The 1,153,433-nt window shown below is 41.0% G+C and overlaps 5 protein-coding genes across 7 annotated transcripts; 3 read left to right on the forward strand and 2 right to left on the reverse strand.

Annotated features, from left to right (window-relative positions):
- The first annotated feature begins 122,933 nt into the window (after positions 1–122,933).
- On the forward strand, positions 122,934–764,606 carry Dh44 (diuretic hormone 44). 3 transcript variants are annotated; one of them, XM_067158433.2, is made up of 6 exons: positions 122,934–123,049; positions 261,750–261,863; positions 748,048–748,260; positions 755,208–755,380; positions 757,245–757,317; positions 764,252–764,606. In XM_067158433.2, exons 3-5 carry the CDS (start codon positions 748,057–748,059, stop codon positions 757,306–757,308), a joined length of 441 nt encoding a protein of 146 aa, XP_067014534.1. In that variant the 5' UTR covers positions 122,934–123,049; positions 261,750–261,863; positions 748,048–748,056; the 3' UTR covers positions 757,309–757,317; positions 764,252–764,606. The 3 variants fall into 3 exon arrangements, with proteins under 3 accessions (XP_067014534.1, XP_067014535.1, XP_067014533.1); XM_067158434.2 differs by lacking the exon at positions 122,934–123,049 and adding an exon at positions 135,342–135,400; XM_067158432.2 differs by lacking the exon at positions 122,934–123,049 and adding an exon at positions 165,370–165,472.
- A 43,059-nt stretch (positions 764,607–807,665) lies between these two features.
- Positions 807,666–831,230, reverse strand: LOC136885711 (tRNA-uridine aminocarboxypropyltransferase 1). The gene is made up of 4 exons (XM_067158429.1): positions 830,870–831,230; positions 824,681–824,821; positions 814,381–814,442; positions 807,666–808,090 (listed from the first exon to the last, which is right to left on the reverse strand). Exons 1-4 carry the CDS (start codon positions 831,062–831,064, stop codon positions 807,709–807,711), a joined length of 780 nt encoding a protein of 259 aa, XP_067014530.1. The 5' UTR covers positions 831,065–831,230; the 3' UTR covers positions 807,666–807,708.
- Positions 831,231–897,289: 66,059 nt separating this feature from the next.
- LOC136885325 (uncharacterized) lies at positions 897,290–971,600 on the forward strand. Its single transcript, XM_067157837.2, has 8 exons — positions 897,290–897,524; positions 943,567–943,700; positions 945,002–945,190; positions 947,049–947,156; positions 952,708–952,881; positions 959,494–959,731; positions 966,270–966,520; positions 971,514–971,600. The coding sequence occupies exons 1-8, from the start codon at positions 897,290–897,292 to the stop codon at positions 971,556–971,558; spliced, it is 1,374 nt and encodes a 457-aa protein (XP_067013938.2). The 3' UTR covers positions 971,559–971,600.
- Positions 971,601–982,115: 10,515 nt separating this feature from the next.
- On the forward strand, positions 982,116–1,020,474 carry LOC136885260 (arylsulfatase B). The gene is made up of 8 exons (XM_067157741.2): positions 982,116–982,169; positions 985,170–985,270; positions 994,866–995,025; positions 999,737–999,981; positions 1,005,368–1,005,623; positions 1,010,833–1,010,996; positions 1,018,229–1,018,534; positions 1,019,582–1,020,474. The coding sequence occupies exons 2-8, from the start codon at positions 985,181–985,183 to the stop codon at positions 1,019,981–1,019,983; spliced, it is 1,623 nt and encodes a 540-aa protein (XP_067013842.2). The 5' UTR covers positions 982,116–982,169; positions 985,170–985,180; the 3' UTR covers positions 1,019,984–1,020,474.
- Positions 1,020,475–1,025,730: 5,256 nt separating this feature from the next.
- Positions 1,025,731–1,040,066, reverse strand: LOC137502989 (uncharacterized). The gene is made up of 5 exons (XM_068230292.1): positions 1,039,943–1,040,066; positions 1,039,671–1,039,801; positions 1,034,914–1,035,027; positions 1,033,560–1,033,751; positions 1,025,731–1,025,778 (listed from the first exon to the last, which is right to left on the reverse strand). The coding sequence occupies exons 2-5, from the start codon at positions 1,039,671–1,039,673 to the stop codon at positions 1,025,731–1,025,733; spliced, it is 357 nt and encodes a 118-aa protein (XP_068086393.1). The 5' UTR covers positions 1,039,674–1,039,801; positions 1,039,943–1,040,066.
- Between the last annotated feature and the right edge of the window lie 113,367 nt (positions 1,040,067–1,153,433).

Consider the following 1,153,433-nt stretch of genomic DNA (forward strand, 5'->3'; position numbering starts at 1 on the left):
ATTTAAATCTCCACCTGCTCGAACTTAGGCTAGCGAACGTACACTCAGCCGCTGTAATTTTCCATGAGGTCATGGAATTTCCGTCCTACCAAAAATATCCCAAGGTCTTACTCATGTGGTGAGTTTTCTTTGTATGATTCTCCCCCTTCCTCTTTCTGACCAAGACTTATTTGTGGACTCTGTATTTCCTTGTACGCCAACTAATGATATTCCCTGCTGTGAAGTAGCTAAAAGTTGTCGGGTTGAGCTAATCCGTCAGGCTCCAGTCTGTCGTCCTTCCTTCGCTCCGATTTCAACATTACATAAACGAAATATATTCAAATACACTCCTCTGTATTTCAATAAATGTCTCATATTATTTTACCGATCAAATCATGATTGATTATGGGCCTAAGTCACTCGGGTTCATCTTCCTCTTGCCCAGGTAAAAAAATCTAGTGAGCATCATGAGATTTTTTTTTATGATGTGTCCATATCATCACTATCATGATTTGACATCGGATCCTCTGTTCTGCGACGGCTGTTGATTTCGTCTCTCAACATCTGGTTCCTGAACCTTAACTCCTCGTTCTGTCTTTCGATATCATGGATCGCATTGACAAATTCCTGCACGTCTCTGTCTATCTCTCCACACTCTGGACATGGCCTTGCTTCAATTGGTGTATGGATTACTTGGACTTCTTCTTCCCTTCCGTCATCTTCTTCATCCTCTTCTTCGACATCATCTTCTTCCGGCTCGTCATCTGCTTCCTCTCGTTCATCCTCTGCTTCTAGTCACATCTCTTTGTTTCCTTGTCCCGAATCGAACGTCGGTGCATTCGGGTTCAAGTCGCTGCCACCTATCCTTGCTCTTTGGAATTGCAAGCTCTCCGCTCCTGTCGCTTCCTCATCACGGCCTCGATCATGGATCGCCTCCTTCCATTTTCTCTTGTTCAGCTCTTCTATATACCGCCTAGACTCTTGATATCTGTCATCCTTCTCCTGACGAGATCCTCCCTGGTAATATCTCGGGTTCCCTTGATTCCTAGCTGGATACGGCCTGTAATTACTTCTCTGGAATCCACGGTATCCCCTGTCAGCTCGAAAGTTCCCTTGGTTGGTTTGCCGGTTGCCTTCCGCAAAATTCCTTGGTCTCGTCCATTGTCGCGGCTTCCACTCCGTATTATATGCTCGACGAGGTTCTGGATCAGTACTAGTTCCCTGGTTCTTCGTACTAGTGGTCTTCGGTTCGATTGTCCGTTCGATATTATTCACCTGTTGGTCCCTGCTCCTAATTTGTCTTGGGTTCGAATGATGCGTTGTGAGGTCTAATTGACGTAATAAAGCCTCCGCATCGACAGCTGTCTGGACATTTGACGCTATCATCATTCGTTGGACCTCGAATGGCAATTGTTTTCCAATGGCGCTAATCAATTCTGTTTCGCTCATTGGATTATCAAGCTCTCGTAGCTTGTGAAATTGTGCCACAAAGTAATCTGAGAATTTCGTGGGTGAAGATGTTGAATATCGTCTGGAGTATACTTCCAGCCTTAACTCCTGCTGTTCCTGAATACTCCAGAACTTTTGGAGAAAAGCCCGCCGAAATCCTTCAAAATCTTCAAAAGTATACAAGAAAGCCCTGAACCATACAGCTGGTGCTCCGTCTAGGAATTTCTCGACTGTTCGCAGTTGTCGCTCTACTGGTATTTTATTCTCATTTATATAACCGGCGATTTCCCGGATGAAACCTTTCGGGGTGATATGCCCACGGGCATCGAACTTTGGTGGCTTGTCATCAGACATCTTAATGACGTGTACCACCGATGTCGGGATAGCACTTGATGACGTAGACGACCCATCTCTGTTTTCAAACTTGAAACCGTGTGTATCAGCATGGGATAGGCCTCCTTTCTTATGAATCCCCTGGTTATCATGGGGTTCGTATTCGCGATATTGGAGGTTAAAATCTTGGCTAGACGCTGATGGTTCCAACCTAGCCTTCAACCTCTCCAAGTCTTTTCGGATGTCATCCATTCCGTCGGGATTACAACTGGCTATTTCTTTTGTGCCGGAATTTTGCCCATTATACGCCTTGCATTGTTCTAATAGGCGAACTTCCGTGTCGGCAAATGATTGGCCCTGTTCAATTAAGTCTTCCGTCCGCTGGAATAACGCTAAGTTTGCGTCTTCGCACTTAGTTATTCTCTGGCTACGGTCTTCTAAATTTATAGTTAGTTCTTCGACTTTGTTTTTCAGTCCTGCTACGATGACAAGTGTACGTGCGGCTTCCCCACGTAACTCGTTCATGCCCTTGTCATGCTTGTCCAAGGTGCCAGCTATCTGCGCGCATTTTTCTTCTACTTGTCCCCGGACGATGTCATTCTCCTTCCTACACTCATCCCGAATTTCCTCTATGTGTGATTCTATGTCTTTTTTATCAGTTAATCGCAGAGCGGCGAGTTCCTTGACACTAGCGTTCACTTTTTCCTTAATTTCTGCGCGTTCCATTTGAGCCTCATCTCTAACGCGGTCAACCTTTTCATTAACGATGGTAATGTACGCATCCATGTGCACTTTTAATTCGTCTTTCGCGAAGTGACATGCTTCCTGGACTTGAGTTAATTGGTCCCTAAGTTCCTGTCCCATCGCTACGCTCGCGGCCTGAACTGCATCTATTTGCGCCTTGAGTTCTGATTTATTTATTTCACACGCAGCCTGTACTCGGTCGATCTTATTCTCTAGTGAAACACTCGCAGCCTGTACTTGATCAACTTTATTTATGATTTTGTCATTTGTCTGCTTAACTGACACGCTATCGGCCTGTAATTGATCTAACCTACGTTCCATGTTCAGAGTTAAGTTCCGCATTAAATCCTCTAACGTGAGAGCTTTCATCTCTCCTTGTCCTTCTACCACTATGTCCTGGGATCGCTCCCCACCGTCGTCAGACATTATAACTTTTCTTGAGAAAGCAAAAGGGCCGATCGGCCTCTCGCCTTGCTGCACACGAAGGAATACGCTATTGGGTCTAGGCCCTATCCTATGACATTATACCCCTACACTAACTTTCATTTAACAAAAAAAAATTTTGACTATAAAACTTGTTTACATTTGCAGGTCATTCAACTTGAATGCTGGCTTGCGCCTAAGATTTCACAATAAACCGCTCCAATATAACAACAACAACAACATTAAAAACAACGACGAAGTTGGAAATCTCCTGCCCTGAAATACGTTAATTTTAATTTATACCATCTCAACCTCTTTTTAAATAATAACTTGAACTGGTGCTCAGTAATATTTTTACCATTTCAAGCCTTCCTAAACAACTGTTTATAATATTCATCTCATGTCCAATGACATTTAAATGGAGTCCTGAATTACCAAAATAATATTAAATTCCATATGGGAAAAAGAGAAACATCAAATCTTCGAGCTTATTGAATTTTGAATCATTGCCAAACTTGAAGAGATTAGCAATGGATTATATTAATAACTAGCCAAATCTAGCTCCGTTCGAAATTAACCTTATTCTAGCATGATATTACGTTACAAGTGAACACACACTTGACCGTGATGCGGTCATCAATTAATAAAAAATCAAAAATTTAAAAATATAAAATTTTGAAAAAAAGTATAAAAATATAAAAATTGATTAGCAATAAAATTTGCCTCTCTGCCGTTCTTCAAGCAACACTTTGCCGTTCTTAAAGCCCCACTTTGGGCCAGCCATTTTGCACCCGTCCACCTCCCGAGTCCCAGACTAGCATTTATCTCAGGGGTGTCGGTTCATTATTTAAATCATCAAATATAAATATAACGGCATAATAGAACACGGGGATGAACGGAGCAACTTAAAATTAAAAGGGGGAAGGCTCGATTGTAACTTGAATTTAAGGACTCCATGATAGGACTAGGAAGTGACTGTTACTTTAAAAAGGGCATTATCTAACTACAATAAAAAGATTATGAGAGTGGTTTCCTTTGAAATAATTTGCCAGAAGGAGCGGTTTATTACGCCATTTGACGTATAAAACTTTGATACACGTGGCAACAATATTTGAATTTACACACATGTTACATATATAAATCACTTGCCATACCGCAAGTGGTATCAATATCTTGCTGCGTTGCTTCTGAAATAAAATGACATTTTGGAGGTATAATTTACGGATCGATTCCATTTGAATCGAACCGTCACTCAAAGATATAGCTTCCTTCTATCGGGAGCCCGAGCATAACCCATGTTACGGTCGGCTTCCCGATTTAACTAAGATGATGTACTCCGGCTATATACATTTTTCCGAGACCGGTACTCGGACTGGGTAATGTTTCTCGTGAAGTGCGAAAACTGGATTCCACGGACAGTCCCTATCTTACGATATCCAGCTGATGCCATACCAATGAATTAGCATTTACATTTTATTTACATGTGATCTGAATTGTTTCCAGTTAGCCTCAGTAGACTACTGACACAGATGAGATAACGAGGAGCGGTGGGAAATACCGTGGCCATGGCCCCCCTCGCATCGCGAGCGAAGTAAACAAACACGCAAGTATGACTGTAACATCGTCCCATACGGAGACCGTACAATAAAGAGGTACCAAATGACTCTAATAATATCATTCTCATTATTCAAACATACGAATAGAGGGATGTCGTCACCAAACAATTTAATCCACGATTTTATCATCCTCGAAATTATTATTATTATTATTATTATTATTATTATTATTATTATTATTATTATGCAACGGTTCCTGGCACTGTCACGTTTGATTAATATCATCATTATTATGCGGGATGCAAACACCAAGTGGTTATTACTGTTATTATTATTATTATATCCCTCTCGTGGTTATTATTATTATTAATGAATAGGTGACTCAAGATATTATTACTATTCACGTCACTTAAGAGGTTATTATTATTAATGGACCGGTCACTTCCGCCAAATTATATATTAAGATATCGGTCGCAATTACAAATTAATTCACTGATCAACCAACGACATCATTACAGTTATTATTATGACAATTATTATTAATCCGACCGCGGTGATTTAACATCGTCCTTACATTGTTATTATTATTATCGGTTGCATATTATCATTTAGATTCCCGTTTAACATCGTTATCAACGCTCAATTAATTAAGGCGGTCCAATCCTTTATCTGCAATATTTATTATTATTATTATCACGACATCATGATTGTCCTCACTCGTTATTACAATGAATACAATATACGACCATTTCTGTGGAATCTGAACTCTCATTATCCTTAGATCCGTTGTATCTCAACGAACAGCTGTGCAGTCTATTTATTTCGTACATGCTGTCACGGGTTCGAATTCTACCCGCTGCGTAACTCAGTATTTCTCTGTGACACTGCCCGTACATTTTACACTCATATCAATATCCTAAGTGTCTCTCGTACGGAATTTATTTTCCTCTCTATCTCAATATTCCTCGATTCATTTATTTATTCCTCACAGAATTATCAACTGACTTATTTATTCATTTCGGACATCGTACGACCTTTTATTATCTGACTGCAAATTCTTTCACATTTTCTATCTCATTTGGATCTATGCCTTAGTTCATTCTCCACAAATAATCGTAACATCTTGAAATTATATTTACCAAATTTTGACAATCATGGTCTCGTAATATTAGCACTACATGTTCCGGCTAATGAATCGCAACTTCAAAACGCGACATTTATACGTAAAAAAAATTTTGGACCGTAATTTAAACCACACGTTCATTAACATGTACGGATTATTAGCACCGATCTACATTTCATTATTATTAATTGATCAAATTAAATTATCACGCACTTTAATTCCAAATTAAAACGACCTCCCGTCATTAAATGATTCCCAATAAACTCAACACTTGATCACATAAATTATTATTATCTCCAAATCATATTTAAAAAAGAAATATCTTCTTTAAAAAAATAGTTATATTATTTATTTATTATTATTATTAATATTTAAAAAAAATAATAATTTCGCCTGTAATACGGTAGTCCACTCGTAATATGTTTAACGCATAACCCCTTGTACAAAGTCGATTTATTCTGGCACTAAACACTCCAGATATGATTTACTTGGAAATTATTATATTAATCGCACCTCACAAATTTAACAACTTCACTTTGAAAATATGACCATATTAATTTCAACAAAACACTCTTGGTATGGCGAAGCTGGATTTTCCTTCCATGTCATTAAATGGCTCGTTAAAATGACAAAACATAAAAGCACATATCGGGTCTTATTTAACTAGCATAATCAAAATCAAATGTAAAGAAAATTATCGACTACAAAGAAACTATGAATGCATGCATGACTTAACGTACTACACTATATATACAAATTTACATCTCCAACAAACTGAATACATAAAAGACCCGATTATTTACATTACTATGATTTACTACTGTCCGTGCTACAAATTTAGGATGGGGTCGTTAAGCGACCCATCTTGTTACAGAAGGTAACCAAGTATGACCAAATTATTCCCATTTTTCCCATCACGATAACATTTCCCAAATATAGTTTACAGTTTAGTACTCATCTTAGTTATCGGTATTCCATTGCAGCTTTGCAGACGAGAGGCTTCATCCAGCCCCTCTCTGCGTTTTACTCCTCCATCCTTGATGGCGTAGTTTCACAAAAGATTTCCTGGCACATTATTATTATTTTACACTCATATCTTGATTACCACAAACCTTCACCATTTACTACGTTAACACTGTATACTTTAATTTGGATACAACAAATTTCTATCCTAGACCCAAGAATTTAATATATTTACACTATTTAATCTTCGTCCACCTACCGCACAATGGACCTGGACACGTACGACGAGGTGTCAACTATTTCGCCCGTCGCGATACGCCCGATTTATACGGCATTCTTGACGTGTTCATTACATCGGTTCGGTATAGCTAAGTACAGGCTACTACTTCCTTAAAGTACTGTTCGTCACACAGTCTATTATGTACGTACTTATGGTGATATATTTTATACTACTCTCTTGCAGGGTAATTACTTTACGTCACTGATTATTCATAAATAAAAAAACACTATCCTACGTTAACTATTTCCAGATTTAACATGTTGCTTGAGCGCGATCACACTTTACAAACACTGGCGGATGCTCGCGCCATTAAATGACTGTACGTCCGTAGAATTCTAAGTTACCGGCGACCAACAGTTCAGCTCCCGATATTCAATTCACGTGTGCTGGCGACCGTCAATTCAGCTCCAACGATTCAAGACAAGTCGCTGGCGAGCGTCAATTCAGCTCCAACGATTCAAGACAAGTCGCTGGCGACCGTCAATTTAGCTCCGTATATATGGATGAAGCCTTTTTCCCGCGGATTTGTTGACGTCATGCCCCTTAGGGAGGGGGTGGATTTTTAATATCGGTACTTGCACTCCGAATTGGAAGTTAAAATTTACATCAAATTAATCCACTCCGCTAGCATATCTGCTGGATAAAATATGAACTCCAGGTGATCACAGATTTAGGAGATATGGATGGATTTCGCTCCTCACATTTCGCGCCTTCGTAAGCGTCCCTGACAACGTGGTCTCCTTTCAGCCAATGAGATTCAAGCTGTCCGGTTTCCAAGAAATCCAGCCTTCAATTTATTTAATTTGCCAATAAGTATTGATTATTTTTCCATGCGTGACATCTAATAAATTCATTACATCCATTCGCGTACTCATATTAATTTATTACTGAATACTTTTGTAGTTACGAAAATATCTCATCCATCATTCCTTAAGATGGTATCACTGAGTCTCCCATCAAATTTTTACTATTGGCCGGCAAGCGGTCACGTGATTTAAATCTCCACCTGCTCGAACTTAGGCTAGCGAACGTACACTCAGCCGCTGTAATTTTCCATGAGGTCATGGAATTTCCGTCCTACCAAAAATATCCCAAGGTCTTACTCATGTGGTGAGTTTTCTTTGTATGATTCTCCCCCTTCCTCTTTCTGACCAAGACTTATTTGTGGACTCTGTATTTCCTTGTACGCCAACTAATGATATTCCCTGCTGTGAAGTAGCTAAAAGTTGTCGGGTTGAGCTAATCCGTCAGGCTCCAGTCTGTCGTCCTTCCTTCGCTCCGATTTCAACATTACATAAACGAAATATATTCAAATACACTCCTCTGTATTTCAATAAATGTCTCATATTATTTTACCGATCAAATCATGATTGATTATGGGCCTAAGTCACTCGGGTTCAATATATATATATAACATTTACGTATATATTTCACATAACTCAAGCTCTTAAACCTGAGTGAGTTAAAAGGTATGGTTTGTACCAAAATATTCCAAATTGTCTCAATAGTACAGGAAAAATTGTGCATTTCTTAAAAAGTCAACTGAACTGTGTTTATTTTACGTAGGCCTATTTCATTTAATTATAAAGCCGCACCAAGATTTTGATCCACCTTGATGTATACAGTAGATTGTCGCTAGGCGACAGCGATTTACTGTGTATCATGATAGTCCGGTGTCCGGCTCCACGGCTAAATGGTTAGCGTGCTGGCCTTTGGTCACAGGGGTCCCGGGTTCGATTTCGGCAGGGTCGGTAATTTTAAACTTAATTGGTTAATTTCGCTGGCACGGGGGCTGGGTGTATGAGTCGCCTTCATCATCATTTCATCCTCATCATGACGCGCAGGTCGCCTACGGGAGTCAATTCAAAAGACCTGCACCTGGCGAGCCGAACTTGTCCTCGGACACTCCCGGCAATAAAAGCCATACGCCATTTCATTTCATTTCATGATAGTCCGGTAAGAAATGCTATCTATTTATAATTATTTAAAAATTATAATAACTAAAGTCAGTCAGTCCGGCCATTCTATCCGGTCGATTTCCTTCATTTTTTAAAACTGAAAGGTATTCATGCACAGATTTGTCATCAGGTATTATAAATCACTTAACTTCCTCCTTCCTCAAATTATTTGATTTTTCAATTTTTTGTCTCTCTGAAGCAATCATATCTTTTGTTATAATTGAGGTACGCAGAGTTGGTTTTGATCTAAAATACTCAGTGGATCAAGCGCGATCTTTTGAGGTAATGACTACTTAAATTAGTAGATTCTGAGGAAAGATATGAGTACATTTGTCTCCATGACGAAGATCTTTGAAAAGGACTTTTTAACAGTTCGGCGCGTAGTGTTGTTCCACAAGAAACGTTTAATTCAATTTCTTTGAGTGATGTATTTTCAAGTGTTTTGTTGACATAATATTACATTCTATTACCACTGCAGATCATGTGCTTTATTTTATTAACACGAAACTTGGCAAATACATCCGTGAGGATAGTAACGAACAACACCATACTTTGTACATTGCGAGCGGAGCCAACGGGAAACTGAAAGGATGGGAACACGCCACCATGTTTTATGAAGTATCTTTCTTGCTAGGAGGATATGTAACTAGACAACTCATCGCCTGTTATTTGGAAATAGCAATCCAACATGCCGTGTTCGAGATGAACTTTCATGTAACTAGGCAACTCATTGCCGAGGAATCTGTTAATTTTTTGCACCAAATGGAAAAACAGTGCCATGTACCCACTCGCATTGCAATGAGCATCATGCGAATAAATCGCCATTTATGTAACCAATAGAAATAGTTTGATCAAATGAATAGACCTTCAGAGAGCCTGACAGATGCAACAACACAAATCAATTTCTGTAGAAAGAAACTAATTTATTACAAACATAAAAAAGCGCTCCAAATTTTTTTGACAACAGATATTGGTCGAATAGGGGAAGTAAAGAAATTCAAATAGGCCTACACGGGAGAAATAATTGCAGAAAATGGTTTTAAAATATCTGCGCTAGAGGAAAGGATGCACAAGATGGAAAGAACGTTTCACATCATTAAGAATTTTACAATCGTGAAATAAGGCGCTACAATACAGTAGTGAAACCAGACTGTCTTTACGCAAGTGAATGCCCAGTTTTGAACTATAGTGTAGATGAACTTCAAGTACTAGAAAGAAGAATCATGAGAACAATGTTAGGTCCAATGAAAGCAACAGAACAATAGAAAATAAGAAGTAATATGGAAATGTACCAGAACATAGCCTACTAATTATAACAGAAAAGATTTGGAGAAAAAGGGATTGCTGCGTTTTGGACATCTATAGAATGGATGATAACAGACTAACAAAACAGATATTCAACTACCTGTGGGAGAAAAAGTAAACACCAAGCTGGATACGAGAGATCAAGAAAGATTTAGAAAGAAATACGATAAGCGAAGAGGAAAGTATAGAAAGAGAGATTACAAAAGGAAGGTTTTAAGAATGGAAGGATTCCAAGGAAGAATGAAAAGAAAATCCAGTACAAAGAGGTCTGAGGAGGGGAGAACAAAGCATAGGAAGAATGGAAACAACGGAAGAGGAAACGACAAAGGAAGGAAGAATTGACGTTGACATGTGGTCCCCAGCTGGTCACATCGTAAATGATAATAATAATAATGATGGTATATTCAATAATAATTTTAAAGGAATATTTTCCAATGGAGTAGTTTCCCTTAAACCAATATTGTGGTTAGCTCATTAAAATGAAACAGAATTAAAATATCCATGAAATAAAATACTCAATCGTCGGACTATGCAGTCTAATTTAGTACTTACCTGATTACTTACACATACATTTGTTGATGGGCGCCAGCTACAAATAAATGTAACGTTAATGGAATGAGAATCTGGAATATCTCTAGGGTGTGAGGTAATAAGCTTACTTTGACAGCATAACATGTAGGTTCTGGGAAAATGACTTTGCCGTTTGGTTTCCCAATTAAACTTTGAGGTTATCTGATGTACCATTGAACTAAAACAATTAATTGTATTTGATACTAAATAAAATATAATCTTTAAATTTATAATGCAATTGCCGAGATTTTCAGCGATAATTTAGATGATAATACAAAATTCTGATATTACAGCTGAAAGCAACTCTAGGCATTAAATTTAAAATCCTCTTGACTGGACATTTAAACGTTGTGCAAGATATTTATCCCTCACTGTTTCACTTGACTAAATTGAACACTTTGAGTGTTATTATGACATTCCTTTGAATTGGTATCAGCTGTAGGTATCGCAGACCTAATTTGGTGAAGTATCCTTTTCTTTTCACAAACGAGATATAGCATGGCTGGAAATTATATTCACACTTCACAATCAACTTTACAAGTAATTAAGTAATTCACTGATAACTGTTAGTCTGCATTGCGACGACTGTCACCGATCTGACACAAGAACTAGACCGAACAGATACACGAAACACACTCCGTACATTTAATCCATTTGATCATTGACTACTACATATCCATGTCACTGTACTATCTTCAACTGACTGACTGACTGACCGAGCAACTGTGGCCTCAGTCTCCAAATGACTATCCATCGACCAAGGTTCCATCCAATTGACTGTTCACCATCCGTCTCACTGACCGACTCAATGAGAGTCCACTTCCATCTGACTAGCCGCTATAGGATATTGCTGTTTACATAGACACTAGTTGTCACATGGTATAGCACTCACGTCATAGTTAAAAACAGCCATGATATCACTCCCACTCAGCCATAAAGTGTTACATATTGTGCTGAAATAGCCTGAGGCAAAGTAGGAACTCCCTGAATTATCTCACACTTTAAATGCATACAATGGCAGAGCGATGACTCGACAGTTACTGTATTGGACCACATGTTATAATGTCCTAAAAGTAGTTTCACAAATGATATATCCATATCCGATATTAGGTAGCAACTCTCACTCTACATTATCTTAATGCTAACACACACACACACGCACACGCACACGCACACACACACACACACACACACACACACACACACACACACACACACACGCACACACACACATTAATTACAACGAAGCAAGCGATTGTAGAATTGAATCAAACGGTAATACTAGTTACAATAATAGTAGTCCAATAATAACACAGATAAAATAATAATACACATAATGATAATAATAAAAATAAAGTAATAATAATACAGATGAATGCTTGTAACGTGATTTCAACCGTTACAGTATATCCACGTACTTTCTTCATCCATATATGATCTGGTGTATCTCCCTTATTAAACATATTCGTGCACAGGGTTGAATTTAACTACTGCAACGCTTCTGGTCCCAAATAATTTTGCGCCCCCTTCCTTAAAATTGATAAGAAAAATTGCAATTACTATTATTTTTATATTTTGAATACAAAGTAATACGGTTAAATGCCTCCAAGGTAAAATATCAAAACATAAATACCATTAAATAATAATAATAATAATAATAATAATAATAATAATAATAATAATAATAATAATAATAATAATAATAATAATAATAATAATTATAGCTACACGACCCGCGCTGTTCCGCAGCATTAGTTATAAATAGGTCAGATAACTCGTCTTGATATGCATGTCGTAGTTATATTACTTCGCCTGCCCTTTTCAGAAGTTTTATGAACATTTAATAAGACGCGCGGTGTGGTATTCAGCAGGGCGTATTTAGAATTCATCCATTCTGACGTCATCATGACGTCTGTTTGGTAAGAATCTATCCATGTTACCTTTCTTTATCCTGCAGTTCTTGATGTAAATAATGGTATTTTTAATAGCACATCTTCTATGTAGAATGGTCGTCTTGTGAGCTCACAGCTTAGTCTCGAAGGAGCGTCTGTGCCAAGCAGAGAACCTTTCTAAGATACATGGCATTCACTTTTTCTAGTGCAGCTAGGTTATCCTTCGATAAGTGTTCCCAGATAATGTCTAAGTCGTATGTTATGATGGGGTCTGTTTGTACGTAGACGATTTTCTCTTAGCAGCATTTAAGTTATTAGGACTGCTCTGCCATTTGTTGAATATATTTGGAAGCTGGGAAAGGTTAGAGAATCAAAGAGTATCTAGCAGGTAGGCCTAATATTATTCTTCCGTGATTAGAGAGAGAGTGTATACTCTCTGGCTTGACAGGTAGTAATCGAACATGGCTACATGAAAAATCATAGGCTATGTCAGAATATTAATGCAAGTGTTCGTCACTTAGCAACCTCCGAAGTACAGAATGCATTGCGGGTTAGTGTAAGAGTTCGCCTGCAATTATTGGAGTAATCATTTAATGATTTTATTTTATTATTACTCAAAGTTGGCTCAAGTTCAGAGTCCTATCAATGTCTCATGATTCACCGGCAGGTGATTCCGGGGAGAATAAAATAAAAATGATGCAAATAGGTCCAGCAGAACGGACGCACGGATTTGCCAAAGCTGTTTTTATTAAGCTCTTTTAATACACTGACTGACTGACAGAGCAAATGCAACACCAAGAAGGAGTGGTCAGAACTTTATGCCAATTGCAGGGTAGACAGACGTCACTGAGGTATGCTCATGATGTGAAATGCGCCGCTGTGCTGCGCACGTAGCAAACGATAAATGGGACACGGCGTTGGCGAATGGCCCACTTCGTACCGTGATTTCTCAGCCGACAGTCATTGTAGAACGTGTTGTCGTGTGCCACAGGACACGTGTATAGCTAAGAATGCCAGGCCGCCGTCAACGGAGGCATTTCCAGCAGACAGACGACTTTACGAGGGGTATGGTGATCGGGCTGAGAAGGGCAGGTTGGTCGCTTCGTCAAATCGCAGCCGATACCCATAGGGATGTGTCCACGGTGCAGCGCCTGTGGCGAAGATGGTTGGCGCAGGGACATGTGGCACATGCGAGGGGTCCAGGCGCAGCCCGAGTGACGTCAGCACGCGAGGATCGGCGCATCCGCCGCCAAGCGGTGGCAGCCCCGCACGCCACGTCAACCGCCATTCTTCAGCATGTGCAAGACACCCTGGCTGTTCCAATATCGACCAGAACAATTTCCCGTCGATTGGTTGAAGGAGGCCTGCACTCCCCTCCCGGCGTCCGCTCAGAAGACTACCATTGACTCCACAGCATAGACGTGCACGCCTGGCATGGATCCGGGCTAGAGGGACTTGGATGAGGGAATGGCGGAACGTCGTGTTCTCCGATGAGTCACGCTTCTGTTCTGTCAGTGATAGTCACCGCAGACGAGTGTGGCGTCGGCGTGGAGAAAGGTCAAATCCGGCAGTAACTGTGGAGCGCCCTACCGCTAGACAACGCGGCATCATGGTTTGGGGCGCTATTGCGTATGGTTCCACGTCACCTCTAGTGCGTATTCAAGGCACGTTAAATGCCCACCGCTACGTGCAGCATGTGCTGCGGCCGGTGGCACTCCCGTACCTTCAGGGGCTGCCTAATGCTCTGTTTCAGCAGGATAATGCCCGCCCACACACTGCCCGCATCTCCCAACAGGCTCTACGAGGTGTACAGATGCTTCCGTGGCCAGCGTACTCTCCGGATCTCTCACCAATCGAACACGTGTGGGATCTCATTGGACGCCGTTTGCAAACTCTGCCCCAGCCTCGTACGGACGACCAACTGTGGCAAATGGTTGACAGAGAATGGAGAACCATCCCTCAGGACACCCTCCGCACTGTTATTGACTCTGTACCTCGACGTGTTTCTGCGTGCATCGCCGCTCGCGGTGGTCCTACATCCTACTGAGTCGATGCCGTGCGCATTGTGTAACCTGCATATCGGTTTGAAATAAACATCAATTATTCGTCCGTGCCGTCTCTGTTTTTTCCCCAACTTTCATCCCTTTCGAATCACTCCTTCTTGGTGTTGCATTTGCTCTGTCAGTCAGTGTATATAGATAATAATTTCAACTGATAGAGCAGACGGCTGTCAACTCTGCAAAATTCACTACCTCGTCTTTTAAAAATTAACACGTAATCACAGTGAGAATGGGAGTTCTCATGTTCTGTTAACCGCTAATTTCCATGCTTCCATTCACTGAAGCCAGTTGCTACAAATTGGGACGTCCCTCCAGAAAGTTTAAAGTAGCACACAAACAGATTGTTGGCTGCAGGTATAAACCAGATATTCACGTTTCATAATGTCTTCATTTAAAATCTTTCTTTCAAACAGTACTTTTCTCAGAAATCGCTAATTGTGTGGATACATCCGCATAGAATAACAGAAATTATCCTGATTCTGTTTCACTCTACTTTTAGCTTTGTAGTGTCTAGGTACATTATCTCGGTGTTACTATTCTCAGGGTTTATTGCTTATTCTGAGTTATTTCAATTATAGAGATGCTATTTATAGAGTTGTAAGTTTCACCAAAGGGAAAAGTCCTCTCAGTTATTGTGTTGATGGGGTGATAGTTGTTAATATAAGGAATGATTTTTGGGGTAATCATATTAACGAAGAAGTTAAGAAAGGTTACAGATCTTTTCACATGGTTGTAAGTGTATTTACGTGTTGTAGTAAGGATGTAAGGAGCCTCCGTGGCTCAGACGGCAGCGCGTCGGCCTCTCACCGCTGGATACCGTGGTTCAAATCCCGGTCACTCTATGTGAGATTTGTGCTGGACAAAGCGGAGGCGAGACATGTTTTTCTCCGGGTACTGCGGTTTTCCCTGTCATCTTTCATTCCAGCACCACTCTCCATTCTCATTTCATAGCATCTATCAGTCATTAATAAATCACTTTGGGAGTGGCGACCCCATCGTACTAACAGCCTATATATGCTTCATTCATTACATCCCTGACCCGGTCAATGACTGGAAAACAGGTTGTAGGTTTTCATTTTCAGTGAGGATGTAAAGGAGAGGGCATATTAAGTCTCTGGTAAGACCCCAGCTAGAGTATGGCTCCCGCGTACGCGACCCTCACCAGGACTACTTGATACGAGTACTAGAAAAAATTCAAAGGAAAGCAGCACAATTTGTTCTGGATGATTTCCGGCAAAGAAGTGCTGTTACTGAAATGTTGCCAACTTTGGGCTGGGAACACTTGGGAGTAAGGAGACGAGCTGTCAGTGGTGAGTTGGCGTGGAATGACATAAGTAGAAGAACAAGCTTCAGCGGAGCTTTTAAAGGTAGTAAAGATCATAATATGAAGATAAAGTTGGAATTCGAGAGGACAGATTGGGGCAAATATTCGTTTATAGGAGGAGGAGTAAGGGATTGGAATTAATTATTAAGGGAAATGTTCCATAAATTTCCAAGTTCCTTGAAAATATTTAAGAAAAGGTAGGTAAACAATTCTAAATAAATGCAAGTATGAGGTAAACGACTGATAGGGAATCTGCCACCTGACCAACCGCCCTAATTACAGATCATTGATGATTGATTGACTGATTCGGGTTTTAATTTTATTATTTTATTATTACGTTTATCATCATCATCATCATCATCATCATCATCATCATCATCATAATGATCATCATTAGTCGTTATGCTAATTACTGAGCGTCGTGACCTCATAACTCTATCATTTCCGTGTTGCAACCTTGACGAGATGTCTCCATCCCGAGCGGTTTTCACATTTCTTTAATATGCTCTGAAGTGGTAGCCCAGTGATCTTCTTTGCCTGATCTATCCATCTACTTCCTGTTCTTCCTCGTGGTCTACTGCCTTCGATTTTGCCTTGTAAAATTATCTTTTCCAAGTTCTCTCCGTCTCGTCTGAAAATGTGGCCAAAGGACTGAAGGTAACACTCACTCACACGGGAAGATACGCGTTTTTTGACGCAAAGTTCGTCCTGAATGGAAACATTAGTTCTTCTTTCTGTCCAGGGTACACGTAGCATTCTCCGCCAACACCACATCTCGAAGGCATCAATGCGTTTTTGTCTTTAGCATTCACGGTCCAGGTCTCACAACCGTACAAAAAGACGTTTATAGTATACTATTATTGTGTTATTACGGTTATTCTATTGTCTGAGTGTGCTTAATTTTGAGGAAATATTCTGTTATTATATTTACGCTGTTCTTGGAGTGTGGTTAATTTTGACTCGAACGTTTTATTATTACACTTGCACTATTCCACACGTGAGACATTGGAATAGCTTTCTATCATTATGATAATTAATGTGTCTTATAAGAGAAACGACCGTTTAAATGCACTCCCACAAATAGAACAACCAATGGGCCTACCCCCGCTATGTGTAATGCTACGTGACCCAAGAGAGGATTTAACCTAAAGGAGCTCCAAAGGAGTTTTTTAAGAGGTCCCACAAACGGAACGGAAGTCGATCCCCACTATGACTGCTAGCGAGTACCTAAAATTGACTATCTGACTGTGCACATTGATACTCTATGGAATTTAATTACCTATGTAACCTAATCATTGTGTACTATTGTGTGTATGGCCACTGGCTGCAATAAATTATTACTATTCTTGTCTTTCAATATATTAGAGGTAATTTTCGCGTATTTCCATCGCATTAATACAGAATTTGATCTACATACGTATGCATCAAGTATTGTACGAGTTCATGTTTGTTTATATTGCACGGTTCAAAACCGGCAGCGCTGTCTGGGAAACGACAGGGTCGGACAGCGGGTGACCCGACTATACATTGTTATTACGTGCTGAAGCGACCGTCAGCCTTGTCGCAGCCCCTTCGGCATTAACGGAAAGCGGATGACTAAGCCAGCTCGGGGAGCTTTCCCAGCCCTCCCGAGGACATTGCACGGCCCTTCCTCTATTGTTCCCTTCATCTGCGAGGGCAGATCAGAAAATAAGTTGCACTTCCCAGTTATGGCCATTTATTGCACCACCTATACAACAGCAACACGACTATAACGACATACACTGTAACGTCACTTTTCCACATAGTTTCCAAGAGATTCCAAACGTTTCTGCGAACGCACAACCAACTTGTCGATGCCGGATGCATAGACATTTCCTCCAGCGTTCTGCAACCACTCGGAGACAGCGGCCTTCACCTCCTCATCGGTCTGGAAACGTCGACCACCGAGCTCCGTTTTGAGCTTACCGAACAGATGAAAGTCACATGGCACTAGGTCGGGACTGTAGGGTGGATATTGCCAGACCTTCCACTTGAAACGCTGCAGCAGTTCTCTCGTTTTGCGGGCATTGTGAGGTGTTGCGTTATCGGGCAACAAAATCACATCGGCGCTTCTCTTTAATCGCTTTACGCAACCGGTGCAACGTTTGACAATACGACGCCGCGTTGATCGTCGTTCCTTTCGGCATGAATTCCACGTGCAGCAAACCCTCCATGCCAAAGAACACTGTCGCCATAACCTTACCGGCTGAAGGTTGAACCTTGACCTTCTTTCGTTGTGGTGATGAGGGGTGCACCCATTCCATTGATGTTCGCTTCGTTTCGGGGGTGAAGTGGTGGACCCACGTTTCGTCGCCTGTGACGATTCGCCGCAGAAAGCTGTTGCCGTCTGCGGCGTAGCTTTGCAAAAATGCCAGGGAGGATTGGAAACGTTGTCCCTTGTGCTCATCGGTGAGAAGACGTGGGACCCATCTTGTGACACAGCTTACGATATCCAAGATCCTCGTAAACAATGGCGAACACACTGCCATACGACATGTTCAGCTGCGCCGCGATTTCTCTCAGTTTAATGCGCCGGTTCTGTTTAATGATCGCATTCACACTGTTGACCTTTGCACGGGTCCTGGACGTTGCGGGCCTGCCTTCGCTTTGGTTGTCCGTGATATCCATGCGTCCAGTTTTGAATTGCTGACAGCACTTTACGATACCTTGTCGGGAAATGGCCCGCTCCCCATACATAGCACTAATTTCACAATGAATGTCCGTGCAATTCTTCCTTTTGGCCCATAGGAATCGGATTGTCGCACACACCTCATATTTGGAGTGAACGTCCAGTTGACGCGCCATTGCGTTTGGCCGCTATTCACACAATACTAGACGAGACACCACAGCGACCTGCCTAACAGACGTGTGGGCAGTGTCTGCCCCTTTCTCCGCTGTGCCCTTGTTTGCGACACACAACGCGCTGCTGCGGCGCGTTTGTGCAACTAACCTATTGATCCACCTACGTAGTTTCCCCATGCGCTTTCTGGAAGATACGACGAGAAGGTGCGATCTCCAGCCGAACCCTGAATGTTCTAGTGAGCCAACATCGAGGTATAAATACAAGGCCCCTGCGAGCGAGCTGTTGTTGTGGTGTCGGAGAGACTAGTGTGTAGGTGCAGGTGACAGAACGAAAGACTGTGCTGTGTGTTCGTGCAACTTTGTGGACTGAGGATCGCCGTGAGCCAGCGAGAAAACGCGCTATCACGAGTGCGAGGGTAAATGGACTTGTGTTAATGTTCGCTGTTGTGAGTATCGTCCTACTGTTGAATACTGTTGGGTTGTTTAGTTGTTCATTGCATGGGACTGTGTGAAGAACTGGACCATAAGTGGAGTCGAACCAATGAACAGTCGTCGTGTATTGTATAGCCAGTGTTCAAATCCAGCTGTCTACGAACGCGGAGGTAGCTGGACTTTAGGAAAGTTAAAGTAAGGATTATAGACGTTCCCAGGTAGCAACCGGCCGGTACTCCCGGGTGTGTGTACAGAAGAGAGATTTGTAAATAGACTAGTAATTAGTGTGGCCATTCATAACTGGTTAGAATTGTTTGTGTTAAAATATGTGTGTGTGTGTGTGCATTTATTAGGCCATCCTGACATGAATTAGAGTAATGAAACAGATGGAGTTTTATATATTCGTAACAATATGTATCTTGAGTGTTCAGCCCGAAGGCTCGTACGAATACAGTAGAGACAATACGCGACACTTCTGGATTTAGCCTTGTTAAAATGGGAGACAAGTCGCAAGTGGTGCTCCTAGTGGCTTGACCTGAAAATTCGCGCTATATTCAAATATCAGTGGAAATGCATATACGGAAATGGATAAATAAATTACGTCTAGGAAGAAAGTGTTACTAAGATATTAACTTCAAAGTTGCTAAAGCAATTCTGAATAAATGAATGAAGAATTAGTTAACAGGTTGTTATTTAAAGACTGAAATTAGACATATAATGAAGATGTGAAATGGACTGCTGTGAAAGGGCTTGATCTTTCATTTATGCATTACTTTTTTAGCTTTAGAATTTCTGCCTGAACGTTCACGGCTAGAATTTTTTTCTCATTTAAAAATATCGTATCATCATATTAAAACACCTGTCAACAAAAATATCGGCACATTCCTCACACACATGATTCAATGAATTTACATTTAAGAGCTGGACAATTTTCCTTTTAACTTGAAGCCTACTAAAAGAAAGAAAATCTGTAAATTTAGACTCAAAAACATTCAAACTTTCCCCATAAACAATACTTGCCATAATGCCATTACATTAGGGTAAAGCAAATTTGCATAATCATATTGTTCCAACAAAATATGTACCTTTCTTAAATCACCCATATTTTCTTCAGTGCTTGACAACGCATTACGGTATTTCAAATGGGGTAACTTGGAACACAACCAGCCACACTCATATGCATATGTATTTTCCTGAATTAAATCAAACCCACAGATCACACCTACAACAACACATCGGTATTGAAGGTCAACTGCTGCACTATACAATAAAATATGCATATTATATTTTAAGCCAGTTAAAATATGGGGCGAGCAGGTCAGACGGTTATGAGGTACTATAAAAGTCTCTTTGTCGCTGGAAGAATATATATGCAAACACACTATTACTTACATTTTCTTGTCACGAGGGAAACGGAAGAAAGACAGCGCATTCTTGTCTACTTCATAGATACTGCAGCCAAACACAGCACTTACCTTTCCCCTCATGTTGAGAGGAGATATCAAGGAATGGCACACGCTACTATTTAATTATGTCAACTGACTGAAAACGCATAAATAACACCAAAAACGTCACACACAAATACACGTGCTCTTATGACAGAATCAGTAGTTCTCAGGTCAATCCGCTAGAGAGAGAGCTCTAATAGCTGACCCTCGATATCTCGCTGAGTGTCGCGTATTGTCTCTACTGTATTTGCTCGTACGAACCTCAACAGCTCCTCCATCAGCTGTCATAGATGACCTGGGCATCACTGAGCCAAAGCCTACTGATATGGATGCGCCAGCCGACCCTACAAGCGACATTTTCACACCATTCATAACAGGGACTGACTGTGTAAGGAATGGCATTACTGGCATCGCTTATACCTCAGTCACTTTAATATTGCCAAACTGAAGGATGGGACTGAGGCTACACCCTTCGATATTTTTTCATATTTTAGAGCGATAGATTTAGGTTAGTCCGACCTCTTGGCTGAATGATTAGCGATTGAGGCCTTCGGTTCCGAAGGCCACGGGTGTGAGCCACTACAATATGACCTCGATAATGTTGTGAGATGGAAAGTAGGCAATGGTATAATGATAAACACGTTTAAAAGTCAGGTTGTAAGTTTAACGAATAGCAAAAGTCCTCTCAATTTTAATTACTGCGTTGATGGCGTGAAAGTTCCTAGTACCTAGGTGTTAATGCAAGGAAAAATTTTCTTTGGGGTAATCATAAAAGTTGGATTGTAAATAAAGCGTAAAGATCTCTGCACATGTTTATGGGGGTGTTTAGGGGTTGTAGTAAGGATGTAAAGGAGAGGGCATATAAGTCTCTGGTAAGACCCCATGTAGAGTATGGCTCAACTGTATGGGGCCCTCACGAGGATTACTTGATTCAAGAACTGAAAAAAAAAAATCCAAAGGAAAGCAGCTCGATTTGTTCTGGGTGATTTCCTAAAAAAGAGTAGCGTTACAAAAATGTTGCAAAGTTTGGGCTGAGAAGACTTGGGAGAAAGGAGACGAGCTGTTCGATTACGTGGTATGTTCCGAGCTGTCAGAGGAGAGATGGCGTGGAATGATATTAGTAGACGAACAAGTTTGAGTGGTGTCTTTAAAAGTAAGAAATATCCCAATATGAAGATGAAGTTGGAATTGAAGAGGACAACTTGGGGCAAATCTTCGTTTATAGGAGGGGGAGTTAGGGATTGGAATAATTTACCGAAGGAGATGTTCAATACATTTCTAAATTCTTTGCAATAATTTACGAAAAGGCTAAGAAAACGACAGATAAGGAACCTGCCACGTGGGTGACTGTCCTAAATGCAGATCAGTAGTGATTGATTGGTTGATTAAATTCCCGACCTGGTGGGGAATTTTAATTGCCTGTTCTTTTGGGTCGAGGACTGGGTGTTTGTGTTTGTCCCAACACTCTCCTGTTCATATTCATCAACATAGCACACTATCAACCACCACAGAAATATGCAATAGTATATTTTGCTAGTGACTTTACGTCGCAGCGACACAGATAGATCTTATGGCGACGATGGATAGGAAAAGCCTAGGAGTTGGAAGTGGCCGTGGCCTTAATTAAGGTACAGCCCCAGCATTTTCCTGGTGTGAAAATGGGAAACCACGGAAAACCATCTTCAGGGCTGCTGACAGTGGGATTGGAACCCACTATCTCCCGGATGCAAGCTCACAGCCGCGCGCCCCTAACCGCGCGGCCAACTCGCTCGGTACATGCAATAGTGATTACATCCCTCCACAGAGGGTTGCGTCAGGAAAGGCATCCGGCCGTAAACAGGGACAAAGCCACATCATATTAATTTTATTAACCTATACATTGCAATTGGGAAATATCGCGTAGGCAATGGTCACTTACACTAATGTAAAGTTGAAACACAATTACCCAACAACAACAACAACAACAACAACAACAAGAAGAGTACACCAAACAATTCCATGGAAAGTAAATATCACAAGAACATTCTAAATCCAACATCATCATATACAAATTCACCCACAATTTAAATAGGCTATTTCCAGTGCTTAATAGTGCGACTACATAGTTCGCACCTCGCCACTCCCACGTGTGGGAAAAGCGGTGCTGGAATAATAATATGATATGGTTCAAATCAGGCTGCTAACCAATTCTCCTTCTCTCATATATGACGAGGAATAAATTCATAGGGAAAGACGCTCCTTGAAAGAACGAAAGAGAAAGGAAAGAACACAGATAAACATAACCTGCATCTGAAGAACTTTTGGTTATGAATATTCTTGTTATTCCGCTGTAGATCAAATAACTTGAGGCTATCCTCCTCTCAAATACTTGCACAGATGTTTGTAGAATGAAATATTTAAGAAGAGTACAATTATTAAAGGTGAAAAAGCGAGTAAGTTCCATCTGAGATCAAAGAAATACCTCTGTAAACACAAAACTTGAGACTTTACATTTCTGAGTGGTACACGTACCGAGATCAGACAGAAACTAAAAATCTCCTCATGCAGCTTTGATGGTTTATGATGTGTGGAAGACTTATGAAATATAAATCCCGTGCTTCTAAAGCCGTCATATTTGAAAACGAGGAGTAACTGAATAATAACAAACAATCCGACTTATGATCGTAGAGGACCGAATTAAAGTGGTCAAGCCCATGTACCTGGCGTTCGTAGATCTAGAAAAAGCTATTTGAGACGATCGGATACCGAGAAAGAATGATTATCTAAGTACGTACAAAAGAATCGAGGGCTTTGAAAAAGAAGTAGCAATTTAGAAAGGAGTGAGGCAAGGCTGCGATTTCTCCCCACTCCTTTAGAAAGTTTATATAGAACAGGCGGCAAAGGAAATCAACGAGGAATTTGGAAACTGAATCACAACCCAAAGAGAGGAAATCAGAACTCGGAGATTTGCCGATGAAATTGTTATTTTATCTGAGACTGCCAGAAGATCTGGAGAAATTACTGAATGGTATGAACAGAGTCTTGAGGTAAGGAGTACAAGATGAAAATAAATAAGTTCAAAACAAAAATAATGGAGTGCAGTCGAACGAAGGCAGGTGATACAGGATTTACTAGATTTGGAAATGGCCGGGCGGAGTGGCTCAGACGGTTGAGGCGCTGGCCTTCTGACCCCAACTTGGCAGGTTCGATCCTGGCTCAGTCCGGTGGTATTTGAAGGTGCTCAAATACGTCAGCCTAGTGTCGGTAGATTTACTGGCACGTAAAAGAACTCCTGCGGGACTAAGTTCCGGCACCTCGCCGTTTCCGAAGACCGAAAAAGTAGTTAGTGGGACGTAAAACAAATAGCATTATTATTACTAGATTTGGAAATGAAGTCTTAAAGGAAGGATGTGAATATTGTTACTTGGGTAGTAAAATAACTAACGATGGTAGAAGTAAGGAGGACATGAAATACAGACTAGCACAAGCAGGAAGGCCTTGCTTAAGAAGAGAAATTTGCTTACTTCGAACATTAATGTAGAGATATGTTCTTGACAATCGTCTTGAGGGTGTCATTGTATAAAATACAGTAGAGACAATACACGACACTTACGGATTTCGCCTTGCTAAAATGGGAGACAATTCGACGGTGGCGCTCCTAGTGACTTGACCTGAACAAATCGCGCTAAATTCAAATATCAATGGAAATGTATATACGGAAATGGATAAATAAATTACGTCTAGAAAGAAAGTGGTATTGAGATATTAACTTCGAAGTTGCTAAAGCAATTCTGGATAAATGAATGAAGAATTATTTAAAAGGCTGAAATTAGACATATAAACAAGGTGTGAAATGGACTGCTGTGAAATGGCTTGATCTTTCATTTATGCATTACTTTTTAGCTTTAGCATACCTGCTGAAGTCTTACGGTTGGATTTGTCTTTTATCGTCATTTAAAAACAATGTATCATCACATTAAGACATTTGTCAATAAAAATATTGGCACATTACTTACACACATGATGCAATGAATTAACATTTAATAGCTGGACAATTTTCCTCTTAACATGAAGCCTACTAACAGAAAGAAAATCTATAAAATCCCGGCTTTAATCTGAGAAGAGGGATAAAAGAAAGAAAAGTTTGAAAATGTTGTCGATAGTGATGCTTTGAGGAATATTTACGAACAATTAGAGTAAAAATGTAACATACCCTTGGCTGTATAGTCGAGGATTTCTAAAGTCGCTGGGCTGGAAATGATTTGAACAGATCTTATAATTCTTATACAAGCGTAACGTCCCTTCTTTCTTGTACACTTTATCCAAATCGCTTCTGTGACATTTCAAAACCCACAGATCACACCTACAACAACACATCGGTATTGAAGGTTAACTGCTGCACTATACAATAAAATATGCGTATTATATTTTAAGCCCGTTAAAACATGGATCGAGCAGGTCAGAAGATTATGAAGTACTATAAAAATCTCTGTCACTGGAAGAATATATATGCAAACACAATATTACTTGCATGTTCTTGTCACGAGGGAACCTGAAGAACGAGCGCGCATTTTTCTCTACTTCGTAATTACTGCAGCCAAACACAGCACATACCTTTCCCCTCATGTTGAGAGGAGATATCAAGGAATGACACACGCTACTATTTAATTGTCAACTCACTGAAAACGCATAAATAACACCAAAAACTTCACACAAAAATACACGTGCTCTTATGACAGAATCAATACCGTTCAGGTCTATCCGCTAGAGAGAGCTCCAATAGCTGTCCCTCGATATCTCGCTCAGTGTCGTGTATTGTCTCTACTGTATTTGATTGTATGGAAGTGAAGCAGGGACGATGACTAGCTCAAAGAGAAAAAGAGAAGAAACTTTTGAAATGTGGTATGGGTTACAGAAGAACGCTGAAGGTGAGATGGGTAGATCGAATCACCTATAAAGAGATACTGAATCAAATTAGTGAGAAGATATCGATTTGGCTAAATTTGACGAGAAGAGATAGAATGATAGGACACATCTTAAGACACCCAGGACTTGCACAGTAGGTTTTTGAGGGAAGCTTAGGCGGTAACGAACGGTAGGAGTAGACCAAGGTATGAATATGACAAGCAGGTTAGAGCAGATTATGGATGCAGTAGTTATGTAGAAATGAAAAGGTTAACACAGGATAGGGTGCCATTGAGGGCTGTATCAAACTAGTCTCGGGACTGATGACTCAGAAAACAACAACAACAACAAATAATAACAGGCAGTTTTGACCCCAACATGGATCCGTTTGATTTATTTTCCTCTAATTTGTGTTAAGAGGGTATTTTTGGTTAGTGGAACTTCTTCTTAGTAGGATTCCGATAACATTTTCAGTAAATTTCCAACTGTATGTGTTGGGACAGTTCAACATTTAGGGTGGGCTAATAACAATACTAACATCTTCAATTACAAAAATTCAGGTTATTACACTTTTTAACACAAATGTTTCACCTAGCGAGTTGGGCGTGCTTTTAGGGTCGCACAACTGTGAGTTAACATTCGGGAGATAGTGAGTTCGAACCCCAGTGTCGACAGCCCTGAAGATGGTTTCCGTGGTTTCCCATTTTCATACCAGTCAAGTGATCGAGCTGTACCTTAATGAAGGTCACGGCCGATTCCTTTCCACTCCTCAAGGCTCTTTATATACACGGTTATTCATCTAATATGTTATCCCGAAATAGCTTCTAAACCGTTAAAGATATCGGCATTCTGTTTTCATATTCGTAAATGGTACCCAGGAGCTTGTAAATAATGTGCTACGTATTCTTACTGGGTGATTAATAACCGAGATATTGATACTATCTCCATATTATTAAATAGAACGGCACAAATTCGTACAGCTAGTCTACAAGTTCAACTGCGCACAAGTTCAATTATGTATTTTCAAAATTGGATAGTTAGTTTTTCAGATATCAATTAGAACAGAATGCGCTGTTCTGCATGCCGCATCAGACAGCGTGAAGTCGGGCAAGGACATATTGACGCGCAAGCAGGTTCTTGGGCGTGATTCCAGCATTATTAAGTGGAAAGTCCTCAGTTAGTGTAGAAAACTTAGTGTGAACGTGTATTCATATGAGGCTATAGGTTAAGAGTATCTCTCTACAGTGTTTTAATTTTGTAGTTTATTTGTGTAATGTTACATCTATAGTGTAAAATGAATTGAGTTAGTGCATTCAGAGTTTTATTATCAACCACGATGTGTATAAAATTGAATTAAGGTTATCAGTGAGAGAAATCACCATGCTAAGAGTTGCTGTGTGCCTGGTTGCAAAGCCAAAATTAAACGAGGAGAGTACACTCCAGTATTTGTGTTTCCTTCTGATGAAGAAAGAGTTAGGTTATGGAAGAAGGCTATTCCTAGGGAGAAATTAATAGTTAATCACCACACAGTTGTGGGTATCAACCGATTTCCTGAAGACTAAAATCACAGGGAAATAAACGTGTCTTGTCCAGATGGTGAGTTAAAATTTCTTATTATGTAAAAAACATGGGTAACATTAGATATATTTTAATGTAATCAGACTTACGGTTTATTTGAATTCGGTGTATCTGAAAATTCAAGTCTAATTTATGCATTTTACCATTTGCGGTAGAAATGTACTGTGAAATAACACTACTGAGATTTTTCCTATAAAATTTAATATCGTAGACAATGGAACAGGGTTATTCCATGAAAATAATTGTATAGGCATTATTTGCTGTTTAAAAATCTACATTTTTTAAAACAATAACTGAATTTCATGACAGCGACAGTAAATGTTTTGTTATTGTTGGAGGTTAGCTTACTCGTAATCTCTCTCGTAGGAACTGAATTGGTGGTACAGAAATAGTTTACATATGTAGTATATTGTATTGGTAATTGGTTGCTTGTTTTCTACCAGTGTGTATGATGTTAATGTTCCAGTTGACTAGAAAATGGATAGACATTGCAAGAATATGTCTCAAAGTGTTAGCCTGTACTCACGGAAACGAACGGATATACGCGAGAAATAGAACGTTACGGGGAAGGATATGCATTGTATGTCAGAACTAACAAATATTTGTGAATAGTTTTTGGATTTATAAGGTCTTAAAAAGTTTCTTTAGTAATTTAAACGAGTGTGTTATTCAAGCGGAGCGGATGCGTATCGCCTCCAAGTCTCACCCAAAGCGTGATGTCATCAGAGCTACAGTACGGCCTGTACATCACGAAGGCAGTGCAAAGGCACGTGCGACTCGTCAATACACTACGTGAACAGGTCGAGCAGGGGTGGAACAACGTATCTCAAGACATTATTCGCCACCTGTATGGTCGACTGCATGCCAGAGTCAGAGCCGTGGACGCTACATCACGTACTAATGTGGGAGTCCATACATGATATCTCAGAACCTTTTGAGCTGCTGATCTGTAACAGTAATCATTTCAAGTACTCCATATGTATTGTTCCTACAATAAATCTTGAGTGAATTCGAAACCTCTCAAAGGGTGTTCTAATTTCTTCCCGGTAATGTATGTTCTTCAACTTTGCGCAGCCAGGGCAAGCGGACCCACACAGCACTGTCTTCCTTGCTGAGGAACCACTGATGATCGATAAGTTCAAATACCTTGGATCAGTCATCACAACTGATGGTAATATAGATACAGACGTCAAGCACTAGACCAGTGTTGGTTGGATGAAATGGAGGTCTTTTACTAGTGTTCTGTGTGATAAACGGATGCCAATTAAAATTGAAATAATTGATAAGGAGATTCCACCTATTCAATACCAAAGAATAAGAAATGTAGTGCATTACATTCTCATTTAATAATAATTAGAAATGGTACCGGTTTCGACCCTAGTCCAGGTTATCATCAGCCGATTAAGAAATGGAAAACAATTCATAGGATCAGTAGAAGAGGCAATATGAAAAGGAAATGAACGGGGGTAGACACTGTAAAACTTAGAAGTAAAATACAAGTCATTCAAAAGAAAAATTGTGCGCAATTCTCTTAGCGGCAGCAAGGCACACGCAGCGCTGGGCAAAGTTCCACAATGATTACGAATAGCGGAGAACTGTTGAAAGCCAGTTGTTTAAACACTGTCAGGAATAAAGTCACAACACAGTCGAACACATACGAAGGTCCATATTCGTGTAGGAGTTGAAGACGAGCAGATTCATTGAAGCAACTTGCCAGCTCCCGGTGATCAGCGCGACACATTCAATATCAGGCACTGTGGTTTCAAACGCCAAAGTAAAATGGAGAATAGCTTGACAATCCAGTTATTTTCCTTGGTTGCGAGAAAGTAAGTATATAGATAAATATAATAATTGAGTAAGTAATTGTGCTCCTATAGAATTCTTAGAACAGTTGACGTGAAAAAACAATTGTGAAGAGCGTTTGAAACCACAGTGTCTGATATTGAATGTGCCGCGCTGATCACCGGGAGCTGGCAAGTTGCTTCAATGAATCTGCTCGTCTTCAACTCCTACAAGAATATGGACCTTCGTATGTGTTCGACTGTGTTGTGACTTTATGCCTGACAGTGTTTAAATAACTGGCTTTGAACAGTTCTCCGCTATTCGTAATCATTGTGGGACTTTGCCTAGCACTACGTGTGCCTTGCTGCCGCTAAGTGAATTGCGCACTGTTTTTCTTTTGAATGACTTGTATTTTACTTCTAAGTTTTACAGTGTCTACCCCCGTTCATTTCCTTTTCATATTACCTCTTCTACTGATCCTATGCATTGTTTTCCATTTCTTAATCGGCTGATGATGACCTGGACTAGGGTCGAAACCGGTACCACGTCTAATTATTATTAAATGAGAATGTAATCCACTACATTTCTTATTCTTTGGTATTGAATAGGTGGAATCTCCTTATCAATTATTTCAATTTTAATTGTGATATTCTTCAATACGGAACAATGAAATTTTTAACTTTAAACGGATGCCAGTCAAATAAAGGGCAAAGTGTACAAAACCACTGTCCGGCCTGCTCTCATGTGTGGCCCCAAATGTTGGGCAAGGCAGCAAAATCATGACTAGCGAATGCCTGTCACAGAAGTGGACGGTCGGCGGGAGTCACTTTTCGTGACAAAGTGCGCAATGAACACGTGCAGGGATCCTTTAAAGTTGTGCCCATCGGTGACAAGATGGAGGAAAAACAGCTTTGCTGGTGTGGTCTCGTCAGGAGAAGAAACGAACACCATTTAGTACATAAAGCTCTTGCCATCGAAGAGCCGAAGAGAGGAAGAGGGTGTCCTAAGGCACCATGGAAACAAACTGCTGAGGCTGCTTTAAGGAGAAGTGAAGTGCCATTAGATCTGGTACAAAAACGTTGGACATACTCTCTCCGAATCAGACGAGCCGACCCTGAGTGAGCCCGGGAGCACCCGTTTTATGGGAACATATACGGCCAGGAACGAAGAAGAAGAATAATGTATTTCCAACAGGCTTCCATGGAAATGGATCTTTCAAAGCAGATTTCCAAAAAACAATATTTATGAATTACAGGACACTTATCAATTGAAAAGAAATAGGATTTTATTGTTGAGAAAATGTCTATAATTCCCTCCAAACCTGACAAAAGTGACAACCTCTTGGCCTGACGCTGCGTATGTCGACTGCTTTTTTTTTTTTTTTTTTCTTTTCTTTACCAGCATGTAAGTTATTAGGGACGTTCTGCCATCTGTTGAGTCTATGCAGAAGCTGGAGAACGTCAGAGAATCGAAGAGTATCTAGCAGGGAAATAGTATTATTCCACGATCAGAGGAAGTGTTATACTCTCCGGCTAGAGAGGTAGTGATCAGACATGGCTGTATGCAGTTACGTTATTAAGGTTGAAAATCACATAGATCAGAATACTAATGAAAGTGTTAATCGCTTAGCAACCTGATAAGTACAGAACGTTAGGGTAGACCTTGCCTGTAATTATTGGAGTAGTCATTTAGTGAATTGATTTTAGGATTACTCAGGTCTGAGAGAATAAAACAAAACAGAAGCAAATCGATCCAGTGGAATTGTCGGACGGAGTGAGAGGTGTTTTAAGTAAACTTTTTAATACACAGATAATAATAATAATAATAATAATTAGTGACACTTGACAGCAAATGATGCTAGTTAAAATATCTAAGGTGCTCTTAATCCTTTCTTAGGAAGTGTAGCGTGCTTCACTAGGAATTTGACAAATACTCATGATGCTTAAAAAAAGTCGATAGGTTTACTCACGTGCTTTGGATATTTTGCGTGGAAGTGTCTTGTAAATTTTACAGGTTTGAAATCAATCAATTAATCAACCAACCAATCAATCAATCAATCAATCAATCAATCAATCAATCAATCAATCAATCAATCAATCAATCTGCATTTAGAACTGTCATCCAGGTGGCAGATTCCCTATCAATTGCCCCATTTCCCTTGATAATTAATTCGAATCCCCTACTCCTCGCCCTATAAATGAATATTTGCCCCAATTTGTCCTCTTGAATTCCAACTTTATCTTCATATTGTGATCTTTCCTAGGTGTCTCCCAATCAGTGTACATGATAGGCTAGGTAGGGGGGAGTGAAGGGATGGAAGGGGAGATGTTGTTGGAGACAGGTAGGCTAATGTCTAAATGTCAAGGACAACGAGGGTTAAGGGTTTTCCTCAGGAAGTAGGCCCAGGAGAAGTATCCGTGAGGAATCGGTAGACTCACTGCGGGTAGATCAGCAGGTGGAGATCAGGGAAGTGTTGCAGAGGTGGGGCGGGATAAGAGGAAAGGGACAGTAGGAAAGGGAGACGTAGAGCACCGAATAGAAAGAGGGAGGTGAAACTATCGATGGCTAAAATATCCAAGCAAAAAACACATTGTGGTCGTTCCTGGTTATTCAAAAGTATGTTACTGAAACCTAGGTTTTGATAATCGTCTTGCACTTTTGTTTTTGTTGGATAATTAACCTCACTGACAAGAGCTGAAGCAGACGTGGAACAACTGAAATTCGCATCGTGTTCTTTATTAGGAATTTTCGTGGGAGAACAGGCACTCGACAAAACACGTTCACGGGTTCGCTCTTTAGCACAGTGAATCAGCCACTTGTCTATGATTATGTTGGTACATTTACCACTAAAAAAGGTAAACTATCCCCAACTCAGAACTTGCAGAAATCCATTTGTACAGAACAGTGTACTGTTCACTCGCACTGACTGACAATGAGTTTCAGGATGAGACACAATAATCTATTCCCATAGCGTAACGAGGTAGGGGCTGTAACATTGTCAAGAGGCTTATTGTCGTTAAACTACAATGGGTGGAATCTGGTGGCACGGTTGGTCGGTTCGGACCTGTAGGGGCGGTGGGGTAATTACTGTACTGTAGTCAAGCACGTAAGACAGTACCTAATCTCCGAACTCGTGCTGGCAGCATTTATGGTCAGCACTTGTGAAATTCTAAGTAAGGTGGTGTGTTTCTGTGGAAGTATTAGTTCTGAATAGGAGTGGAAGAGTTTTTTTGTCTGGCTTACTGTATTGAGAATCTGAGGATATCATTAATTTTTCAAAAATGAACCCTCCAGGGGGGTACATCAAACGCCAATCAAATTACTCTCTCTCTTTTCTTTTAACGTGTGGTAGAAATAGTTCTTTTATTCCGACCAACTTTGGTGTTACTATTATCTGCAGAAAGAGACTGATATTATATTCACAATCAATCACTATTGATCTGCATTTAAGGCAATCGTCCCAGGTGGCAGACTACCTATCTTAATTTTTTGGATAATTGCAATGAATTTGGAAATTTATTGAATATGGCAAATTATTCCAACCCCTAACTCCTCTTCCTGTAAATGATTATTTGCTGCCAATTTGCTCTCCTGATTTCCAACTTTATCTTCATATTCCAATCTTTCCAAGTTTTAAAAAACACCACTCAGACTTATTCGTCTGCTAATGTCTTCCATGCCATCTCTCCACTGACAGCTCGGTACATACTACTCAGTCAAGCAGCTCGTCTCCTTTCTTCCAAGTCATCCCAACCCAAACTTTGCAACATGTTCGTAACGCTACTCTTTTGTCTCATTAACTTCAAGCTGTTTTAACACTTCTAGCACAAGACACCAGAAAAACTAATAATTCTCCACTTAAGCTCGTTAAATCCAATAATTTTACCATATCCCTATCTCCGAATTATAATACCTAACAAGAAGAGGTACCATATTTATATACAAATGGTCAGATTAATCCCCTTTGACTCCTTGATACGCTGTTGAGTTGAAAATGGTGCTTCGTAATGATCGATTTGCATTGGAAATATTGAAAAGCTTCTTTACAATAGCTGTGGTTCAGTCCATTGATTTGAAGCTGTGATTGTGCATTGCGTATGGCATGGAAATGTCGCTTCTTGGGCTGTCAGTTTTATTTCCAACTCCCTGTGGGTGGGGGCCGCAGACGAAGAATACACCCACGGTATCCCCTGCCTGTCGTAAGAGGCGACTAAAAGGGGCGACCAAGGGATAATCAAATTAGTACCATCACGCAGGGAACACCATGGGTCGCTTTTACTTGCGCGTAGTGCCACTATGTTAGGTACAAAATAGGTTTGTGATTAGTAGCAACAGTGTGTGGCTCAGGATGCATATTACAGTACCTGTAATTCGTACTCCTATATGAGCAACACCATGGTTCTGCCTTGACTATGCTTAGTACCCACTATGTGAGGAACAATATATGTTTGCGTTGCCTGTAACTAGCGCCGCAGTGTGCGAAACACCATAGGTCTGTGTTACATGTGCGAATTTCATTACCTGTGAGGAGTACCATAATGTGTGGAATACCGCGAGTCTACGCTACTTTTGATTAGTACCGCAACATGACAAATAGCATCATTCTACTTTCCCAGCGATAAGTACCACTATGAGGGGCCGATGACCTGCATTTTGTACCCGTTTCAACTACAAGCATCATCGATTCAGTATTGTGCTTTAGAAGCTGTCTCTTGATCAGTAATACTATTGTTTAACGCTAGTTAATGTGGGGCATTGCGGGTCGGATCCACTGATTGTTTTAACTTCATATCCATCCATTCATTCTTCGTCCTCACGTTTTCGATTCTGGTCAGTGGAGGATTATGGATTTTTAAATTGTCATAACATTTCGTACGATTAGGTGCCGATGACCTAGATGTTTGGCCCCTTTAAACAACAAGCATTATCATCATCATCAGTTTTATTTCCATATCACTAACACTTTACATGTAAGTGATTACTACATTTTGAACTCCAACTTTGAACATTCAGTATGTGTTTCTCGGTTTTCACGTGGCTGACAACATCTGATCTTACACCTTATCCAATATGTAGGGTATTTCTAAACGCGTGGGAACTAATGGGGGGGAGGGGGAGGGATGGATAGCACACAAAAATTGCCTATCAACATTGCTCTAGGGTTAGTCATTTACGAGTTACAGAATTTCCAATTTTTTGCGGGAAATTGGTGTATCATCGGGGGTACTACATTCTAATACCGGGTGGCAAATAAAACTGGGCCGGTAAATATTTACAAGATTGACATGGAATTGACTGGCACCGTGGTTAGCCGGTTCGAGTTCCGTTGGTCGAAAAAAATTTCACCATCAGAATGTTGGCTGGGGAAGTGGTGATATACAATTTCTAATCACTAGATCGCGTGCCAAAAGCCTGGATTAAATTCCAAACCTCTCCGCAGTGCTCACATGGAGGGAGAGCATATGACGCTGTTGGTGGTGATTCGTCCGTCGGATGGAGACGTTAAGCCTTGAGCAAACCCCTTGGTGCTATTCAACAAGAGTAGGCTACGTGCCGGCACCGAGTTTCACCCTCCCCCTTCCTGCTATTATATATCACGTCATTCATTTCATCTCATTACCTCCTCTGATGAGGTTGACGTCAGGAAAGGCATCCGGCATCCCGCCACGACAGATTCATCTCACCTCATACCCGACCCCGTAGAGAAACGGGACAAGGGTTGGACAAACAAACACACGGAATTGACTCTTCTTAATGACCAGGAGAACTTCCCATCACAGGAAATACTGGAAAAACGTGATGTCGATGCATCAGTCGGTTGCTGTCACATGTCTGCTCGTGCACATCTCTGTCCCGAGTACGTCGGTGTAATCATTACGTTTGAGTGAGTTATTGTAATTGAAGCTAAGCTTCCAGAGTCGTAAACATGGTCCTCTGGTCTTGGATTAATGAAGTTAAACGAACTTCATGATACACTCTGATATTTATCTGTCGGAAATGGATTAACCTATACATTAGTCAACACGGTAATGGAAATCAAAATCATCAGTCAATTACAACTGATCAGCATTTAGGGCAGTCGTCTAGGTGGCAGATTCCCTGTTAGACAAACAAAACACATACGGAAGCGCTGCGACGTAGCAGAAAAAATAGTTGTAAGGTAGTAAAGTATGTATCCATATTATTCCTTACAAGTAAAATACTCCTTACTATTTCTTAATTTACCGCAGATTTTACACTTTATTTGAGTAAAAGCAAGTATTATCTTCCATTCGGCACAAAAATCACAGTAAAATTTCATGGATACGATTCGTTCACGTAACCCGAAAAGTAACCACTGTCATTTTCCATACTGTTTTGAGAACGTGAAGAAGGTAATAACGTCATTGTATGAAATGAAAAAAATTTCCACCCCGATAGGAAAATAACTAGGCTATATGTTCTGCTACAAAAAGAGTGTGTCTCGGGAAAAGTGGGATGGATCATGGCTCTGCCTTTAAAGCAATAATCACCACCACAACGTTACAAATGCTATTGATTCAGAGAAATGTAAAACTGATTATGACTGGAACAACATCATTTACGTATGAATGCTTTCAAACGAGTTTTAATATCTGTGTACTGCCACTTGAAAAAAATAAGTTGATTTACATTTTATTTGGGCTAAACTATACTATACGGTAACTCTCTTTGTTGAACAGTGGCAGAGTGTCGTCCTTCGGATCCCAGGATCGAGAGTTGAAACCCCGCAGAGGTAGTCGGATTTTTGAAGGTTGGAGAAAGTTCCATTCGACAGTACAAGTCGTACGAAGTCGGCATGAGAAATATCTCTGATGAAACATTTGGTGCATATCGGGCAAAATTAATTAAACCATAGGTCGCCCAGCAGAGATCCGGTTCACTCTGCCATCTCACACAAAACCGTTACAACAAAAGGTCGATTTCATTCTGGGAAAATATCAGGCACTAAATAAACAGTAGGTACTAAACGGGTCAGAATGCCTAACGTTGAAGAAACAGGGGTATCAAGAGGAATGGAGAATAAAGAAAGTAAATAAGGAAAACTAGGGGACCCGTGCAAGTAGTCTCGCATGTTCATAAAGTATGTGGTGGAGTAGCGCTCTGGTGAACTACTGGTGAACTGAGGCGTACACAGATCAGTACAATATTAGACAGTCTTACATACCACTTAATGTAATATTTGAGTTTTTAACATTCATGGTGTCCACTTAAACGGAAGCAAATTCAAGTGCATTATTATACTGACGAATGTTTCGGAAGAAAATTTTTTGATTTTACTATCATTCATTCCTTAACTGATAATTACAGCATTAATCAAGCGTCCCAGGGACCAAAATGTAAAGTGGACAGCGATGATGGGGCGTATTTTCATACAGCAACAGTATTTGCAAATCGCACACTTCGAGCAATTTTTTAAAATTCAGTGTTTAAAGAAATTATAGATATTTATGAAATGAAAGTGCAATTCGTCACTGCTAATGTATATTCTCTTTCTTTTGATTGCTCACTTTGAGTGGCTCAGACGGTTGAGGCACTGGTCTTCTGACCCCAACTTGGCAGGTTCGATCCTGGCTCAGTCCGGTGGTATTTGAAGGTGCTCAAATACGTCAGCCTCGTGTCGGTAGATTTACTGGCACGTAAAAGAACTCCTGCGGGACAAAATTCCGGCACCTCGGCGTCTCCGAAAATCGTAAAAGAGTACTTAGTGGGACGTAAAACAAATAACATTATTATTAATGCTCACTTGTCAAGATCGGTTACTTGTGAGCGCTGCAAAAGGGATCTATACTACTGAAATTATATATTTGATGTTGGGACTCCAAAAGAATAAGGATGAATTTAGATGAAGAGGAAAAAATGATCTCTGCCTAAATATAGAGAAAATTGCAGGTACAATAAGAAGAAGACTACTACAGTTTCATGGACACTTCAATAGAACGAACAACAGGCTAACTAAGCGAATTTTTGATTACATCTCGATATTAATAAGACGAGAGACTGGCTGGAAGAGACAAAATATGATCTACAAAGACTGAAGGTCACAGATGACGTCATAATTAACGGGGAGGAATTCCGGCGAGAGATCACTTATGTAGATTCTTCTATTTTATAAGTGTCCGACTGGTTGGCTGAATGGTCAGCGTACTGGCCTTCGAATCAGAGGGTCCCGGGTTCGATTCCCGGCCGGGTCGGGGATTTTAACTTTCATTGGTTAATTCCAATGGGCCGGCGGCTCCTTGCAACTCACACACCACACATAACACTATCCTACACCATAATAACACGCAGTTATCTACACATGGCAGATGAAAAAATGAAATGGCGTATGGGTTTTAATGCCGGGAGTGTCCGAGGACAAAGTTCGGCTCGCCAAATGCAGGTCTTTTGATTTGACGCCGGTAGGCGACCTGCGCGTCGTGATGAGGATGAAATGATGATGAAGACGACACATACATCCAGTCCCCGTGCCAGAGGAATTAACCAATTTAGGTTAAAGTTCCCGACCCTGCCGGGAATCGAACCCGGGACCCCTGTGACCAAAGGCCAGAACGCTAACCATTTAGCCATGGAGCCAGACAATGTGTCCAGTAGAACGGATGAACGGATTTGCCAAAACTGTTTTTAGGAAACTTTGTTTTTTTTAATGTTTTGCTTTACGTCGCACCGACACAGGTATGTCTTATGGCGACGATGGAATAGGGAAAGAGCAGGAGTGGTAATGAAGCGGCCGTGGCCTTAATTAAGGTACAGCCCCAGCATTTACCTGGTGTGAAAATGGGAAACCATGGGAAACCATCTTCAGGGCTTCCGACAGCGGGATTCGAACCCACTATCCCCCGGCTGCGAGCTCACAGCTGCGCGTTCCTAACCGCACGGCCAACTTTGATGTCTGTGAGTTCATCAAGGATGTGGTTTATATCCCAGTTAAATAAGAAAGGTGAAATGGGATCTCCTTGCATCACTCCACATTTGATGTTTATCTTATCTGTATGACCACGAGGAGTTTGAACTTGTGTTGTGTTTTCTGTGAGAAGGTTGACTAGTAACTTCTTAATGGATCTGGGTAGTATAGAGTTCTCTATTGTCGCTTTTAAGTGATTGTGTCCAAAACTATCGAACGCTTTGCTGATGTCGAGGAATAATAATAATAATAATAATAATAATAATAATAATAATAATAATAATAATAATAATAATAGAATATGCTAACATGAATGTTGTAAGCTGATTTTGATCAAGTCTTTATTTTCTGATAATTTGATCAACAGAATATTGATAGCCGGGCTGAGTTGCTCAGACGGTTAAGGCGCTGGCCTTCTGACTCCAACTTGGCAGGTTCGATCCTGGCTCAGTCCGGTGGTATTTGAAGGTGCTCAAATACGACAGCCCCGTGTCGGTAGATTTACTGGCACGTAAAAGAACTCCTGCGGGACTAAATTCCGGCACCTCGGCGTCTCCGAAGACCTTAAAAAATAGTTAGTGGGACGTAAAACAAATAACATTATTATTATTATTAGAATATTGATATATTTACTCTTACTTTCTTATGAATGTACGTATGAATGAAGGTTTGGTTTAAACCTATTATACAGATTTCTGTCTCTGGTGAAATACGATGCTGGCCCTGCGATGTATGCCTGCCTCTTCACCGAGGCCGCGGGTTCGTCTCCCGGTGAGGTTAGGGATATTTTCCTTGACCTGAGTGTTGGTTCGAGGTCCACTCAGCCTACGTAATTACAGCTGAGGAGGTGTCTGACGGTGAGATGGCGGCCCCATCTAGAAAACCAAGAACAACGGCCGAGCGCATTCGTCGTGCTGACCACACGGCGCCTCATAATCTGCAGGCCTTCGGGCTGAGGAGCGGTCGCTTGGTAGGCCATCGTCCTTCGAGCCTGTTGTGGCATGGGGTTTGCGTCGTGGGGTTTAGTTTGGTGAAATACTATGGGTTGGAGAGCGCCTCTAGTGGATCGTTGAAGAAAAACATGAGATTGTAAAGCGAACTTGCTTTTTTACCTGAATATGTCTTATGATTGGGGTCATCCGATAATTTATGTAAGGTGAAATGAAATGGCATATGGGTTTTAGTGCCGGGAGTGTCCGAGGACATGTTCGGCTCGCCAGATGCAGGTCTTTCGATTTGACTCCTGTAGGTGACCTGCGCGTCATGATGAGGATGAAATAATGATGATGAAGACGACACATACACCCAGCCCCCGTGCCAGAGGAATTAACTAATGATGGTTAAAATTCCGGGAATTGAACCCGGGACCCCAGGGCCAGCACGCTAACCACTTAGCCATGGAGCTGGACATTTGTGCAAGGCGACGCGACGATATGTGTAACCATAGCAACCATGCAGACTAGGTCTTATGGCTGGCTGCCATCTGAAATTAGCAGCAGTTGATGGATAGCGGTGACTGGGAGACATATTTATGATCACTTGATTTTCGCAAAGTGAAAAGTTTCCTTTTTTAGCTTTCAGTAATAGCGGGATGTCATGTCTAATGTCTAAACCAAGCCTGTATTACATTAATGCTCTGTTATGTTATCAACCAACTTCGTTATTTTACTGGCATTCAATGTATTGAAATGCAACCTCCATAAGTTATGTGCTTTGGGGACTCAAGTTACATTCCTTCCACTTGATGCCATCTGTAACAAATGTCAGTTAGTCAAGGGCTCCTAAAACAGCCAGCTGCACTTCATCACGAAGTTGGAACAGAAATGGAGTCCCAACATACCAATACAGTGCATGCAGAGCTGGAAACCGCAGGCACACAGAACCCACAGGAACATCGCTTCATCAATGTTTATATTTGACAAACAAAGTCCATTTGTTGCGTAACTGACCGAGCTTCATACATAAACCGAAGACTGCAATAAATTGCACTGGAGTCCACAAGAGAGAAAGGACAGGGAAATCTGCCCGCATTACAAATTATTTTAATTATAGTCTGTACTCAGAAATACAATTTGCGTTGGTGGGAACAGCAAATGAATAACAGTATAATACAGTCGAACCGCCATTACTCGAATTTTCAGTATCTCGAAGTAACTTAAATTTCCCCGTCGTTTGTTTTATTCTTCTCGTGTATTTATTTCTCTATTACTCGAAATTCGGTTACACCAATTTCTCGATTTCTCGAAGCAAACATTTCCTCCCCTAAAGCAAAAAAATACTCTAACTCGAATTTTGTGCAACATTATCTGTGCCATACGTCATTTGTGGTTTGTGAGGAACAGTTACAAGTAAGTAATCTCATGTTACTTACTTACTTACTTACTTACTTACTTACTTACTTACTTACTTACTTACTTACTTACTTACTTACTTACTTACTTACTTACTTACTCTTCTTGGATTAGGCCAATAGCCTGTTCCGACCTCAGATTTCATTCCATCCCTTCATAGGACGACCGATATCTCTTCTTCCCGTAGGACGGTATTCCAGGGCAAGTTTTGGGATTCTGTCGTTATCCATCCTCAGAACGTGGTTTTTCCAATTTATCCTGTTTTGGAATATTCTTTCATTCATTGAGAATATATTTAATTCTTGTCTTATCTCTTCATTTCGTATTTTATCTTTTAGGGAGTATCCTTTCACTGATCTTAGGAATCTCATTTCAGATGATTGTATTTTATTCCTATAGCTTGTTTTATCCACCCCTGTCTCACTTCCATATAACAAAGTTCGTACAGCAATAGTCTTATAGAATTTAAGCTGCGTATCTTCTCTTACTTTCCGTTTTAGTGTTCGGCGAATTGTCCCACACATATATTGAAATCGATGAAGCTTCTTCTTCACCTCGTCATCATCATTAAAAGATATTTCACAACCAAGGTACTACATAATAATAATAATAATCGTATGGCCTCAGCTACCGTGTGCAGACATTTCAATTTGACGCCATCTGGCTGTCTGCTCGTCAATTTCGACGTTCCGTTTTACTCTAGGCCCCCACTAGACGGCAGACCGAGTAAACCGAAACTCTCTTGGGCGTCTATGGCTGAGATTTAATGAATTTTGTCGGGTAAACACCAAATGTGTCACCAGAGATCTTTTACATGCCGACATCGTACGACATGGAGTGTCGAATGGACTTTTTTCCGCCCTTCAAAAATCCGACTACCTCTGCCGGGTTTGAACCCGCTATCTTGGGATCCGGAGGCCGACACTCTACCGCTGATCCACAGAGGCAGCTACCAAGGTACTTAAAATTTGAGACTTGTTCTACTGGTTGATTGTCAATTACTATCTTCGCTCTGATAGGATATTTCCATTACCACGCCATAACTTTGGTTTTTGCTCTGGATAGCCGAAGATTATAACTTTTACAAATGGTGTTTAACTGATGTATTGATTTCTATAGTTTATCTTCATCATCCTGCAGGATAAATTGATCATCTGCAAAGAGCATAGTATTTATGTATGTGTTTGTGTTCAATTTTATTCCAGAGTGCAAAATTCGTTTCCAATTTCTGATTACTTCATCTATATATATATATATATATTAAATAGTGTTGGAGAGAGGCTCCATCCCTGACGTACACCTTGATTAATTAATATTTCTTCCGTTAGTTTGTATCCTAAATCTAACACAATTCTCGTCCTTTGGTACAGATTTTGGATAACTTGAATAAGATGTTTAAGGTATCCATTTTTTACGATTGTATTCCGTAACTGTTCTCTATCTACCCTATCAAAGCCTTTTCATAGTCGACAAAAGCGACATAAGTATTCAAGTTAAATTCTCTTCTCTAGTATCTGTTTGAGGCTAAACATATTATCTGTACAGGATCTGCCTTTCCTAAATCCACATTGTTCTTCCAATAAGAGATTGTTTGTTCCATAAAAAATAGGAAGATTCTTAGCATAAGGTCATATTTGTATATATTGGTTCCAAATGTTTAACTGAGACAAGACCTGGATCTTGACCTTAAGATTGACAATAGGCTGAAGATGCCCAAAACCAGGGCGAAACATGTACCTTTGTAGTGTATACAAATCACTTAGAATTTAATCACCATAAACGTTGAATTGTATTGAATAGGTGGCACAGTAAATTTGTTTCTAATAGAAACTTATTGTGAGGAACTGTTAACAAGTAAAACAAGGTTTACACTGATGCTGGGAGCTAATATAACGGGAACCGAAAATCTAAAACTGCTAGTCATCGGAAAATTGGCGAAGCCTCGCTGTTTTTCCGGTGTGAATTAATTACCGCAGGCCCCGTGGTGTAGGGGTAGCGTGCCTGCCTCTTACCCGGAGGCCCCGGGTTCGATTCCCGGCCAGGTCAGGGATTTTTACCTAGACCTGAGAGCTGGTTCGAGGTCCACTCAGCCTACGTGATTAGAATTGAGGAGCTATCTGACGGTGAGATGGCGGCCCCGGTCTAGAAAGCCAAGAATAACGGCCGAGAGGATTCGTCGTGCTGACCACACGACACCTCGTAATCTGCAGGCCTTCGGGCTGAGCAGCGGTCGCTTGGTAGGCCAAGGCCCTTCAAGGGCTGTAGTGCCATGGGGTTTGGTTTGGTTTTGAATTAATTACCGGTCACGTACGAAAGCAACCCCCGAATTTGCGGATGACAAGCTCCATTTACGAATCTCGGCTGCGTGGTATTGACGAGAAGTGTCAACGTGAAGGAGGAAGAGTTAACACTAACAAACAGAAGAGACCAGCGGTTTTTTTTTCCAAAGGTGTTACCGGAGGTATATTTCTTGTTTCACAACTGTATGTACTGTATCCTGTTTTCTAAAAAAGTTGCTATAATAAGGATTATAATTAAAGTGATGCCGTAAAATAGAGTTTGTTTGTATATTTTAAAAATAATGTATTCAGTATAAGCCCGTAGACGCATATGATTCAATTATGTGCTATACATGCTCAAAAATCTCGACATTTCGATAACTCGAAATAAAATTTAGCTCCCGAGGTGATTCGAGATATCGAGGTTCGTCTGTATTCAGAGCAAAGCCCTACCCTGTCACATTCCTATTCCTACAGACCACCCTAACAATCTATCCCCATTCCACTACCACCGTATCCTCACTCAACTCACAGACCGGCTGCCTCCATAGGAACAGACTTTACTGAGGTAAACCCTAATACTCCTCCACCCCTCAAATTACACCCCCTCTCCGGTAATGTTCATCAACTGATAACAGTTAGGCCTACATGCTCAAAAAACCGGTTGGATTTCCTCACCATTTATCTTCTCCTTATTCAATGTAGTTTTGTAATTTGTAATAGCATCACTGTATGTGTATATGCAGGGTTATTCACCTAAGATCTTACACGGAAATAACATCTAAACTGTTAAAGATTTCGATATTCTGTTTTCATTTTCGTAAAGGATACCCAAGGGATTGCAAAATATTGCGCTACTTATTCTCATGGGATGATTAATAATCGAGATATTGATACTAACTCCACATTTTTAAGCGGAACTGCACGAATACATACAGCTGGCCTAAAAGTTCAACTGCGTACAAGTTCAAATACGTAAGTATTTTCAAAACCGGACAGTTACTTTTTGAGATATCAATAACAAACCGCATTTGGGCTTTTGCATGCCGCATCAGACAGTGTGCCGTCGGCCAAGGACGTATTGGCACGCAAGCTGTTTCCTGGCATTGATTTAAGCCACAGAACGGATACCAGGCATGTACTGTAAAGTATCGTACACATAACGTGATGTACCGTACCATACCGTGGGTGTGCAACGTTATTGTATGACTGGCGAACACACAACGGGGAAGGGAGATAAAAGTGTTTTGTTTTGTTTTCAAGTGTAACAGGTTGCGCTCAGTTTGGCGTCTTTCCCCACGGATGGGAATGGGAAGGATTTGGAATGGACGTGAGCCGTGGAGTATTTCAAAGATATAAATCCAGCATTTGCCTGGTGTTGAGCATGAGACACCATAGAAATCACTTTCAGGTCAGATGAGGCAGGACTCAAATCTGCGCTCTCCCGAATGCATGCTATCATAGTCTCGCTTGAGTTCCGCGGGCCGGGCTGAGTGGCTCAGACGGTTAAGGCGCTGGCCTTCTACCCTCCACTCGGCAGGTTCGATCCTGGCTCAGTCCGGTGGTATTTGAAGGTGCTCAAATACGACAGCCTCGTGCCAGTATATTTACTGGCACGTAAAAGAACTCCCGCGGGACTAAATTCCGGCATCTTGGCGTCTCCGAAGACCGTAACAGTAGTTAGTGGGACGTAAAGCAAATAACATCATCATTATTATTATTATTATTATTATTATTATTATTATTATTATTATTATTATTATTATTATTATTATTATTATTATTATTATTATTATTTCCGCGGAGATTAATACGTGTAAAATAAATCAATAATCGTGTTGCTGCCATCTCACCATCAGCTCTGAACATCCCACATAATAAGCTGAGCTGTTTGTCTCCTAATGTCATACACACTTTGCAAACCCATCACATGTGTACGATATGTTTACATGCCTGATATCCTTTCTGCGGCTAGAATCACACCCAGGAAGTGCTTGCGCATCAATATGTCCTTGCCCGATTTCACGCTGTCTGATGCGGCATGCAAAACCGCGCATGCTGTTCTTATTGATATCTCAAAACGTAACTGTCCGATTTTGAAAATACTTACATATTTGAACTTGTACGCAGTTGAACTTAGGCCAGCTGTATGAATTTGTGCCGCTCCATTTAAAAATATGGAGTTAGTACCAATATCTCGGTTGTTAATCCCCCCTTGAGAATACGTAGTACATTATTTTATTTTGCTAGTTGCTTTACGTCGCACCGACACAGATAGGTCTTATGGCAACGATGGGACAGCACATTGTTTTACCAGGTCCTGGTTATCATTTACGAATATGAAAACAGAATACAAATGCAGTAGAACCCCGTTTATCCGAAATACAGCGGGCGGAGCCACTTCGGTTGACGCGTTTCTTCGGATGACACATGGTAAATATTTTCGGAAGTTAAATGTCGAAATAAAAATGCATAAACTCTGTAAAGCAAAGGTGCACACTGTATATTAACATTAAAATGTTTATCTGCATTTAGGGCAGTCGCCCAGGTGGCAGATTCCCTCTCTATTTTTTTCCTAGTCTTTTCTTAAATGATTGCAAAGAAATTGGAAATTTATTGAACGTCTCCCTTGGTAAGTTATTCCAATCCCTAACTCCCCTTCCTGTAAACGAATATTTGCCTCAATTCGTCCTTTTGAATTCCAATTTTACCTTCATATTGTGATCTTTCCTACTTTTAAAGACACCACTCAAACTTATTCGTCTACTAATGTCATTCCACGCCATCTTTGCACTGACAGCTCGGAACATACCACTTAGTCGAGCAGCTCGTCTTCTTTCTCCCAAGTCTTCCCAGCCCAAACTTTGCAACATTCTGTAACGTTACTCTTTCGTTGGAAGTAACCCAGAACAAATCGAGCTGCTTTTTTCTTTTTTTGATTTTTCTTGAGTTCTCGAATCAAGTAATTAATCCTGGTGAGACCAAAACGGTACTCCCTACTTGGGGGAGTTGGGTCCTTACCAGAAACTTATATGCCCGCTCCTTTATTTATCTGATGTTCTTGATAATTTCTTTATTCAATTTAATGATGTCCATATTTTAAATGAAGTATTTTGTACATAGGCCTTGTGTGTACGATCAAATGAAGTGTAACTGACGAACAAGCAAGCTACTAATGCTATATGGATGTAGCTCTCGTACTTTCAAATGAGTTCGTTGCGATGTTTTATACCATGTTGAGCTGTGTCAGCTCAAGAGTTCAGTGTAATTATATAAGTATTGATTACTAAAGTGGTGTTTGGAATGTTGTGAAATGCGTTTATGTGATATGATGTTCAGCATGAATAAGCTTACACAGTTGATGTCGTAGCAGCGCAACAGCATGGTCTTGGTAAACTGGGTTTAAAAAGCAAGTTTGGAATTTAAGTCACCTTTAAAATATTTGAAGCTTTCAGTAGAGGAAAATAAAACCAATATTCCCTTTGCGAAAATCAAATAATCATATGTCTCCCGGTCACAGCCATCCATTAACAGTTGCTAATTTCAGACGGCAACCAGCCATAAGACAGCCTCCACGATTGCTAGGTAACATTGTCTGAACATCCGTCCATACCTTACATCACTGCCTGGACGGTTGCTATGGTTACATTTCCGTCACACATTTTGTCACGTCATGTTAAACAAATATTATTGGATGACTCTCAGTCATAAGACATATTTATGTCAAACACTGCGTCGAATCTTTTCTTTCCATTAAATCTTAGTATACGTGATTTATGTCAAACTATAGCTTTTATTTCACTTATAATGGGCTCTACGTTACACGATCTTTTCTGAGATTTTGTAGAAAAACGAAGCCAGTCTTCGTATGTCCTGCAAATTCGATGAGTTCTAGTATGCCTCTTCAGTGACGCCTAGGCTGTTTATGACGGCTGTTGGCGGAGCTGTGGAGGATCAAGCTAGCCTTCGGGCTGAATACCTAACAACACAGCAGTGCTAATGGTTCATTGTAGCTGGTACTATATTCAATGCCGCCTGTTGGGCTTGAGCTTCGCGTATAACAATGTGCTCCCAAACCCCAGTGTAACGCTCTAGAACTTTTGATGTATTTGTAGATATTCTGGATGCAGAGTACGTTTCGGTCTACAAGTGGCTACGCCTGGTCCGTGGTCCGACAACTCTGCATTCCGTCCGACCAACCGGTTCTACCGTGGCTCTACGTCTCTATTCGAGAGCTGGTTCCCATCGTCAGCTGTCCTGAAAATGATTGTCCGTGGTTTTCCATTCCCCTGCACTAAGGCAAATGCCGGGACAGTTCCTCGTATAGGCCACGGCCGCTAACCTCCTCAGCTTCTCCGCAAATCTCCCTGGCCTGAGAGACCACGCCACCGTCTAGGAGGCCCGCCTCCCACTTTCAGGGACAGAATTAAAACTTATTTAGTAGTAGTTGATGATTGCCACTCTTCTAAATCTATAGATGACTATCTGATACTCACGACTTCGCTCGCGCCAATTTCAAAGAAACGTGTAGGAAGATAAACCATGCGTCCTGATCTCGTGAGATAGGCTATAGGTATCCTCATAAACAGAATTAAACCCCCTTTTCAGTTCTTTTCAGCCACCTCCCGCCAAGTGGATATTCCGAAAACAAAAATACGTGTTTATATATGTTTAAAGGTGATTCCAAACACCAATATTTACGTCTGTAACTTGTTCAGTTTTTGAGATATACTCACTTTAAAAATTTATCCCCTTTTTCACTCCTTTTCACGCCTTTAAGTGGACTTTCCGAAAACAAAAATACGTGTTTCTATATTTTTAAAAATGATTTCAAACACCAATATTTTCGTCTGTAACTTGTTAAGGTTTTGAGATATACTCATTTTAAAAATGTATCCCCCTTTTCACTTCTTTTCACCCCCTTAAGTTGACTTTCCGAAAACAAAAAAATACGTGTTTCTTTATTTTCAATGGAGATTCCAATACCAATTTTCATGTCTGTAACATATTCTGTTCTTGAAATATTCGTATCTTCATAAAAAAGAATTAAACCCCCGTTTTCACCCCCCGTTAATAGGATTTTCCGAAAACAAAGAAATACGGGTTTTTTACTTTCAAAGGAGATTCCAAATAACAAATTTTCCGTCTGTACACTGTTAAGTATTTGAGATACAGATATACTCATTTAAACTCCCCTTTTCACCCCGTTAGCGAAGGAATATCCATAAATGCTCCCTTGGTGGGCACCTACTCTATAATATAAATGTATATCCAAAGTTTCACAGTCAGTCAGTCAGTCAGTCAGTCAGTCAGTCAGTCAGTCAGTCAGTCAGTCAGTCAGTCAGTCAGTCAGTCAGTCAGTCAGTCAGTCAGTCAGTCAGTCAGTCAGTCAGTCAGTCAGTCAGTCAGTCAGTCAGTCAGTCAGTCAGTCAGTCAGTCAGTCAGTCAGTCAGTCAGTCAGTCAGTCAGTCAGTCAGTCAGTCAGTCAGTCAGTCAGTCAGTCAGTCAGTCAGTCAGTCAGTCAGTCAGTCAGTCAGTCAGTCAGTCAGTCAGTCAGTCAGTCAGTCAGTCAGTCAGTCAGTCAGTCAGTCAGTCAGTCAGTCAGTCAGTCAGTCAGTCAGTCAGTCAGTCAGTCAGTCAGTCAGTCAGTCAGTCAGTCAGTCAGTCAGTCAGTCAGTCAGTCAGTCAGTCAGTCAGTCAGTCAGTCAGTCAGTCAGTCAGTCAGTCAGTCAGTCAGTCAGTCAGTCAGTCAGTCAGTCAGTCAGTCAGTCAGTCAGTCAGTCAGTCAGTCAGTCAGTCAGTCAGTCAGTCAGTCAGTCAGTCAGTCAGTCAGTCAGTCAGTCAGTCAGTCAGTCAGTCAGTCAGTCAGTCAGTCAGTCAGTCAGTCAGTCAGTCAGTCAGTCAGTCAGTCAGTCAGTCAGTCAGTCAGTCAGTCAGTCAGTCAGTCAGTCAGTCAGTCAGTCAGTCAGTCAGTCAGTCAGTCAGTCAGTCAGTCAGTCAGTCAGTCAGTCAGTCAGTCAGTCAGTCAGTCAGTCAGTCAGTCAGTCAGTCAGTCAGTCAGTCAGTCAGTCAGTCAGTCAGTCAGTCAGTCAGTCAGTCAGTCAGTCAGTCAGTCAGTCAGTCAGTCAGTCAGTCAGTCAGTCAGTCCATGTTATTTTATATCTACATATGTAGGTGGATTTACTCAGCTCAAGAAAATATGGAGGTAGAGAAGAGGCTATATCAAGAATATCTTCTTCCTTAGTATTTAATGACTAATGTGTGTTTCATCAGATACTTTCTTCTTACCGAGAGAGTTGGCTGTGCAGTTAGGGGCCAGTAGCTGTGAGCTTGCATTCGGGAGATAGTGGGTTCGAGCCCCAGTGTCGGCAGCCCTGAAGATGGTTTTTCGTTGTTTTCTACTTTCATACCAGGCAATTGCTGAGGCAGTACTTTAATTAAGGCCACGGTCGCTTCTAGCACTTTCATATCCCATAGAACCTATCTGTGTCGCTGCGATAGGGTTGCGTATTTTTAATATTATAAGAAATAAGGGACATTTATCTAAATACGGGATTTTTTTTTTACAAAGGTAAGGGACAGTTCATAAATACCTGAAAATCAAACTTTAGGTACCAATTTCAATAAGATTAAAATTAGTTTCATTAACAGATTAAGATTACTGAAATTCGTAAAAGAAACTAGCTTACACCCTCTTAACAGTACAGACAGTACCATGCATTACGTATGACAGAAAATGCAGAAAAAAATATTAGAAGTATCTTATTTTCTCCATCTGTACTTCACATTTGACTTAGCTGACTTTAAAATTGCACTGTCTAACTGTATCATGCAATGGAACTCTACAAGACACATTCATGTTTACAGTAATTACCTACTAGTTCACTTTTAATCAGACCTACTGAACATGTGTTTCTACTGTCTGACCACTTATTATACATTAAGGAGAAAACGCGTTCAACAAATGCACTTGAGCCAGTAACACTCATTACAAAAGAGACAAATTATTCTAATTCTATTAGTTTGTGTTGTCCTTTATGACTAGTAAACACTGACAACCCCTTGTTTGAGTCTTCTTCTGTACTCTCCAAAGTATTGCCAGGAATGTTCATACAGTTACTTCATATCAATCATTTCCGTTAACTGGAAGGAATGATAACACAATTTACATAGAATTAGTCTCAAATTGCATGAACAATCACGTTAGAAATTGAAATGAAAGACCTACAGAAGAACGCGGCGGAAGACGAGGTAAATAACCCAGCATGCTCAGCTTTACTAGCAAATGGCGAAACATCACGTGATTTCCTTCCTCTGAGGGTCCGAAGAGAAAAAAAAAAATAATGGAGCTACTTTGAACTTCAGTGGCGCTCAAATCAAATACGGATTTAAATATATTTAGAGACAAAAAAAGACAAACACTCGTTTTTATGGGACAACAGTTCACAATACGGGACGCAAAATGTTCACCTCTAATACGGGATGTCCCGTACAATACGGGACAGGTGGCAACGCTACGGTGCGAGGTAAAGCAGCTCATAAAATAAATTTTCCCGCGTACTGCACATCACTTGTTTAATGTTTATGCTTTCCAATGTCTGTGATATAAAGTGGTAGTCGGATTTTTGAAGGGCGGAAAAAATTCCATTCTATACTCCATGTCGTACGATGTCGGCATATAAAAGACCTCTGGTGACACATTTGGTGTTTACCCGACAAAATTCATTAAATCTCAGCCATAGACGCCCAAGAGAGATCCGGTTTACTCTGTCTGCCATCTAGTGGGCCTAGAGTAAAACGAAACGTCGAAATTGACGAGCAGACAGCCAGATAGCGTCAAATCGAAATGTCTGAGGCCATACGATTATTATTATTTATTATAACTCCTTTTCTTAATTTTTATTTTCCGTAATTATTACTCCTCAAATAAATCTCAAACTTTTGAGCAGGGAGAAGGTTTTGCCCCTTAGGTGGCCCCGCCAACTCCAGGGAGGAATATAAAACGTTTTTTATTAATAATAACGTGAGTGGATTAGTACATAAGTGGAAGCAGTGCCAGTCTTTGCTAGAGAATTCCCACAGCTCACAAGTCGAGGGTCTTTAGGGGATATAAATGTTCTCTTTCGTTTCATTTCTACGTCTATCTCACTCCATTCCGGCGTACTCTCACGTTATGTGATGTAAAATCAATAGAGGGAAGCGCCTTCAATATCTGTGCACCTGAATGAACAGAATATTGATAGCTCGTTTGTTAACTGTATGAAGTACGTCGTAAAGGAACGTTGACAAGATCTTTCTTCTGCCCTTGTGGGTGGGATGTCGAGAGGAAGGTTTTAAAAGTAGGACTATTAGGCAGTACCATATGGCTGATAAAGCAGGCATGAGGCAGTTTTTAAAAAGTAATTATGATCGGTGGAAAACGGTAAATAAGAATTTAAACAGACTCTGGGATGGGTTTAAAGAAATTGTTGAGGAATGTGAAAACAAGTTTGTACCTTTAAAGGTGGTAAGGAAGGATAAAGACCCACCTTATTATAATAGAGAAATAAAGAGACTAAGAAGGAGGTGCAGATTGGAAAGAAATAGAGTTAGAAATGGCTGTGGAAGTAAGGAGAAATTGAAGGAACTTACTAGGAAATTGAATCTAGCAAAGAAGGCAGCTAAGGATAACATGATAGCAAGCATAATTGGCAGTTATACAAATTTTAGTGAAAAATTGAAGGGTATGTATAGGTATTTTAAGGCAGAAACAGGTTCCAAGCAGGACATTCCAGGAATAATTAATGAACAAGGAGAGTGTGTATGTGAGGATCTTCAAAAGGTAGAAGTATTCAGTCAGCAGTATGTAAAGATTGTTGGTTACAAGGATAATGTCCAGATAGAGGAGGTGACTAATGCTAAAGAAGTATTAAAATTTACATATGATAACAATTATATTTATAATAAGATACAAAAGTTGAAAACTAGAAAAGCGGCTGGAATTGATGAGATTTCTGGGGATATACTAAAGACAATGGGTTGGGATATAGTGCCATATCTGAAGTACTTATTTGATTATTGTTTGGTTGAAGGAGCTATACCAAATGAATGGAGAGTTGCTATAGTAGCCCCTGTGTATAAAGGAAAGGGTGATAGACATATAGCTGAAAAATACAGGCCAGTAAGTTTGACATGCGTTGCATGTACGCTTTGGGAAGGCATTCTTTATGATTATATAAGACATGTTTGTGAAATTAATAACTGGTTCGATAGAAGGCAGTTCGGGTTTAGGAAAGGTTACTCCACTGAAGCTCATCTTGTAGGATTCCAGCAAGATATAACAGATATTTTGGATTCAGGAGGTCAAATGGGCTGTATCGCGATTGACCTGTCTAATGCATTTGATAGGGTGGATCATGGGAGACTACTGGCAAACATGAGTGCAATTGGACTAGACAAATGAGTGACTGAATGGGTTGCAATCTTTCTAGAAAATAAATCTCGGAGAATTAGAGTAGGCGAAGCTTTATCTGACCCTGTAATAATTAAGAGGGGAATTCCTCAAGGCAGTATTATTGGACCTTTATGTTTTCTTATATATATAAATGATATGAGTAAAGGATAAAGGAGTGGAATCAGAGGTAAGGCTTTTTCCAGATGATGTTATTCTGTATACAGTAATAAATAAGTTACAAGATTGTGAGCAACTGCAAAATGACCTCGATAATGTTGTGAGATGGACAGCAGGCAATGGAATGTTGATAAACGGGGTTAAAAGCCAGGTTGTGAGTTTCACAAATAGGACATGTCCTCTCAGTTTTAATTACTGCGTTGATGAGGTGAAAGTTCCTTTTGGGATCATTGTAAGTATCTAGGTGTTAATATAAGGAAAGATCTTCATTGGGGTAATCACATAAATGGGATTGTAAACGAAGGATACAGATCTCTGCACATGGTTATGAGGGTGTTTAGGGGTTGTAGTAAGGATGTAAAGGAGAGGACATACAAGTCTCTGGTAAGACCCCAACTAGAGTATGGTTCCAGTGTGTGGGACCCTCACCAGGATTACTTGATTCAAGAACTGGAAAAAAAAAATGCAAAGAAAAGCAGCTCGATTTGTTCTGGGTGATTTCCGAAAAAAGAGTAGCGTTACAAAAATGTTGCAAAGTTTGGGCTGGGAAGACTTGGGAGAAAGGAGACGAGCTGCTCGACTAAGTGGTATGTTCCGAGCTGTCAGTGGAAAGATGGAGTGGAATGACATCAGTAGACGAATAAGTCTGAGTGGCGTCTTTAAAAGTAGGAAAGATCACAATATGAAGATAAAGTTGGAATTCAAGAGGACAAACTGGGGCAAATATTCGTTTATAGGAAGGGGAGTTATGGATTGGAATAACTTACCTAGGGAGATTTTCAATAAATTTCCAATGTCATTGAAATCATTTAAGAAAAGGCCAGGAAAACAACAGATAGGGAATATGCTACCTGGACGACGGCCCTAAATGCATATCAGTATTGATTGATTGATTGATTGATTGATTATACCACAGTATCCGTTGCGACTAAAAGTTCTGAACTGTCTGTGGTACTAAGCTTGGTTATATGGTGTGGGCCATGGGTGAGTCTGACAGTATTTTACTTGCCGGGCTGAATGGCTCAGGCGGTTGAGGCGCTGGCCTTCTGACCCCAACCTGGCAGGTTCGATCCTGGCTCAGTCCGGTGGTATTTGAAGGTGCTCAAATACGTCAGCCTCGTGTCGGTAGATTTACTGGCACGTAAAAGAACTCCTGCGGGACAAAATTCCGGCACCTTGGCTTCTCCGAAAACCGTAAAAGAGTAGTTAGTGAGACGTAAAGCAAATAACATTATTATTAATAGTACTTCACTTACAGTTGTGCCGTATTCCGGGCCACCTTTTGAACAGACTAAAGCGGAAGTAACGTCTTTGCCTCACCACACTCGCCTTGGTTGCCAAATGAACAGGCGCGCGATTGAAAATTTTACTCCAACACCATAACACACTGTCACTTGAGCACATTTGCATTAATTTATTCCTGTTTGTGGAGTTCCATGCCGCCACTGTTGTTTTAAACGTAACATGACAGTAACTGCACCCACGTGGTCAAGTAAGTATGGCAGCTCCGCATTGGATACACCATTGCCGTAACTCATGCTGACAGTAGGCACAAATCGCCCGGCCCCTTTCTTCTCTCCTACCACGTCACAGCACTGTAGCCTCAGCCCCTCTTACCCGTGTCTTGTGTCTTCCCCTGGCCTATACCCTCTCTTCCGCTTTAGTCTGTTCAGAAGGTGGCCCAGAGAATAGTTTCCTCCCTTTCAAATTTTTTAAAATCCGAACTCTCTAGGTGAACTCTTCTTGTCTGGCGACCAGGCGTTCCGTATTCTAGAAACAGATAATAGTAAAATAGTTTATCAAGAGCCTATTCCTTTAATTAGCTCTGTATATTCACACACGTATAGATAATTTTGACTTCAACACTCGGTTGCTCTCCGGAATCAGCGAAGGACTGAGGGTGCGTGGCTGTGGGACGTTCGCAGGGTGCACAAGGCGATTGGATACGAGAAGCGAGGAGAACATAGGTCAAGTATCACTGGCGAGTGTACCAGTGACAGACACGAGCCGAAGCACTGTCAAAGCGCGTATTTAGATTGAAATAAATGATCTTGGTGTGACACTTTAAAACTAATACGGTCTTTCCTTCGAAAAATATTTAGACGATATTTCTAGAAAATTGTTTAAATTACTTGGCTTTCTGGGAATTAGCATTGTCAACTGCTAGGGTATGTTGGGGTATTCCTTTTGGGCCTCATAGGGCAGGGCCGGGCATGTTATCCCTGGGAGAGTGGCTCCTTTTCTCACCAGGGAGGGATGGCACGGCCGGACAGTAGTTATAGGGGTGGCCCCTTGCATGTGGACTGGTTTTCCGCCCGTGTAGGGGACCACCAAGTTAATTTTAGGAACATAGGGTTAAGTTAGATGTAGGGGTGGCCGTTACATGTGGACTGGTCATCCGCCCATGTAAGAGGCCGCTTAGTAGATTTAGTTTGTATGATTTTAATTCTGTTTGGGGTGGCGCCTTGCATGTGGACTGGTATTCCGTCCGTGTGGGGGGCCACCAAGTTAATTGTAGGATTATAGGGTTGTAGGGGTGGCCCTTATATGTGGCCTGGTCATCCGCCCATGTAAGAGGCCGTTTAGTAGATTTAGTTTGTGTGATTGTAATTCTGTTTATAATTGTTCCGTGTCGTTGGTTGTAGTGGTTCTTCCTGTTTTATTGGTATTGTGAACATGTATTCGGGCGAAAAGCCTGTAATGTTCAATGAATTACTCGTATTACTTGGCTTTCTGAAAGAAACTGCGCCGAATTTGTATCTCCTAGAACTCTGATAACTTTCTTTTGATCTCTAAGTTTATGTAATTAATGACACATTTAATTAGTCATGTGTGTTTTGTGAAATGTGAACACTAAAATAGGTCAAAATATAAATAACAGTCGTCTGCTTAACACGTTCTTGAAGAAATTATTCCTATGCAAGCAACGTGTAGAAAATCAGAGGATAGATGATCGGCTTAGGGTAATTACATGTCGTATTCTCTATCTGTCATTTCTCATTGTTTGGTAACTTCTTCGAGCTGCAGCCGTGTGCCTTTAGAGGGAAGTCGCGTTGCTAATTATGAAATCTCACCATTTTACATGTAGGGTAAGGTGGTACATTTTCGATCAAAATTTAATTAATTATACAATCACACTTCATTTGCAGTGTTACCAACATTATTTTACATCGACCATGAAGAAAACACTTTAAACTATGGCACACATTATTAATAATAATAATGTTATTTGATTTACGTCCCACTAACTACTTTTACGGTTTTCGGAGACGCCGGTGTGCCGGAATTTAGTCCCGCAGGAGTTCTTTTACGTGCCAGTAAATTTACCAACACAAGGCTGACGTATTTGAGCACCTTCAAATACTACCGGACTGAGCCAGGATCGAACCTGCCAAGTTTGGGTCAGAAGGCCAGCGCCTCAACCGTCTGAGCCACTCAGCCCGGCGCACACATTATTAATCATAGTATAATAGTATTTAAATAAACCATAGTTGTAAAAGTTTTGCGAATCGGAAGAGCCTGTCTTTGATCGCAATTCTACCGTTGGTGGTACAATTTGGATTACACACATTTTTCATACTCAAAATATCTCTTTCCTTTTCCCCCAACACATATTTCATGATAGCACGTATTGAAGTCCTGGTTTGAATCCATGGTTCTTTTGTAAGGTCATTCTTACCGTTGCAGTCCACCGAGCTCGATAGCTGCAGTCGCTTAAGTGAGGCTAGTATCCAGTAATCGGGAGATAGTGGGTTCGAGCCCCACTGTCGGCAGCCCTGAAGATGGCTTTCCGTGGTTTCCCATTTTCACACCAGGCAAATGCCGGGGCTGTACCTTAATTAAGGCCACGGCCGCTTCCTTCCTACCCTTACTTAGCCCTTTCCTATCCCATCGTCACCATAAGACCTGTGTCTGTCAGTGCGACGTAAAGTGAATTGTTAAAATAAAATAAAAAAGAGTTCAAACAACTCATGCAGAACTTCGAACATTCATAACAATAAACCCTTTTAATTTTACGACCATGGAATTCATTATTATTTTTTAAACAATACTATCATCAGTACATCTCTACTGTTCTCCCTGAACAATGGCACAAATGAATACAGGGATACAACACGTGATTTTTAATGATGTTTGTTATTGGTGTAGAGATTAGTACATGTCGTCCATTCACCGGATTCATAATCTCATTTTCATCGCAACTGTTACACGTTCTGTCCATATACATTACCAATAAATATTTATAGGTAATTTTGTATTTTTTTATAAAAGTCCCTAAATATATATATTTATTTCCGTTTCTTGATTCATGAAGATTCTTGTAGATTGTTATACCTTTGACTAACCTTAAGGCAATAAAACCCATACGATAGATAGATAGATAGATATAGTTAGATAAATCAATCAATCAATCAATCAATCAATCAATCAATCAATCAATCAATCAATCAATCAATCAATCAATCAATCAATCAATCAATCAATCAATCAATCAATCAATCAATCAATCAATCAATCAATCAATCAATCAATCAATCAATCAATCAATCAATCAATCAATCAATCAATCAATCAATCAATCAATCAATCAATCAATCAATCAATCAATCAATCAATCAATCAATCAATCAATCAATCAATCAATCAATCAATCAATCAATCAATCAATCAATCAATCAATCAATCAATCAATCAATCAATCAATCAATCAATCAATCAATCAATCAATCAATCAATCACATTGTGGTTCTGTCAGGGGCAATAGAGGAGGCACTGGACCAAATTGCCCAACTCCAGGAAGAAGCAAGTAAGGCAGGCCTACGGATCTCCTTCGAGAAGATACAATACATGACGAACATCAAAACAACACCCAGATGGATGACAGTTGAGAGAGAAAAAAAGGATTCAGAAAGTGGAGAAATTCAAATATCTGGGGGAGTGGCTAGACAATACCTGCCAGGAAGAGAGGCACTGTTATCGAGAATCAACAAAATGAACTTGGCATATAAACTAACTATGAACACTTACAACAAGAAGAATGTCTCAACGTATGGACAACTCAGACACTACCAGACATTGATCCGCCCGGAGCTGAAAATGACACCTGATAAAAACAGGACTGGTCAAAATGTTGGAACTATCGAAAGAAAGATTCTGAGGACGATGCTGGGACCGCAAAGAACAGAGGATGGATCATACAGAAAGAAAGGAACAAGATGGAAAATATCTCAGAGACCACCCAGAAGAGGAGAGCCATGTTCTTCGGACATATCTACAGAATGAAACCGGGAAGACTGGCCAATCAGATGATAAGATATTTTGAGATCAGGAAAACTACAGTGCGCTGGTACCAGGAGGTGAAGAAGGACCTGGAAGAAATGGGAATACAAGGAACGGAAATAAGCAACAGGGATGATCAAGACCACCAAGAGTTAGATCATGTACCAACGCGCCGTCGACAGAAGAAAAGAGGAGATTGCAGAGTGAAAGGTTGAATGAGAACTGGACGAGGATTAAAGCCCAGAAACGGACGAAGCTGAATTCGAATTAACGTGGTCCATAGTCAGCAAAAACGGAAGAAGAAGAAGAAGAAGAAATAACTTCCATATGTACTGAACACGAACTAATACGTTTTTAATTACAGTAATTTCATGTGGCTATTTCAAGAGTGGTGCATCCCTTGTCAGGCAGACCCGGCCCGGATGGGAATCGAACTCGGGACCCTCTGAATCGAAGGCCTCAACCACGGAGCCGGTAGAAGATAATACTTATCGATATATCTATAATATTTTACTAGTGAAAAAATAAGCTAGTAGACCTATATGCCTCTTTTTCTCCTTGATTCATTCCGTTTTATTTCTTTTGTTCCATTTTTAAAATATTGCTGTGGTTGATTTGCCCTTGTTTTTAGTGTGTGCGTAGATACTTTTTAAAGTTTTTTTAAAAATCTTGGGATTGTTTCCGTTGTGCAATTTCCTCTGTGTGGATTATGCTATGGGATTTTATTTTATTCTATTCCGTTTGATACTTGTGTTTTATTTAAAATGCCGGCCCCGCGATGTAGGGGTAGCGTGCCTGCCTCGTACACGGATGTCTGGGGTTCGATTCCCGGTCAGACATTTTTACCTGGATCTGACGACTGGCTGAGGTCCACTTAGCCTACATGATTGCAATTGATTTTCTTTATTTTTTGCTAGTTGCTTTACGTCGCACCGACACAGGTCTTATGGCGACGATGGGACAGGAAAGGGCTAGGAGTGAGAAGGAAGCGGCCGTGGCCTTAATTAAGGTACAGCCCCAGCATTTGCCTGGTCTGAAAATGGGAAACCACGGAAAACCATTTTCAGGGCTGCCGACAGTGGGATTCGAACCTACTATCTCCCGAATACTGGATACTGGGCGCACTTAAGCGACTGCAGCTATCGAGCTCGGTTATTGCAATGGAGGGACTAACTGACGGTAAGATAGTGGCCCCGGTCGATAAAGCGAAGAATAACGGCAGAGAGGTTTCGTCGTGCTGACCATACAACTTCTCGTGATCTGCAGGCCTACGGGCTGAGCAGCGGTCGGTTGGATGGCCCTGGCCCTTCGGGACTGTTGCGCCATGGGGTTTGATTTGGTTTGGTTTTAGTTAAAAGACGTTTGCAATTAAACTGTGAACTTCAATTGTGGACACTTACGAAATATTCAAATAAATAATGAAGAATCAGTTTTCTTCTTCTTCTTCTTGTACCATATCCTCATTGAATGTCAGCTGTCATCAGGGCGATCTGGGTCTTGTTCTCAGCAACTCGGAAAAGAGTGGGGTATAATATAATTTCGTGTGGCTATTTCTAGCCGAGTGCAGCCGTTGTAAGGCAGACCCTCCGATGAGGGTGGGCGGCATCTGCCATGTGTAGGTAACTGCGTGTTATTGTGGTGGATGATAGTGTTATGTGTAGTGTGTGAGTTGAAGGGATGTCCGGGCCATTGGAATTAACCAATGAAGGTTAAAATCCCCGACCCGGCCGAGAATCGAACCCGGGACCCTCTGAAGCGAAAGCCAGTACGCTGACCATTCAGCCAACGAGTCGGACAAGAGTGGGGTACTGAGCACGTACCATTCTCGTAGATTTCGTAGCCAAGATATTCTCCTTCTTCTCCTTCCATCAATTTTACCTTGCAAGATAAGTTGAAGGAGTCTATATTTATAATTTCGAATGATATGGCCAATGTACTCAAGTTTTGTTTTGTTGATGTTGTACCTGACCTCTAGCTCTTTGTGCAGGCGGTGTAGTTCTTCAGTGTTATGTATTCTGTCAACCCATGATATTCTAAGCAGGCCTTGGTAGCACCACATCTCAAAAGAGCGAAGTTTCTTGGTGGTGTCCTCTGTTAGGGCCCAATCAATCAATCAATCAATCAATCAATCAATCAATCAATCAATCAATCAATCAATCAATCAATCAATCAATCAATCAATCAATCAATCAATCAATCAATCAATCAATCAATCAATCAATCAATCAATCAATCAATCAATCAATCAATCAATCAATCAATCAATCAATCAATCAATCAATCAATCAATCAATCAATCAATCAATCAATCAATCAATCAATCAATCAATCAATCAATCAATCAATCAATCAATCAATCAATCAATCAATCAATCAATCAATCAATCAATCAATCAATCAATCAATCAATCAATCAATCAATCAATCAATCAATCAATCAATCAATCAATCAATCAATCAATCAATCAATCAATCAATCAATCAATCAATCAATACTGATCTGCATTTAGGGCAGTCGCCCAGGTGGCAGATTTACTATCTGTTGCTTTCCTAGTCTTTTCCTAAATGATTTCAAAGAAATTGGAAATTTATTGAACATCTCCCTTGGTAAGTTATTCCAATCCCTAACTCCCCTTCCTATAAATGAATATTTGCCCCAGTTTGTCCTCTTGAATTCCAACTTTATCTTCATATCGTGATCTTTCCTACTTTTATAAACGCCATTCAAACCTATTCGTGTACTAATGTCATTCCACGCCATCTCTCCGCTGACAGCTCGGAACATACCACATAGTCGAGTAGCTCTTCTTCTTTCTCTCAATTCTTCCCAACCCAAACATTGCAACATTTTTGTAACGCTACTCTTTTGTCGGAAATCACCCAGAACAAATCTAGCTGCTTTTCTTTGGATTTTTCCAGTTCTTGAATCACGTAATCCTGGTGAGGGTCCCATACACTGGAACCATACTCTAGTTGGGGTCTTACCAGAGACTTATATGTCCTCTCCTTTACATCCTTACTACAACCCCTAAACACCCTCATAACCATGTGCAGAGATCTGTACCCTTTATTTACAATCCCATTTATGTGATCACCCAAATGAAGATCTTTCCTTATATTAACACCTAGATACTTACAATGATCCCCAAAGGAACTTTCACCCCATCAACGCAGTAATTAAAACTGAAAGGACTTTTCCTATTTGTGAAACTCACAACCTGACTTTTAACCCCGTTTATCAACATACCATTGCCTGCTGTCCATCTCACAACATTTTCGAGGTCACGTTGCAGTTGCTCACAATCTTGTAACTTATTTATCACTCTATAGAGAAGTCTCGGCGCCATAAAATAAGACAGAAAATACATAATACCAAAGTAAACAGAGACGGAGATCGATCTTAAAGTCCTTGTTACAGAGAAGTTCGCTAATTCTCTCAAATGGAGTCCTTGCCTGACCAAAAATCTGGCTTCCGATTGAGATAACTAAATAAAACAGTGGCGAAACACAGGTCATTTTTGACGACTGAGTTTCCTGAATTTTATTTAGCTATCTCAATCGGAAGCCATTTTTTGGGGTCGTGTTAGCCCGAGAGGGCATATATAGCAAGTGGAGATGCAATTCTCTCCTAGCACCTCGGAATTGCATTATGCTCATCACATCCTCCACCACCACATTTCAACTACTGTTGGGAGATCAGAAGAATGCACATGCTCGGTGAGGCACGGGGCGAAGGGGTTTTCACCAGCAGAGCCCGTGACGCAATGGTTACGATAGTAACTCCGCTACTACCCAGGCGACTTTATATTATCTTCTACTAGTAGCTCTTCGCTCTTGTCAGTTGTAATCCAGCAAACTGCAAAGTGTCAGTCAATGTTTTCGTGTAGCAGAAAAGAGCAGATAAGAGCCGATCTGTCTGGGTAGAACAGGAAGTTCGTGCTTGCAGACCACATTCCTCACTCGTGCATTCTTCTCATCTCCACACAGTACTCCATTCCTTCGCCGCTCCCTTCACCCGCCAACCAAGCAACCCTAGCCTCTTCTCCTCTCTCTCTCTCTTACTCTTCAGCCTTCTCTCCTCTAATATTTCCCCTCTCGTCTCTGCCATGCCCTCCCGACAGCTGCTAGTCCCCCCTACCCGCCTCACCAAGAAACATCGCCTTGCCAACCCTGCCCTTCCTCGTAATATGCCTTCTTCTCAAACAACCTAAACAAAATTTAACACCTTCTTCTAGCCTTGCCCCCTAGCACTAGTCTATTAGATTTTTATCAGTGCAGCGAAGAGGGGTTTTCACTTCTGACATGGCGGACTTGCTCCGCCATAGACAGATCGATTTTTCCCCGCTAGCGACTACTCCCTGATGTCTTCAAGTCGCAGATACAGATGAGTAGAGAGGCCGAAGTGTGCCTCGGGACTCCCATGTACGGGATCTAATTTCAGCTGCATTGTTCCAGCTGTGATCGAGTACGCTGCCGAGATGCTTCTTTTTTTTTTTTTTTTACAATTTGTTCTACGTCGCGCCGACACAGATAGGTGACGATGGGATAGGAAATGCCTAGGAGTTGGAAGGAAACGGCCGTGGCCTTAGTTAAGGTACACCCCAGCATTTGCCTGCTGTGAAAATGGGAAACCACGGAAAAACATCTTCAAGGCTGCCGACAGTGGGGTTAGAACCCACTATCTTTCGGATGCAAGCTCACAGCTGCGCGCCCCTAACCGCACGGCCAACTCGCCCGGTCTACTTCTCTAACTTTTTTGGGCATGTTAAAAGTGTTAAGCATCCACTATCTAAAATGACACAAATTCATTGATGGTTTGTTTCAAACTTAAATTTAGTGGCCACTTTCTTAATTTCAACACATTTTTATTTAATTGATTGGTTTTTTTATCATTATGAATGTTACTAATCCACATTTTATTACTTCAATCAAATTTGATTTAACTTAATTCAACAGTGTCATTTTTGCTTCTTCTTGGGTGTTTGAAATTTGTGATGCACTTATAACACAGCCTCTTTGATCGTTTCCCCTCTCTACTGCTTGAGTTATTAACCTTTCTTTCCTCAGCTTTTCCCTGGACCGGGCTGAAGTGGCTCAGACGGTTGTGGCGCTGGCCTTCTGTCCCCAACTTGGCAGGTTCGATCCTGGCTCAGTCGTCAGCCTCGCGTTGGTAGATTTTCTAGCACGTAAAAGAACTCCTGCGGGACAAAATAATTCTGATACCTCGGCGTCTCCGAAGACCGTGAAAGTAGTTAGTGGGACGTAAAGTAAATAACATTATTGTTACTTATCCCAGGTATTTTTAGACTAGCTGGAGCCTCTCAGCCTCATTTTGGTTTGGGATTTAAGGTCCGCTGCCCTTCCTGACGCCACGTTATTTTTGAGATAAAAATCTCAACTTAGAATGCACCGGGATTCGAACCTCAGCCTTCTGGGTGGGAGGCCAGCAGCTAAACCACTGAGCTAATCATACCTCCTGCCTGTGTTATTAACTCTTATTGTTTATTGTAACTCCCATGGAAATCTACAGCTTATCTCAAGGGTGCTACAGTGTGAGCTTTCGAAGAATCAAGGCAATAATAATAATGATAATAATAATAATAATAATAATAATAATAATAATAATAATAATAATAATAATAATAATAATAATGATCCACTTCTGTGGTGTAGTGGTTAGTCTGATTAGCTGCCACTCCCCGGAGGCCCGGTTCGATTCCCGGCTCTGCAACGAAATTTGAAAAGTAATTGGGACGGTGTCACTCAGCGTGTAGAGGTCAGCTGAATAGAGGAGGGTTAGATTCTCACCTGAGCCATCCTCAAAGTGCTTTTCCGTAGTTTTCCACTTCTTCTCCAGGGAATGCCGCGATGGCACCTAACTTAGGCCGCGTCCGCTTACTTCCGTCTTTCTTGTCTATCCCTTCCAATCTTCTCATTCCCCACAAGGTGCCTGTTCAGCATAGCAGGTGAGGCTGCCTGGGTGAAGTACTGGTCCTCATTCCAAGGTGTATCCCCGACGAAATGTCTCACGCTCCACCCTATAGGCGGTAGAGATGGGATCCATCGCTGATTCCTGGGGAAAAACCAACCCTGGAAGTTAAACGGACGATGAAATAATAATAATAATAATAATAATAATAATAATAATAATAATAATAATAATAATAATAATAATAATAATATTGCTGTACCGGGTGGTACACCTCCATGCCGCTAATTCAAACTTTGCGCCAGTTGAAACTCCCCTACTGGAGGAAGTCTGAACTTTATCTACTGCGTAAATTTTCAAGTTTCTCAGAAGATGTCACTACTTGTAAATTTTGAAGTTTCTGAACTGGGTCGTTTTCGATGTATTTTTGTTTTGCCTGTAGTAAGAAGTGTGGACATTCTCTTCCAGATGGCACTACTGAAGAAATACAATTATGCACCCTAGTGTGAAGTGAAAGAACTATGTTTTTGAAGAAATTTTGGGTTTATAAGTTTGTTCTTTGTTAAATTTCGTTCAGTTATTGTTTATGTTGGCAATATTAACCCCTTCCTTCCGCCAGGTTTGAATTTAGCCAATCCCGAATTTCTTTAATTAATTTATGACCAATCAGGTGTATCTTCTTCAACTTGGATATGTTGCTTAACCCTAACCAATAAAATTCTTGTGAGAGGGTGTTCTCATTCCTGAAACGCCTCGAACTTTCCGCGAGAGTATATAAACTGCTGATTTTCGGGTCTCCGCGCCACTTCTGTAACATCGATCAGTGTGTAAAGTACGTAGCAGGGGGCGGGAAGCGCCTCTTTCTTCGGGCAGCAGTTCAACCACAAGGTAATGGCCGTTTAATAACTTCTTTTCTTGCTAGCTCAGCAGTTTAACTCTCGGGGCAGGTCCGAAGCTTTTCCACCATGTAACTTTTCCCCTAAAATGTAAAGACACTTAGTATCTATTCTATCTTTTAAACTACATATTGGGATAGAGAGTGCTTAACCCTCTCGAGCTCCCACTCATATTGCTTTGAGGTGAACTTATTTTCACAACCGTCTCTTCCTTAACGTAATGTAAATTGTTTCCTTCTAAAAGTCACCTCTTTAGTATGGGATTAGCCCTTGCAGTAACGGCCTAGTGCCAAGTAGGTTTTATATAAAGTGTGTTAGGAGTGCAAGAACGCCTCCTCTCAAGTTGGTATTTTAGAGGCCACGTAATTAACCTTTCCTTACTTAATAGGCCTCAGTAGGTTGGGTTTTTTACCCCTGGTTTCATGTCCTTGGAGAACAACTTGAAAGTTGAGTTTGGTGTGGCCTTTGATAGGCTTAAACTTTGAGAGCGGATCGCTCTTTTGAAATTGATTTTGGGTGCCTCGAGGAGGCTTTACATTGTAATTGGGAGCAAGTGCTTCTGAACATGATTGGGGTCTTCTGCCCCTTTGTCGAATCTTGTTTTTTTTTGGGTAAAGTTGGGCTAATTGCTCAAGAATTGTGTGTCTGGCTCTCGGAGCCCAAATGCTGTAATCACTGTAATTGTACATTTTCGAATTGTGTTTCGGCTACTGAGTACCTGTTCTCTTTGTTATGTCTTAATCTTGAAAAGAAAATATAACCTTGTTAAATTTTACCTTAACTTTAATTTCGTATTTTGAGACCTGTTCACCCCCGCACCTTCTTTCACCTCTGCTGTTCCACAGATACCTCGGAACAATAATAATAATAATAATAATAATAATAATAATAATAATAATAATAATAATAATAATAATAATAATAATAATAATAATAATAATAATAATAATAATAATAATAATAATAATAATCGGTCGTTGGTTGTCGGCGGTACAGAGAACTTCCCCTGAGGTTCTCGTGACGAGCTCTTTATCACAATTGCTTCACGAAGTATCGTTTTCCTATAGATGCTCGCGCTTGACATTCCTAAAGAGGGAAAGCCGATAGAAGTTAGAGATGAGAGCCGCCCAAGTTGATGTAAACAACTTCAAGAGGTTGCCTGAAGCTTATGGAGATCGATGTAAGAAGGTCATGTACGGCACAAGCGAGGCTAAATACAGCATGCACCGCGTACGATGACAGAGTCATGTGATCATCTCTGCAATGCAATTGTTACAATTTGATATGAATATGTCTTATGGGCAGTGGCGGTGCGTGACCATTGTCAAAGTGTTAGCACACAAGTTTGTAGAAACATGGACAAACATAATTTATGGGTGTATGTATGTTGGGTATTCAGCCCAAAGGTTGGTTTGATCCTCTACAGCTCCACCAACAGCTGTCAGATAGCCTAGGTGTTACTGAAGAGGCATACTAGGGGAAATAAGGTGTGAGGTAGTTTCCCGTTGCTTTCCTCACTGAGTCAGAAGTTCCTATTACATATCAGTCTGCCAAGCCCACTGAAATGCATGCACCAACTGACCCTATGAGCGATATTTTCACACCATTCATAACAGGGACTGACTGCATAAGGAATGGCATTACTAGAATCGCCCATACCTCAGTCACTTTCACATTGTCAAAGCCAAGGATGAGACTGAGGCAGGTCAATGAAAGTAACAAATTTATTCTAGCCCATATCAGAAGACATAGTGCACTGTAAACACTACATCTCGCCAGCAAAGGCATATTTATGGGTTATAAAGCCTAAATAGGAGCATGCCTTTTTAAATTTACACAGACCAATCCTCCCTGTACGTCTATAGATATTACATCTTGTAACACAGCTCTATCCGGCTATGTTTGGTATCAAAAGTGTCTATAAGAGAATCATTGAACCCCGGATTCTTTTTAGAGCTTTTCAGGAGGTTCTTCTCAATTGAAATTAATGACAGTTTTGATAATCTTTCTTGTGTTTTCGTACTTATTAAATAAGGTTTTATTCGCTTCATAGCCGAGAAAGATCGTTCGACAGAGGCACTGGTAGGAGGAATAGTCAAAATTAAAAAGAACAGAGTTTGGTTACTTCACGTAGGGCCACATTTAATTCTGAACATATTAAATATTTATAAAGTTGTAGTATACGGGAATTTTAAAATTCTGCTGATGCATAGAGGACCGATAACTCGGTTTTGAGTACCAGGGCGTTGAACTAGTTACCGTATGATTTAACTAGGGTCTCGAAAGACCGTGCAGTAAAAGAGTCTTTGTATGTATAAGTCAAAATCCAAAAAGAGCAAGAAATTCCAACTTATTCAGTCCGGAAGAACGATTGGTTATATGCTATATATCCAACCATTGTACAACTACTTCACAATACAGTCTACAGTATGCCTTGTATCATTTGTGAACTAGGAATCATTGAAACGACGCACTTCACCTCTTCTTTCTGTTACCATAACTGATATACTAGGAGTTGGTCTGCTATTGTCTGTGATTTGTTTCTTAGCGGAAAAAGTTCTGCTTGAGAATGAATGTTGTAATAAGTCCTCAATAACACAGTTGCAATCGTCCTCCATCATAACGAATCTCCCTTTAACAACAACAAAGCCGTTGCAGGCACGAGACACGCTCCTAACGATCACCACTGAACAGGTTAAATTACTGGCCCGAACACAAAATGTATGGAGGCGTACACTTGAGCTCCTAGAAAATTAGTATAAAACCCTAATTGGGCTCGCGGCCCGATGATGCAGAGGCTAATCCCAAGCTACTGAGGTGCCTGGAAAGAAGGTTAATTTAATGCTTTACAGAAAAGAGAAACAGTTACAAAATCGTAGTCACCTCAAGATAAATTGAAGGGAAACTCGAGAGGGTAACGCACTCGCTATCCCCGATTTACAATTTTAGACTTTTATGATTTTACATTAGAAAAGAAGGATATTACCTTTCAGAAATCAGATGGTTACATAGTTAAAATTTGGAACTTTCCCTTCGGATAAGTTTGCGGAGACAGCTACAAAGATAGAAAACTGGTAGCCATTACCTGCGCTGCTGTACTGCCTGGCGAAGAATGAGGCGCCCCGCCTCCTGTATTAACACACACACACTCAGAAAGACGACGATCAATAAGACAAGGTAGCTTGAAAAACCTGCAGCTTATATACCCGAGGGGATGGTTCGAGAGGGTTCTGGACTGAATCTGGACACACCTTCTCATTTTTATTGGCAAATACAAAAGGTACAAGAAGCCTATTATTGGCTGAAAATTAATTACAGAAAATTCCTGATTGGCCTGATTCAATAGCTGGCGGAATAAGAGAGAAGTGTTGCAAATCTTGAGACAACAAAATAAATGAAAGTTAATTTAGTTGAGAAAACATAAGAACATAAAACTTCTTTAAATTACAAATTCTTCTACCTTGCACCAGAGTGCATTACCTCAGTTTTTTTTGTGATGACATCTATGGAGAAAAGTTCAAACTTCTTGACGTAAATCAAAACAAAACAAATAAATCCAGTCAGTTTAGGCAACTTCAAAATGCCACAATACTCAATTATTCAATGGTGACCTCTTCTGGTCAATGACCCAACTTCATGCCGTAGCTGTTTCACGTTTTGTCTGATAGATAGAGTTCCTTAAGGCGCTTCTTTTAAATGTGCGGAGTTGAGGTGTACCTCCCGGTACAATTTATATGGACGATAATTAGGCTTTATAGTTGTTACGGTATTAAATAAACAATGTGTATGCTATAACATTATGTAGTCACATTCGTTGATCTTTCGTTTAAGATTATGTTAGCCCAGCTAAGACGGCATGTATAGACCCGGGACAAAATGTGTGACGGAAGTGTAACCATAGCAACCGTGCAGGCAGTGATGTAAGCAAATACAGTAGAGACAATACGCGACACTCAGCGAGATATCGAGGGACAGCTATTAGAGCTCTCTCTCTAGCGGGTAGATCTGAGAACTACTGATTCTGTCATAAGAGCACGTGTATTTGTGTGTGAAGTCTTGGCGTTATTTATGCGTTGCCAGTGAGTTGACATAATTAAATAGTAGCGTGTGTCATTCCTTGATATCTCCTCTCGACATGAGGGGAAAGGTATGTGCTGTGTTTGGCTGCAGTAACTATGAAGTAGAGAAGAATGCGCGGTCTTTCTTTCGCTTCTCTCGTGACAAGAAAATGTAAGTAATATTGTGTTTGCATATATATTCTTCCAGTGACAAAGATATTTTTATAATACTTCATAAACCGAACTCGATAGCTGCAGTCGCTTAAGTGCGGCCAGTATCCAGTATTCGGGAGATAGTAGGTTCGAACCCCACTGTCGGCAGTCCTGAAAATGGTTTTCCGTGGTTTCCCATTTTCACACCAGGCAAATGCTGGGGCTGTACCTTAATTAAGGCCACGGCCGCTTCCTTCCCACTCCTAGGCCTTTCCTATCCCATCGTCGCCATAAGACCTATCTGTGTCGGCGCGACGTAAAGCCCCTAGCAAAAAAATAAAATAAATATAATATGCATATTATTGTATAGTGCAGCAGTTAACCTTCAATACCGATGTGTTGTTGTAGGTGTGATCTGTGGGTTTTGAAATGTCACAGAAGTGATTTGGATAAGGTGTACAAGAAAGAAGGGACGTTACGCTTATATAAGAATTATAAGATCTGTTCAGATCATTTCCAGGCCAGCGACTTTAGAAATCCTCGACTATACAGCCAAGGGTATGTTACATTTTTACTCTAATTGTACGTAAATATTCCTCAAAGCATCACTATCGACAACATTTTCATACTTTTCTTTCTTTCTTTCTTTCTTTTATCCCTTTTCTCAGATTAAAGCCGGGATTTTATAGATTTTCTTTCTGTTAGTAGGCTTCATGTTAAGAGGAAAATTGTCCAGCTTTTAAATGATAATTCATTGCATCATGTGTGTAAGGAATGTGCCGATATTTTTATTGACAAATGTCTTAATGTGATGATAAAATGTTTTTAAATGAGAAAAGAATACAAATCTAACCGTAAAAGTTCAGGCAGGAATGCTAAAGCTAAAAAGTAATGCATAAATGAAAGATCAAGCCATTTCACAGCAGTCCATTTCACATCTTGTTTATATGTCTAATTTCAGTCTTTAAATAATAACCTTTTAAAATAATTCTTCATTCATTTATCCAGGATTGCTTTAGCAACTTCGGAGTTAATATCTCAATAATACTTTCTTTCTAGACGTAATTTATTTATCCATTTTCGTATATGCATTTCCACTGATATTTGAATTTAGCGCGACTTTTTCAGGTCAAGTCTCTAGGAGCGCCACCGTCGAATTGTCTCCCGTTTTAACAAGGCTAAATCCGTAAGTGTCGCGTATTGTCTATACTGTATTTGATGTAAGCTATGGATGGTCAGACAGTGTTACCTAGCAACAGTGCAGGCTGTGTCGTATGGCTGGCGGGCCATTACCGAGAGACATTTTTACGATAATTTGATTTTCGCAAAGGGAAACGTAGTTTCTTTTTCCCTCTGATTAATGATCACAGATGATATTTGCCGAGCTGTATTTCCTCTTAAATCAGTAATCACCACCACCATCAGCACTCTGCAAATCTCATAGATAAACTAAACGCCTCGACAAACTTCGATTTGAAACTAGCACTGTGGCATGTTTAATTCTAGACATCTTACCTTGCGAATCATTAAAAATTTTGCATAGTTATAATTGCAGGCATGAGTTTTTTGTATTAATTTATGTTCGATTTCGCGAAAAGGAAACAACTTTTCGCGTTATTTTGTGAAATAGGACTGACCCCATCGCTTTAATTTCACTTTAATCCTTTCCTAAAGTTATTCCTCAAAATTTAATTCGTGAGGTTTGTGAATTATTTATGTAAAGGATAGATAAATAAAGAAAAGCAATATTGATAATCATTCATTATTCTTTACGTAATCTTGATTAGAACTATAATATAGCCCTAAACAGGATTACATAACGAATTACCCTTTCACGCTGTACCGCGGGTACACCTTCTCCATCCAGATGAACTGCGCGCCTTCTAGAAGGCCATCTGTGCTGTGAATCATAAACTATGTATTTGAAGATACTTGGACCTTTTAATGTTTAGATGTATCTGCTATCGGCCTATGTGTCCCCTCTGACAGGAGGACGGACAATTATTTTTTAAGGGAATCTTCAATATTGGTAAACCTTAGGTGTTTGCAGATTGTTTTTTTTAATGTGCTAAGGTTATCAGTACTTCTACGGCTTCCTTCTTCCTTAGTTATTAACCAATCAGGAATTTTGTGTATATTTCTCTACCTGATTAAAACTGGAGTGTGTTCAAGCATTCTGCCTAGCTCAAGATAGTTCTGGAAATTTCCCCTCTGAGTTCCTCGCTCCAGCAGCACTATCCATTAAAATCTCATCTATCAGTCATTAATTATTGCCCCAGAGGAATGTGACAGGCTTCAGCAACCGGCGCAATTCCTATCCTCGCCGCTAGATTCCTGACTGGAAACAGGCTGTGGATTGTCATACAGTGAGAAATCGTTATCCTATCTTCTGTTTTCCTACACACCCGTGATATTGGAGTACAATTTCAAAATCGTTATTTTCCACGAAATTCGCTGCATATTCACACTTAACTAAACTGTCCTTTTCGCTATAATTAGCTGTAATTTGCGAAACCAAAATTACTATTTTCTTAACCAGAATCATATGATTCGTCAAGAGATCTCAAAATCGCTTCAAAATATTTTTGTCGCGTTTATCTTTAATGCGAAAAATATAATTCCTGTAGTTATAATCATCTTCGTCTGGGTCTCGCACCCTCCGACATAGTCTATTATTTTCCTAGCCAGTTTGATCCTTATATAAGCCAGTATGGTCTTATTTGAAGATGCTCAATACGTCAGCCTCTTGTCACTAGATTTTCCGGCACGTAAAAGAACTCTTGGTGGAAAAAATTCCGACACCTAGGCATCTGTGGAAACAAATACAATCGTGAGAGGGATATAAAATCAATATACCAGGGCAACTCAATAAGTATTTGCAATCAATTTTTATAATTTATCACAAACAGGGTACATACTTTTTATTGATATCATTTTTCAATAAAGTCACCCTGCTTTTTGTACTGGGAACTATTTGGACATAAAATACAATTTAGAATCATTAAAACCATATCATGAAATCAAAATTAAACGAAGTAAAATACACGGAAACTAACGGCAGGACGTGGACAGCAGAAAGAACCCTACGAGTTTGTGGATCGAAGAATTTTTGTGGCCGAAACCTCGAACAAAGAACAATTTAGTTAATATCTACTTATAGTAAACACTTATTTATTATAAAAACATATAAAAAGGAAATAATGAACACTACCGTTAGTACAAAACACAAAATAGAAAAACAAACACTGAAGTTGCAGCCTTGGAAAACACTTTAATTGTGAAGCGACCACCTTCAGTAAGAAAACAGATTGATGGACAGTAATTCTAAAAGAAGCAGGTCAAGAAAAATCGACGGGTAAACTCCTGTGACGAATTAAGATTTGCTTACCCCAAGAGAAGCCAGAGCTTCCATGGAGCACATGAGCTCCCGGACAATACGTCCGCTCTACATGATACCGAAGACAGAAATCCCACACAGGGACGCGCTTCCCGAAGGAAGCTCACGCTGGATGGTCTAACCGGAAATGCCACTGTAAAATTAACGAGCAGGGAGTTACTTTTCGATTAATTTTAACCAATTGAATTTAAATATTTATTTGATGCTTGTTGTCTTGTCCTTGGAAAGATCTCGAATGTGCAAGTCCCAGAAAAATCGACACGTGCGGTACAGTGTGTCCCACAAACTTCGACCACAACGTTTAATGCAATTTTAAATGTTAAAGAATTTACTTGAAGAAGGTCAAATATATAACTGTTGCAGCACACGTCACACTTTTCAATGCACATGGTCCACCGTTTCGCAAGCTCTCTGATACCCTCTGCAAGAAAGGTTTTTGGTTGCACAGCAAGCCACGTATGCACCGCTTCCTTCACGTATTGATCAGGGCTAATGTGCATATGGTTTACCGCGTCATCAACAGTCACTCGTGTGTCATTCGGGATCACGTCATGCACTTGTTCAATATTGACATCAGTTACGGGTGCTGACGGACGCCCGGATCTTTCCTCGTCCTTCAAGCTCGTGCGATCCTTTCTTGAACTGTTCAATCCACTGAGAAATACTTCGCTGTGGCAATACATTGTCCCCGTATTGTCCTGAAAGTTTTCTATGAATTTCCGCTCCCGGTACACCATCAGACCACAAGGAAAAACCGGATTACGAAACGCTGTTCTGCTTTGGTGCAAATAGAGGGTGACGCGGCCATTTTTATGTCGCAACAGCGCAAGCTGAACTGATCTGATAACGCTGAAACCTACCACAGACATAGACAATGGTGCCATCTAGCGGCCGGTGAGCACACAACGCCATAGAGCCAACCTGAAGACAATTAGAGAAAAATTACAGATACTTATTGACTTGCCCTCGTATCATTAAGATAATCTGTTTTTTTTGTTTACTGAATGCAGTATAATGTTCTGTGGCTAAGGAGTTCCCTGGACATGCTGCGATATGCTCAAGAGTTTCAGAGACAGGAAGTTTCGGAAACCCTGGCTTAGATAAACAATTCATAGCCCTACTGATGCTTATGTAAGTGTTTCAACGCTTACGTCTTGCGGGTTGCTGCGTTCAAGATCTTTGACTCCCTTTCAATAGAAGTAACAGATTTCAATGGAACATTCATGGAACATACCGATTTCAAATGCTAGTAATGATTAGCCATTTACAAAAATGTATAATCTTTTAATAGCGTATTCTGTAATCTCATCACACACAAAATTAGGTGAAATATGACCACAATTTTAATACCTTACCAATTGTTTAGTGGTATTTAAAACGATTATGCTATCGTGAAAATCCGATGGAAATGTCTGATAATTACATTATTGTTCCCGGGACAATAACAACCCGGCCAGCAATTCATTGTACTGCTTCACATATTTGTACACATAGTTGTCCGAATATTTGAAGCATGCAGACTATTCATGGCGGTAAATCCACCGTGCAAAGCCGGCCTTGCTCTCGGTTAACGAAACAGGACGGAGATAAAATAAAATTGTGTTACATTTCACGTGACTAGACGATGTTGTGAGATGGAGAGCAGACAATGGTGTGATTAGTAAATATCAGGTTGTGAGTTTTATCAAGAGAAGTAGTCATCTCAGTTTCAAGTACAGTCGAATCTCGATATCACGAAAATCGATTACTCGAATTTTCAGTATCTCGATGTAACAAATTTCCAGGCCGTTTGTCCTATTATTCTTGTCTCGATTTCTCGAAGCAAACATTTCCTCCCTTGAAGGAAAAAAAATACTCTTTAACTCGAATTTTGTGCAATATTAACTGTGTAATACGGAATTTGTAGTTTGTGAGGAACAGTTAACCCTGGAGTGGTCGCATGGGTTTTGTCAATATTAATGGTCGCAGCGGGTCTCTCAGACCCATTCTTTCTCAGTGTTTTACTATTAGATTTTTATACATTATTTCCAATTACAGTATTATAGGACATTATTTACTTTATTTTAATGCAGTTTACATGACTATAATATTTAACTATCCTGTTTCCTAACCAAAAAGTGTATTTTTTAAAAAATTACACTGAAAAACTGATTGTTTTCAGTTCACTTGTGAAAGGTAAAACATGGTAACAGTAAAATGTAATTTAAATATTTTTTTCACTTTTTTCCTGCATTTTTATTCACAAAGTAACACTTTCATCTATTTTCTACACAGCCTTAATAAAACATATTTTTGAGAATTTCACACTTGAACTATCGGCACAAAAATATGGATTTCTTTATGTATGTGTGAATTATGTGTCATAATTCATAAAATAAAAATCAAATTAGTTTTAGAAACACATTCAAGTACAGGAAAACATCACTTTGATCAATTTATATGCACAGTCTGCAGCCTAGTTGTCCATGTTCTCTGCAAATTAAATTTTGGCACTTGGGGCAGACGAAGGATGTCTTCCTGTCTTTGTTGTGCAGAAATGACATCTCTTTCTTTTCCTGGGAACTTCTAAGGCAGGTGCTTGTAAAGGGTAGTTATACCCAGAATTAACTTCATCCATTGTTACACAGAAGAAAAAGTGCACTAAACTAACAGTGCGAAGTTTGACAAAAAAGACCAACGTTAACAGTCGCACCGGGTCTGCGAGACCCTGAACAGCTTGTACGCGCGAAGTTTCCAAGGCAACTGAGAGCGGGCTACTATGTTAGGTTGAAGGTCGGGAGCCAAGAAGGTACCAATGAGGCGGAAGCGTTCGGTGCATTCCAACAACAGGAACACCAATAAGTATGTCCGCCCGGGTCTCGTAGACCCATCGCGACCACTCCAGCGTTAACAAGTAAAGAAAGGGTTACAGTGATGCTGAGAGCTACTGTAATATGACGGGAACCGGAAAGCTAAAAATTCTAATGATCGGAAAATCGCGGAAGCCTCGCTGTTTCTCGGGTGTGAATTAATAACCGGTCACGTATTTAAGCAACTCCCGAAGTGGCCGATGACAAGCTCCATTTACGAATCTCGGCTGCGTGGTTTTGACAAGAAGTTTCAACGTTGAGGAAGGAAAGGTTAACAGTAACAAACAGAAGAGACTAACGGATTGTTTCCAAACGTGTTACCTGAGGTATTTTTCTTGTTTCACTACTGTGTCCTGTCTTTTAAAATGTTACTACAATAAGGGTCATAATTAGAGCCCGGATTTTTATGCATTAATAGGTTAGAATGCAAACATACTGAAGCGAGTAGCAAGTATAGTCTACCTTCACAACGATTATGCTATGGGATTTGCATAAAAATGAGGGGTACGGCTCATCAGAACCCCTTTAATTTATGTAACTCTTGCTACATTTTGGAAGAGCGGGTGGCCGACACTTCCTACTACCCAAATTAGTTTGCAATCTAACCTGTTACTGCATAAAAATCCGGGCTTTAGTCATAATTAATGTGATGCCGTAAAATAGAATTTGTTTGTATATTTTAAATACTGTTAATGTATTCGGTATAAGGCAGTATATACATATGATTCAATTATATACTATTCTCTATATCTCGAAATTTCGATAACTCGAAATAACATTTAGCTCCCGAGGTGATTCGAGATATCGAGGTTCGACTGTACCGTGTTGATGGGGTGATAGTACCTCATGCGGATCACTGTAAGTACCTAGACATGCTGAGTGGCTCAAATGGTTGAGGCACCGGCCTTCTGAACCCCTGGCTCAGTCCGGTGGTATTTGAAGGTGCTGAAATACGTCGGCCTCCTGTCGGTAGATTTACTGGCACGTTAAGGAACTCCTTAGAGACTAACATCCGGCACCTCGGCATCTCCTGAAATCGTAAAAGGATTTAATAGGATGTAAAGCATTATTATAATTTAAGTACCTTGTTGTTATTATAAGGAAAGATCTTAATTGGGGTAATCACATTAAATAAGGTGGTGAATATACCGGGCGAGTTGGATAAGTTTCCGTTAAGCTAGCATTTGAGTGCTCTAGCTCCGTGTTTAGTCTGTCAATGCTTACGGCTTGGCAACACCCGAGAGGGAACCAGGCCTAAACAGCCAGCGCTGCCGGATTTCGTATTGTTACAAATAAAACTCCGTCTGCTTTATTACTCTAATTTATTTTAGGGTGACCCAATAAATGCACAAACACAGTTCTAGTCAGCTATGAATTGCTACACTTAACAGTGTAATTACAAGTCCCTCTTCCTTACGGCACAGCAGGCGGTCCAGCGCGTTGCTATACCTGCGGACGCTTAATCCTTACTTTCACTTTCCCCAAGTCCGGTAACCTCACACAGCAGCTGTGTGCAGACAGATGGATCTGAACACAGGGCATTGGTCCACTCGACACACGGTGACTGTTCATTGGTTCGATTCCATAGACAGTCCAGTAATTCAGACCAGTCACATGCGGTGAACAACTAAACAGCTCAACAGTATTCAACAGCAGGACGATACTCACAACAGCGAACATTAACACAGATCCATTTACCTTCACAGTCGCGATAGCGGCTTCCCTCACCGACGCAGGCCGAGCCTCAGTCCACAGAAATACACAAACAGACAGTACAGTCTTCCGTTCCGTCGTATCCAACCACCCACTCACAAGTCTCTCCGACACCACAGCGACCATACGCCTCTATCGCCCTCAGCCCAGCCACTGAACCCTAATGCACTGAGTCTCTCACTGACATCACCACGGAGTCCAACGCTGACCGTGACTCCAACACGGAACCCAACTGTGACTGCCTGTCCGCTGCCAGCCTCCCTTTTTATAGCTCGGGTGATTTAAGCGAGAATTTTCGCGAGGTGCTAGAAGCAGAACATTCCTCTTGAATCTCCAAGAAACTCACAGGTAAGCCGGCCGACGAAAACAATACACGGAAAGGCCGGCCCCACGCCACAGGCCGGCTGGGAGATCCGAGGTCGTGTGTCACTAACCCCTTCCTGGAAGTACCGACAGGGGCTACCACGGGGCTGGCAGGTAACAGTATGCCTATGTTAAGTATTGCTCTCTATTGAGTGAGAGAATTTCTCGACGTCTTTCTTGGAATGTGATATTGAAGTATTATCATATCCGTGTGTTAAGTGACTGCAAGTGTTGAAAACAAAGTTGTTTATAGCGAAGGAAGAGAGATAGCGCGCAGTATAATTGCTTTCTGTGATCGTTGACATTATGGAGGTGGGGGGGGGGGGGGGTGAGGGAGGGCAGTCGCTCCCCCACTTTGTGGAGGTATTTTTTCAATTTAGCCTGCTGAAACTAGGAGTTATTACAAATTATTAAAACAAGCAATTTGTGCAAGCCATGCTGTCTTATCAGCTAATTATTTTCTTTAATTATTAACAAAATTCTTAGCGGAAATACGCCAAAAAATGTCGTTCGTCGTGGCTAACCGATTTATACAGCGCCACAGCAAGTACTGTAGACTTTGCATGTGCTGGGAGGAAGGGTAGCAGGGGTATATTCTTTTTCCAAGGTTACATTCGTCAGTCTGGCGGTATCTTTAGTGTCTGTTAGTTTGTAGTCAAATTCTAAATTAATTTTAATTATATAATCACACCGTACTTCTATTTAATTGTAATACATGTGTAATATTGTTCCTATGGTGAAAATTTTGTTGCGTAGTTTGAATCAAAATCTAAAAACGCTATTATTACCGCACGTAAGTTGGTAAAATGTCAACCTTTACGTCTATGTCGAAATTCGCTCAGAGAACATAAACAAAACTTACCATTTTGTAGCTTTTTTTCTCCCGGTTTTGCAGTATATATACCCCTCGCGCCCGCTATATTCCACAAACCGGATAGTTTTTGTTCTCTGTACATATTTCTGTCCCTCCCCGCACTTCTAAGTCCCAATCGCTGCTACTGGAGGTGATAGCGCCAGAGCATAATGGGACGAAATTATCTACTCCACATTAAAACAGAGTAGTGAATAAGGAAATCATCAGACTGAGGGTTCGGGAATATTACGAGGTTAAGAAGGAGATGCCAACATTAAGGAACTTACCATTTACGCTCCGTGATGACATGGAATTCAAGGGTAATCGCGAACATCGAGGCAGGTGTTGCATTCGATAGGTTTTAACTTTGAGAAGTGTCAAAATAAAAGGAAAATATTCGAGGAAAGAAACGATATTGTGTTTAAAGAGATCGGTGTACCTGAGAACGTCACAAGAGAAAGGCAAGCTGGGTGACAAGAAGTTTATTTGTACAGTAAGATGTTCTCGTCGTGTTTAACAGCCGACTACGACTGTTGTGCTTCGCTAAGCCGGCAACAGCGCATTGACAGTTCTCTCTCTCTCTCAGTCGACGGAATTAGCGTTCACATCCCTTGGATTGCAGGGTCTTACCTCAAGTTGTCTTGCTACATCTGTAGGCACTGTTCCGAGGTATCTGTGGAACAGCAGAGGTGAAAGAAGGTGCGGGGATGAACCGGTCTCAGGCTACGAAATTAAAGTTAATTTAAAATTTAACAAGGTTATATTTTCTTTGCAAAATCAAGAAATAACAAGCATGGCAGGTACCGAGTAGCAAGGCAACAAAAGTACAATTACAGTATTTACAGGATTTGGGCTTCGAGCCCTGAACTCACAATTCTTGGGCAACTAGCCCAACTTTACCCCAAAACAAGATTTAACAGAGGGGCAGAAAACCCCATTCATGCCCAGGAGCACTTGCTCTAAATTACACAGAAAAGCCTCCTCGAGGCATACAACACTCAATTTTCAAGAAAGAGCCTCTCGCTCTCAAACCTTAAGCCTATCAAAGGCCACACCAAATTCCACTTTCAAGTTGTCCTCCACGGACACGAAAACAGGAGTAAAATACCCAACCTACTGAGGCCTATTAAGAGAGAGAAAAGGTTAATTACATGGCCTCTAAAATACCAATTTGAGAGGAGGCGATCTGCACTCCTAATACATTTTGTTTAAAACCTAATCTGGCTCTAGGCCGCTAATGCAAGGGCTAATCCCATACTAAAGAGGTGACTTTAGAAAGAAACAATTTACATTACGTTAAGGAAGAATAGGTTGTGAAAAATAAGTTCACCTCAAAACAATATGAGTGGGAGCTCGAGAGGGTTAAGCACTCTCTATCCCAATATGTAGCTTAAAAGAGAATAGATACTAAGAGTCTTTACATTTTAGGGAAAAGTTACATGGTGGAAAAGCTTCGGACCCGCCCCGAGAGTTAAACTGCTGAGCTAGCAAGAAAATAAGTTATTAAACGGCCATTACCTTATGGATGAACTGCTGCCCGAAGAAAGAGGCGCTTCCCGCCCCCTGCTACGTACTTTACACACAGAAAGATGTTACTGAAGTGGCCCGGAGACCCGAAAATCAGCAGTTTATATACTCTCGCGGAAAGTTCGAGGCGTTTAAGGAATGAGAACACCCGCCCACAAAAACTTTATTGGCTAGGGTTAAGCAGGATATTCAAGTTGGAGAAGATACACCTGATTGGTCATAAATTAAAGAAATTCGGGATTGGCTAAATTCAAAACCATAACAGAAAGAAATTTAACAAGGAACAAACTTTTGAAATAAAAATTTCTCCAAAAAAACAGTTCTTTCACTTCGCACTAGGGTGCACCATTGTAGTTCTTCAGTAGTGTCCTCTAGAAGAGAAAGTTCACACTTCTTACTACAGGTAAAACAAAAATACATCGAAAACGACCCAGTTCAGAAAACTCCAAAATTTCCAAGTAGTGACATCTTCTGAGAAACTTGAAAATTAACACCTTAGATAAAGTTCAGACTTCCTCCAGTAGGGGAGTTTCAACTGGCGCAAGGTTTGAATTAGCGGCGTGGAGGTGTACCGCCCGGTACAGTCACAACAACTAACAATTCCTTATCAGCTACGGAAGGCTAATTCTTGAATTCCTTTTTATTTACACAGCAAATCGCATCAGTATTAAACCTTGTTTCTTTCTTGCTTTTTTTAATGGCCATTTTTGCGCCCTTTCTGTGCCTGCGACCTTGGTAGCGATCAGTCTCGCCACCCCTTCGGTACGCCTTCTCCCTCCCACACAATACAAGCTACTCACTCCTTGACCGAATTCTGAGAGTGCACGTGTTTTTCAAATTGTTTATTGAACAGTACATGCGGAAATATCGTGTTCGTATTGTACAGAGGAATAATCCGACTTACTTTCTCCATGTAAAGAGGACATAGTAGATTATCTCTGCATTCTGTTTATTCCATGCACAAGTTGGAGGAATAGAACGGGATTACGGATTACAGCTGGCCATGGTCTATGCTTCTATTGTCTTCTAATCACAGAATAACTCCTCTCACAATTGAACTCTGCGGTTATCCGATAACGACTATTGTTCCCTGTTTATTGAAAGACACGTCACCAATCAGACAAAGATATTCCAGCAAGATCCTTCCTGATCTCATGAAAGCAGTTCGCTGATATCACCACGACTGCCTGGATGTTAATATATTTACTCAACTAATAAGCTAATTTGATTAATGAACAAAATGATCCCAGGCTGTCGCATATTTGTTAACGAATAGGGTATTCACCCTGGTGAAAAAATTTACAAATAAAATTGATACATGATGTTATATCTCTTAGCCACATTAATATTTAAAGTTAAACTTTCGCAAGATCTTCTTAAGATAAGTCTCCAGAAAAATGTAGGAATAGGAAAGCAATCCTCACTTTACGTCTGATGTTAGAGGGTCGAATTAAGGAGGATACGCCGATGTTCGTAGATCTAGAAAAGGTATTCATTAGTGGTGATTGGACCAAGCTATTTCAGATTCTGAATGTGATATGGATCAGATACCGAGAATGAAGAATTATCTACAATCTATACTAAGCAGTACTCAGTGATAAGCATCTAGGGTTTTGATCAGAAGCACCAACCCAGAAAGGAGTGAGGCAAGGCTGCAGTTTGTCCCTCACCGTTTTCAGTGTTTATAAAGAACAGGCAGTAAAGGACATCAAAGAAGAATTTGCAAAAGGAATAACAATCCAAAGAGAGGAAATCAAAACTCTGGAATTTGCCGACAATATTGTTGTTCTAGCTGAGTGAGCAGATCTGGAGAAACTGCCGAATGGTATGGACACGCTCTTGGAGAAAGATACAAGATGTAAATAAATAAGTCCGAAACAGAAGTAATGAAGTGCAATCGAACGCAGTCAGGTGATGCAGAAAAATTAGATTAGGAAATGGAGTCTTACAGGAAGTAGATGAATATTGCTACTTGGCTAGTAAAATAAGTAATGTTGGCAGAATTAAGGAGCTATAAAATGCAGATTTGCACAAGCAAAGAAGGCTTTTCCAAGAAAAAGAAAATACACACTGCGAACATTGACACACAAATTATAAGGTTTTGAAGACTTTCGTCTGAAGCTTGACATTGTATGGAAGTGAAACGTGGACGATAACTACTGTAGCTCAGAAAGAAAGAGAATAGAAGCTTTAGAAATGTGGTGTTACAGAAAAACGCTGAAAGTGAGAGGATAGATCGAACCAGAAATGAAGAGGTACTGAATGGAATTGGTGAGAGGAGATCGATTTGTCTAAATTTGACGAGAAGAAGAGATAGAATTATAGGACACATCTGAAGACACCCAGGACTTGTTAATTTGGTTTTTGAAGGATTTGTTCATGGCAAGAACTGTAGGGATAGACCAAACTATGAATATGGCAAGCGGATTAGAGCTGATGTAAGAAGTAGTAGTTACATAGAAATGAAAAGAGTAGCACAGGATAGGGTGATAAGGAAGCTGCATCAAACCAATCTAGCGAATGATGACTCAAAAAACAACAAAAATCTCTTTTGTTAGAAATATACTTTCCCTGCACTTGGTTTGGTGATTACCAGAGCCTTGGGTTTTTGGCAGTAAAGTATTTGCTGGCGAGATGTAGTGTTTACAGTCGTCTGGTATGGGCTAGAATAAATTTGTTACTTTCATTGATCTGTCTCAGTCCCATCCTTGGCTTTGACAGTGTGAAAGTGACTGAGGTATGAGCGGTGCTAGTAATGCCATTCCTTATGCAGCTAGTCCCTGCTATGAATGGTGTAAAAATATCACTCATAGGGTCGGTTGGTGCATGCATTTCAGTGGGCTTGGCAGACTGATATGTAATAGCAACTTCTGGCTCGGTGAGGAAAGCAACGGGAAACTACCTCACTCCTCACTTCCCTAGTGTGCCTCTTCAGTGACACCTAGGCTATCTATGACAGCTGTTGGCGGAACTGTGGAGGATCAAACCAGCCTTCGGGCTGAATACCCAACATACAACATAAGAAGGTCAGAGTGCACACTGACTCAAGCGAGTAGCAAGTATACTCTAGCCTCACAACGGTTATGCTATGAGCATTGCATAAACGTTAGGGGTACGGCCATTGAGATCCCCTAGAATATATTTTACTTTTGTTACATTATGTAAGAACGCGCTGGACGACACTTTCTACTAACGAAATTAGTTCGCATTCCAACCTGTCACTGTCTAAAAAAGCCGTGTTTTAGACTAAGTGGGGTGGAGTGGTCAGCTCTACGTCCAGCTGTCCTTGTCCTTATGGACTAACAGGTGTTGGACCATGTGGAGTACAGTGATACTGTGATCAACCTCATGAGTGCTTCCTGCCCACTGCATACGACGAGTAGTGGCGTATACTGAGGGCTACCAAGGCTATCAGAGAAGTCCAAGCCTCAAATGCGAAGGCTGGAAATCTAAAGCACATTCTAATGTAAGCATCTGACGCATTGTTCCATTTACAAACCTTGGAAGCAATGAGAAAAAGCGTCGCACGTATTTCTGAGAACAAGGCTTCGGAGACTGATATTGCAGCCCAGACTCTCGTCCCTCTCCAGTCGACTCACCTCACGCGGCTTGCTACTGTATGCTTGATAGATGCGGGGACCGGGGAGGATAGGTGTGCTAGGCTTCGGTCCGCCAGACCACCAATGCTAACTATCAACCATGCGTTACTCACCGTATATACTTCCTCACCTCATACTTCTGACTTAATTATATAGATAACAGAGTGCTGGTATCTCACTCTCGTTTACTTGTACATTCTTGTAGGAATACACAGCAGGGTTGCTGTTATAGAAGTAATATAGCTTTATTGTTATACGTAGATCTGCTAAAATGAAATGCAATCTTTCAGGTTTAGTGTTCTCTTTTGTTGGTTGGAATCGAACCCGTGATCATGGGTCGGACACCACCACTGATATCCCGAGGAAACTAATTAACCAGTGAATGATGTGTACGACTCCTGTAAAATTCATCATTTTAATTTAATAATGATAATAATCATAATGGTGCAATGCATCTGTATAGGTTTGGTGGTGATCTAATGAGGATGAAATGAAGGGTGAAGACGTCATAAACACCCAGTCCCCAAGCCAGTGGAATTAACAGTAACTCAGGAGCAGGTTGATTCTGAAAATTGAACCGGGGCCATCGGACCAAATGCAAGCATTCTATCCATTTAGCCACAAAGTCGGACTTCAATTTGCTAAACCTTAGGCTACCATCTCGGCTGATCCGGTATTGAGTATTGGCAGTGGCAGAGGCCGGAGTAATAGCTTGTGAAGCGGCCTTGACAACACAGCAGGCTTCTCTGTTGTCTGTTGGCTGCAGCTCAAAATGCTGAAGGCTTCACGTTCACTAAACCAACTATCGAAATGGGGTAACCTAAGTCTATTGTTAGTCCACATCTTGATCCCAGCATACGCCACTGAATACGAGGGCAAGCTAGGGTGACTGCCTGATAAATTCTTATGCGCTTTAAAAATACTCACCCCTTCCTCATGAAGGGTTTTCTTATAGAGCAGATTAGGAATATGGGCACTGCAGCATCGACTGTTTTGGAAATTTACATACCCACCTAAGTAAAACCACGCTTCGTCTGAGCAGAGAATGAGATTGTGATGAATTTCTCCGTCATGCACTTTATATTCGAAATCTATTCACTAAATCTAATCCCACTCACAGAATAACCCGGTTTAATTTCTTGCACCAGAGTAAATTTGTTCGGATTTCTGGTAACTTCGTAGCACTTTATACGGACATACAGGAGCTTCCACCCCCACTCCTCCCAGTAACAGAACTACCTAAAACGTACAAGAATCGAACACTTAAACTTATGCTCAGAGAGCGCTAACCACTAGCCGGGGTGTTGAACTCTACGCTGATAAAACCAGTAGGTTGTAAGTGACAACTTGCGAGTCCCTGAAGTAGCTCTCTAGAATTAGCTGCATAAGAGTAATGTATAGCACCCTTCTTGCCCGGTAACCGTTTCCTCATCTCCCCAAACGATTTAATACAAGGTAGAATAATTTTCAGAAGATTGATATAAAATCTGAGGGGTTTCCAGGAGAAGAAGCCGAGGAAAGGTAATAACATTTGGACGCAACAAAGGAGGCAACACCAAAGTAAAGAAATGAAGAACTATTGGAAGTCAAGAAAAGAAGGGTTAATGTGAATGCAATGTAATAAGGTTTCATGTTTACGTTCGGTTTGTCTTTAAAGCTCATGGTGAATGGTTCCTACCATTTCAACATTTATGGAAGCCGTGAATAAACTAAGATTATAATACCAAAAATTTCAGAAATAGCTTTCACGGCCTCAGATATTAAAATCTCGGGAATAGAAGCAGCTTTTGGGTGGTTAGGCCGTGTGCGTTAGCAGAGGGGTGTGTCAGTCCAAATAATGAGCCCAAATGGACCGTCTGGACGAAACTCTGCTAACGCACACGGCCTAACAACCCAAAAGCTGGTTCTGTTCCCGAGATTTTAAGATTATAATAGCACCATTTTTCGAAGTGGCTACTACGATAGATCATGAATGTTGTGAGTGAAGTGTTGGAACGTGGGCTGGTCGAGATTGCATCCTCGATGTTATCTTGTTTTTAATGCAGTCATTGATCGTTTGAACTGACTCGTGTAGGAAGCTATCAGTTCTTATCAGAGTGCCGTGATATTAGGAGCAGCCCCTTGATTTATGACAGGTACATATTACTTCCAGGAGGAAATGGCTACATCGTGATGAGCGCAAAACCACGTTTCTCGCTTCCTCTTCTTCTTCTTCTTCTTCTTCTACTACTACTACCGCTTTTTCCACATCTGTGGGGTCGCGGGTGAGAACTGTGTCGCACATGTGAATTTGGACCTGTTTTACGGCCGGATGCCCTTCCTGACGCCAACCTCATATGGAAGGATGTAATCACTATTGCGTGTTTCTGTGATGGTTGGTAGTGTAGTGTGTTGCCTGAATATGAAGAGGAAAGTGTTGGAACAAACACAAAACCCACTCCCCAAGCTAGAATAATTAATCAAACGCGATTAAAATCCCCGATCCTGGCGGGAATCGAACCCGGGACCCCTGTGACCAGAGGCCAGCACGCTAACCATTTAGCCGGACAAAGACACATCTCTCCCTTTCAGAGCGTAAAGGGCGTTACGAGAAATGATTAGGTGTAACAGAAGCACCTCAAAAACCTCTTTCTATCGGGCGAGTTGGCCGCGCGGTTAGGGACGTGCAGTTGTGTGCTTGCGTCCGGAAGATAGTGGGTTCGAACCCCACCGTCGGCAGCCATGAAGATGGTTTTCCGAGGTTTCCCATTTTCACACCAGGAAAATGCTGGGGCAGTTCTTTAATTAAGGCCACGTCCGATTCTTTCCCACTCCTAGGTCTTTCCTATCCCATCGTCGCCACAAGACCTATCTGTGTCGGTGCGACGAAAAGCAAATAGCAAAAAAAAAAAAAAGAAATCTTCCTTGTTTTTCCATCATCTTTATTTGTGATTTTTCACCGATTGAAATAGTTACAGATGGATAAAGTGCTTTTGTTTACTGTGTTATAATGTCGTCATTTCGCCTTCTTTTGGGTATAGTCATGGGCGCCCGCAGGATCTTTTCCAGGGGCGGGGGCACATTAACAATTTTCTTGAATATAAAAACCAATATAACGTCAGCAACATTAAATTGTTTACGGAAATGTCCGGTTATAACAGTTTATGAAATAATCTGGTATGATATTAAACAATTGAACATCAACCTTTTTAGTATTCCAGGGGGGCAAGGGCCCCCCTTGCCCCCCTTCCCCCCTTGCGGGCGCCCATGGGTATAGTTATTTTATTGTAGCTGTTCCAATTAATTTTGTATGTTCTTTGAAGTTTTGCAATTCTTTCTTTGTTAGGTTGCTGATTTAACCCTGCTGGTTCAATAATTTATTATTTTTCTTCCTCCTTCGTTTTCTTTAGAGCGAATTTGAACTTGTTCGATGGCTTGATGGTTTTCGCCTTCTTATCCTCTCAAAATCTCTTCATGAATGCACTGTGTTGCATCTTGCGTTCTGTGGACCACTTCCTACCAGTCTTCTTTTTTAGGTTTATCCACGAATTTGTACTTGGCTACTATTGTACTAAGGGATCCGCCAATAGGAGCGGTTGGGAATTAGTGGCTGGGGGAGGGGGGATATATATGTAAACTGAAAAATAAGTTACAAAGCGGTAAGTTTTTGATGCTCTCTGAGCGAATTTCGACAGAGAAGTAACGGTTGACAGTCTACTAACTTAAGTGCGGCAATAATAGTTTTTGAGATTTTGATTCAATATTATACAATAAAACTTTCACCAAAGAAGCAATATTACACAAGTATTACAATTGAATAGAAGTACGGTGTGATTATACAATTAATTATCACTTAGTATTTGACTGCACATTAAGAAACTAACAGACACTAAAGAGACTGCCAGACTTACGAATTCAATCGGCAAGTGGGTAAATTATACCCCAGTGTCCATGACCTTGGAAAAATAATATACCCCTGCTGTCCTTCTTCACGGGACATGCAAAGTCTCCATTATTTGCTATGGCGCTTTAGAAATCGGTTAGCCGCGACAGACGTCATTTTGTGCGTATTATTGCTAATAATTATGTTAATAATTAAAGAAAATAATGGAGAGAATGAGCTGATAAGAAAACAACATGGCTTGTCCAATTTGCTTTTTAAAATTAATTTCTAATTTCAGCTGGCTAAAATGGAATAAAATGTAATGTTTTCTCCACAAAGTGGTGGTGGTGGGGGGGAGGGGAGTGGGGGTGGCGGCGAATGCTCCCAGTCGCACCCCTAATCGCCGTCACTGGGCTCCACGATCTTCTATTTATTATTATTATTACTACTACTATGTGTTAAGAAATATATATTTGCATTCTACAATATATCAAACCTAATGAGTCCTGTTCACCAATTCCATTTCATGTTTCCGGGCGGTTCTCTTGTCAGTTGTAAGACCTTCGACATGACACTGTGCCTCAAACTATAATTCGTGGATGAGAATAATCCTGGGAGCCGCGGATGAAATTCACAACCGGAAACACTTAATCCGCCATGACAGGCGGACATGAAATGGTGCTGATGAAATGTATATCAGGTGTCCCGCTGTGAGCAGAATACCAGTAGTAGGCAGATGTGACCCAAGCTGTGGAAGTATAGAATATAATACCCCCATACCCTAGTATCATTTATTGGAACCCATTTGTGTGATATAAGCATTACATTATCTTTATTACAACTATTTATCTATCACTACATGAAATCACATATATTATTTCAGTAGTATAGATCTCTTTTGCGGCGCTCACAACTAGGCGATCGTGACAAATGAGCATTAAAAAGAAAGAGAATAGACATTAGCAGTGACGAATTGCACTCTCATTTCATAAATATCGATAATTTCTTTAAAAATGAATGTAAAAATCTTGAACGAAGTGTGCGATTTGCAAATACTGTTGCTGTAGGAAAATACGCGCCATTATTGCTGTTCACTTCACATTTTGGCCACTGGGACGCCTGTTTTATGTCATTATAATATGCTATGATTGTCAGTTAAGAAAATGATAGTAAAACTAAACATTACTTCCGAAACATTCGTCAGTATAATAATGCACTTGCAATTGCTTCCGTTCAAGTGGATACCATAAATGTTAAACACTCAAAGATTACATTAAGTGATAAGTAAGACTGTCTAATATTGCACTGATTTGTGTATTCATTAGTTCATGAGTAGCTCACCAGGAGGCTACTGCACCACATACTTAATGAACATGCGAGATTTCTGTTGTATACAAGGGACTTGGTATACAGTGACACAACATAAAGTTTATTGTTTCAATGATTTGATAGCTGCTGCGGCGGGTTGCGGAGCTTGTAGGCGCAGAGCTTGCGATGCGGAGGACACACACAACAATTTCTCGCACGGGTTCCTTAGTATTATAATCCTAATAGTGATTATATCTATTTCACATGTTAGCACCCCCTTTTAAATGTTGAAAACACTTGTTAGCAGACAAAGTAAAGGTCTTCGTTCCAGCCCTCTTACCACTTTTCAAGTTTCATGGCAGAGCCTGGAATCCAACACTGTTCTCCAAGAATGGTTGCTAATCACACTAACCACAGAGGTGGACAACATGTATCTTAACCTTCGTTATTTTCGTTAGTGCTTTTTTCTAACTTCTTCTGCTACGTATCAAAAAAATTCTTTAATCCGTTCTTTGTGTCATTATGTAACAATTGTACAGAATTATTTTTCTCTTCCTAACTTTGTTTTATGTTCCCTAAGTAGATACGTAACTCTGATTGCATCTGTCGCCATGCAAAATCTCAATAGATGCTCCTCTTCCATTATTTCTCCACAAAATAAACAGCAGCTCTCACTCGGACCCGTCTTTTTATATAACCCCATTACCCATCGTTTATTTATTTATTGCACACTACAGGACTTAGTGTCCCAATTATGTTGCCACCACGTTCAAGAAAGTACAATTAACATGGTGGTACTTATATCTAAATGAAATTGTACAATTTTATCCAATATCCTTTAATGTTAATTATCAAATGTTGAAGTGTGTTTCTAACAACTAAAGAACCTTATATTAATGCGGTGGAATAATACATAATAAAGTAAAATGACAAAAGAAATGAAGCAATACACGTACAGGCATAATATTATAGAACTTCAGATTACGACTTCATACAATTGCGCGAAGAAGTTCAGTTACAAACTCGCTCATTGGCAGACTGAAGTCAAGGCCATTATTTTTCTGAATGGCACGGTTGAAGATACTACAGAGCCTGTTCTTCGGGGAGTTATGTGCATATGTCCTGTTTTTTCATTTAAAATGTTAATTTATTTCTGGAATTGAAACGAAGGGCATGGATATTTAAGAAAGACGGTGATTCTGGATTATCTATAGGCCTACATAGTTTAAGATTTAAAAAAAATAAATTTTACTGTATCCTTCCGTCTGCGAAGTTTTAAACTCTCCACTCTGAAATTTAAAAGGGTATCACTATAAGGTACCATACGGGGATAGCAGCCAGTTTATTATATTGTAGGTATTTTAATTTTTTTTTTTTGCAATTTTTCAATCTGATAGACGTATGATTGACACCTAGGGCTCCATGCGATGCTGGCTTATTCTACTTTTGGTCTTACAGATGAATGCAATTTTGTGTGTTTTTGAAGGGTTTTATTTTCCTATAATGGATCCTAGGGTGTTGTATGACTCAGCTACCACTTTCAGTATACGCAAATTGAAAGTAAGCTCGTGGTCGAATAAAACTTCAAGGTCTTTCATCTCGCAAACCGATCGTAAATCACTGTCACCTAGCTTGTAAGTGTAGTGGACGGGAGTTTTCGTTCTGTTAAGCGACATCGATACACTTATCAGACCTCTCGGTTCTCTGTCTGGAAACCATTCTTTATTGACATTTTTTTGAATAATTTCAGAGAATTACGATAATGTCTTTTAGAATTACATTCTGCCACAATCATATGCTTCGCAATATCTTTCACTAACAAGAATGGTCTCGAAAGAATGATATCCATATAAACCAGAGTAAGACGCAGGTCATGAAGTTTCGGAAAGGAGGAAAACGGTCATGAACGGAAACATTCACCTCCAGAAACAAAAAAATTCAAATATTGAAACTGAAAAATGATTTCATACATTGTATTTAGCGGTGACTCTATAAGTCACTGGATTCACTTTCACATTGAAGATAGAACCGTGGCTGCACTGGAGATTCTCACTCTCAAATCCCTTTCACTAAGAACAGCAGTTTCATTATTCAAGCTTGAACTGGGTGAGTTGTCCGTGCTGTTAGGGGCGCGCAGCTGTGAGCTTGCATCTGGGAGATAGTGGGTTCGAGGCCCACTGTCGGTAGCCCTGAAGATGGTTTCTCTTAGTTTCCCATTTTCACACCGGATAAATGCTGAGGATGTACCTTAATTAAGGCCAGGCTACTTCCTTCTCAATCCTATGCCTTTCCTCTCCCATCGTTGCCATCCCTATCTGTGTCGGTGTGACGCAAAACAAATTGTAAAGGAATTCAGCTTAAAATTGCACCAGTAACATCGTATGCATTTGAAGTAATATGATCATACCTTTCATACAGAAATCTGAAAACTTTAGACAGAACTAAAGACAGATAAATAAAAAGAGCACTCTCAATCTCAAAGTTTTCACCAAATCTAGACGAACGACTCCAGAAAACTTCAGAAATAGATCTAGAATTCCTTAATACTCCCGCCATGAACAATGATGAATGGAAAGCAGACAATTTTGAGCTACTACATCTCTACACGAGAGGAGAAATTCACGGCTTTATCACCATATTTATAATAAGAAAGCTTTTCACCATGCTTGTACCCTGCTTAGTGATTATCTACGCATTTACTTGTAGACTGTTTTCTGCTTTTAATATTTGTAATACCAGAGTAGTTTGCATAGTTTTGACGTGTAGATCATTATTCTTACAAATATTTACTGATGCACCCATATTAACATTTAAGCAGTATTGTTCATTGTTCGAATCATTTGAATCGGCACGGGCTACGCAGCTCAGCTGTTCAATGTTCCCGCCAAATGTGTCAAAGTTCACACTTTTAAAAGTAGCACTACCGGGCGAGTTGGCCGTGCGCGTAGAGGCGCGCGGCTGTGAGCTTGCATCCGGGAGATAGTAGGTTCGAATCCCACTATCGGCAGCCCTGAAAATGGTTTTCCGTGGTTTCCCATTTTCACACCAGGCAAATGCTGGGGCTGTACCTTAATTAAGGCCACGGCCGCTTCCTTACAACTCCTAGGCCTTTCCTATCCCATCGTCGCCATAAGACCTATCTGTGTCGGTGCGACGTAAAGCTCCTAGCAAAAAAAAAAAAAGTAGCACTATAGAGATTATGTCTTCTATCTATTCGGTCTTATCCTCCCTCAGGGTGGGGACGGCACAATACACCGACGGTACCCCCTGCCTATCGTAAAAGGTGACTAAAAGGGGACCCAGGGTCTTACCAGTTGGGCGCGCGGTTGGCGAGGACGGGTCCGCTTGCTGAGTCCTCCCATTGCTTCCAGTTACTTGTACCAGGATCCTGACTTTCATCTATCCTGTTCGACCTCCATTGGGCAACTCTTGTTCTTTTTCGACCCCGACGGTATTAGAGCATTCAAGTCCTAGGTGTCTTTCAGTTGCACGCCCTTCGCGGTCCTTGTCTTCTTTCTTCGTAGTGTTGGATCTCTTGATTTTTTTTAATCAGTTACTTTACGTCGCACCGACACAGATAGGTCTTATGGAGACGATGGAACAGGAAAGGGCTAGGAGTGGGAAGGAAGCTGCCGTGGCCTTAATTAAGGTACAGCCCAAGCATTTACCTGGTGTGAAAATGGGACAAAACGGAAAAAACGGAAATCCATCGCCACGGCTGCCGAAAGTGAGGTTCGAACCTGCTATCTCCCGAATGCAAGCTCACAGTTACGCCACATTTTCCCTCTAATTAATGTTAATAGAGGATGGTTTTCCAGTTTGTACTTTTTCTTAAAACAATAATCACCACCATCACCACTTCATCGCATCGGTTCTTCTATTACAAAGTGAATGTCAGCTTACCGTCAAATAAAACTACTCATATTCACACCTATTTGAAAATACAGCCTTCTTCTCCTTCCGCGTTTCCCACACCTATGGGATCGCCGCGCGTGCGAACTCTATCGCTCAGGTAAATTAGGTCTTGTTTTACAACCGATTGCCCTTCCTGAAGGCAATCCTATATGGAGGGATGTGATCACAATTTATTGTATGTTATTGTGACGGTCGATAATGTGGTGTATTGTGTGAATATGAAGAGGAGAGTGTTGGGACAAACACAAACAATCAGTTCGTGAACAAGAAGAACTACTCACACGTAATTAAAATCCCCGACCCGACCGGTATGGAACCCGGGACCTTCTGACCCGAAGACCTCGTCGTTGACCATTCAGCCAAGGAGTCGGACTGTTTTCAAATTAAATACATAATATTTTCATTGTGAAATCAGAGGTTAAAACTTCCGTTAGAAGTCGATATTTCTCGTGTGCCACCCACACAATAGCGAAGCAGTAAAACACGCTATTTTATTTCCAGTTGCTAGGGCAACATTATAAAATGGCCCATTTATTCTCAAAGGGAATTAAAAAGGCAAACAAACGAATTACGAGACGCGAGAGAAACACTTTTCTATTTATACGCAAATGTTACTGTCGAGAGCTGATAATTGCCGGTCAGACTTGTCATTAGCTCAGACATCCGGCCTGAGTGACATTCATATTGTCGCATCCAGGCGCGCCGATTTCGGGTAATTATTGGAGGGGGGGGGGGCACGGATTAACAAGAACACAGTCATGTGAAATGAGGAACAACTATTAACGCAAACATTCCTATATAATGACAATATTCACAAACCACGGCCGACTTGATGCGTCGCTTTACCGGCCTTGACAATCGGCTCCACGCACTGTAATCGGAGTAGTTTCATAGCTCGATACGTGGCGCTGGCGACCTACGTTTTTACGGTAGAAATGCCTACTCCTCTATGGTAAAGATATTGACTTTGATTGCCGATTTATCGTAATTCAGAGGTATAGAGAATGTCACATACGTTAATACTGTTAAAATTATTAATCCTAAAGACTTCTTTCGTTGATATTCCCAAAAATAATGTCGTGAAATGAAACTGTGAAGAGGTAGTGTAGTCCAGCTGACGTTCTGGGACGACTTTGATGGGCGATTTATCTTAATATAGAGGAATGAAGGAGTATGTTACATTGACTAATACTATTAAAATGATTAATCATAAAGGCTATTTTCGTTGATATTTACCAAAATAACATCGAGAAATGAAACTGCGAAGAGATGGAGTAGTCCAACTGATGTTCCTTAACTGTGAGGAATAATATTAATTCCTTTTATTCTTCATAGCATTTAGATACATAGCAGAACTTACCACAATACTTTTGTCTTCTGATGTTAATCTTGACATTAAAAGTCATTGTTCGATTGGAGTTTTAAAATTCTTCAAGTGCTGATGTTAGGAGAGGGGCGTGGTCTAAATATAAAAGTCTTATTTTTCTACTTAAATATTCGGTGTATAGATAATATAACTATTTTGACTCAAACATGTTTAAATTTTAATTTCAATATATGTAGTTTCATATTACATTTCATTCATATCTTGAACTAGAATTTTCAGTAAAAATTCAGTGAGAAAAATGTATTTTGAGAAAATACTTGACAAACTGTCTATTGCACAGGTAACACTTAGCTTCAAACGTTGGACTTGCTGTCATAACAGTAATGGTCCCTACTTGTCAGTGTTTAAATGTTAAAGTTCAGATTATCTTGGAAGAAAAGAAAGTGTTGTGTTGCTGTCATGTGGCAAATATGACCAATAAAAGAGAGTTTTGGGGTAATAAATACCCGAAAATAGAAACGGAAAACTAAGTTGAAAGGGCTAATTCAAGGGTGGTTGTAGGGAGTTATAATACAATCTTAGGTGTTTCAGTCATCCTTGTGCTTATGTTGTCATATTATCTCCACTTTATACTAGTTGTTCTAAAGTGAAACTGACGTTTGAAAATGAATTTGTTAAGTAAATCTCAACAATATCAGAATTAATCAGTTTATTGTTTCAAAGATTTGAACGTAGTGTTCTCAGTTTTGTGTCGGCTTGTTAGTTGTAGTGGGAGGCAGTAAATGATTTCTGAAAAATGCAAAAGCTCTGAAGTGATTTCCTGAAATGAAGACTACAGACACCAGAAGAAGCAGAATTAGTGTTAGGGAGAAAGTTATCGCGAGAAATAGGTTTGAGCCACTCCTTGGGTTTGTCCTGCTCTACAGGGAATTCGCGAAATGATAGTGTCCCTTCGCTTTTTTTCCTGTTCGAAGTACAAAAAGGGCGCACAGTAGCTCATGTGCCAATATTTCCAAACAGAGTTAAAGAAAAACAAATCACTAGACTACACAGTAATTTAAAAAATAATTAGCGCATAAATTAGAATTCTTATTTAGGTCGAAGTTACGGCGAGAAATCTCTTTGAGCCACACATTCCATTTGTCCGTGATTGCAGAAAATTTCTGTTCGAAGATCAAAAACGGCGCACAACAATATCACATATTCCAAGATTTGTAAACACAATTTTAAAAATCAAATCACCACACTACACAATAAAAAAATAAACTAATAACAATCAACTTTCAATAACAAGCCAACAAACACCTCATTGCGAAAACATTACCAACACTTACAACAGCAAAACAATATAAATGAAACTGGTAATGCGGTAATTTGCGGTATTCAGCTTCCTGTCAGTGACTTAGTATGCCAGCGCTCCAACGGCATTATGGTGAAACTTTCCAGTTACAGCTTTATGCTGGGCTTCACAAGCGATTGTCAAGGCCGGTATAAGGAGCGCAGCGAGGGATCCAGTCGGCCGTGTACAAACAGAAAAACAGAACAATAATAGAGCTTATTTCTCAAATACATTTTTGAACGAATGTTGTCTACGGAGTTTTCAGTAATATTCACACTAAACAGAAAAATAGAACTTCATTCGGAAATAATTATTTTGTAGGAATGTTTTATGTACGAAGCTATAAAAATAATCACAGTTAAAAAATGAGAACTTGCTTCATAAATATATTTTCTTATTAAATGGCTTGCCGAGCTCGATAGCTGCAGTCGCTTAAGTGTGGCCAGTATCCAGTATTCGGGAGATAGTGGTTTCGAACCCCACTGTCGGCAGCCCTGAAGATGGTGTTCCGTGGTTTCCCATTTTCACACCAGGTAAATGCTGGGGCTCTACCTTAATTAAGGCCACGGCCGCTTCCTTCCCACTCCTAGCCCTTTCCTCACCCATCGTCGCCGTAAGACCTATCTGTGTCGGTGCGACGTAAAGCCAATAGAAAAAAAAAGAAGCTTATTACTGTATATTGCGCATTTCATAATACGAAATGTGAAAAGCTCTACCACCTAATGTACAGCCTGAACAGTCTGCATTGGGAAATGTAGTTCTCTGAAGGAATACCCGCTTTCTGATCTAATTTCTTGTTATAAAACCGTCTACCACCTTCTCCAGATTTAACGCCTTAGCAACCCCCGAAGACTACCAAACTGCTCGCTCTTGGGTGCGGGGAGGGAGGGGGGCAAAATGGTACTCTGCTTCCCTAACATCATTTTTGGGGGCCATAAATCGCCGTACCTGATTCGTATTTTAGAGGCTCAATAACAATTCATTATTTATCAACATGCACCAGTCCCTGTTATGAATGGTGTGAAAATGTTGGTGTGAGAATGGTGGGTCGGTTGGTGCATGCATTTCAGTGGGCTTGGCAGACTGATATCATCAACATCATCATCATCAACATCATCATCATCATCATAATCATAATCATCATCATTATCTAAAGGCTTTGCCATGTCTCTGCAACCATTGATCTCTTCTCTCTGCGATCCTTTTCATCTCTCCATAACCTTGGCATCCCATCATCTCAACAGCCTCTTCAATGATCTTCTTCCGTTGTTTCAATCTGCCTTTCTTTCCCATCACCTTGCCTTCGAACAAGGTCATTATGCCGGAGAATGTGGCCAAAAACTGACGCTTTTCTCCTTTTTATCTTTGTTGTTAAATATCTCTGGGTGTTTATTTCTCTAAGCACTGCTTCATTAGTTTTCTTCTCAATCCAGCTAGTTCTTGTTATCTTCCTCCATAGCCACATTTGCACTGCCTCTAGTCGTTTCACGTCCTCCTTCAAGAGAGTCCATCCTTCACAGCTTTCTTTTTTTCAGACTGCTATATAATACTAATAATAATAATAATAATAATAATAATAATAATAATAATAATAATAATAATAATAATAATAATTACTACTTCTGGCTCTATGAGGAAAGCAGCGGGAAAATACACCACTCCTCATTTCCTTAGTAAGCCTCTTCAGTGAAGCCTAAGCTGGCTCTGTGTGTGGGGGTGGTCTAATAACACCCACTCTATCCCCTGCCTGTCGTAAGAGGTGACTAAAAGGGGACCAGGAGCTCTCGACATTGGAACGTATCTTAGTACCACGGGGCCCTTAGCTGAGTCCTGGCAGTTATTTTATTTACTTGTGGCAGTCTTTGATCTATCCTATCCGACCATCCTGGGTCAACTCTTGTTTTTCCGAACCCGACGGTATTAGAGTACTCGAGGGCTGGGAAGTCTTCCATTTTTACGCCGTTCGTGGCCCTTGTCTTTCTTTAGTCAAAGAACTATCGAATTATCAACACAAAATCAAACCGGGGAAATGCAGGAGTTAGTTTGGTAATGAATAAGAAAATAGGGCAGCGGGTAAGCTACTACGACCAGCATAGTGAAAGAATTATTGTCGTTAAGATAGACACCAAACCAATACCCACCACAATAGTGCAGGTCCATATGCCTACTAGTTCAGCGGATGATGAGGAAATCGAAAGAATATATGAAGAGATAGAAGATTTAATACAATATGTAAAAGGTGACGAGAATCCAATTGTGTTGGGAGACTGGAATGCAGTGGTAGGCCAAGGAAGAGAAGGTAATACAGTAGGAGAATTCGGATTGGGACAAAGGAACGAACTACTCATTCTACCCTACATTATGCATCGTCACAGAGGGAGGCGGCCAGTCGTAAATGGAAACTTTGTAGTAGCAATAAAAAGGAGTCGTACCGCAGGAAGTAAAAGTTAGAGAATATTGAGCGCGATCAAATTAAAGAGTAAAACTGAGGCATAAGGGTTGGATAGCCGTCTTGTGATAAAACGGATTAGCATAAACTGAGATTCAAACCAATCACAGTGTGTGCACTGATAATCATAAAAAGGGATACTGAATGGATACACTTTGCTCCATAAGGAGAAATAGGAGCTACATTAGCTTAGATACAAGTGAACTGTTTGGATTGTACCAGATAGGTGTCACTGACATTATTTGTGTGAATGATCAATACCTAAAGGCTTCCAGATGGCTCCGAGTTCATCTTTCATGTTGGTTTAGGCTCCCCAGAATACGAAAGCCTGTGTGTGCCGCCTGAAGTGACGTGGTTTCTCGTTGTCGGTTACCACTTGGGTTAACATTCATGGGTGAACTATCCAAAGAGTTTTTCATTAAAACTGGCGTCAGAAAATGTGATGGACTGTCCCCAGTTCTATTCAGTTGCCTGTTAGAAAAGGTCATCTGAGAATGGGGAAAGGAATTAGCCTGAAAAGGGTTACAGAACAAAGTTCACATTGGAGGCTCAATAAACGGCACGAGAGTCAACTGCTTTGCCTTCGCCGATGACATGACAATCCTGTCAAGAAGCATAGAGACAGCTGCGGAATAAATAAACATGCTGAAAGAGCAGGCGTATAAATGTGGCCTCAAAATGTCTTGTACATAACCAATATCCGAACAGCACCTCAACTCCTAAGAAAAAGTGGACAGTTTCAGATATCTTGGTGAGATAGTGCAGATGAAAACTTGTGATAAAGAAACTAACACCAGCAGGCGATAGAAGATGGCCGCAGCTTTTCGTAGAACGCTCGTCCTGTATAAGAAAAAGGCAATCTCAAGGAAGGCTAAGCTACAACACAGTGATGAAATCAGAGTGTCTGGACGCAAGTGGATACCTCAGAATGACAGGATGGACTGAGAGAAGCAGAGAAGTACAAGCGCAAGATCCTTCGCAAAATAATGGGTCCTAAGATAAAAGATGGACAGTGTAGAGTCCGAGGAAGAGAAGAACTATGCAGAGAACGATTCGCAGTAAAGAGTGTGAATGAGTGAAGTCAGGCTTCATTAGTTCTTGGACGAACTATTTAATTTGAACGATTCGCACTAAAGAGTGTGAATGAGTGAAGTCAGACTTCACTAGTTCTTGGAGGAACTACTTCACTCGAACGATTCGCAGAAAAGAGTGTCGATGTGTGAAGTCAGGTTTCATTAGTTCACGAACGAACTATTTCATTTGAACGATTCGTAGTGAAGAGTGAAGTCAGGGTTCGTTAATTCTTGGACGAACTACTTCATTTGAACGATTCGCAATAAAGAGTGTCGATGAGTGAAGTTAGGTTTCATTAGTTCATGAACGAACTACTTAATTCGAACGATTCGCAGAAAAGAGTGTGAATGAGGGAAGTCAGGCTTCATTAGTTTATGAACGAACTACTTCATTCGAACGAATCGCAGTAAAGAGTGTGAATGAGTGAAGTCATGCCTCATTAGTTCATGAACGAACTATTTCATTTGAACGATTCGCAATAAAGTGTGAATCAGTGAAGTCAGGCTTCATTAGTTCATGAACGAACTATTTAATTTGAACGATTCGCAGTAAAGAGTGTGAATGAGTGAAGTCAGTATTCATTAATTCATGAACGAACTACTAAATTCGAACGATTCGCAGAAAAGAGTGTGAATGAGTGAAGTCAGGCTTCGTTAGTTCATGAGCGAACTACTTCATTTGAACGATTCGTAGTGAAGAGTGAAGTCAGGGTTCATTAGTTCTTGAACGAACTACTTTATTTGAACGATTCGCAGTTAAGAGTGTGAATGAGTGAAGTCAGGCTTCATTAGTTCATAACGAACTATTTAATTTGAACGATTCGCAGTAAAGAGTGTGAATGAGTGAAGTCAGGCTTCAGTAGTTATTGGACGAACTACTTCATTCGAACGATTCGCAGTGAAGAGTGTGAATGAGTGAATTCGGGCTTCACTAGTTCATGAACGAACCACTTCATTCGAACGATTCGCAGTAAAGAGTGTGAATGAGTGAAGTCAGACTTCATTAGTTCATGAGCGAACTACTTCATTCGAACGATTCGCAATTCGCAGTAAAGAGTGTGAATGAGTGAAGTCAGGCTTCATTAGTTCATGAACGAACTATTTCATTATAACGATTCGTAGTGAAGAGTGAAGTCAGGGTTCATTAGTTCTTGAACGAACTACTTCATTTGAACGATTCGCAGATAATGAACGGCTGATGGAGTCAATAAGGAAACGACGACTGAAGTTGTACGGACATCTGTTCAGGATGGATGCAACTCGACTAACGGAGGAGATTTTTAATGTATTGGACAACAGATCTAACGTCTCGGATAAATGGTTCAAGGAAGTAATGAAGGAACTCAAGAGCATTGGGACTGAATCAGGAGGAGATTTCTAACAATTCAAAATACAGATAAGTGATTCACAACTTTAAGAGCTTCCACGATGAGCAACAGAAGAGAGAAGACAGGTGGCCAGAGAAAGAATACAACATTTTTGAGCTGCAAAAAAGGCTTCCAGAAATGCCTTATAGTTACTTGACGTGGTCTCTAATGGCCCTAAACGAGAATAATAATAATTGAAGCATGATTTAATAATGGCCCCATTACTCATTCCAATGAGGTCAAGAATTGAAGATATAATATAGGCCTATACAATCACGGATTAAACAAACGTGGAAAGTCCCAGTTACGCACATCTCTTCTTCTTTCAACAGACAATAGACAATGAAGTTTAATACCTTTTTCCAAGAACAGCAACAAAACATCTAAAGTTAAATCCATCTCGAGACAAGACAGTGGCTTAATACGAATGGAGTTTAAATATTCAAAGCGCGTGGGATTTACATGTTTTAGAACGAACAGTTCTTTTCTTAATTTTAATTTTAAATAGCAGTCTATGTATAGGAATTATTACAGTGACTGTTGAAAGTATTCAGGCGCTGAAGACACGTTGGTCAGGAAATTCCAACTCCGTGTTTGAGGGCTTGGGAGCCCTAAAGCATCGGTTTGTCTGACGAAAACTGACTCCCACTTCTCTCTGTCGCTACGGCTGCGATGTTGCTTGGTTGTTGCGCTAGCCTGCAAGGAAAAAATATATTAAGGGGGAAAGGGGAGTGAGGCAAGGCTGCACTTTGTCCCCGCTCATTTTTCAGTATTCATATAGAACAGGCGGTAAATGAAATCAAAGAAGAATTTGGAAAGGGAATCTCAATCCAAGGAGAGATAATCAATACTTAGGTTTGCCGATGATATTGTTATTTCATATGAAACTGCAGAAGATCTGGAGAAATTGATGAATAGTATAGACAGAGTCCTAGGGAAAGAGTACAAAAATAAATAAGTCCAAAAGTACTGGAACGGAAATTACAACAATCTATGAAAATGAAGAATTATTGGGAAAGGAGGAAAGCTCAAGAAATGTCGATTCCGCGTGCTCCTAAGTGACCCATTCGCGAATAAGAAGAAGAAGAAGAATATAATAAGAAGAAGTGCAGTCGGATGAAGTCTGGTGATGCAGGAAGTATTAGATTAGGAAATGAAGTCTTAAAGGAGGTAGATGAATATTGTTACTTGGGTAGTAAAATAACTAACGATGACAGAAGTAAGGAGGACATAAAATGCAGACTAGCACCACCAAGGAAGAGCTTTCTTAAGAAAAGAAATTAGTTCTCTTCGAACATTGATATGGGAATTAGAAAGATGTTTTTTAAGATTTTCGACTAAAGCGTGGCAGTCTGTGAAAGTGAAACATGGACGATAACTAGATCAGAAAGAAAGAGAATAGAAGCTCTTGAAATGTGGTGTTGCAGGAGAATGCTGAAGGTGAAATGTGTAGATCTAATCACGAATGAAGGGACACTAAATCGAACTGCTGAGAGGAGGTCGATTTGACTAAATTTGAGCAGAAGAGGAGGTAAAATGTTAGGATATATCTTAAGACGCCCAGCAATTTTCATACCAGACAAATTCTGGGGGTGTGCCTTAATTAAGGTCACGGTCGCTTCCTTGTCACTCCTACTCCTTTCCTACCCCATCCTCGCCATAAGACATATCTGTACCTGTGCAACGTAAAGCAAATTGTGAAAAAGAATCAAGCCCCAAATTTTTTGAAAAATTCTAAAAGCATATGATTTGTTTGATAATAATTACTGTGAAGCACTTAGACAACTAACCCCCTGTGAGTAGGGTGTATAGAATAACACTCACAGTATCTCTTTCCTGTCGATAGAGGTGATTGAAAGGACGACCAGGGACTTTCAGCTGAGTCTTTGCATTGCTTCCATTTTACCTGTGTCAGGACCGGGCGAGTTGGCCGTGCGCGTAGAGGCGCGCGGCTGTGAGCTTGCATCCGGGAGATAGTAGGTTCGAATCCCACTATCGGCAGCCCTGAAGATGGTTTTCCGTGGTTTCCCATTTTCACACCAGGAAAATGCTGGGGCTGTACCTTAATTAAGGCCACGGCCGCTTCCTTCCAACTCCTAGGCCTTTCCTATCCCATCGTCGCCATAAGACCTATCTGTGTCGGTGCGACGTAAAGCCCCTAGCAAAAAAAAAACCTGTGTCAGGCTCCTCACGTTCATCTATCCTATCTGACCTCCCTTGGTCACCTCTTGTTATTTTCTGATCCCAGCGGTATTAGAGCACTTCAGGCCTGGGGATTCTTTCATTTTCACGCCCTTCGTGGCCCTTGTCATTCTTTGGCTGATAACTTCATTTTTCGAAGTGTCGTATCCTTACCACTCTTTTTACTCTGATTAGTGTTATATATAGAATAGTTGCCTAGTTGTACTTGCTATTAAACAATAATCACCACCACCTGAAACAATTATACAAAAAAAAATTACGATTGTTTTAGAAATGTCGCCTAAATTTTATGGAGCCCTTTCCTGTAAAATTTTGACCTGACTCCAGTCATATTTCAAAGAGAACTGATAAAAAGTGCAATGGCTAGGAATGGGAAAGAAGCAACCGTGTCCTTAGTTAATGTTCAGCCCCAGCATTTGTCTGTTGTGAATCTGAGAAACCACGGAAAACCTCCATAAACGCTGCGGACAGCGGGATCCAAACTCACCAACTCACTCGGTGCCTGAAGCCAAGCGCGATGGATGCCCACCTCTCATACCTTACGTGCTAAGGAAAAACAAAATCACGAAAACGTAGAGCGAATATCCCCCTCCACTAGGCTCTCACAACTTGTGATGTATGAGGAGCGTTTGAGGGATCCCGCCTGAGTCTGTCATCGGTTCCAGTACGCTAATGTGAAATTTTGTGTCGCACGAGTTTGTTGGCGAACTGGATGGTAACGACACGGGGTTACTACGTTTTCAATACCTCATCAAATTCAGCACTAATCAAATTAAGCCACTAAATTGGGACAGAACTACGCAATCTGGCTTTTTGTTTTAGAAAATGTACCTGTAATTTCGTTGATGGGATAAATCAATGAATTTTCAAGTAATTATCTCTGTTGTTTATTGTACGAGGGCTATAAATAAAGTTCCGGCAATATAGTCCAGACACTCGCAGGATATCGGGCAAGGGCACATAGGACATGGGAGCGGTCAGGTAGCGCTGTTTTCGATGTATGGGTTGTATTTGACGGGCATCCACTTGGGAGTGTTGTTGCCGTGTGGAGTTGAAGTGAAGAGTGTCGATTTCACCGCTCTAAAGAAGGTTTTCAAAAGGCACGGGCCTATGAACGTGAATCAAAGCGTGCGTCGAATGAATGACATAACCCAGGTTCGCAACGTCCACGGAAATTTCGACAGGAACCCAGTCGGGTGAAGCTTATGTTGATTCTGGCATACAACTACGAGGGTGTTATTCTTAAGCGTGCTGTGCCTGAGGGACAAACCGTCAACAGTGACTACAATTGCCGATTTATGGGGGTGATATCTGCGTCCGGCTATGCTGCGCGAACAACCAAACTGGTCGTGTCACATCAATGTCAAGATTTTCAATCGGCCAGTCTTTCAATCAATCAGTCCATACTGATCTGCATTTAGGACAGTCGCCCAGGTGGCAGACTGCCTATCTGTTGCTTTCCTAGCCTTTTCGTAAATGATTTCAAAGAAATTGGGAATTTATTGAACATCACCCTTGGTAAGTTATTCCAGTCCCTAACTCCCCTTCCCATAAAGGAATATTTGACCCAATTTGTCCTCTTGAATTCCAACTTTATCTTTATATTGTGATCTTTCCTACTTTTAAAGACACCAATCAAAGTTATTCGTCTACTAATGTCATTCCATGCCATATTTCCACTGACAGCTCGGAACATACCACTTAGTCGAGCAGCTCGTATTCTTTCTCCCAAGTCTTCCCAGCCCAAACTTTACAACATTTTTGTAACGCTACTCTTTTGTCGAAAATCGCTCAGAACATATCGAGCTGCTTTTCTTTGGATTTTTTCCAGTTCTTGAATCACGTAATCCTGGTGAGGGTCCCATACACTGGAACCATACTCTAGTTGGGGACTTACCAGGGACTTATATGCCCTCTCCTTTACATCCTTACTACAATCCCTAAATACCCTCATAACCTTGTGCAGAGATCTGTACCCTTTATTTACAATCCCATTTATTTGATTATCCCAATGAAGATCTTTCCTTATATTAACAGCCAGGTACTTACAATGATCCCAATAAGGAACATTCACCCCATCAACGCAGTAATTAAAACTGAGAGGACTTTTCCTGTTTGTGAAACTCGCAACCTGACTTTTATACCCGTTTATCATCATACCATTGCCTGCTGTCCATCTCACAACATTATCGAGGTCATTTTGCAGTTGCTCGCAATCTTGTAACTTATTTATTACTCTGTACATAATAATATCCGGAAAAGCCTTATCTCTGATTCCACTTCTTTACTCATATCATTTATATACAGTATATAAGAAAGATTAAAGGTTCAACGGTGGCATTGGGAGGTCTTGGAACTCCCTCCTTACTCACCGGACATGGGTCCTTGTGACTTCGATCTGTTTCCGAATTTGAAAGAACTCCTCCGAGGCCGCCGATTTCCTGGCGTGTCATCTGTACTCTCCGCAGTAGGACGCTCCGTCGCTGTCATCAACAGAGAACGCCCCTTACCAACGGTCCCCAATGGCTTCCCGACATTTTGCAAAAATGTAATAGACTTCCCGGGCAACTACATTGAAGAAACGTAATACAATTGTACTTGTCAGTTCTATTAATATTACCATAACTTTATTTACAACCCTCGTATTCTACCGCAATCTAACAGGTGTTCGTTATAGAGTATTTTAATACTTTTATATTACATTTAAATTCATTCCTCAATTGATGCTACTGATTGTATGACAAGACAACGCCCATATCACGACCAGGAACTGCTGGAGCGGAAAATGGAACACTGGAGTAACAAGTCAGCTTCCTCGTAAATATCACTTTACCTAAGCTCACTCAATACTGGTGGAGCGACCTAGACTTGTAAACAGTGCATTAGGATCCCTGATCTTATTTCAACGTCTGCAGACACAGAACAAGATCCTCCACTTCCAGAAAAATGTTCTGTTTTAGACATTGAAGCTGAGGCTGGAAGGACGTTGTCTTTCAGCTTCAACCCGTTTCAGATTGTATTGCAGGGTGCCAAGGTAAGCACAATGGATTCGATATGCATTTGGGATGCTGACTGAACCCCGTTTGAGGTATTAATTCAGGTGGCCAAGACACTCCCTGTCAATTCCGTACACAGGAGACGCTAAATTAAGCCCCTTTGAAGCGTTACTTGCGGCGGCCAAAAGTTGCCGGGCTGAATGGCTCAAATGGTTGAGGCGCTGGCCTTCTGACCCCAACTTGGCAGGTTCGATCCTGGCTCAGTCCAGTGATATTTGAAGGCTCAAATACGTCCGCATCGTCTTGGTAGATTTACTGGCACGTAAAATAACTCCTGATGGACTACATTCCGGCACCCCGGCGTCTCCGAAAACCGTAAAAGTAGTTAGTGGGACATAAAGCAATTATTATTATTTTATTTAATTTTTCACTATTCTCGTTTCGGTCTTCTATGATTTCTCGTACTACCTTTCACATTTGCCCAGTTTTCCCGCATTCTTTTTCGGTGAGCATCCCTCCGTTCTTCGGCCCACTTCTTCCTAGTTTTCATTTCGGGTTTCTGCTGGAAACTCTGTACTTCCCCAAGTTTTTTCTTCAAAGATCACGTTCCAAGATGTCCTCATGTGAGATCCCCAGGTCCATATCTATAAAGAACATCCCTTTTGGTTTTCTTTCCCGCAAAGTAGGCACAGATTCGATTGGACGACCTTCCGGAGCTCATTCATTTCAAGTGGCCATCGAAAGAGATTATCCTTTTGCGTATGGTGTCCGTTCTCTTCTCCACGTGTAGATACAATTCATCGTTGTGTCGTCTTTTGTACTCTCCTTGTTCTTTGACCGGGCCAAGATTTTTCTTAAAATCTTCCTGTCTTTGGATTCCAGTTGTTCTGCGAGGCCTTTCCTATTCATCGCAATGCATTCTTATGCATATAGTGCTTCCGGTCGATTAAAGGTACAGTAGTGCTTGATTTTGGCCTTGAAGGACACTGATCGTTTATTGTAGATGTCTTTGGTTAGATGGTAAGCCATTTCCATTTAGTTGATCCTTGACAGGAAAGCTTCCTTTTCGTGAATGTTGGACTGTATCCACTCACCCAGCTATTTGAATTTCTCCGCCTTCCTTACTTTTCCTTCGTTTACCTTACGTTATCTGGGTGATGATTCGATATTCGTTGTGAACTGTGTTTTCTCAAATGAAATCTGAAGCCCTGGCTTTGTTGCTCGCATCTGTAGTTGACTGATTTGTTGTGTGGCCGTGTCAAGAGAATTACAGAGAATTGGAAAGTCATATGCGAAGGCTTAACAGTTGATTGTCAGGTCCTTGTTCTTACAACCTAGTCTGACCCAATTCTCTATACCTTCCTTACACCGTTCTTTACATAATTTTCTCGAGAACACAGTTGAATAGCAGAGGTGAGAGCCCAAAACCCTGCCATACACCTGTCCGTATTTTGAAGGACTCAGAAATCTCTCCCCTGATTTCACTTTGGAGGTCGTGTCCAACAGGGTTTTCTGAATGATTGTTGTTGGATGAGGGTATTTCGATCCAGCGAGTCGTAAGCCTTTTTGAACTCAATTGAAAGTCACTACGAATTTCTTACTTCTCAGTTTCATGTACGATAGAACTGATTTTAGATTCATGATTTGCTCAACACAAGATCGCCCTTTCCTTAGCCTTCCTTGGTATTCTCCGAGTTTCTGATATAGAGTTGCTTCAGCTCTCGTTTGAAGCGCTTTCGCGAGAACCTTGTATGTTATCGAGAGGAGTGATATGCCACGATAGTTATTCACGTCCGCTTTGTCACCTTTCTTGTGCAGGGGGTGAATCAGGGCCGATGTCCAGTCACTTGGCAGTTTCCCTGTTTTTCAAATCTCCCGGATGATATCCGTAAACTTGTCAACTCCTTCATCACCTGCATACTTCCAAATCTCGGCAACTATTGAGTCCTCACCTGGTGATTTATTATTCTTAAGTGATTGAATGATCTGCCTGATTTCTCCTCTGGTTGGTGGACTCTGGATGAACGGGCATATTTTCTTGAAAGGAAAATTTTGATGTTGGAGTCTCACAGTTGAGGAGGGACTCAAATTATTTCGCCAGGATCTTACTGTTGTCTTTGTCACTGTAAGCAACTTTCCCATCGGAATTCCTAAAGTGAAGACTGGGTGGTGTGTATTTATTGAGATTTTGCTTGAAGGTTTTGTAAAAGTCGCGAGTGTTGTTCTTTTTGAAATCTTAGTATACCCATGCCAAATCATTTTTTGGAATGCTCGCTTTACCTTGCGTATGGTTTTGTCAGCCTACGTTCTTGCGATCAGGAACCTCTTTCTGTTTTCTTCGTTTTTCCATTTGTTTCACCTCAACTAGGCAAGTCGCATTTGGTTTATGGCATCGTCGCATTCGTTGGTCCATCAAGGATGCTTCCTTGACTTTGTCAGGAGGATGATTTCTTATTCCGTTTTAACTATGGCTTCTTTGAGTTGTTTCCAATTCTGTTGCTCAAGTGATTCAAGTTTCTGACAGAATTCTCTTTGAGTCCTTAATTTGTCCACATCAAACCTCTTGATTTTCTTCCCTGAAACCTCTTTGTGGATCTTTGGAATAAGCTTCATTCTTATCTTTGAGAGATAGTAATCAGAGACAACTTTCGCGCTTCTTAAGACTTTTACATTCTGTATTTCTCTCTGAAATTTACGAGAAATAGCAACGTGGTCAATTTGGAATTCGCCGAGATGGGGATGTCCATGCTTTCTGTTGTTTAGAAAGGCGTTTGTATTATTATTATTATTATAATAGTGGCCGCAGGTCAGTGCCCACCTAGCTCTCACAGGTAACGTTTCCGTTAAACCAGCACTGAAGTGCTCAAGCTCCGTGCTTTGTCTGTCACTACGCACGGCTTGGCAACATGGAGGTGTGCTGGTGTGAGACAGGTTTAAATAATTCGTGCTGTCGGCTCTCGTTCGCTGAGTGTTGCACTGTATCGACTGCGAGAATTTCGCTGACGTCTTTGTAGGGATATTATATATTATCCTATCAGAAGTAAATGTTATATTATCTCCGCGTGTTTAGTAATGGCAAGAGTTAAGAACAAAGTTGTTCATAGCTAAGAGAGAGAGAGAGAGAGAGAGAGAGAGAGAGAGAGAGAGAGAGAGAGAGAGCAACAATATGTTCACTGTCTACTCTATCTGTCACACGAGCTGACGGAACTAGCACTTATATCGCTTGCTTTCCGCTGTTGTACTTCAATCTGTCGTGCTAGGGCTGTTTGCTTGCATTCGGGAGATAGGAGGTTCAAACCGCAATGTCGACAGTCCTGAAGATGTTTTTCCGTGGTTTTCCTTATCCAGCTATGCTATGGTCGCTCGTTTCCGAATCCTACTCCATCGTTGCCATAAGACCTATCTGAACCGGTGTGACGTTAAATAAATGATAGAAATATCTTCACCAAGGGAGCGACAGTAAATGCTGCCACTTACTGACACACTGGAGAGTTTGTGGGTAGCATTTCGCAGTAAACGACCTGGATTTCTCTGAACAGGTGTCGTGTTGCTGCACGACAATGCCAGGCCACAGGCATCCAAAACACTTGTGAATTGTTAAGGCGCATCCGGTCGAGGGTCCGTTGAAGTCGCACCTGGGTGGTAAGTGATTCAACGAAGATACGGTCGTTCAGGCATCACGTGGCTTCAGTGAATGGACGTAGATTTCTTCCATGCCGTAATCGATGGCTTGGTGTACGGTTGGAACAATTGTTCGAACAAGAATGGTGATCATGTTGAATAGTAATGCGTGCGAGTGTCCTTGTGTCTGTCTGCAGAGTAGCTTCCCCGCGTGAGCCCTTGTAACCATATTTTTTGAAGCTACCCTTTAGTTTTGATCACTTACATGTACAGTACATTATTTACTACTATAGTCAAGAAGTTGGTGGACTGGCGCCTACAGTGTATGCAACACAGCGTACACTCACGTACTACAGTCAATAACTTCGTGGACTAGCGCCTACAGTGTATGCAACACAGCGTACACTCACGTACTACAGTCAATAACTTCGTGGACTAGCGCCTACAGTGTATGCAACACAGCGTACACTCACGTAATACAGTCAATAACTTCGTGGACTAGCGCCTACAGTGTATGCAACACAGCGTACACTCACGTACTACAGTCAATAACTTCGTGGACTAGCGCCTACAGTTCAATGATCACATAGTATTTTGACCTGTCCTTTTTCCGTCGTGCGGATACGGGTGATTTCAGCTTTGTCATTTTACTCGTTTCGCTAGAGGCTTTGCGTATTTTTTATATAAGAACTTGAAATTTCCCCGTTGCTCAATCTACAAAATTTTCAAGTTCCGCTGCTGACATTCAACTACACTTCGCTACAGTGACCGTAGTTCTGCTTATACAGTACGCTTGCAACAGCCTCACAAAGAACTGTAACGGCAACATTTTGTGGTGTAGTGCACTACAGCTATACTAGGCGGCCAGTCCACGAACTTAATGACTCTACTACGTATTTCACAAGAAATAAAGCAGACTTGAAGTTTTTAGTTGGCTGTTGATATCGTGTTTATAGCCCCACCAACATTGACGATATCTGTATCCGTTCCCTGGGAATGTCACAACCATGCACCAGCCCCGCAATGCAAACCGAGCGCACTCTGCCTTCTTTGTAACATCGAACATCAAAATGATAATGATATTGGATTTGCGTCCTACTGAATTCTTCTATGGTATTCTGAGACTAGAACGCGCAGGGAACTGTTTTGTTATGTGTCTGGAATATTTGAGCACCTTCATAATTAAGCGACAATCAGAAAGTTTCCGTTCGACGGCCGTACAGTACTCAATCGGGATGCCAATCCGGTAATATCACCGTGAGCATTAAGCCACTCATCTCACCGAAACACCAGGTTGAAGATCCCCGTGTGGTAAAACACACTGTCCTGCTGCACATCCGCATCTGACAGGAAGCGTGGACCCTTCAACGTCTTTGTATGTAAGCTTTGGGAAGGCATTCTTTCTGATTATATTAGACATGTTTGCGAAATTAATAACTGGTTCGATAGAAGGCAATTCGGTTTTAGGAAAGGTTATTCCACTGAAGCTCAACTTGTAGGATTCCAGCAAGATATAGCAGATATCTTGGATTCTGGAGGTCAAGTGGACTGTATCGCGATTGACCTGTCTAAAGCATTTGATAGGGTGGATCATGGGAGACTACTGGCAAAAATGAGTGCAATCGGACTAGACAAAAGAGTGAGTGAATGGGTTGCTATATTTCTAGAAAATAGATCTCAGAGAATTAGAGTAGGCGAAGCTTTATCTGACCCTGTAATAATTAAGAGGGGAATTCCTCAAGGCAGTATTATCGGACCTTTATGTTTTCTTATATATATAAATGATATGAGTAAAGGAGTGGAATCGGAGGTAAGGCTTTTTGCGGATGATGTTATTCTCTATAGAGTGATAAATGAGTTACAAGATTGTGAGCAACTGCAACGTGACCTCGAAAATGTTGTGAGATGGACAGCAGGCAATGGTATGTTGATAAACGGGGTTAAAAGTCAGGTTGTGAGTTTTACAAGTAGGAAAAGTCCTCTCAGTTTTAATTACTGCGTTGATGGGGTGAAAGTTCCTTTTGGGGATCATTGTAAGTATCTAGGTGTTAATATAAGGAAAGATCTTCATTGGGGTAATCACTTAAATGGGATTGTAAATAAAGGGTACAGATCTCTGCACATGGTTATGAGGGTGTTTAGGGGTTGTAGTAAGGATGTAAAGGAGAGGGCATATAAGTCTCTGGTAAGACCCCAACTAGAGTATGGTTCCAGTGTATGGGACCCTCACCAGGATTACCTGATTCAAGAACTGGAAAAAATGCAAAGAAAAGCAGCTCGATTTGTTCTGGGTGATTTCCGATAAAAGAGTAGCGTTACAAAAATGTTGCAATGTTTGGGTTGGGAAGAATTGAGAGAAAGAAGAAGAGCTGCTCGACTAAGTGGTATGTTCCGAGCTGTCAGCGGAGAGTTGGCGTGGAATGACATTAGTAGACGAATAAGTTTGAATGGCGTTTATAAAAGTAGGAAAGATCACAATATGAAGATAAAGTTGGAATTCAAGAGGACAAACTGGGGCAAATATTCATTTATAGGAAGGGGAGTTAGGGATTGGAATAACTTACCAAGGGAGACGTTCAATAAATTTCCAATTTCTTTGAAATCATTTAGGAAAAGGCTAGGAAACCAACAGATAGGGAATCTGCCACCTGGGCGACTGCCCTAAATGCAGATCAGTATTGATTGATTGATTGATTGATTGATTGATTGATTGATTGATTTTTGAGGGGACCGGATGTGTGACAGTCTCATGGGGAGGGATCAGGACTATATGGCGGGTTGTCCGCAATGGACGAGGTGTCTTGCACCGAAACGCGACCTGCACGGAACTTAGTGCACCTTTTCACAACGGTGGTTTTCGACAGACATGCTGCTCCATACACAGTCTTCATTCTCCGATGGATATCCACCGGGATTTGTTGTTCAGCAGCCAAGAACAGAATAACAGCACGCTGGTCCTGTTTGGACGCATTTGGTGTGGCCGCATTTAACGCACGCACCTCGGTACGACCCGACTGCCACACTAATCCCTTTGCCCACAAGTCCGTGCTTATATACCCTCATCGGGATAGCGATACCTTGCATGTCCGCTGCAAACGGAAACTTTTTGATCACGCCTTGTATACTGCCGGACTGATCCTTGATGGCAACTGCCAGCTTGTGCTCAGGAAGCTGCCCCTGTGACCGGCGTGTGGAATGTTAAATAATCTTAGAGAGCCACGTTTCTCGGCCTTTCGCTGACATAACTGTAAGTAGTGAAGATGAAATCGCGCCACTTAGGGAGAAAATACGGGAAAGGCGCCTCTATTGGTACGGTCATGTTTTACGTGCAGCACCTGCCACAGTTGCCAATTCCGCCTTTCACTTTGACGTCAACGGTGTACGCCCACCTGGACGATAAAAAGAAAAAAAATATATATTTTCCCTTCGCGAAACGCTATTGATCATGAATATGTCTTTCAATAAATGAAAATGAAATATTGATAACGAAAGATTTATTTGCGTAACTTGTAGCCGCAGCATCTTTGGCGATCAAGGCCTACGGCAACGACTAATGTGACGTCACTGACGGTACACATATTGTCGTGATACACAAATTTTGGATGACCTCCAGCCTTAAGATGTGTTCATGTCAAAAAGCGCTGGCTAGATGCTGTACAAGGGGATATGAGAGCCGTTGGCTTGAGGCCAAAGGACGTCCACGATCGTACAAAATAGCGTTTAAAGGCTCGAAGAGCGAACCCTGCACATGCGGAACAAATCTAAGAAGAAGAAGTACTGGCATTTACTTCGTGAAGGACTACTTTGTTATATGCCTCGTTTCTGCAGACAACTTGAAACGCATCATCATCTATTAACCTCGGGATAACAAAGTATACACTTTAGACTGCAGTAGATTTAATCTTCCCTACTTGAAGTTTGACGCACACAAGTTTGACACCAACTTCTTGGTGAGATATTGAGCTCAGAATTAACTATCCACGTCTGTTGTGAAGCGGTTGAGGTACATGAAAAGAACTGGCGGGACATCTAAGATTCCTTCATGAATTTATGCGAAGTTACATGCCTGTATTCAAACTTTCAATACGACTTGTTAAACTGATATTCGTCTACGAAAGCACGTGGCATAACGTGAAGTACGATAAAACTGAACAAAGTGGAGACAGAATGGGGTAGATCACAGTTTAGTGAACAATACAGTTCCTGGTCTGAAGTTGTGCATAATTCTCTGTATTTCTTTGTTACATCTGAAACCGCGAGTGACGCTCTGGCTGAACACTCATGAAACCAATCGTTGACGATAATCTCTCTTACCATCTGTTCTATCGAACAGGTGCTCATGAAAAAAAAATGTTTAGAAATTTATTTCTATTAAGGCTGGTAGTTTTCCATTAAGAGATTTAGAAATAATATTGACCCTAATACCTACCCAAGGATAAAGTGTGGTAGAAATATATAGAGTAGTTTCTCAGTTATAAAAACTCAAAAAAGGACGAACAGACAAAGACACAAAAAAGCTAAAAAACGTCCGCTTGAACTTATACGAAAAAACGGTCCGTTAATGATATCTCCCTCATTAATCCCCGTATCGAAATGATGCACATGAGAAAATAGTTTTAAAAATTGATTTCCATTATGGCAGATACATTTCTATTAATTTTGGTTGTGTATATTTTGTGGGAGTGCAAAATCATGGTTTCGGTTTCGTATAAACCCCCAGTCAATTCAGGGATTTAGAAACAATGTTGCCATAAAGCTTATCCAAAAACAGCTGGATTCTAAATATGAAGTTTGGTAAAATATATATCCAGTCGTTTTCATGTAATAAGAACTCAGACAAACAAACAAACAAACAAACAAATACAGACACCAAAGAAAAGAAATCAAATACACGGATGGTCATTATAACACCTGAAACGAATAACTGAATGAAAATTTCGCCAAAATAGTCAATGCACAGCACACGGTCGTTGCGATATAATTTATATAAATTCATAATACAATATATACAACAAATACACCTTAAATAAATAAAACTAATTTCCTAAATAATAAGTTTAAGCTAAATCTAGATACGTTTATATACACATATTTCTTCTCCTTCTGCGCTAATTGGTCATTTAGGACCACGTGGAATCAACTCCGACAATGTTGAGCAACTCACTCCATTCGTCAGACACTTGTAAAGAAGGAGAGCATTGACACATCTGCGGCGCGAGTGCAATGTCCTCATACTCATAGTCTCACAAAAGGACTCTCAATCGGACGAAGAGACAGAAACACCCAAACCTGATCGATTTCATGAACCTTATTCGGAGTCTTTCCAAGTTGGAAGGGACGTTAACGCCTTGAGCAGACCGCATGGTTTTGTTCAGGAGGAGTAGACCATGGGTCGAGACTGGGTTTCGCCTTGTCTCTCCACCACCCATTATACAGCATATACCAGATGTGTGCATAAGTTTTTGTGATAAAACACGTAATTTTCAAGGGAAATTGATTGTTTGTTTATTCAAAATATTGGCCATCGGCTTCTACACACTTCGCTCATATTTCCAAGTAAGTTACGAATACCATGCCAGAAAAACTGCTTGTCTTTTGCTGCAAACCACTCGTCGGACCATAGAGGTGATAGTCAGATGGTGCCAGGTCGGGGAAGTACGGCGGGTACGGAAGGATGTCCCATCCAAGCGATTTCAAGTTGTCTTTTACTGGTTTTGCTGTGTGAGACGGCGCATTGTCGTGTAATAAAATCACTTTGCCGTGTCTTCTGGCCCATTCCGGTCATTTTTCGATCAATGCGTGATATAAATGAATTATTTGTTGGCGATAGCGTTGAGTTTGAGTTGGATCATCATCCAGTAACGCCTGCAATTGCTCGTCTTCGCATTTTTGTGGTCTACCAGAGCGCGCACTGCCTTTCACATTGAAATCACCACATTTAAATTGTCGAAAACATGTCACACATGTTCTAATCGATAGAGCGTGATGCAGGTGTTTCGAGTTGACGCCGATGGGCAACCTGCGTGTCTTTGGGCCAGCATGCTAACCATATAGCCACGGAGCCGGACTTTTAGTTATTAAGATGTGTAGACTATCCCGCTCTTCCGTAATGCAGTGAGAGTGACATACATTGTACGGGTCTGATGGGCCGAAACCCTTATATTTATGCAAAACTCATAACAGAACTGTTGTGCAAGCTAGATTTTCCGCAGCCTTTTTCTTTTGATTAAATAAGAAAAGCAATGCGCGCCGCAATTGTTCTTTTTCAGGCACTTACTGCGACATGATCACTGAACGATACAACACAGACGCTACTGTTTGGCGGACTCAACTTGTCTGTGTTGGTAGGTTAATTTCAGACGAACAAACTGACGTATGTTTTGAATTCATACGCTACGTACTGTTCGCTGGCGCCATCTCTTAGTGAAGCCGGAAAAGACTTCTGCGTACTCATTACGTTGAACATTGAAACACTCTCGCGTAATGATCTTTACCTCTGAGGTAAGGAGTTACTCCTCGAACAGGGATGGTGCACACAAAGCAATAAAAGACTCGTGTCTGCGCGTTACAGAAAAAAAAAATAGGAAGAGGGATTTTATAAATATTGTTTAGATGATCTTTTAATTTCTTTGTAACTACTGCATCATACATCTGCTCTAATCTGCTCGTCATATTCATATGTTGGTCTATCCCTACCGTTCTTACTGCTTACACTTCCCTCAAAAACTAAATATACCGAACTCGACAGCTGCAGTCGCTTAAGTGCGGCCGGTATCCAGTATTCTGGAGATAGTAGCTTCGAACCCCACTGTCGGCAGCCCTGAAAATGGTTTTCCGTGGTTTCCCCATTTTCACACCAGGCAAATGCTGGGACTGTACCTTAATTAAGGCCACGGCCGCTTCCTTCCCACTCCTAGGCCTTTCCTGTCCCATCGTCGCCATAAGACCTATCTGTGCCGGTGCGACGTAAAGCAAGTAGCAAAACTAAATGAACATGTTCTGGTGGGTGACCTATCATTCTGCCTCTTCTTTCAGTCAATTTTTTCCAAATCGATCTCCTCTCACCAATTCGATTCAGTATCTCTTCATTCTTGATTCGATCCATCCATCTCACCTTCAGCATTCTTCTGTAACACCACATTTCAAAAGCTTCTATTCTCTTTCTTTCTGGGTCAGTTATCGTCCATGTTTCGTCACGTTCAAGACGGAAGTCTTCAAAAACATCTTTCTAATTCCTATATGAATGTTCGAAGAGAACTAATTTCTTTTCTTAAGACAGGCCGTCCTTGCTTGTGCTAGTCTGCATTTTATGTCCTCCATACTTCTGCCATTGTTAGATATTTTACTACCCAGGTAACAATATTCATACCGAGCTCGATAGCTGCAGTCGCTTAAGTGCGGCCAGTATCCAGTATTCGGGAGATAGTGGGTTCGAACCTCACTGTCGGCAGCCCTGAAGATGGTTTTCCGTGGTTTCCCCACTTTCACACCAGGCAAATGCAGGGGCTGTACCTTATTTAAGGCCACGGCCGCTTCATTCCCATTCCTAGCCCTTTCCTGACCCATCGTCGCCATAAGACCTGTCTGTGTCGGTGCGACGTAAAACCACTTGTAAAAAAACAATATTCATCTACTATACTTCCTTTAATGTTTCATTTCCTAATCTTTTTTTCCTGCAACATCTGACTTCGTACGACTGCTCCCCATTACTTTTGTTTTGGATTTATTTATTTATTTATTTATTTTCATTTTATACTCCTTTTCCAACACCGGATCCCGTGAGATCTCAGAAGTTAAGCAACATTTGGCGTGGTCAAGATTTGGATGGGTTGCCACGCGCTTTTGGTGGGGGCAAACTCCAGCTCAGGCACACCTCTGCGGAGGTTCGGACCTCCCTTCGAGCAGAATACTCCCTTACCTTACTCCTTCTCCATGGCTGTGTCGATACCATTGAGGAATTTCTACAGATCATTCGATTCAGATAAAGTAATATTATCACTGGCAAATCTCAGGGTTCTGATTTCCTCTGCTTGGATTGTAGTTCCTTTTTCAAATTGCTATTTGGTTTCCTTTACCGCTCAGTGAAGAGGAAGGGTGGGGCTGGGGATAAACAGCGGTCTTGCAGTAAAGTGAAGAATAATCTTAGGAATCAAAAAGTCTGGGCTAAAAATTTAAATTCCTTTATTTATTTTCTTGAACCTTGATGTCCGAATGCTGAATGGTCTGCATAGAGGCTCCTTGATTCCTTTCCCGGCACACTATCAACCACCACAGACACACGCGATAGAGATTACATCCATCCACGTAGGGCTGGTGTCAGGAAGGCCATCCGGACGTAAAGCAGGGTTAAATCCACATGTGCGACCCCACAGGTGTGGAAGAGTGGCAGGAGAAGAATAAGAATAAGATTTTCGTATGCATTAATGCTCTACATACGTAAACAGTAGATCAGTTTATGATGACGTTCTCAATTAACTTCCCAGTTAACAGTGGATACATGTAAAGAAATGCTTGTAATATACGGAACTGTTTTTATAAATATTGTAAGCTATGCTCTATCGCGAGAATGAAGCACGGAGTATATGAAGACGGATATCAGGTTGTAAATTGAGGTTTATGAGACGTTCTGCAGACTGCAACAGATTGGATGGGAAGAGGAACGAAGTGATGCTGCAAGGAATCAACTTTAATCTAGCGTCTCCATATGTGTACAAATATAAACATTCTCTTGGCGACATACAGTCAATATTTATAACTGCTAGGTTGTTCAGTCTTGCGAAACGAATTCATGTATAAATAAAATTTAGAAACTACCTGAAAAGTAAAATATAAAGTAACAGAATTATACCTAAAAGAAAATAAAACAACTTATTTAAAAAGTACGTAGGTCGATCAAATATAAACAGGATTTTTGTTCCTGAGCAACAACAATTCTTAGGACTCGCCCCGGGCTTCTGCTGTGCTTAGGCGGGACCGTTAGGAGTGGGGAGAGCGTGCTGTTAGATATTTCCCGCCATTTCCTCAGCAACGCTCACGATGTCGGAGCAAACAGGTGCCCCCCTCCCCTGCGCAATGTATGATTATAACATTTCTTGCTCATGAAGAAGTTAGAGCGGTGGAAATTTGCCAGAGATTGATAGCACAATTCGGTGATCAAACATTGTCAAGGACGCGTGTGTTTGCCTGGCATGAAAAGTTCAAGCAAGGGGGAGAACATGTGAAAACTCAGCAACACGATCGCCGTCCCCGGACCAGCATTACAGACGAAAAAATCCGTGCGGTTAAAGACATTACTGACGACGATCGACTAGCGACAGTGTCAGAAATTGCAGAACAAGTCAGAATCAGTTATGGGAGCTGTCAAGCAATCATCACAATGCGACAATGCGCGGCCCCATACTGCAGCTCTAACTGTCTGCAAGCTACAGGAAATGCACTGGACTACACTTGATCATCCTCCTTACAGCCCGGACTTAGCTCTAGGAGGGCAACGATTGAAAATGACGAGAGTGTGGAAGACTTCGTGCGCAACTGGCAGGTGACACGGCCCTCTTCTTTTTACGATGAGGGCTAAAAAAAGCTGTCCATACGCTGGGAAAAATGCATTTCCAAAGCAAGAAATTATGTTTAAAAATAAATTATTGTCTTGTGTTCTTCAATAAATTAATTTAAATAAAAAGTAAAATGTCGTTTATATTTGATTCCCACTCGTAGAATGACATGTTTCGTTCTAGAAAGAACATCATCAGTAGACCACGGATTTGAATGCAGGACTAGGTTAGAATGCAAACTAGTTTGGTTATTTAATGCCGTGTGGCCTCTGGAGAGGCCTGGTGCAGGTGTTTCGAGCTGACGCAGATGGGCAACCTGCGCGTCTTTGGGAATGGGGCCATACCTCTGATAATTTCTAATGCTTAAGACAAAACTCACGCCCAGCCTCCGAGCCATCGGAATTAACCAATTAAGGTTAACATTTCTGACGCTGCTGGGAATCGAAATCGGGTCACCCTGGACCAAAGGCCAGTATGCTAACCGTATAGCCACGGAGCCGGACTTTTAGTTATTAAGATGTGTAGACTAGCCCGCTCTTCCGTAATGTAGTGAGAGTGACATACATTGTACGGGTCTGATGGGCCGAAGCCCTTATATTTATGCAAAACTCATAACAGAATTGTTGTGCAAGCTAGAATATACTTGTTGCTCGCCTCAGTTAGATGGAATTCTAATCAAAAGATTCTAGCAAATTACACTCGGAAGTATTTCTTTCTTTCTTAATCCTCTTACCCTCCAGGGTTGATTTTCCCCTCGGACTCGGCAAGGGATCCCACCATCACCGCCTCAAGGGCAGTGTCCTAGAGCGTGAGACTTAAGGTTAGGTTTTAAAACTGAGGAGGAGGACCAGTACCTCACCCTGGCGGCCTCGCGTGCTATGCTGAACACCGGTCATCTGAGAGGGATCGGAAGATTGGAAGGGATAGACAAGGAAGAGGGAAGGAAGGGGCCGTGGCCTTAAGTTTCGTACCATTCCCGCATTTGCCTGGAGGAGAATTGGGAAACCACGACTTCGAGGATGGCTGAGTTGGGAATCGAACCCCCTCTACTCAGTCGACTTTCTGAGCTCTCGTACCACTTTCCAAATTTCGCGGCACTACAGGTAATGATAGCTCTGTCCCGTTTTTTGCAAATTGATTTCTATCTTTAGGTGATGAAAAAAAATCGCATATCATCAATTACTCTACTGTAGCCTGACTTGCAGCCAGGCACAAAACAGTACGGCATGCTGAACTATTAAATTGATCAGGCAACACAAGACACATTCTTGAACTACACAACGAACAGTGAACTGAGTTTAGGAACTGGGAGCAAAGAAAATTCAACTTATTCACTGAAAAATCCCGCACTTTTCTATACCCGGCTTGCAGGAACTACTGGAGCACGTGTTGGATATAATCGCTTGCAGTGCTTGCAGTGGCGGGACCACAAACTACCATGGTGTAACGGCTGAGTCCTCACACTTCCAAATTTTAAATATGTTGTTGTTTGAGTCGTCAGTCCATAGACTGGTTTGATGCAGCTATCCATGCCACCCTATCATGTGCTATTTTCATTTCTACGTAACTATTGCAACCTACAGCTGCTCTAATCTGCTTGCCATATTCATACCCTACCGTTCTTACCGTCTACACTTTTCTCAAAAACCAACTGTACAAGTCCTGGGTGTCTTAATATGTGTCCTATCATTCTATCTCTTCTTCTGGTCAAACTTAGCCAAATCGATCTCCTCTCACCAATTCGATTCAGTACCTCTTTATTCGTGATGATTCTATCTACCCATCTCACCTTCTTCTGTAACACCACATTTCAAATTCTTCTATCCTCTTTCTTTCTGAGCTAGGTACCGTCCATGTTTCACTTCCATACAATGCTACACTCCAGATGAAAGTGTTCATAAACATCTTTCTAATTCCTATATCAATGTTTGAAGTGAGCAAAACATTCTTTTCCTAAGAAAGCTCTTTCTTGCTTGTGCTAGTCTGCATTTTATGTCTTCCTTATTTCTACCACCATTAGTTATTTTACTACCCAAATAACAATATTCGTCTACTTTCTTTAAGACTTCATTTCCTAATTTAATTTTTCCTGCATCACCTGTCTTCGTTCGAGTGCATTCCAGTACTTTGGTTTTGGCCTTATTTATTTATTTTCATTTTGTACTCCTTACCCAGGGGTTGCCTGGCCGGGGCGGTAAAGGCGTGCTCGGTTCGCTGGAAGGGCGTGGGTTCGAATCCCGGTCAGGAAGTCGTAAAATTTAAGAAACGAGATTTCCACTTCCGGAGGTGCATATGGCCCTGAGGTTCACTCAGCCTACACCAAAAATGAGTACCAGGTTAATTCCTGGGGGCAAAGGCGGCCGGGCGGAGAGCTAACCACTCTACCCCATCACGTGCCGAGGTTAACAATAGTGGAACCCTTTACCTTCCACTCCTCCAAGGGCCTTCATGGCCTGTGCGGGGGTGACTTTGCTACTCCTTACCCAAGACTTCGTCCATACCATTCAGCAGCTTCTCGAGATCTTCTGCAGCCTCAGATAAAATAACAATATCATCGGCAAATCTGAAGGTTTTGATTTCCTCTACTTCGATTGTACGAGTAATTCCCTTTCCAAACCCCTCTTTGATTTTCCTTACCGCGTGTTCTATGTAAACACTGAAACGGAGAGGGGACAAACTGCAGCCTTGCCTCACACCTTTCTGGATTGTTGCTTCTTTTTAAAAACCCTCGATTCTTATCACTGCAGACTGATTTTTATACAGATTGTAGGTAATTCTTCGTTGTCCGACTCATTGGCTGAATGGTCAGCGTTCAGGCGTTCGGTTCAGAGGGTCCCGGGTCCGATTCCCGGCCGGGTCGGGGATTGTAATCGCCTCTAATTAATTCTTCTGGCCCGGGGACTGGGTGTTTGTGTTTGTCCCAACACTCTCCTCTTCATATTCAGACAACACACTACACTACCAACCACCACAGAATCACGCAATAGTGATTACATCGCTCCATATAAGGTTGGCGTCAGCGTCAGGAAGGGGTACCGGCTGTAAAATAGGGCCAAATTCATATGTGTAACGCAGTTCGCACCCGCGATCTCACAGGTGTGGGAAAAGCGGTATAAAAAGAAGAAGAAGAAGTGTATAATTCTTCGTTCTCGGTATCTGATCCCTATCACCTTCAGAATCTTAAATAGCCTGGTGCAGTGAACATTATCGAATGCCTTTTCTATATCTATGAACGCCATGTATTGTTGGGAGGTCAGAAGAATGCACATGCCAGGTGAGGCACGGGGCGAAGGTGTTTTCACCAGCAGAGCCAGTGACGCAATGGTTACCATAGCAACTGCGCTACTACCCAGGCGACTTTACATTATCTTCTATTGGCAGCCCTTCGCTCTTGTCAGTTGTAATCCAGCAAACTGCAAAAGTGTGAGTTAATGTTTTCGTGTAGTAGATAAGAGCCGGTCTGTCTGGGTAGAACAGGAAGTTCATGCTTGCAGGCAACATTCCTCATTCTTGCATTCTTCTCATCTCTACACAGTACGTGGGCTTGTCCTTCTTAATTCGATCCTCTAAGATCAGACGTAAAGTCAGGATTGCTTCACGTGATCTTCTCCCAACTCAGCTTCTACTTGTCTTTCCATTCTTCTGTACATAATACATGTTAAAATTTTGCAGTCATGAGATACCAAACTAATGGTGCGGTAGTTTTCACTCTTGTCAGCACCGGTTGTTATGGGAATAGATATAAGATTTCAAATATTGAATTTAACTACGAATGTTTATGTATGTCTGTCCAACCCTTCTCCCTTGTCTCCACGCCAATCTCACTTGAGGAGCTAATGGAGATGAATCTTAGTGAATGAAACTGGTAAGGAGGTAGAAGAGATCCGCTCTGAATAGAAATAGAAAATGTCCCAGCATTTACTTGTAAGTGAAAATGCGAAACCACGTAAAACCATTCTCAGCACGAACATAATGAAAATCATTGTTTATTCTGTAGAGAAATAATGGAAGGAGCTCATCTATTGAGAGTATGTTGGGGGAACTGATGCGCTTAGAATTAAATATTTGGGCGGTGAATATAAATCAAACATAGATAGAGGAAAATAATTCAATATAATTGATAAATAGTTGTTGGCCCCGTGGTGTAGGGGTAGCGAGCCTGCCTCTTACCCGGAGGCCCCGAGTTCAATTCCCGGCCAGGTCAGGGATTTTTACCTGGACTTAAGGGCTGGTTCGAGGTCCACTCAGCCTACGTGATTAGAATTGAGGAGCTATCTGACGGTGAGGTGGCGGCCCTGGTCTAGAAAGCCAAGAATAACGGCCGAGAGGAATCGTCGTGCTGCCCACACGACACCTCATAATCTGCAGGCCTTCGGGCTGAGCAGCGGTCGCTTGGTAGGCGAAGGCCCTTCGAGGGCTGTAGTGCCATGGGGTTTGGTTTTTTTAATAAATAGTTAAACAAAGAATGGACTACACCAGGACGAACAACATTTCTTTTGTATTTTAAGAAGTATGCGACAAAAGGAAATGAAAAAGAATAGCACTAACCAGAATTATGAAAATAAACCAAGTACAAAGTCAACGCTTTCAATCATGGTTGTGTTGTTGTTGTCGTCACAGTGAATCTGCTTAGTTTACAATAGATGAACTGTGTCTTCCTCAGCTGCTGGAATTCCGTAGCTGTAGGTCGAGAATTCACAATGTATATTGCAAGCTAAAGAGAAATCTGTTCTGACTCATAACAAAACAAATACTTGCGCCAATTAATAATAAGTGTAAGATACACGTTGTCCTAGACAATTATTATTATTATTATTATTATTATTATTATTATTATTATTATTATTACCGTATGGCGAATGAAGCCCCCGATCTAGCGGCGAGGATAGGAATTGTGCCGGCTGGGGAAGCCTGTTACACTCCTATGGGGGCAATGAGTAATGAATGATAGATGAAATGAAAGATGACAGGGAAAACCGGAGTATCCGGAGAAAAACCTGTCCCACCTCCTCTTTGTCCAGCACAAATATCACATGGGATGACCGGGATTTGAACCCCGGTAACAAGCGGTGAGAGACCGACGTGCTGCCGCGTGAGCCACGGGGGCTTCCCTGCTTAGTGTTACTGAGCTTTAAATTATAAATATGAAATTTATCTTTGTGACTACGAAAAAGGAAGGTCTAAAATGTTCTTTCTTTTTTCTTTCTTTCTTGCAGGGCCGGTTTACCCAGATCATGCTACGCCTCTATCAGGGAGCAAAGAGCTGTAATCTCTCATATGAGGAAGCACCTCCCAGGTTGATTGAATCTCGTTCCTGTTCTGAGTCCAGTGTTACACTCGCTGACGAAACAAGGTAAGCACTCAAGTAGTATAAATGGGGGACAAATGGGCAGTGTTTAGAATTTTCGTCGTTTTAAGGGCAGGGTGTGTTTTTATTTGTCTCTTTTACCTGATTTCACTTGTGTTCTGTGAATGTTGGAATTTTTGGCGCTGGAGGGTTCAATGTTTGCTGCATTGTTACCTGATTTTTCTCGCAAATTTTGAAGTTTTACGAATGTTGGAATTTTAGTTCTATTTGGAAAAACAAAGTTGGTATCGTTATCTCAGCAGATTCGGATACCCAGCCAAAGTATTGTAAGCTCAATTTTGAGCCCCTTTGTAACATTAGTGAAAGTGAAAACAGAATAGCAATATCTTCAGCTGTTCACGATTACTTGAGGTGGACAGCTTAGCTGAATAACCCTGTTGTCGTTGCGATGCGATGCTGTGCAGAAGAAATTCAAAGTTGCACCAATCATAGAGAAAATGCGTGAATCGCATCTGCGATGGTATGGGCATGCATTCTGTAGCAGTGAAACCTCAGTTGCAAAGGCTGCCCTTCACGTGAACGTGGAGGGTCGCCGACCTCGAGGGCGACCTCAAACACGCTGGCTGGCCCTTGCGACGGTATGGATCGATTGAAGTGGAGGAAACATTGCAAGGAGGCACACCCCGCATAAATGGGAAAATGCAAAGAAGATGATGGTGTTTGTCGTGTTAAGCAAACGGAAAACCGCTTTTCTTACGGGGATTTCCGACAACAGTTTAGTGGAGAGATGGCGTGGAATGGCATTAGTAAGCTGGAGTAGAGTTTTTAAAAGTACTGTGTTTTGTCTTATATTGCTCAGAATAAAAAAAAGGTATTCAGCTTACACCAGTTATTTCTGGGATCGCTGGAGCCAGAATCGACGGTGATTCGAACTTAAGCCTTCGGGGTGGGAAGCCAGCAGCTAACCCACTGAGCTAATCACGCGCCCCATTGCTCAGGATTCAAAAAGAATGGTATTTCTGTATCGGTCGTGTTCACAACAACAAGGACATCCCAATTCTTAATTTTCCGTAATCTTTGTCTGTCTGTCTGTCTGTCTGTCTGTATGGGCATCACGAGAAAATGGCTACTTTCCGCCAATATTCAAGCAGGTTGTTTTACTCGGGACGCAGCAGTAATGCCATCAATCGGAGGTGAATGGGAGCAGAAGAGACAAATCACATCACAGAAAAAGGTCAATGTAATGATATTTTTGATCAGTTTTTATGAGCTTTCGGTATTGTAGACCTTCACATCTAGTTTTCTTACGACTCTGGGATGCTGGAGTATATAATATAAACGCAGTCCTTGATTTCTTTCATGAAATAAATAAATGGCGCATGGCTTTTAGTGCCGGGAGTGACCGAGGACTTGTTCGGCTCGCCAGGTGCAGGTATTTGGAATTGACCCCCGTAGGCGACCTGCGCGTCGTGATGAGGATGGAACGATGATGGTGAAGACACATACATCCAGCCCCCGTGCCAGCGAAATTAATCAGTGATGATTAAAATTCCCGACCCAGGGACCCCTGTGACCAAAAGGCCAGCACGCTAACCATTTAGCTATGGAACCGGACAGCTACCATGGTAAAACTGAATAAGACATAACTGATCGGAACTTGAATTCGCTATAACTTTTGTTGTGCAATATTTTTCGATAGGACCAATAACGTAGATATTTAAATATATGTATTTTTGACACCGTCCCCTAAACTACCACTTCATCCTGCGTGGACAAAGATTACTTTTATCCTGGACTGTAGTGGCTTATTCCCGATTTTCATTAAATTCTGTTCACCCATTTTCTCCTTGTTCGGCATTGATATGGACATTGCAGTTCCTACATACATACATACAGTACATACATACATACATACATACATACATACATACATCATTATAGACCGTTATGTCTTTCGGCGTTCAGTCTGCAACCTCTATGAATTTACTAAACGTCGCCACAATCATCTGTTTGCAACTAGTGCTGCGGCCTTATTTAGTTCTATGCCTCTTATGTTTAACTCGTTAGAAATGGAGTCTAACCATCGTCGTCTTGGTCTACCTCTACTTCTCTTACTCTCCATAACAGAGTCCATTATTCTTCTAGGTAAACTATCCTCCTCCATTTGCTTCACATGAACCCACCAAAAACCAAACCAAACCCCATGGCACTACAGTCCTTGAAGGGCCTTGGCCTACCAAGCGACCGCTGCTCAGCCCGAAGACCTGCAGATTACGAGGTGTTGTATGGTCAGCACGACGAATCCTCTCGGCCGTTATTCTTGGCTTTCTAGACCGGGGTCGCTATCTCACCGTCAGATAGCTCCTCAATTCTAATCACGTAGGCTGAGTGGACCTCGAACCAGCCCTCAGGTCCAGGTAAAAATCCCTGGCCTGGCCGGGAATCGGACCCGGGGCCTCCGGGTAAGAGGCAGGCACGCTACCCCTACACCACGGACATGAACCCACCACCGAGCATTTATCTCCTCATTCCGAGTACCCTCCTGCCATTCTTCCCACCTATTTGCACCAGCAATCATTCTCGCTACTTTCATGTCTGTTACTAACTTATGAATAAGATATCTTGAGTCCACCCAGCTTTCGCTCCCGTAAAGCAAAGTTGGTCTGAAAACAGACCGATGTAAAGATTGTTTCGTCCGGGAGCTGACTTCCTTCTTACAGAATAGTGTTGATCGCAACTGCGAGCTCACTGCATTAGCTTTACTACACCTTGATTCAATTTCACTTAGCAACAAAAATCGAAATTCATGAATATCACTGTTATCATATCCGGTACGGTAAAAGTGATCGGAAATGTGATTCTATGTAACTTTAATTATGTAGTATTTGTCGATAGGACCACTAGTAACTAGAGCCCGGATTTTTATGCATTAATAGGTTAGAATGCAAACTTACTAAAGCGAGTAGCAACTATAGCCTACCTTCACAACGACTATGCTATGGGTTTTGCATAAACATTATGGGTACGGCCCATCAGAACCCCTGTAACTTATGTTACTCTTGCTACATTATGGAAGAGTGGGTGGCCGACACTTCCTACTAACCAAATTAGTTTGCAATCCGACCTGTTACTGCATAAAAATTCGGGCTTTACTAATAACATAAATATTTGAGAATTACATTTTTCGCCTTCCCGTAAACTTCCATTTCACTAAGCGTGAATAAAATTATTTATAGTCTAGATGAGGGGTTTCCAAAAGGCGGCCCGCAGGCCGCGTGTGTCTCGCGAAGCCATTTTTGCGGCCCGCGAGAGCACTGTAAGAAATAATGAGAAGGAAAGTCACAAACATATTTATTAGCTCGTTCAAAAACATATTAATTATTATACACCGTATAGACCCAGGTCGAAACTAATTATTCTTTAATACTAGTTCCTCTTTTCAAGTGTTCACTTGTTCTCAATAGATTATAATTAATAAAAATCCAAATTTCAAGTAATAATGTTGTTATTTTTGCGTCCCACTGACTACTTGTGATGGTTTTCGGAGACGCCGAGGTGTCGAAATTTTGTCCAGCAGGAGTTCTTTTTACGTGCCAGTAAATCTATCGACACCAGGCTGACGTATATGAGCACCTTCAAATACCACCGGACTGAGCCAGAATCGAACCTGCCTAGCTTGGTTCAGAAGGCCAGCGCCTCAACCGTCTCAGCCACTGAGCCCGGCTCCAAATTTCACTCATTATGCGATTTTTAAAAAAATAATGTTTTAAGCAATTAAAATTATCAAACCCTCCTTTCAATTGAACTATGCATATCATTTCACAATGATGCTTCTGTACTATTTGCAGAATTTTGACGAAAAGTGCGGCCCGCGAACATGACTAAGGGTTCCAAAATGGCTCTCGAGCCCTTACAAATTGGAAACACCTGGTCTAGATTGTAGAGCTTCATTGCGCCGTCACTCCAATCAGGAAGATCATAGCAAATGGATTAAAGGAATCTGTTTTGGAGTTACATGATCTTGACTGTATTGCTACACGAGGCTGTGTGCGTGTCGACTGGACAATATTCCAGTTGACAGAAAGAAATGATGTGCAGTTGTAATTGATCCGACAGTGAAGGTTTCAAGACAGGACTGAGCAGTCACGCACAATTAATCTAGAGAAGAAAAGTATACCGAGAAAAAAAATTCAGGGATGCTCTTTTTGTAGTGTTGAGAATGATGGTGCAATCGGATTGGTGTTCAATGCTTTTCGATTCGAGAAAATCTGGTTGCTTTGTTACTTCCGGGAAGGAAGGGAGGGAGGGGAAGTGGGGTGTATGTTGGGGACAGAGATAATACTCCGCGCGTATGGGCACAAGCAATATCCTGAGTTCGTTTATTAAACAGCCGCAACTAGTGATGAGTCGCGTGATGCAAAGCTCTCGATGCATTCTGAGCAATCGATGCAGACCATGCCTCGTAATCCTATCTCCACGTTTGAATCGGGACATCATGCGCATATGGTGTGTTATCCCTCGACTTTACTTTGTCTGATAATCAACTAACGACGTTGCGACCACTAACTTGCCTGGGCTCCTGCTCACTAGCTTCAAACAACATTCTTCTCCCCTCCACACTATTTAGAGAAACAATGGCCTGTGGAAGTTGACTCATCCTTGAAAGACGTTAAAAACGGGCACTTCTTTGCGTTCCCCCTGCGATAATAAATATTAAAATATACGTGACACATTCCTAAATTACATGACCTAACGTTAAATCTAAACGAGAAAAATGATGGTGTTATTGGATTTTCTGTAAGCCTGTTTGCAATTTTCAAACTCGAGAAAAAAGTAATATTTTGGTCGACTAGAGTTATGGCCGCACTTCTCCGGAGGCAGATACATCTCGCACCTCGGCCGACACAACCCGAGTACAAACACATATCAATGTCCATAAATATCCGGATACCATACTCATGACCACTCAACATTATCTGTTTTGTATTGGGAAAACCCGCTCAGTACACATCCTTAAGGAGTGCACGGATGAGGGCGATCTGCGCTTAGTCTAAAACTTACAGAGTACCATCTCAGTTCTAAGAGATGACGAGCAGTCAGCAGATCTAGTAGTCTGTTTTATGAGGGATACTGGGCTGTTTTATAGTGTTTAAATGCGAAGTTTCTGTTATAAATTTTTTAACCGTGATGTTTATTCTTTTAACTCTATTTTTATCTTCGTGTATTTGTGTATTAACATGTTATTTAAACTTTGAATTTGACTGAAATATATAATTTTACTTTGCCGGCTCCGTGGTGTAGTGGTAGCGTGCCTGCCTCTTATCTGGAGCCCCGGGTTCGATTCCCCTCCAGGTCAGGGATTTTTACCTGGACCTGAGGGGTGGTTCGAAGTCTTCTCAGCCTACGTGATTAGAATTGAGGAGCTATCTGACGGTGACATAGCGGCTTCGGTCTAGAAAGCCGAGAATAACGGCCGAGAGGATTCGGCGTGCTGACCACACGACAGCTCTTAATCTGGAGGCCTTCGGGCTGAGCAGTGGTCTCTTTGTAGGACAAGGCCCTTCAAGGGCTGCAGTGCCATGGGGTTTGGTTTGTTTTTTTATAATTTTACTTTAAAGGCAATGCCTTATTTAATTTTATTACATTTGAATCCGATTTGAAATCATTTTTGTAAGAAAATAAGCCATTGCGAATTAGATTCGCCGATTATTTTAAATTCATAATCATTCTTCATAATTTATAAAATTCCTAGTCAGTGGGTAACTTTAAATTATTATTCCGAGTAGTATCATATCGTACGATTAGGAGCCGATGAGCTAGATCTTAGGCCCCTTTAATCAACATGCATCATCACTTAATTAAATCTCCGTTCTGCTTTTTTTGGTTAGCGCTGCTATCACCTAGTTGATGCGCTCCGAATTACAGACACAGCAATTGGTATTCCGTCCAGCATCATATTATCTTCCTATAACTTGCTTTTCTGGGTCAATATGTGAACACGAACGTGCCTTTGCCTTCTCTACGACTTTTAGCTGTAAACGAGACGAACCCACGACCTTTCGAATCTACAAGGAAGTTCCCAACTCCAGCAGTTTTCCATGACAAATACGAGGGCTATGTGGTTAGGTCATAGCAGCAAACGTGTAAGTGAAGAATTGTCGTAACAGAAGAAATGCTCTACAGTAGTTTGCTACTTGTCGCATGAACACATCCACGGCTTTCAGCGACGCCAAGAGTGGGAAAGAGTTAGGACTGGGAACAAAACAATAATAATGATAATAATAATAATAATAATATTGATAATAATAACAACTAGAGGACCCGCGTAGCACCACAGCATTCGTTATAACTACAGCCCGGATTTTTATGCAGTAACAGGTTAGATTGCAAACTAATTTGGTTAGTAGGAAGTGTCGGCCACCCGCTCTTCCATAATGTAGCAAGAGTAACATAAATTATAGAAGCTCTGATGGGCCGTACCTCTAATGTTTATGCAAACCGCACAGCTTAATCGTTGTGAAGGTAGACTATACTTGCTACTCGCTTCTGTAAATTTGCATTCTAACCTATTAATGCATAAAAATCCGGGCTCTAGTTATAACCAGGTCATACTCATATTGTTTTCCCTGCCTTTTCCAATGATTTTACGAACATTCAATAAGAAGCGCGTTATGGTATGCCGCAATTTGTAGTCAGAATTGATCCATTCTGAAGTCATCACGCCGTCTGTTTGGTAAAATCTAACCATCATGGGCCTATGTTATCTGTGAATAGTACCACCATGCGAGAAACACCATGGTTCTGCTTTACCAGTGATTAGTATCATTATGAAGGGCCGGTGACCTGGATTTTGGACCCCTTTAGATAATAAGCATCATACCAGTAACTAAGGCATTGTGGATTGGTTCCTCTGATTGTGTTTGTTTAATGGTAATTTTTTCATCATCATGGATTCTAGTCACTGGATACATTTTAAAGTTTTAATTTTCATTTCATTGCAGCTCGTACGATTAGAGGCCGGTGATTTAACTATTAGGCCCCTTTAAACAACAACAATCATCATCATCATCATCATCATCATCATCATCATCATCATCATCATCATCATCTATGAATGTTGATGCAGCAGTTATAACTATACAGAAGACAATAGATCTCGACGAACACAGCAAGTACAAATGTAACGATTTGCTCTTTGTGACAAGTTCATATTCAAGGTTTTTATAGTCTGGACCGCCTGCAGCGCTGCTAACAGCAATACGCAATACAAGATCTGCGTACCTGACGAGGCTGTATACTTCCTAATATTCTCTGGTGCGCCCGTTGTATTCTTGTATTGCATCGTCAATAATAGTGAAATAGCATACACAGAACCCGTGTGTTGTGTAATGCGAGCTTGAAAGGAAGTGTGTAAAAATATTACGACACGTTGCGTTAGACTGTAACAAAGTTCCGCATAATAACAGATATTTCTCACGTCGATATTTAAAATTATATTCTAGACGGGCTTGCTCATTTACGTTATAGTTGGCATTAAAGAAGGAATTCTCATTTTGTGATTTACGTAAACGAAATTACACAAATATACAGTATTTCTTATTAAATCATTATGACATTGGTTTATGACTAGAGCCCGGATTTTTTCGCATTAATAGATTAGAATGCAAACTTACTGAAGCGAGTAGCAAGTAGAGTCTACCTTCACAATGATTATGCTATGGGGTTTGCATAAACATTAGGGGTAAGGTCCATAAGAACCCCTACAATTTATGTTACTCTTGCTACATTATGGAAGAGAGGGTGGCTGACACTTCCTACTAACCAAATTAGTTTGCAATCTAACCTATTTCTGCGTAAAAATCCGGGCTTTATTTATGACATTGGTACTACAGTATATGAGCTCAGTGATAAAATATGGAACAGGAAGGACAGAATACAGGGTTTCTCATATAAACTCAGACCGAACGCACGGTGTTTATACTCTGCGCTACGGTAGCTGCAGTATGGGAGGCGCGCTCATAGTTCTTGACCTTGCAAGCAGCCTGCACGTGTTCGACCTGGCAAGCATCAGTCGCCAGTCTGAATCTCAGTTGTTAACACGGTATTTTAAATACGAGTCGGCTCGACGGTGACACGATCCATTTGTTCAGCAATTTCCTGGTGAAGAGTCACCTTCACGAGCACAGATTCACGTAATTGAAAAATAAATTTGAAACTACTGGCTCAGGGCTCAAGAAAAACATACGCGCACACAAACAGTTTTAATAGAGGAAAAACTAGATGATATTGGTGCGAATGTGGAACGGTCACCGAATAAATCACTCAGAAAATTAGCACAAGTAGGGGTTTCGGTTTCTTGGGGACACAGAACTAAAGAAACTGTTACCGGGAGAGTTGGCCGTGCGGTTATGGGTGCGCAGCTGTGAACTCGCATCCGGCAGATTGTAGGTTCGAACACCATTGTCGGCAGCCCTGAAGATGGTTTTCCTAGGTTTCCCATTTTCACACCAGGCAAATGCTGGGCTTGTACCTTAATTAAGGCCACGGCCGCTTCCTTCCCATTCCTAGGCCTTTCCTGTCCCATCGTCGCCATAAGGCCTATCTGCGTTGGTGCGACGTAAAGCAACTAGCAGAAAGAAAAATAACTTCACTCAATAACTATGAAGGCTGAAAGACTATGGTATGCCTCATGTTGTTTAGTTTATCAGTGACAAATTGATTGTTTACTATTTAATATATATCGGGTGAGTTGGCCATGAGGTTAGGGCCGCGCAGCTGTGAGCTTGCATCCGGGAGATAGTACATTCAAAACCATTGTCGGTAGCCCTGAATATGGTTTTCCGTGGTTTCCCGTTTTCACACCAGGCAAATGCTTGCGGCTGTATCTTAATTAAGGCTATGGTCGCTTCCTTCCCATTCGTAGGCCTTTCCTGTCCCATTGTCGCCATAAGACCTATCTGTGTCGGTGAGACGTAAAGCAAATAGCAAAAAAAAAAAAAAAAAAAAAAAAAACCTGTTACACATTAAACCGTACGGGCCCATTGTTTAAAACCTGCTCATCCAGCCACAAGAGTGAGTGGTATCTTGCATCACTGAATGATCGTTTATTCGACCCACAGCTTGTGTTCTTTTCGGATGAGACCTTGTTTCATCCCTCATCTCGTTGTTGGTGAGCAGAAAATCCTAACGGTATTTATAAGAGTCCCTCATTATGATAGGTGCTGTTAGTGCAAGACGAAATATTGGGCCTAGTTTTTTCGAGACGACAGTAAAAGCAGAGAGGTACCAAGATGACATGTTGAGCCGTTCTTCCATCAGTTAACGGAAGAAGAAAAATCACGTGGGTGGTTTCAACAAGATTCAGCCCCGGCTCATACAGCAGAATATTCCCGTCCTACAATGTCGGAAGTGTTTGCAGACAGAGTGATCAGTGCTGGTCTATCTCCCCCTCGTTCTGGGTTAACAATGTGTGATTTTTACTTGTGGTGTAAACTGAAAGAAAAAGCGTATCGAACACAAATCCTCACACATTGGAGGAACTGGAATGAAATCAGAAACATTACAGTGGCAGAACTCACTCGCGTCGGACAGAATGTGGTTACCAGATACAAGGCCTGTATAACCCAGGAAGGACGACACGTCCAGCATCTTTTATAAGGTGAAATTTCATATAAGATTGTATACACGCTTAAAGCAGGGCGACCGCGCGCGAGGCAGCTGCCGTAGCGCACAGTACAAACACTGTGCGTTCGGTCCTGGACACCCTGCACGTTATGTTTCTGACACGATTAAATAAATAAAATCAAAGCCATCTGTTACATTGAATCTTCCTTAATATCCTACGCTCTTTTATTTTTTCAGCTGGTCGGCTTGCACCGTGTCTACCCATGCTCAATGTTTCTGAAACAGGTCATCATATTCTTCTTCTTATTATTATTAGTGCTTGTTCCATATAGCAGGGTCTGATGTACAGCAGATGACTTGCAAACTCCATACAATCTTCAGCATACCCATTGATGGCATTCATCCACTGTTGTTTGTTGTTGTTGCTATTTTGCTTTACGTCGCACCGACACAGATAGGTCTTATGGCGACGATGGGACGGGAAAGGCCTAGGAATGGGAAGGAAGCGGCCGTGGCCTTAATTAAGGTACAGCCCCAGCATTTTCCTGGTGTGAAAATGGGAAACCACGGAAAACCATCTTCAGGGCTGCCGACAGTGGGGTTCGAACCCACTATCTCCCGGATGCGAGCTCACAGCTGCGCGCTCCTAACCGCACGGCCAACTCGCCCGGTCCACTGGTTTTTTTTTGGCCGTCCTCTTGGTCGGTGCCCTGGAAGAGAGATGTTGAGCGTAGTTTTAACAACAGAGTTGTCGGCACTTCTGATTACATGGGCGTGCTATCGTAGGTGGTACTGTCCATTGTGGGGACTAAGTGAAGGCTGACAAGGCCTAGTGACCAACATAGAATCCCTATTTTTGCAACGCGGACGTTATGTCCCAGATAGCAACACACGTTTCCCACAGCCTTGTGATACTGACACTTACGGTAAACAGGCAGTTGACGGTCACAGAGAACTTCTGTAACTTGGCGCCGTTTGATCCATGTGGCACTCATCCTGTGTTGGGCGTCCATTAAGCGAGCCCAGGTATCGAAAAGCAGACACGTTGTTAAGTTAGCAGCCATAATCGATAATGTTCCCTCTGTTTGCTCTCCGCACTCAACATATGATGTCTTTTTGATGTTCAGACGTAATCCATATTCATTAATTCTCTCTTTCCATGTTTGGACTATATCGCTTAAGTGTAGATCTTGCCTCGGATCCCATGTTACAGTTTCTTTTTGTATTCTTTCTCTGAAGCTTCCTCTGTCTCAGAACTTCTTCGTACGTGCGCTCACCTGCTGCCTTTGCTCTTGCATTCACACCCTCTCATAACCTCTGTTGGTAAAGTAACACTCCCGAAATCATTTTTTCGTTTCACCCTCTTTGGGGTACGTTGAATCAATCATTTCTCTATGTGTTATTCTTTTGTTAGTGCCTAGTATTTCTTCATTATTTCTGATCTTCGTTTCCTGTCATCTTTCGAGAAATAGACATGGTTTTAAATGTAGATTTTTTCTTGGAATCTTATGTTTTCGTCTTTAGTTATGACTTTAGATATTCGAACGAATAGTGATTTTTTTGGGTAATTTTTAATTCTACTATACTTGGGCCCACGAGAGTTGAAGTCTGACATTTGAGCGGCGAAAGCAGTAACTACGAAGTTACCTCAGTCTGCGGCATGTCACCCTTTCAAACAGGCTGAATATTTCAACAACTATGTTGGCCTAATGCAATTCAATGAACTTTGGCCCGTTCCTAAGCTCGTGCTAATAATTCCGGCATTTAAGACAGGACTCATCATTGCCGATAAATACGAGATTTTCTCTTCACTAAACTGACAATAACATCAACAAATTGCACATGTTAAATAGACAATACAACTGTACAACTAGCCACTGATTAACTTACAAAAATTAAACTGACAACAAAAATAACATTCAGGAAAGAAACAGTTACATTATTACATAAACCAGCAACAACTATCACAAAAGCCAGTGAAAGCAATCAAACCCACGTGGCGATAGCTTCCTTAAATATGGCAGCTCTGTTGTCGTTGCCATAGCAACAGACCATTTTCGAGCAGCGCTAGTCAACTTTCTCGCCGGTGGCGCTAAACGTCAGATTTCAACTCTCGTGGGCTCAACTATAGGTCTCTTTCAGTTTCTTTAAACCAGTTGGGTTTTCTTTTATGGTTACGGAAGAAGTCAAAGATTTGTTTGGTTAATCTGTTAGAGTTCATTCTGAGAAGATGACCGCAAAAATGTATCCTTCTTTTTCACATAGACTCTGAGACTTTTTCTTGATGTATATTATCTTATTATCCTGAAATTTTGTTCCTATCATCTTTCAAAAATTTTCCTTTCTTTTAGCTCGAGTTTCTCCACCTGGCCTTTGAAATTCATGTTTAGTGTTTCTGCTGAATATAGTGCCTCTGGTTTAATCACTGCTTTATAATGTTTAATTCTGGACCGCCACGAAAGGGATTTCTTCTTGTGTGTAACTTTTGTTAGTTGGAAGGCCAGTTCAAGTTTATTTTCCATGGATTCCATTGCTTTACATTCCACAGTATTCCTACTAATCTTTTCTCCGAGATACTTGAATTCTTTTACTATTATTATTTAGCGCAGACGTCATCACGCAGTTGCTGTAGGGAGCCGGTGTTACTTGCTCCGCTCGGGACGGCTGTCAAGTCACGTGACAAGAGAGCAGCGGACAGGCGGGTTGCATACCGTGGCAGTACTGTACTTGCCGCTCGGAAATGTTACCAGAACAGCAATGAAATACATACCGGTACATAAATAAATCATCTGTGAGGAATTATCAAACATTTAATATAAATAGAGTTGTGTAGGGTAATATGAAATGTACGAGCATCCTCAATGTGGTATTTTTAAGTCTTTCTAGTAACGTTATCTTTTTCCGGCCTTCATATTTATCATACTTGTTGGCGTGACACAAGGAGCAACGACGCTGCAGATTGCATTTTTTAATTTGATTCAATATTTTATTACATATTAAACATTTTGTGTGTTATTTTCTTGAAGGATCAAATACTCTTCTTTCCAAGAAGGTTTGAAAATTGTTGGCGTCGATGGCCTACGCTGTGCTGAACTGTCTTCCATAGTAGATGCAACTAGAGATGGGGAGATTCTGAACGAGTGATTCAAAATGAACGAATCATTGCAATGAACGACTGAATCATGATTCAGTGCACGAAATGAATCGACTCGTTTGTGAATCGAGAGATGGCAGCCGCAACGCCGCAACTCGTTCCTTGTTTCCTCGTTCGTTCTGATTCATATCGCCATATTGGGTCTCCACCATTTTTGAATCAATGACTACTTGTGAAGAACGACTCTGTTATTTTTTATTTAACCTGAACTAAAAGTCCGGTCTACAAGTTAAATACTCCTAACCTAACCTTACAGGAAAAAATATTTTCTTTTAAATAAGAAATTATCACGTAGTTTCAAGTCACACACTTCTCGGAACTTTAATATACACTCAACTTCCAGCTCGTTGCGAAATGTTAGGTTAAGTTTACTTCAAGGTTCCCGTTCACGTTCTTGTTCTCATGAACTAACGCGTGAAACATAGCCACAAAAATGTTCATATCTACTATAAATTTCAAATTCGATTCTCGTATTGTTTCGAATGGTAGGAAAGGATTAGTCAGACAGTTGTGTAGCATTTTCCGACTGTAACCTCCAAAAGGATATTACTCTTGTTAATATGCTATCAATTATTATTATTATTATTATTATTATCATTATTATTATTATTATTATACCTTGAACATTTCACTTCTTGTAACCTGTAAACATGTAAAACAGTAGCAGTTATAAAGAACATAACGGAATGGTTCATCTGAGTCCATGGTTTCGCTTTCGGCTCTCCGTCACGTGGTATTGGAATGAACGAATTAAAAGAACGAATCAAATGAACGAATCATTTTATTGAATCGGTTCAAATGAATCGGTTCTTCTAAAAGAATCAGATTCCCCATCTTTAGATGCAACATTAACCGACTAGACTTGAACGTCGTGTGGTGTGAGGATAAAGGTGGGAACACACTACTGTCACCTCACGTGAGTTCACGCGTTTCGTGTCGCAATCTAACCTGTCCAGAAAAATGAGCTATACCTTTGCGCAAATGGCCTGCAGTACGTACTACCTCATGCACTTCCCCTACCTGCTCGCTAAGCTGCTCTCGTTCCTCAAGAGCGGGAAGCAAACTGGCTCCGAAGGAATTTCGCTCTCGATTAACGATGCCTGATATAGCGCATGATGAATACAATATTATATATAATACTAGCATGTGCCCGCGGCTTTGCCCGCGTTTATTAATTGAACCGTTAGGTGTTTCTAAACTATTTATTTAAAAGCAAATTAAAACATTATATTTATTAACTCACATCGTTTTGACGTAAATTGCATGAAATATATTATTTTATTTTTATTATATTGTTACTTTCAATGCTTAAGATACCGGGTTGATGGATGGTACAAATAATATTAAAACCATGTAAAAGACCATGTTATATAATACAAAATATATTGTTTCCTTATAGAGCTTCGGAATAAATATTAATGTCCTTCTATTTGGAGGTAAGTTGTATACTGTATTGTGTTTGCCTTTCGAACTCTTGAACAGTCCACGTACAGTTGACAATGGCAAAAGCACCTTTTTCGAAGATGGAGTCCTACAACTTTAAGCGATTGTCCCATGTCGAAATTTCAGATCTCTGTGTGCCGTAGATTTGACTGGGCTTCGCACACATACACCCAAACGCTTCCGAATATTACGGGCTGAGGGCTCCTCGTGTCGCGGACCGAAAATGGCTTCCTACTCAATGGACTTACAGTCCAAGGAATACTACTTTGCCCGCAGCATGCTCAGTCATGATGGTGGCTTCAATAATATTCGTCATCAGTTTCACAGCCGTGTTCATTGCAGAGCATCAACAGCGTCGTATGCCCTCACACCATATAAGACCAAAAACGGTCTCCTACGCCCTGGACGTAAAACGGCTCCTTGAATACTGTGTTCTGTACCTATCTTACGTACGTTGCCTAGCGACAGCGTCTCGATGTATTTAATCTTGGTGACAGCACGTTGGATTGTCATATCCCAATGCACGTTTTCCGATGGTTTTTCGTTCATAACTCACCAACGAAAGCGAAAATGAAAATTCCGGCTTCGAGGTGCATTCGGACCCCTTTCCATCGACCTATGTTCAAAATTTCAGATATCTCAGTGCTGTAGATTTTGCTGGACATCGCGCACAGACAGACAGACAGACACACACTTTCTTTTATAATTATAGATATGTACAAGTACCATCTCAAGTTCATAACTCAAGTTCCATATCAAAAGTTGAGAGCCAGAAAAGAGCTTCGCTTGAGACACAGTGTAAGTCCTCTATAGAACCTCTATAATTACGCCAAGGACACTCAGTTGCAATGTGACCCACTGTCTGCTCCTCTTCTCCGCAGTCACATTACGGTGATGTCTCCAACCCTCTCTGAAGAGAGTGGCTCCACGTCTTCCTTAGCCGGTCCTAATTCGGTTTAGTGTCCTCCACTGCCGTCTGGACACTTGCAGGGTTCTCAATGATGTGGTAACGAGGATATCTGTTGCCATTGTTCTTTCCAGGCGTTCGATACATTAAAGGAGGTGCTCTGCAGATTCATTGCAGTACGCCAGGAAGTCATTTAGCTGGGGAAGCTGCTATGTCAGGATGAATAGGGAGGTGAGGATTGTTTTCTATTTTCTTCCATAAGATAAGCAGTGACTGTGATCTTCTTAGGGATGGAGGTGGTATGTGGCTTAGAGTGGGAAGCCAGTGTGTGTTAGTTGCTCGGATGCATCCTGTAATGATACGCATTGCTTGGTTCAGCTGGGTGTCTACTAGTCCAGTGTGAGCGCTGTTAAGCCAGGTTGAGCAGCAATATTCAGCGACTGCATAAGAAAGGGCAAGAGTAGTGGATCTCAGGATTTGAGCATTAGCACACCAGGATGTACCTGCCAGCTTTTGAAGGATGTTATTCCAATTCTTTTGCTATTTCTATCTTTTGTTCTTGCACGTTGAGGTACTTACCTGGGTGTTCGTTGTTTGCCATAATTTTGTTTTTTTTCGAAGGAGATGTATTATTATTATTATTATTATTATTATTATTATTAGAACTCGGATTTTTATGCATTAATAGGTTATAATGCAAACTTACTAAAGCGAGTATGCTATGGGCTTTGCATAAACATTAGGGGTACGGCCCATCAGAATTCCTATAATTTATGTTACTCTTGCTACATTATGGAAGAGCGGGTGGCCGACACTTCCTACTAACGAAATTAGTTTGCAATCTAACCTGTTACTGCATAAAAATCCGGGCTTTAATAATAATACTTATTATTAATATTATTATTATTGGTGTATCACTCGTTAACAAGTATGATTATTTTCCAAAGGTAAAGTTCAAGTCACATGAGTTCTTTGATGGCAGTATAATCCAATTCTCTAACCACAGACGCTTCCACAATGTTGGCACACAGCGTCTTGGGTAGTCACTGCTCCTTGAGGGTTGATATTTCTACTAGTCATACGTTCTTTCCTAGCATTGCGTTTGTCGGCCAGAAGTTTCCTCCGCTATAGTTCAAAGGATAGATGCCCTTGGTGGACGAGGCGACGCCATTCTGGACGGGTGGATGCCGCAACCTCCCGGGCGGGGAGGCGGTAGAATAACAACCACGGTATTACCGCCTGTCATAAGAGGTAACTAAAAGGGGCCCAGAGGGTCTTAACTTGGTAGCTTGTGTTGGCGACCACGGTTCCGTAAGCTGAGCCTTGGCATTGCTTCCACTTACTTGTGCCAGGCTCCTCACTTTCATCTATCCTATCCGACTTCCCTTGGAAAACTCTTGTTATTTCCGACCCCGACGGTATTAGGTTGCGAATCCTAGGGAGTCTTTCATTTTGACGCCCTCGTGGCCCTCGTCTATCTTTGGCCGACATCTTGATTTTTCGAAGTTTTGAACCCTGCCAGTTTTCCCCTCTGATTAGTATTAATAGAGAATGGTTGCCCACTTGTATTTCCTCTTAAACCACCACCACCACCACCACCACCACCACCACCACCACCACCGATTGTCATTATTGTTGACATTTTTCTTTTATCAAATTCTTAATTTAATCTTTGTAATTTCCGACAAAGGAGTAGCATTATTCAAATGTTACGAACTTTGGGCTGGGAGGAGTTGGAAATAAGGAGAGGAGCTTTTCTACTAAGTGGTATGTTCCGACCTGTCAGTGGAAAGATGACGTGAAATGACGTTAGTAGACGAATAAGCTCATTTATAAGACGAGGAAGAAGTGTTTCGTATAATTTGTTAAGGGTAATGTTCGATGAATTTCCAAGTTATCTCCAAGCGTTTAAGGAATGGCTAGGTCAGGGTCGGCCAACTGGCTGGCGTGTGATGTAAGAGAGACCGTGTGACGTCGGAGAGCCCATGTGACGTAATAGCGCAGAAGGTGGGGAGCCGCTGTCGTAGACTGGAGACGAAGAGACAGCCTCGCTTTGTACTAAACACGTGAAGTGCCATACATGCTGATGGCTACGGCTTTTATAGACACTTTTCACAAAAAGCCACACAAATCCTTCTTATTTAAAAAATATCTCTTACTTCTCTATCACACTGTAAATCTAATAACTCTAATTGCACGTATAGATCAACGTTATCTGCAACAACTGAAAATGGCGTAGTTAAAAGTAGAATATAATTTTCCAGATACTCCAAATTGTTAAATCTAGGGTCAAATTCCGAATAAAGGTAATTTATGATTATGACATACCTATCAATATCCTCCGCCGTATGGTGTTAGTGGTACAGTACAGTACATAAGTATGGACGAACCAGGCACATCACGGTGCGAGAAGCTATCTACGCCTCCGGTCTTTTTATCTTTATGGGAAGATCTACATTTATTTGTTGAAAATGATAGGATTGCTACAGCTAAATGTTTAGTTTGTAGAAAAGAGCTACAGTATGTAAAAATATATAATTTACAACGCCACTACAGTTTGTATCACGCTGCATGTTATGATCAGTATCAAGGCGAGGAAGGGGTGCGTGTAATTACAGAACTAAAAGGTAAATTAAATAACCATGTCGAGCATTCGATCAGTGAGTCAGCAGTTCGACTCAGTTATAAAATTTCATATTTAATTGCAAAGAAACTTAAACCGTTCAGTGGTGGTGAATTCGTAAAGGAATGTTTAATTGTAGCAGGTGAGGATTTTTGTCTAAATATCATTCAAGAGTTCGAAGCTACCAGCTTGTCCGCGCACACAGTGTCGACAAAAATTCAATCTGATGATGTCGACCTACAATTATTAGAACTGACAAAATGCTTCCGGACATACTCCTTAGCAATTGACGAGGGCACAGATATTTCTGACACGGCCCAGCTAGCCGTTTTCATACGAGGGGTTGACAAAAACTTTACAATTTGGGAGGAAATACTGGATTTAGTGCCTATGAAGAGTACCACGAAAGGCATCGACATTTTCAACTGCATTGTAAGTGTTGTTGAAAATGCTTCTCTGCCATGGAACAAACTAGTTTCAATAGCAACAGATGGTGCACCTTCTATGGTAGGGCGCAATTCTGGAGTAGCTGGGCTCACAATATAAAAAAAGATAGCTTTCCCCGATTGCATAGGTTTGCAGCGAGAATGTTGAGTATTTTCGGTTCCACGTATGCCTGTGAACGAATCTTTTCTATTTTCAATCAACAAAACCAAAACATTGAAGCCAGTTGTCAGACCACGATTTGAAGTGTGCTCTTAAACTTAGTGTTTCCTCAAATATTAACTCCAAATATTGCAAAACTAGTAAACGAAACAAGAATACAAAAATCAAGGAAACCCACGAGTGGCAACTGAGTATCGATATCATGGGATAAAACGTATGTTTTGAGTTTACATATTACTCTCTGTACTATTTTTGTTGTAAAACTGTACTGTTTGTTACTATTAGCACAATGGGTGATATTGTAAAACACTGCAATTTTGTGTTCAATATCAGTTCCAAAGATTCACCGGAAAAAGCAAGTTTAGTTTGTATGTGTAGAAGTAAAGTTGCTTTATAACTTTTATGTTACTTCATAACAAAGTTACGTTACAATAAATTATATGGATAGAAATATGTACTAAACATAACCGCATTATACTACCTGCAGCTCTTGGGCCTCCCCCTACGGATGACGTTGTGTTTCCCCTCGCCCCTCTAGCCATCACTTCTCAGTTCCTCGTTTCGCTGCCCGAGCAGAGTGTGTGACGTGTTACCTGACATCACACGTACACGCAGTTGGCGGACCCTGGGCTAAGTGAACAACTGACAGGGAGTCTTCCACTTGCGTGACAGCCCTAAACGCAGATCCTTGATGATTGATTGAAATGGAGTGATTCTTTCAAATGTGAGATAGTTCAGGCACGATGTTCTTAGCCATGGAAATCCCTTCCCTCGTTTCTACTTCAACCCTGTCATTGCTAGTCGTAACAGAACCAAGCTAAACATTTCTGTAACTATTTTAATTTTCCTTTCATTTGCCTGCCCTATCGACTACCATCCATTTTGGTATTTTAAATGTTAATCTGCTATGGGAAAAGCAAAATAGCAAAAAAGGAAATACCCGCCATGATCCCAATATTCTCTGAGAAGACTGCATCATATGACGAAGAATATAACCAATATTTTATGGGTATGTCTGTCCCTCAATTCAAGCCCCATTCACATCTGAAGTTGGTCACCATAGATGCTTTAAAGCTCCTTTGAAACAAGTTCTCGACATTGCATCTCAAAGTCGCTGGATGCAGGAATACCGTTTGTGTCCTTAACAAAACCTCTTGCTACCCTTCAACAGCAGGAGGTTAAATTGCAGGGTGTCTGTCGATAAGGAAGCCTTATACCCTCCGGCTTATTAAAACTTTCAGTACTTTGCCTTTGATTCTCGTCCAGCATGCGCATTCGTTCTGTTTACCAAATACCGTACTTCAGTAGAAGGATTTATTTTAGAATTTACATGGCGTTCTTCAAACAAACGTAAACTCTTTCCGAAACTCACCAAGAAAATTCATATATTTTTTGTTGATATTTCTCTGGTTGGAATTACGTTCATAGCTAGGGAGGTTACATTTTAGGATTTTAAACGAGGAATGTAATGTTTTAATAAAAATCCACAGTATTGGTTCTTCAGGCAAGCAACCCAATGTTGAAAACACCCTAGGGATAAGAGCTACGAATTAAGGTAAATAAAATATAATAAAGTGTGAGAATATATTCTTTATTTATTTCTGAAAATTAAAATCATTTTCTTAATCATCGTTATCCGGTCGATTAGATTAGCAGTTTACCTTTTTCTACCACTACGAGCGCTAATGTGAGTCAATGCAGAGTTTCACTCAAGCCCTTATTCGGTGTGGACATTTTTCAAGAAATCAAAAGATGCCTGAGGGTATTGAACCAAGGAACAGATTACAGAAAGAATTATGTAAATAAGTTAATTTGGCTAGGATTTGAATCAAAAAGGAAAGCGAGTAAAGAAACAATCGATTTCCGGCTGTTTTTCTGGAACTGCGTTTAGGCCGGAAGTGATTTTTGAATTTATTTTTAATTTTATAGCGCCATCCAAGACTCTCAATTTGAAACCTTTGCGGTCCCTTTATCCCTTCAACTTTCGGCACAATTGAGGTAACTGCTTAATTTTACGTTTTTCGTAGTACGGGGACCCGTACTTTGTCAGCTAGGAAATGTTTTCAATGTTAAAATATATTTAACATTTTCCTTGAGCATACCGTAAGGTCCCTTTCCAAGGCCTACGGTAACGACTACTGTGAGGTCACTTCCGTTACATTTTGCCGCGTTACGTTACACAAATTTTCTGATTATCCCTGGCGATGAAGAACGTACGAATTTGGAAAACACCGAAACGAAATAACAAGTAATGTTTCATTCCGGGCTTATGTCAATGTTATACTTTCGTATGTGTGTACACCCGTTATATGACCCTCTCAGATTGCTTCTGATGGTTTCGTCAGCTTCCGCTTAGAGCGCTAGTGTTTTACCACGTCCGGTGAGCCATCTGGTGACGAATGAACGTACCACTTCCACTTCTACTATAACGTCTAAATTCAAACGTTATATTGTTTGAAAAGCCTTTCTTGTTGAACAGTCGAGATTTCTTTCTGAAGACGCAGAGCAAAGTTCTTTGCGAAACGTAAAGAATTCCACCTTATTTTTTTTTGACACGGCATAAGCCCAAAAGCCTATGTCATGTCTGTAAGTACGGGCCTTGAAAGCATCAACGGCAGCAAAGTTAATTGATCCTAGAAATGAAGGAATGTAGTAGAACATATGGTAAAAAAGACTGCAATGATGCTGGCAAGCAGAAACATGATTATAAAACTTTTATTATACAAGTGGAAAATAATATTCGTCCTAGAAATAAAAAGACAGCTGACTATTCCAGACAAAACGCAAACAACTGGGAACTGGATAAATTAGAGACACATGACTGTCGAAAATATCACTGCCTTCTGTATACTACTTTGAATTACTTCCGTGAGGAATAATAGCGAGAAAAGCGAGCGTCTAGAAACCAATGATTTTCAGTGGTGTAACAGGTTAACGACAATACCACGGTAAGAGTTTTACCACGGTTTCATAACGCCTGATATTTACTGAGGATGGTGCACCCGGGCATGAGTACACGGTGTTGATGATCACTGAATCACCATTCTTTACGTTTATGCGATAAGTCTACCGAGTCTTTTATTTTTCCACTCTGCAGAAGCTAAGAAGTTAGCGCTACAAATATTTCTACTTCTCATCCGATGAAGATGCCATTTTTAGTAGGTTTTTTAGCCTCATCCTACACTCGACATAGAGCTTAATATCTGAGACGTGCTGGTGCAAAATGGCCTCTTTCTTCTGTGCCTTAATCTGCATCAAAAGGAGTTTATTTCCCACTGGGATTGTCTGCAGCGCTGACAACACACTTTAGTATGTCAGGTGCAGGGAAACATTCATCCTCTCCTTCATTTCTTGAGCTTCTTCCGTTGCTTCTCAGGTGTCCATTTGTGAAATAACAGTGTAGGAATGCTTTGTAACATTTGAAATTGGAACATGGAACAGTCATTGGAAGTATTTTCCTACCTTGTATCCCTTCAGTATCACTTCAGTGGCCAAATAAACCATCTCAGAAGACTGGTGTAAAAATGAAACCACTTTTCCCCTTTTTTACTTTTTTATTTACACATTTCGGCATTTAGTCGGTAAGACCATGCTGCCAGCTCTGTACATTTAGAAAACAGGAAGGTCAAAGAGCAACATCTTTACCAATTGGGACCTTTCATGGCATTGTAACTAATTGGTGATAGAAAGCCACGGTACAGGAACTTGGGTTGGATGAGGATATTTTATACACAGACTATCGAACAAACGTATCACAATGTTAAATTGGCTTCACTAAAAAATTTGGCTATTGCTTGATATATACGGATGTCATAGCTGCTGAACAACGACGACGAAACGGGAGTGGGAAGTGGAACTTTCAGTTGTATAAGCGTTTGATATAAATTGGTCACTTGTGGTTTGTATCTAGTGCATCCTAAAATTGTATGGTTGAGGTCTGCTTCTTGATTGGGGTCAGAGGGACAATTTGGGGAGTCTATGACTTTGAGTCTGAACAGGTGACTGGGGTAAGATGCATGTTCAAGTCGCATTCTGATAATTGATGTGATATAGTATATTGAACCATGGTTTCTGTGGGATGTGTGTCTGGATAGCGGCGTCACTTTTCCCCTTGAGAAAATCAAAAGATAATAAATATGACTCACGCTCATGGCCATCTATCAACGGCTGTTAATTTCCGACGACCGCCAACCATAAGATATAGCCCGCGCTGTTGCTAGGTAACAATACCTTACATCCCAGCCTGCACGGTTGCTAGGTTACACTTCCGTCACAAATTTTATGACGGTAATGTCGTAGAGGAAATCGAGGAGGAATTTGGAAATGGAATCACAATTCAAGGAGAGGAATTCAAAACCCTGAGATTTACCGATGATATTGTTATTATATCTGAGTCCGCAGAAGATCTGGAGAAGTTGTTGGATGGTATGGACAGAGTCTTGTTAGAGGAGTGCAAAATGAACATAAATAATTCCGCAACAAAAGTAATGGTGTGCAGTCTAACGAAGTCGGGTGATGCAGGAAATATTAGATTCGGAAGTGATGTAGATGAATATTGTTACATTGGTAGTAAAATAAGTAACGATGGTAGAAATAAGGATACAAAACGCAGACTAACAAAAGCGAGGAAGGCCTTTCTTATGAAAAGAAATTTGCTCACTTCGAACATTGATATAGGAATTAGAAAGATGTTTTTGAAGACTTTCGTATGGAGCGTGGCATTGTGTGGAAGTGAAAGATGGACAGCAACTGGCTTAGAAAGAAAAAGAATAGAAGCTTTTGAAATGTGGTGTTGTAGAAGAATGCTGAAGGTGAGAGGTGGTGATGCTGGTGATTATTATTTTAAGAGGAAGAATCATCTAAACAACCATCCTCTATATAACACTAATTACTAGAGCCCGGATGCATTAATAGGTTATAATGCAAAGTTACTGAAGCGAGTAGCATCTGTAGTCTACCTTCACAACGATTATGCAATGGGGTTTGCATAAACATTAGGGGTACGGCCCATCAGAACCCCTCGGATGTTATCATCATAATTAGTGAAAGCGAAACCTCTGAACATTGGTCACACAGTCAATTTTGAGAACAAGGATGACGGATTAGTAACTGCCAAAGGAGACTGTCTATGTTGGAGATTTTCTACAAAGCTCGTCTTTATAGTCTAACCCTTTATAGGTTGCTGGTAAATATATTTACCACTTGGGCTTCAATAGAAACTGTTCAGGTGGTAATACCCTAAGTGGACGTAACTCTCTGTTTTCTAGTCTAGTAATGCACTCTGGTAAAATACAGCTCATTAAAAGCGAGATACTGGATTTCCCTGATTTATATAAGGCAACAATATATATTTTTGAATATCTTGATTATTTTGTGAACATAGATTGCATATTTTGCGGTTAACTTTGAAAGATTTTATCCAAATTATCATTGGTCTACACATAAAAGTACCAAGAAAGGCGAAATAGTGTGGTCGTTTTGCATATTGATAACGTACTCATTTTCAATGCAATTGGTAATATGAATATCGAAAAATAGACTTCAGAGCTTCTAGTTACATGTTTTACATATGCCCTTTCCTACAATATTCTGGCCAACATGTTATATTCACTTATATGAAAAGATGCAGCAAGAATGTAAGGTTATGGACGTATGTTTTATCAGTCACAAGATGTATTAGCTTCCCAAATTATGAATAATTGATTTATATCCAAACAACACTTCCAGTGTATTTTGGAAAAACATAAATTTAGTCCATCTGTATGGTATTCAGTTCCTCTGAGTTCAGGAGCGTATATAGAAAATAATAATAATAATAATAATAATAATAATAATAATAATAATAATAATAATAATAATAATAATAATAATAATAATAATAATAATAAAAAATTACATTTTCAGGGTGATTAGGGATGTAAGAATAGACTGCCACATGTAGTGGCTGACATCAGGGCTTCCCACAGGGGAAGGGTTGACAAATCAGACATTTATTGGGAGTATATACCCCAAAATTCCAATCAATCAATCAATCAATCAATCAATCAATCAATCAATCAATCAATCAATCAATCAATCAATCAATCAATCAATCAATCAATCAATCAATCAATCAATCAATCAATCAATCAATCAATCAATCAATCAATCAATCAATCAATCAATCAATCAATCAATCAATCAATCAATCAATCAATCAATCAATCAATCAATCAATCAATCAATCAATCAATCAATCAATCAATCAATCAATCAATCAATCAATCAATCAATCAATCAATCAATCAATCAATCAATCAATCAATCAATCAATCAATCAATCAATCAATCAATCAATCAATCAATCAATCAATCAATCAATCAATCAATCAATCAATCAATCAATCAATCAATCAATCAATCAATCAATCAATCAATCCTGATCTGCATTTAGGGAAGTCGCCCAGGTGGCAGATTCCCTATCTGTTGCTTTCCTAGCCTTTTCCTAAATGATTTCAAAGAAATTGGAAATTTATTGAACATCTCCCTTGGTAAGTTATTCCAATCCCTATCTCCCCTTCCTATAAATGAATATTTGCCCCAGTTTGTCCTCTTGAATTCCAACTTTATCTTCATATTGTGATCTTTCCTACTTTTATAAACGCCATTCAAACTTATTCGTCTTATTCCCCTCGCTCCTCTAGGCACTTGCCTGCCTGAATGCATATTTATGCTATTTTGTAAGATATTCTTATACGATCTTAGAAATTAATCTTAGACGATGGCTTGTTTTGAATCGTATATTTTGTAAGGAGAACTATGTGCCATAATTCTATAACTGTGATAGTGTTCCAGCAATGTCTTTTATGAAAAAAGGCCCCTCAGAGGAAGCTATCGTCAATTTCATCACAGACTCCATGACTTCATGTTTCTAGTGCAATTTTCAAAGCCAGCGTGACATTTGTATGTACTTCTTGTTCCATGCTTTCCATCTGCATTTTGCACCTATTATTTGCAAAACACAGTGGAAAGTAGTCATGTAAGCAAAGTGGTAAATATATTTACCAGTGCACACTCAGTGGGAAAATAAATCCTAAATGCTGTCTGGTAAAATACTTACCACCTCATATCGCATAATCAAACAATGTATTGACTCAGATTTTGGTCGAAACCTATTCAGTAGACCCCAATGACATGGTATTTAATCAAATAAGTAATATATTTTTTCCCCCAGGGTTTTGCCCTATAAAGGGTTAAGGGGGGACCAACACCTTTCAACTTCCAAAAATGCCATTTTTCAGTTTATATTTTTCATTTAAAATTGAATTTCTCTCTTTATAACAGTGCAAATTTTTTGTTAAAATCTTCAATACTTTCGGAGTTATCACAAAAAACGTGACGCTCTGTCACCCAAGCAAGCTCTTTATCGGCAGGTGTGGTGTTCGTTTCCCTGATAACTCTGAACGTTTTAAAGATATTAAGATGAAACTTTGTATGCATATATATTTAATAGAGAGGGAGAACATGTACTAGAATTATTGAACTAGCTTTATTGGTAAGTTTAAAAAAATATTTATTAATTTTCATTTGAAAATAAATTGACTACTTGAAAATAACTTCATAAAAGTCCGGCTCTATGCTAAATGTTTAGCCTGCTGGCCTTTGGTCACATGAGTCCCGGATTCGATTCCCGGCAGGCTCGAGAATTTGAACCATAATTGATTCATTTTGCTAGCACGGGGGCTGGGTGTATACGTCGCCTCCAACATTTCACCCTCATCACGACGCGCAGGTCGCCTACGGGTGTCAAATCGAAAGACCTGCATCTGGCGAGCCGAACTTGTCCTCGGACAGTCCCGGCACTAAAAGCCATACACTATTTTATTTTTACTTCATGAACAAATATGTATACCTGATGGATTTCGCTGATTCTAGTACATGTTGTAGCTATAACATTGTGTGTTTGAGTCATCAGTCCATAGACTGGTTTGGTGCAGCTCTCCATGCCACCCTATCCTGTGCTAACCTTTTCATTTCTACGTAACTATTGCATCCTACATCTGCTCTAATATGTTTGTCATATTCATACCTTGGTCTACCCCTACCGTTCTTGCCACCTACACTTCCTTCAAAAACCAACTGAACAAGTCCTGGGTGTCTTAATATGTGTCCTATCATTCTATCTCTTCTTCTCGTCAAATTTAGCCAAATCGATCTCCTCTCACCAATTCAATTCAGTATCTCTTCATTCGTGATTCGATCTATCCATCTCACCTTCAGCATTCTTCTGTAACACCACATTTCAAAAGCTTCTATTCTCTTTCTTTCTGAGCTACTTATCGTCCATGTTTCACTTCCATACAATGCCACGCTCCACACAAAAGTCTTCAAAAACATCTTTCTAATTCCGATATCAATGTTTGAAGTGAGCAAATTTATTTTCTTAAGAAAGCTCTTCCTTGCTTGTGCTAGTCTGCATTTTATGCCCTCCTTACTTCTGCCATCGTTAGTTATTTTACTACCCAAGTAACAATATTCATCTACTTCCTTTAAGACTTCGTTTCCTAATCTAATATTTCCTACATCACCTGCCTTCGTTCGACTGCACTCCATTACTTTTGTTTTGGACTTATTTATTTTCATCTTGTACTCCTTACCTAAGACTTCATCCATACCATTCAGCAACTTCTCGAGATCTTCTGCAGTCTCAGATAAAATAACAATATCATCGGCAAATCTTAAGGTTTTGATTTCCTCTCCTTGGACTGTGATTCCCTTTCCAAATTTCTCTTTGATTTCATTTACTGCCTGTTCTATGTAAACATTGAAAAGGAGAGGGGACAAACTGCAGCCTTGCCTCACTCCTTTCTGGATTGCTGCTTCTTTTTCAAAGCCCTCGATTCTTATCACTGCAGACTGATTTTTATACAGGTTGTAGATAATTCTTCCTTCTCGGTATCTGATCCCTATCATCTTCAGAATTATAAATAGCCTGGTCCAATCAACATTATCGAATGCCTTTTCAAGATCTACGAATGCCACGTACGTGGGCTTGTCCTCCTTGATTCGATCCTCTAAGATCAGACGTAAAGTCAGGATTGCTTCACGTGTTCCTACATTTCTTCTGAAGCCAAACTGATCTTCCCCCAACTCAGCTTCAACTTGTTTTTCCATTCTTCTGTAAATAATACGTGTTAAAATTTTGCAGGCATGAGATACTAAACTAATGGTGCGGTAGTTTTCACACCTGTCAGCACCGGCTTTCTTGGGAATAGGTATAACAACATTCTGCCGAAAATCGGATGGGACTTCTCCTGTCTCATACATCTTGAACACTAAATGAAATAACCTTACCATGCTGGTTTCTCCTAAGGCAGTCAGTAATTCAGAGGGAATATCATCAATTCCAGGTGCCTTGTTCCTATTTAGGTCACTCACAGCTCTGTCAAACTCTGACCTCAAAATTGGGTCTCCCATTTCATCAGCATCAACAGCCTCTTCATGTTCCAGAACAAAATTATCTACATCGTTACCTTGATACAACTGTTGGATATGCTCCTGCCATCTTTCTGCTTTGTCTTCTTTCCCTAGAAGTGGCTTTCCATCTGAGCTCTTAATATTCATGCACCTAGATTTCCTTTCTTCAAAGGTTTCCTTGATTTTCCTGTATGCAGCATCTACCTTTCCCAGGACCATACAGCCTTCGACATCCTTGCACTTCTCCATCAGCCATTCTTCCTTAGCTACCTTGCACTTTCTATCCACTTCATTCTTTAATCGCCTGTATTCTTTTCTGCCCTCTTCATTTCTAGCATTCTTGTATTTTCGTCGTTCATCAATCAGGTCTAGTATCTCCTGAGTTATCCACTGATTCTTAGTTGATCTTTTCTTCCTTCCTAACATTTCTTCAGCAGCCCTTCTGACTTCATTTTTCATGACTCTCCACTCTTCCTCTACTGTGTTTCCTTCGGCCTTTTCATTTAGTCCTTGTGCAACATGTTCCTTGAAACAATCCTTCACACTCTTTTCTTTCAACTTGTCTAGATCCCATCTTTTTGCATTCTTTCCTTTCTTCAATTTCTTCAACTTCAGATGGCATTTCATGACCAACAAGTTGTGGTCAGAGTCCACGTCTGTTCCTGGGAAAGTTTTGCAATCCAACACCTGGTTTCTGAATCTCTGCCTAATCATAATGAAGTCTATTTGATACCTTCCAGTGTCTCCAGGTCTCGTCCACGTATACAGCCGTCGTTTGTGGTGTTTGAACCAAGTGTTGGCAAGGACTAAATTATGATCAGTGCAGAATTCAACCAGCCGACTTCCTCTTTCGTTCCTTTGTCCCAATCCGAATTCTCCTACTGTGCTACCTTCTCTTGCTTGGCCTACCACTGCATTCCAGTCTCCCAACACAATTAGATTCTCGTCACCTTTGACATATTGTATTACATCTTCTATCTCCTCATATATTCTTTCAATTTCTTCATCATCCGCTGAACTAGTAGGCATATAGACCTGCACTATTGTGCTGGGCATTGGTTTGGTGTCTATCTTGGCGACAATAATTCTTTCACTATGCTGGTCGTAGTAGCTTATCCGCTGCCCTATTTTCTTATTCATTATTAAACCAACTCCTGCATTTCCCCTGTTTGATTTCGTGTTGATAATTCGGTAGTCGCCTGACCAAAAATCCTGTTCTTCCTGCCAACGTACTTCACTTATACCAACTACATCTAACTTTAGCCTATCCATCTCCCTTTTCAGATTCTCTAACCTACCACAACGATTCAAACTTCTAACATTCCACGCTCCGACTCGCAGAATGTCAGTATCCATCTTCCTGATGATCGCCCCCTCTCGTGTAGTCCCCACCCGGAGATCCGAATGGGGGACTAGTTTACCTCCGGAATATTTTACCCGGGAGGAAGCCATCATCAGTGCATCATTCATACAAAGAGAGCTGCATGTCCTCGGGAGTTAGTTACGGCTGTAGTTTCCCGTTGCTTTCAGCCGTGTAGCAGTATCAACACAGCTAAGCCATGTTGAGTGTTATTACAAGGCCGTATCAGTCAATCATCTAGACTGTCGCCCTTGTAACTACCGAAAGGCTGCTACCCCCCTTTCGATGAACCATTCGTTAGTCTGGTCTCTCAACAGATTCCCATCCGATATGGTTGCACCTGCGGCTCGGCTATCTGCTTCATTGGGACACGCAAGCCTCCCCACCGCGGCAAGGTCACATGGTTCGCAGAGGAGGCTATAACATTACTAATCATATTAAAAATGAATCACAGAAAAATATTCATGTGTTTGGAAATTATCAGGCAAAACAGTGACCATGATACGCCGCCATTTTGGATAATGAATTATATATAATGGCATAGGTTTACATAATTTCTAAATATGTAGTCATATCGTGTTTATCATACTAAGTTTCTTTTTAGTATTCATTTCCATAGCTCCAGAAAAAAGTTTATTACACCCCAGTTTTCTGTGTCCAAAGGCGTAGGTGCCTCCATTAAGGAAAAAAAAAGTATCTCGACGAATGTCAAGACAAAAATACACAGTGAGTTTCTCTCATAGATCGGCCGCGGGGCGCGAGGTACCTGCCTGCCGTTGGCTCATCACTTCCCCTCCACAGCATAGCAGTAAGCACGGCAATTCCCTTATTTTCTCGTTTGTTCTCCGTGTTTAGAACGTTTAACACGGAGGAATACAGTTTCAGGCGCTACCTCGTGTCTGAACGAAGATCAAGACTGTCACTTCGTGTGACTTCAGGCTAGAACTAAATAATCCAATGTTGTCTAGATAAACGGCGCTGTGAGTACGAAACTGGAGAGGTCGGTCTTTCGCAGCTCTTTGGATGACAAAACCAGGTGTATGCATTCGTTTTTGCCGGTGTTTGTGGTAAAGAAAACACGTCATTATCAAGGAAATTGATAATTTTTGATTATTCAAAATATTAGCCATCAGCTTCTACACATTTCGCCCATCTTTCAGCCAAGTTACGAATACCATGCCAGAAAAACTGCTTGTCTTTTGCGGCAAATCATTCGTCGAGTCATTTTCCAACTTCTTTCAAATTGCTGAAGTGCTGCTCTGCGAATGCGTGCCCTATTGATGCGAAGAGTTATAGACAGATGGTGCCAGGTCCGGGTAGTACGGCGGATGCGGAAGGATGTCGCATCCAAGCGATTCATAGGTGTCTTTCATTGGTTTTGCTGTGTGAGACGGTGCATTGTGATGTAAAAAAATCACTTTGCCATGTCTTCTGGCTCATTCCGGTCGTCTTTCGATCAATGCGTGATTTAAATTGATTATTTGTTGGTGAGAGTGTTGTACATTAACGGTTTCGCCGGGCTCAAGAGTTCATAATACAAAATAGCGCGCACTGTCATTCACATTGAAATCACCACGTTTAAATTGTCGAAAGCATGTTTCACGTGTTCTAATCGATGGAGCTTGTACACCACATGTTTCTACCGGCAAACGATGACTTTCCACAGATTTTTTCTTTTGACTGAATCAGAAAAGCAATGCGTGCCGCAAACTTGTTTTTCAGGCACGAACGTCGACATGATCACTGAACGATACAACACAGACGCTAGTGTTTGTCGGACTCAAATTGTGTATCTTGGTAGGTTAATGTCAGACGAACAAACTGACGTACTTGTCAAATTCATACGCTGCGTACTGTTCGCTGGCGCCATCTCGTAGTGAAACCGGAAAAGACTTCTGCGTACACCTGGTAACATGCGTGCTCCTGATATTAATATATCTAAGGAATATGTGCATATTTTAGTAACACTTCGTCATCAGTTTGAGTCCAGGTTTCTAGGGGCGAGCAGCTGTAAGCTTGCATCCGGGAGATAGTGGGTTCGAACCCAACTGTCGGCAACCCTGAAGATGGTTTTCCGTGATTTCCCATTTTCACACCAGGCAAATGCTGGGGCTGTACCTTAATTAAGGTCACGGCCGCTTCCTTCTCGTTCCTAGGCCTTTCCTATCCCATCTTCGCCATAAGACCTATCTGTGTCCGTGCGATGTAAAGCAAATAGCGACATGAGTCCAGGTTTCTACTATGTTTCTGGTTTTTGCAACCCCATACTGAGTCGATGGCAACAATATTCCCAACATGTACCAGATGGAACTGTTACATTTACAGTGTGACGAATCGTTAAAAGTCAAGTATAAACACGGAGAGGACTCGCCTGATGTTTACAGGAATGTGTGGTTTAGAAGTAAGATTATGAGCTTTTCCCTTAATTTAAAAACAACCAATATAGCTTTACATTCAGGTTGATTCTACAATGAAACTAGCTTCGTACTATTTGAGATGAAAAATAAAGTAATACATGGGTAATTGAAACTTACGAGTCAGTTTCTAAGGATTTAAGGACATAAAATACTTTCCTGTATTTCAAACACACAAAATTTCAATATAAATTGTAGCACTATAAACATACCTGTAAAATTACACACTATTACACAAAGAATGACATGTTTCGTTCTACAAGAACACCCTCAGATTCTATCAAATCACTTAAATCATGCGTAAATATGTAACAGTATTGTTCACGGTGCGTAAACTTGTCAATGATAATATGAACAAGTATTAACAAATGATGATTTTATAAGTATGCTATTGTGAAGTAGTGTTTGGTGACAACGGACTAAGCTTCGGCAATGCAGATAATTACAGAATTTTGTTTTTCATTATCGGAATACGGTGGTGGTTGAGCACTTATGAACGTAAACAATGCTTGTATATACACGTATGTTTTAAGTGATTTGGTAGAATCTGAGGGTGTTCTTGTTAGAACGAAACATGCCATTCTTTGTGTAATAGTGTGTGTATTTTTTTCAGGTATGTTTGTAGTGTTATAATTAGAGCCCGGATTTTTATGCATTAAGAGGTTAGAATGCAAACTTACTGAAGCGAGTAGCAAGTATAGTCTACCTTCACAACGATTAAGCTGTGGGGTTTGCATAAACATTAGGGGTACGGCCCATCAGAGCTCCTATAATTTATGTTACTCTTGCTACATTATTGAAGAGTGGGTGGCCGACACTTCCTACTAACCAAATTAGTTTGCAATCTAACCTGTTACTGCATAAAAATCCGGGCTCTAGTAATAATTTATATTGAAATTTTATGTGTTTGACAGACTGGATAGTTTATATGTCTTATTTGAGTAATTCAACACTGGACAGTATGGCTTCCTTCTTAACAAATAAGGATTTAAAAAGGGGTGTAAATTTACTACATGAAATGTTTCTGTTGTTCAAATTATTGGTATTTTGATTTAAAATTTCAACGGATTTCTCAAAGTCACTAATAGCAGGAATTGAACGAAATTTCGTTTCAATGTAGCACTTTTCTGTACGGAAGTTTTCCAATGTAATTAGCACTTTCTTTTGACGATAGTCACTTTAGATTTCGACGCCATTAATAAATAGTGTGGCGCCGGTCTCCAATCAACACACAGATTGGCCTGTCACTAGAGGACAGATTGTCGCCTGACCACACACAAATTACTTTATGTTCATCCCCTAGTTCATTACGTGAATCATGTCCACTCATTATATTTACCATCACAGCAGGTAATTTCACCCACATCCAGCGCCAATAAACAATAAACAGATTCTAATCTTTGATTAATTAACATCGACAATGAAGGTACAAGGAACAAATTCATTATTTATTTATTTATTTATTTATTTATTTATTTATTTATTTCTGCAACACAACTTTGACAATGAATTCATAGACAGATGCGTGTATTTTTGGTATAGATTTGTGTCGTAAGGTCAGCATCTGGCACTGTCATCAACACTGTATTCCACCTTAATGATGATGGATGAAGGCCTAATGGACGATCAACGTTGCTGTCAGTAGTGACCTGGAGCTCCTATATACTGGATGAAGCGAAATTCGCGCACTCGGGCGTCGCAGCGCGACTCCTCACGTGCCAGCAATAAAAAAATGTCTCTCACAAAAGTTCGTCCTGCGAATATATCCTGCAGAAAAAGAACGTTGAAGAGTGACAATCTGGCAACACTGTAACCACATGTAAAGTAACTACCTCTGTCAGCACACACGAGTCATGCTGTACAGTTGGTGCAGTGGATAGAGTTTTGGGTTAGCATGCAGGAGGTTGAAGGTTCGATCCTGGGTTGAGGAGCGTTTTTTATTTGCTAATTTCCATCGGACATTACATACTGTAATACAGTAAGACACCAAATCTTAGGTCACATGTATCCTAAATTTACAAAATTTAATAACGCTGAACACGTTGTAACGCATCTAGTAGATGAAGTGGTTCGAATAAATTCATGCCCACGACGTAGAAAGTCTTTCAAAGCTGACCGATGAAAACGAATGTTCGTGAATTTCTAGGATCGTAGTATGTAAGTGCAAATGGTTTCTAGAGGACGCGCTGCAATCGCTGTTGACGATTAAGATGACAGATACCATACCACCTGGACTACATTTACGAAATAAAAAACATACGCCAAACCAGGATCGACCACCTCGACCTCCTGCATGCTAACCCAAAACTCTATCCACTGCACCAACTGTACAGCACGACTGGTGTGTACTGACAGAGGTAGCTACCCTACATGTGGTTACAGTGTTGCCAGATTGCCACTCTTCAACGTTCTTTTTCTGCAGGATATACTCGCAGGACGAACTTTTGTGAGAGACATTTTTTTATTGCTGGCGTGTGAGGAGTCGCGCTGCGACGCCCGAGTGCGCGAAATTCGCTTCACCTTGTGTATGTCCAGAAGTCGCGGCCGATTGAAGAAAGTGACGTTCATTAACCCATACAGAGGACTCCGTACCAACGGGACAAGGGCAAACATCAGTAGCATGAGCCACGACTTGCAGACATCTAAGCGCGGTATGACGTTCGTTTGGTTCTTGCTCGCGGACAACATGATCGCGCGGCGCACAAGGCTGCCAACTGGGGACTAGGCGATAGCTGTACATTGTTAGGTTCTGCTGGTGAGAAAAACATTGGACTGTGCTTGAGCACAAGAGGGGGTGGGGGGTTAGTTTCTTGAAACGGCTGTAAGGCCTCTAGCATTCCTTAGGGCGATAGCATCGCATTCTTCGGTGGATAGTGGTGAACATCTGAGCTATTAAGCATGCTGGATAGTGACCAAGCCGTTGATCTCGACTGGGTAGCTCCAGCTAGTGACAAAAGCTTTCGACTGGGGCCAAACGAAGGGGAGGTTAGTGCCGCAAATTTGGTCCCTATCATTCCGTAGGGCGATAGTAGCGCATTCTGTGTAGTATATTGGTGAAAAGCTGAACTAATTCAGCATGCTGGATGGTGGAAAAGCAATTAATCTGCATTGGTTAGGTCCGGCTATTAACCGAACCATTGGCCCTGAAGGGCCTTGGCCTACCAACAGACCGCTGCTCAGCCCGAAGGCCTGCAGATTACGAAGTGTCGTGTGCTCAGCACGAAGAATCATCTCGGCTGTTATTCTTGGCTTTTGAGACCGGCACCGCTATCTCACCGTCAGATAGCTCCTCAATTCTAATCACGCAGGCTGAGTGGAGCTCGAGCCAGCTCTCAGATATCCAGGTAAAAATTCCTGTCCTGGCCGGGAATCGAACCCGCAGCCTCCGGATAGGAGGCAGGCATGCTACCCCTGCACCATTGGTTAGGTCCGGCTGGTACCAAAACCATTGGACTGGGGTAAGCAGAGGGGAGGTTAGTGCCGCGAAGCGGATGTTAGACCTCTAGCATTTTGTAGGGCGATATCAGCGCATTCTATATTGGATAATGGTTAAAAGCTGAGTTAATTAATTAAGCATGCTGTATAGTGACAAAAGCCATTGGGGTGGACTGTTTACGTGCGATAAATTGTTCTGGGTAGGTAGCGCCTCGAGATCGTCGAGACTGCAGTGCATTTGATATGGCACGTCCCAACCAATGGCTGTGCTGGTTGTAACGGAATATATTTCTCTTCAATGCTGGGAATGGCATCATATCCGAGATCATATGTCAGCCAATGACAATGCTAGTAGCTGCTCATCTAATGGAGAGAATGGCACGTGCTACTTTTCATTAGGTTATACAAGTAAATGTACTTCTCGGGGGCGGCTTGGTGGATCCCTCTCCAACGTAATGAACACATCTCTCCTCTAAAATTAAATACACATAAGATTTGCATCATTTCTACTCCTTTTCAAGCTTAATAATTTTTCGTAGCGGTTAGTAAAATTCTACGGGGTCAAGAACAAGAACATTAGTTTCAAAATTACGAATATTAAGGAAGTGATACCAGAGTGACATTGTGTTTGGCATCTAATAATAATAATAATAATAATAATAATAATAATAATAATAATAATAATAATAATAATAATAATAATAATAATAATAATAATCATCATCATCATCATCATCATCTGTTTACCCTCCAGGGTCGGCTTTTCCCTCGGACACAGCGAGGGATCCCACCTCTACCGCCTCAAGGGCAGTGTCCTGGAGCTTCAGACTTTGGGTCGGGGATACAACTGGGGAGAATGACCAGTACCTCGCCCAGGCGGCCTCACCTGCTATGCTGAACAGGGGTCTTGTGGAGGGATGGGAAGATTGGAAGGGATAGGCAAGGAAGAGGGAAGGAACCGGCCGTGGCCTTATGTTAGGTACCATCCCGGCATTCGCCTGGAGGAGAAGTGGGAAACCACAGAAAACCACTTCCAGGATGGCTGAGGTGGGAATCGAACCCACCTCTACTCAGTTGACCTCCAGAGGCTGAGTGGACCCCGTTCCAGCCCTCATGCCACTTTTCAAATTTCGTGGCAGAGCCGGGAATCGAACCCGGGCCTCCGGGGGTGGCAGCTAATCACACTAACCACTACACCACAGAGGCGGACAATAATAATAATAATAATCATAATAATAATAATAATAATAATAATAATAATAATAATAATAATAATAATAATAATAATAATAACAATAATAATAATAATAATAATAATAAAAATAATAATAATAATAATGTTATTAGCTTTACGTCCCACTAGCTACTCTTACAGTGTTCGGTTGAGGCGGTGGCTTTCTGACCCCAACTTAGCAGGTTCGGTCTTGGCTCAGTCCGGTGGTATTTGAAGGTGCTCAAATGCGTCAGCATCGTGTCGGTAAATTTACTGGCACGTTAATGAACTCCTGCAGGGATAAATTCCGGAACCTCGGCATCTCCGAAAACCTTAAAAGTAGGTGGTGAGACGTAAAGCGAATAACATTATTATTATTATTATTATTATTATTATTATTATTATTATTATTATTATTATTATTATTATTATTATGCGTGAATGTTCCTTTCGGAAAACACGAAAGTTTATTTATGATTTCGTTCGCAGAGGATCCAGGATGCTTTCATCTAACCAAACCAAACCCCATGGCACTACAGCCCTTGAAGGGCCTTGGCCTACCAAGCGACCGCTGCTCAGCCCGAAGGCCTGCAGATTGTGAGGTGTCGTGTGGTCAGCACGACGAATCCTCTCGGCCGTTATTCTTGGCTTTCTAGACCAGGGCCGCTATCTCACCGTCAGATAGCTCCTCAATTCTAATCACGTAGGCTGAGTGGACCTCGAACCAGCCCTCAGGTCCAGGTAAAAATCCCTGGCCTGACCGGGAATCGAACCCGGGACCTCCGGGTAAGAGGCAGGCACGCTACCCCTATACCACGGGGCCGGCGGATGCTTTCATCTGCTGACTAAAAATCCTCTTCCTTTCTTCCGTGCACTTTGTACCTGCTCTTTTTGGTACTTCATTGTCTGGAGTAATTTCCCACTTGTAAATTTTCTTTCTATATATATTTCGGTTCAAAATTTCTTCAGGTTGAATTTGTGTGTTCTTTATGTCAGCTCGTGTTTGTTGTGTCAAAGGGAAATTCTTCAGTTTATCAACTATTTCAAGAACTTGGTGGGTTAGTCTGGCTTCTGGAAGCCTCTTAATATGTCCATGAAACTTTAGCCTTCTTTTCCTGAGGTCTGCCGCAATATTATACACTGACTAACAGAGCAAATGCAACACCAAGGAGGAGTGGCTCGAAAGGGATGAAAGTTGGGGAAAAAACAGAGACGGCACGGACGAATAATTGATGTTTATTTCAAACCGATATGCAGGTTACACAATGCGCACGGCATCGACTCAGTAGGATGTAGGACCACCGCGAGCGGCGATGCACGCAGAAACACGTCGAGGTACAGAGTCAATAAGAGTGCGGATGGTGTCCTGAGGGGTGGTTCTCCATTCTCTGTCAACCATTTGCCACAGTTGGTCGTCCGTACGAGGCTGGGGCAGAGTTTGCAAACGGCGTCCAATGAGATCCCACACGTGTTCGATTGGTGAGAGATCCGGAGAGTACGCTGGCCACGGAAGCATCTGTACACCCCGTAGAGCCGGTTGGGAGATGCGAGCAGTGTGTGGTCGGGCATTATCCTGCTGAAACAGAGCATTGGGCAGCCCCTGAAGGTACGGGAGTGCCACCGGCCGCAGCACATGCTGCACATGCTGCACGTAGCGGTGGGCATTTAACGTAGCCTTGAATACGCACTAGAGATGACGTGGAATCATACGCAATAGCGCCCCAAACCATGATGCCGCGTTGTCTAGCGGTAGGGTGCTCCACAGTTACTGCCGGATTTGACCTTTCTCCACGCCGACGCCACACTCGTCTGCGGTGACTATCACTGACAGAACAGAAGCGTGACTCATCGGAGAACACGACGTTCCGCCATTCCCTCATCCAAGTCGCTCTAGCCCGGCACCATGCCAGGCGTGCACGTCTATGCTGTGGAGTCAATGGTAGTCTTCTGAGCGGACGCCGGGAGTGCAGGCCTCCTTCAACCAATCGACGGGAAATTGTTCTGGTCGATATTGGAACAGCCAGGGTGTCTTGCACATGCTGAAGAATGGCGGTTGACGTGGCGTGCGGGGCTGCCACCGCTTGGCGGCGGATGCGCCGATCCTCGCGTGCTGACGTCACTCGGGCTGCGCCTGGACCCCTCGCACGTGCCACATGTCCCTGCACCAACCATCTTCGCCACAGGCGCTGCACCGTGGACACATCCTTATGGGTATCGGCTGCGATTTGACGAAGCGACCAACCTGCCCTTCTCAGCCCGATCACCATACCCCTCGTAAAGTCGTCTGTCTGCTGGAAATGCCTCCGTTGACGGCGGCCTGGCATTTTTAGCTATACACGTGTCCTGTGGCACACGACAACACGTTCTACAATGACTGTCGGCTGAGAAATCACGGTACGAAGTGGGCCATTCGCCAACGGCGTGTCCCATTTATCGTTCGCTACGTGCGCAGCACAGCGGCGCATTTCACATCATGAGCATACCTCAGTGACGTCAGTCTACCCTGCAATTGGCATAAAGTTCTGACCACTCCTTCTTGGTGTTGCATTTGCTCTGTCAGTCAGTGTATAATTTGTCTGTAGATTTTCTGGATTGGAGGCGGTACTCTTCTTCCATGTGTCTTGGTCCTAAATTTTTTCTCATGATTTTTCTTTTTGGATATTTTTGAGCTCACCCTTTTTTATGAAGCATATACAGCTTCAGGTTTGATGACAGTATTGTAATGTTTAATCCTAACGTGAAGAGACGTACACTTTTTGTTGTAGATTTGTCTTGTTCTCCCACATGCTCTTCTGAGTTTTTGGACACGGTTGGTTTGGGCTATTTTTTCTTGTCCGATTGGTAGGAGGATTTCGCCCAGGTATTTGAAGTGAGGGACTCCGTTGATTTGTCCGTATTTTGTATTGTGACTGTGGATGTCTAGTTTTGAACAGAAAAATTCAGTTTTCTGGAAGGAGCTGTGAAGTCTGAACTTTTGGCACATTCTTGGAGAATTTCAATTCCTTTTCTTCTTCTTATAGATATTTTAAAAACGTTTACTAAAAGAGCTTTCTCCAATCCGTCTGACCGTTTTATTGGACCGATTTGCTTCAATCATTGTTTGTAGTCTCCGGAATTATCTTCCGGTGAATCATCAGACATCTATAGTTGTCTGAGTTCATCCAACTTTGAGTAATCCTAAAATCAAATAATTAAATGATCACTTAAATAATTGCCGGAGAAGGCTTACCCTAACCCGCAATACATTCTGTACTTAGCAGGTTGCTAAGAAACTAACACTTTCATTAACATTCTGAAACATTCTATTTTCATCCTTAGTAATGTCATTGCTTGTAGCCATGTTTGTCAAGCCAGAGTATACACTTTCTCTGATCATGGAAGAATCCCTGTTTGCTGCTAGATACTCTTTGATTCTCTGACCTTCCCCAGCTATATCACTCATCCCTGGGGACAATAAGATAAGTAAAAAAAATGAAGTTCTCAGGGGAAGCATTTTTGTGTTTTTAAACAATATGAAATCACCGATTCACCAAGTATTGTAAAACCATTCTGTGTTATGTGAAACATCTCTTTAAATAAAGGTTTTGGGTTTATTTCATTATTTCAAAATATTAATAAATTATCTGTTTTGGATCGTGAACGAAATTTACTTATCCCGTAGTGACCAGATATTATTTTCTTATGTGGACCAGTTAAAACCAAAGAGGTGTAAGACAAATTTGTGCACTGTTATCTAGTAGGGTTTAACAGCTCTGTTTAACAGAAGCAGTTGTACAAATTACTGCCAATCAGGCGTGGCTTGATCTTTATTACTATGTACTATGTACTATGGTGGAAATAAAGATATGTATGTATGTATGTATGTATGTATGCAAAAAATTCACTACCAATAATGCATTTACAAGGTAATAATGTTCACGTTCACAATATCAACAGGACGAACTGAAGTATCTGATTGAAACCACTTGCAAGGTCAGAAATCTGTCTACGCAGCAGGTATTAAGAGCAGTAAATGTATTACCGATGCACATCAGGCGACAGGTAGCTGACCTGAGTTTCCTCCACGGTATCTTAAATGGGCATTACCGCTCGGAATATCTTGTCTCACTCTTCTCTCTCAGTGTTCCTTCCCACTCCACCAGAATCAAAGACCTTCTCCACATTCCCCACACTCAGCAATCAATCCTTTATCGATCTTTCCTAATCCGCCTCCCAACTCTCCTTAACAATATTAATAGGAGACAAGAGCTTGATAAAACGTCAAATAAAAGCATATTCGAGAGGGGTGTACACAGTCTCTCAAGGATAAGTTGATGTGAAGTGGTTATACCGTCATCTTGACCCACGAAGACTTGGCTTTGAACATGGGCATTCTCACGGCTTTCAATTTGGACAGTTGTAATTAATAGGCTGTGTACCTGATGGTGTTATCTTTTGTTATGTTTGTTATATTTTATCATGCAAGTTTACACTTGGTAATTAGTCTGTTGGCAGTACGAGTAAAATTTGCTCAGTGTAGCTGTATCTTGAGCTTCGTAAATAAATAAATAAATAAATAAATAAATAAATAAATAAATAAATAAATAAATAAATAAATAAATAAATAAATAAATAAATAAATAAATAAATAAATAAATAAATAAATAAATAAATAAATAAATAAATAAGTAAATAAATAAATAAATAAATAAATAAATAAATAAATAAATAAATAAATAAATAAATGCGGAATGTCAACCAGATATCTCAACTTATCTGTTTCTTACCGGGGATTGTTTTGTATTTCTTGAATAATTTGGAAGTAAAATTTGGCTATTTCTTCAATATTATGACGTAATGACTGATCTTGTTAGTGTCAAAAGGTAGAGAGCATTGGTCTTAGCAGTCTTCAGAAATGTAAAAGAAAAAGAAAAAGAAAAAAAAGAAATCTGGTTTACCCTCGGGTTGTGCGAAACATGGCAGAACATTCCTAATAACTAGAGCCCGGAATTTTGCGCATTAATAGGTTAGAATGTAAACTTACTCAAGCGAGAAGCACGTATAGTCTACCTTCACAACGACTATGTTATGGGGTTTGCATAAACATTAGGGGTACGGCCCATCAGACCCCCTATAATTTATGTTACTCTCTCTACATTATGGAAGAGTGGGTGGCCGACATTTCCGACTAACCAAATTAGTTTGTACTCTAACCTATTGCCGCATGAAAATCCGGGCTTTACTAATAAATTACACGCTGCTTAGAGGAAGCAGCCGACGTACGCAGAGACGGGAAGGTATCAAGTTGGGTAGCCTTTTGTATGACCATTTATAAAGCGCAGGGACAAACTCTTGAAATAGTGGGTGTCTACTTACCCTAACCAGTATTTAGTCATGACCAATTATATGTTTGACGATCTCGGACGAGATCGTTCGAAAATGTTAAGGTCCAGATACGCCCGAATGTTCGAAACTCGGTGAATATTGTGTGGAAGGAACTGCGTTATGAATGAATCAGTGTACCGGTTTAAAATGTTCATAAAACTATTGGAATGGGCAGGAACAGCAATATAACTACAACAGGCATATCAAAACGAGTTATCTGACCTATTTATAACGGAGCAGCGCGGGTCCACTTATTATTAATTTTATTATTATTATTATTATTATTATTATTATTATTATTATTATTATTATTATTATTATTATTATTATACTTCTGGTACCTGTTGGATATTTTTATAGCACGTTTTAAGTTACTTAACCTAATGTTGAAATTTAGGGGCCTAAAAATCCGAATTATGATGTACGGAATCTTGAAGGAACCAATGACGAGATTGCGTGAACATATTTGAAACGATCAGAGAATTACAAGAATATGAAAACATTGTTCGTAGAAATAATGGAAGATTTCAATCTAGTCTGAAAGAAAGGAAGGAAGAAAGAGAACATCGAAGAAAAGTATTTGTGAATCTTTAAAGTGATGTTGTGAAAAGATATGTATTGTAGGAGACTGTTACGTTTTATGTTGTCCTAGTGTGGTCTTCACGCGAGGGTGGCAGTGCCGCTGTTCTCGTCCAGGCTCATGCGTAGTGGCAGACGGTGGCCGGCCGCATATAAAAGGAGACGCTGAGCGTCGTGACGCATGCCACTCGTCGCGCGCTCGCATTCTGTATCGGTCACGTCGTGGTCTCTGTCTCTCTGCGTCTGACTTCAGGCACTACATCTCGCGTCCTCGCTCTGCCCACAAGAAGGTAAGACACTATGTAAAGTAAACCTCCACGGATTCAACTTAAATGCTACAATGTTTTTAAATCCACATATGTTTTGTTATAATCCAAAATTAACTCTACTCCAATAACTGATGAAAACATCAACTTTTGGTCAGTGTCCTTACAATAGAAAACGGAAGTCATATTCAACCGTATTGATTAATTAATATTAAATCTTACAGCCAATTAATAATATATATTTAAGAAAACACGTTTCACTTTGTTAAAAGTTTTCTTCAGTGTATAATTCTCTTGATCAGCAGCATAAATAGTTTAATATTAAAACAGCATAAACATTAACATAGATCAATCATATATAAATTATAATACATTCTAATTAAACCGCTTAAATCAAATTAAAATATATGAATTTTCACAGTGACAAACTCGTCTAATTAGAAGTTTCTAACTCAAAACAAAATATATACAGAAAGTAAATTGCAAATTATATATAAATATAGAAGGCTGAAAGACTATGGTATACCTTACGTCGTTTAGTTTATCATTGCCAAATTGCATGGATTTATTATTTCATAAATGATATTTTTATTTATTTTATTTATGTCAACTTTCCCCAACTGGAGAGTACCCCTGAGAACAAAGTATATAAAACAAAATAAAAAACAAACAAGATGAATATTAAAAGTAATTTGAGTTGTTTACATACATAAGCACCTTTGACACATATTGTTGCATTAAAAACTTTGGGAGATACGGTTCTTTAGGATATGGATAGAATATTTCAAGGCAGTCACTGAAATTTCTCTTATTAATATCTCATCAAGGTTAAATTATTTGCAAAACTTGTCGAAAAAGTGAGGAATGGTTCCTCTAGCGCCGATCATTAATCCCGTGACTTCCATATCATTCAGCTGGTATTTCTGTTGATAGAATGTGATGGTTGGTTCATATTTAATTTCAGTTTTGATTTAAATGTAACTCAAAAACCTTTTGAGCCTGTAAAACTAATTAAATATTACACTATAACATACCTGTGAAAACACATTATTAAACACGGAATAAAAGTACACACATTTGATCGACATACGTTTTGTTATAACCGAAAATTATCTCCACTTCCAACATTGATGAAAGCTTCGATAACATTTTTTTGGTCAGTGTCCTTATAATATAAAACGGAAGTCATATTCAACCGTTTTGATTAATTAATCTTAAATCTTACAGCAAATCAGTACTATGTATTTAAGAAAACACGTTTCATTTTGTTAAAAGTTTCCTTCAGTGTATAATTCTTGTGATCAGCAGCGTAAATAGCGTAATATTAAAACACCATATACATTAACATATTTCAATCATATAAAATACAATACATTCTAATATTAAACCGCTTAAATCAAATTAAAATGTATACATTTTCACAGTGACAAACTCGTCTAATTAGAAGTTTCTAAATCAAAATAAAATATATACAGGAAGTACACTGCAAATTATATAAATATAGAAGACTGAAAGACTATGGTATGCCTTACGTCGTTTAGTTTATCAGTGACAAATTGCTTATTTACTGTTTCATATCTATCGGGCGACTTCGCTATGAGGTTAGGGCCGCCCAGCTATGAGCTTGCATCTGGGTGATAGTGGGTTCCAAAATCATTGTCGTAGCCCTGAATATGGTTTTCCGTGGTTTTCCGTTTTCACACCAGGCCTTTCCTATCCCATCGTCGCTATAAGACCTATCTGTGTCTGTGCGACGTAAAGCAAATTGTAAAAAATAGTATTTCACATATGTTATTTTCATTTAATAACTTCTAATTCGAATAGATTCTCATCGCATATTTAATTTCAGTTTTGATTTAAATGTAACTTTAATTCTTTTCAGTCCGTCGAACTCATTAAATATTACACCGTAACATACCTGTAAAAAAACACTTTGCTAAACAAGGAATAATGGTGTGTATTTTTATTTAATATTGGGGCGGACAGAATGGCTCAGACGATCGAGGTACTCCGCTTCTGACCCCCAACTTGGCAGGTTCGATCCTGCCTCAGTCCGGTCGTATTTGAAGGTCCTCAAATACGTCAGCTTGATATAGGCAGATTTACTGGCACGTAAAAGAACTCCTGCGGGACTAAATTCCGGCACATCGGCGTCTCCGAAAACTATAAAAGTAGTTAGTGGGACGTAGAGCGAATAACATTATTATTATTATTATTATTATTATTATTATTATTATTATTATTATTATTATTATTATTTAGTGAAATGAAAACCTACAACCTGTTTTCCAGTCATTGACCGGATCAGGGATGTAATGAATGAAGCAGATACAGGCTGTTAGTGTAGTACGATGGGGTCGCCACTCCCAAAGTGATTTATTAACGACTGATAGATGCTATGAAATGAGAATGGAGAGTGTTGCTGGAATGAAAGATGACAGGGAAAACCGGAGTACCCGGAGAAAAACCTGTCCCGCCTCCTTTTTGTCCAGCACAAATCTCACATGGAGTGACCGAGATTTGAACCACTGTATCCAGCGGTGAGAGGCCGACGCGCTGCCGTCTGAGCCATGGAGGCTTTTATTATTTAGTATTCATATTTAAATTATATGTTCTATAGACTGAGAAGCTTTTACGTTAAATTAAACTAAGGCGACACTGGAAAGAATGGCTTCCTTCCTAACAAAAATAGTTTTGTTTTAATTGAAGAACTTCAACTATTTTATTTGCAAAACTTCCCTCAGTTGAAGGTTGCCACAATGGACAAAACATAACGAAACGAATAAAACAATAATTTTGGTTCACAATAATTTTATTGCTAACATTATTCTCATAATGTTTTTAAACTATAAGAGTTATAACACGTAGCAGTGATTTCTCAGTAATGAAATGGAACCTCGTAAATCTAACAAAGATATGGTTTGTAGTTCCGGAATCTCTGAATTAAACTGCTTCCAAAAATTCACAACGAATCGAGGAATAGTGCCTCGAGCTCCTAACATTATTTTTTTTTGCTAGTTGCTTTACGCCGCACCGACACAGGTAGGTCTTATGGCGACGGTGGGACGGGAAAGGCTTAGGAATGGGAAGGAAGCGGCCGTGGCCTTAATTAAGGTACAGCCCCAGCATTTGCCTGGTGGGTTCGAACCCAATATCTCCAGGATGCGAGCTCACAGCTGCGTGCTCCTAACATTAAACCTATCACATGAATGTCCTACAATCCAAATTAATTTTTATAGTAAATTACGGTCGGTTCATAGATAAGCTTCTTTTCCATATCAACGTCTTCTGGCTGGCCTGTGAAGATTTAAAAACGAAGTGTGGCGTCTGATATATACCTCACACCCTATGACAGTGTATTATATATCATTTATCTATGTTAATGAATAAGATGTTTTAAACATTTAGGGTGTTGAACAAAATAATTAAACGCTGAAGATGCCTTTAAACAAGTCGATATATATGCATGAATAATTATTTAACAATACTGATAGGCTGCAGGAATATTTAATTTTCTTTAACAGAGTCTTTGAACATACTCCACAAACTAAAACAAATACAGTACGAAAATAAATAAATAAATAAATAAATAAATAAATAAATAAATAAATAAATAAATAAATAAATAAATAAATAAATAAATAAATAAATAAATAAATAAATAAATAAATAAATAAATAAATAAATAAATAAATAAATAAATAAATAAATAAATAAGTAAATTAATTAATTAATTAATTTTGAATACTTTGTCATGCGAAGGAAAGCCTTCACATTTGTACAAAATAGTTATCAATACTACTTGTGCTTTCAAGGGATGGTGAATTGGTCGGACTTACTCTGAAGACTTACCCGTAATCTTGAATGTTAGTAAATATTATCCTTTCTTTTTCAATATGTTTTCTAGTTCAAAGAATTGCGAAATAGTGGACAAAATTATTGATGTATCGAGATATTGATTCCCGTTCTATATGAAGAGCTCAAAGGATGAACCGACTTATCCACGAGCGTTTAATTTTTGCGGAGAGTTTCAAACGCTATACATTCTTCAGTTTTCATACTTAATGAATGGGGATTTAATTTCAGTTCAATATGCACAAAATATAGATGATTTTAATGGAGACAACAATTCAAAAACAGTTTGTAAATTTAGATAAATATTTCAATTGTGTCTAAAGTGCAAGATATTGTGAGGAAGAGCAGGCTAACCGCGATGTTCCCAATAGCAAAATCTATGAATGTGAACAATTTCCTGAAAACATAAAGGAAATTGTGACGCCGTATAAAGATAGTGAAAACCATCGTTTTCCGTAATGGCAAATTCTTTCACAGTTCACCATTATTTTTATTCCTAGCATGCACGTAACAGGACTACTACAGAAGTGCATACTGCGATCCAAGCTCTGAATTTTCATTTCTTTGCTCTATTTTTGTGTTGTTTTAATAAGCTTTGGCTTCGTCACCAGGAAATGAATTCACACGCTGAAGGTACAGAAAGTTTTGCTAAGGTATTGGAAGTCAGCAATCTAATATCTTGAAGCTTGAAAAAAAAAAGGTGATGGTGCATATGATATGGAGATTACCTTTTCCAAAACTTAAATGATGTCAGCAGGAGAAAAACATAAGAGGATTGAGTGCTAGTTAGGGAATACTAAACTGGAACGGGCATGTCATTTTAATTACTTAGAAGGCAGTATAGTAAGTGAAATTGAATCAAGGTGTAGCAATGCTAATGTAGTAAGCTTGCAGTTACGATAAACAGTATTCTGTACGAAAGAAGTGTGTTTTAGGTCGTTTGTTTTGAGATATACGGAAACAAAACTTGGGTGGATTCCGGATTCATAATTTGGAAGTGACGGACATGAAAGTAACGAGAATAATGGCTGGGAACAATGGCAAGAGGATGCTAGAAGTGAGGAGATAAAATTTAATTTGGGAATAAAATAGATAGATGAAGGCGTACGTATGCAGTAGAACCTCTGTTAACCGAAACACTGGGGAAAGGGGGTTTCGGATAATCAAAATGTTGGGTAATATTTGAAATATCATTTTTAGAAGAAAATAATAGCTTCTTGAAAGTTTAGATGAAAGTAGACGAAAACAATAGGCTACATATATAGTAAATTGCTTGCAAAGTATTCTAATACTGGAAGCCGTAAGCAGTCAACTTCATTTACAAAACAAAGCTATGCTCGATATGTAAGTATACTGTAAGCCCTACTATTTTTTTTTCTGACTAATTCTTCTACTTCCTTTTCCCATCGTTTGCTAGCCGCTATGTCACGCCACCGTTTCATTAGCGGAACGGCAGAATAACTTAATAAATTATGTTACTTCAGTTGTTTTTTGTAATTTAAGGAACTTTTCCCTCCGATCGTTTCGGTTGAAATTGTTTCGGAGAACGCAGGTATACCGGCTTCGGTGGTGGGGTAATGAAAGCACGGCTCGGAATATTTTCTGTTGACCTAGGTGCCAGTTCTGATTCAGGCGTCTTAATAATACAAATACAGCGTAATTCATAAGCCTACACGTTTTGTACTTATAGTTAGTGGTTGTTGTTGTTTGAGCCATCAGGCCACAGACTGGTTTGATGCAGCAGTCCATGCCACCCTATCCTGTGCTAACCTTTTCATTTCTACGTAACTGCTGCATCCTACATCTGCTCTAGTCTGCTTGTCATATTCATACCTTGGTCTACCACTACTGTTATTAGCGCCTGCACTTCCCGCAAACACCATCTGCACAATTCCTGGGTGTACCAAGATGTGTCCTACCATTCTAACTCTCCTTCTGGTCAAATTGAGCCAAAACGATCTCGTTTCACCAATTCGATTCAGTATCTCTTCATTTGTGATTCGACCTGTCCATATCACCTTCACCATTATTCCGTAACACCACATTTCAAAAGCTTCTATTCTCTTTCTTTCTGACCTAGTTATCGTCCATGTTTCACTTTTATACAGCTCCATGCTCCAGACGAAAGTCTTCAAAAACATCTTTGTAATTCCTATATCAATATTCGAGGAGAGCAAATTTCTTTTCACACACCAGGCAAATGCTGGGGCTGTACCTTAATTACGGCCACGGCCGCTTCCTTCCAACTCCTAGGCCTTTCCTATCCCATCGTCGCCATAAGACCTATCTGTGTCGGTGCGACGTAAAGCAAGTAGCAAAAAAAAAAATCTTTTCTTAAGAAAGACCTTCCCTGCTTGTGCTAGTCGGCATTTTATGTCCTGGTATAAAAAGTATAAACGTAACGTAGTGTACAGACTGTCCCCCGAAAATTACCACAAAATGAAGGCAATATAAGTGTTTTACAAAGAAAGACAGTGTATGTCTGTTTTGTGTGATTTGTGTCGATGCGTATATCTTGTGGTTTGAACACTGAAGTACCAGTTTCTCACTGATCGAAATTCTCTAATGTTTGGACTATTCGTGTTCAAAAACATTGAATGATTAAGGCTGAAACTGTTATTTATGACTTTCATTAAAATAAACCGTCTCTCACAAGAAACACTTGGTACAATACAAAACTACTTGCCTAAAATCGGAAATCTCTCTTTTGTTTGACACAACTTTGTCGCGCTAAACATCGAAGAATTTTCAGCGACGCAAATATAGAAAACATAAGTGTCCCTAGTATTTTCTTGGTATGAAAACAGGGAAAAAAATGATAAACATCTTCAGGCCTGCCGGCGGTACGACTCGAACCTAACATATCCCGAATGCAAGTTGAAAGCTACGTGATCCATGGCGCGCATCCACTCGTTCGGTATATTTGTATACTACCAATAAAAGTGTTTACATGCAAAAATAAAACAGTATATTTCTGCGCCAAATGTTTTGTTCTTTGCGTAGGCTATGAACACTAAGTATTTCATTTTTTATAGTATTTATGTACTTATTATTATTATTATTATTATTATTATTATTGTTATTATTATTATTATAGTTGTTCGATAAATAGTTGAGATAAATACAATTCAAGCTTCAGATTCTATTTGCATAATTTCTGGACCTCTTTTCATATTACGTACATATGATTATTTGTTTATCATCGAGATTTTAGTTTGAAGATAGAGCAGTGATACTCAGTTACAAGGGGTATTTAGTATAATGAAATTAAATGCTTCATTGTTAACCCTTAATCGTGTACATTGACAAATTTACCATGAAAATCGTCTGAAAAGACAAATATTATGCTTATTTTGTGTGTTAATTGTACTAGAATTTTTGTACCTGTTTTCAACGAATGAGCATTTGAGTTAAAAACGGATAATTACTTTGATAACTTTATTAGTACCAACATAATAAACTATTCTTTCTGGGCTTTTTACAACTACTTGCGGTCGACAACAGCGGCAATTAAGCACAGTTTTACGGCCGGATGCATTTCCTGACACCAGTTATATGTAGAGGTATACATATTTGCTATTGCGTATTTTTGTAGGGGTTTATCGTGTGATGTGTTGCACGTATTTGGCGATATGCATTAAGACAATTTTACAGACAGACTCAGAGGTAGGGGAGTTAAATAGAGGTCCTTAAAATCTCCTCCCACACCTCTGAACCGCAGGCCACTACGCGTATCATTCACCAAGGAACCGGACTCAAACATAACAAATTAATAATGAAATTGTCCATTATGAAAGAAAATCTAGATTAATTACATATATTTTTATTTCTTATTGTCCTTAATGGATTAATAAGTCGGCCAAACCTTTGTGGTTTTCCCTATAGTTCAGTTTTTCTCTTTTAAGGAACAATGGGAACAGCAGATATGATTTAATATCATTATACATTTTACATTCATTTTCAGCACATTACCACGTATAGGATGTTTGCAAGTTAATTAAATTTATACTAATATAGACTCATGATTTGTATTTATAACAGATGGGAACGAAAGTCGGTTCATTCGCCACTTAGAACGCCTGGAAGATATGCACAGTCACATAACGGTGCGGTCGGACAAGTTGCCGGTTTAACACCTAACCATTGCAGTGTAAGGACACCTTTGTTACGCTGCTGTAGAGCGGGTTGTGGGCTCTCAGGCTGAATATTCCTGCTGTAAAGTTTAAATTGCCAACAAACATACGTTCCCACCAGATATTGTTATCCTTCTGTCTAAACATTTTTAAAATTACAGTTCTATTTCCTTCTTGCCGAATTTAACTCTCGGTTTCCAATTTGTTTGCCGTCCGGATCCATTGTTAAATTGTTACCGTGCTGACCTCTGATCTAAAGGGTCCCAGATTTGTTTCCCGGTCTGGTCGCGGATTTTAATTTTCACTGGTTAATTCCTTTGGCTCGCGGATTGGGCCTGTGTGCAGTCTTCAGCATTAGAATTAATCATAGGTAGAGCCACATATTTACGTACACGCAGGTCACCTGCAGGCGTCAGTTAGAATTATCTGCACATAACGTTGTGCCCTACTAAGGAGCGCGGTTGCACTTATTTAGCAGATACATTTGTTTTATTCTCTTCACAAAATGTCTTCATCCTGTCGCTGGTGGTTCCCATCTTGGGTTTTTCAGCAGAATGATGTTTCTTCACCAACGTTCTAAATCTAGGCCTGTCCCAGATAATTTCACCTGTCATGTTGGTTTCTTGAAGGTCTTTTTCGATTTTGATTATCCAATTATTCTTAGTGAGGAGGCATAATTCAGAAAAATTTTAGTAATTCTTTCACCAGGCGAGTTGGCCGTGCGTTTAGGGGCGTGCAGCTGTGAACTTGCATCCGGGCGATAGTGGGTTCGAACCCCAGTGTCGGCAGCCCTAAAGATTTCTTCTCGTAGTTTCCAATTTTCACACCAGAAAAATGCCGGGGCTGTACCTTAATTAAGTTTATGGCCTCTTCCTTCCCATTTCTAGGCCTTTCCTATCCCACCGTTGCCATAAGACCTGTCTGTGTCGGTGCGACTAAAAATAATTTCATCTACACTCCGTCTATGCATATAGGGCCATAGATTTTGCTGAGGATTTTCCTTTCTTGTTTTTCTAAAGTTTTAGTTAGTGATGTGCATCTTATTATTAATATTATTTTCTCTGCTTATGTAAGGTAAGGTAAGGGTTATTCTGCCCGAAGGCAGGTCCGAACCTCCGCAGAGGTGTTCCTGAGCCGGAGTTTACGTGCGGTAGGGTGGCCAGTTCCTTTCCGCTCCTACATTCCCTTACCCCCTACCAACAGCGCGTGGCAACCCATCCAACTCCTGACCACGCCCAATGTTGCTTAACTTCGGAGATCTCACGGGATCCGGTGTTTCAACACGGCTACGGCCGTTGGCTGCTTATTTAAGTATCACGTTAAATCTTTTGTAGTGTTGACATGAACTTTGATATTTCAGTAGAATGCAAGCTGGATACAAGGGGTGGTGAGATCTTTATTCAATTTTCTCCTTCAACGAAAAATATCAACATATGACAACATAGGAAATATAATTTAGACCAAATAATATTAAGTTTTTAAATATTAAAAAAATAGTTTAGGACTTATTTTATGTTCCTTGCTAGTAGTTCTAGTGGGAGATATTGTAATGGACCTTCCATAATGGGTAGCAGTAAGGTCGTAACGAGATATATCTTGTACAATTTCAAAGTAACCACCAAGAATATCGGAATAATTCCGTTGTTGCTAATCCTCAGCTTCTAAAGTTTGACATTCCTACTGTTGCCGAACTTTACTCTGAGGCAGAAAACTGGGAATTCATATTTAATCTGCTTTTCCTACTTGACTCTATTTGGCTGTGCAAGATTCATAAGTACAGAGTGATTTTACTGTTCTTTTGCACACACATCCACGATAGTTTAATTTTGGCGTTTACCGGACAAAATTAATTCAAACTCGCCCTAGATTGCCCAACATAGTTCCGTTTTTATGCCTTGTGGTGGAACGAAACGGAATGGATCCTGGAGGCAGAGTGTCATCTAAAGAATCAAAATGATAAAAAAGGCGCTAGTGCTTATTATAAACCAAGAAAAGTTTCTGTGTCAGATTTTGAGATTAGCATAAATGATCAACTCCTAACTTCTCATTCAGGACGATCGAAGTTCGAATTTCGAGTTTTCACTCGAAAACACACATGCTGTCAAGGAAGTCAGTTCGTTGGTAGATCCCCAATAAATCCTGTGGCACCCCCTGTGGGTGGAAGACGCAGACGAAGAATACACCCAGAGTATCGCCTGCCTGTCGTAAGAGGCGACTAAAAGTGGCTACCAAGGGCTGGTTGTATTAGAAACATGAAACTACTTGTGATTTGTACCATCATGCGGGGAACACCATGGGTCGCCTTTATTTGCGAGTAGTACCACTATGTTGGGTACACAGAATGTCTGTGAATAGTAGCAGCAGATAGTGGGTTCACTGTGGGTTTTACAGTACCCGAGATTAGTACTACTATATGAGCGACACCGTGGGTCTGTTTGCCTGTGATTAGTACCCACTATGTGGGGAACACCACGGGAATACCGGCGCCCGTGATTAGTACACTTATGTGGGGAACACCATGGGTTTGCGTTGCCTACGAGTGGCACCATTATGCGAGAAACACCATAGGCCTGCGTTGCTTGCGCGACGTACGATACTTGTGAGTAGTACCATAGTGTGTGGAACACCGTGAGTCTACGCTACTTTTGATTAGTACCGCAACATGACAAATACCATGGATCTACTTTACTAGCGATAAGTACCATTATGAGAGGCCATTGACCTGGATTTTGAACCCCTTTAGACCTCAAGCATCATCGATTCAGGATTGTGCTTTAGAAGCAGTCCCTTGGTCAGTAATACTATTGTTTTTAGTTTGTGGGAAGGTGGGGCATTACGGGTCGGACCCACTGATTGCCTTAAATTCATATTCATCCATGCATTCTTCATCATCAAGTTTTGAATTATGGTCGGTGGATGATTTTGGAGTTTTAAATCATTATTACATTCTGTCTCTTTTCGTACCGTTACGGGCCGCTGACCTAGATGTTAAGCCCCTTTAAACAACACGCATCATCATCATCATCATCATCATCATCATCATCATCATCATCGTCGTCGTCGTCGTCGTCGTCGTCGTCGTCGTCAAATTCTGTGGCACCTGCTTTAGCAGGAATGACTTTAACTGCGGAGAAATTTTATGTAAAGTTATTTTTCCCAGGCTTTATTAATTAATTAACTAATTAATTTCACTCTAAATAGCCGAAGCGTGTCTTTCGAAACTTTCCGATAGTTATTAAATAAGATTTTTGAGTTTGAATCACAAATGTCTATTAACTATGCAACTGGGTATGACTAGATATTATGAATACATAATTATGTCGTGCTGTTGATATTAGGGTTGAGGGAATTAGGTTTCTCTTCACAATATTTCTAGCTGTTCGTCTACCTGTGTGTGCCTTTACACGCTCCAGAGTGCTCCCTTCCTAACGTCAATATATTTCTGGATGTATCCATTAACGGCTGTGTCGTGAGATCTTACCACACCTGCAGAACTGTGTCATACAGTCCCGCATTACGGGTGCGATGTAATGGCTGCTGAGTGCTCTCTTAGCGGTTTCGGACAGGGGTAAGAAGCACACTGGATAGAAGACACATTAAAAGCCCCCTGAACAGCTCGTTATGCCTTACTACTTTCTCTCTCTCAATGGATTATGTACAGTCTGCTGTGCGAAGTTAACGTCAAACGGTTCGTATAATTTAATATCACGCGCGGTCTCAATATTAAAGCTTTCTTAAGTGCCACGTTGAGGCTATTGCGGTGGTTTTCAGGCTTTCGACACCCGAGGCTACCTTTTACGATCGTATAAGTCGGATATATTCTGATTCCTTGATTTATTTTTTTGGTATGTTACAACTTCAGGTACAACCGGCCGAGTTGGTTGTGCGGTTACAGGTGCGTAGCTGTGAGCTTGCATCCGGGAGATAGTGGGTCAAGCCCCACTGTCGGCAGCCCTGAAAATGGTTTTCTGTGCTTTCTCGTTTTCACACCAGGCAAATTCTGGGGCTGAACCTTAAGGCCACGGCCGCTTCCTACCCACTCCTAGTCCTTTCCTATCTCATCTTCGCCATAAGGCCTATCTGTGTCGTTGCGACGTTAAGCCAGTGGTAAAAACTTCAGGTAAGGAAATTAATTTCTGTAAGTATAAAGATTATCGTATTCACAAAGACGCACACATGAGATGCTGTTGGTCGTGTACACTGTTTTATTTACAAACTATGTACATATTATACATACACATTAATGAACAGCCACCTTGAAGAACCACTTGACTGCTACATTAGGATGTCAACCAGCTACCAACGCAACAAAATCACAGCATGAGTTCACACACTGAACTAGTGACTTTCGCTAACATCTCGACTCTACTACCCAAGACTGTCTCTTTATATTCCTTGCCTGGGCATAAATCCAGAAAAGTTTGACACAGCATGTTTTCTCGTATCTTCTCGAGTCTCCAATAACCTATGTACAAATGGATAGAATATTCTATAAGATTCGAGTGACAAAGGTGCGTTGTTCAGAAATCTTACCCTGTATTGCACAACATTACATCGGATTTATGCATCATATTTACAGCTAATAATAAATTATATACAATTAATTACGCGTTCTTACATTAAATAAAGTCTTATTAATATACATACAGCACAAGTATCGTGACATAACCTCACATGTTGTCCGACTCGTTGGCTGAATGGTCAGCGTACTGGCCTTCGGTTCAGAGGGTTCCGGGTTCGATTCCCGGCCGGGTTGGGGATTTTAACCTTCATTGGTTAATTCCAATGGCCCGGGGGCTGGGTGTTTGTGCTGTCCCCAACATCCCTGCAACTCACACACCACACATAACACTATCCTCCACCACAATAACACGCAGTCACCTACACATGGCAGATGCCGCCCACCCTCATCGGAGGGTCTGCCTTACAAGGGCTGCACTCGGCTAGAAATAGCCACACGAAATTTAATTTTTTACCTCACATGTTTTGTTACGCAAGACAGCTCACACAAAAATAAATTATACGACCACTATTTATACCAACTATAATCTGTACATAGCTACGTAGATGATGATAATAATAATAATAATAATAATAATAATAATAATAATAATAATAATAATAATAATAATACCTACTGACTGAGCTCGATATTTTCTATCTACCAATGCGTTTAGAGAATTGTTTCTAAGTTATACTAGTCCATTACACTTGCATCAAGACATGCTCATCGATTTTATCGTCCGACTCGTTGGGTGAATGGTCAGCGTACTGGCCTTCGGTTCAGAGGGTTCCGGGTTCGATTCCCGACCGGGTGGGGGATTTTAACCTTCATTGGTTAATTCCAGTGACCTGGGGGCTGGGTGTTTGTGCTGTCCCCAACATCCCTGCAGCTCACACACCACACATAACACTATCCTCCACCACAATAACACGCAGTTATCTACACATGGCAGATGCCGCCCACCCTCATCGGAGGGCCTGCCTTACAAGGGCTGCACTAGGCTAGAAATAGCCACACAAAATTATTATATCGATTTTATCTTGTCTGAACGTCGTGATTCCACTGGTTTCGTCTCTGCCAGTCACATCTCTGGCATGCCTTGCTTCAAAGCTGAATGGTCGGCATAGTTGTGTTTGATTCAGAGGGCCCTGTGTTCGATTCCCGGCGGGGCGGAGGGTTTTAGTATTAAATGGTTAAATCCGTTGGAACTGGGTGTTCCTGCTGTCTCCAACGTTTCTGCACTCATATACAACACTATCATCTGGCGCAATAACAGGCAGTTTCTTATACATTGGAAATGCCTCCCACCGTTATCGGAGCGTCTGCCTTGCAAAGGATGCACAAAATTTTATCGCCAACCTGGACGATCTTCGGCTTTCCGGAAAGCACATCTGGTCTCAGTCCTACCTCGTGGTCTAGAGACCTCACCCTTCCATTCCGCGACGAACGTCTCCAGATCTTTTCTCAGTGTGTTGAAAGGACTGGGAAATTATTTCATTGATGTGAATAGAATAGCATTTCAAAATCTCCAGGACGAGTAGAGTGGCTCAGACGGTTCTGGCGCTGGCCTTCTAATCCAAACTTGGTAAGTTCGATCCCGGCTCAGTCCGATGATATCTGAAGGTTTTCAAATACGTCAGTTCCGTGCCGGTAGATTTACTGACACGTAAAATAATTCATGAGGGAAAAAATTCGTGCACCTTGCTGTCACCGAAAACCGTAAAAATAGTTAGTGGGAAGTAAATCCAATAACATTATTATTATTATTATTATTATTATGATTATTATTATCATTTCCGATGAGGCCCGCTAAGGACCATATGCCAATTCAAATTCAGTTCTTCATTCTTTGTTGTTTTCTCTTCCGTTCCTCACAATATTCTTTCATCCTTTCACTCTGCTGCTTTTTTATGTCTTCGGATCAGTTCGCACCAGGTTTCTTGTTCAATCTTTCTTGGAATCCTTCCATACTTACAACCCTCTTTCTAAGAATTTATCTGTCCGTAGTTTCTTCTTCTCTTATATTATTTCTTTCTAAATCTTTCTTAACTTATTGAATCCAGCTAGTTGCTGCCTTTTTGTCCCTAAGGTACTTGAAAATCCTTTTTGTTAATCTGGAATCATCCATTCTGTAGATATGTCCAAGAAATTGCAATCTCCTTTTTCTTATGGTTTCTGTTATGTTTTCTATGTTCCTGTGTATTTCATCTATAGATCTTAATTTCCATACTTCTGTTGTTTTCATAGGGCCTAAGAGTTTTCTCATAATACTCCTTTCTAGTACCTCATGTTTATCTAATCTGTAGTTTAGTACCAGGCAATCACTTGCATATAGCCATTCCGGTTTTACCACTGTAGTGTAGTGCCTTATTTTAAGGTTTTTGTTATAAAATTATTTGTGATGCCATATGCTCTTTTCTTCTTGTGTATCCTTTCTTCTACTGCAGATTTGTCTAAACCATTTTCTTCAATTCTTTCTCCCAGATATTTGAATTTTGTTACTCTTTCAACTGGACCAATATCTGGGAGCGTTCGTGATGTTTGTAAGAAATTTTGTTTTTTCTACGGAGATTCTCAAATCTGTCTTGTTGGCTGTTTATTCGAAGAGTTTGATCAGTGTTGCTGCACTAGGTTTTCTGACAATATAGCAAAATCGTCTGCAAATGCTAGGCAATTTATTTCAGTGCCTTTGTTTTCTCCCTAAAGTTAGCGGCAAAATGTTATGTTCTTTAAGCTTTACATTCCAAATTCCTACAATTTTTTTCTCGAGCACAGTTGAATAGAAGTGGTGAAAAACCGTCACTTTGCCGTACACCTGTATTTATCTTAATAGGTTTATTCTTCTTTTTCTTCTTTGTTGTTTTCCTTCTTTTTCTTCCGATATTCCTTCATTGTTTCACTATGTTTCTTTTTTTCTTTATTCAGACCACTTTGTGCAGGTTTTCTTTGACTCCCTACTTTGGAATCCTTCCATCTTTAAACCTTTCTTCCTGAAAATTCATCTTTCCATTACTTCTTCTACTCTGATGTTGTTTCTTTCCAAGTCTTTTTTGATCTCTTGAATCAAGGTGGTTGTTGACTTTTTCTTCCAAAGATACGTGAAGATCTTTATCGTTAGTCTATTGTCGTCCATTCTGTAAATATTTAAAAAAAATAGCTGTCTCGTCGTCCGTACTGTTATAGATATGTGTTTTATGTTCTGATAAATTTCGTTATTACTTCTTAATTTCCAAAATTCTATAGTTTTTAGATGGCCTTATTTTTTTATAATTATTCTTTCTAGTACTTCCAGTCTTTCAAGTTTATAATTGAGTACTAAATATTCACTGGCATATAAGCATTCTGGTTTCACAACTGTGTTGTAGTGCTTTAGTTTAAGATTTATTATTAAAGTCTCCAGCTCGTGAAGTATGGATACATTGGTTCTTATTGCGGTCCAAGGTACTCGTAGCCTTCTGCTCCAGCACCACATTTCAAAGGCATGGATGCGTTTTTATATGAATACGTCTGATAGATGGATGTCATCTGAAATTAGCGATAATAGAATGCGTGACGCGGTGTTGCCTAGGAACCGTGCAGGCTGTGATGTGAAGTACTGATGGATGGCCATGACTTAAAGACATATTATTAAAGAAGGACGTTAGAGGACAGGTGGTCGATGTGATCTTGCAGGCTGTGATGTGAAGTTTTGATGGATGGCCATAATTTCACCTGGTGGCAAGACTTGGAACTAATAAATTTTTTGTGGTATAATTCCCGAGTGCAGTGCTTAGTTAGCATATCTACGATATTTCAGGCTCCTACGATCATTATAGCCCTTGCTATGCCACGCTGAACGGCGTCAGTTAAATTGTGGACACTCGGTATATTGATCTTCATTTTCAAAGTTCTTCACAAAACGGGCTGAGTGGCTCAGACGGTTTAGGCGCTGGCCTTCTGACCCCAGCTTGGCAGGTTCGATCCTGACTCAGTGCGGTGGTATTTGAAGGTGCGCAAATACGTCAGCCTCGTGTCGGTAGGTTTACTGGCACGTGAAAGAACTTCTGCGGGACAAAATTCCTGCATCTCGACGTCTCCGAAAACCATAAAAGTAGTTAGTTGGACGTAAAGCCAATAACATTATTAGTTCTTCACAAACTCTTCAATGAGGATTTCACCTTCCTACTCAGAGAATACATATGTCATAAACAAATATGTATTTTCTTTTAACAGCTAACAGTGTTTTTATTTTTACAACTACGTCGGCCGGCATTTAGCTATCCACTGTGTAGCGGCGCTAAGAATCTTGCCCCCCCCCCCCGTCAGCAATAATTGAAAATGGGACCCTCGTTTTCTGAAAGGAAAGTTACAACTTTATTTCGTAGTACAAGGTTGTATATTATTACAATGAAGAGCAACGACGATAATAATAATAATAATAATAATAATAATAATAATAATAATAATAATAATAATAATAATAATAAATAATAATAATAATAAGTTACACAATTTATTTTTCAAATCCGAAGAAATTAAAATAATACACCTATGTGGTACGAACATACACACAATAAATGAATATTCGAATTATCTTAACCGAAACAATCTGACCGCCACAATATTAAAAAAATAGTCTCGTTCCTAGGACCAAATGATTTACAGTTCAACCGCCCATCCTAGGCCTACTTAGCTACACTGACTGCCAAGTGTTATAAACCGACTTGAAACTTCAGTATTTGGACTTTAAATAAGGAAGATGTCTTTGCTATCGCATCTTATCTGACTACTGGGTTCTCAGAACTGGCTAATTACTTCAAAAGCCTTGTCGATTGTTGTGAGTGGCAGCATGCGATGGTTATTATTGGAACACCTTGGGAAACCCACATTCTTTCAGAAATAACTACCGTACTGCTATTGACGAAAGAAACTATGCACTACGACGGCCAAAGTTTGGAATAACCCTCTTTAATACAAATAATACTCTGTTGTGTGCTGTAGCTTTATCAATATGCAAAATCACTCTTCAGCTACTGAAGTAAGAGACATGGGCCCCTCACAAGCCATGGGTCCTTATCGCCGCCACTGTAATCAATCCAGAACACTAGAGTGCCGAGTTTACGGGTAGTGGAAACCTTTACCTTCCGCCCCTCCAAGAGCTCTCTTAGCGTGTACGGAGATGATTTTGCTTTGATTTTCTTAAAGTATGGCTTTTTAAAATAAATTAAATATGTTAAAAATCTCATTTATGGAAATGCCTAAAATTTAATATTTTAATGATTAAAACGCTTTCTCATTTTCGCACTAAGAAAATGCTGGGGTTGTTCCTTGATTGAGGACACAGCCGCTTCCTTTACTATCTCCTCGTCACCGTAAAGCCTATGTGTGTGAGTGCGACGAATAGCAAATTGTCAACAGAAATATTAAAATGCATTGTTTATTAATGGAGTAGAGTGTATGGTTAAATGCTCCCCAAGTCTTAGTGGTAAAATATGGGATCATTCCAAATGCAAGAATATAACATTCCTTAGCGTGCTTCAGTCACAATTATTGGTAATGTGTTCGCATGTTTGTTCTGATACGGTCAGGTTATTTCTGTCCTTCCCCGGATATCTCCTTAATGAGAAGGTCTAAGTGACTTGCTAATTTCTCTCTCAGGGTCAGTAATATACAGTGGATTATCCAATAAACAAACTCTGTTCATTCCACCAGCCGTTTAACGTTTTTTCAAGTGCATCATTTCTTCTTACATGTATAGTTACACCTCCATAAAGAAAATGTTTTTCAGCGTCTAAAGCGCATACCTCTTTGAATTAACTATGCACCCCAACTATTCTCTATTTACAATTAACTCCATGGCCTCATTCAGTTCTATACATCCTAACTTTAAAACAGTTTAAAATGGATTCATCATCATCATTATTATCGTCATCGTCATCATCATCATCATCATCATCATCATCATCATCATCATCATCATCATCATCATCCACTAAAATCTAAGCCTTGTCGCTACAACCTTTCTCCTCTCAAACCTGTTGTTCTCTTCGCTCCCTTGTAGTCTTTACATCCCGTAAAGTTTCTCCGATCTTCGAAGTATGTATTCCTTGGTCTTTCTGTCCCTTTATTTCCTAGTAGTTTTCCTTATTATATCTCAGGATATGACCTAGAAGTTCTAACATCCTTCATTCCACATCCTTTATCAGTCTTTGTTGCTCTATAACTTTCTTTAGAACATCTCGATTAGTCTTTTCTCGAGTCCAGCATTTCCTCATCATTTTCCACCAAATCAACATTTCAGACTTTTCCAATGAATCCCTTCCCCTTTTTCCGATAGTCCAGCTCTCGCAACTATACAGTTGTACATCACAGACAAAGTATTTTACAAAAAGTTCAATATTACCTTCATATTTTTACTCCTGAAATAGCACGAAAGTAGATTTTCCCAATGGGTTGAATATTGAAAAATTGAAAAAAGAAATCTCCAATATTTTACACCTGAATACAAACCCCTGAGATTTTCTTACATAACCAATTAACTCCATGGAACTATAGCCCATGAAGGGCCTTGGCCTACCAAGCGACCGCTGCTCAGCCCGAAGACCTGCAGACTACGAGGTGTCGTGTGGTCAACACGACGAGTCATCTCGGCCGTTATTCTTGGCTTTACCGGGCGAGTTGGCCGTGCGCGTAGAGGCGCGCGGCTGTGAGCTTGCATCCGGGAGATCGTGGCTTCGAGCCCCACTGTCGGCAGCCCTGAAGATGGTTTTCCGTGGTTTCCCATATTCACACCAGGCAAATGCTGGGGCTGTACCTTAATTAAGACCTCGGCCGCTTCCTTCCAACTCCTATGCCTTTCCTATCCCATCGTCGCCATAAGACCTATCTGTGTCTGTGCGACGTAAAGCAACTAACTAGCAAAATTCTTGGCTTTCTAGACCATTTTAGACAAGTCTGCCAAATTATAGCTCAGAAAAATGAAAATTATTCCTCATGGCGCAACTTATTTATCAATAACTTTGCTACCAAATAATTAATCAACTCCAGATTTTGTTGGGTCTATATCTTATTAATATGTGCTTGTGTTTTAAATTTGGTTTTGATAAGTGCTAAATTGTAGAGGTTGAAAATTTCAGTCGTGATTTGCCTTAAAACAAACAGGAACTACTGAATGAATTATTCAACTACGTTAGCTTGCCAGCCAGATTCTAAATCTTTTAGCAGGCATTTGTACCTAAAACAATTAATAGAATGTTGGAAAACAATGGCTTCTTGCAGCAGATTAATTTTAATGCCACTGAGATCGATAGCTGTAGTCGCTTAAGTGCGGCCGATATCCGGTATTCGGGAGATTGTGGGTTCGAACCCTCTGTCGGCAGCCCTGAAGATGGTTTTCCGTGGTTTCCCATTTTCACACCAAGCAAATGCCGCGGCTTTACCTTTATTTAGGCAACGGACGCTTCTTTCCCACTCCTAGCCCTTTCCTGTACCACCGTCGCCATAAGACCTATCTGTGTCTGTGCGACGAAAAGCAACTTATAAAAAAATTAATGTATAGCAGGATGTTCACGAAATCGGCAAATATTTGTTTGCAAAATACTGCAAACGGTATAATATAAAAACTTGAGCATTTGTGAGAATGTGTCTGACGTACAATAAATTCGCCAAAATCAACAATAGTTGTGCGTTATCGACGTATATTAAGAGTTTATGAACTAAAAAAACCCATGGCACTACAGCCCTTGAAGGGCCTTGGCCTAACAAGCGACCGCTGCTCAGCCCGAAGGCCTGCAGATTACGAGGTGTCGTGTGGTCAGCACGACGAATCCTCTCGGCCGTTATTCTTGGCTTTCTAGACCGGGATTTTATGAACTATCATTATCAAATTAAATCGGAAGCACTCTACGCTGCGGAAATTCTCAACCTACAACGAAAGGGATTAAAGGAATAATTATAAATTAAAGAATGAACATTCATGAGAAAAATCATAGGACAGTGGATCATAAACGGAACTAATTACCCTAAACCTAATAGTGAAATATAAAAGCACATTTCCAAAACTACAGGTGCAATTCGAATGCGACGAATCCAATTTGCAGGCCTGCAAAACAAGGATGATGATGATGCTTGTTGTTTTAAGGGGCCTAACATCGAAGGTTCAAAACAAGGCCACTAGACCAAAGTGGTACAAATTATTAGAGAAAGACCTGACTGAATTATTATCGCCAAATCTACAAGATCGAAAGGAAATATAAAACATCCTTCAAACATGGAGATTTGAGGAACAAGAAGGGAAATCCACACGATCGGCATGGTCGGAGACCGGAGACGTGCACAATCATTGAAGATGAAGAATTACTGGGCAAAAAAGAAGGCCGAAAAATATTGATTCCGCCTGGTCCTATGTGACCCATTCACGAAGAAGAAAAAGAAGAAGAAGAAGAATAAATTGTAAATAAAGTTTCACCTCTGATTTAACTACAGAATGTAATCTTGTATGTGTGTGAAAATCTATATAATAAAAGAGTTTCCTAAAAATAGTTTAGGCAAATCCATCCGTTCTACTGGACCGATTTGCTTCAGTTTTATTTCATTCTCTCCGGAATTACCTGCCGGTGAATCATAGGTTTCTATGTTCAACCAACTTTGAGCAATCATAAAATCAAATCATTAAATGATCACTCCAATAATTTTAGGCGAAGCCTTACCCTAACCCGCAATACACTCCGTACTTAGCAGGTTGCCAAGCAACTAACACTTTCATTAATATTCTGATACGTGTGTCATTGCATGCAGCCATGTTTAATAATTACCTATCAAGCCAGAGATTATACATTTCCCCTGATCACGGAAGAATACTATTCCCTGTAGTCTTAAACTCTTTCATTATCTAACCTTTCCCAGCTTGCAGATATATTCAACAGATGGCAGAGCACTCCTAATACCTTACATGCTGCTGAGAGAAAAAAGTCTACGTACAAACAGACCCCATCATGACATACGCCTTAGACATTATCTGGGAACACCTATCGAAGGATAACCTAGCTACACTAGAAAGAGTGAAGAACATATATCTTAAAATAGTTCTCTTCCTGGCAAAGATCGCTCCTTCGAGACTATGAGCAAACAAGAGAACTCCGATTAAAAATACCACTGCCTTCTACGAAACAATATCAAGCTTTACATCAAGAACTGCAGGATAAACAAGCGAATATATGGATAGATTTTAACCAAACAGGCGACATGACGACGTCAGAATGGATCAATTCTAACTACGACAGGCCTATTATCCGACTCGTTGGCTGAACGGTCAGCGTACTGGCCTTCGGTTCAGAGGGTCCTGGTTTCGATTCACGGCCGGGGCGGGGATTTTAACCTTAATTGGTTAATTGCAATGGCACAGGGGCTGGGTGTATGTGTTGTCTTCATCATCATGTCATCCTCATCACGACGCGCAGGTCGCCTACGGGAGTCAAATCGAAAGACCTGCACCTGGTGAGCCGAACCCGTCTTGGGATATCCCGGCACTAAAAGCCATACGACATTTCATTTTCATTATTATTATTATTATTATTATTATTATTATTATTATTATTATTATTATTATTATTATTATTTATAATGAATGCTGTGGAGCAGCCCTTGAAGGGCCTTGGCCTACCAAGCGACCGCTGCTCAGCCCGAAGGCCTGCAGATTACGAGGTGTCGTGTGGTCAACACGGCGAATCCTCTCGGCCGTTATTCTTGGCTTTCTAGACCGGGGCCGCTATCTCACCGTCAGATAGCTCCTCAATTCTAATCACGTAGGCTGAGTGGACCTCGAACCAGCCCTCAGGTCCAGGTAAAAATTCCTGACCTGACCGGGAATCGAACCCGGGGCCTCCGGGTAGGAGGCAGACACGCTAACCCTACACCACGGGGAAGTAGGCCTACAGTATGTTTAATTAGGGCATTGCTTTATATGGAACTATATATTTAACAAAACTGATTGTTTTCATAATATAGTGTATTTTCTAAATGTTATTTCCATTTTTCTTTGTATTAAAGTATGTATTTCTTTGTTTTATTTCTTTTAATTTAATGCAATGCAATATACGCCTTCTCTAACTGGAGCTTAAGCTCTGTTGAGGGTATAATAATTAAGAGAGGAATTCCTCGAGGCACTATTATTGGACTTTTATGATTTCTTTTATATATATATATGATATGAATAAAGAAGTGGAATCAGAGATAAGGCTTTTTGCGGATGATGTTATTCTGTGCAGAGTAATAAATAAGTTACAAGATCGTGAGCAACTGCAAAATGACCTCGATAATCTTGTGAGATGGACAGCAGACAATGCTATGATTATAAACGGGGTTAAAAGTCAGGTTGTGACTTTCAAAAATAGGAAAAGTCCTCTCAGTTTTAACGACTGCGTTGATGGGGTGAAAGTTCTTTATGGGAGTCATTGTACTGTAAGTACCTAGGTCTTCATATGAGGAAAGATCTTCATTGGGATTATCACATAAATTGGATTGTAAATAAAGGTTACAGATATCTGCACGTGGTTGTAGTAAGGATGTAAAGGAGAGGGCGTATAAGTCTCTGGTAAGACCCCAACTAGAGTATGGTTCCAGTGTATGGGACCCTCACCAGGATTACCTGATTCAAGAACTGGAGAAAATCCAAAGAAAACCAGCTCGATTTGTTCTGGGTGATTTCCGACAAAAGAGTAACGTGACAAGAATGTTGCGATCTTTAGGATAGGAAGGCTTGTGAGAAATGAGACGAGCTGCTCGACTAAGTGGTATGTTCCGAGCTGTCAGTGGAGGAATGGCGTGGAATGACATTTGTAGACGAATGAGTTTGAATGGTGTCTTTAAAAGTAGGAAAGATCACAATATGAAGATCAAGTTGGAATGCAAGAGGAAAAATTGGGCCAAAGATTCGTTCGTTCTAAGGGGAGTTAGGGATTCGAATAATTTACCAAGGGAGTTGTTCAATAAATTTCGAATTTCTTTGTAGTTATTTAAGAAAAGGCTAGGGAAAATAAATAAATAAATAAATAAATAAATAAATAAATAATCGTTTAGATCACAGATGACGTCATAATTGACAGGGTGTACTTCCGGCGACAGATCACTTCTGTGGACTTTTCGCGTTTGCAAATTCGACGTCATCCTCAGAGATTGTTACCGGAGGAACAGGGGCACGCGATTAGCCGGTGTGTGAAGTTTCAGGAAGAAAAGAAAGTACTTTACCATAGTCTTACATTCTAAGCAGCCTATAACCGGCCAAATTCCTTAATAAAAATGCACAGCCTGTTTCCAGTGATTCGACTGCTCCCATCTATCGACGAGTATAGAAACTGTGCCGGCTGCCGAAGCCTGTCGCACTCCTCTGGGGTAATGATTAACGAATGACAGATGAAATGAAGTGGTAGTGGAGGGTGTTGCTGCAATGAAAGATGATAGGGAAAACCGGAGTACCCGGAGAAAAACTTGCCCGCCCCCGCTTTGTCCAGCACAAATCTCACATGGAGTGACCGGGATTTGAACCACGGAAACAGCGGTGGGAGGCCGACGCGCTGCTCCTTGAGCCACGGAGGGAACAGGGAAATGGTGGAATCCGTACTATGAACTTCCGGTAACGTTTCAGTGTCGCATCTTTCATGAATTCTTATATACGCAAGCTGCTTTGGGACGTTTGTTTACCTTCCTTCGTGCCCATATTTCTTCCATTATTTTATCGTGGGCTTCATACCTCATCCCGAAATAAGACATTTAAGCAAGGAGATCCGTAGAAACTGGCTTGTCAGCAGAAATAGATCTAAACTGATTTAAGTCTCTGCACACTTAGACATCTTCTATCAATAGGACCTTGATGAGCCAGCTCCAGACAGAGGGTAGAGTAAACATGGTGAAGATGAGAACTGCCTTAGGGAACACAAGATTGAATTAGATTTCCTGGGAAATGAAACTTTTGGCATATCCCGCCGGTTTTGTAAACACTAGAATTCCCATACCTAGTGTTTCATATCCCAAGGTATAATGTCGATATAATATTTAACCTTCTAACATCCGTTGCGTGAGTTGCGTGTGTTACGGGTGAGGGTGCGTTCTCTCAGGGGATTACTGTATGTGTGGGCGTGGAGATGACTCCTTCAATATGACTCATAAAAGCCAGTCCAGTTCCATTTCTGCATGATTAAATAGAGCTTGTGGAGGGATAACCTAACCTAACTCGGTATAAATGAACCTAATATAACTGCTGACATCATGATACTCTGAAATGACTCGGCGCTAGTTTCTCATTAAGACGGCAAACGATTTGAATCACAGGTACAAATACATGATTTTCAAATTGACCCAGTGGATAGAATTCTATCAAAGTTCGAGTCAAATCTCAGGCTTTCTCCTTATTTTATTATATAACCTAACCAGATCTAACCTAGGCTAAGGTAACTTAATATAACTTCCTGATCTAACTTGACCTAACCTAATGTGATCTAACGTTGGCTAAGATAACCTAATATAACTTAACCCTAACCTAATCTGATATAATATATCCTAACATAGCTTACCTTAATGTGATCTAATCTAGGCTAAGGTAACTTAATTTAACTTAACCCTAACCTAACCTGATCTAATATATCCTAACATAACTTCATCTAATGTGATCTAACATAGGCTAAGGTAACTTAATATAACTTAACCTGATCTAATATATATTAACACAACTTAATCTAATGTGATCTAACATAGGCTAAGATAACTTAATATAACTTAACCTGATCTAATATATATTAACACAACTTAATCTAATGTGATCTAACATAGGCTAAGATAACTTAATATAACTTAACCTGATCTAATATATATTAACACAACTTAATCTAATGTGATCTAACATAGGCTAAGATAACTTAATATAACTTAACCTGATCTAATATATATTAACACAACTTAATCTAATGTGATCTAACATAGGCTAAGATGACTTAATATAACTTAACCTGATCTAATATATATTAACACAACGTAATCTAATGTGATCTAACCTGGACTATGATAACCTAATCTAACTTCAGCTTAACCTAACCAGATCTAATCTATTCAATATAATCTACACTAAGATAACCTCACGTAATCCAATGCGTTCTATCCTAGACTATGATAACTTAATCTAAATTAATCCTAACCTAACGTGATCTAATATATCCTAACATATAACCTGCACCAAAGTAACGTAACATAATATAATCTATTCTAAAATGAAATTTGCATATACCTTAAGGATGCGGCCTAGCAGAACCCCTTGAATTTATATTACTCTCCTTACATTACGGAAGAGCGTGCTGGACGATAGTTTGTATTCTAACCTGTTACTGTCCTAAAAGTCCGAGGTATAGTTATCTGATGCCATATATTTTTACAGTCTGTACATGGGAGTAGAACTCAAACAAATTCTCTGTTATGAAAACTACGAGATACTGTCGAAACTCGGTTCCTATTCGCGATACGTTTATAATGATACCTCAGTGTCGCTGGTGCATCTCTCTTTTAGAGCCCAAACATGAGGGTATTAATAGAATCCCAACTGACTGGTTCTAAAACTACCAGATCGGAGGATGGTTCCCATGATCTATTGTAAATTACCTCATTCTGCGAATATACCTTCATTTTATCATCCGTATATAGCAGTAATAACGCTTAGTACTTCCTTAAAGGGATGAGCCTGCAATAATGGTTACTCTTTCTTGCCATCCTCAAAGAGTGTCTTTATCTACTAATTCTTTCTGCACAGAAGAAAAACGAAGTAGGCTCTCGTGAAATTTGTATTGTTTAGAGATAAAGTACTTCCCATCACATCTACAGCGTGCTGAACACAATGTCATGAGCTGGATATAAAACAAAGAGAGAGACGTCATTAGTAACCTCCCAGGCAACGGAACGGCGAACACCTGTTGGTACCCAGGAGGTGAATGCTTCATTAAAGGATGATACAAACGACCTGTGCTGACAGCAACAGTTCCCGTTTAACGTAATTAAGAGGTCAATATAGTTGCATAGCCCCGTCTGAGTGGCGCAGACGATATAAGAGCCCGGGGCTTCTCAGCCGAAATTAAGGGTCTCGATTCTGACTCAGTTCGGGTGTTTCAAAGTGCTCAAATACACCAGTCTCGTGTCGATAGATTTACCGGTGCAAAATCGTTAATATTTGTATTATTAACGCTAAGTAATAGCCTAAAAATATTGGATTCATTCTTCTTTCTTTCGTTTTGGCCAACTGTGAACCACGTTAATTCGATTTCAGCTGCTTTTGAGCTTTGATCTGCGCCCAGCAATCCTTCATTCTTTCACTCTGCAACTTTCTTCTCTCTTCCGTCCATGGTGTTTGGGTCCGCAAACTAACTTTTCTTGGAAACTCTTTGTGTTCTTTATTTTCGACTTGTAAGTTTCCCTGTTGCTTATTTCCGATCCTTGTATTCCCGTTTCTGTCAGATTCATCTTCACTTCCTGATGCCAGCGTACCACATTTTCCCTGGTCTCAAGAAACCTTACTATCTGGTTGGTCAGTCTTCCCGGGTCCATTCTGTAGATGTGTCCAAAGAACATGGCTCTCCTCTTCCGGGTGGTGTCTGAGATCTTTTCTATCTTGCGGTACAGTTCTTGGTTTGCTTTCTCTCTGTATGATTCATCGTCTGTTCGTTGGGCTCCCAGTATCCTCCTTAGAATTTTTCGCTCCACCAGTTCTGACTTCTTCACCAACCCTACCTTTATTAGGTTCAAACATTCAGCTGCATATAATGTTTCTGGACGGATCGCTGTTTGGTAATGTCTGAGTTTTGAATTGATTGCGATCTTCTTCTTGTTATAGGTGGTCATACTTAGCTTGTATGCCAAGTTCATTTGGTTGATTCTCGATATCTTTCTCTGACAGGTTGTTATCTCTCCCAGATATTTAAATTTCTCTACTTTCCGAATCCTCCCTCCCTCCACTGTCATCCCTCTGGGTGCTGTTTCGATGTTGGTCATGTACATGGATTCATTATTATTATTATTATTATTATTATTATTATTATTATTATTATTGTTGTTGTTACGGAGTTTTCCGTGGTAGTTAGAGGTGAAAGAAGGTGCGGGCGTGAACGGGTCTCAAACTACGAAATTAAAGTTAATGTAAAATTTAACAAGGTTATATTTTCTTTCCAAAATTCAGAAATAACACGAAGGACAGGTACAGAGTAGCAAGGCAATAAGGTACAATTACAGTATTTGGGCTCCGAGAGCCAGACACACAATTCTGAGCAATTAGCCCAACTTTACGATATACAGAATTCAACAAAGGGGCAGAAGACCTCAATCAAGCCCAGGAGCACTTGCTCCAAATTACACAGTAAGGCCTCCTTGAGCCGCGCAGAAAACAAAATTTTCAAGAAAGAGCAACTTGCTCTCAAAATTCAGGCCTGTCAAAGGCCACACCTAATTCCACCTTCAAGCTGTCCTCTAAGGACATATACACAGGGGTAAAATACCCAACCTACTGAGGTCTATTAAATGAGAAGAAGGTTAATTACATGACCTCTAAAATAACAATTGAGAGGAGGCGATCTGCACTCCTAATACACTTGTTTAAAACCCTAATCTGGCACTAGGCCGCTAATGCAAGGGCTAATCCCATACTAAAGAGGTGACTTAAGAAAGAAACAATTTACATTACTGTTACGGAAGAATCGGTTGAGAAAAATAAGTTCCCGCCCCTTGCTATGTACTTTACACACTGAAAGATGGTACTGAAGTGGCGCAGAGACCCTAAAATCAGCAGTTTAAATACTCTCGCAGAAAGTTCGAGGCGTTTCAGGAAGAAAAACACCCGCCCACAATCATTTATTGGCTAGGGTACAGCAACATATCCCCTTTGGAGAAGATACACCTGATTGGTTAGAAATTCATTTTAAAAATTCGGGATTGGCTAAATACAAAACAAGGGGAAAGAAAGGCGTATACAGCCAACTTAAACAATAACAGAAAGAAATTTAACAAGAAACAAACTTTTGAAATAAAAATTTCTCCAAAAAACAGTTCTTTCACTTCGCACTAGGGTGCACTATTGTTGATCTTCAGTAGTGTCCTCTAGAAGAGAATGTTCACACTTCTTACTACAAGCAAAACAAAAATACGTCGAAAACAACACAGTTCAGAAACTTCAAAATTTCCAAGTAGTGGCATCTTCAGGGTAACTTGAAAATTAACACATAAGACAAAGTTCAGACTTCTCCCAGTAGGGGAGTTTCAACTGGCGCAAGGTTTAAATAAGCGGCGTGGAGGTGTACCGCCCGGTACAATTATTATTATTATTATTATTATTATTATTATTTACGATGATGTCTCCTAGGGACCACGTGTCAATTTCAATTCACCGTTCATTGTTGCTTCCTCTTCCATTCTTTTCAGCATTCCTTCATCGTTGTGCTATGGTTTCTTCTTCTCTCCTCAAAACACTTTGGACCGCGTTTCCTTTATCTTGTGGGTGATGGGAAGATTGGAAGGGACAGACAAGGAAGATGGAAGGAAGCGGTCGTGGCTTTAAGTTAGGTATCATCCCGGTATTTGCCTCGTGGAGAAGTGGAAAATCACGAAAAACCACTACGAAGATGGCTGAGGTGGCAATCGAACCCCCCTCTACTCAGATGACCTCCCAGGGCTGAGTGGACCCAGTTCCATCTCTCGTATCACGTTTCAAATTTCGTGGCAGAGCCGAGAATCTAATCTGGGCCTCCGGGGTGTGGCAGCTAATCACGCTAACCACTGCACCACAGAGGCGGACTTCATTTGGATCTAGGATCCTTTTTCATGATCCTTTTTTCTAGTAACTTCAGGTTTAACTATAGTTCAAAACTAGACATTCACTTGGGTAAAGACATTCTTGTATTGTAGTGGCTTATTTTAGGATTTCAGAAAAACATTTCTTGTTATAAAAATTCTTAGTGATTCCGTACGTTCTTCTCATCTTGTGTAACTTTTCTTCTCCAGCAGATTTTCCTAAACCATTTTCTTGAATTATTTCTCCCAGGTCTTGGAATTTCTTTGCAAAATTATTATTGCTGTTATTGCAATTCTATACATTGGACGTTGTGTTCGGAAAGAAGTTCTTTCCCTCGCAAAACCTTACTATAGTAGAACGCTTGAAAACACTTCATCCTCTCTTTGACTGTGTCTGTTCGACCCAGGCCATTCCTATGCCACGCCACTCTTAGGTTATTTTGTTTATTTCAGTATTAATATGTTTCAAATGTTAAATGTACAAGCAGGAATGTTTTCCGCATTGGATATTGTTTATACACTCACCACGAAACAATAGTTCACTTCAAACTGAAGCGAGGTGCGCATAGTGAGCTAACGGGAAGGATAGGCTATACTATCCCCCAAGTCCCCTCTTCCCCCACCAGAACGTTACCAGTCCTTCTCGATGGAGACAGACGTTATACTCTTGAAAAATAAGGAACAGGCCGGAGAAAAATGTGGCTTCCACTGAAATATCGGTCTCATGTATGTAAACTTCAGAGGTATGACGGTGCTGAGTAATGATTTTCAGAGTATCACTAGAGCGTCTGAGTGTTATGAAACGTGTTGTTCATAGCATCAGTCATCCTACAATAGCACTTTCTGGTCCAGTGAGGAAAGCAATGACGAACTACCTCACTATTCATCTTGCGTAGCACACACCATTATGTCGCCACCATCGTTTTTGCGATAAAATAAATCTATATATTAAAAGAGCTTACTAAGAACAGATTTGACAAACCCGTCCATCCGTTCTACTGGACTGATTTGCTTCATGTTTGTTTTGTTCTCTCCAGAATTACCTGTCGGTGAATCATGAGGCATTGATAGGTCTCTAAGTTCAGTCAAATGTGCGTAATTGTAAAATAAAATCATTAAAGGATCACTCCAATAATTGCAGGCGAAGGCTTGCCCTAACCCGCAATACATTCTGTACTTAGCATGTTGCTAAGCGACTGACACTTTCATATTCTTATATGTGTGATTTTCATCCTTAGTAATGACATTGGATGTAGCCATGCTTGATTACTTCCTCTCAAGCCAGAGAGTATACACTTCGTCTGATCACAGAAGATTTTTAATCTGTGCTATATATTCTTTGATTCTCTGACCTTCCCCAGCTTTTACATATACTCAACAGATGGCAGAATGGGTGTCTATTCAGTCACGGCCAATTGCATGTTGCACTATTTCGGGCAAGATCGTTTGAAAGTGTTAAGAACCTGATACGCCCGAATGGTCAGAGCACAGAGAATATTTTATGGAAAGAAGTGTTATACTACATTACGAACTAATCAGTTGTTATGCACCAGTTCGGAATGTTCATAAAACTATTGAAAAGGGTAGGCAAAACAATATAACTACGACAAGCATATAATAATAATAATAATAATAATAATAATAATAATAATAATAATAATAATAATAATAATAATAATAACAACATAACTAGGGGCTGCCTGGCCGAGGCGGTAAAGGCGTGCTATTTTCTCCCGGAAGGACATGGGTTCGAATTCCCGTCAGGAAGTCGTAAAATTTAAGAAACGAGATTTCCACTTCGGGAGGTGTATATGGCTCTGAGGTTCACTCAGCCTACACCAAAAATGAGCACCAGGTTAATTCCTGGGGGCAAAGGCGGCCGGGCGTAGAGCTAACCACTCTACCCCATCACGTGCCGAGGTTAACAACGGTGGAAGCCTTTACCTTCCACTCCTCCAAGGGCCTTCATGGCCTGTACGGAGGTGACTTTGCTTTGCTTAATATCATAACAACTTCGATGGAGAAATAGAACTCATCTATATTGCACTACAAAAATCTGATTTATAGAGTGAATTCATTTGATAAAAGAAGTCCTACTCACAGATTCACTAGCTACCATACAAGTAGTAGCCTCAAATACCAAACCCCATTCATCAAGAATTCATGACATTAATCATCTACTAACAAAATTATGAACCTTTAAAGAGAAACATCATTGTACAATGGAAGGCAACGAACTGGCAGATAAACTAGCAAAAAAAGGAAGGCACTAGTACCAAACCTCTGGCAGCTAACTCAATCAAGAAGATAATCGCAAATAAAACCTTTGAAAAATAGAAGAAAGAAACTACCCAACTTAATTACAATGAAGAAGTGGACAAAAAATGAGCTATGGAACAAGAACAAAAGCAAGCCCAGGAAGGAAGCAGTGGCGATCTTCGGATTGGAAACAGGACTTGACTGTTCAGCTGCACATCAGCTAGAATCAAAATATACCCGAGAGAAAAGTGTACCATCTGTGAAATTACTGGATCATTTATGGACTCGAAACACTTACTTCAGTGCACAGGACTCAACCCAACCCAACAAAAACAAGGCAACTTACCACCCCTATACTGGACAGCCAAGAAGAAGATGAAACAAGACTCAGTTTCCTTGTACTTTATTTATGCCATTTACTGTTGTTTAGAGATATCAGTTCCGTATTGGAGTTACTTCCCAATAAAGTCATGGATAACAACAAGAACAACAACAACAATAGTTTCCATGTCATACGATTTTGGTGTGTAAAAGATCTGTTGATCTGGTGTTTACCTGAAAAAAATAATTAATACTCAGTCATAGACGCCCAAGAGAGATTCGGTTTACTCTGCCTTCTAGTAGGCCCACAGTTAAACAGAACGTCGAATTTGACAAAAGTTCAGGGAGATAGCGTCAAATCAAAATACTTGCATACATACAATAGCTGAAGTCAGATGATGATGATGATGATGATGATGATGATGATGATGATGATGATTATTATTATTATTATTATTATTATTATTATTATTATTATTATTATTATTCTCTACTTGTTATGCCCAACTAAGGAGAGCACTTGAATTTCTTTCGTACAATGTTTCTTCTTTCCATCCCAATATCTCTTCATTCCTTCACTCCGCGTCTTTCTCCGTTCTTCTGTCCATCCTGTGTACTTTTAAAAATGTTTTCTTTACTGAGTTTCAAAATTTTATTCTATCCTGAATGGTTTCCATGCTAACGCCAATTTCTTCCAGGTCTTCGTTTATTTTCATTAACCAAATTGTTACAGTGTTCATGAGAACACCACTGATTTTTCCCTGCTAGCTAGCCCCGCGGTATAAGGAAAACGTGCCTGCGTCCAACCCGGAGGCCCCGAGTTCGATTCCCGGCCAAGTCAGGGATTTGTATCTGCATCTGAGGGCTGGTTCGAGGCCCACTAAGCCTACTACGTGATTACAATTGAGGAGCTATCTCACTGTAAGATAGCGGTTCGGTCAAGAAAGCCAAGCATAATGGCCGAGAGCATTCGTCGTGCTGACCACTCAATACCTCATAACTTGCAGACCATGGGCTCCGGTTTGGTTTACCTATACCTGAATTATGAAGTCTTTGATCTAATGTAGCAACATAGAGAAACTCATTCAAGAATGGTCCATGATGATTTTGATCCAACTACTTTTATAAATCATTTCAAACTTCTTTGGTCCAAGGTTTCTTAATCAAAATTTTTGGACAGTGTAAAACAGATTTTTTAGAGATAGTGCGAGATTTAGTATTTTGTTTGCTAGCCTATTTTTATGGATTCTGATCAGGTGACCATACAATTTTAATCTTCTTTTTCTAATGGTGTCTGTGATATTTTCTGTTAGTAGATAGAATTTCTGTGATTTCCTTTTCATCCAAGTACAATTTTCGCATTTAGGTCCTAGAATTTTCCTGACAATGTTTCTCTCTTCTTTATCGATGTTCTTTATTTGTGATCTGCTACCAATTATCAGAGTTTCTGATGCATAAAGGGCTTCTGGTTTGAAACTTGAGCAGTAATCAGATACTAGAGAAGTTAAACCTTCACCCGTTATCTAGTCGCAGTAAAGTAGCCGACTTTAGATTCCTATATAACGCTGTTAACGGTTTATATCGTTCTCCTCAACCTGCATCCTTCTTTTCCTTACATGTTCCAACTCACAAAACCAGGACTAATCCGCCCCTTCATATTCCGTATTCCCGCCTCTCTCTCGTTCAAAGAAGTTTATTTATCCGCATACCAACCCTCCTTAACTCTCTATCTTCTGACAGGAACTTGGACGTTTTTTCTTCGTATGCCTCCTTTAATCGAATCTTCCTTAACTTAACCTAGTTCATTTTCTTCATATTCCTTTTTTTCTCTTCTCATTGCTGTCCTCTCTTTTGTGCATAATGTAATATTTATTTATTTATTTATTTATTTATTTATTTATTTTTTGCTGAACTATACCATTACTTAAGTGTTATATCTGTGTTTATCTTACTGTGCCTACCTATAAGTTTTTCTCTTCGTTTTACGTTCAATCTTCAATTTTTCTCGTTGTTTCTTTAGCCTTTATGTTTTGCTGTTATTTGTTATGTCTCTACAGTTATTTTGTTAGTTTTTAATTTTTTCCTCTATTTTTATCGTTAGATGTTTTTTCGTCCTTGTTCTTCCACTTATTTTTTTATGTTTGCCTTGTGATACTCCATTGTAAATATGTTTTTCATTGCGGAACTCTGTAATTCGGCTTCTCGCTGTTTCAATTTCCCAAATAAAAAAAATAAATTAAAAAAACTGTGTTGAAGTGTCGTAATTTTTCGTTTTGTTGTACATATTTTTTGTTGCAACTACTCCAGACAATGTTGTATTCCTTTTTGTAATTTTGTAATTCTTTGATTGTTTGCTGATTTATTCCGTTTCGTTGTATAATTTCGCCTAGGTATTTGAATTTATCTACTTTGGAGATTTTACCATATGTAGTAATGACGGGATGGTTGTTAAATCCTTATTTTGTACCTTCCATATACCTTGTCTTTCCATATGACATTTTCAGACCTGTTTCTGCCGCTATTGTTATTATTATTATTATTATTTCAACCGTTCACATCCTTGACATTTAATTCTCTTAATTTTTCCCCAGTATTTCCTCATTCGCTTTCTGTGAGCCTCTTTTCTTTCATCAGGCCACTTCTTGCCTGTTCACAACTTCGGTTTTTCTTGGAATCGCTGGTAAGTTCGAACTTCCTTCAGGAGAGAAATACGTTCCTGGATGTTTTCATGAGTGATCCCTATTTCTTGAAGGTCTTTTTCAACTTCGGTGCCGGGCTGAGTGGCTCTAACGTTTGAGGCGCTGGCCTTCTGACGCCAACTTGGCAGGTTCGATCCTGGCTCATTCCGCTGGTGTTTGAAGGTGCTCAAATACGTCAGCTCGTGTTGGTAGATTTACGGGCACGTAAAAGAACTCCCGTGGGACTAAATTCCGGCACCTCGGCGTCTCCGAAAACCGAAAAAAATTGTTAGTGGTGCGTAAAGCAAATAACATTATTCTTTCAACTTCGGTGAACCAGGGTCCCTTGATCTTCTTGGTTACAAAGACTGAAAAGATCCGGTTCGTCAATATCTGCGAGCTCATACGTGTTATGTGACCATAAAAAATCCTCCGTTTCCGAATGGTGTCCGTTAACCATTGCATATGCAGGCACAGTTCACTGTTATGTCGTCTCCTGTACCCACCATTTTTTCTGATTGGTCCTGGGATCTTTCTCTGGATTTTTCTTTGTTTAGCTTCTAACTTTTCAATTAGAGGCTTCCTGTTTAATGCACGGCATTCTCCTCATACAGGAGCTTTGGAGAATGACTGAACAATGATGTCTAAACTTCGCGTTGATGCACACTGATCTTTTGTTGCAGATATCTCTAGTTAGCTGCTACGCCACTTCTATCTTGTTGATCCTAGATGTGAATGCTAGTTTCTAAGAGTCGTTATCTACTATCCACTCGCCTAAGTACTTAAACGTTTCTGCTCGTTTTATTTTCCCGTGTTTTACGATTAACTATCTAGGAAGTGGCTTGATATTAGTTATAAACTCCGGATTTTCAAAAGAAATCTGGAGGCCACCCTTTACTGATTGAGTCTTAAACTGGCTGATTTGTTTGACAGCAGTATCTAGATAATTAGAGAATATCGCAAGATCATCTGCAAAAGCTGGGTAATCTATTATCAGGCCAGTTCTCTTGTATCCTAAGTCCTTTCTCTTCACGCCATTTGCGAATGATTTTTCTCCAGTACGCAGTTGAAGAGTAGATTTTGTCTTGATTTCGAAGATATCCGAAATCTTTCCCCTGAATTTCACACTACATGTTGTGTTGGTTAGTGTGTGTTGTATAATTGCTCTCATTTTGTTGTCTGAACCCATCTCCTTTAGAATTTGGACGAGTGTGTGTTGATCTATTATTATTATTTATTTTTATTTACGAAATGACCACTTAGGATCACGCTACAATTTCATTTCTTCTTTGTCTGAAGTTTGCTCTTTCTCCATTACTCCTTCATATGGGCGCTGTTTTGTTTATTCTGTTCGTCCTTCCAGGCTCTTCCCATTTTTGCATTTCTTTCGACTTGGAACCCTTCCAAATTTTGTATCACGGTCCGAAATGTTTTCCTGTATAACATCTGAACTTCTCTAGATCTTTACTAACTTCCTTAATCCATGCCTTCTTGTTACGCAGGTAGTCTGGTTTTGTCCATTATGTACAAATGTCCGAAAAATGGAAACCTCCTCTTTTTAATGGTCTCGGAAATTTTCTCCACATTTTTGTAGACTTCATTGTTGTTCCAAAGTTTTCAGCCGGTTTCAGTCTGGATTGGGCCCAAGATATTCCGTATTCTTCTTCTTTCTAGGATCTCCAGCTTCTACAACTTGTAATTCATTGAGATGCATTCGCTGGCATACAGGCATTCTGTTATTATTATTGTTCTTATATTTAGATCCATATCGTGTAGAATCAATTCTCTTTTAATATCCCGTGAAAATAAACTACTATAATTGAAAAGTCGGCTTTACCGTCCGGGGGTAGCGCGCCTGTCTGTCAGTCTAAAGACCCGGCTTCAGTTCCCGCCCTGGTGAGAGATTCTTTTTACCTGGATTTGAGGGCTGTTTCCAGGTCTACTGAGTCAGTGTGTTTACAGTGCCAGTGAGATGGTGACTCCGGTATAGAAAGCCAAGAGTAACGGCCGTGAGGACTCGTCGTGCTGACCAGGCGTCACCTTGTAATCTGAAGGCCTTCGAGGAGAGCAATACTCGTCACCTTTAGGCCATGGCCCTTCAGGGCATTAGAGTATGGTATTTATTTTTGTTTTGTGTTATCGAATCAGCTCCTGCTTAGTTGTTCTAAGAATGGAGGATTTCTGCTTCTAGCTCATCACAGTTCAATAAACTGATAACTGGAGAACATTCCATCTTCCCTTTGTTTGCTAATCTAATCCGATGGCTTTGTGTAGAGCAGCCGCGTACAATAGTAATGCTAATACTGTTATTGATAACACAACTGCGCTTTAATGCGACGGAGAATAATGTGTAATATTACTTCTCGTATACGAGCGCAGTGAGTCCAGTTCGAATTTACAACGAATAACCCGCGAATATTTCCATTTCAATTCGTTCTTGTTCGTTAATTTTCAGTCTCTGTCATGCGATCATAGAAATGGAATAATTATTCTATATCGGAGTAATACACTCATACCAGCCAGTTACCTCTCAGCGGTACAAATTCTATTTCAGCTTTCGACATCTGAGGTAAAAATCAATCTTTCAGTAGCAGAACAACGAACTTTTGAAATCCAACTAAAAATGAAATGATACCTAGTTCTGATGGACATGGCGTATTATTTGCAGAAAAAGAATGGATTTCAATATTTATGTACAGTATTGCATGGGGAGGCTCTTTCGGAGAGGATTTTAGACACTGATAATTAGAGCCCGGATTTTTATGCATTAATTGGTTAGAATGGAAACTTACTGAAGCGAGCAGCACGTGTAGTCTACCTTCACAACGAATATGCTATGGGGTTTGCATAAAACTTAGGAATACGGCCCTTCAGAACCCCCTATAATTTATGTTACTCTTGCTACATTATGGAAGAGCGGGTGGCTGACACTTCCTACTAACCAATTAGTTTGCAATCTAACCTGTTACTGCATAAAAATCCGGGCTTTACTGATACGTTGGAGGCTCAAGTATCAGCTAACCGTTATACAGTAAGGTATTGTGAGTTGCATACATTTTAGGGGTTCTGGTCAGGGAGTAATGGAGTAGTCCTTAGCCGGGCGAAACGGGACCACACCTTGACAGCGGCAGCGGCACCACGACCGGCTGGGGAGCAGTGTGAGCTAGTTGCTATAGTCACAAGATGTTTGTATTCACCTAGTGAATTACCTGTGACATGCTGCGTGATGTAACCGTTGTTTGTCATGGATGTTTGGGTGCAACAATGGAAGTGACGAGAACAGAAATTTTTTCTTGTCGTAGGCTAGTACTATCGAGCGTAGACAAACATGTTTATTTTTTCATGGAAAGAACGTCATTGTTTTAAAATATGGATTGGTGTAGGTTCCCTAATAATCCATACCGTCATGTCTTGTTGACGAAGACATATAAGAGGAAGAACTGAACACCTGGTGTTAATAATGTTATATTTACGGAGCACGTTAGCCCTAATCAAGTGAGACTGTGGGAGAATGCCCTCCCGAACGTATTCCCTGCCTCTCGCAGCTATGTACAGCCACCACCGCCTAAAATAATTATCACTTGAGGACTAAAATTAAGACAGTGGCTGATATGCATTATATTTCCCTTTGGATGGCATAAATAATATTGGTTTGTAGAAAAGGAAGGAACCACGATCCAGGGATGTTGATACACTCGAGCCAAGTAGTATGGTATTAAAGGAGGCTATTAATACTCTTTAGGTGCAAAAAGAATAGCTTTTAAAACAATAGACTATACTCCTGTTATAGTTTGGTAGTCCCGTTTTAACCGATACTCTAGTTTGTTTATTCAGCGTGTTCAATCTCTGGACGAGGAAGATGGAGAAAACTTTGAACATGCACAGTGTCAAAAGAAAGAAGAGAAAATGTAATTGATAATTAGGAAAATGAGGACTTCGTTGAGACGTACGAGAATAATCATTAGAAATTTACGTAGAAGGAATGCTAAGATGAAAAAAAAAAGAAAGCGACAACTATGAAAACTTTATTTCACGACTTGAAATCAAAACGGTTAATTACAAATGAGTGCGCTTTCAGCTTACTGATATATCAGCCGTTCGACTAAGACACTTATTCAGAGTGTAAAATGAAAAGATCCAGACAACATTTCACCAAATTTACGCAGTTCAAAGGACAGTAATGCTCAAAGTTGGACTATGATTGCAATGCTTGTTTTTATCAATTTGTGGTCTGTGACCGGTTTTAGTTTGATCAAAAAGTACAGTACCGAGCTCGATAGCTGTAGTCGCTTAAGTGCGGCCAGTATCCAGTATTCGGGAGATAGTAGGTTCGAACCCCACTGTCGGCAGCCCTGAAAATGGCTTTCTGTGGTTTCCTATTTTCACACCAGGAAAATGTTGGGGCTGTACCTTAATTAAGGCCACGGCCGCTTCCTTCCCACTCCTAGCCCTTCCCTGTCCCATCGTCGCCATAAGGCCTATCTGTGTCGGTGCGACATAAAAGAAGTAGCAATAATAAATAAAAAAGTACAGTTGTATATGTTACAATTTTTGTTTACAGTGTATTATATTATAATTAGGTGCCCTGTTCTTGAATAGGAAGAAAACACAATTTTAACCACATTTATTCCTCATTCAGTAGTGCACAATTGTGCCGAATTGGCGTGGCCTCAAGAGCTTCCCCACCCTGGGAAGGGGGCCCACTTTCTCCACAGGCTAGCAGTGGTGAGGGGCCACTTCATTACTCTTCTCCCTCCCTGGTTCTGATACTTCAGATCACTAATATTTATGCAAAACTCACTGCATAACTGTTGTCCGGATAGAGAACAGTTACTCCTTGATTAAATACGTTTGCATTCCAACCTATTCATGCCTAAAAAAGCTTTTCCTACTAATGACGTAGAAAAATTAGTGGAAGGCTTCTGACCCTTCGCACTCAGCCCTGCGCTAAAAATAACGCTTCCCTTCCATTTTAAGAATACATCATACATCTTCACAAAAGATTGTTATGTTATAATTCCCAGGGTCTCTCATATAAACTCAGACCGCACGCACGGAGTTTGTACTTTGCGCTACGGCAGCTGTAGTATGGGAGGCGCGCGCATAGTTCTCGTCCCTGCAAGCAGCCTGCACGTGTTCGACCTGGCAAGCATCAGTCGCCAGTCTGAATCTCAGCTGTTAACATGGTGAGACAGTTATCATTGCAACGCCGTATTTTCGTATGTAAAAGTTCTGCCTTCATCTTAATGGTCGTGTGAACAGTCACTGGTGTGCAGAAAATCCTAATGCTGTTTATGAAGTCCCTCATTATGGTAGGAAGATTGGTGTTTGGTGTGCTCTTAGTGCAAGACGAATAATTAGGCCTATGTTTTTCGGGACGACAGCCAAGATGACATTTTGACGCCATTCTTCCATCAGTTAACGGAAGAAGAAAAATCGCGTGGGTGGTTTCAACAAGATTCAGCCCGTGCTCATACAGCAAAAGATTCCCTTCTTATAATCTAGGATGTGTTTGCAGACAGTGCTGGTCTATTTCTCCCCTCGTTCTCCAGATCTAACAGTGTGTGATTTTTACTTGTGGTGTAAACTGAAAGAAAAAGTGTATCGAACTGAGGAACTGAAAGAAAACATTACAAATAAAGTCAGACTATAATGTCTCCGAATGATCATTGCATAATTGTAGAAAACTTACTCGTGAACAGTCGATATTTTGTTCTGAAGACGCGAAACGAAGTTCTCTGTGAAACGTAAAGTGCTTCAGCTTGTTTCTTGACACGGCATAAGCCCTAAAGCTCATAACATGTCTACAAGTACGGGCCGTGAATGCATCAATGTTAATATCATTCCATAATGTTTGTTGCAACGGTCCACTAACGAATTAAATTAACTGACCACAAAATATTCACAGAGACATCTACTTCACCATTAATACACAACCTGCCACACATACTCCTCCGTGTCCGATATAGCTCTCATAAATACTTCAATGAAAACGCACAGGAAATACGCCCCTTCGATTGGATATATCTTTCCTACCACCCGAAATAGCAAGGAAAAGTCTCGTTTGTTCTCGAATTTCGCTCAGTGATTCAGAACGGACACGCATGTTCACGGTACATACAGTATAAGGAGGACCTTTTGATCCAGATAGTGTTGTAAAGGTGTGTTTATAGGAGAAATTACACCTTTGTGTCTCCAATACTCATGACATTCGATAATATTCAACTACTGCAATCCATGTGAACGATATATTTATTTTTAATAGTGGAAACAGCCTTTGTACAGACTCCTCAATTAACATGGATCCATTTACTGTAAGTAGTTTGGCCTATGCCGACGCCTTGGTTGACTTCCAATCGGACTAGGGCAGTCGTTTGTATTACAGGTATGTTGACGGGGATACACGTCATTAAGATACTAAGGAATAGTTTATTATCTGGTAGTTTTCCACTTCATTAACAAGATAACGATAGATAATGAACAACACAACATGTTATACGATATTACGTCGTACTCGTAAACACTTCAAGTACTGCAGCATGTGTTCTTCAGCATGACAACGACAATTAATGCGTTGTCGTGCTCAGACAACTAGAGTATGGTTCCAGTGTATGGGACCCTCACCAGGATTACCTGATTCAAGAACTGGAAAAAATCCAAAGAAAAGCAGCTCGATTTGTTCTGGGTGATTTCCGACAAAAGAATAGCGTTACAAAAATGTTGCAATGTTTGGGTTGGGAAGAATTGAGAGGAAGAAGAATAGCTGCTCGACTAAGTGGTATGTTCCGAGCTGTCAGCGGAGAGATGGCGTGGAGTGACATTAGTAGACAAATAGGTTTGAATGGCGTTTATAAAAGTAGGAAAGATCACGATATGAAGATAAAGTTGGAATTCAAGAGGACAAACTGGGGCAAATATTCATTTATAGGAAGGGGAGTTAGGGATTGGAATAACTTACCAAGGGAGATGTTCAATAAATTTCCAATTTCTTTGAAATCATTTCGGAAAAGGCTAGGAAAGCAACAGATAGGGAATCTGCCACCTAGGCGACTGCCCTAAATGCAGATCAGTATTGATTGATTGATTGATTGAGACGGTGGTATTTGAAGGTGTTCAAATACGTCAGCCTCGTGTCGGTAGATTTGCTGGCATGTAAAAGAACTCCCGCGGGACTAAATTACGCCACGTCGTCGTCTCCCAAAACCATAAAAGTTAGTGCAACGTAAACCAAATAACATATTATATATGTAAATAGAAACTCACTGACTTTCCAGACATTCTGGATTGCCATAAGGACAAAGTTTAACCAAATAAAAAATAACAAAATTAAGTTTGTATAATTAATAACACAATATACAATCTACAGCATGAAACATTGGGAAATAAAAAACAAAACTAAAGAACAATGCATTTAGGGTTATTAAAAGAACTGCTATGAATACAGATTTGATTTTAAAACTGATAAAGATCCTCGTAAATTAGTGATATTTAAGAGAGTGATTCTGGACTTCTGCAAACCAAATCTGCTCCAGAAATTCATAAGAAACCTACTTATAATACCACGTGCCCCTACCATAAAACCCAATACTTCCACCTCCTCTAAATGGTACTTTCCCGTGTGAAATTCGATGGTAGATGTTCCTCTTTTCAGCGTTAACCTCCTGAGGATGGCCGGTGTGATGCTCTATTCTGAATGTGGGACCGATTATGTACACCTTTCTTGCTGTCGTGTTGAAAGGCTATCATGACAATACTTCTGGTGCTCCCGCTTGTTTTCACGCGTGAACTTCCTCGTAAATGGTATAACCCTTCCCACGAAACTCTTCGGCAATGAATAATATTATTTTATGATGGCGAGCGTTTCTTAATGTATCACCATACGGGCAGTTTCCCAGGACGTGAGCCAGCGTTTCATTCTCTCTGCCACATCTGGGACAGAGGCTGCCGCATTGATAATCTACTGGTGATACAAGAGTGTTGCCCAGTGTGGTAGCCTTCAACTCTCAGAACCTTGGGTTCGATTCCTGGTTGCGCATACGATTTTATCCACGTTCAATTAGTTCCTCTAATTCTGGTGTTGGGTGCTTGTGATGGAATTAATACAAATCTTCATATACACGCAATATATTGCACTACTAATTACTCCACATGGAGTTGGCGTTAGGAAGGGCATATGGCCGTAAACTGAGCTCAATATACCATTTTTCTTAACCCAGATATCTATAAGAAAGACCAAGAAAAAAATAAACACCAAAGCTGGGAATTATTTTAGCCAGCTGAAAATCAGCACTGCTATTTAAGATAAAAGGTAGCGGTACTCACCGTCTTCTCCTCCAAAGGTGCTGATTATACCATGCCCCACTCAAAAGAAATGTTCACTTCCATCTTTTTTTCTGGTCCTAAACCTGTAAAATCTTGCCACACGTTACAACAGCAGCGTAGCCAACATCAGCCGATGGAGAGAGAGGGGAAGGTTTGATGTAGTTTGATGATAGATTGTAATGGAAATGTTTGTTCATGTGTGGTGCGCGCATGCAAGACTTGTCATTATTGTGTTGATATTGCAGTACACTACAGGGTCTCACATTAAAATACAGAGCAAGAACAATACGATGAAACACTACAGTTTTACAGCGAATGATATGTTCAGTTTACAATCTAAATTCGAAAATTCGAGGCTTCTTAGAAAATAGATTCAAAAGATTTGTTGGTTCTCAGAATGTTTATTTAGTTTGTTGTTTATTGTCAGATTCTCTTTATTGTATTTTTGTAAAATTTCCAATTGGTGGGGGGGGGGGAGTTTCTAACCCCTGGTAATCCCTCCTTAGTTACGCCCCTTCCTTACAACCTAGCATTTTATTTTTCCACATAAATCCATTCGTTTCTCTGGAATATATTTTTTCTGAGTTGATGTCCAACAAACGGGCCGATCACCCAGAATTGTTTCCTCAGTAAATCTATTGGTACTTGCAATGTTTTCTTCACATTCACTTCATTCGCTTTTCGCAGGTTCAAGAGATACTTCGAAAGAATCGTCGTACTTTCTTTTATTGCACCCCGGTACAGAATAGTTATTTTAATCATTTCACTTCTGTAACCAGTGAACCCCGTGCACTCCTTGTTATATAACTACGAGCTCACTTGCCACAGCAGCACAAAACAAGTGTGTCCCTTTTCCCTCCACTTGCAAGAACAGCATCGTATCGAGGTAGCTCCTTTGTTCGTTCTGCTCGGCTATGGAATGAGCTCTCACCGTGGACAAAAGAACTACCTGCTGAAATTTTTTATAAAGAGGTACAAAGAATGTACATATAACGAAACCTTCTGTACATTACATGATTTTCTACTATGTGAATGTTCAGTATGCGTGGGAGGACGGATGAAAGTTCAAGTGCTCCCGAGTGAGTAAGACTGCATGTCTGAATGAGCCGGTGTAGCTGAAGTATATGTGATGATTGAAGATAGAGAGTGTGTGTGAGTAGAATTACTTGAATGTTGAAAAGGTCTTGTGAATATTATGTAAATGATACATCTATGTAAACAGGGTAACTGTTTATGAGCACATTCTGTAGACTATAATTGTAATTATTTGATATTATAATTTTAAGTTGGAATGGAGGCACATTCGTATGTGTAAGGCTATGTCCTTTCTCCATTCACCATTCCTGAATAGTATCTAAGATTTGTGGAAAGTAATTAATTAAATAATAATCAATGCATGTAAAATACAGTTGGCTGCTCGAAGTTGGAAAAGATCTTCAGGAAGTAGGCATCGCAGATGACATTGTGTTAGAAAGATCTAAGTTCAGAAAATTAGTCGACAATCACCACTTTAAAAACCATCCAACCACTACTACCAACAAGACCTGGTCGGAAGATCGCAAGAAAAGCCACAGCGAGAAGATGAAGAGATTCTGGGAGAAGAAAAAAAGACAACGATATCAGTGAAATAAGTTCAATTAATCTCCTTAGTTGGGCATAACAAAGAAGGAAAGATACCGGGCGGGTTGGCCATGCGGTCAGGGGCGCTCAGCTGTGTGCTTGCATCCGAGAGATAGTGGGTTCGAACCCCACTGTCGGCACCACTGAAGATGGTTTTTCGTGGTTTCCCATCTTCGCATCAGGCAAATGCTGGGACTATACCTTAATTAAGGCCACGTCCACTTCTTCCCTCTCCTAGGCCTTTCCTATCCCATCGTCGCCATAACACTTATATGTGCCGGTGCGATGTAAAGCCAAAATAAAAAATAACGCTTTTGAAATTATTTATAAATCAAGGAACAGTTAAATATTAATGTACATTAACCCCTGATTAACTATGACGGTTAGCTATTTACTAGCTGGTTGCTGCTACGCTTTGTTAATGGCACTTCGTGTAATACGGATAGAGTTAGAGTGAAAATGAAAACCTACAATCTGTTTTCCAGTCTTTGACCGGGTCAGGGATGTAATGAATGGACCAGATATAGGCTATTATTACAATGGGGTCGCCACTCCCAAGGTGATATTGATGACTGATAAATTATATGAAGTGATAATGGAGAGTGTTGCTGGAATGAAAGATGATAGGGAAAACCGGAGTACCCGGAGAAAAACCTGTCCCACCTCCGCTTTGTCCAGCACAAATCTCACATGGAGTGACCGGGATCTGAACCACGGTGTCCAGCGGTGAGAGGCCGATGCGCTGCCGTCTGAGCTACGGAGGCTCCAGAGTTAGAGTGTCCTTGACAAAAATAGTTTCTTTACAGAAGGATGAGAAAATCAACCCCTTTCTATATTGTATGCCAGTAATCAAAAGTGTGGAAGGTTAAGTAAGATCAAGACCAAGATTATCTCTTCCTTTTCCTTTAACTCCGAACTGACGACACGAAATGGTTAGTAGGACAAGAACTTTAGAACGGCGGTTTGCAGATACTCCAGTTGTGTGATTGCACGCTATATTTAGAGAAACGTAACTGAAGCGGACGAACAAGCTTGATTTTAATCCTTTAGCCAACACTTCATAGCGAAATCTGATAGCAGTATTCCGAATAATATCTAATTCATTTCTTTTGTTTGCTTCGAGGAAAAGGTGCTGGTATTGAGTACCGGCACAAACAAAAAAAAAGCTGGTTATACCTTTGTTATAGATCAAGTGAAGTACAATGTAATTGTAAGCACTGTTCTAGTACTGGTTTGTAATAAGGAGAACATTTCCAATTCGATCTGAGGTTGAGCATGTTTTAGTGATTCCACCGATAATTGACCGTGACCGACACAGAGCGGCTCAGAGGTAGCGACCTGGTTTTGTGGTCTTGGATCTAAAGTGCAAGCGCGCGTAACAGTAGGCAGCATTATGACATCACCGCTTGCAGCTGCACATCGATACCCTTCAACTAGCCTGCAGGAGTGGGGCGGCAATTCATTCTTCAGCGGAGTGATGCCGGTTGCCTGTACACAACTCTGCTGTGGGCGCGGAATACTTTAATTGTTTACGAGGTAGGCTGCAACAAATTCCACCGAGGAGTGAGGAGGGTTGCCTGTACACAAAATAAGAAGGAGTGATGCTGTAACTAATTCTAGTGCGGAGTAACGCAAGATGGAGAGCCTCCGTGGCTCAGGTGGCAGCGCGCCGGACTCTCACCACTGGGTTTCGTGGTTCAGATCCCGGTCACACCATGTGAGATTTGTTCTGGACAGGTTTTACTCCGTTTTTTAAATATTTTTATTATGACCTACGACCTCCGGAGAGGCCTGGTACAGGCGACCTGCGCGGCTATGAGGATGGGGCCCTACCTGTTATAAAGACGGCATGCAAACCCCGCCATCGAGAAATCGGGATGAACCTTATTAAGGTTAAAATCCGAGACCCGACCGGAATCGAACCCGAGATCCCCTGGATCAAAGGCCAGAACGTTAACCATTTAGCCATAAAGCCAGACGGTACTCCGCTTTTCCCCGCCATCTTTCATTCCAGCAACACTCTCCAATATCATTTCATTTCAACTGTCAGTCATTAATCATTGCCCCAGAGGAGTGCGACAGGTTTCAGCAGTCAGCACATTCTACATCCTCGCCGCTAGATGGGGACTTCATTTATTTCATTCTTGACCCGGTCGAATGGCTGGAAAAAGGCTGTGGATTTTCATTTTCAGTAATGAAAGGTGTCTGCATACAACATAGCGGTACGCACACTGGACACCGAATAAGTAAATAATAGCACAGAGGATTAGCTGCAACTAATTGTACTGCGGAGTAAAGCAGGTTGCCTGTATATTATCACGGTGCGTAGAGTGGATACGGAATACGGTAATAATTATTATAAAGGTGAAACCAAATTCGTGTCTTCATCCCGTGCAACTCTTTTCAGGCACATCCCCAATGGAGCTGACCTGCGTGTTCTATTTTTTATCCACGTACCAGCCCTCATGCTGTTGTTTAATCTTTGGCAGTACCACGAATCGAACCCTGATCTCCGAGGACGACAGCTAATATTTCTAACAGTTTCACTACGGATGACGACATTATGACGGTTGGAAGCTGCTACTAATTTTACAGTGGAATAAACCACACACAAAACAGCGGTGCGTGCACTGGACACTGAGTAGGAAGAAGTTGCAACTAATTCTACAACGGAGTTATGGGGGTTGTCTATGTTCCCCACTGCAATGTGTACAATGGGCACGGATTACTTTTATAATAAAGATTTTACTGCAGCCAATGGCCGGATTACTTTTATGGTTTAAGGGATAGCGTGCTACCTATTCTACACTGGAGTTATGCAGGCTGCCTATATACAACATGAGACCGAGAGATGTTTAGAAACACAGACATTGAAGGAAAAACTTGAAATGATCAGTATTACGTACTAAGCGAACACTTAAGAAGGAAATTTACCGAAGAAATATATGTACAGACACGCCACCACTATGATTTTCTTTATATAGATACTGGAAGGGAGAAAGAAAATATCTCAAAAGATAACTTCCCTTAGTCAAGGGTTAGCATGAGCCACAGCTTAATAATTAGTTTAATGGTGGAACAGTCATTCATAAAAGTGTTGATTTAAGATAAATGAGAAATCTAAAGGCAGCTACCCCGAACTTGTAATTTTGTTTTACAAAAATAACCTTGTTACTAAAATATTTTAAATTCCTTAAGAATCCTCGAAAACGTAGAGATGCAAGAAATGTGTTCCATTAGGAGTTCTTCAACACGATCCGGGAAGCCAAGCAATACGGCTGAAGATGTTGTGTCACTCAGTACGTAGCACTGTAAGATCTGCACACCACCTGGTCGGGAAGCATTCATCTTGGATGGCTCTGCATGGGCCGCGTTCTTTAAAAAGAATAACCTGGCATTATGTCTAGTGAAAACGGACAGGAGCATTTGAGGATCTTGAAGAAGGACCGTTTCCTGACAAATATGAAATAACTCATTGGATTTATTTATGGGACCACGTCGAAAAATCCTTCGTTTCAGACTGCGTATCGATGGAATTGTGGCGCGACAGCTGCTCAAGCTGACCTTCGTGTTATAGGATATTAACGGAGACTTCATAAATGTCCATGGGAAGAGTTTTGACTGGAGTCATCTGAAAATTTGCCTGACGCAAATGGATGGATGGACAGACAATGTTACCTATCAACCGTGCAGGATATATGGCTGGAGGTGATCTGAAATTAGCACTCGTTGATGGATGCCCATGAGCGAGAGGCATATTAATGATCGTTTGATATTCGCAATGGGAAATGTGGTTTCTTTTTTGAGAACAGTGTTCTGTCTCACATAGGAGGGAAATCTTACGTGTGTAATTTCAAACTTCAACGAGTTTGTCACTTGATTTCTGAAGTAACAGGTGAAGTAACGTGGTGCACTGTTTGGAAGCCCTTGTGATGACTTCCCGAACTTCTAAGGCTACTTAGGGAGAGAGGTGGCATTCCCTGCGGACGTGATACTCTGAGACGGGAGCACTCCCATTATGCCAGCACGTAACACATCGTGGAAGATGGAGAACTCTTGCTTCGTTTTAACTGTAAGTGCCAGAGGTGTGGCGGAGAAAACCATTTTTCTGTAAAAATAAGTGATGTGCTATGTATTCAGCATTGGCACACACGTCCGAAAAGAACTTGGGCCAGTATAATCTACCTTAACATCTCCGCAAAAGAAACGAATTTATTAACTATACAATGTTGTGTCAAACAATATATTTTACGGAACATCGAAGAGTACGGTCAATGGTCATATGACATTTCATTGGAAGCCAGTTGTTTTAGTGTTATCTATTAGAATGGAATACTCCCAAACTCTGGTTTCGGATCGCCAGGAATTGGGGAGAGAGTGATAATTTATTGCGCTCTGAATTATTTGTGGTACATGCATGATTTTGTTGTTACAATTATTTGTCTGTTACTATGTTATATGTTACAATTACGCTTAGCAGTGTTATATACTCTAGGACAGAGATGCTCAGCTGGGTGCACGTTGAGGCTAGCCCAGTGCGGCCGGGCTGGCGTGACGTAAATGCGGGCAGCTTACGTAGCAAGCATACGTCACAGTGGAGCGAGAGAAGTGGAGCAGTGACGTCATATTGTGACTACTGAGCTCTCCTCCACTACTCAGAGTACTGCTGACTGGGGTACAGTACAGTATAATCGCAAGAAAACAAGGATACGGCTTGATCTTGCACAGTATTGTAGTGTTATGCGACTTTTTCTGTTCCCCGAATTTCTGAAAATAGTTCTTCGATGATGATAATAGCGAGAGCCGTGCTGAATGGCTCATTCGGTTGAAGCGCTCGCCTTGTGACTCCCAAGGTTCGATCCTGGCTCAGTCCGGTGGTTTTGAAGGTGCTTGTGTCGGTAGATTTACTGGCACGTAAAAGAACTCCTGCTGGACTAAATTCTGGTACCTCGGCGTCTCCGAAAACCGTAAAAAGTAGTTAGTGGGACGCAAAGCAAATAGCATTATTATTACAATATTTGAGGTTTATTGTACCCGGTCAAAATACAGGAACTGCAATGAACAGAAATGACTTATTTCTTACAACGCAAATTGAAAGTGACGTGGATTTCTGCCTTATTTCTTTCATTATTTGAAAGGTGCGACCGAACAACGGGACAAGCGTTCACTAAGCACTTTTTGCAGTAGAGGCGATAGTAAATAGGTGAAAGACTTTCGCTCATGCTGCTTCCACCGAGCACTGACTGTACACGTGCCTCGTTGTTCCATTCTACTTCGGGTTGTAAAACAAGGTTTGAGAAGCACGATCGAACATGCTAGACTGTAAAACGTTTCATTTATTTTAATGACAGATTTTGAGCCTCGTGAAGCGTCATATGATAAGACAAATGTCTGTCTGCCTGTCTGTTAGGTCATCAGCCCAGAGGCCGGTTGGATCCTCAAATAGCACCACCGAAGGCTATGCAGTTATAGGCAAACCGCAAAAACCAATGGCAGAGCCCAAATGAGGCGTACTAGGCAAGATGAGGAGTGAGGTAGTTTGCCATTGCTTTCCTCACTGCAGCACGACTGATCCTATGAGCAACACCTTTCATAACACACAGACACTAGTTGTGCTCCGAGTGTCATTACTCAGCACCACTCATACCCAAGCAGCTTCCATATTGTCACAGGAGACTGGGACTTTGGTGGAAGCTACACTTTACTCTGGCCTGTGCCAAGAGACGGATACAAAAATACTGCATACATCAAGAAATGGCAACAGGCGGGATAAGACAAATATAACTCATGATTTCTTTGTACGTGTCCATTTCTGCTAATGGGAGAAATGTAGCTTGATCTGTGTGTATGTAAATGGAAGAAATAATATACTAACATAAGAACGTTTTTTAGTAAAGTACGTAAGTAACCATTGAGTTTATGAGTTGTTATATTCGATATGTACCGTAACAAGTAGATGTAGAACAAGTTACCATAATAGGCGTAATTTTATAAGGAACTTCAACACCTTTCATCGTTTCCTTTGATTGCAAGCCCATTCAGAAGGAATGATAGATCTTTTACGTGTTTTATTTAGTCGTCCTCATCAGATATACCTGGGCATCGAACAGGAATGAGCTGAATGAAGACTTAGAAAGCACACAAAGACGTGTTAGAACTGGGAAGGAAGAAAAGACAAGACTCGTTAGCGGGGACTGCATGAAAACACAAAATACAGCTCGTTCTACTTAATCGAGTCTGTCTCGCTTTCTAGTGGATTTCCCCTTTACGTTAGAAGAGACCTCAGTTTCGACTTTCCACTGAAATTTCTACTTTGTTCAAATTGGCGCTTGTCCCGTTGTTTGTCCGCATCCTTCATTTTTCTTATGAAATGGAAAAGCACACATTGTGTAAGAAGGCAAACTTATTCGCTACAGAGCTTTGTTAGAGAACAAGGCACTCCAGAGCGTGTTAACAACTGCACAATTTTTCACACCATCGGAACATACAATCATGGTTTGTTTCGTGAAAAATAGGTACAACACATGCCTTATGATAGAAACCATGGACCGCTGCGCGAGTCACTGTATGTCTTAGATCGAATGGGTTTTGGCACCAATTGTCTGTTGTCATTGCGTCCGTTATATAAAAGTCACTCCAAATTTCTGTCTTCTTCAATTTTTAATTCATGTAACAGCTTTGTAGACTGTAGAGTTATAGTATGTTCTAGGTCTTCAATGAAGACAAGTTCTCGAGTCAGTTCATATACAAGTCTTGACTGTATGTGTTTGGATACACATAACGCTCTTTTACGGAAAATTGCTGTCACCCTTTCTTTCTCTCTTAAGTATTTTTTCAGGAAGGTCCATATGATTTCAATGCTGTATGTGACGATTGGTGTAAGTTTTAGATGGAAAAGTTTGAAGGCTGTTTTGATCGATAGCTGAGTAGGATGATCTATGCTTTTTATTGCTATTATTGCTGTCAGAGTCCTTTCTTTTATGTGAGCTGTAAATGTAGTCCCAGTTGTCTACAAAGTCATTCCGAGATACTTGAACGTATTTACTAATATTAGAGGTGAGCTTTCGTAACTGAGCCTTCCTCTCCTTCTAAAATCCATGACTACTGTTTTCTGTTCATTAATTTCTAATTTTTTTTCTCGGGGCCATTTTGACAGGTTGATGATTGCGTTCTGAAGTTCATCTCGGCGTGGCGACGTAATTACCATATCTTCCGCGTATAGGTAAATTCTAACTTGATTCTCAGCGACTGCTTCTGTTACATCACGTGTTAGTACATTGAAAGGAATTGGACTTAAAGGATCCCCATGAAGGACCCCTACAGTCTGAAGGATTTGCTCTGATTTTGCTAAATTGTCGCATATTCTTACACAGTTTTCTGATAATATATTTTTATCAGTTTTTAAAAAAGCTCGCACCGTTCATTTTCTGCCTCCATTTCAAACTCGGATATCTCCGCAGTAATCGAAGTGTCCGGGAGAAGTTCGCCCAACCTTAACGGCCAGTGACGTAACCACAACGTCACTGTGTCTAAATAGCGTACGTTCATTGCCTGCCCGCTTATAGTGCTATGCGCCCGTGGGAAGAAATGCTCAGTGTGAGCTCCTCTGGTCTAGGACAACGTGTATCTTATCCGTATTTGTTTGTGTTTGTGCAAGTATTTATTTATATCGTGAGTCTGAATAGAGTTATCATTAGCTTACAATAGATATTATGAATTAACTGTATAAATGAATGAATGAACTGAACACTTACAGCCTACTTGTACCGAACTCCAGCAGTGTTTTCTATTAGAATTGTCCAGATCCCTTCCTGACCAGACTTACTGTTTATAGTACAATGTATCTCCTGGTATGGACTAAATCAAATTTATCACTTTCATTAATTTGTCTCACACCGCACGGCTAGGGTCGCATAGCTAGGAGCTTACATTTGGGAGATGGTGGGTTTAAATTCCATCGTCGACAACACCAAAGGTGGTTTTTCCGTGGTTTCCCGTTTCCACACCAGATAAATGCTGGAGTTGTATCTTAATTAAGGCAACTGCTGCTATCTTCCAAATATTACCCCCTTCCTACTTTCCTGTCACCGAAAACTTTCGATTTGTTTGTACAACGTTAAAATACTTGCAAAAAAGTCTGTCTCATATGTGAGGAAAGGAATTTTAGGCGCTAAATGGTTAGAGTGCAAACGTTTTAAGCCAAGGAGCAAATGTGTTTCCTATCCCCACAACGGGTCTGCAGTGAGATTTGCATAGGGATTAGGGATTTAAACTATCAGAACCCTCTATACGTTATGTAACTCACCGACGTAATTGTAGAACGGATTGCATTCTAACTTATTTGTGCTTAAAAGATCTTTCCCTACATCTACAATCAAGGATTTTGAAAGGTAAGAAAATAAAACAAAAAATATATTGTGGAAACAATACGGATATCAGGCTTATGAAAAGTTCAAAGAAGACAAGTAGATATTACGCCTTGCTTAAATTATGAACTGGGGAAGATAACAAAGAAGGTAATAAAGCCATGGAACCAAACAAACATCAAAATACAACTCCATCACAGGGAGATGGAAATGGAATTACAATTTACGGAGTGCATGGATGCTGAAGAATCAATCAAGTTACAAAACAGTCAATGCGGAAGCAATCCCACACTACTCTAACACAAATTAGCTTGCATAATTAAGTCCCCAAGGGGCACTTCTAAATGCAGAAAGCAAAACGAAAGTTGAAGGCTGAAAACTGAACATCCGCTCCATCGCAGGGAGTTTTCATTAATTCAGACTCGTAGCCCAAAACGGTAGGAACATAGATAACTTTTTCTCTTGGTAGATGTATGGGAGAAGGATTGTTGGGCTGCGGAAGGGATTTGTATATATGCTTCATTGAATACGAGAAAGTGCCATGGAACAAAGTGTTTCCACTTCTCGTTGAGATAGGTTGCCCACAATGCATCGTTAAGCTGTTATAGAATTTATATAAACATCAAAATGCAGTTATTTGGCTTGGCAACGAACTGACAGACCTCTTACAGGTACTGAAAGGAGTGAGACAAGGCTGTCTGCTCTCACCATTCCTGTTTCATGTCAACACTGAGAAAGTCATCAATGAATCTATACCTAATAAAAATCAAGCTTGAGGTGAAAATAGGGTGCACAACATCAAATTTACTGATGATCAAGGTATAGTTGCGGGTAGTCCAAGAACTTATCGCAAATTTTGCTAGTGAATGAAAAAACCAAAGAATTTAGTATGAAAATGAATATTAATAAAACAAAAGTCCTGATGTTTAGTAGTAACCGACGTCCATTGCACGTGATGATCAGTGGTGAGCCTGTACAACAGGGAACACAGTTTAAATACCTTACAGATCATAACATAAAATAAATAAAAACACAAATAGCAATATTAAAGCAAGTCTTCACAGATAAAGAATCCTTGTATATCAGGAAACAGTCCCCCACCTTACGTAAAAGAATAATGAAATCTAATGTTTGGTCTGTTGCGCTGCATTGTGTAGAGACCTGGACGTTAACCAAGAGGGATATTAAGAAACTAGAAGCCTTTGAGATGTGGTGTTGGCGTCGTCTGGACGGGTAAGTTGGGTGGAGAAGAAGAACAGCACTGAAGTATTGAACATTGTCCAAGAGAAGAGACAGCTGTTGAGTCAGATTAGGAAGAGACACCTTTCTTCGATGGGGCATCGGAATGTGTGGATTGAAATTTTGGAAGCTAAAATACCAGGGAAACGCCCTCGTGGAAGACCAAGAAAGACATTCCTGATGGCATTTCTTGTGAATTCAGGATACAGGAACTATGCAGACGCAAAACATACTGCACAGTATCGGCTCAGTCGAGGAAGACTCATGGCAGGGGCAAACCAGTCACTGGAGTATAATACTCTAAGAAGAAGATCACAAATGAAATACTAATTGGTTTCCAGTTTCTTCGACAAGGAACAAATGGCGGACTTGTTCGACAGATCAAACTTTCCAAGAAATTGTTGACGACATGACCTTATCAACTTTGTTTCCCAGTAACTGTGGACAATAAACCTTCTCTCTACCTAAAAATACACACTGATTTTTCAACAGTGAGCTTACGTGCACATATATGAACACAAAATTCCACATTACGCTGAGAAATATCATTTGGACTTCATAGAGGTAATAGGATTGATGACAGGAGAAAGAGGCACGATTACTCGCATATTTCATAACTTTTGCAACAAATTTAATTTCGATAACCAATTTTTTAAAGACATTGTGTTAGTAGTCCTCATAGGCTCCTTGTAGTCTCTCCTAGCTTCATCTTTGTCGTATAAAGAGTTCCTCATGGGTTTCAAAATATTGATCGATACGAATTTTACTGAGTAATAGGTATAATATGGTATAAGGTAGGTGGCCAAATTTCATCCCCCTAGGGATATTCAGTTTTCACGATTCATACCTAATGTTTAGTCGCGCGCTCATGCGTAGCCTCATCCCGTTTTCTTGTTGTGACAGTTGGTTGTATGAACCACGTTTAGTTTCCCTGTAGGAGGAGGATTCATTTTTCATACTGAGCTGAACTTTCCTACTTCATTCCTAGAGTGAGAACTAATATGTGCATGAAATAATTTACTGCATTTCAGTCGTGTGGTGTAGTTCGTGGCGTGTAGTAGCAACAGTGGCGTGGTTGGATAGAGTTACTGTAGCGGCCATTATTATGAATCATGGAATATTCGTAATTTCGTCCCCCTTCATTTTATTTCTTATTTATGACATTTATTGCTGTTTTCATATGGTAAAATGCAAGCAGTGGGATAAGGAGTCTATGGAAAATGCTATTAAAGCAGTGAGGGACAAGATAATGGGTTATAAACGTACAAGGAAAGCGTTTCACATCCCTCGAGCAACGCTGAAAGACTACCAAGAAACCGTATTTCATAAATGGTCCTCAAGTAATTATAGGGAATGTGTTTTGTAAGGTTAGAAAAGAAAATATGTATTAAAATTAATTGTACTTTTCATAAATTTGTTGGGGGACGAAATTATGAAATTTTTTTGGTGGTTTAGTTTCTGTATGTTTATGTCAAATATTGACTTCCTTACGTTATAACAGTTTCATCTTAACTTGCCCGTAAGTGGATAATATATTCAGTAATATATATACCAATTTCTAGCTTTGTCCATAATATTCCTGAATTTTACAAGTCCTAATCTGCTAAGGAGAAGAAATATGGGCCGCCTGTCTTACTAACCCTTTATAGACAACGTATTTTACACTACTCTGCCTCTGTGGTGTAGTGGTTAGTGTGATTAGCCCCCACCCCCGGAGCCCCGGGCTCGATTTCCGGCACTGCTACGAAATTTGAAAAGTGGTACTAGGGCTTGAACAGGGTACACTCAGCCTGGGGAGGTCAAATGAGTAGAGTGGGTTCGATTTGCACCTGAGCCATCCTGGAAGTGGTTTTTCGTGGTTTCCCACTTCTCAAACACCGGGATGGTACCTAACTTAAGACCACGGCCGCTTCCTTCCCTCTTTCTCGTCTATCCCTTCCGATCTTCGCATCCCTCCCAGAAGGCCCCTGTTCAGCATAGCAGGTGAGGACGCCTGGGTGAGGTACTGGTCCTCATTCCCAGGTGTATCCACCGACCCAAAGTCTCACGCTCCAGGACTCTGCCCTTGAGGCTGTAGAGGTGGGATGCCTTGCTGAGTCCGAGGGAAAAACCAACTCTGGAGGTAAACAGATTAAGAAAGAAAGAAAGGAAGAAAAAAGAAAAACAGAAAGAAAGAAAGAAAGAAAGAAAGAAAGAAAGAAAGAAAGAAAGAAAGAAAGAAATATTTATTTACACGACCTTTGAAGCTGTTATCAGCGCTTTTCGTGTAAACTTTGTTTCTTTGGCAGCCTTCAAATGGGGGACGCGGAACTAAATGCATTTCAAGTTTTTTAAAACAACAGAGAGATGGGCTGGATACTAACAACATAGTCCTTTTTGTGTTTCGATGGTGAAAACGACCGGGCGAAAGTCGATATCGGGTGCACCCCACTGTGTTTTTCTCAGGTTATTTCCTTGTTTCGACTGCTGAACTGGTGATGATCTTTGGCTTTGATAGTGTGAACACGTAAAGCAAGTTGCAAATTGAATCCAGTTTATCAAATTGAGTAATGGAAATCAAAAACAATCTAACTCCACTTTTTGTCATTTTTATGGTTTTGATGGAAAAATACTGCAGACGTAGCCTTATTTCCTATTACTCGAAGTAATCCCGAGAGAATTACCAAAAATTGTAAAGGTCCTAGCATGCACCCTTGTGGTATTTTAGCCTCAACAGTTCGCCATGAGGAGAACTTGTCACCTACCGAAATTTAGTGCTACCGGACGAGTTGGCCGTGCGCGTAGAGGCGCGCAGCTGTGAGCTTGCATCCGGGACATAGTAGGTTCGAATCCCACTATCGGCAGCCCTGAAGATGGTTTTCCGTGGTTTCCCATTTTCACACCAGGCACATGCTGGGGCTGTACCTTAAATAAGGCCACGGCCGCTTCCTTCCAACTCCTAGGCCTTTCCTATCCCATCGCCGCCATAAGACCTATCTGTGTCGGTGCGACGTAAAGCCCTTTGCAAAAAAAAATTAGTGCTGATGATCTGAGAGGCAGGAATACATCCATGAAGCCATACTACTTGAGAAATGAAAGTTGCTCAGTTTGACGAATACAATATCTGAGTCAGCACAGTCGAAGGCTTTACTTGGAATTTAGAAAGTTACTTGACCTCTATCCATAGCGACACCAATGCCGTTTGTGACTTTAAGTAGTGTGTTGTAGTACTGTGATGTGTTCTGAACCTTGACTGATCCCATTTCGGTTCGAGTCATTGTAGTTGGCCGGTTAGTCGTTCTGTAACCCCTCATCAGTAGTTTTATAGCAAAAAGAAAAGCTTTGTGAACAAAGAAGTTTTGATCTGGTAATTACTGGTATTTTATGAAACGGACTATATTAGTCTTCCACCTCTTCAAGGGCGTTCATGGCTTTGGTTTTAGTTTTATTGTGAATACTTGCTAGTGAGATTATAGTGGATTTTCAGCACTGGTTTAGTGGAAATAGTATAAAACACCCGAATCCGAATGTAAATAGTCAGCTACAAGCTGTTTATAATTTCGTGGAAATCACAAACCAAGTTATTCCGTGTAATTCGCGAGTTTATTCCTTGGAATGTGTGATACACATTGGTTCAAAAAAGTATTGGCCTGTCGAGGTACGCTATATGTGAGGACGAAGAATCGAAGAGAATGATGATACAAATTGACATAGAGTATACTAGAATCCTTGATTATTTTTCATCTTGTATAACATGTATATTATAAGAAAAAGACAGTTCTTCCATGTCCATATAACTGAAAATCCATAACTTAAAACAATCATTTTTACTTGCCACCAGAAGGTATTGCCAACGGCCGTAGCCGTGTTGAAACGCCGGATCCCGTGAGATCTCCAAAGTTAAGCAACATTGGGCGTGGTCAAGGTTTGGATGGGTTGCCACGCGCTATTGGTGGGGGGTAAGGGAATGGAGGAGTGGAAAGGAACTGGCCACCCTACCATACGTAAACTCCGACTCAGGCAAACCTCTGCGGAGGTTCGGACCTGCGTTCGGGCAGAATACCACCTTACCTTACCTTACCTTACCAAAAGGTATTGGTCTGGATTAAAATAACGCAGTTTCTTGATCCTTCTTGAACGTTTCAATACTTGGTAGGTCCTTCTTTCCTTTTTATAATCTCAGATAACCTATTTGGCATCGATAGTACCAAGTTTCCGTAGTTTCCTTTGGTATGTTGTTCCATTCGTTGAGTAAGCCTTCTTTCAGGTCATCTTTGTTTGATTTTGCTTGTTTTCTCACGTTTTGCTCCAAATAGTGCCACAAATTCTCGATGGGGTTGATGTCGGGAGATTGTGGTGGAGTTTACATGCAACGCGGTGTATTATATAACAGCTATAGCTTCGTGTTACGGGCTGTGTGTTTGGGTTCGTTATCTTGCGTAAACATATACTTTGCTGAGAGTCCCATTTTTTGTATACATGATGGAAGATGTGTCTTGAGTATGTTAATGTATGATTTGTCATCCATATTTCTTTCAATAAAAGCTAATTCACCTACACCATTCGCACCCATACAACCCCACACCATCAGGGAACCACCTCCATGTTTCACAGTAGCTGTCAGGTTCTTCTCTTTAAGCTCAGAATTCGTCTTCTTCCTCACAGTCACTCGTCTGTATGACCTGAAGAGGGTAAATTTACTCTAATCGGAAAAACCGACTGTCTTCCAATCCTAATAGCTTTCATTTCTGTGATTTTGACCGTACGCGAGTCTCTTCTTCATGTTAGCCTTACAGCTGTTCCTCTTTCCCGTAGCACATTTCGGATGGTTTAACATGCAACTTCAGCTCCTACATCTTGTTGTCTTCGGCGCACTTTGCTGAGGATTTTGCGCCACTTTACGCCCAAATTGCCGCTTGTCTTTTACTGATAACTTTGATGGGCGGCCACTTCTTCATCCATTTGCTATTGTCTTTGTTCTTTTGTACCTGTACACAATAGTTTTAACAGTTGTTCCAATAATTTTACTTATGTCCTTGAAAGATTTACCTTTTTGTAATAGTCGCACTACAACCCTCGTTTCTTCCACGATTGTTTCTTTCATTTTCCTTCCCATTGCTAGCTGAGCGCGGAAACAGTGCTGAATATTACCTTCCAACGTGTAATCACAGAAACAATAAGCCCGAGTTGCGGCAGACAGCACGATGTCGCGATAATCTTTCTTTACGAGACCAATACTTGTTTGGCGTGTAATGACGCACGCCGTTGTATTACAGGTCCGTTTGCAAACCACGTGAATCTCTTTGCCTCCATATTCAACCTACTGATGTACTTGACTGTCCTATATATCTACATACGTGTAATTCTATTTGCACCATTATTTGTACCATCATTTGGCTATGTGATCATCATCATCTGCTAAAGGCAATTCCTTGTCGCTGTAGCCACATCTGGCGATCTTCTGTTAGATTCTTCATGTTGCTATATGAACCACTTGGCAGCTCATTGACGGCGTTCCTGATGTATGACACCCTTGGTCGTCCCCTGGGTCTCTTTACCTTCAATGATGGTTTGAAGAAGAGAGTCATGTCTCAGTACGTGTCCAAGCAACCTTGTTTTCCTCTTCTTTATCGTATTTAATAAACATCGGTCCTCTTTTAAAACAAAGTCATTTATTATTTTATTTGTCCAATTTTTTTAAGTTCCTCTCCAAAACCACATTTCAACAGCTTCAAGTTTTGTTTCTTCCTCTTTCCCTAATGTCCAGCTTTCGCACCCATACAGCAGCACACTCCAAACAAATAATAATAATAATAATAATAATGTTATTTGTTTTACGTCCCACTAACTACTTTTACGGTCTTCGGAGACGCCGAGGTGCCGGAATTTAGTCCCGCAGGAGTTCTTTTACGTGCCAGTAAATCTACCGACACGAGGCTGTCGTATTTGAGCACCTTCAAATAGCACCGGACTGAGCCAGGATCGAACCTGCCAAGTTGGGGTTAAAAAGCCAGCGCCTTAACCGTCTGAGCCACTCAGCCCCGCACTCCAAATAAAGGTCTTGAGAAATGATTTTCTGGTCTCCAAACTGAGATGGATATTTAGCAATAAGTTTTTCATATTTTGGAAGACTTATTTTGCTACCACTATACTTTTCTTGATTTCTGAAAGGGACCTGTTGTTAGAGGTAATTACATTACCCAAACAGGGGAATTTTGGACTTGTTTTATCGGGGTGTTATTTAATTTTAAGTGTTTTCTGCCTGTAGGCTTGTTTTTGTCTACTATAACGTGTTTTGTTTTCTTGATATTTACTTTTAGTTTACATTTTTTCTTTAATTTTTGTATGGGCAGACCAATACTTTTCTGAGCCACTGTATAATCTTGTATTTGTCTTTATTGTTTAATTATTGAACTTTAGAACTTCGTCTTTCAGCTAACTTAAATCTGCTAACGGTGTTATCACAGTCTAATATATACAGTCGCGAAGCTCTGATGATATTTTTCATCCCATGCGACTACAGCGCTCCAAGCGGCGAGGTAGAGGCAACTTGCTAGCAGACACAACAGGGACAGAATTACCACTACAGTCTAAAATGGTCATAACTTCTGAATCATTCATACAAATAATGTTCTGACAAGGTTATTTTAATCCTTATGAAATAGTGGAGGAGGTCAAACAATTTATTTCGATGAGGAGTTCGAGGATAATATCGAAATATTTATTTAATCCTAAGGAGTTATTTTTCTTTACTACGGACTAGAACATAAAATCGCTTCTAGAGGGTAACCGGTTCGAAATAGGTATATACCATCGCGGACGTTTTTGTAGAAGTTTCTTTGCTCTACAATTCTTACGCTTACACTTGGGGTCTATCGTTGACGGTTCAGGCAGCGTAAGCCAAGAAAGCAAGCGACCGACCGACCGACATCGAATCTGCCAAGTTGGGCTAAGAAGGCCAGCGCTCTATCATGGTGTGGTCGCTTGCTTTCTTGGCTTACGCTGCCTGAACCGTCAACGACAGACCCCAAGTGTAAGCGTACGAATTGTAGAGCATAAAAACCTCTACAAAAAGTCCGTGATGGTATATACCTATTTCGAACCAGCTGCCCTCTAGAAGCGATTTTATGTTCTAGTCCGCGGTAAAAAACATAACTCCTTAAGATTAAGTAAATATTTCGATATTATCCTCGAACTCCTCATCGAAATAAATTGTTTGACCTCCTCCACTATTTCATAAGGATTAAAATAACCTTGTCAGAACATTATTTGTATGAATGATTCAGAAGTTATGACCATTTTAGACTGTAGTGGTAATTCTGTCCCTGTTGTGTCTGCTAGCAAGTTGCCTCTACCTCGCCGCTAGAGGTGCTAGTGTCGCTCCAGCTGTCAAGTGGGTGAACCTTCCTCTTTTTAGAGCTTCGCGACTGTATTATATTAGACTGTGATGTTATTGTGTCCAGGTTCTCAATGATCCTTAAGCTTTCTCATCCTTTAGATGTTTCTAAAGGTACGTTCTTTTCTTCTTGGCACAAAATTGCAGCATGTAATATTGGGGCCTCTCTTCCACGGTGTTTAAACCTTTCGCCGTTTTCATTGTGTTAACTGCTGGCGTGAGTATAATGAGAACAGCCCTAATTGTTATGATAATGTGTGTATTACAAGGGGCCGACCTTGTTAATGTTTGTAGTAGCCTACATGGAGATAGAGCTGGACAATATAGTTTTTTGACAAACTCGCTTTGCAATTACCGCCTCCACAAAAGAGCGTCGAGATGTTTACAACGAACGGAGACTTGTAGAAGGATTAGAGTAGAACTTTACATTAATCCACATGCTGATCACATTAAAGATCACTTTGTTGGATATTTCTGTACTGTTTCTGAAAGTTTGAATGTCATGAGAATTACTTTCTTGTACCAATATGTGCTGCCTGCTGTCACTTCTTGATGCATACAGTACTTTTGCATCCATCTCTTGGCACAGGCCAAAGTAAAGTGTAGCTTCCACCAAAGTCCCAGTCAACATCCATGGCTGTGACAATATGGAAGTTGCTGAGGTATGAGTAGTGCTGAGTAATGACATTCAGAGCATGACTAGTGCATCTGAGTTTTATGAAAGGTGCTGCTCATAGGGTCAGTCATGCTGCAATAGTACTTTCTGACCCAGTGAGGAAAGCAATGGCAAACTACCTCACTCCTCATCTTGCCTAGTATGCCTCATTTTGGTGCTGCCATTGGGTTTTGGGGTCTCCTTATGACCGCATAACCTTTTGTGGTGCTATGTGAGGATCCAACCAGCCCCTGGGCTGATAACCTAACAGACAGACACCCATATGTGACCAGTTGTGCAGAAAAGGACCTGGAGTAGGAATTTTCATTTTTGACAGTTTTGTGATTCTACCAGGTTTGTGCCGTATTTTTTAATGAGGAAAAAGGATTCGGTAATTTCTTGCAAATGAATTTTATTCAGCAAAATAATCTCCTTCAACTTTAATTACATGATTCCAACGAGATACAAGTGTTTGTAAAAGTTATTGTCCCTAGAAGCAAAAATTTGTCTTACGGCCTACGTGACATCATCTCGGTTTCGGAACTATTCCTTAATCAAATGGTTATCCATGGCGAAAATCAGGTAATAGTCGGATGGAGCAATGTCAGGAAAGTAAGGAGGATGAGGTAAAACTTACCAACCAAGTTTGTTGATTACTTCCTTGGTCGCTTTCGCCGTATGAAGTCTAGCGTTGTCTTGAAGAAGGATCACTCCTTTACTGTTTTGTCTAGTACTATCTGCTTCTGACGCAGTGCAGCTGTGTCGAATACACCTTAGTTTTGATGGTCTTGCCACGCTCTAGGAATTCAAAGTGCACAATGCTAACGCTGGTCCACCAAACACAGAGTAGTGCCGTCTATTGATGAATATTTTGTTTGCGGGCAAATGCAACAGAACCAGGGGATGACCAATGGTAATATCTTTTGCGGTTATTGTAACATTCATTACTTGTCACATAAATGAAGAGATACAAGCGTACAAATCCCGTGCATTTGTAAAAGTTCTTGTCCCCAGAAGCAAATATTTGTCGTATGACCTGCGTGACTTCGTCTTGCTTTCGGAACTATTGCTCACGTAAATGGTTATCCATGGCCAAAAGCAGGTGATAGTCGGATGGAGCAATGTCAGGAAAATAAGGAGGATGAGGTTTAGCGTTGTCTTGAAGAAGGGTCACTCCTCTCCTGTTTTGACTAGTGCTGCATGCTTCTTATAGTAGTGGCGATTGGGAATTGGAAGTGTAGTGGGCGGAGGGGATGCAAAATCTATACACAATAAAAATTGCTCGCCGGGGGTTGGTTACATCACAAATGACAAAAATAGCTGCAAATTGGTAAGTACTTCGATGCTCTCCGAGCGAATTTTGACAGGCAGATAAAGAGGTTCAGTCTATCAAATTAAGTGCGGTAATATAGGATTTTTTGAGATTTTGATTCAATACTATACAATAAAACTTTCATCAAAGGAACAACAATTATACGTGCTTTACAATTAAATAAAAGTAGGACGTGATTATGGAATTAAAAAGTCATTTAGTATTTGACTACACACTAACAAAGTAACAAACACTAGATAGAACTGCACGTACACATTGACTGAGTGAAACTTGTACTTTCTCTTAAAACAATAATCACCACGACCACCTACAACACTGACGAATGCACGTGGCAAGCAGGTGAATCGTACCCCTTGCTACACTTCTTCACAGCACATGCAAAGTCTCCACTACTTGCTGTGGCGCTATACAAATCGGTTGGTCGCGACGACCAATATTTTGCGTGTAATTCCGCTAGTAATTGTGTTAATAATTAAATGAAATAAAGTAAAGAATTAGCGGATAAGACGGCAGGCTTTTTAGAAATTGCCTTTTTAAGATTATTCCTATAATTTTTAGTTTCTGAAATGGAATAAAAGTGTAATGTTTTCTCCACAAAGTGGGGTGGAGGGGAGACTGCCCCTGCTGTTTCCCTACTGGCCACCACTGGGCCTTCTGACGCAATGCAGCTGCAACCTTTTGCAACTGGGACTAGTACAGCTCGGTTGTGGTAGCTTTGCCACGCTGTAGGAATTCATTATCAACGCTGGTCCACCAAAACAGAACAGTATCTTCTGTTGATGAATGTTTTGTTTGGGGGCAAATGCAACAGAACGAGGGGACGATCAGTTATATTTTCTTTTGCGGTTACTGTGTAACACCCAATTCTTGTCGCATGTCTAGGAATGTTACTTTTTTTTGGTTTGACAGCAATGAAGATAAAATGGTAAGCGGTTGAAGTTTGGTTTCCTCGCTCCGTCCAAGGTATTCGTAGCATCCTCCGCCAGCACTACACTTCAAATGCGTCGATGTGCTTTTTGTACTTGCCCAGCACTGTCCATGATTCACAGCCATACAACTGCCCGAAAAGACATTATAGTGCGGTAAAGTGCCATTTTCCGTACTCTTCTTATTACAGGAAGAAGGCAATTACTGGGTGCCTCCAGCGATCCCAGAATTCACTGGGATACGATAAATAAAGCTCAATAGACTGCAATACAAAATTATGAAGGAGAGTAAGACATTTTTCTAGTCCGCACAACCGTTCTGCAGTGAGATTTGCATACATAGTAGGGATTTGGCTTATTAGAACTCGCGTACATAACTGTAGAGCAGCTAGATGCTACTTGCTACTCTCTGAAATGAGTTTGCGTTCTAATCTGTCAATGCTTAACATTCCGGGTTCTAATTGTTATTATTATTTTTATAAATTTTTAATTTGCGAATTGACCACTGGGGATCACGCTACAATTTCATTTTTTCTTTGTCTGAAGATCCCTCTTCCTCTTTCATATGGGCCCTATGCTGTTTCTTTTGTTCATTCGTCCTGGCTCTTCCCGTCTTTGCAGTTCTTTCGACTTGAAACCTTTCCAAATTTTGAATCATGGTCCGAAATGTTTTCCTGTCTAACATCTGAGCTTTCTGGATGTTGACTTTTCTAGATCTGTACCAACTTCCTTAATCCACGCCATCGGTGTCTTCTTGTTCCACAGGTAGTCATTGTTCATTCTGTACAAATGTTTGAGCCTCTGAAATTTTCGCCACATTTTTGTAGACTTCATTGTTGTTCGGAAGTTTCCAGCCGGTTTCAGTCTGGATTGGGCCCAAGATTTTCCGTATTATTCTTCTTTCTAGGATCTCCAGCTTCTCCAATTTGTAATTCATCTAGAGGCATTCGCTAGCATACAGACAGTGTTATAATGCCTTATTTTGTCATTCCATGAGATGAATTTCTTGTTGTAGATGTTTTCAGTCAGTCTATAAGCTCTCTCCATTCTGGGGTGCGATCGTCTACAGTAGCTTTCTCTATTCCGTTCTCTTGTATGATTTAACCAAGGTATTTAAGCTTTTAATCCTCCGAATCCGTCCAATCTTTGTTTCAAGGAATTGTGGTCCATGTTTATCGTTCATCATGGACTTGGTCTTCTCTTTCGAGTTCTAAGTCCCGTCTTGGTAGCGATACTTTCTTGGAGATTGATCTGAATGGCTGCTTCCTCTAGGTTATATTATTATTATTCATCGTTAGGGCCACTAAGGATCGCGAGATCTCAACTGTTTGTCGTCTTGCGGGCCCACCAGGTTTTCGTCCTTTCGGAGTGTGCTTTCTTCCATGTATGGCAATGGGCAAGCTTCTGTCGAGTTGGAACTTCTTCTTGGTGAACTTGTCTAAGTTTGTGTTTGAGTGGTGATAGTCCATCTCCTTGCCGAACTCCTGTTTGGATCTGAAAGTCTTCAGAAATCTCAGATCTGAATTTCACTTTGGAAGACGTATCAATATGTGTACTTTGGATGATATGGTCGGTCTTGTTGTTTAAGCCAAATTATTGGAGAACTTGGAAAAGTGTTGTGCGGTCAATCGAGTCATCGCCTTCTGGAAATCTACAAAAGTGATGACAAAATGGTTTGGCTGAGAGTTTCAGATAGGCGATAGTAATTTTTAGATTTTGAATCTGTTCTTTGCAGTATCTTCATTTTCGGAAGCCGACTTGTTATTAACCTATTTGTGAGTCAAGTTCTTCGTATTATTATTATTATTATTATTATTATTATTATTATTATTATTATTAGAGCTGCCTCTGTGGATCAGCGGTAGAGTGTCGGCCTCCTGATCCCAAGATAGCGGGTTCAAACCCGGCAGAGGAAGTCGGATTTTTGAAGGGCGGAAAAAAGTCCATTCGACACTCCATGTCGTACGATGTCGGCATGTAAAAGATCTCTGGTGACACATTTGGTGTTTACCCGACAAAATTCATTAAAAATCTCAGCCATAGACGCCCAAGAGAGTTTTGGTTTACTCGGTCTGCCATCTAGTGGTGGCCTAGAGTAAAACGGAACGTCGAAATTGACGAGCAGACAGCCAGATGGCGTTAAATTGAAATGTCTGCACACGGTAGCTGAGGCCATACGATTATTATTATTATTATTTATTATTTATTATTTATTATTTATTATTTATTATTTATTATTTATTATTTATTATTTATTATTATTATTATTGTCCGTTTCATCCACTTCGGGGTGTGGTTAGTAAGTCGTGTTTTCCTGTCCTCCTCCTACTTTTTCACCCTTTCAGATCTTGCCTTCTTCTCTTCTTCAGAAATTCTGTATAGTCGTTTGGGCTTCACACTGTCCTGAAACCTGTTTATTTTGTCTTCGGTATTTTATTCGCGGATCCATCTGCAAGCATATCTTGTGTAATTTGCTACTCTCGTAGGTCATTCTCAGTTTCCTTAAACCAACTCGGCTTGGTTTCCTTATTGCAGAAATAGTCGAAGATTCTTTATCCTTTTCGGGTCCATTCTTCGGATGTGGCCATAGATGTCAATTCCCCTTTCTTCTGTTGTGTTGGCAATACTTTCTGTTTTCCTATACAGGGCTTCATTGCTGATGTGTTTAAGTTCGATATTACGGAATTTCGTAGTATTTTCCTTTCCTTTATCTCCAACTTTTCCAATGGACCATGTGGAGTTATAGGCGCTGTATCTGCAGCATAAAGGGACACGGGTTTGACTATTGTATTATAATGTCTGATCTTGGAATTCCAGGAGAGAGATTTTTTGTTATAGGTGTATTTCGTAAGCTGGAAGGCTGTTTCTAGTTTGGTTCGTCGAGATTTCATTGCTTTCTTCTCAAGACCATTCCAACTGATCTATTCACCAAGGTACCGTATTTGAAATCCCTGACGATCTCTATATTTGTTCCCCTACTTTCGAATATTTTGGAGTTCTTAATGTTGGATTCTCAAAATCAAATACAAATACCCGAATTTCTTAGCCACCCTCAATGCTAATTCCCTTCTTCTTCTTCTTCTATTCATGTTCTCTTCGTTCCGAGAACACCTTCAGCTTGTAGCCGTAGTTCCCAGCATAATGCCTTGCAGTAGCAATACACATGCAACGGTCCATTTCATGACTCATTATTAATTGCAGATAGAAGGGTTGTACCGGTTCTTCCCCATCCCGCTCTCTCTCCACCACCTCCTCGCCTCTCTATGTCACATTACCTATTCACTTTCAATGTCCTCTTACCTAAGGACGCGACAATCGAAGGGGACGCGCTTTGGGGACTCCCCGAGCTAATACATCAGTTTGTGGACTCCATTACGGTACCAGGTCTCCCAACACAACGCTCGGGGAACAGAGCTCAAAGCTGAAGGTGAGTTTCCAACCTTCGGGTCTCCCGATACAGCTCTGATGAATGAGTAATTGGATAGTAAGACATGTTATTGCTTGGGTCACCGAGCGAGATGGCCAAGCTGTGAGCTTGTATCCGGCAGCCCTAAATATGGTTTTCCGTGGATTCCCATCTTAATTAAATTCACGGCGGCTTCCTTCCCACTCCTAGTCATTTCCTATCCGTTAGTCGTCATAAGACCTACCTGTGTCGGCGTGACTTAAAGAAAAATTAAAAAAAATCTACCATTACAGTTCTTTAACCGTATGTTTATCTCAAAAATCAAAATAAATATGCCCTAGTTTGTTCCTGTCATTCTGTCTTTTTTTCTTTGCGTTTAGGCCATCTGTGGACCACGGTGCTTGTGTTCTAGCTGTGTTTTTGTCGTCGTCTGCCCCTTTTAGCATACTGGATTGTGTTCTTAGTGGCCTCTTGAGCCTTCCTATTGCCCCAGTATTCCTTCATTTTCTCGCTGAATTCTTTCCTGCGCTCCTCTGACCAATTCCCGGCTCCTTTGTGGCTAGCTGATGTAAGGGATGTTAGGAAAGGTTTAGTTTTGACCATTAAACGGTATGCATTTCTATCAGTAATGGCGGTTTGATTAATATTAAGCTCTGCAAGATCTTTGTCCACTTGTTTGGTCCAGGGGAATACAGTAGCTTTGCCTTTGTTAGCAACCTTGAAGATCTTATGGGATAATCTATTAGGATCCATTCTGTATAGGTGTCCATAGAAAGTCAGACGATTTCTCCTGATGGCATCTATGAGGTTTTCTTGATGCTGGTAGAGCTCATTTTTGGGTTTGTACCATCGCCTTCCATCTGGTAGGATCCTTGGCCCTATTATTCTTCTCAGGAATTTCCGTTCTTGCACTTCCAGGGCTGTCAGTGGTTTTTTTAAGTTAGGGATAGGCATTCTGCTGCGTAGAGGACTGATGGTCTGACTATTGCATTCTTGTGTATTCCAATTTACCCTTTTGAGTTTCAGCAGTTTTCAATAACACCACATTTCAAAAGCTTCTATTCTGTTTTGTCTGCAGCAGTTATAATCCTTGTTTCACTTCTCTACTGCCGGGATGAAATGCTCTGAGGCAGGTTCTATCCTTGCTCAGTCCAGTGCTATTTGAAGGTCAGCCTCGTGTCCGTAGATTTACCGGCACGTAAAAGATTTCCTGCGGAACTAAATTTAGGTACCTTGGCGTCTTCGAAAACCGTAAAATTAGTTGGTGGGACGTAAAGCAAATAACACTCAATTTAGCACATGTAAGAACACACTAATTCCATTGCTCACTTAGAAAGAATAGTTAGTGATTTTTGTGTGTTTGGCTTTATTTTAGTTTTAGACAAAATCTAGATTTTATTTAAACTTTGAAAGATGTCATCATAAACATGTGACTGAGCTTTAACAGATCATAAACTTCCTACCATTTTGGAAGCTTTGTACGTGGTCTGGGCAGGCTCTGCCATAGCTGATCTCCTCTGCATCACTGAATGGATTAGAATTTTGTAGCACTTCTTGGAGAATCTCCTCTCCTGTCAGATCTCGAAATACTGGAGCTTCAGTATCAACAGCAAAATACACGTCATAACTAACATCGGTCACTACTTCTTGCTATCGCTCCGGTTCCACGTCCATTTCTAGTTCTTCTGGAACAGTTTCTGCATGTTTGAAACCTTACGGAAACAGTTTGAAATTGTTTGTTCATATTCTAAGGTTGGCAACTTCGGGATGGGGGGAAGGGGAAGTTTTCTGCTGGCCAAGTGAAGATGCCCATAGACTAGCAATAGTCAAGGCCATGCTGATTCTACACTAATTGACAGTTGTAGAGATATGGGTTAAGTCTGTTAATAATAGCGACTATCTGACCATAACTGGGAGGATACAATAAAAACAGAGAATTCTTGCGAATTACAGATCTGTTCAAATTATTAGACTCAACAGACAAATTCATGCTATTTTGAAATATATTTAAGATATCTCTTCATAAGAGGGACTGTTCTTGTCAGATTATTGGTGAACATGTGCAACATCAATTCCTACACAGTTTATGAATGCATGAAGCTGTTGGCAACTCTGTTTTGACATTCCGCTGTTTTCTTTTGAAAAGAGAGCCATTGCCTGTTCTGTGACTGCAAGTAGCAGTTGGATTCTTGCTTCAGTCAACAGTGAAAAAGTGTAGTTATGACCATTGTTGGTGGATTGTACTGTTGCTAGGGAAGTGTAAGATAAATGTCGACTTCTGTTCCACGGTAGAATACCACACACGGTATCCCTTATCACTTCTACGTAATACCAATTTTTAAACCATTTTCTTGAAAGAACAAACACCTGACTATATTAGATTTTTTCCTTTCCCTAAGAGCTAGAGGAGGGGGGGCACATCAAACCTTGCCCTGGGCATGGGCGCCCATGATATTATTCAATCAGTTGATTCTATCCAACTTCTAGTGCTGTGTACCATATAATCGGATTTTTTTATAATGGGGAAAGGCAAAGACATTTCCCCACGTAAAGTGGGCTAGATTATCTGGAGACACCACCAAATAGCAAACAACTTATGCAAGGGACTGATGTAATGCTAAAATACTAGTTCTTCTTCTTCTTCTTTAGCGTTTGTCCCGCCTGGTGGCAGGGTCCGCTGTGTGGATTCGTTGTCTCCATTTAATTCGGTCACGGGCCGTGTCACATATTTATATTAATACAACTAGTATTATATTATATTTGCTAATATACTACTTGTATTAATATAAATATGTTTTTCAACATGATTTTGGGATGAGAAGTAAAAAATGTGCTTGGCCTGTCTGTTGAGTCTAACAATTTGAACGGATCTGTATTTTTGAAGGCTTCAATTCGTGGAACAGTTACCTAAGTAACTTGCGATAAAATTCTAACTTCGAATTATTCAAATTTAAGCTTAAAAAATTCGAACTAAATACGATTTTCTTGCGTTGATTGCAACAGGAATTTCAAGGGGAGTAAAATTTTACGTTGGAATTGTCCGATTTTCAAATTGTCCATAGTGCACTGAGGTGAGGGACGAAGGTTGGGTTGTTTTTAAACATCAAGAAGACAAAACTCCCGTTGACAGAAGAAAACAGGGATATTAAAATAAACATTAACAACGAGGAAATTGACGTGGTCAATGATTTTATATTCCTTGGCTTTAAAATTGATCGAGAATACGACTGCTCCCCTGAAATCAAACTGCGGTGGGCACTTGGAAGGAACGCAATGATGATTAAAATCTGGAAAAACTCAGGTCATCAGTAAATGAAATGAAATGGCGTATGGCTTTTAGTGCCGGGAGTGTCCGAGGACATGTTCGGCTCGCCAGGTGCAGGTCTTTCGATTTGACACCCGTAGGTGACCTGCGCGTCGTGATGAGGATGAAATGATGATGAAGACGACACATACATCCAGCCCCAGTGCCAGTGAAATTAACCAATGATGGTTAAAATTCCCGACCCTGCCGGGAATCGAACCCGAGACCCCTGTGACCAAAGGCCAGCACGCTAACCATTTAGCTATGGAGCCGGACAGGTCATCAGTAAAACAAGTAAAATCAGACTGGTCCAGTAAAACAAGTAAAATCAGACTTGTCAACGCCTTAGTCTTACCCGTTGCCACCTACGAAAGCGAAATATGGATGAAAAAGAAAACTGACAGGAGAAGGATCGATGCTTTTGAGTGTTGCTGTTGGGGACGTTTTGCTGAAAATAGCATGGACAGCCAGAATCAGTAATGAAAGTCTCTTCAATCAATCACTACTGATCTGAATTTAGGCCATTTTCCAAGGTGGCATATTGCCTATCTCTTAATTTCCTAGCCCTTTCTTAACCACAGTTCTCCGACGAAAAATCTAACCATATTGTAGCTACTTTTTTCAATTCTTTTCTCCCCCCTCCCCACTGTTTCCTGCAGAACCACGGTACTTTTTGTTGTCTTTAATTTTTCCTTCCTCCCCCCTCCTGCTCCCTCACTTCTAATTCCCAATGGCCGCTACTGCGAATTGGAGGAGATTCAACAAGTGGAGAGTCTAGCCTGAGCTGGGGAGTGAGCTTCCTCTGACATGGATTCTGTGCATCAATCCGAGAATGATGACACAAGAATTACCAAAGCATGTTGAATAATTCCTTCACTAAATGCTGGGTACAGCATAAATTACTCCGTTATACATATCCGTCCTGTTGGCGATGCCACAAAGACCAGTAGTGAATTATACCAGTATCCTCGTCTCCCTCGCATATGGATGTAAATTACTGATACAGGGTTTCCAGTAATAACTGTATATGTAGTAGTAAGATTTATTATAAATAAATCATCCGTCCTTCAGTGAGGGTGTTAATGAATCTCCGGAATATGGTACATAACTTGCAGTAGATAACTGCATGTAAAATGCAACAAAAACTTTAATAATAATAATGCTATTTGCTTTACGTCCCACTAACTACTTTTACGGTCTTCGGAGACGGCGAGGTGCCGGAATTTAGTCCCGAAGGAGTTCTTTTACGTGCCAGTAAATCTACCGACACGGGGCTGTCGTATTTGAGCACCTTCAAATACCACCGGACTGAGCCAGGATCGAACCTGCCATCTGGGGTTAGAAGGCCAGCGCCTTAACCGTCTGAGCCACTCAGCCCGGCACAAAAACTTTTCAGCCTGTCAAACACACTGCAAATTGGCTATAAACATACCTATAAAAATACACACTATACAAAGAATGATATGTTTCGTCCTACAAGGACATCCTCAGATTCTATCAAATCACTTAAAACATGCTTATATATGTACAGTAGCTACTGAAGATGTTCTTGTAGAACGAAACATGTCATTCCTTATATAGTGTGTGTTTTTACATGTATGTTTATAGTGTTATAAATTGCAGTGTGTTTGACAGGCTGAAAAGTTTCTGTTAATTTAACTAAGTCAATACTGAAAAGTATGGGTTCATTCTTAACTTATTGTATGAATGTTGTGTATGTTGTGTATTCAGCCCGAAGGCTGGTTTGATCATCCACAGCTCCACCATCAGCTGTCATAGATAGCCTATATGTCACTGAAGAGGGATACTAGGGAAATGAGGAGTGAGATAGTTTCCCGTTGCTTTCCTCACTGAGACAGAAGTTGCTACTACATATCAGTCTGCCAAGCCCACTGAAATGCATGAACCAACCGACCCTACGAGCGATATTTTCGCACCATGCATAGCAGGGACTGGCTGCATACGGAATGGCAATACTAGCATCGCTCATACCTCAGTCACTTTCATATTGTCGAAGCCAAAGATAAGACTGAGACAGGTCAATGAAAGTAAAAACATTATTCTAGCCCATACCAGAAGACATAGTGCACTGTCAACACTACATCTCGCCAGATAATTATAATAATGAAATTATACTTAATAATTTTGTTGAAAAATATGATCTTTAGCCAGAGATTACGACGTAAGGTATAAATGAAACTATAATTTGTCGAGAATCTCGTAAGTTCTGTAACTCGTCATAAAATGGAATTTTCAAAATCTTGCAAGGCATTGTCTGTTTTCTTCGGCTGGTACCTCTGGGTCCAAACAGGAGGTCTCTGACCTGACAACCCATTGTGCAAGAGGAATATTGTACCTGGCCGGCAAATACGGCAGACGAGGTGTATAAATTGCTTGTTTTTACAGATTATTGTAACATCCTAATAAGCATGTTGGACGTTCCTTTCGAAGCGACTTGTAGGATCTAACACCATCGCTTTATTTTCTTTCTTATTGATGGCTACGATGCCCACTCTTCTCGCTGAGCCATAGGTAAAGACACAGTGAAATTCTTCGTGCATACGTACAGTATTATAGAGGAATATTGGAACCATCCGAAGGATAAAACCTTGAGAGCTTTGCCTGATGAACAACACCAAAATTCAGAATTAGTTGGCGTCCTTATATCTGGATTCTCTGCCTCATCCTTTCCACCTAGATGTAAAATCTGCATATTTTATTGCTCATTGTGTACGTTCATAACCTAAAAAATATTTATTCCAAGACTATAAAACTCTGTTCATCGTTTAACATCACATGAAGGAAAATACGAACATAGTATTAAATTTCTCTCTCTCTTACCGCTGAGCTGTATCTTAATTAATGTGGCAGTAGCTACCTTCCCAGTCCTAGCCCTTTTCCGTATCTCCGTCGCCGAAAACTTCCAAATCTTTTAGTGTGACATTGAACCAGTAGGAAAGCAAATGAACGGATTAGGCCTACAATAGCACGGAATTACATAACAAAGAATTACAACGAGACACGTCCATTTATTTGAGGTTTATAAGTACAGAAGGTCGTTCGGAATCTCTGGGGACGATGTATGAAATGTAATTAGCTTATTTTTTAAAGAAAAATCCCATCTCCTCATTAAGGATAACCAGCAACTTGGGAGAGAATGTCATGAATGACTTGAATTAATGAATGAATGAATGAAAGAATGAATGAACTAATTAGTTACTCAATTCTAATTATTTAGTAAAATATCTAAGAAAAATCCTCTCTCCCGGTCACGGATAACCAGCAGCTTGGGAGAGAATGTCATGAATGACTTGAATGAATTAACTAATTAGTTACTCAATTCAATTAATTATTGAATAAAATATCTAAGAAAATCCTCTCACCCGGTAACGAATAACCACCAGTTTGGGAGGGAGTTTCGTGAATGACTTTAATGAATGAATGAATGAATTAATTAATTAATAGCTTATTAAAAGCCATGCCTCCGCCAAATGTCAGTTGAAAAGGCAGCGTTTTTAGCTATATCTCGACAACGTAATTTGCATTTCAGCACACTTTTTCGTAGAGCTAGCATGTCTGTCTTATTCCACTCCTCCTTACAGGCTTTCGAGAGACCATTGGTAGTTCTGTGGCTTGCTTCTAAAAGGGACAATGTCATTTTTTATCGAAATTGAGATATTAAGTGATACAAACGCGTTTTATCCTGGCTTGCAACATGTTAAAAGGGCCAAGGTCCCTCTTAAGTACTAAACGAACAGGTAACGTTTAATTAAATAAGCCCTTGCCAATAATGTTAGATTACCAATAAAGATTAGAGACCTGACAATTTTTAAAGCATACGATGGAAAAAATAGAGTTTAATAAGGTGACTTCCACAAAGAAACTGTAAAGTTATTTAAAGTTAGTTTGCTTCAGTGCTGTATATCTGTGTTATAAATGAGTGCTAAAACCTCTTGCTGAGTTCACCTTCACATTACTAGCGACGCGGCGAATGGTTAACTTGCCACTGTAGCACTATCCAGTGATGATCATGAAACCCCATTGAAAAACTTTCCTGGCATTCTTCATACGATGTTTGATTTTTTTAAAAAAATTCTCCAGGTCGGTAGCAAATCGAGCGGGATTTGTTACAGTCACTAAGGTATATGCTTCGTCTAATGTAACCACATTTTTTCATCTGTCCTCTGCCAGATAACTCTCATACAGCATGATTTTGTAGCTAGTTTCACTTTGTTATCGCGGAGAATTAGAAAGACCTTTTATTTCATATAATTATATATCAAATCACTGATCATAATTTCATAATATGTTTGATGATTTCAATTAAATAAGGAATACTTGTATTTTATACTAAATTATATTATTGGTTACTCATAGGCGTATTGAAACGAAGATAACTAAAATAAGAAACCACTTTTCTCTTTGCGAAAATCAAATGACCATTGTATCTCCCGGTCATGACCATCCATCAACGGCTGCTAATTTCAGGTGGTAACCAGTCATAAGACATAGCCTGAACGGTTGCTAGGTAACGTTGTACGACTATCCATCCATACCTTACATGATTGCTTACACCGTTGCTATGGTTACACTTCCGTGACACATTTTGTCGCATCACCTTGCGCAATGTTTCGGACTATCCCTGGCCATAAGACATATCTATGTCAAAAAAATAGTTGTTACGTACTTTGTATTTTTATTCACTCCTTAGAGCGAATTAGATTTTAATTTTTAAAAATCCTCAAATTCAGTTCTAATCGATGCTTCACAATTTTTCCCAACTTTTTCTTCCAGCTTGATTAACATACGAATTTACACATTCGGAGGAACGATGAGTCACATTTTAAATCATATGACGGTGCTGCGATCATGCTAGCATGTTAGTAGTAGAAGAAGAAGAGAAAAATGTGGTGTGTACATTTTTGAGTGAAAAATCATTGTAGAAGTAATCTCCTACATTCTATAACGTTTTAAAAACACTGTGCTTACTTCCGACATACTGTACAGGAGTATTCATACGTTGTACAGCTGATGAATATTTTGACAAAAAATTTGGTGCTTTTTTGTATAATTATTGCACAATAGTAAACTTATGTGCAGAATATACCAACAATTAGCTCCATACGGTTCACATATCAGAAACAATCATTCATCCTTTTTCGATTTTAAGGACGAAAAGTAAAAGTAATAAACACTCTACTGTTTGTCCTGCTCCCATACCAGAACACTGCCCCGTCCTCACCGCGCTTCACGGTAGTAACCTGATATGGCAGGTTGTTTCGTTTGTTTGGTGGACGTTCAACACAATGAATTCCATCAGAAGAAAGTACATTGAATTTACTCTCGCCAGTGCTGAACACATTCGATCAGTTTGCAGAAGGCCCGTGTTTGTACTTGTCATGTTCTCCTTTGATAGGAGGAGCTTCTTACTTGGATGTTGATCGTTTAAATTAACAGAAGACGCCTTTTTGTTGTGGAGACAGACAACTCTGCATTATAATTTGTCTCTATAGATCATCACACATTCCAACAGAATTACTGCGTGGATATGCCACAGTCTGAGATTCACTTTCCTTGTGGAGGATTGCATTGCTCCTCCACATCTTGTAAACAATACCACCCCCATCCTCCACCCGCCTCCAATGGAAAACGATCCTCAGGGCTGCCGACAGCGGGGTTCGAACCCGCTATCTGCCAAATGTAAGTTCACAGCCGCACGGCCAACTTGCTTTGTGTGTACGTAAACAAACCCCTTGTTGTCGGATTAAATATACATTAATCAACATCAATATCAGTGAACATTGATCTGCATTTAGGGCAGTCGCCCAGGTGGCAGATTTCCTGTCTGTTGTTTTCCTAGCCTTTCCTTAAATGCTTGAAAAGTATTTGAAAATTTATTGACCCTCCCCGTTGACAAATTATTCCAATCCCTAACTTACCTTCGTATAAACGAATGAAAAACTACAACCTGTTTTCCAGTCAATGACCGGGTCAGGGATGGAATGAATGAAGCCCCCATCTAGCGGCGAGGACAGGAATTGTGCCGGCTGCCGAAGCCTGTCGCACTCCTCTGGGGCAGTGATTAATGACTGACAGGTTAAATGAAATGATAGTTAAGAGTGTTCCTGGAATGAAAGATGACAGGGAAAACCGGAGTACCCGGAGGAAAACGTGTCCCGCGTCCGCTTTGTCCAGCACAAATCTCACACGGAATGACCGGGATTTGAACCACGGAACCCAGCGGTGAGAGGCCGACGCGCTGCCATATGAGCCACAGAGGCTACTCCTATAAACGAATATTTGCCCCAATTTGTTCTCTTGAATTCCAACTTTATCTTCATATTGTGATGTCTCCTACTTTTAAAGACACCACTGAAACTTGTTTGTCTTCTGATGTCATTTCACGCTTTACGTCACACCGATACATGTAGGTCTTATGGAGACGATTGGATAGGGTACTGCTAGGAGTCGGAAGGAATCGGCGGTGGCCTCTTAATTAAGGCACAGCGTTAAGATACATTTGCCTGGTGTGAAAATGGGAAACCACACAGCCAAGTAGCTCTGTCGGAATATTTTTGAGTGCTACAGTGGGTCCATACAACTTGTATGACCTCTAGACAGTTTTAAGCTTTCTTGGTCGATGATGTACTTTTTATGATGTTTCTTGGTACAGGCCAGATCAAAATGAAGTTCCCAGAGAAATCTCAGTCTGATTTGTGACCGTAACGGTACGGAACCTGCAGTGATGTGGATGGTACTGAGTGGTGGCGTGCGTTGTTCAAGCTTGTGACGGGTAAGCAAGAGGGAGCAACATGCTCCTTGCTGCATATGCAACCACCAGCACGCATGAGTGGAGCGCATAAGCTAAAATTCCCGAGTTTCCTCCAGTTCGTTCGACAGTTCGAGACGAAGTTTGCTGACTAGGGAGGATGACCTTGCTTGCTTTACTGATATGAGTATGAGTATTCCCTTCTTTACAAAGAGCAACGGCCTGGTATTCGGAGGTATAAACAGGTAACGGAATGGTTGCTTTAACCATGAGTTTTGAGCTGAAGTTCGTATTTAAGAGGAAACGAACACATTTGACCGACCAAAAATGCGATCTTTCAATTTTTTTCATTTAATATTGAATTTTGTTCTTTATAACAGTGCAAAATTGTTAATATATCCAATAGTTTCGAAGTTATGACTAAAATATGAAGATGATGTAGATGTTGATTCCCATAGGGAATCAGAAATAATTGTCCCGAATGAGTAAATTTATAATAGCAATATAAATGGTCCAATAATGGACCATTTATATTGGTATTAAAATATGAAGCCCTATCACCCACCTTTATCGGTAAGTTCGTTGCTTGTTTCCCGTATCCTTTGTTTTCAGAACCGTTTCCCTAATAACTCTGAAAGTTTTGAAGATATGAAGATAAAATTTTGCATGCATGTATATATATTTCATAGAGAAGAAGAAAATATACTAGAGTTATTGAGCTAGCTTCACTGGTTAAGTTTAGAAAATTATTTTCTAATGAAAATGAAGGAAGAATTGACTGCTTGAAAATAACTTAATGAAAAAATGTATTTATACTTGATGTAATTCAATGATTCTAGTTCATACTGTAGGTATAACATTACTACTGGGTAATCATAACAAAATAATAATTATGGAAAAATATTCATGTGTTTGGAAATTATCAGGGGAGTGGCGAAATTGTGGCCATGTTACTCCACCATTTTGAATAATTAATTATATATAATAGCATAGGTTAATATGATTTTAAAATATGTAGGCATATTATTAAGGAATAATGTCTTTGTCATACTAAGTTTCTTCTTAGTATTCATTTCCATTCCTACGGAAAAATGTTTAACACACCCCATTTTTCTATGTTCAAAAGTTCAGGTTCCCCCCTGACTGTATGTGTTATAATGACTTATTAATTTGCACAGTTTATATAAAATGTATCTGGCATGGCTAGTAGTGAAATACATGGCTTATGCATTAATAATGTGTATTTAGTTTCCGTATATGGAGCAGTAAAGTACGCTAGCCTGGAGGAATACACGTGGCAGCGCGTGAACTTTATTAACCATTTCTCCGGGAGGAGTGATATTTGCTACATTTGCTCCGAGGCAGGCCCAGCCCAGTATAGACTAGAAATAAAGTCTAAAAATATGAGTTTAACTATTGACAGTTTCATGTCCAGTCATGAGTCCACTATTGAGGTAAAAGCGTAATGTTTCTAGAGATAAAGGTACGCGAGACAAACGCAGCCGAGTACGGCTAAACAAGGACGGAGTGAGGCGAGCACTTCTACCTGTGACCGAGATAGCGCGTGAAGGAGGGAGTGTTGAGGAGCAAGTCGAACGAACATAGCTCGCCTCGCCTTGAGAAGACCCCCTGCGGGTGGGAGACGCACATGTAGAATACACCCGTGGTATCCCCTGCCTGTCGTAAGAGGCGACTAAAAGGGGCCCAAGGGGCTCTCAACTTGGGAGTGTTGATTGGCGACCACGGGGCCCTTAGCTGAGTCTTGGCATTGCTTCCACTTCCGTGTGCCAGGCTCCTCACTTTCGTCTATCCTATCCGACCTCCCTTGGTCAGCTCATGTTCTTTTCCGACCCCGACGGTATTAGAGCATTCGAGGGTTAGGGAGTCTTTTATTTTCACGCCCTTCGTGGCCCTTGCCTTTCTTCGTCCGTTACTTCATTTTTCGAAGTGATGGATCCTTTCTTTCTTCTTTGTTCTCTCTTTACCCCCTGTGGGTGGGGGACGCAGACGAATAATACACCCACGGTATCCCCTGCCTGTCGTGAGAGACGACTAAAGGGGGCGACCAAGGGATGATTGAATTAGAACCATGAAACTACTTTTGATTCGTACCATCACGCGGGGAACACCATGGGTTGCCTGTACTTGCGAGTAGTACAGCAAAGAGGCTGGTCTGTGGGTTTCCAGTACCCATGTGAAAACACCGCGGGTCTGGGCGTTGCCTGTGAGTTGTACCGCTATATGAGCGGCACCGTGGGTCTGCTTTGCCTGTGATTAGTACCCACTATGTGAGGAACACCACGGGAATACTGGTACCCGTGACTAGTACATCTAGGTGAGGAACATCATCGGTTTGCGTTGGCTATGGGTGGCGCCATTGTGTGAGAAACACCATAGGGCTGCGTTACCTGTACGAAGTACAATACTTGTGAGTAGTACCATCTTGTGTGGAACACCGCGAGTCTTCGCTACTTTTGATCAGTACCCCAACATGACAAATACCATGGTTCTACTTCACTCACGACATGTACCATTCTGAGGGACCTTAGACCTGGATTTTGGACCCCTTTAGACATCAAGCATCCTCGATTCAGGATTGTGCTTTATAAGTGGTCCCTTGGTCAGTAATACTATTATTTATGACCTTTTTTGAGTTGGATCCACTGGTTTTTGTTAGTTTGTTTTTGTTTTTTGGGTTCATGTCCATCCATTCATTCTTCATGACTTCTTTATTTTGGTCGGTGGATGATTTTGAAGTTTTTGTTGTCATTTAATTTCGTACTATTAGGGGCCGATGACCTCGATGTTAGGCCCCTTTAAACAACAAGCAGCATCATGATCATCATCGCCTTGAGAAGCAAGCTTCGGTCATGGCCATACTCGGCAAATATGAATCGAGCATTGAACTTGAGCCCGGAAGTTCAGGCATTTATTTTGGCTGAAATAGGCAGGTAAATGAGGACTAAAATTTAGGAAATAGGCAGTATAATAATAATAATAATAATAATAATAATAATAATAATAATAATAATAATAATAATAATAATAATAATGTTATTGGCTTTATGTTCCACTAACTACTTTTACGGTTTTCGGAGACGCCGAGGTGTCGGAATTTAGTCCCGCAGGAGTTCTTTTACGTGCCAGTAAATCTACCGACACGAGGCTGACGTATATGAGCACCTTCAAATATCACCGGACTGAGTTATGGTCGAACTTGCCAAGTTGGAGTCAGATGACCAGCGCTTCAACCGCCTCAGCCACTCAGCCCGGCAATAATAATAATAATAATAATAATAATAATAATAATAATAATAATAATAATAATAATAATAATAATAATAATAATAATAATCATAATAATACCGCCGTATCCCGAGCGATTGGCCGTGCGGTTAGGGGCGAGCAGTTGTGGCCTTGCATCAGGAGATAGTGGGTTCGAACCCGACTACTGGCAGCCCCCAAGATTGTTTACCTATCGTCGCGGAAATCCTTCGATGTGTTAGTGCGAACTTAAACAAGTAGCAAAAAAGAAAACCGTGAGAAGTACTTAGTGTTTATACCAGAATGAAGCGATCAAATCAATAGCAGGAAAAAGTCAAGAAAGGATGGAACTGCCATGGACTACAGAGAGTTAGGAAGCGAGAATGTCCCGACAATTGCTGACAGGAAGAAGCTCTGTAACTCGTGCGAATGCGTATTAAATTCTATTACTCTAGTCACTTAAGTATTATATACCAGATGTATGCGTAAGTTATTGCCGATTTCTGTTGTAAAGGAAACAAGTAATTTCCAAGGGAAATTCATCTTTTGTTTATTTAAAATATTGGCCATCGGCTTCTACACTCTTCGTCTATCTTTCAGGTAAGTTATGAATACCATGCCCTAAAAACTGCTTGTCTTTAGTGGCAAATCATTTGTAGAGCCATTTTCCAACTTCCTCGAAATTGATAAAGTGCTGCTCTGCGAGCGCGTGCCTCATTGATGCGAAGAGGTGATAGTCAGATGGCGCCAGGTTAGGGCAGCACTGCGGGTGCGGAAGGATGTCCCATCCAAGCGATTTCAAGGTGTCTTTCACTGGTTTTATTGTGTGAGACGGCGCATTGTCGTGTAACAAAATCACTTTGCCATGTCTTCTGGCCCTTTCCGGTCGTCTTTCGATCTGTATGTGGTTTAAATTAATCATTTGCCTGCGATAGCGTTGTGCATTAACGGTTTCGCCGGGCTTCAAGAGTTCATTATGTACAATACCGCTCTGGCCCCACCAGACACAAAGCATTGCAATAACCACGTTTAAATTGTCGAAACCCTGTGTCAAATGTTCTAATATGTTTTTACCAGCAAACTATGATTTTCCACAGTTTTTCTTCTGATTCAATAAGAAAAGCAATGCGTGGTGCAATCGTTCATTTTCAGGCACAAACGTCGACATGATCACCGAACGGTACAACACAGACGCTAGTGTTTGGCGGACTCAACTTGTCTGTCTTTTTAGACGAACAAACTGACGTATGTGTCAAATTCATACGCTACGTACTGTTCGCTGGCGCCATCTCTTAGTGAAACCGGAAAAGACTTGTGCATACACCTGGTACAGTATTCTGCCTGGTGGCAGGTTCGTGTCTTCGTACGGAGAATTTCTGATTCCAGTGTTCTCTGTTTTCAGTCTGCTGTATCTCTTCCCATCTTTCACGTTATCCAGATGTTGGATTCTCTTCCTCGTCCTGCAGTACCTTTTATCTTTCTTTCGATGACGACGTCTATGAGCCCCTCGTGTCTAAGCATGTGCCCGATCCAGTTGACCTTTCTCTGAAGAATTGTATTGAGAAAAGTTTTCTTCTCTCGTACTATTCTCAGTATATCGTCGTTTGTCACCCAATCTGTCCACTTGATCTTCTCTATTCTCATCGAAACAGACTTTCAACGTATTAGGTCGTGTTACGTACATGTAGTACGTGTTGAAGAGATGGTAAGTACAGAACAAAAATGGCCAGCCGGACACCAGTGGGATCCGAACCCACAACCTCCCGATTTCGCGTCGGTTGCTCTACCGTTGAAAGTCTGTTTCGATTACAATGCGGTCGTGAAAATTCAATATTCATTGACATGCCCCACAACGGGCGACTTAAACGCACTCTACAGTGTGCTAGCAGCGGTGCCAAACCTGTAGCTCAGATCCTTTCAAACAGAACAAAGATAGCCTAGGCCACCATAGCTCAATTGGTAGAGCAACCGACGCGAAATCGGGAGGTTGTGGGTTCGGATCCCACTGGTGTCCGGCTGGACATTTTTGTTTCGTACTTACCATCTCTTCAACACGTACTACATGTACGTAACACGACCTAATACGTTGAAAGTCTGTTTCGATTACAATGCGGTCGTGAAAATTCAATATTCTCTATTCTCCTCAAACACCACATTTCAGAACTTTCTAGGTACTTTTTCACCCTCTTTCTCATGGTCCACGTCTCTGCTTCGTACATTGCAATGCTCCAGATGTAACACTTCACCACTTTTTAACTATACGAACCAATGTTTTGATTGATGCAAGAACTTCCGTCCCCAGTTATAGGGCAGAAACCTGCAGTCATCTAGTCTTAAATGTCATCAAACTTTAATAACACTGTCTCTATTGTTTCTCAGCAACGTTACAGCTAATTTTTGCATTTTCAACAAATATTTCGTTAAAAAAGAATGGGAGTTATTTCAAAACATGCATATTAATCTCACCGTGAGAAGTGACTTCATTGCGTCTAATAAATTATTTTCAGTTCAAGGAATGCGACATTATTTCAAGTTGAATCATATGAAAATTCCTTTAAAGTACATTACATAAAATACAATAACATTAGCTCAATTCCTGCCCTCGTTTATTGCGAACGCTGGAGAGAACGTATTGTCTACGGAGCTGTTTCCTCCTTTCTAACAACGAGAATGTGTGTTTGCTATTCTGTTTACTATTATTAAAAGATTTGAATAAGGAACTTCCTTTATGTAGCAAACATAAAGACATTTTACGTCAATGGATACGGAAAAATGTGAATTCTTGCTTGAACTGGCTGAAACAAACCCGAAGATATGAAACTAATTTAGCGAACGTAATTCGTTAGTAAAATAATGAAGATATGAAGTTAATAATTCTCTCGGAAGAAATAGCCAACAGAACAGGTTTAAGAATTTCTCTATAAAAAACCCAAATTTATGGCAAATGTAAAACATGCTGCGGAATTTCTAATAACAGAAATTGGTCCAGCAAGAAAGGTAAATAAATTCAGATATTTGGGAGAAACAATTAATTCAAGAAAATGGTGTGGAAAAATCCGCTGTGTAAGAAAGGATACATAAGATGGAAAGAGCATACGGTATAATAGGAATATCTACAACAAAAAGTATTTACCTAAAAACGTCAAACTACAACACTACAGCACAGGAGTCAAACCGGAATGCGAGTGAATGTCTAGTACTGAATTACAAGCTGAATAAATTAAAAGAACTCGAAAGAAAAATTATACAGAAAACACTTGGTACGCTAAGATTTCTTTTTTTGCTATTTGCTTTACGTCGCACCGACACAGATATGTCTTATGGCGACGATGGGATAGGAGAGGCCTAGGAATTGGAAGGAAGCGGCCGTGGCCTTAATTAAGGTACAGCCCCGGTATTTGCCTGGTGTGAAAATGGGAAACCACGGAAAACCATCTTCAGGGCTGCCGACAGTGGGGCTCGAACCGGTACGCTAAGAACTACAGAACTCTCGAAATTAGAAATACTGCTGAAACATATCGAAACATAGAAAACATTACAGAAATAATGCGGAAGTGGCGATCGGTAATTGTTTTTCAGATTTAAACAGAATGGATGACAGCAGGTTAACCAAACAGATCTTCAAATATCTTTGGAACAAGAAGCCAATAACAACGTGGATTCATGAAATCAAGAAAGATTTGGAAAGAACCAATATAGAGAATAAGCAGCAACAGAGAGAGAGAGAGAGAGAGAGAGAGAGAGAGAGAGAGAGAGAGAGAGAGAGAGAGAGAGAGAGGGATTTTTAGAAAGAAAGTGTTAAAAAATTGAAGGATTCCAAGGTCGGGATGGAAAGAAAACAGGCTCAAAGCTGTCCGAGGAGAGAAAAAAAAGACATATTGAGCAGAAGAAGAAGAAGAAGAAGAAAGAAGTTAATAAATATGTAATTTTTTGCCTTTTCGCCACGTGAAAGTGGTAGACAGTGGGAAAACTTTGTTTCGCCAAGACTTTGCATTGCGCCCTCTAGAAAGAAATTCGACCTAGCTCGACTACGACTGTTTTTAAAGACCTGAAGTATTTGAAATCAACTGGCAGTATTGTTTCTCCAGATGGCTCGCTAAGCATCATTACATTCCGAGACGACATTTATGTCGATATTTTTCTCGGTTTAATCCATCCAAAGTGCAGGCCTCAAGTAACTAGGAAAAGGCTATGAAGAAGAGGATTAAATTTCAGATTGGGGATACAAAGCTGGAACTGGTAGATCATTTCAAGTACATTATTAAGGATTTGTATTCTAATAATAATAATATTGTTTTTACGTCGCACTAACTACCTTTTACGGTTTTCGGAGATGCCGAGGTGCCACAATTTTGTCCCGTAGGATTTGTTTTACGTGCCATTAAATCTACCGATACGAGGATGACGTATTTGGACACCTTCAAAAACCACCGGACTGAACCTGCCAAGTTGGGATCAGAAGAAGAGCGCCTCAACTGCCTGAGCGACTCAGTTCGGAGTGAGTGAGATGGAATCAAGTTGCAGTGAGCTCGCAGTTGTGTAAGAAGGAATTCAGCTCCCGAACGAAATTATCCTTTTATCGCTCTGTGGGGGTGAAAGGTGGGTGGACTCAGGATATCTTATTCGTAAGTTACAACTAGTATACATGAAAGTAGCAAGAATGGTTGCTAGTACAAACAAATGGGAAGAAGGGCAGGAGCGTACTCGGAATGAACTCGATGGACAAAGCGGTACGCATAAGCCGTGTTCGCTCATGGCGGTATGTGAGGCGAATGGATGAGAATAATGGACTCTGTTATGGAGGGTAAGAGAAGTAGAGAGAGACCAAGACGACCATGGTTAGACGCAGTTTCTAATGATTTAATGATAAGAGGTATAGAACTAAACGAGGCCACAGCACTAGTTACAAATAGAGGATTGTAGCGGGGTTGCAGACTGAACGCTTTAAGGCATAGCAGTCTAAAGTGAAGCACTGTTCTAATGTTTTCTTGTCCGAGAGTTAGAAAAGAGACAGTCATATGATCACCAGACCGATAAAAAAAAACGGGTAGCGAAGGAATATAAATAAAATGAAGAATGATCAAGGAACTGTAAGAAAAGAGAAAAGGGAATAAAATTTATCCCTCTCCTAGGCTGAATGGCCAGCGTAGTGAACTTCGGTTCGGCGGGCCGCGGATTCGGATCCCGGCTGGATGAGGGATTTTAAGCTTGTCTAGTTAATTCCACTGGGTCGGGGATTGGGCGTTTAAAGAATGTTAAATAGACAAGATCAAAAGCATTTTTTTACAAATTGTTTTACGTCGCACCGACACAGATAGGTTTTATGGTGACGATGCGTGTGAAAATGGGACACCACGGAAAACCATCTTCAGGGCTGCCGAAAATGGTGTTCGAATCCAGTGTCTCCTGAGTGCAAACTCACAGCCGCGCGCCCCTAACCGTACGGCCAACTCACCCGGTAGCAATTATTTAATTAGGGATGTATGTAGATAATTATTGCTGATAGCAATGAAGAACAGACGATTATGGAATTTCGAAACGACATTTGAACAGTGAAGGGCAGGGAAACCTCCCTGCGACATTGTTGTTGTTGATTCTTCTACTTCTTGTTTTGCATAGGCCTACAGCGAGATATATACATATATGATACGATTCGTAGAATTTGCGACGAAATCACTCATAGATTTGATATATGCCATTTTACAAAAGGAAGTCATAATGAGCATTTGTAATATTGTACACAAAACTTGAATATGTACTGAATGATTTGGTGCATCATACAATTAAATTCGATGTATACTTTATCCATAATTGAAGATAAATTTTGTGTAACTAATTTTACGGCTACCCGGTATGTTGGGTGGGGAAATAAGCTCTTTACTCGCAAACAAATATAAGTTATTCACCTGATGATACCGGGAACCCACTATACGTCCGAGGCAGGGTGTGCTACCAAGATCTCTACACTCAAGGGAACAACAACGTAGTGGCTTGTTAAGATTTATATGGACGCTCTGTATATAAATATCACATTTAGAGTCGTTCATTAACGTTGATTCCTAGATAAACACGTGTCACCTTCAACAAATGCGTCTGTTTCATATCGTCGTTTTGTCTTTGCTTCCATTCTATCTTTCATAGGCTATACTTCTTGTGTGTTAAATCTTCTTGTTAGTTAGTAAGGTACCCATCTCTTATATTATTCGTCTTATCTATATTCAGTTGCTTTGTATTTCATTTAGTAAGGAGGAAAATAACCGCCGCCTCTGTGGTGCAATGGTTAGCATGATTAGCTGCCACCCCCGGAGGTCCGGGTTCGATTCCCGGCTCTGCCAAAAAATTTGAAAAGTGGTACGAGGGCTGGAACGGGGTCCACTCAGCCTCGGGAGGTCAACTGAGTAGAGATGGGTTCGATTCCCACCTCAGCCATCCTGGAACTGGTTTTCCGTGGTTTCCCACTTCTCATCCAGGCAAATGCCGGGATGGTACCTAACTTAAGGCCACGGTCGTTTCCTTCCCTCTTCCTTGCCTGTCCCATCCAATCTTCCCATCCCTCCACAAGGCCCCTGTTCAGCATAGCAGGTGAGGCCGCCTCGGCGAGGTACTGGTCATTCTCCCCAGTTGTATCCCCGACCCAAAATCTGAATCTCAAGGACACTGCCCTTGAGGCGGTAGAGGTAGGATCCCTCGCTGAGTCCGAGGGAAAAACCGACCCTGGAGGGTAAACCGATTACCAACGAACGATCGAGGAAAATATCCTGCTCTTAACTATATCAAACTTTAACGAGTTCCTCTCAGCTAAGACTTGCATTTATTCTTTAAACAAACAAACAAACAAACAAACAAACAAACAAACAAACAAACAAACAAACAAACAAACAAACAAACAAACAAACAAACAAACAAACAAACAAACAAACAAACAAACAAAATAAATATGGATGTGTTTACGACTCACGTTGTTATAAGTCTCGTCTGTCTCTGTATGGAACTCAGTTTAAAGTTGATTCGATTCAAGAAGGTAAAATGGGAATACCCATGAACTGGCAGATATAAAAAAGCAGGCGAGACGTAGCAGACTTCGTAAATACGGGTTCCTTTTGGGGTAATGAAGCAGGGGAGCACAAGGCCGATTATGAGAATAACAAGGAGATTAGGTTCTGTACAGGTTACTTCTGGATCTGAAGATGACTTGAGTTCAATCCCACCATGTGTAAATGGATTTTTTGACTTAAACATGTCTTACAGCTGGTTCAAAATTAGTGTAACGGAATAGTGTCGTATAACAAAATGTGTAATGGAATTGTTACCTAGCAACAGTACCTTGAGAGTTGCGCAGGCCGTGAATCTGCTCGTCATGGCCATCCATCAATACTTCACATCACAGTCGGCATGGTTGCTAGGTAACATACCTTTTGGAAGGATGGAAGAAAAACGTCTTTATTCAGCTCGCATAGGTGTGCAAATCGCATGGGAAGTAGTTTAAGCTGCTGAGAGATTGTTGAAGAGTTCCCTACCCAAATCTCTGAAGCTTGTTCTTTACAAAGTTGGCAGTGTGGGGACGGGCATTATCATGAAGAAGGATAGTACTGTTCGATACGATGTTCAGATTATTAGGAGAATAGGACAAGAGAAATGGGAGGACCGGGTAAGAAATGATTAGCTATTACGAAGATTTGGAGAAAAACGAAGTATATTGCAAATCATTAGAAGGAGAAAAAATTAACTAGATTGGACATTGTTTGAGGAGGGACTGTTTACTGAAAGAAGGAGTAGAAGGATTGGTGAAAAGTAAACGATGAAGAGGAAGAAAAATATATCAAATGTTGGACAATATCATAAGAAAGAAATATTCGGACATGAAGAACTTGGCCCAGAACAGACAAATGTGGAAGAGATTCATCCTGCCATAAGGCAGAATAACTGTATTATTATTATTATTATTATTATTATTATTATTATTATTATTATTATTAGAGTGAGATCGCAGTTGTGTCGGCAGTATTATGTAAGAAGAAGTTAGCCCCCGGACAAAACTTATCTTTACATTGTTCTGTTTTCAGACCAACTTTGCTTTACAGGAGTGAAAGCTGGGTGGACTTGGGATATCTTATTCATAAGTTAGAAGTAATGAGAATGATTTCTGGAGCAAACAGCTGGTAACAATGGCAGGAGGGTATTCGGAATGAGGAGATAAAGGATAAGTTAGGAATGAACTGGATGGATGAAGCTGTACGCATAAACCGGCTCCGGTGGTGGGGTCATGTGAGGTGAATGAAGGAGGATAGGTTACCTAGGAGAATAATGGACTATTATTTGGAGGGTAAGAGAAGTAGAGGGAGACCAAGACGACGATGGTTAGACTCATTTTCTCACTATTTAAAGATAAGAGATAGAGAAATAAACTAGTTACTAGTAGAGGATGGTGCCGGTGATTAGTAAATTGACAGTCGCTTGCAGACTGAATCCTGAAAGGCATAACTGTCTGCAATGAAAATATATGTACGATATTACTGCTGCGTCGTCCTCCTTAGCATTCTTCTTTTCCTTCATCTTTTTCCTGCTCTTCTCCTGCCCCATTTATGTGCTCTATTCATTTTATTTTCTACTTTGAATTTTTATTTCTCTTATTCATTCTCTGCTCTCACCCCAAATGGATTTATCTTCTATATTTCTTCATGTCCTCCATTACTTGAACTTATATGCACCTGTTCATCTTTACGTCATTCTTACTTTTCTACCTCATTTATTACCCTTTGATATTTTAATTCCATTTCTGCAATCCCTTTCTTCCTCACACACATCATATTCTTATGTTTCCCCCCTGTATCTTCCATCTCTCTGTCTCTCCTTTTCCTTCTCTACTTCCACCTCATCTACGTTCTCCTCCCTCTTCTTATCGCCGTATTTTCTGTTGCGTTTTTCTTTGCCATTGTCTTATTTTCTAGTAATTTTCTCCTTCATTCTTGTATCACAAGTTCATGAGATCAAATGCGCTATTGAAAGCCGCACCGTCTCTATTTCTTTTCTTCGCATTCTTACGCTTTTTCCTGTACTGAAAGCAGTTCCCTGTTTTAATCACCCTTTAACAAGGTCAGCATTCTTCTTTACCTACCTTAACATAATATCAAAAGGAGCAATCGATGAGAGTATCATATCAAAGTTAACGAAAATTGCCATCTTTGTCTGTATCACAAACATTTTTCGTAACCTCTGTAAATTCGAAGCATAAAAGAAATGGCGCTGTATAGAGTAATGTTTCTCCAAAAATGAGGCTATCATTGTAAAATCCTTTAGCCAGCTTCAGAATACGCCATAAAAGTGCTATTATCGTACGTATAAACAGCCACTTAACCTAAACAGTGTGGCCATGTTGGTGTTATATGACGTGGTTTATGGCGCTGTGATCTACTTAACGCTATACATTCATGCCAAGGCCGCCTGACCTACTGCAACAAGCAAACCTGCACGTGGGGTTGAAACTAAAGCTTCCATTCCGCATTACACAATAGAGTGCATGTAAAATGTAATGTTGTTGTTTCGGTCATCAGTCCATAGTCTCCTTCTCTAATCTGACTGTCATTTTCATACTTTGGTCGACTCCTACCGTTCTTACAGCCTACACTTCCCTCAAAAACCAACTGAACAAGTCGTGGGTGGCTTAAGATGTATCCTATCATTCTATCTTTTCTTTTGATCAAATTTCGTCAAATCGACTTCCTCTCACAAATTTTGATTCAGTATCTCGTCATTCGTGATTCGATATATCCATCTCACCTTCATAACTCGTCTATAACACCACATTCAAAATAAATTCTATTCTCTTTCTTTCTGAGATAGTTCAATGTTTCACCTCCATACAATGTCACGCTCCAAACGAAAGTCTTCTGAAACATCTTTCTAATTCCTGTATCATTGTCCGAAGAAAGAACATTTCTTTTCTTAAGAACGGCCTTACTTGCTTGTGCTACTCTGCATTTTATGTCCTCCTTACTTCTGCAATCGTTTGTTATTTTACTACCCAAGTAACAATATGCATCCACTTCCTTTAAGACTTTATTTCCTAATCTAATATTTCCTGCATCACCTGTCTTCGTTCGACTGCACTCCATTACTTTTGTTTTGGACTTGCTTATTTTCATCTTGTATTCCTTCTCCAAGAGCCTCCGTGGCTCAGACGGCAGCGCGTCGGCCTCTCACCGCTGGATACTGTGGTTCAAGTCCCGGTCATTCCATGTGAGATTTGTGCTGGACAAAGCGGAGGCGGGACAGGTTATTCTCCGGGTACTCCGGTTTTCCCTGTCAACTTTCATTCCAGCAACACTCTCCATTCTCATTTCGTAGCATCTATCATTCATTAATATATCACTTTGGGAGTGGCGACCCCATCGTAATAATAGCCTATATATGATTCATTCATTACATCCCTGACCCGGTCAGTAACTGGAAAACAGGTTGTAGGTTTTCATTTTCATTCCTTCTCCAAGACTCTGTTCATACTATTCAGCAATTTCTTCAGATCTTCTGCAAAAATAACAATATAATCGGCAACTCTTAGTTTACATTCGTTCTCCAAGTACATCTTTGATTTCCTTTATCGCCCGTTCTATATGAACATTGAAAAGGAGACCGGCTCTATGGCTAAATGGTTAGTGTGCTGGCCTTGGTCACAGGTGTCCCGGGTTCGATTCCCAGCAGGGTAGGGAATTTTAACCATCACTGGTTAATTTCGCTGGCACGGGGGCTGAGTGTATGAGTCGTCTTCATCATCATTTCATCCTCATCACGACGCGCAGGTCACCTACGGGAGTCAAATCAAAAGACCTTGACCTGGCGAGCCGAACTTGTCCTCGGATACTCCCGGCACTAAAAGCCATACGCATTTTCATTTAATTGAAAAGGAGGTTGGACTAAATGCAGCCTTGCCTCACTGCTTGTTGGATGCTGTTTCCTTTCAGAAGCTACCACTGCAGACTTAGTTTTGTAAATATTGTAGATAATTGTTCGTTCTTGGTGTTAGGGTCTTAAAAGTAATGTTTTAAATTTTGATTACTTACTTCTTCGTGGGTTTATTGTGAAATGTTTTATTAATGAGTTGACATTTTATTTAGTGAACTGTGGCCAGCGAACAAGGAAGTGATTTAGGATCAATCCGTCAACAATCAGACGAGGAAGGTAATGTGCCACACGTGCAGAAAAGGCAGTAAATCCAGACATACTGCTAGTTTCATCACTTCTGTACGTTTAAATACAAAAATATCGCGCGAGTACATTTTCTCTGATACACTGAAAATCATGGATACGGTTTTAGGGCTATGAAGAAGACAGGGCAAGTAGGTCCCTCTTAGTAGCCTCTTACAACATGCAGGGTGTGCAGATAATGCGTCCTTGCATTCAACCCTCAGGCGAGATAAAGAGTTCCGATGTATCGAAAGAAATAATTCAGCGTTATCAGCTCAGTACAACTTGCGCTGTTGCGACGTAAAGATGGCCGCGCACTCTCTGTTTGCACCAAGGAAGAGCCTTGACTAATGTGTATATGGTTTGCTATGTCATCAACAGTCACTTGTCTGTTATTCAGGATTATGTCACGCACTTGTTCAGTATTGGCATCACTTACGGCTGCAGATAGTCGCTCGGATCTTTCCTCATCCTTCACGCCCGTGCGAACCCTTTTCAACTGTTCAATCCACTGGAAAACACTTCGCTGTTGTATCGTTCTGAAAGTCTTCTATGAATTCCACTCCTGGTACACCCTCATACCACAAACAAAACTTATTGCGGAACTCTATTGTCATGTGTTTGATCTTTCCCGCCTTTTTCTGCCGCCATACTATTGCTTGCAGTGCCATATTTTCACCTGGTGGCAAGACATGGAACTAGTAATTTTTATGGTATAATTCCCGAATACATTGCTTAATTATCACGCCTACAACGTTTCAGACTCCTACGACAAATACAGTCCTTGCTGTGCCATGCTGAACATCATCAACTTAAATTGTGGACACCCGATGTATTATCAGTCTTCTTCTTAATCTTTTCTAGGTTATTTGAGTCCACTGATGGATGTAGGCCTCTTCTATGTGCTTCCATCGTCTTCGGTCTTGAGCCACTTGGAACCAGCGTGTTCCAACCAACAGCTTTATGTCAATGCCTCTCTTGTCTCCAGTGAACAATCATAGAGGTCCACCCGTTGTAGTCTTTTCGAGCTATGTGTCCTACCCATTGCCATTTTAATCTTTGTACTCTCTCCAGGATGTCTGTCTTACTGATAAAAAATCCTTACACAGTTGTTTAGCACTTGTATAGTTATATATTGAATCAACCTTGTAAAAGCTTTGAACATGTTTCTTACTAATAAACGTGGTATACGCATTGTATTACTTTTTTGAATTTCGGTGTGGCTATTTCTAGCCGGGTGCAGCCCTTATAAGGCAGACCCTCCGATGAGGGTGGGCGGCATCTGCCATGTCTAGGTAACTGCGTGTTATTGTGGTGAAGGATAGTGTTATGTGTGGTATGTGAGTTGCAGGGATGTTGGGGACAGCACAAACACCCAGCCCCCGAGCCATTGGAATTAACCAATGAAGGTTAAAATCCCAGACCCGGCCGGGAACCGAAGGCCAGTACGCTAACCATTCAGCCAATGAGTCGTGCATTGTATTACTCTACTGCACGGATACACTTGTTCCAAGCCATCAGAATCTCTTCTTACAGTTCAATGGTGTATTTCGCACGTTCACCGCCTTTACGATAGATTTTGCTGGTTATCCACGAGCAAAACTTTCCGAAAAGTCGCGTGGTAGCACGAATAAACTTAACATATCGAAAATGCCATGAAAATCAGCTGAATCATCTTGTATCTCTTGACAAAGAAAGAGAGAAAAGTTACGATAGAATGTTGCAATAAACAAGAATAGAATAGTAATACATACATTTCAGTGGTATATTAGCTGTCTCTGTGGATCAGCGGTAGAGTGTCGGCCTCCAGATCCCAAGATAGCGGGTTCAAACCCGGCAGAGGTAGTCGGAATTTTAAAGGGCGGATAAAAGTCCATTCGACACTCCATGTCGTGCGATGTCGCCATGTAAAAGATCTCTGGTGACACATTTGGTGTTTACCCGACAAAATTAATTAAAATCTCAGCCATAGAGAGACGCCCAAGAGAGTTTCGGTTTACTCGGTCTGCCATCTAGTGGGGGCCTAGAGTAAAACGGAACGTCGAAATTGACGAGCAGACAGCCAGATGGCGTCAAATTGAAATGCCTGCACACGGTAGCTGAGGCCATACGATTATTATTATTATTATTATTATTATTAGTGGTATATTATTCTCATTAGTAATAATGAGGTCACTAATAATAATTACTAACCTCATTCCGCTCTCGTGTCCGTAGTGCTGTCACAACTTGAAGTTCGCAGGATATAGAGCCACCTCTTAGATCTTTCATTAAGCCACTTTTGTCTGTGTTAATGACAATTCGAGCATTCACTTTCGTAAATATCTAGCCTACTTCATTTTAAAGCTTTCGTCATCTAGGAGAAATGGGTCACGCCGTTTCTTGAAGTGTTTTATGCTCGACGATGCCGAAATATAAATATTATATGTCAGAAAACTGAATTTAATGAGGCTCATTGTAATTCAAGTTTCATTATGATAGAGGTTCTCCACAAATCAGAGTTCAGATTTTCATGATGATACAACTGTTAGACCAATTAGGTAAGGATAGCATCGGACCTGCGTTCAGCGCACTAGCTTCGCACTTGTTTTCAAAATCAATGCACCTTCTATTTTCAATATTGCACAACCACACGACACATTCCCGCAAATTCACTTCACCAACTGTACGATAAACAATTTGTATTTGCAATAAAGCTAGGTTATGATAACCTTCTATCAAAGCTTTGAAAACGTATGACATTGTCAAGGTCTCTGATCCACTCACGGAAAAATCAATAATGCAGCGCATGCGCTCTGTTCAGTAAACTCAACTGTCAAGCGACATCTGGACAGAAATTTATGAATATTTAAAAAAGATTTATAATTATCGTCGAGCATAAACAGTCGTATGAAACTCGCCTATAATGGTAATTAAGATACTCGTATGGAAAGTATAAAACTCGCTTCACTCGTTTTACAAACTTACTCGTGTGTTAATTACTGCCATTATAGGCTTGTTCCATAATGTACTATTATTTTACGAACATGTCCCGCCCATAACCTATAAGGCTGATGACACACGGAGCGGTTTTCGCCGCGTCGGCGCATGTTTCTATTGTATCAGATGGGATGAAACAGACACAGCGGTGCTCGCCGACAGGCGGCAGATTTGCCGACTCGGCCTGTCGTGTAGCTGGCGGTGCAGCGAGCGGTTTGAAGACTTTGTGCGCGCTCTAGCGCCATAGATTTATTACATTCAGCTGAATCACGGCTGACTTGATGCTTCGCTCTAGTCGGGCGTGGCTGAATTTACGCGGCGATTGCATCATTGGTAGGTATTCTTGTATTAGATATCATGAAGTATCTTTGAAATTCAATAATATACACGTAAAAGGACATATAGAGTAAGTAGTCTTTTGGAATAAGAATAAGAACAATCCTTTATTTTTCGGTAATTTTAGCTAGCTTCCTCACCTAACGTCACGCTCACTAATGTGTTTTGTCCACTGCCTGCTCGATACGCACCCGATGACTGCTTATAAGCAGTCATTTTAGATGCAGATCGAGCAGGCAGTGGTTTCGTCACAGTCGGCAAAAACCGCTCTGTGTATCAATCACAGGCGGCGGCCGACGCGGCGAAAACCGCTCCGTATGTCATCAGCCTAAATGTTCTATGCCCACTGTGTTAGAATTATCGTGGAGAACATCAATGTTATTTTAAATTCTTCAATGTGTACTTTTCAATGGATAAGTCGAATATTTCGCCACGATTATATTACTGCAGACAGTAAATGCCACTAAAATATAGTGTTCACTCGTTTGTTTTTCATCGCTCGCTGATATACAACGCTTATACAAGGGTCATGGTCTGTGTAAGTAATTGAGTGAATAACTATAACAGATGTATACACAGGAAGCTTATCAACGGTTTATTAGTAACAAATTGTACATAAAAAAGGTGCACAACTATAAGGGTCTGTGATGAAGCGGTTAATTCCAAAGCCTCCTTGTACCTGTTTCAGAAGTGCGAGTCTGCGGTGCACGACATCTAGCGGACACCTGTTGCGGCACTAGGCAGAACAAAAGAAGAGCAAACGGGCGCATCGCAACCCAGGCTGAAGATTCCTCTTCACAAGGTAAAGATCTCCCCCCCTCTCTCTCTCTCTGTTCTGTTGTACTGTGTCAGCTTACAGGACAAATACGAACCTCGTATCTGCTTCTCAAACGTGACGTGAATGCTAGCGACGTCGTCAAAATTGAATTGCTCAACAGTCAGGGAAGGGAGCTGGTTAAAATGAAAAATATTGTGCGAGTCTGTCGCCGCAATGAAGCCAGGGAAATTAGTTACGTGCTAGATTGGAACTGCTATTCATTATTCAACAGCGCATGTTCGTTACAACGTTTTGTAATTGTAACTGTCTCTCTCATAAGATCATCGCATTGCCTCATAAAACTGTTCGTCAATCTTCACCTTTATTAATCTTGAAAACATTTCTTAGCAGAGAAAGTTGGGGTTCCCATACTACGAAAAACGTAACATTAAGCAATTTCCTCAGTTGTGGTGAAAGTTGAAAGGCTACAGGGCCCGGAAAGGTTTGAAATTATGAGTACTGGATAGCGCTATCAAACTTCTTCTTAATCTGTTTACCATCCAGGGTCGGGTTTTCCCTCGGACTGAGCGAGGGATCCCACCTCTACCGCCTCAAGGGCAATGTCCTGGAGCTTCAGACTCTGGGTCGGGGGATACAACTGGGGAGGATGACCAGTACCTCGTCCAGGCGGCCTCATCTGCTATGCTGAACAGGGGCCTTGTGTGGGGGGGATGGGAAGTTTGGAAGGGGTAGACAAGGAAGAGGGAAGGAAGCGGCCGTGGCCTTAAGTTAGGTACCATCCCGGCATTTGCCTGGAGGAGAAGTGGGAAACCATGAAAAACCACTTCCAGGATGGCTGAGGTGGGAATAGAACCTACCTCTACTCAGTTGACCTCCCGAGGCTGAGTGGACCCCGTTCCAGCCCTCGTACCACTTTTCAAATTTCGTGGCAGAGCCGGGAATTGAACCCAGTGCTTCGGGAGTGGCAGCTAATTATACTAACCACTACACCACAGAGGCAAACGGGGAAAAACAGCTTAAATCCCTAGTTTCTTTACCCGTATTCTTTTTTATTCAAATCCTAGCCAAATTAACTTATTTACATAATTCTTACTGTAAAGTGTTCCTTGGTTTAATACTCTCTGGCGTTCTTTGCTTTTTTTGAAAATGTCCACTTCGAATGTAGTTATAAGGGCTTAAGTGAAACTCTGCACTGAGTCACATTAGAGCTCGTAGTGGTAGAAAAAGGCAAACTACTAATCTAATCGACTGGATAAAGATGATTAAGAAAAGGATTGCAATTTTTAGGAATAAATAAATAATATTTCCTCATACTTTATTATATTTTATTTACCTAAAATTCGTAGCTCATATCCCTAGGAAGTTTTCAACATTGAATTGCTTGCCTGAAGGACCAGAACTGGATTTTTTACGTGGAGCTTATTTCCGACTTATCAAGCAACCAGCTGTTTAGTGTTACGTCCTTTTCTTGGCCAAATTTCGAGTACCCAGGTCCTCCTCAGGCTAAAGCCGAAGTCCACCAACAAACTTATGGAGGCTGTTCAGGGATACCTTCTGAGTATATTGGTATAGGTGACCCGTGGTCTCCGGCGGATCATTACAGAGTAAATGAATTTCGTTTGGTTTGTTGCCTCGGATTGGACTGAAAATAATAAACGCTGGTTCTTGACAAACGGCGGTGTGTCGGAATTTTGTCCTGCGAGAATTCTTTAACGTGCCGGAAGCCAACAACCCCGTGATCAGGGTGGTTGACATTTTGAAAAATAACTGCAAGGGAACAGTTCTGTATTTACTGCGTACTGTACATTACATTGACAGAAGAGATTGGACACACTGTGACAAAGTACGTGTTTCGTGTTGTACGTTTTGGTTATTGCGTATTACAGGATTGTTTTTACTGTTGTGAAGGTATTTTCACAGAAGCAAGGATGACTGGGATATCAAACAGAATAAATAGTATTTACATTATTACTCTGTAACCAGCCACCGGAAACTAGAGGCCCCTTTTACTAATATACTCAGAAGGCATCAACCTCCGAAAGTTTGTCGGCGAAGTACTGCGAGCAATTGAATTATTAAAACGGGTCGAAAACAAAACTACACACCCTGTGTCATTTATACATTGAAGGAACACACACATGAAGAAGAAACATCATATACACTTTTCATATGAAGTACTTAGGTAACGGACAAAATGATTTCTGTAAAAATCTCACAAAGTAAATTCAAGGGATGCAGATTTATTTTATTGGAGATGATTTGTTGTTATTAGAGTCGTGATTTTTAGGGACTAATATGTGATAATGCAAACATATTGAAGTGGATAACAGGTATAGCCTACCATACACAACGGTTATGTTATGAGTAGAGCCCGTATTCTACGCACTATGATGTGGCAAAACATGCACAATAAATTGGAAAATATGTACTATCAAAATTCAGTTTCTTTCTAAACATTGCACAAAAACTAATTTCTCCAAGTTGTCTTGACTTAACCTCATCCGTGTAACTGTCAGCACATTCTTAAGCAAAGAATATGAGCTATTTACGTCATAAGAAGTGACAGGTTCATACTTAAATGAAGACATTTGGGACAAAGTGAGGTCAAATTGTACGTCGTTGCATTTTTACCACAATACGTCTTTTATAAGCTTGATGAATTTAAAATCGAGATTTGAACGGATCATCTTGTTCAGCTTATCTCTAGCTGCCGCAGATACTTCTCCGTGCGATGATTGCAGATGATGATGTGTTCAATACCTGCTAAAGATTGAAGCTGCGACAACAAAAGACGTGTGACCATTGAGAGAAATTCCAGAAAAACAACAAAACCAAAGTTTGTAAGCTGCAGTCTGAGTAACGCGGCGTCACAGAAGTGTGATACAAGTTTGTTTTGTTCGTCTAACATACAAGAAAAAAATGCAGTAGTTTAAATATACCTCTACAACGTATCACGCAAACGATATCGGTTAGCTTGAGGACTCTCCTGCCCAGCCAAAGTCAAGGAATGTTTGTTTTATGACCTCTTTCTGTGGTTCTATTGAGAGTTATAAAACGGGGATTTTTTTTACTGCAAACACATTCTTTTTCTTTAATACAATTATAAATATTCTACAGGTACCTATGTTTATTGTTAACGAGAATTATTAATATAATCTCCTTATTGTACTGTCCAGATCTCCTCAAATATTAAAAATAGCAATTTTCTTTGCAATTATAATAAACAAAAATTGTATTAACTTCAAAACAAAGAGGGATATTTTAATGCAAATTCCGGAAAATGTTCCTCCAAATATGTACTAGTTCTCTATTAAAACTTGTTTGCCTGAGAGCACAGGTTTATGGAGAGGAATCATGCTCATGAAATTGCAGGTGTCCTTAAACGTTTGGTACGACCTGTCTGCATGCATTTTCTCCTGAAAAAGCCAAAACATGCAAGCATGCAGGGGAAAAAAAGAACGGTAATTTGGAACTCATAAAACGAATATTTGCAAAGTTTGAGAAGTGTAAGAAGTTTATTTAAAAACAATGCATTTGCATAGAAATTCGGGCTCTAATTATGAGTCTCATCAGAACCCCTAGAATTTGTGTTACTCTTTCTGCATAACGAAAGAACGGGCTGGATGATACTTCCTAATAATGCAAAATTACGACATTACAAGGCAGTTGTTTTGCCGGAAGCTTTATACGGCTCAGAAACCATATCCCTTGGAGGTCACTATAAAATTCTTGGAATTGAAAAACAGGAAAATAAAAATCTCCTGAAAATTGATGGTCCCGTGAGAGAAAATGGAATGGAATGTGGATTAACTGACAGGTTCACTGATGCCGTACGCAAGAGACGCCTGACATTCTATGGCCACGTCTATAGAATGGACAGCGACAAACTCACCGAACGATTATTTAAAGTAATCAACTCAAAGAAGATCAAAATAAACTGGCTAGAAGAAACTAAGGCGTACCTCCAAGACATTAACATCACGGGCATCATAGAAGATCTTGGAGCTTTTAACACAATACTAGCGAAGCACAAATTCGTGGAGAAATCTAGGAAGTGGTCCACAGGACGCAAGATGCACCGCACTGCATTTATGAAGAGATTTTTTGAACAATTTGTTTTACGTCACACAGACACAGATATGTTTTATGGCGACGACGGGATAGGAAAGGCCTAGGAGTGGGAAGGAAGCCGCCATGGCCTTAATTAAGTTAGAGGGCCAGCTTTTGCCTCGTGTAAAAATGGGAAAGCACAGAAAACCATCGTCAAGGCTGCCGACGGTGGAGTTCGCACCCACTACCTCTGGGATGCAAGCTCACAGCTGCGTGTCCTTAACCGCACGGCCAACTCGCCCAGTTGCGAAGAGATTTTGGAAGAATAAGAAGGCGAAAACCGTCAGGCCAACGAACAAGTTCAAACGCACTCTTTGAATGGGCAAAACGAGGAAATAATAATAATAATAATAATAATAATAATAATAATAATAATAATAATAATAATAATAATAATAATAATAATAATAATAATAATAATAATAATAATAAAGGATTCATTTTATGGATGGTAACAAATTGAATAAGCAGATATTCGAGTACCTTTGGGAGATGAAAGTCAAGAACGAACCGGATGCAACAGAACAAGAAAGATTTAGAGAGAAAGAAAGTAAGAAAAGGGGAACTACAAGGAAGGATGAATTAAAATTGACATGATGTCCCAAGGTGACCTCATCAGAAAGAAGAAGGAGAAAAATAAGAAGAAGAATGGATTCATTTTATTGTTTAATTTTGATCAATATTGTGAGGAAACTATCCTCGTCTACTTGCCCCAGTTGGAAAATTGGAACTTCTTCCTTTCTGGGAAACCCCTTGAGCTCAACATTTCTTGAATTAAGCGGTAGAGAACGCAAATAAGAAGGCGATAAAGATCAATGTTTTATGAGTGTGATTACATTTTGTCGTGTGGAATGGTGGTCACGCCTTTCCTCCAAGGTCCGTGGTCTCGCCGACGCCTTCAGTGAGCAGCTACATCTTTGTTGTAAATCTCTAATGGCAAAGATGGATTTCTCGTAGATGTATTGCCATTTGAGGATTTTCAAGATAATTGGTGCCGTGTTTGTAACTAGGGATCAGCCGCTGATTCACTTGAGGATATTCATTTATATTTCATACACGGTGTAGCGAACACCCTGCGCTAAACTTGAGGAATGGATTCCTTGGAAAAGTTAGAACAATCTGGGTGCGAAACTGTATACAGTGGAACCACGATATCTTGAATCACCTCGGGAGCTAAATTTTATTTTATTTCGAGATATAGAGAATGCCGTTTTCAAAAATATACAAACAAACTCTACTTTACATCACTTTATTTATAAACCTTATTATAGTAACTTTTTTGGAAGACAGGATACCGTAATGTAACAAGAAACACACCTCCGTTAACACCTTTGGAAAAAAATCCGTTAATCTCTTCTCATATGAGATTTTTAGTTCAGTTTTAGATGAGTTAATTAATTGGTGAAATTGGGAATCTTGACTCTATCATACTCTAAGGTTTTGAAGATTTTTATGTCATCAATGTTAGTTTAAAACCTCATTTTAATGTCATGAAACAGGAGAAACTGCTGAGTCGTTGGCATAATGGAGTTTAAAGTCCCGCCTCTGAGTACACAGCATCCCAGACAGCAGTTTATTTATTTCAGTAGGTGCATTTTTGTCAGGCTCTCTTTAACACTTTCAGACCTGAATTATTCTTCACAGGGAAAAAAAAATTTCCTCTGTGAAATTTCTTCTGACGAGGGTGTGCGAATTCGGCACCATTATTGAGGAAATATATCCTTTGGGAGATGCATCCTGTATTCCTGTATGTATGGGCTGTCAACAGTGGAAAAGGTGTACAATAGCACATTGAAACTGTAAAATTAGAAACAACAAAGCTCAGAACTAAAATGCATTATGGTTGGTTTATTGAAGGCGGACTGAAAAAAAAAAGAAATGCGAGGATTTTCAATGATGTTCACAGGTTATAGATGTGAGATCGCACTATTCCCACGATTATAGGTATGACGATGTTCGAAGACCGTCTTTTGGTAAACTGAACCGTTTTCAAAACTTGATGAAGAAGGCTGGGAGCTCCAAGTATTATCCGGGTTACCTTATCTAATAGTGACTTCGATATTTTTTTACTATATATTTTCAAGTACAAATTAAATTATAACTTTGATTTACAATATTTGTTTGATTACATTATTAATGTCTTTAAACTATAAGAGTTATAACACGTAGCAATGATTTCCCAGTAATGAAATTGAACCTCGTCAAGCTAACAAAGACATAGTATCCAGTTCCGGAACCTCTAAATGAAACCGCTTCCACAATTTCACAATGAATCAAGGAAGGTTTTGGAGACACCAAGGTAGAGTTGGCTCTTATACTGTTGTGTCGTAACAGTATTTGGTAGCAGAGCGTGGTTTGAAGTATTATTACTGCTGTGTTGGCTACCTTTGGACTGATTTATTTATAATCAATAAGTGGTATTGCTCTCACAAGAGAACATACTGATTGGAAAAGGTGATAGGTCTATAATTGAAAGTGTAAAAGAGAGTGTAAGGAGAAAGGCAAGGTTACCTTTAATTTTATTGGAATTTTCTGTTTCATGTCCAAAATGTCTGCCCGGTCTGTCTTTCTGCCACGCTCCTACCATTAATTTTTAATATCGTTAATACAGTATATTACAGCTTCCTACAATGGGATTTATAAACGAAAATGAAATATAAGTTACATTTTTGAACCATGCAAACAACAATAAAAAATAGACATTTTGGAAATCACGAGTTGGTTGATGTTGGAATTCCTAAAATGTAAGATCATTGCTGCGCACTACAGTTGTTCTTTAAGTTCACCGAAGGTCTCGACATACTGCCGTAGTTCTGCTTCATCAATATCGCTGACAGGAACAGGAAAATGTAGGCCTTCATGCTCTTCAATTTGCGTCTCCATTACTGATGGCTCCATATCGCCGATGTCATCTCCATTACAGAACGTTTCTTCGTTCTTAGAAAGCAGCTCCGATAAAATATCCTCTTTTGTAAACCGAGACGCCATTAACTGTTATCGAATGGAAATCTACAATAATACACAAATATGCATAGCGTTTTGTAAGGCATGAACAATACTACGTTGGAAATACAAAATAATTGGAACAGCTTAATTTTATTTATTTATTCATTTATTCTTCTTTCCGATGAGGCCTGCTAAGGACCACGTTCTAATTTTAATTCAGTTCTTCATACTTTCTTGTTTTCTCCTCCACTCCTTCCAATATTCTTTCGTACTTTCATTGTGCTGTTTTCTTCTGTCCTCGGACCACTTCGCACCAGGCTTCTTGTTCAATCTTTCTTGGAATCCTTCCATACTTACTACCCTCTTTCTAAGAATTTCTCTGTCCATACTTTCTTCTTCTCTTATATTATTTCTTTCTAAATCTTTCTTTACTTCTTGAATCCAGCTAGTTGTTGCCTTTTTGTCCCAAAGGTACTTGAAAATCCTTTTGTTTAATCTGGAATCGTCAATTTTGTAAATATCTCCGAAAAATTGCAATCTCATTTTTCTTATGGTTTATGTTATGTTTTCTATGTTCCTGTATATTTCATCATTGGATCTTAATTTCCATACTTCTGTTGTTTTCACAGGGCCTAAGATTTTTCTCATTTTTCGAGTACCTCAAGTTTATCTAATCTATGAAAAAATGAAATGGCGTATGGCTTTTAGTGCCGGGAGTGTCCGAGGACATGTTCGGCTTGCCAGGTGCAGGTCTTTTGATTTGACTCCCGTAGGCGACCTGCGCGTCGTAATGAGGATGAAATGATGATGAGGACTACACATACACCCAGTCCCCTTTCCGGCGAAATTAACCAATGATGGTGAAAATTCCCGACCCTGCCGGGAATGGAACCCGGGACCCCTGTGGCCAAAGGCCAGCATGCTAACCACTTAGCCATGGAGCCAGACATCTAATCTATAGTTTAGTACCAGGCATTCACTTGAAAATAGGCATTCGTGTTTCACCACTGTAGTGAAAATGAAAAATGAAAACCTACAACCTGTTTTACAGTCATTGACCGGGTCAGGTATGAAATGAATGAAACATATATCGCCACTCCCAAGGTGATTTAGTAATGAGTGATAAATGCTATGAAATGATAATGGAGAGTGTTGCTGGAATGAAAGATGACAGGGAAAACCGGAGTACCCGGAGAAAAACCTGTCCCGCCTCCGCTTTGTCGATCACAAATCTCACATGGAGTGACCGGGATTTGAACCACTCACCACTGTAGTGTTGTGCCTTATTTAATGATTTTTAGATAGACACTTTTTGTTATAAAAATTCTTCGTGATACCATATGCTCTTTCTATCTTGTGTACCATTTTTTCTGCTGCAGATTTGTCTAAACCATTTTCTTGAATTATTTCTCCCAGATATTTGAATTTCGTTACTCTTTTCACCGGACCAATATCTGTTGCCAAAAATTTTGGAGCATTGTTGAAGTTTGTAATAAATTTTGCTTTTTCTACGGAGTTTCTCAAACCTGTCTTGTTGGATATTTCTTCCAAGAGATTTATTCGTGTTGTTGCACTTGTTAGGTTTACTGACAATATAGCGAAATCGTCTGCAAATGCTAGGCAATTTATTTCAATGCCTTTGTTTTTTCTCCCCAGAGTTACCGGCAAAGTGTTATGCTCTTTAAGCTTTACGTCCCAAATTCTTACAATTTTCTCTAGAACACTGTTTATTTATTTATTTATTTATTTATTTATTTATTATGTATTTATTTGTATGCCTTTTAGTAGGGAGAGTCAGAGGTGCGCATGCTTAGGACCATCTGCCATCTTAAGAAAATCAGGAAAATCATCTTATATATCTTGAAAATCCTTTGTCGCTATTGACAGGAAGAGAAACATCAGCGTTGTTATTGATTCAACAATAAGGTTTGAGAGTAACAGTTTACAGGCCAAAGAAGCTGATTCTGAAAAGAACAGACGCTACGAACCCCCTTTTAAGTATATTGAAGAAAAGTATCACATACCCGCCAGTTGCCGGGAGGCGACTGGGTTACTCTTCGGTGCGCGAGGATCTGTCACAAAATTTTCACACAATTTCTTTCTTCGTTTTGGTATTCCTGTTTTATTTGTAAAATATGTGTTACGTGATTCATTGTCAATGGTAAATCACCATTTATATCGTAATACCACTCCTTATGCAGCCAGTCCCTGTTATGAATGATATGAAAATATCGCTCATAGGGTCGGTTGGTGCGTGCATTTCAGCGGGATTGGCAGACTGATATGTAATAGCAAATTCTGGCTGAGTGAGGAAAGCAACGGGAAACTACCTCACTCCTCATTTTCCTAGTATGCTTCCTCAGTGACGCCTAGGTCATTTATGACAGGTGTTGGCGGAGCTGTTGGAGGATCAAACCAGCCTTCGGGCTGACTACCCACCATACATGTACGGTATATGGAAAGAAAAATAAAGTTTTCCTGATCGGGGAGAGCTGTACAACAGGGGAATTTCGAAATTCAAAAATATATAAGCTCATTTTATCTTAAGATAAATATTGTGAAAATTATTATCTATTTGATGCTGTTACCGTACAGTACCTCCTTGTTCTAGGGCAGCTCTCCTTTGTGGACTCTCCCTCTGTAATATCTATTAAAAGAATAAATGCATTATAATAAAAAAATTAAATCACAAGTCTCCAAACCACTGCTGGAAAAATAGAATTAACAATTTCAGTTGAAAAAACTGAAATAATGGCAATAGATCCCCTTTTATTAAGCAGTGTTCTGATATGTGGGAATAAAATAGAAATTGTAAAATAAATTAAATACCTTTGAGAAAGTTTAACATACAATTTAAATGAAAAAATATTGACAGGGAGAAGGAATAAATTATCCTGAGCCCAGAAAGTAACCAGGAATACATACAACAAGAAATATTTGTCAATAAATACAAAATTGAAACATGTAGTCCAACCTGAAATAACATATGGAAATGAATCATTATTTAAACTAAGGAAAAAATAATGACAGGGGCAACATTTTAAAAATTGAAAGAAGAACAGTAAGTACATGCATTAATAAATACCAAAAAGAAGGAAAATGGCGTATCATCCCAAATGCAGCAGTATATCAGGAAATAGAACCTATAACGGATTTCATAAGAAAGAAGAGAACATCATTCTTTGGTCATCTGTTGAGAACACCTCAAGACAGGCTAATACGCAGAATTTTGGAGAAGCTTTGGAAACAAAAACAACAACATGTCTGGATAAAAGAAATAAAAGAAGACATGAAAGAATTAGACATAACACTGGAGGATTTAAAGAACAAATCAAAGTAAGTAAATTGAAGAATAGTAAAATAAGATTCCTACCAAAAAATTGATAAAAGAGGAACAATTAAAAGGGTATTTTCAGAAGAACGACAACGAAGATCAGACAGAATGAAGAAATACTGGAAGAACAGAAAGGAAGATACGATAAAACAACATAGAAGACCGGACAGAAATTGACTACAGTGGTCCAATGCGGCCGTAAAAGCACAATAATAATAATAATAATAATAATAATAATAATAATAATAATAATAATAATAATAATAATAATAATAATAATAATAAATATATTATAAACGATAGGCGGCAGCGCGCCGGGCTCTCACTGCTGGAACCCCTGGTTCAAATCCCCGTCACTCCATGTTAGATTTGTGCTGGACAAAGCGGAAGGGGGACAGGTTTTCCTTCGGGTACTCCGGTTTTCCCTGTCATCTTTCATTCCAGCAACACTCTCTAATATCATTTAATTTCATCTGTCAGTCATTAATCATTGCCCCAAAGGAGTGTGACACGCCTCGGCAGCCGGCACAATTCCTATCCTCGCCGCTAGATGGGGGTTTCATTCATTCCATTGTTGACCCGATCGAATGACTGGAAACAGGCTGTGGATTTTCATTTCATATTATAAATAATAAGATGATTTTGCTAGCTTTCACAAGACTTAAAAATGTTGATATGCCGTAATGATCCTAAGCTCCCCTGACTCCCCTGGACGACCTGGGTATGGATTGAGGCACGTAGCCTACTCCTGTCAGATAACACAAAGGAGTCTGATCAAGGCTTAACGTCCCCATCCGATTATCAACATCATATTCCCTCACTCCATATGGACACTATGGGGATTTTTGGACTTGAATACAATCCAGTGTTTGTCAGCTGTATGCCACCACCTCTGCTATCCTGCCGTCCAATATTCTGTTTTTAACTCAAGGTCCTTCCTATAATTTCTTGTATGAAACCTCAATTGCGCTATATTTACAGAGAGTGTTAAACTGGATCGAGACGGCGGTGGTTGTCAATTGGTGCGTGTTGAAACCTTATAAACTCAGTGCTGTAGTGTTTTGGTGAAGTTATTAGTGTCCAGTTCAATTCCTAGAGTGAATTTTAATTCGAGGAAGTGTTATTCACAAGAATAAAAGTGTGGTATAGTAAATATTAGTTGAATATTAACATCACACAGTTCAGTTTTGAAAGGGAAGCCATCTTACTTTGTGACGAGAACTGGGTGCGCTCCTTATATTGGGTTAGGCTTCAAAGACACAGCCCTCTTGAGTTTGTAAAGATCAAGCAGACAATGGGAGACAATCAAAGAGAAAACAAATGTGCAAAATGCGATACAGCATTCTCAAATGAAGATAGTGTTATTGGCTGCGACGGAGTATGTAATCTCTGGTTTCACAGAAAATGCACGTCAGTCAATGTAACGGAATTCAAGGCCCTATCATCAAATAATGGATCCCTCATGTGGATGTGCGGGTCGTGTAGGCATCGTCTAGAAAACTACGGGCTCAATTCTGCTATACAAGAGAACAATGAAGCCAGGCAAGCCACACTCGAAAACAAACAAACATGTGACGACATCAAAAAGAAACTAGAAGTAGTGAGTGAAGAGTTGATGAAAAAAATGACACTTATCTTGGAAACACAACTTCAACAAGCAGAAATATTAGCTTCAGGACTAGGAAAAGTCTCGAATAAACCAGTACAGGACCCAGAGGGATTAAAGCAAAGAACATCTATTACCAACAAGGAGGAAGAATGGACAAAACATAAGAATACCAACAACAACACGGAAAATGCTAGGAGTATGATTGAGTTCGGAAAACCTACAGCAACAGCCCAACACAGGTTATCCTCTCCTAGAAGAGATACAAGACAATATGAATCACCAAGAAGACTCCCCCAACAAGGCACAGGAGGCAAAGAAAAAGGAAAACTAAGAGCAGCACCCAGGACAGCATGGGTGTACGTGGGAAGACTGAAGGATGACATCACAGAAGAAGATCTGAAAGAACATCTCTCAAACAACGGCATCTCTAAAGTAATCGAATGCGAACAATTACCCACACGAGGATCAAACAAAGCGTTTAAAATAGGCATACCTATGGAAGAACGGGAAATAGTCTTTGACCCAGAATTCTGGCCAAATGGAGTAACCTACCGCACTTATCGATTTCGTAAGCAATAAAGACGAGACTCCGAGAGAATTCCAGAAGACGACAGGCAAGACATTGGATATACTACTTTGGAATGTGGAAGGGTTAAAGAGTATTGTAAATACAGCACCAGATTATATTTGGATAGGACAAGATGTAATAATAGCTACAGAAACTTTTTTGACGGAGCCTTTTGGCATCACAGGATACTACACAGCACACTCTTATGCTAAACCAAAAGCTTTAGGCAGACCGGAGGGAGGTGTATCCCTTATGTTCAAACACACCATAGGAAAAATTAAAGAGATAGTAAAGGAAGAAAACATGACAATCGTAAAATCCACGGACATTACAGTAGTGGGGATGTATATTACATATGGCACGTCAATAGAAGATACAGCGGAGCAGGTATTAGGGGCTATATCACAAGTGAGAACAGAAGAAAACGTAATTATTGCAGGAGATTTCAACTGCAGAATTGACAAACCAAATAACAAAACAACAACTATACTGAATATTCTACAGGAGGAAGGTTTTAAACTCATCAATAGGGCCGAAGATATAACCTATATAGCGTACAATGGAACAAGCACAATAGACTTAGTTTTTTATAGAGGAAAGAAGATCATAGTTAAAAACCAAAAAAGGAAATGGAATACCTTAAACACACCTCTCACTAAACATATCCCCATACATACCAGATTTCTACTAGTAAGAAACATAGATGAAAAGACACTTCCTGACTCACATAAAACAACAAGGAAAATAAACTTAGAAATACTACAAAACAATACACAAGCTATAGAAAGCGCGAAGCGACACCTAAAAGACAATGATATCAATCTCACCATGACTACCATTCAAGATACTATAATTGCAGCAACGGTACCAGCCAAAATAAGGAAATCGAAACCATGGTTTGACACTGAGTGCTACCAACACCGAAGAAAAACGTTAGATGCCCTACACAAAGCAAGACTCAAAAATGTAAAAGATGACCTAGAGGAATATGCTAGGAAGAGAAAGGAATACAAGATGCTCTTGAAAAGCAAGAAATCACAATTTATAGAAAAAGAAGCACTAAGAGAAGCAGATGAAGCACGCAAGGACCCCTACATAGCACTTAGAAGAAAGGTCACCAGAACATCAGATGAAATCCAAATGGAAAGTTGGGAATGCCACTTCTCTCGAATTTTAAATAAAAGACAGACAAACAAATCACATGATAGTAGGACACCGAATGAGGAGGAAAAGACCTCCCAAATTACAACAGAAGAGGTTGAAACAATAATCAAAAACACAAAAAACAAAAAGGCAGCAGGACCAGACGGTATTTATAATGAGATGTTAAAGGAATCAACAGGAGTGTTAATTGAAATATGGACAGAGTTATTCAATAAATGCCTCAGCTCAGGAGAAATTCCAGATAGCTGGAGAAAGTCGACAATCAAAGTCCTATACAAGGGATCAGGGGATACAAATAATCCGAATTCTTACCGTGGTATAGCACTTGAAAATAACATATTTAAAATCTATACAAAGTTACTCAACAAACGTCTCATGGAGACAATAGATCCATTGATTCCAGACCAACAATTTGGCTTTAGAGAAGGAAGGTCCACCTTACAGGCCGTATGTAATCTTCTTAATGACATTGACCAAGCGCTGAGACATCCAAAAGGCAAATTCAGAACCGTCTTTATCGACTACACTAAAGCCTTTGATTTGTTGAATAGGACAAAACTCGTAGCAAAAATGGAATCCATGACAAACGGAGGAAATGTAGTTACAACAGCCATAAGAAATATACTGACCTACAACAGAATACAAATAAAGGACGGAATAACAACTTCAAGAGAGATCCTGCAGACAAATGGGGTTCTACAGGGGGATCCCATCAGCCCCACCCTATTCAACATCGCCACCGCAGATATCGTGAAGATCTTAAAAAAATCGAATTCATTATCTTTATATATGTATGCAGACGACATGGTCATAGGTTCCTCAAACAGACTTGAATTACAAGAAGCACTAAATGACTTACATAACTGGGCAGAAGAAAATGACTTCAGTATAAATAGTAACAAAACAAAATACATGGTGTTCCGGAAAGGTGGAAGATTAGCAACAGAGGATAAAATGACTTTAGGAGGGAAGGAACTGCAGACAGTAAACTACTATAAATATCTAGGAATCACCCTACAAACAACACGCAATTCATTCAGGATACACGTAAAGGAAAGAATAACAGCTGCTATAAGAGGAATATATGACATAAAGAACATAACCAGTCTATCCCTCCAGACGGCTATGATCTTATTTAATGCTAAAATATCGCCAATGCTGACCTACGGATTAGAATTGATATGGGAAAACCTATCTTTTTCAGACCTAAACTCAATGGAGAAAGTAAAAGCCCGATATCTGAAAAGAGCACTTGGAGTGGCAAGAACAACACCTTCCAGGCTTGTTTACGAATTGGCAAGAGAAACATTCTACATCGAGGACTTACGTTACAAACTATCCCTGCCATCTACTGAGCAAGCGACAAAACTGATGCAGACAAGAGAGAAGAAGCGCGAAGAAATCCCTCTGGACTTCTATAGCACAGATGCAATGATCGACAGGAGATGGGTAAAAGAAAATCAAGAACTTAGAAATGTAATTACAAGATTGGCAGTGCATGGTTTTCACCATAAAATTTGTAAAAACAAAAAGTTTCATGAACCAAACAATGAATGTGTATGTGCATTGTGTAATAACCACTGTGACAGATACCATATAACCATGTGTCCTAAACGAGAAAGATCGATCGTGGACTATAGCAAAGAGTAACTATATAGATGCGAATTGTCCTTTTAATTCATCTATGTACATTAGTATGCAATAATAATAATAATAATAATAATAATAATAAATTAAACTGGCGAATCATTAACTCACAAGTCTGTTATTTCATCACCGAGGGAGTTGATCGTGCGGTTAGGGTAGCGCAACTGTGATCTTGCATTTAGAAGATAGTGGGTTCTAACCCAATTGCGGGAAGCTCTGAAAATTGTTTTCTGTGGTTTTCTATTTCTCTACCAGGCAAATGATGGTTACGGCCACTTCTTTCCCACTCAGAGACCTTTTTTATCCCATCTTCGACATAAGACGTACTACTGAGATGTTCTCATTCCTCCCCTGAAGGGGGGAGGCGGGCCTCTCCGACGGTGACGCCGTCTCCTAGGCCGGGAGATTTGTTACGGTGAAGGAGATGCTCGGAGAAGGTGCGGTGGTTGGTGGCCGTGGCCTATACTAGGAACTGTCCCGGCATTCGCCTTAGTGCAGGAGAATGGAAAACCACGGAAAACCATTCTCAGGACAGCCGTGAGGTCCAGCCCTGTCCCGTCTCCCGAATGCAGATGCGTAGAGCCGTGGCCACCCCTCCTCTGTATGGTTGGCCGGTCAGAGTGCAGAGCTGTTGGACCACAGACCAGCCGTGGCTACTTGCGAGCGAGACCCACTTTGCGTCTCTATCTGTGTCGGTGCGACGTAAAGCACAATCAAGTCACTGGTGACTGGTAACCAAAATTTCTAAATCATTTTGCAAGCGGCTCGTTTCGGTTTGCAGTATCAATTATGATACAACCTCTGTATGCTATATATATTTTAAAATGGCATAGCCCTAGTGTAGGCACTCCACTCCCTCCGCTTGCTGTACGGCCGGTGATGCTCTTTTATTTTTAGTTCGCGGGATTGCCGATAGAAGCGTCCTTTACGATCTGCCAGCGATCTCCGAATTGTTGCCAACTGTTAAAGAAATGTCGAAGGGAGTGTGGCCCCCGACATTGTTCTCATGACAGAGCTTGGCCTGGATTTGGAAAGATAGGTTACAGCTACTAAATTACATATTTTTCTTGGTGTGTTTCTTGCTGCGTTTTTATTCTGCGCGGGTTGGTAACGGAACCAGCGAGTTACGAATTATGGGAATGACGTCACTTCGGCCAATAGCCGTACTCGTAGCTGGCCGCCTAATGGTCGATGGCGCGTGAAAACTTTCGTTCTGTTATAAAAGTAAACATACATTTTTGGGCGGGTTGGTGGGTCCCTGGCATTGGTAATGAACACATCTTTATTCTAAAAGGATTTTAAGGTGCAATTCATATATATTTCCCGGCGAAGTTGTGTGCTATATACGGGAGTGCCTAGGGTAGGGCGCTACCTTTAAAATGTACAAATTTTCATTTATGTAGGTGTTGGACTAAAGTTTGGCATGATTTCTTCGACTCCACTGTTACAATTTCGTCTCGCAAAGACTGAGGTAATACGAATTTCTTCCGGAACGATTCAAAGAATTTGCGAATAACACCACGAGACCCTATTAGAACTCCTGTTATTTCTAGATGTTCCAGACGGTAGGCTATTTTTTCGTGAAATATACAATTGTTGAGGAGCGTCCGTGGCTCAAGCGGCAGCGCACCGACCTCTCACCGCTGGGTTCCGTGGTTCAAATCTCGGTCACTCCATGTGAGATTTGTGCTGGACAAAGCGGAGTGGGGACAGGTTTTTCTCCGGGTACTCCGGTTTTCCCTGTCATATTTCAATCTAGCAACACTCTCTAATATCAGTTCTTTTCATCTGTCAGACATTAATCATTGCCCCAGAGGAGTGCGCTAGGCTTCAGCAGCCGGCACAATTCCCATCCTCGCCGCTAGATGGAGGCTTCATTCATTCCACTCCTGACTCGGTCGAATGACTGGTAACAGGCTTCGGATTTTCATTTCATACAGTTGTTGGCTCGAATATCGTGGCTGGCCAAAGAAAACCTTGCATCTCCTTCGGAGTAAGGTTTATAGAAGAAGCCAAACTGAGCGCTCAGCGATGGCCGAAGTACTGTTCCTGGTTTCGACCATTGGAGCCTTCTGTTTCCTTCTCAGGCAACGCAGCAAGCCTTCACAAGACAGACGGACAAAATTGCTTTTCTCGTGAGTGGAGATACGAGGTTTTCATTGCCTATCAATGATGTGTTCATCTTTTCAACATTTACTTATTCTGGCTGATTCCTTCCCGTTTCAAGTCTGATTGTTGGGTCTGTAATGAATGCACTTCTGGCGACCTTTGAATGTGCCCAAGATGTCCGTTTGTTGCGATACAGGATACTTCTTCCTCAATTTCCCATGATTAGTCCTTCAGTGCTGCTGCTACAGAAGGTCGTTCGGGATCTCGAGGGACGAGTTTGAATGTCGCCGAGCACGTCAAAATGGGGAGTGATGATTCAGGTCAGAACTAAGAACTACAGTATGTGTAGAGTTTCGTGACATTAGCAGCAGCGATGCCGAAGCGAATTGACCCTTGCTGGGAGAGCCCCATAACAACCATTTCCGATGCTAAATATAGCTATTCTACAATCCAAGGAATGTGCGAGAAGGGTGGTTTCTTGAATGAAAACAGGCAAGTCCACGACCAGCCAACAGCCGTACACCAGAAGTGGTGAGGAAACTGAAGGCCCTTGTTTCAGGTGGTAACCCTGCCCCTTAAAGGATTATCGCACCTGAGTTGGGGATGCCTGTTTCAACAGTTAACATCGTAATCAACAGGGACCTGCAATTGAGTCGTCGAGTTGCAAAACCCGTTATGTGCAGACAAACAAATTTTTCGGGAAGCGCAACAAAGATAGGAGGTTGAAATTTTGTTCATCTTCATCATAACGCAAAATCCCCACGAAATTTAACTTATAGAACCTAAGTTTTTTGCAAAAATCATTTGGACATAATGAGTTTTGCAGCAGTTTTGTGGAGATAAAAGATATGTGCAGCAGTATATCGAATGGTGAACGTGTCTTATTTGCTACGTTTGAAAGTATTACACTGAAAATAGCATGAATGGAAATAATTTTAAAGTTAGGATATAATGTTTTCATATATAATACCCGCTCTTTGATTTAATGATTGCATCAAGACATCATCACTCATTCAAATCGTTTTATAAGTTCCTTAACATTTTTTACAGTTATGTTGACAATCCGTTATCGCCCTCAACAAAATTTCCCACATCAGTGTCAAAGTCTGGCACTTCACTGTTTAAATTTTGCCGCTGGTCAAACAGTGCCTTGTAGAACGTGTGGTAATCGTTCCTTTTCCACTCTTTCCCGTAATGTTTGGTCAGCAATATGTGCAGGTCTTTGAGCTTTTCTTTCGTAAGAGGAACCTCTTCCTCCACTGGCACTGGTACAATAGCAGAAAAGGGTTTCCCATGCTTCAATATGCTTTTTGCTTCCACCACAATCACTGTTATAGTTTACTTCACTTCTTATCACACAGTTGCCTGATTTTATTCGTGTAAGTATGATCCTCTTACAGGGTTCTGGGACATAACGAGCTTTTGCTGCGTAACACACGCTGGACATAGCGACTTCTGCAGCAGTTCCGTTATTTGTCACCTTTAAACGTATGGATTAAATGGCCTTTGCTCACATATTACATTACTGGATTGTGTATTTTGATGAGCTGCATACAATGGCGGTGATAACTCATTTTGAGAAAAAATGGACATAACGGGTTTTGCAGCTGGACGACTCGATTAGAAAAGCGGCATAAGTGCCGATTTCACAAGCTGTTGCCTCGTCACATTTCGGAACGTCGCACTAAAGCTGTATGAGGGCTATCTGGCAGGGGACAGATGGAAAAATCTGGTGACATTAGACGAAGAACATATGCATCTTAGTGACTGTAACAAACTCCGCTTCGGGAGATCGTGGGTTCGAGCCCCACTGTCGGCAGCCCTGAAAATGGTTTTCCGTGATTTCCCATTTTCACATCAGGCAAATGCTGGGGCTGTACCTTAATTAAGGCCACGGCCGCTTCCTTCCCACTCCTAGCCCCTTCCTGCCTCATCGTCGCCATAAGACCTGTCTGTGTCGGCGCGACGTAAAGCAAAGAAAAAAAAACCGCTCGATTTACTATCGCTATCGAGACAAAATTTAATTATCAAACATTGTATAAAGAATGCCAGGAAAGTTTTCCAAGGGGTTTGATGATCATCGCTGGATACTACTACAATGCCAAATTAACCATTGGTCGTGTCGATAATAATGTGAAGCTGAACTCTGCATAGTATCACTCATTTACAACATAGATATCACAGCAGTGTATGGGAGGGCGGAAAGCCAGGTATGCGTACATCAAGACAAAACATCCAGCCACACCTCTCGTTCGACTCGTCTGTTTACAGACATTACGGTGAAGGCACCCGATGGGTCACCCATGGATTTCACTGCATTTGGACTCCTAAAAAGGGCCTTACTTATAGATGTCCACGTAATATCAATGGCCTCTGGAAAGCGTGTGAGGACGAGTGGGATAAGATAGACATGCTAGCTCTGCGGAAATATCTGCTACAATGGAAATTACGTTGTCGGACTGTAGATGGAAATGCTGGCGTTCCAATTGAGCATGATCGTTGGTGGAGCTAATTACTTTTCAAACTTCGTCCCCATAGATCCCGAACGGCCTTCTATATTAGTAGAGCCCGGATTTTTATGCATCAATAGGTTAGAACACAAACCTACTGAAGCGAGTAGCAAAGATAGTCTACCTACACAACGACTATGCTATGGGATTTGCATGAACATTAGGGGTACGGCCCATCAGAACCCCTAAATTTATGTTACTCTTGCTACATTATGGAAGAGCGGGTGGCCGACACTTCCTACTAACCAAATTAGTTTCCAATCTAACCTGTTACTGCATACAAATCCGGGCTTTATACATTAGTTTCCCTGCTTGAATGTGTCGAGCGTTTCCAGTCATAAACCACGGTCACATTGCCCTTGTACGTGAGCAGGGGTTTCATTCTCCTGGCATTCATACCTGCGCCGGGAACCATTGAAAGACCGACCGAGAACCACTCTTCCGTTGTACAACGCCTCGTTATTTGCCAAACATTATTTCGTCCCGTCATCTCCAGAAGTGCAGATAGGTGTATTTCATAAGAACTGCTCTGAAAGTTAATAGACGCGCTCTTTATAGTTCTAATGAAGTGTACTGAGATATGAATTAAAAACACGTAATGAAAATATGTTTTATAGAGTAAGTGAACTCCCTTGTTCTAGAAAGTAATTAAAACTAAGTTAATATGTACGACAATGTGGAAGAGGAAACGAGTCGAGGGAAAGTGTTTGAAGGGTGCCTCTGACAAAGCAAGTCAGAAAATAAAAGAAATTCCAGGTCTCCAGGCTGTATAATGTTAGAGGTGACTGGTGTGCGGACTAGCTGTTAGGCGTCGGTACTTTCCTCAGCATCCATTTCATCATCATCATTAATGATCTGCATTTAGTGCTGTCTTCCAGGTGCTAGATTCCCTATCAATTGATTTTCTAGCCTTTTCTTACAAATGAAGTTGTAGTGGGTACGCTGTCTGTAATTTAATTATTTTTTCCATATTTTGATATATCCATTTTAGGTGAAATTAAGCCTGTTTTTAGCTTTCGTGTCTGTCCATTTGTTTGTTTGTTTGTTTGTTTGTTCCTCCAATGCGGGTAAATGGCTGAGTAGATCATGATGATGCGTGTTGTTTAAAGGGGCCTAACATCCAGGTTATCGGCCCTTAAGTGTAGACCTCGACCAAAATTCATACTTGAGTTCATTCATCCAGAAGCAGGGTTTGAAATGTACTTCCTTTAAAAATCACTGACTTGACTGGGAGTTCGCAGGAAGACCAGAAAGTTTTTTTCAATTTTCTCTTATATTGTTGATTTCTGTATTATCTGTAGACTATACGCAAAATTCCCTTTAATTTTAAATAATCCTCGTTATGTACATAATTTTTCTTACTCTTCAAAGATGACGGAGTTTTTTTTAATGGGCTTCTTGCTCTGCAGCCAGTGACGGACAGCGAACCTACCGGCAAAGTCTCTTGCAGCTTGCCAGCAGGGAAATAACATAATGCCATTTTCGTCATCATTCGTGGAAACTCGTGGTTGTTCGTTGGGTGGAAGGCGAGAGAGGCGTCAAGCTGCCACTCTGAGGGATATTTTGCCGGGCTGAGTGGCTCAGACGGTTAAGGCGCTGGCCTTCTAACCCCAAGTTGGCAGGTTCGATCCTGGCTCAGTCCGGTGGTATTTGAAGGTGCTCAAATACGACAGCCCGTGTCGGTAGATTTACTGGCACGTAAAAGAACTCCCGCGGGGCTAAATTCCGGCACCTCGGCGTCTCCGAAGACCTTAAAAAGTAGTTAGTGGGACGTAAAACAAATAGCATTATTATTATTGAGGGATATTTTCGGAATACCATTGGAAGTTACAATCGTTTTCGAATAGTGCGTGTTTATTAATATTCGAACAGTGCTGCAAACTGTAGCTCATTATGTTACACTGTAAGGAGTTGTATAACATTTGCTATAATGTTTACTGTATTTAACCTCTACTTCAGTTTTCTGCTTTAATTTTTACCTCTGCGTTGTCTCAAGCTTAATAATACCTAACATTGCCTGCGCCTAAATTTCTCCTTTATTACCGCTTTCAAAACTTCGTAACAAATATGATTTTAATTTAGTAAGGGACATTTTTTATACATGGAATTTACGTATTTGTCCTATCCGGCTGTCCTCAGATATTATCCTATCTTCAGTTATTGTCAACTTTCACAACTGCACTAATTACTCATGAATGGGAGTGCTAATCCCGAAATCTGGACTCTCCCTTCTTTGCGTGATATTATGCACTATATCTTTCGTGCATGTTTTCCTTTGCAGTCTATGATGTTCTGGATTATGTCACATATCGCACCGGTGACTGGAGCTTATTTAGAGCCAGTGGGTTAGTTGTGACGCTTTCGAGAGTTAATGCAATTTACTATGGCCAATAAAACAGAGCTGCATTACTGAAATCATTGTTCAAAGTTTAAAAAACACCGGTCCACGTCTGAGAATCCTTCTGAATGTGAAGCCGGCTTGAATGTGGACAGATTCAAGAGAACGTTAGAGAACGATCCTGATAGGAGGCCAGGATCAACTCGCAGAGAGGACGTCATTGTAAAGTCAATCTTAAAAATTTTCAAAGAACATAGAAATTGATCTAACATCGAACAATTCCCATCCCTTTCTCGTCCTCCTATAAATAAATAAATAAATGAATAAATAAATACATAAATAAATAAATAAAAAATAAATAAATAAATAAATAAATAAATAAATAAATAAATAAATAAATAAATAAATAAATAAATAAATAAATAATCCTCTTGAATTTCAACTTCATATTTTCATATTGTGATCTTTTCTGCTTTTAAAATATCCCTTCAAGCGTATTCGTCTACCAATGCCATTCGACGCCATGTCTCAGTTCGGAACATACCACTTAGTCGAGCATCTCGTCTCCTTACTCCAAAGTCTTCCCAACCTAAACTTTACAACATTTTCGTAACGCTACTCTTCAAGTTTACAGTCTCAAGGCTAATGAATGTACAGTTTAGTTAAATTGAAAGTAGAAATACATTCGTTAACTAATACAGAAATTACTGAAACAGGATTAGACCGTTTAGTAAAACAGTAACACTTACAAAGAGATATTACGCACCTGTCATCTGGGAGACGGTTCATTATTTGTTGGATTACAGAACATGGTCAGAAGAATTAGGGCTACAGGTCAGGCGCAACTCCCCTTCTCCACCCCATTTTCGAGAAATATCTACTGAAATATTTCACTTTGGTTTAAATGGACTAAATGTTACACAAATGTGTGAACGCGTCGGTTTCCCATCCCAGCGATGTGGGTTCAAGTCCGATCTTTGACATGCATTTTTATCACAATTTTGTTAGGTACTTAATTATTTTTATCTTATTAAAGTGTCTTTGTATTCAACAACATAAAGTTTGTTTTTGTCTGTTTTTCAAAGAGATAATCTTCTTTTTTTCTTTTTTCTTTTTTAATACGTTTACCCTCCAGGATTTATTTTCCCTCGGATTCAGTGAGACATCCCACCTCTACCGCCTCAAGGGCAGTGTCTTGGAGCTTGAGAGTTTGGGTCGGGAATACAACTGGGAAGGAGGACCAGTAACTCGCCCAGACGGCCTCGCCTGTTATGCTGAACAGGGTCCTTGTGGGGGGGGGGGATGAAACAACGGGAAGGGATAGACAAGGAAGAGGGAGGGAAGCGGCCGTAGCCTTAAGTTAGGTACCATTCCGGTATTTGTCTGGAGATGTAGTGGGAAATCACGGAATACCACTTTGAGGGTGGCTGAGGTTGGAATCGAATCCCCTCTATTCAGTTGACCACCGAGGCTGAGTGGATCCCGTTCCAGCCCTCGTACCACTTTCCAAATTTCGTGGCAAAGCCAGGAATCAAACCCAAGCCTCTGGGGGTGGCAGTTAATCACACTAAAAGCTACACCACAGAGGCGCACGTCAGAAGAGTTACAGATCAAAATATTAAGACGCAACTCCCTCTCCTCCATTTTGTCGATTTAAAAATTTCGCTGTAGCTTACATAGACTAAATGTTACACGCGTTAGACACTTGGGTTCAAGTCCCACCATTGATATATCTTTTCATTTTTCATCACATTTGTGTTTGGTGCTTTATTAGTTTGATCGCCGTAAAATCTCTTTGTAATCAGCAAGATAAAGTTTGTTTTTGTCTGTTTTTGAAAGAGATAAAGAAGTGTATTTATGCACACCGGAATTCTGGAATAATCCGATTCAATATGGTGTGTTTTCATGACCCGTTCCACGATTGGCAAACATACGGATTTGAGTGAAGGTGGATTTGCAAACTATACAAACAAGCTGAACGGACTGTTACTACCGCTGCTCGCCTATATGACGCACGTCTCTGTCATGTTCCACGCTTGAATTTTATCCAGAAACTTCAGAACTCTGCATTCTTGGTGCAAAGCGGACGAGAAATACATTCAAGAGAAGACTGTTTACGAAATCACTCGATAGGTCATCATCATTTATCTGCTCCGGTACTCAGAACTTGTTACGATTTGCGGCCAAGCTCTGTGATGACAAGGAGCCATTTTTGAAAGTGAGTCAAGTGTGTTTAGAATATGGTTTCCATGGTTTCCTATTTTAACACTAGGCCACGGCCGCTTCCTTCCCACTCCTAGTCCTTTCCTATACCATTATCGCCATAAGAACTATCTGTGTCGGTGCAACCTAAAAGCAAATTGTTTTCCATTATTAAATTTGTTATTCTACACAATTGACCACGATGTATTCACAACGACACCTAACCTCCAACTGAGTGCGGGAGTTAACACAGCGCTATCTTGTAACAGAGTATGCGTGTGACGTCACACATTTCATGAAAATTACGTTTCAGATTTTCATTTTTTCAGCAGGTAGTCTCCTTTTTTATCTGTCAATTGAATAGAGTGGGTTTTATTCCCACCTCAGCCATCCTCGAAGTGGTTTTCTGTGGTTTTCCAGTTCTCTAGGCAAATGCCGGGATGGTACCTAACTTAAGGCCACGACTGCCTCCTTCCCTCTTGCAATCTTCTCGTCCCCCAAAAAGGCGCTGTTCAGCATAGCAGGTGAGGCCACCTGGGCGAGGTACTGGTCCTCCTCCCCAGTTTTATACACAGACTCAATGTCTTGCGTTCCAGGACAATGCCCTTGAGGTGATAGAGGTGGGATCCCTCGCTGACCGAGGGAAAAACTAACCCTGAATGTGTAAATATAAGAAAATAAAACCATGTCTCTTAATATCGAACGCAATATAAATCACACACGAATGTTTGAAAAAAATAAAGTTTTTCCTTCCGCTTATAGTGTCTTTCTTTATGCTATACTCCAATCAACATTTTTATTGAAAATGGTGCGGTGAAAGCTCTGTAGTCACAATCGAAAAGTACTCCTCCTTTGCTGTACCGAATGTGTTCACTCTCTTACTTAATTGTGACGCACATTGCCCGCAGTTCCGTCAAGCGTGCCCAGTCACAGTGGGCTTTACTGGTTTCAACAACGTAACTCGTATGATATATATCCTTTTACTTTATATTAATTACTTCCCAGTGGTAAAAATAATGAATAGATTATTCTTCAAACGTTTTTTAATTAACTTTTTCAATTACATCTCTGTATTCTTCTCTGGAACAAAAAGGGATGTTTTCTACGCAATACTTTTCAGGAAGAAATTAAAATTTATTGTAAATATTTAGATGCTATGATATAAATGGTAGGTTATTAAGGCAATAAAACACATGCATATTGGTATTCTGAGGGATGTTAGAGATGATAGCACAGTGAGTTTTAAAATTGTTTTCGGGCGTCCCACAAGGTTCTCGTGTTGCACCGTTATTGTTTTTTTTTTAGAAGTTGCTTTACGTCGCACGGACACAGATAGGTCTTATGACGACGATGGGATAGGAATGGGCTAGGAGTGGGAAGGAAGCGGCCGTGGCCTTAATTAAGGTCCAGCCCCAGCATCTGCCTGGTGTGAAAATGGGAAACCACGGAAAACCATCTTCAGGGCTGCCGACAGTGGGGTTCGAACTCACTATCTCCCGAATACTGGATACTGGCCGCACTTAAGCGACTGCAGCTATCGAGCTCGGTACCGTTATTGTTGTTACACTACGTTTCAAGCTTAAATATTTGTTCATACTTGGTAAAGAAAAGAAACTATAGGATAGGGGTGAAATTTTTATATCGTAATATTTAATTCAGTATTCTGATCAGTATTACAAGAACGACAGTTTGTTGTCCTGATCCACTAGGTTCTATTCGTGTATGCAGAGTGGCAACAGGGTTCACTCAGCCTCATGGGATCAGCTGATTAGCTATGTGACTTGAAAGACAGTGGAGCCTGTCAGAAGAAGTCTGGTGTTATGGCTGAGGATGTCGCGTTTGTCAGATTGATCCCTATACCTACAGCGTCAATTGGCTACGCTTACCAGAAGCCAAATGAGTTATGTATTTGTCTTATTTTACATTGGAGCTAAGGTTATGATGCCTCCTGTTAGAGGCCTGAATGACCTACATTAGTATGAAGTTTAATGAAATAGTGTGACGCCCGGCTGTATAGGCAAACCACCAAACGTTTCTGTGAAGCAGTATTGCATACTATAACCAGCACGAGTCACTTTATGTTCGGTTCTTTCTGCCCGAGTCAAATCTGTCCTTTCAGGTTATCCATTTGCTTGACCTTGAATCATACCACCACCACCACCACCACCACTACCACCACTACCATATGGTATGGTGTTTTTTCAGTTCTAATTCCTATTATGGATGATAAGGTAATTTTTTTTCAATTATTTTATACCAGTCAACACAATGGGACTACAGTGAAAGTTCAAGAACTGGACTATTTAGATAATTTGCTACGAGAGTAGATCACCGAGGTTATAACGTTAATGTTAGAGTAACGAGTTTGGGATGGTAAATTCCTATACGTCGCTTAAGAAGGAATGAAGCGACCGTGACCTTAGTTAGGGTGTGAAAGTATGAAACCACGGAAAACCATCTTCAAGGCTGCCGACAATGCGGTTCGAACCCACTATCTCCCGAATACTAGATACTGGCCGCACTTAAGCCACTGCAGCTATCGAGCTCGATAAGTTAGGAAGAAATTCTAATTCTACATCAGTAGGAAATGAACATACAACACTGTATAAATGATCCATAGGTCTTAAGAATTGTTTCGCTTATAATGAAATAGTTCAAGTAATTCGTAAGTAAGAGGTAGAACATAATTTGTGAAGGTGTTTACACTCTTCATGTAAGTGACGTTAAACCACTGCTGTTTTCTGTTAGCTAGAGGTAATGTTTTTAAGTGGTGCTATACGCAGAGACGAGTTCGACCTGCTATGAAATGTTTGGCCGAGTACAGGCGTCGTATTTGTTCTCTGACCAGTAGAAGACGAATCAAATTCTGAGTTGCTTCTGCAGGATTCACTCTTACCATATTTTACTTATAATTACAACTATAACTAATTAACTTTAACATAATTTAACTTTTAGATAATTATTCTATGTTAATTTAATACTGAATTAATAATACGAATATATTCCACTGCTAGCTATTGTACTTATGTTGGTCCATTTGGTATTTTCACATGCTCCTAATTTCAGCATTTCTGTTCGTTTAAATACAAAAATATCGAGCGAGTACAGACTCCTCAGTTGTTCCCCTCTTAGTAGCCTCTTACGACATGCAGGGTTCGTCTGACTTCACCCACAGATGGGATAAAGAGTTCCGATAAATGGAAAGAAAAACGAATGAGTCCACAGAAGGAAGGTAAGGCTCATAAAATGTGAGAAAATGAAGGACATTATAAACCCAAAAACACCGACAAGGCTTAGTATGTTGTGGGGGTTGGCGGACTGATCGGTTCTCAAGTAGGAGCCCCTGTCCGGAAATGCACTGTTTGGGTGCTGGAGAGCGTCGAAGTCTGAGAACGGTTGTGACAATTTGTTCCGATTTGGTGTCTTAATACGGAAGGTATGCAACCCTTTAGCCATCTGTGTACTGTAGTGTTAACAGCAGTGCGACATGTACCAGTACACAGCCGCATAAATGATCGACATGGTGCTTGCATACGGCAAAGCGGATTGCAGTGGTAGAGCTGCTGCAAGATTGTGTGCGGAACGTTTCCCAAACAGCGTACCGCGCATCATTCCACGTTCGTGGCCATCGAGAGACGACTAAGAGAAGCCGGACAGTTCCACGTAGGTATGATGTATGACACTCCTGAAACGGCAGCGGAGAACCTTATTGCTCGAGTCCGCGGAGCGATTGAAATTCTTCAAAGACAACCGCACGTATTGGGTCATGTGCGTGAGGCTCAGCATCGCAGATTTAGGCTCTGCACTGACGTATGAGGTACACAGTTCGAACTCCGTTTGTAATGAGCCCGATGTGCTACTCATGTTGGGTCTATTGACGACATGCGGAGCGCGCACCCATCTCACACTTTGATGCACTGTACGTCCAAGCCGCGCGTTTATTATGTGTATGGGTTCCTTCTTGAAAACCGAACAGTCCTTGATGTTTTTCACAGTATTTGTAGAGCTATTGGTTTGGGTCACTTTTGGAATTCGCTCCCTTCCTTGACTGATACTAATATATTCATCAATCCTTTTCTCTCCTGGATTTAGAGTTCGTTATCAGTCCTTTCCTGTTGACTATTCGATATTCTGAAGCGTATAAGGCTTCAGGGCTGATGGCTGTCTGGTAGTGCTTCATTCTAGTGTTATTATTATTATTATTATTATTATTATTATTATTATTATTATTATTATTATTATTATTATTATTATTATTATTATTATTATTATTATTATTATATAATTCGCTGGGGCCATCAAGGACCACGTTAAGTCTTGTTGCATTTGAGACTGAACTTGGCCTTCTTTAGAGCCCAAATTTCCCTCATTCTTTGTGAGTGGGCCTGCTTACGCTCCTCTGTCCAAGGGGCACCGTGTCTTCTCTTCGGCTGCTCGTCTCGGTTTAGCCCGTTCGTCAATATTTTCTTGCGGAAGAGATCTCTGTTAAGGGCGTCTTCAGCTGAGATATGTAGCATTTGCAGGTCTTCTTTGGTATTTCTAAACCAGGGAATTGTGGTTTTGGGGTTTGAATCAAAAAAGTGAAAGATTTCTTTAGTTAACTTTCTTCCGTCCATTCTTTTCAGATGACCGTAAAATCGTGCCCGTCTTTTTCTGATTGTGTCGGTAATTTTCTCTATTTTGCTGTAGACTTCCTTGTTGGATCTCTTTTGATGGATTCCATTTCTGTACTTTGATCCCAAGATTCCTCTCACAATTTTGCGTTCTCTTTTCTCCAGTTCTTCAAGGAGTCCTTTGTTGGCATTTAGAGACAGGGTTGCGGCTGCATATAGAACTACTGGCTTCAGAACTGTTTCATAGTAACGTATCTTGGTGTTTTGGGAAAGGCATTTTTTGTTGTAGATTGTGCGGGATGTTTGGTAGGCTATTTCCAGTTTGCGTACTCGCTCCTGAAGTGCTTCTTTGTCCAGTCCATTTTTCATGATGATCTCATCCAGGTATTTGAATTTGTCTACTCGGGTGATGTCCCCGTATTTTGTGTGGAGTTTTGGTGGAGCCTCTTTGATGTTAGTCATTACTTCTGTTTTCTCAAACGATATCTGCAAACCAGTTTGTTCAGCAATTTCCTTTAAAATTTCAACTTGAGCTCTAGAGATTTCTATGTCGTTTGAGAGAACAGCAATATCATCGGCAAATGCTAAGCAGTCTGTTGCGATCCCCTTGGATTTGGTTCCTATTCTCAATGGACTGTAGTTGATTTCCTGTAATCTCACCCGCCAGGTTCTGATGATCTTTTCAAGAACACAGTTGAAGAGTATCGGGGATAGCCCATCACCTTGTCGGACTCCTGTTTTGATGTCAAAAGAATGCGAGAGACATCCGTGGAACTTCACCTTGGATTTTGTATCGGTCAGGGTGGCTCTAATTAATGCCAGCAGTTTCAAATCAACTCCAAATTCATTTAAGATGTTTAGCAGGACTTCCCGGTCAATGGAGTCGTAGGCTTTCTTAAAGTCCACAAAGACAGACACATACTGCTTGGACCTTAGTGTACAATATCTGATGATCGTTTTGAGATTTTGGATCTGTTCAGCTGTTGAGCGACCTTTTCTGAACCCTCCTTGGTATTCACCTATTTGATGTTCGACTTGTGCTTCCGAACGCTCCAGGATGGCAAGTGATAGAATTTTGTAAGTCACGGGTAGCAAAAATATTCCTCTGTAGTTGTTGATGTTCTTCATGCTGCCTTTTTTGTGTAATGGATGGATCAAAGCTATTTTCCAATCTTCGGGTAGGGCCTCCTTGTTCCAAATTTCTTCTATTTGCTTTTGCAAGATATCAAGTGATTCCTCTGGGGTATATTTCCATAGTTCTGCTACTACTGAGTCTTCCCCCGGCGCTTTGTTATTTATGAGACGGGCAATGTGGCGCTTGATTTCATCTCTGTTGGGTGGTCTGGAATCTGGGTACCTGAATAAGGGTTCCTTGGTCTCAATGGCACTTTGAGGTTTAGAGCAATTAAGTAAATTCTTGAAGTAATCTGCCAGAATGCTGCAATTTTCTTCATTTGATGTCGCCAGTGTGCCGTCCTTTCGCTCAAAGCATAGAGGTGGTGGTTTATAGCCAGTGAGTTTGCGTTTGAAGGCTCTGTAGTAGTCTCTGCTTTCATTCTTCCTAAAGTTTTGTTCTATCTTTTCAATGAGAGATTCTTCATATTTACGTTTCTCAGTTCTGAACACCCTAGCTGCTTGGGCACGTTGGGTTTTGTAGGTTTCCCAATCATTTTCTGATTTCGTAGAGTAGTACTGTTTCCACGCATTGAGTCTTTCTTGGAGGACTGATTCGCAGGTACCATTCCACCAGGCATGCTTTTTGCATCTCGTGATTTCTGCAACGTCTTTGGCGGCCTCAACAAGGAGACTTTTGGCGTTGTTAAAGTCAGTGTCATTTGGTCTAGCCTTCTCCTGGAACTCCTCGACCCTTTGCCGAAGTTTATCATTGTCGAAGCGTGTGATCTGTTTGGTTGTCTTCCTTGTGTTTGCGGGAATTGGTTTGAATTTGATAAGAGACATATAATGATCTGAGGCCACATTGATGCCTTTCTTTACCTTGACATTCATAATCTCAGGGCTGTTTCTCCTGGAGATTGCAACATGATCAATTTGGAACTCTCCGAGAGCTTGGACGGGAGAACGCCAGGTCATTTGCTTTCTGGGTGGATGGCGAAAGTGGGTCGACATGTCCTGCAGGTTGTGATTTTCGCAAATGGACACCAGTCTTTTGCCGTTGGGATTGGTTCTTCTGTGAGCAGGGTAATTTCCTATAACTCTCTGGTACTTCTGTTCACGACCTAGTTGGGCATTGAAGTCACCCAAAACAAGCTTGACATGGTGTTTGGGGATTTTGTTTAATTTTTCATCCAGTAGGTCCCAGAAATTATCAACTTCGTCTGGATCAGACTTGTTCTTATTGTTTGTAGGAGCATGTGCGTTAACTAGGGCTTAGGCTTTGTTCGCGCATTTAATTGTGAGTATAGACAATCTGTCATTCACAGGTTCGAAATTTGCAACCGATTTAAGGATCTTGGTTTTAACAGCAAACGCGGTTCCAAGCATCACAGCTCCGTTGAGGATTTCCCTTTGCGCTTTGCTCTTGAAAAATCGGTAGCCTTCGGATTCAAAGATCTCTTCATCTGGGTACCTTGTTTCCTGTAGGGCCATTATGGATATCTGATTTTCGTGAAGAGCTTTGGCGAGGGTTTTCAGCTTGCCAGTTTGTGTAAGTGAATTTATGTTGAAAGTTGCTAGAAAGGTTTTAGATTTTGGCCTGAGTTTTTGACTCTTCGGGGTACACTGAGACGCTCCGATTCGTCTTATGCCTGTTGCTCACGGTAAAATTTTCTGTCAAATTTATTGTACAATAACTTAATTTTGTAAAATTTCTGTTCCTCACGGTCAAATTCAACTTTTATAAAACCTTTGATAAAACTTTTCATAAAATAGGACATGTTCTATTCCGTAAAATTAATTTAACGAAACGAACCAATCAGCGAAGCTGACATCACGATGATGCTGGCGCTACGTCGTGAGAAGTTTGTGAAGCTTGATTGTAAACAAACACTTCTTTCTAAAATGACAGGATCCGGGTGGACTAAGGAAGCTCTTAGTGTTTTACTGGACGAATACCAGGAATATTCATGTTTGTACGAGGTTAAAACGCCACTTTACCACAACAGAAATGCAAGGAGAGAGGCAGAAAACACAATCGCCAAATTCCTATATGAATGGTCTTTTAACCTCAACTAATTTTCGACCAAGGACAGCAATCTTCTACCTTCTTCTCTTCTTTTGATCCAATCCCGAGTCCAGGATTTCCTGGCATTTCTTTTCTTCCTTTTTACCACTGTACAACATAAAATTGCAGCTAAAGCAGCAAGTTTTGCTTTGTTTGTTGGAGCCATACTCTCAAACACACCGTAGGTTGTTCTTGGTATAAAAGTTTATCGATAGATGGCAGCACATACACATTTAGTTCAGAAGTGATTCATAGATGGCCATCGTGATGCTTCCACGGATTTTATAAAATAATTTTACCGTGAGCAACACAACTTGTTTTCACCAAATTTTTATAAAATTAATTGTACAACAAATTTTACGAAACATTTTATCATGAGCAATAGGCATTATGCATGATGTCGAGTCTCCCCCAGAATCCGAACGAGACTCGTGCGCCGTGGTGTTCACGACGAGGGATTTATCCGAAGATTTACCCCCTGGGGTATGTTTCTTGAATTGTTGTGCAATCATGCTTTTTGACTTGACTTTGCTTTGGACGGGTACCCATCCTTTTACAACTAGGGTTGTTAGCCCTAGAGGTTGCCTCAAGATGTTTTCTGGCTTCTGGTCATTTACCAGTCTTCGCCGTAACCCTGGCAAGGGACCAGTTTTTTTCTGACGGTGGTATTTTATTTCCCTATTACCCTCTGACTCTGCTGGCGGCAGAGCCAGCGAGCTTCCCCAATTCCAATGGGACGCGCCCGATGGAGGTAACCGGTAAATCCCCACATTATTATTATTATTATTATTATTATTATTATTGTTATTATTGTTATTAGCCAGTCGTGTGGTGTAGAGTAGCGCGCCTGTCTCTTATTCCAAGCCCCTCGTTCGTTTACCGCAGAGTTCAAGAATTTTAATTTTGGACTGAGGATTACTCGTAGAACGGTGTTCACTTGATACGATATTTTCTCAAGCTCTTAGTTACAGGAAGAAAGCGCACAGTGAGAAGATGACGCTACTGACTTAATATAAAAACACGAACATGGTTACAGTGGTGTCGGGGAAACGATGACGCATGTAGATTTGGCCCTGATTTACGGCTGGATGTCCTTGCTGACGCCAACCCTATGTGGAGACATGTAATCACTATTGCGTGGTTTTTTAGTGGTTTGTAGTGTAGTCTGTTGTCTGAATATGAAGAGGAAAGTATTGGGACAAACAGAAACATAAAAACCCAGTCCCCGGGTCAGAACAATTAATCAGAAGCGATTAAAATCGCCGACCCGGCCGGGAATCGAACCTGGGATCCTCTGAACCGAAGGCCTCAACGCTCAATATTCAGCCAAGGAGTCGGACCCCAAAACCAACATTCTAACCGTAAATTCACCTGCATTAAAATATGATACGAGTAAGAAATTTGAGTTACAATGTAAACGGTTACGCGCAGCTGTGAGCTTACATTCGGGAGATAGTGGGTTCGAACCCCACTGTTGGCAGACCTGAAGATGGTTTTCCGTGGTTTCCAATTTTCACACCAGGCAGGGTTGTACCTTACTTAAGGCCACAATGGCTTCCTTCCCACTGCTAGTCCTTTTCTATCCCATCGTCACCGTAAGACCTATCTGTGTCGGTGCGACGTAAAGAAACTTGTAAAAATGATTAATTTGAGTAATATTTAAATCTAAAATAATGTTAATTTGCTATTTAATTACTAATACACATCTATTTCACTGCTAGCTATTTAAGAACATCCATTTCCTCCTACGATACACTTGACATGCTCCTAGTTTTGCAGGGAGTTTTGTGCCAATTGTTTCGCATTTGTTTGTTTATATACCAACAATACCAAATGAAATGAAATTAAATGGCGTATGGCTTTGAGTGTCCGAGGACAAGTTTGCCTCGCCAGGTTCAGGTCATTTGATTTAACGCCCGTGATGGGGCTGAAATGACGACGAAGGCGATGCATGTATCCAGTCTCCGTGCCATCGGAATTAACCAATTATGATTAAAGTTCCTGACCCTGCCGAACCCGTGACTCCTGTGCTCAAAGGCCAGCACGCTAACCATTTTGCCATGGAGCCGGGCACCAAACATGCCAGACAGAATCGAAAAGAAGTCTGCGAACAATTTTTTCGCTATAACATATTCGCAATAAGTTCATCTTGTTTACGATAATTAGATCCATATCATATTTCTGGACCGCGGAGGCCATTTACCCGTATTTTGATGCATGGAATGAAAACAAGCCGACACGTACTTACACAAGTACACTTGTGTTCTATTTCTGGAACCCGCATCGCGTCGCGTGCGTCACTTGTTTCAATATTATCGCAAGTTCTCCGCTGCACGTCATGCAAGAGAAAAATCAAAATATCGATACTGTGAGTGACTTACTTAACGCTAATAGAGGTAGCTGTGCTTTTCGTGTTAACTGGTCATGGTTGTTCACAGGGAGCTCTGTTTAAACGGAACACAACAGGTCTCATAAAATGTCGCTCGTGAGGGAAGTTAGAGCTTTAAACAGTCTTCATGAACACATCCTGCATAGAACCTCAGTATAACGAAATATTATTTCCTCATATTTGGGCTTGGTACCTGCTTGACCGAGCTTTGCTAGGAATCAATGTGAACTTAAATTTGTACTTGAATCGCTGTAGTACTCGTAGTTGACAAGATAGTCATACAGCATGTGCTACGTTCCGCTAATATTCAGGCAAGCTGCTTTACTCATCCCATCTACTGGAGATGAGTGGCAGCAGAAGAGACAAATCACATCACAACAATAGTCAATGTAACGCTACTGGTGATCAGTTTTATGAGCTTCCGATATTATAGTCATTCAGATTTAGTTTTCTTCCGATTCTGTGATGTTAGGGCATCTAATATAAAGGGACTCCTTCCTTATTTAATGACTTCTTTCTTGTCTTATTCTTGGATCGATCGTTCCCTTACGACGATCTTCTCATTTTTATAATCATCTTCACAATTTTCCTTGTCGACATGAACCTATGACCAAACGCTTTTACACCTTACGACAATGAGTGAAAAAAAAATATAGCGAGTTAAAATAATTGAAGTGTATTTTACCAACGCTCGGCGTCGATATAGACTAAGCTACAAAAGTATAAATTCATCATGAATTCTATTATCATAATCCCTACCGTAAAACTGCATAAGGCATAAATGATGTAAATTATATTCTAGATAACTTTTGTTATGTAATACGTTTCGATAGGACTGACAACACAGGTATTTAAGAAATACATTTTAGGCGCCTTCCCCTGAACTACCATTTCATCCAGCGAGAATATATTTATTTGTAACCTACACTGGAGTGGTTTATTACCAGACTTTACAATTCCCATTTTCATTAAGTTCTGTTCACGCATTTTCTCGTCGTTCGATATAAACTTAGCAACAAAAATCGAAATTCATGAATATCTCTGTTATAGTCGGTACGGTAAAAATTTATAAGACATAAATGATCGGAAATTTAATTATATATTACTTCTGTTATGTAGTATTTGTTGATACGACCAATAATGGCATAGATATTTGAGAATTTAATTTTAGATCTTCACCTAAACTACCATTTCACTCAGCGTGAATGAAATTATTTATGGCCTATATTTTAGTACCTCATTCACTGACTTTAGATCCCAATTTTCAATTAATTCTCTTCTGCCATTTTCTCGCGATGCACATACATACATACCGAGATGACGAAAATAAAGGAGTGCATTTTCATGTTCCTGTAGACATGATATACAAAAATACTGTAAATTAGCAGAATGTACAGAAAAAAACTCTTACTTTATATATACAGATGAACAGTGATAATGCATCATGGAAACTAAATACAATAATTCATGTATATAACTCTTTATTTATGTCCATTAGAAAACTGGCATCTGAACTGATCTGTATCCCTTTCTAGTCGCCCTGGTGATAGGTTTATATACTAATAAACATGCCTCTAATTTTTAGTCGGTAATAGGTTAGAAAGCAAATTAATTTGGTTAGTAATCCATGCGTAAGTTCGTGCAGTATTCCTTTGGGTTGGCAACAATGCGGTGTGAAGTGATTGCTTATCGTTAATCCGTTGTTTTAGCTGAGTTTAGAGTTTTTGTGTTGTGAAACACAGGTTTTTGTTGTTTGTGAACGTATTATTTGTATATTTTTCAGACAAACGGATATGGAATGTCAAGTTGAGAAAAGTGAGCATTTCCGACACAGGTTAACTGAGGGTCCAGTGCAACAGGAGCAGCGAGAACAATTTGAGAAGTGTACAGGAATGAAGCAATTGCTGAAAGTACTTCACAAAAATGGTTTTCCCGCTTTCGAGCAGGACGGTTTTACTTGTCTGCTGATCCACGTTCTGGAAAACCTTCAGATTTCGTCGAAAATCGCTTGAATTTGTTGCTTCATAAGAATCCTCGTCAAACAACGCGGGAAATGGCGCAAGGTTTTGAATGTGATCAGTGAACTATTGTACGCCATTTGTATTCGAAGGGTAAGGTACAGAAATTGGGTAAATGGGTACCACATGTGCTAAGTGGCAGTAACAAAAATGAACCAGTAAACATCTGTTCGTCATTGCTTGCCCGGCACCGGTTGCCTTGTGATAGGCACGAAGCATTCCTTTCAAACATTGTCACCGGTGACGAGAAATGGTCCATCCTCCGTATTTTCCTAACCTTGCCCCTCATATTTCCATCTTTTCCCCGCTCTTTCTAACCACATACAGGGTAAAGTGTTTCCTGACGAAGCTTCTCTTGACCACTGGCCAACAGATTTCTTCCAACATGAAGAAGAGGAAAGAGTGGCTCAGCCCATCAAAAAAAGCAACTCCCCGTGCTAAGAATAGTGCCCATCCGCAGAAAATCATGTTGTGTGTTTGGTGGAACAAAGATGGCATCCACCGTGAACTTCTTCCGAAAAATGTCACGATTACCTCTGCTGTGTATGGTGACCAGACGGCTTGCCGCTGCCTTTGACCAACAAAAAACAAAGACAACACCCAGTCTTATTGCTCCATGATAACACTCGTCTGTACAGAGCACAACTGACCAAAGGCGTGATTGCTGAACTTGGCTGGGAACCTCTTTGTCATCCTCCTTATTTTCCTAACCTTGCCCCTCATATTTCCATCTCTTCCGCTCTCTTTCTAACCACATACAGGGTAAAGTGTTTCCTGACGAAGATTCTCTTGACCACTGGCCAACAGATTTCTTCCAATCAAAACCAAAACAGTTCTACAGGCGAGGTATTTAACTGCTACCTGAACGTTGGCGGAAAGTCATAGAGAGTGGAGGTGAATACATCACTGAGTGATTGTGATTGTGAGTTATACTGCATGACACTGATAGTAAAATAAAATATAAAATATAAGAACCCTACGAACTTATGCATCGACCCAATAGGAAGTATCGTGCAGCCCGCGCTTCCATAATGTAGTGAGACTAACATCAATTCTAGGGGTTCTGATAGGCTGTGCCCCAAATGTTTATGCAAATGTCATAGCATAACCGTTGTGCAAATTCCAGGTTGTGTTAAGACGTACATAGATTCTGACTGTTGTTTATTTGGGAAAAATAACTCGTTTTCTGATTTGCTTACCTGTTTTGTCGCAATATCTATCTGCAGAATTGCGTGTGGGATTGTGTCGTTCGATTTTTATGTTTTAACCACTGGTTGCTGTAGGTTAAATAAAGGCTTCTTTCTTATCAGATACATTCCACGGTAGTTACACGAACGACGTGATTGTTTTCGGAGCGACAGAGATTATATACATTGCACCTGCAATTACACTGTAACACGACTCGGTTAATCCTAGAATTGGCAATGTTAACTCTTGTGGTGACAGCCATATTTGGCAGCTTTTCCTCATCTAAATAAAATAAAAATATCCGAAAGATTTGGAATAAATCTATGAAGTTCTATATACCTACGTAAAGCTAATACACCGAGGATTGTCATGGTGAAACAAAATTGCATAAATGTTTTCACTAGAAAAAATGTACAGTCTATTCGTCATCACGTTCACTCTCCGATATTTGATGTAAAGAAATAGCTGATGAACATTCCAAATCCAGCTCTTAATCTGTAGGTTCATTCTCAATAACCTCAAAGTCAGATCCGTCACTTTGCACTACTCATTACTCTTTTTCCATAATGAAGTTAAGATGCTATATTTAAACACACACTGTACTAGAAATGTATACAGTCTATCAAATAACAATATATATATTATCCGCGCACTTTTTAGTCATATATTTTTGTACTCGTTGGAGAAGTAAGAAGGGTTCCGTCAATACTGCCAACTGAATGGAAATGAAATCTGAATTGAATCGATAATGTGATCGATCGATATGAATTTTATAAACCTTTATTATTTTAAGCAAACAACTGTGTCACACACACAATATTTAATACTATATAACATTTCCCGTTGCGAAACGTGTTCCTAGCATGAATTCTATAGTTTAGCTTTGCTGTGTAAACAACAACAGTACGAGTACTTAAAGTGTACGCCAGATGTCGCACAGCGATGATAAGCGATTCTTAGTTTGTGTTTCAAAGGTTGCCAATACGAATCTCGAAGATAACCAAAGTCGACCGCTTCAGCACTAGGGTGTAAATCTATCACTAAAAAGTGCGCGGATAATAAGTAAATAAGTCGTACTAAATGGAAAACTCCGAAATAAAATGAAATAGAATAGCAAAGCAGAGCCCGTGAAGTTTTGCTCACAAACAATACGGAAATGGCGCTCAAACAGATGGGCGGTAAACTGCACCCATTTATTTTTCTTAAATTGCTCCCAAAGAGGTTGTAAATATGCTGTGGTTATCGAGAATAGTAGACTGTCATGACATTTGTTGAAGAACTGAGGAAATTGCGAGAAGAAATAGGAACATGTCGAATATTCGATAGTTGCCAGTTCTAGGGTTAAAGTTATGGTTTACTTCCTAGCAATGCGGCGTAAGAGAAACTCGTGATCTGTAGAGTGGGCTGGCCCCATCGTCGGCTGTCTTTTGAATGCTTTTCTGTGCTTTCTCATTTTCACTTCCAGCCAAATCGCAGAACAGTTTCTAATTATACGCACGAATAGTTTAGACTGCAAACTTCTTTGTACAAGGCGAAAGTGCCATATACACGCACGACAGTTCTGCAGAGAGATTTGCATAACTTGTAGGCGTTCTGCTAGTTCATGCTATACCAGGACGACTGCTATACGTTCAGATGATAATATGTAGATAGTTGGGGTAAAACTTGATCGGCGTGATGGCATCCTCAGTAGCCGGATCCACTGCCTTTCGTATCAGTCAGCTCGCAAGTTAGTCTCTCACGAGGTTGAGCAATCCCTGTTGCAGTGATCAATCCAGAACTGGAATTCATGGACTGTTCGGGAGTCGAACTAGCCTCCTCTAACTAACAGGCACACAAAATATACTTCTACACCACGGGCTATACACTAAAATAACATGAAATTATTATCATGTACTACAATGTTTAAAGGTTCTTAGTACAAAATCCCCGTGCAAAGGAACTGCTTGGAACCCATTCCACTTTGTGGTGGGAAACGTTAATTGTTGTTAATATCTTTGAAAGCAGCCCACATCTAGCCTCATCGGAGCATCTGAGAAGCAATCTGATACGGATCATTTGAACCTTGGCTCTTGAACCCCGCCTTGTCGATCGTTGGTTGTTTTCCTGTGAACTTACCGAAGCGGGTAACACGTATACTCTAACCTGCACAACGGTTAAGCTCTGAGTTTTGCATAAACACTAGGGGTGTGTACGTAGACTGTTTTAGCAACATGGAAGTTACTGGGAACGTTGTGCCATCTGTTAAGTATATTTAGAAGCATGGGAAGGTCACAGAATCAAACAGTATCTAGCACGTAATAGTATTCTTCCATAATCGGAGGATGTGCATACTCTCTGGCTTAACAGGTTAGTAATTAAATGTGACCCCATGAAATCACATTACTAAGGATGAAGATCACATACATCAGAATATTAATGAAAGTGTTAATCGCCTAGCAAACCGCTTAGTACAGAATGTGTTGCGAGTTAACGTAAGCCTTCGCCTGCAATTATTGAAGTGTTCATTTAAGGATTTGATTTTATGATTACTTGAAGTTGGCTGAACTTAGAGACACATCAATGTCTCATGATTCACTGGCAGATAATTCCTGAAAAAATAAAGCAAGAAATGAAGAAAATCGGTCCAGGAGAATGGACGGACGGATTAGGCAAAGCTGTTTTAGTAAACACTTTTATTACATAGATGATAATAATGATAGTCCTACTCATTGGCTGAATGATCAGCGTCAATGCCTTCGGTTCGAAGGCTGCTGAGGTCGATTCCTAGCCGGGTCGGCGATTTTAATGGCGTCCAATTAATTCTTATGGCTCGGGGACTGGGTGTTAGTGTTCGTCCCAACACTTTCATCTTCACATTCAGACAACACACTATACTGTTGACCACCACAGAAACACGCAATAGTGATTACATCCCTCCATATAAAGGTGGCGTCAGGAAGGGCATCGATTCGCAAAACAGGGCCAACTTAACTTATGGGACACAGTTCGCACCCGCCACGCCACAGATGTGGGAAAAGCGGAAGAAAATAATAATTATTATAATATGACGTCATTTAGGCTGCCTATGAGTCAATTTCGACGTTCCATTTCACTTTACCGCATGGTATGCTAAGCCGGATCTCTATAGGGTGACCAATGGGTGATTTTCGGTTAATTATATCCTGTAAACATCGAATGTGTCATCAGAGATCGACACTGTGCGATATGCAACAGCGAGTTAAGGTTTCTTTTCCACCTTTCAAGAATCCTTCTGCGGGGCTGAGTGGCTCAGGTGGTAGAACCCTGGCCTTCTGACCACAATCTGGCAGGTTCGATCCTGGCCTAGTTCGGTGGTATCCGGAGGTGCTCAGATACGTCAGCCTCATGTCGGTAGATTTACTGGCGCACAAAACAACTCCTGTGGAACAAAATTCTGGCATCTCGGTGTCTCCGAAAAACCGTAAAACTAGGTAGTGGGAAGTAAAAAGTAAGCAATGTTTTGTTGTTTTAGTCATCAGTCCATATACTGGTTTGATGCAGTTCTTCATGCCAGCCTAACCTGGGCTAATCTATTCATTTCTACGAAACTTCTACATCTTCTTGTCATATTCATACCTTGTTCCACCCCTACCGTTCTTTCCGAGTACACTTCCTGCAGAAACCAAATGAACAAGTCCTGGGTGTCTTAAGATGTGCCCTATCATTCTATCCGTTCTTCTGTTCAAATATAGCCAAATCGATCTCCTCTCACCAATTCGATTCAATATCTTTTCATTTGTGATTCGATCTATCCATCTCACCTTCAGTATTCTTCTGTAACACCACATTTCAAACGCTTCTATTCTCTTTCTTTCGGCCAAGTTTCACCTCCATACAATGCCAAGCTCCAGACGAAAGTCTTTAAAAACATCTTTCTAATTCCTGTATCGATGTTCGAAGTGAGCAAATTTCTTTCCTTAAGAAAGGTCTTACTTGTTTTTGCTGGTTTGCATGTTTCGTCCTCCTTACTTCTACCATCGTTAGTTATTCTACTACCCAAGTAAGAATATTCATCTAATGTTGCCACTGGTGCTTTCACGGCCCGTGCTTATAGACATGGTATGTAGGCTTTTGGACTTATGTCAAGAAAATAAGGTGAAATTCTTTACGTTTCGCAGAGAACTGTGCTCTGCGTCATCAGAAGAAAATCTCGACTGTCCACAAGAAAGGCTTCTCTAACAATGAGCTTTTGAATTTGACGTTATAATAGAAGTGAAAGTGGTACGTTCATTCGTCACCAGATGGCCCCCCGGAATGAAACATCTGCCGATGAGGAACGTACGAATTTGGAAAACACCGAGACGAAATAACGATATTCATCTACTTCCTTTAAGTTTTCATTTCTTAATCTAATATTTCCTGAATCATTTCACTGCATTCAACTGCGCCCCATTAACTTTGTTTTTAACTTATTTATTTTCATCTTGTATTCCTTCCCCAACACTCTGTCCATACCATTCAGCAATTTCTCCAGATCTTCTGTCGACTCGGATAAAATAAGAATATAAACGCAAATCTCAGGAATGTGATTTCGTCTCCTTGGATTGTGAGTTCTTTTCCAAATTTCTCTTGGATTTCCTAAGGAAAATACAATAACAATATTTAAGTAAAATCCGACTACTTCACTCCAGATTTGAAGCCCTGAAGCTGACGCTCTATGCCTGATCCACACAAGGATCTTCAGATATTTGTAATTGTGAAGAAGTGAAATTGTTTCGACCTATAAATCTGCATCTCTCTTCTTGAGCCGAACCTGGAATTTGTTGATGTCGGAACATATACAGTATAAACCTTAATAGCACCACTTTATTCCCAACTCGTAACAATCACGCGAATGTGGTTTACAAATCTGTCTGTATTTCACTGACATATCGACAGACTGTTGTGACACATGTGGTCTGTATGACGCGGATCATTACTCTAAGTGCACATACATTTATTTATACCTACCTTCGACCTGCTCTCTATTTGCCTTTATTTCTATTTTCCATTGTTACTGTTATAATAAAAAATAAACCGCCAGCCCTATTGATGAATATCAAGTGCAACTTCACTTGTGTTTTGAATTGAGGGTATTTAAAAAATGTTAGTCTGTTGTTCCGAACTGAATTGCCGATAGTCTAGGATACAAGACAATCCACAGTTCTGGTCCTTCAGGCAAGCAACTCAATGTTGAAAACATCCTAGGGATATCAGCTACAAATTTTTAGGTAAATATAATAAAGTATGAGAATATATTATTTATTTATTCCTAAAATATACAATTATTTCCTTAATCATCGTTATCCGGCCGACTAGATTAGCAGTTTGCGTTTTTCTGCCACTACGAGCAATACAGAGTTTCACGTAAGCCCTTATAACTACAGTGCTGGCAAAAAGTTTAAGGACACCTGTCAAAAGCAGATAATCATCTACAGGCCTTAAACATTGTGCTAACATACATTTTTTGGCACTGGAGCTGCAAGTACAGCAGAAATGCCACCCATTAATGAAAACCAGAGGTCTCTAGCTGCACCCATTCCCAATTTAAGGTAGTTTTTGTAAGTTAAGGCATGCTTAAAAAAGCCATATAGTTATAACAAAATAAATAATAACGTGAAAACGGTTTGAGCCAGTTTTCTGAATTTTGTTATACAAGCAGGTGTACCAGGTAGAAATCAACCAGTTATTACTAAAAGTCATTAAAAAATGTGTATTAAAATGTTACGCGTGTTGAACGTTTGCTGAATTTTATGACAAAAAGATAAAATGTAGGAAGGAGAACAATAATTTTGAATTTCCCTCCAAATGATGACCATGTAGCCATCTTCCTAACATCTCTCCTTGGGTCACTGCAGTGTGCTAGAAAGTCTTTGGCGTCAGGTTGTTATCTCTACATATTCCGACGTAACCTACTTCCAGGCAGTAACAACAGTAGCGGCAATTAGTGGGGGGGGGGGAGGGGGTTGAGGGAGGCAATCGCCCCCCCCACTTTGTGCAGAAGAAATTAATTTTTAATTCATGTTACCCGCCTGAAGCGAGGAATATTAGGAATTATTAAAAAAGAAACAAATTGCACAAGCCCTGTTGTTTTATGAGCTAATTCTTTCCTATAATTTCTTTAATAATTAGTCAAATACTTAGCAGAAATACACACTAAATGGCGTCCGTGGCTCAGACGGCACCGCGTAGGCCTCTCACCGCTGGGTTCCCTGGTTCAAATCCCGGTCGCTCCATGTCAGATTTGTGCTGGACAAAGCGGCGGCGAGACAGGTTCTTCTCCGGATACTCCAGTTTTCCCTGTCATATTTCATTCAGCAACACTCTCCAGTATCATTTCATTTCATCTGTCATTCATTAATCATTGCATCTGAAGAGTGTGACAGGCTTCGGAAGCCGGCACAATTCTTATCCTCGCTGCTAGATGGGGGCTTAATTCATTCCATTCCTGACCCGACCGAATGACTGGAAACAGGCTGTGGATTTTCATTTTCATTTTCACACACAAAATGCCATATGTCGCGGCCAGTCGATTTGTGCAGCGCCACAGCAAGTAGTGGAGACTGGCGGAGCAAGGTGTTGCATGTGCTGTGGGGAAGGGTACCAAAGGTATATATTTTTACCAAGGTCATGGACAATCAGGCATGATCCACCTGCTTGCCGCCCTCATTCGTCAGTATCATCCCCACCTCCTCCCCTACACGCACGCACTTTTAAATACAACTCAGTAATACCCCTGGTAATATCAGATATTAGGCATCCCATTTATCTTTAGTGCATGCGGGACAGTTTTAAGTAGAAGGTAAGGGGGTGGTGGGCCACCTGGTACATCACATTGCATAGCACTGGCGCATTGAAGCATACGGCTGTAAAACGGACCTTTACTAGTTGGGAACAGGACAGCAAAAGAGGACAATAGAAAGACAAGCCTGGAAAGCCCAATTTATTAGACAAATGCAATGATTATGATGGATTTCCAAAGGTGGATATAATTATTATGTGAAAGTAAGTCTTATTTGTAATCACTCACATCACAGAATGCGGCACATGATCAATCATGTACTGAGAAATCCATTACCTACAGTAGCGTGACGATGTAGCACACGTGTGTTTAATGGCATGCAGTACGTCCGGGTCATTTGCTCAGGTCCATTAATACCCAGCATTTCAAGGTCAACGAGGTCCGCAAGGTTATTGTTAGAATTGAGTGGGATTTGTTACAAATTGTCCGGCTCCATGGCTAATTGGTAGCGTGTTGGAATTTGGTCCAGAGGGTCCCGGGTTCAATTCCCGATCGGGTCGGAGATTTTAACCTTAAATTGTTAAGTCTCACTCACACACCACATAACACTATCCTCCACCACAATAACATGCAGTTACCTGCACATGGCAGATGCCACCCGCCCTCATCTGAGGGTCTTCCTTACAAGGACTTCACCCGGCTAGAAATAGCCACATGAAATAAATCAGTACTAAAATATAGAAAGTATCGTGGAAATTATGTGGCCTTTACAGACCAAAATACAGTATTTTGTTCTTTAAATGATGTGAAGCATTTATTATTTGTAACTCACAACCAACGCTACACAAAATATACAATTTAATTGGATGGTAAAATACATCACTTGTCCGACTCGTTGGCTGAATGGTCAGAGTACTGGCCTTCGGTTTAGAGGGTCCCGGGTTCGATTCCAGGCCGATTCGGGGATTTTAATCGCTTCTGATTTATTATTCTGGCTCGGGGACTGGGTGTTTGTGTCCGTCCTTAAACTTTCCTCATCATATTCAGACAACACACCACACTACCAACCACCACAGAAACACGCGATAGCGGTTACATCCATCCATATAGGGTTGGCGTCAGGAAGGGCATCCGGCCGGGAAACAGGGCCAAATCCACATGTGCAACACAGTTCGTACTCGCGACGCCACTCGTGTGGGAAAAATTGGTACCAAAGAAGAAGGTGATATACATAATCTGCCCAAGATCCCAAAATGGATTTCGTGATTTTTACACAAAACGCAAAATTCTTTGTATTACTTCATATTTCTTGTAAAATATAACAAAATGAAGATGAAAACGAAGTTTCTTGTCAAGGGGAGTCATGACCGAAATCACTTATCAAAACCAAATTTCAAACACAAGCACTTATTAAGAAGATGGAACTTCATACAAAATTTGGAGTTGACTACCTAATTGGTTGCAATGTTATTGACAAATCATTAGTTGTATGGAAAGTGCTGTTTATGCAACAGTTTTCATTTTTATGGGGCTGTGATTTGGCAGGATTGTAAAAAATACTCAATTTAAGAACGACTCTGGTTTTTGCAGTCAGGTACAGAAATATTTTCTTCAATTTTTCTTCTTCTTGTTTCGTTGAGGCCCCTTGGTGAACTTTGAGTATTTCTTCATCTTTGTACTGTGGGTTGCTTTCTTCTCCTGAGTGCACTTCACCGCTACTCCAGCTGACAGTGACTGGAGAGTATCCGATGTTCTGATCAGCATTCTAAATTTATCCCCGTTAATTATACCGTTGGGGTCATTTTTTAAAATTTCTAGGTCTTTTCGACCAGTTTTGTCAATTTATCATGGGTCCCTCTCCCTCTAGAAATGGTGATAATGGTTTTTGATGTCATTCTGTTGTTGCCAACGGCCGAACCCGTGTTGAAATATCGGTTCCCGTGAGATCTCCGAAGTTAAGCAACATTGGGCGTGGTCACGATTTGGATGGGTTGCCACGCGCTGTTGATGGGGGCGGGGGGTAAGGGAATGGAAGAGTGGAAAGAAACTGGCCACCCAACCGTACGTAAACTCCGGCTCAGACACACCTCTTCGGAGGTTCGGACCTGTCTTCGGGCAGAATACACCCTTACCTTACCTTTTATTCTCTTGTCCATTCTGACTGCGTGACCGTAGAAGTTAAGTCTCATTTTTCTCAAACTTGATGTTATGTTATGTTGATGAAGCTCGTTGTTATGCCTAATTCAGTATTCACCTTCCTCTTTAATGGAGTCCATGCTTTTTTTCTCTGGATCTTTCGTTCTTTCAGTTCCAAATTGCTGAGTTCTCCCATTTTAACCATGTTCAATGATTTTGAGGTCCGCCTCTGTGGTGTAGTGGTTAGCGTAATTAGCTGCCACCCCCGGAGGTCCGGGTTCGATTCCCGGCTCTGCCACGAAATTTGAAAAGTGGTACGAGGGCTGGAACGGGGTCCACTCAACCTCGGGAGGTCAACTGAGTAGAGGTGGGTTCGATTCCCTCCTCAGCCGCCCTGGAAGTGGTTTTCCGTGGTTTCCCACTTCTCCTCCAGGCAAATGCCGGGATGGTACCTAACTTAAGGCCACGGCCGCTTCCTTCCCTCTTCGTTGCCTATCCCTTCCAATCTTCCCATCCCTCCACTGGTCATACTCCCCAGTTGTATCCCCCGACCAAGAGTCTGAAGCTCCAGGACACTGCCCTTGAGGCGGTAGAGGTGGGATCCCTCGCTAAGTCCGAGGGAAAAACCGAACCTGGAGGGTAAACAGATGATGATGATGATGATGATGATGATGATGATCAATGATTTTGAGACATGCAGTACCCAAGGTCTTAATGCGATTTCAGAGTGTCGAAGTTAGAGGCGAAGAGAAAGGGATTTGGACTTGTAAACATTCTTACAGGGATGAAAAGCTCTCCCCAGTTTGGTACACCTGGCTTTCATGGATAGATCCTCACTAACGTTCGATGGTATCCATTCTCCGAAATATTCGTGGGAGTTATTCTTCTTTATTACTGTATCCCCGTGCTATTTCGGAGGTAGAAATATGAAGGTAATATTCAACTGATAACAACGTGCAGGAATGCTTTTAATTCCTGTGCATATTCTGAAAATGTCAGGTGAATCTGATAAGAACTCTGTCCCAAGGAACATTTAATGCACGGCAAAGGGATGACAATTTTTTTTAGGTAGATAAAAAAATTGAAAGTTTTAAGAAACGTACTTGTTTTAAAGTGCTCTGGACTACTGTAATTTACTCCCTCAGATGTCTTTCTCCTCTTCGCACATTGCAGGACTACTACAAGGTAAATACATTCCAGTGGTATATTGAAATGCTAGTCGGAAAGAACTTTGAAGCTAACAGAGAAAGGGCTCCATATACGTTGAACCACTACACTTTACGTTCGGCAATTTGATATTTAAAAACTACCTTAGAGAAAAAGTGATAGCGTGATTTGAAAAAGGAAGAATTTGGGGGATTTTAAAGGTTAAAACTGAAAATTGTTTGTTCAAAAATTGCATCATTTTAGTCACGATTTCCCCTTAATGTACCAAAATTAGTGATAAAGTCACTTGGTTTTTAAATGCTTTATTCCGTTTTATATTATTTGTTTTACATCACTTACTAAGATAGAAAATTGCCATTTAGTGATTCGATTTGACTTTTAAACATTCAGTTCGTAGCTAGCCAATGAGATAGAAACACCGAATCTTGTTTATTTTATATATTTTAGGTTTTAAACTTCTTCTTTGCCTTGCTGTCGTTTTGGCCATTTACGGACCACGTTATTTCAACAGTCCTTTTCTTTTGAATTGTGTTTGGGCTTTAACCCCGCATTCGAATCCTATGCTGTTCCCTCCTCGCTTCAGTGCATGTTTTGCCAGTTTTTAGTTTTGTCTTTTCTTGAAAACCACGATGCTCTTGGAGTTCCTCTTTGAGCGGAATACGTTTCTGGATAACCTCCTGTGTTATCTCCACTTCTTGCAAGTCTTTCTCTACCTCCGTGAACCACACCTCGTTGTTTTTTGTTGAGAAAATAATTAATGATCCTATTGCTCAGCCTTATAGGATTCATGCAGGCAATGTGGCTATAGAGCACAATTCTCCTCCTGCGAATGCTGTCTATGATATTTTCTACATGTGTGTAGAGTTCATGATTACGCCGTCTTCTAAATTCACCATTGCCTTTGATTGGCCCTAGGGTTTTCCTTAAGATCTGACTTTCTTTTACTTCTAATTTCTCGATCAGACCTTCCCCATTCAGAGCAAGGCATTCTGAAGCATATAAAGCCTCCGGTCGTATTACTGTGCAGTAATGTCATATCTTGAATTAATGGATATAGATTTCTTCCTGTAAACCTTTTTGGTTAGTTGATATGCCGTTCAGGTTATAAAAAGTTTTTGTATCTTTGAAAAATTACTCAATTTGACATACGCCTTTACAAAAAAAATAAAAAGATTCAGACGTGAAAATGAGTGGAACGCAAATGGATACAATTAATGGAATCTGAGGATCTGTAGAATTTGACGACAGTAATTCCTTCGCTCGTTGTAGCTGTCTAGGCGCGGCCGTTGAAATAAATAAATCGTGAACAGAACGGAGAAACATTTGCATACAAATATCAGTTTTTTGTATTGATGACTCGAGCCTGCCATTGTGTGAGCTCGAAATTGCTCCACACTGCGCTGAATATGAATGGAAGGTCGTACGACCTGATGTTGATTAAATGAATTCACTTTTTATTTCACGTCCTCTTCCCTCTTGTAAAACTTCCATTTTATGTATGGGCGGCCGTTTCCACGTCAATCAGTTATGTCGTCTGTAGTTTGACCTTCCCCACACATGTAATGGTATTGAGTTAGGAGCCTACTGTCGGATTTTTTATTATGGACACTCGAGTTTTGGCATTAATTACAAATGAGCCAACAGGCATATTTCAAAACAAGTTATACCAATATTTCTTTCTTTCTTTCTTTCTTTCTTTCTTTCTTTCTTTCTTTCTTTCTTAATCTGTTTACCCTCCAGGGTTGGCTTTTTCCTCGGACTCAGCGAGGGATCCTACATCTACCGCCTCAAGGGCGGTGTCTTGGAGCGTGAGACGTTGGGTCGGGGAATACAACTGGGGAGGATGACCAGCACCTCGCCCAGACGGCCTCACCTGCTATGTTGAACAGGGGCCTTGGTGGGGGATGGGAAGAGTGGAAGGGATAGACAAGGAAGAGGGAAGGAAGCGGCCGTGACCTTAAGTTAGGTACCATCCCGGCATTTGCCTGGAGAAGAAATGGGAAGCCACGGAAAACCACGTCCAGGATGGCTGAGGTGGGAATCAAACCCACCTCTACTCAGTTGACCTCCCGAGGCTGAGTGGACCCCGTTCCAGCCCTCGTACCACTTTTCAAATTTCGTGGCAGAGCCGGGAATCGAACCCGGACCTCCGAGGGTGGCAGCTAATCACACTAACCACCACACCACAGAGGCGGTATACCAATACTTTCCTTGTGTAATTCTTCATTAGAGAATATAAGGAAAATTGTTTCTAGAGTTCATTAATTATTTTTTATTTGGAGTTGTAGTAAATATTGTCCGGGTTTTAACTTCTTGTCTAGGAACCGCTCACTTAAAAATATATACGTGGAAAACTACATGTCTGATGGTAATGAAATGCTGTACCCGATTTCACCACCTCTTCTTCTGTTAATGGTACGGTCCAGCGCGCACACAACTTCCCATCAATATTACTCTTCATAAATTCAGTATCATACTGTAAGGTTACAGTGGTTATAGTTTCTGATAACCACCACGACTGAATGCTTAAAAACAAGCCAAAGTTTCTTCTTCTACGTTTATCCAGGGCTGAGAAAATGTAGAAAAATTATAAGAACATTCTTTGGGGTTGTTGAAAAAAGTTGTAACATGTGGCTACAACATAAAACAGTTTCATTACCATCCGATAAGTAGTTTTCCATGTGTATATATTTTAAGTGAGTGGTTCCTAGAGAATGGGCTGCCTGGCCGAGGCGTGCTCGGTTCGCCCGGAAGGACGTGGGTTCGAATCCTCGTCAGGAAGTCGTAAAATTTAAGAAACGAGATTTCCACTTCCGGAGGTGCATATGGCCCTGAGGTTCACTCAGCCTACACCAAAAATGAGTACCAGGTTAATTCCTGGGGGCAAAGGCGGCCGGGCGTAGAGCTAACCACTCTACCCCATTACGTGCCACGGTCAATGGTGGAAGCCTTTACCTTCTACTCCTCCAAGGGCCTTCATGGCCTGTACGGAGGTGACTTTGTCTTTGGTTCCTAGAGAAGAAGCCAAAACCAGGACAATATTTACTACAACCACAAATAAAATATAATTAACGAACTTCAAAAACATTATACATTCAAATGCATAATTAAACAGGAAAAATATTGGTATAACTCATTTTTCAATAGCCCTTTTTCGGTAAGTTTGTTGTTCGTTTCCCGAAACTTCAGTTTTTCAGAACAGTTTCCCTGATAACTCTGAAAGATTTTAAGACATTAAGATGAAATGTTGCATAATATTAATAATAATAATAATAATAATAATAATAATAATAATAATAATAATAATAATAATAATGTTAGTCATAGAGAAGAACATGTACTCGAATTAATGAGCTAGCTTCATTGCTTACGTTTTTAAAGAGTTTTTTCAAATGAAATGAACGAAAGAATTGACTACTTGAAAATAACTTCATGAAAGTATTTTTACTTGATAGACTTCACTAATTCTAGCACAGGTTGTAACTATAACATTACTAATCATAACTAAAGGCCCCAAGCTACAAAGGTCAGATAACTCGTCTTGCTGCGCTTGTCGTTGTCGTATTGTTTTGTCTGCCCTTTTCATTGGTTTTATGAACATTTAAGAAGAACCGCATTATGGTATATCGCAGTTCGCAGTTAGAATTCATCCATTCTAACGCCATCGTGCCGTCTGTTTGGTAAAAACCTATCCGTATATTCGCTTTTCTTTTACCCTGCAGTTGTTGATGTAAAGCTTGGTATTGTGTCGTAGAACGCAATGGTATTTTTAATCGCACTTATTCGCACTTGTGGGCTCATAGGTTAGTGTCGAAGCAGCGTTTTTTCCAGGCAGAGAACTATTTTTTAAGAAACATTATCTTCGTTCTTTCTAGTGTAGGTTATTCTTCGATAGGTGTTCCCAGACCAGATAATGTCTAAGCCGTGTGTCATAATGGGATCTGTTTGTACGTAGACTTTTTTCTTTTAGCAGCATGTAAGGTATTGAGAACGTCCTGCCATCTGTTGATTATATCTGGAAGCTGGTAAAGGTTAGAGAATCAAAGAGTATTTAGCGGGGAATAGTATTCTTCCGTGATCAGAGCCTTGGCAGCTAGTAATCAAACATGGCTGCAGGCAGTGACATTACTAAGGATGAAAATCGTACATCAGAATATTAATGAAAATGTTAGTTGCTTAGCAACCTGGTAAGTACAGAATGTATTGCGGGTTAGTGTAAGCCTTCGCCTGCAATTATAGGAGTGGTCATTTAATGATTTGATTTCATGATTACTCAGAGTTGGCTGAACTTGGAGACCTATCAATGTCCCATAATTCACCGGCAGGTAATTCTGGAGAGAATAAAATGAAAACAAAGGAAGCAAATCGGTCCAGCAGGATGGACGGACGGATTTTCCAAAGCTGTTTTTAGTCAACTCTTTTAATATATAGATCAAAAAGAGTAAAAACCAAACCCCATGGCACTACAGCCCTTGAAGGGCCTTAGCCTGCCAAGTGACCGCTGCACAGCCCGAAGGCCTGCAGATAACGAGGTGTCGTGTGGTCAGCACGACGAATCCTCTCGGCCGTTATTCTTGGCTTCCTAGACCGGGGACGCTATCTCACCGTCAGATAGCTCCTCAATTCTAATCACGTAGGCTGAGTGAACCTCGAACCAGCCCTCAGGTCCAGGTAAAAATCCGGGTAAGAGGCAGATACGCTACCCCTACACCACGGGGCCGGCAGATAAAAAAAGAGTAGTAGCAAAATATTCGTGTGTGTGTGTGGAAATTAACAGGGAAACAGCAAAACACCGCCGTTTGAATAATTAAATATATATAATGGCATAGGCTTATATAATTTCTAAATATTTAGGCACATTATTAAGGAATAATGTATTTGTCATAGTATGTTTCCTTTTAGTAGCCATTTCAATTGCTGCGGAAAAACCTTTAATATACCCCGTTTTTCTATATTCAAAGGTACAAGTTCCCCCTTAAAACAATTTAAAATTACAGCAGACTTCATTGAAGTGGGAAGAGTAAAATGGAAAAAAGAATTTATCTATCATACTTCTTAGAATAGATATTATCACGTAGTGTCAATACGGACAATAATGAAATTCATAACCAAAGCCTGTTTCCTTACTGGAAGTCGTCATATTTCAGATGCACTGGAAGTTGGTCGCTGTATATGACAAAGGATACATTCGGATAACAAGGGGGCTTAGTTTGGTACGTGGCGTTAACAAGGTCACGTGTGTCGGACATCGGCTAGTACCCTATTACATTTACAGATAACTGGAAGATGGCGTTAGAGGCGCTGGGATTAAAATGACATCTGCAGGCATGTGGAGCGTGTCCTGTGACGTATTTTAAGATAGAATCTTGGTAATCTGCTAGCCTCAGTTTTTGTGTCGATCAGTCAATTTATGAGACAGAATTATTATTCTCCTCCATAATGGTTACAACGTAAGCTATAAAATGGGTGATCAGAACATCGTGATATACATGGAATATAATAATAATAATAATAATAATAATAATAATAATAATAATAATAATAATAATAATAATAAACCAAACCCCATGGCGCAACAGCCCCGAAGGACCATGGTCTACCAAGCGATCGCTGTGTAGCCCGAAGGCCTGCAGATTACGAGCTGTCGTGTGGTCAGCACGACGGGTCCTTTCGGCCGTTATTCTTGGCTTTCTAGACCGGGTGCCGCTATCTCACCGTCAGATAGCTCCTCAATTGTAATCACGTAGGCTGAGTGGACCGAGAACCAGCCCTCAGATGCAGGTAAAAATCCCTGACCTGGCCGGGAATCGAACCCGAGGCCTCCGGGTAAGGGGCAGGCACGCTACTCCTACAGCGCGGGGCCGGCAATAACAACAATAATAATAATAATAATAATAATAATAATAATAATAATAATAATAATAATAATAATAATGAAAACCGAGCTTGATAGCTGCAGTCGCTTAAGTGCGGCCAGTACCCAGTATTCGGGAGATGGTAGGTTCGAACCCCACTGTCGGCAGCCCTGAAAACGGTTTTCCGTGGTTTCCCATTTTCACACCAGGTAAATGCTGGGGCTGTACCTTAATTAAGGCCACGGCCGCTTCCTCCCCACTCCTAGCCCTTTCCTGTCCCATCGTCGCCGTAAGACCTATCTGTGTCGGTGCGACGTAAAACAACTAGCAAAAAAAAAGTAATGAAATGGCGTATGGCTTTTAGTGCCGGGAGGTGTCCGAGGACTGCGGCTCGCCAGGTGCAGGTCTTTTGATTTGACTCCCCTAGGTGACCTGCGCGTCGTGATGAGGATGAAATGATGATGAAGAAGAGACATACTCCCAGTCGCCATGTCAGGGAAATTAATCAATTATGGTTAAAATTCCCGACCATGCCGAGAATCGAATCCGGGATCCCTGTGACCAAAGGACAGCACGCTAACCATTTAGCCATAGAGCCGGACATAATAATAATAATAATAATAATAATAATAATAATAATAATAATAATAATAAAACAAAAGGGATTATAATATAGACAAGCTAGTTAAAGAAAAATTCACATCAAATGTTTGGCCTTCGCAGATGACCTGGTACTTCTATCCAACAATAGGAAAGAAGCGATTCATTCCCTGGAAAATCTTAATGCAATTGCACCTAAAACTGGACTCGAAATTGAGTATGGGAAAATCTGATACACGGAAGGATCTCCTCGATAGCTAGACAAACAATCTCTGGTAACTCCGTTTGCCAAAATACTTAGGGGAAATCATCCAACCAACCGGAATAATTCAAGAAGCAAACACAGAGAGAATTTATAAATTACAAAAAACCTACAGAACCACATGGAAGAAGTACAAAAAAAATCAGTATCTCGGAACGCTAAATTAAAACACAATAACACTGTAATTAAGCCTGAAGCAGTATACGCATCCGAAACCTTGATCATTAGAGGCAGATCACTGACTAAAACTTCAGAAAAACAAGAAAGGAAAATATTTGGCCCCGTTCGCATGAAAAGAGTGTGGATGAAATGAAGGTCTCGTGAATTATACCAGCATTATGAGAAAATATCAGAGCTGGACTGAGTGGCTCAGATGGTTGAGGCGCTGGCCTTCTGACCCCAACTTGGCAGGTTCGATCCTGGCTCAGTCCGGTGGTATTTGAAGGTGCTCAAATACGAGAGCCTCGTGTCGGTAGATTTACTGCCAGGTAAAAAGAACTCCTGTGCGACTAAATTCCGGCACCTCGGCGTCTCCGAAAACCGTAAAAGTAGTTAGTGGGACGTAAAACAAATAGCATTATTAGAAAATATCGGACGCTATTTGAAAAAGACGAGTTAACTTTTACGGTCTTATTCAAAGAATGGACAAGAGAAGTCTTATTAAATGATATTTAATTAAGCATCCTCACTAAATGTGAAATTATATGGAACATTTTGCTGAATAATCAAGATGAGAACCAACACCGTGTGGACGGAAGAACGGAAGAAAAACACACCGAGAGGATGAAGAGATTCTAAGAAGAGAAAAAAGCAAATTTATCTGCGAAATAAGTTCGATCACGCTCCTTAATGGGCAAAAAATTATAGATAATAATGAAAATCCACAGCCTGTTTCCATTCATTCGACCGGGTCAGGAATGGAATGATCAAGCCTCCATCTAGCGGCGAGGATAGGAACTGTGCCGGCTGCCGAAGCCTGTCGCACTCCTCTGGGGCAATGATTAATGACTGACAGATGAAATGAAATGATATTGGAGAGTGTTGCTGGAATGAAAGATGACAGGAAGAACCGGAGTACCCGGAGAACATCCCATCCCGCCTCCGCTTTGTCCAGCACAAATCTCACATGGAGTTACCGGGATTTGAACCACGCAACCCAGTGGTCAGAGGCCGGCACGCTGCCATCTGACCCACGAAGCCTCTGTAAATAATAATAATAATAATAATAATAATAATAATAATAATAATAATAATAATAATTTGAATTAAAGGCCACCTCCAAATGGGTAAAAGAGGTGAAGACGGATGCGGAAAGAGTTGAAATTACACTAGATAAGATCCACAATAGAAGATAATTCGGAAGAAACGTCGAAAATCTAAAGTCATTTGAAGAGAAATCACCAGAAAAGAGAACCAAACGAATAATTTCCAAAGAGGGCAGAAAGATGAGAAGCGAAAGAATGAAGAGGTTCGTGGAAGATAAGAGAAGAAAGGCGAAGAACCCTTAAGATACACGCGGTGCGTATTTGGCCAAATTTGGAATCAAAATAATAATTTCGTGTGGCTATTTCTAGCTGAGTGCAGCCCTTGTAAGGCGGACCCTCCGATGAGGGTGAGCGGCATATAAGGTAACTTAGGGAGATCCCGACATGAGGGAGAACTCGACACTTTTAAGCTTAGCGCCAGTGGTGACCACAGTACTCTACAGGTCGAACTAGTAACTACATGTATTGGAGCCGTAGGGTGTTGTGCTCATGGTGATCCTGGTAGCAGACGATTATCACTATAAATACAAGACATCTGAATAGTTGAAGGTGAGTATGTAGGTGATATGTGATGGAAAAGTAACGTACTATAAGATAATGAGTAGGTTGTATAACGAAATACGTAGATATGCGATATTTTTAAGACAATATTTGAGGTTAGGCGCACAAAGCACATTTTGGAGAAGCGGCCATGTCATTTCCAAATCGCCAATCATTCAGCATGGTAAGTGCTGCCACCTCTTGCCTGCCAATGTAACTCGGGGAGATGTCGACATGAGAAGCGTGGGAGATCCCGACACTCCCGGGAAAAGGGATCACTAAAGATAATTTTAGAGACCTTCTAAAGATGGCTTGGGACAAATCGGCAACAGCAGGAAATTTTACCGGCGGATTTAGGAAATGTGGCATTTATCCGTACAATCCCGATATCCTCCAAGAAGACATTTTTGAATACGACCTTGTGCAAGACGAAAATGGTTCAAATAACGTACATGTTGGAGAAGGTATTGCTGTAGAAGCTAAGGCCAGTAGTCCTACATTATCACAGGAACATGAAGCCTCACCTGCATTTACACCTCCGAGTTGCTCAGTGCAGGAGTTATCTCCTGTTCCGATATTAAGACTCCTATCTGGAAAAGGAAGTGTAAGAAGAGTGCAAGAATCCGCCATGGTGACTTCTCAGGATTAGTTCCTCAAGCAGTGGTAATTGCTCGGAGAATTACTGCGCAGTATGTGATGGCTATTTCTATGACGACAACCGAAATGAGGCATGGGTCCAGTGTAGTGGGGAATGCAGGAAATGGTTCCACGAGATGTGTGTGGAAAATGGAAACGACGAACAGTTTATATGTGCCCACTGTGTACAATAGTTGTGTAACTCTTCCGAGATCCTACCTAGTGTCAGGTTCTCCCTAAGTGCGGGAGAAGTGGACATTTTTGTATCGTTTATTTATTTTCTAATTTACAATGATATGAAGTGTTATTTTTTGCCATAAATAATAGAAAACATACACTAACTGTGTACAAATTCACCAGGTAAAAATTGAACTATTTTGCAAATAAAGCCTGATCAAAATTACAGGTTTTTGCTTAGCGTGTCGAGATATCCCTAAATGACCTTACCGTGTGTAGGTAACTGCGTGTTGTTGCGGTGGAGGATAGTGTTATGTGTGGTGTGCGAGTTGCAGGGATGTTGGGGACAGCACAAACACTCACCTGCGAGTCATTGGAATTAACTAATGAAGGTTAAAATCCTCGACCCGGCCGATAATCGAACACGGGACCATATTAAGCGAAGGCCAGTACGCTGACAATCCAGCCAACTAGTCTGACATAATAATAATAATAATAATAATAATAATAATAATAATAATAATAATAATAATACGACTGACTGGAAATGAAGACCAGAATGGGGTGAAGACAGGTTGTGGGAAGAATGCCCTCATGTTGGAAGGTCTAGCCTTCATAGATGAGGTCGTTCTGATGTCAAACAACCCTGACATGCGGTAGCCAAGAAGCAAGTGGAAGAACTATTTCATGTTGCGGCCAAAACGGGATTATGAAATTCCTTTGAAAAACCAGCAATCATAGACTCAGACAAATCAGGTGACAGGGAGAGAAATTTAACTAAATTAGGGAATATCCATCGCGTTTATAATTTTAAATATATCGGAAAAATTCTGACTCCCAATAGAAATGAAAGGAAGGCATTAAAAAAGAGGGTGAGTAGGATAGAGATGGCCTTCAGACTATGCCATGAACCACACAAGTCCAAGTCCATTCGAACTTTACTGCCGAGTGGTCAGAAGCGTGCGCCTTTATGGAAGGTAATCATTGACAAGGGTGGCAGACTCAGAACTTGAAGAAATAGAAACGAAAATTCCTTCGAAAAATCTTTAACCCAAACATGTCTGAAACTGGCCAACATACTTTCAGGTTGAGATCGAATGAGGAGTTCTATAAAAGCATCGAAAAAGTTACGACGAATGAGGGAAAGGAGGTTGATCTCTTATGGACGCCTTAAAAGTAAGAATCAAGAGAGGTTGGCCAACAAAATACTCATTTTACAAGGAGAGTGGAAAACACAACCTGGGGCCTGTTCCACGAATGAACTTTGCAACTTTTCACTTTGCACTTCACACTTTTCTGTTCAGATTTTGTTCCACCATCACTTTTCAGATTTAGCTTGCAAAGTGAAAAGTAAAAAGTTAGGAATCTTTTCACTTTTCAAACCTGTTATGTTCCTCCATTGGTACAGAAATGCAAAGTGCAAAGAAATGAAGTGAAAAGTTTTCATAAATCATGCAAAGAGATGATTCCCTTTTCATATGTTAATTAACAAGTGTGTAGATTAGTTTCTCAGCGTAGAATTTGGTTTAGTGATATAAACACGTTACGACGTGAGCTTTTGTTAGCATCACGCGAGGACAGTGATGAAGAATCCAATAATAAAACGTACAAAAAATGATTAATTTTCATAACCTCACTTCGACGTAATAACGCGAGTGATTTCGTATTACCCCAACACAGGCTGACTATATTCTTGAAATGATCGGCCATTTATTGAAACATGCATCAAAAAGAAGCCAATTTCTTTCCGAGAAAAGAACAAATTCTTATATGCTTATATACATTGGTTAGTAAATGGTGCCCAGCTGCACAGTGTAGTAGCAATGCATGGGACATCAAAATCAATTATTTGCAGAACTGTTATCAAAGTCGTAGGTGTTATAGTAAATGCAATATTTCCTAACAGTACGTTGGCCTGATAATCCACTTAATATAGCGACGGAACTTCTAATGAAGGGTGAATTTTCTTCTGTATGTGGATGTGTTGACGGTACTCTCGTTAACATTGATGTGTGTCATCATTTGAGAGGTTATCTTTAAAGTTGTCAAAAAAGGATGTCACGTTTCTCCTTGACAACTTCCAGCACAGCCAGCATCATGTAATAGCCTTTCTTTCCCATGATATAAACTTTAACAGTACGACAATTATAGCGCCAAGTTCGCCGCGGAAAGTAAAGCATTAAAAACATAGAGTGTTAGGCCCATACAGTTTGCTTATGGAATAAACTCGATCGGATCACTCATTCGCAAAGACTTTTCACTTTGCGAAGAAACTGAAAAGTACAACCTAGTTCATGGTGGAACAGAAAGACTATGCCCTTTGCATGAATTGAAAAGTGAAAAGTGCAAAGTTCGTTCGTGGAACAGGCCCCTGGATGCGTTACATTGTGCAGCAAGACCTAGCAGAAATGGGTGTCAAGGAGGAAGAGACTGACCGGGAAAACTTCCCCCAACCTTCAGGGCCTGTGAATAGCATACGCTCATCGGCTGCCCGCCCGCCCGCTTACGGTGCTGGGCACCCGCGGGGCGAAAAGCTCACAGTGAGTACCTCTGGGTTATAAGGAGGGGAATTAGGGATTGGAATAATTTACCAAAGAATATGTTCAATAAATTTCCAAATTCTTTGGAATTATTTAAGAAAAAGACTAGGTGAACAACAGATAGGGAATCTGCCACCTGGGCGACTGACCTAAGCTCAGATCAGTAGTGATTGATTGAACCTTGATCAGAATACAAGAAGAAAATAGAGCTAAGGGATTAAGATGAAGGCCGTGCCCTGCATTTGTAAACAAAATTATCAGAATGTCAGGATAGATAACTAAATTTTGGAAGATCTGACTGGAAACATTTAAAACTGTTGTTTGAACTAGTAAAAAAAGTACTCCTTAATTTGCAATAAACCTTATTTTAAAATAATTGTTATCCTGAAAATACAGGACAGAACAACATTTAGGTCAAAGTTTGTGGGAGTGAGGGATGCATCCGAAAAGGCACTAGCCAAGCCATGGAACATCTCGGCGGAAGACAGAGAAAGGAGAGAGTGGAAAGAGAAGGGCATCAGGGCAGGCAGACTGTGTAAACGTGATTTACAGACAAATGAATGAATGCGAGAAACACACGAACACACGCCAAGAATAGGTATACACTTTCAAAGTACCTATAACATACATGTTAATCAGTGATGCACAGTTACCGCACTTATTGTGCACTTTATCAATAGATAATCATGTTATAGTTTTTATAAATACTTTCCATATATTGACCATGAACCTCTAATGATTGAACGTTAACCTCAAATGAATTGAGTTATTTTTTAATTAATACACTGACTGACAGAGCAAATGCAACACCAAGAAGGAGTGGTTCGAAAGGATGAAAGTTGGGAAAAAAACAGAGACGGCACGGACGAATAATTGATGTTTATTTCAAACCGATATGCAGGTTACACAATGCGCACGGCATCGACTCAGTAGGATGTAGGACTACCGCGAGCGGCGATGCACGCAGAAACACGTCGAGGTACAGAGTCAATAAGAGTGCGGATGGTGTCCTGAGGGATGGTTCTCCATTCTCTGTCAACCATTTGCCACAGTTGGTCGTCCGTACGAGGCTGGGGCAGAGTTTGCAAACGGCGCCCAATGAGATCCCACACGTGTTCGATTGGTGAGAGATCCGGAGAGTACGCTGGCCACGGAAGCATCTGTACACCTCGTAGAGCCTGTTGGGAGATGCGAGCAGTGTGTGGGCGGGCATTATCCTGCTGAAACAGAGCATTGAGCAGCCCCTGAAGGTACGGGAGTGCCACCGGCCGCAGCACATGCTGCACGTAGCGGTGGGCATTTAACGTGCCTTGAATACGCACTAGAGGTGACGTGATCTTACGCAATAGCGCCCCAAACCATGATGCCGCGTTGTCTAGCGGTAGGGCGCTCCACAGTTACTGCCGGATTTGACCTTTCTCCACGCCGACGCCACACTCGTCTGCGGTGACTATCACTGACAGAACAGAAGCGTGACTCATCGGAGAACACGACGTTCCGCCATTCCCTCATCCAAGTCGCTCTAGCCCGGCACCATGCCAGGCGTGCACGTCTATGCTGTGGAGTCAATGGTAGTCTTCTGAGCGAACGCCGGGAGTGCAGGCCTCCTTCAACCAATCGACGGGAAATTGTTCTGGTCGATATTGGAACAGCCAGGGTGTCTTGCACATGCTGAAGAATGGCGGTTGACGTGGCGTGCGGGGCTGCCACCGCTTGGTGGCGGATGCGCCGATCCTCGCGTGCTGACGTCACTCGGGCTGCGCCTGGACCCCTCGCACGTGCCACACGTCCCTGCGCCAACCATCTTCGCCACAGGCGCTGCACCGTGGACACATCCCTATGGGTATCGGCTGCGATTTGACGAAACGACCAACCTGCCCTTCTCAGCCCGATCACCATACCCCTCGTAAAGTCGTCTGTCTGCTGGAAATGCCTCCGTTGACGGCGGCCTGGCATTCTTAGCTATACACGTGTCCTGTGACACACGACAACACGTTCTACAATGACTGTCGGCTGAGAAATCACGGTACGAAGTGGGTCATTCGCCAACGCCGTGTCCCATTTATCGTTCGCTACGTGCGCAGCACAGCGGCGCATTTCACATCATGAGCATACCTCAGTGACGTCAGTCTACCCTGCAATTGGCATAAAGTTCTGACCACTCCTTCTTGGTGTTGCATTTGCTCTGTCAGTCAGTGTATATGCTCTATTACTTGGTTCTAGGAAAATATGGTGTCTTTTCATTTAGTTTAGTTTGCTGTATCTACATTACTTTAATATGTGGTCTCATTAAAGTAAGGTAATAAACCTAACCTTCGTCTGAAATGATGTAACTTTTTCTTTTTTTTTTTTGAACAGATGATTGTACATTCATCAACCTGTGGTTAGGGACTCAAAAATGAATTTTATTTCAAATGAGACATAATACTTTAATCGGGACATTTTACCTTATTTTATAGATCAACGTGTGTCAGTTTCCAATCACTTCACTCGAACATCGTGTAACGTTTGTTGCTAGTTTCAATATTTCCGCTTATATCACTACCCACAAAAGAAACACGCTATAAAAATCGGTAGTATAATATAACAATCCAGTACTTACTACTTTACAACGAATTTCAAACCAAATGAAAACTATCTAATGTTTTTATTCGATAGTCACGCTTCACAATCGGTAGTGTACCGTTAGTTTAAAACTTTCCATATTCCCATCACTTAGTGGGTTCGAACCCCACTGTTGGCAGCTCTGAAGATGGTTTTTCGTGGTTTCAAAGCATGACAACGTATTTAATAATTTGATCACACTACGAATAGTGCCCTCACGTTATGGTTACATTTTGAATCTTTATTCTAACTTCTTTATAGAACTGAATTGTTTAAATAGTCACTATAATGGAATTTATTGTTTTGTAAAATATTTTGGAATTAATCTCTAACAACAATTAATATAAGGCGTGGGGGAAAAGCCTAGGTACATTGTAAAGTGGTTGGCGATGTGCTGAGGGCTCCGCCGTTCAGCGCTCTTTCTTTCCCCGACAAGTAGATATCATCCTTCCAGGCTCCGCCTGCATACCGCACCCTGCACCCTTGCTAAACTCTAGTATCCAACTCAGGGCTCTGCTGCCACGGTCCCATCACCTCACGACTAAAGAGAAAACATCGAGCGTACTCGACAGCAGCCACGGTCTGAAAGCCTTTGCCATTTTCTTGAAAATAGAAAAGCAAAATATTTACAGCCGAAATAATAAATAATAAAGATAACTGAATATCACACATAAGTTCGACTTCGCTACATTTGTCTATCTCTTTATGTAATCAATTACAGAGTGAAATAACGTTAAAGCCCTTCGTTCACGAACCGCCACTGTAAGATACAATAGCATTTCTTATTCAAACAAGGACATATCGTATGGATTTGTATTTGTTTATTGTATGTGATATATAAACCATAATAATATAACAATAAAATAATGGGCGATGTGAAATTTTCGCATTCAGAAAGGATGACTGCTACGACTAGATGGCTGGGGTGTGGTACTGTTGCTAATCGGTGGGTAGGGAGAGTAGTATTCCCCCTTCCGAATGGCTATACTGAAATTCAAGTCAAGAGCTTAGGAAAAGTATCCTTCTGCGCGTGAACACGTCCCCTGCTCCCCTTCCCGTCACCGTTCGCCATCTCCGCCACAACCAGCTTATTATTAACGTCGTGCGTCCATCTGACAAGTACTTCATTCTCAAATAGTGAAGCATCAAACGAAATCACATCCTTTCACGTAGCTGTACTTTGATCACGTACCATACCTATGTATTCCTTTATTGACCATGTAAAACCTACAGATTACCGATGAATACAGTGGCAAGAGAAGCAAGGTTTATTTTTATTTCATAATGCAATTTGTGTGAGGCACATGGAGACTTACATCATAAGTATACGATTCCGCTCTCGTGCAACGACTGTCAGTGGCAGTTTCTCCAAGTTAAGAAAGCTGAAAAATCCACCCGTGAGTGGGATTGCAAAATACAGTGTTTCCAGGCATATAAATATTGTAGTCTCGTCATTCGGAAGGTAAAAATGAACTCATGATCCCCTCATGACATTTCTGCAGGCAGAGGGCGGTTACGAACATAAAGCAAAGTACACATTATTATTATCATCATCATCATCATCATCATCATCGAATACGCCAAGGATCCTATTCCCATACCGTGTTAAGGTCCTTCCTGTTTTATTTACGGCGAGTGCTGAGCTGACACATCGATCTTTTGCTGGATACTTGGATTTTCCGTGTAGTTTAAATTCCACGCGAGCGGCGTAAACACTGTACACAGAAACGCCGATCAGTTGCGCGGACGTTTTCACGTCTTCCACAGTCCACAGTGGATTCTAACCTCGGAGGCTACTGTAAACGTTTAAAACAATTTGGTTTAGATTTCCCACTTAATTTTTCTCCACTTTTGTTAGTTTTAAAGTATTTCACAGGGGACTCAAGCGTCACAGCATCACACACGTCTTGCTCACAGCTGGCAGCCATTGTGAATACTGAACACGCTGTTGCAGCCAGTATTGCCAACAGTTTTCTTGGATCCATCTTCAACGCCGCACATATTATGCGAACTTATCAGCAATGGAATGAACTCGAACAAAGTTTACTAAGTACACAGTGCAATAAGATATCAATATCATATTAAATAATTATTATTTCGTTACATACACCATTGAGAACAATAACTATTCATAGCCATACACGTATAAAATATCAGAGTTGGTAACGAACCATACATCTGTGATATATTTTCCATACAGGGCAAAAATTTTTAATTCGTCAAGTCAGTTCACCAGAATATCTAACAAAACTGAAGGAAGCTCCTGACTTCAGGAACAAGTAATAAACCTAGGGAACTATTTAGCGCTGCGGAAGCCTTTTCACCGACGAGAAGACTGACTAACATCAAAGGGACCGCTAAGGTCTTGAGTTGACTCTCAGTATAGTAGAGTCCGTCACGCTGGGAGAAGCAGTTCCGGAGGGGTGGTAACGTAATGTGCAAGCATGAGGCCAGCTCATCCCAGTGTGCTACATTCCTGGCCACCACGGATCTTAATTATAGACTGTTATTAATTTTAGCGTTCAGTCTACAAGCTTCTGTGAGTGTACTAAACGCTTCCATAATCCTGTATTTATGACTAGTTCTCTGGCCTCTTTTAGTTTAATACCTCTTATCTTTAAATAATTAGAAACTGAGTGTAAATATCGTCGTCTTGGTCTCCCTCTATTTCTCTTACCCTTCATGACCAAGTTTATTATTCTCCTACGTAAGCTATCCTCCTCCATTCACCTCACATGACCCCACCATATAAGCCAGTTAATGCGTACAGCTCCCTCATTCCCAACTTACTCTTTATCTCTCCTATTCCAAGTACCCTCCTGCCATTGTTTCCACCGGTTAGTACCAACAATAATTATCGCTACTTTCATGTCTGCTACTTCAAACTTTTGAATAAGATAACCTACAAGAAATTCATTCATTTTAAACTATCCTTGCATTGAGTTAAAAACCATTTCTTCAGCGTACGTATGAATATAAATTGAGTGGAAATAGAGCCTTTGTGGCTCAGGCGGCAGCGCACCGGCCTCTCACCGCTGGGAGCCGTGGTTCAAATCCCGGTCACTCCATGTGAGATTTGTGCTGGACAAAGAGGAGGCGGGGCGGGTTTTCTCCGGTTACTCCATTTTTTCCTGTCATCTTTCATTCCAGTAACAATCTTCAATATCATTTCATTTCATCTGTCAGTCATTGATCATTTGCCCCAGAGGAAGCGACAGGCTTCGGCAGCCGGCACAATTCATATTCTCACCGCTAGATGGGGCTTCAGTCATTCCATTTCCTGACCTGGTCGAATGAAACAAATCGTGATTTTTTTCATAATGAATGGCATTCTTTTCGTTTAAGTCTAGTGGCAATGATTGAACCTTTTTAACTCAACAATTAAATGGTTTGTACCTGACTTTCGTAACCGGCAAGGAGGTCAGGTTAAGTGAGCTGGTTTTATATTCGTAGGTAAGGTAAGGGTTATTCTGCCCGAAGGCAGGTCCGAACCTCCGCAGAGGTGTTCCTGAGCCGGAGTTTACGTGCGGTAGGGTGGCCACTTCCTTTCCGCTCCTCCATTCCCTTACCCCCCACCAACAGAGCGTGGCAACCCATCCAACTCCTGACCACGCCCAATGTTGCTTAACTTCGGAGATCTCACGGGATCAGATGTTTCAACACGGCTATGGCCGTTGGCTTTATATTCGTGAACATAATTTATTCCGATTAAGTGGCTGCATGGTTTGCGTTACGTAGCTATTAGCTTGTATTCGGGAGATGGTGGGTTCGAAACTCACTGCCGTAACCCTGAAGATGGTTTTCCGTGCTTTCCCATTTTCACACCAGGCAAATGCTGGGGCTGTACTTTTAGGCACCGGACACTTCTTTCCCACTCCTAGCGCTTTCCTATCTCACCGTCACCATAAGACCTATCTGTGTCGGCACGACGTAAAGCAAATTGTAATTTTAAAAAAATCTGAGTATGATATTAACTGGCTCACTCTGTGGTTCTCAGCTAACTCACTATTTTGCTAAAGGTTCCAAAATATTGTGCTCCATCTCTTCTGAACCCGAGGAGCCGCCACTGAATACGTATCACCATCTGCACAGTCTCGCTCCACCCCTAAATGATTAGCGTGCTGGCCTTTGGCCACAGGGGTCCTGGGTTCGATTCCCAGAAGGGTCGGGAATTTTAACCTCCACTGGTTAATTTCGTTCGGTTTATGTGTCGTCTTCATAATCATTTCATCCTCACCAAGACGCGCAGGTCGCGTACGGGCGTCAAAATCAAAAGACCTGCACCTGGCGAGCCCAACTTCTCCTCGGACGCTCCCGGCACTAACAGCCATTTCATTTTTTACCAACTGCACGTAATTCGTCACTAGAGAAACACGTAGGCCTAATGGTAAAGAAATCCTTCCAAGATTGGCGCCAGGAAGGGCATCCGACTGTACAACTGGGCCGGAACTATATCCATACTTTGGGAAGGTCAAGAAGAAGAAAAAGAAGAACCAAACAGGGGTTAATTCACCCCCTCCGAAATTGCCATCGTACTGCTGTGGCTTTTTCAAACAAGATGACGCCAACGTTGTTACAAAACTGTGGCAGACACATTAGATATTGTGAAATTCAAATTGACTGAAGGTTGAATTTTTTCTTGGTTGTGGTGGCGTCGTTCAGAAGGTTGAGGATGACAGGAGAAGCGCTGCAGGGATCTCGTGGCCTAGAGAGTCTAGCCCGGGGGAATTCTAGCCAATAACTCAGTGCCTCTTCGCGCGCGTGTGTGTGTGTTTGCACGATTTTAATCCCAGCCAATGCTTCCGCTCAAGGGAACTTGGAGGAGGATCCCTAATTAGTGTCTCGTCTTAATTACTCTGATGAGGTTTTCAAACGGATTGGCACAAGAGAAGAACAGCAGACTTTCCCTGCTCGATGGCGCTGTGAGCTTGGACGACACTTGTACATCATGTTATCCAGTAGATGCTCTTTTGTTCGCAAGAAGAGTGTCGCACGCAATGCGAAGAGGACTGGATTGGGGCAGGTCCAGGCAAGTGAACTTGGGAATACCTCTGAAAGAAAAGAGACAGACTCTTCGTACATTAGTTGTTGAAAAAACTTTTAAAAAATAGGGTTAGCAGGAGAAGCTAATTACGTCTTACTTGTGTGAACTCTGATCTATAGGGGCTGGTAACAAAGGGCCCCTAGCTGAGTCTGGCAATGCTTCCATTTACTTTCGCCAGGCTCCCCACTTCCATCTGTCCCATCCGACCTCCATTGGTCAAACGCAACTGTCATTCTCCTGGCCTATCCTTGAATTTAAACATTGAGTTTCGAGGTATTATATTCAGCTGTTTTTTTTTCATGCTGCCCTGACAAACTAACAAACAAACTCAAAAATTTAAACCGAGTCAGAGGAAAATATCCACAGGCGAGCAACTCAATGTTGAAAACATCCTAGGGATATAAGCTACGAATTTTAGGTAAATAAAATATAATAAAGTATGAGAATATATTCTTTATTTATTCCTAAAAATTACAATCCTTTTCGTAATCATCGTTATTCAGTCGATTGGATCACGGCCGACTGGATCCCTCGCTGCTCTTTAGCTAGCTGAGGCGACGCATCAAGTCGGCCATGATTAGATTAGCAGGTTGCCTTTCTCTACCACTATGAGCGCTAATGTAAGTCTGTGCATTGTTTCACTTAAGCACCACTACGAGCGCTAATTTAAGTCAGTGCATTGTTTCACTTAAGCACCACTACGAGCGCTAATGTGAGTCAGTGCATTGTTTCACTTAAGCACCACTACGAGCGCTAATTTAAGTCAGTGCATTGTTTCACTTAAGCACCACTACGAGCGCTAATTTAAGTCAGTGCATTGTTTCACTTAAGAACCACTACGAGTGCTAATGTAAGTCTGTGCATTGTTTCACTTAAGCACCACTACGAGCGCTAATGTGAGTCAATGCAGAGTTTCACTTAAGCACCACTACGAGCGCTAAAGTGAGTCAATGCAGAGTTTCACTTAAGCACCACTACGAGCGCTAATGTAAGTCAATGCAGAGTTTCACTTAAGCACCACTACGAGCGCTAATGTGAGTCAATGCAGAGTTTCACTTAATCCCTTATAACTACATTCGGTGTGTAAATTTGTATTAAAATCAAAAAGCGCCTGAGTTTATTCAAACAAGGTACACATTAGACAAGGAATCGTGTACATAAGTTAATTTGGCGAGGATTCGAATCAGAAAGAACGTGTAAAGAAACAAGCGATTTTAGGCTATTTTTCCGGAAGTACTGTACATTTAGGCCGGAAGTGATTTTCGAAATTTTCTTTTTTAGTTTGACAGGGCTATCCATGACTCACATTTGAAACCTTTTCTGGTCCTTTCGCCCTTCAACTTTCGGCACAATTGAGGAAATAGCTTAATTTTATGTTTTTCGTAGTACGAGGAACCCTACTTTGTTAAGAATTTTTTTCAATATTAAATTTAAATCGAGTCAGAGGAAAAAACATAGCGTCCGTGACTCAGGCGACAGCGCGTCGACCTCTCAACGCTGGGTTCCTGGTTCACATCCTGGTCACTCCATGTGAGATTTGTGCTGGACAAAGCAGAGGCGAGACAGGATTTTTCTTCGGACACTCCAGTTTTCCCTGTCATCTTTCATTCCAACAACCCTCTGGAATATCATTTCATTTCATCTGTCAATCATTAATCATTGCCCCAGAGGAGTGCGACAGGCTTCGTCAGCCGGCACAGTTCCTATCCTCGCCGCTAGATGGGGCTTCATTCCTTCCATTCCAGACCCCGTTGAAAGACTAGAAACAAGCTGTGGATTTTCATTTTCCAGAGGATTTTTTTTTTTGTCTGCCTGAACGAATTATGGAGATTGCAAGTTCCTACGTATAATTAGTTCATGGCGCATCTTCTTCTTGAATAATGCGCGGAATATTTTCGTTGCCGCTCGAACGCCATAAAGATGTACAAGTTTAATGTAGTCCGCGCTAGTTTTAAGCTCCGTGTGAGAGATTGATGGAGTGAGGCCAGAGGAGTACATTAGTTAGAGACTGGCAGATACTTCGTCTTCTTCAGCTGCGTTCTTATTCATTGGTGAAGTAACTTGTAGCTGAGAAAACGTTTGTGAAAGAAAGAATAAAGAAGAAAGGGAATACGACGAATATTGTGTGATATTTGAAGCCATTTCGTTTCAGCTTCGACTCTGTTAAGCTCTTCATTTTGCCTAAACTAGTTTATGAATAGATAAATTAATTAATTTACTTTAACTTCGCACAATGTGCATAATTAGAGGACATACTCTTAAGCATTTTCACAGAATTTTGTCAGAGATATTTCTCTGCGCTTACATGCCATTACGTGATATCTGTCACATGGGTTATCACAAAGTTTGCACACGCATAGTTCATCCGGTTGGTGGTAGATGACTCTCATGCAGATACCGTGGTGAAAACTATGAACAGCAAAACGCGTCATGAAGTGCCTCAATGCGTAATTGGCTTTTATCCATTCTCTGTTGACCATAGTATCTGTAGCGTAAAATTTAGGAAATATTTCTTCTCTTTTTCCATGCAGTTCACGGAGTGGACTCTGGTATGCTTCTGTTGATGGCAGGCATAGGTCGTATCTTAAATCCTCAATGTAGAAGGATTCTCTGGCGAGAACATATGCCAGACGTGAGGGTGTATACTTTGAAATACACAAGGCCTTTTTCAGGAATCTTTCTTTTAATTTTTCGATTTCCTTCAGATTCTTCTTTCTTAATTGGTCCCAAATTAAAGTCAAACCATATGTCACTATTGGAGTGATTTTTAACTTGAAAATTTTTAACGCGGTATTTAATGATAACTTCCGTAAATTCGGTATACTGTTCATAGTTGATAAACATACTTTAAAAAGAAACAAATTAATTAAAATTTAAGTAGGAAAGGAACGAGAAGAATAAGAAGTGATAGTACAAGGACAAGGATGAAGTGAAGAAGATGTAGAGGAAGTATGAGAAAAAGAACGGGAAGAAAAAAAGGAAAAAAACTCAGCGGAATAGGTAGAAGAAGAATGAAGACGAGGAAAAGATGTAGGATCAGCGATGTAGTAGAAACAGAAGAAGTAAGTTGTTTCTTTTTAAAATACCCCCATCTTTTGGACAATTGCCATTTTTTCTATTACTGACTGTACCCTGGGCTGCTGTGTACCTTTCGAGTTGTCGTAAATATTCGGACTTCGGTACGTTTTCAGCAGTGAGATAACCTGACTAGGGTAACATCTTACCCGATGGAAGTACCGGCGGAATTAAATTGGCAAAATGGTGGTTTGCCAGCTTCCATTTTTGCGTGTGTTTGTATTGTGAGAACGTATCAATAGCTATGTTTTTTCTGTTGGAAACAACCTTCTCCCTAGAAGAATCTTCATAAGTTCCATTGAAATGCAGTTGGTGAAACCTCAGATAGTAGCTGGTGCTATACAAAGAACTTTGCCTCTCAATATCAGAGAGAAAGCTTGCGAATGAGTTCAAAGGATAAAGAACAAATTTTCCAGGGCTCTCGGATGCCACTCGTGAAGAGGAAAATACCACTATCATCTGCATGTACTGTATGTCCTAGAAATCGGGACAGAAAAAGCAGAAACTCTTGTGTGCTGTGTGAAAAGTATGTCTGCCAAGATCATTTAAATACCGCGTGTGAAGAATTCCTCAACCAAAAAGCCAAAAGAGAGTAAAAGAGACTAAACTTCAGTATTCAAACCGTAGTGATTGATTTCTATATTTCTAGTTTTTACGACTGAATGAACTCAAGCTTTATTATGGACAATATTTGTCTGCCTTGAAGTTATGTACGATATCTAGTTTCTGTATGGTGTATTTATTAATGGCAATACATGGAGTTGTTTCCATTGTGTTTACTTCATTCATAGGGTCCTTACTCAGAAACGACATGAAAAGAACATAATTTTATTTTTACGTTGAAAAATTTGCGCGTAAGAATTGGGTAATACTCTACCCCGCACGAGAACTATTTTTGCTACTTTGCTTTACGTCGCGCCGACACAGACAGGTCTTACGGCGACGATGGGACAGGAAAGACCTAGCAGTGGGAAGGAAGTAGCCGTGGCCTTAACTAATGTACAGCCCCAGCATTTGCATGGGAAACCACGGGAAACTTTTTTCAGGGCTGCCGATAGTGGGATTCGAACCCACTATCTCCCGGATGCAAGCTCACAGATGCGCGATCCTAACCGCACGGCCCACTCGCCCAGTGCACGAGAACTGAAGGGTTAATACATTAGTTTCGACAAGACTGAACAACTTAATAGTTAGAAAAAAATAAATGAATAAGACAAAAAGATGGAAAAATATATTCGTAGAAGAAATAAAGGACGAGAAATAAGAAGAAAACATTAAGTTAGGGAGGGAAAATATAAGGGGAAGGAGAAGAAAATATGTTTGACGAAGAGGTAAAATGAAATGTCGTATGGCTTTTAGTGCCGTGATATCCCAGGAAGGGTTCGGCTCGCCAGGTGCAGGTCTTTCTATTTGACTCCCTTAGGCGACCTGCGCGTCGTGATGAAGATGAAATGATGATGAAGACAACACATACACCCAGCCCCCGTGCCACTGGAATTAACCAATTAAGGTTAAAATCCCCGACCCGGCCGGAATCGAACCCGGGACCCTCTGAACCGAAGGCCAGTACGCTTACCGTTCAGCCAACGAGTCGGACGACGAAGAGGCGAATAACAATAATAAGAAGGGACATACACAGGTGGACAAAGAAGTGAATCACTTAGCAAAAATGAAATCGTAATTGTTAAATATCCAGTATTCGGGAGATAGTGGGTTCGAACCCCACTGTCGGCAACCCTGAAGATGGTTTTCCGTGGTTTCCCATTTTCACACCTGGCAAATGCTGGGGCTGTACCTTAATAAAGGCCACGGTCGCTTCCTTTCCACTCCTTGCCCATCCCTGTCCCATCGTCGCCGTAAGACCTATCTGTTTCGGCGCGACGTAAAGCAACTTGCAAATATAAAATTGTTAAATACCAATTATTAGAGGGACTTGTTCCACTAATTACATTGCTTTTTACATTAAGGCAGTTTCTAGTGTACATATTATGCAGTATTGGAGAGGAATATGATGTTTAGAGACCATAAATAAATTTACGGAGCCATTTTCAACCCCTAAGTGCTAGGCACTCAATTTTACTGCATCGACTATGAATAACACCTTTTAAGTTTTAAGATACTGGAGCAGAAGCTATTGATGGATTTTCAGTGTGTAACACAATATCCGTCGCAAATGAAAATTTTCCTTCAGTTTCTCTTTCACATTTGACAAGTTAAGATGCCTCTTAGCTCGGAAGACGTTGCAAGAGCAGTGGCGTTGGTGGATGATGGACACATCATTCGTTATGCGACTAATATCACTAAAAGTGCCTTTTCTTGTAAGGTCAACATGCAGCGATTGCAGGCACATCTGATGCCATCTCTCACAACAGCTGTTTTTATACCGTACCCGGGTCTCATGCGGCATCACTGACGTGTTGCTGTCCATCGCCATTTGTTGGTCATTTTGTGCACTTTATTTCGTCGTCAATAGAAACCCATGCCATGCAAAGCGTGTGTGGCCATTTGTACCTGACGTGTTCCTGTCCATCGCCATCTGTTGCTCATATTGTGCACTTTATTTCGACGTCAATAAAACCACATGTCATATCAAGCGTGTGTGGCCATTTGTACCTGACGGGTTGCTGTCCATCGCCATATGTTGGTCATATTGTGGACTTTACTTCGACGTCAATAAAACCCCATGCCATGCCAATCATGTGTACGAATGTTTACGTCTCTACATCCAGTATTCCGTGAAGTATTGCCTCGTCAAATGTTCAGAGACTTTTGGATCAGCCTGTAGATAAACTTTAATAACGTTGTCCAGATGGAGAAATGAAAGTTGTGCGGTAAGATTCCGGATCCTGTTTAACAGTAAACATATTTCGACATTTTATCCCTTTGCGTTTGTATCGTAGAACAACAGAGCGCTAATAACTTTATGCGGCACTTGAGAGCCTAATAAATTTGGGCGCACCGGTAAGGAACGGCCCGCGTCTGCTCCAAGATAAACATTACCTCCGCGTCATCATCCATTATTCATTCTCTCCGTGATTTCTTATTTCCACTGCACCTGTTTATTTAGCAGTCACTCTATTTCCTCCGAGGCTTGAGTAAACTCGCACAAAACGGGCAAGAAGTGCGAAGTTTGCTTTGAAAATTTGTATCGGGAAGCGCCCGCCTGCTTAACCTTTTCACTACCAAATACGAGATCATCGTGTCATCGGTTTCCCTAACATTACTCTCTTGTTACAAGTCAGAGAATATTTTAACTGTGTCGCGACCAACTATACAGGCTGTCCCAAGAGGAATGCAAAATTTGCTACATGCAAATGACCAACTATACAAGGTGTCCCAAGAGGAATGCAAAATTTGCTACATGCAAATCTTGACTGTGTCCACTCAACAGAAGTCATAGACGCCGTAGAATAGAACTCCAATGAAATGGGTTTCTTCTTCTCTTTCATCTCTGGCAATAGTGCTTCGCATTATGAATTAGATGATAACATCAGCTCTTCATCTGACTCGATTTGCTGCCACAGTTTTGATATTCTTTCAGGACTTCCAAAATGACGCCGCCTTCGCTTCCACTGTTCGACGCCATGTTATCCTTGGTCTCCCTCTTCTTCTAGCCCCTTGTGGATTCCATTCAAGAGCCTGTTTTGGAATGCTGTCAGGACCTTTACGCTTGTGTGACCTATCCATTTCCATTTACGTCCCTTTATCTGGATTTCAGCCTTGCGTGTGGGGTACTCTCCCACAAATCCTGATTTGATATAGTATCTGGCCATCACACTCCTAGGATGGTTCTTAAATATCTGTTAATGAAAGTCTGGACCTTGCGTGTTTTCTACGCAGTCATCTTCCACGTCTCACACCCGTAGAAGAGCACTAATTTCACATTTGCCTCAAAGATCCTCAATTTAGTCTTTGTTCTCAATTTTCTCTGGACTTGCCAGTGCTGGGAAAAGGCCCCTTTGCCCTTGATTATCCTATTTTGGACATCTCCGTTTGCCCCTCCACTTCTAGAAATAATAATTCCTAGGTAACAGAAGTTGTCAACTCGCTCTATCTCCTTCTCTAATACCAGTGGGTTTGTGTTTCTGGGATTGATCCGTAGCTCCTTTGTCTTGGCAATGTTTATTTTTAGTCTCACCTTTTGTATTTCCGTTTCGAGGTCTTTCATTTTCTCAGTCATATGTCTAAATGAGTGAGATGATTGACATATATCATCCGCAAAGTCCAAATCTTCCAGACGATCCGTCATCCCCCATAGTATTCCCCTCTGCTTCCCTTCAACTACTTTTCTCATGACCTGATCTAATTTCAACAAGAACAGCTGAGAGCAAGCACCCTTGTCTCACTCCCGACTCTGTTCTAAAGGGCTCTGAAAGGTCTCCACCATGTTCCACTTGGCAGATGTAACCTCTATATAACATTTTTACCATGTTGATAATTTTCTTTGGAACCCCATAGCCCTCCATCGCTCTCCAGATTGCTTGGCGCTGTACACTATCAAAAGCTCTTTCAAAGTCAACGAATGCTAAGTTCAGTGAAGATTGATATTCCATGGACTGTTCTACTATAATTCGTAAGCTATTTATTTGGTCTGTACAGGATCGGTGTTCTCTAAATCCTGCCTGCTCTTTCCGGATCTTAGCCTCCAATGGTTCTCTCAATCTCGACAACACTTTACTTGGTATACACAAGAGTGTAATTCCTCGCCATTTGGTGCAAAATGTCAGATCTTCCTTCGTTGGTAGTTTTATCAAAAAGCCTATCTTCCAATCGTCTTGGAATCTCTCGGTCTTCTATATATCTTCGAACATCACAATGGATCGCAAATCTTCTATAAAGAAAGACTCTCTCGTTAACTCATAAGTATACCTCGGATTTGTAGGTGGTAATAGGTTAGAATGCAAAGTAATTTGGTTTGTAGGAAGTGTCATGCAACCCGTTGTACCACAATGTAGGAAGAGTAGCATAAATTCAAGTAGTTCTATAGTCTGTACCCCTAGTATCTATGCAAATCTCATAGCATAACCGTAGTGCAGTGTAGGATATACTTGTTACTGGCTTAAGTAAGTTTGCATTCTAACCTATCAGCACCTAATAATCCGGTCTCTACTCATAAGTTAGCCTCGAAGGTGTATATTTCGAGTCATTTTAAATATTTTGCCTTCACCATTTCGATTTCTTTCATGTCTCTTAAGGTGTGGTGATTCCGTATTAAATTCAGATCAGGAGTCATAAATGGTACGATCTTGAAGATCTTGAAGAGGGCTGTTTCTAGAGAAAGCTGATTTAAATAGTGAATATTTGCAACTGAAACCTTTTCGAACACACACGCAAGAAATACATATTCCAATTGTAGTAACCAAAACACGCTGACCGTCACAGTATTAAGAAATAATCTAGTTCCTAGGGCCAAATGATTTAATACTATTTGCAACTCAACCGTCCATCCTAGGCCTACTTAGCTACTCTGACTGCCGAGAGTTCGAAACTTCAGTACTTAGAGTTAAGATAAAGAGGACGTCTTTGTTATCGCATCTTCACTGACTACTGGGTTGTCAGAACTGGCTAATTACTTCAAAAGCCGTGTTGATTGTTGTGAGTGGCAGCAAGGGATGGTTATTATTGGAAAAGGTTGGGAGACATACTTTCTTTCAGAAATAACTACCGTACTCCTATTGACGAAAGAAGCTATGCACTACGACGGCCTAAGTTTAGAATAACCCTCTGTAATACAAATAATACTGTGTTGTGTTGTGTAGCTTTATAAAATCACTCTTCAGGTACTGAAGGAGGAAAGTAACGGGCCCCTCACAAGCCATGGGGTCTGCGGGGTCATTATCGCCGCCACTGCGATACAATCATATATATTCTTACAGTAACATGCACAATCATTATTTTATAGAAGATTATTAAATTAAGATTCAGTAAACTACATATATTATCTTTATAGCAATGGGCATAATGATAACAAATAACAAGAGTAGAAACATCTCTCTTAAGAGCGCAGTTATATAAATGAAATAAAATAAATCTACAAATTGTGATATTCGGAGTTGATACTCTGAACGGATTAAAACAAGAAATTTTGGCAAGAGAAGAAGAGGAAGTCTGACAATCTCTAGGCACTAATAGACGGAAATTTTGATATCGACCTGTGTATGAAGTTAATCTTTTGCTACAATTTACTCTTCCAGGATCCAGTCTCATTCGCATCATCATATCGTCGTTGCCGGGCAAAACCTCCTATGTGATAATATTTTTGGAGATGTACTGACCCGGAGCACATACATTATGAAGAGCGAGAATGCCTTGACAATATTCACGCAATATTGCACCTTAGATGACAGAACCTTACCGGCCAAAGTTCTAAGCTAAAATATTTCACATAGGAGGTTTTGTCCCGGCAGCGACGATATATACGGCAGTATAGATCCCTTTTGTAGCGCTCAAAAGTAACCGACCGCGACAAATGAGCATTCAAAAGAAAGAGAACAGACATTATCAGAGATCAATTGCACTCTAATTTCATAAAATATCGATAATTTCTTTTAAAAAGATATGTTAAAATATTGTACGAAGTGTGCGATTTGCAAATACTTTTGCTTTAGGAAAATACGCGCTGGGAAGCCTGTTTTATGTCATTATAACATGCTGTAATTATCAGTAAAGAAAAGAATGACAATAAAACCAAAAATTACTTTCGGAACATTTGTCAGTATAATAATGCACTAGCATTTGCTCCAGTTCAAGTGGATACCATAAATGTTAAAAAAATCTAAGATTACATTAAGTGGTAAGTAAGACTGTCTAATATTGTACTGATTTGTGTATTCCTTAGTTCACCAGGGGGCTACTCTACCACATACTTTATGAACGTGCGAGAAATCCCGTAGTTACTGAGAATTCCACGTAGCTTTGCCTCACTGTACACACTTCGAATTTCTCTACGTACTGACTTGAACAGTTTTGTAATCAGAATATCCTTCAAGAACAACGAGAGCTGGAGTGAGATCGATGAGTGCAATCAAGAGAAGTTGAGAAATTCAAACAAGCGGAGATATTTTAGAAACTTATGAAAAGGAGGAGAACTTTGTTTATCCTTAAGAAACTAATTGTTTGACTCCCGAGATTTTAAGTTGAAGTTCTGCTACACGAAGTGAGGCTCAATGTTATGTAGCAAGAAGCTGAGTACATCTGTGGTTGGTTTTCTGTAGAGAATAAATAGTTGTTTGTTTGTCTATAAAACCTCCCGAGAAGTTTCAAGAATTTTAATAAACTTCTCACAAAGAAAGTTTGATACCCATTCATTTAATTCAATTCGTTATTACTACTATTTACAATCCCAACAGTGTGATTATATTAACACCAGTTTGAGGTGATTTATACGAAGGGGTGTCAGAAAATAACCGGAATGACTTTTTGTGTTACAATAATCTCGCGCTGGAGTTTGCAGGTGATAATACTGGAAAGGTCTGACCTTTAGTGATACATCACTCGCCCGATGTTTCTCAGTTGGAGGGGAGCAGCTGAGGAAGCAGGCCGTGTTCGCTGCACCCAAAATGGATCTCAATTTGCAGCAGTGCGATTCAATTATATTTTGTGTTCTCCTGGACATAACTCCAATACAAACAGTGGAAATGTTGCAGCATGCTTACAGAGAGGAAGCCATGGGAAAGATGCAAATTTCTGAATGGCACAAACGCTTTAAGGAAGGTAAAACTGATCTTGACGATGATTTACGCCCCGGACGACCATCAACTTCGAAAACCGATATCAATGTGAACGCAAGTTGCGAGAAAACCGCCGTTTAACCATTGAACAGATTGCTGGAATGATAAACGTATATTAATTAGCCGAAGGGTGTAGAAGGGTTTCAGCGAAGTGGGTGACTGTACATCGGACAATCAAGAAACAAGATACAATAACCGAATTGGGCATTGAGATGATGCCACATCCACCCTATTCACCGGACCTAGCACCATGAGGCTCCTAACTATATTCTGCAGTAAAAAATGAACTTCGGGGTCGTTATTTTCAAAGTGATCAAGAAGTAAACAATGCGATTTCGGGTATACCAAACAGGCTATCAAAGAAAGTCTTCGGGGAGTGTTTTGAACAGTGGACTGAACACTGGAACCGTTGTATTTTGTCTGAGGGAGAATACCTTGAAAATCTACAAGCGAATTCGAATAAAAATAGCCAGTACCTTGCTGTAATCAAGTCATTCCAGGTTGTATTTTGATTTGACTCCCGTAGGCGACCTGCGCGTCGTGATGAGGATGAAATGATGATGAAGACGACACATACACCCAGCCCCCGTGCCAGCGAAATTAACCAATGATGGTTAAAATTCCCGACCATGCCGGGAATCGAACCCGGGACCCCTGTGGCCAAAGGCTAGCACGCTAACCACTTAGCCACGGAGCCGGAGAAAATTGAAATAATTTCAATTAATAATTAATAATTGATCTGGATTTAGGACTGTCGCCCTTGTGGAAGATACTGCATCCATCAAAATCCCTGATTTGTGCTTCCCACCTCAAAAACTGAGAGGCATCAAGGAAATTACATGTCTCCTGGAATGGAACCCTCTTGGAACATTCTTTCACCCCAAACTACCTAGGGGTAGCGCTGGACCGCTCTCTCACTTTCAGAAAACACTGTTCCAACATCAAACGCAAAGTCAGTGCCAGAAACAACATCCTGAGGAAGCTGAGAGGTACAAACTGGGGTGCAAAGCCACAAGTTCTTAGAACCACTCCATTGGCTCTGTGTTACTCTGATGCAGAGTACGCATCCCCTGTGTGGTATAGATCATCCCACGCCACGACTGTGGACCCTGACCTGAATGAAGCTTGTAGATTAATCACAGGATGCCTGAAACCTACCCCTGCTGAGAAGCTATACTGTCTTGCTGGCGTTGCACCTCCAAATATTCGTCGAGAAGTCGCTGCTGATCAAGAACGACTGAAGGTTGAGAAGGTTGAAGCTCATCCGCTGTTTGGTCATCATCAATCTCAATCTAGGCTGAAATCCAGGAAAAGTTTCCTCCAGACATTAAAGCCCTTGAAAGGCTAGACTTTCCTTGTCGAAATCTAAGCAGCAAGGATGGATGGAGCCGCGTGAACATCTTCCGGCTGGCTACAATGAAGACTGGAGTGTTTGGAGGTCCCTTAACCGATTAAGAACCGGTGTCGGCAGGGCTAAGTCCTCACTTAAGTTATGGGGCTACACATCAGAAAACAGCAAGTGCGACTGCGGTGAACAACAAACAGTGAACCACATGTATCAATGTTCTCTCTGCCCATTTTCATGCTCAGAGCAAGATTTAATGCTTGCTAATGACAATGCCATAGGTGTGGCTCAGTTTCGGAAAAGCACCATCTAGATGTACAGTAAATTTTGTCAATTTTCCTTTAGTTGTTAATTTTTGTAAATAGTCTAATTATTACTTTATTTTAAATGTATGATTAAGTATGCTTCTGACACGAGTAAATAAATAAATAAATTTAAAAAGTCATGCATCATCGACCAAATAAGATTTCTAAGACATTCTGTACGATGGTGAAGTGGTCCTCTAACCCCAACTTGGTAGGTTAGATCCTGACTCAATCCGGTGGTATTTGAAGGTGCTCAAATGCGTCAGCCTCATGTCGGTAGATTTACAGGCACGTAAAAGAACTCCTGAGGGACTAAATCCCGGCACCTCGGCGTCTCCATAAACCGTAAAAGTAGTTAGTGGTACGTAAAGCGAATATTAAAATAAAAACGAAAGATAGAAAGGAATGTGCCACTAATTTTATTTTATTTTATTTTGTTCATCCTTTCAGCATTGTGAGTAGCCTCGCGATTCCCGATAATTATTATTGTTAATTTCCTCGCGCCAGCGGTTAGCACTACTGGTGGGAGATACTACTCTTATTTCAAAATTCCTTTCACTATCGTGAGTAGCCTCGCGATTATTGGCAAAGGCCGATTACCTGGTTGTGTATGTATGTATTTATTTATTTATTTATTTACTTATTTATTTATTTATTTATTTATTTATTTATTTATTTATTTATTTATTTATTTATTTATTTATTTATTTATTTATTTATTTATCGTATGATGAATGTATATATATATATACTGTATTTTTTCAGGATAAATGTGCGTAGTCACAAGTCCGTACAATACTACAACTCTAGATAAATTGTAATAAGAAAGGATTTCATGTATCAAAACACATTTTTGATCAAAATAAATGAATAAATCAAATCAAATCAAATCAAATCAAATCAAATCAAATCAAATCAAATCAAATCAAATCAAATCAAATCAAATAAAATAAAATAAAATAAAATAAAATAAAATAAAATATCAAATCAACGATTACTCCCTCCCCAGCTTGAAGTAATCCTAAACTGGAGGATGGAATTATTCTATTCTATTTTTGGAATGACTGAAACTCTGTACAGGATTTAAGCAGATATAAGCAATAATACACGTAGTTACAAACCTTGTCATTGATCAAGATCTCTGGTTTATCTGTTGCTCTTCTACGATTCACTTGCGTTCTCCAAAGATAATTCGCATTACTACTAACGGTTTGTAGTTTTATCTCACTGTACATGCTTCCAAATTCTCTGCGTATCCATGTAAACAGTTTTGAGATTAAATTATTTTACAAGAATGATAGAACAAGGAGAGGAGAAGTGAGATCGATCAAGAAAAGTTGAGGAATTCAAACAAGAAGAATTATCGGAGAAGCTTAGTAAGAAGAGGAGAACTTCGTTTATCCTTAAGAAAGGAACTCGGAGATTGTATGATTACACAAAGTAAGACTCATGTTATGCAGCGAGTACATCTCTGGCTGGATTGCTAGAGAAAGCAGAAGTCATTCTTTGTCTGTAAAGAAAATACGGCAAGAAGTTTCAATGATTTGAGAATTAATTATTTTAAAGGAAGTTTTACGTTTTGTTTCGTGCTATTATTTTGATTATGAATAGAGATTACAGTTGTCGAATGTCGTTCTCTGTGTTTCTTATGTTTCCTATACGTCACTCGACATATTGTGTGAAAATGTGAATCCGCGGAAAAACATCCTCAAGGCTGCTGACGCCAGCCTCGTGTCGGTAGATTTACTGGCGCGTAAAGAAGCCCTACGGGACGAAATTCCGGCACCTCGGAAAATCTGGAAACCGTCTAAATTAGTTAGCTGGACGTAGAAAACGGCATTATTATTATTATTATTATTATTATTATTATTATTATTTATCACTGGAAACACAAAACATTATCAGAAGTGAATGTGGACCTATAGAAATTATATGTGATCTCAACAGTATCACATTTATTGATCCTATGTTGTACCGAGTGAGTTTACTGCGTAGTTTGGTCACGCAGCTATCAGCTTTCATTCGGGAGATAGTGGGCTCGAACCCCACCATCGGGAGCCCTGAAGATGCTTTTTCCGTGGTTTACCATCTTCACAACAGCCAAGTGCTGGGGCTGTACCTCAGTTCGCCCCTTATGAATGGGGGCTGTGGAATAATATACACGGTATCACCTCCCTGTCATAAGAGGCGACTAAAAGGGGCCCCAGAGGCTCTGTAGTTTTGAGTGTGGGTTGACGACCACGTCGCTCTGAGCTGAGTCCTGGCATTGCTTCCACTTACTAGTGTCAGGCTCCTCACTTTCATATATCCCATTCGACCTCTCTTGATCAACTCTTGCGCTTTTCCGACCCTGACGGTCATAGGTATCGAGGCATAGAGAGTCTTTCATTTTCACGCCCTTGTCTTTCTTTGGCCTATATCTTTATTTTTCGAAGTGTAGGGTCGCTTCCTTTTTTCTCTGATTAGTGTTATAGAGAGGATTGTTGCCTAGTTGTATTTCCTCTTAAAACAATAATCACCACCACCACTGTACCTTAACTAAGACCACGGCCGCTTTCTTCCTACTCCTAGCCCTTTCCTATCGCATCGTCGCCGTAAGACCTCTCTGTGTCGGTGCGAAGGAAAGCAAATTGTTAAGAAATACAGTACCCACATGCCGTACGAGAGGGATTAACACACGCAGATAAAATCCTCGGCCTGATCCGGAATAGAACCCAGGGTCCATTTGACGAAATTTAGGGCGCCTTGTACTAAATTCCACTGAGTAAGAAATCTCTGGAACACGAAGATCTTTTACATACCGACATCGTACGGGATGGAGTGTCGAATTTAGTTTCTGCGTCCCTTCAGTAATCCCACTGCCTCTACCAGGTCTGAAAACAAGCTCTTAGGGTTTGCAAGCCGACACTGCATCATTTATTGTTGAACTATTTAAGACGTATCCATTTTAGACTTTTGCATTCAGAAATAACACTGGGGTTCGAAGTTTTCTCCACTTCCTTGTTTTTTTTAAAAATCCGCATTATTATTGTGTAGAAAATCTGTAATTAACTCTAGAATATTATATTGTTTTCACAGCTGATTTCCTGACGCTGTGGGTTATAGTTTAAGACTCCTTCCCTGTTGCATGTTACTTCGAGAGACCTAGGAAACTGTTTAAATTACAGGAAGAACACTTGGCAGTCATCGGGTTAGGGCAGATCCAGGTAACTGAGGTTAGTTCAACACTCTTTCGCCCACCCTCCACAGATTCAATATCCTCGTACGAATTACTGTATACGGTATATTAAGACTTTTGTTTTGATTGAAGATTCCATTTACTGGGATATGATTTCGTGGTATTCGTTTCAAATTCTATTACTGTGTTAGTTAAATACAATGAATCCAGTGGGAATTGATGAACAACCTACCCCGGTTCAAATTTACCTGACAATCGACAACATCCATTAAAATATAGAGAACCAAATTAACTTATGTATCCACGTGCGTTTGCCGTAATGGTTTATTTTTTATATTATGTTTTATAAATCCATAAATTGTTCGGCTTTCGACGCAATATATTGCGTTATTTAACGGTAATCCGTTGTTCGTGCTCCGTATAGCTCGCGAGTTAATACAGAGTCGGTGAATGTTGAATAACGCTATGGAATGTCAAATCCCTGGCAACTCTCTATAATAGCGTGACTCTGCCAGCGGACTTCGACCATGAATCTGTAAAGCGTACAACATCACACAAAAGAAAAAAATATATGTTCAGTTCTTCGCTACACTGAAGAACATACAATCATGCATATGGGGCTTAGAGGACGAGGGAAGACAGCTTCTTTAACTGTTCCCGCCTTAGGCCGGTATTACACTATCAAAGAACTTGGGGTAAAAAGCATCTTGGATCAATCTTCGACGAGTTTCTCCATGTTGTTATATTTGGTGAAGGGTTTCGTGATAAAGGTGGAAGATAACCTGGTAAAAATGGCCAATAATTAAATTGGAGCGTCGCCACAGTGACACTGCTTATTGCATTGTACGAGGAGGACAATCTGCTGTGTAACACGAAGTCCACACATTAAAAACAGAAATTTGCGATTGAAGATGTACACCGATATGGAAAATGAACTTTGAAGGATTTTTATGCAGGTTAGAATCCAAACTTACAGAAGCGGGTAACGCGTATAGTGCATCCTTCACAAAGGTTATGCTATGAGCTTTGCATAAACATTAGAAGTTGAGCCCATCATAACCCCCTAGCATTTATGTTACCCTCAGTACATGCCGTAGGAACGGGTTAGTCGACCGTTCCTAATAACCAAATTAGTTTGCATACACAAGTGCGACTCTACCAACGTGGGAAAAGCGGTAAAAGAAGAAGAGGCAGATTAACATCTTTGCAGGGGTCAAATCTGTTTCCTTTACTCTCGTAATCCATACAGGGTGTTTCGAAAATAAGGGGCATAATTTAGGATATGTATTTGTTATATGTAGACAATCAAATTAGTTCCTTACAACATGTGTCCGGAAATGCTTCATTTCCTAGTCATGGCCTTCACAACACCGAACTTCACCGGAACGTTTTTCTTCCGCAGATCATTGTCATTACAGTAGATGTTCAAAATGTCCACCTCCTGCTTGAATACAGACCTCACATCGATGTCTCATTGACCTGCGAACACGATCCCAAACTCCATGAGTAGGCTATTACGTATGTCCTCACACGATGACACAATTCGACTCCGAAGGGTTTCCACATCAGGCACTGGAGACGAATACACCATTGATTTTAAATGGCCCCACAAGTAGAAATCGAGAGGGTTCATATCAGGTGAGCGTGGAGGCCAAGCAATCGGGCCACCTCTACCTATCCATCGATCAGGAAACATTCGACACAAGTACCGGCGAGCCGTACGACTGAGGTGTGCATGAGCGCCATCATGCATGAAGTGAGCGTGTTGACGACGGTCCCGTGGATTGTCGTCATAAACATGAGGTATGGTGTTTTCCAGGAAGTTTGTGTAGGCCTGTCCCGTAAGTCTGTTTACAAGTACGTGGGGTCCAACTAATCGATCACCAATGATACCGGCCCACATGTTGAGGGAGAACTGCAGGCTAGTGATGAGATTGGACAGTTGCATGTCGGTTTTCATGTGCCCATACGTGCTGATTGTGGAAATTAGTAATGCCATATCGTGTGAACTGTGCTTCATCTGTAAATAATACAAAGGCAGGAAAGTTCGGATTTGTACCGCATTGCTGCAAGAAGCACCGACAGAACCTAACTCGTGCAAGGTAATCTGATGGTGACAGGACCTGTACACGTCGCAAATGATAAGGATACAACTGATACTCTTTCAACAGTCTCCAGACAGACGTATGAGGAACATTCACTTGCAATGCTATCCTTCGTGTGCTGATACAAGGTGTCGTGTCCACAACGTCCAAAATATCCTCCTCTACAGCTAGAGTTGTAGATCCTGGTCGTCCCCTCCCCAATCCAGGAGAGTGAAATTTTCCATGCTCGCACAGACGGCGATGGAGACGTACAAATATACTCCGATCTGGATATCGTCGCTGTGGGTACCTCTCCTGGTACAAACGACGAGCCAGCGCAACATTGCCGTCCGCCTTACCGTACATGAAGTGCATCTCTGCCAGATGCTGAGTTGAGTACATGACGCACAGACGAACGCCAAACACAACACTGAATGTAACCTGCGCCTCAGAATGAACCGTCAGAGTGTCCTCTTAAAATGTCTCCTTTCACGGCAACGACCTGCGAAAAGACAAATGGTCCCGTGAAGTTCAGTGTTGTGAAGGCCATAACTCGGAAATGAAATATTTCCGGACACATGTTGTAATGAACTATTTTGGTTGTCTACATATAACAAATACATACCTGAAATTATCCCCCCTATTTTTGAAACCCCCTATATATAAAAAGTTTACTAAAACATCTTTGACAAATTCGTCCGTCCGTTCTACTGGACCGATTTGCTCCATTTCTGTTTTCTTCTCTCCGGAATTACCTGCCGGTGAATCACGAGACACTGATAGGTCTCTAAGTTCAGCCAACTTTGAGTAATCATGAAATCAAATCATTAAATGATCACTCCAATAATTGCAGGCGAAGGCTTACCCTAACCCGCAATACATTCTATACTTAGCCGGTTGCTAAGCAACAAACACTTTCATTAATATTTCTATACTTGTGATTTTCATCCTTAGTAATGTTATTGCATGCAGCCATGTTTGATTACTACCTGTAAAGTCAAGCCAGAGAGTATACACTTTCTCTGATCACGGAAGAATACTATTTCCTGGTAGATACACTTTGATTCTCTAACTTTTCCCACCTTCCAAATATATTCAACAGATGGCAGTGCGTTCTTAACAACTTTCATGCTAAAAAATAAGGTTCCTACACTGAAACAGTAATTTAATTTTAGCGATTGGAAATGCTTTTAAGTTACATGCTTCTAAAAATTAAAAGTCTACGTACAAACAGACCCCATCATGACATACGACTTACACATTATCTGAGAACACCTATTGAAGGATAACCTAGCTACACCAGAGAGACTGAAGTCCATGTATCTTAAGAAAGTTCTTTGCCTGCCAAAAAAAAAAAAAAAAAAAAAAAAAAAAAAACCCGTTCCTTCGAGTTTAACCTATGAGCTTACAAGACACTGTTATAAATACAGTACTAGAACAGCGATGAAAACCAGAACACCACGCTTTACATCAAGAGCCGCAGGATGAAAAGCGAATATAAGGATGGATTTTCACCAAACAGACGGCATGATGATTTCAGAATGGGTGAATTCTGACTACGAAGTGCGGCGTACCATTATGTGTTTTTATTAAATGCGCAGGTAAAACAATATGACTACAACAGGTATATCAAGATGAGTTATCTGTAAAGCCTGGATTTTCATGCGGTAATAGGTTAGGTTGAAAACGAATTTGTTTAGTAGGAAATGTCGGACCACCCGCTCTTCCATAGTGTAGAAAGAGTAACATAAATTATAGGGCTTCTGATGGGCTGTACCCCTAATATTTATGCCACCCCATTAGCATAATCATTGTGGAGGTAGACTAAACTTGCTTCTCGTTTCAGTAAGTTTGCATTCTAACCTATTAGTGCATAAAGTTCCGGGCTCTAGTTACCTGGCTTATTTATAACGAATGATGCGGAGCAGCGCGCGTCCTCTAGTAAATATTAATAAATAGCGCCTATAATATTGCTGTTGTCTTGCCGCCCTAAACCTATGACCATCACCAAGGATTCTATACCCTCGTGTTTTTACAGACAAGTGTGTTCTAGACCTCGCTGGTCGATATTAACCTTGTTCCATTCACCGCAAAGTTGATTACAGAATTTCTGCGGCAGCGCACGAAGACTGACCGCGCGGTGTGGGTGGATGTGTGTATCGAGGTGTGTAATGCGGGTCGCGTCACTGCTTACCGCGTGGGGTTCTCTCACCGTACTCGAGCTCATTTTCTCCTACAAGCCTGTTCAGCGATATCTGGCATTACTTTCTCGATAATTATATACTTGCCAATACAGCATTCGTCATGTCTAGTGTTAAAAAATATAATTGTACAAATGCATATTTCAAATCCAGACGCATTTCTGAAGGTAAGATGGATAGATCGAATCACGAATGAAGAGATACTAAAACGAATTATTGAGAAAGGAGAAGGAGTTGAGTAAATTTGATCAGGAGAAGAGATCTTATGGCATCTACGTCTTGTTTAGTTAGCTTTTTAGAGGGAAGTGGCAGGACTGATTGGCTCAGACGGTTGAGGCCCTGGCCTTCTGACTCCAACTCGGCAGGTTCGATCCTGCCTCAGTCTGGCGGTAATACGCCGGCTTCGTGTTGGTAGGTTTTCTGCCACGTAAAAGAACTCCCAAGGGACAAAATTTCGACACCTCGGCTTCTCCAAAAACCGTCAAAAATAGTTACTTGAACGTACAAACAGTAAAAGTCTTTCTTTTTGTTATTTGCTTTGCGTCGCACCGGCACAGATATGTCTTATGGCGACCATGAGATAGGGAAGGCTTACGAGTAGGAAGGAAGTGGCCGTGGCCTTAATTAAGGTACAGCGCCAACATTTGCCTGGTGTGAAAATGGGAAACCACTGAAAACCATCTTCAGAGCTGCCGACGGTGGGATTCGAACTCAGTATCTCCCGGGTGCAAGCTCACAGCTGCGCAACTCTAACCGCACGGTCAACTCGCCCGGTATTTCTTTATTTCTCCGTCAGTATCTTGTAGGGACCACGTACAAATTTCATTGCTTCATCCTTTGTTGTTTCTTTTTCTTCCTCCAATACTTCTCCTTTTCATTGTTTCTCCTTTTTCTCACCCTGGACCATTTTGAACCTGTATTCTTTCCCTTCCGACCTTTGCGCTTTGTTTCTCTGAGTTGCTTCTTCCTCTCCTCTATTGTTTCTTTCTAAATTATTGAGATAAATGTAGGTGGTGACTACGGTATGTGTAGACCGAGGTGAATAGATTAGAGTAGCTGTAGGATGTAGTAGTTTCGTTGAAATGGAAAGGTTAACTCAGGATAGGGTGATATGGAGAACTGCATCATTCCAGGCTGTGGACGGATGATTGAAGCATGTTTGTTTCTACATTTATGTGCAGATTTAGTATATATGCGCATATTTAGATGTTAAGAACATATCTAGTGCATATTTCTGAACCTCGGTAAAATATAACATAGCCGTTATGAGCTTCTGAGTTGCAGGTAATGGACTCAATTGAAGGTTGAGGCCGCATCCATCAATGAAGCAAAGTACTGTACATAAAGACCTGTGTTCATAAATCAAATTTTAATAGCCTTTGCGAAAACACAAAGCAAATGGACACAGAACACAGAGCTTTCTGAAAGTTTGAAGGTGCTTGATGCTGGACTCAGCAAGTGGAAAAAAACATAACAGTGGGATGAAACAGTAAATGGAAAATGCAACAAAGGGTGCACTTAAGATGTTGATGTGGATATTTGTGTTAGCTTGTTGCCCAATTTACCGTTATTGTGATGTCAGAATGGCATTTTCTGTACGTATGCATATTTTTACGGACAGCGTAAATCAGTTTGATCCAGAAAATAGGGAGAAAATAATAGTATCTTAGTGTTCTACTAAACCAGTTTTTACTCAAATGTAAAAGTAGTGAATAATGTGTGTATCTTCATTATTATTATAATAATATATTGATGGTCTTCTCGTTTTCTACACCATTAAGCATTCAGAATTGATTTTTAATGTATTTATTTCTCATGTCTTACACTCAGATTCACATAGGAACAATGCCTTTGCTTTCCAATAATCTGAAGCTAAGGGTTTCTAAGCGGAGCTGAATGAACTGTTGACAGATCCAAAAGCAATATTTCGCAAGATGTTTATGAATAGAACATAATCCGCTATTGATAATAAAGATACTTATCATTGTACATATGACTTAAAATTATATTAGTTAACATGGAGGCGTTTCTTTTCAGTGTCTGTCGTAAGAGGCGACTAAAAGAGGCGGCCATGGAATTATTGAATTAGAACCTTGAAACTACTTGTAATTAGAACCATCACGCGTGGAACACTATGGGTGACCTTTACTTGCGAGTAGTACCACAATATGGGTGATGCCCTGTGATTAGTACCCACTATGTGACGAACACCACGGGATATTACGAGTCCCTGTGATTAGAACACATATGTGAGGAATACCATGGGTTTGCGTTGCCTTTGAGGGGCGTCGTAATGTCAGAAACACCATAGGTCTGCATTACCTGTGCGTATTAACATAATGTGTTGAACACCGTAAGTCTGCGTTACTCACGAATTAAAAAAAATGATATTTGTTCGTGGCTCGACCTCTGTAGATCTTTTGCCACTACTCTCACCATACGATAGCAACCTGCGTGTAAGTGTACTTGCGGAAGTGTAGAGTGTTGAATGTGAGGAAAGGAAGGTTAAGGACGACACAAACATCCAGTCCCCAGGCCAGGAATATTAATCATTTACAATTAAAACACCTGACCCGGCCGGGAATTGAACCCGGGGCCGCCGGGGGACAGGCGGACGAGTTGCCCCCTACACCGCGGGGTCGGACTTACTCCTGATTAGTACCGCTACATACGAAATACCACGGTTCTTGCTTTCCTAGCGATAAGTACCATCATGAGGGGTCGTTGAACTTTATTTTGGACCCCTTTAGACAACTAGCATCACCGATTCAGGATTGTACTTTGGAAGCAGCCCCTTGGTCCGTATATACTGTATACTATGGCGCATTGGGGGTTGAATCCACTGATTGTTTTAAGTTCATGATCATTATTCATCATCTCTTACTTTTTGAATTCTAGTCAGTGGATTAATTTCGGAATTATATACAGTATTACTTTCATTATTATGAGTTGGATCGGCTGTTATTTTAAATTAATGTCCATCCATAATTTCTTCAACATCACGTTTTGAATTCTGGTCAGTGAATGAGTTTTGGATTTTTAAATTGTCATTACATTTCGTCACGTTTCATACTGTTAGAGGCCGATGGCCTAGATGTTAGGCCCCTTTAAAGAACAAGCATCATCATCATCATCATCATCATCCTCATCCTCCTCCTCCTCCTCATCATCATCATCAAAATAAGTTATATGAACATGGGTCGGGAAACTATTGCCATGTTAGAACTCATTTCTGACAACTCTACATAATAACGATGGGAAACACACAGGAACAGAATAACGGGTGGAACTCTTTCTTGTATGCTATGTTCGAAATGCCTTGCGTTAGCAGTGATGCATGTGGTGTAGGGAAAAAAGCAGTGCATCCGAGATTCTAGAGTCACTCTTTCTAAACTGTTAACGTTACTCATAAAATTTATGCCAAAAAATATTATCGTGAATACACAATCCTGCAAAGAAAAATAGACGTATGTTAGCACAAGCAAAAAGGCCTCTCTTAAGAAAAGAAATTTGCTTACTTCGAATATTGATATAGAAATTAGAAAGATGTCTTTGAAGACTTTCCTCTGGAGCGTGGCATTGTATGGAAGTAAAAAATGGAGGATAACTAGATCAGAAAGAAAAGTAATAGATGCTTTTGAAATGTGGTGTTACATAAGAATGCTGAAGGTGAGATGGGTAGCGCGAATTACGGATGTAGAAATACTGAATCGAATTGGTGAGAGGATATCGATTTGGCTAAATTTGACAGGAAGAAGATATCGAATAATAAGTCACATCTTAAGACACCCAAGACTTGTGCAGTTGGTTTTTGAATGAAGTGTAGGCGGTAAGAACCGTAGGGGTAGACCGAGGTATGAATATGACAAGCAGTTCAGAGCAGATGTAGCATGCAGCAGTTACGTAGAATTAAAAAGGTTAACACAAGGTGGGGTGGCATGGAGAGCAGCATCAAACCAGTGTATGGCCTGATGACTATAACAACATCTTTAAAAAGTCACCAATAATAACAGTTTTTATCCTTGTTAACAGTAAAATCCACACACTAGGAAGAGCGTTCGTGAGGCTTGGCTTAACGCTGCCTAAACTGCTAAGGATTTCATCAAAGTATGCCTGTAAGAATTATGGCCCATTGAGTGACGGCGAGACACTTCTTTTCATGGGAGACTTTTTGCCAGACGTTACCTGTAATTGTTACGGAAATGTCCATGGAACTGCATAGAGATGTTTAAGTTTTATACATTATCTAACAATAAAGCAAAGCAGGTAGATGTTTATGTACAGTGTGTTATCTTCTGTTAATACACTGACTGACAGAGCAAATGCAACACCAAGAAGGAGTGGTTCGAAAGGGATGAAAGTTGGGAAAAAAACAGAGACGGCACGGACGAATAATTGATGTTTATTTCAAACCGATATGCAGGTTACACAATGCGCACGGCATCGACTCAGTAGGATGTAGGACCACCGCGAGCGGCGATGCACGCAGAAACACGTCGAGGTACAGAGTCAATAAGAGTGCGGATGGTGTCCTGAGGGATGGTTCTCCATTCTCTGTCAACCATTTGCCACAGTTGGTCGTCCGTACGAGGCTGGGGCAGAGTTTGCAAATGGCGTCCAATGAGATCCCACACGTGTTCGATTGGTGAGAGATCCGGAGAGTACGCTGGCCACGGAAGCATCTGTACACCTCGTAGAGCCTGTTGGGAGATGCGAGCAGTGTGTGGGCGGGCATTATCCTGCTGAAACAGAGCATTGGGCAGCCCCTGAAGGTACGGGAGTGCCATCGGCCGCAGCACATGCTGCACGTAGCGGTGGGCATTTAACGTGCCTTGAATACGCACTAGAGGTGACGTGGAATCATACGCAATAGCGCCCCAAACCATGATGCCGCGTTGTCTAGCGGTAGGGCGCTCCACAGTTACTGCCGGATTTGACCTTTCTCCACGCCGACGCCACACTCGTCTGCGGTGACTATCACTGACAGAACAGAAGCGTGACTCATCGGAGAACACGACGTTCCGCCATTCCCTCATCCAAGTCGCTCTAGCCCGGCACCATGCCAGGCGTGCACGTCTATGCTGTGGAGTCAATGGTAGTCTTCTGAGCGGACGCCGGGAGTGCAGGCCTCCTTCAACCAATCGACGGGAAATTGTTCTGGTCGATATTGGAACAGCACATGCTGAAGAATGGCGGTTGACGTGGCGTACGGGGCTGCCACCGCTTGGCGGCGGATGCGCCGATCCTCGCGTGCTGACGTCACTCGGGCTGCGTCTGGACCCCTCGCACGTGCCACATGTCCCTGCGCCAACCATCTTCGCCACAGGCGCTGCACCGTGGACACATCCCTATGGGTATCGGCTGCGATTTGACGAAGCGACCAACCTGCCCTTCTCAGCCCGATCACCATACCCCTCGTAAAGTCGTCTGTCTGCTGGAAATGCCTCCGTTGACGGCGGCCTGGAATTCTTAGCTATACACGTGTCCTGTGGCACACGACAACACGTTCTACAATGACTGTCGGCTGAGAAATCACGGTACGAAGTGGGCCATTCGCCAACGCCGTGTCCCATTTATCGTTCGCTACGTGCGCAGCACAGCGGCGCATTTCACATCATGAGCATACCTCAGTGACGTCAGTCTACCCTGCAATTGGCATAAAGTTCTGACCACTCCTTCTTGGTGTTGCATTTGCTCTGTCAGTCAGTGTATCTTCGTGATCCTCCCACTAGGGCGTGTTTCACAAAGTTTAATGTGTAATCCAGATCTGTATATAATTGCAGTACCTCTTGAGTCTTCCCCAGGACTGGCAATATATTGGTAATTGTTCCCATGGTAAGGCAAAGTAAAGACGTTAACTTCTTGTAGGAAAAGAATATCGATGTCATAATCTCGAATAAATTATTGTAATAGTACCTGTTTGCTGCGACTTTTCAGGCAATTTACATTAATTGATGCTACGTTATGAAGAATAGAATGGTAAAGGAAAATAACACAGCGCCAGTCATAATGATTAGTTTGGATATGGAGACGAATGCTGAAGTTATTTTTGCGGAACATGTTTGATAACACTAGTTAACAAATTTAAACTTTTTTTTTTGCATCTGGTTTGTAAATGGGTGCATTTACCTAATTTTGGGGTGCTGAATACACTGGTGAAATCAGTTTTTCTCTATGACGTCACATTTCCTAGATATACAGCAGAATAAAAAACGGCAATAGCGAAAATTGACACAATTAAGTCAAACAAAAATACACATACAGAACGTTTGAAATCAATACTGTTTTGTATGTATATATGGGTATGATGCCAATAAAAGATCCAAATCAGTTCAGAAGATATTTTCACCTTTAATCGTCTTTGGTTTTTGAAAAATGCGACGACGGAGCTCTTCTTTTGTTTGCCCTTTCATCACTCTTCCTAACAAGACCCCAGCAGAAGTCGCCCATCATCGAAGGGTTCCAATGGCCTTGGTAACGGTGTTCCATGGTAAGAATGTCTTGGTGAAAGCGTTCACCATGCTCATCGCTTACGGCTCCCAAATTTTCCGGGAAGAAATCAAGGTGAGAATGTAAAAAATTTTAAGCGACATTCTACACCCCATGTTCTTATAGTTGTCCAACAGATCATTCACAATGGTAACATAGTTTTTGTCTTACCTGTTACCCAAAAAGCCCTTCACAATTGCTTTAAAAGAAGACCAAGCAGCTAATTGGATATCTGTGAGTTTGGTATCAAAGGTTGGGCCTTTCAGCAATTTTCTTATTTGTGGTTCAACAAATATACCCTCTTTCAGCTTTGCCTCACTTAAATTGGGAAACTTTTCTTTTAAGTGATTGAAGGCCTCACCTTCTTTATCCAGAGCTTTTACAAAGTTCTTGATAAGGCCCAACTTGATATGAAGGGGAGGCAAAATGATTTTATCGGGCTCAACCAATGGGGTATTGTTCACATTTACGTTTCCAGGAACATATGACTTCTTCATAGGATATTCTTTGACTGTATAGTGGTTCTTGGTGTCACGGCTGTCCCAAAGGCACAAAAAGCAGCAGTATTTCGTGAATCCAGCCTGTAAACCTGTAAGGAGTGCAACAACTTTTAAATCACAGCAAAGCTGCCATTTATGATCCTTATATTTGATTGCCTTTAGCAGCAAAGCCATGGCTTCATTAGTTTCTTTCATGTCTACTGCGTAAGCCAAAGGTACCGATGGAAATGCATTGCCATTATGCAGTAGTACTGCTTTCAAGCTGGTTTTACTGGAGTCAATAAATAGTCGCCACTCCTGTGGATTATGTTGTACACCTAGCTGCATCGTCAGACCAGTGACATCTCTACATACACACATTGAATTCTGCATATCGAAATATTGAGCGAAGGAAGCACCTCTTGATCTGAAACAGGAAATTTTTGTCCCTGGAGCTAGAAGGTTCCGTTGCTGCAGTCTCGACCCCAAGTGTTCAGCTTGCTGTTTCGAAAGTTTTAGATCGCGAACCAAATCGTTCAATTCCTCTTGATTAAAGAGCTGAGGTGAAGTGTCATGATATTGAGGGCAGTACTCTTCTATATGTTCAGTACTTTCTGATTCACTTGACATGGTGTCTGGTTCCGTGGCTTTCAAGTTACAGACAGGAACAGGCAACCCTTTAGGCTCACACCACACCATCGGAACAGCTAATGGCATGGCTCGGCGTTTTCCTTTCAACCACTCGGTTAAGGTTGTAGTACAGGTTATGCAGGCAATATGAGGTGGAGAATGTTTATCTTTTATCTTTTGGAGTGAATTTCCCACACACATAACAAAAGTTGTCGGGGTGGTTTAGACAGCAACGAGATTTACTAGTTGCCATTTTTCTTAGTGTAAGTTTTAAACACACAAAGTTTGCACTATCTTTCACAGGAAACACTCACTGAGGATCTCTTTCACACCACTGGATTACCACACCAACCATTTACTGACGATTTTTAGATCTTCTAGCTCTCCTCTGCAAATCAATAAGAAACAATTAGACATCAAAACAGAAGAACAGCAAAAAGCGAAATACTGAATACAAAAATAAAAAAACCTTTAAAAACTCAAAAATGGTACGTGCTAGAACATTTTGAAAGGTATATTCGGATTCTACACACCAAAATACATACTAGTTGATGTATCACATTCCAGATGCAAAATGGCTGTTGACTAGTGTAATTTTAGTGCCTTTCTTTTTGCCAGTGTCATCTACCGGCCGCTTTAACCTAGGATCCCTTTGGCTAACTTGAGGTAGTTTTGTTTCCGTAATTTCCATTTCTTCTACCGACGGGGGTCTCTTTTTCGAAGGTCGGTGGTATATTATGTTCTTCCCTACTTTGCATGTTACTGTCTTGACGGATGTTGGTAGTGTCAATACATCTGTTTCCATATCCTGAGTTATTGGAGGCTGTAACTGGTTATGATTTGTTTCTTGGGGTAGCTGTTCTGGCAGTAAGGCATCTGACTGGATCGTAGGTACCCTTTCCGGTTGCGGTATTTGATTACCTTAATCAGAATGGTCGTTCTCAGTTATGTGATCCCCCACCTGTTGACCTAATAACGCTGTCTCTCTGTGCGTCACAGAAGTGGCCGGCATAGTGTTCTGGTGATCATGTTGTGTTTTTTGTGTAGCTTCATGTAAGTCACTAGGTGACGAACTGTGTGAGCTGTCTTCAGGGGTCAACTGCGTAGCTTGCAGCGGACTGCGCTGTGTCGGCAGTTACCCACTCGCTAAGGTCGCCCAGGTGGGACTAGCAGGTTCTTCGGTTAGCTGGACAGGTTGTTTACGTCGTGGGCATTGACCCCGTAAGTGTCCCACTGCATTACAAGACGAGCATGTAGTAGGCTGATTTTCGTAACTGATCAGGACTTCATGCCCACCAATATCTAAGTGAGACGGTATATGTTGCTTTAACATTAGTCGAATTGCTCGTACACCATTATGAACCTTGTACCGGAAACCTGAACTCCACGTTTCATCCTGAATCGAAAAAAATTGTCCCATATTTACTAATTTGTTCCACAATTATTCTATGTGGTACCTCCATCGGAAGATTAAAAATTCTCGCCAACTTTGTACCAAGACCCACAGAATCAATAGTCACTTTGCTACGGAACCCATTACTGTGTAAGAAGGAGTGCTCACCTGCGTAATTCTGTAGCAGTTTTTCAGTTGTTTCCTGCTTCTTGTATTTTATGTACACTTGCCGCGATATACCATTAAGCTGGATCATCTCGATGTCACTTTCTTCTAAGTGCAAGGTGTCAAAAATCCAGTCATGCACTTCGTATGGGGCTGGTCGGGGCGTGTCTCTGTCGGTGAAGTTGATCACAATCGTATTCTTCCTTTCCACTATCATGATGATCGTTTAACTAAGAACACATAGATGTCTTGAACAACCCTCTCTGTCACCACTGTCAAGAGTTTATCAGGTAGTCACTTACACACAAGTAAAAACAGACTCGTTAGACCGTACACTCAGTTCGAGAGCTCACTAGCTGCCCTGACTTGCACGCACGCTGGTCCAAGCAGAACTGTATCTTAGCTGCATGTAAGGTGTCAGGAACGCTCTGCCATCTGTTGAATATATTTGGAAGCCGGGAAAGGTTAGAGAATCAAAGAGTGTCTAGCAGGGAATTGTATTCTTCCGTGATCAGAAGTATATACTCTCTGGCTTGACAGGTAGTAATCAAAGATGGCTGCATGCAATGACGTTACTAACGATGAAAATCATAAATCACAATATTAACAAAAGTGTTAGTCGCTTAGCAACCTGAAAAGTACGGAGTGCATTGCGGGTTAGGGTGAGCCTTCGCCTATAATTATTGGAGTGATCATTTAATCATTTGATTTTATAATTCCTCAAAGTTGGATGAACTTAGAGACCTGTCAATGTCTCATGATTCACCGGCAGGTGATCCCGGAGAGAATAATACAGAAATGAAGGGTATCGGATCTGTAGAACAGATGGACGGATTTGCCAAATCTGTTTTCAATAAACTCTTTTAATACATAGAAGAAATGTTTCCTGTTACGCCAGTCAAGAGTTCATTAAGATAAGTTCCAAATTTAAAGTTTTTAAAGCATTTAAACAGTATAAATGTTTATACATGTCTAAATATTTTCAAATGCCATTTGATAGAATCTGATGATGTTCATGAAAGAACGAAACATGTGATTCAGTTTTTAATTAAGATGTTTCATACGTCGTATTACTCAAAGAGTTTATAAAATGTATTTATTCATCAATTAGTTTTGGCAGACTGGTGGATGTACCATTTGAACTAGCAGTATGTCACCTCTTCTTACTGGACAACTAATCTACTTTCTCCAAAGAACTTGATGGGCTACTTTCTCTTTAGTTCCAATCTAGTAGAGTATAAAAGGCCTAAGACTAACTTTAGAAGCCAGCACATACCATTGTTACACGGGAGGTCATTGTTGCAGACTTCCCACACTTTACGAGAACTTGGTGCGCTACTCCCGGACGAAACAAAAGTCTTGGCTTTCTTGGCTTTCTTTCTTTCTTTCTTTCTTCTCTCCCTGACTCCAATCTTTTCTTCACATGATCAAGTAGCTTGCTATTGCGCTGAACACGACACGGTAACGTGACGAAACAGAACAGCCAGAGAAGTACGGGGGACACGCGCGCTATTCGCCTATCAACTCGGAGATTATATTCGAAGCTTCAAGGTGAGAAGTGGGTAAGAGAAATGCATCTTTCCACGATAGTGTAATGAAAAAGAAAGTTCCAGAATTCTTCTAGAGAGTCTGGAGCTTTAATTGCATCGACAATATTAGTTCAAAAATATAAATAACATCATTAAGGTTTATTTAATTAGTTTTGTTTTATGGATATGTTAACTCTGTTAATTCCATACGTAAATAGCTCATGTTAAAGGGAGAGGGAAAGCCATATCTTGCCAATGTTAATTTGACAGAAAAGACATCCCAATATTGAAGGAACTATTAAGGTTAAAGTCTTGAAGATTTTCCCGGTGATAATTTCAACCTTCCCCTAGGTACTGAACTGGAATGGAGTTGGTTGAGTGAAGAGCTGTACATTTTTTAATATTCAATATTTTAGCAAAATAAAATTCATGAAAATTTCTCTAAATTAGAAACCAATCAAAGGAAATACTTTTTTCCACTTCATCATCTGCATTGAGGCACAAAATAACTCTCTAAAGCCAATGATCACCGTAGCTTGTATACTTCTTGAAATAATGGGTCAGACATGTGAAAAAAAACATCAATTTTCAGAAACTGAGTTTAAAGTAAGACGCAGTGTTCACTCACACATTTACCCGTGTCAGCACTTAAAAGCAACCTGCTCCATAGTCAGCATTATGTGAGCGTTTGTTATGACAGTGCCAACAACTTCTCACACATAATTCTGGAACACACTGATGAAAACCACAGCCTTCTAGATCAAATTGTTAAAGAAATAGGTAATTTCAAAGAGAAGCATGCCCGAAGTTGTAAAATTTCTTACTTGTGCGTTAATATTAAAAAATGTATGGGTAGCGTATCATAATAAATTATACAACATATCATTCACCATAGTCCATACAATATTATTAGAGAACATTTGGAAGAAGTCATTTTTTAAATGAATGCTTTCGCACTCCCCTTTAGAGCATAACACTGAAGATGTCGGGGAAATTTTAAGTATTTTTATAAATATTAATATATTATTTATACAATGAAAATGTGTTGTTTTATTTAAATAATATAAATGAGAAATGTTAATAGAATTAAACCATTAAAATGTTTGCAGCTTTAATTTGATCAATACATTTCTTTAACTGGAAATCTATTTAAATAGTATTATAAATATTATTATCTACCACGAAATTTGAAAAGTGGTACGAGAGCTGAAACGGGCACCACTTAGCCTCGGGAGGCCAACTGAGTAGAAGGGGTTCGATTGCCACCTCAGCTATCCTCGAAGTAGTTTTCCGTGGTTTCGCACATCTCCTCCAGGCAAATGCCGGGATGGTACCTAACTTAAGGCCATGACCGTTTTCTTCCCTCTTCCTTGTCTATCCCTTCAAATCTTCCCATCCCCCACTAGGCCCCTGTTCAGCATAGCAGGTGAGGCCGCCTGGACGAGGCACTGAGGTGGGATCTCTCGCTGAGTCCGACGGGAAAACCAACCCTGGGAGGTAAACGTATAAAGAAAGAAAGAAAGAAAGAAAGAAAGAAAGAAAGAAAGAAAGAAAGAAAGAAAGAAAGAAGATTAATAACAGTAATGCACGTGTATTTTGGTTTCAATTAGTAAATAATTATGTAATCATCTACAACCAGGTCAAAACTGATTGCAACATATCGATTTTTATTTAAGGTAGATTGAAGATCAATACCTGTTGAGTGTAAATGAAATGTTATAATTAATTACAACCCTATTGGCTCATTCTAGGTCGTACTGATTTCATTCGTGGTATAAGCCTAGTAATAAAATAAACAGGAAGAATGTGCTAATAATTGTTCATGATGTGATATTTGATCAGTTTATAATAATGATGACTGAAAGTAGGAGAGGAATTTTTACATCAAAGATGAGGAAGATTACGGCAATCAGAAAAAAATCGTGGAGAAAAAGGAAACCGTACGGAACTTTTAGGGTCAAATCCACATTCAAAGGATGAACTCTACCGGGCGAGTTGGCCGTGCGCGTAGAGGCGCGCGGCTGTCAGCTTGCATCCGGGAGATAGTAGGTTTGAATCCCACTATCGGCAGCCCTGAAGATGGTTTTCCATGGTTTCCCATTTTCACACCAGGCAAATGCTGGGGCTGTACCTTAATTAAGGCCACGGCCGCTTCCTTCCAACTCCTAGGCCTTTCTTATCCCATCGTCGTCATAAGACCTATCTGTGTTGGTGCGACGTAAAGCCCCTAGCAAAGAAAAAAGGATGAACTCTATTGCAATTGATGTCACGATAATTGTGAATATTGTAACGACGAACATGATTCAGATTATTTATTTTGAATTATTCAATCCTTTTTACTGGAAGTCAAATGCACTTATGTACTAAATAATTAGGTGGTCTTCCTCATCAGTAGATAGAAATTTATAAGAATAATCGTACTACATCAACAAAGAGTCAATATTATTCGGCGGTTTCAAATCCAAAATTGTGATTGATAGAAAAATGACATCAGGTGTCTCGAATTAAACATGTTACATCAAAGATAAGCACAAAATAATTTAACATCGAACGTTTCATTACCCTTGATATATTATTATCTCGTGACTCGTGTGAACAAGACCTGGATTTTAATGAATTGAAATACGCATTTTAGTTAGCATTTCTAAGGACAAACGTTAGCTGTTATTGGTTATTGTCCACCGAATAGCAAAATAACTGTAGGTAGTAACAAATGATTTTAATGTTCGTGGTATACTTTTTCCTAGTAATATCAGTATTAGGATGAGGCTACTGAGTTAATCTGTAACTTTAACAATAATAATAATAATAATAATAATAATAATAGCATGTGACTTCCGGAGAGGCCTGGTGTAGGTTCTTGGAGCTGACCCCTGTAGGCAACAAGCGTGTCTGTGAAGATGAGTCCATAGTTGTGAAGAAGTGTAATGCAAAAAAGAAACCACGCAAACACAGCCCCCGGAACCGTTAACCAATTAAGGTTAAAATCCCCGACCTGGCCGGTAATAGAACACGTGACCTCTTACGAAAAAGGCCAGGACGCTAATCATATAGCTATTAAGCTGGGCATCTATAAGAATAAGGACAGAAAAGAGAGAAACATGAAGAGAATTGTTGTTTGTTATGTGGAGAAATAATGGAAGAGGCTCACCTGTTCAGAGTATGTAGAGAAATACCTGGGTAGTGATCTCGAACAAAATATAGAAAAACATTCGGGCGTATAAGGATATTAACATTTTCAAACGATCCTGGTCGAGATACTGTGTTCGTCAACCGTTATCCCTTAGCAGCATGTAAGTTATTACAAACGTTCTGCCATCTGTTGAGTATAATTATTTAGAAGCTGGGGAACGTCAGAGAATCGAAGAGCATATAGCAGGGAATAGTATTCTTCCGTGATCAGATGACAGGTAGTAATCAAACATGACTGCATACAATCACATTACTAAGGATGAAAATCACACATACCAGAATATTAATGCAAGTGTTGGTCGCTTAGCAACCTGCTGAGTACGGAATGTATTGCGGGTTAGGGTAAGCCGCCTGCAATTATTTGAATGACATTTAAAGATTTGATTTTATGATTACTCAAAGTTGGTTGAACTTAGAGACCTATCAATGTCTGACGATTCACCGGCAGGTCATTCCGGAGAAAATAAAAGAAAAATGAAGCAGAACGGACGGACGGAATTGCCAAAGCTGTTTTAGTAAACTCTTTTAATATACAGATTATTATTATTATTATTATTATTATTATTATTATTATTATTATTATTAGAGCCATCAGTCAACAGGAAGGCTTGATGCAGCTCCCCTTGCCGCCCTATCCTGTGTTAAACGTTTCGTTTCTGCATAACTACTACATCCTACATCTTCTCTAATCTGCTTGTCATATTCATACCACCCTTCTTACCACCTACACGTCCCTCAAAAACCAACCGATCAAGTCCTGGGTGTCGAATGATGTGTCCTATCATTCTATTTCTCTTCAAATTTAATGCAATCGATCTCCTCTCACCAATTCGATTCAGTATCTTGTCATTCTTCCGTAACACCACATTTCAAAAGCTTGTATTCTCTTCCTTTCTGAACTAGTTATCGTCCATGTTTCACTTCTATACTATACCACGCTCTAGACGAAAGTCTTCAAAAACCTCTTTGGGGCCGATGACCTTAGATGTGAGACGCCTTTAAACAACAAGCATTATCATCAAAACATCTTTCTAATTCCTACATCGGGTTCGAAGTGAGCAAATTTCTTTTCTTAAGAAAGGCCTTCGTTGCTTGTGCTAGCCTGCATTTTATGTCCTCCTTACTTTTACCATCGTTAGTTATTATACTAGCCAAGTAACAATATTCATCTACTTCCTTTCAGAACTCATTTTCTAATCCAATATTTCCTGCATCACCTGACTTCGAACGACTGCACTCCATTACTTTTGTTTTGCACTTATTTATTTTCATTTACCTCGTATTTTCATACTGTACCCCTTACCCAAGACTTAGACCATACCATTCAGAAACCTCTCTAGATTCTCTGCAGTCTCAGACAAAACAACACTATTACCGGCAAATTTCAGAGTTTTGATTTCCTCTCCTTGGATTGTGATTCCCTTTCCAAATTCCTCTTTGCTTTCTTTTACTGCCCGTTCTATATAAACACTGAAAAGGAGGTGGGGACAAATTGCAGCATTGTCTCACTCATTTATGGATTGCTACTTCTTTTTCAAAGCCCGCGATTCTTATCACTGGTCTCGGTATTTGATCCCAATCTCCTTCAGAATATCAAATAGCTTGCTCCAATCAACATTATCGAATACCTTTCCTACATCTACGAACGCCCTTCTTAATTCGATCCTCTAAAGATCAGACGTTAAGTCAGGATTAATTCACGTATTCCTACATTTCTTCTAAAGCCAGGTTGATCTTGTCCCAACTCAGATTCAACTTGTCTTTCCATTCTTCGATAAATGACACGTGTTAAAGTCCTGCAGGCGTGAGATACTAAAGTAATGGTGCGGTAGATTTCGCAAGCTAAAATGTTCAAAGATTAACATCTTACTCTACTGCATTGCCGTATGAAATAGTGCCCTTCTGTCTTTATATCAGAATACTGTTCAGTGTCCGCAGTGACTGTATTAACCACGGACTTCCGTGGTGTTCAGTTCTAAGCTTGATCTCATGAAAGGTGACCCTGAGTCTTGTGTTTCATGCCGGAACTTGAAGTGGTATCAGCTGCAGCACGAGCAAGCTATTCTACTCGTTGCCTGCCGTGGAAATATCTCCAAACAAAGACTAAAAATGAAACTGATGTTAAAGGAAGTCTGAGGAAAGTAATGAAATATAAATTGAGCTCCGGAAGATCATATATTTGCCTTTCAACTTACACTTTGGTTGTGAGTATACACAAACCTTGACAATTTATTGATCTTTCACAAAGAATTCTAGTCGCAAGACTTGAATCCATCGCATAAACCTGACCGTATAATGCTCTGCAATTTTAAGTAGACAGGAAATCTCAGATGTAATTATGAGTCATCCCGTGAATCTTAAAACAGTTAGCACCTAATCCTGGAATGTGGCTACGGTTAGCAGAGAAGGATGCAAACGGAATTGTACTATTATACTGCCTTATAAAAGAAGACATGAAAGAATTAGACATAACACTGGAGGATTTAAAGAATAAATCAAAGTAAATAAATTAAAGAATAGAAAAATTAGAATCCTACCAAAATTTGATAAAAGAGAAAGAACTAAAAGGGTATTTTCAGAAGAAGAACGACAACGAAGATCATATCGAATGAATAAATACTGGAAGAAAAGAAAAAATATAAAACATCATAGAAGACCGGACAGAAATTGACTACAGTGGTCCAATGCGGCCGTAAGAGCACAATAATGCTAATAACTTCCTTATATCGTTCATGAAATCATTATCATGTAGTATCATACCTTTCGTTTACTTGAGGTTGTGTAAAATAAACTAAACCATTGTAGCAACACGAATTAAAATATCCACTTACCACATCCGCAGCTGAATGTCGTGCTTGGCAGTGCATACAGATTTCATTTAATAACTGTACACTGAATAATTCAATGTAAGTTTCATAATAAAGGACTTTTTGAAATTTAAAGTAACCTGAGATGGATTTCTTTCTGTTTCTCATTTATTAGAACCAATATAGAGCAATAAGTAGCATTCTGCAATTCTTGTGATAACTTGATTTTACAGACCAATCTACCAGACTAACATAGAAAGGCCTACACATACATTTTTTCACTTTCAACTTATTATTATTCGAATAAATGACTCTTTTACGCATATAAACCTTTTTGATGTATAACACATAGGCTTTAGTATTGCGGTTTTCTCACACTATTGTGTTACACATTCAAACTGTATATATATATGTGTGTGTGTGTGTTTTATGCATTTTATTGTGAACACTGCTTTATCATATTTGCGACGCACCAGTATATTCTCTACTTACAGCTGTTGGTAAAAATCCTCATAAAATCATTCCGAAGCCACTGTCACACACCCACTTCATAAATTTTACCTGCACACACTCTAGCGAGACAATTATATTTACCTGGTATGGTATCCAGAGCATGTCATAACTAAGAAATGTACCCGTGCATGTAATTAAAATCAATTTATTTCAGCCAAAATCTATTTTTTACAGCAAACTTATGAAAAGTATGAAACTTAAACCTATATACTAGTATTCTTATTATTTTCTTTTCAAGTTGACTGGAACACACATCACCCTTAGGAATAATTGCAGGCGATTATATTTCTTCCTCGGTCGTAAATGATCAATCTGTTGCTCCATAGTTACTGAAAAGAAATATATTTTCTCAAATTATTGCTATTTAAGACAGTAAGGTATAATTCACATGAATCTGTATTGTGAGCTCACATCACAACGTAACAAAACAACCAGATTTCCGGATGGTTACGAAGGGTCGCACTCTAAGTGAGAATTGTACCGTTTTGGAAATGAAGGACGAGATGCACTCAATGGTTCTTTAGGTTCAAAAGTTTATTTATATTTATACTGGGGAGGCCTAACTCCGCCTCCCCTTCAGGGAAGGACCCCCTAACACCCCCCCGTGGCGATCATCCAGTAACATCTGTAGCCTCCGGTTTTAAAAATCTTATTAGTCCTTCATCCAAAGTTAATTCTTATTTATGCTGGGGAGACCCCACCCGCCTCCCCTCCGAAGGAGGCCCCAGCCTCGCCTCCCCAACGTGGCGACCATCCAGTAACATCTGTCGCCTCCGCTTTTAAAAATCATATTAGTCCTTCATCCAAAGTTAATTTTTATTTATGCTGGGGAGGCCCCACCCGCCTCCCCACCGGGGGAGGCCCCAGCCTCGCCTCCCCCCGTGGCGACCATCCAGTAACATCTCTCGCCTCCGCTTTTAAAAATGTTATTTAGTCCTTCATCCAAAGTTAATTTTTATTTAAGCTGGGGAGGCCCCATCCGCCTCCCCACCGGGGGAGGCCCCAGCCTCGCCTCCCCCCGTGGCGGTCATCCAGTAACATCTGTCGCCTCCGCTTTAAAAAATCTTATTAGTATTTCATCCAAAGTTAATTTTTATTTATGCTGGAGAGGCCCACCCGCCTCCCCAGCGGGGGAAGCCCCAGCCTCGCCTCCCCCCGTGGCGATCATCCAGTAACATCTGTCGCCTCCGCTTTTAAAAATCATATTAGTCTTTCATCCAAAGTTAATTTTTATTTATGCTGGGGAGGCCCCACCCGCCTCCCCACCGGGGGAGGCCCCAGCCTCGCCTCCCCACGTGGCGGTCATCCAGTAACATCTGTCGCCTCCGCTTTTAAAAATCTTATTAGTATTTCATCCAAAGTTAATTTTTATTTATGCTGGGGAGGCCCACCCGCCTCCCCAGCGGGGGAAGCCCCAGCCTCGCCTCCCCCCGTGGCGATCATCCAGTAACATCTGTCGCCTCCGCTTTTAAAAATCATATTAGTCTTTCATCCAAAGTTAATTTTTATTTATGCTGGTTAGGCCCCACCCGCCTCCCCACCGGGGGAGGCCCCAGCCTCGCCTCCCCCCGTGGCGACCATCCAGTAACATCTCTCGCCTCCGCTTTTAAAAATGTTATTTAGTCCTTCATCCAAAGTTAATGTTTATTTATGCTGGGGAGGCCCCACCCGCCTCCCCACCGGGGGAGGCCCCAGCCTCGCCTCCCCCCGTGGCGACCATCCAGTAACATCTCTCGCCTCCGCTTTTAAAAATGTTATTTAGTCCTTCATCCAAAGTTAATTTTGATTTATGCTGGGGAGGCCCCACCCGCCTCCCCACCGGGGGAGGCCCCAGCCTCGCCTCCCCCCGTGGCGATCATCCAGTAACATCTGTCGCCTCCGCTTTTAAAAATCTTATTAGTCCTTCATCCAAAGTTAATTTTTATTTATGCTGGGGAGGCCCTACCTGCCGGATCCCCCTCGTGGCGATCATCCAGTAACATCTGTCGCCTCCGTTTTTATAATTCGTATCAGTATTAGCATAGCATTCTCAACGGATTTATGGCTCTCTTTCTTCTCAATACTCCGCAATTCATGTTATTGATAGTGTAGTCGGTGATCGAAGACACTGATGAATGCTTAATATATTGTTTCTTGTCCTGTGTAAGATCTCTACTAGACATTCAGACGTATCTATTGAAGACCAGTGGAAGAGAAGTCTTGTGAAGCATTTGGTCGGCGACTCACCGTTAAGACGACCGAATACCTGCAGCGTGGTTCCAAACGGACGGCTTGTTCATGGTCAATATCACCTCGCTGTTGCATGTAAGCTGTTGGTGAGACATTTTCATACGTCCTTAAACGCTTCTTATTTGAAATGCTACCAGAACTCGGGCATCCTGTACGACCAGAAGATCCATGTACTTGAAATCCAAGAAGGTCGTCTTCCCAGTAGAACAGCATCGATCAGAATGTTGGCCTACAAGAAAACAGAATTAACTGGCGCTCACATACTTAAAAATGGGTACGCTACGTTCGTCTCTGAGAGTCACTCGGTGGAAGATATCCAGGACATCGCCAACGTCGTCCCCGGCGAAGCTGTGAAGACAAGGCCAAGATGTGAAAGCAGAGACGGAGGCCATCCTCCAGTCCTTGGTTCGTTGTACACCATACAGCTAGTCACAATGCTTTCTACATATAATTAGTACAATATGTTAGAGGTGAAGCTTCAATGGTGTGAAGAATTATTTAGTTTATTTTCCTGGATGAACCGTGTTGATGTTGTTGTCTGGACATTACGTACAGTTTGCCGGCGTTTCGAATACATTGCAGTATTCTTTGACAACGCGACTGAAATACCCCTACTCGATCCGAGGTAATCAGTCTCCCAGGCAACAGTCACACTACAAGAGTGACCCTGACCTCGGTCTTTTATAGCCTAGCCTTTCTGGCTGACGTAAGCCCCTGGCTGTCTCGTGAGCATTCTGGAAGGTATATGTCACAGCCAGGTAGTGGGGGCTTGCCCCCGCTGTTATGTAATTGGAATTTCGGCCTGCATTTTTATGTTGTGGTCTGTATGTCTTAAAATATGAATGATAGGCATCCAAGAATTACTGATTTTATATCCTTCTTCTAAATTCGATAGCCTCGCGGATTTTTCTTTCTAGATTCCAAGGGATAGCTGCTAGGATCTTAGTCTTGTCAAATGATATTCCATGCCTTGTTTCGTAGGAATGCTTGGCTACCGCTGAAATATATCTGTTATGGTTCTTGGTGTGACGGATATGTTCGTTTAGGCGGGTGGAGATCAGACGATTTGTTTCACCAACGTAATACGCTCCGCAGCTACATTCAGTGTGATATACTCCAGGAACCTGTAATTCTATTGTGTCTTTTACTGGTGGTAGATAACGGGCTAGCTTCCGGTGTGGTTTATAGATGATTTTATGCCGTATTTGTCCAGTATCTTACCGATCATGTATGTAGTGTTTTTAATGTATGGCAGTATCGCTGTTTTCGGGCGGGTCAGTTCTCTTTCCCGTTGTTTTCTCCTACGGCGGCCTTTTCTTTGTTCTCTTCTGATTTTCTACAAACTCGACTGATGTTATTGAGCGAGTAGCATTTCTCCTGAGGGTTCTCGTGAGGTGTTCATTCTCTTCCTTGAGGTGCTCTGCCGCTGATATCGATATGGCCCTGTTAACCAGTGATGTTAGGACAGCCTGCTCTTGTGATGGGTGATATGTGACGAGGCGTGCAGGTATCTGTCTGTGTGTGTGTGTTTCCTGTGTACTGCGTGACTCAGAGTCCCATTGATGTTGAGTTTACTAGGACATCCAGGAACCGTAGTATTCCGTTTAATTCAATTTCTATGGTGAACTGAATGCTTACGTGAATAGAGTTGAGATGGTCGAGAAATAGCTGCAGGTTATTGATCCCGTGAGGCCAGTATACAGGAAACTCACGAACACACAGACAGGTGTCTGCACGCCTCGTCTCATCATCACCCATCACAAAAGTAGGCTGTCCTAACATCACTGGATAACAGGGCCATAACGATATCAGCGGCAGAGCACCTCGAGGAAGAGAAAGAACACCTCGCGAGAACCCGCAGGAAAAATGGCTACTCGTTCAATAACATCCGACGAGTTTTTAGAAAATCAGAAGAAAACAAAGAAAAGGCCACCGTAGGAGAAAACAACGGGAAAGAGAACTGACCGCCCGAAAACAGCGATACTGCCATACATTAAAAACACTACAGACAGGATCGGTAAGATACTGGACAAATACGACATACAAACATCTATAAACCACGCCGGAAACTGGCTCGTTATCTACCAGCAGTAAAAGACACAATAGAATTACAGGCTCCTGGAGTATATCACACTGAATGTAGCTGCGGAGCTAAAAGAAGATATCCGTCACACCAAGAACCGATGGACAGACCGTATTCTTCACGAAACCAGCATTAGACTCCTCAGGGAACGGATCAGTGACACCAGACCGACTCTGGACCACCTCAACAATAAATTATTTCACCTCTACCTGCAACTTGCCAACACCTTGACTCTCAATGACTGGACCGCGTCAGACAGCATTAGCAACACACAATCCCAGCGTATACTGGAACTAGCCACTGCCGAACAAAACAAGAAATTCAACCGCCTCCTATAAAAACAGAGACCGAAACCACCTGTTTCACTGCAGAAGAATGTAATAGTTAACCTCACAGGCAAGCTACTCAGTGAACCTACTACATCGGTCTTGAAAAAAAGTACTCAACTACGCAGTAGCTCCTAATGGTATACTGGTGGAAGAAATAATTAGCAAAGTTGAAATTGGAATCCGATACCTCCCTACCAAATCTGCAGAGGAGATCAGACAGGATATATCATGTCTACTGAGAACCGCAAAGCTGCCGCCATCCAATTTGACCAAAGAATAAATTCAGGCCCTCAAAACACTACGTCAAGATACGGAAACAGTTATCCTACCCGAAGATAAAGGCAACGCTATGGTGATAATGACACGCACCGATTACACTCGTAAAATAGAACAATTACTCACCGATTCTACATACAGAAAAATAAGAAACCCTACCAACCACATTAAGAACAAACTTCACGTACTAGTAAAAAATTCCATTATCCCAGCCGAAGTACGGAAGAAGCTGATATCCTCGGACCCGGTAATTCCTAAATTGTATAGCCTTCCTAAAATTCATAAAGAAGGCACACCTCTGCGACCTATCGTGAGCGCTGTAAGACCTCCAACACACGATATCGCCCGTTACCTAGCCGGACTACTTCAGCCACATACAGGACACACTGAAACCTACCTGAAGGACTCCCGACATTTCATCCAGCTCCTTAAGGACCTATCGATTGAAAGTACGGACTTATTAGTAAGTTTTGACGTCACGTCACTTTTCACCCAGGTGCCGCTATTAGACCAGAAACTTCCAGAAGACCTGTCAACATTAGTTAAAGAATGCCTTAACACCACTTATTTCTACTTCAACGGGGAGTTCTGTGAACAGACAGAAGGGGCCGCGATGGGGTCGCAGCTCTCTCCAATAATAGCAAACATGTATATGGAACACTTCGAACAGAAATTCTTAGCCACATCTACCCTGAATCCGAAATGTTTTCTCCGTTATGTCGATGAGATATTTGCACGGGAGCAATAACCTGCAGCTTTTTCTCGACCATCTCAACTCTATTCACGTAAATATTCAGTTCACCATGGAAATCGAAGTAGACGGAAAACTACCGTTCCTCGATGTCCTAGTAAACGTAACATCAATGGAACTCTGATTCACACAGTATACAGGAAACCCACACACACACAAACAGGTACCTGCTCGCCTCGTCTCATCATCACCCATCACAAAAGCAGGCTGTCCTAACATCACTGGATAACAGGGCCATAACGATAACAGACGCAGAGCACCTCGAGGAAGAGAAAGAACACCTCACGAGAACCCTCAGGAAAAATGGCTACTCGCTCAATAACATCCGACGAGTTTGTAGAAAATCAGAAGAGAACAAAGAAAAGACCACCGTAGGAGAAAACATCGGGAAAGAGAACTGACCGCCCGAAAACAGCGATACTGCCATACATTAAAAACACTACAGACAGGATCGGTAAGATACTGGACAAATACGACATAAAAACTATCTATAAACCACGCCGGAAGCTAGCCCGTTATTTACCACCAATAAAAGACGCAATATAATTACAGGCGCCTGGAGTACATCACACTGAATGTAGATGCGGAGCGTGTTATGTTGGTGAAACAAAACGTCTGAACTCCACCCGCCTAAGATAACATATCCGTCACACCAAGAACCCTAACACAGATATTTCAGCGGTAGCCAAGCATTCCTACGAAACAAGGCACGGAATATCATTTGACAAGACCAAGATCCTAGCAGCTATCCCTTGGAATCTGGAAAGGAAAATCCGCGAGGCTATCGAAATCAAGAAACATCCGAACAATATGAATTTAGAAGAAGGATATAAAATAAGTAATTCTCGGATGCCTATCATTCATAATTTAAGACATACAGACCACAACATAAAAACACGCAGGCCGAAACTCTAATTATATAACAGCACAGGCAAGTCCCACTACCTGGCTGTGACACATACCTTCCAGAATGCTCACGAGACAGCCAGGGGCTAACGTCACCCAGAAAGGCTAGGATATAAAAGACGAACGTCAGGACCACTCTTGTAGTGTAACTGTTGCCTGGGAGACTGATTACCTCGGAACGAGTAGGGGTATTTCAGTCGCCTTGACAAAGAATACTGCAATGTATTCGAAACGTCGGCAAACTGTACGTGATATACAGACAACAACACGGTTCAACCAAAAAATAAACTAAATAGTACAATATGTTAATTTATATTAGCGAATGTAAGTTTCCTGAAGAATGGAATCTTACATTTTACAGTATTTCGTAGGAGTTATGACTAGTCTACTCCTATTACAGATTTAGCAGTAATTGCTCTTTATAATTAAGAAAAACTCCGAAGACGTAAGCGCACTCAACCACCCAGGTAGCCGAGCACATTAACTCACACTTAAAGATAGGATTCGGAATGAGCAATGTTCACACATTCTGGTTTCAAGGCTTACATCTGACAGCAGCTTGTCCATGTGTTTCCCTCACTGACTCCAGCAAGATAGTACATTGATACATCCAAGGTCCATTCACTTAGTCTTAGATGGAAATCGTTGCAGTTACGAGATCGACCACACACAGTATAATAAGAGGATATGAAGCAGTGTCTATACACACAATGACGTATGCTTCATAAAATAGCTAATGATAACACATCAAGATACGAGTATTAACTGAAAGGAATAGCACAGTTTCACAAGCGCTGAATGATGTTGCTGATGATGATGCTTGTTGTTTTAAGGGGGCTAACATCGAAGGTCATCGGCCCCTAACTGAATGATGTGTCTACTGGATTGTTCCATTATTGACTTTTCTGAAAAATGAAGCCTTGATTATTCCGATGTGTAGCGTTCTGCAGAATTTCACTGGGAGAACCATGAGTGACGACCTCTGCAGGACTTCCGATGTGAGGTATTACTTCTTCCCGTAAAATTCTGATGCAACAAAAGGACTGACTGCTGCTGTCAGACGAGAACTTCACACTCCTCATATGATGCCAGAATGAGTGCCTCAGACGATAGGAGCCCAGGTTGGTGGATTTGACTCTGGTCCAGTCCGGTGGTGTTTAAGGTGCAAGCATCCAGGAGGCTCGTGTCGATAGATTTACCATCACATAAAAGAACTCCTTCGGGACAACTGTACGTGATATACAGATTTGGGATGTAAAAACCATTAATATTATATGAACCTCAAGCTGTAAAAAATATTTTCCTACCCATATTATACTTTTTGGTTAATATATTATAATAGGTATATACAGACATTATAATGCTCTAAGTAAAACCATCTGTTCTCTGTGCCTCTGAGTGTCTCGTTGTGACCAAGGAAGGCCCTCGCAGAAAACTGGAACTCAAAGAAAGGAAGATCCTGAGGAGAATACTGGGACCCGAAAGAGAAGAGGGAGGAACCTACGATGAACTGTACGAACATCAGAAAGACATCGTTACTTGTATTAGAAAAAGGCGCCTGTCTTCTGTGGTCAGGTAGAGGGAAGGCACCCAGGTACAAGTTGATCTCTTCGGTCAAGTCGGATCTAGAACAACTGGAGATTCCGCAAGAGTCCATACAGGACCGCCCACAGTTTCAACAAGCCATCCATTGGGGATATTTTCCAACGTCATTTACGAGTAGGCAGAACAAAGGAACCAGCGGACCAATGTGGACGGAGGGAAAAAAGATATGTGACAGCCAGAAAATGAAGGAATACTTGGCGAGGAGAAAACAGAAGGCCCAAGTGACGAGAAGATGCAAGTGCCGCCGTCCTCAGTAGGTCCGAACTACAAAGAAGAAAAATGTATATATAGGGTGTAACAATAGTTACGACCAAACTTTCAGGACATACACTTTATACCTGGAGGAAGAAAATATGGTATACCGACATGTGTCCGGAGACGTTTTATTTCCATGTTATAACTCATTTTCTACACCCCACATAGTACATTAATAATGGAAAATAAACCAGAACTAAACGTACAACAAAAAGAATATCTCAAGAAAAACAAAAATCGAACACTACAACACAGAAACCAAACCAGAGAAAAGGAAAAATTGAAGAAAATCCTGGGGCCATTGAAAACGGAGGAAGGAGAGTTTAGACGTAAGAGGCGAAGAAAATGAAAGGATATCAAAGAGAGAACTTCCATAAATTGTTAAAAAATTTCAAAAGTTTCCAGGAGGAGGTTAATAGAAAAGATAATAACATCTGGACACAAGAAAGAAAAAAGGCAGCCAAGTAAAAGGATGAAGAAACTATTGGAAGTTAAAAAAGAAGGGTCGAGATGAATGCACAGGGTTCCTTTTCGTTCTGCTCCTATGAGTGATTAATGCACTATGTAGAGTTGTAGAAAGAAAGTTCTAACATGGTAATAAAATGTTTCCGCACCTACGTCCATAGAACTTTCGTTTTACGTGTGATTAATATGTGCTGAAAATTTGGCGAGACCTTATTTTTACACCCTGTATATCATTTGCAATTAAAATGTTAAAATCATAGCAGCGCAACTTACAGAGTTTTATCACAAGAATACACATTCACTAATTCACAAAGATAACTCTGCTTTGAAGATAGTAGTCCACCTCGAAAAGTAGGCCTACTTCTCACTTTAACAAACCTGTCTCTTACTTAAAAATTAACAATAGGATGTAACCTTCCTAATTTACAAGACAGTGTACAGTGACTTCAAAATAAAAGAATGAGCACATGGTATCGTACGTTTCTCGCACTTAATACCCTTCCTGTACTACTGTTTTCACGTCTCAAGAACACTTCGAAGATTTGTGGTGGATCAAAGAAGGGAAAATAGTAGGATTGTGAAGGACGCGGCCTTAATTAAGGTAGAATCCTAGTATTATCTGGTCTTAAAATGGGAAACCACGAAAAACCATCTCCAGGGCTGTCGACGGTGGAATTCCATCCCACCATCTTCCGAATGCAAGTTGACAGCGAGGTGACCCTGACCGCATGGCCAACACGCTCAGTATTTAACATTTTATAAAAATAAAAATCCACCTCCCATGCAGAAACAAACCCTGATACCCCGAATAAAACATTGATTCACTTGTATCTGACAAAAGTGTAGCCCACCCGCCAGGAAATTATACAATCCCATGTATTCATTCTTCTTTTTGAGCGATTGTACATTCGCTTATAGATGCTAGGGGCTAGTTAACAAGTGATCTCACTTCCACTGATTGAGACCTGAATTACTGTGGTATAACTTCACGTAAATACAACTGGATTTATTTTACCTGCGGGTAATATACGAGACCGATCATAAAGTATCACTCCACTAGCGTAAGTAAAGGGAAAGCACACAAAGGACAGACAAATGCTGAAATTGCCGTGGCCCAGAATAGAAACGTTCAACTCCGGATTCACAATCCTACCCCCAAGCGTGTCTCTACGTGCTCGACTACAAAGGTGGATGAAGCATGTTTATTAGAAATAATACATACTCTTAGAATAATAATGATGTTAAAGATGATCTTGTTGTCTTGACGCTTTGTCGCCGAAGTGTATGAGGTGGCAATCCACTGCCCGAAGGCTCCTTGAACATAAAGAAACATTGGGACAAAATCATAGGTAGGGAGAGATTAGAGATAGAAAGACGTTGCGCGCATGGGTGGACAACTGGGGTTCAATGTGGAGGAGCTTGGAGGGATGTTCAAGGAATTGTCACCTCGCATCACCCCACCACACCAGCCCGTGTGATGCCAAGATGAGGTGACAGCTCGTCGTGTTCAAGGATTGCCACCCCGCATCACCCCACTCCTCACCAGCCCGTGTGATGCCAAGATGAACTGACAACTCACCTTGCCGCACATCACCCCACCTCACCAGCCCGTGTGATGCCAAGATGAGCTGACAGCCCACCGAGCGTATGGGTAGCCATTCTGTACCCGCGACGAGGGAGCACCATTTGACAGACCGGGGGGGAAGAGAGGAGATCACTTGTTGGGAGGACAGAGGAAGAATCGGGGAGGAATTCAAGGACACACGAGAATGGCTACCACACGCTACCAGCGTCCTCTTGAGTCTTGAACATGCAATCCTCTTCGCAATTAGCACACAACAACTGCACTCACTTCGCGCACAAATAATTCATTATTGCACACTGAGGAAACTTCTCTACTGATGCTTATTATATAGCTCAAGTGCGGACCGTACAGCAAACGTGGAGCCACCTAACAATACATCATGAATGGTTTAGCATTTTACTATTTATATTCTGGCATAATATACAACGAGAATGTTCGACACTCATATTTATATGTTTCATTCATGTCATCTTCAAAATTACCGGTGAAAATTAGCAAATGAACTACTTAAATGGCATCTAAAGTGCAATCCATTGTTGCTTCAGTCGTCAGTTCATGAACGCATTCCTTAACAATAAATTAATTTTACTTCACGGGCACTTCATATTATTTCATCACGTTTTATGTATTTATGTTTAAAGAAACTCGCTAATTTTGGTCAAGGTAATGACACACCGGCAGCCAAAGTAACAAAGTATTGCCAGTTTCCTGGGATACGAAGTAACATTGTTGATAATTTAAGGAAAATGTTTTATGTTACAACTATGCATAAATACGAGTTGAAAAACTCGATTCAATCCCGCAACATCTCTAACTGCCTGTCCGCCAGTCTCGAGCCTAACGCACACGAGGACGAGAAAGTTGGCGTTCCACGCACGCGATCGTCTGAAGATAAACGAACACACGAACCACCATAACTCAGGAATATGCTGATGAATTACAATGACACTTTCATTGAATTTGTTACGAGTCCTTTTGTGCCCTTAACTATTCATCCGCATCCGGGAGATAGTAGGTTCGAATCCCACTATCGGCAGCCCTGAAAATGGTTTTCCTTGGTTTCCCATTTTCACACCAGGCAAATGCCAATTCCTAGGCCTTTCCTATCCCATCGTCGCCATAAGACTTATCTGTGTCGGTGCGACGTAAAACCCCTAGCAAAAAAAAAAAACTATTCATCCCTTGCACAACCTTCTCCTTCCCTCAGACGTTGGGGATCACCCTGGAGAAAGCACCCCTTTCTTCAGCTCACCTGAAGAGTTGTTGGGCATTGTTGATGCATGTCCAGTCTTTGATGTTTTGGACCATGGCGTGACCAGCTCCTCGCTTGCTTTGCACAGTGAGTTTCTCTCAACGGTTGGCCGGCAGACGCACCCAGCTTATCTGCCTCCCGTTGACTCATCACTTCCCGTTACACAGCGCAGCGACAGCACAGGAATGCCCGCACTTCGCAGTTCAGGTCCGTGCTTAGAACATGTATTAAGTGTTGATCTGTCGCTGTAACTGTTCTCGAGTTGTGAAGTGTTACTTCGGGGTATAATTCTCATAGTGCCTCCACGTGTGTACACGGTAGAGGAAAGGGTATCAGTGTATGATAATTTCGATGTTTACATATAACAGGCGATAAAGGAAATGAAAGAGGAATTTGGAAAGGGAATCAAAGTCGAAGGAGAGGAAATCAAAACCCTGAGATTTGTCGGTCATATTGTTATTTTATCTGACTCTGCAAAAGATCTGGAGAAATCAGGGAATGGTATGGCCAGAGTCTTGGAGAAAGTCAAAATCAAAAGTAATGGAGTGCGGTCGAACAAAGTCAGGTGATGCGGGAAATATTGCATTAGGAAATTAAGTTGGGTAGTAAAATAACTAATGATGGTTGAAGTAAGGAGGAAATAAAATGCAGGCTAACACAAGCAAGGAAGGCCTTTAATGATACAGGAATTAGAAATATGTTTTGGAAGACATTCGTCTCGAGCGTGGCATTGTATGGAAGTGTGAAACATGTACGATAACAAGCTCAGTAAGAAAGAGTAGAAGTTTTTGAAATGTGGTGTTACAGAAGAATGCTGAAGGTGAGATGGGTAGATAGAATCATCAGGAATGAAGGGAGACTGAATCGAATTGGTGAGAAGAGATCGATTTGGCTACATTTGACGAGAAGAAGGGATAGAATGATAGGACAGATATTAAGACACTCAGGACTTTTACAGTTGGTTTTTGAGGAAGGAGTAGGTGGTAAGAACATAGGGGTAGAACAAGGTACGAATATGACAAGCAGATTAGATTCGATGTAGTAATGTAGAAATGAAAAGGTTAGCACGGGATAGGGTGGCACGGAGTGCTGCATCAAACCAGTCTCTGGACTGATGACTCAAACAAAAAGAACTATGTGAAAACAGAGTCTTGCAGAGAAATTGTTAAGCGATTTGTTACACAATATCCAGGTGTACGTCCTGCACACAGGGAGACCGCGCGGAAACTCGTAAACAAATTTAGAGGAACTGGTTCTTTACCCGATAAGAAGCGAAGTGTTAACAAAACTGTACTTAACGAGGAGAAGCAAATGAAATCGCAGAAATATTAGATCATACGCCACCGAGCTCGATAGCTGCAGTCGCTTAAGTGCGTCCAGTATCCAGTAATCGGGAGATAGTGGGTTCGAGCCCCACTGTCGGCAGCCCTGAAGATGGTTTTCCGTGGTTTCTCATTTTCACACCAGGCCACGGCCGCTTCCTTCCACTTCCTAGGTCTTTCCTATCCCATCGTCGCCATAAGACATATCTGTGTCGGTGCGACATAAAGCAAATAGCAAAAAAAAAAAGATCATACGCCTACAAAATCCCTAAGACGACTTGAACAAGGAGCCGGGCTTTCGAAGAGCTCAGCATGCTGGGTTACGAAAAGGTTAAAGAACTGAAAGAAATGGCCTCAATTACGTGTGGATGCAGGAGAAGAACATTTCCAACATCTCCTGGCAAAAGGTACGACGAGCTTATTGTCCTAATTCTTAATTACTTTATTTATTATTTTATTAATTCTTATTTTCTTAATTTTACTTGTTATATGATGTCATGCACGGATAAAGCGAGCGAAGTGGTGTTCTTGTTGCTACGCCGTGGAGCGGGCAGTGATGAGTCAACGGGAGGCAGATAAGCTGGGCGCTCCAGCCGGCCAACCGATGAGAGGAACTCACTCTATCTCTCTTTGTGATATGAGTTGTAGAAGCCTGTACTTTCTACCTCGTAGAGCGTACCCTAAATAAGCTGTTTTCCTGGCTTCGATGATGTGTGCCAGGTCACACTCATCTCCAGCTCCCCGTAACACTTCATTATATGTTACAAAATATGTCTAGGCTGTTCTGAGCTTTCTCCTGTGTAACCACATTTCAAAGGCCTCCAATCTGTTCGTGGAGGAAGTTTTGAGAGCCAAGATCTCTACTCTATAAAGCAATGTTGACGAGACGTATCATCTCAACAGTTTTTGTCAGAGTTTGAAGTTCAGATTTTCATCGCTATGGAAATCTCAATACGGTATCTAATCTCATTTTAGGTTTCCCCTGTGGGTAGGGGGTGGTAAAATAACGCCCACAGAATCCCCTGCCAGTCGTAAGAGGAGCTCTTACTTGGAAGCGTAGGTTGGCGATAACGGGCCCTTGGCTGAGTCCTGACATTGCTTCCACTTACTTTGTACCAGGCTCCTCACTTTCATCTATCCTGTCCGACCTCCCTTGGTCAGCTCTTGTTATTTTCATACCCCTTGTCTTTTTTTGGCCGATGCCTTCATTTTTCGAAGTGTCGGATCACTTCCATTTTCCCTCCGATTATTGTTAATAGAGGATGGTTGCCAAGTTGTCCTTCCTCTCAAAACAATAATCACCACCACCATCTCGTTGTCTGTTGTGGTGCTCGTATGGTATGTGGACTGAATTACTCGTTCAATTTTTTGATTATTTAACCAATGAAAACGCGATATAATGCACCTAATGATGATTGCTTGATATTTTTGTGTCAGATATGTTTTTATCCCCATCTACAAAGTAATTTTTAGTATTCACCGAATTTAAGGCTATTTGACACCTCGAAAACTTAGATCCGGATAGTTTTAGCTGCAGGTTTCGAGTATTCTTTCAAATAATATTTTACGTCGCTACGACGACCAGTTCTTGAGACACAGGACATGCTGCTCTCGAACGCGTTCAGTCATGCGGCAGTGTGGCCTCACAATGGGGACGTTCTTCACTGAGTAATAATAACAGTCGTTATCTAAGCAGGAACGGAGTCGATTGGAAGGAGAGAAGGCTGATTAAGAATCTGTATCTACGGCAAAAGATAAGAGTGCAGATAGGGAATGAGATGACAGAGGAAACCACTATTGGAAGGGGAGTAAGACAAGGCTGCTGTCTCTCCCCCATACTTTTTAATATGTATTTGGAAGAGATTATCCAGAAATGCATGAATGAAAAAGAGGAGTGAATAGAATGTATTCGATTTGCTGATGACATGGTCTTACTGGCAGAGAATGAACGAGCTATGATGGCGATTCTAACAGATCTAAATGCTGTCTGTGAAGAATTTGGTATAAGAATTAATAAGGGAAAGACAAAATGTATAGTAGTAAGCACAAGAAAAGTGAAGACAATCATAAAGTTAGAGCAGGAAATAATAGAACAGGTGGATGCTTTCAAATACTTGGGAAGTACAGTAACAGAGGACATGAGGTGCAGTCGAGAGGTGAAAACTCGTATTGTGATTGCGAAGGAAGCATTTAATAAGAAGATTAGACTTTTTGTGGGGGCATAGGTAGAGACTTGAGGAAGCGATTCGTGAAGTGCTTTGTATGGAGTCTGGCACTGTGTGGAGCTGAGACATGGACATTGAGAAAAGAAGACGAAAGAAGACTGGAAGCATTTGAGTTGTGGACTGAAGAATGGAAACTATACAATGGATAGTAAAAGTAAAGAATGAAGAAGTTTTGAGAAGAGTTGGGGAAGAGAGAAATATATTAAAAGTAATCAAGAAGAGAAAGCATAGTTGGATTGGTCATTGGATGAGGGGAGATTGCTTGCTTGTAGATGCTATAGAAGGAACGGTAAATGGAAAAAGACAAAGAGGACGGAGAAGATACCAGATGCTAGACAGTATCAGGATAGAATACAAGTATGAGGAAACAAACAGGATGGCAAGAGACAGGACTGCGTGGAGAGCTGCCATGTGAAGAGCTTCCATATGGCAGAACGCTGATGATGATGGAACTATTAATCTAAAAAATGGAAATTACCTCTTTTTGTAAAATAGAAAATAAACGGATGTATATATTCGTAGTTAGTAGCTTGGATACCGATTCGCATTCACATTCGTCAATCCCGCACATTTCTTCTTCGTCTGAAACTTGAGTAGATTCATCAAATGAGAGTCTATGAAGGGGAGACGATCAATGTCCGGTTCCATACTAAATGCTAGCACGCTGGTTTTGGTCCGAGGGGATCCTAAATTCGATTCCCGGGCGGGTCGGGTATTTTCACCTTAATTAATAAGCGCATGGTCCATAGGATCACTTGCAATTCTGAAAAATTATATGCACGGCAGTCAGTAGTAAATGGATGATTTTATGATTAGAAAACTATCCTTTTGCCGTTTGGTTTCTAAATTTAAATACCTTTCATTTCTTTATACCTGATTTCTGGCATTTTTTGTGTAGGACCCTCCGGTTGAGGGAAGCAAAATTTATAAATAAATTCATTTAAAATGAAACTCTACGGCCTGTGTCCAGTCAGTGACCGAGTCAGGAATGGAATGAACGAAGCCCCATCTAGCGGCGAGGATGGAATTGTGCCGGCTGCCGAAGCCTGTCGCACTCCTCTGAGGCAACGATTAATGAATGACAGATGAAATGAAATGATATTGGTGAGTGTTGCTTGAATGAAATATGACAGGGAAAACCGGCGTACCCGGAGAAAAACCTGTCCCGCCTCTGCTTTGTGCAGCACAAATCTCACATGGAGTGCCCGGGATCTGAACCATGGAACCCAGCGATGGGAGGCCGGCGTGCTGCCGCCTGAGCCACGGAGGCTCAAATAAATTTATTATTATTATTATTATTATTATTAGTATTATTATTATTATTATTACTTACAATTTGCTTGACTTCGCACGGACACAGATAGGTCTTATAACTACAATGGGATAGGAGAGGCCTAGGAGTGGGAAGGAAGCGGGTGTTGCCTTAAATAAGGTACAACCCTAGCGTTTGCCTGGCGTGAAATTGGTAAACCACAGAAAGCCATCTTCAGGGCTGCCGACAGTGGGATTTGAACACACTATTTCTCGGATTCAAGCTCACAAGTGTGCGCCCCTAACCACACGGCCAACTCGCCCGCTATTATTATTATTATTCTAACTCTTTCTGGAAAAGGCCTATCATACTCCAAATATTCAAGATACACAAGTTCTGCATCTAATGCACCTGCCGTATTTTGAGCTAACAGAGAATTTAACTGCTTGAACGTGTAACAGAATGTTAATTAAATGCTAATTTGGTTAGGTTTACTATTAAATTATTTTAACATGCAGTTAAATGTTAACTGAGGTTGATAAACCGGGCGTTAGCGAGTTAGGTTGTGAAGTATTTGTGGACATCCCTGGAAGGAGGAGGAGGAGGTTCTTGCGCAGGATTTGTTGTCTAGTACTTGGAAAGTTAAATGAAGATTGCATTTTAAAGTTCATGAACATCTGGGCGAGTTTTATAATTGGTGGTGATTTGTTAATTGGAAAGAAGAGACGGGGTGCTCAGCTCCGGCCGTTGTAATTGGCTGGAGTAATTAATATTGTCGTAAGCGTAGGCAACAATGTGTTGTTGTATAATTACCTCGCTGGCTTAGCACCGCGCCGCCTCTGTATCAGTGACGTGTCACTTTAATTCATTCTCAGCTGATAACGTCACTGAACCCGCGTCCTGGTGGAGGACGATGAGACTAGATGATACAGCTGTTTTTAATTCACTGAAGAGAAGATTTCTTACCGGGCGAGTTGGCCGTGCGGTTAGGGGCGCGCAGTTGTGAGCTTAAATCCGGGAGATAGTAGGTTCGAATCCCACTATCGGCAGCCCTGAAGATGGTTTTCCGTGGTTTCCCATTTTCACACTAGGCAAATGCTGGGGCTGTACCTTAATTAAGACCACGGCCGCTTCCTTCCCACTCCTAGGCCTTTCCCATCCCATCGTCGCCATAAGACCTACCTGTGTCGGTGCGACGTAAAGCCCCTAGCAAAAACAAAAGAAAAAAAAGATGATTTCTTCGTATGATTGTATATCCATAAATTAATCAATCAACCAATCACTACTGATCTGTATTTGAGGCAGTCGCCCAGGAGGCAGATTCTCTATCTGTTGTTTTCGTAATCTTTTCTTGAATTATTTCAAAGAAATTGGAAATTTATTGAATATCTCCCTTGGTAAGTTTCATATCCCCTTCCTAAAAACGAATGAAAATGAAAACCTACAACCTGTTTTCCAGTCATTGACCAGGTCAGGGATGTAATGAATGAAGCAGATATAGGCTGTTAGTACGATGGGGTCGCCACTCCCAAAGTGATTTATTAATGAATGATAGATGCAATGAAATGAGAATGGAGAGTGTTGCTGGAATGAAAGATGACAGGGAAAACCGGAGTACCCGGAGAAAAACCTGTCCCGCCTCCGCTTTGTCCAGCACAAATCTCACATGGAGTGACCGGGATTTGAACCACGGTATCCAGCGGTGAGAGGCCGACGCGCTGCCGTCTGAGCCACGGAGGCTCCTCCTAAAAACGAATATTTGCCCCAATTTGTCCTCTTGAATTCCAACTTACTGTATCTTCATATTGTAAACTTTTCCATCAATCAACCAATCACTACTGATCTGCATTTAGGGCAGTCGCCCAGGTTGCAGATTCCCTAACTGTTGTTTTCCTAGCCTTTTGTAAACAGAAACGTTATTTCATGCGTGATTCAACAGACGGCAGTACATGTCACGCATGCGTAACGGCTTCCAATTACACAGTATGGAGTGCAAAACGAGGTTGACGCGCGAACAGAAGGTGAAAACAGTGTTGTTCATTGTGGAAACGAAGAGTGTAGCTCTGTTTCAGAAAAGGTTTGGTGTTCATTTAGGTTACGCGATGAGCTCTATATTACCAGACGGTTTATGGAGTGGCCAGCCAATTTGAAACCGAAGGCAATGGTGAGAAAACGGCCCTGTCTCAAGCCGGTCCGCTCACCGGAGAATATTGCTACTGTGAGAGCGACTGAGGCTCGGAGTCCCTCCAAATCAACTGCTTGTGTTCAGCTGGGCTTCTCTCGTCGGTCAGTTCATTAGATGACTTCTCCCATACAAGACGACAACAGCACATAAACTAATCGCGAGTATAGTTTGCTGTCTGCGCTACTGCAGAAGCTGATCATGTACTGCACAACACATGGTTCAGTTATGAGGCGTATGGTTATCTCAACGGTGTTCTGAACAAACAGAATTTCCGGTTGGGCGAAATAATTTCCTGGTATTGTGGACGAAGTTGAAGGCCATAGTATAGACGTGTGTGTAGGCCGCAGTTTTCAGTCATGGAATTATCGGGCCAATCTACAACCTGTGTCTCAAAAGTTCGGTGAATGGTCTCATGAAATAAAGACAACGTAAGTTACACACACAACTCCTTTACTGGCCTTCAAAGTAATCTCCGTTAACTACAACAAACTTTTGACATCGACTGTAAAGCTGCTGGAAGCTGGCAGCAAACGCTTCTTTTGGAATCTCCCGGAGAACCTTTGTCAAGCGTTGTTGTATACTTACTACAGTGTCGAACTGGTGGCCTTTCAGGGCTAATTTAAGAGGGGAAATAAAAAACTCCCGGCGCCAAATCCGGAGAATACGGAGGGTGTGGAAGAACAGTCACCTGGCATTCACCTTCCTTTCCATCTCGAAAGCGTTTGAACCAATCAAAAAGGCACTTGTTGCCGTCTTGCACTCCACTGTGCAATGACACGAGTCCTCACACTGACTCCGTGCGATGTGTTGCAGCGTTCAACTCCGTTTAACTGTGTTGAGTTGACCGATGGGGGGCACTAGGTGTCATGTCTCGCAATGCGTATGCGCGAGTGCATCGTCCGAACTACTGTAGCATGGTGTTCAAACTAGGAGACCATTCAGCAAACATTTCAGACACAGGTTGTATTACAATGACACAGGGAACAGTGTGCATTATATGGACATGCTGCAAAACAATTTCCTTCCACAACTCTTTGCAACAAGACTAACAATAGAGAGAGACACAGTGGTTCATGCAAGATAGAGCTGGTCTCAACGTAGTAAATGTTGCTCTGGATTTCCTGCATGAATATTTCGGGCCCCGTGTAATGTCACATCCATATCCAGAACGTTTTCAGTGCGCCTCACCACATAGCCCCGATATTAACCCCTGCAACGTCTTCCTGAGGGAATATTTGAAGGAGATAACCTACCGCCAGACATCAGAAAATGTACTGCAATTATAAACTGGCATTCTGACATTTTACTGAGGGTTGAGTGAGGACATGTGTCCTAGAGTGGTCGAAAACACGCACGTTCGTCTCGAAGCTGTTGTACGCGGAGAAGCTGGACATATTATACATGTCCTGCAGACTGACCGACCATACACGTTTTGTTGAGTGTTGTAATACCATGAGCCAATACTCATGTCCTAAGATCAACAGCATTAGCCTTATCATATTCTGTTGCTGAATACTGCTGCCCCTCTTGGATCAATAGTGTTCACACAAAGAAGATCGATGTACAACTCAATCAGGCAATACGCATGATCACGGGTTGCATTCGGAGCACGAACACACTATGGCTTCCTGTTCTCAGCAATATTGCACCTCCAGCCCTAAGACGATCAGAAGCTCTCCTAAAAGTTTGGAAGAACATTCAGCAGAACCCCCAACTACCCATCCATCAAGATATTACGCACACTGAACATCAACGACTGAAATGAAGGAAACCACCCTGGCGTACAACAATGCATCTTGAACGAAGCTCTTTTCATGTTAACAGTTCATGGAAAGCCCAGTGAAATCAGTCTTCAGTAGTGAACAAACATCTAGTTGAGAATCCATCCAAACGAGTACAAGGATTTGATCTTCCAAGACGACAGTGGAGAATCATCAATCGAATAAGAACTGGACAAAGCAGATGTGGTTATCTGTTGTGCAAATGGGGTTGGACTAGCTCTGCAGATTGTGATTGTGGTGTCTCTTCTCAGTCAATACACCACATTGTTGCTGACTGCCCAATTCGAGCTTTCAAAGGAACGCTAATGGACATTCACCACACATCGGATGAGCAGTTGATTGGGTCAAAATGCTAGACCTAGAGTTATAGTATTGTACGGACTTGTGACTACGCACATTTATCCTAAACTATATGCATGCGTGTACATTTATTCATCATACGATAAATAATAATAATTTTTTAATTAAACATGTTTCATATTAAATATCCTTTAAATCATTTCCAGTGTATGACATTTCGTACGCCACCCAGTATATCCAATCGATTTTGAGAACACCTTTCCCATAACTTAGAAAATTTCATACCGGGCGAGTTGGCCGTGCGCATAGAGGCACGCGGCTGTGAGCTTGCATCCGGGAGATCGTGGGTTCGAGCCCCACTGTCGGCAGCCCTGAAGATGGTTTTCCGTGGTTTCCCATTTTCACACCAGGCAAATGCTGGGGCTGTACCTCAATTAAGGCCACGGCCGCTTCCTTCCAACTCCCAGGCCTTTCCTATCCCATCGTCGCCATAAGACCTATCTGTGTCGGTGCGACGTAAAAAGCAAATAGCAAAAAAAAAAAAAAAAAATTCATAGGACTCCATAGAAGCCTCCGTGGCTCAGACGGCACTGCGTTGGCCTCTCACGCTGGGTTCCGTGGTTCAAATCCTGGTCACCTCATGTGAGATTTGTGCTGGACAAAGCGGAGGCGGGACAGGTTTTTCTCCGGGTACTGCGGTTTTCCCTGTCATCCTTCATTTCAGCAACACTCTCCAGTATCATTTCATTTCATCTGTCAGTCATTAATCATTGCCCCAGTGGAGTGCGACAGGCTTCGGCAGCCGGCACAATTCCTATACTCACCGCAAGTGAGTATAGGTCACTGACTGGAAAACAGGTTGTAGTTTTTCATCTTCATAGGGCTCCATACATTAGGAGAAAAGATCTGTTTACCTCCGGACTGTCCGAAAATATTTATATCTATGTTACGGAGATCAATCTCAGATTTGTTGGGTAATAGGAGCTGCTCCTATGCAGAAATATTGTACAAGCACACTTCTAATTCCACAGTTGTTTGTTGAACGTTATTTCAAACCGTCGTGTAACTGGAGCTATGTAGTATTAAAATTACACATGATGCATCAGTAATTGGCCCTTTAGCGGCGTAATTACGAACAAACAACGTTATCATCAGGGTAAAGGGTATTCATCTCACAAAAACCAAAATTACTAATGTAATTCTAATTATGTCCGTAATGGTTATAACGCCATCAGCTTTGAAACGGAACAAATCAGGTCGGATTGACTCTGTACATGATGGTTTTGGTAATGTAATAGATACTGTTCTGTTGTTATTATTACTATCCTTTCTTCTTCCTCCTCCAATACTTCTTCGTGTTTTCACTATGTCTCCGTTTCCCCTCCTCGGACCATTTTGAGTCAGTTTTCTTTCCCTCCCGACCTTGGAAACCTTCCATTGTTAACTCTTTATTCCTAAAATTCATTGTTTCTTTTCAAATATCTCTTGACTTAGTGTATCCAGATTGTATTTTACTTCTCGTTCCAAAGATATTTCAAGATCTGTTTGGTTACTCTGTTGTCATCCATTCTGTATAAAAGTCCAAAAAGTATCAGTCGCCCCTTACGCACTGTTTCTATTATGTTTCGTATATTCCCGTATATTTCATCATTATTTCCTGATTTGCTATTTCTTCCAAGAGACTGACTTGTTTTGCTGCATTATTATTATTATTATTATTATTATTATTATTATTATTACTACGGAGTATCGTGGATTTGCAGAGGTGAAAGAAGGTGCGGGGGTGAACAGGTCTCAAAATACGAAATTAAAGTTAAAATTTAACAAGGTTATATTTTCTTAGCAAAATCAAGAAATAACAAGAATGGCAGGTACAGAGTAGCAAGGCAACAAATGTACAATTACAGTATTCACAGGATTTGGGCTTTGAGCCCCGGACTCACAATTCTTGAGCAATTAGCCCAACCTTACCCAAAAAACAAGATTCGACAAAGGGGCAGAAGACCCCAATCATGTTCAGGAGCACTTGCTCCCAATTACAAAATAAAGCCTCCTCGAGGCACCCAAAATCAATTTCAAAAGAGCAATCCGCTCTCAAAGTTTAAGCCTATCAAAGGCCACACCAAACTCGACTTTCCAGCTGTCCTCCAAGGACATAGACACAGGGGTAAAAAGATACCCAACCTACTGAGGCCTATTAAGTGAAGAAACAGAAATATTACATGGCCTCGACAATACCTATTTGAGACGAGGCGAAGCTGCACTCCTAATACATTTTGTTTAAAACCTACTTGGCACTAGGCCGTTAATGCAAGGGCTAATCCCATACTAAAGAGGTGACTTATATGAGAAGACAATTTTACATTACGCTAGAATGGAAGAAACGGTTGAGAAAATAAGTTCACCTCAAAGCAATATGAATGGGAGCTCGAGAGGGTTAAGCACTATCTATCCCTATTTGTAGTTAAAACAGAAAGAATAGATACCGAGTGTCTTTACATTTTAAAGGAAAGTTACATGGAAAAGGCTTCGGACCTGCCCCGAGAGTTAACTGCTGAGCTAGCAATAAAAGAAGTTATTAAAAGGCCATTACCTTGTGGTTGAACTGCTGCCCGAAGAAAGAGGCGCTTCCCGCCCCCTGCTACGTAATTTACACACTGATAGCTGTTACTGAAGTGGCGCGGAGACCGGAAAATCAGCAGTTTATATACTCTCGCGGAAAGTTCGAGGCGTTTCAAGAATGAGAACACCCTCCCACAAGAATTTTATTGGCTAACCAAGAAAACCCCTACACAAGATGAAGAAGAAACACATTATTGGTGGAAAATTAATTCAAGAAATTCGGGATTGGTAAATCCAAAACCAGGGGAAAGAAAGGGTTAATATTGCCAACTTAAACAATGACTGAAAGAAATTTAACAAATAACAAACTTATGAATTCAAAATTTCTCCAAAAACACAGTTATTTCACTTCGCACTAGGGTGCACCATTGTAGTTCTTCAGTAGTGTCCTCTAGAAGAGAATTGTCCACACTTCTTACTACAGGCAAAACAAAAATACATCGAAAACGACCCAGTTCAGAAACTTCAAAATTTCCAAGTAGTGACATCTTCTGAGAAACTTGAAAATTGACACATTTGATAAAGTTCAGGCTTCCTCCAGTAGGGGAGTTTCAACTGGCGCAAGGTTTGAATTAGCGAAGTGGAGGTGTACCACCCGGTACAATTATTATTATTATTATTATTATTATTATTATTATTATTATTATTATTATTATTATTATTATCACCATTGTACCGTCCAGTTAAACTGTGCGCCTTCTATAAGGGTGTATTACTGAACTGAAACGAATGTATTACAGGATACTTGGGTTTGCAATTATTAGATGTCTCCACCATGGGCCTAACTGCCCCATCTGGTGGGTTTAAGGACAATTAATTCTTAAGGAAAAGTTAATTTCCACAGTTGGATAACCTTAGTTTTGAAGATTATTTTGTTCTTGTGACAAGGTTGTCAACACTTCTGCCCCCCTCAATCCTCCTGTATCTATAAACCAATTAGAAATTTTGTGAATATTGTCTCTAGCTAAGGAATGTAGGGGGTGTGTACAGGCATCCAGCCTATCTGTAATGAGTTCTGGAAACTTTCTCTCGACATACTATAAAAGCTGGGAGCTTTCTGGCCGTATTGTCACCTTCATCGCTCCGGTGTACTGTGTGCAGCGTGTACCAAGGGGGCAGGGGCCGAAGGTCGGCGTTCGGAATCTTCCTCTTCCTCTGACCATGTTAATATAATAATAATAATAATAATAATAATAATAATAATAATAATAATAATAATAATAATAATAATAATAATAATAATAGTAATAATAATAATAATAATAATAATAATAATAATAATAATAATAATAATAATACGGGGCGAGTTGGCCGTGCGTGTAGAGGCGCGCGGCTGTGAGCTTGCATCCGGGAGATAGTAGGTTCGAATCCCACTATCGGCAGCCCTGAAAATGGTTTCCCGTGGTTTCCCATTTTCACACCAGGCAAATGCTGGGGCTGTACCTTAGTTAAGGCCACGGCCGCTTCCTTCCAACTCCTAGGCCTTTCCTATCCCATCGTCGCCATAAGACCTATCTGTGTCGGTGCGACGTAAAGCCCCTAGCAAAAAAATAATAATAATAATAATAACGACTATTGAATTAATTTCCCATTGTTGATCAGGTAGAAAAATGTTTGTTGTTGCCCGAAATGTTCAAAAACGTATGAGTTAGTTCTGCGCAGGATACATCACAAACACCACATCGTGGGTGAAAAAAAACAATACCTTGAGATATCACAATTATCTTTGTATCCGTAATTTTCCATAATACTTGTCACGCCTCCCAAACACACATGGATATCCAGTCCATCAGACCATTTTTTTTGTTGTTTTTTTGTTTTTACAATTTGTTTTACGTCGCACCGACACAGGTAGGTTTTATGGCGACGATGGGATAGGAAAGGGCTAGGACTTGAAAGGAAACGGCCACGGTGTTAATTAAGGTACAGTCCAAGCATTTGTCTTATGTAAAAACGGGAATCCACGGAAAACCTTCTGTGACTCAAACCGGGTGGTAATGTTTCAGCCATTAATGTTTAATTTTTCATTTTTGTCATTGTAATTTATTTTGGGACTCCTTAAAATAAGTTTAAGGTTAATCAATTTGCCGCCGGACTGAGTGGCTCAGACGGTTGAGGCGCTGGCCTTCTGACTCCAACTTGGCAGGTTCGATCCTGGCTCAGTCCGAATTTTGGCACCTCGGTGTCTCCGAAAAACGTCAAATGAAGAACAGCACTTACTATACAGTTTGAAGGTTACGCGAATATAGAATTCATTGACCGTGCGGTTAGAGTCGCACAGTTCGAGACATAGTGGGCTGTAACCCCACTGTCGGCAACTATGAAGATGGTTTTCCGAGGTTATCCATTTTCACACCAGGAAAATGCTGGGGTTGTACCTTATTTGAGGCTATGGCCGCTTCTTTCCCACTCCTAGGCCTGTCGTATCATATCGTTGCCATAAGACCTATCTATATGGGTGCGAAGTAAACCAAAATAGTGGTAGATAAAAGAGGGGGCTTCTACCCCAGGGGCTAATGTGCAAGATGACGGACGCGCGCAACTACTGTAGATAGAAATGGGGGCTTCTACCCAGGAGCTATTGTGCAAGTAGGCGGACGCGCGCAACTACAGTAGGTAGACATGGGGTCTTCTACCCCAAGAGCTATTGTGCAAGTAGGCGGACGCGCGCAACTACAGTGGGTAGAAATGGGGTCTTCTACCCCAAGAGCTATTGTGCAAGTAGGCAGACGCGCGCAACTACAGTAGGTAGAAATGGGGTCTTCTACCCCAAGAGCTATTGTGCAAGTAGGCGGACGCGCGCAACTACAGTAGGTAGAAATGGGGTCTTCTACCCCAAGAGCTATTGTGCAAGTAGGCGGACGCGCGCAACTACAGTAGGTAGAAATGGGGTCTTCTACCCCAAGAGCTATTATGCAAGTAGGCGGACGTGCGCAACTACAATAGGTAAAAATGGGGGCTTCTAACCCAGGAGCTATTGTGCAAGTAGGCGGACGCGCGCAACTACAGTAGGTAGAAATGGGGTCTTCTACCCCAGGAGCTATTGTGCAAGTAGGCGGACGCGCGCAACTACAGTAGGTAGAAATGGGGGCTTCTACCCCAGGGTTAATGTGCAAGATGGCGGACGTGCGCAACTACAGTAGACTAGTACAGTAGTGCTAGGGCCTCCGAGGCAATACGGCCGCTATGCATTGGTTATATGAGAGTAACTAGGAGCTGGGCCAAGGGCTAATGGTGATACACTCTACAGGGGCTCACAACATGTAACTGATGACCTATGAGTTTTATCACCCTAACTTTTGGGAACTGAGGCATGAGCTATTAGGCAAGATAGCCGCTGTCATCTGACGTGCACGTTATGAGCGACATTTTTGAGTGAAATTTAGAGGAACTTTTCACTACTTGTATCTGTTTTGTTGCTGATTCATGTTAATAACTTATTTTTTTTTGTTTTCAGGTAAGTCATAACAATCTATTCGGAATCTATAAACAACTTCAATGTGGTAGAGCCTAAGGGAGTCTGGTCTCAAGACATATGAGGTAAGAAATTCAAATTTGGCAAGAAACACTTCATTTAGCAGAAAAAACGAATTACTATTTGAGAACTCATTAACTTCGTGTGTGTTTAAATTTATTTCTAGTTTCATTAAACACAGTGAGTTGGGATAAACGTCGTTTAATATTTGAGAGCAACTTTTTCAGTAAAGACAGTGTTGAGCCCGATGAAAATCCGGGTAAATTTTGAAAATGTCACATATTTACAAGCGGTGCAAAACTGCAGTCTCATTGCGACCCACACGAAACGCCTTGACGCATCGTGCAGCCGTCCTATACAATAATACATTCTGGCAACAGGTTTCGCGTAATCCTCCATAACATTCTGGTGCATTTCGGCACGGAAAAGCTGGATTTTAAGCCACAAACGTCGGTCACCTTATGAAAACATGCTTCAGGGCAGTGTTGCCAACTTATATTTTCAAGATCCGCTAAAATTCCGCCAAGAAATCCGATCTCAAATAATGGGCAATAATAATAATAATAATAATAATAATAATAATAATAATAATAAATGTCTGCACTCACCTGATCTGTGAGTTTCACTGGGATTAACCCCCTGCCTGCGAGCCGGCGAGCTGAAACTTGTAGGTGTTTTAGTGCCGGGTGCAAACTAGGTGAATCTCCTACCTCAAGAGCCACACACAAAACAGGCCTGTTCATTAAACGGTCTTCCTTCATGGCATAAATATACATGCTACTCTCTCACAGTTTCATTATCTGTCGTCATTCGTCAACTAAGAAAAAAGTACCCTTTCCCCACGCATTACAAATTTATGATACCATGATCTCATAACATCAAATCCAAATAACATGTTTTCCTCATGTGACATCTAGCTCCTGACAAGAAATACGGAATAGATTGGAGACAGGCTGGAGTACAAATTTTTAAAAAACGTACACTGAATTCCACTATAATAAATCAAGAATTCCGCCAGAAAAACCGCTGTCCGCTAAATTATATATTTCTCCGTCGACAGTCTTCGAATTCCGCCAAATTTAGCGGAAAATACGCTAAGTTGGCAACACTGTTTCAGGGCGGGGATATCGACTGTTTACTTCAACAACACTCCCAACTTGATGCCCGTCAAAAGCACACTACACATCGACAACAGCGCCATCTGACCGTTTGCATATCTTATGTGCGCATGCCCGATATCCTGCGACTGTCTGGACTACGTTAGTACTTCTTGATTTACAGCCCTCGTATGTACAAGAAACACGAGTTATAATTCTGATTAAAACACATAGTACCGAGCTCGATAGCTGCAGTCGCTTAAGTGCGGCCAGTCCAGTATTCGGGAGATAGTAGGTTCGAAATCCACTGTCGGCAGCCCTGAAAATGGTTTTCCGTGGTTTCCTATTTTCACACCAGGCAAATGTTGGGGCTGTACCTTAAGGCCACGGCCGCTTCCTTCCCACTCCCAGCCCTTCCCTGCCCCATCGTCGCCATAAGACCTATCTGTGTCGGCGCGACGTAAAGCAACTAGCAAAAACCCACATAGTTCATATATCAGAGTATGGATATATGGACAAATGTTATCCTGCCACTTTAACCCTGCAGTAGTCGTGCCTTTCGTACCATGAGTAGTCGGGGCGGACTGTGGGTCCACACATAGATATAAGTAGATTTAAAAGTTGTTAACATGAAACTAACAGCGAAAATACATTTTCTACCTACAATGACTAATTTATTATTATGTTGGATCTTTCTTAAAGTATATACAACAATCACAAATGTCGAATTGTTATAGAACAATGTTGAAGTAATAATCACTTTATCGACCCAGGAGATAGCCACAAAATAGGTTGTCAATCACAGATAAACGTGTAATACATTAGACATAATACAGAATTAACATTTTTCAGCACATTTTAGACACTGTCTACATTCTCCGAACATTCGGAGCACACAATCCTTGCATGTTCGAGACACAAGTATTTATCACACTTCTTGCAACTGTACTTGGTAGGTCTGTCCTTTTTCCTGTCACAGTAAGCACAGCGACCCCTGTGGCGGCTGGAATTCTCAAGAGGGCGTCCTCTAGGTTCAAGTTTGAAAATTTCACAGATCCTTGACGGTATATTACTGGGCAGATTATTTAAAGCAGCTCAGTTTCGCACATGTTCCGCAACGAGTTCATACGACAAGCGAAGAAGGAACTCCCTGCGGGGCATGGGGTTGAAAGGATTATTTGCTATATGAGTTACCACACAATTAATTCCCCCAACATTCAGCATGGAGTAAAATATTACCATAGGCCATCGGCGTGTGTGTCGTGCGCAGTTATAAACAGAGCCCATCTTGTCCACCATGTCTACACCACCTTTGGTTTTATTGTACGTAACTATCATTTCTGCCTTGCCAATTTCTTGGTCAGTAGCATCATCATGATGGAAGCTCGACATAACTAACACATTCTTGCCCTTATTCGGAATATATGAAACCAGTGTACACGATTTCTTGAAAGCAAACATGATTGACTTCTCCGGACGTTTTGGCTGTGTGAGCTCTGGGGGCAATTCCCTCCTGTTCTTTCTGACAGTTCCTATTAAAGTAAGTCTGAACTCACGTTTGAGTGTTTCAATCAACGGCAGACTGGTAAACCAATTGCCTACGGTGACATTTCTACCGCTTCCTTTGATTGAATTACACAGTCTTTGTACTACAGCAGCTGGAGCATTACTTGCAGAATATGGTCCATCAGGTTGTGTACCAACGTACACTTCCGTGTCCAATGCGTAATACATCCTGGCATCACATAAAGCAAATATTTTGATTCCATATTTGTTGGCCTTACTTTTTATATATTGCCCAAACGCGCAGTTTCCTCGGAAAGCCTCCAATTTTTCATCTATTGTCACGTATTCAAATGGGTTGTAGGCAGATTTGCAATTTAAAGTTAAAAACTTCGTCACTGATCCGTATTGAACTAATAGTTACACCTTCTCACGCTACTTGCTCTTACCACAACAACCCCCTGACCCACCTTAAACTACTCCCCTTACTCCCTTACCCACTCCTATGCCCTACCTATATTCAATTTTCGGTTCTTACTTCCTCTTGTACTTCATGACAAGGCTAAAATAAAAGTGAACCTCATAATAATACTTACCTTACCATTTTCACTTTTCTATTTCTTATTTTTAATTTCTTTTCTTTTCCTTAGATATCAAAAAATCCATATCAGTACTAATAGTCTCATATTCTAAGAGTTTTTATATATACCACTATCTACTTTTGAAGTACCGTACTAAAACAAAATTATATCATTTGTTACCTAGCAACAAAAATATTATTCCTTGAATAACAACAATTGTGGACTATACTGCATCATTTTTTTAACCTCAACATCAGCAAGAGTGCTCAAGAACCTCTACATGAACTTCTATTTTTAATTCAAGAAAAGTTTCATAAGTGCTACAATCGTGTTAACTTCTTGCCATTTTTGTGTAGGTTGATGATGACATGGACAGATGTCGAAACCGGTCCCTTAATAAATTAAATATGTTGCTCATTGATGCGTGCAACAGTGTTATTGTATTGAAAAGGTGGAACATTTTTCTCTTTTTAGCATTGTAGATTTGCAATTTGTAAAAAAAGTCATCCTGACTTTACGTCTGATCTTAGAGGATCGAATCAAGAAGGACAAGCCCACGTACATGGCATTCGTAGATCTAGAAAAGGCATTCGATAATGTTGATTGGACCAAGCTATTTATGATTCTGAAGATGATAGGGATCAGATACCGAGAACGAAGAATTATTTACGATCTGTATAAAAATCAGTCTGCAGTGATAAGAATCTAGGGCTTTGAAAAAGAAGCAGCAATCCAGAAAGGAGTGAGGCAAGGCTGCAGTTTGTCCCCTCTCCTTTTCAATGTTTACATAGAACAGGCAGTAAAGGAAATCAAAGAGAAATTTGGAAAGGGAATGACAGTCCAAGGAGAGGAAATCAAAACCTTGAGATTTGCCGATAATATTATTATTTTCTCTGAGACTTCAGAAGATCTAGAGAAGTTGCTGAATGGTATGAATGAAGTCTTGGGTAAGGAGTACAAGATGAAAATAAATAAGTCCAAAACAAAAGTAATGGAGTGCAGTCGAACGAAGGCAGGTGATGTAGGAAATATTAGATTACGAAATGAAGTCTTAAAGGAAGTAGATGAATATTGTTACTTGGGTAGTAAAATAACTAACAATGGCAGGAGTAAGGAGGACATAAAATACAGACTAGCACAAGCAAGGAAGAGCTTTCTTAAGAAAAGAAATTTGCTCACTTCAAACATTGATATCGGAATTAGAAAGATGTTTTTGAAAACTTTCGTGTGGAGCGTGGCATTGTATGGAAGTGAAACATGGACGATAACTAGCTCGGAAAGAAAGAGAATAGAATCTTTTGAAATGTGGTGTTACAGAAGAATGCTGAAGGTGAAATGGATAGATCGAATCACGAATGAAGAGATACTGAATCGAATTGGTGAGAGGAGATCGAATTGGCTAAATTTGACGAGAAGAAGAGATAGAATAATAGGACATATCTTAAGACACCCAGGACTTGTTCGGTTGGTTTTTGAAGGAAGTGTAGGTGGTAAGAACGGTAGGGGTAGACCAAGGTATGAATATGACAAGCAGATTAGAGCAGATGTAGGATGCAATAGTTACGTAGAAATGAAAAGGTTAGCACAGGATAGGGTGGCATGAAGAGCTGCATCAAACCGGTCTATGGACTGATGACTCAAACAACAACAACAACAAAAAAAGTTCGAATATGTTCCTTATAGGAGCTAATTTATCATACTTTAGCCTATCTTCTCGTGTTGACTTGTCATCAAAATGCAATAATCTGAAAAGGAAACGAAATCTACTCAATGACATTGTAAGTCTGAATATCTCTACCCCTGTGCTGTCAGTCTTCCACAAATCTTTCAGACTGAGGCGATTAGTTTTCAGAATTCTCGCCAGGTACAGCAAGCCAATTAATGCTTGAATTTCCGATGCGGTCGTGTCCCTGCAATCCCTATCCCTAGCATATTTACCTCTCTGAGTTTGAAAAATTAGGTTAGTGTTTTGTACTATTGTCGTACTATTTCGTCCGTAAAAAAGTACTTCCAAATCTGAAGAAGAGTTTTCAGTTCCTTTGCTGCGGCCTTCACGCCAGGAAGGTGTTTTATTATACTTTCTGGCCTCGTTCGTACGTTTTTGCATGGTGCGTGTTTGTTCCATTTCGTGACTTGATCTTTACCTATATGCACTGGACCCTGTGGTAAACAAACACTTCTGTCATCCGTCTCATCACTGTCAGAAATATCTTGCTCTGTGTCTGAGTATTCGCTCTGAATTTCCACTTGATCGGTATCTTCCTCACTTTCACTTTCATCAACGCAATCACTCTCTGAACCGGTTTCTGCTAGAACATTGTTTATCAGTTTCTGCAGTCTTTCAGCCTCTTTTCCCATAAGGATCCATTCTAAAATGAAAGAGAAAGATCCTTAACTTACAATAAAGCACTATCTATATGTCAGAGAAAAACAAATTGTGACATAAAACCCTCCAATTGAAGTCCTACTACCTACAAAAATAGCCCTCTTACAATACTTACACAAGCAGCAACAATTAGCAATCTTCTACGGCAATAGTCGCGCAGGACTGTGAGTCTGCGTTAGCTATTTATTTCAATACAACCGCACAGAATGAAGCGAAAAGAGAGAATGACGCACGGGAACTACTGACAGGAAGGTATTGAAATCACTCGTCTCCTACGGTCAAATATAAGCGGAGGAAAGAGATAAGTAGTCCGCGAGCACTGCAGGGTTAACAAGTAGTGCCCAGCCATGAATCAACCCGGCGGGATGCTGATGTCGCCGTTTTGAACGCTGTTCCAAAATCTCCCACAGATTTTCAATGGGATTCAAGTCAGGTGATTTCGGAGGCCAATCGAGATGACATAGTGCCTTCATAAAGCTAACCGCGGGCATTTTGAAAATAGTATGTAAGGAAATTGCGGGGATGCTGATGTCGCCGTTTTGCACGCTGTTCCAAAATCTCCCACAGATTTTCAATGGGATTCAAGTCAGGTGATTTCGGAGGCCAATCGAGATGAAATAGTGCCTTCATAAAGCTAACGGCGGGCATTTTGAAAATAGTATGTAAGGAAAGAGTTTCATGAGTTTTATACTGGTGGTACGTTCTGTTCCTGTGTATGTCTCATGAATAGTGTATTGCGCAGAGTTGTAGAAAATAAGTTCACTGGCTCCCTGGAGAAATCATTACAAGCACCATTTAATACCGTGTAACCCCACCTCTGAACTTTACAACTGCTTGAATTCAGTTAGGAAGTGAGTCCACAAAGTTTTGCACGTACTTCGCATCCAGGTTAAGCTACTCTCTGAGGATTTGATTGCGGTATTCCACGAAATTGCGGGGATGCTAAAGTCGCCGTTTTACCTCTCTGTCCAAAATCTCCCACAGATTTTCAATGGGGTTCAAGTCAGGTGATTTCGGAGGCCAATCGAGATGAAATAGTGCCTTCATAAAACCAGTCACATATGCGTCCAGCCCGATGAACTTGGCTGTTGTCATCTTGAAGAATCGGGGTATCAGTAGCATACTCATCACGCAGATGTTGACTGACAGGCATACCTCAGTGAGCGGGTCCAATCTATGATACGTGAAACACCCCCAAAACATTACAGACCGACCTTCGGCGAGAAAATGACCTTGCACACATCCAGGATGCAATGCTTCACTTGGCATTCGGTGCACTCGACGACGTGCGTCATTGGAATACAGGTAAAAACGAAATCCTTCAGACCACATAACGTTTCGCCAGTCAGCTACTGTCCATGTTCGATGATTTCTAGCCCATTGAAGAAGCGCACCTTCATGCAGTTGCCGTCGCTATGTTCTCTCGCTAACAGGTTGGGATGGACCTTCATTCACTGACTGCAGCAATTCCTATCGGGTTTGGAAGCGGTTTTGATTCGCAGCCCGTGATACACGTCTCCGATCCCTCTCAGCCAGGAACTGTTTTCCGACCACAATTCTGACGTCTTGTAACGTGGTCATGTGTAGTACACCACTGTTTGTAGACACCTTGAACAGTCCGCTGCAAAACACCAGCAAATCCAGCAACTTCACGCATGGGCACGCCCAAATACGATTGTCCCTTTTTACCACTCTGTCGCATCCTTCCTTCATCTACCCATGTTGACGTACACTGTACGCTAGTAACATGGACTCGTTCTGTGCACCATCTGTACAAGCTTAAGGGGGGGGGGGGGGTGCCAACAATAATTCAGTGTTTGTTTAAAAAAATCACTGTGAGCTTATTTTTCAAGATAGAATTTTCATATTTTGCACATGTAATAAAATGGTATTAGTGAGTCTAAATGCTTTATTGCAGTTAGAAATATTATACAGTGTGGTCAAAAAGTTGATATCTTTTTTTAGAAAATCCATTGTAAAAAAAGTGCACCTTTCTCCCAAGACCAATGGACATATCACTATGAAATTTGTTGTGTATAATTTACAAACATATGTTAGTTTTGGGAACTAGAATTTTGTATTTGAGTGAAATGATTGGGTAGAAATTAAATTTTTTATTTCCAAAATTTTTTCAACCCATTTTTTCAGTTCATTATAACCCCATAATTTAGTTTCTAATAACTGTAGTCCCTTTATTCTAGTTCCTAGTGGATTTTGTGTTGCTATAAGCAAGTACTGAAAATTACATTACTCTGGCTCTAATAGCTGCTGAGAAAAGGTACAAAATAGTTTGAAAACTGTGATTGTGAGACATGAAGGTTTAAATTTTTTCTTTGCATTCAGTATGAAAATACTCGTTTTTTAAAGCCAGAGAATTAATGTCCTCCATAAGAATAGTGTTCTTCATCATCCTCTTGTCTTCACTTCTCTTATACTCTGTGTTGTCTTGCAGTCTGCTGTAAATTTGGTAGACTGGATTCAGCTTTTGCAGTCCTCTTCTGATCTATTTCATTCAATATCCGGATAGTATGTACTCCTGGTTCCATTCCTACCTGCCTTAGAACTTCAGTTCTGCCTTTATTTCCCTCATTAAACCACAACAGAGCATCATAAACAGCAATAGATAACATTTTCAGTCCACAGAATGTAGTTTTTGGACACCGACCCCACACTAGGTTGTCAAAACTTTCATTATTATTTTGTGTCTTCCGATGAATACACTTTTTTAGTAATTCTGGGTCAGCCAGAACTCTGAATATTGGCTTTATTTCATTCATAACGCCTCAGGGAGTGAATGTTTGTTTGTAAGTAGTTCTATAAATATTGTACTTACACCAGTCATCCTTGGGGCATCCAAAAGCAACAGAGTAGGTTGAAACTTGGTGCGATACATTCGCGCACCCACATAAACATTATTTTCAGCCACTTCTAGAAAAGATATTACCATGAAAATTTCACAAGATGAAAACAACATCCCAAATATTCAAAAAACACCATTTTCAAAAAATCGAAATTTTCAACCATTCTCATTGACATCCCCCCTTAACGATCCATCTGTGCGTGCGCACAACGGTGACTAATATTTTGCACGATATGACATTGAAATAAAGCGCTTCCCATCCCATGTCCATACAATATATGCCTGTGTCTTATACTTACCCGCTGTAATCCCCCTGTTTACTCTTCGAATAATATTGCTGGTTACAATGTAGCTTTTTTGCCAACAAACAAATACTCTGCTGTGAATCCCCCATCATTTTAATAAACAATAATACAACGCCAGTCACCATTAAATAATGCCTTCCTTTCATATATGATGCCTCGTTCGAAATCGCTAGAATTACACCACTTTCTATGACTGCTGATTTAATTTTTTTCCCAGTTGTTATGAACAGCACACCGTCTCCACTACCGTTTATATAACGAAACATATTATCAAGCAGGTTCCAAGCGAACATAGATTATAAAGTATTATGTCTTGGTATGGACAGAGTCTTGGGGAGGGAGTACAAGATGAAAATAAATAAATTAAAAACAAAATTAATGGAATTCAGTATAACGAAGTCAGGTGATGGAGGAAATACTAAATTAGGAAATGGAGTCTTAAAGGAAGTAGATTTTTTTTTACTCGGGTAGTGAAATAACTAATGATGGCAGAAGTGAGGAGGACATAAAATGCAGACTAGCACAAACAAGGAAGGCTTTTGTTAAGAAAAGAGATTTGCTCACTTCGAACATTGATATAGGAATTAGAAAGATGTTTGTGAAGACTTTCGTCTGGAGCGTGGCAATGTATGGAAGTGAAATATGGATGATAACTGGCTCAGGAAGAAAGAGAGTAGACGATTTGGTAATGAGGTGTTACAGAAGAATGCTGAAGATGAGATGTAAAGATCGAATCACGAATGAAGAGATACTGAATCAAATTGGTGAGAGGAGATCGATTTGGCTAAACTTCACCAGAAACAGAGGTAGAATTATAAGACACATCTTAAAGACACCCAGGACTTGTGCAGTTGGTTTCTGAGGAAGTGTAGGTGGTAAGAATGGTACGGGTAGATCAAGGTATGAATATGGCAAGCAGATTAGAACAGATGTAGGATGCAGCAGTTACCTTTTTATCCCGTGGCATCACTGCCTTCACGGGTGCTATGTCGCGTTACGTTACACACATTTTCGGATGTCGGATGTCCCCCCCCCTCCCTCCCTGACAAAAACGTTAAGCACCCAGAAGAAGTGGTTGAAAGGGAATGAAACTACATATGCTGAAAGATCATGTGCCTTTATTGAACTTTCTTCTTTATTCGAATGAGAAGTACAATAGAATTATACTACATTTAAAAGAAAAAACTATATACACAAATATATACAAGTAAAAGGATTACAACAATATATGTCATACAGATTCGGCCAAAACTTTGGCCACTTCAAGGGCATTTGGATTGGCCAGCACCAAGTCTTCCATTGTGCAGTTTGATGGACACAAGGGACAACATAACAGGTGATCAGTTGTCTGAAGTTCACCACAGACACAAACGGCCGTATCGATGGGGAAGTTCCATTTCTGTAGAGTCGCTCTGGTTCTACCCACTCCAGATCTAAGTCTGTTTAAGGACCTCCATGTCAACCAGTCCTCGGTGTGACCGGGAGGCAACGCTTCCCGTGGTTCCATCCATTTCAAAAGGCCAGGGGTTTTTTGTTTCCATTTGGTAATGCTGGCTTTGTCCGATGCTCCTTCCAGGTGTTCTGAAGATGTCAAAAATGCTTTCCTGGACTTCAGTCTTCGTTGGGCAGGTTGGTATCCAAAGAGTGGATGTGAAGGCATTAAATTTGTTTTAAGCTTTTCGTTGTTAGCAGCAACCTCTCTCCTGACGTCACAAGGAACAATTGAGATAATTGATTTTCTCGAGAGGATGGAATGAAAGATTTGCAGTTACAGGTGGAATATTGGCGCCAGGTTAGTAGGGGTCGGACACCCCCTGGCCGCAATGCATGCTCTTATGCTGTTCGGAACGGCGTCAGAAAGCCTTTTGATCCTCTCCTGAGGCAAGTTCGTTCATAGTTGTTGCAGCTGTCCCTCCAGATCCCGCAGGGTGGTACTGGGACGGAGTCCCCTTCCAATGTCATTCAACACGTGTTCAATGAAGGAGAGGTCTGGGGATCTTGTTGACCACGGGAGGACCTCAACATGCTCTAGGCAGCCCATAGACACATGTGTTGTGTGTGGACGTGCATTATTCTGTTGGAAAACTGTCGCAGGGTGCGGTTCCATAAGGAGTAGGACATGCGGACCTAGAATGTCTGCGATGTATCGCTGTACCGTCAGAGTACTATTAGAGGTAATAATAATCGTATGGCCTCAGCTACCGTGTGCAGACATTTCAATTTGACGCCATCTGGCTGTCTGCTCGTCAATTTCGACGTTCCGTTTTACTCTAGGCCCCCACTAGGTGGCAGACCGAGTAAACCGAAACTCTCTTGGGCGTCTATGGCTGAGATTTAATGAATTTTGTCGGGTAAACACCAAATGTGTCACCAGAGAACTTTTACATGCCGACATCGTACGACATGGAGTGTCGAATGGACTTTTTTCCGCCCTTCAAAAATCCGACTACCTCTGCCGGGTTTGAACCCGCTATCTTGGGATCCGGAGGCCGACACTCTACCGCTGATCCACAGAGGCAGCTACTATTAGAGGTGATCTGGACGTATACATTACAGCTTCATGATGCCAGGGATTACGCCTGCGTGTCTTTCGACACTATGGGCAGGACCTGCCCTCTGCCCTCATCGTCGCCAAACCCGCACACGATGCTCATCGGAGGTTATGGAGAAGTGGGATTCATCATTGAACATGATGCGACCCCAGTCGTTCTCTGTCCATGCCTCCCTGGCAAGGCACCACTACAAATGCAGGCTTTGGTGTTCTGGTGTCCATGGCAACCGACGCATGCGCAGTAGGACCCCAATCCGGCGAGTCTTGAGACACTGTGAGGTAACTCACAGGATGTTACAGAGTCTCCAGTACGTGTCCGCGGAATGGCGGGTGCTGAAGTTACGGGATTCCGCAATGCTTGACGCACCATACGACTGTCCTCCATCGGGGTCGTGTTTCTTGGTCGACTCGAATCTACGCGACGTGATTGGGTGCCCTCATGTACCCACTGAGTCCAACATCGGGCCACTGTGACATGTGAATGCCCCACATGTCTGGCAACTGCACGACAGGACCAACCAGCCTCATGCAGTCCCACAATGCTGCCTCTGTCAATTGTTGTGTAGGCTGTCTAACGCCATCGCGGCTGCTTCGTACTGTACTTTTTTTTTTTTGCTAGGGGCTTTACGTCGCACCGACACAGATAGGTCTTATGGCGACGATGGGATAGGAAAGGCCTAGGAGTTGGAAGGTAGCGGCCGTGGCCTTAATTAAGGTACAGCCCCAGCATTTGCCTGGTGTGAAAATGGGAAACCACGGAAAACCATCTTCAGGGCTGCCGATAGTGGGATTCGAACCTACTATCTCCCGAATGCAAGCTCACAGCAGTGGACTGGTACCAACTTATCAACAACAGAACGGTGACATCACTAATGCACTCTGGTGGGCGTTCTACATATTACAGATCGTTGTAAATCTAATCATTTACTCACACATCAATGGTATGCATGTATACCGAAATGGGATAATATTGGACCACTCATTCTGGGTGCTTAACTTTTTTGTCAAAAATTTCTTAAGAGATGGAATTTTTAATAATGATAATGCAAACAGTTATCAATGAAGAAGCCTTCACGCCTTTCTGTTAGTTAATAAATGTGTTCTTCACCAGTGTCTTTGATCTGCCTCCTCTCCTATTATTACCTCCTCTTTGATGTCAGTGTGGAGAGGTAATTTAATTCTTATCGATAACGTATCACTTAACGAAGCATTCTGAGAAGAGCTGACGCTTGAGAAGAAACTTCAAGTAACTTTATACCGTAAAGAGATGTGTTTGTGCCCTAGAATGGAATACACATACTCTTGTAAGTTAGGTTTGGTTTATAAATATTAAGATAGGCTAGTTCAGCTGATAAGACGAGGAACAACATATGAGAGCTTTATTAAAAGTAGGAAGCGATGAATAAATAAATAAATAAATAAATAAATAAATAAATAAATAAATAAATAAATAAATAAATAAATAAATAAATAAATAAATAAATAAATAAATCGGTCAGAAGGACCAATGAAAGACAGAATGCAAAAATCAATGATATTTGTTTTTTAACTTTTCCTACATAATTTTCATTCTGCCACAAAGAGTACCTTACAAATTTTGGTTAGGCATGAACCTGTTCTTTATAGTAGACCCTCCGTGGCTAGGGCGGCTGGGTTCCATGATTCGAATCCGGGTCACTCCATCTAAGATTTGAGCTGGACAAAGTGGAGGCGGGACGTTTTTTCCTTAGGTTACTCCTGTTTTCCCTGTCATCTTCCATTCCAGCAACATTCTGTGATATAATTTAATTTCATCTGTAAGTCATTAATCATTGCCCCAGAAGAGTGCGACAGGCTTCGTCAACCGGCATGATTCCTATCCTCGCCGCTGAATGAGGGCTTCATTCATTGCAATCAGTGTTGCCAACTCGTGAACACATAAAGTAGCTAAACTGTTTTAAAAATAGAGCTGATATCACTGACTAAAATAGGTTCAAAAAGGCTAGATGAACTGGCCGAACTCCGACAAGTGGTCACTTGCGAGTAGCGCACAATGTTCTTGCAGAAACAATGTTAATTTACACACTGCCTCACGTCTAAAGAGTTCGCAGTGTGGAAGTCAATTGTTTACTGACGTTGACAGCTGAAGCGATCTGCTGCGCTTTTATTATTATCGCGTTCTGCATGTGATCTTTAATCAAACAACTTTTGATTTTATTTCATACAATATTTGGAATATGCTATAGTTTTATCATTGGAAACAGTTTGGAGCCACCCTTTAAATTCCGCCTACCGGGCGAGTTGGCCGTGCGCGTAGAGGCGCGCGGCTGTGAGCTTGCATCCGGGAGATAGTAGGTTCGAATCCCACTGTCGGCAGCCCTGAAAATGGTTTTCCGTGGTTTCCCATTTTCACACCAGGCAAATGCTGGGGCTGTACCTTAATTAAGGCCACGGCCGCTTCCTTCCAACTCCTAGGCCTTTCCTATCCCATCGTCGCCATAAGACCTATCTGTGTCGGTGCGACGTAAAGCCCATAGCAAAAAAAAAAAAAAAATTCCGCCAAAGAATTCCACTCTTTTCTATATTATTGCGTATACTTAGGAGGCATTTCCTTATTTTATTAACCCTTTACTGCATGATTTTTTGTTGTTGTTTCCGTTTGGTGAAGAAAATTTCAAGCTTTAATGTTCAACATACGTTCAGTGTTTTAGATGTACCAGCAATTGTTAACTGGGGCTAATAGCGTAACACTCGTATGTGATGTGGATTGCCATATTGGAATATATATACGATTTTTCACGATTTTACGCTGAGCTTTTAACATTCAAAGACCGACTGGCCATAGGTACGTACTGCAAGGCGCAAGTACACTTGCACGACCGTAGGTCGGTAATGTCTTTGAGGTGGAGCCAGAGGTACTTCTGAAGCCTGTGGTAATGTGATGGGGAGGGCCCACGTAAAATAAACGGTGGTTGGTTCGCGTGGATGTATCCCTAATTCGATACTAGGAGAGAGACTTCTATGAAAAAAAGCTCAGAAGAAGGAGATAAAGAAAAATACTTCAGAGATAATAAATAAGATTATACCTCATCGTAATCAGGGGGCAGGCCCGACCTTAAATTCATCCCAAAAGGACATGTTTTTGATAAACAACCTTTGGTTGTAGGGCTGTTTTGTCTTATGTAAAAATAAAAAAAATAAAAAAAAAAACAAGGCCTCGCTGGGATACGTGTTTAATTGACTGTACAGTTGAAGGTGTGTCGTAAAACTACCTCTGTCTATAATATTTATCCATTTATACAGGTGAAAAGTTATTTGTTGCCTAATGGCAACAGTGTGCAGTAGACGGTTAAGACACTACTACTCACTAATAATAATCGATACTATATATACACTATACATTATTACTATGTTCTGTTACACTTTCTGTCGTATACTTCAATAATTTAGCAATTGCACTGTTTTAAACTTTGTCTCAGCCAACCAGGCAGCTAACCGATGGAAGTCAGGAATTTACCGTGTGACAGATAACCTGTAATGATGCAATGTAGCCCTGAAACCAGAGTGTAGTTGAGTGATTTCATTAATAACCGTTGCACCATTTCGTCAAAGGCCGCCTCTAAGTTGAACATGCAGTATGACTTGTGTGTCATTCGCCGTGAATATTTGTTGTGTTTGAGTCATCAGTCCATAGACTGGTTTGATGCAGCCCTCCATGCCACCCTATCCTGTGTTAACCTTTTCATTTCTACGTAACTGCTGCATCCTACATCTGCTCTAATCTGCTTGTCATATTCATACCTTGGTCTACCCCTATCGTTCTTACCACCTACACTTCCTTCAAAAACTAACTGAACAAGTCCTGGGTGTCTTAAGATGTGTCTTATCATTCTATCTCTTCTTCTCGTCAAATTTAGCCAAATCGATCTCCTCTCACCAATTCGATTCAGTATCTCTTCATTTGTTATTCGATCTATCCATCTCACTTTCAACAGTCTTCTATTCTCTTTCTTTCTGAGCTAGTTATCGTCCATGTTTCATTTCCATACAATGTCACGCTCCACACGAAAGTTTTCAAAAACATATTTCTAATTCCTATATCAATGTTTGAAGTGAGAAAATTTCTTTTATTAAGAAAGCTCTTTTCTGCTTGTGCTAGTCTGCATTTTATGTCCTCCTTACTTCTGCCATCGTTTGTTATTTTACTACCCAAGTAACAATATTCATCTACTTCCTTTAAGACTTCATCTCCTAATTTAATATTACTTGCACCACCTGCCTTCGTTCGACTGCACTCCATTACTTTTGTTTTGGACTTATTTATTTTCATCTTGTACTCCTTACCCAAGACTTCATCCATACCATTCAGCAACTTCTCGAGATCTTCTGCAGTCTCAGATAAAATAACAATATCATCGGCAAATTTCAAGGTTTTAATTTCCTCTCCTTGGATTGTGATTCCCTTTCCAAATTCCTCTTTGATTTCCTTTACTGACTGTTCTATGTAAACAAAGGAACAAAGGGACAACGGAACAAAAATCCATTAACTACTAAAAAAAAGAAAGCATTAAAAAGACAGATAGCCAAATTAGCTAAGGTAACGAAAATGTATAGGTAAAAATGTAGCTAATAGATAAAATCTCAATTCTGTAGCAAATAACTTTTTAAAATAGCTATAACTAGCTATAAAATGACTAAATTGACAACACTGATTCCAATCCTGACCCGGTCGAATAACTGGAAACCGGTTAAGGATTTTAATTTCCACAACAGCGGACTAACTTCCCATTTGTCTAGTTGTGAGTTTAGCCAATATTGTTCCGATTTAATTTCGCTTATTCAAGAATGGAGTCACATCATATCATGTACTGTATATTATTGCAGCAATCAGGAGCTGACCGTAACTCTCCACACTGTTGACTTGGGAGATAACCACGGCCTGCTGAACGATCCGTCATAAAAAGAGCAAAGTTACGACGATCTCTTTATACGAGGGCCACGCGAGCAAACAAGCCATGGCCCCCTTTAATATCAGCTGTAGCGCGACGTGACTTGTATTGAGACGTTCGTTTTGCAATTGATTTTCAATACAATGCAACGGAGACATATCGCAGTACGCGTGGAGGAGACAGCATCTCACTGTCAACTGTTTATCTCGAGCTCCGGGAAATATAAGTGAGATTTATCGCCGACCGCCCACAGAGTAAAGAAGAACAGGAGGAAGGGATTGCTTTAAAAATTCTGCCTACATTGATACGATGAAGTTTGCCGTTGAACAAAACCGTCTTCACCGCAAGCGAATCCTTTCGAAGTAAGCTAACATTTATTCCTTAGCTCCGAATTTCTTGTGTGTCTTTTAATTTATCACATTTTGTGATATACACAGTGTTCCATTTTCCTTTTCCCATATTCCGTTTCAGCTTCCTTTTGTGATATCCAAACCCATCTCTTTTAAGACTTGACTAAGCTAATCTGTTACTGTTACGTTCCTCAGACTGCAGAAACTAATTTTGAATGAATAAATAAATAAATAAATAAATAAATAAATAAATAAATAAATAAATAAATAAATAAATAAATAAATAAATAAATAAATAAATAAATAAATAAATAAACCACCACTGATCTGCATTTATGTCAGTCGGCCAGTGGCAGATGCCCTATCTGTTTCTTACCTGCCGGACTGAGTGGCTCAGGCGGTTGAGGCACTGGCCTTCTGCCCCCAACTTGGCAGGTTCGATCCTGGCTTAGTTCGGTGGTATTTGAAGATGCTCAAATACGTCAGCCTTGTGTCGGTAGATTTACTGGCATGTAATAGAAGTACTGCGGGACTAAATTCCAGCACCTAGGCGCCTCCGAAGACCGTTAAAGTAGTTAGTGGGACGTAAAACCAGTATTATTATTACTATTATTATTATTATTATTATTATTATTATTATTATTATTATTATTATTATTATTATTATTATTAGCCCAGTCTTTTCTTAAATAATTGCAAGGAATTTAGAAATTAATTGAACATCTCCGTTGCTAAATTATTCCAATCCTTAACTCGCCTTTGTATAAATGAATATTTTGTCCAAATTTGTCCCCTTGAATTTATAAATTGTCTGATAAAGAAAACATATCGTTCCCTCTCTGGCAAACTAACGAAAACACAAATTGGCAATGTATGAGGAGAAATGGAATAAATTGTGATTTTTTTTTCATTTACAATATATTTTTATATCTTTATGGTTGGCTGTGTACAGAACGAATTGCAGACGGAACTCTTTGCCAGAGGGTAGATCTCATATAACGAGTAAAAAATTTACACCTTAACTTCAAAACTGTAATAAACTCTCTAGTTAGTCGCTTTCGCTACTTTACCGCAGGGTGGACGATGTGGTAACAGAGTTATACTTGAAAAAGAAACAACTTAATTAAAACATGTTTCGTTCTTGAGAGGACATCATCGGGTTCTATCAAATTACACTCAAAAATATTTATATTTATTTCTGTCTAAATTGTTAAAAACTTGAAATATTGAACTTAAGTCCTCACTTCTTTTCATTCTGGTATTGTCGTAGACTGAAGAACCTAAGAGTTATTTTTTTAAAAAAATCTGTTTTAGTGCAAATTATATTCTTTTAATTTGTATGTATTTCGATGAGAAATTTGTAAATATTGTCTAGAAGAGTGTGTTGTAAGACACACACATACGTAGGTGGATCAAAAGGTTAGTTGCACTAACGCGCCGCAGCAGCGCGCTGTGTATCGCAAATGTGGGCACAACGGAAAAAGGGACAGACACTGCCCACACGTCTGTTAGGCAGGTGGCTGTAGTGTCTCGTGTAGTATTGTGTAAATAACGGCCAAATGCAATGGCGCGTCAACTGGACGTTCACTCCAAATATGAGGTGCGTACGACAATCCGATTCCTATGGCGCAACAGGAAGAGTTGCACGGACATTCATCGTGAAATTAGTGCTGTGTATGGGGAGCGGGACATTTTTCCGGCAAGGTGTCGTAAAGTGGTGTCAGCAGTTCGAAGCCGGACGCACCGATATCACGGACAACCATCGTGGAGGCAGGCCCGCAACGTCCAGGACCCGTGCAAAGGTCAACAGTGTGAATGCGATCATTAGACAGAACCGGCGCATTAAACTGAGAGAAATCGCGACGCAGCTGAACATGTCGTATGGCAGTGTGTTCGCCATTGTTCACGAGGACCTTGGATATCGTAAGCTGTGTCAAAGATGGGTCCCGCGTCTTCTCACCGATGAGCACAAGGGACAACGTTTCCAATCCTCCCTGGCATTTTTGCAACGCTATGCCGCAGACGGCAACGGGTAATTCAGTCTCGCGGGAATTGTTTTACGTGCCAGTAAGTATGCCGACACGAGGCTGACCTACAAATACCACTGAACTGACCTAGGATAGAACCTGCCAAGTTAGGGTCAGAAGGCCAGCGCCTCAACCGTCTGAGCCAAACATTCCAGCCCAAATACAAGTGTAGAGAGATTTACGTTGTGTGGTTCTTGCAACAGGTAAATGTATAACAAGAAGCTACCTTCACTGTGTAAAACAAATCCCGATAGTCCATATTTGCTGCTGCTAGATCCAGTAAGTGAGCATTTGATTTTACCGGGGTCGCCTTTCCTATAAATTCGAAGATTTCGAGCTGAGAGATATGCAGTTATCGGTCAAGTAATAAATGTGCTCTTTTATTTCTAATAAGTAAGTCCACAAAACTCATAAAACTCTGCGGCCGTTACAATACTGTCAGCCTGCCGTGAATTTTTTTTGGTTATTTTGGAGTGCACCGCCACTTAGTACTGACCACGTAATTTTGTATTGTAGTTCATACCGTGATTTTCCTAAAGTTAGACTATGTGCTGAGTTTGAGAAATTCTTGTCAGCCGCTTCCTTGCAATACCCAACCGACCGACCGACCGACCGACCGACCGACCGACCGACCGACCGACCATGATTATGACCAACTGAAAGATCGGATAACTAGATCTAGAAAAGGCATTCGATAATGTTAATTGGACCAAGCTATTTGAGATTCTGAAGGCGATCTGGACCAAATACCGAGAGAGAAGAATTATCTGCAATCTGTACAAAACATCAGTCTGCAGTGAAAACATTCAAAGGCATTCAAAAATGAAGAAGGAGTGAGGCAATGTTATAGCTTGTTTCTCCTCTCCTTTTCAATGTTTATATGGAACAGGCCGTAAAAGAAATCAAAGAATCTACGTTTTTATAATCTTTTCCTTTACTTTATATATGAGAAATCCTTTCCTCTGTATGTAATGGTGGCGTCAGCGAGGCATTTAAACATGGCAGATTTCATTTCGCGACATAATTAATAGTTCAGCGTACACAGTATTTCTTCTCTTGCCTTACTGCTCTAGTAGTGTGTATCTGACTCGCACCAGACGAATGCTGGTGCAATAACTTTTCATTTGAAACCCCACCGATCCCGTGGTCTTTCAACTTGGCGGTAAGACGCTGATGGTCTGGAAGAAGAAAGGAGATCGAAGTTACATTTATCACGATTAGGACGTGGAGACACCTTCCCAAGGGCTTCGTAATAAATATTACCGCATATTACTCGAATTCGTTGCTTTAGTTTTTGATCAGTGATACATTATATTGCAGAGAATATTTAACCTTCACAGTCAATCAATGCAATTACAATGCTCTGTCCTCACAGTGAAATTTGTCTACACTCGGGATTAATCCGGACGTAGAAGACATAAAAACAATGAAAAGGTATTTTCTTTCTTTCTTACTCGGATTACCCTCCAGGACTGGATTTTCCCCGGACTCAGTGAGGGATCCCAACTCCCAACTCTACCGCCTCATGCCAATGTCCTGGAACGTGAAACGTTCAGTCGGGGATACAACTGGCGAGGAGAACCAGTTATGCTGAACAGGGGCCATTTGGGGGATGGAAAGAATTTAAGAAACGGGCAAGAGAGAGAGAGAGAAGGAAGAAGCCATGGCCTTACGTTTAGGTACCATCCCGACATTTGTCTGGAGAAGTGGGAAACCACTTCGAGGATGGCTGAGGTGGGAATTGAACAACCCTCTACTCAGTTGACCTGCCGAAGCTGAGTTGACCCCGTTCCAGCCATCGTGCCATTTTTCACATTTCGTAGCAGAACCGGGAATCAAACCCGGGCCTCCGGGAGTGGGAACTAATCACACTAACGACTGCACCACAGAAGCGGACAGAATAATAATAATAATAATAATAATAATAATAATAATAATAATAATAATAATAATAATAATAATAATAATAATAATAATAATAATAATAATAATAATAATAATAATAATAATAATAATAATAATAATAATATTACTTTTGCGTCCCACTAAGTACTTGTGCGGTTTCCGGAGAAGCCTAGATGCCAGAATTTAGTCCTGCAGGAGTTGTTTTACGTGCCAGTAAATATACTGACATGACGCTGACATATTTGAGCACCTTCAAATACCACCGGACTGAGCCTGCCAAGTTGGGGTCAGAAAGGCAGCGCCTCAACCATGTGAGTCATTCAGGCCGGCTTTTCAATCTGAACCCCACATACATTGTATTCAACATACTGCAACCCATAGGGAATCGGACTCTTCATCAATTCATACAATGCATTTTAGTTTCCATTATTTTAATCATTATAGTTTTCTGGGTTTTTATAATAAATGAAAACCGAGCACTCACCATAACACACATGCTATCGCTGTAATAGGAGAACTGCAGTTACAACTCACAGGTCCACGCAGTTGTTGGGTTATGTCTTTGTTGGTGCGCGGACTTGTCTAGTGTGTTCGTCCAGCTGTAGAAATGGAGGCAAGCAAAGAAGTGTGGTTCGTGTTTTGGTGGCTGAAGGTGCTGAAGTACGCTAAACTCATCGTCGCATGTCTGCTGAGTATGGCGGACACTGCATGACCATGACGAGAGTGCACGAGTGGCCTCCATATTTCCGTTCTGGCAAAGTTATGCTTCAGCGATTTGGTTGGGAAAAACTTAAACATCCTCCGTACTTACCGGATCTTTCACCATGTGATTTTTTTTTGCATTTTTGGCCATCTGAAGAAAGACATTCGTGGACGTCGGCTTCATTCCGACGAGGAAGTGCGAGAGTGGATCCGTCAGCGACTTACCTCTTTCTATAAAACTGGAATTGAATGTCTCGTCTCCCAGTGGGATAAATGTATTAACGCTTTTGGTAATTACCGTATTTACGCGAATAATGCCCGCATATTTTTTTTAATAAAAATTGACGCACGAAATTGGGGTGCGGGTTTTATTTGAGTCAATGTTGGCATTTTTCAAAATCAGCCTTCCTAAAGTTCGAGTGCGGGGATTATTCGGTGGCGGGTATTATTCGCGTAAATGCGGTACTTTTGAATAAAACCATTCCATGGTCACATTGTAGCGCGTGTTCAGTTTTCAGTTGACTGTCCCTTATATAACATGCTAAGTTATCTAACTCCCCAGCTACTTTCCTCCAATATTCAGGCGTGCTCTTTCACTCGGGACGCGGCAGTCGGAACTGAGTGACAGCAGAAGAGACAAATCACATCACAACAATGGTCAATATAATATTACTCTCGGTCAGTTTTATGAGCTTTCGATATTGTAGGCCTTCACATTAGGTCCTTTGGACTCTGGAATATTAGAGTATTGAATGCAAAGGAAGTCCTCCCTTCTTCCATGATTCCTTCTTGTCTTATTCTTCAAGTGATCGTTCCTTTATGATTCTTTCTCATTTCTCGCGTCCGGCTCTCACCGCTGGGTTCCGTCGTTCAAATCCCGGTCACTCCGTGGGAGATTTGTGCTGGACAAAGCGGAGGCGGGACAGATTTTTTAAAGGGTCCTTTGGTTTTTTCTGCCGTCTTTCATTCCGGAAACACACTCCAATGTCATTTCATTCCGTCTGTCATTCATTAATCATTGCCCCAGAGGAGTGCGACAGGCTTCTGCAGCCGGCACAATTCCTATCCTCGCCGGTAGATGGGGAACTTCATTCATTCCATTCCTGTAAAGGTCAAATGACTGGAAACAGGCTGTCGATTTTCATTTTCATTTTATTGTATAATCATCTTCACATTTTTCCTTCTCGATACGGACCGATGAGCGCGCGGTTTTAAACTTTAAGAAAATCATGACAGAAACCATCACCAGTCAACACTATTAAATAATATTTCCATGTTAACAATCCTTGGCGTTGATATGGACTAAGTAACAAAGTCTAAATTCATTTTTCTATTGTCATGGCAGGTACGGTAAAACTCAACGAAGACATAAATGATTGGAACTTGTAATCTCTATAACTTCTGTTACGGTACGTAGTATTTTCGATAGAACCAATAACATAGATATTTAAAAAATTACATTTCAGGCACCTTTCTCTAAACTACCATTTCATCCAGCGTGAACAAAAATTATTTATAACCTAGTATCTCATTACCAGACTTTACATACCTATTTTCATTAAATTCTGTTCAACCAGTTAATAGAATCTTAGTAAGAAAACCTCAATTCACGAATATCTTTCTTGTCATAGCTGGCACGGAAAAAATACATAAATGATCGGTAGTATTTACCGATAGGACCATTAATAGCACAAACAATTGAGATTAAATGTTAGGCTTTCCCCTAAACTACTATTTCGCTCAGCGTGAATAAAATTATTTATAGCCTAGGTTCTAGTGTATCATTCGATGACTTTACATACCGCTTTTCATTAAATTCTCTTCAGCCATTTTCTCGTGATGCTCGAACATACATAAGGAAAGACATGGCGGGAAATTAAAAAGTACATTTCCTTGTTACTGTGGACACCACCGGTACAGAAAGACCATTCTTTTTAAATTCTGAGCAATGTACAAACAAAACCCTAATTTTATAAGTATAGATTTATGATCAGACTGTCCGACTCATTGGCTGAATGGTCAGCGTTCCGGCCTTCGATTCAGAAGGTCCCGGTTTCGATTCCCGGCCGGGTCGGAGATTTTAATCGCCTCTGCTTAATTCTTCTGGCCCGGGGACTGGGCGTTTGTGTTTGTCCCAACACTTTCCTCTTCATATTCAAACAACACCCCCGACCACCACAGAAACACGCAATAGTGATTACATCCCTCCATATAGGGTTGGCGTCGGGAAGGGCATCCGGCCTTAAAACAAGGTCAAATCCACATGTGCGAAACAGTTAGCACCCGTGACCCCACAGATGTGGGAAAAGCGGTAGAAAATGAAGATGAAGATTTATGTTCAGACTATTTTGTTACTTAAGGTTTTGCTGTAATATCAGCAAAAGGAAAGTAACTCTGTATACTGATATTGTCCTATCGTGTTAGAGATCTGTATACAAACAATTCTTTAAAAATAAAGAAAAACGCTCCATCTGAGTTTCTCCTTGTCATTAGTAAGAACTAGAGGTAGCAGGGAGCTTGCCCTGCCACACGTAAACCCCTGGGAAATTACAGTGTTAGCCTTTCAAAGTATTCGTTTACCTTCGGTTAAGATCGGAACCTCAAAGAAGCAGCACAATAGTGGATTTGTCGCTGGCGTCATATGGTAGAAATGTTTGGGAGAACATGTTATCTGTAAAAGTATAAAGAGGAGAGCTCCTGATGTTATCGAGAATCTAAAGAGAGCCTGAAACTGGATTTCTATTTGTTTTGACTATTTGACTATTTCTGCCACTTCCATCTCTATTGTGATTGGCCAAATTTCTGTATTCTAAAGCATTGCAGGTCTCACCACAGATGTGTAGAACTTTTCTTTCATCCTGCAGCTGACCTTATCACACAGCAACGATTTTAGAATCTTGTCGGAATGCAGCCGAAGTTCGCAGACGGTAGGCGCAGGAGATTCCAAACAGCCGCCTGCCTGATATGCAGGGTGAAGCGAAATTCGCGCACTCGGGCGTCGCAGCGGGACTCCTCACATGCCAGCAATAAAAAAATATCTCCTACAAAAGTTCGTCCTGCGAGTATATCCGGGAGAAAAAGGACGTTGAAGAGTGCCAATCTGGCAACACTGTAACCACATGTAGGGTAACTACCTATGTCAGTACATATTAGCTGTGCTGTACAGTTGGTGCAGTGGATAGAGTTTTGGGTTAGCATGCAGGAGGTCGAGGGGGGTCGATCCTGGTTTGAGGCGTATGTTTTTTATTTCGTAAATGTAGTCCAGGTGGTATGGTATCTGGCATCTTAATCGTCAACAGCGATTGCAGCGGGTCCTCTAGAAACCATTTGCACTTACATACTACGATCCTAGAAATTCACGAACATTCGTTTTCATTGGTCAGTTTTGAAATATGCCCTTACCACGTCGCGGGCGTGAATTTATTCGAACCACTTCACCTACTAGATGTGCTACAACGTGTTCAGCGTTACTAAATTTTGTAAATCTAGGATACATGTGACCTAAGAAACGGTGTATTACTGTATTACAGTATGTAATGACCGATGGAAATTAGCAAATAAAAAAGTGCGCCTCAACCCAGGATCGAACCCTCGACCTCCTGCATGCTAACCCAAAACTCTACCCACTGTACCAACTGCACAGCATGACTGGTATGTGCTGACAGAGGTAGTTGCTGTACATGTGGGTACAGTGCTGCCAGATTGCCACTCTTCAACGTTCTTTTTCTCCCGGATATACTCGCAGGACGAATTTTCGTGAGAGACATTTTTCTATTGCTGGCATGTGAGGAGTCGCGCTGCGACGTCCGAGCGTGCGAATTTCGTTTCACCCTGTATATATACGTCTCTCGCTGAACATGGTTGCAAATAAGAGCTAATGGATCGTTCAAGGTACATACAAGCAACTTTTTGGTAGAGTATATGTATACATTAATGAGTTACTACACTTTAATTTGTGCGCCTTTAGCGAACTTACAAATGCACCCTGTTACAGAACATGTGTAGTAAGATGACTGCTGTTTGTCGCCCATCCGAAATATACAGCACGCTGTAGCACTCCTTTACAAACCAGCGATTAGGCATCCCATTCATCATTAGTGTATGCGGGACGCTTATAAGTAGAAAGTAAGGATGTGGAGGGCCACGTGTATACAGTATTATCCTTACCATAAAAGAAGGCAGAGAAAAGGACATTTATAATGTTGTTTCTTGCAGTGTTATACGTAAATTCAATTCGAAGTAATTGTAATGTGAAGTGGGCTTGCATTCGGGAGATAGTGGGTTCAATCTCCACTGTTGGCAGTGCTGGGGATGGTTTTCCGTGTTTTCCTATTTTTACACCAGGAAAATGCTTGGCTTGTACCTTAGTTAAGTCCACGACCAACTCCTTGCCACTCCTAGCCCTTTCCTATCCCATCTTCGCCGTAAGAACTCTCTGTGTTGGTGCAACGTACAGCCAAATGTCAAATAATTTGTAATGTGACGATGGGTCTTGTGATACACACACACCTGGTTGAAATGGTAGTTCGTGGGAAGGCGACTAAGATTTAATTTTTAATTACCTAAGGTACTGGTCCTATCGAAAAGTAGTACATAACAAAAGTTATAGAGAACAAAATTTCCAATCATTTATGTCTTATTCAATTTTACGGTACAGACTATGACAAGAGTGGTTGCGGTGGTGATTATCGTTTTAAGAGGAAGTACAACTAGGCAACCATCCTCTATATAACACTAATCAGAAGAAAAAATTGAAGGGGTCCGACATTTCGAAAAATGGACGTATAGGCCTAAGAAGTATCACGAAGTGTGCGAAAATCACGGACTCCCTAGGACTCAATACGTAATACTGTGAGAGTCAGAAAAGGATACGATTTGACCAAGAGAGGTCGGACAGGATGGATTAAAGCGAGGAGCTTGGCCCAAATAAGTGGAAGCAATGCCAAGGCTCAGCTAAGGGCCCCGTGATCGCCAATCCCCACACTCTCAAATTTAGAGCCCGTGGAGCCACATTTAGTCGCCTTCTACGACAGGCAAGGGATACCGTGCGTGTTATTCTACCGCCCCCGCTGGTACGTAATACATTGGTTCATCATAGCAATCCAGCTATTCGATCCCTACTCTGAGGCACTGATTGGAATGAGCAGTGTGCACACTTAACGGAATAATGGCAGAGGAGTGTTCACGGCTGACTGCGGCCTGATCATTCCAGCTCTGGAAATTAGGACTGTTAGATCAGCAGCGTATTAGCGTTCATTAAAAGTGAGAAAATATGCGATTTTTTTTTCATTTTATCGTGTATTTCCTATGACAGCATTGCTTTTCATCGCGACATTCCTTCTGGCGTCATTGTAATGACCAATGATGAACTCAGTTGGGAAAAGTACAGAAAGACTCCTACTGAGGATGTAAAAAGATAAGTGGGGAGTGAGTGTCTGCCCTTATAATGAAAACTGACCATCTCGTTTCTGACTGGCAGTAGGCAAGAAGGCTTGCCATTACACTGAAGTCCGACTCGTTGGCTGAATGGTCAGCGTACTGGCCTTCGGTTCAGAGGGTCCCGGGTTCGATTTCCAGCCGCGTCGGGGATTTCAACCTTAATTGGTTAATTCCAATGGCTCGGGGGCTGAGTGTGTGTGGCGTATTCAACATTAGAAATCATCCTAGGTAGGGCCCACATCTTCACAGACATGCAGGTCGCCTAATAGGCCGTCTACTAGACAAAGACCTGCACTAGGCCTCTACGGAGGCCACACGCCATTATTATTATTATTGTTATTACACTGAAAATTCCCCAACCCATTCTTCATATGGGAAAAGACGTATGTTGAATTCCCCGTCACGTTTCTGGGGTAACGTTAATAGCTATGCAGTTCAATACCATCTTACTCACAATGTGTATACTACCTAACCTAGAATACTGTATACAATGTAGAATTCCGTACCGAAGCACGGATTCATCAGCTAGTAGACGAATACGCTTGAACGGAGCTTTTAAAAGTAGAAAAGATCGAAATGAAAATCTGCAGCCTGTTTCCATTCATCTGACCGGGTCAGGGATGGAATGAATGAAGCCCCCATTCTAGCGGCGAGGATAGGAATTGTGCCGGCTGTCGAAGCCTGTCGCACTCCTCGGGGGCAATGGTTAATGAAAGGCTGATGAAATGATATTTGAGAGTGTTGCTGGAACGAATGATGACAGGGAAAACCAGAGTAGCCGGAGAAAAGTATGTCCTGCCTCCGCTTCATGCAGCACAAATCTCACTCGGAGTGACCGGGATTTGAACCATGGAACCCAGCGGTGAGAGGCCGGTGCGCTGCCACCCGAGCAGTGGAGGCTCACAAAAATCATAATATGAATATTAAATTGGAATTCAAGAGGACAAAGTGGGGAAAATTTTCATTTATAGGACGAGGAGTAGGCGATTGGAATACATCAAGGGAAATATTCAATAAATTTCCAATTTCTTCGAAAACCTTTCCAGTTAAACAATTGATAGGTGACCTGACACCCGGGCGACAGCACTAAATACAGATTATTGATGGATGATTGATTGATTGATTGATTGATTGATTGATTGATTGATTGATTGATTGATTGATTGATTGATTGATTGATTGATTGATTGATTGATTGATTGATTGATTGATTGATTGATTGATTGATTGATTGATTGATTGATTGATTGATTGATTGATTGATTGATTGATTGATTGATTGATTGATTGATTGACAAGGCATCAAGTAATTAGTCAGTCTACAAATCAATCAAACAGCTTTTCTCATTATCTATTTGCAGTCAACAGGTGGTTATGGAAGGTGTTATATAAAATAGTCCGTGTTAAGTAGATCCCGTATATTCTTTCCTCGTAAACGTCCGCCAGCTGTCAAGATATACTGTCAGTGGTTATAGGCCTATTAGTTATAAAGTAACCCCAAAAGTACTGAACTCGGGTAATAACTTTGAACAGCGCATGAAAGAAGCAGGCTTTAAAGTATACGAGCATAATAATAAACTTTACATCCTAGCGGTGTTTATAACCGAACGACATACCACCTCTTTACTGACGAAGTTGGTTGCAGTTCTAACCTACATGTAGAATTCCTAAAATCTAATCTCTCTCTACGTAAAACTGGATATCCTGTGGCCATTATCAACACTCCTCCCCCAACAAAAATTGGCTGCGTTAGTGGAAGATACTAAATCAATTAATTTTCAGACAATATTTCACACTATTTTTCATTAGCTCGTAGTTAATCCCAATGAAGGTTACTCTGACGCGAAGTACGTCGGAAATGTGAGTTTCGTTGTACTTATCAGTAGTAAATTCTACGATTTTAGGCAGCGGATCAGTACTTGGTACCGTTATATAAGTAGGTTTTTATTCTATCACTAGGAACGAATTCGTACAAATACTCTTTAATTTATTACTGTAATTAGTAGAGTCGGGATTATTAGGTTCTGATAGGTTAGAATGCAAACATACTTTAGCCAGTAACAAGTATACCCTACACTGTACAACGGTTATGCTATGAGATTTGCATAGATATTAGGAGTACAGCCTATAGATCTCCTTGAATTGATGCTACTCTTCCTACATTATGGTACAACGGGTTGCATGGCATTTCCTACAAACCAAATTACTTTGCATTCTAACCTATTACCACCTAAAAATCCGAGGTCTAGTAATTAGCCTAGTTTTGTATTGTTTCTACTTACTTGTAGGTTATAATCAAAGCGATGTTGCCTATCCGCAGGTCACCGCTTTACAACTCAAACTGTGGAAAAACTGGTTGCATGAAGCACATGTTGGCTTATCTCTCAAACCTAGATACCATGGGGCGGAGCACAGATGGGCCGAATATTATGCTGAATGTTCTCTTCAGAATTTGCATAAAATTGGGGGCGATGTTATAACATCCATGGTATCTCCTGCCTGTTGTAAGAGGCGACTAAAAGGGGCCCTAAGGGCTCTTAACATGGAAGTGTGAATTGGTGACCACGGGGCACTTAGCTGAGTCCTGGCATTGCTTCCACTTACTTGTGCCAGTCTCCTTACTAACATCTACCCTTTCCGACCTCCCTTGGTCAACTCTTTTTCTTTTCCGACCCTAACACTATTACAGCATTCTAGGCCTAAGAAAGTTTTCCTTTTCACGACGCCCTTCGTAGCCGTTGCCTTACTTTGGCCCATACCTTCATTTTTCGAAGTGTCGGATCCCTTCTATTTTACCTCTGATTATTGTTATATAGAGGATATTTGCAAGTTACAAGTAATTCAATTATTTTTATTTAATTTCTTCCCACCTCTGGATATGAGTCAGAACGACTTAAAACAGGAAGATCAAGTAGGGATTCACAAACGAGTCGATTAATTTCGTTCACTGAATCATGACTCACTCGTTCAGAACCTCCCCATCTGTAATCCGGGACTTAAGGTCTGCCCTTTGCCAAACTTACTTCTAACTTTTTATCACTGATATAATATTTTGTTCGAATATATTGCTTTTATGGTAATATTCTACCACCCGTAGAGTGGGGGTGAGAAACAGTACATTTGATACGTTTAATTGCATCGACCATTTGACTTTCCGTACACGAGCGACGCTAATTACACAAATAGTAATCAAATGCTGAACAGTAGTAGGAATTCCTCCGTCTCTGATTGATTGCGTGGCAGCATTCCAGCATTCAGTGCAGAACTCTAATGTGTTGGCTTGGCTCGTCCGAAACTGAAGAAAAGTGGCATGAAGCGACTTAATGTGCGAGAGGACTGAAATATACTGCAGCGTCAGAATTCAAGACATACCCTAAGAGGAAGGCGCGAGCCGGAGGTCAGATAAGTTGACAGAATCTCATAAAGAAACCTCAAATTTTTAGGCAGTAATGGGTTAGAATGCAAATTAATTTGGTTAGTAGGAAATGTCATCCAGCTCCCCTGTTCCATACTGTAGCGAGAGTAACATACCTTTCAGGGGTTATGATTGGGCTACTCCTAATATGTATGCAAACCTTAAATCATAACCGTTCTGCAGGGTAGTTTATACTTTTCCATGATTTACTCCTAATGTGAATGCAATTATCATAGCATAACCGTTCTGCAGGGTAGTTTATACTCTTCCATGATTTACTCCTAATGTGTATGCAATTCTCATAGCATAACCATTGTGCAGGGTAGTGTATACCCTTCCATGATTTACTCCTAATGTGTATGCAATTCTCATAGCATAACCGTTGTGCAGGGTAGTGTATACTCTTCCATGATTTACTCCTAATGTGAACGCAATTCTCATAGCATAACCGTTGTGCAGACAGGGGTGTACTTGTTACTCTCTTCAGGAACATTTCATTCTAAATTATCACTGCCTAAAAATCCGGGATGCTTAACCTTAAAATCGTTGACTTGCAACAAAAAGAAACATATTTAGTGTGCTTCTGACATCTTCATAATGTCCTATGTGATTTACTGATCTATTCATTGGTGATATCCATTAACTCTTACGAAGTAATTGTAACTATCACTGTTCTCCACTGTTGTCATTCTTACTAATTCTCAAGAGAGGCCTTTTATTCAGGTGATAAAAATTAATATAACTGCAACTAAACTCCGTTATTACCTAACAATCCTATTCCATAATTTTACATCATACATAGATTTTCATTATATAGCCTTACAGCGTTCAGTCTGCAAGACTCTGTGATTTTACTAAACACCTCCACAATCCTCTATTTGTAACTAGTTCTATACCTCTTATCTTTAAATCGCTAGAAACTTAGTCTAACCGTCGTCGTCTTGGTCTCTCTCTACTCCTCTTACCCTCCATAACAGAGTCCATTATTTTCCTATGTAACCTATCCTCCTCCATTCGCCTCACATCAATGCACCACCACCGAAACCAGTTTATACGTACAGCTCCATCAATCATGTTAGTTCCTAACGTAGGTATCCTTTATCTCCTCATTACGAGTACTCTCGCCTGTCATTGTTCCCATTTGTACCAGCGAACATTCTCGCTACCTTCATGCCTGTTACTTCTAAACTAAGAATAATATATTGTGAGTCCACCCAGCTTTTCTTCAGTTACAGCAAAGTTGGTCTGAAAACAGACCGATGTAACGATTTTTCCCACCGCATTGCTGACCTTACATTGTAATTTATGACGTTCTTTGTACCTTTCCTCAAAAGAAACAGTTGATGCAGACATACTAGCACAATACGAAGCTGTTTGCTTAAAATAAAAAAAATCTGTCTTTATAAAAACACAACTTCGTTCAAAATCTCGCTTTACTTCATCCCATTGCCAAGGCCGTTGAATTCATACCACTCATGTAGTGTACTTTCTTTTAGTTTTTCGAAGTCTGCGGTAGAATAGAAAATTTATTTCTTAAAATGCTGCACCAATGTTTCGATATAGTTTTCACCAAAATTCTAGTTCTTTCTCTTCTGGGCAAGTAAAAAAAAATCAAATACCCCGGTGCATATTTCTATGTTATGTTGACTCTTGAGAAATCATCTAATTCCAACCTTTGTTAGACAGTACCCCTATTGCTTATGCAAATCTTACAACATAACCGTTGCACAGGCTTGCTCCTCAACTCAATAACTTTGCATTATAACCTAATACTCCCTATATTCATATATGTTACTTCTAATTTATGAATGAGATATCCTGATTCCACCCAGCTTTCATTTGCCTACACCAGCGTTCGTCTCAAAACAGACCTGTGTAAAGATAGTTTTGTCCGGGAGCTGTCCATCCGATTGATGACCTGAAGTATTTTAATGTGATGAACTTCCTTCACATAGTTTTCTCTGTATTATTTTATGTGTGTTGTGATCTTTATTCGAACGCCACTTCTTCAGCAATCTTTTTAGATTTCAACTTCCTCTCTCATCTGCTTTAGTTCTACCTCCGTAAATAACTCTGTGGAAAACAATACGTTGTTTTACCTCGTTATATTATTAACGCCCAGATTAACTGTGAATGTCTAAATAAAATCGTCACCTTAAATAGTCCTCTGCGCAAGGGAACAATGAATATTAAACAATAAGTTAACCGGAGTGGTCGTTTTCTACAACACTCTCCTCATAAATCCGTAAAAATATTCTCTTATGATCCCGGAAGCCTTGAAATTTGCATTCGAGTTAAACGAAGCGTTCATTTTCGGAGTTTCTGTCATCTCTTGCATTGATCTTTTTAATCTCCGCCTGCGGTTACTTCAACGAATTATATCTGCTCTTCCATCAAATTTACTATGAGTGGACACGAATGTAAGCGTATTTAAATCTTACAGCTCGATGGAAACCAGGTTTTTATATAGTTTGAATTTCATACGTGGTACATAGAAATACAATTGTTCTTTAAGAATAATGGAAATAATGTATAACAAAAAACAAGCAAACCTCTTGATACTACAACCCTGACGGGCATTGGCCTACCAAGCGATGGCTGCTCAGCCGTAAGGCCTGTAGAGTACGAGGTGACGTGTGGTCGTTACGACGAATCCTTTCGGCGTTATTCTTAAGCCTTTTAAACCGGGGTCTCCATCTCATCGTCATATAATTCCTCGATTGTAATCACGTTGGTAGAGATCGTTGGTTTGTTTGGGAATGGAATCCGGGTACTCCGCGTGAGGTGCAGACACTATCGCTAGACTGCAGGGCCTGTTCTAATAATAATAATAATAATAATAATAATAATAATAATAATAATAATAATAATGTATGTGCAACACCGGTCTTGCGGTGTAGGGATAGCGTGCCTGCCTCTTACCCGGAGGTTCTGGGTTCGATTCACGGCCGGGTCAGAAATTGTTTCTTGGATCTGAGGGCTGGTTCGAGGTCCACTCAGCCTACTTGATTACAATTGAGGAGCTATCTGACGTTGAGATAGCGGCCCCAGTCTAGAAAACCAAGAATAATGGCCAAGAGGATTCGTCGTGCTGACCACACGACACCTCGTAATCTGCAGGCTTTCGGGCTGAGCAGCGGTCGCTTAGTAGGCCAAGGCCCTTCGGAGCTGTTTTGTGTACATGCAACACTTTTCCCTTTTTTATACCGGGTCGGGTGTGATGGGAGATGAACCATCATAGCAAGTTTTTACAACTGGATGGCCTTCCTGACGTGAACATCATCAGAAAGTTTAATGAGATGAAATGAATGCCGTGATATAGGACAGTAGGAAGGAAGAGGGTGGAGCTGGGTGCCGACACATAGCCTACTCATGTAGAAGAGCACCAAGTGGTCTACTCAAGGCTTAAGATTACCATCCGATGAACGAATCACCGTCAAGAGCGGTTAATGGCTACACATATGAAAATCCTTTAATATCTCTAAAAGCACTCTTCGTATTTTCAAAATAAGCACATTACTGAACTTTACACTGGATTCTTAGTTGTTAAATTGAGTGAAATTAGCATATTCCCACTTTATAAAACAGTTTCTACCGTTTCTCGGTTATTGCGTATCAAATGGAGACGAAATGGACAGTATTTACGAGCCCCTCAATACAATTAAACAATTTCGAAACGGAATGTCTATATTTTTAGCGAATAGGAAGATATTTGAAATGGACAACTGAACTGAATAATACTGTATAATAATCTAATTTTCAGTTACCAATTATATGCCTAAGAAACGTGTAATATTATTCCATGGGAAGGTCGAATAGTTCAGGTGACTAATAGGTTCTCTACTAGACTCTGCTAATACAGTTTTCATCTTTATCCTTTCCTTGTGTGTTTGTTGATTCTTGTTGATTAGTAGAACAGGTTCATACTAACATTATCAACTTTTGAAACATACTATGAGCGACAGACATCCTAGATATTTTTGGAGTTCGGTTAACGTCTTCACTCGCCGTGAAGATAGAAGCTCGTTTCGTGGGAGAGACCTATTTAAAGTTGAGCTGAGTAGCTGTGAGGGTGAAGTTTACTTTCAGATCAAGTTCTCGGTGAAGTTCGGAGCCATATTATTCATACGAGACGTTATAAACACACACCTGCTTTGAACAGCAGTAAGCTTCGAGCAAATAAGCCATTCATATTCCTTTTGAATTTACATAAGAATGTTATAGGGCATTAAGCAAACAACGCTCCTTGGGCGTACGTCTTCAAGATGACTGCTGTCAGTAATACGATAGGCTGCATTGCCATTTCTTTGATTCTACGAGTTTTCTACTCTGCAACTAAGGTCTGTGTGGAGAGTTGCATAAGTAACAGGGGATTTAAATGCCCGTCTGCCTAAAGTTTATTGCAGATTTTTCGCCGAATGGTGTTACTTTGAAGGCTATGTAGAAAAGTGTATTTAAATTACAGCGGGAATGATATCAAAGAGGTTAGTCACCAAGATATCCAATGTTCGAATCTAGGCCAATGCGTGAGGGATATTTGAAATTATAAGCCTCGTCTCTATGCTTCATATTCTATGTAAAACAGAATGTCCTCTGCCTACGATCACGATATTAAGAGTCAGCCTGCTTTATTGCGTGAAATATAGGGATTCAAACATGCCAAGCCCCTGAGGGTTATGCATATCTCATTGCGGAACCACTCTGTGGGCAATATAGCTTTTTTAAAAATTCATTTGGCTACGAGGCTGGGCCGAAGACTATGTTACAAAATTAAATTCAATAGCATCAAATACTTACAGTATTATAAGGATAATTGAGTCCTTGCTTTTAAGATAAATCCGGAAACAAACACAAGAAAACAAAAACACACTAAACTAACAATTTCAACAGGGACACCAGCTATCAATTAACTAATATGTGCTTGACAGCCATTGAGAATTTACGTAGCTAGTTCTCTTCCCTATCCTTTCTATATTCTTATTTTGTTTCGGTGTTTTTCAATTCCGTACGTTAGTCATCACCAGATGGTTCATTTTAAGTTACATGTTATATGTTAAGTGTCATATTTTCATAATGTACTGTATCTACACCGGTTCTGCCCCTCACTTCCCATACCGTCTCACTTCATTATCATCCTCTAGTTTTCTCAACACACTTTTTCTCTATTCTTCGACGGTGTTCTATTCTATCCGGTGTCTTCCGTTTCATTTTATTTTGTTATTTTCTGTTTATTTCTTCTAACGCATTCGTCTCTGATTTGTCTGATGTTCTCTCTGTTACTTTCCACGCACGCGCGGTGTGATGGAACATACTAATTGGATCTTAATTTTGTTTTGCTAGGGGCTTTACGTCGCACCGACACAGATAGGTCTTATGGCGACGATGGGATAGGAAAGCCCTAGGAGTTGGAAGGAAGCGGCCGTGGCCTTAAGTAAGGTACAGCCCCAGCATTTGCCTGGTGTGAAAATGGGAAACCACGGAAAACCATTTTCAGGGCTGCCGATAGTGGGATTCGAACCTACTATCTCCCGGATGCAAGCTCATAGCAGCGCGCCTCTACGCGCACGGCCAACTCGCCCGGTGGATCTTAATGTTATCGTCGGCTCCCGCTTCGAGCGTTGTGTCAGCATACAGCGAGCCACCTAGTGACGAATGAGCGTACTACAGCTCCAACGGTAAATTCTTAAATTCAAACCCTCATTATTGTAGAAGTATTTTTCGTGAACCCTCGAGATTTTCTTGTGAAGGGGCGAAGCAAAGTTCTCTGTTCTTTTCTTGACACGGCATAAACCCCAAAGCCCATATAATGTGTACAACAACGGGTCGTGAAAGCATCAGTGTTAACAGGAATCAAACTGATAACTGTAGGTCTTGTAGAAACACACATCCTGGCCAGTAGAATTGGTAATGAGTAATCCAGTGAAAAGAAAAGTTTTCTACACTGCATTTACGCTCTGTGTGGAGAGTTGCATAAGTGACAGGGATTTTAAAATTCTGTGTGCCTGAAGTTGATGCAAATTCATATCTTCTTCAACGGTCTGACATTGGGAGCAAAAAGGTGTCTGAGAAACTCCTACATCGCTAATGGAGGTTTTCTCCATGTACCGAGAAACGAGTCCTGGCTTCCAAGGATGGCAGCTAATACTGATGACCGTTTCGCTACTGAGAGGGACAGTTTATGGTCATTGTATAATTGACAGGCATTGATAATAAACGACTTACTCTGCTTCGTTGTACCATGCTTTGGAACCTGAAGCGTGTTAGCTGCGTACCTATTGTCCAGCTCATGTAAATGACTCATGTGAACAAGGGGCGTGGCCAAATATGATGGACAATGAGATTTCAAAATTCTCAGGACTAAGCATACGCTCAATATGATCGTCTATCTACGAGCTTCAACCACTCTACTGTCTTGTAGTGGAATGTTAAATGATAATCTTTATGAATATTGAAGAAGAACCGCATACAAGCATATTGAACTCTCTTCGTATTATATTTTTCTGAGATATCGCCGTAAATTACAGCAGCGTAATCCAAAATAAGAAATGTTTAGCATGGTTTGGACTCGTTATGTAAACAAATATACGTAGCATTCTTTACGTGTGGGGGGGGGGGCTACACTTTCGAACATAAAAAAGGGGTGTATATAACCTTTCTTTTCACAGTAGTGGAAACGAATGCCAAGAGCAAACTTAGTATGACAAACACGATATGCCTACATATTTAGAAATCACATAAACCTATGCCATAATATATAATCAGTTATTCAAAATGGCGGTGTATCATGGCCACTATTTTGCCGTTCCCTGATAATTTCCAATCACATTAACATTTCTCTATGTTTCTTTTTCATTATGATTAATAATATTATAGCTACAACATGTACTGGAATCAGCGAAGTCCATCAAGTACGAATATTTTTTCATCAATTTATTTTCAAGTGGTCAATTCTTTCATTAATTTTGATTTGAAAATTTTCCTTTAAACTTAACCAGTGAAGCTAGCTCGATAATTCTAGTCTATTCTCTTCTTCTCTACGGAATATACATGCAAAGTTCCATCTTAATGTCTTAAAACTTTCAGAGTTATCAGAGGAACGGTTCTGAAAAAGAAAAGGGTTGCTTGAGTGACAGAGCTTCAGGTTTTTTGGTCATAACCTCCAAAGTAAAGGAGATATTAACAAAAAATTCACTGTTGTAAAGAGAAAAGTTCAATATTTTTAATGATTTTTAAATTGCATTTTTGGCCGGTCATATGTGTTGGTCTCCCCTTAAGAAATACGTAGACAGCACGCAACGCTTCCCTTTCCATCGCCTGCTGCAAAATTACCGCTCTGTTAAGAGAGGCCAAGGAGTTACTCTTGTCCCAACCCCTACTCCCGGATATTTAAATGGATTTTATGCTCGGTCTGCTTGTTTCTGGAACCTCCTACCACCTGAAGTAAAACTGCTTCTTCTTCCTCGCTTCCTCTCCGCAGTAAAGACAATGTATATGCAAATATAAACTCATATGTGATGTATATCATTTGTATAAATTATAATTTCGAGATGTTCCTGGGGTGAAATGCGTTATGTTTCGCAGAGAACTTTGCTCTGCGTCATCAGAAGGAAATCTCGAGTGGTCACGAGAAAGGCTTCTCAAGGAATGAGGTTTGAATTTAGAAGTTATAAAAGAAGTGGATGTGGTATGTTCATTCACCACCAGATGGATCACCGGACGCGATACAGTGCTAGCGTTCCAAGCGGATGCTGACGGAACCATCAGAATCAGTCTGAGAGGGAGTCACATAACAACAGGAGTACACACATATGAAAGCGTGACATAGATACAAGACTGGAATGAAACATCTGGTGGTGAGGAACGTATGCATTTGGAAAATACAAAAAACGAAAAAACAATAGTGAAGGGACAGGGGAGGCGAACTACCTACATAAATCCTTAATGGCTGACAACCACGTGTCCCTGTTGAAATTGTTAGGATTTCTACGTATTTCCACAGCTTCCCGTGTAATCCTGGACCTGTAGTGTCCGGGTAAGAGCTCGAGCAGTCGAGATTTTCTTCTGATGACTCAGAGCAAAGTTCTCTGCGAAACGTAAAGAATTTCACCTTATTTTCTTGACAGGGCATAAGCGCAAAAGCTTGTATCAATCAAGGTAATTATTATTCTGTTAGAGTACAATGTTTGAGTGTAAAGTTGTGAATTTAAAATTGTCTCCGCATATGTAAATATTCAGTAGAATTTGTGAAAACGTCCATGTAAGGATGGCGGCATTTCCATGTACGTGGGGCATGCCTTTTTTCCATCTACGCCCTTCAGACGACCCCGCATGGTAAGCGTACCAGACTTGAAAACCACTGGTATAGACCGTGCAGTGGGAGATGACGGGCTCGAACCCCATCATCGACATACTTGAAAATGATTTCCGGTCACTTCTTATTTTATTTTCGCAACTGGAAACTAGTGGGGCTCTACCTTAAGACTTTGGACGGTGCAGTACAGTGATGCCATTCTTCAAGGTGCCACAGGACGGGAATAGTAAGAAAGATTCCCTTGGTTTACGAGCAATAATACCGTGTCTACACAGTGTTGTCACCTGCAGGATAACCTTTGCTAAAGCCTTTATAAGAGTAATGTCAGCGGACAGACTCGTAAGGTGACATTATCTGTTTTACATTATTGAGGTTTTTATTAGAATCGCACTCTCTCGTGTGGACTGACACTATGAAACAAAAGTATTTTAATTATAGTCAAATTGAGAGAAACAGCCATCCAATAAATCGGGATATTGATTAAACTTTATATGTTTAAGCAAGCGATGTGACTAACTTTAATATCGACATTAAAAATTCATTTTTATATGAAGCGCGATAGTAGTGGACTCCAATAATTTCAACGATGACATTTCGTTATTGCTCTTTCATATATTTTCACACCGATTTACATGTGGCAGAATACGCAAAGCCGACTTAGGCCGATCCTGGAATGTGGAGTAGCCATATGAGACCAGTAGCAAACTGGACTCATCAGTGAATTTTGAGATATTTCAGCGGAAAGCTGCAAGATCCGTGCATAATGAATCCAGAGAATGATTTTTTAAGCACTAACAGGTTAGTATGCAAAGGCGCAAGTATCATCTAGCAGTTTCAATACTATGCCGTATGGGATACGGGCGCACAGCATTCCTGGTTTGGACGGCGCCCGTATCCCGTACGGACGTGATTTTCGCGCGTGTTTACAGGCAGCTGCACGTATCCCATACGGTTCCTGTCCCATGCTTGGGGGTGGTAGTTTATTCTGTGTCCACTAGAATGCAGCAGTTATCAGGAAGTTCAAACCTAAACGATAAAAAGGTCAGTTTCTCCTTGCAGTGACTACTACCGAAGCAGTCGATGTGCCGGTGGCTGAGCACGCCAAATCTGTCGGCTTCTCAGCTGTGTTGCTGTACTCACTCCGGCTCAATTATAGTGATCACTTATAGGGAGTAACGAGCAGAGAAACAGATACTAGTGATGCAGACACTGCTTACGAACCAGATAATGTATGAAGTGATAGTTCGGGAACGATTTTTATTTGTTACGTCACCAGTGAAAGTTATTTTAGCTGCATTATTTTACTCCGAATACAAACGATAGAAACACTTTACCTCTCCAGAAATGTGGACGTGTTTTTTCGTTTAGACGAAGAGACGCAGGCTGATGATTCACCTGTACCGCGAAAAGAAAGTAGATGATGGTGCAAGGAGTCCATGGTTGGACTGTGCATAGCCTATCGTTTTCAGGGCTACTATACCATAAAAATTATTCCTAAATTAGGTAAATTGTGTATTTCAAATGTAATTGTGTTTATTTGTGGCTTATGTAGCCACATTAAATGATTAATTTTTATTGTTTGAGCAGGCTTATTTGTATAACATAAATGTGAACGTTTTTATGGTATATTTCTTTATGTTTTTCATAAAACTACGAGGGGGGAGGGATCTAGGCAATTGTAATTTATTTTTCCACATAGTATCCTGCTTTGGAAATGCATTTACCCCAGAGTATGGGCAGCTTTTTGATGCCCTCATCGTAAAGTGAACAGTGTCATGTCACCTACCAATTGTGCACGAAGTCTTCTACACTCTCGGCATGTTCCAATCGTTACCCTCCTGGAGCTTCTTTAAGCGCTCCGAACAAATGAAAATCTTAGGGTGATAAGTCCGGCCTGTAAGGAAGATGATCAAGTGTAGTCCAGTGCATTTCCTGTAGCTTGGAGACAGAGCTGCAGTATGGGGCCGCGCATTGTTAAATCGGTTGGTCTCGTGTTTTGCGGCGATATGCAACCCTCACCTTGTTCAACACCTCGCAGCAGTAAGCAGCATTGGTTGCGCGTCGCTCATGCAAAAAATCAATCAACAAAATGCCTCACCGATCGAAAAAAAACCGGTTGCAAGAACATTGCCAGCTGACAGTCGAGCCTTGGCTTTCACTTGTGCCGCTTCCCCTTTCCTCCACCACTCTTTACACACACGCACTTTTGACAATGTTTGATCACCGAACTGTGCAGTCGATCTCTGGCAAATTTTCACCGCTGTAACTCCTTCACGAGCAAGAAATTTTATAATTCTGCGTTGCGCAGTGGAGGGGTGCAAATGTTACTCCTACATCGTGAGCGTTACTGACAAAACGGCTGTAAATATCTAACAGCATGCTCTCCCCACTCCTAACGGTCCCGCCTAAGCATAACAGAAGTCCTACTAACTGTTGATGTTCAGGAACAAATATCCCGTTTATATTTGATCGACCTTCGTAGTATAATTAAAATCGTTTGGATATGTACTTCCTGATTAACATCTTCATTTTGGATGACTGACCCTTCATATGATACAAAACTCGGGTGTGTCTCTGTTGTGTGGTGAACTATTAAAGTTCAGGAAAAACACCCAGTTCACTGGCGGTGTCCATTATAAAATATAGTAGTGTTGAAAGTGCTAGCTCCTTTACAGTAATGTAAGATGAGTTGCATAAAATTAGGTGTTCTGAGTGTCCAGATGGCTAATATTTATCCAAATCTCACTGCAGAACCGTTGTATCTTCATAAAATGTTCTACGTTGTGGGCTGAGAACGTTTGACACCAAAGAGACGAGCTTCTCGACAAAGCGGTATGTTCCGAGCTGTCAGTGGAGAGTTGGCGCACCGAGCTCGATAGCTGTAGTCGCTTAAGTGCGGCCAGTATCCAGTATTCGGGAGATAGTAGGTCCGAACCCCACTGTCGACAGCCCTGAAAATAGTTTTCCGTGGTTTCCCATCTTCACACCAGGCAAATGCTGGGGCTGTACCTTAATTAAGGCTACGGCCGCTTCCTTCCCACTCCCAGCCCTTCCTTCTCGCATCGTCGCCATAAGACCTGTCTGTGTCGGTGTGACGTAAAGGAAATTATAAAGGAAAAGGAGGTAGACAGATTCGCTCAAAAGGGCCTTCTGAAAGTAGGGAAGATCATAATATGAAAATACATAGAATTCTAGAGGACAAATCGAGGCAGATATTCAATTATAGAATGAAGATCTGTGGAATAGAATAATTTTCATACATACATATTTCATTATATACAGTTATGTCTTTCAGCGTTCAGTCTGCAAGCCTCTGTAAATTTCCTAAACGTCGTCTTTGCCTGCCACTAGTGCTGTGGCCTCATTCATTTCTATACCTCTTACCTTTAAATCGTTAGACAACGAGTCTAACTATCGTCGTCCTGGTCTCTTTCTACTTCTTTTACCTTCCATAACAAAGTCCATTATCCTCTTAGATAACCTATCCTCCTCCATTCGCCTCACACATCCCCACTACCGAAGCCGGTTCATGCGTACAGCTTCATCCATCGAGCTCATTCGTAACTTAGCCTTTATCTCCTCATTCCGAGTACCATCCTGCCATTGTTCCCACCTGTTTGTACTAGCAATCATTCTCGTTACTTTCATGTCTCTTACTTCTAGCTTATGAATAAGATACCCTGATTCCACCCAGCTTTCGCTCCCGTAAAGCAAAGATGGTCTGGAAACTGACCGATGTAAAGATAGTTTCGTCCGGGAGCTGACTTCCTTCTTACAGAATACTGTTGATGGCAACTGCGATTATTGAAAATATTTGATAAATAACTAGTTATTTCTAATCATTTTATAAAAGGCTAAATACAAATGATAGGAAATCTGCAATCTGGGTGACACTCCTCAATTCAGATCAGTGGTGATTAATTGAAGTACTGTGTAGCTTCATGTGCGATTCATTGTAATTATGTTTCACTACCCGTAAGAACAGTTTTATATGGGTCAGAAACATGAGCCCTGAGGAAAGCGGAAGTGCTGAAACTCAAAGCCCTTGAGATGTGGTGCTGGCGTAGACTCTTTATAATACCTTGGACTGATAGAGTCACGAACAAAAACGTAGTCGGAAGAGCAAATGAGACACGCAGCTTGGTTGACACCTTAAACAAGGGAAGAAACGGCTTCGTTTGCCATCTTCTTTGTCTTTCTGCTTGGTGCACCATCCTGTTTAAAGGGAAAATGGAAGGTAGAAGGACCACAGAAAGATCTATAGTGCAATTTATAGATTGCCACCTGAAGATGCTGTCCATAGAACGAAACGCTTGGAAGACATGCATGTTACCCACCAACCTTGCGGTTGAGAAGGAGAGAAAACTTTAAGGAAAGTCGTAAAGGTCCAAATCGGTAAATTTTGACATTTTCATATTTCACTAACTTATGGATCATTCTGTTTAATGTGGCAATTGTTTCATTCAATTATTCGAATATTTACTATTTTGAATAATTTATTTAATATATTGGTGCACTTGCATTTCATGACACGTTTTGTGCAATGTATCACTGATTTACACACATCTCAGGGACTATTCTCTCTAGAAGGCTGTTGTTTGGCTTGTTTTGTGGAGAAATATATGTTTCATTAGTTGATCGCCCTGCTTGTGCTGCATCGCAAGATTTTAAAGCTTCTATTCTGCAGTAGGTGAGCTTTACTAATACTGTTTATTTTAAATGCAGTTTACTCAAACTCACTTTTTCTGAAACAAATACTCCCTTTTCTCAGAAACTACCGGGTGCATTTCCATTAAATGTTTACCAAATATTTGTGATACTGTTGTGGTAATATGGATCTACCTTGATTGGCATTCCTTCAATAGTTTGTCTTTAAAATAATCTGCAGAAAAAAATTAAAATTGGGGAATATTTAAAAAAATTGTAACTCTTTTCGTAGCACATGTTGCAGAGCTATCCTATATCAGTGTGTTCAAAAGACGTGAGATAACATCATATTAAAATATTACGTTCCTGCATTCAATGGCTACTGAGAAAAATGTCTATTTATTGAGCTATTTTAATATTAACGGGATACAACATTCAATCCCCCTTAATTTGTATATGTATATATTGATATAGAATTCTTGTAATGTTTCCAAAACTCGGCCACTCAGTAAAAATCCGTGACTCCTAAGGAATAATAGACTAGAATTTCTTAAATAATTAGGAAAGTACAACATGTATCAAAAACATAAGTGGCTTTAAAAGAGGAAGATACAAAATGTCTTGCAAGTAGTTTTCAAAGTTCGTATGCCATAACAATGAATGACGTGCAACCACCTTCTCGTGATAAAATCAGAGGTCGCATGTGGATCTTTCCAACACGCACTTCATTGTTCAGACACGAGCATGATTACGTATCGCCCTATCCACATGCGCCGACTTGACATCATCTACGGGATTGTTACATGAATGGGCTTTTCTTGGAATGCAGTCTCATATTGTTTCATGAACTGACTTACTCTATGCAATTGAATAAAACAATAAATAAATAAATACAAAATAAATAAATAAATTCTTCTATACGGCCATCTACGGGCCGGAGTTCCATTAATAAGGTGGCTACACACATAACTGCAAGCTTGACAAGCATGAATGATCAATCCTTTTGTGCATTAGCTTTAGCGTCTGTAGGATAATTCTACGGAAGCATTTTAATTGTACAAGCCGCTTGAAGTTGGAATGAATGGAATCCAAGCTAAGCGGAGCGTGTGTATATGCAAGCTTGCAGTTACCGCCTTAAGTCTTTGTCTTCTCCTTTCCCTTTCTTCCGCGGAGAAGTTCTTTGGCTTGGCCGGTGGATTTTCGGGTGCATCCCTCATTCCCGATATATTTTTTCTAAATATTATTCTGTCCTGTTGACAACTACTTCTCCAATGTCTTTGTGCATCCAGTTTTCTTTCAGAATGAGTATTCTCCGTTGGCCAACCAATCTTTCATGATTCATCCTTCTTGTAATGTGTCCATAAAAGGTCAGTCTCCGTAACTTTCTCAGGAGTTTTTTTGAGTTCCTTGTTCGTTTTGCGACTTGTTTTATCTGAAGATTTTTTTGAAGGAATCTTCTCTCTCTATGTTTTCAATGACTGAATCTGCCACACGTAGATATAGGAAAAGAAGTACCAGGAGGTGAACAAAAATTAGAAATTATTTCTGTAAAAACTGTGTTGAATATGTGAAAAGTCATTGAAATAAATAAATGAATTAATAAATATCCCTTACACACTTGGCACTCACCCTTGTGAGGGTTCCTTCAAATGTATGATAGTATCAGGGATTTAGTCATTTAATTTTGGGGATGATTTCACATGATTGTGAGCATCTTACTATTCAGAGAACAGTGAATTCCGGGATAAACTTCCGATCCCAGGGTGGTAGCACGAGTTTTGATAATGGCGGTGAGCACTTGTTGATTGTTTTGCGCCGCATCACAACAACTTTTCGGTTTGTTTGAAATACATTAGATACGGTATTTGTTCAGGTATGTTGTTGTTGAATTATGTTCTAAAATCGTTTTAATAATCTATACAGCCGAAATGCATGAAGTTACTAAATCCATGAGTAAATTTGATCCTTAATTCTCACCATCACCATCATAAATTGAGCGGCACCAGTACCCAGCATCGATAAACAATTTGTACAACCAGTGCCCTGCAGTAAACAAGTTTAAAGCCCCACTGTGCTGCCGGCTCAAGAGTTGTTCAAGCCTATCAAGAGTGAGGTGCCAGAAGTACGATGACCATTTGTGTGTAAATAGAGACTCTTAACTGCTTCACTAGCTTTCATACCCAGAATTAGGTACTATTCATATATGATTCGCCCTCACAAAATTGCGTAGTTTTTTCCATCAGGGGTATGACCGTAACACTCACATTTACATAATCATTTTCAGAATAACTAGATATTCTGTCATTCACATGGTGTAACAACAACAAAATTACAAATTTGTTAGTTTCGTTTCAGGTCTGTAAGGGATAAATAGGTAATAAAGTAACGTAAAGAGGTAAATAAATAAATCAAAATGAAACGAATAAAGATGTCAATCAAGAACCAACGAAAAATAAATATTTAAATGAACAATTTAACATGATCAAACACATGAATGACTAGTTAACCAGACAAATAGATAGACAAATCAATCAATGAGCGGACAAAGAAATACATAATAAAAAAGCAATCAATAAACAAGGGAGCAAATACAAATTACATAAGTAAACGAATAGACCAAGCAAAAAAATCACTAAACGAATTACAAAATAAAGGAAAAAGGAATTTAAAAAACTAATAAATATCTTGTCTGTTATACAGGTGTATCCGTGATGATGTTACAAACTTTGAAGGATGATCAATTCGAGATAAGGAATCGCAGTCCGGGAACGTTCGAGACAAGCGTTATCGATAATCGAAGATGTTTAACGTCCACCTTCTTCTAAATGCAGCAGTGTATACTTGCATGATGGAGCCCCACCTCACTTTCGACTTAGAGTTCGTGAACACGTGGATCAGACATTCCCTGCAAAGTGGATAGGAGGAGGAGGTCCTGATTGGGGGCCCACTCGTTCACCTGATCTTGATTTCTTCTTGTGAAGAGCCTTGTGTGTGAGACACCTGCCGAGACTGAAGAGGATCTCTTGGCAAGAATTCTTGCTGCCTGCAACGCTGTTCAAACGACACCAGGGATATTCGGACGGGTACGACAGAACTTTGTGCATTGACCAGGGGGAAGCCATTGAGAACATTTGTTGTAAATGGAGCAGCTTATGAAACTTGTGCGGGTAAACGGACTTAAATGAGTACAATCTGCTTAAGTTTTGACTCGATAGTTTCCATTATTGTATAAGAAATATCATTTACACAGTTCAATTATGCATACTAAACTACATAACAAACTATAACACAGATAAAAGTCAAATGACTTCACACCATTCTCTAGCAGAACCTAGCACATTCCGTGTTGCATGAAAAAGATCGTGTTCATTGCAGGAAGATGGACACAATGAACACTGGAGCATATGCTGCATAGTTTATTCTTCGCCACATTCACATTTGATGTCGCTAGCATCGATATAGCCCCATCTTGCTACGTTGACTTTGGATCTGCCCACTTCTGTCCTCAGTCCGTTCAAGGACTTCCAGACAGACCAGTGTTCCTGACATCCCGGTGGCAAACGACATCTCTCCTGAAATGACGGGGACCTTGGCTTTCCAATGCCGTACTCCTACAGCGTCAGGTGATCCACTTAGTTCCTCAGACGTTCGTAGGACTTCAGTCTCTGGACAACAAATAAAAATACATAGAAATGAACAGAGCTGTCTCCTACCAGGTGTATGCATAAGTCTGTTCCGGTTTCACGAAGAAATGGCGCCAGCAAACAACGCAGCATATGAATTTGACACATATGCCAGTTTGTACGTCTGACATTAGTCTACCAACACACAAAAGTTGAATCCGCCAACCACTAACATCTGTGTGTATCGTTCGATGATCATATCGACGTTTGTGCCTGAAGAAAGAACATTTGCGGCACGCATTGCTTTTCTTATTTAATCCAAAGAAAAATGCTGTGGAAAGTCATCGTTTGCTGGAAGAAACATGTGAGACATGGTTTTGACAATTTAAACCATGCTTTGTGTGTGGTGGGACCAGAGTGGTATTGTGTATTATGATCTCTTGAAGCCCGGCGAAACCGTTAATTCACAACGCTATCGCCAACAAATGATTAATTTAAATCACGCATTGATCGAACGATGACCGGAATGGGCCAGGAGACATGACAAAGTGATTTTGTTACACGACAATGCATCGTCTCACATAGCAAAACCAGTTGAAGACACCTTGAAATCGCTTGGATGGGACATTCTTAAGCACCCGCCGTAGTGCCCTGACCTGGCACCATCTGACTATCACCTCTTCGCATCCATGGAGCACGCGGTCGCAGAACAGCACTTCAGCAATTTCGAGGAAGTTGGAAAATGGCTCGACGAATGGTTTGCTGCAGAAGACATGGTATTCATAACTTACCTGAAAGATGGGCGAAATGTGCAGAAGCCGATGGCCAATATTTTGAATAAACAAAAAATGAATTTCCCTTGAAAATTACGGGTTTTCTTTACCAAAAAACAAGCAAAAACTTATGCGTACCCCTGGTATACATTTTAGTTCTTAGGATGAGCCATAGCGCAGGAAGTTTACTTTGAAGAGTGCTTTAACTGTACTGAAGACATGCAGCTATCTATATGCAACCAGCCCCTCTGAATATGAAAACTGGGATTGTGTAATATCCATTATATCTCGATTGTGTCCGTATCGATCAATGCCATGACTCGGGATTCTGTGCGATCGTTAATGTCACGCAGGATAGGTCTATCAGTGTTTAAGCTTTAAGGCATACAATTTGCATGTAAATTATGACCTGGCTTTCAACAAGTTAATTATGCATATTTCGGTCGTCATGAACCACTGATAATAAAGTTGATTAATGATAATTAAATTACTCAGTATGAAATCCCTAGGACCACACAGGTAACGGACCGGCGCTTGTTAACCTTTACTGCAATATCCATCACATTTTACTGTTTCATAAATATGGAGTGGATTTTCGTGTAGTAACAGGGTGGAAGTCATTCATATTTATTTGGTTATCAGATTCTTCTAGCTTGCACTTCACATGGTTAGCGAGGGTTGCATAAATGTGGGGGATTTTACCGTGCCCCTACTGTTTATGCAACTCTTTGAACATAACCGTTGTGCAGCCTTGGTGCCACTAGGAACTCGATGAATACTAACACATTATTGTGTTCGCACTTCATACATTCAATCGTAATTGCTTTTTCATTTAACATACCTCCGATATATACACGGATCAGATTTCATTTTGAACTATAGTGAGGCACCGATCTTGATTAATCTGATTGAGCATTCATGTTCGTACAAAATACAATAAAATGCTGTAGACGTAGAATGCATTGCTAGTTTCGAAACCACACTCGGACTACAACTCAGTGTTGAAAACATCCTAAGGATGTGTGTTACGAATTTTAAGTAAATAAAACACAATAAACTATGAGATTATATTCTTTATTTACGTATTCCTTAAGAATACTACCATTTTCTTAATTATTGTTGTACGGTCGATTAGATTATCAGCTTGCCTTTTTCTACCACTACGAGCGCTAATGTGAGTCAATGTAGAGTTTCACTTAAGCCCTTGTAACTGCATTCGGAGCGGAAATTTTTCAAAAATCAAAATCACCTGAGGGTATTGAACCGAGGAACACATTACAGAAAGAATTATGTAAATACGTTAATTTGGCAAGGATTTCAATCAAAATATGAAACGACTAAAGATACAAGTGATTTTTAGGAAATTTTTGTTTAGTTTGATAAAGCTATCCAAGACTCAAAATTTAAAACCTTTCAGGGCCCTTCAACCCTTTTGCTAAATTTTACGTTTCTCTTAGTTTGGTAAACTTTACTTTGTCTGGTAAGAATAGTTTTCAACATTAAAATATGGAAGTTGTAAAGATAAATTTAAAATGATGTCAAATTTCAAAAGGGAAAGTCAAATGATCATAAATACATCTCTGAGCCATGGCCACCAGCCATCAGACAAAGACTGCACGGTTGCTAGGTAACGTTGTCTGATCTACATCGTAGCCTGCGTCAACAAAACCGAAGGTGGCCCGGGAAGTACACGACTACAACATTGCTTCACTCCCATTAAATTTTTATTTTACGATTTGTTTTGCGTCATCCAACACAGATAGTCTAGGAGTGGGAAGGAAGCGACCGTTGTCTGAACTTAAGTACAGCCACAGTATTTGCCTTGTGTGAAAATGGAAAAACACTGAAAGCCATCTTTAGATCAGCCGACAGTGGGGTTCGAACCCAGTATCTCCCGGATGCAAGCCCATGGCTGTGCGCCCCTATTCGCACGGGAAACTTGCCCTTACCCAAATATCTAGGAGTAAATTTTGATTGAGCAGTAACCTAAAGAGCGCACTGCTTAAACACCAGAAGGAAGGCATCGTCAAGGAACAGTATTCTTAGGAAGCCATAGGGTACAACTAGGGGTGATGCAGCCTCGTACCTTAAGGAGAGTTAGGAATGAGTTTTGAAACTCTTGCAGTCTTCGTCCGATTTTTACCAAATTTACTTGTTGCATTTAGGTACAAATAACCACGTATTTAACAAAACCAGACGTGTGTAGTTGTATTGGTTCAAATGCTAATTCAATATTTATACTTAAAACGTAGTCCCATAAAACAAAATCCCATGCGTAGCAGTTTTCATATTTTCAAGCTGAAATTTTGTTGAGTTTCTAGTCTGAGATGAATACTATTCTGTCCAGAAATGTTTATAATTTCGTTTCTAAATTTAAAAATAAATTCGATATTAATCCAACACTGAATATCAAAAACATATTAAAATGTAAAATATTTGGAAAACATTCAAATTAAAATATTTGTACGTTTGAGAATTATCTCAACAAATTAAAACAAATTCTGATAAGAACTGCATTGCAAGGGGCGTTTTGTACGGAAAACAATAATGAAAAAATGCAGAGAGAGGTAAAGAATATCTACTCATTTCAGAACTGCCCTGCACCCTATGTGTCCTCCTAATTAATATTTGTTCGTTGGATATTTTCTGCCACTTCTGGTGTCTTCTAATTTTTTCTTGATCACGGTTTCTCTTTCTGCACTGAGCCACAAAGTCCTAACATATCTTACTGCTTCAGGGGATGTCGTAGGCTTCTAAATACATCATAGCACACTACTTTCAAATGGTTGCTAAGGGCTTTACAAATTGGCGGAGCGAATTGATACCATTACCTGATAGAGGAAGGTTGTATTGCTATTTGCTTTACGTCGCACTGACACAGATGGGTCTTATGGCAACGATGGGATAGGAAAGGCTTAGGAATGGGAAGGAAGCGGCCGTGGCCTTAATTAAGGTACAGCCCCAGCATTTGCCTGGTGTGAAAATGGGGAAAACACAGAAAACCATCTTCAGGGCTGCCGACAGTGGGGCTCCAACCCACTATCTCCTGGATGCTAGCTCACAGGTGCGCGCCCCTAACTGAACGGCCATCTAGCCGATCATAGAGGAATGTATGGAATATATGTTTACTAATAAAGAAAACACTGTTTTTGGTCCAAACAATCAAATATTTCAGTCATAGGTGGCATTAAATGACATTAGTAGACGAATCAGTTTGAGTGGTGTCTTTGAAAAGTGAGAAAGATCACAATGTTCATTCTGGGTCATTGTAGGCCAGAAAATGGTGGGATTTATTTGTTCCTTTCTGGCTTTTTTCATTGCGTTTTTTGTCTTAGAGGTCTTTTTTAGGTCTTAACGGATATTTTTTGCTTTTCCCCGGTGTTTTTTGTCTTATAGGTCATTTTTAGGTCTTAACGGAGTTTTTTTGCTTTTTCGGCGTTTTTGGCTTATAGGTCTTTCTTACGTCTTAAAGGATTTCTGTTTGCTTTTTCGGCGTTTTTTGGCTTATAGGTCTTAACGGAGTTTTTTGCTTTTTCGGCGTTTTTGGCTTATAGGTCTTTCTTACGTCTTAACGGATTTACGCTTGCCTTTTTCGGCGTTTATGGCCTATAGCTCTTTTTACGTCTAAACGGACTTCCTTTGCTTTCATCGGCGTTTTTTGGCTTATAGGTCTTTTTTAGTTCTTAACGGATATTTTTGCTTTTTTTCGGCGATTATTGTCTTATAGGTCTTTTTTACGTCTCAACGGATTTTTGTGCTTTTTTCCCGGCGTTTTTTGGCTTGTAGGTCTTTTTAAGATCTTTCGACTACATTTTTACGGCTCATTCTCAATTCGAATCATCATTCGTTCATCCATCGCCTCTTAAACGTATTTTCTGTAGTAAGGGAGAAAATGAAATGAAACTGAAGTGAAATGAAATAGAAAAATGAAACTAACACTTGACAATACCAGGGGTATCAAATTATCTACAAGGAGAAAATAGTGATGCGAGTGTTTTTGAAAAGGAAGATCTCACTTGCTTCAAGTACGAATCATTAACATCCGTTCACGTGGAGATGAGTTTCTCAATGTTTCACAACGCGCTGTCTGAAGATCGACTATCCTTTACACCAGGGCCTCTTAAATGTGCAAAACTACGTGCAATGGTTCTGTGCACCGTGTGTCGGTCCGACTCAGCTCTGTTCGGACCGGCGGTTTGTCTAGGGGCAAATCGGCTTGGATGGTGGAGCGATGCACAGCAAGTGAAGAAGGGGGAGACAGAGCTATTACTCGAAATCGAGGAGTGGGGGATCTGCACTCTAGCAAAGTCGTCTTATGCACCTTCACCTTGCACCATGCAATGCACCGTTTCATGCACCCTGAGAGGCCCCGCTATACAGCTAAGAAACTAGAGATGTCTATTGTGATATACAGGAAAGCTAACTCAGGTAAAGTTTCCGAATTCCAGTATCTGTAACCCCAGAGTCGTTAAGCCACACATGATTCCAATTTCTTTGTCCAGGATGTCCACTGTGGGTTCGCTGAATTCGTTCTAGGTCGAAAATATATTTCATTCTAAATTCTGCAAGTAATTTTTTTAACAAACACGGAATTCCTTTTTTAATTATGTTAATCTAAAATTATATACTCTCTGAAAGAATAAATATTTCACTCATTCCACTGCATGTTGCATACCACCAGAAATTTTCGCATTTTAAAACATTGGATTCCTTCATTAAATGTGCAATAAAAATTAAAATTTGAATGAATTTGGATGATACTTTTATGTCCTTTTTTTATCAATTTTTAGTTCTCTCCTTGGATAATTTTAGGTCTTATTACAGGTCTCTTTTAGGAAATTTATACGTCTTCAACTTCCGAGCCCCAGTCATGATTTTGCAGAGGCACGGGCAAAGTTGGTCAACATTAAAGTCACCCACTCCTTATATTGGTGAATGTCGACACACAGCAGGTCGAGTTTGCGGGACTCTACTGTATAATTATGTACCATCGTGTTTTATATTCCTCCCTTTTGACAATTTTTAGTTCTCTCCCTGGATAATTTTAGGTCTTATTACAGGTCTCTTTTAGGAAATTTATACGTCTTCAACTTCCGAGCCCCAGTCATGATTTTGCAGAGGCACGGGCAAAGTTGGTCAACATTAAAGTCACCCACTCCTTATATTGGTGAATGTCGACACACAGCAGGTCGAGTTTGCGGGACTCTACTGTATAATTATGTACCATCGTGTTTTATATTCCTCCCTTTTGACAATTTTTAGTTCTCTCCCTGGATAATTTTAGGTCTTATTACAGGTCTCTTTTAGGAAATTTATACGTCTTCAACTTCCGAGCCCCAGTCATGATTTTGCAGAGGCACGGGCAAAGTTGGTCAACATTAAAGTCACCCACTCCTTATATTGGTGAATGTCGACACACAGCAGGTCGAGTTTGCGGGACTCTACTGTATAATTATGTACCATCGTGTTTTATATTCCTCCCTTTTGACAATTTTTAGTTCTCTCCTTGGATAATTTTAGGTCTTATTACAGGTCTCTTTTAGGAAATTTATACGTCTTCAACTTCCGAGCCCCAGTCATGATTTTGCAGAGGCACGGGCAAAGTTGGTCAACATTAAAGTCACCCACTCCTTATATTGGTGAATGTCGACACACAGCAGGTCGAGTTTGCGGGACTCTACTGTATAATTATGTACCATCGTGTTTTATATTCCTCCCCGCTGTTCCTTGCATCCTTCCATCTCTTCGCGTTCGAAGTCTTCCTTTATATAAATAAAGGATATGCACACCTGCACGGGACAGAAATACTATTTACAGCCACGTACTTCATCATATCCAGCATTATGTTGAGGATTGCCAAATTTACAACTTCATATTTCTGTATTCTGCCACCGTCGCGCTATCAGGGATGATATATGCAACGTTATTTTCCTTCTAACTCAGATTCGTAAAACATTGGATTGTGCAGCATTATCCTGCGGAGATATTCAACTTTTAAAAGGTCTTGCACGCATCCATAGAATTCTTATCCTGCTTTTAGTAACACGCTTCACTTTCATCAATAGACTTCGGATTTTTAGGTGGTAATAGGTTAGAATGCAAACTGATTTGGTTAATAGGAAGTGTCGCACAACTCGCTCTTCCATACTGTAGGAAGAGTAACATACATTTTAGGAGTTCTATAGACCGTACTCCTAATGTCTATGCAAACCTCATAGCGTAACTGTTGTACACGGTTGTGTACATTTCTTATTGGCTTAAATAAGTTTGCAGTCTAACCTATCAGCACCTATAAATCCGGGCTCTATATCATCAATTTTCAGTCATCATTGATCTGCATTTAAGGCAATCGACCATGTGGCTGATTACCTATCAGTATACCTAGGCTTTTCTTAAATGTTTTCAAAAAGTGGGAAATTTCTCTTGGTAAATTGTTCCAGTCCCTTATTCATTGTGCCGTAAATGAATATTTGCCCCAATTCGTCCTCTTGAATTTTATGTTTATATTATGAGTTTCCTACTTTAAAAAATCTGCTTATTTGTCTGCTAGCATTCCACGCCATCTCTCCTCTGACAACTTGAAGCATACCACATAGTCGAGCAGCTCGTCTCTTTACTCCCAAGTCCTCCCAGCCCAAAGCTTGCAACATATTCGTAACACTACCCTTTTAGGCTGAGCGCACATTGGATCCGTGTTCATTCGAAATTACGTCGTACGAGCACGCGCGAATACCATGTACGAACAATCCCAACGATAGTAATGCTATGCGGGCTCGCACACTGCACAGGAGTTAGGCGTGCACACCGAGCGCGCTTCGCATAGTGTGTCGCGTGTTGCTCAACGCTAAGCATAACCAGTGCTTTTGTTTCTAAGCCAAGTGTTCATACAGCCCGCGCTCTGCTGCGTTGAACGCCTACCTTATAGCTAAGCGAAGCGCCAGACAACGCGTAGTGTTGGTTAATTGCTTAGCGTTACCTAGCTTGTTCTGAGGGTATGGAAGAAGAAATGATTCACGCAGTGTTTCAAAGAGAAGAAATATAGAACGCAAGACACAAAAACTACACAAATGTAACTGTTAAGTATCTACAACAGTTTTATCGCATTCCTACACTAAACATATAAAGTAATATTACTTCTATTGGGCTTAACATTGTGACAGGTTGAAATTGCATATGGATTGTAGTGTTGGGAGTGACCGAGTAGAAGTTCGGCTTGCCAGGTGCAGGTCTTTTGAACTGATGCCCGTAGGTGACCTGCGCCGTGATTAGGACGAAATGATTAGGAATACGCACATACACCCAGCCCCCATGCCAATGGAATTTACTAATTATGACTACAATTCTCGACTCTGCCTGGAATCGAACCCGGGACTCCTGTGACTAGAGACCAGTACGGTAACCATTTAGCCATGTATCCGGACACTTTGTGACAAAGTGCATAGAATCTCCCAGACTCTGTCATATCGGTTTATAATTTTGCCAATGGAGGGTGGTAACATGAAGAATATCACTTTGCGGGCTAGTAGTGGGCATGGAAGTAAATATTTCTGTTTATGAATTGTATTTGACACATACTTACTCCACTTTTGTTACGATGATAAATTCTGTATGCTAATTGTGACAATATTGCAAAATACTATTTATAATTATTGTATAAAGAGCGTGATTTAGCCGGAAATTTAATTTCCACGTGTTTGCTGCCCGGTGTTCCTAAACGATTGGGAATATTTAATTTCTCCCAATAATTCTCTGCTACTTTTTGCCACATTTCAGTTGCAGCGTTTGGAAGGTCAAAGGAATTTTTTGTCATTCCTAAGTAATCATAAAATTTATCGCGATAAAGTCTTGCATCTCTGTGCAAACGATGGAATTCTCCGAAAGTAATTCGTTCTTCATTAAATTAATGAATCTACTTTCGATTCTTCTTTCTAATTTTCAATTTTAGGTAACTGTTATCCATCAGTAAACTGTTTCTAGTGCACTTGGATAACGGCATTAGCTTGTGACCACCCTAAACGCCTCGCGCCAAACTAAGCTGAGAGCACGGCGTAGAGTTTTCGGTGTGAACAGCAAGCACGCCTTGCGCTATGCATAGCATTTCACGCTAGACGCGACGCGTTGTGTGAAGCGCGCTCGGTGTGCACGCGGCCTTGGTCGTGCGTGTACGCGTGCTTAGTACGACGTTCAATCACGTTTCCAACTTGCTGGGATTTTATCGGATCTTTACGTACGAACTCCAAGCAGTATGGATGTTTGAAAAGTTCATAATGTTAATATATTAAGGAAAATGTTTGTGGATCAAATTGATTGTAAATATCACTTGCGCGACCACAACGCAAATCAAGGAAGGAAATCTCTGAAGAAATGGATATGCCTGCTAAATAGTAATTACATTTCTTATTTACACTTGAAGTGATGCACATTTTTGTACGTATACAAGCAAACGTTTACAAATTAGGTTCGGCATTATTACTAGGGCTCGAATTTCCATGACATAGACTATACTGGTTTCTTTCCACAAATTTTAAACTGAACACATTCCTAGCTGTTGTGAACATTATGACACGATTTTTATTGGCCATATATATATATACGCCATTCTATTCTATCGCGCGAATGTAAGCTTACCTATTCAGTCATTGCCATCCAGACAATTTTCTCGGCGATTCAATATTTTAACTATATTATCAACATTGTATAATACAATTTCTTATGTCGTATTTCTTAACTGGGAATCCGTTATCTAAATTTCCTTCACCTACTTTCACCACTCCAGTCTTCGAAATGATGATTTATATGCTACATTTCTTTTCAAGCTCCAAGAAATTTTCAACCCAATCTGCGATTAAAGCCAAGTCGTTAGCATCAGCAAAACCGCTTATCTACGTGTATTTTATCACAAGTGAATTTCTTGATGGCATTTCATTCCTTTCAGTATATGATTCAAGTAAATATTGAACAGTAGGGGTCTAATATTAGATCCTTGCGTGACTCCATTAACTACCTACTTTGAAGGAAGAAATTTCTTTAAGATTAACTGTCACTTCCTACTTGCTATCAGCATAAATCCCTGTAATAAGTTACTCATTGATCTCGTAATCCCTGACTTTCGAATACACTTGTTCACGTCATTGAGTTAGTAACATGCTATCGTTCAAAATCTGTACATTTTATCCGCATCATTCTGGAAACTGGTGATGACTAGGTAATATAGTCCCGAAGAGACAGGTGTTGGTAATTTAGATTCCCGTCAAAGGACGTGGTAGTGGCTTTGTCACGAGACTCCGAGCTGTAACCAGAATGTCTTACCTTACCGAGGCATGGTGAGTCGCACTGTAACACGATGCAAGTTCTAGAATTGTTGCACTTCTCCCTGAAGAGAAGTGTTGCTACTAAAATAGAATGACGGTTATGAATTCCGCGAATTTCTCTTCACTAGATTTTCCGTTACTGAAATAAAGGACATCAATACTAAATACGGTATGCAATCTACATATAATGTGAACGTGTAACACAATACTGTGAGAATACCGCAATACTAACGCCCATGTGTTATACATCATAAGAAAGGTCTCCATCTCAGGATTGCTAGAAAAATATTATTTATTTATTTATTTATTTATTTATTTGTGTTTATTTTATTTATTTATTTATTTGTGTTTATCTTATTTATTTATTTATTTATTTATTTATTTATTTATTTATTTATTCATTCATTCATTCACTTATTTATTTATTTATTTATTTATTTATTTGTGTTTATCTTATTTATTTATTTATTTGTGTTTATTTTATTTATTTATTTATTTATTTATTTATTTATTTATTTATTTATTTATTTATTTATTTATTTATTTATTTATTTATTTATTTATTTATTTATTTATTTATTTATTTATTTATTTATTTATTTATTTATTTATTTATTTATTTATTTATTTATTTATTTATTTATTTATTTATTTATTTATTTATTTATTTATTTATTTATTTATTTATTTATTTATTTATTTATTTATTTATTTATTTATTTATTTATTTATTTATTTATTTATTTATTTATTTATTTATTTATTTATTTATTTATTTATTTATTTATTTATTTATTTATTTATTTATTTATTTATTTATTTATTTATTTATTTATTTATTTATTTATTTATTTATTTATTTATTTATTTATTTATTTATTTATTTATTTATTTATTTATTTATTTATTTATTTATTTATTTATTTATTCGCGAAGCACAAGATACAGCTACACCGAGTAAATGTCATTTGTACAGTCAACAGACTAATTAACGAATCTAAACTTTCATGATAAAATATATTACAAACATAGGTCTATACTAACAAAAACAACTGCCCAAATCGAAGATCATGAGACTGTCCATGTTCGTAGCCAAGTCGTCGTGGGTCAAGATGGCGGTATAATCTCTTCTCATCAGCGTATCCTTAAGAGACTATTTACATCCCTCTCCAATGCACTTTAACTTCATGCTATATCAACCTCTTGTCTCCCAATAATAGTGTTAAAACCGGGCGAGTTGGCCGTGCGTGTAGAGGCGCGCAGCTGTGAGCTTGCATCCGGGAGATATTAGGTACGAATCCCACTATCGGCAGCCTTGAAAATGGTTTTCCGTGGTTTCCCACTTTCACACCAGGCAAATGCTGGGGCTGTACCTTAATTAAGGCCACGGCCGCTTCCTTCCAACTCCTAGGCCTTTCCTATCCCATCGTCGCCATAAGACCTATCTATGTCGGTGCGACGTAAAGCCCATAGCAAAAAAAAAATAGTGTTAAAGACAGTTGGGAGGCGGATTAGGAAAGATCGTTGAAGTATTGAGTGCTGAGTATGGGGAATGTGGAGTAGATCTTTGGTTCTGGTGGAGCGGGAAGGAACACGGAGAGAGAAGAGTGAGACAAGATGTTCCGAGCGGTAATGCCCTTTTAAGATCCCGTGGAAGAAACTCAGGTTAGCTACCTGTCGCCTGATGTGCAGCGGTAATACATTTATGTCCCTTAATACCTGCTGCGTAGACAGATTTCTGAGCTTAGGGTATCCGTTCCTAACAATTGCAGCATTGAAGTATACTGTTCTGTCTAAGTGGTTAATATTCGAGGGGGAGGCTGTCGTCCTAATCGGAGAGCATTAGTTCAAGAGAGATTGAATGATCGTGAAGAGGCAGTGACGAAGAGCAGTGGAATCAGAAATTTCTGTGAAGCGGTGGAGAATGCCCAATAGTTTCATAGCCTTCACTAAGTCCTTTTTTTTTTTCATAAAATCGTCATTTGTTCAAATAATACGATGCTTAGATCTTTGAAAGTTGTCTCTGCTGATCTTTCTATGCCATCCCAATAGAGGGCTCCGTGAAACCAAGTTATCATCAAAATGCCAGAATTTATTATTTGTTGCTTTATGTTGGTCTAATAAGCGAGAAACAGAAAAAAATCCAGCATTGGATATTCAGTATTCAGTAAAGTCCTTCATTATGAAACTTAAATTGAATTATTCAATGTAGGATTATAAAATGAAATCTGTATGCACTGTAAAGCACGACATTTCGCTGCGGGAATGGTAAAAGGACATTTTAATTCGTCTTGCCACAATGGTTTGGTTTAATTTCCACAATCTCAAGTAAACTACGTACTTAGTGGCATGACGTTACAGGATAATGAATTCATAAACCACATACGGTAGAATAACAGTACAATATCTTTTGATTCCTTCTCTACTAACCATAGCCACATTAGGTCCTTTCTGTTTTAAGATTCAAGGAACGATACATAAGTATATTTCAGGTTTATTTATTTATTCATGACTTACATTGGTGGTGAAGTTAGGGCTCACGGCCCTCTATTACGACTAACCACTTTAAACAATCAAATTTAAGAAATGTAAACATAAAAGTACCATACATTGGCCAGATGAACTAAGACTAGGTTACAAATTCAGTACGGCAATTGTTTGACAGTAATAATAATAATAATAATAATAATAATAATAATAATAATAATAATAATAATAATAATAATAATAATTGAAGTGCATAATAGATAAAATAAAACCCATTCAAACAACTCAGTTATTTGTTCCCAGGAAAATCTCTTGGCAGGCAGATTTGAAAGTTTGAGAGGCAGTAACGTGCCGAATGTCCATTGAAAGTATATTCCAGACTCTCGGTGCAGAAACAAAAAGAGAACGATTGTCGGAATTCGTTAAATTTAGTGGAATTTCAAGTAAGTAACCAGAACGGGTACTAATTGGATTGAATGAAGAAGAGAAACGAAAATTAGAAGGTAAGTAGGTAAGTAGGAGTGTTCGTCGAGAGTGCTTGGTAAACAAGCGTCATTACGTGAACATTCGTTCGTTTATCGCCTACTGAAAATTGCCGAGAAGTACACGGCCAGCTTTATGTAATAGATTCAAGTCTTGCGAAGATAATTCATTGTGAAAATTCTATAAATTGCCAAGGTTCAAAATTTCCATACGTACAGTCACAACGGGAGTGTAAGTTTAAATGCAAAATATTTATCTTCCGGAGTTCAGTATATTTTCCGTTACTTTTTTCACGCTTCCTTTATCATCAGTTTAATTTTTAGTCTTTGTTTGCAGCTATAATAATTTTCTGCCGCTTTCGGTCGTCACTTTATATCTTACTCAAGGGTAATTTAAGACCTCAAATCCCGGGTGTATTCATAACTCTTTTCTCGTTTCGCTAAGTGATGGCGCCAGCGAACAGTTCGCAGCGTACGAATTTGACACACACGTCAGTTTGTTTGTCTGACATGAACCTACCAACACACACAAGTTGAGTCCGTCAAACACTAGCGTCTGTGGTGTATCGTTCAGTGATCATGTCGACGTTTGTGCCTGAAAAAGAACGATTGCGGCACGCATTGATTTTCTTATTTAATCAAAAGAAAAATACTGTGGAAAGTCATCGTTTGCTGGTAAACACGCTCCATTGATTAGAACATGTGAGACATGGTTTTGACAATTTAAACGTGCTCATTTCAATGTGAAGAACAGTGCGCTCTGGTAAACCACACAAGTGCGAAGATGAGCAATTGCAATTGAAGCCCGAAACCATTACTACACAACGCTATCGCCAAAAGATTATTAATTTATATCACTTATTGATCGGAAGACGACCGGAATGGGCCATAAGGCATGGAAAAGTGATTTTGTTACAGGTCAATGCGCCGTCTCACACAGCAAAACCAGTTAAAGACACCTTTAATCGCTTGGATGGGACATCCTTCCGCACCCACCTTACTGCTCCGACCTCTTCTTTTTTATTAACTTATTTACACAATCCTTCATGTAATGTGTTCCTTGTCTCAATACCTGGGGGCTTCTTTTGATTTTTTGAAAAATGTTCACACCGAATGTAGTCATAAGAGCTTAGGTGAAACTCTGCATTGACTCGCATTAGCGCTCGTATTGGTAGAAAAAGGCAAACTGCTAATCTAATTCACCGGATAAGGATGATTAAGAAAAGGATTTTTAGGAATAAATTAAAAATATCTTCATAATTTATTATATTCTATTTACCTAAAATTCGAAGCTCATATCCCTTGGATGTTATCAACATTGAGTTGCTTGCCTCAAGGGATCGAACTGTGTATTTTATTATCATTTAAGTTTAATAAAGGTTTCAGTGCATTATAAAGTAAGACATTATTCACCAGGCTATGTGCTACTTAACAACAATGTAAAACCTCATATGTGATGTTTCTATTAGCCTCTTACATATCACGCAATATATAATGAGAATTCCGAAGCGAAATTATTATTATATTATTAAAGCCCGGATTTTTATGCAGTAACTGGTTAGATGTAACAAAGGCTTTTCAGTCTGTCAAACACACAGAAAATACAATGTAAATTATAACACTATAAGCATATCTGTAAAAAACACACTAACATACAAAGAATGACATGTTTCCTTCTACAAGAACATCCTCAGATTCTATCAAATCACTTTAAAAACAATCTTATATATGTACAGTATTGTTTACGTAGAGCAAACTTGTCAGTGATAGAGAGTTTAGTGATAACATGAAACAGTAATGACAAAAATAAAAATATATATAAGTATTAATATAATGAAATCTTGACAAAGTAACTGGTTAGATTGCAAACTAATTTGGTTAGTAGGAAGTGTCGGCCACCCGCTCTTCCATAATGTAACAACAGTAACATAAATTATAGGGGTTCTGATGGGCCGTACCCCTAATGTTTATGCAAACCCCATAGCACAATCGTTGTGAATGTAGACTATACTTGCTACTCGCTTCAGTGAGTTTGCATTCTAACCTATTAATGCATAAAAATCCGAGCTCTCTATATTATTATGATATTTAAATATTAGATATACGATGAATACTTGGTGATGTTGTTTGATGATCCTCCTGCAAAGTTAGATTTTTGTCACATAGGACGTTATTTCTCAACAACAACATTCTATCTACTATGTAACATCCACCTCTAAGTAGGTATAATCTCATTACTCTATTTTGGAAAATTCACTTGTTTAACTGTTACGTTATGCAAATACTTCCGCTATAAAAGGGTAGCATGTGAGAAGTGAAGCGTGCCTGGAACGCGGGAGGCATGTCCTTATGGGCGGCTTTGATGTGACACTGAATAGCAGACAAAGCAAAAGCCGGAGACTGTAATATGAAACCGGTAAAGCAAGGAGGAACTATACATGTATTTGGTGTGTACTGGAATGGGGAGGAATTTTACCAGATCTCTTTGGAATGCTCGTTTTAGTAGAAGTAGTTTCAGAATTTGATTACTGTCACTTCGATTCTAAAACGCAAAACTTCCTTAGTTTCTATTGGCAGACGCGGTGGTAAATTATGTAGTTATTCTGTTTTCATTCTGTTGGATAAGGATCACAGAGCTTTCAAATAAAATTGTGGAACGTCTAAAGGAAGACTCGTAGGAACTGGAGGTAGAAAATAAGGTGAAATTGTGAGGAAACAAGTGTCAAACTTCCCTTTGGGTTTCTATAAATTAAACTCAAACTGATAACCAGAGCCCGGATTTTTATTAATTAATAGGTTAGAAGACAAACTTACTGAAGCGAGAAGCAAGTATAGCCTACCTTCACAACGATTATTCTGTGGGGTTTGCATAAACATTAGGGGTACGGTCCATCAGAACCCCTATAATTTATGTTACTCTTGCTACATTGTGGACGAACGGGTGGCTGACACTTCCTACTAAGCAAATTAGTTTGCAATCTAACCTGTTACTGCACAAAAATCCGGGTGTTTGATAACGATTAATTCATATGCCTTTAACGAATCGTTTCCGACGGACGTCTGTATGGAATTTGGAGTCAAGTGTAGGACTCAGTGCTTTGAAAGGAGTAAACTGACCCAGGGCCTATGAAACGACCAGTTCTCTAGAGTGTGATGAGATGAGGCCCCTGTGATAAAATAGCCCCCAATACGTCTCCCAGAACCGCCTGTGGGTGGCGGTGGTAGAATAAATTCCACAGTGTACACTGCATGACTCAATAGGCCATTAAATGGGGTCCCAGGGACTCTTAACTTGGTCAACTCGTATTCTTTCCCCACCCCGATGCTATTAGAGCATTCGAAGCCTATGGAGTCTTTCAATATTTCATGCCTTTCCCGGCCCTTGCCTGCCTTCATTTTTCGAAATGATGGATCCCTTCCTTTTTTCTCTCTGATTAGAGGATGGTTTCCCTTTTGTACTTCCTCTTAAAACAATAACCACCACCACCACCGCCGCCGCTATGTCCTAACACCCCTCTTTGAAAATACGCTTCATAGCTGTGGCCATCTATCAGTACTTCACATCACAGCCTACAAAATCACAACGACTATCTGTACTCTAACGCCTATTTTTATTCGTATGTTTCTCAGTCTTGGCCATTCATCAATACTTCACATCACAGCCTAGAAGATCACATCGCCCTTCTTTGACAATATGCCTCTCTGTCATGGTCATCCACCAATATTCACATCACAGCCTGCAAAATCTTATCGACTATCTGTACTTTAACGCTCCACTTTGATAATATGTCTCTCAATCATGGCCGTCCATCAAAACTTCACATCACAGCCTGCACGGTTGTTAGGTAACATCGCGTTGCACATTTTGTATCGCTACTTTAAGATGAACCCCAACTATAAGATATGTTTATGTCAATAAAAATCTATTATTTTGTTCTATATTTAAATGACTTGGAATACTGGACAATGCCTATTGCGCTTATGCCGTGCAACTAAAAAATGTCCAAAGTCTTGACGTTCCACGAATATTATCAAACATATTTACTTAGTTGGAATTTATAAGTGCTTAAATGCAGAAATTATCTGTCAATAAACATACAAGCGTGATAAATATTATAGATAAACAGCCTAAAATCGCTTCTTTCTTTAGTCGTTTCCTTCTCGTTTCAAATCTTAGCCAAATTAATGTGTTGCTTGATTCAAGACCATCAGAATTTTTTTATAAGGTGCCGTGAAGTGAGTTACTCGTGAACCTGTAAGTGGAACTGAGTGTCAGAATACCAGTATATATGGAATAACAGTGCGCATGTGAAACACATTCTCAGATGGCTAAGGCTACATATCTGGTTGCGGCCGTAAAGTCTTCAGGAAAATCTTCTTTAAAATTATCGAACAACATTCAGTCACTAGTGATTTGCATTTAGGGCAGTCCCTCAGGTGGCAGATTCCCCATCAGTTGTTTCCTAGCTATTTCTTAAACGATTGCAAAGTATTTGGAAATATATTGAACATCCCCTTAGCAAATTATTCCAATCCCTAACTCCCTTACCTATAAACAAATGTTTGCCCCAATTTGTTCTCTTGGATTCCAAATTTACCTTTATATTGTGATCTTTCCTACTTTTAAAAACACCACTCAAACTTCTGCTAATGTCAGTCCACGACATCTCTCCGCCGACAGCTCGGAACATACCACTTAGCCGAGCATCTCGCCTCCTTATTCCCAAGTCCTCCCAGCCCAAACTTTGCAACATTTTCGTAAATCACCCAGAACAAATCGAGCTGCTTTTTTTAAAGAAATATTTTCCCGTTCTCAAATGAAGTAATCCTGGTGAGGGTTCCTATACTGGAATCATACTCTAGTTGGGGTCTTCCCTGAGACTTATATTCCCTCTCCTTTACATCTTTACTAAACCCCTAAATACCCTCATAATCATGTGCAGTGATCTGTACCCATTATATTTACAATCCTATTTATGTGATTATTCCAATGACAATCTTTGCTTATATTAACACGTAGGTACTTACAGTGATGGAACTTTCAGCCCATCAAGGCAGTAACTAAAACTGAGAGGAATTTTTCTATTAGTGAAACTCACACCTTGACTTTTAACCACGTTTATATCATTTATCTCACAACATTATGGAGTTCTTTTTGCAGTTGCTCACAATCTTGTAACTTATTTATTTCTGTATAGAGAATGACTTCAAGCGGAAAAAGCTAGGGCACACATCATGTTCATGCTACGATGTTCAGGATTAGCGTATCGTTACTGCAGTCCTTCAGATTGCTCACGCCGAAGCAAATTTTTCCTTAGATGATGAGAATGCACATTCGAATTCGTTCACTGAAATTGCAATTAGCGGAATTAATAATTGCCCGTTCTAAGCCTATCATTATTCCTTGAGGTATTAATATGTTACTGCTTCTAAAACAACATTCAAAATGTGTCTGCGTTCAACTTCCTCCTTAGTCTCCGAAAGTGCAAGTACCAACGGAAGTGCCAGTTGTTGACCGTGACCTTGTTCTGTGTCTGAGTAAGAGTGGTGGTAATTGCAAATAGCTGGAAAAAATATGTGTATGCTGCACTTAAACTGACATACTACGATATGAGAAAAGATGCAATCGGAAATAAGGATTTGAAAAACGTACTTGGAAATTCAATTTTTTGTAAAAGCTAGACTGAAAAATCTACGATCACATACAAATTCAAAAACAAATTAAATATTGCTGTCTCGCTCTCTTAGGTCATCAGCCCTGAGGCTGGTTGGATCCTCAAATAGCACCACCAATGGCTATGCAGGTTATAGGTAAACCGCAAAAACCAATGGCAGAGCCCAAATGAGGCGTACTAGGCAAGATGAGGAGTGAGGTAGTTTGCCATTGCTTTCCTCACTGGACCAGAAGGTGCTACTGCAGCACGACTGATCCTATGAGCAACACCTTTCATAACACTCAGACACTATTTGTGCTCCGAGTGCCATTACTCAGCACCACCCATACCCCAGCAGCTTCCATATTGTCACAGCCATGGATGAGACTGGGACTTCGGTGGAAGGTACACTTTGCTCTGGCCTGTGCCAAGAGAGGGATACAAAAATACTGCATCCATCAAGAAATGGCAACAGGCGGTAAATATTGCAGTACCTTTTTATTTTTTAAAAAATATTTGTTCGTGGCGTCGACCTCTGTAGATCTTTTGCCACTACTTGCACCATGAACCTGCGTGTAATTGTGGAAGTGTAGAGTGTTGAATGTGAACGTTAAGGACGACACAAACCCCCAGTCCCCAGGCCAGGGTTATTAATCATTTACTATTAGAAAACTATGACCCGGCCGGGAATCGAACCCGGGGCTGCCGGGTGACAGGCAGACGCGTTGCCCCTTACACCGCGGGGCCGGACTTTCAGCACTACAACTTACTGTAGATCGAGTGGTACAATGACTTACTAAAAACCTAACATTGTAACATTGTAAATACTACTACTACTACTACTACTACTACTACTAGATGCACCATCACATACAAATTCATTTGCAACTTAAAATATTTCGAAGTTAAAAATAAAACGAAAATGACCTGAAACGGGCTTCTTTCTCCACAGAACGATTAGGTTGTTTAGCTGTGTGTGTGTCATTGACTTTTATTTTTTGGAGTTTAAATTGCGGTCGAATTCATGAACTTTGGTTTCCGAAATATTCCAATAATTTACAGATGAATTGGGGATGAGAACTTTGGAACTGTCGCTCTGGACGTGACTGTTACCAGCTGTTGAATTCCCATCTCTGTATTCCACACGTGCGGCGCCTAACTCGGACATTATTACCATCTGAATTGGTTACAAAGTGTAGTGAAAGAGGACCTCCCCTATTGTACAACTCGTGCATTTCATTTAGAAGGCACATCTCTGGTCATACCAGTCTGGGGAATTGAATTAGCTTGACGGACGCGGAGTTCTGTGCGGGAAATTGACACAATAACTGAAGTTCAATAGCTACCGTTGATGTAAAAATCGACTCCTCTTTGTATTAGATCTCATTGCTCATCTTCTAAGGAGAAATGTGCTTCGGCGCGACCAATATGAAGGACTAGAGCAACAATATTCAGTCCTGAAGATTGTACCATTAAGATGATGTGTGCACTAGTTTTTATCCAACGGGAGACATGGTACAACAGACTTTTTGCGCACGATGTTATTCTGCATATTCGTTAGCAATATCTTAGGTCCAATGAAGTCACTAGATTCACAACCCACGTTCCGATTGAGACCGAATCGAGAACTTTAGGAAAAGGTTGAGATGATAACAACTACTACTAGGGGAAAAAGACTATCATTTTATGGGCACATTGAGAGACTGGCACACAGCATACCTAGTCTAGAAGTAAAGTGAAAGGCAGAACGTTTATGCCTTAAGGAGGTTCGCAAGGAAGTGGGGATTGAGGAGGAAGATGTACAAGAAAGAACAAACTTTAGGAAGAAAATGCCAGGAATGAGGGATGCACCGGAGAAAATCGTCAAGTCACGGAACATCTCGGTTGAAGAGCGACAGAGGAGAACTCAAAGAGGGAGTTAAAAGAAAAGGGACTATGTTTGAAAGAGAAGATCTCGTGGATTGTGTAAATGTGGTTCTCAGATGACCGTAACGAATGAAATAAATCAACCATAATATATTCATTTTATGAACATTATGAATTAAAACATCAAATACTGTTATAGGCATTATTATTAAAGCAATCAGAATCCAATATTCGTTAATGGAATATTACTAAAACTCATAATGCGGGTTATTCTAAACTCGAGGAATGACTGGTGATTGCATAACACTGTCTACATATCCTTCTTCCTTTCTCTAAAAGTGATCACATATTTCTTGAATTACTTAAGTTTTGATTACAAATACAGATACATGTTAACTACTGTACTAACTAACCTATTTGCCGGGTGTTCTGATGCAATTCCTGATGGGAAATATGGCGAACTCGTACAGCGGGACAGTATAACATGCCCCATTGTCGAGGGGACGCTGTTAACAACCTGAACATCACGCCAGTACTGCGGTACTGCATCTGTCTCCCCTTTCTCCTTGACGCTCTTGTTTATAACCCACACAACATTCCAGTCCTGCGGTGATGCATAACTCGACATTTCATCGTTCCGCAACCTGTATCTCGTCATAGTATTCATCGTCTCTTTACCGTAACATAATATTGCTAAATACCGTAATAGACTGTCAACAAGTGAGCCAAAGTACGAGAATAGAATACAGTAATATATTCTAATCAAAATATTGGAAGAATATTCTGAAAACCCTCGATCTTCAAGGTACGAACGGATGAAACTGTTGTACAGTACATTGCATTATTGACAAGGTTAAGAAAGTACGTAATAATTAGAAATTACTCCCAGTACTAAAAGCTGTACGTCATTACATTTCGTATACCTTTAAAATAGTAATTGTGAAATATTCCTTCTTCAGCTCGTGAACTGCGATTTGCAAGTAAAAAACACAGCCAGTTTTTCAGTTCCTTACATTTTCATACATCCCTATGAGATTTTATCCTCTACCGTCAATGGTGACATCGAGAAAGCCGCACTAGGTCATTTTAGTTTCTGAATTTTCGATTTTTTTCTTTTTTAGTATCAAGAAAGGAATTTTACTTCCGTAAAATAATCAATATAATTTCAGCTATACACCACTATTTAAGATACTCTGACAATATTTGAAAGGTTTCACCCTTTCGTCAGAAGTAAGAATTTTGGCGTAATGTGTTTTGCTGCCAGACCCCCAGTATGAACCATATCCTAGATCTATGATAACCTGTCTACGAGAGGAGGAAATGCTTCTAATATAAATGCCATCGTACCTCTTAACTAAGATAATGAATACCACACAGCGTCAACTTTCAATTCTGGACGTATTAAGTACATAATCAGAACTTATTATTAATACACTGAAAAGTGTCAAACATTAATTCGGCATGTATGTAACCAGAATTGCAAAAGTTAGGAATCATAGCCTTGGACTCCTTCGGCATCAATTAGGCAGGGAGAATGGATACCACTAGTCCCCAAGGTGGTCGTTTCGGCTAGAACCAGGGGCACCTGATGGAGAAGAGCACTCGCGTTAGCTGTAATTTCAGGGAATAGGTAAGAAGGCAAAGAAATGTACTTGCATTTAAGCGAGTCAGAGCCAGCAGGAAATAAGCAAGAGATATATACGCGAAACTTTTCTTATTATTTGAAGAATTTCCGTCAATGTTCGACATTTTCATGAATTTTGAACAAACGTACAACCTATAGGGAAGGCGTATGCAGGGTTTGAACGTCCTAGACCATGGAGAAGTTGGTTAAAAACCTTGAGTAGACTTACAGTGAGACAGGAAGCGTACTGAAGTTTTAAATATATAGCTACAGTATTTTGTGGCCTGTACGTTGAATGCTCAGCCCGAAGGCTGATTTGATCCTCAGAACCGAATCTTGTCATAAATGCCCTACGTGTCAGTGAATAGGCGTTTCCCTTTGCTTTCCTCGCCGAGACAGAAGTTTCTATCACATATCAACCTACCAGGCACATTGTAATGCACGCACCAACATACCTTATGAGTTATATTTTCACACAATTCATCACATAGACTGGCTGCATAAGCAATACATTACTAACATCGGTCATACCTCAGCCATTTTCACATTGTCAAAGCAAAGGATGATATTCAGATAGGTCAAAGAAGATAGTAAACGTATTCTATCCCATACCTTAAGAAATAGGGCACTGTTAACACTATACCTCTCCATCAAACTCCTAATTCATTAGGAAGAAGAATATGAAGGTACGAATTCACAAAATGAAAAAACCTTATCACGCAACGATGAATATAATACAACAAAAAGTCATTATTTAGGAATGCTAACTGAAGAAGTACGTTTCCTGGAGAGTGAGAAGACTTCATCTAAGACCACTTCACGAGGTGTATGAAAATGTTTCAACTTTTGAGAACCTTTTGAGAATTATTTCAAAAGCAATCATTTCTAGAATTTTTTAAAGATTTTCTGGAAATTATCTAAAATCAATAGTAATTTTTGAAACCTTGTGATGATTTTCGGTAAAATTAGTAATAATTTTTGAGAATTTTCGATAAATACCATCAAAATCAATAATGATTATTTTGAAAACTTCATGAGGTGAATGCAAATTTTTAAATGTGTTGAGCCGGGCTGAGTGGCTCAGACGGTTAAGGCGCTGGCCTTCTGACCCCAACTTGGCAGGTTCGATCCTGGCTCAGTCCGGTGGTATTTGAAGGTGCTCAAATACGACAGCCTCGTGTCGGTAGATTTACTGGCACGTAAAAGAACTCCTGCGGGACTAAATTCCGGCACCTCGGCATCTCCGAAAATCGTAAAAGAGTAGTTAGTGGGACGTAAAACAAATAACATTATTATTATTAAATGTGTTGAGGATTTTCAAAAAGTTCGGCCAACATCAATAGTAATTTTTGAAATTTTTGAGAATTTTCGGAAAATGCCATCAAAGTTAATTGCTATTAAAAACTTTACGAGCTGCGTGACAATATTGGACCTTTTTTCATAATTTTCGAGAAATTCCTTAGAAATGAACAAAGATTTTTCAATTTTGAGAATTTTGGGTAAATTTTATCAAGACCAATTTTTTTTTTTTTTTTTTTTTGTGAAAACTGCTCAAGTTGCTTGAAAATGTTTGAGAATGATCAGAAATATTCTTAAAACATTAAATACCGGGCGAGTTGGCCGTGTAGTTAGGGGGCGCGGCTGCGATCTTGCATCCGGGAGATAGTTCGTTCCAACCCCTACTGTCGGCAGCCCTAAAGATGGTTTTCCATGGTTTCCCATTTTCACACCAGGAAAATGCTGGGGCTATACCTTAAAGAATGCCACGGCCGCTTCCTATCTCACGTCGCCATATGACCTATCTGTATCGGTGCGACGTAAAGCAAATAGCAAAAAAACATTATATAACTTAGTTTTAAACAGCTAGGAATATACGAGGGAGAATCAAAAAGGAAGTTACATTGGCTCGACGCGAGAGCACGCTATGTGTCGTGACCGTTGCTACAGTAACTGCTGACACATCCGATAGGAAAGTTGGTGTAGTGTCCCGAAATCAATGCTGTATATGATGAGCGTGCAATTTCTCATCCAGGTATTGTAAAGTGGTGGAAGCAATTTGACCCCGGACGCACGGATCTCACGAACAAATATCGCGAAGGCAGTCCCCCAGCGTCCAGTATCGTTGCAAATGTTGACGGTGTGGATGGGGTCATTATAGATAATCGGCACATAACACTGCAGAAAATTGCCAGCATGTTGAGCATTTCCTATAGCAGTGCGTTCTCCATTGTTCACCAGCACCTTGGATTTCGTAAACTGTGCCAAATATGGGTCCCACGTCTGCTTACCAATGTTCACAAGGGACAACATTTCCGATCGTCACTGGCATTTTTGCAACGGTATTCTGTGGAGGGCAACGAGTTTCTGCGGCTAATTATCACAAGGGGTGAAACGTGGGTCAACCCCTTCACCCCCGAAACAAAGAGAGCATCGATGAAATGGGTGTACACCACATCACCACCACGAAAGAAGGCCAAGCTCCATCCTTCAGCATGAAAGGCAATGGTGAGAGTGTTCTTTGACATGGAGGGTGGGGCGTATGTGGAATTTATGCCGAAAGGCAGAAAGGTTGCGTAAGGCAATTGAATAAAATCGGTGGGGAAATTTGAACGCCGGTGAGATTTTGTTGCACGATAACGATTCAACTGAGAGGTATGGCAACATCCTCGCAATTCATTCCAGACTTATCGCCAGGCGATTATCGTGTATTCGGTAAGCTGAGAAAGGATTTCGGTGGACGAAGATTCAGAAACGATGAGGAGGTGAAAGCAGCTGTGGAGGTGATTTTTTTTGCATCTGGAATCGAAAAGTTGGTTGACCGTTCCGGAAAATGTTTGCAGTCTCTTGAGGGCTATGTGGAAATGTGAACCTACATCGTATGTTGTTGTACCCGTGTTGCTATGTGTAGGTGGTTTCATAAATGGCCGTAACTTGGAAGTGTATCTTACTTTTTGATTCGCCCTCGTAAAACGAACAGCTCTTACAAACTCAACGTCTCTGTTCTTACCAAAATGAAGTACTTTTCGAAAAATAAGTTTTTGCCATAAATAATGTATTCTTTCTGTCTATATCTCTGAGCCATACATTGGAGTAACTCAGCATTTGTTTAAGAGTTTCATTGCATAGATATATTTGTATTACAGGCTTTGAAGAGATTGTTAAAATTTCTATTGAATATTTCTCAACTATTGATGGTGCGTCTAAATGATGAAAATTGTTCTACCAACATCACAGGAGGGAGGCTGCCAACGTTCGGTTTGTAGGAGTTCAGAATGCAGTGGATGATTTCTCTTATTTATGACGTCATTTTGGCGTAAGAACAATTGGTAGCCCGTGAGATGCACTCCGTGGCAGATTTCAAGCTTTGATGTCGAAGGCAAATGGGAGGCAATTTAGGTACATCTCTTGCGACGTACAGCCAACTGCAAAAAAAAAAAGTACGTCTCTAGTATAGCCCTAAATGGCTGAATATGAAGACCATAGGTTCAATGAAATAGTGTGACGCCGGATGAATAGGCAAACGACCATACGGTTCTGTGAAGCAGTGTTGTATGAACTTATAGTCCAACGCCCGGCTGTGTAGGCAAACCACCAAACGTTTCTGTGAAGCAGTATTGTATCAAGCTAGTTGTTACGCGTCACACCAATGCATCGAAGGTTTTTGGCGACGTAAGGATAGGAAAGGGCTAGGCCGCGGCCTTAATTAAGATACAACTCGAGGCATTTGCCTTGTGTGAAAATGGGAAACCACGGACTGTTGTTAGAAATATCTGGCCGTGTCTGATCGTTCTTTATAATTTCCGTAATAACATTACGACTATTTTTAGTTCCTAGCACGTTTGCTTAATTATTTTACAGAATATTAATTGGGAGTAATAAAATGTAGATAGAATTAACTATCACCAATTTTATATTATCTTTACTACCTAAATTGGACAAAACCGTCTCACACAGAATGTTAGTTTATAAAAAGTATGTTACACCAATGAATTATATTGATTTCAACTCTTCTCAATATAACGACACAGCCCGTATAACCTCTGTGCAAACACCGTTGTTCCGTTACTTTATTTAACGTGTCGTAATTCATTTTGTCGCAATCACTTTCGCTCTCTCAGACGTAATTTCCGTTCACAAACAACCTCTCGCTTCCTATCCATCTTCATTACTCTTCAGGTGTTGCTTATCACATTTTTCCACTCTTGAACCATTGCAATATGTTTTCCTGGATAGAACGTAATCTTGCTTCTCTCGCCACCACACACATTCGGCTAACTCCATGTCAACTGATATGGCGGTAATTAAAACCACCGTGAGCCCAAAGGTTTTCACACTATCATCAATTATCGAACTTCGTTCAATTCGTCATTAATATGGAAGGAATAATTACACAGCAATTGATTAGATTATTCATACCGTCAACGTCCTCTCAAAGACTTGAAGCAAACGATCTGCCACTGCTAGAAGCGTTGCATAAATAGAAGGGGCTATTCACGATAGTAGATATATGTATACCGGATAAAGCACTGACAAAATTTCGGAGCTTTTTTCAGGGATGTTTTCTGAGTATGTTGGGCTAACGGACCCGTGGTATCCGGTGCCTTGTTAATTGTAATAACGATTTGTTTGGTTTTCTTGTTTCTGTGAAAAAAACCTTCATATCAGTGAGAAAGCCTGTAATATACAATATCCGAAACGTACAATGCAAAGCACAGAGTAATGCAAACCTGAAATATGCGATAACAAAAAATTATAACATAAAACACGGAGTAATATAACAACCCTCAGATGAAACACATACACTTGTATCACGGTGTGTTCTGTTAGTGTACGTAATAAATTCAGAACTGTTTCCTTGCAGGTATTGTTCGAAATGACAACCACCCTGGTCACGAGGTTGTTGGCTTCCGGCACGTTCAAGAACTCTCGCGGGACAATATTCAGAAGTCCCGGCGTTTGTCAAGAACTAGCATTTGTTATTTTCAGGGCAAAACACGTTTAAAGCTAAGAAAGCAAAGAAATGGCATTACTCTGTAACAAGTCACCGAAGACCACGGGTCTCTTATAATACTACACTCAGAAGATATCCGTGAACAACCTCTAAAAGTTTGCAGGTGAAGTTCGACTTCATCCTGTATATTTTACGGTCACGACGGAATTGGAACGAGCTAGTAGTGGGAAGGAAACGACTGTCGCCTGAATTAAGGCATAGTAGATTTTTCACTTGTTATAAATTTTGGTGAGCTATTAGTGAAATTTAAATAAATATGCGTATAAAATTGATTTTGGGAATTTACTCCTACGTCTAGAAAACCAAGAGTAACGACCAACAGTATTCGTCACGTTGACCACGGACAACATCGTAATCTGTGTACCTGCGGGCTGAATAGCTGTCTCTTGATAGGTCATGGCCAATCAGGGCTCTTATGCTATGGTGTTTGATTTTGTTTTAAGGCTAGATGTTCTTCCTGAGACAGCCTAATTTCGGGAATGGTAATGTCAATGCCGGGCTCAGTGGCTCACAGTGTTGAGGCACTGGCCTTTTGACCCCAACTTGGCAGGTTCGATCCTGGCTCAGTACGGTGGTATTTAAAGGTGCTCAAATACGTCAACTTCGTGTCGGTAGGTTTACTGGCTCGTAGAAGAAATCCGGCGGGACTAAATTTCGGCAACTTGGCGTCTCCGAGAACCGTAAGAGTAGTTAGTTGGACGCAAATCGAACAAGATTATTGGGGAGATTCTGTGGAACGCAGAGGGGTAAGAAGGTGCGGGCATGAGTGGGTGGATATACGACAGTCAACCACGCTCTGCTACCACTTGATTTTAAACTTTGTTAAACAATAACAAATAACAATGGGACAAAGGTTAGGTCGTGAGCTCAAGAAACAATACTAGAGCAGCCTAGAACAACCAGGCAACAACTATTTAAACAAATGAAGCTCCAAAGTTACAGATATTACAAGAGCATCATTGCTCCCTTCTATAAATCCTCAAGGAGTCTGAGCTCCAAAATACAATATATTCAAAAAGGAGCGTCTTTATTTCACATACAAATTTCTCTCTAGAAGACTGCCCTCCAATCTTTACATGATTCCAAACATTCAAAGACACAATTCAACTATTACATTAGGTAAACAACCACCAGTTTCCACTGTCTTACTTGCGGCCGTGGCCTTAATTAAGGTACAGCCCCAGCATTTGCGTGGTGTGAAAATGAGAAACCACGGAAAACCATCTTCAGGGCTTCCGACAGTGGGGCTAGAACCCACTATCTTCCGAATTCTGGATACTGGTCGCACTTAAAGGACTGCAGCTATCGAGCTTGGTCCTTAGTAAAAAGAAAAGGTTAAAGTTATTAGCCGGAAATCAAAATGTTATGAGGCGAACACTTAACTCATTTGAAACATACTTGAAAAATATCTAAAGCCTTATTTGAGCTGACGGCCTTAAGTTACAGAGGCTAAGCCTAAACTATGGAGGTGACTAGACGGAGAGAAAGTTTAAATTTCAAAGAAAAGATAAATGTTAAAGTTTACGATATCATAGTCACCCCAAGACCAAGCTGAATGCGAATACAAGAGTGTTCCCACTCATTATTCCCTAAGTTAGGTTAAGGTCTTACAAACCAGATTGAACATTTACATTGCACAATTACATTAAGAAAGAATTTTGAAATCTTCCCTTCGAGATAGCTTTCAGAGACTATTACATGTTTACAGGATGTCTGCCATTACCTTGAGCTGGTGGACCTTCCGGAGATGGACAAGGCAAGCCCTCCCCTGACCCCTCTATCAACACTCTCTACTGCTGTATTGGAACTATTGAAAGACAACATGGCCGAAAAAGTCCCAGCCTTTATAGCGGCCCTGAATACACCCACAATTTCTATTGGTTGATTAAATAAATTTCAAAAATTCCTTACTGGTTAACTTTTAAAGCCGACGGGAAGAGAGAGAAGGGCTGATAACCTTAGAACACAAAAAGCAATCTACAAACATTTCAGTTTTACCAACTAACGTCTACAAAATTTATCTTGAAATTTAATTGTCCACCCTCTCCCCAGAGAGAGTACATATGTCGACAGTAGAGACATCTGCCGAGTAACGTTCAAACTTGTTCCGCTAGAAGTTTCACAGTTCGTATCACAGATGGACTTCTAAAAGGTACTCGTTTTAAATGCACGCAGCGGGGTTATCTCGAGTACAATTATTATTATTATTATTGTTATTATTATTATTATTATTATTATTATTATTATTATTATTATTATTGGCAATGTCAATCTAGGATCCTGCAGATTCCGCATCTTGACTAGCCTTGTAGAAAGTCAGGAACAGAACCGCCGAGTTAATTCCAAAAATATTTAAATTTAACTACTTTTAATCACCGGAGTCCATATGCGAGCAACATATTAAAAAATTGATCGCACTTAATTTAAAAATAGAAATAAAATATTTAGGGGTATGTAGCCTGCACAACGTATTTGTAACAAAGTTTGTATACATCGCAGGGGTTTCAGAAGGCTTCGCTCTAGCAACGTATTCCAACCTTTCCTGCGGGATGTAACTCTTCGACATATGAACGCAATTTAGTCCATTAGTGCATAACAATTAGCTTCTAGAAATATCATATTTCTACTACCAGTCCATATTTCAATCGCATTTTCAAGCAATGAAGTTCAGCTTGTCTTTATCGAATGAAAAAATAGAATACCATCGTTAATAGAACATACAGGCCAGGCTTGTCATTAAAATCATGCAGTCTACCAAGAAACCTAGATATTCACTTGTATAACGTCTGCAGTATACAGATATCTGCTTTCTTCGCAGAATTGTTAATGGTAGTCTTAAATGCACATCTTTGTTTTCTCATTTCCCGTTACATTTATACCCACGTGGGATCCCAAATACTTCACAATTCAGCATGTGCCGTAAATTTGAAAGAAACCTATTAAAATGTCGACATCCTCCTAAAAGCAGCAAGTCATAACTATCAAGAATGACAAATATATGGAAACCCAAAAGTTATTTGTATATTAACCAGAACGCGGCCAGGATTCGCGGAATATTGTTGCTTTTTGTGTGAGTGGGACACTCGGGACAGAGTTGGCAATTACAGAGCATAGTACTATTCACTCACTTGTAGTTTCTCAGAAGACTATATTACCACCATTCCATATAAAGCTGGGTTAAATGAAAAATTTCGTCAAGGTAATGGACAACATTGGGAATAGTTTTCATTATTTAAGACGCAGGTTGAGTGAAACAGAATTAAAAGAGTGTATCTATTTGTTCTCAAATCTGCCAAATGCATAATGATCCTTTTTTCGAGGAAACACTCAGTGAAACAAAAAATGTGCCGAGGCGTGAGTTCAAAGGCGCAAGATCAATTTTCCTGGGAAATTATAGAACAGATAACTACGTCGAAGTAGTAGAAACTTTCTTTAAAAGGACATTTGAGATAATGGGCTGCAATATGTTTTTAGATTACTAACTTCGTTCCACCGAAGAACCTGGGAGTGGTCAGCGACTAGCATGGAGAAAGGCTCCACCAGCAATATATTATCCAAAATGGAAAGGCGATATGCAGGAAAATGATACCACAACAGTCTTTTTAACTACTGTTGATTTCTTCTCGCAGAGTGCTCTGGGCGCAATTACAAAAATTAGTTTCCCAGAAGTACATTAAAAATTGTACGTTTCTAAATGTTTTAAGTTACATGTAGAGTTGGGAATTATAGGCACGAATAGGTTAGAATGCAAACGTATTTGAACAAGGCACAAGTGAAATCTAGCCGCTCTACAAATATGTCGGGGAGTTGCAAAAATTTTAGGGGTTCTGATAGTTCAGATCGATAATATTATACAAATCTCACCGCAGAACCGCCATGCGGTTAACATACACTTGCGCCTTGTTCAAAGACATTTGCATTCTAACCTGTTCGTGCCCATAATTCCCATCTCTAGTTATATGCAATTATTTACAATTTGTTTTAGATTTTTCATCTCTTTGACATTGTATCAGTGATCATCACATCATGAAAACAGTACTTCTGAACGGTGAATGTAGTAAACGTTCAACTCCGGACGTGAAACTATGAACACACATCATTTTTAGAATACTGAACACGTTACGTGGTAGTGGATGTTTGACGTAAAATTCGAACTGAGGATATGCGAATTGGTAACAGTGATGTACCTTAATTATCTGGCATGAAAAATGTTAAAATTTTGTAGTGAATTGTTATTAATGCACAGCGTAAAGTTGTAGAAAACGAGTTCCGATAAAGAAGTAAAGCCTTTACTGACCCTTGTCCATATAAGAATTTCTCTTCATCTGCGTGTGTGGAATATGTCCTCAAAGTTCGGCCTATATTATTGTCACAGAACATAATGATGATTCACCCAGTAAAATATCATGTGTTAATGGTAATAATGCAACTTGATTTTACGCCTCTCTAACTACTTTTACGGTTTTCGGAGACGCCGAGGTGCCGGAACTTTGCCCAGGCAGAAGTTCTTTTCTTTACAGTCCCATAAACCTGCCAACACGATGCTGGCGTATTTGACGGGACTGAGCCCGGATCAAACCCGCCCAATAGAGCTCTGGAGGCTAACGCTGTACCAACTGAGCCACTCATCCTGGCTCATGAGAATCTTTTGATCCCAGAAACTACACAATGTAAACATATTAAATTTTCGTGTCTTATTTCACCGCTAAAGACAGATCGCAGTAGAAAATTATTTATAGTGCCCTTTATAAACAAAATTGGACTTTTCGCGGAGAAATTCAACAAAATATAATACAGGATGACCCAAAATCCGTTAACATTTGACGAGGCAATACTTGACGGAATATTGTTAATAATTGACACACATGATTGGCATGACATGGGGTTTTACTGACACCTAAATAAAGTACACAAAATGGCCAACAGATGGCGCTTCACACGATACACAGGCCGTAATTAAGCATAACAATCAGGGTTTAGCAATGACGATGCTCAGCATGTCGGCCGTCATTCATCAACAATACCTGCAGCTGAGGAACAATGTTGTGAACAATGTTGTACAGCGTATCCGTAGGTATGGTGAGAAATTGCCGCCGGGTGTTGACTTTCAGAATCCCTAATGAAGTAGGACGATCGCAGTAGACTTGGCTACTTCTTGTGTACTTTATTTCGGTGTCAATAAAGCCCCATGTCATACCAGTTATGTGTGTCAACTATCTCCGATATTTTGTTTGAAGTATTGCCACGTCAAATGTTAACGGAATTTTGGGTCATCCTGTAATTATTACAGGCCGGAGTTTTAGGCAGTAATAAATTAGAATGCAAAATTATTGAAGCGAAAAACAGGTATACTTCAGTCTGCACAACGGTTATGTCATGCGATTTGCATATACATTAGGATACGTTCTATCAAAACCCCTAGAATTTATGTTACTCTCGCTACATTATTGAAGAGCAGGCAAGTATACTTCAGTCTGCATAACGGTTATGCTATGAGATTTGCATAAACATTAGGGGTACGTTCTATCGAAACCCCTAGAACTTATGTTACTCTCGCTACATTATGGAAGAGCAACCAAGTATACTTCAGTCTGCATAACGGTTATGCCATGCGATTTGCATAAACATTAGGGGTACGTTCCATCAAAACCCTAGAATTTATGTTACTCTCGCTACATTATTGAAGAGCAGGCAAGTATACTTCAGTCTGCATAACGGTTATGCCATGAGATTTGCATACACATTAGGGGTACGTTCTATCAGAACCCTTAGAATTTATGCTGCCCTCACAACATTATGGAAGAGCAGGCTGGACGTCTCTATCTACTTACCAAATTAGTTCGCATTTTAACCTATTACTGCCTAAAAATCTGAGATCTAGTAATTATGATTTCAATTTCAGATTCATAGAAATGGACAAGAAAAAAGTAATTAATTGATAATGATGTGATTAGTTTCATTTTCCTGTAATGGTCTCTCAGGAGAGAGTATCTCAATAATGGTATGCGGAGTGCACTCTCACCTAAAACAGTCTAAAATTCCACTGCCTTCAGCTAGGGTGATACTCGCTATAACCGGAACAGAATGACAGTGACTAACCGAACTATGAAATCAGCTCTTTGGAAGTAATTCTGAATGTCAAAAATCCTATCCATACAAAATATTCCATTTCATTTACGAGGTATTAAAATAGTATACATTTCAATTTTTCCTCTATTGGAATGTTTTGTTTTTCACAGCACGTTTCCAATCACTAGACTGGGAAGTAACAGAGCCATATCATATCGGAAATACTCTGTCTGCATTAGCTGGCAGTTTCACATGCCACTGAATATGTGAAATTGCTAGCCAGCCATGTGTGCTATGTATCCATTTTCTAGAGTTTACCCTCCGCACAATACCAATATGGACTAAGATCCGTAACCGAACTGACTATCGATACCTCGCTCCTGAGACGGTAAACAGCCTGCCCAAGCCAAGAAAATAATTGTCTTCCCTCCTGTTTACATGAGCTTGAATTACAAATGAATTTATTTTATATTTGACTGTAGCAATGGCGAAGTTAGGGATCGTGGTCCCCTCTTACAATTAACCACGTAAATTGCAAGATAATACATGAAAATGAAAACCTACAACCTGGTTGTCCGGTCCTTGACCGGGTCAGGGATGTAATGAATGAACCATATATAGGCTGTTATTACAATGGGGTCGCCACTCCCAAGGTGATTATTAATGACTGATAAATGCACGGAAATGATAGTGGAGAGTGTTGCTGGAATGAAAAAGACAGGAAAAACCGGAGTACCCGGAGAAAAATCTGTCCCATCTCCGCTTTGTCCAGCACAAATCTCACATGGAGGGACTGGGATTTGAACTACGGTATCCAGCGGTGAGAGCCCGACGCGCTGCCATCTGAGCCACGGAGGCTCCAAGATAATACATATATAAAAGAAATGCACAATTGTATTCAAAAATAAAATATAACTAAGCTAAATAAGAGATTTGTGGAACTTAAAAATCAAGAAAGCAAGCAGAGCTCAAAAAATAAAATAAAAGAAATCTGGGGAATAAAAGTAAATTGAAAGAGAGAAAGAAATCATAGTGAAAAACAAGTTCGGCGATGTAAAGCAAATAGCAAAAGAAAAACAAGAAAAATACACGTATGGAAATAAGCAATGATCAATGTACATGAGCCTAATATTCATTTGATAAAACACAGTTCATAACCACAAACATCAAGACAGCTTCCAGAAATAAACAGATAAATCAGGGCAAAATTAAACGGGCAAGGAAATTCAAATACTTAAGCGAGTTAATAGAACATAATATTTTTGAGAAAGAGTCATTCAAATCAAGAACGAACAAGATGGAAATGGAAATTACCTACCACCTCACCAAAGATATCTATAATAAACGGTCAATGTCTTTCAAAACGAAGCTTAGACATTACAGCACAGTAGTTCGACCTGAAGCTCTATATGCAGCAGAGTTCCTCTCAATGAATAAGAAAGGTCTGGCAGAACAAGTAGGAGACAGGAAAGATGATTCTAAGGAACATCTTAGACCCTATACAGTAAAATGGAGAGTATGGGAGAAGGAACAATCATGAATTATATCTGCATATTCGACAAAATAAAAGACATGAATGAGGCCAGAATGGTTGTCCACTCGAATATGACTACTTTCTGGATAAGAAAAAAAGGTGTTCGGTTCACCGAAAGGATTTACAAGAACTGGTGATGACATCTTGCAACGTGACCATTTAATGAAGAAACTTGAAGGACTACAGAGTTTTCTAACAACCCTAAAAGGAAGACGGACAAGATGTGGATCGAAAAACGGAAGGAATCTCACCGAAGAAGAATCCGAGAGTACTAAGCTAGTGTTAAAGCTTAAGAGAGAAAACTGTTAAAATAGGGGAGAGGGGGTCCACAGCCGGCCGAAACGAAAGAATAATTTATAAGCTAATACTAATTATAAGAAACAACATGGTCTTCAGTTGTACAGTAAAATGGTAATGTTACTAGATTAAATACCACAAACACACGAAACAACGAGTGGTATTCAGCAGGTAATATCTGCATGCAGTGTTAAATTGTCTTAGACTTCCTGACAGCACCTGGAAGTGAATTCCAAAGTTGTGAACCAGCAACAACCAGTAATCTGTTATACATTGAAGTGTGGTTGACGGGAATAGCGGGGGAAGTGCCAGATCTAGCGTTGCATTACGTAATGACACAATAAATGGAATTTTGAAGAAATATATTTGGGTAAGTTTTCATTCAGAGTTCGATATATCAACGTAAATACATGAAACTTCCGTCGCCTGTCGGATTTCAGCCAGGAAAGAGCTGTGTAGTTAGGGGTTATATGAGCGTCATAACTCAAGTTGTTATGAAAATCAACCTCAAAAAGACACTTGATTCTTTGAAGTAAATACCCAGAGGTACCCAATGAATCACCACTGATTTGAATTTACAGATATTGGGTCTTTACCTACTCGTTTATTAAAAGATTTCAAAGAAGTTGGAAATACGTCAAATATCTCCCTTGAGAAATGATTCGAATCCCGAACTCATCTTCCTACAAATGAGTACTTGCCCTAATTTGTCCTCTTGAATTCCAACTTCATCTTCATATTTTGATCATTCCTACTTTTAAAAACATTACTCTCTCCAATGACAGCTAGGAACATACCACTTAGTCGAGCAGCTCGTCTCCTTTCTCCCAAGTCTTCCCATCCCAAAGTTGGTAACATTTTTGTAACGCTACTCCTTTGTCGGAAGTCACCCAGAACAAACCGAGCTGCTTTTCTTTGGATTTTTCCCAGTTCTCGTGTAAAGTAATCCTGTTGAGGGTCCCATACACTGGAACCATACTCTAGTTGGGGTCTTACCAGAGACGTATATGCACTCTTCTTTACATCCTTAACACAACCCTTACATACCCTCATAACCGTGTGCACAGATCTCTACCCTTTATTTACGATCCGCTTTATGTGATTACCCCCAAAATGAATGGAGGAGTAGTACAACAATTAAAATTATTTACATACCTTCGATACATTCTGACAGATCATCTCCTTACGGAACTGAACTTAGAAGTCGCTTAGCCATTTGTGACAACCAATCTCTGATATGTCGGCGCAAACTGTCCCGCAGTTTAAGGAAATACCTTGCAAAGACCTACGCGTGGCGATTTGCGACATATTGTGAAGAAACCTGGACATTGAAAAAAGTGACATAAGAAAAATAGAAGCCTTTGAGATATGGTGCTGACGACGTTTGGAAATAATAAGCAAGGTGTAGAAAATGACTAACTTGGATGCACTCGAGCGAGTCAACGAGAAGAGACAGCTTCTTCTTGTACCGCATTTCCCACACATCGCAGGTGATAAATGTGTCCTACATGTGAAATTGACCCTAACGCCAACCCTCTATTGCGTGTTTCTCTGGTGTGTTGTCTGAATATCAAGAGGAGAGTCTCTTGGGACTAACACTCTGTCCCCGAGCCAGAACTTCATAAAATTCTCTGATTCGGCCGAGAATCGAACCTGCGAGCCTCTGAACTTCAGGCTTCAACGCTGATCATTTGACCTGGTGCAGGTCTTTTTCGAGTAGACAGCCTGCAGGCGACCAGCATGTATGTATGCCCAACCCTTGTCCCGTTTCTCTACGGGATCGAGTATCAAGTGAGATGAATCATCGTAGCGAAATTTTACGATCGGATGCCCTTCCTGACGTCAAGCTCATCAGAGGAGGTAATGAGATAAAATGAATAACGTGATATGTGATAGTAGTAATCGAGAGGTTGAAGCCTAGTGCCAGGACATAGCCTACTCTGATGGCTGCACATCCCCATCCGACGGACGAGTCGCCATCAACAGTGTCATATGCGGAGAGGTTTGTGGAATTTAATTCAGACTTTTGGCACAGAATCTAGCGATTATAAATTGTATGCCACAACCATTGTTATCCTGCCAACCAACATTCTGATAGCCATGTCTTTTCTGATAGTGTCCACCGTGTCAGACCATATAGACTCTACGCCTTAACGATCATGGCCACCAGGCGGGCTATAGACGACCAGCATGTACCGCAACGTTACCTAGCAACAGTACCTTGAGAGCTATACGATCATTGTGAAAGATACCATGCACAAAACTGCAAAATGAGGATAACCTTAATAATAAGAATGGCATTAGCATAGTTGACCATCTGTACAAAAACTGTTTTTGCACATTGTGCGTTTTTCATTTAATAATAATAATAATAATAATAATAATAATAATAATAATAATAATATATAGGCCGTAGAGATATATACTAGGGAACTGTGCAATTCTGGTCTTTCATTGATCGTGTTAATACAATATTGTTATTATTATTATTGTTATTATTATTATTATTATTATTATTATTATTATTATTATTATTATCATAACCTCCGTGGCTCAGGCGGAAGCGTGTCAGCCTCTCACTGCTGGGTTCCGTGGTTCAAATCCCGGTCACTCCATGTGAGTTTTGTGCTGGACAAAGCGGACGCGAGACAAGTTTTTCTCGGGGTACTGCGGTTTTCCCTGTCATCGTTCATTCTAGCAACGCTCTCCACTATCATTTCATTACATCTGTCAATCATTAATCATTGCCCCAGAGGAGTGCGACAGGCCTCGACAGCCAGCACAATTCCTATCCTCGCCGCAAGATGGGAGCTTCATTCATTCCATCCCTGGCCCGGTCGCTGTCTGGAAAACAGTTCGTAGGTTTACATTTATTATTATTATTATTATTATTATTATTATTATTATTATTATTATTATTATTATTATTATTATTATTATTCTTGTTACGGACTTTTCCGTGGTAGGTAGAGGTGAAAGAAGGTGCGGGTGTGAATGGGTTTCAAGCTACGAAATTATAGTGCAATGTAAAATTAATTTAAAAGTTAACAAGGTTATATTTTCTTTTCGAAAACAAAGAAATAACAAGCATGGCAGGTACAAAGTAGCAATTCAAAAGGGGTTAGTTACAATATTTACAGAATTTGGGCTTCGCGCCCTGACTTCACAATGCTTGGGCAATCAGCTCAGTTTTATCTCAAACACAAGTTTTAACAGAGGGGGAGAAAACCCCATTCATACCTAGGAGCCCTTGCTCCAAATTACACTGAAAAACCTCCATGAGGCATACGACCCAGAATTTTCAAAAGAGCCACTCGCTCTCAAAATTTTGGGTTGTATGCCTCATGGAGGTTTTTCAGTGTAATTTGGAGCAAGGGCTCCTAGGTATGAATGGGGTTTTCTCCCCCTCTGTTAAAACTTGTGTTTGAGGTAAAACTGAGCTGATTGCCCAAGCATTGTGAAGTCAGGGCGCGAAGCCCAAATTCTGTAAATATTGTAACTAACCCCTTTTGAATTGCTACTTTGTACCTGCCATGCTTGTTATTTCTTTGTTTTCGAAAAGAAAATATAACCTTGTTAACTTTTAAATTAATTTTACATTGCACTATAATTTCGTAGCTTGAAACCCATTCACACCCGCACCTTCTTTCACCTCTACCTACCACGGAAAAGTCCGTAACAAGTGGTAGCAGAGCGTGGTTATGGCCGAGGTAAGGACAGGATGGCAGTTTAACAATCGGGGAGGTTTACAAGAAATGCTTACATATAAAATAAAATAGAAGGAGCAGAATGCCTTAAGAGTGGAACTCAAAAAAAAATATAACCTTCATATTCCTATCAAATTATATGAAGCAAGTTGACACAAAATTTACACCGGTTTCACCTGTGACAGGTGAACCCTAAATATCCTCTCGGTGGCTGGATTGCTTACTAACAAGGTAACCGGCGTAAGAAAATCGAGAATGATGCATGGCCCATGAAATCTGGGGGCAAGCTTGCCCGCGGGAACAAAATTTTTGACCATAACCTAGTCACCTACCTTCAAAGGGGTGGGTCTCCGTCCACGATCATACCTTTCCCTAACCTTTTCATGAGACACTTTAAGATTGGCTTTAGCCTTCTTCCAAAGATCTTTAATGTTATCCGGATCTATTGTCTCGGGTAGAATGTCATTCAGAGACCAGAGGTTAGAGAGCGGCGAGTTGGGAACAAACTTGAACATCAAAGAAGCTGGAGTAAACTTGTGAGATTCATGAACCGCCGAATTCAAAGCAAAAGCTATCCAATGCAGGGACGTGTCCCACCTGGAATGATCTTCATGATGATAGGCAATAAGTGCGGACCTGAGATTACGGTTAACCCGTTCAGCCAGAGATGGTTGAGGGTAATAAGCAGAAGTAGTTACATGAGAGATTGATAAGTCAAAACAGAATTTACGAAATAAATTAGATGTAAAAGCCTTAGCATTATCAGATACAATATATTGACACGGAACAAAAGAAGCAAAAATAGAATTTAAGCAGGTAATGGTAGACTGAGCGGTAGCCAGCTTAGTCGGAAATAACCAAGAAAATCTGGTAAAACCATCTACGCACACAAAGATGAACTTGTTAGCATTACCCTTTGACTGGGGGAAGGGTCCTACATAATCAATGTACAGGCGTTCCATGGGGCCCGACGCTTGATGCGAAGACAAAAGGCCTACCTTGGTGGACATGGTGGGTTTACTGAGCAAACAAGATTTACAAGCTTTTACAAGTTCCCGGATTTCACCGTCCATACCTTTCCAGATGAACATTTCACGAATCTTCTCACGAGTTTTAAAGATTCCAAGATGCCCTCCTAATGGGGTCTCATGATAATACTTGAAGATCATAGGTACAAGAACAGCTGGAACGACAACTTTCATCATCCTATCATGCCTCGATGGGCAACATAGAACACCATTCCTCAGAACATAAGGGACAACATGTTCCCCAGAAGAAAGGGTTTCCATTATCGGAGCCAGCGTCGGATCTTCACGTTGGTATTTCTCAATATCCCTAAAAAGCATGGGAGCATCTGTTAAGATGGCATTAACACCAGATAGTATGGACTCGGGAGGTGATGAACTGTCGACCGGTTCGTGGGTCTCGACGTCGTTATGAAACATACGGCTGAGTCCATCAGCAACAACATTTTCGGTACCTCTGATATGTCTAACATCAAACTGGAAGGCGGAAATACGAATAGCCCAGCGGGCTATACGACTAGTACGACGCGGCCTACCTAAGACCCAGCTTAATGCTTGATTATCTGTCTCCAGGTCGAATTTGACGTGTTCCAGATAGAGACGGAACTTTTCTAAGGCGAATAAGACTGCCAAACCTTCGAGCTCATAGATGGAATACTTGGCTTCTTGAGCCGACAAGGTCCTAGAGGCATAGGCGATAGGTCGCCTCCCTAGTTCAGTCTCTTGAAGAAGGACTGCAGCTACTGCTGACGACGACGCGTCGGTTTGGACTATGAATTTCTTCGAGAAATCAGGCATAGCAAGTACAGGGGCATTACAAAGTGCTAATTTAAGGTCTTCAAAAGCGGCTTGTTGAGAAGGTCCCCACTCGAATTTGATACCTTTCCTACGAAGGAGGTTTAAGGGCGCCGCTCTATTAGCAAAGTTAGGAATGAACTTCCTGAAGAAATTCACCATACCAATGAACCTGGCGATACCTTTAATGTCCTTGGGAGGTTTAAAATCACGGATGGCCTGTGTTCTAGAATGATCGACTGCTACACCATCGGGTGACACAATATGCCCTAGGAATGACATAGAGGGCTTAGCAAAGGCAACCTTGGATAACTTAACAGTTAACCCAGCCTTACGAAGGCGATCGAGAACTTCTCGCAGATGATCTAGATGTTCTTCAAAAGTCTCTGAAAATACGACGACATCATCTAAATAGTGATATAAGTACTCGAATTTGATGTCGGAGAAGACCCTATCTAGTAGCCTAGTGAGCACAGCTGCCCCCGTGGGGAGCCCGAAAGGCACGCGGTTGTATTCATATAAATTCCAGTCCGTGGCAAACGCTGTAAGGTGTTTAGACTCTTCGGCAAGGGGAATTTGATTATAGGCCTGATTCAAGTCCAAGATAGTGAAGAACTTGGCCTTACGAAACCATGAAAAACAAGAATGAAGGTCAGGAAGGGGCACAGATTGCAACACCACCTTCCGATTGAGAGCCCTGTAATCAATGACAGGCCTGAAGCCTCCTTGGGGTTTCGGGACTAGAAAAATAGGCGATGAATACGCCGACTTAGAGGGCCTAATAATACCATCCTTCAACATCTGATCGATAATTTCTTTCAGAGCCTTCATTTTAGGTGGAGATAGCCTATAAGGTGGAAAACTGACAGGAATCGAATCCGTGACCTCAATTTTGTATTCAATAAGGTCAGTAACACCAAGAGTATCAGAGAACACCTCTGGAAATGACTGACATAATTTACGAATACTATCAGCCTGCTCCTCAGGTAGATGTCTAAGGTCTAACAACATCTCATCCTGGGTAGGCGAAATAGAAGAACATGACACAGAGTTACACTTTAATAGTGGTATTTTACAACTAGAAGCAAATTTGAATGTGCACGACCTAGACTGGAGATCGAGCACAAGACCAGTGTGAGAAATAACGTCAGCTCCCAATATGATGGGGCAAGACAGGTGCTTAGCCACAAACAATTTAATTTTCCAAGTAAACTTAACAATACGAATTTTGACTAGTACGGAACCTAGAATTTCTAATGGAGATGAATTAGCCGAAACATATTGAATAGAAGATGAGACGTAGTCAGGTAGTTTACAAACAGCTTTCAATTTAGAATACCATTCAGCCGAAATAATCGAACAAACACTGCCTGAATCTAAGAGAGCTGTTATAGGCTCGTTATTTAACTCAATCTTAAGAAAAGGAACAGGTGCGGGGGTATCCGCCGCGATCCTAAGGCACTCTTTGGGGCATTCAAAAGATGTATTCGAAGACTTATCGTTCCCTGAATTCTCGACCTTTTTGCCAGGGGCTGAGCCTTGGGAAGCAGAATTAGTTGACTCAGCCGCAGCCACTAGTCACTTTTGATTGTTGTTGAAAGTTACACCAGAAGTTGAGCAGGAGGGGGTGCTATTCGAATTGGGACAATTCTTTGCGATATGTGAGAAAGCCCCACATTTAAAACAGCCTTGTGATGAACCAGCTCCATTATTTGCCCTACTAGTTTTGATCAGAGGACACTTATTGCGCAGATGGTCAGGCGACCCGCAAGCATAACATTTACGGGGGGTGACTGATCGGCGAGGTGGAGGCCGAGTATTACTAATGGAAGGCGGGGGTTCTTTCGCGACACGCAAAGAATCGGCGTATCTAACTCCTTCCGCTGAGACGGCCAATGCTTCAAGTTCCGAGAAAGTTTGCGGGCACGCCGCGAAACACAAATATGACCTATAGGGAGGTGAAATTCCCTCTACAATAGCCTGTACAATCTGATCTTCAGGAAAATGAAGGGCAAACACCCTAGTATAAAACTTAATGTCCTGTATGAAATCAGCCAAGTTTTCATCCAAGCGCTGTACACGATAATAGTACTTCTGAATAAGGGAGGACCTGGCCCTAGCAGGGATGAAGTTAGCTAGCAAATGGGCATGGAAATCCTCAATAGATGATTGCTCGGCAATGGCTCTTACGATTTTATCAGAGAGAATACCAATAGCATACGGATAGATAATTTGCAAGATTTGACATGGAGAAAGAGAAAAAACAAGGGCATGATCCTGAAATTCCACTAGAAATCTTAAAAATGAAATTACGTCACTGGTGGTATTAACGGAAAACTTAGATATACCTCTGAGCAACATTGCCAATGGATGAGGCAAGCTACTAAACCCGGGTGACATAGTAGGTAAAGGTTTCAATGGCAAGGAAGTTGATTCAGAACGGATGTTACTCAGCGATGCACGGCGTTCAGACTCGTTGTCCAATGGGGCAGGGATAGTTTGAGCAGCAACGGTTATTCTATTAACTTCTCCCTTGGGAGGTTCTTCCTCGCCACCTACATTCACTATGGTGGGCAGATCAGATTTGGGAGGAACTTCCCCAGTTAACAATTGAGTGACCTTACTAGATAATTCGGAAATATTTTCCAGGAGCGTACTAGCTTCCTTCCTCTGAACATCATTCAGTTTTAGAGACAACAGATCGTTAACCCTATTCGAGAAATGATATAGCCTGCCTTGCACACGCTTAATTTGATTAGGAGACGGATCATTTTCATCAAAAAAACTAACTACAGAAGCTAGCCCAGTAATATTCTCCGTGATCGTGGAAAGAGAGTCGTCAACTTCTTTCTCTCCCAAATTGGGGATAGAAATGGGCAAATCAAGGGACTCTCTAAGTTTGTTAGTGTCTATTGCAACCGTGCCTCCAGATTGCACATTTCTGATAGTTAATTCATAGATCAACTCCTCCTTACGCAAATAGTTAAGAAGGAGAACATCGCGAGGGCCGGGCATGATGACAGACCAATTTTGAAAAACTCAAAAAATTCCAGCAACTGGGAAAATAGTTAGAGTTCGGAACAAACAATATTTAACCGTCAAAAGGGGCTAAATTGAGACCCATTCAACCACGTTCTGCTACCACTTGTTACGGACTTTTCCGTGGTAGGTAGAGGTGAAAGAAGGTGCGGGTGTGAATGGGTTTCAAGCTACGAAATTATAGTGCAATGTAAAATTAATTTAAAAGTTAACAAGGTTATATTTTCTTTTCGAAAACAAAGAAATAACAAGCATGGCAGGTACAAAGTAGCAATTCAAAAGGGGTTAGTTACAATATTTACAGAATTTGGGCTTCGCGCCCTGACTTCACAATGCTTGGGCAATCAGCTCAGTTTTATCTCAAACACAAGTTTTAACAGAGGGGGAGAAAACCCCATTCATACCTAGGAGCCCTTGCTCCAAATTACACTGAAAAACCTCCATGAGGCATACGACCCAGAATTTTCAAAAGAGCCACTCGCTCTCAAAATTTAAGCCTCTCGCAGGCCACACCAAACTCCACCTTCAAGTTGTCCTCAACGGACATAAACACAGGGGTAAAATACCCAATCTACTGAGGTCTATTAAAAGAAAAGCAGGTTAATTAAATGACCTCTAAAATAACAATTTGAGAGGAGGCGAACTTGCACTCCTAATACACTTTGATTAAGACCTACTTGGCACTAGGCCGTTCAAACAAGGGCTAATCCCATGCTAAAGAGGTGACTTAAGAAAGAACAATTTGTTTTACATTAACGAAAAATAGGTTGAGAAAATAAGTTCACCTCAAGACAATGTGAGTGGGAGCTCGAGAGGGATAGCACTCTCTATCCCAATATGTCGTTTTAAAAGAGAATATATGAAAGGAGTAGTTACATTTTAGGAAAAGGTTACATGGCTGAACGCTTAGAACCCGCCCCGAAAGTTAAACTGCTGAGCTAGCAAAGAAAGAAGTTATTAATCGGCCATTACCTTGTGTTGAACGGCTGGAGAAGAAAGAGGCGCTTCCCGCCCCCTGCTATGTACTTAACACACTGAAAGATGGAACAGAAGTGGCCTAGAGACCCAAAAGTCAGCAGTTTAAATACTCTCGCGGAAGTTTCTAGGCGTTAGGGGAAAGAAAACACCCTCCCACAAACTCTTTATTGGATAGGACCCCGCAACAGATTCAAGTTGGGGGAAGATACATCTGATTGGATAGAAATTAATTGAAGAAATTCGGGATTGGATACATTCATAACAAGGGGAAGAAAGGGGGAAATATTGCCAACTTAAACAATGATAGAAAGAAATTTAACAAAGAACAAACTCTTGAAATTAAATTTTCTCCAAAAAAAATAGTTCTTTGACTCCGCACTAGGTTGCACTATTGTAGATCTTCAGTAGTGTCCTCTAGAAGAGAAAGTTCACACTTCTTACTTCAAGCGAAACAAAAACACATCAAAAATGACACAGTTCAAAAACTCAAAATTTTCCACGTGGTGACATCTTCTGAGACGGTAGAAAATTAATACTGTCAATAAAGTTCAGACTTCCTCCAGCAGAGGAGTTTCACCCGGCGCAATTTTTAAATTAGCGGAGTGGAGGTGTACCGCCCGGTACAATTATTATTATTATTATTATTATTATTATGATAGCTGTTGTAGGAATGTCTTACTTGGGTGGAATTTTATTTCAGTTATAATATATTTTGATTGTGTTTAATTGTGTTTTATCTAGTATTAATTATGACTGTAATGTATACTAATTGGTTTGGTGTAAGAAAAGGAAGGATACCCTCAAATTCGCCAATAGACATTTATCTATCTGTATGTCATGGCCTTCTATCAATACCTCACATCACAGCCTGCACGGTTGCTAGGTAACATCACGTCACACATTTTATTGAAAGACATGCTTATAACCTTATGATTTTTCCCAAAGATAAACTTAATTCCATATTTTTATTCTATTCACATCCCTGAATTTTCTACCTATAATTTAGAAACACCCCACGTGTTAGAGAAATTGTATTACCAAAGACTACAATCACAGGTAGATCTTCTGTACAAGAATTCGCTCAGTTTCCACGTAAAGAAAGTGCCGTATCTTGTGCTCTATAGTCTCAATTCTACCGTGAACGATTTCCTGCCCATTTTACGAGCTCTACAGGACTCATGTATGATACATCAAGATCCTGTATGTATCCTTCTTACTGACATCCGCGAATAAAGTGTGAAACAGTCTGCTTCAGTCCCTTTTATGGCAGTCATCATACTTTATAGAGAGGATTCCTTTACTCTTGGCATTGCGCAATAATAAAATACAGATGCATTTTATCACGAGGTTGTTATGATCAAATACAGATCATCCCCTTAGTATTGTATCTTCAAATATGGATTTACATCCTCAGAAAGGAAGAGAATTCTAAATGTTATAAGTTACTTGAAATCATTAACATGTGTATCGAATCTACGGAAATAGGTCAGGGTAAAGTTCAAATACCATTAAGAATAATGTGCTCAGCATGCGCAGCATGCATATTCTGTGATGACATTGACGACGTATTTCACACCTTTTTTGTATGCGGCCATTGGACGATTCAGAGAAGATGTGTGGAAACTGAACTAGGAGAATTGGCAACAGATAATATTATTTCGGTGATGCTGCGAAACCAGGAATCCTGGGATCGCGTGGCAGTGCATGTGGAGGACGTCCTTCGTCAGAAGAAGAAGGATTTGGTAGCATACGAACGTTCGTAAAGGAGAAATGAAGAAAGAAGACGTCTGAAAGACAAAGCACGATATCACCCTGAAGTAATGCGAGAGCGGTTCCGGGGTGATGATACACATCGTGGGAAAAGGGTGTGTGGTTTTTAGTGGGTAAGAATCCCACACACTTGTGGAGTGCGGACCCTTCACAAGTGTCTTTTGAAGATTTTCCACAATCCCTCGTAAATTATTATTATTATTATTATTATTATTATTATTATTATTATTTTCGCGGAACGGAGAGGCTACAGAAGTGTGCGAGATGGTCTTCTGAACAAGAACTAACCAGAATTTAAGTATCTTCTTCTTGAGTAAGCCAACGGCCGTAGCCGTGTTGAAACACCGGATACCGTGAGATCTCCGAAGTTAAGCAACATTGGGCGTGGTCAGGAGTTGGATGGGTTGCCACGCGCTGTTGGTGGGGGGCAAGGGAATGGAGGAGCGGAAACGAACTGGCCACCCTACCGCACGTAAACTCCGGCTCAGGAACACCTCTGCGGAGGTTCGGACCTGCCTTCGGGCAGAATAACCCTTACCTTACCTTCTTGAGTAATTCAATTTAATGACTAGTTTGCCCGTGCGATGGGTCTTCTCCAATTGGGTCGATCCTGTGCTGTACGTTTTGCGTCTGCATGGCTCCTGCATCCTGAGTTAACAAGAAATGTCATCATGAATGTATTTCTTGGTCTTCCACACCGCGGTTCCCTGGTGTAGCTAAAAAAAACATATTTGAAGTTTGCTTATTTTCTTTCACTATTTTGAATAAGAATAACAATAATCGCAATTGGGAAGGTACCTTCAGTTATTCACAAAAGAGGTGAGCCGATCTAGAATTTACATAGATTAACTTAATTTGAGAACGGACCCGTCGACCTAGCAGTTACGTACCAAGGGGAATGAAGAAATATTCCCTAGCTTTATATGCACTATAGTTCATTCCATGTTAAGGAAACAGTATTGCTCTAATGACAACAGTATTGCCATATCGAACGGCTCTGCTCAACACCATCACAGGAAAACTGTGGCATATACATTTTTGAAATTCAGTATTTAAGTTCAAGATAAAAAGCGGAAGAAACTAAGCTGAACATTTTTTATATGAACTAAAGGGGACAGGGGTTTACAGGGGCTAGTTTTGGTTTGTACAGAATCAGAAGTAAACTACGGCACATGAAAAACCTCAGCATTGAAGTGTAAGACAAATAGGGGAGAAAATAGAAAAATAATATTTTTATGGGCTCGATGGGTGAGGGATGCATTTAATTGCATTTAATAAATTCCCCAGGCAACGCGGGGTATCACTGTGCTATCTTATCGCTCAGGAAAACATTAATAAAAGTTAAATGCGGTCGTAAATAAACTGGTAAAATTAAAATGCGCTTAGGAAAGAACAGCTAAGTACAAATAAAAGTCACGGCATATTTCCTATCAGTACAAGTTATGCCATGACGTATCCCTGCACACAACACCAAATCTTTAGTAACAACTTCTGTACAGTACGAAAATAATAGAACACACGCAAACACTATGCAATATAACCAACTCTCACTCAACACGAGACGAGTACGCACTAACTTAAAGCCTAAAAAAATGAAATGGCGTATGGCTTTTAGTGCCGGGAGTGTCCGAGGACAAGTTTGGCTCGCCAGGTGCAGGTCTTTTGACTTGACAACCGTAGGCGATCTGCGCTTCGTGATGAGGATGAAATTATGATGAAGACGTCACATACACCCAGCCCCCAGGCCAGCAAATTTAACCAATTATGGTTAAAATTCCTGACCCTGCAGGGAAACGAACCAGGGACCCCTGTGACTAAAGGCCGGCACGCTAACCATTTAGCCATGGAGTCGGACTTAAAGCCTAAAACACACAAGCAACAAATAGATACTCTAGATGAAGTGAGTTGCCGGCGGTTCACAGAGTGAGGTACTACACGAGCCTTGTACCAGAGCAACACAGAAGAATGCAACGAAGCGATGGGCTGTTCCTGCCACTGTGCTTCCTCCCTACAAATATACTTATGAAGAAGAAAATGTTATGTAGGTATTTTAATAAATGACGAGAAAAATTGCCTCATACCGAGCTCGATAGCTCCAGTCGTTTAAGTGCGGCCAGTATCCAGTATTCGGGAGATAGTGGGTTCGAACCCCACTGTCGCAGCCCAGAAGATGATTTTCCATGGTTACCCATTTTCACACCAAGCAGATGATGGGTATGTACCTTAATTAACGCCACGGCCGCTTCCTTCCCAGTCCTAGCCCTTTCCTGTCCCATCGTCGTCATAAGACCCATCTGTGTCGATGCGACGTAAAGCCAATAGCAAAAAAAATGCCTCATCCTTTTTATCTGTCTTGTATAATACATTACAAAATACAGTATAATATCCCTTAATCACGAGGAATTGAGCTCGATAGCTGCACTCGCTTAAGTGCGGCCAGTATTCGGGAGATATTGGGTTCGAACCCCACTGTCGGCAGCCCTGAAAATGGTTTCCTGTGGTTTCCCATTTTCACACCAGGCAAATGCCGGGGCTCAAACTTAACTAAGGCCATGGCGGCTTACTTCCCACTCCTAGTCCTTTCCTGTCCCATCGTCGCCATAAGGCCTATCTATGTCGGTGCGGCGTAAAGCAACTGGTAAGGAAAATAATCACGATGAATTATGGGTGTCCTAGCGGGGGTGTGTTCACTCCTTGTAGGTCCATCAGACCAATACTGTTTTCTTAGCGTCGAATGGGCTATAGTTCACTCAATAAAATAGACCGCCATACCTTGTTCATTTATGTTCTCATGATAGCCAAAACCCCGCCTCCTTATCTCCCGAAGGAGACAGCCTCTCTCCTTAGTCCGTAGAGCACTCAGCAAAAACTACCGCAAGATCAGACAGACTATCCTCAAAGCTCGCGTCTTAAATAAGGATCTGGAAGAACTACCTAAGCGTTTCAGCGAAAACTGCTTTGAATGGGTCAAATGATATTCATATCGGATACTCTGATAGGTGAGTGAGCTTGATATCACGCCTATAAAGGGGCGGATTGAAAACATGCAGTTTAGGTAAATTCAGATAATTAAAATAAACAATGGAAGATCAACAGTACGAATAACATCCTAACATTAACATTCTCCCTGACAAGTAATGCGATCTGAACTCTGGATTCTACAAGTTGCTTTGATTTTGATGTCGGATTTCCTCAAACGGAAAAGTTAATATATTTCCCCAAGTTCACAGTAATACCCTGTAAAAAGCACGTTATTAAGCAAATTGGAGATCAACAGTGTGAATAACGTCCTAACAGTAAAATTCACCCTGACAAGTAATGACATCTGAACTCTGGATTCTACAAGTTGCTTTACGACGCACCGACACAGATAGGTCTTATGGTGACGTTGGGGCAACAATTATTCTTTGTCGTTCAGGTCTACTAAGGACCAAAGGGCTAGTATCTACTCTTCGGCGAAGTTGTTGCTTTCTTCTTACTCCAATTCTCCTTCATTTGATGACTATGAGCTAGCTTTCTCTCCTCTGTCCACTTAGTTCCTGTAGTCTTCTTACTCGTAAGGAACGTTGGGGAAATCTCCGTGTCGGATGGCTTGACGGGAAGCAGTAGTCGGTCATGAGTTTGTCCCACTGAGATATCAAGTTGTTTCATAACTGACGTGATCCATTTGTTCTTAGAAGCCTTGCCTCTTCCTGTTGCTGTGAATATCCTGTTGGTGAGTCTTTCGGAATCCAGACGGGACAAGAGTCCATAAAAGTTCAGGCGCCTTTTCCTTACAGAAGTGACGATGACCTCCTGGTATTCATACAGTAAATCATTATGGCGGATTCTGTAAATGCCTTCTTCCTCTCTGATTGGTCCTAATATCCTCCTCAGGATCTTCCTCTCATTTAACTCTAGCTTCCTGAGTGGGCCCTTCCTAGCCAGTAGAAGGCACTCAGATACTACGACAGGAGTGATAAGCCCTTTCAAACTTGGTACATCTGGCATCTGTGTCTTGGTTCTCGCTCTGATTCGCAGAGATCCATTCTCCCAAATACTTAACTGTAGGTACTTTTCGTATGGTGGTGTCTGTGAGAGGAATTGTGGAAGGGGTCACCTTGATATTGGTCATAAATTCAGTCTTCTGGATACTGATCTTCAAGCCAGTTTTAACCGCTACGCAATAAAGACTCTGTAAGTTGTAGATAGCTTGCTCTATATTGTTCGCCAGTAGAATGAGGTCCTCGGCAAAGGCTAGGTATGGGACAATGAGGTTGTCTCTCTTGTACCCAAGCCTCAGTCCAGCTCCCGGTGGTAGCATCGTTCTCCATTCCCTAATTATCTTTCCTAGGACACAGTTGAAGAGAATGCTGGAAAGGCCATCACCCTGTCTAACTCCTAACATTTTTAGATATCAATGAAAACCGGATTCGGGCTTTTGCGTGTCGCATCACACAGCCTGCGGTCGGCCAAGGATGTATTGGCACGCAAGCTGTTTTCTAGAAGGAGCTCTTCAGGTGTCCTGTGTTATGTTTATTTCTCAATTCATACAGTAGTATGTACGGTACAGTCTCACCAGTGACAATTATCATCATCATCATCATCATCATCTTCATCATCATCATCTGTTTACCCTCCAGGTTCGGTTTTTCCCTCGGACTTAGCGAGGGATCCCACCTCTACCGCCTCAAGGGCAGTGTCCTGGAGCTTCAGACTCTTGGACGGGGATACAACTGGGGAGTATGACCAGTACCTCGCCCAGGCGGCCTCACCTGCTATGCTGAACAGGGGCCTTGTGGAGGGATGGGAAGATTGGAAGGGATAGGCAAGGAAGAGGGAAGGAAGCGGCCGTGGCCTTAAGTTAGGTGCCATCCCGGCATTCGCCTGGAGGAGAAGTGGGAAACCACGGAAAACCACTTCCAGGATGGCTGAGGTGGGAATCGAACCCACGTCTACTCAGTTGACCTCCCGAGGCTGAGTGGACCCCGTTCCAGCCCTCGTACCACTTTTCAAATTTCGTGGCAGAGCCGGGAATCGAACCCGGGCCTCCGGGGGTGGCAGCTAATCACGCTAACCACTACACCACAGAGGCGGACAGTGACAATTATACCTTTCGTTATGTTCCTTTGAAGTCAAAGTAATTATTTTATTCCTTTTAAAAACATCAACATTCCCTGTTCTGTCATAAGTTCGCCTGTCATACACACATTGCAAACCTATCACAAGTGTGCGATATGTTTTATGCCTGGTATCCATTCCGTGGCTGGAATCTCACCTAGGAAACTGCTTGCGCGGCAATATGTCCTTGCCCGACTGCACGCCGTCTGATGTGGCATGCTGTTCTTATTGATATACAAAAATGTAACTGTCCGATTTCGACAATACTTACATGTTTGAACTTTTAGGCCAGCTGTACGAATTTGTGCCGTTCTATTTAAATATGGAGTTAGTATCAATATCTCGGTTACTAATTACCCCATAAGAATACGTAGCACATTATTTTACAAGCCCCTGGGTATCATTTACGAATATGAAAACAGAATACCGACATCTTTAATGTTTTACACTTTATTTCAGTGTAACATCTGAGGTGAATGACACTGTATAATTTATTATGTTTGGAACATGTTTCTTCCCCTAAAGGACATCATCACCTAGAATATGTCCTTGTGCCGGACTGAGTGGTCACACGGTTGAGGCGCTGGCCTTCTAACCCCAACTTGGCAGGTTCGATCCTGGCTCAGTCCGGTGCTATTTGAGGGTGCTCAAATACGACAGCCTCGTGTCGGTAGATTTACTGGCACGTAAAAGAACTCCTGCTGGACTAAATTCCGGCACCTCGGCGTCTCCGAAGACCGTAAAAGTAGTTAGTGGGACGTAAAGCAAATAACATTATTATTAATATGTCCTTGTGTATAAAAGTGTATTTTAATTTGTCTTACCAATCTATTAATATAATTTTTATATCTGATCTATTGTATGAAATTTTCTAGCTGATGATATCCCTCAGGCGAAGAAACGTGTTCGGATGACCCCCCAGTCAGAGGACAGGTTTGAACTGACAATTTCTGGATTGGGAGAATAACTCTACCACTGGTCTATGGAGGGAGGTCACTTCATTCTGCCTCCAGTCGATATTCTTCGAGCTTTCCATTCATGTTCATGTTTTCAGCTATTTTTAGAGAAGTATACAATGCGCAGGAACACAGGAAGCCATAAATTACATCATCTATTTCCCAGTGGTGTTATTATCCCGATATAAAGTGGGGGGAGGACGAATATAATCAATCAGTATTTGTGACAGCGAACGAAATTATTCGATATTATTCGAAGGGTCATTAGTCACAGTAATCGATATAAGTCCATTAGCCGTTTCGATATAGAACTTCCTCCTGGCTACACTGCAAATTTACTAGAATGATTTAATTTGAATATTATGTTTCCATGTATCTGGAGAAATTGCCGAATGCTGTGGATACAGTCTTGGGTCTGACTCCTTGCCTGAGTGGTCAGCGCTGAGGCCTTCGGTTAAGAGGGTCCTGGGATCGACTCCCGGCTGGTTCGTGGATTTTAATCGCGTCTGATTAATTCTTCTCGCTCAGAGACTGGATGCTTGTGTTTATTCCAACAATTTCCTCTTCATATGCACCACAGAAACACGCAATGATGATTACATCCCTCTACATAGGGTTGGCGTCAGAAAGGGCAACCGGCCGTAAAACAGGCCAAATCCACATGTGCTATAGAAGAACAAGAAGAAGAAGAAGAGGTGTGGATACAGTATTGGAGAAGGAGTACAATATAAATATATATAAATCGAAAACAAAAGTAATGGAGAGCAGTCGAATAAAGCCAGGTGATATAGGAAATATTATATTACAAAATGAACTCCTACACGAAGTAGATGAATATTGTTACTTGGGTAGTGAAATAACTATTGGCGCCACAAGTGAGGAGGACATAAAATACTTACTAGCACCGGCAATGAAGGCCTTTCTTAAGAAAAGAAATTTACTCACTTCGAAGACTGATATAGGAATTAGATGTTTTTGAACACTTTCATCTGGAGCGTCGCGTCGTTGTATGGAAGTGAAACATGGACGATAACTAGCTCAGAAAGAAAGAGAATAGAAGCTTTTGAAATGTGGTGTTACAGAAGAGTGCTGAAGGTGAAATGGATAGATCGAATCACAAATGAAGATACTGAAACGAATTGGTGAGAGGAGATCGATTTGACTAAATTTGATCAGAAGAAGAGATAGAATGACAGGACACATCTTAAGAAACCTAGGACTTGTTCAGTTAATTTTTTAGGGGAGACTAGGCGGAAAGAACGGTAGAGGTAGACCAAAGTATGAATATGACAAGCAGCTGTAGGAAATAGTAGTTACGTAGATATGAAAAGTTAGAAGAGGTTAGGGTGGCATGGAGGGCTGCATTAAACCACAGTGCGGACTGATTACCGAAAAAATATTTCCATGTAGCTAAAAATATATTTGTCTTTCCTGGCGAGACCTCGTGTTTACATGGTATTATATCTTCTGGTATGGGCTAGAAGATTGATCTGTAAAGCCCGGATTTTTATGCAGTAACAGGTTAGATTGCAAACTAATTTGGTTAGTAGGAAGTGTCGGCCACCCGTTCTTCCATAGTGTAGCAACAGTAACATACATTATAGGGGTTCTGATGGGCCGTACCCCTACTGTTTATGCAAACCCCATAGCATAGTCGTTGTGAAGGTAGGCTATACTTGCTTCAGTAAGTTTGCATTCTAACCTATTAAATATCTGTCTCAGTCTCATCCTTAGCTTTGTCAATATGAAAGTGACAGGAGTATGAGCGATGCTAGTAATTCCATTCCTTATGTAGAAAGCCCCCGCTGTAAATGGTATGAAAATATTGCTCATAGGATCAGCTGATGCATGCATTTCAGTGGAAGACTTACATGTAATAGCAACTACTGGTTCAGTGAGGAAAACTACCGGAAACTATATCATTCCAATTTCCCTAGTAAGCCTTTTCAGTGATGTCTAGGTCATCTAAAACATCTGGTGGCAGAGCATCAAATCAGGCTCCTGGTTGAAATCTCGGCATACAATTTTAAGGTTTAAAACTACAATATTTTCAAAAACTATGGAGCTCTAAATTGTGCCAAAATGTACTGTACCTTTTAGGATATCTATCGGTTAGTGTTTCGAAAAATGTAAGTGTACAATAATGGTGCCAATTTTCCCTTTGGAAAATCAAATGATCATAAGAATATCTTTCAATAAATGAAACTCAAATTGATAACGATTTATGTATTTGTATCTAACGAATTGTTTTCGAGACACATCTCTATGGAGTTTAGAGTCTAGAAATGTAGGATTCAGTCCGTCGAAATTGGCGAAACATACTCAGAATCTAAGACACTACCACGAATGAAATAAACAGTTCTTAAAAGTATGAAGACATGAGGTCTCTCAGTCATGGCCATCAATCAATACTTCACACCACAGCCTGCAATATCACATCGACCATCTGTACTCTAACGCCCCTCTTTGATAATATGTCTCTCAGACAAAGCCATCCATCAATACTTCACATCTTACCCTGCACGGTTGCTAGGTAACATCGTGTCTTACATTTTGTATCGTTAATTTCCGAATACCCCTAGGCGTAATATAGCTTTTTTTCAAAATACCTTTAAAAAAATTAATCTGACGAAACCACTAGTGTCAAAGTCATATTTTATCATCGTTTGATATGATATTTCTGTACATTGTTTTCCAGGGCATTTCTTTAACTGTTTCCAGTCTTCGAGTACCAGATAAGATCCTCTCTCGGGTTTATTTAGAATTAAATATCCGTCTTTTCAAGAAATTCCCATTCACTAAATATTCTTCGCATGAACAATTTGATGTTTTATTAAAATTTTGATATCCCCATTCAGCTTCTTCATTTCTCGATAACCAATATGATTGTAATGTGGATTAAAGTCGAGGTAAGCTTCAAAAGCAATTCTTCGATCGCTCTCTTTGCATAGGAATGAAGCTTATAGACCACAGCGTTTAAGAAGACAGGCGTCGGGTTTTCATCTGCTCTAGATAGCAGATGATCGTCTTAAAGTAACAGCCAAGAGAATGTAGTTTTTTATGAACTGAGATTTAAGGTATTACGTGTATTCCATTACAAGAGATTCCATATTGATTCTTGCCTGCTTGTGCGGTCACGATGGTTTAATCTGAATTGAAATCAAGAAAATAAGCTTGCATTTCTTTTTTTACGTGCAGCCTTATGGATACATTGAACCAGTGAGGCGTGATATTTCAGTTCAAACGTTTCGTATTCCTTGAGTGGTGTTCACATACGGTCCATTCGCAGAGAAGAAGGTGTAGTACTCTGTCGTGTAATGGTTTTATTTGGCTGCGAAATGTGAACCTGAGAGAAGGATATTGAAAGAGTTGTTATGAGAATGAAATGGACAGCCAGAATCAGTAATAAGAAAATCTTGGACCAGGTCAACTCAAAAATCTGCTTGTGAAGGAATACAGTGAGTGGTGGTGGTGGTGATTATTGTTTTAAAAGGAAGTACAACTAGGCAACCATCCTCTATATAACACTAATCAGAGGGAAAATAGAAGGGATCCGACACTTCGAAAAATGAAGATATCGGTCAAAGAAAGACAAGGGCCACGAAGGGCATGAAAATGAAAGACTCTCTAGCCCTCGCGTACCTAGTAGCGTCGGGGTCGGAAAAGAACAAGTGTTGACCAAGAGAGGTCGGATAAGATAGATGAAAGTGAGGAGCCTGGCACAAGTGGAAGCAATGCAAGGACTCAGCTAAGGGCGCCGTGGTCGCCAGCCCACGCTCCAAACTTCAGAGCTCCTGGGCCCCTTTTAGTCGCCTCTTAATACAGGCAGGAGATACCGTGGGTGTTATTCCACCGCCCCCGCCCACGGGTGGAGGAATACAGTGAACCATAGGCCATATTCCTTTGGCCTCGTACTGAGAAGTAGAACATCACGATCCGAGAACCTAGATGCTTTAGTGATCTACCGTACTCACATGTTTTCACATTGTCAAATGATCTACGACTTGAGCAAAATAGCCATTACATTTTTTGAAAGTTAACTAATTAATAATAAAGAGTCTAAAACACAGGTAACAGTTAGGACAATGCCTAGTGCCGGTCTCCAGATCGGATAAAAGAGGAGGGGAAACTAGATTTTTTTTTTTTTTTTTTTGCTATTTGCTTTACGTCGCACACCGAGACAGATAGGTCTTACGGTGACGATGGGAGAGGAAAGGCCTAGAAATTGAAAGGAAGCGGCCGTGGATTTAATTAAGTTACATCCCCAGCATTTGCCTGGTGTGAAAATGGGAAACCACGGAAAACCATCTTCAGGGCTGCCGACAGTGGGGCTCGAACCGACTACCTCCCGATTACTGGACACTGGCCGCACTTAAGCGACTGCAGCTATCGAGCTCAGTGACAACTAGATTAGAATTAGTTCAATTATATAATAGGTTCAACGCATCTGTAAATTTTGTATAAGATGATTAATGACAGTGATGTAATCATTCAGAACAACTGCATTACCCATCCGTTAGTTATTCACATAAGACCAATTGATGGCGGTCATCTTGTCCCCTTTAGTGCAGCCCCTGTGACAACTCCACTCGCCCAGTATAGGTAATTCCCGTAAGACCAATGTATATCAGCCATCTTGCACATTAGCCCTTGTACCAGTTCCCTCGCCCAGTATCGATTATTCCCATAAGACCAATGTATGGTGGCCATCTTGCACATTAATACCTGTGCCAGCTCCCCTCTCCCAGTATAGGTTATTCCCATAAGACCAATGCATAGCGGCCATCCTGCACATTAGCCCCTGTGCCAGATTCCCTCACCCAGTATCGGTTATTCCCATAAGACCAATGTATAGCGGCCATCTGGTACATTAATACCTGTGCCAGCTCTCCTCACCCAGTATCGGTTATTCCCATAAGACCAATGTATAGCGGCCATCTTGTACATTAATACCTGTGCCAGCTCTCCTCACCCAGTATCGGTTATTGCCATAAGACCAATGTATACAGGCCATATTGCACATTCATCCCTGTTCCAGCTCCCCTCACACAGTATCGGCCATTCCCATAAGACCAATGTATAGCGGCTATCTTGCACATTAGCCCTTGTGCTAGCTCCCTCGCCCAGCATCGGTTATTCCCATAAGACCAATGTATAGCGGCCATCTGGCACGTTAGCCCCTTTGCCAGCTCCCCTCACCCAGTATCGATTATTCCCATAAGACCAATGTATAGCGGCCATCTTGCACATTCATCCCGGTTCCAGCTCCCCTCACACAGTATCGGCCATTCCCATAAGACCAATGTATAGCGGCTATCTTGCACATTAGCCCCTGTGCCAGCTGCGATCTATTGTCACTACTACACTTAACACGGTTAAGAATTTCCTTTGAGGAAACAGCGGTCACAGACTCACTCAAAGTAGATGATACGGGCAGAATTGAAACTCAGTTTGAGGGCATCCATCCCGTTCATAAATTTAAATAGCAGGAAGAATTTCTCACTCCCAATAGAAATGAAACCGCTCCAAGCGCGGAGTCACATCATTCGGTTCGATACCTGCCTTATATTTTCCTCTTATATTTATTTGATTATTACTTCACTAATTATAAATTATTTTGTTCTAGATATTAGCAATTCTATATTGTCCAGGACAACATGTATCCTTTTTTTAGATTATTTAATGTTTACTTTTGTGTCACAAGTCTTTTTGGTGTATCCTACCATTAACTTAGTGGCTGAATTATGAATAGAAGATAATGACACGACAATGCAATAATTTATATATTACTACATTTTAAATTATTTTTAACCTACTACCGGGCGAGTTGACCTATCTTTGTCGGCGCGACGTATAACCAATTGTAAAGAAAAATTCACCTGTTAGTAATTGTATACATTATTCCAGGACACGCAGGTCTTATCCTTCATGATCCTCGCTTGTTTTAATGTTTTTAATCTCCTTTTTCTGCTTACTTTTTAAAATTCAAAACACTTTGCTATTCTCCTCAGTGTAATCCACTCCTTATTTAATATTTTAGGAAATGTATAGAATTCTCTCTCTCTTTCTATTTTTTATTCAGTTCCTAGATATTTTACTCTCACTGCTTCGGTTGCCCTACAAACTCTTAATTGATGCGCTTCTTCAGTTTCTTTTCCACAGATTAGACATTGATTTTCGTTATTTCTCTTTCTCTCTGAGCCTCCCATTACTCACCGCGCCCTTCTTCTCACTTCTCCGTTAGGAAGCCTTTGTCTCCTTATTGTCATATTGTGTATAATTTTACAAAATTCCAGCAGTGTCCTTTTTTAGTTTCACATTCTGCCATAATTTCTCAATTTCTTACTAAATTCCTTATCTTTATACTGAATCTCTTTAACCCCAGTAGCTTCCCATTATGTGCAGCATCCTTTTCACTTTCGTTAGCCACACTCGGTACTAGAAACTCGTCGTGAATCTTATTTACTTCTTTTGAGCAATCCTGCGTATTATAAACATTCATTGTAACAAGTGTCATTCTTTATAATTCGCGTGTCAATTTATTTGCTGAAATGATCGATTAGAGCGCTCTCTACTTGAACAGTTGCAGCACTTCCCAGAATGCTAGAGTAGACCTCAATAATCACAAAGAAGAGGGCGGGCGGACGGACGTTCTAGTATTACGAGTTAATCTCTTCAGTTCTCATCTAACTCACAGCTGTGTTTACTCTCATTGGCTGTAATACCCAGCGGTAGTTCCTCTGAAATCTGTTTCTAATGTAACTAGGAGATTGGTCAGCCATCATATTCATAGGCAGTTCCGAGTATAAATCTTGATGTGAGCAAAGTTTTCAACTGCAGGGAGCTGAATATCTTTGCTTCGTAAAGTGTTAGTGGGTACAAACACTTGTAACTGGAACATTCTTTGAGCATATTTAATTAATAAGGAAAACAAAATTCTAATAATCATGAATTAAAATTAAGTTCTCAGAATAAGACCGTAATGTAATTCATTGCTGTTGTTCAAGTCATCAGTCCATAGAATGGTTTTATGCAACACTAGTGATGGGTAGTTCGCGAACGAACTAGTTCTCGGGAACTACTTCACTCCCACGAACTGTGAAGTGTTTACTCGTCTCTCGAGAACTACTTCGCGAACTGTAGAACTTCACGAGTGTGAAGGGAATGGGAAGGAACTTGTTGGCGGACGAACTACTTCAGCGGTTGCAGAGTGCTCTGGTGGGAAAATTACCACGGCCGACTTGATGCGTCGCTCCAGCTAGCTCCTTACCGGCCTTGACAATCGGGTCCACGTACTGTAATCGGAGTAGTTACACAACTCGACACGGGGCGCTGGCGGCCGACCTATTTGCGGTAGAAATGCATACTTCTTTATGGAAAATATATTGACTTTGGTTGCCGATTTATCGTAATTTAGAGCTATGGAGAATATTACATGGGTTAATACTGTTAAAATGATTAATCTTAAAGGTTACTTTCGTTGATATTTACCAAAATGATGTCGTGAAATGAAACTGCGGGGAGATGACTTAGTCCAGCTGACGTTCTGATATTGACTCTGATTGCCGATGTATCTTCATTTAGGGAATAAAATAGTATGTTACATTGACTAATATTGTTAAAGTGATTAATCCTAAAGGCTACTTTCATTGATATGTGCCAAAACAACGTCGTGAAATGAAACTGCGGAGGATGGAGTAGTCCAACTGACGTTCCTTAATTGTGAGGAATAATAGTAATCGTTTTTATTATCATGGCATTTAGATACATAGCAGAACTTACCACAATGCTTTTGTCTTCTGATGTTAATATCGAGATTAAGAGTCATTGTTCAATTAGAGTTTTAAAATTCTTCAAGCGCTGCTCTCAGGAAGGGGGCTGGACAAAACATAAGAGTCTTGCTTTTTCCATATTCGTTGTATGCAGAACATAAATATTTTGACTCAAACATGTTTAAATGTTAATTTCAACATATATAGTTTCAGATTATATTTCATTCATACCTTTCACTAGAATATTAAATACCGGGCAAGCTGGCCATGCTAAATTCAGAAAATAAATTTTACTTGAAATGCAGTAGGGTGGAACAAGTTGGCCGCGCGGCGTGGAGCTGTGAGCTTGCATCCGGGAGATAGTGGGTTCGAACCCCACTGTCGGCAGCTCAGGAGACGGTTTTCCGTGGTTTCCCATTTTCACATCAGGCTGTACCTCAATTAAGGCCACGGCCGATTCCTTCCCACTGCTAGCCCTTTCCTATTCCACCGGCGTCATAAGACCTACTATCTGTGTCGGTGCGACGTAAAACAAATAGCGAAAGAAGAAGAATTTTAAATAAAAATTCAGTGAGAGAAAAGTGTTTTGAGTAAATAAAATGTAAACTGTTCTCTGCTCGATGATGATGATGATGATGCTTGTTGTCTAAAGGGGCTTAACATCTAGGTCATCGGCCCCATTGCTCAGGTAACAACACTTCACACGCTGGCCTTACCGTCATAGCAGTAGTGATTCTTACTTGTCAATGTTTAAATGTTAAAGTTCAGATTATCTTGAACAAAAATGTGTTGTGTTGCTGTCATATGGCAAATACGACACCGCCTAAAGGATTATTCTATGAAAGAAAATTCATGGGTAAAAATGATTAGCGGCCACTCACGGAGGCCCGGGTTCGATTCCTGGCCCTGCCACGAAATTTCAAAAGTGGTACGAAGGCTGGAACGGTGTCCACTCAGCCTTGGGAGGTCAACTGTGTAGAGGGTGGTATCGATTCCCACCTCAGACATCCTCGAAGTGGTTTCCCATAGTTTCCCACTTCTCCTCCAAGCAAATGCCGGGATGGTAAGTAACTTAAGGCCACGGCTGATGCCTTCCCTCTTCCTTGGATATGCCTTCCAATCTCCCATCCCCGACACAAGGCCCCTGTTCAGCATAGAAGTTGCGGCCGCCTGGGCGAGGTACTGGTCATCCTTCCCAGTTGTATCCCCCGACCCGCAGTCTCACGCTCCACGATACTACCCTTGAGGTGGTAGAGGTGGAATCCCTCACTGAGTCCGAGAGAAAAGCCATCGCTGGAGGGGTAAACAGAGTAAGAAAAGAGAAAGAAAAAACGAAGGTAAATACCCGACATAGAAACGGAAAACTAAGACGTAGTTTTGTCCTGGTCTACAGAGAATTCGTAAAATGATAGTGTCCCTTTGCTTTTTTTTTTCCTGTTCGGAATACAAAAAAGGCACACAGCAATATATATTCGAATATTTCCTAACACAGTTAAAGAAAAGCAAATCAACACACCATTAAAAAACGAATTAGCACATAAATTAAAATCCTTGTTCAGGACGAAGTTACAGCGAGAAATCACTTTGTTCTTGTTTCCATACAATTTCTGCTCGAAGTACGAAAAGGTGCACAAGAATGTCTCAAATTCCAAGAATTGTAAACACAATTTTAAAAAATGTAATCACCACACTACACAATAAAAAATAAACTCACTAGCGCATAACTATCAGATTTCATTATCAAGCCAACAAGCACCTCATTGCGAACACATTGCTAACATTTACGACAGCAAAACCAAAAAATAAAACTGGAAATGCGGCAATTTGCGGTATACAGCATCCTGTCAATGGGTAGTAGGCCAGCGCTCCAGCGGCATTATGGTGAAACTATCCAATTACAGCTTTATGCTGGGCTTCACAAGCGATTGTCAAGGCCGGTATAAGGAGCGCAGCGAGGTATCCAGTCGGCCGTGAAATTACACATTTTAAAGTAGTTCGCGAAGTAGTTCGTAAAGTAGTTCTTTCTTGGGAGCGAGAGTGTTGGAGTCTGACGTTTAGCGCCACCGGCGAGAAAAAAGTTGACCAACGCTCAGATGTTCTAAATTTGTTTCAGTCAGGGGATGAAATCACCACCAAGAAAATGGTGGTCTTGCGATAACAGATCAGCGTTTAGAACATCTCATTTTCAAGTCGACAGTATTTCACAGACATTTTTATTATCTTTGAAAAGAAATAGATTGTTCTTACACTTACATTCCTGAGGGTTTGGGGGCGGGGGAAGAGAGTGTGAACTGACATTATCGGTAATAGGAACGTTCATTTCTGTAGCATCTACGAATGTTATAGAGAAGTGCACCTGCGTGCTACCTGTTGTCCACTTTGTGTACTTTCTCGTTCTGGAAAGCTCGCGAAGCGATGAAGCCTTGTATGAAGGGAATGAGAAGGAACTTGTTCGCGGACGAACTACTTCAGCGGTTGCAGAGTGCTCTAGCGGGAAAGTTAAACATTTTGAAGTAGTTCGTGAAGTAGTTCTTTCTTGGGAGCGAGAGTAAATGAACTAGTTCCCACAGGTGAACTGCTTCTTCCCATTACTATGCAACACCATCTTATGTTTATTTTTTCATTTCTATGTAACTACTATATCTGTTCTAATCTGTTTGTCATATTCATATCGATACCTTGGTCTACCCCTACCAGTTTTACTGCTTTCACTTCCCTCAAAAGCAGACCGAACATGTCCAGCGTGTCTTAAGATGTGTCCTATCATTCTATCCATTCTCATCAAATTTAGCTAAATCGATCTCCTCTCACCAATATGATTTAGTATCCCTTCATTCACGATTCAATCTACACATCTCAGCTTCAGCAGTCTTCTGTAACATCGCATTTCATTCTCTTTCTTTATGAGTTACTTATCGTCCATGTTTCACTTCCATATATTGCTACGCGCCAGACGAAAGTCTCCAAACACATCTTTCTAATCTCCTTGTGGGTGGCGGACGCAGACGAAGATCACACCCATGGCACCCCTGCCTGTCGTAAGAGGCGACTGAAAGGGGTGGCTGAGGGATGATTGAAAACCATGTTACTACTTGTGATTGTTACCATCGCGCGGCGAAAGGCATGGGTCGCCTATACTTGCGAGTAGTACCACTATGTTAGGTATACAATAGGTTTGTGAATAGTAGCAGCAGAGTACGGTTCACTATGGGTTTCCAGTACCTGTGATTAGTACCACTATGTGAGTAACACCACGGGATAGTACCTATGTGAGGTGCACCATGGGTTTGCGTTGCCTAAGAGTGGCGCCATTATGTGAGAAACACCATAGGCCTACGTTACCTGTGCGACGTACAATACTTGTGAGTAGTACCATAATGTGTGGAACACCGTGAGTTTATGCTACTTTTGATTAGTACCGCAATATTACAAATACCTTGGTTCTACTTTACTAGCGATAAGTGCCATTATGAGGGACCGTAGACCTGGATTTTGAACCCCTTTAGGCAACAAGCATCATCGATTCAGTATTGTGCTTTGGAAGCAGAGCGTGGTTAGTAATAATGTTTCTGGGAAGGTGAGGCATTGCGGGTCGGATCCACTGATTGTTTTAAATTCATATTCATTAATTCTTCAGCATCACGTTTTGAATTCCGGTCAGTGGATGAATTTTGCACTTTTAAATTGTCGTGGCATTTCGTCTCATTTCGTACCATTAGACGCCGAAACCCTAGATGCTAGGCCCCTTTAAACAGCAAGCATCATCATCATCAACATCATCTTTCTAATTCCTATATCAATGTTCGAGGTGAGCATATTTCTTTTCTTAAGAAAGACCTTCCTTGCTTGTGCTAGTCTGTAATTTACGCCTTTCTTACTTCTGCCATCATTAGCTAATTGACTAACCAAACAGCAATATTCATTTACTTCCTTTAAAACTTAATTTCCTAATCTGATATTTCCTGCATCTTCTGACTGCATCCATTACTTTTGTCCTGTAATTATTTATTTTCATATTGTATTCCTTCTCCAAGACTCTGTCCATACTATTCAGTAATTTATCCAGATCTTCTGCAGTCTCAACGAAGATAACGATATCATCCGCAAATTTCAGTGTTTTGATTTACTCCCCTTGGATTGTGATTCCCTTTCCAAATTTCCCTTTTATTTTCTGTACTGCCTCTTCTATCTAAGGATAGTCAAGTGTACGATAATATAAAAAAAAGTTAAATTATAACTGGCCATTAAGAAGTAGAGAATTAGGAAATGAATATAATAGCACATGGCAATGTAGCAAGTATAAGACAAAACATATTATATTTCACGTGACGTCCGTACTTCGTTTCTCCTCCTTTCACCATGATGTGGTATTTGTTATTACAAACATGAACGTTATATTAACACAATGTTCAATGCACAACGCTTTATACCTATTCTACCTACTTTTTGTGGTCGCCACAGAGATGAATACCATTAAAAACTAATAAAATCATAAAATGCTTTTTTTACACCACGCACATTTCGACAGCGATTACCCCTCTTTTGCTACATTGTCGCGTTTTAAAACAATTAATTACTAATAAAATTAAATTATGGTTTTCTTCTGGGAACTTAATTTTGAAAATTAAAGCCAAAGGCTTATTCACGTGGAGATACGTGTTTCCCCTGGTGCACTGTCACTGCATTGTTCTTGCGGTGGTGGCCGCCAGCGTCTTGGAAAGTTGTAGCAATCCAACTGATAATCCCTGAAAAGGCATTGAGGAAAATAATGAATTCAATTACCATCGGTGGTGGTGATTATTGTTTTAAGAAGAAGTGCTGCTGGGCAGTCATCCTCTATATAACACTGATCAGAGGAAAAAGTGTAAGGGCGTGAAAATAAGAATCCACGGAAAACCATCCTCAGGGCCGCTGATAGTGGGGTTCAAACCCACTATCTCCCTAATACTGGATACTGGACGCACTTAATCGACTGCAGCTATCGAGCTCGGTACTGCGGATTTTAACTGCATATGGATAATTTCTCTTGCTCAGGAGCTGGGTGTTATTATTTAACTAAACACACATCTCTTCATTTACACACCACGCATCATTTTATCAACCACTACGGAACTACATCCATCCTCATAGGGGTAGCGTCAGGAAGGGCATCTCACCGTAAAACTGAGACAAATCAATGTCAACTGCCGATCCCAAAAATTGAGAAAATGGACTATAACGAGTATTATTATTCCCTGTTTTGCTCTTCTAGGAACCACGAGACAATTCCAATGCTTCATCCTTTATTGTTCTTTCTTTCTTCTTCCTCCATCTTCTCACTTTGTCTCAATTTCGTATCCTCGGACCATTTCCAGCCTGTTTTCTTTCCCTTCCGCTATTATTGACTCTTTCTAAAAATCTCTCTCTATGCTTCTTCTCCTCTTACATTCTTTCCAAATCTTTTTTGACTTCATTAATCCAGGATCTTGTTCCAAAGATATTTGAAGATCTGTTTGCTTAACCTGTTATCCTCCATTCTGTATAAATGTCTAAACAATATCAATCGCCTCTTCCGCACTGTTTCAGTTACGTATCCTATATTCCCGTATATTTCATCATTCTTTCTTGATTTCCAGAGTTCTTTAGTTCGATTTTTTGCTAGTGGCCTTACGTCGCACCGACACCGCTAGGTCTTATGCCAACGATGGGACAGGAAAGGCCTAGGAGTTGGCCTTAATTAAAGTACAGCCCCAGCATTTGCCTGGTGTGAAAATGGGAAACCACGGAAAGCCATCTTCAGGGCTGCCGACAGTGGGATTCGAACCCACTATCTCCCGAATGCAAGCTCACACCCGCGCGCCTCTAACGGCACGGCCAACTCGCCCGGTCTATAGTTCTTGGCGGACCGAGTTTTTTCCCTATAACTTTTCTTTCAAGTATTTCTAATTTATTCAGCTTGTAATTCAGGACTAGACTTTCACTCGCGTATAGGCATTCCGGTTTGACGACTGCGTTGTAGTGTTGTATTTTGAGATTTTTAGATAAACACCTTTTGTTGTAAATATTCCTAGCTACACCGTATTCTCTTTCCATCTTGTGTATCCTTTCTTCTACAACCGGCTTTTTCAAATCATTATCTTGAATTGTTTCTTCCTTATTCGACCAATTTCTGTTATTAGAAATTCTGGAACAATTTTTTTTAATTTGTCATATATTTGGTGTTTTCTACAAAAATTATTAAGTCTGTTCGCTGGCTATTTCTTCCAAGAGATTGATTTGTTATTATTATTTTTATTATTATTAATCTCTTCTTGCATTCGGAAGATAGTGGGATCGAACCCTATTGTCGTCAGATCTGAAGAATATTTTACGTAGTTTCCCACTTTCACACCTGTACCGGTACCTTCATTAAGGCCATAGCCGCTTCCTTCCCACTCCTAGCCCTTTCGTATTCCATCGTCGCCATAAGATCTATCTGTGTCGGTGGCACGTAAAGCACATTGAATAAATGAATCGCTTACATGGCCTCGAATGCAGGTAGACGTTACTGGTATCTTTTCATCATGATAATACTCATACACTCTCATCCATTGAGGTTCAAGCAAGGTTAATTTTAACGACAGATGACCTAGTTATCAGCCCACCGGGATGTTCCCTGGTTCTTACATGAATGACGTTATAAATCTCATATCAGCTCATACATAGCAACTAGGAGGCAATCTGTCACAGATGCTCTCCGGTATTAGCCTAGTTCTCCACAGCTGTGGTTTTATAAGCTGGAAAATAGGAATCACACAAGGTTACATAGTTACAGGGTGTATCGATACCGACATTCTTGTTGGAATTATGTACCTTGGTGCATTGTTAGCAATCTTCAATGAAGATCTCACGTTCTTGTCTAACATTGGTTTAGTGACGAATGTGACAGTCATCTCTATGGGCAAATGAATCGACAGTCAACTACAGGATTAGGATATGTTATCGGTCTTACACAAAGCATACAGATTGTATGGGCCTTCCAGAAAGGACGGTAAAGATCAAGAGATGATGCGATTAATTTAAAATATATCGGGTAATTGGAAAGATTTGTTACAAAAAATGGAAGATTGTATGAGTAACTACAAAGAACAGAAAATTGTATCAGATTTATACAAAGAACAGAATATTGTATCTGCCTTATACAAAGAAGAGGAGATTGTGTGAGGCACTTACAAGGAACAAAAGATTGTATCGGATTTATACAAAGAACAGAATATTGTATCTGCCTTATACAAAGAACAAGGGATGTGACTGTCTTATACAAAGAACAAGAAATTGTATCAGACTTACACAAAGAATAGAATATTGTATCTGTCTTATACAAAGAACACGAGATTGTTGGTGTCATTTACAAGGGAAGTATTTTATAGGTCACTTACAAAGAACATAAGATAGTATGAATCACGAACAAAAATCAGAATATCATATGTATCTTATACAAATAACTTCCAAAGAACAGACGATTGTATCGGTCTTATACAAAGAGCAGGAGATTTTATGGTTCACTTACAAAGAAGAGACGATTGTATCAGAAAACTGTATCAGTCACTTACAAAGAACAGAAGATTGTATGGGTCTTATACAGAGAATAAGGGATTTTATGAGTCTTGCAGAAGAAACAGGCAATGATGTAGGTATATTTTGACATTGACGCGCACAACACTTTTAGTGCAGTTTGTGTTGTATGTCACTTACAATAGACAAGGTGTTATTTAGATCATGTTACAGCATTTGCTCACAGTCGAAAATTCATTTCTCAGAGACATTCGGTAATAAAGAAATGCTGGCTCACGGCTCGCACGGAAGAACACGCATCTCTGACGAAAGGAGAAAGCAGGAGTGACAGGCTGCTTTTAACAGGTTGTCCAGAACTTCTTACCGTTGACAGCAGGGGATTATCTCGACTTAGAACGCGGCGAGCCTCTCGCAGTACTAACGCACCAGCTGATGGAAATACAACATCGATTACTGCTCAATAATCTATCAAAGAGATCCCTGGAGACTTTTCTGTGGAACTCACACTAAAGGTGTTTGACAAGGATTTCACTACTTTTCTTTTCATAAAATGAGTTACGTGTAATCTCCTCCGAATCTTACGTGCGCTAGTTTTGATATCTCATCACTACTAAGTTATTAATCCAGGATCCACACCTAGGGTCAACATATTAAAATGACATACTATCTACATAGTGCATCAGCCTGCTCATATACCATCCTTGATAACGATGTACCTCCCTGTACTCCCGCATATTCACACCAGAAAAGGATTGTTCCAATTTTATTCCGATATCGAAACTACGAATGCGGTTAACATTTGAAGAGTACAGACAAAATTATAATTATTTCCCGTAACACAACTTAAAAATAGCGTTATAAGCAGTGACGTCTAAAAATTGCAACAATATTCAGAGGATAACACAAAATTTACAGGCTACCGCAAAATGTATTCGAAAATTCAAAATTTACAGGATAGCACAAACTTTCTACAGGATAACACGAAACTTACTAGAAAGCTGAACAATTACATGATACCACAACATTTATTGGATGCCATTAAGTTTACAGGATAGCACAAAATTTACTGAATAACACAAAATTGGCAGCATAGTACAACATTTACTGGATAATACAAAATTTGCAGCATAGCACAAATTTTATCGGATAATACTAAATTTATTCGAAAGGTCAAAATTTACAGGATAACACAATTTATTAGAAAACTACAAATTTACAGGATAGCACAAAATTTACTGAATAACACAAAATATGCAGCAAAGCACTAAAAGCACTAAATTTATTCGAAAAGTTAAAATTTTTTGGATAACACAGAATTTATTGGAAAAGTAAAAAATTTATAGGATAGCACAAAATTTATTGGAAAACTCAAAATTTAGAGGACAGCAAAAAATTTACTGGATAATACAAAATTTATTAGATAATATAAAATTTACAGGACAACAAAAATATAGCACAATATTTACAGGATAACCACAAATTTATAAGACGATCGAGTCTCCGTTCGGAAGTCAAGAATGTTACATTTCAAATTCCCACTTCCTGAAGAGAACGTGAGACAGTGCACATCAAAAATGAGTACCAGATCAATTTCTGGGAGCAAAGTGAGCCGGACCACATTATCTCACTAACAACTCGTTTGAAACTGGAATTTCGTTTGGGTGTTTCTCAGTAGTTGAAATCGTTTTGGTCCAGAATTACTTTTAGGGCCGTTTACGAAACAAAAATTCGCAATAACCTGTCGTGTGCTCTGCGCGTGGACGTTTGGCCGCTGTCGAGTGGGGCTAGGTAAACAACGAAACACTGAAGTAACCTGCAGGTGTTTCTCCGATATACCGGGTGGCAAAATTAAACTGGCCCAGAAAATATTTATACAGCAACTGACTGGTGCATCCAAATGACGGTTTCCAGCATTTCCTGTAATGGGAAGTTCTCATGTTCATTAGGATGGATCAATCAATTCAGCGCCAGCCTTATAAATATTTTCCGGTTCAGTTTCATTTTGCCCATCCTGTGTCAGTGCATTCCTAATCGCATCGAGAATGAAAAATTTGTACTAGAAATGTGACATTGTAGCAAAAGGCGGGTAATCGTTGTCGAAATGTGCGTGGTGTAAAAAAGAATCTTACGAAGTTATCAGTTTTTAATAGTATTTATCTCTGTGAAGACCACCAAGAGTAAGTAGAATAAAGAAATAAAAAAGCGTTGTGCGTTGAACATTGTGTTAATATAATGTTCATGTCTGTAATAAATACCACAACCAGGTGTAAGAACGAGAAACGAAAATCACTTGAAATACGCATTACCTTATTCCTGCTGCATTGTCACTTGTTGTAAAACACATTCCGTAATACTCTACTTCTTCACGGCCGCGTTAATGCGGGTTTATTAATGGCTTTATCAAATCGGATTGGAGATGTAGCGTTGTTGATTTCCACGGAGAGGAAATCAGAACCGTGAGAATTCATTGTTTGTATAGAACAGCCAGTAAAGGAAATCAAAGAGGAATTTGTCTCTGGTAACTGCAATTCATTCCAGTTACAGTAGAAGTCCGTTATAGCGAGAATTCATAATGCAAACTATTTACTTGCTATAGCGGGTTGTCGTTATATCCAATTTTCAACACGGACTCTGAGAGGGATTCCAAATCCACAAAGGAGATGGAATGGAAATCCTGAGATTTGCTTATGATATTGTTATTTTATCTGAGTCTGCAAATGATCTGGAGAAATTGCTGAACGGTATGGACGCAGTCTTGGAGAAATAGTACAAGATGAAAATAAACAAGTCCAAAACAAAAGTAATGGAGTGCAGTCGAACAAAGTCAGGTGATGCAGGAAATGTTAGGTTAAGAAATCTCTTAAATGAAGTACAACGAATGTTGTTACTTGCTATAGGAATTAGAATGCTGTTTTTGAAGATTAGAACGTGGCATTGTATGGAAGTGAAATATGGACAATAACTAGCTCAGAGAGAAAGAGAATAGAAGCTTTTAAAATGTGGTGTTACAGCAGAATGCTCTTGGTGGTCTTCACAGAGATAAATACTATTAAAAACTGATAACTTCGTAAGATATTTTTACATCACGCACATTTCGACAACGATTACCCGCCTTTTGCTACAATGTCACATTTTCTAGGTAAACAATGAAGAGATACTAAATCGAATTGGTGAGAAGAGGACCATTTCGCGAAATTTGACATCAAGAAGAGATACACTGATAGCACTCAGGACTTGTTCAGTCAGTGTTTCAATGAACTCGTATTCCTCGTCCCGATGTAGTGCAGTACTTTTGAGGCACCATCCGGAATGAAGGCGAACTACATGTACCATTTTAACCATCATTCTAAGATTTCTGGCAGTAACGGCAATTGAACACAGGTCCCCGAGGACGGCAGCTAATAGCGCTGACCACTACGCTATGGAGACGGACGGCGTCTGTGATAAGAACAGGAGCTTTAGACGAAGATTAAAGTAGATGTCGGATGTGGTAGAAGTGATCGTAGAAATTAAAGGTTAGCACAAAATAGGGTGGCATGGAAGGCTGCATCAAACGAAATAGCAACGAGAAGTAAGGGATTGGAATAATTAATCAAGCAAAATGTTCGGTAAACTTCCAGGTTCTTTGGAAAATTTTAAGAAAAGGCTAGGTAAACGAGAAATAGGGTATCTGCCAACCGGGCGACTGCCCTAAATATAGATTATTATTATTATTATTAGTAGTAGTAGTAGTGCTAGTGGCTTTACGTCGCACTGACACAGATAGGTCTTATGGCGACGATGGGATAGGAAAGGCCTAGGAGTGGGAAGGAAGCGGCCGTAGCCTTAATGAAGGTACAACCTCAGCATTTGCCTGGTGTGAAAATGGGAAACCACGGAAAATCACCTTCAGGGCTGCCGACAGTGGGATTCGAACCCACTATCTCCCAGATACAAGCTCACAGCCGCGAGCTCCTAACCGAACGGCCAACTCGCCCGGTAGTAGTAGTAGTTATTTTCCACAAATTGTAGATACAATTTAGAGATGGTGATACTCGAATGTACCTCCATCCCTACTTAACAATATTAAATAGATACAACTATATGCTACAGAATGTGCTTATATACAAGTACCGTATTTACATATAGGTATTATTTTACATAATATTCACAGGACCTGTTCAACATTCAAGTTATTTTACTTACGCACTCTTGAATCCCCTCATATACTTCAGCTAGACCAGCTGATTCATACCCACATACAGTCTCATTCACTCGGAATCACATAAACTTTCTTTCGTCCTCCCACGCATACTGGACATTCACACAATAGAGAAATATTTGTTATGTACAGAAGAATTCGTTATATGTATACATTATTTTTACCTAGTTACAAAAAATGTCAGCAGGTAGTTCTTTTGTCTCTGGCGAGAGTTCACTCCATAGCCGAGCAGAACGAGTAAAGAAGCCACTTTGATATGACGCTGTTCTTGCAAGTGGAGGGAAAAGGACGCACTTAACGGTAGTTCAGCTGTAAACGGTTGAAAGGGTTGATGTGAATGTTACCTGCCAAGGATTTTCTCAGAAAAGCAATGTTGTTGTTGTTGTTTGAGTCATCAGTCCATAGACTGGTTCGATGCAGCTCTCCATGCCACCCTATCCTGTGCTAACCTTTTCATTTCTACGTAACTATTGCATCCTACATCTGCTCTAATCTGCTTGTCATATTCATACCTTGGTCTACCCCTACCGTTCTTACCACCTACACTTCCTTCAAAAACCAACTGAACAAGTCCTGGGTGTCTTAAGATGTGTCCTATCATTCTATCTCTTCTTCTCGTCAAATTTAGCCAAATCGATCTCCTCTCACCAATTCGATTCAGTATCTCTTCATTCGTGATTCGATCTATCCATCTCACCTTCAGCATTCTTCTGTAACACCACATTTCAAAAGCTTCTATTCTCTTTCTTTCTGAGCTAGTTATCGTCCATGTTTCACTTCCATACAATGCCACGCTCCACACAAAAGTCTTCAAAAACATCTTTCTAATTCCGATATCAATGTTTGAAGTGAGCAAATTTCTTTTCTTAAGAAAGCTCTTCCTTGCTTGTGCTAGTCTGCATTTTATGTCCTCCTTACTTCTGCCATCGTTAGTTATTTTACTACCCAAGTGACAATATTTACCTACTTCCTTTAAGACTTCATTTCCTAATCTAATATTTCCTCCTTCACCTACCTTCGTTCGACTGCACTCCATTACTTTTGTTTTGGACTTATTTATTTTCATCTTGTACTCCTTACCCAAGACTTCATCCATACCATTCAGCAACTTCTCGAGATCTTCTGCAGTCTCAGATAAAATAACAATATCATCGGCAAATCTCAAGGTTTTGATTTCCTCTCCTTGGACTGTGATTCCCTTCCCAAATTTCTCTTTGATTTCCTTTACTGCCTGTTCTATGTAAACATTGAAAAGGAGAGGGGACAAACTGCAGCCTTGCCTCACTCCTTTCTGGATTGCTGCTTCTTTTTCAAAGCCCTCGATTCTTATCACTGCAGACTGATTTTTATACAGATTGTAGATAATTCTTCGTTCTCGGTATCTGATCCCTATCATCTTCAGAATCATAAATAGCTTGGTCCAATCAACATTATTGAATGCCTTTTCTAGATCTACGAATGCCATGTACGTGGCCTTGTCCTTCTTGATTCGATCCTCTAAGATCAGACGTAAAGTCAGGATTGCTTCACGTGTTCCTACATGTCTTTACAGAGAGCTCTTATTGGGGTCAGTAAACTGGCTGTATTTAAATTACCGTGTTGAGTAATTAGTCGTTCTGCTCAGCGTTGAACTCCCTCTACTTTCGTCATGTTCTCCACTGTAGTGGGGATTCCAGGAAGGAAGCCCGTACAACAGTACTGGCCGTACTCATGCGAAATAGGCCGTTTGAACTGCTTTCTTTCTGGCTCCCAGTAAAGATCTGCGGATGAATCCCAAGCCTCTATATGATTTGCACCTTATTTCCTCAGCGTGTTTGTTCCATTTTAAATTGCTGCAAATATGAATGCCAAGCAATTTTATGGAGGTGCAAGGCATCAGGTTTTAAACACACAGTGAAATTTTTATATATTAATTGTGATCTTGCTCTAGTTAATTGATTATATTTACATTTCTATACATTTATAGACATTCTATTTTATTTTGCACCACATAGTCACAAAATAAAAACAAACAACAATATATATTGACATTTCTGACGCCTTGGCCTACTTTCTCTTCTAATTAGATAATTCGTCTTTACGAACAGCTACATTAACACCCCTGTCATGTAAAATCCTCCCGCTAAATGTAGCCCTCTGAAAATTAAGGTATGAGGTTAGGAGAAGAGTGACAGAAGCAGTGCAGTCCATCAGATAATGAAACTTCGTGATAAAACAGACCAGAAACTCCGTGAAGCTTATCACAGTAAGCTGCCAAACACAGAGTTCTGTTTCTCGTTCCTCAAATGGAACGGCGCTGTGATGTATTCTGAAGGAGGAGGCGTCGTTCACTTCAGTTGCCATAGAAACACACTTTGCGCAACATTCTTTCTTACCTTCTGCTCAATCAAGTAAATATAACATACAGCATCCCCTACGTATACCGTTCCCAGCTCTGTTAACCTTTCCTATAGAACACTACGTCTCTCTTATACATTCATATATCTTCGGGAATATAGGCTACGCCCTCGACTCAAGTTTCAATACAGTCAGTATTAGCTCCAATGTTCTCATCTTTAACGGGTTAGCTTTTGTGCTTCCAGCAGCCTACCAAAGCGATCGCTGCTCAACCCAACATATACTCACTAAGGGCACAACCTTACTCTTTCTCCCCTCTTAATACTGAAGGTAGTAAATGAAATGAAATAGCCTATGGCTTTTGTTTTTGCCGGGAGTGTTCGCATACATGTTCGGCTCGCCATGTGCAGGTCTTTTGATTTGACCCCCTTAGGCAACCTGCGCGTCGTGATGAGGATGAAATAATGATGAAGACGACACATGCACCCAGCCGCCGTGCCAGCGAAATTAACCAATGATGGTTGTAATTCCCGACCCTGCCGGGAATCGAACCCGAGACCCCATACGACCAAAGCCCAGCACGCTAACCATTTAGCCATGGAGCCGGACAGTGAGGGTAGTAATAGATAGTTACTGTCTAACTGTTAGCCAACGGCCGTAGCCGTGTTGAAACACCAGATTCCGTGAGATCTCCGAAGTTAAGCAATATTTGGCGTGGTCAAGATTTGGGTGGGTTGCCAAGCGCTGTTGGTGGAGGTAAGGGAATGGTGGAGTGGAAAGGAACTGGCCACCCTACAGTACGTAAACTCCGGCTCAGGCACACTCTGCGGAGGTTCGGACCTGCCTGCGGGCAGAATACACCCTAACTGTTAGGTTCGATTCAGTGTAACTAACCATACTGTTTAGGAACCCTTCTGATACGACGTCTTAAGAGTTACTATTAATCTGGCACCTTGGCACTATACAGTCATTGTTTATTTCGTGACTTGGTGAGAAATATGTATTGCCACTGCTATATTGTTACTCACTAGTGCCGGGCTGAGATGGTTGAGGCGCTGGCCTTTTGACCCTAACTTGGCAGGTTCGATCCTGGCTCAGTCCGGTGATATTTGAAGGTGTTCAAATACGTCAGCCTCGTGTCGGTAGATTTACTGGCACGTAAAAGAACTCCTGATGGACTAAATTCCGGCACCTCGGCATGTCCGAAAACCGTACAAGTAGTTAGTGGGACGTTAAGCAAATATCATTATTATTATTATTATTATTATTATTATTATTATTATTATTATTATTATTATTATTAAAACCGACTTAATTATGAATATCTTGAATGATCACTTACTTGCGTAAGGGAACCTCCATTATTGATACTTACACTGAGGTTAGTTTGTTGATGGTTATGTCTCGTGATTTCAATATGTAACTAGTCAAGTTGGCAGCAGTGATGAGCCATTAAAAAAGCCAAAAGGGAATAGAGCGTTGATACTTGCCTTACAATGTATAGTCTTCCGTGACTAGGCCTTTCAGCGTTCCGTCTGCAAGCCACCGTGGATTTACTAGCAGCCGCCACAATCCTCAATTTGTAACTAGTTCTGCGTCCTCGTTTAGTTTTATATCTCGTATCTTTAAATCGTTAGAAACTGAGTCTAACCATCGTTTTCTTTTTCTCCCTCTAGTCAATTATTCTCCTATGTAACCTATCCTCCTCAATTCGCCTTACATGACCCCACCACCGAAGCCGGTTTATGCGTACAGCTTCATCCGTCCAGTTCATTCCTAACTAAGCCTTTTATCTCACCATTCCGAGTATCCTCCCGCCATTGTTTCCACCTGTTTGTACCTGCGAACATTCTCGCTACATTCAGGTCTGTTGCTTCTAACTTATGAATAAGATATCTTGAGTACACACCCAAATGTCAGCAAATTTCAAGGTGAAGCGTGGTCAGTCCAAGGAATCATCTCGGCCGTTATTCTTGGTTTTCTAGTCCGCGACCGCTATCTCACCGTCAGGTAGCTCCTCAATTGTAATCGCGTAGGCTGGGTAAACCTCAAACAATCCCGAAAGTCCAAGAACAAAATGCCTAACGTGGTCGGGAAGCTAGCCTTGGTCCTGCGGGTAACGGGCAGATAAGGTCCCTTAGACTAGTGATGGGGTAATCGAGTACAATAATAATAATAATAATAATAATAATAATAATAATAATAATAATAATAATAATAATAATAATAATAATTGCTTTACGTCCCACTAAATACTTTTACGGTTTTCGGAATTTAGTCCCGTAGGAGCTCATTTACGTGCTATTAAACCTACCGACACGATGCTGACGTATTTGAGCACCTTCAAATACCACCGCACTGAGCCAAGATTGAACCTGTCAAGTTGGGGTTAGAAGGGCAGCGCCTTAACCGCCCGAGCCACTCAGCCCGGCTCCGATACAAAATAATCGCGAATTCGGTTATTTCATTTTGTTTGATTATTTTTCCATTCGATTATTCATTTGAATCAATGAGGCAGTCGAATAGAGAATGCTTTCAAAATAATGAATCGAAAATTTTTCCAAATACTGTCTACGATTAATGGATCTCATCATAGATAAATTAAAATTGCCTATCTTCGTTCCTGAAGAGAGACTCTCTGTGTGTGTGAGTGAGACGATCGGACTGTCCGCACGTGTGAATGAGTCATGCCACTCAGATGTCACTGAATAAAATACACAGATTAAGATGCTGCATCACGCCCCCGTGCCATTATCAGAGGCGCAATGCTAGTGCTGACTACTTGGCTCACCAAATTGATCAAGTCACAAAATTCGAATTCGCCAGAATGTTCTATAAACGGCGAAATCGCGAGTCACTATCTTTGAAATTCTGCCGCTAAATGACTACCAAAAAAAAAAAAACCTCCAGATAGCTAGAGTTGTCAACACTGATGATGATGCTATTGATGATATTTTGTGACAGTGGTTCTTTCCCCAGCGAAGAAAATGTGGGGCATAGTGCGCATTGGTATCACCCAAATATCACTATAAAATTTGTCACAAATGGAACATAATAATTGCTTTTACACATATCAAGTGAAAAATCTGCGGCAAATTAAGAAATATTTGATTTTTGGAGAATATTATGTATACGTACTTTACCACTTTACAAGTACATTTGGTGTTGCGCTCACAGTATGTCTTTTGTCTTACACTTTCAACAATTTCGTGTGTGATATCTGTGTTCACTGAAGTTCTTTGCTTTCGTTTCATTGCTTCACTTGTCAATGACATCATTTCCTGAATTGTATCGCGATATGCAATATTTAATAGGCGACAAAATGGTATGGCCAATGTACATAAGAAAAATTGTATGGACTAGTGATTTATTGGTCCAGGGATCATGCTATTTTTCTGTTGACCTCCATTTTGCTGTTTCAACTAGCCGCTCTAGTCATATGGACAAAGGTAATGAGAATGCACAGACATAGCACTCCCATTCCACGGTGCTAGCCCTGGACCTGAAGAAAGTAACAAAAGACGACACCAGCAGCGCAGTACGACATAAACCAGTCCTGTCTACAAGCCTTAAGTATGTTTTAATATTTCTCAAATAACGACGGTATTTCTTAATTTGCCGCAGATTTTTCACTTGATATGTGTAAAAGCAATTATTATGTTCCATTTGTGACAAATTTTATAGTGATATTTTTGGGTGATACCAAAGCGCATCGTACCCAAAATGTGTAAATGGTCCATACAAATCAATGAGGTTTGAAAAAAAGGAAAGAAAATTTGGTGATTACTATTTTAAGAGACCAGACGAGTTGGTTCGAACCCCACTGGCAGCAAGTCTGAATATGGTTTTCCGTGGTTTCCCATTTTCACACCAGGCTAATTCTGGGACTGTACCTAATTAAGATCGCGGCCACTTCCTTCCCATTCCTAGGCCTTTCCTATCCCATCGTCGTCATAAGACCTATGTGAGTCGGTGCGACGTTAAGCAAATTGTGATTATTTTAAGAGAAGGTACAACTGAGCAACCGCCCTCTTTAAAGACTAATCAGAGGGAAAACTTTTTAGAAGTACGACTCTTCGAAGAATGGGATCGGACGAAGAAAGACAAGGGCCACGAAGGGCGTGAAAATGAAAGACTCCCTAGCCCTGGCATACCGTCGGGCTTAGAAAAGAACAAGAGTTGACTAAGAGAGGTAGGATAGGATAGATGAAAGTGAGAGCCTGGCACAAGTAAGTGCAAGCAATGTCTGGACTCAGTAAGAGCCCCGTGGTCACCAACCAAACCACACCCACCCACACACACACACAATCAATCAATTAATCAATCAATCAATCAATCATAACCACTGATATACATTTAGGTGCCAGTTTGCCTATCGGTTGTTTATGAAGTCTTTTCGTAAGTAATTTAAGAGCCCCTGAGGTCTCTTTTAGTCGCCTCTTACGACAGGCAGTTGTTACCGTAGATGTTATTCTGCCGCCTCAACCCACAGGGGAAAATAATGGTTGGTGGGTGAATGAAAGAGACAGAACTGAATAATAATAATAATAATAATAATAATAATAATAATAATAATAATAATAATAATAATAATAATAATAACAATCGGTCTTGAGCTGAGCTGCCCGGTTTGTCATATCTTTTCGTGTTGTCCAGCCACAGTTTAGATCTCACATCATCGCCATGATGCAATGCTATCTCGTAGATCTCGAAGATTTCTCAACTTATGGACATGAATGTATATATTATTTTTGTAATATTTTGTTTGTTGGAAGATCTTTAGTATGCACTACTCACTGTACAGTATGTCCCAGGAGGAATGGTCAATGTTCAGGGATATGACAAGAACGAACTTTTGAACCAAAAAAGAACTAGCCGACGCCTCATACTAGTCATATCAGTTTGCATTCTAACTTAGTGTCGCCTAAAATTCCGAGGCTTAATCGTAAGAACATAAGAAACTGACAGTTCATTCAAATATACCAACGTGAGCATTGTCATTCGCAACAGATCCAAACCCCTGTTGAATCATAGGTAGGCAACACATCAAAATTCAGAGCTCTCTTACTAATAATATTCCTACCTCCCAGGAGATTCTTTAATGCCATGAGTTATCTGTATGATGGATGACACTGGAACGTAATCATCATATTGCTCGACTGTGTCTGTCTACAAATATTCTCACATGAAGTCTCTTTTACGAGCGATGACATAAAAAATTACAGGCCAGTCAGTTTGACATGCACTGTATGTAAGCTTTGGGAAAGCATTCTTTCTGATTATATTAGACATGTTTGCAAAATTAATAACTGGTTTGATAGAAGGCAATTTGGGTTTAGGAAAGGTTATTCCACTGAAGCCCAACTTGTAGGATTCAAGCAAGATATAGCAGATATCCTGGATTCAGGAGGTCAATTGGACTGTATTGCGATTGACTTATCTAAGGCATTTGATAGGGTAGATCAGGGGAGACTACTGGCAAAACTGAGTGCAATTGGACTAGAAAAAAGAGTGACTGAATGGGTGGCTATATTTCTAGAAAATAGAACTCAGGTAATTAGAGTAGGCGAAGCTTTTTCTGTCCCTGTAATAATTAACAGGGGAATTCCTCAAGGCAGTATTACTGGACCTTTATGTTTTCTTATATATATCAATGATATGAGTAAAGAAGTGGAATCAGAGATAAGGCTTTTCGCAGATGATGTTATTCTGTACAGAGTAATATATAAGTTACAAGATTGTGAGCAACTGCAAAATGACCTCGATAATGTTGTGAGATGGACAGTAGGCAATGGTATGATGATAAACGGGGATAAAAGTCAGGTTGTGAGTTTCACAAATAGGAAAAGTCCTCTCAGTTTTAATTACTGCATTGATGGGGTGAAAGTTCCCTTTGGAGATCATTGTAAATACCTAGGTATTAACATAAGGAAAGATCTTCATTGGGGTAATCACATAAATATGATTGTAAATAAAGGGTACAGATCTCTGCACATGGTTATGAGAGTATTTAGGGGTTGTAGTAAGGATGTAAAGGAGAGAGCATATTTGTCTCTGTTGAGACCCCATCTAGAGTATGGTTCCAGTGTATGGGACCCTTACCAGGATTACTTGATTCAGGAACTGGAAAAAATCCAAAGAAAAGCACCTCGATTTGTTCTGGGCGATGTCCGACAAAAGAGTAGCGTTAGAAAAATGTTGCAAAGTTTGTGTTGGGAAGACTTGGAGAAAGGAGACGAGCTGCTCGACTAAGTGGTATGTTCCGAGCTGTCAGTGGAGAGATGGCGTGGGAGGACATCAGTAGACGAATAAGTTTGGATGGTGTCTTTAAAAGTAGGAAAGATCACAATATGAAGATAAAGTTGGAATTCAAAAGGACAAATTGGGGCAAATATTCGTTTATAGGAAGGGGAGTTAGGGATTGGAATAACCTACCAAGGGAGATGTTCAACAAATTTCCAATTTCTTTGCAATCATTTAAGAAAAGGCTAGGAAAATAACAGATAGGGAATCTGCCACCTGGGCGACTGCCCTAAATGCAGATCAGTAGTGATTGATTTATTGATTGATTGAACAAACTTACTTATAAAAATAGAGCGATTCCTTCAACTAAAAGTAATTAAGCGCACATCCATTATTTGATTCCCAGTGTATACATCACTGTCTGATCAGTGAACGAAAAGTACGACTGAAATGGCCTCAGATGAAATGTAAAAATGAAACTGCTGTTGCTATTCCTCTTCATCTTCCTTTCGTTCTTATGTCCATTCAGAGAACGCGTTTGAACTTATTCCTTGGCCTGATAGTTTTCGTTTTCTCATCCTGCCAAAGTCTCGTCATGAATACACTGTGTTGCATCTTGCGTTCTGTGGACCACTTTTTTTTTTTTTTTTTTGCTAGGGGCTTTACGTCGCACCGACACAGATAGGTCTTATGGCGACGATATTATAGGAAAGGCCTAGGAGTTGGAAGGAAGCGGCCGTGGCCTTAATTAAGGTATAGCCCCAGCATTTGCCTGGTGTGAAAATGGTAAACCATGGAAAACCATCTTCAGGGCTGCCGATAGTGGGATTCGAACCTACTATCTCCCGGATGCAAGCTCACAGCCGCGCGCCTCTACGCGTACGGCCAACTCGCCCGGTGGACCACTTGTTACAAGTTTTCTTTTTAGGTCTCTCCACGAATTTGTGCTTGGCTGTTATTGTACTAAAGGCTTCACGATCTTCTCTGATGTTGTTCGTGATATTCATTTCTTTGTATGTCCAGCTTAGTTTCTTCTAGCCAGCTTATTTTGATCTTCTTTGAGTTGGTCACTTTAAATAATCGTTCGGTGAGTTTGTCGCTATCCATTATATAGATATGGCCATAGAATTTCAGGCGTCTCTTGCGTGCGGTATCAGTGAATCTGTCAGTTAATGAGTAGAGGTGCGCTGTTCTCTTAATCCACATTCCATTTTCTCTCGTCGGACCATAAATTTTCGGATAATTTTCCTTTCTTGATTTTCAATTTCCGTAATTTTAGAGTGACTTCCAACGGATATGTTTTCTGAGGCGTGTAAAGCTTCCGGCAGAGCAACTGCCTTGTAGTGTCGTAACTTTGAGTTACGCGATATGACTCTTTCGTTGTAGTAATTCCACGTTAGTCTGTACTTCTTATGGAGTTTAGTGGCTCTTTATATGTTGACCCTACTGAATAGTCCCAATGGTAGTGTAATTTCTCCAAGGTATTTGAAGGAGAACACCTGTGAAGGTGAGCCGTTTTCCACTTCTAGCGGAGATTTTTGTTATGTTGCTTTTATTATTATTATTAGTCTATTACTAGCTGATGTACCCGTGCTTCGCTACGGAATTCTACACTTTACACAGAATTCTAGGTTATGTAGTTTACACGTTGTGAGTAAGATTGTATTAAACCGTATAGCTCTTAACATTACCCGAGAAACGCGACGGGGAAGTCACCATACGTCTTTGCTCATGTGAAGAATGGGTTAGGGAATTTTCAGTGCAATGGCAGGCCCTCTTGCCTACTCCCACTCAGAATCGAGTCGGGCAGTTTTCATTATAATGGCAGACATTCACTCTCCATCTACCTTTTTACATCCTCCGTAGGACTGTCTTTGTGCTTTTTCCCAACTGATATCATCATTGGTCATTACAATGACGTTGGTAGGAATTCCACGATTAAAAGCAATGCTGTCATAGGAAATATTCAGTCAAATGCAAAAATCGCACATTTTCTAACTTTTAACGAACAGTCCAAAGTTCCAGTGCTGGAATGACCAGGCCATAGAAAGCCGTGAACACTCATCTGCCATTATTCCGTTAAGTGTGCACAGTGCTCATTCTAATAGTTCGTTGCCTCAGAGTAGGGATCGAATAGCTGGAATACTATGATGAACCAATGTGTTACGTACCAGTAGTATCAGAAAATTTATTAACCAGGGGATTGGCATGCTAAAGAAGAAAGTTTTCTAACTTCCCAATTACTTCCCGCTCACATCCAGGCAGGGTGTTATACTCGGTACGCAGCAGTAATCCCATTTATCGGAGATGAGTGGGAGCAGATGACACAAAGCACATCATAACAAATAATAGTCAATATAATGTTATTCTTGATCATTTTTAGGAGCTTTTTATATTGTAGGCCTTCATTTAGTTATCTTCTGACTCTCTGATATTAGGGCATCTAATCTAAAGTGAGTCCTCCTTTCTCCCATGGCTCCGTCTTGTCTTAGTTTTCAAGCAATCGTTCCTTAAAGATTTTTTCTCGTTTTTATAAGCATTAAGAACCGGATTTTTATGCATTAATAGGTTAGAATGCAAACTTACTGAAGCGAGTAGCAAGTATAGTCTACCTTCACAACGACTATGCTATGAGGTTTGCATAAACATCAGGGGTACGGCCCATCAGAACTGCTATAATTTATGTGACTGTTGCTACAATATGGAAGAGCGGGTGGCCGACACTTCCTACTAACCAAATAAGTTTACAATCTAACCTGTTACTGCATAAAAATCCGGGCTTTAATAATCATCTTCAAAATTTTCCTTGTCAATATGGTCCGATGACCAGGCCTGTTTACACCTTAAGACAATCATGACAAAATACATCGCCAGTTAACAAGATTAAACACTATTTGCGAGTTAGCAATGCTCGGCGTTATGGACTAAGCAGGAAAAGTCTAAATTCATGAATTCTCTTACTAGAGTCGTCCCCCTGTGGGTGGAGGCTGTAGCATAACATGCACGGTATCGATTGGGGTTTCTTCATGGTCTCCGAGATTCTTTCCACCTTCTGGTAAACTTCTTTTTTTGCTCCGCAGTTTCCATCCGCTTTCATTTTGGACAGCTCCCCTACATTTTCTAAGGATTCTTCTTTCCAAGACCTCTAGATTCTCCAGCTTGTAGTTCACGGCCAGGAATTGTGTTTTGAAAGCGGTGTTGTCATGTTTTATTTTAAGTACTTCTTGTTGTAGCTGCTTTTGTCAAGTCATATGTTCTCTCCAATTTTGAGATCCGATCTTCCACTGCAGCTTTTTCTAGACCATTCTCCTGTATGGTCTCGTCAAGGTACTTGAACTTCTTGACCGTTTCTATTCGTCCTATCTCTGTTTGCAGGAATTTTTGATTTACGTCTTAGCGGACCGAGTACTTTCCGTACAATTTTCCTTTCCGATACTTCTAATTTATTCAAATTGTACTTCAGTACTAGACGTTCACTCGCGTATAGGTATTCCGGTTTGACTACTGTGCTGTATTCTGAGGTTTTTAGATAAACACTTTTTATTGTAGATATTCCTTATTATATCGTATGCTTTTACCATCTTGTGTACCCTTTATTCTACGGCGGACTTTTTCAAACCCATCTTCTTGTATTGTTTCTCTCAAATGTACGAATTTATTATTATTATTATTATTATTATTATTATTATTATTATTATTATTATTATTATTATTATCTTAATGTTAAATTCATTTCTTAGCAGAAAATGTAGGGATCCATACTACGAAAAACGTAAAATTACGAAATTTCCTCAATTGTGCCGAAGATTGAATTAAAGGGCCCAGAATGATTTTTAAAATTGAGAGTCTTGAATAGCTCTATCAAACTTGAAAAACAAATTTCGAAAATCACTTCCGGCCTAAATGCAACTCCGAAAAAACAGCCTAAGATCGCTCGTTTCTTTACTCGTTTTTTTTAAATTCAAATCCTAGCCAAATTAACTTATTTACATTATTCTTTCTGTAATGTGTTCCTTGGTTCAATACCCTCTCGAGTTTTTTTGACTTTTTGAAATATGTCCACACATAATGTACTTATAAGGGCTTAAGTGAAACTCTGCATTGACTCACATCAGCGCTCGTAGTGGTAGAAAAAGGCAAACTGCTAATCTAATCGACGGGATAACAATGATTAAGATGTTGGTGGTGATTATTGTTTTAAGAGGGAGTACAACTAGGCAACCATCCTCCGATTAAGAAAGGGATTGTAATTTTTAGGTATAAATAAAGAATATATTCTAATACTTTATATTTTATGTACTTAAAATTCGTAGTTCATGTCCCTAGGATGTTTTCAACATTGAGTTGCTTGCCTGAAGGGCTGGAACAGTGGATTAAATTATTATTATTATTATTATTATTATTATTATTATTATTATTATTATTATTATTATTATTATTATTATTATTACCGTGGTTTAGTGGATCGGCAGAGGTGAAAGAAGGTGCCGGCGTGAATGGGTCTAACTACAAGGCCGAGATATAAATTAAAATTGCATTAAAGGTTATATTTTCGAAAATAGCAAAACTTAACAATTTTCACGTAGAATTTCAAAATTTAACAAGTCAACAAATAACCGACACTCCGGTACAAGACCAGGAAAGCCAAGATTTAGAGACAAGTTAACAATCTGGGCTTCAAGCCTCAATTTTTACAATTTCTGAGCTCTCAGCCCACAACCACATATTTATAAAAGGCAGAAATCCCCTCCATACATGGAGCACTTACTCCCAACTTTGAATATCAAGCCTCTCTGAGGCACGTTTACCTCAAATAAAAGAGCTGACCGGAACTCAATTTTCTGAGCCTATTAAAGGCCATAACAGACTTTACTATTAACTGCCCTCAAGGCACAGGAAACAGGGGTATCTTGTATCCAACCTACTGGGCCTTAGCAGAAAAGAACAGGTTAAGTAAATGGCCTAAAAAACAAAGATGAATGGAGGCGTGTACTTGCACTCCTATATGAAACTTCTTAAAACCTAAGACGCACTGGGCCGATGAAACAGGGGCTATTCCCAAACTATGGAGGTGATTCGTATAAGAAAATGTTAAGACATTACAGAAAAGAAGAAAACCAGTTACAAAACGTAGTCACCTCCAATCAATATGAAGGGGAGCTCGAGAGGGTAAAGCACTCTCTATCCCCGAATTGCAGTTACAGATTTAATGAAGTTTTTACATCAAAGGGCAAAGAAAAATTACATATCAGAAAGATAGTTTACATTGTAAAGGGATTCGGACCTTTCCCGAGGGTTAAACTGCTGAGCTAGCAAGAAAATAAAGATGTTAAAGGGCCATTACCTTATTGAAGAGCTGCTGCCTGATGAAAGAGGCGCTTCCCGCGTCCTGCTGCATGTCCATACACTAAGGTAGAAGTTGATGAAGTGGCCCAGAGACAAGAAAATCAGAAGTTTTTATACCCTCGAAGTAGATTCGAGACCTTTCATGAATGATTAAGACACACCCACAGGCGTTTATTGGCTACAGTACACAGTTACACACAAAATCGCAGAAGAAGGACACAATTGGTCAAAAATTAATTACAGAAATAATTGATTGGCTAACTTCAAAACTGGTGGAAAGAAAAGATTAATATTGCCAACCCACAAATGAAAGAACGAAATTTAGTAATAAGAAAACTTATGAGTACAAAATATCTTCAAGAAAGTTCCTTCACTTCGCACCAGGGTGCATGATCATAGTTTTTTTAGTAGAGACATCTATGAGACAATGTCCAAACCTTGATCAATGGAAAACAAAACAAATTGAAATCCACACAGTATTGACAACTTCGTAATCACAAAATGTACGGTAGTGACATCTTCTGAGAAACTTATGAGTTGATCCAGTTATTAATGTTCAGAGTTTTTCCTGTAGAGGAGGATTTATTGACGCAAGATTTAATACTGCGGTGTAACTTAGGGGTGTACCGCGCGGTACAATTATTATTATTATTATTATTATTATTATTATTATTATTATTATTATTATTATTATTATTATTATTATTAAATTCCGACGTTTCTAATACCGCAATTAGACAGTTAATAGAATATGTTGTGTATAACATATTATGTATTTGTAAGATTGTCCTAGGATGAAATTCGATACGCATTTAATTACTTGTGTTTCCATATTTCAGTTGTTAGAATGACTGTAAATACAGTTGAAATATTAGTGAACTTAAAGGTAAGCAGTTGTATTTATTATCAGCTGACTGCCTCCTCCCTCTCAAAGTTGGTTCTGTCTTGAGAATTACCGCCTTTATCTCGTAAAATACGAGACGAGACGAGACGAGACGAGAGGTAGGGTAAGTCTTTGTGAAGAGTTCAGTGTCATTGTTCGGCGGAGAAAGGGATGAGGCAGTTTGTTGTGGAGCCGCGCCATCCTCCCTAACTTAGAGGTTAAGATAATTAATTTGCCCAGGTTAACCCGCTAGATGTCACCAGATTCTCACATTGACAGATGCGCTCTGCAATTCTCAACCAGCAGGTTACAGAATAGAGGAGGTGCTATGCTCCTATTTAATGATGAATTGAGTCTGGAATTTAAGGCAGTAAAAGGAGAGAATGCGAGCTTGCTGAAGCAATTAACAAGCAAATTTCTGCATGCACAACAGTTCTGGTATGAGATTTGCATAAACATTAGGGGTACACCAGTTGATGTGGTACATCGAGTACTGTTAGAGAAAATACAATTCCTTTCAATTCACAGTTAAATCTGAGCCAATGACATTTACTAGAAAAAGACAACCAAAAATTCATTCTTATTAAATGAACAGTATCAGCCTAAAAGGAGTTAAAGTAAAGAAGGATTTAGGAGTAATATTTGATAGTAAACTTGCGTTAAATACATAAATAACGGCGTAAATAAGGCCTGTAGAAACCTAAACAAATTCAAAAATATCAAAACCATTATACAGGTATACATTTTACTACTTAGAACAGTAATATAATATGGATCTATTGTCTGGAATTCATCATGTAATAAAAAGATAAAAGAGAGAGAAAATGTTCAAGCAAATTTTCTAAGATATTTGTATTTCAGTATCTCTAAATAATATGTACCATATAATGACTTAATAACACATTTTGGGATACATAAGTTGCAAACTAGGAAAACATTAACGAGTGTGAAATACCTACATAGACTTCTGAAGGGTAAAGCAGATAACCGAGAGTTTCTCCACTAATAAACCTGCATGCACCGTTTGGAAGTAAGAGAAATAATTTAACTTTCTTTATTTAAAAGTCAAACACAAATCACCATATGAATTCAACACTTCACGAAGAGAGTACCTTGTTAAGATCAGTCAGAAGGGAACTCATACGGAGAGAAGATACTAATTAAACAGAGTACCATATTTGTGTAGCAGGAATAGTTTAGTCCTTAGATTAATTTATGGCCGTGCGGTTAGAAGCGCACAGCTGTGAGCTCGCATCCGGGAGATAGTGTGTTCGAACACCACTGTCGGCAGCCCTGAAGATGGTTTTCCGCGGTTTCCCATTTTCACACCAGGCAAATAATGGGGCTGTACCTTAATTAAGGCCACGGCCGCTTCCTTCCAATTCCTAGGCATTTCCTCTTCCATCGTCGCCAGAAGACCTATCTGTGGCGGTGCGACGTAAAACAAACAGCAAAAAAATAATTTATAGTAACAATGTATATTTTAGGAGAAATTAAAGTATTAACTTGAAACACACACTTACCACTGTGTGTAGTTGATAAGTGTAGTATTAGGTATCATACTATTGTTTTATGCCTTTGCTGGCAGGACCTAGTGTTTACGCTGCACTATGTCTTCTGGTATGGGCTAGAGCAATTTTGTTACTTTCATTGATCTGTCGCTGTCTTATCCTTGGCTTTGACAATATGAAAGTGACTAAGGTATGAGCGATGCTAGTAATGCCATTCCTTCTGCAGCCAGTCCCTGCTATGAATGGTGTGAAAATGTTGCTCATAGGGCTGGTTGGTGCATGCATTTCAGTAGGCTTGGTAGACTGATATGTAATAGCAACTTCTGGCTCGGTGAGGAAAGCAACGGGAAACTACCTCACTCCTCATTTCCCTAGTACGCCTCTTCAGTGATGCCTAGGCCATCTATGACAGCTGATGGCAGAGCTGTTGAGGATCCAACCAGCCTTAGGGCTGAGGACTGAACATACATTTTTGTTTTTATTTGTGTATTGTTTACAACATTAGAAATAAGAAATGGAAATATTCTGTAAATGGGCGAATACCTGTTGAACAATAAATAAATTAAATAAATAAATAAATAAATAAATGAACGAATAAATAAATAAATAAATAAATAAATGAATAATACCCTTACCGAAGAAATGTAATGGTAAAAAATGTAAATATTTTAGAGTAGGCAGTTTTTATGTCATGTTGCTAGACCATATTTCTCTTCAATTAAGGCAAAAAATTAAAGAAGTTCTTCGGTGTCAATAAATATTACTTTTGTTGGTTAACTTTGTAAATCTTACCAATGTATGTTCTTTTCTACTTTTCAGGTAAGGAGTCCTGCACAGTAGGAGGTGGCATGAAGCTTACGAGAACCGCATCCTTCTCAATGTAAGCTTAGTAATTATGAAGTGAAGTAGTTATTCTCCAAAAATTATGCTACTTTATTTGACAATATTTTACTTCTAAAATTATTTCAATTTCAAAATTAACGATTTATCACACTGCGTATTTCGTCACTACAGAAGAAGTAGAAATGTTTGCGAAAACAGCTGGCAAAGGGGACAGGCTACTATACAGCTTTCCAAATCGTTTTAGAATCTTCTTTCGCTATAGATCATATTCCAGCATTTTATTCCGAAAAATTGACTACAAATGATTGATTATTTTTACCTGTATATAGATCGGAATAGATTTGGTAAATTTCTTCAGCAAAAAATAACACCTCATTCCTGTTGCGTGCAACATTACCGTAACAAGGGTTAGCATCTGCAAGAACTTTCCCGAAGGTTATGTTTTGAATATTGTTTTTGAGGCGATGGAGGATGGTACGTTATTAGGTTTTCGAGATGACGTCACATTTCCCTTGAAATAAAGACGACGTATTTTGTATTTTACGTATCATTTTATTATACTTTAAATAGGCCTATTGTAATTCATACTCTTACTTACTAATTGGCTACAAACGGTCGGTAATTTAAAAGACGTGCGTCACTGATGAATTCCGCTTCTTGTGTGCAGAAACAGTACACCGTCTTACTGCGATATTCCTGAAAATATAAAATATTTAAAATTACGAGAAAACGTGATAACATAGGAATAAGTTTTTGAATTTTTGAATTCTAAGTAAAAATATGTTTAGGAACCGTTATTCATTGCTACGCATAGAAATGCCCACAGAGCAGTGTAGTAATTCACTCTTTTGCGCTGAGATCATGTGTTCCATTGTGCTACACCCCCTGTGGGTGGGGGACGCAGACGAAGAATACACCCACGGTATCCCCTGCCTGTCGTAAGAGGCGACCAAGGGATGATTGGATTAGAACCATGAAACTACTTGTGATTAGTACCACCATGCGGAAAGCATCATGGGTCGCTTTTACTTGCGCGTAGTACCACTATATTAGGTACCAAATAGGTTTGTGAATAGTAGCACACAGGAGCACCGTGCGGTCGGCTTTTGCAGTACCTTTGATTTGTACCACTATATGAGCAGGCCCATGGGATGATAGCAACCACGGTTCTGCCTTGCCTGTGATTAGTACCCACTATATGAGTAACATCACGGGATAGGGGAAGGTCCCTGTGGTTAGTACTCTTATGTGATGAACACCATAGGTTTTCGTTGCCTGTAAATGGCGCCGCAAAGTGAGAAAAACATAGGACTGTATTATATGTCGAATTTCATAACCTCTGAGTAGTACAATAATGTGTGGAATACTGCAAGTCTCTGCTACTTTTGATTAGTACCGCAACAGGACAAATACCATGCTTCTACTTTCCTACCGATAAGTACCGTTATGAGGGGCCGATAACTTGGATTTTGGACCCTCTTTAGACTGCAAGCATCATCGTTTCAGTGTTATGCTATAGCAGCAGTCCCTTGGTCAGTAATCCTATTGTTTTACGTCAGTTTGTATGAATGTAAAAGCATTGCGGGTCGCATCCACTGATTGTTTTAAATTCCTGTCCATCCATTCATTCTTCGTTCTCACGCTTTGAATTCTGGTCAGTGCAGAATTTTAGACTTTTAATTTGTCATTCCATTTCGTCTCATTTCGTACCATTAGGGGCCGATGACCTCGATATTAGGCCCCTTTAAACAACAATCATCATCACCACCATTGTGCTACGAATAATAATATAAGATTTGGTATATTAATAATATTATTATTATTAATTAATGAATTATATAATTTTCCTCTGTTAGGGTCTTCTGGGGACCAAGCGACAATTTTAATGCTTTATCCTTTGTTGTTCCTTCTTTCTCTTCCAATTCTCCGTCATCATCTCACTTTGCTCCCTTTTCCTCTCCTCAGATAATTTTGAGCATGTCTTCTTTCTCTCCCGACCTTGGAATTTTTTCATTTTAAACAATTTCGCTCTAAAGATCTCTGTCTCTCTCTGTTGCTTCTTCTTCTCCTTCTTCCCTTATGCTGGTTCTTTCCCAATCTTTCTTGACTTCATGAATCCAGGTTGTTCTTGATTTCTTGTTCCAAGGATATTTGAGGATCTGTTTGGATAACCTGTTGTCATCCATTCTGTACACCAAAATATATCAATCGCCTCTTCCGCATTGTATCTGTTATGTTTTCTATGTTCCGGTATATTTCATCATTAATTCTTGATTTCTAGATTTCTCTAGTTATTAGCGGGCCAAGTATTTTTCGTATAATGTTTCTTTCCAGTACTTCTAATTTATTCAGCGTGTAATTACGTACTAGACATTCACTCGCGTATAGCCATTGCGGTTTGAAATCTGTGTTGTAGTGTTGTATTTTGAAGTATATTCTAATTATTATTATATCCCGAAATGAAAAATTAAGGTATTATAATACGGTAATCAAGCCTTGAGAAATATGTAATTAGAAACACTACTGATCATTGAATCAATATGTAGAAAAACAAGAAAGAACAATCTTAATTTTTTTTGGATCATTCTGTACAGGGGTAACTCTGGATTATAAAGAAATCTCGTAACTTATACCAATTCTCGGAGAAAATCTCAGATACATTTAGGAAAAGACGTTCGAAATTTTATGGTCGTATTCTCTATAACATCGCCTTTTACTACTCTCAAGAATTCCACCTTGATCTTCAAGAACCAAGCTTGCGGACCTCACATAAATGTTTGACGTGCCTCATTCTTTTGCACATTCTTATATAACTTCATTATATCGTGTGCAACTTACCGCTGCTGCAGGAAGATTGTACAATAAATGAGAAATCAGAGATTGACCAAAAGAATTTTGAACCTTGCCCTATCATTGAAATTCAATAAAATTTGCTGCTCGAATTTGGAGAAGATCTTCAGGAAATAGGCATCACAGATGACATCTTATCAGACAGATTTTAGTTCAGAAAATTAGTCTATAATCACTGTTTTTCAGACCAACCAATTTGTTTGAGATTTGGTGAATATTGATCGTACCTTCACTGTAACTAAAATTATTCTAATAATTCTTACAACCCAGTGTTGATGGAAGCAGTGCCACTGGTTACTAATCATCAGCCATCTCGATCTTCTTCTTCGTCTTCTCAGCGCTACACTGAGCAAACTAGATCTGTGTCAAATCTCTCGAGAAAGCTGGGAACTCTTTGCTAACACAATTAAAGTAATGCATTTCTCCTACTTTCATTGCTTTTCACAGCTTGGAATTCCTCTTGACCTGAAATCTTGTTCTGTTATTGGGAGCAGGTGAACAACGTCAAACGTTTTAGTGAAGACTCTGTAACTATAACGAGATGACAGTGCAAGTACAGTAAGTTCTGCTCAAATAGACCTTTAAACTTCTCTCCTCAGAATCTTGGGACAAAAACAAACACCCAGTATCGAAATCAGACGAATTAACACCGTGCGGTTATGGTCGCGCAGCTGAGAGCTTGCACTCGGGAGATAGTGGGTTTGAATCCCAGCGTCGGCAGCTCTGAAGATAATTTCCCATGATTTTCCAATTTCCCATTCTTCCGTCTCGGAAAACCCTCAATATGTTAGAGGAACGTTAATCTACTAGGAAAAGAAAAATCATTACCTTCCTCATCAATATGGGCCGATGACCATGCAGTTTAACACCTCACGAAAACTGCGACAATGGTCGCTAGTTAAGTCTTTACCATGAAAATTGACCATTGCTTCCATACTTATTGAAGCAGTTAACAAGTATTGTATACTCCTGTCTGCCAAACATCTCTGCTATGGAATTTGCATAAACATTAGGGGTAAACCAATTAGAGCCCCTGGAATTTATGTTGTATTTTGCTTTCTAACGTGTTACCGCCTGTAAGGCCAAGTTCTAATGATGCATACATTATCATTATAGACTGTTATGCCTTTCAGCGTTCAGTCTGCAAGCCTCTGTGAATTTACTAAACGTCGCCACAATCCTCGATTTGCAACTAGTGTTGTGGTCTCATTTAGTTCTATACCTCTTATCTTTAAATCGTTAGAAACTGAGTCTAACCATCGTCGTCTTGGTCTCCCTCTACTTCTCTTACCCTCCATAGCAGAGTCCATTATTCTCCTAGGTAACCTATCCTCCTCCATTCGCCTCACATGACCCCACCACCGAAGCCGGTTTATGCGTACAGCTTCATCCATCGAGTTCATTCCTAAATTAGCCTTTATCTCCTCATTCCGAGTACCCTCCTGCCATTGTTCCCACCTGTTTGTACCAGCAATCATTCTTGCTACTTTCATGTCTGTTACTTCTAACTTATGAATAATATATCCTGAGTCCACCCAGCTTTCGCTCCCGTAAAGCAAATTTGGTCTCAAAACAGACCGATGTAAAGATAGTTTCGTCTGGGAGCTGACTTCCTTCTTACAGAATACTGTTGACCGCAACTGCGAGCTCACTGCATTAGCTTTACTACACCTTGATTCAATCCCACTTACCATATTACCATCTTGGGAGAACACACAACCTAAGTACTTGAAATTATTGACCTGTTCTAGCTTTGTATCACCAATCTGACATTCAATTCTGTTGAATTTCTTACCTACTGACATCAATTTAGTCTTCGAGAGGCTAATTTTCATACCATACTCATTGCACCTATCTTCAAGTTCCAAGATATTAGACTGCAGGCTTGCGGCACAATCTGCCATTAAGGCCAAGTCGTCAGCATAGGCCAAACTGCTTACTACATTTCCACCTAACTGAATCCCTCCCTGCCATTTTATACCTTTCAGCAGATGATCCATGTAAACTACGAACAGCAAGGGTGAAAGATTACAGCCTTGTCTAACCCTTGTAAGTACCCTGAACCAAGAACTCATTCTACCATAAATTCTCACTGACGCCATTGACATTTACTTTCTAATTCCATTTGGAGCTTTGAAGAAATTGGAGTCCATATTACTGATGTCTTTTACTTTTCACAACACAAAGTTACGAATGTAAATGAATGACTTTTCACAGTGTAACTTGCTAGTTAACAATTTTTTTTTATTTTTTGCTATTTGCTTTACGTCTGACCGACACAGATAGGAATAGGATAGGAAAGGCCTAGGAAGTGGAAGGAATTGGCCGTGGCCTTAATTAAGGTACAGCCCCGGTATTTGCCTGGTGTGAAGATGGGAAACCACGCAAAACCATCTTCAGGGCTGCCGACAGTGGGACTCGAACCCACTATCTCCCGATTACTGGATACTGGTCGCCCTTAAGCGACTGCAGCTATCGAGCTCGGTAGTTAACAATTAACTACGTTGGATAAGTAGAGTTTCATTCTCCTTGTTATAGTTCATATCATATTCATTCCTTCCTCCGAAACGGTCTAACGTATGAAGAAAAGATTCCTAGCTATGAAATATTTCTAAACATTCCACCCCCCTAAAGTGTTAAATGGGGTTAACTCCGGAAACGAAATTATTCACTCTCCAAAACCGTTTGACGTATAAAAGTTGTAATTTTACGGGAAGGTACTTTTTCTGTCCTAGGTGTAAGTGTAAAATATAGTATACTTCAAATTATTTCTCACCTAAGGGGTTTAAATTGTATTTCACCCTCAAATACATAATATCCATACTTCCGAAACTGTTTCAGGCACGAACTTAAAGTTTTACATGAAAAGAGGACTTATATTTAAAAATATTCACCCGCTATAAAAAAGCATTCATTTCCCCATTTCTGTTCGTCGTACGAAATCAACATAACACAGGTTGGTTGCTTTTTCGTCTTAGATGTTAAGTTAGTGTTTAAAATATTCCAGTTCCTCTGTGCGGGGTTCAAATGAGTGTTAGATCAGTAAATAAATAATTATTCCCCAAAAACAATTTTACGTATGAACTGAGGGTGTACTCTCCTAAATGTAAAACTTTGAATAATTACTTTCAGTAACATTGAGGAGAAGAAAACAAAGGCATTGAAATAAACTGCCTAGCATTTGCAGACGAATTTGTTATATTGTCAGAAAATCTAACAAGTGCAACAACACAAATCAATCTCTTGGAAGAAATAGCCAACATGACAGGTTTGAGAAACTCCGTAGAGAAAAACTAAATTTATTACAAACACCAAGAATGCTCCAAAATGTTTGGCAACAGATTTTCATTAGAAAGAGTAACGAAATTCAATATCTGGTAGAAACCATTCAAGAAAAGGTTTAGACAAATCTGTAGTAGAAGAAAGGGTACACAGGATGGTAAAAGCATATGGTATCAAAAAAGATTAAAACAGGAAGTGTCTATCTAAAAATCTTAAAATAAGGCCCTACTCTACAGTGGTGAAACCGGAAGGCCTATATGCAAGTGAATACCCGGTACTAAACTATAGATTAGATAAACTTGAGAAACTAGAAAGGGGAAACATGACAAGAATCTTAGGCCCTGTGAAAACAACAGAAGTATGTAAGTTAAGATCTAATGATCAAATATACAGGAACATAGAGAACATAACTGAAGCCATAAAGAACGGAGATAGCAATTTTTGGACATATTTACAGAATGGATGATTCCAGAATAACCAAAAGGGTTTTCAAGTACCTTTGGGGCAAAAAGGCAACAACTAGCTGAATTCTAGAAGTAAAGAAAGATTTAAAAATAAATAATATAAGAGAAGAAGAAACTATGAACAGAGAGATTTTTAGAAAGAGAGTAGTAAGTATCGAATGATTCCAAGGAAGATTGTACATGAAACCTGGTTGGAAGTGGTCCGAGGACAGAAAGAAACAGCATAGTGAAAGAATAATATAATACTGGAAGGAACGGAAGAGAAAACAGCAAAATATGAAGAATTGAATTGAAATTGGCACGCGGTCCTTACCAGGCCTTATCAGAAAGAAGAAAAAGAATAACTTTCAGTTTGAAACCGTAGCGAAACACGGGTATTTTGCTAGTTAGTAGATAAAATTGTATTCTAGCGCATTTTAGTGCAAGCATTTGGTAGCTACAAGTTTTGATTAGATCTTAACCCTATGAATATATTATTGCGATAAATGGGCTCTGACAGTAACAGGTTAAATTGGAGACTAATTTCGATAGTAGATTGCGTCGACTAGCCCGCTCTTACATGATGTAACAAAAGAAACATAAATTCTAGAGGGTTCTGATACACCGTACTCCTAATGCTTATGCAAACCTCATAGCACAACCGTCATGCAGTATGGAGTATACTTGTTTGTTGCTTCATTATGTTTGCATACCGAGATGTGAAAATTATTAGAGTTAAACCAGTTTCGATCATGACCGTGGAAACTTCTTTGTGATGCAGTGGAGCCCTTTCACGAACACTTGTATGTTTAAACTAAGTTACTGAATACAAGTTATGTTTTTTTCTTTAAATTACATCAGTGATGACCTGATGACATTCTAGCTAATTTAAACTCTTATACCAATATTTAACACCATTGTTGATGATTTTAGCTGCTCATTTGAGTGTGATTAGATAAAATTTTGTGATATTTTGTTTTACTTGAGCTTCACAAACTCTTGGAAACCGATATTATGTGATTGTCAGGTGGCAAAACAGAAATATATAATCACAACGTAATATTAAAATACCAGTAACACAGTTTTTCACATAATTTTGAAAATGAAAATCCACAGCCTGTTTCCAGTCATTCGACCGGGTTAGAAATGTAATGAATGAAGCCCCCAATCTACCGGCGAGGATTGGAATTGTGCCGGCTGTCGAAGAAGCCTGTCGCGCTCCTCTGGGACAATGATCAATGAATGACAGATGAAATGAAATTATATTGGAGAGTGTTGCTGGAATGAATTATGCAAGGGAAAACCGGAGTACCCGGAGAAAAACCTGTCCCGCCTTCTCTTTGTCCAGCACAAATCTCATATGGATTTGAACCACGAAACTCAGCGGTGAGAGACCGCCTGAGCTACGGAGGCTCTTTCACACATTTATATTTATTCAAATTCATATTTGACTAAATAAAATTTACTTAGCTGTACTGAGGGATTATGCGATTAACGATAGATTATTAAAAGCAATCAAAGGCATGTATGTTGTCAATTCGGCTGCAATGAGAATTGATGGTAGAATGAGTTCCTGGTTCAAGGTACTTTCACGGATTAGAAAAATCTGTAATATTATACCTTTGTTGTTCATAGTTCACATGGGTCACCTGTTGAAAGATATAAAGTGGCAGAGAAGGATTCAGTTAGGTGGAAATGTAATAAGCAGTGTGGCCTGTGCTGACGACTTATTCTTAATGACAGATTGTGCCAAAAGCCTGTAGCTTAATATCTTGTAACTTGAAAATACATGCAATAGTATGATATGAAAATTAGCCTATCCAATAGAATTCAATGTCAGATTTGGAATTCAAAAGGGAACGGGCGGATAATTTCAAATATTTAGGATGTGTGTTCTCCGAATACGGTAGTATATTAAGTGGGATTCAATCAAAGTGCAACAAAGCTAATGTAGTGAGTTCGTAGTTGCGATCAACAGTGTTCCGTAAGAAAGAAGTAAGCTCCCGGACGAAACTATCCTTACACCGGGCTGTTTTCAGACCAGCTTTGCTGTACGGGGGTAAAGCTAGGTGGATTTGGGATATCCTCAGAAGTAACAGGAATGAAAGTAGCGAGGATGATCGCCGGTACAAACAGATGGAAACAATGGCAGGGGGTACTCAGAATGAGAAGATAAATACTGAGTACGCATAAACCGGTTTCGGTGGTGGGTCATGTGAGATGAATGGAGCAAGTTAGATTACCTAGGAGAATAATAGAGGGAGACAAAGATTCAGTTTCTCATGATTTAAAGATAAGACAGAACTAAACGAGACCACAGAGGCTTGTGGCGGAGTTGAGTAAAATCACAGATGCTTGCAGACTAAACGCTGAAATATATACTGTAATAGCCTATGATGAAAATGTACGTATAAGTTAATATTTGACTGAAAGACAAGAAGTCCCATGGTTTGAATTCGTAGCACAACTGAGGGCGAAATATAAAATCGAAGGCTGTTTTATTTTGTAAATTCTCCATTCATTCTAATAATATTTCTCTTTTTTGTATGTGCTGTGAAAAATAGAAGAATTCTTAGTCAACATTTGAATTTTCTGGGAAGTTTGTTTTTGTTGTTTCTTACATATTTGCGTAAATAGAACCAGTCTCCATTTTTTTTTCTATCGGACCGTTTTACTGATAATGCACTGACCAAGGCACACCTGTTGCTGGGCCTGTCTCTAATGTACTTCATAGAAATGGATGAGGTTTTGTCATATCTGCAGAAGCATTTCCATTACGTGCTCGTCGCTCCTCTCAAGCCTTCCTCTGCACACAGCTCTCCTCTCCATTCCTCTTACTTTCTACTCTTCCCACAATCTTCAGAGCTCTCGACCTTACCTGGAACTCCCTCGGGAGAATAGCCTCTTGAATAGAAGAGATATTTCCACAGAACAAACCTTCATCCCTTGTTTACATATACCCTTCAAAGTATTAATTATACACGATGCAGGAAAAACATCGTTATAGGGGAAGTCCTCGGACCGATAATACACTGACTGACAGAGCAAATGCAACACCAAGAAGGAGTGGTCAGAACTTTATGCCAATTGCAGGGTAGACTGACGTCACTGAGGTATGCTCATGATGTGAAATGCCCCGCTGTGCTGCGCACGTAGCGAACGATAAATGGGACACGGCGTTGGCGAATGGCCCACTTCGTACCGTGGTTTCTCAGCCGTCAGTCATTGTAGAACGTGTTGTCGTGTGCCACAGGACACGTGTATAGCTAAGAATGCCAGGCCGCCGTCAACGGAGGCATTTCCAGCAGACAGACGACTTTACGAGGGGTATGGTGATCGGGCTGAGAAGGGCAGGTTGGTCGCTTCGTCAAATCGCAGCCGATACCCATAGGGATGTGTCCACGGTGCAGCGCCTGTGGCGAAGATGGTTGGCGCAGGGACATGTGGCACGTGCGAGGGGTCCAGGCGCAGCCCGAGTGACGTCAGCACGCGAGGATCGGCGCATCTGCCGCCAAGCGGTGGCAGCCCCGCACGCCACGTCAACCGCCATTCTTCAGCATGTGCAAGACACCCTGGCTGTTCCAATATCGACCAGAACAATTTCCCGTCGATTGGTTGAAGGAGGCCTGCACTCCCCTCCCGGCGTCCGCTCAGAAGACTACCATTGACTCCACAGCATAGACGTGCACGCCTGGCATGGTGCCGGGCTAGAGCGACTTGGATGAGGGAATGGCGGAACGTCGTGTTCTCTGATGAGTCACGCTTCTGTTCTGTCAGTGATAGTCACCGCAGACGAGTGTGGCGTCGGCGTGGAGAAAGGTCAAATCCGGCAGTAATTGTGGAGCGCCCTACCGCTAGACAACGCGGCATCATGGTTTGGGGCGCTATTGCGTATGATTCCACGTCATCTCTAGTGTGTATTCAAGGCACGTTAAATGCCCACCGCTACGTGCAGCATGTACTGCGGCCGGTGGCACTCCCGTACCTTCAGGGGCTGCCCAATGCTCTGTTTCAGCAGGATAATGCCCGCCCACACACTGCTCGCATCTCCCAACAGGCTCTACGAGGTGTACAGATGCTTCCATGGCCAGCGTACTCTCCGGATCTCTCACCAATCGAACACGTGTGGGATCTCATTGGACGCCGTTTGCAAACTCTGCCCCAGCCTCGTACGGACGACCAACTGTGGCAAATGGTTGACAGAGAATGGAGAACCATCCCTCAGGACACCATCCGCACTCTTATTGACTCTGAACCTCGACGTGTTTCTGCGTGCATCGCCGCTCGCGGTGGTCCTACATCCTACTGAGTCGATGCCGTGCGCATTGTGTAACCTGCATATCGGTTTGAAATAAACATCTATTATTCGTCCGTGCCGCTTCTGTTTTTTCCCCAACTTTCATCCCTTTCGAACCACTCCTTCTTGGTGTTGCATTTGCTCTGTCAGTCAGTGTATTTTTGCTATTTGCGCGTTTGGTCAACCCCTGTCTGAGGCAAGGTCGACAAGACAGCCAAGGGTAGTTGCTTTGCTAATGGACTTAAGATTAAAGGGGGAAGAGGAAAGTAATCTTAATACTCACATTCCTTGTAAGCTTGTACGGTGACAAGTAAGTATACTGTGAGTAGCTATTTCAGCCAAGAGGGTGGTTAGCTCTTACAAGTACTGATTAAATATCTAGGTACTTTCATTTATACATATTAAACACTTCGTATATTATTTAGGTTTTTATTAAATCTCTTCATGCCGGGCTGTGTGGCTCAGACGGTTGAGGCGCTGGCCTTCTGACTCCAACTTGGCAGGTTCGATCCTGGCTCAGTCCGGTGGTATTTGGAGGTGCTCAAATACGTCAGCCTCGTGTCGGTAGATTTACTGGCACGTAAAAGAACTCCAGCGGGACCAAATTCCGGCACCTTGGCGTTTCCGAAGACCTTAAAATAGTATTTAGTGGGACGTAAAGCAAATAAAATTATTATTATTATTATTATTATTATTATTATTAATAATAAATCTCTTCATGTTGTGTAATTTGGCCCCTTTGAAATAAAACTGTAATAATTACGTTCCTTCGTAGTTTTACTGATGATTCTAAAAGAACTTGTTTTATAATTTGAGGTCGACCACGCGGTGTAGAGGTAGCTTATGTACCTGTAAACCGGATACCCCTGGTTCGATTCCCGGCCAGGTCAGGGATGTTTACCTGGATCTGAGGGCTGGTTTTAAACACACTCAGCCTACGTGATTACAATTTAAGAGCTATCTGCCGGCATTTTCTGTGACAAGTATTGTGAAAGACGATTGAATTCAGTGCTATAGTTGCAAAAAGTGGGCTCATGAAATCTGCGCCAAAATTCAGGATGAATTATTTTACGATTGTCCTACATGCCGAAGGTGATGACCACAATTCATAGTGTCGTATTTTATTGTTTACTATCTGATAATAAATTTATTAAATAACTTATAACTTCTTTTATTTGCCAGTCCCAATAACAAATTTTAGAATAAATATTACTTTTAAACGAATTCTAAACATAATACTAACTTTTATTTTCACCAAATTATTTTATACTTTGTACTAATTATCGTGTATACAATTTGAGAAATTTTCAATACGGTCAATAGAGTTATGGGCTTTTAAAGTTCTGTCTGTTAAGTCATCAGCCCAGAGGCTGGTTGGATCCTCAAATAGCACCACCAAAGGCTATGCAGTTATAGGGAAACTGCAAAAACCAATGGCAGAGCCCAAATGAGGCGTACTAGGCAAGATAAGGAGTTAGGTAGTTTGCCATTGCTTTCCTCACTGTGCCAGAAGGTGCTACTGCAGCACGACTGATCCTATGAGCAACACCTTTCATAACACTCGGACACTAGTTGTGCTGCAAATGTCATTACTCAGCACCACCCATACCCCAGCAGCTTCCATATTGTCACAGCCATGGATGAGACTGGGACTTCGGTGAAAGGTACACTTTACTCTGGCCTGTGCCAAGAGATGGATACAAAAATACTGCATCCATCAAGAGATGGCAACATGCGGAACATTTAAAGTTAAGTGGTCGAAATTACGCGGACTTCTCCTCTACCAGCTAGCGTCAACTCAGAGCAGTTTGCTGCCCCGCTGTTGAGGAACGAGAGCAGCCGAGTGAGCATGGAGGGAAGTGCGGGACAATAATACGTACTGAAGACCAGTGGGGAATGCATGATGTTCTTGTTATTCTCACACCGCACGACGTTCAAGCCTATATTTTCTTTCAATAAATGCACATATCCCAAAACTCAAGTTAGTTAATCGTGAAAATTTATTTGTTGAGGACATATTGCGCACAGTTGTATTTTTCCTTTGTCGATGAATAACTTCCTTGCCCCATTTTACTCTATAATCCTACCGGGCGAGTTGGCCGTGCGCGTAGAGGCACGCGGCTGTGAGCTTGCATCCGGGAGATAGTAGGTTCGAATCCCACTATCAGCAGCCCTGAAAATGGTTTTCCGTGGTTTCCCATTTTCACACCAGGCAAATGCTGGGGCTGTACCTTAATTAAGGCCACGGCCGCTTCCTTCCAACTCCCAAGCCTTTCCTATCCCATCGTCGCCATAAGACCTATCTGTGTCGGTGCGATGTAAAGCCCCTAGCAAAAAAAACCTCTATAATCCGTGTCCTGTTCGTTCCACAGGATCCATACTCAAAATTATTATTATTATTATTATTATTATTATTATTATTATTATTATTATTATTATTATTATTCACATCGTTATGCACAACTGAGGATCACGCTTGAACTTATTTAGTTGATGAATTTTCCGTCTTCTCTTCCCAAAATCTCTTTATCCTCTCACTGAAATTCTTCTTACGTTCTTCTGTCCAGGTTTTATTAGTGCTGGCTTTTGGCTCCGCGAAACAATAGTTATTAATCAGATTACCTTTATTATTATTATTATTATTATTATTATTATTATTATTATTATTATTAAGCTGAATGGATGAAAATTAGGTTGCCTATGAGAATAATGGAGTCTATTATGGAGAGTAAGAGAAGTAGAGGGAGACGAAGACGACGATGGTTAGACTCAGTTTCTAACGAATTACAGATAAGAGGTATAGAACTAAATGAGGCCACAGAGGCTTGCAGACTGAACGTTGAAATGCATAATGTTTTATAATGATATATATACATGTATGTAGGTTATTGTTATTTTTCATATTGTAACATTATCTACGTGCGGTTACAGCAAGTACCCGCCTTTCCGCTGCTCTCTTCCCACGCGGCAGCCAGCCGTCCCGAGCGGAGCACGTAGCTCCTGCTCCCTAAAGCAACAACTTGATGACGTCTGCTCTATACGATGCAGGAAAAATATCATCCAATAATAACAATGGTTTCCTCCTCAACTGTTTAATCCGTAGATGGGTATGCGGCAGCCCTTAACTTCTTATGTATTTCATTCCACTGGCCTGAATTCTACACTCCTCCCTTCTTGTTACTGCCCAGTCTTCGCCGTGCGGTCAGGGACTCGCACCTCTGAGCTTACACTCGGAAGATAGTGGGTACGAACCCGGCTGTCTGCAGCCCTGAATATGGTTTTCCGTAGTTTCCAATTTTCGCACGGCATCAGTGCCATAAGGCCTGTCTGTGCTGGTGCGACGTAAAGAACAAAAGATATCCTCTCTTATCTGCTACGGTACCTTACCCGAAATTCCATAAATCATTTTGTACCATTTCTTCGCTCATTAGCTAGTTTTTTGGCATATTTGCGTGTATATTTCGTATGTCTTTAGGTCTTAAACTTCCGAACCGTGTTCGTAAACAATCCAGCGTAGGACGTATGATTATAGGAAGATTTTTTGATGTACAATCGAAACCCCAATTACTTTCAACTCTTTCCGGAAACGCTGTGTCTATAAATTTATTCTGCTAAGAAATAATCATACTAATTTCGGAACAGTTCTCTCTTGCTAAGTGAACAATGAACTGAGATAGTATGCATGCCCGCGATGCAGCAGGTGTGAACTGGTTGCAGAAGCTTCATCTTATGTCGTGACAGTCTTGGATTGCGAGGAACTGGATTTGCCTGCTTCTTTCGTGTTATCCTCTCGTGTTTATGTTCAACAATCCTACGGCTGTTAATTCATCATCTCTGTAAGAAAGTAAGTAGCTCTCTCTGAGGAAATATTCTGACTAGAATAACACTTTTTGGTCACGTACACACAAGTTTCGAATAGTAATGGCACGGTCTCAACTAACAATTTGGATTTCACGCCATCTACGCTGCTTTCTGCTTTACTGTACTAGATGGCAGAGTAAACCGGAACACTGTTGGCCGGTCTCTTCAAGAGGAACCGACACCTTTGACCGACCCAAATTCCCATTTTTCCATTTTCTTCATTTAAAATTGAACTGTTCTCTTTATAACGGTGCAAGCATTTTGTTATTATCTCCAATACTTACGGAGTTATGACCAATAACGCGAAGCCCTGTCACCCAAGCAAGCCCTTTATCGGCAAGTTCTTGCTCGTTTCCTGTAAAGTTTGTTTTTAAGAACCATCTCTGAAAGTTTTTAATATATTAAGATGAAGTTTGCCACTAACCTACTACGCTGGCGTAGCAGAGGGAGAGGTGATACTCCAACGTGACGCGTCCCAGGAGGCAGATAGGAGGGTCCTAATCGGCTTGCCTCTCGCGGAACAAACACACAACCCCGTGTGGTACCACTATGTTAGGTACCAAATAGGTTTGTCATTAGTAGCAATAGAGTGCGGTGCCGGCTTCTACAGTACCTGTGATTCGTACGCCTAGTGAGAAAAGACCACTTCTGGCCCAGGGGCTAATGGGCAAGATGGCCGCCGCGCGCAACCTGTGCTCTTGTTGTGTTTGGATTGGCGAAATTACGGGGTCTTTTGCTGAGTCTAGACATGTGCGCTAAGCTGTCGTCTATCTAACCCTCTTGACCAACTCTTGTAGGGGACACTTTAGCCCTAGGGGAGCAGAGTAAATGTTACTTCTAAGGATTTGAAAATGTGAAATTCAGAAAACTACGGATATTACACATACCGCGTAGCTAAGTCGCTCGGTAATAGCTAATTTACAAAATATTAATACAGGTAACATACAACTTCTATAATTTGCTACATGTAAAAATCAGAAACCACGGAAACACACATTACACATACCGAGTAGCCTACTCGCTCGGGAAGCGATAATTTACAAAATATGAGTATAGATTACGTACATCTTCTATCATTTGTTAAGTGCGAAAATCAGAAACTACAGAAACACATAGTGCACAGCAATCATCATCATCATCATCATCATCATCATCACCACGATTTATCGAATTTCAGCGTAAGTCAAACTTCATTGCTTGATTTATTATTTGCATTCCCCTTTCGAAAACATCATGAACTATGGCAAATATATTTTGGAAACTCTTTTCACTTTCAAAGAATTCTGAAACTAAAGTTTATTTTCGATTATATTACGTTATATTCAAAGAAAGGAAAGGGCGTGAACCAAGGGGAGACTTCGATAAATATTCTGTCATTCCTGTGTGGCGGGTTTGCAGAATATTAAGTCGAATGTGTGCTCCAGTGTGAGTGAGTGGTACCTCCAGTTCCTTGGCCATATATTCAGGAGAGGACTTGGGAAAGACCATTTTGCAAGGCAAAGTTGAAGGCACTAGACCATGGGGAATATCAGCAAGTAGATGGTTTCATCACTGGCCCATCTCTTCAGATCATGTTAACGAAAGCTGAAAACCCCTCTGGATGGAAGCATCTAGTCGCGGCTGCAACACAGAAATGATAGAGTTATGAGGTCAAGTAGCTTAGCAGTGAGCAAAACGACTAATGATGATGATGATGATGATGATGATGATGATGATGATGATGATGATGATGATGATGATGATGATGCTCCAAAGAGCATTTTTCAACTTTGTGACGCTTACATACCCACTTCAACCCCTTCACTCTGGTCGACTGCTGTAGCAGTCGCGTGTCTTTCGGCTGTTTTCCGCTTAGACTGCCAGAGAAGTTCGGCCTTGGAGGTCTCTCGTGACTGTCTTTGGAGTCTATAGCTAAGGCCATGATCACCGAATGAGAGGAGTAACTAGTTCGAAGACGAAAGAATGTTCCGGTATGCTACTCACTTCACGCCCAGTTGTTTCCCAGTGTTCACGTGCTTGTGCTTCTTGACTCAGCTTTCAATGGCTTTGAAATGGTGAAAGTCCTGATGACGGAGGAAAGATATACTGCGGAGGAAGCCTCTTGCCTTTATATTGGGTAGTGACTTTGAAGAGGATGACGATGAGTTTTTTGTCATTTGATTCTGCTGATGGAACGACTTCAATCACACCTTATATTTCAGGCACGTTTTCTACTCAAGTTACCTCTTCGTCATCTAAAAGGTCGGCCTACTTTGACGATTCGACTGAAGATGAAAATAGTGAGGATGAAGATGAGGTGCCTGAACCATCGAGGAGAAAACTAAATTGGAAAAAGGAGAACTTGAATCCGGAGAAACATAAGTTCAACGCAGCTAATTCCGAATTGAAATATTTAGTAGACAATGCTAGTAGAGTGAAAAGTTCTAAAAATATAATCATAAAGCAGACCCTACACGGTCAATAAAACTGTCAGTACCGAAAAATATTGACAGTAATACTGATCGTCTGTGGACTGGAATGATGGAATGAAGGCCAGTACTGAAGCAGATCCGGATTTCCTGACCTGCGAGCGTCAGTACTGTAGAGTGGTGGGGATACTGACAGTTATACTGACCGTGTGAGTGCGTTCGTCATTATTTCTGTCAGTATTAAAGGAGCAGCGATGGACGACAAATGCGTTTCTCTCCAAGGCCAGGTAGAAGTGCTTGTGAAACCGCCAAGTAGTCCTATCGCAAAAGTTTATCCAGCTATATGAAACGCTGCTAGAATAAACGTAACACAATATTTCACATGTTTCCACAACTGCTGTACTGGTGAAAACTGGTGACATTATAGCGGAAAACTTACTAGTCTTCAAAATTTCCACCAGTTGCAAGATACCTCAATGTCACCGCCAATCTGTCTGCCACCGATAAACAGGTCCGCACGTTTTTATTTTGTCTTATTAGAAAAGGTTCTGTCCGCCTCTGTGGTGTAGTGGTTAGTGTGATTAGCTTCCACCCTCGGAGGGCCAGGTTCGATTCTCGGCTCTGCCACGAATTTAGAAAAGTGGTACGAGGGCTGGAACGGAGTCCAGTCAGTCTCGGGAGATCAACTGAATAGAGGTGGGTTCGATTCCCACCTCAGGCATCCTGGAAGTGGCTTTCCGTGGTTTCCCACTTCTCCTCCAGTCAAATGCCGGGATGGTACCTAACTTAAGGCCACGGCTGCTTCCTTCCCTCTTCCTGGTCTATCCCCTCCAATCTACGTATCTCCTCGCAAGGCCCCTGTTCAGCATAGCAGGTGAGGCCGCCTGGACGAGGTACTGGTCATCCTCCCCTGTTGTATCCCCCGACCCAGAGTCTGGAGCTCCAGGACACGGCCCTTGAGGCGGTAGAGGTGGGATCCCTCGCTGAGTCGGACGGAAAAACCGACACTGGAGGGTAAACAGATGAAGAAGAAGAAGAAAAGGCTCTACCACTCCTAGTAATTTCGCAAAAGTAGCTTACAGTTCTGAATCTTCTGCTTCGATATGTTGTATTTCCTTCAACAACTTCATACGAGAATACTCTTCTCTTTTCCTAAGCCAGTCTTTAATCCGTATTGACGGTTGTTGACTTGTTATTTGTAAAGTGAGAATACCGCAATGGCAAGCAAGCAAGTGCACTTGTACTGACCAAAATATTGACAGTAATAATGACCATGTAAGGTCGCTACAATATTGATGCGTACTGTCAGTATTATTGACCGTGTAGGGTCTGCTTAAGATTTTCACCGAAGGTCAAATAAAATAAAATACTTTTAAACTCTGCCTGCCCTCTCCTTACGTCACGGGACGACTGTGGAAGGAAGACTGGAGTGAGACGAGTATTCCGTACAGCCACTCGCAGCTCGCGTCCAGAGGGTCACGCCACCATACTCCCTATTCCAGAGTGAAAGGGTTAAACTGAACAACACGTCAGTGACGCCGCATGATACCCGTGTGAGATGTCGTGAGGGAGGGCGTCAGATGCGCCTGCAACAGCGTCATGTCATGTTTGGCCTCCCCGGTCCCCTGACCTGAATCCGTGTGATTATTTGTTGCAGGATTACCTGAAGTCGTAAGTGTACCGCGATCGTCCGACCTCATTAGCGATGCTGAAAGACATCATCCGACGGCAATTTTTCGGTCCGTGGGTGCAGAGTGAGTCTCAGACCACAAGTGGTCCGATAGCTCTGCACTCTGACCGGCCAACCGAGCAGAGGAGGTGTGGCCATGGCTCTACGCCTATGTATTCGGGAGAGGGAGAGACGCTGGTCCCCACCGTCAGCTGTCCTGACAATGGTTTTCCGTCGTTTTCCATTCTCCTGCACTAAGGCGAATGCCGGTAGAGTTCCTCGTGTAGACCACGGCCGCCAACCCTCTCACCTTCTCCGCACATCTCTCGGCCTCAGAGACGGTTACCGTCTAGGAGGCCCGCCTCCCCCTTCAGGGGAGGAATGAAAACAAGTTAGAAGTTGGCAGTTTCTCACCATAACAGTGGATATGCTGTACAGCGCTGTTCACAACATTGTCCCCCGACTACAGTTATTGTTGATGAATGACGGCCGATATGCCGATCATCTGATATAAAGAACATCGTCTTTGCTAAACCTCGATTGTTATGCTAATTATTCCTTGTGTATCGAATGAAGCAACACCTGTTGGTCATTTTATGTACCTTATTTTTGTGTCAATATAATTCCATGTCGTGCCAATTATCACCTCTCTACCTCCAATATTCTGTGAACTATTGCCTCGTCAAATGTTGACAGACTTTTCGCTCACTCTGTATTCCAATTCTATTCACGAGACTGGTCGCTGTATAGGCACTAAGTAACCAATTGCTAGAAAGGTAGTGAATTTTCAGTCCATTTAGAAACCCATTTCTTGTCCTAGAATTAAATCCTCATTAAAATACAAAAGCAACTTTAAATTTGGCACGGCAGTTCTTTTTATCCCCGGAAATTCAAAGTGAATTCAAATATTTTTAATTATTTCACTTATCTGCATTAATCTTAAGTTCTACCTTATAATTACTTTTGTTCTTTCTATCTTATTTATTTTGTAAGAATAAACAGTCCTTGTGTGATTCCCGATTAATAATTAAATGAGAAAAAGGATGTTTCTTTAGGTACGAATAAAATGTACGCCATTTCTTGAAATAATGTGTTTTATTATTTATTCTAGTGTCTCATCGTCATACTAATACAGCTGTGCAAGATCAGGACAGGGCTAGGATTTGGAAGGTAGCGGCCGTGGCTTTAAGGGGATCAGTACAGTAAACAGCCATGGAGCTAGTTGGCCGTGCGGTTAAGGGCGCGCAGATGTGAACTTGCATTCGGGAGATAGTGGGTTCGAACCCCACTGTCGACAGCCCGGAAGGCGATTTCCTATTTTCCCACTCCAAGTCCTTTCCTATCACATAGTCGCCATAAGACCCTAAGACCTATCTGTGAGACGTAAAGCACACTGAAAAAAGGTGAAAAGGTGGGTTGGGAAGGTGTCGGGTGGGATGGAGTGCAAATGTTGTTTGGTTCACGAAATTATACTTTCATTCCGCACCAGATGGTTTACTTCGTGACTCTCAAGTCTTCCCAGTGCAAAGTTTGCAACATTTTCGTAACTCTACTCTTTTGTCGGAAATCACCGAACACAAATTTTGCTGCTTTACTTTGGATCTTTTCCAGTTCTCGTATCAAGTAGTCCTGATGTGGTTCCCATGCACTGGAGCCATATTCTAGTTGGGGTCTTACCAAAGACTTGTCCGCCCTCTCCTTCAATCCATACTACAACCCTTAAATACTCTCATGTCATATGAATCTTATTTACAACCTCCTTAATGTGATTACTCCAATGAATAACTTTCCTTTCACCCCATCGTTGTTATTTGAGTTATCAGTCCATAGACTGGTTTGATGCATCCCTCCATGCCACCCTATCCTGTGCTAATCTTTTCAGTTAGACGTGACTACTACATCCTACATCTTCTCTAATCTGCGTGTGATATTCATACTTTCGTCTAACCCCACCGTTCCTACCATCTACACTTTTCTCAAAAACCAACTTAACTCCTGGGTGTCTTAAGATATGTCCTGTCATTCTATCTCTTCTTCTCGTCAAATTTAGCAACAACGATCTCCTTCCAACAATTCGGTTCAGCATCTCTTCATTCGTGATACGATCTATCCATCTCACCGTCAGCATTCTTCTATGATGCCACATTTCAAAAGCGTCTATTCTCTTTCTTTCTGAGCTATTTATCGTCCATACAATGGCACGCTCCAGACAAAAGTCTTCAAAAACCAACGTTCCAAGTGATCAAAGATCCAAGATCAGACGTAAAGTCAGCATTGTTTCCCGTTTATCTGTCCATTCTTTTGTACATAATATCCTTTCAAATGATCCTGTTATACAATACTACAGTCAATAAGTTTGTGGACTGGCGCCTGCAGTGTAGGCAACACAGCGTACACTTACGTATCACTGTCAGTGAGTTAATAAACCGTAGGAGTGAAAAATTATGACTGGGATTATGTATAAATGTGCATTAATGCAAGAAGTTTAATGCTCAAGAGATTTGTCTTTATATTTGTAACCAAGTCTTTACTTCAGTCGTTACTCAAGTTTATATTTCCATTTTCATTTCTATCTGTGCTGTACTCAGACCAGCAAACCCCGGTCCAGATAATTAAGCGAAGGCGTGTATTTATTGTACGACTGAATAATATTGATTTTTTATGTTTGCCTACGACAGGCTTCTCCCAATCTGGATATCTAGCTCTGCATTCAGTCCGCGTAATGAAGAGGTATGAAGACAGTCTTGTCGAAAATGTTAGTGACTTTTAGAGTTTACTTCAAAATAAGCACATGTAAGGCGAGTTCTGAAAGCAGCCAGTAATTAATATTAATTTGTACTGAGAGGATTCAGATGCTCGATCAAATGTACACAGTGTTGCCTACACTGTAGGCGCCGGCCCATGGATTTGTTGACTTAAGTAGAATATACCAGGATCACATAAAAGGATGATGTTGAGTTATCAGCCCATAGACTGGTTTGATACAGCTCTCCAGGCCACCCTATCCTATGCTAACCTTTTCATTTCTACGTAACTGCTGCATCCTACATCTGCTCTAATCTGTTTGTGATATTCATAACTTGGTTTACCCCTACCATTCATACAGCCTACACTTCCCTCAAAAACCATCTGTACAAATCCTGGGTGTTTAAGGATGTGCCCTATCATTCTGTCTCTCATTGTGGTCAAATTTAGGCAAATCTATTTCCTCTTACTAATTGGATTCAGTATCTCTCCATTAGTGATTCGATATATCTGTTTCACCTTCAGCAGTCTTCTGTAACACCACATTTCAAAATCTTCTATCCTATTTATTTCTGAGCTACGTATTGTCCATGTTTCACTTCCATACACTGCCACGCTCTTCAAACACATTTTTCTAACTCCTGTATCAATATTCGAAGTGAGCAAATTTCTTTTCTTCGGAAAGCCCTTCTTTGCTTGTGCTGGTCTGCATTTTATATCCTCTTTATTTCTGCCATTGTCAGTTATTCTAGTACCCAAGGATCAATATTCATCTACTTCGTCTAAGATTTCATTTCTTAATCTAATATATCCTGTATCACCTGACTTTGTTTGATTGCACTCCATTACTGGATCCATAGCTAGAGATACAGTGCACTTCTTCAAAGACTTCAGACCTGCCAGATTTTTTTGAGTTCTGCCATACTGCTCCATGAGGTGGGGGGGTTTGTAACCCCCGAGTAACCTTCCCCCCCCCCGGTTTTTCGCACTGAGAACCTTTTTCTTCTTTTTATGTGTTCTTAGTCTTTTGTCGTGAGGAAAGCAACGGGAAAATACCTCACTCCTCATTTCCCTAGTACGCCTCTTCAGTGATGCCTAGGCCATCCATGACAGCTGATGGTGGAGCTGTTGAGGATCCAACCAGCCGTCTGGCTGAGGACTGAACACATACAGTCTTTTGTCACATAGAATTATATTTTCGCCCTTAGTCGAGTTGTTCGTCTGCTTACTTCCATTTTTCTCTCATAATATTGTGCCAAATATAACAAACTTTGTATGTATCACAGTTACATGAAACATGTGTTTGAAAGATTTGATTGCAGAATTTATTCAGGCAGTAGGCACGTTTGAATTGCCAATTTTTGTACGTAAAAATTATATATAATAATGAAATGGCAATGAAATGGCGTATGGCTTTTAGTACCGGGAGGTGTCCGAGGACTTCGGCTCGCCAAGTGCAGGTCTTTTAATTTGACACCCTAGGGGCCGATGACCTTCGATGTTAGGCCCTTCAAACATCATCATCATCATCATCATCATCATCATCATCATCATCATCATCAATTTGATACCCATAGGCGACCTGCGCGTCGTGATTAGGATGAAATGATGATGATGAAGACGACACACACACCCAGCCCTCATGCCAGCGAAATTAACCAATGATGATTAAAATTAACGACCCTGCCGGGAATCGAACCCCTGTGACCAAAGGCCAGCATGCTAACCATTTAGCTATGGAGCCGTACATATATAATAATTAAAATACATCTCAGAATATAAATCATACAGAGAAAACTGAATACAGAAACAGTTTTATTTCTCTAATTCCAGATGTTCATTATTAGTCAGTGCTAATATCAACATCAGCCGGACCTGAACAACTTACATTCGGGACTGGAGGAGTGATACCTGATCAACATTTTTATTCTTCATTGAAGAAATACGGAGCTTAAATTGCACTCTGTTCCCACAATGACGTCATTGCCTTTGAAAACAGTTTTAGTCAAATCAACACTAATTTTAATCACAGCAAGGCAGAAGTATGATAAATGTTTAAAACAAATTTGTGTTTTTATTATATACTGTGAAATTTTGCTCTCCTGTTAGCTTTACTCTCATGTACTATTCTTTTATATGTATTTCCTGTATATCGACCTGAAGATGACTTTAACGCAGGTCGAAACATGTCCTTAGTTATAACGTTCAGACCGGCCATTTAAGTGGTAACATTTTATTGTGTTGAGAAAGTGGATAATACGTACGCAAATTCTTATTAATAATGTTTAGATATAAAAAATAAATGTTCATTAACATATTAAACTTTACGAAAAACCGGATCGGAAACTATAAACAATTAAAAACCGTTAATGTACACTGAGTGGCCAGAAGTCGTGGGAAGACATTGCATGCGAGTTTGAGATAAAACTCGAACATTGATACTTTTATTTAGGTGATATTCATAGAAATTTTCATGAAAACCCATGCATTACGTTAAAATATCTGTTTATCTTCAGAATGTTCCCTTAAATGGAGACACGATTACTTTTCAACGTTTTTCACACCAGGCAAATGCTGGGGCTGTACCTTAAGTAAGGCCACGGCCGCTTCCTTCCAACTCCTAAGCCTTTCCTATCCCATCGTCGCCATAAGACCTATCTGTGTCGGTGCGACGTAAAGCCCCTAGCAAAAAAAAAAAAAAACTTTTCAACGCTGAATTGAACTCGTTCAGAAGGCCTTCTACCGGGCGAGTTGGCCGTGCGCGTAGAGGCGCGCGGCTGTGAGCTCGCATCCGGAAGATAGTAGGTTCGAATCCCACTATCGGCAGCCCTGAAAATGGTTTTCCGTGGTTTCCCATTTTCACACCAGGCAAATGCTGGGGCTGTACCTTAATTAAGGCCACGGCCGCTTCCTTCCAACTCCTAAGCCTTTCCTATCCCATCGTCGCCATACGACCTATCTGCGTCGGTGCGACGTAAAGCCCCTAGCAAAAAAAAGAAAGAAGGCCTTCAAATAAGTTTGTAAAGCCCTGATATCAGGAATAAGGAGCCCGGATTGTCCCCATACACCGACATACGATAGATGGCAGCCATAAACTAGGGATTTACACACAAAGGATCGCGACATTAAACATTCTTAGCATCGACCAGCCGTATATGTTTCCTGTTATCCTGTAAGGCGCCTTTAAAAGGTAAGCACTGCATCTTCCCAATCCAAGAGAACAAATGTGCTGGAGTGGGGATATTCATATGGATTAGAGTTACTTGAAATATGAACACAGCTCATCTGTTTCTCAGTGCGTTGCTAGGAGTAGCCAAACAATTTACAAGCGAACATCCTAAAAATGATTTTTTAAAAATAAAGAACGGAACTGCTTTTAGATCTGCACCGACGTTGTATGAAATTAATCGATTAGAAAGGGTTTCAGCAAACCAGTCCATGATGAAATTTTTAAGGAAAGCAAAGCATCATATTAGCATCAGTCCAATTGAGAAGGGAATCTTCGACGGCGATGAATATTCTCAGCCACAGATCAGAAATCCCAAGGCGAACGTAGATCATATTGATGTGAGATCCAAAGGCTATGTATTCGATTTCCACCGGTTTCCGCTTGACCACTTCTTTTCTGTACTTGTTAAAAATATTAAGAGGATTACATAACAGGAGCACCATCGACCGTTTGGGTGAGGCTGTTCTCAAGAGTAACCCCTTACTCTCTGTGGGAGAAACCGGTAGGAACTTTAATGGAACTGCTCTAATATCATCCAATAGAACGACTAAGAATCGAGTAACAAGCTCAGTGATGTGCATAATTTGCAAATCCGACGAGCAGTTTTAGAGATTTTGAAGGGTTTAAGTTTAAATTTAAGTCGCTTGCGCTTTAAGCGGCTCCGTCGTGGGCTGTTGGCCTTGCTCGAGATCCACAGCGTCGTACGGCAGAGGAGCAGCTAGCTTGGGTATCTGTTAGTTGTAGTTAACACTCAAAGTGTTCAGTGCCACACACCAGAGGCTACAAGAAAAAGCAGTATAGCCACTTGCACATAGTCTTGTTTTAAAAAATGGCATTTTATGAAATAAATTAGGAACTGAAAGCACAAAATTCGTAAAACCTGGTCGACGCCGGTCGACACGTAAGTTACAGTGGATGAAGAGAAACAGGAGTGAATGGTTTTAATTCACTCCAACATTTCGTACCTGGTCCTGTCTAGCAGAACTGATACTTGAGGTTACACAAAGCATGGAAAGAAAAGGCTGAGAATCACGCGTCAATTCTCAGAGCTCCTGCATTACAGTTACTGCGCGGTATATCGCTTCAGTAAATCTCTCTTACTATTGCTCACGTCTGCTTTATTATTTGATGATCATCAAAGTTGTGTGTCCACTCCCCCCTGGCGGTGATTTGGGAAATTAAATTGCGATGCTTTACTGTCTGCTGTGGTTGCCATGACGACCGGAGCTGTGGGGATAGGGAGCGCAGCTAATTGCCTCGCGCCGTCACGTCTACTTGTTAACACTTGTGGAGTGAAGTGCTGCTGCCTCTGCCTTCCTTCTCATCTACAAAGACTGATGTCTTTAATGGAATGTTGTCTGGTCGTCAGTCAGCAGCCCTCATTGCATTACTGTCGAGTGCTAACTGTTGCTGCCCTAATCTGTTAGGATTATACAAACTTAACCTAGTATCAGCTCTCTCTGCACAGTGCCAGCAGCATCTGAACCCCAAGATCGCAGGTTCAAACCTGTGTCGAAATACTACGTAAACATGAATGAATCATCTAGTTGCGACCTCAAAACACCTCTTCCTTCTTCCTCTTCTTCATTATTTCCTTCTTCTTTCTACAGATCATTTTTCTGCAACTTCTCCTCCTTCCTTTTCGAACAATTTCTTCCCCTTACTTCTCAATTGAAGGCGATATCTTAGTATCTTTTGGAAATTTTATTTTAATCATTATATAGTACATATAGACCATGGCGTAGTTGTTCATCATAAAACTGAAATTTTTAATGGACATCTACAAAAGACGACAGAAACGAATGATTATCACTTTCGTAGACTTTAGGAAAGATTACGATCGCATTTGCCGACCTACAGTATTACAAATATTACGAATTTTTGTATTACATCCTAGATTAGTTGAAATGATAAGCTTAACGATAACAAATACTAAATCAAAGGTGCAGTTTAGAGGAGAATTATCCAAAGCATTCGCAATCAGAACAGGACTAAGACAAAGTGTTGTATTATCACCACTTTTGTTTATACACTGGAATACTTGATGAGATAATGGTATGGAGAGAATAAGAAAAATATAAAAATTGGATACACTAAAGATGAAATTAGCCTAAATTGCTTAGGATTTGATGATGATCTTGCATTAGGCCTATTAGCTAATAACTTAATGAAGCTCGCAATCAAATCAAAAATCTCCAAACTATTGCTGGAAAAATATGACTAACAATTTCATTTGATAAAGTAAAATAATGTCAATAGATCCCCTTTTAATAAGCAGTGTTCACCGGGCGAGTTGGCCGTGCGCGGGAGACAGTGGGTTCGATTCCCACTGTCGGCAGCCCCGAATATGGTTTTCCGAGGTTTTCCATTTGTCATACCAGACAAATGCTGGGCTGTACCTTAATTAAGGCCACGGCCGCTTCCTTCCAACTCCTAGGCCTTTCCTATCCCATCGTCGCCATAAGACCTATCTGTGTCGGTGCGACGTAAAGCCCCTAGCAAAAAGAAATAAGCAGTGTTCTGATATGCGGGAACGGAATTCTTCTTTCTTCTTCTTTTCCTGCCGCTTTTCCCACACCTGTGGGGTCGCGGGTGCGAACTGTGTCGCACATGTGGATTTGGCCCTGTTTTACGGCCGGATGCCCTTCCTGACGCCAACCCTCTATGGAGGGATGTAAGCACTATTGCGTGTTTCTGTGGTGGTTGGTAGTGTAGTATGTTGTCTGAAGATGATGAGGAGAGTGTTGGGACGGACATATACACCCAGTCCCCGAGCCAGAAGAATTAATCAGAAGCGATTAAAATCCCCGACCCGGCCGGGAATCGAACCCGGGACCCTCTGAAACGAAGGCCAGTACGCTGACCATTCAGCCAACGAGTCGGACATGCGGGAAGGGAATAGAAATTGTAAAACAATTTAAATACATAAGAGAAAGTATAACATAGAATTTCTTGGACTGAGAGAACGAATTAATTATCCAGAGCCCAAAAATTAACAAAAAATACATACAACAAGAAATGTTTGTCAACGATACAAAATTGAAACATTATAAGACTGTAGTCCAACCTGAAACATCTTATGGAAGTGAAACATTATTTAAACTAAGGAAAAACAATAACATAGATAAAGTTTTAAAAATAGAATAGTACGAACATGCATTATTAATAATAATAATATATTTATTGCAGCCAAATAGCCATACAGAAAGAGATAAAATAATACATTTATATACACTGTACTCGCGCACTTGCGCCTTGGATTGCATATTCTTTAATTGTTTTTGTTCTTTTGATGCAGAGTTCTACGTGGTAACGTTCACACATGTATCCACATAGTACCAAAAAGAAGGAGAATGCCGTAATATCCCAAATGCAGCAGTACACCAGGAAATAGAACCTATAACGGATTTCATAAGAACGAAGAGAACATCATTCTTTGGTCATCTGTTGAGAACACCTCAAGACAGGTTAATAAGCAGAAGTCTGGAGAAGCTTTGGAAACAAAAACAACGACCTGTCTGGATAAAAGAAGACATGAAAGAATTAGACATAACACTAAATAAATCAAAGTAAATAAATTGAAACCGAGCTCGATAGCTGCAGTCGCTTAAGTGCGGCCAGTGTCCAGTATTCGGGAGATAGTAGGTTTGAACCCCGCTGTCGGCAGCCCTGAAAATGGTTTTCCGTGGTTTCCCATTTTCACACCAGGCAAATGCTGGGGCTGTACCTTAATTAAGGCCACGGCCGCTTCCTTACCACTCCTAGCCCTTCCCTGTCCCATCGCCATAAGACCTATCTGTGTCGGTGCGACGTAAAGCAAATAGCAAAAAAAAAATGAAAAACAGTAAATTTAGCAATCTACCAAAAACTGATAAAAGAGAAACAATTAAAAGGGTATTTTCAGAAGAAGAACTAAAGCGAAGATCAGACAGAATGAAGAAATATTGGAAGAACAGAAAGGAATAAACCATAAAACATCATAGAAGACCTGATATAAATTGACTACAGTGGTTCAATGCCGCCGTAAAACCACTAATAATAATAATAATAATAATAATAATAATAATAATAATAATAATAATAATAATAATAATAATAATAATAATATAGTCCAATCTATAGTCATTGAGTACTGGAGGTTCAGTCGCAAATAGGGAAAATGCTAAAAGAAGAAAATACAGCGATTTGTTGGACATTTCTTTCTTCGTGCCAGTAAGCAATTGAATCCAGTGGTACCTGGGGGTAATGATGGCCTCAGAGTTATCAAAGATGTTGGTTGGCCAACGCTTTGCTCGGATTTCCAGAGATACTCGATCAACTGCTTTCCTTATTCAGCACACCAGCATAGCTTTAATGGGAATATCACATCCATTCTAGGGACACTACCACCTGGTAAAGATCTGGAAGAAGTTTTTGTTGTTTAACCCCTTCAGTTCTGATTAGAAAGAAAAATTATTTCTGACTGGATTTTGATTTTAGGTCATACTGGGGATGTACTTACAAAATTTGGTTGATGAGAGACCTTCCGTTACAAAAATATATCATGTACAGTATACTGTACATTTGGTCTCAAGTGTTGCTGAATCCTAAACTTTTACCTTGGGATGGTAACCTTCTTAGGACAGGATTAGGAGGTATACAATGTTTCTACTGTACTAAAAAGTAAGCCATACATTCCTATAGAACTATTTTTGAGACATTTTCATTGTTTACAGACAATAACTTACAAATATTCATATTTTATTCACATGTTCCTGTTCCTATTTATACAAAGATGTTCTACATTTTCTCCTCTATTCACTAATATTTCTTGGCGCTATAAGCTAATGAATTTGATGTACAGTATACTGTACAGCGGGACTGAAAGGGTTAAGACATGACTTTGTATTTTATGGATATTCAGGATATATTAGATTACTACTTTAATAAATCTCTTACAGTACTTAATATTCATATGATTTTTATGTACGTACAAAGTCTTTATCACTAGTAATGGTGAAACTCTTCATTGACCCCTTTACTGAGAGTGGATTATTAATACCAGTTTTACCAAACAATTCACATTCACTAGGGATAGTGCACCATCGCTAGCGCTGTCAAGAGGTAACGAATGTAAACCATGGTGTTGCAATAACAAAACGTAGTCATATTTCGAAAGCTGCATTTTATGAGCTGCAATTTGAAAATGTTGTCATGTTATATTAAATAGCATGAAAAAAAGAACAGAATTGAACATCATACAGAATACCATTCAGTTGTTCATCATAGATAGTGCTCTCTTCAAAAGGTTGTAGTCGTTCGTCCAGATTTTAATGATTTAACCTTGCTGATACGTGACTCGTACTTTTCTTTGTCCATGAGGTAGGTAAGGGTTGTTCTGCCCGAAGGCAGGTCCGAACCTCCGGAGAGGTGTTCCTGAGCCGGAGTTTACGTGCGGTAGGGTGGCCAGTTCCTTTCCGCTCCCCCATTCCCTTACCCCCCACCAACAGCGCGTGGCAACCCATCCAACTCCCGACCACGCCCAATGTTGCTTAACTTCGGAGTTCTGACGGGATCCGGTGTTTCAACACGGCTACGGCCGTTGGCTTGTCCATGAAGACACAATTATAATTAGGGTTTCCCTGTTCCACCCTAAGATATTTGTAGATCTTCACTGATTCAACCATAGCTGCACTTCTGTATAATATAACAATAACGAACTGACGACAATTACATTCATGCCGATGCCTGGCACCATTGTTGGGCGCTAATAGAAGGTCATGTTCATTAATAATCTACTACTGTACACATCCACTGACCGAGGCTAGTGATGCTTCACCTTCACTAGTGGATATATTTTATTCATTTTCTGGTAAGCTTTCACTGATCATTTTAGTGATGGTATACATGCATCCATTTCCACTGTAACATACATACTGTATATGATATGATTGTTTGTTGTTAATATTATTAGGTTTGATTGTTTTCTTTTTTTATATTTGATTTACGTCCCATTAACTACTTTTACGGTTTTTGGAGTCGCCGAGGTGCCAGAATTTAACCCCGCAGGAGTTATTTTACGTTCCAGTAAATCTACCGGTACGAGGCTGTCGTATTTGAGCACCTTCCAAGTTGGGGTCAGAAGGGTAGTAACCGTCTGGGCCACTCAGCCCAGCTGATTATTTTCTTTACGATGAGGCCTGCTGTGGACACCACATGTAGATTTCAATTCCCATCCTTCCTTGTTGCTTCCTGTTCCGTTCTCTCCATTATTCCTTCATCTTCTCTCCTCAGAGCACTTTGGACCGGGTTTGCTTTCGATTCTTCCTTGCAATCCTTCCATTATTTAAATTTCTTTCTTTCTCAATCCGTTTATCCTCCAGGGTTGGTTTCTCCCTCGGAATCCCACCTCTACCACGTCAAGGGCAGTGTCCTGGAGCGTGAGACTTTCCGTCGGGGACACAACAGGGGAGTAGGGCCAGTACCTCGTCCAGGTGGCCTCACCTGCTATGCTGAACAGAGGACTTTCGGGGGATGGGAAGATCGGAAGGGATAGACAAGGAAGAGGGAAGGAAGCGGTCGTGGCCTTAAGTGCCTGGAGGAGAAGTGGGAAACCACGGAAAACCACCTCTACTGAATTGACCTGCCGAGGCTCAGTGAACCCCGTTCCAACCCTCGTACCAATTTTCAAAATTTCCTGGCAGAGCCTGGAATAGAACCCGGGCCTCCGGGGGTGGCAGCTAATCACGCTAACCAATACACCACAGAGGCGGACATAATTAAAATTTTCTTTCTAAAAATCTCTCTTTCTACAGTTTCCTCTTCTCTTATTTTATTTCTTCCTAAATCTTTCTTGACTTTTCCTCTCAAAGGTACTTGAATATCTGTTTTCTCAATAATTATATGAATATGTCCAAAAATTAAAATCTCCTTTTTTCTTTTTTTTCTCTTATATTTTCTATGTTCTGATATATTTGCTCATTACTTCTTAATTTCCATTGTTCTGTTGTTTTCATTGGTCCTAAGATTTTTTTATGATTCTTCTTTCTAGTACTTGAGGTTTATCCAAACTATAGTACAAAATTAGACATTCACTTGCGTAAGTACATTCTGGTTTCACCGCTGTATTTTAGTGCCTTACTTTAAGATTGTTAGATAAGCATTTCTTGTTATAAAATTTCTATGAATACTATTATAGTTTACAAATGCGTCTTATTTTCATCATTTTTTTCATCAGTTAAAAGTAGTGGTTCAAATGCAATGTTTGCTATATATATTGACACTTTTATAACTTCATCAAACCGCACAAACAGCAGAAACATTTGTATTTATTTTACTACAAAAAAATAATTGATTTTTTGAAGTGTTATATTGAATAACTTCGGAACTATTTGAGTTGGAGGAATAAAATAATGTCAGTATATTCATCAAGCTCAATAAAACAGCTGTAAATATTTAATTTAACTGGTTTAAATACATCCTGAGAAAAATGCCTGAATATCTTTTAAAATCATACTTTCGAAAATGTTGAATTAAAGTTACACACTGCCTAGTGCATCCCTGGTCCATATTCAGGATCATCACGGTCATCTTCCTGTCATATTTGTTACTTGCACTGGTGACAGTGATAAGCTTTCTTGATTTACTGCTTACCGGACTTGATTTTGTTGCACTACAAAGACATGTCCCCAGTAACCTCACACTCACATTACTACATTCAGCAGAAGTATCATCCACAGACAGCGTAATCTTACTGTTAACATTCGCTTTAGGTTTCCTTCCAGGGCCTCGGCGGGATTTCTTGAACAATCATCCTGAGCCAGGCATTCTTCTTCACTTCCCACAACAAGACGAGATCAAAACAGCAGCCCTGCCACAAAACACAAGACAAGCGTCGCCCGCCAAGCCACAACACTTGTACCAACCCTAGAATGAGAGTACATGCCGCGAAAATATTATTTCTAATGCGGCAAAAATATATCAGTTATTCAAAATGAGGGCGAACTCTCAGCTGTCAGAGTGATATTAAAATGGAATTTGGGACCTTAAGGGATGACTTGTACAAAATAAACAGGCAGTATATTATAAAGTAAGGTATAAACTATCAAAAATCATGAAAACAAGTATGGGAGAAAGTCCACTCGGCACTCCGTGTCGTAGGACAGGTTTGGCCACACCCGAAACCACTTGATAAACAACTGCGCAAACATGCGCTATGCTGGTACGTTCCGTTCTGTTCCTGTGTTTCCCATGGTTAATGTACTACATAGAGTTGCAGAAAATGACTTCTAACATGAAAATAAAGAGTTTTCGGACCTTTTTCTTTCTCCTACATGTGAGAGATGTGTTACATTTCCACTTAGTTGTCGAATGAGATTATAAAATAGTAATTTTGTCTTTAGAGAGAGAGTGATGGTGCTGCGATTATGTTTATTATTTGTTTGAACTTTTGCAGCTGAGGTAACGAATGTTCACCGCACGCCACTGATACAAGTTCACCAAGATGAAGGAGTAGAAGGTGCAACTGGTCAATTTCCAGACGTGAAAGAAACGGTCTGAGAGTGATTTATTGTAGCTGTCAAAGCTCTCTTATTGATATATCATGATATATCGTTCCTCTGCACCGTCTCGCCTTCAAGATGTCTTACTTTTCTCGGTTGAGTGATACCTTCATGCCACACAATTAGACAGCTGTACCCCGATATTACATACTTCTGTCATTTACGGTCTGTCTTACAGGGAGAAGCCGACGAGTGTAAACTTCGCTCATTGTAAGAGGATTCGAAATATACCGAGCTCGATAGCTTCAGTCGCTTAAGTGCGGTCAGTATCCAGTATTCAGGAGATAGTGTGTTCGAACCACACTGTCGGCAGCCCTTAAAATGGTTTTCCGTGGTTCCCCATTTTCACACCAGTCAAATGCTGGGGCTGTATCTTCATTAAGGCCACGGACGCTTCCTTCTCACTCCTAGCCCTTTCCTATCCCATCGTCGCCATAAGACCTATCTGTGTCGGTGCGACGTTAAGCAGCTTGCAAAAAAAAAATCGAAATAAGCAAACGCACGTTTCGGATTATCTGTAGACACCCGACGGTTTCCAAGAAAATGACGGTCGAAACTTTCGAGTTTCCGACGTGCTTTATTTTTAAAAAATATTATTAACAAATACATTGCAAATGGAAAATATCCCAGTGGCAATGGTCATTTACAGTAATGTAATAATAAAGTAAGTTAACATAATTATACAACAAACAAACAAACAACAAGAAAATCCATGGAAAGAAAATATTACAATAATTACTACTAGTTTAACATTCTAAATCGAGCATCACCATACACAAATTCACTTACAACTTAAGTATTTCCAGTGCTTAACACCTTTTAGAGCGTAAAAAGTGCTACCGATGGGGTGTCGTAGTAGCTTCGAACTTTTGCTTCCCCTCCCCCTCCCTTTTTTTAAATGCTATTTATTCGGGGCGTCGATCTAAGAAGATCTTTTGCCCATACTTTGCACCGTATATTGTGAACCTGCGTGTATTTGGAAATGGCGGAAGTGTAAAGTGTTGAATGTGAGGAAAGGAACATTAAGAACAACACAGACACCCAGTCCCCAGGCCAGGGATATTAATCATTTTCAATTAAAAACCCCTGACCCGACCGGGAATCGAACCCCTGTTCAAATCCCTATTTTATTTATTTAATCGTATGGTTATTACAACAACAAATACAAAAGTCCAGGTCCAACTTTTCAGCCACTCTACAGCACTTTCTGAAATATGAAACAGATCGCTGGGGCTTCCGGAGTAGGCACGAAGAGGGCAGCGCAGGATGACATGGTCCATGGTCTGCTCCTCTTCACTGCATTCACACATTGGAGAATCCATCCCACCCTACTTATGGCGTAAGAAATTGCAGCGTCCATGCCCAGTTCTCAGTCTGTTGAGCGACACCAATAGTTTTCTTGGGAGGTCGAATCCCTTCATTTTCCGAGTTGGATTTAGCTCATGAGCAATAGTTCGTTGAAATTGACCACTCATCCCGCCAGCTCCGGTTTAGATTAAAATAATCCCTCAAGAGTCGGCCGGTCAGTACACTTGCTAGTCTCCTAGATCGAAGTCGTCGTGGCGATGGGTAACAAAATTCCTGATGAACTGGTAATGAGGAAGATGACCCGATCTTCTTTGCTTGTCTCAGAAGAGCTTATTTTCCATTGACTAGACGAATATTTCTTATCAAGTTAGTGGATACAAGGGCGTTATGTTGTTTGTAAAATTACAACTGCGTTCCCCAGTAAGTGTTATGTCCAGGCGGTCGGAAACAATGTGAACCGAGTATATGAGTGTTACAGCATTGGTCATACCGATAGGTAATTTGAAAACGATACATCGATATCTCGCACACTTGTCATGTCATCAGCTGCAGAACAGGGGCGGAAGCACATTGTCTATTAGAGAAATACATTACTTTAATAATACACTTAAGAAATTGGAAATTGCAACATCATGAAGGCATTGGTCGTTTGTGTTGATTTTCAAGATATGGAACGATGCCATGTAGGTATGTAAACGACCAAAGTTTAAGACCCATTGGATTGTTGCTACAGGTCTCCCCACATGATTGGTCGCGGAGGAATCAACTCCAGTATACGGACTCTGGTGTAGCGTAGTTGACTTGCAGTCTGTGCAGTGAAGTGTTCCCCGTCAAACATGCTTCGGCGACAGAGAAGAGCACGCTATCAACAACTGTCGCTGTTTGAGAGCGCTCCGATAATTGGGCTATGTGAGGCTGGAATATCGCTGAGGACTGTCGCTGCACGTGTTGGCCGACAGGCATCTACGGTACAACGTGTATGGCAGCAGTGGTCAAATGAAGGTACCCACACTCGTAGACCTGGCGCAGGCCCAGCGCGACACACAACTGTGAGAGAGGATCGCCGCATCATTCGGATGGCCCGGATGGAACCTCATGCAACAGCAGCGCAAATTCGAGCAGCTGTGGCACCCCACGTTACACAACAAACAGTTGGTAATCGCCTGCCTGCAGCTGGCTTACGAGCCCGTGTCCCTGCAGAAGATGTTCCATTGACCCCAAAACTGCAACGTGTAAGGCTGGCCTGGTGTCGAGAAAGATCGACGTGGGTCGACGAATGGCATAGGGTCGTCTTTAGTGATGAATCGCGCTTCTGTCTTGCTCGCAGTGATCGCCGGAATCGTGTGCGCCGACGTACCGGGGAGAGGGGCCGCCCAGATCTTATTGTCGAGAGGCACACAGGGCCAACACCAAGCATTATGGTCTGGGGAGCTATTGGCTTTAATGTGAAATCACATTTAGTGCTTGTTGAGGGCACTATGACTGCTCGACAGTACGTTGATAGGGTACTCAATCCAGTGGTTGTCCCTATGATGGTTAATGGTATGTTTCTGCAGGACAATGCCCGGGTTCACACTGCACGCATCTCCATAGAAGCTCCCCACGACATCACAACCTTAGAATGGCCCGCCAGATCCCCGGACCTCAGTCCTATTGAGCATGAGTGGGACATGATGGGTCGACAACTGGCCAACCGTCCTCAGCCACCCAGAACTCTGGAACAACTGACCCGTACAGTGCAGCAAGCATGGGCCAAAATTCCTCAGGAAGCTATCCAGGGCCTTATTGACTCCATGCCTCGACGAATTCATCAATGTATTGCAGCTCGTGGTGGGCACATCCTGTATTGATTGTTGTCCAAATTTGCGGTCAGAGGAACCTGAAGGTGTAATCATCGAATCACAACCGAACACTCGTCCTGCATGTTCAATTGCAGCAATGTAGCACCACTCCTTCTGGGTGTTGCAATTTCCATTTTCTTCAGTGTATTATCTACAATCAAATACAGGGCTTTGAAAACCACTTCCAGGATGGCTGAGATGGGAATCGAACACACTCTACTCGATTGACCTCCTGCCGGATGCTGTGCAGATCACAGTTTCTTTTTTTTTTCCTTTTTTTACACTTTGCTTTACGTCGCACCGACACAGACAGGTCTTACGGCAACGATGGGACAGGGGAACGGGCTAGGAGCGGGAAGGAAGCAGCCGTGGCCTTAATTAAGATACAGCTCCACCATTTGCCTGGTGCGAAAATGGGAAACCACGGAAAACCATCTTCAGGGCTGCCGACAGTGGGGTTCGAACCAACTATCTCCCGAATACTGGATACTGGCCCCACTTAAGCTATCGAGCTCAGTGAGAATTTCTGACAAGGAGAGGTCACGATTTCCGCATAATCGATTTTGGACAGACTTTCTAGTTTGTTAGTACTACATCACAAAATCACACTGGCAAAGTAGTAGTGCGCATCTCTCAAGCATTTTCGAAAAAAGCAATTTTGAAAATGTCGAAAAATGTTAGGGCAGGTTTAGAATGCTAGGTACCAGGTTTTTATCCCCCCTTTTTTCATCTATTAAATATTTATTTTCTTCTGTTACTGTCAAAATACATTCAAATATTTCCTTTCCCAGTAATTCGGCCTCTTCTTTAATCTCTACAGAGTGACCAGGATCCAGTAAGCGATTTATATAAAGAAGGTGCTTGACGTAAGCCGTGGCCCTTTTCTTCTTCTTCTCCTTTATCTGCTTACCCTCCAGGGTCGGTTTTTCCCTCGGACTCAGCGAGGTATCCCACCTCTACCGGTTCAAGGGCATTGTCCTGTAGCTTCATGCTCTGGGTCGGGGGATACAACTGGGAAGGATGACCAGTACCTCGCCCAGGCGGCCACACCTGCTGTACTGAACAGGGGTCTTGCGGGGGGATGGGAAGTTTGGAAGGGATAGACAAGAAAGAGGAAATGAAGCGACTGTAGCCTTGAGTTAGGTACCATCCTGACATTTGCCTGGAGGAGAAGTGGGAAACCACGGAAAACCACTTGCAGGATGACTGAGGTGGGAATCGAACCCACCTCTACTCAGTTGACCTCGCGAGGCTGACTGGACCCCGTTCCAGCCCTCGTTTCACTTTTCAAATTTCGCGGCAGAGCCGGGAATCGAACCGGGGCCTCCGGGGATGGCAGCTAATCACACTAACCACTACACCACAGAGGCGGACATGGCCCTTTTCAACTGTCTATTTATTGTTTGCTCCCCTGGGAACTCGTTTGCACTTTGCGTAGCTTCACATTCAAAAACACCTTCATTCGAACAGAATTCAACATGCGAGATCTCCATGCCGACCGCACGCAACCGTTGCACGACACAACGCGGGGCGACAGTGAATAACTGCTGCTCTCATTCGCAACACGAGGAAAAAGGGGGATCAGACAAAAAGTTGAGACGAGCGTGACTCCAACTCGCCATCTTCATAACTCAAGTGGAGAACCTTAACCACTCGACCACCGCGCCACAGCCCGTCGCTTGATGGTACAGACGTGCACATTAATGGTGTCCCGACATAAACAATCAACACTGCCCCACTCCAGTACTAATAATTTCGTGTGGCTATTTCTAGCCGAGTGCAGCCCTTGTAAGGCAGACCCTCCGATGAGGGTGGGCGGCATCTGCCATGTTTAGGAAATGCGTGTTATTGTGGTGGAGGATAGTGTTATGTGTGGTGTGTGAGTTGCAGGGATGTTGGGGACAGCACAAACACCCAGCCCCCGGGCCATTGAAATTAACCAATGAAGGTTAAAATCCCCGACCCGGCCGGGAATCGAACCCGGGACCCTCTGAACCGAAGGCCAGTACGCTGACCGTTCAGCCAACGAGTCGGACACTCCAGTACTGAAAAGAAGGGGTGACAGTGAAGGGGCAGTGAAGGGAGTGAAGAGGTAGTGTCGAAGGCACATTGACTCACCTTTTCGCTTAACGCATTGCTGCATGGACTGCATGCAGACAGCCCGCTACAAGACTTCGTTGTGATGGAATGGCGGATGTATTAAAGTACAGCATTAGGTTACCTACTCGTCCGGCCCCGCGGTGTACGGGGCAACGCGTCCGATCGCCCCGGGTTCGATTCCCGGCAGGGTCAGGGGGTTTTAATTGTAAATGATTATATCCCTAGCCTGGGGACTGCGTGTTTGTGTCATCCTAAACGTTTCTCACATTCAACACTCAATACTTCCGCAATTCCAATTACATGCAGGTTCATATATTGTGCAAGTAGCGACAAAAGAACTATATAGGTCGACGCCGCGAACAAACAGCATTTTAACATAAAAAAATAAAAAGTTACCTACTCTGATAATTACAGTATTAAGAGGTAAAGGGGGTTTTTAACCGAAAAGTATTTTATACTAGTTAGGAATATTTTGTAGCTGCGTTATATAGGGTCTACCAATCCTTCTTCACCTCGTTCTTGCCATATTTCTATCCATCTCCAAACTGTCTTAAGACTGCATGGTATTGCTTGTGCTATTGCTTGGGGGACCATGTGAGCCTCCCACATGCCAATAATACGTCCTCGATTCACCTGTGATAGGATATGAGCCATCTTATTACAATGTTACAGTATAACGCCGGAATACACACACTGTGTATTCAGCACTACCTGTTCACTCCCTTCCCCTCCTTTTCAGTACTGGAGTGGCCTTCAACACTATCCCTTTACTCTCTCCCCTCCTTTTCAATACTGGAGTGGGGCAGTGTTGATTGTTTATGTCGGGACACCATTAATGTGCGTGCGTGTACCTGGCATGCTAAAGCTTCCGTAACTTCACTCGACATATTCGAAATCGCTTTTTCCGGAAATTTTCGAGAGTTGCACGCTACTACTTTGCCAGTGTGTTTTTGAGATGTAGTACTACCAACCTATAAAGTTTGAACAAAATCGGTGATGCGGACATCGTGACGTCCCCTTTGAAGCCTTTTGCCAGAAAGCAGGAACTCCGCCTTTTGCGCATGCGTGCCCAACTTTTCCGATGTGCTGTGGAAACAACAGCCAAGATATCACTTTACGGCGAATCTTCGTTCGACCACAGAGAGACAGCACTTGTCACAGTTGCTTTTCGACGGAAATGACAACGTGGCAGGTGGCTTCTTCTTCACTCAGCGATAGTATCGCTCAAAGCAAAGGGGAGAACAAAATACTGCAGAGGTCTCGCTGTAAAATATGCTGGTTGTCTGTATCCGAGATTCTATTTTTCTGTGAATTGACATATCCACTCAAATGAAAGCGGGCTTCGTCGCTCATAAAAAGAAAGTTCGGATGCACACTATTCATTAGCCAATTGCAAAATCGTATTCTTGCATTGAAATCTGTAGTCAGTATGTTATGACGTGAATGAGTCCGATAAGATCGTAAATATAACAATTTTGTTTTGTTACGAGCTGAAGAAGGTAAAATACCACTTTCCTGAGCTACTCTCCGAAGCGACTTCTGTGGACTGACCTGGAGTCTTGTCTGTATATCTTCTAACCTCTCTCGTGTGAGAGCTGTTCTCCTTCGCTTCTTTTTCTTATTATTTACGGAACCAGTACTACCCACTTGAAAACGAGCTGATGCACGTAAGGTTTTGATGGTACTGTCGCACCGGGAAATTGTCTACGGAATTTTCGAAGACACCTTTAAACTGGTTTCTTCTTCTTGTGCAAATAACACTCCATCAAAATTATTATTTGCTCTATAGTGTTTTTAACTATCGTGATAATAACCTCACAACACACCTTAAAAGTCCAATAGTTTCTAGCGAACTGAGGGACAGAGTGCTAAACAGCTGCGCGCTGACAGTGAACACTTATTATCTCGTCAGTGTTGACACAAGCCATATGGCGCTCGCTCGGGAATTCCCACGGCATGCGAGCAGAAGTCTGAACTCTTAAATTATTCTCCCTGTATGTACCGTATCATGTTAAATTTCCGCTGTTTGAATTATATATTGTGCCCTTTAAGGCACCAACTGCGGTGATCTCTTCTTTCTTCTTTGCGCCGGCTGCTCCTGTAATAAATGACATATAAATCATACTCACCGCTGCATGTAGACTCTTCTTCTCAGTCGTGCCCGTTCGATATCCCCGGAGAGGCCACCCGCTGATAGAGGAGTGAGGGAGATGAAAAAAGGGGTAAACTAACTAAAATGACGGTACCCAAGATTGAATTAAAATTTAAATAAAAGACTAATTTATTCAAATAAAATGCAAAATGCTAAAATGGACGTAGATTGAACTAGTGAAAAATGTAAACAAATGAAAATAAAAGTGACTAAATAAAATATTAAAAATTGAAGGTCTGCCTTACAAAACAAACATAAACTGCCTGAATAAACTGACTGAAGGTCAAACACCTAAATTAAAATATGCCAGACTATCTTGACATTGTCTACAAGTTGAATAAAAATGACTCTGTATAAAAACTCTGGTCAGAAAAACCACCTACTTGAAATATAGAAATAAATAATAGAGAAACAATCTCTCAAATATAAATTAATGAAATTAAAATAGTTGACTCACAATAAAGTAAATTAAATTCTGTGACGTCGATCAATCCACTGACTTATCAGAGTTATTAAATGTTTAACACATGTTGCTCATTTGGGAAAAAATACCCAAATTTAAATAATCTTGGACTGCACTCAGCAAGTGTATCACTTAAGGAAATAATTCTTAGAAAAAGAACAAAACAACCATGAACATCACTTTCATTTCCTACATAACCGTTGTCTTATACAACCTCTCATGATTAAACAAATCGATTATCGTAACATCACTCTGAGTGTATCCAACCACTCATCTACATGTTAGACTTCACTTGCTTGCCTGTGATAGACTGGACTCTTAAAATAAAACAAAATTTAGGCCAAGTGCCTGATGTTAACATTATCGAATGACAGCGATCTTTGTACATTAAAATTTCTATTGACTTTGCCGCTAACTGCTTTTCATTATAAATTCATATTTGTGGTATCACCACTAGATGGAGGCAGGTACCATCTTCTTTACCACTTATTGCGGCAGTTTTATACAATTGGTTTATTTAAAGATCGCTTCATTCCAAATAAAAATTGTAGTGGATTTTAAATAGAAAGTTTGGTAATTACTTGGATGCCTGGTATGAGCATACCACTACTATTTCGACTGTGACATAATCGATGACCCACTAAACCTAACATCTAACCTCTTATTTACATCATTACATTAATTTAACGGAGAAACCACTGCTCCGATCAAAAACATACAGGAATCAAAACAAAACTAGCCTAGCTACACTTATCTATTTACAACAAATCAAAATTTAAATAATTCACATGCGCTTGCGTCCTACAAATAACGGTCAAAGGTGCACTCAGAAAGAAAACAATAACAAACTGGATCCCACCATCGCGGCCTACTGGAAATTAACAAGGATAGAAAAGCGCAAAACAAACTCGGAGTTACCAGAAAACATACCCCGCTGCGAGTAGCAAAATATTGCGAATTTGACGGCAATCTCAAATTTCAGACGACAAATGTCTGGACATAATATTATCTAACCTTGATGGAAAAATTTACTGTTCTTTCACGTTATCCGTGACTCTACCTAAATATTCAAAACACATTGACTCGTCGCTCTGTCCACATTGTACACTGGCTAGCATTATTTGTCGAGCATCTATTCTCCCTGGAACTATTTAACAAATACAGGCTCCTGCCTGTAGTATCATACCCATGTCGTAACAGATTTAACGCACGTGGTTAAATTCTTCATTTCACACTTCTATTTCCTCATTAATTCGCGACGTCATTATAATTCATTATTCCCACAATACAGCCTCGCTCGTACCCGGCGGGCAAAAATATCTGTCGTGCACATTACGACTTCTCATGTAAATTCAAGACATGGTTCAAATATCATATTTCCATCATCAACGTAGATCATCAGGGATATTAATCATCTAGCTCGATCTCTCGATCATTCACTGTTAACACATCACAAAAATCACAGAGCTGACTCATCAATGGCGCTCATTGTTACTATAAAAGGAAGTGACGAGATTGCCTCTCAAAACACAAATGTTGAAACGTGCGCAACCGCAACTACAGGAATAAAATATACTCGCGTCTAACCGAAATCGTCGCAAAAATCCGCGGGATAAATACCAACAAAACCGGTCATCTGAAAGATGATTCCGCAACATAAAACAAACTGAAATGCGCAAAATAGTGAAAATAAACCTTGAAAACATCGCGGTAGTGTCCATAACATCAAAACTCCAACAAAAGAAAATATAACTCAAAAACCAACGATCTAAAATCATGATGAAATAATAATAATAAACTGACATTACACTCGTAGATCAAAAATCAAAAGCTGCCTAACTGTCAAAATGACATACTACAGAAATCAACCATGAAGTCACGCAAACAAACATCTACTTAAACAAAGTGCACAAAAATAAGCCTATCTGAAAATGCAACATAAACATTATTATTATTATTATTATTACTGTTATTATTATTATTATTATTGTTATTATTATTATATTTACTGTGAATTATTTACAACCTTACCTAGTACTCTAAACTACACTGATCATCGATTTTGCCACGGTCCTACATATTATTTACATGATTTTCTGATGCTCATACCTGTATGGTGGAAGCAGGTCAGTTCACCCACCGGTCCCGGTCATGGTGGAAATTAGAATTCCATCTTCAAGGTGATGTGGTATTCCAGATTTTTATTACACACGCAAATTTGACACATTCTTGCCATGCCGTGCCACACGATTATATTAGCATAAAAACACTCGCATTTCTCTCACTCCAGTGAAAGTTTAGAAGATGCCACTGCAGCCTCCTGCCTGTTGTGTAGATGAAGGTCGCCTCGCTCTTTACCTGCAAACACCTGCTGGCCTTCCGACGATCCCTCAGCTCTGTTTACATTACAGCTTACAGTACGTTAACCCTACTGGGGCATAACTGTTCCCTCAAGGTCTGCTGTTGCGGCCTCCATTGAATAAAGTCAATCACCTTCCCGTTTGTCTTACTAGTTTCCGCCCATAAACATCTCGCTTGCCAAACAGTTTGTAGAATGGTAGAATCAAGCTAAATACCGTTTATGTTGTGGAGGAAATTATATACTGATCTCACATGTAACACTCCCCACTGGTTAGAAATGTTTTTATGTAAATCTGCTGGAACATGAATTTGTTTCCCTCGACTAGTAATGTGAGTTCATTCAAGTTGAAAGTGTAATTCTTGCCTACACTCCCTGCATTTACAGCAAAAGTCTGTGAAAGTGTTCATTTTCTGAAATGCATATTCTCCCAAGTAAATAATACAAGGCTTCCTAAAATGCCTACAAGTGTCTAATCGCTTTGGTACCAGCCAAAATAAAGCTGACTAAATGCATTTTGCTGACACACTCTGTCACTCTGTCAAAACGTAAATTCACTAAGAATACTGAAATAACACTAAAGTACTCAAGACAATAACTGAGAGCATTCAAAACAACTGTGAACTGAGAACTTCGAAGACACTGAGAGTTGATTCACACTGAGAATTCTAGAACTGAGAATAACTGAGTAAGACTCAAAACACTGAGAACGACTGAGAATAACTGAGAGTAACTGAGAATTCGACCCTCTGGTCGCTGGGTTTTATAAAAATTTCTCCCACCACCTGGAAAATAGTTCCGTGGAAGGGATGTGGCGTAATAATCTAGTCCTTGGGAGCGCTTTCTCGTACATCCGTAGGTTATGGTTTTCAAAATTTATACTCAAAACTTCCTAAATTCTGTCCGACTCACATGTGATATTGCGCCGCGGGAAATGATCATAGAATAATCCACACGATGATGCGCGTCACTGGTGTTATTTTCTTCCGGTGGATGGCCTCGTTCAGCCATGATGGCTCCTTATTCTGGGTTCTATTACTCCTCCGTTCGAAGTTGAATTTTATTAATTAGGCACTGATTAATCACAGATTGGCACTGATAATTCGCCAAATATTATAAAGAAGTTAGGACACTGTTTTTCACTACCACATCGGGCTTCAGATCGCGAGATACTGATTATAGATCTCCCGGTATGACAGCTCATTCAAATTTAGAATATTCTGATTGGTTGAGACTTTCGCGCTCTTTCAAAACGTGGTGCATCCGCTTCCTCCCACGAATTGGCGGTTACTGTCGTTGGTCCTCTATTGTCCTAGCTAAATAGGTCAGGCTTCACCGCGTGCTTTTCTCATGAGAACGAACAGCAAGTGCCCACTCCCCGGCGGTGTCATAAAATTTATTGGATGGGTGGTTTACAATCTGGTCGTGTCTAGAGAAGAGTTTCGTGGATTCTCTCGCCGTCAGGCTGGCGCCAGAAAGTTCCTTTGTGACTGCTAGTTTCACAGCCTCACTGTGGTATCTCATATGTGTAATATTCAATTTTAATTATGAATTAAATTAGGCAAATTCCCTTATGGGTGCAATGCCCCCTTACGCCGTTAGAAATCTTACGCGATAGTGGAAGATTTCTCAATTCAACCAATGATATTCTAGACATACTTGCAGCCATAAGCGAATGTATACTTCTGACTATGAAGTATACCTCTGCTTATGTCTGAGTTTTTCTCTGATTTCTCTCTCTAAAAGTTTGTTCTCTTTCTCGAGGTCATCTGCAATCTGTTTCATGACTGCTAGTATCTCGGCTGAGTTCTGTTCGCATTCCGGACAATTCTCTTCTGTCTGTTGACCTGTCTCAATCTCGAAATGACTGTCGTCTCCTGGGTGCGTTGATAGGGTTTCCTGGTCATCTTCTTCTTCTGCTTCGGTACACGGGTCATCATCATCATCTTCTTCTTCTGCTTCGGTACACGCGTCTTCTCCTGCGTTTGAGCTCCTTGGCTTTACCACGAGATTTACTTGAGCTGCGCCTGGTGCTATTTTATATGTTCGAAGATTTGCTGCATTCATAATCATTTCGTTTTCCCCATCTAAACTTCTAATTTTATACGCATTGTTTTGCATATTCTGGACAATGCGGTAAGGACCGATGTACAATGGTGCGAATTTTGCGTAATACTTCCTTTCAGGATCGGAGATGGCTGGTCTACGGATCAATACCATTTCACCTTCCCGTAATGGCTTGTGGAATTTTTTTCTACGAACTCTCCTCAGCCTGCGGTCAGCTTGCTCTCTTAAGTGCTCCCGTACCTGTTGTATACATAGTTCCGGAGATAATTGGGGTTCAGGCGGACAATTGACGACTGGACTCCACGTCCTGGCCGGTTGTAAGCCATTATGCACTGTGGCTGGGATTTTCGCTGTTGCTTCATGGACAGTATTATTTATGCAGTCAGTGATCAATGGGAGAATATCGACCCATCGCCAATGTTGTTCTGGGATATAAATTCTGCTGAATTTTGCGATGACTTTCATTACTCTTTCTGCCGGGTTCGACTCTGGGTGACGTGTTGAACTCAGAACATGCTGTATTCCTAATTGCCTTAAACCAGTTTTGAACTCAGCGGAGGTGAACTGCGTTCCGTGATCTGTCAATAATTTCTCCGGTTTTCCCATGGCCGGAATTATTTCCCTATTAATGCATCTTAAAACTGACCTAGTATTGGCCTTTTGCATTGGAGAAAGGTTTGTAAATTTGGAAAATACATCCATGGTGACTAATATGAACTGATTGCCTCTCCTCGATTTCGGGATTTTTCCATAAATGTCCGAGCTATACGATGGAGTCCTTAATTCCAATTAGGAAGATATTCCTTCCTCCTAGCACCTGTTTCCTTGTGTGGGGGTGCTTCTGGGTTTAGTGGTGTGCGGTCCTGGGTTTCTCTCCTGGCTGGCTGCTGGAATTCGTGGCTTCCGTCTCCTGTGATGTCCGGGTTCATGTCTTGGGATTCGATCGCCTGCTTCCATGGATCGCGCTGCTGTTTGTTTCTCAGGTCATTGATGTATCGGCGCCCCTCTTGATACCTTGGGTCCGAGTTCCTATCTCGCTGGTAATTCCTTCTCTCATTCCATCTCCTTTCAGGATCGCGATAGTAAGGCCTATCTCTTCCTGCATTTTCCCATCGCCTTCTGTCACGTGAGAGGTACCTCCGTTGGTATGGCTGCCTGTCTTGGTAGCGCGGTCGCCTGTCTGGGTAGTTATGTTTTCTAAACCACGGACGTTGGATTTCTTCCTCCTGGCGTCTCGTGTTCGTATCTCGCCGCGGTACAGCACCTGAATTCGGGCCGTTTACCTGCACACTGCCTCGTGCATTTTCGCTGGCGGCATTAGCTAGGTAAGCCCTATGTTCCTGCGTTTGCCTGGTCACTCTCTGCGGTACGTTATTAGTGGATGTAGCGTCTAGCTCCCTTAATATAGCCTCAACTTGGGCTGGATCTTCGACCCTCGCTGTAATGAGCATTCTCTGCACGTCCGACGGAAATTGTTTGATTATCGTCTGAACGATCTCTGCGTCTGACACTGGAGAATCTAATTGCCTAAGTTTGACGAGCTGTGTTAGGAAGAAGTCTAAGTATCGTGTGGGCTGCGTCGACATGTACTTGCGAGTGTACAAGTCCATTCTGAGTGCTTGTTGTGTGGATAAGGACCAGTACCTTTCGAGGAAAGCCTTCTCGAAATCTGCGAACGTCTTAAAAGTATCTACGAAACCGTAGTACCAGGTCTTTGCCTGTCCTTCGAGATATTTTTCTACTATGCGTAGTTTCTTTTCTTCAGGGGCTTTAATGTCTTGGAAATATTGTTTCAATTCCCTAAGATAGACTTTTGGTGTTATTTGTGACGTTCCACTGAATTTCTTCGGTTGGTCGTCACTCGTACGCACGATGTTTATGATTTGCGTGGAAGCTTCAGTTCTTTGCGTACTTTCGGGCATTGTCCTCTCCATGTTAAATATTTGGGTTATTGGCTCGCTCTGTGTCGGCTCGTGCTGCGGCTGTATCCTAATTTCTCTGGCTATCTGGGACTCGGCTTGTTTGTCGACTAACATCTTGACCAAGGTCGACAAGTTTTCGCCCTGGGTCTTAATTGCCTGGATCTTTCCCTCTATGACCTCGCTAACTTCCTGTCTTACTGACTGCTCGCTGAGTGTAATCGCACCCTCAGTTTCTGCTATCTTTTCTGTCAGTTCGGTTAACCTCTTTGTAATATCCTGGGTCTCCGACTTTAAGGTCATGATTTCGTGGCTCGTTTTCTCCTGTGTCTCTCCAATCTGTACGCATGCTTTATTCATCTCTTTTCTAGTCTCATCCTCAATTTTATCTATACGCTCTTCCAAGAGTATGATGCCTCGAGCTAAATCCGTGCCTTGATCTTGCACCATTTCCCTGGTTTCCTTCATACTTTCCTCAACAGTCGCGCTGTGGCTGTCTAACTGCTCTTGTATTTGTGCTTGTGCATCGGCTAACTTCCTTATTTCTTCCATCGTCTCCTGCCTGTTTGCATTACACGCCTGCATGAGTTTATCCTGGTTTTCCCGTAACTCTTTTTTCAATTCGACCTGGCTTTTCATGAATTTCTCCTCGAGCTTTATCTCATACTGTTTAAATTCTTCCAAGACCTGCCCGTGTACTGCCTCTACTTTATTCGCAAGTTCGGCTTGGCTACTCTCAATCTTATTTACAAGTTCTACCTGGCTGGATTTCAACTCGCCTTGTGTGGCCTTTAACTCATTGGCTAACTCTACCTGGCTGGATTTTAATTCGCCTTGTGTGTTTTTTAACTCGTTAGCTAATTCGGCTTGGCTACTTTCTACCTTGTTTACAAGTTCGGCCTGACTTGATTTCAACTCACTAGTTGTTACACTTAAATCGTTAATGGTTTTAATCAACCTGTCCCACTGCTCCTGGCTAATCGACATTCTATATGCTGAGAGAATACGACTGAGACCATCAGGTTCCCCAACACTACCTCCAACACATGCAAGACACAGTAATCACCAATACAAAACAATTTTATCCTAAAATTTGGATAAAATTATACAAAACATATCATTTATAATTAATACCACTACTTGTCAAACAGTACTATCACAGCATTCATATTTATCAACACTCAGTAAATCTATGTTCATGGCTGTTAGTCTGGGTACAAAATAAATAAAATGTAAAGTGCAAAGTCCCGGGGATAAGCAAATCTAGCCCCTAAAGGTGGGCGACACGCTTTTCACTCCTCACTCCGGCCCCTGTGCCCTTTAAGGCACCAACTGCGGTGATCTCTTCTTTCTTCTTTGCGCCGGCTGCTCCTGTAATAAATGACATATAAATCATACTCACCGCTGCATGTAGACTCTTCTTCTCAGTCGTGCCCGTTCGATATCCCCGGAGAGGCCACCCGCTGATAGAGGAGTGAGGGAGATGAAAAAAAGGGGTAAACTAACTAAAATGACGGTACCCAAGATTGAATTAAAATTTAAATAAAAGACTAATTTATTCAAATAAAATGCAAAATGCTAAAATGGACGTAGATTGAACTAGTGAAAAATGTAAACAAATGAAAATAAAAGTGACTAAATAAAATATTAAAAATTGAAGGTCTGCCTTACAAAACAAACATAAACTGCCTGAATAAACTGACTGAAGGTCAAACACCTAAATTAAAATATGCCAGACTATCTTGACATTGTCTACAAGTTGAATAAAAATGACTCTGTATAAAAACTCTGGTCAGAAAAACCACCTACTTGAAATATAGAAATAAATAATAGAGAAACAATCTCTCAAATATAAATTAATGAAATTAAAATAGTTGACTCACAATAAAGTAAATTAAATTCTGTGACGTCGATCAATCCACTGACTTATCAGAGTTATTAAATGTTTAACACATGTTGCTCATTTGGGAAAAAATACCCAAATTTAAATAATCTTGGACTGCACTCAGCAAGTGTATCACTTAAGGAAATAATTCTTAGAAAAAGAACAAAACAACCATGAACATCACTTTCATTTCCTACATAACCGTTGTCTTATACAACCTCTCATGATTAAACAAATCGATTATCGTAACATCACTCTGAGTGTATCCAACCACTCATCTACATGTTAGACTTCACTTGCTTGCCTGTGATAGACTGGACTCTTAAAATAAAACAAAATTTAGGCCAAGTGCCTGATGTTAACATTATCGAATGACAGCGATCTTTGTACATTAAAATTTCTATTGACTTTGCCGCTAACTGCTTTTCATTATAAATTCATATTTGTGGTATCACCACTAGATGGAGGCAGGTACCATCTTCTTTACCACTTATTGCGGCAGTTTTATACAATTGGTTTATTTAAAGATCGCTTCATTCCAAATAAAAATTGTAGTGGATTTTAAATAGAAAGTTTGGTAATTACTTGGATGCCTGGTATGAGCATACCACTACTATTTCGACTGTGACATAATCGATGACCCACTAAACCTAACATCTAACCTCTTATTTACATCATTACATTAATTTAACGGAGAAACCACTGCTCCGATCAAAAACATACAGGAATCAAAACAAAACTAGCCTAGCTACACTTATCTATTTACAACAAATCAAAATTTAAATAATTCACATGCGCTTGCGTCCTACAAATAACGGTCAAAGGTGCACTCAGAAAGAAAACAATAACAAACTGGATCCCACCATCGCGGCCTACTGGAAATTAACAAGGATAGAAAAGCGCAAAACAAACTCGGAGTTACCAGAAAACATACCCCGCTGCGAGTAGCAAAATATTGCGAATTTGACGGCAATCTCAAATTTCAGACGACAAATGTCTGGACATAATATTATCTAACCTTGATGGAAAAATTTACTGTTCTTTCACGTTATCCGTGACTCTACCTAAATATTCAAAACACATTGACTCGTCGCTCTGTCCACATTGTACACTGGCTAGCATTATTTGTCGAGCATCTATTCTCCCTGGAACTATTTAACAAATACAGGCTCCTGCCTGTAGTATCATACCCATGTCGTAACAGATTTAACGCACGTGGTTAAATTCTTCATTTCACACTTCTATTTCCTCATTAATTCGCGACGTCATTATAATTCATTATTCCCACAATACAGCCTCGCTCGTACCCGGCGGGCAAAAATATCTGTCGTGCACATTACGACTTCTCATGTAAATTCAAGACATGGTTCAAATATCATATTTCCATCATCAACGTAGATCATCAGGGATATTAATCATCTAGCTCGATCTCTCGATCATTCACTGTTAACACATCACAAAAATCACAGAGCTGACTCATCAATGGCGCTCATTGTTACTATAAAAGGAAGTGACGAGATTGCCTCTCAAAACACAAATGTTGAAACGTGCGCAACCGCAACTACAGGAATAAAATATACTCGCGTCTAACCGAAATCGTCGCAAAAATCCGCGGGATAAATACCAACAAAACCGGTCATCTGAAAGATGATTCCGCAACATAAAACAAACTGAAATGCGCAAAATAGTGAAAATAAACCTTGAAAACATCGCGGTAGTGTCCATAACATCAAAACTCCAACAAAAGAAAATATAACTCAAAAACCAACGATCTAAAATCATGATGAAATAATAATAATAAACTGACATTACACTCGTAGATCAAAAATCAAAAGCTGCCTAACTGTCAAAATGACATACTACAGAAATCAACCATGAAGTCACGCAAACAAACATCTACTTAAACAAAGTGCACAAAAATAAGCCTATCTGAAAATGCAACATAAACATTATTATTATTATTATTATTACTGTTATTATTATTATTATTGTTATTATTATTATATTTACTGTGAATTATTTACAACCTTACCTAGTACTCTAAACTACACTGATCATCGATTTTGCCACGGTCCTACATATTATTTACATGATTTTCTGATGCTCATACCTGTATGGTGGAAGCAGGTCAGTTCACCCACCGGTCCCGGTCATGGTGGAAATTAGAATTCCATCTTCAAGGTGATGTGGTATTCCAGATTTTTATTACACACGCAAATTTGACACATTCTTGCCATGCCGTGCCACACGATTATATTAGCATAAAAACACTCGCATTTCTCTCACTCCAGTGAAAGTTTAGAAGATGCCACTGCAGCCTCCTGCCTGTTGTGTAGATGAAGGTCGCCTCGCTCTTTACCTGCAAACACCTGCTGGCCTTCCGACGATCCCTCAGCTCTGTTTACATTACAGCTTACAGTACGTTAACCCTACTGGGGCATAACTGTTCCCTCAAGGTCTGCTGTTGCGGCCTCCATTGAATAAAGTCAATCACCTTCCCGTTTGTCTTACTAGTTTCCGCCCATAAACATCTCGCTTGCCAAACAGTTTGTAGAATGGTAGAATCAAGCTAAATACCGTTTATGTTGTGGAGGAAATTATATACTGATCTCACATGTAACACTCCCCACTGGTTAGAAATGTTTTTATGTAAATCTGCTGGAACATGAATTTGTTTCCCTCGACTAGTAATGTGAGTTCATTCAAGTTGAAAGTGTAATTCTTGCCTACACTCCCTGCATTTACAGCAAAAGTCTGTGAAAGTGTTCATTTTCTGAAATGCATATTCTCCCAAGTAAATAATACAAGGCTTCCTAAAATGCCTACAAGTGTCTAATCGCTTTGGTACCAGCCAAAATAAAGCTGACTAAATGCATTTTGCTGACACACTCTGTCACTCTGTCAAAACGTAAATTCACTAAGAATACTGAAATAACACTAAAGTACTCAAGACAATAACTGAGAGCATTCAAAACAACTGTGAACTGAGAACTTCGAAGACACTGAGAGTTGATTCACACTGAGAATTCTAGAACTGAGAATAACTGAGTAAGACTCAAAACACTGAGAACGACTGAGAATAACTGAGAGTAACTGAGAATTCGACCCTCTGGTCGCTGGGTTTTATAAAAATTTCTCCCACCACCTGGAAAATAGTTCCGTGGAAGGGATGTGGCGTAATAATCTAGTCCTTGGGAGCGCTTTCTCGTACATCCGTAGGTTATGGTTTTCAAAATTTATACTCAAAACTTCCTAAATTCTGTCCGACTCACATGTGATATTGCGCCGCGGGAAATGATCATAGAATAATCCACACGATGATGCGCGTCACTGGTGTTATTTTCTTCCGGTGGATGGCCTCGTTCAGCCATGATGGCTCCTTATTCTGGGTTCTATTACTCCTCCGTTCGAAGTTGAATTTTATTAATTAGGCACTGATTAATCACAGATTGGCACTGATAATTCGCCAAATATTATAAAGAAGTTAGGACACTGTTTTTCACTACCACATCGGGCTTCAGATCGCGAGATACTGATTATAGATCTCCCGGTATGACAGCTCATTCAAATTTAGAATATTCTGATTGGTTGAGACTTTCGCGCTCTTTCAAAACGTGGTGCATCCGCTTCCTCCCACGAATTGGCGGTTACAGTCGTTGGTCCTCTATTGTCCTAGCTAACTAGGTCAGGCTTCACCGCGTGCTTTTCTCATGAGAACGAACAGCAAGTGCCCACTCCCCGGCGGTGTCATAAAATTTATTGGATGGGTGGTTTACAATCTGGTCGTGTCTAGAGAAGAGTTTCGTGGATTCTCTCGCCGTCAGGCTGGCGCCAGAAAGTTCCTTTGTGACTGCTAGTTTCACAGCCTCACTGTGGTATCTCATATGTGTAATATTCAATTTTAATTATGAATTAAATTAGGCAAATTCGCTTATGGGTGCAATATATGCGTGATATTTTCGTGTTAGCCAATACTAGTAAAATAAACCATACCTATCTATATACATTCGTTATGTTCTTTCTAATCTTTCTATAGTAGGGTATGAAGTTTAGAGGCAGTCCCGACCGTGTTGTGACCTGACCACACCCACAACATCGGAGAAGTAATTGACTTCTTTTAACGAATAAGTTCCATCCAACGGAACTAGAGATGTGCATCGCAATCACGAACTGTTATTTACTCACAGATACCAAAGAGTAGCAATCACAATATGTGATTGATGGAGCAAAATATCTGTGATTTACAATTTTTTTCGTCTTGTTCGACGAATAACTGCAGTCCCTGTAGAACATGCATTAAACTGATTTAAATCATATTTGTATTAAAAACGTGCCGAATTAGGCGAACTACTAGCGCTCGTGATAAAGTGCCACTGCCATGCAGCTGAGAGCCTACGACTGCTACCGGCCAACCAATTGCAGTCGATGTTCTGGTTTAGCTGTGATTGCTACCGAGCAGCCAATAGGAGAGGAGTTCTTATATCTGCTACACGGAGGCCCGTCTGTCACCTTATGGAGTCACAGTGCTGTGCCCAAGAGTAACTTTGCAGTCGACCTTCCCGCTTAGCTGTGATTGCTACCGTGCAGCCAATAGGAGAGGAGTTCTTATATCTGCTACACAGAGGTCCGTCTGTCACCTTATGGAGTCACAGTGCTGTGCATAAGAGTAACTTTGCAATCGACCTGCCCGCTTAGCTGTGATTGCTACCGTGCAGCCAATAGGAGAGGAGTTCTTATATCTGCTACCCAGAGGTCCGTCTGTCACCTTATGGAGTCACAGTGCCGTGCCCAAGAGTAACTTTGCAGTCGACCTTCCCGCTTAGCTGTGATTGCTACCGTGCAGCCAATAGGAGAGGAGTTCTTATATCTGCTACACAGAGGTCCGTCTGTCACCTTATGGAGTCACAGTGCCGTGCCCAAGAGTAACTTTGCAGTCGACCTGCCCGCTTAGCTGTGATTGTTACCGTGAAGCCAATAGGAGAGGAGTTCTTATACCTGCTACACAGATGTTCGCCTGTCACATCAAATCGCTACCAATATCCGATAGAGAGCACTCACAAAAAATACCTACACTTTTGTTCCTACGTTTTTACAGCTGATGAACCGTTACTTTTTAATTTGCCGAGGTTATTATTAGTTAGTGTTGTGGGTAATATTGAGGTATTAAAATGGAGCTTTCAACGAAAAGGAGGAAAACAAGTGATATATGGACGTTCTATAATATCATTGACGATAACTTCGCTCGGTGTAGAATGTGTAAGAATAAATTTTCGTACAAAACTTCAACATCGAATCTGAAAAAGCACATAACCAGTAAACACCCAACCGTGGCGGCGCCCTCAGTAAGTCTGAATCAAGTAAATTTAATTTTTAGCTATATGTTCATTAATCAATGGTGTTGTTATTATTTTTTTAAATGTACAGATGAGCCATTTGTATTGAAAATGTTACATCCCTAGTATGTGTGTTTATTGTAGGTGTCCCACCGTAAAGAAGACAGCTATGACTCGCAACAAACATCTCTTGCCCCTATTTCTTCAATAGGGAGAAGTTCCGATACTCCACCTGATGAAATTCCTACTTGCTCTTCGTCTGCAGGAGAACATTTAACTGAGATACCTTGCGCATTATCTAGTGTTCCCAGACCCATAGCACCCAGAACAACATTACGTCAGGAATCTGTATCAAAATTTGTTCCGAAGAAGTTAACCGCTAAAGAAAAAAATGATATTGATAATTCATTACTGAAATTGTTTGTTTGTGACTTACAACCATTCAGTGTGGTCGAAGACGAAGGTTTTCTAGCATGTTCTCATGCACTGAATTCAAATTATCAGCCACCAAGCCGCAAAACCATTTCGAAAACATTGATTCCTGCACTATATAAAGAGTGTGTGACAAATGTCAGAAGTATTTTGAAGTCTGTTACAAAACTGTGTTTGACTACAGACTGTTGGACGTCACTAAATAATCAGAGCTTCTTAGCCATAACAATCCACTTCGTAAATGAAAACTTCGAACTGGTGTCAGTATTGCTTGACTGTACTTTAATTGAGGGTAGCCACACTAATGTCAACCTTGCTAATAAAATAAAAGAATGTGTCAGTTCATGGGGTCTGGAAAGTGCTATTTTGCTAGCTGTTTCGGACAATGCAGCCAATATTAAAAGTGCTATAGTGAACGAACTTAGGTGGAAACATTTCGGATGTTTCGCACACAGACTGAATTTGATTTTAATGGATGCCTTGAATTTAGTGATGCCAGTCGTCGAGAAGGTAAAAAGCATAGTTGCGCACTTCAAGAGAAGCACTATTGCCAACGAGAAGCTGTGCAGTTACCAGACCAAGAATGGCCCAGGACAGCCGAAAAAGTTATTGCAGCAAGTGGCGACACGTTGGAACTCTGTTTATGTTTGACAGATTTGTTGAACTTGAAGATGCCATACGTAGCACAGTTGCATTACTTGACACAGATTTACCAGTGATCACTGCAGATGAGTGGGCAACAATTAAAGAAATGTGTCGCGTTCTACAACCATTTGAAAGTGCTACAAGGTTTATTAGTGGGGAAAACTATGCCACTGCATCAGTCGTCATTGTGTTGGTTAACTGCTTAAGTGATATGTGCCGAAAATCGCTTAGCAGTAACTTGAGCGAAAAAGTAAAAGCTGTGGTCTTGAAGATTGAAAGTGGTTTGTTAACAAGGCTGGGATCAGTTGAGAGTAGCAAAACAATATCTATCTGCACATTCCTTGATCCACGTTTTAAGACTCTGCCATTCAAAAATGCCACTGCTGCTGAAAATGCAAAAAAACATGTGATTGAAATGTTTGCTGAAAAACTTAATCAGAATACTCCAACTGAAAATCAGACTACTCAAGCTGTTTCTCATGATGATACAGATGAACTTTCTTTGTGGGATTCATTCGACAAGTCTGTGGCTAAAGCTCAACCCTGCGGTACTGGAAAGTCTAGAGCTATAATTGAAGTACAGAGATATTTAGAAGATGACATTCTACCACGGCAAATGGACCCTTTGCAATGGTGGCGAGAGAGAGTGTATAACTATCCACACCTTAGTTTGGTTGCTAGAGAGTATCTGTGTGCTTTGGCTTCGTCCGTGCCATGCGAAAGGGTATTTTCCAAAGCTGGTAATGTGCTGAACGAACGTCGCACCAGGTTAAGTGACAAGAAAACTAGCATGCTTTTGTTTCTGAATGCGAATACATCACTTAACAAGCAGGCCTAATTTGGTGACATCCCAAATTCTAACTGTAATTTAGTGTACTGTGTTAGTTACATAAGTAGGCTTAAGCTTGTTGACGTGTGGGCTTATTTTATTTTATGTTTGGATGTTGATTTAGTATATTTAACTGTAGATTAAGGAGATAAGCGTAATTAGACCTCTAGTTGTAGTTGTTAAAATTTTTCACGATTTTTTATTTGTTCTGAGAAGCCGCGTGCTTGTGATTAAACAAGTTTCAATGATTTTAATTTTTCATAACCTTAAAGTTTATTTGTTAAAGATACTTCATGAGAACTTCCAATATTTCTCTAGTTTACTTGTCAGACCGTTTGCAGTACTTTAGAAGTCTTCAAAAGTCTTGAAACTGAATCAGAACATGTTATAATCGGTCAAAGAATTGCTAAGTCTTTGACAGAATTGACAAATGAAATATGAGTATTAGCGGTGCGCTCTACGCCGCTAAGCATGCTGGGAATATAAACAACAAAAATGGCTTCGTCTTCATAGCCGGAGAATGTTATGTGCGTAACTGCGAAGTAGGAGGCACATCCCTGGCTGCTATATATCCAGTGGGCTCCATAGATTACCACAATAGAATTAAAAGCACGTCAGCATACGAGGAGATTCCAAGAGAAATATCTAAAGGAAGTGGACAGGTTTTATGTTTATTACCGGTACCTATAAGTAAACACTATCAGCAATGTTTGATTTATGACGATATTCTCATATATTATTGTCGTTATTATTATTATTATTATTGGATGCCTAAAATGTTCTCGTGCAGTAAGACATGAATTTCCATTCCATTGCTATCATTTTTATTCGATCCATGTGAATAAATTAAATATATCCTAACATCTTCAAATGATATTATGGGAGTGGCCTAAATACATTACAAAAATTATGTTGAAGGTAACCTGTTGTTACTAACTGTTATCAAATCACAGGTAAAAATAACAGATACTGAAAAGTAGCAATCACAGTTATAACTGTGATTTAAAAATGTCCGTTATTCCCATCTCTAAACGGAACTCCCAAAAAGTGATATCCTATATATATATATAAATTATGGAACTAAAACAAGAAATTTTCCGCCGGAACTGGATAATGCTCGCCAATTCCAATCAATATTTATGTCATAGTATTTGCGACAGTATTATGAGTTACAACATCGGAACAGTAAATGAATAGAAAATATACCTTCAAATCAACCTTATCTTTCATTCTTATCTAACGACGGATTTTTTATCCACCATCATATACAGTCAGTTCACTCGATAGACGAATAAATCAAGTTTTCTTTTAAGTTCTGATCACCGGGGTGAAAGTTTATTAGGGCTTATGGTTCCAATCTGAATCTAACTTCAGAGAGTTCCCCTTCTAAATTATAGATGGCGCTGGAGGTTATTCACAACGTGTTGGTAGTAGTAGACAGGTTCCATAGATGGCAGGCAAGTAGGCATGAAATTAGTGATAGTAATAATTAAAGGCAGTTTGCCTCGAAGTGAAATATTTCAAGTCCATCCTCAACCAGTGGGCCTTTCTAACAAATAATTCTTATAACGTAAATCATTATATTAAGAATACATTGCAGCCGAATGGCCATTATGGTATACAGAACGTTATGATTTACAATATTCCAGTAATGATTTCTTTTTCTCATTGTACATTTGTTGAAATGGAACAGTTCACATTGCTACTCTATGTTAAGCATAACACGACTCATTTAAAAAAACAATGACAGGCGCAACACAAACAGTAGTCTTCGGCAACGTTCACCCACCTATCGAACATGGGAATCTGAGTCTGCCTCTCAGTATGACGTTACTCCACCCCGTCCAGTGAAACATGATCGGACCCTTCCCTCTCTTCGACAACAGCCTCCGGAAGTTGGCCATGGTGAGAGGTGGATTCGTTCGTCGTCGCACTGCCTGTTTCAGCATGTCCCAGACATTTTCAATGGGATTCATATCCGGAGACACCGCAGGCCAGTCTATCCAGTGGATGTGGACTTTTGAGTGGTGCGGGCGCCTGTTGTCATCTTTCAGAACGAATCTGTCATCAAAATGTTGTCGGTATGGTTGAACGATGTGCCCGAGGATTCTGTTCCGGTATTGTGTTCGACGATGAGAGGCGTCCGATGTTCATACACAACGCCGCCCCTGAAAATGACGGATATACCTCCCTGTTGGGCATGTGGGATGGCGTACACGACTCGTCTGGCGTCAGACATATTTGGCAGTCCTCAGTAAAGAGGTTCCGCCACCATTCTCCCAGAGTCCAGTACTCCTTTTCTCGTTTGTGCCGGTGCCATAGTTTTTGCAGGTGTTCGCCAAGGAGCTCTTGAGTGTAGGTGGTTCCTATTGAGACGATTTATGTTTGTCTGCGTAGACACAGCGCTACCAGTTGCCTGCCGTAAGAAATTACGCAGTTCTGTTGCGGTATCTGGTGGGTTCCTGCGAGCCATAATTCACACATCGTCAGCTCCTGTTGTTGACCGCGGACTACCACTGCGAGGACGATCTTCGACATTTTGTGTCACACGATAGGGGCTGTATGTTCTAACAACGTCACTATGGTGAACACTAACCGGGCCAGCAATTGCCCTCACAGAGAGGCCTTGCAGACGCAATTTCACTATATGCATACGGCCAAAAGCTGTAATAACTCGTCGAGGCATGTTTGCATACTGCACAGGATACAAATATGCTCTTGTCGCACACTCTTCTGGATTGTTCTGAGACTGCGTATATTACCTGCGCGCCCACTAGCAGGTAGCATTACACGTCATTCGGATGTCTGGTTGCCATGCAACAACTCTTAGTACGGCATCCTTCACGAGCACAAAATATACAGGTGGTGAAAGACTTTTCTGAGATGTTTATTTTCTTAGAACTCTGTCTATTATTATTGCTCCTGGGCCTCTCTTGCGCTTAACCATAATATAAAATAAGATTATGATATATTAAAAACAAATCAAAATTAAACTTAACTTATTACCGGAATTAATTAAGCTGCATTTGTAATCTGTATCTACACACTATAATTTAAAATCTTTAGAACAACTAAAGCCTTATGGCTGGCTTGATATAGAGTTGACCACCCTTTCTCAGTACCGGGATTTCGTTTGGTTTCTCTTATTCGAAGCACAGGAATGAAACGCTACGTGTGCTAAATACCCTGATCTGCTGACCACTCTATTCAAGACCTGTTACATTATGTTGTACCATCGCCCGGCTGTTCTTACTCCCCCATCCGCCTCACTTGTAGTTAAACCAATCATTGACTGACGTCACCTACGCTATTGATGTGACCTAATAACACGTCATACTGGGTTTGAAAACTTACTGACCCCATAAACTGAATAACTCCTCTACTATTTCATTCCTCTACCGATATACCTTTACCCATTAATTTTCCTAAACTGGTATTTTGCTTAATGGACATTGTCCTATGAATGGAAGTCATATGAAATTAGCGATACGAAATGTATGAAGTGATGTTACCTAGCAACCGTTCAGGCTGTTATGTCAAGTTTTGATGGATGGCCATGACTGAGATACATATCAAAGGGGCCTCATCCCATCATATTCTAGAGAAGTTATTATTTCATTCGTGGTAGTTTGATAGGGCCTGAGTCAGTTTTCCCCCTTCAGTGCGCTGTATCATACACTGTGGACTCCAAATTCCATACAGGTGTCTTTCAAAAGCGATTCGTTAGATGCAAATCAATTCATCGTTATCAGTTTGAGTTTCGTTTATTAAAAGACATTTTCACAGAGGGAAATTTGACTCCGTTTCTGCAACGCTTATCTCACCATTTAACAGTAAATTATTTTACCTAATTGTTATATATCATGACAAGAGCAATACTAAAGAAGTATTAAAATTTACATATGATAACAATGACATTTACAATAAGATTAAAAAGTTGAAAACTAAAAAAGCAGCTGGAATTGATAAGATTTCTGGGGATATACTAAAGAAAATGGGTTGGGATATAGTACCAAATCTGAAGTATTTATTTGATTATTGTTTCCATGAAGGAGCTATACCAAATGAAAGGAGAGTTGCTATAGTAGCCCCTGTGTATAAAGGAAAGGGTGATAGACGTGAAGCTGAAAATTACAGGCCAGTCAGTTTGACATGCATTGTATGTAAGCTTTGGGAAAGCATTCTTTCTGATTATATTAGACATGTTTGTGAAATTAGTAACTGGTTTGATAGAAGGAAGTTCGGGTTTAGGTAAGGTTATTCCACTGAAGCTCAACTTGTATGATCCCAACAAGATATAGCATATAACGTGGATTCAGGAGGTCAAACGGACTGTATCGCGATTGACCTGTCTAAAGCATTTGATAGGGTGGATCATGGGAGACTACTCACAAAAATGAGTGCAATTGGACTAGACAAAGGAGTGACTGAATGGGTAGCTATATTTCAAGAAAACAGATCTCAGAGAATTAGAGTAGGCGAAGTTTTATCTGACCCTGTACTAATTAAGAGGGGTATTCTTCAAAGCAGTATTATTGGACCTTTATGTTTTCTTATATATACTCGTATCAGTTATTCTGTATAGAGTAATAAATAAGTTACAAGATTGTGAGCAACTGCAATGTGACCTCGATAATGTTGTGAGATGGACAGCAGGCAATGATATGATGATAAACGGGGTTAAAAGTCAGGTTGTGAGTTTCACGAATAGGAAAAGTCCTCTCAGTTTTAATTACTGCGTTGATGGGGTGAAAGTTCCTTTCGGGGATCATTGTAAGTATCTGGGTGTTAATATAAGGAAAGATCTTCATTGGGGTAATCACATAAATGGGATTGTTAATAAAGGGTACAGATCTCTGCACATATTTGTGAGGGTATTCAGGGGTTGTAGTAAGGATGTAAAGGAGAGGGCATATAAGTATCTGGTAAGACCCCAACTGGAGTATGGTTCCAGTGTATGGGACCTTCACCAGGATTACTTTATTCAAGAAGTGTAAAAAAAATCAAAGAAAAGCAGCTCGATTTGTTCTGGGTAATTTGCGACAAAAGAGTAGAGTTACAAAAAAGTTGCAAAGTTTGGACTGGGAAGACTTGGGAGAAAGAAGACGAGCTGCTCGACTAAGTGGTATGTTCCTTAAGTCGTCAGAAACCGAGTCTAATCATCGCCGTCTTCGTCTCCCTCTACAGAGTTCATTATTCACCTGTATCATATATGCTCCTTCATTCGGCTCACACAACCGCAACACCGACTCCGATTTATGCGTACAGCTTCATCCGTACAGTCCATTCCTAACTTAGACTTTATCTCCTTATTCCAAGTTCCTGGCACTGTTTCCACTTGATTTTACCAGCAATATTATTCTCGCCACTTTCATGTCTGTTAGTTCTGCCTCAGATTCGCTGCATCTACATTCAATCTCGCTTGCTCAAAAATTGTATAACCTAAAAATTACCAGTTTAAAATGAAAGTTGGAAGAAGCCGAAAGTTTCAAGTATCGTAACGTAGTGTCGCAACTTTACTTTAACCGAGTGAGTTATCCCACAGAAAGTAGACGTAATTCCTGAGAACAGCCTTACCCAGACGGTTGATGGTGCTCCTGTTATGTAACTGTTTAAGAAAGAAGTCATACTTTTTAGTGTCGACTTTGTTAAATGTAACACACAAGTTCAATATACAGTAAATATTACGTTATCACATACCTGTAAAAAACACATTATTAAACAAGGAATAAGAATACACAGATTCACAAAGAATTGCATGAAATAACATCATCCGATTCTATCAAACCTCACTCCAATATTTAGAACGATTTAGTTTATTTCAATTTAATACTTAGGAACTTGAAATCTGGAACTTATCTACTGCAGCATTTACTGCTAGGTTTTTAGAATAACGTTGATCTGTCATTTGAAAGCTTTTAAGTTACATCGTGTAAACTAGCTACAGGCTATTAACACCTAAAATTCCTTTCCCTAGAAATAACGATCTACCTTTTTTAATTTGTTTCCTTCATGTGAGGACTGTATACCGGTCACAGTTCAGCTGTCTCTAGAGAATCCCGACCTGCAATCACACGAACAAACAAGGAAGGAAGGTAAACAAGCTTCAGATCAACAGGTGGGTCATGTGTGCCGTGCCCTCGCTCAACAGCCACCAGCTCAGCACACACAGTGAAGTGAGTGGCCAATATACAGCATTTCACAGACAATATCTTCCCGACTCGCAAATCCTTTACTATCTCTAGCTGGATACCGGTATCCTTTCCTCTATCTCTCATCGCTAGATCTGACCTATTCTTTTAACACGGCTAAATCAAAGTTCACTATCTTAAGGACACATGACCGTGAAAAGGACAGATTGCTGATATTTTATAGATATAAAGAAAGAATAGGAGTGGGGCTAAAACAGAGCCCTGAGGCAGACCATTATCAACTTTCTTTTTGTCATAATGATTTGGACACGTACAGTTATTCTAGGTCGACAACAATTATTATATTAAATAAATGAGCATTGTAGTATGTTTTTAACTTATTAGTTACTGCTTATTCTTCTTGGGCTGTGACATTTGTCCAGTATTGGCACATTTTCTGCCGGTGTAACTTCTTTCTTTCATCTGTCCAGGGCGTACATTTCTTCTGGGAAGGAAATCCACGGACTTCCTTCAGGGTACGTCGTACAGACCGCCTATCTTGAAGATCTGATATTCCCTGTTATTTAATGTCCTCCTCAGTTTCTGTCAGCCTAGTGGTACGGATCTTCTTGTTCTGCCAGAAGACGAGCAGGTGATTGGTCAGTCTTCTGGAAGGCAGGCTTACTATACGGCCATAGAAGGCTACTCTCCTTTTCCTAGCACATTCGGAGAGCCTCTCCGTGCTGTCTACGGAATTCCTCATCTTCTTTCACCGGACCTAAGATCTTCCTGAGAATTCTCCTCTCTCTGACTTCAAGTTTCTCCAGGATGGACTTAACAACGAAACACAGCAAGGGGACGAAAACATATTGGGAAGAGAAGAAGAAACAAGTGCTAGTAAGTTCAAACGCGCACATTATTTGAGTAAAACGAATCGAATATTATTATTATTATTATTATTATTATTATTATTATTATTATTATTATTATTATTATTATTATTATTATTATTATTATTATTCCTTCGTTATGCCCATTCATAGAGCGCGTTTGAACTTGTTAGTTGGTTTGATGGTTTGTGCCTTCTTATCCTCCCAAAATCTCTTCATGAATGCACTGTGTTGCATCTTGCGTTCTGTCGACCACTTCCTACCAGTTGTCTTTTTTGGTTTCTCCCTAAATTTACGATTAGCTACTTTGGTTCTAAAAGCTCCACGATTTTCCATGATGTCGTCTGTAATATTTATTTCTTGGAGGTCCGCCTTAGTTTCTTCTAGCCATTTTATTTTGACCTTCTTTGAGTTGATTACTTTGAATAATCTTTTAGTTAGTCTGTCGCTGTTCATTCTGTAGATATGGCCATAGAAATTAAGGCGCCTTTTCCGTACAGCATCAGTAAACCTGTCGGTGAAGGAGTAGAGGTCCGCTGTTCTCCTCTTAATCCACATTCCATTTTCTCTCGTAGGACCATAAATTTTCCTGAGAATTTTCCGCTCCTGCTTTTCAATTTCTGTAATTTTAGAGTGACCACCTCAGCATATGGTTTCTGAGGCATATAAAGCTTCGGGCAATACAACTGTCTTGTAGTGTCGTAATTTTGCATTACGCGATATGACTCTTTATTATTATTATTATTATTATTATTATTATTATTATTATTATTATTATTATTATTATTATTATTGTTATTGTTATTATTATTTAATCCGTTTCCCGTCCAGCGTTGGTTTTGCCCTAGGACTCAGCGAGGGATTCTACCTCTGCCATCTCAAGGGCTGTGTCCTGCAGCGTGAGACATTCCGTTGGTTATACAACTGGGTAGGAGAACCAGTAGCTCGCCCAGCCGGCATACGGATGACACCCTTCAGTTCATGATAAATCGCTTTGTTAATTTTTTTCCAATTTGCTTTACGTCGCACCGACACAGATAGCTGTTACGGCGACGATGGGATAGGAAATCCCTAGGAGTGGGAAGGGAGTGGCCTTAATTAAGGTACATCCCCAGCATTCGCCTGGTGTGAAAATAGGAAATCGCTTAGTTCAGCATAGGGAAGAGTTTGGCCTATACATTAACTCTTCTAAAGCAAAAATGATGGTGTTTTCTAAACAGTCAATACGAGCAAATCTTACAATGAAAGGTGATGTAGTAGAGCAAGTGTCTTCCTTCAAATACTGTTGGGAGATCAGAAGAATGCACATGCCCGGTGAGGCACGGGGCGAAGGGGTTTTCACCAGCAGAGCCAGTGACGCAATGGTTGGCATAGCAACTCCGCTACTACCCAGGCGACTTGATATTATCTTCTACTGGCAGCTCTTCGCTCTTGACAGTTGTAATCCAGAAAACTGGAAAGTGTGAGTCAATGTTTTCGTGTAGCAGATACGAGAAGATAAGAGCCGATCTGTCTGGGAAGAACAGGGAGTTCGTGCTTGCAGGCCAGATTCCTCATTCCTACATTCTTCTCATCTCTACACAGTACTTGGGACCGAGCTCGATAGCTGCAGTCGCTTAAGTGCGGCCAGTATCCAGTATTCGGGAAATAGTAGGTTCGAGCCCCACTGTCGGCAGCCCTGAAAATAGTTTTCCGTGGTTTCCCATTTTCACACCAGGAAAATGCTGGGGCTGTACCTTAATTAAGGCCACGGCTGCTTCCTTCCCACTCCTAGCCCTTTCCTGTCCCATCGTCGCCGTAAGACATATCTGTGTCGGTGCGACGTAAAACAAATAGCAATAGCAAATACTTGGGCACGATTTTGAATGACCAATGTGATTCCAAACGAGAAATACAATCTAAAATTGCACAGGCCAGGAAATGTTACCATGAAGAAATTTTTTGTAAGATCAGATCTCAGTCTGCAGCTACAAATCCGCATGATCCGCTGCTACATATTCCCTGTTCTTCTATATGGATGTGAAACCTGGTCCCTGGAACCAAGCACTGAAAACGTATAGGTGCCTTTGGAATGTAACTGTATCGCCGTCTCTTGCGCATATCTTGGGCAGCGAGGGATCCAACCTCTATCGCCTCAGAGGCGTGAGACTTTGGGTCAGGAGGATACAACTGGGAAGGAGATCAGTACGTATCACAGGCGGTCTCACCTACTATACTGAACAGGGGCCTTGTGGGTGGGGATGGGAAGATCGGAAGGGATAGACAAGGAAGAGGGCCTTAATTAATGTACAGCCCCAGCATTAGTCTGGAGAAGAAGTGGGAAACCACTTTGAGGGTGGCTGAGGTGGAAATTGAACTCCCCTATACTCAGTTGCCCACCCGAAGCTGAATGGACCTCATTACAGTCCTTGTACCACTTTTCAAATTTGGTCGCAGGACAAGGAATCGAACCCGGGCCTTCGGGGCTGGCATCTAATCACATTAAACACTACACCGCAGAGGCGGACGTCGAGTTCCTTGGCCGGATGGAAAAAGAGAAAAGAAAGAACTGTTACTTAGTATAAAAGAAAGGAAAACACAATATTCTTAGGGCATGTTTTTAGGGGCGAGCACCATCAATTATTACAGCTAATTATTGAAGGAAAACATAGAAGGGGCCGTTGGTAGACGGAGAAATTCGTGGATAAAGGACATTCTAAGATGGCACAGATGTACATCAGAAGAAGCATTTCATATCAGAGTTGGCAACGTCGAACGCCAACCTCCGTGTGGAGACGACGTCTTTAGAAGAAGACTTTTCCTTTTGCTTTACGTCGCATCGACGCAGATAGGTCTTATGGAGACGAGAGGAGAGGAAAGGGTTAGAAGTGGGAAGGAAGCGGCCGTGGCCTTAATTAATATACAGCCCCAGCATTTGCCTGATGCGAAAATGGGGAAACCACGGAAAACCATCTTCAGGACTGCCGACAGTGGGGTACGAACCCACTATCTCCCGATTACTGGGTACTGGACACACTTAGGCGACTGCAGCTATCGAGCTCTTTATTTATGAAAATAAGGGCAATAAAATATTCGACACACTGTATGAAAATTTGAATAACAATATCTGAACTTTCCTTACAAAATATATATTTTACCAAATATCATCATTGTATTCTAATTAATACCTACATGGTGTGGGTGGTAGCTGTAAAAATATCATTCATATGATATGAGTAGTTTCAGAGTTTAGTCTTCCGACAAACTGAAGTGATTTTTCGGTCATCAAAAATCATCATCATTATCTAAAGGTTTTGCCTTGTCGCTGCAAGCATTGATCTCTTCTCTCTGCGATCTTTTTCATCTCTTCATAACCTTGGCATCCCATCATCTCAACTACCTCTTCAATGATCTTCTTCTGTGGTTTCCTTCTGCCCTTATTTCCCATCACCTTTCTTTATGAAGTCATCATAAAAAATATGGCAAGAAATAAACCGTCATAAAATATGAACCATGAAATGAAACCACTGACTAGTAAGCTCATTTATTGAACATGATAATCTTTATCCACCTAGAATAAGTATTTCTCTTCAAATTATGATGGCGAAAATATTAGTTTCTACTACTATATTGTGTAACAGGTGTAAATTGATTTGTTTACCCACTTGCCTGCATCATGTAGAACACTATGATTCCACCTGAAGTTCAAGGTCCAAGCATGAAACTAGACTGCGTAATATGGGCAGGGCAGTTCAGAGTATTAATTTCAGAGGAGCGTAAACAGTGAACTCTATAATAGAAACTAATTAACCACGAAGGTATTGCCAGACAAATACAGTCATCGTACAAAGTGGTTTATATTCCAGTTACCCGCGGCTTCGTTCACGTGATTTCGTAATTTGATCAAAGTAATCGTACCTCGGTACTGAAAATCCCAAAATTATTTACCCCAGAAACTCTTTGTAAACCACGGCTGTGGTGTTGTTGCCTTTTGGGGCTAAGATCAATCCTGTTCACCCCCATATATGGATTTCTGTAACATCGTCAGTTTTTTATATCCTCACAAAAATTATTCAACCCCGTTTTTACTTATTTTTCCTCCCTGTTATGTGGACTTTTCGAAAACAAAAAGTATGTGTTCCTTTATTTTTAAAGGAGATTCCAAATACCAATTTTCACGTCTTTTAAGCTATTCAGTTTTTGATATATATATATATATACTCATTTTAAACATTCACCCCCATTTTCACCCCCCTTAGCGGCGGAATAGTCAAAAATCCTGTCTTAGTGGGCGCCTACACTGTATTGTAAATGTATCCCAAAAATTTCATTTCTTTATGTCGAGTAGTTTTGGCCCCGGGATGATGAGTCGGTCGGTCGGTCGGTCGGTCAGTCGGTCAGTCAGTTAGTCAGACAGGACATGTTAGTTTAAATATATAGATTTTGTGCTGACTTCCACACACACAAATTCGTAGGAAACATTTTTAATGCAGATCACGTCTCTCATTTCGTTCTAGAACTGCGACCCTCAGAAGAAAATGCCTGTGTACTTGAGTCGCATTTTTTATATAACTATTCGGTTCTTCAGTCCGACGAAACTAATTTTGATTAATACCTGTATAAACTATTTGAAACAGAAATATACCTTAAAAAGAAACATTATTAAAGTGATGAATATTGCTCTTACCATTGCACTGCATGCTTTGTTTCTATCGCTGAAACATTGTACTACACTTTCTTTTTTACCACTTTGCTTTTGTGAATTGTTCTTCCCATTTAGCTGTATTTTGATGTGTGTTTTGAAGTAGAACGTAACGTTAGTTCTCGATTTAAAGCACTATTTGAATGTAAATACATAATATTTGTATTTTTATTGATAAAAATAGAGAGTATACAAAAAATATAGCAACATAACAAAATTGAAATTTGAAAAAACTATATTGAATGTTTGCGGTCTTTTCCACCGCACGCGACGACTGACGTTACACTTCCTCATGCGATCTTCCGAGTGTTAAAATAGAATTGAATTTAAAGAAAATCCGTACTTACTGAAAATGAAAAAATAGAAAAAATGAGTCTAACTCTTAGTTCTGATAAAAGGTCATTTTCACACCAGGCAAATGCTGGGGCTGTACCTTAATTAAGGCCACGGCCGCTTCCTTCCCATTCCTAGGCCTTTCCTGTCCCATCGTCGCCATAACACCTATCTGTGTCGGTGCAACGTAAAGCAACTAGCAAAAAAAAAAAAATAGGCACCTTCGTTTTGTAAGGCCCCGGGTTCCATTCCCGGTCAGGCGAGGGCTTGAGTTGCGTTTGGTTAAATCCCCTACTCCGGAGACTACGTATGTTTAGTCTTAATTTACATACAACACACCACTGAGCAAACTACCACACAATCCCTTCACACAGTGTTAGCGTCAGGAAGTGCATCCGGCCGTAAAACTGGCCTTAATCGACATGAATTTCTGACTCTAGATAATTGCGAAAGAGATCAGGAATAATAAGATGAAGAAAAAAGAAGGGTTTGCTCTACACCGCACTCACTACGTCAATGGTTTTCGGGAATGTTGAGATGCCATGCCTTAGGTGACTCCTTTCCCCCTTATAAGTCTACTGACAGGAGGATGGCGTATTTGACCCCTGAAATACAACCGGACTGAGCCAAGATTGACCCATCAGTTTTATCTCTAACCCCTGAGCTACTCAGCCCCTGGAAACTAAAGATAAGGTGTTCGAGTATTATTATTATTATTATTATTATTATTATTATTATTATTATTATTATTATTATTATTATGATTTTTTTGTTGCCGTTAGCATCTACTGTGGACCACGTTAAGCATAATTCATTTCTGGTTCTTATTCCTTCGATCAGCTCTGGTATTTTTTCATCCTTTCGGAATGGGCTTCTCTGCGTTCTTACAGCCAGGGCTTTCCGGTTAGTTTCTTATTCGTATGATGTTAGTTGATTGTTTGATCTCGGAAACTCGTAATTTTGTTAATGGTCATCCTACAACCTGTTGGAATAAAGTTCTGTAAATGAAGTCCGAACGGTCGATCCGGCAACACTGGCGGCACACAACGCTACCAGGTTTTGACCACCTGCTCCCAACGTTGTTCAGTTGAGCATCGTGTGTGTGCCGTGTAAGACCTGTTTAACACAGTGCGTGTTTAGTGCGTTGGTTCTGAACTGCGAACAGGAACATGAACGACCAAAAGATCAATGTAGAGTTTTGTTTTAAGCTTGGCAAGACACCGAAAGAAACGCATGCGTTGCTGGTACGTGTTTTTGAAGATCAAGCACTATCCTCGAAATGTGTGTACGAGTGGTTCACCCGTTTTCGAAGAGGCCGGGAAAGTGTTTCTGACAACCCCCGTAGCGGAAGACCGGCGACTGTCGTCAGTGACGAAAATATTGAGAAGGTGAGGACATTAATCACGAACGATCGGCGATTAACTGTGCGCATGATAGCGGATGAACTGCAGATTAACCGTGAATCCGTGCGACAAATCGTTACGCAGAAGTTAGGGAAGAGGAAAACGTGTTCTCGTCTTGTGCCACATCACTTGACTGACGATCAGAAGCAGGCACGTTTAGAGGGTTCACAGGATTTCGTCGAAACAGCGGATGCGACACCAAATTTCCTGAACTGTGTTGTCACTGAGAATGAAACCTGGTGTCTCAGGTACGACCCTGAAACGAAACAGCAAAGCATGGCATGGCGTTGTCCGAGATCACCTCGTCGGAAACAGGTCCCACGACTCAAACGCACTTTGAAGGGAAAGAGAGTTGACGATATTCCTGACATCCAACGAAAGGGAGGGGACTATTTCGAAGTACAGTAAGGTCACTGTCGTGCATTGTTCATCTATGTTGGTAGTACAGGACTATTCACCGAACTTTATTGACACAAGTTGTATAATAATGTCTGTTATCCTGCATCCTGTGGTATATTCTTTTCCCCCTCATGTAAGCCAATTCATCTGTCTTATCTTGCTCTACATGTATTCCAGATTTCTCTTAGTTTTTTCCTGGTGGCATTCTTTTGATGTGTCCGTAGGAACAAAGTATTCTTTTTTTGTAATGATGGCGTGATTTTCTCCATCTTTTTAATATAATTCCGCATTTGGTCGCAGTTGAAATTCTTGTCCCACTTTCCCAGGTCCTAGTATTTAATTCGATGTTTCCTAGTAAGCCTCTTCAGTGACGCCTAGGCTATCTATGACAGCTGTTAGCGGAACTGTGGAGGATCAAACCAGCCTTCGGGCTGAATACCCAACATACATTATTATTATTATTATTATTATTATTATTATTATTATTATTATTATTATTATTATTATTATTATTATTATTATTTCAAAGTGATTGGGCATCGTAATTCCATTGTTGCCCAATATTAAATCCCCTCATCATAGACGTCTTTACAGAATATATCTCTAGTAAATGTTAAGAATTTTTAAAAAAGTATTACTAGAATATCCGAATTTACAGAAATAATTCAACTTAAATGGGCGGTTTATCTTGAAAAAAAAACTGTTCAAGTATTATTTGAGGTGCTAATTTCCTCACTTAAATGAGCTCCCTGGTATGTCTGTACGTAATTCCCCGCAAAAAAAAAAATTCTTTCCTGGCAGTTATGTAACCCACGCTTCTCCCGTGTATACACGTGCTGCATGCAACGGCTCGCTAATGGAGTTGCGGGGACCACCCCATCTGAATATTACATTTTATCACATCACACAGCCACTTTGAGATATTCAGACATACCTTTTGAGGTTATATCCATTAACATTATGTGTCCACCACAAACCGGAAGACAAAGAGTAATCATTTGAAAAGTAGGACATTTAGCCTACAGAGTCCAGAGTTTTGTTCTCATTTAGATACCTTGCTCGTCAACTGTAGCCTGACTTCGAGCAGGCATGATTATCATAATCATGTACTTTGACATCCATAGCTATGAACTACTATTGATTGTTAGAAACGAGTGCGAACGTATTTGAACAAGGCGCACGCATCGGCTAGCCACTCTACAATTACGTAACTGAGTTGCATAAATTGTAGGGGTTCTGATAGTTCAGTTCGCTTTATGCAGATCTCACTGCAGATCTGTGGTGCGGGTAGAAAACACTTGCGCTTGCAGTCAAAGGCAAAATATAGCGTCGCTCATATAAACTAAGACCGAACGCGCGGTGTTTGAACTCTGCGCTACGGCAGCTGCCTCAGCCGAACTTACGTCGCGCGCGACCGCCCTGCTTTAAGCGAGTATACAATCTCATATGAAATCTTACCTCATAAAAGATGCTGCAAGTGTCGTTTCCTGGGTTATACAGGCATTGTATCTGGTAACCATATTCTGGCTGATACGAGTGAGTTCCGCCACTGTAAAGTTTGTGATTACATTCGTAATGTGTTCTTTCAGTTCCTCCACTGTGTGAGGATTTGTTCGAGACAATTTTTCTTTCAGTTTACCCCACAAGTAAAAAGCACACACTGTTAGATCTGGAAAATGAGGAGAAAATAGACCAGCAGTGCTCACTCTGTCTGCAAACAATTCCGAGATTGTAAGAAGGGAATCTTCTGCTGTGTGAACAGGGGTTGAATCTTACTGAAAGCACCCACGCGATATTTCTTCTTCCGTTAATTAATGTAAGAACTTCGTCAAAATATCATTTTGGTACCTGTCTGCATTTAATGTCGTCTCAAACAAAAATAGGCCCAATTATTCGTCTTGCACTGACAGCACACCAAACACCCATAAACACCATTAGGATTTTCTGCACATCAGTCGCGAGAGTTATAACTAGAGCCCGGAATTTTATGAACTAATAGGTTAGAATGCAAACTTACTGAAGCGAGAAGCAAGTATAGTCCACCTTCACAACGATCATGCTGTGGGGTTTGCATAAACATTAGGGTTACGGCCCATCAGAACCCCTATAATTTATGTTACTCTTTCTACATTATGGAACAGCGGGTGGCCGGCATTTCCTACTAACCAAATTAGTTTGCAATCTAACCTATTACTGCATGAAAATCCGGGCTTTTGTTATAACTGTTCACACGACCATTAAGATGAAACTAGAACTTTTACATACGAATACACGGTGTTGCAACGATAACTGTCTCACCATGTTAACAGCTGAGATTCAGACTGGCGACTGATGCTTGCCAGGTCGAACACGTGCAGGCTGCTTGCGAGGTCAAGAACTATGCGCGGGTATCCCATACTTCAGCTGCCCTAGCGCAGAGTGCGTTCGGTCCAGGTTTATATGAGAGGCCCTGTAGTTCGAACCCAGAATGCGGTAGGTTTCATCAACATACTCGAGAGTAGCTTACTTTACACTTTCAACATTACGACATTTTCTGGAGTTATTCAGCTCATTAGCTAAATTGTTATTATGCTGTCCTTTGGACCAAGGAGTCCTGGGTTGAATTTCGGGCCGGGTCAGTGGTTTTAATTTTAATTGTTTTAGGGGCTGGATGATTTTGCTGTCTGCAACATTATTCAATAAAACATTATATACAACAAATACACCTAATTTTCTAAAATAATTACCAGGTTTAAACTAAATCTAGAGACGTTTATACAGCCTGTTCAGAAACAACGTGAACCGTGGATATGAACGACAGTGTGTTGGTCTTAGTGATGAACAACTCGATATCTGACAGCGTTGTCATTTCATGAGCTGCTGAAGTTAGCCAATAATATCATTTCGCGCGCGAATTCAAATGGGCTTTGCGAGAGCCACAGTTCTCACTTTAGGCAGGTGGAAAATATGCCTTTACCTAGTATTGCGACGAGGAACGTTTAATAAAATCAACTCCAACAACATTGAGCAATGCACTCTGTTCGTCAGATTCTTGTAAAAAAGAAAAGAGGGCGGCGAGAGTGCAAGTGGTGGTGGTGGTGATTATTGTTTTAAGAGGAAGTACAACTAGGCAACCATCCTCTATACAACACTCATCAGAGAGAAAAAAGGGGAGGGATCCGACACTTCGAAAAATGAAGGTAACCGCCAAAGGAAGACAAAGGCCACGAAGGGGGTGGAAATGAACGACTCCCTAGTCCTTGATACGTAATACCGTCGGGGTCTGAAAAGAAAAAGACTTGACCAAGGCAGGTCGGATAGGATAGATGAAAGTAAGGAACCTGGCACAAGTAAGTGGAAGTAATGCCAGGACTCATCTAAGGGCCCCGTGGTCGCCAACCTACGCTCCAAAGTTCAGAGCTCCTGGGGCCCCTTTAGTCGCCTCTTACGACAGGCAGGGGTACCGTGGGTGTTATTCTACCGCCCCCTACCCACATGGGGAGCGAGAGTGCAATGTCGTCATACTCATAGTCTTAGAATTCATCTTAGGCAGGCGTAAAAGTCGCCTGTACGGCATCTTCGGAGGCCACACGCCATTATACAGAACTAGTTATTTCTTTCCCATCCACAGTTTTCAGGTATAATTTGTCGGCATACATAGTCCTTGCCGCCACTCTACGCCTAATATCCTATGTATTTACTTATTAATCAGTTTATTCTCCAGGATCGGATTTTTCTCGGACCCAGCAAGGTCTACTGCCTCAAGGACAGTGTCTTGGAGCGTGAGACTTTGGGTCGGGGGTACAACTGCGGAGGAAGACCAGTACCACGCCCCGGCGACCTCGCCTGCTAAGCTGAACAGGGGCTTTGCGGGGGATCATAAGGGAGAGACAAGTAAGGGGAAAGAAACCGGCCGTGGTGTTAAGTTAGGTACCAGTCCGGGATTTGCCTGGAAGAGCCGTGAGAAACCACGGAAAACTACTTCGAGGATAACTGAGCTGGGAATCGAACCCCGTTCCAGCACTCGTACTACTTGTCAAATCTCGTGACAGAGCGGGGATTCGAACCTGGGCCTCCGGGGGTGGAAGCTAATCACACTAAGCCCTACACCACAGAGCCGGACATATCCAATTACGTGGACAAAATTATAATGACATCAGTCTTCTCGGAGAGAACATTATTGTTCCCTCGCAGTTATGCAACCCACGCTCCTCCTAAGTAACATCCGTTGCATGCAACGGCTCGCTAATGGAGTACGGTTCAATAAGTTCATCTTCTTCTTGAGCAGACTGTCCGAATGGTCAGCGTACTCACCTTCGGTTCAGAGGGCCCTTGGTTCGAATCACGGTAGGGTTGGAGATTTTATCCCTAAAAGGTTAATTCTCCTGGCTTGAGGATTGGGTGTTCGTACTGTCTCCAACATCTATGCAACTCCCACAACACTATCCTGAAACACAGGAACACGCAGTTCCCATACGCGGGTGATAGCACCCACCCTCGTCGGAGGGTCTTCCTTGCAAGGGCTGCACCGAGTTAGGAATAGACACTCAAAATTATCATCAACAAATTCTGGACCCACGGAGCGGAATGGCCGTGCGTGCTAACGGGCTGCGGCTAAGGAGCAAAGCATTTAGCATTCGGAAGGCGCGTGGGTTCGAATCCCACCGTCAGCTGTCCTGAGAAGAAAAGTTATCAGTGGTCTCCCATTTTCAATTCCAGTCAAATGCCAAGGCAGTTCCTATTCATAGGACACAGCCGATTCCTTTCACCTCCTTGTCCATTTCAATCACCATAATTCATCCTCATTAGCTCCATAACGGAGGTTGGCGACAGGAAGGGCATCCGACGGTAAAACATGAAATTGTATGTCATCTCCCCTCATCCTCGATCCAGCATCTGGAAACGGGACTAAGGCGTAAACAGATGCGACGCTCCATCAGCCGTTCTGCGATTTTCATCTTAAAATAACTCAAAGAGTGAATGCCAGTTTTCTTTGCTTATACTGTCTAGAAAAAGCCGCGAGGCTGTGGAATACTCTCCCTGCTACCATTAGGGATTTACGTTTTCGTAGGAGATTTAAGATGGATTGCCGAAATCACTTTCTGAATACTTCTAGCTGACTTTTCGATGTGTATAGTGTGAATGAGTGCGTGAATGGGCTTATTTTCAAAAAAAAATAGAAATATATTTGCTAGTTATAGGTTTTTACTGTGTTTCCGTCTGTTATTATCACTAGTGTTAGTTTTATAGATACCCGTCTCCCTTAATCTCGAAAACCATAGATTAGGGAGAGGAATTGTGTTCATAACTGGTACATTCGATGATTATTAATAAAACAGATGGTTAGAGACTGAACAGAGAAAGAATAATGTAAACTGACTATTGGAGTTACGTTGATAGATGGCATTTTGAAAAGTATTCGGCAATACGGCAGACTGATATAACTACTGCAACAAGGTAGTTCCATACTATACCTTAAGCTTATGCACCTAATGGCTCTAGACTTCATCGGAGTTATATTGTCTACGATACCTTAGATACTATTTAGTTCCTGGCTGACATGTATCACATCCTTTCCTTCCTTCAGTTTCCTGCTCCACATTCCCCAAATAATGTTAAATAATTATCCGATTCTCCCCGGGTGCATCCATTCTCTGTTCAATAACTTTACAATTGTATACAACTGATTTTCGTTCTCAATTTTCTTTACTTTCTCCTTATCTATACATTTCTCTCGTATTTGCTTTGTCATTGAACAGTGCCCATCCCATTTCTTCAGAACATAGTAAACATTTATTTTCATCTCTGTTTTGTCTGTATGCTTTATTTTTATGTATCCCCATTAACCACCATCTTATACCCCTCATTCCCTTTTTTGTTATAATCTCTACATTTATCCTCATTCTCCCACTTTCATTACAAAATTCTTCTAATGACCACTTACTTCTACATTGTGCATCAATACATTGTTAGTTTCATTATCATGTACATTTATATTATCATGTTGTATATTCTATAATCGTTTTTATCACAATCTCCATATTTTCAATTAGTACTATATTATTTTAAAAAGATTTGTTGTATTTAAATATTATATGTTTGTTAATTATTTTAAATATTGTGGTTAAGTGTAAGAGAGGGCCTTGAGCCCTAATTTCGTCACGAATAAAGACGAATTACTTACCTACTTTACCTACTACCTTACCATAACAGTAATCCTACCGTGGTAGGTAGCATCTCTGTCATTTACCTAGAGGATGTAGCTTCTTCCAATAATTGTACGGAACGCTGCCATTTCTCTACCATTAGACCAATTAAAGAGGTTACAGAGTGGTAATAGTCAGCGGGGTTATAAGAAACACCTTTGCGAATAAGTCCTAAATAAAATTATTGGGAAATTCCAGTTGCATTCAGGTAATAAGATGTAATTGTTCTCGAACGTGGACATTGAATCTGAAGAAAATACAACCTGTGACAAGAAAGTTCGGTGAATAGTCCTGCGCTATCAACATAGATGAACAATGCACGACAGTGACCTTACTGTTCTTCGAAATAGTCCCCCCCCCCCCATAACTATGCACTGCTGACTTCGGCGATACATATCCTGGAAACTTTGGAGGAAGGGTTCCTTTGGAATGGTGTTCAAAAGCCTCGTCATGTTTCGTTGGATGTCAAGAATTTCATCAAATCTATCTCTTTCCTTTCAAAGCGAGTTTGAGTCGTGGGAATAGGAAGAATTCGACAAAATCCTATGAAGCCTCTAAACGTGCCTGCTTCTGATCGTCAGTCAAGTGATGTGGCACAAGACGAGAACACGTTTTCCTCTTCCCTAATTTCTGGGTAAAGATTTGTCGCACGGATTCACGGTTAATCTGCAGTTCATTCGCTATCATGCGCACAGATCATCGCCGATCGTTCGTGATTAATGTCCTCACCTTCTCAATGTTTTCGTCACTGACGGCGGTCGCCGGTCTTCCGCTACGGGAGTTGTCAGGAACAGTTTCTCGACTTCCTCGAAAACGAGCCCACTCGTACACACACTTCAAGGACAGTGCTTGATCTTCATAAACACGTACCAGCATCGCATGCGTTTCTTTCGGTGTCTTGCCAAGCTTAAGACAAAACTGTACATTGATCTTTTGGTCGTTCGTGTTCCTGTTCGCAGTTCAGAACCAGCGCACTAAACACGCACTGTGTCAAACAGGTCTTACACGGCACACGCACGCTGCTCAACTGAACAACGTTGGGAGCAGGTGATCAAAACCTGCTGTTACGTAGGTGCAGCGTTGCCAGTGTTGCCGGATCGACCGTGAGTCAGTACTTCTACAGTCGTTTAAGATGTATGAGTGGCTTCCGTGAACATTCCTGCTATCTTTGAAATAGGTAGTATACTTGGGGACAAAGCATGGTGACTTCGCCTCGCACCACTACTTTACAGCGGCAGCCTGGTGTCTATTAGCGGCTTATAGGATTTACTACGTCTACTGTATCCGGAGTCGCCAAATCGTCTACTACCTTCGACATGAAGAGAGCGTGGAAGACAGTGGTTTGGAAACTTCTCCACACCAGGCAAGGATCACTTACAACTCGTTAACTCAGCAGAGTGCAGGTGTGATTGGCAGCTGGCTTCCAGCTCGTTTTCAGGAACTGAGGCCGTCATTATTTGTCCTAGATTGTTGAAAGTTAGTACGAGTGAAAAAAAAAAAGCACCTTCACCATGCCGACGATCGGGCTCAAACTCACCATATCCCAAATGCAAGGTAACGGGTGATTATTCTTTCAAAGAGAAGTACAACTGGGCAACCATTGTCTATTAACACTAATCACAGAGAAAAGCCATGAAGGGCGTCAAAATGAAAGACTCCCTAGGTCTCACGATCTAAATAAGTCGTGGTCGGTAAAGAACAAGAATTGACCAAGGGTGGTCGGATAAGAAAGATGAAGCTCACTGCCCTCCTATGACTTAAACAAATGCGACAAAGGTACGAAATCCCTGAGAACAGAGCAAAGAATAGAATATATACTATGTACATTCGTGCGGTTTTCCGTAATTTTTTAAAGTTGTTTTTCGTCGCACCGACACAGATGTCTTATGGCGAGATGGGATAGCAAAGGGTTAGAACTAGGAAGGATGGAAAACCACCTTCAGGGCTGCCGAAAGTGGGGTCCAAACCCCCTATCTCCCGAATAACTCGGTGTGTAAAATAAATGATATCCTGTCTGGTGACACTGAGTATGACAAGAGTGATCTTTTACTTTACCGTTGATCGAAAGAAGGAACATAAAGACATCAGGATGTCCTTTTTCGTGCCATCCAACCCCTTTGCCAGCTCCAAAATGTCTTTATCTGACACTAGAGTATATACTGATGAGATGTGATACCCCTTGACTGACTTCGCACAAAGGAACAGCTTTTTCTTTCATTCGTATATTTCAAATATATTAGGAAAGGAAATACTCGTCCGTCTCTGTGGTGTAATGGTTAGCGTGATTAGCTGCCACCCCTGGAGGTCCGGGTTCGATTCCCGGCTCTGCCACGAAATTTGAACAGTGGCATGATGGCTGGAACGGGGTCCACTCAGCCTCGGGAGGTCAAATGAGTAGAGGTGGGTTCGATTTCCACCTCAGCCATCCTGGAAGTGGTTTTCCGTGGTTTCCCACTTCTCCTCCAGGCAAATGGGATGGTACCTCACTTAAGGCCACGGCCGCTTCCTTCCCCCTTCCTTGCCTATCCCTTCCAATCTTCCCATCCCTCCACTAGGCCCCTGTTCAGCATAGCAGGTGAGGTCACCTGGGCGAGGTACTGGTCATTCTCCCCAGTTGTATCCCCTGACCCAAAGTCTGAAACTCCAGGACACTGCCCTTGTGGCGGTAGAGGTGGGATCCCTCGCTGAGTCCGAGGGAAAAACCGACCCTGGAGGGTAAACAGATTGAGAAGAAGAGAAGGAAATACTCAAGGAGGTAACATTACCGAACTATATACAGGCTGTAAGAAGTATGACCCATAACATTCGCCTCACTGGTGGTAACAAAGAGGGTCGGAACGATTGAATTGAGAATAAGAATCAATATTTTAACTCTGAATTGTCATCTGCAGTCAGGTGGGCTAACTAAGGTAAATCGAGTTTGGTACACACATGCACAGACAGAAACAATCAACACTGCCCACTCCAGTACTGATCGCACCGAGCTCGATAGCTGCAGTCGCTTAAGTGCGGCCAGTATCCAGTATTCCGGAGATAGTAGGTTCGAACCCCACTGTCGGCAGCCCTGAAAATGGTTTTCCGTGGTTTCCCATCTTCACACCAGGCAAATGCTGCGGCTGTACCTTAATTAAGGCCATGGCCGCTTCCTTACCACTCCTAGCCCTTTCCTCTCTCATCGTCGCCAAAAGATATATCTGTGCCGGTGCGACGTAAAGCAGTAGCAAAAAAAAAAAAAAAAAAAAAATTACAGTCGAACCTCGATATCTCGAAACTCCATTACTCGATTCTTCAGTATCTCGAAGTAACTTCAATTACCTGGTCGTCTGTCTTAGTCGTCACGTGTATTTATTTCTCTGTTACTCGAAATTCGGTTACACGATTTCTTGAAGCAAAAAATACTCTGTAACTGGAATTTTGTACAACATTGACTGTGCAATACAGAATTGAAAACGGGATGATGAAGAATGGATGGGTGAATATGAATTTAAAATAATCAGCAGATCCGACCCCAAACGCCCCACATTTCCAGAAACTATCGTAAAGCAATAGTATTACTGACCAAGGGACGGCTTCTAAAGCACAATGCTTGTTTTCTAAATGGGTCCAAAATCCAGGTCAACGGCCTCTCATAATGGTACGTATCGCTAGGAAAGTAGAACCATGGTATTTGTCATGTTGCGGTACTAATCAAGAGTAGCGTAGGCTCGCGGTATTTCACACATTATGGTACTACTCACAGGTAATGTAATCCGCGCATGTAACGCAGACCTACGTATGTTGTTCCTCACATAGGTGTACTGATCATAGGGACTCGTACTATCCCGTGGTGTTCCTCACATAGGTGTACTGATCATAGGGACTAGTGCTATCCCGTGGTGTTCCTCACATAGGTGTACTAATCATAGGGACTAGTGCTATCCCGTGGTGTTCCTCACATAGGTGTACTGATCATAGGGACTAGTGCTATCCTGTGGTGTTCCTCACATAGGTGTACTGATCATAGGGACTCGTGCTATCCTGTGGTGTTCCTCACATAGGTGTACTAATCATAGGGACTCGTACTATCCCGTGGTGTTCCTCACATAGGTGTACTGATCATAGGGACTAGTGCTATCCTGTGGTGTTCCTCACATAGGTGTACTGATCATAGGGACTCGTACTATCCCGTGGTGTTCCTCACATAGGTGTACTGATCATAGGGACTCGTGCTATCCTGTGGTGTTCCTCACATAGCTGTACTAATCACAGGGACTCGTGCTATCCTGTGGTGTTCCTCACATAGGTGTACTGATCATAGGGACTAGTGCTATCCCGTGGTGTTCCTCACATAGGTGTACTGATCATAGGGACTCGTGCTATCCTGTGGTGTTCCTCACATAGGTGTACTGATCATAGGGACTCGTACTATCCCGTGGTGTTCCTCACATAGGTGTACTGATCATAGGGACTAGTGCTATCCTGTGGTGTTCCTCACATAGGTGTACTGATCATAGGGACTCGTACTATCCCGTGGTGTTCCTCACATAGGTGTACTAATCATAGGGACTCGTACTATCCCGTGGTGTTCCTCACATAGGTGTACTGATCATAGGGACTAGTGCTATCCTGTGGTGTTCCTCACATAGGTGTACTGATCATAGGGACTCGTACTATCCCGTGGTGTTCCTCACATAGGTGTACTGATCATAGGGACTAGTGCTATCCTGTGGTGTTCCTCACATAGGTGTACTGATCATAGGGACTCGTGCTATCCTGTGGTGTTCCTCACATAGGTGTACTAATCATAGGGACTCGTACTATCCCGTGGTGTTCCTCACATAGGTGTACTGATCATAGGGACTAGTGCTATCCTGTGGTGTTCCTCACATAGGTGTACTGATCATAGGGACTCGTACTATCCCGTGGTGTTCCTCACATAGGTGTACTGATCATAGGGACTCGTGCTATCCTGTGGTGTTCCTCACATAGCTGTACTAATCACAGGGACTCGTGCTATCCTGTGGTGTTCCTCACATAGGTGTACTGATCATAGGGACTAGTGCTATCCCGTGGTGTTCCTCACATAGGTGTACTGATCATAGGGACTCGTGCTATCCTGTGGTGTTCCTCACATAGGTGTACTGATCATAGGGACTCGTACTATCCCGTGGTGTTCCTCACATAGGTGTACTGATCATAGGGACTAGTGCTATCCTGTGGTGTTCCTCACATAGGTGTACTGATCATAGGGACTCGTACTATCCCGTGGTGTTCCTCACATAGGTGTACTAATCATAGGGACTCGTACTATCCCGTGGTGTTCCTCACATAGGTGTACTGATCATAGGGACTAGTGCTATCCTGTGGTGTTCCTCACATAGGTGTACTGATCATAGGGACTCGTACTATCCCGTGGTGTTCCTCACATAGGTGTACTGATCATAGGGACTAGTGCTATCCTGTGGTGTTCCTCACATAGGTGTACTGATCATAGGGACTAGTGCTATCCTGTGGTGTTCCTCACATAGGTGTACTGATCATAGGGACTAGTGCTATCCTGTGGTGTTCCTCACATAGGTGTACTGATCATAGGGACTAGTGCTATCCTGTGGTGTTCCTCACATAGGTGTACTGATCATAGGGACTCGTGCAATCCTGTGGTGTTCCTCACATAGGTGTACTACCCAGGGACTCGTGCTATCCTGTGGTGTTCCTCACATAGGTGTACTGATCATAGGGACTCGTGCTATCCTGTGGTGTTCCTCACATAGGTGTACTGATCATAGGGACTAGTGCTATCCTGTGGTGTTCCTCACATAGGTGTACTGATCATAGGGACTAGTGCTATCCTGTGGTGTTCCTCACATAGGTGTACTGATCATAGGGACTCGTACTATCCCGTGGTGTTCCTCACATAGGTGTACTGATCATAGGGACTAGTGCTATCCTGTGGTGTTCCTCACATAGGTGTACTGATCATAGGGACTAGTGCTATCCTGTGGTGTTCCTCACATAGGTGTACTGATCATAGGGACTAGTGCTATCCTGTGGTGTTCCTCACATAGGTGTACTGATCATAGGGACTAGTGCTATCCTGTGGTGTTCCTCACATAGGTGTACTACCCAGGGACTCGTGCTATCCCGCGGTGTTCCTCACATAGGTGTACTACCCAGGGACTCGTGCTATCCTGTGGTGTTCCTCACATAGCTGTACTAATCACAGGGACTCGTGCTATCCTGTGGTGTTCCTCACATAGGTGTACTAATCACAGGGACTCGTGCTATCCTGTGGTGTTCCTCACATGGTGGGTACTAATCACAGGGGCTCGTGCTATCCCGTGGTGTTCCTCACATGGTGCTTACTAATCACAGGGAAGGTAAGCCCGTGGTGTTCCGCATATAGTGGTACTACTCGCAAATAAAGGCGATCCATGGTGTTCCCTGCGTGATGGTACTAATTACAAGTATGATACTGTATAGGATTTTGTGCTTATGCCGTATCAAGAAGTAGTATAAGTAGTCTCATGGTTCGAATTCGATCATCCCGTCGTCTCCCCTTTTAGTCGCCTCTTAAGACAGACAGGGGATTCTTCGTCTGAGTCCCCCACCCACAGGGGGTGAACAATAATTTATTTCACACATACGTCGCTGGGCATAAGAACCCTCTTAACTCCTTCGGAATGAAGTTTACTGAAGAAGTCCAAAACTGAACGGTCGGCAATGGCCAGAGAACTGTTCCTGGCATTTTCGTTGCTTATTGACAGCCCAATTATTCGACTATTTGAGTCTTCTATTCCCTTCTCAGGCAATGCGACAAGCCTTCACAGGACAGATGGAGAAACGTGGTTTTCTCTTGAGCGGAATTACGAGGTTTTCATTGTCTAGCAGCGATATATATATACACACAGACGAGTATAATTATTAATGCAACAATTACTATTGCACTGTATACACTTCTAATAAAAATGAAGTGAATGAGTGGATTTATGAACAAAAAATTTAAAGCAAGAACAGTGCACCATAAGTAAGCATTTCTATACACCTAGTCAATGGGTAGGAGGTACACACGAAATCGTTAGTATCTCGTGGCCAGAAATATTACTTTCAGGCAATAAATCAGTACAGCCCTCAGAACCACCCAGTACTTGCTTACACACACTCTCATTGGTCACAACCATTAGAAGCGTTAACACAAGCACACATCTGAAGAGTGAGGGGAGGTGGAGAAACCGAAGTACGAGGATATCTAAGATGAACGAAACACACACGAAGGGGAAGGTACTTGCTTCCCCGTCTGCCCACACTTCCCACTGGTTCGACAATGAAAGGGGGGGGGGTAATGAAGGGAGGAACCATACGGCTCGTTCGAGGCATCAGACGTAATGTGTATGTCAACTCATTGAGGGTCAAATTCTCCAGTTTCTTTGTGATTCTTGTGTGCGAGGTCTGGCTGAAATGTTAGCGGTCTGGCCTATAAGTTCCTTATCAAATCGCACCGCGCTCAACCACTGTAGGAAAGAATGACCCTTATTTTCTTCAATATAGGCACTGTTAAATACTACTACTTCTACTATTATTGCTACTACGTCCGGCTCCATGGATAAATGGTTAGCGTGCTGGTCTTTGGTCACAGGGGTCCCGGGTTCGATTCACGGCAGGGAGAGGAATTTTAACCATAATTGGTTAATTTCGCTGTCACGAGGGCTGGGTGTATGTGTCGTCGTCATCATCACTTCATCCTCATCACGACGCGCCGGTCGCCTACGGGAGTCAAATCAAAACACCTCCATCTGGCGAGCTTAAGTTGTCGTCCAACACTCCCTGCACTAAAACAACAACAACAACTACTACTAGTAATATTAATAATAATAACAATAATAATTTTTATCCTCAAAAACGAAAGTAAAAATAATGTGGCATTAAATAATTATGATTACCAGAGACACAAGGGCGTTTGGGGAACCATTCCTACGAAGTTATTGTCAGCGCTGATCAAACAATTAAATTGGGGTGAAATTACATCCTGCACACTTCATCGCAATTGAATTACAGTTAATTAATTGTCTTCCTTGATTAGGAAAAGCTAGTATAGCCAGCATGCTTAACCATAGAAACATCTTAATCATTTCCCGAAAAAATGGACTTGGGAGTGACGTCTGAGTGGGCAACGTTGCAAGCCACACCTCCTGGAAGACGAATACATGTGACGTTGTCTCGGTTACTTCTCCTTCATCCTCATTCCACGCGGAATTCTTGTGATCTCGTTTGTACGAACTGAAACATATTTCAGAAGGAATAGCTCGGAAAGGGGACTCAATGTAGTGGTAGACAAAAGCACTAAATCAAAAGCAAGATTTTATTGAAAATGAGTAGTAGGCTCGACTCTTTTCTGAGTTTCTCACTGAAAAGAGAAGCTATGATAAATTTGCGTACCCCTTGAGACGACTCCACGTACCACACTTTGAATACCACTGGCCTAGAGCTTCCACCAAAGCCATTAAAGAGAAAATGGGTTAGAATCGTTGTCTATCACCTTTTCTGATAGGGACTGGATTTCTACGACCTTCCTCAAACGTAGAATTGCATTTTGACCATAGAGGAAGTCCCAGATATGTCACACTTCTATATTCCTTAATAACGGGAATAATTTATGCCAGGAGACTCTATCAAATGAAGTACCCTTCGTTGCATAGTTGGCTCGGCGGTCTGCGGGGAGCAAGCCTGCTTGATGATAGGAAGGCAGTGTTTGGATTCTCGGTGACGCCGGAGATTTTTTCCTCTACCCGTTCGCTGGTTTGAAGTCTACTCAGCCTAAAGCCCGAACTCACCGACGCGAGTATTTTATCTTGGTTTAAAGCTATGAAAAGCGAGGTAACAGTTAAATTAGTATTCACCTACAACACTGTCTCGGTTTTAAATGTTGACGGAGAAAGGTTGATCTGTAAAATACGAAAGATAGCAGTTCGTAGACGGCTGGAATATTTAAGTGAATGAAAACATCACACCGACGAGCAATATAACCGAGATTACGCAATGAAACATCGTAGGTAGAGATGGCAAACCAATATCGATATTTTGAGGTCCGATATATTGTCGATATCGATATTTTGTGCCCAATATATCGATATTTATGTCTAAGTTAATAATTTTGGGTACGATTTGATTCATTTTCAGACCCTCTCAATATCTGCATGCTACAGTTACGAAATTTGAATTTTCATTTCTCAATTCACTTCCGTAAATACAGTGATAATATCACAACTCATTCATCGTGCTAGGCTATACTTGAGCATTATAGCGACCTCTGTCCCAGCAGAGAGACTGTTTTCAAAGGCCGGTAACACCAACAGGGAAAAGAGTAACCGATTAAATGGCAAAATGTTATCCAAGCTGCTTTTCCTAAATAGCTTGCCTAAGAGGTGTTGGAAATTGAACCAAGATCATCATCATGTGTTTTTTTTTTTTTTCACGAACAAATGGAATTGCAGTGCTGAGGAAGAAGTTGGGAAAAAAATGTTTTATTATTTTATACAGCTCTGATAATTATCAGATGTACACTGACTTAGCAAATGTCATGGCATAGTCATCTAATAGCGTGTGGGCCCTCCTCTAGCCCTGCGAACTGCAGTGAGACGCCGTGGAAGTGAGTCGACAAGTCCCTGGTAGTCCTCTGGACGCAGCTGACAGAGCGGCTGCCAATGCTGGTCTGTTCGTGGGTGCAGGATCTATGGCACGGAGCCTGCGTTCCAGGACATCCCAGATATGCTCGATAGGGTTCATATCGGGGCTCCTGGATGGCCATGGCAGTCGTTGGACCTCCGCTGCATGTTCCTGGAACTATTCCCGGGCGACGTGGGAGCGATGTGGCGGCGCGTTATCATATTTTTTTTGCTTTACGTCGCACCGACACAGACAGGTCTTGTGGCGACGATGGGACAGGGAAGGGCTAGGAGTGGGAAGGAAGTGGCCGTGGCCTTAATTAAGGTACAGCCCCAGCATTTGCCTGGTGTGAAAATGGGAAACCACGCAAAACCATTTTCAGGGCTGCCGACAGTGGGGTTCGAACCTACTATCTCCCGAATACTGGATACTGGCCGCACTTAAGCGACTGCACGTTATCATCTTGAAACACCGCAGAACCGTCTGGGCGCTGGAAGGCCAAAAATGGGTGGAGATGGTCTCCGAACAGCTCAACATACCGCGTACCATTCAAAGTCTCTTCCAGAACAACTAGGGGGCCCATTCCATACTAGGCTAATGCACCCCAGACCATAACAGAGACACCAGCGCCCTGGACCACACCTTCGAGGCAGGCGGGATCCATCGCTTCATGTGGTCTGCGCCATACACGGTGCCTCCCATCGGCATGGTGCAGTTGAAATCGTGATTCGTCCGACCATATCACGTTACACTATAGTTCCAGTGTCCATACCTGGTGACTGGCGACAAATGCGCGTCGTTGTGCCCGATAACGGGTTAACAGTGGCACCCATGTGAGGCGCCGGCTCCCATACCCCATAGAACCCATGTTCCTACGGATTATCCCCTGGGAGACGTGTCTAGCACGGCCTGTGTTGAATTGAGGCGTGATTTGCTGCACGGTTGCCCCTCTGTCACTATTGACAATCCGTCTCAAATGTCGCCGGCCACGGTCATCGAGGGTGGCTGGACGGCCGGTCGTTCGTCTGTTGTGGATGGTGACACCCGCATTCAACCATTCACGATACACCCTGGACACGGCTGATCATGTGAAGCCGAATTCTCGCACCACTTCCGAAATCGCACTTCCCATCCGTCGGGCACCGACCACAATACCCCGTTCGAACGGTGTCAGCTCACGACGACGTTCCATGTTACACCTGTCACATGCACAGCCACTGCTCACAAGGTCTCCTATGCAACGACCGCTAGCACAGGGGGCGTGTGGTGCGCAGACAACACACCTGCGCATCAGTGCTCCGCTATCCCATGACATTTGCTCAGTTTGTAGTTTTTTCATATGGTTTTTCTATGTAAGTTATTAACTCGTTACTAGACATCTTGCATATACTGTTTTTCTATGTATCATAACATCTTTCGGCTGTAAATGTTTTTATAATGTGTCATTGTAGTAAAAAAGACATGTTACTTCCCCATTGTTTTAAGCTTGTTTTCTGATCTGTGTCAAGACTTATTAAACGTACTGAATCCTTTAATCATTGTGTTAAATGTAAAACTAGACTTACAATAATGGATAACAGCGCCAATATTTAAAAAAGGATATATCGATGATTTTGAAGACCGATATTTCAATGGCATCGATATTTTAATATCTATGTATCGAAAAACCGACAGATCGATATTTTGAAAAGTTTTTCCATCACTAATCGTAGTTGGATAAAAAGAACGGGCTGTGATTTAGTCACAGATACCAAACAGTAGCAATCACAATATGTGATTGTTGGAGCGAAATATCTGTGATTTACAATCTTTACACCCTGTGACTGTAGAACATGCAGTAAATTGCTATAAAATATATTTTTGTGTTAAAGAATTGCCGAATGCCGCTTTAGACACATAAAGTGAACCCTTTCGGTGTATTTGTAGACATTGTCGTAGCTACGAATTCTGTGACCGTTACTACGCACAAGAGTTAAAACAGCTGAGAGCCCGAGACTGGTACCGCCCTACCAATGGCAGTCGATCTTTAAACCAAGGATCATATAAGAGAAATAGATCCGTCACTCCTGTGTAATAAAGTTGGCTGAGAAAACAGGTCATGGAAGCTACAGTGGCCACTTTCTCTCTGCCAACATAAGGAAATAAATCCCACGATAGTACCTCGTAGTAAACACGATGGTGATAGTTGTTACTTTGTTAAAATTTCAATTGTGATAGAGATAATGATTGTATTTCGGTAGGGAAGTTGTATCTAAAACTTCTCTCGTGTCTTTTACTTGAAAAGTAAATTGCAATTACCGTATTTGTATGTTGGCAATACTGTTATAACGCTAGCTTGTATCGTTGTTTCACCGTTCGCATTTTAATGTAAATTTACATCTATTAAGTGATAAATGCAACATTGATTACTGAAAATGTTAATGCAATTCATATAAAACCCCAAAACGCCCATACTTGCCTAATTCACGATCTAACATAACCTCATTCTTTCGTTCGTTCGTTGAACACTTCCCACGACTTTTATGTATGTGAATGGAAAACACGAGAAGGAAAGGATGAAAGTAAAACACAGCATAATGCACACAGTTTATATTTTGAATTTATTTATTCCAAACAGCAGGTAAGAAGCACAATCACACAGACGTTTACTCGCAACAGTTAGGTAGTTCAATGTGAAGTACGTTCATGATCATAATACTATTTCTTCACACTAAGAACGCGCATAATTATAATTTCACACCATACTCTCAAAAAACTGGATCAAAAATCTCGTTCAATGCGAAAGAATCTCAACAAATTTTCGTCTAACAAGCACTATTACATACCGTACGACCAAGGTCCCTTCGCGCGCAACGATAACGGTGTTGTGTTTTGAATTTGCTGTACCACGCAACTGAATGTGTAATGCCAACATCTGCCTCCTAAATTAACCCTCTAAAAGAGAATTTTAGTTTTCATTAGTTGGCGGAGATCGATTGGCCCATCTCAGAACTGCTTCGGACGCTCCCTATGAAGTGTCACCCCCCTGCTTTAAACTTAGCTTTGATTGCTACCGTGCAGTCAATAGGAGAGCAGTTCTTATACCTGCTACACATTTCATAAACACTAAGAATCCAAGAAGAGAGTCAAATATCCGCATTTAAGTTTGGTTGTTAGAGATTATTTGTGTGCTTTGGCTTCGTCCGTGCGATGCGAAGGGTATTTTCTAAAGCTGGTGTTGTGCTGAAATAACGTCGCAGTAGATTAAGCGACACAAAAAAAAACAGGCATGATTTGTTTTTAATGAGAATGCATCAGTTAATACGTAATTTGATGACATCTACAAATTCTAAATGCGATTTAGTGTAATGATTGTGTAAGTAAACTTACACTTTGTGACAGAAACATAATTAAAATTATGGCCATTGTTTTATTAGCATGTTTAGTATAACTTAGAAAACAGTTTGAAAATATTTTGTTTATACATCATTTAGAACGCTAAACGATATAACGCATTCAGTGGCAGCAGCTGTGTTGTAACTGTGATCAGATCACAGTTAACAGTGACAGATACTGAAAAGTAGCAATCATAGTTATAACTAGGGATGGCAACGATTTATCGGTTTTTATGAAATACCGATATTTTCCTTTCGATTTATCGATATATCGATATCGAAATTTTGATTCGATTTATCGAATAATATATCGGTTTTTCCATTAATATATCGTTTTTATTTGAATTATTATTTTCATTAACAACATCCGCACTAGAGAACGCCGATAATTCTGCAAGAGATGGTGCTAGTGAAGGTGGAATTGCAACCTGGAAATATCCAATCTAATCAATACCTTGCTCTGAGCCTCTGGTAGGCCGGACTATAATTCGAATACAAACGGTGGAATATGTAACACAGTTGCCTCCGCATGGCAGTTTACACAGCGCGAAATACGTTCTAGTTCCAGAGTCACCGCTAGACTTCGTGTTAGCCCTCCACCATTTAACAACACAGACTATATGGAAACTGTGAAGGAAAAAGGTAAGTTTAGGTGAGATAAGCCTTAAAATTCATTATAAAAGGCGTTGATTTGTGTATTCAGCTTGTGATGAGTATATGGTTTATATTTAAACGTAAAGTTATGAAAATAGAAGCCTCCGCGAGTCAGGTGGCAGCGCGCCAACTTCTCACCGCTGGATTTCGTGGTTCAAAACCCGGTCACTCCGTATGAGATCTGTGCTGGACCGGTTTTTCTCCGGGTACTCCGGTTTTCCCTGCCATCTTTCATTCCAGCAACACTCTCAAATATCATTTCATTTGTCAGTCATTAATCATTGCCCCAGAGGAATGCGACAGGCTTCGGCAGCCGGGAAATTTCCTAATCTCGCCGCTAGATGGGGCTTAATTCGTTCCATTGCTGACCCGGTCAAATGACTCTAAACAGGCTGTGGATTTACATTAAGAAAATGTTTTGTACATATTGATAAATATACAAGAGCCGAGAGAGTATTTATTGTAAACATTCTATTCACAAGATGTTTATTGCGCGTGATAAACAATGGTTTATTGCTGTGCACCATTCTGCAAAAGTAAACTTCAGAAAGGTAGTGGCATTTATTTCCACGAGCAAATGTGGAACTACGAGAAAAATGGGTCTTAATTATGTCATGTCGCGGTGACGAGAAAAATAGCATGTGGCAACCTTCCTCGAAGTCTGTAGTATGTAGTGAACATTTTGAAAGCACGTGTTTTAGCATTTCTACTAAAACTAGTCGCAATCAATGCAACACTTTTTTTCAGGGTATTTGCATGGCAAGACTAGGTTACGTACTAATACTAAAATGTTTTAATTCCTCCCCTGAAGGAGGAGGCGGGCCTCTTAGATGGTGACGCCGTCTGTGAGGCCGGGAGATTTGTTACGGCGAAGGAGATGCTCGGAGATGGTGAGGGGGTTGGCGGCCGTGGCCTATACTAGGAACCCTCCCAGCATTTGCCTTATTGCAGGAGAATGGAAAACCACGTAAAACCATTTTCAGGAAAACCGACAGTGGAGACCAGCCGTGAGGTCCAGCCCTGTCCAGTCTCCCGAATACAGAGACGAAGAGCCACCCTTCCTCTGCTCGGTTGGCCGGTCAGAGTGCAGAGCTGTTGGACCACGGACCAGCCGTGGCCACTTGTGGGCCGAGACCCACTCTGCATTCATCGACGAAGGCTCTGTGAATACTGCAGTGTTTTAAAATATACTATGAAGTATTTTCATTTTTATTAGGATGTGTACTTTCCGGTTACAAATATACTACCTGATTCGTATGAGCTCATCTTGAATTACTCGGTGATACATTTATTTTTCTTCATTAAACGTCATAGAAATATCACTTTCCTACTCAAAACGCAATGTTTTATATTTGTAATGTGCTTTTATGTGCAAGTTATTATCGTAATGCCAATTGGAATCGTGCTGAGGAATGGAGGGAAAACCTCACATCCAGCGGCGATATTTGAACTGCTGCTACTTTGTCAATTTAGTACTTGAAGAGACCGTGCATGCTGAGGCCTTTACTTATCTCGTAGGCATCGATAACACCTAGGGACGTTCCGATATAATAAATATCGATATTTCATTCGATATCGACATGCCGATATTATCCTACTATCAAAACAAAATAGCGATATATCTCGATATAAAATTATTTCGTTTCCAAAATACAAGGATTTGAAATTATATTGAAGTTCTATAAATCGGGGATCTATTAACAATATGCAACTTGTTTGAAGCCATCAAGAAATATTTAATTTGTTTGTATCTATCTGTACATAATACTGAATGATTAAAAATTTTAATTTGTTTGTATATAATTCCGAATTTGATTGATTCCTTACTTTATAAGGTAAGGCGGCAGCTAAGAATTTAAGTCCGTTAAAATGTGCAGCATGCTTGAAGCCATCAACAATGTTTTGATTTGTTCGAATCTGCTTCTATGTATTACTAAATGATTGGAAAATTTAATTTGATTTTATGTCATTCTGAATCAGGTTTGCACGTAAATTTGAATGTTTCAACAAAACAGTTAACCAAGAGACGTAAGCGTGGTAAGACCTCTGTAGTGTAGTGGTTAGTGTGGTTAGCTGCCACCCCCGGAGGCCCGGGTTCGATTCCCGGCTCTGCCACGAAATTTCAAAAGTGGTACGAGGGCTGGAACGGGGTCCACTCAGCCTCGGGAGGTCAAATGAGTAGATGTGGGTTCGATTCCCACCTCAGCCATCCTCGAAGTGGTTTTCCGTGGTTTCCCACTTCTCATCCAGTCGAATGCCGGAATGGTACCTAACTTAAGGCCACGGCCGCTTCCTTTCCTCTTCCTTGTTTATCCTATCAATGCAATGATAAAACCATAAATACTTGCACGGTAGATGCTGCATCATATTCTTAACTATTTTCAGCCATTTCTACTAATTTACGAGGTTTATATGAACATCAAGCATTACTGACACTACTTCTTTCACTCTAAAAAAGCTATTTATTCAGGATCTATGCCACGACTGCTGTCTTGTGGCTGCGGGTGAATGAAAATTTGTGTTATGGAAGTATAACCCTAGCAACCGTGCAGGCTAGTGGTCATCTGAAATTAGCAGCCGTTGATGGATAATTTCCATGGATAATTAAACCGAGAATTCCAGTAGCAAGATAAACTCAACCAACCAGTCGCGTGCACAGGCAGAATAAACCAGTATTGATATACTGATATATATGCATTGAGATCTGGTGATGATATTGTAGTTACCACCGCCGTCTCAATCTCTATATATAGAGATTGAGACGGCGGTGGTAGTTACTCTTGGGTTACGATATATCGATATCGCTTGAATATACCGATATGTTATGTGCAATAAATATCGATTATCGAAAATAAGTTTTCAATATATCGAAATATCGATATATCAGTACTTTTTTAAAAACTGCCATCCCTAGTTATAACTGTGATTACAAAATACTTTGAAGGCTACGAAGACACTGATTTTGGAACACATTTTAGATTACCTAAAGCTTCGACATGGTCATTGTTATCCGTGATCGAACATAACCTGGATATTGCAGTTCATGGGTGGGCCCAAGATGAATTCTCGATTATAGCTTGGAACTACGTAGTATTGTCTTATAGTTTGAGTGAAATATACAATGTGTAAGCTATAATTTGTTTTCTTATTCTCTATGATGTTAATGCTTTCTCCCCCCAAATTCAATACTGAAACAAGTCATACTAGGATTCTTTCTTCGTTTCTAATCAACAGCGGACATAATTTATGATGAATTATCTGCAAATCCCGAATGGCATTACAATCTTATTTATATTTCGACAGTGGCGCCATCGCGTAGTCATTTCTTTTCCGTGCGTCAATATGAAAAATTTAAGGTTCAAATTCAGACTGAAACGAAAACTTACTTTCGGTAAAGCGAGATAATATATTCTGTGGTGAACACGCGCTGAAATGAGTACAACTAAAAAGTTAGCCGCCCCGGTCTAGAAAACGATCAACAACGGGCGAGAGCATTCGTTACGCCGACAATGAGTCACTTCGTAAACTGCAGGCTTTAATAATACAAGGCACGTCAGGTCATTCCGCCTCCATGGCTAAATGGTTAACGTGCTGGCCTTTGGTTCAAGGGGCCCCGGGTTCGATTCCCGGCGGGGTCGGGGATCTTAACTCCATCTGGTTAATTCCTCCAGCTCGGGGGCTGGGTGTTTGTGTTCGTCTTAAATGTATAAGTTCATTTCATCAAGTCAATTAATAAATTATAAGAAACAGACAAAATTTGAGGTGGCTAAATGGCCGATCGGACCGAAAGCCAATTTTTTAAAAAAGAAAAGGAAAATCAGATCTGTTATGCTACAGATTTGTTTGTTGCCTTTGCAAACTAATTCACCTACTGTCTGATTAAATTAGAAAGTGGAACATGGATAATTTGAAGTTCTATAATTGGAAATCATATTTAATTCGAATATTTTGCTTCGTCCCTAGCATTTTGTATGTAAATGTTAAAAAATCATGGGTAATTCGAATTTGTTTACCTCAACAATACAGCACAGCCTTGTATTTCACAGCTCGTGTTTGACTAGGCTAGACTGTGTTGGAATGGGCTAAAGGTTGTGTCACAGAGTCGAACGGTTGAGTGTAGGTGTTGAGTGTGGACCGTGTGACAATGTCCTTGTCAAAACCTCAGACGTAAAGGTAACAATGATTAGGGAAGTGGAAAAGGGTGTAAAGAAGAAATATTAAGTATTGCTAAGGAGTTCGGAATCCCGTCTAACACGCTATCGACTTCTTTGAAAAATAAAGACAAAATGTTGACGAGTAAAACTGTCAGTGGGAAAGGCTGGGAAATGACAAGACAACTGGATAATCCAGACGTAGAAATGGCTCGAGCAGGCGCGAGACAAGAAAATTCCGATCAGCGACATTATTTTACGAGGAAAGAGTTTGCCCTTGTATTGGGGAAACATTATTTCCGAGGATGGCTGGATAGTTTCAGGAACGGAATAATTTTTAAAAAATCTGTTTTTGGTGTGCGCGAGAGAATGGAATCAAGAAAGCAAGCTATGATCTCGGAACTTTTTAAAAGAGAGCAAATGTGATTTCTGATGGCGTTAAGACTAACACGTACAGTATTTTAAGTACCTATCTAATGTATATATATACGCCAATAATGTTACAAATTAATGAGAAATATTGCCGGTTTTAATGGTAGGTGACTCAACCCTTTGATCACTTCTTGGTAAATCTTCACCAAACTCTCACCAGTGAAGGTACCGCTGTTCCATGTTCATCGCCAAGGACGTACTTAGTACCTTGTAAAATGTAATGTTGGAGTTATTTTTGTAATCTTTTTGTTTAATTCGAAATTTCTAATAGTCCCTTGAGGTTCGAATTATCCAAGTTCCACTGTATTAATATTTTTTGGCATCCCTGAAGATAGCTTTCCATGGTTCCCTAATTTCACACCAGGCAAATGCTGGGGCTGTACCTTAATTAAGGCCACGGCCTCTTCCTTTCCACCCCTAGTACTTTGCTACCCCATCGTCGCCATAAGACATATGTGTCTGTACAACGTAAACCCAATTGTAATATATATTTTCACACGATCTGTATTCTCTGGGAGACAAGTATTTATGACACCTGACTGTACGTGTATCTTGGCACAGGGAGCTCGTTATACCTCAGCCAGGGCTCGCTGTAGAACCCCGTAAAGGTACGAGCTCTATTCACGTTTTACATTCTTGAAGAAGCTGCAGGGTTCCAAGCTACTGTTCGCAAGATGAAGTTTGCCTCATTGTCCCTCCTTGTGGCGCACGCGAGATGTGGACGGAGGAAGACAAAAACGAGCTGGTGAACAATACGACGAAAGGATGAATCAGTGTCACGAACAAGCATACGCCGAAGAAAAAAAAAAACGGGTCACATAATACTGGAGTAGAATATGAGAATGTGTCAGAGAGACAGAGCTGTAAAACTGCGCCGGATACAAACTCTCCACATCGACACAACGAACTAATTTAATAATAATAATAATAATAATAATAATAATAATGGTCAAGTGGAATTCATAATTTGAACCCCTTCACTTCTTTCGACCCCCCCCCCCCGCCCCGCTTAAGCAGATTTTCGGAAAACCAAAAATACGTATTCCTTTATTTTCAAAGAAAATTCCGAACACCAATTTTTCACGTCTGTAACGTATTCAGTTTTTGATAAGTATTCCAATTAAAGCATTCGACCCCTTTTCCTGTCCCTTTCACCCCTCCCCGAGTGAATTATCCGAAAACCAAAAAAAAAATCTTCTTTATATTTAAAGATTTCAAATGCCAGTTTTTACTTCTGTAACATGTTAAGTTTCTGAGATATACTCATTTTTAAAAAATCACTCATTTTTAAGTCTTTTAACCCCCTTTAGCGGATTTTCCGAAAACAAAAAAGTAGCCCCGTGTTTCTCTTTTTTTTTTTTGAGGATATTCCATGTAACAATTACACGTCTGTAACATCTTCTGTTTTTGAGATATAAGTATCCTCACAAAAGGGATTCAACCCCTTTTCCTTTATTTTTATCCCTCCTGAATTGAATTTTCCGAAAACAAAAAAAAAAATACGTGTTCCTTTATTTTTAAAGGAGATACCAAATACCAATTTTCAAGTCTTTAAACTGTTTTGTTTCAAGGGAGGAAATGTTTGCTTCGAGAAATCGAGAAATTCGTGTAACCGAAGTTCGAGTAATGGAGGTTCGAGATATCGAGGTATCCATTAATTTTATGAGCCCTTCCCGTAACGCGCTGTCCTTTAATAAGTAAGAGTGCGTTGCTATACCATGGCCGATCCGAAGACTACACAATACTACGGCGTCTCTCCGAGCAATCTGAAGGGAAGTCTTCCTTACCTTATTAGTTCAGGGAAAACCAGTCTTTTTTTTTACAATTTGTTTAACGTCGCACTGACACAGATAGGCCTTATGGCGACGATGGGATAGGAAAGGCCTAGGGGTTGGGAGGAAGCGATCTTTCTTCTTTCTTTCTTAACCGGTTCACCGTCCAGGGTTGGTTCCTCTCTCAAACCCCATAGCATAGTCGTTGTGGAGCGTCAGAATTTGGTCTCGGAGAGGGGGATACAACTGGAGAGAAGGATCAGAACCTCACCCACGTGGCCTCACCTGCTATGCTGAACAGGAGCCTTGTGGGGGGGGGGGGAAAGATTGGAAGGGATAGACAAGGAAGAAGGAACGAAGCGGCCGTGGCCTTAAATTAGGTACCATCCCCGACAATTGATTAGAGAAGGAAAATACTCCAGGATGCATGAGATGGGAAAGGAACACTTCTCTACTCATCTGACCCCCAAGCCCTCCTACCACTTTTCAAATTTCGTGACAGAACCGGGAATCGACTCCCGGCCTCCGAGGGTGGCAGCTAATCACACTAACCACTACACCACAGAGGCGGACTCTCTGAAGGTTAATTTTTCAGTAATAATAATCTTATTTACTTTACGTCCCACTAACTACTTTGAAGCTTTTCGGAGACGCCGAGGTGCCGAAATTTTGTCTCGCAGGAGTTCTTTCACGTACCAGTAAATCTACCGACACAAGGCTGACGTATTTCAGCACCTTCAGATACCACCGGACTGAGCCAGGATCGAACCTGCGAAGTTGGGTTCAGAAGCCCAGCTTCTCAACCGTCTGAGCCACTCAGCTCGGCTTAATTTTCATAATTCTTTGTTGTTTAAGAAATATTGCCGGTTGGGCAACGACGATGGAGATATTTAAAACAATGTTATTGCCTCATATCATAACTCAACTTTTTTTGTAAATTTAATACTTATTTAATTACATATTTCACTGGTATTTACCACTTTTTGTGTATATAATTTGCACAAATCCACAAGACCTTAAGATAAAACTTCTCCAAACACTGATACTGCCAATACTTGACTATTGCGACATTGTCCTCGTTGATGCGACACGTGAACAAAAGACAAAACTTCAACGAGCATTGGTCTTCGATTTGCTTTTAACTTGAGTTACGATGCTCACATAACCCCTAGCTACACAGCTCTTTCTTGCTGAAACCCGAAAAGCGATGTAAGCTTCACATACTTGCGCTGAAAGAAAATCTACCCAAATACATTTCCTCAAAATTCCATTTACTGTCATCATTCTGTAATTATAACTAAAGCCCGGATTTTTATGGAGTAACAGGTTGGATTGCAAATTAATTTGGTTAGTAGGAAGTGTCGGCCATCCGCTCTTCCATAATGTAGCAAGAGTAACATAAGTTATAGGGGTTCTGATGGGCCGTACCCCTAATGTTTATGCAAACCCCATAGCATAGTCGTTGTGAAGGTAGATTATAGTTGCTACTCGCTTTAGTAAGTTTGCATTCTCACCTATTAATGCATAAAAATCCGGGCTCTAATTATAACACTAGATCTGGCACTTACCTTGCTATTCCCATCAACTACTCTGCAATGTATAATAGATCCTTCGTTGTGGCTCTTTTACGACTTTCACTTCCAGCTGCTGTCAGGAACTCTAACTCAACAACTAAATTTAAAATAACATGCAGAGATTACCTGCTGTATAACGCTGATTGTTTCGTCTGATAGATTGTCTGATGGTAGTACGCAGGCTAGTAACATTGACATTTTACTGTACAGCTGAAGAACACTGTTGTTTCAATAAGTATTATTAGGTTGTTATTACATGTTGATAGTTACGGAGTAAATGCACGAGATATTTAGCTTCTAACTCGTGTACATATCACTGTTTATTGGTACAATTGTATTTCTGTTAATTTATTATGTATTGTGCTCTGAATATGCACTGCTTCTGCTTCTCAATTTGTATGTAACTTTCCATTATGACTTTTCTCATTCCTTTTTTACTTTTATGCCCTGGATTACTTTTTATCTTATTTTATTTGTTGAGCTTTGCTTTCATTCTCCATATGTGTTATTTAGGTTAGTTGTCCTTGATTTTATAATAGAATAATACATCTCTTTTATATATGTATTAAATTGTATTTCACGTGGTTAAGTGTAAGGGAGGTCCACGAGTCCTGACTTCACCACTGCTAAAGTCAATTAAATAAATAAATAAATAAATAAATAAATAAATAAATAAATAAATAAATAAATAAATAAATAAATAAATAAATAAATAAATAAATAACATCTCGCTGCGTTGAATTATGGGAGTGACCACACATTGGGCAAATTTTCAGTCTATTGGGGCCCGCCATAAATTTCATGTTGTCCATACTGGTGAGAGCTTCGTAAAGTTTCGCCGTCACTTCTCTCTTTCAGGTTTATTCTGAAAATTACGAACGACTGGACTGTATCTTATCGTCACGTACGTACATGAAATTGGACGAGTTAGATGTCTAATCGAATTAATAAAATCCTCGTATATTATTTTGTATCTTAATGAAACTTGACTGTGAACTTTATAAAGACACCTGCCAGACAGCATTGTTCTGCAGTTAAACTGTAGTAAATGCATTACTCACGCGGTACTAAGCGTCACAAATTGTAAGTGAATAAGGCGACTGTAATCAAGTAAGGTGCTCGCAGACATGTGTTACTTCGATATTACTTGCGCAATCAAATTAGCTGGCAAGTAAGAAACGTAGCGACTACAAGTAATTGACACATGTACTGCAGCGTGTCTCACATTTGATTATGAAAAGAAACCATTTTTCTCTTTGCGAAATCAAATGATCATAAATATGTCTCCTGGTCATGGCCATCCATCAACGGCTTCTTATTTCAGATAGCAATCAGCCATAAGACATAGCCTGCATGGTTGCTAGGTAACATTGTCTGGCCACCTTACAGCCTGCACGGTTGCTAAGGTTACATTTCCGTCACAAAATTGTCGCGTAACGTTACGCAAATTTTCGGATGAACCTCAGCCGTAAATTATATTTATGTCAAAGTTACAACCTCGTATTTCATTACTAGTTATTTTGTTCTTCATTTATCTACATTAACAAAGGATAACGTAAGAACAGTGAAATCCCAATACAACGATGCCGCTCGAACAGGAAAATATTACTGTTCTAAAGGGAGCTTTCGTTATAACGAGGGAGTTGCCGTTATAAAGAGTTCTCAATTGTTGAACACAATCTTCTTCTTTTTCTACCGCTTTTCCCACACCTCTGTGGTCACGCGTGCCAACTGTATCGCACGTGTGGATTTGACCCTGTTTTACGGCCGGATGCTCGTCCGGACGCCAACCTTACATGGATGGATGTAATCACTACTGCGTGTTTCTGTGGTGGTTGGTAGTGTAGTGTGTCGTCTGAATGTGAAGAGGAAAGTGTTGGAACAAACACAAACACCCAGTTCCCGGACCAGAAGAATTAATCAGAGACGATTAAAATCCCCGACCCAGTCGGGAATCGAACCAGGGACTCTCTGAACCGAAGGCCTCAACGCTGACCATTCAGCCAATGAGTCGGACAATTGTTGAACACAATATTATCCGAAAAATGAATTACATTTGAGGTTTGCGACAACCGAAACACACAAAAACATTCTTGCTGCGTCTGCTTTTTTTTCTTTGACGGTGTCCACCAGCAGTTGTCAACCGTCCACTCCTTTCTAGATCATCACTCTAAGAGGTGCGTGAGTTGCATCTTCCATCTAACAGGAGTGGAAAACCGATTCGGGACACCAAGCCAACACCACATTTCAAATGCGTATATGCGCTTTTTTTCTTGGCCTTCACTGTCTATGATTCACAGCCACAGAAGAAGACTGAAAATACTACGACACAAACCAGACCTTTCTTTGTGTTTTTACCGAGTACTCGGTCATGCCAGATCGTTCGGAACTTATCCATAGCAGGCAATATAATTTCATTAACAACATCTAGGCCTGCTGGACGATCACTAAATTGGAACCCTTTTCTTCTATCAACAACCATCACTTTGGTTTTGCCGCGATCCAGTTCCAGTCCAAGCTGAATTCCTTCACTATCAATTCTCGAATCTACACTGGCGGAAAGCATAATCTCAACACGAAGAAACAGTTATGCAAAATAAAGGAGATTCTGGAGGCGTATTTGCACATCTTAAATATGACGCTATTCAAATTTGTGCCCAAATCGTGTCGTATTCACAAAGACGCACACACGAGATGATGTCATTTGAGTACACTGTTTTATTTACATCAAATGAACCTCCATCTTGAACTCAATCGACTGCCACATTAGCACGTGAACCAACTACGGAACACTTGACAAGACAACAAATGTGGTACCAACACAACACAACCACTTCAACAGCAAAACCACAACATGAGTTCACATACTTAAGTCGACTAACGAGTTTCAGTAACAACTAAACAACCTAAGACGGTCTTTTATATACCTTGCCTGGCAAGGCTTCCAGAAAAGTATGACACAACATACTTTCTTGTATCTTCTCAAGTCTCCAATAACCTATATACAAATGAATAGAACATTCTGTAAAACTCGAGAGTGATAAAGGTGCGTTGTTCTAGACTCTTACCCTGTGTTGCACAACATTACATCGGATTTATACATCATATTTACAGGTAATAAAAAATTATATACTATTAATTACGCATTCTTACGTTAAATAAACTCGTATTAACAAACATACCGCACAAGTATCGTGACATAACCTCAAATGTTCTGTTACAAAAGACAGATCATACAACACACAAATAATAAATTATATGACCACGATTTATACCAAATAAAGTCCGTACTGAGAACCTGTCGTACATAACTACGTAGATGATGATAATAATAATAATAATAATAATAATAATAATAATATTATCTACTTATCGAGCTCGATATTTTCACTATTACCCACGGGTTTCGAGAACTTTTTCCAAGTTGTACTAGTCCATTACACACTTGCAGCAATCAATGACGAGTGGTGCTTGACACGCCTCCTTGACCTTGCAAAGTGAATTTGCTTTAAATGCGTGCTGTACACTTCGAAAGCGTCAGTCGTTGTTTGCTGTTGACGTTATGAGGTAGATGTGAGAGAAACATCGGTCAAGCGTTTAAAATAAAGAGCTCTGTAGAATATTCGAGTTGTTAAAGGAATGAATGTTATGTGTGCGTGAATAATTCCTTTTTTTGTGTCTTTTTTGGTATTTTCATAAGCATGTATATCACACTGCCATCTGGTAAGTTGTTGGGGTCTTCCTTAGGGCCTCACGGATAGGGCCGGTCGTGTCATCATCGGGAGGGCGGCTTCTTCTCACCAGGGGTGATGACGCGGCCGGGCAGTAGCGGTAGATGTTCTTAATTTTAGTTCTTGTTTTTACTTTAGGATTAGATTATAGGGTTGCAGGGTTGGCCCTTACATGTGGACTGGTCATCCGCCCATGTAAGAGACCGCTCAGTAGATTTAGTTGGTGTGTTTATCTGTCTATAATTGTTTAGTTTAATTTGTTTTAAAGGTTCTTTCTGTTTCTTGTAATCTGGTACTATGAACATGTATCTGGGCGAACAGCCTGTAATGTTCAATAACTTACTAATCAGTAATCAGTATAAGCATAAGCATATATATTTCACTAATTTGCCAAGCAATGTAGTACTATATGATAATCTTCCTTTCTGCTCCGGTTCGCCCTTAGGTAATAGGTTTTTAATCACATTTGTATTACTAATTTCGCCACTATTAAAGATACCTACTAGCATTCTACTACATGTTCGCTAAATCAATCCAATTTTTTTTCCTGGTCAACTTCCTTCAACCTCTTTTCCAGATTCACTCCTTGCAGTTCTGTTCGCTGGCATTCTCTTCCTGTGCACAAACCACTTCAGTCTCGAGTTCTAGATTTTGTTGAGGAGTGAACCTCCTATTCCCACTATCTTCTTATTTCTGATCTAATCTTTCCTGGTACGAAGGGAGTTCAATATATAACGCAACACTTCCTTTTTGTAAAAACAGGTTGGTTTTATTGAGGAATCAAATACACCGTGTTATTCCCCAATCCTTTTTCTACAATACTCTGTTTTACAACATTAAACATTATCTCCGTTCATTGTTACGGGTATAATGTGAGGGCCTGTATGCAACTTCCCCATCATCCACGTAGTTCTTCCCGCGGAGTGCATCCTTCATTGTACCAAACAGATGCTGACAGGTCTCCGTAGACATTCTGCAAGCGCCTATGAATATCCGTGATGCCCTGGTTTTCCACCAAAAGAAACTCAATAACTTCTCACCGTTTGGTACGCACCTCCATTACAGACTCCATTGTGAAGGCTGGTTATAGCGCTGCCACCAATCGGAAATTAATGAAACTCTACGAGATGAAGCGGGAATATTCAAAGATGTCCCAAATAAAATTCCAATTTGTTTAAACCGAAATTGGCGGAGAAATGAAATGCTTTGCATTGTATATTGAACGCCTCTCAGAGATGGGTAAAAATCCTTATTATCCGCGGCGAAGTTGGGTTTCCTGGCCCTCTCTTCCAATTAACCACATACATGTTACTATTTATTATCACTATGAAACAGACAAACTTAAGTAAGACCTGCAAAATAACTCTAATGTTCAATACAAAAATATTAATAAATAACTGCTTACATAATAAAGTTTTGAAAAATATTAACCTCATTACTACAACCCAAAGAAACGCAAAAGTACTGAAAATCCACAGCCTGTTTCCAGTCATTTGACCGGGTTAGGAATGAATGAAGCCCCTATCTAGCGGCAAGGATAGGAATTGTGCCAGCTGCCGAAGCCTGTCGCACTCCTCTGGGGCAATGGTTAATGAATGATAGATGAAATGATATTGGAGAGTGTTGCTGCAATGGAAGATGACAGGGAAAACCGGTGTACCCGGAGAAAAACCTGTCTCGCCTCCGCTTTGTCCAGCACAAATCTCACATGGAGCGACCGGGATTTGAACCACGGAACCCAGCGGTGAGAGGCTGGCACGCTGCCGCCTGAGCCATGGAGGCTACAAAAGTACTAATAATAAAAATATTAAATACATTTCTGTATTCACTTCCAATTGGTAAACACTGATATTTTTAATTTAATTATTGATGTACATTGTTCAATAAGATCGAAAATACAATGAGAGGAAAAGAGATTAATCAATCTAGGCATAGTACAAAAGTTGTAGATTTCAACTCATGTATACTACCCTAGAGGTAAATTTAATTTGAGGTGGCGTATTAGTTTAATATATCGTCTACTGTACCATGGTGTAAAGGAATTTCATTTGAGCTGTCTGGAGAACAGAATTATGCCCCCACAGCGAAGTTAGTTTGACTACGGGAGCATTCCATACAAACCCCATTGCTAGTCTGCTCGCTGAATTTGGTGTGCCGCCTGTACACCTGAGGCGCCAACAAATATTATTGACCTATGCTGCACATTTGCGACACATGCCACTTCAGCCAAGCTATCCCTGCGTATTTAACAAAGCAAACCGTCAGCTGTACGCTGCTTATCAAAGAGCAACGCAGCCGGTTGGCGTACGCTTGGAGAGCATTACAGATCATTTGATGTATCTTCAGTTCCTTGTCTTGTTAGACGATCAAGTAAGGTGCCTTCGTGGTTAGTACAACGACCCAAAATAATCCTGGATCTGCACACCGGCGCGGAAGAGAACACGGATCCGTGCATTTACCGGAGGTTCTTCCTGTCCGTTGTTGGCCGGTATACAGACTCAGTAGTTGTTTACACGGGTGGTTCAAGGATAGATGCGAAAGGAAGCTGTGCATTCGTTGTCGACAATGACAGATTTATTTGTCCTCAAAAAGAAGTCTGTAGTGTGCACACAGCAGAGCTCTATGGTATCTGTGAAGCTCTGCGATACATGCTTACCGATGAGCGCCGGCACTTTCTGCTGTGTACCGAGTCCTTCAGCTCGGTATAATCTATTGATACATGTTTCCCGCAACACCCTCTGGTGCAGCGTAACCAGGACCTGTTGGCCGGGTGTTGAGATGCCGGCACCAGAATCACTTTTAAGTGGCTCCCAGGCCACATGGGTGTAGAGGGAAACGAGTTAGCTGATAAAGCAGTCACATTGCCCCATTTGCCTTACAAGGTTCCAACAAGTGATATTCGTTCTCAGTGGAGACATTTGGTTATGCCCCATTGGGGGATGGAGTAGCAGGCCACCCCACTGCCAAATAAGCTGAGAGTGATAAAAGGAACTACGAAGGTAAAGAAGCAGTGGCATTATGTCGTCTTCGGATCGGCCACAGAACAGCAACACACTCCTCCTTACTGAAGGGAGACCTTCCCCCCCTCGTGTGTACTGACAATGGTCATCTTACCGTGGTACACATCCTTACGGAGTGCGTAGACTTGGTCGATCTGCGCCGTAATATAAAACTCGCCATCCGTTTTATGAGGGATGTTTCTAACTGTTTTTAATTTTTATTTTATTGTTGACTACGTTTTACTCTACTGACTCGTTTTGGTTAGATTTTGGGGTATTTTAATGTGTTTTTCAACTTTTAACTTGAATTACATTACATCAAGACAAAGCCTTAATTTAGAAGAAAATAAGGCATTGCGAATCAGATTCACCGATTACTTTAAATTCATAATAAGTTTTCATCGTCCTATTTTTAAATTTCTTAGTCTTCCTCCTAGATCCTTCAATGAAGCCTTCTGCCCCAGTTCTCATTAAATCGCACTGGCGTACTGTGTCACTCAACCATGCGAAACGACGGTTTCATCTCGGTTCGTTTACAACGTCTAGAACTCTGGCATCTGACATCTTTTCTCTTATCATCTTTCGATAACAACACGTCTCAAACGCTTCAAGGCGGTTCCTTCCATTTTTATTCAGTGGCCAGGTTTCATAGGAGTTCTTTTAAGTGCCAGTAAATCTACTGACATGAAACAGACATATATGGAGGCCAGGGCTATACCACCCGAGCTTCTCAGTACTGCAAGCTGTTACAAGTCGCCACATTCGCATCGGCGGATTACTTCAGAAATTAATGAAAAATCTGTCTTCTATCAGCGGTAGTTGGATAGAAAGACAGAGGTTTCAATACAAGCATCTAAGGCATGGAGTTTGTTAATTTCGAAAACGTTTTCCATAGTCATTAAGATAGAATGTCCGTATGCTAGTGAAAGCCTCCGAAGGACAGGAATGTCAGGTTAAGAGAAGCCGAGAAATTTGAGAGAAAGGGAAAGCGATTGATGGAGTCAATGAAGAAAAGAAGACTCAAATTTTCTGGAAATATGTTTAGAATGGACGAGGAAAGGCTGACAAAACAGAATGTTTAAACACTTCACAGCAGGCCTAAAGTTTTCGTCAAATGGACTCGGGAGGATCTTGAGAAGTCTGGATTAAATCAGGAAGACATCCTAAACCGAACATAGTATAGAGCATTGATCGACAGCTTCAGAAGCTTTCATGACGAACAGAAACTGAATAGGGGATGGACAGAGGAAAGAAGACAGACTGTCAGAGAAAGAACGCAAAGATTTTGGGCCGCAAAGAAGGCTTAACGTGGTCTCAAATGGTCGTAAACGAATGTAAAATAAAATACAAAAGAAACCATGATTCTAGATCCTGAATTTCAACGAATAATAAGGAAATTCTCAAATTGTTTTGAGGAATTAAAACTTCAAACTTTGAGCTTAAAAATTTAGAAATGAATATTTTTTCCCTAAAACACATGAAGAAACCTATTAAAGTTCTCTCTTTTTCCCAAAGTGATCCACAGTGATTTTCCCCTTTGTTATACGTGTGGACAGTTCTTTTTAAGTAAGTCCTTTTTATTTCTCCACTCTGTTACGCAACGGTGTATCACAGTCCTCTCAAATACTTGTCTGCCTTTGACATTAAAGAAGGGTGCTCTCAAACGCAAAGTAAAGCAATGTTTCGTAAATTCTTCCTTTCAATTCTGAAGCGAAGAATTTCAATCACGAGAGGTCTTCGTTCTTAACTTGCAGTTTTGTTCTTGGTATTACCCATCTCCCGTCAGACATCTGAATGCTGGACAGTCAACAAGATTGATCTACAGCACACAGAAACATTTGAAAGGGTCTCTCAGAAACGACCGCAGATCTTCTGACCCCAAATTGGCAGGTTCATTCTGGTGGTATTTGAAGATCCTCAAATATGTCAGTCTTGCGTCGGTAGATTTAGAACTCGTGCGGGACTAAATTCCGGCACCTCGGCGTCTCTGAAAACCGTGAAAGTAGTATAGCATTCATCATCATCATCATGTAACCGTCCAGGCTTCTCCAGCCCTACTAATTTAATATAATATCATTTTACGCGATATCATTTGATATCAAGTTTATCCGCCATCGGCAATTATTTGTAAATAACATATTTATTCAACGTCAATCATTTGTAATCAAGGCTTTTTGGAATTATATTGTATATATAATAACATCGTTTTAGTATTTAAATTATTATATTATGTAGGATAAGAATTCATTATGTTGTAAATACGGTCAATATGTTGAGACGTAGTTGTTTTCATTTCATCTCATATTTGTGTATACGGAGGGTTATTCTTGAAGCTTGGGATTTTGCGTGAGTCATGGATTTATTTTATGACCAAGGCTAGTAAACAGCGACCCGTGCGCGAGGCTTGCAAGCTGGTCAGCTATATCATCGCCACGCCTTCTGGACTTGTTGAAGAAGAAGGGAAGGGGAGTTGATGCTTCGATCTATCGAATCAGACACTTCGTTGTATATGAGTTTTGAGATTGAACTGTTACCAAGAGTGGGGGTGAGCCCGGATATATACTGATTCTCAACACGAGAACGGGAGCTAACAACCTTCCAACCTTACAACCACGCAACCTTACAACCTAACTACGAGATACTCCATCACTACTACTTCTACTGTGAACATCTACTTTGTACGACGTGATTTGATTTTTGAAACAGTGTGTGGTCGCTCCGCGACAGAGTTATTTTTGTACAATATATTATCGCTTCGATACAGTACTTAGTTGCGGTAATGTTATCGGATCTACGAGAAACGAAACAAGCTTATGGCTTGTATGATTTTCAGTAAATATTATGGACGAAGAACTATGTTTAGTTCAAGTCTATGGAATTTTGGTACAAGTCTGTACCGTATAAATAGTATAGCTCAGTTGGATTGAGATTTCTACTAATATGGAAAAATTCATATCTCTGAATTTTCTCCTCATACGATCAAAGCTGATCAGTTTTTACAAGTATAGGGCCAATGTATAATTTACAGACTAGGCATGTAGGGAGTGTTAGTCCAGATAGCCCGTACCATATCAAAGAAGGAAAGAAGGATTTTTTGGCGTCAAAAGTTATACATTTCAACAGCTGGGAATTTTTCCTCAAAGACAAGTTTCGGACGTAGCACTCGCGGACAACCGTATAGAACAAATATGTAAAAACCAAGTGGATGTATTGGAAAATAAAATGTTCCGCAATAAATAGAGATGGTATGACTTACGGATATAAGAAGGCGGTAACAGGGATTTCTAGGTACACAGATGAGAAGATGACTTATGGTGTTATTACTTATCCGAAAGAGGCAGACAAAGGGAAGAAATTAAAGCGGATAGCAAATGCCTGGAAACACATTACGGTGTGAAATAATGGGCTACATTCGGCGGTACTGTTCAAATATTAACAACGCCCCTTAGTGCTATTCGAGGACGATTGCAACCTCCTTCCGCCAATATCACGCGGTATGGCCGATTGACGTCTCTCCTGATTTCTGCCCAAGGAACAACCAAGAGTTTACGGGAATGATAACGGAAATGGCAATACGTTACTTCCCTGTCAAGAGACGTTGACATTGGTTGTCAGTCACTCAATGCAGAGCAGGAGACCCGTAGAAAATAGTAATTTTCTCCGTCATCTGAAGAGTTACCTAAATTATGTACATAACAAAAGTTGTTTATAATTAAGGGACTCATCACATATAGTCCATGGATTTTACAGAAAATCAATAGTATAAGAGAAAATGGAAGAAAACTGTTGTGGTTTCCCTATAATCCCCACGAACCTACTACGCTGGCGTAGCAGGAGGAGAGGTGATACCCCCACGTGGCGCGTCCCAGGTGGCGGATAGGGGGTCCTGACCGGCTTGCCGGCGGACTTGAGGGAAATAAAATACCTTTCGCGGACTAAACACACAACCCCTCTGTGGGTGGGCGAAGCAGACGAAAAATACATCCACGGTATCCCCTGCCTGCCGTAAGAGGCGACTAAAAAGGACGACCAAGGGATGATAAAATTAGAACCGTGATACTACTTGTAATTAGTACCACCGCGCGGGGAACACCATGGGTCGCTTATACTTGCACGTAGTACCACTACGTTAGGTACACAATAGGTTTGTGATTAGTAGCAATAGAGTGCGTTGGCCGCTTTTACAGTACCTGTGATTCGTACCACTATATGAGCGACACCATGGTTCTGCCTTGCCTATGCCTAGTACCCACTTTGTGAGGAACACCACAGGATAGTGCGGGTCCCTGTGGTTAGGCCACTTCTGTGAGGAACGCCATAGGTCTGTGTTACACGTGCGAATTTCATTACCTGTGAGTAGTACCATAATGTGTGGAATACCACGAGTCTACGCTACTTTTGATTAGTACCGCAACATGAGACATAGCATGGTTCTATTTTCCTAGCGATAAATACCATTGTGAGGGGCTACTGACCTGGATTTTGGACCCATTTCGACTACAAGCATCATCGAGTCAGTACTGTGCTTTAGAAGCTGTCTCTTGGTCAGTAATAGTATAGTTTAACGCTAGTTAATGTGGGGCATTGCGGATCGGATCCACTGATTGTTTTTAACTCCATATCCATCCATTCTTCGTCCTCAGGTTTTCGAATTGTGGTTAGTGGAGGATTATGGATTTTTAAATTGTCATACCATTTCGTCTCATTTCGTACCATTAGGGGCTGATGACCTAGATGTTAGGCCCCTTTGAACAACAAGCATCATCATCATCATCATCATCCCTATAACCCCTGTCTATTCAGAGATTTTTAAATCATTTACATATCAAAACCTTTCTTGGGATAAGTATAATCTAAATATGAAGTTTGGTCGAGATCTATCAAGCCGTTCCACCGTGATGATGGACCAAACAAACACGAAAAACGGATAAATATATGAAAAATTTGTCAAAACTTCCTACAACTTTATATATATTTACCTAAATATACATTATTATTATTTCTTATTACTGTATTTTGCGCTCAGTGTCTCAACAGACTTGTTTTAGGTCAGGAGATCAATTTCACCGCCGGATGTAGGACACCTCTCAGTGGCGGTCACGGGACATTACACACAGGGCAGGTCCCACTACTGTATATTTCTGTCCTTCAAGATAATTTTAATAACGAAGCTCTGGTGAGAGGCTGCACATCGATAGTCGCCACGCTGCCTTAATTGTAATCGACCGTCGTAATGAAATAAAAACACGGCACGAGAAGTAACCACTTTAACAGGCACCTCGGTACAGTCACGTCAGCAACAAACTGAACACCCAGTTATGAAGTGTGCATTCTGTATCTCCTTCTTTATTTTGTCTTTCTTTAATCCCATCTTCTTCTTTCGTCCTTTCTTTATTTTCTTCCTTCATCTATTTTGCAAATTAGGCTATATATTTTCCTTCTCTCTCCAGTATTCCCTATCCTTTCCAAGTTTCTTTCATTCTCTTCTTTCAGTATCTTTTCTCATGCTACGTTTCCTCTTTGATTCATTTATTCTTTCCTCCCTTCTGTTTGTCAGTATTTTCGATTCTCTTTCTTCTTTCCTTATCCCTTTTCCTTTTTCCTTGGTATTTACAATCTTTATTCCTACTCCTTCTTTTCCATTCATTTGTTATTCTTTACAATTATTATTTTCTTAATCATCTTCCTTTCTTTCTCTTAAATTCTACCTTCTGTTATTTTATACTTTCTTGTCTTTCGTCCTTTACTTTTTGATATCTCTTAGTTTGCTTTACATCGAAAACTCAGTGTTGAAAACATCCTGCGAATTTTATGTAAATATATTATATTTTCTTTATTTATTCCTAACAATTGCAATCCTTTTCCTTAATCATCGTTATACGGGCTATTACATCAGCAGTTTGCATTTTTTTTTATTTTTACAACTACGAGTCAACTATGAGTCAATGCAGAGTTTCACTTAAGCTCTTATAATTACATTCGGTGTAGATATTTTTCGAAGAAATCAAAAAACACTTCAGGGTATTGAACCAATGAATATATTACACAAGGAATTGTGTATATAACTTAATTTTGTCTAGGATTTGAATAAAAAGAAAACGACTGAAAAAAATACGATTTTATGCTGCTTTTCCGGAAGTGATTTTCGAAGTTTGTTTTTAGTTTCAAAGAGCTATCCAAGACTCACAATTTGAAACTTTTGCGGGCCCTTTACTCTTTCAACTTTCGACACAATTGAGGGAACTGCAAAGTTTTACATTTTTCCTAGTTTGGGCACCCCTACTTTGCCTGCTAAGAAATTATTTCAACTTTTTTTAAATACCTTCTTAGTGTTTTTGTTTTCTTCTTTTCGTCTATTTACTGCCTGATTTTTGGGAATTTACCATCAAAAATATTATTTTTTCTAAAATATTTGTGATTTGTTCTTTTTTAATGTTGAGTAGTCCCAAATCTTGTGCGGCTTCTTTCAAAAATGAGCTTTTTATTTGCATAGTGTTCACAAATTTGTTTTGTTTTGTTTATCTGCCTTTGTCCATTCTGTACAAGGGCAAAAGAATCTTCATCTTATTTTTCTGATGTTCTTCTTGTTCTGGTCTGAGTTTGTATCTGGTGGGGACAAAATCTGCTGGAAGGTTGACAGTTTTTAGTGTCCTGAATACTAACTTTTTGTTGCATATACTGTATTCATCGTTGCGTGATAAGTTTGTTCTATTTTGTGAATTCGTGCCTTCAGCTCTCCTTCTCCTTACTGTTATTGATGATGATGATGATGCTTGTTGTTTAAAGGAGCCTTACATCGAGGTCATCGGCCCCTAATGGTACGAAATGAAATAACAAAAAATTCAAATTCATCCACTGACTAAAATAAAATAAAAAATGTCATGAAGAATGAATGGATGGACATGAACCCTACAAAAAAACAAAAACAAACAAACAAACAAAACCAGTGGATCAGACTCAAAAAGAAGGTAGTTAATTAGAGTATTACTGACCAAGGGACCATTTATAAAGCACAATGATGCTTGATGTCTGAAGGGGTGCTAAATTCACGTCTAAGGCCCCACAGAATGGTACATCTCGCGAGTAAAGTAGAACCATGGTATTTGTCATTTTGGGGTACTGATCAAAAGTATAGCCAACGCAAACCGGTAAGGTTCCTCACCTAGGTGTATTAGTCACGGGCGCCGGTATTCCCGTCGTGTTCCTCACATAGTGGGCACCAATCACAGGCAACGCTGACCCACGGTGCCGCTCATATAGCGGTACAACTCACAGGCTACGCCCAGACCCGCGGTGTTGCTCACATGGGTACAACGCATCCACCAGGCCAGGCTTTTTACTGCAACTAATCACAATACTATTTCGTACCAATTTAGTGATACTACTCGCAAGTACATGTAACCCATGGTGTTCCCCGCAGGATGGTACGAATCAAGAATAGTTTCATGGTTCTAATTCAATCATCCGTTGATCGCCCCTTGTAGTCGCCTCATACGACAGGCAGGGGATACCGCGGGTGTATTCTACATGAGCGTCCCCCACCCGCAGGGGGTAGTGTGTTTGGTCCGCGAGAGGTATTTTGTTTCCCTCAAGTCCGCCGGCAAGCCGGTTAGGACCCCCCTGTCCGCCACTTGGGAGTATCACCTCTCCCCCTGCTACGTGGTTTACTGTTATTACTTCGTCTAAGTGTTCTAGTTTGTTGACTCTTTTGATTCCTTTGTTTTTGGATATTTGCATTTCTGCTGGTTCATTTTTGATACTAGTGATCCATTCTGGTCTTTTTCTTTTATTTTAGACGTACATTTTTCCAAGTCTTCTGATTTTATCCTTTCCTCCTTGTGCGGTTTTTGTTAGAATGAATATCGCCGTGAAACCCCGTACTTTGAACACCCTTTTGAGTGGACATATGAACCGCTTGATGTTGAAAGGGTACTTCTGCAGGTGCTACGAAATGTTCGTTTTATGATGCGATACCACAGATGATAGGTAGGGCTGTGCCTTGCTTGTGAAATCTCCGTGCAATGTTAAATGGAGACATCTGCATAATATCAGTATTGGTTTTCCATTATTTCATTACACTGAGCTGCTGTTATTGGATTTGCTTTCTGTGTTTCAATGATTCTTGCATTCATACAGTATTGCACTTTATTCGCATAGTACTATTACCATGACGAATACAAGAACAAGTGTGAGGACTCCTCTAGTTCAAGCGCGCCCCACCAGGCACTGTTAGAGTGGGCAAGCTTCTCAGTACCGATCAGCTGGTGTTAGGAATGATGCCAGACGGAACGTATTACTCTGTAACTGATAAGTACTCGTATATACGCTGTCTGTTTAAAACAATGAGAGGTTAAAACAAACAAACAAACTTTACCTCTTGCAAGGGCGGCCATGCCCGGGGGCAAGGGGAGGCCGTGGCCCCACCCTAGCTCTCAGGGAAAGGCAAAAATCTAATGTAGTCAGGTGTTTTTCCTTCAAGAAAATGATTTAAAAGTCGGTATTACGGAGAAGTGGTAGTACCGCCCACCACCAACAGTCAGGGGATACCGTGGGTGCCATTCATCTTCCAAAACGTTAAAAATACTACACACCCATAGTCTAGGCCTCCCCCCGCCCCTACAAACCGTCATATGGGCGCCCATGCCTCTTTGTATAATAGTATAGATAAATACATCCCAATTTGGAAATATTCGGGTGGCAATGGTCATTTAAAGTAGTGTGATAATAGGGCAAATTTAAAACATAATGAAACAACAACAACAGTACAACAGGCAATTCCATGGAAAGATAATATATTACAAGGAATACTATGAATTTAACATTCTAAATCCAGCCCATCTCCTTGCCTGACACATTTCATTAGAAATCACTGAAAGAAATCTTACTCACTCTTCAACTACAGATAAATTCTTTTGAAACTAATTAGCAGAGTAGAGTTAGCTTACTGATAATAGGCTACCACAAGGGTCGGTATTTGGCCTTCTACTCTAACCCATTTACATCAATGCCCTGTGGAATTGTCCCTACGAAGATTCAGCTTACTTCATACCCGACCCCATAGAGAAATGGGACAATGGTTGGACGAATGATTCCATGTTAAAAACATATCCGAACCTAAACTCTTTGTATTTACTTATTTCTTACATTCGCCCAACACTCCCGCGATGTATTGCATGTTTAAAAAGCCTGGAGCCGTGCTTTCGACAGTCTCCGTACATTTTTTTTTAATTCAGCCTCCGTATTGGTGATTTAGAATGAGCGGACGAGCCATTTCATCTCTTTTAAAAAACCAGGTTATGTACATGACTTTGTGAGTACTTTTTTCTCTTCTCTGATCCTCCAGGCAATTCGGAAACAGAGAAAGAATGACGGAATGAAAATCTATTAAAAACCTGTTATTCACAATTGAAGGGCCTGACCACTTCAAACATACAGTCAATACACGTCATTCCTTCTCTTTATATATCTCGTGTGCAGAGGCGTGTAAAACCCTCATCAGGTGGTGAGCTGAAAGACCTGAATGGGGAGATCTAGCCGGTATTAAGCTGTATCATCCGCGCGCAAGCTGTGTGTGTTATCCCACAAGCCAGGAGAACTCAATCATACTGCGGTAGACTTCAACTGGCCGAGTACTTCAGAAAAGTGGTTACCTGGGAATAATTGAACTATTCCCTTTCCAGTTCTATCGATTAGGAACTACAAATGACGGTACAAAGCCCTTTAAAATTGGCTAGACGACGTTCAATCAGATTTTTCAGTTCAATTCTTAACAGTGGCGTACCAAACGAGGCAGTCAGTCATTGACCACCGGGCGAATTGGCTGTGCGGTTGTGGGGTGCGCAGCTGTGAGCTTGCATCCGGAAGATAGTGAATTCGAAACCCACTGTCGGCAGCCCTGTAGTCCTCTCAGTTTTAATTACTGCGTTGATGGGGTGAAAGTTCTTTTTGGGGGATCATTGTAAGTACAGAGATATTAATATAAGGAAAGATCTTCACTGAGGTAATCACATAAATATGATTGTAAATATAGGGTACAGATCTTTGCACATGGATATGAGGGTATTTAGGGGTTGTAGTAAGGATGTAAACACAAAAAAAATTAGTACCAGGTTAATTCCTGGGGCAAAGGCAGCAGGGCGTAGAGCTAACCTCTTTACCTCACCAAGTGCCGAGGCTACGGATAATAGAAGCCTTTACTTTGTACAGTTCCCGAGGCCTCCATGGCCTCTGCGGAGATGACTTGACTTTGAGTGAATTTTTAATAATATTTATATAGAATAGGCGGTAAAGAGAATCACAATCCAAGGAGAGGAAATCCAAACTGTGAGTCCGCAGATCTGGAGAAATGGTTGATTGGTATGGTTAATCCTGGAGAAGGCGTACAAGATAAATATAAATACTGTAACTCCCCCCCACCCCCCAAAAAAAACAAAGTAATGGAGTGCAGTCGAACGAAGTCAGTTGATGCAGAAAATATTAAATTAGGGTCTTACAGGAAGTAGATGAATATTGTCACTTAGTAAAATAACTAACGATGGCGGAAGTTAGGAGGACATAAAATGCAGACTAGCACAAGCAAGGAAGAGCTTTCTTAAGAAAAGAAATGTGCTCACTTTCAACATTGATATAGGAATGAGAAATATGTTTTTCAACACTTTCGTCTGAAGCGTGGCATTGTATGGAAGTGAAAGATGGACGATAACTAGCTCAACAGGAAGAGAATATAAGATTCTGAAATGCACTGTTACAGAAGAATGCTAAAGGTGAGATGGTTAGATGGAATCACGAATGAAGAGACAATGAATCAAACTCGTGAGTGGAGAATGATGTGGCGAATTTTGAGCAGAAGAAGAGATAAAATGATAGGACACTCATAAGATACCCAAACTTGTCCATAGAGTTGGGTCGCTCATGAACTAACTAGTTCATTTGAATGACTCGTTTATTTGAACTGGTACGAGTTCCTTCGAATATTTTGAATGGGTCGTTCACGCGAACGTACAGCATGTTAGACCTAAGCAAGCAGCATCTATTGTAAAATGTACGTACTAGCTTGCATAGCTAGTCCTGTTGCTAAGACAGCTCATAATTAGGGGCATGATTTTTTCGCATATATTTATGTTCGATTTCGCGAAAAGGAAACAAATTTTCGCGAAATAGCGCTGACCCCATCGCTTTAATTTCGCTTTAATCATTTCCGAAAATGATTCATAATAAGTTTAATTCGTGAGATTTGTGAATTATTTAAGTGAAAGATAGTAAGATAATAAATAAAAAATGAAACATAAATAAATAATGTTGATAATAATTCATTATTCCTTATGTAACTTTGATTAGAACTATAATATAGCCGTAAGTTTCACCCTATATAGCCACACCATTAAGGGATTCTATAGAATTTTATTACGAAGAGATACTTCTGTCGAAATAAGAAATCTTTATTCTGTCTTCTGTTTCCCTTCACACACGTGACACTGGAACACAGTTTCAAGATCGTTATTTTCTATGAATTTCGCTGCTTTTCGTACTTATCGCAAAAATAAGTACATTTCGCTTTAAACTGGCCTTATCGCTGTAATTCGCGAAAACAATATCACTAATTTCTCAACCAGAATCATATAATTCGTTGAGATACCTCAAAATCGCTTCAAAATATTTGTTGTCGCGCTTATCGTTAATGCGAAAAAATCATGCCTCTACTCATAATGAACTACCTTGTTCATTTGAACGACAAAATAAGCTCTCACGCGAATAGCCAATGGCGTGCCGTGTTAATGATCACATGACAGCACATCTCCTCTCACACTTTTCAACTGGGGGAGAAGGAGTTACAGAAAATTAGAAAGCTTATCTGTCTCTCCGTCTCTCGTAGATACCATTTCTTCACTTACGGAAACTGGCAGCGGCATTGGGTAGCTGTTTTCTGTTCGTGCTCATAATAAACTAACTCGTTCATTTGAACTAGTTTATTTGAACGGCTCAAGGCGGCGAACGGTATCGAATGAACTAGTTCAAGCAAATGAACTAACTGGAACCATCCCAACTTGTCCAGTTTTTGAGGAAAGTGTAGCCGGTAAGAACGGTAGGGGTAGATCAAGGTAAACAGATTAGAGCAGGTGCAGGTTATAGTAGTTACGTACAAATGAAAAGGTTAGCACAGGATAGAAGGGATCCAACACTTCGAAAAATGACGGTATCCTCCAAATAAAGACAAGGGCCATGAAGGACTCCCTAGGCTTCGAATGCTCTAATACCGCGGGGTCGAAAAGAACAAGAGTTTACCAAGGGAGATCGGCCAGGATAAATGAAAGTGAGGACCCCGGCATAAGTAAGTGGAAGCAATACCGAGACTCAGATGAGGGCCCCGTGGTCGCCAACCCATGCTCCCAGATTGAGAGTCCTTGCCTCTTACGACAGACAGGGGATACCGTGGGTGTTATTCTACCACCCATACCAAAGGCGGGAGGAATAGTGCAGGCAGTGATGTAAGATATTGACGAATCGTTAGACAGTGTTACCTAGCAACCGTACTGGCTGTGTCTTACGGCTGGTTGTCATCTGAAATTAGCAGATGGCCATGACCGGAAGTGATAGTTGTTACCATTTGATTTTCGCAAAGGGAAAAGTAGTTTCATTTTTCAGGTATTAGATTAAAATAAATATTTCTTCAGTTTACCCCCATGGCTTTTTTTTTTTTTTTTTTTGCTATTTGCTTTACGTCGCACCAACACAGATAGGTCTTACGGCGACGATGGAATAGGAAAGGCTTAGGTGTGGGAAGGAAGCAGCCGTGGCCTTAATTAAGGTACAGCCCCAGCATTTGCCTGGTGTGAAAATGGGAAATCACGGAAAACCATCTTCAGGGCTGCCGACAGTGAGGTTCGAACCCACCATCTGTCGGATGCAAGCTCACAGCTGCGCGACCCTAACTGTGCATGGCCAACTCACCCGGTGTGGCTCATTTTAGGTTTTTGTCCAAGGGGACAGCACGTGATAATTTCAACCCTAGATCGACCCCGGGAATCGAACCTCTGTAGTCTGGAAGGAAAGCCAGTAATTAAGCCACTTTACTAATCGCACCCCCCATAAGTTGAAAATAAAACATGGGGCAGGATTTCAAAGTCCATGGACACAAGGATAAATACACCTCCGTGTATATACAGGAAGATCTTATATGGCTCACATGTATGTTAATGAGAGCATTTGAAAGTGGCCATCCAATTTGGCGTGTTATCTCTGAGCTGCAAATTTAACTTTATTATTATGTGTTATTCCAACTCATTAGAGCAACAAGCAGGGCTTCCAATACGAATACTAATTCGGTCCCTCGTTTAGTGAAGCGAAAATCTTACAGCCCGGTGAATAAATCTGTCTCTCTGATCAGCGAACACACCAGTGCTGATAAATATTTTAAAAACCTACTGAACTAGAAACCAATTACACGTACATGCGTAACCTAGGATACACAGTATTCAGCAAGTGAAGCGACGGATTAAGAGGAAAGGTGTTCTGTTTCAGTTTGTCAGAAAGGTAATTCCTCATTTTAGGCTTGCCTGGTAATGATGACTTTGACAGCTTATTCACGCGTCACTTTATCCCTATGTAACCCCAATTTACAAAGTTACCGACAGTTAACTCTGTCATCATAGCTGAATAATCAGAGCCTCATCACGGAGGCAGTTCCACAGGGCATTGATGTAAATGGGTTACAGTAGGAGGCCAAATACCGACCCTTGTGGTAGCCTATTATCAATAAGCTAACTATACTCTGCTAATTAGTTTGAAAAGAATTCTGTAATTGAAAACTGAATAAGATATCTTTCAGTGGTTTCTAATGAAATGTGTCGGGCAGGGAGATGGGCTTTCCCCGATTCTTTTCAATAGCGTCCTTAAAAAGTATGGTGATAAAGAATCCAAAGAATGATTAAGATCAGAGGGTAGATTAGGATCAAGGGGTTCGTGTAAACTGTTTGGCCTTCGCTGATGGCAGAGAAATCCTCTGTGGAAGTAAAGCTGTAACCTTAGAACAAATCAACCTTCTGAAAGAAAGTTGGGCTGCAGATATCTTTTGAGAAGACTAAATTCATGACCAATATTACAGATTCGATTCATCCGCAACACTAAAAACAAAAAATCAATAAATCTAAATACCTCGGTAAAATTATTGGACTCGATATATACAGTGGATCCTCGATATATCGAATCAACTCAGGAGCTAAATTTTATTTCGTGTTATCGACTTTTCAAGATGTAGAGAATACCGTTTTTGAACATGTATTAGCACATAATTGAATCATGTGTATCTACGGGCTTATACTAAATACATGGTTTTTAACAGTATTTAAAAATACACAAACTCCATTTTACGGTATCAATTTAATTATAACCCTTATGACTAGAGCCCAGATTTCCATGCAAATGCATGTTTTTAAATAAGCTAGCTACACTTCTCAAACTTTGCAAATATTCGTTTTACGGCTTAACAATTCCAAATAACCGTTCTTTTTCCGTGCATGTTTGCATGTTTTGGCATTTTTAGGAGAAAATTCATGCATAATGCATATTGGAAGATTTTGGATAAAATAGCGAATATTTGGACGTTTAATATAGCATAATATGACTTTTATTCTGACTTTGACGCATATATATATGTATTGTTAACTTGCATCATAGTGCCTTTTCTGAATGTTATTTTGCAGAATTTGAGACAATTTTTCTCGTTATAGGGTACAGTATGTCTATTATTGAGAGACAAAGGGAATGTATTCTTGGCATCCTATGTACCTATGTAGCCTACATACGGTACAGGTCCTGTAATCCAATTAAGCAAACACATTATCTTTTGCTTGAGTAAACAATGACGGAAGGCCCCACGTCGATCTCTAATTCTTAGGAATAAGGTGTCCCAGTTTTATTTATTTTATTTATTTATTAATGCCTTTACAGTTGTGCATTGCTATAAATTGAACCGTAAACTGTGCATTAATCATTCAAGGGCTCATTTTTCTTCTAAGTTAGACGAACAAAACAAAACTTGTATCGCACTTCTGTGGCCCGCATTACTGAGATGCTGTAGCAGCTTACAAATTCGGGTTATGCATCGAAGCCTCTTCCGCTGTTATCCTGGATTTTCCTACCCGGAAATCTCACTCGTCACGCGCAATCGTTACCACTTATTGAGGACATTCAAATTTGTCTGCAATCATCGCATGCAGAAGCAGCTGCCGCAGATAGAGACAAATTAAACCAATTAATGCTTTCACATCGTGATTTTGAATTCGACAAACTTATAAAAGCCGTATTGTGGTGAAAATGAAAAAGACGAACAATTTGACCCCACTTTCTCCAAATGTCTTCATTGAATTATGCATCTACCACTTCTCGTGACGTAAAAAGAATGTGCTGACTGATGAACGGGTGAGCTTAAATCAAGACAATTCGGAAAAATTAGGGTAGTTTATATTCAATGTTTCAAAAGGAACTGAATTTTGATAGTGCATATTTTCCAGTTTATTGTGCATATTTTGAGATTTGATAGTGCATCGAAATCCGGGCTCTACTTATTACAATAACATTTCAGAATACAGGATACAGCAGTGAAACAAGAAACATACCTCAGTTAACACCTCTGGAAAAAATCCGTTAGTCTCTTCTGTTTGTTACTGTTAACCTTTCCTCGGCAACATCAGGGATTGCTTTCGTACGTGACCGGTAATTAATTCAAACCCGAGAAACACACCGAGGCTTCGCCGATTTTCCGATCACTAGAAATTTTAGTTTTTCGGCTTCCGTCCCGGCCACAAATGCCGTATTGCACAGTTAATGTAGCACAAAACTCAAGTTACAGAGTGTTTCTTGCTTCGAGAAATTCGTGTAACCGAATTTCGAGTAATAGAGAAATAAATACACGTGAAGAATAGGATAAACGGCCGGAAAATTTAAGTTACTTCGAGATACTGAAAATTCGAGATATCGAGAGTCGACTCTATAAAGGGCAGTCGCATTCAAATGAAAACTGAACACCCGCCATAACACACATTCCGTGCGAAAAGTGGCAACAGTTTTGTTACGTACTATTCGCGCACCTTTTAGTGATACATGGGCTCCCTAGTGCTGAATCGGTCGACCTCGGCTATCTTCGAGTTTCGTATTGGCAACCTTTGAAACACAAACTATGAATCGCTTATGCATCGCCGTGCGACATCTGGCGTAAACTTTACGTACTATACTGCTAATAATAAGAGTTGATGTCTGACATTTCTTAGAGGGAGGTCCGTTTACTGCCTGCCGAGGCGGGATAAAGGGAGTGGCTGTGTGGTTGCCAAGGAAACGAGGGTGGGGCGACTGCGGTTGCCATGGAGATAACACTTCAGGGCAGCTCGTCTTGCTGGGAGTTGCCAAACCTGTCACTGTCACTGATAAGAACCTGATTGTTTGTATAAGAGTGATCGCAAATGGGACGGCACCGCCTGGCCAGGTCGTCTACAACAGATCACAGCGGTCAGAATGAAGGAGGGAACAAGTGAGCCGGAAGCGAGGGGTAAGAGTATGTAGGAAGGAATGCTGGAATGTGGCAACATCGTGAAATGGCACGTAGAGTGCTCCTCCCTCCAACCTTACCTGTCAGACGCCAACTCTTATTATTAGCAGTATAGTACTGTTGTTGTTTACACAGCAAAGCCTAACTAGAGAATTCATGCTAGCAACAAGATTCCTATCGAGAAATGTTGTATAATGTGTGTGTGTGACACATTTGATGGTTTAAGATAATAAAGGTTTTGAAAATTCATATCGATCGATCATATTATCGATTCAATTCAGATTTCATTTACATTCAGTTGGGAGTATTACCGGAACCGGGAGAGCTCCCTCCTTACTCCTCACCCCCGGACAAAAATGTATCACCAAAAGGTGCGCGAACACCCTGTGGGTGGGGGACGCAGACGAAGAATACACCCACGGTATCCTCTGCCTGTTGTAAGAGGCTAATAAAAGGGGCGACAAACGGATGATGAAAATAGAACTATGAAACTATTTGTGATTAGTAGCAAACGTGGGCACGACGGCTTATACAGTACCTGTGATTAGTAGCACTATATGAGCGACACCATGGGATGAAGGAACTCATGGTTCTGGCTTGCCTATGATTAGTACCCACTATATGAGGAACACCACGGGATAGTACGAGTCCCTGTGGTTAGTACACTTAGGTATTGTCAAGGGCGCCGCAATGTGTGAAACACATTAGGTCTGTAATACATGTGCGAATTTCATTACCTGTGAGTCGTACCATAATGTATAGAATACCACGAGTCTATGCTACTCTTGAGTAGTACCGTAACATGGGAAATACCATGGTTCTACTTTTCTAGCGATAAATACCATTATGAGGGCCGATGACCTGGATTTTGGACCCGTTTCGGGAACGAGCATATTCTAATCGATTCAGCATCGTGCTATAGAATCAGTCCCTTGGTCCGTACTGCTATTGTTTTGTGCCAGCTTCTGTCCATGTGAGGCACTGTGGGTCGAAGCCACTGATCGTTTTAAATTCATATCAATCCATCCATTCATTCTTCGTCCTCACGCTTTGATATCTGGTCAGTGGAGGATTTTGGACTTTTAATTTGTCATCTCATTTCGCACCATTAGGGGCCGATGACCTCGATGTTAGGCCCCTTTAAACAACAAACATCAATCATCAATCATCATCAGCAAAGGTGCACGAAAAATATTGATACTGCCATCCCTGTAGTAGGAGAACTGTACAGTGACAACTCATAGGTGCACGCAGTTGCTGGGTTATGTATTTGTTGGTGCGCGGACTGGTCTACTGTGTTCGTCCGGCTGTAGAAATGGAGGCAATGAAAGAAGTGCGGTTCGTGTTCTGGTGGCTGAAGGTGCTGAAGTTCGCGAAACTCAACGTCGCATGTCTGCTGTGCAGGGCGAACACTGCATGTCCATGACGAGAGTGCACAAGTGGCGTAGGAGATTCCGAGAAGGGCGCACATTACTGCAAGACGATGCCCGCCAACATACTTCCAATCTGACGAAGGCTATTTTTCAACGATTTGGTTGGGAAACACTTCAGCATCCTCCGTACATCCCTGATCTTTCACCTTGTGATTTTCACATTTTTGGCGATCTGAAGAACGACATTCGTGGACGTCGGTTTAATTCCGACGAGGAACTGCGAGAGTGGATCCGGCAGCGACCAGCTTCTTTCTACAAAACTGGAATTGATCGTCTCATCACCCAGTGGGATAGATGCCTTAACGCTTTTTGTAATTACTTTTGAATAAAACCATTCCACGGTCACGTTGTAGCGGGTGTTCCGTTATTTTTTGACTGCCCCTTATAGAAACAAACAGATCAAGAGCAAGAAAATTGGAACTAGCATACCAACACAGTAATCAAACCAGAGTGTCTCTATGCCGCAGAATGCACGCTCTCTATAAAAACTCGTGAAATAGAAGAGATAGAGGAAAGTCAAAGGAAAATATCGATGAAAATCTGGGTACCATGGAAAACGGAGGAAGGAGAGTTTAGACACAAGAGGAATGAAGAGCTATACAAGAACGAACACAATTAAAGACGCGAAAACACCAGATTGACAAAACGAGTGTTCAGCCAAACTTACAACAGCAAGAATGACAAGCAGTGAATCCAAGGGGTTAAGATTGATACATAATTTCAACGGCTTCCAGGACAAGGACAAGAGGAAAATTAATAACATCTGGACACAAGAGAGGAGGAAACTGCAAAGTGAAATTATGAAGATCTATTGGAAGTCGAGAGAAGAAGGGTCAAGATGAATCCTCAGGTTACTTTCCAGAGGCCAAAATCGAAAAGAAGAAGAAATGTTAAGGGAAGTCCTGACTAAATTGTGGCCATTTCCTCTGGAAAATATCAGTTTAGGGCTTAAATTTCACAACTCCTATCATCCTACCATCACTTTTAAATCTCAGTGTGTCATTTTTAATAATAATAATAACGGTGGTATTTGCTTTACGTCCCACTAACTACTCTTACGGTTTGCGGAGACGCCGAGGTGCCTCGATTTAGTCCCGGAGGAGTTTTTCAAGTACCAATAAATCTACCTATACGAAGTTGAGGTATTTGAGCACTTTCAAATATCACCGGACTGAGCAGGATCGAACCTGCAAAGTCTGGGACAGAAGGCCAGCGCCTCAACCGTCTGAGCCACTCAATTCGGCGCGGGTGAAGGAAGCCCACACGGCCTTAGAACTTACCTGGTGAGGAAATGGGAAACCACGGATGATCATCTTGAGGACTGCCAACAAATATGTTCAAATCAACCCTCTCCAGATTTCAGGCTCACAATTACGTGACCCAAATCACCTAGCCATCTCGCTCGGTTTAAAGAAGTGAACTATCATTAATTAGGGTCCGGCTCCATGGCTAAATGGTTAGCGTGCTGGCCTTTGGTCACAGTGGTCCCGGATTCGATTCCCGGCAGGTTCGGGAATTTTAACCATCATTGGTTAATTTCTCTGGCACGGGGGCTGGATGTATGTACCGTCTTCATCATCATTTCATCCTCATCATGACGTGCAGGTCGCCTACGGGCGTCAAATCGGAAAACCTGCACCTGGCGAGCCGAACATGTCCTCGGACACTCCCGCCCGGCTCTAAAAGCCATACGCCATTTCATCATTAATTAGGATTATTTGTGGGCCGTTAATGTCCGAATTTTCGAATGTCAGGCTTAATTCATGTAGTGACACTTGAAGTAATACAAAAAGCAAATGAATGTAAGGCAAAAAAAGCGTACCAGCTGTCAGACATATTGGTGACACGCCCCATTGTAGGATCTAGTCAACAACACTTCAACACTTGTATACGTACATACGTACGTACATTTATTGAACATAACAGGCGACTTCGCCCCTATACATGTTCACATGCAATAATAATAATAATAATAATAATAATAATAGTAATAATAATAACGATAAAATGAATAATAAATAATAATAATAATAAAATGGATAATAATAATAATAATAATAATAATAAGGATAATAATAATAAGAATAATTAGCAGTCATTAGCTGAAGCAGTTCACTCACTCAGTGTTCATCCAGTGTCCTTATTATGCTCTGTACTTGCATCACATTCTTGTTACTGACCTACACCTGATCAATAATCAAACAACAACACTCAGCATTTCAGCACTTGCATTCCAGCTAACTTTAAAACAAACAGACCATGCAATGTAGGATCTAGTCGAATCTTCGAAAATTTTGTCCCGTTTGACCTAGAGAAGAACTTAATAAATGATGACGGAATCAATACTCTGAAAGGTTTCAGAAGCTTCCTCAGGAACCACTTGTATGGTTTGGTTCAAGTGTCCCATAAATAGCCTAATTCAGTTATCACATAACCATATTGATACATATTACAGAAACCTTGACTATGTACGAATTTGTTGAGGAAGTCGTTTTGTAAATAAATAAACCGTCACATGCGATGCTTTTGTTTCGCCAACCGTAAAGTAGTTATCAGGAGCCGACGTGAACACTTCCGTAGCAACTAGCGCCTCTCAGGCAAGATGCAGCACATGGATTTGTCCACATACAAAACTCATTTTGTGCCATCAGATAGTAATCGTGCGAGTCTTTACTACTTGTTGTGGCGCTGTACGAATCTTAATCACGTCGAATTACATGTCCTGCGTATTTCCGCCAAATAAACTTTTAATATTTTAATATTTAGAAAAATAAAGGAAAGTATTGGGTGATAAGCCAAGAGGTTTTGTATATATTTTGTTTATAATTCCTTCTTTCAGGTGGCTAAAATGGAATAAAATGGTGGAGAGAAAAACAAAGTGAGGAGGGGTTGGGGTGACTGCCGCCTCTGAGTGTAAGCCCTGGTGAACTTAACAGTTGAATACATGCGGAAAATATACTATATTCAAAATTTAAGGCTTATTGAAGATCATGGAGAGAAGAAGGATAAATTATTATCTTTTAAATCAGAGTCAGGAGTTTTGTCTGAACATTGCTCAGAATTACGAAAGAATGGCATTTCTGTGTCGGTCGTGTCCACACTAACAAGTACTATAGTACGCGCATCACGAAAAAATGGCTGAAGAAAATTGAATGAAAATCAGTATGTAAAATCGTAGAATAAGGCATTGCAATCTCGGCTATAAATAATTTTATTCACACTGAGTGAAATGGTAGTTTAGGGGAAATCCAAACATTCATTTCTCAAAATCCTATGTTATTAGTGGTCCTATCGATAAATACTGCATAAGAAAAGTTATATAGAATTAGATATTCGATGATTTATGTCATACGATTGTACCGTACCGGCTATGATAACAGAGAGATCATGAATTTCGATATTTGTCGTTAATTCCGCATTAATGCCGAGCCGCGAGTAAATGGCGAAACAGAATTTAATGGAAATCGGTATATGAAGGTGGAGAATAAAGCACTACAGTCTGGGCTATACGCCCACGCTGGATGAAATGCTAGTTTAGGGGAAGGCACCTAAAATTTCATTTTATATCTCTGTTATTTATCTATTTATTATTAACATAGTTTACGCCCACATTGGAGCACTTAAATCAATCCATATACACTACAGTATTCACAATAGTAGTTGTAATGTTTTCTCAACTTCCTCGTCCCTTCCTAGAACTTCTTCATTTTTTCTGACCTGGCCGCCCTCTCTTCATCTGTAATGGTGTACTGTTTTCGTTCGACCCTTTTTAGTCTTGTTTCTCTACTTCTCAGAATCCTTTTCTCTCTGCAATTTGTTTCATTGTTATATTCAGCTCTTCTAAATCATTCTGGACCTCAACAAACCAGTTGTTCTTGCTTTTACTTTTCCAAAAGAAACTGAATAATTGTTTCAATAGTCTGGTCTCTGGTAGTCTTTGGATGAAAAATGCAATTCTCGTTTTTCGCATTGTATCCACAATTGATGCATTTTCGTTAGGCAGCAGTCTCCATTGTCCACTTACTTGATGTTTATCATTGATGATTGTCCTGATGATCCTTCTGTCTATTTTTTGGATTTTATCCGTTATTGCTTTGGTATTCAACTTAAACAGAGTTTCACTTGCTGAAGTTGCTTCAGGTTTAACTACTGAACCATAATGTTTGAATTTGGCATTTATCGAGAGAGATTTCTTCTTATATGTTGACCATGTGACTCGTTGTGGTTGTTCTGTATTCTATTGAGGCTTTCTCATTTAGGTTCCAAATATCTCTGTTATTATGCAATTTAATAAAATCTTGTACACGACCTCAACTAGAATTTTGTATACAACGTAGAATTCCGTAGCGAAGCACAGACACATCTTAGTTACTTAAAATAATATCTATATTTCTAACATTTTAAAAAATCTTTTTATCTTTCTCTGCTGTCCGATTTCATATGGAAAGCCTCATAGGTGTGGAACATTTTTGCTATAGGACGGATACTTCATAACTAAAGCCCGGATTTTTATGCAGTAATAGGTTAGATTGCAAACTAATTTGGTTAGTAGGAAGTGTCGGCCACCCGCTCTGCCATAGCGTAGTAGGAGTAACATAAATTACGGGGGTTTTGATGGATCTTACCCCTAATGTAAATGCAATCCCCATAGCACAACGGTTGTGAAAGTAGACTATACTTGCAACTCGCTTCAGTAAGTTTGCATTCTAACCTATTACTGCGTAAAAATCCGGGCTCTATTCATAACGCATAAACCATGGAAAGTATTGATGAGAAAAAGATAACTGTCATAGTAAAAGCTATAAATCATTCTTTCATAAACGATAAAGCTTGAGGAGAAAGCCGTCTGTTTTAATTAAAGCAGCAGGACCACTGCCTTGGTGATAACACGCGCCAACGACCTCCTGCTCTTTTTTTATGTGCTCTCTAAGAGAAACAGATATTGCACGGCTAGATGGCGACTAGAGGGCTTTTTAAGAGACTTTATATGCTCCTTGGCTTTCCGACAATTACACTCCCAAGCAGCGGCAAGAGAAACTGTTCCGCGTTGACGTGCAAGTCAAAGCCTCCTGAGACTCATATACGGTACCTGAGAACACTATATGAGTGTTGGAGATAAGGTCAAAGCTTTTAACGGGATTTTTCTCGATAAAAAATTTTAAAAAGTAGGTCGAATAGTGTTTATGTTCAGGTGGCCCAGTTTTAGCGGAGGATTCACTGTGTTTTCCTTATCGTCGTCGTCATTTTTTTCCGGTGATTTTATAGAGTTTTTGGTTCGATCTGAAATGGAAAGTATGTTGATCATTTTACGTTGGACATAAGATTTTTGAAAGAATCTTGTTTCTACTTTCCCAGGGACTGCCTCAGTCAACTTTGTCAGCAATTCCGTTCCGTACTGGTTTATTATAATTATTTGTGTCCGGCTTCATGGCTAAATGGTTGGCGTGCTAGGCATTGGTCACAGGGGTCCCGGGTTCGGTTCCCGGCAGAGTCAGGAATTTTAACCATCATCGGTTAATTTCGCTGGCACAGGGGCTGGGTGTATGTGTTGTCTTCATTATCATTTTATCCTCATCACGACGCGCAGGTCGCCTACGGGAGTCAAATCAAAAGATCTGCACATGGCGAGCCGAACATGTCCTCGGACACTCCCGGCGCTAAATGCCATACGCCATTTCATTATTATTTGCGAGTAATCCCCTTCAGAACTAAGCAAAGTACTTAGAGGGTTTTATCTACCTTTCTACCTCTTCGGTAGAACTTGTTCGGTCACTTTTCTTCGTATGTCCTATATATCAACGTCCCACTTGTGAAATTTGAGATTTCTTAAGTGTTTCACTTTACTTCTTGGATTATTATTATTTAGTCAGTTTACCGTTCACGTTTGGTTTCTCCCCCGGACTCGGCGAGGAATCCCTCCTCTACCACCTCAAAGGTAGTGTTCTGCAGCGTGAAGACATTTGGTCGGGGATACAACTGGGGAGGAGAGCCAATACCTCGCCCAGGCGTCCTCACCTGCTACGCTGAAGAGGGTCATTGTGGGTGATGGGAAGATTGAGAGAGATAGACAAGGAAGCGACCAGGGCCTTAAGTTTAGGTACCATCCCGGCATTTGCCTGGAGGAGAAGTGGGAAAACCACTTCGAGGATGGCTGAGGTGGGAATCTAAAGCCCACGCTACTCAGTTGACCTCCTGAAGCTGAGTGGAAGGACCTCGTTCCACTTTTCATATTTCGTATCAGAGCCAGGGGTGGTAGTTTATTACTAAACCGCAGAGGCGGTCAATAATAATAAGAATAAGAATAATCGTATGGTCTCAGCTACCGAGTGTGTGTTTTGTGTTTTTGTCCCGTTTCCCTACGGGGTCGGGTATGAGGTGAGGTGAACCTGCCGTGGCGGGTTTTTATGACCGGATGCCCTTCCTGACGTCAACCTCATCAGAGGAGTTAATGAGATAAAATGAATGACGTGATATAAGATAGTAGGAAGGGAGAGGGTGAAACCCTGTGCCGGCACATAGCCTACTCCTGTCGAATAGCACCAAGGGGTCTGCTCAAGGCTTAACGTCCCCATCCAACGGACGAATCACCATCAACAGCGTCATATGCCCTCACCCTATATGAGCACTGCGGAGAGGTTTGGAATTTAATCCAGGCTTTTGGCACGCAATCTAGTGATTAGAAATTGCATACCACCACTTCCCCTACGCTGCCGGCGAACATTCTGATGGTGAACCGGTTAACCTCGGTGTCAGACCGTTTAGACTTCAACGCCTTAACGATCATGGTCACCAGGCGGGCTCGGTCTCAGCTACCGAGTACAGACGTGTAATTCGCGCTACTAGATGACCTCTCGTGAGCGTCCATGGCTGAGCTTTTAATGAATTTTGTCAGGTAAGTACCAAATGTGTCTTCAGAGGTATCGTTGCTCTAAACGACACTTGTCGGATCATCACCGGGTGCTTAAAGCCCACTCCGCTTGACAAGCTTTATTGCCTTGCTGGTATTGCACCTCCTGACATCCGTAGAGAGGTAGCGGCGAAACGTGAAATGTACAAGGTGCAAACTTCTCGAGCACATACTTTACATGGAAATCAACCAGAAACCCCACGCCTGAAATCAAGGAACAGCTCGCTCAGAACAAGAAGCTCTTAAAGGCTTGGCCACAGTGCAGACGGCGAAAAGTTGAAGAGTGGGGAGGAGAGAGCGTCTGTGTGGACATCTAGCGAGTCAGTAAGCGGCGCGGCGTCTCCCCTGCATTAGATAATGGCACTTTCAAAGTTTTCTCGTTTGTCTCTGATTTTAGAATTTCTAAAATCTAAACTGAAGAATTCGACATAATAACATGCATTAAAGACAATATTGTTTATGTCCATAACCGTGTTTGATTTTAAACTGAATTTATCTGGTAGGCCTATATTTAAAATCGTTGTCCTTAAACCAACTTCGCCTCCAAAATGACGCGCCGCTGGCACTATGGCCACATGCATTTGCTAACGCAGGTTTGAGTTTCATCTACGCCGCCACACAACGAGACGCTCCGCTCGCCGCTTGCACTGTGGCCGAAGCCCTATCGGGACACCACAGCATTCCCGAACTGATCTCTGGCGTGCAAGATATAATAGCACTGCACAGTGCGTAATTTCAGTAATCTAGCCGGCCAAAAATCGTATCTCGGAAACTAATTGACCGATTTACATAAAACTTAGTATGTAAATGCTATTATTGGAGATAATTAAGTGTGTGGTCAATCAAGTACAAAGAACAAATTACTACGCCAGGAATACAATTAGTAGTTTTTGTAATTTTAATCATTTTTCGTTATAGCTTTAAGAAATTAAATAGATGTTGATAGTGGGACATGCGGTTTAGAATGTTTAAAATAGATACAGGAATACATGTACTTGCCAAACAATTTATTCATTAGATACAGTTACATCAGAATCGCTGTCGTCACTGTCATTATCTCCTTCGGTAGATCCAGATACAGGAGGCTCAGACAGTAAGTTGAGCACTTCTCGTGAAAGTGGAATCAACTTCCTCCTTCTTGATTTCCCTAAGCTGGTAATATAAGGGTCCGATGATATAAGCAGCCTATGGAAAAGGTCAGTATTTGTGTTTTTTGTGGAAGGTTTCCTATTATCTTTATTCCTGGTCTCCTGGGCTTACTCGTAGAGTTGTCCAGCAGGTATAATACAGTGCCTAATGACCTCCTCTCCATGACCCAAGAGTTTGCGCAAAGTTACAGGCATGTAGTACGATTTACATTTTTGTAAGTACAATTGTATAGTTTCCTTTGCGTACATGCCAAATATCACTTTATCAATCGCATACCCACACGAAAGAGTTTCTACGATGGCACGTAGATGGTTTATTAAATTTATATCTACTCCAGTAATATCCGCAGAAGTGGAAGCCTCTCTGAAGAATCTTCTAGCGGTTTCCATCACTGGTATTGTCAGCACTTTGCATCGGATATCAACCAATAGACGCGTTTTCTCCCTGAACTTCTGTAGTGAAGTCATCTAAAGTATTTATTTATTGCTTGTGTATTTTAGACTTTAAATCAGTGCGTAAATTTATTGTGTTGAATTAGAGTTATGCGATAAGCCTATGTGCGTGATTTATTTCTTTAACATTAATACGGTGATCTTTTGTAGCCATCTGCAGTATTTATTTACTGCGTCTGTTTTCTAGCTTTTATTATCTGGATAAATTTCTTAAATGCAATTAAATGCATCCCCCGCCCCTCGAGCTCCCGCAGTTTGCCTTATATTTCACTGCTGAGGTTTCTTATGTGCCGTAGTTTACCTCTGATTCTGTACAAGCCAAAAGTGGCCTGTGACCCCTGTAAACCCCACGCCCCTTTCAGTTCATAAAAGTAATTTGTAGCTTAGTTTCTTCAGCATTTTGTCTTGAACTTACATACTGAATTTCACAAATTTATGTACCGCCGTTTTCCCGTGATGGCGCTGAGCGGAGCTGTTCGATATGGCAACGCTGTTGTCATAAGAGCAATACTGTTTTCTTAACATGGAATGAGCTATAGTACTGGCAGGCTCATCCTGACATTGTTGTGATGCACGTCCTTCTGCAAGGCTCATTCTCTGCTCGAACCAGCTTTTATGGTACTTCAGCAATTTGTCCCTTTTTCTACTATATTTTGTCCAGCGTGATCGAATTTCAGCACACAAAATATTGACAGATTTCCTTATTGACTTGGATATACCCTCGGAACAATCCTCAAAGCCTAAATGTTCAATTACAACATTCGCAATATCATCGTTCCGCTTATATTCCCTGAACAGCTCGAAAACCGACCTCCGGGTTACAGAGTACATGGCTTCTAGAAGTCCTGCACTTCGCCAGAATATGATGCCCTGACGAAGGAGAGCCACTTTAAGCCTTCGGTGAGATTAGATAATGAGACAGCGCGATTTTTCAATACTTAATTACTGTACCCAAGAGTTTTATAGACACGACTCACAGAAAATGCGCACCAAAGACAAGGGTTGAAAATATTATTTTTGGCCGGCTGAATGCTAGAAATTACCCACTGTGCACTGAGGGATGACTCACACCCTGTAAAAAACGTCCCGCTGGATACACAGAGAAATGGACCTCAATAGAATACGGTCAGGTGTTACTAAATGCAAGGAAAACTTAATGAAGTGAGGTTTCCGTACGGAGTCGCCGCTATGTGAATGTGGCGAAGTGCAGACGTCCTCCCACCTGTTCCACTGTAGTCAGTGTGCAACATCATGTACTCTGGAAGACCTGATCGATGTTGCAAAAGTGTAAACGAACTGTCAATTCAGTGTTATTATGCTTTATTACAATATTAACTTCAATCATTGTAAGTGCTTCTGACACAAATTTAAAAATATTTAGAGATATTTTACATGCTGACATAGCCCGACATGGAGTGTCCAATGGAGTTTTCTCCGCTCTTGAAAACCCCTGCCAGATTTGAACCCGGGATCCAGAGACCGACACTCTACAGAAGGAGCTATTACGGCCCTCCCTAGAATAATAATTGAAGTACGAGAATACTTCCCCTTACTTACATCCTTCCATATACGGTTGGCGTCAGAAAGGGCATCCGGCCGTAAAACAGAGCCAAATCCCCATGTGCGACTCAGTTCGCACCCGTGACCCCACAGGTGTGGGAAAAGCGGAAGAAGAAAAAGAAGAAGACTTCCTCGTCGGGCTGAGTGGCGCTGGCCTTCTGAGCTCAACTTCGCAGGTTCGATCCTGGTTCAGTCCAGTGGTATTTGAAGGTGCTCAACTACTGCAACCGCCGGGCTGAGTGGCTCAGACGGTTAAGGCGCTGGCCTTCTAACCCCAATTTGGCATGTTCGATCCTGGTTCAGTCCGGTGGTAGATTTACTGGCACGTAAAAGAACTCCTGCGGGACTAAATTCCGGCGCCTCGGCGTCTCCGAAGACCTTAAAAAGTAGTTAGTGGGACGTAAAGCAAATAGCATTATTATTATTACTATTATTATTATTATTATTATTATTATTATTATTATTATTATTATTATTATTATTATTATTAACTACACCGGGCGAGTTGGCCGTGCGCGTAGAGGCGCGCGGCTGTGAGCTTGCATCCGGGAGATAGTAGGTGCGAATCCCACTATCGGCAGCCCTGAAGATGGTTTTCCGTGGTTTCCCATTTTCACACCAGGCAAATGCCAGGGCTGTACCTTAAGTAAGGCCACGGCCGCTTCCTTCCAACTCCTAGGCCTTTCCCATCCCTTCGTCGCCATAAGACCTATCTGTGTCGGTGCGACGTAAAGCCCGTAGCAAAAAAAAAAATGATTAACTACTGCAACCTCCTATCGACCTCTGGGAACAAAATTCCGGCAGCTCGGCTTCTCCGAAAAAGTAGCTAGTGGGACATACTTAGCGAGTTTGCTGCTCGACACGCCTCACATGACATTCGGGAGGGTAAAATGCACGACCGTGTCGTGTTGTGGTTACTATCATTAGCTGCCACAACCGGAGGCCTGGGTTCGATTCTCAGCTCCGCCACGAGATTTCAAAAGTGGTAGGAGGTTTAATCAGCCTTGGGAACTCAACTGAGCAAAGGACACTGCCCTTGAGGCGGTAGAGGTGGAATCCTTCGCTGAGTCCAAGGGGAAAAGCAACCCTGGAGCGTAAAAGGATTGAATAAATAAATGAATTATAGGATCGTTTATGTGTCAGTTCAGTCCTACTCCTTGGCTAGATGGGCAGGTTGAGGCCTTAAGTTCAGAGGGTCCCGGGTTCGATCCCTGGTCGTGTCGAGGAATGGGTGTTTGTGTTTATCACAACACTCACCTCTTCATATTCAGAGAAGCCACCACAGAAACAAGCAATAGTGATTACATCCCTCTACTTACGGGTGGCGTCAGGAAGGGCATCCGTCCGTAAAACAGTGTCAAATCCACATGTGCAACACAGATAGCAACAGATAGCACCCGCGACTCCACAGATTTGGGAAAAGCGGTAAAATAATAATAATAATAATAATAATAATAATAATAATAATAATAATAATAATAATAATAATATATGCCATTTCACAGAACCTAGACTCGTAAGCTCAGAAGGTCAGTGTATGCTATTCTTCCCATCTCACGTTCCAGTATTGCGTACATTTACACAACATGTTCACAGAGTCTGTCTATGCTGATCACGCAAGAAAGTTAAACATTTCTTTCCTGCTGCTCTGTATCATTTATATCCTTCTCCAAAAGTTCCACTAGGCATATCAAACAACTTCTTTAAGGAGTGGGAAAGATGAAAATAACCTCTCCAATAATCGTTAATTATAATTAAGATTCGAGAGTTGTTATAATAGTTTCATTTGCTTGCAAATTTATTGGTCTTTTAAAGCTACTTATTCCTTCTGCGACACTACGTGTCCCCGGCACCAGCGTCTTTCATAATAATAATTTAAATAATATCGCTATTGCAATGACATTCCAAGTCTAATAAATTGCAAAGCCCCCTGTATTTCCAGAAAATGTATAACTTATTTATACTTAAGAAAGTGCTCTTATAAAAAAAGTCCCCTGTGTTAAAGTTTTTGTTTGACCAAGCTGATAGGTACAGAAACACACTAGTATCCTGTCACAGCGACAGCTGCGAACAAAGCCTAAAAATGAAATTGATGATACAGGAAGCGTGAGGAAAGTAACGGAAAATATGCTGATCTATGGAAGACCATTTATTTGCCTTCAAACTTACACTTCCACTGTGACTATACATATGCAATTTTTGAACCTTGCCAATTTATAGAATTTTCACAAGAGTTGAATCTCTTTTCAAACAAAAAAGTGTTATATTATCCTCCTTTTCAATACAAAAAAGTCTGTATTAGATGGCTTAAAAAATAGATATTCATCATCATCATCGCTGACCATCTCCAGTTGCCCGGCTGTGGTGTACGAGCCCCCTCCATGTTTACCTGTCCATGAACCACTGTTCTCTCATAATCTTCTCCCAATCTTGTCCTCTCTCCTCGACATCTTGCTTCACCAGATCTCTTAATTTTCCTCTGGGTCTGCCCACTGGTCATATTCTCTGCTTGCACTTATCCTTCTTACACGGCCATACCACTTCTGTCTTGCTTTCTGAAGTAAGCAGTCTCCTATTCCCACCTCCTCTCTGATTTTTTCATTCCTGAACTTGTCCCTCCTGGTCTTCTGTATCATGGTGCGTAGGAACTTCATTTCTGCAGCTTGGAGTTTTGAGTTATGTTGTCTCGTTAAAGTGGTAGTTTCCAAGCTATACCTGAGGAGTGGTGTATAATATGATTTATATAATGTCGTCTTTGCTTTTAATGGTACTTGTTTATCCACAGCAGTTGTCTGTCTTGGTGGTAAAATTGAGTTGCTTTGCTAATTCGACTGTCCACCTCATACTTTGCAAGGTTGTCTTTTGATACTGAAATAGATGTTATTCCATCTAACACAGATGTTTTTTTTATTTGTAAAGTGATGAACGTCAATACGGAATGAGATTTATAACAAGCAAGAGTTGAATCTATCACATAAAGCGAAAATTCTCAGTAGGCAACAAATCTCAAATGTGCCTATAAATTATTCCCTGAATTTCTTTTTTGTTTTGCTATTTGCTTTACGTCGCACCGACACAGATATGTCTTATGGCGACGATGGGATGGGAAAGGCGAAAGGCCTAGGAATGGGAAGGAAGCGGCCATGGCCTTAATTAAGGTACAGCCCCAGCATTTGCCTGGTGTGAAAATGGGAAACCACGGAAAACCATCTTCAGGGCTGCCGACAGTGGGATTCGAACCCACTATCTCCCCATTACTGAATACTGGCTCCCCTGAATCTTAGAACAGTTAGGACCTAATCCTGGAATGTGACTATGGTTAGCAGAGATGGATACAAAGGACATTGTACTAGTATACTGCCTCATATGGTTCATGAAATCATTATCATCTAGCATAAAACCTTTAAGTACGTTGTTCACCAAACCAATGTGGCAACACGAATTAAAATGTCCATTTGCTATTTCCGCAGCGATTTAGTTTAATAACCCTACACTCAATAATTCAATGTAAGTTTCGTAATAATGGATTTTATTTTAAATATAGCCATCTATTGGACTAACATAGGAAGATCTCCATAGACAAATTGCACAGAGCTGGTATAGAAAGATCGGCGGAGACAACGTACATAGAGCGACCTACCAGCGAAAGCAGTCAACTGCAACGACCTACGCATTGTATTATGCTGAGGCTGTACTTTAATTAAGGCCACGGCCGTTCCCTTTCCTATCCTATAGTCGCCATAAGACCTATACGAATGAGAGCCCGGAAAAAACGGAATTATTTCTAAAAGCTATATATTTTCAATTTTTTAATTTTTTTTTACAATACAACCTGATCCCCTTCAAAATTATCTCCTATACAACTAATTCATTTGTCCCACCGGTGTTTCCACTGTTCGAAATATTTTTGGTAGTCATCTTTAGGAATGGCTGACATCTCCTCCCTCGTTTTCTTCTTGACCTCTTCAATGTTGTTCAATCGGTATAATAAGAGTGAGTGTCACGGAGCCAGGTCATGCGAGCAAGGTGCGTGGGACATAGGAACCATGCCATTTTTAGTCAAAAACTGTCGAACAGAGATGGCTGTGTGTGCAGGTGCGTTGTCGTGGTGGAAGAACCAGTCTCCTGTCTGTCACAAATCGCGTCTTTTTTGACAGTTTCAGCAGCATTTTTACGGAGCAAAAATTAAAATTTCACAGGTAAACTTAGGGCGACACTCCGGAGATAAAAAGGTATGTTTACCTAATGTATGGATTTTCACGAAACTTTGTGGGAATGTCACCTACATGAGAGTAGATATATCACGAGTATTTCTTTCATATACAATTAACTTTTTGAAATTTTTAATTCCATTTTTCATGAAATATAATTAACATGTTAATGTATCGCTGTTTCTCGGGTGTGAATTAATTACCGGTCACGTACGAATGCAGTCCCCGAAGTCGCGGACGACAAGCTCCATTTACAAACCTCGGCTGCGTGGTATTGACGAGAAGTTTCAACGTGAAGAGAAGAAAGGTTAACAGTAACAAGCAGAAGAGACTAACGGATTCTTTCCAAAGTTGTAACCGAGGTATGTTTCTTGCTTCACTACTGTATCCTGTCTTCTAAAAATGTACTATAATAAGGGCTATAATTAAAATGATGCGTTTGTTTGTATACTGTTAAAATAATGTATTCTGTATAAGCCCGTAGATACATATGATTCGATTATGTGCTATACAAGCTCGAAATTTCGATAACTCGAAATAAAATGTAGCTCCCGAAGTATTCAAGATATCCAGGTTCCACTGTAGTAAAATTATGAGGTGACCTGAATTTTGGACTACTTCGGACAGCAAGCATCATCACAGAATGTGAGGCATTGTGAATTTCATCCACTGATTTTCGTTTCATTTCCTTGAAACAACAATTACGATTTCGATCTTTTTTTGGCATGAAATTTCATTCCATATTGTTCCACCACCTCATCTAACTGTTCCTGGATAACCTCTTCATTTTCTCCCCAGACTGAAAATTAATCTTCAAACACCATCACTTTCATTTTTTCCTTTCCACTTTTGTCATTAACTCCTTCATTGTTACAATGAAGAGCAAAGGAGACAGAACACTTCTTTGTCTAAATCCACAGTTTTGCTCAGACCAGTCTGTTCTCTCTTCTTGAATACTCTAATGAAATTATCAGCTTCACAAAGATTTATTTATTGAAAGTGTAAGAAATAATTACAAAACGAAGGGTTTAATAAAGCTCTTTCCCTGTAACTAATATCGAAGACAATAACCTATCAATTTAAAGGGGGATTTCAAAGTGTTTAATATGAATGTCTGCGGCTAAGCTTCAAGTTAATAACTTCTGCTCTTGCGTGACGTTTTTGCCTTTGTCCTCTGTTGGCCATGAGCGAATGCAGGAAGACTTTTTTTATTTTGGTGGGAACATAATTGCACACCAAAAGAGAAACGTTATACTAATTTCAACAAGAGGAACAAAAAAAAATGGAGATGTATCAAACAAAACGATAGTTCTCAGTTGTGGCTTAATATAATCCGTAGTATATTTCCTTACAGGAACAATTTAATTTCCCGTCTAGAGATGCGTTATTACTTTGTGGGTAGTTTGATGCTACTGTTTATTGGCTTAACAATAAGTCACGGTGGCGCAGTTATATGGGGATAGAATACTGTGCTCTATATTACTGGAGCACACCCTGGTATTGATGATATGTGTTTAATTGATTAAATAATTTGGCCAAAGAAAGATTATTTAGAACCTAAGACTATGGTGCAGTATTTTACTTTTCTCCTCAGAACTTCTTCATATGTTGGTTGATCCTGCCTCTGTTCCTCCCCACTCTCCAAGGTTGACGTCAAATTTGCAAAAGTGAAAAATCCGCAGAAATAATCTGTCGCCGGAAGGCCATCCTGTCTTTTTATTATATGACATGCGTTCTTCAGTCAGCGTTTTTGTTTTGCGAGTTGATTGCTATGGGTTTATTTATCGATAGTCATTTTTTATTTGTATTTGAGGTTACATATTGAAGTTTTGTGGACGCTAAAAAATGGATTGCGAACAGGTGGAGGAATTGGAACATTTCCGACATGTTCTTCTATTTAAGTTCGATAGAAGGGCGAAAACAGTGGAGGCAGCCAGAAACATATACGCCGTGTAGGGGATAATGGCATTGGAGAGAGATCGGAAAGAAAATATTTTTATCGTTTTAAGGAGAATCGTTTTGACCTTAGTGACTCTCCACGTTCAGGATGTATGGGTACTATAATAATAATAATTTCGTGTTGCTATTTCTAGCCGAGTGGAGCCCTTGTAAGGCAGACCCTCCGATGAGGGTGGGCGGCATCTACCATGTGGAGGATAGTGGTGTGTGAGCTGCCGGGATGTTGGGGACAGCACAAACACCGAGCCACTGGAATTAACCAATGAAGGTTAAAATCCACGACCCGGACGCTGACCATCCAGCCAACGAGTCGGACTGTGGCATGCTCTAAGCCAAAACTACAAAAACCAGCGGGTGGCCATATATGTGCACCTCTGCTTGCTCGTAAACAACACTGACCATTCCTATCTCGTATCGTTACTGGTGACGAGAAATGGTGTCTTTATGCTAACATAAGGAACAGAAAAAAAAAAGGCAACTCCCCGTACAAAGACCTGCGCGCATCTGGTGGAACAGCGACGGTGTGCTGTACTACGAATTGCTTCCCCGAGGTGTAACCATCACTGCTGGCATTTATTGCCAACGATTGAGACGTCTTGCCGAAGCAATCCAAGAAAAAAGACTGTGTGAAGTGATGCTGCTCCATAAATAATAATAATAATCGTATGGTCTCAGCAAATACAGAAGAGACAGTACACGACACTTACGGATTTCGCCTTGCTAAAATGGGAGACAATTCGACGGTGGCGCTCCTAGTGAGCTGACCTGAACAAATCGCGCTAAATTCAAATATCAATGGAAATGTATATACGGAAATGGATAAATAAACTACGTCTAGAAAGAAAGTGGTATTGAGATATTAACTTCGAAGTTGCTAAAGCAATTCTGGATAAATGAATGAAGAATTATTTAAAAGGTTATTATTCAAAGACTGAAATTAGACATATAAACAAGGTGTGAAATGGACTGCTGTGAAATGGCTTGATCTTTCATTTATGCATTACTTTTTTAGCTTTAGCATACCTGCCTGAAATCTTACGGTTGGATTTGTCTTTTTTCCTCATTTAAAAACATTGTATCATCACATTAAGACATTTCTCAATAAAAATATCGGCACATTCCTTACACATATGATGCAATGAATTAACATTTAATAGCTGGACAATTTTCCTCTTAACATGAAGCCTACTAACAGAAAGAAAATCTATAAAATCCCGGCTTTAATCTGAGAAGAGGGACAAAAGAAAGAAAAGTTTGAAAATGTTGTCGATAGTGATGCTTTGAGGAATATTTACGTACAATTAGAGTAAAAATGTAACATACCCTTGGCTGTATAGTCGAGGATTTTTAAAGTCGCTGGCCTGGAAATGATCTGAACAGATCTTATAACTCTTATACAAGCGTAACGTCCCTTCTTTCTTGTACACCTTATCCAAATCGCTTCTGTGACATTTCAAAACCCACAGATCACACCTACAACAACACATCGGTATTGAAGGTTATCTGCTGCACTATACAATAAAATATGCGTATTATATTTTTAAGCCAGTTAAAATATGGGTCGAGCAGGTCAGAAGATTATGAAGTACTATATAAATCTCTGTCACTGGAAGAATATATATGCAAACACAATACGGTATTACTTACATGTTCTTGTCACGAGGGAACCTGAAGAACGACCGCGCATTTTTCTGTACTTCGTAATTACTGCAGCCAAACACAGCAAATACCTTTCCCCTCATGTTGAGAGGAGATATCAAGGAATGACACACGCTACTATTTAATTATGTCAACTCACTGAAAACGCTTAAATAACACCAAAAACTTCGCACAAAAATGCACGTGCTCTTATGACTGAATCAGTACCGTTCAGGTCTATCCGCTAGAGTGAGCTCCAATAGCTGTCCCTCGATATCTCGCTCAGTGTCGCGTATTGTCTCTACTGTATTTGGTCTCAGCTACCGTGTGCAGACATTTCAATTTGACGTCATCTGGCTGTCTGCTCCTCAATTTCGACGTTACGTTTTACTCTAGGCCCACTAGATTGCAGACCCAGTAAACCGGAGCTCTCTTGGGTGTCCAGGGCTGAGATTTAATGAAATTTGTCGGGTAAACACCAAATATGTCACCAGAGATCTTTTACATGCCGACATCGTACGACATTGAGTGTCGAATGGACTTTTTTCCGCCCTTAAAAAATCCGACACTATCAAAGTTACAAAATGCAAAAGAGCCGCTGGACCAGACGGGTTTTATAATGAGCACCTTAAAGAATCCGCGCAGCATCTAGCAGAAATATGGTCCAAACTGTTTAATAAATGCCTAGAATTAGGAAATATTCCCGATGAATGGAGAAAATCAACATTTATAACCCTCTATAAAGGGAAAGGTGAAACCAGCGACCCAAACTCATACAGAGGAATCGCTCTAGAAAGCAATATCTTCAAGCTGCTAACAAGAATCCTAACCAACAGGATAGTTGAAGAAGTAGACCCCAAAATGCCAGAAGAGCAATTTGGATTTAGAAGAGGAAGAGGAACCCTGCATGCAATCCAAAACCTACTCAGTGACATAGAAGAAGCACAACGGCTTCACAAAGGAAAATTTTATGCAGTCTTCATAGACTATACAAAAGCCTTCGACAAAATAGACAGGAATATACTAATGTCAAAACTCCAAACTATGGCTGGAAATACTCCCCTTACAGCTCTAATAAGAAATATTCTGGCATACAACCAGATCACCATAGATGATGCGACCCATAAAACAAAGGAAATCACCCAAACTAATGGAGTGCTGCAAGGTGATCCACTCAGCCCCATACTATTCAATATTGCCACCGCGGACGTAACAAAAGCAATCAGAGAAAGAGCAAAGGATGCAGTGATCTACATATATGCAGACGACATGGTCCTAGGGTCAACAAAGAAGGAAGAGCTCCAACACGCTTTCTTAGCGCTGGCTGAATGGGCAGGAAATAACAGCCTGAAAATAAACTGGAAAAAAACTCAACAGATGGTCTTTCGGAAAGGCGGACGAAACGCAGCAAACGACAACATAGAATACGAAGACGGCAAAGTGGAAATAGTAAACTCATTCAAATACCTGGGAATAACCTTACAGACTACTGGGACGTTCAGACTACACATAAAAGACAAAGCAATTGCAGCCATGAAAGCCATGCACGACATCAACAATCTACAGCAGTTATCCTTAAAAACAGCTATGCGCCTATTTGACACAACGATCCTACCAATACTCACCTATGGAATCCACTTGATATGGGAAAGACTAACAAAGAGAGACCTGGCCACCATAGAAGGAGTTAAAGCAAAATTCCTAAAGACCATAATGGGCATTTCAAAATACACGCGTTCCCGCCTAACATACGAACTAGCACGGGAACCCTTTCTTATTGAAGAACTGAGGATAAAACTACCACTGCCATCCACAATGAATGTAGAAGCACACCTAGCGGAGAGGCGGAAGAAGAGAGAAGAAATTCCGCTAGAGTTCTACAGCACAGATGCCATGTTGGATCGAAATTGGACGAACGCCAACCAGAAGCTAAGACATGTGATAATAAAACTAGCAGTACACGGGTACCACCATAAAATATGTAAAAATATGTCTTATCACGACCCAAATGAAAAATGTGAATGTTCTCTGTGTGATCAGTTCTGTGACATGTATCACATCACAAGATGTAAAAACAACAACAAATCTCTGTGCGACTATAGCAAAGACTAAAACGGTCAATGATCTTTGTAATGCACATTCGTGCGCTTTTCTAATAATAATAATAAAAAATCCGACTACCTCTGCCAGGTTTGAACCCGCTATCTTGGGATCCGGAGGCCGACACTCTACCACTGATCCACAGAGGCATGCTGCTCCATGATAACGCCCAACCACACTCTGGTAACCTAACAAAAGACACTATACAGGAGCTGGTTTGGGAAGTCATTCCGCACCTACCTTATTCAACTGATCTTGCACTTTTCCGAAAAACCTTCAACGAACTTACCTCCCCTCCGAACATGGCTTGAAGAGTTATTCCACTCATAATCACGTGATTTCTACAGGCGCGGAATCGAAAAGTTATCCCAGCGTTGGCAGACTGTTGTAAATAGTGAAGGAATGGCTGACTCTGCGGAGTTCACGATTTCCAGTGTAACTGCAGCAAGAAAAAATGATGTTAACTCACGTACTCAGAGATTTCACCTGTGGGTGAGGGCAGAAGAATAAGATCCACGGTATTCGTTGCTTTTCGTAAGAGGTGACTAAAAGGGAGAGCAGGCGCTCTCAACTTTTGAGGGTGGTCGGTAAAAATACAAGAGTTGACCAGAGGAGGTCGGATAGCATAAATGGAGGTGAAGAGCCTGGAGCCCCCGGCACCCCTTTTAGTTGCCTCTTCGAGTTAGCCGCGCAGCTGTGAGTTTGCATCCTGGAGATAGTGGGTTAGAACCCCACTGTCGGCAGCCCTGAAAATGAATTTCCGTGGTTTCCCATTTTCACACCAAGCAAATGCTGGGGATATCGTGGGATTTATTCTACCGCCCTCACCCACAGGGTTTGATGAGCAAAATATACAAAGCACTTCACAAGAAACATTAACAACTGGGGAGTTATGTTGGTAGTGTTGAGTTATTCGTACGGATAATAAAAACACTTTAAGATATGCCACTCTCAGCTTTCCGTTTCAAGGCGATGCTCTTGTGGTATTAAGAGAGACAAGAAAGGTTTGTGAGATGAAGTCGTTCTGATTTCACATTTATTTCTCTCGAGGAAGGAGGAAGTAATGTCACGTGACAACTAAACTGTCGCCTTGAATTTGTGTAACAAGAAGAGAGCGGATAACTTCCTTCCAAGGCTCCCCGTGGATATTAGAACATGCGTTCCTACTTCGTTAACGCTTGTTCAGGTGAGTCAAGCAGTACAGCGAGAGTCACGTAACCGTAAATGGCGCAGCCCAGAGGAGCTCAACAGTATAGTTTATCTAGGACTAGGTTTTACTTAACGTTTCTACAGGTGTTGCCAAGCTTGAAATAAATGACGGTCAACATGTCACCGCGCAATATCAACAAATGGTAGACACATACATAAGCTGAATTAATCAGATCTCTGAAGGAGTATTAAATTATCACACACAAGCACTTGCATTACTTTGGGGATGATGTCTATAATGATGCAAAGAGCAAGGATGGACGAGGAAATTAATAGAACTATCCCGCACTAAGAAGAAAAGTCACGCATTTACCAATGATGCGTTCGGAATACGAGTGGTCTAGATTTTTTAAAAATGTAACATTGGTGTATTTGCAAAAAGAAAATAGCACTTCACTCGTTCCATGTGAATTTCAGTACACAGATTAATTATTTGAAATTACAATAATACTCGCCATGGGTGGGGGGCGCAGACGAAGAATACATCCACGGTATCACCTGCGTGTCGTAAGGGGCGACCAAGGGATGATTGTATTGGAACGATGTGATTAGGCAAGAATAGATGCGAGCTGAAGAGATGACTAGCGGGACGTGAGGTGGGACACGGGGGAGTAGCTTTCTCTCTCTGTCGTCTCGGCTATGGCTCTTCCCAAACGTATCGTCAGCCAGTCTCCCTTTGATGATACAAATGGCCAGTCGAACAGTTCGGTAGTGCTGATCTTGTCTGTGTGTTGTAAGTGCTGAACAGCGATTTATATATTGAGACTTACATAACTGTGTTATAAAACATTTACGTTATTATAGTGCTACTTTGTATTACTATTATGGAACCCTGCCGGAAGAAAGGAAAGACTATCCACAGCGAAGCTAGGGAGGTTATCAGACATGTTATCCAAGAATGTGATGAAGAGGCACGAGAAGGGAAACTGTTTTGTGTGTCACCAAGGAAAGTGACATAGAGACACAAGGATTGACGAAGATAATTAGGCCTACAGTATTTTTAAATATTTTGTGATTAAATAAAATTCTATAAAATTAAGTTCGTCAGTAAACTAACTCGTCGAATAATGAATAAATTCCCTCCTCTTCCACCCATTTCAGATGGTACAGCACTGGCTTTCTGAGCGAACAATATGTCTGTGGGTTCGACCTCAGCTAAGTGCAATGGTATCTGAAGGTGCTGAACTACGTCAGCGTCGTGTCGACAGCTTTATCGACACGTAAAATACAGAATTCGTGACGCACAAGCGAGAACATTGTTATACAGAATAGTAGAATAGAATAATCCCATTCCCTAGTTCCTGATCTCCTGGAAATACCATTACCATTACGAGCGAAATACCCTGGGTTTACGTTACATAGAAGCGGTACCAATATGCGAGGAACATCGGTCGGTTCCACTATGTTCAGAGTGGGCAAGGTAGTTAGAATAAAGAGGTAGGGATCACGTGCAGGTCTCCCCACCACGCTTGGCCGCCCATGACGTCAACATGAACCCTCAGCGCCATGAGGTAAGCTAATACACAGCTGTAAGTTATTCTGTTTTAGCCACAAGTTAGAGATACGAGAACTTCATTGATATTTTAACATCACCTCACAAAAGGCATTCCACTTCACTATTCATCATCATCATCATCATCATCTGTTTACCCTCCAGGTTCAGTTTTTCCCTCAGACTCTGCGAGGGATCCCACCTCTACCGCCTCAAGGGCAGTGTCCTGGAGCTTCAGACTCTGGGTCGGGGGATACAACTGGGGAGAATGACCAGTACCTCGCCCAGGCGGCCTCACCTGCTATGCTGAACAGGGGCCTTGTAGAGGGATGGGAAGATTGGAAGGGATATACAAGGAAGAGGGAAGGAAGCGGCCGTGGCCTTAAGTTAGGTACCATGCCGGCATTCGCCTGGAGGTGAAGTGGGAAACCACGGAAAACCACTTCGAGGATGGCTGAGGTGGGAATCGAACCCACCTCTACTCAGTCGACCTCCCGAGGCTGAGTGGACCCCGTTCCAGCCCTCGTACCACTTTTCAAATTTTCGTGGCAGAGCCGGGAATCGAACCAGGACCTCGGGGGGTGGCAGCTAATCACGCTAACCACTGCACCACACAGGCGGCTCCACTTCACTATTACAGTAGAATAATTATAGGAGATCAAATACAGTGTGAATCCAGCAGCGTTTCTGAAGTATTTCGATCTGTATAAAAGGTTGTAACAATGCTAAGACTGTGATTGCAGTGGAATGGCTATTCCGTATGTTCATGTTCTCAACACCTATGATAACAATAGCAAGAGGCTCTAATTGTTACAGACTCGAACATTGATGCTTGATGACTGCAAGAAATATGTCCGTTGTTACAAGCAATATTGGGAAACTATTTACACTGTCAACAACACAAACAGCAAATGTTAGGAAACTGTCCACAAAACAAACAGTACAGTAAATGTTCTCTTCCAAGTACCAGGAATTGGCAAATTCCACGTTAACATTTGATAGGCCATATTAATTAATGAGCCTGTATATTAACATTGTTAGCACTGGTTTCATATACAACATAATAAATTGCCTTCCATAAAAAATAACAGGTATGTTATAAACAAAGAATAATGCTGATATTAAAAAAATAATATCAAACACACTTATCCATGGCATCAGTGGAATTTCTTTGCTTTTTTTCTTTCTTTATCGGTATTGTATTAACTGAAACCCGGTCTCTTGAATGTCTTATTTTTGTTTAAAGCGTCCATTCGAATAAAAGAACGGCTTCTCACAAAGCAACCTGCAAGCTCATAAATTTCGGGGAATTTCTTCTTCAGGATATCCGTAAGGTTTGTGATGATGTTAGAACCCTCTTTCAGTTCTTTCCCGATAGCTGCAGTCGCTTAAGTGCCGTTTTCCTTGGTTTACCATTTTCACACCAGGCAAATGTCGAGGCTGTACTTTAATTAAGGCCACGGACGCTTCCTTCCCACTCCTAGCCCTTTCCTGTCCCATCGTGGCCATAAGACCCATCTGTGTCGGTGCGACGTAAAGCAACTTGGCAAAAAAAAAAAAAAAAAAAAAAAAAACAAGGAACTATTTTTGAAATCTAATTTCCACCCCTTGTAGTTTGACCTGTTTTCTCTCTGTAATTTTATTGCTTTCTATATCGAGGTTCTTCTTCTTTGCCCTAAGAGGTACAATATAGCCAGTGAAGTTTTCAAGCAGCTCATCACGATCCTTGGTTTCGCGACTGTCCTCGAGCTGTTTTACTAGCTCTTCAAGGGCTTTAACGAACCCTAGCTCATCCTCCAGTAAAGAATAGGATGTTGTGGGCTAAACGCTGGCCTTGGCACACGATATCAGAGTTTTGATCGAGTTCATCAGTAGCATGTAACATATTTGGGCGTAATGTTTCATAATATTCCGGAGAACAGATGGAATTTCTTATCGCCTCGGAAGCATTGAGGCTGAGAAGAAGTGATCGCCTTCCGAACCCTCGAAGCTGAGAAAGATAGCTTTCGATAATGACTTGATTACTCCTGTCACCATTTATTTAGGCCAGTGGCTTTAGATAATACGTGAAAGTGTATGTTTCGTTCCTTCGCATGCCTGCTATGATTTGTGCAGCCTGCAATGGCATGATAAAGCATACACACACGGTTTCTTATACGCCACAGATATGTTACTATCGTGTATTATTAGCACCTAGCTTCTGCGTGTACAGCGATTCTTATTCGAACTACCTCTACCTCATTCAGAGCAGATTCAACGCGAGGGTCCTGCGTGACGTCACAGCTCTGCATTGCTACTGCGCACCTCTCTCGTGATCCCTACCTTGTATTCTGCGTTACCTATGAATAGTACCAGTGTATAAGGAACACCGTGGGTCTGCATAGCCAGTGGTTGGCACCACTTTGTGAGAAAAAACATGGGTCTGCGTTGCGGAAGAGTAATGTCATTGGTTTGTGTTGCCTTTGGGCGTTGCCATAATGTGTGATACACCGTGGGTCTACATTGCCTATGATTAGGAGCACTATGTGAGCAACAGTGTTGCCAACTTATATTTTCAAGATCCGCTAAAATTCCGCCAAGAAATCCGATCTCAAAAAATGGGCAATAATAATAATGTGAGGAAAATTCGTGGCCCCCGAAAAACAGGAGATGGTTATAGACTGAGGTCACGCAAAGTGACAGAAGAGCTTTCTAACATTGCAGCAGACATCCGTAAAAGACGTCTGAAATTTTATGGGCGCGTCCGCAAGTAGACTGACACACACGATTCTCACAGAACATCTAAAAAATATTCCATGGCTTCTCGAAGTGAAGAAGGATCTGGAAAAAGCACAGATGAACTCAAATGACACCGCGGACAGAAACCTCCATAGGAAAAAAGTTAATGGATGGAAAGTGCAACCAGAGACGAAGTGAAAAAGAAGACTGGGGCAAAGTGGACAGAAGAACGAAAAAGGATCCACGGAGAAAGAATGAGAGCTGTTTGGCAACTCAGAAAACAGAACCGTTAGAGCTTTGCGTGATCCATTGGATCCATACGCACATAATAATAGTAGTAAATGTCTGTACTCACCTGATCTGTGAGTTCCACTGGGATTAACCCCCTGCCTGCGAGCCGGCGAGCTAAAACTTGTAGGCGTTTTACTGCCGGGTGCAAACTAGGTGAATCTCCTACCTCAACGGCCACATACAGAACAGGCTAGTTCATTAAACGGTCGTCCTTCATAGCATAAATATAAATGCTACTCTCTCACTGTTTCATTATCTGTCGTCATTCGTCAACTAAGAGATAAGTACCCTTTCCCCACGCATTACAAATTTATGATATCACGATCACATAACATCTAATCCAAATAACATGTCTTCCTCATGTGACTGCTAGCTCCTGACAAGAAATACGGAATAGCTCAGAGACAGACTGGAGTATAATTTTTTTTTAAAACTAAAATGGTTAAAACGCTAAATTCCGCTATAATAAATGTAGAATTCCGCCAAATGGTATATTTCTCCGCCGACAGTCTTCTAATTCCGCTAAGTTGGCAACACTGGTGAGCAAGACCATGAGTGTACGTCGCCTATAAGGAACTCAACGCAAATACCGGCGTCCGTGATCAGTCCCCTTATGTGCGAAACATCATAGGTTTGTGGTGCCATTGTGTATGACATACCATGGGTATACATCACCTGTGATTAGTACCACTATAGGAGGAACACCATGGTTCTCCTTTACCAGTGATTAGTACCATTATGAGTGGGCCGGTGACCTAGATTTTGGACCCTTTTGATAAGTATCATCCCAGTACCTACGGCATTGTAAATACGATCCACCAATTGTTTTTGTTTTAGACCAGTCAGTGGATACATTTTGAAGTTGTAATATTCATCTCGTTCACCTCGTACCATTAGGGGCCAAAGATAATTTCTATTCTAAAAGTTATTAAGTTTACATTCGCCCATTCGCAGTTCTTGTATGGATCACATTTATTGTACACCTTCAGATATAGAACAATGCAACATTGTCTTCAGCATGTACGTCTTTATTTTTTTTTCGGTAAGCATAACATTCATATAAAAAATTAGTTGCATTTAATTTTCAACCCTCTACTTGTATGGTGGGGTTTACGTGACCCGGCGCAATCTCTCTTTTTCCTTTTCGAGACGACACAGTTGAGTGAGAGAGGTGGCATATCCTGTACTCTCCCTTCAGTGTGGCCTAGACCTGTGAATGAGAATTTAATTTATTTTGGTCAGATGGACGACAAATGTTATGCCGGAAAAAAGAATACTGAGCTCAGTGGCGAAGCGTGAACTAAGATTTCTTTTATTTAAACTGTTTTAATCATATTATTATATGGAAAAATTTTTTCGACGCATACATCTGTATTCAGTATTATATTAATGACTCTGAAAATAAGACAAACCCTATAACAATCTATAACCCTACGTGCACTTGCTTTATTTTTAAATATAGACGAAATAGGCCGCGGGAGTTGTCAAATAACAACATACTTTTAGAATAAAAATAGCAATATATCTCATTGTTATGTAGATTAATAAGAGAAGAAATAAATAGTTGTTCGTACAAGTCACCTTAAACAATATCCTTGTAAATGAGTTTAATCCGCCTGTCCTTCAATTCGGTAAATATATCTATTACTGTCGTCTTGAAGTCGGGCGTCTTGCTAAGATTCCACAAAATTCCTTCTCTATAGCTAGAGTTCCCAAGTTAGACAGTCTCTGGTTGGTCATCCAATTCCTTAAATACGTTTTAATTCGTTGGAAGGCACTCATAGCGCGTTAAATAGAAACTGACTTCAACGGAATATACAGCATCAAGTTAAGCAATTTTTTCCGTATGCGTACTCTAGAATACCTTATTAAGACTGGGGTTATAATACCGCAACTAATATTGGCGGGCAAGAAAATGCACGTACTTGAAGGGTTTTGATGCTGTCAATCATTTATTAGGTGTAAGTTTACTATACTTCGTATTTAAATATTATTAATTTATTTTTAGACGTGTCTTATAAAAAAATAAATTCAAATTAATAACATTAAAAGCATGTCTAAGAGCACCTTTATAAGAGAGATCCAAATACTAGCCAATGGGAGCAAGAAGAGACGCTGGTAAGTCTGTCTACTGGGCGGAGACATCTCGCTATAGGAAAGTCATAGTTTCACAGTCAGCACCTACATATAGCGTTAGTGTTGCTCTATCTGAAACCTTTGAAAATCAAACGGAAAATACACAGAATGGACAGCGTCTACTTTCGCCTACGTGCTACGCGAGCCTTAGCATTGCCGAAGTGAGAAGAAAATAAGTAAAGCGGGGAATACAATAATGTCACGAATCTGGAAATAATTAATGTTCTAAAAAGTAATTGAATTAACTAGACAATATTTCTTTCACAAAATGTTAAGGGAACACGCTGTCTACCCTGACGCTTCGCCCCTGACTGAGCTACCACCCAAAAATAGTGAAGCACGGCGGTGGAAATGTGTTCGTTTAGCGATACATGAGTGTTGCCGGAGTAGGGAAGCTTAATATTATAGACGGTGTAATGGATCACAAAATGAATATTGATATTTTGAAAACGGATCTGGCTGCCAGTGCCGAACAAATGAACCTCCAAAATAACTTCGTGTTTCAACAAGACAATGATCCCAAGCATACCACCCATATTAGAAGACTGGCAGCTTCATATCCCTCTAAGCATTTTGGTGACCATGATAGGGAAAAGGCAAATTGCGAGCAAGGCTACCATGGTATCGGCTCTGCAAGAACAATGTGCCTCTATATCCGATGAGGTAGCGAAAAAAACGCGTTGAATCAATGTCACGGCATCTTCAAGCTCTCATTGAAGCGAAGAAAAACCCAACAAGGTATTGAAAACCTGGAGAGAGACTGCATTCATTTCGTGCGTGTACGAATACTTTTAATAATGTTAATTGCTTTACTTCCCACGAACTACATTTTTACGTTTTTTCGGAGATGCCGAGGTACTTTTATGTGCCAGTAAATATACTGACACGAGGCTGACGTATTTGAGCACCTTCAAATACTACCGGACTGAGCCAGGATCCAACCTGCCAAGTTGGGGTGCCAGCACCTCAATCAAGTGCCCGTATAGCAGCTGACTTAATGCTACGAAAGACACATTCATGATCATTAGATTTTCTCAAAGAGGAAATTCGTAATCATTTCATCCTCATCACAACGCGCAGGTCGCCTACGGGTGTCAAATCAAAAGACCTGAACCTGGGGAACAGAACATGTGGGACACTCCCGACACTAACAGCCACACGCCATTTCATTCTTTTTTACTGTATTTTGAACGTTGATTTCATATCAAAGTATAATAATAATAATAATAATAATAATAATAATAATAATAATAATAATAATAATATCCAAGATTCCCATCAAACTTCGCTTCCTTCCAGTCACAGCCAAAACTTGTTTGTAAATTTATAACACGTTCCGAATGGACGATTGCACACAAAGAAATTTACTTCCCCCCAAATTTGTGGAGCAAATTTCACAATTAGGACAGCAACAATGCCAGAAGCTCGAACCCATGAACTTCTCTACTCGACTTATCCCAGTTCTAACGCGCTGTTTTAAACAGGGTAATGTTTTTCATCGTTCACGGAATGGACAAATACTCTTAAGACTTCTTTTCTCCACTCCATTTTATTGTAAAGTTTACAATACCTAGTGCCAACAATGGAATTGTATTTCTTCAAGAATTAACCTTCAAAGTGTCATCGTTGTTATTTTAAAGAACGTGTCCTTTTTCTATTGTCAATATTTCCTCTTTCTCAATAAAAGCCCTTACTTACTACGTGGAGAGGAAGTTTATATTTTTCTTTCAATCAAATCCAATTATAGGATTCCTTTTCCTGTCTACAAAAGGTCCTTCCGTTAGTGGAGTTGCAACGCAATTAAATTCAAACAATGGCAACACTTTCGTTATTATCCAAAGAGCTTTGATCTTCTACCTTCGTGACATTTCAAGGCCGCCTCCTTTCATCTGATCAAACCGCTTCATTCTACTGTTCAAGGGGGATGAGCCCAAGGCTATGCTTCATCGATTTGGTTGGCTGAAATTCTCATGTCAACTTTAGAACAAGCTCATAGTGGCTTCCGTGGCCTAGAGGTTGCTTTCAGTTCGACATTCTGCTGTATCATAAGGTAGCATCTCGAAGGCGACGTGTATATTAGACTTAAGTTTTGGGGTAGCCTACCTGGTATGATTTTTTCGCTGACATTGCTAGCTTATTATGTAAGGAATATAGTGCCAAAATATTTCAGTTGAACTAGCATTTTCCCTCTGGCTCCGCCCGCAATGTACAACGTATGGTGTTGTTCGTTACTATCCTCATGAATGCATTTCGAGTTAATGAGCACATGATCTGCTATGGTAATAGACTGTAATATTATGTCAACAAAACACTTGAAAATACATCACACAAAGAAATTCAATTAAACGTTCCTTGGAACAACACTACGTCATGGAGACAAATGTATTCATAACTTTTCTCAGAATCTACCAATTTTAAGTAGTTATTACCTCAAAAGAAGAAAGCGCTTGATCCATTGAGTGTTTTAGACCAAACCGAATCCCGTACCTCAATTAGAACCAAAGATATGATTGCTTCAAAGAAGTAAAAATTCAAAAAATCAAATAATTTGGGGAAGACGGAAGTTAAGTGATTTATAGTGCCTGATGACAAATTTGTGCGTGAATACCTTTCAGTTAAAAAAAGAATGAAGGAAATCGACCGGATAGAATGGCCGGAGTGACTGACTTTATATATATATATATATCAAAACTAGATTCAGTACGTAAGTGCAGTAAATTTCTGTCACGTGTCGCGCCCACTTTCTTCATGCATAGCTTTTGAATATAGACTTACGCTCTTTCCTCAACAAAGGGTATATGGAAAGAAAAATTTGAAGACGCTTTTAGTGTTTGCGTAGAACTGGGGTTACAATAAGGTTCAGGATGAAATTCAGGACGCCAACATCGACAAGCTCCAACCATAGGCGCCGACTCCACGGGACCACTTGCCCTGGTACTCAAAACCAAAAGTCTGCGCCTATGGTTCCAAGGAGTGTATGTGGGTAATTCCATGTGAACTGTCCCGTTGAAAGTATTTTTTCGACATAATACACATTTTCCAAAAGATCCATTGTGAATAATACATTTATAACTATTTTCCGTGAATGGCATGTTACAAAAACCACGTCGAGCACCATAGAGAAATATCTGCTTAGCAACAGTAACCAAAGCGAAAACACGCTGGTTCCAGGCGGAACAAGTAGATAGCGTAGGTCAAGCCTGTTACCATGATGACGTCCGACTTTGCTTCATGATCACCAACCAAAAAGAAAAAAAAATATCCATTCCCTTTCTGAAACATTTGGGTGAAATTTTTTAATAACTTGCTCCAATTTTTAAAATAGTTACGATTATGTTTCATTTGTCAATAGATGCATTAAACAGAAGGCTGCTAGATTACAAAAATATATATATCTGAAACGTAGTTATGGCAAATTTTGTGCTAAATATTTAACGTCTCACGCATGCTCTGTTGAAGGTTAAATAATTAAGTCTACGAAATCCTCAAAATTCTGCGGCCGTTACAATACTGGCAACCTACCACCAATTTCTTTTATCTTCGCTGAATTCTTTACGTCTTTTTTTTTTAGTCAGGCAGTTGAAGGTATCACACTTAGCAGGCTGCGAAGAGTCATTTCCGTTTGAATAAGCATGAAAGTACTAACGGTATCAATATTTATAGACAGGAAGGCCAAATACTTTCACACACTTTCCTATAAGGAAATATTTTGTATAGTTTTCAAATAGAAAAGTTAACCCCCCACCCACTTAAGGGCCTTGGCCTGCAGATTACGAGGGGTCGTGTGGTCAGCACGACGCATCCTCTCGGCCGTTATTCTGGGCTTTCGAGACCGGGGCCGCCAACTCACCGTCAGATAGCTCCTCAATTCTAATCACGTAGGCTGAGTGGACCTCGAACCAGCCCTCAGACCGAGAGAAAAATCCCTGACCTGGCCGGGAATCGAACCCGGGACCGCCGGAATATCAAAATGGACTAAAAACGCCTGCAGGCATTAAACCATCAACTTCTTAGAAATCATTAAATAGATTACATGGTCCAGGACCACGGCGTTGCTGAGAAAAATGGTACATCAATATGACCAAAATTCAGATTTGAAAAACATATTTTAGTTAATTCTTTTTTTTTTTAGAAAAATAACTGTTTTAACAATGTATTTTAAATCATTGTGCGAAGTTTAATGATTCTAATATTATTTGAGTTAAAGTTACAGAGAATTCAGAAATTCACTGAGTTTTCGTTCACATGTCCCCAGGCGCGATATCAGCCCTGAAGATTCCCATTTTCACACCAGGCAATTGCTGGGGCTGTACCTTAATTAAGGCCACGGCCGCTTCCTTCCAACTCCTAGGCCATTCCTATCACATCGTCGCCATAAGACCTATCTGTGTCGGTGCGACGTAAAACCCCTAGCAAAAAAAAAAAGCAGGAAATATCATAATATGAAGATAAAGCTGGAATTCAAGAGGGGGGCAAATATTCGTTTATAGGAAGGGGAGTTAGGGATTGGAATTACTTACCAAGGGAGATGTCAGTAAATTTCCCATTTCTTTGCAATCATTTAAGAAAAGACTAGGAAAACTACAGATAGGGAATCTGCCACCTGGACGTCTGCACTAAATGCAGATCAGTATTGATTGATTGATGCAGGAAATATTAGTCCAACCATCCAGATGCAGTTTGTTTCTGAAGGAAGTGTAGGTGGGAGGAACGGTTGGGATTAGACCAAGACATCAATATGACGAACAGCTTAGAATGAACGGACGATGTAGAAATGAAAAGGTTAGGACAGGATAGGGTGATATGGAGGAGAGCTGCATCAAAGCATTCTACGGACCGATGACCCAAGTTTAACAATCTTTTTCTGGTACTTCCTTGTACTATATAGGATCTCCGTTTTTCTCCCCATTCTCCTGAGAGCCACGGAACTTTTGAACGAGTTGTCAAAATCGATTTCTGTCCATTATACAGGGAGTGTAAATAATATTGGAACGACCCTGCATATTTTTAGAAAATGACGATTTTTTTCACACGTTTAGATACGGATTATCGATTGAAGAACAATCGTTCATGTAGCATGGAAATACCTTTATTCATTCTATCAAGAATGTGTCTTCGAAAACCGTAAAAGTATCACAAATAATTGTGTTTGAGGATCCGCAAAAAGTATTCGTAAGACCCCAGATTGTGCGTGTTGCTGTGCCTCGGACGTATCCCAGTCACTCATTTCGTTCGAGTGAATTCGCGCGTTGTCAGAATGGGGTGAAAGAGTCGGAAAACTACTCCCAGAGAACGAAAAGTGATAATCCGCCTTCACAACAAGACACGGTCGCTAAAAAGGATCGCAGAAGCAGCCAATAAGAAGTCTGAGTCGACAGTGGGCAACACCTTTCGTCAAATGGAGTTCCACCGGCGTCGGGGACGTAAGAAATTGTATGTGAGCAAGGATAATCGTCTGAAATAGCTACGGTGTGTCACGGAACCTGATTCCTCCTTTGAAACATGAGGGGTGTATGAGCGCTAAGGGAGTGGGGAAATCTTCATTCATTTGAAGCAAAACTTACCTGCCAGTGTTGACAGAATGGGACTGGTAACTGATTACCATTTTCAACAGGACAATGATTCGAAACACAAAGCTAGAGAAACCTAGAACTGGTTGTTGTACAACGTTTCCACATTCCCAAATGCTTGGACCCTCCCCAGTCCCCTGAGCTAAACCCCATTGAATATTTATGGTACTACCTTGCAAGAAAAATTAGGTCCAGACGTATTTCAAACAAGGGGGATTTACAAAATGGCTCCCAAGGAGGAATAGGAGGAGTGGCTCAGACGGTTGAGGCACTGGCCTTCTGACACCAACTTGGCAGGCTCAGTCCGGTGGTCAAATACGTCAGCCTCGTGTCGGTAGATTTACTGGCACGTAAATGAACTCATGCGGGACTGAATTCCGGCGTCTCCGAAAACCGTAAAAGTAGTCCATGTTATTTGCTTTACGTCCCACTATTATTATTATTATTATTATTATTATTATTATTATATTAATTTAGTAAAATCAATGCCCAATCGCATCCAAGCTGCCATAGCCGCCAAGAGCAATCGTATAAAATATCGATTTCTACGGACAGAAGGACAAATAAGCTATACAGAAGACAGGGGATTGCCGACCGGGAATGGAATCCCGTACCCGTTGGACCAAAGTCCTATATGAGGAGCTATCTGACTGTGAGATAGTGGCCGGGAGAATTCGTCGTGCTGACCTTTGCGCGGGCTGAGCAGCGGTCGCTTTGCGCCATGGGTTTTTTGTTTGTTGTTGTTTTACAGTACTTCAAATGATATTTAGAATAATGTTGAATGCGGAACTTCACGATGCTGTACAAGCTTCTACTAACACAAAGACGTAACATCATAAAGCTCTTTTCATTGCCTGGGGGAACCAATACATATATCGGCCGATTCTTCAATGATCTCGATTACTTCGACTGCTTGAATAGTTGACCCAGTGTCAGTCTGAAACCATTCTGTTCTACACAGTTGTAAGAGTGATCGTATCATCGATACTATTTCCTTGCCAATCCTTCTGTGTGTGTCAGTCTATACCTTGCGAGTTCATTTGGACAATGCGAATATTTTTTTTTTAATTTTGGGTGGATACATATTGTTGGGCAAGTCGATTTTAGGTCATGTTAAGTAATTTCTTCGGCATTTATAACGACACCAGAATCTGAAGAAGTTGTTTTACGTCGGACCGACAGAGATAGGTCTTGTGGGTGCAGTGGGGTGCAAAGCTGCAGACTGTGGGGTTGGAACCCACTATACTGGCCGCACTCAAGCGACTGCAGATATGGAGCCCCGTGATGTGCATGTTAGAAGTGCACAGTCCGCCTCTGTGGTGTAGTGGTTAGCTGCCACCCCCTGAGGCCCGGGTTCAATTCCAGGCTCTGCCACGAAATTTGAAAAGTAGTACGAGGGCTGGAACGGGGTCCACTCAGCCTCGGGAGGTCAGCTGAGTAGAGGTGGGTTCGATTCCCACCTCAGCATCGTGGAAGTGGTTTCCCACTTCTCCTCCAGGCAAATGCCGTGATGGTACCTAACTTAAGGCCACGGCCGCTTCCTTGTGTATCCCTTCCTATCATTCCATCCCCCACCAAGGCCCCTGTTCAGCATAGCAGATGAGGCAGCCTGGGCGAGGTACTGGTCATCCGACCCAATGTCTCACGCTCCAGGACACTGCCCTTGAGGCGGGATCCCTCGCTGAGTCCCAGAGATAAGCCAACCCTGGAGGGTAAACAGACTAAGAAAGGAAGAAGTACACAGGGAGTCACGTATAGGTTTGAATTACGTATGAATATATTACTTGCTGTTTGGCATATTTTTTATTTTTCCATTAATGTTTTAGTAAGGTGTGTAAACTGTTTGTGAACTGACCACTATTTGCTTCCGCACGGTGACGGTGATTGGGTATTTTTCAGAGCACCAGGATCTTCACAAACATTATTCTCTAGCTCCTGAATGTTGATATGGGCACGTTGTTTGAGATATCCGCACGGAAAAATCGGCGGAAGCAGTGATCCCAACAATATCACTTTAATGCCGGAATGACTAAAGTGCAATGTACAGTATTTAAAAACCACGTCGGAAAGAGATGCTATAATCAGGATAAAATAACTACAAGACTGAGATCTGACGAGGAAACGTATGGAGCGGGGCCATTCGGAGATGAGTAACTTTTAATATATATTTTGAAAGATGGATGTGAATATTATTAGTCTAGAAGCTCAACAAATAAATATAAAATGAAAGTACGTTTGGCAAGTTTCAGAATTTTTTTTTTGTGTGTGTGTAGTAATTTCAGAACTAACACAGCTTTGTAGCTGTAAATTGGTGGCATCTATATGAACAACTCTCTGTATCATAGTTATATATATATAATTACAACTAAACTTGAAAAAGTAATCGTCAGTTCTCTTATTCTTTATTTCACCGTACATGTACAATACCTGGCTCAGAAAGAAAGAGAATAGAAGCTTTTGAAATGTGCTGAAGGTGAGATGGATAGATCGAATCACGAATGAAGAGATACTGAATCGAATTGGTGAGAGGAGATCAATTTGGCTAAATTTGAGGAGAAGAAGAGTTAGAATGATAGGATACATCTTAAGACACCCAGGACTTGTTCAGTTGGTTTTTGAATGAAGTGTAGGGGGTAAGAACGGTAGGGGTAGGCCAAGGTATGAATATGACAAGAAGATTAGAGCAGACGTAGGATGCAATAGTTACGTAGAAATGAAAAGGTTAGCACAGGATAGGGTGGCATGGAAGCTGCATCAAACCAGTCTATGGACTGATGACTCAAACACACATTTATCTTCGAATCGAACCCGGCAACTACAGTGACTCACATAATTATTCGGACACGTTAGTAATTACAGTCCTTGCTACACACTGGCCCTATATTTCAGAGAAAATATCGTACACGCAAACTAGTTTCTGAGAGAACCCAGTGTGACACGACGTTCAAATGTGTAATGTGAGAAAACACGAGAGAACCAGTGACCACGGAACCTCAGAACGCAGTTAACGTGCTTCAACAAAATAATTCGGACAAAAGTCAGTTGCCGTGCAGAGGTCGTATGTAAAAGAGCCACGGACAGTGTGTAGGTGAAAATGGGCCGCAGAGGAAGAGAGAGCGCAATCGAACAGCGGCAGCTAGTAATTTTTCACCATGCTAAAGGTGAAAGTTGTCGTAAAATTGCTGAAATGTTACAAATGAAGAAAAGTACAGTGTCTGATATTATCACACGGGATGTCTAAGAAGTTTTAGAGTGTTATATCATCAGAAAAATGAAAAAGGCACCCAAGTTAAGTGCTCCAAACTCGCTACGGAGATTGCCGCAGACACCGGAAAGAAAGTGCATTCGTAAACAATACGGAGAGTGCTCAAAAGAGGCCATATTGAAGGAAGCCCTTCATAAATTAAGTAAATCGAAGAAAGAAGACAATGAATGGTGGCATGACGTTATGTTAAATTTACTCTCATCAGCAAATATATTTCAATGTGATGGACCGGGCGAGTTCGCCGTGCGCGTAGAGGCGCGCGGCTGTGAGCTTGCATCCGGGAGATAGTAGGTTCGAATCCCACTATCGGCAGCCCTGAAAATGGTTTTCCGTGGTTTCCCATTTTCACACCAGGCAAATGCTGGGGCTGTACCTTAATTAAGGCCACGGCCGCTTCCTTCCAACTCCTAAGCCTTTCCTATCCCATCGTCGCCATAAGACCTACCTGTGTCGGTGCGACGTAAAGCCCCTAGCAAAAAAAAAAAATCAATGTGATGGGAGGATAACAGTTTGGCGGCGTCCTAATACTGAGCTTCAAGAGAAAAATACGAAAGCAACTGTGAAGCATGGTGGTGGACAGGTAATGGTATGGAGTTCGTGAATTGGTTTTTAATGAGGGTAAAATGGACCACTTTCAATGCCTTAAAATACGGAGGGACAATATGGAAAAGAGTGCCGAAAAGATTTGGGATTGGTGAACATGTTATTGTTTAATTGCGCAAAGGTGCTTCATCCTCCTCCTCAATCACCAGACTGGAATGGGATTGAGAATCTTTGGGACAAACTGGGTAAAGAAATAAGGGAATCTAGAAAATAATTGAAAAATGGACTTCAAGAAGAGTGGCAGAAGATATCTACCGGTTACATCCGGAAATTAGTGGAGAGCATGCCAAGTCGACCCAGGGAAGTAATGAAAATAAAAAGAAAGCCCACCAGATACTGAACCTTTAGGACCGTAAGTAAAACGGCAAGTGTCCGAATAATTTTGTGCAATATTGGCTTTGATTTTGGTTTTAATGATTATATAGTCATTGAACGTGTTCATTAGAAGAATGATGGATGTTTAGTTTTTATATTCCATACAGAAACTTGTATGGAATTTATGTGAGTGCTTTATTATTACTGAAAGCACTAATACAAAGGAAACTATAATAAATCATGTCTGTCCGAATAATTATGCGAGTCACTGTAATTACACTACACCTCTTTGGCAGTACTTTCCTGTCATTGCTTCCGCGTGTTTGTACGGAGCAATCATTCTCGTATTAAGGGCCAAGGACCAACATTCCCCTTCCCCAAGGGAAGGGGCGGGCCACCTAGACGGTTACGCCTTCTCTCTGGCCAGGAGATTTGTGGAGTTGGGAGAGAAAAAAAGGAGCTTTTTTAAGGAGATGTGGAGAAATGGCCTCTTGGCTAAGTGTATAGTTCTGTTTTGTGCTTTTTATTAGATTCTCTTACATTACAAGTTGTTGGGTATCTAACAATTATTGGATACAGTACATGAAGTTCGGCTGCTAGGGAGTAGAAGGTTTAGGATTTGCTGGTAAAAGAGGGTTATGTTGGCGAGGGATGTGAGTAGGAGGTGGAGAAGGTGGGAATTGCTATGAGAATTCGGAAGGTGGTGTTGGGAGGGGAGAGCCGGATGGTTCCTCCGAAAAATGGACTCAGGCGCTGGTGGAGTTGTCTCTATGGTCATGTTGGAGGCTTGTTCTTCAACCGATGGCCGGAGTGGACTGAGAGACATCATGATAGGGCCATGACTAGAGACGAGAATTATAGGCAGGCATATAGGCTCTTAAATTAGCCAAAATAGGCATGAAAAAATGACTTATAATTTAATAACACACTCAATTACTATGAAAGGAATTTACAAGCAACGTTTCAATGATTTCCGGTAACAAACATGTTCTCCTCTCATGCATAATGTTTTTGTACTTCACAAGAAGTGATTGGACAAAAGTTCAGTGAAGTCACTTAATCCGGTTTTATTTCGTTGACAGCGGCTTCCTTCCCAGAGGTTGGGACAAAACTTCCCCTGACTTCTTCCACAATCCTAAATGACTACCAGGGGCATGCCACTCTTCTCCAACTTGGTGATAGCTCCCGGCAGCTTGTTGAAATTTGAAGATGCTCCGGTTTAGGCAGGGGCATATTAGCACCCGACATTACAGTGCAGAGGTCTGAAGAAAATGGTTGTTGGTCGCTGCGTTGATACAGATTTCTGAACTCGTATCAGATGCATCGCAGTATTTCTAAGTTGATCTATGTGGTATTTTTCTCACATTTGATCTGAAAAATAATAAAATTGACATCAATTACATTGCCCCTATATCTTAAATTTCTACAGTTGGGCTAATTGACAATAATGCTTAATATATATTATGCAATTGTTTCATAAAAAAGACAGATATGATGTTTCTGGAAGTACACAACTTTCAAGTAGGAACAAGGGAATTAGTAATTTACATGGAAATATGTCCTTAAGGATTTTCGGTTATAATTTGGCAGTATCGTGTCGAGTTCACCGAGTGAAAAATATAATAAAAAAGATGTGAAACGATACCGGAGTAGCATAGAGCAGAGATCCGTCCTTTATGCTTCCCAAGGACCCACCAAGCTGGCCCTGGCAGTATTTTTACTTATATAGAAGAATGAAAGCGAAACTTAGACACTACAGCACAGTGGTAAAGCCAGAGGGTCTCTACACTTCAGAGAGCCTGACAATAAATAAAAAAGTTGAGCTTCAAGATCTCGAAAAAAAAGGAGAGGAGAAGAGAATCGTAAGGAAAATTTTAGGACCACAGAAAAATGCTGATCTCTACAAATACACTGATATAATCACTGTCACCATGCGAAAGCAAAGGCTAAAATTCTATGGGCATCCAAGAAGAATGGGTGAGGAACGGCTAACTAAGAAAATATTCAAGTACACCACTGGATTAAAAGCTTCGACGAAATGGGTAGAAGAGGTAACAAAGATGCAATAGAAAGTGGACTTACAATGGATATGATTCACAACAGAAAAGAATTTAGAAGCCGAATGTACAGCCCAAAAAGGGAAACCCAAATTGGTCATATCTGAGAAAGAAAGGAAGGTTAGAAGTGAAAGGATGTAGAGGTTCTGGAAGAAGAAGAAGAAGAGAAAGCCTTTGGTTCAATGCGGTCCATAGGCGGCCAAATTATGAAACAAGAAGAAAGTGAATGAAAACGGAGGCACTATAAATCTCAGATTTGTGAACATTTTACTTGTTTCTATTCGCCAGGTTAGCTGTCATGAAGACTATTTTCTGTCGCCTGCAATGGATCCTGCATCATGTGTGCGCACAAGCTCGCCACCCTCATTGAAAATTAAAAACCGCGTAATGAAACTGCCGTGACATGCGCCCATAACCTTATTTTTGTCACAATTTAGTAAAACTCTAGAGGGGATGCTAGAGGCTTGTTAACCTGGGAGCTTACGCCCCTCAGACTCTTTTTGCCCCCCCCCCCCCAGCACAACGGTTACTAACCGGACCTCACCAATCCAGACCAACGGTCTTTTCGCTGGCCTGGTCTTGTAAAGATAGCCTTGGCAACCTTGTAAAACACGCTGTAGCATCGTCCTACCCGGACTACATTGGATCTGCAACCTGTGTTTCGCGAAGGCTTAGCAGAAGTATAAGAGAATTCACGATTTTTTTTTGGAAGTTGCTTTACGTCGCACCGACGCAGATAGGTTTTATGGCGAAGATGGGATTGGAAAGGGTTAGGAAGCGGCCATGGTTTTAATTAAGGCACAGCCCCAGCATTTGCCTAGTGTGAAAATGGGAATCCACGGAAACCATCTTCAGGGCTGCCGACAGTAGGGTTCGAACCCACTATCTCCCGAATACTGGATACTGGCCGCACTTAAGCGACTGCAGCTATCGAGCTCGGTTCACAGTTTTTTAAAGGGAGTTTTAAAAATTGCATTTCAGTTGCAAATCCCTATTATCACAGTTCAAAATACCGATTTAATTTTCATCCATTCTGTGACAAGAGACCACCGGCGTTCTAACTCCTCGTTCAGTAATTTAATTATTATTTATATTTTAGCAATATAAAAGAATAATTGAAAGTTCACGACTATTACATCATTGCAACTAAACAACTTGCCACAACACATAAATTAATAGGCCTATATATGCTACAATGAAATGCGATCATAGTTCTGAATCACAACAAAAGATAAAACGAACTTACTTCCTTACTGAAAGCTTGACAGACTACCCTTCCATCCGTAGTGAAATTGGGATCCCCTGTGATCCACTGCTTCAGCCAGTAGGACTTCGACGATTTTTCTTTGGGCATTGCCGCAAACACACTTCTTTTTTCTTCTTCCACTTCACAATAAATCATAACACGTTCTGAACAAAAAGCGTACGCGTACAACAGTTCGCATCGAAAGGGAGGTACAGGGCATATAGGTTGTGCAACATAGTTCGACGTTGACTGCTTCTCGCATATGTCTTAGAAGGCTTCGAGGTCAAATTGTTCCTTGTTTTTCCTGATGGAAATTTCCCTAGAACTATTTCTGATGACTTCTGAGAATTCCCATTTTTTTCGTGGCGAAAACAGATATTGGAAAAAGAGAAGATAATTCTGCCGAACATACTAGCTACAATATAATGCACTGGAAGAAAATCGGATTTTTAAAAATATAGTCAAAAGGCATCAAATAGGCATTTATAGGCACCCAAAAACGGATTTATATCTCGAAAGCCTACGTTTCTGAACACAGGAATAAAACAGGTGAATAGGCAAATTCCCGCCTCTAGTCATGACTGTGGTGGTTGCGGGAGTAGTGGTGTAGTGGGGTGGTGGCCTTGTTGCTGGTTGCGGAGACTGTGAGGGTGGCTTGGTGCCCGGGTTCGGTCCGAAGTCATTCTCCATGTGAGGAGGACACGGCTCTGCGTAGCGTGGAAATCCATTGATGTAAATACCCCATCTTATGGCTTTTTGGACAGCTTCATCGGTTGAAAGTTGAATTAGGACTCGGTCGGTGGGCAAATAATTTTCCAAATTCCTGAAATTCCTGCTCAGGTTCAAGACTGGGACACCGTGGGGGGAGGCCGACATCCAACTTGGTGTCAGGCCTAATTTTGCTTATTGGCATGGCCAGGGTACGATGTTGGAGTGTCCCCCAGCCGTAATAAAAATCAGCGTTGATCGGCTTTTTGTTAATACGAGTTCTCAAATACTGTGAAACTAGGCAACCGCAGATAATTCGAAAAAAAAAAACAAAGAAAGAAGGAATAATGTTATTTCGGATGATGTATCTTGACCGATTTCTTCAGGAATCAAGTTTACAAATCGGCAGTATTGTTCTTTATTGTATTAGTGAATTGCATTGCCAGTGGAGTTCGAATACATTTCATGATTCGGTTTTATGGAAACAGAGAGAGAGTTGAGAGTACTGAAGGAATACATACGCTGCCCTCTTGTAGCGCTACTATGAACTGACACAGGCTAGGCTGTACGTAAGTACCAGCGCTTCGCCTCGCTCCATCGCCTAGCTGCTTTGGCCGAGCGGTTTAGGTGTTGGTTATACGATTGGGAGTGAGAACTTGCGAGGTTCGAGTCTCCAGATTTCCGTGTTGGATATTGCGGCCACATATACTTCATGGAAATCGCCGTTGTATAACCTTCTTAACCGGCCTGTGTGAATGTGAGCGTGAAAAAATCTCTGGGCGGTGGACCCGGGGGTCTCTTTCTTAACCCTGGGTTCACCCTCAGAGGTTTCTCGCCCTTAGGGAGAGTTTTGCTATTTTTTTTTCCTTTTGTTTTATTACATTCTTACCTCAGACGTAGTAGGCCTAGAGTAAAACGGGAGGTCGAAACTAATACTAAAAATTCCAGAATTAAAACCATAGTTTCTTCTTCATTTATGATTACCTAAAGCACACGTCTGAAGTCGAACCATTGATCGTGTGCAGTTGGGGAAAAGCCGGGTGACTGGACTTTTAGGAACGAAAAGCTAGGTCAGCCCCGACTAACTCGGGAGACGGAGATCCCCACTGTTCGTCCGGGTTTGTGGGGTGGTCTAATCCGAGGATGAACGTGTGCAACAGGAAACTTGGGTTTGTTTAGAAGCACACAGTCAAGGTTATCAGGAACTACAACTGTAACCGCGTTCGTGCAAAGTAGTTTTCGGAGGTTTTAATTTATTTTAACCACTAAGCATCTCCCTTGCTTCCTTCCGACGCAGTAACTTGTAACAAAATGTGTGTAGTAGTGGATTGGTACCATATATGTCAACGAGTCCTCTACATGTAGTGGAAGTCATGACTGAAATGTTTTTTTTCACGCCGTTAAGTGGAGTCAAAGTCGCCATGTCTTTTATATTTCACCATACATTGTGACGTGGGCTACATCATTACAGCCTAAATTTCCTAAATACAGGGTAATGATATGGGAAATTGTCTCATCATTGCTTTAAACCACTACATACTTGAAAAATGGACATTATCATTAGTATATACTTTCGTAAGTCCTTGTTAAATTTTCATATTGAATTCTACTCTGTCAAATTCCTTTCCTTTTGTAACTTGAGTTTTGCTAACAGTTGCCGATATGTCTAACCATAACAACCGTGCTGACCTCTCGAGGCTGAGTGAACCCCGTTCCACTTTTCAATTGAAATTTCGTGGCAGAGCTGCGAATCAAACCCAGGCCTCCGATACCGCAATCTGAGTATCGAGTATCATCATCAACACCTGTTTACCCTCCAGGTTCGGTTTTTCCCTCGGACTGAGCGAGGGATCCCGCCTCAAGGGCAGTGTGCTGGAGCTTCAGACTCTTGGTCGGGGGATACAACTGGAGAGTATGACCAGTACCTCACCTGCTATGCTGAACAGGGGCCTTGTGGAGGGATGGGAAGATTGGAAGGAAGCGGCCGTGGCCTTAAGTTAGGTATCATCCCGGCATTCGCCTGGAGGAGAAGTGCGAAACGAACCCACCTCTACTCAGTTAACGTCCCGAGGCTGAGTGGACCCCGTTGCAGCCCTCGTACCACTTTTCAAATTTCGTGGCAGAGCCGGAAATCGAACGCGGTGGCAGCTAACCACTACACCACGGAGGCGGACAATCTGAATATCAACATAATAGATTCTCCCGTATCAGTGTCCTTAATCGTGCACCGCACACGCACCTTTAAAATGTACTTGTAATCCCCAAATGTCCGCCTGCCACGAAATTTGAAAAGTGGTATGAGGGCTGGAACGGGGTCAACTGAGCAGAGGTGCGTTCGATTCCCACTTCTCCTCCAGGCAAATGCCGGGATGGTACCTAACTTCAGGCCACGGCCGCTAGGGCGAGGTACTTTTCATTATCCCCAGTTGTATCCGACCCTGGGAGGTAAGCAGAGAAAGACTAACGAATTTTTTTTTTACTGTTAACCTTTCCTCCCTTCTCGTCAATACCACGCAGCCGAGGTTGTCATCTGCGACTTCGGGGGTCACTTTCGGTTACCGTGACCCTCACAAACCGCAAACTTCGAGTAACGGAGTAATAAATACACGCGAAGAATAGGATAATCGGTCGTAACATTTAATTTATTTCCAGATACTGTCTTATTACGGCATCGACGGTCATAGGCCCTATTCTTTCGTCAATTCTCCACAAACGTGATCAATCTGCTTACGTTGAGTTTTCTTTCTGATATTGGACCTAGCATCGAACTTACCCTATAATACTACAACACTCCTACCTTCTTCTAATCCACGGCCTAGTCACGCGTACCACTGGATGTCCTCATAGGCCTTATGATGAGAAGACGAATCCGTCTCTCCTGTCTCCGAGCAATAAATAAGTGAAGACAGAAGTTAAAAATCCCTTACATTCATAATTCACTGGCTGAGTGGGCTTCGACCCGCATGCCAAAAAAAAAAAAAAAACAACAACATAGGCCCGCTGACATTTCGTCAATGGATTACATTTTCCGACGATGGGGTACGAGGAAGTGACCGTGCTGGCTTCGGCGGCTTTCATTTTTCACATGATCTGCAAAGCGTGTCTTAAGGGAAAGAACTTAGCATGTTTCAGGATATGGGCTATGCGGACGGACATATGCTGCCCTCTCGTAGCGCTACTATGAACTGACACACGCTAGGCTGCACGTAACTACAAGCGGTTTAGGTGTTGGTTATACGATTGGGAGTGAGAACTTGCGAAGTTCGAGTCTCCAGATTTCCGTGTTGGGTATTGCGGCCACATATCCTTCATGGAAATCGCCGTTCTATAGCTTTCCTCATCGGGCTGCGTGAAAACGTCTCTGTCTTAACCCTGGGTTCACCCTCAGAGGTTTCTCTCCCCTAGGGAGAGTTTTGCTTTTTTTTTTTGCGGTCATACTCTTTTTACATTCTCCTGTCCACGGCTCATCTTCATTCGGGAAAGGCGAGCTGGTCGACTGTTGTTGTTCAGGTCGGGATAGTGAGAAGACCACAGCAAGTGGTGTCCGTTTTACTTGTATGCAAGGAATAAGAGTACTTGCTGTGTTTGTGTTGGGTCCTGCGACGAAGCATCTGTGCTACGTTTGATTGCGCGTCCGAACGTCAGCTCCATGCGTACAAGGAAAGTCCTAACTACACCAAATAAAACGGACTAATCTTATTCACGGACGTCATAAATAAATCAAACCATTAAAGTTGTCAAAACGACATTTAGGACATTCATGTTAAGGCTTCAAGTCATCCTAAATTCCGTGATTAGCATTACGTTGTAAACAATTCCAACAGTCGACGCTACCGATGGAAGAACAGCTGGTCCACCCACTGTAACGATCCTCGGAAATCTCTTGAAGTTGCTGGAGACTAGTACAGGATCGTGAAGTTCCACTTTGTCAGGATGTGAAAAGAACATAGCTGGCCTTTTCACCTCAACTTTGCAGACTAGGTCCGGAGATTTCCTGGCACATGAAAGACCTTTTCGAGGTTAAAGTGTGTCTCGGCAATTACATACTTGTCTGGTGAAATAAAATCGTTATGTGATGTGTCGACGTCTGTTAGCCTGGGCCCCATCCTCACAGCAGGGCAACACCTGTGATTATTGTTTTTGCTAGTGGCCTTAGGTAAGGTACATCCCCGGCCCATAGCCGCACGGCCAACTCGCTCGGTAATTTCTGAGTTGGTCAACCATTACGAATAGCTGCAGTACCTACCGTTGATTGTTTTATGAAACACTAGCTGATATACCCGTAGCGAAGCACGGGATTCTCAGGATGACTGTCGTTGTGTTTTTTCTACCTGAAGTCGTTAGGAGCACTGTTATGTGAAAATACTCGATCAAATTAATGAACCGCGCAGTGCTGTTATGCTCGGTACGACGGGGTCAGTTAGCTGTGAGCTTGGGTTCGAACTCTACGGAAAAGCATCTTCAGGTCGTAGTCTCCAGTTTTCACACCAGAAAAATGCTGGGACTCTAACGTAATGAAATTCAGGGCTGATTCCTTTCCTATCCCATCGTCGCCATAAAACATTTTGCTTTACGGTACCGACACACGTTTTACATTGTCATAATAACACTTATGAATAAATAATGATCGGAAAAAATATCTAAGGTACCGTACTTATGTTAGTGGTATTGATTTCTATAGTAACACACTTTCTCTTAGCGTGAAAAAGATTATTGATGGCCTGGATTGTAGCGACTGATTCCCGGACGTATTTATTTAAGCTACGTGAATTTCCTTGAATATTGTAAAAGGAGCAATTTTGTCTGTACGTTGCTCAAGGGCCGTATTCACGTCTTGTTAAATGTGGACGAAACCCACTACTTCCGGTCTACAATGAGTAAATGGTTTAGTTACTGAGAGTAGTTTGATATGTAGAACAGGAGGGGTTAAAAGGAGCGGCACACCTTCAAACGTGCATTGTGGCAGCCCAGTACATCACGAATAGCGTGAACCCTGCGATGGGTTTACAGTAATTGTCCAGGAATCTGACGAGCCGTACGTTAGGAAGGAAAAATTGGATTCATTGTCATTGCGTAAAAGGAAGGTACGCAAGTGCACCAGGCCCACGTATATTTTGATCAAAATTTTATTGATGACATAGAATGTATTACATAGCAAAACACAACGGAATTGCGTTGGTTGGAGTCTCGTCAATGGCTCGAACACTTCAGCTGCTGGCCTTATGATCCAAACTCAACAGCATGACCGGTCCGGCGTCTCTGAAACAAAGGAAATGTGGTTGATTAGCCTATAAATGTTGATGGGCATTACTTCCATAGAGTGAAATACTACATGGCACGTATGACACTTTACACACAACCTGTCCTAGGTGCGCCTCGTTAATATTGACGACAGGTCGTCAACCGTTCGAAAGGTCACATATCTTGCGGCATTACAATTCAACGTTGAACTAGCGTACTGCATTGTCGTGGTAGGCAAGGTTCATTCTGGCACCGGTAACGGTAGTATGTCATCAATTGGTGACAGGCGAAATGCAGCCTCCACATTTCCCTGTGTAAAATTGACACGGAAGATCATATGGAACCACGCAATGACTTCAACTCACCCGACATTTCGTTTCCAGTCACTGCTGGGTTCACAACGATTCGTCTCACGCAGATCAATTTTTCACAATTCCGATGAACTTCGAATATTATTCCACTACATGCTGTCCGATTTGTAATGGTCAGAATAACCCGGGAACATCCCAAGATTTCCATATTCCTCCAATTTATTGTATGGTCTGTACTTTGCGGTACACTATATCGAGTCATGTTTCCGGAGGTCGTCCACTTACAGTGCCTCACAGCCACTGCAGAGTGGCGCTGACGATTAGATGTCAAACGACGATCATATAGCAACGTGGGTGTTGTTACTCCGCAAGAGACCTGCTGGGAATCTGTTAGCATAAACCTGGACGAAAGGCTCTCAATACTGCTGCTGTGGCTACCGTACCGTAGTTGCCGATCTGTCAATCCTGATTCATATCGATAGTGTGTTGTAACAGCACACCTCCCTGTGAAACCAGTCACTTACTATACAAACCATTGAACTGCTTACAACGTCCACTGGAAAGCACTATGTATCCTCCTCAGACGTGGACAAATATTCAGAGTAGGTTACGCACCATTGCTTCCGCTCTAAGATTTTCTATATTATTTTCACAATGGGTCATTGCGAAGTAGGATACCATACGGTTGTTATTCCGCAACTAACCCTTCATAGGTAGCTGAAAAGAACATGGTTTGAAATAAGTAGACCACAATCGACGCGTTATAAAAACTCAGCTAATTTACTTCAGGCACTACACGCAAGATATACGAATATTGCAAGGTTAGGGTATGTTGTAGCGAGAGGGTACGCGCTTGGGAGTTAGTTCTTTCCCACTAAGGCAAACATGGGCAGAGACATTGTGGGTAATATGGGCATCATCAAATTACGATGTATTTACGTGACGGGCTCTGAGATAGAAATATTCTGTTTTATTTCTGCGGCAATCTGTACGTTTTCGTGTGAATCAATTAATATTTACCAGATACCCGCATGCTATAAGTCGGCCAGGACTCCATATGAACACGAGGAGTTGTATGTGAAAGAGGAAAAAAATTGGTCCAGTTCCAAAACTGAAGGAAATTTGGCTTCATCGCAGAAGTCAGTAGAGGACGTTTAGCCGCAAAGTGTCCCGTGTGTAAGGGGGAATTATCATAAAAATGAAGGGCAGAAGTGTTGTGGAAGGCGATTCTTTCTATTGTGATGGGGGCAGTTGAAAACCTTGTCGTTATGTATGACTCACAGTGCGTTCATGTTACTTACGTTCTCTACTGTGATTCCGAGTTCATAACTTAATAATGCTATTACTTCTACGTCCTTGGTAGCATTTGTTCATGATCAGTGTTGATTTGCAATATATATTTACCCTTATATTCATGTTGTATTGTACATACATGGAATAACCACATCAATGGCTCTAATTGTGATTGAATAACTTGTGCCCATATTACTGGAAGGGTTTGGCAAATATGGGCAGTTGCACAGTATGTCAACCACTGTGGGATAGAGGCTTTCTTCGAGTGGAAGTTGTTGTAGTGCTCCTTATTGGCCAAGTTTACCATAGTAATAAGGGGAAACGACGACGGTTTCTAAAGATTAGGGCCGCGACGTTTGGTAAATTCACAGAGGCTTCCAGACTGAACGCTGAAAGGCAACAGTGTATGTAGCTATTAGTTTTTACCGATCCGCCGCTACCCACAGGGGGAACATTTCAATATACTTACACAAACTGCAGGATTTTAACTGAATCTGCTTGATTCACAACGACGTTGATGGCAGTGTATTAAATGCGGAATCGTCTGCTGAGCCACACGCTAATTGTGGTCCTCATAGGAACTGATATGTACTGAACATAACTGAATTATTGCATAGAAGTTTATTTATTCATCTGTCATGTCGACTTGTGTATCCAACCGTTATCGGTATGAAAAGTTTCCAGTGTCTCGTAAGTATTGAAGGCATCCCGTTCGTTCAGGCACTAGTGTGAGTAATTTCATCGTGGACATAAGCAACTTTATAAACGCAAAATTTGATATATATTTCAACTGAATCCGTTGGGAAAAGAAAATTAATGTAATGTAGGGAGCTCGGGATAGCTAGGAAGTGAATTTGTCTTACGGTTTTGGTCGGTGTGCATTATTGCCAACCGTGTTTCTTGATGTTCATTATGATAATAATCATCATGACTTTTATTCATTTCGGTGCGTATTTTCCGCTGTCTGATGTTTGTCCTATTGCCTTCGTGGCTGATTATTTGTACGTGATTGTTACGGGCCTTAATTAATGACACCTCTTGGAGAAATAATTATTCAAATTTGCTGGTCGATTTTAAGTTGAATATGGGGGGTTCCTTGCGTTTGTCTTTATTACGTCATGTCATCCCTTCTTATCTAATCTGAAGATACGCTATGACTTTTTTGGGTGGCTGTGATGATTATTATGCGCTCGTGGCTTCGCGTCGGTAACGGGTAGCTCCTGTTGTGTTCGTGTTGCTGTGCGCTATTGTTTTCATCCAGCTCATTTCCTTTTTCGTGCGTCTTATAATTCAGCATTTCAGTAGTGCTAAAGGGATTTTATATCGCGGGCCCGCATATCGGTTGCAACCAATTTTGAAATAAGTAGAATGTTTCTGTATGTAAGGTAATGAATTGTGGAAGCCTATGTGAATGTGAGCTTCATTTCAACCTTATTTTAAAATACTATTTCTCTCATGTAGTTTAATTGCATTTGAAATTTTTGGAAAAGGAAATATATATTTTTATTGTTCTTATTTTATACCTTTAGTAAATTCTCTTCATTGTACATTTATCTGGTGTTTCATTTAGTAGCTAGCAATATTTACCTGTCAAAGTGATGTAAGACCCTGGCCTTGTTATTCTCGTCTTTGCCCTCCACGCTTCATATTTTTTTATGCTACTGCCCTTCGGTAAGTATTGTACTTTTCAATTGGATGTTTTGTTTACGAATTGGTAAGGTTGCAGGAACACCTGGATTGTCAGCGTTGAGGCCTTCGTCGTTCGTACTACACGCAATAGTCCTGCAATCCGCAGACTGCCGTTACTGATTTATGGGTGTGTGTGTATATATATATGCACACACACCAATAAGAGAGACGAGCAATTGGTTGTGATTGCAGTCTGTTCCAATGATCGATATATGTGCTGAAAGGGATGTTCCAGCACAAGAACCGCCGGGACTACAGACCAGTGGTGAAATTGTCAAGAAGTTTACCTGATGTACACTGCATCCTTCGCAATTAACGCACAGAGAGTTAAGGTACCAAACTTTATCAAAGTGACTTGACCGTGTCGGAAAAAGTACAAAGGATTCTGGTACACGCCGAAAGTCCTACGGCCGACACTGATTCCAATATCAACTCTCGGAATATTTCCTCAATGCCCTTTGCAAAGTGGTAGTAGTAGTATTATTATAATGTGATACTCCTGCGAAAACTTTCAGGTGTGCACAGTTTATTCATTTGATGGAAGACACCTTCAACTAAAGCATTAGTTCCGGGAAGAGAAGAAAAAAAATGCTGTGTCTGATATTGTTTTCCGTGAGGTGGAGGAAGACCTCCGTCCACCTGTTGTCGAGAGTCATTCCCGGTACTAAAACAATCCATTACTTGTCATCAGACCACTCAGGTACAGTTCTTTACTGATAGCCAATGACCTGATCATGTTAGAGGTCGCATGAAAAGTTCCTCTCCCTGGATCTTCAAGCGCACCAACAAGAACTGTTAGCTCGCTCATGGCTTACATACTTCTTACGTCAAATAATATGGTTTCCGTCGATGGTGCAGATCAATGCTGTCAGACTACACCGTCATAAGAGTCCTAAACCGAACAATTGAGCATTCCCCTGGCTCGAGGCAATGTGCCGCAATCAGATAAGCGAAAGCCTAGATTTGCTTTAGCTGTACGGTAAGCCCAGGCTGCAATTTGCAAATCCGTATTAAATATGCATTATGCACCCCACATGTATCATTTCGACGATTGTAAAAGTTCGCAATACAACTAGGCAGCCTTCCTCCAGACAGGGAGAAAATGAAGGCAAGGGCGTGAAAGACTCACTAGAGGTCGGTTACGTAAGTGATGGCAATGCAGAACTCGGCTTAGGGCCCGTTTTAATCGTCACGTCAGCAATGAAGGCGAAACCTCTTCGAAGGTGCCTGAGATGGAAATCCAAACGCCCCAGACGCGGATTACTTCTGTACTTAATCGTCAAACAGACGGTCTTCCAGTAAATATACACATTTGCTTCATTGAAATAAGGAATTGCCTATTTCAAGAACAAAGCGACGGAAAATATGCGAATCACAGACGCTACAAAAAGGCAAGCAATAAACAAGATCGGCACACAGCTGCGACCTTGCATTCGGGAGTTGCAGCCCGCAGGTACTACTCGCTTCTTGAAAAGGATCTTGTACTTTTACTGACGAATAAATTCATTGCGACGTCGGAAAGTACATCTTTGCATGCACGGGAAGAACATTGTTACCGCCATGACTACAAATAATGTTGTTGTTGTTGTTGTTGTAAGGAGCCGGCCCCTAATGGTACGACGTATGACAAAACCATCCACTGACCAGGATTCAATACGTGATGAATTTACAACGTAATCAATAGATGGTTCCCAGAAGCTAGCGTAAAATAATAGTATTCCTAGTCAAGGGAATGCTTCTAAAGCACAATCCTGAATCGATGATGCGTGTTATCGACCCCTCATAATACTACTATCCCTAGAAAAGTAGAACCATGGTATTTGTCACGTTCCGGTACTGTAAACCCCTTCCTGAATCACACGCTGTTGCTATTAATCAAAAACCTATTGGGTACAGGCGATCTATGTGATTTCGCTCTCAAAGACACTGCTACGCCAGCGTAGGAGGTTCGTGGGATGAAATATGGCCCTTAAACCCAGACACAATGTTCAACGGTAGAGGTGGGCATAAAATCACCAAGAATCCTTAGTCAGGGTATTTTGTACTCCAACATAACCTTAGACTTTCGTTCCTCCACAACTGCTACGTGGGGAGAAAAACTGTAAGAAGCTTTTCGTGGTTGAGAAGAACGCGTATATCTCCGAGAATAATTAACTTACGATGATGTCTCAATTGACAGATACGAGAAAAGGAAACACATTGAACACCGGCAGCATAGTTTTCTTGAAATAGCGCTCCAAAGTAAGACAAACAAATGTGACGTCACACGGCTCTCAGTTTAGCTTCCGTCCATTGATTCTGGTGATTTTCAAATCTTTCTCATGCGTTACTCCGAATCGAGTTTGATGTTCATGAGCCGCCGCCATCAAAACGATGTCTGCATTAGAGAAATTATGTGGCATTGAATTTTCTGCCGAGCAATTGTACCAGCACATTCGGGAATAATATTACGCGTAACAGTATGATAACAATAAATTCGATAGAACGTGGTACTTCTTATTTTCCTACAAGTCGCACGAACAGACAGGATAACGTCTTCAAGTCCATACACCATTTGTGCGCAACAGCAATGAACACACATTCATCGTTAGTGCATGGTATCTGATACATTGCACACCACATAATTGACATAGACGATTTACTCCTACGTAACTTATGGAAACACTCGATTTTGCACAGCTTATGGTAGTATCCATGTACGTTCGCAGTGCCCTATTAATCATGGCCTCCGTTGTCTAAAAGTTGATCCAGGTTGCGTCTGTCGAAGGAAGTCTCCATGCCACGTTCATAAGCTACTCGAGATTTTGTGTATTTCAGAGAGCGCGACTTAACTGCTTCGAGTGTTGGCCGTGGTCAGCTTCTCCCAGATGATTTACAGCCCATGGGTGTTATTTTCGCATCATATAATTTGCTGACTTAGAATGAACCAATATTTAATCAAGACAAAAAGTATGTGGGAACATAACACGCTCCATCGATTACAAGACCATGCGTTGTGTGTGGAGCCACCAGAGCTGTATTATGAACTCGTTAAGCCCGGCGCAACGCTTTCGCCAACAAATGATTGAAATAAAACTGATTTTGTTACACGACAATGCGCCGTCTCACACAGTAAAACCAAGGACAGGGTGATGGTGATGATTATTGTTTTAAGAGGAAGTGCAATTACGCAACCATCCTCTAGATAACACTAATCAGAGAGAAAAAATGAAGGTATCGGCCAAAGTAAGACAGGGGACACGAACGGCGTGAAAATGAGACACCTAATAGCGTCGAGGTCGGATAGGATAGGTGAAAGTGAGGAGCCGGGCCTCGTGGTCGCCAGCCCACGCTCCAAGGTTCTGAGGCCCCTTTCAATCGCCTCTTACGACAGGCAGGGGATACCGTGGGTGTTATTCTATCGCCCCCACATACATGGGGATAACAGCCTGGCGGAAATAGTGGGAGTTAGATAACTGTCTTCTTTAGCATGCCATTCCTTATGTTCGTATACTTCCGGTAAGAAACACACTTCATCATGGTATTCCAGCTATTCGCTCATTTATGGCCTGGTCTAGGCTTACTCCAACTTATAGCACCACAATTCACTAAACTGAACCAAGAAAAGAGAAGCTTCACATTCATTTTATTCCAAATAAGCAGCGAAAACGGGGGCTTCTCCTCTGCCTTCATGTCAGATAGTTTTCCGACTTATCGGGTATTCCATACAGTTAAAGGGCGTAGTATTGTTCGTTCCAAGTGAGAAAAGGTGTGGTATTTCATATGAGGACAGTACTTATAATCGCGACATTCCTACACAGATAATCTTTCTGAGGATGTAAAAAGGCAGTTGGAGAGTGATTGTCTGGCATTATAATGAAAACTCCCAAAAGGCAAGAGAGCCTACCATTACCATACGAATTCTCTAACCCAGTATCAACATGATAAAATACATTTGGTACTTACGCGACGGGGAAACGTGAGTAAGATTGTATAGTTCTTAACAACATGTAAACTAGCTAACCTAGAAATCCGTAGCGCAGCACGGGTAGGTCATAGTCAAACATAAATCGATTATGCATCGGCGTAATCGCAAAACTTCCAATACTCTTGTTATTTTTTAGTAGGTGACAAATGAAAGTTTGAAACATATTGCAATGGCTGAGGACAATCCGTCACATGGACACCTTCGAACTCTCTCCACAGTGATAGCACACGTAGAAGATTGCTGTCATACAGAAAAAAAAAACGATCTGCCGCATATAGGAGAAAATCTGTTTCTACAACGAAGGTAATTAAAACATTCTCTGGTAAAGAGAGCTAGGCCACTCAATTTCATTACGGTTCATATTATTATGGATAATAAAAATCAATGTCTCAACGGGACGTGATATATGAGTGTGTGACGCTACTGTGAGCTTTTATTAAGATTTGGAAAACTCATATCGATCACACTATCCAGTTCTACTGGAAGAGTTGAGTTCCTTACCCCTGTAAACCGAAGTGTCACTAAAACTTTCGCGGATAGTAAATTTGGTTCATAAGGCCCCTTTAAACAGCAAACATTACGTGATCGTGACTTCCAACTACAGTACACATCTGATCGAACTGACTGACTATTCCGGAGACGCGCGGTGATAAAAACAATATCGAATGTAAATTATGACGATATAGATCCTGACGTCATCAGAATGATGTGTTTGACATGTGATGAGATTAAAGCAGCGGCGATCCTGCATGACGAGAGAAAGAAATCTCATTAGTCACGTGACAATCGGGAACATTGCCTTCAACTGATGCCGCTCAATGCGACGCATTTGTGATCGAACTGAAAAAATTAAAAATGTCAGACTAGTACGCTTTGATCTGGAAGGCTTTCAACACTGCCATCTACAGCGCTTTGTTATTTCTCGGTGGCCAGCAACTCTGTGCTTCCATTCGGAAGACAGCGAGTTGCAGCCCTGAAGATGCTTTCCCATTTTCACACCAAGCAAATGCTGGGGCTGTACCTTCATTAACCATACTGTGTCGGAATTAAGGACGTTTCTGAGCGTAAGTAGCCTTATAAAATAAGCATATATTTTCCATGGAACATGCACTGCTTTTTGAACGTGTAATTGCCTCGAAGGTGAATAGCTGTATCTCCTCTGAGTTTATAGCACTAGTTTTAGAATAACTTCTTGCAGAGCGTATATTTACGTCCACTGGAAATCACATTTCTTAACAGACAAGGGCTTACCACTTCAGGTAGCACCTCAATTACCTTCTTTAAAAATGTAAACAGAGACAATTTTCAAGGCTTCATATTTTGGCATTCAGCAACACTACATCTAAAAATACAAGCAACAGATGAAATATGTCAATAGCTAGCAAGGCCATTCATCTGTAAAAGTACGTGTTGTGTCGTGTCGTTGTATAGTACACACACAAACGTCCGATATGAGTAGGTGGAAGCCAATCAATGTTGTGAAGTTGCTGCGCGAAAAGGTACGCCGACACTACTCACTGGATGGTGGAGTGGAGGATGTGCCATTAGCATGCATGTTATGATATCATATAACTCAGAACTGCATGAGAGTTCCAACGGAAGGAACCACGCGTGTACGGAGGATTGATGACCGAACATTGGACAACATTTATGAGAATTATTATTCTTATCAGAAACTAATGAAGCGTTATAGCTGCATTAAGTCGAAATCAAACTGCACGGTAATTTCAGATTATGTGACGTGAAAAAGGCAAGACCCAGGTCTGTTTAAGGGAAACAAAACATTAATTTTAAAGGCTTTAAAGGACTCTGTGCAAGCACAATTTGACAGAGCTATAGATAACGGATCACATTCAAGTATGGCCACTAGAGCAATTTTACAGCTTCGTTGCATTTTGTCACAGCCTTCAAAGACGATTATAATATTTCGTCCAGACATATCACTACGTTCCTGGCTCGCAAAGAGATTGAAGAACAGCATGTTATTGCAGAAACATACGTGAATATGTGTATTCAAGACGGTAATATACTTAAGGAATGCCTGTGGTATAGTGATCAGAGCCAATATTTCATGAACGAACGTCTTCTGCAACACTTTCAAACATAGGGGAAAGTCAACAGTTTCTGCATAATTACACAATTGCTGTGAACAAGCTGTACATTTTTTTCTGCAGGAAAAGGATGGAAAGTTTGCTCCGCAAGTTGCAAAAAAACTGACAGCAATGTGTCCACGGAACATCCATGCTGAAGCGAGTAAGAGTGGAAAAATGACTAAAGAACATATGAAGTGCTCCTTTAAAGACTACAGCGTCATTGAAGAATGTTTTCCAAATAAAGCTATTGCCACCAAACACTGTCAACCTCTGGATGTATATTTTTTTTTTGGCAATACAAGCTTTATGCCACGTTACTAGATCGATTCTTCACTCCGTCATCGCAACTATCTGCACCGAGATACATACGCATGGCAAAGAGCAGGTTATGATGAGGATATTCCAGTTGCTTCGCTTCATAATGTGATCACCGTGGCATTTGAGTGAGAATGATGTAGTTAAGATCGGCAATTTCCTCTTACCAGGGTTGCCACCTGTCCCGTAAAATGGAGCTTCGTCTTTTTTTTTTTTTCTTGTCTCTAAATATTTTAAAATCAGTATTTCATTTGGGCGCCATTTAGTAGGAAGCCAGGCGATCAGATCTTACAGATTAAACGTCCAGAGGACATTGTTTTGGCATTTTACATTGAAAAGATAAACTATTAGGCTTCGGTCACATTGCTGGCGTGAACAGCAATATGCTCACACTAAGTGCAAGTTAATTATCATAAACAGGTCAGGCGATGAGGACATTGTTTTGGAAAATGACGTTTTAAAGTTTTTATGTTTGGATGAGCAGGGAATAGTGGGTTAACGAGTATTTTTCGACAGAGAGGAAGATGGAGAGTATGCACGAATATTCAACGTTCTGCTTAAACAGCCCCATAAGTTTTTTTAATACTTCAGAATGATACCAGACACTTTCTACTATATACTGGACAAAATCACACCTAGAATAAGAAAGCAATCTAACTTCCAAAAGTTTGTATCACCAGAAGAGAAGCCTCGATGATCTGAGATCACGCACGCTTGCAACTACGAAACAAAAATATTTTTGTTTCGTAGTGGAGTCGGAACAAGCTTGCGCAAGCGGGCAGTGTGAGCAGCGATGGACAAGTCACCACTTGTTTCTGTCGCTCTCCTGCAGATTTTGTTTTATATGTGCACGCTTGGACAAGCGTGCCTCCAATGTGAGAGGAGTTAGGACAAAGACTCAAGAACTATTTCTAGCTGCCTCTGAAAATAACCACAAGATAATCTGCATAACCCAAAGTTGGCCCACTAAGTCTATATATGGTAAGGAAATCATTCCTAGGAATTATTGTGTGTTTAACTTTATGTTCTCTAGCTGCTCTAACGGTAAACGGAGGGGACGTGGGGTGGTAATAGCCGTTGATGAAATGCTTAAAACTCATCAGATTATATTCCTTACTCTCGTGATTTTGAATTTAACCATAACAAAGTTCAGTTTCAATGTAGGTCGTATTTGCCAACCTTGATCAATTCTGTGAATTTTTGGAAACACTTGTATCAGCAATAAATCCAGGAAATAAAAGTCCTATTTGAGATAAACAAATAACAACTGATGGTACGAGTAAAGCAAGATCAGCAGCTTCAAAACTTCCTAAATCTCATGAATCTAACGTCTAGAAATACTATTAGCAATAAATTTGGAAAATGTTTAGATTTCGTTTTGGCCTCTACAACAGAGCAATTTCACATTGAACGAGATGACCAGCCTTTGTTACCTGAAGGTGACTATCATCCTGAATTAACTCTCTCAATAAAAGTTAATCTAAGTTAACTTAGTACATTGGACAAGAGATCAACTTTTAGGCATCATAATTATTAGTGGCACTGTAGTCCACACACTCGCAGGAAATCGACGATGTGCAAATAGTATATGGAAGCGGTCAGATGGCGCTGTTGTCGATGTGTAGTGTGCATCTGACGGGCATCCAGTTGGGAGTTTTGTTGAAGTGAAGAGTGTCGATTTCAGCGCCCGAAAGCCTGTTTTCAAAACGTCATCAGCATTCGTGAACTAAAATCGAGGCTGCCCGTGGCAAACATGCATCAGTATGTTGCCGAGGATTACGTGAAACCTTTCGTGAGAATGCATTACCTTATAGGACGGTTCCACGATGGGTCAAGGTGTTTCCTGCGGATTCGCACCGCACAGGGCAATCGTCCACTCCTCAAGTTCAGATTGACATCGACAGTGGTCTCTTTTCCGTTGACCATCGATGAATGTCCGGGAATTATCCGTAAAGGCATCTGCGCTCCGTTCCTGTCATCAACAGAGAACGGCTTCCTGACGTTTGCGAGTGATTACACTGAATTAATGCAATGTACTTGTTAGTTCATTCACTACCGAGCTCGATAGCTGCAGTTGCTTAAGTGCGGCCAGTATTCGGGAGATAGTGGGTTCGAACCCCACTGTCGGCAGCCCTGAAAATGGTTTTTCCGTGGTTTCCCATTTTCACACCAGGCAAATGCTGGGGCTGTACCTTAATTAAGGCCACGGCCGCTTCCTTCCCTGTCCCATCGTCGCCATAAGACCTATCTGTGTCGGTGCGACGTAAAGCAACTAGCAAAAAAAAAGTTCATTCACTGCTGCAATAATTAAGACACGAGCGAAGCGAGTTCTAGAATTTCCATATGAGTGGGTTACTGTAGTCACGTCCTAGTTCGTGAACCACAGGCAACGACTGAGTGGCTAGTAAGTGCTCCTGAGAATCGGGATACCAGCTGCTGTGGAAAGGGAGTGGCCCTCCTTGTGCTCAGGCGGCAAGGACTATACACAATCCGCCGGTCGTTCCTACCCGTTAGAGGAGAGACTCTCATTTCACAGGCTAGGGACAACTTCGCAAACGAGATAAAATTCCGATAGGGAGCTATTAATATTAACTGGCTGAGTCAACAAAGATGATGTGCTAGGAGTAAGTGATGTTCGGGTAAGGGGAGATAGGAGATTGTAAAGTGTACTTAACGGGTGTTAAAAAGGGAAGGGCAGGGTATGGGGTAGGACTGTTTATCAGGAATACCACAGCACGTATATGAGCGAATGATGAGGGTAGATTTGGCAGTTGGAGGAATTAGGACGAGAATTGTCTCAGTGTATTCACCATATGAGTATGAAATTGCCAAGTTTTATGAAGCATTGAGTGATATTGTTGTCAGGGTCGACAACTGAAGGATACGAAAGGGTGATTGGTAAATGTGGGGAAGATATCGGAAGCGTTGGCTGGAATTCTGTGCCACTATGGGTTCAGCAGTTACGAATACATTCTTCAAGCATAAGGCTATTCACCGCTACACATGGGAGGCTAGGGGTACCAGATCCATAATAGACTGTATCTTAACCGACCAACAACCAAGCTCATGGCCTAGAGAGTTTTTCATTTTCACGCCCCGGTGGTCCTTGCCTTCCTTTGGCCGATACTTTCATTTTTAGAAGTGTAGGATACCTTCCAATATTTCTCTCTGATTAGTGTTGAAAGAGGATGGTTGCCTAGTTGTACTTCCCCTTAAAACAATAACCACCACCATTTCTTCAAAAGACTGTTGTTCCAGTAATAAACCAAGATATGCACCTACAACCTGTAGAAACGTGAAATGGATACGTCTGACAATATGTTCCTTATATGTAGCGTGACTTCCCAATGTAAACATAGGACTTTCCGCTTCCCCTTAAATGAAAAGACAATTTATTATACAAAAATAATTCGTTGGAAGTACATACACTTGGACGATTTATTGACAGCAGATCTTTTTCGGCGGGTTGGCAACGCTGGAGGGGCCGTGGTAATTCCAGTGCACTGATTTACTCTTTCACATCAGAATAAATAATTAATTACCTTTCATTTCTCTTTCTAAAAGCATCCCTCTCGTGCAATCTATGATTTATTTTCTCTGACATTGAAAAAAAGGATTTTTAATTAAGCGGTTGCAACGTTTAGTGGATTCATCCACAAGACTCGGTCCATATTTGTTCATTAGCTATTTGCATAACACGCCAAAGAGAAAGTTGCAGCAGCGAATATACCCCCTCAGGTCGTTACTAATCCGCCCGCCAGAGCGTGTGCCAGTAACGAGAACACTCCACTTCAAAGTGAAATAAATGAGGGCCGAGGTTTGGTGCTGCTCTTTTATTGACAGGAAGCGGATGTTCACTGTATCTCTCGTTTCCGCCACCGTCTGCTTGACAGTACCAGTCATGAGCTGCAAGTTTCTCAAGGAGCAAACGAAGAACAATTGTTTTCAAATTTACTAGGGAAGCCGTGCGAAAAATCTACAATACTAGACAGTCTTCCTTACCGCCTAATGTAATTTCGATTTTTCTACATTTATGCTATCCACTTGAACGAAAGCAAATGCATTATTCTACGGAATAATGTTTCGCAAGTAATTGTTAGTTTTACTATCATACTTTTCTTAAATGATAATTACAGCATATTATAATGACACAAAACAGGCGCCCCAGCGGCCAAAATGTGAAGTGGATAGCAATGATAGCGCGTATTTGCAAATCGCACACTTCGATATTTTTAAAATGCGAGTGCAATTCGTCACTGCTAATGACTATTTTCTTTCTTTTCAATACTCATTTGTCACGACAGGTTACTAGTGAGCGCCGCAAGAGGGATCTAAACTACTGAAATCTATACATATAAAATAACATGTCCTGACATTCATCATCGCCGAGCCAACACTACTGAACATATAAATGTACCCTCAAAAGTTCATTTCATTATTACAATGTAGGTAGTCGCTAAGGGAGAATTTTTGGATATTCCGTGGCTAAGGGTGTGAATTTTTTAAAAGAGTGCATCTATATATCAAAAGCTTGACAGATTAAAGCCGTGAATATTAATATTCAAAAATAAGGAAACACGTTTTTTTGTTTGCTTTCGCAGAAACACTTCAGAGGGGAGGTAAAATTACTGAAAAAGGGTTGAATTATTTTTATTAGTATGCTGGTATCTCCAGGCGTGAAAATTGGTATTTGGAATCTCCCCTTAAAAAAGAAACGTATTCTTGAGGGGGACATAGATGAGTTGAATTATTTGTTGGAGGATACTTATACTGTAACTCAAAAACTAATGATGGTACTGAAGAGAAAACTGTTACTTGAAATCTCCTTTAAAAGTAAAGACACACGTATTTTGTGGCGAGGGAGGGGGTGTAAAAGGTTATTTGCATCCTCATAAAAACAACTGGACTTAAAACAATACATCCCTAAGGGGGTTTTGACTGGGGGGGGTGTGAGGAATGTTGACAAAAATATGCATTTACATGAAACCATTTGAATTATGAAGTAAAAATTTCAAATGATATCCTAGGCGTTAAATAACAGAAGGTTTAAATTTTACCGCACAGAGCGTTAAATGGGGGTTGTCTTTCATTTCCACGCCCTTCGTGGCGCTTGTCTTTTTCATCTTCATTTTTCGAAGTTTCGGATCTATTCCACTTTCTATCTCTGATTAGTGTTATATAGAGGATGATGCTTGTTGCATAAAGAGGCCTAAGAGCTAGGTCATCTGCCCTTAATGGTAAGAGGTGAACGAAACAAAAATTCAAAATGTATTCTCTGACTAGAATCTAAAACAAATAATCGTGAAACAAAGCCTGAATTACTGGGATGATGCCTTATTATCTAAAGGCTTCCAAAACCCAGGTCGCCGGCGCCTCGTAATGGCACTTATCACTGGGAGGTAGAACCATGGTGTTCCTCCTGCAGTGGTACTAATCCCAGGTAACGTAGACTCATGGTGTTGCTCACATAGTGCTACTAATCATAGGCAATGTAAACGCATTATGGTAACAACCACATGGTATTTGTCACATAATGGAACTACTCACAGGTAGCGCAGATCTATTCTGAACCCAGGGGAACCGACACATTCCAGCACAAGGACATTAGTTCGCGCAGCCGAATGCCCGCTCCCCCGCTTCGGTGGAATACACTCCATCGTAGACCCTACTAACTACAGCACTGTGGTGTTCCTCACATAAAGGCACTACTCATTGGTAACTTAGATCCATGGTCTTCTTCCCGTAATAGTACTAAGCACAAGAAGTTTTATCAAGCACTGAGTGACATCAAGGATAGGGTAGTGCTAATGGGCGATTTCAATGCGAGAGTTGGAAATAGAACTGAAAGATACGAAAGGGTGATTGGTAAATATGGGGAAGATATGGGACGTGTTTGCTGGACTTCTGTGTTAGTAGGGTTTAGCTGTTACGAATACGTTCTTCAAGCATAAGGCTATTCACCGCTACACATGGGAGGCTAGGGACATCAGATCCAATAATAGACTATATCTTAACCGACTTCGAATTCAGAAAATCTGTTAGGAATGTACGAGTTTTCCGGGGATTTTTCGATCATCAGACCACTATCTGATCTGTAGTGAACTACGTATCTCTAGACCTAGGGTAGAGAAAGTGAAATCTGTCTGCAAACGAATAAGGGTAGAAAATCTCCAGGACGAAGATATTAGACAGAACAACATGCATATGATTAGTGAGAAATTTCGAACAGTGGACAGTAAGCAGGTTTAGGATATGCAAAAGAGAATGCGCGGCATACAAGTATACTGTAATAGAAACAGCAAGGTAATGCCGAGGAAAACGAAAAAAGAAAGCTTATCAGAAATGGCTCCAAACAAGGGCCGAGGCACGGGGATTTGTACGTACATGAAAAAAATAGTTGTTGAATTCAAAAAGAAGTCGTGGGAAGATTTTGGCAATAACCTGGAAAGGCTAGGTCAAGCAGCTGGGAAACCTTTCTCCACAGGGAGGGAAAAAGGAAATGAACACTGTTTTGAGTAATTCAGGTGAACTCCAAAATATTCCCTGGGATCTATTAGAACATCTTCTCGACGTAAAAGGAAATCTTCCTCTTGGTGTCGCGAACAGCCAAGCTCATGGAGAGGAGAAAAATGATGTTGGTGAAATTACGCTTGAGGAAGTGGAAAGGATGGTAAATAAACTCCATTGCCATAAAGCAGCACGAACAGATGAAATTAACCATTTCAGGTCTAAGTATAGTGGGAAGGCAGGGATGAAATTGTATCATACAGCAGTAAGATTAGCATGGAGTATTGGTAACGTACCTTCAGATTGGACAAAAGCAGTAATTGCACCTATCTATAAGCAAGAGAACAGGAAGGATTGCAAGAACTATCGAGGTATCTCATTGATTAGTATACCAGGCAAAGTATTCACTGGCATCTTGGAAAGGAGGGTGCGATCAGGCGTGGAGAGGAATTTGGATGAAAATCAGTGTGGTTTCAGACCACAGAGCGGCTGTCAGATTCATATTTTCAGTATGCGCCACGTAACTGAAAAATACTACGATAGGAATAGGCAGTTGTGTTTATGTTTCGAAGATCTAGAGAAAGCATATGACAGGGTACCGAGGGAAAAGATGTTACCGGGCGAGTTGGCCGTGCGCGTAGAGGCGCGCGGCTGTGAGCTTGCATCCGGGAGATAGTAGGTTCGAATCCCACTATCGGCAGCCCTGAAGATGGTTTTCCGTGGTTTCCCATTTTCACACCAGGCAAATGCTGGGGCTGTACCTTAATTAAGGCCACGGCCGCTTCCTTCCAACTCCTAGGCCTTTCCTATCCCATCGTCGCCATAAGACCTATCTGTGTCGGTGCGACGTAAAGCCCCTAGCAAAAAAAAAAAAAGAAAAGATGTTCGCCATATTGGGCGACTATGGGATTAAGAGTAGACTATTAAAATCATTCAAAGGCATTTATGTTGACAATTGGGATTCAGTGAGAATTAATGGTAACATGAGTTCAGGGTACATACAGGAGTTCGACAAGGCTGTAATCTTTCACCTTTGCTGTTCGTAGTTTACATGGATCATCTGCTGAAAGGTATAAAATGGCAGAGAGGGATTCAGTTAGGTGGAAATGTAGTAAGCGGTCTGGCCTATGCTGATGACTTGGTCTTAATGGCAGAATGTGCCGAAAGCCTGCAGTCTAATATCTTGGAACTTGAAAATAGGTGCAATGAGTATGGTATGAAAATTAGCCTTTCTAAGAGTAAATTGAAGTCAGTAGGTAAGAATTTCAAGTATTTAGCTTCTGTGTTCTCCCAGGATAGTAATATAGTAAGTAAGATTGAATCAAGGTGTAGTAAAGCTAATGCAGTGAGCTTCCAGTTGAGATCAACAGTATTCTGTAAGAAGGAAGTCAGTTCCCAGACGAAACTATCTTTACATCGGTCTGTTTCCAGACCAACTTTGCTTTACGGGAGCGGAAGCTGGGTAGACTCAGGATATCGTTTCCATAAGTTAGAAGAGACATGAAAGTAGCGAGAATGATTGCTGGTACAAACAGGTGGGAACAATGGCAGGAGGGTACTCTGATGAAGCTGTACGCATAACCGGCTTCGGTGGTGGGGTCATGTGAGGCGAATGGAGGTGTATAGGTTAGCTAGGAGAATAATGGACTCTGTTATGGAGGATAAGAGAAGTAGAGGGGGACCAAGAGGAAGAACTAAATGAGGCCACATCACTAGTTGCAAATAGAGGATTGTGGCGACGTTTAGTAAATTCACAGAGGCTTGCAGACTGAACGCTGAAAGGCATAAGAGTCTTCAATTATAATGTATGTATGTATGTACAATTTTGCTTTAACCTCCGTTGGTCAGGTGGCAGCGCGCCAGGCTCTCATCGCTGGATAGCGTCGTTCAAATCCCGGTCACTCCATGTAAGATTTGTGTTGGACAAAGCGGAGGCGGGACAGGCTTTTCTCGGGGTACTCCTGTTTTCCCTGTCGTATTTAATTCCAGCAAGACTTAACATTCCTTTTCATTTATCATTGCAACAGGCTTCAGCAGCCGGTACAGTTCCTATCTCGCCACTAGATGGGGGCCACATTCATGACTGGAAACAGGCTGTGGATTTTGCTTTACGTCTCACCGACACAGAAAGGTCTAACGGCGACGATGGGATAACAGTGAAAAGGAAGCGGCCGTGGCCTTAATTAAGGTACAGCCCCAGCATTTGCCTAGTCTGAAAATGAGAGACCATCTTCAGGGCTGCCGACAGTGGGGATCAAACCCACTATCTCCCCCATTGAAGATCATTAGGTAGTCTTGGTGAAACTTAGAGTTTGACTTTTAATCTCATTCACCATATCATATCATTGTCCGGTGTCCAACTCACAACATTGTTCAGAAGATCCCCTGCAGTCGCTCGTAATCAAGCGTGTAACGTCATCCGCAAATAGTTGTACCTGTATTTCCAGTTCTTATATAAGAAAACATAAACGTCCAATAATACTGCAGTGCGGCACCCTCTCTTAATGACTACAGGATCAGACAACGCTTCACCTACTCTAATTCTCCGAGTTCTATAGCCTAGAAATTTAGCCACCCTTCTCTATAGTACAATACCCCTCATTTTTCCGTCAGTAATCTCCCAAGACCTACCCTGTCAAAAGCCTTCAATATATCGATAGCGATGCAGTGCATTTGATCTCCTGCATATGAAATATCTGCCACAACTTGGGTTTCACTGCAATAACTTACCCTAAATACCTTCTATCAAACCAGTTAATAATTTTGCTGATGAACAGTTTCCGATTACTTTTCCAGATCTTGCACATCAAGCTGACTGCCCTATAATTATCCGCTGTATGTCTATCACCATTTCCTTTGTACACTGGTGCTACTATAACAACTCTCCATTTATTTGGTATCACTTCTTCATGCAAACAGTAATCAAGTATGTACTTCAGATATGGTACTATATCCAAACCCATTACCATCAATATATCCCCAGAGACCTCATCGATTCCAGCTGCTTTTCTACTTTTCAAATTTTATGTCTTTGCTATCGGAGGTAGATTCCAATACTTCGTCAGAATTGGTTACCTCCTCTACCTGGATTCCTGTAATCAACAATAGTTACATACTACTGTCTCCTTTCTGCAAGTCTTCCCAACCCAAAATTACAAAAACATGTCGCAAACACCTCGGAACATTTTCAAATTATTTGAATTTTTGTAAGAAAAGACTAGCTAAACAACTGATAGAGAATCTGCCACCTGGGCGACTGCCCTAAATGCATGTCAGTGGTGATTGATTTACAACTGTAATCTGTTAAACAGTGAGGATCGATTCAGTGCTTCGGAAATAATTCAGATGTAATCCAGTAGCTAAATAGGAAAGAGAAATGTTAAGCTCGGAACTCTGTTGTGCACGAGTTTGTAACCAGCTAAGAGATCAAAGAACGTGAAGTGGTACAGAATATGTTTACAAAGCACTGTGCTAACATTTTATGTAACAGCTTCTTCACATAAAAGAATTAATCAAATGAACAATGGGGCTGTTACCATCCGAGATGTGATATAACATCAGATACTGTACCGTACTCAGACGTTTCAGGTTTGTAGAGGACTCATAACTGTCAGATCAGTTACAGTTAATACTCGTATAACCTAAGGCAATGTCCTGAATAATTGTCAGTCAACACCGAGGTAAAACTTCTTCTTCGTTTTGCGTCGTGACTATCATAATATTCAGCCCTCTAGCCGATGAACCATACTCCGCCATTCTTCCCTATCTAAAGCTTCCAATGTGGTTACTCTGAGAGAACACTGTAGGGGGCCGTTCACCATGTCAATCCATCGCGTTGGTATTCGTCCTCGTTGTCTGGTTCCCTGGACTTTGCCCTCAACAATCAGCTTTTGTAGACTACCATCTCGGCGCATTATATGTCCAAAGTAGCGTACAATTCGTTGAGAGACCTTACACGATAGACGAACTTTTATCTGAAGTTGGTTCAGGATTGATGTGTTCGTGCGATGAGCTGTCCAAGGAATCGTTACCATTTTCCTCCAGCACCACATTTCAAAGCTTTCTATCCGTTCACGATCACGTTTGAGGATGGTCCACGTCTCTGCGCCATACAAGAAGACTAGAGATTCAACGAGCTTCTTTTTTGTCTTAATGGTGATGTTGTTATCTTTCCAGATCTTCCGCAGACGGATCATTGCTACCTTTGCTATTTCAATTCTGCGCTTTATTTCATCCTTGGAACCACCAGAATTGGACAGTAAGGAGCCTAGGTATACATATTGATGTACAACTTCACACCCTCCGATATGTGGACTGTTGTTGTTCTTACGATCAACAATCATGACTTTGGTTTTCTATCGATTTAGGCGTAATCCAATTTCTAGGCTTGCTTCCTGTACTCTCTTGATCAGCTCTGTCAACTCCTCTTCAGATGATGCTATCAAGGTGGTGTCATCAGCAAATCTCAGATTGTTGATCTTGGCAATATATATATATTATATATTACATTGTAGGTCCTGACTAAAGAAGGGTATAAAAAATTTAACCTTAAAATCCGTTCAAAAAGCCTTTGAACATAAATCTGTTCATAAATTCTTGAACTAGTCATATATTCTAAGGCTCAGATACAGGCAGCATTTGAGTATTTACAAATTAATTAATTAATTAATAAGATAAATTACATTATTGCATAGTATAATTTGTTAAATGTTCGTCAAAATTACGTCATCGATTATATGTTGGGATATACCGCAAGAAAAAACCTCGTGTTTTTTGACTTTTGAAAATACTTCCGTAATTCATTGTATCTGAAATTTGCACGAGCCTATCTTGTAAAGTTATCTCTGTGAAAGCTCTTTAAGAAATATTGCCACCCTGTGGCTTCCAGCACAACCTGCATACTCAGTGTGTTGCAAGGGTCTTAAGAATTGAGTCACACATTCGTGTCACCGACATGTGTCAGCAACAGATTGCCCGTAACTCGGATTTCTTTTGACTTAAAACCTTTCAATTCACGGACAAAAGCATTCATTAAAAGAAAGCGTCGTGTATTGCCATTCAAAAGAGAAGGAGGGGGGGGGGGGGTGGAATAGAATTTGAGGCTGAGGGAACTTGAATTCTCTGTAGCGAAACGAGCCGTTTTGATCTCGACCAGAAAAGCCAAAGCGGCGAGCAGGCTGAAATATAAAACTGACATGTCTATTTACGAATACAAACCGCCTGTGGATGAAGGCTGCTAACAGATCCAAGAACTTCAATATACAGGGTGTTAAGATTGGACGAGGCAATACTTCATGGAATATGGAGATACAGAGTTAATAATCGAAGAGTGTAACCCTAAAACCGGCTATGTGCCATTTAAAAATAAATTACTTTTTTTTTTTCAGTACAACCCATCTATGTACCATTGCCAATTCACTCCAGACATGGCTATGTGCCACATTGGAAGCTATGCTATGTTACTCACTAGTTAACCCAGTACCAACAGCTGATTTCTGAAATGGAGGGAAACACTTCAGGCGCTTTGCATGCAAATAAGGCTGAAATGGAACTGAATATAAGTTACATGTGCAGAAGAAACTGAGAATTAGAGGGAAAGCATAAAAAACATATAAGAATGAGATTGAGAAGAGGCTGTGCAAGAAATTTGTACCTGAAGATCTACGTGATACTATAACATCTGCTAACACATTTGAAGTCATTGGCTTAACTCAACAAAATAGGTTCATCAATATTCAAACACGAAACATTTGCAAATCTCAAAGGTAACGATGTTACACTTCTCAGCAAGGAAAATAAAATGAAATGGCGTATGGCTTTTAGTGCCGGGAGATCCCAGGACGGGTTCGGCTCGCCAGGTACAGGTCTTTTGATTAGGCGACCTGCGCGTCGTAATGAGGATGAAATGATGAAGAAGACAACACATACACCCAGCCCCCGTGCCAGGAAAATTGACTAATGATGGTTAAAATTCCCGACATTGCTGGGACCCCTGTGACCAAAGGCCAGCACGCTAACCATTTAGCTATGGAGCCAGAAATCCCGAGGTCATAGGAGTTAAATATACCCTTAGCGACTTGGTAAAATGTTAATATTAAAAAAAAGGGAGTCAACGTTTCTGACATCAGAAATGTAAAATTGAAGAGCAAAGAAAAAATGACGACTTGGATGAAAAAAAAAAATACAGACCATTTGATGAGAACTTGCGTATCTGCAATTGTCCTTCTAATTAGTGTACACTATATTAAATATTGAATTTTGAGATGAACACTCCTGGGATACATTTCTTTAATATAACTCCCAAACAACTTTTTGGCACCTACCAGGTTTTTCGGTTACTCTCTTCAATTGGCCCACTCCAGTACTGTAAAGGATGGAAGGGAGTGAACAGGTAGTGCTGAAGGGACAGTGCCCATTTCAATTACAGCAGTCTTGTAGCGGACTGTTTCTTTATATCGGGGCACCATTTTTGTGCATGTGTGTACAGCCCAAGCATTTGCCTGGTCTGAAAATGAGAAACCACGGAAAACCATCTTCAGGGTGCGAGGATAAGATTCGAATCCACCACCTTCCGAATGAGAGCTCAGAGCTACGAGACCCTCCGATAGGTTAATACCGATACAGTCCAACCGACTTCCTCAATCTACAATATATTGCTGGAATCCTACAAATTGAGCTTCAGAAAATAACTTTCCTTGAAGAAACGAAATCTCTTACGCTAAAATGCTCTTCCTATCCATTATTTTCCTCAGGACTGGTCACGCTTTCCAGCCACATATGGATGTGGTGGTGATTACGTACAAGTAGGCAACCATCTTTTATATGACACTAATCCGAGAGGAAGAGATCCCACACTTCGAAAAATGAAGGTTTCGGCCAAAGGAACACAAAGGGCGTGAAAATTAAAGACTCTCTCCGCCTCGAATGCCCTAATACCGTCGGGGTCGGAAAACAACAAGAGTTGACCGAGGGAGGTCGGATAGGATAAATGAAAGTGAAGAGCCTGGCACAAGTAAGTGCAAGCAATGGCAGGACTCATCTGAGGACCCCGTGGTCCCTCTGGGACCCATTTTTGTCGTATGACAGGCAGGGATTACCGTGAACGTTACTCTACCGGCCACACCCACACGGGGGTTATATGGATACGCAGTCCCATTTTCGTTGTTATTTTCCTATGCATGTGTGTAAAGAAAACTAAACCTCACCGTGCTGGACTCTAGGGAAGTATGTATATCTACGTATTTACGCGCTCCTACAGTAAGCTGTATTTATGGTATTTTCCTTTACAAGTACACACAGAAAACTGAACATTGTTCTGATGGACAGAATAGTTGGGAGGTGGGACAAGTCTTAAGGAATGGCAATACTAGACGAATGAGTTTCAGTTGTGTTTTAAAAATTACGAAATATCACAATATGAAGCTAAAGTTGGAATTCAAGAGGACGAAATTGGGGAAAATATTACCTTACACGGAGGGGAGTTAGGGACTGGAATAACTTACCAAGGGAGATGTTCAATAAATTACCGAATTCTTTGCAATTATTTAAGAAAAGGCTAGGAAAACAACAGGGAAGAAATCTGCCACCTGGACGACTGCCCTAAATGCAGATCAGTAGTGACTGATAAAAGGATAATAATGGATAGGAAGAGCATTGTGACCTATGAGGTTTTGTTTCTTCACCGACGATACAGTGGTTACGTAGAAATGAAAAACTTTGTAAAAAAATACATTGTTTTATGTCCGCCGACACAGATAACTCTTATGGCGACGATGTGATAGGGAAGGGCTAGGAGTGGGAAGGAAGCAACTGTGGCCTTAATTAAGATTTCGCCTGGTGTGAAAATAGGAAACCATCTTCAGGGCTGCCGACAATGCGCTTCGAACCAAACAACAATACTTATTCCATATCCAATGAACACACTGTAGAAGTAATTCATATCTCATCCTTTACAATACCTCTTTCCGGCTTGTCTCTGCTTCTGTCATCCGCTCATTCCTTACACAAGAAACATCTCTCTTATCTACTCTAAACGGAATTGGACGAAAATCTCAGTCCGTCTCCCTTTTAGTAACAGGAGCGTTTATTTCTATTCGCACACAGCACGAGCAGGGGAATCCCCGACCCAGCAATTAAGAGTTAACAATGACTGCAAGAGGAGTCCGTAATGGAAATGGCTGCAATCTGATGCGGCTTCCTTTAAAGATATCCGTTCTTTGATGTAATTGCTTAATATCGAATATCTTTTATGTAGAATGGGAGCATCTTTCCCTTTATAGTAATGCGAGAGTTCAAATTAAAGATTTGTGAGATACTGTTTGGAGACTTTTTCATTTCATCTACCCGTGCGGTTCGAGGCACGCAGCTGTGAGCTTGCATCCGGAAGATAGCTATTTCGAATCCCACTGTCGGCAGCCCTGAAGATGGTTTTCCGTAGTTTCCCACGTTCACACCAGGCAAATGCTGGGGCTGTTCTCCTAGGCCTTTCCTATCTCATCGTCACCATAACACCTATATGTGTCGTGTTACGTAAAGCCACTAGCATTTCATCTACTGTGCAGCGTAACTCAGGTCATTCCAACTTCATGCTTGAGGTTTACGGGGTCCTGACACTGCCCACTGTTTACCCACCATTACTCTCTGTCGCTGTGATGATTAGACAGCAAATTTATACGCAAATGCATATTTTGTTTGCCGATACGTATACAGTACTTCCAAAACCGACAAGGAAGTGCGTTTGAACGTGAAATTGTACACATTATTACGTTTAATAGTGCATAAATTTCAAATTACGGATTTATTGCGCATGTGTGCGAATTTTAACACGTTTTACAATAAGTCTTCAAGAACATGCAAAGTAATTAATGGCTTGAAACGTTCAAAGCGAACTGGCACTTATCAAGACACACCCAATGATATCAGCTATAGAATCAATCAAAAAAGCTAGAAACACTTGGGATGCTTCTTGGTGATTCGCTGGACATTATAGAGAACCTGAACTGGAAGGTATCCCAGGAAACCTCGGATTCCGTCAGCAAACGAAATCCCAGCTACGACATCATGGTCGCTATAAACATATATTCGACTGGTACTGATAATATGGATCTACAGGAATGTTGAACACCTACACTCGCTCCCGAATTCAAGTACTGTCTTGTCATATCCGTAGATGTAGAGAGATCATTCATTCTCCGCAATGAAACTTATTTTAAGAAACAAACGCCACAGATATATACCAGAAAATTTGGATAAGACTGATGTAGTGTACTACAAAGGAAATTATGGACAAAATAGGATGTGCAGTGTAAGAGGAATGGGAGTTTCTTAACTTTTTTCTACACGATTTTCTTACAACCTTAATTGATATATCGTGTGTATTAATTAACACTCTGTGTCTTATCTAGGAGACTTGTGCATATTATTTTAACAGTGTACACTGATAAATTGATGCGTCTCACAAACTATGCACGGATTGTTTGTACTACTGGAACAGTCGCACCTGTAAGTAGTGTGAATTTTTGTTTTTCATTCAGTTGATTACTCATTATCATTATCTTACGTATTGGTGTGGGTGAGTCGCCTGTGCCTAGTAAAGAACTGTATGAAATACAAACGTAAAAGTGTTTAACAGCATGAAAACAAGTGCGTATTTCGCCAAATTTTTGGAGCATAATTGCAGGCATCACACATGACGTAGTACTAAATGTACTTATATGCAGATTATATGTTAGATTGAGCAACAGCAAGAGCTCATTAAGGGAAGCTTTTAATAGACTCAAAAGAAAGACGAAGGACATCAAGTTCCGGAAAGGAGAGACACTGTCATCAACGAATATATTTACCTGCGGAAACCAAACAATTCAAATAGTCAAATCTTTCAAACATTTAGGGATGACTTTACAAGTCACTGGATTCACTTTCCCAAGGCACATTGAAGGTAGAACAGTGGCTGCAATGGAGATTCGCAATCTCAAATCCCTTTCACTAAGAACAGCAATGTCATACCTTTCATACAGCATTATGAAAACTTTGGACAGAACTTTTTTGCTATTTGCTTTACGTCGCACCGACACACATACGTCTCACGGCGACGATGGGATAGCAAAGGCCTAGGAATTGGAAAGAAGCGGTCGTGGCATTAATTAAGATACAGCCCCGGCATTTGCGTGCTGTGAAAATGGAAAACCACGGAAAACCATCTTCAGGGCTACCGACACTGGGGATCGAACCCCCTATCTCCCGATTACTGGATACTGACCGCACTTAAGCGACTACAGTAAAACGAGATACAAAAAAAGAGCACTCTGCACCCCAAAGTTTTCACCAAATCGACTTGTATACCAGCTAGCAGAAAATCTTCCTTCATAGAAGACTTGATGACAACCTCAGCTACCAAAAGGTTCCTTGACGAACGACTGTAGAATTAGACCCAAAATTCTTTAATACTCCCGCCATGAACAATGGTGAATGAAAATCAGCCAATTTCGAGCTACGTCACCTCTATACGAGAGGAGCAATTCACGGCTTTCATCACCGTATTTGTAATAAGAAAGGTTTCCACCAGGTATTCAGCGACTGTGTTTGTGAAGTCGGCGGCTCACACTGTTCACTATACCACCTGTTCGACAGCACACAAAGAACACATCCTCTTTCTCCTTATGCTAAAGGTGAAACCTTGTATCGACAGCGAATTTCTCTATTTTAAAAATCATATGTGCACATTGTGTTTAGCCAGCTTACATTGCTGATATAGCATATAAATCCGATGTCTAGTGATGATGTAAGAACGCACGCGCTGGGTTGTTCACCTTGCCATTTTAGCCGACATACGGGGGGCGGTAATCATGCTGAAGAAGAACATTATTATTATGACATATGTTGTTATAGGGAGATATCGCGGCGGCAATGTCAGCTTAGAGAAGTTAACTGGTAACCTTTTAACGAAGGTAAGAAGAACCTAGCTTCAACAAAACGAGGCTTATCTTCGTGTAGAAGTTTGTCGACCTGTTGCTGTGAGCCATTAGCGACGGGCGGGAGTCCAACAGGTGCTGTCTCCTCTAATTACTCAAGGCTTGTTAACAAGTTCTCTGAACACGGAGTTCACAGAACAAAGAGTGGTACGAGGGACATTCAGAAAGTATCTCTACTTCTCCATATCTAATTATAAGTTTTATTGTAAATGTACAGAACAAAAAAGAGCAAGACTTTTAGGCGAGGTGGAGGACCATAAATATTTATAATTACAGATTTTATTCCACAAAATAATCACCCGTTCATGGATCGTGATATTATCTTTTTATCTGCAAAAGTAAAGTAAAGCAAAGTCAAAGTGGAAGTGGATGTGGAAGGTAAAGGCTTCCACCATTGTTAACCGTGGCACGTGATGGGGTACAGTGGTTAGCTCTACGCCCGGACGCCTTTGCCGCCAGGAATTAACCTGGTACTCATTTTTACTGTAGGATGAGTGAACCTCAGGACCATATCCACCTCCGGAAATGGAAAACTCGTTTCTTAAATTTTACGACTTCCTGACGGGGATTCGAACCGAGCACGTCTTTACCGCCTCGGCTAGGCAGCCCCTCTTTTTATCTGTACTAATTCAAAATACTATTTCTAACATACTCCAACGGAAACAAGATATTATCAACACCGGCTGATAGTCACGCTCGTCAGCCCCACTTCTGCCATCGTTAGTTATTTTATTACAGAAGTAACAATATTCATCTACTTTTTCTAAGACTTCTAATATTTCATGCATTACCTGACTTCCTTCAACTGCACTCCATTACTCCTTCTCTAAAACCTGCTGCATATGATCAAATTTTGTCACAATTTTCAATACTTCACAGGTTTACTTAAAAGATCTTGAAAGTTACTTAGAACATGTTCTAATCGATCATAGAATTGCTCAATCTTTGACACAAAACTAATCACTGGAACTCGAGTATGAACCAAGACCGACTCCAATCCTCGGACCTTAATGCTACTCTCGATCGTTCAAAGATGGCGAAGCGAGTAGCCGGAAATGTTGGAAGTGTGGCTTTCTTTGTCTCGTATGTAGTCCGTGTAATTTCATGAACTTTGACGATACATATTAATTTACTTATACAATATAAGTGTGCGAATGTATTTGTATGAGTCAGTGGACACTTAGGATCTGTAATTATACCCAGTAATGTGAGAATGGGCTTGTTTTGATCGTGTTGTGGACCAGGTTTTCGTCTAACTATGACAATGCCTCTCATACAACTATTCTTATGTTTCCTACGGAATAAAACATTAAAAGAGAAATGGTTTAGGAATATACATCGTGATTATTTTGAAGTCGATGACAAAACAGTAGTGTGCATACATCATTTCGAGAATAAATCTGAAGTTAGAGAAAAGTCTTCCCTAATTCCAAACGGTGAACCTATTCGTGTTCATCGAAAAAATATTAATTTAGAAAGGATATAACTGATATTGGGATAATCCGTCAGAGTCTATGTGCTTCAGAGTGTCGAGCGATTTCGATGCAAGTGTATTTTACAATAGTCTGTACTTGCCTGCGAAAATGTTTGGCTGGATCTTGGAGCATAACAAAACTTATAGGCGTGACAGTTGCAGCAATATACTGTTTCACAAAAGAAATGGTGACTTGGAGGAATTAGATGGGTTTGTAACGCAGGGTTTTACACAACGAACACCTTCTGATTCATGCTTGTGATTATCTGTTTAAGCAGACTACACCGAACTGAAGCTCGTCCATGTGGTTAAATACCAACGTTTGCACTCGTGAACTTTAATGGGTAAAAACCTATTACAGTATATCTTTAGTGCCTGAACGTTCCATTACTAAGGTTACCATCTTTGTGTGAAGTGCTGCTATGCCATATGTCAACATTATGTTAGCATTACCAGGGCCGATCATTCGGTTAACATAATCATTTTGGGTGTACTTGAGCTGATTGGCTCAGACGGTTAAGGCGCTGGCCTTCTGACCCCAAGTTGGCAGGATCGATCCTGGCTCAGTCCGGTGGTATTAGAGGTGCTCAAATACGTCAGCCTCGTGTCATTAGATTTACTGGCACGTAAAAGAACTACTACACGACGGAAATTCCGGCACTTCGACGTCTCCGAAAACCGTACAAAAGTAGTTAGTGGGACGTAAAGCCAATAACATTATTATTTCGGGTGTACTTCCCCTTCATTTTGGTGCTGAATATAAGAAATTATCCATCACTTTAAGGCAACGAATTGTGTTTCATAGTTCTCATGAGAGCGAAAAAGTAGAGGAATATTGCACCTTAATTTATATTGAAACATTAACAATGACGTGATAAATATAATTTTAACAGTTTTATCATGTACATTCTTCCATCCAGCGAAGTGAAATCTAAGAGAAACCGTTATGTGACTAATTGAAATGTATAAATAATAAGCTTGTTTTTCTCTTTTCTAGTAGAATATATGCGATTCTATTTGATTATACGTGGTGCGTACTTGTTGGCGAAGCGTTTTCGTACGTAAAAAATGTGATTTTCCGTATGGTGTTACATTTAACATGTTAAATTAGCGCCGTTTATATAATACTTGCGTGATATTTTCGTGTTAGCCAATACCTGCAATTCGGCTACTTCGGCCGCCATGTTTTTTGATATTACGGTCTGAGAATTGGAGTCGGTCTTGTATGAACGGTGCGCGCTAGGCATGCTGGGAATCAAAACAACAAAAATGGCTTCTTCATAACCAAGGGATGTTGTGTGTGTTAAGTATGAGGCACATCCCTGTCTCTATTCAATGGATTCGGTCAATGCCTACTAGATACTATTATAGCGTAGGCAACGACTCGGTAGTGTACCAAATAAAGTGAATAAAATGGCAGCGTGCCAGGAGACTGCAAGAGAAATGTCTCAAGGAAGTGAACAGCTTTTATGTTTATTACTGTACGGTGACCTATCGATAAACAATGTCAGCGATGTTCGATTCATGACGATCTTCGCATATTATTATTATTAGTATTATAATGAAAATCCTAACATGTTTTCATGTAATAGGATATGAATTTCGGTTATTATAGCATTTACTCATGTGAACTGAATAAAATTATAGCAATGTAACATAACCTCTGCAAATGATCTTATGGCAGTTTATGTTGATGATAAACACATTCATATTTTTCCCATGTAAATTATCGTTTTAGCCGAGCTGAGTGGCTCAGACGGTTGAGGCGCTGGCCTTCTGACCCAACTTCGAAAGTTCGATCCTACCTCAGTCCGGTGGTATTTGAAGGTGCTCAAATACGTCAGCCTCGTATCAGTATATGTACTGGCACATTAAACAACTCATGTAGGACTAAATTCCGGCATCTCGGCGTCTCCGAAGACCGTTAAAGTAGTTAGAGGAACGTAAAGCCAATAACATATCATTAAATTATCGTTTATTGCGCGCTTCTCTTCATTTTAAGAACGTATCCCACTGCTGCTTGCCTTTCCTCCATTTTCGAACAAAATGCTATCAAATCTTCAGCAATGTTGGACAATATTTGACTATTTCTCTCATAAATTACTGAATTGAAAGAAAACTTGGATGGTATACACCAGGCATACCATTCGGCATTCTCTCCAGATGTTCCGCAGACTCAAATAAAATATCATCGCCAAATCTCAGAGTTTTGATTTCTACTCCCGCAACTGTGAATTATTTCCCAATTGCTTTTGCCGTCTGTTCCATATAAACACAGAAAACGAGACGGGATAAACTGCAGCCTTGCCTGATTCTTTTCTGGATTGCTCCTTCTCTTTTTCACAGTCCTCGGTTCTTATCACTGCGTCAAGTATGAGGCATAATAACAAACACAATCCTAATTAAGTGTACGATAACTGAGAAAGCACGTTTCTTCCTTTATTTACCGAAACACATATGCAGAAAAACAATTACAAAGCCATGAACTGAAATGTCCCTAGGTGCAGATCTTCCTCTTCACAAGTTATAAATTGCGTTACATAATTTATTAACAATTCATGCCTTAAAATGTGTACATCTTACTTCATTGTTCAATCAGCTTATTCCATTTCAATATAATTTCCACAGAGCGAATGGCTTCGTGGTTCGAGTCAAGTACCTGTCAGCTTGCATTTGGGTTCGAACACCACAGTCCTCAGCCCTGAAGATGGTTTGCCATTTTCACACTAGGCTGTACCTTAATCAAGGCCACGGACGCTTCTTTCCTATCTCATGTATCCTATGTATACATAAATAATTTAACAGTCTTCTTTGTAAATCTGAAAAATGTCATAAAAAGAAGTCTTTGCATAACAATGAATACAATTTTACTTAGACTTCACCGATTCTCCAGCTCATAAATCGGCAAAAAGACACTCATACCAGAGAAGGAAACCAGAGGTGAAGAAATCTACCTTTTCTTTTTAACGGTATAAAAGCAGATCATTTTCATCAGAATTGGAAATACTGACGTATTACTTTCGAGGTTCGTAATATGACGAAATTCGTAACAGTTGCCGTCCAGGATAGGAACTGTCCGACGTGCGGGACATTTAGAGCTGTCCAGTAAAATCGTGTCCCCGTTTATCCAGAGTGTCTGTGTATCCCTATCTAGAGTGACAGTAATCCCAAACACAGATATGAAATGCATATCTGAAATTTGTCAACATTGAATTTCCAGATTTCCATCGTCCATGACGCAGATGACAGCTGACCACAAGCTCTGTTTGAAATGCAATACGTTGTGTAATGTCGGAGAGACGTAGCAATTGATTTTATCGAAATGTGCTTGGAGCAGGTTTGGGGATACATAGAAAGCGATTGGGGATTCTGCCAGAGTACAAACACAACCGAAAGGAAGACGTAATCTGAAATGGACCTTCAGTTTAATAGTGTCGAGTACATATAGCTCATGTTAAGGAGTCTCATATATCATGGATAGTATATTTCAGAAAACATCCAAAATAACTGTGCGACAGATTTCTTGAAACTTGGCTCATGTGAACAAGGTGCTTCAGATACATATTCTGCAGTATATTGGGTTGGCACGTGTACCTTCTGTGGGTAGGGGTAGTAGAATAACACCCACGGTGCCCTGCCTGTCGTAAGAGGCGACTAAAACGGGCCCCAATGGAGCTTGGGGGCGTTGGTCGGGGCGGTTAGCTGAGTCCTGGCATTGCTTCCACTTACTTGTGCCAGGCTCCTCACTTTCATCTATCTAATCCGACCCCGACGATATTACAGCACTCGAAGCCTAGGGAGTCTTTTATTTTCAAGCTCTTCGTACCTCTCGTCTTTCTTTGGCCGATACCTTCATTTTTCGAAGTGTCGAATCCCTTCCATTTTTTCTCTCAGTTTAGTGTTATATAGACGATAGCTGCCTAGTTGTAGTTCCTCATAAAACAATAATCACCACTACCACTGTGGCACGTGCATATTCTGCAGTATGCTGGGTTGCCGCATCTGGCAGGCTCAAATTTTTGCCGGGCTGAGGCATTCTGAACCCCAACTTAGCAAATTCCTTCCTGGCTCAGTTCGGTGGTATATGAAGGTGCTGAAATAAGTCAGTCTCGTGTCGGCAGATTTACTGGCGCGTAAAAGAACTTGTGCACGACATTTCGGCATCTCCGCGTCTCATAAAAGCGTAAAAAGCAGTTAGTAATAAATTATTGGTTTTACGTCCAACTATCATGGCTTGAGGTGTACCAGAATCACAGACTTATATTACTGTACGTAGTGTGATCTCTTTAGCAGACAGACGTCGAATTATCATTCAGCCAGAATGTCTGTGATAACATGTTAAAATGTCAATAGAGCGCGGTAATTACTGCAGTTGTGGTTACCTTAAACCTCGGTTAATGTGAATGTAGCTCACAGATAACGTAGCCTACTTAACTGTCTAGACTAATTTGAATGTTAACGAACGTGGTAACGACATCGTTGTCTTGTCTAGCGCTGATACATACCATCTGAAGTGGAACCCTCCCTTGGAAGAGACAAAGATCATGTGAAGCGGAAGCCTTCCTTGGAAGAGACAAAGAATTTGTCCAGGAATTGTTAGTTCATTCATCTTTCATTTGATAATCAGCCCATTCCCCTGTAAAGACGGCTGCAGCCGTAATGTGTTTTTAAATTGAAATTCCGTTGCGATTTTCCGTATTATTATTAATATTACGTTCAGACATGGCACTAGGGCAATTATATGCCGTATTGTTTCACAAAATCCATTTCTCCAACATCAACGTTGCTCTCTAAGTGGAAGCCTTAAGTAATAAGGGCTCACTTATATGAGTTTACATTTCATAGACAGCACTTAAACAAGACCGACTCCAATCCTCAGACCGTAATATATAAAAAACATGGCGGCCGAAGTTGCCGGATTGCTGGCATTGGCTAACACGAAAATATCACGTACATATTATATAAACGGCGGTAATTTAATATGATACATGTAACATCATACGGAAAATCACTTTTACACGTATGAAAACGCTTCGCCAACAAGTACGCACCACATATAATCAACTAGAATCACATATATTCTACTAGAAAAGAGGCCAACAAGCTGATTATTTAGACATTTCAATTTCTCAAATAACGTTTTCTCTTAGATTTCACTTCGCTGGATAGATAAAAATACGTGATAAAACTGTTAAAATGATATTTCTAGCATCATTTTGAATATTTCAAAATAAATTAAAGTGCGAAATTCCTCGATTTATTCGCTGTCATGAGAACTGTGAAACATAACTTGTTGCCTTAGTGTTGAAGTGGTGGACAATTTCTTAAATTCACCACCCAATAAATGGGAAGTACACCCAAAATAATAATGTTATTGGGTTTACGTCCCACTAACTACATTTTTTACGGGTTTCGGAAACGTCGAAATGCCGAAATTTAGTCCTGCAGTACTTCCTTTACGTGCCAGTAAATCTACCGACACGAGGCTGACGTACTTGAGCACCTTCATATACCACCGGACTGAGCCAGGATCGAATCTACCAACTTGGGATCAGAAGGCCAGCGCCTTAACCATCTGAGTCACTCAGATCATTGCTAGTTTTTTGCTAGTTGCTTTACGTTGCATCGACACACATAGGTCTTATGGCGACGATGAGACAGGAGGTCTAGGAGTGGGAAGGAAGCGGCCGTGGCCTTAATTAAGGTACAGCCGCAGCATTTGCCTGGAGTGGAAATGGGAAACCACTACTATCTGCCGAGTACTGGACACTGGCCGTACTTAAGCGACTGCAGCTATTGAGCTCGGTTTCGCTCAGATCAAGTACACCCGAAATGATTATGTTAACACAATGTTAATTAAAAATAATGTTGACATATGGCATAACAGCACTTCACACAATGATAGTAACCTTAGTAATGAAACGTTCATACACTAAAGATATAGCCTAATAGGTTTCTACCCATTAAATAACATGAGTTCAAAAACTCTATTGACTAAACATTGATATTTAACCACATGCAAGAGCTTCAGTTCGGCACAGTCTGCTTGATAACAGATAACCACAGCATGAATCGGAAGGTGTTGGTAGTGTAAAACCCTACGTTACAAACCCAGCTAATCCCTCTAAGTCACTATTTATTCTGTGTAACAGTATACAGATTGCTCCATCTGTCACACTTATAAGTTTTGTTATACTCCAAGATCCAGCCAAACATTTCCGCAGGCAAAGCACAGATTATTGTAAAATACACTTGCATCTAAATCACTAGACACTTTGAAGCACATAGACACCGACGGAATATCACAATATCAATTATATTATATCTAAATTAATATTTTTCGAGGAACACGAATAGTTTGGAAGTAGAGAACTGGATTTCCTAACCTCAGACTTATTCTCAAAATGATGTGTGCACGCTACGGTTTTGGCCATGGACTTCAAAATAATCACGATGTATATTCCTAATCGATTTCTCTTCGAATGTTCTATTCCGTAGGAAACTTAAGAATAGTTGTATGAGAGGCACTGCCATAGTTAGACTAAAAACTGCTCCACCTAGTGCACTCATGTTTTTCATGAGTAAAAACACGATCAAAACAAGCACATTCTCACATTATTGCGTATAATTACAGATCCTATGTACCCACTGACTCATATAAATACACTGGCACACTTATATTCTACACAGAAACTAACATTTATCGTCAAATTTAATAAAAGTACACCGACTACATGCGATAAAAACAAACCCACATTTCCAACAATTCCGGCTACTCGATTCGCCATCTTTGAACGATCGAGAGTAGCATTAAGGTCTGAGGATTGGAGTCGGTCTTGACTTAAAGAGCACACTCATTGATACAGTAAATATCACTGGAGATGTGGCAATGCTGTATTTTATGCCCATACTTCCTGGATCGTGTAGTTCTGGCTACCGAATAGTGGGATGATCTATTGTGTTTTGTTTATCGGAGAACATCGCGCGACCGCGCGCGAAATTTTTGAGGTCTATATTGTATTTGCTTATCAGAATGGATAACAAAACAGCGAGGTGAGACGGCGCACGTGCAAGAATTTGTATCGAAGTGCATGCACATAATACAGAACAAGCAGACTGACGCAGATAGAGGATGGTTGCCTAGTTGTACTTCCTCTTAAAACAATAATCACCACCACCACCACCAGACTGACGCAGTTTATCAGAATATGAATGGCGTGGGGAAAACTTGTGGAAAATGTAAACTACGACAATGCCCCGAGTCTAATTTTCTTAATATAATATGTTTATAGTTATCCAAGTACTCGAACCTAAACACATATTCATCCAAATGCACAAAATCAATCCTTACAACGCTTTTAATGATTTGACAAATATATCCGTAGCCGTTACGTTGTAATATGTCTAATTACTTCCCCAATAAAATGTAAATAGTATGTTTTGATGTGCGATACCATAATTTCAGAAACTTCTGATATAATCCGGCAAACGATTGGTTGACTAACCTGATATAATTAGCATAAACCAACTTTAAAATAAATGGTGGTAGTGCAACACGTTCATTTTTCTTATAACTCAATATAGTTCTTCACTATTCCATAGGCCTACAGTCTTGATAACTTATCAACTTGTAACACTTTTCCAGTTAATTAAGCGAAATACCGATAATGATGATGGTAAAGATAACCTGAAATGAGAAGGTAGCATAAAATCTCAAAACAATATCTTCATTAATGGTGAGATAGTGGGTCCTCTAGAGCAGGGCCTCTCAAACGCTCAAAATCTCACGCGTGCAAATCGAGGCGCAGACACGCCCTGCACTGTGCATCGTTCCGACTCGGCTCAACTCGGATGGTGTAGTGAGCAGAGAGCGACAAAGCATTCGGTGATAGACGGCTTGTTTATCAGTGAAATAGATAAGCGTAAGACAACTACATAATAATGGAGCAAACCTGTTTTGAAGAAAGCAAAGACTGCCGAAAGTCCATTTCAATCGAACTGGGAACTTTCGTATTTCTCTGTCAGTCGTGATGATAAAGCCAAATGCTTAATCCGTGGGACAGTAATTTTGTGACACGTTAATCAAAAAGATCTATTTTCCAATACAAAGGCTTTGCTCAAATTCTACGAGAATTTCTCGAAGGAAGATTTTCCTAAGCTGCATCAAGAAGCAGCTAAAGATTATTTCTATATTTGGTTCCACATGCATATGTGAAAGGTATTTTTCCTGTTTTGACTTGTGCGAAAACTAGATTGCGTGCGAGTAGGCCTATTTCTGATTGTAATTTAAAGAAGGCTCTCAAATTGCTGTCAGCCAGTCCCTTTTTCCAGACATAACTGGTATCATTGCAAAGATAAAGGAAAAAAAGAGCTAGAGAAGATAAATTGTCTGCTCAAACCAAATTGAAAGAAGAGTGTTTTAACACCGGTAACGTTGTCCCATACAACAGTGTCACCGCTAACCGCACATTAACATTTCGCAGTGAGGGGAAGATCGGCGGGGAAGGAGAAGGCGAAGACAGGCCGAACGGGTGAGACAGGTGTAGGAGAAGTGGAGTGGGAGTTTGCACTCTGATCAGCCTAGTGAAGTCGTCACCTGCACCTTGCACCGTGCAGTGCACGGGCGCATGCACTCTGAGAGGTCCTGCTCTAGAGGTTACGTTCACTCTCTCAATCAAAGGAACAACAATATTCATAACTCTCACTTTACTAAAACGAAACCTTCTTTAAATTGTTGATCACATTACATTTCGACAGGATTTTCCATCTCTACTGTGTGCACGGAAAGCATTCTGTGAAATGAAACATATTCAGCAAAATCAATATCCTCCAAAGTGAGTCACTTAAGTGTGTGTGTGTGTGGGAGGTCCACTTATTGCTATAAGTGGGATACTTAAGTAGGTAATATGAAATGAAACCTGGCTTATAAGGGGCACTCATATAAGTGTTGTCTATGAATTCGCCTCTTAGTCTTAATGCCAGACTGGCTAAAAGCCTGCAACTTGAAAATATATATAAACACTGCATTTTAAAAGTCGCTTATTACGACTACGTATTTTTTATCACATTTTCGGAGATATACGCAATAGTGATTACATCCATCTAACTTGGATTGGCGTCAGGAAGGGCATCTGGCCACAACAAAGGACCAAATCCACACAGTTCGCGCCCGCAACTCCACAAGTGCGGGAAAGGCGGTAGTAGAAGAAAAAAAATAAGGAGAAGAAGATAGTGCACGGAAACGAACCTGGTTGTTCGAAGATGGCAGGTGATAGCGCTGAAAGTTATAGAAACAACAACAGTAACGATACGACCAATCATAATAGGGGGCCTACACGGAGCGAACTGGCTACCCGGTTAGTGTGACGTAGCTGTGAGCTTGCATTCGGAAGATAGTGAGTTCAGAATTCATTGGTCGGCAGCCCTGAAGATTTCCATTTTCACACCAGGCAAATTCTGGGGCTGTGCATTCATGAAGATCACGGCCGCTCCGGTCCAAACCCTCACCCTGTTGTATTCCACTGTCACCATATAACCTGCCTCTGTCAGTGCGGCGTAGAAACAAATACAGCCGAAACCGTTTATTGCGACATCGCTTTTAGCGACATATCGGATATAACGACGGTCCCGTCTAAATAACAGCGTTCCGTATGAGGGTGTACCAGGAGCGGAAAACTCATAGAAGACTTTCAGCAAAATACGGGGACAATGTTTTGCCACAGCGAAGCGTTGACCAGTTCAAAAGGGTTCGCAGGAGCGTGAAGGATGAGGAAAGATCAGAACGTTCATCTGCAGCCGTAATTGATGTCAATACTGAACAAGTGCGTGATATGGTCCCGAATAACAGACGAGTGACTGTTGATGACGTGGCAAACCATATGGTTCTTCCTTGGTGCTAACAGAGAGTGGCGCGGCCATCTTTACACGTCGCAACAGCGCAAGCTGTACTGATCTGATAACGCTGAAACGGTGCCATCTAGCGGGTGGTGAGCACACAACGCCATAGACACAATTAGAGCAAAACTGCACATACTTATTGACTTGCCTCCGTACATAAACACCGTGTTTTAAAATGTCGCTTAATACACACACATTTCCATACTTTCGGAGAAATGTACCGACTATAACGTCCAGTGTTGGTTTATGTTTTTTACGCGTTTGGGGATTGCTGACGAAAACAATGCAGAGCTTATATTCAAACTTTTGTTTTCAGTAGACTGGAGATTTGAGATCAGTCTGTCTGTCAAATAGTGAAGATGTCGCAATTACTTCGCCATGCTGACGTTCGTGTGCTTTTCTTCAATATTAGACACTTTCCCTTTCTTTTGCGACATATATACTGTAAGTAATTGGGATTTCTACAATTTGGAAGTATAGAGAGAACATCTCGTTGTTGTTCTTTTCTTAAATGTTTTCAATCTTTTTTTTAATGTATCAAACATTCATCTTCTTATAAGTGAATATTTGCCTCAATTTGTGCTCCTCAATTCCAACTTTCTTCCCTGAACTCCGCTCAAGCTTACTGATCTACTAATGTCATTCCACGCCATCTTTCCACTCACAGCTGAGAATATACCACAGGCGAGCATCTCGTCTCCTTACTCCCAAGTCTTTCCAAACTAAACTTTGCAACATTTTTGTAACGCTACTCTTTCGTCGGAAATCACCCAGAACAAATCGAGCTGCTTTCCTTTGGATCATTTCCAGTTCTCGTATCGAATAATCCGTACACTGGAACCATTCTCTAACTGAGGTGTTGATGATGATGGTGGTTCTTGTTTTAAGGGGCCTAACATCTAGGTCATCGCTCCTAATGGTATGAAATGTAACGATAATTGAAAAGTACAAAATTCCATTGACCAGAATTTCAAACAATCAGTGGATCTGACCCGCAACGCCTACTTCCCAAAAGCAATATCACCGACCAAGGGACTGCTTCAAAAGCACAATCATGAATCGATTATGCTTGTTATCTAGTGGGGTCCAATATCCAGGTCAACGGTCCCTCATAGTGGCACTTATCGCCAGTAAAGTAGAACCATGGTATTTCTCAAGTTGCTGTACTACTCAAGAGTAACGTAGACTCACGGTGTTCCGAACGTTATGGTACTACTCACAAGTACTGCACTGTACGTCGCACAGGTAACGCAGACCTACGGTATTTCTCACACAATAGCGCCAGTCGTAGGCAACGCAACCCAATCGTGTTCCTCACATAGGTGTATTAATCATAGGGACTCGTACCATCCCGTGATGTTCCGCATACAGTGGTACTAATCACAGGCAGCATAAGCCCGTGATGTTCCGCATATAGTGGTACTAATCACAGATACTGGAAACACACAGTGAACCACTCTGCTGCTACTAAGCACAAACCTACTGTGTACCTCACATCTGGTACTAGTCGCAAGTAAAGGCGACTCATGGCTTTCCCCGCGTGATGGTAGTAATCACAAGTAGTTTCATGGTTCTAATTCAATCATCCCTTGGTCACCCCCTTTTTAGTTGCCTCTTACGACAGGCAGGGGATAACGTAGGTGTATTCTTCGTCTGCGTCCCCCACCCACCGGGGATAACTGAGGTGTTACCAGAGACTTATATGCTCTCTCCTTTACATCCTTACTGCAACACCTAAATACTCTCATAACCATGTCCAGACTATGTGATTTCCCCATTGAAGATGATTCCTTACTTACAGTGTTCCCCATGGAGAACTTTCACGCCATCAACACAGTGATTAAAACTGAGAGGACTTTTCCTCTTGGTTAAGCTTATAACCTGACTTTTCATTTCCTTTACCATCATACCATTGTGGAGGTTTTTTGGCTGTCACTCACAATCCTGCAATTTATTTGTTGCTCTATACAGAATAACATCATCCGCAAATAGCCTCATCTGTTATTCCAGTTCTTTACTCGTATCATTTATATATTTAAAAAAATACAGGTCCAATGGTAGTGCCCTGTGGAACCCCCACTCTTAATCATTACAGGATCACAATCATCATAATCCTGCAACATACAGTCACTCACTAGGTGGAGAACTGATTGTTGTGAGGCGCCACAGTCACATAATGGTGTTGAAACACACTTGCACTTGTATGAACTCACTTCATATCTTCCATGGTTCGCCCTAACTCTATTCAGTGTGGTCCACCTCTTACGTGATACAGTACATGCAATACGCTAGCACGGTACTCACCGCAGAAGATATTGTCTGAGGCGAATGTAGCATCGATCTCTCCATTCCTTCAAAGGGTCGACGTTGTTAGCAGCCAGTCGGCAGCAGTGGATGGCGTAACTTGAGAATCTGAAATCTGAGAGCAAGGATGCCTTTTAGCAATTTCTACTCGGTAAGATGATGAACTTCTCCTAAGGGGAAACATGACTGAATATTTCAACTTCACAATTTTCCACTTATCAAAACCAAATTTAAAACACAAGCGTACATTAATGAGATACAGTCCCACACAACATTTGGAGTTGATTAGTTACCTGGTTGCAAAGTAACTGACAAATAATTTGTTACCTGGTTGCAAAGTAATTGACAAATAATTTGTATTGTTATATGTTGTATGGTCAATACTCTTTGTGGCACTGTTTTCATTTCTCCCCTATAAATTGGCAGACTTGCTCTTAAATACATGAGTATTTTTGAAAGCCCCGGGTTTGCATGATTTAAAAAAAAAAATTATGATTTACTCAATAGGCAAATATTTACTTTCATGCTATTTCAGATGTAAAACTATGAATGTGATACTTAACTGATGAAATAATGAATCCTGTACATATTCAAACATTCTCTGAAAATTTTCCGTGAACGTGATAAGAAGTCTGTCACAAGGACAATTATATACATGGCAAAGGGCTGAAAAGGTTGTAAGGTAGACAAAATAAAGAAGTTTTAAGAAGCCCTGCAGTACAAATTACACCCTCAGATGTTTTTTGCGTCTTACGAAGAACGTAGGCCTACTACAATGTAAATACACTGAGTGGCCAAAAGTTACGGGAAGAGGTGTTCGATTAGAAAATGTGCGGTATATGACTCCTGAGCGTTGCGGCGTAGTTCAGCAGTCTGTCACAGACACCAGTGTCGTGAAGATGGCAACACGTTGCGAGTTAACAGACTTTGAACGTGGGATGATCATCGGCGTACGGCGCATGGATCATATCATTGCGGAGATTACAAGCGAATTCGGGTTTCAGAGGTCAACAGTGTCGAGGGTGGACGTTCAATACCGCAGAAAGAACGTTACCACCCGCGTAAACCACCGCAAGGGAAGACCACAGGTGTTTCAAGAACGGACATCACGTCGCCTGCGCAGAAATCATACTGGGCGCACAACGGACTGCTGAGAGTCAGATGACCGCACGGTTGCATATTGGGAGTCAAGAACCCATTTCTATCAGGACTGTGTAGAGGCAACTGTACCGCATAGGCTTCACTAGCCGACGACCAACTCGTTTCCCTTTGCTGACACCTCGACGCTAGCTCAACGACGTCCGCGAACTTCGACAATGCACCATGGGACAGCGGCGTGTGGCATGGTCCGATGAATCGCGGTTCCAGTTGTGTCGACCTGATGGGCGCGTGAGAGTGTGACGTATGCCCCGTAAAGCTATGGATCCTACCTGTCAACAAGGTTGTGTCCAGGCGGGAGGTGGCTCAGTTCTGGTCTGGCCGGCGTTCTCATGGTCGCAATTAGGCCCCATTCTTCGGCTGACAGGTGCACGTGATGATACTTTTTCAGACCATCTGCATCCCTTTCTGACCCTAGAGTACCCTGATGGAGATGCCATGTTTCAACACGACAATGCACCATATCACCGCTCTGTGGTGCTTGGAGGCGCTTGCTTACTTACTTACCACCATGGACTGGCCCTCCAGTTCCCCCGATCTTAATGCAATCGCGCATCTGAGGGATGCTGTCAATGCTGCTGTTCGCTCCATGAACCCCACACCAACTACACAAGACCAACTGTGGGTGGTAGCGGAAGATGCGTGGGCCAGATAGCTACAGAACGATTGCAACACCTTGTAGCGTCGACGCCTCAGCAACTTCTTATTAACATCACATTCACTGTCTCCCCATGATGTTTGGCCACTCGGTGTAAATACCAGCGGTATTATTGAAACAGTAGTCCGAATGAACTTTGAAGCTACTGTCGCCTGACAACGTAAGAGGAAGGCGCGAGGGGTTGCTCTATATACGCCGTGCCGCTACCCCTCAATATGGCATTTAGAGTTTCAAAAGTGGCGTGAGGTAAAAACTGATATCGGAATTTGAAATAGGAAGAATCGGGGGATTTTTTAAAGGTTAAAATTGAAAATTCGACTTATTTGAGCAAAAATCGCAACACTTCAGTCGCGACTCCCCTTGAATCACAATTGTATCCATTTTTTACGTCCAGCAAGTATTATCTCTTTCTTACTATTCACTGAGCCATTCTCTTTAGAGAAAAGTTCTTTATTAGCATTAAATTCCGGAGGTACCGAATCAGTTCAGTAATACCAGGGGCGTACTATACTATTTTACACTTCATTTTTTGTACGTCCGGGTATGGTTCACATTTCACTTTTGAAAGTGGTGACGTGTAATTTGTGTCCTGTTCCACCGTTTGGTAGCAGCACACGCATAGGGGCCAACGAATGCATTCGTCATAGCCATTTCATAACAACATTGTCAGCGTAGGAGCAGACAACATGGAAAGCAACCGTCAGGGACAGCGCTATACAACTTGGTTCCTATGGAAAGAAAGCGTGACCACTGCAGAAATTCATCGGCGCTTGGTGGCAGTCTGTGAAGAACATGCGCCGTCACGGAAAACAGTTTAGAAGGTTGGAAAACAGGGCGCACATCGGTGGACAAGGGAACCATTATGAAAGGAATGTGACAGTGTCAACAGCAGCCAACATCGCCCGGGTCGAACAGGCCATCCAAGGAAACAAATGCATCACATGTACGGAAATGGAGACAGTCACGGGAATTAGCTGAAACACCCTGCAGCGGATCGTGCAGGGAAGGTGTCATCCGCGTGGGTGCCTAGACTCTTGTCTGCAGACGAAAAGCAGAGGCGTGTGAACGTGTGCAGAGAACCCCATGATCAAGATCCAGCCGACTTCATGACTGGGCTTGTCACTGGTGATGAGACATGGCTCCATTACCATGAGCCACAAACTAAACAACAGTCGATGCAATGGAAGCATACGGGCAGTCCATCGCCAAAGGAATGTCGAACCAAGTAATTATCATGAAGAAACCTCTGTGTGGTCGCGGATTTTGCAGAACTGGACACAGCTGTCAAGGCATGGGTACGCAGCACTCCGAAAGAATGGTTTCAGGAAGGTTTGGAGAGACTGACACATCGATGGCAAAAGTGCGTACAGTTACAAGGAGATTATGTTGGAAAGGTGGACGTAACAACTGATGTGTAATGTACTTCATTTGGGTAGGAAAAAATAAAGTGTAAAACAATATAGTACGCCCTACTTATGATTCAGTAAAACTAATAAATAAATAAATAGGCCTATATCAGTCATGTTCGCCATACGAGTATCCATAATGAGTGTGATTTCGCTAGTTCATTTATTTCAAATAATATTAAACTGGAATATCGATAATGGCATTCACGGTTTTCATTACATGCGGCTGGCCTTAATTTCATGCAATAAATTGGCCGTGGAAGGCTTTCATGTTGTAAGTCGATTAATTTTAATAAACATTATTGGTCTGGTTTTCATTATACACCCCTTATTTTCAACTGACCACAGGATACGAGCACAAAGTCTCACAACGACATGTTGCTGAAGGCTGCAACTACGAGCCGCACTACGCCAGTTGGAGGAAAGACTCCTTGGGTTCGTAGATGCGAAGTGTGTAGTGCATGTAGATTAGGTCTTGTTTTACAGTCGGATGCCCTTCCTGACGCTAATCCTATCCACTATTGCGTGTTTTGTGGTGGCTGGTAATGTAGTGCGTTGTGTTCATATGAAGAGGAGAGTTTTGGAACAAACACAAACAACCCAGTCTCCGAGTCAGAAGAATAATAACACGCGATTAAACCCTCAATCCTGCCGTGAATCGAATCCGGGCTCTGAGCCGAAGGACTTAACGCTGGCCATTCAGCCAAGAAGTCGAACAATTGTAAGGTCAAAAATTACGATTTATTCAGGTCGAACTTGGTGAGAAAGGGGCTGTCTGTCCGAGATTTAAGAAACGAGATTTCCACTTACGGAGGTGCATATGGCCCTGAGGTTCACTCAGCCTACACCAAAAACGAGTACCAGGTTAATTCCTGGGGGCAAAGGCGGTCGGGCGTAGAGCTAACCACTCAACCCCATCAAGTGGCGAAGTTAACAATGGTGGAAGCCTTTACCTTCCACTCCTCCAAGGGCCTGTATGGCCTGTACGGAGGTGACTTGCTTTGAACTTGGTGAGAAACTGACGTAAATATCAAATATAGTCTAATAATTAACATAATGAACATTACAATGAAACACTGAAGGTTATGAACAATTATTAAATATGTAAGGATGGACCACTGAGCGAGTTGGCCGTGAGGTTATGGTCGCGAAGCAGTAACCTTACAATCGGGAGATGGTGGGTTCGAATCCCACCGTCGGTAGTCCTGAAGATGCTTTTCCGTAGTTTCTCATTTTCACACCCAAAATTAAGGCCACGGCCGCTTCCTTAACACTCCTAGCCCTTTATTATCCCATCGTCACCATGCGACCTATCTAAAGTCAACTGTAAAAAAAAAAAAGGGCCCACTAAACACTTTGAATACATACATGTTCAGTACTGCGATTTTGATAGTTAGATAATAATATTTGTTTTCATGTCGAAACCATTTTCTTAGCAAAGTCCCCATACTACGGGAAACTTAAAATTAAGCACTTTCCTCAATTGTGCCTAAAATTTAAGGGCTAAAGGGCCCGGAAAGGTTTCCAATTGTGAGTTTTGGACAGCTCTATCAAATTAAACAAATTTTGTAAAATTACTTCTGGCAGTTCCGGAAAAACAGCCCAAAATCGCTCGTTTCTTTACTCATTTCCTTTTTTATTCAAATCCTAGCCAAATTAACTTATTTACATAGTTATTTCCGTAGCGTGTTCCTTGGTTCAATACCTTCAGGCGTTTTTTGATGTATTGAAAAAATGTCCGCACCGAATGTAGTTATAAGGACTCACATTAGCGCTCGCAGTGGTAGAAAAAGGAAAACGGTTAATCTAGTCGATCGGATAATGATGATTAAGAAAAGGAGTGTAATTTTTAGGAATAAATAAAGAATATATTTTCGTTCGTTATTATATTTATTTACCTTAAATTCGTAGCTAATATCCCTAGGATGTTTTCAGCATTGAGTTGTTTGTCTTTTTCGGTTTACAGGGACGCCGAGGTGCCGGAATTTAGTCCCGCACTGGCATTAGTCTTTTCTCTAAATGAACGTAGGCCTATACTGCATTCCCCTCTGAAGTTATCCATCCCATCGCCATTCAAGGTCCTGTCAATTGAGTGATTTCTCTAACAACAAACCATAGATAGTAGGATCGCAGCGGAGAAAATTCCTTGGCACATTGTAGTACTGTTTAAAAAGCGGAAGACAAATCTTGTTGGTAATGAATAGGAGATGGATTGCTAAGACCCAAAAATGTATGAAATATGTATGCATTTATGACCTAAACACCATAGAAATATGACAACGAATACCATCTACATTACATAGAGAAACACTTTTCATTACGATTGCTACAGGCTGAAATTTGTGAAGAATTAAAATATTTTTCAATGATTCGAAATCCTTAATCAAAAAATCAAGTATAATGCTGAATAGTTCAGGAATTAATTAAACTTACACTGCATAATCCTAGACAAGGATGCACTCTGTGGAAGATAAACACACTACCGTTACTTTCAATATTCAATCACTTTTACGTTATACACGAATTGCGTGTTATTTGAATGAAGCTTTCATGCCCGATCTATTCTCCATGATCAGGATTGTTGCAATTTACGACCGCATGCATCTTAAGGTTGTTCAATGGGAATCCTCTCTGGTTGTCGCAGAGTATCGTCTTACAAAGAGAAAAACTTCTTTCAATAGAGTTAAATCATTTGGAGAAAATTCCTGGAAACCTGCAGACTAATAAATGCACAATTGCATTTTCTTCCGTGAAAATAACAGCCCTGTTTCCAGACAGCAATTGTCGAGGAATGTGAAAATAGGTTTGTACCTTTAAAGGTGGTAAGGAATGGTATAAATCCACTGTACTATAACAGGGAAGTAAAGGGACTAAGAAGGAGGTGCAGGTTGGAACGAAATAGAGTTAGAAATGGTTATGGAAGTAAGGAGAAATTGAAGGAATTTACTAGGAAATCGAATCTAGCAAAGAAGTCAGCTAAGGATAACATGATAGCAAGCATAATTCGCGGCCATACAAAAGGTGATGAAAAATGGAAGTGTGTGTATAGGTACTTAAAGGCAGAAACAGGTTCCAAGAAGGACATTTCAGGAATCATTAATGAAAAAGGGGAGTGTGTATGCGAGGATCTTAAAAAGGCAGAAGTATTCAGTCAGCAGTATGTAAAGGTTGTTGGTTACAAGGATAATGTCCAGATAGAGAAGGTGACTAATACTCAAGAAGTATTAAAATTTACCTATGACAACAACGACATTTACAGTAAGATACAAAAGATGAAAACTAGAAAAGCGGCTCTAATTGATAAGATTTCTGGGGATATAGGCCTACTAAAGACAATGGGTTGGGATATAGTACCATATCTGAAGTACTTATTTGATTATTGTTTGCATAAAGGAGCTACACCAAATGAATGGAGAGTTGCTATAATAGCACCTGTGTATAAAGGAAAGGGTGATAGACAAAGCTGAAAATTACAGGCCAGTCAGTTTTGACATGCATTGCACGTAAGCTTTGGGAAAGCATTCTTTCTGATTATATTAGACTGGTTTGACAAAAGGCAGTTTGGGTTTAGGAAAGGTCATTCCACTGAAGCTCCACTTGTAGGATTCCAGCAGGATATAGCAGATATCCTGGATTCAGGAGGCCAAATGGACTGCACTGCGATTGACCTATCTAAGGCATTTGATAGGGTAGATCGGAGACTACTGGCAAAAATGAGAGCTATTGGACTAGAAAAAAGAGTGACTGAATGGGTGGCTATATTTCTAGAAAACAGAACTCAGAAAATTAGAGTAGGCGAAGCGTTATCTGACCCTGTAATAATTAAGAGGGGAATTCCTCAAGGCAGTATTATTGGACCTTTCTTTTTTCTTGTATATATCAACGATATGTGTAAAGAAGTGGACTCAGAGAGAAGGCTGTTTGCAGATGATGTTATTCTATACAGAGTAATAAATAAGTTACAAGATTGTGAGCGGCTGCAGGGTGACCTCGATAGTGTTGTGAGATGGACGGTGGGCAATGGTATGATGATAAACGGGGTTAAAAGTCAGGTTGTGAGTTTCACAAATAGGAAAAGTCCTCTCTGTTTTAATTACTGCGTTGATGGGGTGAAAGTTCCGTTTGGGGATCATTGTAAGTACCTAGGCGTTAATATAAGGAAAGATCTTCAATGGGGTGAACACATAAATATGATTGTTAATAAAGGTTACAGATCTCTGCACATGGTTATGAGGGTACTTAGGGTTGTAGTAAAGATGTAAAGGAGAGGGCATATAAGTCTCTGGTAAGACCCCAACTAGAGTATGGTTCCAGTGTATGGGTCCCTCACCAGGACTACTTGATTCAAGAACTGGAAAAATTCCAAAGAAAAGCAGCTCGATTTGTTCTGGGTGATTTCCCAAAAAAAGTAGGGTTACAAAAATGTTGCAAAGTTTGGGCTGGGAAGACTTGGGAGAAAAGAGACGAGCTGCTCGACTAAGTGGTATGTTCCAAGATGTCAGTGGAGAGATGGCGTGGGAGGACATCAGTAGACGAATAAGTTTGAGTGGTGTCTTTAAAAGTAGGAAAGATCACAATATGAAGATAGAGTTGGAATTCAAGAGGAAAAATTGGGGCAAATATTCGTTTATAGAAAGGGGAATTAGGGATTGGAATAACTTACCAAGGGAGATGTTCAATAATTTTCCAATTTCTTTGCGATCATTTAAGAAAAGGCTAGGAAAACAACAGATAGGGAATCTGCCATGTGGGGGACTGCCCTAAAGGCAGACCAGTAGAAACATTACATACAGTAGTTTGCAATGGTTCTTCAGTAGAATTATATTCCAGTCTATCCTGAAAAATAATTTCTAGACATTACTCTGATTTAAGAAAACGAAATTCAATTGAAAATTACCAAAATATGTCCTCAAGATTTTGTTCAAACTATGGCAGAAAACTAAAAAAAGCATTTATATGCCCAATAAAACTTGTTTAATTTTGATTGTCATGAGTACGTGATATAATGTTATGGAAAAAATATGACCTGTCATAGAAGTCCGCCCCATAGTAATGAATATTCTCTTGACTGTTGCAGATCTTGAAGATGCCTCTATTATTAACTGTTCTACTGGCGATGCTGGCGTGTTGTTGTACCGGCTCGTCAGCCTACTATGAACAGGGGCCTATGGAGCAACAGGAGCAGGACTCGACCGCAGTACTATCTAACTACAGGCCTCAGAACTGGGACGCAGGCCTACTCGATCCACGGTTCTACCTGCTATCAGAACTAGAGTCCGATAACGACCAGGTACATATTTCGACTTTGTATGTATGTATGTTGAGTCTTCAATCCTCAAGCTCTATTCACAATGCAAACGTAACGTAAACTTAATTGCGAGTCCGTAAAATTAAGGGATTGCAAACTCCAAGCCCTTGCGGTTAATTTTACGTTTTTTAGAACCAGCCAATCAGAGTGGTGGTGGTGGTGGTGGTGGTGGTGGTGGTGGTGATTATTGTTTTAAGAGGAAGTACAACTAGGCAACCATCCTCTATATAACACTAATCAGAGAGAAAAAATGTAAGGGGTCCGACACTTCGAAAAATGAAGGTATCGGCCAAAGAAAGGCAAGGGCCACGAAGGGCATGAAAATGAAAGACTCCCTAGCCCTCGCAAACCTAATAGCGTCGGGGGCGGAAAAGAACAAGAGTTGACCAAGGGAGGTCGGATAGTATAGATGAAAGTGAGGAGCCTGGCACAAGTAAGTGGAAGCAATGCCACGACTCAGCTGAGGGCCCCGTGGTCGCCAACCCACGCTCCAAAGTTCAGAGCACCTGGGGCCCCTTTTAGTCGCCTCTTACGACAGGCAGGGGATACCGTGGGTGTTATTCTACCGCCCCCACCCACAGGGGGACAGCCAATCAGAGCAGACGTAAACATTGTATTTTGTGCGCGATATTATTTATTTATTTATTTATTTATTTATTTATTTATTTATTTATTTATTTATTTATTTATTTATTTATTTATTTATTTATTTATTTATTTATTTATTTATTTATTTATTTATTTATTTATTTGGCAAACCGAAACAGCGAGAAGCCGAATTACATATTTCCGCAATTAAAAATATACTGTATTTACAATGGAGTAACACAACGCATACATAAAAAATTGGTGAAAGAACAATGAGGAATATATGATCTAATGATAAAGGTAGCAGAAGAATGTTAAAAAATAACAAAATAACTGAAGAGACACAACAATTAACAATAAAACATAAGCTGCAGGAACAAGCAAGTAAGCAGGCCTACGGATCTCCTTCGAGAAGACACAGTACACAACCAACAACGAAACAGCACCCAGAGGGATGACAGTGGAGGGAGGGAGGATTCGGAAAGTAGAGAAATTTAAATATCTGGGAGAGTGGATAGATAACAACCTGTCAGAGAAAGAGGCACTGATATCAAGAATCAACAAAATGAACTTGGCATACAAGCTAAGTATGAACACCTGTAACAAGAAGAAGATCTCATTCAATGTAAAACTCAGACAGTGATCCGTCCAGAAGCCTTATATGCAGCTGAATGTTTGAACCTGATAAAGGTAGGATTGGTCAAGAAGTCAGAACTGGTGGAGCAAAAAATTCTAAGGAAGATACTGGGGGCCCAAAGAACAGAGGATGGATCATTCAGAAAGAAAGCAAACCAAGAATTGTACCGCAAGATAGAAAAGATTTCAGACACCACCCGGAAGAGGAGAGCCATTTTCTTTGGACACATCTACAGAATGGACCCGGGAAGACTGACCAACCAGATAGTAAGGTTTTTAGAGACCAGGAAAACTGTGGCACGCTGGCATCAGGAAGTGAAGACGGACCTGACAGAATTGGGAATACACGGACCGGAAATAAGCAACAGGGAAACTTCCAAGTCGAAAATAAATAACACAAGGAGTTTCCAAGGAAAAGTTAGTTTGCGGACCCAAACACCATGGACGGAAGAGAGAAGAAGGTTGCAGAGTGAAAGAATGAAGGATTACTGGGCCAAGATCAAAGACCAGAAGCAGCTTAAATCGAATTAACGTGGTCCACAGTTGGCCAAACCGAAAGGAAGAAGAAGAAAACAAAGGCAAAAGAGAAGAACGGGGAAGAAAGGAAAACGAACTGAAGAACTTGAGCTAGGCACAGATATGACACATAAGTAACGGTATAGTACAGTAAAAAATAAATATTGCATTATGTACAATACAGAGGACAGCAATGAGAAGAGAGAGAAAAAAGGAATATGAAGGAAATGAGCTGGGTTAAGTTAAGAAAGAATCGATTAAAAGAGGCACACGAAGAAACAACGTCCAAGTTCCTGTCAGAAGATAGAGAGTTTGGGGGGGGGGGGGGGTGGGATGCGTATAATTAAAATTCTAGGGAAAGGATGCAGGTTCAGGAAAATGAAATAAACCGTTGACAGCGTTACACAGGACTCTAAGGTCGGCTACATTCCGAGAAGATAAGGAGCGAAGGTTTAACTTATCCAGTATTTGATTGCAGCTCAAGTTTCGACAATCAGATACTCTGGCTCTAACGATGGCACAGAAGAATGACTGCAAGGAAATGTTATTCAGATTAGTGGGTGAAGAGGTAGACCAAATGGGAGCCAGGAATTCAGTAAGTGGTAGGATACAAGATACATAGTAGGCTCTGACAGCGTGGGTATCGGAGATGTCAGAAAATCTACACATCAAATCGAGAAGTGACATTGCTCGTGAGGTTATCTTTTGTATATGTCGGACAAATAACAATTTACTGTCAAAAAACACTGCTAAGTCATTTTGTTCTGTTAAAGTTGGGAACGGGTTACCGAGGAGGGAATGAATATTTACTAAGAATAGGGGATTTACGAAGCGTGAGCGAAATAGAGGACTTCTTTCGACGAAACACTTGTAATTCTCTTTTTAAAACAATTCTTCGTATGCGTGTGTATGATAAAACGAAAAAAAAAATTACAAAGACGTTTTGTCGAAAGAGATTATGTGGAAATAAACAGCCTATGCTGTAGCAATGAAATCTGGCGGTAAATGGCGAGGTGACGATCCCCGTTCACGAAAAACGATATCATAGAAAAAGCAAAGGAGACCTTACACTTGTTTTTATTAGAAATGTGGACATGAACCGTCAAACAGTTCAGGTTTCATCCGCATGTACAAAACGATTTATGAGAGTCATTTCTTGCAGTAGATTACCGAAATCGCGCTGAAATAAACTTCTTTCATTCAAGGGATGAACCCATCTACTTCGCCTTTTCAGGTACACATCTTCCAGGAGCAAAGCAAGAGATGTTTGAAGTAACATTGTTCCTTATTCCATCGAGTTATATATTTTAATAACAAACTGCGAGATAGCCTTAAACCCGACTTTCATCCTAAAAACATGGCAGTGTTTTGATTGGCTGCTGTGTAATGTTTACGTTCCTCCGTTGTGGATACCACAAATTTTACGGTTACGTTTACATTGTTTATTTAATCGAACAGTGATAATTACACATTCATAAGTCCAGTACCAAGTGTTTCAGCCACTCTACAGCCTTTTCTGAAAGATGAAACAGGTCGCTGGGGCTTGCGGAGTAGGTATGAAGAGGGCAGCGCAGGATGACATTGGTCCATGATCTGCTCCTTCACTGCATTCACACATTGGAGAATCCATCCAACCGCGTCCATGCTCTGTTGAGGCGACACCATAGTTTGCGTGGGAAGTCGAATCCCTTCATTTTCTGACTTGGATTTAGTTCATAAGCATTACTTCCAGGTGTTGAATTTGACCACTCATTCCGCCAGTTCCGGTTTAGATTAAAATGATCCCTCAAGAGTTGGCCGGCCAATACACTTGCTGGTCTCCTAGATCAAGGCCGCCTCTCAAACGCCCAAAATCTCACGCGTGAAAACTGAGGCGCAGAGTTCCTGTGCATAGTGCATTGGTCCCACTCGGCTCGGCTCGGCTCGGACCAACGCTTCGTCTCTGGGCTACCCGGCTAAGCTAGGATTTGGAGCGCTACGGAGCAAGTGAGGAAGAGGGAGAGAGACGGAGCGAGCAAGGCAGGTGTGGGGAGAGAGAGGGACAGCGCTATTGTTCCAAATCGAGGAGTGGGGGTCTGCACTCTGGTCAGCCAAGCGAAGTCGTCTTTTGCACCGTGCACAGTGCAATGCAGTGGTGCATGCACCCTGAGAGGCCCTGTCCTATAACAAAGTCGCCGTGGCGATGGGTAACAAAAGTGTTTGCGTTGTGAATGGGCTTAATGCTCGTTAGATCCTCAGCAGTTTCACTGCTACCTGTCACAACTAGCCTAGGCATCCATAAGGAGTTAGGCAGTTTATCGCAATTTCCTTACTGAGACAGAATATCCTATTAAGCCTGCCAAGCCCATGAAATGTAAAACACCTTCACACCACTAACCACCGAAAGCGAGGCCCTCTTTATTGTCAGAAACTGATGATTTTGTTAGTGATAATAAAATCTCATATTTATCGACAATGGCGTGTTTGTCTTGAATGCTGGAATTATTAGCACGAGCTTAAGAACGGGTCAAAGTTTAATGAATTGCATTAGGCCTACATATTTTATTAAACACTCAGCCTGTATGAAAGGGTGATGGAGGTCACTATGACATCTCAGCTTATTTCATAGTTACTGCTTTCGCCGCTCAAATGTCCGACTCCAACTCTCGTGGTGGTGATTATTAAAGGACTATCTGCACCAACCTTTATCTAACACTAACACTCATTAACTGCTATTTCGAGGGCAATTTTTCAGGACTTTTTTTCAAATCTGAAAATCGTTTTGCTGTATCAGGTCGGCGTTTGAAGATGTTAACAAAATTTCATTTTCCATGGAACAGCGTTCATCGCAAATTGTTTTATTTATATATTTCTTCATAAAACGCCGAAATTTTTCATTTGATTCTTTTTTACTGCCACTGACAGTGGATATTATGGCGTTCGGAGGTTGTATAAATTCACCAGATCTGTTTTGTTACGTGTGCGGCTATGTAACAGACAAATCCAATCTGTGCAATGTGTGAGTTGTTTTCCTTGAAGCAATGTTAAAAATATATAAATGTTTGATGTCGTATATTTCAAGAACGGTGGACGAGAGAGACAAATGGTTCACATACGTTGATTCAACATGTTTCAGCTGTCACAGAACGCGTGTTGGATATCAATATATCCGCTGAAAATATTTTGTTGTTCAGTGCAATCGGAGAGAAAAAATGGAAGAGATCCGACACTTCGAAAAATGAAGGTATCGGCCAGAGAAAGACAAGGGCCACAATGAACGTGAAAATTAAAGACTCCCTAAGCCTCGAGTGCTGTAATACCGTCGGGGTCGAACAAGAACAAGAGTTGACCAAGGGAGGTCGGATAGGATAGATGAAAGTGAGGAGCCTGGCGCAAGTAAACGGAAGCAATGTCAGGACTCATCTAAGGGCCCTGTAGTCGCCAACCCACGCTCCGAAGTTAAGAGCCCCTGTGGGCCTCTTACGTGAGGCAGGGGATACCGTGGCGCCCCCACCCACAGGGTGACCAGCTCTCATGGGCCTAACTATAACTTTAAACTGGTCCCGGCTTGGTAGCCATTCCCGTGCGAGCGAAAATAATAATACTCCACTATGAAAAATTTTCCTCCGTCGTGAGACCCATTTTCAACTCCAAACTCACAGCACAACGTTCACCACATGATGTTGATGCAACCATACGCCAAGGAACGAACATGTGCATGGGAGCTGCATGAAATCCAGTACGGTACTGTATATTATGGCTCATACAGAAATCTTGTTGAAAAATATTAGTATTCTATTTTTTATTTTTTTTATTTTTTTTTTGTCTCGAATGCACTACTGGACCGATTTCGCTGAAAATTTAAGAATTTATTCTTATTACTCTTGAGAGGGTTTAGAAAGTGGTCAAATTGAAACTAAATAATCTCAAACCCCACTCCCATGGCACTACAGCCTTTGAAGGGCCTTGGCCTACCAAGTGACCGCTGCTCAGCCCGAACGCCTGCAGATTGCAAGGTGTCGTGTGGTCAGCACGACGACTCCTCTCGGCCGTTATTCTTGGTTCTAGACCGGGGCCGCTATCTTACCGTCAGATAGTTCCTCAATTCTAATCACGCAGGCTGAGTGGACCTCGAACCATCCCTCAAGTCCAGGTAAAAATTCCTTGACCTGGTTGGGAATCGAACCCGTGGCCTCCGAGTAAGAGGCAGGCAAGCTACCCCTACACCACGGGTCCGGCAACTAAAGATAACTATAAATCCGCCAAGAGTTCGTAAATGTTTAATCATCGTCACAATAAAGAAATCTACAAAAATTCACTTCATACGTGTAATACAAATCCTAAAATTAAACATTCGACAAAGTACCCGAGCAGAGTCGGTTACTAGAGTTAGTATTATTTACCTATATGTAAACAGATGTATGTATGCATGCAAATTCCACATCTCCTAAACCACTCGAGCAATTTCAACCAAACTTTGTACACTTATGACTGGAGACGAGTACTGTGGGAGTATGCCACACATATCACCCCCTAGCCTCCTCAGTCCGTATGTAGCATATGCTCTACATGTGGTTTTGTTCACTTACAATAATACAAAATAATTTAAGGAAAAATTAATAATGGTAGGAAAGTCAAATTTAAGTCCTGATGTAGCATATTTGTTAGACGCATAAAATAACTTAGTGAAACACACTAATTTTCTATGGTGAATTTTTTAAAATTATTTGAGCAAAATATAATACATTGAATGCAAAAAAAGGTTCGGGACTGAAGAGGCTAGGGGTAGGAGAGTGGCTTGTATGATATACAATTTACAAAAAAAAATATGAGAAATTTTACAAAATGTGCTGTTTCATGAGCCTAAAAGGGCACCGGTTAGCACGAGAAAAAAAAACTGATACAATGAAAATTAGAACGAAGAAACTGGAAAACAGCTTAAGTCTTAACCTCCACAACAGCGACTCATTAAAAACATTTCTTAAGAAGGAAGCCATTTCTTTCAGTATTTACATTGTTTTAGTCTGTTGAAACAGAAAATGTAGTACTGGGGACACTATACAATACCTGTAAAAATTATGATATAAAAGTGCTTGCCTGACAACAGTGGATAATGTTTCTTCAAATATGACACAAACCTTGACATTTCCTGTGTTTCTATAAAGCTGCTACGTGAACTCATCGTTCTGTCTGTTTTCTTCTTTTCACAGGCTTCGAGAAGAGTGAAACGAACGGGCTCACAGTCTCTGTCGATCGTAGCGCCACTGGACGTCCTCCGACAGCGGCTGCTGCTCGAATTAAACCGACGACGCATGCGCCAATCTGAAGGACAGATCGAAGCGAACCGCAAGCTACTAACATCCATCGGCAAGCGCAGTGACAGGTGAGCACTGGATACTGTCATACCTCTTTCAACTTTCAACGACATCATAATGGTAATAAACTCACGCTAGTGTAGGCCTATAGGTTAAACAGTGATCTCAATAAATGAAAGAAGTTTTTTCCAATACCGCTGCGGGTAGCGACCATGATGATGGAGGTATAGCATTAAATACAGGCTGTATCCGTGATGATGCTACAAACTTGGAGGGATGATGGATCAATTTGAGATAAGGAACTACATTCCGGAAACGATCGAGTCCGAGTCAAAAGTTAACTAAAATTCTGCTCATAAACAGTGCACTCCCGAATTTCTCTCTCCTTGCTCAAATTGCAACGCATTAAAACGTACTTAAAACTTTGACCACCCTACAAATATCGCCGTCACGTTATGGTTACATTTTGAATCTTTCTCGTAGCTTCTTTATAGAACTCAATTGTTTAAACAGTCAGTATAATGGAATTCACTGTTTAGTAATTAATCTCTAAGCAATAATTAATGTAGGACGTGGGGGAAAAAGCTTAGGTACGTTGTAAAGTGGTTGGTAATGTTGTTGAGGGCTCCGCCGTTCAGCGTTTACACCCGCCTTCCCCAGACAGGTCCATACCGTCCTTCCAGGCTCCTCCAGCACACTTGCTAACTCCAGGGACCTCCCGAGGGCTCTGCCGGACAGACCATACCCCCGCCTGCACTGTTCCTTCCCCTGACAAGCCCATATTGTCCTTCCAGGCTCCTCCCACACCCCGCACACTTGCTAACTCCAGGGAACTACTGAGGGCTCTGCCGGACAGACCATACACTCGCCTCTACTCTTCCTTCCCCTGACAAGCCCATATCGTCCTTCCAGGCTCCTCCCGCACTCCACACACTTCCTAACTCCAGGGAACTACTGAGGGCTCTGCCGGACAGACCATACACCCGCCTGTACTCTTTCTTCCCCTGACAAGCCCATATCGTCCTTCCAGGCTCCTCCCACACCCCGCACACTTGCTAACTCCCGGGAACTACTGAGGGCTCTGCCGGACAGACCATACACCCGCCTGTACTCTTCCTTCCCCTGACAAGCCCATATCGTCCTTCCAGGCTCCTCCCACACCCCGCACACTTGCTAACTCCCGGGAACTACTGAGGGCTCTGCCGGACAGACCATACACCCGCCTGCACTCTTCCTTCCCCTCACAAGCCCAGCCCATATCGTCCTTCCAGGCTCCTCCCGCACCCCGCACACTTGCTAACACTAGAGACCTACTGAGGGCTCTACTGCCACAGTCCGAGCGCTTCAAGACTCAAGAGAAAACATCGTGCTTGCTGGACAGCAGCCACGGTCTGAAATCCTTTCCCATTTCCTTGAAAATAGAAAAGCAAAATGTTTACAGCCGAAATAATAAAGATAACATTGTACGAGTATAACTGAACAGTACACCATATAACTTCGACTTCACTATATTTGTATGTCTGTTCATGTAATGAATTACAGAGTGAAATAACGTTAAATGTTCTTGGAAAGGCGGCGGGGCGGCGCTCAAAAGCCCTTCATGCACGAACCGCCACTGCCGCCCTCCCCGATCCCTTAAGGTTTATGAATACAATTTTCAGCTTAGTTTTTTCTACCTCCTATTTTGAACATTAAAACTGAGTTTCACGTACGTACATACGTACGTACGCAAGATTGCTGTTGAGCAACCTTGTTATCATAAGAGCTATACTGTTTTATTTACAAAGAATGACCTACAATACACATGGAGATGAATGGCAACTTGGATGTCTGTGTTTCCACCCCATAACCACTAGACAGTGCCGAAGTGTTAGTTAAGAAGTTTGATTAATATTCAGACCGCTTCCCTGATGTTCGTTCTCTTTGTTTCAGGCCGATACAGCGCGCACTGTGGCCCAGCAGTTGGGACGAGCGACTTGCGGAAGATATGGCGTAGACACCCCAAGTAAGTCCTTTATTATGTGACATTATGCACCAGTGGTTGCTTGGTGTGAAAATAGAAAAACGCTACCTTTTCTGTCTCGCCGTCGCCATAAGACCTGTCTGTGTCGGTGCGACGTTAAGCTGAAATGACCTGTCTCTGCCTGTCTTCCAAAGCGACCTGGATGATATTTGATGATAATGATGATGCTGCTTGTTTAAAGGGGCCTAACATCTAGGTCATCGGCCCCCTAGTGGTAGAAAATGTAATGAAAATTTAGAAGTCCAAAATTCATCCACCTACCAAAATTCAAAACGCGATGATGAAGAGTGAATAGATGGATATGAATTTTAAATGATCAGCGGATCCAACTCACAATAACTCCAAAATCGAGCCACTAACTAGAATTCAGAAACAAGACGATGAACAATGATTGTGAACTACTTATCGCTAGTAAAGTAGAACCATAGTATTTCTCATGTAGCGGTACTAATCGCAAGTAACGTAGACTCACGGTGTTCCACACACTGTGGTGTCCGACTCATTGGCTGAACGGTCAGCGTACTGGCCTTCGGTTCAGAGGGTCCCGGATTCGATTCCCGGCCGGGTCGGGGATTTTAACCTTAATCGGTTAATTCCAGTGGCACGGGGACTGGGTGTATGTGTTGTCTTCATCATCATTACATCCTCATCACGACGCGCAGGTCGCCTACGGGAGTCAAATAGAAAGACCTGCACCCGGCGAGCCGAACCCGTCCTGGGATATCCCGGCACTAAAAGCCATACGACATTTCATTTCACACACTGTGGTACTACTCAGAAGTAATGTACGTCGCGCAGGTAACGCAGACCTATGCTGTTTCTCACATAATGGCACCACTCAAAGGCAACGCATAGTGGGTACTATCATCTGCGTCCCCAACCCACAGGGGGTTGCAAGAAAATAATGGGCAAATGGTAACAAAAGAACCCAGGAATAAATTCCAGTTTTTTACAAAAGAAAAGGCCATATGCATTGATATTGCAACCCTAATGGATCTCCAGGAAATTACGCTTTTTACGACTTAATGTACCCGTTCGAGAGCTTCTAAAACTAATCAACAACATATCATTGACTGCTGTTAGTTGAAGCAAGACCGACTCCAATCCTCAGACTTTAATGCTACTCTCGATCGTTCAAAGATGGCGAATCGAGTAGCCGGATACATTGGAAACGTGTGTTTGCTTTGGTTTGTTATTATCGTATGGAATCGGTGTAATTTCATGAAAGTTGACGATAAATGTTAGTTTCTTTGTAGAATATAAGTGTGCGAGTGTACATATGAGCCAGTGGACACTTAGGGTATGAAATTATACGCAGTAATGTGAGAATGTGTTTGTTTTGATCGTGTTGGGAAAAGGTTTAAGTCTAACTATGGCAATGCCTCTCATACAACTATTCTTCAGTTTTCCGCGGAATAAAACATTAAGAGAGAAATGGATTAGGAATAGACATCGTGATTATTCTGAAGTCTATGACAAAACTATAGTGTGCATACATCATTTTGAGAATAAGTCTGAGGTTAGGGAAGACTTTTCTCTAATTCCAAACGGTGAACCTATTCGTATTCATCAAAAAATATTAATTCAGATAGAATATAATTGATATTATGATATTCCGCCAGTGTCTATGTGCTTTAAAGCGTCGAGTGATTTAGATGCAAGTGTATTTTACAATAATCTGTGCTTGCCTGCGAAACTGTTTTGCTGGATCTTGGAGTATAACAAAACTTATAAGTGTGACAGGTGGAGCAATCTATATACTGTTACACAGACGAAATAGTGACTTGGAGGGATTAGATGGGTTTGTAACGCAGGGTTTTACTCTACCTACACCTTCCGATTCATGCTGTGGTTATCTGTCCGGCTATATCGAAATGAAGCTCGTCCACGTGGTTAAATACCAATGTTACGAGTCAATAGAGTTTTTGCACTCATGTTCGTTAATGGGTAAAAATCTATAATATCTTTAGTACCTGAATGTTTCATAACTAAGGTTACCATCACAATGTGAAGTGCTGCTATGCCATATATCTATATTATGTTAGCATTACCATGGCCGTTCATTGGGTTAACAATCATTTCAGGTGGCTCAGACGGTTAAGTTGCTGGCCTTCTGACCCCAAGTTGGCAGGCTCGATTGTGCCTCAGTCCAGTGGTATTTGAAGGTGCTCAAATACGTCAGCCTCGTGTCGGTCGATTTACTGGCACGTAAAAGGACTACTGCAGGACTAAATTCCGGCACTTCGGCGTCTCCGAAAATCGTAGGAAAAGTAGTTAGTGGGACGTAAAGCCAATAAAATTATTATTTCGGGTGTACTTCCCTTTCATTGGGTGCTGAATATAAGAAAACTAACGCAACAAATCGTGTTTCACAGTTCTCATGAGAGGGAATAAATTGAGGTATTTCGCACCTTAATTTATTTTGAATCATTCAAAATGATGTTATAAATATTTGATCGTGTATTTTCATCTATCCATGAAATTTGTGCGAGTCTGAACAGCCTACGGTCTGGGGTCGGTCCATCTAAGAACAATAAGAAGAAGTGGGGTCTATCTGAAGAGTCAACCCTCGGTGTCTGCGGAGAACAACAAACTATGGCGCACCTTCTTAATTGCAACTCATGCCCTCGCGTTTGCACCATGCAAGATTTAGTGAAGGCCACACCAAATGGTCGAGATCTTGCCAAATTCTGGTCCGATATGATATAATTGTTACTTTGGATGTACCTCTACTATTTAATTCTTTTTCATTCTTAATTAATAATTTAAATGAAGTATTGCATCTGATACGAATAAATAAAATAAAAATATATCCAGCGTAGTGAAATCTAAGACTATTTGACTAATTTTGAAATGTTTAAATAATCAGCTTCTTGTTCTCTTTTCTAGTAGAATATACTGTATGTGGTGCGTACTTGTTGGCGAAGCGTCTTCATACATGAAAAAGTGATTTTTCCCTATGATGTTACATGTATCATGTTAAATTACCACCGTTTGTATATAATGTACGAGATATTTTCGTACCAGCAGTCCGGCTAATTCGGCCGCCATGTTATTTTTATATTACGATCTGAGGATTGGAGTCGGTCTTGATTGAAGTATGCTCTGTCTCTACGTTGCAATTGTACAAAATTTAACCCGTTAATGACAGGTAGTTACAATATAAGAATTGCCTGACAGAGGGGCAGGAAATCATTTACAGAGGCCTGACTCAGTTTGTACAGCATAACTTCTCTTAACTTGACATGTAATGGACAAAGTTACAGCACAAGTACTGAAGTTGAACACAAACTTGCCTGGTGAAACTGGCACATGTTATTACAGAGCTAACAGCATCACATCTGGAGTTGGGATGATGGGCGTGGAAGATGGGGAATGTATACACATGCATTCAGAAGATTGTTCCAAACTTCGGTGTACTCCAGACTTGTAAATTTATTGCTTGAAATACCATATTGATTCGAAAATAGGCCCGGTTTTTAACATTTGTGAGAGACAAACTTTCTTGTATAGAAAACCTTTCTTTGACAGAAATAAACTCGATCGAATACGATAATACGATTTAACAAGAATAATAACATACTTTTTTAAATTACAATGACTATAGATTGATCTATCATACAGTAAATCGCAGTGTGCCAAAATGTGAAGAAAATAAGAATATTATTGCATTTACGTCCAACTGATCCTATAATAATTAATGAGGGAGTTCCTCAAGGCATTATTATTTGATCTTTATGTTTCCTTATATATATCATTTGAGTAAAAAAAACTGGAATCGCAGATTACATAATTCAAAGAATTGCGTGCTACTGCAAAATGGCCTCGACAATGTTGAGAGATTGACAGCAACCGAGCAAGCTGGCCGCGTCGGGAGATAGTGGGTTCGAACCGCACTGTCGGAAGCCTTGAAGATGGTTGGTTTCCCATTTTCACGCCAGGCAAATGCCGGGGGTATACCTTAATTAAGGCCAAGACCTGTTTCTTTCCACTCCTAGCCCTTTTCTATCCCATTGTTGCTATAAGAGCTATCTGTGTCGGTGCGACGTAAAGCAAATTGTTGAAAAAACAATAATATTGGACCATTTACAACAGCTCTGAAGCGAATTATAATATATTTTACCATTCACTCGTACATCGATACTTCGGTCATCTGATGAATCAAGCAAGTACCTTCCGCGGTCCGAGTTTGTGACACTTCCACGGAGATGGCTTTTGTGACTCCTGCACCAAAATGACCATTGTCGTAGAAAATCCGAGGTTTCGATAATTAAGACAGGGGTGTGGTTCAAGATTTTGGAAAAAATCATTTCGACTATGGAACTGACAAATAGAAGGCAAGGGGTAGATAAAAATGTTACTTAATGTTTCTGTTTGCTCACTGTTGGTTGACGATTGTCTGTAAGTCAATTAACGGGTTTTGAGATATTTGTTCAATTGCTTGATCCTGAGTTGCGTTCGTTGTAGATTTCGCGAAGGTCACTGAAACCAGCAAGGGTGAACTTTTATAGACATCCATTGAAAATGTATATACTACTACAGTCACTATGTTCTTGGACTGGCGCCGACAATGTAGGCAACACAGTATACACCTATGTACGTACTGCTGTCAATATGTTCGTGGACTGGCGCCTACAGTGTAGGCAACAGAGTGTACACCTATGTACATACTACGGTCAATATGTTCGTGGACTGGCGCCTGGAGTGTAGGCAACACAGTGTACACCTACATACGTACTACAGTCAATATGTTCGTGGACTGACGCCTACAGTGTAGGCAACACAGTGTACACCTATGTACGTACTACAGTCAATATGTTCGTGGACTGACGCCTACAGTGTAGGCAACACAGTGTACACCTATGTACGTACTAGAGTCAATATGTTCGTGGACTGGCGCCTACAGTGTAGGCAACACAGTGTACACCTTTCTACGTACGACAGTCAATGTATTCGTGCACCGGCGCTAACAGTGTACACCTATGTACTACAGTCAATATGTTCGTGGACTGACGCCTGCAGTGCAGGCAACACAGTGTACACCTACATACGTACTACAGTCAATATGATCGTGGACTGGCGCCTACAGTGTAGGCAACACATTGTACACCTATCTATGTACTACAGACAATATGATCGTAGACTGGCGCTAACAGTGTACACCTACATACGTACTACAGTCAATATGATCGTGGACTGGCGCCTACAGTGTAGGCAACACATTGTACACCTATCTATGTACTACAGACAATATGTTCGTAGACTGGCGCTAACAGTTCCATGATCACACAGTATTTTGACCTGTCTTTTCGCGACTTTTTCCCCCCTCGTGGTGATCCGGGTGATTTTGACTTGATCATCAGAAACGTTTCGCTAGCGAGTTTGCCTAATTCTTAACAGAACTTGAAAAATTTTCTCGTTGCTCAAACTACGACATTCAACTACCCTTCACAACACAGATCGTAGTTACACTGTAAGCACGCAGGTGAGTCTTGCTGGGACTAGCGAAGAACTGTCACCGCAACACCCTGTGGTGCACCACAGCGACACTAGACGACCAATCCACGAACGGCAATGACTATAACAAATAGGTTATAAAGATAATAGCGGAAACTCTCTCGAAATACATAGCTTTCCGAAGAGACAGCGCCACTAGCACCATCTAGCGGCTCGCAGTGTAAAAAATAACAGCTGTCGATTGCTCCTTGTGGCTGCTATGACATAATACCTGAACCAGAGATTTCGAAATTTCACCTATGCATAAAAATGTATTGGTTTTAAGTTTTAAAGCAATTATGAAATAGCTTTTCAAATACATAATTTTTGATCTGGGGTTATAACATTTTATTAATCTTTCTTTTTTTTAATCCTCCTCACCTCCCTATGCCAAACTACCCATCATATTTCATTCATGAAACTGAGGCAGTGAGGAACGACGAATGGAAAGGGCCAGGCTTCAACCTACGCCACACCTTCACCCGATTCGCCGTCCACGGGTTCCACGGAAAGGTATGCCAAACCGCTGGATACCACGAACCAGACGAAGAATGTACCTGCCGGCTCTGTGGTGGAAAATGCCCCAGGTACCACCTCATCAACTGCACCGCAAGAACAATATCCATTACCGCACTCGCTAAAGACTGGTAAAGAGGAACCGCGTGCACCTACAAGCGGACGAGGCATGTTCAACAGAGTGTTGCAAATTAGACAAACAGAAGACTTTTCATCACTGTGCCCTGCAAAATGCAATCTCAATTCAGTGTCGCAAATTAGACAAGCAAACGGCGTCTCATCACTGTGCGCTATAATATGTGTGAGGCAGAGTTCAGCTCTAAATGTCCTCTCACAGATGGAACACATGGACACACGAGCACCACCGTACGGACCTACTTACAAGCAGAACGGAAGTCGATCCCCACTATGACTACTCGTAAAGACCTGACATTGTACCTTTTACTCTATAGATTACACAGGTAATTAAATTCCAATCATTGTGAATTATTGTGTGTATGGCCATTGGCTGCAATAAATTATTACTTTAATATTTCATTCAAACCACTTCCCTAAACCCTCCCAGGGGTAATAAGAACAAATTTTGAAAATTTCAGCGAAATAGGTCCAGTAGTTTTTGAGTCCATTCGAGACATACATACATACATACATACATACATACATACATACAAACAACATACCTAATATGTTGAGAAAGTTTATTTTAAAATATTGTATCTTTGTAAGTGCTTCGACCGAACGAACAGTGAAAATGTTTTCTTTAAACTTTAAAAACTACAGCATTTTAAAATAATCAACAGCGATGCAACAAACAATTCTGTCTGTGTTTTTGGCTCTGTTTCCTGGTCATTATCAAGTCTTTGATATCTATATTTCTAAAATGAGTTCTGTGTTTCTGTTTCAGATCCCTGAGTGACCTTCAGAGAACCATTAATATTGAAATCAATGGATGTCCTTCAATGTTCCCAACATCTAGACCACCACCACCACTACATCTGTACATGTTTCGTTTACTAACCATCGTCAGGATTTAATGAAGAGTTCATCAGTTGTTTCCTCCAGTGTCCAGTGTCGTTTACTGTAACAGAGATTATAATTATGATTTGATTTGTATAATTCTCTCATCAAAAGATGTGTAATATACTGTAAATTATTATATTTTAGTATTAAAAACAATCCTTATGAATATAGAATAATATTATATGTATAAAAACATCGACCTTAATCCTTGTTGATATATATAAATATATATGTGTGTATGTGTGCCTTAGTGGTTTTCTTTGACTACTTCATATCTCAAGTGTTCATGATCTCTGGAACATTTGAGGTAAATTATTACAAAAGTGATCACCAAAACGTGGAAGAATCACAAGTCATTTATGATTGGTCTGATAATCAGTATTAGTGCATCGAAATTTAGTTTTGAAGATTTTCGTTTAATAATACACCTTTATTCGTTTCAAACACAATTTAGTTCCAGCTACTTTATGACCTTTTGGCCGCATATACGTGGCGACATGAACAATTAATATTGAAGACTTAGTAAAAATTTTACTATCTGCTATGCCAAACTTAATAACATTACAAAGAGAGTTGAAATTATGCTAATATTACGTGGAATTCTGGAATTCCTTTTGCAAGACAAATGTGTTCATTGCGATGTCTAGGGATCCACCTGCCCGCCGGAAGAAGTACATTTACTTTTAATTAGGTTATAAATGAAACATTCCCATTACTCGAGCAGCTACGAGCATTGCTATTGGCTGACATAAGTTATAACCGGAATTGACGTCATTTCCAGCAGTGAAGAGTAATATATTACTTTACCAACCCACGCAGAATAAAAACACAAGTAAATACAATCTGTGGGGGAGACAATGTAGAATACAGAATAACAATGTGCCTATTTTCCAGTGAAACTTTCCTTAATGTACTGGACAGCCTTAAAGAACTCGTACACCCTCGTCGCTAAGGGGATGGGAGTTTTGAATAGGAATTCCGCGAGGTAGTCTACAAAATGCATATGCTTGACAACAGGGCACATAGGGTTATGTAAAAGACACCACAGGACCGCAAAATAACCTATCGCATATAAGGAAAATTTAGAATCAGCAAAGTGGTTTATCCGCCCACTGGTGACAACCAATCCAGAACAATTGTTTTGCCATTAACCGGACCTAACCAACCTAGACCAACGGCTAGTGATGTGCGCGAATGATGCCTGGAATCGGTTCCTAAGACTCCGAGGCCGCACTCAATTGCGCATGCGACAGTACTACTATGTCATAATCCCCGTACAAGTTTTGATTTATTGACAATCCATACAATTTGATTAGTTTCAAACATAGAATCATATCTTCTGATCAAATTACAGTCGCATTAAAGTATATAACTCCGGGATACTATAATGAGAGCAGGTACGGCTTGTAGAGTGACCTGGTTATAAAACAAAACGATCTCACGTACACACATGCAGCACTAATGTGTTCTCTAATGTATCTGCTTCACAGATTGGTGTTATTAGTTCTTCGGAGTCGGGTGCTTGATTCTCAAGGCATATGGATGGAATCGGCTCTTCGCGATTCCAGTCGCAACCAATCACTACCAATGGCTTTGTCACTATCCGGCATACTTAATAATTAAGGCCCACGAGAGTTGAAGTCTGACGTTTAGCGCCACCGGCGAGATAAAAATTGACTAAAGCTGCTTGAAAATGGTCTGTTGCTATGGCAACGGTAACAGCGATGCCACGTGGGTTGGCTTGATCTCAGCCGCTTTTGCGATATTATTCGGGGTGGCACTGTGTTAATTGTTGCTGCTTTATGTATTTGCATGTTTGTTTTCTAGAATATTATGTTCGTTCTTAGTTTTCTTTTTGTAAGTTAATCAGTGGCTAGTTGTATTTAACATGTGCACTTGTTGAGGCTATTGTCAGAAACTGATAATTTTGTTAGTGATTATCAAACCTCATATTTATCGGCAATGACGTGTTCCATCTTAAATGCTGAAATTATTAGCAGGAGCTTAGGAATTGAACTGCATTACGCCTACATGTTTTTCATTAAACACACTGCCTGTATGAAAAAGATGATGCGCTGCAGATGGAGGTGGGATCTGGTTACGGCAGCATGGAAGTAGTTTAAGGGAGCAGAGATTGTTATCAGTGAGATACTGAATGGAGGGTAACTGGGGATTTATCGGTAAATGAGACTAAGGAATGGGTATGTGGGAAATTGGGAATGAGATTTGTAAATCCTAATGGGTAGGTAGGAGATAGGGATCTACGCTCAGATGGCCTTCACTTAAACCGCAATGGTACGTATAAGTTAGGTTTGTTTGGAAGAGTGATAGGGAGGTGGCCTACATTCAGGGATACGGGGCGGACCAGGCTGCGGTGATGACGGTATAGGAAGCACGAAGTCGACTAAAGATGACATAAACTTGTAAGTGTTAAATTGTAGAAATACTGTAAAGAAAGGAATTGAATTAAGTAATTTGATAGCTGTATATTTACCAGATATTGTAACGGGAATTGCATCCTGGCTGAGAAGTGATATTATGAATGCAGAAATTTTCTAATGGAACTGGAGTGTTTGTTTCCGAGACAAGTTAGGAACGATACAGAGAGAAACGTTATTGTAACGTGTGATCTGAACTTGCCAAATGTTAACTGGAAGGGAATGCGAATGAAAGAAAGCATGAACAAATGGTGGATAAGTTTTTATGGGAAGGGCAACTGAATCGGAGAGTGATGGGACCAACTAGAGGGCAAAATATTCCAGACGAGCTCTATAGGGAAACTGAAGTGATAGATGGCATAAGTGATCATTAGAGTCCGGATTATTAGGTGCTGATAGGTTAGAATGCAAACTTACTTAAGCCAGTAACAATTATACCCTACACTGTACAACGCTTATGCCATGAGATTTGCATACATACTAGGGGTACAGCCTATAGAACTCCTTGAATTTATGCTACTCTTCCTACATTGTGGTACAACGGGTTGCATGACACTTCCTACAAACCAAATTACTTTGCATTCTAACGTATTACCACCTACAAATCCGAGGTATAGTGATCATGAAGCTGTCTTTATCAGAGTTAGCATGAAATGTGTTAGAAAGTGATGTTGTAAACGTAGGATTATTAGGCAATAGATATGGCTGATGAGAGGAGAATGGTGACATTTTTAAAAGCAATTATGATCAATGGAAATTTTAAATAAAAATGTTAACAGCCTATGGGATATGTTTAAAAAGCAATAGTTGAGGAATGTAAAAAGAGATATGTATCTTCAAACGTGGTAAGTAATAGTAAGGAGCCATCATATGATAACAAGGAAATAAACATATTAAGAATAAAATGCAGATTAGAAAGAAATAAAGTTAGGAATGGTTGCAGGAGTAACGAGAGATTGAAGGAGCTCAGCAGGAAATTGAACTCAGCAACAACAACAAAATCAGCTAAGGATAACATGATGGCAAACACAATTGGTAGCCACATGAATTTTATGGAGCAATGGAAAGATGTGTATAGATATTTTAAGGCAGAAACAGGTACCAGGAATGATATTCCTGGCATCATTAATGAACAAGGGGAGTGTATATGCAAGGACTCCCATGCGGTAGACGTATTCGGTCAGCAGTATGTAAAGGTAGTTGTATATAAAGATAATGTGCTGATAGAGACGGCGACTAATAATGGTGAAATACTGAAAATTACCTACGATAATAAAGACATGTATAAAAAAATACAAAAGAAGAAAGCTAGAAAGGCAGCTGGGGATATATTAGAGGCTATGGGTTGGGATATAGTGCCATATCTAAAATAATTACTTGATTACTGTTTGCGTGAAGGAGATATACCAAATGAATGAAGAGTTGCTATAGTAGCCATTGTGTACAAGAGAAATGGTGACAAACATAAAGCAGAAAATTACAGGCCAGTCAGGTTGACATGTGTAGTTTGTAAGCTCTGGGAAAGCATTCTTTCTGATTATATTAGACACGTTTGTGAAATTACTGACTGGTTTGATAGAAGGGATTTCGAATACAAGATATTAGAATCATTCCGTATTGACAGTTTTCACTTAACAAAGGTGAAAAAATAAGTGTATCCTCCTAATCGAAAACATCATATATTCCATCATTAGACGGAGTACTCTAATTCAAACATGATTCGGTTCGTTTGAGCCATCTTCAGGGAAAGGGGGGAGGGGGTTGAAATAATTTACATAATACAAGCTAAAAACAGCCAAAAACATAATGAAGGAACAAATGAAAAAACAAAACAGAGCCTAGACGGAAACAAAATTAGCACAATATACAATATTTATATCATCATGTGGAGCAAAAAACAAATCGCTGCGACAAAATTTAGTGAAACAGGGGTAATACAAAACATAAAAGAAACTAAAAACTGTGTCAACCTACGAAGAAAAGAAATGAAAACAAATGATACAGATGGAAATGAACAATAAGTGCACATAGTGAGGTTGCGGACCTCTTAGTTTACAAGATATTGGTTTTGTAACAATTAATATTGTTCCTTCAGTACGTTTCTTGGCATTTTTAGTTTGTACTATGTAAATTATTCCAACCTCCCCCCCCCCCACACACACTTTTCACTGAGGATGGCTCAAATGATCTGAAACATGTTTGAATTTGATTACTCCGTCTAATGATGGAATATATGATGTACTGAATTAGGAGGATACACTCATTTTTCCACCTTTGTTAAGTGAGGCATTTCGAGTGTACGAAAGGTTTTTCTAATGAAGCTCAAGTCGTATGATTTCAGCAAGATATAGCAGGTATTTTAGACTGAGAAGGTTAAATAGACTGTATTGCTACTGATAGGGTAGATCATGGGAGGTTACTGACTAAAATGACAACAACAGAACTAGACAAAAGAGTGGTTCAATGGGTGACTACATTTCTGGAAAACAGAACTCAGAACATTAGAGTAGGTGAAGCGATATCTGATCCTGTAAGAGGCTGGGGTGCCGCAGGGCAGTATTATTTGACCTTTATGTTTTCCTACATATATAAATGATACGAGTAAAGATCTGGAAGGATAAGGATATTTGCGGATGAGTTGCAGAACTGTGGGCGACTGCAGGGGGACTTAAACAATGTAGTGAAATGGACAGCACACAGTGATATGAATGTAAACAGGATGAAAAGGGAAAGTCCTCTCAGTTTTAATTTTTGTGTTGATGGGGTGATAGTACCTGAGTAGAACCCGGATTTTTATGCATTAATAGGTTAGAATGCAAACTTACTCACAACAATTATGCTATGGGGTTTGCATAAACATTAGGGGTATGGCCCATCAGAACCCCTATAATGTATGTTACTCTTGCTACATTATGGAAGAGCGGGTGGCCGCCACTTCCTGCTAACCAAATTAGTTTGCAATCTAACCTGTTACAGCATGAAAATCCGGGCTTTACTCATGAGGAACAATGTAAGTACTTGGGTGTTATAAGGAATGATCTTCATTGGGGTAACAATATTAACAAGGTTGTAAATAAAGGTTACATATCTCTGCACATGGTTATGAGAGTATTTAGGGGTTGTATTAAGGATGTAAAGGAGAGGGCATATAAATCTCTGGTAAGACCCCAACTGGAGTATGGCTCCAGTGTATGGGACCCCTCACCAGGACTACTTGATACGAGAACTGGAAAAAATTCAAATGTAAGCAGCACGTTTTTTTTCTGGATGATTTCAGACAAAAGAGGAGTGTTACTAAAATGTTACAAACTTTGAGCTGGGAAGCCTTGGAAGTAAGGGGACGAGATGGTCTACTATGTGGTATGTTTCGAGCTGTTAGTGGTGAGTTGGCGTGGAATGACGTATGTAGAAGAATACGCTGGACTGGAGATTTTAAAAGTAGGAAAGGAAGATAAAGTTGGAAATCAAGAGGACACACTGGGGGTAAATATTAATTTATAGGATGAGGAGTAATGAGTAAATTAACAAGGGAAATGTTCGATAAATTTCAAAGTTCGTTGAAAATGTAGGTAGGTTAACAATTATTGATAGGGAATCTGCTACTTGGGCAATCGCCCTAAATGCAGGTCACTGATAACTGAACTATGAGAATGCTTTGCTTGACTCCAGTGGAATAGTTTTCCCATGGTACTAGACTCATAGTACTAATGTGTGCAGCAAAAGGTAAAGCTTTGCCGATCAACTGATGTGAAACTAAAGTAACTACAAAAATAAAAGTGGCATTTTTAGATTTTTACGCCAGTCGACAGCAAATTCGTTCTTCCACTTGGTGACAACAGATCTCAGTCAATTATCCCCGATCTCCATTCATGGCAGTCGCCCAGGTGACACATGCCCTATCTGCTGAGAACCTAGTCTTTCCTTAAATAGTGGCATTAAGTTGGAAATTTATCTAATATCGCCCTTGGTAAATTATTCCAATCCTTAACTCCTCGTCCTATAAACGAATATTTGCCCCTTGAATTCCAACTTTATCTTCATATTGTGATCTTTCCTACTTTTCAAAACTCCACGCCATCTCTCCGCTGACAGCTCGGAACATACCGCCTAGTCGAGCAGCTCGTCTCCTTACTCCCAAGTCTTCCCAGGCCAAAGTTGGCAACATTTTCGTAACACTACTCTTTTGTCGAAAATCATCCCAAACAAATCCAGCTGCTTTTCTTTGGATTTTTTTTTTCCACTTCTCGAATAAAGAAATCCTGGTGAGAGTTCCATACTTTGATTGTGGTCTTACCAGACATATTTATGCCCTGTCCTTTACGTCCTTACCACAACCCTCATAACCATACGAAGAGAACTGCATTCTCTCTTCAAACCAGTTATGTTATTTTTGCTAGATTTTATAGTTTTAAAATTAACGATGGAAGTCAGGTAAACAGTTTCTCCTTTAAGACACACAGATTGTTATCGAGCAGCCCAGTAGTGGAAAACACCGACTGACGTATTCAGAATCAAAATATGATAGGATGTAAGCCATAACAGGAGTCCCAAAGTTTATCTTCCAAGCAAGAACTATTACCCCTTTCCCCTCGTACTTTTAAACTTTTTAAATTGGGTTGCTCTCTGCGTTGCTATGCATAGAGTGAAGACACATTACTTGGCAGTAAAACACTTTGCAGTCATCCTTTAAGTCGTATTAGGTTGGCAGCAATTTTTTATGATTTTGAGCAAGCAAACGTTCATGTGTAGTTAAGAACACACCTGCTTCTGATTCAACACGAGACATTAATTTGCATGCATTTTCTTTTGCGATGCTACGGCTAAAATTAGTAAAATTGGTGAAGATCTGCTGTGCGGTTTGCTGGAGAGTAGTTCCACTGGTTCCTGTTTAGATTTTCATTAGCGAGTCAAAAGAGACGAGTAAAACAGTGTAAAAACATCTCCAAGAAAGGTAAGTAAGATCTTCTGCCTTATCAATCTTGCAACTGGACGTCATCACTGGGTGCAAAATGGGAGATTAGATTGACGGAATAAATTCTACTGTGGTGAAGCAGTGAAATAGGTGAACGTGAGAATTTTATTGGATAATGTTACTCACACAATGTAAAAAGACAACTGCAACATAAATGCCACCTAGAGGAGGTGAGAAGCAGCAGAAGAGATAGAGCATACGTTAGTTAAAAAGAGGTAAGTAAGTTTAATGGTATTCCTTGTTAGGTCAAGGGGCTGAAAACAGTGTATACAATCAACTCCATGCACTTGAGTATGAAATCTGCCCATCAACTGGCTGCTTGGTTTTGGACACGTAACAGTCACCTTGCATTCGGGAGATAGTGGGTTCGAACCCCGCTGTCGGTAGCCCTGAAGATGGTTTTCCGTGGTTTCCCATTTTCACTCCAGGCAAATGTGCCTTCATTAAGGCCACGGCCGCTACTTTCCCATCCTTCCGTTGTCGGAAACCTTTTACTATGTCAGTGCGACGCTAAACAGGTAGGAAACAAAATCCGCTCATTCGAGCAGGTCGTTTCCTTACCCTGAAGTCTTCCCAGCCCCAAGTTTGCAACATTTTTCGTAACCTGATACTTTTGTCGGAAATCACCCAGAACAAATGGTGCTGCTTTCCTTTGGATCTTTTCCACTTCTCGAATCAAGTAATACTTGTGAGGGTCCCATACATTGTTACGCCCAGTGCAAGGATTTGGGAGGTCCTCCCAGGACTTGATATAAGGTACTACCCCAGCATATTCCTGGAGAGCGCAGAATACCCCGACAAGAAATCCACTTTCAATATTAAAGAATTCTCCTTCGTTTTGCGGTATTTTTAGCATTCTCTGCCAGTACCTTCTCCTACTTCCTCCTCCTGTTCAGGATCTCCATTTCCTCACTAGTGTTTCCCCAGTCTCCTGGAAACCGAAGAACTATTTGACGAGTTGTCTAAATTGATTTCCGTCCATGATATAATCTTCCGTAACCCCGATCTTCGTCAAGTCCAACCTCACTTCTCGAAACCATTTCAATTCTGTCTTCCCCTAGCTGAACAATTCACAGATTCCCTTCGTTAGTCTGTTACTGTCCATCCTAAATCATTAAATTATTATTATTATATAGATTGATACTTTCATAGGCCAGATTAACAGATATGATATCTTCAGTGGTTTTTCCACGTGGAAAAGGCTACCCGTAGGAAATCTTAAACAAGCAATCTAGTAGTATATGTTTTGTTCCTTAGGAACATCCTCAGCTACTTACTTCATTGCTTATGTAAAAAGTTTACAAATATTTATATTTTTCGTTAAAAAACCATCTTAAAATTGTACCTTAATTATACTTCATATAAAACTAATAAGGAAATAGCAGGAGAAAGGGGAGGGAGGTAAATAGGGAAATGGGGTGAGGGAAGGAAAATAAGTTATACTTGTCTTCTAAATTAGTGTAAAACTTTCCTAATTAATTGATTAGGCCTTGAAGTTGTTACAATTTAACCGTTTCTTTTAAAATTATTCGTTTCTATGTCACTTAATTGTCCTCTTTTTCAAAAAAGACTTTTCGTGTCGATATTGTGTCTTGGCTTTAGAAATATTCCTCAGCTTGTCTTCTATGTTGGAACAAGATTTTTCATAAACTGATAAGATAAAATAGGACCTTTTGGGTATTTGTTGTTTAATGACCTATCTGAAGCTGAGGACTTTCAATTTAAAGGTTGTAAAATAGCGTTCCAAAATCTTGTTATGAATGTAGTCATCTTACTATCGTCCTTGTAGTACTTAAGTCAAGATATAGAGAAAGATATCGGCAAAGAACTCCATACATTTACGAAAGTATTAAACAAAGGGTGGGACCTATAGAAAACGACAACAAAATTATTCTATAACTAACTCAGGAGAAAGGGGAGGGAGGTAAATAGGGGAAATGTGACATGGAAACGAATAATTTTAAAAGAAACGGTTAAGTTGTAACAACTTCAAGGCCTAATGAATTAATTAGGAAAGTTTTACACTAATTTAGAAGACAAGTATAACTTATCTTCCTCCCCTGCTGGTTTTCAACCCGAAAAGCTGAGGTTCGAATCTCGGTCGAAATTTTCATCTCAAAATTCATGAAGCGGCAGGAAGGGCATTCGGATTATTATTATTATTATTATTATTATTATTATTATTATTATTATTATTATTCCCACAGAGCAGAGAGGAAGAGAAAAGTGAGAGGTGAATGGCTGGACGAAGGACTAATCCAGAATTTAAGTATTGCTAACGAAACCCAAATTTAGATTTTATTTCTTTTCCTTCTAGTAATAAAATGTTTCGGACATAAATACAATCAGAAAAATAATTTAGTTACCAAAGAGCCGAGAACCTCGAGAAATTACATCAATTCTTTCAGAAAAACTATACAACATCTGGAGCTCGCAGACTCAAAGTACTTACAAAAAAAAAAAAAAAAAAAAAAAAGTAGAATACAACTCGCATTTCGAGAGTAACAATCAAAACCTATAGAAAACGACAACAAAATTATTCTCAATTCTTGTCTTCAGAATTGTGCAAGGGAAAGTAACCCCTCCGGGAATTTACATATTTATAGAAAGAAGCCTTGACTTCCAGTAAGTTTTACAAGACAGGATTTCGAACCCTGCAGTTCAATTTATGTATATTAGTGTACAATTTACCCTTTCTAAGCTATGAATTTTCACATATGACCACATAAGTCAGTGCGGCATTTAAAACAGTAAATGCACTGCTGTACAAAATTACCGCTAACCGTCTAATTAGACTACATATTATACACTCGAAGAGAAGATAAATTTTCTAAGGATAAGGCCCACACTACGCGGCCATAGAAACACAAGGCCGAAAGTAAAGAGTGAAATGGAGGCAGAAACACTCCGAATTAATTTCAAAACAGAAGACCTAAGTGGGAGTAAGGCCCGATGACACAGGGGCTAAGCCCAGACTACCTAGTGACTCAGTACGAAAAAATTAAAAGCCGAAAAACGAGTACAAATTTAGACGGTTAGAAAATTTAGTCACCCCAAAAGGTTAACGAGGGTAACCACTCATGCTTCCTTACATTTCAATTATTTCCCATGAGGGAGAGAAAATATGAAAGTCCGAAGACTGAAAGTTATATTTATCTACATTTTGTTTCAGAAAGGAACCGGCGACCTAGCAAATACAAACTAAGGGGTAAAGTAGAAATCTTCCCTAGATTCACACGCAGCAATTTCACTTAATTAAAACTGACTGCCATACCTTGTTTAGAAAGATTATGCCGAAACTTCCGCCTCTCCGCTAGCGAAGGAAATCGCCTCTATCCTCTGTCCGTAGAACATACAAGAAAGCTGCTGCGAGATCAGACAGCTTATGATTAAAATTCGCCTCTTATATAGAGGTTCGGCACAAGAATCTAGATGTTTTTAGCAAGCACTCTTTTGACTGGCTTAAGCGATTTTAATATCAAACGTTTATAATAGGTTGATCAACTTTATATCACGTCTCTTGATAGGGGGGTTAATTTAATGACAGTTTTGATTACTTCAGAGAAATAAAATAAAACAATAGAAAGTCAACCGTTTGTTCAACATCCGAATGCCAACATTCTTCATGACAAGTAATGGAATCTGAACCTCAGATTGCGCTAAAATATCGATATCAGAGACATATAGTCCTCATAGGGAAAACTACTATGATTTCACAAAGTTCTTCGTTTGTACTAGAGACGGATGTACAGTCGGAGAAGACGCTCCTTTCACTTTATGAAGAGACCTTATTCATGGTATTATTATTATTATTATTATTATTATTATTCTGTGGTACTGTGATGCTGGAATATTAATAGAATAACTTCAAAAAATCTGACATTTGGCAATAACAATAACTCAATATTTCTGTTAACTGGTATCTCTATCCATTTTCACATCAAAATTCGACTCTCAATAATAATTATTACTGTACTAATATTTACCCACACACAAAGTATTAATAATGTCTCTGATCCTCCCTCCTAACTGGCAGAATTTAATTACGATAACACAGTAAGGGAGATTTAATTTACCAGAAGGGTTCTGTAATCAATGTTCTGTGTATATTCTCCGAAGGGCAGTAATTTGGGTTTAAACTTGTTCTATGCATTGAACTGGAAGTATGCAAACTGTTATACAGACCAATGTCCAGCTGCGACCTACAGTATATTGGTTCAGTTACGATCAGAACTTGCAGCGAAAATTCGTTATGATTTTATCACTTTTTTTTGCTAGTTTCTTTACGTCGCACCGACACAGATAGGGCTTATGGCGACGATGGGACAGGAAAGGGATAGGAGTGGGAAGGAAGCGGCCGTGGTCTTAATTAAGGTGCAGCCCCAGCATTTGCCTGGTGTGAAAGTGGGAAACCACAGAAAACCATTTTCAGGGCTGCCGACAGTGGGGTTCGAACCTACTATCTCCCGAATACTGGATACTGGCCGCACTTAAGCGACTGCAGCTTTCGAGCTCGGTATTTTTCACTCTAATGGCTAAGCTACGCTTATGCATTTTGTTATCTTCCTCTCCGTTATGCCTGTTAGCTGAGACAATTTTCCTGTAATTATTGGGAGACAATCGATGACCAGTCCAGTTGAACGAGAACGCGTTCACACGAGGAAGCTATTGCCACGGCAGCAGACGAGAAATGACAGTGCGCAGCGTCTGTAGTGTCCCGTAAGGAATGATTTATTTTGTAATGATATGTGCCGGGAATTCATTGCCGAGCCATGCAAAGTTTTCAACTCAGTCACACCGAATCACGGGATGTTAAGGGCCGTTTGACGAGCATTTTTGTCTTTGTACAGGTCATCGAGCTGGTCCCATACCGCTCAACGAATTTATGTTAGTATCGCCACCCCACTTTAGAGCCATATTTACGCGAACAGCCTACAAATAATTTAAAAATTAAAGTATTTAAATTATCGAGACCACCCAGACTGCTACACCTCTCAGTTGGCACAAGCGAACTGACACAAAATAAACATCTACAACTACTGGCCTGTCACGTTCACACGGCGCCAACTGTCACGACAATACTGGTGGGAGCTGCAGCTGGGCCCAGTTGGTTGTCCTCAGTCTACTCCTGGAGACAATCGATTGCCTGGGCAATTGTCATGATGATGATTATGCTTCTTCTTTAAAGGGGCCTAACATCTAGGTCATCGGCCTCTAATGAGACGAAATGTAATGACAAATTAAAGGTCCAAAATCCTCCACTGACCAGAATTCAAAACGTGAGGACGAAGAATGAATGGAAGGATATGAATTTAAAACAATCTGTGGATCCGACCCGCAGGGCCTCCTCACATTCACAGAAACTGACGTGAAATAATAGTATTAGTGACCAAGAGACTGCCTCTCTAGCACAGTCCCGAATCCATGATGCTTGTAGTCTAAAGGTGTCCAAAATCCAAGTCATCAGCCCCTCATACCGCTAGGAAAATAGAACCATGCTATTTGTCATGTTGCGGTACTAATCAAAAGTAGCGTAGACTCGCGGTATTCCACACATTAGGGGACTACTCACAGGTAATGAAATTCGCACATGTAATACAGAATATATGGTGTTTCACACATTTACAGGTAACGCAAATCTATGGTTTTCATCACATAAGTGTACTAACCACAGGGACTCGTACTATCACGTGGTGTTCCTCACATAGTGTGCACTAATCACAGGTACTGTAAAAGCCGGCAGCGCACTCTGTTGCTACTAATCATAAACCTATCTTGTACCTAACATAGTGGTACTACTCGCAAGTAAAGGCGACTCATGGTGTCTTCCCCCCGTCCCCCCCCCCCCCTCCGTTGTGATACTAATTACAAGTAGTTTCATGGTTCTAATTCAATCATCCCTTGGTCGCGCCTTTTACGGCAGGCAGGCGATACCGTGGGTGTATTCTTCGTCTGCGTCCCTCGCCCACAGGGGGTTGGACAATTGCGAGGGCAACTGCCTACACAACTGACTCAAAGTGTTCACACGCAGCCAGTAATAGTAAGCCAGTCAACTGCCTTCTGACAGTTGTCTCATCAACCGGCATAGTGTAAGCTAGGCATCAGAGCTGGTAGAAATTCGGTAAGATAGCACACCACAGCAGGCAACCTTATGTTACCAAGACAAATAGGAAAAGTCCTCTCAGCCTTAAGTACTGCGTTGATAGGATGAAAGTTCCTTTTGGGGATCATTGTAAGTATCTAGGTGTTAATATCAGGAAAGATCTGCATTGGGGTAATCACATAAATGGAATTGTAAATAAAGGGTACAGTTCTCTGCACATGGTTATGAGGGTATTTAGAGAATGTAGTAAGGATATAAAGGAGAGGGCATACAAGTCTTTGGTAAGACCCCAAACAGAATATTGTTCCAGTGTATGGGACCCTCACCAGAATTACTTGATTCGAGATCTGGAAAAAATCCAAAGGAAACAGCTCGATTTGTTCTGGGTGATTTCCGACAAAAGAGTAGCGTTACAAAAAAAGTTGCAAAGTTTGGGCTGGAAAGACTTGGTAGAAAGGAGACGAGCTGCTCGAGTATGTGGTATGTTCCGAGCTGTCAGTGGAGAGATAGCGTGGAATGACATTAGTACACGAATACGTATGAGTGGTACCTTTAAAAGTAGGAAAGAACACAAAATGAACATAAAGTAGGAATTCAAGGGGCCAAACTGGGACAAATCTTCCTTTATTGGTAGGGGAGTTAGGGATTGGAATAACTTACCAAGGGAGATGTTCAATAAATTTCGAATTTCTTTGCAATAATTTGCGAAAAGGCTAGGGAAACAACAGACAGAGAGACTGCCACCTGGGCGACTGTCCTGAATGCTGATCAGTAGTGATTGAACCAAGGAGGCAGCCAAAGAAAACATTGAAATTATATTTTAATAATCTTACAATAGTGAACGATCCCTTTGTTTATATAACTTGACAATATAATGCTCATTATCTACCTGCTGTAATTAAAATTATATCAGACATTCGTAGGCTTTACATTTTATTTGACCGGGCGAGTTGGCCGTGCGCGTAGAGGCGCGCGGCTGTGAGCTTGCATCTGGGAGATAGTAGGTTCGAATCCCACTATCGGCAGCCCTGAAGATGGTTTTCCGTGGTTTCCCATTTTCACACCAGGCAAATGCTGGGGCTGTACCTTAATTAAGGCCACGGCCGCTTCTTTCCAACTCCTAGGCCTTTCCTATCCCATCGTCGCCATAAGACCTATCTGTGTCGGTGCGACGTAAAGCCCCTAGCAAAAAAAAAAAAAACATTTTATTTGAGTGAGCCTGAATATTTATTTATTTGGCAGGCGGATCCATATCTCATCCATCACGTCCCTGTTTCTGACTGGATATAGAGTCAGTGTCACTTTCTGTGCGAAGAAGAAGATTATAAAATGAGTTTCATCATAAAAATTAACCTTTAGACTGTCTCCCACTTGACGCACGCCTCATTCTACCCTACAAATTCCTGTTTCTTATGACAAAATCTCTTGTCTGCACTGGAGGATGAATGAGAACGGTATCATTCGTTGCAGACATCTCGTTTAAGATGATTAGAGTAATAATTTAATATGTCGAGAGCAACCGAATTAACAAGCAAGCTGCGCTAGTGTCAACAGTTTCACTCGTTAGACCTGCTTGTTCCTTGCTAACAAGCTCAGATTCATCTGCGTGTCTCGTCATTGGCGAGAAAAACAGGCCCAAATTGAGACGATCATACGAGAGAAACGGAGGGAGGAAACATTTTATACGCTTGAAGAAACGCAGCTTCACGAAGCGAATCTAGTAGCACTGAGGCATAGCCATAGGTACAGCAGATACTCCCTCCCAGCACCGAGGTAACTACTATGGCAAAAACTGCAGGTTTTTTTTCAATTTGCTTTACGTCGCGCCAACACAGAAAGGTCTTATGGCGACGATGGGCTAGGAAAGGGCTAGGAAGGAAGCGGCCGTGTCCTTAGTTAAGGTACAGCTCCCGAATTTGCCTGCTGTGGAAATGGGAAACCATCTTCAGGGCTACCGACAGTGGGGTTCGAATCCCACTATCTCTCAGACGCAAGATCACAGCTGGGCGCCCCTAACCCCGCAGCCAACTCGCCCGGTGGGATCTTCTTGACTTGACTTATTTCCTTTAATTCCTAGGCGAAACATAAATGATTATTATTATTATTATTATTATTATTATTATTATTATTATTGTTGTTGTTGTTGTTTAAAGGGGCCTAACATCTACGTCATACGCCCCAAATAGTACGAAATGGGACAAAATGTAATGACAATTTAAAAGTCTAAAGTCCATCCAGTGACTAGAATTCAAAACATGATGATGAAGAATCAATGGATGAATATGAGTTTAAAATAATCAGCGGATCCAATTCACAATATTAAAAATTAAAAATAATTCCAAAATCGATTCAATGACCAGAATACAAAAAGACTACGATGAACAATGTTATGAAATTAAAACAATCAGTGGATCCGACCCGCAATGCCCCACCTTCCCAGAAACCACCTTGAAACAATCCTGAATAGATGATGCTTGTTATCTAAAGCGGTCCACAATCCACGACAACGGCCCCTCATAATGGTATTTATCGCTAGTAAAATAGAACCATGGCATTTCTCATGTAGCGGTACTAATAACACTTACGGTGTTCCACACATTATAGCACTACTCACAAGTTTTGTACGTCGTACAGGTAACGCAGACCTATGGTGTTTCTCACATAATGGCGCCACTCATAGGCAACGCAAACCCGTGGTATTCCTCACATAGGTGTTCTAATCATGGGCGTCGGTATTCCCATGGTGTTCGTCACATAGCGGTACTAATCACAGGCAATGTAAGCCCGTGGTGTTCCGCATATAGTGGTACTACTCGCAAGATATTTATTTACCGTATGATATGCACAGATAGATTATATAAATAAGTATACAATATATACACAATATATACAAGCAGAAGCCTATAGTTCCAAATCAAGTCCATTGATCCATTTTAAGGCCTCCTCAGTTGCGTTATGAATGTCCTCCAAAGGACCTTGAAATACTCTCTGTCGACACTCGGCAATTACGTGGTGGATGGTCTGTGAGGTAGCTCCACAATCACACCCAGAAGACTTCTGCCAACCCCATTTATAAAGAGTATAGCCGCATCTTCCTTGATTGACTCTTATCCTGTTTAGAGTCCTCCATTGACGTCTGGGTAGATGGAATCCGGGAGGTTGAACATGAGGTAGAGTCACAAGATGTTTATTGGGAACAGAAGACTGCTGGCATTGGTGTAACCAGGCGTTCGTGATGGAGAACCCAGATTCTTCCAGTGTAAGTGCAGTGCGCCAGGGTGGAGATCCAGACTTAAGTCGTGGAGGGGCAGGTTGAGTAATATCCTGGTGAACGGGGAGGTTGGAGTCCTGGCTGGTCTTCTTCCACAGTTTTAGAAGAGCAAGTAAAGGCGACCCATGGTGTTCCCCGTGTGATGGTACTAATCACAAGTAGTTCCATGGTTCTAATTCAATCATGCTTTGGTCACCCCTTTTAGTCGCTTTTTACGACAGGCAGGGGACACCATGGGCGTATTATTCGTCTGCGCCCCCCCCCCACACAGCGGGGCAGGCGGAATATACGGCCTCGTCGAAATTTATCTAGCTTCTTCTACCTACTACCAATGCTCCCATCTCTCTCAATGGCTTCTTAAATCCTCTGTCTATGGGTCTCTTCCAAGTGATCCTTGGTCTGGCTTGACTGTGATTACCTTGCGGATTCAAGTTCAATGCCTGCCTTGTTATTGTAGTAGACAATTAGCTTTACGTCGCACAGGCACAGATAGATCTTACCGCGACGATGGGTTAGCAGTGGGAAGGAACCGACCGTGGCCTTAATTAAGGTACAGCTCCAGCATTTTCCTGGTGTGAAAATGGCAAACCACGGAAAAACATCTTCAGGGTTGCCGACAATGGGGTTCTGCCCAGTAGCGGCGATTGGGAATTTGTGATGATGATGCTTGTTGTTTAAAGGGGCCTAACATCTAGGTCATCGGCCCCTAATGGTACGAAATGAGACAAAATGGAATGACAAATTAAAAGTCCAAAACCCTCCACTGACCAGAATTCAAAACGTGAGGACGAAGAATGAATGGGTGGATATGAATTTAAAACAATCAGTGGATCCGACCCGCAATGTCTCGCATTCACAGAAACTGACGTAAAACAATAGTATTACTGGCCAAAGGACTGCGTCTATAGCACAATACTGAATCGATGATGCTTTTAGTCTATAGGGGTCTAAAATCCAAGTCATCGGCCCCTCATAATGGTACTTATCGTTAGGAAAGTAGAACCATGGTATTGTCATGTTGCGGTACTAATCAAGAGTAGCGAAGACTCGCGGCATTCCACACAGTATGGTACTACTCACAGGTAATTAAATTCGCACATGGAATACACACCTATGGTGTTTCGCACATTGCTGCGCCATTTACAGGCAACACAGACCTATGGTGTTCATCACCTACGTGTACTAACCACACGGACCCGCACTATCCCGGGGTGTTCCTCATACAGCGGGTACTAACCATAGGCAAGCCAGAACCACGGTGTCGCTCATCCCATGGTGTGTCTCATATAGTGATACTAATCACAGGTACTGTAAAAGCCGTCGCGCTCTCGTTTGCTACTAATCACAAACCTATTTGGTATCTAATATAGTGGTACTACGTACAAGTAAAAGCGACCCATGGTGTTCCCCGCGTGGTGGTACTAATTACAAGTAGTTTCATGGTTCTAATACAAGCATCCCTTAGTCGCCCCTTACGACAGGCAGGAGATACCGTGGATGGATTCTTCGTCTGCGTCCCCCATCCACAGGGGGTTGTGTGTTTGGTCCGCGAGAGGTATTTTATTTCCCTCAAGTCCGCCGGCAAGCCGGTTACGAACTCCACCCTGTCCGCCACCAGGGACGCGGCACTTCGGAGTATCACTTCTCCCCCCCCCCCCGGGATGTAGAGGGTGGGATAGAGGGATATATCAAAACTACAAAACTGGTACAAAATGGTAGGTTTTTAATGCTCTCTGAACGAATTTTAACAGAGAGGTAAAGCTGGTAAAGGTTGACAGTTTGCCAACTTAAGTGTAATAATAGTTTTTTGAGATCTTGATTCAATACCATACAACAAAACTTTCACCAAAGGTACAATATTACACGTGTATTGCAATTAAATAGAAGTGATTATACAATTAAAAATCTTTTAGCATTTGCTACATACATACATACATTTATTGAACATAACAGGCGACTTCGCCCCTATACATGTTCACATGCAATAATAATAATAATAATAATAATAATAATAATAATAATAATAATAATAATAATAATAGTAATAATAATAATAACGATAAAATGAATAATAAATAATAATAATAATAAAATGGATAATAATAATAATAAGAAGAAGAAGAATAAGAATAATTAGCAGTCATTAGCTGAAGCAGTTCACTCACTCAGTGTTCATCCAGTGTCCTTATTATGCTCCGTACTTGCGTCACATTCTTGTTACTGACCTACACCTGATCAATAATCAAACAGCAACACTCAGCATTTCAGCACTTGCATTCCAGCTAACTTTAAAACAAACAGACCATGCAATCCTGTCCTCTTACCCAACTCCACCTAACTAAGTACTCAGTCCCTATATTCCCTAATCCATTAGAATTTTAACATACTATCCCCTTCCCTTATACAGATAACTATTCCACCCCCCTATTCCCCTGCCCACCCTCTAACTCACTTTCCTTCATTTTACTCTCGCAGGCCTTTTTTGTCGCACAAAAATACCTGTTCAATTCACCCCCTTTTTCCCATTGTTTAATAATCCATCTCAGTATTGCGTTCTCATCCCCTCTCCCCAATATTTCCCGATGCTCGGCACTCAATAATCCATGTCTTAACCCCCTCGTTACCTCACAGTCTCTTAGCAAGTGAAACTCATCATTCACATCTCCACAAAGTACACACCTTGTCTTATCCCTCCCCTGTAACCAGCCTGTATTCCTTGGCAAACCTAAAAGCCACCACATCATCCCATATCGTTTTGACCTATCGACGTATCTAATATTCAACCCTGCTATCTCCTCTATTTTCGTCAAAACAGTCAGCGAATTTCTTAGTCTGCTTTCCCCCAATAATTTCTGCCTATGGATATCTCTAATTCTCCTTTCCAGTATATTCATCCCTCTCACTTCTGTCTTTGACCAAACCTCCCCCCACAGGTGTCCTAATCCTATCCTCTCCAAATATCCCTTTATTTTTTCTAACCATCCACCCTTATACATGCTCTTAAATTGCTGTACATATGCTGCCTGTAATACTCTCCCACCTTCCTGTCTTTTTAAATTCATCCAGTATCTAACTATTCTTTTCACACCCTCTGATTCCAAATCCTCCCCACACATTAATTCCGCCCCTACATTTGCTGTACACCTCGGTAAGCCCATCACTAACTTAGCAAAACTACTAACAATCCTTCTTAGTTCCTCTCTTTTCTCATCCAGCCCCCAAACTTCTGCTCCGTATAATACCCTCCCAACGATTACCGACCTGAACACGAGTCTCAGTGTTTTATAACTGATCCCCGGGTACTTGAGTAGCAAATTTCTGACTGAGGCTAAGGCTGCCAATCCTCTATATTTCACTCTTTTGATCTGGTCACTCCAAGTTCCTTTATCATTAAAAATAACTCCTAGATATTCCAACTTCCTTACCTGTTCCAATCTTTCTCCCTGAATTACCCAATTCCCTTCCATCTTTCTTCTTTTGTCCACCTGTACTACCAATATTTTAGACTTATTTCCATTAATTTTCAATCCCCATTTCCTCGCAAATAGCATCACTGACTCTAAGGCCCTATTCATCGCCCCTGAAGTTAGCGTCATCAATAACACATCATCCGCAAATATCGGTCCTGGTACTTCCAAACCATTAATTACTGGTACAGCCCAATTTTCTGCCCCAAACCCCTCTAAAATATCGTTGATAAATAAAATAAACAGTATTGGCGATAACTTGCATCCTTGTTTTAAACCCACCTTGGACTCTAATGGTCCACTCATTCTCCCTTCTCCCAATTTTACACAAAACCTGACGTCCCTATATATTCCTTCCACTGCCCTCAACATCTTCTCCGAAATCCCTAACCTACCTAATTTCTCTAGTAGGGCCTCTCTATTCACCTTGTCAAAAGCTTTCTCAAAATCTATTGCTGCTACATAAACCGTACTTCTAGCCATATTCTTATACTTTTCTAAAATAGTCTTTACTATCATTATATTATCCACTGTTCTTTTCTTTTTCCTAAATCCCCCTTGGTAATCTGTCAAAATTTCATTTTCTTCCGCCCACCCGCTTATTCTGTTCGCTAGCACCCCAGTATATATTTTACTCAAAGAATCCAACAGAGATATACCTCTATAACTGTTCACATTGTTCCTACTACCCTTCCCCTTGTATATAGGGCATATAATTCCTGTTTCCCATTCCTTAGGGTAATTTCCTCCCTCAAATATCCTATTGAATAGTTTAACCATGCCCTCTATCATTATCTCATTTTTACTAATTTCCTTCCAAAACTTGTTATTTATACCATTACACCCCCCGGCCGACTTCGCTCTGGCTCTGCTTATCACTCTCCGGATTTCCTCTCTTGTGATTTCTTTATCCAGGTCATAAATTGCCACTCCCCTATTCCTCCAAATTACTTCTTCTCCCGAACCTCTCCATCTATCACCCCCCTTTTTTCCTAGTAATTCATCAAAGTGCCTGACCCATTGCACTTCCTCAATACTCGTTCTCTCTATATTCCTTCCACCCTTAATAATTCTATTAATCTTATCCCAAACTCTCTCAAAATTGTTTGTCTTGCAGTCATTATTTATGGCTTCCCTTTGTTCCTCTAACCACGTCTTTTTTGTCTCAGAGATTTTCTTTTTATACTCCTTCCTCAGTCTACAGAAAAACTCCCTTTCTTGGCTCCCACCTTTCCTTCTATATTCTCCTAACGCGTCCATCACCTTCCTCCGCAATCCTTCACACTCCCTATTAAACCATTCTTCTCCCTCTTTCTTCTTTCCTTTTCTAGCTTTCACCTTCTGCGCTATCATCTTTATTGGATGTAGCAACAATTCCAAGGCTTTATCAGTATTATTCTCTTCTAACGCCCCTTCCCACCCATATTTCAGAAGATGTAGCTCCTCCTTTACTACCCTATTCCAATCCCGGCCCACCTTCTCTGTCCATTTATACTTATTATAACCACTCCCTCGTTTATCATTTGTCTCATCTTCCTTCATTGTACACTTCTCTTCCTCCCTTTTCAGCATAACCCTCACCGGGAAATGGTGTGATTCAATCCAATCTCCTATTTCCATACTTACAACTTCCTCAATCATCCCTTCCGAACTTAAAACCATATCTATCACACTACCCCCCTTCTCCGTAACATATGTCAATTTCCCCGTCCTGTCACCCTCTATCCACCCATTCAGAATATACAAATTTCCCACAGCACACATCTCTAGGAGCTTCTCTCCATAACTATTTGTAATTTTGTCCTCACTCCTTCTACTTTCCAACAAACACATTCCATCCTCCCTACTATAAACTGGGCTCTGTTCCCCTATTCTCGCGTTCCAATCCCCAAATAACAACATATCCTCCTCCCCTGGATACATTCCCCTTATCCTACCAATATCCACCAATAACTCTTCAAAAAAATATTTATTTGCATATGCTGAATTACTAGGGTGGCAGTAAACAAAAGCTAGATTTATTTTCTTCCTCCTTCCCTCACTCCCTCCCAAATTCAATCTCAGCCATATGGTTTCCATCATATCGGTCTCTATATCCTCTACTCTTTCACTAATTTCTTCCCTAATTAGAACTATCATCCCTCCTGGTGCTCGTCCCTTATTCCTCTCTTTTCTTCTATATTTATATTTTATCTCAAACCCCTTCCATGAAATCTCCCTCCCTGTTTCCAACCACGTCTCCAAGAGTGCCACAACATCAAAACTTTCAATTACTTCCCGAACTTTCTTGTTTCCTAATTTGTTCCTTAGTCCCTCAATATTCACACATCCTATCTTCCAATATAGTTATAACTTTCCCTCCCTCCCTTCTAGGTCTCCCCCTCTATTCTTACTTCTAGTATTTATCGACCTCTCTTCCTCTGTATCCTCCATCCCTTTACGTACTTTTCCCCATATGTCTTTTAAGCTCTTACTTCTGACTTTACTCATAATTTTTTTGCCTTCTTGTCGATCTGTCTCCTCTTGACCTTTCTTATTCACTACACCACTGCACCCTGCTCTCACCCCTTCTTGCTGCTCACCCCCACTCACCCCCTCACTATTTTGGACTTCTGAATCCACCTTCCTTTGTCCTTTCTTGCCCACTGCACCTCTACACTCTACTCTCCCAGTTTCTTGCTGCTCACTCTCACCGTCCACTTCACTATCTTGATCTTCTGTCTCCCGGCTGCACTGCCCATTCTCTTCCGAGATGCTCTGCTCTCCTGCCACGTCCCTCCTCCTCTTCTTTTCTTCTTTCTTCTTCCCATCTTGCCTTGTTCTCTCACCACGCTCAACCCTCTCGTTTTCGTCCATTTCCTTTAGCTTCGTCACTGAATGTACTCTAACCCATCGCCCGTTTGTCACCTCCAACCTCAGACCTCTTATTCGGGCCTTTAGCCCCTGGTTCCTCGCTCTCCATAGGTGCCTATTCAAGATCTTCATATTTTCACTTCCTTCTCTTCCCATGTCTCCTTTCACCCCTATTTTCAGCCCTTGTAAATTCTTGCTGTTACTTAACACAGTTTCTGCCATTAAGGTTTGGAACAATTTAACCCTAATTGGCCTCCGACCTTTGATTTTACCAACTCTCTCTACATCATCTATGTCTATCTCACTAAAGTTTATCTTCATTGCATCACGTATAACTTCCACCACCTTATATATCAGCTCAATCTTGCTCTCTCTCGCCCCTTCCTCAACTCCATATATAAATATGGCTTTTTTCAATCTCTCCTGCCTGTACCCCTCCGCTTCTTTCTTCATCTTCATCACCTCCTCTTTCAGATGTTTCACTTCCCCTCTCAATAACTCGATTTCTTTCTCGTTATTGACCACTCTCCTGCTCGATTCCTCTGTCTTCGTTTCAAGCCATTTCTTCATGTTCCCTATCTCCTTTCTCTGCTCCTCCATCATGTCCTTTATTTCCTGCACCTTGTCCCATTGACACTTTTCCTGCATAACTTCACTTACAACCACCCTGAGTGCGGCCAAATCCTCCGTACTATATTTTCCACTGGTATTTGGGCCTGGGTTTACTTCCACCCCCCCAATAACCAGTAGCACTGCTATCACTGTCACCACCAGCACCGCTTCACTCATTTTCAATCCGTCCGTACTTATCACCAATCCACTCCTGGTCTCCTTCTTCTGCCTTGCCTGCCATTTCCCAATAGCGGCCCGGTACTGTTCAATGCCGACCATGTTTACAGCACGCACTTCACTACGCAACCTCTCTCCTCGACCGCTCGAGCTAGACCCATTTGCTACATACTAAGAAACCAACAGACACTAAAGAGACTGCCAGACTGACAAATATTCGCGGCAAGCTGGTGAATCATCCCTCAATGTCCATGAGCTTGGCAAAAATATATACCCCTGCTACCCTTCCTCACAGCACATGTCAAGTGTCCACTACTAGCTGTGGAGCGACGACATTTTATGCGTATTTTCACAAATAATTTTGTTAATAATTAAAGAAAATAAAAGAAACAATTAGCTGATAAGACAGCAGGGCTTGTACAAATTGCTTGTTTTAATACTTCCTAGTTTCACTTTGATAAAATGGAATAAAAATGTAACGTTTTCTTCACAAAGAAGCCCGTGCCTAGTGATACTTTCTTGTGGTCTTCTCAGGGTGAGGCCGATACCTCCCGAAGGTCTTTGTTTGAGATGGTCTTTGGCTACCATATTCTCAAGCAACGATTTATGTCTGTAGCCTTGTGGTATTGTCTTCGGTCACTTTCTAGACCGAACTCCCCAATAAGTAGGCCTAATCAGTAAGATGATGATGCTTGTTGTTTAAAGAGGCCTAACATATAGGTCAACGGCCCCTTCACAGTACGTCAGTGTTAAGGAAATCACCGACACTTCTCTACCTCATCGGATTGGAATGATACGAAAGTTAGCAAGAAAACAGATAACTCTTCGTTTAGTATTGTCTTTTTAACAGAGAGGCATTAAGCAGCTATCATCACTAAGTGAGACTAAACACAATACCTTGGAAAATTCAAGATGATTTTTTTTTCCCCTTTAAGTTTACGAGGAATGGGAATTCCTTAACCTCTTCGCCATCATACTGTATATTTCTTCCTGTTCCATTCCTAATACATACAAACTCATAAAGTCGCATTACACTAGTTACTTAACCAGCAACTATAAAGCTCGAGTATATGAACTAGTGTGCATCATATCCTTGGTTCCATATCCCTGGCATGACTCCTTGCGAGAACTGAGGCTCCAACCTTACATACATCAATTGATATATTTAGTTTCAAAAGCAAATAAGCAACAAATACAAAAATGTTCAGCAAACATAAAAACACTGACTCTACTGCATGAAAGAAGTAAACAATCAATACTGATCTGCATTTAGGGCTGTTGCTCAGGTGGCAGATTCTCTATCTGCTGTTTTCCTATACTTTTCTTAAATAATTGCAAAGAAATTGGAAATTTATTGAACATCTCCCTTGGTAAGTTATTCCTATCCCTCACTCCCTTCCTATAAACGAATATTTACCCCAATTTGTCCTCTTGAATTACAACTTTATCTTCATATTTTGATCTTTCCTACGCCATGTCTCCACCGACAGCTCGGAACATTCCACTTATACACAGAAATTATATTAAGAAGTATTTCATGTCCACCTATTCAATACAAATCACCTTTATGGTGTTTACACTTTCATACAATTAATTTCTCTAAGGGACATGTTTCGCTCATATAAAGAGCATCGTCAGCCTAAATCTTAATCTTAAAATGATGTTCTTGAACAGTCGTAAACATATTAAACAGTCAATAGTCAATATTAAAATTACAGTAGTCTTAAAACCAAATTACATTACATCTAAAAACAACATTAAAGCTCTTCTTAAATATGTGATAACATGAACAAACAAAATTATCACAATGTCAATTTAAAACTATGTGTCAGAAACTATTATTGAATCTTCATCTTAAGAACAGTAGTAAATATCTTTCTATAAAACAGCACCAAGGTGAAGACCAATCTTACTGAAAAACGAAAATAAAATGCAACTTACGTGATGTGGTGTGTCCAGAATGTGTGTTAAAATAGAGTGCCCACAAGCTGAAATGTGAAAACACAATAATCTATACTGCTTTAAACATAACAGACAGGATGCAGAATATGAACAGGCATCAACACACATTCTGGACACAAGTCACATAAGTTGCATTTTATTTTCGTTTTTCGGTTAAGATTGGTCTTTACCTTGGTGCCGTTTTATAGAAAGACGTTTACTACTGTTCTTAAGATGAAGATTCAATAATAGTTTCTGACACAAAGTTATAAATTGACACCGTGATGATTTTATTTGTTAATGTTATCACATATTTAAGAAGAACTTTAATGTTGTTTTTTAGATGTAATGTAATTTGGTTTAAAGACTACTGTAATTTTAATATTGACTATTTAATGTTTACGACTGTTCAAGAACATCATTTTAAGATTAAGATTTAGGCTGACGATGCTCTTTATAAGAGCGAAACATGTCCCTTAGAGAAATTAATTATGAAAGTGTAAACACCAAAAAGGTGATTTGTATTGAACAGGTGGACAAGAAATATGTCTTATTATAATTGCTGTGTATAACATCATTCAATACGGAGTAACCACGAGGATAATGACCTGTACCATACCACTTAGTCGAGCAGCTCATCTTACCAGTACAAACTTGGCAACTTTGTAATGAAACTTTTTTCTCAGAAATTACCCAGAACAAACTGAGCTGCATTTCTTTGGATTTTTTCCAGTTCTTGAATCGAGTAATCCTGGTGAGGGTCTCATACGCTGGAACCATACTCTACGTGGGGTCTGACCAGAGACTTATATGCCTTCTCCTTACATCCTTACTAAAACCCCTAAACACCCTCATAACCATGTGCAAAGATCTGTACCCTTTATTTACAATCCAATTTATGTGATTACGCCAATGAAGATCTTTCCTTATATTAACACCTAGATACTTACAATGATCCCCAAAACTTTCACCCCATCAACACAGTAATTAAAACCCAGAGGATTCTTTCTATCTGTGACAATCACAACCTGACTTTTAACCCCATTTATCATCATACCATTGTCTACTGTCCATCTCACAACATTATTGACGTCATTTTGCAATTGCTCACAATCTTGTACCGGTAACTTATTTATTACTCTATACAGAATAACATCATCTGCAAACCTCTGATTCCACTTCTTTACACATATCATTTATACATATAAGAAAACATAAAGGTCCAATAATACTGCCTTGAGGAATTCCCCTCTTAATTATTACAGGGTCAGATAAAGCTTTACCTACTCTAATTCTCTGAGATCTATTTTCTAGAAATATAGCAGCCCATTCAGTCACACTTTTGTCTAGTCCAATTGTACTCATTTTTGCCAGTATTCTCCCATGATCTACCCTAGCAAATACCTTAGATAAGTGAATCGCGATACAATCCATTTGACCTCCTGAATCCAAGATGTCTGCCTTGCTGGAATCCCACAAGTTAAGTTTCAGTGGAATAATCTTTCCTAAAACCGAACTGCCTTCTATTGAACCAGTTATTAATTTTACAAATGTCTAATATAATCTAGAAAGAATGCTTCCCGAAAGCTTACATACAATGCACATCAAACTGACTGGCCTGTCATTTTCAGCTATCTAATCTATCACCCTTTCCTTTATACACAGGGGCTACTATAGCAACTCTCCATTCATTTGGTATGGCTCCTTCATGCAAACAATAATCAAATAAGTACCTCAGATATGGTACTATATCCCAACCCACTGTCGTTAGTATATCCCCTGAAATCTTATCAATTCCATCTGCTTTTCTAGTTTTCAACTTTTGTATCGTATTGTAAATGTCGTTATCACAGGTAAATATTAATACTTCTTTAGCATTAGTCACCTCCTCTATCTGGACATTAGCCTTGTAACCAACAATCTTTACATACTGCTGACTGAATACTTCTGCCTTTTGAAGATCCTCACATACATGCTCCCCTTGTTCATTAATGATTCCTGGAATGTCCTCCTTGGAACCTGTTTCTGCCTTAAAGTACCTGTACATACCCCTCCATTTTTCACTAAAATGTGAATGACTGCCAATTATGCTTGCTATCATGCTATCCTTAGCTGACTTCTTAGCTGGATTCAACTTCCTCGTAAGTTCCTTCAATTTCTCCTTACTTCCACAGCCATTTCTAACTATTTCTTTCCAATCTGCACCTCCTCCTTAGTCTCTTTATTTCTCTGTTATAATATAGTGGATCTTTACCATTCCCTACCACTTTTAAAGCTACAAACCTGTTTTCACATTCCTCAGCAATTGCTTTAAACCCATCCAAGAGTCTGTTCACATTTTTATTTACCGTTTTCCACCGATCATAGTTAATTTTTAAAAAAACCTCATGATTGCTTTTATCAGCCATTTGGTGCTGCCTAATAGTCCTAATTTTATTACATTTCTTTCTATCACATTTATTTTTAACTACAGCAAAGACAGCTTCATGATCACTAATACCATCTATTACTTCGGTTTCTCTCTAGAGCTCATCTGGTTTTACCAGCACAACGTCCAGAACATTCGTCCCTCTACTTGGTTCCATCACTTTCTGAATCAGCTGTCCTTCCCATATTAACTTATTTGCCATTTGTTGGTCATGCTTCCTGTCGTTCGCATTACCTTCTGAATTGACATTTGGTAAATTCAGATCTCCTCTTACACCTTGCAACTCTGGCAAGACTTTTGCATGAATGCATACATACCTCAGATATAAACGATCATTATTTTATAGTTTTGAAAATAATTGAGAATTTATTTTGGATGTATCTGATTTAGAAGCAAGCTGCATGGATGTATCCCATTTTGAAACAATACAAATACTTATTAATAATATTACCATTGTCAAAATATGAACATTTAGGTTGTAATGTCAAATGTAATTTGCAGAACAATCCAGCTGAAAGTTTTAAGCATGGAAATGCTAGGTTTGTTCCCATTTCTTGGCCATAGCTCACCCAACCAAATCAGTAATTTCTCATGCATTTGTACACACAGAATCTTGCTGTAGCATCTTCAACAGTTTCTATATCAGTTGGTCTGGACTATATTCTTATAGTACGACAAAGACTCCAGTGACAGTCACGACCAAAATGTTTTGTGAGGTATGCTGAAACATCATGAACTTTCAGCAGACACCTTAACACCTGTTTGTATCAGAGTAGGAGGTAGCGTGTCTTAGATTGTCTGGTACCTTTAGGAGACAGTCCTGTAGCATCCTAAGTTAACCCTGTAATGGATTTCTCCCTTAAGAAGAACGTAATTTCCATTGCTGTTTCTTTTAAAGAAAAATCTTTTGCGGGGATTAAATTGAAAGTGCCATTGAGCGGGTGCGCGGCCTACACCATGCAGTCAGAGTGAGCAGCTGACAATGGACAGGAAAGGTGAAGCGCAGTAGTATACCATGCAGCGTCTTCACACCGATGTCTCTGGTTTTGCAAGTGAAATAATGACTTCGCTGGTTTTGAAACTAACCCCCAACTTCTAACAGGATGATGTATCTAAATATGAACTGTTCTGCTTATACAATATACAACACCACAATTTTACCAAAAAAGTGATGTGGGTGCTTTTGCAATTGAACGACACAATTATGAGAATGTAACAATTACAAATAAAAATTACTACAAAAGTATTAAATTACTTTAACTTACTTCCCAACTCTGGCCATGTAGGCTACTACATTTGGGCTATGACTTGTACAACAGCAACAAGAAGAAGCACTTCCACAGGTGCTCAGTACCACAAAGAAAATGGTAGTTTAAATCATTATTACAAAATCAAATTTGGACAATGCTCTGGTAATAGAAGAAATAAAGTGCACTGTATCAACACTGGTATATGTAAAGAAGGAATGAATTACAGCAACTTAGATATTCAAAGATGCTGAATTCTAGTGAACAGTGCAAAGGTGAAAGATATTTTTTCCTTAGTGCAGAAACTTTTTTGGAGCAATTGGAAGGAAATTGACTGTCTGAGATTTTACAGGCATCTAGTGAAAGCACAGGGATATGTAAATAACAATCATAAGATTGATTCAAGCTTTGAAATACCTTATGACAACAATGAATTGCATTTCTGATGAGAAAATCTGGCGCGGAATTTGTGAACAATGAGAAATCATTTAAGAAATTTGCAGTGGAAAAAAATGGGAGGATATTCATTGTAAAACAATAAAATTCCTTTTCTTCTTCTTGGTTCGAATGGGCCTACTTTGGACCACACTTGTTCAACTGTTGGGCTTCTCTCATCTGTCCAGGGAGTACTTTTCGTCTGTTTTTTTTCTTGAAATCCACAGACTTCTTTCAGGGCATGTCATACAGATTGTCTATCTTTAACGTCCTTCTCAGTTTCACAGTGGTATGGATCTTCTTGTTCTGCCAGAAGATGAATAGGCGATTGGTCAGTCTTTTGGGAATCAGTCTTACTAAATAGCCATAGAAAATTTCTCTCTTTTTCCTAGCACAATCAGAGAGCCTCAGTATGTGTTCGTAGAGCTTGGAAATGTGCCGATACGGAATTCTTCATCTTCCTTTACCGGATCTAAGATCTTCCTGAGAGTTCTCCTCTCTCTGACTTCCATTTTCTCCATCAGACCTCTTCGGTTCAATGAAAGACACTCCATGGATGACTGATGTGTAGTGCTTCAGTTTCAAGTTGCATGACAGGCATTTCTTGTTATAAGTGTTCTTTGCCAGTCAATAGACCAGTTCCAACTTGTTCAGTCTTATGGATAATGATGCTCTTTCTGATAAGTTTGGTTCAATCCATTTGCCGAGATATTTAAATTTCTCAGTCCTCTTGATTTTTCCTCGTTCTAGTAACTTAGTATGTCTCTGCCAGCTTCTTTAATGTTGGTGAAGAACTCTTTTCTGCAATGACACTTCAAGACCCAATTTGGCTGCCTGTCTTCTGAGGCAATAGACCTGTATTATTGCTGTATACAGTGGATTGGCAATCAGTGCCATGTCGTCAGCAAAGGAAACCCCTTCCTTCTTATGACCCAGGTATATCCCAGTCTGGACACACACGTTGGTCAGTTCTTTGCGCCACTCTCTCTCAACCTTTTCAAGGACAGTTGAAGTGGGGAAAGTCCATCGCCTTGTCTCATCCCTGATTTTAACTTGAAGCTTTCTGAGATCTCGCCTCTAAATATAACCTTGGAATGGGTGTTAGTCAAGGTTTCTAAAATGAGTCTGCAAGTTTTGTCGTCTATCCCAGTTCCTGGAGAATTTTATTGTTTCTCTATCAAAGGCACCGTAGGCTTTTCGAAAATCAACGAAGGTGACGACTACCTTGTGGTTTCTCATTTTGGAGTAAACAAGCACACTTGAAGGTTGCGCATCTGTTCAGCATAGGATCGGTTCCTCCTGAAGCCTCCCTGATATTCTTGAAGTTGACTGTCCAGTTATGATCAACAGTATTCTGTAAGAAGGAAGTCAGCTCGCAGACGAAACTATCTTTACATCGGTCTGTTTTCAGACCAACTTTGCTTTACGGGAGCAAAAGCTGGGTGGACTCAGGATATTTTATTCATAAGTTAGAAGTAGCAGACATGAAAGTAGCGAGAATGATTGCTGGTACAAACAGGTGGGAACAATGGCAGGAGTGTACTCGGGATGAGGAGAAAGGCTAATTTAGGAATGAACTCAATAGATGAAGCTGTACGCATAAACCGGCTTCAATGGTGGGGTCATGTGAGGCGAATGGAGGAGGATAGGTTACCTAAGAGAATAATGGACTCTGTTATGGAGGTTAAGAGGACTAGAAGCAGACCATGACGACAATGGTCAGACTCGGTTTCTAACGATTTAAAGAACTAAATGGCACTGCAGCACTAGTTGCGAATAGAGGATTGTCGCGACATTTAGTAAATTCACAGAGGCTTGCAGACTGAACGCTGAAAGGCATAACAGTCTATAATGATAATGTATGTATATGTATGACTGTCCAGTTGACTTTTTGCCCGTGTTAGCAACGCCTTGGGAAAATCTTGTATGTTACCGAGACGAAAGAAATCCCACGGTAGTTATTTAAATCAGTAAAGTCTCCTTTCTTATGAAGGGAATAAATCAGAGCTGAGGTCCAATCAGGTGGTAATTTCTCGGTTTCCCTGATGTTCTGTATGATCTCGGTGAGCTTGCTCGCGGCACTGCTTCCAGCACATTTCCAGAGTTCACCAACAATGGAGTCTTCTCCAAATGCCTTATTATTCAGAAGTTGAATGATTTTACAAACTTCTTTCTGTGAAGGAGGCAGCGAGTCCAGGTTTGATGTGGTTTGTTTGTAATCAAAATCTTCGCTGGGTGGATCACAATTAAGGATGTTCTTAAAGTACTGGGCTAAGAGTGTATTTTCCAAGTGTCTGCTTGAAACTTTTGTAGAACCCTCTGGATTTATTTTTAATGAAGCTCTCTTCGATTTCAGGGGCTGCCTGGCTGAGGCGGTAAAGGCGTGCTCGGTTCGCCGGGAAGGCCGTGGGTTCGAATCCCCGCCAGGAAGTCGTAAAATTTAAGAAATGAGATTTCCACCTCCGGAGGTGCACATGGCCCTGAGGTTCACTCAGCCTACACCAAAAATGAGTACCAGGTTAATTAAAGGGGACAAAGGCGGCCGGGCGTACAGCTCTACCCCATCATGTGCCGAGGTTACGGATAGTGGAAGCCTTGACCTTCCACCCCTCCAAGGGCCTTCATCGCCTGTACGGAGATGACTTTGCTTTGCTTTTTCCCTTCGATTTTGATTAGTTGGTTATGTGTGAAGGCCCACTTGGTTCCTCGGATTATCTTAGTTGTAAGTTCCCTTTGTTCTAGAAAGTTCTCCCAATTGTCCTTGGTCTTCATAGAGGTTCATTTCATACAGGCTGCCTGTCTTTGAGCTATTGTGTTGTCACAATCTTCAGTCCTTCTTCAAGTGAGATGGGCAAGTTCACTGGCCGTCTTGACAAGAGCTTCTTTCAGTTGGTCCCAGTTGTTAAGATCTGCACTGTTCAGTTTTCAACTTTCTTCTTGATTGTTTTTAAGTCGTTCTATATCAAATCTGACTCTCCTGGAGGTTCTCTGTAATTTAGTGTTTCTAGGCTGAAGTCTCAATTTAATCTTTGAGAGGTAGTGGTCTGACTCCCGATTGGCACCTTCACGTTTTGTATTTCCTTTTATTATTATTATTATTATTATTATTATTATTATTATTATTATTATTATTATTACTTTGCTATTAGTTTTATGTTGCACTGACACACATAGGTCTTATGGCGATGATGGGACAGGAAAGGCCTAGGAATGGGAAGGAAGCGGCCGTGGCCTTAATTAAGGTACAGCATTTGCCTGGTGTGAAAATGGGAAACCACAGAAAACCATTTTCAGCGCTGCCAACAGTGGGGTTCGAACACACTATTTCCCGGCTGCAAGCTCACCGCATGGCCAACTCACCCAGTATTATTATTATTATTATTTAGTATGGTATAATATTGCATTTCACTCATTGTAGCTGGTACGTTATTTATGCAAGTTGTTTACACTGAAGCAAAACTTCCCATATCCGAATAATATTTCACAGTTTTGTCAAGATAATAGGACAAATGTATTTTGAAGAACTTCACAACTAACAGCAGATGGGTACATTACTCTGAAATTTGAGCTTCAAAGGTTCTGAATGATGAATACAATATGAGAAATATATTTCTGTTTCTAAAAAAAAAAAATGTTTATTTGGACCTTCTCAATTTTGCAAGTTGACTACTGAATTCACATTAATGTACGAATGCTAAATGCTTCCATATTTGGGAACTGAAATAATGCAAGACTGGATAAGGAGATCAGCAGAAGGGTACAAGTGGGAAATACATTCTAGGAGAATGTAAGGAACCCGGTGTGGAACAGAGAAGTTCCTATGAAATGTAAAGAGATAATTTACAAGGGGTATATTAATGTATACATCAAAGACTTGAATATTGGCAGCAAGAGATGAGAATAAAATTCAGGCCAGAGACATGAAGTTCCAGAGGAGTATGGTAAGGAAGACAAGGAGAGACAGAGTAAGAAATGTTGAGGTCAGAAAAGATACAGGGGTAAAAAAAACTGAGTAGTAGGATGTAGAAGAACTGAGATGGTTTGGACATATTATGAGGATGGAACGATACCAAAAGAAGTCTTGTAAACTAAGAGGGCAAGATGGAGGTCTACAGTAAGATGACCGGGCGAGTTGGCCGTGCGCATAGAGGCGCGCGGCTGTGAGCTTGCATCCGGGAGATAGTAGGTTCGAATCCCACTATCGGTAGCCCTGGAGATGGTTTTCCGTGGTTTCCCATTTTCACACCAGGCAAATGCTGGGGCTGTACCTTAAGTAAGGCCACGGCCGCTTCCTTCCAACTCCTAGGCCTTTCCTATCCCATCGTCGCCATAAGACCTATCTGTGTCGGTGCGACGTAAAGCCCTTAGCAAAAAAAAAAAAACAAAAAAAAAAAAAAAACAGTAAGATGGATAGACTCTGTTAAGAAAAAGAACACTGGACTGGAATACAATTACTGAAGAGACGTGGTGGGAAGAGAGGCAACAGTGGAGAAGTACCATCAACACCCCAACCTGGCAGGAGCTGGACATGGGGAAATGAAAATGATGACAACAATGATAGTAACAGGGTAATATTAATTAAAGCAAAATTTCCAGAAATCAAAAACAAGATATAGTAAATTTGTTTCCTCATCCCCAGGTGGAGCAGCTCTTTTCCGGTACACCCCCATTGGAGGGGAGTTGCATGTACCTATTTAACCACAAATCAACCCTCCTGCCAACCTTACATTTCTGGCAGTACCAAGAATCAAACCCGGCAGCTAATAATGCTGACCATTATGCTACGGAGGAGGACAAAAATCATGATATGTGAATATGTGGCTAAAAAAAGAGACTGTCCGAATGTGTTGGTCACAACTGAAAGTGTCTAATGGTAGCTATGGCAACAGCAAAAGAGTTTTTAAAAAATGCTAGCTGTAGATGGATCGTGCATGTTTTTGAGCAAAATTACTTCATTTTTCATAGGAAAGCTAGCATTGTACAAATTCCCCCAGCCAATTATGAAGAAAAGATTGTGAATTTCCACAGATCTAATCTCTGCTTGCACAAGAAAAATTCACATTTACTCTCACAAAGTGGTAATGCAGACCAGACATTGGTAAGATTACAATACAATGACTTGTTAAATAAGTTCTGTAATGTGATACAGTAAAACCTCGTTAAGACATTTCAGTAGGGGACAAGGAAAGAGAACATGTTAAGCAAGAAAACATACTAGTGAATACACAATTAACAACTATCCAGAAAGGATATGTATACAGTCCGACTCATTGGCTGAATGGTCAGCATAATGGCCTTCGGTTCAGAGGGTCCCGGGTTCAATTTCGGGCCGGGTCGAGGATTTCAATCGCTTTTGATTAATTATTTTGCCTCGGGGACTGGGTGTTTGTGTCCGACCCAACACTCTCCTCTTCGTATTCACACACCACACTACACTACCAACCACCACAGAAACATGCAATAGTGATTACATCCCTCCAAATACGGTTGCGTCGGGAAGGGCATCCGGCCGTAAAACATGGCCAAATTCACATTGCTACCCCACAGGTGTGGGAAAAGCGGCAGGGAAACAAGAAGAAGGGATATGTATATACTTGATGTTTTTTCCGACGTGTGCATTTTGAATTGTGTATGTAAGGGTAGTGAAAAATACAATCCACTGTTTCTAAAAATGAGACGAGAACAATAAAAGGCGTGAAGAAAGACAAGAGAACAAATACAATAACATTTAACACTAGTGCTTATTAATAATAACAGTGTATTAAAAGGCATGTAAAAACCAGACAACAAATATGAAAACATATGTATGCACTGGCGCCCATAAAAGTACCCATGTATTATTCTAAAACAAATGTTAACTGAAGCCTTATATTTCAGGCTAGTGGGCTATTAAATATTGTTTTCTGGTCACAATCTTCGATCATGAATTATCTCGAGGTTAAACCCGGCCATGTCTGAGAGAAGTGGAGAGAATGACCACAATCTTGAATTCAACATCATTTCGATTTGCTTCAATCAACTAGTCGAAATTAATGATTTTAACTATTTTTTGGCCTACTGATCCATATTGACTATTACAATATTATATATTATGATGGTCCGCCTTATCAATACTCACGTATGTAACAATGAATTACCTACCATTCACATATTTATTTTATGTACATGTTTCAGAACTTTTCCAATCCCTTCACCAGCCAATTACACAATATCAACATAACGTATTAAAGAACCTTTCCACTCTATATTCCTACATTCCACTTACAATATCTAACACCCTGGTAAAGGTACAACTTTTTATCATCAAGTCAGAGAGTTTTTATGGGATGACAGAGTACCCAAGAGAACGAAATTAACATTATATGAACGGTATTTCTCATGTCCTGAGATACTGTCCCTACGGCAAAACCCTGCGACTTACTAGACACAATGCCATATGAAGCTCCACTGCTCAGTCATTGCGAGATGCTAGCTACACAGTTCACAAAGAGGTCCGTGGATTGTCGGAGAACGGCGCTACCTGTAGGATTGATATGATAGCCTTCAAAAATAACAACAATGGATATATTATATATCCCATGCCTCGGTTTGAATTGCATGCTAATCAGCCCAGTGAAGTACACGAGGAAAAGAAAAGCATCTACGAACCAACTATCCCCTTCTACTGACATGAGTATGGACTGGATAACATCCAGGTTATAGGCCACATGATCTGTGCAAGAGGAACAATTCCTAAGTTCTTCGAAGAATTCTGCTCAAGATTCAAACTATCAGAGTCGTTGCCAAAAAATGTGGTCCTCAAAGCCTTGAAATGTTCATTATCCATACTGAGAAATAATTTACATAGTCATAAATGCATTAAATAGACTGTACTCCTAGGCAACCTCCTTATGCAGGAAGTGTTTATTCTCTCTGAATAAATCTACATATATAAAATAAAGAGTTTTGTCTGCACATTGCTAAGAATTTTGAAAGAATGGTATTTCTGTATCGGCCATGTCACACAGTAACAAAGAAATGCACTTTTTAATTTTCCGTAATGTCTGTCTGTCTGCCTGTATGTATGTATGTATGTATGTATGTATGTATGTGTGTACACGCATCACAACAAAACGGCTGAACAGAATTTGATGAAAATCGGTGTGTAAAGTCGGGGGATTAGCGACTACAATCTAGGCTATAAATCATTTTATTCACCCTGAGTGAAATGGTAGTTTAGGCAAAAGCCTAAAATTTCATTCTAAAATATTTATATTATTAGTGGTCCTATGGATAAATACTACACAACTAAAGTTGTATAGAATTAAATCTCCGATCATTTATGTCTTATACATTTTTACCATCCCGGCTATGATAACACAGATATTCAAGAGTTTCTATTTTTGTTGCTAAGTCCATATCAACGCCAAGCCACGAGAAAATGAGTTAACAGAATTTAATAGAAATCTGCGTATAGAGTCGGCGAATAAAAAACTACAGTCTAAGCTATAAACAATTTCATTCACCCTGGATAAAATTGTAGTTTAGGGGAAGGCACTTAAAATTTAATTTTTAAATAGACCTACCTACCTATCGAAAAGTACTACATAACAAAAGTTACAGAGAATACAATTTCTCATCATTTATGTTTTATTCAGTCTTACCGTACCGACTATGATAAGAGTGGTATTTCAGAGTCGGAAGAAAGCTAAATGTGAAGGCCTACAATATCAAAAGTGCATAACACCGATCAACAATAACATTACAGTGACCATTGTTTGTTGTGATGTTCTTTGTCTTTTATGCTATCACTCAACTCCGATAGATGGGATTACTGCTGCGTACTGAGTATAACAGCCTGACTGAACATTGGCGGGAAATAGCTGGGGAGTTAGAAAACTTTCTCCTTTACCATGCCATTCCTCTGGTTCATACATTTTCTGATACTGCTGGTACGTAACACACGGGTTCATCATAGTATTCCAGCTATTCGATCCCTACTCTGATGTGCTGTTTTGAATGAGCAGTGTGCACACTTAAGATACAGGCTCACGTAGTAGTAGTAGTAGCAGTAGTAGTAGTAGTAGTACTGTAGTAGTATGACCTGTTCTAGAATTACAATTTAGGCCTATTCCAAATCATAGCACAATTCACTAAATAACTCAAAATTCAACCCTGAAAAGAGTTGTTTCTTAAGAAAAGCTTCTTCCTCTTCACTTTTATTAATTTGCCTCCAAGTCAGATAGATTTTTCCGCCGCCAGTGTAGTGAACTGAGATTTCCAACTCATCGGGTACTCTTAGGAAACAGGTTATTAGAAGGGCATGGTTTTTGCCCCGGGACTCTCCATTATTCGAACCCCAGCCGAAAAAAGACGAAGTGTGTTCACGAATCACGGCTGTCTGCGGCTTGGTCATTCCAGCTCTGCAACTTTGGACTGTTAGATCGGCAGCATAGTACTGTTAGTTAAAAGTGAAAAAATCTGTGGTTTTTAATTTGACCGAGTATTTCATATGAAAGCATTGCTTTTAATCGCGCCATTCCTATTGACATCATTGTAATGACCTTTGTTAATTTCAGTTGGGAAAACCACTAAGACAGTCTTTGTGAGGATGTAAAAAGGCAGGTGGAGAGTGAGTGTCTGCCATTATAATGAAAACTCCCCAACCTGATTGTGACTGATGGTAGGCAAGCGGGCCTACCATTACAACGAGTATTCCCTAACCCAGTCTTCATTTAAGAAAAGACGTTTGGTGACTTCCGTGTCACGTTTCTAAGGTTACGTTAAGAGCTGTGCAATTTAATACAATCTTGCTCACAACGTGTACACTACCTAACCCAAAATTCCGTATACTATGTAGAATTCCGTAGCGAAGCACGGGTACATCAGCTAGTGTGTGTGTGTGTATATATATGCTACCATATTCAACAATTCATGACTGAGGCCACAGTTTGAATCAGGTGTGCATGGCAGTTCTCTACTGCTTGGAGATTATGGGTATGGCACCAAACCATATCTAACGACACCACTCCCGGAACCTGGTACTTGTGCGGAATCACTGTGTAATGAATCTCAAATAAGAACAAGAAACGCTGTTGACAGGCTCTTTGGAGTTTGGAAGCATCAATTCCCTGTTTTGTCTCTGGGCATAAAGTAAAAGATGAAAACTACTCAGACGGTTATTGTTGCAACTACAGTTTTGCATAAATTGCTAGAGACATGAACGAACTTGAGCCAGACTTTATTCGTGTGGATGAAGACAGACTAGGAGGTATAATGTATAGGTCCTTAGGGATTGAAGTAAACAGAGGTGGAGAATTTGTTAACTCTTTCCCGTCCTTAGCAAGAGTGTTCACTTTGCCTTCCGGTCCTTAGCGCCCGGCTGCAATATCTGCACATGTCTGCGATCTATGTGATAGTTTTGAATTTTTTCAGCAATGAAGTGTTTATAAGGCATTTATGAACACACAGTACCATTTACAAGACATAGGATATAAAAAAAAGAGCCATAATTGGCCTTGACGTTGCTTCGGCAACCATCTTGAACTTCCACGAATGCGGGTCGGCTGTTTCGTTCGTAAACATGGCGCAATTGAATACTGCGGATATTGACACCAAGCTTAATATATGTGTGAAGAAAGTGACACAGAATCGTTGAGTAGGGGTGGAGGTGAATGTTTAATGAGTAAATAACATATCAACAAAGAGAAATATAGTGATATACCGGTAAGTGAAAACGGATACTGAGAAATCGGACCTGATCGCAATGCCATTTCAGATTTTGTTTAGTTACTCTGAATTATTATATGGATGATGTTGAACCTGTCCATAATTTTGAAAGAATATTATGAGAAATATATTGTGTTTTACGTATGTTAAGAGGAGACAAAACTGTTCAGTTACATAGCCAATTGCATAAATATCAATGCAGCATTCAAACAGGCACATTCCAGAAAAATAGATTCAGGAAGGGGAGAGACTTCCTCAGAGGAAATAAAAGCTTATTTATACATGGACATCATTCCACTTCCAGAATCATGTACCTATTGGTTTAGAGGGATTCAGACAACACAAGAATGTGACAAATACAGCCTACCTCTGTGACGAGTATCATCAGTACAGGGGGTGGGGGTGGCAGTGGAGGTTTGAACCAACAACCTTATGACTCAATGAATAGAGAAATGGACGTGATGGATGTTTTCTAATATTACTGAAATTTTGAATACATTGTGATCAATAGATTTTATTATACCGGTATGTAACATTTTCTGAAACAATGTGTTCTGCTTCTATAGGTTGAAACCTGGGGATAAGCGGAATGAAAATATGGGCGGGAAAGGGTTAAGAAAATGCTAATAAATTTTCAAATTTATTTTGAAACTAATGTAAGATGTAACTAAATGGCCAAGTCCAGCAAAAAGTAACTGATTGGTGAGTTGAAAAACCACAATGATGATGATTATTATTATTATTATTATTATTATTATTATCATCATGAGTATTCATGTATAATCCTAGTACTTCAATTACTGCCATATAACAATCACGTATCATGCTAATGGAGTGTTGACCGTTTCATTCAGAAGTGTAGTTACGTCACGGCATTGAGTAATTATGTCACTACAAGTTTATGCATTGTTGTGCAAAGGATATTCGATACATAAATTTCAAATTTGTATTAAAACATTTCTTTTAACCTTCAGTAACATAATATATTGCAGTCAGAAAACAATACCATAATAATTTGCAGATCTTTTAACCTATGTAATAGCATGCAAAGTACAATGTCCACATAGTGCAATTACATCACAGCAGATTTGGTATTTTATACCATAATTAATAATTGACTTTAGAGAAATCAAACTGTTACCATAAGTTTTGTAACTTATTCCTACTCTTTTAGTAAAAGTTTGAGTTGAATATGTTCTTATTTCGATATATTACAAAAATTAAGCATGAAAATGTGTCCAAATGTAATTATGTTACACTTTGAATTGGCCAAATGCATAAATACAAACATGTTAATTTTCTATCAAATTGTTTTTTTCAAAATCAGTATTTCAAAATGTAATTTCTCTTGGTTTAATTCAAATTCCCTCCTCATAAAATCCAGTCTCACTTCCTATTCTTTTCTCTTCATCTCAGCATCCTCTTCTTTTAACCTCAATTCCACATTAAAGCCAGCCTTTTACAGACAGGTCAATCAGTTCACCTCTAGCAGCAGGCAATTTGCTATATTTCACACGGCAGTCCGTTGTCAAATCATTCTTCCCCTTCTGGAACGTCCGTCAGTTTCTCTGTCAGTAGCATCTGTAGTCTTCGTTTGTTTAACATCTCTGATCATGGCACCAGCAATCAGCAAACGGGACACAGGTTGCCTAAACATTAGGAGGTCCCAGCTTTTCCGCTGCAAATCACTACCCTGAGAAGTGGAACTTGAGGGAATAGAGTCACTATCGTGCACAGGTTCAAGCCCAGTACTGCTCTGACACATCACTTCTATCACGGCACTATCTACTGATGTTATTTTAATGGATGGAATTGACCCAACTCCATACACTTCCTGGTTTTCATCCACAAACTTTTTCTTTGTGGAATTTTTCACATTTTTGTACTTCACTCTCAAATTTTTACCTGATCTGGGTATGCCACCACTAAAAGAATTGAATTCCTCAGCAGTTTCTCCCAGGAGAATTCTTTTCCTTTCCATGTCGCAGCGTCTGTCTTTTTGCACTCAATAATGCCACTGTATTTCTGTACTAACTGCAGAATCAATTCTATTTCCTTGCAAGTAAAATTAGGACAATGTTTATTATTTTTATCTGCAATTTTCCCTACTGCAAGAAAACAAAACATTATCAATAGTCATCTTTTCTCGCAAGTCACTGCTACCAAGCTTTTATATTTCCTTGTTCACCTCAGTTTAACTTAGGCAGGTCATTATAAGACTCAACATCGGTTTAAACTCTAGTTACAGTTTAACCCAATCTTCACTTTAAACCTTCATCTTAATACCGGCCCTTAATGAGGAAAATGCTAACAAGGTTTCACTGCAATTACAGCTGTCAATATAAATACATAGTCAAGTCGATAAGTATATGCAATTTTGCTCTAATTGTCTTTAGGTCTACTGGTACAAACGGGTGGGAACAATGACAGGAGGGTACTCGGAATGAGGAGATAGAGGCTGTTAGGAATGAACTCAATGGATGAAGCTGTACACATAAACTGGTTTCGGTGGTGGGGTCATGTGAGGTGAATGGAGGAGGATAGGTTACCTAGGAGAATAATGGACTCTGCTATGGAGGGTAAGAAAAGGAGAGGGAGACCAAGACCACGATGGTTAGACTCAGTTTCCAACAACTGAGGCCACAGCACTAGTTGCAAATAGAGGATTGTGGCGACATTTAGTAAATTCACAGAGGCTTGCAGACTGAACGCTGAAAGGCAAAACTGTTTATAATGACGATGTATGTCTTCAGGTTGGCTCTATGGCATTGTGCGCTCACCAGCTGCTAGATGGCACCGTTGTCTACATCTGTGGTAGGTTTCAGAATTATCAGATCAGTACAGCTTGCGCTGTTGCGACGTAAAGATGGCTGCGCTACTATCTGTTTGCACCAAGGAAGAACAGCATTCCATGATCTGTTTTTTGTGGTCTGAGGGTGTACCAGGAGCAGAAATTCTTCATAGAAGACTTTTGGCACAATACGGAGACAATGTTTTGCCACAGCTAAGTGTTTACCATTGGTCGCATGAGCATGAAGGATGAGGGAAGATCCGGGCGTCCATCTGCAGCCGTAACTGATGCCAATATTGAACAAGTGTGTGATATGATCCTGAATAACAGACGAGTGACTGCCGATGACGTGGCAAACCATATGCACATTAGCCATGGTTGTGCATATAAAATCATGCATAACAGGCTTAACTTTCACAAAGTCTGTTCGAGATGGCTTCCAAAACAACTCGATGAAGAACAGAAGTGAAACTGTGTGAGAATCTGTCGGCACCTACTGGACCGTCATGCTAACGAAGGTGAAACGTTTCTGAAACGGATCATCACTGGATCGGTGAACAATGTGCACTGAAAAGCAGAGTGACTATGTTGAAAAATGTTATCAATACAAAGTGTGTACTCTTTTTGTAATAAATTATAAAAATTGATTGCAGATACTTATTGACTTGCCCTCGTATTTAACAAAACTAAACAAATATTTTTTAAATTATTTTTCTTTCAAAACTTGCCTTCCTAAACGGAGGGTGCGGTGATTATGGTCGTATGTACAGTATTTTGGGTCCCTTATGGATTAAGATCCTAACATCACTTCCCTCTGAAAATTTCCACTATTTCATGTAAATAAATAATGGCAACTTATATTTAATAAAAATTTTAATTTATTGAACAGTGTTGCATATCAAAACATGGATCTTTTATATGCTTTTAGGTCTTCATGGTCATAGAGTGTGTGAATTTTATGGTACATGTATTTGAAAAAGTAGAGGAGGTTATCGTATTGTCCACTGTATGATTCGCTTTCTGTCTGTCCATGGAGCTCCACTAGGAATTGGTGAACCGCCTCAATGGTGGCAAGGTACCACCTTGGGCTGCCGTTCTGATGGCGCCAGAATTGAGACAGTCGATGTTCCAACACTACGCAGGGTAGAGAGTGTAATCGTGGGTCCTTGAAGATACCTCGGCTCTGGTTCCACGTGCTGTCGATGAAGATAGCTCGAGTGATTGGAGGCCCGGGACCGCAGTTCAAACGTTTTACCCTAGGTTCGGTGTCGGCGGATGTGCTGTTGGAGCAATAAAAACAAAGAATAAAGCTTTTTTATGTCTCTCGAAATTCCTATATTAAATTGTGCAATATCCTTCGGTTCATCATGCTTACACTGATTCATCAGTCAATACAAGTGACTTAGCATGCACTATTTTTGCCAAGAACTTTAAGACACATTCTGAGGTGAAGCCATGCAAGAACGAAACGTGCAGCGGCATGCTTTCACAAAGAAGGAATCTCAACCCACCCTGGGGGAAGTCTGAAATGTAACAACACATTTTCGCAAAGTGTTGATCCCGAAAGACACCACTGCACCCACTCGGAGGTGAGACTACAAAAGTGTACAACATGCAGTAATACGTTCTCACCAAACAAACTAGGAAAGAACCACTCGGAGGTGAGGGTATACAAGTATACAACATGCAGCAATATGTTTTCATGAAACAAACTAGGAAATAACCAATATAATAATGCTCATCATGACCTGTTCAGCTGAGCATTGCATCCTGTAGGAGATTTACAAGGCTATTTTTTAAATTATTATTATTATTATTATTTTCACTATCAATATTGATATACTCCAATGTTTGCAGTAAATACAATCAAACAGTTGTGCATATTGTACCGCAAACATCGCTACGAGTAAGCAAGTTCGAAGTACGAGAGTTAAACTTCGCGCAAGGTGAAGGATAGGCAAGCCAGCCGAACTCCCCTTGCGTACACAGCAGTGACGTGGCCACCTTGGGCCAGCTTCGCACAGCGAGCATGACCATATATGGTAATGTTCCGTTCCATCTGTAAAAAGTCTATTTGGAGTTAAGACAATTATTTTTGCACTGCCAACATTGAGGCTATAATAACAGCTGCAAACTATCAAATTCTTGAACAAATCTACCAAGTACTTTAGGAGTTATAGAGATGGATAATATCCATGTTTCGAGATGCTTTATTGGCTCTAGGTATAAAAGCAAGGCAATCTAGGCTACTGAGAGACAGTAATACTCCACTATCTCTGCGATACGGGCGACGGGTAGAGCTCTACAAGTGCGGCAGACCGAAGCTGTTTCACTTTATATAATAACAATAAGTTATTTTATTATTTTATCGCCCTAATCAAAGCATTGGACACAAACAATTAGAATTTTGTTCTTGTTAAAATACTGACATGTTATTTAAAAATATGGTACATGTTTCGCCTTCAATTTTGCAGGCAATATCAGCCATGATTTAACCTTAAAATAAAGTCAGGCACCTGACTGGCTTATGAACTAATGTTAAAATAAGACTATACTAAAAAGAATCTTAAAAAGTAATGAACAAAAATTAACATGTGATAAAACTGTTGAATTTTACAAGGCTTGTAACTATGAGTCAAGTGAATAATACTAAGAGTTAAATATAAACTTGTGATTTAAAGAAATCGATACATAATAATATTCGACTAGCAAGTGGCTGACAACAGAAAAACATTCCAAATTATCAAATCAAATCTGTTAAAATGTGGTGATAAACATTTACAATTTAAAATGTTGTTAAATGATAAGTCTTACAACTGAGAAATGATCAGTTGTATGTATGAACTAAATGTCATTAGTATATGGTGTAATATTTTCACTTTACTGATGGTGTAAAAAATTTGTAACTCTTAGTTGATATTCAAGTTTGATTTAGACTCCTATGGACCATCTCATATTGGCGTTACTACGAATTGTAGGTTTGTTAGCATGCTGGTCAAAAGGGGCGAAGCTAACGTTGTGTGTAGAAAAGCATACTGATTGCTGATTTTAAGGTGAAGCCTGTAATTGAAAACCAGAAGGGCGGTGTTAAACGATGGATAAAAGGCACACTATGAAAATTACGTGGAGAATGTACAAACTTATCTCTTGGCTTTCAGAGAGAGTGACTTCTTGTGTTATGATCTATGGGCTGCTGGCAACTGTCGAGTTCTTACTGCGTGTGTTATAGCGGTGGGATCTTGTTGGAGGGGGTGGCGTTTGCAAAGGCGTGGCTATGGGCCTGCTTGTTGTGCTTGAAAGGGAATTGCTAGCAGCAGGGGGAAGGGGGGGGGGGGGGAGAGGAGAGAGTATTATGTATAGGAATGGTGGGAGTGCTTACTGATTTAAGGTCGAAAATTTTGAAAAATTTGCTTATGAGGGGAATTGATTTTTGTAAAAGTATTGCAATCTGTTCGTACAAAGGACTTTTTTCTATCAATGACGTCATTTATATCACATGATTTATATCATATATATCACGTGATTCATATCACATGTAAGACCGAAGTTATGCCCAGCCAGGACTCGGTATTTCAGTGAGATGATATTCTGACTCTCTAGTGCTCGGTTCAAGTAGAACATAGTATTCTTCTTCAAGTGCCATATTAGGACTTGTGTTTTCTCTACAGATAGTGGCATTCCAAAGGAACCAGAATTTTTCCAAGTATTACAATTTCTCCAAGTATTGTTATTTTTCCAAATGTCATCATAACAGACTGTGGGAACATCGAATTTTTCAGTATCACATTTAATCTTAGAGTTTCTACTTCGTAATAATTATTCACAGACAGTGGTAAACATTCTTCAAGTGCAGTTGAACTTTAATCATTATTTACAGACAGTGTTGAACAGTCTTTGAGTGCACAAATTCAATAATTACTTACAGACAGTGTAGAACATTCTCCAAGTGCCATTAAACTTGTTTAATTTATAACAAACATGCTAATATGTCCTGAACTTGCACAAACTGTTAATATTAGTTCAAAGTTGTGTTCCAATCATAAAAATGACAAAGCCAGTCAGTTGGAACAGTGATAATACAAGTTAACGATCTAATAGAATATTTCAGACTGCCGTGCCAATATCAGCGGACTTACATCGCGAACTTGACATTGTAAATTTGTACATAATTTTCCCAAGTATCAATTCGGCTGATATGCAACGTGTGATCAGTTACTCAGTTCTTTTTTTTGTCAATTTCATGAACCTTTGACGTGTGATTCAACGAGGTGTTTGAGTCAAAGATTCAAGTGTCAATTTCATTAACATTTGAAGTACCCCACTTACAATGAATCAATGCAGTATTTAAAGCAAAAAATTAATTTATTCGACAGTGATGCAAGTGATCTGACTCGAACACCAAGGAAGAATTTTGAAAGGATCGTTCCAGGATGAAGACCAATTGGACGCCCTAGAAAAAGGTGGTTAGATCAGGTAAGAGAAGACCTAGAGAAGAGAGGAGAAAGATGGGATGTCCTAGAAAGAAAAGAAGCATACCAGGACCGTAATAAATGGAGGCACATCGTTCTTAAACATCCTACTCGCCCCGCAGGAAGGAATTCATGATGATGATGATGATGATGATGATGATGATGATGATGAAAAAAGGGAAATTAGGGATTGGAATAATGTACAAATGTTGAATAAATTCCCAACTTCTTTAAAAACATTTTTAAAAAGACTAAGTAAACAAATGATGGGAAATCAGTCCCCTGGATAACTGCCCAAAATACAGATCAGTAGTGACTGAAATTAAAAAATGTGGCTGTGTCCTTAATTAAGGTAAAGCCCTGGTGTTCGTTTGGTCTGGAAATGGTAAACCATGGAAAACCATCTTCAGGGCTGCTAACAGTGGAATTCAAAGCCACCCTCTCCTGATGCTAGCTCACAGCCACGCGACCTAAACCGCACTGCCAACTCACTCAGTAGTGAAAGTATTTGCGACACTTAACTCACTTAGAATAATTCCGCAACATACTTTCTCGAGTATTGAAAGAACGCCTCATTTACAGTCTGGTATTACCTCATTTTGACTACTGTCACGCCGTGTACAACGACCTGACTGCTACTCTTAACGACAAACTACAACGCGCCCAAAACGCCTGTGTTCGCTACATATGTGATCTACGTTACTTGGACCATCTTACACCTGCCTACAATGAACTCGGTTGGCTGAAACTCAAACAACGCCGAAATCTTCATGCTTTATGCCTTCTTCATCGAATACTCTCCTCATGTTCACCTCCCTAATTGTACAGTCAATATCACCACCTCTCATCCAATCACAGTTTCGGAACACGGTCAAAATCTGATACACTGCTATCTATTCCACCTCACCGCACCACACGATACAAAAACTCATTTGTTATTTCTTTGGCACGAAAATGGAATACACTACCCGTCTCTGTCAGAGAGCCTCACCTGCTAGTTTTAGGCAACTTTGTCACTGCTACCTACTAAGTAATACGTAGATGAAGTCCTAAATTGTTATTCGTATGTTATGGAAATATTGTAGATTTAGCCTTCGTCAAACTATAGACTTTATATGATCTCACTGTTATTACCAAGGTTAATAGAAATTAGCTAATCATGTCATAATTGTGTAAATAATCATCATCTTCATCACCATCATTCTCCTTCTTTTTTTTTCCTTTTTTTTTTAAATCATAATATTGTATTGTTTAGTAGTTGCAAGATGTTTCAATTGTAAGTGTATTTATTTTAATCTTGCACATGTAGATACTGTATTTTCTGATTAGATGGAAGAGAGGGCCTAATGGCCTTAATCTTGCCAGACAAAATAAATCCATTGTTTTGTATTGTATTGAATTGTATAGTGCTTGGACAAGAATGGTGACATATTGAATAGTAATGTGTATCAATGCCCTACTACTCCACACCCTTATATCTGCCTGTACAATATTCTCAGTGTGAGCTCTTGTTACCACATATCTGAAGCGCCTTTGGAGAACTGGTTGTCGCAAGTTCTGTTTTTTTAATGGCATGTGGCCTGGTGCAGGTCTTTTGAGTTGACACTATACAGGCAAATTCTAATGTTGAAAACAGCGCGCGCACACACACACACACACACACACACATACATGCACCCAGTCCTCGAGCCATCAGAATGAATCAACGAAGGTCAAAATTGCCAACCTGGCCAAGAATAGAACCCAGTACCGCTCGGACCAAGGGCCAGCATCCTAACCATCCAGCCAAGGAGTCAGACGCTGTTTTAAATAATCTCTATATAAAAATGAAATTACATCTGTCTGCTCGACTTCTGAAATATCAGCACGTCTAAAATGCTAGGCGGAATGATATGAAATTTAGCACAAGCATTTTTAAAAGGATCTGTCATGTGACTTAAGTTTTATTAAAAAATACAGACTGAAAATATATAATCTGCAAAACATTCTGCAACAGCTTACACCACTCAGACCAACTACCATGGTTATGTAAGCATAAGAGTAATGTAAGTTTATTGATATGAAAGCGATAGCTAACATATTGATAGTCTGTGGTTTACCAAGCATGGTGAAAGTACGATGGCCTGTGTAGAGGTTTCCGACACCAAAGATATCCCTTAATAAATGATCTTTTCTAACTGACCTAACAGGGCAAATTCAAGAGGGCTGAAAAACTACACAAAAGTCCTAGAAAAAAAAACTTAAAATATAGCAGAAGTCGTAAATTTTAATTTATCATTCTGAAACGCAACAGATGTTTGAAATTCAAACTGTACTTACTAGCAGGGGAGAATGAGAATAAACGTAACATTCCACATAGTGTTCTCCCTAGAAATTTTTGTCAGCCGGGAGGCAGAAATGAGTAGCTAGACAGGTAAACTACATAAAAAGTTAATATGATAAAATTTCTATTTATTCGTCTGGGCATTAACAATAATATCAGGCAGGTAAACATTACCTATATAATTGGAATACAGTATTTTAGTGTTACGTATTATCACGAATAAGACATAACAGAGTAATTTGAACTTCTAGTGTTCTACTGTTCGTTCTAAATCACATAACACCTGGGCTTACCACTTGGTTGCTGTGGAGTGCCATACGGGTTTGAAACGTTATGCGAAATAGAGTGCTCGCATGCGATTACACGGTACTCCAGACACCGCTCGCGCATAACACTATGTGATAGTCGAGCTAAACCTTTAAACTCCGATGTAATCGATGCAATTATGCTGACAAAAATGAAGATTTTTCATTTAAATAAACTGTTTTACAGTATTTATGTTTTAATTTGGGAGCACCCATCGATTCAAATATGCATTAATATCGTGTAACTAGCATATACCTAGGTTATGTTAGCCGAGCAGTCTGTAAAATAGCAGGGCCCATTAAAAAGGTACTAGAGAGAACACTGCCACATCAACTTTCTCATATTTCTCCAAGAAACACATATCAAAGGTCAATAATAGTGTCTAATGGTTTCCTAATATCCTCTCTAGTACCTATTTAAAGAGGTGCCTTTAGGCATCTTTCCTGTATTATTAAGAAAGATGTTCACTCACCTGAATGGTTTAACGTAATCTTCTAATGAAACAGCATCTTTCCCTGGATATATTACAACTACCTGGAAAAAATAAAGAAAGAACAAAATGAATTAATTCACATCAGTTAAACGATGGGATTACTTATCAACTGACATACATATCACTCTTTCCTTTTCATCAAAAGAACCTAAAAGCCAGTAAATACTGTTCTTATGAATTTATAGCTGACTAGTATGTAAGCATGTCTTCAACATATATAGCACATAAAACGTATGAGAGCAGATCAGATATAAACAGGAATTTGAATGTACCGCTGCTGTTAGTAATAATTCTGAGGCGGGCCTTTGCCAGGATCTTCATGGGGGTATCTGGAGAAGGGGTTTGCATGAAGGAAAGACAATGGAGAGTTGGGCTGCTTTAGTATGCCATGAGTGAGCAAGAGGTCCACACATTTGATGTGCAACGCACCATTATCAAATTTCTCGCAAAAGAGGGCACCAAACCTTCCAAAATTTTGAGACGGTTCCGCACACAGTTTGAGGATTAAAAATAGGAGAGGATTTCCACCAATCAATACTTATTTATTGTATATATTAAATTACAGGACCGGTTTCGACCTCATATTCAAGATGACCTTGAATATGAGGTCGAAACCGGTCCTGTAATTTAATATATACAATAAATAAGTATTGATTGGTGGAAATCCTCTCCTATTTTTAATTGTGCAATTGTCAATACGGAAATGAAAATTATAGATTACGACACAGTTTGAGGAAGAAACACTTTCGCAGACTCAAGTGTATGAGTGGGCTAAAAAATTTGTGGCAGGAAGAGAAGCTGTGGAAAATGAACCTCATGCAAGGAGACCGCGGACAAGCATCACTGCAGATAACATTATTGCCTTTCATGACATTATTAGTCAAGATCGGTGAATAAAAATTTCACAAATTGTTTTAGCTGTAGGAGTAAGTAACAGAAGTGTTCAAATCATCATCTGACATGAACTCCATTTCAGAAAATTGTCTGCCAGGTGGGTTCCTCGTCTCCTCATCCAGGAACAAGAGGATTTACGCTAGGAAGTTTGTCAGAGACTCCTGCGCTGCTACAAGGAGTAAGAAGAGGATTTCTTGCATCGTATTGTGACTTGTGATGAAACTTGGGTGCATCATTACACCCCAGAGTCAAAGCAAGCAAGCATGGAGTAGCGGTGAAGAGACGAAGCAGGTTCGGTCAAGGCCAAAACACCCATCTGCTGAAAAGGTCCTTGCAACCATTTTCTGTGACTCTGCGGGCATTTTGCTGGTGAATTTTCTTCATGAACTAAGGATAATTAATGCTGCGTATTACTGTCGCCTCTTGGATAAAGCAAAAGCTGCATATCACAACAAGCGACGCTGGCAACCAAACCAAAACGTCATTCTTCTCCATGACAATGCAAGGCCGCATACTGCCGATTTAATGTGGGAAAAACTAGAGGAAATTCACTGTACACCTCTGGAACACCCTCCACACAGTGAAGATTTATCACCCCATGACTACCATTTGTTTGGACCACTCAGATAAGTCCTAAGAGGACAGTGGTTCGATGATGATGATGCAAGTATAGAAAAGTTTGTGTGCAACTGGCCCCGCACACGTCCCTGTTTTTTCTATCAGGACGGCATCAATGTTTTTATCTTACAAAAAGTTACACTTTCCATGCTACATCATAATACGGAATTCTTGCATTTGCCTTAAACATCGTAAAATAGAGAGCAAACGGTTACAATGTTTTGGCTCAAGCAATATGGTGGCCATAGGTATCTGTTCACTTCATCTCTGGCAGAACATGGGTGATGTGTTCTGTATCTTATTCTGTTCTCGTTGGCTGGCAGTGATGATACTTCTGATATTGTGATGGGCAGAAAATTTGGCTTGAGCGAGTGAATTCACTCCAGTATGTGTCACCATCTCTCTTTGTCCACTTGAATGAAGTCCCACGAGCACCATGTAAAATCTACTGTGGAACAACATATTTCGACCCCACGCCAACAGGCGAAGATGTGCGCGTCAACATGACAAATGTGGCACAATCAATTTGCTCAAAGAAAAGTAATTTTCTTTAAAAAGTATAAAATTTATGGTTGTGAGAGTTTCATTGTATTTTTCTTGTAAAGAAGAAATAATAGCCTCTACCGGGTGTTAATTTCAGCTGCTGAAACATTGTCATTTTCTCAATATCGCTCTAAATGACAGAATAGGAATTTTACAAGGGTGGATCAAATATAAACGGGAATTATTTTTTAAAATTTGTTGTATCAATCAAAAAAATACACATATAGAGATCACTTTTCTACATAGTGTCCTGCCTTCGATACACATTTTCTCTATCGGATTGGTAAGTTTTTGATGCTGTCCTGATAGGAAGAAGAGAGATGTGTGCAGAGCCGGTTGCGCATGAACTCTTCTACACTTGCATCATCATCGAACCGCTGTCCTCTTAGGTCTTATCTGAGTGGTCCAAACAAATGGTAGTCGTAGGGCGATAAATCTGGATTGTACTGAGGGTGTTCCAGAGGCGTCCAGTGAATTCCCTCCAGTTTTCCCCACGCTAAAGTGGCAGTATGCAGGCTTGCATTGTCATGGAGAAGAATGACGTTTCAGAACAGTTGCCAATGTCGCTTGTTGCGATACGTAGCTTTTGCTTCATCCAAAACGTGACAGTAATAGGCTGCATTAATTATCCTTCGTTCGTGAAGAAAATCCACCAGCAAAATGTCCGCGGAGTCCCAGAAAACGGTTGCAAGCACCTTTCCAGCAGATGGGCAGGTTTTGGCCTTGACCAGACCTGCTCCGCCTCTTCACTGCCATTCCGTGCTTGCTTGCTTGCTTGCTTGCTTTGACTCAGGAGTGTAATGATGCACCCAAGTTTCATCACAAATCATAATACGACACAAGAAATCCTCTCCTTTCGCCTCATAGCAATGCAGGAGTCTCTGACAAACTTCCTGGTGTAAAGTTTTTTGTTCCTGGTTGAGGAAACCTGGCAGACAATTTTCTGAAATGGACTTCACTTCGGATAATGGTTTGAACACTTCCGTAACTTATTCCCACGGCTAAAACAATGTGCAAAATTTTTATTTGCCGATCTTCACCAATAATGTCACGAATGGCAACAATGTTATCTGCAGTGATACTTGTCCACGGTCTCCTTTCATGAGGTTCATTTTCCACAGCTTCTCTTCCTGCCACAATTTTTTAGCCCGCTCATACACTCGAGTCTGCGAAACTGTTTCTTCCCCAAACTGGGTGTGGAACCATCTCAAAATTCTGGCAGGTTTGGTGCCCTCTTCTGCGAGAAATTTGATAATGATGCGTTGCACAACAGACGTGTTCACCTCTTGCTCACTCATGGCATACTGAAGCAGACCAGCTCTCCACCATCGTTCCTGCGTGCAAATCCCTTCTCCAGGCAACCACACCAACATCCTGGCAAAGGCCCACCTCAGAACTATTACTAACAGCAGCGGTACATTTAAATTCCAGGCCGATGACCATCGATGTTAGGCCCCTTAAAACAACAAGCATCATCAGCAACATTTAAATTCCCATTTATATTTGATCCGCCTTCATATATACACTTCCGGGGGGAAAAAAAAATATGCAACATCCTCAAGGACTGTGTTCAGTAGCACCAAGGTACAATATGTGCATACTGAGGGATTGTTAAGTTAGTGATTCATTTGTCACGGACATCCAACGATCAGATGGCATGCAGGAGGAGTGTCCATGCATACTCTGTTTCGACTCTGCAGGCAGTAAATGTGCTGAGGTTAAAGGTGAACAGTGTTTACAACATTCATTCTAGGGTACAACCACGCCTCGCCGATGAGTACGTGCTCCCGTTGAACTACTGCAGCCGTTTGAACGGGCTTGCATTGTGGGCCTCTGAGAAGCTGGATGGATGTATCAACAATTTGATGCACATATTGGGAACAATGAATTGGTGGCGTGTCGCTATTTTCAGCAGTGGTCTGTGAAACATTCCCACACCCGTAGACCAGGCTCCGGACATCCGCGTAGTAAACCGGCACATCAAAATCGACACATTGTACGAGCAGCAGTGGCCAATCGAACATCATCCAGGAACAAAATCCGGTCATATGTTGCACCTGTTGTGTCACCAAGGATCATTGGGAACCGTCTGTTTGCAGCAGGATTACAATCACGTGTGCCTCTGGCCAGGCAACCACTGCATGACGGCTACTCTGGTGTCATGAAACAGTCGACTGAAGAGGGGAATGGAGCTCTGTTGTCTTCAGTGACGAAAGTAGGTTCTGTCGGTATGCAAATGGACATACACTTATATGACGTAGACCTGGCGAGCAGCTTATTCCAGAGTGCATTCACCCACAACATCCAGGTCTCACTCCAGGCTTCATGGTGTGGGGGGGCCATCAGTTACAACTCACAGTCGCAGCTGGTGTTTCTGCAGAGTAACGTAACCAGTGCCCGCTACACTGCACAGGTTATTGTCCCCGGACTACCGCCATTTCTTCGAGAGGAAGGTGATTTGCTTTTTCAGCAGGACAACGCAGGTCCACATATAGCTGCTGCGATGCAACGTACTCTACGTGGTGTACAACAACTGCCCTGGGCAGCAAGATCACCAGATCTCTCACCAATTGAACATGTACACGGCATGATGAAGCAAGAACTAACGCATTCTACAGAGCCTGCATGAACCACGGCATCAAAAGGTGCAACATGCTTGCAACAATCTATCATAAAATGCCATTCAGCACCTTTATGATTGTTCGCATGTGCGAATACACATCTGCACTGCCGTCAGCGGGGGTACACCATGTACTGATGCGAATGTTTGGGCACCCTTCACAGTGACGTGTGCTAAATTTGATTTGAATTTGTAATCATATACTCCTGCAATGATGAACTACCTGTCACATTGTTTCTGAAAAATGGACCTTGTCCTTGAGGATGTTTCATGGGTTTTTTTTCTGGCAGTGAATATACATCATACATGTTTCAACCACACTAAGGGCTTACTGAGTGATAGATTCCTTCCGTCAGTGCATTATACATCATAATCATCTTTAAACACTTCTGTAATGGCTTAATGCAAAGGTTCCCAAACTTTTTCAATTCACAGTCCCTTGCTAAATAAGGATATTCACATAGCGCTCCAGATCAAAATGTGCTTCATAATTACATCATAACAGTGCAGTTACAGTAGTTTGATAACAATAATTGATACGTATATTCAACACGTGAAGAGAACAAGATCATGTTGGGTGACCTTAATGGTCACGTTGGAAGGACAGGTGAGGATTATTCCGAATGTCGTGGAGGTTTTGCTTACGGATTGAGGCATGACCAGGGTGAAGAGATCCTCCAGTTTGCATAGTTGTAGTCAACACATACTTTCATAAGAAGGAAGAGCACCTTATCACACACAAGATGAAGACCTCATCAATGGTACAAGACCGAGTGGAAGAGAGAGTCATATATACACAAACTGACTACATTCTCTGCAACCATGATCTGCTGAAACAGTTTGTTGACTGCAAGGTCATCTCAGGAGAGCCTCTGACATCTCGACATAGGCTTTTGATTGGAGAGCTCTTGTTATGGTGTCCGTTAAACAACAGAGTCAGACCAACTCTGAAGATTAAGTGGTTTAAGCTGCGAGATAACGAGACAGCACAACCACTCTATGATATTGGGGTGTATATCGTCTAGGACATGCAGGAGAATGACGACACCACAGATCAAATGTGGACGAGATTCCAGAAGTACTGTACCAGCAGGGCAAGGCATCACCTTGAACTTTCTAATGACAGACTGAAAATAGACAAGGAAACCTAGTGGTGAAAATATAACGTCCAGGAGTCACTGAAGAAGAAAAAGACTGTGTTTAAAGCATGGTGGAAAGAGAAAGACAACTGAATGGACAAGACCTAAGGAAGAATACAAGATCATCAAAAAGCAGGCCAAGAGAGTCATAGCAGCAGCTAAAAAGTGAAGAGCAGCAAGGCCTTTGTGACAACTTAGACACCAGAGGGTGTGCAGCGGATCTACAAGGTCGCTGCTCAGCACGAAAGACAATCCAGGGATACTGTCGCCACCAAATATGAGCGGGGAACATTACTAACTAATGATAAAGCCATGAACAACCACTGGAAGAAGTATTTTGAAGCGTTACTAAATGAGGAGTTTCCACGAGACAGAGCAGTTTCGTAATGTCCAGTTGAGGGGCCTGTGCATGAAGTCACCCCTTCTAATATTGCAGTAGTTGTGTCAAAGATGAAGAACGGCATGTAATATGATAGCATTGCTTTTAAACAAGACGTTTCAGTCAGTTAATGTTGTATTCTGACAAGAATGGCCTATGTCTAGTTCATTTTAATTTTTGTCTGTAGTCTGTTACAGTATCACAGGAAAATGTAAGGAAAATGTTCATTCGAAATCATGTGATTCGAAGTCCAATTTTTGTGTCTCAACGACTTCAAATTAATGATGCTTTACTGTTTCACAAAACTAACATCCGAGTTTGCCGGTGTATCTGTTTCAAGTGTATCAATAATCGGAGATAATTTAGGGGGAAGGTACCTCTGATTTGGGATAACCTGGACTACACAGAGCAAAAATGGGAAAAAATGTGAAATACGAAAAAATCGGCACAGATTTAAGCTAAAGTCCTGTATAGGCATTTCTTACAGTGTTATGGCTTGGTTTACAGTTATATTTTGAAAAAAGTCCTTAATTGACTTCTGTTTCTGAATTTTGAATTGTTTCTATGCAACGTCAGCCATCGCTTGAAAAGCAGGGTGTCAGTGGGAGTTGCCTCTGGTTGCTGTTCTACGTAGTGTAGTGCCGCCTCTAACGCAGCGAGACCTTCACAATGAGTCATCTCAACTTCAACTGTGTTGCGTTAATGTTTAAAACACTGCTGGAATGATCTCCATAGAAAATCTCCTCATAGTGTATTTTTTTCAAAATGAGCCTTCCAAAAATTAGGGTGCGGGGATTATTCGGGTAAATATGGTAATGTGTTGATAGAGGCGATAATTTGCTGCCAGAGAGAAGAAGAAATGACACTGACCTAGGCCTGCCCACAAATTTACACAAAAGGCGCAAAACCTAGCTATGTCAAATAATAATTTGACCCCCGAATACTCTGAAATGGATTATTTCAAGGTATTTGAGAATGAAGAAATGTCGGCAAGGGTAGCGGACGAAGCAAACAGATTTTATAAACAGACGGATGATAAGTTCATGGCGAGTTCCACTCTACTACGATCAATATTGTGTGTTTTACTTAATGTTTCTGCTGTTAATCGCTTGTATGGTTTGGTATTGTGTGTAAATATAGTAGGCACAGCCCATAATGCAAATGAAAATTTCTAAGCATCCTCCTAATGGACGAAACTTTTGCCGCCTCATGTGGAATCGAACCCTGGATCCCAAATATAAACTGTCTCCAACACTGTAGGAACAAACTGGTGAGTTAAAATATGGTTTCAAAATATTATTCTGTAGTTAGTGCACGTATTTTATGTTCAAATTGGCGATAATATTCAATGAAGTTGTTGGCTGAAATAATCCAGCCCTGGGCTCACACCAGCCTGTCCGAGAATTCAGCAGCGAAGAGGTTAAATTCAATTCTCAAAGCACTGGCATTCTTAAACTTTTCTTTGTCTCTCAGTAAATGTCAAGTGTTACGCTCAGAAACAAAAAAAAATTGCAGCCTACACATTATTAGTTCATTCCGACTCGTATAAAACCTGCAATCTGAACTTGATGATACCAGCCCAGAAGAAGTTGTTCTATTGGACGCCCAGCTAAGAGATGAATCGAGACCGTAAATGGCCACTTGGCCTAATACTTGTTTGGATGACGACGATGATCAATTTCTCCTTCAACACAAGAGATGACTATGCCATTTCTAAGACTGTTACAGTGACCAAAACTGAATGCATTAACGCAAAGATGCCAAGGTAAGAAACAATAGTTTGCAAGACAAAATTTGGAAAATACTCTCAAAGCTGGAGAAACTCTGATTTATTTGTGACCTAAGTAAATACCTCCCAAAAATTCAGGGTCGTCTTATAGAGTGCGTGGTGACTTCCACTGCACAAGCCAGTACAGTTGGGCAATGATCCAAACAGGGCTTCATAAACATCAGTCTTTTTAAATGTAAGGCTGATCACATAAGATGACTACGGTATTTACTCTTAATCGGTAGGCTACCACTTCCAGTGTCCCAACCTTACACAGAACGTTTAACCAATTACAGTCGACACCATTTATTGCGACATCGCTTTTGTCAACATATTGGATATAACAGCGAAATCTAACGGTCCCGTCTAAACATAGTACTTTTTAAAAAATAGCTTAGTACGTATGGACTATAACGTCCAATCTTGATTTTTGTTTGTTACGCATTTGCAGATGGCTAACGACAATGTAATTTTTTTTTTTTTTTGCTGGTGGCTTTACGTCGCAGCGACACAGATAGGTCTTATGGCGATGACAGGATAGGACAGGGCTAGGAGTTGGAAGGAAACGGCCAAGGCCTTAATTAAGGTACAACCCCAGCACATGCCTGGTGTGAAAATGGGAAACTACGGAAAACCATCTTCAGGGCTGCCGACAGTGGGGTTTGAACCCACTATCTCCCGGATGCAAGCTCACAGATGCGCCCACCTAACCGCACGGCCACCTCGTCCGGTAAACGGCAATGTAAATCTTATTTCTAAACTCTCGCTTTCATTAGGTTGTAGAATTCAAATCAGGCTGTCAGTAAAATAGTCAAGGCAAGCATCACTGTGAAGATGTCGCAAAAGAAAGAGAAAGTGTTTAATGTTGAACAAAAGTCATACATAATATGACAATTACAAAATGGAGAAACAAACGTCCGTGTCGCAAAGGAATGGAGTGTAACACTCAATGATTTCTACAATTCGGAAGGCAAAGAGAACATCTCCTTTATTAGGTAAGACTGTGTGCAATATTATTGATCAATTTATATTCTTACTACTTCTTTCCTCAATAATTATTTTATATTTTTCTAACATCTTATTGCTGTACATGCTGTGCAAACATTAGAAGTAAAATTCCTCCCAGTCCCACTCCACAAATACAGTACTTCACTTTTTTTTTTAAACTTTATACTGTAAATTAACCAAGCAAAAGTTCAATTACTGCAGCACTTTTTCAGCGCAGACATCTAGGCCCAATTGCACTGTAATTCGTTTCTTTCTCACCGACTTCTCGCGATGGTTGTGATCGTGCATGTACAGGGCTACCAACTCTTGACCTTACGAACTAGTCGTACTTTGTTAGGTGCAGTGGGGCTAATTTTCAACTTGCGAATTACTGGATTTCTTTTTTAATGTTAGTTGTTCGGGGCGTCGACCCATGTGGATCTTCTGCCCCTAATGGCACCATATTGTATGAACCTGCGTGTTATTGGAATGGTGGTAGTGTGGATTGTTGTGTGTGAGGAAAGGAACATTGAGGACGTCACAAACACCCAGTCCCAAGGCCAGGAATATTAATCATTACAATTAAAAACCCCCTCACCCGGCCAACAATCGAACCCGGGGCCGCCAGGTGACAGGCGAATGCATTTCCCCCTACACCGTGGGGCCAGACAATTAGTGGATTGGTTTGGACTGTGACCGAGCGAAGTGCTGTTAGACCTCTAGCATTCCGTACGGTAAGAGCAGCGCATTCTAAAAGCTGAAGTGGTTTATCATGCCAGCTAGTGATAAAGCTACTGGTCTGTATTGTACATTGTTTTGTTACAGATTGCATTTAGCTGTGTTTTTATTGTGCGCGGGCTGGTAACGGAATGCATTTCACTTGATTGCTGGGAATGACGTCATGCCCGATTGTATCTCAGCTGATGGAAATGCTACAGCATGCTTGAGCAATGAAAAATGGCGTGTGATAAATTATATTAGGTTATAAAAGTAAATGTACTTCTGGAGGATGGCCGGTGGGTCCCTGGCTGTCACAGTAAACCCATCTCTCCTCTACAAGGTATTCCACATAAGATTTGTAACATTTCAAATCTCTTATGATGCCATAAAACTTATGCTGCACATACAGAATTTCTGCCCTTAACGATGTAAATGAGCAGTCTAAAACCTACAAATATGATAGTTAAGCTACCAAAAAAAGACATGTTCGTGTGACTATCACCTATAATGACTGTTAACTGGCGATCCCTTCCAAGTCATTATAACTGGTTTAGACTGTTTTAACATTCAGATCTGCTTTCGACAGTAAATTTATAAAGTATTAATGTTACCTTTTCATCAGAATCATATTCTGGCACACAAGGGAAAGTGTAGATGGTGACATCGTCAGGTGCTAAGACCGCTGCGTGAGCTGCTGTACTTTTCCCATCAATTTCACGATTGTGCTTGATGATATCTATCTTCAGAGGCAGCTGAAAACATTCAAATTATGTTTAAAATATGCAAAAAGCTCAAGTGAAATGACTTTATTGTTTTAAAAAGAAAATACAACTAAGCAACCATTTTCTCTTGACAGTAATGAGGAGGGAAAAAGGGTCATGCCTTCAAAGGTAATGCTAAAAGAAAGAGAAGGCCACTGAGGGCAAAAAAATGAAAGATTCCCTAGGCTTCGCAAAAACCTAGTAAATAGGGCTCGGAAGATACAAAGTATGCAAGTAAATATCCCATAAAAAGTAGCTAAATGTGATCTAAAAATGGTAAACTCTGGCTAAAGCATTTTAAGGATAGTTCTAACATAAAACATGCCAAGAAGTTATTAGCGAAAATACAGCAGACACTTTCAATCATGCAAACTGACAAGAGCTACAATAATACCAATATAAATGGTCCGTTACTGGACGTTATAAATTTTCCAGCTAGCTCATTCCTGGTTGCCAGCGTTTCACCCCAGTGTGCTAAGTTGGGCTCATCAATTGGTAAATAGTACACCCACCAAGACGCATGGCTATGTTGGGCTCTTCGCCCCAGTGTGCTAAGTTGGGCTCATCAGTTGGTAAATAGCACACCCACCAAGACGCATGGCTAGTGCAACACTGGGGCGAAACGCTGGCAACCAGGAATGAGTTAGCTGGAAAATTTATAATGTCCAATAACGAACCATTTATATTGGTATTATAAATTTACTCATTTGGGACAAATATTTCAGGTTCCCTATGGGAATCAACATCTATATCAAAAGCTACAATAGGTAAATTGAAACTTTATACATTTATTCAGTATCACAGCCCTGAGGCGTAGTTCTCATTCTGTTTCCCAAAAAAAAAGAAGTATTAGCATGCTTTTTTGGTATCTGTTGGTGAATGTCTGTACATATCTTTCTCAGAATCATGTCTTGTAAACCTGCTACCTATCTGTTTCAGGAAAAGAAATAAAAATACATCTACTATAGTACTTTGAAATCCTGTGTTTGAAAATCGATGCAGATAACATGTACCTTGTTAAAAACGACAGCTCTATTTAAACAAAAATGCTCAAAATATATAGGGTCAGGGACACATCATTCACAGCCACTTTTTAGGTTTCGGGTAAAATGACCCCAGGAATGAAATATGACTTTTCCTTAACAACCAAACCTTACTCATAACATCAGAATATGACGAGAACAAGTTCACAAAGGGCAAAGGTGCCAACCTTTGAAGTGAGTTATCAATTATCAATAATCGATAATGACACCCCCTCTGCCCTTCCCGACAGCAATCTATTCTAAATTACACCATATTACACAACAACATTTGCGCATTACCAGTTAATTGTGTGATAAAACGTTATTTGAAGCTTGAATCGCATCCCGCAGTTGCTCTTTAGTATAGGCTTGAAGTTTGTGGTGATTCTTTTAATAATAGTGTTGTCATTGGCTTTACATCCCACTAACTACATTATTTACGGTTTACGGAGATGCCGAGGTGCTGGAATTTAATCCCACAGTTCTTTTATGCGCCAGTAAATCTACCGACATGAGGCTGACGTATCTGAGCACCTTCAAATACCACCGGTCTGAGCCTGGATCGAACCTGCCAAGTTTGGGTCAGAAGACCAGCACCTCAACCGTCTGAGCCACTCAGCCCGGCAATTATTGTTTTACGAAGACATACAATTAGGCAAACATCCTCTATATAACAATCAGAGATAAAATATGGAAGGGATCCAACACTTTTCAAAATGAAAGTCTCGGCCAGAGAAAGACAAGGGCTATGAAGGGCGTGAAAATGAAAGACCTCCTAACCTTTGTAACCTAACAGCTTCAGGGTCAGAAAAGAACAAGAGCTGACCAAGGGAGGTCAGATAGGACAGATGAAAGTCAGGAGCCATCCACAAGTACGTGGAAGCAATGCCAGGACTCAACTCAAAGGGCCCCATGGTCGCCAACCCACGCTCTTATGTTGTGAGCACCTGGGGCCCCTTTTAGTCGTTCTTACAACAGGAAGGGGATACCGTGGGTGTTAATTCTACTGCCCCCAACCACAGGGGAATTTCCTTGAAGCATCCCTACTCCCTGCAATGACGTCTTCGTCTTCTGAACGATACGCAATTGCAGTGTAGATGCTCTTAATGAACACCTGAATTCTGTATGATTTTTTTCCTAACAACTCTGGAAACTCTTCCTGTGGAAGAGTTACTGTCAGGTACACTTAATGCTGCAAATACAATATTACTTAGAGAAGAGTAGAGGAAGTGACAACTGAATACGTCATAGTTGATGAGTTTCATTTCTGTGTTTACAATTCTCTATTTCCCGAGGATGTCCCACCAATCAACACTATCAAAGTAAAATATCAAATTTTAATAATTGAGTACCAGTTTCAGTTCACCTGGAACCATCTTCAACTCAAAAATATATGAATTAAGAATATTTTGACAAATACACATTACAAATAAATGTACATGATATGATTCACTAAAATAGTGTTCATCTTTGAAATTAACTTTCTGAAATGAAAAGGAATAACTTGATCAATTGAAATGAGCATATAGTTTCACAGTGTATTTCTTGTAATAATAAAAAAAGCTCATTTCGAAGATGAAAAAGATTTTAGCAAAACTCAAAATATTTTAATAATACCATGTACAGAGAGAGAGAGAGATAGTGTGTGTGTGTGTGTGTGTGTGTGTGTGTGTGTGTGTGTGTGTGTGTGTGTGTGTGTGTGTGTGTGTGTGTGTGTGTGTGTGTGTGTCAAAATGTTCTGAATCCATGTATTTTTAGCAGAAGATGGTTCCAAGTAAACTGAAACTGGTACTCCATTATTAAAGTTAGATATTGTACATCCTTTAGAATATTCTGCTAAATTAAATTGAATAAGTATTGTTGCCAACTGACAAGCATTTAAACGAGAAGGGTTGATCAGTACAGCTCGAAACTACTGAACATTTTTCCTTCTTTCCTTTTCCTCCATAGAAACTTATTTTTTCATGATAATGTCACTTTTCCATAATAATTTCTCCTTTGACCGTAATCGTGGGGTGAAATCCGTAATATATACTAACAGTCCGTAATAGTTGGCACCTCTGCAAGAAAGAGCTATCCACTATCGAAAACACAAAAGCTCGCTACCTGAAAGCAGTCGTAGGCCAGTCGAGGTTTACACCTTCACGACATGTCTACAAGCTGCGAAGGGAAACTTTCCTCATCAATGAGCTAAAAAATACACTGCAATCAAAAGATACAAACAAACACATACTTCCACCAGCCAGATGAAACTTGTGTGTAAAACTCGTGCCACTCCAAGAATAAAGATATCATATAACTTTGTGCCCACACAGGAATACAATTTGCTTCATGTCACAGGTGGTGGTGATTATTGTTTTAAGAGGAAGTACAACTAGGCAACCATCCTCTATATAACACTAATCAGAGAGGAAAAAAAAAAAAATGGAAGGTATCCGACACTTCGAAAAATGAAGATATCGGCCAAAGGAAGACAAGGGCCACGAAGGGCGTGAAAATGAAAGACTCCCTAGCCCTCGCAAACCTAATAGCGTCGGGGTCGGAAAAGAACAAGAGTTGACCAAGGGAGGTCGGATAGGATAGATGAAAGTGAGGAGCCTGGCACAAGTAAGTGGAAGCAATGCCAGGACTCAGCGGAGGGCCCTGTGGTCGCCAACCCACGCTCCAAAATTCAGAGCCCCTGGGGCCCCTTTTAGTCGCCTCTTACGACAGGCAGGGGATACTGTGGGTGTTATTCTACCGCCCCTACCCACAGGGGGTCTTTATGTCACACCAACACAGACAGATCTTATGGCAATGATGGGATAGGAAAGGGCTAGGAGTGAGAAGGAAATGGCCATGGCGTTAATTAAGGTACAGTACGTGCACCTTTTAGCGATACATGGACACCCTACTGCTGAATAGGTCGACCTCGGGCATCTTCGAGATTCGAATTGGCAACCTATGAAACACAAACTATGAATCGCTTATGCATCGCTGTGCGAGATCTGGCGTACACTTTACGTACTAGTACTGTTGTTGTTTACACAGCAAAGCCAAACTATAGAATTCATGCTGGGAACAAGATTCGCATCGAGAAATGTTATATAATGTTATATAAAGTGTGTATGACACAGTTGTTGGCTTAAGATAATAAAGGTTTAGAAAATTCATATCGATCGATCATATTATTGATTCAATTCAAATTTCATTTTCATTCAGTTGGCAGTATTACCGGAACCGTGAGAGGTCCCTCCTTACTCCACCACCCCGTACAAAGAAATATCGCTAAAAGGTGTACGGACTATACAGGGGGCGATGACCTTCTATGTTAGGCCCCTTTAAACAACAAGCATCATCATCATCACCACCAATTAAGGTACAGATTGGGGTTCGAACCCACTACGCCGGATTGCAAGCTGATGGCTACATGACCCAACCCGCATGGCCACTTGCTCGGTCCACAAAGGAATAACTCTCTCAAGGATTATACTGCAATGTTATCTAAGATCTAGTGACAGTGGCTAATATCCATTAAATGCTCGTTCGATGTGCTATTCTACTACATATTAATTTTATGGAATTTTATTCTTGAAAATTAATTAATTCATTATAATCATGTTTTATCTTTGCTCTTATCTCTTGGTAAACTGCAGTCACTCAAACTGCTAAGCTCTCATACAGGTATAAATTATTTTTTATTTTACAATTAAACTGAAGAGTCACCTGGGTTTCTTTAGAACAAAGAGAAGAGGCAAGCAAACAGTATTCTCTTATTGGTGGACTGTACCATAACTACTATTTCCACTGATACTTTCCTGAAGTCTTATTCTCTGAATATCAAACATTTAACAACTCCTCATTTATGCCCATATTGAATCTGTTATCAGCATTGCCTTATAAACATATAAGTTTTGAAATTCCAATGGTACAGAAGCTAATGAACAGATAATGCAATAAATATCAGTCACTACTGATCTGTATTTAGGGCAGTCGCCAAGATGACAGATTGCCTGTCTGTTGTTTACCTTTTCTTTTCTTAAATAATATCAAAGAATTTGAAAATTTATCAAACATCTTCCCTGGTAAATTATTCCAATCCCAAACTCCTCTCCTATAAACTAATATTTGCCCCAATTTGTCCTCCTGAATTCCAATATAATCTTCATATTGTGAATTCTCCTACTTTCAAAAATTCCACTGAAACTTATTCATCTACTAATGTCATTCCTCGTCATCTCTCCACTGACAGCTTGGAACATACCATTTAATCAAGCAGCTCGTCTTTCTCCCAAGTCTTCCCAACCCAAAGTTCTTGGTAACGCTGCTCTTTTGTTGTCTTACCAGAGACTTACATGCTCTCCCGTTACATCCATACTACAAACCCTAAATACACTGATAACCATTTATGTGATTACCCCGATGAGAATCTTTCCTTATATTAACTCGCAGATACTTATAGTATCACTATGAGGAATTTTCACCTCATCACCACAGTAATGAGGACCGAGAGGACTTTTTCCTCTCTGTAAAATCCACAAGCTAAATTCAAGCATGTTTATCATCATACCATGTTGGGGTAATGCTATCAATCACCTTAGATACGTGAATTACGATATAGTACACTTGACCTTCTAAATCTAAAACAGCTGATATTGCTACCAATGCTACTTTTTACTACTGTTTACAAAATAACATGTCCAATACCTAGGCCTATACAAGGTTACAACTCCGTGTAATAAACTGCCCATATAAGTATTTTACCTACAAAACCATAGGCCTCCATATTATTAAAAGCGAGAAAGAATGGTATATTATTTCCTACTTCCCCAACCCAGGTACGAAACAAAGTAAAACCTAACCTATGGTAGGTAACCTGCAATACATCAATGAAACTACCCAATTTTTAAATGTAGTGAGTACTGGGCTGCGAGAATTAAAGTATTGATTAGGATGTTATACTTAAAAAAGTAGTAACCTCCACCTCCCCAATGAAAAAATATGGTAATAACCAAATATACGTGAAGTGAAAAGATACCTTCACTACTGGCACCCGGCCCTCCAGTGCTTCGACGGGTACGTAACAAGTATAACAGAAATATTTTCTTGATTTCTTACACTTAGGACACAAGCTTCGCTGATCTATGTCATCCAAAATTGCAGTATCTGCTATCTTCAAGTCTTTGAAGGGGTCCTCCACGTTTCTTCTAGATTCCTCTAATTTAGGATTCATGTCTCTGTGCTAAGTTACAATCACTGAAACGAATTTTCTTCATGTACTAAAACCTGCATTTAATAAAATGTTTGTTTCATTTCGCCCTGTCCTGTCAAATATTAATAATATTATTATCAAAATCACTTTCTGAAAACTTAACATCAAACCTGATTACAGAACAAAACACGATCTGTGTCCAGTCGATTCATCCGACGAGAACATGTGAAATCGAATGTACAAAACTATCCGATCTGGTACAAACGATTCTCGACATTTCTACGTAATGAACAATCGATCTATCCCAGTAGTAGCAAGACCAGCTATATACTATTGGAGATGGTCTTAATAGGCTTAGTAGTATCATCTAGTGTCATTGTACTAGATCATCATTGCACTAGATGTACCCAGTCTATAGTCTTTGGCATATCTACAAAATCAACGTTGTTGCTACCAAAGAATTATTCAATACCGCCTACTTCTCACCCGGAGGCCACCGGGTTCGATTCACGGCCTGATCAGGGTCTCTTACCTGGAACAGAGGGTTGGTTCGAGTTCTAATCAGGCCTGCGTAAGATCAACTACAATTACAATACTGTAATTGCAGTAATGTAGTTGATCTTGCCCTCCAGATTCAGAATGCGATATAGGAATGGAAACGATATACCGGTATCGGTTTTAACGAAATACCGATACATTCATTTTGATTTATCGATATATTGATACCAAAATGTTGATTCATTTTATCGCGAAATGTATCGTTTTTTTTAATGTATCGTTTTTCTTGGAGTAATAATAATAATAAGAAGAAGAATAACAATAATAATCAACCAAGATCACACAACAGGAAATAGACCCGGCAACACCTGGTCACAAGAACGTAAAGACGCCCATTCCGAAAGGACGAAGATGTTTTTTTTTTATAAAGTGCTTTACGTCGCACCGACACAGTTAGGTCTTACGGCGAAGACGGGAGCGGAAAGGACTGGGAGAGTGAAGGAAGCGGCCGTTGCCTTAACTGAGGTACAGCCCCAGCATTTGCTTGGTGTGAAAATGGGAAACCACGGAAAACCATCTTCAGATGGTGGTATTGTTTTGAGAGGAAGTACAACTAGGCAACCATCCTCTATATAACACTAATCAGAGAGAAAAAATGGAAGGGAACCGACACGTCGAAAAATGAAGGTATCGGCCAAAGACAAGGCCCACGAAGGGCGTGAAAATGAAATAAAATGAAAGAAAAGAACAAGAGGTGACCAAAGGAGATCGGATAGGATAGATGAAAGTGAGGAGCCTGTCACAAGTAGGCCTAAGTGGAAAAAATGTCAAGACTCGATTAAAAGCGCCGTGGTCGCTAACCCTACGCTCTCTAGTTAAAAGTCCCTGGGACCCCTTTTAGTCGCCTCTTACCACAGGCAGGAGATACCGTTGGTGTTGTTCTACTGCCCTACTATTATTTCTAAAAAAATTCATATAATAATGTTTTAAGTAAATTCTTTTAAAATACAGATATTTAGTACCTAGTAATGACAATATTAATTCCAGATGCCAGGAACAAGAATGTAAAAATTACCGAAGCGGTCATTAAAAATATTTTTGCGGATAACCTACCGTTTAACACTGTGGTTGGGGGTGGATTTAAGAAGATGATGGCAGTTATTACCACTTCTTATATAGTTCCTTCAATATATAAAACTAAAGAGCTAATATATAAATATTATGACGCTTATGTATCCAAGTTTAAGACTGAAGTAATATCTTAAGATCATGTTGCATGAACACTGGACAGCCTCCAGAAACGGGCAGATCGAAACTCGGTTAGCATTGACAGTACCAAAACAGAGATAACGAAATTCAGAAGGGGAGGGAAACTTAGAACAACAGATGTGTTCACCTGTAACGGCACACAATTGGGAAGCATACCATCGTTTAAATACTTGGCAATCACGCTCCAAACTACATGCTCAAGTTTCGCACTGCACGTACAAGATAAACCTGCAGCAGCAACCAAAGCCATTACGAAAGGTGGTGGTGGTGATCATTGTTTTAAGAGGAAGTACAACTAGGCAACCATCCTCTATATAACACTAATCAGAGAGAAGGAAGGGATCTGACACTTCGAAAAATGAAACTATCGGCCAAAGCAAGACAAGGGCCACGAAGGGCGTGAAAATGAAGGACTCCCTAGCCCTCGCAAACCTAATAGCGTCGGGGTCAAAAAAGAGCAAGAGTTGACCAAGGAAGGTCGGATAGGATAGATGAAAGTGAAGAGCCTGGCACAAGTAAGTGGAAGCAATGCCAAGACTCAGCTAAGGGCCCCATGGTCGCCAACCCCCGCTCCAAAGTTCAGAGCCCCTTGGGCCCCTTTCAGTCGCCTCTTACGACAGGCAGGGGATACCGTGAGTGTTATTCTACTGCTATCACCCACAGGGGGAGCATGTACGAAATACTAAAGTTTCGGCATCTATCAATAGATAACGCAATGACTCTACTCAAACTTAAAATTGTACCGGGCGAGTTGGTCGTGCGGTTAGGAGCGCGTAGCTGTGAGCTTGCATCCGGGAGATAGTGGGTTCGAACCCCACTGTCGGCAGCCCTGAAGATGGTCTCCCGTGGTTTGCCATTTTCACACCAGGCAAATGCTGGGGCTGTTCCTTAATTAAGGCCACGGCCGCTTCCTTCCCATTCCTAGGCCTTTCCTATTCCATCGTCGGTATAAGACCTATCTGTGTCGGTGCGACGTAAAACAAATTAAAAAACTTAAAATTGCACCACTAGTAACACACGGTATCAAGTTAATATGGCGAAAACTGCCTGCTTCAAACTTGAGAAGATTGCATAATATAAAAGCCAGATTTCTGAAACGAATTCTTCATGTTTCAAAATGTACGGAAAACCGATTCACATATGCAATGGCTAATGAATCATTTTTCTTGGAGGACATTAAGTCTATACTTAGACTTTCGGATACTGTCGCATCGAACGAGGTACTACAAGAAAGACGACAAAAAGCACAATAAATACCAGCAGAGTTCTTCAACACGGAAGTATCAAAGACTTGTGTCTGGAGAGAACCTAACTAAAAATTACGCCACATAGGTGGTGGTGGTGATTATTGTTTTAAGAGGAAGTACAACTTGGCAACCATCCTCTATATAGCACTAATCAGAATGAAAAATGGAAGGGAACCGACACTTCGAAAAATGAAGTTATCGGACAAAGAAAGGCAAGGGCCACGAAGGGCGTGAAAATTAAAGACTCCCTAGCCCTCGCAAACCTAATAGCGTCGGGGTCGGAAAAGAACAAGAGTTGACCAAGGGAGGTCGGATGAAAGTGAGGAGCCTGGCACAAGTAAGTGGAAGCAATGCCAGGACTCAGCTAAGGACCCCGTGGTCGCTAACCCACGCTCCAAAGTTCAGAGCCCCTGGGGCCCCTTTTAGTCGCCTCTTACGACAGGCAGGGGATACCGTGGGTGTTATTCTACCGCCCCCACCCACAGGGGGATTACGCCACATACACACGCGCTTTGGCATCCATGGGTTCCATGAGAAGATATGTCTGATGGATTTCACACCCCAAGTGATGACTGTGTCTGCCGACTTTGTGACATGCCCTGTTCTCGTTATCACTTAATGTTCTGTGCCAACGGAACACAATTTCTCAGTGCATTTCCTAAAGACTGGTGATAGAATTGTGAATGATGTACAGGATCCGCTATTAATGCTTGTGTAGATTTCACATTATATTATATATGCACCTTATGCTTAAAATATATTTTAAATTAACAAGGGAAATATGAACAGACATTGAGTTGAAACTTTTTTTTTAGGGGAGACTCTGCACTTTGCAAAGGAGCAAAAATTCAGTAAATATTCGCCTTTTTTTTACGTCGCATCGACACAGATAGGTCTTATGGCGACGATGGGACAGGAAAGGCCAAGGAATGGCAAGGAAGCGACCTTGGCCTTAATTAAGGTACAGCCCCAGCATTTTCCTGGTGTGAAAATGGGAAACCACGGAAAACTATTTTCAGGTCTGCCGACAGTGGGGTTCGAACCCACTATCTCCCGAATGCGAGCTCACAGCTAATAAATATTCGGTGACATGCGCTGAGTGACTCACTCACAGCAGAATATGCAAACTCGAAATTGGTTGAAGGTCTGAATTAATTTGGAGTTCCAAAAGAAAAGTAGCTGCTGTCGTTACAGTCAATGGTGGATATATGGTTAAAACTTTAGTTAAAATATTTGGGAAAATCACCATATAGGCCTATCATATTTTGCACATACCTTGAATTTGGTGTGCGAAAACTTCTTGCAAAATTCAGAAGGCGTCACAGAGGTAATTTCAAAATTAGGGATTTAGTGTCTTGGTTTAAACGTAAGTGGAAGTGATGGTCTCAGGAAATTGCAGCGAAATTCAGGAATCTCTGAAGGGACGTTGTTGAAACCCATTCTAAATGTTTAAAAAAATACAGGACTCTAAATATCATATGCTAGAGAGATTTTTGAACGCGATAGATTTTGAAGGCCAAGTTGTTTTTAAATACCTGCATGTATCAAATCGAGGAAGGTAGAGAGTTTCAAATATCTGGGAAGTATCATAGAGGGAAGTGGAAGAAATGATAAGGAAATAATCGAGCGTGGAAGACAAGCAGGACCATTCCTGAAAAGTGTGAGAAGCCTAGTTTGGAGCAAGGATGTCCCTCAGAGAGGCAGAAGAGTGAAATACAGGTAGTACAATGCACCTATTCTGACGTATGCAGCAGAAACTTGGGTAATGAGGCAGAGAGCCGTGACTAGGACACAGGCAAGTGAAATGAAATTTCTGAGAAGCAGGATAAGAGGTTAGAGATATATTAAAAGAAGAGCCACTATAGAACAGGATAGAGGCATCTAGACTTAGATGGTATGAACACATGAAGAGAATGACAGAGTAAAGAATTCCCAGGAGGATGCACGAAATGGAGATAACAGGAAAACGACCAAGAGTGGTGGTGGTGATTACTGTTGTCAGAAGAACTACGACTGGGCAACTATCCTCTATTCCCACTAATCAAAAGGAAAAACGGAGAAAGTTCGACTCTTCGAAAAATGAAATTTTCGGAAAAAGAATGTAAGGGCCACGAAGGGCATGAAAATGAAGGACTTCATAGGCCTCACAACCTAATACCGTTGGGATTGGAAAAGAACATGGATTGACCAAGGGAGGTCGCATAGATAAACGAAAAAGAGGAGCCTGACACAAGTAAGTGGAAGCAATGTCAGGACTCAGGTAAGGGCCCCGTGGTCGCCAACCCATGCTAACAACTTGGAGCCGCTGGGGTCCTTTGTGTTATTCTACTGCCCCCATTCACAAGAGCCCAGCCCAGTTTGGTTTCCATGGCTATGTGATCACCACAAGTGGGATGACACATCTAGTGAGAATTATGGCATACGATACAAGTCCATGCCTGATTCAAGTTTTCTTGAACTTGCGAGGAACGGATTGACAAATTCTTCACTGATTTCTTACTTCAACTTCACAGCTGAAACTTCCTCTCGGTTTCTGCAACTTAATGTTCAACACCTTGTGACTCACTTCTGATATCTGACTCCGACCAAACAAAATATGCCTCACCGTCTCTTCAGCACAAGATTTCAGTCCTAGCTCATCAGCTGTTTTCTTCAGGAGTTTCGACCGTTGAAATCCGCAATCCAAAAAATCCCTCACCACTTTATTACACGTCCCCCGAAGTGTTTGGAATATTATCTGACTGACTCATGAGCGATTCGCCACGTCAAAAGTTACCTCCAATTGGCTTGGTTACTATCATTTCTTGCATTTTGCTCGGATATTTCTGGACACATGACTGTAACATGCGTATTACCACAAGCTAAGCAATGAACATTTATATGTACAGTTCTTCGGCGGGTGATTAGGTCCTTAGCCTTTGTCCTCCTTTCATCAAGGGTGATGCTCTTAGTTCCAAACATTTATCGCTAATCATTAGTTTTTCCACAAATGAAACAAGATTAAGCTGAGCTGCTATAAAGGGCTGCGTCTCGAGCGCTCATCCATTGCTTCTTTGGCGTAGAAAAACCACTTTTCTTCTCGTGCATGTCTTTTACTTCAGAATTTCCAAAAACCTGTCTGAACTAACAGAATATTGGACTTAAGATTTAACAAATTACATAAGATATTCCAACCGAGTCATATTTCCACATCCTTGACTCCCAGCTTGTTTGGAAAGCTGATTTATCTGTCATACTTTCAGCGTTTCTTAGGACAGGCTGGATTCTACGAGATCCTAACTTAATCGATGAAACATACCGAGGAAATGTATCATGTTGCGTAACATTCGAAATTACCAGCTTTTTTTTTTTACGTTGCACCGACACGTTGCGACGATGGGATAGGAAAGGTCTAGGAGTGGGAAGGAAGCGGCCGTGGTCTTTATTTAAAATTTCTCTAACGAACCCCTGGAACAGAATATCATCCCTGACAAACCAACCCCTTTCAAGTGGTGGTGGTGATTATTGTTTTAAGAGGAAGTACAACTGGGCAACCATCCTCTATATAACACTAATCAGAGAGAAAAAATGGAAGGGGTCCGACACTTCGAAAAATGAAGGTATCGGCCAAAGGAAGATAAGGGCCACGAAGGGCATGAAAATGAAAGATTCCCTAGCCCTCGCAAACCTAATAGCGTCGGGGTCGGAAAAGAACAAGTGTTGACCAAGAGAGGTCGGATAGGATAGATGAAAGTGACAAACCTGGCACAAGTAAGTCGAAGCAATGCCAGGTCTCAGCTAAGGGCCCCGTGGTCGCCAATCCACACTCCAAAATTCAGAGCCCGTGGGGCCCCTTTTAGTCGCCTATTACGACAGGCAGGGGATACCGTGGGTGATATTCTACGGCCCCCACCCACAGGGGAACCAACCTTTCAGAGCTTCTATGGTTTGGGAATATTGTCTGCTGAATACGGGTGGCTAAAAACATTTTTTTAAAAAAAAATTCTAATGTAGACAATTTGTAAGTTTTCTTCTTACTAAGCTGACACAACATATTCCATTCTAATGCAGCGACTATACTGAGAGGTGAGCTAAATGTACCATTACATGCAAGAATTTCACATGTTCTAATTTGAATAGCCTCAAAATCGTCACAGTACTTCGGTGGTGGTGGTGGTGGTGGTGGTGGTGGTGGTGGTGGTGGTGGTGTATTGTTTTAAGAGGAAGTACAACTAGGCAACCATCCTCTATATAACGCTAATCAGAGGGAAAAAATGGAAGGGATCCGACACTTCGAAAAATGAAGGTATCGGCCAAAGAGAGACAAGGGCCACGAAGGCCTCTATACGTAATACCGTCGGGGTCGGAAAAGAACAAGAGTTGACCAAGGCAGGGCGGATAGGATAGATGAAAGTGAGGAGCCTGGCACAAGTGGAAGCAATGCCAGGACTCAGCGAAGGGCCCCGTGGTCGCCAACCCACGCTCCAGAGTACAGAACCCATTGGGCCCCTTTTAGTCGCCTCTTACGACAGACAGGGGATAGGGCCTACTGTGGATGTTATTCTACCGCGTCCACCCACAGGGGGACAGTACTTCTCGGTACTTTGTCTTTCTGCTAGTATAACTGGTCCATTATTTTTGCATCCAATTTTCTAGCCTAGCCGCATTTGACGTAAGTCACGGTTCCCAGAGGTTATTTCTATTGCAAGAAACAACTAAATGACACTAATTTCCTTGTAACACATCGTCGAACCTTCGTTAAGTCGTTCCATCTTCTATCGTTTGTGACTACTTCACTTTCAATACTATACTCACCTTTCCTTCTTTGACAGAAATGCTTGATTGAATACACAAGTACCCTATTCTAACACGTTAGTGATCACAACTTGTTAAAAAAAAAATAGCGGAAATCGTAGGATTAATTATCTGACTCCATTCATTTTATTTCTTATCAAATGTATAAGAACCGTAACCATTAGCGTACATCCAATTTCACATATTTGATAACAATACAAAAGGAAACAACAAAATATTTAAGAATACTCAAAGACATGTCACTCGAATTGAACCAGATCAAACTAATCTAAAGTAGTTTCCTGAAAGAGAATACAAATATTCAAAGTATAAATACAAAACTATTAGTACTGTTTTCGAACTACCATCATCATAGCTCCCTCTGTGGATCAGTGGTAGCATGTCTGCCTCGGGATCCCAAGTCGCGGGTTCGAAGCCCGGCAGAGGGAGCCGATTTTTTTGAACGGCAAATAAAAAAACATTTCACACACTCATATAATTTGATGTTGGCATGTAAAAGATCTATAATGACACGTTTGGTGTTCACCCAACAAAATTCGTTAAAACTCAGCCTAGACGTCGAAGAGAGATACGATTTACTCGACCATTTATTAGGCCAAGAGTAGCTCATAGATGAGGGCAACACAAATGGAGCATTAGAACAAATCAATAACATACTTCAACAAGCTTTTATTCCACCAAGACAACGTAGAACTCAGCCCTGGTTTAATGAAAAATGTTTTTTAATGCGTACAGAAACAGTAGAGGCGTTGTACGTAGCCAAAACGACAGGAAGAGGTGAAGATCTTAAAATCTATGCAACTAAGAGGAGAAATTACAAGCAATTTTTGAAGGAAACGAAAACTGCATTCATGGAAGAAGAAGCGAATAGAATTGCAGAAGCAGCAAAGAAAGACCCATTCATTGCACTGAGGAAACGAAATGTAACACAAGCCGCAGATATACCGATGAAAGAATGGGAAGAACACTTCAAGAAAATACTGAATCAAAAGAACATTAATGTAGCTGTGTGCAGAAGCATAACTGAGAAACAAGTTCAAAATCCACTACCGATAACACCAGAAGAGATCACAGACGTTATTCATCATCATCATCTGTTTACCCTCCAGGTTCGGCTTTTCCCTCGGACTGAGCGAGGATCCCACCTCTACCGCCTCAAGGGCAGTGTCCTGGAGCTTCAGACTCTTGGTCGGGGGATACAACTGGGGAGTATGACCAGTACCTCGCCCAGGCGGCCTCACCTGCTATGGTGAACAGGGGCCTTGTAGGGGGATGGGAAGATTGGAAGGGATAGGCAAGAAAGAGGGAAGGAAGCGGCCGTGGCCTTAAGTTAGGTACCATCCCGGCGTTCGCCTGGAGGTGAAGTGGGAAACCACGGAAAACCACTTCGAGGATGGCTGAGGTGGGAATCGAACCCACCTCTACTCAGTTGACCTCCCGAGGCTGAGTGGACCCCGTTCCAGCCCTCGTACCACTTTTCAAATTTCGTGGCAGAGCCGGGAATCGAACCCGGACCTCCGGGGGTGGCAGCTAATCACGCTAACCACTGCACGCGCGCGCGCGTGTGTGTGTGTGTGTGTGTGTGTGTGTGTGTGTGTGTGTGTGTGTGTGTGTGTGTGTGTGTGTGTGTGTGTGTGTGTGATGATTCTTTAAAGAGGAAGTACAACTAGGCAACCGTCCACTATATAACACTAATCAGAAGGAGAAACTTGAAGGGATCCGACACTTCGAAAATGAAGGTATCGGCCAAAGAAAGACAAGGGCCACGAAGGGCGTGAAAATGAAAGACTCCCTACGTCTCGAGCGATCTAAAACCGTCAGGATCGGAAAAGAACAAGAGTTGACCAAGCGAGGTCACATAGGATAGATGAAAGAAAGGACCCTGGCACAAGTAAGTGGCAATAATGCTAGGACTCAGCTGAAGGCCCCGTAGTCGACAACCCACTCTCAAAAGTTCAGAGCTCCTGGAGCGCCTATGAGTCGCCTCTCACGACAGGCAGGGGATACCGTGGTTGTTATTCTACCACCTCCACCTCCACTCTTCATGTCGTCTCAATCACTGTGGTCCTCTCCACCATTTCAATTTCTTCACCGCTACCAGACAGTATCCGCGTGATAACATGTTTGCAGGGCTATGAACAACTAAAACATGTCCCCAGCCAGAGCCATCAGAAGTGCCCCTTGGTTTACTTCTAGTTACCAAAGATTTGAAACTTTAAACTTTATTTAGTTTTCATTGCATGGATCGGCACACGAGCCCCTTAATATCACTTCTTCTTTGTATTATCTAGAATTTATTTCGGAGTAAGTCAGTAAGGAATTGAATTCTAATATCCTTGTTCAGGGCTTCTAGCACTTCATGATTTCTCGTCAATAACATTGGATATCCAAAGTTCATTGGGTCATTTCCCATTACAATTTTGATTTGTGCCCTTATTAGGCCCTTTTCATCACAAACTAACGTTATTCCACTGACTATTGGAACGTCTACCAGTATTATTAGCGTATGGCAAGGAAATTATATACATAATATACAATATATACACAATAACAAAAACATTTATTCACTTCAGGCATTAGTGTTATATCTGAATGTCCAACTTTTCAATCCACTGTAGTGCTTCCGCTGTTGGAGATAGTAAGTCTTCCAAACTACCTGGATAAGCCCGCAGTTGACACCCGCTTACAATGTGGGGAATAGTCTGGCGAGGGGCTCCACAGTCACATTCTGGAGATGGTACAAAGTTCTACTTGTAGAGAGAATCCCTGCACCTTCCATGACCTGTCCTGATCCTGTTTAGTCTGGACCAAGTTGCACGTGGTAGTTGGGATCCATTTGCAGTATTTTCCCCTCTGAAGATGTTATGCAGGGGAGAGTTATTCTAGCGGCCTTTCCACTCCTCCAAAGCATTGAAGTTGGTGGACGTCTTCAGAGCTGCATCACAAAGGGGTGGATGTCGTGATTTCAGTCTTTTGAGACTAAGAGCTGGTATGTCATTTAGGACAGGTAGCAGAGGATTCTTGCAGATCTTGTTGTACTCTCGAACAAGAGCTCTGGATCTTCGTAAGTCAGGTGGCATTATTCCTGACAACAGAGGGAGCCAGTGAACTGGAGTTGATCTGATGGTGCCAGATATAAGACGCATGCTGGTATTCAATTGTGGGTCAATATACTTTGTATCTCTCTTTCTTAGCATTAATCCCGACTTGCAGGGTCTGCTGCTTTGCTACATCTCCTCCATTTCTGTCTGTCGTTGACATCTTCTGGTGTTAAGCCAACACTGTGCATGTCTGCCCTGATGTTGTCAGTCCATCTCTTTGCCGGTCTTCCTCGTGGTCTTGTTCCCTCTGGGTTGATGTGGAGCGCTGTTTTGGCAACTGAGTCGCCCTGTTTTCTCATGACGTGGCCGTACCAGCGGAGACGGGCTTCCCTCACTTTGTCTATGATGGGCGCGACACCAAACCTTTGCCGGACGTCCGTGTTCCTTATGTGGTCACATCGGGTCAGCCCCATGGACCATCGAAGCATCTTCATCTCCATGGTTGTCAACATTTGCTCCTGTTGTTTCGTCATGGGGCGACATTCAGTCCCATAGATCGCTGCTGGCCGTACCACACTCTTATAAACTTTTGCCTTTAGATATTGAGGCATCTTTTTATCACAGAGGACTCCAGTGACCTGTCTCCACTTGAGCCAAGCTGCATTTACCCTCATCCGAGTATCAGGAGTGGTGTCACAGTTTGAGGTGACGACGGATCCTAAGTACTTAAATTGCATGGTCTTCTGCAGGTCTTCTTCACTGATACTTATGGTACCTCTGGTTTGGGGGCCACTCAATTTACTTTGTATACGGACTATTAATCCACACTGGAGCACAGTAGTCAGCAGCAGAGAAAACCAGTGCTAAGGCTGAAGAGCGTAGGATGTTTGCAGTAGATCCCCAAGTCGTACCATTTAGCTTCTGAATAACATTGTTTCGGGTTTTCAATTTCTTCGACAAGTTCAAAAGATGTTGTTTGAATGATAATGTCCGGTCCAAGGTAACACCGAGATATTTTGGATACCTATTGTGATTAAGTACTCGATTGGAGAAGGTAATATTTAGTTTTAAGTTAGCGAGCCGGTTACTCAAATGGAAGCAAGAAACCTCCGTTTTGGCTGTACTGGGTCTGAGTCTCCATTTCCTGAAATATTCTGCCAATGTGGATAAGTCCTGAGTCAAAATGTCTTCAGTTTTCTCAAAGATCTTGTATTGTGTGGCCAGGGTCAAGTCATCAGCATAGCAGAACTTCCTGCCAGTGAAAACACTAGATAACGATCGATTCAGATTCTTTAATCTCTGAAAAAGTCAAACAACCGCAAGTAACTTCTGCCAGACTCCTCTTGCACAACCTCAACATCCATTCTACAGCACTCATTCTTTCAGAATAGGTGAAATTCTAAATTCATCGGTGTTGTACTGACAACTGTGTGTTTTTCCTTTTCTCTGCCATGGCATTTCCTCCGTCCTCTTTCCCAAATATTCTTCATGACTTCTCAATCAGTGTCGTCCTTCCTACCACTTTAATTTCTTCAACGCTACCAGATAGCATCCTCGTGATAACACGTTTGCAGGGCTATGAACAACTGAAACATATCCCCAGTCTTTTGGTTTTTCAGGGCCAGAAAAAGTGTCCCATGGTATATTTCTAGTTACTGAAACTTTGAAGAGTCAGTCCAGAAATACTCCTTATTTTTTCCAGTGAAGCTCTAAGACGCAAGACGACTTCCTATTAAGCAACCCAACAATTTTAACTGGATGGAAACTCATTTGGATTCTCAGTTCTCAGGTACACAACTGCTCACAAACACATTGGGTAGCGTCAGTGAAAGAACGCAAGAATAGGCCACAGTGCCGAAAACGCTTCCGTATTCTTCACCACTGACTAGTCGAGGACCTTCTGTTGTACACAAATGAGTGATTTTACTGTAACGTTATGCGAATTTATTACCAAGTTTCAGGAAAAGGCGAGGTTGTCTTTTATGCGATTTCTCACTCGCCTCAATTGTCTATGTTTCTTGTAAGAGGTAGTTCAAAGATATTAGCGCAGGGTAAGAACATCTTGTAAACATAGCAGTTCAGCCTCGGTTTTAACTGCTGCTACTGGTGGTGGTGGTGGTGATTATTGTTTTAAGAGGAAGTGCAAGTAGGCAACCGTCCTCTACATAACACTAATCACAGAGAAAAAGTGGAAGGGATCCGACATTTCGAAAAATGAAGGTATCGACCAAAGAAAGACAAGGGCCACGAAGGGCGTGAAAATGAAAAACTCTCTAGGCCTCGAGTGCTCAAATACCATCGGAGTAGGAAAAGCACAAGAGTTGACCAAGGGAGGTTGGATACGATAGATGAAAGTGAGGAACCTGGCACAAGTAAGTGGAAGGAATGCCAGGACCCAACTAAAGACCCCGTAGGCGCAAACCCATGCCCTAAAGTTCAGAGCGCTAGGGCCCCTTTTCGTCGCCTCCTACGACAGCCAGGGGATACTGAGGGTGTTATTAAACTGCCCCCACCCACATGGAGATTTCAACTGCTAATACTAGTCTATATATATGCCGTTTCTTCGTTTCATTTCAAGCTTAGAACTTTCCTCAACCTGTGACAAGCAGTTTTACTGTCGTAATCAACTGTCTCAGTCCTCGAGGAAAGTTCCTCCATCGTCGTAGTTCCATCTTTGAATCTTGTATCGCTGGGCCTGTACTCCACCCACCACAGGAAACAGGGATAGTCTCAATCATCAGCCTGCATTTCGATCATCTGGAAGCCTTCCTAATGTCGATATTCCTTTCCCGAGCACTTCAGGAATTCTTTTAATACAGTGAGATACCATTTTCCGTCCTGCAGGAAGGATCAAGCACAGGACGAACAGGGGTAGTGAGACTTCCAAATTTAATAACGAGTGATGTGGAAGATAGTTGCATGACGTTTCCACCTCTTCTTGTGGTAATTCTTCGATAAATCTATCTTGCTCCCATTCAATAAAACCTGAGAATTGACTGTTCTGACTTCTCAGTAGTTGACTGAATCCTTTTCTAAGCTGTTTCTTTATTGGAGGAGAGCTCTGGACGTCCCTCAATCCAAGGAAGACGCACTTCCTATCGTCATCTTTCCGCCGTACGATATTCACTGCATCTTGGCCGCTGATTTGACCTATGAAGGGTTTATAATCCCCATCGTTTCTAGATTCCAAAGCTATGGAATTGATCCATCATTGCGTTGGACATCACTTCACATCTCCCTCCACCAAGAATGGTGGAAATTATTGTTTTTAGAGAAAGCACAACTGGGCAACGATCTTCTACTAACACTAGCCAGAAGTAACTTTGAAGATGACCGCAGAAAGAATGACAAGAGCCACGAAGGGCCTGAAAATGAAGGACGTCATAGACTTCGCAACCTAACACATTCGGGGTCGGAAAAACAAGAGTTGACCAAGGGAGGTCGGATAGATAGTCGAAAGTAAGAAATCTAACACAAGTGAGTGGAATCGATGTCAGGACTCAGCTAAGTGCCCATGGTCGCCAACCCCACGATAAAAAGTAAGGAGTCACTGGGGTCTTTATATTATTCTACCGCACCCATTCACAGGGGGATCTCTACCAAGAGTCCGTGCCAGTTTAGTCTCAATGGTGTGAGACCATCATACATTTCTTGACATTTACAGTGAGAATTTTAGCTCACAATTCCATCCCCATAAGTTGTCTCCAATATCACTGATCTACATTTTCTTCATTCTCATTACATTCATCAAACTGGGGCATCTTGAATTGCTAGGAATGGACTGACAAATTCTTGACTGACTGATCTCTTACTACGACTTTACAGCTGAAACTTCCTCTTGGTTTCTGCAACTTGATTCTGAACCTCTTGTGACTCACTTTTGATGTCTGGCGCCCACCGAACAAAATACGATTCACCGTCTCTTCAGCACAAGGTTCCAGTCCTAGCTCATCAGCTCATTTCTTCAGGAAGTACGACCATTGAGATCCACAATCCAAAATATCCCTCACCATTTTATCACCGTACATGTCCCCGCAAGCGTTCGCAATAATATCTAACTGATTCATGTGCGATTTGCTTTGTCAGAAGTCACCTGCAATGGGCTTGGTTACTTTTATCAACCTTGTAAACCAATTTCTGGACACGTGACTATAATATGCGTATTATCGAAAGCTAAGTAATGAACATTTGATTTATAGTTGCTCGTCGGGTTATTTGGCCCTTAGCCTTTGGCCTTCTTTCATCAAGGAACATGCTCTTAGTTACAAACTACTTTTCGTTAATCATTACATCTGAGCTGCTGTAAAGGGCTGCAACAAGAGTGGTCATTTTGTCCTTAATATGCTTCTTTGGTGTAGAAGAACAACCTCTCTTCTCTTGCATGTTTTTCACTTCCAAATTTTCCAAAACCTGTCTGAGCTAACATAAGCATAGACTTCAGATTGGACAAATTTCATAATAAGACATTCAAACCGAGTCATATTTTTGCCCCCTACATCCCCAGTTTGTTTGGAAAGCGGATCTCTCTTCCATGCTTTCAGAGTTTCTTCCGGCAGGCTGGATTCTACGAGAGCGAAGAACCACATACTTTGATATGCACAGGCAAGGGTCAAAGTACTAAGACACCGTATATGATATCCTAATTAAATCAATAAAACATAAAGTGGAAGTAACATTTGAAATTAGCAGTTTTGAAAGTTTTCTAGCGTACACGTACCGATGCAATAGAAGATCTCCTCTGACGAACCATTCTTTCAAAGCTTCAATGGTTTAGGAATAATTGTCTGCAGCCTGCGTGTAACTATTAATATTTTTAAAATTCTACTGCATACAACTTTTAAGTTCTCTTATTATTAAGCTGACTCCACATCTTCCATTCTAATGCAGCAACTATACTGAGAGCTAAGCTAATTGTACCATTACATGAAATAATAATTTCACATGTTCTAACTTCAATAACCTCAAAATAGTCACAATTCTCGGTAATTTGTCTCTCTGCTATTGTAGTTTCGTCAACTTGACCACTGTCCAATAACTGGTCCATTACTTTTGCATCCAACACTTGTAGCTCTGTCTTTAAAGATTCTAGCGTGGCAACATTCACTTAAGTCCCAGTTCTAAGAGGTTATTTCTGTTGCAAGAAGCAACTAAATGTCACATTTATTTGTAACACATTGCCGAATAGGTGTCCCACCTTCGTTAATTCGTTCCATCTTCTTTCGTTTGTGACTATTTCACCTTCAATACTGAACTCACCATTCTCTTCCTTCTTGGACAGAAAGGCTTGGTTAAATACACACGTATTCTTTCACGTCGGTGGTCATCAATATTATTTAAACGTAGGGGAAATAGGATTCATTCTTACCCCATTTCACATCATTTTAACAAAATTTATAAGAACCGCAACCATTCGCGTACATCTCCTTTTACATATTTGATAATAATACAAAAGGAAACAACAAATTGTTTAAGAATACCTATCTTGATTAAAAACAAGTCACTCAAAGTCAACCAAATCAAATGAACCTAAAGATTCTTCCTGAATGAGAATACAATTATTCAAAAGTATAAATACAGAACTATTAGTACTACTTTCGAACAGCCATCATCATAGCTCCCTCTGTGGATCAGTGGTAGAGTGTCTGCTTCGGGATCCCAAGTCGCGGGTTCGAAGCCCGGCAGAGGGAGCAAATTTTTGAAGGGTAGAAAAAACATTGAACACTTTATGCCATTTGATGTTGGCATGCAAATGATCTCCGGTGACACATTTGGTGCTCACCCGACAAAATTCATTAAATCTCATTTCCAGAAGTCCAGGAGAGATTCGACTTACTCTGCCATCTAGTAGCCCTTGAGTAAACGGAGCGTCGAAATTGACGAGCAGGCAATCAGATGGCGTCGGGGATGATTTCAGTAGTTAGTGAGGTGAACCTATCTGCTAGGATTTCGGAGAAATCTTTAAAGATTGCATTTTCTAAAGCGATACTCCTATACGAATCGAGAGAGTATGGACCTCCTTTAATATAGTATCGCCAGTAAGGAGTTCCGTACGTTTAAACGACGAAATAATTATTGCACTGTTGCTCATGAAGAGGACAAATGTTTCTAACGTTAGCAGTACCTTCGATATTCCTTTCCCGAATCTAACAAGCATTTCAGGAATACTTTGAATACAGTTTCGACCTTTCTCATTGAGTGAGATACCTTCTTCCGCCTTGCAGGAAGCGTCAAACACGTGACGTACAGGGGCTCTGGATGTCCATCAATCCAAGGAAGACTCACTTCGTGTCGTCATCTTTCCGCGTATATTATTCGGAAGTTTCCCCACCGCTTCTCGCTTCTGGTCGACAGGTTGATTTGACCTGTGAAGGGTCTTGAATCCCTATTGTTTCTAGATTCCACAGCTCTGAAATTAATCGATCATTAAGATCTCTAAAATCTTGAAATAAATGAAATCTTATAGCGGTTGTATAGTATTAGTTGAAGTGATTCTACATACTATATATGAGTTGATAATGGCATCATCTCTAGTAGTCACAGTTAAAACTTTACTATCTTCCTCAATAATTTCAGTTGATGACATATCTCCTTGGAAATATACACATACATAAACATACGGTTTGTTTCGAACTACTAGAACATTCGTGGATATGTATTGTACACTAAATGGTAAGAACAGATCTGTAAATAGACAGGCAATACCTCCTTTGTGTCTTCCTACTGAAGATTTTTCTGCCATGACGAATGTTGAATAGTGTCTACTAGTTTGGCAACCTTGCGTTAAAACCGTTTCCACTAGGATTATTACATCAAATTCCTGTATCATCTCTTCTTATGAGTGTTCTTATGGGTGTTAGTAGTCTGTCTCAGTAGTCCTTCAATATTCCATAAGAGTAGCTGAATCTTTGATGTAGGCGAAACGTTGTAGTCCTTGTCAGGATTTGGCTTTGAGCATTGTACCCGAGCCGTTATAGGGTCGAAAATTATACCGCCTGACCAAAATCTTCCCTGGCCAGAATTCTGGGTTGTTTACTTTTCCTAGGTGGTCAAAACCAGGGGCGTAGCCAGGGGGGGGTTACTGGGGGTTAGAACCCCCCCCCCCATTGAACTTTCACAAAAATAAAATAAATAGAAACTGACAGTAAACAATAAACTTCTTTTATGTGATCAAGATAAACTCCCTGCAATCTACTGCTTGTTGAGAGTGTTTGCCACCCTACCTGTCACCACTGCAGCCAGTGAGAGATCATTTTCAACATTAAGACGCCTTAAAACCTACCTCAGAAATACCACAAGTGAAAGTCGACTCAACGGGTTGGCTCCCTTGAACATTCACAAAGACATAGTTGTAAAACCAACAGATGTGTTAAATTTATTTTCTAGGAAGCCTCGAAAATTAGATTTTAGATTGTAAACTGAACATACCGTTTGAGATAAAACTGCTGACCTCGATCATATTGTTCTTGTTCTGTATTTTAAAGTAAGAATTTTGTAGTGTATTGCAATCTGAATATCACATACAGTAATTCACTCTTGTATCAGTATCCTTATGACAGTCATGCATGCGCGTACCAGACACGCACAAGCACAAGCACTTTCATTATGTTATATCTTAATTTTGTAACTGTAACCCCCCCCCCCCCCCATTGGCCGATCCTGGCTACGCTACTGTCAAAACCAATACCAACTCGAAACGCCTTACTTATATATTTTGTGTCTAATTGGTCGCATATTATGTCATCAGATATATTGTTATCTTGAAGGAATTTAACAATATCCTCTCTCTCCGTGTTCTGATTAAGTTTGCCTATGTGCAACTAGGCTCTTAGGTTGCTATTTTCATCAGTCTGTCTCGAACCTATAATTACCTGTCTATGAGGACGGTTTCGCTTCACAGGTGGTGGTCGTGGTTATTGTTTTAAGAGGAAGTACTACTAGGCAACCATCCTCTATATAACACTAATCAGAGAGAAAGTATGGAAGTGGTCCGACACTTCGAAAAATGAAGGTATCCGCCAAAGTAAGACAAGGGCCACGAAGGGCATGAACATGAAAGACTCCCTAGTCCTCCATACTTAATACCGTCGGGGTCTGAAAAGAACAGGAGTCGACTAAGGAGGTCGGATAGGATAGATGAAAGTGAGGAGCGGTGGTGGTGGTGGTGGTGATTATTATTTTAAGAGGAAGTACAACTAGGCAGCCATCCTCTATATAACACTAATCAGAGGGAAAATATGGAAGGGGTCCGAAACTTCGAAAAATGAAGATTTCGGCCAAAGGAAGAGAAGGGCCACGAAGGGCGTGAAAATGAAAGACTCCCTAGCCCTCGCAAACCTAATAGCGTCGGGGTCGGAAAAGAACAAGAGTTGACCAAGGGAGGTCGGATAGGATAGATGAAAGTGAGGAGCCTGGCACAAGTAAGTGGAAGCAATGCCAGGACTCAGCTGAGGACCCCGTGGTCGCCAACCCACGCTCCAAAGTTCAGAGTCCCTGGGGTAAAGTGAGGAGCCTGGTACAAGTAAGTAGAAGCAATGCCAGGACTCAGCTCAGGGCCCCGTGGCCGCCAACCCACGCTCCGAAGTTCAGAGCCACTGAAGCCCCTTTTAGTCGCCTCTTACGACAGGCAGGGGATACCGTGGGTGTTATTCTATCGCCCCTACCCACGAGGGAATTTCGCTTCACAGACGCCGTCAAAGTTCCCTCTTCGGTGCTATCAGATGACGGTTCTTCGTCTTCAGCTACTCGAATGTTCTGTTCGCGGCTAATTGACTCCACTTGTGGTGGTTTCGGGCCTGATCCTTTCTTGAAATTGAATCGGGGATGCTGAACTATAACAGAAGTACTTTAGAACTGTTCTTATGTTCCACATTTTGTTTAGGCATCGCTTTATTCATCTCCTCTGTAACCGTTTGCTTGATACTTTCCTTAAGACTTCTTATTTCCTCTCATCTCATTTGATATTGGCATGTAAATGATCTCAGGTTACACGTTTGGTGTTCAACCGACAAAACTCATTAAACATCAGTGGTACACGTCCAAGAGCAGGCAACCAGATGGCATTCGGGGGCTGAGGCCATACGATTATTATTATTATTATTATTATCATCATCATCATCTGTTTGCCCTCCAGGTTCGGCTTTTCCCTCGGACTCAGCGAGGAATCCCACCTCTACCGCCTCAGGGGCAGTGTCCTGGAGCTTCAGACTCTTGGTCGGGGGATACAACTGGGGAGAATGACCAGTACCTCGCCCAGGCGGCCTCACCTGCTATGCTGAACAGGGGCCTTGTGGATGGATGGGAAGATTGGAAGGGATAGACAAGGAAGAGGGAAGGAAGCGGCCGTGGCCTGAAGTTAGGTACCATCCCGGCATTCGCCTGGAGGAGAAGTGGGAAACCACGGAAAACCACTTCGAGGATGGCTGAGGTGGGAATCGAACCCACCTATACTCAGTTGGCCTCCCGAGGCTGAGTGGACCCCGTTCCAGCCCGCGTACCACTTTTCAAATTTTCGTGGCAGAGCCGGGAATCGAACCCGGACCTCCGGGGGTGGCAGCTAATCACGCTAACCACTACACCACAGAGGCGGACATTATTATTATTATTATTATTATTATTATTATTATTATTATTATTATTATTATTATTATTCCACTACATTATAGTTGATAATATAGCTCGTATTGCAATAATAATAATAATAATAATAATAATAATAATAATAATAATAATGTTATTTGTTTTACGTCCCACTAACTACTCTTCTACGGTTTTCGGAGACGCCGAGGTACCGGAATTTAGTCCCGCAGGAGTTCTTTTTACGTGCCAGTAAATCTACCGACACGAGGCTGACGTATTTGAGCACCTTCAAATACCACCGGACTGAGCCAGGATCGAACCTGCCAAGTTGGGGTCAGAAGGCCAGCGCCTTAACTATCTGAGCTACTCAGCCCGGCCAGAGCTCGTATTTCGATACTTTACATATAAGAACTAGAACTGAACGATATACATAAATTTATAATATATATCTTCATCTCTTATGTCGCTAATTCCAGATAGTTTTTGGTGCCAGTTCAGTATAATCACAGCAACTGAAACCTTCCTTACAGAACAAATCAGCATGCCATATCTGTACAGCAAGCATGTCCTAGCCACTTCAAAAGAAAGAGGAAGACCGGAAGGTGGAGTCATCATATTCCACAAAAACAACATAGGTGCTGTGAAGGAAGTTCACACAGAAGAAAACATGATACTTGTCAGAACAAACAAAATTACTATTATAGGTCTCTACATAAGCCCGGCTAGAAAGGTAGATGATGTAACTGAACATATAGTGAAAGCCATTACATTATCGAAAGAAGACCAAAACGTGGCCCTGGGCGGTGATATCAACTGTAGAATCGATAGAGTCGATCACAAATCCAGACTCACCCTTGACCTTCTATGTGATGAAGGATACACATTGATTAATAGAACAGAAGAAGTTACCTACATTAGTCCCAAAGTGAAAAGTACTATTGACCTAGCTCTTGTTGAAGGCGAATGCTATAAAATACTTGCTCGAGAAGTTATGCACCAAGACCCAGTGGCCACATTAAGAAAGCACATTCCAGTTTCAATATCTACTGACTTTGGAAATCTTAAGAATAGTTTCCAAATGCTCACCGCAAGGAAAACAGATCTTAAATCCCTTGAAAGGAAAAAGAGCAGCCTGGAGAAAATACCAGAAATGATTGAGGAGGGCCTCACAGACCTAGCGCTGGACATGACGCTAAATCTCATTAAGGAAGTCCAACTGAAAGACCTCCCAAAACTGCACAGATATGGTTCGATAAGGAATGCTATGACCTTAGAAAAGAGACTTTGGAACCTCTGCAAAAAGCAAGACAATCGGAAAATAATTGCATAACAATCAGGAAGAAAAAAGCTATATTCTTTGAAAACCAGGCTCTTACGCAAGCTAGCGATGCTCAGAGGGACCCCTTCATTGCTTTAAAGAAAAGAAATAGCATCATGGGACCAACATTTCTCTAAGATTCTAAATGCAAAAAATCTTCAAATATCTCTCCCACTTCGCGAGAACACGGAAGCAGAGTCCGAGCCGATAACACAGGACGAAGTTATAAAGTAGTAAAATACTCAGCTCAAAGGATAAGAAAGCTGTAGGACCGGACGGCATATTCAATGAAAATCTGAAAGACACTATCGGGTACTACTAGATATATGGATCACTCTGTTCAACAAATGTTTCACTACAGGGAAAATTCCGGAAATCTGGAGACAATCAAACTTAAAGATGTTGTACAAATGAAAAGGAGACAGAGATGATCCTGATTCATATAGAGGAATTGCTCTAGAAAATAACATCTACAAAGTGTATTCAAGAATTTTAGAAAACAGGCTCGTCTCAGAGACTGACACAATTATTTCAGTACAGCAGTTCGGCTTTATGAAAGGAAGAGGAGCTCTACATGCAGTAGCGAACCTCATTGACAATCAGACATCAAAATGGCAAATTCTTCGCAGTCTTTGTTGACTTAAAAAAAAAAACATTCGATCTACTTGACAGAAAAATTCTAATTACAAAATTGGTCAATATGATTGAACAAAATAATCCACTAACCATAGCAGTCAACAATATCCTAGCCTTCAATCAGATCACAGTGCAAGATGGAAAATCATCATCGAACACCATAACTCAGGGAAACGGAGTATTGCAGGGTGACCCTTTAAAGCCCCCTCTTCAACATAACCTTGCAGGTCATTGACAGTAGTTCAGTTGTACTTTATGCAGACGATATTAGTATAAGTTCGAGTAACAGGGAAGAGCTACAAAGATCAATGGACAAACTTGAAGAGGTGCGCAGCCAACAACAGCCTTGTGATAAATAAAAATGAAACGGTTCAGATGTTTTGCCGGAAAGGGGGGAGAATCACAGCTAGTGACAGAATGCAGTGACATAGTGAACTCGTTCTCATATCTGGGTGTCACTTTACAACCTACGGTCACCTCATTTAGAATTCACGTAAGATAAAGAACTTTAGCAGCCATCAGATGCATATATGACATTATAAACCCGACTAGACTATCGCTGGGCACAGCCATGGCCTTATTTACGCCAAGGTCCTCCCAGTTCTCACATTTAGTATGGAACTTATTTGGGAAAGACTAACGGTGTCCGACCTTCGGACTATTGAAAATGTAAAGGCCAGATTTCTGAAACGAACACTGGGCATCTCCAAGATGTCACCATCACGACTTGCGTATGAATTATCCAAAGAAACTTTTTAAATGGAAGCTTTGAAAATGAGAATGCTGCTTCCACATACTCAGCAAGGATATGAAGTTCTCCCAGAGAGAAAGAGAAAACAAGCAAAAATTAGCCTGGACTTCTACTCAACTGATGCTAGATCGACCGCAGCTGGACCGGTCCATATAATGACATGAGAAGTGCTTTAAATGGGCTGGCGGTACATGGGTTTCACCATCGTCTATGCCGGCGATCAGGCTTTCATGAACCGTCCCTACATTGTGTGTGTATGTTGTGTGATAATAAGATAGAGTTTGAGGGATGTTCCACCATTCAACACAGACGGCAACACGGAAATGCAGATCATAACCTACGATGTTGTGTGATGAGCATTGCGACTGCTATCATTTCAGCAAGTGCAATAAGAGAACACAATCTTTACAGGAATATGCGAAAGATTAATGTATGTTTAATGCACATTTGTGCGCTATTAAATAAATAAATTACGGTATTTTTGCATCCAAACTTGTAGCTCTGCCATTAAAGATTCTAGCTTGGCAGCATCCATTTAAGTCACGGTTCTAAGCACTTATTTCTGTTGCAAGAAGCAAGTAAATGTCACTTATTTCCTTTTAACCCATTGCCGAATAGGTGTCCCACCTTCGTTAAGTCGTTCCGTTTTCTATCGTTTGTTACTACTACACTTTCAATACTGCACTCACCATTCTTTCCCTTCTTGGACGGAAGATTTAAGAATATCTTAATCAAAGACATGTCCCTCAAACTCAACGAGATCAAATTAATCTAAAAATGCTTTCAGATTCAGAATACAATATTCAAAGTATAAATATAAAACTATTAATACTGTTTTCTAACCACCATAATTATAGCCCCCTCTGTGGATCAATGGTAGAGTGTCTGCCTCGGGATCCCAAGTCGCGGGTTCGAAGCCCGGCAGAGGGAGCAAATTTTTGAACGGCAGAAAAACATTTAACACTTCGTGTTATTGGATTTTGGCATGTAAATGAAATCCGGTGACATGTTTGGTGCTCATCGGCGAATCTCATTCCCAGACATCCAAGACATTCGGCTTACTCTGCCATCTAGTAGCCCTAGAGTAAAACAGAGCGTCGAAATTGACGAGCAGGCAACCAGATGGCGTCGGGGATGGTTTCAATAGTTGGCGAGGTGAGCTTATCTGTTAGGATTTTGAAGAAGTCTTTGAAGACTGCATTTTCCAAAGCGATACTTCTATACGCATCGGGAGAGTCTGGGCCTCCTTTAGTATCCCCAGTAAGGAGTTCTGCACGTTCAAATGACGAAATCATTATTGTACTTTTGCTTAAGAAGAGGCCGAATATTCCGAATTTCCTTCCCCGAAATCTAAGAAGCACTTCAGGAATTCTTTGAATACAGTTACGACCTTTCTCTTTGAGTGAGATACCTTTCTGCGCCTTGCATGAAACATCAAACACAGGACTTCCAAATTTAATAACGAGTGATGTGGAAAATAGTGGCTTGTTGCAACATTTCGATTAATCCTTCCTGATCCAATTCTATAAAATATTTGCATATTTTCCGACTCCTTGGCTGAACGGTCAGCGTACTGGCCTTCGGTTCAGAGGGTCCCGGGTTCGATTCCCGGCCGGGTCGGGGATTTTAACCTTAATTGGTTAATTCCAATGGCACGGGGGCTGGGTGTATGTGTTGTCTTCATCATTATTTCATCATCACGACGCGCAGGTCGCCTACGGGAGTCAAATAGAAAGACCTGCACCTGGCGAGCCAAACCCTTCCTGGGATATCCCGGCACTGAAAGCCATACGACATTTTATTTCATTTTCATGTACATATTATTCATGAGATCTGCCTGCTCTAACATTTGAGTAGTTGACTGAATCCATTTCTCCGCTGTTTCCTTATTGGAGCTCTGGATGTCCCTCAATCCAAGGAAGACTCACTTCGCACCGTCATCCTTCCGCCGTAAAGTCCTCAGAAGTTTCTTCACTGCTTCTCGCTCCTGGGCGGCAGTTGATTTGACCTCTGAAGGGTATTGAATCCCTATTGTTTCTAGATTCCGTAGCTCTGAAATAGATCATTCATTAAAATCTTTGAAATCTTCAAATAACTGAAATCTTTTAGTAGTTATATAGTATTAGTTGAATTGATTCTGCATACTGTGTGTTAGTTGATTATGTGTGTGAGTACAGAAGATATTATGAGTAGAATTTTGTAAATAATGTATACATTTATTAAGGATGCACTGTGTGTTAAATAGACAAATTGTTGGTATAAACTTTATAGTGCTGTTTTATTAGTTTTTAAATTTAAGTTCTTGATAATAATGCACTTTTGTGTATCATTTGCCACGGAGATAGACACCTCATTGGAAATAAAGTTATTATAATTTTATTCATATCATCATCATCATCATCATCTGTTTACCCTCCAGGTTAGGTTTTTCCCTCGGAATGCACTTTTGTGTATCATTTGCCACGGAGATAGACACCTCATTGGAAATAAAGTTATTATAATTTTATTCATATCATCATCATCATCATCATCTGTTTACCCTCCAGGTTCGGTTTTTCTCTCGGACGTAGCAAGGGATCCCACCTCTACCGCCTCAAGGGCAGTGTCCTGGAGCTTCAGACTCTTCGTCAGGGGATACAACTGGGGAGTATGACCAGTACCTCGCCCAGCCGGCCTCACCTGCTATGTTGAACAGGGGCCTTGTGGAGGGATGGGAAGATTGGAAGGGATAGGCAAGGAAGAGGGAAGGAAGCGGCCGTGGCCTTAAGTTAGGCACCATCCTGGCATTCGCCTGGAGGAGAAGTGGGAAACCACGGAAAACCACTTCCAGGATGGCTGAGGTGGGAATCGAACCCACCTCTACTCAGTTGACCTCCCGAGGCTGAGTGGACCCCGTTCCAACCCTCGTACCACTTTTCAAATTTCGTGGCAGAGCCGGGAATCAAACCCGGGCCTCCAGGGGTGGCAGCTAATCACGCTAACCACTACACCACAGAGGCGGACAATTTTATTTATATGGCATTTAAAAAGGTTGTGTTGTTCACTTCACGTCTTTCTCCACCAAGAATGGTGGTGAACTATCAGGAAGTACAACTGGGCAACCATCCTCTATAAACACTGGGCAGAAGTAAAATGGAAGAGGTTCAACTCTTCAAAAATGGAGGTACCAAAGAAAGAAAGACAAGAGCCATGAAAGGCATGAAAATGGACTCCATGGGCCTTGCAATCTACCACCGTCGGGGCCGGAAAAGAACACGGGTTGATCAAGACTCGGATAGGTAGTCGATAGTGAGGAGCTTGACTCAATTAAGTGGAAACAATGTGAGGACTCTGCTAAGGGCCTGGTCGTCAACCCACGCTGACAAATTAAGAGCCACTGAGGTCCCGTATATCATTCTATCACACCCATTCACAGTTTCGTCTCGATGGCTGTGAGACCACCGTAAGTGGGATGACATTTCCAGTGAGAATTTTGGCATAAAACACCATCCCCCTAACTTATCACCAATGTCACAGATTCAATTTTCTTCAGTCTCAGTTGATTCATCAGAATGGAGCACCTTGAACAGCGAGGAATGTACTGACAAATTCTTGACTGATTTCTTACTTCGACATCACAGATGAAATTTCCTCTCGGGTTCGGCAACTTAATTCTGAACCTCTTATTCTTCACTTCTGATGTCTGACTCTCACCATACAAAATATGATTCGCCGTCTCTTCAGCACAAGGTTTCAGTCCTAGATCATCAGCTGTATTTTTGAGGAGGCACGACCAGTTTTTTACAGGTCTCATACAGGGTAACCATAAACGTTTGCAATATTATCTGACTGATTCATCTGTGATTTGCCATAAAAGAAGTCACCTCGAATTCGCTTCGTTACTTATCCGTTATTGCATTTTACTCAACTTTGTGTATTTCTGGACACATGCCAGTTACATGTACACTGACTGACAGAGCAAATGCAACACCAAGAAGGAGTGGTTCGAAAGGGATGAAAGTTGGGGAAAAAACAGAGACGGCACGGACGAATAATTGATGTTTATTTCAAACCGATATGCAGGTTACACAATGCGCACGGCATCGACTCAGTAGGATGTAGGACCACCGCGAACGGCGATGCACGCAGAAACACGTCGAGGTACAGAGTCAATAAGAGTGCGGATGGTGTCCTGAGGGATGGTTCTCCATTCTCTGTCAACCATTTGCCACAGTTGGTCGTCCGTACGAGGCTGGGGCAGAGTTTGCAAACGGCGTCCAATGAGATCCCACACGTGTTCGATTGGTGAGAGATCCGGAGAGTACGCTGGCCACGGAAGCATCTGTACACCTCGTAGAGCCTGTTGGGAGATGCGAGCAGTGTGTGGGCGGGCATTATCCTGCTGAAACAGAGCATTGGGCAGCCCCTGAAGGTACGGGAGTGCCACCGGCCGCAGCACATGCTGCACGTAGCGGTGGGCATTTAACGTGCCTTGAATACGCACTAGAGGTGACGTGGAATCATACGCAATAGCGCCCCAAACCATGATGCCGCGTTGTCTAGCGGTAGGGCGCTCCACAGTTACTGCCGGATTTGACCTTTCTCCACGCCGACGCCACACTCGTCTGCGGTGACTATCAGTGGCAGAACAGAAGCGTGACTCATCGGAGAACACGACGTTCCGCCATTCCCTCATCCAAGTCGCTCTAGCCCGGCACCATGCCAGACGTGCACGTCTATGCTGTGGAGTCAATGGTAGTCTTCTGAGCGGACGCCGGGAGTGCAGGCCTCCTTCAACCAATCGACGGGAAATTGTTCTGGTCGATATTGGAACAGCCAGGGTGTCTTGCACATGCTGAAGAATGGCGGTTGACGTGGCGTGCGGGGCTGCCACCGCTTGGCGGCGGATGCGCCGATCCTCGCGTGCTGACGTCACTCGGGCTGCGCCTGGACCCCTCGCACGTGCCACATGTCCCTGCGCCAACCATCTTCGCCACAGGCGCTGCACCGTGGACACATCCCTATGGGTATCGGCTGCGATTTGACGAAACGACCAACCTGCCCTTCTCAGCCCGATCACCATACCCCTCGTAAAGTCGTCTGTCTGCTGGAAATGCCTCCGTTGACGGCGGCCTGGCATTCTTAGCTATACACGTGTCCTGTGGCACACGACAACACGTTCTACAATGACTGTCGGCTGAGAAATCACGGTACGAAGTGGGCCATTCGCCAACGCCGTGTCCCATTTATCGTTCGCTACGTGCGCAGCACAGCGGCGCATTTCACATCATGAGCATACCTCAGTGACGTCAGTCTACCCTGCAATTGGCATAAAGTTCTGACCACTCCTTCTTGGTGTTGCATTTGCTCTGTCAGTCAGTGTATATTACCACAAGCTAAGCAATGAATATTTGATTTAAAGTTCTTCGACAGGTCATTAGGTCCTTAGCCTTTGCCTTCCTTTAATCAAGCGTCATGCTCTTAGTTCCAAAACATTTCTTCGCTAATCATTAGTTTTCCCACAGATGAAACAAGATTCAGCTGAGCTGCTATAAAGGGAGCAACTAGAGTCTCATTTTGTTTTTAATTTCCTTCTATGGCCCAGAAGAACAATATTTCTTTTGTTGCATGTCTTTCACTTCCAAATTTTTAAAATCTGTCTGAGCCAACAGAATCTGGGACTTGGGATTTGATACATTTCACACGACATTCCAACCTAGTCACATTTAAACCTCCTACACTTCCAGCTTGTTTGCCAAGCCGACTTATCTGTCCTGCTGTCAGCAGGGCCGGATTAAAGGGGGGATAAAGGGGCTTGCAGCCCCGGGCCCCACGTGCCAAGGGGCCCCAGCCCTTGGACGAACTTAAAATTGTAAAAAAAAGGCCTACTGCTCCACCTCCGTGCATGTATATGAATATTTACACTAGCAAAATATCGAACACGCCCTCTTCCTTCGTTCTTATCAGCTTTCGGCGTTAGTATTTCATCACTGCTAGAATCAATTACCGTCCGGAGAGGGGTCTCAATTTCATAGCCATCAGATTACGAGGTGTCGTGTGGTCAGCACGACGAATCTTCTCGGTCGTTATTCTTGGCTTTCTAGACCGGGCCGCTATCTCACCGTCAGATAGCTCCTCAGTTCTAATCACGTAGGCTGAGTGAACCTCAAACCAGCCCTCAGGTCCAGGTAAAAATCCCTGACCTGGCCGGTAATCGAACCCGGGGCCTCCGGGTGAGAGGCAGGCACGCTACCCCTACACTTCTCGCTACTTACGCGCTGTAATTATTGAAAAAGGTTATTGTTGACGAAATTTTAAATCTGGCAGCTTGCGAGTACGGGCAGAGGGGGAAGGGGGGAAGAGATCTAGGAAGTGAGCGGGAGGGGACAGGGGAAGCACGGTGGAATGTGCATGCTATACTACATCTTTGTATCAGGAAGAGAACTTCCAGTTCACCTCTAATTAATGAACCATTCGTAACTTACAACTGTAATGTTCTCGTAAAATGGATAAAAAATATCCCAGTGGTGCCAAAAACCGCAAGTTCTGTTTTGTATATCGATTTGATAGTGATGATGGGACAAATGTAAAATATGTTTTGGCATTATGAAATATTAACGTGAAAAATAGAGAAAATTCATAGTCTATTTCAACACTTCCCTGTTCATCAATTTAAGTGGAAGTTCCCTATAGCGACTTCAGTATGCTAGTCTTACGTGATGTTACGAAGAAATTTTAAATAGACAAGGGCCCCCAAACACCTTAATCCGGCACTGGTTGTCAGCATTTATTGGGGCAGACTGAATTCCACGAGAGGGAACAAGCACCTGCTTGAATCTACACAGGCCAAGTTCAAAGTACCCTCAGAGAGTGTAAATGAGATCCTCATTTAATCCATAAAATATTAAGTGGAAGTTTATCCGGCTGCGTAATATTTGAAATTTCCAGTTTTAAAAGTACTCTAACAATAGAAGATCATCTCTGACGAACCGCTCTTTCAAAGCTTCAGTGGTTTGGGAATAATTGTCTTCTGTCTGCAGGTAACTATGACCCAATCTCATGTGGTTTAATCTCCTCTGCCATGGATTGCAGTAAGTCATGTAAGGTGTTATCTTCATGGAATTTTTTAAACTGAGACAAAAATCCTAAACAATATTTGAGATCTCCGTTATATTTCTTTAATTCTTCTGAAGACAGTTTGTAAGTGCCCTTATCATTAAGCTGACAAAACATCTCCCATCCTAATGCAGCAAGTATACTGAGAGGTGAGCTAATTATACCGCTTGAAAGAATTTCACATGTTCTAACTTCAATAACCTCAAAATCGTCAGAGTACTTCTCGGTGCTTTTTCTCTCTGCTATATAAGTTTAGACAACTTGGCCATGTCTAATAACTGATCATTTTTACTTACATCCATTAAAGGTTCTAGGCAAGCAATATTCGATTTAGGCAACTTACAATCAATCAATCACTACTGATCTGCATTTAGGGCAGTCGCCCAGGTGGCAGATTCCCTATCTGTTGTTTTCCTAACCTTTTCTTAAATGATTGCAAAGAAATTGGAAATTTATTGAACATCTTCTTGGTAAGTTATTCCAATCCCTAACTCCCTTTCCTATAAACGAATATTTGCCCCAATTTGTCCTCTTGAATTCCAACTTTATCTTCATATTGTGATCTTTCCTACTTTTAAAGACACTATCCAAACTTATTCGTCTACTGATGTCCTCCCACGCCATCTCTCCACTGACAGCTCGGAACATACCACTTAGTCGAGCAGCTCGTCTCCTTTCTACCAAGTCTTCCCAGCCCAAACTTTGCAACATTTTTGTAACGCTACTCTTTTGTCGGAAATCGCCCAGAACAAATCGAGCTGCTTTTCTTTGGATTTTTTCCAGTTCCTGAATCAAGTAATCCTGGTAAGGATCCCATACACTGGAACCATACTCAAGTTGAGGTCTCACCAGAGACTATGCTCTCTCTTTTACATCCTTACTACAACCCCTAAATACTCTCATAACCATGTGCAGAGATCTGTACCCTTTATTTACAATCATATTTATGTGATTACCCCAATGTTCCCATAGGTTATTTCTGCTGCAAGAAGCATTTAAAGGTCACTTCGTTAAGTCGTTCCATCTTCTGTGATTTATGACTGCATCACTTTTAATATTGTACTCACCGCTCCTTTCCTTCTTGGACAGGAAGGCTTGATTATATACATACGTATTCCTTCACGTCGGTGGTCGCCACTAATTAAAACATATGGGAAATCGTAGGATTAATTATCTGACTCCATTTCATATCATTTTTACCAAATTTATACGAACCGTAAAAACTAGCGTACATCCCATTTAAATATTAGACAATATTACGAAAGAAAACAGCAAAATGTTTAAGAATACCTCAACCAAAGAAATGCCACTCCAATTCAACCAGATCAAATTAATCTAAAGATGCTTCCTGAAAGAGAGTATTATTCAAAAGTATAAATATAAAACTATTAGTACTGTTTTCCAACGACCACCATCAAAGCTCCCTCTGTGGATCAGTGGTAGAGTGTCTGCCTTGGGATCCCAAGTCGTGGGTTCGAAGCCCGGCAGAGGGAGTACTTTTTTAAATCGCAAAATTAAATTTGACACTCCATCTCATTTGATTTATTTAATGCGCACAATGTGCAAAGAATTAATATACACTGACTGACAGAGCAAATGCAACACCAAGAAGGAGTGGTTCGAAAGGGATGAAAGTTGGGGAAAAAACAGAGACGGCACGGACGAATAATTGATGTTTATTTCAAACCGATATGCAGGTTACACAATGCGCACGGCATCGACTCAGTAGGATGTAGGACCACCGCGAGCGGCGATGCACGCAGAAACACGTCGAGGTACAGAGTCAATAAGAGTGCAGATGGTGTCCTGAGGGATGGTTCTCCATTCTCTGTCAACCATTTGCCACAGTTGGTCGTCCGTACGAGGCTGGGGCAGAGTTTACAAACGGCGTCCAATGAGATCCCACACGTGTTCGATTGGTGAGAGATCCGGAGAGTACGCTGGCCACGGAAGCATCTGTACACCTCGTAGAGCCTGTTGGGAGATGCGAGCAGTGTGTGGGCGGGCATTATCCTGCTGAAACAGAGCATTGGGCAGCCCCTGAAGGTACGGGAGTGCCACCGGCCGCAGCACATGCTGCACGTAGCGGTGGGCATTTAACGTGCCTTGAATACGCACTAGAGGTGACGTGGAATCATACGCAATAGCGCCCCAAATCATGATGCCGCGTTGTCTAGCGGTAGGGCGCTCCACAGTTACTGCCGGATTTGACCTTTCTCCACGCCGACGCCACACTCGTCTGCGGTGACTATCACTGACAGAACAGAAGTGTGACTCATCGGAGAACACGACGTTCCGCCATTCCCTCATCCAAGTCGTTCTAGCCCGGCACCATGCCAGGCGTGCACGTCTATGCTGTGGAGTCAATGGTAGTCTTCTGAGCGGACGCCGGGAGTGCAGGCCTCCTTCAACCAATCGACGGGAAATTGTTCTGGTCGATATTGGAACAGCCAGGGTGTCTTGCACATGCTGAAGAATGGCGGTTGACGTGGCGTGCGGGGCTGCCACCGCTTGGCGGCGGATGCGCCGATCCTCGCGTGCTGACGTCACTCGGGCTGCGCCTGGACCCCTCGCACGTGCCACATGTCCCTGCGCCAACCATCTTCGCCACAGGCGCTGCACCGTGGACACATCCCTATGGGTATCGGCTGCGATTTGACGAAGCGACCAACCTGCCCTTCTCAGCCCGATCACCATACCCCTCGTAAAGTCGTCTGTCTGCTGGAAATGCCTCCGTTGACGGCGGCCTGGCATTCTTAGCTATACACGTGTCCTGTGGCACACGACAACACGTTCTACAATGACTGTCGGCTGAGAAATCACGGTACGAAGTGGGCCATTCGCCAACGCCGTGTCCCATTTATCGTTCGCTACGTGCGCTGCACAGCGGCGCATTTCACATCATGAGCATACCTCAGTGACGTCAGTCTACCCTGCAATTGGCATAAAGTTCTGACCACTCCTTCTTGGTGTTGCATTTGCTCTGTCAGTCAGTGTACATCAATCATCATCAAAAAATTTCACCAGTGATTCCGATCGCTGTTTGCAATTTGACACATGGTACCTAGTACAGTGTGCGCCACATCTTGAATATACACAGTTCAAACCTGGTTCATGCTAAAGCTGTATGTTACATAGTTTATAATGAATGTCATGGTTCAATCACATCTGCTACAAAGAGAGACAAGTTGCACTAGAGGCACCCAGAAGAGCAAGAAATTCACCAACAGACACATCCCTTAGACAAAATAATGAAACTAGGACGGCATACAAAGACATCATAAGGGAAGAAAAGGAAATCTTCCAGGCAAAAGAAGAGAGAACAATGTTAGAAGAGGCAGAACAACAATGGTACAAGGTAAGATCACCAAAACAATCACATTTTCCACGAGACATTCCGCTGGAAACGTGGGAGCGGCATTTTAAAAGGGTTCTACAAGCATACGAAACGCGACCAGATCTGATTGATGATGATTGATGTTTGTTGTTTAAAGGGGCCTAACATCGAGGTCATCGGCCCCTAATGGTACGAAATGAGATGACAAATTTAAAATCCAAAATCCTCCACTGACCAGAATTCAAAGCGTGAGGACGAAGAATGAATGGATGGATTGATATGAATTTAAAACGATCAGTGGATCCGACCCACAGTGCCTCACATGCACAGAAGCTGGCACAAAACAATAGTATTACTGACCAAGGGACAGTTTCTATAGCACGATGCTCAATCGATTAGAATATGTTCGTTCCCGAAATGGGTCCAAAATCCAGGTCATCGGCCCTCATAATGGTATTTATCGCTAGAAAAGCAGAACCATGGTATTTCCCATGTTGCGGTATTAATAAAGAGTAGCGTAGACTCGCGGTATTCTATACATTATGGTACTACTCACAGGTAATGAAATTCTCACATGTATTACAGACCTAATGTCTTTCGCACATTGTGGCGCCCTTGACAATACCTAAGTGTACTAACCACAGGGACTCGTACTATCCCGTGCTGTTCCTCATGTAAGGGGTACTAATCATAGGCAAGCCAGAACCATGTATGGGGACTGCGTGTTTTTGTAGTGGAAGATGGTGGTGGTGATTATTGTTTTAAGAGGAAGTACAACTAGGCAACCATCCTCTATGTAACACTAATCAGAGAGGAAGGGGTCCGACACTTCGAAAAATGAAGGTATCGGCCAAAGGAAGGCAAGGGCCACGAAGGGCATGAAAATGAAAGACTCCCTAGCCCTCGCAAACCTAATAGGGGTCAGAAAAGAACAAAAGTTGACCAAGGGAGGTCGGATAGGATAGATGAAAGTGAGGAGCCTGGCATAAGTGGAAGCAATGCCAGGACTCAGCTAAGGGCCCCGTGGTCGCCAGCCCACGCTCCAAAGTTCAGAGCCCCTGGGGCCTCTTTTAGTCGCCTCTTACGACAGGCAGGGGAGACCGTGGGTGTTATTCTACCGCCCCCACCCACAGGGGGGTGGGTTCCTTCATCCCATGGTGTCGCTCATATAGTGCTACTAATCACAGGTACTGTAAAAGCCGTCGTGCCCACGTTTCCTACTAATCACAAACCTATTTGGTACCCAACATAGTGGTACTACGCGCAAGTAAAGGCGACCCATGGTGTTCCACGCGTGTTGGTACTAATCACAAATAGTTTCATAGTTCTAATTTGATCATCCCTTGGTCGCCCCTTTTAATCGCCTCTTACGACAGGCAGAGGATACCGTGGGGTGTATTCTTCGTCTGCGTCCCCCACCCACAGGGGGTTGATAAAGAGAAAAAAGAAGAAAGAAGGGATCCGTCACTTCGAAAAATGAAGTAACGGACGAAGAAAGGCAAGGGCCACGAAGGGCGTGAAATGAAAGACTCCCTAGGCCTCGAATACTCTAATACCGTCGGGGTCGGAAAAGAACAAGAGTTGACCAAGGGAGGTCGAACAGCATAGACGAAAATTAGGAGCCTGGCACAAGTGGAAGCAATACCAGGACTCAGCTAATGGCTCCGCGGTCGCCAACCCACACTCACAAGTTGAGAGCCCCTTGGGCCCCTTTTAGTCGCCTCTTACGACAGGCAGGGGATAGCGTGGGTGTATTCTTCATCTGCATCCCCCACCCACAGGGTGTAGTGTGTTTGGTCTGCGAGAGGTATTTTATTTCCCTCAAGTCCGCCGGCAAGCCGGTTAGGACCCCCTTATCCGCCCCCTGGGATGCGCCATGTGGGAGTATCACCTCTCCCCCTGCTACGCCAGCGTAGTAGATTCGTGGCGACCAGATCTGAGGGAGGAAGATTTCTTGACAATTAGCTATGAACCTTTCACGCTGGAAGAGGTAGAACGAACGATAAATGCGACGAAAAACAAAAAGGCGTGTGGACCGGATGGAATATATTATGAAAATCTCAAAAGTACCACAACTAACCTCAAGGAAGTATGTACAAAATTGTTTAATGGATGTTTGAAACAAGGAAATATTCCTCAAAAGTGGAGAACCGTCACACTTAAAGTACTATACAAAGGAAAGGGAGACACGGAAGATCCAAATTCATATCGTGACATAGCCCTAGAATGTACAACTTACAGACCGTTCATACACCCTAGTAGAGGGAGCAATACCAGAAGAACAGTTTGGATTCACAAAGGGAAAGTCAACCTTACAGGCAATAATATGTCTATTAGAAGAGATAAAAGACGCATTAAGAATTCCCCAAAGGAAAGCTACATGCTGTCTTCGTAGATCACAAGAAATCTTTTGATTTGTTAAACAGGGCTATGATCATTGAGAAACTATAAGCAATTACTGGTTAAAACTACATCACAAATATGTTGAGGAACATTCTGAATAATAACATGATACAGGTAGATCAGGGCCTCTCAGGGTGCATGCGCGTGGTGCATACACTGTGCACGGTGCAAGAGACGACTTGGCTTGGTTGACCAGAGTGCAGACCCCCCACTCCTCGATTTGGAGCAATAGCGCTTACTCTCTCTTCCCTCACGCCTGTCTCGCTCGCTCCGCCTGTCTCCCTCTGCCCCACTTGCGCCGTAGCGCTCCAAATCCGGGCTGACTTGAGCCGAGCATAGGCGAGTTGAGCCGAGCTTAGCCGAGTAGCCCAGAGACGAAGCGTTGATCCGAGCCATGCCGAGCGGCAGCGATGCACAGTGCACGGAGCTCTTGCGCCTCGATCTGCACGCGTGAGATTTTGGGCGTTTGAGAGGCCCTGAGGTAGATGATAATGTGGACGTGTCAGACGCATTAGAGCAAAAAATTGGAGTATTACAAGATCAAACCAGCTCCTTGCTCTTCAATATTGCGACTGCGAACATTTCCAGGATCATTGCTTCAGGAAATGTAAAAATATATGCATACGCAGACGACGTGGTACTGGTGTCTCGTGAAATAAAAAAACCTTCAAGAAGCATGCAATAAACTTACATCATGGGCTACACACAATGGATTGCAATTAAATGAGAAGAAAACAGTGACAATTACTTTCAGGAAAGGTGGCAAGCTAGCAGCCAGTGATACAATATACTACAGACGAGAACCACTAACAGTTGTATCACAGTTTAAGTATCTTGGATTAACAGTACAGACAAACGGAAACACGTTCAGCAACCACATCAAGGAAAAAGTGGAAACTGCCATATCTGCCATGAACAGCATCCAGAATATACAGAAAATTTCATTGGAAACTGCGTTGAAAGTGTTTAAGCGAAAGATCTCACCGATATTAACCTGCGGCCTGACACTAATCTGGGACCAACTCCAAAAGAAAGATATCAAAGAAATTGAAAAGGTAAAAGCTAGATTTCTAAAAAAAAAATGCATTGGGAGTCTCTAAGTTTACCCCATCATGCCTGGTCTACCTGCTTGCCAGAGAACCCTTCTATATTGAAGATCTAAGGCTTGAATTATCATTGCCCACGTCAGAAGCATACCAGAGCCTATTAAAGGAACTTCAGGACAAAAGGGAAGATACCTATATGGCTAGATTTCTTCTCCACAGACGCGATGATCAACAGGGAATGGATAACGGCTAACTATGAGCTGAGGCACACCATGACTCGCTTTCCGGTCCATGGTTTCCACTACAAAATCTGCAAGATCCAAGTGAACTGTGCCAGTGTAAACTCTGTGGCGACCAATCTGATAGATACCATGTGATAAAATGCAAAAGCAGACAAATCTCGCTGACAAAATTCCGTAATAGTTAAGTGCTATATTAACTGTAGAACTACACATTGACAACTATGGCTATAACTGTATTACTATATGGTCATTGGCTGCATTAAATATTATTATTATAATGAATGCCATGAATGGAGAACCTTGTCAGCAGGTGCCGCATTTCATATTCACCTTGAACCCACTCCCGATTTATCATGGCATCGGTAGAGTAGAAATCTTCCCAGATGTCGGCTTTCTTCGATCGTAGGTCTCGAAGCAGATGTACATAGGATGTTGTTGCTGGAAGTAAAAACCGTATTCTTAGCTCCTCCACATAAAATTCCTCTCTGGATAACTCATACACAAGCCGGGAGGGCACGTTTCAAATAGTTTGCCTTCAACTCGATTTATTCTATCTGTCTCATATCAAAATTCCCCAAATGTTTTCCAAGCCATATAGGGTTGATTTTTAGATGAAAGAGTTTTATGGCTGTTTCTAAAGACAAGTTTCTCAGATGTTTAATGTCAGATATTGCTTTCATAGATGCATTTAGACCGTCCAGAAAGAAATTACCTTGGGTTTTAAAATTACACGCAAGTATTTAATATGTTTTACGGAGTTAAGTTCTTGGTCTCCAAAAAAGAAGATTCCATGAGGCCTCCCTCTTCTAAACGTCATGGAAACAGTTCCTTGCACATTCAGCTTGACCTCATTTTTATTTATCCAACCTACTATTTGTTTGAATGATTCCTGGAGTTCCTTCTCTGACGTTGATGTCAAGACCATGTCATCAGCGTACATTAATAGTTTCACGTTTTCCTGATTTACCAAATCTACTATGTCTGCTGTTGCAATGATAAATAGTAGAGGACTTAATGGGTCTGCCTGTAATCGATTAGGTGGTTTTTAAATGAATTTGTTGATTGTTGAGAAGCAGGTTCCTAAACAGCGGTATAAGGTAGTTCGTACAACTCTCCAATTTATCTAACATTATAGTTCTGCTTATGGTGTCAAAAGCTTTAGAATAATCTAAAAAGACGGCATGCAGTTTACTCCCTGGTTTCTTTAAGGCTTCTTCTACGTCAGTTTGGAGACAGCGGAGAGCTAAAGGCGTTGATTTTCCCTTTCCTAATCCGAATTGCGACTCCGGTAGATTATTATCCACCAATTTAATGATACGTTTACCCACTAGTGAAGTTCAAGTCTTTAGTAGTGTACATTCTAGCGCTATTCATCTATATGAGTTGGGATCTGCGGTGTCATTTTTGCCTTTATATAGCATTTTGATAGTAGAATTTCTCCAGTTGTCTGGTACCTTATTTTGCCGCAATCATTCATTCATTAGCTGAGTGAAGGATTCCCTTATTTTTGGAAGAGCAGCTTTAAGATGTTCATTAAAAATGTGATCTGGGCCACCTGCCTTGTTATCTTTAGGTGCTGTAATATTTGTTACTAATTCGTTAATTGAAAATCTGTCAATTTCAGGGATTATTTAAAAACTGGTATGAAATAATTAGTAGGAGATGTGTCTTTCCATTGAAACACTGCCCTCAAGTGCCTTTCCCATACTTTCATTGGTAAGTTACTGGAGAACTTTGGTTGTCTAGGCCTCAGAGTCAAGTAAGTATCCAGACTAGCACGTTCTATAAGTTTCTTTTCTTCCTCCTCTCTTTAATGAGTTTTGGCTTCTTTTAGTAGGAGCTTGTATGCTCTCCTCTTACTGACATACATTTCAAGGAATTCCTTTGTTTTCTCTCTTCTGGCTATATGTAATGCTTCCAGTACATCTCTACGATATTTATAGCATTCCTCGGTGAACCAGGGTTGTGATTTCCTGACCACAAGTATTGATGGAAGAGTAGCATTTTGGAGCGGCACTTCTAGATATAATGCAGCCTCATTAAGATTACCTTCTCGTAATAGGTTAAGTATCGTTTGATTATCTTCATCACAGATAAGAGACGGATTACTTTTTCTACTTACTTTTGAACAGTATCTAACTGCATCAAGCATACTATTCTCCAGCTGTAAGGACGTTGCAACTGGTAGGTGTTTCCGCTGCGCCTCGAGAATGACATACCGCTTGACCATTGTGAGACATGTAGATATTCATGACAGAGGCAATCGCCAACCGAAACCTTCCTCTCCGAAGAAGTCCAAAACTTCTGTGGATTTTCGATGTTTTATATCAATGCGAGAATTTGGGTTTCCGGCAAGGATAATGGCATCATCTCTAGTAGTCACCGTTAAAATTTTACTACCTCAATAATCTCAGTTGATGACATGTGTTGTTGAGTCATCAGTCCATAGACTGGTTTGATGCAGCTCTCCCTCCATGCCACCCTATCCTGTGCTAACCTTTTCATTTCTACGTAACTATTGCATCTTACATCTGCTCTAATCTGTTTGTCATATTCATACCTTGGTCTACCCCTACCGTTCTTGCCACCTACACTTCCTTCAAAAACCAACTGAACAAGTCCTAGGTGTCTTAAGATGTGTCCTATCATTCTATCTCTTCTTCTCGTCAAATTTAGCCAAATCGATCTCCTCTCACCAATTCGATTCAGTATCTCTTCATTCGTGATTCGATCTATCCATCTCACCTTCAGCATTCTTTTGTAACACCACATTTCAAAAGCTTCTATTCTCTTTCTTTCTGAGCCAGTTATCGTCCATGTTTCACTTCCATACAATGCCACGCTCCACACGAAAGTCTTCAAAAACATCTTTCTAATTCCGATATCAATGTTTGAAGTGAGCAAATTTCTTTTCTTAAGAAAGCTCTTCCTTGCGTGTGCTAGTCTGCATTCTATGTCCTTCTTACTTCTGCCATCGTTGGTTATTTTACTACCCAAGTAACAATATTCATCTACTTCCTTTAAGACTTCGTTTCCTAATCTAATATTTCCTACATCACCTGCCTTCGTTCGACTGCACTCCATTACTTTTGTTTTGGACTTATTTATTTTCATCTTGTACTCCTTACCTAAGACTTCATCCATACCATTCAGCAACTTCTCGAGATCTTCTGCAGTCTCAGATAAAATAACAATATCATCGGCAAATCTCAAGGTTTTGATTTCCTCTCCTTGGACAGTGATTCCCTTTCCAAATTTCTCTTTGATTTCCTTTACTGCCTGTTCTATGTAAACACTGAAAAGGAGAGGGGACAAACTGCAGCCTTGCCTCACTCCTCTCTGGATTGCTGCTTCTTTTTCAAAGCCCTCGATTCTTATCAGTTGATGACATATCTGACACAAACACACGGCTTGGTTCGAAATACTAGAACATTCGTGGATCTGTATTGTACAATAAATAGTGAAAATTGATTTGTAAATAGACAGGCATTACCTCCTTTTCTGCCTGCCAACTGGAGATGTTTCTACAATGACGAACGTTGAAGAGTGTCTACTAGTTTGCCACGTATGCGTTAAAAACGTTTCCACTAGGATTATTACATCAAATTCCTGTATCATCTCTTCTGAAGTGTTTGCCACGCTCAGTAGTCCTTCGATATTCCATAATAGTAGCTGAATCTTTGATGTAGGCGAAACGTTGTCGTCCTTATCAGAATTTGGCTTTGAGCATTGTACCTGAGCCGTTATAGGGTCGAAAACTAGACCGCCAGGCCTAAATCCTCCCCGGCCTGAATTCTCGAAGGAATTTAACAATGTTCTGTTCGCGGCTGCTCGACTAAACTTGTGGTGGTTTCGGGGCCGATCCTTTCTTGGAGCTGATTCGAGGATGCTGAACTATAACAGAAGTAATTCAGAACTGTTCTTATGTTCCTCATTTTGTTTAGGCATCACTTTATTTATCTCCTCCGCAATCGTTTGCTTGATACTTTCCTTAAGACTTCTTATTTCCGCCCATCTCATTTGATGTTGGCATGTAAATGATCTCTGGTGACATTTTGGTGTTCACCCGACAAAATTCAAAAATATCAGTCGTAGACGTCCAAGAGAGAGGTTCGATTTACTCTGCCATCTAGCAGGCCAAGAGTAAAAAGGAGCGTCGAAATTGAAGAGCAGGCAACCAGATGGCGTTAAATTAAGATGTCTGCATTCGAGTGCTGAGGCCATACGATTTTTATTATTCTTCTTTATTTCACAACTATATAGTTGGTAATATAGCTCGTATTTCGACACTTTACATATAAGAACTAAAACTATTTACATAAGTTTATAATATATGTCTTCAATATTCTCTTCGCTATAGAGGTTCTGATGATGTTTCAAGTCTTCAAAAATGAAAGCCATTTGTGCCACATTGTGAGTATAGATGGGGACTGTCTTTCAGTGTTTTGGAAATTATTGTGATGCAAGACCAGTGAGAGACAGGAGAAAAGGAACTGTCACTCTCTCTTGTTTCACGATCCTTACTACATCTATAGCAAGAGGAGTATACCTGTCGTTCTTATATAGTTCTGCTTCATGTTATGGCCAACCGGCACAGCGATGTGAATAGATTTATTGCAGCTAATAGCTATTAATCGAAAAATATTGTTGTGAAAATGAATAGATTAGCAGCCATCCTCTATATAACATTAACCAGAGAGAAAAAAAAGGGGAGGGGTCCACTTCGAAAATGAAGATATCGGACAAAGAAAGACGAGGGCCACGATGGGTGTGAAAATGAAAGACTCCCTAGCCCTCGATACCTAACACCGTCGGTTCGGAAAAAGTAAGAGTTGACCAAGGGAGGTCGGATGGGATAGATGAAAGTGAGGAGTCTGGCACAAGTAAGTGGAAGCAATGCCAGGACTCAGCTAAGGTCCCCTACTACACCACTCTAAGGTTGGCTCACGGAAGACCTTCGTTATACACACCTTAAAGTGGAATCCGTACACTGAGAATCGAGTTACCAAATGTCGAATGGTGCTTTCCAGTCTGAATATACCATGGCTTCAGTTGCATAGAATTGAGACCATATTTATTTCTCCTTATCTTGTAGGTCCGTTAGCAGTTCTTTGCAGGCGTCTGTGGGTGGTGGGCAAATCTGTAGTCTTACATCCTCTACATAAAATGATTCTCTGCCAAATTCATAAGTTAGTCTGGCGGGGCGTATTGCGACAAACATAAAATCTCCTTCAGAATATTTGCCTTTGATTTTCGGTTTCTTTTAAGTTGTTCTTGGTGAGATATGGCCAAATGAGTTGTACCCTATAAGTAGCGATGGGACTTATTTTACTAAAGAAGATCTTCATAGCCGTGTCAATTGATAGTCTTCGTAACAGTTTGATGTCGCTCATTGCTGTTACTGCTGCTGTCGCGCACTTTATCACATGTTTCGTGAAGGAGATTCCGCAGGTCTGCCAGGTTACACCAAGATAGTTGAAATCATTAACCATTTTCAGGTGATCTTGTTCATAGGACAGTTGATGTGTGGCGGCCACCCCTCCTAAATATCGTGTGAACCGTCCTGTCCATGTTTAGTAGGAATTTGTTTCATTTTGCCCAGGATACCAATAGATTCCAGTATTTCTGTAAGTCCTCTAAATGGTAAGAGCCAAGGTCCATGTCATCTGCATAGATGTATACAGACATTTAACCTTTAAATACCTTCAGTGTTTCCACAACGTCTGCAGTAATGAGATTAAATAAGAACGGACTAGTCTGGTCACCCTGTAGAGGTGGTGGTGGTGATTATTGTTTTAAGAGAAAGTACAACCAGGCTCCCAACCTCTATATGACACCAATCAGAGAGAAAAAATTGAATGGATCCGACACTTCGAAAAATGGAGGTATCGGCCCAAAGAAAAACAAGGGCCACGAAGGGAGTGAAACTGCCAGACTCCCTACCTCCCTGCCTCGAGTGCTCTAATACCGTCGGGTCAGAAAAGATCAAGAGTTGACCAAGGGAGGTCGGATAGGACAGATGAAAGTGAGGAGCCTGGCACAAGCAAGTAGAAGCAATGCGAAGACTCTGCTAAGGACCCGTGGTCGCCAACCCATGCTAACAAAGTAAGAGCTGCTTGGGTCCCGTATGTCATTCTACCGCACCCATTCACAGTAGAGTCTCAATGGCTGTGAGACCACCATAAGGGGGATGACATTTTCAGTGAGAATTTTGGCACAAAAGACCATCCCCATTAAGTTATCAATAAAATAAAGTGGAAGTTCATCATGCTGGATAATACTTGAAATTATCAGTTTTAAAACTCTCTAACGTAGAACTACACGTGCAAGAGCAGATCATCTCTGACCAACCACCCTTTCGAAGCTTCAATGCCTTGGGAATAATTGTCTGCTGCCTTCGGGTAATTATGAACAACCTCATGTGGTTCAATTTCCTCTTCCATGGATTGTAGTAAGTACTGAAACGTATCGCTGTCATACAATGTGTTATCTTGATGGATCTTTTGAAACAGAGACCAAAATCCTGAACAATATTTGAGATCTCCATTAAATTCATTTAATTGTACTTCAGGCAATTTGTAAGTTATCTTATTATTTTGACAGAACGTATTCCCTTCTCATACGTCAATTTCACTGAGAGGTGAGCTAATTGTACCACTACATGGACTATTTCACATGTTTTAAGTTTAATAACCTCAAAATCGTCACAGTACTTCCCAGTACTTCGTCTCTTTGCTGTTACATTTTGGTCATCTCGGAAACTGTCTAATACTGTACCTTATACAACACGCTTAGCTCTTCCATTAAAGCTTCTGGCCTAGCAGCATTCGACTCAAATAAGTTACTGTTTTCAGAGGTTATTTTTGTCGCAAGAAGCAACTAAATGTTACTTATTATACTTATTTTATAACTTAGTCTATCACGTTAGTAATCACAACTTGTTGAAAAATAGCGGAAATCGTAGGATTAATTATCGGACTGCATTTCATTTTATTTCTTATCAAATATATAAGCCCCGTAGGCCTAATCATTAGCGTAAATGCCATTTCACAAATTTGATAATATAAAATAAACAGCAAATAATTAAAGAATAACTCAATAAAAGACACGCCACTCAAACTCAACCAGATCAAATTAATCTAAAGAAGCTTCCTGAAAGAGAATACACAACTATTAGTACTGTTTTCGAACTACAATCTTCATACCTCTCTCTGTGGATCAGTGGTAGAGTGTCTGCCTCGGGATCCCAAGTCGCGGGTTCGAAGCCCGGCAGAGGGAGCAGAATTTTTGAAAAAAATTGACACTTTATGCCATTTGATATTGGCATGTAAAATATCTCCAGAGACACATTTTTGTTCACCCAACTAACTTCGTTTTAAAATCAGTCGGAGACGTCCAAGAGAGGGTTTGCTCTGCCATCAAGTAGGCCTAGTTTTAAACGAAACGTCGAAATTGACGAACAAGCAGTCAGATGTCGTCAAATTCAAATGTCTACATAAGCTTGTTGATTCCATACGATTTTTATTATTATTATTATTATTATTATTATTATTATTATTATTATTATTTATTTATTTATTTATTTATTTATTTATTTATTTATTTATTTATTTATTTATTTATTTATTTATTTATTTATTTATTTATTTATTTCGCAACTTTACAGTTGACAATATACTGTAGCTCGTATTTTGATCCCTTATGGATAGGAAATAGAATTTAATGATAATTTTCATTTACAATATATGTACAGAAGAATGGAAACACAAGTTGAAGCTGAGTTGGGAGAAGATGAATTTGGCTTCAGAAGAAATATAGGAACACGTGAAGCAATCCGGACTTTACGTCTGATCTTAGAGGATAGAATTAAGAAGGACAAGCCCACGTACATGGTGTTTGTAGATCTAAAAAAGGCATTCGATAATGTTGATTGGACCAAGTTATTTAAGATTCTGAAGGTGATTGGGATCAGATACCAACAACGAAGAATTATCTACAATCTGTATAAAAATCACTCTGCAGTCATAAGAATTGAGGGCTATGAAAACGAAGCAGCAATCCATAAAGGAGTGAGGCAATGTTGCAGTTTGCCCCCCCCCCCCCTCCATTTCAATGTTTACATAGGACACGCAGTCAAGGAAGTCAAAGAGGAATTTGGAAAGGGAATCACAATCCAAGGATAGGAAGTCAAGACCTTGAGATTTGCCGATGATATTGTTATTTTATCTGAGACTGCAGAAAGTCTCGAGAAGCTGCTGAATGGTGTGAACGAAGTCTTGTGTAAGGAGTACGAGATGAAAATAAATAAGTCCAAAACAAAAGTAATGGAGTGCAGTCGTGCGAAATAAGGTGATACAGGAAATACACTGACAGACAGAGCAAATGCAACACCAAGAAGGAGTGGTCAGAACTTTATGCCAAATGCAGGGTAGACTGACGTCACTGAGGTATACTCATGATGTGAAACGCGCCGCTGTGCTGCGCACGTAGCGAACGATAAATGGGACACGGCGTTGGCGAATGGCCCACTTCGTACCGTGATTTCTCAGCCGACAGTCATTGTAGAACGTGTTGTCGTGTGCCACAGGACACGTGTATAGCTAAGAATGCCAGGCCGCCGTCAACGGAGGCATTTCCAGCAGACAGACGACTTTACGAGGAGTATGGTGATCGGGCTGAGAAGGGCAGGTTGGTCGCTTCGTCAAATCGCAGCCGATACCCATAGGGATGTGTCCACGGTGCAGCGCCTGTGGCGAAGATGGTTGGCGCAGGGACATGTGGCACGTGCGAGGGGTCCACGCGCAGCCCGAGTGACGTCAGCACGCGAGGATCGGCGCATCCGCCGCCAAGCGGTGGCAGCCCCGCACGCCACGTCAACCGCCATTCTTCAGCATGTGCAAGACACCCTGGCTGTTCCAATATCGACCAGAACAATTTCCCGTCGATTGGTTGAAGGAGGCCTGCACTCACGGCGTCCGCTCAGAAGACTACCATTGACTCCACAGCATAGACGTGCACGCCTGGCATGGTGCCGGGCTAGAGCGACTTGGATGAGGGAATGGCGGAACGTCGTGTTCTCCGATGAGTCACGCTTCTGTTCTGTCAGTGATAGTCACCGCAGACGAGTGTGGCGTCGGCGTGGAGAAAGGTCAAATCCGGCAGTAACTGTGGAGCGCCCTACCGCTAGACAACGCGGCATCATGGTTTGGGGCGCTATTGCGTATGATTCCACGTCACCTCTAGTGCGTATTCAAGGCACGTTAAATGCCCACCGCTACGTGCAGCATGTGCTGCGGCCGGTGGCACTCCCGTACCTTCAGGGGCTGCCCAATGCTCTGTTTCAGCAGGATAATGCCCGCCCACACACTGCTCGCATCTCCCAACAGGCTCTACGAGGTGTACAGATGCTTCCGTGGCCAGCGTACTCTCCGGATCTCTCACCAATCGAACACGTGTGGGATCTCATTGGACGCCGTTTGCAAACTCTGCCCCAGCCTCGTACGGACGACCAACTGTGGCAAATGGTTGACAGAGAATGGAGAACCATCCCTCAGGACACCATCCGCACTCTTATTGACTCTGTACCTCGACGTGTTTCTGCGTGCATCGCCGCTCGCGGTGGTCCTACATCCTACTGAGTCGATGCCGTGCGCATTGTGTAACCTGCATATCGGTTTGAAATAAACATCAATTTATTCGTCCGTGCCGTCTCTGTTTTTTCCCCAACTTTCATCCCTTTCGAACCACTCCTTCTTGGTGTTGCATTTGCTCTGTCAGTCAGTGTATTAAATTAGGAAATTAAGTCTTAAAGGAAGTAGATGAATATTGTTACCTAGGTAGTAAAATAACTAACGATGGCAGAAGTAAGGAGGGCATAAAATGTAGACTAGCACAAGCAAGGAGGAGCTTTCTTAAGAAAATAAATTTGCTCACTTCAAACATTGATATAGGAATTAGAAAGATATTTCTGAAGACTTTCATCTGGAGCATGCTACTGTATAGAAGTGAAACATGGACGATAACTAGCTCAGAAAGAAAGAGAATAGAAGCTTTTGAAATGTGGTGTTACAGAAGAATGCTGATGGTGAGATGGATAGATCGAATCACGAATGAAGAGATACTGAATCGAATTGGTGAGAGGAGATCGATTTGGCTAAATTTGACGAGAAGAAGAGATAGAATGATAGGACACATCTTAAGACACCTATTACGACAGGCAGGCCGCCACCCACAGGGGTTAGAGAGCATTCAACACAGACTAAATACCTACCTGATAAACTATCGTCGTACGCCCAACACAATGACAGGGAAGTCGCCGGCCCAGACTGGACATCCTGAAACCGGAACCCGTTAAGGACGTGGCTGAAATAATGAGAAAGACAACATCCTTTCTTCTTCTTCTTCTTCTACTTCTTCTTCTTGAGGCGCCTTCTCCTAGCGGAGGTTGGCGGTCCACATAGCCAGCTCTGGACGTGATGTTGCAGCATGGAAAGCATCTTCTGAAGTGCAGTTGTGTCATCTTCGGATGTCCTTCAGCCATGAATTCCTCCTCCTGCCAACAGACTTTTTCCCCTGTATTTTATCTTCAATGATGAGTTGTAATAGCTTGTACTTCTCACCTCTCATAATGTGCCCTAGATATTGGGTTTTTCTTTTTTTAACAGTAAGTAATAGTTCTTTTTGTTTCTTCATGCGATGAAGGACTTCGTCATTTGAAATTTTCAGCACCCAAGGTATTCGGAGTAGGCGGGATATAGATACATTTCAAAAGCATCAATTCTTTTTTTCTAGATTTTGGTCAAGAGTCCAGCTTTCACATCCAAAGAGAAAAATGGAGAATACATAGCACGGAATCATTCGCATTCTTAATTGCACACTTGGATCCGATTTTGTAAATGGCTGTTTCATGCTAAAAAAAAATGCTTCCTGGCCTGTTCTATTCTAGATTTTATCTCTCTCTTGGAATCACATTCCTCAAGTATTTGAAGGAGGATACTTGTTCGATCTTACTGCCGTTTATTGACAGGGTTGCTGGCATTTTTCTTTTAGAGAAGACTACAACTTTGGTCTTGGAAGCGTTGACAAACAGGCCAAACTCTTCACTACGCTGGACTATTTTGTCTATCATGCGTTGGATTGACATTTCTCCGAAAGCGAAAAAGTAGTTGTGGTAGTGGTGGTAGTGATTATTGTTTTAAGAGAAAGTACAACTTTGCAACCATCCTTTATATGACACTAATCACAGTGAAAAAATGGAAGTTATCCGACACTTCGAAAAATAAAGACATCGGCCAAAGAAAGACAAGGGCCACGAAGGGCGTGCAATGAAAGACTCCCTTGGCCTCGAGTGCTCTAATGCCGCCGGAGTCACCAAGGAAGGTCGCATAGGATAGATGAATTTGAGAAGCCTGGCACAAGTAAGTGGAAGGGATGTCACGACTCAGCATTCGTCCTGTGGTCGCCAATCCAAGCTCCTAAGTTGAGAGACCCCTTTTAGTCGCCTGTTACGACAGGCAAGGGATAACGTGGGTGTTAAGGTCGATTCACACATCTCCGGGACGTGACGGCGCTTTCCGTGAAAATAAAATATCGTCGCCATGTAAACGAAGGGATGAGTTCCAACACTTCCGTTGACGTCATTCGCCGTGACCTTCAGTGCTTCTCCGTAATCCGTGCCGGCAATACGTATTCGCTCCCCAACGATATTTTCTTGTTTTCACGGACGTGATTTCTCCCTCCTTCCTGCTTCTCTGATTTCTTAGAGTACTGAGGTTATCTGTGTACGTTTGAACTGTTTTTTACTTCCCAAAATGAAGGCCGAACTGCTGATTGAATTAGTGAAGGCACACTCTTTTCTACATAATTTAGCTCATTCGAAATATATGGATAGTGGTTTGAAGAAGCCTGTATGGAACGAAATTGGCGAGAAAATGGAAGCTGAAGGTAGGTAACTAACATTTTTTGTTTTTATGATTAAGAAAATCAGTCTGTCTGTACATAGGCACCAATTTTGGCGCGGCAAGGCACAACAATTTCATTTATTTAATTTTTATAGTAATTAAAAGCAAATGTAGTGTATCCGTGAAAATTTACTTCGTCGTCCTTCAAGCACTTATATACAGTAGACAACTCTCCTTCCTTACCCCTGCGTTTCCATATAGGATGAACCCACTCTTTCTTCCTCTTCATCCAAGATTATAGCTATCATTAACAGTTCATCATCACTAAAAAAAGCTCATCATGGAACACTTGACTGCCTGCCGACTTTTGCGCGGAACTGCACGGAACTGAAGTGTGAGAACAGACGTGAAATATTCATGCCGGAAAGGGCGGATTCGGACACGAAGAGCGCCGTCACGTCCCGGAGATGTGTGAATCGACCTTTATTCTTCCGCCCCTACCCACAGGGGGTCCGAAGGCGAAAGGGTGACTACAGGTCTCCCGATAGAAAATGAGCCATAGGTAAGTAAGGATAGAGCGGTGACTATACGATATCTGTTAATGGCCGATTATGGCGAAGATAATCGACCAGGTGAAGTCATGCGGACGTTCAGTTCAAGAGACACCCACTGCAGTCATCCATCTCTTGGCACAGGCCAGATTAAAGTGTAGCTTCCACCGAAGTCCCAGTCAACATCCATGGCTGTGACAATATGGAAGTTGCTGGGGTATGGGTAGTGCTGAGTAATGACATTCAGAGCATGACTAGTGCATCTGAGTGTTATGAAAGGTGCTGCTCATAGGGTCAGTCGTGCTGCAATAATACTTTCTGACCCAGTGAGGAAAGCAATGGCAAACTACCTCACTCCTCATCTTGCCTAGTACGCCTTATTTTGGTGCTGCCATTGGTTTTTGGGGTTTCCTTATAACCGCATAACCTTTGGTGGTGCTGTTTGAGGATCCAACTAGCCTCTGGGCTGATGACCTAACAGACAGAAAAGAAGACAATAACTCTACCAGCGACAACTACAACGTGTTCGTGCCGCCCCCTGCAGCCGATCCGGATTCTACCCTACAGTCTGCGCCGCGTAGGTCCGGCATCGGACCTGCCAATGCGGATTCGCAGCCAAACACGACACCTGAAGGAGAACGAGACCTACGCCGCTCTAGTAGGACTAGGAAGGAATGTAGTGGAGAGATTGAATTTGTAAGGTACTTGTTCGCTGTCCCTCTTAACCCTGGAAGAGGAGGAATGTTGTATCTCCCTGGATTTTACTATCGATTTTTCTTTCTTTCTTTCTTTCTTTCTTTCTTTCTTTCTTTCTTTCTTTCTTTCTTTCTTTCTTTCTTTCTTTCTTTCTTTCTTAATCTGTTTACCTTCCAGAGTTGGTTTGTCCCTCGGACTCAGCGAGAGATCCCACCTCTACTGCCTCAAGGGCAGTGTCCTGGAGCGTCAGACTTTGGGTCGGGGGAAGAAAGCGAGGAGGAGGACCAGTACCTCGCACAGGAGGCCTCACCTCCTATGCTGAACAGAAGTTTTGTGAAGGGATGGGAAGATTGGTGTTGATTATTCTACCGCCCACACCCACAGGGAGATAATACTTTTTTTTTTTTGCTTTACGTCGCACCGACACAGATAGGTCTTATGGTTACGATGGGACAGGGAAGGGCTAGGAGTGGGAAGGAAGCAGCCCCAGCATTTGCCTGGTGTGAAAATGGGAAACCACGGAAAACCATCTTCAGGGCTGCCGACAGTGGGGTTCGAACCTACTATCTCCCGAATACTGGATACTGGCCGCACTTAAGCGACTACAGATATCGAGCTCGGTGCGAGATAATACAGTCGCAGTCGGGAAAGAACAGGAGTTGACCAAAGGAGGTCAGATAGGATAGATCAAAATGAGAGCCTGGCACAAGTAAGTGGAATCAATGTCAGAACTCAGCTAAGGGCCAGTGGTCGCCAACCCCACGCTAGAAACTTAAGAGCCGTGGGGTCCTTATATTGTTCTACCGTCTCCTCAGTGCAAGGTTTCTGTCCTAGCTCATCAGCACCTTTCTTCAGGAGGTATGACCGTTGAGATCCACAAACCAAAAGATCTTCCACCATTTTATTACCGCACATGTCCCCGCAAGCGTTTGCAATATTGTCTGAATGATTCATGTGTGATTTGCTTTGTCAGAAGTCACCTGCAAATGGCTTAGTTACGGATCATTTCGTGCATTCTTTTTCTTCTCTTTCGTCTTCATCTTTATCAGTTTACCTTCTAGGGTGGGTTTTCCCTCGGACTCAGCGAGGGATCCTACCTCTACCGCCTCAAGGGCAGTGTCCTGGAGCGTGAGACATTGGGTCGGATGAACAGTACCTCGCCCAGGCGGTCTCACCTGCTATGCTGAACAGGGGCCTTGTAGGGGGATGGGAAGATTGGAAGGGATATACAAGGAAGAGGGAAGGAAGCGGCCGTGGCCTTAAGTTAGGTACCATCCCGGCATTAGCCTGGAGGAGAAGTAGGAAACCACGGAAAACCACCTCCAGGATGGCTGAGGACGCAATCGAAATCCCCTCTACTCACTTGACCCCCGAGGCTGAGTGGACCCGGTTCCAGCACTCGTACCACTTTTCAAATTTCGTGGCAGAGCTGGAAATCGAACCCGGGTCTCTGGGTGTGGCAACTAATCACACTAACCACTACACCACAGAGGCGGACGTGCATTTTTCTCAGCCTTATGTACTTCTGGACACAATACTGTTACATGCGTATTACCACAAACTAAGCATTGCACATTTGATTTACAGTTCCTCGTCGGGTTATTAGGTCCTTAGCCCTTTGGCCTCCTTTCATCAAGGAACATGCTCTAAGTTACAAAATATTTTTCGGTAATCACTACGTCTGAGCTGCTGTAGTGGGCTGGAGTAGTCATTTTGTCTGTCGTAAATTTGCTTCTTTGGTGTAGAAGAACAACCTTTCTTCTGTTGCATGTTTTTCACTTATAAATTTACAAAATCTGTCTGAGCCAATAGAATCTAGTCTTCACATTTGACAAATTTCATAAGACATTCAAACCGAGTCATACTTTTACTCCCTACATTCACAGTTTGTTTGGGAATGCGACCTCAGCGTTTCTTCCGGCAGGCTGGATTCTAAGAGGGGGAACAACCACATCCTTCGATATGCACAGGCAAGGTTCAAAATACTAAGAGACCGTATATGATATCCTAATTGAATCAATAAAACAAAGTGGAAGTACCGGTGCAATAGAATATGTCCCCTAACAAACCACGCTTTCAAAGCTTCAATGGATTGGGAATAATTGTCTGCTGTCTGCCTGTAACTATGACTTTTTTTAAAAAAAATTCTACTGTATACAACTTGTAAGTTCTTTTATTAAGCTGACACACAAAATCTTCCATTCTAATTCAGCATATATACTGAGAGGTAAGTTAATTGTAGCATTACATGAAAGAATTTCACATGTTCTAACTTTAATAACCTCAAAATCGTCACAGTACTTCTTGGTACTTTGCTCTCTGGTCAACTTGACCACTGTCCAATAACTGGTCCATTATTTTTGCATCCAATACTTGCAGCTCTGACATTAAAGCTTCTAGTCTGGCAACATCCACTTAAGTCATGGTCTTGAGCGGTTATTTCTGTTGCAAGAAGCAACTAAATGTCACTTCTTTTTTTTTTTTTTTTTTTTTTTTTTTTGTAACACATTGCCGAATAGTGTCCCACTTTCGTTAAGTCGTTCCGTCTTCTATCGTTTGTGACTACTTCACTTTCAATACTGAACTCACCATTATTTCCCTTCTCGGACAGAAAGGCTTGCTTAAATACACACGCATTCTTTCACGTCGGTGATCACCACTTATTTAAACATAGGGGAAATGGTAGGAATAAATATTTGACTCCATTTCACATCATTTTTACCAAATTTATCATCATCATCATCATCATCTGTTTACCCTCCAGGTTCGGCTTTTCCCTCGGACTCAGCGAGGGATCCCACCTCTACCGCCTCAAGGGCAGTGTCCTGGAGCTTCAGACTCTTGGTCTGGGATACAACTGGGGAGAATGACCAGTACCTCGCCCAGGCGGCCTCACCTGCTATGCTGAACAGGGGCCTTGTGGAGGGATGGGAAGATTGGAAGGGATAGGCAAGGAGGAGGGAAGGAAGCGGCCGTGGCCTTAAGTTAGGTACCATTCGCCTGGAGGAGAAGTGGGAAACCACGGAAAACCACTTCCAGGATGGCTGAGGTGGGAATCGAACCCTCCTCTACTCAGTTGACCTCACGAGGCTGAGTGGACCCCGTTCCAGCCCTCGTACCACTTTTCAAATTTCGTGGCAGAGCCGGGAATCGAACCCGGACCTCCGGGGGTGGCAGCTAATCACGCTAACCACTACACCACAGAGGCGGACTTTACCAAATTTATAACAACCGTAACCATTAGCGTACAGCTCTTTTCGTATAAATGACAATAATAGAAAAGAAAACAACAAAATGTTGAAGAATACCTTCATCAAAGGCATGTGGCTCAAATTCATCCAGATCAATTAAATCTGAAGATGCTTAAATTCATCCAGATCAATTAAATCTGAAGATGCTTTCTGAATGAGAATACAATTATTCAAAAGTATATATACAGAACTATTAGTACGGCTTTCGAACAGCCATCATCATAGCTCCCTCTGTGGATCGGTGGTAGAGTGTCTGCTTCGGGATCCCAAGTCGCGGGTTCGAAGCCCGGCAGAGGGAGCAAATTTTTTTAAATTTAATTTAATTTCGCACAATTTGCATAATTAGAGGACATACTCTTAATCATTTTCACAGAATTTTGATAGAGATATTTCTCTGCGCTTACATGTCATTACGTGATATCTGTCACATGGGTTATCACAAAGTTTGCACACGCATAGTTCATCCGGTTGGTGGTAGATGTCTCTCGTGCAGATACCGTGGTGAAAACCATGAATAGCAAAACGCGTCATGAAGTGTCTCAATGCGTAATTGGCTTTTATCCATTCACTGTTGACCATAGCATTTGTAGCGTAAAATTCAGGAAATATTTCTTCTCTTTTTCCTTGCAGTTCACGGAGTAGACTCTGGTATGCTTCTGTTGATGGCAGGCATAGGTCGTATCTTAAATCCTCAATGTAGAAGGATTCTCTGGCGAGAACATATGCCAGACGTGAGGGTGTATACTTTGAAATACACAAGGCCTTCTTCAGGAATCTTGCCTTTAATTTTTCGATTTCCTTCAGATTCTTCTTTCTTAATTGGTCCCAAATTAAAGTCAAACAATATGTCACTATTGGAGTGATTTTTAACTTGAAAATTTTTAACGCGGCATTTAATGATACCTTCCGTAAATTCGGTATACTGTTCATAGTTGATAAAGCGGCGATAACTCTCTCCCGAACATGGATACTGTGTACATTTCCGTGAGTCTGTAATGTGATTCCCAAATATTTGTAATGTGCTACGATCGATAGTGCGTCTCTTTTATAAATTATAACATCGCTAGCTGCCGGTTTGCCTCCTTTCCTGAAAGTCATTGACATAGTTTTATTTTAATTTAACTGAAGTTCGTTCTCTGTTGCCCATACTGTAAGTTTGTTGAAGGGTAGAAAAAACATTGAACACTTTATGTCATTTGATGTTGGCATGCAAATGATCTCCGGTGACACATTTGGTGCTCACCCGACAAAATTCATTAAATCTCATCCCCAGAAGTCCAGGAGAGATTCGACTTACTCTGCCATCTAGTAGCCCTTGAGTAAAACGGGGCGTCGAAATTGACGAGCAGGCAACCAGAATGATTTCACTAGTCTGCGAGGTGAATTTGGAGAAGTCTTCGAAGATTGCCTTTTATAAAGCGATACTTCTATACGAATCGGGAGAGTCTGGGCCTCCTTTAGTATCCCCAGTAAGGAGTTCCGTACGTTCAAATGACGAAATCATTATTGTACTTTTGCTTATGAAGAGGGTGAATGTTCCTAATGTTAGCAGTATTTCGATTTTCCTTTCCCAAACTCCAAAAACAACTTCCAGAATCCTTTGATTATAGTTTCGACCTTTCCCTTTTTACCACCAGGCAGGTAGCATCAAACACAGGGAAAGAACGGGGGTAAAGAGACTTCCAAATTTAATAACGAGTGATGTGGAAGATAGTGACATAATGTTTCCATCTCTTTTGGTGGTAATTCTTCGATAAATCGTTCCTACTCCCACTCTATAAAACCTGAGAATTGACTGCTCTGACTTTTGGGTACCGTCGTTGACAGAATCCTTTTCTCCGCTGTTTCCTAATTGGAGGAGAGCTCTGGAAGTCCCTCAGTCCAAGAAAGACTCACTTCGTATCGTCATCCTTCCGCCGTAAAGTATTCAGAAGTTTCCTCACCACTTCTCGCTCCTGGTTGACAGCTGATTTGACTTATGAAGGGTCTTGAATCCCTATTGTTTCTAGATTCCATAGCTTTGAATTCGATTGATCATTAAAATCTTTCAAATCTTGAAATAATTGAAATCTTGTTGCAGTTACTAGTTGAAGTGATTCTACATGCTGTATATGAGTTGATTACGTGTGTAAGTAGAGATGATATTATGAGTAGAATTTTGTAAATAATATAAATTTATTAAGGATGACCAGAGTGTTAAATAGAAAAAATTGTTAGTGTAAATTTTATAGTGCTGTATTTTTAGGAAATATTCTTTTTTTTAAATTTCAGTGCTTGATAATAGTGTGTCCGCCTCTGTGGTGTAGTGCTTAGCGTGATTAGCTGCCACCCCCGGAGGCCCGGGTTCGATTCCCGGCTCTGCCACGAAATTTGAAAAGTGGTATGAGGGCTGGAACGGGGTCCACTCAGCCTCGGGAGGTCAATTGAGTAGAGGTGGGTTCGATTCCCATCTCAGCCATCCTGGAAGTGGTTTTCCGTGGTTTCCCCACTTCTCCTCCAGGCGAATGCTGGGATGGTACCTAACTTAAGGCCACGGCCGCTTCCTTCCCTCTTCCTTGCCTATCCCTTCCAATCTTCCCATCCCTCCACAAGGCCCCTGTTCAGCATAGCAGGTGAGGCCGCCTGGGCGAGGTACTGGTCATACTCCCCAGTTGTATCCCCCGACCAAGAGTCTGAAGCTCCAGGACACTGCCCTTGAGGCGGTAGAGGTGGGATCCCTCGCTAAGTCCGAGGGAAAAACCGAACCTGGAGGGTAAACAGATGATGATGATGATGATGATGATAGTGTACTTTTACATGTAGGCCGAGTCATAAGTCATGGCGACCATTTTTTTCTTGCGAACAGGAGACAACACGGAAAATCTTAAGATATGTGTTTGGAAACGTACGGTATGTTCTTGTGTATGGTGCCACTAGATGGGATATGTAAACAACAGTGTGGGTCGAAGAATGCCCCCAAGTTCAGTGTGTGAGTGAGAGCGTCACAAAATGGAAGTCAACAAGCAGGAGCAACGATCGTATATTAAAATAGCAGTTCTCGCGTCAGAAATGCACGCCAATGCCATGCAGAGCTGCGGGAAGCATTAGGTGTGCATGCCATGCCCTATATAACAGTGGCGAGGTGGGTGGAGGCGTTCAAACGGGGTAGAGTATCAACTGCCGATTTGCCTTGCCCAGGCCGTCCAGTGTCCATGGACAAAGATTTACAGATAATGGTGATCGAACAGTGTTTACATGAGGACAGACGCTGGGCTCCATAATCCTACACGATAACGCGACAGCACACACAGCAGCCATCGTTCAGTGTCGCTTACAACGTTAGGGATGGGAGGTTCTTCCACACCCGCCTTATTCGCCTGATCTGAGCCCATGTGACTATGATCTAATCCCCAAAGTCAAGAAGCCATTACGTGGACAAAGGTTTGCTGACAAAGAGGACATCGTAACAGCATTTCGGAGAGAGGTTGTACACGTTAGCGATACATATGCAGCGAATGGTATTCAGCGCCTGCCCCACCACTGGAAACGCAAAGTGGAAACCTTGGGTGATTATTTCGAAAGTCTGTAACCAGTGAAGACCAGTCCTTTGTACGTAGTCTTGTGTATTTGCTGTCTATACCATAATAAACAATGTTTACCAATGCCTATGCACTGTCACTTTCCTACGAGAATCTCCTGAAGTCAGAATTTATCTTCAGGCACTATGCATAGTGCATGCCCTATATTTCCAATTGCATATCTTAGATTTTCCGTGTTGTCTCCTGTTCGCGAGAAAAAATTATAGTTGCTATGAATTATGACTCGACCCTTGTATATCATTTATTACTGAGATAGACACCTCATTGAAAATACAATGATTTTGATTTGAATTGTATGGCATTTAAAAAGGTTGTGTTGGGGAAGTTCACTTCACGTCTATCTCCACCAAGTGTGGTCATGAGTTTAGAGGAAGTACAACTCGGCAACCATCCTCTATTAACACTGGTCAGAAGGAAAATGAAGGTATCGGAAAAAGAAAGAAAAGATCCATGAAGGGCGTGAAAAATAAGGACTCCATGAGCCTCTCGGCTTCTGCAATTTAACTCTGAACCTTTTGTTCCCCACTTCTGATGTCTGACTCTCACCAAACAAAATATGACTCACCGTCTCTTCAGCACAAGGATTCACTCCTAGCTCATCAGCTGCAGTCGCTTAAGTGCAAACAGTATACAGTATTTGGGAGATAGTGGGTTCGAATCCCACTGTCGGCAGCCCTGAAGATGGTTTTCCATGGTTTCCCATTTTCACACCAGGTAAATGCTGGGGCTGTGCCTTATTAAGGCCACGGCAGCTTCCTTCCTACTGTTAGCCCTTTCCTGCCCTATAGTCGCCGCAAGACCTATCTGCGTCGGTGCGACGTAAAGTAACTTGTAACAAAAACAGTGCTTTCTTCAGGAGGTACGATCGTCTAGATCCACAGTGAAAAAATGCCGTCACAATTATTTTTACAGGTCTTATGCAGGATAACCACAAATATTTGCAATATATCTGACTGATTCATGTGAGATTTGCCATAACAGAAGTCACCTCCAATTGGCTTGATTACTTACTCTTAATTGCATTTTTCTCAGCCTTGTGTATTTCTGAACACAATACTGTAATGTGCGATTACCACAAGCTAAACAATGAACATTTGATTTAAAGTTTTTCGACGGGTGATTAGGTCCTTAGCCTTTGCCCTCCTTTCATCAAGCGTCATGTTGTTAGTTCCAAAACATGTTTCGCTAATCATTAGTTTTCCCACAGATGAAACAAGATTCAGCTGAGCTGCTATAAAGGAAGCAACTTGAGTCTCATTTTGTATTTAATTTGCTTCTCTGGCGTAGAAGAACAACATTTCTTCTGTTGCATTTCTTTCGCATCCAAATTTCCAAAAACTGCCTGAGCCAACAGAATCTTGGACTTCAGATTTGACAAATTTCATAAGACATTCCAACCCAGTGATATTTAAACCTCCTACATTTCCAGCTTGTTTGGAAAGCTGACTTATCTGTCATACTATCAACATTTATTGGGGCAGACTGGATTCTACGAGAGGGAACAAGCACATGCACACGCCAAATTCAAAGTACTCAGAGAGAGTAATTGAGATCCATAAAATATAAAGTGGAAGTTTATCCTGCTGCGTAACATTTGCAATTACCATTTTTAAAAGTTCACTAACTACATCTACAATAGAAGATCATCTCTGACATAAAACTCTTTCAAATCTTCAATGCTGTCTGCGGGTAATTATGAACCAATTATATATGGTTCAGTCTCCTCTTCCATGGATTGTATTAAGTACTGAAACGTATCGCTGTCATGTATGTGTTATCTTGATGGATATTTTGAAACTGATACCAAATTCCTAAACAACCTTTCAGATCTGCAAAACATTTCTTTAATGCTACTATAGACAATTTGTAAGTTATCTTATTATTAAGCTGACTCAACATCTACCATTCTAATGCAGCGGCTATACTGAGAAGTGAGCTAATTGTACCAATTGAAACAATTTCGCATGTTCTAACTTTAATAACTTCAAAATCGTTATAGTACTTCTCGGTACTTTGTCTCTCTGCTATTACAATCTGGTCATCTTGGCTACTGTCTAATAACTGGTCCATTGTTCTTGCATCCAACACGAGTAACTCTGCCATTAAAACTTCTAGGCTAGCAACATTCGATTTAGGCAACTTACGGCTCCCATAGGTTATTTATGTTGAAAGACGCAATAAAAGTCTCTTATTTCTTTGCTACACATTGCCGAACTGGCAATTCTTTCCATCTTCTGCCGTTTATGACTGCATCACTTTCAGTACTACACACACCACTTCTTTCCTTCCTTCCTTCCTTCCTTCCTTCCTTCCTTCCTTCCTTCCTTCCTTCCTTCCTTCCTTCCTTCTTGGACAGGAAGGCTTGATTATATACATACAAATTCCTTTAAAGAAACATTGGAAGACTATGGTGGGATCAAAATTAACGGGAAAATCATCAACAACATCAGATATGCAGATGATACCGTTGTCATAGCTGATGACATGCCTGCCCTTCAGTGCATGATAAACTCCTTAGTTCAGCACAGTGAAGAGTTTGGATTGTATGTTAACCCCTCAAAGACGAAACTGATGGTGTTCTCTAAGAAGACAATTCGGACAAATCTCACAATAAAAGATAAAATAGTTGAACAAGTGTCTTCTCTCAAATATCTGGGTACCATCTTGGATGACCAATGTAACTCCAAACGGGAGATAATATCTAGAATTGAGCAGGCCAGGAAACAATTCATTACCATGAAGAAATTCTTTGTGAGGTCAGATCTCAGTCTCCAACTACGAATTCGTATGATCCGCTGCTATATATTTTCTGTTTTCCTATATGGATGTGAAAGCTGGACTCTGGATCCAATCATAGAAAAACGTATTGATGCCTTCGAAATGTTCCTGTATCGCCGTCTCTTGCGGATATCCTGGGTAATGAAAATCTCAAATGCCGATGTCCTTCGTCGGATGAAAAAGCAAAAAGAACTACTGTTCACCATAAAACAGAGGAAAACGCAATACCTAGGACATATCATGAGAGGTGAGAGGTATCAGTTATTACAGCTTATTATCGAAGGGAAGATACAGGGGAAGAGATCTGTTGGGAGAAGAAGAAATTCATGGCTGAAAGACCTTCGAAGATGGCACTGCTGTACTTCAGAAATGGTATTCCATTCTGCGCTGTCAAGATCAGAGCTAGTTACGTGGATCGCCAACCTCCGCTCGGAGACGGCGTCTTAAAGAAGAAGTATTCCTTCACGTCGGTCGTTACCACTTATTAAAAAGTAGGGAAAATCGTATGATTAATTATCTGACTGTATTTCATATCATGTTTACCAAATTTATAAGAACCGTAACCATTAGCGTGCATCCCATTTCACATATTAAGGTAATGGGACCAGTAGATGACACTTTAAGGGAAATTTCAGACACAAATATTCATATTGAATTTCATGTAGGGTGAACTATTAAATTTATTATTGATTTGTTTACTTCAGTAATCCCTTTACATAAAAATATAATGAAAATAATAAATGGATTCTTTCCCAACTATAAAATCGAACAAGAAAAACAGGTATGACAAGTCACCAGTAGATGGCATCTGTCTTTAGCCATTGCGCCAGTAGTTGACACATCATGACACCAGTTGTTGACAGTTTGTTTATAAAAAGTTACTAACCCACAAACTTTTCATTATTCATATATAGAAAACTTTAAATAAAGGGAATACAAAGCAATACTGAAACAAGGTTATATCATTGAACCAGATATCTTAAAATGTGCGATATTTATTAATTTCTGATATTCGATAGTGTCCTCTGTTAGTGTACAATTTGGGGCTTGAAATCACTTCCTTTATATCTTCCTTATCATACCAACACACATCGTCAGATTTTGGCCACTTCCATGCATTAATTCCTGCCACGGCCATTACTTTGATATTTGCCCGATTTGTATCTAACTTGTAAATAATTCCATAATATTCACCCTCATAATCACATATCACATAAGCTCCCTTACGTAAATTCGTTGGGGCACTTGTCAAAACACGTTCTTCTGATTCACTGTCATTTTTTGGAATTTCAGTCAACTGAAGCCCCTTCTTGGCTTTTTTTCATTTCTAATTCAGCACATTTTTTCTTTATGGTTGCTCTTTCTCCTTTCAATCTCTCTGCTTCATCTTTTGCTTTTTGCTTCCTTTCCTGGAATAACTGCCAATCTTTTGATACCACAACACTTGGAATTTTTTCTTTCTTTCTTTTTGGTGTTGTTGAAGGTAGTTCTTTAGGGTAAAATAACGCTCGTTTGAAGGGAGAAGGGACATTGCTTGTGGAACATTCTGCACCAGTAGCATTGGTATGATGATACCTATTGCCCTCAAGTGAAGGTTGCAGTGTTGGAGTGATTGAAATATTTTCTGTTGGATATAGATTCTGTGTTGATGTTGAGGGGATGGGCTGAAGATCTGATGATGATCCTTGAGTTGGTGACTGAGTTGTGGAAGGAGAAACCTCTGACAATGACAGTTCATTTTGAGGTATATGTGCTGTGTTTTCCTTTGCAACTGCCAGAATAGTAACTTGATTCATGACAGTAGGTGTGGAATCAAGCACTGGTATGTCCTTATAGATTACTAATGGGCTGTTCATCATGGGAGGTGAGTGGACTTCAACAATTTCCACCAACTTCCTTCACAATAAAAATAAGTTTCTGTCCTCTTCTTTAATGACTTCTATCCAGCTGCCACAGTTTTTTTTCTGCTTGAAGTATTCAATTTTACTTCCACCAATTTGTTTTTCCATTACTTCTATGGCTACTTGGTATTCATGCCACATGCTGCTGGGTTGCTGAAACACTCAGACTTCTTCCTTCCCTTCAGTGGAAGGAATCTTAGAAAAATCAATGGCGTTTGGATGCTTTGGATGCGTATGCTTAATTCCTGGTGCCTCTTCATGAATGATGTGTACCAGGATTTGCTAGGTTTACCATCAGTAAACGGATTGTCATGCTTTAATTCGTGCACTAATCGTTGCACGCTCACTAAGCGTTCGGTTTTTTGTTATTGGGAAACCAGCTTTTCCCATTTTCACTATCCAGTCATTCTTCATTTAGAACATTTGGTGGGTCCATTTTTCTTCTGAAAGGCGTTTGTTCACTCTTGCATTTTTTTGCAAATGTTCATCAATGTTACACGTGGAACACAAAATCAAGTAGCTGCAGTGGTATATGGTGTGTCCTTTTTAACTGCTTCGATGGCATTTTGCATTGACTCCAAGGAGTATTTAAAAAGTGATCATTTCCCCCTGGCAGGCATGATAAGATAGATACAGGACTCTGAAATTAATAACAAAAGCAATGTTTAGCTCAGAGCATGACCTGCAAATTGAACATACCTTCAACAAACTGTAGCAACTGAGCTATATCATTACTTTATCAGAAATGTATATATATGGAATGCACTTAAACACACATGTACCTAAATTTGATAACGTTTAACAAATTATGTTAATTCCGACTGAAGTTAAATAGATCAAAACAGGCCATACCCTCTGTCCTAAGTGTGCGTATAACCGTGTCATGGTTTATAGGCGTACATAGACTGCTACTTATCAGTAATGTAATATTCCATCACATTTAAGTTTTCCTTTCCTTCCTACAATATAATTTACCAATTAGAGATTGATATGAAGTACTGTATTCAGCAGAATTTGCTATCACATTGAAGTATACACATTCAGGCTGTCATGTCAACTACTAGACCCATGAGGTCTTGTGGACGGGTTGAGAAGATGGCATACCCTGCCAACTACTAGTCCACTAGCTATATTAGGGACCAATAGATGACACTAACAATATATTTCTTCAGTCGTAGTTATAACTTCCGAATATGCTAATATTACACTCCCCAAAGAATGTATTTGGTAAAAATGAATCAAATGACCAAGGTACAACAAAACCCTGCCCAGCAACATATCTGTATTGTTACTTCCTCGTTAACACTAACTTTAAGCAGACGCCATTTTTACATCTAATGCTTATACGGCTCTTTATAAAACCTCCTTGGAAATATGGAGAAGGTACTAATATATTTCACTTTATTTCATATGCTGCACTCTGGAATCATAGAAGGGAACTATTGATTGAAAACGATTATAACTTCCCTTACAAGCTTAAGAATTGGTTTAACATCTGCAAGTGCCATCTACTGGTCCACTGTCATCTACTGGTCCTTTTACCTTAGGCCTAAAAATACAAAAGAAAACAACAAAATCTTTAAGAATACTTCACCCATGCGTATGTCACTCAAATTCAACCAGATCAAATTAATTAAAACCCGGAAGAACAATACTTTTATATATGTGTTAGCTGAGGACACTAAAGAAGATGGTCTATCTAAAGTGGTGGAGCTAATAAATGTGAGGTTGAAGATCAACTGCAGGGATATAGACGAGATTCATAGAATGGGGAAAGCAAAAGGCAAGAGACCAGTGAAAGTGAAGTTCGTATTAATCCTATTAGTGAAGAAGATTTTGTATAATACAAGCCCATTGAAAGATGAAAAATTATGGATCAAACAGGAGCTGGAGAAAGAAGCCTATAGGAACCAGAAAACGCTACAGCTCCATCTGGGAAATACAAAACTATTAGTACTGTTTCCGAACCACCATTATTAAAGCTCCCTCTGTGGATCAGTGGTAGAGTGTCTGCCTTGGGATCCCAAGTCGCGGGTTCGAAGCCCGGCAGAGGGAGTAAATTTTTGAACGGCAAAAAAATATGTGACACTTCATAACATTTGATGTCGGCATGTAAATGATCTCTGGTGACATATTTGGTGCTCATCCGACAAAATTCATTAAAAATCAGTCGTAGACGTCCAAGAGAGGTTCGGTTCACTCCTCCATCTAGTAGACCTAGAGTAAAAAAAAGGAGCGTCGAAATTGAAGAGCAGGCAACCAGATGGCGTTAAGTTAAAATGCCTACACGGGCCATACGATTATTATTTTTTATTTCATAACTTTTAAACACAGAACTTAATGATGATTTACATAAATTTACAATATATGTCTTCATTATTCTCTTCTACAGTTGTAATCGTGCGAGAGAAGAGGAAGGTTGTTAACTGAGTGAGTGCTGACATGGGGATCTCAATAGAATTGTACCGGGCGACGATAGGTCGTTGGCACCGTAGAGGCAGGCTCACGAGGCGCAACATGGATTTCAGTGCCGGAAAGCAGGTGAGTCTGACTTCAATTTTGATGGCTGCATCAGTGATGGCAGTGTTGTTGGACATTGGAGGGGTCGAGATGAACCCCAGACCTGGTCCTGCTAGTACGGTTGGATGGGAGGAGATGGAGAAGATAAGGGCAATCGTTAAGGGTCAAGCAGAACAAATGAGAGAGTTACTATGAGAGCAAGCCAGTGAACAAAGAGAAATAATGAAAGAGGAGATAGTCAAGGTGACAGAACTGGTGGTCCAAAATAATAAAGAAATATCAAGTTTGAGGGATAAGGTAGGAAGAATGGAAGAAGAGATAAAAGACTGAGGTGGCAGGAGAAAAAGCGCCAGCAGGAAACCCGGAAGAAAAATATTTTTGTATATGGGTTACCTGAGGATACTAAAGAAGATCTTGTATCTAAAATGCTGGAGCTAATAAATGAGAGGTTGAAGATCAACTGCAGGGAAGGCGATATAGACGAGATTCAGAGAATGGGGAAGGCAAAAGGCAAGAGACCAGTGAAAGTGAGGTTCGTATCAACCCCATTAGTAAAGAAGATTTTGCCTAATACAAGCCGATTCGAAGGTGAAAAATTATGGATCAAACAGGAGCTGGAGAAAGAAGCCTTTAGGAAACAGAAAACGCTACAGTTCCATTTGGGAAAAGCTAGGCGTGCAGGATTAACTGCATACATAAACGGTAGGCGACAGCAAGTGGACTAGAACATGGGGGGTGGAGCATTTAAAGAATATGTACCAGTGGCGGCGCGTGACTTTCATCACTGGGGGTTCAAAAGAAGAAAAAATTGCCTCCCCCCCAACCTCTCCTCTTCCCATCTCCGCCAGCTTCTCTTCCATCGTGGGCCGTAACCTCCTAAACTAAGATGACATAAGTTCTAGAAAGTGATCAAATACGAGAGGAGCAGAAAATACGGTAGGCCTACATGCCGAGTTTTACCACATGCAAAATAAGAAATAACTGCTTCATTGAAGTCCGCAGAGTCTCGAACAAAGTTCCTTTCAATTGACAACATAGCAAGAGCAATAAGTCTATCCTCGGTCATTGTGCTGCGCTAGAAAGTTTTTATTCACTTCAGGGTAGAGAAACACCTTTCTGCTTCCGATGTCATGGGAATAGTAACAACTATATTTAAAAGTTTTCATTGGTATTACCTTGCCGCTATTCTTTGCCTCAATGATTTTTGAGTTAAGTTTCTCTCCAAAAGGTAATTATTCCAAAGAAGGCAAATTAATAGGTGTTTAGTAAGTAATGATATATTTGGGACAAGATATTAATTGGAATTTGACAGTTTAATGTGACTTTTGGTAGTAACGATGCTTTTCAACACTAGCGCTAGCTACGTGCACTATTCTCCGTTGCCTAGTCAAATTCCCGTAAGGCCAACAGATGGCAGGCACATACCCCAACAACACGACTAGCTAGTCTTGAGATAGTGGCCTATTGCGCATGCGTAAAGAACAGAGATCCGTTTCTGCGATATCCTGGTCTTGCCTTAGTGCTGGCTTTCGTCCCCCCGCACCTCGCCACTCCCTTCGCCTATGTACGGACGGAGAGATCGCCTTTGCAAGGGGGTTCATTCCAAACAAGTATCCAGCCACAGACCTTGCGCAGCTCACATTAACTGAAAGCCAGTACGAGTATATTACGGATAGAGGGACTTAACAAGAGCTTCGAGATTGACAAGGGAGTTATGAAAATTACGTAGTTGAGTACAATTTGATATCAACTGGAGGTTCATTACTCCATTGCGCTATACCAGAAACCGCCACTGATATGTACAAAACAAAGAGTACAATGGTCGATGAGGAAGGTGAACGCACGAGGCAGCAGAGATCAGCAGAATGCGGAGCAGTGAGCGGCGACCAGGAAGTGAATCGAAGAGGACAGAGAAAGGAAGAAGCTGACGCATTGACAACCAGTCACGAGTGCAGTCCTGGTGACCTACAGCGGCAGTTGAGTGCTGACTCCGCGAGAGACGCAACACCGAAACGCAGACGTGTCAGTCTGAAGGACTTCTGGCACAGAAAAGGTAATTTAAACGAGGGTGGCCCCGACAGGGAATGTGTGAATACACTAGATGAGAACTCTGACGAACTGGGTGTCACTAGGATTATGAGGTCCAAGACGGGCAGCCAGAGTGAGGGGCAGGAGAGGAAGAAATAACTAGAGATAACAGTAGGGTGCATCAATATTGAAGGTTTTACAAGTAACTTACAGAATGAATCTTTTAAAGAGTTGTTACGAAGCTTGCATATCCTTGCGTGTGTGAAAACCTGGATTCCACCGAAAAGTAAGGTAGAAGTAGAAGAGTTTACGGTTTACTATAAGGCAAAAGAAAGACGTTCCGGCAGAGGCAGACAGCCGGGTGGGATAATGGTTATGGTTAGGGAGGATTTGCAAGCTAGAATAGACCATACTGAATCAGAAATGGAGGATATGATTTGGATTTAAATAAAGATGTACGATGAGAGTGAGAGAGATTTATGTATCGGTTTTGTCTACAACCCTCCTGAAGCCTCTCCATTTGCGAAAAAGGATTTCTTTGATGAGTTGGCATTAGAAATTAATAGAATTCAAAATATTTTTGAGGATGTAGATATTCTAATAATGGGGACCTTCAATGCGAGGGTTGCGGGTCAGTAGCCGTTGTACGACAAAGAGGCAGAAGAAGTTTATGTACAAAAAGAGTCAGTCAGGATAAGGGCTGTAATAAAAATGTAGAACAGTTTTAGAGCTGTGTGGTACGATGGAACTATATATATTGAATGGATGGTGGCATGGTGACGAATTAGGGACCCTGACATACATAACGGAGACAAGGGGCAGTATCATAGATTTGGCGCTATGCTCTAGAAATGCATTGCCTATGATTAAAAGCATGAAGGTTAAGGAATGGGGAGAGTCACATAACCTACCAATTATTGTCAGAGTAAGTGATAGGGAGGGGAGGGCAATAACAAGCAACACGATAAAATTCAAGGAAACATTAGTAACTAAATACAGGTGGAGAGAGGAGCTAAAGAAAGAGTTTATGAACTATTATGAGGGAGAAATAGGTCAGATAGTGAACGTTGGAATAGACTCAATGATCGAGAATAACTTAACGAGTGCAGCAGTAAAACTAACAGATAACACTGTAAAGATGTCATGGGGGAAGATGAAAGTAAAGGAGGGGGAGAATAAAATATGAAAGGTGTGGTACAATGATGAATGCAGGCATAAAAGTATGAAGTACTGAAAGCGTTGAAGGCGTATGGAAAGCACGGGAAAGAAAATCATGGGATTGAACTTTATAACTTGAGAAAATAATATAGAGAAATATTGTGTACAACTAAGTTTGAATGGCAGAAGCAGAGAGTTGTTGAATTGAATAGTAGTTCAAAACCGAATGAAAGTAGAAAAGTTTGGAGTACAATTAAGGGGATCTGCGGAATGCAGAAACTTCCTCGGCAGGCTGAAATAAGTCAGGCTATCTGGGAAGAGCACTATAAGAAATTATTAGGGGTTGAAGATGAGTGAAGACCGAAAGTAGAGAAAAACGGAATATTGGTAAGGACTATGGTGTACTGTGCTTGCATTAGATAAGGAGATATCGATAGAAGAAGTAAGAGAGGTCTTAGGGAAAGCCAAGAAAGGTAAATCAGGAGCGATTTCGGGCATCACTAACGAATTTTGGAAACGGGTAGCGAACAAGAAAGATATTCTAGAAAGTATTGTTAAATTATTTAACAGAATATGTGAAGGGGGGAGGTGAGATTACCGAATCTTGGCAAGAGGAAGTGATCTGCCCAATCTACAAAAGAAAGGAGAATCTAACCCGAATAATTATAGGGGCATATCGTTGTTGGATACATTAAGTAAAATATACGCAGGTGTGTTGGCAAAAAGGATTAGGAAATGGGCGAAGGGAGAATCGAATCTGGAGAGACTTCAGGCAGGCTTTACAGAAGGAATGAGAGCAACTGATAATATATCTGTAGTGAAAACAATAATCTGGTCTTATATCCTCTATATACACTGACTGACAGAGCAAATGCAACACCAAGGAGGAGTGGTTCGAAAGGGATGAAAGTTGGGGAAAAAACAGAGACGGCACGGACGAATAATTGATGTTTATTTCAAACCGATATGCAGGTTACACAATGCGCACGGCATCGACTCAGTAGGATGTAGGACCACCGCGAGCGGCAATGCACGCAGAAACACGTCGAGGTACAGAGTCAATAAGAGTGCGGATGGTGTCCTGAGGGATGGTTCTCCATTCTCTGTCAACCATTTGCCACAGTTGGTCGTCCGTACGAGGCTGGGGCAGAGTTTGCAAACGGCGTCCAATGAGATCCCACACGTGTTCGATTGGTGAGAGATCCGGAGAGTACGCTGGCCACGGAAGCATCTGTACACCTCGTAGAGCCTGTTGGGAGATGCGAGCAATGTGTGGGCGGGCATTATCCTGCTGAAACAGAGCATTGGGCAGCCCCTGAAGGTACGGGAGTGCCACCGGCCGCAGCACATGCTGCACGTAGCGGTGGGCATTTAACGTGCCTTGAATACGCACTAGAGGTGACGTGGAATCATACGCAATAGCGCCCCAAACCATGATGCCGCGTTGTCTAGCGGTAGGGCGCTCCATAGTTACTGCCGGATTTGACCTTTCTCCACGCCGACGCCACACTCGTCTGCGGTGACTATCACTGACAGAACAGAAGCGTGACTCATCGGAGAACACGACGTTCCGCCATTCCCTCATCCAAGTCGCTCTAGCCCGGCACCATGCCAGGCGTTCACGTCTATGCTGTGGAGTCAATGGTAGTCTTCTGAGCGGACGCCGGGAGTGCAGGCCTCCTTCACCCAATCGACGGGAAATTGTTCTGGTCGATATTGGAACAGCCAGGGTGTCTTGCACATGCTGAAGAATGGCGGTTGACGTAGCGTGCGGGGCTGCCACCGCTTGGCGGCGGATGCACCGATCCTCGCGTGCTGACGTCACTCGGGCTGCGCCTGGACCCCTCGCACGTGGCACATGTCCCTGCGCGAACCATCTTCGCCACAGGCGCTGCACCGTGGACACATCCCTATGGGTATCGGCTGCGATTTCACGAAGCGACCAACCTGCCCTTCTCAGCCCGATCACCATACCCCTCGTAAAGTCGTCTGTCTGCTGGAAATGCCTCCGTTGACGGCGGCCTGGCATTCTTAGCTATACACGTGTCCTGTGGCACACGACAACACGTTCTACAATGACTGTCGGCTGAGAAATCACGGTACGAAGTGGGCCATTCGCCAACGCCGTGTCCCATTTATCGTTCGCTACGTGCGCAGCACAGCGGCGCATTTCACATCATGAGCATACCTCAGTGACGTCAGTCTACCCTGCAATTGGCATAAAGTTCTGACCACTCCTTCTTGGTGTTGCATTTGCTCTGTCAGTCAGTGTATATGCCTTTGCTGGCAGGACCTAGTGTTTACAGTGCACTATGTCTTCTGGTATAGGCTAGAGCAATTTTGTTACTTTCATAGATCTGTCTCTGTCTTATCTTTGGCTTTGACAATATGAAACTGACTGAGGTGTGAGTGGTGGTGGTGATTATTGTTTTAAGAGGAAGTACAACTAGGCAACCATCCTCTATATAACACTAATCAGAGGGAAAAATGGAAGGGGTCCGACACTTCGAAAAATGAAGGTATCGGCCAAAGGAAGACATGGGCCGCGAAGGGCATGAAAATTAAAGACTCCCTAGCCCTCGCAAACCTAATAGCGTCGGGGTCGGAAGAGAACAAGAGTTGACCATGGGAGGTCGGATAGGATAGATGAAAGTGAGGAGCCTGGCACAAACTGAGGTATGAGCGATGCTAGTAATGCAAATCCTTATGCAGCCAGTCCCTGCTATGAATGATGTGAAAATGTTGCTCATCGGGTCGGTTGGTGTATGCATTTCAGTGGGCTTAGCAGACTAATATGTAATAGCAACTCTGGCTCGGTGAAGAAAGCAACGGGAAACTACATCACTCCTCATTTCCCTAGTACGCCTCTTCAGTGATGCCTAGGCCATCTATGACAGCTGATGGCAAAGCTGTTGCGGATCCCACTAGCGGCATCGCTGACGGACTGAACATACATATCCTCTATATCAAAGGATTCTCTGGCAAATTCATAAATTAGTCTGGACGGGGCGTATCGCGACAGACATACAATCTTCTTCCGAAAATCTGCCTTTGATTTTTCAATTTCTTTTATGTTGTTTTTGGTGAGATAGTGCCAAATGATTTGTATCCCATAGGTTGCGATGGGACTTATTTTACTAAGGAAGATCTTCATAGCCGTGTCAATTGATATTCTTCGTAGCAGAGAGTTGAAATCATTAACCACTTTCAGGGGATTCATAGGACACACCGGGCGAGTTGGTCATGCGGTTAGGAGCGCGCAGCTGTGAGTTTGCATCCGGGAGATAGTGGGTTTCAACCCCACTGCCAGCAGCCCTGAACATGGTTTTCAGTGGTTTCCTATTTTCACACCAGAAAAATGTTGGGGCTGTACCTTAATTAAGGCCACGGCCGCTTCCTTCCCACTTCTAGCCATTTCCTATCCCGTCGCCACCATAAAACCTATCTGTGTCGGTGCGACGTAAAACAACTTGCAAAATTCCAAAGACAGAATATCGGTGGCGACAACTCTGCCACCACTCCTGAATATCGTGCGGACCGTCCAGTCCATGTTTAACTGGAGTTTGTTTCCTCTTGCCCAGGATACCAATAGCTTCCGGTATTTCTGTAAGTCTTATAAATTGGAAGAGCCAAGGGCCATGTCGTCTGCATAGATATGTGGAGAAATTATGCCTTCGAATACCTTCAGTGTTTCCACGACGTCTGAAGTAATGGGGTTAAATAAGAACGGACTAATCGGGTCACCCTGTAGAGGTGGTGGTGGTGATTACTGTTTTAAGTGGAAGTACAACTAGACAACCGACCTCTATATAACACAAATCTGAGAGAAAAATCGAATGGATCCGACACTTAGAAAATGAAGGTATCTCCCAAAGAAAAACAAGGGCCACGAAGGGAGTGAAATTGAAAATTCCCTACGTTTCGAGTGCTGTAATACCGTAGAGGTCGGAAAAGAACAAGAATTGACCAAGGGAGGTCGGATTGGACAGACGAAAGTGAGGAGCCTGGCGTAAGTAAGTGAAACGAAGGCGAGGTCTGCTAAGGGCCCGTGGTCGCCAACCAACGCTGTAACAAAGTAAGAGCCTCTGTGGTCCCGTAAGTCATTCTACCGCACCCATTCACAGTAGTCTCAATGGCTGTGAGACCGCCATAAGAGGGATAACACTTTAGTGAGAATTTTGGCATAAAAGACCATCCCTGTAAGTTATCAATAAAATACAGTGGAAGTTTATCATGCTGGGTAACATTTGAAATTCTCACTTTTAAAACTTCTCTAACGTACACCTGCAACAGATCATCATCTCTGACGAACGACTCTTTCAAAGCTTCAATGACTTGGGAATAATTGTCTACTGTCTGCGGGTAACTATGAACAATCTCATGTGGTTCAGTATCCTCTTCCATGGACTGTACTAAGTACTGGAACTTACCACTGTCACGTAATGTGTTATCTTCATGGATATTTGGAAACTGATAAAAAAATCCTAAAAAATATATTTGAGATCTCCATTAAATTCATTTAATTGTCTTTAGACAATTTTGTAAGTTATCTTATTATTTTGACAGAACGTATTCCCTTCTAATACGGTACGTTCAATTTCACTGAGAAGTGAGCTAGTTGTACCACTACTTAAAAGAAGTTCACATGTTTTAAGTTCAATAACCTCAAAATCACCACAGTAATTTCCGGTACTTTGTCTCTTTGCTGTTATATTTTGGTCATCTCGGAAATGAATACCTTATACAACACGTTTAGCTCTACCATTAAATCTTCTGGCCTAGCAACATTCGACTTAAGTACGTTAGTTACTGTTCTCAGAGGTTATTTCTGTTGCAAGAAGCAACTAAATACTACTTCTTTTTTCTTTTTTTGTTCTGTAATTTACAGCCGAACTACACTCACTTTTCTTTCCTTCTTAGACAGAAAGGCGTGATTAAATAGACAAGTATTCTATCACGTTGGTTATCACAACTTGTTAAACAATAGCGGATATCGTTAGATTAATTATATCTCAATTTCATTTTATTTCTTATGAAATGTATAAACAGCCCAATCATTAGCGTACATGCTATTTCACATATTAGATAATAATACAAAAGAAAACAACAAAATATTAAAGAATAGGTACCTCAATAAAAGACATGTCACTCAAATTAAACCAGATCAAATTAATGTAAAACAAGCCTCCTGAAAGAGAATACAATTCAAAGTATAAATACAAAACTATTAGTATTGTTTTCAAACCATCACCATCATAGCTCCCTCTGTGGATCAGTGGTAGAGTGTCTGCCTAGGGATCCCAAGTCGTGGGTTCGAAGCCCGGCAGAGGGAGAAGAATTTTTGGAAGAAAAACATTTGACACTTTATGTCATTTGAAGATAATTAAGATATATATATATCTTCATTATCTTCTATATATATATAGTAAATGTATATAAATTAACATTAAATTCTATTTCCTCTATGTAAAGTATCGAAATACGAGCTATATTACCAACTATAACGTTGTGAAATAAATAAATAAATAAATAAATAAATAAATAAATAAATAAATAAATAAATAAATAAATAAATAAATAATAATAATAATCGTATGGAGTCAGTTACCGTTCGTAGGCATTTTAAATTGACGCCATCTGGCCGTCTGCTCGTCAATTTCGACGCTTCGATTTACTGTAGGCCTACTAGATGGCAGAGTAAACCGTCTCTTATATGTCTCTGGCTGGCTTCCCCCTGTGGGTGGGGGTGGTAGGATAACACCCACGGTATCCCCTGCCTGTCGTAAGAGGCGGCTAAAAGGGGCCTCAGGGGCTCTGAACTTTGCAGCGTGGGTTGGCAACCACGGGGCCCTTAGCTGAGTCCTGGCATTTCTTCCACTTACTTGTGCCAGGCTCCTCACTTTTATCTATCCTATCCGACCTCCCTTGGTCAACTCTTCTTCTTTTCCAACCCCGATGCTATTAGGTTTGCGAGGGCTAGGGAGTCTTTCATTTTCACGCGCTTCGTGGCTCTGGTGTTCCTTTGGCCGATATCTTCATTTTTCGAGGCGTCGTACCCCTTCCATATTTTCCCTCCGATTAGTGTTTTATATAGAGGATCGTTGCCTAGTTGTACTTCCTCTTAAAACAATAATCACCACCACCACCACCTGTCTCTGGCTGATTTTTGACGAAGTTTCTCGGGTGAACACCAAATGTGTCACCGGAGAAAAAATACATCAATTCTATGCAACTGAAGCCATGATATCTTCAAACTGGAAAGCGCCCGACTATGATCTTTGACATTATTGGTAACTTGATTATCAGTGCACGGATTCCAATTTCGAGTGTGTAAAACCAAAGCCTTAGAGTGCATTTATGGACTATTTGGACAGAAATATGAACGATATCATGTTAAGTTGTATACCAGGAGACAGGGATCGCTTATGGTCTTATGTAGTGAATAACACCGACGGAGCACCCTACTGCGCGGAGTACAGATGCCTTGTCAGGATATCGGCGACCTCGGAGAGGCTCGTTCAACTTCGGAAACAGATCGAAGTCACGAGGACTAATGTCTGGTAAGTACGGAGGGTGTTCCAAGACCTCCCAATGCCACGGTTGCGATAAGAGTTTGGCATTGTTTGCGACATGAGAACGTGCGTCGTTATGCAACACGATAGGGCGATCATCTCGCAATAAACGTGAACGTTTGCACCACATAGCCGAACACAGATGACACTCCAGAAATCGACAGTAGTAGTTACTGGTGACAGTTTGTCCCTGCGTAAGAATAACACCCTCGTAGTCGCATGCCACAATCAACATAAGCTTCTCCCGACTGGGTTCCTGTCGAAATTTCTGTGTAGGTGGCGAACCTGGAGACGCCATTCATTCGATTGACGCCTTAATTGGGGCTTAAAGGCTCGTACACACGTCTCATCAATGGCGACAATACGCTGTAGAAATTCGTCTCCTTCGTTGCGGTATCTGTCCGAGTGGATGCCGATGCCATATCTGTACGTGGGCGAGTAGATGTGGAACCCAACGGGGGGGGGGGGCATTTTCCTCATGTTACGACATTTCATCAGTATGTGCCACACAGATTGATGACTGAGACCAACCTCTACGCACAATTCCCGGAGAGTCCATCGACGGTCTACGGAAACGAGAACACTCACGATGTTAATCTGACCTTGAGGACCTGTGCGGTGCAAATCCGCAGTCTCTTTCCGACCCGCACGAAACGCCTTGACCAATCGTTCAACCGTCCTATACGGTAATGCATTCTCGTCACAGGTAACATTCTGATTCAGTTTTGATACGGACAGCCTCAATTTTAATCCATGAACGCCGATTACTTTCAGAAAACATGTTTAGAGCGGTGAAATCGACACTCTTCACTTACACAACGCTCCCAACTGAATGCCCGTCAAATGCACACTACACATCGACAACAGCGCCACCTGACCGTTCCTATATCCTACTATTTGCACATGCTCGATCTCCTGCAAGTGTCTGGACTACGTCTATTTACAGCCCTCGTAACACAACACAAGCATTGTCCACCATCTTGACTGATGTTCATTCCTTATACCAGGGAGGACAATGTTCTGCTGGCTTTAAGACATAAGATGACTGATACACCGTATTTCCACCGAAATCTCACTTTTAAAAACATTTTTGGTTACATTGTTTTTCCGGGGAGGTCTTCAATGTTGGATTGATTAATTGTGTTCGTTCGCTCCTGTACTGTGCCTGTTATGTCACGAATCCGTGATGCCGAATGGTCTTGTATTGCCATTGTAATAGGAGTGTGTTTAAAAAGGAAAATCAAAAGAGAGCGGAGATGCTTGAGAGGGCGCGTGGCACATAGACATGCAAGTATGTTGGGAGAAGTTTCTGCGGAACCAACGGAATCCATTTCTCGTCATCCAGTTCCTGTGGCTGCTGAACAAATTTATCAAATCGAATCGTTTGTTCCAAATTAAATCTTTGCTGCCCCATTAATTATTACATCTACACCTCTAGTACTTTCGTCTTCCGCCAAGCAATGTACTTCTTCGTACACTTCTAATTTCTTTTCTGGAATGCTGATGAGATGTTTGCTATTGGCTTTACGTCGCACTGACACAGATAGGTCTTATGGCGACGATGGACAGGAAAGGGCTAGGACTGGGAAGGAAGCGTCCGTGGCCTTAATGTACAGCCTCAGCATTTGCCTGGTGTGAAAAACCATCTTCAGGGCTGCCGACAGTGGGGTTCGAACCCACTATCTCCCGAATACTGGATACTGGTCGCACTTAAGCCACTGCAGCTATCGAGCTCGGTGATGAGATGTTTGACCGAATCGTGTGGTGCTTACTGTTCCTCACTAGTTCTCTTTAGAACGGCGTTTCTACTTCCTCACATCCCAGGAAGCGACAACGATATGAGCTAGTTTTTCTCAGCGGAACGTATCTCACTGCTACAGCGTTGCAAGACCATTTTATTTCTGTCATCTACTATGAAGACGGCATTCCAATTCTACTGCTGAACCAAGCATTGTTCTTGAGACCTTGCGGCCTTTACCGCTGACTCCATGAAACAAAGACTTGCTTCTGTAGACGTTTCCTGAGCTGAATTCACTATTTTGGTAATGAATCGTCATTACAGGACCTTGTACGACCCATTACATTGCAGTGGCGTAAGGGTACTCAGGTCTTTCAGGAAGAACGTTCGCCACCATCAAATTAGGAGCAAGAGGGCAGCTTCTCTTCCTGGGAAGAATTACGAAGTTCTTGAAGAAGTCCACTGCATTGCTGACAACGGGAGTACAAGTAGAGTGGGCATTATTGCAAATGACAAGAAAGAAAGGCAGTCAAATAATATTTCATATTCGATCCAACCATACGATTTGAAATCGACTTCAGAACAGCCACAAGAAGTTGACGGTGCGAAGGAGACGATATCTGAACAGACAGAGAAGATTTCAAAAAGAAATACGCATTTGAGGAAGTCTCTGTCTTTGGCTTAATGATCGACAGCCGGGGACCTACGTATTCCAAGGACATTTCTAAATATCTGCAAGTTTTTCCGATTTCTAAGTTATTGAGCCAAGAAGTGGCCGTTCTCCCATTAAAAAGTTCAGTACAAATTCGATGGAGTTATGTATATATTGTCATTTATTTATTTGTTTATTTACCTAATGGTACCCAGTGTTAGAAGTTACATACAAATACAAAAGGCACAATAAAGAAGTAACTGAAAAAGTGAAAAATACTACATAATCAACCAAACTAATGGAGAGTTCATAAATTAAAATCGAAATTTTCCAACTACTGAATAGTTTGATTTGTTGCCCACACAATGGCCCAATGGCCCAAAGTATGATCTCCTTGGGCATTCAGTGGCGATATGCCGGATGATCTGCTTTTCCTCACAGCAGTCGCACTCAGGGCCCATGCCTTAACTCTCGACAGAATCTGTTGAGAAATTTTCCCTTCGACTGAATAAGGGTGTTGGACTGGAAGATTAGGCCAGAATAGAATTTCCGGGTCGTCCTCTTGATTCTGGTTCTAATGGAGTATCTCATACATCACTTATGTAGGAATGAGCTACACCGTCCATGATTGGTGCGAATTCTATTGAGGGCAACCCAGGCTGTTCATGGGAGATTATAGCCAGCTGGTGGATTATGAACACTGCCACTCAATTGGAGCTGTGCTGTTCCCTCTAGTTACCACTCACGAAATCCATTATAGGACCTGTTGATGAGCTCCCTGGCAGTTTGCACGGAAGGAGATCTTGATTTCAGACGTCCAAACCTAACAGCCAGATCTTCATGGATGGAGAGACCTGGGTATTTTTCTACAATCACGAACCAGATTATTTTGTCTTCGTATTCTTGTGGAGAATATTTGACCGCACCGCTGACAATTGCGCATTGTCTGGTTCATGACTGTGCCAATCTTCTTAACATATGGACTATTCAGCCAAACAGAAGAACAATATACCAACCTCATGGCTGACAATCGAAGAGTGAATGCCAAGGCTCCCCAAAGATATCCCGCAAGATTTTGAATGATACTGTTCCTTGCCCTCAGATTAGCGGCGCTATTCATTGAATGTTTCTAAATGGAAGTGTCTGATTAAGAATTTACTCCAAGGTACTTGTTATATATTGTCAATGATTAATAACTAGGAATCAGTGTTGCCAACTTAGCGAATTTTCCGCTAAATTTGGCGGAATCAGTAGACTGTCGGCGGAGAAATATACCATTTAGCGGACAGCAGATTTTTTGGCGGAATTGTAGATTTATTATAGCGGAATTTAGCGTTTTATCCATTTTACTTTTTTTAAAAAAATTCTACTCCAGTCTGTCTCTGAGCTATTCCGTATTTCTTGTCAGGAGCTAGCAGTCACATGAGGAAAACATGTTATTTGGATTTGATGTTATGAGATCGTGGTATCATAAATTTGTAACGCGTGGGGAAATGGTACCTATCTCTTAGTTGACGAATGATGACAGATAATAAAACTGTGAGAGAGTAGCATTTATATTTATGCTATGAAGGAAGACCGTTTAATGAACTGGCCTGTTCAGTGCGTGGCCCTTGAGGTAGGAGATGCACCTAGTTTGCACCCGGCAGTAAAACGCCTACAAGTTTTACCTCGCCGGCTCGCTGGCAGGGGGTTAATCCCAGTGGAACTCACAGATCAGGTGAGTACAGACATTTACTACTACTACTACTACTACTACTACTACTACTACTACTACTACTACTACTACTACTACTACTACTATCATCATCATCATCATCATCATCATCATCATCATCATCATCATTATTATTATTATTATTATTATTATTATTATGTGCGTATGGACCCAATGGATCACGCAAAGCTCTAACGATTCTGTTTTCTGAGTTGCCAAACAGCTCTCATCCTTTCTCTGTGGATCCTTTTTCGTTCTTCTGTCCACTTTGCTCCAGTCTTCTTTTTCACTTCGTTCTCTGGTTGCACTTTGCATCCATTATTTTTTTTTTCCTGTGGAGGTTTCTGTCCGCGGTGTCATTTGAGTTAATCTGCGCTTTTTCCAGATCCTTCTTCATTTGCAGCACCCATGGAATATTTTTTAGATGTTCTATGTAGGTGAGAATCGTGTGTGTCAGTGTACTTGCCGGCAGTCTGCGGACGTGCCCATAAAATTTCAGACGTCTTTTGCGGATGTCTGCTGCAATGTTAGAAAGCTCTTCTATCACTTTGCGTGACCTCAGTCTATATCCATCTTCTGTTTTTCGGGGGCCGAGAATTTTCCTCAGATTATTATTATTATTATTATTATTATTATTATTATTATTATTATTATTATTATTATTATTATTATTATTATTATTATTATTGCGCATTATTTGAGATCGGATTTCTTGGCGGAATTTTAGCGGATTTTTTGTAGTATTTAGCGGATCTTGAAAATATAAGTTGGCAACACTGCTACGAATGGATGTAGAAAACTTTGTAGAAAACTATATTTCTAGATAATAATACTCTGAGAATTAGAGTAGTTGAATCATTATCTGATCCTGTAACCATTAAGAGGGGAATTCCTCAAGGCAGTATTACTGGGCCATTAAGTTTTCTTATTTATATACAAATGTTATGAGTAAAGAACTGAAATCAGAGGTAAAGCTTTCTTCGGATGATATTATTCTGTACAGAGTAATAAATAAGGTACACGATAATGAGCAACTGTAAAAAGAGGGTATTTAGGGGTTTGTAGTAAGGATGTAAGACCCCAACTAGAGTATGGTTCCAGTGTATGGTACCCTCACCAGGATTACTTGATTCAAGAACTGGAAAAATCCAAAGAAAAGCAGCTCGATTTGTTCTGGGTGATTTCCGACAAAAGAGTAGCGTTACAAAAATGTTGCAAAGTTTGGACTGTGAAGATTTGGGAGAAAGGAGACGAGCTGCTCGATTAAATGGTATGTTCCGAGCTGTCAGAGGAGAGATGGTGTGGGAGGACATCAGTAGACGAATAAGTTTGAGTGGTGTCTTTTAAAGTAGGAAAGATCACAATATGAAGATAAAGTTGGAATTCAAGGGGACAAATTGTGGCAAATATTCGTTTATAGGAAGAGGAGTTAGGGATTGGAATAACTTACCAAGGGAAATGTTCAATAATTTTCCAATTTCTTTGCGATCATTTAAGAAAAGGCTAGGAAAACAACAGATAGGTAATCTGCCACGTGGACGACTGCCCTAAATGCAGATCAGTAGTGATTGATTGAAAGACCTCTACAGTGTTGTGACGTGGACAGCATGCAATGATATGATGATAAACCTTTGACTTTTTTAATAGTTTCCATATTATTCGTGGGTAGCTTAATGTATCAGAGCACAGCATGGCAAAAATAAAGTTGGAATTCAAGAGGAGAAACTGGGGAAAATATTCGGTTATAGGAAGAGGAGTTAGGGATTGGAATAACTTACCAAGGGACATGTTCAATAAAATTCCTAATTATTTGCAATTATTTAAGAAAAGACTAGGTAAACAACAGATAGGGAATCTGCCACCTTGGCGACTGCCCGAAATGCAGATCGGTGGTCACTGATTTATAAAGCAGTTTAGCACAATACACACTCCTTTATAACGTCTTTTTTTTAAATTGCAAATGGCAAATGTCCTATGGCAATCTGCAGTGGCAGAAAGACTTTCAAGTAAATTAATTGATTAATAACATTTATTAAACACAATGTGTACATGAGAGTTGCATATTACACAAAATTTTTATCAAATGCGTAAAAAGACCACGAGTTTCTCTTTGCTATGCAATGAAGTATATGACACTGTGTACAGCGTTGTCCACAGAGAGTGCAGGGAAATTGAGATGACGCCTGGTGAAATCCTCGTTGGATGCAGATTCTGAAATGAAATCCATGCGCTGCTATTCTCATATATACGTGTCGTAATGGGAAATTAGGGGCCCTCCATTCATCTGTGCTCATGGCCGGCGTGTGATAGAAGCCTTCGTCTTTTTCTTCCCTTTCCCTTATATGGGTTTTGTATGCTGGGGTTTGCGGCAGATTATTCTTTGTTGCCACCTCCCTGATGAAGTAGTCTGTGTCTGCTAGTAGATAAACGAGCCTGGTCCTTGTTGTTTGGGATAACCGAAGGGCTCTCCGTAGATAGGTTGATTTCACGTCCTCAAGCCTTCTTAGATTAGCGGGAGTAAGGTGGATCCAAATTTCCGTGATTGCGTAACAGACTATAGGGGCAATCTTAATGTGAAAAAGTTTTAGAATTATGTCAAGTGATAGCTTTTCAATGTATTTTATGTCAAAGATGGCTCTAATTGCTGCGGTGCATGTTTCTCCTGCATGTTTCATGAATGCTTTCCCTGTCACTTGAAGGGTTAGTCCTAGGTATTTATAAGAGTTTACCAACTCTATCTTGTCGTTTCCGCAGTAGAATTTGTCTATTTCGGAAATACTGCCTCCTCTCCTGTATTTCATGATTTTTGTTTTGTTGGTCTTTATCACCAATTCATTTTCCTGCGACCACTTACAGAGCTTAGTCAATCCTGCGTGCAGTAAATTAAAATGCCAGTCTATTTTGTACGTACTGACTTGCTCCTACAGCTTTCCGTATTATCATTTAGACTTTCACGGTCCGTGTAACTACTCATGAGGTATATTTTGGGCTTATGCCGTGTAATTAATTATAAACACACTCTACGCCTTTCAAAAGGAGCTTTGCCTTTCTTCATCGTGTCCAGTAACTCTGGATTGGTGATATCCTGAATACTACGAATAGCTGCTATTGCTCTTTCCTTTATCTTCTTCTTCTTCTTCTTGCATTACGGCCTCTGTAGGACCACGTACAGCTCCTTCATGGATTGCATTTTCTTCTTCTCCTCCCAGAACCTCTTCATCCTTTCTCTTCTTCTCTCCCGCTCTTCTTCCGAGATATTCAGTATCCTCTTCTCTTGTCTACTCCACTGGTGACTCTCAATCCTTTTCCTGTATCCATCCCTATCATTGATCTCTGGCATATTAGTCGGTATGTACTTGCTTCTCCAATTTTCCTTTTCTTCCACCTTGATCCCCAATTCCGACCAATCTTTCCGGAGTTCAACTACCCACTTGGTTCCTGTCTTTCCTCGTGTCCTCGCTGTTGTTTCCCATACTCTTTTCGTCATTCTATCCATATTCATCCTGATTACATGTCCCGCAAACCTTGCTCTTTTCAGTCTGATTTCTTCTGAGATTGTCCTCATGTTCCGGTATAGTTCTTCCCTGGGTCTCCTCATCCATCTCTCACCTCCTCTCTTAGGGCCTAGTATTATCCTCAATATTTTTCTCTCCTCTTTCTCTAGTTGTTCCGCACCATTTCTTCCTAGTGCTATTGTCTCAGCAGCATATAATACAGCATTTCTCACCGTTGCCTTGCAATGTCTAATCTTTGCGTCTGTAGATATATTCTTTTTATTGTATATATCTCTGGTCATACAGAAGGCTCTTTCCTTTATATGTACCACTCTAAATGACGTTCTGGTTGTTTGTAGATGTATTCCAAAATATTTGAAATGATTTCCAATTTCCAATTTCTCATTTCTGAGAAGTATGTTATCTAATTTGGCTAATCTTCCACCCTTTCTTAAGACCATCTGTACCATCTTGTTAATGTTAATAGTAAAATCATTTTCCCTTGCCCATTCCTCCAGTTTGTCTATTACTATCTGTAATTCTTCTTTATTACTGGCTCCTAAGACCATGTCATCAGCATACATGTATAGTACTACTGGGGAGTTCCCAGGTATTATTTTAGTGACAATATCTGAAGTGATTACATTAAAGAAGGCAAGGTTCCTTTCGAAACGCGCAGAGTGAAAATATACCTCATGAATAATTTCCATATTTTTCGTGGTTAGCTTAAGCCGAGTTTACACGAGGACAGTATGCAAGACAGGACAATATTGTATTGTCCTGGTATTGTCCAGTGCTCTGTGAACAGTCCCTTGCGCAGGACAAGACAATATCAAGTCGTCCGCTTTCCATCATCAAAATGGATCCACGACGCCGTGCTCTTTAAGGAAAATTAAGAAAATTGATTCATATCTTATACGAAGATGTGTTAGATATAGTTGAAGACGTTATAACTAAAAATAAGAAGAGATTGTGGTTACGGAAATGGTTGTCACGCAGATCTTCATTAGGATCGTCTGTTTTATTCTTAAAATAATTAGAAGATCCTGCCTGGCTGCCTGGCCGAGGCGGTAAAGGCGTGCTCGGTTCGCCCGGAAGGACGTGGGTTGGAATCCCCGTCAGGAAATCGTAAAATTTAAGAAACGAGATTTCCACTTCCGGAGGTGCATATGGCCCTGAGGTTCACTCAGCCCACACCAAAAATGAGTACCAGGTTAATTCCTGGGGGCAAAGGCGGTCGGGCGTAGAGCTAACCACTCTACCCCATCACGTGCCGAGGTTAACAATGGTGGAAACCTTTACCTTCCACTCCTCCAAGGGCCTTCATGGCCTGTACGGAGGTGACTTTGCTTCAAGAATATAAAATGTGCATGAAGATGTCAACTGAATGTTTTGAAGACCTTCTGAGGAGGGTCTCACCGATGATTCAACGTAACGATACATTAATGAGAGAAGCAATACCCGCCAGAGAAAAATTACAAATTACTCTAACATACTTATCAACAGGACAATAAGAGCGATGGTGGGGGAAGGCATTGTCCCGATAGATAGGAAGCGAGGCTAAGTCGTAAGACAGTAGCTTATTCATTGTCCTGTCCTCGGCTAGTTCGTTCACACGAGGACAATATTGTCTTGGCTCACTGTATTGTCCAGTCTACTGTCCTCGTGTAAACTCTGTGTTATGGTATCAGAACAGACTATGGCAAAGATCTCGTACTAAATCGGGAGACATTATGCACATCCGTGCACCTCTCTTTTATTATTTACTACAATCTTTGGCAAGAGTGTCACAGAAGATATACTCTGCAAATGGAATGCTCCTTGATCACTTCAACAAAATGACGAAACCATGACGCCCGTAGCATTCAGCTGTTACCAAGGTTATGACAGTCCAGAGGTGATGCTGGATTCTTTGTTATTTTATTTTATGTAATATAACAGGAATTTCTTCATATGAAGGCGAGATTTAGGCGTCATCTTTAACCTTAAAATATAAAAGTGGAGGGAAAAATTGGAAGATTTTGGAGGAAAAATGAAGTTTGCTGAGTTGTAGAAAAACATCAGTTTTTTTTTAGTTTGTTTTCATTTGTGCAGATATGAACAGGTGGCTTAACCTCTCTAACGTGAAGTGTTACTAAAAGATGTTTTTTGAAGTCAATGATATATGATGAACCGATATGAGTTTCAGATAACTGCATTTCTAGTTGTTGTGTGCGCAATAAGTGTACTCTGCAACTCCTCACCCCCAGGTGAGTGTTCAGTTAATGTTTTATATATTTATTATGGAGTAGAGGGGGATATTTGTTAAAATTATAACTACGATAAAGTCCATTGTACAGCTGTAGTAGTTGAAGCCTCAGATTAATGGACTAAACGGATAGAATGAATAGATGTTGTGGTAAAAGTTGAGACGAATTTTCTGGAGCAAGATTTCGAGTGGACGAAAGCGTATTTTATCATCATCACCATCATCATCATCTAACACAGTGCAGGTTTCGAAAGCCTGCTCCGGATTCACATATATGATATTTTTCTTTGTTATCCTACATATTTTCTTCCTTTTGGTTTGTATTCCAAAGCCATGCCGGTAGTCTTGAAGGCTCTGTTCCATTTTTCTCTCAGATTAATGTTCTATAGAAGATGATTGCCTAGTTGTACTTCCTCTTAAAGTAATAATCACCATCATTATCCGACGAAGATGCCAGTATTATCCACATTTCTGTCTATACATCGCCGAAGAATTTATACAGTGTGCAGATTCCTTGGTCGCGTCTTAGGCACGCCTATATCATCACAGCGATTGGCCTTACATCAGTTCTGCAGCTGTTATAAATTCTCAATCTTTTTGAATTGGACCCCTCATCTCACTACCATACAATAATATAGGCAATGATAAGACTTTACATCATTGAAGTTGCATTTCCTTCCTGGTATTTGTGCAACGTTCATTTTTAAAGTACTACATATTGACCTCAAACAGAATTATGATAAGATGATGGGACAACTAGGTCGAAAAGCATCACTCGGACAAATGGAGTCTTACAAGGAGACCCATTAGGCCCATTACTCTTTAATGAAATCACTTCAGATATTGTCACTAAAATAATACCTAGGAACTCCCCAGTAGTACTACACATGTATGCTGATGACATGGTCTTAGGAGCCAGTAATAAAGAAGAATTACAGATAGTAATAGACAAACTGGAGGAATGGGCAAAGGAAAATGATTTTATTATTAACATTAACAAGACGGTACAGATGGTCTTTAGAAAGGGTGGAAGATTAGCCAAATTAGATAACATACTTCTCAGAAATGAGAAATTGGACATTGTAAATCATTTCAAATATTTAGGAATACATCTACAAACAACCAGAACGTCATTTAGAGTACATATAAAGGAAGGAGCAATAGCAGCTATTCGTAGTATTCAAGATATCACCAATCAAGAGTTACTGGACATTAAAACAGCGTTATTCTTATTTCACGCAAAAATAGCACCGATCGCAACATACGGCATACACTTAATATGGACACACCTTACATACAGAGACCTCGAAACATTAGATCGTGTAAAAGCAAGTTTCTTGAAAAGGGCACTAGCCGTCTCAAAATTTACTCCTACAATATTAGTTTACAAACTTACAAAGGAAACTTTCTTCATCGAGGATCTTAAATTAAGATTGCATCTACCAACAACCAAAGCTTCAGAAAAACGCCTAAATGATAGGAAAGAGAAAAGGGCAAATATCTGGGAGGAATTTTATTGCACCGACGCAATGATAAATAAGGAATGGACTCAAACCAACTCCGCTCTTAGGCACACAATGATTCGGTTTGCTGAGAATGGATTTCATCATCGGATATGTAAAAGAAAGTCTTTTCATTCACCGGATGAACACTGCTTTTGTGAACTTTGTGGTAAACAATGTGGGAGATATCACCTACAGGACTGCTTGAAAAGAACATAATCTATAAAGAGATATAGTGAAGAAAATTAATCTGTATATGTATTTATTGGCCATTGGCTGCAATAAATCTATCATTATAGTTGTCCGAATTTGGACATTGATACATGTAAACCCCGACATGGCAGTGCCTCTATCTCTATTAACTTATTCTTCTTCTTCCCTTTGTCATCGATGAATCTTCATTGATGAAGTCCTGGTTGTAGAGCTGCTGATGTAGATCTTCCAGGGTTAGCGGAACACGGTTGCATTTCGTGCTTGTGTTTCGAAATCAGTGCAGCCGTAAAGTAGTAGAAGTTGTTGTTGTTGCCTCTTATGTTGGACCCAGCTCTTCTTATTAGCCCCCCTCTTCTTTGTACCGCAGTTAGTGGAAGATCCAAGGGCTCTTTTGGCTATGCAGCTTCTTGAAATATGTCTTGAATCACGTTGCCATGCCCCAAGTCTAGGGATGGCAACGATTTATCGGTTTTTATGAAATACCGATATTTTTCTTTCGATTTATCGATATATCGATATCGAAATTTTGATTCGATTTATCGAATAATATATCGGTTTTTCCATTAATATATCGTTTTTCTTTGAATTATTATTTTCATTAACAACATCCGCACTAGAGAACGCCGATAATTCTGCAAGAGATGGTGCTAGTGAAGGTGGAATTGCAACCTGGAAATATCCAATCTAATCAATACCTTGCTCTGAGCCTCTGGTAGGCCGGACTATAATTCGAATACAAACGGTGGAATATGTAGTTGCCTCCGCATGGCAGTTTACACAGCGCGAAATACGTTCTAGTTCCAGAGTCACCGCTAGACTTCGTGTTAGCCCTCCACCATTTAACAACACAGACTATATGGAAACTGTGAAGGAAAAAGGTAAGTTTAGGTGAGATAAGCCTTAAAATTCATTATAAAAGGCGTTGATTTGTGTATTCAGCTTGTGATGACTATATGGTTTATATTTAAACGTAAAGTTATGAAAATAGAAGCCTCCGCGAGTCAGGTGGCAGCGCGCCAACTTCTCACCGCTGGGTTTCGTGGTTCAAAACCCGGTCACTCCATATGAGATTTGTGCTGGACCGGTTTTTCTCCGGGTACTCCGGTTTTCCCTGCCATCTTTCATTCCAGCAACACTCTCAAATATCATTTCATTTGTCAGTCATTAATCATTGCCCCAGAGGAATGCGACAGGCTTCGGCAGCCGGGAAATTTCCTATTCTCGCCGCTAGATGGGGCTTAATTCGTTCCATTGCTGACCCGGTCAAATGACTCTAAACAGGCTGTGGATTTACATTAAGAAAATGTTTTGTGCATATTGATAAATATACAAGAGCTGAGAGAGTATTTATTGTAAACATTCTATTCACAAGATGTTTATTGCGCGTGATAAACAATGGTTTATTGCTGTGCAGTGTGCACCATTCTGCAAAAGTAAACTTCAGAAAGGTAGTTGCATTTATTTCCACGAGCAAATGTGGAACTACGAGAAAAATCGGTATTAATTATGTCATGTCGCGGTGACGAGAAAAATAGCATGTGGCAACCTTCCTCGAAGTCTGTAGTATGTAGTGAACATTTTGAAAGCACGTGTTTTAGCATTTCTACTAAAACTAGTCGCAATCAATGCCAACAATTTTTTTCAGGGTATTTGCATGGCAAGACTAGGTTACGTACTAATACTAAAATGTTTTAATTCCTCCCCTGAAGGAGGAGGCGGGCCTCTTAGATGGTGACGCCGTCTGTGAGGCCGGGAGATTTGTTACGGCGAAGGAGATGCTCGGAGATGGTGAGGGGGTTGGCGGCCGTGGCCTATACTAGGAACCCTCCCAGCAATTGCCTTATTGCAGGAGAATGAAAAACCACGTAAAACCATTCTCAGGAAAACCGACAGTGGAGACCAGCCGTGAGGTCCAGCCCTGTCCAGTCTCCCGAATACAGAGACGAAGAGCCACCCTTCCTCTGCTCGGTTGGCCGGTCGGAGTGCAGAGATGTTGGACCACGGACCAGCCGTGGCCACTTGTGGGCCGAGACCCACTCTGCATTCATCGACGAAGGCTCTGAGAATACTGCAGTGTTTTAAAATATACTATGAAGTATCAAAAAAGGCTTTCACGGCCGCAGATCTTATAATCACAGCAATAGAACCAGCTTTTGGGTGGTTAGGCCGTGTGCATAATGCAGAGTTTCGTCCAGACGTGCCATTTGGACTCATCAGCTGGAATGGCACGCCCCTCCAGGACTCTGCATAGCAGAGGCAGACCAAACTGTGTGGCCCCGCCGAGTTAGCAAATCAAGTTTGCTAACCTGCTAAAGGAGAAAAGATTTCTCCGTTCAAAAAAAATGCTCCCCCATTGGAGATACAACATCAAAAAAGGCTTTCACGGCCGCAGATCTTATAATCACAGCAATAGAACCAGCTTTTGGGTGGTTAGGCCGTGTGCATAATGCAGAGTTTCGTCCAGACGTGCCATTTGGACTCATCAGCTGGAATGGCACGCCCCTCCAGGACTCTGCATAGCAGAGGCAGACCAAACTGTGTGGCCCCGCCGAGTTAGCAAATCAAGTTTGCTAACCTGCTAAAGGAGAAAAGATTTCTCCGTTCAAAAAAAAAAAAAAAAAAAAAAAATGCTCCCCCATTAAAAAGCTGGTTCTAATACTATGAAGTATTTTCATTTTTATTAGGATGTGTACTTTCCGGTTGCAATTATACTACCTGATTCGTATGAGCTCATCTTGAATTACTCGGTGATACATTTATTTTTCTTCATTAAACGTCATAGAAATATCACTTTCCTACTCAAAACGCAATGTTTTATATTTGTAATGTGCTTTTATGTGCAAGTTATTATCGTAATGCCAATTGGAATCGTGCTGAGGAATGGAGGGAAAACCTCACATCCAGCGGCGATATTTGAACTGCTGCTACTTTGTCAATTTAGTACTTGAAGAGACCGTGCATGCTGAGGCCTTTACTTATCTCGTAGGCATCGATAACACCTAGGGACGTTCCGATATAATAAATATCGATATTTCATTCGATATCGACATGCCGATATTATCCTACTATCAAAACAAAATAGCGATATATCTCGATATAAAATTATTTCTTTTCCAAAATACAAGGATTTGAAATTATATTGAAGTTCTATAAAACGGAGATCTATTAACAATATGCAACTTGTTTGAAGCCATCAAGAAATATTTAATTTGTTTGTATCTATCTGTACATAATACTGAATGATTAAAAATTTTAATTTGTTTGTATATAATTCCGAATTTGATTGATTCCTTACTTTATAAGGTAAGGCGGCAGCTAAGAATTTAAGTCCGTTAAAATGTGCAGCATGCTTGAAGCCATCAACAATGTTTTGATTTGTTCGAATCTGCTTCTATGTATTACTAAATGATTGGAAAATTTCATTTGATTTTATGTCATTCTGAATCTGGTTTGCACGTAAATTTGAATGTTTCAACAAAACAGTTAACCAAGAGACGTAAGCGTGGTAAGACCTCTGTAGTGTAGTGGTTAGTGTGGTTAGCTGCCACCCCCGGAGGCCCGGGTTCGATTCCCGGCTCTGCCACGAAATTTCAAAAGTGTTACGAGGGCTGGAACGGGGTCCACTCAGCCTTGGGAGGTCAAATGAGTAGATGTGGGTTCGATTCCCACCTCAGCCATCCTCGAAGTGGTTTTCCGTGGTTTCCCACTTCTCCTCCAATCGAATGCCGGAATGGTACCTAACTTAAGGCCACGGCCGCTTCCTTTCCTCTTCCTTGTTTATCCTATCAATTCAATGATAAAACCATAAATACTTGCACGGTAGATGCTGCATCATATTCTTAACTATTTTCAGCCATTTCTACTAATTTACGAGGTTTATATGAACATCAAGCATTACTGACACTTCTTCTTTCACTCTAAAAAAAGCTATTTATTCAGGATCTATGCCTCGACTGCTGTCTTGTGGCTGCGGGTGAATGAAAATTTGTGTTATGGAAGTATAACCCTAGCAACCGTGCAGGCTAGTGGTCATCTGAAATTAGCAGCCGTTGATGGATAATTTCCATGGATAATTAAACCGCGAATTCCAGTAGCAAGATAAACTCAACCAACCAGTCTCGTGCACAGGCAGAATAAACCAATATTGATATATATGCATTGAGATCTGGTGATGATATTGTAGTTACTCTTGGGTTACGATATATCGATATCGCTTGAATATACCGATATATTATGTGCAATAAATATCGATTATCGAAAATCAGTTTTCAATATATCGAAATATCGATATATCGGTATTTTTTTTTAAACTGCCATCCCTACCCAAGTCTCAGACGGAATCCAGAAGATTTGGATCCGTTGAGGATTGTAGCCCTTCGACCGTGTAGGTCTTGGGTGCTATCTCTTAATTGGTTGATAGAGGCTGCATTGATGTATGGTAGGGGGACCTCCTCACAACCGCCTCCTTCAAGTTCTTCTGATGCGCTGATTTCGAATGGGTTATTTCTTCGAAACTCCTGCTGAAATTCTCAATTCTTCATCTCCGTGGCATTTAAACGACGCTCCTCAGACTTACCTTGCATAATTATGCACATCGAGCAGAAATCATTCATAGGCCTCAAGTGGGGTTATGCACTATTCTGCACATCATCTGAATAACATTTTGGCACTGGTGCAGCCATCTAGAGTGCATAATACGAAACTACAGAACTCTGAAGAAATCACTCAGCTCGTCGTTTCTCCAGTGGTGTTCAGCACATCGGGCAACGAAATCTCTCCACAGCTTTCTGTCTTCCGCGATTGTTTCATCATCGCTCCATCAAGCTTCAGGTCGCACCAGTGATCTCTAGTCAGTCTGGCTTCTGGAGAGATGCGATGTCGAGGTATACGTAAAAACATGGCCAGCAGATTGGAGCCGACGGTATACAAGCCGCTGCAGTGAAGCACTTATTACGATACTAGCTGTCATCTTCCACGTTTCGCTTGCATATATAAGGTCTCTCATATAAACTAAGACCGAATGCACGGCGTTTGTACTCTGCGCTACGGCAGCTGCCTCAACCGAATTTATGTCGTATGCGGCCGCCCTGGTTTATACAGCCATTGTGTCCGGTATCCACATTCTGGTTGACGCGAGTGAGATCTGGCACTATAATATTTCTTATTTCATTCGTAATGTTTTCTTTCAGTTCCTTCAATATGTGAGGATTTGTTCGATACACTTTTTCTTTCATTTTACCCAATAAGAAAAATTTACACACACACTGTTAGATCTGGAGAACGAGGGGTAAACAGACCAGCACTGAATACTCTGTCTGAAAACACTTCCGAGATTATAAGCAGGGAATCGTCTGCTGTATGAACAGGGGCCCCCCTGTGGGTGGGGGCGGTAGAATAACACCCACGGTATCCCCTGCCTGTCGTAAGAGGCGACTAAAAGGGGCCCCAGGGGCTCTGAACTTTGGAGCGTGGGTTGGCGACCACGGGACCCTCAGCTGAGTCCTGACATTGCTTCCACTTACTTGTGCCAGGCTCCTCACTTTCATCTATCCTATCCGACCCCCCTTGGTCAACTCTTGTTCTTTTCCGACCCCGACGCTATTAGGTTTGCGAGGGCTAGGGAGTCTTTCATTTTCACGCCCTTCGTGGCCCTTGTCTTCCTTTGGCCGATATCTTCATTCTTCGAAGTGTCGGACCCCTTCCATTTTTCTCTCTGATTAGTGTTATATAGAGGATGGTTGCCTAGTTGTACTTCCTCTTAAAACAATAATCACCACCACCACCACCACTATGAACAGGGGCTGAATCTTGTTGACACCACCCAAACGATTTTTCTTTTCCCGTTAACTGCTGGAAGAACAGTGTCAAAATGTCATCTTGGCTGTCGTCCCGAAAAACATAGGCCTAATTATTCGTCTTGCACTAACAGCACACCAAACACCAATCTTCCTATCATAATGAGGGACTTCATAAACACCATTAGGATTTTCTGCACACCAGTGACTGTTCACACGACCATTAAGGTTAAACCAGAACTTTTGCATACGAAAATACGGTGTTGCAATGATAACTGACTCACAATGTTAACAGCTGAGATTCAGACTGGCGACTGATGCTTGTCAGGTCGAACATGTGCAGGCTACTTACAAGGTCAAGAACTATCCGCGCGCTTCCCATACTCGAGCTTACGTATCAGAGAGTAAAACCGCCGCTTCGACGGTCTTAGTTTATATGAGGGACCCTGTATTGCGGCTGGGAGAACGGTGATATAGTATATATGTCTTTTCATGAGAGTTTAATCCTGATGTAAACATGGTATGTCCACGCCTCCGTCAAAGAAAGAGTTGTGATTCGCTGAGCGTGTAGTACCGACCTACACCCCGTCAACGTCTCGTGTTCGGACGTACAGGGCTGCGCATCGCATACGACAACAGTGCGAAGATCTGAACTTCTGAATAACCGACTAAACCTGGATTCTGTTCACTTAGTTTATTGAACACATTCACAATGCACTGCCTATGGTCACTTCTGAGCGGGTTTCCTCTTTTGTGCTTCACTACACGCGATGGTCCTACCTCTTGCTCCATTTCTCTCACTATGAATACTGACACTGGCTGCTGCTGCAAGCTATACAGCTTAGGACTTTCTCTCACTAGGAAATGACTTCCTGTATTACATCACGCCTTGTGCCCTCATTTCTCGTTATTTAATCACTATTTTATTAAAACAAAACTATATACCGGTATATATAGGACAACCATACTTTAATTTGATTACGTACTCTTTCAAACTCTCTAAATGTAATAAACGAAACTAAAACCAAATTAATGCGACGTACTATTTTTCTTCGAGTTCACATACAGTCGAGTGAGTGCGACAGTTGCTTCTCCAATCAACTCCGTCTATGTCCACATGCATAGGCAAGGTGCTCCGCCTATTTGTTTACATCAGAATTAAACTCTCGTGAAATGCAGTATAGACTAATTTGATAGTAAGACTCGTTTGTTAGGATTGTGTAGTAAAACTTTGTAGTAAGTATATGCTGTGTATAAGGGTAATATACAACGTTACTCATTATCCCAAAACTCAATTTTTGGCTAAGAAGACATGACAGTACACCAGAAAATGCAAGAGCACCACGAAACAAGTTATCAAAGATCTAATAGAACCGAAAGCATATTGGACAGAAACAAATTCCGTAAAATAGTTGACAGACACAGGGAATTTCAGAAACCAGAGAGCCAACAACGAAATTTGACAGGCTGACAGAGGGAGGCTAGAAGTCAAAATACGAAGAGGTTTTGGAAGCACAAGAGACAGGAAGCAGAAGCATAAGATAATTATTTGTACCTCCTCCTCAGTCCTCCATCCTTGACAGGGCATGGTGGCATTCACGATTTGATTTTTCTTTCTCCAAGTCTGGCAGTCTGTATCTATAAGCGTTACCTTGTGGAAAGATTTCCCCCCCCCCCCCCCCCGCCCCGAGGCCCCCCCCCCCCCCCCCCCCCCCCCCCCCCCCCCCCCCTCCCCCCCCCCCCCTCGCCCCCCCCCCCCTCCCCCCCCCCCCACCCCCCTCCCCCCCCGCCCCTCCCGCCCCCCCCGGCCCCCTCCCGCAAGCCGCCCGCCCCCACCAGAGGAGCGAAATCTGCTACCCAGCTATTGCTTCGCATCTGGTACTAGGCTGCCCGCACACGGAACTTCACGCAAGCTGCACGACACGGAGCGAAATGCTAGCTGCATGAAGGTAGGCTGCAGGCGTGCTACTTTTACAGCGTGCATGCTGCGCCAACGGAGCGACACAACCTGGGAAGAGTTTGGGGGGATTTTGTGTACTTTCTATAGTGTTTGTTCCAGATTCTTGATTATGTCCAGAACATCAATTGATGAAGATATGGTTCTCTACATTTATTACACTGCACAAGGAAATCAAGAAAATACTGGGTTCACCCCCTACTTACTGTAGAATTGAATGTACATCGTAGGCTATTCGTAGCAGCAAAAAGAACTGCCATTATTAAGCATGATACATTCTTCATAATATCCAAGCAATATGCATATTCTTAAGTAACAAAATTTCCACGTTTCACTTCTTTACGAAATGTCCCTCTTCTCAACTTCCTCGACGAACCGGGCTTCCATGATGCCTGACGTAATGCTTCACTCCAAGGAGCTAGAATATCATTATATGACTAGGTTACATGGAGGTTGTATTTTCAACATGCTTATGTGACAACTGAAAACATGGCGGACGTTTGTTCAATTAGCTTCAGCCAGGCAGCGCCTCCGCTTCCGCTTCTAGCTCGTTGCTTGACCCTGAACACGACAATCAAGCGGAACGGACTCGTCGCTTCAAGCTCGCGACTAGCACTGCACGTAGCTTGTGACGCGCCTCCTCGTACCCTCCTAACCGCATGCATGAAGCTCCGTTGACGGATCCTCGTTCTATAACAGAGGAAGTGTCGACGTAGCTACAAAGCGTCGCTAGCATACCGCTTGCATTTGCATGAAGCTCCGTGTGCGGAAGGCCTTAACATTTCCCTCCAACGTAAGCTTATCCAGAGTGCCTGTTTTCTTGGCTATGTGTCCGAAGTGCCGGAGGTAAGCCTGACTGATCCGCTCAAGAAGCCTACTTCTTCCAGCACGGACTCATTAATTCGGTGTTCAGTACAAGAAATTCGAGAATGCGTCGTTAAACCTAGGGCTCTCTAAAGACTAGGTATGCTCGCCCGCCATTATGGTTCATTCCTGCGCTACGTGGTAAGGCAGTTGACCGCCTGAGCCTTGTATATTTCTCTTTTTACTGTTCTCCACGCTAGCAAATAATGCTGAACGAACATACTATAAAAATACTCATTCTCAGTATTACTCAAACGGTCACTAAACATAAATATTGGTATATTTCGCACATTATTGTGTAATATTCACTCGATGCGGAGATTGTAAAAGCAAGGTCGTTGATAATTTGCCTTTTAACAAACAAACAAACTAGGCATGTACTTTCACTGGAGAAATATTAGAAAAAAAGCTTACTAATAAATCGGTTTATTATTATTTTAATTATATTGATAAGTAGAATAGGTTGTTCGTAAGCCATGCGCCGCGGTACCGTCAAATGAATAGAGGGGACACCGTCGAATTGATATAGGCTACTGTCATTCTTAAATCTTGGAATTACCGAGCTCGATAACTGCAGTCGCTTAAGTGCGGCCAGTATCCAGTAATCGGGAGATAGTGGGTTCGAGCCCCACTGTCGGTAGCCCTGAAGATGGTTTTCCGTCGTTTCCCATTTTCACACCAGGCAAATGCCGGGGCTGTACCTGAATTAAGGCCACGGCCGCTTCTTTCCACTTCCTAGGTCTTTCCTATCCCATCGTCGCCATAAGACATATCTGTGTCGGTGTGTCGGTGCGACGTAAAGCAAATAGCGCAAAAAAAAATCTTGGAATTTAACATGGTAGTCGGTCAGTGGTCGGTGCGACATAAAGCAAATAGAAATAAAAAATCTTGGAATTTGACGTGGTAATCGGTCAGTGTTAAAGATATATACATTGTGATAGAAGATTTTTATACAATATGATCTCAGTCTGCATTTCATACTTGCATGTAACTGATAAGGCGCTATTTTCAATGTTGTCGAAATTATAAGAAACAACTCTTCGAGCAAAAATAATGCTGAAATGTGATGTACGAAGAGGAACAAACCCAAGTAACTGGGATTCTTTAAGTTTATTTCTTTCTTCTAAAATTTAGTCCCTTTTCTTATTTACAGTATTTAAAAAAGACATTCTATGTAAAAAAAATAAGTTTAAATTTTGGCGAGTGTTATGTATCTCATCAGCTTATTAAGTTATAATGAAAAGAGGATTTTAGTTTATTCAACCGAGCATTCAAGAAACAAATGTTATGTTATTATAAATAACATTCAGGAAGAAAATAGGAATAGAGTAACTACTTCTATAGATGAATCTTCTCTCCCAACCTGAAGTATTGCACTGACAATCAGTTACCAGTGACTTATAAGGGGAGTGAACCACAGGCTGTGGAGGATATTGAAATTTTTTGACTTTGGCAAAGTTAACAGTACTTTTTTTTACAGAGATTCCTCTGGTTTGAGGGGAAGTTGCATGGTTTCTCAACACGACTCACCTTATTAAACTTTGAAGGGCTGCAACATTGGTTAACTTGCTCGGGCAGCACATTTTAATAAAAATTATATTTAAGTAATATTTTACAAATTGACTGTCTCCTTTTATTACAGTATTTACAAAACAACAACATTCAATTCCTTGTTTACAATGTTCTCTTCTTTTACGAAGCTGTCGAAAAGATTCCACCTCATTTCCGTACATTCTTGTTAAGAGTAACAACAGCATACGATCGAATTTTGAAGAAGTGTCTAACAATTATTTCCTTTAAATTGGAGAATATGTAATGGTGCATTTATCATTCAAAATTTTCTCCATTACAAGATTTGCACCATTTTGCATTATATAATGCATATAGTTCCTATAGAAGACCTCACAGTTACAAATTAATTTCATAACTTCACAATTTGGTTTCTTTACATCACCCAAATTTTTAAAAAACGAATGTTTCAGAGCTTGAGTCAGAATGCTCGTAGTTTAAAACCTGTCTGCATAAAGGCCCACCACAGATCTTGGTTTTCAATCATGTATTTGTTATACTACCACCAATGTTAAACAACTTATTTCTGTCATATGAAGTTAGTTTTGACAAATATTGTAACTGTGATGTTTGGATGTTGAACTCCTGTTGCCAGACTTTGGGGCAGAACTGAATATTGAATGATCAATGTGACTGAATTAAGGGGTGTAGTAATGTCAGTGTGAGCTGGATGCAGGTTTAAGTCATCAGTAGATGTAGAAGGTGTAGCAGAGGCAGTGGAGGCATAATGCAGATCTAAGGGAATCTAAACAACCTCTATTACGCAGTAGAGACATTACTACAATTACAACAACCCACCATTATCTAATCCACACAAATATAGCACTATTCTGTCCCTGCACGCGGTGATTAAAGCAATACGTTCAACGTGATGAAGCGAGCGCTCGTAGGAGAAACTAGAGTTTGATCACATGGCCCATTGCACATGTATGAACCAAAATGGCGGCTAAGCATACCCATCTTATAGAGCCTTAGTTAAACCCACATCTCGAAGCTCTAAATTTTTTGTATAGTACACAGAAATTCGTGTCTGAAAGGATTAAAGAAAACTAAAGTGGAATACTTGTTCTATTATTCTTTCATCATCATCATCAATTTACAGTTCCAGTGGTCCGCGTGGTGTTGGTGATCTTCCATTCTGTCTTACTGACATACGTTCTGTTGCTAATGACGTCCTCCAGTGTCCTTCCCCGATCTTCATCCAGTCCATCCAGTGGGTTCTTGGTCTTCCCACCATCCGTTTCCCTGCCACATGTCTCTCCAAGTTAATCCCCCTTTGGGTGAGGGAGGAAGAATAACACCCACGGTATCCCCTGCCTGTCGTAAGATGCGACTAAAAGAGGATCTGGGTTGGCGACCACGGGGTCCTTAGCTGAGTCCTGGCATTGCTTCCATTTACTTGTGCCAGTCTCCTCACTTTCATCTATCCTATCCGACCTCCCTTGGTCAATCCTTGTTCTTTTCCGACCCCGACGGTATTACGTTTGGAGGCCTAGGGAGTGTTTCATTTTCACGCCTTTCGTGGCCCTTGTCTTCCTTTGGCTGATACCTTCATTTTTCGAAGTGTCGGACCCCTTCCATTTTTTCTCTCTGATTAGTGTTATATACAGGATGGTTGCCCAGTTGTACTTCCTCTTAAAACAATAATCATCACCACCACTCTCCAAGTTAACATATGCTGTCCTTGTTGGCTCCATCCTCATTAGATGCCCAAACCACCTAAATCTGGACATGCCGACCCGATCTGACAATAATGTCTCAATCCCAGCTTCCTTTCTAACCACGTCGTTCCTTAACTACCCTGTCGAACTACTCTGATCTCCCAGCTTGGACTTGACTTGTGTATTCAAGATTATTATGAACAATGTTACCTCGAACATGTTCAATTTGTGAACATTTTCAACTTACCAGGTGTATGCATAAGTTTTTGGCAGTTTTTGTGGTTAAAAAAACACGTAATTTTCAAGGAAATTTCATTTTTTGTTTATTCAAAATACTGGCCATCGGCTTCTATACACTTCGCCCATCTTTCCGGCCAGAAAAACTGCCTGTCTTTTGCGGCAAACCTTTCGTCGAGACATTTTCCAACTTCCTCGAAATTGCTGAAGTGCTGCTCTGCGAGCGCGTGCCCCATTGATGGCGGAGAGGTGATAGATGGCGCCAGGTCGGGGCAGTACGGCAGGAGTGGAAGGATGTCCCATCCAAGCGATTTCAAGGTGTCTTTCACTGATTTTGCTTTGTGAGACGGCGCATTGTCGTGTCACAAAATCACTTTGCCATGTCTTCTGGCCCATTGCCAGTTGCTGTTGAGTTTGAGTTGGGTCAATATCCAGTAACGCCTGCAATTGCTTGTCTTCGCATTGTTGCGGTCTACCAGAGCACGCAATGTCTTTTACATTGAAATCACCACGTTTAAATTATCGAAAAAATGTCTTACATGTTCTAATCCATGGAGCGCGTTCACCACATGTTTCTACCAGCAAACGATGACTTTCCACGCGCTTTTTATTTTGATTACATAAAAATGCAATGCGTGCCGCAAATGTTCTTTTTCGGGCACAAATGTCGAGATGATCACTGAACGATACAACACAGACGCTAGTGTTTGGCGGACTCAACTTGTGTGTGTTGGTAGGTTAATGTCAGACGAACAAACTGACGTATGTGTCAAATTCATATGCTGCGTACTGTTCGCTGGTGCCATCTCTTAGCGAAACCGGAAAAGACTTATGCTTACACCACCGCAGTCTCGATCCTCTTATACTGCCTGCTCTATGCCACTAGTTTAACCATCGCCCTCTACTATGACTGCACTAATACGCCTTTCCAATACAGCAATATGAGCGATATGGGCCTAGTTCCCATTTCTACCACCGAGCGCTGCTTCGCTGGCATTGAAACACGATTGTTCATTACAGCACACGTTATATTTCTGTTTAACACGTTGGCTGCCAGAGCGGTACATTGTACCGCTGAGTGAGTGTCTCATGAGGCCACGGCGGTACAAAGTACCGCTGACAGGTGTTGCTATTTGACTTTCCCTGACGGGCCGGCGGACCGCTGAGCCGTTAAATTCGCTATGCTAGCGTACCGCTATGGCCTCGGAGCAAATCCTTGCGTGCTTGGTTTTCAAAATATAGTCTTTATTTTTTATTAATCCAACCTCCTCTTATTGGCAATATGTGAGTATTTGTCCAATCAGTTTAGCCATGCGCTTAGGTGTGCCGGGTTAGCTAACTCGCAAGCTCAAGATTTTGGAGATCGTGGACTTGAATACTACTGTCGGGAAACCTGGTTATGGATTTCTGTGATTTCCCATTTGCACCCCAAGCTTATGCTTACCTAATCAATAGGCCACACTGATACCTTCCAAATTGTTGCACCCATACCTGAGCTGATTTCTACGGTTATCGCAATAAATATAACGTAAAAATGAGCGTATTTGCATTTTCTAAATTGGCAACATAGGAAAATTTTACATTACCGTTGAGCATTTGGCAATAAATATCCTTCAAATTTAATTTGGTGAAGAGTTTCGTGTGTTGCAAAATATAATAGACCAGTTTGACATGGACACTACTTACCAGAGATCTCAGGAAGAAAACGGTTTCATTTTTATAACTAACCTCTCCGTTCACTGGAAAAACAACTTAGAAATATCTCGCAAGTATTTCACACACACCCTACTGTAAAAGAATGAGTGCCTTGCGATTGTAGACCTAAGCGCTTGTAAACAAATCGTGGCACGCTCTGTTATCTACAATGTGCACTATCAAGCGATGCAATCTTTTGGTACCGCTAGACTGTACCGCTCTGGCCGTCTAGGCAAAACCATGCAGTGAACTTTTCGGTGGGGCCACGGCGGTACCTCGGGGTGCTGAGAAATTTTATTGTATTTCGTACGTACATTTAACACTTAAGTGAAATATCACTTCGAATTTTGCTTTACTGCTTATTTACTACATGTATAGTAGAAAAAATGCTTTGGCCACCGGGACATTTCTTGCTATGTGTCCTGGCAGTCAACGTGTTAAATATAAAGCCAATCACTCAATAAACATATTTGAATCGCACCTTACACCTTAATAAAGAAATTCAGTGAAGAACGACTCCATCCGCAGCGGAAAAACCGTACAAAATAATGTTAACGGCAGGTAGTAAATACTGTAGAAAATAAATATATATTCACACACTTTTCTGTTTAAGTGTTTCCCGTTCTCGCGTTCAAATCTTTCAAAGATCTCTGTTATTGATGTGGCCATGTTGTTTAAGAATACAGGAATAGCACACTCGCAAATAACTTCACTCAACTATGAATGTCCGATTTCATGAAAACTGAAGTGAGGAAAATCACTCAACACAGGCACTAAAGTCACTCATAGACGCAACAGGATTCTTATACACAAATGGTTGTGCTTTCAGTACAAAATCATGAATCACTTTCAAAATCTACAGTGGCAAATCATATGTGTACTGCAGCCTGTTCTTTTAATCTCTTTTATACGAGTAAATCAAGTCCATTAGCACTGTTAAATACCTTGGTCTTGTCAAAAGAATCAAGCATCTTGTCCGGCTGCAATGTTGCTACATTTGTGATACTGACACGTACGTTGAATCAATTTTTTATCGATAAGGGAGACCCAATTTTCAGGTCAGAGTTTGACAGAGCAGTGAGTGACCTCAATAGGAACAAGGCACCTGGAATTGATGACATTCCCTTTGAATTACTGACTGCCTTAGGAGAAACCAGCATGGCAAGGTTATTTCATTTAGTCTGCAAGATGTATGAGACAGGAGAAGTCCCATCCGATTTTCAGCAGAATGTGGTTATACCTATTCCCAAGAAAGCCGGTGCTGACAGGTGTGAAAACTACCGCACCATTTTTCATGCCTGCAAAATTTTAACACGTATTATTTACAGAAGAATGGAAAAACAAGTTGAAGCTGAGTTGGGAGAAGATCAATTTGGCTTCAGAAGAAATGTAGGAACACGTGAAGCTATCCTGAATTTACGTCTGATCTTAGAGGATCGAATCAAGAAGGACAAGCCCACGTACATGGCATTCGTAGATCTAGAAAAGGCATTCGATAATGTTGATTGGACCAAGCTATTTATGATTCTGAAGATGATAGGGATCAGATACCGAGAACGAAGAATTGTCTACAATCTGTATAAAAATCAGTCTGCAGTGATAAGAATCGAGGGCTTTGAAAAAGAAGCAGCAATCCAGAAAGGAGTGAGGCAAGGCTGCAGTTTGTCCCCTCTCCTTTTCAATGTTTACATAGAACAGGCAGTAAAGGAAAGCAAAGAGAAATTTGGAAAGGGAATCACAGTCCAAGGAGAGGAAATCAAAACCTTGAGATTTGCCGATGATATTGTTATTTTATCTGAGACTGCAGAAGATCTCGAGAAGTTGCTGAATGGTATGGATGAAGTCTTGGGTAAGGAGTACAAGATGAAAATAAATAAGTCCAAAACAAAAGTAATGGAGTGCAGTCGAACGAAGGCAGGTGATGCAGGAAATATTAGATTAGGAAATGAAGTCTTAAAGGAAGTAGATGAATATTGTTACTTGGGTAGTAAAATAACTAACGATGGCAGAAGTAAGGAGGACATAAAATGCAGACTAGCACAAGCAAGGAAGAGCTTTCTTAAGAAAAGAAATTTGCTCACTTCAAACATTGATATCGGAATTAGAAAGATGTTTTTGAAGACTTTCGTGTGGAGCGTGGCATTGTATGGAAGTGAAACATGGACGATAACTGGCTCAGAAAGAAAGAGAATAGAAGCTTTTGAAATGTGGTGTTACAGAAGAATGCTGAAGGTGAGATGGATAGATCGAATCACGAATGAAGAGATACTGAATCGAATTGGTGAGAGGAGATCGATTTGGCTAAATTTGACGAGAAGAAGAGATAGAATGATAGGACACATCTTAAGACACCCAGGACTTGTTTAGTTGGTTTTTGAAGGAAGTGTAGGGGGTAAGAACGGTAGGGGTAGACCAAGATATGAATATGACAAGCAGATTAGAGCAGATGTAGGATGCAATAGTTACGTAGAAATGAAAAGGTTAGCACAGGATAGGGTGGCATGGAGAGCTGCATCAAACCAGTATATGGACTGATGACTCAAACAACAACAACAACAACTTGTATTTGACAGTGGTACCTGCATAAAAAAAATCGTGTGTATCTGTATACGAATGGTCTTTAAAATATTATAGGGCTGTTATTACTTCAGTCACAAAAATATCTTTCGCGCGTCTCACATTCATTTTCTTAAACTTAGACGGCTCGATGTTTTTACACGTAAATGAACCGGTCTCACAGTTTCATTTGATTGCATCTGATACAGTTTCTTGATAAAAATCACCGTTTATATCCTGGGAATCATGAAACATAGATTTTTTTTTAGTAAAGAATTTCTTACTTTTCAGAATGTACCATTTGTCGAAAGCAAGAAGAGGCATTTCACTATCAACAGGATTACAGATCATCATTTTAATGTGTTTTGAAGAAGACATTCTTTTTATCCTGCTAACATTAGTCTTATGATTGTCACTCACAATGCGCAACACGAAAAAACCGCAAGCTTCGACTTCCTTTATTGTTTTGAGTGTTAAAGTATGCAGCTCTGTACCTAAAAGCCTCTTAAAGAAGAAAAATGCGGCTGTAACCTTTATTTTGTGGTTACAGCAGAAATTGTAAAGCAGAAAAGGTTATTAACTAGGGTATTTCGATTTCTTTCGCTTGGATGACAGTCATCTTGAGTAGTTTATATTCGCTCAACATGAAATGAAGCGTCTTTCTCTTGAAAGGTGTCGAGTTTCTTGTCATATAGGGACCGTGCGTAACAACAAATTTTCGACCGCAGCGCCCCTAGCGGAAGAGACAATTATTCATCGGTAGGAGAAACACCAAAATAACATCAGCTGTCGTTGTATACTTACTGAAATGTGTTGTGAATACGTACAATTTGAATGAATCAGCTATGTCGAATGCTGTTATTCTTGTGGGTTTTCAGAAAATTATGTGGAGTTCTTAGTATTTTAGGAATTCTACTTTGAGGAAAGTAAGAGAGCTTAATGATAGCATCACATATATTGGGTGGAAGAAAAACTTTCAAAAGAAATATCTGGTTTATATTTGAGAGAGACAAATGTTAGTCGAACCCCATATAATATTAACATCAAGATAAGAAGTTAAAAAATCTTAATTTAGATCATTTGCTTACGTGAACGAATCCGATCCACGAAATGTCACGGTATTATTTGTCCCAAATGGAAGATAATTATTGTTTTTACTCAAATAAAGTGTAAAATCTGCAGTAAATTAAGAAAAAGTACGAAATATTTTACTCGAAGAGAATAATATGGATACATACTTTAGTACCTTACAACTATTTTTTCTGCTACGTCGCAGCGCTTCCGTACGTGTTTTGTTTGTCTAACACTTTCGTGTGTAAAATCATATTTTGAATTATCACTGGGCAAATATAAATTACAAAATAGTACATTTACATTTCCCTGGTCATATGAAAGTGGTAAATTATCAGTCTGAATACCTATACTACAAACAGTTAGGGGAGATTTGTGATTCAGGAACAGAATTCATGTTTTCTTGCATTTCACTTTGTCTCCCTTTCCTCCTCTTGTACCTGACTGTCAGATTCCTCTGTATTTCGTCCTCATTAATTCTTCGTGGTAACATATGCAAAGTAGGTTTATATCCAGGGCTATCAGGGTCTCTGGTAGGTGTTCCATCAAAGAAGTGTCGGATGCAGATTCTGGAATTACTGGCAGGAACCCACAGTTTTCCATCAAGTGTTGAACGTTTTAAATATGTTATCCATGCTTCCCTTCTGATTTATGGGCAGCTGCGGCTGGAAAAGGAAAAAAAAATCGTTCCTGGTGGGCTGTTTTAGTAGGTTTAATTACAACCGTACACGGAACAGTTCACGTGACATTTACTGCGTTTACTGGTGCGGTACTATGAGTATTGTTCATGCTTAGAGAATATGCTGAAAGAACCTAGTAAAAATGTAGGCTACCTCAGTAAGCAATGTGAACAGTCAAAGACTTACAGCTGGTAAAATAAAAAACACTATTCAATAACTCGATGGTGAAAAATGCTCCTACCGCTCCTACCAGTTACTTCAGATAAAGCCACCAGATGGCAGCACTCGCTATACGCACGGTCCCTATAACATCTGCTGTTCGATGGACTACCAACAATCACGATCTCTCTGTTTCATTTAGGCACTGACTTTCTGCTAAGAGACACTCCGTTACTAAGAGTGTTACCATTCCAGTCTCCTACGTAGCGTAAAAGTGTGGATTTATTCGGCGTGGCAAAAATTTCGTTTCGATGATCTTGTATTGAAATTCGGCGAGAATCCTTTCTTGAAATAACATTTAGCCATTTATGACGTTGTTGCTCGTTGAGAAGAAATTCATGAAACGAAATCCCACTTTCCAATCTGCTTTTCATCTTACATTAAGGCACACAACAGTAAACAATATTATGTACATAAACATTACAACGGTTCACGGCCAAAGAAATAACCAAATAAGGTAAATACAGGCACAAATTACACCAGTACTCTTAGCAATGATCACTGAGCGTGTCTCATCAAGCCAACACCTCCTAGATAATAAGGCCTCACAACAGCGCTGTGACGTCACGCTACGGAGGCGATCGCAATCCAAAGAAACGCAAAGCATGGTCACGCACAAACATGATTTTAATACTTTTAGCTTGTGGAATAACTTATTTACCAACAAATAAAGTTTAAATTGTAAAGGACATTGAATTATATTGCCGTTATTACCGTATCTTAGAGACTGTGTCATTAAAGATAAACAACACATTGTTTTAAATCACGGCAGCATTTACAATGTTAACTTACTCCAGGCTGACACAGAACTGAAATTCACAAACATATTTCAATTGAAATAGGCACTGAATAGACAGTAAATGATTTTAAAATAAAAAGAGAACGCATAAAATTAGTTTAGGCCTAACATGTAGACTGTACTACAAAAATATGATACACTAACTTCACATTTATTTACAAACTTCCATTTTGGGAAAATTTAGAAAGATACTGAGTTAATAATATTAAGGAAGAGGAACAAAACATTCACCTGGTCTGTAGGTAGGCCTAGGTCCAAATTATAACATATTGGCATTAAAGTTAATAAGATATACATCATCATATATCAAGCATGCTAGTAATGCAAAATGACTTCAATACTTTTGCCTATTACATGAGTACTGTACACACCTATTTTGAGAAAATTACAGACTTTCTTGAATTTGTACAATGTTTTGTGGATTCATTAGTTTTGTTCCTGCAGTACTTATTTATTAGAATAGTTGTACACTTCCAAATAATGTTGTAATACAAATATTCTGAAGTGTGCTCCCTACATTCATTCCTGTCGTCTATACATTCATCAGATGAGAGAACAATTTGCAGGGTCACATCACTAACATACTTCTTATGGTGATTTAAGCTAAGGAATTTTCTCTCACTTTCTGGCCTCAACATCTTTATTATGATGACATATGTGTATGTAACTAAGTGTACAGCTGTTTCTGCAGGATATTTCAAATTGCCCCTATTGAGGCTGTCAATAACATTATGATGACTATTTCTAACAGTAACATCTATCAAAACTAAGAAATCTGCACAGTAATTACAATTTAATTTCTTGAGAAGAGAATGACAACAATAACCTGCTATGTATGTTAAAACACTTGCAACACCAGATGTGCTGTCAAGATCTGAGTCTGTTACATTGAGCTCGCCTGTAAATGTTTGAAATGAGGAAACTGCACAATAATCATGATCTAACAGTATGTCTTCATCAACAATATCATTTACAACAATTTTCCTACCATTAGAAATGGGCAGTTCAATTGAATTCAAGATTCTTATTTTTTTCTCAATTTCAAACACCTGTCTAACAGAAACATGGTATTGGCCACCTGCAAGTTGCCTGTATTCACCAAATCGTGCCTCTAATGCATCTGTCTGAAACTTTCCAGGAAGAAAATATGACCATTTCAGTACTTCAGAACAAAACTCTGTTAGCTGTATAAGGCAGCGAGTTGTTTGAGTAAGAGCCCTATGTGTTTGACTAGACAATTTGCCACATTTCAGACCTAGATTATCCCAGTGATCTAACCACTGAACAAACTTCATTAAAAAACTCTTCCGTTCATCACCAGGTTTGTTGGTGAGAGGCTGTTGAAATTTATCATTAAGTCTTACACCTTTGAAAGGGGTCTTTACATTAACAATCTGCCACCAGGTAGTGATTACTTTTACAAATTCAGCTGTGCCCTCATATGATGTTAAATTGTGCTTTTACCAAGCTCGATAGCTGCAATCGCTTAAGTGCGGTCAGTATCCAGTATTCGGGAGATAGTAGGTTCGAACCCCACTGTCGGCACCCCTGAAGATGGTTTTCCGTGGTTTCCCATTTTCACACTAGGCAAATGCTGGGGCTGTACCTTAATTAAGGCCACGGCCGCTTCCTTCCTACTCCTAGCCCTTCCCTGTCCCATCGTCGCCATAAGACCTATCTGTGTCGGTGCGACGTAAAGCAAATAGCAAAAAAAAAAAAAGTGCTTTTCTCCTACTAGTAAAGCATTTACTATATGGTCATTAAACAACTGACACACATATTTCACATTTTGTCTTTCAAAACTTGAAGGCCATAGAGCTTTGACAGTCAAACCATACCCATGCTTTACAAGGTCATTCCCTTCAGCCTCAAACAAGTCCCTTATAGCTTTGAAAGATGCAACTTTAACTTTAGAAAAATCATCAAAGTCAGGATACACAAATTCCAAACCATTAGTTTTCTGGTTGAGCCAATTATTTCTGATGCATTTAAATAAATGCACAGTGTCAATGAGATAAAAAAGAGACTTGTTAGGATTTCCAGGATTACAATACTCAGTTTTAAGTTGAGGTGTATTTGAAAATTTTGACATTGCTTTGGTGTTGAGAGCATTATTATCAGTCACAACAGCCAGAACATTAAATCCCATAGATTCCAAACCAACAATAACCTTTGACATGATACTGTGTAAATCATCACCTGTTAACTTGGACACAAGGAGAATATGAACCACTTCCTTCTTTGATGATAAAATGCTCTGGATCATAAATACATGTGCTGATGTAGCAACATTGGTAGTGTTAGCACATGAGCCTACAATGTTCCCTCCCTTGAAGTCCATGTATGGTTTAATGTGAATTTCATCTACCATCAATGTTACAAATTTGTCATTCTGTTGAAAACCTTGAACTTTCTGTTTTATATATTCCAGAAAATATGTAGGTTTCTGTTCTAATATTGGGCTACCATTCAGACTGGAACATACTCTTTTCAAAGTATTAACATGTGGTAAAATTAAATTACTTCTATGTCTCATAAATTTGTAAGCATGAGGAGAAATCAGTTGGAAGATTGAACAAATAACAAGAAAATCATTATCATACTCCCTTTTGTGTTTAGGAACTAAGGAAAGTTTTAACTGTGATTTTATTAAATTAAACGTGGGGTCATCTTCCTCAGTGATCAATTCACCCACGAGGCCTAGAATTAACTTATTTGTTGTATCTTTCTGCACACTGTTACACTCATTCCCTGTAATGTACCTATGGAATTTTGTAACTAAAGAATGTACTTCATTTGTGTTGGTAATTTTGCCTACATTAGAAAATTTACACTGCAATAAAACCCCTTTAGAATACACTTTTGAGGTCATGTCCTCTTCAATTATTATATATGCTATGCAATGTGGTTGCTTTAATGTATCCATGTACAGAAAAATTACTTGCATTTCCTTCACAACAGTACACCAACCATCAGGTAACATCAACATGTTTATTTTATTTTTCAGTTGTGTTAGATTGTGGACTGAAATTCTGTCTGTGTATGAGGCATGACTGTTGATACTATCTTCAATTGCTCTGTTTATTGATTCCCTCTCTATTCTACTTCTCTTTTTGTCCGGTTCTTCTCTTGAACTGGTAGAATGTGAAGATAAATATGATAGACAGTTGGGAAAGATACATGGGACTGCATTCTCTGACAGTCGTGGACTTGGAAGAGGAGCAGTTAAAGTTTTTCCTGTCTTTGAATCAGTAGCAGTTACTTCCCACAAGACATCACTGGCTTTGAAATGTCTGTGGCATACCTATAAAATAAGATACCACTGTGAGCCAACTTCATGCATTTACAGAGTGAATAGGCCTACATATGTAGGCATGTAGTTTAATGTGTATAATAAATCTAATTCGGGTAATAATAATAATGTATCCCTTGATTGTAAGCTAACATAACCTCATATCTTACGAGAGTAAACATACCTACATATCACCAGTTGCTGCGTGTAGTTTAATACCTAATAGGCCTATGTGCATTATGATTATGTGAAAATGTAAAAGTAACAGTTACTCACCACCGAGTATTTAGTAACTCTGTAATCTTGTCTTGGAATTGCACGTAACTATCTCTGCTGCATAACCTCATCTTTCGGGAACTTAAACACATGGACTTTGTTATCAATATCGTAATTTCCCTTGCAGTTGGGCACACAACACTTTAGCACCATTGTACACAACGATTCGCAACTGGTACAATGAAAATAATTAAAACACTTCTACATAATTGCACCGACACATGACCACACTCATTGCTTTCTTAACACTGAGAAGATTCAAGCTTGCCTCCCGGTAGTGACGTCACGGTAGACATGCGGAACAGTTGTGAGGCCTTATTATCTAGGAGGTGTTCATCAAGCAGACTAAGGCCAGCTTCTCAGCGCTCCAAGCGCCTGAACTGATAACTACGCCGTGTTCGCTCGTTTACCTGTGTGTGACCGGACGAATGAGAAGGCGTATTAGCGCAGTCATAGTAGAAGGCGATGGTTTAACACAGGAAGGCGCGAATACCAATATCTTTTCAAGTCGCCGTAAGAGTGCAGTAGTAGACGCAGAATCTTCGCTGTCAGTGTGGGTGTAGAACTGTGTTATTGGTGCATGAATGTGTGTGTGAAAAGCTGAATTATTTCGTACAATGTGTAAACGTGTCTGGTCACTCCGGTTCGTACAAGATATATTTTGTATAGAACTGTGACATGAATTTATCATGTTATGCTTATAGATATTTCAGAGGTGATTTTAAAGTGTATTTGTTTCTTTCCGTTTGTGCAAGGTATATTTTTTTGTAGAACTGAAACGTCAGATTCTTTCCCCGAAATATTCAACTGTTGTGTACCATTTTTCCAATCTCGGCAAGGTGGTTCGCAGCCAGAAACGATACGGCTCCACGAAATACCGTCTAGAAGGGAATTAAGAGAAAAGCGGCTGTCGGCTTTATCTAGGCAAGGACCTAATAAAGGAAGTAATTGGATATCCTTAGATTACTCTCGCATCTGTGCCTTCACACCTTATTTCAGAGCCTCCGTAGCTCAGGCGGCAGCGCGCCGGCCTTTCACCACTGGGTTCCGTGATTCAAATCCCGGTCACTTCATGGATATTTGTGCTGGACAAAGCGGAGGCGGATCAGGTTTTTCTCCGGGTACTCCGGTTTTCCCTGTCATATTTCATTCCAGCAACACTCTTGAATATCATTTCATTTCATCTGTCCTTCATTAATCATTGCCCCAGAGGAGTGCGACAGGCTTCGGCAGCCGGCATAATTCCTATCCTCGCCGCTAGATAGGGCTTCATTCATTCCATTCCTGACCCGGTCGAATGACTGGAAACAAGCTGCGGATTTTTTTTTTTTTTTTTTTTTTTTCAGAAGGTGATTAAAGCCGTGGAGGATAGTGGATTCCTTGTGATAAGAATTGTGACGGACATTCACAAAACAAACGTCTTCATGTTTAGACATTTTGGACAACCTCAAATATCCAGACGATAATATCCTAATCAAACTAGAAACAGGAAATCAAATCCTAATTTGTGGGTACTAGCACTGCCTTCATGATGTCCAGGCCGTACTGTAACGAGCGCGGGAAAGCAATCAGCTGATCGTTAGGGGGGAAGTTTAGCACATGAGTTAGTAGAGTTAAACATAGATTTTTGCAGTTTTATTGAAATTTTTAATGATGGCCGCATGTTCACTCAAATATATGTGAGAATGAGTCGTCATCGACTGCATTATTAAGTGGAAAGTCGTTAATTAGTGTTGAAAACTTAGTGTGAGCGTGTATTAATATGAAGCCATAGGTTAAGAAGATCGTTCTTCAGTGTTTTAATTTTGTAGTTTATTTGTGTAAAGTTATATTTATAGTGTAAAATTAATTGAGTTAGTGCATTCTGTGTTTTATTATTATCCACGAATTGTATATACTTGAATTAAGATGATGAGTGAGGGGAATCACCATGCCTAAGATTTGCTGTGTGCCTGGCTGCAAAGCCAATTATAAACAAGGAGAGTACACTCCGGTATTTGTGTTTCCTTCTGAAGAGTTAAGTTATGGAAAAAGGCTATTCCCAGGGAGAATTTAATAGTTAATCACAACACAGTTGTGTGTATCAAGCACGTTCCTGAAAATCACATCCTGAGAGAAATAAGAGTGACCCATCCAGATGGTGAGTTAATTTTTTTATTATGTCATAAACATGGGTAACATTAGGTAGGCTCTATATTTTTATGTAATCAGACCTACGGCTTATCTGAATTCGGTGTATTTGAAAATGCAAGTCTCAACCCCACTGTCGGCAGCCCTGAAGATTCTTTTCCGTGATTTCCCATTTTCACGCCAGGCAAATGCTGGGGCTCTACCTTAATTAAGGCCACGGCCGCTTCCTTCCCATTCCTAGACCTTTCCTGTCCCATCGTCGCCGAAAATCTATCTGTGTCGGTGCGACGAAAAGCAAATAGCAAAAATAAAATAAAATAAAAATATGGGTATCAAACAGCAGTGTGATTTATTTAAGTCTTATCTTCTGACAGATTCAGATCTTATTTATGAATTACCTCCAGAAGTAAGATATCTGAATTTCCTAACTCGAGGGGCTTAAAGTATCCATCAGACATGTCAATAGAACTTGGAATTGAGGTGTACAAAGTATTTTGTGTGTTGGTGTCAGATACATATAAGATGGAATTTCTAAATTCAGACGATCCTAAGTCTGTCACAAAATCCTTGGCTTTGGAGTCAATGCAGTTGGCAGATTCCCTAGTCATTTGTGACTGCGGGAAGAAATTGGAAGTCCAGGCCGGGCAGTGTAGGCCTATATATATTTGGGTGAATATATTTTTAAACAACTTTTGTAAAATTCACACCGACGTGTGTATTCAACAAAGTGCTTCAAAGAGAGCAGACCTACTCCATACTGGTGTAACTTCCTGTGAGAGGTCCAGGAAAGCTGCAGTGTTCACGGAGTGGAAGCAGTGAGGTACAGAAATAAAATTTATATTTGCAATAAATAGTAATGGTAATTGGCTGCATGTTTTCTATCAGTGTGTATGATGTAAATGTTCCAGTTGACCGGAAAATGGATAAAATCGCAAGAATATGTCTCAAAGTGTTAGGCTGTACTCACGCAAACGAACGTATATACGCGAGAAATAGAACGTTACGGAGAAGGATATGCATTGTATGTCAGAATTAACAAATATTTGAGGATAGGTTTTGGTTTTATAAGGTGTTAACAGTTCTTTAAGTAATTTAAACGAGTGTGTTATTCAAGCGGAGCGTATGCCTATCGCCTTTAAGTCCCCCCCAAAGCGTGACGTCATCAGAGGTACAGTACGGCCTGGACATTACGAAGGCAGTGGTACTAGGTTCGTGTTGTTGAAGAGAGAATGGAGTGTGACATATGCGTCAGCAACATCTCGCTGCCTAAAGCTTCGACATCGCTAAATGGAACTGATTATCCATCAAGATAGAGGAGTTCGATACCCGAAACCTTGTTTTGTTGCTCTGGTGAAGCATCTGCAGGAGTTCGTTTAAGCTGCTGTGCCCTATTGTCGAAGTCCTTCAAACGCACGAGCGTAATACAAGGACTTGCGACGTTTCCCCTTTCAGAATGTATTTTGTTACAGTGTGAGGTCAAAGAACATCAGCAAAATGTTGGTGATATTATTCCAACCAAGTTCGTAAGACCTCTATTGACTGATATTGCGTTGGCAAGAACACAAAAAAGTACGGTAGCACTCCCAGCCTTCGTCCAGGAAAATCTTTAAATTGTGACATGAAGAGGCCAACTGCAACTTCATACAGGTAATATTGACGATATTTAATATTACTGATGTAATTTACGAGCTTCAGTGAACATATGACCATACTGCATAATATTTTGTAGGCTGCCGTCATTAGAATAAGTTTGGAACACTGTGCGTCTATGTCTGCCATCTAGCGGAAATTTTTGTCACAGCCTATTCGCCAAAAGCCTCGCATAGAGCAGGCAGTATAGGAGTATTCAGACGGCGGTGGTATACACCTGGTATTTTGTGACACGTGCCCTTAGGCTACAGTCTAGTAAGCCTACCCCAAAATCGACCTCGGTAACCATTTGAAATCATAGTGACCTTTCTTCTCCTTTCAGATGCTCCTGTAAGACCTACCTCTTTAGATTGGAGACAAAACGTGAGGCCTGCCCTTAGTTCGGATAGAAGAGCTATCCCACTTGAGAGTTCGAGATCTATGTCTCCATTCCGGCACAAGCATCATAAACTAAGGGTAAGACTAAATGATGGTGCATGCTTTCCGGTCGATATCAGCTGACAAATTTTAGCTGAGCGTAAATGCTGGGACATTTTCCTTGTAGTTATAGAGACCTTGATCTCGTGACGCTTTTAAACCTTGTCAAGCCTAACCGTGATTATTGGGATAATTCCAATCATCGCCCTAAAGAGAAATAGGACGCTGCTTGAGCGAACCAAGGAACTGTCAACCAGATCTCTGCCAGAGGAAAGAGGAGAGTCTCTTTTCGACTGTACAGTCTGCTGATTCAGCAAAACTGAGATCAACAGGACTGTTGAGTCTCCTCCACGATCTGAGGAGAACGGGAAAAGACACGTGAGAGAAAGACATTCCTTCCACTCAACCCAGTGAATATGGATAGGACTGGCAAGTTTGTAAAGCTTCACGACATCAAGACTGTCTTTACAACTACAAAGAAAGTATCCCAGCAGTTACGCTCAACTAAGTACCCTCGAACCTCTCTCTCTCTCTCTCTCTCTCTCTCTCCTCCACTCTACTCTAGCATTTCCTTTTGTTTTGGTTTTTTAATTTCGATTTTTTTCTCTTTGTTCCTTACAAGAAGTCACCACTATCACAAACACAACCACCAGATGTTTTGACCTGTTTAATTCTATGTCCAAACCGTGTAATCACACGTTTTTGATACGATTTAAGCCGGCCCCGCGGTGTAGGGGTAGCGTGCCTGCCTTTTACCCAGAGAACCCGGGTTCGATTCCCGGTCAAGTCAGGGACTTTTACCTGGATCTGAGGGTTGGTTCGAGGTTCACTCAGGCTACGTGTTTACAATTCAGGAGTTACCTGACGTGAGATAGCGGCCCCGATCTTGAAAGCCAAGAATAACGGCCGAGGCCCTCCAAGACTGTTGCGCCATGGAGTTTGGTTTTGATTCTTGATACGATTTACAAGTTGTAGCTTCTCATGTGCTCGAAACACTGAGACACTTGTCCTGCTCCATGGCTAATTGGTTAGCGTGCTGGCCTTTGGTCACAGGGGTCCCGGGTTCGATTCCTGGCAGGGTCGGGAATTTTAACCATCATTGGTTAATTTCTTTGGCACGGCGGCTGGGTGTATGTGTTGTCTTCATCATAATTTCATCCTCATCATGACGCGCAGGTCACTTACGGGTGTCAAATCAAAAGACCTGCACCTGGCGAGCCGAACTTGTCCTCGGACACTCCCGGTACATTTCATTTTACTGACACACTTCGTTTTACACGTACACAAATATCAAAAACGAATTCTCATGTTCTTCTCAAAGTTTTTCTTGGTCTTTGCAGCAGCATTTCTTCAACGGCAAGAGGCGCTTCAGCCCCGCCAGACAACTACACAGACGACAGCAGGAGATGTACGAGTTACACGCAGACTACACCGAGCCGACACTTTCTGAAGACGCTCATTGTCGACTGGATAATCTTACTTCCAAGATATGGAAGAATGTCGCCTCATATGAGATACAGTCCTCTTGGGTACGTAAAGACTGATAATGCATTACCTTAACGCCACGCAATTTGAATACTGACGTAGTTGTAACCTATATTCGGGACTGCATCGAGACGTCTAGCGTCTTTTGTGTTAGATGAGATTTCCAATGTCTGGGGTTAGGTTCTGCGCACTCATTAATGTGAGACAACTCTTTAGGCGAATATGGCACTTGTAAGAATGAATCTGGCGATGCTGGAGTAAATAATTTTGTATTTTCATTTTCTTATAGCTGTCGCGTCAACCAAGCGACTTGAATTTCGCTGGGGTAGCTCTCTCGTCTCTCGCGCGCCGACAAAGAAACGCAGTTCGTTGGAAAGACGGTAGAGCGAACAGCTGTGGCGTGCCTTGATTTAGCTGTTTGCAGCTTTTTAACTTTATAAAGAATTCTAAGGAATAATAAGCCTCCTTCTTTTGGAGAGGTGCGGTGATAGCTGTTGGCCTCGCTCGAGATTCACAGTGAGTTACGGTGGCAGAGCAGCTAGCTTGGATACATGTTAGTTGTAAATAGTTAATACTCGAACTGTTCAGCGCCGCACACCGGAGGATATTAAATAAAGCACTATAGCCACTTGCTAGTCTTGTTAATAAAAATAGCCATTTTTTGAAATCAATTGTAATAAAAGTAATTTATTTTTGGATTTCAGCATGTATTAAGTTTTTGGGAGCGATTCATTGATAGAGTACAGTATGTTTTTCGATGCACGCGGAAAAACATTTAGGTACCCAGCATGAGCACAGAGCGCTGCGCGAAGTAATATAATTTTGTATTTGATTGCTGTTTTGTCAGCCTATTTTTTTTTCATTGACTCAATCAATCTTTCACTTTCTTGGTTTATTTCTCCCCCTTCCTCGTAACCTATGCTGGCCATCCACAAGTTTTGGACCCATTATCTTGCGGAGGATCTTTCAAATTTCTCGGTTTCCCTTAGCACTGACTTTCCTGACATTCCTGTCATTCGGAGGCATTCACTAGTATACAGACACTCTGTTTTGATTACTGTCTTGAAGTGTCTTAATTGTAGTATTAATTTATTATGTTCTATCACTATATATTATTACAAATTTAATGATTGCTCTGAAACCAGAAATAATACAAGATTTTTTCTGTTATCTTCTCTAACCCACATACGTAAGTTTCAAAATATTAAATAAAAAAGAAGCACCGGGGACGTTTTGAAAATCAACCAAATTAACTCTAAAATCCTACAGTTCCCGAAATATGTGTTTTACAGTATTTAGGAAACATTCTACGATTTAATTAGAATTATATTAAACTTCTAACATTTCATTTAATTGCAGTAACCTATAAATAATTTCAGTAGTATTCACTTAATTTATTATTTAGCAATCGTGCAAATATTTTATTTATTTATTTATTTATTTATTTATTTATTTATTTATTTATTTATTTATTTATTTATTTATTTATTTATTTGGAGCCTGCGTGGCTCAGGCGGCAGCGCGCCGGCCTCTCACCGCTGAGTTCCGTGATTCAAATCCCGGTCACTCATGTGAGATTTGTGCTGGACAAAACGGAGGCGGGACAGGTTTTTCTCCAGGTAGTCCGGTTTTCCCTGTCATAATTCATTCCAGCAATACTCTCTGATATCATTTCAATTCATCTGTTAGTCATTAATCATTGCCCCAGAGGAGTGCGACGTGCTTCGGCAGCCGGCACAATTCCTATCCTCGCCGCTAGATTCCTGACCTGGCCGAATGACTGGAAACAGGCTGTGGATTTTCATGTGTTTATTTATTTATTTATTTATTTATTTATTTATTTATTTATTTATTTATTTATTTATTTATTTATTTATTTATTTATTTATTTTTTATTTTCAGATACATCCCTTCTGTTTACGAACATCGGAGCTAATACCTGACCTGGAAAACGCGTGGGCCCGTTGTCAGAACATGGGAATCGACTGGGCTTGTGTCTACACTCAGCTGGTGAGCAACACATAATTACAGTATATTATAATTAAAATAGTGAGGAAAGCAACGGGAAACTACCTCATTTCTCTAATACACCTCTTCAGTGACACCTAGACCATCTATGACAGCTAATAGTGGACCTGTTGAGGATCCAACCAGCCTTCGGCCTGAATACCCAACACAACATAATTAAGATCTCTTTCCCTGGTCACACAATGAGGACACCAGAAACCTGATTACCAAGAAAAATAATAGAGAAACTCTGGAATCTGAAGCAACAAGTAAGATGGAATAAGGAAATCAGAGAGTATGTATGTGGAAGAACTACAGGGTGGCGCACGAATAGTTGACACATTTGAAAAGCAAATATAAAATGCAACTTACGTACTATGTTGTTCAAATTTCGCTCACACCTTCCCTGTTTCATGGAAATATCTGTACAGGTGACACTGCTGCTTTGTCTCCAAATTCCTGCATTCCAGTGAGCTTTCTGCCATGACCGACCACGGCCGACTCTCCGTTCAGCTGCGCGCCAAAACAGTTATCTTTTATTGCGAATCAAAAATTGTTATGACGACACAAAGGAAATTTCGAGCTGTATTTCAGATTAGGTGGGCACCAGCAAGGAATTTCATCCTTCGCTTATGCAGAAAGTTTGAAGAACAAAGCAGAGTGAAGGAAGAAACGCGACCACGTGCACCAGCAGTTCGGTGTCCTGTGGGTCGCCATGCAGCGCGGCCCACACAAGTCAACACGGGGAGAGCTTCAAGAGGAAGTGGAATATCGCACCCTTCAGTTCAAAGAATGTTACACGATGACCTTCAGTTGTGCGCGTACAAAATGACTGTACTACACAAGCTCACAGATCTTCACAGGGAGAAGAGATTGCAGTACGCCTTATGGACTCAAGATAAAGATGAAGTGCTGTTTAACACTTGGTTCTCTAATGAAGCCTATTTTCATCTCAACGGAGCAGTTAATAAAAAAAAGAAGGTGCGGTTTTGGACTACAGAAAACCAGACATTATTCATGAAAAAACACGTACGGAGAAAAAGTGAGTCTATGGGTAGCCCTGTTAAGTCATGGGTTAATTGGACCTTTTTCTTTCAGTCAGACAGTTAATGCACAGCGATAGAAGGACATGCTGGGGAATTAATTCATGCCTCAAATTCTCGCTATCCCTATTCATACGCAGTGGTTTATGCAAGATGTTGCAACACCTCACACAGCTAACGATGTTCTTGAATTTTTGAGGGGAGTATTTGGTGATCGTGTAATGTCTTTTCGTTACCCACAGTACAAAAATAATGGCGAATTCTCATGGCCTCCTTAAAGCCCTGATTTAAATCCTTGTGATTTATTTTATGGGGCTATTTGAAAGAAAAAAAAAGACCTGAAACCCGCATGGAAATGCGTGCTCGGATTGTGCAGCTCTGTAGTGAAATTCATGAAGACCTGTGCCGCAAAGTCGTCAGGAACATGGGTACTCGTCTCGAAGAGGTTGTCCGCCGCGGTGGAGGCCACGTTGAACCTGTGATATAGTGAAATGTATTTCCACGGTCCAAGCTGGCTGTGTCTAAAATTTCATTATTGTTCTGTAAAAAATAAAGTTGTTATTCTAAAATTAAACGTGTCAACTATTCGTGCGCCACCCTGTGGAAATAACTCTGAATGATTTGCAAAATGAAACAGAAAATTTAAAGAAACTGAAAAACATAAAAAAAAAGGTTTTAAACCAAAAATAGACAAACGACATAGAATGGAAAGGGTAGTTATAGGGTAATTCGAAAAGAAATCTTATCGAAGAAGATGACAAGAAAATGATTGACCGAAATGCTCAAATGAGGCAGTAAAAGCAAAATAATAACTTCTTCTTCTTCTTTGTCTTCTTCCCCTTCTTTTCAGCGTTTGTCCCTCCTTGTGGCGGAGTCCGCTATATGGATTTGTTGTCTCTATTTAGTTCTGTCCTTGTTCATGTCAAGGTGGAGTCTAGCACTTTTCAGATCTTTGTGAAGGTTAATTTAGTTTATTGTTTATTGTTGGTTTCTGTTTATTTCATTTTTGTAAACTTTTCACGGAGGGGAGATTGTAACCACCAGTAACCCCCCCCCTTTTAAGCTACGCCCCTGAGCTCCTCAGAACTTTTAAATCACGGAATTACCAGCGTTTCGCCTTAATGTAGCAGTGGGCTCATCAGTTGGAATGTTACACCTTACCAAGACGCTGGCGCTAGTGCGCCGTTGAGACACCACTGCAAGCTTCTTACGTAGGACAATGCAGTGACAGTGCACTAGGGGAAGCACGTGTTCCCACTCGTATAAATGCCCGCCTTTTTTGTTTGTTTGCTCATTTTTCGCCACTGCGTAAATAATTTTGCTTAGGCCTAATAATGTATGTGCCTTCTAGAATAGAGTAGAATAGAATAGAATACTCCTATTCCCTAGTTATGGATCGCCTGAAAATAGGGAGAGAGCATTCTTTAATTGCAATTCATTAAAGTTTGATACATGCATTACATTCAATCAGTCACTACTGATCTGCATTTAGGGCAGTCGCCCAGGTGGCAGATTCCCTATCTGTTGCTTTCCTAGCCTTTTCCGAAACGATTTCAAAGAAATAGGAAATTTATTGAACATCTCCCTTGGTAAGTTATTCCAATCCCTAACTCCCCTTCCTATAAATGAATATTTGTCCCAGTTTGTCCTCTTGAATTCCAACTTTATCTTCATATTGTGATCTTTCCTACTTTTATAGACGCCATTCAAACTTATTCGTCTACTAATGTCATTCCACGCCATCTCTCCACTGATAGCTCGGAACATACCAACTTAGTCGAGCAGCTCTTCTTCTTTCTCTCAATTCTTCCCAACCCAAACATTGCAACATTTTTGTAACGCTACTCTACTCTTTTGTCGGAAATCACCCAGAACAAATCGAGCTGCTTTTCTTTGGATTTTTTCCAGTTCTTGAATCAGGTAATCCTGGTGAGGGTCCCATACACTGGAACCATACTCTAGTTGGGGTCTTACCAGAGACTTATATGCACTCTCCTTTACATCCTTACTACAACCCCTAAACACCCTCATAAGCATGTCCAGAGATCGGTACCCTTTATTTACAATCCCATTTATGTGATTACCCCAGTGAAGATCTTTCCTTATATTAACACCTAGATACTTACAATGATCCCCAAAAGGAACTTTCACCCCATCAACGCAGTAATTAAAACTGAGAGGACTTTTCCTATTTGTGAAACTCACAACCTGACTTTTAACCCCGTTTATCAACATACCATTGCCTGCTGTCCATCTCACAACATTTTCGAGGTCACGTTGCAGTTGCTCACAATCTTGTAACTTATTTATCACCCTATAAAGAATAACATCATCCGCAAAAAGCCTTACCTCCGATTCCACTCCTTTACTCATATCGTTTATATATATAAGAAAACATAAAGGTCCGATAACACTGCCTTGAGGAATTCCCCTCTTAATTATTACAGGGTCAGACAAAGCTTCACCTACTCTAACTCTCTGAGATCTATTTTTTCCTCGTATAATTATTTGACTATTACTACATTAAATATAAATTATTTTCTCCTAGACGTTAACAGTGCTATATAGTCTAGGACAACGTGCATATTTCCTTAGCTTACACAATGCTTACTTTCGTGTCACAAGTCTTTTTGAAGTATCCTACCATTATCAACATGCCTTACTTAACGGCTCAATTATGAATAGAAGATAATGACACGACAATACAACAATTTATATATTACGATATCTGAAATTATTTTAACCTATTGCAGTCGCTTAAGTGCGGCCAGTATCCAGTATTCGGGAGATAGTGGGTTCGAACCCCATTGTCGGCAGCCCTGAAGATGGTTTTCCGTGGTTTCCCATTTTCACACCAGGCAAATCTTAATTAAGGCCACGGCCGATTCCTTCCCACTCCCAGCCCTTCCCTGTCATACCGTCGCCATTAGACCTATCTGTGTCGGTGCGACGTAAAGCAACTAGCAAAAAAAAAAAAAAAAAAATTAACGTATTAGTAATTATATTAATTATTCTAGGAAATTTAGGCCTCTTATCCATCTTATCTTTCATTACTCTCGTTTGTATTTCTTTTGACGTTTTTAATTTCCCTTTCCCTCATATTTTTAAAATTAAAAAGATTGCTATTCTTCCCGATATAATCCACTCTTTATTTAATATGTTAGCAATTGTATACGAGGGTGAGTCAATAAATAAGTCGCAAAACTGAATTGAGGCAAAAGTAATCAAAGTAACTTTCTGACATTTATTTCACTTTTCCACATATTCACCCTGTACATTCAGGCACCTATCCCATCTCTTTACAAGTCCTTGAAAGCCAGCAGCAAAGAAGTACTTTGGTTGCTGTCGCAGCCAACGTCTAACCTCATAGATTAAGGCATCAAAATGACGGCTACCCAAATGATTTTTTAGGGGCCCAAACAGATGAAAATCACTGGGGGCTATGTCAGGACTGTACGGTGGATGTTCCAAGCGCGCCCCATCTCTGATGCTTTTCCTTCCATGGTTAAACTTCTGGATCCAATTAACCACAGCTTTCCGTGAGAAACAGTTTTCACCATAGACGGGATGCATTTCGCGATGCCCTTCTTCTGTGGACAGTCGTTTGGCCTACAAAAAACGCACAACTGCACGCTGTTCCTCTCGTGTACAGTCATGCAACAAATGTGCCATCGTGCACTAACAGCCTCTGACTGGTTGAGTGCCTGCGAGATGTCGTACGACAAGCATACATAAGCTGCCATCTGCTGGCCAAACTTGCGCGCGTAATTTCAAATGGTATAAGGCACACACATGTTTGCGACTTATTTATTGACTCACCTCGTAGAATTCTCTTTCTCTTTCTATTTTTCTTTTATGTTCATTTCCCACATATTTTACTCTCATTGCTTCGGTTGCTTTACAAACTCTTAATAGATGAGTTTCTTCCATTTCTTCTCCACAGAGTAGACACTGATTTTCGTTATTTTTTCTCTCTCTGGCCCTTATTTTTGTAAATTCCCATTACTCACCACACCATCTCCCTCACTTCTCTGTTAGAAAGCCTTTCTCTCCTTATTGCCATACTGAGTTTAATTTTTTAAAATTCCAGCAGTGTCCTTTTAGTTTGATATTCTGCTATAATCGTCTGTTTCTCAATGTCCTTCACTCTGACCATTACTTTCTTACTGAATTCCTTACCTTTATACTGAATCTCTTTACCCAGTAGCTTCCTATTCCTATTCTGTCGAGTATCTTTTTTCACTTTCGTTAGCCAGTAATCTAGTGTTCCATCTGTTGTTTGTATGCTAAATTCAGTATTGCCCTCTCCTCTCCCCTTCTTAATCTTAACCAATATTTTATTACTTTCCGGGCTATATCTGCTTGAATACTCATACCCTCACATTCTATTCCAACTCCACAATTGGCCATGATGTGCCTTCTACTTTCAGCATCTCGTAGAGTTCTTTTCCACCATTCAAAACTTGTGTGTCTGAACAGTTCAGTGATATTGTTTCGTTCTACTTGAACAGGCAGGAGGAGACCAAGGCATGAGTCTAGTGAAAGTTGGCACCCTCTTCAGCAACGTCGATGATGAAGATCTCAAGAGTCGACTACTCTTTGGACTCGATAAGTGTCGTGAAGCCTGGAAAGTGTACAAGATGGAGGAGAAAAACCACATCATATACAACGAAGTACAGAATGAGGTCAGTAACTAAGTTATATTTTATTTGGCTTGTACGAGTGCTGTTGCTTTATGTGAAGATACTTTTAACACAGCGTAAACCGGTGAATATTTCTGGATTTCCTGCTAGACCATGGCGGACACCGGTGTCCGCTTGCACAGGGTAAAAAAAAAGTGTCGGCCCGCAGAGTAGTGATGGGATAATCGAATACGAAATAATCGCTTATTCGATCATTCATTTGAAATTCCATTTGAATGATTGGAGCAATTGAATAGTGAATGCTTTCGAATTATTCAAGTGAAAAGTAATCTTAATGTTGTCATCAACTCATCATCAATCTCATCACTATCTCCATTCCCTTACAGGAAGTGTGTGGGTGAATGAGTCATGCACTCAGTTGGCATTACTTAAAATGCACTGATTAATATATTTATTGACTACGTGGCTCATCAAATTTATCAAGTCATAAATTAAAATTTGTTAGAACTTTCTCTAAAATATGGCAAAGTCGCTACCCTCGCTAAATTACTTCAAAAATACTCCAGATCACTAAATAAGGAACTTCATTTTGCGGATATTAAAGATTAAGTCAGTTTATTACCTCATTTAGTTTCAACATTTGGAGAATCATTTGAAAAAAAAAAGCGTATTTCTGTTTTTCGTAAGAGTTCATCTAGTCACTTATTTCAATCGATTTTTCATCCGACACACATAAACCGAGAAAGATTATTCTTTGCGATACAACTGAATGCTATTTGAATCATATTCAATTATTTTATTCGATTATTTAAATAATCGGATGAAAGTTATTCGATTATTAAAAGTATTCAGTTATCCCGTCACTAGTACAAAGCAAATTTCAAAAATATGATTGGCACCCAACGCGTTACAACCGATATAAAAAGTGTTACCTCTGTGAAACGTCTATAGTCCCTCAGCATTCTGTAGAACCTCCCAGCGATCCTTCTAGTGGTGCCTGTTCTCTAGATAGCGTTAGCCAGTGGCGGCTCCTCGCTATTCACAACCTCGTAAGTGCACATCCCAACGCATGGCTCTTATTTTAAAGTAAAGATTTTCGCGAATTCTTATTCATGGTAAGGAAAGTACAATATAAGTGTTTTTAATGTACAACCCACGATTTGCGAACCATTTACAGTCGCGATATATCGCGAATTTTAGTTATTTTACCATTTTCACAAATTATTATGGAATTCACGACTTTATTTGGCAAATTTCTAATTATTTCACTATCCCTTAAGTGATTTTGGACAAATTTTGCAATGAAAACCGCAATATATTGCAGGAAGTCATCCAACAATCGATCGCGTAGAAATAATCTATGTGTTATAATTCCATCCCAACGTTTCCGTTATCGATATCTTGCAGTTCGATATATCGAAATTGATTCCTATGCTGTCTAGCGATCCATACGACAACCACTAAATACCCTCATAATCTTATGAAGATATACGTAAGCTTTATCTACAATCCCGTTCAGGCCCCAATGAAGAATATTTGCACATAGGAAAAACATAGCGTGACTATTTCCTAGTTCCTATGCACTCCCTGCAGGATTTATTTATTTATTTATTTATTTATCTATTTCATTCATTCATTCAACTTCGCTAATCGGCCAACTAGGGACCACGAAAATCCTCACTTTACATTCCGGCATTTGTTCATTGTTCGCTTGATCCACATCGTCTTTATTAGCTCACTGTGGTTTAGCACGACGTTCTTCTGTCCATTTAGCACCAGTTGCCCTTTTTCGTCCCGGAAAGTCCCAAAAGTCTTGATGGCTGCTCTGAAAAGATTTCGGTCTTGTGCATCTCTCCCCCTGTGGGTGGGGGCGGTAGAATAACACCCACGGTATCCCCTGCCTGTCGTAAAAGGCGACTAAAAGGGGCCTCAGGGGCTCTGAACTTTGGAGCGTGGGTTGGCGACCACGGGGCCCTTAGCTGAGTCCTGGCATTGCTTCCACTTACTTGTGCCAGGCTCCTCACTTTCATCTATCCTATCCGACCTCTCTTGGTCAACTCTTGTTCTTTTCCGACCCCGACGCTATTAGGTTTGCGAGGGCTAGGGAGTCTTTCATTTTCACGCCCTTCGTGGCCCTTGTCTTTCTTTGACCGATATCTTCATTTTTCGAAGTATCGGATCCCTTCCATTTTTCCCTCTGATTAGTGTTACATAGAGGATGGTTGCCTAGTTGTACTTCCTCTTAAAACAATAATCACCACCACCACCACCACCTCTTGTGCATCTTCTGCTTGTAGGCCCAGTTCTTTAAGATCTTTCTTGACATTAACGTACCATGGCATTGCCGTTTTTGGTTTTGAGTCAAATATACTGAAAATACGTTTCGTCCAACGAGAGTCGATCATCCGTCGTGTATGACCGTAGAAGCGAACTCTGCCTTTACGCATTTTATTTATTTTTATTTCTTCTTCTTCTTCTTCTTCTTCTTCTTTTATGACCACATAGGATCACTTTAGTCAGTCCGTCGTTCAGGTCTCTTTGAAGGGATTGTTTGGGCTTTGCGGTCCTCCCAGTACTTCTTCAGACGCTCCGATCTTCGTGCCCTTTCCTCAGTTAAAAATATGCGTGTTGTTGGTTTGTTTTTGTGTAAGGGTAAAGCGGAGGTTTGTATTCTTGAGTTTTGTATTCAATTTTATCTTATTTTTGGTGTCTTCTGTTGTAAGGCCTATTTCCTTCAGATCCTCTCTTACTTCTCTGATCCATTTACATCCTGTTGTGGTATTTTTTGAGACGAGATTGTGTTGTACTAGTTGTTTCAGAAGTCTCGAATCCTGCATCCTCATGATATGTCCAAAGAATCCCAGTTTCCTCTTACGCATAGTATCTGTAATGGGTTCTAGCTCTTTGTACACGACTTTGTTAGGTATTAACCGCCACTGTCCATCTTTCTGATATTTTTTGTTGATACAGGTTCTTCCAATCCTCCTTTCAATTTTCTGAAGTCTGTCAGTCTTTGATTGTTTATTCAGGTAAAAGAGTGTTTCTGCTGCATATGTAGCTTCCGGTTTTATAACTGTGTTGTAGTGTTTTATTTTTGTATTTATTGATAGACATTTCTTTTTGTAGATATCCCATGTTAATTTTTGTGCTTTAGCTAATCTATTTGTTCTTACTTGGATTGAGATTTTTTCATTTAAGTTATTTATTTATTTATTTATTTATTTATGTATTTATTTATTTATTTATCGTATGGCAAGTGTACAAAAGAAAATAAACAAATGTATAAAGACAAGAATGTTGGTAGCATCCACATTTCGAAATCGATGCCCAGTTGTTGTGGCTAGTCAAACAAGTCAAAGACATCTCGGGCTGGACCATCATACTTCCTTAGAGGTCACTCTTCATGAAGGCGCTCCGCAGTCACAGGCAGGGGATTCTCGATGTAGTACGACATTGTTCTCAAACGGTCCATTGGTGTCTCTTCTGGTAAAATCCTGGGAGTCCAGTTGTGGGGTCATGGACGCCGTGGTCTTTCACAGGTGCAGAGTTCACGCTTTGAAGCCATTTTTTCTGGATAGTGAAGCCAGTTATGTCATGTTACATTCGGTTCGTTGATTTAAGACGAGGAGGGGTAGGTCATTAAGGACCTCATGTATTGGGAGATCTTCTGAATGATTAGGATGGTGTAACTTTCTCCACTCACGTACAGTTGCTTCCAGTTGTCTCAGTTCTGGAGGTGGTATGTTCCTGACAGTATGTAACCGTGGGACTGAGGTGGATTTTAGTTTGCCTATTATGATTTTCATACATTCATTCCGATGGAGATCGACATTTATTTTTCGTGTAAGCGATACGTTACCACACCGGAGCACACGATTTAGCCACTGAATAGTGGCGGTAGTGCGTAGTGAGAATGCATCAGCTCCCCATGTGGTCTAGGGTCTTGGACGGATTTGGGCAAAGTCTCCGCTTCATGTAGTTAAGCGTTCAAGGTTTCCAAGTCATTGGGGAGAATGCTTTCCCCTTCTTCTAATGTGACAGATCTTGGATGTTGTAGTGCCCTTATCGAAATGCGCGCCACGCGCGTACATCTACAGTCAACACGGCAAAGTGCAGCGCTGGATAATGACGTCACGCCAATTTTCAGTATAAACTGGCATGCAGAATGATCTGGAAAACAGCCAAGGTCATCATGATCGCAAAGCCCCTGTCAGATGCCTCATTCTCGCAAAATTACAGGCCAATCTCCATTCTATCCATTCTTTCCACATTATTCGAATCGCTTCTACTCATCAGGTTAAACACCATTATTGAAGATAACAATTTAATTAACGAAGAACAGTTCGGCTTCCGAAGTAAGCACTCAACGGTCCACCAACTCATGAGACTCACTGAGGAAATCACCAAAAACTGTAATGATAGAAGACACACGGGAGTCTGTTTCCTAGACAAATCGCGTGCGTTCGACAAGCTATGGCACGAAGGTCTTATATTTAAACTCAACACTTTAGGTATCCCTTCTTATATGATTCAGCTATTCAAAATCTACCTTCCAGATAGAAAATTTCAGGTTCAAGTCAACAAAACCCTGTCGAGCCCCCGACCTTTCTTGGCGGGTGTTCCTCAGGGTGGAGTTCTCTCCCCGATTCTTTTTAACTTCTACATGGCTGACATACCTAAGCCGAAGGTCTACATGTATGTTGATGATACGGCAATTTCCTCTGTCTCTTGCCAACCACCTAGAGTACTAAATTACATCCAAGATGCCCTCTCCACTCTCGAATCGTGGCTTCGAAAGTGGAGAATCAAAATGCACGTTAACGAAAGCAATGCAACTCTATTTTCAAAACTTACCAGGACTAACCTTCTCCCACTGGTCTTTTTCGGCGAAGTGATCTGGTGGAGAAATGCAACTAAGTACCTAGGAGTAATCCTAGACAGAGGATTCACTTTCAAAAATCACATTCATTCGATTTCGGTCCGAGCGATTAGACACTTATCCGAAATTATACCACTTCTGAAAGCCGATCATGGCCTTAATATAGAAAACAGGCTCACGCTGTACAAGACATCCCTTCGACCAATTCTAGAGTATGCCAGTCCGGTCTGGGGAATTGCAGCCAAAACCCACGTGGATAAAAGGCGCAGCGCATCCAAAACCGTGCGTTGCGTCTCATCAATCCCTAAAGATTGATGAGATCAGAACCAGAATAAAGAAGACGTCCCGGAAATTCTATTCTGGACTAATTCGCATGCCCAATCCCCTCATCACTACGTTGGGCAATTATGATACCCTTGGCCTCCGCTATAAGCGACCCAGGACATTCTAAATTAGTCGCCCCTAATAAGGGCCCAGGTCACATTCTGACCAGTTCCAATTCCCTTCCAACAAGTCCCCTCACCTTCACATCAATGCAGCCCTAGTTAGATAAGTCATGAAATAGCACCCAAGACCCTTACAAATCGGAGGGCTGAAATCCTCATCAGAAATGGCACGTCCGTATTCTGTTTGAGACTTGAGGCATGGACGACACATTGCCATACGCCGACCTGTCTACACCCTAGTCCAGACACGTAGGGTATCCCCTATTTGAAAATGTGGACTGACACAGTCGTGAGGTTTCACCTATGCACGCACAAGCGTACCCTCGGAAACTTTCTCCTTCGCACGGTTGTCTTCTTTGCTCTCAGCATTCTCGTGACATATTCTATGACCCATTATACATTGTACAGAAGGACTTAATTCCTTACTCTTGATTTCATGTGCTTTAAGGTACGCCATCCCTTAATATTTGTGTTCTGACAACGAGAACATTATTGTGACTTAGAGCACACTTAGGAACTGGCAACAGTCATTCCCACCAACAAGCATGATTTTGTAAATAATGTACATAGTTTATTTTCATGGTCACCGGCGAGAAAAACCTTTGATTTCAGTGCTATTTAAAGTGAATGAATACTTGTAAACTAGTGAATCAATAAAAACAAGTTCGTGTTTGTACACGTGTTTGCTTTTGTACACAACATCGGATCTCTCTCTCACGGCCAACCTAAGCTACATCAGAAGAAGGAACTTTCTATTTTTGCTAGTGGCTTTACGTCGCACCGACACAGATAGGTCTTATAGCGACGATGGGATAGGAAAGGCCTAGGAGTTGGAAGGAATCGGTCGTGGCCTTAGTTAAGGTACAGTCCCAGCATTTGCCTGGTGCGAAAATGGGAAACCACGGAAGGAGGAAGAAAGCAAAGATCTTTCTGCAGTATTAAAAGACAATGATAATCCCATTCTTTGGTCCTTGAAGATATTGTTAACACTACGTAGAGTTATGTTTAGTACTTCAGGTTGTCCGGCTCATGACTGTGTTAGCGTGCTGGCCTTTGGTCACAGGAGCCCCGGTTTCGATTCCCGGCAAGGTCGGAAATTTTAAGCATCATTGGTTACATTCGCTAGCACAGGGGCTGGGTGTAAGTGTCGTCTTCATCATCATTTCATCCTCATCACGACGTGCAGGTCACCTACGGGCTTCAAATCACAAGACCTGCATCTGGCGAACTGAACATATCCTCAGACACTCCTGGCACTAAATGCCATACGCCATTTAATTTCAGTGTTCCAAGTGAATCCTTCATTTCTTATTTGATGTTTGTTTACAGCTGATGAACCGGGTGTGGACGGACGATAAGGAAGAGCCATACCACTCGGAGGAATACGACTACAACGACGAACCTGGAAGAGGTGGTGCCAGAGGACACAAACCATATGGACACAGGTTCGGCGGACGATATCCCTTCAGTTTACTGCGACACGAACGAGACGACACTGAAGACAAAATCATTAAGGAGAAAATCATTAATGAATCCATGAAGGCGGACGACGCAAACGAAGATCCTGGTATTTTTATTATTATTATTATTATTATTATTAACAAGTTGGTGATTATGAAATCTGATATTTATCGGCAATGACGTGTTCTGTCTTAAATGCTGGAATAATTAACACAAGCTTAGGAAGGGGTCAAAGTTCATTGAATTGCATTAGGCTTATATGTTTGATTAAACACTCAGCCTGTATGAAAGGCTGATATGCCGCAGATGGAGGTAACTATGACAATGCAACGCACTTCGTAGTTAACGCTTTCACCGCTCAAATGTCCGACTCCAACTTTCGATACTTAAATTTAGTTCCTGACTTCTCCTCCACCAGCTTAGTTGGGACCAAACATTAGACACATCAAGAAGAACTCATTCCTTAGAGCACTAAAGACTGTACGAATATTGGTGAAATTTTCAATCCTTGTTTAGAGCACTAATCCATCATACTCTTAAAGGCTTGCATGCTCGTTGATCTAGAGGGCTGTGCCAGCTTAGGGATACCCATGCTGGATTGACCTCAGAGCAGGGCCAGACTAACAAGTAGTTCCCTGAGTATCACCACCTAATGGCAGTTCCCAGACACCACCACTGTCTCCATCTCCTCCTTTCCCAGGCCTATTCTTTGGTTGTCTGATATCCTCCACTCTTCACTTCGCTCACCATTGTAAATCCTCTTTAGTCGTCAATAATTGGGAGCCATTTCGGCAACGCCCATACCCAATACCTGAAAAATTCCACGCTGGAGTTCGGAAAATCATACAATAAATGGAGGATAACGGTATTATATCAAAATATCCCACCCCATTTTTGAATCCACTGGTGGTGGTCGAAAAAGCCAACGATTCGTTACGAGTTTATCTTGACGCTCAAGCCATAAACTAACTATTAATTCCTGAGTATGATCAGGCCCCATGTATAAAGAGGTTCTCAAGAAGTTTCGGGGTATTATTCTCCGACCTTTTATCCTTATAATGTATCTTTGAGAGTTATTGTTAGAAGCCCTTTTCCTCTCATAACGTGGCCTATCCGGTTGACTTCATCTTTAAAACAGTAATTAGGAAGGTTATGTGTTCTTTGACTCATTTTAATACATCATTTTACTCTGTCCACCCACTTTTTTCTTCCTTTCTACACCAAACCCATATTTCGAAAGCATCGATCCAACCTTAGAGCCTTGTTTAGAGCCCATGTTTCACAATCGTATGAAAGAACATTCCATACAAAACATTTCACAAGTATTTTTCACCGTTCTAACTCCATTTCACTGTGTAACAAGAGTTTCTTATTGTTAAATATTTCCTTTGCCATGGATATACTGTCACTTATCTAATTTTCATTTAACATGTTGGCAGCATGCAACAAAGGACAAAAAGGAGATATAAACATTGAGCATAAACCCAATATCTTCAGTTATTGTCCGCTACCAGTACCATCAACCGAGAAACTTTCCACTGTTCATGTATGGATGTGAGATTTGGACGCTGAAACAGGTAGACAAAAGATCGATGCTTTGGAGCTTTGGTTTTGGCAAAGACTCTTACGAATACCATGGACAGCAAAAATAGCCAGTAAGGCAGTTTTACAGCATATCAAGCCTCGTATGTCATTGGTTGGTAAGATTATGATGCTGAGAGCGGCATACTTTGGCCATGTTACGCGAACAGGTGCATTGGAAAAAGCAATCATGCAAGAAATGATCAGCGGTACAAGAAGAGCAGGTCACCAGAGGACTCGTTAGTTAGACACCATTAAAACAGACACAACCGTCACCTTGGAACAACTAAAGGAAGCAGTGTGGAGCAGGACAACTAGGAGAGCGCAAATTCATAGAATCGCCGATGGTCGGATCCGACTGAACGGATGTCATCATCATCATCATCACCACCACTACAATCAATGATCACCATGCCTTTGATCTACTCTTCACAACATGCGCTCGATGTGACCACCATACATTGCAATAGAGCCTTCCACCCTACGTCGCATGAGACACTTCTGGCTGTTGCTGGATTGCATCACAGGCATTGAATACGCTTTCCCGAATTGTATCTACATCATTTACGGGGACCGCATACACCATGGTCTTTACATGTCCCCAAAGCCAAAATTCTAAATGGTTGAGGTCAGACAAACGGGCAGGCCAAGGTATTGGCCCTCCCCGACCAATCCATCGCTCATGGAAGACCAACGTTAGGTGTCACCGAAACCTAAGATTAAAATGGGCCGGTGCCGCATGATGCATACACCACATTCGCAGTCTTTTACGACCAATGTTTAGATAGGAACGTATTTCCGTCTGTTGTTGCATACGACCCACCGTAAATTATTGGAACATCGTGATCATTAATCGGAGCATATCAGCAGTCACGAGATGGATGGCAAGGGCAAAGAGAGCCCTCTAAGATAAACAGCATCTGCTGGCCAACAAACATGTAGATATTCAAACTCGGAAGACCTTGCATAAACCTTTGTATAGAGCGTGCTTCTGTATGGTTGGGAAAACTGGACAGAAGGAATAAAAGAAAAGACTAGAGGTAAATAAAATGTTGATCTGGAGGAGAATGTAGAGGATATGTTGGACTGAAATGAAGAGCAATACCGAAGTCCTTAGAGAAATAGGAGGAAAACGGAATCTGATAACTGAAATAGGAAATTAAAATTTATTGATCACATTCTGCGGCATGAAGAGTTCCTTTGTAAAATCATTGAAGGAAGAATTGCTGGAAGAAGAGGAAGAGGACGACCCAGAGTGTCTTATTTCAAGAAGCTGCTTCTGAGGATGTACAGCAAGATCTACGCGGAGTTGAAAACACTGGCTCTATGGCTGCGGTGACAAGGCTTAGCCTTTAGAATGTGATGATGACGTGGTCATTGATCGTAGTGGTAGCGGACCATAAGTCCCAAGTTATTTGGTTTGCGACCAATGTTGATAGGACGTTCACCCCCCCCCCCTTCGTTTCTTGCGTGCTGTCTCCTCTGTAAATATTGGACTCTTTTTCAAGGACTCCTGTATACTCTTTAACCTGTACAATTTTGCCTTCACATCCTTTAGATAGTATTTTCTCATAACCGTAGTTTTGTTTTTACGTTATTTTCATTCCGTGCCTTTCCATTCCTTCTTCCAATTTATGTATTTATGTATATACAAGGTATTAAAACAGTTATGGTCAAACTTTCAAGATATATTCTTTACACGTAGAAGAATAAAATATGTTATATGGACACGGGTCTGAAAACGCTTTTTTCTAAGTTAAAATTCATTCTCTACAACTCTACATGAAATTTTCGAAATTACCCTCCGTTAGCAACCCGCCATGGTACACTGGTACGGTATATTGCTATGACACACCCTGAAACAGGTGGTGGTGGTGGTGATTATTGTTTTAAGAGGAAGTACAACTAGGCAACCATCCTCTATATAACACTAATCAGAGGGAAAAATGGAAGGGATCCGATACTTCGAAAAATGAAGATATCGGCCAAAGGAAGACAAGGGCCACGAAGGGCGTGAAAATGAAAGACTCCCTAGCCCTCGCAAACCTAATAGCGTCGGGGTCGGAAAAGAACAAGAGTTGACCAAGGGAGGTCGGATAGGATAGATGAAAGAGAGGAGCCTGACACAAGTAAGTGGAAGCAATGCCAGGACTCAGCTGAGGGCCCCGTGGTCGCCAACCCACGCTCCAAAGTTCAGAGCCCCTGGGGCCACCCTGAAACAGCACAATATGTTATGACCTTGCGGCTCAGGGCAGAAAGGGAAGCCCTCATCAAGAGAAAATGAGGAGAAGACATCAGAAGTGAAAAAAATATCCAAAGAAAAAGAATTGTGAGGTCTGAAAGGGAAACATACGGTACAGGGCAGTTCTGAAATGAATAGATATTATTTTGCTTTTTTTTTTCGCTTTGCAGTATTTCAATATTTTGCTCTGTACAAAATGCTCCTTGCGATGCAATTTTTATCAGAACTTGTTTTAACTTGTGTTCTGATAGGTACAAGTATTTAATGGGTTTTAAAATACTTTAAATTTTAATATGAATTTTGACGTTCAGTGATGAATTAATAGTGATTTTTAAAATTTAGAAACACAATTTTAAACATTTCTGGACGGAATAGTAAGGTATGGCGGGCCAAACTTCGTCCCCAGACCTAATTCCTAATTTCGTCTCCCTAGGGATTTCCAGTTTGCACGGTTGGTACCTAATGTTTATCCGCGCGCACACGCGTAGCCTCATCCCGTCGTCTTGTTGCTCGTGTTTACCACGTTTAGTTTCCGTGTACAAGGAGGAGTCGAGTTAGTGCAGCGTTCAAATTACAATTTGTTTTACGTCACACCGACACAGATAGGTCTTATGGTGACGATGGGATGGGCCCAGGAATAAGAAGGAAGCACCCGTAGCCTTAATTAAGGTACAGCCCAGCATTTGCCTAGTGTGAAAATGGGAAACCACGGAAAACCATCTTCAGGGCTGCCGACAGTGGGGTTCGAACGCACTATCTCCCAGATACAAGCTCACAGCTGCGCGCCCTAACCGCACGGCCAACTCGCGTGGTGCATTCTTATTAATTACTTGTTATTCCTAAAGTGAGCTCTGATATGTGCAGGAAATTCCGATTGATTGATTGATTGATTGATTGATTGATTGATTGATTGATTGATTGATTGATTGATTGATTGATTGATTGATTGATTGATTGATTGATTGATTGATTGATTGATTGATTGATTGATTGATTGATTGATTTTTAAAGGGGTCTAACATCGAGGTCATCGGCCCCTAATGGTACGAAATGAGATGACAAATAAAAAGTTCAAAATCCTCCACTGACCAGAATTCAAAGCGTGAGGAGGAAGAATGAATGGATGGACGGATATGAATTTAAAACGATCAGTGGATCCGACCCACAGTGCCTCACACGCACAGAAGCTGGCACAAAACAATCGTATTACTGACCAAGGGACTGTTTCTATAGCACGATGCTGAATCGATTATGCTTGTTGTCGAAATAGGTCCAAAATCCAGGTCATCGCCCCTCATAATGGTATCTATCGCTAGGAAAGTAGAACCATGCTATTTGTCATGTTGCGGTACTAATCAAGAGTAGCGTAAACTCGCGGAATTCCACACATTATGGTACTACTCACAGGTAAGGAAATTCGCACAGACCTACTGTGTTTCGCACATTGCGGCGCCATTTACAGGCAACGCAAACCAATGGTGTTCGTCACCTAAGTTTACTAACCACAGAGACTCGTACTATCCCGTGGTGTCGCTCATATAGTGCTACTAATCACAAACCTATTTCGTACCTAACACAGTGGTACTACGCGCAAGGAAAAGCGACCCACGATGTTCCCTGCGTGGTGGCACTAATCACGAGTAGTTTCATGGTTCTAATATGATCATCCCTTGGTCACCCCTTTTAGTCACCTCTTACGACAGGCAGGGGATACCGTGGGTGTATTCTTCGTCTGCGTCCCCCGCCCACAGGGGGTAGGAAATTCTGGACTGCATTTCAGTCGTGTGGTATAGTTCCTGGCGTGTAATCGCTCCAGTTACTTTAGCGTCCATCATAATAAATCAGGGAATGTTTGTAATTTCGTCCCCCTTCATTTTATTTGTTATTTATGAAGTTTATTATTATTTTCAGATAAGGAGTGAGATAAGGAGGTTGTGAAAAAGGCTATTAAGGCAGTGAGGGACAACATAATGGGTTTCAAACGTGCAAGTAAAGCGTTTAATAATCCACGAGCAACGCTGAAAGACTGTGTTAAAAAAAGAACACCAAGAAAACATTTTCCATAAATGGCCTTCAAGTAATTCATCATAGGGAAAGTCTTTGGTAAGAATAGAAAGGAAAATGTACTAAGATTAAATGTACTTTTCATCAATTTGGTGGGGGACGAAATTACGAACACATTTTTGTAGTTTAGTTTTTGTAGTGTTTATGTCAAATATTCACTACTTTACCTTATAACAGTTTCATTGTAAATAAAGAATATAGTCAGTAATCTCTATATACCGATTTCTATTCTTGTGCATAATACTCCTGAATTTCTACAAGTCCAATCTTCTAAGGGGACAAAATATGAGTCCCCTACTCTATTCATCTCATACTAAGATCCATTACTATTTCTAGATAAATGTCAACAACATTTCAGTTTGATAAAATTTGCATTTGGTAAAAATCGGATAACTGCAGAAGTTTCAAAATTCAGTCACTCAGCTCGATAGCTGCAGTCGCTTAAGTGTGGCCAGTATCCAGTATTCGGGAGATAGTAGGTTCGAACCCCACTGTCGGCAGCCCTGAAAATTGTTTTCCGTGGTTTCCCATTTTCACACCAGGCAAATGCTGGGGCTGTACCTTAATTAAGGCCACGGCTGCTTCCTTCCCATTCCTAGCCCTTTCCTGTCCCATCGTCGCCATAAGACCTATCTGTGTCGGTGCGACGTAAAACAACTAGCAAAAAAAAATCAGTCCTAACTCCCCCTCTATTTATGATGAAAACTCCCCTCTATTTATGGTGAAGTACTGTGAGTGTGTTCTTTTGCACCAATAGATATGAGTGGCAGTTGCGACAACAATCCTACCGAATGCAGGCCTGGTAATGGCGGCCACACAATCAGTATGGAACAGCCTGTAACAATGAGGGTGCCCATGGTGGACAGAAGTCGTCACCACTTGCCGACATTCATCATGCAGTCCCGCGCTCGAGATATTCTGGTGGACAGAGACCTAGACAAAGAGGAGAGAGTGGAGTTAGAGCTAATGACAAGAGTCGGCGCGTGTATTAAAGAAGAAGTCGTCAAAGTAAGTATCACGCCATCTTTTCCGCCCGGGGTTTATTTAGTTCCTTTTCATAAAAGAGAACAGAATACTTCCATCCCCTCGTTCCGGATCGCCAGAAACTAGGGAGAGAAAGAAATAATTTATTGTAATCTAAATTATTTGATACATGCATAATAATATTTTACAATTAATTTATCTATTATTACATTAAATATTAACAATTACGCCCAAAATGTAGTTTCTAAGATTCTTCTCTTTCTTTTTGCCCTAGACGTTAACATTCTTATAAAGCAGTGGTTCTCAACCTTTGTGGGGCGGCGCCCCCCCCCCCTTTTCATCCATTAATTATTTCACGCCCATTGATTTACAAAATTTCTACTTTTCTGTTAGACTTAATTTCTCAAAAAAATTATAATCATTTTATTATTAATTTAGCCATGTGGCTAAATGGTTAGTGTGCTGGCCATTGGTCGCAGGGGTCCCGAGTTCGATTCCCGGCAGGGTCGGAAATTTAACCATCATTGGTTAATTTCACTGGCACGGGGGCTGGGTGTATGTGTCGTCTTCATCATCATCATTTCATCCTCATCAGGACGCGCAGGTCGCCTACGGGAGTCAAATCAAAAGACCTGCACCTGGCGAGCCGAACTTGTCCTCGGACCTCCCGGCACTAAAAGCCATTCGCAATTTCATTTAAAGTCTTGTAATGACTAGAGGGGAGAAAGAAGGGAAAGGTCAGATTACACTTGCAGACAAGTCCCTGGAAGTAGTGGAAACGTTTAAATACCTGGGGAGTGAATTAATGGAGAATGCTCGACTGGATGCTGAGATTAGTAAAAGGATTCAAGCTGGAAGTTGTTTCTATCATAGTGTAAGAAACATGTTACGGGACAAAGATGTGCCAACGGAAGCAAAGGATACTATGTACAAGATGTATTACGTACCCATAACAACTTACGGAGCAGAAACTTGGACAATGACAAAGAAGGATGAGAGTCGAATACAGGCAGCCGAAATGAAATTCTTGAGGAGTATGATACAGAAGAGTAGAAGAGATAAAATAAGGAATGAGAAAATCCAGGAAGAAATTGGAGTGGAAAAAATGAATGATAGAATAGAGAAGAGCCGACTAAGATGGTTTGGGCACATAAAGCGAATGAGCGACGAAAGAATGCCAAAAAAGGTGATGGAAATGCGAATCCAAGGAAGAAGAGGCCGTGGACGACCACGATTGAGATGGAAGGATACCATCCAACGCAGCATTATAGAAAGGGACCTGGACTGGGACACAGTGTTGGAGGAGGAGTGGTGGAAAGACCGAAGAAAGTGGAGAGGAACCATATTTGCCCCTAACCGGCTACAGCTGGATAAAGGGAAATGATGATGATGATGATGATGATTAATTATGAATCTTAATGCATAAAATTACATATTTTAATTAATAATTATAATGGAATCATTTTACAAAGAAAGTCATGAATACCAGGTGTATGCATACGTTTTTGCCAGTTTTTGTGGTGAAGAAAACACGTAATATATTTGCTTATTCAAAATATTGGCCATCAGCTTCTACACACTTTAGTTACGAATACTGAAACTGCGTGTCATTTGCTGCAAACCATTCGTCGAGCCATTTTCCAACTTCCTAGAAATTGGTGGAGTGCTGCTCTGCGAGCGCGCGCCCCATTGATGCGAAGAGGTGATAGATGGCGCCAGGTCGGGGCAGTACGGCGGGTGTGGAAGGATGTGCCATCCAAGTGATTTCAAGGTGTCTTTTTACTGGTTTTGCTGTGTGAGACGGCGCATTGCCCTGTAAACAAAATCACTTTGCCATGTCTTCTGGCCCATTCCGGTCGTGATTGAAATAAATCATTTGTTGGCGATAGCGTTGTGCATTCACGGTTTCGCCGGGTTTCTCGAGTTCATAATACAGAATACCGCTCTGGTCTCACCAAACACAAAGCATGGTCTTCTTGCCACGTTTTTTTTTTTTTTCCTAGGGGCTTTACGTCGCGCCGACACAGATAGGTCTTATGGCGACGATGGGATAGGAAAGGCCTAGGAGTTGGAAGGAAGCGGCCGTGGCCTTAATTAAGGTACAGCCCCAGCATTTGCCTGGTGTGAAAATGGGAAACCACGGAAAACCATTTTCAGGGCTGCCGATAGTGGGATTCGAACCTACTATCTCCCGGATGCAAGCTCACAGCCGCGCGCCTCTACGCGCACGGCTAACTCGCCCGGTCTTGCCACGTTTAAACTTTCGAAATCATGTTTCACATGTTCTACTCGATGGAGCGTGTTCACCACATGTTTCTACCAGCAAACGATGACTTTTTTTCTTTTGATTAAATAAGAAAAGCAATGCGTGCCACACATTTTTTTTTTTTTTTTTTTTTTTTCATGTACAAACGTCGACATGATCACTGAACGATACAACACAGACGCTAGAATTTGGCGGACTCAACTTTTGAGTGTTGGTAGGTTAATGTCAGACGAACAAACTGACGTATGTGTCAAACTCATACGCTGGAAACTGTTCGCTGGCGCCATCTCTTAGTGACACCGGAAAAGACTTCTGCATACACCTGGTAGCTCTTGGTACACATATGACTTACTATCTGGAACAAAATACTGTGGAATTAGACACCCCTAGCACCCTTACGGTTCGGGGTTGAGAGGGAATGACATGTAAAATTCATCGAAAACGACCAAAATCTCACGCGTGCAAACAGCGGGGCAGAGTTCCTGTGCACAGTGCATCGCTCCCACTCGACTCAACTCGGACCAACGCTTCGTCTCTGGGCTACTCGGCTAAGCTCGGCTCAACTCGGCTCGGATTTGGAGCGCTACGGAGCAAGTGAGGAAGAGGGAGACAGGGGGAGCGAGCGAGACAGGCGTGGGGAAAGAGAGAGACAGCGCTATTGCTCCAAATCGTGGAGTGTGAGTCTGCACTGTGGTCATCCAAGCGAAGTCATCTTTTGCACCGTGCACAGTGCATGCACCCTGAGAGGCCCTGACGTAGATAGATAGAAAATTTATTTATCCTCGCAAATTTAGGGACAGCTGTCCGTGTCTTACAGTTAACCAGTATCAAAATTAGGTTGATAACTAACTAATTACATATAATATTAAAAAGTAACCTATCATAAATTTAAACTATGCAAAACTACTGATCTACAGCTAGAGGCATGATTTTTTTGCAATAACGATAAGCGCGACAAGAAATCTTTTGAAGCGATTTTGAGACATCTTAACGAATCATATCGATCTAGTTAAGAAATTAGTCGTTTTGTTTTCGCGAATTACAGCGACAAGGCCCATTTAAAGCGAAACTTACTTATTTTGCAATAAGTGCGAACATTCAGCAAAATTCATGGAAAATAACGATCTTGAAATTGTATTCCAATATCACGTGTGTGAAGGGAAAGGAGACAGAATATGATTTATCATTTCGACAGAAGTATTTCTTCGTATTAATATTGTACAAAATCCCTTAAAAGTATGGCCATATAGGGTGAAAGCTACGGCCATGTAGGGTGAAAGGGTAATTTGTTATGTAATCTTGATCAGGGTTATATTATAGTCTTATCAAGATGACATAAGGATTAATAAATGATTATCAATATTGTTTCTCTTTATTTATCTTTCACATGAAAAATTCGTTAATCTCACGAATTAAACTTTTTACGGATTATTTTAGGAAATGATTAACACGAAATTAAAAGCGATAGGGTCAGCCCTATTTCGCAAAATAACGCGAAAAATTGTTTCCTTTTCGCGAAATCCAACAAAAATTAATGCGAAGAAATCATGCCCCTATCTATAGTTAACAGGAGCTACTTGTACATTAAAATTACAAAATTTAAAGGGAAAGAGCAGAATAATATAGAAAAGGAGTACAGTTTTTAAGATATACATACAGTACACAATAAAGTTGTAAAAACAGAATAATCTGTGAAATATAACTCTTGTCCTGTAAGTTTCCATCCAAGTTAAGAAAGGTACAGGGGGAAGGGTAAAGTAGACAGGAGGAATAGGATTTAAAAGAAAAGATAATGAGGAAATAGGAAAGTTATTATGTCTCGCTGCCTTACTATTTGTGTTTTCTTCCATAAGCTATTTTGGGTATGCACTTTTAAATTTCTTGGACGCGTCTTGAGGCAGTTTGTTCCATTCACGAATTGCAGTAATTTTGTCGAATCCATACTTTCCGGGGTCACTGAGATGGGTGGCGACACTCAGGATGCTGTTCCAAGTTCAGCCTCCATTGGCATTGGAGTCAGAAAGGGTGAGAATAAAAATGTCCAAATGACCGCGATTAGTACCCGCAAGCCAACGGCCGTAGCCGTGTTGAAACACCGGATCCCGTCAGATCTCCGGAGTTAAGCAACATTGGGCGTGGTCAAGATTTGGATGGATTGCCACAAGAACGAAACAAAATAATCTAAAATTTTAAATTAAACACACAACAATAATGTTCAAGCTACAAAATATTTCATAAAGATCGAGCGAGTATCTGCGCAGTGTAGGCAGTGTATTCGCGAGATAGTGGGTTCGAACCCCGCTGTCGGCAGCTCCGAAAATGGTTTTCAATGGTTTCCCATTTTCACACCAGGCTGTATTTTAATTAAGGCCACGGCCGCTTCCTTCCCACTCCTAAACTTTTCCTATCCCATCGTCACCAGAAGACCTATATGTGTCGGTGCGACGTCAAAAAATGGTATGAGGGTTCATAAGATATCGGTCAACGTCACATTAAAAAATTTACAAAAATTCAATTCACGCACAATTAAGAGGAAATATAAATCCTAAAAGTAGACTCGGGCAGCGCATGGAACAATTTAATATCAATACACATTATTTATTTATGACGAATGCTGCTCCATTGTCTTTGGTCAATTCATTCTTTGTATTATAAGCAACCGTAATGACAGCTGAATTTCTAATTTTGTTTGTTAGTTTGTAGGCTAATGTTAACAACAATCCTAATAATAGTTCATGTTTTTTGTTGCAGGCGTGCGAGCCGAAAGTTATACAAGAACTCGCAAAACTTATGTGACAATGTTTATACACGTGCGAAATAACATATTTGTTACGCACATTTGTAAAATTTTATGTTTAATAAAATCTATGTTATTGAACGTTTTTTTTCCTTAGTATTATTTAATTTTTGTAAATAATTAATATTATAGTTCAGAAGGGCGCTTCCCGCCGCTACACATGTTTGAATGTAAATCTGCAAGCGGCCAACGTTATACCTTCTTAACTCTAGCCTAAACTATCCTGTATAGGGCCAAAGCCTCTTTAATCCTTGATTTAGAAAACCTGACTTAACAGACGTTTCAGCATATCTTCATTAAGCTTTCTTGGCATTTCTTAACCAGTGTTTCCTGAAAATCTTGAGGTCTTCTGACGACCTGTTCTTCTGTCTTCCCACTTAATGTTTAGTAGCTAGACATTTATAAATGTTTTTCCTCCTAAGTGATAATTTCAACGATATGACGTGAGATATGGACATGGAACTGGTATAAAATAAATTTCCGATTTAATTACTATCATGAAACCCGGCGGGGCGCATCTATCACATCGCGCATGAGCGGATTTGGTGATAAAATTGTGATGTACTGGGAAGTACGGTTGAAACGACGTACTGTTACTTAATTCCTTATCCCTTTCAGACCGAGTACGCACAATTGTGCGGGTTCGTATTTTAGTTATCCCTGACCGTATTTGATGTTTTTTCGGCGCTACACCGGACTGCAGTGATTGTGCAGGACACGTGGCGTGTATTTCAATTGATTTTAGTATGCGCTTGACCGCCAGGATGAAGGAAGAAGAGTTTAAAAAGCACAGTTGATCGGCGAGATGGCAGGAAGCAGTAGTGCCGAAAGTAAGTATTTATTTACTGCGTTTATAATTTAGAAGCTTTACTGAATACCGGAATATATTCAATGAAGTGTGTACATTGGTTAGTGAACGTAAATTTTGAAGCTACACCATCGTACGTGATACAACGAGGTTTTGAATTTTGATACGCACAATTGTGTGGGTCCTGTTTTTCGGATGTTAGTTTTTATTTTGTAAAATAAACTATTAATATGTGTATTGAGGAGCATTTTAGTCAGTTCTTGACGTACAAACAAAAATTCACACCTCCAGTTTTCTTTCAGGTCTGAAAGGGTTATGACGGAAGCGCGCCTGGTGGACGGCGTCAAGTCTGACACCGTGGTTAGCCGGTTCGAGTCCCGTTGGTCGGAAACAACTTCACCATCAGCAAACTTTGGAGCGTGGGTTGGCGACCACAGAGTCCATAGCTGAGTCCTGACATTGCTTCCTCTTACTTGTGCCAGGTTCCTCGCTTTCATCTATCGTATCCAACCTCTCTTGGTCAACTCTTGTTCTTTTCCGACCCCGACGCTATTAGAGTACTCGAGGCCTAGGGAGTCTTTCATTTTCCCACCCTTCGTGGCCCTGGTCTTCCTTTGGCCGATACCTTCATTTTTCGAAGTGTCGACCCCCTGTGGGTGGGGGCGGTAGAATAACACCCACGGTATCCCCTGCCTGTCGTAAGAGGCGACTAAAAGGGGCCTCAGGACTCTGAACTTTCGACGGTGGGTTGGCGACTACGGAGCTCTTAGCTGAGTCTTGCATTGCTTCCACTTACTTGTGCCAGGCTCCTCACTTTCATCTATCCTATCCGACCTCTCTTGGTCAACTCTTGTTCTTTTCCGACCCCAACGCTATTAGGTTTGCGAGGGCTAAGGAGTCTTTCATTTTCACGCCCTTCGTGGCCCTTGTCTTCTTTTGGCCGATATCTTCATTTTTCGAAGTGTCGGATCCCTTCCGTTTTCTCCCTCTGATTAGTGTTATATAGAGGATGGTTGCCTAGTTGTACTTCCTCTTAAAACAATTTAACCGGGTCAGGAATGCAAAGAATGAAGCTCCATCTAGCGCCGAGGATAGGAACTGTGCCGGCTGCCGAAGCCTGGGGCAATGATTAATGAATGACAGATGAAATTAAATGATATTGAAGAGAGTTGCTGGAATGAAAGATGACAGGGAAAACCGGAGTACCCACAGAAAGGCGTGTACCGCCTCCGCTTTGTCCAGCACAATTCTCACATGGAATGACCAGGATCTGAACCACGGAACCCAGCGGTGAGAGGCCAACGCGCTGCCACCTGTGCCACGGAGGCTCCCAGGTTGCGGTATACAATTTCTGATCATTAGATTGCGTGTCCAAACCTCTCTGCAGTGTTCATATGCAGTGAGGGCATAAGCCATTGTTGTTGATTCGTCCGTCGGATGCAGATGTTAAGCCTTGAACAGACCTCTTGGTGTTCGACAGGAGGAAGCTACGTGCCGTCACTGCGTTACACCCTCTCCCTACCTCATTATCATAATCATCCCCCACATCCAGACGCGCAGGTCACCCATGGATGTCAAATAGAAAGACCTGCACCAGGAGAGCCGAACATGTCCTCTGACACTCCCAGCACTAAAAGCCATACGCTAAATAAATAAATAAATAAATAAATAAATAAATAAATAAATAAATAAATAAATAAAAAATCCTTATGGCGGGGGCTTGTGCTGCCGTGGATATTATTTTAGCAAAGAATGACTGTTGTGTGAATGTGAAAACTGTGAGATGATGGATAATTGAGTCTGGAAGGCAGGCGATGACTACCTTCGTCTAATTGTGTAATGATTTTGGATTGTTTCTGAAAATCACTCTACACATAGTGGGCCGATTGCAGAAACGATGACTAACTTTAAGCCTTAGACAACGTCTAAGTTGAGCACGGTCTTCCATTGCATAAACAATGTTCAGCCGGTGTTCAACTGGACATCGTTTAAAGTTTCAATATTGGTTCGAAGATGGAAATAGAAGTATCTTTCATGCAACTCTTTGCTTGTCGCAACCAATGAAATTCGTCGCTGCGCGCGCCGAACGCTAGTCAGCTGTGTGTATGTATGTGAGGATCTTCAAAAGGCAGAAGTATTCAGTCAGGAGTATGTAAAGATTGTTGGTTACAAGGATAATGTCCAGATAGAGGAAGAGTCTAATGCTAAAGAAGTATTAAAATGTACATATGATAACATTGACATTTACAATAAGATACAAAAGTTGAAAACTAGAAAAGCGGCTGGAATTGATAAGATTTCTGGGGATTGCTCGTACTAAAGACAATGGGTTGGGATATAGTACCATATCTGAAGTACCGGTACTTATTTGATTATTGTTTGGTTGAAGGAGCTATATCAAATGAATGGAGAGTTACTATAGTAGCCCCTGTGTATAAAGGAAGAAAATTACAGGCTAGTTTGACGTGCGTTGCATGTAAGCTTTGGGAAGGCATTCTTTCTGATTATATTAGACATGTTTGCGAAATTAATAACTGGTTCGATAGAAGGCAGTTCGGTTTTAGGAAAGGTTATTCCACTGAAGGTCAACCTGTAGGATTCCAGCAAGATATAGCAGATATCTTGGATTCAGGAGGTCAAATGGACTGTATCGCGATTGACCTGTCTAAAGCATTTGATAGGCTAGATGATGGGAGACTACTGGCAAAAATGAGTGCAATTGGACTAGACAAAAGTGTGACTGAATGGGTTGCTATATTTCTAGAAAATAGATCTCAGAGAATTAGAGTAGGCGAAGCTTTATCTGACCCCGTAATAATTAAGAAGGGAATTCCTCAAGGCAGTATTATTGGACCTTTATGTTTTCTTATATGTCTGTTAGGTCATCAGCCCAGAGGCTGGTTGGATCCTTAAATAGCACCACCAAAGGTTATGCGGTTATAAGGAAACCGCAAAAACCAATGGCAGCACCAAAATGAGGCGTACTAGGCAAGATGAGGAGTGAGGTAGTTTGCCATTGCTTTCCTCACTGGGTCAGAAAGTGCTATTGCAGCACGACTGGCCCTATGAGCAACACCTTTCATAACACTCAGATTCACTAGTCGTGCTCTGAACGTCATTACTCAGCGCCACCCATACCCCAGCAGCTTCCATATTATCATAGCTATGGGTGAGACTGGGACTTCGGTGAAAGCTACACTTTACTCTGGCCTGTGCCAAGAGATGGATACAAAAGTACTGTATCCATCAAGAAATGGCAGCAGGCAAAGTTTACTTATATATATAAATGATATGAGTAAACAAGTGGAATCAGAGTTAAGGCTTTTTGCGGATTATGTTATTCTGGATAGAATAATAAATAAGTTACAAGATTGTGAGCAACTGCAACGTGACCTCGATAATGTTGTGAGATGGACAGCAGGCAATGGTATGTTGATAAACGGAGTTAAAAGTCAGGTTGTGAATTTCACAAATAGGAAAAGTCCTCTCAGTTTTAATTGCTGCGTTGATGGGGTGAAAGTTTTCGCAGAGCAGTCACGACGATATCGCGGTCTGCGTCTTCTTTTGATGTTTTTGTCTCAATTCCCTCGAGAGCAAAAGCAGAACAGAGATTCTCAATGAGACGAACCTTGTTTTTGTCATTCGAGAGCATGTTCTCTTGGGGGACTGTGATGATGGTCGATGCGTCAAACACAGTTTCCGCTGATGCTGCAGAATAGGTCGTGATCACTCTGCAAATTTGGTGCTCTTTTTGGCGCCATGCTCAGGATACCCGTCGAAGACTACACACACATTTCTCCCAAAGTGGTTAAATATGTCGCTTATGTAGCTTGCTGGGATAGCCCGTACCTAATAATTCCGATGCCACACGACTTTATGGACGAGGTATCCTCCATCAACGACAGTAAATGTGTTTACCTGCACACTGACATTCTCTGTGGCTTGAGTGAAGGCAGCGTGAAAAGCTGATTTTTTTTTTTTTTTTTTTTTTTTTTTGCCTTTACGCATCCCTTCGTCGGAAAATAGGGCCATTGGATATGGAGCGAGCTGGTATGTGAAGTGGGACTTCGACTGTAGGTCTGACTGTTTCGTGATACACATGCGCTGGAAGATGGTGAGTGGCTCGACATCGACTCTCTTCTTGTGGATCTTGATAGAGGTTGTAGGCGTTGCCAAAGAGAGGACGTTTTCTTTCCTAGAAATGCTAACATTCCGAAACGTTTTACCAATAATTCGGTTCACCCCTTTCAGTCCTTCTCGGGCAGTGTGGCAATTTATGTGGGGTCCACCTACAGTGCCACTGCTAATGGATAAGAGTTTACCTATCGATGGGAACGGTGAATGGTTATTGAATCAGGCTTTCGGTTTCTTCACGTCAGAGGTATCTCGTGCAATTAGCGTAGGTCGCATATCGACACGCTGTTCACTTGCTGTGGAGGAAATATCCCAATACCCTTCTACCTCTACCATCCCGCCCGTCCAACGAGAGAGCACACTTGTAGAGATACCTCTGCCATGGCTTAGGCCACCCTGGCTCTTCACTCAACGCATCAATACCTGTTCAATTGTCAGTCAGTCCACAGACCTGACCAAATTTTGTCGGATCTGCGGATGGTGAAGCATCCTTTCGTGAACAATTGATATTCTGTAGGGTCCATCCGGTCTTCCAGTGTGCCCATTCATCACTTTTTCGACACTGTTTTCAGCATATATCGTGGCAAGTAGCTGTTTGAGGCTGCTCTCCGCCATGATATTTCCAATTGCTCCCATATATGACATCAATAGGTGGAAGCCATTTAATCGTACTTCCACACCAGTCAATTCAGCACCGGGACAGTTTTGGACAACATCCCTTTCTTTCATGTACAATTATTCAACTTACAAACCTCCTATATGATCATAACACGTTTTGCATGTTCAAATCTCACTTCATGCAACAAAAAAGGGGAAAAATGCTACTTTACCTTACATGGATTTCTTTCAGAGTTTGAGAGAACTACGAGGCTTACAGACCCCGCTCAGCGCTTAATTTAAAGCTAATTAAATTGCCAACAAATTATATTCGTCAAGTTCTACTCGTAGGATCAATGGTTTCGACGCAATTTCGGTCCAAAGAAACTCTAAAACTAAAATTTACAATTTTTGGAAAACTGGCCTATTTTCAAACTGCCGTAATTCTGTAACCAATTGACCTATAGAGCTCCAGTTGGTCTTATTTTATCACAAATCAAATGCTATTAAAAACGTATACAGTAGCCTTCGACGAAAAATGCATGGAGTAAGAGATATAGAGCAGAATCTGATACAAGTCCAAAAATTTTGCGGTTTTTCACGTGTACAAATTTTTCCACTACTTTTTGAGTGTTGCAAACTTGAGTATACATAGCCCTAATGGGTCCAAACAACATAATAAAAAAATCAGAGATACATCATGTTTTGCGAATTTAGGGATTTTTTGTGTCGATTTTGACTGGCCTGCAGGTCGGCCTTTTAAAATCCAGTCGGAAGTTGCCAGAGCCGATAACATCGGCTGGCCTAAAATTCTAATTTCGAGGCAACCTATAGTAACGTGCATCCTTTTGTTATAACCTGTAGTAAAGGGGCTACATGTCATTGTGTGCCTGACCTTGCTTTGGCAGTTCTAAGAGGGTGTTATAGCTTTCACAAGAGTCGTTTCCCGTGTTTACAAATACCGCTAACCGGTCAGTAGGAGATTGCTCCTTGCAGTGAGTGGAGTTGTGACAGCAAAATGGTAAGTAGTTCGCGTGATATTTTTTCATCGGGTGATGATGACGGTAAATTAATGCAGTATTTGGAACAATGCGAAGTTAACGCAGATGATTTATCGGATAGCCATAGTGAATCTAGTTCAGAGAGTAGCGACGAAATTTTACCGGACACGCCCGCGGAATCACCGCAGCTAAAGAAGAGATGTTTAAATGTTTCTAACGGCACTAAAGTTACTCTGAATGTGGCGGTAGATGAAACTAGTGATAACGAAGATGATGATGATGATGATGTCTCTGGAGTACATTGTTATGGAAATTTCTCCCAACGAACCCGACAACATTGCTCAACCTCCTCTCTCCTTCAAGGAACTTCTTGGACCTATACATGCCCCTTCGTCGGATTCTCCGTCCATATCATACTTAAATTTACTTTTCACTTTCTCTGCTAAACATTATAGTCATATATAGTCCTCTATCATTACGTAAATACTGGTCCCCGCGGGTCAAGTGTGCCGGGCCTGCCTTTCACCCGTAGGTCATGGGTTCGATTCGCACCCAGGTCAAGAATTTTCGCCTGGTCCTGAGGGTTGGTTCGAGGTTCACTCAATCTAAGTGACCCTAACTGATTGCAAATGAGGAGTTATCTGAGGGTGAAAGGGCGACCCCGGTCTAGAAAACCAAGAGGATTCGCCTCTCTGACCATGCCTCACCTCGTAAACTGCAGGTCTCCGAACTGAGCAGCGGTCGCTTGGTAGGCTAAAGCAAATCAGGGTTTTAGCGCCATAGATTTCTGAATTACGTATATTGTGTTGTATTGTAAAATAGTTTTTCAAATAGATACTAGAACCGAGAACGGGAAATAGATTATGCTGAAAACAGAAACTATAATATCAAATATGATTTTTTATGTTCTTAATCATTCAGAATTATTTTCATACTATGTTGTCCACACGTTGAAAATCTCTTGTCAGTATTTGCCATACATCGATAGACATACACGAATTTTATCGGTGAGTAAGTTTTTTTTTTTTTTTTTTTTTTTTTTTTTTTTTTTTTTTTTTTTTTTTTACTAGTGACATATGTCTGAATTTAATTTTTCATGGTTTTTTTTCTCGTTCAAATTAGTTATTCTATAGAATTGTATTTAGAAATTCATTATACATAATCACGTAGGCCTATATGCTTTTGCATCGTAGATGATATTTTCAAAGTAGATATTGAGAGAGAAAGTGCGAAAATGCTTTTCTCTTCCTAAAAGTAAACAATATCGACAACTATAAATCAACAATAAAAAGTTTTTGACTCTTTATATCACTCTAAACCAGTTGCTTATTCTATGTAGTCGATATGTAGAAAATTTCATACCGGTATTTGCTATACACTGGTAGATATATGCGAATTTTAACGACCTGGCACTTTACAGTAGTAGAGTGGAGGCGGAGCTCTGGCCTCTTCCAGCCGATGGTGAGCGGCTGACCAGATCGGCTCCTGGCTCCAAGAGGGTTAAAAGTAGGAAAGATCACAATATGAAGATAAAGTTGGAATTCAAGAGGACAAATTGGGGCAAATATTCATTTATAGGAAGGGGAGTTAGGGATTGGAATAACTTACCAAGGGAGATATTCAATAAATTTCCAATTTCTTTGAAATCATTTAAGAAAAGGCTAGGAAAACAACAGATAGGGAATCTGCCACCTGGACGACTGCCCTAAATGCAGATCAGGATTGACTGATTGATTGATTGATTGATTGATTGATTGATTGATTGATTGATTGATTGATTGATTGATTGATTGATTGATTGATTGATTGATTGATTGATTGATTGATTGATTGATTGATTGATTGATTGATTGATTGATTGATTGATTGATTGATTGAACTGTCGTCTTCCTACACATTACTTAAATATGGCTAAGTATGAGCATGAGTTGCCTTCTAATAAGAATATCGCTTTCAGTGGAAATTAAATCTCATAATATTATCGACACTCAAGCGACATACGAGGAAGTGCAGCTTTGATTATAATGTTGTTACGGTGAATGTAATCTAAATAGCTTCGGCGAAGGAAAGATGAAACAATAGTACTGTGAAACCGAATACGTTGTGCGGGCCATATAGATATAGCTTGCATTCTGGAGATCATAGGTTCGAAACGCATCATCGGCAGGCCCTGAAGATTGTTTTCCGTAGTTTCTCTATTTTTACACCAGGCAAATACTAGGGCGGTCTTCTTCCCCAGTCCTTGCCTTTGCCTACCTCATAGTTGCCGAAAACTTACTGTACCTGAGTTAGCGCGACGATTTAAAAAAAAACCACAACCTATTTTTTAGTTGTCACTATTATGTGTGCTTACTTGGCAGCAAATCCCTCCCTAGTGATGCACTGTATGCGACAGCCCTCTGACGATCGGACAAGTAATTCTGATATGTTTGTAGTTGAAGTGATATGTAACTCCAATGAAATTATCCCATGCCTAATAAAATATATCGGTTGCCAAGAATTGTAGTCAAGTTGACAGTTACCAGACTGTCCCTTTGTCACTCTCAAGAAACAAGTCTCTTGAATAGCGAAATCTCATTTTAAGCTCTACCTCCCCGTACATTTCAAATGAATTGCTGTGATTCGCAGCAGACGACACACAAAGGGCCGTCGAAATAACCTTTCTTCCAGGAATCATCTCAACATGGTAATGCACATTACATGTTTTATGGTACATAACCTCTGATTGTGATTCACTCCTCACATTTGAGGTTAAACAGTGTTCTCGGCAATGTTTAAACATGGCCGGTTGAACATCGGTTTTAGACAGTGTCTAAGTGATAAATAACGTCTCTGCAGTATCGGTTTTAGACAGTGTCTAAGTGATAAATAACGTCTCTGCAGTATGGTAGCTATACTTAAACATTGTTTAACCGTAGACATTGTCTAAACACCGTTTATACAATCGGCCCAGTGTGTCATAACTCATAACACAGTTTAGACAGTAGGTCACCTAGAGGGAAATAGTGGATATTAGAAAACGAAATGTAAGTAAAAGATCAGAAATATCTAGAAGCTAACCCATGAAGTATGATATCATAATAATAATAATAATAATAATAATAATAATAATAATAATAATAATAATATATTTTTTGCTATTTGCTTTACGTCGCACCGACACAGATAGGTCTTATGGCAACGATGGGAGAGGAAAGGCCTAGAAGTTGGAAGAAAGCGGACACGTGCCTTTAATATAATAATAATAATAATAATAATAATAATAATAATAATAATAATAATAATAATAACAATAACATGACCTCAGCTACCGTACGCAGACATTTTAATTTGACGCCATCTGGCTCCTTGCTCTTCAATTTCAACGTACCGTTTTACTTCAGCCCTGCTAGATGGCAGAGTAAACGGAATCTTTCTTGGGCGTTTGAGACTGATTTTTAATTAATTTTGTCGGGTAAACACCAAATGTGTCAACAGAGATATTTTACATGCCGACACCATACGATATGGAGTGTCGAATGGACTTTATTCCGCCCTTCAAAAAATCCGACTACTTCTGCCGGGTTTGAATCCGCTACCTTGGGATCCGGACGTCAACACTCTACCACTGATGCACAGAGGGAGGTAAGCACATAATATGTGAATTATTATTACCCGTGGCTAGTTGTGGAAATTAAGAGGAATACGGTGTAGTAAAACAGCGTGTTCTGCTGCATTTCCTCGTAGGAGAGAAAGCGACGAGGCCTTTATGAGGCGACCGTACACAGGAAATAATGCAAGACCGCCACCCAGTATCCCAATTTCTTTGAACTCCTGCGGAAAAATGCATCATGCATCATCGCGGTTTTTTTTTTTTCGTGTAAAACAACGTCATAATGACTTCACTATTGTGCAAATATTGGCAGCATGTATTCCTAGTTCGAGGAAGAAAGCTTGCATATTGATAAACAAGCACTATGGATAAAAACTGCGATACTACCAGTGACGTAACTCTAGTTATTGCCAGTCCGTATTGTCCACTCTGCAGATCAAGTTCAAGCGACTGTAGTTGTCGGCCGACAGGCACACAGGTAAGCTAAACTTATTCTCAGCAAACAACATTTATGACAAGCATACGGAATACACAGGATGGTGGAGGTGATTCTTGCTTCATGGAGAAGTACAACCGCGTTGTAGACCACATTACGTTCCGCCAGGCAGCGATTGTCCACGTTCGATGATTGAAGACGCGCAGGTTTACAGTATGTGCCTGTGTGAGCAATGCGAGGTGACCGACTCCAAATGTTCATTGCATGCAGATCCCGGCGCAGTGTTCTCTCGCTAACAGGTCGGGATGGACCTTCATTCACTGACTGCAGTAATTCCTGTCGGGTTTGGAAGCGATTTTGATTGACAAGCCGTGAAACGCGTCTCCGGTCCGTCTCAGTCAGGATATTTTTCCGACCACATCTAACGTAAGAGGTTGGTGGGATTGCAGATTCGCCAATCTTTTCAGTCCAGTATCCTCTTCCTGCCTTTGGCCCGATGAACCTAGATGTCCCTGTAAACAACAACAACAACAAACCTCTTCCTGTCTTGATCCCGTCCACGAGTTCCTGCCTTGGTCTGTTCCCCAAGTAGTGTCGCTAGGAAACTTAAAAATATTCAGTTTCTTAGCGCATTTGACTTTTAACTATCGGAAAGGAGCCCAAGAAATCTGTGTCAACTGTAGGAATAGCGACCCCCACCACCAGTAACTAAAGCTCTGGATGGGGATGAAGAGTGCGCTTCCGACAGAAGTGAACAACAAAGGTCTTTGCATTTGAAAACCGAAAGCCATGTTCTGAGGTCCACTGTTCCACTCTCCTAATAGCTTGCTGTAATTGTCGTTCTGCGACTTCGTGAGCTATAATGCAGAGCTAAGTTGTTCACATATAGCGACGGTATTACTGCTGAACCAGCAGCAGCGACAATACCGTTTATGGCAATCACGAAGAGAGTAACGTCGAGAACCGATCCCTGTGGGACTCCATTTTCCTGAACATGATATTGCGGATATGCCCTCCCTAATCGGACACAAAATATACGGAGGGACAGAAATATCCACCATAAAAACCGTCAAGTATCACGGAATTTCCACCGATACATGAATGAAAGGATGCCATATCGCCATGTGGTGTCATGGGCCACAAAATGCTGTATTTTTTTTTTTAAGAAACGCGTCCTGTATAGAAATCTCCAGGCTTGCCCAGTGGTCAGTGGTGGAGCGAGCAGCTCGAAATCTCATTGGTATTGGAACAAAAGTCCTCTTTTCACCAAACACCACACAAGTCCTCGATTCACCATCCTCTCAGATAGTTTACACGGACAGTTGGTGAGAAAAATACGTCTGTAACTTCCTGCATATTTAGGGTATTTGTCACGGAAACTCACCCTCTATCCAGATTTGTTTGAACATCCCAAGATCGGTGCCCGTGAGAACTTTCAGGTCAACCCGCTGGGGTTGTTCAGAAGCACCGAATTATTGTGTAACAATCGTCACCATCGAGTAAGGACATCAATTGCTCAAGGCCTGAGGCAGCATGGGGGGGGGTCGACTGGCACGAAGAAGTTCACAGAGTCTCTACCGACGACTCAACGAGAAGAGTGGACATTATAGCCATCAATAAGAAAGAGAATAAAGTGATGGTGTTAGATCCTGCCATTCGCTTCGAGAGAGACCTGCAACAGACTCAGGATGTTAACCTGTGCCATATCTGTCAGGCAAATATAATATTCATCTTGGTAAATGGGTTTTCAGAGGTCTCCTGTTTGAATCCAAATGTACACAGCCACTGCCCTTCAAAATTTGAAAATTCCTTATTACAGATCGTTAGAAATTCTCTCCAAATTTTACACTTGCATTTATACCTGAAATCGTAATTTCCTTACAATGAATTTTCCAGAAAAAGTATTGTTTCATTATTATAATTACACACTGTAAGTTATGATCACCCTCACTGGAGGACGGATGATTTATTTCTAATAAATACTACTACTACTACTATTAAGCTATCTTCGTTGAGGTACTGGACATTATCCGATCCAGGAGACAGATCCTTGCGGAGTTCCCACTCGGTAAAGGGTACGGTATAATCCTCCGAAGCTTGAGTGGCAAAACTCAGATAATTGCGGTCTACCGCCTCCCGCTTCAGAGCCAGGAAATCGGGATGATAGTTTCCGGAACAAGACACATTTGCGCAATGTCCTGCTAGATGATTAGCAACCGTGGAGGGGTCAGTGACGATACTGCCTGCAATGGAAATTCCCTGTGCTAAGCATGGTCCTTGTTCACCCGAAATGCGTCGAGTTTAGTGCACACTTGAGTTGACGGTGTATGTGACGTGATGGACGACACACATCTTTCCCATGAAGTTTTATTACTCTGCCGAATAAGAAATCGTGCGTTAGCGCGGAGTTTTTTAAAAATTGTCCACGGTAGGCTGCCTACGATAGCGTTTATGAGCGCGACGTCGTTCTTTGATACTTGCTCCAATTTCTTCGTTTCACCAATAACTACATGTGGCTGTTTTATGATTAGATGATAACGAGGTGTGTAACTGTACGAGGCCTCATAGCAAGTCGTCTTTGGAAACAGAGGAGCGCTTGGTTAATTCACAGAGGCTTGCAGACTGAACGCCGAAACCCATAGCAATCTACAAGTAAAATACATGCATGGTGATATTTTATTCATTTTCCAATTTATGATTTATGACATTTTAAAATGTGTGTGCCAATTCTAGAGTGACCGTCTTGAACTTTCAATTATTATACCAGGTGGCCCACTTGCCCCATACTTTCTTCTTATAAGTATCCAGTAATGCACCCGTGATCAACGGGATGCCTAATTACTGGTTTACAAACGAGCGCTACAACCTGCTGTATTTCGGACCAGCTGCAGTGGTCGTTGCTGACGGGACAGCCAATTTCTGCCAACTTAGTCCCTATGAAAATCAGTCTATAGTGCATGCGGGACAGTTAGAAAGTACAGCGCTGGCTGGCCTCCTGGTATATTCTCACTAAAATACTGATATGAACATTTTTTTATACAGGAAAGAAGACAATGTGGGGACTTCTCAGTATCCTTGTAATAGTTAGTTCTGTCTCTGCTTCAAAACAGCCACACATAGTCCTTATGCTGGTCGACGATATGGTAAGTAAAATGTTATTTTGTATTACAGATAACCGTATGATCATTTCATAGGTTATTCTGGCTGGTTCTGATGAGGCAGATTCCAGTTTTTTTCAAATAATTTTTAATTTATATGAATGTTTACGATAGGATTGATCCAGTTCAAATATAATGTTTCAGTTCCAGGAAAAAGAAAAGAAACTAAAACTAGAAACATATTTTATCTGGTAGATTTTTATGACTGGTTTTGAACCAAATCTCGACTTCATCCAAAGGACTTTTTAATAAGTTTTAGAGCAAGGTTAACCCAGTTACATGGGAACAGCAACAAATCACGATCCACGTGCTTCAGTCGCACTCTGTGTCTAACATCTTACATAGAGGATAATATGCTACAAGCCATTTTGAGTGCATTGGGCATTGCAAAATATTGGGCGTGTGTAATATCAAGAGACAATCTCACACGTTATACTTACTTTAAAATGTCTTGTACATTAACTGAAAGTTTGTACGTTTTCGACTAGAGAATAATAATAATAATAATAATAATAATAATAATAATAATAATAATAATAATAATAATGAGTAAGGTATAGAAAAATTCAATGGCAAACATTTCTCAGCTTTAAAATCCCGCACGATAAAATTATAACTAATTCAATGTGCATACAACGTCTCAAGTATTAATTAACTTTTTACTTTATGAGTGATTGAAAGATAGTTTAAATGTTTTAAAAATAAAAATGAAAAATAATATATTTGTCCAAATTCGATTTTGATGGTATATGACTATAATGTAGAGGATAAGACAGCGCACAAAGCAAAAATTTCAGGTTGCAATTAGGTCAGTGCAACTATACCTAGGTATAGGAGAAATGTAACTACTGTATATATCCAATCACTATTGACTCTAACAATACTAAACTACTTTAAAATACCTAACTTATTGAGCGATCGACGGTGAAATCGGTTTCAACTCTCTTACAGAATGATTCACAGGAGGTGCTCAAATTCACTGATGAGATTACATTAATACGAGGGATGTAAATAAAGTGGCGCAACGTAGTTCAGACACTCGCAGGAAATCGGGCATGCGCAAATAGGATTTGGGAGCAGTCAGGTAGCGCCAGAATAGTGAAACCTTTAGCTAATATGTTGAAATATATTTTAAAGTGTTCTAATATACTGGATATTTTAGTATTTTCATATGTACTTTACGTCGCACCGACACAGATAGGTCTTATGGCGACGATGGGACAGGGAAGGGCTAGGAGTGGGAAGGAAGAGGCCGTGGCCTTAATTAAGATACAGCCCCAGCATTTGCCTGGTGTGAAAATGGGAAACCACAGAAAACCATTTTCAGGGCTGCCAACAGTGAGGTTCGAACCTACTATCTCCCGAATACTGGATACTGGCCGCACTTAAGCGACTGCAGCTATCGAGCTCGGTATATTTTAGTATTTACAGCTGCCATGAAAGAATGCAAAATAAGTACTTCATGCACGTGTGTTTCTCTACGTTATCTGTTGATTCAGAAAGTGTGGGAATGTTTTGGGAAGGAACTGTTCCTTTTTTTTCAACAAGTGCCTAACAGTAAAGATACTAAATTTCTCTCAAAATCAGAAGGCAGAAAATGTTTGGAGCATATGCGTGCGATTTTAGACTTTAGTCTTTCACAAAAATCGACCCATTGTTTGTGAGGAGTTGGATCTTTTGGGAAATATAAGAGGACAACTTTCGTTTCCTTGCGTTGTTGGAATGATTTACACAGCCTGCACCCACACAGCACGGCATTTTAATATCACAAACACGACGACTTCACTCACGGAACAATACGCACGAGTTCACGACTTTTAAAGCATTCGCAAACCTCGAAAGTAATTAAATAATTAAAGAAGCAATATGCAAATCGCAGACGAACAGCATTGCACCGAACTTCACTGCTTAGAATGAAAAAATTGACACCAAGGAGTATAGACTGACATAAACGCACAAAACAATGCGTAGCGTAATGCGAGGGAGAGCCCAGTGACGTCACGAGCACGCCAGTCTATTGCGCAACCGTCTCGCGACACCTAAGCCTCTCGTCTAGTTACCCTGGCTCTGACTGTCTATTTACTATGGGCCGATTGCAGAAACGATGACTAGTTTTAAGCCTTACAAAACGTCTACTTAAACAACTTCTAAGTCGACCACGGTCTTCCATTGCATAAACAATGTTCAACCGGTATTTAGCTAGAGGTCGGTTAAAGTTTCAATATTGTTTCGAAAATGGAAATAGAAGTATCTTCCACGCAACTCTTTGCTTGTCGCAACCAATGAAATTCATCGGTGCGTGCACCAAACGTTAGTCAGCTGTCGTCTCCCTACACGTTGCTCAAATATGGCTAAGCATTAGAGATGACTGAAAAATATCGTAGCAGTTACTTTGTCACTGTTACAAATATAACGAGGACAAAAAAGAACAGGTTATCGAGTAACGACAACAGAATAACGTATTAGTGAAAACAGAAACTGGGAAATAGGAACTGTCACTAGTAGCGCGCTTACAGACACAGAATGTGACCTTCAGAATTCAGACAGTACGCATGTCTTCCAAGTGAGAGCGCTTTCGTAGGAGATCGCTTTAAGTCAAATACACTATAGTGTATAATACACCGTACAGTGCGTGTGTGTGTGGTGTTTTGCTATTCTTTTTACGTCTTATGGCGACGATGTGACAGGAAAGATCTAGGAATAGAAAGGAAGCGGCCGTGGCCTTAATTAAGGTACAGCCCCAGCATTTGCCTGGTGTGAAAATGGGAAACCACGGAAAACCATCTTCAGGGCTGCCGACAGTGGGGTTCGAACCCACTATCTCCCGGATGCGAGATCATATCTGCGCGCTCCTAACCGCACGGCCAACTCGCCCGCTGTGTATTTGTTTAAGTTGCTGTTTTCACCTGGTAACTAAAGTGTAAGTCCGCCTCTGTGGTGTAGTGGTTAGTGTGATTAGCTGCCACCCCCGGAGGCCCGGGTTCGAATCCCGGCTCTGCCACGAAATTTGAAAAGTGGTACGAGGGCTGGAACGGGGTCCACTCAGTCTCGGGAGGTCAACTGAGTAGAGGTGGGTTCGATTCCCACCTCAGCCATCCTGGAAGTGGTTTTCCGTGGTTTCCCACTTCTCCTCCAGGCAAATGCCGGGATGGTACCTAACTTAAGGCCACGGCCGCTTCCTTCCCTCTTCCTTGCCTATCCCTTCCAATCTTCCCATCCCTCCACAAGGCCCCTGTTCAGCATAGCAGGTGAGGCCGCCTGGGCGAGGTACTGATCATTCTCCCCAGTTGTATCCCCCGACCAAGTGTCTGAAGCTCCAGGACACTGCCCTTTAGGCGGTAGAGGTGGGATCCCTCGCTCAGTCCGAGGGAAAAACCGAACCTGGAGGGTAAACAGATGATGATGATGATGATGAACTAAAGTGTAAACTGTTATGACATAATCAACTGCTCAGGGGTAATCGTTTTGACTCAGACATCACGCAGGGCCACCTACATTGTAATATTATTATCAGTTTCACCCGTATAATTTTTCTTGTACCATAAATAAAGTAGTACGCAAACTTTTCATATTGATATTATGGATATCATAACATTACTTCATTTTACTTAATCGATCCTCTTGTACCGGTTTGTGTCGAGGTTTGGCAGACAGATCATCATATTTTCTTGTCTTCTATCCTTGATCGGGGCATTGTCAAACTCACTCGTCTACATTTCAGAAAATAAGCTATGTTGTCCTTCTCATTTCATCCGTTGTCTGCCTCTCGTTAACTTTATAACAAATAGGAATGCGTGTTTTTCTGCACCGACTTTCAACAGTGTAGTGATGAGTGCGCGCATGAGCGAGTGAATGTATGGGACTTCGCAACACAGCTGTAAGGAGACAAGCTTGAAGCCGTGACCAAGCTGTGACCAATGAAAGGTGAGTAACGTTGGACGTTATTTTTAACTGTTACTTTTCACAGTTACTTTGTTGTAACAGTGACAGGTGTAGCAGTTACACAAAATAACCGTTTGTCACACCTCTACACTCTAGCCCGCTATACATTCTGTACTTAGCGGGTGGCATACAGTTAAGGAGCAATATTTTTACGTAGAGACATCGGCGAAGCTAAACGATCAGAAAAGGTGGCGACTATAGGTTAACCTCTCCAATTTCAACCAAACTTGGTACACCTATAACTTAATACTATCTGGAGAGAAATACCGTAAGGGTAAGATACATTGAGCACCCGTAGGGGTGTAGTGGGGAGGAAGTGACAGGTAAAACTAATAGAAAACGACCTGTACTAGTGTTGAATCCATAGTTTTCCGAATCGCTGAGATGAACCGTGACATTCCCGATGACATTTAAGTCCAAGTTCAGCCATCATCGGCATGGAGAGTGAGAAAGCGTGCAAAATAAATTGTCCAAAATGACCTTCTACAAGTTGCTTTACGTCGCAACGACACAGATAGGTCTTATGGCAACGGTGGGATAGGAAAGGGCTAGGGGTAGGAATGAAGCGGCTGTGGCCTTAAATAAGGTGCAATCCCAGCATTTACCTGGTGTGAAAATGGGAAACCATGGAAAACCACCTTCAGTGCTGCTGACAGCGGGGCTCGAACCCACTATCTCCCGAATACTGGATACTGGTCGCACTTAAGCGAAACCATTTTCAGGGCTTCCGACAGTCGGGTTCGAACCCACTATCTCCCGGGTGCAACGCCGGTAGCTCTGAAAGTCGCTTTCGGTGGTTTCCCATTTTCACATCAGACAAATTCTGGGGTTGTACCTTAATCAAGACCACGGCCGTTTCCTGCCCACTCATAGCCCTTTGATGTTCTATCGTCGCCAGAAGACCTATCTGTATCGGTACGACGTATCTTCTAAAAAAATTATGTTCATATTATTTTTTTTATTTATGTGATAGACTAAAATTTGGCACGATTTCTTCTACAATTTTCTTATTCAGTAAGCATGTCCTTATTCCATATTCATCTGTTTCTTTTCTCAGCTTTTAGAGTCACTAACAACTATAGTTCCTGCAAGGATGTGAGTGTCTATGATAATTAGATAATACCGGAGTAAAATGCAGAAGATATCATGAAACTAGAGTATACACCAGTGCCTCCATGTGAACAACCATCCGTTTCATGTAACTAGTGCCGGGCTGAGTGGCTCAGACGGTTAAGGCGCTAGCCTTCTGACCCCAACGTGGCAGGTTCGATCCTGGCTCAGTCCGGTGGTATTTGAAGATGCTCAAATACGTCAGCCTCGTGTCGGTAGATTTACTGGCACGTAAAAGAACTCCCGGGAGACTAAATTCCGGCACCTCCGGCGTCTCTGAAGACCGAAAAAGTAGTTAGTGGGACGTAAAGCAAATAGCATTATTATTCATATAATAAGTTGCGAAACCTAGTAACGTCGTGCAAACTACTGTTTGGTTTAAAACCATGTCCATAGAAGATAATTAAAACGGTATGAAAATATGTTCATAGATTTCACATAAAAAGTTTTAAGACATTTCAAATGGCTACGTAAGATCGGTAACACACAAAAGAGAGATAATCGATTTCAACTAGAAACTCTGCGACTGCCATCTGGCTCGCTCGTATCTTTACTTTATTATGAAGACCAGAGAGAAGAACAATTGAGAGTTAGTCCTCCGTGACGTCAATTTCTCCAATTAATCCTGTCATAGCGAATTGCTCTCTCTCTTCGCGCAATCACAAGCTCTTTTGTCGTGAAGAATTCCTTTCAGGTGGACAGGTTTATGTGTCACAGCGCAATTAGTTCTCTCATCACGATGGACTTGACTTTTTTTGTTCTTTTGCTATTTGCTTTACGTCTTATGGCGACGATGGGACAGGAAAGGTCTAGGAATGGGAAGGAAGCGGCCGTGGCCTTACTTAAGGTACAGCCCCAGCATTTGCCTGGTGTGAAAATGGGAAACCACAGAAAACCATCTTCAGGGCTGCCGACAGTGGGGTTCGAACCCACTATCTTCCGGATGCGAGCTCACAGTTGCACGCCCCTACCCGCACGGCCAGCTCGCCCGGTGATGGACTTCATTGTAGCAGAAAATCGTGTAACAGTGACAGGCATGTAACTGCTACGTTATTTTTCAGCTATATCTAGTAGACGTGTTTAACTTCGTTCTCTTAGATGAATGAAAACCTACAACCTGTTTTCCAGTCATTGACCGGGTCAGGGATGTAATGAATGAAGCAGATATAGGCTGTTAGTACGATGGGGTCGCCACTCCCAAAGTGATTTATTAATGAATGATAGATGCTATGAAATGAGAATGGAGAGTGTTGCTGGAATGAAGGATGACAGGGAAAACCGGAGTACCCGGAGAAAAACCTGTCCCGCCTCCGCTTTGTCCAGCACAAATCTCACATGAAGTGACCGGGATTTGAACCACGGTATTCAGCGGTGAGAGGCCGACGCGCTGCCGTCTGAGCCACGGAGGCTCTTTCTCTTAGATATGAAATCTTAATATAGGGTGGGCAAAACCCGGAAAATATTTATAAGACTAACGCGCAATTGACTCTTGTCAATGAACAGGAGAACTGTCCATCACAGGAAATGCTGGAAACCGTGATTTCGATGCACCAATCGGTTGTTGTCACATGTCTGCGCTTGCGCATCTCCCGAGTACGTGTCTGTGTCATTGCGTGTGAGTGAGAGTAGACGTTAGAGATGTGACAAACGGTTATATTTGTGTAACTGTTACATCTGTCACTGCTAAAATAAAGTAACTGTGAAAAGTAACAGTTAAAAATAACGCCCAACGTTACTCACCGTTTACTGGTCACGGCTTCAAGCGTGTCTCCTTACAGTTGTGTTGCGAAGTCCCATTCATTCATTCGCACATGCGCGCACGCATCACTACAGTGTTGAAAGTCGGTGCAGCAAAACACGTGTTCCTATTTGCTGTAAAGCTAACGAGAAGCAGCCAACGGATGAAATGAGAAGACAACATAGCGTCTTTTCTGAAATCTAGAGGAGTGAGTTTGACAATGCCCCGATCAAGGATAGAAAACAAGAAAACATGATAATCTGTCTGTCAAACCTCGACACAAACCGGCACAAGAGGATCGATTAAGTAAAACGAAGTAATGTTATGTTATCTATAATATGTCCGACTCGTAGCCTGAATGGTCAGCGTACTGGCCTTCGGTTCATAGGGTCTCGGGTTCGATTCCCAGCCGGGTCGTGGATTTTAACCTTAATTGGTTAATTCCAATGGCTCGGGGGCTGGGTGTGTGGGGCGTATTCAACATTAGAAATCATCCCAGGTAGGGCCCTCATCTTCACAGACATGCAGGTCGCCTAATAGGCTGTCTACTAGAAAAAGACCTGCACCAGGCCTCTCTGGAGGCCATACGCCATTATTATTATTATTATTATTATTATTATTATTATTATTATTATTATTATTATTATTATCTATAATATCAGTATGGAAAGTTATCTTACTAATTTAATAATGGTATAAGAAAAATTATACCGGGTGAAACTTATAATAATATTATAAAGTAGGTAGCCCTGCGTGATGTCTGAGTCAACGATTACCCCTGAGCTGTTGAATATGCCATAACAGTTTACAGTTTAGTTACCAGATGACAGCAGTAACATAAACAAATACACTACAGAGTATATTATACACTATAGTGTATTTGAGTTCAAGCAATCTCCTTACGAAAGCGCTTTTACTTGGAAGATATGCGTACTATCTGAACTTCGAAGGTCACATTCTGTGTCTGTAAGCTGCTACTAGTGACAGTTCCCACTTCCCAGTTACTGTTTTCACTAGTTCGTTATTCTGTTGTCGTTACTTGGCAACCTGATCTTTTTTGTCTTCGTTACATTCGTAACAGTGACAGGCATGTAACTGTGACAAAGTAACTGCTACGTTATTTTTCAGCCATCTTTACTAAGCATAGTATGGTGACTATTTTATCTCGTACAGAAGTCGGAATGTGGTATTTTCTTTCGAAATTCCTATCAATAGACCTATTGCATCAACGCAATGGAGCTTATATTTGTCTTTGAAATAATTAACAGTAGGTTCATATATAGCTTTGTTTTCTTTATCCACCACCTCAGTTTGTTGAAGAACAACCTCGAATCGGGTAGAAGGGTTTATTATCATGCCGTGCCTAGAGGTGTTAGAATATGCAATAATATCAACTCTTCTAGTAGACCCATGTGAGGAAAGACATGGTATTTCTTCGTGCACTTGCCACCTTTTCTGTCGCAAAGCATTAGCGACCTTATACCTCAACATGTGATAGCGTGAATTGCGTAGTAATGTTCCTTTATCACAGAATCTCAAAACATGTCCAAGTGATTCGTTCTCGATGCGGTGTCTGCATCGGATATCGTCTCAAGATCTGCCTCGAATGGTCCGGACAACCGCCACGATTGCGTTCATTTTAAGGCAGGTCATCCATTCAGATGCGGATAATCCAGCTTTATTAGAAATCAACTTGTTACATCTTGATACATCTGCAAAGTCTTCGAGACCCCTACCTCGTCCAGACAATGTCTTCCCAGTTTCAAATTCGCGAGTTCTTAGAATTTTACGAAGCTTCTTAACTCATGTTTTCGATTAAACTTCAGGTTGAGGAAGCCTAAGATGTTTACGCGGAGCTCGGGGTTCTTCCTGAAGTGGAAGTAGGACATTGATACATGGATTATTTATATAATTATTTATCTATAACAACATTCAAACAATTACGTACATTTAAAATATGATTTACATTCATTCATCCATAAACTTTACTTCGGTAGGTGAAAACCTCTATGAATTATTTACAAGTCATGTTGAAATTTGCAAAAATTTGCGTTTTACATTTAATCGGTTGTTCCCTTTGTTGGCAATGCTGAATTCTTCTCTGCTTTAAGCATAATGAATTTCACCCGTCCCAATCCGAAGTTTCTCCCAATTGGAGAGCATTCCCTTTTCTACTATTTTGCTCCGTTGCTCGTCGTCACTTTCGCCAACCACAATGTAATAAAAAATTAAAAATCACAAAGTGAACACGTGTTCCCAACAGCTTAAAAATATAACCCGAGCGGCCGGCCATTTTCCGCTCATGTGCTTAAGCAGTGATCCGCAGAAGTTCATATGACGTTACAAATCTCATCTCATTTTTGAACAATTATTGCTATCCTCAGATTCTCAATATAGTAAGACAGGCAAGGAGGTCTTTTAGTCCTATTCATTCGAGACGTATAAGTCTACAGTAAAACTCCACTCACAGCACGATTACTTGATAAGAGAACTGGAAATATCCAAGATTTGTTCTGGAATGGCATTACCGGAACACCATCATAAGTTTGTGCAACAAGTTAATCACCACACTCCTACTCGTCCATATATTTGAACACAATTTTCTCCATGCCCTTCCTGGCCCTTGTTTTTCTTCGGCCGATGTTAACGAAGGATGGTTGCTCAGTTGTACTTCATTTTAAAACAATAATCATCACCTCCACCTCTCCACTCACTGTCCACGACATAGATCATTAGAAACCTGATGAACTCTCTCCTCATGAAAGAATAAATGCTGCTGTTCAAATCCAGGGTTGGAATGACATCAGTCTACATGGAGCGGACCAGATTCCAACGCCCCATATCGACGCCCTGGGCGCCAGTGGTGTGTTACTGCATCGTCACTACAGCCAGCCGTCGTGTACCCCATCCAGGACAGCTCTACTGACCGGGAAGTACCCCATAAGAACAGGTAAGTCTATCAACTATAAGATATATCGGCTGATCCAAACGATTGCACATAAACTGAACCAAAGTACACCAGCTTCCGATTAGGAGAAAAGCATTGGCCTGGACTACACTCGAAATGTCTTATTGATGATGAAAGTATTTCATATGGATCACTGTAAGCACCTGGGTGTTAATATAAAGAAAGATCTTCATTAACAAGGTTTTAAATACAGGTTACAGATTTCTCCATATGGTTATGAGGCTATTTAGGGGTTGTAGTAAGGATGTAAAAGAGAAGACGTATAATTCTCTAGTAAAAATTCCAATTAGAGTATAGTTTCAGTGTAGGGGACTCACGCCAGGATTACTTGATACGACAACTGGAAAATACGCAAAGGGAGGCTGCACGATTTGTTCTGGATAACATGACCGGTGCACCATCATAAGTTTGTACAACAAGCTAATCACCACACTCGCATTCGTCCATATATTTGAAAACAATTTCAGAAATCTGTGTCGCAATTCATTCGCTACTGATATCATGTAAACCTAAAAATATATCCTCCATATTTCTAAGTGTTGTAACATATCTCAAAATTATTGCGGTTTTTCCTAAGGTAACCAGATATCGGAAATAATCTCGGCATTACCTGTCACATAAATCATTGCCGCTTCGATGTGAGGCCGCTAGTAATGTGTTTACAATTGTAATGATCATCAATTGGTTCTCGCGGGCTACGGCGTTGCCAAGCAGTAGAAAGAGAACATTTGAAGGCGACGTGTGGATCACTGTTCGCATGTACAGTAACTTATGCATATTCAGTCCTCAGCCAGAGGGCTGCTTGGATCCTCAACACATTTAGCTGTCAGAGAATGGCATCACTGAAGAGGCGTACTAGGGAAATGAGGAGTGAGCTAGTTTCCGTTGCTTTTCTCGCCGAGCCAGAAGTTGCTATTACATATCAGTCTGCCAAGCCCACTGAAATGCGTGCACCAACCGACCCTATGAGCAACATTTTTACACCATTCATAACAGGGACTGGCTGTATAGGCATGGCATTACTAGCATCGCTCATACCCCAGTCACTTTCATATTGCCAAAGCCAAGAATGAGACAGAGAGGTCAATGAAAGTAACCAAATTGAAGGGCTTATTTCCAAAATGCAGCAAGATACGAATTTTTTCAGGAAACGCAATTTTTTAATAAATGGATTCCTAATAAGACAAGAGACTTCATTGTTTCTACGCAGCTACAACACGTTAAACAAAATATGCTTCCCATGATGGCTAAACTCCTAGTACAAAGAACACCATCAAAATGGGGGGAGGGTGAGGGTCTTGTATTTACGTCACTTTGGAACTAACGGGGAAGCTGGAAATGCAAGTTATGCGGAACGGCGTAGGCTAGATTACATTTTAGGTGCTAAAACTTTCAAATATAATGCGTCACTTTGAAAATAAGTCCTTCAATTTTGTCCTTATTTTTCTGCCATTCTGCTGGTTTCCTATTCCGCGCGTAATGATTTCCCTGCCTCTCAATTTCTTCATCAAACATCGGCATTTGCACTAATATTCGCAACTATTACAGAAATCTGCTGAGAAATTACGAAAAAAAACGAGCGAAAGAGTAGAGTACCGCCACAATTGGTAAGTTGTCACGTGATATAAGAGCGCAGGGCTATTGGTTGGGTGGAGTTGCGTCACTTTGGAAATAAGCCCTTCAATTACTCTATCCCAACCCAGAAGACACAGCGCACTGCAAACACTAGGTTTAGCCAGCAAAATCACGTGTTTTATAAAGTTTGAGTTTCGTCTACTTATCCAAAGTTGAAGCCAGATGGGTGAAAGAATGCTAAGGCTTTACAAATTCTGTAGCTGACATCTACACTGCCATGTTGCGATAAGGCGCTACAGAGCTAAGTGAATTGTTTCGTGCGTTAGGAACACGATACGCACTGACGGTAGAAGTACAAGAAAGAAGTAATTGGGGTGAACTATAAAGCATCCAGAAGAAATGATCGGATATCAATGTAACTCTGTGACAGGTAGAACGGACACCAGAGTGCAGTAGTGATATTACTAGGCCTGGTAGTTTGTATCAGTGTCGTGAACAGCGTTAGATGTTGAGTGATCACTGTGAACGACACGAGGATGCCGCGCACTCGTGTGAGACGTTATCAGCAGCTGACAAGATTTTGAAAGGGACCTCTTTGCGGGTCTGCATTTGGGCAGCTAATTCCAGATTTGTTGGCCAGTCCCATGTTGGACTGCATGGGAACGTCAGGGTGGGCATACTCGTCGTCAAGGTTCCGGTCGAACACGTCTGACCACCACACGGGAGGATCGCCATATTGTGGACCAGGCACATCGTAACCCCTTCGTATCTGCGCCTGACATTGGAGAACAAGTAACGAACTTCCTGCAACACTGTATGTCATCCGCAACGTTGATCCGAGACTAACAGCAGCTGGACTAGAGAATTACCGTCCCATGAGCAGGCTCCCGTTAACACCATTTGGATTGGTGCTGTGACTGGGAAGCATGGACTGCTGATGAATGGCGTCGCATTGTGTTCAGCAATGAATCGCGATTCTGCACTACCCCGGATGACGATCGTCTGCGAGTTTGGCGGCGACCTGGGGAGAGGTCCCATTCTTATGTTTTGGATAGACAGAGCGGTGTTACTTCTAGAGTCATGGTGAGGGGAGCAATCTGGTTTGACTTAAGGTGACGACTGGTAGCGATTGAGGGAACTGTGCTACGTCACGGACAACCTGCGCCCTCATGTGTTACCCCTCATGCGACAGTACTGTGGTGCCATTTCTCAACAGGACAATGCCCGTCCACACACGGCACGTGTCTCTATGAACTGACTGCGTGATGTTGAGGTACTTTCGTGGCCAGCAAGATCCCTAGATCTGTCCCCGATAGAACAAGTGTGGCAACAGCTCCATCCTAGTGCCAGTATCCAGGATATCAAGGAACAGTTACATAAATTGTGGGTCAGCTTGCCTCAGGAGAGAACACGACGACTTTATGATACCCTCCCTCACCAAATCAGTGCATGCATCCAGGCCAGAGGGGGTGCAACGTCATACTGATAAGTGGGCTCGTATTGCCAAGTTCTTTGTAAATGTGACTCGATTTTGTAATCACTGAAATAACATCACATGCCCTCTCAACAAGTGAAGTTTCGGGGTGCTTCAGATTTTCAATGTTGAAAACAATTCTTAGCAGACAAAGTAGGGGTCCCATACTACGAAACACGTAAAATTAATAATTTCCTATTTGTGCCGAAAGTTGAAGATCTAAAGGGCCCGGAAAGGCTTCAAATTGTGAGTCTTGGATATCTCTATCAAATCAAAAAAAAACAAATTTCGAAAATCACTTCCGGCTTAAGTGCACTTCCGGAAAAAACAGTCTAAAATCGCTTGTTTCATTACCCGTTTTCTTTTTGACTCAAATCCTAGCCGAATTAAGTTATTTATATAATTATTTCTGTAATGTGTTCCTTGGTTCAAAAGCCTCAGGCATTCTTTGATTTTTTAAATGTCCACACCGATTATAGTTATAAGGGCTTAAGTGAAACTCTGTATTGACTCACATTAGCACTCGTAGTGGTGCTTAAATGAAACTCTGTATTGACTCACATTAGCACTCGTATTGGTGCTTAAGTGAAACTATGCATTGACTCACATCAGCACTCATATTGGTGCTTAAGTGAAACTCTGTATTGACTCACATTAGCACTCATATTGGTGCTTAAGTGAAACTATGCATTGACTCACATCAGCACTCGTATTGGTGCTTAAGTGAAACTATGTATTGACTCACATTAGCACTCATATTGGTGCTTAAGTGAAACTCTGCATTGATTCACATTAGCACTCGTAGTGGTAGAAACTGCTAATCTAATAGACCGGATAACAATGATTAAGAAAAGGATCGTAAATTTTAAGATTAATTAAAGAATATATTCTCATACTTTCTTGTTACTCTTCTTCTTATTTCGAATAACACATTTGGAGGGTACGATGAATAATCTTTGGTTACTTTTTATTGTGTTGTTTTTCCTTTGCTTCCAAATTTCCTTCATCCTTCGAGAGTGTCGTTCCTTCTATTCTTGAGTCCACTTTCTTCTACTTGGTTTCTTCCGCTCCTGTAACGCTGCCTTTTGAACTGCTTCTCTAAAAAGTGTTCTGTTTTTTATTGTATCTGTTTTAATTCCAGCCTTTTTCATATCCTTCTCAATTTCAGTGAACCATCTGGGTTTAGATTTGTAACAATTCAGAAGGTTGAAGAAGCGCTTGGATATCATAATCTGTTATCATCCATTCTGTAAACTTGTCCAAAAAATCGTAGTCTTCTTTTCCTCATTACATCAGTTAATTTTTCAGTTTTCAAATATGGCTCTCTGTTAGGTCTAAACCTGTTCTCATTCTTTATTATTTTTTATTTACCCAAAATTGAGTTACTTACCTGAAGGCCTAGAACTGTGGATTTCTGTCAGGCAGTGTAATGTTACATAAAGGGACTCGTTAGCCTCAGGGCTAATAAATTCAATTCAATTCAATTCAATTCAATTCAGTGCAATGCAATTCAATTCAATACAGTGCAATTCAGTTCAATTCAATTCAGTTCAAAAGAAGACATAACCTGTCTGTCGAGATCGAATGGGAAAAGTCGTTAAAGATGAAACACTTAACGCCGCACTATGTTCTGGTCTGTTCCAGGGATGCAGGGCGGTTCCTTGAACGCTGGAGAACGACGAGGTGTTCCACTGGATGTCCCTCTACTTCCAGAACGTCTTCAGGAACTGGGCTACACCACACGAATGGTGGGCAAGTGGCATCTAGGCTACACGACATCCGAGTACATGCCCTTACATCGTGGGTTCGATTCTCATTTTGGCTATCTCAACGGGCAGATTGACTACTATACCCATATGACGGAGCAGAAAGTAGAGAATTCATCTGAGGTATGTTGGCTGTACTGCTAGTTGCTCTGATCTCCAGTCGAACTAACTGCGACCTACGGGATTGTAGAGAGGCTTAGTTAATTCACAGAGGCTTGCAGACTGAGCACTGCAATATGTATTTTTCGCTTATCATTTTCATTTTTAAATTTTTTTATGAAATGTGTTTTACTTTTGAACCTTGATTTTCTTATTTTGTTACATTTTTTATCAGTAATAATATAACGAGAGCCCAGAATTTATCTTGAGAGAATTTGAAGCTTTAGTTATGTCTGCTAGAGCAATAAATACAATATTAAATAAGTAACAATAATAGTCTCCGTGGCTCAGGTGGCAGCGCGTCGTCCCTCACCGCTGGATACCGTGGTTCAAATCCCGGTCACTCCATGTGAGATTTGTGCTGGACAAAGCGGGGGCGGGACAGGTTTTTCTCCGGGTACTCCGGTTTTCCCTGTCATCTTTCATTCCAGCAACACTCCCCATTAATATTTCATAGCATCTATCAGTCATTAATAAATCACTTTGGGAGTGGTGACCCCATTGTACTGATCAATCAATCAATCAATCAATCAATCAATCAATCAATAGTGATCTGCATTTAGGGCAGTCGCCCAGGTGCCAGGTTCACTATCTGTTGTTTTCCTAGCCTTTTATTAAATGAGCTCAAAGAAATTGGAAATTTATTGAACATCTCCCTTGGTAAGTTATTCCAATCCGTAACTCCCCTTCCTATAAATGAATATTTGCCCCAATTTGTCCTCTTGAATTCCAACTTTATCTTCATATTGTGATCCTTCCTACTTTTAAAGACGCCACTCGAACTTATTCGTCTACTAACGTCATCCCACGCCATCTCTCCACTGACAGCTCGGAACATACCACTTAGTCGAGCAGCTCGTCTTCTTTCTCCCAATTCTTCCCAGCCCAAACTTTGCAATATTTTTGTAACGCTGCTCTTTTGTCGGGAATCACCCAGAACAAATCGAGCTGATTTTCTTAGGTTTTTTCCAGTTCTTGAACCAGGTAATCCTGGTGAAGGTCCCTTACACTGGAACCATACTCTAGTTGGGGTCTTACCAGAGACTTATATACCCTCTGCTTTACATCCTTACTACAATCCCTAAACACCCTCATAACAATGTGCAGAGATCTGTACTCTTTATTTACAATCCCATTTATGTGATCTCACAACATTATCGAAGTCACGTTGCAGTTGCTCACAATCTTGTAACATTTAATATGGTTCATTCACTACATCCCTGACCCGGTCAAAGACTGGAAAACAGGTTGTAGGTTTTCATTTTCAATATTGTTTTTTGAGTCATCAGTCCATAGACTGGTTTGATGCAGCTCTCCATACCATCCTATCCTGTGCTAACCTTTTCATTTCTACATAACTTCTGCATCTTACATCTTCTCTAATCTGCTTGTCATATTCGTACTTTGGTCCACACCTACCGATCTTACCACCTACACTTCCCTCAAAAACTAACTGGGTGTCTTAAGGTGTGTCCTGTCATTCTCTCTCTTCTTCTCGTCTAATTTAGCCAAATCGATCTCCTCTCACCAGTTCGATTCAGTATAGCTTCACTCGTGATTCCGTCTACCCTTTTCACCTTCAGCATTCTTCTGTAACACCACATTTCAAAAGTTTCTATTCTCTTTCCTTCTGAGATCGTTATCGTCCATGTTTCACTTCCATACAATGCCACGCTCCAGACGAAAGTCTTCCAAAACATCCCTCTAATTCCTATATCAGTGTTCGAAGTGAGCAAATATCTTTTCTTAAGAAAGCTCTTCCTTGCTTGTGCTAGTCTGCATTTTATGTCCTCCTTACTTCTGCCATCATTAGTTATTTTACTACCCAAGTAACAATATTCATCCACTTCTTTTAAGACTTCCTTTCTTAACCTAATATTTTCTGCATCACCTGACTTCATTCGACTGCACTCCATTATTTTTTGTTTTTGATTTATTTATATTTTCATCTTGTATTCCTTCCCCAAGATTGTGTCCATACCGTTCGGCCAATTTCTGATTATATTAGACATGTTTGCGAAATTAATAACTAAAGCTCGGACTTTTTATGCAGTAACAGGTTGGATTGTCCGCCTCTGTGGTGTAGTGGTTAGCGTGATTAGCTGCCACCCCCCGGAGGTCCGGGTTCGATTCCCGGCTCTGCCAAGAAATTTGAAAAGCGGTATGAGGGCTGGAACGGGGTCCACTCAGCCTCGGGAGGTCAACTGAGTAGAGGTGGGTTCGATTCCCACCTCAGCCATCCTGGAAGTGGTTTTCCGTGGTTTCCCACTTCTCCTCCAGGCGAATGCCGGGATGGTACCTAACTTAAGGCCACGGCCGTTTCCTTCCCTCTTCCTTGCCTATCCCTTCCAATCTTCCCATCCCTCCACAAGGCCCCTGTTCAGCATAGCAGCTGAGGCCGCCTGGGCGAGGTACTGGTCATTCTCCCCAGTTGTATCCCCCGACCAAGAGTCTGAATCTCCGGGGCACTGCCCTTGAGGCGGTAGAGGTGGGATCCCTCGCTGAGTCCGAGGGAAAAGCCGAACCTGGAGGGTAAACAGATGATGATGATGATGATGATGATGATGATGATGATGATGATGATGAACAGGTTGGATTGCAAACTAATTTGGTTAGTAGGAAGTGTCGGCCACCCGCTCTTCCATAATGTAGCAAGAGTTACATACATTATAGGGGTTCTGATGGGCCGTACCCTTAATGTTTATGCAAACCCCATAGCATAATCGTTGTGAAAGGTAGACTATACTTGCTACTCGCTTCAGTAAGTTTGCATTCTAACCTATCAATGCATAAAAATCCGGGCTCTATTAATAACTGGTTCGATAGAATGCAGTTCGGGTTAAGGAAATGTTATACCACTGAAACTCAACGTGTAGGATTCCAGCAAGATATAGCAGATATATTAGATTCACGAGCTCAAATGAACCGACAAAACGTCATGAATCCCCTTCGTGTTATGTTAAGGAGCAATCGGATTGGCGGAGACAATGTTTCTTTTCGAGAAAATGAGTTACTTTTTTTTTTACCTCCAGACGCGCGATCCAAATTGATGAACTTGCCGTATTTGCTTTGCCAGAGAGTCAGCTCCTGCCTGTTGCTGTGCGTCACAGGAGGCAAGGGAAGGGAGGGGAAGTGGGAGACGGAGGTAATGCTCGGTGCGAATACACAGATTTCTCGTTTGTTTCGCATAGTCGCTTCCCAGCTCCAGTAGGCAATGCATACAGTAATTTGTTCTGCACATATTGACTACTATGAACTTGTACCAGGTCGTTCGCGACACATACACACACACTCATCCTGAACAGAGCCCAAAGATCACTACTACACCGCTAGGAACTGTGCATCGGAGGAGGAGGGGAGCAGATTGAACATCTACTCTCATCAAACCATTGGACGTATTGTTTCCTTCGTTCGCTGTTTCATTCCATTTACAATGTTGTGAATAAAGAAATGCACAATCGTGGGACGGCAGCGTTGCATCTTCGAGCATGTTAAATAATAAAGAACGTTACTGCGGCCAATACACGAGAGGAGAAACGATCTGGTGCATTCCTTGACTGACAAGTGTGTCTTAATTACAATGTGTGCAGTTACGTCTGTCTAATAAACGAAATGTGGATACTGTCTGTAAGAGATTGTCATTCTGTACAGAGTAATAAATAAGTTACAAGATTGTGAACCAAACCAAACCCCATGGCACTACAGCCCTTGAAGGACCTTGGCCTACCAAGCGACCGCTGCTCAACCGAAGGCCTGCAGATTACGAGGTGTCGTGTGGTCAGCACGACGAATCCTGTCGGCCGTTATTCTTGGCTTTCTAGACCGGGGCCGCCATCTCACCGTCAGATAGCTCTTCAATTCTAATCACGTAGGCTGAGTGGACCTCGAACCAGCCCTCAGGTCCAGGTAAAGATTCCTGACCTGGCCGGGAATCGAACCCGGGGCCTCCGGGTAAGAGGCAGGCACGCTACCCCTACACCACGGGGCCGGCACAAGATTGTGACCAACTGCAAAATGACCTCCACAGTGTTGTAAGATGGACATTAGGCAATGGTATGATGATAAACGGGGTTAAAAGTCAGGTTGTGAGTTTCACAAACAGGAAAGGTTCTCTGAGTTTTAATTACTGCGTATATGGAGTGAAAGTTCCCTTTGGAAATCATTATAAGTATCCAGGTCTTAATATAAGGAAAGATCTTCATTGGGGTAATCACATAAATGCGATTGTAAATAAAGGGTACAGATCTCTGCACATGGTCAAGGGCGTATTTAGGGGTTGTAGTAAGGATGTAAAGGAGTGACCATATAAGTCTCTGGTAAGACCCCATCCAGAGTATGGTTCCAGTGTATGGGACCCTCGCCAGGATTACTTGATTCATGAACTGGAAAAAATCCAAAGAAAAGCAGCTCGATTTTTTCTGGGTGATTTCCGGCAAAAGAGTAGCCTTACAAGAATGTTGCAAAGTTCGGGCTGGGAAGAACTGGGAGAAAGGAGACGAGTTGCTCGTGTAAGTGGTATGTTCCGAGCTGTCAGTGGAGAGATGGCGTTGAATGACATTAGTGGACGAATAATTTTGAGTGGTGACTTTAAAAGTAGGAAAGATCACAATATGAAGACAAAGTTGGAATTCAAGAGGACTTATAGGAAGGGGAATTAGGGTTTGGAATAACTTACGAAGGGAGATGTTCAATAAATTTCTAATTTCTTTGAAATCATTTAAGAAAAGGCTACGAAACGACAGTTGGGGAATCTGCCACCTGGGCGACTGCCCTCAATGCAGATCAGTATTGATTAACTGATTGATCGACAGAGACACGGACAAGACTGTGCGAGTCGAGCGAGGAAACATGTGCATACGCGTGGAGCATTATCTCTGTCTCCACCATACACACCACTTCCCCTCCCTCCCCTTCTCTTCCCTGAAGCACGATAGCGGCTTGTGCTCTGGTACAGCAAACACGGCGAGTTCGTCAATTTGTATCGCACGCCCGGAAGTTAAAAAGTAACCTCATTTTCTTGAAAAGAAACATTTTCTCCGCCAATCCGATTGCACCATCATTCTTAACATAATACGAAGAGCATCCCTGATTTTTTTTTTGTTAGTATAGTTATGATAGACCCTGCATCTAACTACTTTCATATAAAGGAATGTAATCATTATGAAAGATCAAATAAACTTAGCCAAGAGTCTCTGTCTTCAGCCATTCTCACTAAGCAGTCTACAGCCATGACCCCCCTTAGGTGGCCTGCCCCACCCCTTCAAGGCAGGGAATGAAATCGTTCGTCCATTAGGAGAAAATGCATTAATAAAGTCAATGAAATTTGTTTTTCCCTTTTTCATTGCTACAGGTATTTATTGGTCTCGACTTCCGGAGAGGTACTGTTCCAGACTGGAAGGATGAAGGCAAGTACGCCACAGAACTGTTCACCGAAGAAGCCGAGCAGATCATCCGACAGCACAACAAGGATCGCCCACTGTTCCTCTACCTGTCCCACTTGGCGTGCCATAACGGCAATGACAGCATTCCTCTACAAGTACCATCGGTGAGACAGAACACCAGAATGTTCAGGCACATCAGCCATCCTAAACGCCAGTTGTACGCCGGTAAGCAAGTAAACATAATCAGTTTGGTAAATATATTCAGCACTTGCCTCTACAGCCTTCTTTGATGAATTGCAACAATCAGGTGGTGGTGAGCGCTGTTTTGAGAGGAAGTACAGGGTCTCTCTTATAAACTCAGACCGAGCGCACGGGGTTTGTACTCTGCGGTACAGCAGCTGCCTCAGCCCAACTTACCTCCCGCGCGGCCGCCCTGCTTTTAAGCGTGTATACATTCTTATATGAAATCTTACCTTATAAAAGATGCTAAAAGTGTCATCCTTCACAATGAGGGACTTAATAAACACCATTAGGATTTTCTGCACACCAACAGCGAAAGTTATGACTGTTCGCACGACCATTAAGGCGAAACCAAGCCTCATCCGAATAGAACACAATCTGTGGGTTGAATAAGCGATAATTCAATGATGCATGATACCACTCACTCATGTGGCTGGATCAGCAGGTTTTAAACAATGGGACCGTGTAAACCTGTACGGTTTGATGTGTAACAGCTTTGTAGCTCTGTGTGCAGAAGAAACCGAAACCCCTACCAGTTGTGCTAATTTTGTGAGTGATTTATTTGGTGACCGATATTCGCCTTAATGCTGGAGAATGGAAAACCACGAAAAACCATTCTCACGACAGCCGACGGTTGGGGCCAGCCCTGTTCCGTCTCTCGAATGCAGAGGCGTAGAGCCGTGGCCACTCCTCCTCTGCTCGGCTGGCCGGTCAGAGTGCAGAGCTGGTGGACCACGGACCAGCCGTGGCCACTTGTGGGCCGAGACCCACTCTGCATCTACCGACTTCAGAATATCTCGTAAGCAAGCCATGTTACTACATTTCTGCTCAGAATATTTACCACTAAAACGTTTTCATTCCTCCCCTGAAGGGGGAGGCGGGCCTCTTAGATGGTAATGCCGTCTCTCAGGCCGGGAGATTTGTAACGGTGAAGGAGATGCTTGGAGAAGGTGAGAGGGTTGGCAGCCGTGGCCTATACTAGGAACTGTCCCGGTATTTGCTTTAGTGCTGGAGAATGGAAAACCAGGTAGGTGTGGTTCTACCGCGGGTTTTTTTGCTAGTTGCTTTACGTCGCACCGACACAGACGTGTCTCATGGCGACGACGGGATAGGAAAGGCCTAGGAATGGGAAGGAAGCGGCCGTGGCCTTAATTAAGGTACAGCCCGAGCATGTGTCTGGTGTGGAAATGGGAAACCACGGAAAACCATCTTCAGGGCTGCCGACAGTGGGGTTCGAACCCACTATCTCCCGGATGCGAGCTCACAGCTGCGCGCCCCTAACCGCACGGCCAACTCCCCCCGGTATACCGCGAATTCTAAGTGGCTGAATTCATAAGGAAAAAGCAAGCTTAAAATGTTTTTTCCTTGGTTTTACTTATTCCTCTCGTGTTCGATAAATATTAATCAATAGGCTACAATGCGCATACGAAATGATTTTAACCCTAGAAGTAGTGTGACAAGAATTATAGAGAAAATTGGATGTGAGACCATGGAGGCTATAAGGAAAAAGGCACAATTTATTGTTGGCATGTACAATTCACTGCCTATAGCAGAGTTCTCCAAAGTGCGTATCACGGAACCCAGGGGTGTCAAGAAGTCGTTGTAAAATATGCGGCAAAACTAAAAGTAATCTCCCTTGGCTCTCGTGGGTTGTGCACGCAGTCATTTTGTACCAAACCGTAGACTACAGTATACAAAAGGCGAGTGCTTAGTCGAGTATCTGCATAAAATGCTGGTTAAGTGTTTACGGAACAAGTTTGCTGTTATTTCACACAAAAGAGTGTTGTTGTTTGAGTCATAACTCCATAGACTGGTTGTATGCAGCTGTCCATGCCAGCCTATCCTGTGCTCACATTTTCATTTCTACATAACTGTTGCATCTTACATCTGCTCTAATCTGCTTGTCATATTCATACCTTGGTCTTACCTCCTACACTTCCCTCAAAAACCAACTGAATAATTCCTGGGTGTCTTAAGCTGTGTCCTATCACTTCTTCTGTTCAAATGTAGCCAAATCGGTCTCCTCTCGTCAATTCAATTCAGTATCTCTTCATTTGCGATTCGATTTATCCATCTCACCTTCAACATTCTCCTGTAACACCACAATTCAACGGCTTCTATTCTCTTTCTTTCTGAAGTAGTTATCGTCCATGTTTCACTTCCATACAATGCCACGCTCCACACGAAAGTCTTCAAAAACATCTTTCTAACTCTTGTATCAATGTTTGAAGAGAGCAAATTTCTTTTCTTAAGAAAGCTCTTCCTTGCTTTTGCTAATCTGATTTTATGTCCTCCTTATTTCTGCCATCGTTAGTTATTTTACTACCCAAGTTACAATATTCATTTACTTCCTTTAAGACTTCATTTCCTAATTTAATATTTCCTGCATCACCTGCCTTCGTTCGACTGCAATCCATTACTTTTGTTTTGGACTTATTTATTTTCATCTTGTACTCCTTACCAAAGACTTCGTCCATACCATTCAGCAGCTTCTCGAGATCTTCTGCAGTCTCAGATAAAATAACAATATCATCGGCAAATCTCAAGGTTTTGATTTCCTCTCCTTTGATTGTGATTCCCTTTCCAAATTCCTCTTTGATTTCCTTTACTGCCTGTTCTATACAAACATTGGAAAGGAGGGGGAACAAACTGCAGCCTTGCCTCACTCCTTTCTAAGTTGCTGCTTTTTTCAAAGCCCTCGATTCTTATCAATGCAATGTGATTTTTATACAGATTTTATATAATTCTTCTTTCTCTGTATCTGATCCCAATCATCTTCAGAATCTCAAATAGCTTGGTCCAATCAACATTATCAAATGCCTTTTCCATATCTACGAAACGCCATGTACGTGGGCTTGTCCTTCTAAATTCGGTCCTTTAGGATCAGGTCTAAAGTCAGGATTGTTTCATGTGTTCCTACATTTCTTCCCAAGCCAAATTGGTCTTCTCCCAACTCGGTTTCAACTTGACTTTTCATTCTTCTGTAAATAATATCTGTTAAAATGTTGCAGGCATGATATACTAAACTAATTGTGCGGTAGTTTTCACACTTGTCAGCACGGCTTTCTTGGGAATAAGTATAACAACATTCTGTCGAAAATCGGGTGGCACTTCACCTGTCTCATATATCTAAATGGAATAACCTCGCCAAACTGGTTTCTTCTAAGACAGTAAGTAATTCAGAGGGAATGTCATAAATTCCTGGTGCCTTGTTCCTATTTAGGTCTCTCAAATCTCTATAGAATCCTGACCTCAAAAGTCAAGAATGATAAAACTAAAAATGGGTAGTAACACTGCCTTCGTGATGTACAGGCCGTACTGTACCTTCGATGACGTCACACAAAGAGGCGAACTGTTTCCTCCGTCCGACCCGTGTAACGCATGGACATAATGCGTCTGTACCTTCTGTAATTATGAAATATTTACAAATGTTGTATTAATATTACAGACGAGATCACTAAAACCTGCAATCGCATCATGACTCGTAAGTCAGGTCTATGTAATTTTAGGAGAAGTAGGTTTGAATTGCGATCTACGCGGTCAAAGCTTCAGTGTTTTACTTGTCAATGTACCCGACCAATAATCATTATGCATTAATACAAATATGGAGAAAACAAACGTGCAATAATAAATTTTACTTCCATATCTCTATATGGCCATAAATACAGTAGCTTTCTTGGCTTTTTTGTTGTTGTTGACACTTTTGGCACTATCCTTCGAAGACTTTCTTGAGACTATTTCTTCTATACAACTATTCGTATCTTTCTTTTTGTTTAGGAATAGCCCATGTTTTCCCAAATATTAATGCACTGATCAGCCAGATCTATTAGTTACTTCTCACATTCACGGAAACTGCCGAGGAATGGTTTTTACTCGCATTAATTTTGGGGAGAAAATGCAGCGTGTACTCAACATTGTATGTTTAGTCCTCAGCCCGAAGGCTGGTTGGATCCTCAACAGCTTCGCCATCAGCTGTCATAGATGGCCTAGGCATCACTGAAGAGGCGTACGAGGGAAATGAGGAGTGAGGTAGTTTCCCGTTGCTTTCCTCACCGAGCCAGAAGTTGCTATTACATATCAGTCTGCCAAGCCCACTGAAATGCATGCACCAACCGACCCTATGAGCAATATTTTCACACCATTCATAGCAGGGACTGGCTGCAGAAGGAATGGCATTACTAGCATCGCTCATACCTCAGTCACTTTCATTTTGTCAAAGCCAAGAATAAAGCTGAGACAGATCAATGAAAGTAACAAGATTGCTCTAGCCCATACGAGAAGACATAGTGCACTGTAAACACTAGGTCCCGCCAGCAAAGGCATGTACTCAACATTACGAACCCAAGAAATAACCATATGCAGGTTCCATTGGCTACTGTCCACTTTTATACTTGTTCTGTATTAACAATAAAACGCTCTGCTGTAAATCTGTGTAACAAGAAGGTCAAAAGCAGAACTCATCATGAGCTCTGGAAAATGGGTGGAACATACACCTTTATTCTTCGTAACAGGTAACTTTTCGGTTGGGATTTTCGTTTTTCATAAAGGTAACCTGCCCCCATACGAAGAAAATGAAAATATTAATGTCTATTTACTTGTACAGTTGCATTTTCGCCGTGGTACGCACAAGTTCTTAGCATTGTGGCAAATGCGAACTTTCACACACCGTATTTCAATTTTTAGCACATTATATTTCCGCAAAAACGTGTTATACGATAACAATTAAATGAATAATTTACACGAGAAGTATTACGTTCCTTGAATTTACATTACTTACCACGTGATGATACCATGCCTAACCTAAACTATGAGGTCTCATTATCTTAATGACAGCTGTTTACGTAAATCCTGGATGTGATAAATTTAACGAAAAACATGCAATATAGTTAATATAACTTTTTGTCTCTCAACGGTCACAATTATCCTAAGAATGCTCCCAATCCTTACGGATTACATTCACTAGTACAATGTGTAACATTCGCTTAGCTCGCCTCAATTGATCAGCTGATTGGCTTGGCGCGCTTCTACAGTACGGCCTGTTTATTACGATGGCAGTAGTAGTAACTAATTGTTTGAGGAGAGAGTACCAGACTATGCCAACTCCCGACAATGTTTAACTGGTGCAATGTATAACAAAAAGTATAATTCAGATGTTTTTTCAATACAAATAATAATGTTTATTCCCGTGTTTTAGGCATAGTGAAGGCCCTGGATGACTCTGTAGGCAAGGTGGTGAAAGCTCTGAGAGATGCAGACATGCTGAATGACTCAATCATCATTTTCTTGTCGGACAATGGAGGCATGCCGGTACCTGATGCATTTCTTGCCAACACTGGCTCCAACTGGCCACTTAGAGGGGTGAGTAATAAGCATACTCTGTCTGTCCCAGAGTTGGAGTCTGGCAGTTAAGAAAATAAACAAACAATGTTGCCAAGAATCAGCAGTGCCATGCCCCTCTCACCAACTCTCGTCGTTTTGAAAGCTTTATTATATTCTCATAATACCAGAGCGCACACGATACAGGGTCCCTCATATAAACTAAGACCGTCGAGGCGGCGGTTTTACTGTCCGATACGCAAGCTGTAGTATGGGAGGCGCGCACATAATTCTCAACCTTGCCAGCAGCCTGCACGTGTTCGACCTGACAAGCATCAGTCGCCAGTCTGAATCTCAGCTGTTAACATGGCGAGACAGTTATCATTGCAACACCGTATTTTCGTATGTAAAAGTTCTGGTTTCATCTTAATGGTCGCGTGAACAGTCATAACTCTCGCTACTATCTTTTGCTATTTGCTTTACGTCGCACCGACACAGACAGGTCTTATGGCGACGATGGTATAGGAAAGGCCTAGGAATGGGAAGGAAGCGGCCGTGGCCTTAATTAAGGTACAGCCCCAACATTTTCCTGGTGTGAAAATGGGAAACCACGGAAAACTATCTTCAGGGCTGCCGACAGTGGGGTTCGAACCCACTATCTCCCGGATGCAAGCTCACAACTGCGCGCCCCTAACCGCACGGCCGACTTGCTGCAGTCGCTTAAGTGCGGCCAGTATCCAGTATTCGGGAGATAGTAGGTTCGAACCCCACTGTCGGCAGCCCTGAAAATGGTTTTCCGTGGTTTTCCATTTTCACACCAGGCAAATGCTGGAGCTGTACCTTAATTAAGGCCACGGCCGCTTCCTTTCCACTCCTAGCCCTTCCCTGTTCCATCGTCGCCATAAGACCTATCTGTGTCGGTGCAACGTAAAGCAACTGGGGAAAAAAAATCTCAGTTTCAGGTGTCTAAAATTGAATAAAAATTAATGTTCGCCCCCCCCCCCCCCCTAATCGCCGCTACTGCTTGAGCTGGCGAGAAAACCCAGGAGACGCCTGCTATTGTAATAATCAACATGAATACAACTATGCGTTAATTAAATAATTGTGTTATTTTGAGTCCGCCTCTGTGGTGTAGTGGTTAGTGTGAATAGCTGCCACCCCCGGAGGCCCGGTTCGATTCCCGGCTCTGCCACGAAATTTGAAAAGTGGTACGGGGGCTGGGACGGGGTCCACTTAGCCTCGGGGGGGTCAACTGATTAGAGGTGGGTTCGATTCCCACCTCAGCTATCCTGGAAGTGGTTTTCCGTGATTTCCCACTTCTCCTCGAGGAAAATGCCGCGATTGTACCTAACTTAAGGCCACGGCCGCTTTCTTCCCTCCTCCTTGTCTATCCCTTCCATCTTCCCATCCCCCGACAAGGCCCCTGGTAGCCGCCTGAGCGAGGTACTGGTCATCCTCCCCAGTTGTATCCCCTGACCCAATGTCTCACGCTCCAGGACACTGCCCTTGAGGCGGTAGCGGTGAGATCCCTCGCTGAGTCCGAGGAGAAAACCAACCCTGGAGGGTAAACAGATTAAAGAAAGAAAGAAGGAAAGTAATTGGGTAAGGACGTGGAAGGAATCAGCTGTGGCCTATGAATAGGAACTGTCCTAGCATTTGCCTGGAAGTGAAAATGGGAAACCAAGGAAAACTATTTTCACAACAGCTGAAAGACATTATGGACAAAAAAAATTCTCATGATGATTATTTCCTCAACAATCGGGGTAAAATGTGCCAATTTTATGCGGACAGTTAGGCGTTTCTGCGGGATGCAGTTACCTCGCTAAAATACAGCATTATTAAACATCTGAATATAATAATAATAATGATGATAATGAACCTACCTTCTGCGGAGTTGTCACATTCTTTCGTAATACACTGGTTCGTTTTGACCAAAGTGCCACAATATTTAGCTGCTCTAGTAGCCGGGTTTGTTAGGGTTCCTAATCACAGTGTTTCCACAATTCGTGCAATTAAATTTCGCTCATTTCTCGTTTTCCGTTTGTCGCCATTACAATTACACTTGGGCCCGTATTCACTTTCACTTTACGGTTATCTTAGATTTCCAAAACTCGGATAATATCATTATCTCTTCTGTATTCACCACAGCATGTATTATCTCGGTTTACCAAGTTTTCGTTTCAGTCTTGGGAACCTTAAACTTCTCATACTGACACAGCGAAAACAAATGACTACGTACTACCGCCCTTACCGATAAAAATGTAAACAATTTTTAAGTTAAGTTCGGTGTTTGCAAATTATTTCTGATAAATTATGCCCACTATTAACCAGAAACGAAGAAATAACCCTAATATGACGTTCCAAGAGAAATAAAATGAAAAACTACAACCTGTTTTCCAGTCATTGACCGGGTCAGGGATGGAATGAATGAAGCAGATATAGGCTATTAGTGTCCGACTCGTTGGCTGAACGGTCAGCGTACTGGCCTTCGGTTCAGAGGGTCCCGGGTTCGATTCCCGGCCGGGTCGGGGATTTTAACCTTAATTGGTTAATTGCTACGGTACGGGGGCTGGGTGTATGTGTTGTCTTCATCATAATTTCATCCTCATCACGACGAGCAGGTCACCTACGGGTGTCAAATAGAAAGACCTGCACTATGGCGAGCCGAACCCTTCCTGGGATATCCCGGCACTGAAAGCCATACAACATTATTATTATTATTATTATTATTATTATTATTATTATTATTATTAGGCTATTAGAATGATGGGGTCGCCACTCCCAAAGTGATTTATTAATCCAAGAGAAGGAATCGTTATTAAATTTTGTGGCAGAAAACATTAATATCATAGAAAATAGGAAAACAAATTATAGTCTACACATTGTATATTTCACTCAAAACATGAGGTAATTTCCTTAGTTGAAAACCTACAACCTGTTTTCCAGTCTTTGACCGGGTCAGGATGTAATGAATGAACCATATATAGACTATTAGTACAATGGGGTCGCCACTCCGAAAGTGATTTATTAATGACTGATAAATGCTATGGAACGATATTGGAGATGTTGTTGGAATGAAAGATGACATGGAAAACCGGAGTACCCGGAGAAAAACCTGTCCCGCCTCCGCTTTGTCCAGCACAAATCTCACATAGAGTAACCGGGATTTGAACCACGGTATCCAGCGGTGAGAGGCCGACGCGCTGCCGTCTGAGCCACGGAGGCTCCAATTTCCTTAGTTATTCATTAGAATTCATTCAGTCGTGAACCATACAAGATATAAGCTATAATCGAGAATTCATCTTAGGCCAGGTACTGGGCTAGTTGGCCGTGAGGTTAGGGGTGCGCAGATGTGAGCTTGTATCCGGGACATAGTGGGTTCGAACCCCATTGTCGGCAGCCATGGAGATGGTTTTCCGTTGGTTTTCCATTTTCACATCAGGCTGTACCTTAATTAAGGCCACGGCCCCTTCCTTTCTACTCCTAGGCCTTTCCTGTCTCATCGTCGCCATAAGACCTACTTGTGTCGGTGCGACGTAAAACTTTTTTTTTTTTTTTTTTTTTTAGAAATCACACGTTATGTTCGATCATGAATAACATTGACGGTGTCGACGCTTTGCATAATCTAAAATGTGTTTCAAAATGAGTGTCATCATAGTCCTCAAAGTCCTAGGACGTTTTATTGCATAATCTTGGTTATACTTCTCGTCGCTTTAATTTTCTCTTTCAGTTAGATATTCCAGCCGTCTACGAGCTGCCATCCTGAAAGGCAATTTATCTTAGATTTCCTATTTTACCGGCCAGTCTTTCTCCAGTAGAATTTTTAAACCGAGATAATGTTGTTGGTGAAGACAAACTTAACTGTTACGTAGGTTTTCTTAGCTTTAAACCAAGATAAAAGCTGGTGAATACGGACCTTATACTTCGAAGGAACTAACAGACCCACTGACAAATATCTCTCACAATTACACCACACTCCCGACACGCACACGTTCAAAGCACAACAGCTATAGTTCACAACTTGGCAAGGTATAACTTTGGGGTGCTGCCGCTACACTGGGTTGGCCTTGAGGCCACCAATCACAGTTGCGGATCCTACACGTTTGATTGTAGTGCATGCAGGGAACAAGGAGTTCGTACCGAATGCCCTGCTTTGAAAAGATTCAGGCAGGTTTAGGCTTAGCATAAGATGATATGTTCTTCTCAAACCCGGAAACTTTATAGAAACTGTGACATTACACCATTAACCTTGGATGAGTGAGTTGTAGGTGTTTAAAAGCAATGAGCTGAAACATTTTGAACTCTCCTTTAATAAACTGAAGTTACTAACCTAACATTATAATATCAATTTAATGCAAAGAAAATTATGTTTTTTTAAATTATAGCCAGTACATAAAACACAAAAAATGGTCACAAAAGAAGGTTCAAAAATGCACTTCTCAGAAATGACGTTTTTTCACACATTTCAGTCATTGTAGGTGATCACTTTGTGTTCCTGACATACCGGCCTATTACAAACACCACAGAAAACTATGGTTTTGCGATATTTACTCCTCAGACAGGCATAGCGTCTTCCTTGGAGCTCTGACTGGAACTTCCTTACCTGGCTGCTCTGCAAGCGCTGTGTTGATAGATGTAGGGATAGTTTCCACCAGGAGTCGTTTCTCCATCAATGGAACTATCAACTGCTTTCATAATATCGTCTTCAAATTCTTCCGTCAATAACTCGTTTATCTCACTCGCAGAAAGCTTATTTTTACATATGTTTCTCATGACTGTCTTGAATTACATAATTATATCACGAAAAAGCGTACAATACAAGATGCACACAATTACATCTGGAATGGTTATTCTGGAAATGATAATAAACAGTTCAGTGGAATTGCACAAGAAAAAGTATCACTTTGAGTAAGGTGGGGTGAGAAGTTTCTCCAAGGTCAGTGTTCAGACAACTGATAAACACACAGACCGAAGGTCACAGTGGCAATGACTACCTGCTAGCGAGACAAACAAAGTCAGGGAAGATGAAACAATTCAATGCTACCAGCTTCAAACCACCCCAGAATAAAAATGCTCTGGGGTGTGACCACACCCCACTATACTCACCCAGGGTTAAGTTAGGGCCGTACATGTTACTACATATTTTAGAAAATTAGACTTAAGTATTACTTACTAAAGAAATGTAACAAACACTTGACGGTTGCCTAAAAGACAAATGTATATCAAAACAGTGATAATATTCAAGAGATTAGAAAGACATCAAACAATGACAAAGCGTCTCAGCGAAAATGGTTGCGTAAAATGGTAATTGATGACTTCGAAGCAGTCGGCGCCACTTCTTTCACCAGTGAGTTTGGACGTAGAAAAGCATGACAGAATGTAAGTCATTTCCTTGTCCGACTCGATGGCTGAATGGTCAGCGTACTGGCCTTCGGTTCAGAGGGTCCCGGGTTCGATTCCCGGCCGGGTCGGGGATTTTAACCTTCATTGGTTAATTCCAGCGGCTCGGGGGCTGGGTGTTTGTGCTGTCCCCAACATCCCTGCAAATTACACACCACACACCACACATAACATTATCCTCCACCACAATAAGACGCAGTTACCTACACATGGCAGATGCCGCCCACCCTCATTGGAGGGTCTGCCTTACAATGGCTGCACTCGGCTAGAAATAGCCACACGAAATTATTATTATTATTATTAGTCATTTCCTTGGTACCATATTGTGTTTCTTTTGCTTATCAATCGCGCGGCTGGTTAGGAGAGGATTCGAAGCGGATTGTTGGGTCTATTATGTAGCCTCTAGTGTCCTTGTAGGCGATGATGTCAATCCGACGAGTACTCCCTTTATTCGCTAGACCAGGGTTTCACAAATCTTTTGCATTTGAGGCCCCCTTAGCATATCGCATGCATATCCAAAGACCCCCTATCCATAGAACATAATCTTTATTTATTTATTTACTTATTTATTTATTTATTTATTTATTTATTTATTTTATTGATTTATTTATTAATCCGTTTAATTTGTTCTGACACCAGACGTCGTGGAGCCCCCATGAAGCACTACAATGACCAGCTTAAGCACACTATGAAGATGACAGGTCGTAATCCACAAACCTGGGACACTCTTGCTCAAGACTGTACAATTTGGTGCCGGACCATCCCTGCTGCTGTCAATCTGTTTGAAGGGGAACGACGTAGATGTGAAGAGACCAGGAGAGAAGCACGAAAACTCCGCGTAGCACAACCACGCCCTCCTCCAGACCTGCGTGGACGCTTATTCCATGCTAGAATTGGTCTGTTCAACCATCGAGAGTACCGAGCTCGATAGCTGCAGTCGCTTAAAATGCGGCCAGTATCCAGTATTCGGGAGATAGTAGGTTCGAACCCCACTGTCGGCAGCCCTGAAAATGGTTTTCCATGGTTTCCTAGCCCTTTCCTGTCGCATCGTCGCCGTAAGACCTATCTATGTCGGTGCGACGTAAAACAACTAGCAAAAAAACAGTTTTATTCTGTAGTCCCAGGTTCCTTGCGGGGGGGATGGGAATATAGGAAGGGATAGACAAGGTAGAGGAAAGGAAGCGGCCGCGGCCTTAAGTTAGGTACCATCCCGACATTTGCCTGGAGGAGAAGTAGGAAACCATGGAAAACCACTTCGAGGATGGCTGAGATGGGAATCGAACCCCCTTCTACTCAGCTGACCTCTCGAGGCAGAGTGGATGGACCCCGTTCTAATTTTCAAATTTCGTTGCAGAACCGGGAATTGAACCCAGCCCTCCGGATGAGGGGGGGGGGCAGCTAGTCACACTAACCACTATACCACAGAGGCGGGCGTACTACGACGACACCGGCTGAAACCTACAGCGCGTTTGTGTTTGATGCTGATTTCCCCGCCATGGCTCCCAAGGTGGTCATAAGCCACGTGCACATTTGGTAACACCGCCTCGCGAAGCGATCTGATTGGCTAACGTTAGCAGGTGTTAAAATGACAACGTTGCGAAATATCGAATTATTATTTTTTCAAAGTATTTATCAGTACGACCAACCCTCTAACATTCACATACCCGGTTCATGTTGTTTACGAGAATGTGGGTCTCATTGTGGTGTCTCCAACGGGTGCCGTCCTGATTCCTTCCGAAGAGAGTCCTTACAGGGACTACATTGCCTTGTAGTTGTTCAAAACTACTAAATCCTTGTCTAAAATGTAACGCATTCAATGGGTTGCAGGCTGTTATTTCAACGTTCTGATTGCGTTTTTCAATGTTTGTTGACAGACGAGAGGCACGGTGTTCGAGGGAGGTGTACGAAGTGTAGCAGCGCTATGGAGTCCTCTAATAAAGACACCAAGACGTCTCATGCCTCAGCTGATGCACATCACTGACTGGCTCCCCACTCTATACCGCGCAGCTGGAGGGGATCCCTCTGCCCTAGGACTTCTGGATGGTGTGGACCAGTGGGACCAACTAACAGGCAAAAGTACCAAGTCAGCTCGCCAGGAAGTGCTCCTCAACATCGACGAGAAGGCCAAAAATTCAGCAATTCTTCAAGGCCACTGGAAGCTGGTGATAGGTACAGTGCAGGTAAGTATATTTTTTATAGTTATACACGTTCTGATCCAGACATGTCAAGGTCAAGCGCGCGCCAGCCGAGCTGCGTGCAAGGAGTCTTTACTCCCGTGCGGACTCGGCTGGCACACGTTGACTCGAGCGGAGAAATTCGAAGGAAATAAGTTAGCGGTGCACAGACTCGTTGGCGGAATGGTCAGCGTACTGCCCTTCGGTTCAGAGGGTCCCGAGTTCGATTCCCGGCTGAGTCCGGGATTTTAATCGTTTCTGAGTAATTCTTCTGGTTCGGGGACTGGGGATTTGTGTATGTCCAAACACTTTCCTCTTCATATTCATATACAACACGTCACACTACCAACCACCACAGAAACACGCAATAGTTAATTTGATTTCGTGTGGCTATTTCTAGCCGGTTACAGCCCTCATAACGCACACCCTCCGATGAGGCAAAATCCACATGTGCGACACAGTTCGCACCCAAGACCCCACATATATGGGAAAAGTGGTAGGAAAAGAAGTAGATTGTGTTACTCTGCGGAGTCCACTGAATGTAGGCAGGGATGTGTCTCATACTTAGCAATTAATACACACACAGCATTCCTCGGTCATGGAGACGAAGCAATTTTTGTTTTGATTTTCTATAATCCCAGCATGCGTAGCCGCATAGTGCACACCGGTAATAATCGAATTCCTTTGGTCAATTCTGTCAAAGACTTTGGCAATTCTTTGGTCGCTTAGAACATATTCTAACTGACTTTCAAGACTTTTGAAGACCTCTCAAGACTTGTTAGATATTACAAACAATTTGACTATAAACTTGTGAAATGTTGAAAATTCTTGTGAAGTCTTGAATATGACAAATAATTGATCGAGTACAACAGGCTTAAGGAATATACCAATTGGAGCCTTCGCAGTGTTGTCCTCCGTCATCAGAGTATTGGACCTTCCTTGTGCAGCGTAATAGTAGGCCTAAATGTAATTTTTAATGGATGTAAAAACCGATGTTCCACCCACTATTTATACCAATTTTAACATTAAACTTGTTCTTTGTTTGTTATTCAGGGAGGACAGTTTGATGGCTTCCTCAGTGATCCAGGCCGAAGTAAGGAATATCCATCCTATGATGCAGAAGAAGTCGTTAAAGCAGCCTCCAACATGGGTATAGACCACGATCTCACTCAAGATATCGTCCTGCAACTGAGAAGGAAAGCCTCTATATCCTGTGAGGTCAAGAAGAAAGTTAACCTGGGTACCCCAGCATGTCCTGAACTCTGTCTGTTTGATGTCCATTCAGACCCATGTGAGATCCATAACGTGGCCAAAAAACATCCCAACCTGGTTCAACAGTTACAGACGAGAATATCTTACTTTCAAACTCAGCTTGTTCCTCAAACTAACACCCCTGTAGATCCTCGATCTAACCCAGTTTATTTCAACAATACTTGGCAACCATGGCTCGACTGATTAACTATTATATTGTTGTAGACATGATATAGGTTTTGGTGCTTATGCCATGTCAAGAAAATAGGGTGTGCGTAAAACGTAAAAGCCTATATCATGTTTACAAGTACAGGGCGTGAAAACATCAAAGTTAACGTACTGGGTTACATCGCGCATTCCTATCTACGAAATGTCACTGTAAAATTTGTCACAAATGGAACATAATAATTTCTTTTACTTAAATGAAGTGAAAAATCTGCGGTAAATTAAGAAATACCGTCGTTATTAGAGAAATATGAATACATACTTAAGGCCTGTAGACACGACTCCTTTATGTCGTATTCCGCTACTGGTGTCGTAGTTTGTTAATTTATTGAGGTCCAGGGCTAGCACCGAGGAATGGGAGTGCTATGTCTGTGGATTCTCATTATCTTTGTCCATATGACTAGAGCGGCCAGTTGAAACAGCAAAATGGAGGTCAACAGCATTCACGATGTTATTTCGTTCTTCTTCTTCTTCTTGATACTTATGGACTTTTTTACTGTCGTCCAGCCACTATGCGTATATTTCGTTCTTCAGTGAGGCAAATGACCAACTCTACGGAAAAACAATTAAGGACGCATTCAACAACTTGGTGCTGCACATTACAGAGAAATATCGTAAGTACCACAAAAATGATTTTTGTTGAAAGAAAAATAAGATGCTCCCTGGACCAATAAATATTTTTTATTTTTGTTCGAACGAAAATAGCATGATCCCTGGACCAATAAATCACTAGTCCACAGAATTCTTCTTATGTACATTGGCCATAGCTTTTTGTCGCCTATTAAATCTTGCATATCGCGATACAATTCAGGAAATATCATTGACAACTGAAGCAATGAAACGAAAGCAATGAACTTCAGTGAAGACAGACATCACACACGAAATTGTTGAAAGTGTAGGACAAAAGACATACGTGTGTTGCTGTGAGCGTAGCACCAAAAGTACTTGTAAAGTAGTAAAGTAGGTATACATAATATTCTCCAAAAATTAAATATTTCTTAATTTACCACAGATTTTAGACTTCAACTGTGTAAAAGCAATTATTATGTTCCATTTGTGACAAATTTTAGAGTGACATTTCGTAGATAGGATTGCGCGACGTAACCACGTATTGCTGTCAAGACATTCTGGAGGAGTAACATGAGGGGTTCAGAATCTTAGCGGACCAAGTTCATTTGACAATATTTGAATAAATGAAGCCTATAGTTCATCACATGTTAAAAAAAGCAGCATTGCTCTTATGACAACAGGGTTGCCATATCGAACGGCTCTGCTGAACACCATCACGAGAAAACGGCGGCACATAAATTTGTGAAATTCAGTATTTAAGTTCAAGATAAAAAAAGTGGAAGAAACTAAGCTACAAATTATTTTATGAACTAAAAAGGACGGGCGAAGGGGGGGGGGTTTACAGGGGCAATTTTTGGTTTGTACAGAATCAGAGGTAAACTAAGGCACATAAAAATTAAGCATTAAAGTGCAAGGCAAATTGGGGGAGAAAGCAGAAAAATAATATTTTTATGGGCTCGAGGGGTGAGGGATGCTTTTAATTGCATTTAATAAATTTCCTCAGGCTACACGGGGTACTACTGTGCTGTCCTATCGCTCACAGAAACAATAGCCTAGTAAAAATTAATACAGTCGTAGGAAAACAGTGGTAAAATTAAAATGCGCTTAAGAAAGAACAGCTAAATAACAAAACCAAGCACAAATAAAACACACGGCAATTTTTTATCAGTACACGTTATGCCATGACGTATCGCTGTACACCACAACATCAAAATCTTCAGTAACAACTTCTGTTCAGTACGAAAATAATAGAACACACGCACAAATACTATGCGATATACAACCAACTCTCACTCAACACAACACTGACAACACTGATTTAAAGCCTAAAACATATACGCAAAAAATAAATATTGTAGATTACTTCAGTATAGAAGTGAGCTGTTGACGGTTCACAGAGTGAGGGACTACACGAGGCTTGTACCGGAGCAACACAGAAGAAGGAAAATGAAGGAAGGCAACGAAGGGATGGCTGTTCATGCCATTGTGCTTCCTCCCTACGAATGTACTTATGAAAAAGAAAATGTTATGTAGGTATTTTAATAACTCACGAGCAAAAATGTCTCATCCTTTTTATATGACTTTCATAATACATTACGAATTACAGTATAATATTCCTTAATCACGAGGAATAATGGGTTTCTCAGAGGGGGTGTTTTCACTCCTTGTAGATTCATAAGAGCAATACTGTTTTCTTAACGTGGAATGAGCTATAGTAGAAGTTGTCAATATCTCCTGTATATACGACAGCAATATTGATAGTACGCAGTATTTCATGAACTAACAAGTACAATTGCATTCCTTCAATGTAGTAACCTACAAAGTATTTTGCCAAATGTCGGGAAGCCAATGGGGACCGGTGGCAAGGCGTTCTCTCTTGATGACAGCGACGGAGTACAGATGCCACAATACGCTGCAGAAATCCATCTCCTTTGTTGCGGTATCTGTCCAGGTGGATGCCAGTCAGTGCACATCGGTGACATTTCTGTACGTCGGTGAGCTGATGTAGAACCCAACGGGGGGCAATTTTCCTCCTGTTCGTCAGTATGTGCCACACCGTTTGATGACTGAGACCAACTTCTACAGACAATTCCCGGACAGTCCATCGATGGTCTGCGGAAACGAGACTACTCACGATGTGAATCTGATCTTAAGGAATAGACGACCGACCTGTGCGCTGCAAATCCGCACTCTCATTCCGATCCGCACGAAACGCCTTGACCCATCGTGCAACCCGTCCTATACGGTAATGCCATTCTCAGCACAGGCTTCACGTAACATTCCGATGCATTTTTGCCACGGGGAACCTCGATTTTAATCCACGAACACTGATCACCTTTAGAGCGTTGAAATCGACACTCTTCACTTCAACAACTCTCCCAGCTGGATGCACACTACACATGGACAACAGCGCCACCTGACCGCTCCCATACCCTATTTGCGCATGCCCGATCTCCTTCGAATGTCTGGACTATGTTGCCAATATTTTATCTACAGCCCTCGTATGTATGTAGCTAAAAATTCACAGATACACTTGTGTTGTTCGTGTCAAAATGATAGTGCATATAAATATTAAACTTTTATTTCACACCAGGTTACGAACCTCTGATCAGAGATTTCAAATAATGGATAAGGAATATATTCTTCACCAAAATAATCAACATCATTACACACTCTCGTTTGCTATTTCAGTGACCGTAATTGATATATCTCTCAGCTCAGTATGGTTGTCAAAGAAACAACTCCTCTCTTCCCTTATTCTCCACAATGATGCCAATCGCCGGACACCAAATGAACTAATGAATTGGCTCGCTACGACAGTGAATAGACCAGAGCTTCCAGTAACCTTTACACCAGCTAGACTATATCAAAATATTAAAAAGTGAACTTGGTTCTCTATGGCTGTAAACCTCTCGTGCGTGTGGGAAAACAATGTATTTAAAAAAAAATGCCTTTGACTTTTAAAATAGTGCTTTTGCTGATTTAATCACTCCAAGGAATTTAATTAATAAAATTAATAATAATATCAGTTACTGTAATTTCAATATTAAAAGTAATTATCTGAAATGGGCGCTGTTATTTTCTGGCAATAATATTGTTCCTGAAAATGTCTGCATACAAGTGGCAATGAAAAATTTTCCGTTCGACGTCCGTACACTCCTGAATCGGGATGCCAATCGGGTAAAATCGCCGTGAGCGTTAAGGTACTCATCCCGCCGATGCAGCAGGTTGAAGATCCCCGTGTGGTAAAACACTGTGCCCTGCTGCGGGAAGGGGTCCGTATCCAACTGCTGCACATCCTCGTCCGACAGAAAGTGTCAACCCTTCAAGCCCTCTTTTGAGATGCCGAGATTCATTGCTAACGCAAGAATGGTTATGCGCCGGCCTGCCCTAATCGCCTCATCCACCGCGCTGTCCGTATTGGATCGACCGGCGTCTTGTGTCGAAACGCGACCCGCACGGAACTTGGTGCATCATTTCGACAGACATGCTGCTCCAAACACAGTCTTCATTCTCCGATGGATGCCCACCTGTGTTTGTCCTTCGGCAGCCAAGAAAATAATAACAGCACATTGGTCCTGTTTGGACGCATTTGGTGATAACGTCGCCATAGTTCACGTGTCCGCATTTAACGCACGCACCTTGGCACGTCACGACTGCCGCATTAATCCCTTTCCTTACATGTCCGTGATTATACGACATGTCCGCTGCAGCAACGTCCTCAAACGGAAACTTTTTGATCACGCCTGATATATAGGATGATCGAAACAACGTGTTTCAGACCTGTTTGAAGTCAGCGCGTTACACAGCAAGTCTTTGGGAACACGACATACTTCCCAGCCAGCACGCTGACGAGACTATGACGTCAGCCCACCTGCGGTATATATACAGGCGAGCAGGCGGAAGAGACAGGCAGGTGAGGTGGCACCACAACAAAAAGTTTGAATGAAAAATACCAGCTGGTAAGAAGATTGGAAATAATAGATTCGAAGATCACCTGACTGGTGCACCAATCTGATGGAGGGAAGAATGGAAGCTAAAGGGAGAAGAGGAAGGCCAAGAAAATAATTTATGACGGACATCAAGAATGGTAGACCGTACACAACTGTAAAGAAGTTAGCACTGGAGAGAATATCTCTGTCGTGAAGGTGACAATGCTTCCTAGCAACCATGTAAGGTTGAGGAGATAAAGAAGATGATCATAGAGTAGAAACATTCCTTAAGCTACAGCTGTAGCTGCCTCTGTGGATCCGTGGTAGAGTGTCGGCCTCCGGATCCCAAGTTAGCGGGTTCAAACCCGGCAGAGGTAGTCGGATTTTTGAAGGGCGGAAAAAAGTCCAATCGACACTCCATGTCGTACGATGTCGGCATGTAAAAGATCTCTGGTGATACATTTGGTATTTACCCGACAAAATTAATTAAATCTCAGCCATAGACGCCCAAGAGAGATCCGGTTTACTCTAGGTCCGCTAGATGGCAGACAGAGTAAAACGGAACGTCGAAATTGACGAGCAGACAGCCAGATGGCGTCAAATCGAAATGTCTGCAAACGGTAGCTGAGGCCATACGATTATTATTATTATTAGCTACAGCTGCAATATTTGCTAGGTATGAAAATGGGGAAACCACAGAAAACCTCGCAGGCGGCCAGAGAAAGAACACGAGCCGCCATTTCGTTCCACTGCTGCTGCGCTACTGACACCAGGTGGCGTCCATATTTCCCGGCGAAATACCTTTACAAGAAAATAAATAGGGAAACTTAATTTCTGGATGGCCTACGTACCTTAGAGCATGCGGTGCATATATTGTATTATATATTCGCCACTGCATCGAACATTCCTTAATCTTATTATTCTCCAATATTTTCACTACACTGAAGTTCTTGTACAAATAATGGATAATCCACATGCGCGTCTAAAACATAAATAAATTTTCTTTTCTAAAATGTTTTTCTTTATTCCAAAATATAATTTGATATGCCACTATACAACATGTCAGGAAATAGGAAGAAGTTGACTATCAAATAAACAAGCAATAAAATCAGTAAATAAACAGCTGGCACGTATTTTCCTTTAAGAATCAATATACAAAGAACCTTGAGTCACCATGTGCGAAAAGGCCAATGACATCAAGTCACAAATAATGTTCCTGATTGTTCAGCTTAGCGCTATACGAATGAGGTCCGTGACACGACGATGACAAGACTGGAACAAAAAAAAACAAAGAAGCAATGAATTATGGCATACATTAGGTTTAATGTATATTTAATTACTTGAGTGAGTGAGCCGCTGCTACTCCTTTTATCTCATTAAATCTCGCTATGAATAGAATCCTTTCCAAACCTGTCCCACTATTCTAAGCACTAGTCATCGGATGTATATGCTGTACAAATCACCAATATAAGCATGCAACTATGCTGCAAAAAGTGGCGAAATATGCATTTAAGTATGCCCTTATTTTCATTCTATTAAACACATACGGAATGCAAATATAAACTTGGGTCTTCACTGAACAACGTGTTAAAAATGACATGTTGAAATTGACATGTATACGAACATTTGGTTCATAGTTGACCTAATTGACTTAACATGTTGGTGTGTTTTCCGGTAGGATTAGAAAAGTTAAATCAATTCGTTCGTCGTGTGGTATTGGCATGGCTTCGGCAAAGTTCGTAAAGGTAAACTGCATTAAAATCATGCCCAGACATTCTCAGAAAGTTTTGAACCAAAACCTGTCTTCTACTTTAAGCTCATTTAGAATGTAATCCACATTGTGCCTTCTACTCGCGTACTGTCGCACCCACATTCTTCACTCCTTCTTCTCAAGAAGGACCGATAACGTAGATGTTAAGCCCCTTTAAACATCAAGAAGCATCACATCATCATCATCAACAACAACATACGAGGGCGTACTATATTGTTTTACACTTTATTTTTTGTACGTCCGGGTATGGTTCACATTTCACTTTTGAAAGTGGTGACGTGTAATTTGTGTCCTGTTCCACCGTTTGGTAGCAGCACACGCACAGGGGCCAACGAATGCACTCGTCATAGCCATTTCATAACAACACTGTTAGCGTAGGAGCAGGCAACATGGAAAGCAGCTGTCAGGGACAGCTCTATACGACTTGGTTCCTATGGAAAGAAGGCGTGGCCACTGCAGAAATTCATCGGCGCTTGGTGGTAGTCTGTGGAGAACATGCGCCGTCATGGAAAACAGTTTACAACTGGGTGGAAGGTTGGAAAACAGGGCGCACATCGGTGGACAAGGACACCATTATGGAAGGAATGTGACAGTGTCAACACCAGCCAACATTGCCCGGGTTGAACAGGCCATCCAAGGAAACAAATGCATCACATTTACGGAAATGGAGGCAGCCACGGGACTAAGCCGAAACACCCTGCATCGGATCGTGCACGGCCAATTACAGTTGGGGAAGGTGTTATACACGCGGGTGCCTAGACTCTTTTCTGCAGACGAAAAGAAGAGGCGTGTGGACGTGTGCAGAGAACTTTTGCAACGCCATGATCAAGATCCAGCCGACTACATGGCTAGGCTTTTGACTGGTGATGAGACATAGCTCTATTACCATAAGCCACAAACGAAACAACAATCGATGCAGGGGCAGTCTACCGCCAAAGGAATGTCGAACCAAGTGATTATCATGAAGAAACCTCTGCGTGGTGGCCGTGTTTCGGATTTTGCAGAACTGGACACAGCTGTCAAGGCATGGGTACATAGCAGGATGATCTGGAGAGACTGACACATCGATGGCAAAATTGCATACAGTTACAAGGAGATTATGTTGAGAAGGTGGACATAACAACTGATGTGTAATGTACTTCATTTGGGTAGAAAAATAAAGTGTAAAACAATACAGTACGCCCTTCGTACTTCTCAGAATTCTGTAAGAAGCAACAGTGGCTATAACAAAGGCCAAATCTTCATCTGAGTCCATTGTCCTTGTTTGAAAATCCAAGACACCACCTGAATGTATTATCACAAACTGATATGGAGAACAAGCTGTGTATAAATGTTTATAAGTGCGGTCACAATGCCAAACGAAACAGTATTTAACATTTAACAGTTTAATATATTGGTGGTGTCACTAGATAACTTTTAACAGTTTTAAGATGTTGTTGTTAAATGTTAATCAGTGGAGACCGGCTTTAACATTCGTTTATTAAACTCACGCGATTCACCCACACCAATACATAAAACCTGAATGAAAAACAAAAGGTCACACTACTTAAAGCGGCTTTTCCGCGAGTACAAACAGTCCGTGCATAGTTTGTGAGATGTATAAATCTATCAGTGTTCACTGTTAAAATAATAGGCAAATGTCTGATAGATGTTAATTTAATTTAATGTTAATTTACACACATGATGAATCAAAAGGTAATGTTGTAAGAAAACCGTACAAAAACCCAGAAACGTAAAGAAACACACTTAAATACACATTCCTGTTTCATTTCACACTGCACATCCTGCTTTTCCTGTCCATAATTTTCTGTTCAGTACACCACAACAGTCTTCTTCAAGTTTTCTGGTTTAAATCTGTAGCGTTTTTCTGTTAAAAATAGCTACAGTGCGGAGAATGATCCCTCTACATTTACGGATGTGACAGGGCAGTACTTGAATTCGGGAGCGAGTTAGCTGTTAAACCCACAATATTAGTACCAGCCAAATACAGTATTTGTTTATGCTACCATGATGTCGTAGCCCGGATTTCCCCTTAAGGACATCACGATATTTTGTTTGCGCTCGCATTCCGAGGATTCCTGGGATACCTTTCAGTTCTCACTTCACGTTCTCCATAATGTCCAGTGAATTACCAAGACGCAATCCGCGTGTAGTTTCTTGATTGATTCTAGTTTTTTACTCGAGTCAGAAGCATACAATATAATATTTCTTTTGGTTTTTACATTACAATTTAGTAACAATGGAACAGAAGGAATTTATACATATACAGTAGAACCTCGATAATTCGAAATCGGTTAATTCAAAATCCCGCCTAATTCGAAGAAGCTCTCGTTCCCGGAAACATGAGATACAGTTTTGCATGTTATTTCAATTGTTTAATTCGAAATACGGATAATTCGTAATTCGTAGTACAATGTCGGCCCCATTACCGAAATTCAGACTTTTAATTCGAAACTGCCTTTACATTTTAAAACAATAGTACGTTACAGAGTAATTTCAACTCGAAATTGATCCGTTGCGCGTCATAATAGAACGCGCGTTCCGGAACGTGGAGGGGTAGCTTTCCGCATTTACACTCACTTCGGTGGGTCTACAGTGCGCTTCATGATTGCTAAGTTGAATGAAATCGGAATTCTTTTGTATTCAACCTTTTAAGGAACGCCGTAATATCACGCAACAGGCAGTGTGCGGGAAAACAGAATCCGCGAACACTGGCGATACCAACAGTTGACGAAAAAACGTGGCTCATATAATAAATTCGTACGCACCGAACAATATTTTCATTGCCGGTGAAACTGCCTTGCTTTATTTTAATGCGAGCCCAAACGGTCTTATGGTTTTAAAGGAGAAATTGCCAGCCGGGAAATCGTACAAGGGTGAGGGATGGGGGTCATAGTAGTGCACATGGATGCGAGATACTTTATCGCCTCGCCATAGGAGAATTCGATAAGCTACAATGTTTTAAGGGCGTCGGGCACTTTCCATGCCAGTACATAGCATCTAAAAATGCAAAGAGTACAGAAATCCAAAAAATAATGCATTTGCACAGGGGAACCGGCATAATTTATCCTCGTCTTTGAATTGTGCGATTTTTTTCTTTCGTTGCGTGAGGTTATGTTTGTCAGTGATTTATCCAAGTGCATTATTTGAACATTGTAAATGCACCTTGTTGGATACGTTTCGGAAATCGTTTTTTCCATGGCATTTGAAAGGTTTAAACTGTGAATCGAGGTGACTGCATGTATTAATGGGTCTTCGAATACTTTGTGACGCGGCAAGTGTTTATATTTCTCAAATACGAGAGAAGTGCCATGGCGGGAAATCGTCCGGGGATAGTCATAGGAAAGTTCGATTTTAAGAGCATCGGTTACTTTCTGTGTAAATACAAGGCATCTAAAATGCATACAGTATAGTAATCCAATTAATAAAGCACTTGCACATGGGAGCCAGCATAAATTTCTCATCGTCTTTGAATCGTTTTTTCTTTTCTTTCTTTCGATGCGTGAGGTTATGTTTACCAGTGAGATATCCGAGTGCATTATTTGAATACTGTAATTGCACCTTCTTGGATACATTTAGGAAATAGTTCTTTTTTCATGGCATTTGAAAGGTATAAACTGTGAATCAAGGTTAACTGCATGCTTTAACGGGCCTTAGAATATTTTGTAACGCGGCAAGGGTTGGTACTTCTGAATTGCGAATTAGCGGTTAATTCGAAATCACGTAATTCGAAGTCCAATTTTTGAGTCCCAACGACTTCGAATTAACGAGGTTTTACTGTATATACAAAAATGGTATTAAATAGTCTTTGACCAGAAACGAGCAACTGTGATTGCATTTCCTTGTGCCTTGAGCAAATTCTCCTCACTGCAAGAATCAGGGCAACACGAGCACTGACACAGATGCTTGGTAGTCTGCACCTCTCCGCATTCACATAGTGGAGATACATCCAAAAAATCCCCATTTCCTAACCTGTTCAGTGATCTCCATGTGATCCAGTCCAAGTTTTGTCCGGTTGGTAAGTATTCAGCTGGTTTTGTCCATGTTTGAAGATGACTTGTTCTGGCTGCCCACAATTTTTCTCTGGATTTATTCTGGTATTATTTGGAAGTGTGTCTTGATAAGTGCCACTCCACTTTCAATCGTTTCATTGCCGAAAGAGTTCAGGGCGTTCATTACTGAACATTTTCTTGAAGACAGCTTGTAAAACACGTTACGCATGCATAATAAAGGTCGAAAACATGCACAATAAATCCGAAATCTGAAATGTATGCTCTAATCCCAAAATACACGGTGTATCAGAACTCTACCGACAAAAAACATCAGGGACGCTCTTCGTGTCGTGTTAAGAATGATGGTGCAATCGGACTGGTGGAGGAAATGTTACATTTTTACTACCGGGTGCACGATTCAAATTGACGATCTCCCCGTATTTGCTATGCCATGCTGGTGATTGGTGGTGATTTTTGTTTTAAGAGGAAGTACAACGAGGTAATCATCCTCTCTGAACAAATTAGTGGAAAAGAAATTTAAAATATAAAATAAAATTATTTATTCAACGTAGGAATTTGAAACGCAGTACAAAATAAAACCAAAAAAATATAGAATTAGGCCGAAAAGATTACTAGCGTATCAAAAGTGAACGTACGTTCCCTGAGTAACAGTACACTTGTAATTTATATACCCTTGATAAGTCCATTCCTAAATTTAGGAATGAACTCGATGGATGAAGCTGTACGCATAAACCGGCTTCGGTGGTGGGGTCATGTGAAGCGAATGGAGGAGGATAGGTTACCTAGGAGAATAATGGACTCTGTTATGGAGGGTAAGAGAAGTAGAGGGAGACCAATACGACGATGGTTAGACTCGGTTTCTAACGATTTAAAGATAAGAGGTATAGAACTAAATGAGGCCACAACACTAGTTGCAAATCGAGGATTGTGGAGACGTTTAGTAAATTCTCAGAGGCTTGCAGACTGAACGCTGAAAGGCATAACAGTCTATAATGATAATGTATGTATATGTATGTTGATAAGTCCACTGTCGCACATAAAGCGGATGACGAGATCAGCAGTAGTCGCGTCATCGGCTAGTATGCGTTCGAGTGTTTCCTCCAGGCCGATGCTCCGTCTTAGGCCAGTGAGATCGGCGCACTCTGTGAGGATGTGGGCCACAGTGAAGTCGGCACCACAACAATACACTGGGGGGTCTTCCCTCTTCAGGAGATAAGAGTGCGTGGATCGTAAATGACCTATCCTCAGCTTGCACAGTACTATGGCCTCTCTCCGTGAAGGTCGGAAAGAGAACCGCCACACGGTAGTTGTCTTCTTAATTGCTCTCAGCTTGTTGGGATTTCGGATATCTAGCCACTCCGATTCCCAGAACGCCAAGATGGTTCGATGTAGCTGAGAACAAATATCCTTAGCAGGTACATTGACTGGTCTTGGAGGTAGAAGTACGATCGCAAGCCGTACCGTGCTTCAGGGAATAGAAGGGGAGGGAGGGGCAGTGGGGTGTATGATAGAGACAGAGGTAATGTTCCGCACGTATGCACAAGTTTCCTCGTTAGACACCCACAGGATTGTCCTTCTCTCTTACAGGCATTACACAAAGTTCGTTTATTAAACTGCCGTAACTGGACACACAGTTCAAGAACACACTTGTCAGTGAAGGAATGCACCAGATCGTTTCTCCTCTCATCTGCTCGTCGCAGTAACGTTCTTCATTATTTAACATGCTCGAAGATACAAAGCTGCTGCCCCACTACTGTGTATTCCTTCACTCACAACATTGTAAATGGAATGAAATAATGAACAAAGAAAACAACATGCCCAATGGTTTGATGAGAGTAGATGTTCAAGATGCCCTCCTCCTACTTCGATGCACAGTTCACAACGGTGTAGTAATGACCTTTGGACTTTGAGGGTGTGTGGTGTAGCACGAACGATCTGGAAAGCTTCCTGTATTCTTGTTACAAGTTCATCTCCCCTTTCTACGGGGTTCGCATAGCAGTCAATTTGTGCAGAACAAAATGTGCATTGCCTACTGGGGCTGGGAAGTGGCTATGCGAAACGAACGAGAAACGTGAATTCGCACCGAGCATTACCTTAATCAATCAATCTGTTCTGATCTGCATGATCTCCAAACGAAACTTTCACCCCATCAACGCAATAATTAAAACAGATAGGACTTTTTTCTATTTGTGAAACTCACAACCTGACTTTTAACCCCGTTTATCATCATACTATTGCCTGCTGTCCATCTCACAACATTATCGAGGTCATTTTGCAGTTGCTCACTATCTTGTAATTTATTACTCTGTACAGAATAACATGATTCGCAAAAAGCCTATCTCTGATTCCACTTCTTTACTCATATCATTTATGTATGTATATATAAGTAAACATAAAGGTCCGATAATACTGCCTTGAGGAATTCCCCTCTTAATTATTACAGGGTCAGATAAAGCTTCGTCTACTCTAATTCTCTGAGATCTATTTTCTAGAAATATAGCAACCCATTCAGTCACTATTTTGTCAAGTCCAATTGCACTCATTTTTGCCAGTAGTCTTTCATGATCCAAATTTTTATCAAATGCTTTAGACAGGTCAATCGCGATACAGTCCATTTGACCTCCTGAATCCAAGATATCTGCTATATCTTGAGGTAATCCTACAAGTTGAGCTTCAATGGAATAACCTCTCCTAAACCCGAACTGCCTTCTATCGAACCAGTTATTAATTTTGCAAACATGTCTAATAATCAGAAAGAATGCCTTCCCAAAGCTTACATGCAACGCATGTTCCACAGACTGGCCTGTAATTTTCAGCTTTATGTCTATCACCCTTTCCTTTATACACAGGGGCTACTATAACAACTCCCCATTCATTTGCTATAGCACCTTCATCCAAACAATAATCAAATAAATACTTATGGTAATATATCCCAACCCATTATCTTTAGTATATCCCCAGAAATGTTATCAATTCCAGCCGCTTTTCTAGTTTTCAACTTTTGTATCTTATTGTAAATGTCGTTGTTATCAAATGTAAATCATGTCTCATATGTAAACCTCTGTCTCCCACTTCCCACCCCCACCCCCCTCCGCAAAGACACAGGCAGCGACTGGCTCTCTGGCACATCAAACACGGTAAGTTCTTGAATCTGAATTGCGCGCAGGGAAGTAAAAACTAACCTCATTTTCTCCGCCAATCCGATTGCACGATCGTTCATTTGAATCCAAATCCCATGTCTACTGAGCACAACAGTTCTCAATACTCACCACACTAAGTATCTGAGATAGACAGCGGCCCCACAACATAGCCTCGCTGTCCCGAAGTTCAGGATCTGCTTGCTGTTCCAGTTCCCACCAATCCCTACAGTCTCGAAATCCAAATAAGGCGTCCGTCTGAACAATCGGGTCTGGTATTTCGTTGATCAGTTCCTCCACAGCGTCTTGCCCATCATGCGTCACCTGAAGCACAAAGTACCACATTTAGGTCCAGTAATTCTCCAGAATGGAGTGAGGCAAGGCTGCAGTTCTCCTCCCTCCTCCTTCTCAGTGTTTATATAGAACCGGCAGCAAAGAGGAATATGGAAAGGGAATCACAGTCCAAGGAGAGTAAATCAGAAACCTGAAATTTTCCGATGATGTTATTTTATCTGAGACTGCGAAAGATCTAGAGAAATTGCTGAATGGTATGGACATAGTCTTGGATAAGATGAAAATAAATAAATCCAAAGTAAAAGTAATGGAGTGCAGTCGAACGAAGTTAGGTGACGCAGATAATAATAGTTTAGGAAATGAAGTATTAAAGGAAGTAGATGAATATTGTTAATTGATTGGTAAAATAACTAACGATGGCAGACGTAAGGAGGATATGAAATGCAGACTAGCACAAGGAAAGAAGGCCTTTCTTAAGGAAAGATATTTGCTCACTTCCAACATTGATATAGGAATTAGACAGATGGTTTGAAGACTTTCGTCTGAAGCGTGGCATTGTATAGAAGTGGACGATAACTAGCTCAGAAAGAAAGAGAATATAAGCTTTTGAAATGTAGTGTTACAGAAAAATACTGACGATGAGATGGACAGATCCAATCACGAATGAAGAGTTACAGAATCGAATTGGTGAGAGGAGAAAGATTGGGCAACATGTGACGAGAAGGAGAGATGAAATAAAGAAATGAAATGACGTATGGTTTTTAGTGCCGGGAGTATCCGAGGATATGTTCGGCTCGCCAGGTGCATGTTTTCTGATCTGACGCCCGTAGGCGATCTGCAAGTCTTGATGAGGATGAATATGACAAACAGATTAGAACAGATTTAAGATGTTGTAGTAGTTACATAGAAATGAAAATGTTAGCACAGAGCTGCATCAAACCAGTCTATGGCCTGATGACTCAAACATCAACAACAACCATGAATCAAATAATTTTAATTGTACAGATAGCCATGAGTCTAGCAATTTTATTTATACAGATAACCATGAGTCAAGCATTTTTTAAATACAGATAACCATGAGTCAAGCAATTTTTTTAATACAGATAACCATGAGTCAAGCAATTTTATTTATACAGATAACCATGAGCCAAGCAATTTTATTTATACAGATAATCATGAGTTAAATACTCACCATATTACCCAGCATGCACTCGAAGTCAAGCCCCCCTTCCTCAATAAGACAGTGTTTCATATAGTCTGAGAGTTTGTGTCGTAAACTGGAACCTTTGATACATATGCCGATGACCTGAAAACCAAGAAAAATGTCGTTAAAAAGTTTTTAAAAAAACGTTGAACGGATTCCAGAGCTTCAGCCCATTAACAGGAAGTTGTATTAAAACAATGGGTGGACTTAATTAGTGCGTCTTAACAGTGCTTGATATTCTCAGAGGGCGATCGCGGAATCTTCCAGAGAATAAGACGAAATATGGGTTGTAATTACAAGCCCACCATGTGATCATGATCGTTAAGGCGTTCTAAACGTCATGACTTACAAAATCACAGGAAATCACCCAACATTCATAAATTATTTAAATATACTGAAGGAACGTGGTGTTAGTAGTTTACGCCAAAGACTAAATTACAAAGATTTTACTTTCCTGTAGAAAAAATAAAATGAAATTGATGACTCAACTATGTTGCAGTCAGTCTCTTTCTGTGCACCACAAAAACTAAGTCGTCCTAAAATAATCTTCTTTGTTTCAAAGACTAAGAGTGAAATTCATAAGAACTCCCCAATAAACAGAGCAATGAGACTTTACAATAATATTCAACCCTATGTTGATATTTTTAGTATGACGGAAGCTACATTCACTTCATCATGTAACAGTGCACTTCAGAGAATGTAATAGATATGAAGAAATGTAAAAAGAAAAAAGAAAAATTAGTATAAACGTTGTAAAACATATTATTCAATTTATTAGATCCCAAGTGAAATATCCTCTTGTAACTGTATAAAGAGTCCACTTCTATGGTGTAGTGGTTAGTGTGATTAGCTGCCACCCGCGGAGTCCCGGGTTTGACTCCCGACTACTTTCAAGTCTTTTTTGGAGACGGCGAGGTGCCGGAGAATTTCTTTTTCTTCTGTTCGATTTTGGCCGCTATGGACCACGGAGTAAAAACTACGGTATCTTGCATCATCCCTTCCCTCCATTGGCTTTGATCTTCTACCAACATAGCTTCATTCGTTTGTTTATCTGCTTCCTTCTTTCTTCTGAAAAAATCACTTTTGAAGATTTCTTTTCTCCTTCTTCTCGGAAGCGTCTGAAGTCTGAAACTAACTGTCGAAAGTGGTTCTTTTTGTGGATGTCTTCATGACTAATGCCCATTCTCACCATATCAGCATGTATCTTCCTAAACCACCTGGGAACGGTCTTTTTCCCTTCCAAATATATAACGAGTTTTCGAGTCAGCCTTTCTTGATTCATACGTAGGAGATGTCTATAAAATTGTATTCATGTCTTCTTCATCGACTCTATGATTCCCTCAGTCTCTTTGTATGCGTAAGTCTTTGTTAGATCTTAATCTTCGTTTTTTTACCAACATACATAGGTCCCAGAATCTTCTTCCTTCTCCAGTTGTTCCAGCAATCCTCTGCTTGTTAAATCCAACGTCTCAGCAGCATATAGTCCTTCTGGTTTGATCCTAGTGTTATAGTGCCTTAGTTTTGTTTTCAGACTTAATGATTTCTTGTTGTACACATCTTTCGTCAACAGGTACGCTAATTCCATCTTTCTGATTCTTACCTTGATTGCCTCCTATTCTAAGCCATTAGACTGGATCATCTCACCAAGATATTTGAAGCTCTTGACTTTTTCTACCTTTATTATAATTATTATTATTATTTATTATTATTTATTATTATCAAAAATACATCGCAAATGGGAAATATACCGGTGACAATGGTCACTTACAGTAGTGTAATAATAAAGTAAAGTTAACATAATTACCCAACAGCAACAACAACAACAACAAATAACAAGAGTACAACAAGCAATTCTATGGAAAGAAAATATTACAATAAATACTACTAGTTCTCCCACAGCAGTTCTTTTACGTGCCAGTAAATCTACCGACACGAGGTTGGCGTATTTTAGTACCTTCAAATACCACTGGACTGAGCTAAGATCGAAGCTGCCATGTTGGGGTCAGAAGGCCAGCGCCTCAAGTGTCTGAGCCACTCAATCCGGCAAAACATACAGAAAATAGAAGATTTGTCCATTTATAAAACAGTCAACGGGATAAGAGTAGAGTTTGATTTTCTGGAATAAAACGTTGCAAAGAAGCAAAAACATGAGGTGGGAGAGAGTGCTAAAAGGTGCAACCAGAACACAGTTCAGATTGTTTATCCCGTGTTTTCCTTGTATTGCAAGTCAATTTGAATATTTTAATAATAAAAAATTATTAGTTCGCCTCTGTGCTGTAGTGGTTAGTGTGATTAGCTGCCACCCGGGTTCGATTTCCGGTTCTGCCACGAAATTTGAAAAGTGGTACGGGGGCTGCAATGGGGTCCACTCAGCCTCGGTAGGTCAACTGAGTGGAAGGGGGGTTCGATTCCCACCTCAGCCATCCTCGAAGTGGTTTTCCGTGGTTTCCCAATTCTCCTCCAGGCAAATGTTGGGATGGTACCTAACTTAAGGCCACGACCGCTTCCTTCCCTCTTCCTTGTCTATCCCTTCCAATCTTTCCATCTCCCACCCACCCCCACAAGGCCCCTGTTCAGCATAGCAGGTGAGACCGCCTGGGCGAGGTACTGGTCCTCCTCCACCGTTGTATCCCCTGACCGAAAGTCTCGTGCTCGAGGACACTGCCCTTAAGGCGGTAGAGGGTAGAGGTGGGATCCCTCGCTGAGTCGAGAGAAAAAGCAACCCTGGAGGGTAAACAGATCAAGAAAGAATGAAAGAAAGAACTTATGGATGAACCTACTCCTTTACTTGTTATTTTCCACAACAGAGGGAGATATCTGAATCCCTGAATAAATACAAATTAAAAATGCGTTTGACTCCGTGGTCATGACTGCAATGCGAGAGAAATATCATATTTCACTATCCACGCGGAGACTACAATAGACCGACTGACCATTTGGCCTACCGGTCGGCTGTTATCCCCACCCACACAGACGTCCGTTCCACCTGTCAGGCACCACGTCCTGCAGCTAGAGCTGACGGAATTCTCACAGTCTACATCTCCAATCACGAGGCAAACGCAACCGTAAACTTAACGACGTAACGTAACCATAAAATTAACGTAAAATTTGTGGTTTCCACAACAGAGGGACGTAACATGAGCGTAAAGCAGCCAATCAAAACATTGCCGTGTTATTACCAGGAAAGTCGGGTTTTAAGTTATCTCGCAGTTATATTTTTAATACCACGATGGAATCAAACAACGTGTTAGCGGAATTTATGTTACTTCAAACATCCCTTGCTTTGCTCCTTGGAGCTTTGTACCTGAAAAGGTGGAATAAACAACGACGCAGAAAATGGGCTCATCTCTTGCTCAAACAAAGTTATCTCAAGGCGATTTCGGTAGTCCACTAAAATAAATGACCCTCATATGGTACAGAAGACAAAAAGAGACAGGATAAGGAATGAAAGGAAAAGGGGGGAAGCTGGTGTGTACCCATCCCTGAATGAAAAAGTAACAAGGGCCCGTTTGAAATGGTTTGGCCATGTCAAACGAATGGACGATAGAAGGAAAGCAAAACAATGACTACACACAGTCGTGGCCAGAAAACGACCGGTAGGAAGACCTAGGAAGAGATGGCTGGACCAAGTGAAAGAGGACATAGGAACAAGAGGAGTCAGCTGGGATGTCGTCTTGAGAGAAGAGTGGTACATGGACAGACAGAAGTGGAGAGAGCTCGTAAACCACACCCGGGCAACTGGAGTGGAAAACTGATGATGAGGATGAGTTTGTTTTGTCCATGCGGATGAAACCTGAACTGTTTGACAATATCTTACGATTCGTGTGCCCATTTCTATAACATCTATGCGCCTAGCTATCACACTCTGCTCTGATGTTTTTGTACGATATCGTGTACGTAAACTAGTAGTCTGTCATAATGTAATGAAATATAGAGGGACATTATTTTATCTATGACGGGAATTATCACTCGCCCAGTCGCCAGCGCTGCGAGTTTGTCTCCCGCCATTTACCGTCAAATTTATTTCCACGCATTCTCTTTCAATACAGCGTCTTTGTAGTTCTTTCTTCTTTTATCACACACATAAACAAGGATTGTTTTGAAAGATAGTTACAAGCGTTTTCTCGAAATAAGTCAATATATAACGCACAGAAAACAATGTTTACGTCTGTTCTGATTAGCAGTAAAGTTAAATTAACCTTAAGAGCTTGGAGTTTGCAATCCTTTAATTTTACATACTCGCAGTTAAATTTATGTCGGCCCGTTGTGAATGGTCCCATGAGATAACATGGCCGCAAACTTCTAAGTTAACATTAATTTTAAGTTAACTTTACGTTACGTTTGCATTGTGAATAGGGCTTAACAGTCCAAACAACTAGCCGGCCGGCTACACTATACGCGTTAGTTTCGCCCGTCCGTCTTCAACTGTTCAGGCTGATCGGAAGGCGAAATTGTACGTCTATGAGAAAAGAAAGGCGAATGGACTTCAGTTTTCGTCATTAGGGTGAGTGCTATTATAATTTTTTGTTACGTTTGTAGTAGTACAGAGGTTTAAAATGTCACAAGTCGCCACTGAAGCCATGAATATTTCTCGTCATATTGGGAGGCACGATAACCTGATACTCCACTATCGCAGTTAAATACTTCTCCAACAGTCCTAGACGGGACATAATATCCTCCTAGCCTTGTAGGCGCTTTCAATCATCACTCTTTACTTCTAAAACTAAACTCTGAATGTTACTCACCATGTTAGGAGGCACGATAACCTGATACTCCACTACCACAATCACTTCTCCAACAGTCCTAGATGGGACACATTCTCCTCCTAGCCTTGTAGGCGCTTTCAATCATCACTCCTTACTTCTAAAACTAAACTCTAACAGGGAAGAGAACACATAAGAGAAACCTAAGATATATTTTAATGTCGTGTATGAATTAAGATTAAAACTAAACATCTAAAATATATCTATGAGATTATGACATTACCTAATACTTAATTTGGTGAAATTTCACTTACATAGCTTAATAAGTGGAAAGGTAGGTGTATTTAGGGAATAGTATAATAAACGTCGTTGATAGCTGCACACTGTCCCTGGACAACTGAAGATCGCGCCATATCCCTTCTGTGCTTCTTATTTTCGGCCATACCTAACCTTACTTCAAAATTTCTAAGGGATTTAAAAGAAATAAATGCTACACTTCTACAACAAAATAAACCGCCCTAACACATTCCCAGGCCACTTTCATTTCACTAAATCAGTTTTTGCACACACGACCGTACTTTTAAGAGTACTATACACCTTCAAAGTGAAAACTTTCTGGTATTATGAACCGCAAGCTACACTACCATGAGCATGTCCGACCATACAACGATAACCTGATATTCCACTACCGCAGGTAAATACTTCTCCAACTGTTCTAGACGGGACATTCTCCTCTGCTAGCCTTGTAGGCGATTTCCATCAACACTCCTTACATTTAAAACTACACAAGGTCGTTCGGGATTTCTGGCTCCGAGTTTGAAGGCCGCTGGTGGCGCTGTTATCAACTTGAGCACGTCAACACGGGGAGTGGTGATTCACGTCAGTTAGTGCTGGGGACGGAGCGGAGCGGAGCAGTTATCGTGACGTCATCACCCGGTAGTACCGAGTGAACTACCGAGGGAATGTCCTGACGCGGGACGTTTAAACACGTTATAGGTATGGCAGTGCGAAGGTATTGCATCCTCCTATTAATAACCTTCTCTCACAACGTAACAACTGTAAATAACTGCATATATATTCACTATAATTGTTATATACGTAACTGCTAGGGAGTAGGAGGTAGTATGTGGAATAAATGTTAGTAACTCATATAGTTAACTCATTCGAATAGTGAAAAAAAGTATGGCGCATACCTAACGAAATGGTTTGTATACAAGGGGATTGGAAGTTAACAGAAAAGTAATGTATTAACAATTATTTCGTAAGTTCATGTGATACGGTACACTGTTAATGAGAAGAATAACCTGAATATAAAGAATCTTATCAGAATATAATGAAAAACACTGACATAATTTCATCTACAGGATGACAAAAGTAATTACGTAAATGAACGTTGACTGGAATGTCCTTCTTTACAAATGTGATTACAAAACATATCTGACAACATACTACTACACGTCCCAATGCCAAACAGCTCTCAGTAGCATGCTTCTATAAATACAGTTATTATATTATATTATATTATATTATATTATATTATATTATATTATATTATATTATATTATATTATATTATATTATATTATATTATATTATATTATATTATGTTTGATGTGCCACCACCCGTCGCGTATGTGCGGCCACAAAATTTGCATTTTGCGTGTTTCCTATTATCAGTGATGTCAAAAACCTGCCAGGCACCCGACGGTTTTCGTGGCATTTGTGGAACAACGTTCGGTAAAAATTTCTTTAAATTCCTTTAAATGTTCTAAAAATATAACTACTATCTACGAATATGCTTAAATATCATACTAACACCACAAATATAATCTAACAGACTTTACATTATCTACAAAACATAACAAGCGTAGGAAATATATACGTACATTCGAAACACACAGATTGAATACAGGTACTTTCGTACGTGTGTTGTGCGCTACACTGTGCTCAGGTCCTCCGCGAGTACTCGCAGTTGTAAGCGGAGGGGATCGGTGGTGCGCTCTACCGCTACAACCGGATTACTCATCGGTATTACTCGCTCCGTCCCCACCTCTAACGTCAGTACTGAGAACGTGTGTGTAGAGTTTCGTGACGTTAACGATGCCGAAGCGGATTCACCCGTACTGGGAGGGCTACATAACAGCCCTTCCGATGCTTAACATAGCTATTCGACAATCAAAGGAATGTGGAAGATATCAAAGAACGGGATGAGTACTGAATTGAATAAAACAGGCAAAGGCCGACTGGGCTTATTCCCAAAGGGGGGGAAAACAGGCATTTCTACGACCAGCCACCAACCGTACACCAGAAGTGTTTTAGGTGGTAACCCTGCCCCGCAAAAGACTATCGCACGTAAGTTGGGGATGTCTGTTTCAACAGTTAACGCCATAATCAAAAAGTACCTGCGATTAGAAAAGCGGCATAAGCGCCGAGGTCCAGTGTTGCCAACTTAGCGGATTTTCCGCTAAATTTGGCGGAATTAGAAGACTGTCGGCGGAGAAATATATCATTTAGCGGACAGCGGATTTTTTGGCGGAATTCGAGATTTATTATAGCGGAATTTAGTGTTATATCCATTTTACGTTCTTTTTTCTTAATTTGTATTCCAGTCTGTCTCCGAACTATTCCGTATTTCTTGTCAGGAGCTAGCAGTCATATGAGGAAAACATGTTATTTGGATTTGAAGTTATGAGATCATGGTATCATAAATTTGTAATGCGTGGGGAAAGGGTACTTATCTCTTAGCTGACGAATTACGACAGATAAGGAAACTGTGAGAGAGTAGCGTTTATATTTATGCTATGAAGGAAGAGCGTTTAATGAACTGGCCTGTTTTGTGTGTGGCCCTTGAGGTAGGGGATTCATCTATAGTAGTTTGCACCCGGCAGTAAAACGCCTACAAGTTTTAGCTCACAGGCAGAGGGTTAATCCCAGTGAAACTCACAGATCAGGTGAGTGCAGACATTTACTTTTAAAATTATTATTATTATTATTATTATTATTATTATTATTATTATTATTATTATTATTATTATTATTATTATTATTATTATTATTATTATTATTATTATTGCTCATTATTTGAGATCGGATTTCTTGGCGGAATTTTAGCGGATTTTTTGTATCATTTAGTGGATCTTGAAAATATTAGTTGGCAACACTGCCGAGGTAACAAGCTGTTGCCTCGTCACATTTCGGAACGTCGCATTAACGCAAGAAAGCTGTATGAGGGCGATCTGACAGGAGACAGATGGAAAAATATGGTGACATTAGACAAAGTATATATGTACCCTAGTGACTGTAACAAATCCCGCTCAATTTACTACCGCCCTAGAGACAAAAAAGAAAAAAAATGATCAAACATTGTATAAAGAATGCCAGGAAACTTTTCCAAGGAGTTTCATGATCATCGCTGGATAGTGCTACAGTGGCAAGTTAACCATTCTCCGTGTCGCTAGTAATGTGAAGGTGAACTCTACATACCTGTTTTAACACAGATATCCCAGCACTTCCGCCTGTTGCCATTTCTTGATGGAAGTCCCAGTCTCATCCATGGCTGTGACAATATGGAAGCTGCTGGGGTATGGGTGGTGCTGAGTAATGACATTTGGGGCACAACTAGTGTCCGAGTGTTAGGAAAGGTGTTGCTCATAGGATCGGTCGTGCTGCAGTGGTACCTTCTGGTCCAGTGAGGAAAGCAATGGCAAACAACCTCACTCCTCATCTTGCCTAGTACGCCTCATTTGGGCTCTGCCATTGGTTTTTGCGGTTTCCCTACAGCTGCATAGCCTTTGGTGGTGCTATTTGAGGATCCAACCAGCCTCTGGGCTGATGACCTAACAGACAGACAGATCCCAGCACTGTATGGGAGGGCGAAAAAAAGCATGTACGGGTACATTCGATAAAGAATACAGCCAGACCTCTAGTTCGATTCGCCTGTTCTTAGAGAGAATGGAGATGGAAACTGGAATCCGTGCAATTCCTTTCGCGTCGGGCTGAGTGGCTCACACGGTTGAGGCGCTGGCCTTCTGACTCCAACGTGGCATGTTTGATCCTGGCTCAGTCCGGTGGTATTTGAAGGTGCTTAAATACGTTGGTAAATTTACTGGCACGTAAAAGAACTCTTGCGGGACTAAATTCCGGTACGTCAGGTTTCCGAAAACCTTAAAAAGTAATTAGTGGGACGTAAAGGAAATACAATTATAATTCTGGTGAGGTGGTGGTGGTGATTATTGTTGTAAGAGAAAGTACAACTAGGCAACCATCCTCTATATAACACTAATCAGAGGGGAAAATGGAAGGGATCCGACAATTCGAAAAATGAAGATATCGGCCAAAGGAGGACAAGGGCTACGAAGGGCGTGAAAATGAAAAAGACTCCCTAGTCCTCGCAAAGCTAATAGCGCCGGGGTCGGAAAGAACAAGAGTTGACCAAAAGAGGTCGCATAGGATAGATGAAAGTTGGGAGCCTGGCACAAGTAAGTGGAAGCAATTCCAAGACTCAGCTACGGGTCCCGTGGTTTCCAACCAACGCTCCAAAGTTCAGAGTCTCTGGCGCCCCTTTCAGTCGCCTATTACGACAGGCAGGGGATACCATGGGTGTTATTCTACCGCCCCCTCCCACAGGGGAAGGCATTCCGGTGAAGGCACCCGGGGGGTCACCATGGACTTCCGTCATTTGGACTCCTAAACAAGGCCTTAGGAAATAGACGTCCACGCACTTATCAAAGGCCTATGCAAAGGGAGGAGTGGAATAAGATAGCTAGTTCTGCGCAAAATGTCTGCTGCTATCGGCATTACGTTGTCGGGATATAGCTAGAAATGTTGGCTTTCCAATTGAGCATGATCGTTGGTGGAGACATGACTTTTCATAAGCTAAACCAGCAGTTTCCCGCTGGCTCCACCCGCAATGTACAACGTATGGTGTTGTTCGTTACTATCCTCACGGCTGTATTTGCAAAGTTTCGAGTTAATGAAATAAAGCACATGACCTGCTGCGGTAATGTTGTGAGATGGACAGCAGGCAATGGTATGTTGATAAACGGGGCTAAAAGTCAGGTTGTGAGTTTCACAAATAGGAAAAGTCCTCTCAGTTTTAATTACTGCGTTGATGGGGTGAAAGTTCCTTTTGGGGATCATTGTAAGTATCTAGGTGTTAATATAAGAAAAGATCTTCATTGGGGTAATCACATAAATGGGATTGTAAATAAAGGGTACCGATCTCTACACATGGTTATGAGGGTGTTTAGGGGTTGTAGTAAGGATGTAAAGGAGAGTGCATATAAGTCTCTGGTAAGACCCCAACTAGAGTATGGTTCCAGTGTATGGGACCCTCACCAGGATTACCTGATTCAAGAAGTGGAAAAAATCCAAAGAAAAGCAGCTCGATTTGTTCTGGGTGATTTCCGACAAAAGAGTAGCGTTACAAAAATGTTGCAATGTTTGGGTTGGGAAGAATTGAGAGAAAGAAGAAGAGCTGCTCGACTAAGTGGTATGTTCCGAGCTGTCAGCGGAGAGATGGCGTGGAATGACATTAGTAGACGAATAGGTTTGAATGGCGTTTATAAAAGTAGGAAAGATCACAATATGAAGATAAAGTTGGAATTCAAGAGGACAAACTGGGGCAAATAGTCATTTATAGGAAGGGGAGTTTGGGATTGGAATAACTTACCAAGGGAGATGTTCAATAAATTTCCAATTTCTTTGAAATCATTTCGGAAAAGGCTAGGAAAGCAACAGATAGGGAATCTGCCACCTGGGCGACTGCCCTAAATGCAGATCAGTATTGATTGATTGATTGTAATATTATGTCAACAAAACACTTGAAAATACATCACACAAAGAAATTGAATTAAACGTTCCTTGAAACAACACTACGCGCCGAACTGTTAAAAAGTCCTTCAAGATCTTCGTCATGGAGACAAATGTACTCATAACGTTCCTCAGAATCTACCCATTTAAGTAGTTGTTACTTCAAAAGAAAGCGCTTGATCCACTGAGTGGTTTTAGACCAAAACGAACTGCGTACCTCAATTACAACGAAAGATATGATTGCTTCAATGAGAAAAAAATGTTGAAGAAAAGAGACGTGAAATTGAATGTGCACTCGTAACTTTCCTCAGAATCAACCGATTTGAATAGTTAAGAGCTTAAATGAAAGAGCGTGATCCACTGAGTGTTCTTAGGCAAAAACTAACTCCGTACCTCAATTAGAACCGAAGATATGATTGCTTCAAAGAGACAAAAAATGAAAAATCAAATAATTTGAGAAGGCGGAAGTTAAGGATTTATAGTACATGATGCCAAATCGGTGCATGAATACCTTTCAGTTAAAAAAAACAATGAAGGAAATCGAGCGGATAGAATGGCCGGACTGACTAATTTTAGTTTTCATTAAAAAAATGTTAATATATAGATACCCTTCAAACATTGCCCCCAGAGATCCCGAACGACCTTCTGTAAACTCTGAATGTTACTCACCATATTAGGAGGCACGATAACCTGATACTCCACTACCAGTGATAGATACTTCTGCAACAGTTCTAGACGGGACATACTCTCCTCCTAGCCTTGTAGGGGCTTTCTCTCGTCACTCCTTACATCTAAAACTATACTCTGAATGTTACTCACCATATTAGGAGGAACGATAACCTGATACTCCACTACCACAGGTAGATACTTCTCCAACAGTTCTAAACGGGACATACTCTCCTCCTGAGCTTGTAAGCGCTTTCCATCATCAGGTCTTACATCTATACAGAACAAAGAACAGGGTGTTAATTGCAAATGCCATGTGTTCTACTCTGTCGATCCCGTCAAAGTTTTAAATATGAATACTACTTAATGAAATAATGTTATTATACTAACTGGTATCCCCCCCATGGCACTACAGCCCTTGAAGGGCCTTGGCCTAACAAGCGACCGCTGCTCAGCCCGAAGGCCTGCAGATTGCGAGGTATCGTGTGGTCAGCACGACGAATCCTCTCGGCCGTTATTCTTGGCTTCCGAGACCGGAGCCGCTGTCTCACCGTCAGATAGCTCCTTGATTCTAATCACGTAGGCTAAGTGGACCTCGAACCAGCCCTCAGGTCCAGGTAAAAATCCCTGACCTGGCCGGGAATCGAACCCGGGGCCTCCGGATAAGAGGCAGGCACGCTACCCCTACACCACGGGGCCGGCTACTAACTGTTATCTCGTTGGGCAATTTAGTGAAAATGTTTAAACATACTATGAAGTGAAAAACCAATTTATGAAAACTTGCTCTTCTGTAAAGTTAGAAAACAGGCTTTTACGTGATAATTTTTCTGCGAGGTGCTCAGTTTATGATGTCGTTTTCAGTTACTCCCAGTTCCTGTAAGTCTTTCATGACTTCTGTTAGCCATGGTGTCCCTATCTTCCTACTCTTCCAGTAGTTAATAAACCGGTAGGTCATCCCTAGTTGGGCTCATCCTCGTGACATGTCCATAGAAAGTCAGACGTCTCTTTCTGGCTACGTCTGTGATTTTTTCAGTATAACTGTACAGCTCCTAGTCTGGTCACCTTCTGTACTTGGCATCTACTAGAGTAGAACGCAGCCGGGAAGGTGGTTTGAAGAGGGTTGCGCAGTAACATTCACGCGCTTGGTAGTATGACGTGTTTTCCGCTGAGCCAATAGAATAATTTCAGTAAGAGGTGCCTGTTTGTGCGGGTCACGGGTGAATGTTTCGAGTTTTTATTTGTAAATATCATAATCAACGTATTTAGGGAACTATTTGCGTGTGTACGATAGATCCAGGCAGAGCAAAAATACAAGTATTCCATCGACAGACGAGGGAAATAGTATTTAGAGTGTATTTGTATTTTGTAAGCATGCAGCAGCAGGCGTTTAGTGGCGGGGAAGGTGAGGAACACCATGTTGCCACGCTTCAAAAGAAGACAGCACTCGCGTGCGGTATCGGCCTGCGAACAGTACAGAGGGTAAAACAAGCTACGGAAATAAGAATAATGCATTGTTCAGGTCGCCAGGGAAGAACTCTAAGAGGAAGAAGCCAGTGACGGACCTCGATGATTTCAATAAAAATGTTCTGCGTACAACAAATTTGATATGTATAAAAATGGCGAATATCCTATGGCATTGAAACTGGCCCGTCCATTTATCTTCCTTAATATCTCGAAAATTTTCCTCAACACTTTCTTGGGGTTTGATGTTAAAAATTAATTTAGACTTTCAGGAAACATTTAAGTCCACAAAAAATATAGGTCATCGCTTTGAAATTCAAGATATAACTGGATGAATAAAATGTTTACACTTTCGTGCTGTTATGAGTAGCCAAATTGGCATCACCGCACCTCATACTTCTGTCTCTCTCTGCGCAACGAAACCGCCTTCCGGGCTGCGTTCTACTCTAGTATCTTTCTCAAGATCTTCCTCTTCTGGACCTCCAGTTTGTCCAAAAATCCTTTCTTTTTCAGTATCAAGCCTTTAAAGCAGCTATTTTCACTTTTGCTGAGATCCTATAATCATGAACTGGTGAAGAAGTCGTCTGTCACGCTCATACGTTCTACTACCGGTACTGAACACACCAGGAGTGTGCATGTCCCGGTACATCCTCTCATGGATGTCCTCGTGTCCTCCCGCCGTCGGCCTAATAATGTAAAATAGTATTTATATTGGAGAAGTTATTAGATTTAGGAAAAGAAGGCAAAGCATTTGTGATAAATGGTGCGAAATTATCGTTCAAATCGCTCGCGTATTAAAAAACAAATTATAAGGGTTCCCCACGAGGAATGATCAATATTCAGGGATATGGCAGGGAGATCATTTGAAGCAAAAAAAGTCATATGGACATATGCCCCATTCCGATGGTTTTCGAGACAGAACATATTTAATATATATTTGTTTTTGAGCTTCCTTAAAGTGTTCTGAGCTCAATAAATTCATGAAGCAGGATGATGCAAGCAGTTTGGCCTATGCTGACGACTTGGTCTTAATGGCAGACTGTGCCGAAAGCCTGCAGTCTAATATCTTGGAACTTGAAAATAGGTGCAATGAGTATGGTATAAAAATTAGCCTCTCGAAGACTAAATTGATGTCAGTAGGTAAGAAATTCAACAGAATTAAATGTCAGATTGGTGATACAAAGCTAGAACAGGTCGATAATTTCAAGTATTTAGGTTGTGTGTTCTCCCAGAATGGTAATATAGTAAGTTTGAATCAAGGTGTAGTAAAGCTAATGCAGTGAGCTCGCAGTTGCGATCAGCAGTATTCTGTAAGAAGGAAGTCAGCTCCCAGACGAAATTATCTTTACATCGGTCTGTTTTCAGACCAACTTTGCTTTACGGGAGCGAAAGCTGGGTGGACTCAGGATATCTTATTCATAAGTTAGAAGTAGCAGACATGAAAGTAGCAAGAATGATTGCTGGTACAAACAGGTGGGAACAATGGCAGGAGGGTACTCGGAATGAGGAGATAACGGCTAATTTAGGAATGAACTCGATGGATGAAGCTGTACGCATAAAACGGCTTCGGTGGTGGGGTCATGTGAGACGAATGGAGGAGGATAGGTTACCTAGGAGAATAATGGACTCTGTTATGGAGGGTAAGAGAAGTAGAGGGAGACCAAGACGACGATGGTTAGACTCGGTTTCTAACGATTTAAAGATAAGAGGTATAGAACTAAATGAGGCCACAACACTAGTTGCAAATCGAGGATTGTGGCGACGTTTAGTAACTTCTCAGAGGCTTGCAGACTGAACGCTGAAAGGCATAACAGTCTATAATGATAATGTATTTATGTATGTTGTTTTTGAGCTAGTGGCGCGCACGTATCTATCTTACCCACCCAACCTCTCTGACGTTTCATTCTAGCCCAATCTATCTCATTGCTTTCAACCTCTTTGCTCAGGACGTCTTTCCACCATTAAACTAGCCCGTTGAACGCGCAATTGTCCATGGTTTGTTGTGAGGGATTGAGACAGGGGCGTATTCTCCTTGAATTGCATGCGTTATGATAACACAAAGAACTGTCTGATGTACGATTTTAGGTTGTTTCAAGTCAAATATTAACGATTTCATCTCTCAGAAGTTCAACAGTTCCGCGCAACTGTACTACTTCCGTTGCTTGACTACGTGTGGTGCTCGTGTAGTCTCGCCGTCTATTCCACTCGAGAAAGAAAGAGACAGAAAATGGAGGGGTTAAGGATGTAAGGCATTCAATCTTAAAATTGCATTCGGTGGCAGACTTAGTTCTGAAACCCTCCGAACGATGTTGCTGCAATTGAAACTTGGACAGAATTTCTCACCCCATACCCGTGCTACCCTCTGCCATCTGTTAGCAACTTGGAGAAAGTCGGTATGTTTACAGCGGTCTATCTACCTTTCTCTTGGTATAGCCGGTACACCCCGGGAACTCACGCAATCTTGTGTTTAGAATGTTTTGATTTGAAAGAAGCACGACTCAGCCACAGCAATGTAACGATTGCATCATCCTTCAACACGGCTGCAGTCACATATATATATATATATATTTATTTATTTATTTATTTATTTATTTATTTATTTATTTATTTATTTTATTCTTGCTATTTGCTTTACGTCGCATCGACACAGATAGGTCTTATGGCGACGAGGGGACAGAAAAGGGCTAGGAGTGGGAAGGTGGTGGTGGTGGTGGTGGTGGTGATTATTGTTTTAAGAGGAAGTACAACTAGGCAACCATCCTCTAAATAACACTAATCAGAGAGAAAAAAATGGAAGGGATCCGACTCTTCGAAAAATGAAGATATCGGTCAAAGAAAGACAAGGGCCACGAAGGGCGTGAAAATGAAAGACTCCCTAGCCCTCGCAAACCTAATAGCGTCGGGGTCGGAAAAGAACAAGAGTTGACCAAGGGAGGTCGGATAGGATAGATGAAAGTGAGGAGCCTGGCACAAGTAAGCGGAAGCAATGCCAGGACTCAGCTGAGGGTCCCGTGGTCGCCAACCAACGCTACAAAGTTTAGAGCCCCTGAGGCCCCTTTTAGTCGCCTCTTAAGACAGGCAGGGGATACCGTGGGTGTTATTCTACCGCCCCCACCCACAGGGGGATAGGAGTGGGAAGGAAGCGACCGTGGCCTTAATTAAGGTACAGCCCCAGCATTTGCCTGGCGTGAAAATGGGAAACCACGGAAAACCATCTTCAGGGCTGCCGACAGTGGGGTTCGAACCCACTAACTTCCGAATACTGGATACTGGCCGCACTTAAGCGACTGCAGCTATCGAGCTCGGTCACATAGATTTGGTGAGCTATACTGTCGTTTCCGATGTTCTTCATCAGATGATGCTTGAAGAGGAGAAAGACGATATTTTAGATCTGATATTGTAAGAGAATGATGGAAGTAGGCCTAGAATGATACATTCAATGCAACGGGAAATTTTATTCTGAAAATACAACCATTTTATAACAGCCTCCGTGGCTCAGGAGGCAGCGCGCCGGCCTTACACCGCTGGGTTCCGTAGTTCAAATCCTGGTCACTCCATGTGAGATTTATGCTGGACAAGGAGGAGTCAGGGCAGGTTTTCTCCGGACACTCCAGTCATTCGTTCCAGCAACATTCTCCAATATCATTTCATTTCATGTCAAGTGTTGAATGGTGGTGATTACTGTTTTAAGAGGAAGTACAACTAGACAACCATCCTCTATATAACACTAATCAGAGGGAAAAATGGAAGGGATCCGACACTTCGAAAAATGAAGATATCGACCAAAGAAAGCCAAGGGCCACGAAGGGCGTGAAAATGAAAGACTCCCTAGCTCTCGGAAACCTAATAGCGTCGGGGTCGGAAAAGAACAAGAGTTGACCAAGAGAGGTCGGATAGGATAGATGAAAGTGATGAGCCTGGCACAAGTAAATGGGACTCAGCTAAGGGCACCGTGGACGCATTTTAGTCCCCTCTATGACAGGCGAGAGATGGCGTGGGTGTTATTCTACCACCCGCAACCACAGGGGGGGGGGGACATATTCTAAATGAGTGGAGTTAACCAGAGGGCATGCGGCGTATACCCGTGTATACCTTCGACTACAGCCCTGGCGGTCAATACATTCACTCTCATGGAATCATCACGAAGTACTTTCGTACCCCGCTCATGAAGCACATACAGTTTAGGTCATAGATGCAACATGGCGGCGGCTCTGGCTTGCCAGCGGCTACTACTGAATAACACGAAATGGTGGTGGTGGTGGTGATTATTGTTTTAAGAGGAAGTACAACTAGGCAACCATCCTCTATATAACACTAATCAGAGGGAAAATACGGAGGGGGTCCGACACTTCGAAAAATGAAGATATCGGCCAAAAGAAGACAAGGGCCACGAAGGGCGTGAAAATGAAAGACTCCCTAGGCCTCGAGTGCTCTAATACCGTCGGAGTCGGAAAAGAACAAGAGGTGAGCAAGAGAGGTCGGGTAGGATAGCTGAAAGTAAGGAGCCTGGCACAAGTAAGTTGAAGCAATGCCAGGGCTCAGATAAGGGCTCCGTGGTCGCCAACCCACGCTTCAAAGTTCAGAGCCCCTGGAGCCCCTGTTAGTTGCCACTTACGACAGGCATACCGTGAGTGTTATTCCACCGCCCCCACCCACGACAGTTGATCCAGCTAGCGACAAGACAGTTGGAGTGGGGGAAAGCAAAGGGGGCTCTGGGGCCTTAAACCTCCAGGTTTAAACCAACAAGCCACTAGCATCCCCTGAAGTCCTGCTAAAATGTGACATAAATTCAAGGGCGTAACCGGGGGGGGGGGGAGGGTGTTATTGGAGGGTTAGAATTACCCCCCCCCCCAACTGAATGTTTTAAAAAAGAAAATAAACATAAACCGGCAATAAACGAAATAAATTCAGAGACACAATTGTATAAGCTGTAGATCTGTTGAATCTATTTCGTAAGAAGCCACGAAAGTTGGATTTTAGATTGTAAACTGAACATACCATTCGCTGTAAAACTATTGAGTTGATCATATTGTTCTTGTTCCGTATTTTAATGTAAGATTTCGTAGTGTACTGCAATCTGAATATCAACATAATAACTAGTCTGACATGTGCGCACCACAGGTGCATTGTAAAGTGGTTGGTGATGTTGCTGAAGGCTCCGTTTGAACAGAGCAAATACCCGCCAGCACCCTTCCTTCCCCTGACAAACCCACTTCGTCCTTCCAGGCTCCTCCCGCACCCCGCACACTAGCTAACTCTAGGAACCTACTGAGGGCTTTCCTGCCAGAGCCCGAGCACCTCAAGGTTAAAGACAAACCACGATCTTAAAGCCTTTGTCATTTATTTAAAAATAGAAAAGCAACGTGTTTTCAGCCGAAATAAAAGAGAAAACATTGTAAACTGAATAGCAGAAATGATGCTAACTCAACTTCCGCTTGCAAACAACATTAAGCCGGGAAACCACGAAATAAAAACTGTAGAAAAATGTAAATATTTAGGTGAAATAATCACATATAGCCTGAACGAAACCAAGCATGGCAAAGTAGAATAGATAAACTGGTTACAGCATAGCATGTTACCTAGAATACATATAATAAAAAGTGTCTTTCAATAGCAACCAAATTGAAACACTACAAAAGTCACCCAGCGACAAATTACGTATGCATGTGAAACATTATTCAAAGCAACAAACACAGTTGCAATAGATAGAGTACTCAAGTTAGAGAGGAGAATAGTGAGAACCTGTTTAAATAAAAATTATCAAGTAAACGGAGTCTGGAGACTAGCTTCCAATGAAACAGTTTATAAAGAAATAGAACCTGCGACTAGCACAATGAAAGAGAAACGAATATCATTCTTAGGGCATCTAATACGGTCACTAGAAATTAGAATCAGTAGAAAAATACTAGAAAAATTATGGAAGAGTAAGAATAATATTAGATGGATCACAGAACTTAAAGAAGACATGACAGAGTTACATATTACAATAGAAGATTTAAAATACTAAACAAATGCACGCAAGATATTGAAAGATAAACACACTAGACAACAGACGAAAATCAACAAGCTGAGAATAGGAAGAGTGATTCCGGAAGCAGAAAGAAAATTACGTTCAGAAAGGATGAAACAGTAGTCTATTGGACTGACAAAAAGAAAAAAACACCTCCATAAACCTGACTAAAGTAGTCCTATGTTGCCTAAAAAATTAAAATAATAAATAAACTGAATAGCACACCACCAAAAGTTCGACTTTACACTACATTTGTCCATCTCTTTATGCAATTAGTTACAGAGTGAAATTACGTTAAGTGTTTTTGAAAAGGTGGTGGGACGATGCCCAAAAGACCTTCATGCACGATTGACCCATCATTCTCTAATAATATTTGCTACTTGTGCAAATACAAACGTTAAGAGTTGTTCTGTTTATCACTGCATGTGCATTTATCGGTTTTGATGTTTTTAATGTGGTAGCCTTCATAAGGTTGTGTCACCTAGTTCATATACAAACGATTCTACTGTGTCATGATGCATTTCGGTTGTATACATAAGGTGATGATGATCGTGTACAGGTAGCCTTGTAAAGACATGCCGTAATGAAAGACATAACATATCTTCTAAACTGTAATACTCACAGTATACAGAAATAAACAGACAGAAGAGGGTGAAATATCGGTCAAGTCCCATCGCAGTCCTCGCCAAGGTGGATATTCACGTGGCTGTCACCATCAGAGGGTCCAGGAACTGGTACAAAAAGGTTCAACAAAATGAAATACCATCCCATAACATCATTTATAACGTTGGATGGTGAGGACGGGAGGGAGAAAAACAAACGACGTTATAATTCAACAATTCAGAATAACCTCCATATTAAAATTCCATGCTATGGCAGAACCAAACACATTGAGTAGTACAGAGATCAAACTAACCTACACATGTTAGACATGAAAGTCCTTATGCTGTAGGAAAACCAAACAAGCTGAAGAAAAAAACTTTTAAAAGTTTCGCGAAGTAAATCTGTTGATGTTTAAAGATTTGGATTAAATGTTATCGTAGTTCTGTTGGCACGGCCGACTGGATCTCTCACTAGAGCGACGCATCGGTTAAGTGTCAGAAGCGACCGTGCCGGATACGACCACGCCAAAATCGTGCCGCATCAATCAATCAATCAATCAATCAATCAATCAATCAATCAATGCCGAATACTGAGGGCCACCAACAGGGCCGGATTAAAGGGGGGGCTAAAGGGGCTGCAGCCCCGGGCCCCACGTGCCAAGGGGCCCCGGCCCTTGGCCGAACCTAAAATTGTATAAAAAGGTCTGCTGCTCCACCTCCGTGCATGTATATGAATACTTACGCTCGCAAAATATCGAACACCCACTCTTCCTTCCTTCCTTCCTTCCTTCCTTCCTTCCTTCCTTCTTATCAGCTGTCCGCGTTAGTATTTCATCACTGCTAGAATCGATTACCGTCTGGAGACACGAATCCTCGCTACTTACGCACTGTAGTTATTGTTGACGAAAATTTAAATCTGGCAACTTGCGAGTACGGGCGGAGGGGTAAGAGGTCTAGGAAGGGAGCGAGAGGGGACAGGGGAAGCACGGTGGAATGCGTATGCTATACTATATCTTTGCGTCAGGAAGAGAACTTCCAGTTCACCTCTGGTTATTGAACCATTCGTAAGTTAAATCTGTAATGTTCTTGTAAAATGGATAGGAAATATCCTAGTGGTGCCATAAAACGTAAGTTCTGTTTTGTATGTCGTTTTGATAGTGATGATGAGACAAATGTAAAATATGTTTCGGCATTATGAAATATTAACATGAAAAATAGAGAAAAAATTGTAGCCTATTTCAACACCTTCCTTATTCATCAATTTAAGAGGAAGTCATCTAGCGAATTCAACCCCACCTCTAAATGGTTAACAGAGTGGTCTTTATCCCCACCTCGGGCAATAGTGGATATTAATAACCCATCCACAAAGCTGGCAGGCTTTGATCTGCCACGTTGCACCTGGAGTAGACTAAACCGCATGAGATGTGGAGTAGGTAGAACAGCATCTACTTTACACACCTGGGGCTGGTCAGTTTCTCCATACTGTGATTGTGGGGAGGTTCGACAAACAATGAAACATGTAGTGCAGAAATGTCCACTCCGTGCTTTCACTGGCACCATGGAAGATCTCAACTCAGCAACACCCGAAGCAATGAAGTGGGTGGCGGGTTTGGACATTCACATTTAGTGACATGTACATCACTCGCACTCAGTGTGTATATATGAACTGTCAGAGTTGATAGGTGGATAGCGATGTAAATATATTGTGTTTTCTTCTTGTACTTTCAAACTTTGTAAATTGCTTTCTTTGACTGTATAGATATGATAATTTGTATTTACTTTGTACTCATCTTTCACTGGTTGTGTAAATAGTTTATAGGTTGTCATTATTCATCATACGCCAAATAAATAATAAGTGGAAGTAGTTCTATAACGACTTCAGTATGCTAGTCTTACGTGATGTTATGAAGAAGGGGCCCCACATTTTTAAATAGCTCAGGGCCCCCAAACACCTTAATCCGGCACTGGCCACCAAGGCTGTCGGTGATGCCCAAGCGTCAAATGAGAGCGATGGAAATCTAAAGCACATCATAATGTAAGCATCTGACACATTGTTCCATTTACAAAACTTGAAAGCAATGAGAAAACAACGTCGCACGTATTTCTGAGAGCAATGCATCGGAGACTGATATTGCAGCCCAAGCGCTGGGTCCCTCTCCCCTCGCCTCACCTCACGCGGCTTGTTGCTGTATGTCCGCTAGGTGCGGGGAGTTGGGGGATAGGTGTGCTAGGCTTCGCTCCGTCAGATCGCCGCTGCTAGCGTTGCTCATCATGTATACTTCCTCACCTCATACTTCTGGCTTAATTATAAAGGTAACACAGTAGGGCCTTTCTACTTCCGCCTATGTGGTTTTTTCCTCACCCTTATTACCCGATTACACCGCTATTTGATACCCATCATCACATCTGGCCTGGTAATATGCTAAGCATGGGGACAGGCAGATACTCCTGTAGTATCACAATTTCACTCCTCCCTGCTATCTATCTCTTCTTAGAACTAATAGCATGTCGGAGGCAATGTAGAATAGGACGATTGCCACGCGGGGAAAGCTTGTATTTCGCTACATCCTTGCAGGAAGACCCTGCAGGGCTGCTTTTATAGAAGTAATATAGTGTTCTTTTTATAGGCAATTCTCCTAAAATGAAATGCTATCTTTTAGGTTTAGTTTAGTGTTCTCTTTTGTTGGTTGGTATAGAACCCGTGATCATGGGTCGGATACCACCACTGATCTCTCGAGGAATCTAATAAACCAGTGAACGATGGGTACGACCGCTGGTAGTCTAATACTTTGAAAATGAAAATCCACAGCCTGTTTCCAGTCATTCGACCGGGTCAGGAATGGAATGAATGAAGCCCTCATCTAGCGGCGATGATATGCATTGTGCCGGCTCTCGAAGCCTATCGCACTCCTCTAAGGCAATGCTTAATGAATGACAGATGAAATGAAATGATAATGGAGAGTGTTGTTGGAATGAAATATGACAGGGAAAACCGGAATAGCCGGAGAAAAACCTGTCCCGCCTCCACTTTGTCCAGCACAAATCTCACATGGAGTGACCGGGATTTGAACCACGGAACCGAACGGTGAGAGGCCGGCGTGCTGCCGCCTGAGCCACGGAGGCTCTGATAATAATGTAAAATTCAATATTTGAATTTAATAATAATAATAATGGTGCATGACGTCTGTATAGGCTTAGTGGTGACCTAATGAGGATGATGAAATGAATAGCGAAAACGTCATAAACACCCAGTCCCCAAGGCAGGGGAATTAAGAGTACGAGGGGGTTGATTCTGAAAATTGAGCCGGGACCAGCGGACCAAAGGCAAGCATTCTATCCTTTCAGCCACAAAGCCAGACTTAAATTTGCTAAACCTTATACTACCATTTCCACTGATCAAGTGTTGATTATTGGCAGTAACAGAGGCCAGGGCTCCCCCTGTGGGTGGGGGTGGTAGAATAACACCCACGGTATCCCCTGCCTGTCGTAAGAGGCGACTAAAAGGGGCCTCAGGGGCTCTGAAATTTGGAGCGTGGGTTGGCGACCACGGGGACCTTATCTGAGTCCTGGCATTGCTTCCACTTACTTGTGTCAGGCTCCTCACTTTCATCTATCCTATCCGACCGCCCTTGGTCAACTCTTGTTCTTTTCCGACCCCGACGCTATTAGGTTTGCGAGGGCTAGGGAGTCTTTCATTTTCACGCCCTTCGTGGCCCTTGCCTTTCTTTGACCGATATCTTCATTTTTCGAAGTTTCGGATCCCTTCCATTTTTCCCTCTGATTAGTGTTATGTAGAGGATGGTTGCCTAGTTGTACTTCCTCTTAAAACAATAATCACCACCACCACCACCAGAGGCCAGGGCAGTAGCTTGTGAAGCAGCCTTGACAACACAGCAGGCTTCTCCTTTGGCTATTGGCTGTAGCTCAGAACGTTCAAGGCTGAACGTTCACTAAACCAACTATCGAAAGGGCTAACCTAAGTCTAGTGGTAGCCCATGTTGCATACGCCCCTGCAATCAATCAGCAGTCAGTCACCACTAATCTATATTCAGGGCAGTCGCCAAAGTGTTATATTCAGACTGCCCGAAAACAAACTCCTGAATGACTCATAAATCACCTCTGTCCTCATAAACGCAGTGAAGATGTCATGCAACCTCACCGCAGTCAGATCGGTTCCCGGTTGTTCATTCAGCTCAATCCGTTGCCGCCAAAATGGCTGCAACGAGACAGAAACCCTGGGATTCTGCCTGAGCACTGAGCTAATGCACAACCATCGCCACCTCCGTGCAAGAACGTCGATTGCTCAAGCCTTGAGACAGCGTTGAGGTTCACTGCACCTCTCCCGATGACTCTAATCGGAGAGCTAACATCATAGCCATCAACAGAAAGGATCCCACTCAAATCAGGCTCGGGATGTGGACATAGAAAACCAAACTATTTAGGGCCTACGTTCCGTGCTTGCCTTGCCTGTCAACAAAACATAAAATACTGTACCTATCGATCGGTGGATTGTCAGAGACCTTTCGGAGCAAGAGGCATCCTTCCTAGTCAGATACCGACCGACCTTACTACAAAATATGAAAGTTCCATTCTGCGAAATAGGAAAAAATAGTAATACTGATCCTGAGGGACTCTGCAAATCATTCATCTCCAACTATACCTGAGAACGCGAATAAATTCCTCCCCCACTACTCCCTGGAGAAAAAGAAGATAATAACAGAATTAACAATTAAATATCCACTTTTTGATGTTTTTTTAACTCTACTGAAGTTGTAACCTGACTGTCCTCCGGATCTGAATGGTCACAATCACACAATCTCTACTGATCTGCATTTAGGGCAGTCGCCCAGGTGGCAGATTCCATATCTGTTGTTTTCCTAGCCTTTCCTTACATGATTGCAAAGAAATTGGAAATTTATTGACCATCTCCCTTGGTAAGTTATTCCGGGTATAGTGCGCATTGGTATCACCCAAATATCACTATAAAATTTGTCACAAATGGAACATAATAATTGCTTTTACACATATCAAGTGAAAAATCCCTGGCAAATTAAAAATATTTGATTTTTGGAGAATATTATGTATACGTACTGTACCACTTTACAAGTACATTTGGTGTTGCGCTCACAGTGACACACGTATGTCTTTTGTCTTACACTTTCAACGATTTCGTTTGTGATATCTGTGTTCACTGAAGTTCTTTGCTTTCGTTCCATTGATTCACTTGTCAAACATCATCATTTCATGAATTGTATCGCGATATGCAATATTTAATAGGAGACAAAATGGTATGGCCAATGTACATAAGAAAAATTCAGTGGACTAGTGATTTATTGGTCCAGGGATCGAGCTACTTTCGTTCGAACAGAAATAAAAATATTCTATTGGTCCAGGGATCATGCTATTTTTCTGTTGACCTCCATTTTGCTGTTTGAACTGGCCGCTCTAGTCATATGGACAAAGATAATGAGAATCCACAGACATAGCACTCCCATTCCACGGTGCTAGCCCTGGACTTGAAGAAAGTAACAAAAGACGGCACCAGCAGCGGAGTACGACATAAACCAGTCCTGTCTACAAGCCTTAAGTATGTTTTCATATTTCTCAAATAACGACGGTATTTCTTAATTTGCCAGGGATTTTTCACTTGATATGTGTAAAAGCAATTATTATGTGCTATTTGTGACAAATTTTACAGTGATATTTGGGTGATACCAATGCGCATCGTACCCAGTTATTCCAATCCCTAACTCCCCTTCCTATAAACGAATCGCATTGGAGGCCGGACGATTTATTTCATTAACTAGCTGATGTACCCGTGCTTCGTTACGGGATTCTCGGAACAACTGACTTTGTGGTTTTCCTAACCGAAGTCAACATAGGTCATTACAAAAACATTAGTAGGAATGTAGCGAATAAAAGCAATGTTATCATATAAAATAATCGATCAAATGAAAAACCACACATTTTCTCACTTTTAACGAACAGTACTACGGTGCCGATCTAACAGTCCAAAGTTCCAGAGCTGGAATGACCAGGCCGCAGACAGCCGTGAATACTCCTCTACCATCATTCCGTTAAATATGCACACCGCTCATTCCAATCACTACCTCAGTGTAGGGATTGAATGCTATGATGAACCAGTGCGTTACGTACCAATAGTGTCAGAAAATTCATGAACCAGAGGAATGGCATGCTAAAGAAGAAAGTTATCTAACTCCCCAACCACTTCCCGCCAATATTCAGGCAGGCTGTTACATTCGGTACGACAGGGCGAGTTGGCTGTGTAGTTAGGGGCGCGCAGCTGTGAGCTTGCATCCGAGAGATATTGGATTCGAACCCCACTGTCATCAGCCCTGAAGATGGTATTCCACAGTTTCCCATTTTCACACCAGGCCAAGGCCGCTTTCTTCTCACTCCTAGCCCTTTCCTATCCCATCGTAGCCGTAAGACCTATGTGTGTCGGTGCGACATAAAACAAATTCTAAAAAAGACCTATCTGTGTCGGTGCGACGTAAGGCAAATTAAAAAAAAAATACTTCGTATGCAGCAGTAATTCTGTCTATCGGAGAAGGGTGACAACAGAAGACACAAACACATCACAACAAACAATGGTCAATTAATGTTATTGTTGATCAATTTTATGAGCTTTCTATATTGTAGGCCTTCACAAGTAGTTTTCTTTCGACTCTGTGATATTACGGTGTCTTATAAAATTATTTATAGCGTAGACTGTAGTTTCTTATTCTCCGTCTTTACATACCGATTTTCATTTTAAAAAATTACCCATTTTTCACGTGACTCGACGCTGATATGGATTTATTAATAAAAATCCAAATTCAAGAATATCTCTGATCATAGCCGATACAATAACAATGTATAAGACATAAATGGTCGGAAATATAATACTATATAACTTGAGTTATGTAGTATTTATCGATACGACCACTAATAACAAATATTATTGAGAATTAAATTTTAGGCCTTCCCCTAAACTACCATTTCACTCAGCGTGAATACAATTAGTTACGGCCTAGATTACAGCGACTTATTCCCCGACTTTGCATACCGATTTCAATAAGATTAGGCCTTCCCCTAAACTACCATTTTTCTCAGCGTGAATACAATTATTTATGACCTAGATTGTAGCGACTTATTCCCCATCTTCGCCTACTGATTTTCGTTAAGATACGAACACTAATAACATAAATATTTGACAATTTTTAGGCCTTCCCCTAAACTGCCATTTCAGTCGCCGTGAATACAATTTTTTATGGCCCAGATTATACCGACTTCTTCTCCGACTTTGCCTATCGACTTTCATTAAGATACGACCACCAATAACATAAATATTTGAGAATTAAATTTTAGGCCTTCCCCTAAACTACCATTTCACTCATCGTGACTAAAATTATTTATAGCCTTCAATGTGGCGACTTACTCCCTGACTTTGCATACCGATTTTCATTAAATTCTCTTCAGCCGTTTTCTCGTGATGCGTGTACAGACAGACAGACAGACAGAAATTACGGAAAATTAAAAAGTGCATTTCCTTGTTACTGTGGACACGACTTATACAGAAATACCATCCTTTTTAAATTCTGAGCAATGTACAGACAAAACTCTTATTTTATATATATAGATAAATCTCTCTCTCTCTCTCTCTCTCTCTCTCTCTCTCAAATAACTGCAGAGAATTTGGAAATTTATCGATCATTTCCCTTGATAAATTATTCCAGTCCTTAACTCCTCTTCCTATAAACGAATATTTGCCCCAATTTGTCCTCTTGAATTCCAACTTCATATTGTGATCTTTCCTACTTTTAGAAGCACCACGCAAATTTATTCGTATATTAATGCCATCCCACAACATCTCTCCACTGATAGCTCGGAACATACCACTTAGTCGAGCAACTCGTCTCCTTTCTCTCAAGTCTTATCCTAATGGTGGTGCAAGCTGCAGACCAGAAAATTACGCCAATGTGATCCTCTCTTCAAGATCTATTGTGTTAATGTGGTGCATCAGTTACCTTCCATTCTGTATATAGGACCTACTAGAATGTGCTTTGGTTTGATCTCACGAAACTTCAAAGTATCTTAATAAATGCTACCACTCTTATGATTACCTTGATCCAGGGGCGTATTCTCCTTGCATGCAAGGCATTCATTGCATGCGTTATGATATGGCGAAGAACTGTCTCAAGTAGGATTTGGGGTTGTTTCAAGTCAAATATTGGCCATTTCATCTCTCAGAATTCTTCAATTGAAATTTCTAAATAATCACCCTGTTGGTCTCTTTTCTAGTAGAATATATGTGATTCTTGTTGGCGAAGCGTTTTCATATGTGTAAACGTAATTTTCTCTATGATGTTGCATTTATCACGTTAAATTACAGCTGTTTATATAATATGTACCTAATAATTTCGTGTTAGCCAATACCAGCAATCCGGCTACTTCGGCCGCCATGTTTTTTTTATATTACGGTCTGAGGATTGGAGTCGGTCTTGATCTAATGGACCGGGTAATTATGACTGAGAAAAGGATTGTAATGGTTAGGAATAAATAAAGAATATATTCCCATACTTTATTATATTTTATTTATCTAAAATTCGTAACTCATATCCCTAGGATGTTTTCAATATTGAGTTGTTTGCCTGAAGGACTGTGGGTATTTTTGTAATTATAGATTACTATGTACAGTGAAAACTATGCACATACCATAATTCTATAAATAATATATTATGTATATCTACATTCACATTAGCAAGAAATCACATATGTGTTACTTTCTGTAATTCGATATTTATCGTATTTCTGTTGAGATGTGAGAAATCGACAAAGGCTTTATTGAGAAATGCAAAGTATTGATGGGCCAAGAAGAAATAACAATTTATCACACATGTGTCATGTACACTAACATTTCAACTCATACACTTCCTTATTTTCTGGAAATCTGTAGAAGAACTTCGACGCACTTTGTTGTCTGTAATTATTACAACTATATATGGCGAAATACTGCTTACCATTTTTTAGGTTTTTTTTACTAGTTTTGATGTACATACCACACCTCCCCACCCGCTACATCCCACAAACCCGGGCAATTTCTATCATAACTCAATATTCCAGTAAACAACACTTAAATGTATTTACAGACGGCGCTAAAAATGAAGACGGAGTCGGAGCTGCGTTTACCATAACTGTATGGAATTACTCTCAACAATTCTCATAGCCAAGGGAGGCGTCACCGGGCTGAGTGGCTCAGACGGTTGAGGCGCTGGCCTTCTGGACCCAACTTGGCAGGTTCGATCCTGACTCAGTCCGGTGGTATTTGAAGGTGCTCAAATACGTCAGCCTCGTGTCGGTAGATTTACTGGAACGTAAAAGAACTCCTGCGGGACAAAATTCCGGCACCTCGCGTCTCCGAAAACCGTAAAAGAGTAGTTAGTGGGACGTAAAGCCAATAACATTATTATTAGGGAGGCGTCAATTTACTGCCATTCGACAAACACTCCTATATTAAACAAAGTCATATTAGACTTGCAATAATCTGTTCGGACTCAATAAGTGTTTAACCATCCCTTACAACCACCACGAATCAGAGAACTGTATATTTTTAATATGAAACAACTACCGTACTTTACAACCTCAAAACACAAGTGTAAGGACATAACCTTGGTTTGGATTACAGATCACACCGATATTGCTGAAAATGAACAAGCCGACCAGTTAGTCAAACAAGCATCTATGGGTCAAGGCTTATTCTGTCACATGGCGCTTGTTTCATATTAAAAATATACAGTTCTCTGATTCGTGGTGGTTGTAAGGGATGGTTAAACACTTATTGAGTCCGAACAGATTATTGCAAGTCTAATATGACTTTGTTTAATATAGGAGTGTTTGTCGGATAACAAATGCTTCAGCAGTAAATTGACGCCTCCCTAATAATAATGTTATTGGCTTACGTCCCACTAAATACTCTTTTACGGTTTTCGGAGACGCCGAGGTTCCGGAATTTTGTCCCGCAGGAGTACTTTTACGTGGCAGTAAATCTACCGACACGAGTCTGACGTATTTGAGCACCTTCAAATACCACCGGACTGAGTCAGCGCCTCAACCGTCTGAGCCATTCAGCCCGGTGACGCCTCCCTTGGCTATGAGAATTGTTGAGAGTAATTCCATACAGTTATGATAAACGCAGCTCCGACTCCGTCTTCATTTTTAGCGCCGTCTGTAAATACATTTAAGTGTTGTTTACTGGAATATTGAGTTATGATAGAAATTGCCCGGGTTTGTGGGATGTAGCGGGCGGGGAGGTGTGGTATGTACATCAAAACTAGTTTTAAAAAACTACAAAATGGTAAGCAGTATTTCGCCATATATAGTTGTAATAATTACAGACAACAAAGTGTGTCGAAGTTCTTCTACAGATTTCCAGAAAATAAGGAAGTGTATGAGTTGAAATGTTAGTGTACATGACACATGTGTGATAAATTGTTATTTCTTCTTGGCCCATCAATACTTTGCATTCCTCAATAAAGCCTTTGTCGATTCCTCACATCTCAACAGAAAAAAGATAAATATCGAATTACAGAAAGTAACACATATGTGATTTCTTGCTAATGTGAATGTAGATATACATAATATATTATTTATAGAATTATGGTATGTGCATAGTTTTCACTGTACATAGTAATCTATAATTACAAAAATACCCACAGTCCTTCAGGCAAGCAACTCAATGTTGAAAACATCCTAGGGATATGAGCTACGAATGTTAGGTAAATAAAATATAATAAAGTATGGGAATATATTCTTTATTTATTCCTAAATATTACAATCCTTTTCTCGGTCATAATTACCCGGTCCATTAGATCAAGACCGACTCCAATCCTCAGACCATAATATAAAAAAACATGGCGGCCGAAGTAGCCGGATTGCTGGTATTGGCTAACACGAAATTATTAGGTACATATTATATAAACGGCGGTAATTTAACATGATAAATGTAACATCATAGAGAAAATTACTTTTACACATATGAAAACGCTTCGCCAACAAGAATCACATATATTCTACTAGAAAAGAGACCAACAGGGTGATTATTTAGAAATTTCAATTGAAGAATTCTGAGAGATGAAATGGCCAATATTTGATTTGAAACAACCCCAAATCCTACTTGAGACAGTTTACTCTGTCTGCCATCTAGTAGGCCTATAGTAAAACAGAACGTCGAAATTGACGAGCAGACAGCCAGATGGCGTCAAATTGAAATGTCTGCACACGGTAGCTGAGGCCATACGATTATTATTATTATTATTATTATTATTATTATTATTATTATTATTATTATTATTATTATTAGTGCCGGGAGATCCCAGGACGGGTTCGGCTCGCCAGGTCCAGGTCTTTTGATTTGACTCCCGTAGGCGACCTGCGTGTCGTGATGAGGATGAAATGATGATGAAGACAACACATACACCCAGCCCCCGTGCCAGGGAAATTAACCAATGATAGTTAAAATTCCCGACCCTGCCGGGAATCGAACCCGGGACTCCTGTGACCATTTAGCCATGGAGCCGGACTAATCACGCGCTGATAACACAAAAGACTTACAAAACGGAATGGAGCTTATCATACAGTGAACAGATGACGAGCTGAGGATGAATCTACAGAAAACAGAATTAATGGTATTCAGGAGGAGAGGACGCTTATCGAAAGGGGACTACATTGTATGTGGGGGACATACATTAACACCGAAAAACTAGTTCACATATCTAGGGATCACCTACAAAACTCCGGGACGACCTTCTCAATACACTTAAAGAAGAGACTAGCTGCTGCACTTATAAGCATAAGTGACATCAAACATCTACAAAGAATGTCACTGGGGACGGACATGAAACTTTCCCAAGTCAAAGTGCTACCAACGCTCACGTATGGATTAGAAGTACTGTAATATGGGGAGTATTTATCACGTAAACAGCTACGAGAACTGGAAAGCATGAAACAGAGATATCTTAAGAGGATTCTAGGGTTATCTAAATTCACCCGATCGCGGTACATACATGTTTTAGCCGGGGAAACCTTCTTGATAGAGGATTTAAGGCTGCAAATGCGTCTACAGCAAACTCCGGCATACGAAAACCCGTTACAACTACGAGAGAAAAGGGACTTGATCGAAGAAAGCTTTTACACTGCAGACGCACTGATAAATAAGGATTGGATGAAAGAGGTATATGAGTTGAGACATTTGGTGACAGGCTTTCACCACCGTATCTGTGCCAAGAAATCCTACTCCCAGGCCAGCCAGGGATGTGTATGTGTATTGTGCAATGAACAGTGTGATACATATCACGTAATGAAATGCAAGCAGAGAACAGTCTCTCTGACTCAATTTTGCTCTGAACACAGTTTTCCTTGAATGAAATGTAATTTACTTGATGTAATATGTAAATTTTGCACATTGTGTGCAATAAAATTTATTATCATTAATCACGCCCTAACACCGGACCACAAATTTGGACTTCATTTAAGTGAATCAAACATAATTATTATGTCCATGCCAACAAGATGTTGGTACAGCAAATCACTTATTCTTTTCATATCCAAATTATAAGTCTCAACGTACGAAATTCTATAAGCAATTAATAGGCAACAGTTACCCCTACCTTTTCCTGGTATCCACACCTACAGTATCAAAAATTAAGATAACAACAGAACTTTTAGATAATTGTAATTTATACCTATAATTCATCATCAGTTTGATAACAAAAATTGGAACCTTTAATAGTAAAGAGTTCAGAGCAGAGATGGGCACAATTCGGCTCCAGTGCAGGCAGGAAAAAGTGCAAGAGTATTCGCTCTGACCGAAGTTAACCATGCTTGCACAGCTTGCCGTTACAATTGGAGACAAGGCGCGTATCAAAACAGATTTAAACTTTTGACAGTTTTGTTGCGTCTAGTGTTTCGTTCTATTCAGTGCATACGTTTATTTATATTCCTTTCATTAGGTTATGCGTAGAAAAACAAATTACTTCGACATCTGATAACTAAATACTCCTTTGACTACTACCTACAGTCCTGAAAATACAATAAACCAACATACACTGACTGACAGAGCAAATGCAACACCAAGAAGGAGTGGTCAGAACTTTATGCCAATTGCAGGGTAGACTGACGTCACTTAGGTATGCTCAAGATGTGAAATGCGCCGCTGTGCTGCGCACATAGCGAACGATAAATGGAACACGGCGTTGGCGAATGGCCCACTTCGTATCGTGATTTCTCAGCCGACAGTCATTGTAGAACGTGTTGTCGTGTGCCACAGGACACGTGTATAGCTAAGAATGCCAGGCCGCCGTCAACGAGGCATTTCCAGCAGACAGACGACTTTACGAGGGGTATGGTGATCGGGCTGAGAAGCGCAGGTTGGTCGCTTCGTCAAATCGCAGCCGATGCCCATAGGGATGTGTCCACGGTGCAGCGCCTGTGGCGAAGATGGTTGGCGCAGGGACATGTGGCACGTGCGAGGGGTCCAGGCGCAGCCCGAGTGACGTCAGCACGCGAGGATCGGCGCATCCGCCGCCAAGCGGTGGCAGCCCTGCACGCCACGTCAACCGCCATTCTTCAGCATGTGCAAGACACCCTGGCTGTTCCAATATCGACCAGAACAATTTCCCGTCGATTGGTTGAAGGAGGCATGCACTCCCGGCGTCCGCTCAGAAGACTACCATTGACTCCACAGCATAGACGTGCACGCCTGGCATGGTGCCGGGCTAGAGCGACTTCGATGAGGGAATGGCGGAACGTCGTGTTCTCCGATGAGTCACGCTTCTGTTCTGTCAGTGATAGTCACCGCAGACGAGTGTGGCGTCGGCGTGGAGAAAGGTCAAATCCGGCAGTAACTGTGATGCGCCCTACCGCTAGACAACGCGGCATCATGGTTTGGGGCGCTATTGCGTATGATTCCACGTCACCTCTAGTGCGTATTCAAGGCACGTTAAATGCCCACCGCTACGTGCAGCATGTGCTGCGGCCGGTGGCACTCCCGTACCTTCAGGGGCTGCCCAATGCTCTGTTTCAGCAGGATAATGCCCGCCCACACACTGCTCGCATCTCCCAACAGGCTCTACGAGGTGTACAGATGCTTCCGTGGCCAGCGTACTCTCCGGATCTCTCACCAATCGAACACGTGTGGGATCTCATTGGACGCCGTTTGCAAACTCTGCCCCAGCCTCGTACGGACGACCAACTGTGTCAAATGGTTGACAGAGAATGGAGAACCATCCCTCAGGACACCATCCGCACTCTTATTGACTCTGTACCTCGACGTGTTTCTGCGTGCATCGCCGCTCGCGGTGGTCCTACATCCTACTGAGTCGATGCCGTGCGCATTGTGTAACCTGCATATCGGTTTGAAATAAACATCAATTATTCATCCGTGCCGTCTCTGTTTTTTCCCCAACTTTCATCCCTTTCGAACCACTCCTCCTTGGTGTTGCATTGTCACTGTCAGTCAGTGTACAAACTTGTTCAGAATACGGCATAAACAATGAACGAAAAACTAGCTCTAGGTTAAGTAAAATAAATAAACTACAGATACTCAAAAAAGTATTCGTACATGTCACATTATGCGACAACGGGACGTGCATGTGCGTAGATTTAAGGGCAAATATAAAAAGGTAATATAAATAAAACACGGATTGCATAGTTTGGAACATTAGTTATTTATTACCATCAATAATTGCTTACCATATGAAGGTACGTCTGAAACAAAAAAGACAGCCGCATTCCCTCTAAAGAATTACACACGAAAAAAGTATTCGTACAACACATCCAGTCCAAGACGTTTGTTCACTTTTCAATACTTCGTCGGGTTCCCCTTTGCCTTTACTATTGCCTGCAGTCGTCGTGGAATGGAAGCGACTAAGTTCACGGTAACCAAAACAAGGCAAATAAATATCTTCTAAACATACACTCTAAAGTGCTGTATTTATGAGCGTTTTATTATTATTATTGAAAGTGTATGTTAGAGGCACACTCCAACAATGTAAGAGTGTTAGAATAACTTATTTTGTTAGATAATCGAGTAATGTAAGAGTTAGCCGGCGCTAGAGGGAAAGTTATTAACTTGTTGGACCCATAACTGCAAGACTGCTGGTTGATGGGTGGGTGATGTTTGCTCGCTAACAAAAAGATCTTTCTTGATAAGAAGCGTAATAAACCACGTACAGTACTCACACAAGACACTGTAGGTATCATTGGTAACGCTCTGGAAAGGTCTCCTACAAAATCACACACTTTAGATGAACTTCGAAATAGCATTCGTCAAGAAATTGCTGCCATTACAATGGTACGCATCACTGACTAAATTACTTTATTTTTGCACCAAAAAAACAGTTTTATTCCTAAACATGTAGTCCATTCCTTCCACCATCATATAATGGTGTCAATTAAGTCTTTCCGCCATTTTTACTTAGCGACCATTTAACGGGAGAGTGTTGTAAACTTAAAGGCTTACGGCACGCCCTGAAGCAATGCTATACGTTGTGACTCAGGGCAGAAAGAGAAACCGTGATTATGAGGAAATGAGGAGAAGACATCAGAAGTGACAGAAAATATCCAAGGAAGAAATAATTAGGAGGTCTGATGGGGAGAGGTATAGTGCAGCGCAGTTCTGAAATGAGTAAATATTCTTTTGCTTCTTTCTCACGTCGCAATTTTTCTATATTATTTTGCTCTGATCAAAATGCTCCTTGCGAGGCAGTTATTATCAGAATTTGTTGTAACTCGGTGAGATTGTTCTCAAAGGTACAAGTATTTAAATTTGTAATGGGTTTTAAAAAACTTTAAATTTTAATATGAATTTTGATGTTTAGTTTTGGATTAATATGGATTTAAAAACTTGGGAACAAAATTTTAAACATTTCTGGACAGAATAGCATTCATCTCATACTTAAAATCCATTACTATTTCTATATGCTCTAGGTAAATGTCAACAAAATTTCAGATTGATAAAATGAAAACTGTTACGCAAGGGACATTTTTAAGGGACTATTTTATATGTATAAAATATTGAGATAACACTTGAATCAATACGTGCATGTCTAATTTTGTCAAATATGTCTTTATTTGCAGCTAAACGCAACAACTAAATTTGGTAAAAATCGGGAAAAAATATATACAGGTTTCAAAATTCATTCCTGACTCCCCTTAAAATAAACTTCCCAAATGACTTTCAGGAGATAAAGCTATCATTTAGGTACCTTCCTTCCTTCAACTCCCAAAAATTTCAGGTGTACAGTTGTGGGTTGTGGATAGCGGTGTATTTGTCCCACAAAACGTCTCAATTAAGCTAGTGAATAGTTTGACAAAAGTGCTACAGGTACATTTTTTGTGTATGGGACTACTGAATCAAAGTCAATTAATTTTTTATCTACTAATTTATCACACACTCCTGGAGTGCTGATGTGTGAAATATTTAGATGAATCCTGCGTTAAAATCAATTTATTTTATTTTCCATTAATTCATCATACACACTCCAGGAATGCTAGTAAATAGTATTCGTTGATGAATCCTGCTATTACATCAAATACAAATTTGTTTCTTGATTCCCTCGACCATCAACACTCCAGCAGTGGCTGTGAATACTATATCTTTCTTGAAGAATCCAATTATTTAATTATATTCAAATTTATTTCTTGATCCCTCCACTCATCAAACACAACGTAGGTGAATACCATTTCTTAATGAATCCCCTATTAAATTAAATTGAAATTTGTTTCCTTATCCATTCGCCCAACAACATTCCAGAAGTACTGGTGAATACCATTTATCGATGAATCCTACCATTAAATTAAATTCACATTAGTTTCATGATTCATTCACGCATCACACTCTACAAGAATATATGTAAATGGTATCTTTGATGAATTCTACTACCATATTAAATTCTTATTAGTTTCTTAATACAGCTATCAACACTAAAGGAGTGTTTGTGGATGGTATATTTTGATTAATTCTAGTATCAAATAAAATTCATATTAGTTTCTAGATCCAATCGTCTATCAACACTTCAGAATTGTTCGTGTATATGAAGAATTCGATTATCAAATCAAATTCTTATTCGTTTCTAGACCCAGTCGCCCATCAGAACTTCGGTATTGTTTGTGGATGGCACATTTTAATGACTTTATTATCAAAAAATTCTTCATGCATTGACCCAACAATTCTCGTGGATGGCATCTTTTGACAAATTCTATTGTTAGATTACTTCAAATTAGTTTCTTGTTTTCCATTCACCCATCAACAGTTCAGAAGTCATGGGCGCCCGCAGGATCTTTTCCAGGGGGGGGGCACATTAACAATTTTCTTAAATATAAAAACCAATATAACGTCAGCAACATTAAATTGTTTACAGAAACTTCCAGTTATAACATATGCTAGATGACTGTCAGTAATTTCAGTTTATTAAATAATCTGGTATGATATTAAACAATTGAACATCAACATTTTTAGAATTCCAGGGGGGGGGGGGCAAGTGACGATGAATGGAATAGCGAGTCAAATTTTAATTTGTTTCTTAGTCCATACACCCATCTAGTGTTTGTGGATGGCATGTTTTGATAAATTCTATTAATAAATAAAAATAAATTTTAAAAGTTTCACGATCCATTTTGCCTATCACAACTCCATAAATGTTGATGAATGATACCTAAGATGAACACTTTTATCAAACCAAATTCCATAGGTTGCCCAAAAGAGATAACTTACGTTCCTGTATCATGTAGTAGAACAAACTGGAACACGTAATTGGCATGCAGGTAGGAACAATGCCTACACACAAAAGCTAAGAGCATGCTATTATCATCATTATTATGCTTTTTCTTGCTACTTGCTTTACGTCGCACCGACACAGATAGGTCTTATGGTGACGATGGGAGAGGAAAGGCCTAGGAATGGGAAGGAAGCGGCCGTGGCCTTAATCAAGGTACAGCCCCAGCATTTGCCTCGTGTGAAAATGGGAAAACACGGAAAATCATCTTCAGGGCTGCCGACAGTGGAGTTCGAACCCGCTATCTCCCGGATGCGAGTTCACAGCTGCGCGCTCCTAACCGCGCGGCCAACTCGCCCGGTATCATTATTATTATTATTATTAAGGACCGGATGTTTATGACCTAAAAATGTTAGAAATATGTAAGCATTTATGACCTAAAAAGTATTAAAATATGGCAATAAATATGACTTAAAAGTTTTCTTGGAAATCTTCAAAATCTTGCCGCTGTTTAAATTAACATTATACTGAAAATATACTTTTTTTTAAAATTTAGAACATTTGATAATAATAAATAATGATATTAATTTTATTACTATATTTTGGATTTATTTAATTACTCAACCCAAAGTTTTCAAATAGGAACGATATTCTATTCCCATGCAACATTGACTTGTAACGGAAAAAAGCCCACTCAGCATCGCATATTTGAAATAAGTCAAATCATTAGATTTCAGCTGAGGCTCGCCTTTCTTTCGCTTCCTACGCATCTGTCGCTTTCTATACAGCTTACCCTCCTAATTCACACACATATATATATTTCTAAGAAAATTGTAATAAATTACAGACAATAATTAGGAGATGTGAAAAATCCGTCTTTGAAACGACTGAAGGCAGGTATGCCAAAATGGAATAAAAAGATAAAAAAATATAACAAAAATATGAAAATTCATGGGGAAATATGACAATAATAGGGAAAATTGCTTGAAAATGGCAAAGAAAACCGTTAAAAGGTCCAAAATATGAATTTATATGACCCGTGAAAATTTCATAATTTTAATCGCCGTAGATACTTCATGCTTAACTATTTTCAACGGAAATAATATGACATGTCATATACATCCGAGCCCTAATTATTATTATTATTATTATTATTATTATTATTGGGTGGGTCTTAAAGCCGCTTATGAAGAGACTGAATATACGGAGTACAGGCACCAAAGAGGGAGGTATATGGTGGTAAAACGTGGCAAGATTACAAGGACAGACAAATTCAAATACCTGGGTGAATGGATCCAACTCAACGCCTGGATGAAGAGGCAAACAAGAGCCAGAAAATTAGATTTAGCCTAACACAGAACAAGTATAATAAAACGGGCAGTATCTTACAAGGCCAAAATCCGACATTATAACTCAGTAATAAAACCACTGATGGGATTTGGGAGAAAAGGAGAAACGAGGACCTCTACAAGTACACTGAAGAGATCACGGACACAATGCGGAAATGAAGAAAGAAATTCTGCTGACACCTGGTAAGGATGGATGACAAACGGATCTTCAAATACAACATGGGGTTAAATGCCATCTCCAGGTGCGTAGCAGCTGGAATTACACTGCAGATGATTTACAATAGAAGAGAGTTCAGAAGTAGAAGCGACAGTCTAAAATAATTTGAAGAAGAACCACTAAAACGGAGTTCTAAAAGGACCATTTCCAAAGAAGAGAGAAAGAATGACGTAGTGATGGTATAATCGAATACAAAATAAGCGCTTATTCCATTATTTCATGTTATTCCATTATATTTCCCCTTCAATTCTTTTTCGATTATTTATTCGAATGAATGAGACAATTGAACAGTGAATGCTTTCGAAATAATGGAATGAAAAGTGATGTTATTGAGACAATTCACTCATTTAGTTTCAACATTTGGGGATACGTTTGGAAAAAAAAAGGCGTATTTCTATTTTTTCGCTTATTTCAAATTATTATCCATCCGACACACTTAAACCGAAAAATTGATTCATGCCACATCCGAATATTCTATGCGATACAACTGAATGATATTTTAAACTCATTCGGTTATTTAAATAATCGGAAAGAGGTTATTTGATCACTAGAATGAAGAGAAGAGAAGAGAAGAGAAGAGAAGAGAAGAGAAGAGAAGAGAAGAGAAGAGAAGAGAAGAGAAGAGAAGAGAAGAGAAGAGAAGAGAAGAGAAGAGAAGCCCTAAGGTCTATGAGGTCCATAGTTGACCAAATTCGGAAACAAAAATAATTAAAATATTATTATTATGCAGATCAAATACCAGTTCTTTTATAAATATATTCATAAATGACATTATGTAATGTATTCTCTATCAACTAAATTTCTAAAAGTTTCTTGTTCCAGTTACATATTGCACATGGTATCTGTTGCCGAATGTAACTACGGAATCAAATACAGTCGAACCTCGATATCTCGAATTTTCAGTATCTCGAAGTAACTTCAATTTCCCGCCCGTTTGTCTTATTTTTCACGTGTATTTTTTTTCTCTATTACTCGAAATTTGGTTACACGAATTTCTCGAAGCAAACGTTTCCTCTCTTGAAGCAAAAAATACTCTAACTCGAATTTTATGCAACATTAACTGTGCAATACGGCATTTGTGGTTTGTGAGGAACAGTTATCAGGTGAAGAAAGGTTTACAGTGATGCTGGGAGCTAATCTGACGGGAACCGAAAAACTAAAACTTCTAATGATCGGAATAACGGCGAAGCCTCGGTGTTACTCGGGTGTGAATTCATTACCGGTCACGCACGAAGTCGCGGGTGACAAGCTCCATTTACGAATTGACGAGAAGTTCCAACGGGAAGGGAGGAAAGATTAACAGTAACAAACAGAAGAGACTAACGGTTTTCTTCCGAAAGGTGTTAACGGAGGCATGTTTCTCGTTTCACTACTGAATCCTGTCTTCTGAAAAGTTACTATAATAAGGGTTATAATTAAAGTGATGCTGTAAAATAGAGTTTGACACCTATAAGTCCAAGTCCCTCTCAATTCAGGCCAAGTTAAAACATTACTGCACAGTGGTTAGAACAGAGTGCCTTTATGGAGCAGAAACCTTGACGAGGATGGCTGACCCAGTCCTTGAAAAAAGAGAAAGAATATTCTTACGAAAAATCTTAGGCCTAAGAAAATCGACGAGTGACCCAAACACATTTCGGTTAAGATCGAATTTGGAGCTCTACAAGACAGTAGAAAGAATCACGACTGTGATGAGGAAAAGGAGACTGACGTTTCATGGGCATATCAAGAGAATGAACCCTGAGAGATTGGCCAACAGGATACTTCATCTGCAGGAAAAGTGGAAAAAACATCCGGGATGGCTTACACAGGTGCACAAAGACTTGGCAGAGGTAGGTATCAAGGAGGAGGATATAAAAGAAAGGACATCATTTAGGAAGAAGGTTGCGGGAATGAGGGATGCGTCTGAAGAGCAACATGCGAAGCCATGGAACATCTCGGTGGAAGAACGAGCAAGAAGAAGTCAAAGACTCAAGAATCTTTGGCGAGAGTGTAAAGAGAAGTGTATCAGTCTGCGTAATAGAAGGAAGATTGTGTAAACGTGGCCCACAGGTGGCTGTATCGATAAATAAATAAATAAATAAATAAATAAATAAATAAATAAATAAATAAATAAATAAATAAATAAATAAAATACTGTTAAAATTAATATATTCAGTACATATGATTCAATAATGTTGTATACATGCTCAAAAACGGTAACACGAAATAAAATTTAGCTCCCAAGGTGATTCGATATATCGAGGTTCCACTGTACTGTAGACGCCATTTTTCTTTCTTGATGCTATCATGCATCACACAATCCAGAAGTGTTGATGGATTGTATCTTTTGCTATATTTTACCATCATATTCATATTACTTTTCCGCAGCCATTTGCCTATCAATGCTCCAGGAGTATCAGTGAATGCTATTATGTACTGATGAATCCTACCGTTGAATAAAATTCAATTTAGTTTCTTGATCCATTCAGCCATCAACACTCCAGGAGTACTGGTGAATATTACTTGCTGATGAAATGTACTAATAAATTAGGTTTGTTTCTTGAGTCATTCACCCGTAGGATACTCCTGGACGACTAGTGAAAGGTATCTTTTGATGGATGTTACTATCAAATTAAATGTCGATTTGTTTCCTGATCCATTCACGCATCGCAGACACTCTGGTGTACACTCCAGGGGTGTTGGGTCGGGCACACCCCTGTCCAAATGACACTATACCGACGATATACTCTCCGTGTACTAGAGGACCCCCAGAATCTGCTTGACAAGCATCCTTCAGTCCTGGAAAGAGAAAAATATTTGATCACTTCAGTAGCGGAAGCTGCTCGCTATAAGACTTTGAGAGCTGCATTTCTCGGTAACAGAGAAGAGTATTCAAACTAAACACATCGAGTGGAGTTTCCTCAAAGATATATTACATTAACACTGGAAATATTTAAGTTGAGGGTGAATCTGTATGATGGTGTTGTATTTACACTGTTAATCTACTACAGGTGGGCAAAACAAAAATAGCCCGGATAATATTTGTAACCCTGATGCGGAATTATACTATGCGGCCAGTGCGGGAGGAAGATTAATCTGGAACGAATGCATAAAGGTAGATATCTTAAAGAGAGTGATAAGTTACTGGTTATGGTTGAAAAGAGGGAAGGGAGGTCAACTCCTGCAGATAGCATACCATCATCAGATTAAAAGCAGGTATGGAGAATATGGGGTAGATAAGGTGAAAAGTAAATTGGAGAGGCTGGGTTTGGGACATTACTGAGAGAAAGACTGAGTAAAGAATAAAGGAACAAATTGGAATAATATTCTAAGAAGTGTGAAAGATATTCAAAAGCAAGAGCTGGAGGTTGAATGCAGGAGTAAAGCGTCACTCATGATGTTTAACAGAATACGCGAAGAGATTAACATGCAGATGGGAAACGTTAACAGAACGGCAAGAAGAGATCTGATATGGTGGGTGATGGGTATCTACATGTATAAAGGGTAGTAATTGGAAAGGACAATACCGATATGTATGTTGTGTGGTGAAAAACGAGAAGATTTTCATTTGTTAAAAGCTTGTAAGGGAACTCTTATTCGAAGAAAATTCATGAATGAGAGTCAGTTTGCTGCCTATTAAAGCAGGAAGGTAATGATCATAATGGTTGAATTGAAAAACACGACTAATATAAGCAGATTTTTAGATGTAGTTAGGAAGAAGAGCTGTGTAAAGCGTGTAAAGGAAAAGTTGAGGTAAGAATTAGTGAGTAGGTAGCAAAGGTAGCTTCATTTGTGTACAGTGTGTAAGGAACTCTATACTATTAGAATACTCCAGTTACTAGAACACATTCATGAGTTAGTATCAAAGACAATTTGTTAAGTGGTAAGAAGTAGATTTTATATGTAGTTAGAAGGACTGAGTGTGTCAATCAGAAACCTTAAACAGAAAGGCAATGTGTTAAGTGGTACCGGTAACAAGTTGATTTTGATGTAGTTAGAACTCAGCAAAGCAAAAGAGAAGACGTTTGGGAGTGTGTGTATCTGCATGGGTGATATTAGAAGAGGGGCTTAGCCCCCCCCCCCAAGTTTCTGGTTATCCGTGACGAGGGGGGGAGAGGGTGAAGGAGGAGTTCACCTATGAAAGCCAACGTGCAGCAAGACGTAGATTAGTTCCTTATACCTTGTTTGTTATGTGTTTCTTTTTTTTATATATTTCCTCCAGCGGAATGATGTAACTGGGAGAATTCTGAATGGATCAAGAGAAAATAAAGGTACTATACTATACACTGACGCGGAATTGACTCTTGTTAATGAACAGAAGAACTGCCCACCATAATAAATGTGAGTGAGTGAAATGAGCAGACGTCTTTAGTGACCAGTTGCATGTAACACAAAATGGTGCTCACGATAAAACAGCGCGTCTTCATTGTCGTGTGTTATGCGAAGCACGATTCGTGGAAAACTTGTGCGGAACAGTTTGCGCACGTGTTTAGGACTGGAAGTGTTTTTGGTAAAACCTCCAGCAAAGTTTGCAATGCAAAACTTAGTGGCAAAATGGCGTGAAACGGACTCTGTGGTGAATAGAACATCAGTGGTCGAGTGAAGGAAAGCCTGGAACGAAGTCCGAAATCTCAACGCGTTTATCTGTGCAAGTGGGAATTAAAATCCAAAGAAAAGCAGCTCGATTTGTTCTGGGTGGTTTCCAACAAAAGAGTACAAATATGTTGCAAACTTTGGGCTGGGAAGAACTGGGAGAAAGAAGACGAGCTGCTCGACTAAGTGGTATGTTATAGATGTTGATTCCCATAGGGAATCTGAAATATTTGTCCTGAATGAGCAAATTTATAATACCAATATGAATGGTCCGTTATTGGACATTATAAATTTTCCAGCTAGCTCATTCTTGGTTGCCAGCGTTTCGCCCTCATGTGCTAGGGTGGGCTCATCAGTTGGTACCTAGCACACTTACCAATACGCTGGCTAGTGCATACCGTGGAGGCCACTGCGTAGGCTAACTGGAGCCACCGGCAGTGCCAATGCACTAAGAGACTTTGTCTCATCACTAAAAATTGATGCCTGCTTGGCCATCAGATGATATAGATGTTGATTCCCATAGGGAATCTGAAATATTTGTCCTGAATGAGCAAATTTATAATACCAATATAAATGGTCCGTTATTGGACATTATAAATTTTCCAGCTAGCTCATTCTTGGTTGCCAGCGTTTCGCCCTCATGTGCTAGGGTGGGCTCATCAGTTGGTACCTAGCACACTTACCAATACGCTGGCTAGTGCATACCGTGGAGGCCACTGCGTAGGCTAACTGGAGCCACCGGCAGTGCCAATGCACTAAGAGACTTTGTCTCATCACTAAAAATTGATGCCTGCTTGGCCATCAGATGATATAGATGTTGATTCCCATAGGGAATCTGAAATATTTGTCCTGAATGAGCAAATTTATAATACCAATATAAATGGTCCGTTATTGGACATTATAAATTTTCCAGCTAGCTCATTCTTGGTTGCCAGCGTTTCGCCCTCATGTGCTAGGGTGGGCTCATCAGTTGGTACCTAGCACACTTACCAATACGCTGGCTAGTGCATACCGTGGAGGCCACTGCGTAGGCTAACTGGAGCCACCGGCAGTGCCAATGCACTAAGAGACTTTGTCTCATCACTAAAAATTGATGCCTGCTTGGCCATCAGATGATATAGATGTTGATTCCCATAGGGAATCTGAAATATTTGTCCTGAATGAGCAAATTTATAATACCAATATAAATGGTCCGTTATTGGACATTATAAATTTTCCAGCTAGCTCATTCTTGGTTGCCAGCGTTTCGCCCTCATGTGCTAGGGTGGGCTCATCAGTTGGTACCTAGCACACTTACCAATACGCTGGCTAGTGCATACCGTGGAGGCCACTGCGTAGGCTAACTGGAGCCACCGGCAGTGCCAATGCACTAAGAGACTTTGTCTCATCACTAAAAATTGATGCCTGCTTGGCCATCAGATGATATAGATGTTGATTCCCATAGGGAATCTGAAATATTTGTCCTGAATGAGCAAATTTATAATACCAATATAAATGGTCCGTTATTGGACATTATAAATTTTCCAGCTAGCTCATTCTTGGTTGCCAGCGTTTCGCCCTCATGTGCTAGGGTGGGCTCATCAGTTGGTACCTAGCACACTTACCAATACGCTGGCTAGTGCATACCGTGGAGGCCACTGCGTAGGCTAACTGGAGCCACCGGCAGTGCCAATGCACTAAGAGACTTTGTCTCATCACTAAAAATTGATGCCTGCTTGGCCATCAGATGATATAGATGTTGATTCCCATAGGGAATCTGAAATATTTGTCCTGAATGAGCAAATTTATAATACCAATATAAATGGTCCGTTATTGGACATTATAAATTTTCCAGCTAGCTCATTCTTGGTTGCCAGCGTTTCGCCCTCATGTGCTAGGGTGGGCTCATCAGTTGGTACCTAGCACACTTACCAATACGCTGGCTAGTGCATACCGTGGAGGCCACTGCGTAGGCTAACTGGAGCCACCGGCAGTGCCAATGCACTAAGAGACTTTGTCTCATCACTAAAAATTGATGCCTGCTTGGCCATCAGATGATATAGATGTTGATTCCCATAGGGAATCTGAAATATTTGTCCTGAATGAGCAAATTTATAATACCAATATAAATGGTCCGTTATTGGACATTATAAATTTTCCAGCTAGCTCATTCTTGGTTGCCAGCGTTTCGCCCTCATGTGCTAGGGTGGGCTCATCAGTTGGTACCTAGCACACTTACCAATACGCTGGCTAGTGCATACCGTGGAGGCCACTGCGTAGGCTAACTGGAGCCACCGGCAGTGCCAATGCACTAAGAGACTTTGTCTCATCACTAAAAATTGATGCCTGCTTGGCCATCAGATGATATAGATGTTGATTCCCATAGGGAATCTGAAATATTTGTCCTGAATGAGCAAATTTATAATACCAATATAAATGGTCCGTTATTGGACATTATAAATTTTCCAGCTAGCTCATTCTTGGTTGCCAGCGTTTCGCCCTCATGTGCTAGGGTGGGCTCATCAGTTGGTACCTAGCACACTTACCAATACGCTGGCTAGTGCATACCGTGGAGGCCACTGCGTAGGCTAACTGGAGCCACCGGCAGTGCCAATGCACTAAGAGACTTTGTCTCATCACTAAAAATTGATGCCTGCTTGGCATTGGCACTGCCGGTGGCTCCAGTTAGCCTACGCAGTGGCCTCCACGGTATGCACTAGCCAGCGTATTGGTAAGTGTGCTAGGTACCAACTGATGAGCCCACCCTAGCACATGAGGGCGAAACGCTGGCAACCAAGAATGAGCTAGCTGGAAAATTTATAATGTCCAATAACGGACCATTTATATTGGTATTATAAATTTGCTCATTCAGGACAAATATTTCAGATTCCCTATGGGAATCAACATCTATATCATCTGATGGCCAAGCAGGCATCAATTTTTAGTGATGAGACAAAGTCTCTTAGTGCATTGGCACTGCCGGTGGCTCCAGTTAGCCTACGCAGTGGCCTCCACGGTATGCACTAGCCAGCGTATTGGTAAGTGTGCTAGGTACCAACTGATGAGCCCACCCTAGCACATGAGGGCGAAACGCTGGCAACCAAGAATGAGCTAGCTGGAAAATTTATAATGTCCAATAACGGACCATTTATATTGGTATTATAAATTTGCTCATTCAGGACAAATATTTCAGATTCCCTATGGGAATCAACATCTATATCATCTGATGGCCAAGCAGGCATCAATTTTTAGTGATGAGACAAAGTCTCTTAGTGCATTGGCACTGCCGGTGGCTCCAGTTAGCCTACGCAGTGGCCTCCACGGTATGCACTAGCCAGCGTATTGGTAAGTGTGCTAGGTACCAACTGATGAGCCCACCCTAGCACATGAGGGCGAAACGCTGGCAACCAAGAATGAGCTAGCTGGAAAATTTATAATGTCCAATAACGGACCATTTATATTGGTATTATAAATTTGCTCATTCAGGACAAATATTTCAGATTCCCTATGGGAATCAACATCTATATCATCTGATGGCCAAGCAGGCATCAATTTTTAGTGATGAGACAAAGTCTCTTAGTGCATTGGCACTGCCGGTGGCTCCAGTTAGCCTACGCAGTGGCCTCCACGGTATGCACTAGCCAGCGTATTGGTAAGTGTGCTAGGTACCAACTGATGAGCCCACCCTAGCACATGAGGGCGAAACGCTGGCAACCAAGAATGAGCTAGCTGGAAAATTTATAATGTCCAATAACGGACCATTTATATTGGTATTATAAATTTGCTCATTCAGGACAAATATTTCAGATTCCCTATGGGAATCAACATCTATATCATCTGATGGCCAAGCAGGCATCAATTTTTAGTGATGAGACAAAGTCTCTTAGTGCATTGGCACTGCCGGTGGCTCCAGTTAGCCTACGCAGTGGCCTCCACGGTATGCACTAGCCAGCGTATTGGTAAGTGTGCTAGGTACCAACTGATGAGCCCACCCTAGCACATGAGGGCGAAACGCTGGCAACCAAGAATGAGCTAGCTGGAAAATTTATAATGTCCAATAACGGACCATTTATATTGGTATTATAAATTTGCTCATTCAGGACAAATATTTCAGATTCCCTATGGGAATCAACATCTATATCATCTGATGGCCAAGCAGGCATCAATTTTTAGTGATGAGACAAAGTCTCTTAGTGCATTGGCACTGCCGGTGGCTCCAGTTAGCCTACGCAGTGGCCTCCACGGTATGCACTAGCCAGCGTATTGGTAATTGTGCTAGGTACCAACTGATGAGCCCACCCTAGCACATGAGGGCGAAACGCTGGCAACCAAGAATGAGCTAGCTGGAAAATTTATAATGTCCAATAACGGACCATTTATATTGGTATTATAAATTTGCTCATTCAGGACAAATATTTCAGATTCCCTATGGGAATCAACATCTATATCATCTGATGGCCAAGCAGGCATCAATTTTTAGTGATGAGACAAAGTCTCTTAGTGCATTGGCACTGCCGGTGGCTCCAGTTAGCCTACGCAGTGGCCTCCACGGTATGCACTAGCCAGCGTATTGGTAAGTGTGCTAGGTACCAACTGATGAGCCCACCCTAGCACATGAGGGCGAAACGCTGGCAACCAAGAATGAGCTAGCTGGAAAATTTATAATGTCCAATAACGGACCATTTATATTGGTATTATAAATTTGCTCATTCAGGACAAATATTTCAGATTCCCTATGGGAATCAACATCTATATCATCTGATGGCCAAGCAGGCATCAATTTTTAGTGATGAGACAAAGTCTCTTAGTGCATTGGCACTGCCGGTGGCTCCAGTTAGCCTACGCAGTGGCCTCCACGGTATGCACTAGCCAGCGTATTGGTAAGTGTGCTAGGTACCAACTGATGAGCCCACCCTAGCACATGAGGGCGAAACGCTGGCAACCAAGAATGAGCTAGCTGGAAAATTTATAATGTCCAATAACGGACCATTTATATTGGTATTATAAATTTGCTCATTCAGGACAAATATTTCAGATTCCCTATGGGAATCAACATCTATATCATCTGATGGCCAAGCAGGCATCAATTTTTAGTGATGAGACAAAGTCTCTTAGTGCATTGGCACTGCCGGTGGCTCCAGTTAGCCTACGCAGTGGCCTCCACGGTATGCACTAGCCAGCGTATTGGTAAGTGTGCTAGGTACCAACTGATGAGCCCACCCTAGCACATGAGGGCGAAACGCTGGCAACCAAGAATGAGCTAGCTGGAAAATTTATAATGTCCAATAACGGACCATTTATATTGGTATTATAAATTTGCTCATTCAGGACAAATATTTCAGATTCCCTATGGGAATCAACATCTATATCATCTGATGGCCAAGCAGGCATCAATTTTTAGTGATGAGACAAAGTCTCTTAGTGCATTGGCACTGCCGGTGGCTCCAGTTAGCCTACGCAGTGGCCTCCACGGTATGCACTAGCCAGCGTATTGGTAAGTGTGCTAGGTACCAACTGATGAGCCCACCCTAGCACATGAGGGCGAAACGCTGGCAACCAAGAATGAGCTAGCTGGAAAATTTATAATGTCCAATAACGGACCATTTATATTGGTATTATAAATTTGCTCATTCAGGACAAATATTTCAGATTCCCTATGGGAATCAACATCTATATCATCTGATGGCCAAGCAGGCATCAATTTTTAGTGATGAGACAAAGTCTCTTAGTGCATTGGCACTGCCGGTGGCTCCAGTTAGCCTACGCAGTGGCCTCCACGGTATGCACTAGCCAGCGTATTGGTAAGTGTGCTAGGTACCAACTGATGAGCCCACCCTAGCACATGAGGGCGAAACGCTGGCAACCAAGAATGAGCTAGCTGGAAAATTTATAATGTCCAATAACGGACCATTTATATTGGTATTATAAATTTGCTCATTCAGGACAAATATTTCAGATTCCCTATGGGAATCAACATCTATATCATCTGATGGCCAAGCAGGCATCAATTTTTAGTGATGAGACAAAGTCTCTTAGTGCATTGGCACTGCCGGTGGCTTCAGTTAGCCTACGCAGTGGCCTCCACGGTATGCACTAGCCAGCGTATTGGTAAGTGTGCTAGGTACCAACTGATGAGCCCACCCTAGCACATGAGGGCGAAACGCTGGCAACCAAGAATGAGCTAGCTGGAAAATTTATAATGTCCAATAACGGACCATTTATATTGGTATTATAAATTTGCTCATTCAGGACAAATATTTCAGATTCCCTATGGGAATCAACATCTATATCATCTGATGGCCAAGCAGGCATCAATTTTTAGTGATGAGACAAAGTCTCTTAGTGCATTGGCACTGCCGGTGGCTCCAGTTAGCCTACGCAGTGGCCTCCACGGTATGCACTAGCCAGCGTATTGGTAAGTGTGCTAGGTACCAACTGATGAGCCCACCCTAGCACATGAGGGCGAAACGCTGGCAACCAAGAATGAGCTAGCTGGAAAATTTATAATGTCCAATAACGGACCATTTATATTGGTATTATAAATTTGCTCATTCAGGACAAATATTTCAGATTCCCTATGGGAATCAACATCTATATCATCTGATGGCCAAGCAGGCATCAATTTTTAGTGATGAGACAAAGTCTCTTAGTGCATTGGCACTGCCGGTGGCTCCAGTTAGCCTACGCAGTGGCCTCCACGGTATGCACTAGCCAGCGTATTGGTAAGTGTGCTAGGTACCAACTGATGAGCCCACCCTAGCACATGAGGGCGAAACGCTGGCAACCAAGAATGAGCTAGCTGGAAAATTTATAATGTCCAATAACGGACCATTTATATTGGTATTATAAATTTGCTCATTCTGGACAAATATTTCAGATTCCCTATGGGAATCAACATCTATATCATCTGATGGCCAAGCAGGCATCAATTTTTAGTGATGAGACAAAGTCTCTTAGTGCATTGGCACTGCCGGTGGCTCCAGTTAGCCTACGCAGTGGCCTCCACGGTATGCACTAGCCAGCGTATTGGTAAGTGTGCTAGGTACCAACTGATGAGCCCACCCTAGCACATGAGGGCGAAACGCTGGCAACCAAGAATGAGCTAGCTGGAAAATTTATAATGTCCAATAACGGACCATTTATATTGGTATTATAAATTTGCTCATTCAGGACAAATATTTCAGATTCCCTATGGGAATCAACATCTATATCATCTGATGGCCAAGCAGGCATCAATTTTTAGTGATGAGACAAAGTCTCTTAGTGCATTGGCACTGCCGGTGGCTCCAGTTAGCCTACGCAGTGGCCTCCACGGTATGCACTAGCCAGCGTATTGGTAAGTGTGCTAGGTACCAACTGATGAGCCCACCCTAGCACATGAGGGCGAAACGCTGGCAACCAAGAATGAGCTAGCTGGAAAATTTATAATGTCCAATAACGGACCATTTATATTGGTATTATAAGTGGTATGTCCCGAGCTGTCAGTGGAGAGATGGCGTGGAATGACATTAGTAGACGAATACGTTTGAATGGCGTCCTTAAAGGAAGGAAAGATCACAATATGAAGATGAAGACGGAATTAAAGAGGACAAATTAGGGCAAATATTCATTTATAGGAAGGGGAGTTAGGGACTGGAATAACTTACCAAAGGAGATGTTCAATAAATTTCCAATGTCATTGAAATCATTTAAGAAAAGGCTAGGAAAACAACATATAGGGAATCTGCCATCTGGGCGACTGCCCTAAATGCAGATCAGTAGTGACTGACTGAAAGAGATCGTCGTGTAAAAACAGTATGAAAAAGGACCTGCATCTGTATCTTCATAACTTTACTGTTGTGCATGCATTAAAGCGTGCAGACGAACCTTCACGTGTTGAGTTCTGCCGGTGGTTTCTGACTGCAATTGAGTCAGGTCTTTTGGATTCTCAGTTTTTCTATTTCTTCAGACGAGGCCAATTCCAGCATCTTCTGTGATCTTCACTAACAAGGGTCAATCCGGCGTCAGTCCTACTGTAAATATTTCCAGGGATGTTTTATTTTTCCCACCGGGCAATTCTACTGTTCTATCTACTGTAAGTCGTATTCTTAAGACATTGGAAATACATTGCCCGACAAAAGAATTGAAGCATCCAAAAAAGTGGTCGAATGTCAATGTAACTTCATACACGTACACACCATAGGCGGGTATGTTAATGAATAAAAACAAACGTATGACCTCAGCTAATGTGTGCAGACATTACGATTTGAGGCCATCTGGCTGCCTGCTCGTCAATCTCGACGTTCTGTTTTACTCTAGGTCCACTAGATGGCACACCAAGTAAACCGAAACTCTCCATGGCTGAGATTTAATGCATTTTGTCGGGTAAACACCAAATGTGTTACCAGAGATCTTTTACATGCCGACATCGAACGACACGGGGTGTCGAATGGACATTTTTCCGTCCTTCAAAAATCCCACTACCTCTGCCGGGTTTGCAACCGATGTCTTTGGATTCGGAGGCCGACACTCTACCACTGATCCACAGAGGAAGCTTGTTAATGAACAGAAGTGCAGTTTTGTGTGACAGGTAGAATGGCTACCAGAGTACATTACGGTAGTGTTGTTCGTCTTCACTTGTTATTACCAGGCCTGGTAGGCAGTGTTGCCAACAACATTTTCATTTAATAAGCTAGATCATCATCCAATATAAACTAGAATGAGCTGAATCAGAACTAGAAAAAGTTACAAAAATAAGCCAAATACGTATATAGCACTGCTCACCGGGTAGAGAATGAAATTAGGTAGAGAATGAAATTATTCTTTGTTCTGTTCAATTAGCAAATCACTATAACAGCAAACCATGGATATTTAATTATGTATGCTGAGCTAGTACTGACAGATTGGTGTCTTAAGGGGAAGTACAACTGGGCAACCATCCTTTATAAAACACTCATGAGAGAGAACAAGTGAAAGCGTTTTGACACTTTTAAAAATGAGGATATCTGCCAAAGAAAGACAAGGACCACGAAGGGCGTGAAAGTGAAAGACTTCCTAGGCCTCGTGACCTAATACGGTCGGGGTCGGAAAAGAACAAGAGTTGACCGAGGATTGTCTGATAGGATAGATGAATGTGAGGAGCCTGGCGCAAGTAAGGAAGTTTTGTGAGGTGATCGGACGATAGTAAAACTGAAGTATGAGAAGGAATGTCATAACATTACATCATAAAGGCACATTCCATGCTCCTGCTGGACCTGTGGTAAGTCACCTACCATGATCATAGGTAGTTTTGTTGTTACCACCACAACATACTAGGAGAGAGACAGAGAGAGAATTCATACTAGGGAGGACCACAACGCCACATCACATGAGGCACGTTGGAGGAAATAAGCTAGATTTAGCGACGAAAAATCTAAGTTAGCAATTCTGCTGGTAGGGTACCGGTATATGAGGGGCCTGAACAGCGTCAGATGTTGATGCTATCAACACCCACAGCTAGCGTGCACTCGGAAGAGGTTACAAGTAGCACTACGAACTCTCGAGCCTTGGCTAACGAAATGGCACATCAAGGTCAATGTCGACAAGTGGCAAGCTGTGCTGTTCACAAGAAATAACAGACGCACACACAGACCAGTCAATATTAAACCATTATAGCTGTTTAATAAGGATATAGCATGGCATGACAAAGCCAAATACCTAGGAGTAGTCCTAGACAGAAAGCTTACCATGCTATACCACATTAAAGCCATCCAGAGAAAAGTACACATAAGACTCAGCCAGCTATATCCAACAGTGAACAAAAAGTCCAGTATAAACACGAATGTAGCTATAAACATATATAAGGCCTTCATTAGGCCAATAATCATGTATTCAGCCCCTGCGTAGGGGTTCACAACAATGACGAACTTGGATAAGCTGGAAATAATACAAAATAAATGCCTTCGAGCAGCGGCTAAACTTCCATTCGACACACCAATATGTCACCTACGCGCAATTGCGACAGTCAGCTCGATAAGCATCACATACATAAACAAACACTCAGAATGTACACCAAGTCGTGGGGTAACAAGATCAACCCACTAGTAAGTGGGATAGGACGCTACGACGTTGATCTTTACACCAAGTACACCACATCGAAACACATTCTGTTCAGCCACAGGGTTAGGAGGCGGGAGGCCGATAGCCGGCCCCTTCCCTAAGCTGACACCTACACATCACATAAGCACACACTACACTGCAGACACCATGTATTTATGTAAATATGGTCCTTTGATTACAGCTGTCTTCATCCCCAGGGATCCAGACGAGGAAAGATTGATAAGAAACACAACACAAGATGACGATGGCAGTGCAGCCAGATGGCCAAGGACGAATCAATCCACCTCCGCTCCTCCGGCAGAGACACGGGAGCGGAAAACCAGCCCGCGTCCTATAACGAAGACAGCGGTACTAATCTAGATAGTTATTTGTGTTATTTTACTCTTTACTTAGGTAGAATCCTTGACACGAGAGCAGGCAAGCAAGCCGGCACTCTGACGAACATCCGTATATATGTAAGTATATTATAACTAATAACCTTAGCATAGTAGCAGATCTGCAGTGATAAGTGTGTTCCAGTAACACCGCCCAAGAGGGACATCGCCAGGCGGAGGAAGATAGCCCCTTACACCCCTTCTCCAAATGGAGACGTGGCACCAGGGACCACTGGCTGCTGGACTATGGGACGAACCTGTGGCCCAAAGCCCAGAACCTAGTGGACCCGAGCCGATCCGGCAGTGACAAGAAGGACTGATCCCCATAATAACTGACAATGGCAAGGAAATGGTTATGACTGCATGACACATATTCCTAACTAACACAACCTCTGGACTTTTCCAGCCCACATCCTTGCATGTCCTCTCAACATTTGTCAGGTGTTACATGTAGGCTCTTTTCTGCCCATGTGGTTTTCCCTGACCCTTAATACCACACCTTAACACCACCTTACCAACACAAACTGTCGCCATGGTAGCGAGTCTAACTCGGAAACCAGCAGATACTCCTTGTATCACTTCCCACTCTTTCCTGCTATCTCTTTTCTTCTTAGAAATTAATAGCATGTCGGAGGCAATGTAGATTGAGCTGACTGCCACGCGGGGAGAGCGGGCTTCGCCCCCCCCCCCCCCCCCCCCCCCCGAAGGAAAAGTCAGATGTTGAGTGATAACTGTGAAGCACACGGAGATGCCGCGTGCTCGTGTGAGACATCGTTACCAGCATCTGACAAGAGTTTGAACAGGTCCTCATTGTTGATCTCCATTTGGCTCGCTGGTCGAATCGTGCAATATCAAGATTTGTTGGGCACTCGGATGTGACAGTGGCCCAATATTGGACTACGTGGGAACGTGAGGGCAGACATATTCGTTGTTAAGGTTCCGGTCGACCACGTCTGACTATCACAAGCACATCGTAACCCCTTCACATCTGCGACTGCCATCCAAGAACAAGTAATGGGCTCCCTACAACATTCTGTGTCATCCCACACCATTGGTCGGAGACGAACGGCAGAATTACCGTACCATGCGTAGGCTGCCATTAACAACACAACATAAACAGCTACATTTGGAGTGGTGTCGTGACCGGGAAGGATAGACTCCTGATGAATGGTGCCGCATTGTATTCAACGACGAATCGCAGTTCTGCACTACCCCGGATGACGAAGAATGAATGGGTGAATATGAATTTAAAACAATTAGTGGATCCGACCCGCAATGCTTCACCTTCCCAGACACTATCGTAAAACAGTAGTATATCTGACCAAGGGACTGCTCTTAAAGCACAATCCTGAATCGATGATGCTTGTTGTCTAAAGAGGTCCAAAATTCAGGTCATCAGCCCCTCATAATGGTACTTATCGCTGGGAAAGTAGAATGATGGTATTTGTCATGTTGCGGTACTAATCAAAAGTAGCGTAGACTCGCGGTATTCCACACATTATGGTACTACTCACAGGTAATGTAATACGCGTTTGTAACGCAGACCTATGGTGTTCCTCACATAAGTGTACTAAACACACCATTCGTACGATCTCCCACTAAATCTGTACGACGTATTGCACAACAAGTGGTTATCTTAAAATCCTCAGTACATAGGGCTAATAAGATAATGAAATTAAAACCTTACAGAGTGAGTATCGCCCACCAATTACGAACCTGTAATGATGAAGCCAAAGTAAATTTCTGTAATTGGACGTTTTACAAGATAGTGCTGATAGCATCAATGGGGCCTAATTGCGACCGTGAGAACGCTGCCCAAACCAGAATTGAGCCATCTCCCGCCTGGCCACAACCTTGTTGACACGCGGGATCGATAGCTTCATGGGACACACGCAACACTCTCACGTACCCATCAGCTCGAAACAACTGCAACCTGTATTCACCGGACCATACCACACGTCACCACTGTTCCACGGCCCATTGCTGATGTTCGCGGGCACATGCACATCGTTGAGCTCTGTGTCGAGGTGTCAGCAAAGGGACACGAGTTGGTCGGCGGCGGTTTACGTGGATGATGACATTATGTCTGCGTTATTGAAGATCCACCCTCGAAACTGTTGACCTCACAAACCCAAATTCGCGTGTAATCTCCGCAATGCTATGACCCAAGCGCCGTGCACCGATGATCATTCCACGTTGAAAGTCGGTTAACTCGCGACGTGCTGATAGCATTGTTGACCTACATTTAATAATTTTCTCAGATGAGGCATGATTTCAATTGAATGGTCATGTTTCTTCATAAAACAATACGTATTGGAGCACTGAAAATCCGTGATTAATTCAGGAAGATCCTTTACATGACCAGAAAATTGGTGTATGGTGTGCTGAAACTGCAGAACGGATATCAGGCCCTATATTATTATTATTATTATTATTATTATTATTATTATTATTATTATTATTATTATTATTATTATTATTATTATTATTATCATTGAATATCCAGTTAGAAACCGTATTTTACAAGTAGTATATTAGGGCTATAGGTAGTGAGACTATTTCTGATTTGCCATTTGGAAATCTGACCATCATACCTTTATGACGATGATGATGATGATGATGATGATGATGATGATGATGATAGTTACCTTCTGGATACCCAGCACAGTACATATTGATCGTAATGACGTTTCCGTAGGCCCGTCGACACTCCTTGTAGGAAACGATAGGAACTTTCACCTCGCGAAGTGTCATGGACAATGTTCCATTCTCTTCAGTATTCCCCCAGCCGACTACAGTCACCTGGATCACAAGAGATAGTTCTTAGATTAATTTTACAAATTTACTAGTAGTTTCGAATGTCCCGGCACTAAACACCACACGCTATATCTATATATATAAAATAAGAGTTTTGTCTGTACATTGCTCAGAATTTGAAAATAATGGTATTTCTGTATCGGTCACGTCCATAGTAACAAGAAAATGCACTTTTTACTTTTCCGTAATTTCTGTCTGTCTGTCTGTCTGTCTGTCTGTATGTATGTATGTATGTATGTATGTATGTATGTATGTATGTATGTATGTATGTATGTACACGCAGCACGAGAAAACGGTTGAAGAGAATTTAATGAAAATCGGTGTGTGAAGTCGGGGGGTGAGCCTCTACAATCTAGGCTATAAATCATTTTACTCACGCTGAGTGAAATGGTAGTTTAGGGGAAGGCCTAAAATTGAATTCTCAACTATTTATGTTATTAGTGGTCTAATGAAAATCGGTATGTGAAGTCGGGGGATGAGCCTCTACAATCTAGGCTATGAATCATTTTACTCATCCTGAGTGCAATGGTAGTTTAGGGGAAGGCCGAAAACCACAAAGTCAGTCTTTCTGAGAATCCCGTAGCGAAGTACGGGTACATCAGCTAGTATATATATATATATATATATATAAAGTATGTACACTGAGTGGCCAAAAGTCATGGGAAGACACTGAATGCGATGTGAATAGCGAGTTTCTCCTCCGCGAGCCCTCAAAACGGCAGCAATACGGCGAGTCATCGACTCTACAAGGTGTTGGAATCGTTCTGGAGGGATCTGGACCCACACATCTTGCACTGCTACCCACAATTGGTCTTGTGTAATTCGTGCGGGGTTCATGGAGCGTATACCAGCATCGACAGCACCCCATAAATGCTCAATTGGATTAAGATCGGGGGATCCGGAAGGCCAATCCATGGTCGTAACTTCATTGGAGTGCTCCTCCAACCACCTGCGTGCCACCACAGAGCGGTGGCATGACGCATTGTCCTGCTGAAACACGAAATCTCCATCGAGGTACTCTAGGACCAGAAAGGGACGCAGATGTCCACATAACCTGCACCTGTCAGTGCTCCCTGCATCCGGACAATGGGGCCTAATTGCGACCATGAGAACGCTGCCCAAACCAGAATTAAACCATCTCCCGCCTGGACACAACCTTGTTGACACGCGGGATCGATAGCTTCATGGGACACACGCAACACTCTCACGCGCCCATCAGCTCGAAACAACTGCAACCTGTATTCACCGGACCATAACACACGTCACCACTGTTCCACAGCCCATTGCTGATGTTCGCGGGCACATGCACATCGTTGAGCTCTGTGTCGAGGTGTCAGCAAAGGGACACGAGTTGGTCGGCGGCGGTTTACGTGGATGATGACATTATGTCTGCGTTATTGAAGATCCACCCTCGAAACTGTTGACCTCACAAACCCGAATTCGCGTGTAATCTCCGCAATGCTATGACCCAAGCGCCGTGCACCGATGATCATTCCACGTTGAAAGTCACTGGCGAAGTGTTGCCATCTTCACGACATTGGTATCTGTGACAGACTGCTCAGGTACGCCACAGCTAGCCGCAACTCTCAGGGATGATACACGCTACATTTTCTAATAGAACAACCTTTCCGTGACTTTTGCCACTCCCACTATCGGCAGCCCGAAAGATGGTTTTCCGTGGTTTCCCATTTTCACACCAGGCAAATGCCGGGGCTGTATCTTAATTAAGGCCGCCTCCTTCCACTTCCTAGGTCTTTCCTATCCCATCGTCGCCATAAGACATATCTGTGTCGGTGTGACGTAAAGCAAATAGCCCAAAAAAAAAACTTTTGCCACTCAATGTATATAAAATGAGACTTTTGTCTGTAATTGCTCATAATTTAACAAAAATAATATTTATATATCGATCGTGCCCACAGTAATAAGGAAACGCACTTTTTATTTTTCTGTCATCTCTGTCGGTCTGTATGTATGTATGTACATTTGTACAGGACCGGCCATAAGTACATTGACGAATGATTAAACTGCTCTGGTCTCGTTTATTAACATAATGCGTGGTGCACTGTACAAAACAAATAACTTAACCATTTCTACATACAATCAAACCATCACATTCATACAAACGTAAATGTATAACACAAATAAGTGCACTATAGTAATACATGGATACCATAAATATCTTGATACATATAAGTAAGCAGAAAAACTATTCCATAACTTCATATGTACTTCGTAGCATCTAGTATTTAGTCGGGTAGCCATTTGCTTGTACAACTGCTGCAGATCGAGTTGGTACTGAGTCCACCAATTTCTCAAGGCATGAGGCAGAAATTTTGGACCATAGTTAATTTAAAGCTACAAAATATGTCTCCTTGTCTGTGTATGTTTTGATTTTAAAACACCTTTTGAATCCCTCCCATAGATGTTCAATTGGGTTTAGGTGAGGTCTCTGCCTTGACCAATCAATAACCCTGACTCTTTTCTTGCTAAGACACGTTTTGACAAACTTGGAGGTATGTTTAGGATCATTTGTCATTCTCATATAACCACACACGAGGCAAGTTTTGTTGAGCATACGGTACTGTACGTTATTCAATGATCCTGTCATATACAGATTGATCCATGGTGCCTTCAATTTTTACCACTAGACCAACTCCAGCTCTAGAAAAGCAGCCTCAACTCATTACATTACTACCATATTTTACTGTTGGTTTTTGGTACCGTAAATCACTGCGTGTGTTAACTGGATATTTGACAAAGGAATTTCCATCCGAGTTGAACATATTGAATTTACTCTCATCGCTGCATAGTACTTTATTCCTTGTACGTCCAGGCACCACATTTCTCAGCAAAGGCAAGTCGTGCCATTCTGTCCTTTGCTGAAATCAAGGAATTCTTGCTTGGTCGTCGACCCATTAAACTTTGGTGTTTGAGATACCGTTTGATAGTAGTTTAATCTTATAATTATCTTCTAAATTATTCCGTTTAGCTACTATCGTCGTACGAGGATCAGCAACACATTGCCTTCGAATGAGTCTCTCAACAGCAAGGGTAATAATCATTCTAATCATTTAATAAATACATTCGCAGGGAGGAAGCACACTGACGGGAACAGCCATCGCTTTGTTGCCATCCTTTATTTTCTTTCTGAGTTGCTCTGGTACATGCAACGCGTAATCCGTTACGCTGTGAATCGCCGGCAGATTATCACTGTTGGGGAGAAGTCATCTATTTATTTATAGTGTGTGTTCTAATAGTCTCGTACTGTACAGAAATTGTTTCTGAAGATTTTGGGGCTGTGGTGAGCAGTGATACATCACGGCATGACTGACACAGAAATTCGCTACTATTTTTATCTGTGTTTGGTTTTGTTATTTATCTATTGTTCCTTAAGCGCATTTAATTGTTACCATTCTTTTCGTGGGGCGATATGACGGCATAGTAGTACCCGGCGTTGCGTGGGCAAATTTGTTAAATGCACTTAACTGCATCCCCACCCCGAGCCTATTTAAATTATACGTTGTCTATTTTCTCCCAGTTTGCCTTCAATACTGAGGTTTTGTATGTGCAATAGTTTATCCATGTTGCTGTAAAAACCGAAATAAGCCCCCACCCACCCCGCCCCCTACAATCGCTGTACCGTAGATAAAAAAAATTCAATTTTTTTTCCTTCTTTTATTTTGAGCTTTAGTTCTGAGTTTCACCAATATATATGCCACGGGTTTCCCGTGTTGCTGTTGAGCAGAGCCGTTCGATATGGCAACACTGTTGTCATAAGAGCAATAGTGATTTCTTAACATGGAATGAGCTTATAGTAGTAGGAGTACGCTGCATGCACCATTTCAACAATGTTTGCTGTTCCTCTACAGATTGTTGAACTACACGTTCAGGGGAACTTGTAGCAATACCTGTTTCACGCAATGTGCTGAAAACTCTGGTAAACACTACGATCAAGAATTCCGAGTGTCAGAAAGCGCGGACAGTATCCCTCGACAGCAGCAGGAACATTACCATTGCAGAAGCCATACACCATATCTGCAGATTCTTCATTAGTGTAGATGTGTGGCATTTTAGTTAATCGATGCTTCTTTCTGATACACTCTCAATTCCTTGCACTACTTCACTCGCAACACACCATGGACAACTGCATATTCAACGGGCTAGTTTAAAGGAAGGAAGACACACCGAGCAGAGAGGTTGACAGCAACTAGGTAAGTTGGATTTGAGTAAATCGTCAAAGATGTTGGTCGGGTAATGGTTAGTCCACACCAAATTTGATGATGGTGATGATGCTTGTTGTTTAATTGGGCCTGACATTTAGGTCATCGGCCCCTAATAGTACAAAATGAGACGAAATATTATGACAATTTAAAAATCCAGAATCCTTTACTGACCAGATTCGAAAACGTGAGGACGGAGAATGAATGGATGGATGTGAAGTTAAAACAATCAGTGGATGGTGGTGGTTATTGTTTTCAGAGGAAGTACAACTAGGCAACCATCCTCTATATAACGCTAATCAGAGGGAAAACATGGAAGGGGTCAAACACTTCGAAAAATGAAGATACCGCCCAAAGGAAGACAAGGGCCACGAAGGGCGTGAAAATGAAAGACTCCCTAGCCCTCGCAAACCTAATAGCGTCGGGGTCGGAAAAGAACAAGAGTTGATCAAGAGAGGTCGGATAGGATAGATGAAAGTGAGGAGCCTAGCACAAGTAAGTGGAAGCAATGCCAGGGCTCAGCTACGGGCCCCGTGGTCGCCAACCCACTCTCCAAAGTTCACAGCCCCTGGGGCCTCTTTTAGTCGCCTCTTACGACAGGCAGAGGATACCGTGGGTGTCAATCAGTGGATCCGACCCGCAATGCCCCACATTAACTAGCGTTAAGTAATAGTATTACTAACCAAGGGACTACTTCTAAAGCACAATACTGAATCGATGATGCTTGTAATCGACACGGCTCCAAAATCCAAGTCATTGGCCCCTCATAATGGTACAGTACTTATCGCTAGGAAAATAGAACCATGGTATTTGTCATGTTGCGGTACTAATCAAAAGTAGCGTAGACTCGCGGTCTTCCACACATTATGGTACTACTCACAGGTAATGAAATTCGCACACGTAACACAGACCTATGGTGTTTCGCACACTGCGGCGCTGTTTACAGGCAGCGGAAACCTATACAGGTAACGCAAACCTATGGCGTTCCTCACGTAAGTGGACTGACCACAGGGACCCTCACTATCCCATGGTGTTCCTCACATAGTGGGTCCTAAGCATAGGCAAGACAGAACCATGGTGTCTCTCATCCCATGGTGTTGCTCATATAGCGATACAAATCACAAGTACTGTAGAAGCCGGCAACGCACTCTATTACTACTAATCACAAACCGACCGGGCGAGTTGGCCGTGCGCGTAGAGGCGCGTGGCTGTGAGCTTGCATCTGGGAGACCGTGGGTTCGAGCCCCACTGTCGGGAGCCCTGAAGATGGTTTTCCGCGGTTTCCCATTTTCACACCAGGCAAATGCTGGGGCTGTACCTTAATTAAGGCCACAGGCGCTTCCTTCCAACTCCTAGGCCTTTCCTATCCCATCGTCGCCATAAGGCCTATCTGTGTCGGTGCGACGTAAAGCAACTAGTAAAAAAAAAATCACAAACCTATTTGGTACCTAACATAGTAGTACTACGCGCAAGTAAAAGTGTCCCATGGTATTCCCCGCGTTGTGGTACTAATCACAAGTAGTCTCATGGTTCTAATTTGATCATCCCTTGGTCGCCCCTTTTAGTCGCCTCTTACGACAGGCAGGAGATACCGTGGGTGTATCCTCGGCGTCCCCCACCCACAGGGGGTTGTGTATTTGGTCCGCGAGAAGTATTTTATTTCCCTCAAGTCCGCTGACAAGCCGGTTAGGACCCCCGTATCCGCCACCTGGGACGCGCCACGTGGGAATATAACCTCTCGCCCTGTTACGCCAGCGTAGTAGGTTCTTTTTCTTTTTTCTCTTTTGCTATTTGTTTTACGTCGCACCGACACAGATATGTCTTATGGCGACGATGGGACAGGAAAGGATGAGTCCGTGGCCTTAGTTAAGGTACAGCCTGGTGTGAAAATGGGAAACCACGGAAAACCATCTTCAGGGCTGCCGACAGTGGGGTTCGAACCCGTAGAAGGTTCGTGGCACACCAAAGTTAATAAACAATGTGAATGAAAACATTTCTCAACATGTTAATAAACTTTTGGTAACAAACTTCTTCATCATTGTGTCCACACCAAAATAGCTCTTTATAAGGTTACAATGGATAGGGTCAGGAAGAAGAAAATACTTACAGCTTCAGCTTTCATTATTTTAGCGAGTACAATTACAGAAAGCGCAGACGTGAAGTGTGGCAAAGAAAAATATTGCAAAGGATTATGTCAGAACTTTTAATTCATGATGCAACAGGCTTTCAAAACTTTCTTGAGAATGCCCCTACATGATTTTCAGCTCTTGTTGTCAGTAATTGGGCCTGAAATTGCAAGAAATGAGACAGATTATCGGAAAAACAGCTCCACTAATGGCAGGCTTCTTTTTATAGGTATAACTTTAAGATTCCTAGCAACTGGTGACTCGGACATTTCACTTATACAACCTGTGACACTGAAGTTCGGTGAATGAAGTCAGAACGGTTGATCTGGCAACACTGGCGACACGCAACGCTGTACCTGCGCAGCAGCAGGTTTTGATCACCTGCTTCCAACGTTGTTCAGTTGAGCATCGTGTTGTGACTGGACGATAATACTTGAGTCCAACCACATCCCTCAGGAAGAAGCGCGCGCGCGTGTGTGTGTGTATGTGCGTGTGTGTATGTGCGTGTGCCGTGTAAGACCTGTTTGACATAGTGCGTGTTTCGTGCGTTGGTTCTGAACTGCGAACAGGAACATGAACGACCAAAAGATCAATGTACAGTTTTGTTTCAAGCTTGGCAAGACACCAAAAGAAACGCATGCGATGCTGGTACGTGTTTATGAAGACGAAGCACTGTCCTTGAAGTGTGTGTACGAGTGGGTCGCCCGTTTTCGAGGAGGCCGTGAAAGTGTTTCTGACAACCTCCGTAGTGGAAGACCGGCGACCGCCGTCAGTGAAGAAAACATTGAGAAGGTGAGGACATTAATCACGAACGATCGGCGATTAACTGTGCGCATCATAGCGGATGAACTGCAGATTAACCGTGAATCCGTGCGACAAATCGTTACCCAGAAGTTACGAAAGAGGAAAACGTGTTCTCGTCTTGTGCCACATCACTTGACTGACGATCAGAAGCAGGCACGTTTAGAGGTTTTACAGGATTTTGTCGAAACGGCGGATGAGACACCAAATTTCTTGAACTGTATCGTCACTGAGGATGAAACTTGGTGTCTCAGGTACGACCCTGAAACGAAACAGCAAAGCATGGAATGGTGTTCTCCGGGATCCCCTCGTCGGAAAAAGGACAGAGCCGAAAATTCACGTATCAAAACTATGCTCATCACCTTTTTCGATATTCAAGGCTTTATCCACAAGGAATTTCTACCTGAGGGAACGACGTTGAATGCTGCACAGTACATTGAAATTTTGACCCGTTTCATGAAACGCCCTATGCAGGGCACGACCCCAGTACACACAGCAAAGTTCATGGTTTTTTGTCCATGACAACGCTCGGCCACACACAGCCAATATCGTTAAACTGTTCATGGCACAAAAGGAGGTGATGCAACTTGAACATCCCCCATACTCGCGAGATCTCAATCCTTCAGGCTTCTTCCTATTCCCACGACTCAAACTCGCTTTGAAAGGAAAGAGATTTGACGATGTTCCTGACAACCAACGAGACGTGACGAGGCTTTTGAACACCACCCCAAAGGAAGCCTTCTTGCAAAGTTTCCAGGACATGTATCGCCGATCTCAGCAGTGCATAGTTATGGGAGGGGACTATTTCGAAGGTTAGTAAGGTCACTGTCGTGCATTGTTCATCTATGTTGATAGTACAGGACTATTCACCGAACTTTATTGTCACAGGTTGTATATTTGTCTAGAGTGTCAAAACAAGCAATTTCAGTTATTGTGCCTGAGGTGTTTGAAGGTTTATACAACAATCGCAAGGAATTAGTAAAGGTGCGAAATAAAGAAAATCTTCATTTAAAGTAATTAGGATAATATTATTTTGATGAGATGTAAGGCATTATGGAAGGTTAGGTTATTCAGCGAAAACGAAGCTGGAAATGAAACTACATTATAAGAAAGTTAACGAAAACATCCTCCTACCGAGGATCGAGACGGCGGTGGTTCTATCACGGAACCCATTCGGAATAGGGCAATGTCCATATGAAGTCTTTGATTCAAATGATCGTTCCCGTCATATCCCTGAATATTGACCATATCTCCTGGGACACTCTGTATACAAATAGGTATTAGAGCATGGATATTTGCAGAGTTTTACGTCATAGAAATACGAGTCTAACACTCACCATCGTCCCAACAGCGAGACGCTCGTTGGACTTCGGTAATTTAGCGGCATCGTTCTTGTCGAATAGTTTATTTGGCCTGAGGAGTGCGATGTCACAGGCGAAAGTTTCTTCGTTAAAGCCGTGATGTATAATAGCAGCGATCACCTTGTACACGTAGCCTCCTTTCTCTCTCTCAGACGTGTGCCCTCTCAGCTGCAAAGACAAAGAAAATGTGTTATCAGGAGGGCTCGGAAGTTGAAGAACTATAAATTGCCTACCTATAAAAATACTTACAATTATGCAGAAAAGGACGTAAACATGCGATCCAATTTAATTCATAATTTTCGTTTCAGTTACATATTTAATGGAGGAAAATAATGTTTAAAAATGCAAAATTCTGGTGGTATGTAAAAAATACATGAATGAAAAACTTTTTCTTTCAGACATTATATATTTTTAGATTAACATTTTTTTAAAACTACGTGTTTGTTAAAATAAGTACTTGCAGAATTTATTCCCGGTTGCGAAAAGGTCCATCAAATCTGTCCTTAATGGCAGATCAGCTAATTGCCAATCAACTTCGCGGTACAGAAAACCTAAACCTTTTCAACTTCCTCCAATTTACTGGTTGAAGGTCCGTGAAGGAAATAAATCTGGCGACAGCGCAATTAGTGACCACTGCCTTGTTGATTCTTTAAGGATGGTGTCTAGCAAAGACATCAAACTGGCAGTGAATCAGGGAACAGCTGATCCCGATCGTGTTTGACAAGGTTAAAAAAAGCGGATTTTGAGGCTTTCGTTTGATTTAATTGATTTTCAACAATATGAGTGATATCCCCACTAAGAAAGTGAGAGGGCCAAATTTTTCATTGAATGATAGAGTCATTTTACTTAATATAGTTGAGGAATACTTGCATATAACTGAAATTTTTTTTAAAAAAACGAATGATGGGTGGGTAAAAATACAAAATAGTAAATAACCATGCTGCGGATAGGTTGAAGTTTTGTCACGTTGGCTTATTAATTCTAAAACGTCTGGGTTTACATGAATATTAATACGCCAGGGATAAGTATTTATTTCAAGATTTCGTTGATCTACATTAATTCGTTCCGTGTTCCAATATTGAGGTTATATGTGAGAATAATGACTACAGAAAACAAAATAGTACGTCACCCAAATAGCACTTTCTGCATGAACTTGAATTTATTTATCACTAAAACGTTTAATCAGATGTATTTAATGAAAGAAAAGCATCCTTGAATTTAAAGACTGCAAGCACTGATTGGAGAATCAGTGCTTGTTCAGCATGAATTTGCTGGTCAAATTTGATGCGAGATTGATCGTCGATCAAACACTGAATGCTGTTTCTGCAACTCACATAGGGTGATTTCCTATCAAACTCCAGTCAAACTTTGATTGGCATTTCTGCAACCGGGCATTAGAATGAAATATATTTTCCACCTAGAATGAATTCAGCGAACTCGCAATGGGCATCCTGGAGAAAGAAATTGAAATTAGTATAACTACAGGGTCTTTCACACAAAGTGGGGCCGGCGCAGCGCAGCTCGTAAATGGGCGACCTGAAGGTCAGACGAGCACACGGCAACTCGCTGAGCTTGGGGCCGGGAGAGCGCGCCCGTATGAATCGCATGTAAATAACGAGAACACATACTAACGCATAATCAAACTAAAATAATTTCTCATCTTGTCAGAGAAGATGTTGAAAATGTCCTCCACCTGCGTCTACACATCTCTGGCTTCAACTAAGGAAATTTTCATTCATACGCATTAGTTCAGCTACCGAGACAGCCTGAATTTCTCTCGTGATATTTTATTTGAGCCCATCTACAGTATGAGGGTTTGTTGCATAAACCTTATTTTTCAACTTTTCCCATAAATAAAAATCGCAAACCGTAATATCTGGGGAACTTGCGGGCCGCAATGGTTTACTAATTAATCTGTTGTCAAAAATCTCCTCAATTAAACTTAATGACTCGTTAGGCTTCGATCACATTGGAGGCACGCGCGCGCCACCAAACTACTTGCACAAGCGTGCACGTATAAACAAAATCTGCACGAGAGCGACAGAAACAAGTGGTAACTTGTCCATCGCCGCTCACACTGCCCGCCACAAGCAAGTGCACGCTTGCGCAAGCTAGATCAGACCCGACTTCGAAACAAAATTATTTGTTTTGTAGTTGCAAGCGTGCATGATCTCAGTTGATTTCTGACCATCGAAGCAGTGATAGTGTAGTGTTTTGGAGCTCTTCAGGTGATACACACTTTCGGAAATTAGACTGCCTCCTTATTCTAGGTGTGATTTTGTCCAGTATACAGTAGAAAGTGTCTGGTATCATTCTGAAGTATTCAAAAAAACTTATCAGGCTGTCTAAGCAAATCGATGAATATTCGAGCATACTCTCCATCTTCTTCTCTGTCCAAAAAATACTCGTTCACCCACACTTCCCTGATTTCCTGCTCATCCAAAAATAAAAACTTTAAAACACCATTTTCCAAAACAATGTCCTCATCGTCTGACATCTCCATTTCGACTGACCTGTTCATAATAATTAACTTGCACCTGCTTGCATTTAGTGTGAGCACATTGCTGTTCACGCCAGCTTGCGCACGCGCGCCACCAAATTACTTGCGCAAGCGTGCCGCCAATGTGATCGAAGCCTTAGCCGTATGCGCGGTTGCCGAGTCTTACTGGGAATATCCAGACTGGCATTCAATGAGTAAAGGAGTGGAATCAGAGGTAAGGCTTTTTGCGGATGATGTTATTCTGTACAGAGTAATAAATAAGTTACAAGATTGTGAGCAACTGCAACGTGACCTCAATAATGTTGTGAGATGGACAGCAGGCAATGGTATGTTGATAAAGGGGGTTAAAAGTCAGGTTGTGAGTTTCACAAATAGGAAAAGTCCTCTCAGTTTTAATTACTGCGTTGATGGGGTGAAAGTTCCTTTTGGGAATCATTGTAAGTATCTAGGTGTTAATATAAGGAAAGATCTTCATTGGGGTAATCACATAAATAGGATTGTAAATAAAGGGTACAGATCTCTGCACATGGTTATGAGGGTGTTTAGGGGTTGTAGTAAGGATGTAAAGGAGAGGGCATATAAGTCTCTGGTAAGACCCCAACTAGAGTATGGTTCCAGTGAATGGGACCCTCACCAGGATTACTTGATTCAAGAACTGGAAGAAATCCAAAGAAAAGCAGCCCGATTTGTTCTCGGTGATTTCCGACAAAAGAGTAGCGTTACAAAAATGTTGCAAAGTTTAGACTGGGAAGAATTGGGAGAAAGAAGACGAGCTGCTCAACTAAGTGGTATGTTCCGAGCTGTCAGCGGAGAGATGGCGTGGAATGACATTAATAGACGAAAAGGTTTGAGTGGCGTTTATAAAAGTAGGAAAGATCACAATATGAAGATAAAGTTAGAATTCAAGAGGACAAACTGGGGCAAATGTTCATTTATAGGGGTTAGGGACTGGAATAACTTACCAAGGGAGATGTTCAATACATTTCCAATTTCTTTGAAATCATTTAGCAAAAGGCTGGAAAAACAACAGATAGGGAATCTGCCACCTGGGCGACTGTCCTAAATGCAGATCAGTATTGATTGATTGATTGTCCGTCAATTCTTAAAAATTGGTACAAGAATGTAATTCCTATATCTCTGCCCAGTGAATGTGGTTTCAAAATCTATAAGCCCTATTATGCTGTCTGCAGTTACTGCCGCCAACACTCCTATTTTGACACTCTAGATCAGGGCCTCTCAAACGCCCAAAATCTCACGCGTGCAGATCGAGGCGCAAGAGCTCCGTGCACTGTGCATCGGTGCCGCTCGGCATGACTCGGATCAACGCTTCGTCTCTGGGCTACTCGGCTAAGCTCGGCTCTACTCGGCTATACTCGGCTCAACTCAGCCCGGATCTGGAGCGCTACGGCGCAAGTGGGGCAGAGGGAGACAACGGAGCGAGCGAGACAGACGTGAGGAAAGAGAGAGTAAGCGGCTATTGCTCCATATCGAGGAGTAGGGGGTCTGCACTCTGGTCACCCAAGCCAAGTCGTCTTTTGCACCGTGCACAGTGCATGCACCACGCGCATGCACCCTGAGAGGCCCTGCTCTAGATGAACTCAAACAAAATATCACGAGAGAAATTGACGCTATCTCGGTAGACGAACTAATGCGTGTGAATGAAAATTTCCTTAAATGAAGCCAGAAATGTGTAGACGCAGATGGAGGACATTTTCAACATCTTCTCTGACAAGATGAGAAATTATTTTAGTTTGATTATGCGTTATTATGTGTGCTTGTTATTTACATGCGATTCATACGGGCGCTCTCCCGGCCCTAAGCTCAGCGAGTTGCCATGTGCTCGTCTGACCTTCAGCTCGCCCATTTACCCGCTGCGCTGCGTCGGCCCCACTTTGAGTGAAAAACCATGTAGAATCATATTTGATTTAGGGTTACAGAAATTGGAATCCGGAAACCTCACCTCAGTTGGCTTTGCAGTATATCACAAATTATCATCTCCAGGTTCTTAGGTGTAAAGGATCATCGGTTTTCAGACAGCATGTTGCGAAATATCGAGAAATTTCTCTCCACATCAACGGATGTTGAGGGTTCATACGTGAAGCAAGTGAGATTTTCTTCTTCTCCTTTCAATATTTCACTTATCTTGCACATAATTTGATACCCCTGGTTTTATCAAGCACTTGTTTCATTTTTCATTTTATTTAATTTTTATTTTCTCCCTTCTCATGTATGGTTCAAATATATCGGTATGTATTTACTAGATAAAAGCCGTTCAAGACGTGATGGCTGAATTAATAATGATTCGAACTGAAAATGAACAGTAAAAATGTACTCGAAAAAACGTAAAGTTGCAACGAAAAAGCCGTTGAGACCTAAAGAAAGGCCGAAAAAGATCAATATGCCAAAAAACGTCGAAAATGGCAACAAAAAAAAAAAGGACAAATAAAGCCCACCATTTCCTGGCCTACAATGACCCACATTATGCTGGGCCGCGTCTTCGAAAATTCGAGAAAAAATAATGTTTCTTCGATTTCCGAGCCCTACTTATCAGCTTTCATCTAAAACTCTTGCGTGGTTAATAAGTTTTCATTTCCTTGCCCAATAAGAGAAGACTTCGGACAGATGCGGGCGTGACGTGAACTACTACGAAAACAATGGCGAACTGCGTTGCGAGATATCCATCAGCTGATTTGTCGTTGAATCTCCAAGTGACATATCTGCACTACTTACCGTAATGAATCCCTTTTCTCGCTTCCCTAAGGTACTAAATGTAGCCTACACATTCGATTAACCGACAGCATGCATTCTTAAATATTGATGATGATGATGATGATGATGATGATGATGATGATGATGATGATGATGATGATGATGATGCGTCTTGTTTAAAGGGGCCCAACATCTAGGTCATCGGCCCCCAATAGTACGAAATGAGATGACATATAGTGACAATTTAAAAGTCCACAATCATCCACTGCCAACGGCCGTAGCCATGTTGAAACACCGGATCCCGTGAGATCTCCGAAGTTAAGCAACATTGGGCGTGGTCAAGATTTGGGTGCGTTGCCACGCGCTGTTGGTGGGGAGTAAGGGAATGGAGGAGCGGAAAGGAACTGGCCCCCCTACGGTACGTAAACTCCGGCTCAGGCACACCTCTGCGGAGGTTCGGACCTGCCTTCGGGCAGAATACACCCTTACCTTACGTTAATCATCCACTGACCAGAATTCAAAACGTGATGACGAAGAATGAGTGGGTGAACATGAATTTAAAACAATCAGTGGATCCGACCGCAATGCCCCATATTCCCAGAAACTATCGTAAAGCAATAGTATTCCTGACCAAGGGATTGCTTCTAAAGCAAAATCCTGAATCGATGATACTTGTTGTCTAAAGGGGTCCAAAATCCAGGTCATCGGCTCCTCATAATGGTACTTATCGCTAGTAAAGTAGAACTATGATATTTGTCATGTTGCGGTACTAATCAAAAGTAGCGCAGACTCGCGGAATTCCACACATTATGGTACTATTTACAGGTAATGAAATTCGCACATGTAATGCAGACCTACGGTGTTTCACAGATTGCGACGCCACTTACAGGCAACGCAAACCTATGGTGTTCCTCACATAGATGTACTAGTCACAGGCAACGTACGCCTGTGGTGTTCCGCATGTAGCGGTACTAATCACGGCTACTATAAATTCCACCCTGATTCACACTCTGTTGTTACTAATCACAAACCTATTGTGTACATAACATAGTGGTACTACTCGCAAGTAAAGGCGACCCATGGTGTTCCCCACGTGAATAGTACTAATTACAAGTAGTCGCATGGTCCTAATTCGATCATCCCTTGGTCGCCCCTTTCAGTCGCCTCTTACGACAGGCAGCGGATACCGTGGGTATATTTTTTGGCCTGCGTCCCCCATCCACAGGGGGTTGTGTATTTGATTCGTGAGAGCTATTTTATTTCGCTCAAGTCCGCCGGCAAGCCGGTTAGAGCCCCCCTATCCGCCATCTGCGACGCGCCACGTGGGAGTATCACCTTTCCCCCTGCTACGCTAATGTAGTAGGTTCGTGGTTCTTAAATAGTATTACCAATACTGTAATGATACTACCAGAAAATACAAATATAGGCGGGCACGCAATATTAGCTGAAAAAATCCATCTGTCATAACGCATAAAGTTAACAGGCACTCGACAAAACCATTGCTTCGAAATGACAAGATATAATACATGCATGCCTATGCATGGAATGACGGCTGTAAATAATCACAGATACTAGCCTAGGTAATTCTAAGCAACTGAATCACGGGGAAATGAGCGGGTCGCAGTGCTCAAATATCAGAACAAGCTGTAGAAGCAAAGGTCAAGCACAACATTTACATGGCACATATCCTGCATGATGACCATTTGCAGTTGTTACTATAAATTATTACATGTTAAGGAAACAGTATGGCTCTTATGACAACAAGGTTGCCATGTCGAACGTCTCTGCTCAATAGCATCATGGGAAAACGGCGGCAAGTACATTTGTAAAACTCAGTAATTAAGTTCGAAATGAAAGGAGGTAGAAACAATGGCGCCGATAAGGACCCGGCAGACTTCAGTAACTGAAGAGTGATTTTACATAAGGAGAAAGCTACAGCACACAACACAGTATTATTACAGAGCGTTGTTACAAACTTCCATCATAGTGCAGAGCTTTCCGTCAACTGGAGTATGGTAGTTATTTCTGAAAGAATGTGGGTTTCCCCAATCTGTTCCAAATAATAACCATCCCTTGCTGCCACTCACAACAATCAACAAGCCTTCTATAGTAATTAGCCAGTTCTGAGAACCCAGCAGTCAACGAAGATGCGATAACAAGAAGGATGTCTTTCTTATCTAAACTCTAAATACTGAAGTTTCGCGCCTTTTTATAACTCTCGGCAGTCAGTGTAGCTAAGTAGGCCTATGATGAACGGTTGAGTTGTAAACTGTTCGGTCCTAGGAATGAGATTATTTCTTAATATTGTGACGGTCAGCGTGATTTGGTTACTATAATTGGAATATGCATTTCTTGTGTGTGTGTTCGTACCATAAAGTGTATTATTTTCATTCCTCCGGATTTGAAAACTAAATTGTGTAACTTATTTTAAAATGAAAATCCTCAGCCTGTTTCTAGTCATTCGACCGGCTCAGGAATGGAATGACTGAAGCCCCCATCTAGCGGCGAGGATAGGAATTGTGCCGGCTGCCGAAGCCTGTCGCACTCCTCTGGAGCAATGATTAATTAATGAAAGATGAAATAAAATTATATTGGAGAGCGTTACTGGAATGAAATATGACAGGGAAAACCGGAGTACCCGGAGAAAAACCAGTCCCGCCTCCGCTTTGTCCAGCACAAATCTCACATGGACTGACCGGAATTTGAACCACGGAACCAGCGGTGAGAGGCCGGCGTGCTGCCCGCCTGAGCCACGGAGGCACCTGTGTAACATTATTATTATTATTATTATTATTATTATTATTATTATTATTATTATTATATTCGTTGCTGCCCATTGTAATAATATACAACCTTGTACCACGAAATAAATTTGTAACATTTCTTATCAGGAAACGAGAGGGCCCATTTTCATTTATTGCGCCCCCCCCCCCCCCCCCCGAGTTTCTTACCGCCGCTACTGGCATGAAACTAAGCTGCAAATTATTTTTATGAACTGAAGGGGATAGATGGTTTAAAGGGAGCTAATTTTGGTTTCCAGGGCTGCATAAAGTGCAAGATAACAGGGGAATGAAACTACTGCGCCGTCGTATCTCCCCACGAAAATAATGGTAAAAATGAAATGCGCTTGAGAAAATAGTGCTAAAAATGTGTAAATAAAAATGTGCTTAAGAAACAACAGCTTAATAAATTACATATTCATCAAAATTTTACAACAAGGTTTGGCACTAAGGGAGTGCAACACTTACTAATATCTGAATATAACAGCATTCCTGACAACATAGCAATCATCTCTAAAACTGTGCCATTTCTTAATAAGCTTAAGAAATACCTGTTAGGCACTATAAATGTGTAACAGTTATTTCTCTGATATTTCCATTTCCAAATCTTAAAAGTCAAAATGTTGTTCCTCCTGTATTGTCACTCTGATAATAATCCACTTAATATAATCCTATCCATTAGGTAAATTGTGATACTTAAAGTATATGTAAAACCACTATAATTACTCTTTCACGTTTAGACCTTATGCGTTAATCCGCCATTGTTGTGATTATCTATGTATTGTTCCTCTTGACAGAGCTCTTGCTCTCTGGAACCCTATTTATCAGTAAATAAATAAATAAATTAATTAATTAATTAATAACAAAACCAGACAAAGATACAAATCACAGCGAATTTCTGTATCAGTACAAGACAAGGCGTGATGTATCGCTGCACACCACAGCATGAAAATACACATACACACAGATAACTTCTCGTCAACAGTGACAAGCTGCCGGCGATTCCCAGCGTAACGGATAATGGTTACATGTGCCAGAGTAACTGACAAGGAAAACAAAGGAAGGCAACAAAGCGATGGCTGTTCCCGCCATTGTGCATCCTCCCTGCGAATGTAGGAGTTATTTTAATTAACGAGCACAAAAATGCCTCATTCTTTTTCTTTCTTTCATAATACAATGTAAGGTGTTCATGAGGAATTAAGGGTGTCTAAGAGGGGGTTTGTTCAGTCCTTGTGGGTCCATAGATCTATACTATTTTCTTACCGTTGAATGATCTATAGCAAGAAGTATTCCCACAGTCCGCAAAGTCTTCTCCGTACAGGCCATCAAGGCACTGGGAGGGGTGGAAGGTAAAGGCTTCCACTATCCGTAACCTCGGCACTTGATGGGGTAGAGTGGTTAGCTCTACGCCCGGCCGCCTTTGCCCCCAAGAATTAACCTGATGTAGGCTGAGTGAACCTCAGGGCCATATGCACCTCTGGAAGTGGAATCTCGTTTCTTAAATTTTACGACTTCCTGACGGGGATTCGAACCCACGTCCTTCCGGGCGAGCCTCGGCTAGGCGGCCCCTGTTTTGCTACTTCTCGCCGTGCACACGCAAGTGCGACCAATCGCCCTGTCGTCCGGCTGCGTGAAAAGCATGCAGTAACGCAACGTGAAATTACGGAAGTGTAGCCGTAGCCTTACTCCAATACAAGCTGGCGAAGCCACAACTCAGTTAGAAAGCGCTCTTTGTACAGGACTGTTTTTAGTATCAACAAATACAGTTGAGACAATACAGCAGTGGCGTGCGGTGGTTTTGAAAAGTGGGTATGCTGTCCAAGGTAGGACGCACTGATTACCGGGCGTAGGAAGTAATTTAAAGTGCATCATTATATAAAGGAATGTATCCAAGCTGTAACCATATAGACTTACCTATGTGTAATCTCATGAAAACTGAAGGACTTCTAACCAGAGCGTACGGTATCATGTCAAATCCTTGGCTCTTCAGGAAACACAAAATAACTAGTGACATCACATCTATAGATTTAAAAAAAACTATATAATTTTTAAAGCTGCAATTAACTTATTGAGATGTATAGAAATAGTTTATTTATGCCCAATGACAGTACATAATCCATTAAAGAAAGGAAGACAAAGGTGCCATTGTTGCGTTTTTGTCTAAAAATTCTTATTTTATTCAGTTTCCTGCATCAAAGTGCATAGATTAGTAGAAATCACGTCTATTTCATGTATCACCCCTCACTATTCAGTTGAAAAGCTCTTTGATCTCTTATGTATGTATCTATCAGAAAACTCTCTGTCCTGTTACACTTTTCACCCTTCAGCATAGAAGCCAACTTGAAATACCTCTGACACTAATGCAACAGTATCATGCATATTACATTGTACACATAGGCCTGTCAAAAATTGACAGTAACTTACTTGCTACGTTTTAGTGAGACGTTCTTCTATTGTCCACTGTATACTCTACTACTAACAAAACTATGTATTAAGTCCCTCCACAAGATTTTTGGTTGCTTTGAGTCTACTTGAAGGTGAAATCTAGTCGTCTCTCCTGTTTTGTGAATGTTGTGATGACATTATCATAAAATGTGTCTCTGCTTTTCAGTTGGTGCAGAACTTCCTTTTCTATGGACAGAACTGCCAAGCCTGATAGCCGCTCTTGACTCTGTGTTGACCTCTGATAAGTCTTAATCATCCTGAGGGCTGAAAACGATCTTTCAACTGACGCTGTTGTGCTTCGAACAGTTACTATAAGTCCACCCAATTTGTACACTTCAGGCAGGGCTGTATCTAATTGTTTGCTTTTCAGGGAACACACTAACTGATGAGGGTGTTGACCATAAAATTCATCAAACGAATACAGCACGGTAAGTTCATTCTTCAATCGGATAAAATCAAACAAATCTTTATAGGATAGTTTAAGATTTTCAAAATCAGAATGAGGAAATGTAGCTTTGTACGCTTCATACTTCAGAGGATCCAACAAGGAAGTAAACTCTAATTGGTTTAATGACCCAAATCGTTCGTCTAATTGTACAATAATGTTGTCAAAAATAGAGTGGTAAAGGCATTTCCTTGACATTATTGGATCTTCTTCCCGACATTGTCGTTTAATTGGTAGAGAGTCTTCGACCCCATGATAGACCAGAGTCTCGGCCCAGATTACGTCGCACTTTTTCCTGAGGTTTAGTATCTCTCTTTTGATTTCTTGAACTTTTTGGGAGCAATAAAGGACGTCTAAATGCTTGGATTGAAGGATATTGAAAAGGATATCAGTGAAGGTGAAAATGTTACTAAAAATCAGTAACAAAAAGGAAGTTTCAGTGCTGGTTAGAAATTTCATGAAACCTTGTGTCGCTACAACTGTTTCACTGTCCCAGTTTGAGCTTTCATCTAAAACATTCCGAAAGAATTCAAGGAATGAAGTGCGATATTCTTTCACTGTGTGAACAAGACGAGATGAAAAATTCCACCGTGTTGGAGCATTTCTAGGCATCCTCTTTGCGGTAAATTCTTTCAGTTCATGAGATCGTTTAGAGGACTTGTGAAAAAATGATCCTAATCCCGTTAAGGTCTGAAAAAATATTCTACATTCCTTGATAGAGGAAACTGACTGTGACAAAATCAGATTAAGCTTGTGACTAAAGCAATGGATAAATATGGCCTTCGGAAAGAGTTCTTGTACTTTGGTTCTTAGTCCACTTGTGTGGCCGGCCATCACAGCTGCTCCGTCGAACGTTTGTGCAACCAACCTGTAGTTAAACTCAAACTCAGTAACAATGTTTTTCACATGTACAAACAAACCACTGGCTGTTCGATCCGCGCTGACATCAGTGAAAGTAATGAACCTTTCGTGAACTTCACCACTTTCAGAACCAACGTATCTCAGAGTGGTTGACAGTTGAGACAAATTCATAATGTCTGAAGTCTCGTCAAGAAGAAGGGCAACGAAAATAGCGTGTTTTATTTCTGACTTCACTTTTTCCAAAACTACATCACTGACTGCCCTTATTAAGTCATTTTGTATCCTGTTTGAAGTCCCGCGGAACACGGTCGATGTTTCTAGGTGTGTACTTAACGTCGCATCGTAAGTGGCGAGTAAGTTCAATGCACCCAAATAAGCACCCCTGTTCAAAGAATCTTCACCCTCAGAATGTCCACGGAATGGTAATTCGTGAGTAGCTAAAAAACACACAACATCAATCAATCGCTTGAGCACCTCTCTGTTTTTCCGAACTGTCTCATTATGTTGTACAGTGCTTGCACGCAATTGAGCATCAAGCTGAATATCAATTCTAGTTTTTCCAAACGTTCTCAGCTGTAATAGTGCAGAAATGTGTGACTGCGATTTCTCATGCTTTTGAATGGCATTGTGCAAGTTACTCAGATTATCGTAACCAGTGTCAGACCAAACAGTTCGGTCTCTTGCAAAGAGTAAACATGGCCAGCAAAACAGTTTATTAAATTTGGAACTTCCAGCAATCCATTCTGTTTTACTGTACTGTGAAGTTTGGAAATGACGAACGTACTCTTGACTTTTGTTTTTATGCGTCCCTTTGAGGTTGGGCATATCTGGAGAAGGTTTTCCAGATTGAACAATTTCTAGTTTCTCACTTAAGCTCCTAGAACGAAACGGTTTGTCCAACAGTTGTTCAATCACACAAATAGAGTCAGCCATCGCAAATATTACGACAGTTGAAACTAATAAGAAATTACCGTACCGTATATTTCACTAATATTTCTACGTAAATACACAATTATGCACTCACGACACAGCACTGTCCACGTTGCATGTTATTATTATGAAAATCATTAGAACGTACGCAACTACAAACACGCCACATGGTCCACAACAACGCTGGTACCTACTATATAGTAGGCAAGTTTTTCTCACACTGTTACATTTAAGAAAAAAATAATTTTCAATTCTAAAATGAACTGGGTATTCGTAGTTTTAAAACATTCACTGCTGTCAGTTGTCACTCACGAGAGCTATTTCAACAATAAGCCAAATCACAATAAATAAACGTATCATAAGCCAGCACAAAGTTGCTTCACACTGCTACACCATGCGATCAAGCCGGGCACCGTTGAGCTGTCGGCTTACCTAGCTCACTTACTGGCGCGGTTACTACGCATGCGTCACTTTGAACTCAACGCTGGGCGAGCCAAGCGGTAGGTGTGTCGCGTACCCTCGCTAATGCAGAAATTCGTACTGCAGAACAATCTTGCTGAATACTGCAGAACACCATACTGCAGCAAATGCTCTTAGTTAAAAAATAGTATTGCCAAGTGACAAGATAAAATTATTTGTTGCACTTACAGTTGCACTACTGCTTACTTTGCTTCTCAAGTCCAACGGGTAAGCCCGGCTTAGCCTGCATACCCACAATGCACGCTACTGCAATACAGGATACTTCCGGATATAACCTTGTTAAAAATGGGAGACAATTTTCAAGTGGCGCTCGTGGTGGCTTGACCTGGAAACTCGCGCCGGATTCAAATACCAATGGAAATGGATAGATAAATTACGTCTAGAATGAAAACAAGATTTCAAATTTGCCAAAGCAATTCTGGATAAATGAAAGAAGAATTTCTTAGTAGGTTATTATTTAAAGACTGAAATTAGACATGTATTCGAGATGTGAAATGCACTGCTGCGCTTTTTTGTTTTGTTTATCATTACTACTTGAATGTCTATTCCCACATTTTAAAAACATTGTATCATCACATTAAGGCACTTGTCTATAAACAGATCGGCACGTTCTTGTCTTTTTCTTTTGGAAGGACCACCCCTTTTGGAAGGGGTGGTAGCATTTGGTGTTTCATTTTTTGGGAGATTCTGGGTTAGTACACATCACGGCTTTAAACTGGTAAGAGGAATAAAAGAAAGAAAAGCATAACGATGCTTTCGATATGTATGTTTTGAGGAATATTTACGTACAATTAGAGTAAGAATATAACATACCCTTCGCTGTATAGTGAAGGATTTGGAAATGATCTGAGCAGATCTTCTTATTCTTATTCAAGCGTGACAACCTTCTTTTTTATGTACCTTATTCAAGTCACTTCTCTGACATTTCAAAACCCACAGTTCACACCTACAACAACACAACGGTATTGAAGGTTAACTGCTGCACTATACAATAAAATAAGCGTATTTACCGGGTGAGTTGGCCGTGCGGTTAGGAGGGCGCAGCTGTGAGTTTGCATCCGAGAGATAGTGGGTTCGAATCCCACTGTCGGCAGCCCTGAAAATGGTTTTCCGTGGTTTCCCATTTTTTTGGTAGTTGCTTTACGTCGCACCGACACATGGCGTCTTATGGCGACGATGGGACAGGAAAGGGCTAGGAATGGGAAGGAAGAGACCGTGGCCTTAATTAAAGTACAGCCCCCAGCATTTGCCTGGTGTGAAAATGGGAAACCACGGAAAACCATTTTCAGGGCTGCCGACAGTGGGGTTCGAACCTACTATCTCCCGAATACTGGATACTGGCCGCACTTAAGCGACTGCAGCTATCGAGCTCGGTTTTCCCATTTTTCACACCAGGCAAATGCTGAGGCTGTACCTTAATTAAGGCCAAGGCCACTTCCTTCCAACTCTTAATCCTTTCCTATCCCATCGTCGCCATAAGACGTATCTGTGTCGGTGCGACGTTAAGCCACTAGCAAAAAAAAAAAGGCGTATTATATTTTGAACCGTCACACAGCTCAGAAGTTTAGAAAGTATTATAAAACACCCTTCGTCTCTGCAAGAACATATAAGTAAACACAATATCTACTTACATTTCCGTGTCACAAGGGATACGGAAGAAAGACCGCGAATTCTTCTGCACTTCATAAATATTACAGCCGAACACAGCAGATATATTTCCACTCATGTTACATACGCCATTATTGACATACGCTGTTATTTCTTGATATTAACTTACGCCAAACGCATAAATAACATCAAAAATTTCACTAGCAAATGTACGCGCTCTTATGACAGACTAAGTAACTCCAGGTCACACCGCTAGACAGCGCTCTAATCGCTGTCGCTCGATATCTCGCAGACTGTCCTGTATTTGGTCAGACACATGACTCACCCTCATGTTCGACAGACGGAAGCCCTCCACACAGTGCGCTGCAGTGACTGCCCACTTGGTGCTGATGATGGCCGCTCCGCACAACAATGATTCCCGCATCTCCAGAGCTAACATGTACGGGTGATTGATAAGAGCCACCGAGTCACCTCCCACAATCCTCTCTGCAACACCACCGCCCAAATATTATATGTAAGTTCACAGAGCATTCCCAAGCCTTTTCAATATGAAGCCATGAGATTAAAAAGCATTTCAAGTTCTGAGTAAGACACAAAAAGAGTGCTTTCTGTACGTATAAAGATCATTCCATGTTCAGAAAATAGTATTGTTCTTATGTTTCCTTATGTATATAAATTATATGAGTAAAGAAGGGGAATCAGAGATAAGGCTTTTGAGGATGATGTTATTCTGTATAGAGTTATAAATGACCGCCTCCCTGGTGTAGTGGTTAGTGTGATTAGCTGTTGGAAGGTCAACTAAGTAGACTGGGGGTGGGGGAGAGAGTCAACTCCCACCTCAGCCATCCTGGAAGTGGTTTTCCGTGGTTTCCCACTGCTCCTCCAGATAAATGACGGGATGGTACCTAACTTAAAGCCACGGCCGCTTACTTCCCTCTTCCTCCTCTATCTTTTCCAATCATCCCATCCCCCCGCAAGGTCCCTGTTCAGCATAGCAGATGAGGCCGCCTGGGTGAGGTACTGGCCCTACTCCCCAGTTGTATCCCCAGATACAAAGTCTCACGCTCCAAGACACTGACCTTGAGGTGGTAGAGGTGTGAACCCTCACTGAGTCCGAGGAAAAACCAACCCTGGAGGGTGAACGGATTAAGAAAAAAGAAAGAAGAGTAATAAATAAGTTACAAGATTGTGAGCAACTGCAAAATGACCTTGATAATGTTGTGAGATGGACAGTAGGCAATGCTATGATGATAAACTGGGCTAAAAGAAAGGTTGTGAATTTCACAAATAGGATAGGCTAAGTCCTCTCAGTTTTAAATACTGTGTTAATCCTTTTGGGGATCATTGTAAGTATCTAGGTGTAAATATAAGGAAAGACCTTCATTGTAATAATCACATTTTAATCACATAAATGTGATTATAAATCAAGGGTACAGATCTTTGCACATGGTTATGAGGGTATTTAGGGGTTGTAGTAGGGATGTAAAGGAGAGGGCATATAAGTCTCTGGTAAGACCCCAACTAGAATATGGTTCCAGTGTATGGGACCCTCACCAGGAATACTTTATTCAAGAACCGGAAAATATCCAAAAAAAGATCAGATCGAATTTTTCTGGCTAATTTCCGACAAAAGAGTAGAGTTTCAAAAATGTTGCAAAGTTTGGGCTGGGAAGACTTGGGAGAAAGAAGCCGAGCTGCTAGACTAAGTGGAATGTTCCGAGCTGTCAGTGGAGAGATGGCGTGGAATGACATTAGTATATGATGAAGTTTGAGCGGTGTTTTTAGAAGTAGGAAAGATTACGATATGAAGATAAAGTTGAAATTCAAGAGGACAAATTGGGGCAAATATTCGTTTATAGGAAGGGGAGTTAGGGATTGGGATAACTTACTAGGGAGATGTTCAATAAATTTCCAAATTATTTGCAATCATTTAGGAAAAGGCTAGAAAAAATCAGTTAGGGAATCTGCCACCTGGGCGACTGGTCTAAATACAGATCAGGATTGATTGATTGATTGATTGATTGATTGATTGATTGATTGATTGATTGATTGATTGATTGATTGATTGATTGATTGATATGACAACAAGTTTGCCATATGGAACATCTCTGCTCAATAGCATCAAGGGGAAATATTGGCAGGTAAATTTGTGATACTCAGTATTTAAGTTCGAGATAAAAGGCGAAGAAAATAAGCTGCAAATTAACCAAAGTTTACTTTTTTTTTCTTCCTCAGCCTCATCCATAAAGTAAATAAATCATTGTATTAATGTTAAAGAAGGAAATCGGGTTACGTCGCGCATTCCTATCTACAAAATGTCACTGTAAAATTTGTCACAAATGGAACGTAATAATTGCTTTTACACAGGTGAAGTCTAAAATCTGCGGTAAATTAAGAAATATTTTATTTTTGAAGAATATTATGTACACCTACTTTACTACTTTACAAGTACCTCTGGTGCTACGCTCACAGTAACACACGTATGTATTTTGTTTTTCTTACACTTTCAACAATTTCGTGTGTGATGTCTGTGTTCACTGAAGTTCTTTGCTTTCATTTCATTGCTTCAGTTGTCAATGATGACATTTCCTGAATTGTATCGCGATATGCAAGATTTAATAGGCGACAAAAAGCTATGGCCAATGTACATAAGAAGAATTCTGTGGACTAGTGATTTATTGGTCCAGGGATCATGCTATTTTCATTCGAACAAAAATAAAAAATATTTATTGGTCCAGGGATCATGCTATTTTTCTTTCAACAAAAATAATTTTTGTGGTACCTGCGATATTTCTCTGTAATGTGCAGCACCAAGTTGTTGAATGCGTCCTTAGTTGTTTTTCCGTAGAGTTCCAGCCACATCACTATAACATGGTCATTTGCCTCATTGAAGAACGAAATAACATCGTGAATGCTGTTGACCTCCATTTTGCTGTTTGAACTGGCCACTCTAGTCATATGGACAAAGATAATGAGAATCCACAGACATAGCACTCCCATTCCTCGGTGCGGAGCCCTGGACCCCAAGAAATTAACAAAGGACGGCACCAACATGTGGCAAAAAAGACCCCAACTGGCTACTGTATTTAAGTGTTGCAAGGAATACTATAACCACACGAATACCATTGCGATTTGGGCTAGCGATTACACGGGGGTAGAACTGTACCTTTGGTTATGTCAGAGAGACTTTTTAGGTTCCTATATAATGTATATATTGCATAATGTCCATCGTTAGCTGATGTTATAATAATAAATTATATTCAGTAATTTATATTCATCCTTTCAAAATGTCCGAAAATTAATTGAATCATTATTCGAAACATGGTATAGCATAATTGCATCAGAAACGAAATGGCGTCTCTTAGACGCCACGCGACCTTCTATGACATAACATTGCGGGAGCCCACTGCGGGGTTAACACCAGAGCAGCTCTCCGGTCACACCAAGCTTTCTTAGGAATCAACACTCAAGCAACAGTTCACACAATGCGACTGGTATTGGCCAACAGAAGGAACTCCTGCAGGATAAGAACTGGAATGCCCAGAAACAAGGCTACACTCAGAAGATGGGGTTATACACAGAACGCTGACGCGACTGTGGTGCATTTAAAAATCTTGAGCATCTATACCACTGTCCAAACTGCCTTGAGGAAAACAAACTTGAAGACTTCATTAGTCAGTGCTTGAGCTATTCTTCAGCTTTCGATTATACTTCGATACGATCATCATCGCTTCGTGAAGGAGTTATGATTACAGCCAATGAATACACTGTCCCCAGTGAGAGAGTATTCTCTTCATAAGCTCATCAGACAAAAAACTAGTCATCCCTGGAGAAATCACTAGCCGCATCATATAATACTGTGTAACTCCGCCTATGGACTTGATAATCGCCTGGATTCGGTTAGGAAGTGTAAGTACGTCGCATCCAGGTTAAGCCACTCGCTGAGTACTTGATCGCGTGCACCAAATTGCGGGGATGCTGATGCGGTGTTTTACCCGCTGTTCCAACATGTCCCACAGATTTTTTTGGGGTACAAATCAGGTGATTTTGTAGGCCAATCGAGATGTAATAGCGTGGGGTAATGTTTATAAAACCAGTCACATATGCGTCCAGTATGGAATCGAAATAATATGGGATAACCTGACAATCGGTGACTTGGAGAGGATAGAAAGGGTCAAAGCAAGGTTCCTGAAGAAGGCCCTAGGAGTAGTCAAACTGGCACCCTCCAGACTTGTTTATGTACTGGCACGGGAAACTTACTTCATTGAGGATCTACGACTCAATCTACCACTGCCATCTACCGGCCCATTCCAAGAGCTTCAGAAAAAAACTTCTTAAGAAACGCGCGGAAATAGACCCCGAATTCTACGGAAATGACGCCATGATCGATCGAAACTGGACCAATCACCTTCAAGAGCAAAGACATGTCATAACAAGATATGCAATACATGGCTTCCACCACAAAATATGCGCAAAGACAATATTCCACAACCCAACAGATGACTGTGTTTGTACACTGTGTAAGGAAAAGTGCGACCGCTACCATCTGCTAAAGTGCAAGAACAGAATAAAGACTCTAACAGAATACAGCACAATGTAAATTGGCACAACAAACTCAATACTCATTCGAGTGCTCCTTATATAATTAATTATATGCGTCCAGTCCGATGAACCTTTCTGTTGTAATCTTGAAAAATCGGGGAATCAATAGTATACTCATCACGCAGATGTTGACTGAAAGACAACATCTGACCGTCCAGAATGTTTAAATAAGCATGCTAGTTCATGATAGTGGCCACCTCATTGAGCAGGCCCAATCTATGATACGATTAAAGAAACCAAAACATCACACCTCCGGCTTGAACCTGACCTTGCAAACATCCAGGATGGAATGCTTCATTTGACTTTCGGTGCACTCGACGACGTGCGTTATTAGCATACAGGCTAAAACGTGATTCGTGAGACCACATTACGTTCCGCCATTCAGCTACTGTCCATGTTCGATAATTTCAAGCCCATTGAAGACGCACAGCTTTATGCAGTTCCCGTCGCAATGTTTTCTCGCTAACAGGTTGGGATGGGCCATTATATATATATATATATATATTTTTTTTTTTTTTTTTTGTTATTTGCTTTACATCGCACCGACACAGATAGGTCTTACGGCGGCGATGGGGTAGGAAAGGCCTAGGAATTGGAAGGAAGCGACCGTGGCCTTAATTAAGGTACAGCCCCGGCATTTGCCTAGTGTGAAAATGGGAAACCACGGAAAACCATCTTCACGGCTGCCGACAGTGGGGCTCGAACCCACGATCTCCCGATTACTGGATACTGACCGCACTTAAGCGACTGCAGCTATCGAGCTCGGTGGGCCATAATTCACTGACTGAAGCAATTCCTGTCGGGTTTGGAAGCGAGTTTGATTCACAAGCCGTGAAACGGTTCTCCGGTCCGTCTCAGTCAGGATATTTCTCCGACCACAATTCTGACCTCGTGTTTCGTGGTCACGTGTAGTATACTCCTGACACTGAACGTATACCCATGCGGCAGCTTCCGATCCACAAACTAGGCCCACCCTAGTGATAATGAGGGTTGTCAGTCGGTTTCTTTCCTCTGGACACAAGGGGCGCATGTTGTTTAAAAGGCAAGTGGGCGCTGTCAAGAGCAAGGTTCAAAGATAGCAACTTCATTGTGTTTCCGTATTGAACTGAGATCACAGAGATAAGTTTTAGTAAGTTTCAACCTCTTCAATACAAATTACAAGTTGTATAAGATGAATTGACAGATAATCACAAAAACGATTTTAACTGCAACTGTAAAAATGACGCGTGATGATTTGGGTATTTGTATGTAAACAGATCAGCAAGATTAGATTATTATGTATTTGTTATGAGTGTATCACTCTCATTATAACACAGAGTAAAATGAAATCTGAAGACTTTCGCACGTTCAGAGTGTAAATAATAGATTAAGCAAGGCTGATGGTACAGCTAAAACATGTTAAAACTTTTAATAATTGTATTTATCTGGTGAAAAATAGTGTATGATGTTGAGTGTCCCTATAAGTCACCACGGCAATTTTAATTAATACGTATTTGCTCAATTTATGTGATTTGTGTGATTTAGGCTGACGAAGACATTTGAAAATGTCGAAACCGGTACCACTATTGAATAAATGTTGTAGATAACATCTTATAAAACTTGTAATTTGTATTGAAAAGGTTGAACCTTACTAAAACTTATCTTTGTGAAGAGCAAGGTTGTCATATTTTGCGTCGATTACTTAAACATGTTAGCATTTAATTTATTCTTAAGAAAATATAAATATAAAAACCCGATCATGAACCACAGCAAAAACCAATATCCCAGAATATTTTGTTTCGTGCAGTGGTCGCAGATATTAGAAGAAAGAAAGAAAGAAAGAAAGAAAGAAAGAAAGAAAGAAAGAAAGAAAGAAAGAAAGAACGAGAAACAGAAGGAATTGGCAAATAAACTCGACAAAGAATTTTCAAATAGTCGTAAATGATCACCATGAACTATTTTAAATACAAATAGTAGGTCTCCTGAAAACTATGCTACCGGGCGAGTTAGCCGTGCGCGTAGAGGCGCGCGGCTGTGAGCTTGCATCCGGGAGATCGTGGGTTCGAATCCCACTGTCGGCAGCCCTGAAAATGGTTTTCCGTGGTTTCCCATTTTCACACCAGGCAAATGCTGGGGCAGTACCTTAATTAAGGCCACGGCCGCTTCCTTCCAACTCCTAGGCCTTTCCTATCCCATCGTCGCCATAAGACCTATCTGTGTCGGTGCGACGTAAAGCCCCTAGCAAAAAAAAAAACTATGCTTGAATTCATATAAAAGTAAACCTATTAAAATAGTACTTTAATGCAGCTAAAATCAGTGTCTCGCTTTCGGTAAAGAAAAAAGTAAAGTCACGAATTATGGACTGGGATAATAATAATAATAATAATAATAATAATAATAATAATAATAATAATAATAATAATAATAATAAATCTTGCCTACGTTGTTCTTAGTAACGTACTCGTATGCATTATATATCAGCCGTTGACACTGCTCACTTCTACGCAGAACTACTACTACTTGCTTGAGTATCACTCGTGAACGCCGAACCAATACTATTCGGTCGAGTATCACTGCTACTGATGCTCGGTTGAGGATCGTTTGTATGCACTGGCAGATTTAATTCAGGATCTTATGGCGCGTTCATTTCCAGGTTTGATTCCCACGGCCTCCACATTATTGTTAAGTGAAAAGCAATACACTTCACAAATATTAAATAATGAAGCAAATATTACAAGACTTTCAAACAGCGAACAAAGCACGTGTGAATTATCTGAGCTGAAAACAAAGCAACAAAGCTATAAGGACTGACGTCTTGCTGGGCAAGCAAGAGGCTGAGAGATCAAACATTTGCCGAACTGTTTGAATGCCGATGGGTATGCGTTGTCCGTCTGTACACCACTGCTTGTAGGCACGTTGACGGTTGAACAGTCCGCTGCGAAACACCAAAATCCAGCAACTTCACGCGCCATATGGCCGTGGGTCCCCTCTGTCACATCCCTACATTTACCCGTGTTCACATGTACAGTCCGCTTGAAACAGCAATGTCTCGCTGATCGCTACTACCTCAGTTAAGCAGGGAGTCGTTCGCTGCGCAATTTGTACAGACTTAACGATCCATCCGTACGTGGGCACTAAGGTGACTGTCCGGTCTAGTAATGGGAAGAAGCAATTCACCTGTGGGAACTAGTTCATTTACTCTCGCTCCCAAGAAAGAACTACTTCACGAACTACTTCGCGAACTACTTCAAAATGTTTAACTTTCCCGCTAGAGCACTCTGCAACCGCTGAAGTAGTTCGTCCGCGAACAAGTTCCTTCTCATTCCCTTCATACAAGGCTTCATCGCTTCGCGAGCTTTCCAGAACGAGGAAGTACACAAAGTGGACAACAGGTAGCACGCAGGTGCACTTCTCTATAACATTCGTAGATGCTACAGAAATGAACGTTCCTATTACCGGTAATGTCAGTTCACACTCTCTTCCCCCGCCCCCAAACCCTCAGGAATGTATAGGAAAAATCTATTTCTTTTCAAAGATAATAAAAATGTCTGTGAAATATTGTCGACTTGAAAATGAGATGTTTTAAATGCTGATCTGTTATCGCCAGAGCACCGTTTTCTTGGTGGTGATTTCATCCCCTGACTGAAACAAATTTAGAACATCTGAGCGTTGGTCTACTTTTTCTCGCCGGTGGCGCTAAACGTCAGACTCCAACACTCTCGCTCCCAAGAAAGAACTACTTTACGAACTACTTCAAAATGTGTAATTTTCCCGCCAGAGCACTCTGCAACCGCTGAAGTAGTTCGTCCGCCAACAAGTTCCTTCCCATTCCCTTCACACTCGTGAAGTTCTACAGTTCGCGAAGTAGTTCTCGAGAGACGACTAAACACAGTTCGTGGGAGTGAAGTAGTTCCCGAGAACTAGTTCGTTCGCGAACTACCTGGTCATTCAAGAAAAGGGCAGTGAAAGTGACAATATTCCTACGGGGTTAGGCTGTATAAATACTCACTATCCAGAACAGGACGTTCTTCAGTTTCTGGTGGTCCTTTCTCACACTCAAACTCAATATCGTCAATGGCGCAGAAACACTGATTCACATCCCAGTGGACCGTGTACTCCGGCAAGCATTTGTGACGGAAAGCTGAAACAGAAGTCAATAACTAATAATGTTACACGTAATGAACTTCATGGTAAAAATCCGTATTGACATTAATTTAATACGCTTTTTAAGAGATATGCTTGGCCAACATTTTCAATACTGGTTTGATACTACCTCTACCGTCTCAACTACAGTGTCCTGGAGCGTGAGACTTCGGGTCAGGGGCATTAAACTGGGGAGGAGGACTAGTACCTCGCCCAGGCAGCCTCACTTGCTATGGTGAACCGGGGTTTTGTGGGGGGATGAGAACATCCAAAGGGATAGACAAGGAACAGAGAAGGAAGCAGCCGTAGCCTAAAGTTAGGTACCATCCCGATACACCCCTCCTGTGGTTAGGGACCGTAGAATAACACCCACGGTATCCCCTACCTGTCGTAAGAAGCGACTAAAAGAGGGGCTCCTAACTTGGGAGTGTGGGTTGGCGACCACGGTGCGCTTAGCTGAGTCCTGGCATTGCTTCCACTTACTTGTGCGAGGCTCCACACTTTCATCTCTCCTATCCGATCATTCCTTGATCAACTCTTGTTCTTTCACGGCCCCGACGGTATTACAGCACTCAAGAAATGGAATCAGACATAAGGCTTTTTGCAAATGATGTTATTCTGTACAGAGTAATAAATAAGTTACGAAATTGTGAGCAACTGCAAAATGGCCTCGATAATGTTGTGAGATGTACAGCAGGCAATGGTATGATGATAAACGGGGTTAAAAGTCAGGTTGTGAGTTTCACAAATAGGAAAAGTCCTCTCTATTTGAATTACTGCGTTGATGGTGTGAAAGTTCCTTTTGGGGATCATTGTAAGTACCTAGGTGTTAATATAAGGAAAGATCTTTATTGGGGTAATTACACAAATGGGATTGTAAATAAAGGGTACAGATCTCTGCACATGGTTATGAGGGTGTTTAGGGGTTGTAGTAAGGATGTAAAAGAGAGGGCATATAAGTCTCTGGTAGACCCCAACTAGAGTATGGTTCCAGTGTATGAGACCCTTACCAGGATTACTTGATTCAAGAACTGGAAAAAATCCAAAGAAAAGCAGCTCGATTTGTTCTGGGTGATTTCCGACAAAAGAGTAGCGTTACAAAAATGTTGCAAAGTTTGGACTGGGAAGAATTGGGAGAAAGAAGACGAGCTGCTCGACTAAGTGGTATGTTCCGAGCTGTCAGCGGAGAGATGGCGTGGTATGACATTAGTAGACGAATAAGTTTGAGTGGCGTTTATAAAAGTAGGAAAGATCACAATATGACGATAAAGTTGGAATTCAAGAGGACAAATTGGGGCAAATATTCGTTTATAGGTAGAGGAGTTAGGGATTGGAATAACTTACCAAGGGAGATGTTCAGTAAATTTCCAATTTCTTTGAAATCATCTAAGAAAATGCTAGAAAACAATAGACAGGGAATATGCCACCTGAGCGACTGCCCTAAATGCAGATCAGGATTGATTGATTGATTGATTGATTGATTGATTGATTGATTGATTGATTGATTGATTGATTGAAAAAAAGAAACTTGCCCAGTTGGTCATATCATTCGAAATGATAAGTATACACTCCTTCAGCTTATCTTGCAAGGTACAATTTAAGGAGAATCAAGGGAAGAAGGAAAATATCTTGGCTACGAAATCTACGAGAATGTTATGGGCTTAGTACCCCCCCCTCCTTTCTTTTCCTAGTAGCTGAGAAGGAAAACACCAGATCGCACTGATGACAGCAGCCGACATCCAACGACGATATGGTGCAAGAAGAAGTGCTGAAGAAGTATTCGTTACCAGTGAGGAGCCGATAACCTAGATGTTAGGCTCCTTTGAAGAACAAATATCATCATCATCATCATCATCATCATCATCGTCATCATCATCATCATGGTTTTGTTCTATATCATACCGAGCAAGCGGCTACGAGTCACGTAGGTGTCACCTTGCATTCGGGGAGAAGTTGGGTTTAACCCCACTGTCGGCAGCCCTGAAGATAGTTCTCCGTGGTTTCCCATTTTCACCTCAATGACGGCCATGGCGGTAGGCTGTCACTATTGTAACGGCCGAAGGTTTCTGAGGGTTTCGCAGGCTTACTTATTAAATTGTTTTCGCTGTTTCAGCTAACCTCCAACTGAGCGCGCAAGTCAACACAGCGCCATCTTGTAACAGAGTAAGCGTGTGACGTCAATCTTCCTTTTCCATTATTAAATTTGTTATTCTACACAACTGACCACGATGTATTCACAACGATAGCTAACCTCCAATCGAGCACGCGAGTCAATACAGCGCCAACTTATAACAGAGTATGTGTGTGACGTCAATCTTTCTTTTCCATTATTAAATTTGTTATTTTTTTTATTAATACAACTTCCCCCATGCGGATGATGCCACAAGGACAAAGTATGTCGGCTACACAGTATTTTGTCTTTTAAGTTACTGTTGAGTTTGCTAGTGTGACAGATAGGAATAACCACCACAAGGCTCAGGAATAAATTTGCAATGAATTTGGGATATGGCATGATGTATGGTTCTTCAAATGTTATATAGATGATTGCGGAGTATGGTCACTGAACCTCGTATTGCGGCGATAGCGATGTCGTGAAGTCGTGTCCGGTTGAGACCGAGAGAATCCCATAGCTATTCTCTACAACTGACCACGATGTATCCACAACGACAGCTAACCTTCTTCTTCTTCTTCTTCTTCTTCTTCTGGAAATGTATGGACTCTTGACGTATCGCCCAGTCACAAACAGAGCTAACCTCCAACCGAGCACGCGAGTCAACACAGCGCTATCTTGTAACAGAGTATGCGTGTGACGTCACGTATGTTGCCTTATTTTGAAGCGCTATTTCATAAAAACTACGTTTCAGGTGTTCAATTTTCTCAACAAGTAGCCTTCTCTTTTATCTGCCAAGAGATACACTAAACATACAGTACTCTCGGCGAAATACGCGGTACTATATAAGCGTCTTATATTTTTTATTTCCATCTAGACCTACCTGTTGTCGGGGAACGTAAGTCTACGTTAAAATTATTATTATTATTATTATTATTATTATTATTATTATTATTATTATTATTATTATTATTGTACCGGGAGGTACACCTCAACGCCGCGCATTCAAAATAAGAGCCTTAATGAACTCCTCTATTGGTCAAACAGTGAAACTGATGACAGTACAAGCTGGACTTTTAATCAGAAGATGTCACTACTGAAAATTTAAGTAATTTTGTTATTGTGAAGTTCCCTAAACTGACTGAATTTTTTCCTTGTATTGTTTGCCATTCATCAAGAAGTTTGGACATTCTTCCATAGATGACACTACCAAAAACTATGATCATGCACCCTGGTGCAAGGTGTAAAAAATTATTTAAAGAAGTTTTGTATTTCTAGGTTGTCCATAACTGATTTATGTTAATTTATTTTTGGGTTGGCAATACTTCCTTTTCTTTCCGTCAGTTTTGAATCTAGCCAATCCCTAATTTTTGTAATTAATTTTCAACCAATCCCACATAATAATAATTTAATAATTACGTGTGGCTATTTCTAGCCGAGTGTAGTCCTTGTAAGGCAGACCCTCCGATGAGGGTGGGCGGCATCTACCATGTGTAGGTAACTGCGTGTTATTGTGGTGGAGGATAGTGTTATGTGTGGTGTGTGAGTTGCAGGAATGTTGGGGACAGCACAAACATCCAGCCCCTGGGCCATTGGGATTAACCAATTAAGGTTTAAATCCCCGATCTGGCCGGGAATCGAACCCGGGACCCTCTGAACCGAAGGCCAGCACGCTGACCGTTCAGCCAATGAGTCGGACAATCCCACATTTCTTGTTCACTTCGTGTTTACCCAATAAAAATTAAGATAGCGTGTCCTGATTAATCTTGAATGATCTCGAACCTTCCCTGAGGGTTTATAAACTGCAGCTTTTCCTGTTTCTTGGCCAATTGATCGTCGTCTTACTGAGTGTGTGCGTTTAAGCATGAGGCGGGCGGCCTCTTTCGTCGGCAGCTAGAACATTTACAAGGTAATGGCCACATAACTTTATTCTTTCTTGCTACCTCCGCAGTTTAATCCGAGGGAAAGGTCCGAATCTTTAACTAGGTAACCTGCTTTTCTAAAATGTAAATCATATTTCGGCTAATGTAAAAACTTCGTAAACCCTTTAATTATAAATCGGGGATAGAGAGTGAATTACCCTCTCGAGCTCCCCCTTCATCTTGGTTTGAGGAGACAACGTTTTGTAACTGTTTTTCCTTCTGTAATGTGTTAAAGTAATTTCTATACGAGTCACCTCAGTAGTTTGGGAACAGTCCCTGTTTCATCGGCCTAGAAGCCTTTAGGTCTTGGAGCGCAGTGTATGCCTCCATTCCTTTCGTGTTTGGGCCAGTTATTTAACATGTTCTTTTCCGTGGAGGCCCCGTAGGTTGGGTATTAAATATCCCTGTTTCTTTTTTTCTTTTTTTCTTTTTTTCAAATTATAAGTTGTGCCTTGAGAGGCCATTGATTGTAAGTTGTTGCCTTGAGTAGGCTTAGAAAACTGAGAACCTGTTAGCTCTTTTTCGAAGTTTTTGTAAGATTAACGAGTGCCTCTGGAAGGCTAGAAATTGTATTTTGGGGAGCAAGTGCTCCGTGAATTAGGGGATTCCTACCCTTGAATAAATTTGTGCTCTTTTGTAAATTTGAGCTGAGAGCTCAGAAATTGTAAAGCGAGGGGCTTGAAGCCCAGGATCTGTAAATCTCACTAATCTTGGATTTTCGTAGACTTGTTTCAATATTGTTATTTTACCTGATGTATCATTGTTATGAAAAATTGTTAAGTTTGAAGTTCTAAAAGAAAAATATAACATTTTACAATTTTAATTCATTTCTTGATATTGTAGATAGACCCAATCAAGCCCGCACCTTCTTTCACCATCTCTGCGTTCCACACAATCCCCGGAACAATTATTATTATTATTATTATTATTATTATTATTATTATTATTATTATTATTATTATTATTATTATTATTATTATTATTTAATATATTTACCGTCCAGAGTTGATATCCTCCTATACCCCAGGACTAAGCGAGGGATTCCATCTCTACAGTCTCAAGGGAAGTGTCCTGGAGCGTGAGACTTAAAGGCGAGGTCACTTGCTTTGCTGAACGGGGGCCGTGTGGGGTGGGGGGTAGAATTGGAAGGGATAGGGATAGAAGAGGGAAGGAAGCGGCCGTGGCCTGACGTTAGGTGCAATCCCAGCATTTACCTTGAGAAGAAGTGGGGAAACCACGTTAAACCACTTCGAGGAAGGCTAAGGTGGGAATCGAGCCCCCTCTACTCATTTGACCTCCCGAGGCTGAGTGAACCCCGTTTCAGTCCTCGTACCACTTTTCAAATTTCGTGGCAAACCCGGAAATCGAACCCGGACCTCCGGGTGTGACAGGTAATCATGCTACACCACGGAGGCGGACCAATAAAAAATTACCGTACTAAAACAGTATTTGTTAGTGTTAGGGCCGATGACGTAGATGTTAGGCTGCTTTAAACAACAATCATCATGTTACCAATCATTCGATTGCTTTTACTCACTTACTTCCGAACTGTGGTTTTGTTCCATTTCCACTTCGCTCGACTGATAGCGTAAATCTCGGTTACAACGTCACTCGCTTATAACGACCCATATTAACCGGTACCTTGGATGTCGTTATAAGCAAGTTCTACTGGAAAATTTCTGGATCTTGAGGTGGTCATTCCAAGACTGCAATATTAACGGCTCATCTTTAATCGAGTCTAGCCATGGCACTGAGTTTGCTTAACGTCAGGGAAATGAAAGGTCTCGGTTATCAAATAATATTCTAACGGAACCAAGAAAAAAAAGTGCCTTGTGTACGTTTTCTATCGACTTAACTAGCGATTGAAGATAAAGCAGTTACAATGAAATAAAATACCTCATTTAATGGTCGAATTAGTCATAAAATCTGAACATAAAGCATGGACAATCGAGAGTTGCACGGGGCAATAACGCTTTTGAAATTACTACAGTAGCATCATTGAAATGGCGTATGGCTTTTAGTGCCGGGAGTGTCCGAGGACAAGTTCGGCTCGCCAGATGCAGGTATTTTGATTTGACCCCCGTAGGCGACCTGCGCGTCGTGATGAGGATGAAATGACGATGAAGACAGCACATACACCCAGACCCCGTGCCAGCGAAATTAACCAATTAAGGTTAAAATTCCCGACCTTGCCGGGAATCGAACCCGGGACCCCTGGGACCAAAGGCCAGCACGCTAACCATTTAGCCATGGAGCCGGACAATAGCATCATTAAACGCACGTCAAATTAAACAAGGTTATTTTACTACTTTTGGAACACTGGAATGATTTATTTAATACGTTAACTGTTTCTTGGCGTAAGAGACCCAAGGTGGATTTGATCCACGGTAGGAGGAGATGATTCTTCTTCTTCTTCTTCTTCTTCTTCTTATTATTATTATTATTATTATTATTATTATTATTATTATTATTATTATTATTATTATTCGTTCTGTCAGCTGTGAAGCACGCTATTTCAACTGTTTTCTGTCTTGAGCTTTAACACTCGCCCAGTACTCCCGCATCCTTCTTCGATGAGCTTCCTTCCGTTCTTCGATCCACGTCTTGCCTGTCTTCACTTTACGTTTTTTCGAAAACTCTGAAGACCTTCAAGTTTCTTCTTTAAGGGCTCACGTTGCAAGATGTTATCACGTAAGATCCCCAATTTTTGTACATAAATCCTTTCCCAGCTCTGTGAACCAGACCCCTTTAGCTGTCTTATTCAGAAAATACGCAAAGATTCGAGTGGACAATTTTTCTGGTCTCATTCCTGTTAAGAGACCCTAAAATGAAATCATTATTTTCCTAATAGTGTCTGTTATTTTCTCCATATGCAGATATAGTTCATGATTGTGCTTTTTTTCTGTACTCTCAATTTTCCTTCACTGGGTCCAAAATATTCCTTTCCTTGGCTTCTGGTTGTTCCGCCAGACCTTTCTTATTCCTTGAGAGGCATTCTTCTGCATATAGGGCTTCAGGTCTAATTACTATACAGTAATGTCTAAGCTTGGACCGTTTGTTTTAGATATCTTTACTGAGGTGGTAGGCCATTTCCACCTTGTTGATTCTTGATTCGAATGCCTCTTTCTCAGAAATATTAGGTTTTATCCACTCGTTTAGGTATTTGAATTTCTCTGCCCGTTTTATTTTGCCCTCAGTGACCTGTAGATTTCTGGGAGCTGTCTTGGTGTGTTTTCTCAAATGAAATCTGGAGGCCTGCTTCTGAAGCTGGTTTATTTGGATTTTGGCTGTGTCAAGTGAATCAAAAAAATTCGCCAGATCATGCTCGAAGGCTAAACAATCAATTGTTAGATTCTTGCTTTTACTACGTACCTAGTCTGACCCTATTCTCAACATCTTCATTACTCAGATTTTTTGCGCCATATTATTATTATTAATATTCGTTCTTTCTTTCTTTCTTTCTATCTATCTTTCTTTCTTTCTTTCTTTCTTTCTTTCTTTCTGTCTTTCTTTCTTTCTTTCTCCATTAGGGTCTTCTACGGACCACGTGGCAATATCAATGCTTTATCCTTTGTTGTTCCTCCTCCTTCCTCCAATACTCTTTCATTTTCTCACTGTGTCTCTTTTCCACTCCTCGGACACGATTGAGCCTGTTTTCTTTCCCTTCCGACCTTGGAATCCTCAGTGGCAATGACAGCCATGCGCCTTGACCTTCGTGAGGTAGACCCAAGACGCGGTGGATGGATCGCATCAGGGAAGACATGGAGTTCAGGGTCTATCATATAAACTAAGACCGTCGAAGGAGCGTTTTTACTCTCCGATCCGTAAGCTGCAGTATGGGAGGCGCACGATTAGTTCTTGGCCTTGAAAGCAGCCTGCACGTGTTCGACCCGGTAAGCATGAGTCGCCAGTCAGCTGTTAACGTGGTGAGACAGTTACCACTACAACACCGTATTTTCGTATGTAAAAGTTCTGGTTTCAACTTAATTGTCGTGTGAACAGCCATAATTCTCGCTGTTGGTGTGCAGAAAATCCGAATGGTGTTTGAGAAGTTCCTCATTATGATAGGATATTAGTGTTTGGCGTGCTGTTAGTGCAAGAAGAATAATTGGGCCTATTTGTTTTCGAGACTACACTAAATACAGAGAGGTACCAGACGTTTTGAAGCCGTTCTTCCATCAGTTAATGGAAGAAGAAAAATAGCGTGGGTGGTTTCAACAAGAGGGGCTGCCTGGCCGAGGCGGTAAAGGCGTGCTCGGTTCGCCCGGAGAGACGTGGGTTCGAATCCCCGTCAGGAAGTCGTAAATTTAAGAAACGAGATTTCCACTTCCGGAGGTGCATATTGTCCTGAGGTTCACTCAGCCTACACCAAAAATGAGTACCAGATTAATTCCTCGGGTAAAGGCGGCCGGGCGTAGAGCTAACCACTCTACCCCAGCACGTGCCGAGGTTAACAATGGTGGAAGCCTTTACCTTCCACTCCTCCAAGGGCCTTCATGGCCTGTACGGAGGTGACTTTGCTTTTTTGGTTTCGACAAGATTCAGCCCCTGCTCATCCAGCAGAAGATTCCCTTCTTACAATCTCGGAAGTGCTTGCAGACAGAGTTATCAGTGCTGGTCTATTTCCTCCTCGTTCTCCAGATTTAACAGTGTGTGATTTTTACTTATGGGGTAAACTGAAAGAACAAATCCTCATACATTGGAGTAACCGAAAGAAAACATTACGAATGAAATCGGAAACATTACAGTGGCAGAATTTACTCGCGTCAGCCAGAATTTGGTTACCAGATACAAGGCCTGTATAACCCAGGAAGGATGACACTTCCAGCGTCTTTTATATGGTAAGATTTTGTAGAAGACAGTATACACGCTTAAAGTAGGGCGGCCGCGCGCGACATAAATTTGGCTGAGGCAGCTGCCGTAGCGCAGAGTAGAAACACCGCGCGTTTGGTTTTAGTTTATATGAGAGACTCTGCATGTGGGCATCACCCACGAGGCTGCCTTGGAAAGTGACAAGTGAAGACGGATATGCCGGCAAAGCCACCCCGCTACAGTGCGGGAGTAACGCTAGGAAGAAGAAGAAGAAGAAGAATATGATGTTACCGTGTGTAAAGGATATGTTTTGAGGCTGGGATTCTAGCGCAAGCAATTTTGCATGGACAAAAAGCCGACACCGTAACCAAGCAACCCGTGTACGTCATATGATGGAAGAATGACGCCATTTTTAGTGAATGGAAAGGCATGTTTTTGGAAGATGTTGATACTGGATGCATTACTCATATAAAGAGAGGCTGTAAAGAAAGCAATGGTGAATAATTTTAATGACAAAACATAAATTAAATTCTGAACACTACTTAAGGAAGAGAAAATTATGTATTTATTTATTTATTTATTTATTTATTCGTTTTTCTTCGATTTTGCCCTTTTTTGGACCACGGTAAACAATTGACTTGCTGGTTAGTCCTTTATTCTTTTCCCAGAACTTCATCATTTTGCTGTGGTTCTCTTCCTCTCTTCTGACCACATGTTCTAGGACTTTCCATTTTGTTTTTTCTGGAACCCCTTGAATTCATCAATTTTGGATCGAAAAATATATCTGTAAAATATTTCTTTTAGATTGATGCCAACTTCCTCCATGTCTTTTCTTGTTTCTTCATACTCATTTAGTAGTTGCTTTTAATTTGATGATGTAGTTAAAGATTTTCTTTGTTAGTCGACTCTTGTTCATTCTTGTGAGACGGCCGATGACCTTAGTTGTTAGGCCCCTTTAAACAACAAACATTATCATCATCATCATTCTTGTGAGGCGCCCGTAAAACTTCAGTCTCCTCTTACGTATTCTGTCTGTGTAGATCTTCATTTCTCCTATTCCTCCATGAACCATCCTTTCCTTTTTCCGGTCCTAAGATCTTTCTCAAGATGTTTCTTTATTTTTTCTCTAGCTCATCCCTTTCCCCTTTCTTATTCAGTATCAGACATTCTGAACTGTAAAGTCCCTCTGGTATAGTGTCTGATCTTTGCTCTGTAAGACATCGTTCTTTTATTGTATCTACTCTGCACTAATGTATAGGCTAACTCCATCTTTCTGGTCCTTCCCTTATTAGCTTTTTTATCAAGTCCATTCGGATGCATCCATTCGCCAAGATATTTGAATGTACCGTATTTGACCTCTTGACTTTCCCAATAATTGGTTAATTTCGCTGACACTGGGGCTGGTGTATGTGTCGCCTTCATCATCACTTCATCCTCAACACGACGCGCAGGTCGCCTACGGATGTCAACCTACGCGTATCAAATCAAAAGACCTGCATCTGGCGAGCCGAACTTGTCCTCGGACACTCCCGCCATGCCCCATTTCATTTCATTTTTACTTTCCCATACTTTGTTTCCAGATGCTTTTCTTTACTGTGTATTCTATGTACTGTCTTTTTATATGAGATCCGGAGTCCTGCTTTCTCTGCGATTTCATGTCATTTTTCAAGCATTATTTGGGCTTCTTCTTTATCACCTGCTAACAATGCCATGTCATCAGCGAATGCTAAGCAATCCACCTTCACATTTTGCTTCTTTGCATTAGCTGACCAAGGCGAGTGGAGTCCTGCAGAGCACAGCGCCACTAGTAACGAACATGATGTCATCGCAGTACAGTAGCCAAGGAGAACAACTGGAGCACTAACCAAGACCGACTACAATACTCAGATTTCGATTAGCAACAATATGGCCGCGAACGCGGGCCATGCTTAGGTTGTATGTGATCGCGGTAACGAGTTTAAAGTACTGTAACAATTGTGAAATAATTATTTCGACCCTGTTTATGATCGTACTTCGTTTTTTTACAATACTGATAAAAAGTATTTGAGGTATTTGAATCGCTAGATGCTTTTACGTGAAAATTCATAATATCTGGAGTTTAATTATTTCGTGTTTGCACGTTTGCCTTATAGGTTAAGCGTTTATCATCGTGTTTGAGTGGTGTTGTTATAGAATGTAGTTAGCATGAACCTTGGACATAGCCGAGGCGGAACACAACAACGATAATTACCACAATGCTGCAATTTCCACAATGTTGTTTCTCTCTAAATTAATAACAGTGTCAATAACGACAGACACACAAGAACATATATGTATATGCTAACAAACCAGCGACAAGGCCCGGTAACCATTCAAAACACGCCCTACAACTTGCAGCTGGAGCATACATTTATTAATTTAATTAACACCACAGCCACGCAATCACACACCGCGCGAATGACAACCTGTCGCCAAACATTTCCTAACCAGCACAACATAATACAGACTAAACAAAATTCTTCTTCTTCTACTTCTTAATCAGTTTACCCTCCAGGGTCGATTTTTTCCACGGACTCAGCGAGGGATCCCACCTCTATCGCTTCAAGGGCAGTGTCCTGGAGCGTGAGACATTGGGTCGGGGGATACAATTAGGGAGGATGACCAGTACCTCGCCCAGGTGGTCTCATCTGCTATGCTGAACAGGGGCCCTGTGGAAGGGGGGATGGGAAGATTGGAAGGCATAGACAAAGAAGAGGAAAGGAAGCGGACGTGGCCTTAAGTGAGGTACTATCCCGGCATTTGCCTGGAGGAGAAGTGGGAAACCACGGAAAACCACTTCCAGGATGACTGAGGTGGGAATCGAACCCATCTCTACTCAGTTGACCTCCCGAGGTTGAGTGGACCCCGTTCCAGCCCTCGTACCACTTTTTCAAATTTCGTGGCAGAGCCGGGAATCGAACCCGGGTCTCCGGGGGTGGCAGCTAATCACACTAACTACTACACCATAGAGGCGGACTAAAAGCCTATGTCCCGGGTGGGGATCGAACTCACGACCTTACGATAACGAGACTTACGCGCTGCCTACTGCGCTACCGAGGCTAGCTAAACAAAATTATTATTATTATTATTATTATTATTATTATTAACTCATATGAAATGAAATTAAATGAAATGGCGTATGGCTTTTAGTGCCGGGAGTGTCCGAGAACATGTTCGGCTCGCCACATGCAGGTCTTTCGATTTGATGTCCGCAGACGACCTGCGCGTCGTGATGAGGATGAAATTATGACGAAGACGACACATTCACCCAGCCACCGTGCCAGAAAAATTAACCAATGCTGATTAAAATTCCCGACCCTGTCGGAAATCGAACCCGGGTCCCCTGTGACCAAAGGCCAGCACGCTAACCATTTAGCCATGGAGCAGGACATTAACGCATATAGACGTATTATTATTATTTTCCAAACAGACCAGGTAGTGAACGCAAAAAAGTGCACCGGTATTGGTACCTAATTAAGGTCACCCTAGGGTGCCCTCACAGTAATATTTAGCAATTTGGCAAAGCAGCCACTTCCTGTTACGTCTTGCTTTCGCAATGACCATTAACTAAGCTCAGGGTCATAGTTTTGATAAAATAGGTATTTACTTCAGCCATAGTCAGCTTTATGTGTCATTTAGTAGCTTTAGCTGCGAGGGATGTCAAAATTAAAATTATAACTACATCATATTAGGGTAAGTTGAAACTGAGGGGTATTTCACAAAAAATGATAACTTACAATGATATACTAAAATCAGTCAGTGAATAGGACACTCAGATTTACAGTGAACTGTAGCCTACTTTATGAAAGTGATTAAAACATGACCATTATTCATTTTTACTCTTTTTCCGAAGCTATAGCTGCGACAGGCCACAGCAGAGAAATTTACGTATGGTATATCTTTTCACAATGAACATCGAGACGGTTCGATCTTCTTTACAACCGTAAGCTGAGGTCATAAAAAGAAACGTGGTGGACATTTTCTAGCACGTCGTTTGATTCGAATGATTGATTTGGAATGTTTTTTCTTCCTTCTTTACATTGTGTTAAATGAAGTGCTATTGATTGTTCTTTGTTGTAAAGTTAATTCGGTGTTAAACTCAGCGTTTGTGTCATTTTTATGTTTAGTAGTTCTAATAATCGCTTCATAACACTGTCTTTTTTTCCTCACTTTCACTTTCATCGTTGTGAGTGACGGACATAATGTTAGGAGTCGTTTTATTTTCTGAAATGTATAGCCTCTAAGAGGGACCTGAGCATCTGTGAGGATGGGGCCCTACCTATCATAAATTCTAATGATGAAATCGGAATTAACCAATGAAGGTTAAAATCTCCGACCCAGCCGGGAAGAGAACCTGGGGACCTAAGGCCAACACGCTAACCATTTAGCTATGAAGCCAGACTGTATCGTATTACGTAGGTGCTACGTCTCGGATTTTTTGAAAACACATGTGTGCAAAATGATATGCTTATGTCGAGGGTTATTGGCTTTACTGAATATTTCAGCATATAAGGATAATTTCAATAATATCGTACAAACAAATCCAATTTTGCCTCTTTTAGACGTACTTTGCCAGCAGGGAAAAATACGCTATTTTCGACTCTGGAGACAGTATTTTCAAGAAGACCGTGGATATGATGAACCAAGGTGTTTCAGCAGCTGGTATCGGTACTTCTAAGACGCTCTCGGAACCAGAGGAAATATTTTCAAGATGTCTCTAAAACTTGCGGAGGTTCAAGTATCTTCAGTGGGTTTTCTTTGTGTGTGTGCTACTTGATTTACGTCGCACCGACACAGAGAGATCTTGTGGTGACGATGGAACAGGAAAGGCCTAGGAATGGGAAGGAAGCCGCCGTGGTCTTAACTGAGGTACAGCATTTGCTTGGTGTAAAAATGGGGAAACCACGGAAAACCATCTTCAGGGCTGCCGACAGTGGGGTTCGAGCCCACTATCTCTCGGATGCGAGCTCATAGCTGTGCCTCCTAACCGCACGGCCAACTCGCCCGGTAGTGTGTTCTTAGAACTGGTGGAAGTACCTTCAAGATGTTCTTACAACTGGTGGAAGGTTCTTCAGTGCGTTCTTAGAACTGGTGGAAGTACCTTCAAGATGTTCTTACAACTGGTGGAAGTGCCTTCAAGATGTTCTTACAACTGGCGCAGGTATCTTCAACGTGTTCTCAGAACTGGTGGAAGAGCCTTCAAGATGTTCTTACAACTGGTGGAAGGTTCTTCAGTGCGTTCTTAGAACTGGTGGAAGTACCTTCAAGATGTTCTTACAACTGGTGGAAGTGCCTTCAAGATGTTCTTACAACTGGCGCAGTTATCTTCAGCGTGTTCTTACAACTGGTGGAAGTGCCTTCAAGATGTTCTTACAACTGGCGCAAGTATCTTCAGTGTGTTCTTAGAACTGGTGGAAGTGCCTTCAAGATGTTCTTACAACTGGCGCAAGTATTTTCAGTGTGTTCTTAGAACTGGTGGAAGTGCCTTCAAGATGTTCTTACAACTGGCGCAAGTATTTTCAGTGTGTTCTTAGAACTGGTGGAAGTGCCTTCAAGATGTTCTTACAACTGGTGGAAGTGCCTTCAAGATGTTCTTACAACTGGTGGAAGTGCCTTCAAGATGTTCTTACAGATGGCGCAGGTATCTTCAGCGTGTTCTCAGAACTGGTGGAAGAGCCTTCAAGATGTTCTTACAACTGGCGCAAGTATTTTCAGTGTGTTCTTAGAACTGGTGGAAGAGCCTTCAAGATGTTCTTACAACTGGCGCAAGTATCTTCAGTGTGTTCTTAGAACTGGTGGAAGTGCCTTCAAGATGTTCTTACAACTGGCGCAAGTATTTTCAGTGTGTTCTTAGAACTGGTGGAAGTGCCTTCAAGATGTTCTTACAACTGGTGGAAGTATTTTCAGTGTGTTCTTAGAACTGGTGGAAGAGCCTTCAAGATGTTCTTACAACTGGCGCAAGTATTTTCAGTGTGTTCTTAGAACTGGTGGAAGAGCCTTCAAGATGTTCTTACAACTGGTGGAAGTATTTTCAGTGTGTTCTTAGAACTGGTGGAAGTACCTTCAAGATGTTCTTACAGATGGCGCAGGTATCTTCAGCGTGTTCTTAGAACTGGTGGAAGTGCCTTCAAGATGTTCTTACAGATGGCGCAGGTATCTTCAGCGTGTTCTTAGAACTGGTGGAAGTACCTTCAAGACGTTCTTACAACTGGCGCAGGTATCTTCAGTGTGTTCTTAGAACTGGTGGGAGTACCTTCAAGACGTTCTTACAACTGGCGCAGGTATCTTCAGCGTGTTCTTAGAACTGGTGGGAGTGCCTTCAAGATGTTCTTACAACTGGCGCAAGTATCTTCAGTGTGTTCTTAGAACTGGTGGAAGAGCCTTCAAGATGTTCTTACAACTGGCGCAAGTATCTTCAGTGTGTTCTTAGAACTGGTGGAAGTACCTTTAATATGTCCTTATTGGTAGGGGCGGTAGAATGCATCCACGGTATCCCCTTCCTGTCATAAGAGGCAACTGAAAGGCGGAACAGGAGGGAGGATTGGCGACCATGGGGCCGTTGGCTGAGTCCTGTATTTCTTTCTCCACTTACTCTGCCCGATTCCTTACTTTCATCTATTAGGTTTGACCTCCCTTGATCAACTCTTGCTCTTTTCTAGGAGTCTTTCGCCCCAGGGGCTCTTAACTTGGGAGCTTAGGTTGGTGACCACGGAGCCCTTAGCTGGGCCCTGGCATTTCTTCCATGTACTTATGCCAAGCTCCTCACTGTCGTCTAAACTATCAACTGCTGTTCTTTTGCGACCCTGACGGTATTTGATTACGAGGCGTAGGGAGTCTTTCATGGTCACGTCCTTCGTGACCCCTGCTCTTTCTTTGGCCAATACCTTCATTTTTCGAAGTGTCGGATCCCTTCCTTTTTTTCTTTCTGATTAGTGTTATGTAGAGGATGGTTGCCCAGTTGTACTTCGTCTTAAAACAATAATCACCACCACCACCGAAGGAGAAAGAACCACTGAATTATGAACTTGGGTCTTGTCCCTTCAATTCATTTCTAATCAACTAGAGGCACTACTCCCCGATCTGTTACCAAAAAGGGATAGGAATGTTTTGAAAAAGATTTGTAAGTCAGACTGATGATTTACCGGTTGTGCTGCCATTCACTCGTAGTACTCAAGAGGGTGTTTACCAACAGGATAACGATAACGCTCGTCCTCATACCTCTCAGGGTGCATGCACCGGTGCATTGCGTGGTGCAAGGTGCAAAAGACGACTTCGCTAGGTTGACCAGAGTGCAGACCCCCACTCTTGGATTTTAAACAATAGCGCTGTCTCTCACCCTACGCCTATCTCCTCCCTCCTCACTTGCTCTGCAGTGCTCCACCATCCGAGACGAGCTTAGACGAGTCGCCCCGAGACAAAACGCTGGTCCGAACAGAGCCGACTCGGACCGATGCACGGTGCACAGAACCTCTGCGCCTCAGTTTGCACGCCTGAGATTTTGGGCGTTTGAGAGGCCCTGCTATAGAGTGTCGAGTAGTTGCTTTGGCCTGCGAGATCACCAGACCTTTCGCCCACTGAGCACGGATGGGACATTATCCAATGCCAGCAATAATCGTAGCTGATTCGAATGACCAAGTGTAACAGCATGGGACTCCATCGCACATAAAATGACATACGACATCTGTACGACACAAAGCATGCACGTTTGCGTGCTTACATTCGAAGTCGTGGCGACTGCAGTGGTTATTAATGTATCACCATGTCATATGTCTTCTCACCTGGAAACTTAAATCTGATAAATACGTTTCCTAAACAACTGCTAAACCTGAATTACATTCCTCTAAATTAGTGTCTTTTTAGTGTTGGAATTTCATGTAATTATACTGAACATCTTCGTCCTCGTATCTCCCTTGTTTTCTTTTCTTTCGAACGTCAGAAGAGCTTTGAGGATTAGATGAGCCCTTGCGTTTTGTAGCTGAGGGCTATTTACGTGCTTTATTCGGTTGATAGTAACGTGGCAGGGTGTTGAGGACCTGGTGACTTAGAGTTGGTTTCATACAGAAACGTAAGAAAACAAAAAAAATGCGTTTAAAATTACCAGAATAGAAAAAAAGAAGCTGATCATGGACTTCCTGATACAGCCTTCGCCAGTCTTCTGCAGTTCTGGCTTATCTTCGAGGTAAGTGTCTGATAATTGCGTGGGCTAACATTCTCTGGAACTTACCTACTGCAAGCATACTTTACAGTATAGATTCAATATTATTTTAACTTGACAGTGTGAGCATGTCTCTTAAATTTATGCATACTTAATCCGTGGGCAGAACTGAAACATAAACCACACAAAGGAAATTATGATCAGTAACATCATTTATTTCATCTCGTCCATAATCTTTTGTAGATTTGTGTGAAGAGTTATGACTTCTGGCGATGTGGATATTAATTCCGCTCTTACTGCACAATTTACAAAATTAGGAAACACACTGGCGACTGATGTAGATGGGTGATGTCCAGGGTTGTCAGATACATTAAATCAAAATACGGGACAGATGTGCGAGCGAGGAAATCAACGGGCTCGTATTCTACAAGTTATAAACTTCGTTCCAAAATGATAAGCTTATTATTATGTTGACATCATAGTAGAGTTTATTAATGGATGCCAGAACATTTATACATAGACTTAAACTTACAGTATGGAGCAAGTTGTACGTATGATTTGGGTCATGTAGCTGTGAGCTTGTATTCGGGAGACGATAGGTTGGAACTCCACTGTCGGCAGCCCTGAAGATGGTTTTTCGTGGTTTACCATTTTACACCAAGCAAATGGTGGGGCTGTAGCCTGTCTCAAGGCCGCGGTCGATTCCAGTCATAGCCCTTTTCTATCCCGTCGTGACCGTAAGACCTACCTCTGTCGGTGCGATGAAAAACAAATAGAAAAATAACTTACTTTACTTAATTATTCGTACCAATTGCTTCAATTTCAATATTTTTCATTTCTCTGAAGTGCTGTTAACAGTTTTATGCCACTCTTAGCAACTTCTTAGCAATGTCTGTATGGCATTGAAGAAACATTTACAGAAATGAACAGCGCAGACCTAATGAAGTCAACAGAACGTACTATTTCTCACATCTGATAATTTCACACGAACATGCGGTGGACTCGGACTACCTCAGGTAGCTGTTCGCTATTACGCATCTTATTCGCAGGATGGACTACCCGTGAATTGAAAAAATTAAAATAAAAACAAATCTAAAAATCTGCGAACTTACACCTAATAATCAAATCAGTCACTACTGATCTGCATTTAGGCCAATCGCCAAGGCGGCACACTCCCTGTCGGTTGTTTTCCTAGCGTTTTCTTAAAAGATTTCAAAGAAATTGGAAATTTATTGAACAAATTGGTAAATTATTCCAATCCCTAACTCCCCTTCCTATACACGAATATATGCCCCAATTTGTCCTCTTGAATTCCAACTTTATCTTCATATTGTGATCTTTCCTACTTTTAAAGACACCACTCAAACTTATTCGTCTACTAATGTCATTCCACGCCATCTCCCCGCTGAGAGCTCGGAACATACCACTTAGTCTAGCAGCTCGTCTTTTTTCTCCCAGGTCTTCCCAGCTCAAACTTTGCAACATTTTTGTAACGCTCCTCTTTTGTCGGAAATCACCCAGAACAAATCGAGCTGCTTTTCTTTGGATTTTTTCAGTTCTTGAACCAACTAATAATGGTGAGGGTCCCATGCGCTTAAACCATACTCTAGTTGGGGTCTTACCAGAGACTTATACGCCCTCTCTTATACATCCTTACTACAACCCCTAAACACCCTCATAACCATGTGCAGAGATCTGTACCCTTTATTTACAATCCCATTTAGGTGATTACCCCAATGAAGATCTTTCCTTATATTAACACCTAGGTATTTACAGTGATTCCGATATGGAACTTTCACATCATCAACGCAATAATTAAAACTGAGAGGACTTCTCCTATTTGTGAAACTCACAACCTGACTTTTAACCCCGTTTATCATCATACCATTGCCTGCTGTCCATCTCACAACATTATCGAGGCCATTTTATAGTTGCTCACAATCTTGTAACTTATTTGTTACTCTGTACAGAATAACATTATCTGCAAGAAACCAAGGAGTGAAGAAATCTATCCTCTTTGAAAGGCAGAAAGAAAGGAAAAGCTCTTGGTACTTATCAGAAGTGGAAACACTGGCGTATTCCTCTCAAGGTTCAAAATACGGGACAATTGCCGTCCCGGATAGGAACTTTCAACAAGAATACGGTACTGATCCGTAAAACCCGGGACGTCTGGCAACCCTGGTGATATCTATCATTCGAAGTTATCTGTTATTTATTACCTTATACTCATAAATGAATGAATATTACCAATAATTTTAAACCTTGTGTATAGACATGGCATGAACTAAATAATAAAATTTCCAAAAACATTTATCAAGCGTTTGCCGTTAAACCTCACAAATTCTGTAGATAAACTTATGTTTGCTTTGCCCTCCTTCATAATTACATATGAGGAATTAAACATGCAGTGACTCGAAGTCAAGACAGCATTTCTCAGGAAACCAAAACCAAACCCCATGGCACTCCAGCCCTTGAAGGCCCTTGGCCACTGATCTCTATACCTGGATGGCTGGTATCTTGGGTAGCAGTAAGCCGAATAGAAGATGACTGGCGTAGTAAGATGGCAGTGAGCGCACGGTGTAATAGACCACGAGGAGCGCGCTTGCTTTGTTTATGCTTAGTTCAGTGACGCCAGGCCTCTTGATTGTAGTTTCACGAGTGATCTGTGCTGTGTTATTGCAATGTAAATAGTAGTGTATTTTACGAATCTAGGTTCGTTGCCTTGTAGTATACTTGTGGATTACAAGATTCAATTTAAATATGTACGTGTTTATCTGAAATATGAATGAAGAAACATTCTACGGGGTATTAACATACCGCAGTGTTCAGCTCATGGATGTACAAACAGAACCGATCAGGAGAAGGAGAAATCATTTCATCGGGGAGTTTTATACTGTACATAAGAATCTTCCTAGGGTAGTGTTTTGAGTTTTAGGTTTATTGTACCTTATTTCGCATATTCTGGGAGCAAAATGGCAATGAATTTTTGTAGGTTTCCTTTCTCGAGACCCGAACTTCTAAGATCATGGATTAGGAGTATCAGGCGGGAGAATTGGGAGCCTTCTAAAACAGCTGTTCTCTGCTCGGATCACTTAGAGGAAGACTGTTTTGATAGAAATGGACAAATTGTACACCTTAGAAGTGATGTACAGCCAACTGTTTTCAATTTTACTGAACATTAACTGCAAGTAAAGATTTACTTATATTTTTTATTTCTCATAATTAAACTGACGGTTTCGATGAAATAATTGACGTGACCTTATAACAATCTTAGAAAATTAAGTCTGGAGGAATTCTAGACCTTATTTACATCAGTAATAATTATGGGTTTCAGACACTGGAGTGGTGGGAGAAGGGAAAGTGGGGTGGGTGTTTGGGGCTATCCCATTACACTATTCGTGGTATTTGGGACTCTTTTAACTGGTGTTACATATGTCTGATGATGACTATCAATATCGCTTTGCTAAATGAATTTAATTAAAGAGGTCTGTAATAGTAAATTAAGCTGCAGGTAATGTGATATATTGACAAGTTTTGAATATTTGCTGGTTTTATAAATGTGTACATTTGCTTCAATGATATTTTAATTTGATAATATGCGCGTTATTTCATGGAAACAGGAAACAGAAATTCATTATCAAGCACCGATTACGATATGTCGAATCTAGGCCTGTATAGTGAGCTACGTTTATAGGTACATCATTTTAAGAATGCATAATTTCGTGGCATACACGTACAATTTACAGCAATGTTTCCAGAAACTGATTTTCACTCGTATTGTGTTACCGATCGCTAATTGCATGTATTCAGCACCTAAGTTAATATTTGTCGGCCGTTACTATCCACTCATGTTTATTGCTATCCCGGAGATTTACTGAGCTCGGAATGACGTGTCAGTGATCCCAATGTCCTTATGCTTTGAGTGAACATGTCTCTATATTTTTAATTATTCCAATGCGCCATTAATTGCGACTTAAAATTGACTATATTATCATTGCTTCCCCATAAGGAGAGCTCTAGGTTGGGTACGCCAACATGGCGAACCGCGCGCTCAACTTGGCGTACTTTCTCCTGCAGCGGAGACCTGCCATCAACGATCCATGTATAGAGATCAGTGTCCTTGGCCTACCAAGCGACCGTTGCTCAGACCGAAGGCCTGCAGATTACGAGATGTCGTGTGGTCAGCACGATGAATCCTCTCGGCCGTTATTCTTGGCTTTTTAGACCGGGATTTCTCAGGAACAACGGAATAATAATAATAATAATAATAATAATAATAATAATAATAATAATACCGGTAATAATAATAATCTCAATCGTTTGGCCTCAGCTAGCCTGTGCAGGCATTTACGCTTGACGCTATCTGGTTGCCTGCTCGTCAGTTTCGACGCTTCGTTTTACTCCAGGCTACTAGATGGCAGAGTAAACAGAATCTCTCTTGGATGTCTACGCTGAATTTTAATGATTTTTTTCGGGTGAACACCAAATGTGTCACCAGAGATCTTTTACATGCCGACATCAAACGACATGGAGTGTCGAATTGTTTTAGCCACTCTTCAAAAAATTCGACCCCCCTCTGCCGGGCTTCGAACCCGCGACTTGGGATCCCGAGGCAGACACGTTACCACTGATCCACAGAGGGGGCTATGATGATGGTGGTTCGAAGACAATACTAATAGTATTGTATGTAATCTTTGAATTGTATTCTTTTTCAGAAAGCTTCTTTAGATTAATTTGATCTGGCTGAATTTGAGTGATATCTCTTTAATTGAGATAGTCTTTGACGTTTTGTTGTTTTCAATTTGTATTGAAAAGAAACGAATTGTTACGGTTCTTATACATTTGATACTAATAAATACAATGAAATGCTATCAGATAATTAATCCTAGAATTTCCAATATAAATATATATATATATATTTATATATTTATATATATTTATTTATATATATATATTTTTTTTTTTACATTTAGTGACCACTGATGCCCTAGGCTAATAGAATACGTGTGTATTTTAATCAAGATTTCCAATCCACAGCCACCAAGGAAAGAAACGGTGAGAGCAGTATTAAAAGTGAAGTATAATAGTCACAAACGACAGAAGATGGAACGACTTAACAAAGGTTCCGCAATGTTTTACAAAGAAATAAGTGACATTTAGTTGCTTCTTGCAACAGAAATAACGTCTGGGAACCGTAACTTACGTCGAATATCGCTAGGCTAGAAGCTTCAATGACAGCTATAATACATGTGTTCGACGTAAAGTAATGGATCAGTTATTAGAGAGTGGCCAAGATGAACAGATTATAATAGCAGAGAGACAGAGAAGTGCTATGACGATTTTGAGGTTATTACGGTCACAACAAGCGAAATTAGTTCACTTGGCAGTAAAGTTGATGTATTAGAAGGGAAGATGTTGTGTCAGCTTAATAATATGAGACATAAATAGCTGTCAGTAGGTAAGAAATCCAAGAGAAATGAATGTCAGATTGGTGATATAAAGCTAGAACAGGTAGATAATTTCAAGTATTCAGGATGTGTGTTCTCCCAGGATGCTAGTATAGTAGGTGAGATTGAATCAAGGTGTAGTAAAGCTAAAGCAGTGAGCTCGCAGTGGCGATCAACAGTATTCTGTAAGAAGGAAGTCAGCTCCCGGACGAAACTATCTTTACATCGGTCTATTTTCAGACCATCTTTTCTTTACGGGAGCGAAAGCTGGGTGGGCTCAGGATATAAATTATTCGTAAGTTAGAAGTAACAGACATGAAAGTAGCGACAATGATTGCTGGTACAAACAGGTGGGAACAATGACAGAAGGGTACTTGGAATGACGAGATAAAGGCTCAGTTAGGAATGAACTCGATGGATGAACCTGTACGCATAAACTGGCTTCGGTGGTGGGTCATGTGAGGCGAATGGAGCAGGGTAGGTTACCTACGAGAATAATGGACTCTGTTATGGAGCGTAAGAGAAGTAAAGGGAGACCAAGATGACGATGGTTACACTCAGTTTCTAACGATTTATTTATTCCTGACTTACATTTGTGGCGAAGTTAGCGCTCACAGCCCTCCCTTACACTTAACCACTATAAAAAATAAAATTTTAAAATGTAAACATAAAAGTAAGACATATAAATTCTAAAAAGAAATAATACAACGGACAGATAATTCTAAGACTAAGTTAGGCCTACATATCAGTACGGCAATTAGTGTGACTAATCAAAATAATAATAATAATAATAATAATAATAATAATAATAATAATAATAATAATAATAATAATAATAATGTATGTTTAGTCCTCAGCCCGAAGGCTGGTCGGATCCTCAACAGTTCCGCCATCAGCTGTCATAGATGGCCTAGGCATCACTGAAGAGGCGTACTAGGGAAATGAGGAGTGCGGTAGTTTCCCGTTGCTTTCCTCACTGAGCCAGAAGTTGCTATACATATCAGTCTGCCAAGCCCACTGAAATGCATGCACCAACTGACCCTATGAGCAATATTTTCACACCATTCATAGCAGGGACTGGCTGCATAAGGAATGGCATTACTAGCATCACTCATACCTCAGTCACTTTCATTTTGTCAAAGCCAAGGATAAAGCTGAGACAGATCAATGAAAGTAACAAAATTGCTCTAGCCTATACCAGAAGACAAAGTGCACTGTAAACACTAGGTCCCGCCAGCAAAGGCACATAATAATAATAATAATAATAATAATAATAATAATAATAATAATAATAATAATAATAATAATAATAATAATAATAAATGAAGAAAACCCATTCACACAACATACACACAATGACTCACACAATTCAATTTTATGTTCCCAGGAAAAACTTTCGGCATGCAGATTTGAATTTATGAGAGGAATTAAGGTGCAGAATGTCCATTGGGGTTGTATTCCAGAGTCTCGATGCAGTAACTAAACAGAAATGATTGTAGGAATTCGCTCGACTTAGTGGAATTTCAAGTAGGGAACCAGAATGGGTTCGAATTTCATGGAATGAGGAAAGGAAACGAAAATTAGAAGAGAAGTAAGTAGGAGTGTTCGTCGAGAGCACTTGGTAAGCAAGTGTCACTAGGTGAACATTCCTTCGTTCGTTAAAGACGTATACACGTAAAGAGGTACCGTTATAGAAGTAAACGAGACCACAGCAACAGTTGCAAATAGAGGATTGTGGCGATATTTAGTAAATTCACAGAGGCTTGCAGACTGAACGCTGAAAGGCATAACGCTCTATAATGACGATGTATATACAAATAGCCCAAAGTAGGATTAATGACATTTAATGGAGATCCCAAACAGTGTTTAGGATTTTGGTCTCAGTTTCAAAATATCCATCACCACAGCACCTTACATGACAGTGATAAGTTCCGGTACTTAACACAGTCCATGAAAGAGGATACTGCACCACATGAGATTGTTCATAGTCACCCGCAGACAGCAGACAATTATTTCCAAGCCATTGAAGCCTTGAAAGAGCACTTCATAAGAGACGCCTGCTATTGCAGGTGTACGTTAGAGAACGTTTAAAACCAGCAATTTCAAATGTTAGGTACGCAGCAGGATAAACTTCCACTTTATGTGTTATCGATTAAATAAGAATCTAATTTACGCTTTCTGAGTAGGCCTACTTTGAACCTGGTCTGTGCAGAACAAAGCACGTGGTTGTTGCTTCTCGCAGAATACAGTCTGCCCGAATAAACAGTGAGAGCATGGCGTAGAAGCCAGCTTTCCAAACAAATTAGGAGTGTAGGAGGTGGAAATATGACTAGGTTGATTGGAATGTCTTATGAAATATGAATCGCAGAATCTGTTAGCTCTGACAGGTTTTGGAAATTTGGAGGTGAAAGGTGCTTCTTCTACACCAAAGAAGCGAATTAAAGACAAAACTAGCACTCCAACAGTTGCAACTATTTATAACAGCTCAGCTGAATATCATTATTTGTAGGAAAACTCATTAGCGAAAAATGTAAAAACTAAGAACCATACCCCTTGATTAAAGGAGAAACATACAAGGCTAACAAAAATGCAAGAAAGAATAAGGAACCAAACCAAAAGTGAAGGTGACTTCTGACATGGCAAATCATACATGAATCAGACAGGTAATATTGCAGACGATTTTACAGTAGTTATCCTGCATTGGATCCCCCTATGGGTAGGGGTGGTAGAATAACACCCACGGTATATCCTCTACCTGTCTTAAGAGGCGACTAAAAGGAGCTCTACTAGGGGCTCTGAACTTTGGAGCCTGGGTTGGCGACCACGGGGCCCTTAGTTGAGTCCTGGCAATGCTTCCACTTACTTGTGCCAGGCTCCTCACTTTCATCTATCCTATCCGACCTCCCTTGATCAACTCTTGTTCTTTTCCGACCCCGACGCTATCAGGTTTGCGAGGGCTAGGGAGTATTTCATTTTCACGCCCTTCGTGGCCCTTGCCTTTCTTTGGCCGGTACCTTCATTTTTCGAAGTGTCGGGGCCCCTTCCATATTTTCCCTCTGATTAGTGTTAAATAGAGGATGGTTGCCTAGTTGTACTTCCTCTTAAAACAATAATCACCACCACCATCGTTGGCTGAATGGTCAGCTTATTGGCCTTCGGTTCAAAGGGTCCCGGGTTCGATTCCCGGCCAGGTCGGGGATTTTAACCTTCATTGGTTAACTCCAATGGCCCGGGGGCTGGGTGTTTGTGCTGTCCCCAACATCCCTGCAACTCACACACCACACATAACACTATCCTCCACCACAATAACACGCAGTTACCTACACATGGCAGATGCCGCCCACCCTCATCGGAGGGTCTGCCTCACAAGGGCTGCACTCGGCTAGAAATAGCCACACGAAATTATATTGAACACATTCACAATGCACTGCCTATGGTCACTTCTGAACGGTTTTCTTCTTTTGTGCTTTACTACACACGAAGGTCCTACCTCTTACTCCATTTCTCTCACTATGAATACTGACACTGACTGCTGCTGCAAGATGCAACACCTTATTTACACGCTGTACGGCTTGGGACTTCCCCTCACTACGAGAAGACTTGCTGTATTACACCACGCCTTGTGCCTTCATTTCTCGGTATTTAATCACTATTTCATTTTTAAAAAAGCATGCATATACCGAAGTTGTGACACTTGCACGGAGTGACACTTGCACGGAGATGGAATGTGTTGACACTTGCACGGAAAACCAAAAATTCCCGGAAATTACTAAGCATGGCTATTTCAAACAGTGACACTTGCACGGAGGTCCAAGGAGGGTTGGAGAACCAGAAATAGGGGAGGGGATTTCAATGCCCTTAAAAAGACTTGAAGTTGATGGCAAACTAAGACCATTCCTAGTTTGTGTTGCTTACGTTCAGAAACTGCAGTGAAACTACCCTGGAATATTACAGGATTTGTAAATCATGTAGGGCCTAAATATTGTAAATATATATAAATATTCTAAATCATAATGAATAAAGAAAAATATAACAATGGAATATCACTGGATAATCATGCAAATATGTTGAATCAGCATTTAAAAAAATTCAAAACTTAACGAACTTGCATAAAGTGAAAAAAGTATATCTATGAGGAACGCAAAGAGACTACCTCCCCGTGGTGTTCCCTGGAAACGGCGCTAAGTCGGCTAAATGTCTCTTATGATATATAAAATTGACCAGAAAAACAAACCCCATGGCGCAACGGCCCATGAAGTGCCTTGGTCTACCAAGTGACCGCTGCTCAGTCCGAAGGCCTGCAGATTACGAGGTGATGTGTGGTCAGCACGACGAATCCTCACGGTAGTTATTCTTGTCTCTACACCAGCGCCGCTATCTCGCTATCAGATAGCTCCTCAATTTTAATCTAATCACCTCGAACCAACCCTCAGATTCTGGTAAAAATCCCTGATCTGGCCGGGAATCGAACCCGGGGCTTCCGGGCAAGAGGCTGGCACGCTACTCCTACACCATGGGGCCGGCAATTATAAAATTCACAGTTACCTCGTTCGAATCAGTCTGTGTGGTACATGTGGAAGAGTAGCTCACGGCGCGGAGGAGTGTACAACTCCGTACAAGTGCACTAACGGCTCTGGTCTTATTTCTCCTCGAGATCGGAACTGTGCATCTAAATTCACTGCCGTGATTACCAGAGCTAGGTTTTTTTATGACATGTCATCTTTTAACTGGTTCTAAATAGACATAGCTAACTTATCATAGTTCCCACATTGTAAAAATGCTAATTACCGAGCAAGTGGCCGTGCGGTTAGGGTCGCGCAGCTGTGAGCTTGCATTTGGGAGATAGTGGGTTCGAACCCCACTGTCGGCAGCCCTGAAGATGGTTTTCCGTGGTTTCCCATTTTCACACCAAGCAAATGCTGCGGATGTATCTTAATGAAGGCCACGGCCGCTACCTTCCCAATCTCCCACCCTTCCGTCGCCGAAAACCTTCGATGTGTTAGTGCTACGTACGAATTTATTGTCCGGCTCCATGGCTAAATGGTTAGCGTGCTGGCCTCTAGTCACAGGGGTCTCGGGTTAGATTCCCGGCAGGGTCGGGAAGTTTAACCATAATGGGTCCTGGGTTCATTCCGCTGGCACGAGGGCTGGGTGTACAACCCGCAGGTCGCCTACGGGAGTCAAATCAAAAAGACCTGCACCTGGCGAGCCGAAGACTATTTTGTACTGTTTGAGTCATTTTCTTACATGTTGAAGTATGTCATTTTTTTCCACTTTGTATTATTAGGTCATTTTATAAAGTTGTAAGTCATTATGTGGTCATTTTATGGAGTTTATTGTCCGGCTCCATGGCTAAATGGTTAGCATGCTGGCCTCTGGTCACAGAGGTCCCGGGTTCGATTCCCAGCAGGGTCGGGAAGTTTAACCGTAATGGGTTCTGGGTTCATTCCGCTGGCACAGGGGCTAGGTGTACGACCCACAGGTCGCCTACGGTGTCAAATCAAAAAGACCTGCTCCTGGCGAGCCGAAGACTATTTTATACTTTTTGAGCAATTTTCTTACATGTTGAAGCATTTACGCGTGTGGTATTGGATTTCCAGTACAGGCCAGTATTTATGTGCATCTTCGTCAAAGTACCTATCAAATGAGATTAGGTATCCAAAATTTATGTTAGTATGACCAACCTACTTCTGACTCATCAGGTAGAGTGAAAGGCTCCGTGCAAGTGTTCCAACCCCGTATATACCAGTATATGACAACCATATTTTAATTTGATTACGTACTCTTCCAAACTCGGTAAATATAATAAACGAAACTAAAACAAATTAATGCAAGATACTACTAATCTTCGTCCGTCTCTGTGGTGTAGTGGTTAGCGTGATTAGCGTGATTAGGTCCGGGTTCGATTCCCGGCTCTGCCACGAAATTTGAAAAGTGGTACGAGGGCTGGAACGGGGTCCACTCAGCCTCGGGAGGTCAACTGAGTAGAGGTGGGTTCGATTCCCACCTCAGCCATCCTGGAAGTGGTTTTCCTTGGTTTCCCACTTCTCCTCCAGGCGAATGCCGGGATGGTACCTAACTTAAGGCCACGGCCGCTTCCTTCACTCTTCCTTGCCTATCCTTTCCAATTTTCCCATCCCTCCACAAGGCCCCTGTTCAGCATAGCAGGTGAGGCTGAGGCCGCCTGGGCGAGGTACTGGTCATTCTCCCCAGTTGTATCCCCCGACCAAGAGTCTGAAGCTCCAAGACACTGCCCTTGAGGTGGAGGGTAAACAGATGATGATGATGATGATGATGATGATGATGATGATGATGATGATGATGATGATGATTACTAATCTTCGAGCTCGCAAAGATTACAACGCGACCAAGAACGCATTTTTTTCAACCAGCCTGAGCCGAGAAAAAGTTACCTTAGAAAATTGATAACAACTGTTTGTCTTGGAAACACAAAATTCTGAAATGTATAAACTATACTTAAAACATCCCAATGTGCATTGTGTTCAAATTTGGATTCGATCAGATGACGGGTTTTGGAGAAACGATGTCTTAAATTTGACGCATGCTTGAAACACACTTAAAAACGGACACTTTTTGCTTTCCACTCAGGATAAAAAAAATATTACAATATAAATTAAAATTTCGAAACCTACATTATCTAACGTGAAAGGAAACGAGGAAAATGATGGTGTTATTGGATTTTCAGTGGGCCTATCAGTTATTTCATAAACAACCTCCAAACTCGAGTGTACATAATATTTTGGTCGACAGTAGAGACCTAACAAAGCGCGCAACCACAATATGCAAATTAAATTATTCCATGCAATAAGAAACTCTCATAATATCTCGGGTTCGTTACACGCATCCTTTGTAAACGATTTGTTTGATAATTGTTATTTATGTAAAAATTCGTGTGATTTTTCTTTGATTGACACAACCAGTGGACCCCTGTGGGTGGGGGCGGTAGAATAACACCCACGGTATCCCCTGCCTGTCGTAAGAGGCGACTAAAAGGGGCCTCAAGGGCTCTGAACTTTGGAGCGTGGGCTGGCGACAAAGGGGCCCTCAGCTGAGTCCTGGCATAGCTTCCACTTACTTGTGCCAGGCTCCTCACTTTCATCTATCCTATCCGACCTCTCTTGGTCAACTCTTGTTCTTTTCCGACCCCGACGCTATTAGGTTTGCGAGGGCTAGGGAGTTCTTCATTTTCACGCCCTTCGTGGCCCTTGTCTTTCTTTGGCCGATATCTTCATTTTTCAAAGTGTCGGATCCCTTCCACATTTTCCCTCTGATTAGTGTTATACAGAGGATGCTTGCCTAGTTGTATTTCCTCTTAAAATAGTAATCACCACCACCACACAACCAGTGGGCGGTTGTTTTATTTAATGTACTGTATTTCTTTTTTGTTTAGTATGGTTTCTTTTTATGTTTTTAGTTTAGTAAATCCATTTTACCCGATTTATGGAGTTCTCATTCACTAGATTTATGTATGTACTATACTTTAGCGTATTTTAAAAGTTAGATATATTTTTTGCTATAGAACCTATTTGGACACACCACGTGCTTCTACCCCTGAGTTAGGCCCAATTTAGGACAGGATACGGTACAATATGTATGCTCATAAAAATAATTCATCTCCTTTT

Source organism: Anabrus simplex, chromosome 14, assembly GCF_040414725.1.
Source record: "Anabrus simplex isolate iqAnaSimp1 chromosome 14, ASM4041472v1, whole genome shotgun sequence".
NCBI classification, from domain to species: domain Eukaryota; kingdom Metazoa; phylum Arthropoda; class Insecta; order Orthoptera; family Tettigoniidae; genus Anabrus; species Anabrus simplex.

Coding starts and splice junctions, on each gene's coding strand:
- Dh44 (XM_067158433.2), top strand. CDS start 748,057: ATGCCTCTATTATTAACTGTTCTACTGGCGATGCTGGCGTGTTGTTGT. Junction 748,261..755,207: donor TAGAGTCCGATAACGACCAG/GTACATATTTCG, acceptor TTCTTTTCACAG/GCTTCGAGAAGAGTGAAACG. Junction 755,381..757,244: donor ATCGGCAAGCGCAGTGACAG/GTGAGCACTGGA, acceptor TCTTTGTTTCAG/GCCGATACAGCGCGCACTGT.
- LOC136885711 (XM_067158429.1), bottom strand. CDS start 831,064: ATGAATCCTAAATTAGAGGAATCTAGAAGAAACGTGGAGGACCCCTTC. Junction 814,443..824,680: donor AATATGATTCTGATGAAAAG/GTAACATTAATA, acceptor TATTTTTTCCAG/GTAGTTGTAATATATCCAGG. Junction 808,091..814,380: donor GATTACGTTAAACCATTCAG/GTGAGTGAACAT, acceptor TTGCTCCAACAG/CACATCCGCCGACACCGAAC.
- LOC136885325 (XM_067157837.2), top strand. CDS start 897,290: ATGGTCGATGAGGAAGGTGAACGCACGAGGCAGCAGAGATCAGCAGAA. Junction 947,157..952,707: donor CTTGTGTCTACACTCAGCTG/GTGAGCAACACA, acceptor CTACTTGAACAG/GCAGGAGGAGACCAAGGCAT. Junction 952,882..959,493: donor ACAACGAAGTACAGAATGAG/GTCAGTAACTAA, acceptor GTTTGTTTACAG/CTGATGAACCGGGTGTGGAC.
- LOC136885260 (XM_067157741.2), top strand. CDS start 985,181: ATGTGGGGACTTCTCAGTATCCTTGTAATAGTTAGTTCTGTCTCTGCT. Junction 985,271..994,865: donor TTATGCTGGTCGACGATATG/GTAAGTAAAATG, acceptor GTTCAAATCCAG/GGTTGGAATGACATCAGTCT. Junction 1,010,997..1,018,228: donor CCAACTGGCCACTTAGAGGG/GTGAGTAATAAG, acceptor GTTTGTTGACAG/ACGAGAGGCACGGTGTTCGA.
- LOC137502989 (XM_068230292.1), bottom strand. Junction 1,033,752..1,034,913: donor AGTGCATGCTGGGTAATATG/GTGAGTATTTAA, acceptor TTTGTGCTTCAG/GTGACGCATGATGGGCAAGA. Junction 1,025,779..1,033,559: donor TATCTCAGATACTTAGTGTG/GTGAGTATTGAG, acceptor TTTTTGTTCCAG/TCTTGTCATCGTCGTGTCAC.